General features: G+C 45.4%; 2 protein-coding genes, 1 long non-coding RNA gene and 1 pseudogene across 7 annotated transcripts; 2 read left to right on the top strand and 2 right to left on the bottom strand.

Moving 5' to 3' along the window:
* Window positions 1-210,355: 210,355 nt before the first annotated feature.
* ZDHHC1 (zDHHC palmitoyltransferase 1) lies at window positions 210,356-687,683 on the bottom strand. Of its 5 annotated transcripts, XM_085639634.1 has the most exons (12): window positions 687,298-687,518; window positions 624,555-624,676; window positions 604,010-604,228; window positions 585,146-585,321; window positions 559,264-559,365; window positions 481,227-481,351; window positions 445,961-446,119; window positions 381,686-381,807; window positions 360,322-360,401; window positions 326,981-327,092; window positions 268,945-269,050; window positions 210,356-212,483 (listed from the first exon to the last, which is right to left on the bottom strand). In XM_085639634.1, the coding sequence occupies exons 3-12, from the start codon at window positions 604,226-604,228 to the stop codon at window positions 211,912-211,914; spliced, it is 1,773 nt and encodes a 590-aa protein (XP_085495760.1). In that variant the 5' UTR covers window positions 624,555-624,676; window positions 687,298-687,518; the 3' UTR covers window positions 210,356-211,911. The 5 variants fall into 5 exon arrangements, with proteins under 5 accessions (XP_085495760.1, XP_085495761.1, XP_085495759.1 ...); XM_085639635.1 differs by lacking the exons at window positions 624,555-624,676; window positions 687,298-687,518 and adding an exon at window positions 687,587-687,683; XM_085639633.1 differs by lacking the exon at window positions 624,555-624,676 and having other exon boundaries at window positions 687,298-687,543.
* On the top strand, window positions 448,580-458,154 carry LOC146775762 (uncharacterized). The gene is made up of 3 exons (XR_014972311.1): window positions 448,580-448,879; window positions 450,752-450,806; window positions 457,767-458,154. It is a non-coding gene; the product is annotated as an uncharacterized LOC146775762 (long non-coding RNA).
* On the top strand, window positions 683,264-684,178 carry LOC146775761 (uncharacterized; annotated as a pseudogene).
* A 190,277-nt stretch (window positions 687,684-877,960) lies between the features above and the next one.
* LOC146775759 (SNF-related serine/threonine-protein kinase-like) lies at window positions 877,961-1,130,072 on the bottom strand. Its single transcript, XM_085638992.1, has 6 exons — window positions 1,129,813-1,130,072; window positions 1,051,638-1,052,268; window positions 964,393-964,534; window positions 954,440-954,652; window positions 916,983-917,111; window positions 877,961-883,310 (listed from the first exon to the last, which is right to left on the bottom strand). The coding sequence occupies exons 2-6, from the start codon at window positions 1,052,224-1,052,226 to the stop codon at window positions 882,092-882,094; spliced, it is 2,292 nt and encodes a 763-aa protein (XP_085495118.1). The 5' UTR covers window positions 1,052,227-1,052,268; window positions 1,129,813-1,130,072; the 3' UTR covers window positions 877,961-882,091.
* Between the last annotated feature and the right edge of the window lie 352 nt (window positions 1,130,073-1,130,424).

The raw sequence follows: 1,130,424 nt of genomic DNA, 5'->3' as shown, positions 1-1,130,424 counted from the left end.
ACTGAACTACGTATGCCCAGAGGCCTGTAAATACCATCCACACAGCCACGCTGATCCTCCGTACGACGGCCCAGTACACCCCTCTTACGTAGCGACTGGCTGACGACAAAGCTACACCTCCAAGCTCTAACCCGCTGTCTGCGATGACATGGGTAGCGTCTGCTGTACACAGCACAATGTAATGTTGTAGGGCCCAGAGCCCTCGTGCACACATCAGGACCACACGGACACACGCAGATAGTTGTTGCAACTGGCTACGGGCACATGCGCACGGCCCCTTTATTGGCAGGGTCACATGTACAGTGACGCCTGTGCTGGATGTGTGTGGGGTGTGTGCAAGTCAGCCCTCATGGAGGAGTTGGTGCTGGCAACAAATACAACAGTGGAAACTATGAATACGGAAACAGACAACACCAGCATTACAGGGACAACTGTGGAGCATCATGGAGGTAGCCGGAGCAAGTCCAGAGGTCACACAATGAGCAAACAGAAGTGTCCGTGAGCTGCAGTGCGCTGAGGTTGGGGCACTAGAGCTGAGCGTGCTCATGTGAAGAAAATGTCGAGGATTGTGTCCCTTCTGGACATTCCTGATGTAGCTGCAGTGGGGGGGGGGGGGGGGTGTAATACCTGCATCATCTTCCTCATCGTCGTCTCAGGTCTCCCACACTGCCTGAGGTGACATTGCTGCGTGAGCTCTCCACAGCACATAACCAAAACAGTAATGGACGATGATTCGTTGTGCAATGAGTTAGTGGCACCTGGAGTGCTGAGCTGGGGATCAGGCAGAAGATGGCATCCACGACAGGTGCAAGCAACTCCGTCAGTCTGCCAGTATGACCGTTTCAACACTGGCAGTCCGGGCGGTGGTTGCACGTACCTTCTGCGGTGATGCTACGTCTGGGCCGGTAAGAACTCGATTTGATGTATGAGCCCTGGTGGGCCGCAGTTGAGGCTGGAAGCAGCAGACAGCGCAGGGCCACAGACACATGGCGTTGATGACCCCAAGACCATCGCCTCAGAGGCCATCCAATATCTCAGAAGAAGGGGTCCCAGACCTGACCAGCACAGAGTTCGTGGCCCCGGATGCACAGCGGCTGGCACAGGCACCCTGCCACGGGACGGTGATTTGCGGTGCACTGAGGTAGGGCCACGTGGACTGAGCGGATCCTCATCGATGTCCGAGGTGAATGTGGCAGGGGCTGCCGGGGACAGTGGTGGGGGGCTGCAGGGGACAGTGGAGGGTGTCCTCCAGGGCATGATGCAGAGGGCAGTAGCAGTCACTAAGCAGCAAATGGAGGAGTGGAATGCTGCAGCCGTATTTTCACCACCATTTAGGTATCAGCTACATGACGATGATGACAACCACCAGTCCATAGACTCAGCCGCCACCAAAGCTCAACCAGAGAGTGTCCATGGCTGTCGGGGAACAGATTTAGTGGCACTGGGGCTGGGAGGGGATGCCGTCTGCGATTATGCCAGTACAATGATATGTACTCTGTCATTGCAAAATCAAGACTCAGTCCCAAAGGTGTGACCTACTAAACTGCAGTGTAGGCGGGAGGCAGCGGTCAGCAGTGGCCCATAGTCACATGTCGTTGGCTCGCGATGCACAGAGTTAGTGACATCAGGGCAGTTGTCGGTAGTATTCGATCACCTCCGTAATGATGATCCTATTCCCTCTGGACTGCAACGTGTCATTCTCTTACACCTCTCTTTGCGTGCACTGATATGTACTCTGCCATTTAAAAATCGAAGCTCAGTTCCAATTGTGTGACCTACTCGGACACAGCTTAGGCCGAGGGCAGTAGTCCGCGTGGGCCCACAGAATCTTGCAGCTGTGATGTACTACTAAGACCTGGTGGCACCAGATCGAAGGGAGTATAGTGACATCAAATCAGCCATAATTGATGTTCCCTGCCATAGTGTAATCAACACTCAGTTCCAAACGTGTGACCTACTAGTCCACTGTGTATGCCGGTCCAGTACGTAAACGAGAAAGGAGTACTGCGGGCCTTGCTCGCGGAGGCTGTGATGGTTGTAGCAGGTTGCCAGGGTCACGGGCCTCGGGCTTGGAGCTTGCACCGGCACATGGTGAGCCCTCCTCTACACACACCGGTGTCAGCAGGTGAGCAGCGAGGCCTGGCTGCGCAGGGGCGGGCAAGTCAAGTTCGGGAACCAGCGGCCTGGGGTGCAGCAGGCGCACAGGATCGCAGGCAACACCGCTCACGGCGACGGCCTTATGGCGGGCTGAGGGGCGCCGCTCCGGCAGAAACGTTGGGCATTCCGGAAGAGGACCACGCCCAGAGCTACGTGCTTTTTATTCACACCACTATGCTTGCCTGGTGTACGCCAGGCCAGCCCACTCCGCTAACGCTTACAGGGGGACGTAAGAACCTGCATTTCCGAGATCTTCCCCACTGGCTGGGGTGACATGGTTGCGTCCACTGTCCACTACACTCCATACACCAGCGGTGTATGTCGACATGGTTATGTGTGTTGTTTGCATACTGCAGTCTGGCCATCACATCCACGCCACACTTGCCAATGGGTACCTTCTCATTCTTGGGTCACTTGCCTCCTACGCACATGCCTGGTTCCCACCTCTCCCCACATTCAGCTATTGTGTGACTTAAGTGCCATGGCGTTGATGGCTCATGTACATGGCTGGCCCAGGTTGCCACAGTAATTTGTGCTGTTGTGTCTGGTTGGTGGGCATGTTGTATGTGAGTTTGTAACATGTACATTCCCAGTGGTGTGCGTTGCATGATTGTGGAGTTGAGGTGTGTGTTGTGTTCCATTGGTACTTGCCAACGAGCAGTGCATTTCCTTAGGTGCCATCCTGGTAGCGCAGGTTGGTGATGGACTGTCGGGAGATGTCGGAGTCATGCACACTGCCTGGTCGGTTGTCGTCGACGTTTGTGGAGATTTCCCGGGGGACTGCTATTGCATGCACATTGACGGGATGCGTGTGCTTTCTGTTGTGGTTATTGTGTGCAGTGTTGCCAGGGGCACCAGTAGGACACGTGTGCAGTCAGTTGCACACACAACATGCGGGAAGCCAGCTATGGCGTAGATGCCTTGCATGGTCTCCAGCTGTTCCTGCGCAGTGTGTGGTAAGTATGGGTACTGGGGTGGCAAGCTGATGACGGCATCCAGGACAGGTTTGTGGAACCTTGATAGGGCTCCTCCGACTCTGGCAGTTGTTGGTTGGTAGTTACCAGAGGCCAACATGTGCAGCACGGCCAGCAGCTTTGTCTGAGGTGGGATGTTGGTTGTCCCTTTGTGCCTGTGGTGTGTAATATCATTCTCTGGTGTTGGGTGTGTGAGGTTGGTGCGTTTTAAGGGGTTGCTGTCTTTGCCTGTGCTGGCTCAGTGTTGGTCTGGGGTGAGGGGGCGGTGGTGGTCCGGGGGGGTGGGGTGTAGTCCTGGGGGTGGTGGCGGTGGGTGTTGTGGCCCTCTTGGGTGTCCAGGCCGCATGATCAGTGGCTCCATGGCATCTGTTGGTCTTCAGGTGTGGCTGTGGGCTGGGCTCCCTTTTGTGGTGCAGACTGTGGTCCGACTTTGCACCAGGTCAGAGCAGGTGTTAATTTCCTGCTGCTAACGCGCCATATCGCATGTTCCGTGGACTTTTCGCCTATCTGGCTGGTCGTTGAGAATGTTGCGGTGTGGTGTGGACGCGGCTTTTTGCACGGGAACGCCTACTCTGCATCTCATTAGCGATAGTTGCCGGGGTCATCTGTGGCGATCTTTTTGCGGCTACTATCGCGGGTAAACTGGTGTTATGGGCTGTTGACACCAGCTTGTGAATGAGGTGATAAATTTATAGCAACTTTGGCTGCGATAAAGTGCTGATAACTCGGCGATGACTCCTTGAGAATATGCCCCATAATTTGTAAACCGCCGCGCAACCATATTTTTCTCTGTTGCATATATGTGTCGGTGAGCGGGTGGGGGGCATGTTTTTGTCTTACTACTGAAAGCCGACCTCTGGGTTGTTGGCAACAAAGCTGCCAGTTTTCTCTGTGTTTGGGTGAACAAATAAAATAGAAGCAAGTCTTAAATTAACCCAGCTGGGTGATCTGTCTTTCAATAGCTCTGCAGGCAACAGGGGCATCATGAACCCACCCACTTTAGCAGGTTGAGTGGGGGTGAGTGCCACTGAGCAGTTCTGATTATTATAAAACCTTTAACATTTTTTGTGTACAGCTCCTTTAACTTTGATGGAACAAAAGCACATAAATACCACCGAAGAGGCTAGTATGATGGAGCAGTGGGGCGGGGCAACAAATGAGAGAGAGAGCATAAAAGGAAAGGGGGAGGCTGAGAAAAGGATGGATGGACAGATGGAAAAAGAGAAAAAGAGAGAGTGATGGAGAGAGGGATGAAATGCTGAAGTGAAGAATAGATGGCTTGACGTAAAGAAATAAGGAAGGGGAGCTTCGTGATGAATGGATTGATGGAGGGAAGGAAGAATGAATGAGTAATGTATGAACGAAGAAGGCAACAAAAATGATAGAGAGAAGGAAGGAAAGAAAGATGGAAAACCAGGTAATAAAGAATGAGAGAAGGAAGGAAATGAAAAAAGGACTGAGGAAGAAAGGAAATCAGCTCCACTCTGCCTATTGCTTTAAGATTCAGCCCCCCCCCTCGAAATTATTTCTTAGCCCCCCCCCCCCTCCCCCCCGCCCCGAAATTTGGCCCTAGTTGCGCCTCTGCGCCTCTGGTTATAGCAGACAGACAGGAGTATGAGCAGGAGGGTAAAAGAAAAATCTTCGTTTTCCTTGGAGTATGGTTGGTTCATTTTGAAGTATGAACATTCTGCAAATCTATGGAAATATTAGGTGCACACACTGGTGTGTAAGATCTCGCTCACTTCTGTTCTGAATTCGCCTCTGTGAATTCCGACACAACTTTGCCAACCATGTGGCAAAATAATACGCAAGAAACAGTTTTTCAATCAACCACATCCCTGACTAATTCCAACCAGGAAACTGATAATTGGTGGAGAGACTTCGTGTGCATCATTGCCAGTGACCCACGCACAATTCTGAAAGGCTAGTTTTGTTCGCACTGCTTCAGAACAAGATCCAAAATGTAAAAAAACCAATTTGATCTCCCTGCTTCTAATAAAATGTTTTTTTCATTATTAAGTTGCGAAATTCAGACCAGTATAGCAAATAATGTGCACAGCAACCGTATTGACATGGTGCCAAGTTTAATGATATCCCAGAGTTTCAGATTCAGTTTCCCAAGATGTGAGATGCGTTTATCAGTAACATGAGAAGAACTGACACACTTAACCCAGAAACAGCACGCTGAGAGCTGATGTTTGGCTTGTGCAGTGCTTTTGTGTACATCAGTTCGCACACAAGCATTGATGCACTGTCTAGTGTTCAGCTTTAAGTTTACACACCACGATTCAGGATGTCCTGATGGTATTTATTGAGTCTTGGACAACCGTCAGCTTCCCACTCCTGGCAGCAAAACCCCTCACACAAGCTGCAGCCCATTATAATAGAACATAGACTGCCCAGAACCCAAGGTCAACTTCCTCAATAAGCATATAAAAACAATAAAGAGAAAGGCAAAAGGGCAAGGAAATTAATAAATAAAGAGTAGAATAAATATAGGAAAACGTGTAGACATCATGACACATGGCAAAGAATTAATCACACCCAGGTGCTACAATGGTAACAATTTGAGCACATGCGGGTGAATACCATTCATTCATGACATAATCCGTGCAATGCAATGGTCAAGACCTGAGCCAAGCCTCGCCATGCCCCCCACACCAGCAGGCACACCAGGGACCGCATTACACAATAGGCGCATTGTCATTATTTGCGCCGGGCACACTTCGAAAAAGGTGCGCCTGGCGTAAACAATGAAAATGCACCCTATTACAATAAATGTGCTGCCTCCAGGGCAGCCACAAACTTGTGCTGCCCTGGGGGCAGCGCATTCAGGTGAAAAGAGGTTCGGCAGCTTTACTGCCCCTCCATGTTTTCACAGTGCAGACAGCAACCTGCCTGCAGTTTGAAGGGGTATTAGCGATCCCCTTGCAGGCGGGTGCAGTCTAGACAAGATTCTACATTATAATTTGTAGAGATAACTGCATACAGCAGTGAATACGATCATTCTAGCTGGCCGAGACGGAAGTAGAACCGGTCGAAAGAACATTAAGAACACCATTTCTAGCCGAGCAGCCCTGAAGAAGACGAAGGGTACATTCTCCTTGACGAAACACGTGTTGGCTGTGCAATCTTTTGAATAAATGAACAAGAGAGCGCCAAAGAACTGTGATTGCTTTAAAGAATTTCATGTACTCTGTCTCTTGAATATATGTTTGCACTTGCTGTACTCTTATTGTATGTAGAAATAGGAATAGCGTGTACATAGGCCTGTATATACGGATGATAAAATTCATTTTATCTCTTTCTTTTAAAATGAAAGGTTGTAAAATATCATAAAAGTTTCTTGTACTTAAGCAAGTTAATAGGCCAAGCAATCATACCTAGTAAGTGACTTTCTTATGGTGATAGCACGAGTAATAAAGATTAAAACAGCATGGCAGTTGTGTCTGACTCAAGGTTACACAGAAATGTTTAGGCTTCCTTATGAAATAAGAACCTCTCTGATAAAAACATTGCTCGTATAAAACGTTTTTGAATATCACAGTAAAACTTACATCACAGTAAAACTTAAAGAAGAGGATAAAATGCCTTTTTGATTAGGTAGCTTTCCCATTACTTTGGCAAGTTTTTGAGCCACACACCTCTTTTTGGGAATGCAATGAGTTGATGTAAAATACCTATTCGAAATCTTATAAGGTGGAATCTCTTCTGCACATCACTGCTCTTTTCAAGGTAAGTAGGCAAATCTTGGAATATTAGCCCTCCAGATATCGGGATACTGTTTGTTTTTCTATCTCTTTGCTCTCTCTCCATGAATCATGTTTATTGGTAAAAATCAAGTTTAAGTAGTTGATAGAGGACTGTGCCTTCTTGATGTGTTTATCATCAGTGGAATAATTTCCAGAATTCAATGATCATTTCCAAAACGGGCGTCTTTATTGTGAATTTTCACACATGAAGCAAAGAACAGCTGATACGTGTGGCCCAACGGCCGTGGGCTTTCTCAAGGCTATATAGACATTGAAGACATATGGAACAGTAAATAGTGTAGCACAAAAAAGGGGGGGTTATGGTGATTGAGGGAAAGAAACCAGAGAAAGGGGATAGGTAAAGAAAAAAACATAAATAATCAGTGAAGAAATCATGGAAAGCCAAAGAGGGGGAGAGTAGAAGAGTGGAAAAACACAGAGCAAGAAAAGGCAACAAAAAGGCAAAAGCATGAGAAATATGACAGCACAATATTCATATTTCATAATTCACATTGGCCCTTCAGATCCAGAGGAATGAAAGGTCTAACACGTTATAGTCTCTTTGTTATTATCTCATCATCAATGGCGTACATTTTACAGACAAGTGCATTGCGTACATTGCAGCAAAATAACAGTGGTGCAAAGCATTGAGAAGTGCATAATGACTAATGGGTATTGTGTGCCATAGGAATAAGAAATATTTACTTCAGAGGAGAGAGCAAAGCATTACTGTGTTAAGTGTTTAACGACTGCAGGAGTAACGACCAGAACAAGAAAGAAACAGAAACGAAAGAGCAAACGACTTGATGATCAATATATCGGGCCACATAAACACTACTGCACAGGCAGAGATTCTTAATAGAGGCTTATCATTCTGCCCCACAGCATTTGGGGATCTCACTAAGACGATGATAAACTTGTACAAGTTCACACGGAAATTGAAACTGATGGCATTCTTTCACAACAAACCACCTATTCGGAAAGAAGGAATAGCACTAATTACCATTCCCCTATCAGTCCAGGACCTGGAAAACATACACCTATTAACTACCTTAGCCGAAGACCCAGATAATCAATCAACTTCCCTCACATTGGCACAGGAACTGGGCATTGACACAGCATACTCCATCAAAAGTAACATCAGCCACAAATCCATTTTTTGGCCACAATTGCCTCCGGGCAATATCATAGAGTTATTCTATACAGCAGTCTCCAAAGATCTTACTGCCGAACACCAGAAATATCAAAAAAGAAAACATTACCTTCCAAAGAACGTCCCGAATGACGAACTCAAAGCCCTTAATGAACTAAGGGACCTTCCAGAAGTGGTAATTAAAGAAGCTGACAAGGGGGGCAATGTAGTGCTAATACAGACTGATGACTATATAGCAGAAGCACACAGACAGCTGAGCAACACAACCTGCTATATGGAACTAGCAGCTAATCCTACCACCAGAATACTCCAGGATCTGGAGGGGAAAAAAATCCTGGTACACAAAGAATCTAATAACTCTGGAGGAGCAGAATGAACTACACATAGAACATCCAACTATGCCAACGTTGTATCTCCTGCCAAAAATACATAAATGCAAATCCAGTCCACCGGGAAGACCTAAATTAGGAGAATACAGCGATTTCCAACTATAACCTCTGATGAAAGACCTTCCATCCTACATCCGAGATACAAAAGATATCCTGCACAAATTGAATGATACCCAATGGAACAAAGAGTGCCTGCTTGTTACGATTGATGTAGTAAGCCTGTACACTTCAATCCGTCACAAAGATTGGATGGAAGCAGTACAAAGATCACTAGCTACCAAATCAGTACATTTTCTAGACTCAAACGAGATGATTCTAAAGATGCTACATTTCTGTCTCACAAACAATGTCTTCACCTTCAATTCCAAATACTATTTACAAACACAGGGGAGCGCCATCGAAGCCAAATCTGCTCCACGATATGCCTGTATTCTAATGGGACTTGTGGAAAAATACTGGCTGTGGGACGACAAATTCGCCGAATACACTCCTCATATACTCTACTGGGGGCGCTATATCGACGATATTCTGTGCATCTGGCAGGGCACAGGCACTGTGCTTAAGGAATTTCTACACAACATCAACACTAACAGGTGGAACATTCGAACAACCTGCAATATTTCCCCTAGTCAAATTGACTTTTTGGACATACCATCTATGTGGAGGATAATAAATTACAAACAAAGAATTTTCGTAAACCTACGTCGGTCAATTCAATTCTCCGGGCGGACAGTTGTCACCCTCACAAGACCATTGAAAACATCCCGAAGGGGAATTCCAATGAATGAGGAGGAACTGTAGCAATCTTGAAACCTACAAAGAGTGTTCAAAACAACTCGCAAAGAGATTACTCAATCGAGGCTATCCTAGCAAACTCTTGGAACAAACCTATAAAGACTGTGAAAAACTGTCACAAGATGACCTACTACAAACAAAAAGAACCACTGACATAATTTCGTCAGACATAATATCAACCTACAGTTATTTCGACATAAAAATATCGACAACAATAATATCGACACTATATACTCATTTAAGAAAAAACAAAAATATCGAAATAATATCATAGTTCAAAAACATCAAAAATATCGTGCACATTTTTATCGTTTTCAAAAATATCGCACATTATTTAAAAACATACACAATGTCAAAAATATCGACCACAAAAATATCGACAATGAAAATATCGTTATTTTAAAAGTATTGACTATACAAAACGAGAGAAAACGTTAAAATTAAACTGCATGAATACAAATAAATACATAAACATGTATTACATGTCAAATTAATTTAAACATTTTATTTTCAAAGAATAAAAACATAACTAAAAATTAAAATCTATAATACACTATTAACAACATTTATACATATAAACTTTCATGATATAAAATACATTTCTTTCATTTCAAATATAATATAACATATAAACAAAATGTTTTAAACCTAAAGCCCAAAAAAACAACTAACTCTTAATTAGCGTTTTCCATACAAGGAAAACAAATTCCAAAACAATTTAAAAAATATAAATTAACCAATAGAAACACACAATTTTAAAACCTACCAATGAAATTAAACTAACAATATACTAAACACGACAAACCTAACTCTTATTTCACACCTCAAACAAGGAAAGCTAAAAAAGGAGAAACTCTGCTGGATTTCTACAGAAAAAAGAAGATCAACAAACAAAAACTGCTATAAATCTACTAAAAGTAAGTAAACTAAAATTTCCTAAATAAGACTTAAACTAATGCTCTTTAAACAATAACATACAAACTGAAATAACTAATTTATATCTTTATTCTATTTTATATTTCCACTACAGACAACTCTAAACAAAACAAGCAAATTACAGAGGACACCATAAAAAGATCCAACTAACAAAGTAAGTATTTTCCTAAATTCATTAAATACACCTGTAAAACACCTACCCAAACCCAAAACCCATCCCAAACACCCTGCCCACCCCATATAAAAATGTTGTAAAACAGATAATAACATTAACTTGCATTTCATTTCAGACAAATAAACTACATAAGAAGATTCCACACATAAAGAATCCAAAGCATCATTTTCAACAATATAAAGAAAAACTTTGTAAGTATACTTTAAAAAAATGTATATTTTTAAACATTAACATATATAGCAATATATTTATTATAGATTTTTCAACATCAAAATGACTGTGGCGACATTGCGAAGCAGCTTACCTGGCTGAAGGACGCTCCGCTGCGCACTCTGCATCACCCGGGGGCCCGAGGACGCTGAGATCTTCATCTGGGCCGCCATTGACCGCGCTGGACGCCGCGTAGGGGACTACAGCCCCCAGAGTCCCTAGCGGCATTTCCCGCTTCCGCTTCCCTGCGCGCCCTGAGGCGCTTAAAACTGTCAGGCTCCCTCGGTGGAGCGGGGGACATTGCGAAGCAGCTTACCTAGCTGAAGGACGCTCCGCTGCGCAGTCTGCATCACCCGGGGGCCCGAGGACGCTGAGATCTTCATCTGGGCCGCCATTGACCGCGCTGGACGCCGCGTAGGGGACTACAGCCCCCAGAGTCCCTAGCGGCATTTCCCGCTTCCGCCTCCCTGCGCGCCCTGAGGCGCTTAAAACTGTCAGGCTCCCTCCGCGTCGCGGGACGCGCGCGGGCGGCGCCGGGCTAAGCCCGGGCAAAGGGCGGGCCCTCTGTGGCCCTCAGAGGCCTGAGGAGACTGGACTGGGCCAGGGACGCTGGTGCTGTATATAGGAGTCACACGAAGCAGTGGGGGTGATATTGAGTTAACTGCTAGCCGTAGCCAATGTTTTTAAAAATTGAAATTTATGCGAAATATTAACGGACTGAACGTTATATCAATTCAGTAAGCTTTTGACGGGGGTGTGACGATTTATAATTTACAATATGTCTAGATCTAAACCCTCTATGGGGCCACGTACAATGGATAATTACTTGGTCCAGAAGGTTAGTAAGATTAATTCGGAAAGACGACAGTCGCTGGGGAAAAGTAGTACTCCGCATCTAGAGAGCCCTGTAAGAGGTCTATCAACCCCTAGTACGGAGGGTGCGAACAATCACTCCGACACTAGTATCTCGGGAGTGGTAGAGTCAACAGAGATGGGACACCTCGAGACCGCACAAACTACCCCCAATGAGTTAATAATAGATGACTGTCCTGACACGGTGGAACAATGTTTACCTTCCCCAAAAGTACGGGCAGTTAGAACATGTAGGAAATTTCCGATTAAAAAGAGGACACTGCGTAATGGGCAGAAACCAGCTGTCTCACCAGATAAAGACACGGAAAATATTGTCCTGAGAAAAATTAATAAGGGGGGGACTGAGGATAGTATTGTTACTAACATTGAGGAGATTATTGGTATCAAGATTAGGGACATCATAGACCCACTGGTTTTAAAAATAGAGGAGTTAACAAAAGAAGTTGTCAGATTGGGTGGTTTGCTAAGTAAGGCCTTAGACAAACCAGGAGAGGTGTCTGTTGCTACTACTGTTACAACTGCTGTAACTGACACCACTAACAACCAAGATAAGAGCCAAGCACAGGGAGACCCTGCTAAGAAAGCCACAGGGAATAAAGGGAATGATAGTGCTATCTTGGTAACACCCCAAATGAGCACGCGTTCAATTAGCAATACTCTGCCTGCTATAGATAACATAAATAGGTGGAAGGAAAATAACGTTAAGGGCGCTGTTTCACACATGAAGCAAAGAACAGCTGATACGTGTGGCCCAACGGCCGTGGGCTTTCTCAAGGCTATATAGACATTGAAGACATATGGAACAGTAAATAGTGTAGCACAAAAAAGGGGGGGTTATGGTGATTGAGGGAAAGAAACCAGAGAAAGGGGATAGGTAAAGAAAAAAACATAAATAATCAGTGAAGAAATCATGGAAAGCCAAAGAGGGGGAGAGTAGAAGAGTGGAAAAACACAGAGCAAGAAAAGGCAACAAAAAGGCAAAAGCATGAGAAATATGACAGCACAATATTCATATTTCATAATTCACATTGGCCCTTCAGATCCAGAGGAATGAAAGGTCTAACACGTTATAGTCTCTTTGTTATTATCTCATCATCAATGGCGTACATTTTACAGACAAGTGCATTGCGTACATTGCAGCAAAATAACAGTGGTGCAAAGCATTGAGAAGTGCATAATGACTAATGGGTATTGTGTGCCATAGGAATAAGAAATATTTACTTCAGAGGAGAGAGCAAAGCATTACTGTGTTAAGTGTTTAACGACTGCAGGAGTAACGACCAGAACAAGAAAGAAACAGAAACGAAAGAGCAAACGACTTGATGATCAATATATCGGGCCACATAAACACTACTGCACAGGCAGAGATTCTTAATAGAGGCTTATCATTCTGCCCCACAGCATTTGGGGATCTCACTAAGACGATGATAAACTTGTACAAGTTCACACGGAAATTGAAACTGATGGCATTCTTTCACAACAAACCACCTATTCGGAAAGAAGGAATAGCACTAATTACCATTCCCCTATCAGTCCAGGACCTGGAAAACATACACCTATTAACTACCTTAGCCGAAGACCCAGATAATCAATCAACTTCCCTCACATTGGCACAGGAACTGGGCATTGACACAGCATACTCCATCAAAAGTAACATCAGCCACAAATCCATTTTTTGGCCACAATTGCCTCCGGGCAATATCATAGAGTTATTCTATACAGCAGTCTCCAAAGATCTTACTGCCGAACACCAGAAATATCAAAAAAGAAAACATTACCTTCCAAAGAACGTCCCGAATGACGAACTCAAAGCCCTTAATGAACTAAGGGACCTTCCAGAAGTGGTAATTAAAGAAGCTGACAAGGGGGGCAATGTAGTGCTAATACAGACTGATGACTATATAGCAGAAGCACACAGACAGCTGAGCAACACAACCTGCTATATGGAACTAGCAGCTAATCCTACCACCAGAATACTCCAGGATCTGGAGGGGAAAAAAATCCTGGTACACAAAGAATCTAATAACTCTGGAGGAGCAGAATGAACTACACATAGAACATCCAACTATGCCAACGTTGTATCTCCTGCCAAAAATACATAAATGCAAATCCAGTCCACCGGGAAGACCTAAATTAGGAGAATACAGCGATTTCCAACTATAACCTCTGATGAAAGACCTTCCATCCTACATCCGAGATACAAAAGATATCCTGCACAAATTGAATGATACCCAATGGAACAAAGAGTGCCTGCTTGTTACGATTGATGTAGTAAGCCTGTACACTTCAATCCGTCACAAAGATTGGATGGAAGCAGTACAAAGATCACTAGCTACCAAATCAGTACATTTTCTAGACTCAAACGAGATGATTCTAAAGATGCTACATTTCTGTCTCACAAACAATGTCTTCACCTTCAATTCCAAATACTATTTACAAACACAGGGGAGCGCCATCGAAGCCAAATCTGCTCCACGATATGCCTGTATTCTAATGGGACTTGTGGAAAAATACTGGCTGTGGGACGACAAATTCGCCGAATACACTCCTCATATACTCTACTGGGGGCGCTATATCGACGATATTCTGTGCATCTGGCAGGGCACAGGCACTGTGCTTAAGGAATTTCTACACAACATCAACACTAACAGGTGGAACATTCGAACAACCTGCAATATTTCCCCTAGTCAAATTGACTTTTTGGACATACCATCTATGTGGAGGATAATAAATTACAAACAAAGAATTTTCGTAAACCTACGTCGGTCAATTCAATTCTCCGGGCGGACAGTTGTCACCCTCACAAGACCATTGAAAACATCCCGAAGGGGAATTCCAATGAATGAGGAGGAACTGTAGCAATCTTGAAACCTACAAAGAGTGTTCAAAACAACTCGCAAAGAGATTACTCAATCGAGGCTATCCTAGCAAACTCTTGGAACAAACCTATAAAGACTGTGAAAAACTGTCACAAGATGACCTACTACAAACAAAAAGAACCACTGACATAATTTCGTCAGACATAATATCAACCTACAGTTATTTCGACATAAAAATATCGACAACAATAATATCGACACTATATACTCATTTAAGAAAAAACAAAAATATCGAAATAATATCATAGTTCAAAAACATCAAAAATATCGTGCACATTTTTATCGTTTTCAAAAATATCGCACATTATTTAAAAACATACACAATGTCAAAAATATCGACCACAAAAATATCGACAATGAAAATATCGTTATTTTAAAAGTATTGACTATACAAAACGAGAGAAAACGTTAAAATTAAACTGCATGAATACAAATAAATACATAAACATGTATTACATGTCAAATTAATTTAAACATTTTATTTTCAAAGAATAAAAACATAACTAAAAATTAAAATCTATAATACACTATTAACAACATTTATACATATAAACTTTCATGATATAAAATACATTTCTTTCATTTCAAATATAATATAACATATAAACAAAATGTTTTAAACCTAAAGCCCAAAAAAACAACTAACTCTTAATTAGCGTTTTCCATACAAGGAAAACAAATTCCAAAACAATTTAAAAAATATAAATTAACCAATAGAAACACACAATTTTAAAACCTACCAATGAAATTAAACTAACAATATACTAAACACGACAAACCTAACTCTTATTTCACACCTCAAACAAGGAAAGCTAAAAAAGGAGAAACTCTGCTGGATTTCTACAGAAAAAAGAAGATCAACAAACAAAAACTGCTATAAATCTACTAAAAGTAAGTAAACTAAAATTTCCTAAATAAGACTTAAACTAATGCTCTTTAAACAATAACATACAAACTGAAATAACTAATTTATATCTTTATTCTATTTTATATTTCCACTACAGACAACTCTAAACAAAACAAGCAAATTACAGAGGACACCATAAAAAGATCCAACTAACAAAGTAAGTATTTTCCTAAATTCATTAAATACACCTGTAAAACACCCACCCAAACCCAAAACCCATCCCAAACACCCTGCCCACCCCATATAAAAATGTTGTAAAACAGATAATAACATTAACTTGCATTTCATTTCAGACAAATAAACTACATAAGAAGATTCCACACATAAAGAATCCAAAGCATCATTTTCAACAATATAAAGAAAAACTTTGTAAGTATACTTTAAAAAAATGTATATTTTTAAACATTAACATATATAGCAATATATTTATTATAGATTTTTCAACATCAAAATGACTGTGGCGACATTGCGAAGCAGCTTACCTGGCTGAAGGACGCTCCGCTGCGCACTCTGCATCACCCGGGGGCCCGAGGACGCTGAGATCTTCATCTGGGCCGCCATTGACCGCGCTGGACGCCGCGTAGGGGACTACAGCCCCCAGAGTCCCTAGCGGCATTTCCCGCTTCCGCTTCCCTGCGCGCCCTGAGGCGCTTAAAACTGTCAGGCTCCCTCGGTGGAGCGGGGGACATTGCGAAGCAGCTTACCTAGCTGAAGGACGCTCCGCTGCGCAGTCTGCATCACCCGGGGGCCCGAGGACGCTGAGATCTTCATCTGGGCCGCCATTGACCGCGCTGGACGCCGCGTAGGGGACTACAGCCCCCAGAGTCCCTAGCGGCATTTCCCGCTTCCGCCTCCCTGCGCGCCCTGAGGCGCTTAAAACTGTCAGGCTCCCTCCGCGTCGCGGGACGCGCGCGGGCGGCGCCGGGCTAAGCCCGGGCAAAGGGCGGGCCCTCTGTGGCCCTCAGAGGCCTGAGGAGACTGGACTGGGCCAGGGACGCTGGTGCTGTATATAGGAGTCACACGAAGCAGTGGGGGTGATATTGAGTTAACTGCTAGCCGTAGCCAATGTTTTTAAAAATTGAAATTTATGCGAAATATTAACGGACTGAACGTTATATCAATTCAGTAAGCTTTTGACGGGGGTGTGACGATTTATAATTTACAATATGTCTAGATCTAAACCCTCTATGGGGCCACGTACAATGGATAATTACTTGGTCCAGAAGGTTAGTAAGATTAATTCGGAAAGACGACAGTCGCTGGGGAAAAGTAGTACTCCGCATCTAGAGAGCCCTGTAAGAGGTCTATCAACCCCTAGTACGGAGGGTGCGAACAATCACTCCGACACTAGTATCTCGGGAGTGGTAGAGTCAACAGAGATGGGACACCTCGAGACCGCACAAACTACCCCCAATGAGTTAATAATAGATGACTGTCCTGACACGGTGGAACAATGTTTACCTTCCCCAAAAGTACGGGCAGTTAGAACATGTAGGAAATTTCCGATTAAAAAGAGGACACTGCGTAATGGGCAGAAACCAGCTGTCTCACCAGATAAAGACACGGAAAATATTGTCCTGAGAAAAATTAATAAGGGGGGGACTGAGGATAGTATTGTTACTAACATTGAGGAGATTATTGGTATCAAGATTAGGGACATCATAGACCCACTGGTTTTAAAAATAGAGGAGTTAACAAAAGAAGTTGTCAGATTGGGTGGTTTGCTAAGTAAGGCCTTAGACAAACCAGGAGAGGTGTCTGTTGCTACTACTGTTACAACTGCTGTAACTGACACCACTAACAACCAAGATAAGAGCCAAGCACAGGGAGACCCTGCTAAGAAAGCCACAGGGAATAAAGGGAATGATAGTGCTATCTTGGTAACACCCCAAATGAGCACGCGTTCAATTAGCAATACTCTGCCTGCTATAGATAACATAAATAGGTGGAAGGAAAATAACGTTAAGGGCGCTGTTAATCTCCCACCTGAGTGTGCTCCTTATGTGGTGGTACTTACAAATGTGCCACCGCTAGATAACAGGGGTTTTCAAGAAACCCATGATTCCCTAAAAAACAAATGCCTGTCGTGGCTAAATAGACAATGTCGTTTCCCATTGAATTTTTCTGATAATATTTTGACAACCAGGAGAGCCAACTGGATTGGGAGCGATAGGAAAAGATTAAAGGGGGACTGTGTAATTATTAACTTTAAATATCCACAGCATGTTACTACAGTTCTCCTAAGAGCGGCATCCCTCCCATTCTCAGATGGCAATGTATGTGCCCGAGCACTAGGATACTTTTATAATCACCTTAATGACAATCGGAGGGACAATACTAGAAGTTCTACTTATCCGCTCACTTGCAAACCTTATATTGATATTCCTACACAGAATAGATTTCTTGCACTTAGTACTCTGGACTCTAACGATTGACGCACAAAAGAGACGGGGATATGTACAGGAAGGAAAGAGGGCCCCAATTTGGAGGACTGTAGAGAGGATTGTATATCTGTAATATCTGTAACAACAACCTTGGTCCCTGGATTTGTGTCTAATCAGAATGAGGCTGAGATCACACAAGAGGGTAGTATGAATACAGGTGAACTGGGTCAAACTTATGAGGCTGGCACAACGGAGGGAAACGCCCGAGGTCCCACTAGTGGGATTACCACCAGAACAGGTATATGCTCCAGGTTGGTGTGCTGGAACGTAGCTGGTCTGAAATCTAAAAGCAGAGACCCGGGTTGGAATTCCTTCATTAATAGGTATGATATCCTATGTTTTCAGGAAACCTGGTGCAAAGATAACATTGATTTTGAGGGGTTTGTTTCATATAACCTACCAGCATATGGAGAGGGACCGGGAAGAGCTAAGGGGGGTTTACTCACCCTTGTATCGGTCCTCCGCCAGATGATGGTGATAAAGTATGTGCCGGTAGGTGATCTAATACAAATGATTTGGATCCGAGAAGGCAAAAGCCGTAACATCCTTCTGATCAATTATTATAACAACATTTTTGATAGCACCAGGGGCAGAATCGTAACCGAATTGGGCAATGCTATTGAGAACCTAAGTTTGAATTCCAATGAAGTATTTGATATTATCTGGTGTGGGGATTTCAATGTCTCATTATGTGAATTATTATCCACAAAGGCGTGTGGGGTTACAAATAATGCTGGATGGGAGGTCCCACACTTTGGGCATGATATATATGGGGAAAATCTGAATACATTAATGGGGTGCCATGACCTGGAAATTTTGGATTGTTGCAGGGATACTAATGGTTCACCTATCCCCACATTTAGGAATTGGCATGCCAATTCTGTAATCGATCATGTGTTGGTATCCTCCAGTATTGCCAACTGTTTTGCCCCACTGGAAATGGAGATAATGGGCACCAGTGACCACAATTGTATTATTGTGCCCATGACTTTGTGGGAAGAGAATGATAGAGAGACAGGGACTACGGTTGGAAATATTGAAGCACACCGGGTTAATGGGGTAAGGTTGAGGTGGATAGGTGCAAAAGCATCTGAACTAACTGAATCTATTATTATGAAGAATTTAGCAGACATTGTCTTTATTTTAGAAAATAGATTAGATCATGAGCGGGTCTTATCTAGTTTTAAAGGAATCAACAATGCCATTAATGCTAAGTTCACAAGCGGTAGTAGGGGTAGTAAAAAACCTGGCTTTGTCTGGTTTGACAAAACCTGTTCTACTGCCCTGACCGATCTTAAACAGGCCCTAGCAATAAGACCTAGGGATAAAAAACTAGTAACTACTCTGAGGCTAGAATATAAAAGTGCTATTAAAGCAAGGAAGAAGGTTCTACAGCTCCAGGCATGGGACTCTCTTAACCAGGCGGCAGAACTTTCTAATTCTGTATTATTTTGGGCAACAGTCAACTCCCCCTTCCTTAAGGAGACAAATATGCCTGAGTTAACAGCAAATGTCTCCTGCGAAGGCTGGATTACCCATTTCTCAAGTATTTTCGATTCAGACAAAAACAGTAACGTCGGGTCAGATAGCTGGCCGATTATACCACTCGATATTACTGTGGAAGAAGTGGAAATGGGGATTAGGGCAAGCAAGGGAGGGAAGGCCCAAGGTCCAGATGGGGTCCCTAGTGATGTATATAAGGATGCCCCAGAAGTATGGGGTCCATTGTTGGCTGTTGTTTTTAACGCCGCGGTTTGTACAGACCCTCCGTTAACATGGGAGGAGTCTATAATTGTACCAATATATAAGAAAGGATCCAGGTCAGATGCAAAAAATTACAGACCAGTTTCATTATTGGATGCTTCGGTAAAAGTTATGAGTAGGATTATGCTAGTTAGACTGGAAGAATGGGTAGAACAGGACTGTATTCTGTCAGATAGCCAATATGGTTTTAGGAAAGGTAGGGGTACACTCGATCAATGCATTAATTTAGAATTATTGATCGGGAAATATAGCGAAGCCAAATCTGGCCATATTTATATGTGCTTTGCTGATTTAAGCAGCGCTTTCGACATGGTCGACCACTCTATTTTGTGGTCAACCTTGTTGGAAATAGGGGCGCCAAAGGGCATAATTTATTTTCTTGCCAGGATGTATGAGAGATTAAAAACATGTGTACGTTTTGGTAGGAAGGGCGAATGTACCCGGAACTTTAGCGTTAAACGAGGTATAAGGCAGGGTTGTGTTTTAGCACCGCTTTTATTTATTTTATTTATAAATAACATTGATGCAATTTTAAAAGAAGTACCCGCAGATGCTCCCATGATTAACGGTGTCCCAGTACCGGTGTTATTATACGCCGACGATGCTGTATTGTTGTCAAGAACCCCGATAGGGTTACAACGATTAATGGATAGTTTTGCTTCCTTTATTAATGATAAAAAATTAGTTATCAACAAAAGCAAAACTTATACAATGATCTGTGGCCCAAAGAAATTTAAACACATAGCGAAAGGGTTTTTTATTGACAAGTTAAAAGTACAGCAGGTGGACAAATTCTGTTATTTAGGTATAACTTTCTCTGAAGATAAAAAGTGGACACATGAATTTAATAATATACGCAATAAAATGGCTAGAAATGCACACGGAATTTTTAGATTTGCCCAGAAAATTGGGGATCGTAGGACCAGAGATATGACAAAAATTTATCAGGCTAGATGTGTTTCGATTACATTATATGGGGCAGGAATTTGGGGTTACAGTGGCGTACATGAATTGCAACTGGAACAGAATTCTTTCCTTAAAAAAGTTTTGTGTTTACCCACTTCGGCCTCTAATGCATTATGTCACCAAGAATTAAATGTGAACTATCTATCCGATCTTTTGTCACTTAGACCTCTGATGGTTTGGCGGTCTATTTGGCTGAATGAAGAAAAATCCTTTACTAGGTCTATTATCCAGGATTGTATGCGACTAGATAAAGCTATAGCAATACCCTGGATTAAATACATTATTATGTGTTTTTCGGATATTTTTAACCTGAATATTGTAACTGATCCGAACGCTGTTTTATTGATCCCTAAGATTGAGTTAAAAAGGGTTTTTCTAGCCTTTGTTGAGAGGAAAAGAACAGTTATTGCTGGTACTTTGTCCACTGTTATGTTTTATAACAGATACTTGTCCATGGATGGATTTCCTGTCTATTTAACTCTTGTCACCAGGCCGACACATAAATTTGTGCTGACCAGATTGAGATTTGGAACAGTGCATCATCTGGTGGCACAACCTGTAATGAGGAAATACCCTGTAGGTCCTTGTAGTTGTGACGGGATTTCCAAGCAGAGCACAATGCACTTTATACTATTCTGCAAGCTCTACTCTAACTTTCGTATTATCCTGCTAAAACCCATGTTTGTTAAATATGGTACACGTACGGTTGAGCAAGCTATGAAATTGATTTTTAATTTACAATCTGCTGACATTTGTTTTTATACTGCTACCTTTTTAAACAAATGCATCAATTTGAGGAAAAGCATGTGTTTTTAGATGTAGTTATGTAATTTTAAAGGTGTAAATTATTGTTTTTTAACTAATAATACTGTTTAATGATGTGTGATTATGTCTGCTATAAGTTGTTCATATTTTGTATTTGTGACTGTGATTGTGTATGCTTTTATGGACATTAATTTGTACCGAATAAAGCTGAATTGAATTGAATTGAATTGACTGTGGCGCACAGTTTATAACATCCCAGAAAGGAAAAATGTTATTATGTTACATGGGATATGTCTACACGCAGGAGAAACAAACTGGCCTAAAAGTCAATTGGAAATGTTCTAAATATTGTTCCAATAAACGTTACGGCCATGCTACAACAAGAGAAACCACTGTAATGTACACCAGGGAACATAACCATCCCCCAAAAATTACAGATATTGAAGTTAGAGGTGCACTTGAAAACATCAAAGAGACTAGCACAAGCTCACATAGACCAGCAAGTGCAATTCTAAAAGAACAGCTGCCTCGAATTCCCAAAGAAGCTAAAGGACAAATGCCATCCATAGCTTCATTAAAAAGAACAATAGCGCGTGACGGAGCAGGTAAAGCAAAATTTTGTATTCCTCCTCTATTTTGCATGAAAATACTAATTATATAACCTACTTATATTATAATTTGACTAACGGTTTGCTGTGTTATATTAATCAACTATTTGCACCTTTATTAAACATCAATTACACATGGGACTTATTGCTATTTGCATGGCAGAATAACTCTAATAACTAAATTATGTATGCATATTAATAGTAGTACGTGTGGTAATAGGATATCGCATTATTTATGTTGCTTTTGTGATGTTTGCGTTCCCGTTTTGGACCATAAGGGTGAGTTTTATTGCTTTAAATGTCGCTAAAAGCTAGGAAAATACTAATACATATAGGGATTAGTGCGGGTTTAACATTAGAATCTTCATTTCTATGTATTAATTACTCTTTTGTGCTTGTTTCGCTTAATTGGCATTTGGGCCTACCAAAACATGGCGTCCAAAATGGAGTTCAGAAGTGGCCACCATCTTGTGAGCGCGATGCCTACTGCGCAGACTCGGATGGCTCCGTAGACCTCCAGGCGACCTCAAGGCACAGTGTTCCTGGTCAAGGATAGGAACATGGAGGACTGCCAAACTTCAGTCAGTAAAATCTGGTCTAAATGAACAATTGGGACATACAAGCAAAACTTTTACAATGTTGCATAAGGGCAACATGGACAGAGGAAGTGAACCAGCAAAATCCATGAGAACCTCAAGTAATGTGAAAATCGGACGTTTCAAATTAAACCAATCATCTGCTTTCTTACTCTAAGAATGTTTCATGTTATCCTGAATTTCAATATAAAAAGTGTAGTAGAATAGGGAGGGGCTGGCATTCTGCGGTTTTCGATGACTGCACACCCCTATCAACCCCACAGGCTATGACAGATGCTTGCACGATTTCTGGTCCTTTGGAGATCTTTGGGACTGTAACGTGCTGAGCAAAGAACTTTTGGACTTTGAGCTTTAGCCTGCTTTATTGGGACAATTTAACAGCTAATTTTGGTTATGCAGAGCCAAATGAATTAGGAAAAATCCAGATAGCAAGAATAGGTAAATATAAATGTCACGCGATTTGTGCTGATTGAACAAAATTCTAAACTTTGAATTACCAAAATGCTAAGATTAATTTCATACAATATTTAGATAAACCAATACTTGATTAACAGAAATTACGAGTTTGTGGTTCTTCCATGAAGAGAGTAGAGGATTCTGAGTCTTAAATGTGTTTTAGCTGGTTCTAAATCACCATCAATCAGTCCAACTAATTGGTCCGCCGACCAAGTGGTGGAGTGCCTTGATGTTTAAGGTTAGGATCCTATAGGGGGTGATGCTAATGTATATTCTGTAAAATAACTTTTCTTTCCTATAGGTAATAAGGTACTCCCCCTCATGTCCAGCACGTGATTCATCATCCCTCCTGCGTGCAGACTCGTTGAGTGGAGTTAGTGTGAGTGTTGGTGTTATAGGCCCCACCAATGACTGCGTGTGGGAATGAGCTAGTGTGAAGTCGGGTTTGCGACGCGGGGAAGGATAAGTTGTTGTAAAAATGTTGTCCTCTCTTTTTTTCTCCCCGGTGTGCCGCGCGCTGGATCAGTTTTTCTGGTAGCAGAATGATGGTTGTTATTGGCTAGTTTGGTGATTATTGCTTATTGATTTCTGATTTTTTGGAATATTGATTATTGATTGCGGATGTTTGGATGAGTATTGATTTATGTACTAACATTCTATGTTGAGTCGTGTTGCGTTCTATGTTGTTTTTGAAGACTTCTGGGATGTAGGAAGCCTGTGGCAAGTGAAGTCACATGGCGAATTGTTTGTTGCCCTGTAGGTACACGGGGAAAACGTGTGACGATTGGAGTTGCACGACGCATTGTCTGGGTTCGATTTGGTAACATCGCCGTGTGTTACCGTTAGGGACATTTCTGTGTGAAAGTAGTGTATGGGTAGCGAAGGCCACCTGTGAAATTTTGGTCTTAAGTAACAGGAGTCCACGTGAACTCTGATTACACTTATCACTGGAAAGGTAATAGGTGTTCCCTAAGCTTGATAGAAGGGTAAAGTAGATGCTACTTTATTAACAAATGAAATAATTCTGTAGTAGGGCAGAGGTAAGCGCTGCTCTCGGGAAAGACAGGATTCTGTGTGAATGAACTACATTTTCCGTATGAATGTGTGCAAATGAAATAGCATTCGACTTAATTGTGAAACTCTGGTCTTATTTCTCAGGAGCAGTGCGTCTCCAACAGGTGTCTTATTTCCAGAGAAATGGTTAGTTAATGCTTGCTAGAAGGGTAAGGTAGAAGGAAGTGCTACTTTATCGGCGAATGTAATGATTCCGAAGTAGGGCAGAGGTAAGCGCTGCTCTCGGGAAAGACGGAATTCTTTTGATAAAGGTCAAGACTATTTCTTTTGTTAGTGAAACAGATAATGGTGGCATTTTTATGTAGTTACTAACAGAATTTTAGTAAAAGAGAACGTAAGAAAAGTTTGCCGATAAATTTTGTAAAGGAGGGGTCAGCAGGAGTAGCGAGAAAAGCTGACGTCAGAAAAGGCCGCGCTGGGATTGGCCAGTCAGTAAGAGACGTAGACGCTCCTGATTGGTGCGTTAGCGTGCGCCACGCTAGGAGTGGAGAGTTACAGGGTGACGTAGACGCTCCTGATTGGTGCGTTAGTGTGCGCCGCACTGGGATTGGAGAATTGCAAAAGTGACATAGACGCTCCGGATTGGTGCGTTGGTGTGAGTCGCGCTACGATTGGATAAGACAACAGAATAGTCGTAGGAGAAATCTAGCGATACTAAGAAAAGAAAATAATGTATTACGATCCACCAGAGAAAGAGAAAAAGTCCTGGTCCGGAAAGATCAAGAACTTATTTAAAAAGGACAAACCGATTGTGACTAGAGAGGGACAGTTGCTTCCTCCACCAAAATCACCCGCCTCCTTTATGGTTGCGAAATATGGATATCATACATGTATTTGGTTAGACAATTGGGCAAAGTATACAAAAGATGATGGAGGTTTAGCATTTCCGGAACATGGTTCATTCAATTTAGCGGTATTGAGGAATTTAAGAGAAAGAATGATGAGATTATAACCAAGACATAGACCTACTCAGTTTTAAGCATTGACAGAATGGGAAGATGAGATGTATGACAGAGCGACAGCGGAGTGGCGGAAGGTACAAATACATGTTTGGAAGACCGTGTGGACAGGAGAATCATGATGACAGAATGAGGAGATGGCGAAGTGCAAATATGGCTGATGGAATGTTCCCCATGAGAAGTGCTGAAGAGACTAGTAGTAGAAAATGTACAGAGAAGAGAAATAATACAGGATCAGAAGGTTATAAGTATGGTATGCATGAGTCGGAGGATGATGTTCTTGAGGACATATTTTATAAAAATCCACCCCCGTACCAACCAAATTCCACATTGTTGACACCAAGTTCCCCAGTAAAAGAATCACCACAAAATATAAAGTTTGAGTCAATACCACCTGAGGTAGCAAGAAATAATCCCTTTAGAGAAACATAAAATACACAACGTGATAAAATGATAAATGAAAATTCAGCTGAATTAGCCACAACTACTTTAGAGTTAACTGAAAAGATTAGAGAATTGACTAAAAACATGGAAGCTGTAACTGTTCCTGTAACAATAGGACCCATAATGCCTATTTTTGATAAGCAAAAGGATAGTGAGCATTGTCTGACGATTCCTTAGAACAGTAATAAACAAATTGAAATGGAAAGAAGAGGTTCAAGAGAGAACCCATGGGGACAGATGAACGAAACTTCTGGACTAAGTACTCCTAAAAATTTGACTGTAAATAAGAGTCTAGCGAATAGAGCAATACTGACGACAGAATCAGTACCAAGGTCACCAAAAAGTTTAGAACAAACACAAAATGAAAAAATTCCTGTAGGTTCTACTTCTGATGAATTAAGTGAATGGTTAAGGAGTTTACAGCAAAAAGATGCTGAACCTCGACCTTTAGATGTGTCTAAATTAAAAATAGTTTTAGAAGAATTAATAGTAGGAACTATTCCCACAGAAAAGTTAAAAGCCTATCAGGATGAAGAACTAATGTTTCTATGCAAAAGTATAACATGGAGAGCAAGAAATTTACATGATAGATTGGAAGAAGTAGCAAGTGAAATGGGTATTGACTTTGAAAAAATAAAATCATTACAGAAACCATACAGAGTAGACTTTGCTGCAAAAGACATTGAAAATTTGAATACAGCAGGAACAATAACTCAGATTAAAGATCTAATTGTTCTACTGAGAAAATAGGGCGATGTAGACAAATGGAAAAGTAGGTGGTTTCGAAAACGAGACGATGCCACAGACAAAACGTTTGCAGCTTTCCCTGTAAGAGAAAAAGAAAAGGTGGTAACTGAATGCCCCATGAGGGAGATTCCAGGCGGAGGCTATGTGCATGTCCCCTGGACCAGACAAGACATTTTTTCATTCACCAATGACTTTCCTCGCTTACGCTAGAAGCCAGTTGAGTGGTACAGGCAGGTAGACAGGTTTGTCAAATTATCAAAAGTACTATGGATTGATTTGAACAGTTTATTTGACATAATTGTGCCAGCAGATCTATGGGCAGAATGTAAAGTTACAATAGGTTGGCCTACTCAAGAATACCCTAGAGATCCAAAAACAGGTGCTCCTGATCCAGAAGTAATGAGAAAATATGAACAGGTAGTTACCTTCCTGAAAAATAAAGTGCCTCCTAAAGAAACTGATTGGGTAGAAATTGATAGAACTCATCAAGAAGTTAAAGAATCTGTACATGCCTACTATGAGAGATTATTGTTAGCTTTTAAACAATACAGAGGTGATGAAAATTTGAGTGAAAAGGATTTGAGTCATTTTGTATATTGATTTGTGTATGGGTTGCGTCCTGAAGTAAGCGAAATGATTAAACAGCATACAGTGGATTGGCAAAATAAAAAGATAGATGAAGTACTGAGACATGCAAAATATTTTAGTGATGAGATTGAAGCAAAGAAGCGTAAATTAAAAGAAAAGGCCATGTGGGCTCAAGTAAAAGTGGCAGAGAGACAGGAAGCCCAACTGATTGAACAAGCAAATGGTACGAGCATGAAACAAAAACCCAACATTGGGAAAGGGAAAGGACAGATTAGTATAGAAGAAGCCAAAAAGAAGTAGCCATGTCATAATTGCGGAAGAATAGGGCATTGGTTAACCGAGTGTACATTTTCCCCAAGTGCTAATGGCGATAATGCATCATTGAATCCACAGGTGCAGAATGAGGTGAGTTGTCAACCGCAGCGATAGCAGCAGGTTGTTGCCCAACAGTGTCAGGTGCCAAAACCGCCTTTTCCACAGAGCGTAAATCCTCAGAAATACAGTAATGAGACAGGATTCTACAACGAAGAACAGGTAACTAAGCTGCCGTGCGCCAGTGCTGTTTCGCAGTATTGGCTACAACATGATGAGAGTGAGTCAGAAGAAAGTTATTGACGGTGCCGAGGGGAGGAAGAAGAGTGCGTACTTGGCGCAACTCTAGAAGTAGACCAGACAGGCCCTTTTGTGGATGGAAAGGTAAATGACGAAAACATTACTTTCCTAGTAGATACTGGTGCTACTCGTTCAACTGTTAGGTCAGCTGATGTCAAAAATCTTCCTCTCTCGGATGAAACAATCCAAGTAGTTGGAGTATCCAACAGACAGATAAAAACGTATCTCACTGAACCAGTTAAAGTTAAAATAGGGACCTGTAAATTTGTTAGGGAGAGACTTGCTGTGCAAAATGAACTGCACAATATTCTGTACTCCTGATGGTATAGCTTTTGAGACTCCTGATGAGGATGTACTGTATAAGATGACTATAGCTAATATGGAACCTGAAATCACTGAGGTATTTGCTGTATTTGACTCAGAGGAATTGCCTCAAGAATTGAAGAAAACAGTAAAAACGGAGGTATGGGATTTCACAGGAGAAGATGTGGGATTAATGAAAAATGTAGATCCCGTAAAAATTTCTGTAAAGGAAGGAGTAAGTTACCCAAATATTCCACAGTACAAATTGACACCCGAGATAATTGCAGGAGTTACTCCTATAATAGACAGAATGATTAAACAAGGTATTTTAAGGGAAATAATGAGCAGTCCATGTAATTCACCAATTATGGGTCTGAAAAACGGAACTTTCAGAACAGTGCAAGACCTGAGAAAAATAAATAAAATCGTTATATGATGTTGTCCCATTGTTTTCATGTCCCTTGCTGTTTACTAACACTGTGAATACATGGGAAGAAGTGAGGCAGTTACAGGAAGAAGCAGGAGGTGAGGAAAGGAGACAGTGGGTAAAAGCAGGATGTGCACCACGGGAGACAGATCATGTGTCGGTTTATCGGGATGGAAGACCAGTCATGCCTGATAGCATGGTTTCTACCATGGCACGGATGTATCATGGACAAGCACATGTAGGAAGGGATGCTATGATCAGACTTTTCAAACATACATGGTATAATGCAAAATTCCGACTTGTAACTGAAAGCCTTTGTCAAAGATGCCTTATATGTCAGCAATACAATCCTGGAAGAAAAACAGTGGTAAGTCTGGGAACGAGAAGGAGGGTCTTTCACAAGAATGCAGATTGACTTCATTGAAATGCCCCCCTGCAACAGGTTGAGGTATGGTCTAGTGATAGTTTGTCTGTTCTCTCGATGGGTGAAAGCATACCCAACTAGAAGGAGTGATGGAATTACAGTAGCAAAGCTACTATTGAGAGATTTAATTCCCAGATTTGATTTTCCAGTCACGATCGAGTCAGATAGAGGAAAACATTTCCATAATGAAATCATGAAATTAAATTGTGAAGCATTGAATGTACAACAGAAACTATATTGTGCCTATCGCCCAGAGGCTTCTGGTGTGGTGGAACAAGTAAATGGCACCATTAAAAATAGATTGGGAAAAATGTGTTTAGCCACAGGTTTAAAATGGCCTGATGTCTTGCCTCTGGTACTCATGACTATTAGATCTATTCCGGATAGGAATACTGGCTTGAGTCCTCATGAGATTGCGATGGGGAGAGCAATGAGACATGTTTTCATACCTGTCAACAAGCTATTACCTATATCTGATGACTTGGTGTTGGATTATTGCAAGGGGTTGGCTGATTCCGTTCATTCTGTGTTTCATCAGGTTGGATCGGATGCAACCACTCTTGAAAAGAAGCCAGCTCATGATCTGAGCCCAGGTGACTGGGTGAGAATAAAAGTGCATAGAAGAAGAAATTGTTTGGTCCCAAGGTGGGATAAACCACGTCAGGTGATCCTGACCACGACGACAGCTGTAAAATGTGCAGGAGTGAAGAACTGGATTCATGCTAGTCATACCTTGCGAATTCCAAATCCAGTGGATAACAGAGAAGAAGAATACTTTGAAGAATCGGATACAAGTTCTGAATCAGATACAGAAGAAATAAGAGCAAGACCAACTCCTGAAAGGGGGGAGTCAGAACCAAGTTCAGCTATAGCACCAGAGAATCTACCATTAAGAAGAAAATTGCAAATTTCTGACACCAGCTCAGAATCAGACACTGAACCAGTGAAAGGAGAAGCTAGTCCAGCAATGGCTTTAGATTGGCCTCAGAAAGGGAAATTGTGTATTAGAAGAAATCAAACTGCGTATGATAATTACTTCATAGGTGCAAGTGATTGCCATGATACTTATAGAATCATGGGTGGATGGGGATTTAAAGGAGGAAATGATCCGGTATTTCCTGGATTATATTTTATCTGCGGGAACAAAGCTTATTATCGATTACCCGACCATTGGTATGGCACATGTTATCTAGGCCTGGTTTTCCCAAAGATATTTCATGTGGGAAGAGGAAAAGATGGTGCACACAAGATAGGTAGACAACTAACACGTAGAAGAGGAGAATCTTGGTCAGACATTGTAGGAGACATTTTTGGAGCGTTGATACCAGCAGTTGGAATATCTCTGAATGCACATAAAATTAGAAAATTATCAACAGTAGTGGATCGCTTGTCAACAAGCACTGCTGGAGGATTTTTATTGGTAAATACCGAAATGGTTGCCATGCGAGCTATGGTGATGCAAAATCGACTTGCCCTTGATATCATTTTGGCAAAAGAGGGTGGAGTCTGTGGAATGCTGAAGGTTCAACATTGTTGTACTTATATTCCTGACGAAAGTCAAGATTTAAAGACGTACATAAAGAATATAACTGATTTGCATGAGGAGATTGTTCCACGGAGGTTGAAGGAATTTGAAAAAAGATTGGAAAAAGTTTTCTACTATTAAAGACTTTTTACTAAAAGTAGGTAGTACCTTTATTGGTAAGATTTTATTTCCAGTAACATGTGTGATTATTCTAGTATTAATTCTGAAATTAGGATGTTTCTGTAGCAAAAGAAGAAAAATACGAAATAACATAAAAAGAGAAACTGTAAAGAAAAGAGAGAAAGAAAGAAAAGAAAGAATTTGAAGAGGTAGAATTAGAAGAATGGAAAGAGAATATGTATAAAAAGACAAGAGAAGAAGAGACAGGGGAAACAATCATGTGATCTAACAAAAATGTTAAGAGAACTGAATTCATTTCTATTTACAAACGTTATCAACATTTTAGGGATTTGTGGTGATATTAAAAATCACCAAAGGCGAGATTAATGAAGCAGGTAAAGCAAAATTGTGTATATCTCCTCTATTTTGCATGAAAATACTAATTATATAACCTACTTATATTATAATTTGACTAACGGTTTGCTGTGTTATATTAATCAACTATTTGGACCTTTATTAAATATCAATTACACATGGGACTTATTACTATTTGCATGGCAGAATAACTCTAATAACTGAATTATGTACGCATATTAATAGTAGTACGTGTGGTAATAGGATATCGCATGATTTATGTTGCTTTTGTGATGTTTGCATTCCCGTTTTGGACCGTAAGGGTGAGTTTTATTGCTTTAAATGTCGCTAAAAGCTAGGAAAATACTAATACATAAAGGGATTAGTGAGGGTTTAACATTAGAATCTTCATTCTATGTATTAATTACTCTTTTGTGTTTGTTTCGCTTAAGTTGGCATTTGGGCCTATCAAAACATGGCGTCCAAAATGGAGTTCAGAAGCGGTCACCGTCTCGTGAGCGCGATGCCTACTGCGCAGACTCGGATGGCTCCGTAGACCTCCAGGCGACCTCAAGGCACAGTGTTCCTGGTCAAGGATAGGAACATGGAGGACTGCCAAACTTCAGTCAGTAAAATCTGGTCTAAATGAACAATTGGGACATACCAGCAAAACTTTTACAATGTTGCATAAGGGCAACATGGACAGAGGAAGTGGACCAGCAAAATCCATGAGAACCTCAAGTAATGTGAAAATAGGACGTTTCAAATTTAACCAATCATCTGCTTTCTTACTCTAAGAATGTTTCATGTTATCCCGAATTTCATTATAAAAAGGGTAGTAGAATAGGGAGGGGCTGGCATTCTGCGGTTTTCGATGACTGCACACCCCTATCGACCCCACAGGCTATGACAGATGCTTGCACCATTTCTGATCCTTTGAGAAATCTTTGGGACTGTAACGTGCTGAGCAAAGAACTTTCAGACTTTGAGCTTTGGCCTGCTTTATTGGGACAATTTAACGGCTAAATTCGGTTATGCAGAGCCAAATGAATTAGGAAAAATCCAGATAGCAAGAATAGGTAAATTTAAATGTCATGCGATTTGTGCTGATTGAACAAAATTCTAAACTTTGATTGACCAAAATGCTAATATTAATTGCAAACAATATTTAGATAAACCAATATTTGATTAACAGAAATTACGAGTTTGTGGTTCTTCAATGAAGAGAGTAGAGGATTCTGAGTCTTAAATGTGTTTTAGCTGGTTCTAAATCACCATCAACCAGTCCAACTAATTGGTCCGTCGACCAAGTGGAGGAGTGCCTTGATGTTTAAGGTTAGGATCCTATAGGGGGTGATGCTAATTTATATTCTGTCAAATAACTTTTCTTTCCTATAGGTAATAAAGTACTCCCCCTCATGTCCAGCGCTTGATTCATCATCCCTCCTGCGTGCAGACTCGTTGAGTGGAGTTAGTGTGAGTGTTGGTGTTATGGGCCCCACCAATGACTGCGTGTGTGAATGAGCTAGTGTGAAGTTGGGTCTGCGACGCAGGGAAGGATAAGTTGTTGTAAAAATGTTGTCCTCTCTTTTTTTCTCCCCGGTGTGCCACGCGCTGGATCACGCGCACAAAAAGGGCTACAACAACACCCACACCAACTCCTAAAACTTTTGACGAAGTAATAATTACTCCTGAACAAGCTATTACTTTCAATAAGGAACCATTTATTATCTATGATAATAAATGCAAAGAAAAAAGAATAAGAATGTTTGGTACAGCAATGAATTCAGTAAAACTTCAACAAGCTGAGATATGGATGATGGATGGAACTTTCACAACATGTCCCAAACCATTCTTCCAACTTTATACTATCCATGGCCTACATCAAAATTGTAACATTCCCTTTATTTACACCTTGCTACCTAACAAACACAATGCAACCCATGTAAGAATGCTAAATAAAATAAAACAAGAAACCAATGATTATTTTCCTCAAAAGATAATTATAGATTTTGAGCAATCAATGATCAATGCCATACTAAAAACATACCCCCGTACCTCAATTCAAGGTTGTTATTACCAATTTAATCAATGCCTATGGAGGCACCTACAAAAATCATCACTGATTACACACCACTGATTGCATCATCTTTTGCATACCAGATAAAAAAAGTATCGCATTAGCCTATGTACCAGTAACAGATATTGCTGAACATTACAACATGCTACTAGAAAGCCCTTTTTACCAAAAACATGAGCAACAATTAAGTCCACTATTGGACTACTTTGAAGAAACATGGGTAGGCAGACTTCACATATCAGGCCACTGGAGAAAGCCCAAATTTCAAATTCCCTGGTGGAACGTCTACACTAGCACACTTAACCAACAAGCCAAAACCAATAACGCTGTAGAAGGATGGCATAATGCCTTCCAACAAACCACAGGAAGAGTCAGACCAACACTAGAAAAATTAATAACCTCCTTACAAAAAGAACAAAGCTATCAGGAACTCCGAATGGAGCAATATGTCACTCAACTAAAACCAAAACATCCAAACAGACTAAACAAATGTACCAATACCTAGAACAGCAAGTTAAACTATTCCCTAGTACAAAAAGCCTGGAATACCTAGGAATGATAGCCAAAACTCTACTTTAAAACATCCATACAAATTAAATACAAAATACTTTCCTTTAAAGCATAGCATAAAAAAAGTCTTTATTTCATCACAATTATAATTACTGTGTGTAATATATTTTTAACAATAAATAATAATATATTTACACACATTAATTATATATGTAAGAAAATAAAACACAACTAGAATAAAACGTAACATTATTTCCCTCCCACAATTAAATACATTTAATAATCTTACCGAGTTTGTTGCAGTGGTTCTAAAATCCAACATCTTCTTATATAATCCAATTAAATTTGAAATAAAATATCCATAGAATGTTTCCCCCAAAAAATGCAAAAATTCAACTCTAGGAAAAAATAAATCCTCCATCAACAAAATGACCATCCGGATACCATAAAAAACCCTAAAATGTCTTTAAAATAAGAAACTCTCCAAGAAACCCGGAAAATTATAGAAGTGTTAAAAAAATATTAGTTAGTAAAACTAATAAAGACTTCATTAAAAAAAAAAAAAGACTGCTTCCGGCACCCGCAACTTCTTGTAATTGAAACCTACAAAATAAAAACACATACATTCCCACCCACACAAAATAACACATAAAACACTTAGGGGCCCATTAGCATGGCGGGTGGATCCGCCTGCCAAAACACCCCGCCGGACGGAATTTTACTCCCGCCATATTAGCATTGTGGGGGGTACCGCTGCGGACGGAAAGACCGTCTGCCGCTTTTCCACCGGTAGGCAATCGTCACAATTGCCTACAGGGCGGAAAAGGCCTGCAATATGGTGGCGGATTATGATGTTGGCGGTTTGATGCCTTTCCATGGCGGAGACTCTGCCATGAAAAGACATGTGGGGATCGCTTTGGGGGCCCGTTGTGGGCCCCCCATGGGTGTGGGGGGATGCACTTGGGGGGTACTACATTGGCATGCACAAGGTGGCAGGCACCGCGCGGTGCCTGTCACGTTGTGCATGGCAATGCACAACATGCATTTACTACATTGTAGCACCGCCCGTCACAATGTTGTATATGCGGGATGCGACCGCCACGGTGGCAGTCGCATCCTAATTGGCAGTGCGGGCATTACTACTAACTTTGTAGTTTAAAAAAATAACACATTAAACACTGTGGGGCCCATTAGGATGGTGGTCGGAAAACCACCCCGACCGCCATGGGAGAAGGAAAACAACCGCCCGCCGGCACAAAATCCGTCCACGGTGGTCGGATACGTGGCGGAAAAACACCAACCCGCCGCAAGTATAGCGGAGACACCGCACGGGACATTAGGATATTCCAGAGGGTTCGCTGTTTCCGACCGCCGCGGTCGCACACTGGGATGAATGGGAGAGCCAGCGGAAGAGCTGCAGCACAGCCCACAATAAGGCTCAAAAGTGCACACAGTAAACTAGCCATGCCCGCCAAATACACAAAACACACCCCAATGACACAACCACTTGGCAAATACAAAAATACATTTCCCAGGACAACACACACACCACACCTGACAGCAATAACTCATTTGGACACACCCACATAGCTGAGTATAAAACCAGCCACCTCCCGTACCAAAATCCTTTGCAATACTCCAGGAGAGAAGGGACACACACCTCAGCTTAAAGGAGAGGCAAAGAACACAACATCACTAGCCACACCCCACACAGCACCACTACCACTTCCACATCTGCACCACTAACCCCCTGCACATCACGCACCATACACATCACAACCACGCCCATCACTCACACCCCTGTACCCACAACCACTTTGCACACCACACACCATGGCAACACATAAAATGCCCAAATTCACTGAGAGTGAGTTGACAGTCATGGTAGATGAGATAGTCAGAGTGGAACCACAACTGTTTGGTAGCCTGATCCAACAGGCACCATTAGCCACAAGGACACAAATGTGGGCAAGGATAGTCCAAAGGGTCAATGCAGTAGGGACCACCCCAAGATCCAAAAAGGAGATCATGAAGCGGTGGCATGATCTGAAGAGGGTTATCAAAGAGAGGAGAAGCAAGAACCGTGAGCTGGCTCAGAGGACTGTCAGTGGCCCTCCCATTACACCAAAATCATTCACACCATGGGAGGAGAAGGTGCTTGCCATACTGCATCCAGAGAGTCTCACAGGAGTAGCCAGGGAAGTGGAGGCTGGTAAGTACCAACAAATGACTACCACCACACTGATATGTACTTCCTTGCACAACTACAAAGCTACACCACCTAGGACAAATTCCATCCATCTGTACCACACACTCACAAAAACATGTCTCACAGATCCAACATTCACCCACTCTCATTCACCCCAAACGTAGCTAACAACATTACCATGGGGGCATGTGCAAAGGCAGACAGCACTACAACTCCCACCATTTCCCCTGGCCCTCAACTCAGCAGGATGGAGCCCTCCCCCACCCCACCCAGAAGCAAGCAAGTGTCAGTCATCACATTACCCTCATCAAACTTACAGGTAGGTAGCCACCTTCCCTGGGAGGGTGCCTGGGGGTGGGAGGCCTGTACCACTACTCCCACCATGCCCCCTGTCTCACACCTCAGCAGGATGGAGCACTCCCCCCACCCCACCCAGAAGCAAGTGGCAGCCATCACATTACCCTCATCAAACATACAGGTAGGTACCCATCTTGCCTGGGAGGGTATCTGGGGGTGGGAGGCCTGTACCACTACTCCCACCATGCCCCCTGGCCCACACCTCAGCAGGATGGAGCACTCCCCCACCCAGAAGCAGCTGGAAGCCATTGCAGTACACCAAACAAACTTACAGGTAGGTACCCATCATGCCTGGGAGGGTGTCTGGGGATGGTAGGCATGTACCACTACTCCCACCATGCCCTCTGTCCCACACCTCAGCAGGATGGAGCACTCCCCCACCCAGATGCATTTGGAAGCCATTGCAGTACACCAAACAAACTTACAGGTAGGTAGCCATCTTCATAGTGAGGGTGTCTGGGGTTGGGAGGCCTGTACCACTACTCCCACCATGCCCCCTGCCCACACCTCAGCAGGATGGAGCACTCCCCCCACCCCACCCAGAAGCAAGTGTCAGCCATCACATTATCCTCATCAAACTTACAGGTAGATAGCCTTCTTCCCTGGGAGGGTGTCTGGGGGTGGGAGGCCTGTACCACTACTCCCACCATGCCCCCTGTCCCACACCTCAGCAGGATGGAGCACTCCCCTACCCAGAAGCAGTTGGAAGTCATTGCAGTACACCAAACAAACTTACAGGTAGGTAGCCATCTTCACAGTGAGGGTGTCTGGGTGTGGGAGGCCTGTACCACTACTCCCACCATGCCCCCTGTCCCACACCTCAGCAGGATGTAGCACTCCCCCCACCCATAAGCAGTTGGAAGTCATTGCAGTACACCAAACAAACTTATAGGTAGGTAGACATATTATTCTGTGACTCCACTGAGCAGGATGTAAGCCTCCACCACGCACACACAGATGTGTCACATAACAAAGCCAAATGTGAGCACATTACAGGTAAGTAGCCAGTACGTGCACCCACACATTCATCACAAAAGAAATGGTGCCATATGACAACACCAGCCCTCTCATTGCACAAATATGCACACCTACCCCATTGCCACGCACAGTGTGCACACAGGTAAGCTAAGGAAACTGTCACAGCTACCAAAGTGTGACAGACCAATGCACATGTAGATGAAAGTCTGGGCACAATCATGCACAGCCCCTATTGACATGTGCATTGCCATGGGGCAAGTGCAACAAGGACCATTCGAAAAATACGAAAGCATGTTTGGTGGTACAAATCAAGATATGCACATGACAGGACAAAGGTATGCAGGTGATGACAATGGCCAGTCCATGGCCAGATGTGACGCCTGCCAGGTCAGACAAATCAACAAAGAGTCCTCAATGAAAAACATGCTGTGCCAGTCCCTAGATGGCAACAGGTCCCTGTAATAATGAATGATGCATGTGTTGCATGGTATGCCTTGACACCTCACACCATGGACAAGTGCTGCATGTACCACTGCATGATGTCAGGAAGCACAGTAGTGCACACAGTAAACAATGTGATGATCAGTCAATTGTGCAGTGTACAAAAAGTGAACGACACACAGCTAACAAAAAGCTTACGGGGTGCACAACAATTACCATTTTCCCATCTGATCCACAGGTGACCAAGAACTCACTGCAGAGGACAACACCAGCAACCTGCAGAGCCAGTCTCCCCCCCGGTACATGGACTCTTGGATGTGAACTCCCAGGATTCCCTGGACGATGAGCTTGAAGCCGGCCCATCTGGTATGCCAGGGAGCAACAGGTCCCAGGACCCCATCGTCCCCCCCACCACATCTGCGGCAACAACAACTTCACTGCAGACCCCTGCTGTTACGGACTGTGTGGCCACCACCACCACCAGTGCTGCCTGCAACACCCTTCCCGTCCCAGATGATGACAACCCCACACCACCAACGGAGAAGGGCAGGGAGAGGATGCGGGTGCCCACAGTGGTGAGGCAACAGGTCCGTGGCGTCAGGGCAGGTGGGAGGGGCAGGGTCACCCACAGACACCAGGAGGCTGGGACCCAATCCCTGGAACACATCACCAGAGTCCTTGGCGCATACGAACAGGTCCAGGGACGAACTGGCCGGTCGGACAAACTGTTGCACTAGTTCATCCTGCTGATGAGGTCCATCGACACCCGCATGGGACAAATTGTGGACCTCTTGGGCCAGCAAGTGGCGGTACTGAGGGACAGGACTGCGCCACAACCAACACCTCCACCACCCTCTGGTGGGCCGCAGGATGACAGTTCACCATCCTCCCCTGCGCCCACAGAGAGGGGTGAGTCCTCAGACCCCACTGGCCCTGCAGCAGGGCCCCCCCTGCAAAACAACAAAGGGGCCGTCCTAAGAAGACCCTGGGAGTATCTGGAGGCCAAGCACCTGCCAGACGCCAGCCACGGAGTCAGCCATGATGGCAAGCCTCTTCACCACCTCATTGACTTTTTGGACTATCCTTCCCACACTGCCTTGTGAATGGCATCTGTCTGTTGGACTGGGTCACCACATCAATGTGGTGACTACTCGATTATCTCATTTACCATAACTGTCAACTCACTGCTCCACTACCACCTCAATGGAAATGTACACCCCCTCACATGTCACCATTGCAAATAACATATCCTTACACACATGTTGTCGTGTCTGCTCCGTCTTTATTGCAGGATGTACAGTCTTCAACATGATCACAATGTACTAGGAGTATGGGCTGTATGTAGGCAAGGAGAAGTTGAAGGCACCTAGGTAAACACAACAGAACACCATTCACTGGTCTGGGTGTGGCATCACAACATCAACATCACACAACACCTACCGTCAGGATAACACAACATGCACACGTCACAATGGGCAACAAGTGTCAACATACACGTCCTATAGATGTTCCCAAATGACCTGTCGCAGAAACATTGCCAACCACTGCTGAGTCTACAACTGGCTGCTGTTACAATTCTCACATACCCCTTCACGACAACAGCAATATCAGCAGACAATGGGTATGTTGTATATTGTCACCCACCTTCATGTGAAGTAGCGGGTGATGAGCTGTTCACGCAGGTCAACACCTTCCTCCTCTCCACTGTCCTCATCACTGGACATGGGTTGGTTTGCAGGCTGGGGCCTTGGGGCTTCACCATCATCCAGGAGCAGGGGAATCTCCTTGCGAATGGCTAGGTTGTGGAGCATGCAGCATGTCACTACAATCTGACACACCTTCCCGGGCGAGTATGCCAGTGCACCTCCGGTCTTGTCCAGGCAGCGGAAACGTGACTTGAGCAGACCAAAAGTACGCTCTTCCGCACGACGTGTCCTCCCATGAGCCTCCTTGTAGTGGACTTCAGTGGGGGTCCTGGGATTCCGCAGTGGGCTCAGCAACCAGGTACGGTTGGGATATGCAGAGTCACCTAGGTATGACAAACACAAATATACATTGCAATGTCGCTGAGGCAGAGGGCAGCAGGTCACACACCCAGTACGCCATACGACTAGGCATACTCTCCCACAATCCATGCACGCTCGGAAAGCAGATTAGACATCAGCTGGGGCACAATGCTGTTCCGCAGGATGTAGGAGTCATGGGCCGAGCCTGGGAATTTGGCACACACGTGGGAGATGATCATATCTGCCAGGCACACCACTTGCACATTTATGGAGTGGTAATGTTTGCGATTCCTGTAAATGTGCTCACTTACCTGTGGTGGCACAAGCCCGACATGGGTGCAATCAATGGCACCAACAACATTGGGGATGTGTCCAAGGGGATAGAAGTCTCCCTTCACAGCTGGCAATTCAGCACCCCTGGGGAAATGGATTTATCTGTCCTTGTATATCATCATGGCGGACAGTACATCACGCAGCACCATGCTGAACATCGGTTGTGACATCCCACCAGCGCTGGCCACTGTCTCTTGGAACAAACCAGTGGCAAAAAATGCAGGGCCGCCATCACCTTATGAGTAGGGGTGAAAGCTGTTGGATATGTCCAGCGAGGCTGCAGGTGGGGCTCCAACAGATCACAAAGGGTTTTTAGGGTGGCTCCATCCACATGGCATTTCCGGATGATCGCCACATACTCCATGTCCTCCAGCACCGTCAGGTGATGAATCAGATTTGGCCTCCTAGTTGAGATGAAAGTGGATACATGTCAATGCAATACATCATGAGATGGGCACAGTATCTCACGTTCTGGATGACACAACGACGCCAATGCCTGCCATCAATATTGAGTAAGAGACCAGCTTACATCTAGGGACACCTTCAGCTACACAAAGGGCACACCTGTCAACTTACATAAAACAAGTACATCAAACACCACCTTGGTCAATGTGAATGCACAAAGGGATATGGCCACATTTCACATGGGCACACCTGGGAGTATAGCATCCAGCATATGTGTAACAAATCAACCCCACTGTCTCCTACCTAGCTGCTGTACCTGTCACACCTTCATGCATCATTTCAACCTGGCACACATCCACCACACAATGACCACAGCCGGCGCAGGAATGACGAATGTGTGCATGAGCTGACATGAGAGAACATGCAAAATAGATCTTCATTCATTGAGACGAGCATTGCTGTGATTGTCATTGCACCTCAACACATTGACAAGTGTACACATTGTAGAGTCCAGAACAACACTGTCCTGCCTACAAGACCATCAAATTCATAAGTGACATGTGAGGGAGTACAGGCCAATCTACAAAATCACACACACAAACATGGCATGTGTAGTCACCAGTGGAGTAAATGGAACGTTGGCATTGTGTGCACAATGATGTGCCATTGCCCATGTGAGAACTGTGCACTGTTGATGTTTGCCAGATGGCCATTGCCATTGTATGGCACCCATATCGCGGTAGCTACTGCCTAGCCCCGGCGGTGTGTCACCAGCACCCCCATTCACACAAGTGCGGTAGTGATAGGCATGTAGACATGGTGAAATGCCGGTTGGCATGCTCCGCTGCCTGAATGACGGTGCCTCGTGTCAATGTATGGCACCCATATCGCGGTAGCTACCGCCTGACCCCGGCGGTGTGTCACCAGCACCCCCATTCACACAAGTGCGGTAGTGATAGGCATGGAGACATGGGGAAATGGCGGTTGGCATGCTCCGCCATTCATATCGCGGTAGCTACCGCCTGCCCCTGGCGATGTGTCACCAGCACCCCCATTCACACAAGTGCGGAAGTGATAGGCATGGAGACATGGGGAAATGGCGGGTGGCATGGTCCACCGCCAAAATTGCGGTAGCGCACACCGGGCCCCTGCGATGTGTCACCGCCATGAAGCTTGCCCTAGAGCCAATGGGAACCTTCATAGCGGTGGCATGATGCAATTTTAAAGATCGCGGTAGGCGTGCTCTGCCACCACGGAGGCGGTCATTGGATGCATTTGAAAGATGCACCATCGCAGTAGCGCACACCGGGCACCGGTGGTGTGTCACCACCATGGAGCTTGCCCTAGAACTAATGGGAACCTTGATAGCGGTGGCATGATGCAATTTTGAAAATCACGGTAGGCGTGCTCCGCCACCACGGAGGCGGGCATTGGATGCATTTGAAAGAGGCAGACCTGGACCACCAATTGCTGCAGCTTGGCACCCTTGAAACGACCCCAGGGGGCTATATATGTGTGGAAGTGAGCCTCACATTTCCACTGCTTCCAGAGCCTGATGCCTGGGACCCCTCACCTGCTGCTGCCTCCAGGGACTGCTGCCTGAGACCCTCACCTGCTTCTGCCTGAGACCCCTCACCTGCTGCTGCCTCCAGGGACTGCTGCCTGAGACCCCTCACCTGCTGCTGCCTCCAGGGACTGCTGTCAGAGACCCCTCACCACCCAATTCCGCCGCTGTTGTCTCATGTCCACAGTGATGGCAAGGACAGAGAAGATCCGTGACAGTCCCTTCACGAGCGAGGAGCTGGAGGTCCTGGTGGACGAGGTGCTCACACAGTACCCAAGGCTATATGGAGCCCCAAATGTCGTGGTAAGTCCTCAACAGTGGGGGGGTAGGGCAGGGAAGGCACACATGTAGTTGGACTGATTCAGTATATGCCTGGGAGTGTGGGGTTGTGTCATGCACTGCCTGACCTGCTGTCTTCAGGGGGAATGTGTGTACCCAATGCCACAGGGTTGCCTGCCTGCACATGTATGTATGCGTGACCTGTGTTGTGTTGTCAGCCATACAGTGATGCAGGAGTCAGGACAGTGATTGCTTGGCTGAATGGCTGTTTGTGCCCCTGTAGTCCATCTCATTGTGAGCCCAGCTGGCCAGCACAGTCCCCGCTCACAAAGACAAGGACACATCACTTCACTTACAGAGTATTACATCAGTCTTTTCACATTGCACTCCAGCTATAGGCCATCTCAGCATTGTAGATTGAACACAACCGGCCCTGTGAAGAGGGTTTTTGATTCGTGAGAACATGTCCCTCAATGTGACATCCATGACACAGTCATCTATTCACAGGGCCGGGACATTGAGGGCTGCGCAGTCTTAGACACACTGAGTCTACCCACAAACACAGGTTGACATGTGATGTATGTGTTGCTCAAGCCAACAATGGACTGGAGATGTGGGCAGGTTACATAGTTGTTTCAGTGCTGGCATCTTGCATGTGTGTGAGATGTGCAGGGACTGTGTTCCCCCTCACACCTGCATACTTTTACATCAGCTTTTCCCATGCAGATGTACCATGTGAGATGTAATCTAGTCTCTGATAGACATATCGTTAGATATGTGATGAGTTTGTATCTTGCTGCTATACTGATAGATGTTGGTACATGACACTATGTCACTGATCATTTCCCCCTCTCGTCTCCCATGCCTGCAACTCAAGGTACACCAGCGTAAAGCCGTGTGGAGGGCCATTGCAGCGAAGGTGCGAGCTCTGGAGGTCTCAAACCAACGGCGCACCCACTGCCACAAGAGATGGTACGACATCAGCCGGCTAGCAAAGAACGTGGCGGAGATGACCTTGGGGCTGCTTCCTCGCACTGGGTATTGGGCACGGCGCAGCATGACACCACTAATGGGGCGCATCTTGGTGGTGACACAGCCTGAGCTGGATGCACGTTTGAAGGAGCATCAGCAGCAAGCCAGGGGGTTAGCATTCGGGGAGGGTGACTTTGGCTGGGAGTGGCTGCATGTGTACAGAGCCTGTGCCAGGGCTGGCCTATGTGATGTTGGTAGTGTGATGCAGTGGCATGTAAGTGGCTGCTGGGCTGGGTGCCGGTGTCATGCATTTGCACTACCTGTATTTACAAAGTTGATTTGGATGCTGTGCATTCACATTGCATTCTGAGTTGTGCTCTTCAGGTTTCTTCTGCATTGGGGTAGTCTTGGGAATCCCATGGCAGGGAACAGCAGTGTGCCCGATCTGTTTGTGCCTTCATCAATGCGTCCATTGCATGCACCCAGATTGGGGAGGCCTAGACATCTGACAACAATGTGTACCAGTCATTTGTCCCCAATATACAACATGGTGGGTGGCATGGGCTAATGGACATTGTGGATTGTCATGTAGTAGTCTGGGTCTTTGTTGTCCCCTCCTGTTCCATCCAGATCTGTCATTGGCAACCAGTACCGTGCCCCCATCATGTCCCTCGGTGTGCTCAGAGCTAGTTGTTTGTCTGGTTGAACAGAGCCACAAGCAGGGTGTTGTGCTGTATGGTCGTCACATGACTCACTCATGCCTGAGTTTCCAGTTTCCACACACTGCATGAGTCAATATCGTGAATTGGCACGATGTGATTGCACAGGGTGGTGTGCAACATGTAGATTTGGTCAACTTTTGTCATGCATTGCTTGCATATGTTTGTTCTGTTGCTGCCACTGACCTGACCCTACCTCTCTCTCTCTCTCTCTCTCTCTCTCTCTCATGCAGCATCTCCTGTGGTCACGGAGTGACAGGAGACGGACACCAGTGGGGGTGAAACTAGCACAACAGCTGCCCAGGAGCCCACTGACACAGATGTCACCAGCGCCTCAGAGGGGGACAGGAGTCTGCTGGAGGAGTCCCAGCCTGAGACACAAAGCACCACATCATCCGATGCCAGCGGGGATGCCTCCATGTTGGCGGGCACAGGGAACGGGGACTCTGCATCGTCTTCCACCACACAGCGGCCAGTGCCTACCCTCCCAGCCACTTCCTCTGGTGCTGCCCGTGTCTGCGTCAGTAAGAGGGGAAGAGTGTCCTTGACCCCTGGCACCGCTGCCCCTGTCCCCCCTGCTGCCATCAGTGCTGAGTCTGTGGACCTTTTGTGCCAGCTGTGTGTAGGCCAGACAGCTCTCCTCAATGCCTTCATTGACCACGACAAGAAATTGGCCCAGGTGGTTGCTTTCATGGAGGGTATACATTCAGACGTGGGTGGGCTGCACCGGACAGTCCAGGCTTGGCTATCAACAGTGATGTCTGCCCTGCAACAGGCACATACTCACAGTCCAGCTCCGGTCCCTTTGTCCACCCCCCTGGCAGTAGCCACGTCTGACGATAGTGACCACGGTCCACATACGTCAAAGTCACGATACAGCACACAAAGCACACAGCAGCAGCAACCTAAGCGGTCCTGGCCGCAGACACCATCCCCACAGAAGACCAAAGCCACCCCAGAGCGCAGGGAGAAAAGCCCGTCAGGCGACACCAGTGGACAGAAAGCAAAGTAGCAGACCTCAGGCACACATGCCTCAGTGGCATCCCCCTCCAAGGACTCTCCTGCCCCTAAAGCATAACGCAAAGAGAAGCATACAGTGTCTGTGCCCACTAAGGAGGTGGTGCATGCCACGGGTACACCTAGGAATGGCTCCAAGGCAGAATCACCAACCACCTCGACTCCCATTCCAAGCCCAGTGAAGCAGGGGCCGGAGGGCACTGTAGGGGTAACACCTAGTAAACAGGGGAAGGGGGGGCAGAGGCAAAGCCAGGCAAAGCGTTCCGCTGGGTCCAGCACATCACCAGAGGGGCTGCCAGTGCCTGCAGCAACTGTGCTGGTGAGTGTGTCTGTTGTGCCCACACTACTTCCCATTGATCTACAGTCAGTCAAGACATTTAGAATCCCCAAGTAGTGAAAGGGCACCGCTCTCCACAATCTCCCAGCCACACTGTGTCTCCCGTCTGCATGACTCCACCTCCACGTGCCACTACACCACCTGGTCCAAGCAGCCCTCTGGCTTGCCAAGCCACTGATAAGTCTACCTCAGCTGTTCCGCGGTCAAGAGCCACGATAGTCCCCGAGACACGGCCAGCTCACAGTCCGCCTGACAGCCAAGTCTGAGTGGTAGTCACCCTCACACACCTTACTCTCACACAGGTGGGCCTGTACTGCACATTGTTGCCCCCTGACTGTGTTGCTGACCATGGAAAGGTACAGTCGCACACATTCCCTGTGCAGCTTCTCATGGACATACTCTGCACCCTGAACTGGCCACTGGCCTTGTTGCTCTTTGCTGTGCTCAACTATTCCCTGTGCAGCTTCTCGTGGATATACTCTGCACCCTGAACTGGCCACTGGCCTTGTTGCTCTTTGCTGTGTAAAACTATTCCCTGTGCAGCTTCTCGTGGACATACTCTGCACCCTGAACTGGCCACTGGCCTTGTTGCTCTTTGCTGTGTTCAACTATTCCCTGTGCAGCTTCTCATGGATATACTCTGCACCCTGAACTGGCCACTAGCCTTGTTTCTCTTTGCTGTGTAAAACGATTCTCTGTGCAACTTCTCATGGACATACTCTGCACCCTGAACTGGCCACTGGCCTTGTTGCTCTTTGCTGTGTTCAACTATTCCCTGTGCAGCTTCTTATGGACATACTCTGCACCCTGAACTGGCCACTGGCCTTGTTGCTCTTTGCTGTGTTCAACTATTCCCTGTGCAGCTTCTCATGGACATACTCTGCACCCTGTACTGGCCACTGGCCTTCCTGTTTTGCCCTTGCCTTTGCAGCTTCTCATGGACTCACTCTGCACTTTGTCCTGCCCACTGGCCTTGTTGTTCACTGCTGTGTGCCCCCTGCCTGTGCAGCTTCTTATGGACTCACTCTGCACTTTGTCCTGCCCACTGGCCTTGTCGTTCACTGCTGTGTGCCCCCTGCCTGCGCAGCTTCTCATGGACTCACTCTGCAATTTGTCCTACCCACTGGCCTTGTTGTTCACTGCTGTGTGCCCCCTGCCTGTGCAGCTTCTCATGGACTCACTCTGCACTTTGTCCTGCCCACTGGCCTTGTCATTCACTGCTGTGTGCCCCCTGCCTGTGCAGCTTCTCATGGACATGCTCTGCATCTTGTGCCTTGCTCTTTTCTTCTCATGGTACCTATCTGTGCAATATGTGAATAAAGACAGTTGCTCCTGGTGTCTATTTTGTCAGTGTCCTTACTGAATAACGTTTTTGTTGTTGTGTGTAAATGGTTTACTGTGCCACATGGTCTGTGTGCCACTTCAACATAGTCCATTTTTGGGCTCACTTACTCTCTCTTTTTCCAGGGGTGACAGGGTCTTCAGTTCCACTTGACCCAGATACTTGTGTGGGCAATGGTGTCAATTTACAATGGATAGCAGTAGTCATTTACTTAATTAGTTCATGTAGGCTATATTGTACACATGTCAGGTTGGGGGGCACTGCCAGCACAGAGTGGGTTTCTGCACACAGTATTGCAGGCAGGCTGGCCAGGGTCATCATGTATGTGTGTTCTTCCTTTATGTGTGCCCAGTGGTGTATGTGTGTGGTCATCTTGTGATGGCCTGTTATCCTAGTCCCATGGCTTACTTTCCATTTGTGCTCTTGGATGGCCAGGTAGTGTGCAGTGTGAAGGGGGTGAGTTTGTGGGGAGTGTTGATGTGTACATGCCTCTGCACTGTCAGCTACACACATGTGTCACCCAGGAGTTGTGTGCCTGTTTTTTTGATGGTTCATCCCTGTGGATGTGGTTGTATGCCCATGTGTGAGTTGAATGTTGTGCACTGTGCAGTGTGTTGGTGTGTCCTTGCAGTTCTGTCTGACTCCTACTTGTTGTTTTTGTCACTTGTGAGTATGCAGAGAGTGTTACTGGCAAGTCAGTGTTGTGTTTTGTTGCACATCCATGTGTCTTGTTGTTATTTGTGGAGACTGTGCAGACCTGCTGCTCCACACTGCCATTGTGGTTGTGTTTTCTCATGCATTGCTGTCACATGGTGCTTTATTGCCGCCAGTGTGGCAATTTGTGTTTTTTGTCATGCCATCCCCTATCTGTGCTTCAGCTGCCTACCCATTGTGGGTCTGCACTCCCTCTCTTTATGTATGGTACACTCCTGCAATGTCCCCTACTGACATGCAGTGCACTTCACTTTGGTGTGTCAGCTGTCCCCTTGGTTTATATGTGTGTGTGCCTCCCCATGACTTCATTTGTGACACTGTGATTTGTGGTGCAGTTCTTTGGCCAGGGTCAATGTGTCACTCAGGGCATTTCCCCAATGGGTCATGTGTGATGTTCTGGTGCTGTTTGTCAGTCATGGTTGCTCCTAGGCAGTTCAACTGTGTGTGCTGCCCAGTCCTCTGGTCAAGCTGTTTCCACCTTTGTGCCCCAGACTTGTGCATCTGTTGGGTATTGTGTTGGATGTATGTGTGTTGGCTGTGTTATTGCTTCACTTCCTGGGTGTGCTGTTGTCTTTGTGCTGTGCTGTATGGTGTTGTGTGGGTTGCTGTTCTGTCACTGATGTCTGTGTTTGGCTGGTATGCTTGGTGTGCACACACAGCTTGTTGTGCATGCAGTGATGTGTGTGTATGTTGCCTTGTGATTGCCTGGTGTGCATCTCCTGATGTCCTGCTGTGTTTGCTATGTGATTGTTCTGCCTGTGCATCTGTTTGTTGTGGCTGTGTTGTTCTGTGATGGTGCACTTCTTGAGTGTGTTGTGGTATGTTGTCTGTGCATTGTTCCTGAGTGATGAGGTTGTGCACTCCTGTTGTGTCTGTGCTCCGATTGCCTTTCCCCAGTTTAGCTGCACAGGGCATGTCTGTTGTTGTTGTGGCTCTGTGTGTTTCTGTTGTGTGATGTGTTTGTCTGTTGTATTTGTTTCTACATTTGTGGTGGCATCCCTGTGTGTGTGTGTGTGTGTGTGTGTGATGTTTGTGGCTGACCCCCGGGTGTGTGGTTGTTTGTGTGTGTATTGACTGGCAAGTATTGCCAGCCTTCAGTGTGTTTGGCACTGGTGTTGTGTGCTGCTGGTGTGAGGGGGGTATGTGTGTAGATTCCTACTGGTGTTTGTCAGTCCTGAGGTATGTAGATGGGCCCTGTGTGTAGTGCTGCTGGTGTACTCTTGAGAAGTAGTTGTATGAATGTGTGGCTGTTCACAGTTTGACTTCAGTGCCTTCCTTTAATCCTTGTGCCTATACGTGGTTTGCCTTGCTGTCTCCCTGTGTTGTTGCACTGAGCTGTCTGTGGTTTGAGTTCACTCACTGTGCCAGCCATGTGTGCTTTGATGGTGTGAGGGTGCTGTTCTCTGTTCCTTATGTTGATGTGATGTGCACATGCTTATTGTGTGTCTCCATGGCCTTCCATTTGTTTGCAGCCCACTTTGGTTTCCCTATTTGTTGTGCTCCATTGCTGTTGGCATGTGGGGTGTGTATGTGTGTGTGTGTGTCAGTCTGTGGTATGTATGTGTGACTGTGCAGGCTGTGTGTCAATTTGGATGTTAATTCCTTGTATGTGTTAATTTGTTGCTTGTCCTCATTTTTATTTCCCTGAGTTTGGTGTTGTGGTGGTGTGTGTGTTTCCCTGGCCATGTGCTACTGTGCTGTGTGTTCCTGTGCAGCCACTCATGCAGTGTCTGTCTCCATGATTGTTTGTTGTGTGGTGTAGGGTGTGTATTGACCTGGATTGTTGTTGTGCATGGGGTGCACAGGAGGGGCACATGGCATGTGCCTTCATGCGGTGTGCTAGTGTGTGGTGGGAGGGGGTGTGGCCCTGTGGTCTTTGTGCCCTGCCCATGCCTGGCGCTAGCCCTACCTTCTGCATTGTGCACATGTATTTCCTTGTGTTCGCCACTGCGGTGACGTGACCAGGACATTGCTGCATGGTGGCGGTAACTGTGTGTGCAGGATGCAGAGGGGTGACTTGGTGGCAGGTGGGTGATGTGTGGGTGCCCTTGTGGATGTGTCCCTGTCCCCCTAGGGTGTTTGATGTGGATTTGGACCCTGTGTCTGCACGTGTGTTGTGTTTGTGTTGTTGCGTACCGGCAGTGGCGTCTGCGGCGGTCCATGAGTTCATGGTGATGTAGCAGGTACAGCACCCGAAAGACATGTAGAGATGGGTCCATGGCGGTCGTGACCAGGACTCTGGTTTCGCGCTCCGCTGTCGAGCTTCCGCTGTCCCTGGTTGGGCGGTGTCTCTGCTGCGGTGCATCTGCTGCGGTACGTCTGCTTGTTTGAGTCATCCTAATTTGTGGAGCGGGGCGGATGTCATTCCGCACGGCGGAGAGTCTCCATTGGCTCCCACCGCCGCGGTGGCGGGCGCACTTTGATGGCAGTGCATGTCGCACCGCGGCGGTCAGGAAATGGCCTATGTTTGGCAATACTAATATAGCGGACGTGAGGGCCGCTGCTCGCGGGCGGAAAATAGCTTTTTTCCGCACTGCCAGCACCGCGGTGGTGCCACCGCCCGACATCCTAACGGGCCCCAAATTGTCAAATGTAAAATTACATTTCTAACTTTAAAATTTTTTTTTCTTGATTTTTTTTTTAATTCCCTTCGTTAGACCCTATAAACACAAAATCCCACTTCTCAAAATATATGTAGCAAAAGTTAAATTTGTATAGAAATTTGACTAAAAAAATTTAAAAATATTCAAATATTCTGAACAATATTTTTTAAACACTCCCCACCCTTATCCCCTATAAACTCCTAAAATTCAATTTCTAAATTCAATTTTTAAAATCTGAAACCAAATTTTTAATTTTAAAATCATTAAAATACTTTTCTTTTTTTTTTTAAAACACGCCCCACCATTATCCCCTATAGACCCAACATGCCGCCCCTAAAAATGCAATTCTTAAATGTAATTTCAAAATTAAAGTAACATTTTTTAAATGTTATAAATATTATCAACAATATTTTTAAAACACTACCCACCCTTATCCCCTATAAACCCAACATCCCGCTCCTAAAATTATATTTCAAATTGCTAATTGTTTTGTTCTATATTAAATATAAACATTTTTAAATTTTAAATTATTTTAATAAACATTTTCAAACACAACCCACCCTTATACCCTATTAAAACAACTAAACACTACTAAAATATATTATACATATCATTTCTTAATAACACAAGAAAAAAAAACATGCTTTAACGACATTTTGTCATTCGACATAATGAACTTCAATATTTTTGTACACATTTACAAATCGATATTTTTCACATCGATTTACAAAACATCGAGATTTTTTCCCATTGATATATAAAACTCGATATTTTTTTAAATCGATATATAAAAATCGATATTTAGACTACTTACCAATCGAAAAATGTGTGCCTGTATTATATTTGGGTTTTGCCGCATTATACACAATCCAGTTATAATTAAGGTCATAGACTTTTCCCATCATGTACTCTCCGCAAATAGATACCGTCCAACGACCCCAATAGTGATTTTCCGATGAGAACTGCACTAATGCCCCTCTTTACATTCTTTCCTCTACTCTGTCTTAATCTGGAGCCAGTAACTCTTCTGTTGCTGTATATAGGCATTTTCCGTCGCCTAATATGCATAATTTTTTGGGGAACTTGACCATTTACTATTTATAGTATGAGCGGTCTACAAACATTTTCATCCTACTATTGTTTAAAGATAATTACCAATGTGTATTTTTATTATCCCCCCTAGGACATTCTTTCCTCTAGCTTGTCTCAATCTGGGGCAAGTAACTCTACTGTTGCTGTACACGTAATCTTACGCAATGACTAAGCACATTTTTTGACGCATGACTCCGAATTGATTTATCTGACTGCGGCCCGTCCGGGATTTCACTTTTCCTGGGACCGCAGAGACCGCAACACATGACCGCCACAGTAAGACAGAACTGTCTTTAATGAAATCCGATCTTCCGCTTAAGCGGCAGACGTTGCTTCCCTGCTACCGCAGGAAGAAACATCCACAGGGGTCAACTACTCTTGTGACCTTGCACCTTTCACTCCCGTCTGCGTGTTAATTTCACAACGTTTGACTTATAATAATTTTTAGATCAGGTTCTCAAGCCTGAGCCATTACTCCTTCTGGCGCCTGTTTTCCCTAACGCTTTCATATTTTATTTATTTTATTTATTTGTTCTTTGGTTTGGGTTCTTTTTATCCTGTACAATCGCACTTTTTACATAGCGTCTATTTTCCACATTCATTTTTGTCCCCTATTCGTTTTAAGACATGCCCCACAGTAAAAGAACTAATGCTGCTGTCTGGCTGGATACATAGGGGCCGATTAGGATGGGGGGCGGACTTTCGTCCGCCCACCACCCTAGCAGTGCTGGGACCAGCCGCAAGTGGTGCGACGGTCCCGCACCGGCAATTAGGATGCCACCGCCACCGTGGCGGTGACATCCTCCATTCCCAGCATTGTGGCGGGCGGTGCTGTGAGCACCGCCCACCACAATGCTGGGAATGCACGTTGTGCATTGTCATGCACAAGGTGACAGGCACGGCACGGTGCCTGCCACTTTGTCCATGACAACCCATGTGCACCCCCACCCCTCCAATACCCTGGGGGCCCGCAACAGGCCCCCAACAGCAAAATCCGCCTGGCTTTCCATGGCGGGGTCTCCGCCATGGAAAGCCCTGCACCGCTGCCCATGCTAATATTCATGGCGGTGTCTAGCAGACACCGCCACCATATCCAGCCCCTTTTCCGCCCGGTCGACTGGTCGACCGGCGGAAAACCAGTGGACGGTCTTTCCGTCCGCCGGGGTCCCCCCGCCATACTAATATGGTGGGGGGGAAATGGATGGCGGGCGGAGGGAAATGTCAGGCGGTGGCGATCCGCCCAAAACCGTAATCAGCCCCATACTGTCTCGCATAATGATCATCTGTCTCACATTACTTCACCCTTTATTAGAGTTTCCTTCAGTGAATATTCTTTCCTTCACTTATCTAAACGTACATCAATGTTCAATCGTCAACTTCCCTACCTGTTCCTTACATCGGTCCCACCATGCTTTCTTTTCTAGGGACTGGATTACCAGCAACGACTACTTAGTGAGCTTGATGCCCTCCTTTTATACAACTTTTTCTTACACCTTTTATAATAGTGGCACCTCAATGCTTAACTAACAGAAGTTTTCATTAAACCCAATTCAAGCACACAACAATTTTGACTTTATAGGCTGGTGAAATAGGAAATGCATTTTTCCTACTCGTTTTCTATGTCATATATGATGCCCAGTACAACAATGTAAGACCGAAAGTCTAATAGACTGGCCCCTGCTTCATACATTAAACACTTAATACAGTAATTCTTTGCTCTCTCCTCTGAAGTAAATATTTCTTATTCCTATGACACACAATACCCATTAGTCATTATGCACTTCTTGATGCTTAGCACCAGTTTTATTTTTCCTGCAATGTACGCAATGCACTTGTCTGTAAAATATACGCCATTGATGATGAGATAATAACGAAGAGACTATAACGTGTTAGACCTTTCAGTCCTCTGCATCTGAAAGGGCCAATGTGAATTATGAAATATGAATAATTTGCTGTTATATTTCTCATGCTTTTGCCTTTTTGTTGCCTTTTCTTTTCTTTCTATGTGTTTTTCCACTCTTCTATTCTCCCCCTCTTTGGCTTTCCATGATTTCTTCACTGATTATTCATGATTATTTCTTTATCTTTCCCCTTTCTCTGGTTTCTTTCCCTCAATCACCATAACCCCCCTCCCCTTTTTTTGTGCTACACTATTTACTGTTCCATATGTCTTCAATGTCTATACAGCATTGAGAAAGCCAAGGGCCGTCAGGCTACATGGGCGAAACACGTGTCGGCTGTTCTTTGCTTCATGTGTGAAAATTCACAGTAAACACACCACTTTTGGAAATGATCATTGAATTCTGGAAATTGTTCCACTTATGATAAACACATCAAGAAGGCACAGTCCTCTATCACCTACTTAAACTTGTACTTCGTAATGGCTTCTGGGTGTAGCCATTTATGAGGCACGTGCCGCTATCAACATTGGGCCCTGGCCACTGTAGCACTAAAGCCCAGATCCTACCACCCATCTCATTAACCTGCATTGGTAAAAATCAGTTTGAGCTCCTTTTTACTGTACTGTAAGACACTAATGGGACATTCAATAGAAGCATTTTCATTAATTTCCTCAAGTAGTCTATTAAGATGTGCCAACCATGGTATCTTGCCATAGTGTCAGAGTGCAAGGCAATCATTGATCTAAGGTGTTGTCAAGAGAAGTTATACCCAATTCTCTGTGAGTGATATAGGTTAGTACAGAACGAGGGACTGCCAAGAGCCTGCACAGGAAAGAATTTTCCTGTTTTTGTAAAATCTAATGCCCCATATGTAGCAGTGGGGATGCACTTACTCCTGTACAGCTGCGGCATCTCACAAATTGGTTTATTTCCAATTGTAGCAGCAAATCTAAACACAGTCTCTATTGTCCTTTCAAATTTAAGGTTAGCTATCTCTATATGATGTCCCCAGTGACTAGTGCTTGAAAACAACACACCAAAGTAAGATAAATTATGGACTTCTTCCAGTTTATGGCCCCTCACATAATGAGATTTTTTCTTCGCCTTCCCCCTCCCACACACCATAACAAAGGTTTTTCCCAGATTTAGGGGTCTATTAGGTTGGCGGTCGGAAAATCACCCCGACCGCCATGGTAGCGGGAAAAGACCGCTCGCTAGGACCGCGGCATAACCGCCGGTCACATTAGTATGCTCTGCAGTCAAAATCCGACCGCGACGGTACGATCGCTGCCTTTAACATTGAGGCGGTTGCTGCTGCCAGCAGCACCGCCGGGATGTCAAAAGGAGCATGTTCTGCATATCCCTGCACTGCGTGGCAGGCACTGCACAGTGCCTGCCACCTGGTAAAGGGACGTGGTACCCCCCCAGTGCACCCACACCCCCCCAACACATTGGGGGCCCACAATGGGCCCCCGGAGACATTCTCTGCATGCCTTTCCATGCCGGTTCCACCGCAGCAGAAAGGCTGGATACCGCCGGCATCATAATCATGCCGGCGGAGCCTGGCCCTGCACTGGCCCCATTTTAGCGGTCCAGCTCTGCCCGCCAGGCATGCGTGCGGACTGCTACCGGCGGAAAGGTAGCAGGCGGAATTTCTCACCGCCGCGGTCATTACCACCATGCTAATGTGACCGTCAGTTTTCCGGGTTGCGATCGCGGACGGATGTCCCATCTGCCATCCTAATGGACCCCTTAGTTTTAAATCCTTTTGTTCCATATATGTAACAAAGCTAGTAATCCATAGTTGGAGTCCATTTGTGGTTTGAGATAGCAATACCGCATCATCGGCGTTTAGGAGTACAGGGGTAGGGTGTGAAACTACTCTGCGGGTGTCTGCGGCTATTTCTTGTAGCTTCCTATCAACCCTGTTTATATAGAGTGAGAAGAGAAGGAGGTCTAATACACAGACATGCGTTATACCTCTGGTTTCTTGTTTGACATGCATTGATGCAGAGAACTGCACGCAGCCATTAATCACATGAGCGGGCTGTTTAACTCTTACCCAATCTCCTACCTTGACTTGTGTCTTCGTGCACGCTGTACCAGACAGGCCATACGCCTATGCACTGCATTTCTTGCATCAACCATGCATCCCAATTTATCCACCTCCACCTGCATCTGACCCTTACATTCCTTGTTCAATCTCATTCCTACTATGTTTCTTCTTAATGGGTTAACAAACGAAATACCAGTACTGATATGCAGTGTAATTCTGATTGCCCACAACATGTATTTCATGGCAGATTTCCAATAAGCTATATGTTCCAAAGCTACTGCAGTCTGTTCTTGATTGCATAATTGGCCCTTTCAACCAGACCATTACTCCAAGGATGGTTCAAGGAAGTCTTCACATGGTGGATCTCTGCAGAATTAGGGAAGGTCTGCATCTCAGCAGACACTAATTTGGTACCATTGTCCACTACAATCTCTCCTGATTATCCCTCTCTAGCAAACACTTCCTGCTAAAAACTTTATGGCAGCACATGTACGGATACTTTCTACAAACTTCATCTGATGTCATTTAGTCATTTAGGCCCAGCTTTACAAAGGTTTTGTGTTGGGTTACTTTTTAACACAGACTCAACAGAAAATCATTTTTGGTATTTACAAAGTAACAAAAATGGATATTTGTGTTGCCTTGTAAAAAAAAAAAAGTAACGCAACATAGCTCATGGTGTTACCTTGTGTTACATCAAAAGGCATTCCATGGGTGGCGCATGGGCTTTCCCATGCATCTATACATGGATTTTCACACAATCCCATATATACCAATACTTCTAGACATGCATTTGTGCCAAAATCCTGCTGGCGTAATGAGGAGAAATATCTTAATTTTTCCTCATTATTTCTTCTTTGCAAGTGTGCTGTATTCTGCAGCATATACACAAAGAGGAACTAGCCTCTAATGATAGTGTTTGTGCAGGAAGGTACTCCTTGCAGCACAAAAACTGTCCTGGCCACAACATAGACACCCCTGCACTGTGACACGAGGGTGCCTGCATTGGCGCTAGGCAGTGCAAAGTGCACCAGGAAATGGAGAGAGCACAACTGCAGATATGATGCAGTTCTGCTCTCTCCAGATGGTGCAGTGCAGCAACTTTGCTTGCTGAGTTGCAGTGTGCCACTTGTTAGTAAATGTGGCCCGTAGTCAACAAGCATGAGAATATATTTTTATGTACTATCCGAAACTCCATTTGGGCTGGAAATACCAAGAACCAGCTAGTTCCACAGCAAATCTAGACCCACCACAGGGGTGACTGTGGAAAGCAATTGTGTCATGTCACTCAAAACACACACACAACATTCTCTGACATGATGTTCATCAGAAATCCTCTCTCACCCTCCGTTTCATGGCAAGGATACCAACATGACCCTCAAGAGCAAGATCTAATACCTTAGGCAGCCCAATAGGAACATTTAGAGGTCAACCACATCTCAAATTCCCATCAACAACAGGTAATTCCTCCACAGCAAGTGCAGGCCCCCATTTGGACCCAGTGATTCTCAAGAATTGGCCTGAATTCTGGTTATCACCGGCTGCTTCTGATCCCCTTAAGTCAATACACCACCACATTTTCAACTCACCTAGGACTAAGGAGATACATGCAGCTAAACTTTGGGATATCCTCTGCCACCAATACTTTGACAAAAGAAATGGAGGTGATCGTCGATACCAATCCTGCCCAGTGGGTACTGGAGTTTTCCTGGTCCAAGAGAGATGCAAGGGGTAGTAGACCCCACATAGCTTTTGCCAGCTGGGCATTGACAGATGTGGAGACCCACTATGCACGGACTGAGCTGGAGGCACTGGCCATAAAGTAGGGTTACACCACTTTCACCGTTACTTGTTTGGGTGGAGATTCAAAGTGGTGACAGATCATAGGCCATTAGTGAACTTGTACTTTGAATGTCCCAACACCCTCCACCGATGATAGAAAATTGAAAGTCGAGTATCGCCTGGTTGCTGAAAATCCTGCTGACTTTCTCTCCAGACACCCAACACACGATCCATTAGTAGCAGCACAGCAGTCAGAAGCCACCGAGCAGTACATGCAGCTTGTTACATGGACGGCATGCCTTCGAGCCCTAATCCACCGATACTTCGTCTAAGCGAACAGCCAGGATGTGGGCCTAAGGAGGACTGTCGAAGCCATTAGCCAGAACAAATGGGTGATCTTCCTGGCTAGGCTGGGGAATACTGGCTGCACCAGTATGACCAGAGGCCAAGAGAGTCCATGAAACAACTGTGGCAGGCTAGTTCGGAACTCACTGTGACAAGTGAAGGTCTAGTGTTATCGGAATATAGAAATTCGGTCCAAGGGATATGCAAGATCAAGTAGTGGCCCTGGTGCACCAAGGAGACCAAAGTATGGTGAAAATCAAAGCCCAAATCAGGAAAAAACTCTTGTTCCCAGGGATGGATACTCAAGTGGAAGCACTGATTCTGTAGTGTCAGACCTGCCAATTAAATAGTAAGGCAGAGCAAGCAGCACCTGCTATCCCTGAGCCCCCAGTGCACACCCTTAGACGCCCATGAGTCTGGACTTTGGGAGTTTCCCAGATGGGCAACACGCACTCGTCCTCATGTATGCACACTTGAAATTCCCCATTCTTGAACTCATAAAACCAGGTCTTTTGAGCATGTCAAAGTGAAACTGGAAACAATATATGAGACTTTTGGGCTGTCATTGGAAATCCAGTTGAACAATGGGCCACCCTTTTAGGGACACAAGTTTTAAAGATACCTGGAGATCCTTAATATCCACCACCACCGAATCACCCCCAGGTGGCTGTAATGGTGTGCTACACGCAGCATCTGCGCATATAAAGCGGGACCCTGAATTGACGAGGCATACACATGGTTCACAGGATGGACAGGAAGTCCTGTGCGACCTCCGCCCGTTTATTTAATCTCTCTGGCCACGCCTGGCCAGAGAGTGATACAAAGTGTGCAGATGCTTCCAGGCCATGGGTGCAGTCTTAACGGGAACAACTAGACTGCTACATTCCATCCCAAAACAGTGTTCAACGGGGATGTCAACGATGGGTCAGCATACAAAGTCTGCCAGTTTCTTGTTTGGTCTTGGGTTCGGTCTCAAACTGTACCGGCAGTGTGCCTCTCGCTGACTTCTCATCGGGCTGGCGGCTGGCGGTGCTTCCGTGATATTAGATTGTCCATCATCCGGGGTTGGAGTGACAGTTTTGGGACCCTGGCCTTGAACGCTGTCAGATCGTGGTGACAGACTGCCGCTTGGGAGTTCCTCATCACTTATTGATGCAACGGCTCGGTATTGTCTGGTGGTACTTGTTTAAACCAGGAGATGTTCCGAGTGATGATCTCTCCTCCCTTCTTGGCAGTGAGGGCCGTTCCATTAATGTTCAACACTGTCCACAGTCCAGACTCATACACTGTGCAGAATTTTCCTCCGCCGCGATGGTGGCGCACTAATACAGTGCATCCAGCTGTTATGACTCTCAGCCGTGCTCTTCTCCGACCGCTAGCTTTATTGGTAGTGGTTCTTCGTCGCATTTGTGCATAGACAGGTTTGTATGGCTTGGGAGTCCAGTTCTCAGCCACTGGAATGGTGTCTCGCCGGGGCCCAGCCAGCATGAGAGCCCACGGCGACCGTTGCATGGTGCAATGCGGGGTACTTCGATATTCTCTCAAGAACCGGTGAAGCACCATTTCTGGGTCAGATTGTTCGGCTGCTGATATCTGAAGGATTTTGTTTAGTGTTCGCATAAAACGTTCTGCTTCACCATTGGCTTGAGGCCATTGTGGAGTGATGCGGTGGTGTTTGATTCCTAGTTGCGTTAGTAGTTCTTTGAACTCTCCCCCTTGGAACGATGGCCCGTCGTCGGTTTTCATGACTTGAGGCAGTCCAAACAGAGCGAACGCCTTCTCGAGTACTGGTTGCAGATGGTTGAATGATGTAGACGGTATAACATCTACAATAGGGTACTTCGTGTAACTGTCGACTAGAACCGCGGTGACCCTTCCGTCTGGGAAGCTCCCGGAATCGAGGCTCACCCACGACCACGGATTTAGTGCTGGATCTTCGGTTATCACCGGTGCTGGTGCTTCTGGGTTGCTGGTGAGCTGGCAGCCTCAGCAATTTCTCACAACTGCCTCTACGGCTGCTTCTAGACCAGGGAACCACACCTTTTCTCGCATTCGTGACTTCATTCTCACAGTGCCGTGATGGCCTTTGTGTGCTAGAACAGTCACATGTTCTTTAAGGGCTGCCAGGATGACGATTCGTGACCCACGTAGTACAATGCCACTGTCGGTAGTGCTCAGTTCGTCATGGACCCGCCACATCTTTCCTAGCCAAACTCGGTCCGGTTTGTTCCATCCTGTGATGCCTTGGAGGAAACCTTCCTATGTCCCACTGCGTATAGCTGCTAGTACTTTTTGAAGGACTGCATCATTGTCCGTTTCTGCCTTTATCTCCTCTACGGTAAGAGCTTGTGGACAGGCCCATTGGGACAGCATGCATACATATTCCTCGGTGCGTTGTTCTTGCCTGGAGTTGCCAGGGAGGACATTTAGCTGGTGTCTGGACAGAAAATCAGCAGGATTTTTGGCTTTGGGTCTGTATTCTATTTCCATTTGATAATGCTGTAATTGTATGGCCCACCTTTCGATTCTGGGAGGTGGGTGTGGAGCGGTGCCTCTGAACAGAGGAAGTAGTGGTTGGTGGTCAGTTACAACTTTGAAGGGGTGTTCGCTGATATACAGATGAAAGTGATTACAAGCCCATTTGATGGCTAGCGCTTCTCGCTCAATTTGGGAATAACGAGCCTCGGTTGGTGTGAGCGCTTTGCTTGCAAAAGCGAGGGGAACCCACTTTCCGGGTTCTGTGTCCTGGTCGAGGAGTGCTCATAATCCCACAGGGCTTGCATCTACCACTACTTCTGTTCGCCGGGCAGTGTCGAAATAGGTCATGGTTGTTTTGCTCAACAGGGTCGACTTTACCTTTTAGAATGCTTCTTCTTCCTTGCTTCCCCATTTCCACACGGCTTCCTTTTTGGTGAGAGCTCTTAAATGTTCAGCCACGGTAGCAAGGTTAGGTATGAACCGTCCACAGTATGTGGCCATGCCTAAGAAGCTCCGAACTTCTGACGCCGTGCTGGGTGTTGGTGCTTGTTGGATGGCTTGCGATTTCCTGGGGTCTACTTGCACTCCATCTTGGCTGAATACGTAGCCAAAGAACTCGATGGACTTTTGGAAGAATTGGCATTTTTCCCTGTGTAGGGTCACCCCATGGTCAACCAGGCGTTGAAAAGTGGCCCTGAGACAGCGATGGTGTTCTTCGAGTGTGGCTGAGTGAATGAGTATATCGTCACTGACGTTGAAAACTCCCTGGAGCCCTGACAGCATTTCCCAAACTGCATTTTGGAAAATTTCTGCTGCCGACAATATGCCGAAGTTTAACCTTTTGCAGCGGCGTAGCCCCAGGTGATTTGAGAAAGTCGTAATATATCTGCTTTCCTTCGTCAGCTTCAACTGGTGATATCCTGCGTTGAGATTGAGCTTCGAAAACCATCGGGATCCGTTTAGATCAGCCAGTATATCGTCAACTGTTGGGGTGAGGTGTCGCTCACGTTTTATTGCTTGATTCGGCATGCGCATGTCAATGCAGAGGCGTATTTTCCCATGGCTGCTTCGGTTTCTCCGCAATGACCATGGGCGACACCCACGGCATCGGTCCCGTGACCTTTTCGATCACTCCTTGCTGTTCTAGATTCTGCAGCTCTTGCTCGACGAGTGGCCTAAGATGGAAAGGTATGCGACGGTGTCGTAGGGCGACTGGTTTGACCGCCTTATCAATGTGCAGCTTGACGGGGTTTCTCTTCATACACCCAAGGCCTTTGAAGAGTTGTGGGAACAGCTCAAGTATGTCGTCGGCCTGTAGGGTCTTGACGACGTTGGCGAATGTCACCAGACCTAGGTCTTCTGCTGTGTGGCTGCTTACTAAGATGCCAGCTTCACGGTCTATGACGTGGAACGTCGTGGTGACCTCGTGCATGTCCGATTTGACTTGCACCATCATCTTCCCTTTTAGCGGTAATGGTTTTTGGCTGCCATACGTGAGGATTTTCACACTTGACGGGAACAATACCGGTTTTGGCTTCAGTTGCTTGTAATGCTGACAGCCCATCACGTTTACAGACGCCCCTGTGTCGATTAGAGCCATCACTGGTGATCCTGCAATTTCGATGGCGCATGTCAGTTAGGGTCTTCGTCTTCGTTTCAGATCACTTGCAAATGATATCATGTATGCTTCCGCCTCGTCCTCCGTGGATTAATCTTCTAGGTACTGCCTTCGATTGGCTGACGACTTAGCTGCTGTGGAATTGTCCACTTCATCGAGCGATAATTGTCGCACTGCCTTGGATGGCGGTAGTCTTCCAGGAGCTCCTCTGCTTCGGGCCCCTCCACTGCAGACACTCGCATAATCGTTGGGGATGCCACATTTGGAGCATGTCCGGCCTTGTGCAGGGCATTCCTCAGGTGGGTGTTCTTCATTCCCACAGTAGCCACAGCGTGGCCCGCGCGAGTTTCTGGTCGGCCATCGTCCTCGGGTGCTTCTGGCTGGGGTGCGTATCACATCTGTTCGTTCAGTCTTTACTGTTACTGGCTTTTCTCCTTGTTGGGTAAGCGCAGCATCCATGACTGTGGCTCTAGCATCTGAAAGTTCATGCGACCGAGCTAGGATAAGAATGTCCTCCAGGGTGATTCCTGGTTGTCGCAATATAAGGGTCCAAAGATGTTTGTTGCGGCACCCTTGGATCGCTTGGGCCCTTACCTCCTTATTCTGATCGTCGTCTGTGCAGGTACTGGCCAACTCTCACAAACGAGCGTGGAAGGCGTCCATAGTCTCTCCTTCTCTCTGACGCACCTGATGGAGCTTGAAACGCTCGTAATCTGGGTTAAGTTGTGGGTCAAAATGGGCATTTAATGCCCTGACTACTGCATCATAATCGTTGGGGGCACCGGTGTCCGGGAGATGTGCAAACAGCTTGGATATCTCTTCCCCCCCAAAATGGAGTAGTAGCGACCTTTTTACTGCACCGTCCGTTTCGCGAGTGGCTGTGAAGTAGTTGTTGAGCCTGCCAATCCAGATCGTCCACCTCGGAGACGCTGTTGCAGGATCGATGAGCTAGCTGAACGGGGGCAATGATATGATCTGCGCGTGTTGTGACGCGTGTTGCGCCACCTGCTGTACAGGAGGCGCATTTTGTTGGGCCGCAGGTGCGGCCGCCGCAGCAGTGTTCATTGTGGTACCTTGGCGTAGGCAGCCTAATGACGCTCTCTTCAGAGCCGATGGTGTCCCTCTCCGCTACTAGACGTTGCGCGGCATGCTTGTCAGGCTGCTTGTGGGGTCTTACCCCAGGTGGGCGTGGAAACAATGTCATGGTGATGGGTGGCACCCACAGCAGGCCAGTTCTCTCGTCTCCTCAGAACCAAAGGAGGGAACATGCAGGGTTGCACAGGCAGCAGACAGCAGTTCCTGGGCAGATCACCTTCCAGCACCTCCTAGTATCACAGGCAGCATTAAGCCAGGGAGATTGGGGCATACAGTACTCACTGGGACCAGCAGGTGGCGTGGCTTGACATGACCTCGCATGGTAGAGAGGAGCAGTCAGAGGGCCTGGGTATGACGATGCGCGTGTGCGTGCGATGCAGGCAATGTTGTAGCAGGACAGCCAGAGGGCTTCAGCAAGCCGATGCGCGCGATGTGGGCAGCGTCGCGTCCGTGTTTACACTTGCTCGGTGGAGGCAGCGGGCAAACATACAGATATCCGCCGGGTACCTGGACGGCGATGAGCCAGGGATGACGCGGCTGCCGACGCTCGCCGCTCATGTGCGGCCTCCAGTGCACAGCGGGAATCGGCAGGAGTGCAGCGATCTTCTGTGCGGGGAGCAGGCGCTTGGACATTGGCGCCGGTCAGGAGCATACGGAGGTAGGGAGACAGCATTCGCTGGGCAAAGGAGCCCACCCTTCGTCGCCAATGTAATGGTGTGCTACACGCAGCATCTGCGCATATAAAGCGGGACCCTGAATTGACGAGGCATACACATGGTTCACAGTATGGGCAGGAAGTCCCGTGCGACCTCCTCCCGTTTATTTAAGCTCTCTGGCCACGCCTGGCCAGAGAGTGATACAAAGTGTGCAGATGCTTCCGGGCCATGGGGGCAGTCTTAACGGGAACAACTAGACTGCTACATCGGCCACTGGCAAATGGCAACATAGTGAGGTTCATGCCACCCCTCACTAAAGCCCTGACCAAGCTAAAGATCCAGGGTGGGTGTTTCATGATTTCCAGAGAGCCTACCGAAAGACTCCAGACAGATTAACTCAGTTTACGGCTGCCTCAGTGATCTTTGGAAGGCGTCTGCAAGATGCGTTCCCAGGAGCTCCACAATGGAGTCCCAGAAACACGATGTAACAGCAAGCCACCAACCAAGGACTTGAAATAATAAAAAGGCTACCATCAGTAGTCAAGCACAACACAAGACACTAATGAGAGGGGACACAGCCATCCTTAAAGACAGATATGCAGGGTGGAAAATCTGGACCAATTAGGAGAAAGATCACTGGACAGTACTAAAAGTGAAAGGAACCATGGTCACTGCCAAAAAAGAGACCGAAATAGAATTAGGAATATATCTTGGTTGAAGAAGGTAACTCGGCACCCCAGGTCCGGAGGAGGGTATCCAGAAGTAAGGCTGAACCCAGGGTGAGGGATTATTTTGAGCGGACAGCCCCGATGAACAACACGCGCTGATGTCACACAGGCCCTGCCAGTCCACCGGACGAAGAACCAATTCAGTCTGGTGGCACTGGCTCAGACCACACTGGGCAGGAGCAACCAATGGTGTGAACCAAGGCCACACCCCAGCCCAACAAGGAACTCCGAGACTTTGTCAACAGCGTGACTGACTGCAGACCAGGGGGGAGAGCATCACGAGAGGAAGCAAATACTAGGGTAAAGCCCTGTAGTAGACCCCCGACAGACAGGGCGGCCACACATGATACCAGCAGGCACGGAGAGACAATAAATAACCGGAAGTCCTAGCGCTGGGGGCAGAGTCCAGACAGGGATTCTGATGTTATGTTAAAGGGAATTTATCAAGCGCTCGTTCACCAACGGCTTCTTGGCGCTAAGGGAGACGTGAAACAGCACTAGCGGAAAAGGAGCTAGTTATGGTAAGTCTGAGAGAACAGCCAAGTCTTCAGCTGTTTTCTGAATAGAGCATAAGAGGTGGCTATCCTCAACTCCAGCGGGAGCGCGTTCCAGAACTGAGGCGCTAAGACTCCAAAACGGGAACCTCCGAGTTTCTTACGTTTGAAGGTGGGGATGACTAGAAGATTCAAGTGAGTAGATCGTAGGTTACGAGCGGGGACATAACGTATAATCTTAGATGAGATGAAAGCTGGGCTGTTCTCATAAAGAGATTTAAAAGTTGTGGGCGGCCTTTGATTCTGCATGCGGCAGGCCGCAAAGCGCATCCCAGGCAAGCCCTCTACATGCGTCCCCCACAACTGCCACCCACCAGCGGGGGCCCTTGTGTGCGGTAACCGCTTCCTTCCACCGAAAACAGCACTGCAAGGACTGTGCAGGTTTCGAACAGTCCAATTATGAGTAGGTGCCCCTATGACTGGCTGATCGAGGCCTTGGTCCCATTTGGTGAACCTTTGTTGATGTTTGTATGTGGAAGACGCTGCGTAACTTGTGATACCGAGATTACGTACAGGAGAGAATCACTGAAAGCTGCATCTGATAGGCCTGCCTTATCAGAGTTAATAGAAACTCTAGGCTCTCTTGATTGATTGGATTGTTTTTCCGACTTGTCCAATTAATGCAATATATGCCTTAGAAATGATTAAAATACACTTTCCTTTTGCATATGTAGCTCTTAATGTGAGCCAGTGCTTGCAGGTGGGGCCCACCGGCATTTCGTTTTGGGGACTGGCTCTTTTTTCTCAACAGACTCACCCAGAGCAAGAGAAACATAAGTACAAAATAGGAAATAAAAATAAAGTTAGAAAGGAATAAAGCAGGGATGAAGAACATGCAAGGGTGAGACAAAGAGGCAGGCAGTGCCTGGTGGGGGATCGAGCAGGCAGGAGTTGGAATCATGACCCAGCCTTGGTACAACCCGACCTTCAATAGTGCTGGACACCGGCTTCCGAGCAGACTTGGGCCTGACAACCGAAGAGCTGTGTACATTTGCAGCACGCTTTATTTCTTTATCACTATCACGGTTTTCATTGGCAATCGACAAGATGGGCTCTTTCGTACACTGTTTGGTTTGCCAGTTTTCGTTCGTAGTCTAAAGATGGTGCCAGCACGTGCCTTACTCCGCAGCTGTGGATTTTTCATGACTTGGAATTATGTGAGTCGTGCTAGTAAAACATTTGTGCATTGTATTGCTTAAATAGAAACACTTGTCTGTTGTATTTTTCCACTTTTGGGTCGCTAACCGGCGAACACAGCAGATGGCTTTGTGTTTTTTGCCAGTTCGCGCGGAGCAAGGAACGCAGGGGCTTCTGATCAGGACACGTGTCTTCCTTGTTCAGACCCTTCTCTCAGGCACCTCTGTTTACATGATGCCTCGGCTGCCTTGCCTTCTCAGTCTTTTTTAGGTCTCACTAGCGGCAGCGTTAGCCCTCTTCCACTAATGACTATCACATGTTTCACGTTTGCCATCCTTTGCATAGGCTCCCGTCAAGGCCATTGCATTTTTAGGATACTTGGTAGGTGCTATTTGTGTTCAGTGAGTACCTTGTTAAAGTGCAAATGTAACCTAGCGTTTAGCTTGAAAATGAGACCCAGCTTGTATTTACTTTGCTGGACAAATACATTTAATGGCTGCTTTATGGCTTTACAACTTGCTGTTTATATGCCTAAGCCTATAATAAAATAAAGACACCGTGCTGTTCACTAATTGCACTTGCACCTGTGTTTACTTTACTTTGCTGTCATGTGAACATGCTGGATTTCCAGTTTTCTCTTTGAACACAAAGTATAGATGCGATAACACACATGCATTCTTAAAGTGCAAAAAATACTGGCCCTTTGTCATAAGTATCTACAATGTACCATACTCCTATGTATGACTTCTAGGTTTACCATTTACCTGCTGTACCTTTGTCTCACTTACCATATCATACCTACCGTTCATGTATATCAAACCTAACCTACCATACCTCCCTGTCTACTGTTGCTTGCTGTACCTATGTCTCACTTACCTTATCATACCTGCCAATCATGTATATCAAACCTAACTTGCCATACCTCCCTGTCTACTGTTGCTTGCTGTACCCAAGTCTCACTTACCTTATCATACCTGCCAATCATGTATATCAAACCTAACTTGCCATACCTCCCTGTCTACTGTTGCTTGCTGTACTTAAGTCTCACATATCTTATCATACCTGCCAATCATGTACATCAAACCTAACCTTCCATACCTCCCTGTCTACTGTTACTTGCTGTACCTATGTCTCACTTACCCTACCATACCTACCGATCATGTATATCAAACCTAACCTGCCATACCTCCCTGTCTATTGTTACTTGCTGTACATATGTCCCACATATCTTACTATGCCTGCCGATCATGTATATCAAACCTAACCTGCCATACCTCCCTGTCTACTGTTACTTGCAGTACCTATGTCTCACTTACCTTATCATACCTGCCAATCATGTATATCAAACCTAACCTTCCATACCTCCCTGTCTACTGTTGCTTGCTGTACCTATGTCTCACTTACCTTATCATACCTGCCAATCATGTATATCAAACCTAACTTGCCATACCTCCCTGTCTACTGTTGCTTGCTGTACTTAAGTCTCACATATCTTATCATACCTGCCAATCATGTACATCAAACCTAACCTTCCATACCTCCCTGTCTACTGTTACTTGCTGTACATATGTCCCACATATCTTACCATGCCTACCGATCATGTATATCAAACCTAACCTGCCATACCTCCCTGTCTATTGTTACTTGCTGTACATATGTCCCACATATCTTACTATGCCTGCCGATCATGTATATCAAACCTAACCTGCCATACCTCCCTGTCTACTGTTACTTGCAGTACCTATGTCCCACATATCTTACCATACCTACCAATCATGTATATCAAACCTAACCTGCCATACCTCCCTGTCTATTGTTACTTGCTGTACATATGTCCCACATATCTTACCATGCCTGCCGATCATGTATATCAAACCTAACCTGCCATACCTCCCTGTCTACTGTTACTTGCTGTACCTATGTCTCACTTACCTTATCATACCTACCAATCATGTCTATCAAACCTAACCTACCATACATCCCTGTCTACTGTTACTTGCTGTACCTAAGTCTCACTTACCTTATCATACCTGCCAATCATGTATATCAAACCTAACTTGCCATACCTCCCTGTCTACTGTTGCTTGCTGTACCTAAGTCTCACTTACCTTATCATACCTGCCAATCATGTATATCAAACCTAAATTGCCATACCTCCCTGTCTACTGTTACTTGCTGTACCTATGTCTCACTTACCCTACCATGCCTGCCGATCATGTATATCAAACCTAACCTGCCATACCTCCCTGTCTACTGTTACTTGCAGTACCTATATCCCACATATCTTATCATACCTACCGATCATGTATATCAAACCTAACCTGCCATACCTCCCTGTCTATTGTTACTTGCTGTACATATGTCCCACATATCTTACCATGCCTACCGATCATGTATATCAAACCTAACCTGCCATACCTCTCTGTCTATTGTTACTTGCTGTACATATGTCCCACATATCTTACCATGCCTGCCGATCATGTATATCAAACCTAACCTGCCATACCTCCCTGTCTACTGTTACTTGCAGTACCTATGTCCCACATATCTTACCATACCTACCGATCATGTATATCAAACCTAACCTGCCATACCTCCCTGTCTATTGTTACTTGCTGTACATATGTCCCACATATCTTACCATGCCTACCGATCATGTATATCAAACCTAACCTGCCATACCTCTGTCTATTGTTACTTGCTGTACATATGTCCCACATATCTTACCATGCCTGCCGATCATGTATATCAAACCTAACCTGCCATACCTCCCTGTCTACTGTTACTTGCAGTACCTATGTCCCACATATCTTACCATACCTACCAATCATGTATATCAAACCTAACCTACCATACCTCCTTGTCTACTGTTACTTGCTGTACCTATGTCTCACTTACCTTATCATACCTGCCAATCATGTATATCAAACCTAACCTTCCATACCTCCCTGTCTACTGTTACTTGCTGTACCTAAGTCTCACTTACCTTATCATACCTGCCAATCATGTATATCAAACCTAACTTGCCATACCTCCCTGTCTACTGTTACTTGCTGTACCTATGTCTCACTTACCCTACCATACCTACCAATCATGTATATCAAACCTAACCTACCATACCTCCCTATCTACTGTTACTTGCTGTACCTATGTCTCACTTACCTTATGATACCTACTGATCATGTTTATCAAACCTAACCTGCCATACCTCCCTGTCTATTGTTACTTGCTGTACATATGTCCCACATATCTTACCATGCCTACCGATCATGTATATCAAACCTAACTTGCCATACCTCCATGTCTACTGTTACTTGCTGTACCTATGTCTCACTTACCCTCCCATACCTACCAATCATGTATATCAAACCTAACCTACCATGCCTCCCTATCTACTGTTACTTGCTGTACTTATGTCTCACTTACCTTATCATACCTACCGATCATGTTTATCAAACCTAACCTGCCATACCTTCCTGTCTATTGTTACTTGCTGTACATATGTCCCACATATCTTACCATGCCTACCGATCATGTATATCAAACCTAACCTGCCATACCTCCCTGTCTATTGTTACTTGCTGTACATATGTCCCACATATCTTACCATGTCTGCCGATCATGTATATCAAACCTAACCTGCCATACCTCCCTGTCTACTGTTACTTGCTGTACCTATGTCCCACATATCTTACCATACCTACCAATCATGTATATCAAACCTAACCTACCACACCTCCTTGTCTACTGTTACTTGCTGTACCTATGTCTCACTTACCTTATCATACCTACCAATCATGTATATCAAACCTAACCTGCCATACCTCCCTGTCTATTGTTACTTGCTGTACATATATCCCACATATCTTACCATGCCTGCCGATCATGTATATCAAACCTAACCTGCCATACCTCCCTGTCTACTGTTACTTGTTGTACCTATGTCTCACTTACCTTATCATACCTGCCAATCATGTATATCAAACCTAACCTGCCGTACCTCCCTGTCTACTGTTATTTGCTGTACCTATGTCTCACTTACCTTATCATACCTACCAATCATGTATATCAAACCTAACCTTCCATACCTCCCTGTCTACTGTTACTTGCTGTACCCATGTCCCACATATCTTACCATACATACCAATCATGTATATCAAACCTAACCTACCATACCTCCTTGTCTACTGTTACTTGCTGTACCTATGTCCCACATATCTTACCATACCTACCAATCATGTATATCAAACCTAACCTACCATACCTCCTTGTCTACTGTTACTTGCTGTACCTATGTCCCACATACCTTACCATACCTACCAATCATGTATATCAAACCTAACCTACCACACCTCCTTATCTACTGTTACTTGCTGTACCTATGCCCCACATATCTTACCTTATCTGCCAATCATATATATCATACTTAACCTACTATACCTCGTAGCTACCAGGTACCTACTATATCAAATCTACCTACTATCACTGTCTACCATATCTACCCTATCATATCTACCTCCCATAACTACCAAACCTACTTCCGTACTTAACCTGCTTTAGCTAACCTATCATGCTAACCCTACCTATAATACATTATATAGCATACCTGACCTAACATACTAAACCTACCTACTTACCTACCTCTGATATTTAAATTAGTTTACCTAGCATGTCTACCCCAGCTACTGTTTCCTACTTAAACTACAAAGCCTACTTATCAATTCGTACCTACCACACCTACTCAGCATAGCTGCTTGATGTAAGGCCTGTGCAAAAAATAGGTCGCCAATTATCCCCTCACTGGGAACCAAGCACCCCAGATGTTAAAGAATGGCTTTGAGTCAGTTCTCATAATCTATTGGTTTGTTGTCATCCATGTAAGGATTTTCTTCTACATTCTTGTGTCCTCAAACTCCATACTGTCTCAAAAATATTCTCCACATTCCATAATTAAACAAGCATTGGCATAGCCAATAGGTCTCTGGGACCTTATAAGTGTTTAGCCATGCAACAGTTGATGTTGTTGCACCAAGGATATTGTGCCGCATAACTAAATACTTATAAGACCCTAAAAGCGAGACCTATTGGCTATGCCGCGAAGGCATGGCTAAGGCGGAGTTAGACGCCATCCGTGTTGCTGTGATATAGTAACTGTATCTGTATGCTATCATGCCACAGATTGATTTGTACATAAAGGACGCCAGACTCGTGCGGAGCTTGGACGGGTGAGTATGTTTCCACGTACAGCGTACAACATGTGATTGGCGCACTATATTCCAACTGAGTGCAAATCTTGATTCTGCTGCTGTAAAATGTGCCGGGTTTGTAGAACAAGAGCCCGAAGGACCTGCAGGATTCTGACGGATGGACTACCGAGCTGCCCAGACTGGCGAGCTAAGAGGCCATGCATGAGCATCCATTGCTTGGCCTCCCTGCTGAAGTGCAGAGCGTGTTGTGATGGTGGTTTGGGGGATAGAATGAGAGGCAGATGATGCTCCTGGTTCTGTAATGAATCTGATAACATTTACAGTCACATCCTAAAGGGAAAGGGGGATAAAAAAAGTGCCCTGTTCACGCCAGTGAGTGAAAGACTGGTAGAGCTGGACAAGAGGTAGTCTATCAGATGTCAGGCAGGAGTTAGTCTGACTAGCGGGACTCTAGAGTGATAGTCATAGTTCAGTCAGTTTGGTGAATTCAGATCTAAGTAAGGTCTCTGAAAGGCCTCTGGAGTGAGTTATCTTTCGGACATGTGACTTCAAAAGATGGGTAGCGCAGGTATCACCTTGACCCTTGGTGGAAGGCAGGCTCTCTTAATTTACTTGCTCCAACCAAACTTAGGGCAGTTTCCATGCCATGAGTGATATAGCGCCAGTGCTGAAGTGGGTGGTGGCCTCCTAAAAAACGTTTGGGTACCTGCACTTATTTATATTTTATTATTACGCACTGAGGTCCATGAATTTCATGGGGAATGTGAAAGAGGACGAGGCGAGTGGTCCGGTGGAGTGGGCAGGAGAGGGTCAGGTGGAATGAGCAGGAGAGAGTCAGGTGGAGTGGGCAGGAGAGGGCCAGGTGGAGTGGGCAGGAGAGTGTGAGGTAGAGTGGCCAGGAGAGGGTCAGGTGGAGTGGGCAGGAGAGGGCCAGGTGCGGTTGGCAGGGGAGTGTCAGGTGGAGTGGGCAGCAGGGGGCCAGGTGGAGTGGGCAGGAAAGAGCCAGTTGGTGTGGGCTCTTCCATACTGCCTACACATAGAAGCCACTCACAGTTTCCAGCCACAAGAAATACCCGCTTAAACCGAAGCTTTTTAGGTTAAAAAAAGAGTTACCGTCACGTGACCTACCACTGGACTACAAGATGGTCAAATGAATTCTGTGCTATCTATAGTGAATCACACATCTCTGGAAAGCCGAGTATTACAGCCTCCCTTAAAATGTCCTAGCTAAAATGTGGGCAGGAATCGCAAAATGAACAAGCATTGGCAACACCAATGGACATGACTTTACAATTGGAGGATCGACAAAAGTAACAAAAATGCACGCTCCAGTACAAAACAATTAAAACAAAACGAATGCACTGTTTATACATTGGAGGATGGGATAAAGAGTTAAATGAAGGATGAAAGGGTTTGCTTTTCAGATGTAAAATAAATTCCCTGTGCATTATAAATTAGGCAAAAGACAACTCTCAAATAGCCAACAGAATAAGGGAGTAGATGAAGACGCAACCAAAGAATATAACAGAGAAAATAATATATTTACCATGAACGGCACAAGCACAATTAAAAGTCTTATCTAACAAACATTGGCAAAGTCAACGTTCTTGAGTTTAATACAGGTTTGTAGACGTAATGGCTTTGCCATTGCCTGCTTGATTTGCTAAGCTTTCTCGATCCAAGGTGGCCACGATGGGTAAACGTGTGTGCAAATGCACCGGCAACCATCTTGCACAGGTTTTAGTCAGTCTGACAGAAACCATTCCAAGACGGCCACCCATGTACGTGACCGCATGAATATGCCTTCAGCTAAGGCTAACCTAGGACGGGTTTGTCAAACGATCACAAAATCAATGTACAATAGCAACAGCTTTTTTTCAAATGGTAAATAAAAAAAATAAAGTAAGTACATGAAACTGCCAAAAGGGCACAACTGAACAGACGGGTAGCAGTGAGGAGCTACTGGGCCATTATATATATATATATATATATATATATATATATATATATATATATATATATATATATATATATATATATATATATATATATATATATATATATATAATTATTCAAAATAGAATTTTCAGATTTCCTATGGAAACACGGTCCTAACTATAACTATCTACTGGTAGTGATAGTTAGGACCGTGTTTCCATAGGAAATCTGAAAATTCTATTTTGAATAACTTTGGCGCCGGTTGACAAATCCTCGCGAATTTTACAAAATAGGTGGGGCGCTCCGCTCCTACCCTGAAAGTCTCGGGGTGATTAGTCAAGCGGGGGCCGAGAAAAAAGGGGGGTCCCAAAACGCGTTTTCCCCATGCATTTTTCCATAGGGACCTTTAGTCCAAGGTACAGCCCGAACTGCTGAACAGAATTACTTGAAATTTGGCAGAGAGGTAGTCCTCAGGTCAGGGATGTGCCTTTTGAATATCTGGATTCAATCTGTGTAGTAGTTCCTGAAAAAATTTCAGTTAAAAGTACATATATATCTATAAGGTGACGGTGACGTGCGCGAGCGCAATTCTGATTGGTTGTTAGATGTCAGTAAACATTCTAATCGGTCGAAATCAGGAAGTGTCGGCCGCCATTTTGTCTCTCACAGTCTGAGGCAGTGAAAAACAAAGGTGGAGAACATGAAAAGGGGGCAGGGTGGACAGTTCCTCACCCCCTAGCCTTTGTCAGGGGGTCACTGAAGGACCCCCAAGGGTGAAAAAAACATTTATTTTTTTGAGGAAAAAGCGCGGGGTGCGCGCACGGCACGCACAACGCATCGTGGGTGCTCGGTGCGCGAAGCGCACCGACCGCCCACAGCGCGCGCATGGTGCGCACACAGTGCGCGCACGGTGAAAAACCTGGAAAAAAAAATATTAATAAGTACATAACTTAGCATTTAAAAAACTGTACAAATCCACTTAAAAAACCATAGGTTTCACACACGTTATAGTTAGGAATTAGCATTTAAAAAACCTTGCAAATTCACTTAAAAAACCATAGGTTTCACACATGTTAAAGTTTGCTGGACATTTCCCTTTGTAAAAAACCAATGAAATTCCCCCGTTATAGTTAGTGCAGGCAACTATAACTCACGCGACCGCAATCCTCTGCTGATGACGTCAGATATTACATCACTGATTACATATGTGTCTTTCTGAAAAATAAATATTTGTAATATATGTATAGCTAAAGATTAATGGAAGAAGACATGGGTAAATAGGTGTCTAAATACAGTGATGTAATATCTGACGTCATCAGCAGAGGATTGCGGTCGCGTGAGTTATAGTTGCCTGCACTAACTATAACGGGGGAATTTCATTGGTTTTTTACGAGGGAAATGTCCAGCTAAATATAACATGTGTGAAACCTATGGTTTTTTAAGTGAATATATATATATATATATATATATATATATATATATATATATATATATATATATGGCACAGCGTTGACTCAATTTTACGGCATTCCGGTGCTCTAGGCGGTGCGAAAAGGCGTGGAGACGGCGGAGTCAGCCGTTAAAATATCGAACCAGTTCCTTTGACAGGAAAAATCCACACGCACTCCCTGGTGTGATTATCCATTCGTTTTAATCAATTTCATAACAAGGCATGGCACATCAAGCAGGTTAACCCAACGCGTTTCAGTCTTGTCAAAGGAACTGGTTCGATATAAATATATATATATATACATATATATTACCTACTGGCGGTCGCCAGTAGGTAGTTATAGTTAGGACCACGTTTCCATAGGAAATCCGCAACATTCTATTTTGAATAACTTTGGCGCCGGTCGACGAATCCTCGCGAATTTTTCAAAATAGGTGGGGCGCCACGCTCCGCTCCTACCCTGAAAGTCTCGGGGCGATTCGTCAAGCGGGGGCTGAGATAAAAGGGGGGTCCCAAAACGCGTTTTTCCCATGCATTTTTCCATAGGACCTTTAGACAGGGCTACAGCCCGAACGGCTGAACAGAATTACTAGAAATTTGGCAGAGAGGTAGTCCTCAGGTCAAGGAAGTGCCTTTTGTAGGTTTGGTGTAAATCTGTTCAGTAGATTCTGAGAAAATAGCCTTTAAATCAATATATATATCTGAGCCAGCTTACGGTGCGCTTACGGTACGCTTACCGTACGCGTACGGTGGCGTGCGCGAGCGCGATTCTGATTGGCTCTTAGATCTTAGTAAACATTCGAATCGGCCGAAACCAGGAAGCGGCGGCCGCCATTTTCTCTCTCGCACTGAGAGTGATTTTTAAAGTTTAAAGCCCAAAAACATGTAAAGGGGCTGTTTAGACAGCTCCCACACACATAGGCATGTTGAGGGAGTCCCCAAAGATCCCCCAAGGCCAAAAACGGAATTTTTATTTTTTCGGTAATTTTGCCGATTACGCTTACGGTAAAAAATTATTATTAAAAAAAAAAAATCATCCTCACTCTCTCCACCCCTTGTGCAATTGGTGGCCGAAGGCCACTAATTATGCATGGCTTATCACTAATGAGATAAACTAAAAAAAAATGTAAAAAAATTTTTTAAAAAAATTATCCACACTCTCTCCACCCCGTGTGCAAACGGTGCCCGAAGGGCACCATTTGTGCATGGCTTATAAAATATACGAAAAATTAAAATATTACCTTTCAAAACGAAGTGCATCATATGTCCTCCATGTGCGCACGGTGCGCGAAGTGCATCGTGCGTACATGGCCCATCTAGCGTAACGTGGGCACGCGGCGCCCACCGTGCGTGCATGGCACTAACTGCGTAAAGTGGGCGCGCGGTGCGCGAAGTTAGGAATTAGCATTTAAAAAACCTTGCAAATTCACTGAAAAAACCATAGGTTTCACACATGTTATAGTTAGCGGAAATTTTACTGATAAAAAACCAATGAAATTCCCCCGTTATAGTTACTGCAGGCAACTATAACTCACGCGACCGCAATCTTCTGCTGATGACATATGTGTCTTTATGAAAAAAAAATATTTGTAATATATGTATAGCTAAAAATGTATGGAAGAAGACATGGGCAAATAAGTGTCTAAATACAGTATTAGCATCAGCAGAGGATTGCGGTCGCGTGAGTTATAGTTGGCTGCAGTAACTATAACGGGGGAATTTCATTGGTTTTTTATCAGTAAAATTTCCGCTAACTATAACATGTGTGAAACCTATGGTTTTTTCAGTGAATATATATATATATATATGTATAGACACACACATACATATACATTTAAATATATATACACACACACATAAATATACATGTATAAATATATCTATGTATAGATATAGATACACACACATACACACACAATATATATTAAGGCAGTGGTTGAGTAATGCGTGGGCGATAATGTGATGAGGGAATAGCGTGGGTAGGGAAGCAGGGAGGGATACAGACACTGGAAGCGAGGAAGGAGAAGACGGGGGAAGAGAGCGAAGAAAGTGATGCATTTCCATGGAGTGTTAAAAGGCACTTTTTTTTTAAACAAATGGTCATCAAACATCATGGAAAGACAACTCCTCCAGTCAGAAAGGACACGAAGCAGACATGCTTCATGGGTGAGGTAAACTCAAGAATAGGGATGAAAGCATCGAATCTTGAGCAGGGAATAAGACAGACATGAAAGCCACCCCCATGGATATGACTGTACAAAACATTCTAACGACTCCACACACATGGATATTCAACTACTGAGCATTTTATAGCACTGCGTGCCGTTCAAACATCGCTTCATGGCACTCGTCCATCGTTATCGCTTTGGTACAGGGAAGGAAAACTAAACACAACCTGAACAGAATTCAGAAAACAATTTTGTAAAAAAAAACAAAAACAAAAAAAGCTTGAAGACGTCAGTGTTCTAAAGCAAAACACAGACTATATATTTATAGATGTTCGTGCAAAATATTATATTGCATTGCATTTTTGTACGATCTCTTGTGACCGACACGCAAATCGATAACATTCTTATTTTCATTTCTTAAGTGTGTGTGTGGTGGTTTGTTTTAAAATGAATATTTACTTAGAGAAGACGCGCTGATGTGTAGCCCTGAAATCCTTAATCAGTTCTGTTTTTGAAGACAAAAATAAAGAAAACAAGGATGCGATGTAAAAAATAAATCCTGGTGCGTGCCGTTAGGTTTCCGCTTTGCTTTGTTCGGAATGCCACCGTTTATTATATTGTATTTTCTCTGTGTTGTTCAAACCGCCCTGAGCTTCATGTATTTTCCGTTGATCCCTCGGTTTGTTCCTAATCATACATATTTTGGTGTTTTTATGTTACGCATTAATTAACGCGGTTTACTCTTTTTCCGTTGCATCGTATGACCTGTCTAAACCCGGAAGTGTCCGTGTGTGCCCTCCATCATATCTAGCGACACCTTGTTAAACTGAAATGATAAAAAGATCAGCGGGGCTCACATTGTTTGTTTGCTTTTTAATTCAGATACAGACAGAAATGAAGTCGGACGGCCCTGGTGGCAGTATGGAGTAAACAGAACCCTGAAATTTCACAGTACAATCTCGAGTTTTTGGTAGCCATGTACTGGAAAAATAAACACCCCTAAAGTGAAAAATACTGTAACGTCTGGTGAAGTCATTTCAGCAGGAGTTTGGCGGCCGTGAAAGTAATGGCCCAGAGAAGTCATTTCAGAAGGAGTTTGGTGGCCGTGAAAGTGAAATTAAATGCCCGGAGGAAGAGATAAGAAAGGCAGATGGCAAAGTAATGGCCCGGAGGAAGAGATAAGAAAGGCAGATTGCGGCTGCGCGTGCACGTGAGCGTGCACCCAAGCTTCAGGCCAAGAAAAGCTTGTGGGTAGCACTTTGAAAAGCCCCTTACTAAAAGTCGAGCAAGCAGCGCATGCGCTGCTCTAGGCTCGACCTAAAAAACAACCTTTCATTAAAACCTCTGTTTGTCCCCTCTCCTTTTTTTCTTATCACTCTCAAATGTACCTCTCCTTCCTTTCCATCATCTGCATGCCTCCTCTCTCAGAACAACCTACTCTGACTCATGCACGTTTAGCCTATTCTCTATTTTGTATTTCTGCAAATTTCCTACAACTCATTTACAAAATCACAATCTTTCCTCCTTCTAGTGAAAGTCATACCTATGCAATTTAACAATATCTAATCTTCTTTAACTTTTCGATTAATCCCACAAACATGTGCCTGAGCTCAGCCACCCCCACTAATGTTTGCAACTAACCACCATATATTTAGTTCACCACAAAGAAACTAGAATGACTGTGTGGAATAGTCTGCTTTGAGCGCACAAGACTAATGCGGGAGACCGCTCTGCAACGCACCTCGCACTTTACTGACTGCCCCTGCTTGGGCTACCGGAGAGTACGCTGCACTTTTGCTCGGCCCCTGGAGGTCCCTACTTCAGCACGGAGCCGGTCACATAACGTGAAATGCACGCGGGCGGAGCACGGGTGAAGACCGGGCCAAGACGGGCCCGTCTTAGCCCATAGAGCCTGTCAGAGACTGGGCTGGGCCTCCTCTCTTGGTTAGCGTTCCCGGTATTTTAATTACCGCTAAGAATTAAGTGTTTGACTGCTGTAGACACCATCAAGTTGTGAACTTATCTAACCTGCAAGATCAAGCATGTAAATCTGTATTGTTTTACTAGAGGTCATCTGGGTGACGAAGGTGCCCTTGTGGAAATATAATATCTGTGTGATCCTATTTACCTAAGGATGGGTAAGAGAAAGATCACTGCTAATCATTCACTAAAACTCTTTAGTAAGTCCAAGGGATCTGGTTTGACTTTGCTTGATTATCTTACTAGGGTCGCTGGCGCTATTGAGAAGCAAATATCCACGGTGGAAGAAATACTGAACCTGGACACTATAGGGTCCAAAACCAAATATAAAGGTCGCAGCATGGAAAATAAGGGCATGGGTGCAACCTGCATCTCTGGGACAATCGATGATGGGTTTCCCCAAAATAGATGCATTCAGTTTTTTTCCAATGACATAACAGTTAGTGATTTGGAGTCAGAATCTCTGCCCCCTTCCAAAAGATCACATAACCTTGCAAAAGCTGTAAGCCCCATGACAGGTATAAGCCTAATTCAATCAAACCCTTCAGAATCCAAGGCCCTAAAAAATAGTCAAAAAAACAGCAGGCAAAAAAAGTGAAAGTTCTGTCCCGACCTACTATGGACCATACTCCCTGTCCCAAGAAAAGCTGTCATGTATCCTCTAGTGACATTGAGCACGTAATTATTTTATCATCAGATTTAACAAGTTATGTAAAACAGTCATTTAACACCTTCACAGATAGGTTGAGTAAGATTGAGGCCAGTCTAGAGAAAGTGCTTGTAGACCAGATCACGGGTAAAAAGGAGGGTATTATACATGGCCATGAACCAACACCCATCCCCGCTAAACTCTATAGGACTTGTTCTGATGGCGCAACTTTGAAATCTACGTTAACACTCAGCAATCAGACAAATGGTCAGGGGACTGGGCCTCATTTAAAAACTTTGGTGAGTCTTCGAAGCAACTCACAACCCAGGGGAGAGTCAAGCAGGAAAACGGGGATGGGAGCGAAGAGAACCGGTACGGGAGAGGGACATCCCTTTGATATACCTATTAGAGCCCTCCCTAATGCGCTTTCTTATGTGGAAACCATCACATGCCCATACAATTTGAATTTACCCCCTGCCGCCACACCATATCATGTAATCTTGGCTAATGTTCCACATCTTTGCCCAGGGGAAAATGAAACTTGGTTTTCGTTACGGAATAAGACCATACATTGGTTGGGGAGCAAGACGGGGTTGACTAATGCTATGTTTGAAGAATTCAAGATGGTCAGGAGAATTGGGTGGATTGGAAACAACAGGAAAGTATGTCAGGGAGATTGTGTTGCCCTTATGTTTAGGACCCCAAATTAGTGAGGGAAATTTTCCACAGAGCTGGTAATAAAAACATCTCTCACACTGGTATCAATGTTCTCCCCCTAGGCTTTTTCTATCAGACCGTGTACTGCATGGGCCAAATCGGGTATCGATCCGTTGGGCCGGGTTTCGATCAATCTATCTATAATTTAGAAGTCTCCAATAGATTTGCTCCTCTTCAAACATTGGCCAAGATTGATTGACTGACTAACCAATTAAATCGAAGGGGTTCAATAAGAGGATTAGTTACGCAGATTACCTTAGACTCATGGTCAAACACCCAAGTTAATGCCCCAAATAAAGAAGGGGGGGCATCCAGGACCTAGGGGTAATAAGTACGCCGAGTAGCACACGCACACCAACCAGGAGGAGCATTCATGCTAGCGACATACAGGCAGTACTAGAATCTATATGCATATCTAAATCACCTTCAGGTTTAGCACAATCCAAGGACGATAATCGAGGTGTGCTTTTCTGGAAGATTGCAGGCCTTCAAAACAAATTGAATAATCCAGTTTAGATAGAGTTTATTGGGAAATTTAACATCTTGTGTCTACAAGAAACATGGTAAGTAGGCAAAATCCACATAAACGGCTTTAAGACCTATCGCACTCCAGCAGTCCACTCAGCATACGGGAGAGCCAAAGGTGGAATTTGCATTTATGTTTCCAACTTGATTAGAGCCTCCAAGATTATAATGTTGCAATCTGAAATTTACTATCAAATAATTCTGATTCATTTAGACAGTAACTGCATACTAGCCCTGATACATTTTTACAATAATGCCCTAAAGAGCAACTTCGGGTAATTTTGAAGAAGCTGAACAAAGATTTGGATAAGGTAAAGGAAGATAGTGAGCACGATGTGATTACCCTCTGGGGAGGAGATTTTCACATTGGCCTTTGTCCTCTTGGTGGGGCTGGTAAATGTGGTCAATCATAAGAAAATAATGACTCCCTGTCTCATTTTCTGCACTCTACCTGTGGGGATTTATGAAATGAGATCCTATTTTCACACGACTTAGGGTTCGCTAACTGTCTGTGTACTCCCCAAGTTAATTTTGAGCATACTTTTATTGGCAGAGGCTTAGAATCAACAATAGATTTCATTATTTTTCCAATTCGTTATGCTGCATACATTTTAAATTATAAAATTCATAAAAATGTAATAAGTGACTATCTGCCACTGAGTATTACTTTAACTCTTCCAACTATTTTACCAAGACATCATAGCCGCCAAATAGTGTGGACCCAGAATATATCACTGGGGAAGTTAAACAGGTATATACCTTGCGTTGGTCTAGCTGTGAACCAACAGAGTTAACCAAACAAATTGTGACCAAGTCTTATAGTTTTATTTTAACATGCTTGGAGGAGTCCATTTCCAATGATGGAACACTAGAAGCATATTCCCAAATAACATCAGTAATACAAAATAAACTTAGGGTGGAGGATAAAGGCACACATACTCGTAGTCAGGGTTGGTTTGACACAAACTGTACGAAAGCATATACCAAATTAAAGACGGCTCTTCATAAATCAGTGAGGGACAGTGAGGAAATTCGGGAGCGCAGGAGGGAATATAGCCAAGCACTGAGATTACGAAAAAGGGGTTAAAAGAGAACGCCTAGAACAGCCTTTACGAAGCCTGTTTGAGTAAAGATAGTGCCTCCTTCTGGCGGGCGGTGAATGCCCCGTTCTTTACCACTCCTAATAAACCATCGATAGAGGTTGCAATAGATAAGAAGCAATGGGTCGACTTCTTTTCTAAGGTCTAAAAATTTCCAGTGGATAAAGATGGTGAAAGGATCCCGTGTATCCAGCAGGGAGAACGTCCCCATTAATTTTTTCCTATAGATCTTCAATTCATACTCGAGAGGGTACTGGAGCAATGATTGAAAGTAAGGGTGGAAAGGCCCCGGGCCCAGACGGTGTGCCAATTGATTTGTTTAAATCAAATCTCCCCTTCTGGTCTCCTCTACCAACACAGGTGCTGCAAGCCTGTTGTGCGAAGGGTTTTATTAAGACCTGGTCTGAGTCAATCATTGGACCCATTTTTAAGAAAGGAGATCAGCAAAATCCAGCCAGTTATCACCCAATATCTTTATTAGATTCACTGATTAAGGTAGCAGGGTGCATTGTTTTAAATTGACTTCAAGCATGGGCAGAGGAAACAAATATCTTAACAGATTGATGAAGGGTAAGTATTTCCCTTCTGTTGTGGTCACGGGCCACACAAACACTGCTTTTCTGAGAATAATGAACACAGGTGTGAAACAAGGACCTTGGTTGTGGCACTTTTATTCATTAAGTCATTAGCACAGCAAAAGAAATATATTCATCAATTCATTAGTCAGAAATGTTATTTAAATACTAATTTCAATCAATCAGAAAGAGCAACACAAAATACATATTAATAAACGTGTGAGTGCCTAGAAGGCAAGCTCTAAAATGAGACAGCTAACGATCCAAAAATACAGTTTACAAGTATATTTAAATGCAATGAATTGGGTGAGAATGAGAAACCTAGCATAAGAGAAGAGGCTAAAAAAGGAAAAAAGATATCTAGATTGGGCTCTACCACCTGAGAGTAGGCTGCCTAAGCCCAATGCAGATATACGGCCGGCCGGGAACCCACAGCGTGCAAAGCACTGCAAAAGAGTTCTGGGCACCAACTAGGGTGCAGGCCTTTTATACCTGTTTGAGGCAGAACTACAAAACCACATTTGACGCAGGTTCTTGACCTCACGCCTACAGTTATGTTGCTAAAACTCTGAGAACACATAAGTGGTTTCACAGTGGTTTCACAGTGGGCAGGTGTTTGATCGGATGGTCAGCCATGCTTGACCGCAACTTATAAACAAATAGTATTTTTTATCATACATTTCTCGGAAAATGTATATGAAAGCGGAACTTGAAACAGGTGTTGTCGAGGCAAGGTGCTGTCTTTGGTTACATTTGAGCAAGTGCGGAAAGTTTCATAATATAAAAAAATTAAGCAAACAATACTTGTGTAGTACTGAAGATGTACCAGCTGGTCTCATCTATGTGTGACATAGGCTATTCTTGCAACTGTGGAAAGTTTTCGTGGTTGGCCAAGCTGCCTCGCAGTGTTGGGCACAAGAGAAATTCATATTTGAGATCAGTGGGGCCTAGTAGATTTTATTATTGAGGAGGATAAGAACTGAGGCACTGGCCTTGTGCCTATGTGGATGTGTCAAGAGAGGTGTGAGCTACTATGACACTAGTGATTGTGTAAGATAAAAATGGTCAAGTTAGCACATTTCCAGGTTGTAGCTGGTGGGGCCTATACAGGGACATTCATGCTGCATGGGTCGATATTTATTTATTTATATGGTAAAACGTGACCCTCCATCATTTCCCTCCTCTTGTTCATTTTTTAACACACTTCTTACAGAGTATCTTGGTGATCCTTCTGATAGTGGGAGCATCCAGGGTGTGTCATTACCGTAGCACTTCAATCTGCCCTGTTCTTATTCCCTTAGGTCGAAATATTCTCCATCTGACCTAATAAGTATTTCGGCATATTCTGCACCTGATCTATTAAGCAGACATTCATATCGAACAGCCGCATACACTTCGCTCAGAGTTTTTATTTTCCTGGGGGAAGTGGGGGAGCGATAGGTATGTCATAATGAGCGTCAGGTGCTGCAAGCTCACTCATTTCTAATTGCATCCCATTCCCATCCCCTGGGACACAGTCCATGTCCTCATACTGTGTTGTCTGGTAAATCCCTGTTCTAGCATAGTTCATACCTACTACCTTGGTGCTGAATTTCTCGACACACTTAGATATGACCTGTACACAGCAACACACTATCATTAACACACAATAGATAGGTAAACACATTTTCAGGATAGCAGACAGCCATGAAGGCATCCAGTCAAAGTTAAACCAATTACTAAAGACGTCTGCTACAGCACCTGCCACCTCACGCATCTTCTTTCCCAGATTGTCCAAGTCCTCAATAGCCTTGGAGAGCGTCCCGTTGTCTGCATCATTCGATGGAATGAATGTGCAGAACTTTTTCCTATTTTAGCACAGACTCCACCGTCCATAGCAGTCAGTTGATCTAGAACATAGCGATGTTCCAGAACCATTAGTCTCAATGGGCGTAGTTCCTCATTCATGGCGTTGAACCCGTCTCAGGTGTTGTTGACGTGCCTCATAAGCTTGTAGGGGATCACCTGCAGCCATCGGGCATTAGCTTATGTTTGCCATATTGGCCACAGGCCCCTGAAGAACTCCTGGGCATCATTGAAAAGGCGAAATTCCTGAGGAACTTTGCTAAAGGCGTTGTTTGCAAAATATTGACTGCTCCTTTGGTGGCGGTGGAGCAAGGTGACATCACCTGTCATTGGGTGGGTATGCATGTGGGAAATGTTGGATGCCGGGACAACCAGATGCAATTCGTGCACGGTGACCCAATAGATGTCCATGAGGCTGGAGATGCTGTCCTGGAGGTCCAAATTAAAAATAGTGATGTTGCAATCGGTGTTACTGCCCACAGGTACTGTACCATTGCGTAGGAAGTAAAGGAGAGGAGATATTAGCTTGTACGCTCTTTTCCATTTGCACGTTGAGCCTTTACCAAAGGTATACCTTCTAGTTTCCTGTGCCCAACCCCCCCCACTCTTCCTCAGTATCCCAATTGGTGTTCCCTATCCAATCCGTCTTTATAAAAGGTGCTTCTAAGGAAGCTGCCCTACATGTCAGGTTGTGGGGTCCCCGCCATTCGTTGTTGAAATAAATATGGGCCTGTACAATTAACACAGTCCTGTTCTGACAGGGGCATTGATCATCGTGTGTGCATTTGTCTGTCTAATTATTCATCTAACTCTTCATCGCATATTGCCAGAGATGATGAGTATGTTGAATACCCAAATGCCTTAAAAATATGTTCCCACCGCTGTACTTCCTGGAGCACGTCAAAAACCATTACTCCCCTATGTACTTTCTCCATCTCCCTCTCATACTCTCATTCGTCAGTCACAACCCTGTGTGTTACATGACTATAATCCCATTCGGTGGTGTTTACGAGCAGTGTCAACATTTGCTGACAGGAGCTGAATCTGACCGTGTATACGGTAAAGAAACAGGTGGAGGAGACATTTGGCGGTCGGTGGTGGAATTTCTTGGGGAAAGACCAATTTGTCTGCACCTACAGCATGTGGGATGTGTGCCCACACGTAACAAGACTCCTGTGTGACCTTCTTTCCTACTGCGGTCATGTGTCGGTACCACATGTTATCTAACAAGGCGTTATGGGCCCCATGGAAATGGAAGGCAGTCCTGGGATGCTGGTCGGGGGACTGCAAAAGCGACTCTATGTGTTCTGTGCTGGGCCATTCTGCGTCTGCGGTGGTTGTGGGAGTTGTGGTGGCGGGTGTTGTGTTGGCGGCCTGAGAGAAGGTGGCCTATTGTTGGGTCCAGGGTACCTTCCCATGTAGTATCTGTGCCACCTGGGATGGAAGTTGGGTGTCTGGGATACCTACTAGTGTGTGCGTTGCTGGTGTTCCTGTCAGGGTGTGTTGGACCTAGTGCGTTGTTGTGTGCATCTTGTCGGCTATGGGTGACCGCTGGTACAGGCATTGTTGCTATGTGCATTTTGAGGAAAGTAACCCTTTACCGTGATGAAAAAATCTTACCAATTCAATGTTGCTAGTGCCACTCCAACAATGATACATAATATTAATATAGAACCAATACATATCTTTGCATCGCGGCTGCTGTACTCATGGAGCAGCACGTGAGTGTCATCTTCGTCCTCATCGACAGTGGAAGGGAAGCAGCTGTCCTCATTCAGGGGGACCAAGGGCATGTCATTTTCTTCTTTCAGTCCATTGTCTGGTGCTGCTGAGGTGCAGGGTCGAGTCTGATATCGCGGCGATGGATCCATGCCTTCCTTTCAGCTATCCGAACGGCAGTTGGTGAGGAATCAGTGACCTTGTACAGGCTTTGGGTCCTTCCAGCGTCGGACGTGTTTCTTGACAAAGACCCAGGTGCCAGGACGGATTGGTGGGAGCTCAGGATCGATGGGGCCCTTCTCCTTCCTCTTGGATACCTTGGTAGAAAGGAACTGCGCAGCGCTTGTTAGTGTACTCAAATAATCGTAAAACTCTGCCTTAACAATCTCACAGGATGACTCACTATCTGTTTTGGGCCTGGTGGAAGGGACAGTTACATTTATGGATCGTCCGGGGACAAGCTGATGTGGCGTGAGGTGGTGATCCGAACTTGGGGAATTTCTTAGTGAAAAGAGGGCAATTGGGAGGCAGTAGAGCCATTTTTTACCTATTGTGGAGCTTGTTTTACTTATTTTACTTATGAGCAAGCCGTTGAGGCGTTCACAGATGCCATTGCTTTGTGGGTTGTAAGCAGATGTTAGTTTGTGTCTGATGCCTAGCATTGTTGTCAGGGAGGAAAAGAAAGCGTTTGAAAAATGACTTCCGTTATCGGTGCGGATGGCGTTGGGGACGCCTCATCGGGAAATGACCTCACGGAGTAGGAACGTGGCTGCTGCTTTGGCATCGCAGTGGACACATGGTCCAGCTTCGATCCAGCGTGAGAATGGGCATACTACCACAATGAGATATTGGTAATTTTGGCATCGATCAATCATGTAGACATAGTCGATGTGGAGTTCTTTGAAGGGACCAGAGGGTTTAGGAATGGTGGAGGCGTCTGTTTTGACAGTTGGGTTTGGTGAATACTGTTGGCAGATGAGGCATTTATTAACAAAGAGTTGTATTTATTCGTGGGTATTGGGAATGAACCAGTCCGTTTGTAATGTTGTGGACATGTTATCTCGGGAGACGAGTGTGGGAAGGTGTAGTTGCAGTAAGGCTTGTGGCATGGCAGGCTTTCCTGCTGTACTCCCCTCTTCTTCCATAACTCTTTCTCTTTATGTGGTGCACTTTCTTGTATCTCTCGGAGATGTAGTTGGGCAATGTGATCATATTGTTGCGTGTTGTTGATAGTGTAAGGGGTGTTTGCGTCAGGTATTCCTTCATCCATGTCTGTCTGCTCTGTTGGAGGGACTGTTTGGGCAAGTAAGATAGGGGCGCTCTGAGCGTCTGGTGCAGCTACAGGTGGGAGGCCTCTGGCTGCAGCTTTCGCTGCCCAGTCTGCCAAAGCGTTACCTCCAGAGACAAAATCCTGACCATTAGTATGTGCTGCACATTTGACTACGGCTACCTCGGCTGGCAGTGTGAGGGCATCTATTAGTTCTTCAAATAACTGTTTGTGAACCACAGGTATCCCATCTTATTTAAGAAATCCACTTATTTTCCAGCGCAAGATGCTGGAGTGCGTTGTTGTTGTAATAATGTTGTTGGTCATTGCTGTAAGCGTGTTGTGCTGGCATGTATTGTACGGGGTACTGTGGCTGCACGAACTATACATATTGTACGGCAGGCTGTGTGTTGCCTGTCAGTGCATTCATGGCAGCCTGGGGAAATGCAGCCAACATGACTGTGTCCGGTGTGTCCTTATTCTTATTAAGCTTCTGTTGCACTAACTTTGCAGCTGCATTCTCTATAGCTAGCTGTCTATTCTTTTCCTGTTCTTGCCTCTTTTTGCAGAAATGTATAATGTGATCCTGTATCTCGGGCCATGGTTTTGCTTCCATTGCTACAATTCCATCCAACTTGCCCTGTATGTCAGCAGGCAGTCCTTTCTTAACCATGTGGTAGAAAAGCCTACTATTCCCTCCTGTCGCGTTCCACTTGTCTCCTCACTCCTGATGCCATTTTTCCTTAATCCTTGATAAATTCAATTGGATCCTCACTCGCTTGCATTGTCAGTGACATGAGGGACCCTACATCGGGGACATCTGGAAACTTTATACGTAATTTGGCCCAGACCTGTGTCCTTATTTTGTTAAATGTTTCCCCATCATACTGCGTTTCAGTCATAGTAACTTTGTTAGCACTGACGCTTTTGAATATGTCCTCCGCTTCTTCCCCCATAATGGAGATGAGCAGACTCTTCATATCGCATATCCCTAGGTTGACACCTGCAGTCTTTTTTTCCAGGGCCACTATCCATTTTTCAGCACCCTCCGTGAGGGGTGGCAGAAGCTTTTTGAAGTTCTCTTTGTCCATCTGAGACCATGGGACATACAGGGGCGGGTCAATGGTATTTTTATACAACAGTGGCATCTGGTGTGTTACCCCTGTGGGTCATGTGAGGTAATATTTACGTGCATACTTCTGCCAGACCCATAGGCCTGGACGCATATAGTCATAGTCCCAGTCATCATCCCCTGCACCTTCTAGGATGCGTTCTACTGCTATTGCCATATGCTGGGGTTCGAAAGACCCCTCTCTGGGCCATGGGAGCATCTGTGGTGCATTGGCCTCTGTCTAACCTGCCAAATCGTCCGCGAAAGGATTGACGGCATAGTCGAAGCCTTCCCCTAGTATCACAATTTCATTGGGCGTTAGACTGTTATTTTGGGGGGCACATGGTCTGCTGAGACACATATTGTGACTGTTTCTCGTTCTAGTGGTACGCATAGAGGCAGAGCCGGAAACGTCATACATCATGTCGTTGTCCGGGCGCCCGTGCGACCCTAGCACTCTTAAGGTCTCTACCTCCGTTGGCCTAGTCTTCCTTCGCGCTCCTGTGTCACCTGCACTTTGGTGTTCCTTGCGCAGTGGGCGGGGCGGGTCTGTCATAGTTGTGGCAAGCAGTGGGCCGAATGTGTCTGTCACAGTTGTGGCCTTTTCTGAGGATGGCAGCTGCGTGCGCTTGTCCTGTCGCCGAGGCCTCATACCGATGGGGACGTTCACTATAGTGCAGTCCTCCATTTCCCTCAGTATTCCCAGAAATGTATGTCTAATGTCTGTCGGAGTGGGGTATTTGGTGCTGCCTGGTGAGCCAATTGTCCTAGGCTCATCCTTCTGTAGCTGTTATTGAGCGTGTCGTGCAATTGTTCTATTTTTAATGACGCACGTCGGAGTGCGTTAACTGGATCACGGGGATCGGAGCTGGGTGATGCACTTCTATTGAATACGTCCGCGTTGGGGTCTGCATCTGGAATGCTCTCCAGACTTTTGCTAGCGTGGATGGACGTTCTCCACTTGTCGTAATGGACTTGGTCAAAGGTTGGGGGAAGCGGCTGTTTCCTGTCCCTATACTGCTGTTGGACTGTTGAGAATGTCAACGGTGTGTTGTGGGTGCTTATATTGCTGAATGGCAACCTATCTTGGGACCAGGGTGTTGCCCAGGGAGTTGTGAGACGTCTGTACTAATAAAGGGGTTGGTACAAGTGCGTGAATGGTGGAATGATGTGTGAGAGTCAGTGTCAGAATCTTCAGTGTCTAGTTCGGGTGGTGGTGTAGTCATTGAGGCTGGAGTGAGCTTCAGGGTAAATTGCGCGTCTATCTGTCCTGATATTCCTGGTACTGTGGCGTGTATCGTTGGACCGCTGTTGGCAAAGGATGGTACGGGTGGGGGTGTGTTACATGTAGAAGTATGTAGATGGGAGTCTGGTGGGGGAGGTGAATCATCTGGGAGTTGTTGGGACGCCGGTCGTGCTTTGCTGAGCAGAATGGCGATAGTCTAAAATTTAGTACGCCCCTGCAACTGGTTGGTGGCTGGTACGTGGGCCCATAGCCACAACTAGGTAATGAACCAAATGGTGTTACCATCACCAGCCGTTGGTTGGTTGTTATACTCATCCCTCCCCGCACTGACTATGCTGTATGTTTGTTTGTTTGTGTTTGTCAGTCTTTTTAAAGGTGTGTGTCCTGAGAAGGTGATTTTTTGACCCCTTCTTGCCCTGATGAATTTGCCACAAACTCTATTGGCAATGAAACATGTTGGCCGTCATTGTTAAGGTATGCAACATGCTGTGGTTTTTAACAGAGTGATAGACTCCTAACCAGAATAAAACAATCATTTGTGAGTCTATACACTTTCACTATTTTTATATTTGTCGTTGTCTGCACAATTTATTTGTTTGTTGTGTGTTTCACATTACACTGTCTTGTGTTTTGTGTTTTCCATGGGACACTGCACACCTTTTTCTCGAGAGAGAGAGAGTGACCGATGATGAAATAAACGTGGGCAAGCTGGTGAGAACCAACCAGTAGCTCCTCTGGTGGTGCGCACGTGAGGTACTCTCTCTCTCTCTCTACATATTTTCTCACCTCGTCACCATTTGAGGGTTTCTGTAGAGTGTATCTGTTTGTGGACTGACTACACATTCTCCTTTTCTTACTTTTCTATCTATCTTAATTGTTAAATTTGTAGCATTCTGGATGGGTTGTCTCCAGACTTTATAAACGAGCATTGGAGGTCTGTGATAACGTACACTTCCTCCCACCTAGTCCAGAGTAACAAGAAAGTTCTTTGCTACACTGTGCCAGTACTTTTTTGTTGAAACAGTTGTTGGGATCCAACAGCTGGTAGGTCATTGGTGGTGGGTTGTAAATGTTCATGACTAGTTGGATCTTCGATATCTGATGCTAGTTCTACGTCTGAACCTTTGCCAAGGGCAGGGTACATTCCTCCTATATGATACGCAGGTGGAGGAGCAGTGGGCATCACCGCGTGCATCATTGTAGGATGCTCCTGCGCATTGTCTTTGATAATACGCCAGAGATCTAGGGTAGCCTTCTCCTTCTGTAGCTTGGTGCCGGAGTACTTGGTGTCTAGGAAGGTGTTAGCATGATCTAGTATTACCTTGTCAAAACTACCTTCTGAGGGACATGGGTGACTCATATTTTTAGTGAGTTTGTGAAGCTCTCTACAGTGTTTAAGTATGCGTTGTTCCTGCCCACTGAAGGTTTTCAAGACGTGCTGGAGTGGTGTGGCCATGATGGTGTAGTTTGATGCGTAAACGCAAGATAGGTGCTTTTGATGGAACTAGGGTGTTGCGGTATGAATATACTCTACCTATGCTTTCCTTCCTCAGTGGCTGGTGTTGAGATCTCGTATAAGTTCTTCTCCTACACCTTGAAGGACAAGGAGATATACACCGTCCTGTAATTCGTGCTCCTGTGCAGGAGTGCAACCAGGGAAGAGGAGCTGGCCTCCAAAACAGGCTTCATCAATTTTAGTCTGAAGTAGGTGTCTTGGCCAAGAGCTCGATAGTATGGTAGGGCCTTCCCAGCCTGAGAGCCGTATGATAAAATATATGTGGAAGCCGGCAGTTGTTTTATATACTGTAGAGCTCAATATCCTACTCATGGGGATACTAGTGTGAGAGAGGCAAGGAGTAAGTTTGAGGGAATCGATGTGGGTGCTGCGGGGAGAGGCGCACTCTGTTTATGCTTTCTCAGACTAGTTACTGGGATAGTTGGGATATAGGTCTTTTATAAGTTTGTCTCCTATGGCGTCAAGAACATTAAGGCAAATTATCAGCCTGAAATCCAATTCCTCTGGTCCTCTGTATATTCCCTCAGAGGAGAAATCCGGGAATTCGAGATTGTGGTGGGCAAGGGCAATAATAATCTTACTTTGTAATGGGTTCCGTGGCCACAAAGTGGTCAATGTGGTTGGTAATTCTAAGCCTGGAGATATTAGGCGAATGCGTACGTAAATCCAAATCTGGTGTTTTGTGCACGGAAGTGCCCAATATTCTATTTTCGTATATTGTCTGCATGGGACCTTTGGCCGTGAAGGGCAGGTGGTGCAGAAGTATACCAGGAGGTATTACTTTTTATTGTGCTTTGCTGCGGAAGTATACCAGGAGGTATTACTTTTTATTGTAATAAAAAATGTGTGCCCTAGTCACCCGTTTATGATTCAGAAGCATTTTAGATATATGGGGCCTCCAGAGCATTTTGTCTGAGAGGCGTATGCCGAGGTATTCAAAGTTCCCAACTCTTTCCAGAGGGGTACCATTTAATGTAAAATTATTCCTAAAGGATTTCAGGGGGTTAAAAACCATAAGCTTGGTTTTCGTGGTATTAATAACTAGGCCCGTGCATCACAAAAGGATTGATATCTGAACAACAATTTTTGAAGCCCAACTGGAGTCTTAGACACCAACAGGGTGTCGTCAGCGAATAGGAGCGTTGGCCCTTTGTCACCCACTAAAATAGGCGCATCCACTGGGTCCTCCTGTAGAAACTTCACCACCCCGTTCACATACAAGGAGAACAGGGTGGCAGCCATAACGCAACCCTGGCGCACTCCCTTGTCTACAGAAATCCGCTTTGTTAGCTGACCCTGGGCGCCCCCTCTCACCTGAGCATAATTACCCTCATGAAGACGAATTAAGAATTAGTGGAGGAATGCCCATATAATTTAAAATCCGCCACAAATTAGCCCTCGGTACCAGATCAAAAGCTGTTTTTAAATTGATGAATCCCATATAAAGGCTACCTTTCCCAAATAAAACCACTTTCCAGTATATGAGCATTAGTCTAAAAACCTGATCGATCGTCCCAGTGTTAGCCCTAAACCCCGCCTGGTATTGTGAGAGAATATGTTCATCACCACACCATGATTATATTCTCTGCAGGAGAACCCTACCAAGCACCTTTTGCATTACATCAGTCAAGCTTATGGGCCTATAATTTGAAGGGTCTTCCCCATCACCTTTTTTGTAGATGGGAACTACTTCTGCGCCTTTCCAGGAGTCTGGTACTGGGCATCCTGCAACAATGGCTTGGTTGCCCTAAGATCAAACTCTGTGGGCAGCGCATTGAGTTGGATAGCTAAGCTTGTCCATTTTTTGATGGGCGATAAGTTAAGACGAGGGACCATCCATTTACCATCAACCCTGTCATGCTTCAGCAAATCATCTGAGCTCAGAGGCTCAAAAGTTCAATTTAAGTCGCCGGCAACCATAATACGATTACCTGGCGAACAGCTGGAAATGGCCTGTTCTAAAAGCGTGATGGTAGGTGATTGATTGCCCCCCTTAGTTCCTCTGCTATAGACATTAAACAAATCTAAGATGTCCCCGCCTTTTGGGCCGCTAATAGTCAGTCTCATGATATCATAACTTAAGAAAGGATGCATGAGAACACGACAGCCTAGGGCAATATTTACCCAGACAATCAAACCTCCCGAGGGACGCCCTCTCCCCACAGTAGTAGCTGGAATACAATAACACGCATATCCTATTTTATATAATGGCGCCAGGCTGCAGGTCTCATGAAAGATACATACATCAAATCCCTCAGTAAGTTCATTAAAATGAGGGAGTAAGAGTTTATTTTGTAATCCTGTGACGTTCAACGATATAATCCTTAATTTACTGGACGTGGAAGTCAAAATCGGTATAACATTTATCGATTGGAGCAGGTTCAACTGTGCCTGCGAACTAGACGCTTCAGGACAAGCTCGTGATTTGCCTGGCCCAGTCTCATGTATGCCCTGGTCAGCCTCAGTGTCAGCACTTAAACCCCCATTCCCATCATTATTCAATGCATTATCTTGTGTATCTGGACTTAATAGGGAGTTTTGTGTAATATCTAATGCCTCTAGATTTAATAGGAGGATTTGTGAATTATCCTTAAAGGCCACAACTAGTGGAATTTGGAAACATGTTAAATGAACAGGTGGGCTCTAGTCAGTCTACTGCTTCCAAAGATGTCCCTTGCTCCGGAGTGCCAATCATCCCCCCCCTATTCTGCGAGCGAATGCTCCTAAATTGTATAGATAAAGCAGATGGGGAGCAAGTTCTGATTTCTAAGGCAAGGAGATTTTCCGCCAACTCAATGGAACAAAGTGTAAGTTCTATATAATCATGTGTTTGCATTGGGGATGAGCATCTGCGGGTACGAATGATATCTTCTCGTATCAATAAACGACAACCCCTTGTGTGTCGAATCCAATGTGTCACTTTGTTTGTTAAGGAGTCAGGACTTTCGCGAGCAACATTGGGGTTAAGTTTGTGGACGTTAGTCATGTGGATCATCTGACCTGGTAGATGCAGGGCAGCAGATGAATAACGAGTCTGCTGGTGGAAGTTAACAACAGAATTTCTGCCCAAGGGTTTACCACTAGATGTTACTTGCTCTCGTCGTAATCTAGGCGGAGATATATTAGAGCTTTCTCTCAATGTGATACCCTTTAGGGCAGAATAGCATTTTGGTACAGTGTGATTTCTAATACTATTAGGATTCTGACTTATAGGGACTGAGTTAATAGGAAACGTAGTGTCTGAACTAACGAGTCCGCTAGTTTTAACCCTTTCAGTAGGGGGTATCCTATCCACTGAATCCTTTATTCCCTTAAAATGAACCAGTTTACCTAATTGCTGTGGAGGGGGTGTAACCAGGGGTAGTAGGGTTTTAACCAATTCAGTGAGATCTTCAATCACCTGCCTCATAGTTGTTATTTCCCCCTTAAATGAATTAATGGTCATATAGATATCCTGCAGTTCTACACTACCTTTCACCAGTGGTTATGTTTGTACTGTACTTATTAATTGTTTGTCTATAATTGAGTTTGTATCAGACATAGCTAACACAGTGAACCTGTTTGAACAAGGAACTGTTGGATAGGAAACACATTCTACGGTACTAGTGAAAGAACCTAGGTTTTTTATAGCCTCATCTTGTGGCCCTTTAGTTATAACAGGTGGTGTTATACTGCCTTTGACAGAATCTCCCTTTCTAGAGACCTTCTAAAACATTACGGGGATGGTTACTGGGCAAGGCGTGCTAGTATGTGTAGGGGAGGAATGACCATTACTACACATAAGTAAGGGTTCTGAGGCCAGGATGTCCTCGCACTCAGTGATAAGAGTGTCAATTCTATCAATGACACAGTTTCCAGCTGCGTGCTTCTTGTTTCTCTTAGCCTTTTTTCCCTTGCCTACACCACCATTAATATTACTGCCCGCCTCTATGATCTCCATAGTTTTTCGTTTCCCCATTGTCAACCAAGGAAAATGCAGTCCCCAGACAGTAGCCGGCTACAAGGAGATTGAAGGGTCACCGATGCCCAGCAACGGTGACTAAATAAACACAAGGTCAAGGTATCAAGTTCCTGTGCCAGATGGCCCAACAGAGAATCCATTCAGTTCGCCAGCCCCATATCCAGATGTAATTTTAGCATAGTACCTTATCCAGATGGAGTATGGCCTTGATGGAAACCATCAGTCCAGCTTGATCAAAAGGGGGGTGGCCCTGCCCTGACTCTTCCTGGCAAGGACGGGCAAGGACAGGCCCGAACTTGGCCCGGGCTTCGCCCTCGTGCGCTGCCCGCGCGCTTCCCACGCTGCGGGAGTGCAGCGGCGCTTTTCAGAGGACTATGGGCGCATAAATGACGCTTACTCCTTGCGCCTGAATGAGGGCTGCTGGGAAATGTAGGCGATGGTAGGCAGAGATCGATAGAAGCCGTTCCCCTCACGACGGAAGAATAAACAGCCAAGCCGTTCCCCTCACGGCGGAAGATTAGACTGCCAAGCCGTTCCCCTCACGACGGAAGATTTTACTGCCAAGCCGTTCCCCTCACGGCAAACGAGTGGTTCAACCAAGCGTGTCCCAGGAGGTATTACTTTTTATTGCGCTTTGGTGCGCAAGTTTTTGATGCAATGGGGTAAGCAAATGCCGGAGCTATAATGAGCTTGACCTGCCGTGTGTGAGTGTAGTCAATGCCTAATACTTGGAATATAGTGAGAAGGACAGTACTTGTTATGTGGATGAAGCAAGATGGGTGACCATCTGAAAGGCCCACGACGTTATTGTTAATCAGGTATACCGTGAGTTGAGGTGGTGTATCTTTGTGGGAGTTGTCGGTCATTCCTTTATATTGAGTTGGAGCAAGGGGGTGGGCTTGCAAGGCCAGGCAGGGGCATAGAGTCTTGTGAATACTCGTGCAGAAGTGCCCTTAAGAGGGGTGCCGGGTGGTCTTGAGAATGTGCATGGTATAATGAAAAATAGGAGTCGGAGGCGGAGAGTGTGGGGGAGGCAGGGGCATCGAGATGTGGGAGAGAGGCTGCTTCGGATAGGGCCATAGAATGTGTGGAGTCTAGTGTAGATTCCCGGTCGGTAATAATCACAATCGGGGAGGTGGCGGAATACTCGGAAGGAGCGAAAGTTCAGAGGGAGCGGAGTGGAGGGTGGATATGGTGGAAGAGTTAGATAAGTGGTCAGGCCAAAGCAGGTCAGGACGAGTGGTGTCCGGAGATGGCAAGAGAGATGTATGTGCGTGGGCGGCAAATAAGTCAGTCAAGGATAGCATAGAGAAGCTGACCCGAGTATTGGGGGTGAAGGTGATACCCAGAATTTCCCAAGTGGCAGAGAGGATGTCGCGTTGATGGACTGTAAATTGAATTAGTTCATTAAAAGTAGTGTGATGGACGGCTATAGCAGTGCCGTGCACTAAATGGATATTGAGATTGATGATAAGTGGGGGTTATTGGACATATTGGTCAGAGAGGGCGTGGTGACGGTAGCAAGGAGCGAAGGAGGAATACTACCACCACCCGTTTGGCTACCAGTTGCAAGGCAAATGGGAGACAAAAAAAACCAGCTGTGATAGGGAGCGGTGAAGCAAGAAAAAAGGACGTGGGACAGGAGGCAGGACGAAAAGAGCAGGAGTCAGGGGGCGTTGTGTGAGAGGCCTGCAGCGTACCTGGCGGGACGCAGCTGTTAAGGGGTGGAGAGGTGTAGCACTGCAGCCCAGGCAACCCCTAACTGGCAGCCTTGGCACCGGGCTATTGTGTGTGAAAGTGTCAAGAGCAGCAACAGGTAGATGAACTAACTGGCGTCCATGGCACCCGACTACTGGGCGTGTGAAAGTGTCAAGGAAGCAACAGGAGTAGCAGGGGCTGATTTATGACAAGAGCACCTAGGAACTGTGTTATTATTACTAAAAGACCAACACACAAGCACAAAGCATGAAGCACAATGGCACATGAAAAAGAAAGACAGCAAACGTTAAACAGAACACATTAATGAAAAATAAATAAGGAAACAATAATACTGATGCATAGTGAATAAATATTGTACAGACAGAGACCTAGATATGAATTCTCACTACGAGAAAAAAAAACAGAGATCAGAAAGCAAGAGGGAGAGAGATGTCAGCAGTACCGAGGAGAGAGACCACGAGCAAGAGGGAGAGAGATGTCAGCAGCACCGAGGAGAGAGACCACGAGCAAGAGGGAGAGAGATGTCAGCAGCACCGAGGAGAGAGAGACCACGAGGAGACCACAAGAGAGACCACAGGAGGTGCAGGGCGGAGGTGGGGGTGCGAAGGCGAAGAGCAGACAGTGTATAGAGAAAGGGAGAGAGAAGGCAAGGAAGGGGAGAGCAGTGCAGGATGTAGAAGGGAAGAAGAAAGAAAGAAAGAAAAGAAGGGGTGGGTGAGGGCTGAAATGAGAAGAGAAAGGGAGAAAGTGGTGAACAAAAACAGTGCAGCCGAGCTGAGGGGAAGGCGGGTGAAGGCTGCGAAGTAACCACAAGTGACTTCCCCTTTTTGGTGCAGTGAGCTGAGCAGCCAAAAAGGACTGTCAAGGAAAAACACGATGTTTACACATAAGAAAGAATTTAATAAAGGATAAGAATGTTACACCCAATCCATGCAGAATGAGGTTGTCAAAGGAAGAGATGAAGACAGGAGAGAGGGCCGTGAAGTAATGTGATCCGAAAGGACACAACGGGCAAAGAAGGGATGCACGCATTGAAAAAGGGACCCTAAGTCAGAATCTACAGGCAAGAAGAGAAAACCACACGGTAGATAAAACCTGTGTGAACAGGAAAAGAAACAGAAGGCAGTGAAAAAGCAGTCGGTCAAATGCAAAGTCAATGTAAAAATGAACACAATGAGGACTTGAACGTCGAACCACAATGGAGGACTCTAACCTCGAACCAAAATGGAGGACTCTAACCTCGAACCTGGGTTGAGAGACAAAGCTAAAACAACCTAATACAATCACAAGGAAAATGTAACCACAATACGTATGCAATAACAACCGACACTGTACCCATCCAAATCAACTCGAAAGCCGTGACCACACACAGAGGCATAGAGGGTGCTATTCGTGGCAAGACAGACCGCTACAGGGGATCGAGGAGTCAGACAGAGAGACCCCAAAGCCCCCACCTCACAACAACATACCAGGGACCGACCAGAGTAACTCACGGAAAAAAATGATAAATATCCCTGACTCACCCAGTGGCCGGCAATGGGGAGAGAAGGGGGTCTGTAGGCAGTCCGCCCAGTGTCCCAGGTCCGCCGCAGGTAGGAACAGTCTGCATGATGGATTCATGGTAGCCAGCTGATGACGGGAAAGTATTTCCCTTCTGTTGTGGTCACGGGCCACACAAACACTGCTTATCTGAGAATAATGAACACGGGTGTGAAAAAAGGACCTTGCGTTGAAGTGGCACTTTTATTCATTAAGTCATTAGCACAGCAAAATAAATATATTCATCAATTCATTAGTCAGAAATTATATTCAAATACTAATTTCATTCAATCAGAAATAGCAACACAAAATACATATTAATAAACGTGTGAGTGCCTAGAAGGCAAGCCCTTTAATGAGACAGCTAACCATCCAAAAATACAGTTTAAAAGTATATTTAAATGCAATGAATTGGGTGAGGATGAGAAACCTAGCATAAGAGAAGAGGCTAAAGAAGGAAAAAAGATATCTAGATTGGGCTCTACCACCTGAGAGTAGCTTCCTAAGCCCAATGCAGATATACGGCCGGCCGGGAACCCACAGCGTGCAAAGCACTGCAAAAGAGTCTCGGGCACCAACTAGGGTGCAGGCCTTTTATACCTGTTTGAGGCAGAACTACAAAACCACATTTGACGCAGGTTCTTGACCGCACGCCTACAGTTATGTTGCTAAAACTCTGAGAACACATAAGTGGTTTCACAGTGGTTTCACAGTGGGCAGGTGTTTGATCGGATGGTCAGCCATGCTTGACCGCAACTTATAAACAAATAGTATTTTTTATCATACATTTCTCGGAAAATGTATATGAAAGCGGAACTTGAAACAGGTGTTGTCGAGGCAAGGTGCTGTCTTTGGTTACATTTGAGCAAGTTCGGAAAGTTTCATAATATAAAATAATTAAGCAAACAATACTTGTGTAATACTGAAGATGTACCAGCTGGTCTCATCTATGTGTGACATAGGCTATTCTTGCAACTGTGGAAAGTTTTCGTGGTTGGCCAAGCTGCCTCGCAGTGTTGGGCACAAGAGAAATTCATATTTGAGATCAGTGGGGCCTAGTAGATTTTATTATTGAGGAGGATAAGAACTGAGGCACTGGCCTTGGGCCTATGTGGATGTGTCGAGGGAGGTATGAGCTACTATGGCACTAGTGACTGTGTAAGATAAAAAATGGTCAAGTTAGCACATTTCCAGGTTGTAGCTGGTGGGGCCTATACAGGGACCTTCATGCTGCATGGGTCAATATTTATTTATTTATATGGGAAAACGTGACCCTCCATCACGCCTGGAACAGCCTTTAGGAAGCCTCTTTGAGTAAAGATAGTGCCTCCTTCTGGAGGGCGTTGAATGCCCCATTCTTTACCACTCCTAATAAACCATTGATAGCGGTTGCAATAGATGAGAAGCAATGGGTCGACTTCTTTTCTAAGGTCTATAATTATCAGGTGGATAAAGTTGGGGAAAGGATCATGTGTATCCAACAGGGAAAACGTCCCCATGAATTTCTCCCTATAGATCTTCAATTCACACTTGAGAGGGTCCTGGAGCAATAATTGAAAGTAAGGGTGGAAAGGCCCCGGGCCCAGACGGTGTGCCAATTGATTTGTTTAAATCGAATCTCCCCTTCTGGTCTCCTCTACTAACACAGGTGCTGCAAGCTTGTTGTGTGAAGGGTTTTATTAAGACCTGGTCTGAGTCAATCATTGGACCCATTTTTAAGAAAGGAGATCAGCAAAATCCAGCCAGTTATCACCCAATATCTTTATTAGATTCACTGATGAAGGTAGCAGGGTGCATTGTTTTAAATTGACTTCAAGCATGGGTAGAGGAAACAAATAATTTAACAGATGTGCAATATGGTTTTAGGCAGGGGCTGGGTACTACGGAGCAAGTTCTTAATCTTAGTATTTTAATTGGGAAGTATACCCAGGCCAAAGCAGGGAAATGTAATCTAGCTTTTGTAGATATCACAGCTGCATTTGACTGTAAATTATGGGACATCTAAGTGGAATTGAGGCTGGACCCTCCACTGGCCCAGGTTTTGAGGCAGTTGTACAGCGGGGCGACCGCTAGGGTACGATATGGCACCAAGGGGGAATGCACTGTGTCGTTCAGAGTAAAAAGGGGGGGTAGACAGGGTTGCGTCCTGGTGCCATTCTTGTTCACTCTCTATACAAATGCTGTGGAACAAGTGTTGGTGGAAAAGGCGAAAGACCCACCCTATATCAACAAACGCCCAATAGCCTCCCTTCTCTACGCGGGCGACGCAGTGCTGATGGCCCGCACACAGTTAGGTTTACAACTACCCTCACTACCTACACCACCTTCATGGACAACCTAGGTTTAAAACTGAATGCCAAGAAAACATATGTTATGACTTGTGGGAAAGGGAGACAGAAATGCAGGAGTCTTCCCATAGGGGGCAGCAGAGTAGAATCCACTAAGACGTTTACATATTTAGGCATTTTACTTGACTGCACTGGTTCCTGGCGCCAGGCTGTCAAAAGTAGAAGTCTCCTTTTCATGAAGTGGACAGCGGCAGTGGCTAACTTTGCAAAAAAATTGGGGAGGTCACCAGCGATGCTCCTTAAGATTTATCAGGCTAAATATGTGTCCATTGCTATCTATGGTGCGGGTGTGTGGGGCTTTCAAGACTCGCAACCCATTCAGCTTGTCGAAAATGCTTTTTTAAAGTTTATTTTAGCAGTACCAGGTAGTACTTCTGTGTATAATTGTCACAGCGAGCTGGGCGTCCCTTATATTGTAGACATCATTAAAGCCCAGCCGGTATTATTATGGCACAGGATTTGGACTTCCAATAGTACAGGTCTGAATCAAGACTTAATTAAAGATTCAATGAAGCTGGATCAGGCTACCAAGATCTCATGGCTGGATTATATAAAAAATTTCATGTATGATCTCGGGTATCCTGATTTCTATAATTTCCCTGAATCTATGAACTCTGTCTCCAGGAAGGAGTTTAAAAGAATTTGTATGAGCCACCTGGAGGCAAACAGATTTGCTTTGGAAGTAAACAAACCATCAGTAGTACAGCATCAATTGATTTTAATAACATACGATATTCAGCAGTATTTATTGTGTAACTTAAGTGGATATGACAGATATGTTTTAATTCGATTTAGATTAGGGAATTTTCATTGGTTGATTAGTTACCCTGAAATGAATAACTGGTCTAGAGAGTTAAGTTGCTGTCCATGTGATGTTTTTTCTCCACAATCTACAATACATACGGTCTTGTTTTGTAAATTTTATAAAAATCAGAGAACGAGGTGGATCCTCCCTATCTTAAGGCTAGGTGGATGGAGGCAATATCTACCAGCATTTTTATATTTACAATTTTTAGACAATGATTGTTTTACTGTAGCTATTGCCTGTTTCCTAAAAAAGTATAATAAGGACTAGAAGGTGTACTAGTGTTTAAAGCTTGCAAAATGTAAAGTATAGGGTCACCCCACAATGAGCCTATGTAAATGAGGAGACCACTCGTTGCTGCGGAGGTAACTGGGGTTTATTGGGTAATTACATTCGCTAACGGGAGCGCCGGCTCGAAGCTCCGATCTCGTTGAAATCGGCGCGCTAATGCCGATCCTAAAATGGCCGCTTCCGGAAGTCCGCTGACGTCACACGCAGTGTGCGTCGCAGACTAGACCGCTACACACCACATCTCCCTCCTTTGCAAAACATGAACTACAGTCCCCCCCTTACAATAAGAACAGTCTTACTTGTTGTCCATGCTGAACTCCTCAAACCTCCTAGGTAGCATTACTCTACTCCCACAACGTGTCCTTCTTCCTTCGCCCGTAGTCGGGGTGGTGTCGACCCCCTCAGGGTAGGACATTTCTCTCTCTTCTCTGGGTTCTGTCCCGCTCTGTCCTATCTCCTCCGACATCTCCTGGGTGTCCAGTTCTTGCTCGGAGTTTTCTCCTCTTCCCCTGCTTCTTGTCCCTGCTTGGGATCCGCCTCCTTCTCCTGATCTCCTCCTTGCAGTCCTCACGCCCGGCGTGACTCTGGCATTCTCTGTATCGTTCAGCTCCGTGCTGGATTCCGCTCCTTTGGTCTTGGCACACCTCGCCATGCGATCTTGGGCCCATACCTTCCCGTCACTCAGCAGAGCAGACCTGGAGTATGGCTCTATTACTTGAAACTGAGGTGTGAACTTGCGGTCTCCTTTCTTTCCGGGTGCCAGTAATTTAACTCTCACCCATTCCCCTCTCTCGAGTGCGACCTCCTTGGTGTTATGCCTAGTGTCGTAATAGTCCGTGTACACGGCTTGCGCCCTCTCCAGGTTCCTGCGCACCACTGCTGGAGACCAGTGGCTTTGTACCGTGAGCCTCTTTCAAGCCACGTTGTCCTTAGTGAAAGGCTCTCTCCCTCTCAGTACACGGAACGGACTGTAACCCGTGGAGGCAGGAGTTATCCGGTACGCCCATAACAGCCTCTTCAGCTCCTTTTCCCAGTTTATTCCTTGACTGATCGCTGCTTGTACCGATCCCATAATCACCCTGTTGAATCTTTCAGCGGCTCCATTCCCCGCTGGGTGATAGACCGGCGTGTGTCGGGCCGTGATTCCGTTCCTGTCCATGAATGTTGCCCACTTGGTGGAGGTGAACGGTGGGCCATTGTCACTTAGGATCCCTTTGGGGATGCCTTCCCTAATGAATACATCGGTGAGGAATTCCAGTATAGTGTCCGTCTCTGCATTCTCATCCACGTGGACTTCTGGCCATTTAGAGTAACGGTCGATGACTACGGTAAGGTACTTTTGGACTCCATTTGCGTCCTGTATGGGACCCAGAACATCAATTGAAATTTCTTCCCATGGATTCTCGGGACACTCATACCGCCCCAGGGGTGGACCTAACACTCTCTGTGTCTTATCCGCATTGCTGCATTGTTCGCACGCCCTCACGTGGCGCTCCACTGCGAGGTCCATCCTCGGCCACCAGTAGTCCTCCTTCGCTCTCCCCTTCGTCTTCACTATTCCCAAGTGCCCTTCATGAGCGATGGCCACGATGCGTGGTCTCAGCGTGTTTGGGGGAACTACTTTGCTGCCCCGTAACAGGAAGCACGGATTGTCCCCTACCGACAGTTCCTCTCGGACCTCCAAATAGTGTTTTAGTTCTTCCTCTAGTAATCTCTTGTCCGGCCATCCCTTGGTGACATATGCTTTAACTGCTCTCATTCTTTCATCTTTCTCGTACTCCATTTCCCACTCTTGCCCACTTATGGCTTTCTCGTGGTCGCCGGTAAATGCCACCGCATACTCTTCCCATCCACCTTCTTCCTGGACTTCCGAGACCTCCTTGGACGCGGCTCTGCTTAAGTAGTTGGCTACCCTGTTCTTGTGTCCAGGTAGGTACTCCACGTCGTAGACGTAGTCTAAGAGTCTCAGCGTCATCTTCGCGATTCTCGGTGTAGCATGCTCGTGCCCACTGGACGTGAGGACCCTTACCAGCGGCTTGTGATCCGTGCGCAGCAGGAATCTTCCTCCCCACAGGAATTGCCGGAACCTTTCCATCGCCCACACAACTGCCAGCATCTCTTTTTTGATGACACTGAATTTGCTTTCATTGGGAGCCAACGTGCGGGACGCAAAACGGAACGTGGTGGTCCTTCCTTCCGTGGATCTTTGGGTGAGCACTGCGCCAAGTCCTCGGTCGCTGGCGTCCGTGGTGAGTACCGTAGGCGCTGTCGGGTCAAACCCTTGGATGGGTACCTCCTCACTGATCTCTTTCTTCATCTCTTCAAACTCCCGCTGTTGCTCTTCCCTCCACCGGAACGCCTCTTTGTCCTTTAGGATCGATCTCAGGTGGTGAGTCTTGGAGGCAAAGTGCGGAACGAACTTGCTGTAAAATTCAGCCATGCCCAGGAACGTCCGGACGTCTTGTTTACTTGAAGGTGTAGGTGCGTCTTTGATTGCTGCCACATTGGACGATTTGGGTTTTATGCCCTCGTGGCTGATCTCGTGCCCCAGGTACATGACTTTGTCCATGCCAAACTTGCATTTGTCCCATTGGGCTGTGAGCCCGTTCTGCCTTAACACCGTTAACACTTCTCCCAACTTCCTGTTGTGGTCTGCCATGGAAGTGCCCATCACCAGAATGTCGTCCTGGAAGAATTGTATGCCCTCTTTCTTGTGGAACAGCCTGTACATGAGCTTTTAGAAGACGGCTGCTGCTGAGGCTAGCCCAAACGGCATCCGCAGGAATTTGTAGCACACGAACGGGGTGATGAACGACGTCAGGTGGTTGCATGACTTGTGCAGTGCGATCTGGTGGTAGGCTGACGTCAAGTCTATTGTGGAGAACCACCTTGCCCCTTGGGTCTTGGCCAGCATCTCGTTGATCCTGGGGAGGGGGAACTTATCCACTACGATGTTCTTGTTAAGCTCTCTGAGGTCCACACACAGCCTCGCCTTCCCGTTGGGTTTCCGCGTGACGACTAAGGGGGCCAACCACTCTGCGTTGTCTATTGCTTCTATTATCCCGTTGTCTTCCAGCCTCTGCAGTTCTTCCTGCACGGCTGCCCTGGTCCGGAATGGGATGTTCCGTACTTTATGGGACACAGGTCGGGCCCGTTCCTTAAGGGTTATCTTGTGCGTAAATTTCGCTAGACGACCGATAGAGTCTCTGAAGACTTCCGGGAACTCTTCTTTCCACCGTTGCGCCTCCAGTCCCGGCTCCTCCTCGGTCATGAGCACTTGCGTGAGTCCTCCCGGGTTCAATTTTATCCCCAGCTCGCCCTGGTCCTTCCAGCCCAGTACTGACGGTCCTTTCTCCGCCACGTATAATTTCCCGTCACATTTTCTGCCTTTGAACTTGAAGGTTAGAGGGCAATACCCTACCATGGGTATGGGTTCCCCTGGGAATGTTACGGGGTGGATGTCTGTGGGTCTCAGCCAATACTTCGTCCCTGGTGCGAAATCTTCCTCCCATATCTTCCTTCTGACGATCGTGTAGGGCGATCCCGAGTCCGCGACCATAGTGACTGTCACTCCCCCTATGCTCATGTCACACTTCGGTTTCTTGTCCACCGTACCTTCTATGCCCAGTATCTGATCTTCTATGATCAGGATCTCGTCGTCTTCCTCCTGGTTCACGTCTTCTTCCTCCTTGCCTGTTTCTTGAGCCACGTATTTCACTTGTTGCCTCTGAGATTTCCTTCGGCATACTCTTTCGTAATGTCCCATCAGCCCGCAGTATGTGCACTTGGCCCGGAACGCCGGGCATCCCTTGTCGTGGGCGGCGTGGCCGCCACTGCCGCATCTGTAGCATGCGTTCGTGCTCCCTTGCCTCTGTCCTTGCGATTTCATGATGCGGGCATTGAACTTTCTGTAGTTCCGCGTGCCTTGTTGTCCTGCTGGCGCATTCCCGTCTTTGACTTTCCGATCCTCTATCTTGCACACCGCTTGTTCTGGTAGCCGTTCGAGTTTGGCCGCTTCCGCACACCTTCTGGTCAATTCTGCTTTCTTCACCATGGATACTACGGTCTTCAGAGGTGCGTCGTCGTTTGCCCATAACTTTTCCTGGATGGAGGTATTTACCCTGTGCATGATGATTTGGTCCCTGATCAGTTTCTCCTGTAGGGTCCCAAACTTGCACGTCAGGGCCAGCTTCTGCAGTGCTGCTACGTACTCGTCGACCGTTTCTCCTTTGTTCTGTGCCCTGTGGTAGAAGTTGTACCTGTCGATGGCTGTGCACACGGCCGGGCGGTAATGTGCATCTAGGTCTTCTATCGCGTGTTGGAACACGTTGTCATCTGCCGCCGGCCTAAATTCCTTCACCAGGTCTTCATACACCCTCTGCCCCGCAGGCCCTAGATGATGAAGGAGTATCTTCTTCCTCCTCGAGCTCGTGAACTCCGTCTCGCCCTCTTCCTCTAATTTAGGAAGTACCTTTTCCAGTCCTCCCACGGCATTTCTGGTTCCCCCACTTTGGTTAGGAAAGGCACGGGGTTCGTCAAGGAGAACGTCTGGGAACTCATCTTCCTTCTCACCCGTCGTGACTTTGAATTGGAAGTGTCGGGTGCGCTGGCTCCTCGGGCGCTTCTGCCCCCTAGTTCGCCGTCCTGGCTGGACTCCCCGCTCTCTGCGTGGTCCTCACTATCCCCTTCCAGGTTTCCGGACTGCGCCCCTTCCCTCGGCCACTGGTGGACTCACCGCGCCTTTCTGGGTCTTCTGGGGCTCACTCGCTCCGTCTTTCCGGGCACAGGCTAGGGGCTCAGCACTCTGCCCTGTTCCCCCACCGGATGCACTCCGTCGCTCTGCCACGCTCCCGCTCGTTTTCGCCGTGGTACCAACTCGCTGTACACCGTGGTTACCAACTGGTCTCTGTCCCCCCACGTGGTTCCTGGAAGCAGCGCTGGGCTCTTTCACCTCCTCGTCGCCATTGTAAAGTATAGGGTCACCCCACAATGAGCCTATGTAAATGAGGAGACCACTCATTGCTGTGGAGGTAACTGGGGTTTATTGGGTAATTACATTCGCTAATGGGAGCGACGGCTCGAAGCTCCGATCTCGTTGAAATCGGCGCGCTAATGCCGATCCTAAAATGGCCGCCCCCGGAAGTCCGCTGACGTCACACGCAGTGTGCGTCGCAGACTAGACCGCTACACACTACACAAAAGGTCAGGCTTTTTAACACTCTATGATGGATTTAATTCTGCAAGACACTTGTTTTTAAAATGGTTTACTTTTTTAATCTTACGGCCCTGTCACAATGTTGGCGCTCCCCACTCTGCGAATATATGTAAAGAGGGTGCAAAACCTACTAGGGAGTGGTGGGTCACCCCAAATGACGAAACCAGTCTCCTTCTATTTCAGCCATCGGACAGGAGCGCAGAACCCACGACTTCCTGGGATCACTGCTCTCCCGTTTCGGAGACCTGTCTCTTTAACGAATCTGTCGGACGCAAGGATCCCGCCCCTGAGAATGACGTCATCGGCCCCGATCCAATCACATGGGAAGCAGAAGAACATGGCTAAACCAGGTACAGAGCAGGTTCTCGGGGTGGGTCGGGAGGAGGCCAAAGGAGGACTAGTAGAATTCCTAACACCCATCTCCCCTCTACTGGTTAACCCGCCTCACATGCACTGATCTCTAAACCTCGCACATCTGCACCGGTGATCCTACACTCCCTCCCTGAGCAAGTGAGACATGGGCAAGAGGCCTCACGAGTTGTCCATTTGTTTTTTATCCCTTTTCTTTATTATTTTCTACGGCGGTTGCTGGCATCACCCGAGGAGTCCTGATCTGCGCAAGAAGAAGTAGACGTGGAGCCATCCCGATAGCGGCAACAGGAAAACCCGGATACAGGATGAATTGTAGAATGAACTGTACGCTTACATGTAGATTTATTAACTTCTAAATTGTTTGTCCTTTTATCTGTCTTGTCTGCTTTTGTGATTTTACTTGTATAAAATCAAATAAAGCTTATTCTGTTTCTGATTCTGACTAATGCCAATAACTAACACTGGACTAACCACTAACCTTGGGTTCTGCCGCAGCAGCGTGCTGCCTGGCACAAAGCACTTTGGTGCTTCGTCAGTGGTAGTAAGCGCTATATAAATGCAGTTACAATTACAATGGTACTGCTTGACTCAGGGTAGTGAAGCAGAGCAGTCCAAGGCCTAATCAGGGGAGGTGGAGTGGGCTAGTAATCACCATTCACTGGTACGCAATAATAACACTCACTAAATGATTTTCTACTCTGTGCTTTTTCTTTTGAAAAGGAAAAATACATTTATTACACACACACACAATTTAATACTACACAGTAATTTACAAATATACATAAGGCTGGTGGAAATACCTTTGATAGCACTACATTTGATCCCTAAAGGGTCGTGACCCCAAAAGTCAAAGTTTACTCTTTTCATAACCTATAACACATTGTTATATAGGACAGTGTCACTTCAAATCAAGCAGGCCTTTTAGCACTTCCACAGGATGTACACACCCCAGCCAGGCTGTGGAAATGGGAATTGACAACGGGCCCAAATGCCCCCGTTGTAGCTGATGTAGGGGCATGCTGATAAATAGGGCATGGGAATGCCGGGTAATAAAAAAATACTGGCGTCTGATATTCCCTAGGTTCGATATGGTGACCAGACTCCTGATCGAACGCGACCCCAAATTGTCATTTGTTGGAGTGTTTCCTGGGTGGGACAAGAATTGTTAGCTGGACATAGCAAGCTACTGGAGATCCAGTGAGCCCCCGATTACAAAATGGTTCAAAGGGATGGACTATTGTGCACAGGCAGAAGAGGCATTATACAAGTTCAGAGGCTGCCTCAGGAAATACCATACCATCTGAGACAATGGAAGGTGCAGTTCGATTTCCATGAGCCTCACACTCCCCACTCGGTCTGGTGGGAGGAGTGGCAAGTCACAACACGTTGGCATAAGAAGTTGGAAACAGGACGCACATGGACACACTATGCTATATAGTGGAAGGGGTTGCCGAGGCGAGCCATGGGGCCATGGTTAGGGAGGGGGGTGTAATTGTGGTGTAACATCATGGTCCAGGTTTTATGCTATGTTTCTGTTTCTGAAAGCACAGTAAAAAGTTTTTTTTATTTAAAAAGCAGGCCTATTAGCATTCTCGAGTTTACCACATTTAGGGCCTCATGTAGGTAAATACATTTTACCGGTTCTAAAATACCGAGCCGTACCGAATCGGTAAATTAGAATCGGTAAGTTATATGTAGGTAAAAATTCGGTAACAGTTACCGATTCGGTAACATTCGGTAATCACGAATCGGAATTCACCGAATCGGTAAATACCGAGGTGGTATTTACCGAATCGGAAAATACCGAGGTGGAAGTTACCGAATCGCAAAATACCGAGGTGGTAGTTACCGATTCGGAAAATACCGATTCGGTATGTACGGAGTCGGTAAAGAAAATCACATGTCTCGACGAAACAGCGAATCCAGTGCAACGACAGCCCACCCAACCTGGAACTGCCCACACCCAGGCAGGTGTACTCAATTAGCCGAAGTGGCCACACCCAGGCAGGTGGACATAATTAGCCGACCCTGGAGAGGCTTGGAGTGCAGAGGAGAGGCAGGGAGCAGTTGCATGTGCGAGCGGGGAAACGAACAGCATGTCCAGCCAGAGAACACAGAAAGACGGAGGGGAAAGGAGGAGGAAGCTGAAATTTAGCCCCAAGGAACTCCAGGTGCTGGTGGAGGAGGTCGTGAAGCAGCACCAGAAGCTGTTCGGCAGGCAATCCCTGCAAGTGCCTGAGGTGGAAAAGCGCAACATATGGCTGGCCATCCAGGCGCAGGTCAATGCTGTGGGAGTGACCCACAGGGACATTGAGGTCCTCAAAAAGCGCTGGTATGACCTCCGGATTGTAACCAAGAGGAAGATGGGCGACATCCAGAAGGAGGCCAGCCAGACCGGAGGTGGAACCAACAGGGCACCTGCCCTCACCGAACTGGAGGAGCTGGTGGCGGCCACAATCGAGCAAGAGAGCGTCGTGGGTCTTGGGGACGCCGACAGCTCTGCCAGAGCCGCAACACACCAAGGTAAGACGAAAGCACAGCAATGTATCCCCCCTACCCCATCCCACATCCCCCAAATGTGAAACGAGAATCACACTGCAGTCCACACGTGTCAGTGCAGACAGGCAATGCATTTCGGGAGATGTAGTCAGGGCAACACTAACCATGACGTAAATGTTACAGGGCAACAAGGCATGTCACGCACTCGAGGCACAAGGAGACAGGGGACATGTTGGAATGTGAAATTATTTATTGTGCCGCTTGCAATGCAGCCCTTCGGGGACACTGAGCCAATGTTGTATTTCTGTCCACAGATGTGACATCATGCAGGACAGGGCATGCTGCAGGAGAGACGGCACCACGGCAACATCAAACACCTCCAGCCAGCACAAGTACAGACCGGGGAGCAGGCCCACTGGCAGCCGCACCACCAACACAGCCAGCATCGCCGCACACAGAGCCAGCATCACCTCACCGTGAGCCAGCATCACCACCACCAGAGCCAGCCTCGCCACTCATGTTCGATTCACCGGCCACATCTCCGCTTGCATGCGTGAGACAGAGGAGGCGTCCAGCAGCCAGGCTACGAGCCTTGGACACCTCGTCAGACGACAGCATGGGCCCTGAAGACCGCACCGGGCCCCAGGAAGGGAGCCATGCCACTGTGCCCCACACCTCACAGGCAGCACAGACGGAAACAAGAGGGCGCCGCAGGTCGCGTGTCCAGAGTCCACCAGCACCCACTGACGGCCATGGTGTCTTCTTGGGGCTCGAGGGCCAAATGTTAAAGCAACAGCGCCTGCAATCAAAGGCAGTCATGTCAGTCCAGAGGCACATGCGGGTGATGAAGACAAGCATAGTCAACATGGACACAAACATTGGCGGCATGGCTGCGGGCATTCGGGACATGTCCCAGTCTATCCAGCAGTTGTGCAGCAAATTAGATGCTGACATCGAAGCACGGCGCCGGGAACGCCAGAGAAGGGACACTACCAGCAGGGCACTCAACCGTCTGGCAACTGCCACTTCCCTACTGTGCCGGCGCTCTGTGACGATGCAGGAGGGCCTAACACAGTGCTGCAGCGACCTGTCTCGGGGGATGGTGCAGGTGACAAGTGCACTAGGGGTGCTATTGACGAGTCAGGCGTCGACAACTGCTGCAGGGGATCCTGCGGAGAGCATCGACACCACCAGCAGCATCACACCCCCCGTCCCAGAAACACGCAGGAGCAGCAGGCGGCTTGGGGTTGGCTCTAGTGAGGATGCACAGGCCGTGCAATCCACCACTGCAGCGCGTATGCGCAAACATTGATGTCGCCCTGCCTAGCCACTTCACAATGGGTGACGCAACCCTGGACATACTCCTTGTATAGATGATATATTGCCAGATTGGCCTGATCATGTGTTCATGGCGTGGTGCCACATTAAACTACGTCATGACTGCTCACAACTCGCTGTGTCCCCTTACTTACTCAGAAATAGTTGGATGTGATCTCTGCCCGTCTCTCTCTCCCATCGATTGCAGTTGGCACTCTAGCTGCGTTGCCCTCTGGCTGGCCTGACTCATCCTCGTTGTCCTCAAAATATGTTAGTTCCACATCTGTACCTTTTTTCGTGGCAAGGTTGTGCAGCATTGCACAAGTGGCAATGATCTTGCAGCAGGTGATGGGTTTGTACTGGCGTGCGCCTCCGCTCTTGTGCAGGCAGCGGAACCTGCTCTTCAGTAGTCCAAACGTGCGCTCCACCACATTGCGTGTTGTTTTGTGTGCCACGTTGTATCGTCTCTCACTCTGGGTAGCTGGGTGTAGGTAGGGAGTGAGGATGAATGACCGGCATGCATATGCACTGTCGCCTGGATGGGTGAAAGGGAACCATCAGTAACATGCCTCTATACACTATGTTTGCATGTTTCAAGGGGCGTCACTGTTACTTACCTAGCAGGTATCCCTCTCCGAATTCTCCGGCACTCAGTCGTGTGTAAATCCCACTATTCTGGAAGATGTAAGAGTCGTGGGTGCTCCCAGGAAACTTTGCAACAATATCTGTGATGATGTTCCCTGCATCACAGATCACCTGCACGTTGATGGAGTGGGTGGACTTCCTGTTCCTGTAGATGTGCTCTGTATCTGCTGGTGGACAGATTGGGATGTGTGTACCATCAATACAGCCGAGGACATGGGGGAACTGTGCCATGTGATAAAAGTCAGTTTTTGTTTTCTGCAGTGCAGCCTGTGTGTTCGGGAAGCTTATGTAGTGGTGCATTCTCTGCATCATGGCATCCAGGAACTTCCTGAAGAAACGGGACAGGCAACTTTGGGATACCCCACCCACCGCAGCTATCACCACCTGATAACTGCCGGATGCCAACAGATGTAGGCTGCAGAGCACCTGCACATGTGGGGGTATGGCGTGCGCCCTTCTAACTGGCTGGTCCAGGAGTGGGTGTAGGTCCCTGATTAAGTCCATGATGGTTTCGGGGTGTAGCCTGTACCTCTCATGTATCTCTGCATCAGTCAGCTGGAATAGTGTGATGCGCTGTCTGTAGATTTGTTCCTCCCGTCGCCACACCCTCAGTCCTGCTGCCTGTAGACGTAGGCGCCTTGCAATGACGTACATAGCGGCCATGTTGTCCACGCTGTAGAATTTTGGGTTTGCTTTTATCCATTGTTGATGGTTACCACCTGCTTTTAGTCCGTGTTAATTACCGACTCTTAATTACCGATTTAAATGGATTTCTTAATTACCGACTGCTCCTACATGTCATTTTAAATTTTTACCACTTCATATTTACCACTTCATGTTTACCGATTCGTTAATTCTGTATTCGGTAAGTATGAATCGGTATTTTAGAATTCGGTAACTATGAATCGGTATTTACCGCCTCATATTTACCGAAAAGTGGTTTTTGGACTCCTACATCTCACTTGTCTGTATACCGGTCGGTAACGGCATATTTACCGAAAATCGGCCGTTACCGACCGGTATTTCGCTACCTACATGAGGCCCTTAAAGAGAAAGTACCACATGTTACAATGCATCATTCTATCACTGACTTCAGTAACCATAATCCATCTGCAATCATTATAATCAATAAAAAAGATTGCAACCGTTGATGAAAAAATACTGTCAGTAACACATTTGAACAAAACATTGCAATTTTGTTTTTTTACTTTATTTCTAAATTTTCTCATGGTTAACAATCCAGCATGATTAGACACTACAATTTTGAAATAGCAAATAAAATAGTCAGCAATGCAGTAGCAATATTAAACAATCACAAATATATAATGGAGCACATTCTCAGGGCATGTTACACAACAAAATTTGGAACGCCCTCGCTTAGCATCCCCAGAGCAGATTAGACCCAAATGGCCACCCAGGTTATACCATCTAGGGAGTAAGTGACAAAACGCGGCAACTCGGCAAAGTGGGATGTTATGGACTTACCCCACTCCGGTGGACACTATCCCATCGGGCGGTTGTGAAGCAGATGCAGAGCTAGTCTCCAACAAGTAAGCCTTAAGCGGCTCCCAAATATCTTTCGGACGGGAGGCAAGAGGTTGAGTGCTGGCATATAATTTGCAGTATGTAAGACTATGAAGCCAGTCCCGGACAGTGGGCGATGCTCTGCTACTCCATTTAAGAGCCATCTCCCTCTTAGCAAGCAAAAGGGCAATGGCTGTGAATTTACGGATCTTTTTCGGGAGCCCACCTACGTATCACAGTAAAGCAAGTTCAAGCAAAGGGGTGACTACCAAGTAAATTATTTGTGAAATAGTCTCAAATATGGCTCTCCAGAACACCCCAATCTTAGCACAGTTCCATGTCAGGTGGGCAAAGTCGGCCTGTTGACCACCGCACTTAAGGCAATGGTGAGATCGATTTGAATCAATGACATGTAGCTTGGCAGGGGTCATATATACCCTCCACAAATATTTAAAAAGTATGAGCTTGTGTCTACTATTTAAGGAGACTTCCTTAGTTTGTGCACAACAAAAGGACCAGTGTGAATCCTGAATTGGGTGCCCAAAATCCCGCTCCCATGCCTCCCGAATTTTGATATCCCTACTAGGGATTAGTGTCACACATGCTTTATTTAATCTTGAGATTAAATGTTCTTCCCCCGGGCTTGTGATGAGGAGGGTGAGTTGAGGGAAGGAATCCGGCTCCAGTGGGTCCTCTGCCATTTTGGCACGCGTTGCCCTATGTAATCTAGCAAAGACAAACTGGTCCATGAAAGTGGCCTCGCTAAACCGCCCACCTTCGGTACTGGAAAATACATGTCCCCCCGGGAACAAATCCCCAAACTTAGTCATGGAGTATGCTGCAAGTGTACGCTGTACTATTTTCTCCTCCGTTATAGGAAGCCAAGGGTTATTCGCCAAAGGGATTTCCGATCAATACAAAGCACCTCTCCCCGTCACCCTGGTCAATTTGCGCCAGGCCCAGCTGGTGGTGGAAACTGTGTGAATATCATTGGGATCCCTGGGGAACCCCCTCAGGAACATAGAGCATAATGGCGCCGGAAGCACCAGATCCGCCTCAGGCCTGGAGTAGTGAATACTTTCATCAGGATGATACCAGTAGTGGGCAAAGCTACCCTGAGCAATTACATAGTATACTTGGAAATTGGGGACCCCAAATCCACCCCTCTCATATGGAAAACACAAAGTGTCCCAGCTAACTCTGAGCCGTCTACCCCCAGACCAATCTGATAAGATGAGATCTCAGCATGTGAAAAAAGTGTTGGGGAGGTGGATGGGTATGTTGTAGAACATGTACAGGAATCTCGGAAGCACAGACATCTTTACCAAGGCTACACGGCCCGCCAGGGATAGCGGGAGCTTCAACCAGCGCTCCACCTGATGTTCCAAGTCGTGTACCACCAGGCCATAGTTCAGACAGAGTATTTGCTCAGTGTCTCTGTTTATCTGTACCCCAAAATACCTGACCGACTCCTCGCACCATGCGAGTTGGGATTCACATTCCTGCGTGAGCGGGAAAATCTCAGACTTACCCCAATTTATACCCAGCCCAGAGTATCCGCAAAATCGAACTATCTCTCTGATAAGTGGTTCCAAATTCTCTAGGGGGTGACGGACATATAGAATAATATCATCAGCATACAGGGAGATCAAAAGAGGGCCCGTTTTGAACTGGAGGCTTCTGTGCAGATGCTGTTCCAAAAAATGACAAACCTGCGGGTCCATTGCCAGTATAAAAAGCAGCGAGGAGAGCGGACATCCCTGCCTGGTGCCACGAGAGAGAGTGAACGAGGAGGACAGAGTACCATTCAGACGGAGCCTAATGGTGGGTGCGGTATACAATAATACCGTAAGATCAATAAAACCCTTCGGGATACCAAGCTTCCTCATAACTGCAAGGAAAAAAGGCCACTCCAAGGAGTCGAAGGCCTTTTCAGTGTCCAATAGGACGGCGGCCGCCGGGGACAACAGGGTCGATCCAATAATAGGGCCAGTGGCAATATTATCATCTTGGCTAATATTTTATAATCAAGATTTAAAAGTGATAACGGGCTGTACGAGCCTTTGGAAGAAGAATTGTTACGGCCTCACGTAAAGTGGGGGGGAGCATCCTGTAGTCTAGAGCTTTGTTATAAACTTCCAGTAAATAGAGCGAAGCAAATCCTTAAAGGTTTTCTAAAAAACGCCGGTAAAGCCGTTAGACCATTAATGGCATCAATAGTGCTGCCAATCTCTTCAGCAGAAAAAGGCTCCACAAGGAACTGCTGCATAAATTTCTAGAGCCACACCATTGCAATTTCTGCGAGGTAATTATCACGATCCTCTCCATCCTGTGTTACCCGTTAGGTATAAAAAGCGGCATAGTAAAATAGAAATTCGTCTCGGATCTCGGGGGTGCTGTGCAGGGTGGAGAAGCGAATGCGGTTGATGTATGACCGTCCAACTGGCGGTCTGGTTAGACGCGCTAACGTGTGGCCAGGCCTATCCCCTTCCCCGCAACGCCTAGCAACAGCATACTTGCTTAAAAAACGACTTTCGCGTTCTGCTGCATCTCTAAATTCTGTGAGAAGTGTCAGGCGACGGGCAAGTCGGCCGGGATCGGGACCCAGAACTCGCTCTTTGTCCAACTCATCTCATTGCTTCTCAATGCGCGCGATCGAGCTGAGCAAGTCTTTAAGTATTTTTTCCATGCGGTCCATTCACTTGGTAGATTGAGCTGTCCATCTTCCAAATCCGACACCCTGTCCTCCACTGTATCTAGGCGATTCTCATGTATGTCTAGTTTGGTGCCCAAGCCATCCAGGTGTTTATCAAGAGTGTCGAAGCGGCCCTCCAGGATCTTAAACCATACTCTCCATGCCACTGGAATCAAGCTATCCTGGCTGAAGAGGGGTGAAACCCCGAAACCGGTCCTAGGATGCTTGGTTCCTGTCCAGGGAGGACCTGGTTTGGAAGTTCGGGCTGGAGTGTTCCCATGAGGCACAGGGTCAAGACTGATTTGCATATGGCTGGGTTCAAACTGGAATGGCATGGTGAGCAAAAAAACGATGGATTTAGGCCCAGATCTCTGTACTGGGGTGAATGTATGACATTGTTCTGCATTCTGTCCATCAACTGTTGTTTTTGCATTTGTCACCCCGAGTGGGACGGGTATGCCCAGACGTGGGTCCCGTGCTCTCCATGCCACTGGAATCAAACTATCCTGGCTGAAGAGGGCTGAAACCCCAAAACCGGTCCTAGGGTGTTTGTTTCCGGTCCAGGGAGGACCTGGCTTGGCAGTTCAGGCTGGACTGTTCCCATGAGGCACAGGGTCAAGACTGATTTGCATATAACTGGGTTCAAACTGGAATGGCATGGTGAGCAAAAAAACGATGGATTTAGACCCAGATCTCTGTACTGGGGTGAATGTATGACATTGTTCTGCATTCTGTTCATCAACTGTTGTTTTTGCATTTCTAACAGCAGTGTGTTTGATGCCGCCAGGGCTCCCATTGGAACCAGTGTCCTCCATGCCTCCCTCCGCCACCAGAGTCAACCGATTGCTCAGCAGGTTTCCCAAACGGTAGTGGATGTTGTTTGGGGTCCTTCCGCCCCAATCCATTCCTGCCGGGGGCGCTAGTTGCCAGCTTGGCTCAGGGCATAAACAGTGGTGCAGTAGCAACCGGAGGTAGCAAGTATGGACCCACCACAACTCGAGGACCACACAGGGCCCCGCAGACAGTAAGTCGATGTAGGTGTCGCACTTTAATTCAGGAATGTATATAAAGACTAGGCCATATCCAGCCGGATAGCACTGCGCCTCACCTCAGCCCTCAGGAATTGCCCAACTCCGGCACAGTTTACTAGCCGCCTCATAGACTGACCAGGGCAGAAGCAGGGCGGCAACAGAAGCGGCGCAGTCACCCCCGGGGCACGAAGAAATAAACATGTGTGGCACTCCCTGGCGTCTGGGCGATCTCAGTCCGCCCCCGGGCACCGCGCGGCAAGTCCGGATTCCCCGTGGCCCCCCTGCCCAGCATCATCAGCCGAATGACTGGTCCCCAGGCTCACCCGTGGCCCCTGTCGCCGTTGGGCCTCTGGGGGCTAAAAGGGCTGAGCAATGGCAGAATATGGGGCCTCAGGCCCGAGCATCATTCAAGGGGGGGGGCACGCAAAGAGAACAGGCCTACCTCCAAATCGGCGGCGCCTGCAAGGCGGACTCCGCAACGAATGGCCGCTGGAGCAGAAATCGATATCGGTTGTTACGATCTGTGGTTCTACCAGGTATCAGGGTCATGGGGCATGCTGGGTGGGGGTGCGCCACGTGCATGGGGCCTAGCGCCAGCAGGGCGCAGTAACTCACACAGACACAGGTCATTAGCCGGGCGCGAACTGAACTCGTTCGCCCGCCCCTTTATTTTATACACGCGCTCGCGTCACGAGCGCAATCTACGCATTCCTCATTGCGCTCTAGCCGAAGGCTAGAGCGCTAACTGTAACATCCCTCTCCAAGTTAGTCCTTGACAACAGTCCCAACTTCAATTCGCGGCGCCACTTACTTGACATGAAAAGTCCCGCAATCAGCTGCTGGGCCTGGAGTTTTCTCTTAGCCCATACCTCGCAGTTCCCCGAGGGGTCGGGCGTGGGTCGTTGATGCAGCCTCTTGCCCTGGTCCGCTGTCCGGGCGTTCGGCATTATCTGGACCGGCCCTTGGGTGGTCCGGCGAGACGGGGCTAGGCAAACCCGCTGGAATAACCCCTGTGTCAGGCTCTTCACCCACAACTGTAGCTTCATGGTCGACCGCCGGCCTCCTCACCACTTTGAACCATGAGATGTTCCGGGTGACCAGCTCGCCTCCCCAGCGCTGTCACCATGGTTCCGTGCCGGTCGACTACTCTCCAGTAGCCCTGTTCATACCGAGTCTTGAACTTTCCTCCGGGTCGCCGCTCTCGTAGAACCACCATGTCCCCCACGTGGACCTCCCTGGGCACCGCCCTTTGTGCCTTGCTGACTTTGTCGTTGCGCTCCTGGCGCCTCCGGAACGCACTCTCCGCGTCGAACGGCGGGGCTGTCCAGCCTGGGGCGACTGGTAGCCCGTCTCGGCGAGCCCCTTTGAACATCAGGGTCCAAGGTGCTTGACGAGTGGAGCAGTGGGGGGTGCTGCGGTATTCCCCCAGAAATCGCTGCAGTTCTTGTTCTGGGTCTGACTGTTCCGACACGGCGATGTGCAGTATTTTGTTGATGGTACGCATGAGCCTTTCTACCTCTCCATTGGCCTGCGGCCACTGCGGGGTGATGCGTCGATGGCGTATGCCATGGGACTTTAGGAGCTCTCCGAACTCGTGTCCTTGAAATGGGGGCCCGTTGTCGTTCCGCAGTTCTTCGGGGCACACAAACATCCCGAATACCTTTTCCAGGGCAGGGCCCACGTGCACGAAGGCCGTGGACGGCAACGCCTCCGCTAGTGGGTACTTCGAGTAGCTGTCAATGATCACTAGCGTGACTCGCCCGTCCGGTAGGCTCCCGAAGTCCACACTGATCTTCTCCCACGGTCCTTTCCCATGCTCCTCGGTGATGATGGGAGCCGGCGGTTGGGCTCCGCTGGTCAACTGGCATGACTGGCAGCTGCGAACCGCGTCGTCTACGTAGGTGTCCATGCTCGGGAACCATACTTTCTCCCTCATCCGAGCCTTCATTCTCTCTGTTCCTTGGTGTCCTTTGTGCGCCAGTTGCGTCGCCCGGGTCCTGAGGGCAGCCGGGATGACTATTCTGGATCCTCGGATGACGAGCCCTCCTCTAGTCACGCTTAGCTTGTGACGCACTCTCCACATGTGTTGGAGATCATTGCTCCCTTCATGAGACCATGAGTTCGCTGCCTGGAGAAAATGCTGCCAGGTTCCCCCGAGTATGGTGTCCTTGACCTTGATGAGCACTGGGTCTTGTTCGGCCGCCTCCATGATTTCCTCTAGCGTTAAGGCCCGGGGGCACGCCAGGGCAGCCACCATGTCGAGATGACCTTCAGCATCCTCTTCCCCATCCATCGGTGTCGGTTCGCTGTGGGTCTCGGAGTGTCGGGATAGAAAGTCTGCTGGGTTTTTGGCCCCTGGCCTGTATACCACAGTGAGGTGGTACTGTTGAAGGTTGATGGCCCACCGTTCTATTCGTGGGGGCGGATGTGGTGCCGTCCCTCGGAACAGTGGCACTAGTGGCCCGTCACCACCGTGAATGGGTGTCCACACACGTACAGATGGAAATGACGGCAGCTCCACCGAATGGCTAGGGCTTCGCGCTCGATTTGGGAATAGCGCTTTTCTGTGTCCGTGAGGGACCTGCTGGCGTACGCCAGGGCTGCCCACTGCCCGGGTTCCTGCTCTTGCATTAGGACTGCGCCTAGTCCTACCGGGCTTGCGTCCACTAGGACTTCCGTCTTCTTGCTTGGGTCAAAGTAGACCAGTGTGGTCTGGTCCAAAAGGGCTGTCTTGATTTCCTTGAATGCTGCCTCTTCGGCATCTGTCCATCGCCACAGTACCTCAGTCTTGGTGAGGTGTCTGAGAGGTTCGGCTAGAGTGGCCAAATTCGGGATGAACCGCCCACAGTAAGTGGCCATCCCCAGGAAGCTGCGGACTTCCGCTACTGATACTGGAGCTGCGGCCACTTTGATGGCGTGGGACTTCCGGGGATCCACTTGGATGCCTTCTTTGGTGAAGACGTAGCTGAAGAATTCGATGGTTTGTCGAAACAGTTGGCACTTCTCCTGGTGCAAGGTGACACCGTGTTCTTGCAGCCGTGACAGTGTGGCACGGACATGCCGATAGTGTTCTTCCACCGTCTTGAAGTAGATGAGGATGTCGTCACTCACGTTTGAGACACCAGGTAGTCCGAGCAGGATATCTTTGATGGTATTTTGGAAATTATCTGCTGCCGAGGAGATTCCGAAATTCAGGCGTTTGTATCTCCTCAGTCCTAGGTGCGTGCTGAACGTAGTAATGTATTGGCTTTCCTTTGCCAAGGTGAGCCGGTGGTATCCTGCGTTCAAGTCTAGTTTGGAGAACCACCGAGCTCCGTTTAAATCAGACACAATGTCATCCATAGTCGGTGTGATGTGTCTCTCGCGCTTGATAGCTTTGTTTGGCAACCGCATATCTATGCATAAACGGATTTTCCCCGGTTGGCGGGGCTTTTCTGCGATCACCATGGGTGATACCCACCGCGTGGGTCCGGTCACCTTCTCGATCACTCCTTGCTCTTCCAACCTTTGAAGTTCCTCCTCCACCAGCAGCCGTAGGTGGAATGGTATCCACCTGTGCCCGAGGGCCGTCGGTGCCACCGCAGGGTCGATGTGAAGATGTACCGGTGGCCTCTTGATCTTCCCTAACCCTGAGAAGAGGCCCTTGAAAGTATCCAGCAGGTCTTCGGCTTGCTTGTCCTGGATCTTCCTGAGGAACGCGATCAGCCCGAGGTCCTCGGCTGCATGACCGCTGAGTAGAGTGTCCACCTCCTGGTCAATGACGTGAATGTCAATCACTATTTCTGCGTTTTCTGCACTCACCGCCACCGTCATCTTCCCTTTTAGCGGTAACGGCGTGTCGCTCCCATAGGCGTAGATCTTGGCCTTGGACTGTCGGAGCTCCGGTCTCGGCCTGAGACGGTTGTACTGCTGTACGCCCATTACTGTCACGGACGCACCTGTGTCTATCACCGCGTTGACTTCCGTTCCTGCTATCAGTAGGTCGCATCGAGGCTGCGGTCGCCTGGTACTTTTCAGGGCTTTCGTGAAGGATAAGAAGTACGTTTCTCCGCTATCATCAGACTCGGTGCTCGAGTCCTGGTGGGCCCTGGCTTTCTCATACCTGGGCGGCGGTTGGGATGACAGTGACGTGTGCGAGAGCTGTCTTACCAGCTTTCTCTGCGGCTTCTCCCACTTGCTTCCGCCCTTCTGTGTCTTCCTCCGGCAGACTGACGCGAAGTGATTTTCGATCCCACAGTTTGTGCACACCTTCCCTCTGGCTGGGCATGTTTTGAGCGGGTGATCTTCGTACCCGCAGTACCCACATAGCCGGGTCTGGGCTGGGGGCCGCCGGTCTCGGGGTCTCTGAGGCCTTTCTCGTGTCCGCACCGTATCCGCCTTTTCTGTCTTCACCTCCACTTGTTTTTCTATCCCTTTTACTAGGGCTTGGTCCATTTCCTCTGCCCGTGCCGCCGACAGATCATGCGTCCTGGCTAGGACTAGGATGTCGTTCATCGGGATGTTGGGCCTGCAGAGTATCAGTCCGCGAAGCGTCTTGCTCCGGATCCCAAGTATCAATTGCACCCTAATTTCTTCTTTGGCCCTGTCACCTATGAGGTGCGTGTCCGCGAGGGCTCTTAACCGTGCATGGAAAGCGACCACCGACTCACCTTCGCGCTGTCTCGCTTGGCGGAGTTTGAAGTGCTCATAGTCCGGGTTGACCTGTGGGTCGAAGTGTGCATTTAGAGCTGCCACCGCCGCTGCGTAGTCGTCCGGGTTCCCCGTGTTAGGCAGGTGTTTGAAAAGGAGGTACACTTCTTCCCCCGCGTAGTGGAGCAGGAGGACCTCTTCACTGCCCCGTCCGTCTCCCTCGAACCAATGAAATAGTTCTCCAGTCTGCCCAGCCAGGTTTGCCAGCATGGGGCAGCCATCGTGGGGTCAGCGGCTTCGCTGAATGGGGGCAGGACCCCTGTCGGGGGTGATGGGGTAGCGCTCTGGCTTGGTCCTGTTGCTCCGTGTCGCTCATCGTGGCGCAGGAACCACGTGCCGGGTGCACTAGTGTTGTGACCACTGACCTCCTCAGCAAACTTGTCCACCTTTATTCCGTCGCGCGCCGCGCCGCCTTGCTGGGCGATGCACTCTTCAGGCCTGCAGGCCGTCTGCTGCTCCGTCAGCTGGTGGTGTGGCCTCGTGACCTCCAGGCAGGTCGTGTGCAGGCCTCCGGTAATAGCAGCTGTTCTTCGGGGGAGCTGCTGGGCTGCCTGTAGCCTCGGAGATCAGTGTAGGAAAGGGGGTGGGGTGGGGGCCCACCTTCGTCGCCAGTGTTACGATCTGTGGTTCTACCAGGTATCAGGGTCATGGGGCATGCTGGGTGGGGGCGCGCCACGTGCGTGGGGCCTAGCGCCAGCAGCGCGCAGTAACTCACACAGACACAGGTCATTAGCCGGGCGCGAACTGAACTCGTTTGCTCGCCCCTTTATTTTATACACGCGCTCACGTCCGTCGACGTGAGCGCAATCTACGCATTCCTCATTGCGCTCGAGCCAAAGGCTAGAGTGCTAAATGTAACAGCGGTGATCGGCGCAGCCTAGTCCCCAGCCACGCCCTTCTCCACACCGCAGCTCCGTTCCCGGATCACTTCTGCACTCATTGAGGCAGTTATCAGAGCTCAGACTCCACAATCGGCACAGACGGATGAGGGCGTTCTCCCGCAGACCACCGCATTGTCCCACTCAGATTAAGGCCGGGCGAATTAGGTTAATGGGCGAAGTTTGACAGGATCGCTGGCGGAGCTTCAGCACTGCGCGGCCATCATGGTCGGCAGCCTGGCCACGTGCCAAGCTTTGCAAGTTTGAAGATTTGAATAAAGCATTGTAAAGCAATGTTACAGGTTTCTGTGTATCTTTTTAATCAATATAGGTCACAACACCTGCAGCCACAGAACCAATAAACAGAAATCATTGCTCTTCCTGGCCATAGAGCAAACGTTCCAGCCTCAGGAATGCTTACATCTTAAGCAGAAAGCCAGGTGGGGATCATCATTTCTTACACCCTGTAAATTTAGGGTCAATACGTTTGAAATTTCCTTGGTGGAGTCACTGCACTCCTGCTGCCCCCCTTCACTCTATTGAGAACATTGGCGGTGCCCCTGCCCGCCTGGGTCATTGCATTTAGAGAAAACATTGGGCTTCTTGGGCCCCAGAGGGCATTGTGGGGTGCTCCCTCTAGGGAGCATGAATATTAATTAAATCAGCTCTGGCTGCAGCTCTGCTTTGTTGGATATTGTCCCACATTTTTTGGTTTTTCTCTTTTAGTTTTTGTTGAGGGTGCCAGGTCCCACCCTGGTACCCTGACTTGCTTTTACATTGGGGGCAGCATGGGAAAACCCAACCCTGGCTGCCGGGGATAGCTCTCCTCCCGGCCAGTGTCCATTTCTGCTAACAAAGGAGCTGGCAGATTGCGGGCAGTGTTCGTGGTATGGTGCCCACCCTGCTCCACACAGACTTAAGCATGGGGAGTGGGTGCTAGCCCACTGCTGTTGGGAGACCAGAAATGGGGCCCGGGCCCCTCTTCTCCTTCCTGGGGGAGCACAAAGGTGCTCCCACTCCTCTACTTTTGCCTGGGACCGGTGTAGGGATCCCAGGCCCCTTTCTCCTTTCATCAGGTCTTGCAGTGAGCTCCATGCACTCCGTTTTCTCAGCTGGTGGTCAAAGTTCAATCCTTCTCCCTGCCATACCTCAGGTCTGTTGGACAGTTTTCAACAATCTTGGGCTAATTTTGCTCTTTGTGGAAGGCCTCCTGGCCTCTATAACCAAGCACTGTGCAGGGGAGCTAGTTTCACTGGCTCCCTACCCTAGTCTTTCTACTATTCCTTGTTCTGTGGTGCAACTGCCTCCTTGGCCCAGTTCTTCCCCCAACTGGTCCTTAGGGGGCTGTAATTGATCCAACTTCCCTGGTCCTGGAGAGACCTGCTGGTCCTGGAGTTAACTGTAGGCAGAGTCCTTATTCAATTAGGGCATGAGGGGGCTTTTCCTTTCAGTTGTCCATGGTGTTGCTGCAATCCAAGTCCAGTGTCCAACTCCAACAACAAACACTCTCCCTTGTGCAAGAGTTTTTAAATGGGGGTAGAAAGTCCTAGAAGCCAAGCATGTGTGGCCAATCCTAGGGTGCCACTTCAGCCCTGTTCGAACCCCCCTGTACAGCATGCTAGGACAATTCAAGTTGACGCTGTCAAGAAGTCTCTGTTCACATCTCCTCTGGAGGCTTCAGCTCCTAGCTGACATCTTTGCCATGGACTTTCTCACCAAACCTTCAAAGACGAGGCCCTGCCTGCATTGGATCCAGAGGTCTGGCCTTCCTCCCTGGTTCAGTGGGCCTGGGCTGTCCCAACCCGGATGTATGACATTACCACCCGTAGTTTTGCAACGCACGTCCTTATTTTGCCGTTTTTACCACGCATACCATTTGCATGCTTTTACATTTGCTTACATTATAAATACACTTGCCACGCAAACGACTAGCATGCACACTTTCACCACACATACCATTATTTCTGTTTTTTTGTAATAATACGTTTATTTGTTATTTAAACTTGTAATGTTGATTAGACCTCAAAATTAGAAAAAACACAGTAAATAGAAGTACAAATTATGCTTTCAACGCTGTATTTTACCAGAGTTTAACTCACAGAGTAACACTGCCATCTACTGGACTAAGAAGTTTCAAAACAGCAGAATGGTGACTTACTAATGTAATAATGTTTTTAAAACACTGCATGCATTGTATAAGAATTAGTACACTTCATCTCCATTTTCCCTAAAACTCATGTATCTCATCCTTACAGTTATATTTTCTTATATCAACAATTCAAATACTAATTACATTATTATTCAGGCATTTAAAAATAGCATGTGCTTATTAACAGACCCATTGCCCCTAAACCCTCTACATCCAGAGAGAGAGAGAGAGAATGAGTGAGTGTGTGTGTGTGTATGGCGTAAGCGTGGTATCATGCCTGATGACTGGTGGATTGCAGAGTGGTTGGTAAGTAACGTGGGTGTGGCAAGAGCAGGGGGGACAGTAACAGGTGAAAGAAGGGGAACGTGTTGAGGGGGGAGTAGGAGGAGCACAGGTGGGTAAAGGGGGAGTAGGAGGAGCTGGGGTTGGTAGGGCTAGAGAACAGGTGTAGGAGAGCAAGGGTGAGTGGGGTCCCAGGGGCTAAGAAGGGGCCATAGATGGAGGAGGAGCCTGGGGCAAGTCAGGGATGAGAGCAGAGTGGGGCCAAAAGTGGGCCCTCATGATGTGGTTGTTGTCCAAAGATGGGGTGATTATATAGGATGTGACTTACAGTGGAGATCCCCATTGTTTTACTGCACCCACTACACTCTCTGATTTGGGGGGGCAGTCAAATGTGTGACAGCACTATTAAAATGGGTTTGGGGGTGCATTATAAAGGGTGATGGGGCACAGAATGGCATGGATTCTGGACAATTTTTGGGGGGCTACACATACTTTGTATTGCTCCCCTCCTCCTTTCTGGGTTGCTCCCCAAAAGGATAGGGGCAACAGGTAGGTTAGGGGGCAAGCCACCAACCACAAGGGGGCCCCATACAATCTTACTGCTGGTATTGTATTGAAAGGAACAAGGAGCATGTGGTGGTATTTTTGCAGGCGGGGCTCCCCAAGATTTTACTGCCTCCCCTCCGTGGGGCATGTTATTGTGTCCCTTGCGAAATTTCTATTGAAAGCAGACGATATAGAGATTCCCGCTCTGAATCTGAGAGCACTAAGATTTACAAGATAAAGGGGGGCAGTGGAGCAGAAGAACGAGGCAGGGAAAGGGTACTTGTGGTAATTGGTTGGATGGAACATAGAGAATAATCATGGCATGCGTGTAGGCAGCAGTACATGGATTAGAAGTGTCTGTTGAGAGTTTATTGCGCTGTTCAATATATTTGTTCGGTAAGATCCACAGAGGAAAGGCCAGGCCTTACTGTTAAGTAATAATAATAATAATAGTGGGTGCGCTAAGAGGTGCTGAACAGAACGGCAAGTGCCTGTATACCCGAGCAATGTGCTTCTAACCGGTCACTTGAGACTGAACAGTGACAGAAGCAGCTGGGTTACTGACAGAATGTAAATGGAGGGCACGTAGGAAGGGTGTTTGTGGTCCCTCAATGGATTGAAATGTGGTTGGTGCACTACTAAAGCTGAGTTACCAGGAGGGAGTAATTGAGGGGTAATGAGATGGTGGTATCCAGAGGTCAAAAAAGGTGTCAGATGCACAGAGCTGTTGGCATACTGGTCCCACAGTGTGGGGTGGTCAAAAGTCCCTGCTAAAGATTTCTGTCCAAGCTTGACCAAATGTTGTGCAGCCTGGCTCCCTCTATAACGTTTTCCCCAGTATTTTCCTCTCCTGCAGTTGGCTGGAGCAAGCTTCCCTAAGGTTTTCTTGGCCTCATAACCCCAAAGGAGTGCCCATGCTCCTCCTACCCTCCTCTACCCACCCATGCTCCCCCTACTCCTTCCTCCTCGCTTAACACCTTTTTCCCTTCTTTCACCTGTTATTGAACCCCAGATCTCGCCACACCCATGTTACTTACTAACCACTCTACAATCCACCAGTCTTCAGGCGTGACACTACTCTTGTGCCACACACACACACATATGTTTTACTTACCAATTGGACAGGCAGGCCCATCTTGAAATTACCTCTGCTGCACCACTATCAGTCCCCTGATGCGAACCCAGGATTTGAATGCTGGTTGTCTGGATGGAAGTCAGGAACTTACCCACTGGACCACACTGGTTTCCATGTGAGTAGCCTATCAAATCGTCCCTATCTCATGGTCATCGTTTTATGTGCAATGGAAGCCACAATCACTGATACCACTGCCTGAATGTTGGTTATAGATACTGTGGTAAATAAAATAAATATTACCTGACTGAATTTCGTACGGAGTCTTAAAATAAAGTAAAATAGCTCAAAATAACAAGAGGCAGAATCCGTGGTATAAGAGGTTTTCTAATGGGCTTTATTCCATTCAAAATGGCCGACTCGAGTGGCGGCCTTCAGGTTCCGTCACCACGAGGGTTCAGGAAGTGAAGTACAAAAACTTATTAACAGACATACATTTTTATAATAAGTGCATTACAATGAAACGAATGTAGAAGGCGTAACATTTGATAAGAAAAATGACGTAACAGTGACATAATCGAAACTAGGCGTAATAAGGAATAAAAGAAACATGATTGGTTAGAATTATCAGACATAGGTGGATCTATAAGATAATACTTGGCATAGATGCGCGCGCAGCAGCATGACGTGTAATTGACGTGTAACTAGGGGGTGAAGGGGACTTGACATTTAGCTCTACATGTGGAGACGAGAAGTCTGGGGTCAAGTCATCCTAATCCCAAATCATATCTAACATCCTATGTTTAAAGAACTATGTTATCCACAAGGAAGAGACTCTCGGACAGAATCTATTCTATACTGACTATGTGCGTGTACAAGCGTCTAAGTGTCTATATGAGATGCGAGGGGCAGAAAACTTTCCATAGCAACAGGGCTATGAATCACTTGCATGAAGACAGAGAAGCCTGGCCTTTTGCTTGGTAACTGGAGGAATGTTTACTTAAACTACTAGGCAAGAATGCATCGGCTGAAGAGCAAAATAGATAATTCGAAGGTGAAATACAACTTCTTGGCAGACAGGCGAAAACTAGCCGAGGCAGGCACCGTTAGCTGCACAGGGAGTAGGACAAAGTTCATGGATACAGATGCGAGCTCAAGCTGAAGCTGTCAGAGACAGAGAGCAGGGAAAGGCTTTGAGGACAGAATCGGGCCTACTCGCCTGAACTGTAAAAATGGAGTAACTTGGCCATATAAAGTCGGTGGCCTTTTATACTTAGGAATCGAATATCCAGCCCATTGATGGCGGATCTGACAGAGAACATGTTGACGGTAGACACACATATGTTTGCGTCTTAGAAACTGGAACTGGAGGGAACATACATGTACTTGTAACATGCATATAGAACCGTTGGGGTCCAAGATAGGGGACATAACTGACCAGGAAAATCCACATTTCCACATTCCCTCCTTGTCCCCTTCTTGCCCTTCACGAGACATCAATCTTCATCATTCCATCGATTTGCTCATGGAGCATCATTTCTTCTTCCTTCTTCTTCCGGGATCTTGAGCGAAAACCTTGATGTGGAATACACGATGTGGCACACAGACCACAAATCGCTGGTCCACATTGCAAACATATGCAACAACTGAAAAGCATAAGAAGGCCAATACCTAGGAAGGATAGAACTCTCCATCCCCAGGCTGATATCACACTCCAAAACCACCCGGACCACGTCCAAGTGCCTGGATTCTCGTGTATCTGGCTTACAATCTTATGAAGGCGTGTTATAGCTTTATATACAGATGGCGAATTTTCTGGTATGAAAATGCAGCAGCTGGATCCGATGACCCTGCAAGCTCCGCCCCTATCGGCCAGGATGACGTCAAGGACAAGACGATTCTGGAGAACAACAATTCTCATCACTGATTGTTCCTCTGTCAGATTGCCTAGGGCGGCTATAGTCTCGTTTACTACAGCTTCAAGAGTCTTGGTGAGTCTGCGTATCAGCTTACTATTTGATATTGTACCTATATAGGGAAAGATACCTTTATTGAAATCTACATACTTGTCCCATGCCGTCTCAGTATAATCGACAACTGGGAGATCTCTTCGCTCTCTATTGTGTACTAAATGAACATTTCGATAATAATCAGGAGGAGCTAGGAAAACAGGTGGCAAAAGGAATGCTATGTAACAGGTACCATCCCAATCTAGAGGCAGACGCATATATGCCGTCTGACCACATATAAAGTAAGAATGGCGAGAAGCTCTAAATGAAGATTTGCCTTGATCACTATATTCTACTGTAGTAACGCATTGGCTATGGCCCATATGTATGGAACCAACTTTTCTCACACATAATTCACCCTTTACTGGAAATACTGACATAGTGGGCAGAATTAGTTCAACTTCGGATTTGACATTCAAAATCATAAGATTAGGCGTAAAATTACCTAATTTATACACTTCATTTTCTAAATCAGTTCCTGTTCTACTGGGGTGACCCTCCTTATTAGGGTGACAGACTTTGAATAAAACTAGATTTAGATTTCCCCATATCCAATGTTGTTGATAAACTGCTGTGTCTGGGTCTATGGAATTTAATAAACTAAACCATGCTCCACAGGAGCCATTGCGTGTAAACGGATGTGGAAAGAAAGGCAGAACTCCTTTGTTATTCTGATAGGGAGGGAGTCGGCCACACACCCAACAATTTGTCGCATTACTAGTCTGATGGGAATGATGTAACATACTAATGAATGTGTTATTGCGCAGCGCAAGTCTATAGGACAACTCATGTGGCGGTAGGTCACTAAAAGAATGTTCATCAGTTATATTGAAAACACGTTTAGAAACAGGATGATATATGTGCAAAATCATACTCGTAATAATTACTAAAATACTCAATAAAAACAAAATTAATAATGTCACAATACAGTGGTTACGCAGTAATTTACAATAAGCATGTCGTTTCATTATGATTCTGGACTCTGCATCATTCAGACCTAAGGGATACATGTCGGGACAGATTCAACCGCTTCACCTTGGAGAGGACTTAAACAATCAAATCGTCCGACAGTTTAGATCTGGACCTGAGTTTCTGTTTATAGCACTGAGAGTCATTTTGTTCAACAAAAGGAAGTTTTGAATCAGTCTGTGAGGGAGTGCAGGGCACAGTGTCTATATCTGAAGGTAGTCCATGAAATTTTTTTATATGGGTGGAATGCACCCATCCTTTCCGTCCTTCGATCTTCACAGCTGTTCTGGTCGTCAGCAGGACCTGCTTAGGCAACTTCCACCTAGGATCCAATTGGCTTTTCCTATCAAAATTCCGAACCAGGACAAAGTCCCCGGGGACCACGTCATGGGGTTTCACCTCAGTGTTGTCAGGAAAAGCTGCGACCACCTGTGAACGAGAAGATTGTAGTGCAGACATCAAGGAAGCCAGGTAATCTGTCAGCATATTACAGTCAACATCAGTTATTTTACGGGGTATAGGCGTCCCCCACATATTCGGTGGTCTACCAAAGATCACCTCATACGGGGATAGCCCTGTTCGAGAGTGTGCTACCATTCTCATGTAGAATAGCGCAACTGGTAAGGCTACTATCCAGTCCACACCTTTTTCCTGACATATTTTGGACAATCTGATTTTTAAAAGTTGATTATGTCGTTCCACGAGACCTGCTGCCTCGGGGTGTCGGACACAGTGGAATTTCCACTGATATCCCAACAAAAGTGAGACATGTTTCATTAATTCGGATGAGAAAGGCTGGCCGTTATCTGAATATACAACACGTGGTAAACCGTACCGTGGGAAGAATTCTCGAACTAGCTGCTTGGCAGTAGTCGGGGCAGTGTAATCTGATACGGGATACGCCTCTGTCCAACGGGAGAGAGCGCAGACAACTACGAGGACATATTTGAATCCTCGACAACGTTCCATCTGAATATAATCCATCTGGAGGACTTCAAAAGGATGGTCAGGAGGCTGAAATCCACCCTGCTCTACGGGAACACTCTTTCCTGGATTAAACTGACAACATATCATACAGGTACGAACTTTTTGTTTAGCTGCTGCTCGTAAATGTTTATTGAACCAAATGTGCTGAATGCTGTCTAGCATAGCCTTCTCTCCTAAATGTGCTGGACTGTGAACTGTAGCTATAATGGCTTGAACCATGGAATCAGGGAGAAACCATACAGATTTCTCTTTCGTCATCCATCCTTGATCTGTCTGGATCCCTCCTAGTTCAGTCCACTTCTTTATTTCTTCTGCTGTGGCATGTGTCTGTATGTCAATTACATCAAGTGTGGGATCCTTAATTGTCATACACTGTGTTGGTGTCTGAACTATTGGCTTTGTCATGTCGGATGTGCGATTCTGAGCAGTCTGTTTGGCTGTTCTGTCAGCTAAATCATTGCCTTGAGAAATGATATCAGTAACCTTCGTGTGTGCTTTACATTTCATAATTGATATTGCAGTCGGTAAATGAATCGCGTCTAACAGAGCATGAATGAGGGACCCGTGTTGAATATGTGTTCCATGAGAAGTTAAATAACCCCTCTCCCGCCAAAGCACTCCGAAGTCATGTACGACTCCAAATGCATAACGTGAATCAGTATATATGTTGACTTTCTTGTCCGCGGCTTGAATACAGGCTTGTGTTAGAGCAACAAGTTCTGCTGCTTGGGCTGACAAAGTATCTATACAATTTGTCTCAATAACTTCAGTGTCTGTTGTGACTGCATATGCGGCAACTAAATTTCCTGTACTTGTCCTCATACACGAACCATCTACATATAACGTCAGGTCTGGATCTAGCAATGGAACGTCTGTCAAGTCTTGTCTAGGTTTCGTCTTTATTTCAATGATTTCAACACAATCATGAGCTAGTGGGTCTGTTCCAATTACAGGTAATAGTGTAGCAGGATTCAATGTATTACACCGTCGGATCTCTATGTGTGGTTGAAACAATGTCAGTTCATAACCAGTAAGTCTTGCTATGGTCAAGTGTTGTGTTTGTGTTCGGTTCACAAGAACCTCTACTGCATGTGGTACTTGTACTGTCAATGGGTGTCCTAATACTATGGCATCGCTTTGTCTAATTGCTAAAGCTGTCGCTGCCACTGATTTCAGGCATGCAGGCAAAGCCTGAGCTACGGGATCTAATGTACTGGAAAAATAAGCACATGGCTTGCGTGATCCTGCTTGATCCTGAGTGAGTACTGATAAGGCAGTACCTTCGCGTTCTGTAACAAAGAGTGTAAAATGTTTGCTATAACATGGTGTTGCTAAAACAGGTGCTTGACATAAAGCTTTCTTTAGGCTTTCAAAAGCTTGTGTATGTTCCTGAGTCCAAGGGAGAACAGTCGATGTGGCTGCCTCCTGTGTGGTTAACTGAATGAGTGGTTTTGCTAGAAATGCGTACTGAGGGATCCACTGTCTACAATATGAAGTGAGGCCTATAAAAGCCCGCACCTCCTTTTGTGTCTGGGGTATTGACATGTTAGCAATTAACTGGATGCGATCTGGTGTAAGCTGCCTTCCCTCCTTGGACAGCGAGTGACCAAGATAAATAACTCGCTGAACACAGAATTGCAGCTTAGAAGGGGACACCTTGTGCCCCTTGTCGGCTAGGAAATGTAAAACTGTCAGAGAAGCTTTTTCACATTCTGGCTCGCTTCTCGCGGTGATCAGCAGATCATCGACATATTGAAGCAGTGCTGTATTGACTGGCATGTGGATACTGTCAAGTTCTCGTTTCAGTGCTTGGCTGTAGATGCTGGGGCTTTCTGTAAATCCTTGGGGAGCGCGTGAGAATTTAAAGCTGCGCCCATTTAAACTGAATCCGAACAAGTATTGGCTTTCCGGATCTATTGGGACGCTGAAAAAGGCATTCTTGAGATCAATTACAGTAAAGAATGTTGCTTCGGAATCAATTGCTGTCAATAACGATGATATATCAGGGACCACAGGGAATTGTGGTACAATACACTTGTTTAGTTCACGCAAATCAATAACCAATCGGTACACTGGTGGAGCAGTAGGATCAGTTCGTTTAAGAATCGGAATTATCGGTGAATTACATACATTGGAGTCTGTTTCTACAACTACTCCCTGGGCAATTAGCTCATCAATGATTTTCAGCAAAGCCACTACAGCATCATGCGGTAACTTGTATTGTCGCATTCGTGGTAGTACCACTCCTGCTTTCAGTGTGACTCGATAGGGTGTAATGTTCATGCAGCCAACATCCGTAGGGCCTTGTGCCCATAGATGTACTGGTAAAGTCTGTAGTCGGGGATCCATGTCTCTAGACACATAGTGACCTTTAAAATCACGTAAAAACAACCTTACTCCTTCCGGAGAACAACATATTATGGCTCCTAGTGCTTTCAGAGTTTTAATTCCTAACAGATTTTCTGGGCATGATTTAGTAAGCAATAAATCTGTAGTTCGTGTCAAAGGTCCTATCGTAAGCGGTAGAGGCTTTGATACTTCATTAACAATAGGTTTTCCTGAAAAACCAAGGGAAACATTTCGAGAGCCTGAGAGGGGTGCCCCTGGAACTTCACTACGTTTTATAGTTGTTCGACTTGCCCCTGTATCGAGTAAGAATTTTCTATCTTGACCTAATAATTCACTATGTACATAAGGTCCTTCTTGATCTACAGGAATCTCGATAAGTGGTAAGTCAACTTCCCTCTCTAGGCTGGTTCATGCGTATCGCTGGTATTCAGGGTATTCATACTGTGCAGTCTGATACAGTTGTCGTGTTGCGGTTTGTGTGGCAGTAGCAGGCAACGGTGGTGCAGCTGGCACAAACTGTATGGGTTGCTGTGAGGCTGGCATGGACTGTTGCTGAACTGGCACGGACTGTCCATGCAGCATAGCTCCTTGTTCATTCTGATCTTGTCTAACTAATCGTGGTCTCTCCTTTGTAATGCCTGTAGCTATATTACGTTTCAGGACTGGACAATCGTGTACATGATGGCCCAGTTGTTTACAGTAATTGCAGGTTCCTTTTACAGGAACTGCAGAATCACCAGAATGTGTCACACTCTTTTTGTGACCATCTGCTGGTACTGTCTGAGAAACTAGCATTTTCATTTTTGTATCCTTCATGCGTCTATGCTCGTGTTCTTGTTCATCCCTAATTCTATTGTGATGATACTGTAACATTTGTAGCATTTGCGACGGAGTGTTACTTTGCCAGGTACTCTCGAATTTCAATATTCTATTCTTTACTGGAGGTAATGCATTTTCCACTAATTTTGTCACAAATAAATGTGGATATGAGTCACTACTTGCTTTTATACCACTATTTATACCAAAACATTTTTCAAATCGAGCATAATAATCGCTTGTGTCTTCATCTTGCTTTTGTTTGCAGGCTGTGATTGCACCCCAATCTTCCTTTTTTGTAGTTAATAAACGTGGCAGTACCTGTACTAGTAAACCTGGTAATAGTTTAACTTTATCCCCGAGCCCCGAACCTGCAGTTCGGCCCCTTTCTTCCTCTGCTAATGCTGTCCAGTCTATCTTTTGGTCTCCCACTTCCCACTCTTTTTCTTTCAGTTTTTCATAAATGCCAGCAGGCAAAAGCACCTTTAATATCGTCATAATATCAGGAAAGGTGTACTCTCCCATCAGTAACATGTCTTTAATTTCTCGGTGGAAACCCGCTGGGTCTTTATCATGGCTAGGTACTACTTTCTTCATTTCTAATAATTCCATTTTTGATATGGGTGTGTAAACAAATACACGGTGAAACTCATTGTCTTCGCCTTTTATTGGGTGCACTTCCCGTAAAGGATTTTGTCTATCCATGTAGTACGGTGCTCTTTCTCTGGGGGGCAGGGAGAGAGAATCTGGATTTACAAAAAGGACGTACTGCTTACGTGACACTAATATCTCTTTAATTAGCTTGTTACTAGAACCTCTCCATCTGTACGTAAGTAGTTCCGTTAATATATCAGGTAAAGGACCAGGGTCAGCATGTTGGCTCTTATATAATATGAGGAGTTGCTGAATCATATAGATTCCAGCTAAACGTTGTTCATCTGTACTGAGATTGAGAAACGTGTGTGCTACGGTCTCATCACCATATTTTTCAGGACTAACGATCCAGTGAACGGCTGATCTGGCTAATTCTTGCTCATCCATGGAATCGAGGAGGTGGTAACCCCTTCGTTCTCGTAGTATTTTATCTGCGGCTTGAAACGAATGTTCAGGAGACTTCAGATTTATTACAGGCGTTGGATACGTTCTGCTATTATTTGGACATACAGAATGTATGGGATCAGAAAAACATCTAGTATTTTCACAGGATCTTCCTCTGCCTACATAGGCTATGGTCTCTGACTGTCTTGCAGAGTCCCCTGATTCGGACACTTCATCTTGCTCAAACTCGTCTGTTCCCAATCTTTCTGCATGAATACGTTCTATTTCTTTACGGATTTTTCGGCACATGGCTATTATACAATTTTGCTTATCGTGTCTCCCTTCTGATATATTCTGACTCCATCTTGTAAGAGTAAGCATTACGTTCATGTCTACCCCCGGACGATCTTGATTTCTGATCACACAGTTTATGAGGAAACGTAACAGTTCCCCCTGTATTTCTACTTTCTGGAATTCCATAGCTCTGTTAATACATCCTGGATCTCGTCCTGTTTGAACAAAATGATATATGTTATCCAGATGCGTAGTCATCCCTGGTAACCTTGCTAAATACTCTGCGGCTCGCCTAATACGTAATGATGCCAGGACCATTTCATCCTCTTTACCAACCACCGGGTCATATCTACAATTTACAAGGAGTTCCTTAAGCGCACGTTCACTTACGAACTTAGGTGTACGTGAATGTGCTGACTCTTGAAAGACAAGTTTATTTATTCTAGGTGGTGTAAAAGTACTGCTAGCACCTCCCGTGGCCCCATCTGGGGCGTCGGGTGTGAAAGGGTTCGTTGAACGTGACACAGCAACTATGGGTGTCGATACCCCTGTAGAGTCGACTGCGGAAACAGATGCGGAAACAGATGTGCTTGCCGAAACTTGCGTCGGGACTTGCTGTTGCACGGGGACAGATACCTGATCCTGACGTTGAACCCCTCCGCCAGACGGTCTATGTGGTGTGGCGTTAGCATACTCGGGGGCTGCATCATCTAGATATGAGGAAAGGAAAACGTCTTCTGCGGTTCTGGGACGCCCTTTTGGATGTACCTTAATTGGAAATAATGGGGGTGGCAAGTCTTTTGGTATCTCTGGAGCAGCCTTAGGTAATCCTTCGGCTAGAAGGGGATACATACCATTCATAAGAGCATTACTTTGTCTATTTACTTGTTCTGATTTCACTCGGATACCTTCCTCAATTAATAGATTTTCTTGAACTTTATTTGAACTTTCTTTACTCCTCTCTTCTTGTCTACGTGCTTTTTCTGTTCGTCTATGAGATTCTTTACGCCATAACTCGATAGCGTCTTTCTGTGACTGTCTGACCTTTCTTTTCCATAACTCTTCCTCCACTTTCATGATGCACTCTGCATCCCAGGTTCCCGCTATGGGCCACCTTTGACTTTCCGGTAATCCCTTGGTATAATCTACCCATAGATCAAGAAACAATATGGCATCTATGCCATGTTTATGGTACATGAAATGTCCTGGAGTGTCTCTAGGAGGAATAGGAACTGCTTCTTCAAGCACCCCTTTTCTGGTGGTAATCTGTCTTAACTTCGAGAAGAGCGGCATATTAACAACTGATCTGATACTTACTCTTGAACTTACTTAATACGAGAAACACAATAATGAACAGTGAACAATGAACAGTCATTCATACCACAATATGCAAGACATTTTCTGAATACTTTAAACATTAAACATTAAACATTTAATAATGGTCGACAATGATGACAGTCTGCTTAACTAATCACCACGCTGAATTCTTGACAATAACTGAATACTTCGGAATACTTGATATACTGCTAAACAGTACATATACACTGCTAAACAGTGCAGACCGGATTTGTGTACCCAAACCCGTCTTGACCGGCACAACCTATGTGCACGTCAACATGCCTCCCCGGCGATGGTACTCACCGAGTAGCTCCTTGAAACGGAAGGCCTCAGAGAATGGACAGGACTCGATAACTGCGGACATCGGACCCTCTGGACGTCGGAATTTCGGAAAACCTGGTGGGCCTCTGTATACCTCGGATCTTGCTCTCTCAGCTAGGCTCTGGTCGGGATACTTCGCACTTCTCACCGCCTCGTCTGGGTTGATCGCAGCCTCAGTCGCCCCCGCTTGACCGGAGGGAGCTTACAGGAAATCCTGCTGGTACGCGTTTATGGTCCGTCCAGCTGTGGCAGGAGACCGGGCCTGCAACGCACCGCCGGCGCGTGAGATGAGAAAGTGTCCCTGTTCGGGCGCCATTATGTGGTAAATAAAATAAATATTACCTGACTGAATTTCGTACGGAGTCTTAAAATAAAGTAAAATAGCTCAAAATAACAAGAGGCAGAATCCGTGGTATAAGAGGTTTTCTAATGGGCTTTATTCCATTCAAAATGGCCGACTCGAGTGGCGGCCTTCAGGTTCCGTCACCACGAGGGTTCAGGAAGTGAAGTACAAAAACTTATTAACAGACATACATTTTTATAATAAGTGCATTACAATGAAACGAATGTAGAAGGCGTAACATTTGATAAGAAAAATGACGTAACAGTGACATAATCGAAACTAGGCGTAATAAGGAATAAAAGAAACATGATTGGTTAGAATTATCAGACATAGGTGGATCTATAAGATAATACTTGGCATAGATGCGCGCGCAGCAGCATGACGTGTAATTGACGTGTAACTAGGGGGTGAAGGGGACTTGACATTTAGCTCTACATGTGGAGACGAGAAGTCTGGGGTCAAGTCATCCTAATCCCAAATCATATCTAACATCCTATGTTTAAAGAACTATGTTATCCACAAGGAAGAGACTCTCGGACAGAATCTATTCTATACTGACTATGTGCGTGTACAAGCGTCTAAGTGTCTATATGAGATGCGAGGGGCAGAAAACTTTCCATAGCAACAGGGCTATGAATCACTTGCATGAAGACAGAGAAGCCTGGCCTTTTGCTTGGTAACTGGAGGAATGTTTACTTAAACTACTAGGCAAGAATGCATCGGCTGAAGAGCAAAATAGATAATTCGAAGGTGAAATACAACTTCTTGGCAGACAGGCGAAAACTAGCCGAGGCAGGCACCGTTAGCTGCACAGGGAGTAGGACAAAGTTCATGGATACAGATGCGAGCTCAAGCTGAAGCTGTCAGAGACAGAGAGCAGGGAAAGGCTTTGAGGACAGAATCGGGCCTACTCGCCTGAACTGTAAAAATGGAGTAACTTGGCCATATAAAGTCGGTGGCCTTTTATACTTAGGAATCGAATATCCAGCCCATTGATGGCGGATCTGACAGAGAACATGTTGACGGTAGACACACATATGTTTGCGTCTTAGAAACTGGAACTGGAGGGAACATACATGTACTTGTAACATGCATATAGAACCGTTGGGGTCCAAGATAGGGGACATAACTGACCAGGAAAATCCACATTTCCACAATACTACTGCAACAGTCTACACTACCAAGGAGCTTTAGCACAATGGTATGTCTTGTGCTTCTGGTGGTGCCAGTTTCTCACGACAGAGGTTCCAATGCTATCAAAGTGTCCTATTGTGGTAATTTTTCAAACAGTGTTTTTATTTTCATTTGCTAAGTTTATTTTCACTTGGAAAAACATAGGAGAAAATTGGCCACTCTTTTTGGCATGTGTACCCCAAAATTACAAATCTTTTCCCTCATGACCTTTCATCAACCTCCCTTCTTCCTAAGTAGGTGCAATGGGGACAAAGCCTTCTCTTCCTTTATCAATGTATTCATTCTTAGTCCTTTAAATTCGGTGTATTGTAGAGCACAAATGTGGCCTCGGGGGAAAATTAAGCATAAGAATGCCAGGAAAGTGCTACACTGATAGTAAAATAGGTTGGATAGTGGTGATTTATAATTTTGGTGTTGGCCAATCTCTCAAATCAGAGGTTTGAAGCCTGTGAGATTGGCTAAGAATACAGGTCAAGTATGAGCTCTGGCTAATGAAATGATGGGTAAAGTTTGAGGCAAGTGAAACTCCCTTTATTAGTTGCAAAAAGAAACTAGACAGTTTGTTTTTTCATAAGGCAGAAAAGGGCAGAGTCAGGCCTTTGCTTCAACCGGTCTACATCATGCCTGCTGCAGCAGGTGAAGGGATGGAGCATCAAAGCACAGCCTGGCACTGGGCTGGGCTGGGCTGGGCGTGGCTGGGCTGGACTGGACTAGGTTGGGTTGGGCTGGGCTGGCACTAGAGCTTTAAACATCCCCTTCCTTCCTCTGAAGAACTCCCACGAACCCCCAGGTTCTGAATAAAAGATGACTGCAGGCAATGTGGGACCCTGCTTAGTGAGGAAAACGTCCCCATGTGCAGCCTTCGAGTGGCAAAATACTTAGCTTAAGATATGTAAGATTTAGAATTTGACTGAAGACCATATGTTGGAGGCAATGTCACGTTGCAAGCCAGCGACCGTTTCAGTAGAAAGTAAGCAGGGAGGACATTATTTGCATAGGACAGCCCTTTTCTCAGTTCCATTATTATACTGCAGATGCCGTGTAGCGTCACTAGAGGGCAGCAGGATGAACATAAGAGCACACCAAGGCTTTTCTTCTGCTTGTTGACATACCTATTGTTCATTTCCGTCTTGCAGGGCCTACGGAGTGGAGGATTGTGATGACTCAGTAAATGAGTAATAACGAATGGCTGGCCTGTATTTGTGGTGAAGGGGGAATGTTTTAAAGGTAAACAGCAAGGTGAAAGTGTCAAGGAATATGGGCTTCCTGAGTGATTGAGTGAGTGTGTCACCTGTCTCTTTGAAGGGACAATTGAGAGAAGAACAGCAGCTCCCTAGTCCACAGGTGGGCGAGGAAGCACAGATGAATATTCCCCTCAAATAAAAACACTTACACCACCTCAATGCTGACATGTGCTATATGATGCCTTGCAGGTGTAAGGATTTTCCATGTTTGGTGCATAGATATGCATGGTTAGTGAGGTTTTCCTAGAATGTCAGTAGCACACCCTTTAGGAGTAACCTTAGGCCATAACTGTCTGGCTCTCCCTTAGGGGTATGAGACCAAGAAAACCTTAGGGAAACTTGCTTCAGTCATGTGCAGGATAGGAACATACTGGGGGAAAAGTTACAGAGGGAGCGAGGCTGCACAACATTTGGTCACGGTTGGACAGAAATCTTTAGCAGGGACTTTTGACCACTCCTCACTGTGGGACCAGGATGACCACACCTCTGTGCCTCTGACACCTTTTTCGACCTCTGGATACCACAATCTCATTACCCCTTAATTGCTCACTCCTGATACCCCAGCTTTAGTAGTGCACCAACCATGTTTCAATCCATTGAGTGACCACAAACACCCTTCCTATGGGCCCTCCATTTACATTCTGTCAGTAACCCAGCTGTAGCACAATGGTATGTCTTGTACCTCTGGTGGCACCTGCTTTCACAGGACAAGGGTTCGAATCCTGCCAATGCTGTCAAATTATCCTATTGTGGTAATTTTTCAAACAGTGCTTTTATTTTGATTTGCTAAGTTTTTTTTCACTTGGAAAAACATAGGAGAAAATTGGCCACTCTTTTTGGCACGTGCACCCCAAAATTCCAAAATGTTTCCCTCATGACCTTCCATCAACCTCACTTTTTCTCAAGTAGGTGCAATGGGGAAAAGCCTTATCTTCCTTTATCAATGTATTCATTCTTTGTCCTTTAACCGCAGCGTAAAATCCGCTGCGGTGCGGGCGTTTCCGTCTGCGGGCAGGGCCGTGTCAGCCAACAGACATGCGCAGCACTACGGAGGTAGTGCTCACGACGGCCGTTGGTCGACGAACGCATCAAACGGGTTAAATTAGGTGTGGCAGTGAAACTCCCTTTATTAGGTGTGATAAGAAGCTAGACAGGTTGTTTTCTTCATGATGCAGAAAAGGGCAGAGTCAGGCCTTTGCTTCAGCAGGTCTTCATCATGCCTGCTGCAGCCGGTAAAGGGATGGAGCATCACAGCACAGCTTGGCACTGGGCTGGCACTGGGGCTTTAAACACCCACTTCCTTCCTCTGAAGAATGCCCTAGAACGCCCACAAATGCCCAGGTTCTGTATAAAGGATGACTGCAGGCAATGTTAGACCCTGCTAAATGAGGGTGACGTCCCCATGTGCAGCCTTCGATTTTTTTCTATGTACCCATTTGGCCGTGCAGTTTTGAAGGAGGAACAGCCCCTGGTGGCCCCACCATTGCAGCAGAATGGTCCTGTGTGGTCTAGTTGGTCTACTGGGAGTTGGGTAGTTTGGTAGTAGTGGTAGTGGCCCTTCTCATTGTAACGATAACACTATTTGGGGTGGTGTGGTATTTAGAAGAACAGCATCATGTACACACTTTGATAGGGACTACCCCGGCTCCACCTGAGCATTCGTTTGTTACACTGGCCCCGCATAAAGAGAGACATGGACAGTCTTATGTCGAGAACGCTTTTCTGCAGATGCTGCAGGTACACAGTACTACTATTGTCATGAATTGTTGGGTGTGTGGGTTAATTCCCTCAGTTGTGCACTGGTGTCATTGCCCCTGTCATACTTGGGTAGCTGTGAGGCCTGGTTCCAGTTGCTTTCTATGGTATACATGCACTATCATGCTGACGCTATGAGCAGGGTAAGGTCTGATTATGAAGCAGTATTGGAGTATATAGTGGTACACCAAGGATATACACCTGGGGCAGATGGCAAGGAGGGTACCCTACATTCAGAAGCCTGTACGAACATTTTCGCAGCTAATAAGAATGTCACTTGGTTACAAAATGAAATGCTGGATTTTCAAGGATTTAATGTTACTGAATATTTTAAATGTTTCCAGGAACGAAATATAATTGAAAACAAAGCCATGACCGTCCCTGTGATCAATACAGCAGCTAGTTTCTGTGTTGAAGGTTCAGGAAACATTCCAGTAGGACAGAAATGTATATTTCGTTTGTGGGGAACAGGATTATACCTGGCTTCCCAGGGGATGGTCTGGCCAGTGCTATGTCTCCTTTCTTTTACCCCCCGTTTACATTGCACCATCTAATTATCATAAGGATCAGAAGTTACAGCGTAGGGATCTACATTTGCATCGGGCCAAGAGATTGGTCAATCCAGAAGATATAGATCAAACATATACTTCCTTACAGCAATTTACTGACATAATAAAGGGCATTCTGCTGTTCTGGGGCCCCATGTTCAATAGACGGAATATCTGTCGCCTTGCCAGAGTAGTTGAGGGAGTTAGTAATACTACTGTAGGTATACTGACTAATCTTACAGTCAAGCTTCAGACTACAAGACTCATTGCTCTTCAAAATCGAATGGTTTTAGACGTCATTCTTGCTGATGGGGTGGAGCCTGCTGCGTCATAGGCAGCAGCTGTCGTTTTTACATTCCTGATAACGCCCCTAGTGTATACTCCGCAATACAGAAATTACACAGGCTTGCCTCAGATATCCATCAGGATAATGCTTCATGGTCCCTCACAGGGTGGTTCTGGGGTATGCTGACATCATGGGGTTGGAAGATACTACTTTTCTTAGTAGCTATCGCAGGTGTCCTCTTTACATGTTGCTTATGTATCAATTGCCTTCCAGCCTGTTGCACCTATTGTGTGAGCAAGCCCACCCCTACCCCTAAATTATCAGGACGTGATAATAAGGTCTCTATTATGATGATGCAGGATATCCAGGACATGATGCTCATCGATGAAGGCATTTTCGAATACTAAGTGGATCTTGATACTCATGTGCTGCTTTATTCTCCCCTGTAACTTGTGTGATTATGCATTCTCTTTCTTCCCCCTTAGAAGTGTAAAGACCGTACCGGATAGCCTCAATAAAGCATTTAGCCACCCATGCTAAAAGAAGGGTGTGTTAGTTTTGAAAATCCCATTCCTACTATGTACTCGTTTCACGCTATATTAGGTTAGCAGTGTGTGGCTAAATAGACGCCATTTGTATTCACGTTATGCAACCCATTGCATTATTCCTGTTATGTGCAAGCTTTAGTTAGCGAGTGTGACTCCATTTTGAATTTCGTAATCCCTATTAGGCTGCTTAGGCTGTGCTTGAACTAGGCCTCATTATTTGTATGGTTTGCCTCAGCAGAACACTGTATTTCATTATTATTTTCTACGCTGTTCAAGGCTGCTTCCCGACTTACTAATGAATAGGCCATTCTGCCCTCGCATACCTACCTGAGTGTGTAGTTATGCTCCTGCGGTAACCTTGAGCTGCAGATAGCATTTTTTTTTGTTGAAACATTTTTTATTGTTTTCCAACACAACAATACAACAATCAACTCTCAATCCCCGCCCGTCCAGGAAATACCCCACATGTAACAGCATAAGAGCTGCAGATAGCATGTACCCATCTGGCAGGTGGTAGCCCATGATTCTGTGCCTCCTTTGTTCATGTTCGGCCCAGGCCGGTAACTTTCCACTGTGGGCATGGTTGGCGGCTTCTTGGGAGGAGTGATTATTCACTGCAGACCGTTGCGGGGCCAGTCCCTCTGCAGACATCTTAGAGTGCAGGTCAGATTAGACTCCTCTGCAGAGTATTGCTAATAAAATCTTGTTTGTATTCTCTACTGTCTGACCGACTCTTCATTCTTGGGAAGGCATAGCAGGTGGTTGTAAATAACCCCGGTGGCCCTAAGGGCCACTTCCTTCAGTTGGTGCCCGATCAGGGACCCCGCAAGGTGACCCGACTCACCCTCAATCGGGTTGCAGGGTTGGGGTTGCATCCGATCGGTCGGGCGGATCGGGGTACCCCACATGATCGAGATTGGTTCTCGCAGCTGCCCCGCCCGTCTGATCGGGTGACTCCTAGTCTAGTGGTCACCGGCTCGGGTCCTGAGAAGGTGAAACCTCGGAGTTGACCATTTGGTCCGAAGAGTCGGCAGTGGAGAATAACTTGACTCGACCTGTGTGCACCAGGTGTCAGGCCGAGCACCCGGTAACCACTGACTGCCCCAAATCCCGATAATCATCAGGAAAGACTACGTATCCCATGAGGCACAGCGCGAGGCGCGTTCAACGTGACACGTACGTGGTGCGCATAACCCTTATCTGTGAGCCCAGAAGAACATGCAGACGCTGGTTATTCCCGCTGCTGTGAGCAGTCCTGGCGTTCCACGGACGTTATGACCCGACGGCCAGCTTCTGCAACACCCGTTTCCAGGCAGTGAGTAATTTCCGAGGAGCCGTTCCCAACCCAGAATCAGTGCCTTCCTTGTCCGCTCCTCTGTTGGGGAGACTCCACGTTGGAGTCTCGTGCAGGGGAGCGCTAAAGTTTCCATTGGTGAATAACCCGTTCCTCTGTTGGTGAGAACGCTGCAGCGTCTCGTGCAGAGGAACACCTCGGTTTCCATGCACTAGTCCCCCCGTTCCTCTGTTGGTGAGACAGCTTCCGCGTCTCGTGCAGAGGAACGCTAAAGATTTCCCTAGTTCGCATTGCTGACCAGCCAGCCTCTCCAGCTCCTTCGGCCTTGAAGCAGTGGTCCACTCTTCAGGCTCTAAGCTGATGGAGGGTTCGTTGTGGGATCTTCGCCACACCCGTATGCAGTAAGACTCCCAAACGGGAGACATTAATTCGGAGTATTGTTTATTTCTGCTGTTGTGGTAAGAGGGCAAGACTGGGGCTTTTGGTATATCAGTACTTGTGAAACAAACCCAGCCCCCGCCACTATTCAGTTAACCGGCACCCGTGTTGTGGAAAGACAGTATTTCATACAGAGGTCCAACGATTATCATTTACCTTGAATTACGAAATGTGATGCACCACTGTGGCCAAAACAGTAACACCTACCTTTGTTCATTCTCTTTTCTTTTGCCCAGGAGAGGGACAGTGTGGAGTGGGTAGAAGATCACTGTGTTGCTCTACAATCAGGGTCCCCTATGTTTTCGGGTATGTGAGGATACTCTGGATAGAAAGAACTCGCTTACTCAACTTTGATGGTTCTGGGTTACTTGTGTATGTAATGTGGTATCTCTTCTGGTTGTCTCATAGGCTGAACCAGTGTCACCACCCGTTCTCTCTCTCCTGGCAAGGCAGCCTCGTTCTCTTTTTTTTCAGGTAGGGGGTTGAACCATATAGAGTATCCCTCCGCTAGCTGATGCATGCCCAGGAGACGGTGTTCCACCACCTGTATTGATTGTGTGCTTTCTCTTTGCAGATCTCCTTCCCTGCAGTCCCTACCCTTTCCTTCCCTCGCTTGACCACTTCACTAGTCCGTGTTTTTCTGTAGTCCGGACTTGGGGCAGTCAAGAGGTGGACCCCATTCAGCATCAGCACAGCTCCGAGGAAACCAGGAAAGCGGAACATGACACCAGGTGAGTGATTTAATTCCTTAAAAAATGGCACCATTCTTGAACGGCACGAGCCTACTGGCTGTGTCTTGGTACAGTGTCCGGACTGTCTTGGTACAGTTTTTGGACTGCCTTGCTTGAACAGCACAAGCCAACGGGCTGTGTCTTGGTACGGTCTTCGGGCTGTCTTGGTTTGAACTTGGTGGGTTTGCGGACCCTTTTAAAAAACTGTGTTTGTTAACAGCCTACCAGGCCAACTGGAAATTTGGCCCACTCTTGAAAAGGTCTGGGACTGTTTGCAAACAATCTGCCAGGCCAACTGGAACATTTTCTACGATTAAAAAGGTCTGAGGCTAGAGCCTGTCTTATTGAATTTGGTACAGTCTCTGCACTGTAGGGAGCGGTTTTCGGACCGTTTTGGTTTGGTTCTTGAACAATTTTTTATATACTTATCTTTTCTTTAATTATTATTGTTGGTGTTGTACTTGTCCGTTGGGGACAGCGCATGGGTCTAATATTAAGATGCCTTGACTAAGTAAATTGGGGTGTTTTGGATGTCGGTGTTGTTCTACTGAGGCTCGATTGGAAGAGAGCCAGCCTGCGCCTCCGGAGGGTACCCCAAATTTTGATCTATACGTTAAGCATGGTATTGGCCCTATTACGTTTAGCACATTGTGAAATAAATATACGAGGGACAATGCTGGGTTACCGTGGCCACTTACTGGCTCGTTTGATGAACACAAATTTAATTTCTTGCATGACAAACTGCTCGCCAAAAAAAGCAGGCAGTCGATGTTTGATTCTCTAAGAGTATGGCAGAAGGAAGCAAAGCAACGGCATATGAGAGCAGAGAAAGAGGCCCGGAAGAGACAGACGCAAACTATAACGCAGAAAGCAGTGGCCTATGAAAGGGAAAAGATAGAGAAAGGCATAGAATGCACAGATAGAAAGTTTCAATTGCAGACTGATAAATGTTATGTTACTAGAGAGGAAGGTGATGTTTTTGTTGAAGAACTATTGGATTCTTGCCCTCCTCCACCTTATGCTCCTGAGCGGATATACCCAAAAGTTCCAACAACTCTGTCCCCGACCCTGTTGCATTTCCCTAGCATTTCTGCCTCTAGCCAAACTGCTTCGCCCCCAGCCCCGCCTGCTTCCTCTCTGTTCACACCAGTAACAGGGGCAGGAGCCGTTAGCTCTCCTGTTCTGTCTACTGACTCCGTATCTGCCGCTACATCCCCTTTCATTCCTACTACACTGTCTCCTTTCATGATGATACCGGTCTCCTCATCTGCTCTTTCTCCCTCAAGTATGACACCCCAAGCACTGCAGAATGGCTAGACCCCTGTACATGGGATATATGAAGGGAACTGGGCGGCTGCACAAGACCGCATGGAGAAAGTGTTGGTGTGTTCTGCTGTGAGTGATGAGGAGAAGCAAATGGTGGCGAATCAAGCAGCTCAGTGGGCCCAGAATGCGATCTATAGTGTGGAAGATGTGTGGAGTGTGATGAAAGATTATGAGCCCTTCATACAACAGCATGCTCTTAAGCACATGTCCGCCACGCTAATAGGGCTGTGGGAGCAGTGTTTTCAGGGTGTTGCACCGCAGATCATCTATGACATATGGGACAGGGTATATGCTACAGGTATGGCTCCCAATGAGGTTTTTAACAATGTAACGACATTGGTGGGTTACCAGGGCAGATTGCTCCAAAAGGTTCAGACGATGGTGGCCCAGTGCCCCATGAGGGAGGTCCATCCCATTTACCATCCTGAAATACCAGAAGTGCGCAACTCCACGAATATTGTAATTAGGCCACGAGTCGACGCTCGGTTTCAGGAACAGTGGATCTATACTCCTTGAAAGAGGAGTGAGGTAATATCCTCTAAAGTTCAGTTGCCGGACCCTTGGAAAAACCCGACAGCGTACTACAAAGAGTTGACAGAGGCGGCCACCTCCACAGTGATGACATTAGCTGATATTGAGTTGTTCTTTGGCCTGTTGGTACCAGTGGATATATGGAGGCAAGTGCATACACAGGATCATGTAGTGGAATTGGGAGGTACATGGGATCAGATCAGGGCGTGGGATAAGGAACGCAAGCCTGGCGACAAGCTGAAGGCGGAGTTATTGGCTTTACCGGGTCACATTATCACATATATGCATTCCCTCATCCCACCGAGAAGGGTGGATTGGGACAAGTTGACTGCATGTTGTCAGAAGAAGGACATGAGTGTGTCTGATGTCTTTACTAGGTTTGAAGGGTTATTTCTCGACTTTAGTGGTCAGGACCTGTCGTTGGAAGGTGGTCTCTGGTTGTTTGGTAGCAGGTTCGTTAATAACTTGCTTCCTGAGATTGAGACTAGGTTGCAAGCTTCAGAAAGCACTTGAAGCACCTCTTCCCGGTCGGTAATACTGAGTATGGCACAGTACTAAGAGCATAGAGAGAATGAAGAGAAGGAGAAAGTGGAGAAAAACTCAAAGAGCTGAAAACGAGGGTGTTGATGCAGCATTTTGCGAGAGGGGAAGTAAAAGAGGGAGAGGGTCAGGTTCTGCCCAGTGGCTGCCCCGGTCTAGCAAGGGTGGTACTTAGAGTGCTCCCATTGGGCTCAACCAATGTGCATATTGTAAGCTGGAGGGACATTGGCGGAATGAGTGCCCGGAGTTATTGCAGAAAGGTGAGGCCTCGAGAGGTCTGGGGTTTAGAGGACATGGAAGAGGAGGAGGAGGCCGGGGGGAGATGCGGTCAGAGAAAACATCATCTAATTGGCAGAGCGGGAACAATTTTGACGACCCCTGAGGGAGGCAGTACTATCATGATGACTATGACATGGACGAAGTGACAGGGATGTCTCACAGCTAGGATAGCCAGGGACAGCGCAAGGGACCAGTTCCAGTGCCTGTATATCAGCGCCGACCCTATGTCACGGCGGATTTACAAGGTACGACTGAGAAATTCTTAGTTGATATAGGGGCTATGAATAGCTCGGTTTCCCGTTCACTAGTCACAGGGGCAGCTCTGTCTGGCCAAAACAATGTTTCGGTGGGTTTCTCAGGCGTGCCGGTTGTTAGCCCCATTTCCAAACCTCTTGCATATCGTGTTACAGTTAGGGGTCGGCAAGTGACTTTCGTGATTGAGGCGCACAAACAAAAGTATTCCATTTGTGGATTAAATCCCTGCAGGCAAATGTGCAAACTAAAACATTTCACTACTATATAGAAGATGAAACACCAGATGAATATAGTCCATATGAGGACATTGAAATTCCACTCACTTACAAAGAACACCTCTACTGGTTTAAAGGCTCCCTCCCCCATACAAGAAATAGAGTAAGACTCTGTCCGCTCGGAAGGGATGTATGTCGTTACAACGCACACTTTTACAACGCATGCACTTACAACGCATTTTTTACAACGCAACATCCACTACAACGCATTCCATTACAACGCAGGACACTACAACGCATTTTTAAAAACTACCTTTACAACGCATTCCATTATATCGCATACTACCTTTACAACGCATACCATTACAACGCATAATATTACATTGCATTTAAGGTAAGTATTGGATAGTATAGGGGTAAAAATTACAATTCTTACTCCAGGGGGTGCAACAGTAGGGTAAGTGTTGGATAGTATAGGGGTAAAAATTACTATTCTAACTCCAGGGGGTGCAACAGTAGGGTAAGTGTTGGATAGTATAGGGGTAAAAATTACTATTCTAACTCCAGGGGGTGCAACAGTAGGGCAAGTGTTGGATAGTATAGGGGTAAAAATTACTATTCTAACTCCAGGGGGTGCAACAGTAGGGCAAGTGTTGGATAGTATAGGGGTAAAAATTACTATTCTAACTCCAGGGGGTGCTACAGTAGGGCAAGTGTTGGATAGTATAGGGGTAAAAATTACTATTCTAACTCCAGGGGGTGCAACAGTAGGGCAAGTATTGGATAGTATAGGGGTAAAAATTACTATTCTAACTCCAGGGGGTGCAACAGTAGGGCAAGTGTTGGATAGTATAGGGGTAAAAATTACTATTCTAACTTCAGGGGGTGCAACAGTAGGGCAAGTGTTGGATAGTATAGGGGTAAAAATTACTATTCTAACTCCAGGGGGTGCAACAGTAGGGTAAGTGTTGGATAGTGTAGGGGTTTTAATGTAATAATATGCGTTGTAATGGTATGCGTTGTAAAGGTAGTATGCGATGTAATGGAATGCGTTGTAAAGGTAGTTTTTAAAAATGCGTTGTAGTGTCCTGCGTTGTAATGGAATGCGTTGTAGTGGATGTTGCGTTGTAAAAAATGCGTTGTAAGTGTAGTGCGTTGTAAAAGTTGCGTTGTAAAGGTTGTATACCGCTCGGAAGAGACGGAGCAACATGGCCAGTTTTAGCTGCATACACACCACATCCTGACATTGACAGAATGCCAGAAGGAGACTTACTTGTACAGCATAAATAATTAATAAGGCTTTACAGAAACATGACACAGTTTGTGCTGAGAGCAACCACACTTCAGCCAACAACGGCAACACAACCAGGACCAGTCCAAACGCCTACAAAAAAAATTATACCACAGACACTGCACACAGTGATGGGTAAAATGCCCACAAATGTGAACAAATGCCCTTCTGGATAGCACAAAAAATGACACAGCTGGAGGCGGTGTTTTCACACACTAGTCTTAATGAAAAGCATAGAATACTTAATATTTGCCTGCCAATGGAGACAGCTCCCGCAATAGAGGATTGTACTTCTTGGGGTACAGTTTTCGCTGCAATATATACCAGGACTAATGGTATCCCATCTTTAGCGGTAATACCGGATGTATTAAGATAAATACAGAACAAGTATGGAGCAGAGCCTGCTCTGAACTTAAGTATGAAGTTGTTAAACAACTTTGCCCAGGTATCTGCGATAATATTGGCAAATATTAAAGGGGAAACAACATCAGTGGCGATACGTCAATGCCTGCGAAAGTTCACTCCATTACAACAGGCGACAGAACTCCCTAAAATAATTGAGACTGCTTATGCAGAATTGGGTAGAGACAGTCTGGGAGCTAGACCTGTAAGACTCCAACTTGTGGGGGGTTCAGATAAAGAACAGGCAAAGCAAACACTGGTTTCTTCAAAAAAGAAATGGGGCAATAATAAACAACAGAAGAACAGATCTCATTCCAGGGGAAGGTCTCCTCAGCAGGAGCCTCCAGAAAGGATATATCATCTTAGAAATAGAGATAACATTAAAAAGCCTGACAGGTATCAGGATAATGATACTCATTCCTCTCATTCTTTTCAGGGTTCATCAAAAAACTCAGAGAGGGAAGGACGGTCAGAACAAAGACAACTTACAAGAAGAGCATACAAAGTCCAGAGACAAGCAACGCACTTCAGACTACGCTTCAAAGAAAGAAGAAACCCCAAAGCAAAACCTCAATTTAAAAAGAAGAAGGTAGCAGGTCTCAAAGTTAGACATGCCCAGAATTCTGAGGACTCAGCAATTGAATGGGGAATGGGCTCTGACGATGCTAGCAGCGAGGCAGAGGTAACAATAGCTCACCAGAACCTGATGGAATTTCTGATGACAGCGGAGTTGAGTGAGTATATCATGGTGGAAACACCAGAAACCATAGTGAGTGTCCCACACAAGTTACATGAAATAACACTCCAGATGGAGGGGGACAAGCCCAGACAAGTTAAAGGTCTCTTTTGGGAGAACCTGACTTTTGGCTTCGACATCCTACTAGCAGAAAGGGATTGGCCGTCTACTATTGTTCTGGAACGCCCATACGGAGAAACTGTGATTTTACCAGCTTTTTCCGACCTAGTCCCTACACACCTAAGACATACATATGCACAGGAGTGGGTGGTAGCCCTTGCTCCAGCGTTATACTGCAACCATGTTGGGTGGGATGAGAAGTCTCCCCACCACGTAATTCCAATAAAAACAAATCCAAGTCCACAAAGACATTATCCTATAAAGCAGAAAGCTAAAAAAAAGGTCAGTTAGATCTTAGATCAACTTGAATACCAAGGTGTAATTGAACCATGTACCTCATAGATGAATAGTTAATTATTTACCGACAATTCATATCATCTAGTTTTAGATTATAGACACTTGAACTCATGCACAAAACATTTGCAGTCCAGAATGCACACAGTGCCGCACTAATGAATAACATTGTCAACATTTATATTAACAGTTCATTGTTAAGTATTGGTGGCAATGTGTGTATTTTATTGTGATATTATATATTTATTGTGCCTTTTATGATCAGCATGATCAAAATATAGACTTAACCTCTTCTGTGCCCATGACGAGATAGTCTCGTCATGGAGCACGGTCGTGCTGTGCCCATGACGAGACTATCTCGTCATGAACCCCACCCACTAATGCAACGCCCGGCACAGGAGGGGGAAAGGGCGTGGCACTGAAGGGGTTAACTAAAAAAACATAAAAAAGAATAACATTGTGCAGAAAAAATACAAAACAACACTGGATATCTCAAATGGATTTTTCTGCCAAAACATAGCGCCTGAAAGCAGGTATTTGACAGCCTTCTCAGCTCTCGGGTATCAGCGGCAATTTTGTCGACTCCCCCAGGGGTATAAGAACAGCCAGGGGTTATTCTCGAGAAGGGTAACAGAGTTACTACAGAATTTGGCAGAAGAGGCATTATCTTATGTAGATGATATTTATCTAACAAATGATGCCTTGGATGAACACTTGACCAGGGTGAGGACCATTATTTTGGGTTTCGCCTCGGAGGGCTACAATTTTAACTTTAAAAAATCAAAGATTGCCCACCTATTTCTGGGATATGAGGTTTCAAGTGAAGGCAAGAGCCTGGCAGCCCACTTTTTAGAAAAGTGCGCATTGCTACAACCTCCAAAATCATTAAAAAAGTGACAGTCCATACTGGGATTCCTGAATTTTGGCAGAACATACATTTTGGATTACCCAGAGAGAGTAAAACCTTTTTACAACATCATAAGACCAGACTTTTCAGTCTGGCAATGGACACAAGAACACACAAATATACTACGTTCCCTACAAACTGATATATCATATCATCAAAACACTAACAAACACGCATAAACGTAAGCATCCTGGTGATCCGCGTGGTCGCATGTCAATGAGGGTACACCTACTTAACCTTCAATGAAGGTGAAACAGTACCAATTGCATATAAATCGCATTTGTACACTAACGCTGAAATGCCTTTTGCTCCTACAGAAAAAATTCTGACAGCAGTACAGACTGCTGTGGTGAGAGAAAGAGCACTAGGTCAAGGGAAACAAATAATTGTCATGACCCCGGTACCGCCTTAGAGGCTGCCACAAAAGCAAGTGTCCCAAATGCGAAAGCATTACATCCAAGATGGATACAATGGGCTAATTCTCTCACTGCAACAGATGTAGAATACAGATATGATCCTAGTCTAAAAACACATGCATTCCTATAATACGAACAAGAATATTCTCTACCAAATGGAATAATGCCTCTAGATCGGTATGAATACATTATTTACACCGATGGATCTGCTCAACCGGCCATAGGGAGTAAGCAACAATACAGTGCACCATGCACTATTGTAAAAGGTAGGATGCAGGATGGCAAGTTCCATCCAAGCTGTACAAAAATGCAGTCTTTCGGAGACTGCACGGCTCAGTTGGCAGAATTAAAAGCACTGTTACTGACACTAATAAATACGGATCCCGAATTCCCCACACTAATAGTGTGTAATTCCTATTACTGTGTCCAGTCGTACAAGGAATACATAGGAATTAAACATAGAAAAATATGGAAACAGGTAGCAGAGTTGAAAAACGAATTACCAAGTGCTTATGTGATACACACGCTGAGTCATCAACGTGATGGCGTTCAACTTGAAGGGAATTCATTGGCTGATGAAGCCGCAAAGGAGGCAGTACGCACTGTGTCTGTAGCTGCAATAACCCGTTCAAAAACGAGGGTGGATGGTAGCACAATGGTCGCTGTGATTGCGTCGCGCAATAACAGTAAAGCACTACCTAAAGGTTTTCCACTCAAGTACTCCTACAAGTTAGATGCAAACAACGTTCCATTTGCTCAGATTCCTGGAGTGGGGACAGAGTAATACCAAACATGGATCGCGGGTTTCGGTTTAATATTGGCTGCATACGAGGGTCTGGGTTCTGAGCATGCAGGAGTTATGGCAACAGTTTCTTTACCGAAACAATGCTATTAGTGGCCAGGGTTAAGAAAGCAGACGAAAGAATGTCTTAAAGTGCGATATCGGTCAACAGATAAAAGGGTCCACCCTAGCATGTCCAGCACAGACACCATTATTAATATCAGACAGACCACTTGCGTGCATTTACCTGGACCACTGTGGCCCCTTACAAACTGATGGGGATTACAAGTATATCTTGGCTGCAGTGGATTCCTGTTCAAGATTCTTATGGGTATGGCCACAGCACTCGGATGTTGCTCGAACTGTTATAAAAGATTTGCAAGTCTTCATAGGGACATACGCAGTTGGCACACTACATTCTGACAGCGGTCCTGCGTTCAGCTCTAGGGCGTACAAGGAAGCCATGGGAAGTTTGGGTGTAGCATTGCGGTACTCCTCTCTGTACCATCCCGAGGGAAATTTGGTTGTGGAGTGGAAAAACAGGACTTAAAGCAATCTTTAACAGCTAGGGTATTAGGCTCAGATGGTAGTTGGGTCAATCACCTATATGGGGTCCAGCAGGCCCTTAATAACCAGCTGAGAAGCTTTCTGGGAGGTGAAACTCCACATGAGGTCCTGTTTGGGACAAGAATGTGGGTACCTGATCTCGATTGTGAAGGCACAGTGGCGGATGAAACAGCATTTGACATCAATAAACGTTTGGCTGTTTTACAGGATCTGAATGAATCCAGAGTCTCCTTAAGTAACGTCGTGACAAAGAAAGCCACCACTGAGGAAGTCAAATCAGCCACAGCAAGACCTGCCTGGATCCCTAAAGTTGGGGATCTGGTCAGAAAAAGGATTGTGCACAAGAAAAAATTTGGGCCATCCTATCGAAAGCCTGTACCTGTCCTGGCTGTTGAAGGATCAAGAACTGTACTTCTACCGCCTCTTGCCGGAAAAGAAAAGAGATTTGTCTCAATCGATCTGATCAAACCACATTATGTGGCCGATACTGAATAGTAGGCCTCGTGGGCTCCTGAGTAGCCGACGTCCTCCTCTCGCTACAGTACATGAAGTTCAAACAGAAAGACTCCTAACATTTGAAGAGTCACCTTCACACAACAACGGAATCAACAACAATGCAATGGAACTAGTTCTCCTTGACACAAACTTTCCAAATCAAAACAAAAGACAAATTTCAATTCAAGATGACAAGGATGTCTACGTCAACATGCCTCAACAAGAGCAATCCACAACTTCAACACAACCTGCTGAGCTACCAATGATAGATCAAACAGGATCTGGCTATTTCATAGACTTCGGTACCTTTTCATTGGATCCAAGTGAACTTGAAACAACGCCAGCCCAAATTTCTCACAAACAATGGATCAAAAACCTTTTTAACTATCTTAGAAACACTTATTTTGTAACACCTTGGATAGAACTTTGGGCAATCACCGGTATATTATTTTTTCTTTTTTGGATAGGAAAAGTAATTGTTTTTCACTTACTCATCAATGGAACTTATCTTCAACAGAGCTCTGCACCGTCAAAAGTCTTCAACAGAGCTCTGCACCGTAAAAAGTTAACTTAATTTTAAAACCTCATGTTTCATCTCAAAGTGAACAAAGAGACTTGTCCTTTGTGAACATTTCAGCAGTTCCTATACGGGATGGTATAATATGGGACAAAGTAAATTATGTTAAAAATGTCATTGAATGAAATCATTACCTCCAGTACTTTTAATAATTTATTGTCTGATTTAGAGTATTCTGCCGCATTTTCTAGCACTGAAATGTTAGAAGACACATCAGATTTTTACAAAATGTATTGTTACCAACATTATGGGCATCAATTCTTGCATAAATCTAGCAAACCTAGATATGTTTTCACATACCACCCGTGGGAACATTGCCCCACAACACCAAAAATTAGTTAGAGAACATTTGCACAAAAGTTTTCATATTTTTCAGGGTTTAACATTTCTGACCCGACCTCGTATTATTATAAGATTGCAAGTATATCTGCACAGAAAAAATATGTTAACCAACACCAAACAGATTTCTTTCGCTTCCTTTGTTACCCAGCTGTCTGAACAGTGTTTCGACTTTTGGATGGACGCTATAGATTTAAAATCATTCTGGGGTTCTAGAGACTGGCAAGTCCAGGGAACAGAAGCGCTATTAAGAGTATACCTCATTCCACAGAAGATGATTTTTAGGTCTCGGCTGCGAAGGCTGCGCTTGCGCAGTCTCGCTCCGAGATTTAATGACTTGGAGAAGAGGGGCTTGAACCCGCCCCTCTTCTCCCCTGTTCTCCATTGGCTGGCCTCTTGAATGCTGGCCAGCCATTGGAGAAGAGGTCAGTCATTCCTATTAGGCCCCGTCCTTTTCGGATCGGGGGGCGTGTTTTTTGCGAGAAGTCTCAGGGAGGAGACAACAGCAAAACACGCCCCCGAATCCTAAAAGGACGCTGCCTTTCTCCGAGGCATTTCTGCTCTGCCTCGGAGAAAGGCGGTGGTGTCTTCCGGTGCCCTCGGCTTGTTCGATCTGCTACTTTTATAGATTTCGTTAAAAAAAAAGTGATTTGTTACTATTCGTCCTGCATTCATGCAATAGCAATTTACTTCTCTTCAAACAATTGAGAACGCTTGTTGTAATTTTGCTGCCATTTTCGCTTCCTCCGGATTGGTTACACGCCCCCTCCTGGACCGCTCTGCCCCTCCTCTCAGCCCTCCCCTTCTGCTTGTGTTTGCCTCTCGAGCGCCTCTCTCCCTTTTCGTGATCCCCTCTGACCCTCCCCTATCCTGCTGTACGCCGCCCTTGCTTCTATCGCTCTCCTCTTCACGCTGTTTGCAGCGCCACACTGTCTCCCTTCCATAGGCATTCTCCTTTCCCTTTCTGTCCGCCTGTAACCCTCTCTTTTTCTATCCCCTTGTCACAGCAGCTCCCATCTTCTCACTCGCGCTATTGTATGTCCAAATTTCTAAGGCCCTCTTTTTTCTCTCCTACTTTCTTTCCCATGTTTCACTTTGCTGCCATTTTCGCTTCCTCCGGGTTGGTTACACGCCCCCTCCTGGACCGCTCTGCCCCTCCTCTCAGCCCGCCCCTTCTGCTTGTGTTTGCCTCTCGAGCGCCTCTCTCCCTTTTCGTGATCCCCTCTGACCCTCCCCTATCCTGCTGTACGCCGCCCTTGCTTCCATCGCTCTCCTCTTCACGCTGTTTGCAGCGCCACGCTGTCTCCCTTCCATAGGCATTCTCCTTTCCCTTTCTGTCCGCCTGTAACCCTCTCTTTTTCTATCCCCTTGTCACAGCAGCTCCCATCTTCTCACTCGCGCTATTGTATGTCCTAATTTCTAAGGCCCCCTTTTTTCTCTCCTACTTTATTTCCCATGTTTCACCTTCTATTCCACTCTCCCAGGCCTGTCCTCCTTCGGTCTTATTCTCATTACCCCAACCTCTGCGTAAGTCTCACTTCCCTCCTTTACTTTCGCCCAGAGAGGACTTCTCTCCTTTATATTGCATTTTTACACCACCAAAGTAAGAAGTGAATATAGAACTTCGAAAAACTACTGCTGAGGCTCGTTACACGAGGATGTATTGAGACCAGCCCTGCCCCTTCTGAGTGAGTGTAGATTGGTGTTTGTTGGATTTTCTCTGCGGTTGGGTGTTAGTGAGCAGAGTCTCTGAACTAGTGTGTGATGTATATAGGTTTTAGGTCTAAGGAGTAGCCAGAAAATTAAAATTCTCCTCCACAGCTCTGAGGTCACCAAGCACGTGAGGTTGAACCTCCCTGGAACAGCTCCCCTTTCTCCTCCATCCAAACATCTGTCAGGTTCAGACTGGGACAAAAAATAGGCCAGGGAACCAAAAGAAAAGCCCCCCCCCCCCATTAGGGAACCAAAAGAAAAATGCCCCCCCCCCCATTACCGACCCAGAGAGCTAACAAAAATGGTAATTTCACTGAAATCAACAATAACAAGCATTTACAATGCAACGGTCTCGGCATTGTTAAAGTTACAGCTATTGGCATTGCTCTTGACATTTTTGTTTATGTTTTTGTTTTTGAAACATGTAAAGAAACGGCATTGTTATTTACAATGTCAATAGCTTAATCAGTGTGTGTGTAGGTGGCTCTGTGTGTGGGTGTAAATGCAATAGGTCTCGCATTTGAGAGTGATTAAGCTATTGACATTGTAAATAACAATGCAGTTTCTTTAAATGTTTTAAAAACAAAAACATAAACAAAAATAATGTCATGAGCAATGCCAATAGCTCTAACTTTACCAATGCCGAGACCATTGCATTGTAAATGCTTGTTCTGAATGACACTGCGCAACAGACTTCCTGTCTTGGACTAGCCAAGAATAAGGACATGAATACACCCAAAATTCCAACACCTTTGAACACCAAGGGGAAGTTTACTACAGAAAGAGGGGCTACAATGGATGGCATATTACGAAACAATAGATCGGACCCCAATTGGAAAGGATGGTTGGTTTGGCCCACAGACAAAAACAGATGTCAGGAAAGATTCAGGGGTACAACCAAAGGGTTTAGTATCCATAAGCCAGACCCACGATATGTACAACAAGAACATCCGGGGGTGGTGACATCATATAGTTTTGGGAAGTTATGCCTCGATTGGCCAAAGACCTCAACACTACCCAGGTGAAGCAGCATTTGTCCCTACTCACAGAGAATGTGGACCTACGGGATTTTTTATCAGATCCCAGAAAACCACGTCAGAAGCATTTTTTGTATGCGGTCTGTAATGAAATCTGGAAAATCTCCCAACAGGAAGCAGCATAGAGAATAAGAAAAATAGATAGTTAACCTAGAAAAGGCGTTAGCCGTAGTTGACAATGGCATGACTACATTAACATCCAGGATATATTCTCTGGGCAACACTGTATCATCTGCTATCGATGTAATAGAGCAGGATTTGTCCATATTACAACACGGACAGTCACAGTTATGTTCTATAATTTTGCTAAGCTAGACGTTGCAATCATCGCGTGCCGGTTATGTGCCTTGGCGTTTTATCAACAGTATCTCATTATTTTCTGCAAAAACAACAGATGAAAATGGCACAGAGGGGAGCAAAGTAGACAATGCTGCGTATTGAGAAGCTAGATAGGTTACCCTTTACTGTGGCTAAGTCACCGTCCACAGAATGGTTACTTCCACGGCCATATAACATTACCGGTCGCAACTTTCCAGTTTCAGTATTGCCTAGAACAGCAACAGGCAGGCAGATATGAAAAAATGGGTAAGGAGTTCATCAGGGATTCCTGGGATTTACCATACTGATTTTGATGCAGGAGTGGGGATCTGGAAGTGTTTCTAAGCGGTACTAACTGCTAGAACGCTTTAAGTGGATCTCTCATATGCCAGAACATTATGCTACACGGGGCTTGCAATGGGTCTGTGGCAAACCTGTCCTGTTACTTGGAAGGTACCCCAGCAGCTATGATTAATCCGGTATTCAGGCTTCTCTCGAATGGGAGTTACTTGATGCTGAACGATCAAGGTTGTTGTGAGATGCTTCCGGGCATCACTTATCTAGTTACTGTGAGCTCCAGGGTTACTTGCTGTATGCAAGTATTGTTTCCCCCAACACATACAGTCAGGGAGGTGCCATTATGGCCTTCGCTAAATGTTTCTTTTATACGGTTTGATACTCTGAGCAAATAAAAGCCATGCTTTTAAAACGAACCTTGCCCTTAACCGCCGCCCGGGAGACTTTTGATCTCCAGACTGCAAGGTCCTCGGCAGAGATACAGGCACTTATACGTACTAACTGCCCTTTCAATTTCACAGAAATGGTAAGTCACATCTTTAACATGTCCGAATCAATGGCTATTGTGCACCTATTTAAGACCATAGGTTCAGGGATGTTAAGCACCTTTCGGACGGTCCTCGGAGTTATACCAGACTTTATTCACTCCGTCTTTGTAAGAATTTTTGGAGGGCTTCCGCTGATCCTGTTCTTATTAGCAGGAATCCTGATTGTTACCTTTCTGCTATGCAATGGATGCCCCAGCCACCAAAGAGATAGCAACAGCACTCTTGCAGCGTAAATACCGTGAATGCATGGTACAACATCTGGGCACACCTCACCTAAGGGAACTGAGCACCTCTTGGTTCCTGTCATTTCGACCAGTCTGGATGGACTGTGTCCTACCTTTTCTCTGATGCCTGTTCTGCAGAGAAGAATGCGTATTAGACCTCTGTCTGCCACTCCCATCGGTTGCGCCACCGAACGTTGATGCTTTACTGGACCCGATAACGGACCATGTTCTGCAGTGTCCTCAGCCTTTTCGTATGTTGTTGGCAGCATTCATAGAGCCACCACAGGTACGTTATGCTCCTGTTGGGACGAATACCGGCTCCTCCACCAACACCCAGGCCTCGGATATGGCACAGGCTGCCCCAGCATCTGCTGCAGGCAGTACGGAAGATCATCTGTGCTCAATTGACATTCTTTGCGAGGTGTTACAGGGATCGTCAAGTGCGTACGCGGCAAGCAGCAATGTTGTGTCTACCAGCAAGGACACAAACATTGGGCCCGTCACATGCTGGGAAGATTTGGCCTTTCACTTTTACAAAATTCCAAATTGAAACCTTTTGACCTGCATGGCTTTCAGATGCTTGTAGTTGTTTGGACTATATAAACGGACACTTTAGAGCCAGGGCTTGAGTGATTTTGTTTTTTAAGAAAACTTTTTAAAGGGTTTTTTAGCACTTTTTCAACTTCTCTCACGATATTTTATTATTAGTTGCATATTAACCTCTAGATGCATTGGTAGTACGCTAGAATTTAGTAATGTCGTCCAGTCGGATGATGAGTGGGTGTTATTTTTCATATAGGGACCCCAAATATGTCCAGGTAACATCATACCCCTTCACCTACATTCTCTCCTATAATACATACATAACGGATTTCAGGGACTGACCTTTTGCCTAGTTACAACACTATACACAGTATGTAGGGTTTTGCCCTGAACACTGGTCTCATAAATTATGCATGAGGATTCTTAGTTTCTCAGAATCACAGCAGGACCATCATCTACTGCATATTAACTATGTATAAGGTTAATTCCCGACGTCATCCTAAATCCGACACTGGCACAGCAAGTAAAACCCCCTGGGGATACCTTAGGGTATATAAACATCACATCTTGCTGAGATAGGCAGAGGAGATCACAACTTCCATGCCGACACACTGAAGGGAGACGCTGAGGTTCCTGCATGCAGACACTCCAGCTCGCAGCGGTTTGAACATCCCTTGCGGGGTGTCCAACTCGAGACCAGAACGGAGTCCTGCAGTCTGACATCAGGTAATAGGTTGGCTTTATCCTAGAGGGATTCTTGGCTTTACCCCTACTCACATGCTAAGTACACTTAGGTTCATCTAGTTAGGGCTGCATCGTAGGAGTATGCATTTTACTGTCGTGTATTTTATATACTTACCTGTGGTTATGATTTTAGCAAAATGGTAGAAACCTACCATCTGTTTACTTTTAGTGCTGCTACTTATTTATCTATGCTACTGTCTATTGGTGATTTCAGTACACTTATTTTACACTAGAATAACAACAGTTCAATAAATACTTACTGAAAACATCCCGTTTATTCTATGTATCTCTCTGACAAAAATGTGAGCACGAGTGACTGAGCGAAAAGTGAGTTACTGTTTCCACGGTCCTGAGGGATCAGGGTTGTCATGTTCGATAGTTGCCAAGAACTATTCTCTCCTTGATAAGAGGAGGTGATAGTGGTATAGCGAGCTAGCTGGTACACAGGCCAACATACCCGGTGGGGGTGTCTAGAATCAGTCTGGGCACCAGTCCCGCATTGTCTGTTGTCTAAAATGCGCATATCCTATATAGGTCTTATAGGAACTACTCGACAACCCATATTACTTACCAACCACTCTGCAATCCACCAGTTATCAGGCATGACACAACTCTTACGTCACACACACACATACATTTTACTTACCAATTAGCCAAGCAGACCCATCTTGAACTTACCTCTACTGTGCCACCATCAGTGACCTGATGCCAAACCCGGGATTTGAAGCCTGGTTGTCTGGATGGAATATAGGAACTTACCCACTGGACCACACTGGTTTCCATGTGAGCAGTCTATCAAATCGTCCCTATTTCATGGTCTTCTTTTTCATGTGCAATTAAAGCAACAATCACTGACATCAGTGCATGTATGTTGGTTATAGATACTACTGCAATAGTCTGCACTACCAAGGAGTTCTAACAAAATGGTAAGTCTTGTGCCTCTGGTGTCACCGCCTTTCCCAGGACCAGGGTATGAATCCTGCCAATGTTTTCAAAGTATCATATTGTGCACATTTTTTAAACAGTGCTCTTTTTTTCATTTGCTAAGTTTATTTTCACTTGGAACAACAGAGGAGAAAATTGGCCACACTTTTTGACATATATGTACCCCAAAATCACAAATCTTTTCAATCATGACCCTGCATCAACCTCCATTTTTCTCAAGTAGGTGCAATGGGTACAAAGCCTTAACTTCCTTTATCAATGTAGTCATTCTTCGTCCTCTAAATTTAGTGTATTGTAGAGCACAAATGTGGCCTCAGGGTATACAGTTAAGCATAAGATAGTAAGGAATATGCTACTTACCAGTATGCATCTGTTCTTGGCATGTAGAGCTGCAGATCTACACACTTTTGCATAGATCGCCATCTGGTGTTGGGCCCGGATGTTTGCAGTTTGTTTTTCCTCTTGGAAAGTCTTTGGAAGTCACGAGGTCAGTGACTCCTCCTTTGGATCGTATTGCGCATGGGCTTCGGCTCCATCCTCAGAATGTTTTTCGCCAGCAGGGAAAGATGGAGCGTAGTAATAACAGTGAAGAAACCCATGTGTGTTGTATCTAAATAAGATAGACTGGAACAGATACAGGTAGCCGGGGAGGCGGGTGGGCGTGTGTAGATCTGCAGCTCTACATGCCAAGAACAGATGCATACTGGTAAGTAGCATATTCCGTTCGAGGCATATGAGCTGCAGATTACACACTTTTGCTTAGACTACATAGCAGTTCCCAACCTTAGCGGCGACCACCAGTATCTGTTGCAGTGGTTTGAAATAGTGTTTTTAGTACAGCCTGGCCCACACTAGCTTGTTGCTTGGTTTGCACATCTACACAGTAGTGTTTAGTGAAAGTGTGCGGTGTTGACCATGTAGCTGCTTTGCAGATATCATCTAATGGGATGTTCCCTAGAAAAGCCATAGAAGCCCCTATCTTTCGTGTAGAGTGGACTTTAGGGGGAACAGATAGCGTGCGTTTTGCCTTGTGGTAGCAAATCTGTATGCATTTTACAATCCACCTAGCTATCCCTGATTTTGAGATGGGGTTGCCTTTATGTGGTGGAGAGAAAGAGACAAACAGTTGTTTTGTCTTTCTGAAAGGTTGTGTTCTTTGGATATAGTAAAGTAAGGCCCTTTTAACATCCAGTGTGTGTAGAGTCCTTTCTGCAACAGTTTGAGCTTGCGAGAAAAAAAACGGTAATTCTACCGATTGGTTCAGATGAAAGGGGGAAATGACTTTGGGTAGGAATTTTGGGTTGGTACGGAGAACAACCTTGTTTGGGTGCATTTGGAGAAAAGGTTCTTGTATAGTAAGTGCTTGTATCTCACTGACCCTTCTAAGGGAAGTGATGGCTACAAGGAAAGCTGTTTTCCATGTGAGAAATTGCAGTTCACATTTATGCAAAGGTTCGAAAGGCGGTCCCATTAGCCTTGTGAGAACTATATTTAAGTTCCACACAGGTGAGGGTGGTATTCTGGGGGGAATTATTCGTTTGAGGCCTTCCATGAAGGCTTTAATGGCAGGCACTCTGAAAAGTGATAGGTGCTGTCTGTTTTGTAGGTAAGCGGCAATTGCTGCGAGGTGTAGCCGAATGGATGTATATGCTAGGTTACACCTTTGTAGATGGAGTAAGTAGCATATGATGTGCTGTATAGATACGTCTAGAGGGTTGATTGTGTTGTTATGGCAATAAACAACAAATCTTTTCCATTTTGCAGCGTAGCAGGCTCTGGTAGTAGGGCGTCTAGCTTCTCTGATGACGTTCATACAGTCAGGGGGAAGGTTTAGGTATCCGAATTCTAAGATCTCAGGAGCCAGATCGCAAGGTTGAGCTGAGCTGGGTCCGGGTGTCTGATCTCTCCATGGTTCTGGGTTAGGAGGCATGGTGAGAGGTGTAATTTTTGGTGTGGCACTACCGAGAGTTCCAGCAGCGTGGTGTACCACGGTTGTCTGGCCCATGTTGGAGCTACTAGAATCAGTGTGAGGGAGCGCTGTTGTAGCTTTCGCACCACTAATGGAATTAGTGGGAGAGGTGGAAAGGCGTACGCAAATTTGCCTGACCAGTTCATCCATATCGCATTGCCTTTGGACAATGGGTGTGGGTATCTGGCGGCGAAGCTTGGGCATTTTTTGTTTTCGTGGGTGGCGAACACGTCTATGTGTGGATGCCCCAACATCTGAAAGAACGGGTGAAGAACCTGCGGTTGAAGTTCCCACTCGTGGATCTGCTGCGTCTGTCTGCTGAGCAGATCTGCCATGGTGTTTTGGACTCCTGGGACATGCTGGGCTAAGAGAAAGATTTTGTTTGGAATTGCCCATCTCCATATGCTCTGTGCTAGTTGAGAGAGCTGTGGCGAGTGTGTGCCGCCTTGTTTTTGAATGTAGTACATGGCTGTCATGTTGTCTGTGCGAATAAGGACTGCCTTGCCTAAAATCTGTGTGTGAAAGGATTTTAGGGCTAGAAAGATTGCCAGTAACTCCAGATGGTTGATGTGGAGTAACTTTTGTTGCGGCGTCCATGTGCCATGCACTGTGAGGTGTAGTAGATATGCTCCCCAGCCGGAGAGCAATGTGTCTGTTGTTAGGATTATTTGTGGAACCGGGTCCAGGAACGGTCGACCTCTGGAAAGATTTGTGGTGTTCCACCACTGCAGAGAGCGATGGGTGCGACCGTCTACCAACACCAGATCTGTCAGTTGCCCCTGGGCCTGGTTCCATTGGCGCGCTAAGCACTCTTGGAGTGGACGCATCTGGAGTCTTGCATGAGGTACTATGAAAATGCAAGAGGCCATCATCCCTATCAGTTGCATAAACACTCTTGCTGGGAGAGAGTGTTGAGGCATGAATCTTTGATGCAAAGCCTGAATGCTTGCAATCCTGGCAGGATTGGGGTAGGCTATGGCTTTTGAGGTGTCTATGGTGGCACCGAGGTATTGCTTTGTGTGGGATGGTATTAGCTGGGACTTTTGGTGGTTTACCGTGAAACCTAGCTGGTGAAGTAGTTGGATTGTAGTAGCGGTGTGATGTACACATTGATTGTAGGACGTGGCTTTTATTAGCCAGTCGTCCAAATATGGGAAGACGTGAATGTGCTGTCTTCTGAGGTGTGCCGCCACTACCGCTAGGCACTTGGTGAATACCCTTGGTGCTGTTGTGACCCCGAATGGGAGCACCTTGAACTGGTAGTGTTGCCCGTCCACAACAAATCTAAGGTACTTTCTGTGGGCATGGTGTAACGGAATGTGAAAGTATGTGTCTTTCAAGTCCAGTGTGGTGAGAAAGTCGTTCTGGGAGAGGAGCGGAAGTACCTGCTGAAGTGTTACCATGTGAAAATGGTCCGAATGTATGTATGTGTTTAGAGGTCGGAGATCTAAGATAGGTCGTAGAGTCTCGTCTCTTTTTGGTATCAGGAAATATAGGGAGTAGACTCCTAAATTTTGCTGATTGGCGGGGACTTGTTCTATCGCCTCTTTTTGTAAGAGGGAGATGACCTCCTGTTTTAGTAACGTGGAATGTTCTTGTGACATTGGGCGTTGCCTGGGTGGAATGTTGGGGGGGTAGATGTCAATTCTAGGCAGTACCCTGAATGAATAATTTGGGTCACCCATCTGTCTGATGTGATGAACTCCCAGACGTGAAGGAAATTTTGTAGTCTGTACCCGACCGGAGTGGGATGGTCTGGAGGGAGCAGGGGGAAGTCATTGGGTAGGCGGTGTGGCAGAGCGGGCGGTATTGGTTTTGCCTCCGCCTTTATTGTTATTGCCTCTATAGCCGCCTCTTTGATAACCCCTTGTGAAGGTGGATTGAACAGGGGATTTGTAGGAAGTGGACGCACTATCTGAGGAGTAGCCTCTGCCCGTGCCCCGAAAGGAAGAGCGGCGAAAGGAGCGCCTAGGAGGGTGTGACTGTAGGGCTCCCATAGATTTCGCTGTATCTGTGTCTTTCTTCATCTTCTCAAGGGCCTCATCTACTTTTGGACCGAATAAATGGTTTTGATCAAATGGATGATTTAATATGGAGGCTTGTACCTCAGGTTTAAAGCCTGAAACTCTGAGCCAAGCATGGCGACGGAGGAGGACGCTAGTGTTGATGGCCCTGGAGGCTGTGTCTGCTGCGTCTAAGGCACAGCGTATAGAGGTGTTAGTTATGGTTTTACCCTCTTGAATTAATTCATTGGCCCTATTTCTGTATTTTTCTGGGAGATGGTGCATGATGGTTTCTAATTCATCATAATGCGCTCTGTCGTATCTGGCCAATAGCGCTTGAGTGTTGGCGATACGCCATATATTGGCTGCCTGTGACGCAGTGCGCTTTCCTGACGCGTCCAGTAGCTTTGACTCTTTGTCGGGTGTTGGTGCTTCGCCGGACGCCTGGGAATTTGACCTCTTCCGTACAGTGGATACCACTAGGGAATCCAGTGGCGCTGGCCCTTTGATGTAGGCAGGATCTGTGGGGGCAGCTTTATATTTTTTCTCTATGCGTGGGTTTAGGACCCTAGCCCTGACTGGGTCTTTAAAAACCTCTGGCGCATGTTTTATTACCCCCTTGAGCATAGGTAGTATAGAAGTAGACCTATGTGCGGTATCAAAGGTGTCAAGGAGGAAATCTTCCTCTACCGGGTCAGTGTGTAGCTCTACCCCGTGATAATGTGCCGCCCTCTGAAGTAGGTGGTGAAAACCTAATGAGTCTTCTGGTGGAGATGGCCTGGATGGATAAAGGTCATCTTGTGGGACATCTGGAATGTCTGGATTATTATAATCGTCCCATGGGTCTTGTGATCCTGTAGGGGTGGGGTCTTGTGGCACATCTGCTGGATCTTAGTATGGGTCCCCCTGATCATCATGGTCTGGAGACGGGGTCGGAGAGTGATGAGGCAGGGGTGGAGAAGGCGGAGGGGGCGGAGGTGGAGGAGGTGGAGGAGGTGGGGAAGGCACTCTGAAAGGGGAGGTAGCACAGTCTTTCCTCTTTGGAGGTGGAGGTGGAGCTGGTTTGTCCAAATGTCTCTTTTTAGAAGACAGTGCCAAATGTCCAGTTTTTGGATCCTTGGTAAGTGTCTTTTGCAAAGGATCCGGTGTAAATAGTTCTTGAGACAATGGCTGTTCGGTCGGCGCCGAAGGTTTCGGGGCGATGGCTTTTTAGGCTTGTCTGTGCCGTGCTTTTTTGGAACCTCCGATTTTTTGGTCGGCGCCGAGGCAGGCTTCGGCGCGGGATTGTCGGTGCCGAGGGCCTTATGATGTTTGGTCGGCACCGAGAGGCTGGGTTTCGACACCAAGGGCTTTGGTGCGGAGCTCGGTGTCGAGGTAGAGGCCGATCTCTTCTTCGGTGCCGAAGTGTGTTTATCGGCACCGCTGGCAGACTGGCTCGAGCCCGAGCCGCCGGAAAGCTTATTAGGCTTCTTCACCGGGCCCGAAGGTGGGGTGTTCGAAGCAGTGTCTTTGGTCTTGCCTAGGCCCGGAGGCGAAGGCGTGACCAAAGCCTTTTTGGGTGTCGGCGCGGGTGTGGGAGGGGGTATTTTACTCACGACCCTCTGCGCCGGGGTGATGTCCTCCACATCCGAGTCGTCGGCTTCGGAAGCACTGACGAGGTCCTCTTCGGTGTGCTGCTGTCCCGGAGCTTCGACGTCGTCCCCGAAGATGTCGACTGGAACGGAGGTCGAGGAGTGCGCCATGTTTCGTCTGGCCCTTCGATCTCGAATAGTCTTTTTGGATCTGAAAGACTTGCAGGCGGGACAGTCTCGAGCCTCGCGTTCAGGGGAGAGGCAGAGGTTGCACACCTCATGAAGATCGGTGTGGGGGAATTTGGACCCACATTGAGGGCACTTCTTGAATGGAGTTCTTTCCATCAGCCGGGACCGGAGCTTGGATAGGCCCGAAGGCCGCCATCGACGACTGGAATCGAAGGTGTGTCGAAGAGAAGGTGATTGACGAGATCAGGATCTGAACAATACCGCGAAGAGCGAGGATTCCGCTTCGATCGTCGAACTGGAAATGTTCGGAACCGGAGCGCGAAGTATTACATCCGAGCCCGATGGCGGAAAAAAACAATCTGAGGATGGAGCCGAAGCCCATGCGCAATGCGATCCAAAGGAGGAGTCACCGACCTCGTGACTTCCAAAGACTTTCCAAGAGGAAAAACAAACAGCAAACATCCGGGCCCAACACCAGATGGCGATCTATGCAAAAGTGTGTAATCTGCAGCTCATATGCCTTGAACAATAGGTTTTACTATGAAAGCTGATAGCACTAAGATTTGCTAGATAAAGGGGGGCAGTTGAGCAGACGAAAGAGGCAGGGAAAGGGTACTTGTGGCAATTGGTTGGATGGGTCATAAAGAATAATCATGGCATGCAAATAGACAGTAGTGCATGGATTAGAAGTGTCTGATGAGAGTTTATTGTGCTCTTCAATTTATTTTTCCTCTTTAAATTGGGTATGGTCCACAGAAGTAAGGCCAGGCCTTACTGTTAGGCAGAACATGTATTTATGATTTAAGGAAGTGTAGTCTGGTAGTGCTGAGAGGTGCTGAACAGAACGGTAAGTGACTGTATACTCAAGCAATGTGCTTCTAACCAGTCACTTGAGACAGAACAGGGACAAAAGCAGCTGGGTTACTGACAGAATATAAATGGAGGGCACTTAGGAAGGGTGTTTGTGGTCACTAAATGGATTGAAACGTGGTTGGTGCACTACTAAAGCTGGGATACAAGGAGGGAGTAATTAAGGGGTAATCAGATGGTTGTATCCAGAGGTCACAAAAGGTGTCAGAAGCACAGAGGTGTGGGCATCCTGGTCCCACAGTGAGGGGTGGTCAAAAGTTCCTGCTAAAGATTTCTGTCCAACCGTGACCAAATGTTGTGCAGCTTGGCTCCCTCTGTAATGTTTCCCCCAGTATTTTCCTATCCTGCAGTTGACTGGAGCAAGGTTCCCTAAGGCTTCCTTGGCTTCATACCCCTAAAAGAGTGCCAGACATTTCTGGCCTAAGGATACTCCTAATGGATGTACTACTGACATTCTGGGAAAACCTCACTAAATGTGCATATTTATGCACCAAACAATGCAAATTCTTACACATGCAAAGCATCATATCGCACTTGTCAAATCTGAGGTGGTGTAAGTTTTTTTCTTGGAGGGAAATATTAATCTGTGCTTCCTCTCCCACCTGTGGACTAGGGAGCTGCAGTTCTTCTCTCACATGTCCCCTCAAAGAGACAGGTGACAGACACACTCAATCACTCAGGAAACACGTATTCTTTGACACTTTGCAGTTTACCTTCCAAACATTCCACCTTCGCCACAAATACATGCCAGCCATTCCTCATTACTTATTAACTCATACATAGCAGTCCTAAACTTTGTAGGCCCGGCAAGACAAATATGAACAAAAGGTATGTCAGCAAGCAGAAGAAAAGCCTCAGTGTGTGTTCTTATGTTCATCCAGCTGCCAACTAGTAACGCAACACGGCAACTGCAGCATAATAATGGAACTGAGAAAAGGCCTTTCCTATGCAAATAATGTCCTCCCTGCTTCCTTTCTTCTGAGACGGTCGCCGGCTTGCAACTTGATACCGCCTCCAACATATGGTCTTCAGTCAAATTCAAAAGCAGCCTACATATCTTAAGCTAAGTATTTTGCCACTAGAAGGCTGCACATGGGGACGTCACCCTCATTTAGCAGGGCCCCACATTGCCTGCAGTCATCCTTCATACAGAACCTGTACGTGTATGGCTGTTCTTCAAAGGAAGGAAGTGGGTGTTTAAAACCCCAATGCCAGCCCAGTGCCATGATGTGCTGTGATGCTCAGTCTCTTCACCTGCTGCAGCAGGCATGATGAAGACCTGCTAAAGCAAAGGCCTGAGTTTGCCCTTTTCTGCCTCATCAAGAAAACAACCTGTCTACCTTCTTATTGCACCTAATAAAGGGAGTTCCACTTGCCTCAAACTTTACCCTTCATTTCATTAGCCAGAGCTCATACTTGACCTTTATTTTTAGCCAATCTCCCAGGCACCAAACCCCTGATTTGAGAGATTGGCTAGCACAAAAATGATAAATCACCACCATCCAACCTAATTTACTATAAGTGTAGCACCTTCCTCACATTCTTATGCTTAATTTTACCCCCCAAGGCCACATTTGTGCTCTAAAATACACCAAATTTAAAGGACAAAGAATAAATACATTGATAAAGGAAGATAAGGCTTTGTCCCCATTGCACCTATTTGAGAAAAAGTGAGGTTGATGGAAGGCCATGAGGGAAAAGATTTGTAATTTTGGGGTGCACGTGTCAAAAAGAGTGGCCAATTTTCTCCTCTGTTTTTCCAACTGAAAAAAAACTTAGCAAATCAAAATAAAAGCACTGTTTGAAAAATTACCACACTAGGATAATTTGACAGCATTGGCAGGATTCGAACCTTTGTCCTGTGAAAGCAGGTGCCACCAGAGGTACAAGATATACCATTGTGCTACAGCCCCTTGGTAGTGTAGACTGTTGCAGTAGAATCTATAACCAACATACAGGCAGTGGTATCAGTGATTGTGGCTTCCAATTAAAAGGATGACTATGAGATAGGGACGATTTGATAGGCTACTCACATGGAAACCAGTGTTGTCCAGTGGCTCAGTTGATGACTTCCATTCCGACAACCAGGGTTCAAATCACAGTATGGCATCAGGTGACTGATGGTGGCACAGTAGAGGAATGTTCAAGATGGGCCTGCCTGTCCAATTGATAAGTAAAATGTGTGTGTGGCGTAAGAGTGGTGTCATGCCTGATGACTGGTGGATTGCAGAGTGGTTGGTAAGTAACATCGGTCTGGCGAGAGCTGTGGTGGACAGAAACAGGTGAAAGAAGGGGAACAGGTGTTAAGGGGGGAGTAGGAGGAGCATGGGTGGGTAGAGGGTGAGTAGGAGGATCTTGGGTTGGTAAGGCTAGAGAACAAGTGTAGGAGGAGAGCAAGGGAGGATGGGGTCCCAGGGACTAAGAAGGGGTCATAGATGGAAGAGGATCGCGGGGCAAGCAAGGGATGAGAGCAAAGAGGGGACAAATGTGGGCACTCATGATGTGGTTCTAGTCCAAAGATTGGGTGATTATATAAGATGGGGCCTTTAGTGGGGAACCCCAATTTCTTTTACTGCACCCCTAAACTCTCTGATTTAGGCGTCAGTCAAATGTGTGTGAGCAATATTAAAAGGGGTTTCGGAGTGGATTATAAAGGTTGATGGGACACAAAAGGACATGGATTCTGGGTAATTGTTGGGGGGGCTACACATAGTTTGTATTTCTCCCCTCCTCCTTTATGGGTTGTGCTCCAAAAGGATAGTGGCAACAGGTAGGCTAGGGGGCAAACCACCAACTACGAGGGGGCACCATACAGTCCTACTGTGGGTATTGTATTGAAAGGTACAAGGAGCATGTGGTTGTATTTTTGCAGGCGGGCATCCCCAAGATCGTACTACCTCCCCTTCCCTTACCTCCGTGCGACATGTTAGAGTGACCCTTGGGAAATTTCTACTGACAGCAGATGGTATAGAGATTCCCACTACAAAATCTGAGATCACTAAGATTTGCTAGATAATGGGGGGCAGTGGAGCAGATGAATTATCCAGGGAAAGGGTACCTGTGGAAATTCGTTGGATGGGTCATAGATAATAATCATCGCATGCAAATAGGCAGCAGTGCATGGATTAGAAGTGTCTGTTGAGAGATTATTGCGCTCTTCAATTTATTTGTCCTCCTTACGTTGGGTATGATCCACAGAGGGAAGGCCAGGCCTTACTGTTAACCTCTTCGGTGCCCGTGACGAGCTGGACTCGTCATGGGCCGCGGTGGCGCTGTGCCCATGACGAGTCCAGCTCGTCACAAACCCCGCCCGCTAATGTAACGGCCGGCACAGGGCGGGGAAAGGGGCGGGCACCGAAGGGGTTAAGCAGAACATGTATTTATGATTTAAAGAAGTATAGTCTGGGTGTGCTGAGAGGTGCTGAACAGAACGGTAAGTGCCTGTATATTTGAGCAACATGCTTCTAACTGGTCACTTGAGACTGAACAGTGAGAGAAGCAGCTAGGTTACTGACAGAATGTAAATGGCGGGCACGTAGGAAGGGTGTTTGTGGTCACTCAATGGATTGAAAAGTGGTTGGTGCACTACTAAAGCTGGGGTACCAGGAAGGAGTGATTAAGGAGTAATGAGATGGTGGTATCCAGAGGTCAAAAAAGGTGTCAGAGGGGGCGTGTCCAAGATGGCGCCAGTGCAGTAGCCAAGCCAAGGAGCACTGCCGCACCGAAAAGTAACTTGGTGGTTCCCGGGTAGTGCCTGCCCCAAACTTCCTGCATCGAGAGCTGAATCACCTGGGGCACCCAGAGACTTCTACGACTCCTGCAGAGGCTGTGCTGAGTTTCGGGCGGAGGGCGCATGGCCGGTCGGAGATGCAACAAGATGGCGCCGGCGTGAAAACTCTGGAGCCGCGCAGAACAGGGGAAGCTGACTTGGTGGCAGGTTTCCCACACGGTCTCCACAGAGCACATGTACTGATCGGAACAAGCGGGAAGTGCCCCTCGAAACTGAGCAAGCCCACCACTGGGGCACCAAGGGTCCGCAGACGGTTAAGGACCGGCGGGCGCATAGAAAAAAATGGTGCCTTAGTGCAGGTAGCAGCCCATGCAAGATAGCGGAACAACTTCGGGGAGTCTGCTGGTAGCACAACAGAGCGGGTCCTGCACCTCAACCCCACAACTTGGTGACAGCCTCACACGGCCACAGGAGAGTGCAGAGTCCAGCCGGGGCGGTCTGCACAGCCCCAATACACATCAGCAGCAATAAGTGAGGTGGCGAGGGACAAACGCACAATAATCAAGGGGCTTATACTGACACTGGGGCCACGCCTGGACACCTGAGTACAGAAATTGCTGAGCTTATACAGAGCTGGGGGTCACACCTGGACGCTCGAGTCCCTGAAGATACGGCTGCTTTATCTAGCGCGGGGGGGCCATAGATAGGAGAACTGGTTGCCACCATTGTGAACCCATTAGCAGCCAGAGGGCCCAAGGACAGAGTTACACCCTAAGGAACTGACGCACAGCAGAAGTAAGCAGGTGAGGGGACACAGAGCTGGTCACTGAAGCGGCAGAGCAGAGGACCACCTCACAAGACTAGGTGACCCCACAGGCAGGAAGAGGACACGAGAGGGGTCGCAGAGGACCCAGAAGCCATCGCAGGCGCGTTGCCCAACACCAAATTACCTTTTAGCGTAAACCAAGTTGGGCATTCTAAAAATGCAGGGCCTGCACAGCGAACCCCACGGCGCTACCATGACCACCTTTAGGACCAAAAAAGATGCTGCTAACATTAAAGACCTCCTGGCCAAGGGTGTCACCAAAAGGCAGGGACTGTCTTGACATCCCCGAATAAAGTGGATGCAAGCGCCCCAACGCGACAAGACATGAACAAGGAGACCCCTTTCAAAAGGGGCTTTATGGAAGCACTCTTTGGCACACTGAGGGACGACATAGTGGCCCTCCACACAGAAGTAACTATGGAAATTAAAGATCTGCGCCACGATATGGGGGAATTGGAACAGAGAGTGGACTGAGTGGAACGCGCCGGGGACTATAGAGAAGAAGAAATAGAACAGTGCCGCAGGGAGCTCCTGGAACTTAGGGATTGCAATGCTGACCTTAATTTTCATCTTGAAGACCTGGAAAACAAACCCCGCAGATCAAACATTCGAATCAAGTGAGTGCCATTGCAAGCGGATTCGAGGCATCTGGAGGACTACATGCTGTGCCTCTTCTGTCACATTGTACCGGACTTGGTGGGGAAAGATCTCCTACTGGACCAAACCCATAGGGCAGGACGCCCCTCAGCATCTCTGGGCACCCCATAGGACATCCTCACATGCCGCCACAACTACAAGCACAAGGAAACAATAATGGCCGCGGTGCAGAATCAACACCATGTCTTCTTTGAGGGCATTAAAGTCCGCCTTTATCATGACCTGTCAATCATCACACTCCAGAGACGACTGGCAATGAAGCTGGCGATGGAATTTCTGAGGTACAAAGGAGTGCAGAACAAGTGGGGCCATCCTTTCCTTCTAGTTTTCGTATGGCAGGGCGAGACACGGGTGGCATGCACGCCCCTGGAGGCAGCGGACATCCTGGGCATAGAGCTTGGCAGGGAACCCTCTTCTCAACAGTCAAGCACACAGCTGTCATCTAAAGACTCACGAAGAAGACGACCCTCAAAAAATTGCCCTCAACAGCAAATTAGTAGGCCAACGAAAACTGAAAGTATTAAGGAGTGCTTGGCCCTGCTGCAGCAACTTTCAGAGCAGCACCAATCCCCGGAGCGGGGAACCGACTAATGGCAACTTGAGCAGACTTTGACCTCTGTGGAAGGGGGCGGGTTGGCTCCCCATGGGACATGTATAACCTTTCGCCACCACTGACCGATAGCAGCCAGGGCTACGGACCCCTACTTTTCTCCAATACTGCCGCGGACGACAAACAACATGGACCCTCATTACAGAACTACAAGTTGTGCACCAGTCGGTGCCTTTGTTTTATTCACTGTTTATGTTCTTATGTTTGTTACATGTATTTGTGCTCAATGCTTAACCAGGCCGTCACACTCCATCCACTGGTAGGGGCGGTAAGTGATGATGTCATAGCGGTATCACTTTCCCAGAGGCATGGTGCACATAATTGACCTAAATGTAAGGGGTCTTAACTCACCAGCCAAAAGAATAGCAATCCTTACTCAGCTTAGGGCGGCCCAATGTGATATATGCCTCCTACAAGAGACCCACCTCTTGAAAAAAAAGACTGGAACAGAAAGCGCTCAAGATGGTTTGACCGTCAACTCTGGTCTTCCAGTCAAGGGAAAAAGGCGGGAGTTGCAATCCTGGTGGCACACACTTCCAAGGGAAGGTCACTAGCGTACAATCCAAATTTCCAGGGTGGCTGCTGTCCCCGAGGGTGTCCCTCACTCACCATACATTTACCATAGCTACCATCTATGCACCCAATGAACGACAAGAGCATTTTATTCGCCAGGCACTAGGCGCTGTACTCACTTCCCCGGACTCCAATCTGGTGATAGGGGGTGATTTTAATCTGGTATTGGATGCCTCCCTGGATAGGACTCCCCCACGCCCAGAGCATACAGGGATGTTTACCTCGCAGGGAACAAGCTGGCTCGCGGAGGCTGGGCCAGCCGATGATTGGCGGATACTAAATCCGACCACGCGGTCTTACTCCTTTTTTTTTTAGCTGCTCACCAATCTTATGCTAGAATTGACTACTTTCTGGTCTCTGCTCCACTGCTCCCGAGAGTAACTCAGGCCACCATTGAATTGGCATCCCTGTCTGACCACGGCCCTATCCACCTGGATCTGCACCTCCCGACCATACACTGGAATAAAAAATCATCGCGTCTCAACCCTAAAATGCTATCCTATGACGCAAGGATAAAGGAAGTGGGGAAGACTACAGTAAACTATTTATCCATCAATGACACAACAATCACGGCAATAGCAACGTTATGGGAGGCTCTCAAGGCAGTCGTTAGAGGCACGTACATAACGATTGCAGCCAGACTCAATAAGGAGCGAGCCTTGAAAAGCACTAAACTAGAAGGCAGCAAGAAGGAACTGAAGAAGCTCACCAGCCCATAGATTCACATAAAATTAGGCGACAATTGAATGTAGTGCGGAAACAGCTTAGAGCACTGGACATGGATGTGTTGCATATGCATTACTGTGAACACGACAGAAGTACTACACGAGGGAAACAAGGTGGGGAAGCTGCTGGCGCACAGGTTGCGAACACAGGTACACTCTAGGCGGGTGAAGGGCAATATAGATGGCAACAAACATCACATTGCGAGAAATTAGGACAAAGCGGTGGAGTTTGGCCCTTTTTACGCACAGCTATATAGGGCGGAGGGGACACCCCCAGGCACTTGCATTCCTTACATCACACAGTCCCAAATAACAAAGCTACAGGCCCCCCACGCAGAACTCTTGGAGAAAGACATAACTGAAAGGGAAGTGCTCGATGCGATAGGAAGACTCCAATTAGAATAAGCGCCAGGGCAGGATGGGTTCATAGCAGTCTTTTACCACCAAGATGCTACGCTCTTAACCCCAATCCTTGCTTGGCTGTACAATTTGTTCAGTGGGGAGCTTATGGATTCAATGCGTATGGTGATAATCACTGTGATGCCAAAACCTGGGAAAGACCCCCAACACTGTTTGTCCTACCGTCCCATATCCCTTCTAAATGTGGACGTCCAGATTTTCACAGGGATACTAGTGGGCAGAATGGGTGGACATATGCCGGGGCTGATAGAGCCTGATCAATCTGGCTTCATACCGGGCCGCATGTGTGAGGATAACACCAAACAGATTTTTCACTTTTGGATAAGACACGACGTCCAAAGTACCGACCTTGTTCCTGTCGATAGACACTAAAAAGGCTTTTGACTGCGTCCATTGGCCATTCTTTCACACGGTGCTAGAGACAGTGGGCTTTGGTCCTAGATTCCGGTGGTGGATCGGGGCAGGATATGCAGATCCAAAAGCGCTGGTCAGGGTAAACAATGCACAGTCCCCAACCTTCTCTGTCTCGTGGGGGACCCGCCATGGCTGTCCACTCTCACCGTTAATGTTTGAGCTCTACAGGGAGCCATTGGCAGAGCGCATCCGACACCACCCACAGATAGAGGGAGACTAGATGGGAGGCCAATCCCTTAAAATAGCCCTGTATGCGGATGACGTGCTACTGGCCATCACAAATCCATGTCAATCACTGCCTCCTCTCCTTGAGGAACTTGCAACATCTGGTGAGGCTTCAAATTTTAAAGTGAACACTATCAAGACCCAAGCTCTGAATATCACTATCCCACATGATGAACAACTACATTTGGCATCTGAGTTTCATTTCCAGTGGGCGCAGCGGGGTATCCAATATTTGGGTATTCAAATACTTCCCACCATAGAAATCTCGGTCACATATAGTTACACAGACCTGTTAAAGACAGTGAGATCCCGCATTTAATCATGACATGGTGGTCCCCTTTCCTGGGTGCCCCGCATAGCAGCGGTCAAAATGACTTTGCTGCCAAAAATTCTCTATCTTTTGCAGGTGATGCCACTGGTGCCTCCTGCACCCATTTCCAAGAAGTTACAGGCTGCCCTTGAGACCTTAATATGGGTGGGTAAGCGGGCCCGTATGGCTTAAGAGTGGGCATACATGCCACTGGCCATAGGTGGACTGGGTATACTGAACCTGGCAAAGTATTACCAAGCCGCCCAACTGCGCTATATGGTCGAATGGCAACGCCCAATGACCGAGAAACACTAGTGCTTACTGGATCAAGTGGTGGCAGGAAGCCATATCTGGAAGATCCCATGGCTCCAGCGTAAGCATCGCCTTCCGGGTGTCTATATATCGCCAGTGGTCAGAATCACTATGGGAGTCTGGGACAAGGTGTACTCCTCTCAATAGCGCTCCACACAGATTTCCCCACTTACACCAATCATAGGGAACCCGGATTTTTCACAGGTCACACAAGAGAAAGTCTTCACACACTGGCAGGAGGCCCACTACAAACGGATTGGAGACCTATTTGATGTCCGAGGCCTGTTGGACTTTAAGGTGGTCCAACAAGACTTTGTTCTCCCGGACTCTAAATTTTGATGCTACTTGGCAATCTGACACTGGGTGACTCTTCCCGATATTAGGCTGCACGCCAGTAGACGACTGACACCGTTTGAACCTTGGCTTTTGACCAGAAACGTACGACTCCCGCATTCTATCAGATATATATTCCGTTCTAAATACACAGCACGCCCGTCTGCAGGCCCCAGCCAGGAAGAGGTGGGAGCTGGAGTGCAAGCGCAGTTTTACTGAAAAAGAGTGGTCAGACATCTTGCACCGCGCGCACACTTCCACCACTAGCGCCACTGGCAAAGAAACACTGTTAAAGCTAACGTACTACTGGTACTACACTCCGGCCCACCTGGCTCAATTTCAAAAGGGGAGGGAAGACACACGTTGGAGACATTGCATCCAATCAGGCACACTCACCCACCTGCTGTGGCACTGCTCCAAACTACATAGGTATTGGAAGGAGGTTCTGGCTGATATTGATCTGATGTTTGATACCGAAATACCCGCCTTTCCCAGCTATGTCCTGTTAGGATTACCCTATGTACAAACCTATTCATTACATTCTGACAAGGGTAAGACTATCACTTTAGCACTCTGTGCAGCAAATCAAGTCCTGCTATCAAAATGGGGCACCGATGTCGTCCCAACGCTTATAGATTGGCAACATAAGCTTTGGGACTTTTTGGGGATGGAGAAATTGACAGCAGTCATCAGTCACAAATTACCCAAGTTCGAGAAAAGATGGGGAACATGTATTAAGCACCTCTCAGGAGTGTTCCAGGAACTCACATGCCTGATATATCTGTGTATACTGCAGATTACGCCCCCCACCTCCACAGCAGACCCAGGGGAAAAGAATGACTGATGTTTACTACCACTGTGAGACGAGCACATATTGTTCTTCTTTACTCATTGTTTATCGACAATGTTGATTATGTTTCCCCTATCCCCCTCCCACTTCTCTCTCCCCCTTTCCTCCCTGCTTCTCTGTTACCTCACCAGCAAATAAATGTTGGTGCAGGGTGTTATAAAATTTAAAATCAATAAAAACCTTTACAATCCTACAAAGGATGTCAGAGGCACAGAGGTGTTGGCATACTGGTCCCACAGTTAGGGGTGGTCATAAGTCCCTGCTAAAGATTTCTGTCCAACCGTGACCAAATGTTGTGCAGCTTGGCTTCCCCCAGTAATTTCCTATCCTGCAGATGGCTGGAGCAAGCTTCCCTAAGGTTTTCTTTCTTTTTTTTTTTTTTTAGTCCTCATCACGCAGAGTTTTGAGTAATAGAGTGTTTATAGCAAAAATAACCACTTGAAGAGAGCTTTTCCTGCGGGTCTGTACTTTCCATGGCCCTTCCCCGGCACTAGAACCATTTGTATCCTGCATAGGGGTTTCTTATCAGCCCTCAAGCATCTCTTATGCGGCTTGCCCACTCTTTCAAGAAGTGGAACCTGTGTAACCAGCACCCAAAACTATTACTGCGCTTAATCATTGGACTTCGATGGATCACTGACTTTTTACTATGTGCTCTAGCTCGATCCAATAAGTTTATTCTAAGCACTGAGTTCAGCCAATCTTCTTCAGTAGTGGACAGGGGATTAACCCACTTTATACAAATCTCCCGCCTGGCGGCTAATACCAGCAAAAATAGTAAATTCCTTTATTTTTTAGTAAGACTGGACCTCCCACTATCATCTAACCTTACCCCAAACAATATTAATTGGGCGCTTACCTGTATTTCTTGATGAAAAACCTCAGAAAGAGTCTTACCCACTTTTTTCCAAAATATTTGAAGGTGGGAGCACTGCCAAAACATGTGGAAGACATCAGCTCGTTCTTCTCCGCATTTAGGGCAACTCTTTGCTCTCCCTTTATGCAGTTTCGACAACTTCTTGGGTGTCCAGTATGCTCTATGCAAATCAAATAAGTAGTTCTTTTTGAGAGGAGCAGATTTAATAACATCCCCACATGCAGCCTTGCCATAAAGCTAATACATCCAGCGACGGCAGCGCCTTCCCCCAGGTCTCGTTAGGTAAAGTAAATTCTTCTTGTCCTTCATCGATAAGCACCCAATACCAGTAAGCTACCTCTTTGTTCTCAAATTTCCCTTGGAGCTTTGCCTCTAGCTCTGAGTTTCCCATCCTGTCTTTTCCTAAGGATTTAACCGAACTTATTAATTGGTAATATTTAAATTTAGATAAACCCGCATTGGTTAATGCTACCAATCGGTCCCAGTCAACAATATTGGATCCAGTTAATATTTGTCCCCATTCCACTACTCTGCTTTCTCTCAACGGGACCGGTAGCGAATCCTTTAGACATTCTGGCGTACCCGGGCGAATCCAAGATTGGGGCATGATGACAGTAGTAGGGGCTCTTCCACAAGCGTCTTATCTGTACCCATAATCTAATTACCGCTCCCAAGTCTTTTAATTTGATTTTCTTGAAGAATTTCGTGTGGCCGAACTTGTATAAAAAATGGCCTCCCTCTGGACCTGTCATTGCTTGCATGAAGATTGGGAAAGAGCTGTATTTTTTAAATAATACTCTAATATTTTTAAAGTGAAACGCCCTGTAATATTGAAACAAATCCAGGCTAGCTATTCCTCTGTGTTCCTGCTTCCTTCTTAGCTTCTTCCATGAAATTCTGGCTCCCCTTAAAGCCCAAATAAAGCTGCTGATTTCGCTCTGCATTTTACTAATCCTATCTTTTTTAAACTCTAATGGTATCGAGTTAAACAAGTACGTGAATTTGGGCAAGATCATCATCTTTACCAAGTTAGACCAGCCTAGAAATGATAGAGGAAGACACCTCCATGCATTAGCAGTTTTTTTGACTCTGATTGAATTTTATTAAAATTAATTTGAGCAATCTTCTTAACCTCTCCCACAACTAAAATCCCTAAGTATCTTATTTGATGTTTTACCATGGGGTCTTTGCTTTGTGTATTCCAACACATAATCTCCGCCTTTTGCTGGTTATTTTGATAGCCTGATAGGTTACCAAACTGCTCCAGTGTTTCTGTTATTCCAGGGAGGGAGCCTATCAAATTATTTGTGAATATCATTAAATCATCCGCATAAAGTGCACCTTTTTTTACCCAATTCCTACAACTAAAAGGGAGTATAAGTGGGTTTGATCTTAAAGCACAGGCCAAGGGCTCTATCTAAAGGTTAAACAATATGGGAGACAAAGGGCACCCCTTGTCTGTTACCTCTTTCTATGTATATCTTTTCCGTCAGGGACCCATTAATCAAGACACATGAGGTTGGGGAACTATATATAGGTCTTACTGCTTTTGTGAAGTTGCTACCCAGTTTGTAAGCCTCCTGAGTGTTATGTTCCTATCGAAAGCCTTAGCGGCATCAAAAGTAATAACCAATAGGGGAAGTTTTTCCTCCTCTGCCAGATCTATTGCTCCTATTAATTCATGAGTGAGTTCCTGAATCTGTCTACCTCTTATAAAACCTTTCTGGTCTTCGTGGATTAAATGTCCTGCCCACTTCCCCAGTATCTTTGCTAATAGCTGCGTAAAAATCTTATAGTCGCTATTTAACATAGAAATAGGTCTGTAGGATTCACAGTATTTAGGGTCTTTCCCTGGTTTTAATATAATAATCGAGCTTCACGGCTCGATTTATGCGGCGTTTGTCCTCTTACAAATATATCATTAAACAAGCTAGTGAGTTCAGGCACAAGTTCCTCTTGCAGGACTTCATAGATCTCATTAGGCAAGGCGTTGGGCCCAGCAGCCTTGGCACTTTTTAGACCTTTAATTACCTCTTTAACTGCTAATTCAGTAAATTCTACATTTAGTTCTTCCCTTTGCTCTTCTGACAAAGTTTGCTTAACCCACCGATTAAGATATTCTTGAGTTAGGACCTCGCTATTACTCGTGTCCTCTTTATATAGGTCTGCAAAGAAGTCATGAAAGGCCCTTTTAATTTCTGCCTCTTCTATTAGAAGATGACTTATTCACCCCTTGAATGCTCAGGATTGTATCCCGATTTAGGTCAGTTTTTGTTTTCCAAGCAAAAAGCTTGCCACACTTTAAAATCAATAAAAACCGTTACAATCCTAAAAAGGACGCCAGAGGCACAGAGGTGTTGGCATTCTGGTCCCACAGTTAGGGGTGGTCATAAGTCCCTGCTAAAGATTTCTGTCCAACCGTGACCAAATGTTATGCAGTCTGGCTCCCTCCCTCTGTAATATTTCCCCCAGTAATATCCTATCCTGCAGATTGCTGGAGCAAGCTTCCCTAAGGTTTTCTTGGCCTCATACCGTGCCAGACATATCTGACCTAATGATACTCCTAAAGGGTGCACTACCGACATTCTGGGAAAACCTCGCTAACCAAGCATATTTATGCACCAAACATGGCAAATCCTTACACCTTGTCAGCTTTGAGGCTTTTTATCTGAGGGAAATATTCATCTGTGCTTTCTCTCCCACCTGTGGACTTCGAGAGCTGCTGTTCTTCTCTCACGTCCCTTCAAAGAGACAGGTGACACACTCACTCAATCGCTCAGAAAACACGTATTCTTGGACTTTCACCTTGATGTTTACCATCAAAACATTCCCCCTTCACCACAAATACAGGCCACTCACTTTTCATTATTCATTTACTAAGTCTTTGCAGTCCTCCACTCCGTAGGTCCTGCAAGATGAACATGAACAAGAGGTATGTCAGCAAGCAGAAGAAAAGCCTCTGTGTGCTCTTATTTTCATCCTGCTGCCCTCTAGCAATGCTACACGGCAACTGCAGCATAATAATGGAACTGAGAAAAGGGCTGTCCTATGCAAATAATGTCCTCCCTGCTTACTTTCTTCTGAGACGGTCGACGGATTGCAACGTGATACCGCCTGCAACATATGGTCTTCAGTCAAATTCAAAAGCAGCCTACATATCTTAAGCTCAGTATTTTGCCACTCAAAGGCTGTGCATGGGGATGTCACCTCATTTAGCAGGGTCCCACATTGCCTGAAGTCATCCTTTATACAGAACCTGGGCATTCGTCGGCATTCGAGGACGTTCTCCAAAGGAAGGAAGAGGGTTTTTAAAGCCCCAGCCCAGCCCAGTGGTATGCTGTGATGCTCCATCCCTTCACCTGATGCAGCAGGCATGATGCAGACCTGCTGAAGCAAAGGCCTGACTCTGCCCTTTTCTGCCTCATGAAGAAAACAACATGTCTAGCTTATTTTTGCACCTAATAAAGAGTTTCACTTGCCTCAAACTTTACCCATCACTTCATTAGCAAGAGCTCATACTTGACCTTCATTCTTAGCCAATCTCACAGGCACCAAACTCCTGATTTGAGAGATTGGCTGACACCAAAACAATAAATCACTACCATCCAACCTATTTTACTATTATTGTAGCACTTTCCTTGCATTCTTATGCTTAATTTTACCCCCAAAGGCCACATTTGTGCTCTACATTACACAAAATTTGAAGGACAAAGAAAACATACATTGATAAAGGAAGATAAGGCTTTGTTCCCATTGGACCTACTTGAGAAAAAGGGAGGTTGATGGAAGTTCATGAGGGAAAAGATTTGTAATTTTGTGGTACACGTGCCAAAAAGAGTGGCAAATTTTCTCCTCTGTTTTTCCAAGTGAAAATAAACTTAGCAAATGAAAAAAACACGGTTTGAAAAATTACCGCAATAGGATAGTTTGACAGCATTGGCAAGATTCATACCATTGTCCTGTGAAAGCCAGTGCCACCAGAGGCACACGTTATACCATTGTGCTACAGCTCCTTGGTAGTGTAAATCCTTGCAGAAGTATCTATAACCAACATACAGGCACTGGTATCAGTGATTGTGGCTTCAATTGCACATGAAAAGGATGACCATGAGATAGGGATGATTTGATAGGCTACTCACATGGAAAACAGTGTTGTCCAGTGGGTTAGTTCCTGACTGCTATCCAGACAACTAGGTCTCAAATCCGGGGTTTGGCATCAGGTGACTGATGGTGGTACAGTAAAGGTAAGGTCAAGACGGGCCTGCTTGGCCAATTAGTAAGTAAAACATATGTGTGTGTGGCGTAAGAGTGGTGTCATGCCTGACGACTGGTGGATTGCAGAGTGGTTGGTAAGTAACATAGGTGTGGTGAGAGCTGGGGTGGACAGTAACAGGTGAAAGAAGGGTAACAGATGTTAAGCAAGGAGGGGGGGGAGTAGGAGGAGCATGGGTGGGTAGAGGGTGAGTATGAGGAGCAAGGGTTGGTAGGGATAGAGAACAGGTATAGGAGGAGAGCAAGAGTGGGTGGGGTCCCAGGGGCTAAGAAGGGGTCATAGATGGAGGAGGAACAGGGCAAGTCAGGGATGAGAGCAGAGAAGGGCCAAATGTGGGCACTCATGATGTGGTTCTAGTCCAAAGATGGGGTGATTATATGGGATGGGATTTAAAGTGGGGAATCACAATTTTTTTACTGCACTCCCTACACTCTCTGATTTGGGGGGGCAGTAACATTTGTGGGAGCATTATTAAAAGGGGTTTGGGGGGGGGAGGAGCCTAGCGCGCAACCAAGATGGCCGCGTAGGTGCGAGGCTCCCGAGGACCTCCGCGACCTCCTATGACTATCCTGAACATATCCTGTCCCAGATGAGGGGACTGTGTTGGTGAGCCCGAGCTGAGGTGGCGCCCGTTTTCCGCTTCCAAAACGGACCTCGGACACCGACTTTAGCACCGATTGAGGTTTGCGGCCTTCTCCTAGCCGAACCCCGGATTTGCGTTGTGGGGCGATCCAGTGACGAAGTGAATAACAGCGGCGGATAGGGCTTGGTGGCTCGCGTAACCCACACTTTCACTTTCGCTTTCGCACCCTCCTTGCTGTCTATGCGAGGTTGGGTCGCGGGGCTTTGGGTGTTGGTGTGGCCTCGCTGGGGGACCCTGCCTGCCCGCCGGCTGTGATCCGCCCCGCAGATCTGGGGTGGCACCCCCCCGCAGCCCGTGGACCGGCTTGCCCGCCCTTCACGACGTGGCTGGTGCGATCGGGAGACTGGGACCATGGCCACGAAACAAGATGGCGATCGGGCAAAGGTAAAATCGACCCGGCGTGGCGCAGCCCATCAGTCCAACAGCATGGATCGCTATACCCTCCAGAAGGGATCTCCTGAGGTGCCACGCAGGTCCCCCGAGGGCCCTTCTGATGCCCCCGATCTGCCCACGGATCTGACTCTGCGGGATGTCATGGGCGCCATAGCCGAGATGAAGGCCTCTGTGGGCCAGCGTTTTGACACACTGGCGCAGAAGATCGACTCGGTCCTCGTAGATGTTGGCCTGATAAGGGCCGATCTCTCCAAGACCAAAGACCGAGTCGATTCTTTGGCCCACACCGCATCGGGCCTCACGACAGATGTGGCGGCCCTGCAAACGGAGGTGCGCCGGCTTGCTCGGGCGAGTGCGCTGATGGATCGTCGCCTGGAGGACTCCGAGAGTCGGGCCCGGAGGAACAACATCCGTATCATCGGGGTGCCTGAGGGACGTGAGGAAGTGGCGGCGGACCTTTTCGTGGAAGACCTGATTGTTACCCATCTCCAGCCACGGGGGCTGAGTAAATTCTTTGCTGTGGAGAGGGCCCACAGGGTTCCCGGGGGAAGGCCTAAGGTCGGAGCCGCTCCGAGACCTCTTATCGCCCGGATTTTTAATTTTCGGGACAGAGACGCTATCCTGCAATCCTCCAGATTACAGGGACCAATTAGACTTGACAATATGGACATTAATTTCTATCCTGATTTCACCCCTGCGGTCCAGAAGCAGAGACTGAGCTTCCTTGGTGTCAAGCGCCGTCTTCGGGACCTAAATCTCAAATACGCCATGCTTTTCCCAGCTAAGCTGCGAGTGGAGGTGGAAGGTCGCACACACTTTTTTGATCGTCCCGAAGCGGCCGGGGACTGGCTGGATACTCTGTCCGGAGATCGGGATCGGGGTGGCGGGGGGGAGCGGCTGGGGGAGAGGGCTCGCCGGATCAAGACTGAGGGACTAATATTAGGCCTCGCTCGGGACAAAAATGATGCCACTTTTGACTATACGTCGGATTGCTTAAGTTCCCCTCCTATGGAGGTTGTGTGGGGTCTCTTGGGGGTTCTCCCTCCTCCTCTGGGGGTCTAGTTAGTTTAACTATCTATGGGGCGACAGGCACACTGCACGTTGGGGGGGCTGTCTGGGCTCATGCAGGGGTGCAGGGAGGGGGGAGTTTTGTTGGGGTGGGTGGGCAGGGATGGGGTGTTGTTCGTTATTATCACAAGGCAACCCTTTTTTTGTGTTGGTTCTACTGTGCTCCCGGGGGGACGAATGATGGTTTCCGTGTATGATGGGGGGTAGGGAATTAACGTTGTTGTCTTGGAACGTCAATGGACTGGGGGACAGGATCAAACGAGGTGTGGTCCTACAGTATCTGAAGCGACTCTCGCCTGATGTGGTCTTCCTGCAGGAGACACACCTTATTGGCAATTCCTTCTGCGCCATGAATCGGCGTGGCTACCGCCTCGTGGCCCACTCGGGCTTCACGTCAGGCTCGAGGGGGGTGGGTATCATGGTAAAGAACTCGCTCCCGTTAGAAATTGATGAGGTGCTCCACGATGACAGGGGACGTTACACTGTCTTGGTGGGTAGAATGGAGGGCAAAGTGGTTGTCTTTGTGTCAGTGTACGTCCCACCGGGGTTGCAGTCGACCACCTTTGCAGATCTGGGGCGCCTCCTCCTTGGCCTTCCGGGGGGGCTTCTGGTGGTGGGGGGGGATTTCAACGCGGTGGTTTCTGGGACTGTGGATCGTCACCCCCCTAGGGACCTCCCCCGGGCACAGGCGTGGCTATCCGGCCTCTTGGATACACTGGGATTGGTGGACTGCTGGCGCTTAAAACATCCCACGCAGCTGCAATACACTTTCCACTCGGGGGCCCATGGTAGTCTCTCACGGCTTGATTATGTCCTTGTCCCGGCGGCCCATGTCGGGAGGGTGGGGGAGGTGCGCCATTTGGCACGGGGTATCTCGGACCACTCCCCGCTATTGTTGCATTTTGAGGTCTTTCCGAGGGCTGAGAGCAGGGTGGTCCCAATCAATTCCTGGTACCTGCGCGACCCCACCATTCGCGCTGACTTGATTAAATCCCTCCAGCGCTATTTTGAGGAGAATGTGGGGTCAGTGCCTTCAGCTATCCCCCTGTGGGAGGCCTTCAAATCAGTACTTAGAGGGGAGGCCCTATCCCTTATTTCCCACGCCCGGAGGCGCGAGCGGGAGGAGGTGACCCGGGTGGAGGCTGAAATAGCTGAGCTGGAGGGTAATCTAGAAGATGGGGTGACGGATGCTGCACTACATGTCCTCCAGCTCAAACAGGCGGCTTATAGGGCCCTCGTTACGGAGGCGGCCAGGGGCCTTAGTAGAGAGCAACAGGGGCGACTGTATGATGTGGGTGATAAGGCTGGTAAACTGATAGCGTGGTTGGATAAAAAGGAGAGAGCGAATCGTGTGGTCCCGCTGATTGAGAAAACGAATGGTGTGTGTGTAACTGAGCCAGAAGAAATTGTCTCCTGTTTCGCGGAGTATTTCCGCGAGGTGTATTCCCCGGTCTCTTCTTGCTCGGAAGAGGATTCCCGTGCCCTGCTCAGGGATATCGCGCTGCCTTCCCTGTCCGGGGAGGACAGGGTGTCGCTGGACGCCGCTCCCACCTCCGACGAAATCGCCCTCGCCATACGCTCGGTCGCTTCTGGCAAGGCCATGGGCCCGAACGGTATCCCTATCGAGCTGTATAAGTTGCGACCGGATACATTGGCGCCTCACCTCCGCGCAATGTTCCTCGCGGCCCACTCGCTGGGCTCCCTCCCGCTTGACCAGCGTCTGGCTACAATCGTGGTGATCCACAAGGAGGGGAGACCTCGGGATCGGGTTACTTCTTATCGGCCTATCTCATTACTGAATGCGGAGCCCAAAATTCTCGCTAAGGTACTCGCCAATCGGCTGGTCGGTGTGGTGGGAGATCTGGTTCATCAGGACCAGTCTGGCTTTATTCCCCATCGCAATACAGCCCTTAATCTGCGGCGTTTGCATGGGGTGCTTGCGCGCGTCCCATTTATACGGGAACCGGCCATTTTGGCGTCCTTAGACGCCACCATGGCGTTTGACACGCTTGAGTGGCCATACATCTGGGCGATGCTTGCGAAGTTCGGATTTGGCCCAGGATTCATCAGTTGGGTCAAACTGTTGTATGCGGGCCCATTGGCGCAGGTGGTCGTGAACGGAAGAGTATCGGCCCCGTTTGAGCTGGGCCGGGGCACGCGACAGGGCTGTCCCTTGTCGCCGCTTCTTTTTGCGCTTGCCTTGGAGCCCCTGGCGGAGTGGCTGCGGTGGGAGCCTTCCATCCGTGGTCTCCGTTGGACCCCCGAGTATGAGGACCGCGTATCCCTATACGCTGATGACATCCTTCTGTACCTAGCCTCCCCACGTAAATCACTTATAGTGCTAGTTGATGTTTTACACTCGTTTGGTCGTAACTCCGGTCTCGTCATCAACTGGGCTAAATCGTGTGTGTATGTTCTCTCTGGGGAGGCTCCTATTCTCCCGCGGGGCTGTCCGATCCAGATCGCCCCGCAGGGATTTCGGTACCTGGGTGTCTTCATTACTCTGGACCCGGAGGCCCGGTATGAACGGAATCTGCTTCCCCCCCCTCCAGCGTCTGCGGGTAGATGTCGCACGCTGGCGGCGCCTGCCGCTTTCGCCGCTCGGCCGGGCGACATTGTTCAAGATGATGTCTCTGCCGCGTTTTCTGTACGCTTTGCAGAACACTATGGACTTGGTCCCAGCGCGCTACTTCCGTGAGGTGGAGAGTCTGCAACGCCGCCTGTTCTGGGACGGGAGGCCGCGCATTGCTCTGGCTAAGCTGACGCTCCCATGGTTTGACGGGGGGATTGCCCTCCCGGATATTAAACGGTACTATTGGGCCTCCCAGCTCGTTGTCATTAACCACGGCCTCTACGGGCCCGCCTTAAACCCGGCATTTGAAATGGACAAGATGCTCCTGCCAGGTGGCGACTACAATCGAGCGCTCTACTCTAGCGCGCCCGACGCTCGTCTGACGGGCCCCACGCGTGTTATGGTGCAAGTTTGGCACGCGGCCAATGCAGCTATGGGGTGGAAGGACCGTTTGACCCGGGCATCACCTCTATACGCGTCTGAGCGGTTAGGTTCCCTGTGGACCTCTAAGGGCTTCGAGAAGTGGGACATAATAGGTATCAGTAAAGTGGGGGATCTTTGGACGAGGGGAGGATTTAAAACGTTCGATATGCTGCAGACGGAATTTCAGTTGCAGGGCAGTGAATACTTTCGGTATTTGCAGGTCCGTCATGCGCTGGGCTCCGTCTTCTCGGACGCTGCCTCCATCCCGGAATATTCCCCCCTGGAGGATAGAATGCTGGATGGGCACGTCCCGGACAGCACGATCTCACTTATATACAAAAAGCTCATAAACGACCGCTCGGGCCTGTTGACTGCCCTTCGTGCGGCTTGGGTTGCTGACGGGCTGGAGTTGGACGACGAGGACTGGACCTCTGCGGTGGCCTCCCCGAAGGAGGTGGCCATACCGGCTCGCCTTCGCTTCGTCCAGCTCAAGATACTCCACCGGGTCTACATGACGGGGCCAAAGCTTCTGCGTATGGGCTATGCTGGAGATGGGTTGTGTAAGCGTGGGTGTGGTGCTTTGGGGACCTTTATGCATATTTTGTGGGAGTGCCCGGAGGTAGAGGGGTTCTGGCGTGGTGTACATGAGGTGTTGCGACTGGTTACGCATGTGGCGCTGTTGCCTGAAGCGAGGAGATGCCTGTTGAATGTGTGGGAACCGACTGATTACTCGGCGCCGCAGACGTGGTGGGTGACTCTGGGATATATGATAGCCAAGCGTGATATTGATCAACTGTGGGGATCCCAGAGGCCCCCGACGGTCTCGGCCTGGAAAGAACACATGGACTGGTGCATGTTTCGCGAAAAGGTGGTGTATGTGGCGAGGGGTAAGCCTGGGACATGGGTGAAAGTATGGGGCCCCTGGAACGCCTACCGAGGGGGTATCTGCGCACCACCGCTGCTGCCTGATGCCTCGCCAGCCCCATCCCCTTAGCCGACTCATTCCCCCGCTGCCGGGCATTGGGTTCCCCCAGTCCTCGCTCTGTTCTCTTCCCCCTCCTCACACTTCTGTGTATAGTTGGGATCCCCCCTCTTGGGGAGCACGTGCTGCTATTTTTGATTGTGGGTTGCCTTGTGGGTGTGGTTTTAATTTTTGTTGTTCTTAATTTAAAATGAAACCGCATAATGGGGCCTGGATGATGTGGCTTTTGACATTGTTACCTACTGTGAAATGCTCCTCCTGTAATGCCACGTGTTCCATAAATGTATGTCGTATGTTCCTACCATTGCTAGCGGCCGGCCGGAAGGTTGTGGGCCCATACTTGTATACTTTTAAGACTTGTAATAAACGGTTTCAAAAAAAAAAAAAAAAAAAAAGGGGTTTGGGGATGCATTATAAAGGGGGATGGGGACAGAATGACATGGATTCTGGGTATTTTTGGGAGGCTACAAATAGTTTGTATTGTTCCCCTCCTAAATGGGTTGCACTCCAAAAGGATAGGGGCAACAGGTAGACTAAGGGGCAAACCACCAACCACGAGGGGGACATTATACAATCCTACTGCTGGTATGGTATTGAAAGGTACAATGAGCATCTGGTGGTATTTTTGCAGGCGGGGCTCCCCAAGATTTCACTTCCTCCACTCCCCTCCGTACGACAGGTTATAGTGACCCTTGGGAAATTTCTACTGAAAGCAGACGGTATAGAGATTCCCGCTATGAAATCTGAGAGCACTAACATGTGCTAGATAAAGGGGGACATGGAGCAGATGAATGAGGCAGGGAAAGGTTACCTGTAGTAATTGGTTGGATGGGTCATAGAGAATAAAAATGGCATGCAAATAGGCAGCAGTGCATGGATTAGAAGTGTCTGTTGATTGTTTATTGCGCTCTTCAAATTATTTGTCCTCCTTATGTTGCGTATGATCCACAGAGGGAAGGCCAGGCCTTACTCTTAGGGACAACATGTAATTATGATGTATAGAAGTGTAGTCTGGGTATGCTGAGAGGTGCTAAACAGAACGGTAAGTGCCTGTATACTCGCGCAATGTGCTTCAGACTGAACAGTAATGGAAGCAGCTGGGTTGATAGAATTTAAATGGATGGCACGTAGGAAGGGTGTTTGTGGTCACTCAATGGATTGAAACGTGGTTGGTGTACTACGTAAGCTGGGGTACCAGGAGGGAGTAATTAAGGGGTAATGAGATGGTGGTATCCAGAGGTCAAAGAAGGTGTCAGAGGCGCAGAGGTGTAGGCATCCTGGTCCCACAGTAAGGGGTGGTCTACGTCCCTGCTAGAGATTTCTGTCCAACCGTGACCAAATGTTGGGCAGCCTGGCTCCCTCTGTAACTTTCCCCCCCAATATTTTCCTATCCTGCAGATGACCGGACTAAGCTTCCATAAGGTTTTCTTGGCCTAATTCACATAAAGGAGTGACAGACATTTCGGACTTAAGGATACTCCTAAAGGGTGCGCTACTGACATTCCGGGAAAACCTCACTAACCATGCATATTAATGCACCAAACATGGCAAATCCTTACACCTGCAAAGCATCACATCATACTTGTCAGCTCTGAGGTGCTGTAAGTGTTTTTGTTTGAGGGAAATATTCATCTGTGCTTCCTCTTCCACCTGTATACTAGGGAGCTGCTGTTCTTCTGTCACATGTCCCTTCAAAGAGACAGGTGACACACTCACTCAATCACTCAGGAAACCCGTATTCTTTGACACTTTCACCTTGCTGTTTACCTTCCAAACATTCCCCCTTCACCACAAATACAGGCCAGCCATTTCTCATTGCTCATTTACTCAGTCATCACAGTCCTCCACTCCGTAGGCCCTGCAAGATGAACATGAACAAGAGGTATGTGAACAAGCAGAAGAAAAGCCTCGGTGTGCTCTTATGTTCATCCTGCTGCCCTCCAGGAACACTACACGGCAACTGCAGAATAATAATGGAAATGTGAAAAGGGCTGTCCTATGCAAATAATGTCCTCCCTGCTTACTTTCTTCTGAGATGGTCGCCAGCTTGTAACGTGATACCGCCTCCAACATATGGGCTTCAGGCAAATTGAAAAGCAGCCCACATATCTTAAGCTAAGTATTTTGTCACTCAAAGGCTGCACATGGGGATGCCACTCTCATTTAGCAGGGTCCCACATTGCCTTCAGCCATCCTTTATACAGAACCTTGGCGTTCGAGGGCATTCTTCAAAGGAAGGAAAGGGTGTTTAAAGCCCTAGTGCTAGCCCAGCCCAGCGCCATGCTGTGCTGTGCTGTGATGCTCCATCCCTTCACCTGCTGCAGCAGGCATGATGCAGACCTGCTGAATCAAAGGCCTGACTCTGCCCTTTTCTGCCTCATGACAAAAACAAGCTGCCTAGCTACGTATTCAACCTAATAAAGGGAGTTTCACTTGCCTCAAACTTTACGCATCATTTCATGAGCCAGAGCTCATACTTGACTTTTATTCTTAGCCAATCTCACAGACACCAAACCCCTGATTTGAGAGATTGGCTAACATCAAAATGATAAATAACCACCATCCAACCTATTTTACTATTAGTGTAGCACCTTCCTAGCATTCTTCTGCTTAATTTTACCCACAAGGCCACATTTGTGCTCTACAATTAACCAAATTTAAAGAACAAAGAATGAATACATTGATTAAGGAACATAAGGCTTTGTCCCCATTGCACCTACTTGAGAAAAAATGAGGTTGATGGAAGGTCATGTGGAAAAAGAATAGTAATTTGGGGTACACGTGCCAAAAAGAGTGCCCAATTTTTTCCTCTGTTTTTCCAAGTGGTAATAAACTTAACAAATCAAACTAAAAGCACTGTTTGAAAAATTACCACAATAGGATACTTTGACAGCATTGGTAGTATTCGAACCCTTGTACTGTGAAAGCCGGTGCCAGCAGAGGCACAATACATACCATTGTGCTACAGCTCCTTGTTAGTGTAGGCCATTGCAGTAGTATCAATAACCAACATCCAGGCACTGGTGTCAGTGATTGTGGCTTCCATTGCACATGAAAAGGATGACCATGAGATAGGGATGATTTGATAGTCTACTCATGTGGAAACCAGTATGGTTCAGTGGGACAGTTCTTGACTTCCATCCAGACAACCAAGGTTCAAGCCTGGGTTTTGGCATCAGATGACAGATGGTGATGAAGTAGAGGTAAGTACAGGCCTGTGTTGGAGATGGCCCTTTTTGTGGGGTTATCCCCAAACCTTTTTCTTATTTCTCCTATTATTTCCTGACCTTCTGGGCACGTTATCACTGCTGATCAGTGCTAAAGTGCATATGCTCTCTGGGTGAATTATGTTATGGATTGGTGTTTCCATGATTGGCATATTTGATGTACTTGTCAGTCCCTAGTAAAGTGCACTAAGTGTGCCAGGGCCTGTAAATCAAATGCTACTAGTGGGCCTGCAGCACTGATTGTGCCACCCACATGAGTAGCCCTGAAAAGGTAACTCAGACCTGTCACTGCAGAGTCTGCGCGCAGTTTGTAACTGCCATGTCGACTTGGCAAGTGCACCCACTTGCCAGGCCCTACCCTTCCCTTTGCTTACATGTAAGTCACCCCTAAGGTAGGCCCAAGGTACCCCTTTGGGCAGGGTGAAGTGTATGTGAAAGGTAGGACATGCCCTGATGTGTGTGGCATGTCCTGATAGTGAAATGCTGCCAATTTTGTTTTTCACTCTTGAAAGACTATCTGGCCCATAGGAACGCATGGGAGTTAATTTATAAAGTTTTATAAATATAACTTCCCATTGGGACCAGATAGAAAAAGAAAGTTTAGTATGCCTGAACTCAGAATCCAAAGATGCATCTTTTAGTAAAGGTGATTTTTACATTTTGTGTTTGAAAATACCACTTTTAGTAAGTAGGTATTTTCTTGCTTAGCCTCTGCTAGGATGTGTAGTGGCTGTCTGGCTTTGGAGTGACAGGGGTTTGGGGAGGTGCATTATCTCAGATTGCCACTGGGGGTTGATGTGTGTCCTGCCTTTCCTGAATGAGTCAGGGCTGGGCTGAATAGACCTGGGCTGCATTCAGAGTAGTGGGAGGAGATTTCCCTTGCACCTGAATAGGCCCTGTCTGCCTCTGACAATGCTGTCTCCACCTCCTGCCAGGAAGCTGCACCAGAGAGGACAGAACTGGTTCTGGCTGGGCACAGACACTCTCTGCCTGAAATGACAAAGGATTTTGGGCGATAAAAAGCGGGTCCCAAACCCCTGAACTTTAGGATTCTTTTGGACCAAGAAGACTGCCAAGAAGAAGAGCTGGAGAAGTTCTGAGGAGGAACTACCACTTTGCTGAGTGCTTTGCTTCTTTATGCAATCTCTTTTTGTGAGTTTCTCCAATGGCTTGAGGTAGAGCTTGCCCCCTGTTCAAGAAGTCTCATGAACAGCAAAGACCTCAAGTTCTTCTGCCCTCAGCACTGGGAACTGTGTGTTTTGTGCTGCAACAGAAGGAAAAGCAAGCCAACGCCGTCTACGATGCCGCTGCCAACTTTGTGTCCTGAAGGAACCGCAGAGGGCACAGCTGCAATGCCGCTGCGAGACCTAGGTCTCACCGACGACACCTGCTGATGAGCTGCTACTCGCATCGCGACCTGTGGGCACCGCACTCCACATCGCCTCCCTTCATGCCGCCGCCTTGGTATCCCAGACGGCGCCCTCCACGCTGAAATTTACACCGCTGCTTGCACAGTGGTTTGAGGGCACCGCTCGAAAAGTTACACGACGCACTGCCCTCATCCTGCACTGCAGTCTTGGCCTACTGACGCTGGCGCCATCGACTCCAGTTCATCAGCCGACAACAGCGCTTCAGCATCGACTACACCGCTGCTTGCACTGTAACCTGCCAGCACCGCGACAAGCCCTGTATCACTTTGCACCGTGACCCTGGTCTCACCAACGACACTATCTGATGCTGCCACCAAGCCTCTGCTTACACTGCGACCTGAGGGCACCGCACACTGCACCGCTGCACTTTGCACAGCAGCACGCGATGCCTGCCAATGCCAGCACTCCTGACTTCAACCGCGGGGAGTTCGATCTGCAACGCGTGTGACTTCAAAGGCTCGACCACTCATGCACTGACCTCCGGAACCGACGCCTGTGGATGCCGTGCTTTTGGAAGCTCAATAAGAGATCGCTGACGCCCTGTATTTCTAGAGGGACTGTTTTGCGGCTCTTCTCGACACCATAGCTGGCCTGAGATGCCGCGGTAAACCAGAACTGTTTGGATTTGTTTGTTCACGACGCCGTGAAAGCCCCAGATGGAGCTATCAAGGACCTGTATTGCAAGTTTATTTTGAAACCTGAAGATTTCTAAAGTACTGTATTGTGGATTTTTATCGGTTATGGTCTTGTCTTAAGTAAACCATATGTGTGTGGCGTAAGAGTGGCATCATGCCTGACGGCTGGTGGATTGCAGAGTGGTTGGTAAGTAAAATGGGTGTGGAGAGAGCTGGGGTAGGCAGTAACAGATGAAAGGAGGGGAACAGGTGTTAAGTGAGGAGTAGGGGGATCGTGGGTTGTGGGGAAGTAGAAGGAGCATGGGTTGGTAGGGCTAGAGAACAGGTATAGGAGAAGAGCAAGGGTAGGTGGAGTCCCAGGGGACATAGATGGGAGAGGATCCTGGGTCAATTTACGGATGAGAGCAGAGTGGGGCCAAATGTGGGCACTCATGATGTGGTTTTAGTCCAAAGATTGGGTGATTATATAGGATGGGACTTATAGTGGGGAATCCCATTTTTTTTACTGCACCCCCTACACTCTCTGATATGGGGGGGGCTGTCAAATATGTGGGAGTAGTATTAAAAGGGGTTTGGGGGTGCAGTATAAAGGGTGATGGGGCAAAGAATGACATGGATTCTGGGTAATTTTTGGAGGGGCTAAACATAGTTTGTATTGCTCCCCTCCTCCTTTATGGTTGCGCCCCAAAATGCTAGAAGCAACAGGTAGGCTAGGGGGTGAACCACTATCGATGAGGGGACACCATACAATCTGACTGTGGGTATTGTATTAAAAGGTACAAGGAGCATGTGGTGGTATTTTTGCAGACGGGTCACTTCAAGATGTACCTACCTCCCCTCCATGAGACATGTTATAGTGACCCTTGGGAATTTTCTACTGAAAGCAGACTGTATAGAGATTCCCGCTATGAAGTCTGAGAGCACCAAGATTTGTTAGATAAAGGGGGGCAGTGGAGCAGACTAATCAGGCAGGGAAAGGGTACCTGTGGTAATTGGTTGGATGGGTCATAGAGAATAATCCTGGCATGTAAATAGGCAGCAGTGCATGGATTAGAACTGTGTTTAGAGTTTATTGCGCTTTCAAATTATTTGTCCTCCTTACGTTGGGTATGATCCACAGATGGAAGGCCAGGCCTTACTGTTAGGCAGAACATGTATTTATGATTTAAAGAAGTGTAGTCTGGGTGTGTTGAGAGGTGCTGAACAGAAGAGTAAGTGCCTGCATACTCGAGCAATGTACTTCTAACCAGTCACTTGAGACATAACAGTAACAGAAGCAGCTGGCTTACTGACAGAATATAAATGCTTGGCACGTAGGAAGGGTGTCTGTGGTCAATCAATAGATTGAAACGTGGTTTGTGCTCTACTAAAGCTAGGATACCAGGAGGGAGTAATTAAGGGGTAGTGAGATGGTGGTATCAAGAGGTCAACAAAGGGGTCAGAGGCACAAAGGAATGGGCATCCTGGTCCCACAGTAAGGGGTGGTCAAAAGTCCCTGCTAAAGATTTCTGTCCAACCGTGACCAAATGTTGTGCAGCCGGGCTCCCTCTGTAACTTCTCCCCTATTATTTTTCTATCCTGCAGATGACTGGAGCAAGGTTTTCTAGGCCTCATACCCCCAAAGGAGTGCCTATGCTCCTCTTAATCTCCCTCTACCCACCCATGCTCCTCCTACTCCCCCCTCTTTGCTTAACCTGTTCTCCTTCTTTCACCTGTTATTGTTCACCTCAGCTCTCGCCACACCCTTGTAACTTACCAACCACTCGGCAATCCACCAGTCGTCAGGCATGACATCACTCTTACACCACACACACACACAAATACGTTTTATATACCAATTGGCCAGACAAGCCTATCTTGAACTTACCTGTGCTAAGCCACCATCAGTCACCTGATGCCAAACCCAGGTTGTCTAGAAGGAAGTCAGGCACTTACCCAGTGGACCACACTAGTTTCCATATAGCCTATCAAATCGTCCCTATCCATGTTTATCCTTTTCCTGTGCAATGGAAGTCACAATCACTGACACCAGTGCCTGCATGTTGGTTATAGATACTACTGCAAGTGTCTACACTACCAAGGAGCTATAGCACAATGGTAAGTCTTGTTCCTCTGGTGGCAGAATCCTGCCGATGCTATCAAAGTATCCTCTTGTGGTAATTTTTCAAACGGTGCTTTTATTTTCATTTCCTAACTTTATTTTCACTTGGAAAAACAGAGGAGAAAATTGGCCACTCTTTTTGGCACGTGTACCACAAAATTACAAATCTTTTTCCTCAAGGTCTTCCATCAACCTCCCTTTTTCTCAAGTAGGTGAAATGGGGGCAAAGCCTTATCTTCCTTTATCAATGTATTCATTCTTTGACCTTTAAATTCGGTGTAATGTAGCCTCTGGGGGTAAAATTAAGCATAAGAATGCAAGGAAGGTGCTAAACTGATGGTAAATAGGTTGGATGGTGGTGATTTATCATTTTGGTGTTAGCCAATCTCTCAAATCAGGAGTTTGGTGCCTGTGAGATTGGCTAAGAATAAAGGTCAAGTATGAGTGCTGGCTAATGAAATGATGGGTAAAGTTTGAGGCAAGTGAAACTCCCTTTATTAGGTGCAATAGGAAGCTAGACAGGTTGTTTCCTTCATGAGGCAGAAAAAGGCAGAGTCAGGCCTTTGCGTCAGCAGGTCTGCATCATGCCTGCTAAAGCAGGTGAAAGAATGGAGCATCACAGCACAGCATGGCACTGGGCTGGGCTGGCACTGGGGCTTTAAACACCCCCTTCCTTCCTTTGAGGAACACCCTCAAACACCCACGAACACCAAGGTTCTGTATAAAGGATATATATATTTATACACACAAATAGAAGGGGGACCGCGTGCTAGTGATCGCTGTGATCTAAGGTCCTGGGAAACACCCAAGGGTTTTAAAACTGCCCTCACACACAGAAACCTGTGTCATGCTTCATGACATGTGGAAAAGACCTTAGGTTAGATGAATACTCGTCTGTGACCAATAGGGAATGGAAGAACTTTGACCAACGTAAAAAGGCAATTTAAGGGCCATCACGCTTTTTTCACAGTGGGTGGTTCTCCAGTTTTCAGGCCTGAAAACAGTCTTCCATAAGTTTGTGAAATGATCTAAATAAACTCCACCAACAATTAAGGGTCAACCTCTAATTAAGACGTCTAGACGTGGCAGAGGAAATACGTAGGCATGAGCATACTAATGGCATGAAGTTATACAACATAGTGGCTACAAGCAGTAAACTGGTTTATGAATGAATCGAAGCTACAATCCCCTAGAACTGTAAAGGCATCAATAAACACGTTATGAAAGGCTCTTAAATGTGCACATGGGGTGGTGTTTGACACGGAAGCAAGATGGCCAAATATCACCCTGAACGTTTTCCCAGTTTGCATTCTGGCTATTTCACGAAGTGGCTGAATCTATCTTAAGCCAGTGGTGGCCATGAGAAGTGATGCAGGATTTAATAAGCACTTTCACCCACAACCTGGCTAATATAGCAGACTGAAGAGCAGACTAAATCAAAATGCCTTCCACTCATGCAGGTCTGATTTGTAAACTCTTTGTTATTTCTTTCTGTGAGCTTTTGTAATTTATGACTGGTTATGTTCACAGTAGAGATTACACCATTGTGGTGTAATGTCTGGTAACAATTGTGTTGACAAATATCTAGGGATGTTGTAAAGGGTGATGGCGAAGGGGTGCACAGTTGACCTGTCAAGAATCAGGCGCCGAAACCCTGACTACCCTCCAAGACAGTGGCTCTTAACCATTTTATTTCTGTGGATCCAGACTTAATCATTACTTGAAGTCAGTGACCCCCGCTGAATCATTACTTGAATCTAGGGACCCACCCCTGCTGAGTCATTACTGGAAGACGAGGAACCTGGCCTAACATTTTCAATGACTTAAACTGCAAATACTGCACAAAAAAATACGGAAACAAGCATTCATCAAACAAATACCGAAATTATGAAATATTTTATTTAATTCACAAATAAATAATAAAAAAAAATAATCAAAGTTGTAATGTTAATGGGGAGGTTGGAACCTTTCCTAAATTCAGTTAAGGCCCTCCATCATCCATTCTATATTCTGTCTGAAGCACTTGCACTGCTCGCACAAATCAATCTGTGGATACTAATTTAAGTTTTAGCCTCTAATTTCAAAATAACATTCACAGAAAGTTTGAAAAGGTTAAATTCTACGTTTTGTTTATTTATATACACGTTTTAATCTATTAAGTTTATTTCATTTTCTAAGCAGTCGCAGACCCCCTGTGAAGGCTTCATGGACCCCACATGGGTCCATGGAGTACAGGTTAAGAACTACTGGTCTAGGATCCATGCAGTCAGAACTTTGCAGAAGACTGTGATGGGGGTTCTTGGTGGCTTCCAGGCACAGAGAGGGTGGGGTGCACAGCCGCTATTTTGCTGTGGCAAGGCAGAAGGAGAATCGCTGAAAAGATGCCCCCCCCAAAAAATAGGATGGTACAGTGAAGGATCCCTCAGACAGCTATACGTGTGAATGGTTAAACATGTGCCTCTTCAAATTGTAAAAAGCGTTGACAGAAAATTGTCCTCAGTACAAAACCATCAATTAATAACCAGTAGTTATAACCCGTGGAGTGCCTTTAAGATCACTGTTGATCCCCTTGCTACTATCAAGGTTTATTGTTGTATACATGAGGCCAGAGTCGTATCGTGGGTTAAGATTATTTATTCTTGCATCAGAATGCACCCATGACTGGAGAGGATCTGGCAGCGCTCAGGAGCAAACGGTAAATGACTCAACATTGCTGGAATGGCTTCTGAGGCTCAAATTCCATTCCATAACATGGAATGAGATTGGCATTTAAAACATAACACAACACACTACAATAATGAATGATGAATGTACTACAATGTAATACATAATGAATATACTACAACACCTTCCCCTTCTCCAAAAACTAAAATAAATGCAAAACTCAAAATTACTGTATGAAAGAATGATTAGCAAAGAAATAGATAACTTCTCTTTGTCTAAAATATACAATGCTTATGTGAAAGAATTCAATACCACTTAAAATATTAAATAGTCACTGAATTTGCTTGGTGCATTGCCTTGCCTACTTTAACACTTTCTCTTCACTGGTTCCTCTACCACATCATCCTGTTCCTCTTGTGAAGATGGAAAATTTACAGACTCCTTATTGGATGCACTATTGTTAACATTGTGACAATTAACTTAAGAAGACTGGGTAGATGTTTGCATCACCTCTGAACTCAATGTTGCTTCTATTGACTGCATCCGCAACCAATTAGCCCAGTTGTTTTGAAATACAGACAAGATTTCTTGTTCCGCCATCCATTTCTATCAAGAAGAAATGCACCCTTGTTTACTTTTGTTATTTGAATTGGTGATGAAAATATTGATATACCTCCTTGGATTCTTTATCAAGACCCACTCACCAACATGTAAATCTGTATTCTCAAAATTCTTCCCCATATCAACATAGCGCTTCATTGTATTTTGCTTCTGTAACACACAGGATTTCACTACATTGTCTTTTCCTGCTCCCATTTCTTCACACATGCCCTTACTTTGCAACCAATTTGGAAATAGATTTGAGTGTTCTTTCCTCCCTCTGAGCAGTCGTGGCATGAGGTGTAGTGTTATGACTCTATACTTTTGTTTTCACAAAGTCCTGAACATTACATCCATATGAAAGAGCTGTTTGAATGCCTTCTTTTACCAACCTGTTGGCTCTCTTCACCAATCCATTGGACTAAGGTGAGTAAAGAACCACTTTAAAGTGCTGCACATCATTGCAGTCTAAAAATGTGCACATGCGGTGTGAAACAAAATGAGTGCCATTGTCGATGCCTATAATCTTGTGGGAACCTTCGAACACAGATATGCATTCTAAGCATTTAACAGCCTTTTCTGTGCTAGGAGCATCACAAAAAAAAATCCATTTTGAGTGGTAATCGATGAGTAAAATTAAATACGTATTGTCTCCAGGTAATACCTCTCATGGTCCTGAAAAATCCAATCCAACTTTTTCAGAAAGAACTGTCAGGAAATGGTGCCGAATGAAGCAGAGTCTCAATAGTTTTTCAATGTTTGTCTGAAAGGAGACATTTAACACAACCATCAGTGATAGATTTCCCCTGCTCATCTAAGGAGATCACCAATAATGTTGTTTAAGAAGTTTGAAAGTTTTAGTAATGTCAAGATGCCCCTGATGAGCCACACAAATAATGTCCCTTCTTCAACTTTCAGGGGGAATAAACAACTCATGATGCATAACATTAACAATAGACAATTCAGTGGCTATATGAGCAAAGCTCTTCAGCTCCCCCCCAGAGTTTCTACTTTCCAGCCATTGACTGATTATATGTTGCTTTACTTGGTTGAGATTTTCATCAGCAAAATAAGCATTGTGCCACACATGTCATGTTATTTCTAAAGCACATTCCTCAATAGCATCCACTGCAGCTACCACACATTCAGTGTCATCTAGGTCAGAAAAACTTCATTTCAGTCACTTACGTACCACACAGAACATAACACATACAATCATAAAATAGCACAACATAACTCTTTAGACAAGATAAACCTATGGACATAAAACAATAAGAACTTTAAATACTCATTTGTTGGTCCACATCCATGTCAGCATATATAAAAATAATTTCACTTGAAAAAGACCATGATAATTCTTCATTAAATCACTTTTAAAATAGCAGCATATACAAATTAAGTTCTTCTTATAAATGCTTAAATACATTATTAGCAACATTGCATCCAAGTTGTAACATAGAGGATAACAATACCAAGGAACACATTTTGCGCGCCTAATCCATATTGCCATCAGATATTTAGTCATGCCGAATACCACAATCCAGCTTGAGTCTGTCTGCAGTATTCTAAACGCCTCCTGGTGTTTTCTGGTTCCCAGTTTCCTGCAAAGTGGGGCAATCCATTTGGCTCCAAATTGTTTATAAATGGGATGAAAAAATACAACTTGCTTGAGTAACTCAGGCCCTCCATGGCAGCAGGTACAAGACTCATCAACCATATCCATTTTCTTCGTGCCACTTCCTTCTAAAGGTATTTACAGGTAGGCATCCATGCCTAAATTGAAGGTATAGTTTTCTTGCTAATGGAGGGACAATTTCATCAATGGTATTCTCATACAACGGAGCAGATTTAAAATCAATAAAAGTGGCAGACAATAAGCCTTTGCAGTCTTGAATGTTGTCCACTGCAACACCCCCTCCTGTAAACAGCTTTGATATTGGACTTATGGAGTAAGCCCAAGGACTCTGGAAAGTCCCAATGTCTGTCAAGGCTTAACCGCCGAAAAAGAGTCTGTACAGCGCGGAGCCACAAGATCTTACTTACACATTTCGGAGACATAAGGTTGCGAAGACCCACCATGTAAGATTCTAGGTCTGTTGTAGACCATAGTTGGTGCCAAAACATATGTAGTCTAGACTCAATCTTGTGATTGATTTGTTTCTGCGCCTAGTCTAAGTAAAGGGGGGTCAGTGGGGTACTCATTGGAAGATTTTTTAAGAATCTAAGAAATGTATGTTCCACCACTGACAAACTATTGATTTTTGTACAGCTCCATAGATACAAAAGGGAAGCACCCTGAATTGGTAATGGCACCCTGCCACCTCGAACTTGTGTAACTTTCGATGCTTGGGGAGGATGGGAATGTGGAAATAAGCATCGAGAAGATCGAGGAAAGACAGATAATTTCCCTTTTCCATGAGATGAAGGATTTCTTGTAGAGAGAGCATCCTGGAGGATTGGTTTTTTTGGACTTGTTCAGCAATTGGAGGTCCGTGACCTGCCTCCATTTTCCTGTTTTCTTTTTGATAAGGAAGAAATTGGAATAAAACCCATGATTGCACTGATTGAAGGGTACCTTCTCTATGGCATGTTTGGAAAGGAGGAATTTTATTTCCTTCTTGAGATCTGGTAGATGATGAAGTGGTACCTTCCGAGGTGGGGTAACTGGAGGATGCTGAATGGTCTAGGGTGTGACCATACTGAAAGATATCCAACACCCATTTGTCCGATGAGATGGACTTCCAGTTCTGTAAGGATTTTGAAGAGGTTGGACCGAATTGCTGTGGGACTGCAGTGAAAGGGCCTGGAAAAACTCATTGCCTTCTGTTTGTGTCTTGCGATCTTCTGGCAGATTGCTACCTCTTACGTCCTGTAGGCCAAGAATAGGACTGCCCAATGCTGGACCTGAAAGATTGATTGTACGGTTGGTAAGTGTTCTGTGAATAATGCTGGAATCGCTGTTGGAGTTGCAGACTAAATGTATATTACCCTTGAACTCTGCCTCGAAAGGACTGAAAGCGGCGTTGCTGAAGCGTGACTAGAGATTTAGCTGTGTTCGGTTTTATTGATTGCAGAGCTTCATCTATGTGCTTGCCGAACAAACACTCTCCATCGAATGGCATATCCAACACCTTAGCTTGTACCTCGGGACGAAAGGTGGTCATCTTTAGCCAACCCTGATGTCGCAGCACCACTACCCCTGCCATTTGACAAAAGGCAGTAGATGAAACAGCCATAGCGATCTCTATCAGTTCAGCAGATGCTCTTTCCCCTTCGGACAAAATGTCTTTTGCTTCCTCTCTCTTATCATCCAGAGCATGTTCTAACAAATAGGAAATGTCCGACCACATCTGCTGGTCATACCTTCCCAAGATAGCCATGGCATTAAAAGCTCTAATAGAGGTAGTTGCCAGAGCAGAAAACCTCTTTCCAATGTTATCAAGTCGTTGACTTCCTTATCAGGGGGAGCAGAACACTGGGATGCTGGATTTTTGGCCCTTCTCTGTGCAGCCTGCATAATTACAGAGTCTGGCCTAGGATGGCCAATTAGGCATGTGGGAGAGTTGTCAGGGGCCTTGTATTTTTGATCCAGTTTTGATATAACCATTGGAGTAGAAGCTGGTGTTTTCATCAGTTTAATGCCTTCCTGCAACAAATATTCCACTATGGGAATCGCCCTGATGGAGCGCCCAGAGTCTGGTTTGAAGTGATACATAAAGCATTCAGTCTGTTTAGTTGGCATAGGTAGATCAAAGCGCTTGGACGCATGCTCCAATAGGTCATGAAAGCCACCTATGTCAGCTAGTGGAGAATCTGCAGGAGGTTGGGATAGGAGATGGAGGCATGGTAGACATCCCATTCATCCTGCGTATCCACATTAGTATAGATTTCACCTTCCTCTACCTGTTGTTGATCAACATCCTGCATATCCCCTGTAATAACAATTGGAGGTAAAACTTTCTTGCTGGTCGATTTGGGTGCACTTCGTCCTGCTAGATCAACAGAGTTCTCCTGAGGAGGTGGAGGATGTTGAGGAGCATTTCCATCTGGAAAAGACTGTAATAATCATTGACCATATAGCGCAAGTCCGTCACCAATGAGACAGGAACATTCACAGATGGTTCTCTAAAATGATGAGGTTCTTCTTCTCTGTCATCATAGGGGTAATGCTCCTGAAAGGCTTCTCACTGCTGTGCAGAAGATCTGCAAACAAATATTCCCCTGCTAAGTAAGAGGAAGGGCCATTGTCCTCAATGTCCCCATCATCAGAGTCCTGACATTTGACTTTCAACTGAGAAGGACTATAAGCAGGGCCAAACAAACCCTCATCCTCAGACTCTTGAAGTCCAAAAGACATACTGGAGGTAAAGGAGCAATTTGTTAAGAATCCTGCAACTGTTTGGAATGCAGAAAGCTGATTCTTGCTTCCATCGACGGAACCGTCAGCAGTGCTGTTGGTGGTGGAATCATGGTGAGCGCCATTGAGGGAGCAGTGGTCGCTGGAGAGATCCTCATCGACGGTGAAAGTCTCATCGACGGTAAAAGCGTAGTTGACTTTGAAGGTCTCGTAGACGGTTATGCCATCGTCAAAGTTAACTGCGGCCCGTCTACGCTTTAACTGCAGTTGATGTTGCTGTCACCGAAGAGAAACTTCAACTGGCTTACCAGCGGTGATAGCTCTCGAAGACAAAGCCATCAGCTGTCGAGATGACTGATCCCTCACATGAGTCAAGGAAGCAGAAACCGGTGCTGAAGAAGATTTTGAGGTCATCACCAAAGGTTTTTTGTGGCGTTTTACCTAAAATTTCTCTAGCTCCTGGGACCTCGATCTTTTTCGGACCCCATGATAAGAAGATGAGCTCCCTTCCTTTCTTTTTCTAGATGAAGACTGAAGTCTGAAGCTGTTTTTTTCTTTTGAAGCTAGAGAAGCAGCCTACCTTCTCTGTCCTTGAGGGTTTTGGCCGAAAACGTTTGCCAATATTTGCATTCCCTGGGTTTGTGGTCAGGGTAGAGGCAATGGAGACACTGTTTGTGGGGGTCCTCAGAAAACACTCTACACTTCCCACAGGTCTTACAGGGCCTGAACAACCTTTTTTGTGCTCTGACATGTTGAAGAAATCACAAATTCAAAGTACCATGTCTGTAGCTGGAAGCTGGAGGAAACAAACTGTCACTGAGCAGAGCTCAGAGAGACTCCCTAACACACAACGTGCGGTAAGAAATCTGAAGTGTGGTGACTCTGGAGAGAGGGTTACTCTAAGGTCTCTGCTGTGATTTGCTGGACTTTGGATGTTATAAAAGGAGGTTGAAAGGTTGCTAAATTGGCTTTTCTTTCCTATGGAGGTCTATGGCAATGTAGTCAGTACTGCTATTTCTACTGTTACTGTGGGACTCGCACCATGACGAAGGGGAAGATTCAAGCATATGAATATATAAAGGATACAATATCGGAGCACTTCGCATTATCAATATTGCCCACCAAATCTTGGACAATGGATGACAATCTATAATTATATTAAGTGTACGGAGATCAGCAAACAATCAAATGTCTCCTGTCTTTTTGCATACAATCACAATGGGACTGACCCATTCCGATAAATTAGTTGTGGCAATCACACCTTCCAACTTCAATTTTATCTAGCAGATTTTTAAGATCATGCTTGACAATCAATGGTCCAGGTCCAACTTTGTGAACCACTGGAATAGCATTTTTTTTTTAAGCCTCATAAGAAGCTCAAAGTTTTTGATGGTTCCGATTTTAGGATTAAATACCTCAGGAAATTTGTCGATAGTTTTAACATTTCTGTTAGAACTCAATTCAAGTAAAGCAATGATAGCATCATTTACCATTACTGGTGTGTCAGAGCTTGGGATCAGCATTAGGCCTAGCCTGACCAGATCGTTCCAACCAACAGTATTTTTCCTTTTTTTAAATAAAAAAACTTTCTTTTTAATTTTTTGTAAGAAACAAGTTAACAGCAGATATTGGAGCACAAGGGATGCAGTACATAGTCTACATTTCGGGCAGACACATTAATAGCAGAGCACCAGCCGCAGTCCGTGCAGGTAACAGTGGTGGGGCCGTGTAAGGAGAGATTCCGAGGGACGATGCAGAGGGAAAATGTATTATTTATTTAATTTTCCCTCTGCATCGTCCCTCCGAATCTACCCTCACCCGGCCCCACCGCTGTTACCTGCACGGACCGTGGCTGAGGAGCACGCAATATCCGATTCGCTAATTTCCAATTAGAGTGCATCCATCCCTCACATTCAGACAGCACACAATGCACTAGACCTTCATGCAGTCCCCCCCCGTGTGTGTATCTCCTTGACCCTCATCGTCCACACTGCCGCAGTCCATGGAGGTCATAGTAGACCTGGAGTCTACATATTTTTCCCTTTAATGGGTATGTACATTTTTGTTATAGTTTCCCTCCCTAAGCACATCAAATTCTCCAAGAAGTATCTCAACATATCTGTGTCTAGGCCTCCATATGCCTTGGGATGGACATGTATTGGGCTGAGCATTTTACCTTCAGCCGAAAACAGGTCACATAAAACATATCATGTGATTTTGATGGGAGCCCCAGAGTTTGACATCATATTAAGATCTATGTTACCAATTCTTACTTCACACAGCAAGCCTTTTACCCATTTATATACCTGTGAATCCGTGTCAAGGGTGAGTACTATGATAGATCATGTGCACATTCATTGTCTTGAATTTCAACAGTGCTTTCAGCTACATTACTCTTATTGCTTCTACGGACACTCACAAAATTACCCAATTTATGTAATTTGTTGCAGTGTTTACCTAGTGTTGGGCAAGAAGGATTGTTACTCAAATATGTTGTGGATTCACATTTAAAACACAGTGTAGCAACAAGACTCCTCTTGGAATCCTTTCGTGGACCTATCTCTTACAGACAACGTATTGATCAACTCATTATTTTGCACAGCATTGAGAGACGAAAGGTTATGCTCATTAGCCATACACTTGCTTGATATCATTGAATGCTTTTACCAATATCTACTACTTCACTTAATGTTGGATCCCTACAGCTTAATAAGTGTTCTTGTATCTTTTTAGAGTGACAGCTATGTAAAAATTGGTCTCTGATATATGCTTCCAAGATATTTCAAAATTGCAAGTTGATGCCAAATATCTCAATGCTGAAATATATTCAACTCTTCCTTCCAAATTTTGTTTGCATTTGATTCCAAATTTTGTTTGCATTTGAAAAAATTAAATCGTTCCAGAAGTACACTCGGTTGTTCATTACATTTGTTAGAGTCTGATTACAGATTCTGTGTATTCAATCCAGTTCATAAAGTCACCAGAGGTAGGGTCTACCTCAGGTAGATTGTCAAAGATCTGTTGTCCCTCTGACCCAAATGACTAAACAATAAAGCTGCTTTCCTTTTCGGTTAACATTTTTCCAAGGATGTGTAAGAAAAATAGTTAAAGGTACTAGTTGGTGTGTGTAAGTCATTTCAATAAGTACAGTTTTAAAGTAGCATATAACTCCTAATTCCTGAAAGCAGTTGGTACCTCTTTAATGTTTTAAAGTAGTATAAAATGACATACCATCCAAGTAGTAATGGGTAGTAAATTATCAAGCTGATGTCCTTCTGAGTGTAATCAGACTGAAAATGAGTGTTAACTGAAACAAAATGCTCAGTACTGCACTTTCTTACGAGGTTTGTATAACCTTCAGTGGGAAGTCTTCCCAATACAAGATGTCCGCCACATTTGATACAATGTCGTCACCCCACCACATGATGAATTACATGGATGATCATCTAATGCACCTGAAACAGTGCATGATGACTGAGGGAAGCGGTGCACAGATGGGAGTGTGTTCACTCAGTGTATATTCAACTGACTCAAGCAACCTCCAGATGCGTTGCACCCGCGCAAGCTCCTGCAATCCATGAGGTGTGCAAATAGCGCCGAGACACCAGATCTGTCTAAAAGTGGGATGTGGGTGAAGAAAAGCCAACGGCAAAAACTGAAGCTGAAGAATACGTATCCTTGAAGATAATGACTCTAGAGCTAAGGTTCCCCTTCATGCTAAAATGCCAAGGAACTTGTTGACGGTGGGCTCCTGGAGTACCATATCTTATTTTCATTCTTGTTGCCAATGTCGTGAAGTGATCCAAGCCACCAAATCACTTAAAATGGTAGGTTTAATTGTAAAAGAAGGAACCCACGTCCAGCAGTCAACCTTCAGTGACTTCCAACTGCAATTGACCGTGCACAGGAGTATGCTGGAATCCACAGTGAGCAGAACTGAAACATCAAATACACAGTGAAAGAAAACATGCTTACCAAACGGTAAGTATAAAAAGCAATTACAGAACAATATACAAAAAACGACAATGGGTTAAAGCTGTAATAACTACAATAACTACACTACAGCGTTGGACACAATCAGATCCTGGCTGTGCCTGGAATAATGGGAAACTTGATTTCACCAAGTTTTGAAATGCATCTGTTCCCTGATGCTAAGCAGCGCATTGAAAACAAGAGAGGAAGCTGGAAACGGTGAAAATGATCTTGCAAGACTGTGAACCGCAGGTTGCAATTTTTACCCCCGCCAAGCTGAAAGAGACAGCTGAGGATAAGCACCATTTATTTTAGAATGTTGAGAAGACTTTAATCTTTTTCAATAACAGCACTGATTGAACGGGACATGAATAGAGATCTGGGCCTGCCAAAGGAGCCCACAAGTAAAAGGGGTGAACAAGGAGTGGGCACTGTCAACAGGATACTAAATGTAAGGTTTAGTGTGTGTAATTGTTAGTCTCCTCCTGGTAGAAGGAGATTGGCTATACATAGATACATTTCAGGCCGATGCAGGCACAACCATATAATTCCAGTTCCGCCCCTCTATGCTGGGTACAGATCAGAAACTTTATTATTTCACCATTGCTTTGAAGCTTAGAAATACTTGTTGGACACGCTAACTTGCACTTCAAGTTCCAGTATTAAATCCATATTACACATTTCATAAAGTTAAATCTGCAATCAGTATTCAAGCAGCTAGACCCTGGAACTGGCATTACCCAACTCTTAGAAAATTAGGCAATCAAATGAAATGTATAAAATCTTCAAAAAGTGTCTCTTTTAAATAGCCAGTGCCCTATCTACTCACCCACAACATTGCATGCATTGCTTCTCACAAAACTTAGGTGAATGTGCTCTTTATACGTTAATTTAACATAACCTAAATGGGCCTAGTCTCTGAATAAAACTCTGTGAAATTCTGTTGAATGTCACATTTATGAATTCCACAACTCCAATCCTGCATCTTCCATCCTTTGACAGATGAAAAAATTGAGCACAGTGTTTAATAGGTAACAACAGTTCTTTATAGTGTTAGTAAAGTGAATGGACGCTTCAGAGGTAAATAGAAAATGCATGAGACATAGTGATTTGCCAAACCTGTTGTGCTGATTTACAATTTTGTATTAAGGAAAAGTGATTGTTGTTAGATAAGTCTAAAAAAGAGATTTTTATTTTACAGTGATTACATTCTTGGATGATGAATCAAAGTGGTAATCTGTCAAAGTATGACTAAGAGGTATACAAGTACGTGTGCTCCTACCGAAGGCAATGCTAGTGTTAATGTCAGAGCTGGAATCCAAGCGCAAGGCACAAAAAGAGCATTGTAAAACGCAAGTTGCAAAATACCTGCACAAAGAAGGAGCAACAAGTTGTATTAGAAAAAAAACTTTATTACTGTGGTGGAAAGTAATTGTTTCTTGGAATTTCCAGACATTGCGTAGGTTTTGCCAAATTAATTAACATAGCCATGAACAGCACATACATGTACTTACACGTTGTGATCCTGTTGGCTAAGATTTCCCAAGCACTTGTTGTGTACTGTTCAAGAAGATGATTTGATCTCAGGTCTACGTCTGCCTCTCAGATGTGTGTTTTCTATTTAATCTTCCAGGGGATTTCAAGCGAACACTTTCTGGCTTTCATCATTTTCTGATTTAAATGTTGTAAACCGTGGTCAGTAAGCATATGCAAATTATGGAAAAGTATTTAAAAGCAACCATTAATATATAGCAGAACAGAGCTAAGTATAGCTAGGTAAACTGGTCAATACATGGGTTATGCTCTAGATCATTAAAAGTGAAGAAAGTATTTATAGGGCACCAAACACTTGGGTACCAAGGAGCAGGTAAAGCAGCAAGGACAGGTCGGAAAAAAGAAAGGCATTTAAAACAGTAGGATTTTAGATCTGCTCTTAAATTGCACTGCACACTGATTTTTGCAAGTCTAGGAAGGAGACAGTGCTACCATTTAATCCGAAGAACCTCCTGCTAGTCAGTATTCTGATATTTCAGCACTCCAGATGGACAGTAACATTTCAATTTAGCTTTTCATTGTGCCAAACCATCTAGATATTCAATTTTAAAGATCATGACTAGAGAAAAAAATCTTGACCCTCTCTTTAATTGGGAGCCAATGGGGTCTCATCAGAATTTGGCTAATTTGATCTCGAAGACCTTATCTAGTCACCTGCCAAGCGGAATTCTGAATCTTTTGGAGATAACCCAGGAGTTGTTTTTGGGTTGCCAACAAAAGATAGTACCACAACAGTCTAGGCTTGATCAACTTATGTCCCTGGCTTTAAAAGTCTTGTGACATTACTCAAAATAAATGCCACAAAGGAGTATTAACCTCTTGGTCTTTGACAACTCCGCAGAATAGCCTAATGTAACCCAAAACCTTGAAGAAGATGACCAACAATAACATGGGAGCATTCATATTAATGCAATTTTGTTGAGTCTGCCTTATTACACACTGAGCTGCCTAATTACTTGCTCACTTAATGTGTGGGACAGCAAAGGGTATTTCTCATATCCCAGAATGGTGAGATGCTGCCACAGTTGTGTTTTTTTTTAATTCATAGTAATTTACCTGGAGGAGATCTGCTGTTACATATCTAATGTTCAGACAGAAATTAGAGTGGGCCTCAGTGTTTAAATCTAATACATAAAAAGTGAGGTATTTTTGTAGGTTCCCTTATCCTATCTAGTGGTAAAATATAGAGTCCATATCAACAAGGATAAATGAGTAAGATATTGTGTTTTGCACAAACATAAACATGAAGTAAAACCATGTTGTTTACATGCATATTAGTACATGGAGCAAAAAAAGTTTTGATCCAAACTTCGCCTGTATTACTGAAACACAAATAAAACGATGCTGCCCTGTTTTTGTTGCTTGTCTAGATAACCAAGTTTTCAAATGAGGGAGATGGATCCTAGCTGAGGATAAATCGATCTATTGTGCTTGGTATGACGCGAGCAGCACATATGGTACCCAGGTCGTCTGCTTAGTTTTTACCTCAGTATAAAGTCGTTGTGGAATACGGTGTACCTACAAAAGTAGTTAGCTCTATTCCTTATGCAAGCAGAAAACTAATTTCTAAAACAGAGTTGCTGTATTTCTGTTCTGCCGTAAAAGTTACCATAATGTTGACAGTCATGCCAAATTGCTTGAATCTGAATTAAAAGGTTGCTAGCTGTGCTCTCTACTACCACCACCACCACCAAATAGTGTGTTCGTTTTCACATTCTCATCCCTTTGTCAGACAGATTTAAAAAGTCAAAGACAGTGGCCGTAAACAAAATCCGTAAAAATTTCTAGAGAACCTCCACTGGAAGGGAGAAGATAAAAACATATTTATTAAATGGTAGATATTGGAATGCCAGGCGTATCAACGAATATCAGTCTTCTTCTGCCAACAGTGCACAATCAAATACAATTACAGGACGTTAGTCATTTGGAAGGTGGAAAGACAAGTACCATGTAAAACAAAAATGGAGGAAAGAGGAAAATAGCTATAATAACAGATGCATTATATTTGTGGAATAGAAATTTGGAGGTTAAGATATTTCCCAACTTTTTCTGAATTTACATAGTGTTGGTCAATGACAACATGGTGTTAGTCCGCTTTTTTGGGAACAGCACTCCAATGCTTTGTAAAAATCCTTATAATATTGGCATTGTAAAATGCGATTTTTTTAAATGGAATAACATCCTTATCAAACAAGCTCTAAATATACTACACGATGTAGCTGGAAAATGAAGAATGTGTTACCTGGGCCCCAAAATTATGTACGGGCTAGCTAAGCAGTCAATATCGAAACAAGATTAATTCTACCCAGAACACACCAGTTCAAAGCAGGGCACCTGAATGTGCAAGAAGGCCGGTCTTCAAATTCTGAGAGAAATAAGCCAGAACAGGTAATCTAAATGGGCCAAGCAAAGGCCTTTTCTTGCGCCGTGGGCTGTTCCTGAGTTCAGACAATCAGTGATGTTTTCTCTCAAATCCATTGCGAGGCTGATTATATTTCTTCTTCCAAAGAGAAGGTGATGAACTACAAATTTAGTGAAAAATCAATCTATGCAGCATGTTATAGTTAATTGCTTGAGGACAACAAGCTAGTTTCAATCAATCCTCAACAAGTGTGAAAACAAACTATTGGACAATTTTCAGGATTCTTGGTGGTGGTCCTTGCGCTGGAGTTAAATGACATGTGGTAACAGTGCTTGTGGTAATTGCCCTGCCATTCGGGAGACACCCCTGAAGAGTTCCGTAAAAATACACGTGAGACACTTAAAGAGGAGTGTGTGTCTTGTAAAGCACACCCTCTTCTTACAAATTGTAACCTATGTTGCAGCAAGTCACAGTGTTACGGATGTGAGACACAGTACTGCAAAACATTCAGAAGTTTAGCCCCCAAGCACCTTTAAGGATTTAGATGTTGGCTATGTAGTAGTATCATAAAATAGTTTTGAACGACTAAGTACTTTCCACAGACCATCAATGTTCCTAGTTTTAGTACAAATGTACACCACAAGAAGGCGCAAACCTTGTAAAACTTAACTTCACATCTGCTTCTTCCCTTGCATGACTGAGGCATGTGTTACAGCCTTCAACAGGAACAAAACAGCCTAGTCGTCCTTGAAGAAATCGAAAGGCAACACGTTTCTCAGAGTTCTGCTCATTCTGAAGGTGATATTTTTCTTCCATGACAGTGCTTGCCCTCATAGAGCTTGGCTTAAAGGTTCTAAAAAGAAATGAATTGAAGACGCATTCTTCAATTGCTTTCCATCAGAAGGGAATTCTTTGTCCACGAATGGGTGCTTAGATGTTTTATTTTAATAATAGGCTTACTTTGAGAAGAATGATCTATGCCATTGTGATATGGCTGCCCACATCTGAATATTCACTTCTGACAACGGTGGGTACATGAGGTCCATTATGGCTCGCATGAGGCCATTTCCTTTTGTGATGTTCAGACAGTGCTTCCTTTGGGCTTACTCTTGAGCTGAAATTAGGGTCAAGCAACTGTGCACTCCCTTCACTTACAAAGACTGAGGGCATCTTTGGGGACAGTTCAAACTTTTGTCTCGGGTCCAGGGATCGGAAGAAACTCTTCCTCTTTGAGTATTGCTCTGGAGAATTCCTGGGATGTTCACCTCTGCTTTGCCTTGCAGGAATCATGTTCTTTTGAAAGTTTCCCAAACTGCTCTTAGCGTAATGATGGTTTTTGCGGCTGTAACTGGGCACTTCGGCACTACCAAGACAGGTCTGAGCAACAGGGATCTCATCCATGGATTCAGCAGAGTCAGAGTGATAGTCTGCCGGTGGACCTGCTGCCAGGATGGGATTAAGATTGATTTGTGCCAACAAAGGTAATGATCTTGCAGGAAATGCTGAGATGGGGAGGAGGAGACCCTGAGATGGAGCAGGCAAGCATTCTGCATGGAGAAACACAGATAATAAAGAACAGGTGAGAACATGTTTTTCTTATGTTTCTTCTAGTTGTAAAAGTGTGCAACATGTGATTAAACTTAGGCTACGATAATTTATTTACATAAACTAATATTCCTTATCATGCACAAAATATAAATACTGTTTGAATGTACCACAAAGAATTTTAAAATGATGAACAAGAGGTCTATCGTCTTTAGCTAAAACATTTTTGCTGGTTGTTGTGTGACCAAATGACTAACCGGTAACACCATCTTTTTCTACTGATGCATTATGAAGCACCACCACAGCCACATTAATGAACTGTGCTTAGCTAAGAATGGACAAAAAGACTGATATTAAGTGATTGGTTCAGAGTGGCATCACAGACAACAAAAGTGAAGTACAAGTTGACAATGTGTTCACTCAGAACCCCAAAGTAAGAATCATGAAGTAGTCTCAAAGCACTTAAAGAGAGGCTGCGGAACACAATTGCAGGCTTCGTGAACTCACTACAGTTCATCGGTAAACAGCAGCCAAAAGAACAAATGATTCAACTTCTATGGTAGTTTTTTTGATGTCTCTCCATCTTCCTGCAATCCCGTTGCTTAATTTGCTTAGTTTATTCCACACCTTTTAGACAAATTAAAGCCAGAAACAACAAAAATACAGAGTTTAATATATAAATAATATTCCTATCACTAAAAAATGGGAAGGCAATATGAAATCTATGAGAAGATAAATATCCATTAGTAACAACTTTACCAAAACCTACCGAAAGTAAGTTGTTCTAATGAATCCTCTTTCTCTGTATTAGTGAACCTCTCACAAAATAATTGGGGGAGGGAAGGGTCTGAGTGAAAACACAAGGTAAAAGATCACAGAAGAAAGCTCTGAAGAACAACAAAACCAAAGTACAAATCTTCTTTCAAGTGAGCAACCAAACTCAGGGGGGTAGCTTGAGGGAGTGTTTCGGGTGTCATCCCCCCCCCCCACACTCAATTGACGTCATTTAGGAGGTCGCTGTTGCGACTCCTGGCATGCCCCTTGTGACCCCTGGTATTGCCTTTGCGACCCCTAGTGTCAGCAATGGCAAAATCAGTGCCAGGAACAAAAGCAGCTCGTCCTTATGGACGTTGGTGAGGGCTTCAGTCTCCTTTTTGTTAGTCATTTTTTTAAATTATACTAATAGTGAATAATATTACATTATTTGCTATTAGTTTAATAAAACATGGAGTACAAATAGCTGGAATATGACTTTCCCTAGAAGCTCCCTCCGAGCCTATGGCGAATCAAGATCATGAAAGATTCATATTCAGGCAGGCGAGACAACAGTCAGAAGAGTACTTGGATGTGTTTTATGCGCGCTTAAAAGAGCTAGCCAGCACATGCGGTTTTCACGGCAAGACAGAAGAGATAAGGGGACAGATCATTCAAGGGAGTGCCTCTGCGAAACTGCAAGAAAGGATCCTCGAAGAGTCCGGGAAATTACTACCGGACATCCTCACCCAAGGAATTATCGAGAGAGCAGGCTGCACTTCAAAAACCTGTCAAGACGGAGCCAGTTAACGTCATCACCGCCAGCGCACCGGTGCAGTCAAACAAAGGAAGATATCCGATAACACGGTCATGCAGATACAGTGGGGGACCATCCCATCGCCCCTCGGAGTGCCCGGCAAGGGACAAAAAGTGCTCAGCGTATGGAAACTGAATCACTTCATGAAGGTATGCCGCTCCAGTAAAGGGCACCCTGAAATCCACAGTCAACAATATCCAGGAGGTCCAGGAAATAAGCAATGACATAGATGACGATGAGAGTGAAGAACACACCGTCCACTCAGTCTTCACTATTGGCACAGCGGCCCAACCATCGAGCTAGTTACCCCAATGCCACATAACAGTGGTTGGACACTTCTCCACTGTGGTAGTGGACACGGGGGCTACCATTAATATCATGTCTTCAGAGGCCTACGGAAAGATGAACCGTCCGCCGTCAGTAGCTCCAAGAAAGACCAACGTTTTTACGTATGGAAAGAAACGACCACTAGTCATCAGAGGCCAGTTCAAGACCACAAACGTACATTCAGTTACAACTGTATGTGACGGACGAAGGTCACGGCATGCTATTAGGATGCTGGTCAGCGGATCCCTGGCATAGTTACCTTTGCATTTGGGATACACCAAGAAGAGGTCAGTCACATCCCGAACGTCTCTCCTGAAGTCTTCAATGGCATTGGATCTTTACGAGGGAAGCAGATACACTTGGACATAGACCCGTCTATCCAGCCTGTGGCGCTTCAACATCAACGCATCGCATTTCACCTCAGGCCTCTGGTGGAAAAGGAACGGAACAAACTAGAAGCTGCAGGCATAGAAAAAGTAAAGGGCCCCACTCCCTGGGTATCACCCATTGTTCGTGCAAGAAAGCCGAAACAACCCGGAGAGGTGAGGATTTGAGTGGCTATGCGCCTACCTAATGCTGCCATCAAATGGGAGAAGCATCTCACCCCCACTATTGATGACTTCATTGATGAGCTCAGTGAAGACAGCTGATTCTCAAAGCTTGATCTTTTCTCTGGATACCACCAGCTAGTTCTAAACGGAGAACAAAGGTTCATAACAACCTTCTCCACACATCTCGGTCTGTGACAACACCGGCAGCTGAGCTTTGGGGTATCCAGTGCGGCCGAAGTTTTCCAAGACACCATCCGAGAGCTCCTTGCTGATCTTCCGGGGGTGGTGAGCTTCAGCGACGAAATCTTGATCTTGATCCACGCCAAGTCGATACCAGAACATAATGCCAGACTTCGACTAGTGCTTCAAAGGAGTCAGGACTCAGGACTCACTCCACTGCAACAAATGTGAATTACTGCAGCAGAAGTTGCAATTCTTCGGGTACATATTCTCCTCAGAGGGTGTGGCCCCAGATCCGGAGATGGTGAAAAACATTAAAGATACACCAGCTCCAAACAGTGTGACCGAGATGCGCAGTTTTCTTGGCATGGTCAACTACTGTGGCCGGTTCATAAAAGACCTATCTTTGCTAACGCTACCCCTACGGGAGTTGACCAAAGCTTCAGTTTCATGGTCGTGGGGTCCAGAACACGAAAATGCATTTCAAGCTACCAATGATGCCCTTTCCAGCTTCACAACCCTACGATACTTTGATCCTCAACAGAACACTCTGATTGCAGTGGACGCAGTACCTTGAGGGTTGGGGACTGTCTTGATCTAGCAGCCTGGCGAAGAGGCAGAGTGGGCGCCAGTGACCTTTGCAAGCCAGTCACTGACCAACACTGAGCAGAGGTACTCTTAGATTGAAAAGGAGGCCATGGCCATTCATTGGAGGTGCCGTCACTTCCATCTGTATGTGTATGGAAAGCCATTCCTCATCACAACTGATCACAAGCCTCTAATCCCGCTGTTCATTGGGACTGCGTCAAAACCACCACCCAAGATAGAAAAGTGGATGCTCCAACTGCAGGAGTATGACTGTAAAGTTGAGTATCACCCCGGGGCGAACAAGCCCGCTGACTACCTGTCCTGACATCCTTGGGCAGCCATGCCCAATGAAGAAGAGGATGCGGAGGAGACGGAAGAATATGTGTGGTATGTGGTGGACAGGTTTTGCCCCCTGCCCATGTCAATGGACCTATGCTGAGCCACCTCCCAAGACGAATGTCGGAAAAAAGCTCTAGAGGCTGTGAGGACAAATAAGTGGCACCAGCTGAAAAACCAGTGGACTCTCTTTACCCCGGAGACTTGAAGGGTGTTGGAAAGCCTATACCAAGTACGACAGGAGCTAAGTGCTGATCCTAACGGATGTCTACTGCGTGGCCATCGCCTGATTATCCCCATGTCGTTAGTTGATAGAGCAATACTATTGGCACATGCCAAACATCAGGGGAGTGTGAAAACTAAAGGCCGCCTATGAACCAAGGTGTGGTTCCCCTTGATGGATGAGAAAGTAGAGGACACCGTGCACACCTGATCATGGTGTCAAGCGTCGGGAGAATAAAGCCCTCCAGCATCCATAATAATCGAACCAGGTTCCAAGGGTCCCTGGATATGCGCCAGCATGGATTTTGGGAGCCTCCCAGATGGGAGACACTCTTTAGTGGTCATCGATGACTACTCGAAATATCCAGAAGTTGAGGTCTTATAATCCCTAAGTGCAGCAGAAGTCATTCCGAAGCTAGAAAAGATAATGGCCACCCATGGTCTCATTAAAGAACTAAGGACAGACAATGGCCCTCCCTTTCAAGGGCAGGAGATTGCATCCTACCTCACGTCCATGGGTATCAGCCACCAAAAAATAACCCCCATGTGGCTGCAAGCCCATGGGGAAGCTGAATGCTACATGAGGACATTGAACAAAGTGATCAGAATTGCCTCTGCCAATAGGGAATCTTCTGAACAGTCAATTTACTCCTTTCTAAGGGACTACCGACAAACACCCCACTCAACTGTGTGCTATTCGGGGATCATCACTCCAGTAGCAAATTCAGACTGCCATTAGAGAAGGATGAAAGGAACACAAGTCACGGCTCAGATGGGCCAAGAGGTTACGACATGGAACATCTCAGCGTTCAAAAAATTCCATCCCCGACTCACCACAGCATCTCAGGATTGCCAAGTGAGACTGGACTGTCTCGAGAGAGAACTAAGTAATAACAAGCATTAGTAAATGCATTAGGTTTCGCCTACGGGATTAATAATGAGTTAAGAGATATGGGAGCAGTGTATGAGTGTAGGGAGAACGGTGTGAGTGCTCTCTGTGCAGGGTGAGTGGTGCATGAATGAAGGCAATCAAGGTGTGGGACATTACCTGTTGCAATCAATCAAGCTAGTTCTAAATTGTCCAAACACAATGGTAGATCATAAAAATCAATGTACCTCAGCGGTGGAATGCTTTGACCCCCAGACCAATATGGTGGATATTAACATAGGTTTGCACCACATTTTTACACTCAACTAAATATCCCCTCTCATCTAGAAACCATATAGTTAACTTGCTGATGGATAATGATAGCTTTTGCGTCCAAGGGCAATGGTCAGGATAACACAGACATGCTTCCATAATACAAACAGGGTTTCTGCAAATAAAAACAGAGTGAAATGGAGAGTGCAGGAGTTACAGCCTTTACCTAACAAGTCAGATATAAGCATCAATGTGCTTAAGTAAATAACATTAATTCATGTTATATGAATAACCCCAAAGCCAGTCCTCTTCCATTAATGTTTTCTTTTTGGAATGGTGAGACCCTTTTGAAAAATGTTATAGATACTGTAATATTTTATCAACTTTAAAAAACAGAACGTAAGACGGTTATAGTAGTTAATTGCTGTGCTTCATCTGTACAGGTAACAAGCAGATCGACTATGATGACAGCCAAATTCACTAGTCAAACATGTGTGCTCTAATTGAAAAGCAATATAGAAATCATAATCTTGGGAAATATGAATAAAATGAACAGAAGTTATAGAATCAAAAAGAAATCGGAATTGGTTATGGGGGAGTGGAGAAGGTATGAGATGTCACAGTGAATTGGCTATCGGTGATACAGCTCACCTGGATTCGCATGAAGCCTTTGTGGAAATGATTGGGGAGTGCTCGAGTAATCGTCCCTCAAGAAAGTGGACCGCTAAAGCGCTCGTTATAAAAGATGAGTATAAAAGTGCCCTTAGAGCCGAAAGCCAAATGAATGAGGATAGGAATACGGCTCCCGATTTCCTGACCTCTAGCAAGCCAGTTTACCCGCAGCTCTCTAAGTTGCCAATGAGCTCGCAGCAACAGTGATCGATAAGGAAGATGCTGCAATGCCATGTGTGCGGGCACGCTGCGCTGCATGTGCATCATGATAAGACAAGAGGACGATGAAGGAGGCAGCTACAAGGGAGAAGAATCTAAAAAAAGCGCTGTGTGTGTAAAACCTTAAAAAAAATAGTTCCACAAAAGCGAATGGAAACAGTACTTGGACACCGATAAGAGAAGCAAACGAGGGAAACACAGGAACAACAGGAAACAGTATGCTACAGCCAATAGAAATGGAGATACATTAAGTGGCAAGCACAGGAACTAATGAAAAGCAAGGAAAGCAAGGGGGCGGGTTGTACTCCCCTTTTAAGATTTATATTAAATACAATAGATTTTACAAGCACAGCACAAGCGATGTGCAGGCAAAAACTAAAAAGCAAGCATTTCAGCATACTGTTGGAAGCTATCTGCTTTTAACGTGGGATGAAATCTCATCTTGACGGTAAATGGGCTGAAACAGTTAACAAATTTAGTAGAAGTATCGTAAATGCGTGCAGCCAGGGGAAGTTAACACAAAAAAAAAATACACACAATAGGGAAGGAACACAGTAACTTTGCATTGTGAACCGATAAGAGCACCCTTTTAAGATATATTAAATACAAGAGATTTCACAAGCACAGTGCAAGCGCTGTGCAGCCAAAACCTAAAAATCACACAGGGGCGGCCCTTAGAGTGGGCGAGGCCTCTTGCCGAAAAGTACCAAAGAGGCACTTGTGCCCCAACCCTGCCCCCAAACCCCTTCCTCCAAAAACAAAACAAATCTTTCTAAGTCTGGTGCTGATGTCCTGGGGTGCTTTCACACCTCTTAATTGACATCAGTAGTTCAAAGCCTCAGAAAACGAGCTGGAAATCCACTGTTTACAGTGGTTTCTCAGCTTGTTTTCACTTCAACCGTGTTAGATTTGCTCCTCACCGTGTGATGGAAGCCGATATTGTGTGTGTTACATGGTGGCACCATGTGAGTTGGTAGGTCTGCCACATACATTTACCAACTGCACAGAGCAGCTGGTAAATGTATATGTTAAATGAAACAGAATTGGGGAATATGTGTGATATTACCGAATCGACAAAATTGTTTTCACGCAGTAGTACCCCATTCCATTGCACAGTACTGGGTTGGATTTACAGCACAGCAACAGTTACTTTGCATGCTAATTTATCACGTGTTTTATCCATACCAATACTGTGCAACCCATAATGAAAGCCCATGGTGTTCCAAGCGAGATAAGAGAGACAAGAGAACATATGATGAGCATTCATGTCCTACTGAAGAGCAGGAATTTATTTTTTTCTGAGATCTTCGGCAAGGCTGTTCCAGACTTTAGGGCCAAACAAGGAGGCTTAGTTCAGAGTTTCTGTTTTCCTTACGTTTGGGATAGTCCATAACAGTTAAGATTGAAATTTGTTCCTAATATTTGTTTCTCCTCCTATAAACAGGAGTTTATCATTTAGTAGGTGTGTTGGCCTCAAGGAAGAGCTCTGTAGTTCAAGCATGCAATCTTAAATTGGATTCTGGCATCCAGAGGAAGCCAATGGAAGTTGCTCAAGATGGGAGTGATGCTGTCCAACTTCTTTGCCTCACTTACATTCCGGGAAGCTATGTCCAAGGTGGCTAGGAGAGGAGCTAGTGTAATTTGAGGGCAGACCTGTGAGTAAGGCACTTCCCCATCAAGGGGTGAGCGGATCATTGCCTCCCAAGTGGTTCTGAAATGTTTAGGTGACATGGCTGGTTTCACTTTTGTTACAAGTTGGAGTTGAAATTGGGAGGTTTGGCCAATTACGAGATATCTGCAGACATGGTAATATTCTGATTCAGGTTGAAACTCAAACTCTTTGCTGCAGGGACTAAATATAGGGTAACTCCAAGTCATTTAGGATTGGAAAACAGAAAGTGGGTTTCTGTTGCAGTAACCTTCCAACTTTTTGCCAGATTTCAGTTGCACGTTGACAGAATGTGACCTGGGTCCCTGCCAGTCAGGTTCCCAGTGCCTGTGTTCTTGTCCCTAAACTGTACCATTGCTACCACAAGTGGCACAACTCTGGCCTACCTGTAAGTCCCTTGTAGTGGGTAATTATGGTACCAAAGAGCATGGTAGCCAGAGAAAGGCTTCTGAGGGCTGCAGCATGTATTAAGCAACCCTCAGAGACCTCTCACCACAAACATGCACCACTGCCATTGCACCCTGCGTATTTTGGTGCAGCTAAAAGTGAAGAGTCGATGTGGCGCACACACCTCTGTCTAGCATGCCTACCAGTCAGTGCATGAGGCATAGGTAAATCACCCTTAAGGCAGGGAACACTATAACTCATTTGAGGACCTATTGGCATGAGCATATAGGCCCCTATAATATCAAAGGGCCTGATTACGAGTCTGGTGGTCTTGCGACTGCCAGACTTGCGGTGGCGCAGGAGCGGCGGTCCACCGGTTTGCTGATTCCAACTCTGTAAGTCGTATCCGTGGTGGACTGCCTACTGCGCCAGGGAACGGTTGTTCCCTGGCGCAGACACAGGAGCGCCAGAATGCAATATGCAGAGCGGGGACTGGCGCAGTCCCGCTCAGCATATTTTGAGTTCCTCCTCTGCCAGCCATTTCATGGTGGAGCCCCATCATGAAAAGGCTGGCGGAGCAGCAACAAAGGGGGCCCCCATGTGTCCCTCACTGTGGAGATTCAACCATGGGGGCACACCATGTACCCCCCTGTCTGTATCCCCACAAAGTTCCAACACGGCATGGACGTCCACATCCATGCCGTGTTGGAACTTTTTTGCCATTCCAATTGAGGTGCCTGTTTTCCAGGCACCGCCATGGAAAAGGCTGTTCAACTCATGATACGGTCGGCTGTCCTTGCACGGGATTGGCACAGCGGAGCCGGCGATGCTGCACCAAACTCGTGATCGGGCTTAAAGTCCATTCTTAGATATTATAAGTGCCTTTGCACTGTGACCCCTGTCCCTCCTACTAGCAGGAAGAGCCCTCCTTCCAGTCTTCTCCCCAAATTTGGGCGGGAAGACAGGCGGGAAAAATTAGCAAGCCTGGGAGGTGTGCCCACCTCTGCCAACCTCACTCTTCAGGTGGGGAAGGCAAAGTGAAGCCCACTCCTCAATACCCACCATCTTGCTGATGGAGGGCATCCCCCAATCAGGGTTAGGGAATGTGCCCACTCCCCCACGTGGGGTTAGCACATAAGGTTAGTAGTCCTTTGGCTACTACCTCGAGACCCCTAAAATGCCCCCTAAACACAGTATTTAAGGGGCAGCCCGAACCCAGGACTCTAGATTCCAGCAACCTACGAAGAAGAAGGGTGGAAAAAGTAGCACAGCCGAGGAGACTGAAGAGAAGAACTGACTTGGCCGCAGCCTTACAGACCAGTCTGTAGTTTCCATAGATCCTGTGGCAAAACTCAACTTGTCCTGCAGCCAGCGACCTCCAGAAACTCTGGGAGGACTGACTGCCTTCAACAAAGACCAGATCTCCTGCAAACTGCAGCTCTGTTCAAAAGAAACTCCAAAGACTCTGAGCCTGCTGAGGACGAAGAAACTCGATGCCTGAATCCACCACTGCACCCGTTGCCTACAGCCTGAGTCCTAGTAGCCCACCGGTCCCAGTGAAGTCCCCCAGCGCTCCAGATTCCGAATCCACCGTGGGATGACCCCTCCAGGACACTCTAAAGTCACCTGCATGGAGACCCCCCCACCAACTGCGAGTGGCCCGGTAAGGTGAAACCCAACCTCAAAAGGCATCAATGCATCCGGCCACCCTGTGCCCTGGAGAAGAGGACCTGAGGTGTACCTACATCCCGAGCTATCCAACTTACTTGCCCAGCTGTTGGTTCTTCCCAGAAGACTTCCTGGACCGAGCCTGCAGCCAAAATCCCAAACAGGCAACTTCCATAGGATTACATTGGGCTCCCAACACCTCCTAAGCACTCTGCACCCGGCCACCTCTGGGTCGTGGGTGATGTGGACCTGAGATCCCCTTTGCCCTGACCTTTACCCTAGGAGCTTGGCTCCCAAGACTGAATGGCCTGCCCATGAGCAGCCCCCAAACGAGGTGCCCCCTAACCCCATTTGCTAACATTGGCACCCTGCACTCTGCACCCGGCCGCCCTAGTGGTGGTGGTGGTTCCCCTTAAGTGCCATCCTGAACCTTGGGGAACCTAGGTTCTACCCCCTAAAACTTCAATTCCGAAACCGTTTCACTGACCTGTAACCTAACACTTAGTTTTCCCCATAGTACTCAATGGTGGGTTTTCTCTGAGAATTTTTCTAAAGTGTTGAACTGCCTTGTGCTGCACAAAAAGTAACCTATTGCACAAGGGTTAACCTGCTTACAAATGTCCTGTGTGGTGTATACTGTGTTAGGAGTGTGTAATACAACAACTTGAACAGTAATCTAAAAGTAATCAAAAAGTAACTGCAAGCATTTAACAGTTTACAAATCGTTTTCAGTATTAAAAAAGTAATCTGAATGTTCTTACAAAACCAGTATTTACTGTATTGCTAACAGTAACATTGTATGAAGTATCACTTACCTGCTACTAAGTATGGCATGGTTCTAGAAATAAAATAATATAACAACTTTTTATAAAGTGTGTGACATCATTTCTTGTCTAAGTGTGTAAAACAAATGCTTAACACTACCCTCCCGATAAGCTTGACTGCTCAACCACACTACCACAAAAGAGAGTAAAGTATTATCTACTTTAGCCTCTGCTATACCTCTAAAGATTGAAGGGACTGTGCACACTATACCTTACTTTGGTATAGTATTTGCAGAGCCGGCTTCCTACAGACAGGAAGTCAGCAAGTGGTAGATTAAAGGAGGAGAAATTCACTAAATTGGGGTTATGTTTTAGGGAAAATTCATTCATAGAGTTTTAAGGTCTACTGGGTAAGAGATTCTTAGGTGCCACATGTGTATCTGTGTATGCTTATCCCTTCTGTGTTTACCATCAAACACACAAGCTCCATCGGGCAAAAGTTGGATTCCTGAGGAACGCCACAGCAGAATAGATGGTTCATACGATTTGAATGCTATTTACTTTCACATATTGTGAACTAGGAAATATTTTATGAGTAAATCATAATATATTTGGGAAATTTTGGCCGATAGAATTAGCGATACTGGTCAGTATTTCTTTATATAATGTAGAATAACTCTGCGGACCAGTTGCTGTTCCTTGTCCGCTTCATTTGGTTTTCACATCAGCGCTCGGGTGGGACTTCATCCCCCAGTGCACATTGGAGCCAGCAAGCTTCGCTGGGCATTACTAAACCCGCCAACACCTCCCGCAACAAGGGTAACCAGTTGCTGTCCCTGGCCGCTTCATTTGGTTTTCACATCAGCAGTGGGGTGGGACTTCGTCCCCCAGCGTGCAATGTGGCCAGCAAGCTTCCCTGGACGCTACTTAACCCGCCAACACCTCCTGGCAGCACGGGTAACCACTTGCTGTTCCCTGCCCACTTCAGTTGCTTTTCAAATCGGCGCTGGGGTGGACCTTTATCCCCCAGCGCGCACTGGGTCCAGCAAGCTTCAAGGAATGCTACGTAACTCACCAACACCTTCCGCAGCACGGGACATGCCCGGGCGTGTGCCTGGGCTTAGACCGGGCCAAGATGGGCCCTTCTTCGCCTGGGCCCACTCTCTTTCATCCGAACAGACAATCAGTCGCACCGCGTTAGCTTTTACACTGTATTGTGGACTCTTTCTAAACAAGCATTGGCAATGCCAATCGGTCTCGCTATTGGGATCTTATATGTATTTAGCTATGCAGCACATTAGCGTGGGTGCTGAAACATATACTGTTCTTAAACATGTAGGGAAAGTAAGCACCAAACTGCGTGACACGCCATGCATGGGAACAGATGGTCACACCAGACGTGGGCGGCAGTGCTCAACTGAATGAACCATAAGTATGCCAGTATCCTGACTCACTTCCGCTAATGGTAAATACTGCAGCCAATAGTCAGTGAAAAGGTGACTTCATTCTGCTTGCTCAATGTGCTTCTCTCCTGCTACATGTCACGCATCGCTTCTATGGGCCAGGATACATGCAGAGGAATGAAAATGAATTACATTGCATGAGAATGTCATACATAAAACACACAAATTGTCATGTAAAGTAAGCGGTTTAAACTTGCGAACTTTCAGTGGCTTCCAAAAGGAGCCAGCCACGGGTAACTAATTTTGCATGCATTCTTTACAATCAATTTTAAAATTGCTGTAAGATTTACCGAACGAGACACTAGCATCATGCCACAGCATGTACCTGCAAAGGAGCTTCATTTTATCCCTCGTGTGTGTGTGCTAAGAATCACCAGTTCTAGCCGCACTTGTCTGCAGATGAAGCCTTTCTGAAGCACTATTAGTCAAGTAAAAAATCACACAAGAAACCCCGGCTCACCCTCATGCACAATGTGCTCCTTGGCATATAGCTCCGCATAAGAAGTAGGCTAACTTAAAAACACCTAAGCTAAAAATCTGTGCTTAGCGTTGTGTGCGGCCGACTTGTATTTTGCTGTTTCTGTCATTGCATGCATACATAATACAGCAAGTAACATTACACCTACCACAAGCCAGCACTATTGGCTTGGCCAATGGGTGTTAGTTGCGTAAGATAAATAAGCATTAACTATGGATTCGTTGTATACAATATTGAAAATGCTTCGGTGCTGTAATAATGAGTCTGCAAGAACTATAAGGAGTCTCCAAAGTTACCTCAAAGGCAGGGAAGGGTAGCACTGTGCAGAGTTCATATTTTTTTCCATCCTGCGGGCAGAAATGGAGACCCGTCTCAGTACCTGCTTTTTAGAACTTTTTAGAAGCACCGGCAGGACCCGGCTCACTTAAAGCACTGGATGCAACTGAGTAGTATTGAGGAGGAAGAGTGTGATGGCGAGACATGGAACAAGCATTGGCATAGCCAATAGGTCTCGCTTTTGGGACCTTATAAGTATTTAGTTATGCAGCACAATATCCTTGGTGCACCAACATTAACTGTTGCATTGTTAAACTGTTATAAGGTCCCAAAGGCGAGACCTATTGGCTATGCCAATGCTTGTTTTTTTTACTGTTAAAACGCCGGTGTGCCTATTTTATTACTTGTCACACAAGGTGAGATGCTCTCCCGATCTTGTATAGGATGTCTGAAGTAATCCTGAGGATTATTCGGAGAAAGATCAAACTCCTCCGGGTGTCCCAGAATAGAAAGGTGATATTTGGGGACATCAAGTCGTTCTTTCACACCTCTCCGCTTGCAGGCAGAAGGATATGTCTGCCCTCTGTGCCCTTACAAGAGAGGTTGAGTGCTCAGTGCAAAGGCTGTAGCACATTCAGTCTCACTGCCTTCTGCTCGTAGCAGCAGTTCATCTAGCTAGTATTCAAGCTCCTGGCATGGTCAGGGTGCTGCCACCAGTAAAAGCCCCATTATTGTTCATTACCCTTTTAAAATAAAGACAAGGTTTCGTAGACAATGATGAAGGAATATGGCATTTCTATTATGAGTTCACATGTTTTCCGGTGGTTCTTCGTGACCCACTGCATCTTGCATGCGGCTTCCAGGCCTTTAGGCCTAGAGGTACATGAGCCGGCCAGTAAATTAAGTCTGATTATTTGGATCTGGTGAAACTGACCCTATTTCCACTTGTGCAAATGACTCTGGGGGCGAGACTGATATTCATTGGCTGTGTCTCTGTAAAGAAACGAGTCAGCCACACTTGCCATTCTGAATAGAGAAACTGGCTAAGGATATCCACACCGTTTGGGAATCAATCAAAACTAGAGCGAGTAGAGTTTGATTCAGCCCTGTTTCAACATAGCATATTTAGCCAGTGGATCCAGTCTGGTACCTAGATATGGTCACCCACTGTCTAATTCCTCATCCTAGGGACACATTAATCCTCAATACATTAAAGTCAGAAAATCCACGCCCTATGGTATCAGAAAAAGTAGTATTTACACCATCCGTAGTTTCAAAAATGATGTTTTCTTTTTACTAAATATGATAGCAATCGTAAAATGGCATGGCCTGTACCTGGTCTTCAAGTCAGCGTGAGATGCTACATGTGCTGGGATCCCCAGCCAAAATGTGTCAGAAGCCGCCGGAGCTGGGATTATATTCAACGGGGTCCAATATCCTTTCTGTTTTATGGCCAATGCCAGCTTGACCACATCATTCAAAAAAACTCAAAGGTTTACTCACCACATTTCCAAACGTGGGAATTTCTCTACTATGTAATCCACCCAAGAGCAAGTTCTGCTTTTCTGTGATAGCTTTGTTAAAGGATGCCATGTATGCAGCCATTAATAGATTACAATCCTCCTTGAAACTTGTGTTTGGTGCACACATGTTGACCGGAGTCATGTAAACTAGCTCTCAAGATTCCAATCCTTTTGGCAAGGTTAGTTGTTGACGGGGCTTGAGACATCCATTCTATCCTCAAATAGGCAGGAGATTCTGGAAGCGCCTATGTTGGGACAATTACCACAAACAAAGACGCTATCAGGAGCAAGGTTGAACCAACGTTTTCGTGACTGACCATATATTAACTATGGATAACCATGATTTAGGACAGAATATAAAAAACAGTAACTGAAGAACAGCCTCTCCCATTCTCGTCCAGTGAGATTAGGGGGAGAATTATCTTTTTTCAAAAAGTGAAAGGATATTTTCTCCATTCTATGGGTTTTTTAAATTGATCACGGATACCATGTAGGGTTTTATCTTCCTATTTCTCTGTAGGTTTTATCTCCTGGAACAAATGCCATTCTTGGCTTAGACCCAAATCTAATCATTGCATCAGATGTAAGTCGGGCTGGTTGTAGTGATTGTTGGCAGATTTCCACTGGTTCAACATGGCCACAGGAGGCGTTGGGTTTTGTACCTATAAGGCCTCCACACTCATGTGGGGGCGCGCTTGTGGCAGGGGCCCCGCAATGGGTAACTGCAGTACGGAGGTCTCGCCACCGCATCAGAATACCTACCAAATATTCGAAACCTAGTTATGGTTTAGTATTTCAGACAGTTCCGCCATTACCTCAACAGGCCTTTTTACTCCCCCGGTTTCATGGAGTTAAATTACTTTAGGGGTCTGCTTTCAATGGACGTTTTTATTACCCGATTAAACTCTTCTCACCCTATTTTATTGAGCTGCAGAGAGTGTCCAGAGTTCCTGGCTGCAGCAGAGTAAGTTTTTGTTTCCCTCTTGTTTGGCCCGATGCACAGAGAGGGAGGCTCTTTGTGATAATCACACAGTTCGAGCTCCCAAAGTGTTGTTCCTGGTATTATTAGTTCACCTTCTTCTCCGTCATTCTTTCTTAATTTCCTGTTAAATATTTTGGGATTTCAGAAATGAAGCAGCACTCAGTCACTCTCGTGATCGTAGCTTGGAGGGCTTTGGATCGGCCTAAAGAATCATTTCAATTTTGGACACCGCTGCAGGCCTCATGTCCTCCTGCGTGAGCATGGATGGCTTGGTGTCCCTGGTGAATGACATGCATGTTCTGCTTTCGGTATGAAAAAAACAAAATCACCTTCCATGGTGGCATCAATGCATGTTAGAACCAGGATTGGCAAAGCCAATAGGTCTGGATATACTGTGCCAATGTATGATAACACACTGGTTCGTCAAAAATGCTGTTTTGAAGCATTGCGTGCACAATGTGCTTTATCCTAGTACAGCCTGCCCTACTGGCTTGGCAAATGCTACAAAAAAAAGTCGCAATAAAGGTTTGCATGATTGCATTCCAATGAAAGCACTTTCTTGAAGGTGGGATGATACTACAAAATAGCATGAGGTGAGAGAAATACTCCTCTTGCTGGAGCCAAAGGTCTCTATATGTATATTTTAAAGACTTAGCAACGACACTTCTTGCAGACAGCCGCGCTGTCACGTCAGATATGAAAAGTGGACACTGAAATACAGTGAAAGTGAGATGCCCATTGAGAAGATAAGGCAGAGGGAGTTCTTTACCGACTGTAGAGCACATAAGCAGAAGTGCAGATGATTGGAGGTGATGAATTCCATACCAGAAGCCAAAATGCACAGCCTCACAATATCCTGTATAAAGTTCTTGGCCTAAGCGAGTGAATTAATCTTGCACAGTGCAAGACATGTGTACCAGAAAGTTGGCATGTTAACACGTCTAGCAAAGAGGGAGACCCACAATTGTGCAGGTTTTTTTTTTAGGCAACCAAGGCCATTCTGCACAGGATCCCCACAGGAAGCCACTGCATCTCTTGTAGTCTTGGATGGAGCATCCTTGAAGTAAGCAAGGTTCTCCAGTATTCGTGCTGACTAGGTCTGCAGCTCCTCGACCGCGCGCCTGGAAGCCTGGTGCTACTGCTTCAATATAGCAACGGCGAAGGTCAATGACTGCTCGTCAGAAGCAGCAAGTAAACGTATTTGTCGAAGTCCACCATTTTACGTGTTGACGCTACTGTTTCACTGCTGTTCGTTAATATTCAGCCTCTGGATTTCACAGATCTGTACATTCTTGAGTTATTGATTTGGATATAACCAACCCCCACTACAGCCCCCGCACCTGCCCCAAACCTGCAATTATTACTTCATATTCTTTTAGTTTGCACTTTATCCATGTTTTGTCATCTACCTGGCTGCCTTAATAAGCAGGTCAGGACCTTTGTATCTAAGGTTAATGTGAAAAAGGATTGGTGAACTAAACCTGACCATATCTAGGTAAAAATCACCTAGGGTAGTACTAGTGGCAAAGTGAACACACAATCCAAGCTGGCTTCTAATAAGATAACAAGTCATCACTAGATTCAGACATTGCTTTGGATAGAATCGCAACAACCTTTTAATACACTGTAAGATTCTTTTCAGTCTGAGCATCATAGCTGCTTTTTTCGAAGCCCCCTTAGACCACCTTTAGTGCAGGAGAAGTTGCCTGGGCCTGGCTCGATCCCATTGCAGGCAGTGGGGTACGATGTCTCCATTTGGAGTGACAAGAGCACAGGTTGCAGCTTTTAGATTACTCCAGGATTGTCAGAAATTCCTGCAATGCCAAGGCTAAAACGTACTGCGGGGTCTTCTGGGTGCTTGTTTCATTTTGGCTAAGTACGATGGTTTTTAAGTATTGAAAGAAATACTTAATGGAAAGAGAAAGCATGGCGCCATCTAGTGGCATGGCCATACAAGCGGCCTGTTTAATAATGGTAACGACAGGCTTGCTTGCAAATACGAATCTATAAATGTATCTGGAGGCGAGCAGGGGGTTGAAAGGCATTGGAGCCTTATACATGCTCCCTCTGCCCTCCTTGTGAGGTCCTCCTGGATTCCTCCAAAATAATTTCCCAGACATCTGAAAGGTGATTCATATAAAATTACTCCAGAGCAGAGAAAGCTTCGTCCTCGGTCGAGGAATGGCCATGAAATAACAGTAGCTGCTGCTGAGAAATGACACGATCGATCATTGTGACAACATTGTCAGTCTCGCACCTTGGTGAGTAACCTTTATGGGGCAGGAGGCCTGCCATTGCAAGGCGAGTAGGGGCGTTATTTGGTCCCACGCCGATCTTAGCAGCATGTTATGATGTATTCACTGCAAAGGCTTCGCTGTGTCTGTGATATTTGGTTATGAAAATGCCAGGAGTAGCGAACTGACATGAGACACTTTTTGAAACGCTCATGAGGTTACAGGAAGTGATATCACATGAAGCTTGAACAAGCGCACCCAGTACTAAACATTATTGAAGGCAAAGGAGTTAATTTCATCATTCCATTATAATGTATTGGTATAGATTTAATTTAAAGGGGAGGAAAACAATTTGCTAATAGATGGAATGTTTAGAATGTCCATTGTTTCTCTAAACGTGTGGAGAGAATCTCCCAAAGTGATATTGTTTAAGGGCGTTTCAAGCATTAGTATATACAATTCGGTCCTCTCCTGGAATGCCTCAATACATTAAAGTACAAAGGCTAGACGACATTTCCAGGTGTGGGCAGAGATGGTTTTAAATGTTTGCAGACCTGATGTAATCACATGAACAAGGAAGACAAAAGTAGCGTGTGTCTTCCCGTGGGCTCAAGCTCCCCGTGCGCTGCTGTACGTCAGTCTCGCGCCCAGATTGAAGTGTCACTTTAATCTCGCTAAACGCGGGCTTTGAAGCGGCAAGGGGCGGGGGAGCGCATTCCAGGCAGGGGAGCGGACCCTTTGAAGTAGGTGCACGCGACAGTGGGCTGAAGCGCTTCCCAAAAGTGGATTGCATGGCGGCACGATGCACGTGATTGTGCGCGTTCTTGCCATGCAATCCACTTTTGGGAGCACTTTTGGGGGCCCCTTACTAGAGTCTTGCATAGCGATTGCTACACAATAGCTAGGCGAGACCTAAAAATGAATTTATTAGAACTAGTATTGGTATAAACTTCTTTTTAATGGGCTCAATACATTTTTAGACATGTTACTCTGTGCACTTCCAGAGCACACTAATGTAATTTATACTTTGATTCTTGCTTTTCATTTGCAAAGTTACTCATGACAAAAAAAATTACTAAAACTGAAAACTATGCTTGATTTTTTCCAAAATGAATAACCTGCCACCATCTAAAATAAGCATTGGAAAACCGAATAGGTTTCGCCAATGCAAAATATATTGGCTTTGTCAATGTTTTTTTACATATTGCACAGCAGTTGAGCTTCGGTGCAACATGGCTTAAAGAAAAAAAAAGTGCTACGAAGCAGTCAATGGTATTTGTGGACCAGGTGCAGAAGCAATGGCACAAATCTGTCCGCCAGAATTATAGAAAGAATTTTGCTGTCCACGTTAAGCATCTCCAAGGATCGGTAGGAGCTGAGATTGGATAGGTCACATTCTGGCTTGGGTATGGAAACAATCAGTGCCTCCCGGAGGGACTGGGGGAGACAGTAGGGTTTGAAGATGAGGGACTAGCAGAGTGGCGTATGTTTTATAAAGCTCCTGAGGGAGTCTGTCGGGCGTGCAGTTTTACCCAATGCCAGCGACCGGATGGCCTCACATTTCAAAGGGGGTAGGTAATTGCCGCGTTGAGCTCCAGTGCCAGGTCAGGTGGGACCCAACAGATGAGTGAGTGATCCCCACTGCTGTGTGTATAGAAGCTCATCGAATTGTGTAAAAATTGCATGTGTAAGTCCCTGGCCGGCTGTAGAGGATAGGACATTGTGGGCTGTCTTGATTAATCAACCAGGCCAGCACAGTGCCAAATGTGTTCGCTCCAGAATGAGTCCGGACCGAGTGTGCAGCGTTGTTGAGACAACGCAGGGGCTCCAGTAGGGTCGTGTACTCTCGCCTGGCTAAGCCGGCATCCACCCCCAGCTGAGGAGACAGCTATTGTGTTGAGACAGAGAGGGTCGTTTTCGACCCTCGAAATATCCTAGTCTAACTGCTTCCCCATGCCGGTAACTACACTAATGAAGTGTCCCCTAATGATGACTTTAAACGCATTCCACTCCACTAGGCGGAATGATGCAGTGCCTGCCTTTTATACAAAGTATTCTAAGCAGGAGATATTTAGACTTGTGCAGAGTGCTGCATCCTCTAGCGCTTTAGGCCCGAAACCGCATCGTGTCCAGAACCAATCCGATGAAGAGGAGCTTCTGAGAGGGAATCAGGTGCGACTTCGTCACATTAATGGAGAACCCCAGTGAATGCAGGAGGTCGGCCGTAGTCTGGAGGTGGGAGACGACTGCCTGGGGCGAGCCTGCTTTCAACAGTCAGTCGTTGAGATAGGGGAAGACTGAAACCTGATCTGCGCAAATGAGCTGCGACCATCGCCATCACTTTTGTGAACACCCGAGGGGTGCTGGTAAGGCCAAAGGGGAGCACGGTAAATTGAAAGTGCTAGTGGCCTACTGTGAACCGTAGGTAACGCCGGTGGGCCGGGAGGACAGGGATGTGAAAATAAGCATCCTGTAAGACCAATGCTACAATTCAGTCTTTCGGGTCAAGGACAGACAAGACCTGAGCAAGCGTCACCATCTTGAACTTCTCCTTCCGGAGGAAGCGATTGATGTTCCTGAGGTCCAAGATAGGACGCAGGCCCTTGTCCTGCTTGGGAACCAGAAAGTAGTGGGAGTAACAACCACAACCTACTTCTGGGAAAGGAACGTGCTCGATGGCTCCCTTGGCCAAGAGAGTCGTAACTTCCTGCTGGGGAAGGGTCAGATGATCCTCCGTCATGTGGTGGCATTGTGGTGGCATGGCCGGAGGGGTAGCCTCGAAGAGGAGGGAGTAGCACCTCCGGACTATTTGCAAAACCCACCTATCCGACGTGATGGTACGCCAGTGGGGAGGTGATGGCGAATCCTGCCGCCCACTGGCGTTTGATGGGCCTGAAAGGTCGGACTAGGAGGGTTTGGAGGCTGCTGCAGAGGCTGGGTTGGTGGACTGACCCGCCCGCTGGCTCCCGAAACCACGCCGGTTGTTTCCACGTCCCCGGCCGCGCGAAGGTTGGGTAACTTCCTGTGGCTCTGGGTAGGACGTAGCGGGGCACCCCTTCCGTAGCCACAAAAGAGGCGAAAAGCAGACTGCGCCGGATGGGTGGAGAGGCTCAAGGACTTTGCCCATGAGTCCTTGAAGCACTCTAGGTCGTTGTCGGCAAAAAGACGACAGCCATCAAAGGGCATGTCCATCAAGGTGTTCTGGACATCCCCTGAAAAGCCAATTGACCCCATCCAGGTGTAGCGACGAAGCGCTACCAATGTTGAAATGGTCCTGCCAAGAGAGTCGGCGGTGTCCAGCCCACAAAGTATCGTAAACTTTGCTGCATCTCTCCCAACGTCAACAGCCTGGGAGAGCACTGCCTGGGCCTCCTCCTGAAACTGAGGCAGCACTTGCGCCACCGTATCCCACACTGAGTGTGAATAACGGCCCAAGAGACAAGCGGTGTTTACGGACCGCAGTCCTAAGCTGGCAGAAGAGAAAATGTTCTTGCCAAGGTGGTCCAGCTTCTTGGAGTCCCTTTCCGGTGGAGCGGTAGGGAAGGCGCTCTTGGAGGTAGAAGCTTGAACTACCAAGCTTTCCGGGGTGGGATGTTGGGAGAGGAAAGTGGGGTTGCCCGGTGTAGGGCGGTGGCGTCAGGCAATCATCCTGTCCACGAGAGCACCCGTGTTGGGGCTGGACCACGTGCCCACAAGGACAGCTGCGAGGGCCTCATTAAACGCTAGCAAGGGCACCGAAGAGCTCGCCGCCGGTTGAAGCACCTCTGTCAGTTTAGTCCTGACTGCCACCGTAGGAAGCTGAAGGTTGAGGGCCTCGGCTGCCCTACGCAACACCACTGCATATGACGCTCCCTCCTCCGTAGCCACGGTAGGAGGAGACAACATGCCAAGGTCAGGGGAGGTGTCCAAACCACTGGCATCCCCCGGTTCCTCTCTCCAGTCCTGCTCAGTGTCCAACTGGTCAGTCAAAGGGTCACCTGACCCCTTCCAGTCCTCCTCCTCATCCTCTGGGTGCCATTGTTGTTGAAAAGGGACCCCAGGAGTGAGCAGGGGCATAAAAACCCCACCCGGTGCCGGATCCAGCATCGGACGATGATGGTCCGGCTCCGTGTCCACGTCGGGAAGGAGGCCGGGGTCGACGCCAGCCGGGGAGCCGACCAGCACCAAACGCGGTAGTGGTGCCGAAAGAAGGCCTGGATCCAAGGGGGGCCTGTGGGGCCGGAGCTGCCGGCAGCGAAGACCTATGCCCCCCAACCGAGTCCGCAGGGCCCAAAGACGCCCAAAGATGGCATGCATCAATTGACCTTTCTCCACACCACTTCACAAATCTGGACCATCGACAGGAATAAACAGATTTGGTGGACTGTCTTCTGGCAGATAAAATAACACCCTCCACATCCGGTGGGAGAGATAGAACTCAGGTTGCCCCGTTTAATCTCCAGGCATGAAGGTGTAGGCTCTGGAGGTGGAGGTGTAGAAGCTGCCCCTGCGACTGCTAGAGGAGGTCTGCCCTGAGATGGAGACAGATCAGTGGATGCGATGAGACATAAAGGTCTGGGTACCACACCCTTCTTGGCAAATCCAGGGTGATCAATATGACTTGGGCCCAGTCTTGGCGAACCTTCCTCAGAACCTGAGGAATCAAGGGTATGGGAGGAATCACGTAAAGAAGCTTTGAGCCCCAGTCTAGCTGAAACGCTTCCCCCAATGCTTCCCCCAAAGAATACTGGAGAATGCAAAACGACGGGCAGTACGTGTTCTCGTGAGTGGTAAACAGGTCCAACCGAGGAAACCTTCACATCCTGAAGATATGGTGGACCACCTCCGGATGGAGACGCCACTCGTGATCAGCTGAGTATTGCAGACTGAGACAGACTGTCCACACGCACATTCTGCACCCGGGCCGGAGGATTTGCAATCACGCAAATCTGATGGTCCTGGGCCCAGGACAAGAGTTGCAAACCCTCTCTGCCGAGAAGATACAACCCTATTCCTCCCCGCTAGTTGATGTACCACATCATGGTAGTGTTGTCCATCAGAACCCAAACTGACTGACCGCGAAGGGAGGGAAGAGAGGCCTTGAGAGCCAAATGCATCGCCCGCAATTCCAGAAGATTGATATGAAGCAATCTCTCCTCTGGAGACCAAAGATCCTTGATCTCCAGATCCCTCAGATGAGCTTCCCACCCCAGAGTGGAGGCATCCGTTTTCACTGTGGCCACCGGAGAGGTAGGTTGAAACAGCTTCCCCTGAGACAAGTTGCCTAAAACACCCCACCATAACAGATCCGCCACAGTGTCTCTGTAGATTCTGATCACTTCCCTGAGATCTCCATTGTGCTAAAATCATTGACTGCGAAAGCACCACTGAAGTGCCCTCATGTGCCAGCGTGCAAGGTTGACCAACAGTATGCAGGAATCGAACAGACCGAGCAGGCTTAAGACTTCAGGGCTGGAACTTAAGGCCCCTGCTTGAAACAACGGAATCATAGTCTGAATATCTAGGATCCTCTGAGGAGGCGGCAAGGCACGATTCACAGTAGTGTCCTGTAATAGCTCTATGAATAGGTGGAGCGTGGAGGGCACCAGGTGAGATTTGGGTACATTTATAGAAAGACCCAAGTCGAACAACAGCCGAGCAGTTATCTGCAGATGATGCAGAACCAACTCTGGAGACTTTGCCTTGAGCAGCCAGTCGTCCGGATAGGGGAATACCGGAATCCCCGACCTTCTGAGATGAGCTGCAACCACCGCCATCACCTTTGTGAAGACTCGCGGTGCAGAAGTAATTCCAAACGGAAGGACCGCAATTTGGTAGTGTTGGCATCCCACCGTAAAAAAGGAGATACTTCCGATGCGACCTCAGGGTGGGGATGTGGAAATACGCATCCTGCGAATCGATCAACACCATCCAGTCTTCCAGCTGCAGCGCCAGAAGAACCTGAGCTAGGGTCAACATCTTGAACTTCTCCTGTTTGAGGTAAAAATTCAAGACCTTGAGGTCCAGGATTGGTCTCAACCGCCCGTCCTTTTTGGGGATCAGGAAATTATGGGAGTAACACCCCGGACCCCATTCCTGCTCCGTAACCACCTCTATCGCACCTTTCTGAAGCAAGGCCAGGACCTCTTGCTGACGCAGCAGCAGATGGTCCTGTGAACACCAGCCCTGGCAAGGAAAGTAAGGAGGGGGAAACCTATTTTCTACAAAATTCAAACCCAAAGATCTGATGTAACAGATTTCCAATTTTGTAGAAAATGAGACACCCGACCTCCTACAAGACCAACATGCTCCAAGATGGGGGATGTAGAGCCCTGTGGAACCGGTGTGTGGAACAGGAGAGGACTCCTCCTCTCACTGTTCCGAGCGGTCCCCGCAGCAGGCGGCCTCTTCCCTTCCCTCTGTATGACTTGTACAAGGGGTTCTGCTGCTGTTAATGTTGCTGGCGGCCTCGAAAGGAAGCCTCCTTTCCAAAACCTCCTATAACCATAGCCCCTAGGCTGGGAATGCAGGCCTAAGGATATTGCAATAGCCCTGCTATCCTTGAAGCGTTGCAGAACAGAATCCGCCTTTGTCCCAAAGAGCCTGGATCCATCGAAAGGAAGATCAAGCAGAGTGGCCTGCACATCCGGAGAAAACCCTGAACCTCTCAACCAGCCGTGCCTCCTGGTAGCCACCGCGGAACCCATTACCCTGGGGACTGAGTCCGCCATATCCAGACCCGACTGAATCACTTGATGAGCTGCAGCCTGCATATCAGTCAATACCTCCAGAAAGTACCGTCGTACATCCTCAGGCAGTTTAGGAGCCACCTCTTTGGCGGAGTCCATCAAAGCATGGCTATATCTTCCCAACAAGCATGTGGAGCTTGAACATTTTAAAGCCATGGTTGCCGAGGAAAACACCTTTTTGGCTGACTGCTCCAGCTTTTTAGAGTCCCTATGCCCCGGGGTGGTGGGGAAGGATCCTGCCAACTGTTTGGATGAACAGGACGCTTGAACCACCATGCTCTCCGGTGAAGGGTGGGAGGTCAGAAAATCGGGATCCCCCGGAGCAGGATTATGCGTCTTGCCACCGCCCTTGAAACTGCCAGGTCAGACAATGGCTTCGGCCACACTTCTAGAATCGGCTCCGTTAAAGCTTCATTGAATGGAAGTAAAGGCTCAACCACTGAAGACCGAGTGCAAACCTTCAGTCAGAACATTAGACCTGACCTCAGCTGTGGGCAATTGCAGATCCAAAAGGTCAGCAGCCTTCCTGATGACACTATGATAAGGAGCCACGTCCTGAGAAGGCATTTCCTTTGGGGAAGAATGCTCCCACTCCGGGGAAGTGTCCAAGCCACTGGCCTCCTGAAGACCTTCGAAGTCATCCACAGAGTCCAGGATTTCCCCCTCTTCAGATTATTCATGCTGTCCCTGGTACTTCTCTTCTTTCAGCAGCCTCTGAGGCTCCGACCAAGAGCGCATCTTCCGGATTGGCGTCGGCAGCACCAGGCGCAGTGCCGGTGCCATTGGAGGACCCTCAGTAGTGGTCAGCGGTGCCACTCGAAGCCAGGAAGGCATCAGCCCCTAACCAGACGGCGCTGAAGACTGCGTTATCAGTGTTGAGAATCTGCGGCGGAAGATGGCATGATGGCGTCACTGGCATGAAGAGCACGAATGGTGCCCTGGACATATTGCTGGGGGATGCCCAAATTGTATGCAAGCAGACTCACAGGACCAGCCGGCACACCGGATGGGTTAGCTGCTTTAGCAAAAATGCCAAACATCGCATTAAGAAAATGCGATGGATCTGCACCAGGACAAGGAGGGTAAGTATCTGGAGACGCCTGGTCTGGATCTGACAAACACCAAGAGGCGGGTTGCGGCTGCAGCGCTGGTGACATCGGGGCCGAGGCAGGCGAAGCCGGAGGAGCTGGAGATGACTCACGGGGCGCCGGAGAATGGACCGGAGTCGTCTGCGGAGAAGGAGAGGGCGAAGGGAGATGTTATCTTTACCATGACGCCGCTGTACCGGAGAAGCCGACCTCAAAGACTTTCCTTTCGAAGACCGACGCTGGGACCCATGTCGACGCTTCTTTTTGTGCTTCTTCAACGAACTTGAGGTGTGGGAAGTCATCAACTTCAATCTTTTGCGGCCTCTCTTCTCCTTTCTTGCCCGGGCCATGAATAGCTTCACCTCTCGCTCCTTGACTGCCTTGGGATTCATCTTCCAATGTCGTGATCAGACGACAGTCACCAAAGGCAATCTTCGTGGGGGGTCTGTGATGGACATATGACCCCCCCACACTCCCTGCAAGGCTTGAAGCCTGATTTCTTTTGTGTAGCCATTGCACTGCAACACCACAGATAGAAACTGAAACAAAGTATTATCCTTACAAAATGGAGCGTCCCAGAAAACGGTTACGTGTCGACGGCGTGGAAAAAAGGGAAGTGACGTCAGCACACCGACGAGGTCTTTTTACGGCTCCAGTGAAGTCAATCGGAGTCGCGAGTGGAGCAGTGCTATTGTGACATAGTCTAAGCTCAAACTCCTAAAGAGAGCTCCTTGCAAACGTCCACAAAACACAAAAGGAGTAGCGTTGGCCAGAAAAATCTACAAAGAAGACATCTCAAAAAGGAAAGTAGAAATAAGAGAGAAGGCCTGGGAGGAGCTAAAAGCTGCTAGCGACCAGAAAGATCCCCGAGCCTTCTGGCAGGTAGTAAACTTTCAGACACTTTTAGGTGAGTACTTCTGAAAAATTGAGTGCTTCATTCCAAGTGATTCCTGGGTGATACACTTTTCAAAACTTTTTGGCCCAAAGGCAGACAGACATAATTTTTAGATGCTATACCCATTCGCGATCTAAGCTCTAATTGGGAATTAGGCAGATTTCTTGAGTTCTCTGATGTTACTCTAGCAATTGAAAATTGTCCTTCCTGGGCTGCAGAGACTCAGGGACTATCGGACCTACTGTTTGGGTTTTGGCCAGCTCTGGGAACAGTGGAGCAAACGCTTAATCTGTCCCTTATGGTCAATAATGTCTAACTTTAGTATAGACAGTGTAATAATCTATTTGCTGCATAGGCTCCACACACATACCACAGCTAGACTGTGTTACACTATGAACGGGGATCTCACAGAAGATTTTCCATAAGTAAGAGGGGTTAGGAAGGGCTGAGTCCTGGCCTCATTCCTCTTTTTAATTTACATAAATGCCCTTGGTGACCACCTCGTAAAGCCGGAAAAGATATCCCCAAAATCAATTCATGTTAAATTCCTGTCCTGCTCCGTGCAGATGATGCTGTCCTAATTGTTTAAACAGCAAATGATCTCCAATCTTTGTTAGATGCTTTTAATAATTTTATGGATAATCTAGGACTTAAAACTAAGTCATTCATAATAAAATGTGGCCCAAAAATGTCTAAGACCAGAATCGTTCTGCCCGGTGGAGAAGAAGTGGGAAAACCCTCCCTATTGATACTCATTTTAATTGGAGGGTTTTACTGAATGTCATACGTTTTACAATTTCAAAGGGCAATTGATGCAGGTTTTAAATTTGCAAAAAGGCTGGGATACAAAGCCACAAGTGAGCTGCTATGTATTTTTAAAAGTAAATGTCTATTGGTTGCAACATATGGGCCAGGTATCTGGGGACACAAACTGTGAAGCCCTCCAGACTGTACAGCATAAGTTGATAAAAAGACTTCTTGCTACCCCACTCTCCACTCCAACATCATTTTGCCACAAGGAGGTAGGGCTAGACTCAGTACTGTCCGATTGCATAAATCTGGACAATTGCTTAGAAATCCCTTGGCTCAAATCCGTTAAAAAGGGCTTTGAAAGTCTGGGCACCCCAGCTCTTTATCATAGTCCGGCTCTTATCAAACATCTCCTCAGCACATATACAAAATCTCTTATCAAAGTGCGCAAAAAGCATGGCAGGGCGATAGCCGGGAAGAGGGCAGAGTCAACTTTCGGGCTCCACTATTGAGCCCAGCACTTTATTTACAGTCTATTGTAGATGAAAGACAGAAGATCTTACTTCTAGGGTTTCGACTACAAACCATACACTTTTTGGAAGCCTATCACTTCAAAGGTACTTGGTTTTCATCTTTGCCCGTCTGTCATTGAGAGAACCCAGCTGAACAAAGCACTTTGCACTTTAAATTATGTTACGCATTTTACCTACATTAAAGAAGACAGTTCCTGCGTCCCATACTGCATGCTTTGGATTCTAGATCCCAGATAGCAGGTTTTTCTTACTTGCAGTGCCTGGGAAATAAAACTGTTATTATTGCTGTTTTAAGTTACATCTTAAGTTCCCTGAGACTATGATCTAAATATTGAAACTTTTCGGTATCTTGCTGCTATTGCACTATTTTTATCGGAAGTATTTATGGTGTTTTTTTTTTCCTTACTCCTGACTTTTTAATCATTTGTACTGTGTATTTTATGATATGACTTTTATGGCTTGCTAGAGCCAAATCAAGGATTTTATTGATTGATTGAGTGCACCCGCTGGCCACAGCATTAGAAATAGATGGTGCATGTTAACCTGACTGCTAGAGCTTAAACCCATCTGTGGCTAAGCCCTTTTTGGATTCTAGGGGTACCTCATGTTTAAACCTTAATATTTTTTCCATGCAAACGTTACCCATGCCAAATGTGCATCCTGGCGTGGTGTGACTTGGGTGGATCTCACCGGGTATTCTTACCCAGAAGCCCTTGCAAACCTCAGACTTTGGCCTTTGGCTAAAAACACACATTTTCATCATTTTTATGTGAGGGAAAGTTCGGGAATCTGTGGGGAGACATACATTTCCTACCAACCAGCATTCCTCCACGTCCCCCAATAAAAATGGTATCTCACTTGTGTGGGTGGGCATAGCGCCTGCTACAGGAAAGGGCACAGCATGCAAAATGAACAGATCAAATGTTTCTACTGACAAACAAAAAAGAATTTGAAACTTGGGGAGGTGTGGAAACATTTCTTATCAAACAAATGCTGGTTTGGCAATGGGAGTAGCTGCGGTTTTTGGCCCAGGCTCAGCAGCCACCAAGTGAAACCTATCAAATCCAGACATTTCTGAAAAGAAGACACCTGCAGGGATCCATAAATTTCCTAACACACAGCATTTTCACGTGTCTACCGATAAAAAGTGTACCTCACTTGAAAGGGTGGGCCACTACTCCCAATACAAAAGGCCCCAAAACGCAATGTGGAGATATCGGCATTAGGGATTACTGAGGTAGCTGGTCTCAGGCTTGGGTGCCACAAAGGGAAATCTACCAAACCCAGACATTTCTGAAAACTAGATACCTGAGGGAGCTCAGAGTGGCATGCATTTGCATGGATCCCATGAAGTTTTCTTACCCACGATGCCATGCAAACCTAAAATTTTACCTAAAATAATTAATTTCTGTGGCATAACCTTCGGAATCTACAGGGATCCGAAAAATTCCCACCATCCTGCATCCCCCCACCTGTCCCGATAAAAATGCTAGACCACTTTTATGACTGGGCCTAGTGGCCGCAACAGGAAGGAATCAAACCAGAGACAATGTGAGTCACAGATAGGCCAGGTTAAACTGTGATTTTAGGAAAATTTTACACTTCTACATCAGACATGGGGGTAAACAGTGATTCTATCAACTGAACAACTGATTGCAGGAGCGGTTATACAAATTTTAAACTAATGCCTAAATTAGATGTGCTTTAGTTAGCGTGACGAGGCATTAGCCAACTGGCATTGACATCTATTGATATTTGCGAGAAGAAATGTGACACTTATTTTACGTGAACAAGCTTTTCACATGCATATCTGCTGTGTGCTTTTCCATTTCAGAAAATCAACAAAATAGAAACCTAATCCAGTGCCTCTGTATCACTAAATTGTATTAATCTGTATACCAGTCTTTTTTAACTTTCAAGGTCCTTTGCCAGACCCTTTCCTAGAGATCATTCATTAGTTGAACCGTCCATATTTCTGTATTACATGAACGTAATGCAATTTCCTTTATTTCCTATGCACACCTCATTTGTTAATATGCAGTAGAGTTAGGTCCTTCTAGATCTATATCGTTGAATGCATCATATGCATTAGAATGTTCATTGGCTTAGTAGAGTGATACATTGCTAGTTCAACCTTATTATGTCACACCTCACCACTCAATGTGTGTGGCTTTTCTGTCTAAACACTTATAAAAGATAATGTTTTGGAGAGATGTGCCAGTACCTTCTTGGTTTCCAATTAGAATCAGACTATGTTGGTCCTCTTGCTGAACTATACTTAGTTCTGACTGTTTTCTTTGGAAGGTGATCTCATGTCGATCCTCTCACATTATTTGATTTTGCTTTGCTATTAAAACATTGACTGCTAGTGATTAATCAATTATTGCCTTCCGTAATGATCTTAATTTTGTAAAATCTATACATTTAAAACTGGCACTCTGACTCACGCAAGTTTATTTGATTAGTTAGGACTTCAGTCCGATCAACACTCAAATGGTCTTGATCCTATGTATAGACCCTCTTAAATATTTTATTTAAAGCGTCAACATAGCAAATGATAAACTGAAAGTAGTGGATGACCATATTGTAGAATAATAAACAAAATGGGAAGATCCTGAAAACCAGAACAGAAAGGACAATATTAGCATTGAAAATGTTTCATAAGTGGCTGAAGGCACTAGCTTTGTGGACTAAGTGAAAAACATAGTGCCCATATGCTAGATAAGAAAAATAAAACCGAAGTGATCATGGAGAGTTGGCCTAAGGATTCAAGGAGACAACAACAGACCATGAAACACTGTGGACACATTTGCATTGTACCAAGAAAAAACTAAATTGATCAAAGGAGCACAATGCAAGAGCCTGCATGGACGATCATGGGAGAAAGTTTGTCTTCTACAATACCTGGCCCAATCAACATTGGCAAAGAGAAACCTTTCATGTCTGATAGTGGAGTAATTGGCAAAACATTATCTCTGTTTCTGTAGGATATTTCCATGTGGGATCAATGTTCCAATACATGGTTAAAACCAAAACAAACCTATACTGAGAGAAAACCAATCCTGGAACTTTGAGATTAATGTGACAGATACGCAAGGAACATCCACCACCACCCAAACATTTAGGAACAAGAGAAGAGGAAGATCAAGAAATTGAGGGAAATGCAGATATATAGAATTCCTGAGGGTGGAAATTTTGGAAGGAAGAATGCCATCTACATGCACTGTAGGCTGGGAGCTGCAGCTTACCAAAGCCCAAAATTACATTATAGAGAATATTAAGAGTTTTGGATTTAGTTTATTACAAGAATTTGGAAAGTTATGATTATCAATGTAACTTAACACTTGTTGGAAATATATGGAAAATTGGTGTGTCTCAAAATAAAGACCACAGAGCCCTGAAGAAGTTCAGTTTGTTAGGAGCGTTTGCTGAACCGAGACTGTGTCTTAAATATGAACCTGAAGATAAAGGCTCACCTTTTGATACAAGTTTTGTGTGTACCATACACTTGGGACTCAAGCAGACTTGATGAATGATTTATATATGAGTCGGAATTCGTATTGGGGGATGCAGCCCCAATAATTATGAAAAGTGTTTTTCATGCTATCCTAGGGTAGAATTAAATAACATCTTTATGCCTATCCACCAGAGCCCAGCTGCAGAAACTGTCATCTCTGTAAGAAAACAATTGGATAGTGTGGTCACAGCAGCTGTTTTGTAAAACTCAACTAGGTCAGGGACAAAGTTTGAAAAAGTTAACAGTTATAGGTGCGGTGTCTAAGCTATATAAGGCACTTTTGAACTGGACTTTGCAACCAAATTGGAGTACATGGCGTAATGGGAGGAAATGGTAGAAGAGCAAATCACAGACAAAAAATGGGAAGTCTCTCTGGAAAGACATATTCAAACACAAAAAACATGCCTACTTATGGAATACTCTCAAAAAGTGATAAAGTATTGGTATCTAACAACAGATAAACTTGGTAAAGTCCATAAGGGTGTTTGCAACTGATGTTTTTATTTAACAGTCTTTTTAGGCAATGCAACACCAAGAGGTATTAGTGCGCTTTACATCATTTACATTATAACAGAATAAAATCTTACAGAGTGTCGCATTTAGCAATAAACAGGAGGACCGAAGAGTAATAAACTGACAGAAGGAAAGATTTCGTTTACAGACAAGGATGAAGAGGCCACTAAACTCAGATCCAAGGAGCAAACAACAAAATTATCCATGGTGATGAGGTGAGGGGAACATGTAAGGGAACAAATAAATAGGAGGGAGTAGACTATGGGTAATGAACAAGAGTAAAGTTTACTCCAAGCACAATTAAATAAATGAGTTTTCAGTCTCCTTCTGAAGCACATCAGGTATGGTTAGATTATTAGTTGTATGGGTAAAGAGCTTCCAAATCAGTTTGCTGTTAAGCCTATGAAAGAATGGTTTGGGCTAGTATGTTCCTAATTTAGGCGTTGCATGTAGTAGCAAACCTTTACTTTTCATTCGCTTGCCACAGATATTGCAAAGAAGTTAGGCAGGTACAGTCGTTTTTTTTTCTTCAAATGGACAGCTTTATAGGCTAGGCACCCTATCCAGAATGTGATCCTAGGTTCCAGTGAAAACCAGTGAAGATCCCAAATTACCGGGGAAATAAGGACACATTTTTTGTATTTTTTTATTAATCTTGCAATAGAGCACACAATCGTCTTAAATAGTGGAAGAAAAGAGCATGGAGTTTCATAAAGGATAGCATTTTCACAGTGTAGCCAACAGAAGTTAGAGGGGATGTGGCAACAAGGAAGACCTAATTCACATCTGGTGGAAATGTCCAAGAGTCACAACTTCCAGTAAGTAAGTGTTTGCAACAACTATGGAAATATAGCAGGTTTTCCACATCAAACATGCCAAAAGTAATGTTGCTAGGACTTCAACCAGCCGGCTGTGAATGGTTAAGGAATAATAACTTGTTGCTGATTTTCTAATTACCATTCTCAATGGAGCAGCTTTCATGACACCTGATAAATGACAAAGACAATTGCTTGAAAAATTGGCAACCAGAGCTGGAATGTATGAACAAAGACTGTACAGAGTAAAGGCCTACGTAGGTAAGAACACCACACTCATTTGACTGATCCTAATAAATAGCATTACATGTGGGAAAGATGTACATAATAGATTATTGGAGACTTGAACTGTTAAAACTTGAAATCCTGCTCGTCTGAGACACACAGGGGGCAAGGGAAGATGGCAGGCTGATCCAGTTGCTGAGAGATCCACCTCCACGTTTACTCTCGTGAACACCGTCTGACCGCTGCTGCGCCACCCGGCTCTGGACTAACCCGATTGGGATTGCCAGCAGGATTCAACAGCACCTCCTACACAAAGCCTTTTGGGGCTGCATATTTGGCTGCTTTCCGAATGGGTACGGCGTGGTCTTCCAGCGCTGCACCGAAAAATTAATCTGTCCGTGCTTGGCTTTTCCATTTCCGGTAGCTGGGTCCTGACTTGCGATATCATGGCGCAGCCGAGCTCGAAAATGCTCCGTGGCGGCCAGGGGGCGCTTAATCCAGCCAGGGCTTGCGTGGATGCCAGCCTCACAGATTCAGTCGAAAACTCCTCATAGTCTCCAGTGCATGGTCATGCCTCACTGGTCGGACGCCCGAATCTGAAGTTGTGTGTACAACAACTAGTATACTTTAGGCACACTCGAAGGAGACATCTGCTTCAGGAGAGGAGTCTTTCCTAGTGTACCTGCTAATGGCTGCTGCTCCGAAGGGAGGTGCTGACTCATCTGCGGCAACTCCATCCCTGGAATGCAACATTGTAACGGGATCTGAAAAACTCATACCCTTGCAACAAACTTGCAATCCCCCGCTCCCAGGCACCATGGAACTTTCTGCTCCCTGGAGTCCTTTGAAACAGACGTCCGCAGAAACCTCTGGCATTGCGAGTACTCAGCACGGGGGGGAGTTGCCACTGCAATGGGCGACGCAAAGCTGGGGAATCCGTGCAACTGTCCAATGATACCTGCGTTTGCGCTACCTCAGCAGGGTGTGGGCTCTGATCTCCCAATTCTCTCTTCCGCAACCTCAGACCCAGCTTCTACTCAAATCAGTGGCTTAAGCAGTGACATAGCCGATATTCTGGACAAGAATATGGGTGCAATAGAAGAGGCTACGGTAGCACATCTAGCAAAGCGAGACAGGCAACTGGCTATAAGTAATCAGGGCAACGTTAAGAAACTTAAGCTTCAAAAGACTTGCAATCTAGTAAAGCTACACCCCCACGGATGAGAAATAGTCTGTAAGTAGTGGAACCAAAGATAGCCCACTGCGGGACTGGGTCATGCCAAAAGGGAAGGTAAAAGCCTTAATTTCCTGATTGTCTTCTGTTCATAAGGAGTCCCAATTATTAATAAAGGTGGATAAGTAACTGTCTGCCAAGCCACCTTCCACAGTCTCCTTTAGTTCAGCAAAATTGATATCCCCCCTGAGACTCGTTTCAATTCTACAGACGGCGTCCCCTCTGGTAATCCTCACCAGTTGCCACATCAGATGGTTTTGTAGTGGACGGAGCGTAGGAACCATCCATACTGGCAGTATTACAGTTGTTGCAGGCTCAGCGAGCGGAGGCACAGCAGCACTATATTCAAGTCAGAGCAGACAATGTGACAATTCAGCGGTCCTTGGCTGAGGTTACTAGTAAAGTGACGGCCCTTTTCACAGAAATGGTGGAACTACAGCAGTGTGTTACCAATGTGGAGGAGGTGGGATATGCCACTGTAAAATCTATTGAGAATCATGTTGGTCAATTGGCACTGATCCAGTCCAAAATTGATACTTTGGAGAATCGTCAGATTAGGAACAACCTTTGTATGTTTGGAATACTGGAAGGGAAAGAAGGTGAAGATTCACAGCAATTTATTGTGCAGTTGTTTGGGAAAGCACTCTGTGAAATCCTCTCTTAAGAAAGATAGCAGGAAACAGGCAGGTAAATAGTAGTAAGTTTAATCCATAGAAAAGGATCCCATCCATCCAGAAGCTGGGACAAACGATCTCTGAACCAGTTTACATATGAACATTTCACATAGAGTTCTGTGAGTTCTGTGACATCACAGATGACACAGCTAACACTCTTAACCTATCAACCAATAGAAAACTGAGAGATTAAAAGAGTATGTCATGATCTTGACATACTACACACCTCCCTTCGTTACACAAAATCAAATTACAATTGAAACACTTGACAATGCAAAACATATCCATGCATGCCAAACAACAGGATAAACTTATTAAACATAGTCTGATAAATAAGATGGTTTCTTACAACACCTAGATGAAACACGATTCCTAGCACCTATAGTTGATTTCGGATGTGCATTACCATCACCTTCACTACGACAACATTCCACTCTACCCTTTACTACTACTACTCTGTTTAAATTCCAGATTCTGTGATCCTGAGTTTTAACAGCATTCCCAAATACCTTAATCACCTTCATGGGTTTCATAAACTTGGAAACCGAATTCCCCACCAAACCAGGACGTTTGATCATTATCAAATCACCCACCACAACAGTTTTTTTTTAATCAAAGTAAGACTTCCTTAATTTACCTTTTTCTTCATCACGCCTTTTTACCAACTCATTGTCACACTTTCTTTCTTTACCTTTCCCCAACTCATACCTATTAACCCAAGTAGGTTCTACACTGGTGTTAGGGATTCTTCCTCTAAATAACAGAAAAGGTGTTTTACCGGTGGTGGAATGAGGAGTTAGCCTATACTCTTCAATTTTTTTGATCACCTCATCTCTCCAATTTAAAGACGAAGATTTAGCTAGTGCAATTGTTTCTTTAATCACCCTATTAAATCTCTCCACCATCCCATTTGCCTCTGGATGATAAAGAGAGCATGTTTTATGTGTTATGCCTTTAGATGCCAGAAAACTCTTCATCTCTTCTGAAACTAATTGCACTCCATTGTCTGTCAATATAGATTCAGGTATCCCCTCTTTAGAGAATAAATTCCTCAAACAATTAATAATGTGAGATGAATCAATGGTTGAAAGAAAGAACACCTCAGGCCACCTTGAAAACATATCCATTACCACTAACAAAAAAGTTTGAGACCCACTTGAATGAATTGGACCTAAAATGTCTAAAGCAATGTCCTGCCAAGGATTAGCAGGACGTCTCCTTAAGACCATAGGCTGGACACGTGTGTTTTTGGATTTATCACTTAACGTACATGGAATACAATCACGAATTACACGTTCCACTTCAATGTCCATCCCTGGCCACCAATAAGACATTCTCAGCCGTTCCTTGCATTTTGTAATACCTGCATGAGAGGAGTGCACCAGATCAATGAGTTCCTTCCTGAGACTCACAGGAGGAACTAGTCTTGTGCCCCGAAATAAGAGGTCATTCTCTATCGAAAATTCATTACGCACACCCCAAAACCTTTTTGAGTCAACCGATCCTTGCTTGTTACTGTTCCAACCTTTCTTTACAAGATCAATAATTTCCTTTAACCCGGAATCTAAGGCCATTTCATCACACCACCTCTTCTCACAAATAATCTTTTGCTCAATGGCACATACAAGTTCATCAGAATCCTCACAATCCTCATCTGAGGAAATAGATATGGGAGTGAGCCGTGACAGAACATCCGCCACATTGTTTTCAACTCCTGGTATGTACTTGATTGCAAAATTGTACTCCTGTAACCCTATTATCCATTTGGTAATCCTGCTAGAAATTGAATCCAGACCCTTTTTTGTAAATATCTCCACCAAAGGCTTGTGATCTGTCCTCACCTCAAAATTAACTCCCCAAAGGAACTTTTTCAATTTCTTAATTGCCCAATAAACCGCGAGAGACTCCCGTTCCACCACAGAATATCTAGTTTCAGGATCCTTGAGGCTGCGTGATAAACACATTATTGTCTGCATGCCTTCTACACCTTGCTGTTGTAGAACAGCCCCCAGTCCTTTTTCACTAGCATCAGTAATAAGTATAGGCTTAAACTCAGGATTAAAGCTAGCAAGTGAAGGAGCCGCCTTAAGTTTATCTTTAATATCCTTAAATTCCTGCTCACAACTTTCAGACCAAGTAAAGTCAACACCCTTCTTTAACAGATGTCTCATATTCACTGTACCATTTGCAAAATTCTTCACAAACTTTGCGTAATACTCCACAAGTCCTAAAAACTTCATTAGTTCACTCTTGTTCGACGGCGAACTCATTTCCTGAATTGTATTAATCAATTCAACTTTGGGTTTTACACCATCACAGGTTATATTGTGCCCTAGATAGTCAATCGAGTTCGTTCTGAACTTACACTTTTCAGCTTTGATTGTTAAATTGAAGTCTGAAAGCCTTCCCAAGACCGACCTCAAGCGTACATCATGTTGGCAATTGTCTTGCCCGAAAACCAAGATATCATCTTGATAAACATGCGTACCAGGCAAGCCATGCAAAATCTTTTCCATTACCCTTTGAAAAACTGAAGAGGCCGATACTAGCCCAAAGGGCATACGTTTGAATCTAAACGTACCAAAAGGAGTTATAAAAGAGGTGTAATCCCTACATGACTCCTCCAACTCTATTTGGTGATATGCCGAAGTCAAATCAATTGAACTGAAGACTTTGGCACCACCCAAAAGAGACAACAACTCATTTATATTAGGAAGGGGATACTTATCAATCACCACAGACTTATTTAATTGTCTTAAGTCAATGCAGAGCCTCAGGTCCCCATTGGGCTTGCGAGCTGCCACCACCGGAGCCAACCATTCAGTCCCTTCAACCTCCTCTATAATGCCTCCCTCTTTCAGTTTTACAATTTCCTTCTGCATGTCATCCTTTACCGAAATCGGAACATTTCTTACTTTACAACATACAGGAGTAGCGTCCTTCTTAAGTACAATCTTGTGCTTGTAGCCTTTGAGACATCCTAATTTCTTTTCAAACACCCTAGAATAATCTCTCCTGAGATCCTCCACAAAGTTATCCCCCACTACCTTCTCAATGGAATTAATGTCACTCTTAAATTGGATAGGAGGATCTCCATTGGGGTCAAGAAAGACCCCCAGATCACCTTGGTGAAACCAACTGATGATACTATCACCCTTTTTAGATATATAAACTTTTCCCGAAATTAACCTCCCTTTATATTCAATAAGGCCTATGAAATACCCATGCAACTTGATGGGCTCTCCCCCATAAGCCAATGGTCGAATGTCAGGCTTAAGAAGCTTAACTTTGCCTTTCAACATGTTCATAAAGAATTCACTTGAGACTATGGTGATCTTAGCCCCTGAATCAAATAGAACTCTAGTACTTGCTCCTTCTACCAAAATCTCATCAAATGGCGAGTTTTTCTTCTTTTCACCAGTTACCACCTGTACTACAATTTGACCACACTCATAGTCTTCGGGATCATATTGATTGTAACTGTAATCATGTACCTCTACTTCTTTTACTTTCGGTGTACCCTTACTATTGCACATAGAAGCGAAATGACCTTTCTTTTTGCATTTAGGACATAATAACCCTAAGGCAGGACACTTAGGATAATTAGCCAAATGTCCCACTTTTCCACACCTGAAACACTTGCTATTACTCCATTTCTCCTGCATTTTATTCTTAACAGACATGGATTCCTTTTGTGCCTTATCACTACTTTTATGAGTTACTTTGCTATCTCCTTTCACCTCTTGAACCTTACAGTCATTATTAAAATCCTTCTTTATCACAGCAACACACTTTATAGAGTGTTCAATCCTTTTTGCAACCACGAGAACCTCATCCAAGGTAGGTTCATCGCGTAACCATAACTCTTCTCTAACTTTCTCCATATTACATCCAAACATGAATTGATCACGAATGCGTTCATCGGTTAATCCCTCAAATTTGCATGAAGATGCTAATTTTCTTAAAACAGTAATGTAACTTTCTACTGTTTCTTCCTCAGCCTGCATTCTCTTCGCAAATGTATACCTCTCCAAGATAGTGCTCACCTTCGGTAAATAGTGTTTGTCCAATTTTTTAATACAAATTTCATAATCATTAAGACCATTTGCCTCCTCCTGAGTTAACTCAGGAAGATGGTCAAACACATCTTGCCCCTCAGATCCTAAACAGTGTAGCAAAAGAGCAGATCTTCTCTCAGCGCTTAGTGAAGGACCGCACACCCTAGCATACCTCTCAAATACCACCTTCCACTTTTTCCATTTTATTTGAGGGCTGCCAGGTTCGGACAAAAAGAAAGGGGCAGCGGTAACATTTTGCATTCTCACAGCACTAATGTTTTACCTGAATATAGAGAAAGATAATAAGGTTAAACCTTACAAACAATAAATCATGTTAAATGTCAAAAATAATAAATGCTGTGCGTATCAGCGAGAAGAAGGCAGCTGCACGCAGAATCACAGAAAAGTGATTGAATAATCCAGCAGTTATTAGTACATCAAAAGGAAGGAACAAGTAACTTCATTTTAAATAAAGTATTTCACGCGTTTACAAGTCTCCTAATTTTTCCAGAGAAAACGCCAGCAAAATAAGAACAGCAGAACCTGTAAGCTGAAATCCGTGTATCGGTGTGTGCTTTCCCGTTGCCTAGATACGCAATGCACACGCAAAGCAATGACGACTCGTTTGTTGCGTTGCTTAGGAACCTGACGCTCTATCGCTGAGATGGATATCGAGTCTGGAGCGTGCAGACGTGATGACGACGGTGAAAGCCCCAGGTTCTCGCGAGATGACGGAAGCACAGAACAGATTCCTCGCAATAGGAAGAGTTCCAGCGAGATGACGGAAGCGCCGAACAGATTCCTCGCAATCAGAATAGTTCCAGAGATGACAGAAGCACAGAACAGCTTGCTCGAGATCCAGTTCCTGTGAAGCCACTCTCGGAACACAAACAGGTAAAGTTCCAAAACGTTAAAATTCAAACAAGACGTCGAGTGCAGAGTGTCTCATCCAACGTGTACGTTTAAAAAAAACAAAGTCACAAATCAAGCTAGGCATTTCGTAGAGACAGCTCTAAGAGAGGGTTTTCAAAGCTCCACGGTAAAACGTAGATAACGTTAATTGAAAACACAAAAGATTACCAGAATACAGACGAGCCCGCTCTGCCGACTACGCCAGTGTGAAATCCTCTCTTAAGAAAGATAGCAGGAAACAGGCAGGTAAATAGTAGTAAGTTTAATCCATAGAAAAGGATCCCATCCATCCAGAAGCTGGGACAAACGATCTCTGAACCAGTTTACATATGAACATTTCACATAGAGTTCTGTGAGTTCTGTGACATCACAGATGACACAGCTAACACTCTTAACCTATCAACCAATAGAAAACTGAGAGATTAAAAGAGTATGTCATGATCTTGACATACTACACACTCCCTGATCTTATAGACCGGGGCATGTACTCACAAATTCAGCGGGTGCATCGGTTCCCCATAAATCTGAACAACAATACAGCCACCCCTAATGCCAGGTCAGAGCATCCATGTCCCATTTTAATATATGTTGGCAACTTTCCGCTGAGGAAGGCAATCTCGCTGAATGCTCGTCATTCATCCATTGACTCCATCTATCGCAGTACGCTCAGACTGTGTAAGACTCTGGCAGCTTCGCCAATTAGTTGATCTTCTTAAGGCTGTTGGTGCTCAGGTTTTTTGCAGTACCCAGCCGGGCTCAGTAAGGATGGACGAACATGGCTATGTTTTACAAAACAAGATGCATCGCAGGTTCTTAGTAGCCTGAGGGGGGCAGCATCGTAGATTACGTTTCTGCTTTTCCAATGTTGATACACGTACAATAATTGTGAGCTAGTTCCCCTCAGACCGGGGTTTTGCTCAGTCTGCTTTTTTTGTCTGGGTCGGCAAACTTTCTTTCTATTTTTGGCGGCGTGGCAGGTGGTCATGGGGAAGGAGGCTCTCAGGGCTGTCTTGTCCATCGATAGCTTTGGGATAGGATAGCCATCTGACTTGACTCACATTCAAATATACTGTAGCAAAGAAACCCAACCTGTGTGGTCAACCTGTACAGCACTGTCATTCTATGGACGGTATTTGATGCTTACCCTCTGCAGTAGTTCAGCATGATGGCCAAAAAAAGGGGAAACAAAAAACATGATCTTTCAAGTGAGAAAAAAATGAATGAGGACATAAACAAAAGGGTCCTCTTCAGCTATTGGGATCAGAGGCAGGATCATTGAGGTTTTGTTTTTGTTGTTTTAAAAACGGTATAGAAAACTGAGAGACTAAAATGGATTTTGTGCTTTGACCATAATGTTCAGTAATGACAAAAAAGAATGAAAATGTGGGTGGAAAAGAAATAAGTAAGGACTTTTTAAAAGTCATAGGGCAATCAACAGATGTTTCAAAGAATAATAAACATATGATCAGTGGGGCTGCATTCATGTGTATGTTTAGGAAATTAGAATACTGGCTCCTTTACAACTTAACAAGTCAGGGGAGAATAATATTCCCTTCCCATCATGTTGTTACATTTATGAATGCCCTTGATTTGATCTTTACATTGATATGTACTTTTAACCACAGAACACCTTAAACACAATACATTTTCATAGGTGCATTATAAGAAACTTTGGAAGTGTTCTGTACTCTCGTTTACACGGATACGGTTTGTTCTCTGGGACAAAAAGATACAGACTGGTGCTGCAAGAGATGACAGGTAAGTGAAAAGAAAAGTGATGCTGATGTCTGTGTTTTCAGTTGTACTCTTAACACTCACCATAGCTCATACTAGACAATACTTGCACTAGTGCAAACACAGGTCAAACTTATTTGCAACTTATTGTGTGCTGATGTAATATGGAATGGAACAAACACTATTTAGACTGAGCTGACATGATATTTATGCTATGCTTATGTATAATAGATCAAATACATTTTCACATAGAAGATGCGCCATTCTGCTTCATACCACTGACCCAGACTTCCAGATATACTAATTGGAATTAGAGATTGTCCCCTTTAATAACCATGCTCAGTGCAGCAAGTTGTTTCCATAACACAAGCAAACATTGAAAAGCGGCAATGTAATGAAATATGTGAAAAAGCAACATGCACTTTTGATTGGCCACACAATATCAAACCATTTTTGTCCTGAAGTCTAGAAAGGAACTCGACGGGCAAAACAATATGCAATCCCTCCTAAAAGGATTCAAATTGAAAATTCTCTACCCATGGGATTTGTCAGAGGAGATAACCAACAATAAAACCTTGTCTTATACAGTCATCACCGACACTCCATGTAATAAAATACCTGTATACAGACTTTAGCGCAGGATAATAACAATGCACTCAAAGGCTTAACGGCGTTAGCATGGTTTCGAAATGAGTAATCAAGCCAAATGCCTTTGTAGCAATGTTTCATAATAGAGATGAGCCTTAATCAATGGCTGCTACTATAACCAATTTAAGTATACTGAACTGAACATAACTTTCCCCACACTGCAAAAAGTCTTCAGTCTGCTGACTTGGAAACAAGCACCACATTCCCAAGCCCATGCTGCTGGCCAGTCCACCTCTAAGCATATTCACTGTAATGACAAATCCACACGGAGCATGGGTCTGCCTTTAATATTCACAGAGGCACCTGCAGGGTCTGCATTGATTAATCAGCACTGTATTTTCCTACTGACTCTGCTAATCATGCACCTGTTATCCTATCTCTTTTAGGGAATATAATGGAAAACTCCGACCAGATGTTGGATACACAAATAGGCATGCTGCAATACTTAGTTGACAACAAAAGGAAACAACTGAAACATCAATTATTACTATCAAAAGGAGAAGAAAATGTTGCTGAAAAACATCATATACCTAAAGACACCTCAATAATTGAGGATTTAATTCTACAGAAGAAACAAACGGGTCAGATTACACAATAAGGAAAAAAAAAAATTTGAGAACGAAATTTGTTTTTCCCTTAGAAACTAATTCAAAGAACCAAACAATGACAAAGACCAATATAAGGTCATTCCCTATTATCCAATCTTCAACCAGCGTAAACCTATTGATCCACTTAACATGCATCTTACAAGTAAAGAAGAAACAACAAAAATAGAAACCTCAGATACAGCCCTGCTTGACCCAGTCTCACTAAGAAAGGAAAAGAGAGATAATATCAAGCAGAAAAGGACTAAGCATAGAGGAATAAGATTTTCGAAACGGAAGGCCCAGAAGTTAAAATTTCCGAATCTCTTATCCCTCGAACATAAAACCCCAGAAAAAGAGCAAACTTTAAAATCTTTAACAAATCCACATAATAATGGCCATCGTCACTCAATAACGAAAGCAAGAGAGAATTGTAAAAAACGGAATCCTCTGACTCCAAGCTTTTCCACGGCTGTGAATGACATTGAGCCGCCGGTACTATCTTTTGTACAACCGACTGAGCAGATCTCTGGGGCTACAAGTCTACAGGAACAACAGGTCCAAACATGTTTTTTTTTTTTAGAAATTACCAACTTATTCATCTTGGGTAATGATCCACTAAACCGAGGGACAATAATGAACCTCATTCGCCAGATCCATCCGCTATAGTCATTAACAAGTTCAGAAATAAAACTAGTGGCTTTCCCCATTAAGATAAAAACCACAGTGGCTACTATTGAATTCTGGTCTCCTGTGATACCGGCAATAATTTTAAAAGAAAGTGAGATCCTCCATAAAAATGGATATGACATTGCAGTTGTAAACAACAAAGAAAATCAAATGCAGGAAATATCCAAGGAAAATAACAAAATGAAAATTCATCACTTTGAACGAACATCCAGCAGCATTAAAAATCCTGTCAGCACTCCCAAAAAAAAATATACCCATATATATCGATCAAGAATGGAAAGAAAAAGATCTGGAATAAAAAAGTAGTTAAAAAGGGGATTATACCAAAAGAAAATCACAGGGCCCGGACCTCGGAGATTTTAAACAGCCACAAACAGGGAAGGGAAAACAAACTCCCTTTTTAACAGAAGTTTGAGTATCGCGTCCTGGAATATAGCAGGGAAAAATCCGGAGAAACTTGCACTGATTCTGGAAAACACTCCAGCGATAGTGGCTTTACAAGAAACCTGGATAACAAAAACCGTTGATCAAAATGAGTACTTTGTATACGACATCCCAGCGGAACCTGTTAGCCGGAGTCACGCTAAAGGTGGACTTGCGATCCTTTTACATGAAGATTTCTTTCGGGACCAAGAAGTCATCCCTATGCGTCTCACGAATATATAATGTATTAAGGTCAAGCAAGAACGAACATATGGATACTTCGCATGATCTAATAATTTTTAACGTCTACATCCCTCCAGGCTCCAAAAAGGATGCTCTTATGATTGAAATATTTGAGGAAATAGAAGAGGTGGTGGAAGGAAAAGGATTCCCCTCTGTTTTTCTAACAGGAGATTTTAACGGGAACATTTCTAACGAGCTCTTCGAAAAATGGGAATATGGTGAACAAGAGGAAGCTCAGTCAATCCTAACACCACTATTTCCCTCAGGGATAAAAGCAGATAATCGTGGGAAAATATTACTCTCCTCTCTTCTAGCACTAAATGGAGTTATTCTAAATGGATGTATAGAAGGAGACATACCTGCAGCCTGAACAAGAAAAGGTAACTCCAGTTCATCGATTTTAGATTACATAATTTGCAGCCAAGACCTGTTCGGGAAAGTATCAAAATTGAGCACCAAATTCACACAGGGAAGCGATCATGCAATATTATATCTCATAATAGGGATAATATTGCAACCTATCTCTCCAGGGTTTATCATGCATTTGAATAGTACTGTAGTTGTGGACCAGGTTCAAGGGCGGTTGACATGGAACTCTACAACATTCAATAATTTAAATTATGCAATCGTCACTGCACAAGTACTATAGACCATCTTTTCCCCAGACCCAACAATACATTTCGAATTAGTCCTCAATAAGGTATCCCTGCAGGATACCTTAAAACATCTGAATTCCCAAGCCGGAAATCGTAAAAGAAAGAAACCAGATAAAAGAGTAATAGCACTCAATACACTAATTAGTTTCAATTTCTACATATCTCAGAGACTAGACACCAAGAAGTCAAAAACTTAAAAAATCGCCACCGGAGGGAAAAAGAAAAAAAAAAAAAATCGAAAAGCTCAACAGGATCAAAACTAGGTTGATATTCAGATTGCAGCTACACGAAAAAAAAAATCGAGCATACTGGAGCTTAATTGCAAAGAACAAAGTACAAATAAATCCCTGCAGGCCTCACCAGTTCCCCAACTGAATGGGAAACATATTTACACAACTTATACTAATTAAATTCGAGGCAAGAAAGCTCAAACCAAGCACTAAGCAAATCAGGGGAAAATATTCAAGATAACCTTACTCCAGCAGCTCGGCAAATAGAATATCATACAAAGAATGCAAAATCTTCTGCTGCAATGGGTCCGGATCAGATTCCAATAAAAGTACTTCAAAGCAACCCAGAATAATGGAGTAAGTCTTTAGCACCCCTCTCTTCTCACTGTTACGCCACCTGTGAAATCCCAAAATCATGGAGAGAGAGCATCGTGATCCCAATCTATAAGAAGGGTTCTCGGTTGCTTCCCTGCAATTATCGACAGATCGCCTTGTTGGACGCTTCAGGGAAGATCTTTGCGGCAACCGTCCTGGATCATCTTAAAGACTGGGCTTTCTCAAGCAGAGTGATCCCTATAAATTAAGCTGGGTTTCGACAAAAACATTCCGTAACCGACAACATAGCGGTGTTACAAACAGTAATAAATAAAGATGTTGTGTCAAAATCGCCGGTCGTCTACTCTGTCTTTGTTGATTTTACAACAGCATTCGACAGAGTAGACAGACCTACACTCTGGAAGAAGCTTAGAAAACTGGGAATTCCGAATAATCTTATTTATATAATTACATTATTAGACTCGGAAACATGGTGTCAAGCACAAATAGGGAAAGAGAAGGGGCTCACTCGACCAATAGTTACACTGAACGGTCTTAGGCAAGGTATGCCTTTTAGCCCCCCCTCCTTTTCTCTTTATACCCAAGTGATCTTCTGCATTGTTTTACACAGGTCATTAACTTCCCCCAAAAAATATCATTGTGCAAAATCCACAATATGATGTACGCCGATGATGTGGTTATTTTAGACCTTACCCCATTCGACCTACAAAGGAATTTACAAGTACTTACCAGATACACAGAATAATTTTTTTAGTTCCAAATATAACTAAAACGAAAATAGTTCCGTTCAGAGGAAGAAAACAATACATAAAATTCAATTGAACTTTAGGGGGCAAACCGCTAGAAGTGGTTAAAGAATATACCTATTTAGGGCGACTATTTACACAAACATTACAAATTTCCCCTCATCTGGAACATTTGGGCCATAAAGCAAACTTACATGTCGGGGCTCTCCAACATTTATATTTCTCCTCTGGGCAAAGGTACTTTTTTCCTCTTTTGCAGGTTTTTAGCTCCAAAATTCCATCCATTTTATCATACGATTTGGAATACATTCCAATAAGACAGTGGCAACAAATACAAACTAAAGAAGGGAAAGTACTTCGTAAAATGATTAAAGTCCACCAAGCAGTCCCTGCACAAGCTCTGCGCCTTGAGCTTGTATTTGTATTTGTATTTGTATTTGTATGTCGATTTGTAGAGCGCGATTGCTGCCCGGGGGCGTCCAAGCGCTAAGAAACCAACAGAACAAGAGGAGGTAGCCCGGTGTTATTGGGCAGCAGTGAAGAGGAATGTTTTTAGCTGTTTCCTGAATGAGGTGAGATTGGAATTTTTCCTTAAATGGGGGGGTAGGGTGTTCCATAGCTTGGAAGCGTTGTAGGTGAAAGTCCTACCGCCAGTTCTGGACTTTTTTATTTTGGGAATTGTGGCCGTGAAGGTCTGGTTGGATCGCAAATTCCTAGTGGGGAGGTAGTGTGACACTAGGTTGCGAGTGATGAGAGGACCCGTTTTCCAGAACGCCTGGTGCGCAATCCACAAGGCTTTGAATTGTATTCTTTGGGGAATGGGTAGCCAATGCAGTTTTTTCAGTCCATTTTTGACTGATTGACGTCGAGGGATCTGAAGCAAAGTGCGCGCGGCACAGTTCTGCACCGTCTGTAATCTCCGTATCGTGTACTCAGGGGCGGCGAGGTAGAGGGCGTTGTTATAATCCAGTCGTGACTGGATAAGGCCCTGAATGGCTACTTGTTTTGCCTCCATCGGTAGAAGATGGAGTACCTTCCTTAGCACTCTAAAGCTTTCTTTAGTCAGCTCATATGCCAGAGCTATCACTAACATAATAAGATGGGCTTATAACCTTATACATGCAAGGTACTTTAAGATTTTTATTAAAAATGGAGACTTTTGAAATTGAATCATCGAAGTATACTTTTAATCGAAATTTAATTACAGCTTTTAAATCACCACCGGATGAATGTGTGTTATAATTTGTTCAAATTTTTAAAAACTTTTGTAAAATTGTATTGAAATGATTCTTTTTAAAATGTGTTGTTCTCAGCAGAGAACTAAACCAAATAAACTTGACTTGACTTGAGACAACCAACAATAAAACCATGCCTTATACAGTCATCTGCGACACTCCATGTAATAAAATACCTGTATACCGGCTTTAGCGCAGGATAATAACAATGCACTCAAAAGGCTTACTGACATTAGCATGGTTTCGAAATGCGTAATTAAGCCAAATACCTTTGCAGCAATGTTTCATAACAGAGATGAGCCTTAATCAAAGGCTTGCTACTATAACCAATTTAAGTATACTGAACTGAACATAACTTTCCCCACACTGCAAAAAGTCTTCAGTCTGCTGACTTGGAAACTAGCACCACATTCCCAAGCCCATGCTGCTGGCCAGTCCACCCCTAAGCATATTCACTGTGATGACAAATCCATACAGAGCCTGGGGCTGCCTCTAATATTCAAAGAGGCACCTGCAGGATCTGCATTGATTAATCAGCACTGTATTTCCCTACTAACTGGTAATCATGCTCCGTGTTGCATCTTGCGATTGTAAACATGTACGCTATTTAAATGTATATGAATTTATTTTTTCTCATGCCTAATTCTCACCACTCACAGTCAAATATCTTTGTATGTAATCCTTGTATGTAATCATTCTCCTAAATATGAGCTCAGTGTTTTAACATGTAGCTATGGTAATATGATAAATTCTTCTGGTAGAAATGTGTGTGCTTATTGCCATCGTTGTACATGTACAAAAAGGATTAGTGACAGAATCTTAGTTCATGGATCCCATCAGTTTGGATGCAGCACCTCATTCACACAGCTTAAAACTATAGGATATCCTCATGTTACCGCCAATATTTCTATTAATTGTCCAGGATAAGAATCTATTCATAGGTTCAGAACCCCATCTGCACACACCAATGGGGGGACACAGTAATTTCCTGGGAAGCCACAATATTTATCAGAGAGCAGAGAAGACAACAGGAATATTAGACCAAAGTGTACCATAAGACCTGCAACCGATGCCTACCTTCAGCTAACCTGTCCCACACAGGTTACAAGCATGCACAAGCAGAATTAACTGATGATGACGTGATGCGTTCAAAACAATTAATTGACTTTTGGTAAAAAAAATATATTAAAAATACTAATTACATGAATGACCATTTTGTCAAAATCCAGAAGCCCATGGATGGTTCAAGAGACAATAAATAGATAGATAGCATATGCCTTCCCGATGCCCCATAAAGTGGCAGGTAAATGGCAAAGCGTGTGCCTCACAATCCGGACACAAAAAAGAGCAGGTCACTGAGTCACTGAGAGAAGACTGAGCTCCTTGAGGCCCCAGACAGCAGCTCTGATGCAGCAGATAGTGGCCGAAGCAGAAAGTCATTGTCAGATGCAGCAAAAACACCAGCTGAATCTACTTACCAGATAAATAGAGAATAGTAGGATCGGGCATGGGAAAGGAAACACGAAACAGGGGCATCACATCCCTCATTCTGCCACCTGCATCCTATAGAACGGTACAACAATGTATGCGCCATACTGGGAACCCACAGATGCCTCTAAATCCCTGCAGCCCTTGTAGTGATGGCTGAGACGATGTAGGTAAGTAGTTCAGCGCCATCTGGGCGCTCCTTAATACTCCAGGCCCAGTCTTCCGATGCCCCAGGAATTTCAACCCTTCACCTAGGATAGCTTCTCCAGGCACGAGCATTGGCACCTTGGCAAGAGCTATGGTGCAAAGTAATCACCACACTCCCTTCCCACCTTAATACATAGATAAACAACAATGCAGCCTAAGTGCAACGATAATAAACAATATTAAACTGGTCATAAATCATGAAACAAAAAGAGTTCTAAAAATGAAAAGAATTAACTACAATTCAACATAAAATAGCTACCCCATAGCATTGCTGGTGACTGGCTCAAGTTGGAAATCATTCCTCAGTTGGGTGTCCCTTCTTAAAAAAAACCCTTCAGGGTCACATTCTGGAACCTCCACATTCTCACTCTCAGCTGCTACTGCAACAAGACCATTGCAATAACCATGTTTGGACTCTTCCCACTACCAAGTCTTACTAGTATTTGATTCCAATTGTCCTCTTCCTTCCACTCTAGTACTTTGTTGCATCTGGTCGATTTACTAAAATTCCACACCTTTCTGTCGCTTAATTAAGCATAATTCGAGAAGATGTTTATAATCTGCAAAGGTTTGCTCAACTGGCTGTGCACCTTCTTGGTTTTGGTTGTCATTGTGACACATACCCAATCACCCAACTCAGGAGTTCCTTCCTTGAATCCATGTGTCTGATCATATTTTCCTTGTAGATTTCTTGCCCTTCACTTATGTCCTCCACAACGTGGAAGAAGACCACTGCATACTGATTTCCAGATAACCAGAAATAACTGTCTTCAGTGAAGGGTTTCGTAGCCCTCAAAACTTTAAATGGTCAGTTCCTAGTCACTGTGGAAGTGATTCTGTGTGCGCAAATCAGGTTTCGCAACTTAGTCTCCGAATTTTTAACTACAGATGCTAATTTGAATGTTACCTTTTATTACTGTGTTGAAACGCTATACAGCACCATTCCCAGTAGGCTTCCTCTCATTCCTACTTAGAAAATATTTCACAGCACTGGATGTGAATTGTGGTCCATTATTGCTCAGTAATGTTTTAGGAATTCCTTCTCTGGTGAAAGTCTTCGCTAGCAATGATTTAACTGCCTGTGATTCAATTTTAATTTTAATTTCTACTTCAGGACACTTGGAAAATAGGTCCAAAAGAACATTAACGTTTTAGGATCCCTTTAAGATCTACATTGGCACCTAAGATATCAATAGCTAGACCTTCCCTTGAACCCTTTGGATATTTCATATGACCTAAAAGTGGTATGAACATTACTTGAAATGTGTCGGCACTAGCACACTGTCCACAATTTCTGACAAATGTCTCTACCTCTAGATCATTACTAGGCAACCAATTTGAGGCTTTGTCCCTTTTTTTGACTTTATAATTCCTAGGTGACCCTCATGCATTATGTGCAACGTTTTCTGTCTTAAGGTGAATCAACCTCTCAGCCCTGAGTGGAAAACCCCTATCAGTGGATAATTAATTCGCCTTTGTTAGGCCAACCAATCTTGATATAGTTTTTTTATGTAGCACAAAATTCAATCAGCACATATTCTGTTTCTCAGTCATATCCCCATGTTCTTCACAAACATCATCCACTAAAGCCACATTGTACTCATCACGTTCACAAAGAATTAACTCCTCACTGGGTAGCAGTAATCTACTTAAAACAATCAGCTACTTTGTGATGTATAACTGGGAGATATTAAACATCATAATACAATCCAGCAACCTTAGTAGTATTCTGGCTATTTCGGGTGTTATTTTTAGCTTTTACCGTGCCAAAGGTTTGTCATTGTGTGAAAGGTAATCTTTGAACTTCATATACATCTCCATGGCCCAATCGGAGGCTAAAACCTCCTTCTATCAAAGAATATTTTCTTCCATGGGAGAAAGGGAATCAGAAGCAAACAACAAAACATATTCATGTCCATCTTTAGTGACTTGAGAAAGGATCGCTCCTAACCCCTTCCCGCTTACCTCAATAGTGACCACAAGATGTGTGAAGGATTGAAACTATGCAGAGGATCCGCTTGACAAATATTCTCGATACTCAAATTTTTGCTGCAAGTTATCATTCCAAGCAAACTCTGATCGATGTTTGATTAACTTGAGTATCAAGCCATAGGCTTTGCTGACAAAGTTCTTAACGAAATTTGAAAAAACTCAGATAACTCTAAAATGGAACATACCTCATCCTTGCTAGTAGGTGGTGGTGGAGCAACGCTTATAGAATAAGTAATCTAGTAGGCTTTATGCCTCATTCACTAACTTCATGGCCAAAGATATGTCACCAATTTTACGACAAACCTACAGTTTTTAAATTCTGCAGTCAAACCATTTTCCTCAGTAGCTGCTCATGTTCAAACCAGTTCCTGCCTAGTATTAGGATTCCATCCTGAAACAAAATGATTCTTAAGATGTTTGAATAATTTGTGTATTAAACTTTGGAAAGTAACTGCTGCTGAAGCACGTCCAAATGGCTTCTGAACAAATCTAAAACATTGAGGGGGTAATAAAAGCAGCACAATTCTTGCTTCCAAGATGAAGTGGTACTTGGTGGTAGGACGAAGAGCGATCAAAAGTGCAAAACCATGTCCCATCTTGGGTCTTAGCTAGCAACTCATTGATCTTAGAAAGTGGAAATGTATCCACAAAAATATTCTTGTTTAAATCTCTCAGATCATGGCATACTCCTGTCTGGCTACTTGCCTTGCGTGCCACAACCAAAGGAGCCAACCATTCTGTGCACTCAATAGACTCAATTATCCCATTTCCCACCAATTTGTTAAGTTCCACATTAGCCTTTACTTTGACACTAAACAAGTATATTTCTTCATTTATGACATACAGGTGTATCATCATTTGTCTACACAATCTTGTGAGTAAATCCATTAAGCTCCCCAATTTAGCATGGAAATACTTTTGCATCACCTTACCTATTTCACATCACTTATCATGTATGGATAATACCTGTTCTTCACTGTTTGGATATAAGGTCATTTTCAGTGCTCACTGGTCAATCCACTCAAGGACCGAAGGTCCTTTCTCTGCAAAACACAACTTGCATTTATCCTTCCAATATTAAAACTCAAATATTAAGGTTCTGTACTCAACAAACAAATGTCGCTAGTGAAGCTTTCTGGGTGTAGATCTGTATGAATTAGCTCAATTGACAATACTTTTGTAAATGTATCCATCCAAACCGATTTTAAAACAATAGCAAAATGAAAACCTGAGTCAGCAATGATCTGTATCCCTACACCTTCAATCACAATTTGATAAAGACGCTTGTTCTTAGAGTTGATGTTTAAAATATTATAATGAATGCTGAGCACTCTATCCGTATTGTATTCCTCTTCTTCTGAAGTTTCTGAATCAGATTTGTCAATAATGATTTAAACTGTTTTGTTCTTTTTTCCAGCCCTTTTTTGCAAAATGACCAATTATTCCACAATATGAACATCTGACTTTGCTGACCGGACAGTTAATGATCTTCGATTCCATGCCCTTAGCAATGAAATCCTTTGCTATTTGCTAGCCTGCGATGTTGGGCGTTAGGTGCCCAAGAACCAGCTGAATGAAAGATAACCTCAAGATAAGAAAAAGTGTACGTTATTTCTAAGCAGATTGCACCAACAGAAAGAGTAGAAACCTGGATACGCTAAGGGCCGCACCCCATAATATACGATTTTGAAAAATGTGGCTGAAGATCAAGATCGGACATGAACTAAATAAAAGAGGACACCAACAGACGCAGGGCTTTTGGGGTGTGAGCAATCAGCAATGCATCATCAACATATAGCAAGGTAGAGAGTGAGGCACCATTCACCTTGGCGTCAATCGGGGTAATGATGGTTAGATAAGGGTTTAGCTCATTAATATATAATATAAACAATAGGGGTGCTAACACAGCTTTGCCTCACACCTCAAAAGATTTTGATCTCATTGGAGGCTTTGCCATTAGGCCCAAACCTTATTCTGGCTTTCCTGTTATCATGAAGGAGGCTAGAAAGTGTACAAGTGCTTCATCCACCCCCTTAGAAAGGAGAAGCCACCAAAGCTTCGATCAGTTCACACAATCAAATGCTGAAGTCAAATCCATAAACTCAAGATACAATGGTGTTTGTTTGCCTATTGCGTACTTCCCAATAATTAGATTTAAGTTTAGGCATTGCTCAATTGTACCTAAACTATTTCTAAAATCATACTGACCTGTATGAAGAATTGTGTTTTCTGATGCTCATTCCTTAATCCTATTGTATACAACTCTGCCTAATATTTTGACAGAAGTGTCATTGAGTGAAATCGGCTAATAGAAACTAGGATGGGACCATTGTCTTTTTTGAATATGGGAATGATGGTTGAGGTAGACAAGAGCTCGGTACCAGAATGTGTACGTGATTGTTAAAAACATTAGTCAGTAGCAGAGTCCAGAGTTTGATGTTTCTCTTTATCAGATCTATAGGGACTCCACCCTGCCCTGGTGCCTTCCCACTGACACACTGTTGAATGGAATCAACAACTTCACATCAAGTGACCCAAATGTCCTGATATTGAGAACTCTGGCTCTCATTATGACATCGGTCGGAGCTGGCGGTATCTAACTCCAAATTACGATGAAACCGCACATAGTGTGGTCGGAAACTTCAATGTCTCTATGGGAGCTCGTGCAGCGGGCGGACACCACCCGCAACACAAACTCCCATTGATCATCTCTGCACCTTGTGGGAGGCACACAAAGTGCAGGGATGTTCAGGGGGCACCATAGGCGACCCCCAGGCCCAAATGCGAAGGCCTTGGAGGGAAGGGGTCCCTGCCAGGTGCCCCCAATGTCACTTTCCGACAGCCTTTCCATGTCGGAAAGGCTGACATGGAATGGCTGTCTGAAACCGACATCATAATCCCGATGGTGGAAACACCGTCCTTAAGGGATTATGGTGACTTTCCGACCGAGCCCTTTGAAAAGCGTTGGTCAGTTCCTCCGACTGGTGCCCATCGTAATGCATTGATCGGACCGCAGCAGTAGATACCGGTTGACCGCAACTAACAAGCCGTCGGTTGCATTCCGACCTGCATCATAGTTGGGCCCCCTGTCATTTTAACAGTGTCTACAGTGTCTTGAAAAGAAGAAATCACCATTTACCCACGACCTTTCCTGTAGGTTGGAGTTCTTACTGTGCATGACAATTTCATTTTTTATAAGATCATCATGTAATGTTCCTAATTCACACAAAAAAGGCAATTCTTTTAAAGCAGACACAATCTTCAATGTGCTCAGTAATGCGTTGCTTGCCAATAAAGAAATGTAATCTCTCAAAACATATGCAGACTGTAGGTTGGAAGTAAACGTCCAGATCGTCAAAAGCATTTTAAAAAACATCCGATTCAGCAGGCGTTCTGACTTTTTTCCCATTTGACAGTAAATATGCAATCTATCAGGACCCAAAGTGAAATGCAAAATCTTTTTTTTCTGATGTGTAAAAATTCTTCTGAGGAAGCATCTTCAATTGTAGAGATATAGTTTAAAAAATACTCTTTCAATTCTGCCCATTTCATAAGGGGGTTCACCTGGTAAAGGAAGAAATGGCTGTGGGGTGTTAAAGGTCTGATGTGCTGCACACAAAATCTAATGGTAGTATTTTGCAGTCTGGTATGGAAAACAACGGTAATATGATTTAAAAAAAACAGTCGCCAGCTGTAGTTGCAATCAAACAACTTGAAGGAGACTCTACAACTCCCAGAAGAAATTAAAATAAATACCTAATTATTCTTGAAAAGGAGTTGTCACCTACCTTAATTCTTCAGCGCTTGTTGTATGTAGCAGTCCTATTGTGGTGAACCAACAATTAATGCTTAGAGGATTTTAAAGATTTGGTGGTTTATTTAATGCTACCAGGGTGGTTGCGACATGGGGTCATGTACCATAACTTGTACGTAAGAGTTACAGCTTCTGTAATTGATTACCCATGACCAAAATGGCCACAACATGGGTCACATAGTGTGACCTTTGCATGGAGCTGCTTCTGTGTATTGGTGCATCATACGTGTTTGAAAATGGTGCAGAATGTGCCAGTGCCACCAACATGAATACAATGTTTGGAGGTATGCTTGTACTGTAGCCCTAATGCATGTTCTCAGTCTCTGCGAACACTGAACATGCTCGCCGAAACGCAGCCAGGCTGCGAAGGGCGACCAGAGATAGGATAATCCGCCACTCACAGTACAATCCCCCAGTCCTCAATGGCAACAGGACAGCTCCAGAGATGTGGAGTGTGTCAGCCAAAGAGCTGCAGAGTTGTCAGCACATGCAGGTAGGCCTGCCTCCCACCAAAAGCTAGTGACAATGTAAGGAAGTAGGAACTGATTTATTTGAGCCACAGCTGCGTGCTCCTCACAATTCCCGTGCCAGCTTCCAATGCCTCACAAATTCCAACCCGTTACCTAGGGTTGCCTTCTCTAGTAATGAGCACAGATCATTGGCACCTTGGCACAAGCTAAGGAACAAAGTAATCACTACACCCTCTACCTCAAACACTCATGGATTAAGTAGTATGTGCAGGTGCTGTTGCTGCAAACCCATGTAATACCCCACAGAGTTTCAAAAGAGGAGCACTTACCTGTTGCTGTCCTCTCTACCACCAATGTGTTCTTCTAAGGACCACTGCTGTTACCAGTGCACCACCACCAAGAGTGACCAGTTTATGAACTACTCATCTTTTTAAATGAGTGGCTGCTGAATGGTGTCTGCATGATGCATGAAGTGACGCGAGCCCTCCTTGAGAGAGTGTGCATGCTGGGAGAAAGTAGGGAGCATGTGCAACCTTCAGAGAACATAGTGGATGGGTATGGCTGGCCTCTGGTGACCACAGCATGTGATTGTGATATATGGGAACATGAGGCAGAAACTGTCCATGTGGCAGTAGTACGTTGTTTTGCAATTGCACATGAGTAACTTCTGAAAATACTAGGCTGATATCTGTAGACCATACTCAGGCATTTACTCATCATGGTGGCTGGTATTTGTCATCAAATCATTGAGTTTATTTAACACAATGAAATGACTGCACTTTGGAACAGAATGTGCTTCTTATCAGAACAGTTTATTTAGTTACAGTTAAGATACATATTTGTGCATTTTAAGACAATGGCAAGCTGATGCTCAGAGACAAAATTAATGTTTTCCAATATACATTTAAAGCTGCTATATGGGTGATAATTCAGACAGAGCTCGTTACAATTACTTCAGATGGTACTTCCTTTGAGGAAAGCAAAAAGGTGATGTATGAAATGCTTGAAATATTATCAGCTACTGGTAATTACTTGTGCCGTAATACAGTCCATCATTTTTGTCGACTGTTCCACTCTAGACAGAGACTAGTCATAAGCCAATAAGCCCGGTCTTGTTTCTATAGGATCTTGCCTTAACTAGTCTGGGGTTGCTATTCTTCCCTCTAGGTGGGGACAATGCAAGGCGGTTCTGCCCAGCCTGTTTCTTCGGGGGCAGGACCAAGCCTGTTTCGCATATAGCTAGTTACTGTCTGAGGTGTCATGGTGAACAAAAACACGACGAACTGGACAGTGTCCCGAGTAATTACGAGTAGCTAAAATGAATTCAAGCGCTGCCTCACCACTTTCAAAGTTCACCAGACACTAGCTATGTAGCTGATCTTTCAATATGGTGCTATTTTAATCTGTGATCTACACTTTACCAAAAAAAGAAGTGCAAAGCCACTTTCTTTCCCTGAGCGTCTAATTGTAAATACTAAATACCAATTGTAAATACCAACCAATTGTAAAGTATGAAAATATTCTATATACTATGAGTCTATCATTGCCAAAATGAAATGGTCCCAAACCCTCACTCTGTCCATCCATTCCTGATTTTAGGTAGAGCACACCATGTCCATGATAATTCTCCTCCAATATAAATGTTCTCTTTCAAAGTGAATCATTTCGAGTTAGGTCTAACAAAAGAAACTACGCCAACATCATGATTACACACAAAATATGGAGCATTCTGATGCTGAAAAAAAACTAAGATGATGTTGTTGGCCACTACTTACCAGGAGAGGGTGAGGGGATGATGACCATATTACAATCTTTGGACCGATCGTTGATCACTTCTTCTGGAACCTTAAACACTTTTTTCTTTTTTTTCTTTCTCGTCTTCTGGATGGATACAAAAATACACCAACGTTTGTAAATATCTCTTTGCACATTAACATTGTAACTGACAATTTCTGAGATTTGATATCAGGGAGTTTCTAATCAAGACCATGTTTTGATTTCACCATATTTTTACTTTATATGCACAAAGATCTTGTGGGACACTGTTACAAGAAGGCCTTAAATCAAGTATTTAGACTGGCTTGAGTGAGCTAACGACAAGAAAACGACATTACTTAGAAACTTGTTTCATTTTGATTTTTTAAAAATATTTTATTTGTTTTTATTTTCAAAAAGAAGTACAGTGAAGCAGAAAAACAATACAATAAAATACAAGGTGGGAATTCGCCTAAAATATCACAACCATATATACATATAATAATCAATAAACTATAAACATACATTTAAAGGGGAAAAAAATTATAAGCAAGCATACAAATATCTAAGGGATCACTCAAGAGAATGGAATCAAATCCCCAAATTAACATTACGGCTCTTCCAGCCTGTCCCATATAGACGATACTTTCGCAGGGCTTGAAAACCCCTTACTTTAGCAAGCGCTTTTTCCCTTTCCCCCGTTTCTTTAACAATTAGCCACCATTCCATCTCAGAGGGGGGTTTGGGAAAGATCCACGTCCTCGCAATCGCCAGCCGAGCAGCAACTAACATAATTGTCAATATAGAACTATATCGACCACTGTCTTCCTTATAACCTAACATCTTTTCAGTTGTCGAAAATATAAAGTCGCCCCCAAGTCTAAGTTTAATTGCTGCTGATATCTTGTCCCAAAATAGACTTAATGCGGGACACGTAACAAACATATGGATGATGCCGGCCGCATATAGTCCACATTTGGGACAATTATGGCACGACCCGCCATGAATCCCTTCCGCTCCAGCCCCACCTTGAGACCATCTAACAATCCTCTCCGGGGTGTAGTAAAGTAAACAAAGTGTCCGAAATTGCTGAGGTCGCAAGTTCACTGAGTGTACAGAGCAGGCGATAGTATCAAAAGCAGTCTTTATATTTTCTATAGCAATATTTTCCCCCAAAATCTTGCTCCATCGGGAGACTAGTTTCTCACAACCCTGCTTTAGGCTGGGAGAGAATTAGATATGCCTTACTAATGATAGCCCGCCGGCTCTGGACATACAGACACTCCCACATATCTGTGCCAGTAACACTCCGAACTGCTAAATTTCTGACAAAATAATCCCCGATCTGTATATATTTAAAAAATAACTGTTGAGGAATATCAAACATTAGCTGGAGATTCTATTCTCTCTCTATGTGAATGGTGTGGTTGAGTATCTGCTACAAAAACCTGCTGATGCACCCTCCCTGGCGGGCACTCGGATCCCCACACTGCTCTTTGCAGATGACACCCTCCTCATTGCAAAGACCCCCCAGGGCCTCCAAAAACTTCTTAACCGCTTCCAGGAGTTTTGTTCCCTTAGGGGATAGGTGATCAATGTTGACAAGACCAAATATTTGATCATGAATCCTCCTGGGAAACTGGGGCGCCCCCCGGTCTTGAACTCTGCTCACCTGGAGAGGGTGTCAGAGTTTGACTACCTGGGAATCCGCCTTAGCGACTCTATGAGTTGGACTCCGCACATCCACAAGATGCTCCTTAACCACAAAAGGGTGGGTGGTGTGTTGCTTAGGGAACATCGTTCTTCCACAAAACAATTTATTGCCCCAGTTGTGGAGATTTATAAAGCTAGAGGGGTTAGTGCTGCCTTGTATGGGGCGGAGCTGTGGGGTACAGGCAATCTCGATGTACTTGCAAAATCGGAGAGCAAATTTTTGAAAGATCTGATGGCTCTCCCTTTGAGCACACCCACAGTTCCAGTGTTGCTGGATCTAGGCTGCAGATAAATTGCGGACCAAGCTCGACTTCGTCCCTTGCTCCTGTGGGCCCCGCTTGTGGAGGGTGCCCGAATTAGCCTCCTATGCGGAGGGACTGTCCGAGGTGATGTCAATGGGGGGCTGGCATAGGATTAAATGGTTGAGGGACGTTAAACATCTTTTGGGGGAGCTGGGCTTAGGTGAAGCTTGGGTTAATCGATCTGCCCCTCCTAAAGCCACTTTAAAGAAATTGTATTGGGATTGGGTTTCGTTTAAACTCATTGTCGATCCACGCCTATGTAAGTCAACTGTAGCCTTTTTGAGGATTAAAGACGTGGTAGCTTACGAACCCTATCTCAACATGATTTCCATTCCTTTTGATAGGGCTTTATATTTTAAATTTAGAGTAGGGATTCTACCTGTTGGTGACCTGATATCCCGGTGGAAATTGTCCCCCCAGTCCTCCCCCTTTTGTGCCCTCTGTTCCACGCGGGTCGAGACAGTGGCACATATTCTTTTTGAATGCCCTGACTATTGCTCTCCCAGGAGGCGCTGGCTCACACCACTTTGTAGACAGTTGGGAACTCGCTATCACACTGTGGCCCTACGTATTTTATTGTCCGACACATCCACTTTGGTGGCTTGTGCTGTGTCTAAATTCTTAAAGTGGACCTGGTTGATTCGTGCAAAAAGGCTTTCCGTATCAATTTAATCCTAGTTTTAACTGTATTAATTGTATTTATTAAGTTATTGTTTTTTACCTTCTTTTTCTTCAGGGAATGTGTTTTATTTGTTGTTTTTCTTAACTGTTGAACTGCTTTTAAGATATTTTATGTATCGAAATAAAGCCTATCAATCAATCAATCAATAATTGCCCAAGACAATACACCCCATAGCTAGCCCATTGACGTGCCGTAGCATCCTGAAAAATACCTGGCAACATTGGATTACCCCAAAGGGGAAGTTTACTATGTATAAGAGATAGAGAGACTCTAGTTTTTATGCCCTGCCAAATATATGCACAATCTCTAATGGTCTTGAACCGTACATGTTTAAAATAATTAAGATAATTGATTCGATATAAAAACATACGACTCTCGAACCCAAGAACTAACCAATGCCAGTAATCCGTTTGCTCAGAGTTCAGGAAGCTGCATAAACGGCCAACGAACACAGCCCAAAAATAAAGTTTGAAGTCAGGGAGGTCTAAACCGCCTTGATTATATGGGAGCTTCATTAACCCAATAGCACGCCTTGATTTTTTATAGCCCCAAATGAAGCTACTTAGGACCCCATCTAACTTTCTGAAGAACCAGTTAGGATTTCGTAACGGGATTGACCTAAATAGATACAAGAATTTAGGAAGTATCTTAATTTTGATTACATTGCATCTGCCTAAAATACTTAATGGGAACTTATGCCACTGCTTCAGTTCTTTAGTAACAGTTGCTAATAAAGACTCATAATTTAACAAATGGGTGAGTTCTATCCTAGGAGAAATTCGTACTCCCAGATATGTAGCCGCCGGGCAAGTCCCTTCAACCGGTACTTCCGGCTGAAACTTAAGAAGGGCTTGAGTTTTATTGATGTTTAGCTTATAGCCAGAGAAAAGTCCAAACCTCCTTGCCTCTCTATTAATGCTCTCTATAGCCTCCCTTGGTTCCTCAGAAAAAATAGCAATAAGGTCTGCATATGGCGTGAGTTTCAAGGGGCGCTGACCAATATTCAGCGGACGAATCAAATTATTGACCAGCAGTGCCTGAATAAAGGGTTCTATATAGAGAGCAAAAAGAAGAGGGGAAAGGGGACAGCCCTGTTTTGTGCTGCAACGGATAGAAAAAGGAGTAGTTTGAACATTAGAATATAGTAGTTTGGCCATAGGATTAAAATACATAGCTTCAACCAGCTTCCGAAATCTTTCCTTAACCCCAAATGCAATCAGTGTTGCCCAGAGACCTTCCCAGGCCACCCAGTCAAATGCTTTTTCTGCATCCAATAAGACCATACCCAGGTTAATATTTAACTTCCCAGCAGCATCAAAAGCAGCTATTGCCGTATTGACATGGGCGGTAGTGTCTCTCCCGTGAATAAACCCATGCTGCTGGGGAGAAACCAGGCTGGCTATCATTGGAGCTAACCGGGTGGGCAGTACCTTCGCAAACACCTTGGCATCTGCGTTTATTAAAGAAATTGGACGGTACGATGCCCGTTCCTCTGGAGCTTTATCTTTTTTTTTAAATTATATTGCCCATATTCCACGAACTGGAACCCGCCCAGTAACCCCAATTTAAGAAATTACATCTCGGAGGACCGGAGCCAAGAGGTTTTTACAACACTTATATAACTCAGCCGGGAGGGCATCATCACCCACCGCCTTCCCAGGGGGAAGGCCCCGATCACTTCCATGACTTCTTCCAATGTAATCTCCTGCTCTAATACCAAAGAATCCTCTTCTGTCAACGTCGGCAGATTGCTCTCTTGTACATAGCTCTGCATACCAGTCAAATCTTGTGCTGGGTCTGGGGAGTATAATTGCACGTAAAAAATAGAAAACTGATCGGCAATCTCCTGACTATCCATGAGCTGATGTGCTAAAACTTTCCCTATCCTATCCCCATACTGTTTCATTTGGAATGTATAGATTTTTATTCATGCCAAGAATATGGGGAGGTTATTTAAGGGAAAGAGGAGGAAAGTGAGACAGATTAGTTTACATAGTTGATTAATGACTAGGCATATTAGCTGTGGTCTGTTGTTTGAGTGAGAAAGTGTAGTTTTTACTACAGTCTCGTGTTTGAAGGCATTGTAGCAAGACTAAATCTCGTTAGACACGGTGCCTTCATCAGTTGTCAGATCTCCTCTACCAAGACTTATTCAATACTATTTGGTGCCCAAAACATTTGGGGCAGTAGCAGATAGTAAGTTCCTCTAGGTTTTAGAAAATAGAAAGAATTCAGTGCAGTAATTTGACATACTTGATAAGAGCTGATTTCCAGGAAAGAGATGAGCCAATCCACCGCTCTATCCTGAATTCCTACTTCTCTTGGCCTATCTTTCAAGATGGCATGATCAACGGTGCCAAATGCCGCGCTCAGGTCCAGCAGGAGAATAGCGGCAGAACCTCCATTATCTAGCAGAGCTTTAAGCGCCTCTGTGTCTACCAAAAGTGCTGCTTCTGTGCTATGCTGAGCACGAAAGCCCATCTGAGGTGGGTGGAGAATGTTATTGTCCTATCAAAAATTGGCTAATGACCAGTTGACATGTTTCTCCAGAAGTTTACCTAGGTAAGTAATGATATGGGTCGAAGATTAACAAGTATTCCTGGATCTAAGTGTTTTTTTTTGTAGTAGAGGCCTAATTACTGCGTGCTTCCAGTGCCTTGGAACCTAACCCAGGTCTATTGAGCAATTGAGTAGCTCTATTAGTGAAGGAAGAATGGCATCTATAGCTTTGGATGGGATATATGGAGGTGCAGGGTCGAATGGGGATCCAGATTTGGTTACCCATATCAGATTGAAGATAGTTACTTTGTTGAGTCTCGGGAATTGTGCTAGAGTTTGAGATAAAGCCCCGACATTGATTTACTCCTCTGGAGCTGGTTTGGTATTACCATGAAATTGGCCATAGATATCTGTCACTTTATGTGAAAGAAAGATGCTATTTCATTACATCGTTCTTTTGCGGCTTGTGGAAGAATATTACTTTCATGAGCGGTGGTTAAGGCTTTGACCACTCTAAATAGTTCCTTTGGGGAATTTGAGGCCTGCGTAATTTTCTCCTCATAAAATTTAGTCTGCGCTTTCTTTATTTCGTTACGATAAGACCTGATTAATGCTTTGTATTTTGTTTTGAGGGCCGGCTCCAGTTCCTTTCCACTTACACACATTGTTTTCTCAGTAAAATAAACTGGTCATTGTACCACAGGGCTTTCTTTGTATGTATTTTAGGGTTGGTGCATAGCTGAGAAATGCATGCATCCAGTGACAGAGTATTTCAATTCTCCCATTGCTGCTCCTCTAAGTTGCCTATGAAATTAGGGTTTGTGTCCTTCAGGACTTTTGTCCAGATTCTGGGATCAAGATTTGACCAGCTCCTTGTAGCAGTCTTCTGGGCTCTAACCTTGATCTGCTGGACAGGTTTGGGTAGCCTCAAATGAATAAGGCAATGGTCTGACCAGGCAACAGGGATAACTTTAGATACTGTAACCTGGGGGTCATTGGAGCATATGGGGTCCAATGTGTGCCCTTTCTCATGTGTAGGAGTGAAAACATGTTTAGTTAGTTGTAGTGTCTCAAGGTCGTCCTGCAGCCTTCTGCTGGTGGAGGCGTCATGTGCATCAAAATGAAGGTTGATTTTCCCCAAGATAGTAGTGTGTGTTTTATGTACCGCTAAGCTAGCCAGAGCATCTGGTATAGCCTCCACAAATGTGGAACCTGCGCCCCCCGCCCCCCAAATTTGGAACTTGTGCCCGGTGGTATGTAGATAAGTACACCTAAGAAAGTGCAAGTGGGGGGAAAGCGTGATATGAAACTGAAGACTTTCACACTCTGGAAGAGAGAACAGGGAGGCTATACATCTAAATTAGTCTTTTAACATGATGGCAATTTCACCTTCTATTTTTCCTGTTCGATCTAGTCTGTGTATCTGCAAGCCTAAGGGCAGGGCTAGATGGATATCTGGGCCTGAACTGTCGTTAAGCCATGTTTCCAAAATGAATAGTACATCCAGGGGGTCTTCCTCTAATAAGGTTCTAATATCAATGACATGCCTAGGGATTGAGCGAGCGTTAATCATTACCAGTTTCCACGCAGCTTCTTGGTGCTAATATATGAGTATCCTTGTTTGTTTGCAACTCAAAGCCACACTGACTACAGACTCCTTTAAGATCAAGTGAGTTATTTACACCAAGCAAAGGAGCCCATAGGGGATGTGGCGGATGTGAGAAGTTGGCCTGGTATATGCTGTCCACTGGTTATAGTGGGCACCTTGCACCAGTCCAAACGACCCTTACTGATGATTACGTTAAAGACAACCTTTATTAAAACTATCCTACTGGTAGCTATGGAGAGCAGCCTTCAGGCTAAGTCTCGAAGGAATGTAAAGCAGCTTGGTTTACCAGATTATAACCTCCTGAATGACCAAATGAAAGGAGAACCACACAAGGTATATATAAAATATATGTATTTATTACTAAAAACTATCTACTAATCTCTTTATGAAATTAGAGAACAAGATACACAATATTAAAGCACTAGAACGACAGTAAATCGCACAATACACAGCGGGCTCCAGGGGGAGACAGAGCCATATACTAAGAAAGTGGTATAACAAATACAACTTGACTAGACACAGTGCCTAGAGCACGTAGAATCGCTGGGACCCCAAGAAACCACCCAAGGTGGTGACGCAGGGGACCCACGGAGGACGTGTGCAGCGTGAGAACACAGCCGCGAGCTCCGTACAACTCTATGGGAAAGTCGCGGTTGGAATTTTAAAGTTTAAGGACACTTAGGAGAGGACTTCAAGCAAACCCTTTGGAACATAGAAGGATCTAAGGCCAGCACCCTTGAGAGTACCGAGGTACCCGAGTTACCTATCCCAGGAGAGCCGGGTGCACAGGGGTCAAGTGGTGTCGGAAACGCACGTGGATTTCAATGGCGTGATGCGAAGAAGTGCTGCTGCCGGGAAGATGAGAAGTGTCCAGTGTGATCCAAGCCTGGATCAGAGCTGAGAAGAACATGAAAGCAGAGGGGACAGAGCCTGGGTCACTTCACAGTGACCAGGGGCACGACAGACGAATGCCCACCGATTTCAGGTGTTTCAGGTGAGAAGAGGTGAAGCTTGACTCTGCAGCCACGGGCACCAGGATACGTCGACGATGACCAAAGTCCACAGGCGAGCTGTCCCACGAAGGATGCAGAGTGCTGGGGGGTGGTCAGTATCCGGATTGGAGACCAACAAGCCTTGGCAACTGCAACCCACGCGGATAGAGAAAATATGCTTCAGTGAGGATCAGCAAGGTCCTGGGGAATCCCCAAGCTATGGAGAGTCAGAGCACGTCTGGAGCAACCAGGAAAGCCCACTGAAAGTTAAAGTTACCTTCACAGAGACCCACAGGTTGACGGACCAGGGATCGGGAAGGGACCTCGAGAGGAATCACAAAATACCAGCCCACGGAACACTCGTGGAGTGTAGGCCGGTAATCTTCGGTAGAAACACTGCTCGGGGTCAGGACTACCAGCAGCCCAAATCACAGCATCAGGGGTCGCCAAAAAGCATATGCTACTGCAAATGCACACAGTGCCCAGGGGTTCGGGTTGCACGGTCACCATGAGGGATGTGGATCTCAGAATTGCTGAGAGCACAGATCAACCTCAGAGACCACGGGAACCCACCTCCTGTGTTGCAGAAATCTTTGGAGTCCTTCAGGAGCTGCATAGATGCAAACTGGTCAGATGCGTTTCAGGTGCCTGACTTGCAGGGGAGTAACTCCTTTACTCTAAGGGAGATTCTTCAGTCCTCCAATGTAGTGTTGATAGTCGAAGTTCTTGGTTTCTGTAGCAGAGTTTCGTCCAAAGTCCTGTAGCCAAGGGTCCCTACTTTATACCCAAGGAAGGGGTGGGACAATCTCTGGGGACCCACATATGGGAGGGTCAGGACAGAGGGGTGGCTACACCCATGTCCTTTGTCCAGTTTTGCGCCAGAGCAGGAGCAAATGGCTCCTGCAACTGGTTTGAGCTGGACTATGCACAGGGACACCAAATGTGCCCCCAGTGCAGACATCAAAGCACTCTTGGAGTGCACCCACCCAACCCCAATACACTAAAGCCTGTCTGGGAGGTAGTCACACCTCCCTGTGACAGGAAACCTATTGTCCAGCCTCCCCTGCCGGAGTTTCATACGGCAGCAAGAGGGCAGACTCGTGTCCGTGGCTGGCAGCATCCATCTTGTGATGCCAGGGTCAGGAAAGCTAGTACCGGGTGTACCGGTGTTGTCATATTTCTCCCTCTAGTAGAGTGGAATCATACCGCCCACACCAGTTACTGGTGTGTAGGTATGATTCCAAGGTGTTTGACACCAAACACGGCATGTTTCCATGCAGCCGTTTTAAAGTTAACATTTACCCTGAGGATATAATGCACAAGAGTATATGTTTGGCTGCATGACAAACAACCCCGGAATAGAGGTTCCGAAGGCTGCAGAGGGGCTCTCCTCATGCATGTGCACCCTCTCACATAAAACCTAGCAACCTGCCTTCAGGATTGATAAGGCCTGCCATAGGGGTGACCGATAGGTTTATATGTGCAGTGATATGGTGTAGATATAGTGAACCTATATCTAAGTAAGGGGTGCATGCACCACCTTACACAGGCTGCTGTAGCAGACCTGTTGTGTCATTTTGAATGGTCTCCCAGGGGTGGCATAATACATGCTGCAGCCCATGAGAAGCCTCTGGGTAACCTATGCCCTACCTACACAGTATACCATATATTAGGGACTTATAAGGGTACCCCAGAATCCAATCTGGAGTGTACCTAAAGTACATGAAGAACCAATTTAGGGAGAAAGGAGATAGGCTGGGGTCCTGATTCGCAGGATCCCAGTCAAACTAAATTGAAAACCAGCAAAACACTAGGAAAAAAGTGGGGGTAACCATGCAGTCAGATTCTACCTTTCTACATAACACCCCTCCCCCCCAAACGAAAGGAGATAAGGCTAACCTTGGCCAGTTGAGCCCTTATTGACTAAGTGGCCATATAAGGAAGATCCTGGCCTAGCATGGATGCCCCCTGTCGTATGGTCCACAAAGCAGTCCCTACCCCTAAGGGCATGGGATGGTCTCCAAAAGTTGGGATTTCTACCTGTGGGGTGTTTGGGCAAAGTAAAAAGGCTGGTGGGGTGTCTGAGTAGAGAAGTGAGGCCCTAATAAAGTTGACCTTAGCTTCCTCAGATCACTGGTCACCAAGGAGGCCTTTCTTTCCATGACTGAGTTATATTTGGCCCTAAAGGTCAAACCTCTGGCTGCCTAAAGCTGGGGGTTGGGTCCCTTTGGTTGGAACACTGGCGGGACATAGTAGGGGTGGAACCACCTTACACAGGCTGCTGTAGCAGACCTGTTGTGTCATTTTGAATAGTTTCCCAGGGGTGGCATAATTCATGCTGCAGCCCAAGAGGCCTCTGGGGTACCTATGCCCTAGGTACATAGTATACCCTATACTAGGGACTTATAAGGGTACCCCAGAATCCAATCTGGAGTGTACCTAAAGTACATGAATAACCAATTTAGGGAGAAAGCAGATAGGCGGGGGTCCTGATTAACAGGATCCCAGTCAAACTAAGTCGAAAACCAGCAAAACACCAGGAAAAAAGTGGGGGTAACCATGCAGTCAGATTCCACCTTCCTACAGCGGAGGTCTAATTGCTAATAGCTGATTTATGATGTACTTATACAGACCTGTCCTAGGTGGAGCATGGTTCCTGGCCCCTTGGCCCATTTGGGCGCAGACAAGCTTGCCTTTGGTGAGCCTGCTGCGCGCCAGGCCCGCAGCCGACATTTAAAGAGGAAGTGGAGTTGTCTGCTAGAACGCCAACCTGCACCAGGTTAATTTGGAGATGACCACAACAACAAGAAGTAATTATTCATTCAATACATATTAAAAATGAGTATTACCTGTCGCCCAAGCCATTCATTTCAGGTTTGGGGGCATGAAATAGTCTGAATTGTCACGCTTGTAGGAGTGTGATGGTTAGTAGTTGTGTTGTTACTTTCATTGGCAGCATGGCAGGGGCAATGTGTGGTGCAAGCTGCCCCCTGACGAGAGCCCTGCCACTTCTTTATATAAATTAAGCACTGAGTTCGAACAGATCAGAGAAACTAAACGCAGGATTCACTTCATCAAGATATCAACATAGTAATAAAAGTTATTGCTGTGGATTATCTTTGAGATTTAACTTTCCACAAGAATCAGGGGACTCTTCATTATCACCCACCAATAAATGCACCTGGTAGACTACAAGGCAACCAAGTGAGTGTGTGTGAGGTACTATTCAGCCTTCCCTTAATATGGAACAGAAAACTCATTGCACTCCTCACCTCAAATGCCTTCATTTTTCCACTTGCTTCTCCCTCTCTACCTTATCGTCCCTCCTCCCCACTTTGGCTTTTGACCCACCTCTTCTCGTTCTCTGCTATTCATGCCTTGTATTCTCATGCTTTCCCTTTCTCAATCTGTTCTTATTCCTTCATCCATCTATATCCTTCTCAACCGAATCGGTCTAGTCTATTCCCCTTCTTTCTTTCAGTCCTCTATCCGCCCTTTCATCTGTCTTCTTCTCTTGTTCTCATTCTCACTCTTCTGCTCTTATTCTCTCCATTTCTCCTTTCCCTCAATGCTTTCACACCTCATCTTTGTCTCACTTTTTTTTACTAACTCACATCTCCTTTGTCATCCATCACCTCAGACCTCTCTCCTCTTTTTGGCTCACCTCCTCTCACGCTGGCCTCCTCTGTATGCTGTTCCCTGCTCCCTTCTGAATGCCCCCATTCTTCATTGCTCTCCTCCACTCTCCTCCCTCTCCTCCTTACATATCACTCCCTCTCACTTCAGGTCCAACACTTCGACCTTATTAATCTGTTTCTTTCTTCTCTGTATTACACCTCTCTGCCTGTTCCGTTTGTTTCAAGGAAGGGCAGGTGCAGAATTTTGCTCAATAATCTTGCCCAACTTTATCAATAGCCTTAAATTAATCTATTTCAAGTATTGAGGCTGGACAGTTCCATAGTCTCTGTTATTATTTAAATAAGAACTAGAGAAGCGTTCACTGAAGATGCCAGAACAATTATCTTTATTTGGACCGATCACCAGTGGCAGTCAGTAGGCGCGGGAGGGGAGATTCACACATTCACTCACACCCATGCATTCACTTGGCACACCCATTCGCAGCACGCACTTACAAATACAACTATGTTCATATATTCACTCACATGCATCAAACATTAAGAACAATAAAACCTACTGGGCCACAGGGGTGTTCTCGGGGGCGTGAGGGAAGCCTTGGTGGTTTCTGACAATTGGTACTGCTGCCTCCACTCACTGGTCGACCTTGTTATAGGTCACCCAATGAGAGGAGGAGGCAGTCCCTTACTCATCACAGAGTGGGATGGAGTCAATGAGAGTTGCTGATCCCACCTTACATTGTGAGAAGAGTCACTTTTAAGGCTTAAAACTGAAGAGCGCAGGTCCAAGGCTATCAGTGACGTGCCCCTTCATCATAAGGGGAGGACCCTAAGGCCCTTTGCTGGGCTGAGGAGGTCACAACCACAGGGTTGTGACATCTTCAGCCTAGCAAAGTTCAGCTCAGGCAGCCAGGCACTTGCACATTTAGCACATGTACAGGGCCTAGCCGCTAGACCCCAGCATGAAGAGTGTCTGTCAGGTTTACCTTTGCTCAGACTGACGGACACTCCAAGTTTGGAAAAAGGTCGTGGGGGGCAAAGCCACTCCGCCCTTTGGGACGGGCAGTCCCTGCCTACTACTATTAAAGTCTGCTGCTCCTGCAGAGGGTAGCACGGCTGAGCACTGAAAGAACACTCAGAGCTGGAGGCTGGAAGATCACAGAGAGGTCTGCCTGATAAGCCATGTCAGCCTGTGACTGGTGACACTGGAAACCAGGCACCTTTCTCATTACGGCCAGCTGAACACCACTGGAGCGGCGCTGCATTGACAGATGAGCACAATGCAAACAGGTTACTGCTCAGGTGACCTCACTGAGCAGAGTCACCAAACCAGCCTTAGTTGCTCGCTCAGAGCCTAGCACCCATCTTGTAAACTGTGATTGAGACCTACGCTTCTGCAATGGGAGCTAGTGCATGGGTGCTCAGACAGACAGGATTGGAGCAGCCTGACATGTGAAGGGTCATGGCAAGCACTGAGCAACATGGATAAAAGCAATTCATAAAAGCAATCCCAATAGTATTAGCTAACATCAATCAGCTTATCTGCCGAACTAATCTTCATCCTGGAGGTAATGCAGAGATTTCTCCAAAATGTGTTACACTGACCTCCAATGGGAGGCCCTTGCCGTGGCTTGATGTTGCTTTATTATGGAATTTTCGTTGTTAGGTGCTTGGAGTAATTCACACAAAGCTTTCTCTGTTATTAACAAACAGTAGGCTAACAGAAAGCAAGGCCTACTGGCTTTGGAAAGTCTTGTTCAAACTCTAGTTTTTATTTGGTTAATACGATATAAATAAAAAAAATGCGTTCTTTTCGGTTTTCATTTTCTTTTCTTTTATGACTGTGAATAATGTGTTAAATATTTCCCTGCTCAGTTTGACGTTTTGTCTGGACACATCTGTGTATGAACTTATGATACATTCAACCCTCAGGTCAACCGCACAAACAGCTGAATGATATCCTAGTTTAGCAAGACGCGAAACAGGTTTTCTCTCTGCTGCTTAATCTGAGGATATTTTCATTTATTGATCATCAGAAGATATTCAGATGGTATAGAATAGTAAATGCTCAGGTCATACTTTGAAAAACATTTTAGTTCGATTTAGCAACTGCCGGAATGCTTGCTTCCTTTCGTCTGCAATTTGAGTAGAATGATCCCTACGCGAGGCTAGTGATATAATCTTGATCATTTGGCGTTGCCACGAGAATACGAGAGACCGACGTAAGACCTCCAACTTCTCAGAATTTGCATCCATGCAACCAATATGTCACAGAAAAAGAATCCTGCCTTACAGGAGCTACTCCAGGATCTAAATCAAATATGAGTAAGGGTACCCTTCCCTCAATTCTTCTGTTACCCACAAGGTTTAAAGCTTCAGTCACCTTACTCCAAAATGTATGTAGGTAATTAAAGCTGCCATGCATATGTGAGGAGGACACATGGCTGAAAGCATCTCAGGTATGTTTTATTTTTAAACATACAAATGAAGTGTTGATCTGTTGAAGCTCTGCACCCATGTATAAACAAGCACTGGCAAACCCATTAGGTCTGGTGTTGGACGCCAGCTCTGTGTCAATTATTATAAGTTTTTTCTTAGTTTTTACAAAATTCCATTTGCCAGGCCCGCAAGCTAAACAAACGAAAATCCGTTGCTACAGGCAAAAAAAGGAAGGAAATAAAGAAAGGGAGGTGGGATGGAATACAAGAAGAAAATAATGAAAGAAGGGTATAGAAAGAACTCAGGAAAGAGAAAGATAGACAGCAGGAAAGAGCAAGAAAGAATGAGAACAGGAGCTAGAAGGGGGAAAAAAAGGAAAGAAAAAAGAAAGCAGGGAGCCAAGAAAGAGAAAGAAGGAAAAAAGTAATATGAAAAAGAAAAACAACGAAAGAAGGCAAGAAAGAAAGGAAAGACAGGAAAGAGTAAGAAAGAAAGGAATTAAATAAAGCAAGAAAAGAGAATGAAAAAAGTAAAAGAGTATAACTTAATACAGAACAATTTAAAAATCGACACAATCTAGTATACTGTGAGATAGCAGCAACAAAAGCGAAACAAATTTGAGTACAAGTTACTTAACTTCGGTAACATAATATCTGATACACAGTCTAGGCGCAGATTCCTTAACTTTTGAATTCACCCCAGGTGCCAGTTTGGATCTGGAAATTTTTCAGCGGTACCTCTGTGCACTGGGAGACTGCGTCATACATCTCCGTGATGACGTTGACTCTGGTTAAGACGTCAGTGGGGCCATATAAGCCCCTCCAACAAAAGGGCGTCAGTTTCTTCTATGAAACCTTCCGTGCCAGAACGCAGAGCCACTATAGAAATTGGTTGTGGAAACAGTGTGCCAAAAAGATCAAAAAATCTTTGAAAGATTAATAAAGAATAAACATCAAATGGTATGTTAATACCAGACATGGATTTTCAAGAAAACCCCAAAGAAATCAACGAGAGCAGGGCTACGTGAAACACTGTCCCCTGGTGAATAACCAGCATGCAAGGGAAAAAACCTTACACTATATAGACCGTTCTTCAATGGTAATGAATGGCACGTTAATAGCAAAACAAAACCTATAGAACCAACACCAAGCTGTTTGTTGAATCACACCATTATGTGACACAGTGACAGTGCCGATACAAGGTATGATGATACCAAACAAAGACTTCCAAAGAAAGAACCAAATTAATCAATACTGCTCACTGGTGTTCAATCCAGTGTGAAAGAGAAAACACCCTCACCCTACTGACCGCTTACCATTGGAAATGAATAGTATGGCAACATCTAAACGAAACCTATGCGGCAAGACCAAGTGGTCTATTGAGTCCTAACATTAGTTGAGACAGTGATCACCAGAACATAAAACCAATACTAAAATAGGGCATAGCCCTTACCTCATAGGTCGTTCGCAGAGTGGGGAGGATGGGCAGAACTGTGTCTCTCCCAGATATTACATTAACGAAGGTAAATAACTTGTACATCTGATAGAGACATCTAGTCGCAGATTCCTTAACTTCAGAGTTAAATACCATAGCTAAACCCTCCTGGAGGAGGGTCTGCGAACTAACCCTATGAAAGTTTTAAAGAGAACCAGCTTGTCATAACTAACAACTGACCAAATGCACGTAGGAGTAGCAGAAACAAGAGCTTGGCTCTTGATACAATCCATAATCACTGTCACAGAATATATAAATAATAAACAAACCTACAGACCCGAAAGAATCGGACCTTGAGGAAAAAAAGGGGGGTAAACCCCTAAACAACCATCTGACTGTTATCAGACATTATCCTCTATCCCCAGAAAGAGAACTTGTTGACCAAAGAGGCCATGTGCAAAACAAAAGCCATGCAATCCACAATATTTACGACAATAAAGAACTATCAGAGAAAGAACTGTCCTGATAAAATCCAAAAGTACTCTCAGAACTCATTCCCATTATACCAAGTTTAATGAGCATCAAAAGAAAGATGAACAATAATATCTCCATGGTATAAAGAACTCTGTTTGAACAAAATGACCACGCGGAGATTACATAATGCACTGTAAAGAAGCTAAAATGACACCAAACAGGTTGAATCTCATATAGATATTCATCAATTATGCCAGCTGTATAACTTTATGCCAGTTGTATAAAATTTTGCCACAAAGATGTATATATATGCCACAAAGATGTATACATGGACCATGTGATCAAGGCTGTGTGAATACGGTCGAACCGCGTCATGGACAATGCACAATATAATCTAATGGACTAAAATAACAATAAAAATATTGGCACAAACCTTAAAGGACTCCGTGCCTACTTCGTTTGGGAAGTGTGATAAATGGGAATATGAATATTTCACTAGAGACTCGGAGGGGCCCGACAACTCACGGAATTTCACTGGCGAATATCTACTGCTGGACCGCAAGGATCTACAAAGGTTCCCACTCGCTTGGCCTTCAGTGCCATGGTCCAACAGCCTGAACATGACCTCGAGCCGTGGACGTGCTTGAGGCACAAAGGCAAACGAGAAAAGAGAAGCAACCACGTCTCACATTATAACCACTTTCTGTTCTCATTTTAAAAATCAAAGACCGAATATGTGTAACACATATGCACACAGCCATGTATACTGTGTATACCCAATAGCTAAACGCAAAATCGGTCCAAAAGCGCTTCACAATATCATTGAAAAAGGAATCACACCTATATGTGCAGTACAAAAAATATATCATATAGAAAAATTGAAACATTAAAAAGAAACAACACAAAATGAATCCTTGTCAGTAACAAGCACATACAACCACACTTGGGAAACAAAATTTGATCGGAAGTCCGACAAGGATGAATATATATATATATGTGATCAAGGCCTTCCTGAGGCCAAAACGCGTCATGGCGGTGTGTGGGATTCCTATGGAATAAAGAACATTGTTTGCACAAAAGACTGGGTCCGTTTTCGTCTTTCCGAACAAGTTGGATACTCAAGGCGGAGTTCTTTGGATATATATATATATATATATATATATATATATATATATATATATATATATATATATATATATATATATATATATATATATATATATATATATAAAAATTCTCAAGGACTGTTAAGCACAGAGAGAATTATTTATATACCTCAAGAAGACCGGTAAAATCTAACCTTCAGACAGAAATAACATGCAAAAAACATTGTAGGAGAACAACAAGAAGAGCTTTCTATAAAGCCTAAAAACCTCCTACCATGAAATGCATGACCGAAAACAGCCTTAACTGTTTCAGACACTGCCCATCAGACAGCTTAAGATACAGAGTTCACACTGCCATGTTCCAAAATGGCATTAAGGAATTACTTGTACCCTCCGACAAATGGGCGTGTAAATGTAAAAACACCAAAAAGGGTATCACAAGAGAAAAAGAAGGGCTATTAGCTCACAATATTAGCCCTTAAAAGCGCATATGACAAAATCCAAGAAGGACTAAGCTGTGTAGCAGAGTGATGCCCACACAAGACAGGGTACTCAGAGTAAACTATTTAATAGTAAACAAAAAGACCACACAAGTAGTACACCTTAAAAGCTATGCAATAGCAAATCAATACTCCACGTACAGTAAGACGTATACCCAAAAAAGGGTATGAACTCTTGAGACTAAGCTCCTGCTCAGAGTAAAATAAAAGAACAAACCAGCTACACAGCTGCAAAGACAATCCGGAGATTAAAACAGTAAAATCCTGTGTCAAACACTCTCGCAGTAAGAAAGAAGTAGTGCTTAATACTTCAACACCACAAGTGCAATAACAGAAAAGGCAGAATTTAAATCCTTAAACCTAAAGATTCATGACCGTGGATATATAAAAGATAAGCAAAAGACCTGAGAAGGCCAAACTACAAGTGAACAGCCATGAGGCTTTGTATCACTGAATCTGCATGTCTGTCAAAGAAACAAATAATAATCAAAGGTCGTATCTTTCAAACTCTCCCGAACATTATAAGGAAATTTCGACTCAACCAAGCGTGGCTATGAAGAACAACAGACCGAGTCATAGCTGTGCCAATAGAATCAGTGGTGTCCATTGCCAACTTAATATTAAACGTTGCCATCTCACGGCCATCTTGCGCAAGCTGAAAGAGTTCAGCCCTGACCCCTTCAGGAAGAGACGGAAGCAGATGGGTGACAGAGTCCCATAAAGCATATGAAGCCCTGCCTAAGACACAACCTCGAGGCTGAACAAGCAAAGGCAAAGATATTCCGGCCACACAGATCCAACTTCCACGATTCTCTACCTGGGGGAAGTAAAGGAGAAACATCTGTATTTGGAAAAGTCGTAGCAGCTTGCACGACAAATCCCTTAGCAGTAGGGTGTCGAGAAAGTCTGGAGTAAGCCGATGGCGATAGGAAATGGCACAATCAACAGAGACTCTGATCACTGGCCTCACCCAAGCTCCCAGAAGAATATCATACAGGGTCTCTCCATGTCTCTATAGGGCAATAAGCTTTCAACACCTGTCACACCTTTGTAAAGCAGATCCAACAAGGGATCAGATGAAAAAGTCACCAAAAGAAGCAGCAATTTGAAGACATCTGCAGCTCTCTTTATAACTCCGCAAAAGCTGCACTAGCCTCCGTCGCCATTCGTGGTGGAGAAAGCAGATCAGAACTAGGAGAGGGTTCTAGACTAATGTCATCACCCAGTGCAGCCCAAGAACCTCCCACAAGAGGCTGAACAAGACCAACCAAGCGGTTGACGTCACCAGTGTCACCTAAGCCGCCTTGCAATGCTGGAGAAACAGCAACAGAGCCAGCTTTGTTCCCGGAATGCAAAGGAGAAGACACAGGAACCTCAGTGGCTATTAGTGTCACCTCTGGTGCTAATCGATCTCTGTCGGCATCATATCATCATGCACCATGAACGGCCCCCCGGCATCGGTCAACGCCAGGGCAGCGTCATATCCATCTCCAGTACCACCTCATGCAACATCGCCGGCGTAACAACTGGAAGCCGTACCGGGCTGTGAACCGATGCCATTTGACCCCAGGCATGGAGTAGAGGTCTTCAGCCGGTGCCTAGGGCGAACCCGCAGGTGTCTTTCCAGTCAGAGTACCTCCCACTTCCTTGGCCCCGAAGCTGCTCCAGGGGAGAGGCATGGACCCAAAAAAGGCACGCAGAGCATGATAGTATGCCTGCATATGGATCATAGTTGGCCTGGCTCCGGTAAGGAACCAGCTGCCACCTCATGACGCAGTGAGGCTGAAGGCCGCCGTGACCTCAATCCCTTACAACCAGATTTTTGCAACTTGGGTGAGCGGTGCTCACAGGAACGGCCCCTTGAACTGCCCTGGGCAGGAACCTCAAAGCGTGAAGAACAACGTCGCCTGGACTCCGACCAGGAGAGCCGCCCTGTCAACAGCTTTATCCGCCTTTCCAGCTAGGCCTTAAGCTTCAGCCGTTTACAGGCGTTGCCCTACTCGGACTCGTGATGCTCTCCTAGGCATCATATGCAGAAGGGATGGGGATCCGTAGTCGACATCTGCCGAGCACAGGTCTCGCATGACTTAAAACCAGAAGGCATAGACACACGGTTCCCTGATGCAATAAGGCGTAGAAGTAAGCTAAAATTACAGACGTTCAGAGGAACCACCTCTCCGGATCCGCGTTGCAGCGCGGAAAAGAAGAACACTGACGTCCGTGCGCCGGAGGGGACTTATATGGCTCCACTGACATCATGACGGGAGTCAACATCATTACAGAGCCGTACGGCCCGACCCCCGGCGCGCAGATGTACTGCTGAAAAATGGCTAGATCCAGACTGGCACCTGGGGAGAACTCAAAGGTTTAGGAATCTGAGGCTAGATGTCTCTATCAGATAGTAATCTACAACAGCATTGGCAGGAGATGGACTCTAATAAAGACTGAATGTGCATTAGAAGCGTCCTGCTATCACATCAAGCTCAAACAGAAAAGCCACACTAAAGTAATTATAAAGTAAAAACAAAAATACTGGTGCTGAAGGGGACTAGTTTGTGTGGCTGTGCTCCAGGTGAAAGCAAAATCCAGACACTCAATGTGAAGTTAACTGTTGGATTTATTAGGCTGACCTACTGCCCCATGCCGTATGCTGTAGTGAGCAGAAGCAAAATGTGAATGACAACAACAGACCAATGGATGAAAAGGAGGCTGAAACCCCGTTTATGTAAGTATATTATACATAATTTAGTAAAATCAAAAAGTATTGGCTAGTACCAGACTTAAAAGAATGTCTACCCCAAAGACAGAAGCCATGACTGTCTTCCTTTAAGGGGCTGGGATTAAACTCCCAGGTCTGCGTGGCAGATCCAAGGGAGATTGCCTTGTGAGCTTACAGCTTACTTTGCATTGCTAGAACCTGTGATACTGTGCACTCTAAGTATGACCAAGAACGGATTTGATGCTCGATGGCCATCCAAGCCCGAAGTTGGGCACCTGATTAGTCTGCTCATTACAGCACTACAGGTGTGAAGCCAGTGTATGACTCAGAAAGACATCCCGTGAGCTGGCCAGTCATTGCTGAGAGACCATCTATTCGAATCAGAAGCTTGCATCTGACCCAGTGTGAGGTGCCCAGTGAAGGACACTTTCACTGTTGTGAGATCAAACAACCCGCAAATGGAAGGTCGATTAGTGACCACGCGAAAGAGAACCAGTGTGGTGGACCATTACAACTGTAAGCCCCATTATCCCTGCAGAGGTAAGATCATGAATGGCCCCAAGAATAGTACCCCGTGTAGTGGCCCATCACCCCTGTGAGCTGATCCAAAGCTGTATCTGAGAATCTTCCTTCCAAAACCAACGAACACAAGTTGTACAGAGGTCACCATCTTTGCTGCATGCCTGCAACCATCATTGAGGCCAGCTCTACTCTCTGTCTGCCAACACCCCCTGCAATTGTGACCCTCTGGCACTGGATAAATTAAATTAGGATGAGAGCCAACACTTGCACCGACTAACACTGCATGCTCTCCAGCACTGAAAGACTCTGTGCCACCAAATGCTATTCTCTAACTTCTAGATTATTGAGGAGTCCCAAACATCAACGACACTTTAAACTCCTTGAGAGCTCCAAACGCTTGTAACAGACTACAAACAGAAAAACAAACTCGCAGTGCAATTGGAGAAAGCTAAATGAACATTGGGTTTACTCCTAGCTTATATTTGTTTAATTGTAACCCTGACGTCTCTGTGTATTCCCTCCAGTTAAGAATAGAAGATGGGAAACTGTCTTTACTATGAGAACCAAGAAACCCAATGCCATACAGGTCGTCTTAAAATTGCTGCATATGTGCTTAATATAATAAAAGCATTACATTTTTGTTTTTAAAAGAATAATTATGCTCGGACAATCTATTTTTTGTGAGGAACACTTAGGCTCCTGGAGCCTGATATTCTACTCCCCGCATCACTCTCAAAGATTAAGCCATGGCTTTTTTACCCCGTGCTAATCAAAGCTTAAAGAAGATGGCCTTGGAATTTCAGAGGGTTTGCAGGAGCATCTTGTGTTTGTAGGGTTAGGAAAACCAGCAATACTAGTCGCATGTATGTAAATGCCCATGAGTTGGGCAGACCTAAGAACTTTTCCCACGTGTTGGGCAGATCTGACACTTTTGGATCAGTTAGAGCTAAAAACTGTGATGTTTGTACCTGCACCAGTACTGAACCCAGCACATAAGAATAACCCACAATGTCCTTAGATCTCACAAGACTTGGGTCCTTACTCGGTTTGGCGTATGGGATACTCCAGCAAACCATGGTGGATATCCTATCTACCATATTACAAGTGCTGTAGGCTATAAAGCACTAGTGATACAGCAGACTGGTTATCTGTCACGTTTGTGACGAACTTTCCTATTTATCAAACTCTAAATAAGGCCCTAAGTTCACACTAGAATTTATTGCTGATATCATTTAGGGGCTGAATGAGTTTTAATTTGTGTGTAATCTTCAGCAGGTGATGCTGATTCTTTAGTGAGCAGACTGCCCGTAAGAGGTAATGAAGCTGTTATGTAACTAAACGCAGCAACTGAACCATGTATGACTGTATGACAGATGCTATTATTAGAAGGTTCAGGCTGACCCTTGCATAGCAGTGCAAGAATTTTAAGAATGCACAGAAAATATAAGACAGATGGAGCCAGATGGACTGAGTTGCTGTTATCACTTGTGGGAAGGGCTATACTATATAAAAATGATATACCTATGGCAATTCCTGTACGCACTGCAAAACGTGGCATACAGAGTCCCTACGGCATTCTTTAAAGCAGTACTGGAGACTACCAATGGTAATGCTGAGGGATGGGGGTTCACCAAGAATTGCCCTACCTATCCTAATGAGTGGTCAATATAAAGGAGGGATCAAACTACCCAATTTTAAATTGTTCTCTACTGGGCAGCAGAACTGAAGGTGATAAATAATTGGACCTTCACAGGGCAGCGGGCTCCTGTCTTTTTGGTGGACTGAAGGGCGCTGACTAAGAGAGGGCATCTAAGGGCACTGTACAGTAGAGATGCCGGACTGTCGTATGGTTTCAACTTTTCAGTATAAAATGTTTATTTGTTGGACAACATAAAATTTCGGATTTGTGCCAGACTGGTTCTATCCACCTCCTCAGGATATGTTGGCCTATAGACCAGCTAGCTCACAGTGCCACCATAAGTACCCCTAAAACTAGTAAGGTAGCAAATGGTTTGGGCAATCTCAGAACATGACAACCTTGACCCCTCCCCAGTAATCGTGGTAACATATCTAAAACCCTTTCGCTCTGTCACTTATGTCCTCTCAGGGAGATATACAAAAAATACACATAGGGGCGTTTTCAATATTTACTAAACTATCGTGTTTCTCAAGTTCCCTAACCTAGGTGTCAAGGGTGGGAGTTCTGCCAAGAATTCCCTATTGGATAACCTAACTCCCCATTACCTGAAGGCAAGGTATGTAGGTCCCCGTCTTGGTCATGAGTTGGACATCCCTCCTTGCAGAGGGTGAAACTGGAACCTGGCAAGCTGAAACTTCAACACAGCTGTGATCTTGTAACGATAGCAGAGTGCTTCTCTGATCTGAGTACGGGAGTACATGTGCATTTCTAACAACCATGTTTATACCTCCGTGTCAACGCTCCAGCTGAGCTGACATTGTTTATTGTCTCTTTGTTAGCAAGGTCACCTTTATGGACGAAATAATATAACATTTGCATATTGTGTGTTGGGGCCTTTTACGAAATGTTCAAGGTGTTGTGATAGTATACTTATAAAGTGGTTTTGTAAGCAATGTGGTTTCAGAGTAATTCATTCTGCACTGTCATGTAGGCAAATGCGTGTTAAAATCATTGTGTGAAAGTGAAGGCAACTTAAGAATCATGTACATGTAAAAAAGGCAGGGTTTCTTCCCGGGCCTAACTGAGCACACTGAAACCCACTCCTCGGACACATGCTGGCTAAAGCTATCAAAAAATAAGTAAGGCTATGCAAAATAATGCCACAGCATATATAAAAAGATGCTAAAATCATCCTATTAAAATCATTAAAAAAGGCAATCGTAAAGTTTAAGACCTAAAGCATGCAGAAAGCCATTGTTAAAAATATAAAGGCAAAAATAAAAATACAAAAAATCAAATTTTAAAAGAAAGTTAGGATGTTAAAAACAGGCTGAATTAAAGTTCCCACAAAACTGACTAGCCATTTTTTTGTGTGTTCTGAGAATTAGATGAAACATTTCTGTTCCCAGCCACCACAGATGATGATCCCAAACACACACCTCAAAGCAGGTTTATGAAGCAAATGTGTTCCCATCCATCCTCCACAGCAGCCGCTGAAGGAGTTACCACAGCATGTGAAAAGTACAAAACCAGAGCCAAGATCTAACTCATCAGGAGCAGAAGCATACCAGGAAGGCTCATAGAATACATTCAGAAGCAATAGTATACGCAAAGGACATCGGTACAAATGGACCTTTAAGGGATCCACCAGTACGTTCATGTCCAGAGACAGAACCAATTAGATTCCTAGGCATAAGTCCAAGGCACACTTGAAAGTGCACAGTAGAGTGTGGGATACGGGCTGCACGCAGTGAAGCCACACAGGTTGAAAGGACAGGAACCAATGCTCATTTAGTTCCTGAAGCAAAGGTGTGCCAAAGCCACAAGCCATGCGTTCACGGCACGGCAGCACATGTGGTAGTCCCAGCTCCATTCGATCTCAAAATGGGACATCCATTGCTAAGCAGAAAAATTCAAGTCACAGTTCAGAAATCAGGAACGGGGCCAGCGGAAGACCTCCAAAGACGCTTCCAAGCGCGGAGTGGATGAATACTGGAATGACTCCGAAGACTGTCTGAAAGGTGCTAACCAAGCGGAGCTCAAACTTTTAAAAAAGTGAGCTACCCTGCAGTAACTGACATGTTAAAGATGCAGTGCACCAATTCTCCAAAATGTTGTGGGAAATCAGAGTAATGACTGTATCGCAAAAGAGGACCTTGCAACTTGAAGATCAAACGTCTCCTTTGCAGATGTTAAGGCCACATCGTTTTGAAACTGTAAGGCTTTCAGTCTGCTCAAGGAGTCAAAATGCACGTTCTAAAGTTGTATTGATGGACAAAGCGTTGCCTTCCTAACTGTACAGGCAGGTGGAAATAATACCTGTGCACAACAAGTCACATCCGAAGAAACCGGGACAAGATAGGCTATGCCCGGTCTCATCCCGCAACAACCTTGATTGTTCAACATTATCAAATGATTCTCAGTCGAGAGTAATCTGACAGCCAGATGAATCATGGCTGCTGGGGAACCTTCTATGTAGCAAAAAAAGTTTGCTACAGAAGCATTACAAGCCCTGTGAAGCAAACCCTCCTTGCACACTAAGGAACCACACAAAGCATTCTCACAGCTGGAACCACTGAGAAAGACATCAGTGTCCTTTTTCCTACACTGGTATTTGAAAGGTAATTCCCAATACTCGTGTACATGCCCTTCCCCTAACACTGCATAACTGCATACTTGATGGTGTTCTAAGAAGTATTGGGAATAAAATGCCAAAATTGGCCGGGTAATGAACCTGTGGATCATCCAATCCACAGAGGGTGTTTCCGCAACAGTGAATGGTAGTTTCTCGAAGTTCTCTATGTGTAACATTGTGTATGTTGCATCTTTATGTGCCATGAATATTTGCTGTTTTGTCAATTGGTAAGGTGAAGACAAGCTTGTTGTTTAATATGTAGCCATGGAACGAGACCAGAACAAAGTGTCTGAAGCATTCAACTCAATAGCAGTATGGATCTAAGCTGTGATTACCCATGTTGCAATGCGGACATGTCATGTTGTGTATTGTCTATTGCTGATGACACTATGTTGCCCAGGGAGTACATTCTAGAAGACCGTGTTCTTATCCCGTTGTCAACTACTGCTGGAGCTTTTTCTAAATCAGCCCTGTTGATTTCGTGCAGCTTTTCAGCAGCTTCCTGCTGAGAAACTTTCCATATTTCATTGTATATTGCATACAAGAAGCGCTTTTGATGTGGTTTTCGAGGACCTAACAAGAAGTCCTGTAGTTCCACGTCTTCAGAAAGAAGGGACAAGTGTTGTTTCACCTGTGACAATGTTGGGAAGTTATGCCTTGATTGGCTGAAAACCTCAACACTAAGTTGTCACCACTCCCTGAGTGTTCTGTCTGCACCCAACGCTGATTGTCCCTGCTAATTTTAAAGCTCTCGGTGTCACCCAGAAATCATGCTTGACATCCGGTAGTATCTAACGCCCACACTCACCATCCCTACCATTTGGTGTCTGATGAATTGTACGCGCCATTGCATAGCATGATGTCTAGTGTTTCCTGGTCATATTTTGTAAATTGCTATCAGTTTTCAAAACGTGCAAATGTGGGAATACGTGATGTGTTTAAATCTTTTATCTTAGCTAATCCAAGACATGACGTTTGTTGCACAGTTTTGTTCAGTAAAATAATTTGTTGTGGTTTAAGGCATGCTCTGAACAAAGTTGTTCCCCTGAACCTGCCAATCATTTGTCCTCCAAATTGACTTGACATCAATAGTGTCCCTCCAAAAGCCAAACCCTTGTGAGGACAGATGGGAAAGAAAAGAAACAGAATATATTAGCTTGGTGTTTGTCAGCATATTGTTCTTATCAGGTGATGATGCAAGTTTATAATAAGACACTGGGTCTAATGTATTATAACCTGAAAAATAAGCAAACTTCTGCACAAATGTCTTTTAGCTACCCAGTGGTGGAGTAGGGCTATGTTCCCATTGTGTGTAATTAAAAATAGCAAGTAGAGTACTTGCTTTTTGCAGGAAATGATGACCGTAATGTTGAAAACAGAACATTTCATCATAGTTTGATATACCTTCGTGCAGTTTATCAGAGGAAAAAAAACCAGTGTCCTAGATCTTCTAGCATTTCATGCACTGTATCTACATTCCAATCATCAGATATAGTACTAGGGTTGGCAATGTCATTTAGAGATAGTTTAGAAAAATAAAGAATTTGCAAGGGTTCAGTAGGGCCATACATATCATATGATAGCTTATCTCAAAACATCCCATCAGAAAATGGAACAGCTGAAACATTCACTAGGGAAAGGTCTCTTCATTCTCTGTGTGATGAGTGTGGCTTGAGAACCAAGTTCACCAGTTGTACAGCAGAGCGTTTTGGAAGATATGTGTCATTTAGAATCAAGAAAAACCAGTCCAAATGACCAGGAAAAGTAACGTGATTGTTTTTCCATGGTTACACCTCTGGATTACAAAGTATGTCTTTTTCAGTGAAAGATAGAAAACACGTAGTCTCAGTCTAAATGGTAGAGGTGGTGGTGATGGATCAAATGAGTCCAAAGAGAAGTCATAAAAGTTGAAGAAGTAGCCAGAGGCAGTCCGATCTATTTTTGGAAGCTCTCCAGGTTTCGTAGAACTGGTAAATGACTATGTGTGGTACATTGACGTAAACAACCTTCGCATGAGGATTCCAAATTGAAATCTGTGTTTCTGTACTGATAAACTGTACAGTAGTAGTTGTAGTAATTGGTATAAGAGATATTTCATTGTTGTTTACTGTGAACAGTTGGAGAGGAGTTGCTTCATCTGCAATTAAAGCTTCCATCCAAACTACTTGTATGGTAGTGAGAGGAGGCAGGTTACTACCCTGGAGCCCACATGGACTAAATGTTGAGCACTGGCCACAGTAGGGTTTGGTCATTGGAGACTAATCTCTTGTTCTTGCAACTGGCAAGAGGTGGAAGAAGTACAGTTCTGGTACCTTCAACAGCCAGGGCAGGTACAGGCACTTTGTAGAATGGCCCAAATTCTTTCTTGTGCACAATTTTTTCCCTGACCAGATCCCCAATCTTCGGTATCTATCCAGGCATTGCTGGTACTTCATTCACTTCCCCAGTGTCGGAGCGTTTTACTTCAACGTTGCTTTGTTTGTCCCGGAATCTGTTCAGTTCCTGTAAAAAAGCCAGACGTTTGTTTCGATCAAATGGTGTTTCCGCCACCACTGAACGGAGGCTGTCAAGGTCTGGGACCCACATCTTTACCCCAAACAGGATTTCAAAGGGAGTCCGCCCATCCAGGGATTTTCTAGACAGTTTGTTGAGTACTATTTGGACACCATATAGATGATGGATCCAACTGCGGCCTGAGCTGGAAAAGATTGCTTTAAGTCCAGGTTTTTTTTCTCCATAACCACGTTTCCCTTGTAATGTTACGGGAAGGAGTAACGCAGGGTCACATCCTAGCTTCTCATGGTCTTTTTGTAAGCCCTAGAGCTAAACGCTGGACCCTGGTCGGAATGTAATGAGCAAGTTAAGTATGTCCCGATAAAAACTTTTAGATCCTTTATAACAGTTTGGGCATCAGCAGACTGCTGTGGCCATACCCACCGGAATCAAGAGCAGGAATCCACTGCAACCAGGATATACTTGTAAGCCCCATCTGATGTCAAGGGGCCACAATGCTCCAGATAAACACAAGCCAAAGGCTTGTTAGAAATCAGTATAGGTGTCTGTGGTGGACACGCCACAGTGGAACCCTTCATCTGCTGGGAGAAGTCGACTTGAAGGACAAAGTCATTGGTTTGTTTGTAAAGAGCTGGCCATCAGTAGCGTTTCTGCAATAATGAAATTGTAGCAGCCTCCCTTGCGTGTGTTTATGCAAGACCCTTACCTGCAGATAGTATTAATCCTAACCTGCGGTCTGAATTTGGTATTATTCTATCCGTCACTCCAGGAATATGAGCAAATGGTATGTTCTGTGCATCTAACTTGTGGAAAGCCTTACGGCAGGTGGATGTTGTTGCGTGCAGCGTTGACAGCCACCATGATGTTTTGTCTATCCTAGTACTGAATGTATGATTCCAGCAACTGCAGCAGTTCGCACTGTTGCTTTTGTGGCTTCATCAGTCATGGAATTCCCTGCAACATCGAGGCTAGCACGCTGATGACTCAATATGTGAATTACATGAGTCCGTGGGCAGCAATCTTTCATTTTTGCCACTTGTTCCCAAAGCATTTTGTGCTTAATTGTGCAACCTTTTGAATCTCTGAATCCATTCTGGCTCCAGTAGTGTAGATACTCATTGTAGAACTGGACACAATAATACGAATCACATACTATATATATGTGGGGAATCCGAGATCTGTATTCTCCAGTATTAGCGCCCTAAGTTTTGCCAACTGTGCAGTGCAGTCACCAAGTGACTATGTGTAGGTTTTCTCAGGATGGAATTTTCCATCCTGCATGCGCCGCTTTATGATATAGTACACTGCTGAGTAGTGGTGCTTTGTTCCTATGGTAGGCCGGGCAGAATCATTCGCGTATATGATGTAATCATACTGTTCTAAAGGCATTATTTCATTAGGCAGAGGATATTAGTGTTCATATTGCAGAAAGGCTTGTGTTTGTAGTATAGAGTCAAACTTGTAGTCTACATCCGTTGCGGTGAGTGACTTAGCCCATTGTGTCCAACGTGGATGTAATGCTTTCGAGTTTGGGACACTTGCTCTTGTGACAGCCTCTAGGGTTGGTACCAGGGTCACAACAATAACTTATTTTCATTGAGCCAGTGCTCTTGCTCTCACCACAGCAGTCTTTACCGTTGTCAATATTTTTTCAGTCGGTGCGAAACACATTTCAGCATTCGTGTATAAATGTGATTTACATGCAATTGGAACAGTGCCAGCTTCATTGAATGTAATGTAGGTGTACCCTGTTGCCCCCACAACTATGCCGATTACCAGGTTAAGTGTGTTTACACATGTGTAAGCGTTTTGAAGCTAGCATGTCAGCTTGTACTGAACGTAGTATATTTGTGTGATCAGTGGTCCAGTGTGCACTTGAGAAATCTGGATGGATTAGGTCGTACAATGGTTTAACCAGTTCTGTGTAACCTGGAATGTAAGTTCTGCCAAAATTTAGGAGTCCTACTAAGGACTGTAATCTCTTTCACATAGTTAGAGGTTGTGAAAGTGCAAACTTCTTCAAGAAGTGTGTTGTAAGGCTTTTGCCTTCACTTGACAGCTTGTATCCCAGAAACACGACGTTGAGGTGGGCAAGTTTTGATTTTTTAATGTTACATTTGTAGCCCATGTGGGCAAATCCCAGAATTATGCGATCTACTCAACAAGTGCTCAGAAACCTCATCATCTGTTAGATATATGACATTGACATAGAACAATGCCTGATCAAACTGTTCTAAAAGTTCTGTTACATTGACTGAAAACAGCCCAGGCTTATTCTTATACCCCTATACAGTTGACAGAACTGTTTTTGAAAACATAAAGCCAAAAACGCGGTCAAATACCTGCTTTCAGGTGCTATATTTTGGCCTAGAAATCCATTTGAGATATCTAATGCGGTTTTGTATTTTTTTTTTACACACTTTTTGCTCATTAGTTCATGTGCGCGTTTTATAAGGCAAATGTGCGAGTAGGAGTTTAAATGTATGCAATCTAATACTAGACAATATGAATGGTCTGGTTTCATCACTGGAAACAAGGGATTATTCATTGAAGAGGTGCAGCTTTCTATCACACCCTGGTATTCAAGGTGTTGGAGAATCCTCCTAACTTGTTTTTTAGCGGGGTTCTGTCTTTGAGGTTGTAGGAACGTCCTCAATGGTATTTCATGATGAGGTGAACCATCATCCCACCCCACATGGTTGCAGTATAACACAGTATCTATTCCTAACTACCACTCCTTGGCGTAGGAATGTTTAACCTATTATGGAACAAGGTAAAAAAAAAAATCAGGTAAAATCACTGTTTCCCCGTTTGGGCAATCCATCATGAAATACGGCGGCCAAGCCTTTTTGGCCAGAAGAAAGTTGCAACTGTATGTTAAGTCTTCTCAAAAGAGAACATTAATATTTCTAGGTACGTCCCTCACCAATTGGAGTTGTATTTCGTATAAACGATGTGGGATGCTTACTCTTGTATCTGGTGTTTCCACCTGGACATATTCATTCAGCACTACTCACATAAGACATTCCATCAGGTTCTGCCGAACTATCATGACCTCCACCGTGCTGTCCAGCATGGTCAATGCCTACTCCCCGCTCAGAAGCAATGTCCTCAATATCCACGGCATGCCTGCCCTTAATTCTCGCTACCTTCTTCTTTCTAAATTAAGGCTTGGATGTTTTAGGTTTGTCTTCCTATTTAATGATAGTCAGATGAGCGTTGTGAGTCCTTCTTCTACTACCCAGCCACTTGTCTGACAGCCTCCTGCAGTGATAAATAAAGACTGTGGGCCTAGAAAGGCTGAGTGTCCAAACAAAAATTACTACTCATATTCCAAGAGGATAACAGTGCACATCCAGTGATTTAGAGGTCACCCAACCATCGGAGGAAGGTTGAAGTGTATAGAAACATAAAAGCTGACAGCCTGCAGTTGTCTGAAGGAGGCTTTAGGAAAACCTCTAATGTGCTATTTCAGGCTACTTAAAAGGGACAGACACCCTGAACCACTCTGTTGAGGAAAAGGAAAGAGCTTGAACTCAACAAATGCCAACGAAAATGCCTTCCAGTACTATATAATGTCTGGAATAGATATGCAGTCAAGTAGAGACCACCTACCTGACAGTTCATCCAGAGATAACAATGAATTGCTGCCAACAGCATTCACAGCACACACCTTTTATAGATAACTTTGAATCAAACACACTATGGAATGTCTCAAATGATTATTCAGACAAAGATTGAAGGTACAGACTAATTTGCATGTAGCCAGGTTCTGAGCTGGGATGGTGCAGTGAGCTAAAAAACGGTGATGGATTAAAACCATGATCTCTTGACTTGGTAAGAGTATTCTGCATCATTCAGAAACTCTGTCCATCACCACCCCCTTTTTCCCAAAAAGATTGAAGGCCCTCCACATCATTGCCTGATGCAACTCATGCATAACCATCAGAGGCAAACAATGATAATCAGTAAACAAACCATTTGTAGGGGTACACTGCCCTGCCCACAATTACCCTTGCTAAAGCTATAAACCCCTAAAATGCCACCATTGACGAGCCAGTTCACCACAATTAGTCCTTCAGCAGCAGCTCAGCAGTGAGGAAGAAAAAATCTCATCAAAGAAGGCCCTGTAAGCCTTTATGCCGTAAAGGTCTTGGAATTAGACTGAGAATGTATATGTTTGTACAGACTAGAGTACAGCTATAGTAGTATCCAATATATCATTCAACTAAATGATCAAAGTAAGGGTACAAGGGTCAAGAGTGCAAATAATTCAGCACAATTCAATGTCACAGACAACACAGGAACTGTGAAGAAAGATTAGGTATGGGGAGGAAAAAAAATTAAGTACATAAATAAGGGTCACGGTAGAGTAGACAAGACTGAGGTACTGTAAGTCAGATCTCTGAACCCACAAGCCTAACCTCCAGACCGAGCAGCAAGACTTCATTCTAGTCTTCAGCTTCCACCAGTCACAGCTTTTTGAACCACCTGTTTATCTCTTCACCAACCAATCAGACCATGAGACTAACATCCTCGGAAGAGGAGTGTTTCCAACATTATGAAGCATCTGCAGCCCCATGTGGGCACACCAGCATCGTATTTTAAAACACCCAAAAACGTTTTTCACAAACTGACTACTCCAGGCTTTCCTAACAAATGGCTCCTGAGCTACTGGCAGCTCTACGGCTACTTCTAAGTAGCTCTGCTGAGTGCAGCCCAACCAACTAAATTAGAAGCTTTGGCTTGGTTGAATTAATATATGAATACCAAACTTAAAGATGAAAATGTGTCTATTTTCAGAACTCATAAGCTGACGCTTTGTGAATAATGGCTGAATTTCCAAAATATGTTTAAAGCTGATGTTTCAGTGATAAATGATGAGATGTTGGAGAGACTTATTACTAACATCCTTACCTTTATGCCAGGAGCATTGCAGCTATTGGTATTATGTATTAAGCACAAAGGGCATTCCAGACTGACAAAGCCTTTTTGTGCATTACTACTTGGAACTGTGCCAGATGAACTGAGGTGATCACTGCTAGTAAACTTGCAAATGATGGCCACTAATGTTTTCTTGTCTGTGTGGTCACTATTACAACACTAGTAATATTAGTAGCTCAGGATGGTTTTCATTGATCATAAGTAGCTTTTATTACAGAAAAGGTTGGAGACCTCTGGTCTACACAGTTGGCAGACAAAGCCTGTAGTAGGTCAACCTGGAGAATAAATGTTTCCGAAACAAATTTTAAGAACTCGAGAGAAGCAGAAGGTTTCTATAACACAAACACCTGAGGTATTCTCCTCCAGTTCCAGACATTTAGAAGCAGGTGAAGCAAGGTCATTTGAAGCAGATTCATTCAATGATTTAACAGCCCCCCCTGAAAACATCTTCGCTCAGTAATGAAGACCTATTTGTAGAGATTTCTGTATTCTCAAATAAAATAATGGACTGGTCAGGCCACGCGAGTTGGGACTTTACAAAATGGGATATTTAGAAGGAAGATGGCATAAAGCTGAAGGAAGTGTATTTTGCTCTACGGTCAAACCAGCGCCGTCGAACTCTGTTTATGCCTAGCTGGGCACTGCAGGATCAAAGCTGGTCCAGTCACACAGCTGAAATCAGCAATAGTTCGGGGTATGGTCAGAAAGGAGGGTCAATCACGCAATTTTTCAGTCTATCTTTTGAGTCAGCAATTATATATAATATAGTTACACACTGGGATTCTTTGTCTGCAGTTACATTGTAATACACTCTTTGTTTCCGCCCACTGCAGCATAAAATGGTTGGAAGCGGTGCGATGTCAACCTCGCACGCTGCCGGACCACGCTCCTGTTTGATTGACCCTGTACATTCCTAGGCGATGCAACAAGACAATGGAGTTTTTCTAATTTGGCCCTCATGGGTCTGGTATTTCACAATGCACAATGAACTGCATGCTGCCCTCACAGATTACTTTGACTTAAACAAAGGGTCAGTACCTTCCTAGGCCACTCTCTGTGAGGCCTTTAAAGCGTACATACGGGGAGTAGCAATAGCTAAACAATGCGACATACTGCAGAACATCCGCTGCTCCTTGGAGCATGTGGAGTCTACTGTACGTCACCTGGACACTACCTCCTCAGGGATTTTCGAGGCTGAACTGCTGCTTCAACGAGCAGTGACTATGGTGAAGCTTCAAGAGCTTGCTGACAGCAGAATTTGCTTTCTCTGGAAATTTGCAAGGGCCCGTTGGTACGGTGAGGGAGAATGCCCGGTCCATACATTAGCTCGACTTCTCCGTCCGCAGAGAGGGAGTGAATTTAATTTATTCCAAAGCTTATACTTGAAGACGACAATCGGACCTTTGACAACGGCGTGGTTTCGGTAGAATTGTTGCATTACTACACTCTGCTTGCAACCAGATTGTCTCTTCTTCTGGAAACAATTTCCCCTCCCTAATCGGACTTTGTTCCACATTGGGCCACCTCTATAAACTTGTGTACACTCTTTTCGGTGTAGAACAAGATCTCTCCGGAAACCCCCGTAGCCATGCCCTTTCTTGATGCGGAAAAGACCGTTGACTCTCTCGAAATACACTTTTTTTCACAACACTTTCCAAAAACTTGGTCTCCCGTGCGGAATCACGTCCTTAATACAGCTTCCATATTCTCAGCCTACTGCCCACATTTGCGCTAATGGTTCTCTGACGGCTGCATTTACGCTGGCAAGGCAAACACGGCAAGGATGCCCTCTCCCCTCAATCTTATTCATCATAGCAATGGACCCATTAATTCGCCATTTACAGGAAAAACACATCTGGCGGGGAGGTTACAGTTTGCCACTGGCCCGCTGTTCAGATCACTCCAAGCTTACGATATATTGCTTTTTCTCAGGCACCGGTGGCAAACTTGCCCCCCATTGTAGGAAAATCCAAAGATTTGTTTTTTTCTCAGGACTTCGCATCAACTGGTGCAAATCATTATTATTCACCTTGTCACGTGCTACTCAGCCCTTTCAGTGTGACTTTACTCTACAGTGGAAGGAAGACACAGTTAAATTTCTCGGAATTCATGTTCACCGTGACAAAGAGCAAATCATTTGCCTGGACTACGGCCCAGCCAACAGTAAACTATCATCGCAAGTTGAGCGGTGGATTACATTACAGTTATCAATTGCAGGACATATCGCTATGAATAAAATAGTTGCCCTCCCTAAATGTCTTTATTTGTTTCTTAATATACCTATTCCCCTCACCAACACTTTCTTTGCCCCACTGAGACATCTGCTGCTGGGTCTTGTTTGGGACGGTTATAGACAGCAGGTGAACAGGCGTGAGATGGTTTTTCCGTATGCACGGGCGACTTAGGGAAGCCCCATTCCCAACTGTACTATTTAATAGCACAATGTCATTATGCGTGAAGTGGAGGAAGTGGAGACAAACTCCTTTAGATATTCTAAAATTAGGCAGATTAGTTTACCTAAAACCTGCCAATTGTTGGGTGGTAGGGGCTGCAGACTCTGGTGAGGAGGCACTGATTATTTCTTCAGTTGGGTTGAGGACAACCATATGCAGAAAACCTTTTACCTCTTTGGACCTTTGTAGTGGGTGCTCCTGGATGGAGAAGGCACTGCAGTGAGAAGACATCACTACACACAAACGCTGTGTCTAGAGAACAGTCTGGAAAAAGACATTCGAAAGCTGGTTCAACAGTTGACAACAGTGGATCCACATTCTTTTTGCCATTAGTGTATAAAAGCAGGCCCAGCTGCCCCTCTAAGTGGTTCCAGTTACAAATCCACTACGACCAAAGAATGGACTACGCCACAGAGTACTCAGAGGACTGCTGTTTAACCAGGTCTGGTGCCTGCCCGACTGCCAATTTCCAGAGATGAGGGGGAATCTCCTGGAGCCTAGATCTCTTGCTGGAGCAGCTGTGTACCTGCCGTGAAATGTCTGCTTGCTGAGAGAGGTAAGGAGTATGTCTACCCAGTAGGAGTAGAGACTGTCCATGAAGGAGCGAGGTTCAGCACGTTGCTGATAGCCATGGGAAGCCCAGGAAAAGCAGACATCTGGAGTGTGCTATGAGAGCATCTGGATGTTAGAAGGTCCACCCCACCCCTATCCCAAAGGTGCTGGACGGGAACCGGAACTGGATGACAAAGTGATTGCTGGGTATGGGCTGTGACTGCATGTTGCCCGATTAACCCAAACTGGGCTGTATCTAGTGAATTTTGATCGCCCCGTGTGGTATTGCATTTATGAAATCCAGATTGGCCTGTGCAGACCTGCATCTACCGAATCTTGATTGGCCCATGCGGAACAGCATCTACCGAATCCTGATCAGCCCATGTAGGTCTGAAAATACACAAGTATTGAAGGCCCGGATGGCACTGTTGCAGGCTGCAATTCAAGAGTGCCCCCTTCCCTGAGGGACAGCACTTACCAACAGTCCAGGTGGAACCATACCTTCTCAGGACTTCTGTTCAGGGGACAGCAAAAGAGGAGCTGCACTGGTAGATGAACAAACACGGCCCGGTGTCCAAAACAAAGGTACTCCATAACTGCCCCTGGAGGGACTGGGCATGCCCAAAAGTCCCTGTTGACTTGAAAGTGAGACTGAGAGAACAGTTTCACCAGTTAAAATGTAGGAGATTTGGGAGAGAGTGCACATACATATTGGTGTATTTAAACTGCACCTGTGCCAGGCTCATGCCACTCCTGTTGACCTCTACAGATGCAGAGGGGGGACCCAGAACTGGGGACAAACCCTGGGGAGAGTAAGGGAGCAAGGAAGGTGCAGCAACTTCCAATTAAGCACCAAGAGACACTGATTTGTTCTATTCCTAGTAATGCATAATTCTGAACACGATTTTGTGAATAAAGCACTTTCATTTTTTAAAAGAAAAGTACTGGGGTGAATATTCACTTTATTGGGTCTGTTTAGCTCTGAGCTCCACTACCCGACAATACCTCTGAGAAGCTTGGGACTAGATGGCCTTGCTAATCTGAGGGTCAAGAGTGGAAAGGATTTACACAGCTTTGGTAGAACAGCCACCAGGACCGAGGCTAACCATTTCATCCATCATTGAGGATGGGTGAATGGCCATTTTTAAAGAACCTTCCAGAATGGCGCCGCTCAGGCAATAGCATTGAATGCAGAATGTGCGGCATTCACTCCAAAGCAATGGAACACATAGTTTGTGTTTTCCCCGCTATGCTTATAGACAGACGGTTACTACCGCGTGAAGAATGGATCAGGCTAGGGGTTCGATCGTGCCGCCAGGCTATAATAGCTGCCCTAAACCCAGACAACACCAAGCTGAAAATTGGGCTCACCAAACTTGTCAACAAAGCGTCAAAACTGTTGGGAGACATTAGCGCCGCCAAATCTCCCTTACCCCAGCAGGGCAGCATTCAGTCTGCCGGCTCAACAACAGAGCCCTAGACCACCAATAATAGCCGATCCGACCTTGGCTTCCCAGCTGAACATTATCTGCACAAAATGCATATGAAGGTTTTAAGCAATTTACAAGCTCTGAATTTTTTATTCAGTGGTCTTTTCCTTGAGTGAATCGATTGTTTATTCAGCGGTCTTTTTTATGAATGAATTGAACGTGTTTTTAAAATGTAATGTTTTTTTCCATCAAACAATAAAGTCTTAAATAGTAAAATTTCTTTCACCTCCTTTGAGGCCCAGCTGTCCCTGTGTGCCCCTTGGTGTATAAGGACAATATTAATGAAACAGATCAAATGTGTTAAAAACTTGTCGAGACTCTCCTTGTAAACACAGATTCCTTTTAAGGCTCGATGCAATCGTTCTCAAATGGACATTTCACTGCTCCCAAAACGAGAATGGGTGGTAGTGGTGGGAGGGATGGGGGTTCTAGAGGAAAGCACACGTTCTGCGAACAATACACCATTTTTGTTTGAAGAGGAGCATTCAACGTATTGGCAAAAAGTTAGATTGCGAAATGATGAACTTTATCCATATTAGCAAGAGAATGTTAGTACCTGTAATTATCGATTTGGAGGGGGGGAGCATCCAATATTATAGCTGGCCAATGGGAAATGCAGTGAGTATCATGATTCACAAAAGATGGATGATGGATTATCATTTTTGATGAAGTAAAAAGGTACTGAGTCATGGGATAGATGATCTTTGGTAGTGAATGATTTATAAACAAAATTGAAACATAGCTCTTGATACACTTATAAAAGATACAACATTGAGAGACGATAAATAATTATGCATGATACGAATAAAATCGCCATTTTTAGTGGCAGCAGCAACAAACGCACTGGAGGCTGATCCATCTAGGAAAAGGAAGCAGACATTACTTGAGTCTGGGAAAGTAATAACAAAGAACCTACCTTGATGTATGTGATTATGACTGTTGAGTTCATACCTGCAGAAGAAGGTGGTAGCAGGACTAGGGGAGAGCTACACATTTACTAGTTCGACCCTAAGAATTTAAGGTAATCTCCAACCAAAAGCAATGTTTGTCTCTCTGTTAAAACAGAAATAATAATCTTTGAATTCTGGGAATATATTTAATGGTCATACGACTAGCACAAATTGTTACTCTATCTATGAAGGAATAATCTAGGGTCAATGTACACACAAATTTACTGCTCACAAACCCTGGGATTTGGTAAATTGCAGGGTTTGCAACCTGTAAATGTGGTTTTTTAATGTACTAAACCTATTTAGTGATTCGGTACCAGGTTATCAAATTGCTAAAGGGTTTTAGGAAACCACTCCAAATTGGTATTTGGAAATTGTGTATTTAGGGAGTCCCTTACATATATATCTTCCTCATGGTATGTATTAATGTTTTGCCACCAAAATCCAGTCGCACAACATTAATATGTTACAGACTACTGAAAGGTAGTGGTAATCCAAAAGACAATAAAATGCATATTTTTTAGAAGATTATCTATGGTATTACAGTCGTAGTACTTTAGCTCATACATTTCCATAGGGTTCCATATAAACAGGTGACAAAGATCAAGAATGAGAAATTCCATCCAAAAGGCTAAAAGTTGGTTTAAAAATGTAGACGATTACCCTGAGAAACAATGAAGTAAAGTGCATACTTTAAATAAAAAATGACTATAGTATTGAACTCATAACACTTTAGCTTGCAGAATTCAAAGTTAAAATCAGTTTAAAATAAATAGAAACAATCAATTTGTGATTATAACAATAAGCTCAATCTCTTCCTATAAAGCCAAACTCTATATAAATAATGATTGAGTGCAAAAGCTATATAAGGGCTGGTGTTCATTAAACATATTCGGAGAGCAACTTTATGCTGTCTCACGCCTAGGGCTATGCAAAGCGGCTTCATCAAAGTCCTTCTTGGCATGGTAAGCATTGGGCAAAAAAAATATATATGATATGTTAATGGGACTTGTAGACGCACTGTTACCAAACGGTGTCCTGGCGCTAACCTAAGATAGAACCTAAAAACAGAAATCTTTACCAATAATTTGATCTGCTAAAAAGCCAAGTTTTCAGCTTTCGCCTAAATTCAAGAAGGAAGGTGGCTGATCGGATGGGCAACGGAAGTTTGTTCTAAATGGTGATGGTGCCCAGATAGAAACTTCTGCCATCCCAACTTTTTCTTTTGAATCTCAGTACCCTCAGAGTTTTAGAATTAGAAGATATCTAAATTGCTGGGCTAAATTCTGAGGACCTATATTGTGCAAAGCCTTGTACGCAAACCCCAAAGTTTTGAATTGGATCCTCTCCTTCACTGGCAACCAATGTAGCTGTTTGACTGTGTTCCTAACTGAGACATTTTTTGGGGTACTAGTAAGGACTCTTGCGGCAGTATTCTGCAAAACCTTGAGTTTACTCAGATGTTGGGCCTGCATATTAAGATGTTGGCCGTTACAATAATCTAATCTGGCCAATATGAAAGCTGATATAACCAATATTTGAAGATTTCCTGGAATAAAAGGCAAAATCTTTTAGATTTTTCTTAAAATAAAAAAAGGTGGATGAAGTGAGAGCGTTAATCTGTTTAGCAAAAGAAAGCATATTGTGAACAATAACACCAAGATATTATTGGCCTTTTCAACAGGTTTCGGTAAATCGCCTAAATTGATTAGTCACCACTCAGGGGACCAAAAAGAAGGGTCATTACCAAAAAGAAACCACTTCCGTTTTATTAGAATTACATTTTAAACTATTCTGGGAACTGCTGACACGCCCATTATCTAAGGGTGGGCTGGGTGCTCCGGATTTTGAACCGTATGCGCTAAGTGCCCAAGCACAGTTTCTTCATCTTTGGGCGCATCCCACCCCGTTCCAACCACATGTGGCCATTGGAAGTGATGTGGCTGATCCAACCCCCTTGCATGTGGCTCTTTATCACCCCTATAGGAGGCACGCATACAAAATAAACACAGTAGAAACCCTACGTTGGGCCTCGGAGGGCATGAGGAAGAGGACAGGTGCTCCGCTGCTATAGGCACCCTCCATGCCGCTTGCGTTCCATCCACACTTCCACTTCCTATATTTTAAAGGCGCCATCGCACGTGCTCGTCAAATGGGTATTTCCAGGATGGGTGACCTCTATCGACAAGACACGTTTTTAGACCCACCAACAGGTCTGGATGGCACACAGGTGCAGATCCTTGACTTACTTTTATATTACCAACTTTTTGCCACCTGCTAAACAATGCATCCTACCTTTCAGCCTCCTCCAGCCATCATGAAACCATTGGAACTATTGACCACGCCGACCTCCCGTAAACTAATGACCAGGCTCTATACACTCACGCAAATCCACTACCCCATGGGCTGCCCCAAAGGCCTTAGAACAGTGGAGAAATGATAGATTTACCCACAGACGAACAATGAGCGTTATGTTGCTCGCAATTAAGTTATTTATCCCCCAACTACAAGCGGAGACTTATAAATTTCAAATTTTTGCACCGTTACTACTGCACCCCCTTACAGCTGTACAAGTTGAAACTACGACCCGACTCGCGATGCTGGAAGTGCAAACGCGAAGCAGCCACCTTCCTACACATTGTATGGGATTGCCCAGTTGTATCTAGTTTCTGGGGGGAGGTATATGAGGCCATACGGGCCATCACAGGACTGTCACTGGTATGCTCCCCCATTAGTTGCACTGTTGGGCTATGTGGAGGAGACGTCACCTGAGTCATGCAGACTCACAGCAATACTGCTGTTACTTGCAAAGCGCAGGAGGGCCGTGCACTGGGGAGCCCCTAGACACCCCCTGAGTTCCCGAGTGGATTTGTGACATGGCTTACTGCCAAGAGCAACTGGACGCCTTTTGGGACCTTATGCCAATGGCATCTCGCCCGAGGGATATTTGGGAACCCTTCATGACTTGGCTTAGAGAGAGAGATGTGAACCTCACTGATGATACTGACACACTGTTAGCTGCAGCCCCGGTGGGCAACGACCCAACAGTCACCTTAGCATCTAGTATGCACTGTCCTTCCAGTTAATACAATCACCCCTCATACATAGAGCTATTTGGGGGTAAGCTGCTGCTCCCTCTCTTACTTACTCGCTTGCTCCAGCACCCACCCAGATTTGCCCCGCTTATACATGAAGACCTCAAGCAAAAATGCAAATTAATTTGTTGATTGTTTAATGTATGTGGAGCTGTAGTTAATCCTAAAATATATGCCTTTGTGACACGATCGAATTGAATTACGTATTATTGTAATAACGTACTTGCATGTTACCTATTCTGTGATTATTGTGCATTGCGTACCATTAATCTGCTGTGTTATATATCTGTCTGAATAAAACTCAATAAATAAAATAAAAAAATAAAAATATGTAAACTATTTGAGCTCATCCATAAGCTTACGGCTGACGTGCAATCATTAAACAGCATACTGATAGACGAGGATTGATTCTTGACTGCTACAACAATTTGAGCGTAGTCAGCATAAGATGTTATGGCAAAGCCAAATGATTTTATGATTGAGGCCAGGGCAGCGATGTAAACATTAAAGAGAGTGGGGCCAATAGAAGAGCCCTGAGGCACTCTGCAAGGGAGCTGAAAAGAATTACATTGGAATGAGTCCATCCTCACGAATTGCGATTCATCTTCTAAATAAGATCTTAGCAGGTTAAGTGCTGGACCTTGCACCCCGATCGATCCCTGCTAACCTATCCACCAAAAGAGAGTGGTTCACAGTATCGAAGACAGCCGATAGGTTGAACAAAATGATGGTGGTCCTTCCACCATTATCTAGAACTTCCCTGATTTCCTCTCCTGATTTGATCAGGGCCAACTCCGTACTGTGCCCAGTCCTAAAGCCATGTTGTGTTTCATCTAGGCAGCCATGTAGGTTAATATAATCCATCAGTTGTTTATTCGTGGTCTTCTCTAGGAGTTTAGCAGGAGAAGGTAGACGTGATATAGGCAGATAGTTGTTAACATTTGTAGCATCTAAATTAGTTTTTTTTAGGATGGGACAAATTGATGCCCTTTTCCATCGATTAGGAAACACTCCTGTAAATTACATTAAACACTTTTAACGGGTTGTCTGTTACAATATCTTGGGGCAATTTTACAACCTTCACTGCGCACGGATCAATAGGTGAGCCTCATTTTAAGTTATATTTATATTTTATAGTTAGCTATATTTGTATTTTTGCCCTTCAACTGGATCATAGGCTAATCTCCAAATACGTTCCTGTTTATTACAGCTTAGTTTGCAGTCCTTCAGCCTGGCAGAGTACCAAGGGGCTGAGGGGCGGCTGCGTTTTGAATGAATAGAAATGGAGGGGAGTAATTGTGTACCATTTTTTTCCAACCAAAGGTTGGAAAAACAGGCACTTACATCTGCATCCTCTCCAGTTGGGAGCGTGCTAGGTTCTCTTGAAATGTCAGTTGATTAACTCTTTTCCTGGCTCTCCCAGCTCTGCATCTGGCTATACTGCCGATTTGGGGGTCGGGTTCTAATGGTCCAATATTAAACATAATGGCTGGATGGTCTGACCAAACAAGTGGCAAGGTATCTTTAACTAAGATTAAAGGATTGTTTGAAAAAATCCCATTGAGCATATGTCCCGTCCAATGGATTGGTCCCTTGACCCATTGTGGGAGCCCGAAACTTGATGACCAACAGTGTGCCCAGCCTACAGTTAATATGCAGTGTTCGAGCTTGGCAGGGTACAATTGCGCCCATATAAGATTCAAATGAAGAGACATATTTGTTGGAGAAGAATGCATTCATGATTCTGCCTATTTTGGAACTATAATGATAGGAATTGATCTTAAAATTGCAAAAGGCCTCTTTTATAATAGCCTTGATCATGTTGTCAATGGAGGTGGGGTTGCTCCAACAATTTCCCAAGTCTATGGTGCTAAAGTGCGATTTGATATGTTGGAGCCAAGGAATTGAGCACGCCTTAACCAACCGAATTCATGATTTCAACTAAAGCAGCCCTGTAGTGTGATAACTCAGTAGTGGTCCACAATATAACCCAGAAGAGAAGGGGTTTCAAAATGGCTAGATCACCAACCCTTTTCAGACCTGTATCAAGAAATTGTGGAATCATAGGGGTGATTTGAGGCAAGCTAAACAAAGATCTAACAAAGCTGTTTTCCTTGGAGGTCAACCCAGCGATGTTCCCTACTCCCCAAATTTCGCCCCGTATAAAACTGCAGTTTGTTTCTTTACGCAGTAAACCTCAATGACCGGGGAGACCGATTTGAGGGCAGTGGCTTTATCTCTCTTAGTTATCACACAAGCTCTTTGTAAAAGGGTCAATTCGCTTTTCTGTATAAGTGATCTTGATGTAATAGATCTGTTTATTCTGACACCCAGATAATCAAAATCATCTGCTTATTGCAGAGTCATCAAAAACCTTCCTCTAAATGGTATGTGAGGATTAAACACCATAGACGTGGTTGTTTATAAATTTAATTCCAGACCTCGAAGATCAGAGAAATCAGCAAGATTCTATGTCAGGACCGGAGGCTTCAGATTAGGCTGTAGCTTTCTCCATTTATTGCACTCCAGCAGCCTTTATTGAACCATTATTTATATTGAAAAACTACATTTCCCATGAACACAGGGAAAATGAAACAGGAAAAGTCCAAACAGCAGGAGCCAATCCTGTGCCAGGACGCCTCATATCCTCCCCTGCGGACAATCTATCTTCCTCTTTCTTCGCTGCTCCAGCAGCATTCAGATGAGTGTTTTTGTTTTCCTCTTATTAATTGTTTGATTTACTGGCCTATTCTGTGACTGTATTGCCTACGCGGCATTTCTGAATTGTATTTGTTGCCTGTGGTTACTGCCCGGTTATTGACAGCGTTCCATTACAGGTTCGGTCGCGGGAGCGATTCTCCGCTCCTTCGCAGCCGAACCGTATCACCTCAGGCTCTCGGCGCGGTGCGGCCTCCCACCGCTAGGGGACCGCGCGCCCTTTCGCTTACGCTCCTCAGGGTTTTTTACCCCCTGCGCGGCCGCGAGTCGTCTAGTTCCGCTTTAACAATCACAGCGGTTTAGACAGACTCGCAGCGGGGGGGGGGGGGAGGGGGGGGGAGATTCAGCATAGTGTTTAATGTGTTTGGGCTGAGTGTTTCATTGAGAGCCCCTGCCTGGAGCCTGAACACCCGCGTTGCGGGTAAGATTATTGGTCATTGAAGGGACTGGCCCAGGCAGATTTTGATATTTCCCTCGGTATAAAGAGGGCGGTTTGGGTCCCAGACCTGTAATTTGGTCAGGTGCACGTTAGTGCTTTGCTTTTGTAAGGGTTTTTGGCCCTTTATTGATTCCCTTATCAGGTGTGGACACGGACGCCTTCTCATGCCTCAAAAAAGCATTCCTGGATGCCACGACATCTGTACCCCTTAACAAACCAGAGGAGGGTCTGGCGGAACCCTCTGGTGCTCCTGATGATGGGGCTACACTGGACCCAGATGAGTCCACCCAGACCTCCGATGGGTATGGGGAGTTGGAGCGTCCATGGCGCCCATCCAACCCTGCCCAGTCGACGCCTGCGGACCCGAGTGCTGACATGCTTAATCCTGATGAACTATTACACCCTTGCTCATCTCAGTGGGTTCCAGACCCCAAGGTGGCGGCCTACATGGCGGCCAGACTGCGTAAACCCTTGGACCAAGAGGTACATAGTTGCCTTCGCGCAAAGTGCCCGCGGCCTACCCTAGAGGGTAAGGTTGCAGTTACACCGGAAGTGGACCCTAAGATGTCCACCTTTTTGGCAAAATTAATCCGAGTCCCAAAAAAAGGCATCGATCACTCGTGGAGAGCCTGCCAAGATAAACTCTTGGTCACGGCTGGGCCCTTGACAAAAATTCTAGATATGGCCGAGGACGCCAAGACTTTGGGCACTCTGATCTCTCCAGACACACTCTCTAGTTGGGCACAGACAGCGATCATTTTCTTGGGGAATGCAAAGGTGGCAATTTCAACTGAGCGACGCAGGTCCCTACTCATAAAAATAGACCCCAAGCTAGGGGAGGTGGCTACCTCCGAAGCTGGTCCAATTGCGGAGGGCTATCTCTTTAGGGATCCCTTCATCAAGGAATTGGGTAAATTCGTTAATAGTTTAACTCTTTGGACAAAGCCCAAACGTCGATTAAACGCATTTTTACCCCGCGTGTTTTTGGCGCCACCGGTCATGGCAGGGGATGCTCGGCTGGCCGACCCTTCAACAGAGCCTCCTACAAGCAAGGCGAGTTCCATAGCGGGCAGTATCAGGATCTGGACAAATTCGGGAATTTCTACCCGACCAGGAGTTATCCCCGCTGCAGAGATGGCAGAGGCAGAGGAGATGGCGGATACAACAATCAACGAGGTGAGAGTGCAGGTTTTAGGGGATGTGCAGTTGGGGGGCAGGCTATGGTTTTTTCTTCACAATTGGTCTTTGCTTACCTCTGACGCTTGGGTTTGCAAACCATCAGAGGGTTTCAAATTGAGTACTCAGATCTGCCTATTCAGCCCCTTCGACCCAAGCCCATAGTCTTCACGCTAGCACAGAGAGATCTAATAGACAGGGAGATCTCGGAGCTATTGCGCAAAGGTGCTATTTCTCCCTCCACTCTACACCCCCGGGGTTCCTAAGCAATTTCTTCTTAGTGGAGAAGCAGGACCGAGGCTACCGCCCGGTGATAAATCTCAGAGAGTTCAACGGGTGGCTCATTTACCGCCATTTCAAGATGGAGGGCATCCACCTCCTGAGGGACCTGTTACAGGAAAGGGACTGGATGGTCCGTCTGGACCTCAAGGATGCCTACCTTACGATCCCGATTTTTTCCCCGCACAGACGTTTTCTGCAGTTCCAGTGGGGTTCGCAGATTTTCGAGTTCACTTCCTTTCCGTTCGGTCCGTCCTCCGCTCCGTGGTGCTTCACCAAGGTGATGAGACCTGTGGTGGAGCGTTTCCGATCAGAGGGCATCCGGTTGATTATTTATCTAGACAACATACTCATCATGAGTCAGTGTGCCCGGAGGCTGGTGGCCCACTTACAACAGGCGGTGTCTCTCCTGGAGTCGCTGGGATTTGTAATCAACAAGACCTAGTCAAGCCTTCTCCCTTCCCAGCGGATACAGTTCCTGGGCTTCATGATAGACTCGGTGGCAGCTACCTTATCCCTACCTTCTCGGAAGTTATCCTAGATCAGGCACGAGATGAAGGGTACTCTAGCAAGGCCCACGATTCTGCTACGCCAGGCTGGGGCGCTCGTTGCGGCAAAATTTCTAAAGGCGGAAGATGGTCCTCTTCCGAACAAGCCCTTCATATCAACTGCTTGGAGTTGATGGCAAGATCCAAAGTTGTGTTCTGCTCAAGATGGACAATGTGGCAGCGGTTCGCTACATCAACCATCTCGGGGGGACAAGGTCCAAAGCATTATCCAACCTAGCCCGCGATCTTTGGGAATATTGTCTATCCAACCAGGTATCCCTGTCAGCGGAGCACCTACCGGGTTCGTCCAACCAGGTGGCGGATTGGTGCTCTCGTCACTGGAAAGACTCCAGCCTCTGGCAACTCCATCCCAGTGTTTTCAGGGAAATCCAGACTCGGTGAGGCCCGTTCTCGGTGGACCTATTTGCTTCCCGTCTGGACACCCAACTGGAACGTTATTACAGTTGGCGCCCGGAGGCGTTGCCAGTGGATGCGTTCCTCCAGGATTGGAGCAAGGAACAGGGTTATGCATTTCCCCCCTTTGCAATGATCATGAGGTTATCAACTCAGGTGAGGAGACAGCAGGCGGACCTAGTGGCAGTTACCCCGATAAGGAGGTCGCAAGCCTGATTTGCGGTTCTGATGGAACTTTCCTGGGATTTTCCAATCCCTCTACTCCTCAGTCTCTATCTCCTCAAGGATCCTAAGGGGAATCCTCACCGCCTTCTGACCATGGGCGGTCTGCGCTTGATGGCTTGGCGGGTTACCAGCAACAATGGAAAGTCCAGGGCCTTTCGGAGGACGCTGCCACGTTGCTCGCTAAATCCTGGGCCGAGAGCACCAATAAGAGATACCGATCCGCTTGGTCAAGATGGGGGAGTTAGTGTCTGCGACAACAGGTGGATCCGATGGGGCGGACATTGTCCACGTCCTTAACTTTTTAACCTCACTGGCGAAGGAGGGTTTGGCTTATTGGTCAATTAACACCTTTTGCTCAGCAATCTCGGCGGGCCATGTTCCATTGGATAATCGCCCGAATGGTGAACATCCTTTGGTTTGTGTAAGTTGTTGAGAGGTATCAGGTTGTCAGTGCCTCCGGAACCACGTTACTCTGTATTATGGGATGTGAACGAAGTTCTGAACCTTTTTCGATTCTGGCCATCCAACAAATAATATTTGTCGAGGAAGCAGATGTCAGCTAAAATCGCAATGTTGCTGTGTTTGATTTCATGTCGAAGAGTTTCGGATGTGAGGGCCTTAGATCTCACGGGACGGGTTTTCACTCCAGAGGGAGTTACCTTTCATATTTCTAGACGTACTAAGTGCAACTCACGTTCTGTGTCCTATCCTGCATTTCCTGACATCCCAAAGTTGTGTGTGGTCAGAGCGCTCAAGGCCTACGAGGTGGAAACAATAGACATACGTCCACGGGGCGTTAACCAATTGTTTATTGCTCTTACCAAACCAAACGGGGCGGTTTCGTCCCCTACTATTGCGAGATGGATCCGCTGGGTCATGCAGGAAGCAGGTATAGATGTTTCCCATTTTGGGGCTCACTCAGTAAGGGGTGCAATGGCCTCCAAGGCTTTTTCCATGGGAGCACGGCTTGAGGATATTTTGAATTTGGCAGACTGGTCCTCGGACTCCACCTTCAAAAGATTTTACTTTAAGCCAGCAGTGTCACTGGGGTCTTTGGTGGTGGACAAGCTTTAAACTAGCCTAATCTGAAGCCTCCGGTCCTGACATAGAATGCAAAATTTCCTAGCTAATGTGCAGGAAAGTTTCAATTCTATTAAGGACACGGAAGCGAAGATTAGCCCACCCGGTATTCATTCGAACCCTCCCAGAATTTCTGCGTATGCATGGTGAGTAAAATGTTTGTGGAAAAGTTGTTTCCTACATTTTGTTGATGATGTTGTACCTCATCGCCAGTTCTCAGGTTAATGTTGTGCAAAATGTTTCATGGGGTTTGACTCCCTTTAACCTACCTAATTTTCTGTCACCTTAGGATCGGATACTGGCAAGCAGTAATAATCCGGAGACTGCCTTGATGGGGTCGCAGGAAGAAAGTGAAAGATAGATTGTCCGCAGGGGAGGATATGTGGCGTCCTGGCACAGGATTGGCTACTGCTGTTTGGACTTTTTCTGTTTCATTTTCCCTGTGTTCATGGGAAATGTAGTTTTTCAATATAAATTATGGTTTAATAAAGGCTGCTGGAGTGCAATAAATGGAGAAAGATACAGACTAATCTTCGCCTCAGCGTCCTTAATAGAACTGAAACTTTCCTGCACGTTAGCTAGGAAATTTTGCATTATTGCGCAAGGTCTGCAATCCAGTCGAAGTAAGTGAAAACAAAAGAGCATTGTCGGCGAATAGCAAAGCAGGAACGGGAGTACCACCCAATTTAGGGTAGTCATAAGTAGAGTTACTAAGATCTTCAATTAAATGGTTTATTTAAAGGGAAAACAGGGTATTTATTTAATAATATATATTTTTTAAACACAGTCTATTTTCATTTGAGGAGAACAAGCTATATTAACAAAAAAAGTTTGCCATATTTAGAAGGGATCATAGACACGGTGGTCTGCTGACCCCAGCAGGCCACCATCATTATGATGGCAACGAATCACAGTGGTTTGCAATATGCGACCTACTTCATAAATATGCATGAGGTAGGTCAGATTTCCCCCACTACTATTTGGATTTTTAAGAACCAACCTACTAGTACATAGTTCAGTTTTTTTTAAAACTAGTCACAAAAAAACACATTGCAAATTGTGACCAATACTTTGCAGCTTGTAAATGGAACATATGGCCCCCAGTCCCATCAAGAGTTCACCACTATGAATAAAACTGCTGGACATTCAGCACCTGACTACAAAGAATTATTTAAGCATGTGAACCTATAAAAGATCCAGTACTGCAGAACCAGAATAAAGACCCAATCTGGTTGTCTTATTGTCAAGCATAGTCTGCAGACAGTGCAGTGTTTTCAGCCTACTCTTCAGAGTCAGCACTTTGCTTCTTCAGCTCTTCGTTGTGCCACTGGTTCCAAGCTATACCCAACTGATGAGCCCCAATTAAGGGTGAAATCGGTCTGGGGTTGCTTGTGTTCCGGTTCAGGGAGAACCAGGCCTGGTACTTCAAGCTGGACTGTTCCTTTTGGAGCAGAGTCTATAATGATTTGCATTTGGCTGGGTTCAAACTGAGGTGGCATCATGAGCAAAAGAAATATGGGCTGGAATGCTACCCCAACCGATTGCCAGTGGTTAGACAGATTGCAAGCATTCCTCCCACCACCTTTTGCTTGTTTGACAATTTGGCCCCTACCAGAAACCCAAAGAGTTCTGTGGTACACGGACTCAAAACCGAACTACATAGTGGTAACCTCAATTTTCCTTCTGGTATGTGAGAAATCACGATGCAAGGTGACATCCTGAATGAACAATCTACTTGAGGATAGATTTGTTAGTATGTCTGCTAAGAGGTTATTAGCACTTCAGGCTAGATGTACAAATCTTAGGAATTGTGATTTCTAAAGTATTACTGTTTGGCGACCAGAATTCGGTCCCAAAACAGTATTACATACCATAACGTTTCAGCATTCCTAAACACGCCCCTTCCAAGTGCTGATTTGCAAATGCAATTTGGTAACACGTTACCAAATCGCATTTTGTACATTTGAAATAGCATTTTTGCGTTCACAAACAGCCCGATTTGCACCTGAAAAAATGCTTTGTACATCTAGCCCTAAATCTTTTAGCCTCTCATACTGATGGAGAAGGTGTGATGCTGCTAATAATTAAAGGGTCTAAAGGAGGAATTGGCAATTTCTCTAATAAACATTATGCATAAAAGTATCTTTTGAGGTTCCCTACATACTGAGTAATAACTCAGCAGTTTGATGGAATGTTCTTTGTGAATTGGAATAACAAATGTCGCATATCTGCACATGAATAACATTTCTGGTGGGGGGTGTGGCTTGGACGCCGATGAGGACGGTCGCGTGATCTGAGAGCTCCGCGCCGGCCCTGCTGATTATCCTGCTCGTACACCGGTCGGGATACTGGCGACCCTGGAGAGGGGACCCCCCCTGGTGTTGGGGACCAGCGGTGGTGTAGACAGGTATCCTGCTGCCCATACTGAAGTTGGCGTATGCTGGAGAGGAGGAAGCTGGAGCGACGTATGGGCAAGATGGCGGCCAGCCTCTAGCGTAGCGCCGACGGAGGCGATCAGCGGCGACCACGGCCCTGGTTCGTGTGAAGGAGCTTGGTTTCTGCCCTTGACTGAGCTGAGCCCCTGCACCGGATACTCCGAAAGCGGCCCATCAACGCTTTTTAAAGGTACCTGGTGGTGGCGTGCAGGGCCGTAGCGACGGGGACCCGGAGCCAGCCGTCCCCGGTGCGGATTTGAGTGGGGCAGCTGAACCGGCCGGCGTACTTCACAGCGGGAGCAGCGAGGAACGTATGCGGCTAAGGACTGGGGGCGGATGAGGTACTCTGCACCGGGAGCACTCCTACTCCCGTACTGGTGCTGGATGATTGGCGGCGCCGTGGGAGGATCCCGGTTACGGGCTTGACTGGGGCGACGGCGCCTTGCACTGCGGGCTCTCTCTTTCGGCAAGGGGGCCATCGTTACACTGGATGAGGTGCAGTAGGTGTGCCCCATCACGGATATCGCCTCTGAGGACGGATAACTTCACAGTATTGCTGCACATGTTGACTGTCAAGACTATAATTCTGCACTAGGCTGCTCAGGCTGTGTTGGGGCCTTGTCGAGCGTGGTACTGGTCATGTCGCAGTGGTCGGCTCCATGTCGCTGATGCTGCCACCTGTATATCAGTGAGGTTGTGAAACGGAACGGAATCACTGTGGCGGCGACCTGAAGGATTGCTGTGACATCCCCGTTTGGGGAGGCAGAGCGGGGTCTTCTCTTTGCGTGCCCTGCTGATAGGGCCTGGGGTGTTCCTCCATTGCTGCTCCCACAATAAATCATGCATAAGGATTGCCCTACCCAAGATACAGGCAAAGGGGGGAGATTGAACACTGCTGGTTGGCGGACGGCACAACAGGGACATTTCACAGTATCCTGCCGCGATGGTGCAACTCCAAGGGCCAAACTGTTCGTTGGGTGAGTCGAGCTGGGCGATCTGTTTGTGGCAAGCTGCTTGGTGGATTGTGCCCTATGACTAATGCCTTCATTGTAGTAGTGAACGGAGACACAGCTGTTAAGTTCTAGTCTGGCACTGAGCACAAGTCTACTGTTGTTGTACGTGCCCGCTGCGGGAGTGCGGGGATTGGAAGGGACTGCACGTCACTGGACCCGCGGCCTGATCGTCAGAGGGGACCAGCATTTCTGCATCGTCGGTGGAGTGGACTGGGGGGGCCTAAGGACTTGACGGCTATACTGCCATGGGAAAGCCGCAAGGCAGACAGGGAGGGGCGCACCCGGAGCCGGACGGCAACATGGCGGAGCAGAGAGTGCGGGGGTTAGCTGATTCGCCGCCTGAGGGGATGATGCAGCAACAGGTGGATCAGATTCTCTGAGCGATAACTGACACGAAGGAAGCACTTCAGCAGGACATTGCTCAGGTGTCATTGGGGCTAGGTCTCCTGCGAGCTGACCATGCAAAGCTGGTAGACCGGGTGAAACAAGCGGAAATGACATTGGAGGTCCTGGAGCCGTTGCAGAAAGTACTAGATGTTCAAATGAGTGATGTGCTGCGTAGGGTCCAAGTACTGGAGAAGAGAGCTGAGGATGCCGAAGGACGCAACAGACGGAATAACGTACGAGTGGTGGGTCTGCCGGAGGGGATTGAAGGGGACAGTATGATTGACTACCTGGAAAAATGGTTACGTACCGAGGTGGCCCCGGAAGGTCTGACTCCGTTCTACACTTTGGAGAGCGCACACAGGGTCTCTCCCCGCCCGCTAGCGCCTGGGAGGCCACCCAGGCCGGTGGTGGCCCGATTGCTCCATCATAAAGATAGAGACCTCTTGCTGCACAGGGCACGTATGTCTGGCCCATATAAGGTGGACAATAGCAATGTGACACTATTTCCGGATTACACTCTTGAGGTGCAGCGCCATCGAGCTTCGTTCCTGGCAGTCAAGAAGGCCCTCCGGGAAGAAGGCATCCAATACTCTCTGATGTTCCCGGCAAGGCTACGAATATCGTTGGATGGCAACACAATATTTCATAATGACCCCGACGAAGCATGGAGTTGGCTAGAATCTTACCGGGCGGGAAGGGGTGCGGCAGGACGCACTGGCGGACAGAGGGTGGATTCACATCGACCGCGCCGTGAGCGGCGCTCCAGGAGATGACGCACCGAAGCACAGAGGCCCACCACTACTCAAACGGAGCAGGAGAGACTGGCGGTGCTGCAGGCAGTGACGGAGGTATCTCAGGCGAGCGGCGCGGCGATCCTGAGACTGACAGACTCGGAAAAGGTGGCGGTTGTTTGAGGGGAGACATGGGAGAGCGCTAACTGGGTTGTGGGGTCTGACGGGTTGCTCAAGACACGTAGGTCCTCGCTTGTTTGGGGGGGGTCCTTTCTGGGGGGTGGAGTTTCTTTTATAATGGGGGCTGGCGAAGGGGTGCGATGAAGTAGCGGGCCAGGTCTTCTTGGTGTTGGACCCCCCCCCGCTTGTTTCGCTGTTAGAGCGAATCTCTGGTAGTTACCAAAGGGACTTTTAGTGGACTGTTTGGATGGGTACTAGCTGTTTGGAGCCTGTTCTGGGGAGAGGTTTTGGGGGGGGGTTGAGGGGTTAGTTGGGGGGTTGTTGGGGGAAGTTCGTACTACCAGTGCGCCAATATGGGGATGGCAGTTACGACATGAGAGCAAACTGTATAATGGGGTCCGTACCGGAGCTGAAATGTATAACTTGGAATGTATGGGGGATGCATACGATGGTGAGACGCCACAAGATCCATGCTTACCTGGTACGTAGAGGGGTGCAGATAGCTTTTCTACAGGAAACCCATATAGACAAAGGTGAAAGCCGGGCGTTACAGCTCCGTTGGAGAGGGCAGCTTTTCTGCACAACGTACTCCGCCTATGCCAGGGGAACCCTGATCTGGGTGAGGGCAGGGGTTCCTTTTCAACCGACCTAGCATTTAGTGGACCCAGACGGCAGATGTGTGGCTGTCATGGGTAGACTGGATGGGAGGGATGTGACACTGTGCAGTGTGTATGCCCCTAATGTGGAACAGAAATCCTTTTTCGCTACATTAACAGGGAAACTGGCACCTTTTTCGATAGGATCAGTGTTATTAGGGCGTGATTTTAACTCCGTTTTGGATGCTGAGCTGGACAGGTCCCACCCGCCATTGCCTCAGGCGCCTGCCTACCAGCTTTCGAAAATTAGGAGGGACTGGCAGGTTGAGTGGGGATTAATAGACACATGGCGAGCCCAACATTTAGGAGAGCGTGACTACTTTTTTTTTTTTATTTTTTTTATTTTTGAAAAAACCTTTATTGTTCACAATGTCATCATTCTATAGCGTACATTCACCATCCAAAGTGTCGAGTCAATTAGACAATAGGTATATGCGTCCAGACAGTATGACACAGCCATTCAGCCGGCAACCCGGGGGTCCGGCGGCGCTATACACGTTGGCATTATTACAGTCATTAGGTGTGTATTTTGATTAATCGGCAGGTCTATGTTGTTTTTTTTGGTGTTTTGTTGTGGTGTTCCTTATTCGTAGTGTCAGCAACAAAGATGGCGCTATATACCAGCCCGCACCGCGGCCACCGCGGTCGCCACCCAGGCCCCTATCTAGAGTTGTGCAGGTCATCGCGGTTAACCTCAAGCGGAAAGACCTCTGGTCAGCTCAGCGTTAGCGTCATTCTCGCAATGCGGGCCGGAGCGCGACAACAGTGTTTCGGTATAGCTCACTGAGACATAGAAGCTAACGCTTAAGTCCGGCGGATCCAATCTGCAGATTCGCAATTCGAGTCCATGTTTGGGCTACTCGGCGCGCATCCGACTCCCCAGCGCAACGCCCTTAGAGCCGCTGTTTGTTGGGGTACGTCCAGTATTCAACACAATGTGCCCCTGGCAAGGCCTTTCTGCACGTTCTGGACGTACCCGTCCCTGGTAGGGTAAGTATGTCATCGCTGCTCCGCTGCCAGTGAACAGGGTACGCTAATTAGGGTAGCGTTTCGGGGGCGCCGGACGGCGCATCCATCGTCTGCTATCTGTGATTAGGTAGAAATCCGGTCAGGGAACGTGACCAGTTAACAAACTGTTCCCTACGCATATGCGGCGATAGGGGGAGTAGGGGTTAGGGTCATAAATTCAGGCGGGATCAAGGGGGAGAGGGGGGGGGAGTGGAGATCATCCTGCGTGTTTTAGGAGAGCGTGACTACTCCTATTATTCTCCCCTACATGACTTGTATGTGTGGCTGGACGCAGTGTTTTGCTCTCCGGATGTGCATGCCTTGGTGCGTTGTAGTGAGTATCTGGGGAAGACGATTTCGGACCATAACCCGCTGCTACTGACAGTACGATGGTCCCGTGAGCGGCCTCTTATCCCCACCTGGCCTTGGAGGACCCGGTGTTCCGAGCCGAAATAGGCGAAGGAATAGAGCGTTACTTTCATGAGAATGGGCGGACAGCGTCGACCCTAGGCCTGGAATGGGACACATTTAAAGTAGTGCTACGGGGCTTATGCATCGCTAAAAGTACAGGTATGCGGAAAACGCTAGAGATAGCTTGCCCGGAGACTCCTGAATTGCGAGATGAGGTTTTGGCAGCAAGGGAGGAGGTAGCGGCGCAAGCAGAGCGATTACGCTGCTTTGACCATAAGGAATACTTAGTCCGTGCGCATGCGGAGAGAGATAAGACGGGCTCCCTCCTGGCATGGCTAGCAAATCCGGCTCCATGGGGTACACCTATTTTAGCTTTAACTACCTCGTCAGGGGAGCCGGAGTACACCCAGCGAGGAATTAACGAAATGTTCCTAACATATTATACGGCAGTTTATGAGAGTAAGCTGCAGGGCGCGACTGAGGGGGTGAATGAGTTTTTGGAAGAGGTACGACTGCCACGTCTTGAGAAGGACCAGGGGCAGCTGCTGGGGCAGGAAATCACGGAGGGAGAAATCCGCAGTGCAATAAAGCAAATGGCACGCAAAAAAAAACCAGGGTTAGACGGATTGTCAATTGAATTTTATTCGGCGTACGTGGACGTGTTGACCCCTAAGCTTCGGGCGGTTTATTGCGAAGACAAGGAATTAGGGAGATTGCCGAGCTCTGCCCGGGAGGCTATTATCATTCCGCTGTTAAAGCCGGGGAAAGGCTCGAAGTCACTGTCGGCATATCGCCCCGTTTTCAATGTTGACGACGGACTATAAGATTTTAAGTAGGATCCTGGCGTCCCGGTTACTCCCCCATATGACATACTTGGTTCATGGCGAGGCGGGCTTTATACCAAAGAGAACCACTGCAGCGAACGTGCGGCGACTGTTGCGAATCCTGGGAGAACGTCACATTGAAACACCGGATGCGGCGGTTCTCTCGGTGGATATTGAGAAGGCGTTTGACAGTTTAGAATGGCCGTACTTGTCCCGAGTCCTCCACGCATTTGGTCTCGGGAAATCCTTTGTAGAATGGGCGGAGGTGCTATACAGGTCGGCGACAGCGCGCGTGCGCACAGGTGCGATGATCTCCTCGGTTTGCCCGATTTGGCGGGGCACGCGACAAGGATGTCCGCTCTCCCCATTATTGTTTGCCCTGGCCATTGAGCCTCTGGCATCCCATGCCCGATTGGGGAACTATTATGCAGGTTTGTATTTGCGGGGAGATGTACAATTTATGTCTTTGTACACAGATGATTTATTGATGTTCCTAAGGAACATGACGGCGGACTTAGATGGCACGAGACACTTGCTTCGTGTATTTGGAAGTTATTCAGGATTGAAGGTGAATTGGGCAAAGACTTGCTTATTTCCAGTGGCCCGACTACGAAGGATCCTCCCCAGCTGCTGGGGGTTTGTTGGGAGCCTAGATGTCTACCCAATCTCGGCACCAATATTTATCACGCCCCTGATGATTTATTGGAGGGCAACCTAGGTCGGGCCATACGCGGCCTTAGGAGCAGTATGGCATTCTGGAGTGCACTACCAATATCAGTAGCGGGGCGAGTGGCGCTCCTGAAAATGGTAGCGGTACCACGTTTACTATACTACTTTCGGACTTTGACTATCTGGGTCCCGGGCTCTGTGTTCCGACAGCTCCGTTCCATGACTTGCGGGTTTTTGTGGGGGGCAGGCAGGAGACGAGTAGCAATGGCTACAATGATAAGGCCGAGAGCAGAAGGGGGCATGGCAGTCCCAGATTTTGAGGGGTATTATTTAGCGGCGCAGCTGCAGTGACTCACACAAGCTTTAGCAAGGGAGTTCTGGGGCCCGGATGGACCCGAGGGTCGTTGGGTCCCGCAGTATATCTTATCTTTTATAGTACTACAGCAGAAGATGCGACTTGAGCTGCTCACGACTGAGGAACGGACGATGAGGCTGTGCTGGAACCGGAGTCAGCATAGGGCCGGTTTCGCTCGTCCATATGCCCCGGAGATACCGCTGGGGATGTGTACTGCATTCCCTCATGGAGGGGACTGGACAGCGCTAGCAAACTGGGAGGTCCTTGGGATACAGGTGTTGGGGTATTTATATGAGAATGAGACCTTGTTGTCCTTCCAGGACTTACAGCATAGGTATGACCTTCCACGAGGAGACTACTTGTTGCATTCAGCGCTTACTGCCGCAATCCAACGTTATTGGAGGGAGGGTTTGTCAGAGCCACGAACCTCAATGGCGTGCCAATATGTAGTAATGTTCGCAGGGACATTCAAGGCTATAACGTGTTTATACCGTCGAATGCTAACGGAAAATTTGGAACCATTGCGGAAGCGGATCTTGGCAGGGAAATCCCTGAGAAGACATGGGCTCATTTGGTTAAGAGAGCATGGAAATGTACGAGAAATGCCCGGTTTCAATTGATACAGTTTTATGTTCTGCACAGAGCATATTTAACACCCACGAAGCGTAATCAGTATTTCGAGGCGGCGGCGGCTCAGTGCCCGCGTTGTGCTCTAGAGGGAGCGGACTTCCTGCATATGATGTGGGGATGCACGAAGTTAGGAACCTTTTGGGAGGAGGTGTTGGACATCATGAATACCATTACTGATAGGACGGTAGAATTAGAGCCGGGTACTTGCCTACTCCATTGGTCTCCGCATACTGCCAGAACGAAAGTGACTAGCAAATTCTTAGACTTGGGGCTGGTATTGGCTAAACGGGAGCTTACTATGCATTGGAAGTCGCGCCAGGGTCCTAAGGTGGGGAGATGGCAGGCAGATTTGCTCAAATGGGCGCAGAGTGAGGGCATACTTAGATTGCAACAAGCCTCACGTATGAATAACGACAAAGCGTATGAGACAGCAAGGGCATGGGAGGCCTTGGTGGCAGCACTTCAGACATCGGACACAGATTCGGAGGGGGACTTGCTTGAAGATGGACGGGGAAACCCGGATCACATGATTGCATAGATTGACCAACTTGCTATGGGCTAATTGCGACAGTTATGGTGTATGATATCACAACCTCTAGTACAGTACTGCCCCTGCTAAACAATGTTGTTAAGCTGCTCCGGGAACTCTGTAATTGATTATACTGTATATACTTAAAGGCGCACTGGTGGGAAGGGAGGGTGGGTGAGATTGGAAAGGAACAGCGTGCACTGTAATATGCTGGATAAGCTGCTGTACCATCGAAGCTGTATATGTTGGTTTTATTGGAAATATATAATAAAAATATGTTAAAAAAATAATAATAATAATAACTTTTCTGGTGACTGCAGTTCAAATAGCAGCCATGACTCGTTACAGTGAAGCATTTCCAAGTCTGATCAGTAATATAACCATAGTAACATGATGCTATACATTCAATGTGAGTTATGAAAACAAACCATGAAGATGCCTCTATGCTCACCTGCAGGCTCATCTGCGCTTCTTCCTGCCGGGGGCTGAATGACGAGCTGGGTTCATAGTCGCCTTTCTGTTTATCATCTTTAATGGCTTCATTTCTGAGCGCATTTACCAGGCTGAAATCAAAATGTAATGAAAGCGGTGTTCAGTATTCTTAGAGGCTGCTTCCTTGTGCTTAATAATGATTTGTAGAAGGACATCAAGAACTAGTTGTGGATCTGCGAGACCTCAGTACCCACATTCTCTCTGTAAAACCTCTTAACAGCCTTTTAGTTCTCACTCTCCTGTTCAGAGCCCCGTTGCTTACCAGCTAGTTTCGCATTTTATAAGCTCTCCTGCATAGGTTATCTAAAATATACAGAATACAGTTCACACTATATCATTACTCCTCAGACAAAGAACAACCCTTATACCAACCTTTATAAGTTTATCTTATCAAACCTATCACACCATCCCATCCCATTAATGTTGATCCTCATCCAGAGACAGGCAAGAGTACTGCACGGTGATTGGTGGCAGTCTTCTTAAAGGCATTTGAACTGTCAGGGTCTTTTACCTGGTGGCATAAAATATTAATTGCCTCTGGGAACATTTTCAGGGGTCCCAGAGCAGACAGGGGTAAGTAGTCCCAGAGTGTAACATTGCGGGCCTTTTACCACAGGTGTTATTGAACCCAAAGCTAAGCACTGAGAAAAAGCCTTTAGCACTTCACCCTCAGCGTAGTGAAGGTGAACGGTCCTAAAAGGGAATATGTGGTTTGAAGCTCAGAGGAGCATCCAATCTCAATCAATGAATCAACGTCCAGCCACTACTTTACAGTTCATACACAGCACAATACTAACTTAATAACCAGAGATTAGTACATCACATTCAGGCAATACTTCGATAATTTTGAAAGGCAGGCATGGGACAGGCAATTCAGAGAAAGCTAGCCCTTTAGCCTTCATGGAGAGGTCTCAATGGGTAATGTTTGCGAGGCAGTCGTATGGAACTTTGTTGTTAGCTGAGAGTACTTGGACCCTCAATTGGTGAGTGCCATCTTGGATTTGTTGCCACCACTGCACTGTACCTTTCTCTCTGCTGTTGTTCAAATTGGTAGACCGTGCCTGCAAGTGTTGGGCAGCAAGTTTAGGGCAGTGCTGGTCTAGGTGAGGTGTGTCCTGTACTGAGCGAAGATTGATGTGTCTCTGCACCAGACAAAATCATTTGGGCGTAGTCTGTGACTTGTGTGCTTGGGCATGCATGGTGGTCAGGGAGGTGTAGGCAATGCCAGTATCAAATGGAAAGATGCCGCACCTGGGTCATGTTGGTGCGCCCAAATGGATTTTGCTTCCTAGTATCTTCCTTGGGGACCATCACAAGCCCACTGATCAAAAAAAGCTACAAGTTCGCCCCGGGTTACAGCAGTGAGTACTTGTTCATCTATGTTCCCTCAAACAGGGGAGAATTCTCTCCTCTTTGGTCCAGTACCACTTCCAGTACTCCAGTTCATCAGTGGGGACTAGAGAATGTGGTCATGTTTCTTTAGTGCCTCAATATTTGCATGCACTTGGTCTCTTAAGCGGAAACCCAAGATGGTTGGTTTCTGCCCTGCAGCCTCGTTAAGGGTACTCTGGCTTCAGCAGACATGTGGGGAAACCTACAGCTTGCAGACCTCACCTCTGGCTGAGCAATGCAGGTCCTTCGCTAAGTCACATCCGGCCATTTCAGTCCGCCCAGCGGAATCATTTTTGCAGTCCTCCCTCTTCCAGACAGGGTCTTCATCATGCATTGGAGATGCCCTTGCACAGGACAAAGGAGACTCTCCCAGCAAGCTTGCAGAACTCATCAAGTTTCTCGCACCAAACCTGGTTGGGGGAGTTGGTTGTCAATTCTCCAACCAAGGAGACCCAAAAAAGGCATCAAGAGAGAGGGTGGCGTCACCACTAAACCACCACATAACTTGGTGGAGGTAACAGTTCTGGGAAAGAATGAAGCACAAAGATGGCAGGGGTGTTCCATAAACTCTGCCTCCTAGCCTTCAGTCTAATTCATATCAGAAGGAGCTCACAAGTACTTGAGAGAAGCCATGCCATCCACATCGCTTTCACTGGCTCCCTCCAACCCTCAATCTTAGTTCCAGAACAGCAAATTAAAATGGATTCCTGTGTTGCCACAGGCATATGTAACAAGCACGCTCCATGCACAGCATACTGTATATATATACACACACACACACACACACACAAACAATCCCACATGGGTGGAGTGAAGGATCCGGTTAAAAAGGACTGGCAGACCATTAGAAAGAAATACAGGAGAGACCAACAACCAACTCACCTCTAGAGATAACAGGAAACAAGCATTGCCACAGCCAATAGGTCTCACCTTTGGGACCTTATAAGTATTTAGTTATGCAGCACAATATCCTTATTGCAACAACATTAACTGTTGCATGGCTATAGACTTATAAGGTCCCACGGGTGAGACCGATTGGCTATGCCAATGCTTGTTAAGATGGGCTGCCAAAGACCAACACTTTGGTCTTAGAGCTGCTTGCTCCCATTTTATTGGCCAGGTTGTAGTTGTGATGGCCATTGAGGGCTCTCTGGATGCCTGCTCTGAAATGATCCAGAAGGATGATATCGTCAGCATGTTGTAATATCGTGACCTTGGTGCCTCCAATTTCGGGCGGGATAGGATTCGCAGGTGTCAGTGATGCGCCCATGTCAGCAGTGTACAGATTGAATACTAGGGTCACAAGCACACAGCCTTGCTTAACGCCATTGTCTGTCTGGATTTTCCCTCTGGTCGCTGTTGGTGTTAATTTGACCCAGTTATCTAGTGTAATTAGTTACTCATTCTAAAATAACACTGGTCTCAGACTGTTCACATAGAGGGTCGCGTAAAGGACCTACTATCAAGGTAGGATAGTGAGAAAGATTTTTTTTTTTATTCTCCCACCTTCATTTTCTCTTCTTATTGTATCAAATATATTTATTTCTCTAGTCAAAGTTGTCCTAACAAGAGGTAACCTACTTGGCTTCTTGTGGTTATATAACCTAGTTCATAATGTTTATTTCTGATTTGTAGGTATTGGTAATTTGAAATACTATTCTACAATTAATTTAAAAAATAGAAACTGAAACAAGGATGGTTTGAGTAGAAAAGGTTCATGCACTTAAACGCTCAGCAGGATGGTGAGGAATCAGAGTGAAAGAACACGAGGGAGCTTTCTCTAATCTCAATGATACAAGTTAACACGCAGAGGCTCACTTGATTTATTTAACTATCCTGAACTCTTCTCATAAACTCTGTCTGTCTCTATGTCTGAAATGATCTCTCCTCTGCTCACAACAGCGTTTGATATTAAGCAGCCATTTACTTCTGTGTTTATTCATAGTGCACCAATGGATGTTTGCATGATTTTTTTCATTCGTGTGACACCTCAGGGCTGTTTTAGAAAGACAGATGTTCAAACTACTGAAACACTAACAATTACTTCAAATACATTCACAGACAAAAGTGCAGCTTACGCTTCTGTGTCCAAATACAATACTCAAAATTTAACTCTTTGATGGAAAAAAACTTACGAAAGCAAAGAACAAATGCCCCTTCCTTCAACTGTGTGTGACTGTATTTTAAAATGCGTTGTAATGTATTTTTCTGATTGCTCTCGTTCTTGCTTTAAATTTTATTTGTGCAATTATTTTACCCATAATGTAAGTTCTGAGGAAGTATAGTTACTCCATTGGGAAACTGGTGAGTTTGGTACAAGCTGCACTTCAGTCAGTTTCTTCGCCCATAAGTCAAGGGCCAGTCTCTGGGATCTGCAAATCTGTGTTTCAGGTTTTTACGAGATTTCATTTGTATGTAAATCAAAACTCGCTGATGGGGGTATCACACTTTACAGTTGTAATGTCATTGATATGGGATGGCCACGTTCTCGCGGAATCGATGGCTGCATCCATCCGCCACATTAGATCACAGACACAGGTGAATGGGTGCCAGTTAGAATGTTGTCTTCACACCTTGGCAAATGGCAATGGGTATTTGTTGAAATTTAGTTGACTGTATTTTGGTGCCATTTTCTGTCGATTATGTAGATAACTCTTTACAATGTATTACATATAATGAATGTTAGTAATTAAAGTGAAAAAACCCTTCACCCTGGTTGATTGATTGAAGCAGCAAGTACAATAGAGTCAAACTAGTAAAGGCCCACATAGTGCTCCTTCAGCATCTCTCAGTTTTCGAAGTGGCTTTATTTTACTAGGGTTACATTTATGCATACTACTATTTTAACATCACTTTTGCTCTTTTTGCAGTGTTTGCCTTCTTGGGAACTAAAACCTTGCTGTTCATTGCCCGGTACTTACAAGGTGTTAGGGCTTCTTGCTCATCTGTGGCAGGTAAGTTTCAACACGAACATTGTTTGTAACACTCTTGACAACCTCTTCCAGCTTTGTTCGCCCAGGGCAAGTACAGTGTGCATTAGTGAGGAGAGACGTCTCAATTGGGCCATTTCAGTTCGGAGTAGTTCAGCACTCTTATTTTCTTTGCTGATCACTGTTCACTTAGGCCTGTCCATGTAAATAACAAGCGCGCGCGCCTCGCGCAAGTAGGGGGTGGGATGGGGTGGGGGGAGTGCGGCCGAGAGCAGGCAGTGTTTCCCTTGCAGGAGCGAGCGCAATAATTGCTACGATATGGCGCCGCTCGCTCCTGCAGGGGAATCGCCTAACGTGCATGCGTTGCATTGAAAGGAATGCAACGTGTGCACGATTTAGCCTGCATAGCCGAATCGATTTCAAGAGGTCTCTTTCCTATGCAGCGCATGCGAGACCTAAAAACCTGTCCTTTCACCATACTCTGTTGTTGCTATAACTGTCAGTTCCCTACAACCTGGTGAGCAGATGTCAGACACGCTAGTAGCATACTGTACCACTGGGAACAGTCATCGGCCGCCACAATAAACATATTGACATAAAAAAAGCCTACAGGACTGGCTTGAGGAAGAGGCGCACGCTCCCTAGAGCCATGCTGGGAACCCTTTTTCATCCTTACATCACCTTATGATTGACATTAACGATCACATAATTATGGATACAGCGACATTTTATTCAGACTGTGCTATTTTAGGATTGTAAATTATGGTAAATTGTGGAATTAAACACTAGGCAAAGGGCTATCGTAGGAACAGCCTGAAGAACTCCATCTTCATGTGTTGCCTGAAAGTAACAAGTGAGGAGAGCTTGGAAGATTACTATGATTCTATAAAATGTGTACTTAAATATTGTGAACCCTTCTGCACAAAAAAACTGCAAAATGTATTTTTCTGTGTTTAACTAACTGAGCCTGAGCTAAGGGCATGATTACGATATCAACAGACGGGTTACTCACCATAACAGTGACGGATATTTCGTCTACCAAAATTTAAATCCCATTATATACTATAGGATTTATATTTCGTCGGATTGGAGTTCCGGTACCATTATGACAGAGTAACCTGTCCGCCAGGATCAAAATCAGGCCCCAAGTCTCAGCTTCATCTTGGTCCTCATCACAGCCATGATGTTTGTATTCATTGCTTATTATGACACCACACCTAACCAAAATGTACACGTATGCTCTGTACTGCCATGTTGTTCTCCAAGAACCAGGGAGTAAGCCTTTTACTACTCTTAAGGTTTTCCCTGCTTAGGATACTGTGTACTAATTCATTTTGTGAAATTTCCATTGTATGTGTAAATAGATTTGTACTGCTATCTCCAATGACATTCGGTAAAATAACCATATTAATATTCAGTTAGGGGCTAGTTCTAGAAAGATGACGTATGATTCTGTATTGAGAAGATACTGCTACATTTACAAATCTAAAGAAGTTAATGGTGGATAGAGGGGTCGCACATCAATAACAAGATCAATTATGAATGGGCTTCAAAGTATATAGTGTAATCAAATAACATGAGAAGGTAGAATTGGTGCCACTCAGGGTAAGACACATCCCACTACCTTGGGTGCAGAAAACACAAGTAACAAGGTTACTTGCAAATTAGCTTACAAAAACTAGATATACCCTGGCACTCATAACATTTGAAACTCAATTAGTGACACTGTTAAGTCAGGACTAGAGAGGTGATAAATACTCAATACAGGAAATTTCGTTTCTCAGGACATTCACAAATGCATTTCATTGATTTGACCTGGTTGGTATCAAAGTAACGCAGAAGTGTTACAAAACGTAAAGGGACTGAAACACTTAAATCCAAGTGATACAATCAAAATTAAAGTCACTACAATGATGAAATAGTGATCCAGTCCTTGATGCAGAAAACAAGAAACAGCCAACACGTGTTCCGTCACAACCGTGACTTTTACAAGGCTTAAGATTGAACGTATTTCTAGAAGAAGTTAACAGCTCGCTGGTAGTGATAGTGAGTAGATTTAGGAGTAATTCAGTAGGACTGGGTAGACTTTGAGAATAGTGCTATTAAGACTATGGTAGACTGGTTGCTTGGTAGCAAATTGAACGATTTCAAGGGATTGTACAATTTGATTATGAGGGAGCAGATCCTTAAACATTTCCAAAATCAGTTGTTGCATCAATACCTGGTTGACTCTGATCTGACTTCTCCCCAAGAATTGGGAAAAAAGGCAGATAAGTGGGTCAGAACCATGGCGAACCAGAAAAAAATCTGAACTCTGGTGGTGACCAGAAGAAGCAGGATTCTAAAACTCCAAATAAGGGTGGGGACACGGGTTAACATCAAAAGCCTTCATCAGGGCCCCAGAAACCTACATCTGGGGGAGAGTCACAATCCAACAAAGGAAAACGCAAGAGAAAACCATGGTGTTCATTTTTTAAGGTAAAGACCCATCGGACAAAAGATGCTGATTGTCCAAAAGCCAAGGAAAATCCTCCTACCACCACTGTCCCTAAGGCAACTGCGCCCCCTAGCACTAGTACAGGTGGTGGTACAGGGAACAAGGGATCAGTAGGGTTCACCTTAGCTCTGAGGTAGGTTCTGGCCTAGTCAGGACCCCAGCTCAGGCTGTGCTTGTCTGTGATGGTTGGTTAGATATTGCCACCTTATTTATCAGTCCCAGTAACCTGGGCAAATACAGACAGCAGCCTTTGATTAATAGCAAGGAGGCCATGGCATACAGGGACACAGTTGCAAGTGTCACTACGGTCTTGTGGACCCTGAACAGTTCATACTTGGTGAGATGTACCAAGTGACCAATGCTAACAATGTCAGGACTGATCATTCCTTGGCAGTTGTTAATTTCAGCTGGGGAGAGGTAACTGTCCCAAAGAAAGCTGTGGTTAGCACAGAACTTCCAGTGGAATGCTTGTTGGGCAATAATTTGGAAATTCCAGCCAGGCTGAAGTGGAACTCAGGACTCATGCAGCAATGCTGGGCATCTCTGCAGATGTGTTTGCTGTGCCCAGGTAACAAGCCAAACTGATGTCTACTGAACAGGCCTTGGATCCTGAAAAGATGGACCAGGTGCCTTCCAATAGAAGGGGCAGGAGGGGTAAAGCTGTGTCTCCCCTCCCCTCCCCCCCAGGCTCCGAGAGAGGATCAGTCTCTTGAGGGAGATGACTTCAGTCCCTTTGAAGGAACTGTCTCAGATGAATTGGAACCTGATCAGGTTGAGTTCTTGTGGACAGGGGGCCCTTCCAGGGCAGATCTGAGTCAGGAACAGCAAACATGCCCCTCTCCTGAACCCCTCAGACAGCAAGCTGCTATTGAGGTCAGTGGGTCCCCCAGGATCTATTGGGATGAGGGACTCCTTTACTCAGAGGGTAGAGACCCCAAGCGTGGTGCCACCAGGAGGTTGGTCATACCTCTGAAGTTTAGGGGTTTCCTACTCACCCTGGCACATGACATTCCCTTGGCAGGACACCTAGGCCAAAGTAAGACTTGGGACAGGCTTGTCCCTCACTTTCACAGGCCTCACATGTCAGAGGACACCAAGGAGTTTTGTCGCTCCTGTACCACCTGTCAAGCCAGAGGTAAGTCAGGTGGTACCACAAAGCCCCCCCCCCTAATATCACGAGCTGTGGTGGGGGTTCCCTTTGAGAGAGTTGGGATTTACATAATTGGTCCCATGAACCCTCCACCTGCATCTGGACACAGTTACATTCTAGTGGTGGTGGACCATGCCACTAGGTATCCAGAGGCTATACCCCTTAGAACCACCACAGCTCCTGTGGTGGCCAGGGCCCTCCTGGAAATTTTTCCCAGAGTGGGTTTCCCCAAGGAGGTCTTAACTGACAGAGGTACAAACTTCATGTCTAGTTACATCACTGCAATGTAGAAAGAGTGTGGAGTGAATTACAAATTCACCGCACCCTATCACCCACAATGCAATGGGTAGGTTGAAAGGTTCAACAAAACCCTCAAGGGAATGATCATGGGCCTCCCAGAAAAGCTTAGGCGGAATTGGGCTGTCCTGTTGCCCTTCCTTCTCTTTGCCTACAGAGAGGTCCCACAAAAGGGGGTTGGCTACAACCCTTTTGAACTTTTGTTTGGGCATCCAGTAAGGGGTCCCTTATCTTGGTGAAGGAGGGATGGGAGTTATCTCTCCAGCCACCCAAACAAGATATAGTGGTCTATGTACTTTGTCTCAGCTCCAGGATGGCGGAGTACATGAAGAAGGCCAGCAAAATCCTTAGGCAAGTCAAGAATTGCAAAATGCTTGGCATGGCCAAAAGGCTGTACTGACTGTTTATCAGCCAGGACAGAAAGTATGGGTGTACGAGCCTGTGGCTCCAGCAGCTCTCCAGGAAGAGTGGAGTGGACCCCATACTATCATTGAGAAAAAGGAGAGGTCACCTACTTGGTGGACCTTGGAACTCCCAGGAGCCCGCACATGGTGCTCCATGTAAACAGGCTTAAACCCTATGTGGACAGGTCAGACATGGGCTTGCTCATGGCTACTGATGAGGGCAAGGAGGAAGACAGTGACCCATTGCCTGATCTCCTCTCACAGAACCATGATGATGGCTCAGTAGAAGGTGTAGCCTTGGCAGGCAGCCTCACTGAGCAACAGCAAATTGATTGCAGGAAGATCCTCAATCAATACAGACACATGCTATCTTTGACTCCTAATCAGACCACCTGGTGTACCCATGAAGTGGACACAGGTGAGAGCTTACCTGTTAAAAATAAGATTTACAGGCAGCCTGACCATGTCAGAGATTGCATCAGGACTGAGGTACAAAAGATGCTGGAATTGCGAGTGATTGAACCCTCCGATAGCCCTTGAGCTAGTCCAGTGGTCCTGGTACCCAAACCTCATACCCAAGGTGGTAAAAGAGAAATGAGGTTGTGTGTGGACTACATGGGACTCAGTGCAGTCACTAGGACTGATGCACACCCTATTCCTAGGGCAGATGAACTCATAGACACTTTGGCCTCAGCAAACGTCTTGAGCAAGTTTGACCTCACTGTTGGATATTGGCAAATCACACTAGCTGAGGATGCCAAACCAAAAACAGCATTTTCAACCCCTAGTCGGCATTATCAATTTATTATGATTCCCTTCGGCTTGAAGAATGCACCTGCCACATTCCAAAGTTGGTGAACTAAGTCCTTACAGGCCTGGAAGCCTATGGTGCAGTGTATCCTGATGATATAGCTGTCTTTAGCTCCAACTGGGAGGATCACCTGGTCCACCTGAAGAATGTTTTAGAGGCTCTGCAGAAAGTAGGTCTCACTATCAAGGCCACCAAGTACCAGATAGAGTAGAGTAAGGTTGTATACCTGGGCAACCTTGTAGGTGAAGGCCAGGTTCAACCATTGCAGAGCAAAATCCAGACCATATTGGACTGGGTTGCTCCCACTACCCTGACTCAGGTCAGAGCTTTCTTGGGCCCGACTGGGTACTACAAGAGATTTGTTAAAGGTTATGGGTCAACGGTGACTCCCTTGAATTATCTCACATCAAAGAGAATGCCCAAGAAAGTTCAGTGGACAGTTAGTTGTCAGAAGGCATTTGATGATCTCAAGCAGGCCATGTGCACTGCTCCCATTCTGCAAAGTGCTGACTATTCCAAACAATTAATTATCCAAACAGATTCATCTGAGTTGGGGGTAGGGGCTGTGTTGTCACAACTTAATGCACAGGGTCAGCTTTTATTAGCAGAAGGTTGACCCCCAGAGAGAGATTTTGGTCAGCCATTGAGAGAGAAGCCTTTGCTGTGGTTTTGGCTCTGAAGAAGCTGAGGCCATACTTGTTTGGCACTCACTTCATTGTTCAGACAGACCATAAACCCCTCTTATGGCTAAAACAGATGAAGGGTGACAAACCCAAACTTTTGAGGTGGTCCAATTCCCTACAGGGGATGGACTATACAGTGGAACATAGACCTGGGAGTAACCATGCCAATGCAGATGGACTCTCCAGATATTTCCCACTTAGAAAATAAAAGACTCAACTGGGCAAGGTTAGTCTCATCTCCTTACGTTTGGGGGGTGTAGGAAAGTAGGATCTGCTTCTTATGGTTACCCTCACTCTTTGCTGGATGTTACACTGTTTTGACTAGTCTGACTAGGGATCCTGCTAATCAGGACCCCAGTCTATCTGCTTTCTCCCTAAAATGTAATGACATGTACTAAGGTGCACTCCAGATTGGATACCCGGATACCCTTATAAGTCCCTAGTATATGGTACACATGTACCCAGGGCATAGGTACCCGAGACGCCTTCCATGGGCTGGAGCATGTATTATGCCAGCCATGAGAGGCCATGCAAAATGGAACTACAGGTCTGCCATTGCAGCCTGTGTAAGCTGGTGCTTGCACCACTTACATTAGATATAGGTTCACTATATCTATAGGTCACTACACTTAAAACTTATAAGTGACCCCTATAGCAGGCCTTGACAATCCTGAAGGCAGGGTGCTGGGTTTTACGTGAGAGGGTGCCCCTGCATGAGCGAAGCCCCTGTATAGCCTTCGGAGACCATTCTACCGGGTTGTCTGTGGCACAGTCAGACATATAGGTAGAGGTGCATTATAACCCCGCGGTAAATGCCATCTCAAAAACGACGGGGTCACTGGTCTCTCCGGTACCAGCCTTCTCAACCCGGGCAACACAAAATGGTTGCTGCTGACCAGAGACACATTTCTGCCCTCCTGCTGCTGTGCCAAGCTCGAGCAGGGGAAGGCAGGACAATAGGCGTCCTGTCACAGGGAGGTGTGACCACCTCCTAGACAGGATTTAGTGTATTGGCGCTGGGTAGGTGCACTTCCACATTGCCTGAAAGTCTGCATCTGGAGCACAATTGGTGTCCCTGTGCATAGTCCAGTTCAAACCAGTTCTGGGAGCCGTTGGCTCCTGCTCTGGTGCAAAACTGGACAAAGGACTTCCCCTCTGTCCTGACCCTCCCCTAGGAGGGTCCCCTGAATCTGTCCAACCCTCTCCCGTGGGTACATAAGCGCTTACCTGGCTGTAGGACCTTAGCTTTGACGTGGACAAGATTCTGAACAAGAAACCACTGAACTTCGACCGTCTGGACACTCTGGACTTCGCTACACTTCGACTGGGACCGACTTCTTCTCCCTCTCCGTCCAAAGCATCGTTCCGTGCAGGACCTGTGGGGCATCAAGGACATCCGAAGAATCTCACTTTGGGTGAAGGAGTCACTCCCTTGCATCCGCAGGCACCGTAACGCAACTGACTGGTCTGCTGATCCTGAGCCTCTGCGGACTCCGAAGGCTCCAGGAACACAGGTGGTGGGTTCCGACTTTCCTTGAGGTCGACCTGCCCTCTCACCAAGTTTGAGGCCAGTATCCCTCGTAGGGACCGCATAACCCGAACCCCTGTGCACCGCGTAGTACTTTTGCAAGTGCATATGCTTGTTGGTGATTCCCGAGCTTGTGCATTGGACTGCGTGTAGTCCTGACCCTCAGCAGTATTTCCACCAAAGAACTCCGGCCTCCTCACACCGAGTGCTCCATGTGCTGTTATTTTGTGATCTTGCTTGAGGTCCCTTGCGACTTCTGGTCATTCGGCCTGGGGTTCCTCCTGAGAGTCATCTTTAATTCTCTTGGGCTTCCCTGGTTGCTCCAGACGTGCCCTGACTACCCATTGCTTGGTGAGTCCCCTGGACTTTGCTGGTGCACACCACAACCTACTTGACCTTCATGCGTTGGTTGCTGTTGCCAAGGCTTGTTGGTGCTCCAGCCGGACACCGACCCCTCTGCACTCGACATCCTTCGTGGGACAGCTCGCGTCCGGCTCCTGGTCGTCCTCGATGTCTCCTGGCCCTTGTGGCTGCAGAGTCAAGTATCCCCTCTGCGCACCAGAAGCACCCAGTATTGGTGGGCATTTGTCTACTGAGCCCCTGGTCACCCTGAAGTGACCTAGACTCTGTCCTTTCTGCTTTCAGGATCCTTTCATCACGAATCTCCCCTTGGATTCCAACGGACACTTTCTTCCTTTCCGGCAGCAGCTCTTCTTTGAATTTCTCCACTGAAAACGCCAGCGGGTTCCGACACCACTTCAGACCTATGCACTCAGCTCCCCTGGGATAGGTAACTCGGGTACACCAGTATCCAGGGTTTCCTCGAAGTCCACCGAGAAGGGTCCTTAAACTTTAAAATTGTAACCGCAACTTCCCCATTGAACTGTACGTATCCCGCGTCGTGTTAGCACACTGCAACCATCCTCCGTGGGGTCCCTGTTTACTCACCTTGGGTGGTTCCTTGGGGTGCCAGCGACTATACACATTCTAGACACTGTCTCGACTCAAGTCGTGGTTCTTATACCACTATTTTAGTATATGGTTTGGTCTCCCCCTGGAGCCCACTGTGTATTGTGCTACTTACAACTATTTATTTGCCAAAGTATTGTGTGCTTTGTGTTGCATCCTCGTCTAGAGATACATATTTTTATAACTATTGTGTGGTTCTCCTTTCATTTGATTAATACTAAAGGTGATATTCTGGTAAAACAAGCTACTTTACATTCCTTCAAGATTAATCCTTTAGGCTGCTCTACACAGCTACCACTAGGATAGCTTTCTAAAGGTTATCTTTGACGTCATACATCACAAGGGTCATTTGGACTGGAGCATGGTGCCCACTTTAATTAGTGGACAGCATATACCAGGCCAACGTCACACACACTGAATATACACTTTACAACTAAAATGCACTATTATTCATGTACTAATTAAGCGCCCTCTTCTTTTAATTAGGAGTTGAAAATTCTTACGACCATTATTTTTAAAATATGGTTAACTGTTGCGTTTTCCTGCAATTGACTTTTTAGTGAGTATCCGATTTTTAGATACGACTGTGGGTCTGGGACGCCTCCTACAATCAGCGAGAAAAATGGCCTGTCATTAATTAATTCTTTAACTAGATAAATGGATATTTTAAGACACTTGATTTTTGTAATTGATGTTTTAGCTAGTATTAGTTTTATAATAATAATAATAAACTTCTTTATTCGGTTTTTACAGATTGTAAAACCATAAAAGGTACATTTCACACAAAAAATACAAATATGCAGTAAAAATGATAATCATGGGAAATAGTTACACAAATCCAAAGTCAGGTGTTTTACAGAAAACAATTCTTATGATTTCGGTAACATTTTGTCTTACAGATTTTTCCTGTGTTTTACAATACATTTTAAAAAATTGAGAACACAATAACAGACCAGTTCAGATTCTAGCAGTTGGAGACGTAACATGGCTGGACGACATTGTCTAAATCCCCACTGCTTTAATAAAGGAAGTAGCCAAACCCTCCTGTGTGGGTGATGGAATTTACAGAACAATATTGTGTGTAAATTCGACTGTATTGATTTTTCATCACAGGGACAAGTAGAGAGAATTAAATCCCACTTTTTTCTGTCAGGGAATGCTACTAATCTGTGAAAAAGATCTAGTCTGAATCTTGTTAATAGCATTCTGTCATAGGTACTAATCTGTAATGTAAGGTAGGGCTGGATTAAGAATGTCAGCTGGATCATATTGGCATGGAGAACCGAGGGTTTTGACCACTCAGATGCCAGCCTTAGTGATTCTAAATGTGTCAGGGCCAGTTGTTTCAATGATCGTTTTGATACCTCGATAACGTTGTTGGGTTCGAGATAATATTTCTCCAATCCAAGATCTTTCAAGAAATTTCTAATGTATCGAAGCCATTTAATTTTTAATGATTGGTCAAGGATCATTGAATCTGCAACAACTTCCTGAGTTATGCTATTTTTTTCAGAGGTCCATATGCGCCGCCAAAGCAATAATGGTTGGATCTTTAATAGGTCCTCTAAATAAGGGATTCCGAGTTCTAGATGAGAGGCGTAGATCGAGGTGCTACGTGATGTTGCTAGCAGGAAACTAAAAAAGGTGTTTTCGACCACCTGTAGAGCGCTAACATCTACATGTCCCCAGAGTCCCGCCCCATATAGTGCAATGGCCTGGCATTTGGCTATATATATTCTTAGTAGTTCCACTGGGGGCCTTTTCCCCAATCTCTGAGAAAAACTCATCAAGGAAATTATTGCTCTTTTGAGAAGATGACATCTGGCCTCTACTGCTGGTCTCCAATTAAGTTTTTCATCAATCATGATGCCCAGGTAGGAGTATTGAGTGGTTAGCTCCAATTTTTGGTCATTAAGGTAAATGTTCTTTAGACGTTTTTTTCCGCTACCTGCTACCATAACAAACGTTTTTTTTACATTTACTTGTAGATCCAGCCCACCCATAAAATTGACATATCTGTTCAGGGAATTTTGCAGTTCTCGTGGTGTACGTGCCAAAATGACAGCATCGTCTGCGTAGAGCAGGGCGGGAATCAGGCGTTGTTTTACTCGTGGTAGGTCCTGCGCCCCCCTCAACATCGCCTCCTCTAATCCATTTGTGTATAGAGAGAAGAGGAAGGGAGCCAGGACACATCCCTGCCTGACTCCACGCTCTACTGCAAAAGGTGCTGTCAGCTCCCCTCTTGTGCCAAAGCGAACCCTTGCTGTTGCATTTGAGTACAGTTCTCTTAAAAGGTCTAGAATGGGGGAATCCACTCCCATGTGGGCCAAAATCGTCCAAAGTTTTGCGTGGGAGACACAGTCAAACGCAGCGGACAAGTCCACATAAACCATGTAGACTGTGTCATTCTTTGCTTGAAGATATTTGGCCACTATCATGCTAAGATTAAGAGCCTGCTCCACGGTTCCAAAGCCCTCCCGAAAACCGAATTGAAGATCTGAGACAATGTCTTTCTCTTCAGCCCAGTTCTGGAGTCGCTCAAGCACGACTCTGCCAACAACCTTTCCCAAGGAGTCTAATAGGGAGATCGGGCGGTAACATTTCACATCTTGACGGTCTCCCTTTTTAAAGATAGGGACCATAATCGATTTCGTCCAAGATTTTAACAGGCCCAGCTTCACTGATGCAGTGCATACTCTCGTAAGGATGGGGGACCAGAGATCTAAATTCAATTTAAAAAGATCCACTGGAACCCCATCTGGACCTGGGGCTTTCCCACTTTTACTCGCTACCAAGGCCTTTATAACTTCGGAAATATCGATGTACAGGGAGATTGGGTATACAACTGTAGGAAGTAACAATTGTGCCCCTGTCGATGTAGCTGTATTATTAAAAATATTGGAGAAATGAGACACCCAGATATCTTCCTCAATTGTGACTTCTATCTTTGGGCCGTCTTTATCTTGTAGATAAGGAGTTTTAACAGTTCTCCAGAAGGCAGCGCTATTATTAGAAACGGCGCTAGAATGTAAATCATTCCAAAGTTTCTCTTTTAAGTCTTTGGTTCTTTGCTTACGAGCCCGTCGATATTGATGTCTCAAGAATTGGATCTGAACCTGATCTCTATCGGCTTTGTTTAACGCCTCCTTTAATTTAGTTAGGGCCATAGTACAGCTGTGATTAAACCATCCTTTAGTAGTTGGATTTGAATTGTGTAAAGTTACTGTAAGAAGTTCCTTAATTTTCTCTAAAATATGTGCAAAATTATTTAGGACTTCTACATCTGTTACTCCTAAATCCAAACACTTGATTATATTTTCATATGCCTCGTTGACCAACTTGCTTGTAAATTCTTCCGGATCCACTTTTCCCCATTTTAATGTATAACCATTTTGCCTTCCCATCTCAAGATTATTTTGTGCGAGGGTCTTCGCTATAACAGCGGTTGAAGATTGACAATCGGTTACATGACATTCCATCCTAAGGGCAGAATGATCACTTAAATCGTTTGTCAAAACCTCAAACAGCCTGACTCGGGGCAACAATCCTGTTGATACGAGGATATAATCTACTGTGGTTTTATGGCCCCGACCCACGTATGTTGGTTGCAGGGAATTTGTACCTGGACTTGATTCATTGATGATTACAAGTTCCAGGTCTGTCAAAACATTATTCATTGCGTTTCCCCCCCTGCTATGAAAAAAATGCATCAGGGGAATATCATTTTCGTCCACAATCCCGCAACGATTTTTCCCTACGTGTGGGCATGGGTGTAGATTCAGGTCTCCTCCCCAAAGAAGATGTGCTGCCCCTTTTCCCATCCTTAATTTGTGGGTTATCCTTTCTTTGATGTTAGTTAGAACAGACAGAAATTTGTCCTCTTCCAAGTTGTTGTAAAAATTAAGCAATAGGATCGTCTCTTTGTTATTTTTCACGAGGGAGAGTAACTGAAAGTTTGGTTCATACACAACTACAGAGACTTTCAGAAAGTTAACTGTGTTTGCTATGTATGTGATCAAACCTCCCTTAGGTCTACCTACATTAGTACTCTGAGCGGGAGTGAAAAATGTTTTATAACACTGAAGATGGAGTTCGGTCATAGACCATGTCTCCTGGAGACATATGATTTTCCCCGACTCCAGGAAAGTAACGGCCGTCCCATCGTTAATCTTGGAGCGGAGGCCCGCTACATTCCAAAAGAGGATGGGTAAATACTGCAATTCTATATTGTCCGGGGCTTTATTTATTATATAGGTCATTTTTTCTTTAGGTTCTAGGTAACATGTCTTGGGGTTTGTAATTTCCGAGTTGGTCACAAGCTCAGTTGTTGGACAGATTGTTTTTTCCTTGGACTTTAGTTTACATGTTGTTGTTTCTGACATGTCTAGTAGTCAATCAACTGATTCAAGAACGCTATACCTATTTGTCATCGGAATACTAGACCAAAAATCACTTTGGGGTGGCTCTCTGTATACCATTCGAGAACCCCAATCCTCCCGCCCTCCTCTCCAGTGTTGTGGTCCCGATGCATGCCAAGGGCCATCGTGGTCATAGTGGCGGGAACCCGCTACTTGCCAACGATTAGGTTGTTTCCCCTGAGGTAGAACTATTGCTTCCCAGGGGCGAACGGCATGATTTGGGATCCCTTTAACAAGACCAGAAGGATAGAAAAAGGAGAGTCTCCTAGTTCCTATTTCCTCATTTACATTCGAGAACTCCCAGGAGCAGATATAGTTTACCACTCTTGGGTCCTCAAATGTGATCAAAATGCAATCTCCTGGTATAGTTTTTCTACTGTTTCCCACCCATGGGGTCCTGCGTACCATCAGAATCCTACAAGTCCAATTTACTGGTACAGGACGATTAGTATTAAGCCAGTATTGGACTTTATTTTTTAATGACCACGTAGGTTCTGTATTTGGGTTATCTATTTCAGGGACGCCTGTCATTACAACCACGAAAGGAGTTGCTTCTGGGGGCAAATCCACAGCCAATCTAGGTTCAGGAGGCTTCCTTACGTCGCCACTGTTACTATCGGGCACCATGATTTTTTTGGGGGCTTTATTTGTCGGCGTTATTTTTTTGTTAGGCATAAGTTTTTTTGAGGCCAGGGTTATCGGAGCTGATGTTTTTTCTTTCGGGGTGTTATTCTGGGGCGGAGTTGTCACGAGGTTTAGGGTGGATTCCACTACCCTGTTGCCATTTCGCACTTTAGAAGGAGGTAATTTTGGTGTTACTTTTACTGATACATTTTCTAAAACTTTATGTTGTCTGTTTGCTGGCTTTTGAGGGGGCAACTTAGTTCTTTCCTTGCTACAATCCCCTGGGCCTTGCTTAAGTTTTATATCATCTATCAGGTTCACTAGCTGTTGCTCTATCCGCATTAGTCTTGATTCAAGTGGAGCAAGGGAAGATTTTAGGAGGGCCGTGAGATTGTTAATCAATTGTGAATTGTCAATCTCATTTCTTGTTTTACTGTGAGGTGAGTGCATAGGAATTTCTTCGCTTGTTAATTCTAAAGTGTCTTGCGTAGACTGATTTATCGCTATTAGATCAGATGGATGTTCTGCATTGTGAGGTTCTATCTCTATCTCTTCCCCGCTACACTGATCAACAATTTGGCGAAGACTAGAGTTTTTAGAGGTATTTTTTCGTTTCCTTATGGCACCCTCTCTCCTTCCTCTTGATTGTCTCACTTCTTCCGGTGTTAATTGAGGAATCATGTCTGGTGTCCTCTCTAAATCTAAACTTGTCTGGAACTCAGATAGTTGGGAGGCCGACACATCAACATTGTTTGTCAGGCTACGCCTACCCTCACAAGGTGGCCTGCACCCATCTGTACTAAGAGTTTCCGGGCTTTTTGCATTCCTTAGGTTTCCAATGGATGATCTTTTGGCCAAAGCTAAATCCAGAGAGACCCTATCTTCTATTAGGCTGATACTCTGGTCAATGAATGTATTTGCCTTGGCTATGAAGTCGTCCATATTAGTTTTATAGATGTCATTGCGGGTCTAGGGTGTTTTTTTACGTTCTGTGAGAAATATGAATTAATTTTTTAACAAGACAAATTTTTATGTATGTGATTTAAGAATGTGGAGTGGAATTGTATTGGTTTTAAGAACAAATGTCCGAATAAACGTGCTATTTATTCTGCATTTCAAGGTTTTGTTTCTTTTTCATACAATTGTTTTTTTGTTTACACAATTTAGTGTAAACAAAGCAATAGCTAATAAAAACTGATACCCTTCTAAACAACAGTAAGATATGCTCCATTGGTTCAGGGTGAGGTGCATGAGAACACAAGCATTGGCAAAACGAAGTCTGGGCTCTAAAAGGGAAAGCTATTGACTTTGGCTATGCATTTGTCATTGGGATTCGGATGAAAAAGCATGCCTCTTGACATGTGGATTCGTGGCTTCCATTTTTGGAATGGTGTTACAGTGGATGCACTTATGTGCATCGTAACACGGGCACCGTAATGGAAGGTAAAAATAGGATAGGAGTGCGCCCCAGTGCATAAAAAGCAAGCAAGCAGCTTCGTAGCAGATTTTCAGCTGCAGATCCCTCGTAATGTAAATAATGAATCTTAAAATTGAAAGTGAGATTGGGAGAGGCAAGATGGCGGCTGTGCTGTCGACCGACTGAGCTGACTCAGTGCTCTCCTGACCAACGCTCCTCGCTCTATGTGTTTTGTTTGAAGCAGCGTAATAGCAGAAGGGAAAGAATCATTATACCTTCTGGCATGATCTGGCGTTTATGGTTGTGGCGTCTCGGGTTCCCAACACCTCTTCGTTGGATTTCTGCCAGCCCGCTCCTTAGCGCTGCAGCGGATACGACTTGGCGTTCCCCGACGGCTCTGATGGCTCCGATGGCGCCTAAAAACACTGGGAAAGGACTAAAGAACCGAAGTGTTCTGCCGGGTGCGGGAAGTCTGGGGAAAGCAGATCCAGATAATGAGGCAGACCGATCAGTTACAGGGATACCAGCCGGCGGACCGGGAATGGGATGAACAACAACAGATCGGGCTGGAGGCAGGAGCACCTCTGCTCGTGCTCGACACACAGTCTCCTCAATATTTAAAGCACATAGTCAGGAGAGCAAAACTACTAAAGAGTCATTCTCTGGGGAGAAACTCCCAGCAAAACAACTGACGCCGCTTACTTTACCGGCAGAGACATTGGAGGAAACGCTGATTCAAGGTACTTCGGTTCTTGATGGGCCTGAGCTTAATACTGCAATTGTAAATAGCTATGAGGGGGCTGTAAGGAAGGAGGGAATGCCCGTGAAATCTGATTCTATTAGTTTTAAAGTGAATCATGATGATCGCGTTGCGAATAACGAGTCAGGTATTGCTGGGACTGAAAAAGAAATACAGGAGCAGTTCCCTATGGGTAACGTAGTCCTCCCAAGTGGTGATCAGGGGAATGCGCTAAATGGACTAAACCCAGAATAAATAGCAACAAAGCCTCCCCCTAAGTCCCAAGCTGAAGATGGCGAAGAAGTCTGTGCTATAGGCTCTGTGAAGGTGGGGGACTCAGGGGACACATTCTATTCTATGTCTGACCCATCCATCTCCTCAGGGGACGAAAGTAGTGGGAGAGATTACATGGAGGAGGAGAGTGATGCAAGCAGCACTCACTTGGATGAGAAGGAGCTGGAGGAGGATTCTCGCCATGTTTCTGCAACTGTACGGAAAAGAGAACAGGATGTTCTGAATTTGGATAAAGCTTCCGATATAGCCGGCTCTATGATCTGGGATTATTCCTTTTCTTCTCAATTGGGCGGGAATGACCGAAGCAAAGGAATGGCAGATACGGGAGGCTTAGGTTCAGAGCAACCCAGTTCCAGCGTAATAACCCTCTCCACTATCTACCAGAGCATTCTTGCGCATAGGGAGGAGACTCACACAGAAAGTTCATGCACCCAAGGTGCATACCGGAAACTTCAAAACTCAATTCGCAGAGTCGCCAAGACCTGCTCGGACTTTGCTGCTAGGATTGGTGAGGCTAAAACTCGAATTTCTTTTTTGGAAGATGAATTGACAACACAAAAGGCTATCACTCATTCTTTAGAAACTCAGAAAGCGGATACAATTTGGAAACTGACTGATCTGGAAAACCGATTAAGGAGAAACAACCTCTGGGTACTGGGTATTCCAGAAGGCAAAGAAGGAACGGACATTCGTCAATGTGCTGTTGATCTCTTCACTGAGGCATTCCCTGAACTGAAGCAGTGGGACTGGAAAATCGAGATTCAAAGAGCTCACCGGTGCCCTTTAAACAATACAAAAACACTGGTCTAATTGATGGAAAGCCTTGTGCTATCCTTATTTGTCTTAATAATTTTTTGGCTAGAGAGGCGCTGTACGATCTAGCACGACCAGACAGGAAAAGGGTAGGGAAAGGATGTGATTTTTTTGTGAGACCTGACTACTGCCCAGCAACAGTTGAGAAAAGATGGCAGCTTCGCCAATTAATCCCACGATTCCAAGAAAAAGGGGTTCAGGTGTTTCTCCTGAACCCTGCTAAGCTAAAAGTAGTGGTTAAGGGGGAGGCAAAATGTTTTCTATTTGAAGTTGTAGCTAAGGAATTTTTACATACATTGTAGGGTATATAAGAGGCCTATACTATATTGCTGATTTACTGAAATCTATATTTATTTTGGCCTAAGATCATACTGGTCAATGAAAATGTATTTTTCTTTTTTTCACATCCTACTTATTGTAATGAAGAGGATTCTTTCTTACATCTACTAGTGGTAAGGGGGCGAGAAGTAAGGAGAGAGGGGGTGGAGAAAGCCAGCCTTCCATCACAGAGGACTGACCGTCCTTGCGTCTCATGAGATGGGAGGAAGGGAGGGGTCTGGCTGGGGGGGGAGGGGAGATAGACCGGGGGTCAGGTATGGGGGGGGTGGGAGGGTGGTAAGGCATGGGTGCTTTGTTTTATTCTTTTTCTTTTTTTACGGTGTTATATTGCTGCTATTTGGAAATGTAAAATGTGCTCTTTTTTTTGCATTCAATAATCTCAGACACAGTGCAAAGGATGTTTTGGCCTTTATAAATTATAAGGATGATGGGTAACTTACGGAATTGTTCTTTCAATATATGCGGTCTTAACGACAGGAAAAAGCGGGGCATATTAGCAAAACAGATTCGGTATATGCGGATTGATTTGCTATGTATTCAGGAGACCCACATACCGTGGGGCAAACGAGGGTGGCTGAGGGATCTTGGAATGGAAGTGCTGGTATGTACCCAGCAGGGGACTGTAATCAGGGGGGTGGCCATTCTAGCTCGACAAGGGGTGGGCCTATCTAAACTAATTAAATCAGACAATCTGGGTCGGTGGGCCATTGCTGCGTTTACTGTAGAAAATACCCATATGACAATCTGCTCAATTTTTTAAAACTTCTTAAGTGTTGAACATTCTTTATGGCCGCATCCCTTAATTTGCTGTGGTGACTTTAATATTAATTTAGACAGTAAGTTTAACATATATGATACTCTTCCATACCAAGGTAGAAAAGTTAGTGTTTAAAGCACTTCAAGGAATTATGAAAGAGGTTGGTCTATTAGATTGCTGGCATAAACTTAGATCATCTGATCCTGGGTTCACGTACTACTCAACTCCCCACAATAAACTAGTCCGGCTAGATTATTTTTTCTTACCTAAACAGCTGGCTGAGATAAGCCAGATTGAGATTTTTCCAAGAACCATATCTGATCACAATCGTTTAACGATTGAAATTCCTATAAGTGGTATGCTAAGAACTCAACGACCTTGGACCTTTGAAAGGAAACTTTTACTCGATGCAGCATACTGTGCTCATATGGTTAAATGGACGGAGGAAATTTTTTTTATCACTCACAATACAGCCTCAGTAGGAATTGTATGGGACGCTTTCAAAGCAGCTGTTCATGGGGAAACTCTGAGTTTTTCAATAACTCGCCAAAAAACTTTACTGAAGGAAATTAAGAGTCTGGTAGAACAACTAAAGATAGCAGAGTACAAATTAATGAGCAGAATTCAGAAGGGCTTAAGCACAGAGGAATGTCACCAGTATATTGCCATTATAAAATCTAAAATACACTCTCATTTTGGTATGGAGGTGGCAACTAAATATAAACAGCAAAGGACTGAGTCATATGAGTTGGGAGAAAATACTGGGAGGGTCCTAGCTAACCGACTACATCAACATGAGATAGCAAATCGTATCTGTAAAATTGAAGACCACACAGGACAGATTCAAGATTCCCCGGTAGGAATTCTTAATGTTTTTCAGGAGTTTTATAGTCAACTATACACTGAGGGACCCGATATGACAGAGATGGATCTCCAGGATGGCTTTTTTAATGGCATCGAAACATTGAAAGTCACTCAGGAACAGAATAAGAAACTTGAAGTTCATTTTACGGGGGAAGAAATTGAACTGGCAATAACATCTTTAGCCAAGGGGAAAGCTACTGGTTCAGACGGTATCCCTCTGGAGTTTTATAAAACATTTTGGCACGTCCTTAAACAAAATTTGATACTTTTATTTGAACAGGCACGGGAAAATAACCTCATCCCGGATTCCTGGCGCAAGACAACAATCATCGTCTTTAGGAAAAAAAACAAGCCAGAACTTAATCCAGCCTCCTACAGGCCTATCACTTTGATTAATTGTGACAGCAAAATCTATTCAAAGCTTTTAGCAGTAAGACTGGGAAATGTTATCACCCCTCTTGTATCGCTACGCCAACATGGGTTTATCCCAGGAAGGGACACGGCGGACCATGTCTGCCGGGTAATTGCCCTTCTGGATTGTGCACAGGACACGGGATCACCTCTGGGAGTTCTCCTCTTGGACGTCGAGAAAGCGTTCGACAGGATCTCCTGGCGGTTCCTGTGGTCTGTCCTATGCTGGAAGGGGCTAGGTAGGGGTTTTGTGCAAGCAAAAAAGGCACTGTACTTTCTTCCAGAGGCGGTAATTCGGATTGCAGGGCAGGAATCTAAGCCACTTATTATTAGCAGAGGTACAAGGAAGGGGTGTCCCTGTTCACCCCTGCTGTTTGCCCTTTACATAGATCAGTTTTGAGAAGATTGGAGAGATGCACCCATATAAAAGCGGTTAGGATAGGGGAGACTGAATATAGAGCACTGGCATACGCAGACGACATTGCGATCCTTACGAGCGATGTTGTCTCCGCATTTCCAGTGGTGAAAGATCTAGCAACCGAGTTTGGCGTATTGTCAGGATATAGGCTAAATGTGGATAAGACTCAAATCATTAGTTCAGGTATAATATGTTCCCTGGATTTTCCAGTTGTCTCAACAGCCATTTACTTGGGTATCACAATTACAGCCATGGTTGATAGAATACCCGAGTTAAAAATTAGCCCAATAATCGAAAGCACTAATAAGAAATTAGAGAGACTGGACCATCTACATCTATCCCTCTATGGGAGAAGTAATGTTATCAAGATGTCAGTCTTACCTAAAGTCATATCTTTTTAGGACTATTCCTCTTGAATTTTCCTCTTCTTGGTTTATAAAGTTAGAAAGAGTTTGCTCTAGGTTTTTATGGGGTTATCGCCGGGCTAGAAGAGCGGCTAAATGGATGATGCTTCCAAGACAACGGGGGGCTTGGCTATTCCCAACTTTCTGTTGTATTACTGGGCTGCTATTTTTCAACATATGGGCGGGCTTTTAGTTGGAACTAAGGCTATCTTGCCTATAGAGAATAGCCCGTCCATATATGAGTTTGGGTTGGGGAACCAAGCGAATGGATGTTTAGTATCGATCCTTTAGCATAGTTACTATAAAAAGACTAGATTCAAAATTGTGAAAACAGCTTATAAGGTCTGGAAACAGATTCGGAAGAAATTTAAGATTTCTAATTTAAATGCATATACTCCATTTATAGCTACAGAGGTACTCCCATGAATATTTCGGGAATGAGTCACCTTCGAATGGGCCAATAAAGGCATTTTATTACTGGGGGACCTACATAACGATGGGCAATTGATAACATTTGAAAAATTGCAGGAAAAATTTGACCTTTCCAGGGGTGATTTTTTAAAAATTTTTACAGATAAGGAGCTTCCTGGGGAAAAATAGGCGCAAAATGGTATTAAACTTTGGGAAGATAACCTTGGTTGAAGCTCTGCAAAATAATTTTAAGCTAGGAAAGATATATCATATACTGCTTGACTCCTTCCCCGATTACCTGAATGTACAATCAGACAAGTGGGCAAGTACGTTTGGGGAGAGAGTTATAGATATGGAGGATTCCCTTATGTTAGCTAATCAGGTCATGATTAATGGGAGTCTTAAGAGCCAACATTTTATGTCAATCTTTGACCTGTACTATACCCCTGCAAAGATTGCTGAATGAAAGGGGCTGAGAGGAGGGAAATGCAACAGATGTGATCTCCAGGCAGCGGACACTATTCACATGTTCTATTCTTGCCCAAAATTAGCCACTTTTATACATGATATAGAAACATTTCTAAATTCGAAAATTATAGATATCAATTTCTGCTACACCGACTCTTCTAATCTTGGGAGTAGGGAACAACACTGAAGTAGATAGTAGGACAAAGTTCGAGACAGGTTTTGTTTTTATAGCTACGGCAATTAACCGTCTGTGTATCACATCCCAATGGATCAGCCCTAACCCCCCAACTTTTTTTAACTGGTGTGCAAAATTATTGCTATATATAATATTGAGCCATCAATATATAAATTGAGAGGACGAAGGAAGAAAGCGATGGGACAGCGAATATGGGCCCCTATTGTGGACCTAGTTGGTTAAGGCACCGAGAGAGTGATATAGATACCCCTTTATAGCATTTACTTTTGGGTAATCATTTGAATATAATGGAAAGTTATGCAATAAGACAATAATGTGTTAAATGTCTGTGACACGTATATAGAGATATATAGGTCTGACAGCCCTGACTATTTAGGTAAACGGTATAATTATTGATTGCTATATTATATGTCTTATTGTTCCTCTTTATTTTTAATATCTCTGTTTAGGACTGTTAATACTTCAAGTCTTTGATGATTCAGCAGCAATTTTGATTTATGTTTACAATGGTAAATGGTATGTTAAAAAACAAAGATAAAATTAATAAAAATATATATTTTTTTTAAATGAAAGTGGGATCGGGAGCTGATGGGGAGTGGGATGAGTAGCATCTAGGAGCTGGGGAGGGAAGTAAAAATAGAGTCAAGGAGGAAGGAAGCAAATTGGGGAGAGCATAAGGAAAGACATGCACTTCCATGGAATGCAGAATGGTAAAGAAAACAAGCACTGGTAAAGCCTGTAGGTCTACTTTTTAACTTATCTATGCAGACTTGCACATAATGGCATCAGTGGAGAAGAGGGCAATTCTCTTGTAGTGCTGAAAGGTGAAAGTTATGAACAAAACGCATTATGTTTTGTGTGAGGCAATCTTCAGTGCAATATACATGAAAATGAGAAACGACACATACATTCAGTAAGAAGGCTGAGCAACTAGTATTCAGGTAAAACAATAAAGGGTCCAACAGCCCTGACAAATTCCCAGGTGAATGCGTGACTAGATACTCCAGGTTTTTTCTTTGGATTCTGGGACTTGTAGTTCAGGTTTAAAAATAGAATACACATTACTACAAGCCCCAAAATTAAAAGATAAAAATGAACTGGAGCAACTCATCATACTGGACCTGCGAAACTTGACACCAATGGTCCAAGTAGACGTAGAAAGCAAAACCAGGCACTACTCCACGGAGCGGGCAATTATAATGAATTGGGTTTCTCTCTCTCTAGAGAAGCCGGGAAGGGAGACTGAAAATTAAGTGTTTTCCACTCCCTAGAGCTCTTGAGGCATTTGCAATGTTAACAATAAGGAAGCCTTTCTCACATACCTTGTATAACTCTCCTGACCCACAGCATGTACCAGCAGCAGCAGAGTGAGACTGCAGCTCCCTTAGTAACAGTGTCAGTAACTGGGAGATTGTTAAATGAGATTATGCTGAGTCGGTGCCTGACGTTAACCTCCTTTCCCCTACCTTGCGAGCATCTCACAGGCCCGCCGGCTGTTCCTTCTTTCCTCTCAATTATGGAGATCTTTTTGTGGTGTTAGAATGTCTGGCTGCAGTTTAATCATATCATAGGTTTGTACATACTTATGATGGCATTGGTCATTAACATGCTCAGCTCTTGCTTATCTTGTACCACATTCTGTTCATAACTGGTTATACAGTGTACATCTTATCTTTATTGCATATTACTAACCATACCTGCCTAATCCTGCAATGCATAATCCTTACAGTCATAAAGTCTCTTTAATGGTTGTCATAAATCACTGTTTTCAACTGCTGTGACAGCTAAACTTCTGTGGAATACTTGAAACAGCGGGTCGCGGCATTAAGGCTTCCCTTACTACTGAATGTCTGGCATTCGTGGCTCCGTGGCCATGCCTGGACTGCAAGTGCTGTGTCTGCCCAGCGCTGATAATTTCTTACCCCTTTGTTTGCCCTTTCAGGTCCCTGCCATGTGGCAGCCCAAGGACCTTGTTCGGGCAACTGTCTCAAGTGGCCCTGCCGTGAGGCATCTCAAGGACCTTGTTCGGGCAAATTGTCTTTTTTACGCCCTTGTGTGAAGATATTTATTATTAAACCTTGTGAATCCCTGCCAGGCTGGATGTGGTTTACAAACCTCTGACAGTCAACCCCTCCTCCTGCTCCCTGGACAAACTGCTTGTCCCAGGTGCCTTTTGGTCATGCTTGTGGCCATGCCCCTCTCACCTGATTGGGCCCCTTAAGCCCAAACTTGTTTTGGTCACTTGCTGACCCTTTGCTTTGGCACGCTCTCTTGTCCTGCTGCTGCCGTGCCCTATGTTTGCTGCCCACAAGGGGGGATGGGACTACTGCTTACCCTTAGCAAGCACTGGCAAAGCCAGCAGGTTTCATCTACGTGAGATCTATTGGCTTTGTTAAAAAAATGTTATTACATGTTGCTCAGCAGAACAAGCTGTTGTGCAACATTTCTTAAAGTAAAAAAACAAAAAGTACTAAGACATGGCCATGATTTACCGTTAGAGCATTTTTTTTAAATCACTTTACGCCATGTTTTACACCAGCTCGTGCTGCTGTGCAATACATACAAAAAAAAAAAAAACACCGACAAAGATATTAGCTCTTGGATAGGCGAAACCTATTGGCTTTGCAAATGTTATGTTATTTGCATTTGTAAAGCGCGCAATTACCCTGGGGTGTCCTGGCGCTAAGTACTGGTTACCAGGGAAATTGAATGTATGCTACTGAGTGAAGAGTCATGTCTTCAAGACCTTCCGAAAGGAGAGGAGATCCGGGGCATTCCTAAGATGAAAAGGAAGCTCATTCCAGGCTCTAGAGAGGAAATTAAACTCCTACCTCCCCAGTTGACTTTTTTAAAAGTAGGGGCTTGCACTTGTTTGGCACCAGTAGACCGTAGCATTCTACAAGGGACATACCATTGGAATTTGCACTCAAGGAAATCCGGACCAGTCCCATTGATGGCCTTGAAAACGGTACATAAGGCCTTGAAACAAGTTCTTTGTTTTACAGATAGCCAGTGTAATTGTTTAAGCTCTTCTTTCACGGAAACAAATTTCGGTGTTCCAGACAGCAATCTGACTGCTGCGTATGGATTAGTTGAAGCCTATTTGTATGTTGTTTTTGGATATTAAGATATAGGCCGTTACAGTAATCCAAACGCGACATTATAAGGGCTGTCACCACTGTCTTGAGATTGCTCTCAGACAAAAAAAATCTTAATTTTTCTTATGATTCTAAGAACCATAGAGCAGCCTGAAATCACCATGCTTACTTGATCACCCATGGTAAGTTAATCCACCAATACCCCAAGCTTTTGGCTTTCCTTGTGGGTATGGGGCAAGAACCAAGGTCCTTCGGCCACCACTCCGGTGTCCACACCTGAGGATTGTTCCCGAACTTTATGACCTCGGTCTTGCTGGAGTTAAGTTTTAAACAATTATCAGACATCCAGCCAGTGATTGCGCTCATACAGTCATGGAAACGTTCCCCTGTTTCCTTTTCAACTCCCTTAGTCAACGACAACACTATTTGCGTGTCGTCGGCGTAGGAGGTGATCTGGAAACTAAAGGACCTGATAACTCTTGCCAGTGGTGCAACGTATATATTAAAAAGCGTTGAGTGATGTGCCCTCTGGCACCCCACAGGGGAGTGAAAAGGGTTTGGATGTGTTACCATCCAAATCCACGGTTTGTGACCTGTCAGATAGGAAGGACTGTAGGAGTTTCCATGCTGAACCTTCAACACCGATCTCAGACAACCGGTCCCTCAATAATTTATGATGGACCGTGTCAAAGGCCGCAGACAGGTCCAGTAGAATCAATACAGCATTGCCTCCCCTGTCTACGGCCTCTCTAACTTCCTCTGTGAATTTCAACAGAGCCGGTTCAGTGCTACGGTATGCTCTGTACCCATATTGTGATGGGTCCAGGGAGTTATAGAGATGAAGAAATGCACTGAGTTGGATGTTCATTGCCTTTTCCAGGATTTTGGCAGGGAAGGGGAGCCGTGAGATCGGCCTGTAGTTGCTGGGATCTTTAGGGTCCAGAGTCTGCTCTTCAACAATGGAAGAACAGAAGCTTTCTTCCAGATTATGGGAAATATGCCAGATGCAAAAACGGCATTCAGCATGGGGGTCAGTGCCATTCCAAACACTTCTGGAAGTTGTTTAATAACCCGGACAGGGCAAGGATCATTAGGGGCTCCTGATCGGATCGAGTTCAGGACCTTAATCGTCTCGGATACCTCCAGGGTTAAGAATTGGTCAAATATCCGTGGAGAGCCACGACTGTTCAGCCCATTCATATTGGACCTCGTCTGTGCCATTTTCTTAGCTTTGGTAAAAGAAGAGAAAATGATTTCAACTTTATGGTTGAAGAAATCAGCAATTTTGTTGCAGAATTCTGGGTTGCCATGGCTTTTAGGAGCATTCAGGGTAGACAGTTTTTTGATAGTTTTGAAATGTGAGGTCATTACTCTACCAGTCAAGAGTTTATCTTTGCATTTGGGAAATTGCAGTTCAGTTTGTCCCATTCTAACATCAGGACAGAAATTCGCAGAATGTACAGCATTGATGAGCTACTCCTACACGGGCCTGGGACTGTTGAGAACTCTGCTGAAAAAGGCAGGACCTTTGTTTGATCTCTCTTCTTCACGTGCATTCTGGTGTTCTGGAGTCTAGTTTCTGAAATCTGCAATGTTTTGGGCATGGTTTTATGCTTGGATCCCCCAAGTCTCTCTCAGATCAACGCACAGGGAAAGGTATGAGGCAAAAGGGAGGAGCAAACACACAAAAACCATAAGGGCATAGACAGTGGGCAAGCACGAGTTCACTTCCTGGGACTTTAAAGATCGAAAGCACTAGTTTGGAGGAGGCGCGTGTTTCCCATCAGCATGGAACAAGTGGTGTGGGGTGAGGGTGCAGGTTGCCTTCTGGAACAGGCAGGGGCTGGATTTCAGAATCAGCGCAGTCAAACATCTGTCAGAAGGGCAAGTTGAGAGCAGATTCACTGAGCTGCAGCCAAGAGTCCACCCCACTATTGCTCGAGGTGTGTTTCCCATTGAATTATTGTATTGAAGAAAACGTGCTCCTCGAGACGTTTACACAATGAGGTCTGGAGGGAAGGGGCGGGGCACGACAACCCTGTGAGCAGAGCCAAGTTCAACTGTTTCAAAAGCAACGATCAGCCTTTTAACTCCTAATGACTGCCCTCCGCGTACAAGGCTGCCAGAAGATTCAATTACATTAAGGATGCAGTGCTACACTGGTGGATTTACTGCAACATACTAATGTATTCTGGGAGCTGTAGTACTGGCTGATCAAGCTTGATGCCATTCAACTGACAACGGGAAACAAGGCTATGTACAATTAAAAACAAAAGCTCGGGACCGGAGCACTCCATCTTTCATCACATTGAGTCACCTGAAAACCGTATCCACGTGTGACCTCAGGCGGCAAGTCGCAAAGGTTTGAAGTGCCACACTTGTGTCATTAGTGCAGCACACTGATGCATTCTAGGAGTTGTGGTCTTGGTGGATCGAGCTTGCTACAATTTAACCACCATCAGTAAACAAGTATACGTAAAATTAAAAACAAAAGCCCATGACTAGAACACTGTATGGTGAGGAACAGACTGTTTAAATGTTCAAAAATAGCACAGAACAAATATATGTGGGAGTAAAAGCAGACCTGGAAAATAACAGGTTTCTAAACTTTAAGAGCGGATACTGTGTTTATATATGCATGTTCTAGCAATGGATTGCTTCAATCCCTCACTCTGATTTAAGGGAAGTTAGAATTCACGTGAAGTCCTTGAAAGTTAAAAAATTAAAAACATTAGAACCATATACAATCGTGATTTTGCGTTCCTTGCCAAATGGTAACACCAAATCTCCAAAATAGAATTGCAGACAAATCTTAAGGAAAGCTCTTCAGACCCACACCCTATTGTATTTGACTGTGAAAATCAGAAGTACACTGGATGCAAAGCTACCAAATAACTTCAGCACTATATGGTGTAAAAAAAAAAAAAAAAAAAAGCAAAGCGTTTGAAAGCACAATGGAGTACCCCTTGGATTTTATGCAGTTACTCAGAATACTCAGAAAAATGAATTATGGCACCCACTCGTTATACGACTTGAAAACATATAGCAAGATCCCTCTATAAGGTTTATTCCTGCAAACAGCAGTAGCAGCCTTCGCCTGTAATTTTAAGTGCTGGAAGTCAGCATGAGGTTAGAGATAGACACCTGCCCCAGCAGGCATACACCTCTGGCCTCTGCATGATGTGCTTAAAGTGCCCTCCATTCAGACAGCTGAAGAAAGCAAGACTAGGAGGGAGAGGATGTGGCGTTATGGCCAGAGCTGCTTTGGTCCTGGGGAGCCAGGTTTTTAGTCTCTGTGCCAGCTTGCCATCCTGTGATTCTGGGCAAATCACTTAATCTCCCTGTGCCTACAGAAAAAAATAATGTGTTGCCAATAGGCAGTGGAAAGTCTGAGCACCTGCTCTGTGTGGAGTGCAGGGATGAAATTAAAACAATTGTAAAAAGTATTCAAAAAGAAGAGCTGCACAAATAACATGCAGTCGACAAACACTTGAGCACAAGTTAAAAAGTAGTGCCAGAAAAGGAGGAGGAAAAGTTCAACAAAAGGAGTACTTGGTCCAAGCTCCACAAACAAAGAGAAAGGTGAACACAACAGGAAGTAGCATGCTGCAACCAACAGAAAACAAAGAAAACAGAGTGGCAAGCATACAAACAAATGGAAAGTAAGGGTAGGCTGTAAGCCCTTTTTAAGAATCTTTTTTCCCCTAATACAAAAGGCTTCACAAGCTCAGCGGCAGTGCTGTGCAGGCGAAACCTAAAAATGATTTTGTCAACATTCACAAAGGGGGAGGGGTCCATTGGGGATCCCTTCCTGTTTGCAAATTGGGTGACCTCTATATTTGTGTAGATAGTATAATATTATTGCTTTGCGACCAGATTTCGGTCGCTAAACATTGTTAAATCTCATCCGCATGCGTTTTTGGAAAGGACACCCTAAACACTTTCAAATAATGATTCGGTATATAGTTGCAAACCCACATTGTGATTCATTCACAAGTTTATAATAAGCCACCATGGCATGTAATGGAAGAAACCAAAGAAATCAAATGGGGTGAAACTTTTACCACCGGTATCTACGGAAGGGAAATAGGAGTCATTACTTTACCCAACTGCAGAAAATTGATTTCATAGCAGGAACTGCGAGGTGCTAAGTATAACTCCAGTGGACATCATTCTTTTGAACTAAACCATTGTCAAGAAAGACAAAGTTCATTCTTCACCAATCTACACATGTAAAATATTATATGCCACCCTTGATTACGAGTTCTTATTCATGTTCATAATTCGATTCATTTAGACCTTCCAATGTTTTCGATCAAGATTTCAGACTAACTCAAAAGCTAAGTTGCTGCTATTTTAGATATACAGATACGAGTCAGAGATACAACATATTCCCTAATTACCACACTCTCATCAGACCTCTTTATGAAGAATGTTTACCCCATAAGTAAAGCTCACGCAAAAGACATAGATGTGTTTCCCCTGTCCCCAAATTGGTGGCAGCCTTACTTCCTTTCTTTTGTTGGTTCCATGGTGTTTCTTTGTCTGTTCGAGTTGATAAAAAATACAGACAAATATTGTAATTGCGACAACTGAAGGTTGGAAAACAGAATGGACACGGCCATAACCCTGAAAGTAACACTACTGTCTTTGGAATAGAGCCAATTGGGGAAAGTAAACAAAATCTGGTAAACTTATTTCATTCTGTTTTTGTTGAGAAATATTAGTGATGTTTTCAATCCAAAACCACAACCTATAGCATTGTTGATGACACGTGGCCTCCCAAAGCTAAGCAACGTTTTGCATGGAACGCCAATGGGCAATGGCTGCTCACAACGTCATCTCAATATTAAACACTCAGCCAAAGCAGCAGACAATCAAAACTGAGGTAAAGCACAGTTAAATAGAAAAGTGAGAGTCTTCAGAGAGGGCAAACATGGAGTATCCACAAGGGTTCACTGTACTCACTCTCTTCTCAAGGAAACTGATGAGTTCTTGACTCGTATGTCCTGGTTCGAGTACATCAGGCTTCCAGCATAACTTGCATTCTGAAATGTGCAAGAAAAATGGTTTAACTAAACTCTCCAAATATGTTATTTCCATTGCGTTGACTGTTGGCCTTTGAAGTGCGAATCTCAGATGCTACAGCCTCGCTGAGCTACAGGAAAACTCAATGTGCAACATTACATTTACCACCAGCGTTTGGCCAATTCGAAAAGTCAGTGATATGAAACACTACATAGAAAGATAAAAAAAACAAAGAAAAAAAAGAATGAACAATGTCAGGTTACCGAAGCAAGAGCCTCCATGTCATATTAAGATTGCATAGTAGGTGGATTTAAAATGACTTCTGAAGGGACACTTCTTCTCTGCCCATTAGGCAACTTTGATTGTAACTGGAATTTGTCATGTTTAGGCATAAAAAAAATAATAAAACAAATTGAAAACAAGTTCATATCAAGTGAGGGTGCAGCATATTTAGAAATGCTTAACGAAAAGTGCTCTCACAGGCTCGCTTCTCCTTCTATAGCCCTACGTTATAAAAGGATATCCCCAACAGAGGCACTGCTCCTGGAGCTGGCAATAATGGGCATCTGTCTAAATGTCTTACTGCTCCTGGAGCTGGCAATAATGGGCATCTGTCTAAATGTCTTACTGCTCCTGGAGCTGGCAATAATGGGCATCTGTCTAAATGTCTTACTGCTCCTGGAGCTGGCAATAATGGGCATCTGTCTAAATGTCTTACTGCTCCTGGAGCTGGCAGTAATGGGCATCTGTCTAAATGTCTTACTGCTCCTGGAGCTGGCAATAATGGGCATCTGTCTAAATGTCTTACTGCTCCTGGAGCTGGCAATAATGGGCATCTGTCTAAATGTCTTACTGCTCCTGGAGCTGGCAGTAATGGGCATCTGTCTAAATGTCTTACTGCTCCTGGAGCTGGCAGTAATGGGCATCTGTCTAAATGTCTTACTGCTCCTGGAGCTGGCAATAATGGGCATCTGTCTAAATGTCTTACTGCTCCAGGAGCTGGCAATAAGGGGCATCTGTCTAAATGTCTTACTGCTCCAGGAGCTGGCAATAAGGGGCATCTGTCTAAATGTCTTACTGCTCCTGGAGCTGGCAATAATGGGCATCTGTCTAAATGTCTTAGACACCATTAAGAAATGAACAGCAACAATCTATTACTTATGCTTTGTAGAGGGCATGAAGGGCCCTATTCAAGAGTTTTGTCGTGGCTTGCAAAATATGTCAGATGTTAAAATTAGCCGTTCATGAAATGCTAGAAATGTTGGATGAATCCTCTGGGGTATGCTTGACAATACTGGCATATGGGAAGAGAAAACCTGAGAAAAACTGATGAATTTGGAGAGAATATTCTGAAAAAGCGAAGCCTGAAAACACGTTCGTACAAGGCACTGCAGGAATACGGTTTAAGATTAGAATTAAAATCTCCCTGAACGTGGTTTCAGGTAAACAGAATTATCTAAAGCAGCCGGCTGCCTTGTGTGAAATCAAGGATTGCATTTCAACGCTTGAGGTCAGATGGCTAGATGTGTTCTATATAACAGAGTTTGGATCCAGTAAATCTAGATGCTACTGCACCCTGGAGACAGTTGTTGGCAATTCCTTATACAATAGCAAACAATATATTTTAGGCTTCATTAACCAGGGGCGGCTCCTCAATTTGAGCGGAGTAGCATCGCCCCACAAGCCCCAGGGCTGAAAAATAAAATAGTAATAAAGTTTATTCATTACCATTTTATTTTTCAGCAACCCATCCCGAACCAAAAGTCAGGACAGGACTGGGCCAGTGCTGCACAGTGGCAGCAGCAGGGAGCTGTGTGCTTTAAAATGTGCATGTCTCTTTGGCTGGCCCTCTTGGGACGGCCAGCCATGCATGCATTTTAAACTTCTCTAACCTAACTGTCTTAGACAGTTGGGTTAAAGAAGGCGCAGGCCTCCAATGTTCTTGCGAGCACGAAGTGAGGCCGATCCCTCCAATCTTGGCACTTCTCTCATGCTGTGAGAGCAGCGCCAGGATTGGGCAGTGCAGTTTCCAGGTTCCGGAGCTTTGTGAAGACACAAGGAGGAGGAGGATGTCGGGCTGCAAGCCAGGAAGGTAAGACTATTTTATTTTTTATTTGTGCCCCTGCCTCACCACCCTCGGTACATGCCAGCTGCCACTGTCATGAACATTCCCTGTCCTAGCCCCAATCTTGTAAGGCTGAACCCATTCCACATGAATGGAGACTCCTCCATTTTCCCGGGGGAGCATTTGGTAGCTGTAGTGTTGCACCAGTGTTCCTCTCTGACTGAAGCAGTGGATTACTTTACTTCTGTTGGACCCATAATGGGATTAAAGTTTAAATGTAAGCAAGGGCAAAACTGCTGCCCATCATGAGCATTAATGCCACATCCCATTCCTAGTTCCAGTCAGAACTCTGTAGAGTTTCTGGAATATTTTCACAGTAAAGGTGCTGTCATCAATGTTACATCACAGAAGCCATAGGGCTTTTAAAAAATCCAATCACACAAAGAACAAGTGTAGCAAAAAAGCCTCACTAATTCAGCAGCAGAGTAGCAAGGGTGCAGTATGCGCCCAGTGGTGTATTTTGGAATACACGTTCGCAAATAAATCAAAGCATGTTGTGATAGCGCAATGTCATTTACAGACAGCTCATTTCCAATTGAAATGCCCATTGAATTTGCACAGACATACAGTTTTACTGACACAACTATGTAGCAAAGAAATTGTAATGTGTATAAAACAGGTTTGAGCATATATTTATAATTTGTACATCTCCAAGTAAAGTGTCTTGAGTCGTTTTGATCCTATTAATTACAAATGTGCCTCATTTGTGCTTTTCTTGCTGCTAATATTTTATTATGTGTACAGTTCATTTACAGGTATTTACATTTTGTTTTGTGTTAGAAAAGAAAATACATCCAACTGCCTTTCCTTTCACAATCCCTGAATCCCAGCAAGATTGTTACATAGTTCACCTTACAAGTCTTCTAATGTTATAGTCACAGAAAGAATAGTAAAAACCAATCTCCCCTTTAAAAGGCCAAACAGCACTTTGTTAAAAGACATAGCCTGACATTGACCCCTGTCTTTGCACGCAAGGAAAACGTGACCAGATAAAAACTAAATCTAAAGGCATCTTTATTCTCATTCACTTTCTGAACTCCAGCATGGTTACTTCAGAGTAGCTGCAGCACGCCTGCACTCCTATTCTCAGAGCCTTTGTAACATTGTGAAGATAAGTCTGTCTTCACAGACAGGCAATGCTCTGGTCCCAACTCCTTGTCTGAAACAAAACTGATGTAAATGTAAATCCAGTACTTGTATAGCGCACAAATCACCCCCAAAGGGGTATCTCGGCGCTGGGGGCCGTTGGGAAGATTAAGCAAGCTATTGCCCAGAGTCATATGGTGCTGGGCAGACACCTGCCGCCAGAGCCAGGGATCGAACCATGGACCCCAGCGTCCAGCGTCAGTCGCCCTGGCCGCGGCACCACACCTCTATCCCAAGCACAACCACAGGAGGCGGGTCTCCCAAAATCGTGATCAATCATGTGAGCCGTACCAGTCGTGACATGCTGTTTGGACTCATTTGGCTCCTGCGGTGTTTGGGGATAGAGCTAAACAGGCTGAAACCGTTTGGCTGAAAGAAGTATCGGCGAGACCTAGAAACATAGCAAAGCACTGTGGAACTGGTGTGCAGAGCCTCAAAATGAGGTGAAACATGTTGGGGCGCGCTGAGGTGAGAAGTAGGTGGGCACTTCAGTATAAACATAAGATGAGTTCTGGCGCACTCCAGTTGGCAAACACACTATAAAGACAATGGAATAATATATGAAATGTGGTTTTCCTACATGTTCACTGTTTTTGAGGTACATGAGTCCGAATTTAGAACTTACATTGAGGTGGGTTCATGACAAAAAAACGTGTTCTGATTACAAAAAAGTAAAGCAAATAGATTGGCAATTTTCAGAAAGTGTTTTTGTAAACTGTTGATCATTTGAGTGAAGAAGAGGAGCGTTGTGACTTTTTCCTCCCGCTGACTCCTCTGATGAAGATGGGAGTCGTTTAATAAGAAGCAGATCTAAGCAGCCATTGCCTTCTGTTGATACCACTTTTATGACCGCATCTGATGTCTTCTTGCTAGAAGAACAGCCTGTGGCAAAAGCCTTGGCAATGGAGAAGGCCAAACACCTCCATCACCACAGTGCAGATCAGACTGCAGATTCTTATTCTGCCCCCTATTCAAAGAGGCGAGGCAAAAACTTTTAGCACCACTTTGAAGGGAAATCCGCCCCTGTACATATAGTAATGGTTCCAGAGACCAGCAGGAGGAATGAGACTGGCGACTTAATGTTCCCTCAGTGTGACAGACCTTCAGGACCTGCTCTCCTCTCCATGACAAAATAAAATCATCACCTGCATGAATGGTGTAACCTGGATCATGGTATGCTTTTACTGTTCATGTATAAAGATGTATTCTCACGAAGAACCTGAGAAGGTTCTCGCACTTCCTGTACAAAAAGACTATGCTTGCCACATTCACTGCACGCATCTTTAATTAATCTAGCAGAGTTTACCCCAGTTAAACAAGAGGATAAACTTGTAGAGAGAACATTGAAAAGGGCACACAATGAAAACTATTGCATACAAGCTTGTACACATGAGGTTTTAACAGCACAGTCTTTGGTCGAAGGTTTAGAATCACTGGCAGAGCAAAGCAGGGAGACAGCTTTCATCGGTTAGTGCAAATGGAACAAAAAACACATTTCTTTCCAGATATAGATTGTAGTGGAAACAAAGCTTCAGCAGTTGCTTCGGCACCATCAATTCTGGCAAAAAGTCATATGACAATGAAAGATCTTTAGCTGAAACAGTAGAATCAGCACTATCAAACATCCTGTTTACTAAACACAAGCTGTTTGGTGAAAGACTAGATCATATGGCCACCAAAGCTTTCAAAAGATAGAAAACATGCTGTCTTATAAAGAAAACGCTACTTCAGCCTCTTCATGTCATGGGGCCGGGACACAGGCTACAAGCTGAGCCAGGGGGACAAAGGTGGACCAACTTCCAACGTAAGACAGTAAATAAGAAGGGATCTTCTGGTCAGAAATTCGCAAATCAGAGCAAGCAATAGCTTTCCCGACTACTGAAATTTTGGGAGGATACAGAGCCAGTTTTGAGGCATATCAAAGGCTTTCTTTCAGCATGGGAGGCAGATGTCTTGGATCAATAGAATTTGTAAATTATTTGAGAATGTTATATTACAGGCTGTCTCTATACATCTAGATTTAAAATGAATTCCAACACCGGTTACCAGAAACAAGACCAAGTCTCAAGCACTGAAGGAACCTATCTCCGCATTATTAAAAAAATGGCTATCATCCTTGTTCCCAAAGAGCAAAAAAGAAGAGGATTTTTGTTCCATTCAATTCCTGTTTAAAAAATAATCGACAGGATGGTTTTGCCCTCTTTGGGATCTAAAGTGTGTCAACAAAAGTGTGAGAACACCCTTCATTGTCTTCCAAAAACAATTCCTTTAGTTCAACCCAGAGAGTTTTTGTTCACTCTCAATTTCAGCAGTGATCCATGTACCTTGACAGGAACCACCTTCAAAGGTTTTACCTGGTGGTGACTGACAGAAAAAAGGACATCAAACCATCCACTCTAAATAGGGGGGATGGTGTAATGCACTTCCTGCAATGTTCCTCGTCAACTGAGCCAACAGAGTCTCCATCTACGGAAAACTGATCATCCTCCCATCCCTCAAAAGGGCAGGCAGACTGCCAGTTTGGTGGACAGAGAACTCTGTTGACCAAACTCTAAATCACACCATTAGTGTTCTTTGGGGCACGGTTTCAAAGATACTACTGTAGATCTCCTTCGAGATTAGAGAATTCAGAAGACCAGAGAACATCTATTAAATTTAATCAGAAAAGAGAACCCAACTGTAAGAACCTGGTGTCGACCCCTGGGGGACATGACAGCAGTGCTGTCAACTATTTGTTTGTAAAGATTCGATTGTGGGTGAACAATGAGGCTTGATCAAAGGCCTGGAATCCAAACTCTCAGGATTTCAAGAGCGCAATTCCTTGGTTAAAGGACTTCAGGAATGAATTGACTTTTCATGTTTCTCAAATGATTAACAACGTATGCCGGTGGGCTAGGCTAGAGAGCAATTCAGGAGGAAAAGAAGAGGCAAGGTCTTTGGTCAGAACAAAAGAAGAGACACTCGTAATAAGAACAGACAGACAAATTGACAAAAAGTACATCAAAAGGCAGGATAAGACTCCTTATCTAATGTTGGCAAATATCTAATGTTGGCAAATATAGCAGTCTCAAATTTCTCACTATGTAGCTAAATCTCTTTTGTCTCTATTAGTCATTCGTACAGTGAAAATAAAACTGAAAGCAGACAGATTGCCAGGGAGAAGGCTTCAAAGGGGCGGCGGTGTATGGGGAGACACCCCCAATAATATCTTAGTTGATCTTGGCCTGATAATGTCAGCCGGAGTGGCTGTTTGCAGCAATAGTGGCATCAACGTCACTGTTGCTGTAGACTGGGTGGAGGTGGGCAGCCTGCATTTTAACAGGAAGAGTCAAACCAGAACCAAGCTCAAGGGTTAGGGTTGAGTCTAAAAGCCTGTGCACAAGCTGAGACTTGAAAAAAATCATTGTGTAAATCATGCAACATCATGCAAAAACACGATAAAGTCACTTTCAAATAGGTCTTTAACATGTGGATGCGTTTCACCTTAGTACCTAAGATTACATTACTGTGTTGAGATACATTTGTGAAAGTTTTAGCTTTGAAACCAACTTAAATATTCATACATCCCCACGCCAACAATGCCACTAGTGAAATCAAACGCGATTCAACTGCGTATCTCATGTTTCCTAGAATCTTATCGTAGATGGAGCAACACTGTTAAATCAAAGCGGTTTTTGCATAGCATACGTCCTGAATTCAGAAAAAGAAGTCTGGGTAAAATTAAATATTTGCCTATAATCGGACAGTTGGTTCAAGCAGGAAAGTTGGTTTTGATCCCAGATTTTTTGCTTTCACACTGCAATTCAGCTACATCAAAGGTCACTACATTGATGTTAATTCTTGGAGCATGAGGATGGAATGCGGGACCAGGCAGGCATCAAATGAAAGCTCAGCTCATTTTAGGGTGGAGAGTCCAAGAGACCTCGAGATGAGCCAAAGCCAGGCATCTGGCTAGGGATTTCAGAAGTTCCCACACCTGTAAGACTAAGCATTGGGTTGCACAGTTATTTACAAAGATGTGTGTGATGAACAGGCAGGGTTGATAGGACCCCTGCCCATCGCTCACTCCGCACTGTGCTGGCTTTAGGCGATGCGACTGGTACTATTGCACCGGGCACCAAGGTTAAGGGGCCGCCCACTGCATGACAGACTGAACGGCCGTCAGAGCAGCATGCAGAGATCTTTGTGTGCGCTACATTTTTCAGGGAATAATTACAGTAGCATGATAACTGGTGCTTAATACATTTGAGGGAAAGATCTGTCATGTGTCTAATCAGTTTTGACTCCTGATACAGTAGTATAGAGGGTTAATAATGTTCCTGCTGCAAAGCAAAACATGTGACATGCAGGTGACATATTACTAATTTATGTTGATAGCTCAGTGATTTATTGCTTTTGTCACAGAGATCCTTATGTTACTGGGTGTTCAAAAGTAACAATCTTTTAAAGATGGCACACTGAGCTAAGAACTGGCATCACATTACTGCATGCAAATTGAAAGGCATTGGTTTAGAATCTCATTGTTTTTCCCTCAATCTTTCTTATTCTAAGGTTGCTTAGTAGGGTCCCTCCAGGCAGCCATACCATTTTATTAGTAGGACATCTCAATCATTCTGTTATGTTTTTGAAGTAGATTTACTAACACTTTGTACCTGGTTTGTATTACAAAAGTGATGAAAACCTACAGTAAAGTGTTGCTTGGGCACTTACTTTCTAGTAGAAATCCTGAACTGTGTTGTACAGTAGCCCTAAAGTAACACAACGTAGCAATATGTGCTACTGTGCATCAAGGAGGCAAACCATGGACGTTCCCATGTATTCATCCATGGATTTTTAGCCTAATCCTAAATTTTATGTCCTTAAGGTAGGCGTAAGGTTGAAATATTTTTTATTTTTCTAAACCTTTTGAACTTTGCCTGTGTGCTGTACCATGAAGCGACCATACAGAGTGGTAAAGTGTGATTTTGTACTGGAAGGATACTCTTCTATTATAAAATCTAAGCTTGACAAGACACACATACCAATGCACTATTGTGCAAGAGTGTGTGCATTGGCACAATGCAGTACTACAGGGGAGAACAACTGTGCTATATCTTAGTAGATCTGGTGCTGTAGTGCTCTCTCCTATTCATCTAACGCAGCACCTGCAACTAAGGTTACTGCACATCGTAAAAACTTAGTTAATCTGCTCCTTTGTTTCTCCAGACCAAGAACTCTTAGCATATAGCTAGTACCAGTATGGATGACATGCGACTCCTATACCTAGAAGTCCTCATTAGTCTAAGTAACATTTCCTATATATTGATATACACACGTGTATGACTCATTGTTTCTGTAAAATATGTTATGATGTAAAGCCCTCTACATTTGGAAGACTTGCTCTATAAAATAAATACAAATGAGAAAGGGGTGAAGGAGAGATGGACAGCAGTAGTGAGGGAATCTGTTAAGGAGAAGGACACAGGGGAGGGGCTACAAAGATTGTTGCACCAGCCACCACCAATGCTAAAGCCGGTCTGGACTCCACAGCAGCAGGCCACCGGCAGGCCATTAAGTGGGTCGGGTCCTGCCAGGTCTCAGATGCGGCAATAATTATAAACTTTTAAATGAGTCCCTAACGGGTCCTAATTTTAGGTCCCTTACAGGCAAAAACAGTGCTTGAGTTCTCTGCATCAACTGTAGACAGTCTTGAAGTAATCTATAACAGCAATGCTTTTCCCTGTTTGTGTTACATTTTAAGTTCATCTTGCGTTTCCTAAGAGTATTTGTTTTTTTCCACAATTGGTGTGTCTGTAGTATTTTCTAGCAACTTTGGTCTCTTATGTGAACCGAGTGGCATCTAGGTGTCTATGGATTCCATTTGTGGGTGAGTGTTCATGATGGGACACAAGTGAGAACTCTGGAGAGGAGTCTGAATGGAGTGTGAATTTCTCACAGTACCTATCAGTGTGTCATAAAGCTATTCAGACTTCATGCGCATGCAATCCTTGGTCTCTCTGCTGAGCGTACTTAGCATAAGCAAAGTTAGTGAAGGGGGTATACAGCAGTCTATTGAACTACTACATCATCACTTTGAATGGCATCAAAGGCACGTAACTATGAAAGATAGTTCAAGCATTAGCATATACTTGAAGCCGAGCAATGGACACTTGTACACCCCACTAGAACAAAACAAAGTGCCATGTCCTTCAGCACACAAATTTACGCACATAATCTTCATATTTTTGGATTTATAATACCATTTCAATACTTCTTATTGAAAAAGGTAGAAACAATGAGATCTCACTGGCTCACTGCTGTGTAGCTCCCCTCCGTGGACAACGGTTTAATGGTCCAGGTAGTTTCAACTGTCTTTTATTGGTTCTTATAGTTTTAAGTGGAATATATGTCATTGCACACTGCTAGGTATTCTATAGCATTGTCTGCTATTTTGTAGCTTTCACATAGCCTGCTGTCCCAGATTGTTCTCTTTTCTCAAGCCTAGTCAGCTGCTGGGCGTGGGCTACTAAAAGGCTAGCTCTCGCAGCCCATCCTAAGCTTGTCTACTGATGTTAGGTATGGGCTTACGCTAGCCTGCTCTCCTGGCCCTCGCTATCCACATTGCTCTATGGAAAACTGGAATAGAGAAGACAACATATTCCAGGCTGTCCAACAGAGCTCTTATACTAGCTGGTCTTCCATTGCCAAATAATGGAAAACTAAAGTGTCTAACTCTGTCCATTAGCATTGTGTCCTGTAGACAACCCTGTGTATTCTTTTTAGTTGGGTACATCTTGTTTCTAGTTAGGAAATCTCAGACTCACACACTCCCCTAACATTCTTGACTAAGTTATGCCCCTGCAGATTGACCAGGTATCTTACTGATCTTCACCTACTCACTCTACGCATGAAATGTGAGGTGCAAATAACTAATCATTATATGAATCAAGAAAATCCTTAGACTAATTTTTATTCCAGATTTTAAATGATGGGTTCTTTCAGGGCTAGGCACCCTTCCTCACCTTGGAGTCAAGGTCTTCTGTAGGCTATTTTCAAATCGCTGTGATCTGGAAGCTACTATTACAGATCGAACGAGAAAAAAATCATAGTAATAATGATTCTACCAACATGGTCCGGCTCTACTTGGTTTCCTCTAATTTATCAGATGATGGCTTGTCATAAAAGACGTTTCTGACGCATCCATCTCTGTTAAGAGATCCTTAAGTATCACAGCATGCTCTAGCTGGCCTCAGATTGTCAGCCTAGAGATTGAAAGGTTGGAATTGCAAAAAGGTGTGATTCTAAGAGTTAACTAGCGCCTTTCAGGGGTCAGAAAGGGCGTCTACACTAAAATATTACTCACGGCACAGGGCATCTTTTTGAGTGGTGTGTTCTTAAGAATACTGATCCTCTTTTTTGGGACAGCATGAACACGACAAGAAGATTTAATCTGGGTCTTTCAACGTCTACTCTCCAAATTCAATGGGATTCCATCAGGGTTCAGAGCAAACAATGGGGGAAGAGTGAATGAATGAGAGTTTGTTTTACAATGAACTTTTCCATTTCCTGACCTTGTACAAGTGCAGTACTACAGAGCAGGGATTTGTTATTGGTGTTGGAGACACTGCAAAATAGTCATTTCTGAACCACTGCAGTCAATGTCACTTAGATTTCGAACTAAGGTTTTCTTTTTTTTGATGATTACAACAGCCACATGAAATGAGGAGCTGGGTTCCCTTTCCTGTAGATCTGCTTGCATCAGAATTTTCCCTGACAAATTGATTTTGAGGTTAGGTCCAGCTTTTGTTCCTAAGGTGGTATTTTACTTTTCAATTAGAGTTGGTGCTATCTGAATTTCATGCTGATCCTGCTTCTCTGGACTAGATTATCTGCATTTGTTTGCAGTATTGATGCATTTGGAAACAGTAAAATTATTTTTGAAAAGTGAATAAACTTTTAGTACATTTTGTCCCGCAAAGGAATGTTGTAAACCCACTACCCCTACTTACAGTTGTTGGGTAAGGTCTTTTATTTCTTGGGTTTAAAAAATCCAAAATATCCACTTGTGGAATGTCAGTCTTTTGGGCAGAGGTTTAGAGATCATCTTTGAAAGAGATCTGGAGGGTGGCTACCCTTTATTTTCATAAAGCATTATCGGGTACAAGTAGATGACTGTGACAATGCTGACTTTGTCATCTAAAGGTCTTTCTACTGTGATGTAATATGCATTAAGGGCCTTATTACGACTATGGCAGTCCTGGGACTGCCATACTCGCGGTGGCGGTCTGATCTGCGTATTATGATGATGGAGGTGGGATCGTCACAAGCCCGCCGCCTCCGCCGGGATCCAGGATCCCGCTGCAGCGGTGGTCTGTAAAGGGGCAGAATATGCTAATGGTGCTGATGCCGGCACCGCTAAGCATATTACAACCTGCATTTCCACCGCCAATTTCATGACGGGACCCAGCCAGGAAAAGGGTGGCGGAAATGCAGGTAAGAGGGCCCTAACTGGACCTTCGGGCGACTCTGGCCATTGACGTGCATGCGGTGGATCACATGTAGTGCTCCCTTACAAATGCACCTTCACGCATGCACTGTGTGGCATGCACGACATGGAGCATGCCACACCGTCCACGTATGTGCTGCAGGCTCTCTCACAGTAGTAGTAGGCTGTTTAGGCTCTCCTATGAGCCGTGACACCGCTGCAGCACTACCCGGCCGACCTGGATTTAACTAATAATGAGGCAGGCGGGTTCACCATGGGCTTGGCGGTCTTCTTGGGACCGCCGCGGTGGTGGTCCCAGAGAAAGACCACCAAACTCGTAAGAAGGCCCTAAGTGTCCTTAATAAATATTTTCCAGTTTTTCCTTCAAATATTGGCCTGGATCCTGGTTTAGTTATAATATGAAAATTAGGTCGGCCAGGGTAAGGAGTTTTAGCTGGGATTTCTATACAGTGCTATGCCTGGAACAAGGAATAGGACGGTGAGGTAATGACTGTGAAGTACATATACAGAACCATTGCAAAGCGGTATTCAGTCGCAAACTGAATAACGTTTGCAAAATAATGAAAATGAAATGTATGAAGCCCATTTGCAGCCCTAAATATAGCGTTACGAATGGTTACCAATTTGGTAATTTACTGTCTCCAAATACCAAATCAAAAATAAGAAGTCGATATTTGCGATTCGCTATCCATATGTTCATCACAGTCGCAAATATCCACAAAACAGCAAATAGCACATGCAATTCACTACCACCTCTACCCAGGTGGTATCATGGGCAAACTATAGAAAGAGCCCCAGAATGCATCTGAATCTTCCAAAATGGCTGTTCTGTATGTCAGGGCACAGATAATCAGGATTTTGGCTGGTTTGCAGAGAAGGCGGAGAAGACAGGAGAGGATCTTCAGACTGAGGGTCACATTTTTTTCAACAAACAGTGGAAGAGAGATATAACCCAAGTAGAGGCTAAATAGTGCAGTAATCCTATATCTAATTGTTAAATAAAAGCCTCAGCTTAAGCGACATACCTTATGTAGCCATCCCCACCCACATGCAGGTGTTATGCAGTTTGCATCCATTAGCGTATTGCAGCTATTAAGGTGGGATTGCAGCAGCTGGTGGTGTCTCACAGAGTTCACTGTCACAATTTGTTTATGCATTCCTCGATTCTTTCTTAATCCAAATCAATACTTACGTATATTGCTTTAGAAATGAAGAATTGCATACAACTAAGCTCCAATTTTACCAGATAACCAACTTTCCCTACGTCATTGGATGTGTAAATGGTACTCATGAGCAGTGGCCTACCATATCGGCTGAGAGGCCATGCCCCCCACCTTTTTCCAGGCAAGAAGAGTGTCTATCAGGCTGAACAAAGGTCAGCCTGACAGACACCCTTCTTCTTTAGGTCAAGCAGGCAGGAGCCAGACATGCACTAAATGTGTAGGCTCCTGGCTGCCTGAGATGAACTTTACCAGGCTGAGGATTTCACAGCCCTGTGGGCAAGACCTCCTCAGCCTGGCAAAAGTGCCTTGAGGCCCTGCTCCTCTTGATGAGGGATAGCACCTCCGATTTCCTCTGACCTGGGAGCTTCAATTTTAAGCCCTTAACTGCTGAGTGTCAATCAGTGACATCTCGTCACAGAGTGGGGTGGGGTCAGCAGTCTCACTGACCCAATGCCACTCTGTGATGAGTTTCAGACTACTCCCTTCCCTCAGGGAAGGCAGTAGTCCCAACCCTCCTGGTACCTTCGAGGCTTTGCTATAGGAGAGCTGCAGTTAAGGTAAGTTTTATGTGTTTTTTTTATGTTTGGTGCGAGCGTGTATGTATGTATATGTATTTGTTAGTGAGTCGGTGCATGTGTGAATGCATGGTTGTGAGCAAGCATGTTTGTGTGCCTGGGTGGCCCCACTCCTAGGTAAAATATTCCCACCCTCCGCCATTGAGTATCTATTCCGCAACAGGAAAAACACTCATTCAATTAATATACAAGTGGGATATGATGCAAAACATGATGACAAACATAGTAGCGTGTTTCCCTGGGAGCACCCGTGATTCATTCACATTACGACACAATGGCCTTCATGCAAGGCTACAAAGTGGAGAGTTTAATGATGCATACAACTATGATGTGGAAAAATATACATTACTATTTCAGGTGATAGTGCATATGCCATACACCCATGGATAATGACTCCATATATAAATCCATCCACAAGCAGTGAGCGTCTATACAATGTGGCTCATACGAAACCAGAGTGGGACAGAGCTCACATTTGGAATACTAACAAGCATTTGCAATGCAATTGGTCTCGCATTAGTTAAAGTTAGAGATATTGGGGTTGCAAATATCAATGTTTCTTTGTTATATTTTTAACTAGAATATATTCCAGCAGGAACATAAGCAATAAAAGAAAATCCAAGAAGTAAGGAAGGGGTGCAGTACCACAGGGTCTTGTTTTCTTATAGCTTATTAGACAGCAGTTTCTGGGTATGAAAACGTACAGGCTTTCTGTAAATATAGGGCATGCACTTAAGGCGGTAAGTTTTGTTTGTACCGTCAGCTCGGGCCCTGGCTAGGATCTCTTTACACAACCTAGGTATGTTAAAATTTTGGAACTCGTGGAACTCAGGAGTCATGCCGACAAGCGGATGCGCCTGGGATCTGGTTGTAGAATTTGCCGTTGGTTCACTGTCAGAAGATTAGAAAGAACTGCAAGCAGAATGTTTCGATCCAGGGATAGGAGTAATACTCTGTACCAGTGTTGACGTGGCCAGGCTGGAGCAATGCGAATCAGTTTGCAGGGCTTCACCTTCCTGAGGACTCTTGGGATGAGAGGAACTGGAGGAAAAGCGTAGGCAAAAGATTCCGGGCCATGCAATTGAAAAGGCACTCTCCCATGACCCTGTTTGGGGAGCTGCAAACAGATAGATCCATGTATGGTCTGCCCCAGCAGAGAAGGATTTTGTCTAGGGTCTAGTGGTGCAGTTCCCACTTGTGGCATGATGTGAGCCTGCTGTGTGTGTCCGCTATAGTATTTTGTTTTCCTAGAACATGCACCGCTCGGAGGCAGATTTTGTGCGTTGTAGCGCATCCCATATCTTCTGCGCAGGTGAGATCTTGTGCTGCCCTGCTTGTTGATGTAGTGCATCGTCGTCATGTTGTCTGTATGGACTAGCACTGTTGAATGTTGTATTCTTGGAAGAAAAGCCTGCAGGGCCAGAAGTACTGCCTTCAATTCCATTAAATGTATGTGGAATTGACTTTGAGATTGGTGCCACCTGCCACTTACTTCGAGATCCTGGAGGTAAGCTCCCCGTCCTTCCAGGGACGCATCTGCAGTAATTACTAAAGGGGATGTTATCTGTTGGAGGGATCGCCTGATTTACAGATGCTTTTTGCCTGTCCACCACTTCAAGGCATTTAGAATGCATGGAGTATCTTTGATGATGTCGAAGGTGCCGGCAGACTACATCCACTGCTTGTCCAGTTCCTCTTGAAGGGGTCGCATTTTGAGGCAACAGAATGGGATGAGCGGTATGCATGATGAAGACATCATCCTCAAGAGTGACTTGCAAAGTCAGACAGAAAGAGACTTTTTTCTTTGGATGGAACTTGTTAGCATGACAAGTCGTCATTCATCTGTGGGATACGCTTTTGAGCATATAGTGTCTAACTTGGCTCCTAGAAAGACAATTGTTTGTGATCCGTCTTATTTGGATTTCTGTAGGTTGAGAGTAAGACCTAGTCATCGGAAGAGAGATGTGCAGGCATTCGTGGACGCTAGCGCTGCTGCCTTGGAAGATGCCTTGATCAGCCAGTCGTCCATATATGAAAAGACTTGATGTTGGCGTTGTCTGAGAAATGCTGTGACCACTGGAAGGCACCTTGTAAAAACTCCTGGGTGCAGACTTGAGAACAAAAGAGAGTACCCTGAACTGGTTGTGGCATCCGGCAAGCATAAACCTTAAATAATTCCTGTGCTTTGGGTGAATAGCTATGTGGAAATAGGTGTTTTAGAGATCTAAGGTGGTCATTAAGTCACATTGGTTCAGGAGCTTTAGAACCTCCTGCAATGTGACCATCCAAAACAATTGCTTTTTCAAGTACATGTTGAGGATTCCGAGGTCTAAAACTTCTTTCTGATTAAGAAAAAACGGAAGTAGAAACCTTTGCCCCTTTGGGAGACAGGGACCTTTTCGATTGCTCCTTTGCGAAACATGACTTTGACCTCTTGCTTTAGTGCCCTGAGATGCCTCTGGAGGGAGGTTTGGGGTGGGGTTGTAGGTGGTTTTTGAATAGAGTGTGTCCAAATTGTACCAGGCGTAGAACCTACCGTCTGTGGTAATGGTTTGCCATTAGTGGAAGTAGCTGGAAATGTTGCCTCCAAGGCAGAAGGTAGAAGGGGGAGAATGAGGAGTTGGTGCCGGAGCCTGCAAAATATCATTGGTGATGGATGGTATCCTTGCCAGCACATGACGTTTCTCCCCTTTTTGATCTGACATTAGATTATTGTGGCAGTTGTCTTTGCTGAAAGTGAGGATGGTAAGACTGCATTTGAGGAAGAGGAAGGGCAACTTTACTGTTGAGACCCGCCCCCCTCTATAGAAAGGTTGTCCTCTTTCTCGAGATCTGCGAAAAGGAGTTTTCTGGAATTGCAATGTCCCCAAAGACTTGGCAGTATCAGTGTCCACCTTGATGGTTTTGAGGGCCTCATCTACGTGATTTGCAAAGAGGGATTCTCCTTCATAAGGTAGGTCCAAGATCTTATTTTGAACTTTTTTTTTTTTTACCGACTGCATGTTATGGAGTGGATGCAACCCCAGAGAAGGAAGGAAAGGGAAAAGTAGTACAAGGAGGCGGGGGTAGCACAGTTGGGACAGGGCACAATGGCGAGAGAAAGTAACATGGAGCACAGGGTGGGGAAGAAGAAACACACACACAGGAGATAGAGAAAGAAAACAGTGTGGAGTGCGGGCTAGGAGAGAAGCCCACAGAGAGCAAAATGGGAAAGGAAGAGAAGCACACAAGAGAGACAACTGGAAAACACATGCACTCGAGGAGTTCTTACACCTAAAGAAATGCAAGAGAGCACCACAAGGTGGGTGAAGAGAAAAGCACAAGGATGAGAAAGCAACAAGGATTGGGGGGAAACACAAGGTAGAGCTGGAGGAAGCTGGAAACACATGCACTCTAGTGGAGTGCTTAAGAAAGAAGAACAAGCATGTGCAATGCAATCGGTCTCGCCTTTGGGACCTTATATGCATTCAGCTATGCAGCACATTAGCCTGGGTGCTGAAACATCTACTGTTACTTTAACATGGAGGGAAAGTGAGCACCAAACTACGTGACACGCCGGGTATGGGATCACATGGAGAGAAATATTGCCTTTCAGCAGGAAATGATATAGTCCAAAGCTTTGTTTTTAATATAAAATCAGGCTCTTCGGTGGTCATATCACTGAAAATACTAGTTTTGAAAAAAATATTATTGTCTACGGGAGCTTGTGAAAGACAATTTCTATGGACTGGAATCTAGAGAATGCTAAAGTGATTATGGTATTTTACTGACCTCTACTGGTCGTGTTCTATCAAGACAGTTAAATAGAGGCAGTTGAATAAGCAGAAAGCAATTCTGGTATTTTACTGACCTCTACTGGTTGTTTTCTATCAAGAAAAAAAGTCCATAAGAGGAAGCAGACAAGTCCTAAGGCTGATCTCCAGAGCCCACAAAGTACATACACATATAAATATATACTAAAGTATATACAAGTGGTCTCGAATTCTTGACCTAAAAAAGCAGTTCCCTAAAAGGGAGCCGTGGAAGGAACCACGTAAAAAGACTTTACTCTAGGGGAGGAACAGACACAAGATGAACAAGACAAGATATCAAATAAGAAGGCGGCAAATGAGAGTGACAATATTATCAACCAATGGACGGGCTTTAAGCCCACTGTATGATCTGGTAAGCTGACAACCACAGGTGCTGGAGTAGCGGTCCAGGAGAATGGGGGGTGCCGATAACCATGCTGGAGTTCAGAAGGCGAATGAGCGATAAATATGCCTTTAAATGTAGTTTTTGTCACATTTGCTGTTCTTCAAAAACAGAGGTTACATGTCATGCTATGTCTTCTAACAAACTGCTGCTTATTCTTTTAGCATTGAGATGGTGCTTACTTTCTATGACTGGAAAGTAAGAAGATTTTGTAAAGTGAACAATGTGACAATCTTGCTGGGTACAGGGAACGTGAAAGGAAAAGGCTGTAAGGTGTTAGCTAACACAAATTTAAATACCTGTAAATGAAGTATACACATATCAGAATATATCAGTAGTTAGGAAAGTACAAATGAAGCACGTGTTTTACAATTCTGAAGTGCAATGGAAATGAATTTAATAGGATCAAAAATCAAGACATTTTACTTGTGCAATTGATATATTTTCGCTGAAACAATATCCACAACATTATAGTTTGTGCGCTGTATCATTTTATCAGTTAAAATTTAGTGGCCATTTCAATGGAAAGTGTGCTGCCTGTAAATGACAGTGTGCTACCAAACCATGCTCTAGTAATATATTTGCAACAGAGGGCTTCAAAATGCACCACCAGGTAGATACATTCCAGACCCTTACCACTCTCCTTCTAAACAGATGTGCTAAACTTGTTTTTTGTGCGAGGCTTAGATTTTTTTCACAGTTCCCATGACTGATGGCAGCACCACCACTCTGAATTGTTCCAGCACCACTACCGACAATAGATATTTTCCAACCTGACAGCTTGCGCTGTATGGTGTGCTCGTCCTAAAATGTTTGGCTGGTTAAAACCAAGGTTAAACTGAAAAATAGAATTAGAGAAGTTATATTTTTGTTAAAGAGGCAGTGATCCATTAAAAATGGAAATATGGCAAGCTGCACCTATGCAGTTAACTGATACACAGATTACCATGACTTTCCATATCATTAATATCCTGATCACTCCCTCGTTTTGGTAGGCGAGTATGCTAAAGCAGTTTCAAAGATGCTGTGGTTATCTTCAAATTAAAAAAGAAAAGCTTGCAGTTTCAGAACTTATAGTTTCATAGTGCGGTGTAGCTGTGAATATCAGCTTGCAAGCTGTACTTAATTCATGATCTGACAAGGGGGTGTAAACAAGCATTGGAAAAATGCATTCGTTTTCGCCTATGTGATTAATAAGCTGTTTTCTGTTGTAATTTGTAGCTTGCTGAGTAGTTGTACAATGTAAGTTACAGAAAGTCTGTTGAAGTGTTATGACTTGTTTATATACAAAACGGTAATATATTGTTTGTTACTAGTGGTATAGTGCGGGTAAGTATTAGAAAAAGTTTGAAAATGAAATGAAAGAAGGAAATAATAGAATTGATGTAATAGAAATATTATGAGTTTAGAGGAGTTCTGACAAAGTTTGGGCCCAGTACCACTGCGCCTGCTGCACCATTCAAGTTATGCCCTTAGTGCCCGCAAAATAACTGCATTTGTGACTGCCTGTTTAGTAGTAAAATATAGCAATATATGGTGTTTAGATGAGTTATGACAACTTTTGGCCTCGGTGCCACTGAACCTGCTGCACCATTCAAATCATGACCCTTGGGCCTGTAAGATAACTGCACTTTTGACTACCTGTTTAGTTGCAAATATAGCAATAATCTGTGTTTAGAGGGGTGGCTGGAGCTTTTGGTCCCGGCAGCAGGTGCAGTGGGGCTGGGACCAAAAGCTCCAGCCACCCCTCTAAACACCGATTATTGCCATATTTTGCAACTAAACAGGTAATCAAAAGTGTATTGAAATAATGATCCTAGTGCTTGCTAGATAACTGCACCTGTGAATGCCTGTTTAATTGTAAAATATAGCAATAACCAGTGTTTAGAGAAGTTCTGATAACTTTTGGGTCCGGTGCCACTGTATCTGCTACACTACTCAAATAGTTTCCCTGTTACCTGCAAGATAACTGCATTTGTGACTGCCTGTTTAGTAGTAAAATATAGCAATATTTGGGGTTTAGTGGAGTTATAACCCCTTTTGGCCCTGGTGCCACTGCACCTGCTGCACCATTTAAATCAAGCCTCTTTCAACTGCAAGGTAACTGCAATTGTGACTGCCTGTATGGTAGTAAAATATAGCAGTATTAGGTATTTAGAGGAGTTCCGACAACTTTTTGACCCCAGTGCCACTGCACCTGCAGCACCATTTAAACCACCCCACCCCTTTCAGCTGCAAGGTTACTGTGATTATGATTGCCTGTGTAGTAGTAAAATATAGCAATATTAGATGTTTCAAGGAAGTCATGACAAATTTTGGACCCGGTGCCACTGCATCTGTACACAATTCAAATCATGAACATGTTGTGTGCAAGGTATCTGCACTTGTGACTGCCTGTTTAGTAGTAAAGTTTTGCAATAATCTGGGTTTAGTAAGGTCCCTAGAGCTTTTGCTCCGGTGCCACTGCACCTGTTGTACCATTCAAATCAAGTTCCTTTTAACTGCAAGGTAACTGCCGGTTTAGTAGCTAAATATAGCAATATTATGTGTTTAGAGAAATTCTGACAACTTTCGGGCTTGGTGCTACTACACCTGCTGCACCATTCAAATCATGAGCCTGTTGTCTGCAAGGTAACTGCACTTGTGGCTGCCTGTTTTGTAGTAAAATATAGCATAGCGCTTGTATATTAACTTTATTTCTAACGTGCAATGTTTATTACAACATTTAGAATTTGATCATAATGACCAAATAGATTAAGTTGAAAAAGATCAATCCCTTAATGCCTACAAAGTGGAAAGAAAGGTACTGAGGCACGAATAGGAAATGTCACAAACGTTCTAAGGCTAATGCACCTGCTTAACACTACGAAGTAATAAAGATAAAGCCTTCCAGCATACTGTTAGACGGTGTTTGCCTTTTCTGTGGGAAGAGATTTTTTCTTGACAGTGAATGGGGCTTAAACAGTGTGAGAAGCTTTAGTAGAAGTCTCGGTAATGCTGCAGCCAGAAGAAGTTAACAAAAAAAAGTTCCACACAAAAGCGAATGAACACAGTAATTCGGCTTTATGAAATGATAAGAGCCCCCTTTTAAGATATATTAAATACAAGAGTTTTCACAAGCACAGTGCAAGTGATGTGCAGGCGAAACCTAAAACCCATGCAACTGAGCTACATCCCTTTTGGAAGGTACCATCTCAGTCCGCTTTCAGGACTGGCCCTGAAAGATCTTGCCACCCACCCCCAATTTGTGTGGCAACGGTCATATTCAAGATTTAATTGTTAATTCTCACAAAGTTCAATACCCTATAAAAATCATTTACTTTATCATAAGGACCACGATTCACGAACCTGAATATTAATGATAATAATAATAATAATAATAATAATACAATAATAATAGTAGTAATGCTACTACTACTAATACAAACTAGAATGATAATAAATAATTAAACTTTGCTTTAAATGGGCATTCGTCAACAATGTGTGCAGCATTACATCCAAACAAGGCATTGGGCGGTACAGAATAAGGAGGCCCCACGGGGCGCCTGTGCCATACCTGGAAAGGCACAATCCTCGGAGGGGTGGAGTCAACAGCTTCTGGGGCCTTCTCACCAGCTTTCGATTCCTGGCGATGACCTTGCCGCATTATGTATTCATAGGTGCTGAGTCTGTTCCATTCTGAAAGGCAAGGGAAGAAGGGACAATCGTATTTACAAATTCCTGTACTCATCCCATTATCAGAATCATGTAAAAAGCGCAGAGATACCATAAAGTGTTTTATGTAACAGAGAGAGAGAGAGACATGGAACACAGTAACAAACATTTGCTCTAATACTTTCTTGCACTGTCGGAGAAATGGACAATTTAAATGCTTTAAATACAGCTCCTGTGAGCAAATGCAGTATTAAAATATGTTACCAAAACTATAAATGATGTGTAAAGCATCATTAACAGAACTGTATTAAGTTCTGAAGGGCATATCTCCAGAAGTACATATATACGTTTAGGACAGCGCAATGCAAGTAACCACAATGGTGCCTCATTTAGAGAGGAGGCATAAGAATTATTGCAAGAGGTTGAACGAAAGGCACACGGGCGATAAGAAATCGGACAGTGCCTTTGAGGATTAAAAAATTGAGCGTGCTCCTGGTTCTAACAGGATTTCTATTCAGATCTTAAAATCCACTCCCAAGTGGTAGGCAAGTTTTCTGTCACAGACCTTTAATACTCTCACCAATACCCCATGCTTGAATTTGCCTTCGCTCTTCTCAAAGGTGTTGATGGTAGCCACAACATTACCTACCTACACAAAGCAATGGGGAAGCCATACTGTCTGGCTTGTTCTATGTTTGTGTGTTCTACTCCATTATATTGTATTGCAGCATGTCTATGGCGCTTTCCTACCTCTTGTCCGGCCAACCGTGTTTTAAGGACCAGGAAGAAGAGTCATTTCAACTTTGAAAATGGATGGATAAGAGAAGGGTGTCGCGTGTATTGTTCAGAAAGTGTGATCCAGACCTGATGCAGTGGCATGTGAATCTGTCTTAAGTATATGGTGGAAAGTGAAAGAAGTTTGACGTGTGCAAGAAGCAAATGTATACTGGTCAGGGTTGCGGCCTAAAGGAGTCTTCGATCCCACTTTTGAGAAATACCAGACTTTATTGAGCTTCTGAATTCTCAATAGATGTTAATGGTTCTTATTTTCTATGGAAGTGTATCCTTCAACTTGCTTATTTGTACTGAGAACCACCTACCTACTATGTAAATTTTCGTGAATTGGAAAACGTATCAGGAGTGAAGTCAGATTTCAGCAGGTGTTTTTCCTTTGGTTCTACAATCCCAGTCTATATTAAATGAAACTTGGTCACATCCAATGAATGCACAGGTATCGAAAGGATATTCCTCTTATCACCAGTAAAAAATGTAGTGCTCAGACAGGGGGCAATATGATGGTCCAGTCTGATTAGATGTAATATTTGTCTCTATTCCAAGTTCTGGATTCTTTGAAGCTTGGTAATTCGTTCATGCTTAGTGATTCAAATGTTGTGGTCACACAACCTAAATGGGGTTTCACTAAGGCCTACAAGAGAGTCCCGGGTACAGAAAAATACGCAATAGAATTCTCATTGTGTAGAAGGAGCCCCTCTTCACTTTGCTGCCTACGGATCGGCAAGAGAGGTTGGAGTCCACAGCCATTCTGAGGTATTTCACTTAATTCAGAGCAGCTGATGGCTGTCCCATATCCGGGAGGAAGAGGGTCTAGGGTTGAGATATTGTCAGCATCCATAAGAATGTAGTTCTTATATTAGGTGCGGAGTTTGAGGGATTCTATAGCATTCGTTGTTTCATGGCCAACAGATATTCACTTAGTCTGGAAAATCTAAAATTTGATGGCGGTTTCAGTTTTAAAATGATCTGAATGTTAATATATCTGAGAGCAAGACAGACTAAATGTATTTGCAAGGTCGAGAAGAAGGGCAAGGAAATGTTCAAAAGTACAGGGGCGATTGCGGAACTTTGCAGGACACCTACAGGACCTGTGTACTAACGGAATTGGATGGAGGTAGTGAGATGATTTGTGGATGGACTACCTTTACGGAAATATTTTATTTAGTACCGGACTGCACCTTGTATCCCAAAGTCGTATAGTTTTTGGTTTAGAGCGTGATGGTCAACCATCAGAAGTGCTTATAACAGGTCGAGCAGCATTAGAACAGCAACCTCGATTAGTGTCAACAATGTTCTTCAGGTCGTTCCAGAAGGAAATTCGTGCTGATTCAGTATTTCCTCTAGGTCTGAATCTTTTCTGACCATAGGCCAGTGGCCTGTGTTCTTCTAAAGATTGAAATGTAAGAGAAAGCTCTAAAGATTGATAAGTAAGAGAAAGCTGCATTTCAATGAGTTTATCAGTCCTGGTAGAGTCTGCATTTCTTTAGCATTGGCATAATGTCGGATTTTTTGTACTTTTGTTATTAGTGAATTTAGTGAGCTCTCAATGAGGGTTGGGTATTGGAAAATCAGGTACTGCACCATATGGGCGACAGAGACAAGGCAGAACTCATGCAGTTAAAGGACTTCTTCAGGCCTCCAGGAAGCAGCTTGTGGCGAGCAAGGGCCAGTGAAGAAACTGCAGGTACAAGGAGGAAAGACAGAGAAAATGTACCAGGCCATCTTTGGGTTACATAAGTCTACATTCGCCAGAAGGAGGAAGCTGGCTAGGAGATACTCAAAATGGCAGCAAAGGTACAGGGAAGAGAGATAGAAAGGCAGGATGCTCCTGCTGAGCCGTGAATGTGCTGGCTGACTGTATGAGACAATGGCGTCACTACGGGGGTGCGGGGGATGCGGACCGCACCGGGTGACACCATCACATGGGGTGACACCAAAATGAAAAATAATGGGACCCCCGCCCGCGAATGACCCTTACACGCACCCCCTGACTCCCCCATGCAGCGGACCCCTCATACGCACGCACCCCCATCAATCCCCCCCAGAGATATAAACTGCCCAGCACCCTCGCACATGGCCCCCGGCCGTCGTCTGCTGCTCGTCTCAGCCATGTTTACTTTCGTCATCAGAGCCGCGTCCTCCCCTCACATTTGTGGCCGGGAGGCTGCCGCGCACACCTGTTGGCAGGGGCCGCAGGGCGGCGGGCAGAGTGCTTCTCCCAGCCGGCACAGGCCCACTTCCCTTCAAGCCGGGACATCATCCTTCCTGCCTGCCTGCCTTCCTCGCCCCTCCTCCCCGTGACCTGGACAGGAAAACTCCAGGCTCTGGGCTTAGCAACCAGACAGCAGGCCGCAGAGGGGAATGGACAACACCACCCTCCTGAACGGGGCTACACGCACCCCTAGAACGACGGTGGCCACCTCTGAGGGTGAACTGGTACCCGGAGAACATAATGTCCATCATGTAGGGTGGGTAGGTAAACTGATACGTGGCTGGGACGCAGGGTGATAACACATTAGAGCAGGCTGGCAGTGCTGTAGGAAGGTGCCATTGTGAGAGAAGAGTTTGCGGTGTTTGGGTGAGTGCAGTAGGGGCTGCTGGTCCACAGTTACAAGAATGACGTGCCCTGGGGTGTTGTGTGCCTAGAAGGCAGTATAAGCCATCGGGAGTTGTGCAATACATAAGCAGAAATGTTAGTCAACAGCGCTGGGCAGGTAGTGGCAGGTCAATTCAAAGTAGTTAAAGTATGGCATTATTACACGGCTGTGCAGTACGGAGAGTGCAGGTTACTAACAGTACAAGTGTAGTGTTTGCTGGAGGGTGTACAGTGGCGTCACTAGGGGGGGGTGCGGCCCGGCGGGTGCGGACCGCACGGTTGACACCACGAGTTACCGCACTGGGTGACATCAACCCTAGTGACGCCACTGGTATGAGAGAGGGCTCCATGAAGGAATACATCCCTGCTGTGCCAGGGACGTAAAAAAGAGGCGACAGTGGGGAAAGAAGAGGAGGGGCACACGGGCAAAAGGGAAGGTCTGATGGGGACCCAAAACTGCCAGTGGGTGGCCTAGCATGCAGATGCCTTTGTTGCTTCCAAGTGGACAGCCTGGCCTGGTGAGTGGCATGACACCAAGATAACCTGACTGAAAAGCAGCACATTGACGCAAGTTAGCACCATGAGGATTGCAGAGACGCCACAGAGGTGAGAGGATGGCACTCAATGAGAGCCAGAAAGAGGAAGATTGCGGGTGAGTGACACCACACAGCTGGTCCCACAAAGTGAAGAAAGTGACACAACAAGCTACATGAATCAACATTCCTGCCTTGTCCACCATTCCATGGTCCATTAACCATTTCACTTCTGCGTACCCTGCCTGAATCATTATTAGAACCCGGGGACCTACTGTGACCATTATTGGAATCTGAGGTACCACCGAGTCACTTCAACCAGGGGACCCCAGCCTTAGCAATGATTTTAACCACAGAACAAAATTAAGAAACTAGCATTCAAGAAACAAACACAAAAAAATAAGAAATATTTTACTTAATTCACAAATAAATATAAACACATCTAAATGTTAATTTTAATAGGAAGCAATGGAGCTTTTCTGAATTCAATTGAAGCCACTAATTGACCATACTATATTCTGTTTGATACACAGGCACTACTAACTTTTAACCACCAATTTCAAATTCCTTCATATTTACAGAACGTTTTAAATTTTTCAACTGTACATTTTGCTTTTTAATTTATATACACTTTATTAATCTATGAATACTATTTATTTTTCTAAGCAGTCACGGATCCCCTGAATAGGATTTATGGACCCCCCAAACCGTTGCCACATTCCATTATAGGAGTGAAGGGGTAGCTGAAGATGCCGAGTCCCTTAGGGGTGTGGTATTCCAGATGACTATGCAGACTAACAGTAGGCTATATGCTACAGGGAAGGTGCTGGTTAGCAGTGGCACACGAGGGACTCCTTGAATGGGTGAACAGCAGTGAAAACAGCAGAGAAACAAGGTGTATGCATAAGGTGATGAAGAAGTGGCGTCTTCTAGAGAGAGCTTGACACCTGAACCCCCTGCCTGAATAACAGACTATGCAGTAAGAATGACAAATTCATTTGGAGATGGCAAGGTCAGAAGGAGTGACATACCAACAAAAATAACAAAGGACAATGCACCGGGACTTTTACGAACACCTTTTTCCCCCAACTGGATTCAGGCAAGGATGACAACAGGTGCGGGAGTCAAATATTAAGAAGAAAAGAAAAGACGACTGTAGGGAAGTGCCCCTTTTCGACACTGCCACCCCCACTTGTGCTGATGTTTTTCAACTGATTCACACTGGGTCCCTGCTAACCAGGCCCCAGTGCTAGTGCTCTTTCCATAAAACAAACTGCATGTTTAACTGTTAACCAACTGGCAAGGACTTTAGCACTCCTGTAAGTCCCTAGTAAATTGTACCTAGGGCATGGGTACTAAAGACTAAGGGCTGCCGCATGTATAAACCACCCTGAGGGACCCAAGGCCATGTAGACTGCCATCACAGGCTACGTGAAATGGTGCACACCATTATAAAACACAACATAGCACACACCCTGTTTGCCATGCCCACAGACACTGCATGCAATATATGTAAGCCACCTCTACAGCAGGCCTTAGAGGCCTGAGGCAGGGTGCATTATATTACATATGAGGACATCTCTGCATGAGCAGATATGACACTGTGGTGTCTAGTTCAATTACCAGATATTACAAGTGATCAGGGTAGCCATCTAAAAGATATGTACTGGGGGACTGGTCACCATAAGTTCCCCACCTACTTGATGGCTTTGCCGAAACAAATGGTGTTTGGTATCAAACACCATGTCTTAATAAATCTGTACTGTTGTAATTTAAAAATGTATTATGACGTGCCCAGAAGACACTTTAGGGGTACCCCCTGAAAAACCTGCCAGTATATAGTGTGTTGGCTGCCTGGTATCATTCAGCCTGCCACCACAGACAAGTTTCTGACCCTCTGCTGGTGCGAGCTACGCTCTCACCCGAGTCAGAAACAATGCCTGCTCCGGAGGAAGGTGTTTACACCTCCTCCAGGAGGATGGCTTGTGTTTTAGCACATCAAGGCCAGAAGCTTCAAAGCCTCTGCCGCCTTTGATATGTGACCCCGGCTTCTCCCCAGCCCTGGGAATGCCAACCCCTGAGGCCCATTTGGCACCAGGACAGGTTGGAAAATTAGCGAGTCGGAAGGCATATTCACTTTCAAGCTAGTCTTACCCCCAAGGTTGGCTACCTGACGTTAACAACGAAGGAAGGGTTTCACCTTCTTATTTTTGATGAAACTAGGAACCCTGGGTCAGGTTTATGTCCACTCCTCTAGGGAAGTGGTCATATAGGGGGTGCAGTCACCCCCGGACAAAGTAGCCCATTGGCTACTACCATACACTCCTCTTAACACCCCTTAATTCAGTATTTAGGAGTCCCTCTGACACCAGGAACTCAGATTCGTCTACTGGGAAAAGAATGACAAAAAAAGAGACGAAAATGCTAGAACTGTGGAACAGCTCTGGAATTGGCACCAAACCCTACCTGCCGCTGCCCCGACAATTGCAAAGACCCGACTCGTCTAGCAGCTGTGCCTCCTCCCAACCAGTCAGTATCTCCTTGAAGTGGAGGAGCCACTTCCCTGCAGTCTGCAGGCACTGTCCGCATCTGCCCAGTACATTGTTCTGCTGACCACTGGGTCCACTGAGGAAGCAGCACCCAAGCAAAAGGAATTTATGGCTCCCAGAGGTCAGCCCGGTCTCCCCAGCGAGTTTCAAACTGCTAGATACTCCAGGAATCCTCCCGCACCAATACCCTGGGTACCAGAGCCCTTGCAGGACCAAAGGCTGGTGATTGTCCAGTCCGGACACCAACCCTGCCAAGACTGACCGACCGATGAAGGACGTCAGCATCTTGCAGGCAAGCACAGAGTGTGGCCCTGCTGTCCTGTTTTCCCCCCCATCACCAGGTCAACCCCAAGAAGTGAGAGCCTTAAACCGCAAGCGACCCACTGGACAGAACACTGCTGCATCCACAGCCAGAATATGAGCCAACTGATGGTACGCCTTTGCTCCAGAGACCCTCAAGAGCCGATTCCCCCTTTGGATTCTGTCAGACCTGTCCCCAAGTCCCCACTTGCAGCCTTTTTCTTGTTACAGGTTTTTCCATTGACTTTACTGTGTAGTGCTCGAGGCTACCAACGTGACCAGCATATCTGCACCTGGACACACTAGGGCAGGTAAAACCAAACTGCTGGTGGTTCTACGCACCTTGGCCCCTAAGCACCTTAAGTCCAAGAGATCAACCCGAACAACCGTTTGCTAGTATACCTATGCAGTGTATGTTTCTCCCATAGTGTAACATCACCACGTTTGAGGCTCATGCCTCAAATGACAACTTTTAGTATTCTACTTTTTTCTGTAAAAATAATAACTCCAAAAGTACTTAAATGATTCCGATGATCTAGGTATCTAAATCAGTATAAATATCCAAGTTATTTTTCTAAATTGGTCCTGAATTTCTTCTCAAGTGCGTCTCATTTATTGACTGTATGTACAACAAATGCTCAACACTCCCCTCTGATAAGCCTAAAGCAGCTCGACCACACTACCACAAATAGAGAACTTAGAGATTGTTAAAGCCTCTGCTTAACAATAAGGGTCATTTAGACATTCTGCACAACGTACCTCATTTTGGTACACAATATAGAAAGCCAGCTTCCTACACTGGTGGTTCAGCAGTGGAATACAAGACTTTGCATTTGCTGGTACCACTCTGTCAATAGGTGATACCACGACGGAATCCACAATTGACATTAGTCAAAAAGATTTTTTCAAATATTTAAATTTTTTCAAAATTTTCTAATCTGCACTGCTAGGGCCTTCTGTCAAGTCCCCCAGTCCACTGTATTAGAAACTTAGAAAGTATACTAGATAGTTAGGTCTTAAAAAGTATTTTTGAATTTTTGTTGACTTTCTTTAAAAGGTACCAAAAGCACTAAAAATGTCCCGCACAGAGGAGATAGTCCAGGTACTCAACCTGACCACTTATATGAGTCTTGGGAGTCGATTACAATGTTGTTCGGAAAGGTTCTGAAACCAATTCCGAAAGCTTTCCGAACAATCTATTCCGATTTTCGGAAAGCGTTCGGACTTTTTGAGTCGGTTCTGAATGGCATTCGGAGGAACAGAGTCGTTCGGAGCAGCCTCGTACAGCTCAACGGTCTGCGTTTCCAACCAAGCGATGAAGATGTCAGATTCTGACACCCTTTCCGAATCTGTTGTTCCGACAGGAATGGGCTGTCGGAATCTGACTTTGGGGCCCATTGAAGCCCCCCATCATTTGGAGCCTTCCGAATGGGCCCCTTGGGGGACCAAAGGGACCCCTCTGTGCAACCATGCACAATGTGGCAGGCAACCCCACAGGGTGCACGATTTCCCCGGCCACCCCTTTCTTCAATGGGAGCCTGTATATTCGACCAGAACACAGGCTCCCATTGAAGTCAATGGAAGTCTGACCGAACCGTATTTAGAACAATTGTAATCGGGTGCTCGGACTCCCTGAATCTGATTCAGTCAGAAACCATTCCAAGACCGATTCGGTCGGAATGTTTTCCGGTCGACATCGTAATCGGTCCCTTAGTATGAAGCAGTTAAGGAATCTCTGTACAGCCAGTAAAATCAGGAGCTCCCTGCCGATTTTGATGTAACCAGCTCTACAGAAGATACTGACGCCTTAGAGGAGTTGGTCAATGATCATGACAAAGGGGACAGCAGTCCAGAAGACTGTCCCCTTAAACTTACTAAAGAAGGAGATGAGGTACCCCCTCACAAATACCCAAGAAACTTACCTAGTGTGTCTGTCCCTACTGGCGGTAGGTCAGGCTACTCAGGACAAGAAGAGCTAGATGAAGAAGACCTAGTCCTTGATAGACTAGCCAGAAGAGTAGCCCTTGAGGCAAAACTCCTGGCCATAAAGTGAGAAAGGGCTGAAATGGGTCTCCCACCCATAAGTGGTGGCTACAACAAAATAAATGGGAAAAGAAAGGCACGTTTGATCCCAAAATGCCCAAAGGGATTGTCCCCAGATATGTCAAAAGTGATGACATTACCAAATGGTTTACAGACTTTGAGAAAGCCTGTAAAATTCGAAGGTTACACTAGAAGTACTGGGGCTCTCTACCCTGAGAGTTGTTCTCAGGAAAGTGCAGATATAGACTCCTGACAATGGATGAGGAAGATGCCGAGTCCTATGACCTCTTGAAGGATAACCGGTAAGAGGGATTTCGACTCACCACTGAGGAGTACAGGATTAAATTCAGGGAGATTCACAAAAAGCTTGAATCAGTCAAGGGTAGATTTTGTTGACTTCTCAGTCAAAACATTAGGAGGCTGATTAAAAGGCAGTAAGGTGCAAGGCTTTGAAGGGCTTTAGAATGTGTTAATGAAAGAGCATCTCTTAAGTAATTGTACATCAGAAAAACTGCATTAGTACCTAGTGGATCTAGGGTTGGTCTCTCCCAAAGAGCTGGGGAAGAAGGCTGACCATTAGGTCAAAACAAGAGTGTCCAGAAAAGCCCAAGGAGGGGTGACCAATAGAGAGGGATTACTGCTCCCCCCAAGGGAAAGTTGTGGGACACAAAGGGGAAAAACCCAAAGAGTCTTTGAAAGACCCCCAAAAACCTGTTCAGTAGGGCGGGTCCAGAGACATTTCCCAATCAAAGGGTGGGTATCCGAGTAAGAACTAGGATCCAAAAAATGCTTGGTACCCTCTCTGCAAGATGAATGGTCACAGAACTGGGGATTATTCCTGCCCCAAAAAGGTTTCCACCAGTGCAGCACCTTCAGAGGTGGGAAGTCTCCACATGGGATCCTTGGTGTGCCCTGACCAGATCAGAGAACACTCTGAAGCTACTTTTGTCTCAGAGGAAGGGGTGGATGTAGCTACCTTGGCTCTCTAGCCCAGTAACTTAGGAAAAATACAGACAAAAGACACCTATCAATGAGGTTGAAGTAGAAGCACTGAGGGATACAGGTGCAAGTGTTACCATGGTGACCAAAAAACTGGTATCCTCAGAACAAAACTTAACTGAAAAAACATATCTAGTTATCAATGCGGATACCATTGTCAAGGTTCATCCCATGGCTATGGTGACCTTAGAATGGGGAGACGTTACTGGCCAAAAGAAGGTGGTTGTGTTCTCTGCAATTCCATTAGAGTGTCTACTGGGGAATTATCTGGAGACCTCAGCATGGGCTGAGGTAGAGCTAAGATCCCATACAGCGATGCAGTGAATAACTGAATGGGTATGTTGCAAAAGAGGAATTAGAGCCTGGAATAACCGCCCAATGCTACAAGAGAAAAGGCAAGAAGTCTGGGAAACCAACTTCTACTGAGACAAAAGCTCAGGCCTACTCTCCTCTGGGAGAGCTTGGGCCTTAAACAGCAGGGCTCCTGGGCCCAGGGGAACCCTCTAGGGAAGATCTTTGCCAGGGACAGAGAACATGTCCCACTCTTGAGAGCCTGAGACAACAAGCTGATGTCCAGGAAAAGGGATACGTCAGTGGCTCACACAGAACCTATAGGGAGGAGGGACTCCTGTATACTGAGGCCAGAGGCCCCAAACCTGGTGTCACTAGGAGAGTGGTAGTGCCTCAGTAGTATAGAGAGTTCTTACTCTCGTTAGCACATGGTATCCCCCTAGCTGAACATCTTGGCCAAGACTTGGAGTAGGTTAGTCACCCACTTCTACTGGACAGGTATGTCGCAGAAAATAAAAGAGCTTTGCAACTCCTGTGTTACCTGTCAAGCAAGTGGCAAGATAGGTAGCAAGCCTCCTTAATTCCTCTGAGTGGTTGGGGTACCCTTTGAGAGGGTAGGGATTGACATTGTTGGCTCCCTTGACCCCCAAGCAGCATCAGGAAACAGATTTATACTGGTGTTAGTAGAAGCCACCTGGTATCCTGAAGCAATTCCACTTGGGACTGTCACGGCTCCTGTCGTTGTCAATATTGAGCTTCTGAATTCTCAATAGATGTTAATGGTTCTTATTTTCTATGGAAGTGTATCCTTCAACTTGCTTATTTGTACTGAGAACCACCTACCTACTATGTAAATTTTCGTGAATTGGAAAACGTATCAGGAGTGAAGTCAGATTTCAGCAGGTGTTTTTCCTTTGGTTCTACAATCCCAGTCTATATTAAATGAAACATGGTCACATCCAATGAATGCACAGGTATCGAAAGGATATTCCTCTTATCACCAGTAAAAAATGTAGTGCTCAGACAGGGGGCAATATGATGGTCCAGTCTGATTAGATGTAATATTTGTCTCTATTCCAAGTTCCGGATTCTTTGAAGCTTGGTAATTCGTTCATGCTTAGTGATTCAAATGTTGTGGTCACACAACCTAAATGGGGTTTCACTAAGGCCTACAAGAGAGTCCCGGGTACAGAAAAATACGCAATAGAATTCTCATTGTGTAGAAGGAGCCCCTCTTCACTTTGCTGCCTACGGATCGGCAAGAGAGGTTGGAGTCCACAGCCATTCTGAGGTATTTCACTTAATTCAGAGCAGCTGATGGCTGTCCCATATCCGGGAGGAAGAGGGTCTAGGGTTGAGATATTGTCAGCATCCATAAGAAAGTAGTTCTTATATTAGGTGCGGAGTTTGAGGGATTCTATAGCATTCGTTGTTTCATGGCCAACAGATATTCACTTAGTCTGGAAAATCTAAAATTTGATGGCGGTTTCAGTTTTAAAATGATCTGAATGTTAACATATCTGAGAGCAAGACAGACTAAATGTATTTGCAAGGTCGAGAAGAAGGGCAAGGAAATGTTCAAAAGTACAGGGGCGATTGCGGAACTTTGCAGGACACCTACAGGACCTGTGTACTAACGGAATTGGATGGAGGTAGTGAGATGATTTGTGGATGGACTACCTTTACGGAAATATTTTATTTAGTACCGGACTGCACCTTGTATCCCAAAGTCGTATAGTTTTTGGTTTAGAGCGTGATGGTCAACCATCAGAAGTGCTTATAACAGGTCGAGCAGCATTAGAACAGCAACCTCGATTAGTGTCAACAATGTTCTTCAGGTCGTTCCAGAAGGAAATTCGTGCTGATTCAGTATTTCCTCTAGGTCTGAATCTTTTCTGACCATAGGCCAGTGGCCTGTGTTCTTCTAAAGATTGAAATGTAAGAGAAAGCTCTAAAGATTGAGAAGTAAGAGAAAGCTGCATTTCAATGAGTTTATCAGTCCTGGTAGAGTCTGCATTTCTTTAGCATTGGCATAATGTCGGATTTTTTGTACTTTTGTTATTAGTGAATTTAGTGAGCTCCCAATGAGGGTTGGGTATTGGAAAATCAGGTACTGCACCATATGGGCGACAGAGACAAGGCAGAACTCATGCAGTTAAAGGACTTCTTCAGGCCTCCAGGAAGCAGCTTGTGGCGAGCAAGGGCCAGTGAAGAAACTGCAGGTACAAGGAGGAAAGACAGAGAAAATGTACCAGGCCATCTTTGGGTTACATAAGTCTACATTCGCCAGAAGGAGGAAGCTGGCTAGGAGATACTCAAAATGGCAGCAAAGGTACAGGGAAGAGAGATAGAAAGGCAGGATGCTCCTGCTGAGCCGTGAATGTGCTGGCTGACTGTATGAGACAATGGCGTCACTACGGGGGTGCGGGGGATGCGGACCGCACCGGGTGACACCATCACATGGGGTGACACCAAAATGAAAAATAATGGGACCCCCGCCCGCGAATGACCCTTACACGCACCCCCTGACTCCCCCATGCAGCGGACCCCTCATACGCACGCACCCCCATCAATCCCCCCCAGAGATATAAACTGCCCAGCACCCTCGCACATGGCCCCCGGCCGTCGTCTGCTGCTCGTCTCAGCCATGTTTACTTTCGTCATCAGAGCCGCGTCCTCCCCTCACATTTGTGGCCGGGAGGCTGCCGCGCACACCTGTTGGCAGGGGCCGCAGGGCGGCGGGCAGAGTGCTTCTCCCAGCCGGCACAGGCCCACTTCCCTTCAAGCCGGGACATCATCCTTCCTGCCTGCCTGCCTTCCTCGCCCCTCCTCCCCGTGACCTGGACAGGAAAACTCCAGGCTCTGGGCTTAGCAACCAGACAGCAGGCCGCAGAGGGGAATGGACAACACCACCCTCCTGAACGGGGCTACACGCACCCCTAGAACGACGGTGGCCACCTCTGAGGGTGAACTGGTACCCGGAGAACATAATGTCCATCATGTAGGGTGGGTAGGTAAACTAATACGTGGCTGGGACGCAGGGTGATAACACATTAGAGCAGGCTGGCAGTGCTGTAGGAAGGTGCCATTGTGAGAGAAGAGTTTGCGGTGTTTGGGTGAGTGCAGTAGGGGCTGCTGGTCCACAGTTACAAGAATGACGTGCCCTGGGGTGTTGTGTGCCTAGAAGGCAGTATAAGCCATCGGGAGTTGTGCAATACATAAGCAGAAATGTTAGTCAACAGCGCTGGGCAGGTAGTGGCAGGTCAATTCAAAGTAGTTAAAGTATGGCATTATTACACGGCTGTGCAGTACGGAGAGTGCAGGTTACTAACAGTACAAGTGTAGTGTTTGCTGGAGGGTGTACAGTGGCGTCACTAGGGGGGGGTGCGGCCCGGCGGGTGCGGACCGCACGGTTGACACCACGAGTTACCGCACTGGGTGACATCAACCCTAGTGACGCCGCTGGTATGAGAGAGGGCTCCATGAAGGAATACATCCCTGCTGTGCCAGGGACTCCATATCACCCACAAATAAATGGTCTGGTTGAGAGATTCAACACGACCATGAAAGGCATGATCATTGGACTCCCTGAAAAGCTCGGAAGGCGATGGGAGAGGTGCTACGGAAAGGAGTGGGCTTTAGTCCATTTGACCTTCCGTTTGGCCAACCCGTGAGTGGTCCACTAAGTCTAGTAAGGGAAGGCTGGGTGAAGCCTCTCAAAGAACCCAAACTGGACATAGTAGACTATGTGCTTGGCCTTCATTCCAAAATGGCTGAGTAAATGGAGAAAGCCAATAAAAATGTTGAGGCAAGCCAAGAGCTCCAGACACTGCACTGGTGGAGTTCCAACCAGGACAGAAGGTATGGGTTTTGGAGCCCGTGGCACCTAGGGTCCTCCAAGACAAATGGAGTGGTCCCTACACTATCCTAGAAAGAAAAGGGGAGTTCACCTACTTGGTGGCCCTTGCCACTTACGTGAGCCCTCACAGGGTCTCCATGTGAACCGCCTTAAACCCTTTCATGACAGGGCTAATGTGGCCATGCTCATGGTCACTAATGAGGATCAGGAAGAAGAGAGTGAACCTCTCTCTGATCTTCTCTGCCACAACCCTAAAGATGAGTCTGTTGAGGGAGCTGGCTTATCAGACACCCTCACTGCCCAACTGCAAACATACTCCAGGTAAGTACTAATGCAGTATGCTGAGCTCTTTCCTTTGACCCCATGTCAGGCAACCTGGTGTACACATGATGTGCAAACTGGGGACAACCAACCTGTCAAAAATAGAACGAACGCTCAGACTGACCAAGATTAAGAAAGCATCAGAGCTGAAGTCAGCAAGATGCTGGAACTAGGGGTGATTGAGCCCTCTGAGTCTCCCTGGGCCAGCCTAGTCATCTTGGTACCCAAACCACATTCCAAGGGAGGCAAACCAGAGCTGAGGTTTTGTGTAGGCTACAAATGATGGTTAGGGGCAGTAAAGTTTCTGAGTAATTTTGATTTGACATCGGGGTACTGGCAGATTGGGATGACCCCAGGAGCAAAAGAGAAGTCAGCATTCTTATCCTCAGATGGGCATTACCAGTTTACTGTGATGCCCTTTGACTTAAAGAATGTCCCCGCCACCTTCCTAAGGCTGGCGAACAAAGCTCTGGCAGGACAGGAGTCTTTTAGAGCAGCATATCTTGATATTACAGTCTATAGCTCCACTGTTAGGCTCATCTGATCCACCTTGGAAAGGTCCTGAAGGCCCTGCAACATGCAGGACTCACTATCATGGCAAGCAAATGGCAGATAGGGCAGGGCTAAGTTGTATACTTGGGTCACCTTGTAGGTGGAGGCCAGGTTCAACCTTTACAGCCTCTAGAGCCAGACTATTTTGGACTTGGCAGCTCCAAGAAACCCAGACTTAAGTCAGGGCATTCCTTGGCTTGACTGGGTATTGCAGGAGGACTGTGAAGGGATATGGTACTATTGTGGCACACCTCGCAGAACTGACCTCCAAGAAACAACCCAAGAAAGTAAACTGGACAGTGAGCTGTCAAAAAGACTTTTAAGACTGTGAAGGAAGCAATGTGTGTGGCACCCTTTCTAAAATCTACAGATTATACAACACACTACATCGTGCAAACAGATGCCTCTGAGCATGGGATTGAGGGCAGTTCTATTCCAGACCAACGATGATGGTCAGGACCAGCCTGTTGCTTTTATTAGCAGGAAGTTGCTCCCCAGGGAACATCATTGGAGTGCCATTGAGAGAGAAGCCTTTGCTGTTGTTTGGTCACTGAAGAAACTGAGACCCTACCTGTTTGGGACTCCTTGTTCAAACTTACCACAGGTCTCACAGATGGCTAACGCAAATGAAGAGGAAAATACAAAACTGTTAAAGTGGCCCATCTCCCTAAAGGGTACAAACTTTACAATTGAATACAGACCTGGGACTGACCATGCCAATGCAGATGGCCTTTCCAAGCTCTTCCAGTTAGACTATGAAGACTCTCTTAGTGAGGGTTAGTCTCATTCTCCTTTGCTGTGGTTGGCGGGGGATGGGGGAGGAGGAACTGTTGTTTAGGAAAGTGCCCCTTTTAGACATGGTCACCCCCACTTTTTGCCACTGGTGCGGATGTTTTTCCACTGATGTGCACTGGGTCCCTGATAACTAGGCCCCAGTGCCAGTGCTCTTTCCCTAAAACAAACTACATGTTTAATTGTTAACCAATTGGCAAGGCCTTTTAGCACCCCTGTAAGTCCCTAATAAATAGTACCATGGGTACTTAGAGCATGGGTACTAAAGACGGTCCCTAAGGACTGCAGCATGTATTATGACACCCTAAGGGACCCACACCCATAGTCATGCAGACTGCAAATGCACGCTGCGTGAAAAGGTGTGAACCATTGTGAAAACACGGCATGGCAGACACCCTGTGTGCCACGCCCACAGACACTGCATGAAATATTTGTAAGTCACCCCTACAGCAGGCCTTAGAGTCCTTAGGCAGGGTGCATTATATTACGTGTGAGGATATAGCTGCATGATGAGATACGTCCCTGTGATGTCTAGTTCAATTACTGGATATTACAAGTGACCAAGGAAGCCATCTTAAGGATACGTACTGTGCAGTGGTCATCACAAGTTCCCCACCTACATGATGGTTTTACTGAAACCAATGGTGTAGGTATCCAACACCTTGTCTTAATAAATCTGTGCTGTGGCCAGTATTAGATGTATTATGACATGCACCCAGAGGACACCCTGGAGGTGCCCCCCTGAAAAATCTTTCAGTATATAGTGTGTTGGCTGACTAGTATCGTCCAGCCTGCCATGACAGACAATCTTCTGACCCCCTGCAGGTAACAGTACCCGTGCTCTCTGAGGTCAGAAACAATGCCTGCATCCCAGCAGGATGGCTAGTGTTTTAGCATATCAGGGTCTAAGGCTTTAAAGCCTCTGCTGCCTTTGATATGCAACTCTGGCTTCCCCCTAGACCTGGGAATGCCAACCCCTGCCCTGAGGCCCATTTAGCACGAGGATAGGTTGGCAAATTAGCTATTCAGAAGGTGTGTACACTCTAAGGCTAGTCACACCCCTAAGGTGGTCTATCTAAAGTGAGCAATGAAGGACGGGTTTCACCATCTTATTTTTGGTGAAACTAGGAACCCTGGGTCAGGTTTATGCCCACTCCTAGAAGGAAGTGGTCACATATGGCTTTAGTTAACCTAGGGGTAAGTAGCCCATTGGCTACTACCTTACACTCGCCTATTTGCCCCTAAATTCAGTATTTAGGGGTCCCTCTGACACCGGGAACTCAGATTTGTCTACTGGGAACACACGAAGGAGAAAGAAGCGTTATAAATGCTAGAACTGTGGATCAGCTCTGGAACTGGCACCAAACCCTGCCTCCGTGCTCCTGTCCCAACAATTGCAAGAACCCGACTCATCCAGCAGCTGTGCCTCCTCCCAAAGCCTTGGAGGGCTGCCAGCACTTCATCAACCAGTCAGCATCTCCCTTAAAGTGGAGGAGCCACTTCCCTGCAGTCTTCAGGCGCCGGTAGCATCTGCCTGGTACACCGTTCTGCTGACCACTGGGTCCACAGAGGAAGCAGCGTGCCAGGAGAAGGGCTCTGTGGCTCTCAGAGGTCAGCCCCCATCTCCCCAGGGTGTTTCGAGCCGCTAGACCCTCTTGGAGGTCCCCACCCCCAATACAATGAGTACTGGAGCACTTGCAGCAGCCAAGGCTTGGTAAGTGTCTGGTTCGGACACTGACCCTGCCATGACCGACCTACCGGCGAGGGACATCAGCATCGTCGAGGCTAGCACCAGGAATGGCCCTACTGTCCTGTTTGTCCCCATCGCCAGGTCGTCCCCAAGAAGTGAGAGCCTCTAACGCAAGTGACCCACCAGGCGAAACACCTCTGCACCCGAGTCAACCGACGGAGCCCATATGCACTGCAGAAGAACCGCAGTAAGAAAGTTCATAGAGACATAGACAGCATGGAAAGAACGTTACTCTTGAAGAAGAAAAATTCTTAAATGACCCTAAAAAGAGCTATTGGTGGGTATATCTAGACTCAGTGTGTTTGATAAAACACAGATCAGCAGGGAATACCATGGAGCAATACCTCTGTGCCATATAGAGTTTTATCCGAACCAAACCTGCTCTAAAACACACAGAGTGGTCCATCACCCATGGGAAGCATAAGGAAAATGCTACAAAAAAAAAAAAGAGTCGAAGATAACATAATATCCGCCAAAATGTCAAACATAAGCCCCTACAGTGGACGATAGTCCACCAAGCCACCAGACCTGACAATAGCAACTAGTGGCATAGAACCAGTGAAAACGCTCAGAGTTGTACTAGAGACAATACAAATACTGTTAGGATATCTCCAAAATATACACTGACATAGGAGAAACAAATACCGACCTATGTATTGACAGAAGAAAACTAGAACACATAGATACAAGAGAAAGCCCAAAAATCAGCCAGACAATAAGGACATAACAGTATGGAACCATAGTGGTAATCATACCACGTAGGAAGGCAACGACCAACAAAAACATCAGTATAATGCAAATGGCCTGAGACACCATTATCAAGCAATAGAGTTTAAGTTGAATAAGATATAAAGTATGAAAAAGAAATGTGATTGATTAGTGGAAACCAAGGTGAGTGCGTGGTCTGACATATCAATAGAGACCCATCTACAGAATGTCTATAAAAAATATCCCATACTGAAACCGGGGAAAATTACAATATTCCATATTAAAAGAATCTGACCGATCTATAAAAGAAACATCAATATGTATATGTCATTCAGGGAGCAAACTTCTCAAAGTGGGAACCTAACTACAAATGACGGGAGCTAAGTAATTGAGGAAGAAAGTTGTCCCTTAGAGTAATGATCCTGTAAGAAAAGAATAAAGGACATCCACAAAAAGAAGAAGCTACGAGGAAAACTCCTAGTCCCCTCAAGGGCCACGCATATGAATACCTTCAGAGAGAAGAAAAGGTACATCATTAGAGGGAATGACTTTCAGATTTGAGGAAACTCTTAAGCTACAACACAAAGCGTTATAACAATCCCAAGAGTCAAGAATTTTAAGTACCCTTCAAAATAGAAAGAATTGAATCATTGGAGAGACATGTTTCCCGGAGACCTATAACAGCATGAGATAGTCTAAGGAAAATAAATAATCATGTTCAAGGGACATGTACAAACCAACCACGTCTACACAAAGGGGTGGAATACTCAAGTAACAGCAATGGCTATAAGACAGACCTGAACAGCAAAACACAGTGTGCGAAGGCTGAAAAGATGATAAGAATGTGGTAGCAATGTACCAAGTCTAGCAAAAGTATAAACGACACTTCACCATATTAATCAAGCCCAAAAAGAGGAGTATTTTAAATAAAACACCCTCACCAAAGATAATCATATATACTGAGACTCCCATGGAGGTACAAATATCAAAAGTACCTAACAAGGGGTACCAAACTTCACAAATGTATGATAACGTATGTCACAGAAAGAAGCCACCATCAAGGGTGCTGCACTGCATTCCCAAATGAGGGCAAATAGTGCACAAGCTGAGGAATCCCAGCTCAGCACATAGAAATACAGAAATGCTCACATAGCAAACACAAAATACTCCACATAGAGTATGGAACGCACCATGAAGGTATCAACTCTTGAGCTCATCTGCAGAGTAAAGCAAACTGCAAGACCTGGATATCAGGTATCAACCAGACACAAAAATAAACCGCTAAAAACTGTCATTGACAGAGCGGAAGGAGAAAGTCACGACTTCCGCACCAAACAGCAAATAGTAAACAAGAAAAAGGCACTATCGTGGAATGCACTTTTAAAGAATACAACTTCACTGATAAGTCGTCTTCAGAATAAAATGCACCACTATAATCGTAACGGACCAAAAGTAAGGGTCAGGAAAAAAAAATGTGTAAAGAACCACCAGGCTAGCTAACAACCGCAAACCCCTGCAGGAAGCTGACAGACCACACTGGTTGTGACTAGATGAAGACATATTGCAACTCAGTCATGCACAAACATGTCTTTCCACACAAGAAGAAAGAAAGAATTCAACCAGGACCTTCAAAGACATGCCTGGCCAGCCCTGAATGGCCTTAAGGACGATTCAGCATGTACACCAAATAAATGTACACCATCAAATGGCATATAGTTCAGGCTATTCTGTACAGGCACTGAGAACTCAGACTGACACAACCATGCATGTCTGTGCAGTGCAACTGACTGAGCTGTAGCTCTTCCCACGGAATCGGTGGTGTCCATACCACATTTAATGGTGAATTTTGCCACTTCTCGGCTTCTGGCACCAACTGCAGCAGTCCACGTTTGGCTTCCTCTAGAAGAGAAGGCAGCAAACTCGCCACTGAGTCCCATAATGCATGGGAAAACCTGCCGAGAACACATGTAGGATTCAAAGACCATAATGCTGCACTAACGGAAAAGATATTTCTCCCACAACTTTCCAACTATCTAGACTCCACTTTTGGTGGAACTAGAGGGAGGACATTTGGGTTTGCAGAGGCGGTGGCTGCTTGCACAACCGGACCTTTTGTGGAGGGATGTTTTAAGAGGCAAGCAGGATACCCAGAGGAGGGCCAATGTCTATGGGATACTGCCATGTCTACCGGCATTCCTGTAACCTGCCTTGCCCAATCAGATATTCATTTAAGGGAGTAAAGGCTCCACTCCTGTCTCCCCCTTGTGAAGGACATTCACTAAAGGGTCTGTGGCTAGTTCCATCAAGGAAAGCTGCCAACCCAAGACTACAGCAGCTCTCTAACGCTTTGGCATAAGAGGAACTCACCTCTGTAGCCATACCAGGTGGAGAAAGCAAATCCGAAACTGGACAAGATGGGACTCCACTCACCTCACTCAGTTCTGTCAACCAATTACCTTCCACAGGAGGCAGGACAGTATTGTCCACAGGAATGTGCTTGCTTACATCCTCCTCTTCACCCTCAAGACTACCTATCCCAGTAGGAAGGACGGTGGTAGGCTCTCTAGCGAAAAGTAGAGAGGTGCCTGAACAAGGCAACTCTACAGGTTGCGCATCAGGCGCCAGCCAGCGCCGTTGTAGTGCTGTGTCGACGTTGGCAATAGTAAAGGCTCGGCGTCAACTGGCGCCACCGACGCCATTGGTTGACTGCACCTCGGTGCCGAAGGTAGTAGCCTCGAAGGGCTGTGCACCGGCATTGTTACAGATCCAAAGATGGATTCAGATGGCCTAACTGATCCGGAGGGCGAACCCGCCGGCCCCGATTAAGTTAAGGCACCCTCCACCTCCTTGGGACTAAAGAGTGCACCAAAGGGAGGCTTAGGGCCAAAGACTATATGCAGGGAACCATAATATTCCCACATTTGAGCCACAGTCACCCCAGCTCCTGGAAATAGAGGGAGGCGCGAGGTAGACTCATGTAAAGACTTCACAACTGGAGATTGGGAGGCGGCGTCAGACGCCCAACTTTCACGTCAGTTTTTGTTTCTGCTTCAAGGACCCTATGGACGTCGACGGTGGAGAACACTCACAGGAATGCCTCCTCGAACGATATCAGGACTTCGAGGGAGACCAACGACTATGCAGGCCCTCCACTTGCCCTACGGCCAAGATTTTGAAACGACACTTCCTCAACGCCTTTGGCCAAAGACGACTACAGGAAACACACTCCTCTGAGTCGTGATGTTCTCCAAGGCAGCACATACAGATGGTGTGAGGATATGTGCTGACATTTGTTTGCCACAAGATCCACAGGATTTAAACCCCTAAGACATTGTAAGAAAAAGCACACTGTTCCCTCGACAAACCGTTGAGATGGGTTGAAAACAGCTCCCTAACCACTCCGGATCTGCACTGCAAGCATGAAAAAGAAGGAACTGACACCAGTGCATCGGCAAGGGAGTTATATGGACGCTGTCTATTTCACATTGTGAGAGGACGTTAATACGGAGTCGTTCAATGCCTTTTTTAGGTGTTCTGTGTACAAATTTCTGGTTCCGGTCTTGCGTCTGGGGGAGGATTCTAAAGTAAACAATTTGCGGCTAGATATCTCTTGCTGATATTATTTCCTACCCTGACAGCTTGATACCCCTAATACGATTGACATTTGTTATGTGGGCATACTACTCCAGGGGAGAAACAAAGGATTGGCTTACGTACTCATTGCTTTCACAAGCTTGTTAACTTATAGTCTTAGTAGTATCACTATGTTACAGTGTACACAGCATTTACTATAATAATTCAGTGTGTATCAGCTTTCCTTGCTGCAACGTGAAGCACTAAAATAAAATTTGTTCCTATATTGATCATTATGCTATTCCCAAATGTTGCTTATCTATGCCTAATTTCAGCCTTGATAAAGCCCTGGGCTTACAGCCAGCACAGGTTGAAACACGTTTTGGCTGACCTACTTCAAAAGTTACAAGTTGCATAACTGCATCACTATTTTTGGAGTATTGTGCTTTGCTCTTAGGAAATCTATAATGCTGTAATTTTGTGAATATCATTGACAAAATGTGGTGTTTTTGAATACGCGATGTTGGCCTGGATCATGGATGAACAAATATCATGTATACAGTGCACTGGTCGATTAAATCAGTTTCTTTCTATGTGCTGGCCAGAGTCACATAACACCTAGAACTGTATTTGTTGATGCTACGTAGCGTTGACTGTGGGCTCGGAAACAGTAAGAGTAAAATGTGTTTGCTGTGAAGTACACTTATTTAAGCATAAACACAAAAGGTTCAGCACTATACACTATCGTATAACAACAACAACAATCGCTTGATAACAGAACATGTGATACAAAGTGTAAAGATTTTCTTCTTTATTGCTTTTGGATGGAGATTCCTTGTATTTCACATTTCATGTTCACATGGCTATGGCTATGTGAACATGAAATGTGAAATACAAGGAATCTCCATCCAAAAGCAATAAAGAAGAAAATCTTTACACTTCGTGTCACATATTCTGTTATCAAGCGATTGTTGTTGTTGTTATACCATAGTGTATAGTGCTGAACCTTTTGTGTTTAAGTGTGCTGATGTAGGATTTGATCCTGCATTGTTGAAAGTAAAGAGGGGAGTACTCTCTGGTTTCGTGCACTATCCTTCACTAATTACGGTAACCACTGATATTTGTTGGGTGCGGATCTAATCAGCCTCTACCCTCACGTTTAGGCTTACACTTATTTAAGCATTTCAAAATCTTATTTTGGGAGAGGGCACACTAGTTGGGCACAGTGGGAATGGTGGTGCTCGTGGTTGCTGTGGTGCGGTATTGGGTTAGTAACCTACTGGGTCTTCAGGCGGCATAAGAATTAATGAGCCAAAGGACCAAATCACAGAAAGTGCCACAGCATTATAAAGGGTGTCTGTGCCCACCTACTACATCTCTGGGGCACTGTGGTATTATTGAAGGGCCCCTAAATGCCTATAGTGTGCACCAACAAGATAACAATAGGGCATTCCCTCATTGGCAAGATGGTGTGATCCTGTGCAAATGGGAGAACAATTTGTGTTCGCAACTGCACTGTATTACGGATGAGGGCAGTAACGCATTGCACTCCGATACACGGAGATACCATGTCCCTCTTCAAACAAAGGCAGGACAACCTTCAGTCAAAGGAGTAGCTATGGATTCTAATGCTGCCCTGCCTTTTACTAATGTCTTTCACTAATGCACTCTCCCTCGGCAGAGGTGCAAACTCTTAGACTGCATAATAGTGGAATCAGGTGCTCTGCCCCAGTCGGCAATGGACACATCTACTTAAGGGTGCATTGTGGCACAACCAGGCACAGGGACCCCAATACGGAATATGTGTACTGGTGTTTATATGGGAGGATAATGATGCATGTCTTAATGAAGACTGAAGATTGGCAAGATAGATTTTCAGCCTTTTATGTCTAAAAGAGGACTCCATGTCAACAAGGGCCCAATGCTTCAATCGTGAGCGCTTCTGCAACAATCATCGTTTACAGATGTGTCCGTTCAATTGGATCAGTTCAAGTGAACCAGGAAAACAACTCCCAAAATTCAATGTGGTGTTAAATGAAACCCAGGGCAGGAGCATGGTGACACAGAATCAGCTTAATTCCAGGGTAAATTGAAAGTGCCGCTGTGCATGCTGGTGGATTGCCAATAAGGAGGGGCGAATGTTGCATAAAGTGGATTTGCATGACTCAAGTTTGCTTTTCTTTTTGTTGTTGTAATACTTTATTCGACATTTAAAAGAATATCATAAAAGTTCTATACAGCATTTTTTTTTTTTAAAACAAATTAAAAAAAGACATACTACAACAAACGGTTTCTATCCATTTGTGATTAAAAAAGGATAAAAAAATGATAAAACTGCATATATATACACGTATCATGATCAGACATCCCCTATAATTAGTAATGTGAACAATAAATGGGGTAGCCAATCAGGAATGGGGGTGATTTACTTGTGGATGTTGCGCCTTAATTAGCCTACGTCTTAACCTCCAAGCCCAGCCCAGGTATTTGGCAGTCCCACAAGTTACACTTGGAACAGATGTATCGAAGGTCAGAATGCGCAGTGCCTCCCTGGCAGACCTTATACCCAAATTTTTACAAGCAGGTTTTAGCCACCTTAATCTGGGTTGCCTGTAGGCCTGGCAGGCAAACATGAAGTGGCCAATAGTCTCTGTGGGCAAGGCACAACCTGGGCAGCCCTTTAGGGACGTGGTTGCCTTACTCCAACTGGTTTGGAAATCATGGAGTGGAAGTGTGCCATATCGCAATTTAAGATATAATGATCTGTCTTCAGGCAGTTCAATAAGGTCCAGAAAAGGCTCCAAACTAGGAGCCGGTTTCGTATCCAGGAAATTGACACTGAGCACACCCTCCTGTTTTCTTACGGTTTCAACCGTGACCCAATCCCAATAGATTTTTTTTATCATTTGTTTAGAGGGAGGGGCCTGGCTCTCCCAGGATTCAACCAAGCCAATTTCCTGTAGTTGTTTTTTCAAGTTTCTCACCCAAGGGATCTTATGATCAGCTCCCAGGTTTAATAACTCATCCAGGGCGGAAGCATAATGGTGAAGATCAGGGGATCTTCTAATCCTAGCCCAGTATAGTATAGGGCGCAACCTGGCCACATTGCTGATGTTTTGTCTGCCAAGGTCACTACGGAGTGGGACTAGCGGGGTAGACAGGGGAAGCGAGACTAAGTCTCTGAAAAACTTGTTCTCAGATTTAAGTAGCTCTGTCAGATTTTCAAATCCCCACAGTTCCGCCCCGTAGAGGGCTGCTGACAATGCCTTCCCCTCGTAAACCTTAACGGCCGCCGCTATTGGCCTGCTGAATGAGAGCTTCTGATGTTTCAGTATTGCCCCTGCAGTTCTTTTATGGGCAAGGAGCATTTTTGAAAGGTGGGGAGCCCATTTGAGCTTGTTGTTAATCCGAACTCCGAGGTAATCAAAAGTGTCCACTAACTCAAGTGTGGTGCCATCAAGTTTGATGTTATTCTTGAAGTTTTTTGAGGGAGATAGTGCCATCAGCTTGGTTTTTGGTGTTTATTCTAAGCCCCCTGGTATCACAAAACTGGGAGAAACGGGACAGCAGTGTTTGTAGGCCCATAGGGCAAAGAGCAGGGTAGATATTTTTTCCCCGCACAGGGTTGGGGCGTCGACCCTGTCACCTCGCAAATAGTCTGCCACACCATTTATATAGAGAGAGAACAGGGTCGGGGCCATAACACAGCCCTGGCGTACTCCTATCTCGACAGAAATCCTCTCTGTAAGATGTCCCTGATGTCCCCACCTGATTTTAGCAAAATTGCCTACATGAAGGCGTTTAAGTAGGTCCAGGGTTAGGGGAGGGATACCTAAGTCATGCAATACCTGCCACAGCTGTGATCGTGGCACCAGGTCAAAGGCTGTTTTTAAGTCGATAAATGCCAAATAGAGGCTGCCTTTTTCGATGACCACAGATTTCCAGTAAATAATACAGAATCTAAAGACCTGGTCAATAGTACCTACTCCCTCCCTAAACCCTGCTTGCAGATGGCTCAGGATACCCTCCTCATCTATCCAAGCCTTAACTCTAGTTAGGAGGACTCTGCCAACCACTTTTTGGATAACATCGATTAAACTAATCGGTCTGTAGTTGGCAGGGTCCCCTCTGTCCCCTTTCTTGTAGATGGCCACCACCTCCGCCCCCTTCCAGGAGTCCGGAATTGGACAGCCTAAGGCTAGATGTTTTAAGATCCGAAGGATAAATTCTGCCCAAAGATCTTTTTCGTGGAGCAATAAGTCGCCAGGGAGACCATCAGGGCACGCTGCTTTCCCCGGGGCAATCATATTTATTGCGGACCGGACCTCATTTAGACCAAAATCGGCCTCCAACTCCAAAAGTTCTGAGTACTCCGGTACCGACAGCTGCTCCTCGTTGCCCACTCTTTCCCTAGATGAATAGAGGTTTGAAAAGTGAGAATGCCATTGGGAGCCTGTGATATGGTTCAGAATTGGGTCAGCCTCGCCCCTGGTGTTAACATTTATAAGGTTCCAGAAAAGGGTCGAATCTTTTAGCAGGACTGCGGCCTTTAAGTCCTGCCAGTGGGACTCGTCCCACAATCGCTTTGCCCTCCTTATGGTTGCATAATACATTTTCCGGGCCTTAATAATGGTTGGCTGGTCCTTGGATTTGATAGCTCGGGATAGGGTCTTTCTCATAACCATACAATCTTGTGAGAACCAGGGGTTTCCTGTTTTTAAGGGATGCCGTTTATGGTCACCCTTTACCTGTGTCTCAAAGAAATTCCCGATCCTTGTTACCGTCCCTTGGTAAATTTCTAAAAAAACATTGGGGGGAGGATATTCGGAGGACAGCCCGTTGGTGTATTCATAGATGCAATACCATCCTCGACTAAGCTTCTGATCTTACATAGGTCCATCTCTCGCTTTGCCACCCTGGGCCATTTAAGGCGCCTGTTGCAGTTTGAGGGGGCAACGTCTCTTGCCCCAGGCCTTTGTTCAGTTTGTGGCTCAATGGAAGTTGTGACAGAACCCCGCCTAAATTGCATAAACAGGGGATTATGGTCACTTTCAGGCCTGTCAACCACTACCATGTCCATTAGGTCCGGCCAAAGCTCTGTGCTCAACAAAATTTAATCAATACGTGAGGGAACACCAGTTCTCGTGAATGTAGGAGCACCCAAGCCATCTGAATGGGTTCGTTCATTTGTGGCCCTCAAGTTGAACTCCAGGGCGAGAGCATTGATTTGTACTGCTCTCTTGGACCATTTCTTTAATGGAGGAAGCGTTAATTGGGGTATACCCTGTTTAGAGTCAATTTCACCAAGGCCCAGGATGTCATCGCCGCTCAGGGGCTCAAAAGTACAGTTTAGGTCCCCCGCGACTATGACACCCGCCTTGGGGGAGATTGCAGAGAGTACAGATTCAATAACTGAGACAGTCGTGCTTGTTTGTCCACCAGGGGTGCCCCTGGCATAGATGTTAAATATTTCTAGGGGGGGTTGATGGGTTAACCCCTTAATAGAAATATGCAGGAGGTCATAAGATGAGGTTGGGTGCCACTTGGCTGTCCAGTTCAATCTAATATTGACCCAAATTAGAAGACCCCCAGAGGGTCGACCTCGTTTAGACCTGACAGCTGGGACTAAAAAGGTGATATACCCAGATCTATGCAGGGGAACCAAACTCCAAGTTTCCTGGAGGAGGATAACATCGAATTTGTCAATAAAATCACTCCAGACAGGATCTGTGAGGTTCCTCCTTAACCCTGCAATGTTCCAGGATAATAACTTAATAACACCCAGGGGAGATGGAAGCAGGGGGATCCCTAGGTCTACCAGCGTGCTAACTTGACAGCCCTCATCTATTACCGGCCTATCAGCTACTTCACCCAAGTCATTTGTGAGCGGGTAAAGAGCTGGGATGGTATTGGAGGATGGGCCCACTACAAAATCGAAGGTGAGTGAATGTGGGGGAGAACCTGTGTTTGCTTTGTGTAGTCAATCAACTTGTCTTAAGCCAGAGTCCTCTCTCTCCCTCAAATGGTTCCAAACAGGTGACTTGCGGATCTGGATTGAAGAGTAAGCAGGTGGTGAAGTCCTAAACTCAAGCAAAAGTAGATTTGCAGCTATATCAAGGTCCCTGAAGACAATCTCTATACAATCAGTGTCGGTATCCACCCGTGAAAGCCTCCTTACCCTTATAATGTCCTCTCTGATGACAGATCTGCATCCTCTTACATGTCTTAGCCAGTGTATAACTTTATTTTGTAAGGATTCACTGTTTTCAAGAGCATAACGTGATGACAATTTTGGAGCATGGGTCATGAAAACAGGAAAGCTATTATACACAGAATGAGGGGTAGGCAAATGGGCTGGGAAGTAAGGTATAGGGTTGTTACTGGTAGATGGTAAAGAATTGGCGGTGCATCTAGGGGAAGAGATTACAGTGGGTGCGCTTGATGATTCAAAGCGTCTCCGCATGTCAGGATATGACTTGACATGATTATTTGATCTAATAGTATTCCCCTTGTTGTGAACACCCATGTTTGCAGTACCAGCATTAGTTGTTAAAGGAATTGGTTTTGGAAGACTAGTTTCCTTCATGGAGAGAACTGCCCCGATAGGGGGTGGGAGAGCGGGGGAGGTTTTTGCTTTTATGAGTGAAGCTTGCTGTTTCTTGGATAGGAAAAACCAGAAGTTGACCAATCCACTTCCTCACCAGACCGAAACATGCAAGCCAAATGGGGGAGTGTGTTAATTTGAGCATGGGTTTCTAAACCAGCTTGCGTTTCTAAGTAGAAAAAATTATGTCCATGCTTTAAGCAGGGGAGAGTTAACAAAACGCATGTATGTCTCTTACACTGCAGCATCCAACACACTGCAATGCGCTGCATCCCATAACAAGATAACCGCACCTGGGTGGCCATCACACAGGACATGGAAACAATTCCTACATTGGGTCAAAACAAAAACATCCTTCCAAACATACACTCTACATGGTGTAGGATGATACTCATGTATTCAAGCGCTTCAGTGCCCCACATAGGGGTTGTAAGCACTATATAAATAGCACAAAACCATACTTATGAAAGGCGGGCCATTTTGCCTTACAAATAGGGAAAGCTCGAAATAGTCAAGCTACCTAACATTAGCCCAGAAAGTCCCTCAAACGAACCACACTAAATGTACTGAAAATCTTGTCAGTGGAAAAGGGGACACTTACATGGAATTGAAAAAGATAAAGAGGCCGTGATTCTACCCATGGTCTAGAGGTTGGGCTGTACAAGGGTTCTTACGTTCATTCTTTCCAGTGTATGCCCCCTGCTCCACAGGTGTAACGAGGGCCTTTGTTATTGCCCTTGTGTAACACCTCACGCTCTCTGGGCAAGTCAACATAACCATTCATTAATTAGGAGCGGCTGGAAAAGAGTCATGTGTGCTTGAAATGCGAATGTGTCTGACTCCTCCCAGCCCTACCAGTATCTTACGGGCAATGACCAGCTGGCATCTAAACAAGTTACTTGCTCCTAGCTCAGTTTTGAACGAGCAAACACAGCAGTGAATTTTCTATGTTTACATATCCAACATATAAAGTGGGCACTTTTTCACTCATCAGTACTGATACAACTGCGTGTAACCTGTCTGTGATTCACCAATATCAGATAATCAATTATATACTTCCTGTGGAGCTTTGTCGATGCTGGCAGGGTATGTCAGTGGGTTAAGTCATCTGCTGCAGAGAAATTGCTGTAAAATACTAATCTCAAGATCACAAATGTATTTCTTGGAATGACTGGCTTAGATTTTTCTTATTTATGAGATTGATAAAGTATGTACCATAATACTCAACTGACAGAAGCAGCACCCACTACATTAAGTGCAACTGAGGTTCAGGCCTGTCGCATTTAGTGCAACGGATGAGATGTGTTATCAGGGGAGTGGAAATTTGCAATAATTATCCTTCACATAAATGTGTGAAATTGCATGACAATTTGACATTACTGTTCAAGAGGAAATGTGAAATGTACACGTACACCTCACCTCAAAAATGCCTCTACTCGAGAAGAAAACGCCTCCTGGTGAGACAGATTCTGCGCAAACAAATCTCCTGCAGGTATCTTGAAAACAATTTTTCTTCAAGCCGCATGATTACATAGAAAAAGTCACAAAATACTGCGCAATGAAAAATCTAAAGAAATTTCACAATTTGTATTTAATGTAAAAAATTCTAAAATTGCTGAATCTCAGCAGATTTTTTAAAGTTTGCCCAGGTCTACTTCTTATGTCCTTTTTTATACTACACATGCTGATTTTGAATATCCTTGAGCGTGGCTTACTTATGGTTAGCAAAACAGTCTAGAAACATAGAGCATCTCTTGCAAGTTGCAGACTTAACACATGATCTGCCATCCAACTTTCTGGGGAAAATCAGTGTCCTTAATTTAAAGAATATTAGTGGAGGTTATTGGATGGCCCAAAAGGGCATTACTACGGCACCAAGAGCTAGATAAAGAACCATATGCCATTAACTTAGTCAGATGAGGGGTGACATGCATCAAGGCTTCCTGTTTCCGGCATAGCCATGAGCGAGAAGTCTTAGATTGAACCACTGAGGTGGCCTCTGCGACCCCTGGCGTTGCTTTAGCAACTTCTAAAGAGAAGATTCAAGGAAAAGCAAAACTTTATCCTTTAAAAAAAAAAGAAAAAAAAGCTAAAGGCTGGGCTCACCAGAGATCAGAAACAGTTGCAGTTTGAAGCTGTTACACTGTACCTTGGCAGTGCTTAATCGGAGCCAGTGGTTGCCGGTGCTCGGCACCGGCACTCGATGCTCAACACAGGCACTAATGACAGTCCACCGCATGGTGGCGCGGTCTGTCTAATTTTGAGATGAGAACTACAGTGTTTACTATTCAACATGCATTACAAATGAATAATACCTGCCACCCCCGGCATTATTAAAGATTTAGGTGGCCTGAAATAGATTGAATTATCACACTTGTAGAAGTGCCAATGTTAGTAGTTGTGTTGGTAATGCCACTGGCAGCAATTCTTTTAATTAACAGGAATTCTCTAAGGGAAAACACCATCTTTAAAATGGGAGTCAGACTGTGCTGGCCTACTCTTTAGTTTAAATGCTTAAATCCAAATTAATTAATTGTAGTCATTCACAGGTCCACCCTAGGAACCACAAATTAACTCAGAAGCTATTGGAGTTAAACGCCACTTTAACAGACTGGAGTTGTGGAAGAGGCCGGGCCATAGGCCTCCTTCAGTGGTTAATTTGATCTACTAGATGCCTGTGGACCTCATCAACACTTCTTTTTGGACACCCGGACTCTTATTCCCTGCCTTTGCCAAGGCCTTTGAAATATTTGTAGATGCTTTCAGATGCTGCATTTACACAGTGGCCCATGGGCGACCATGACGACATCACGTTATCTGAAAGTGAACCTTGAGAAGGGCTAAAGACTTCTTGTTTGCTCACCCTCAGTCACTACTCGACTTCCTGGCAGTCTTACTTTGGTCTGCTCAAAGGAGTCTTGAGCCAGAGCTTTGAAGTACCAGGCTGCAGCCTCCCATTACTGCCCGATAAGTTATTTTCAATATGCTACTGTTCTCCTGGGATGTTCAACAGAACTTGGTAATAGAGGCGAAGGATGCAGAGTGGGTCTCTGTGCTGAAAGTCTGCTAGTGAGGCCTCCTCCACGGTGGATAAGTAGACGACTAATCAGGATTGGAATGCATCATCCCTAGTGATCTACTGGAGGTTGGTCCTATCACTGTTGGGACCAGTATGCAGGATATACCTCTGTGGACACTACTTGAGGTCTTGTCATAGTGTTGGGTTGAGGTGAGCTCCGCCTTACAGACCTTCTTACTGAAAATGCCCAAAACATCATGATATACTTTTAGAATATTGACCCTTATCCTCTGCAGCACTCTGAAGAATCCCGTTGAGCAGCATACCAGTGGCCATATTACGTACATTACCCATAGGGCAGAATAAGTGTGCGCATCTATGTATTGCTCTCCCAGAGCACTGTAGCATTACAGAAGGGGCCACAGATGTTTGTGCAGTCCATTCTGTAATTCAGATAGCGCAGGATCTGCAGGATGGAACCATGCAGAGGAGGGTAACCCTTTGCCTCTGTGCCAGAACTGTATTATTGTCGTGGGTGCAGAGGCAAAGAGGAAGTCAAAGAGGTGACAAAGAGTCAGTGCAATCCTTGATGGCAGCCCTCTGGAAGACAGAAAAGGGGGGTCTCTTAGACCCCCCTCAGACAACACCCTGTATCCGAGTGCAGTCGCTTTCTGTACACATCTATCAAATTGGTCTCTATATCCTCTTTGGAGTGCACTTCTATCACTAATGCGCCAACCTCAGGGCAGTGCGAGTTCACATCTGCCCTGGGTGCAGTGCATTATTTGTAAGAAGCATACTGCCCAACGCACCAATCCGAGAATGTGCTAACGTGCAAACAGGGACGTGAGCTCTATTTGTAATATGGCCCCTGGATGTCATTTCTCTAGTAGAACGTCAGATATGAATAACAATGGTCACATTAAAACTACAAAAAAACCCACTGCTTCAATGACGTTGAAGATGAGAGATTCTACATGATCTGTTTAGGTAACCATGATCAATGGGTCTGTCTCGCAGCACGCCTTTCTCATGTTCAAGCTGTACCATCTATGTACCACCCTTGGTTTGTGATTTCTTCTTTGTCAATATCTTCACCACTTCCGGGTGTGTTTTATACATTAAACACATCCACCAAAGCTAGGATACCAAGGGACCTTGCAGGGAAGGCTTCAGGACTTGCAGAGCAGCACAGTACCTTTTTTTTTATTTTTTACAGACTCATGCGATCTTGGTCTTCCTACAGCATCAAGCTTGTGCTTCTCCCAACAAACGAGACCAAGACTTTACGTAACTCATAGACTGACCACAAAGAAAAAAATTCCAAACTCTGCTCTCTTTAGTAGTCCGTGCCATTCCGAGCGCTAGATAATCTGAATGCTACTTCAGTCGAAGTTTTACCGCTGGAGGAGACTGTAGCAGGGTGCAGAACTGGCTTTCGCGGTATTCCATTCTTCTCAAATCTACCTAGTCACTTCTGAGCATCGATCTGCGAAGTCAGGTACACCCAAGCTATGGGAGTGCCTGACCTATTCACTACTAGAGCAAAGGGATCTTTGAGTTCCTCCTGGAGCCCCTGGTAAAAGGCCACAGCAGCAACCTCACCAGCCAAGGTAGCTTCGGACATCAGCTGCTAAAAGTGACTGATGTATTGCATCAAATCATCACTTTCAGTTTCAACGCTAGAAGCCACAAATGGGCCTTGTGCGTGGTATGTCGCATTCTAAAAACAGCACAAAATTGAGTCACGAAGGTACCAAAATTATTTTAACAATGATGATGGTTCAAAAAAACGAGGTAGCCCAATATATGGCATCCTTTGTTCTATAGAGCAGTAAAAAGGACACCTTAGATGTGTCTGCTACCAATTACTGGGAATGTCACATGTAACATAATTGACAACTTCCCAAAAGGTTTTCACTGCGAAGACTCCTGAAAATCTTCAGGGTGCTAAGGTCCGGTGAATCAAAGTAGCCCATCGCCTTTGGGTCTACTTTCAGAGGCTGCCGCAACCATAACCCCCAGACGTTCCCATGATCACTATCCCTTCATCATTGCTACAGAGGACCTTCCCCGAGCTGCACTGGGACAAATGCTAATATTGTGTAAGAGACAAGCCCCGGCTGACGGGGAGTTTCAAAATCACCTGGAGCCCCACTATTCAACAGCGCAGCGGTTTGCGCTGTATTTGCAGTATTTGGGGTTCATCATGCCCACTCCACAGTAAATGTTCGAACAAGCAGCTGGGGCACCCGATGCAAACCCTGCATCTACTGTCTACCGCTTTTGGCGATCTGAAGAGTGCGAGTCCAAGGAGCAAAGAGTTGGGGGAAGGTCATGTCTCAAACATGATCCTAAATCAGTGGTTAATTTGTAAAAAAACGTAAGTGCCGGGGCACTCGTCAGGAGACAGCTTGCACAATCCTCCCTTCTCCTTTTAACCCCGCCTAATACAGAATCAACTACTAACCATGAAACCCTGTAAGCTGGGAAGAGGATGATGTGGCGTAATGGCCAGAGCTGTCGATTTCGGAGCTGGGGACCCATGTTCGAGTCTCGGATTGCTCAACATACTGTGACTATGGGCAAATCACTTAATCTTCCCTTCATACCAAAATGAGTGTGTCCTTAACTGGTGCTATAGGCGCTGGTGTTAATGAGTAAGTGCCAGCGCTGAGCACCAGAAAACACTGGCGCAAATTAAGCACTCTCATAAATCCTTGTAGTACAGAGTAGAAATTCAGGAAGAAAGGGAGAAAAAGTACAGAAAAAGAGGAAGATCCTAAAAGGACTCGAGGAACTGAGAAGGGGAAAAAAACAAAAAAAAAGCAGGACAACGAGCCAAATGAAGGACGACCTGGAGTGGCAGAGGAAAGCTCAGCAAAGCAGTCTGATCCTTGCAGCACCTTGTACTAAACTAAGAAGTGAAAATACACGGCTTCCCAAATGAAAAGTTCTACACGATTCACAATTCATTTGTCCCTGCCCAGATGTCTTTTCCTATTCCACCATTCCAGTACCACCACGCAGGATTTTGCTGACTGTCACAGTAAGTAAAGCAGTCTTTTTCATTAATTCGCTAAAGTAGCTTGCCACTTGATGGTCTGCCCAACTCATAGCAGCCTATTCCTTAGACACTGTAACTTTTACATGTTGCTACTTTTTGTGATAAGTTAATTACTGTAGGATATCGATGTGTAAGATTTCAGATTTCCAGTTTTTCTATTTTATATGCTTTTCATAAACATGTTTCACATTCGTTGTAAAAAGTGATACGTTGTTTGGGTATTTGGGTTTAAGCTATATTACAACCACAAAAACGTAACTGACATCTCAATTTAATGAGAAACTTTGTTCGGCTTAAAACTAAACCATCAAAGCACATCATGAAAATATAAGCAGTTAAAAAGTTTCCATGAAGTAATCACAGTCAAACAAACTGTCATCAACAGGATAAAGTGCACACATGCATACAATTTTAAAGATACATAGTACAATTAATTAATACCCGTTTAAAAATAGTTTTTAGAGAGAGGATGGTCGGACACTAAATCTCCTCTATTTGATTATTATGTACCTGTGTTTTACTGAGAGGCAAAAAATCTATAGATAGTGACACACAGCTCACCAGTTTGCAACAACTGCAAATATTCCATGGCCTCTTCACATTTCCTTATATTTAGATACCTTAATAAAGATTTTTAACGTCCGTGTTCTTTAGTCTTTATATTTTATATTTTTATCACAAAAGATCATCACATGTATGTGATATTGATGGGCGATTGCATCTCATGGACACAGTATCAGATATTTGTCAGCATATACATTGGAGGGGTAGGACACCAGAAAATGAGCCAAGCCAAAATCCTTATAAATAAAATTTTGGATGGTGTGTCCTCTTCAGCAAGTATGGCTCAATGCTCAGGGTTGTCGATAATGGAAGGTATGAAGCCACCATCCTCTTCCTCAGTTCACCGTTTTATATCACAGCTACTATGGAACCTAGTAGTTAGTTTTTCACCGCTAATCTCACAGATTGAGCAATGCCAGACGGGTTTTCAAACAATTCAGATCTTTTATGGCACACAAATCATTTGTAATATAGGACAGCCATTTCATTTTATTCGCTTCTGCAAGATTCATAGAGTCCGAGATGACGGTTTGTGTTAGCGCTGCTTCTGGCCTAGACCAGCATCAAAGCCACATCTTAACAGGTGCTAACCTTATGGTATCTCCCACACAGCATAGTCCCAATTCCTCATGCACTATCGTAGAAGGAACACTGCGCGGGAGTGATAATAGTGTACGCAGGAATTTGTTTTCACTAATTTGGAGCTGAGAGTAATCAGTCTATCCCTACACCTCTACACCATAGGTGACTATCGGTACAGGTCTGGCTTTATAAATAGTAGTGACAGTATCAAAGGGCATAGAGCCTAGGCTCGCAGAGAATTTAAATAAAGAAGCTATAGCTTGTTCATATTAGGTAGTTCTCACCATTCTCAAGTGTTTCCGCATGCTTGAACTATCAAATGGGACCCCTAAATAGGTAAAAGTAGATACACATTTGAGGGCCACACCATAGATATGAAACTGATTTATCCTAATCCAAGGGTGGCCGCAAATCATGGCAACGGATTTGGTTTTATTTGTGGAGATGCCTAAATCGGACATAAAAGCTACAAAGGTGTCTAAAAGGCTGAAGAACCCTTCCTGTTCTTGCCATAAGCACGCAGTCAACTGTGTACATAAGAACAGGTGACTGTGGAGACCCCAACCTAGGAGGATCAGCTGCTGCATCCATCAGGCCACCATCTAAATCATTAATACAAACACAAAAAAAGGAAGGGGGCCAGCACACATCACTGTCTGACCCACTTCCTATTTTCTGCATAAGGGGTACACTCTCCATTTGGTCCATACCTGATGCTACCTTCTACATCGGCATGCCGCTGGGAAAGGAAGTTAATAATTTTAGGATGTTCCATAGCTTCCGGCTAGAGACATTGTCAAAGACTGCGCTTAGGTCCGTAAGTGCCAAGAACAAGCAACCCTCTTGGATAGCCGTGTATTTGCTAATAATTAAATGCAGATTTAGGCACTGTACAACAGTACCTAATCCACTTCTAAATCCATATGGTGCAGTTGTTAAAATGTGCTTCTCATTTGCCCATGTTTCAAGGTAAGGAAGTAAAAAAGGAAAATCTTTATTGTATGATTACCTAAAATCATCTACAAAAGGCAATGTGAATTGTGACATAAACACAGGTATCACATGCAAAGCTAGGTGATTGAGACCTATGCAAAAATCATTCCAGTAATCTTGATAAGATTATATTAAAACCTCAATTTTTTTTCCATTTTCTGTTAATATATGGCCCATACAATGCTGGCAACCTATATGTGTATGACGTAAAACATAGATTATGAATAAAAAATCAACTATAAAGAAATATAAAAAGGCACAACATTTGAAGCCCAAACGAGGTTAACTGCATTAAGAAATGCTAGGGCCCAGTGTTATGGAAGCAACAAATAACACAAAGGGTTGTTTTGAGTGGCCGAGCATAATGAGGCATCACTCGGAATGCCAAAAACCACGGAGTGCTTGGGCATGCAATTTTGGGCCAAGAACAGGCATGCGTAAGATTATAGCGTGCATGGGCGTGCATCAGTAAATTGCAGTGGATTAATCCAGGATTACATTGTGGTCCTTAATGTTTTGCATCATAGGCAATCGTACATGTGGCTTTAGGGTGCGCATGCATGCACTAACAAAAAAATCGAGTAATCCTGGAGCATCCAAGTGCCGTAAAATGTGGAATGTGTGCATGCGACCCTATGCTGCCGCGATCCTAGGATGCCGGATTAGTGCAAAAAGGCATGAATTGCAAGTCAAAACGCTGGGCTCCTCCCAGAACAATTTTGATAAGGTTTTGAATCCTAAGGTACAGGAAAAGTGCATAAATATGTGTGGCGCCTATTTGTGCAGAAGACCCCACCAAGGGATTGTGCCAGAGGTAAATGAGGCACTGAATGTAGAATCAGACCCACGCACAGGTTTTAAGGTGATCCAGCAAACTTCTACCCAGCACCTTAGCTGCGGAGTCAATTAAAGATATTGGCCGATAGCATTGAGGATCACTCCTATCCCCCTTTTTAAAAATTGGTACAATGATTACCCTAGACCAGGAGGTGGGGAACCGACACAGACTGCACTCCAAAGCACATTCACCAGTGTTGGGTACCATATTGCTGGATTGTCTTTGAAGAGGTCAATTGAGACTCCATCCGATCCCAGTGCTTTGTTACTGGGGCATCTTTTCAAGCAGAAATGATTTCTCCAAGGGAGACTGTCAATTCTCCCTCGACCTCTGGGTTTGGCACTTCCTTTATAGCATTATATTCAGCGTATTCCTGCTCATTAGTGTCATACAGTTTTGTAAAATGCTCGACCCTCAGGTGCTCATGGATGGTCATATCTATACTAGTAGTGGAACTGTTTGAAAAGAAAGGGGCATTAACTACCTTCCAAAATTTACAACGCATTGTTCGATGCACAGGCAGCTGCCAGCTGCTCCCAGGCCTCCCTTCTCACCTCTTCCTTCCTAAGTTAGACGGCTTCCTTATAAATCTTCCCACACCTCCTAGGGTCCCAATAGAAATGAGGAAAACTATTAAGGGCTTGTTTAGGAGAACTAAGTGCCTGGGTGCATGACTTATCAAACCATTTATTTTCTTGGAACCTGATGATGGTTAGATGATGATAACTGCACAGAAACCCTTTAACAGACTTCATCAAAAGCCCCCAGTACCACACTCAGTTTCGGTTCAACGCTAAGACATTGCTAAACATGGTCCCTCTTGTTCTCCAAAAGTAGGGCTAGAAAGTCCTGAGGATCGATATTTCTCCACTTGTGAAATACCCCTGTTTCTTGTATACTCAATCCGGGAGGTCATCTTATTGTTAGACACCAAAGGAAGCCCTAGGGCAAGACCTAACAGAAGAGGGTTATGATCACTCAGATGACCCTCTGAGATCTGGAACTCACACACCTTCCCAGCCCAAGCTTTGGGTAGTGCAATAAATCAATCAGAGATCCCTTTCCTCTACCTGTGAATGCTACCAGATTCAGAGTCTCCCAGGCAGATAGGTCATTACTTACTATAAGGTCATGGGTCTTTATGACCCTCTTCACAATATCACTACACAAATTGTGGTTTAAGTGTGAGAAGTTACCAGAGTCAGGATCCACTGCTCCACTGACTCAATCATCAGCACTAAGACATAACTTTAAATTAAAATACCCTCCCCATATTATTGCATAGTCCACATTTATATCTATTAAGATCGCGCCTAAAACAGAGGCATGAGAACCGATAATTTGTGTAATACTATTAACAAAATTGTCATGATCAAAATTTATGAGTAGCACTAGTTGTTCACCAATCAGAGGCAGGTAGATTATTTGAAAGAAAGGGGAGTCCAGGGAAGTCTTTGTTATCTTAGCTGCCAGTGTGACACTTATGAGAGTTAAAAGGCCTCTACTACGATGACCAGACGATGAAACGGTTGCAGATGAGAACACTGAAAATAAACCATTTATATATACAGCAGACAGCAACCAGGTTTCCTACGGACAAAAAATCAGCTGCTTAGAAATTACCGACGCCCAATTGCTATCATTCAATGTACTGTTGAGTCCCGCAAAGTTCCAGTAAATTAGAGATATATTGCATGCTAGGAAGTCCATTCCTATTAAATCGCGAGAGGCCTGGCCTTGCACTGGAAGTTGGGTAAAGTTATCAGGCACATTATAACTCGCAACTGTGGAGAAAACAGGGGCATTGTCAGCTGATGAGACTGTTGGTGGGTCAGTAAGAGTTCACTGGCTAACAGTATCTATAACCTGTCTTCTATCATCACGCCATATACGCTGAAGGGTATGTCTCTGCATCTCGTTACTTGAACTAGGACAAAGGGTATGGGTCTCACAGTTAGTGATGATTGGTGTGTCTTTAATGCTCACATTTTCCATAGGGGGACCACTAATGGCTATGGCAGCAAACCTATCCAGTCAATCGACTTCTTCAAGAGCAGCAAAGCGATTTTGGGTGGGTACAGTGAAGATGCTATTATTTTGGGAGTTCTAAACTGAATGAGTGACAGGGTCATTGCACCTTGGTTTATAAAAATAGCTGAGAGGGACTGGATAAATCTTTTGAGGGAGCCCCTGCAGACCACCAAGTTTAAGCAAAATAAACCCCACCAATTTTGGGTCACGGAAGTTGATTATGACACAGTCACCTCTTTCCATCTTAGGGTTTTTGCCCACCCAATATACTCTTCGAACGCTGATGATTTGGCTTATTAATGTGTTTTCTCTAATACATCTAAGTGTGGAGCTGAACCAATAAATCACCTTATTTTTTAATTGGATGGTCATTTCAATTTCAGCTGGGCACAGAGGAGGTACTTAATTCAAAACTACAACAAATGGAGTGCACTCCGGTGGAAGCTGCGAGGTATGAAGTTCACCACTTCCGCCCATGTCAGCTGGAGCAGTATGAACAATAGATGGCCAGGAAGGATTAACACTACAATGTTGAGAAAGACCCTCAGCTGAAATTTGTGGTGGAGCATCTGCAGCAGTGGTATTAACCTGATTGGGGTCTCCATCATCATTTGTGACCCCCTTGGTGGTTGAATTAAAAACAGCAGTCTCTGAAAGGCAAGGTTGAGATACCATCTAAACTGGCGGGGAAAACGGCTTGTATTGTGTCTGCACCATCAGGTCTTTCATCAGAGATTTAGCAATACTCTGCAATGCCGCTACCATCGGGGCCAACAATTTTGCAAATGCACTTTATATATGGCCAAATTACCCCCCCCCCCCCCCGCCCCCCCCCCCCAGTTGTGGAGCATGTTTCCATCACCCCTGCCCCAGCGTACTCATGAATTCGCCCTTTGTCAACAAAAGATCCACCCCTGCACCCAGATTGCTTGGTCTCGGAGTGCGTATTCCTATTGGGCTTGGGCACCCTTGCAGTGTGAGTTACCCTTCTTCCTTTTGTTTGACGAGGACGCTGTATTGTCAGCAGCAACGGAGGCAGTATTAGATGTGCTTTCCCCGTTGCGAGGCTACTGTTCCAACAGCATAGGTGCAATGTCAAATTCCCTCGAGTGCACACAACAATTTGATGGGATAGATTAAATCATCGCAGGTAAACCACTTACACTGGCAACTGTCCCCTTGTTAGCTCCAATTATCTTTTCTGTGCCTGTAGTTGGCTGGGTAACAGTATGCTCATTCATTGCTAACAGTCTCAATGTGCTTCTAGTGGCCCCCAACCTCTCCTCCACCAAGTTAATCTCGGAACTGATAACAGACATGGTTGTGGTCAGGTAATTGAGGATTGAGCCAGACCCCCCCCCCCCCCGCTTAACAATACCACTCGCTGAGAAGTCACTGGCCTTTTGCTTATCCATGTCACTTCTATGTGACTGACAGCTGATTAGATGATGGAGGTTTAGGGCCAAGAGGGGTGGCCCAGGCCAGCCTCTTCGAGACTCTGATGGGCGGAGATGGGTTCGCCCGCGGTACGGGCTTTGCCCGGGCGCACCCATGTGCTGCAGAGTAGGAGGCAGCGCTTCATGCCCAGTGACAGCACTTCCCATTCAACGCAGCTGGAGCAGTGAACAGGACAATGGGACAGTGAGTCCCAGCAGGGTCAGTGCAGGAACTTGGCCCCAAAACTGTAGAGTGTACCGCGCTGCGGAGTATGAGGCAGCTTATTTGTTATCTACAGTTCAACCAAACTTTGGCAGCTAATAATTTACGCAGCCCAAGCAACTGTAGACAGTGTGGTTTATCGTGTTGCAACGGTGTGGTCTATGGTTTGGTCACCATCAAAGGCCATTATCAGGTTTACTCCAGTGTCCACTAATGTTGGTATTGCTGTTCTGAGGTTTAAAAGCTAATTACTCTTCATCATGTATTGCTTCTTTCATTCTACCTAGTTCTGCAGGTGGAAGGTTACTTTCGATTCCAGTATTCAACTCAAAAAGACTGTCTTTGATTTAAGAGCTGTAGGCAATTTTGCAGAGTTTGATGACTAACGCTAACCTAAGTTCTTTAAAAAGATTCCAGGATATAGGGATGTATTAATGGCATGTGTCAGCTTTATTAGATTCTTCATGGGCACAGGTGTGAATTGTGTGGGTTTTGCAGGATTTTAAGGATATCTATTACTGCAGTTTCATATAGCACAAACTTGGCCAAAAGACATTAACATGCTCTACAAAGTCAAATTAAAGAATACGGGATGCAATCAGCAAAGAGCACAGAACAAGTTACATTAAGTTACATACTGAAGACCGTAACGAAGGACTCTGCAAACTGCACTTTATTCAGAGCCCCTGCCCTGCTTTGGACGCACCCTGCACTTTGTGGCCGGTCCCTGGAGGGACGTTAAATCAACGGCGGCGGTCCCGCTTCGCGGGAGACCGTAACGAAGGACTGCACACTGCACTTTATTCAGAGCCCCTGCCCTGCTTTTGACGCACCCTGCACTTTGTGGCCGGTCCCTGGAAGGACGTTAAATCAACGGCAGCGGTCCCGCTTCGCGGGAGACCGTAACGAAGGACTCTGCACACTGCACTTTATTCAGAGCCCCTGCCCTGCTTTGGACGCACCCTGCACTTTGTGGCCGGTCGCTGGAGGGACGTTAAATCAATGGCGGCGGTCCCGCTTCGCGGGAGACCGTAACGAAGGACTCTGCAGACTACACTTTATTCAGAGCCCCTGCCCTGCTTTGGACGCATCCTGCACTTTGTGGCCGGTCCCTGGAGGGACGTTAAATCAACGGCAGCGGTCCCGCTTCGCGGGACGCGCGCGGGCGTGCCCGGGCGAAGACCGGGCCAAGACGGGCCCGTCTTAGCCCGAAGTAGACTGGACTGGGCCACGGCATTTGAGTTTTAAAGGTACTGCGGTTGGGGGACATAGCTGTCATAGGCTATTGACTTTGAGATCCATAATTCCCACGACCTGTATGTAATAGGGCTATAGTTGTTTCTAGTATTTACGGAAGTAGTCCTACACTAATTAGGCCAAATTGTGTAAAAAATGGGCAAACGAAAGGCACTAACTGCTACTCATAATAACAACAAGCAGCCTAACACGGAAACGCGCTCACGTCAATCATTACTTACTTATTTAACGGGGGCGGTGGGAGTCATTGAGCAGCAGATCCTTTCTGTAGAGGAGTCGCTGAGCTCGGTTAATTCAGAGCCTGGAGCAAATATGGTAGCTGATAACACCTCACAGGGGTGCCCCGATTTACCAACTGAAAGTTCTCAACCATACAGTAATGGGTGTAGTGTGGATTTATCGGGACACATAACTGGAAGCGTCCATGATCAGGAATGCCAACCACCCCCTAAGCGAGCAAGAAATCCCGTTACCCTTCCCAAAACAACAGGGAACTTAGGCTCATCACCGGCAATACCCCTACTGAAAACACGTAAAAAGGCTTCCAATAAGGGTTTATCGCAAGTGTTACAGAAACCAGAGGATAGGGGAAAATTTATAGGTACCCCTAACACCCGTATTGAAAAGGAGGTGACTAAGATAAATGGCAAATTGGACTCCCTGGATACCTATATTAGAGCAACACTAGATAATTTATCAGGTAGAATTGGGAAGCTGGAAGACGCAGTACTTAACAGTTTATGCAAAATACAGCAACCTACCCAGGAATCATCAGATGTGCACAAATGTAACAAAGTACCATGTGATAACAGCGAGAGATGTCAAACTACCGATCTTGTACCCACCCTTAATAATGAACAGAGCAGAGCATTACAACGCAGACCCGAGAAAATCCCCACCCCTAACCAAGAGGCTTATTCCAACATTCCCTCTCTAGCCCCGCATTTACCCATAAAACCTCCAGGACCTAATCTCAATATCATCAGTACCGGGCATGGTAATGAAGGTGATTGGCATTATAATAATCCGGATTTACCGACCGCAGCCACCCCCTATGTAGTCGTGTTAACTAACGTTCCGAGTTTACAGAAGGGGAGCATGGAATCATGGGAGACTCTAAGAAATAGATCACTACATTGGCTAGGTTCTAGGATAGGACTTACAGAGAGGCTGTATGATGAATTTAAGATGGCTAGAAGGGTACTGTGGGTTGGCAAAGGCCGGAAGATCATGAGCGGGGACTGTGTGATACTGACATTCAAATATCCACAACTAGTTCGTGAAATACTGAATATAGCTGAGTCTCATACAATCACTACCCAGGGCATTAATTTAGTACCACTAGGTTTTTTCTACCACTCAGACAGTAACAATAAATTTACTTACTCCAGGGAAGCACCTATCTCGGGTCCTGTGAGTCAGTTCAATGTCCCTGTTTATAATCGGTTTGAAACATTCTCCAACCTTGATTCAGTTGATTGACAACAAATGGGGGAATTGTGCTGTATAGTTACACCAAACACTACGGATCGGGAGCCCAGTACGGGACATCCTGATTTGCCATCTATCAATATATTAGTTGCTCTGCCCGCCCTTAATGAAATGGAAAGTACTGGGCCAGAGTGTGACACGGTGGGTACTAGTACGTTGGTGGGAATTTCCCCTCCAACACAAAATACCTGCTATATTCAACCTTATGCTGAAAATGCTGGGATAAATGAAACTGGAAAAGACCTAGAGGATAAGTGTCAAATACTGTTCTGGAACATCGCAGGGTTAAAATCCAAGGAATTTAATACCCTGTGGATCGAGTTTATTAACAACTTTAACATCGTTAATGTACAAGAAACCTGGGCGAAAGACCCACTACATTTTAGCGGCTATAAAACATTTCATACCCCAGCCATTGCAACAACATCCGGCAGAGCTAAGGGGGGGCTGTGCACATATGTCTCAAATTACCTCATTGTAGGAAAAATCGAATTTATAGCCACTGAACCTCACAATCACATAGTGATCTTTCACGTAGATAGAACTCTCTGCTTAGCAGTATTTAACTTTTATAACAATCTGACACCCGCTTTAATTAAAGATACACTGAGATCACTGAATTGTTCTCTACACACTTTAATTACCCGCCTAAAGAAGGTTTTTGTGATCTGGGGTGGGGACTTTAATTCCCCCGTCTGTAAGCATATTGGTGAAGATGTCTGTGGTCTAACGTATGGAAATGGGGAAAGTTTTGACCATTTTCCGCACACACTATATGGGGATTCTCTGAATGATTTAATGTTTACTTTTGACCTAGGGTTTGATAATAGTTTATGCTCTCCCATGGTTTCCTTTACCCCTACTTTTAACGCTCACGGTTCAATATCCACCATAGATTTTATTTTGTCCTCATGCAGATACTCTTCCTGTATTAACAATTTCATGACACATGAGATAGCCCTAAGTGACCATTTCCCCCTAAGCGTGGATGTGACTATGCTCAAACAGAGCACAAATGCCAGAATAACAGCCATCGATAAGGTCAATAATATCGTTGGGATTAGGCAAAACGGCTTTGCACTAAAATGGGCTACTGTAGATACCAATGAACTTATATTAAAAATTGCTCTTAATTGTAAAAGCATGCTTTTGTCATGTCTGGATGAAAATACACCCGGCAAAGAGATTAGGGAAAACTTTTTGGCTATCTCAAATTACATAAAGAAGTCACTCTTTGTCGAAAACACTAGGAGACCTACAAGTAATCAAGGTTGGTTTAATGCCGAATGCACAAAGGCATATACCAATCTTAAAAACTGTATACACGCCTCAGTTAAAAATATTGAACACATCAGAGAGGCAAGACGAAATTATAAAACTGTACTTAAAGACAGTAAGTCTACTTTAAAAGAAAATACATGGCGGGCTTTACGCAATGCTGCAGATAGCCGTGATTCTTCTGCCTTTTGGAAAGCGGTGAACGCCCCTTTTTTAGCGAGCAAGGAATGGCAGATATGGAGATTGCCATCTCAGAACCTGAATGGGTAAAACATTACTCAAACCTATATAAAAATCCAATTTCAGAGGCCCAAGACTGCGCATTAAATACAGTAGGTAAAGTACAAGATCTTAGAATGAACTTTACACTGAACGAGATCACTGCAGCAATCAACTCTAGCCCTGGTGGTAAGGCCCCAGGACCAGATGGTATTCCTGTGGACCTTTTTAAATCAAATGTAGCATTATGGGGTCCGCTTTTAACCCAGGTCTCTAATGCATGCAATAAAAGCGGCTTCTTACCAACATGGTACGAATCTACGATCGTACCAAATTTTAAAAAGGGAGACAGGACAAATGCGACTTGTTATCGCCCGATTTCGTTGTTGGACTCTACAGCCAAGATCATCGGACGGGTTCTATTGGATAGACTGCAGACCTGGGCTGACGAACAAGACATCATCAGCGACTTACAATATGGGTTCCGTAAGGGTTTGGGCACAGTAGAACAGGGCTTAAATCTGCATATTTTAATGGACAAGTATACCAGGGCAAAAAAGGGCAGACTTTTTATGACTTTTGTGGATTTAACGGCAGCCTTCGACTGCGTTATTCATGACAAGTTGTGGTTGATTTTAGAAGGCCTAGGTGTAGACTTACTAATAATCACATTTTTAAGGGAGCTTTATTCTGGAGCAAGAGCTAAGGTGAGATATGGGAGAGGTGGAGAATGCACAAGTCACTTTGGAATTGGGAGAGGTGTGCGGCAAGGCTGTGTCCTTGCCCCATTTCTCTTCACACTGTATATAAATGACTTAGAATCTCTTTTAATCAAAGAGTGCAGGGACCTACCTAAGGCGGACAAGCGATACATCCCTGCACTCCTGTATGCAGATGATGCAGTTTTTATGGCCCGTACACCTCTTGGACTTCAAAGGGTCGTTAACTCATTTACCAGTTTTATGTCCAACCTGGGACTTTCAATAAACTGTTCTAAAACGTATACAATGAATTGTGGGGCAGGGACAAACAAGAGGGTTAAAACCCTATATATTAATGGTAGGCCAATAGAGCGGACTAAAACATTTTCATATTTAGGGATTTTATTCGACAGGACAGGGACCTGGATAGAGGCGGTTAAAACCAGGCGCCTGTTGTTTGCTAGGGCATTAATGGCCCTATCAAACTTCAGCCGCAAATTAGGAAAGCGCCCACCGGTTGAACTTCTACATATTTACAAGGCCAAATGTGTGTCTATTGCTACCTATGGAGCTGGCGTATGGGGTTACAAAGACTTAAAGGTTCTGCAGACCGCGGAAAACATGTTTCTCAAGTTTCTCCTGGCACTGCCCCAAAGTAGCTCAAACTATATATGCCACATGGAACTGGGTATTCCACACTTAGAAGACATTATTAAGACTCAACCTGTCCTCCTTTGGCACAGAATTTGGTTGTCAGACGGAACTGGTTTTAATCGCTATATACTGATAGACGCTCTGAAGTCTGATGGTGTCAAACTTATTAGGCGGTTGGAGTACATGAAAAGGTTCCTCACAAACATAGGCCATTTAGAATACTACACAAACCCCTCTTTGATGCGTAGTATATCCAGGAAAGATCTCAAGGCTTGTTGCATGGGCTTTCTGGGCGAAATTAGAGCAGTTACTGAGATGAGAAGACCCATGGTCCAAGCCCATTACTTAACCTTGCTGACTCCTTCTACTCAGTTATATTTATCCCTAATAGATCAAGACTTTGACCGTCTTTTGCTGACTCGTTTCAGACTGAATATCTTATTTAGATCCCTAAGCTTTCCAGTGATGAATGATTGGTCTAGAGACTTGTGTAAGTGTCCCTGCGATGATGTCTCACTACAATCCACCAACCATATTATGTTTTTCTGTAAATATTATGATGTATTAAGAAAGAGATGGATTGTACCAGTTTTAAAGAGCTTTGGTTTGAAACGCTGCCGACCAGCTTTTTTTGCATTGCAATTTTTAGAAAATGAATTTGTTATCGCATCTGTCACTGTATTTCTTAAAAATGTTTTTAGATGTCGGAAATCCATGATAATGTGACATGCAAATATGTATTGTGCTGTTCAGGAATTTACTGTTTTAAATTTGTTACTGTGCTTTGATGGTTATTGTACATTATAACCAAATAAAGACTACTAATAATAAGTTACATACTGATAAAAAATTAGTGGCCTAGAAATAAACATGAGTACAAGGAAGAGAACTTGGAGCGTATAAAAAACATGGATAAGGATAGAGTCTAGGTGGGTGAGTTAAGGGGAAACAGATGTCAACCAAAGGATGCTAGAGAAGAGAAGGAGTTATTGTGGATAAAAAAGGAACTCAAAGAGGAACTATACAGTCAGGATATCTTGCATGCATTGGAAGCAGCCTTTTGAAGAAAAGCGGTTGCAGCTCTTTCTTTCAGATGTCTATCGAGAGAGTGGTGCAAAGGATAGGAGAGAGAAACGTTCTACATATTGTTCACGGCAAAAAGGCCTGTGCCATTGTATGCTCCTTCTTGAAGGGTGGGGGCTAGGAGAAGAGTTCTGGACCTACGAAGCAATCTGCGCCCACATGATACATTTTGTTTAAGGGAAGAGTTCAATATGATATTAGACCAGAAAATACTTTATCCAATTAAAATAAGCCTAAAAGTAGATAAATAAATCAGTACACTCCACATAGTACATTAACTAAACAAAACATGTTAAAAAAACAATTCATTAAAATATTTACCAGGAATTAAACACCAAACTAATGAAAACAAGTGCGAGTCATAATGTTCTTGAAAATACATACCCCTCAAAGTAATCCTCAATTTAACCGATGAATGTATATAATTCAAAAGGTCCAGCAGACGGAGACAGAGGGATACTTTTGAAAATACAACAATGCGGACTTGCATAGTCTGCTCTTAGATGCAAACAATATGGGTTTCATAAACATTCTCCTAGGCACACAATAACATTTACAGAAAACATAAAATGTAACAGCAGATTGGAAAGAGTCAAGACCACAAGAGCAATGTGGCGACATAGCTTTGCTAGACACCATTTCAGGATACACAACTTAGAGATGTACAGAAGTTAATCTAAAGCACATAATACAGTATCCATGCTGCGAACTGGTCACTCAAGTTAGATAAGGTTCCATCACTGTGGTTGTCGAAACAGAGAGATAAGATATTACTGTAACTTTAGGTAGCTCAACACGATCTCTGTTACTTAAACGCGTATTTAAAAAACTAGTTTTCCCCAAGGCCTTGTATGACTTAATAATATTTTTCAGATTTATCATGCTAATTAGGAAGGCCCAATCTTAAAATCTACATTTTGATATAAATAAGCCATGGAATTGTGTCAGATTCATCTAATGTCAGGACTTCCCTAATTATCAGCCTGTTAAAGCTAGTTTCCTCCTGGGACCATAATGAAATCCAGAGTTCAGCTTAATACCATCTGAAACATAGTCAAAGCCCAGTTGTCTGTGACAGATGAAAGTAGAGGTGCTGGTGGGGGCTACTTATATTCTCCTCAAGCACACATGCTCAGTGTTTTGGATACCAATTTGCTCACTGCAACCCCATCCATAAGCGAGCCCCACTGACAAGGAATATCATTGAGAGACGATATGTAGGACCTTGTGCGTAATGCAGACTGTATTCCATATGAAGCCACTGAAGTGGTAATGTAGGAGAAATATGGTCACATTTTGAAAAGATGCTGCATGTAGGAGTGCTTTATGATGTGCAAGATCAGGCAGACAGGTCAGAAGAGTTCCCAAAGAGGATCCATGAGACATGAAGCGATAACTGGGTTTTTAGATCCTGTTCAGAATAACCTGGTGGCTCCCGCAAACAGGTTTCAGTTGAAAGCATACAATTTAACCATCATATTGATTTGAGTTTGTAGAGCGTGAGTCTTTTGATGAGGAGGATTTCTCGACATTTAAAGTGGTCTGTAACAGTAGGTTTGAAATTCAGCACAAAAAGGAGTCACGCCAAGATTTTTCTGGTAGACTCAAGTGAGCAGAAGAGATTAGAAGAAATTCAGTTTTCAAGGGAATGAGTTTCAGGAGGTACGGAGTCTTTCAAAGTTGCACTTTTTGAGATTCTTTGACAGAATTCAAACCACTTCAGGAGAGGAAATCTTGGGATGAACTATAATCAGTGTACTGATGATGCACAATCCTAAAACGTTTGAGTAGGACACCAATGGGGATCTATATGGAGGTTGAAAAGTGTAAGAGCCAGTATCGACTTTTGTGGGACCCCCTGCATCACAGTGACAAAGCTAGTGAAAGAATTATCAATTTAGATGGATGAGATTGGTTGATTAATTAAGACTGGAACAATTTGAGGACAATGTCTTCAATGCTCAAACATTCTTTTAGCACCTAGATGAGTAGGGAGTGATTTCACAGTGGTGAATGTTGCTGAAAGATCAAAGCCAATAGACAGGAGCTGGCAATGTCAAGAATTCAGAGTGCAATATCTGCTACCTGATGCTGTGCTGCTCCTGCACTGCATAATGTGTGAACTCTAGAGTGAAACACAAACAGCTTGTCATCTGCAAAATGTTACGTTCGGTAGCGGTGTAACTCTCAAGAACCTTTGACAGAAACGGCAGCCCTGAGACAGGGTGAAAGTTGTTGAGCTACCTGGTGACTGCTCTCAGATAATGCAGCAGTCAACGTGAATTCAAGGGTAGGCCTCCAGAAATATTTATTCTGATTTTGGCATAACAGTATCTTGCATTGTCAACTAGTGAAAGTGATGAGATTTTTGGGTTGGTCAATATTTAGGCATTGGACAACCCTGCTGTGGTTTCATATAGTGTGATTGCTTGGATTGAGGTTTCTTTAATGCGTTTACAATAGTAACGTTTTTTAACACTTTTTGGAGCCTCTGGAATGGGCTAGGCATTCTAGTTTATCCGCTGGACCTTTAGTTTGTCCAATCAGAACCCCAGCACATGAACCTTCAAAGCATGGCTAGCAATTTAATTTGCACATTCCTCTCTGCTGTCGCTAAGGGAAACAACCTTTACTGGACATCGTTTACAATGCATGCGTTTACAGCGCAAGTCGTTACAACAACTTGCGATAGGAGGCGGAAGGTGTTGGATTTCCAATCCAGCACCTACCCTACTGTTGCACACACTGGAGTTGGAATAATAAATTATACTATTCCAAACTACAGCGCACCCCCACTGCAAGTCGTTGCAACGACTTGCGTTGTAATGCCATGCGATGTAACAACGCATCATTTTAACGACTTGCGTTGTAAATGCATGTGTTGTAAAGAGTGCTATTCATCGCTAACATCTAGTTTAATGGGGTAATCACTTTCAAGGTGAACTGTAAGACCCCAATTAAATCCTGACTGTGTTCCTCTACATTTTGGAGGGGACTTCCACAAGGATGGCATGCATCCAGGGAGTTCTTTGTGGTTACATTTTCAAGCATTCAGAAAGTACTATATACTGTATATGGAAGAGAATCAAGCATGTGTTTGCATACAGCCACAGAGTTCTTTTGAGCGCAGTCTCTAATGACTACGTTGAGAAGACGAGGCTAAGCAAGGATTTAGCAAGGCCAACCAAGGGTGCAGAGATGAAAAAACAAGTATTCAGGCTGAAGAGTTGCTCCTGGGTTAGTTTGTCATTTTAAAAATCTAATGATAGGTTAAAGCTGCTTGGAGGAAGGATATCTCCAGCAATTGTTTCTAGATTTATTTGGTTTCAGCTTGAAGTCTCTCACACACCAGGTCATGGTTTATTACCCTCGTCACAAAAATTGCTACTGTCCAAGATACCTAATTCATAGACATTTTTAAACCGGAGTGGTGAATGGTCAGTGATATACAATTTATCAAATGTGAACTGATTATTCACACATCAGTGGTCAACGCCCCTTCTGCTTTCCCTTAAGACTTTGCCCTATCTGGGTAGTGAGGATTGTGAGCTAGGCATATTTCTGGTATTGTTGGAAGCTGAATACTATGTTGTGGGTTTAAGCAGAAATACTTCAGGGACACATGCAGGTTTGCATGTTCTCTAATTTGGGCCTTGCCACCTAATGAATTATTTTCAGAACCACGTAAGTGCTATCAGTAGACTCCAGGAGTCCTGAGTGAAGTTCATCCAAACTTGAAGCAGGCCCTCCTGCCTACAGAAGAGAGGCTGTTTTGACTGCTAACGGGTCTAAATTAGAGCCACTTACCAATCGGTGACCAAATAGAAGCCAGGCACCTGGAACCAAAACTCATTGTCTTGTGCTTTAAGGGAACCTCACATAGCAAGCCAAACATGTATCGGTACTAGGGAATCTGAAGCTAACACTGGTGCAGGTGCCGGGGGGTTATGCAAGAGGGCAAGGCAGTTATGCAGCCTGTTGAATAGCAACATTCTGCATTGAAACTCTGATCCTGCTCATTCAGAGAAGCTACAGAATGTTTTACTGTTTACAATGTTCTGAGATCCTCAATGACACCAGAGACACTTTAAACACATTATAAGAATCCATGGAAGATTAATTGGGAAATCTGACTTTAATGCTCCTTCATGGGGATCATTTCAGGGTGTTCACCCCATAGGTTATCCCTGTACAAAATGCTGCTACATCATGAAAACGGCATGTACTGAATAACTTATACAAGTCATATTAAGTAAAAACAAAAAAGGTTTAAAAAAATAAATAAAAGAGTAGGTACTCTGAAAATGCCAAAACATTATTTAAGATTTGACCTGGCTATGCTTTTGTATACTATCAGGTCTGGCAAGTCTCTTGTTATGCATACATTATTCAGATTTAAGGTATGCGTCTTAAAAGCAGACTAGTTTGTAAACTTGTAGGAATTTGTTTTACTCTATAACAGTTGTAAAATGATTTTGCAGACTGCCAAGAAAACGGGCTAAGACTAGCATGTGTGTCTAATACAAAAAGAGTGCAACAACATCCTTCTCATGAAGACAATATTGTATCCAAGAATCTCTCACAATAGTAGATTGAGACTTCTTCATAATCTAACAATAATGGAGCCCTTCAACCACCCTCTTAGTCTAGTGCTTTCCAAACTATGTGCTAGGTTTTGGTGGGTTGTTACAGTCTAAGAAAAAAATGAAGTTGCCTTTAAATTATGCATGTATCTTGTCACATTTGCAGTGCTTAAAAGACAGAGGTCAAATGTCAGACTATGTCGTCCGACCAATTGCTGCTTATGTTTTTTAGCATGGGGATTGAGTTTACAAACTCCTGATACTTTGCAATCAGAGGAAGAAAAGGAAAGTGAATTGTGTGATAATTATGCTGAGGCACAAAGAGTGTGAAAAGAAAGGCTGTAGGATATATATTTTTGTTACATACAACAAAATGTAAATACCTGTAAATTAACTGTAGACATTCAGCAGTTAGGAAAAGAAAACTATAAGCACTTCTTTGCAATTCTGAAGTGTGCTGGAACCAAAGATATTAGTCAAAACAAGTCAAGACACTTATTTGTTGATGCACAAATGATAAATATTCACTGAAACAAGAATTGTGTGCAGTATAGTTTTATCAGTTAAACTGTATGTCTTTGCAAATCTAGTGGCCGTTTCAATGGCTCGTGTGCTGTCTGCAAACAGCAGTGCGCTCCCACACGATGCTTTAGTTACATTTTACAAATCTCCCACCTCATGTCCCTTAAAGCTAGGGGGCCGCGAAGGTTTGTTGTTCTAACAATTGGACCATAGTTCTAAAAGGTTTGGGAGGATCTAACCTCGAAGTCTAGTGCTTGGTTAATGTAAGATACTTGTTATTTTGTGTGGGATGGAGGCATGTGGAGTTTGCAAAACTCATTTTGAAATGACACTTGGTACTGCTGAAGCTGTTTGTTGAACCTATTTCTCCACCTGAATAGTAGTTTCAGGGTGAATTGGACTAGGTAACGGATCCAAGAAGGTAAACATTCGTTGGAAAGCTTGGCTCTCATTACTGGAAGCGGCTGCAATCTGGAGCATTTCTATTGTGAAGCAAAATATTCACCCTTATCAACCAGGACCCAAGCTGAAGGCCCTTGCATCAGCAGAGGGTTTAGTTAAACCCTTCTGGTCTAGCTTCTCTGTTTAAAAACACCTCCTATCTTACTTATCTAGCAGCAGCAGTTGCACTTGTCTTGTAAGGCAGATAGACATTGAAGTGTGCTGTATTCTAGGGTCACATAGCACATACTAACATCGAAGAGGCATTCAAACACTTTGCAGATCAGAGCACTCAAATCTACTACAAGGAGTCCAAGGTTAGTGTGTAGGGCCACTTTTAAGTCTTGCAGTTAGTCATATATTATGTAACATTATTGAAGCTGGCATACCCTTGCTCACTTTGCCACTGAATTCAAGCTAGGCTGGCTAATGACGGCTGATTAGCCAGAAACCGGTCCCAGGATGCTTGTTTCCGGTCCAGGGAAGACATGGCTTGGCAGTTCGGGCTGGACTGTTCCCATGAGGCACAGGGTCAGACTGATTTGCATATGGCCATGTCTGAACTGGGGTGGCAGAGTGAGCTAAAGAATGATGATGGATCAAACTCAGATCAGTTGAGTGGGGGTGAGTGCTTGCAATGTTCAACACTCCGTCCATCATCCCCTTTGGTTTTGCTACCGATTAGTTGCATGCAGGTTTCTAGTGTAGAGGAAAGCTAGCTGTTCATTGTTGATATTGATGAAGATTCTTTTGTTATGCATCAATTTACATTCAAATTGAGTCTCTGTAATCAAAGGGAATGAGGGTATACAGTACAGAATGCTTATTATTCTATTAAATAGGGAGTGCAACCAATAGGTTGGAAAGCTGAGCAGACCTTCCTGACAAAGACCTTTGGCGAAATCCTCTCTTATCAGATATAAGGATAGGTCAAGCTCTGTAAGGTGCCCTAGTATGAAACATATTTATGGTACAGGTGATAATGTAGGAATCATGAAAAGCAAAAAAAATTCTTCATAAATAGTGGTGGGTGGCGACGGACCCTTGATCTCGCTGTGGCATCTTCGCCTGGAGGCACTTTCGGACTTGCAGTTCGGTGGGGAGCTCAGTACGGTAACAACTGATTATTTTGAACCCAATTGGTAGACCATGGCGCACAGGGGAGTAGAGTGGGATGCTCTGAAGACAGTGGCACCGGGGAGTGCCTGTCTCACATTAGTGGCACTAGACACCGCCTGGAGGTGCAGCTACTCGAGGAGGCGAGGCAACTGGCGACCCTCTAGTGAGACGCCCCTATTTTAGGGAACTGACGGGAGTCACTACTGGTGGCCGAGAGAGCTGTGGAGGAGACCTGGGATAGATTAGCTCATCTAGTTTGGCAAGACTATCGTCAGCTACTACATCGGCAGGGTGACAAATCGGGGTGCCTTTTGCCATGGTTGCTAAAAAGGGAACGCCCACACCCTGCAATTCGTTCCCTAAAACACCCAGATGGCACTGTTGCGGTGTCACAGGCTGCAGGCAATCTTCTTTTACCAGATCATCCTCTAATGGTTTATGGTGTGTCCGGAGTTAGCCGATTGGCGAAGACCAGCAGATTCTTGGATGATCTGCCGCTCCACCTACTTATGTAGGAGCAGCCCAAGGGCTTGGAGAGGGAACTACTAGTAGAGGAGTTGAGGGAGGCAGTCCTGGACATGGCACGTTGCAAAGCACTGGGCCCAGACAGGATACCGGTGGGATACTACCAAGCATATTCAGAGCTACTCGTTCCCCGATTGCTGGAGAAACTTCGGGAGGGGCGTGGTTGTGAAATGCGACCGCGCACCATGCGTGAAGCCCAGATAATTATGCTTCTCAAGCCGGGTAAGGATCTTGCAAACCCTGGTTCTTATAGACACCTGTCTATGTTAGGGGTGGATGCCAAAATACTCGCAACAGACTTTGCTACTAGACTGCAGGTGTGGTTACCCACTTAATCCATACTGATCAGTGCGGTTTTGTGCCGGGGAGGGGGGACTCAGATGAACTTACAGTGGTTGTCCCATGTGTTACATTCGGGTGTTGACAGGGAGCCAGAGGCAGCGCTGATCGCCTTAGACATCGAAAAGGCATTTGATATCCTTGATTGGGAATATTTCTGGGAGTTTCTACAGAGAATGGGACTGGGACTGGTCTTTCTGTCCTGGGTGAACCTACTCTATACTGACCTGGTTGCACATGTCCATACAGGGAGTGTGGTGTTGGAGTGCTTTCCTATCAGACGGGGTACGCCGCTCTTTTTTCCTTTGGGCATGGAGTCACTGGTGATTCACCTTCGCTGTGACATGGTCGAATGGTGTATTGAGGTGGGGGGTGTTACCCATGTCATCTCGTTTATGCAGACAACGCACTAGTGCCTTGAGCAGTTGGTTGAGGTGCTGCTGCAGACAATGCCTGAATTTGAAGTAGTGTCTGGCCTTAGGATTCACCAGCAAAAAACAGTGCTTTTCCCCGTAGCCGCACTGGCGAGGGTGCAACCAGCCAAGCTCCCGGTAACTGGGCTTCAACTGGAGAGGGACCACTTCTGGTATCTGGGAATCCAGATAGCAAATAGCTCAGAGGCTCGCTATTGTCTTAACATGAGTTGAGTCCCCAAGGGCCTGGAGGACTCAGTTGGTTTTTTGGGTTCGCCTTCCTCGGTCGGTAATGGGTAGACTCTGGCTAAGCAAGATGGTGCTCTTGCCCCGCTGTCCATAAGCTCTCCTGTTTGCCATGTACAAAGTTCCACAATCCACCTTCACTAAACTAGTCTCCTGATGTCCCTTTTGTGGGCAGTTAAACGTAGCAGGGTTAAATTGGATATTCTCAATCTAGACACTCATCTGGGGAGTCTGTGGCTACCTGACTTACGACTGCACTACTTTGCAGGCCTTTTGAAATATGCTGCACAGTGATGTTTTGATGGCCAGAATACAGAGAAGAACCTACTGGGTGCATGGGGGACAGAGGTAAATCTACCACAATGCCTCATGATGGGGGCGGGTGTACCAGATGACCAACCCTTTATTGTTCAACAGGTGGCAGTGGGCTGGGAACATATGGTGACGCAGGTGTTGCATCAGTCAGGCCCCCTATGCTAGGCTTTTCGCCCTCCGTTGGTTGAAACCCATTTGGACTATCCAGTTTGTAATGGATCTGTCACAGTGGTTTGCAGGTGGCTGCAATACCGCTAGTGATCTCAACCTTAATGCCATTTTTCTCACTAAGGCTGAGACTCAGGATATGTTTAGCCTTCACCAAGGCCAGTTCCTACAATATGCCAAGGTGTCTCGTACTATTTGTGAGATTTGGATAGACTTCCTCTTGGAGCCTGCTGAGTCCTAGTCGTTACAGGTTATATTGGACCAAGGGTTTACTGCGTGTGCCAAGCCTATGTGACCCCACAGTGTTTGCATAGGATCAACAGAGCTCGTTCAGATGTTTACCCTATGTGTAGGTTTTCTCAGGCGTCCTTTCTCCATATGCATGGAACGGAGGTAAATTGCAAGGATTGGGAGGTCCTGGGGGCCCTACGGGGGGTCACACAGGTGCAAGTTGAGGTCTCCATCGATCATGGCCTATCACAGCCCGCTTGGAGTGTTTCCGAACCCTAAGCGTGGGACCCAGATGAACTAGTGGTTCACGCTTTTGGGACCTGGCTAGGCTAGGCGTCGGATGGCCATCCAATGAATGCAGACCACTCATTAATAGGGTCAAACTGACAACCAACCGGAACTCACAAGGGAGTAAAGGTGAATCTGCAAGCTGGCAGGAAGCAGCCAGTGCACAAATTAAAAGCCTCTTTGTGAGCAGGAGGTACAAAGCCAAGAAATTCACCAGCAGGCCTGCCGAGACCGGCGCTTCAGACCCCTATCACCAGACTGTAACTGCGGCTCCGTGGCCTCCTACCCAGCCAGGCCAAAACACTTATATCTCAGCCTGGCTACAATCACCGGGAAGCACTTACATGGCACAGTCACAAGTGAGTCCAGCACACCTATGCTCATCCTGGCTGCATTGACTCGGGAAGCACATCTATCATGAGATCTGTTATGTTTACTTGTGAAACTTCTGTCGCACACTGCACCTGGAACTCACCTGAGGGATGGAGGGAGCTTTGTTTAACTAACATGAGGTAAAAACCAACTGGTAGTGGAGCTGAATTCTTTGTGTGCCCAGGGAGTTTTGAAGCAATAATACAAATGCCAAGATAACTCTGACGAATGATGGAGTGTTGGGGCAAGATCAGGTTTTGTTGAGTGACAGTCTTCACAAAAGAACATGAACCACGCATATTCGCAAAACTCTATTTTATGAGGATTAACTGTGAGTTACTGCTTTTTACTAAGTTTGTGCCCTCCCATTTCTGGTGCTTTAAAGCAGTTTTAACATTTTCTTTCAGTTTATTGTAGTTCAAATGGGTGTAATCTCTGATATTTATATGTTTCCTTCGTCGTCATTGCTTGAGTTTGCTCCCGAGAATGTGTCACTCATTGTCATTGAATGTCACTCATATTTACAGTGAAATTATGAAAATGTCACACAAACAATCTGAAACCTTAGCAGCTATGAGAGGGTATGCTAGATAGTTTGTCGGAGATCGCTCTGCTGGCCCCCTCGCAGTCTCCCTGAAGCTGGAGTTGGAGACGTCTCCTGTGGAGGGTGTGCACGCTTTTTTGGAGGCTGGACGTGACTGAGCCCTCGCAGCTGTGTGTCTCAGGGTGGTTGTAGCCATTTTCCCTTCCCTCCCCTCCTTGCCACGCCTGCTCCCTCTGTTCCCTATGGCCCATTGTGTATTTCACATGTATATCTCTCCGCCCTCCTTTATCAAGGGTTACGGGCAGGGCACGAGTCGGGGGTACACGCAGGTACACGGCGTCCACCCACAGTTTTCACAGGGTGGACGCCGTCCCCCCTGCCAAGAAGTTAGAACCCACATAAATATGTTGAACTGGTCCTGGTAAGTGTAAGACACCGAGACACTTTCAACAGTGCCTGCACGTTGTCTGCTTTCCTTTCTCAGCAGCAACGTGCAGAAAGCGAGGGATCCTTTTTTTAGGTGTCGCCTAGCGACACAGCGCATGCGCTGCTCGCCTTGGCGAGATCTATTGTTGTGGGGTTTTCGTCCGAAGGCGGACAGCCGATGTGCACGCTTACGGCGTGTCTTCGAAGGGGGACAGCCGATGTGCACGCTCACGGCGTGTCTTTCCTGGCAATCTCAGCTTGCGCCCGGACAGCAGATGTGCACGCTCACGGCCTCACATCACGTGATCACACGATCCTTGCGAGCGCAGCAATACATCTCACGCGCGGCTCCAAACAAGAGAATAATAATTGGGGCCTCAGATCCTCGGTGGGCCGATGCCTCGGCTTGTTAAAGCGCCTCACCACAGGGACCAGGCACAGTGCGTGCGCTGAACTCGCCAAGGTTGACAAACAAGCCGCATCCGCCAGCACCTGACCTTGCAGCGGCGTTTCCACACCGTGCATGCTCAGCAGAGGCGGGATTTAAGAATGAAAGCAGCATAGGCGTGCTGTTCGGCTGCTTTCTATGCTACCTGTCCCAATCAATGTATGTACTTGGCCGCTGTCGGCATGTACTTGTTACTATAGCAACCACGCTTTGTGATTATTTAAAGATAAATTGTGTCCGTGGTGGCGCAAGACTTTATTAAACTAATCTGCTCCCCGTGGATTGGTTGAATGGTGCCTTGTCCGGGAACATCTTACTGCTTGCTTTTAATTGGCTGTTTGGATACTTTACTGTGGTTGGAGACTGGCTGAGGGAAAGTTTGCAAGTTATTTATTGGCTGCTCTGCTATATCACTAGTAAATGTACGTCTTTCGGCAGTGGGCGGGGCTGTGTTGATCCTGCTCAATCACCCGGCCTGTGCACTAGAAGACCCCGATCTTCTTCGATCCGAGGCCACATCACGGGCGGTGAGTTTACAGGCTTTGCTGTGACCCTCTGCACCTACCGCTGCAGGACGGAGCTACCCCTCAGTATTCACCAAAAGCTTGGGGTCAAAACACCTTCCGAAATAGTCTTTGCACAACCGTTGCTTGTGGGGATCCTGTAAACAGCCCGTTGCAAATGTACACGAGGGGGCATGCTCAACATATTTTGGGAGAATTACTGATTTCATAATTAGTGTGTTCTTAATGGATTCGCCCACCCTCATATCCGTCCTGGAGAAAGTAACATCAATCCTCATTTAAATTTTTTTTTTAATTTAAAAATATGGAGATAGTTTTGCCCCTGCGATTTTAGTGTTCTATCGCATTTATTTGGAATACCAGTGCTGGAAGTAATTTAAGTTATGCACGAGGGGTGGCATTTTAGCTGACAGGTAGCAGGCTCTGGGATTCTTAGGTAGGCCGTGCATTGTGATGAAGTTCCTTAGTTGCAGTGAACTGTACACCTTCACAGATCTCTTGATTCCCTTGTGGCTGCTTCTCATGCACTCACTGCCTCTCCTGCCATGGCAGATATTACTTACCTTGCGTCCTTTCTGCAGAGGAGGTTCTCCTGCTAGGGAACAGGGTGCGAGGTCACGGCGCCAGGCTGATCTACAGCATGGCCAATGCACAGATCAAAATGCTCCCACACAGGTGTGCACAGTCTGGGAAACGTTTCTCGCAGCTGCAGTGGATTACCCTCCCGTGCTGCGTTCATCATTATCCATGCAGCGGGGATCATTGTTGTGGGGTTTTCGTCCGAAGGGGGACAGCCGATGTGCACGCTTACGGTCTTGAGTCTTCTTAAAAAAAAAACCACATGATCCTGTGTATTTCTAATACAGTAAAATCCCATATGCATTCAGATATGGTATGCCTGGGGTGGGCTGGGCGTAATGGAACATGAGGCTCATTTGAAGGCAGTATGGCCTCTCACATCCCGTTTGGTACAGTCTGGTCCCACAGTGCCCTCCCATTTTTGAGACTATGCAGCAGTTTTAAGATCTTCTTAGTGTTTCTCGTTTCTCAAATGGGTGTAATTTCTAATATTTATAGGTTTCCCTCGTCTTCATTGCTTGATTATGCTTGCGAGAAAGTGTCACTCATAGTTGTTAAATGTCACTCATATTTACATTGAAATTATGAAAATGTCACACATAGCAATCTGAAACCTTGGCAGCTATGGTTGACGGCTGCAAGCAGCACAGGAACCAAAACAGAGGCAACACTTGCTCTACAGAGCAGTATTGAGCATCGCTTCGAAAGTACATGAGCTCTACTCCATGGTACTGTTTTAATTAACTTCATTAAAAATTATATATATATGTATATGTATATATACACATATAATAGCCAGCAGCATACCCAGGGTGCCACGAGGCCTGGAGCAGACAAGGATAATGTGCCCTCCTAAGTCTTTGGTGCAAATTAACGCAAGCAGCACAGGAACCAAAACAGAGGCAACACTTGCTCTACAGAGCAGTATTGAGCATCGCTTCGAAAGTACATGAGCTCTACTCCATGGTACTGTTTTAATTAACTTCATTAAAAATTATATATATATGTATATGTATATATACACATATATATATATATATATATATATATCGCATCTAAGGCCGGTACTCAGAATTTTCCTTAAATAAACATAATTGAGAAGGTTTTCCCAGTTTTAGGACATACTGTGACATTACTTTTCCCCAGTTACCACTGAGAAGCCCATGCAGCCATCAAACACACCCTGGGTCAACTATTCCTGCCCCCAGACTGCACCAAGCAGAACCACTCCTAGGCATGCCACTAAAACTAGATCCTTAGCATTTCCTTAATGTGCAGAAGCCCCTTTACTGCCCTGCCTCTTCCGAAACATCAAACCATAAGCACCCACAGCAGTAGAGCTTAAACTTCGCTCAAACGACCAATGTCACCCAGAGTGGCTACAATGTGCTCAAAGGGACCCCAGAATCAAGGGACCTCTTGATCCAACATGGCGCTGAATGCACAGACACATGCTCCCAGTGACTGGAGCTCATCAGTGCTAAACAGGGTCATCTCTGGCTCAGACCCTGCTGCACCCAAAGCCCTCACACCCACAAAGCAGTAATATAGGCTGATATGAATGAACTAAAGGGGTGAATGCTGCAGTACCAAAGTTTACGGACAGTTGGGATCAGTCCAAACAGTAATCTTCTAGGCAAAAGACACAAGGAGAACATCTTCACTCGCCCCCTCCCCAATGCCTTCCTCCATCCCCCCGACTTCCTTGTTACCGCCCCCATTTCTTCACTGGAGGAACAGATCGTTCCAGAGCACAAGGGCATAGTAGTAGGCCAAAATATATTGCAAGTACAAATTCATACTGCCGGATGGTAGGGGGGTGTAGTGGGGTAGCAAGGAGGAACGATAAAGGGGTTTACATTAGTTTAGATCCTCTAGCCGGAAATAACTTCAGTGCAGGCACGAGGAACAAATGCATAGGAGGTGATGTATTATTAGTACAGTGATTGTTAATAGGCAATCCTAGCCTGGAATAACAGATCGCAATGCAAGGTTCTGATACTGCTGTGCCTGCTGAGAAGTGCAAGATTCCTAGATCGTGCACTATGGCGGCTCAGCTTAGACGTCAGCGACAGAAATGGGAATTACTACCACGTAATATGTCAACTGTGCACCTGTACAGTACGAATTCAGTATAAGACCAATCAAAGAGGAGGGTCTAAATTGGGGGCTCACTTTGTGCTATTTAAACATCTGGGGGAATGTTAAAGGATGGTTTCTGTCCGATTAACGCCAGGAGTCCATGGTCTCAGACAACGCATGGAAATCCCACTTCATCCAGTCAAATAAGGAAATGATGAAGAGTTCTATAAACGATTCCCAAAGCCTTTCGCTGTATGCAGGTCTGTCAGAGGCAGAAGTCATGTTTCTTGAGCTGGGACAATAACACCCCCACAGTCATACAATGAGACTTCCAACATCTCTGAAAATCTTGAACTGTCTTGGATAGAATAAACAAACACAAAGAAGTCACCATAGTTCAAGGAAAAGGGACAGGGTGTCAGTAAACGAACATCAATAAAAGATACCCTTTTCACTCAAACATACATTTTTACTTTTTACAGACCGCTAGAAATGAAACCCTACTGTTGGTCAAAGGCCCCTAACATGGAAAGCCTCTGGGATTTAAATGAACAATTTATCACAATAATCCTGTAAAAGAGACAAACATTGACTATAAAATAGAAAAAATGTAAAAAGTTCTAAATCACTCAAAGCTTTGAAAAAAACACCGACTACAATAAAACACTTGTATACATGAATATGTATATATTTGTGAATCTTTCTATATTATATCACGATTAAAAATAGGTAGAAAAACTGTTTAAGTAGTACACACAATTGAATTTGATGCACAAATCAAATATTATAAAGTGCTTGTGCAGATTTGAATTTTGTATACAAATTGAATATTTACATCCACCTACTACATGAAATATCCTACCATACACATAATGGTTAAAAAAGTATCAGATATTCACAATCAAACATTAAAACAATTATTTAAAAAGAATAAAATTGTCTACTTAAAACTATTGATTTGAGCCATATATGCCCAAACCTATTTCTGTTGCATCAACAGAAATATAAGATTGGGAATAGATAGCTCAAATCAATAGTTTTAAGTTTACAACTTTTTTCTTCTTTAAAGAATTGTTTTAATATTTGATTGTGAATTTCTGATTTGTTTCCATCATTATGTGTATGGTAGGATATTTCATGTATTAGGTGAATGTAAATATTCAATTTTTATACAAACTTCAAATTTGCACAAGAACTTTATAGTATTTGATTTTTGCATTGAATACAATTGTGTGTACCACTTAAACAGTTTTTCTACCTATTTTTAATCGTGATATAAAATAGAAGGATTCATGAATATATACATATTCATGTATACAAGTGTTTAATTGTAGTCAATGGTTTAAATAGTTTTTCAAGGCTTTGAGTGATTTAGAACTTTAAAATGTTCTTTCTATTTTATAGTCAATGCTTGTTTCTTTTACAAGGTTATTGTGATAATGTGTTCATTTAAATCCCTGATGCTTTCCATTTTAGGGGCCTTTGACCAACAGTAGGGTTTCATTTCTAGCGGTCTGCAAAAAGTAAAATTTAATATTTGAGGTGAAAAGGGTATCTTTTATTGTTGTTCGTCGAATAGAATCAACAACATGAAACTTGTCCTAACAATTCAGAAGTTATCAGTGGCGACCTGGTCTTCGTTTTACTGGAAACTAGATATTAATTTCATCACCACCTCAGAAATGCAGGGTGCAAAAGGCAGTAAAAAGTACACGAAAATTCATCCTTCAATGAAACCGAGTTGAAGAATGTAATACAGGCTCTTCGGGGCATATAGCATGTCCCCCATGGTGCAGGAGTCCCCAGTTCCTTCAGTGGGCTTAATATTTGGCACAAGGCCAATGAATATCTGAGACACAGGAGACTCAAGTGTACCTCTTTTTCTGCATGGGGGTCCGCATTATTTTGAGTAAAGTTGCACTACTATGCACGCAACACTTTTGTGTGAAGTGGGGGGCAAAAGCGCTTATTGTTTATTTAAATTGCCAAGATGATTCTGAACATTTTATGGCGTAAGGATTCCCAACCACATTGGCACCTGAAAACATCGCAAATAAGAAAACATAATATCCAGCAGCGGATACTGGTCGAGTGGACGTTTGGTTGCTGTTGAATCCTCCATCCTTCTTTGACATAAAAGACTTCCTATGCATCTTGCAACAAACACTAAATGTAATTAAGAGAACTATTATAAGAGGTGACTTCAACAGAACAAATGGCAGCCAAGCAGCAAACCGTGGGGGGTTGGAAGGAGCATGCAGGAGGACAGGCTGGTTGGTTGCGAGAACACTGGATGGATGGTGATACATACTTAGATAGATGTGGAAGCAGAAAAGATGTCCTAAAAGAAGGACTACGAGGAACCCCAGAAGGACAACCAGTGCAGCGAGGACCAAGATTGAAGACGCTCGTGTCTCGACGGGGGCTGCAGGCAGAAACACAAACCAGACATCTGTACTGTTCTTTAAAACTGAAAAACAAACACAACAAGGGTGTGAAAATACAGAAAAAGAGCCATCGTGAAATGAAAATATTACACAGCACAATGACCACAACTGTGAGACGAGAACAAAAAGAGGCTTGCAAAATGGTAATGAACACGTTCAAAAAACAGACCAGTGAATGAAAACCAGTATTAATGAGTATGTTCATGGTCTGTGGTTCACTGCTTGCTATGTTCGGGACATATTCACATCACAGGCTTCTTATCCGTGGCTGGTAGTCAACAGTTTGAAGGTCTGTGAGTGACTGGGCATGAAGTGTGCACAATGGTGCATTCAGGTTTTGTGTAGGAGCTGCACAAACTACGCGCACTATTGCAACGTCTGCCCCTGTTGGGGGCTGCAGAGTCGAACTGAGTGGAGTGACCTGTAGGCAGCGCGTGACGGATGCATAACGGTAACATGGATGGATGCACAATGGGATTTTGACAGTGTGATGGGCTGGACACCAATGTGCATGGTACTCTAGAAAGGCATTTACAGATTGTATGTGCAATGCAGCATCGTGGTATCTGTGGTCTACAGCTCAGAGGCACTGCATGGATGCATACAGTGGCCGCACAGCTGCACATTCTGGGTGAATGTGTGAGGGTGCACAGCTATGTGGGGCGCTCCACAATGGCATCTTCAGAAAGAATGAGTATACAGTGCTGCCGAACGATACACAGTGGGACGTCGGGACGTGTGTGTGGGAGGCACAATGGTCATTCACGCTGTGCTGTGTGTGTGGGGCTGTACCATGACAATACTGTGAGGTGCTGCACCACAACAGGTATGGCTGGCTGCACAATGGCATCATCAGGGCTCCGTTTGGTGTGCAGCTTCAGGGCACCCGGTGAAGAACCCAACAAAAAACTGAAGCATTGATCGAGCTCAACGGAGGGGCACACAAAACAACCCCCAAGATGCACCGAGCCGCACGGGGGCTGACAAAGAATTTACTTCTTAGTGTGTTGGCTTTAAACCTTTTTATTGGTTACAACTCGCACATGCTTTGTATACAACTGTTGGCTAGTCATCTCATCCAGAAGAGTCTTCGAAAAGCTCAAAGACATGAAATAGATGTTGGCAGTCGAAAGTGATCACCACAATCAACCTTCAAAGAACTTAAAGCCCAACAGCCTCTTGCATTTTGTCTTCTGATTCAAAGTGAAAATGACAAATCAATCAATCAATCAATCAATCAGGGGTTTCTAAAACGTACTACTCACCTGTAAGGGTCTCACGGCGCTAGGCCCTCTTTTGTACCCAGCTAATCTCAGAACTGTAGGTGTGGGGCCTTGCATGCATTCGGAGCAGAAACCCAGTTGTAAGCCAGTGTTAAATGAAAAGAATTTTCAACCATGGACTTTAAGGGGATGAGAGAATATTCCCCGAATGGTTTCCATAAAGTTGCCCGATGACCATATTTCTGGCATTAAATTAGCTCTCGATATCTGCTTCGGTGCCTACTGCCAGGGTTACAAAATCTCAGTCTGGGCACTTGGAGGAATCCGCTACTGGAGTATTGCATCGTTTCTGAATCGTAATCACACTTCATTCATCAGCATCTGTACTATCTTCATCCTGCCCTCAGGATAGGTCCAGCAGGACCAGGAACACTTACAACATTCATTGCAATCAAACCAAGCGTTCAGACAAAAGGCAAGGAAAGCACACAAGCAAGAACTGCACCTGGAAGGAGTGCTGCTATTTTGAAAACATTCACCTTCAACTCCTCTCCGAATTATTATTTGAAGCTCTCAAAAAGTAGATGTGTTCAATGTAGGGGAAGTAGGACATGTTTGCAATCTACGATAATGATTCCGATGATGGAGAAGGAAAAACGGACTTGTACTCAGAGTTCTACATCACTGATGCATCATGTTTGGATTATTCTGAGCAGTCAGGTTATAACACCGCACTCAGCACAGTAAAAAACACATTGATGTAAAGCAACACATCGGACAAGATGCATGCAAGCCCATCTACCTCATGCGGGGTCTAAATCCAGCCAATGAGGTGGTGTGCACTGCACTCCGTTCCTGACAGAGGGCATCGCACTTCAGACTTTCGATAGTACACGTGCAATGGAATCTTAAAAATAGGAGTCTTAAGGATCAAGGAATGTGAATCTATGAAAATACAAACAATGTAGAACTGTAGTTGCAGGTAAGCAACTTTCATCCCCATTCGGCCGAGAACTCGAGGTGGGAGGCTGTAACATCCGAGGCCCGGAGCAGAGGTGACTGGTGCTCGCGCTGAGGGAGAGACTCTGCGGCTGGCCGAGGCCCCGGCAGGGGGCACTAGAGAGGTCAGCATTCTAGTGTCGCCTAGGCACCCCACACCCCTCGCCCCCTTCAGGGGCAGGGGCAGGGACCCTGGGTGGAGTCCCCCCAGCCTGGTTGCGGCGTGCGAGGGGCTTCACTTCCTGGGCGCCAGGACTTGAGGAGGGTATATATCCCTCCCCCACCATTTTGGCGCCCTCTTTTGCACGCCTGACACGCCGTTTATTGGCATGTATGTTATGTTGGAGGGGTGGGAAAGGATGCCAATGATGATACTATGCAGGAGGAGATCGTAGCTCACATTGCGTCCGCTAGCGGCAAGGCCTGATGTGCAGAGAGGAGCAGCCTGGAGTCCCCTGGGGGCAGGGGTGAGATCCTAAGCATGGACCGCGACCGTGATGGGATCCCTCCCTCTTATGAGAGATTGAAAGCGCCGAGGTCTGGAGATTGCGGGAGATTGAGGTGAGCGGGAGCATAGAGGAGGCACCGGGCGGTTGATTCCTTCCCTTTCCCCCTCTCCTTGGGACGATGGCGGGAACTGGGAAGCAGCAACCCATCGGCGGCCTGGGAGTGAGGATGGCCTGACTGGTGGTGGAGGGCAGGAAGCAAGGCCAGCCATTATACAAGAAATATCAGAGCCCTAATACCTGAAAGGGAGGGTTGGGCATCGGCCCCGGAGGAGCATTGTAACCCCTATTCTCACGAGAGACCGGGGGGAGGTGGAGGGGTACTCAAGACTGTACCCAGTGGCCCTGGAGACTTCCATGATAGGCAATATTGTGAATCTGAGCCTGAGTCCACATTAATGAGGAAGCTCTGAATGAGGCGGTGAGCCGGGATCACTGGCGATTGCGAAGTGCCTGTAGGGGTGGACAGAAGCTGTGGAGGTCCCGGGGGATATACCAGGAGAGAGGCATTAGCAGGGAAGGAATGCTACAACGATGCTGAGAACACTTTAAAGGGGGACATTGTAGCCTACCCGGAGGCACCAAAGCAGGCTAACCTCAGTAGCAGAGGCCCAGGATGCAACAGATAAGAGGGGGGTCACAAGAGGGAGGCCTCTGGGACCACAGAGGAGCAGGGTGAAGACCAGATGCGAGGAGTGTACCGAGCTGTGCCCAATGCCTGACCCTAAGATGGCCGCCTCTGGGGACATCAGACACACATTTTGTAATAATGGCCACCATGAGTGGGCCCCTTTCCAAAGCCCTCCTTCTCCCCTTGTTGGGGAGGGATACAGCATGTATGCCCTGGAGTTTCAGAGACCCCTCTGAGAGAGTCCACAGCGACAAGGGAGTCTCACACAGCGGAGGCCTGGGTTTTTATCCCATGACCGCTGGGAGCACAGCACCGTTCACCAATGGAACTTTTGGACTATGTTCCCCCCCCAGGCGGAGACTATAACCTTTCTGTATGTACTGCGGTGCCCGAGCAACCTTTAGCCGATGACCGGTGGAGCAGTCCCACGCAGCTATAGAGGAGTTTGGCTCTGGTTCACACCTGAGCCGTCAGCCAGCCGGAGGTCAGACACTGTTTTTCCTTGTCTCCCTGTTGTGCCTGCCACACCCACCCCCTCCTCTTCCCTCCATAATTCTCAGTCTACCTCCCCTATTCCTCCCCTCTCTCCCCTTGCCTATTTTTTTCCCCTCATGTTTATGCTATGCTTTTGTACTCATGTAATTCCTGTAACTACGTTCCAGTAACTGATGTACCTTTGTAACCATGTTCTGAAACAATGCTTCTTCCTCATGTAAAGCGCTCTGATACCACCGGGTCTCGCCAGCATTATATAAAACTCAATAAATAAATAAATTATTCTCCAGAGCTGGATCTTTCATGGATTCAAATGTTTGAATTAGACATTATATGAGTAAACCTCAGTAGGGATGAGAAAAGGCGAACCTTAGTGAAATGGATGTTGACGGGCTGCTCTGCTCAGCGCAGAATCTTTCTTTGCGTTTACACTCAAGCAGTAGTGCATCAAAAATGTCATGTCTTTTCTGCAGAAGATCTTTTGTGCATTTACATTTTGCGCACATTAACAATATGCAGAATGTAATTTTCACATTCGAGTTCACATGTAGATACTGATGTAGTACGGATGCTTTTAAAGCGATTTTTCTATGTTGTGTAGAAGTGCATTTTCCTGGCCATTGCTACCCAGGCCTCAATTTGTCAGACTATAAGAGGCTAGGGCGGATGTATAAACGAGGAGGATTGGTTTGTTTATCAATGGTGTCTTATTTCAATCTTGGCAACCAGAAAATAAATAATGTGGCTATTGCTTCTCAAGGAGTAGATGATGGTTAATATTCTTGTTATTCGTGTTTATAGGTTGTCTGTGAGTGCTGCGGAACTCTGGAATCTTGGAGAAAGAAAACAACTTTAAGTATGTGTACGGGGTGAGGATAATAATGTGTCACCATATCCTATTGTGCTCAAGACGGGGAAAAGAATGTGAAAAGAGGAAAATAAAAATAAAAGGATGGATGGATAACCTCTTCATCTCCTCCCAATAGCTATACTGTCCCTATCAGATTCAGTGGGTTAGCCTTGAAATTCTCCACGAGGGAGTGGGGGGAGGTATATGGGACCAATGGCTCCATTATCTTCCTTGTGCTGTAGTAAACACAGCATATTCCAGGCCAATTACCTGGGAGTGGCTTCATGCTATCCACTTTAATTATTTCTGTGACACCCACGGACTTCTGGAATTTGTAATGTAAAGCAAAATGTCATACATGAGGTAGATATTGTGAAAACCTGAAAACCAAATGTTAGACCTGGCATCTTTTGGCGCGTGTTTCTCCTGTCTTTTTGCTTTCTGACCTCCCGGTTTTGAGACTGTTTTTGCTAGTTTAGTGTCTTTGCACACTTTCTCCCTGCTGTTCAGGGTTAAAGTGCAAGGGCTTCAATTGTAAATTGGATTATGGATTGGTGTTTCCATGATTGGCATATTTGATGTACTGGTAAGTCTCTAGTAAAGTGCACTGAGAGTAACAGGGCCTGTAAATCAAATGCTGATAGGGCTGAATGTATGACATTGTTCTGCATTCTGTCCATCAATTGTTCTTTTTGCATTTGTCACCCCAACTGGGATGGTATGCCCAGACGTGGGTCCCGTGCTCTCCATGCCACTGGAGTCAAGCTATCCTGGCTTATGAGGGGTCAAACCCCGAAACCAGTCCTAGGATGCTTGTTTCCAGTCCAGGGAGGACTTGGCCTGGCAGTTCGGGCTGGACTGTTCCCAGGAGGCACAGGGTCGAGACCGATTTGCATATGGCTGGGGTCAACCTGGAATGGCAGGGTGAGCAAAAAAAACGATGGATTTAGGCACAGATCTCTGTACTGGGGTGAATGTATGACATTGTTCTGCATTTTGTCCATCAATTTTTCTTTTTACATTTGTCACCCCAGTAGGACTGGTATGCCCAGATGTCGGTCCCGTGCTCGGTCCCGTGCTCTCCATGCCAGTGGAGTCAAGCTATCCTGGCTGATGAGGGGTGAAACCCCCGAAACCGGTCCTAGGATGCTTGTTTCCAGTCCATCAAATACCAAAAATGTGCCAATGCTGCACTTTTCTTAGAACATGGCCTTTCACTACGTGTATTGACTCAAACAATATCACTGGTGACTACTTTTTCGGTCAGATTTAATCAAAGCGTTTTACTCGAATTACATTAAATTTTTCTTTACAACAAATATTCCACAGCCCTAAAAACACATCTCATAGTGATGTTCATATTATCTTTTGAACATATATTTTCTTTTTGTACATTTGAGATACCTCCTAACGTATTAGATCAATATTGACATACACATCACTAGCTACCTATTCACTCATACCCATTCACACCGATTCATATCAATTTGACACATTAAAACAAACCAACTGATATTACATACATAAACAAAAAAAGGACCATCAGTATAAACAGTATTGGTGATTTTCGGAACTTTGAACTCTGTTTTAAAGTTTTAACTGATAGATTGGCCTCGCAATATAAGGTCTACGCGTTTCAGATCCCTTTTCTTGCTGGGATCCTTGTCAGGACCAGTATTCCCTGAAAGAGACAAACAAAACTTTGTTTACCCAATGACCTACCTAGACTTGCCTCAACACTCTGTCAGTGTTTTCATCGCTTACCTGCAGCTTAATGCAGTCAAAAAACTCCAAGAGTGTTAAATGTCCAACCTCTACCTAAAAGCATACAATTAAGAACCGGTTTTATTTACACTCCAGTTGTATATAAAGCTATTAGTTGCTATTATCAACCTATTTGGTCACAATGTGAGTCAGAAAGTCTTACTTGAGGTGTCGGCTGGTGGACAAGACACGAGTCGTTCGTGGCGCGAAACAATCTGTCAAGTGAATGAGTGTTCAAATTAGCGTGGTTGTATTGGACAATGCGCGTTTAAAATGGTAATAATTACTGTAAGATACCTTTTAATGGATCTTGGTCCGTGGACCGGGGTGGCTCCGGTGTTGCCAATTAAACGTTCCTCGTATATCTGTAAAACGAAGGAAACACAAGAGGGGAATTCTAAGGTGCCGAGAGGCGAGGGCGCGCGCACAGGGCGCTCTGCAGCAGGACGCACCGGGGTGACCAGTGCATGCATTATTCGGGAGCAAAGTCCATGTAGCTGCATCCAGGCGTAGCTACTGGGAAGCAGCATTTGCCGTTATTTACATATGTTCACTTTATTGCTAAGTGCGCGTTGTTGTCCCTGGGCGCCTGCATGGTTTTCCTGCTGTCATTGCTTCTCTAGTCCCCCGGTACACAGCACGACCCTCTGTAGTGGGAACATGTCGCTAAAGTCAGACACCTTCTGAGTGTGCTTCGGTTCAGTGGCCCTTGGGCGCTTACCAATTCCCTTCTGGTTTCCACAAATAGGAACTGAAGGAATCCGCCACTGAGCTCCTATTTGGAGGCCACGAGACCACGGCTAGCGCCGCCACCTCCCTCATGACCTTCCTGGCGCTTCATTCGGAGGTTCTACACAAAGTTTGCAAGGAACTGCAGATCAAGGTATGCAGGAACATTTTGTGTTACGAGGCTACCTCAAAATATTGTGTTTGTTCACTCTTATGGTGCGGGTGGGGTAGGGGCACACATTTATGCCTCACTGCAGTCGGTGTTAAGCACACTTTTACAGAAACCGTACAGAATAATGCATCGGCGCCTGCGAAATAAATATGTCTCAAGCAGACCCTTACTAGCTTTGTATATCATAGGCCTTGTTTACGCCAAGCCACCCCTCGCAGCACGTATAGCCTGTTTGACGGGCCGACATAGTCACCCCTCGCTGTTTTTTCGCAGGATTTACTGTGCAGTGGCGGCCAGGAGAGCAGACCCCTCCCATTGGAGGCCCTGGAGCAACTCAAGTACACGGGCTGCGTCATCAAGGAAACCCTGCGGCTCAGACCCCCTGTCCCAGGGCGTTCAGGGTGGCCCGCAAGACGTTCGAGCTGAATGTAAGTTGCGTTTTTCCATATTTGCACTCGCTGTCATGGCAGGCTCCTAGCAGGGGTGTTCAAAAGCAATAGTGCATCCCCAGCACAGAATAAACGCGTTTTAGTACAAGCACGTGAATGGGCGTCTTTGTAGCAGCTGCAAGGTTCTTTTTAGTACTTGCCTTCCAATTGTATGTGTGTAAGGTTAACCCAGCACGTGGGATGAGTCACAAAGCCTCCACACGTGCGCATCAGCGTGCGCCGTCCAAAACATGCACAATGGCCCGTGCACTTCCAATTCTTGGGGCTTATGCACAAGCCCCTTCTGCCGCCGGTACGTCACTGTTTCCCACTTTAAAAGTGACGCGCAAGGGGCTTGTAAATAATCCCACCTGTATTTTAAAAATACAAGCTGTCGTGGACACTCTTAAAAATGCCTGCAGGGGCATGCTACACTTTCTGTAGCACCCACCTTGAGAATACCGCTTAAGGCGCAGTGCTGCATGCCATGACTTTCTTTTACCAACCCGAAGTCTGCTGGGAATTGTAGTCCTGGTTCACTTCAGTCGATGTAGTCTAATGTACACACCTGAACATAATGATTTGGAAAGGAGCCCCAGGACTGGTATCACATATGAAAAAAAAAAGCTAATGCCAATAGAAATGACAATGCCATTTATTTAGGGATACAAAAATAATAAAAAAATAATGAGCAATACCAATAGCTCTACCTATAATATTGCCGAGACCTTGTTTGTTTATGTATGTAATATCAGTTAGTTTGTTTTAATGTGTCAAATTGATATGAATCGGTGTGAATGGGTATGAGTGAATAGGTAGCTAGTGATGTGTATGTCAATATTGATCTAATACGTTAGGAGGTATCTCAAATGTACAAAAAGAAAATATATGTTCAAAAGATAATATGAACATCACTATGAGATGTGTTTTTAGGGCTGTGGAATATTTGTTGTAAGGAAAAATTAAATGTAATTCGAGTAAAACGCTTTGATTAAATCTGATCGAAAAAGTAGTCACCAGTGATATTGTTTGAGTCAATACACGTAGTGAAAGGCCATGTTCTAAGAAAAGTGCAGCATTGGCACATTTTTGGTATTTGATGTTACTAGGCTAGGCCTTGCTGCCATTAAGCCAAGACCCGAGATTGTTTTTTCCTGTTTCCAGTCCAGGCAGGGCCTGGCATTTTCGGGTTCGACTGTTCCCATGAGGCACAGGGTCGAGACTGATTTGCATATGGCTGGGTTCAAACTGGAATGGCACGGTGAGCAAAAAAAACGATGGATTGAGGCCCAGATCTCTGTACTGGGGTGACTGTATGACATTGTTTTGCATTCTGTCCATCAATTGTTATTTTTGCTAGTGGACCTGCAGCACTGATTGTGCCACCCACACGAGCAGCCTTTCAAAGGGTTCTCAGACCTGCCATTGCAGTGTCTGTGCTCAGTTTTTACTGCCATGTCGACTTGACAAGTGCACCCACTTGCCAAGCCCTAACCTTCTCTTTTATTACATGTGAGTCACCCCTAAGGTAGGCCAAAGGTACCCCTAAGGGCAGGGTGCAGTGTTTGTGACAGGTAGGACATGTCCTGAGGTGTGTGGCATGTCCTGATAGTAAACTACAGTGTAATTAGTTTTTCACTGTTGAAAGGCTATTTGTCCCATAGGATAGAATGGAGAATATTTGGTAACATTTTACGAGTATATCTTCCCATTGGGACAAGATAGAGAAATGGAATGAACTCAGGATGTAGAATGCATCTTTTAATGAAGATGATTTTTATGTTCTGTGTTTGAAAATACCACTTTTAGAAAATATAGGTATATTCTTTCTTAGCCATCCTGTGTGCCTTTGCTGGGTTGTTGATTGACTTTCTGGCTTTGGAGTGACACGGGCTGGGGATGTGCATTCGCTTCAGACAGCCACGGGGTGGGGGGGGGGTCAAGGTTTGTACTGCCTTTCCTGGATGAGTCAGGGCTGGGCTGAATAGACCTGGGCTACATTTAGAGTAGTGGGAGGAGATTTCCTTGCAATTGAACGGGCCTGGTCTGCCTTGGACAATGCTGTCTCCACCTCCTGCCAAGAATCTGGGCCAGAAAGGACAAACTGGTTTGGACTGAGCACAGACACTCTCTGCTCAAGAGAACAAAGAGAAATTGAGTATAAATATTGGGGCCAGACCCCAGAACTTTAGAAATCGCTTGGTTCAAGTAACCCAACAAGAAGAAGAGCTGGAAGAACTGCCAGGAGGAGTACTGCCCCTTTGTTGTGTTGTTGCTTTGCGGGTTGGCCTGCAGTTGCTGCTTCTGCCTTGGGCAGTAAAAGGACTGGACTTTCTTCACTTGCTGATGAGTATCCCCAAGGGCTTGAAATAGAGCTTGCCTTCACTTACTTTTGAGTACCGCCTCTGGAATCGTGGGTTTCAGTTGCCACAGAGAAGGAAAGCAGCCGACACCGTCACCTACACCGCTGCGGGTTCCGTGTCTTGAAGGCACCGTAGAGGGCACCGCCGCACTTTGCACCACAACCCTGGTCTCACAGAGTATGACGACTGCTGGCGCCACAGACGATGTCGCTGCCCGCTGACCTTGACACCTGAAAACGCACCTTGGTTTGGGGGCACCGCTTACAAGTCACATGACGCACCACACCGTCCAACACCGCAGTCTGGGCCTATTGATGCCAGCTACCAACAACCGGCACTGTCGTTTGCACCGTGATCGGTCAGCACCACCACGAGCAACGCCTCACTCCACGCCACAGCTCTGGTCTCACTGACGCCGCTGGATGACTGTCACAGAGTCACTGCCTGCACCGCAACTTGAGGGCACCACACCTACACTTCACATCGCAACCGCGACACTTGCAACAACTGGCCCGCACCTTTGTGGTCGGCCGGAACAAAAGGCACTATTTACGAGGCTGCTGACACTAAAGCCAGTCCACATTGAAACGGTCAGCCGCAACTGCTGAATTCTGTTGTTTTCAGCACTGCGGTAGCCCCAGACTGAGCTTTATGAAATGCATTTTAAAGTATTCTTGCAACGTGAATATTTTTTAATTACTGTATGTTGGTCTTCTATCTTTTTGGTCTTGTTTGCACAGATAAATATTGGGTATGTTTCTAAAACTGGTGTGGTGTCCTTTTGTTGCGTTCTCACTGTATTACTGTTAGTTATGTGCAAATGCTTCACACACTGCCTCTGAGATAAGCCCGACTGCTCGTGCCAAGCTACAAAGAGGGTAAGCAGGGGTTATTTCACTAATGTATCCCCCTTATCCTGACCAGAAGGAATGGTCCCTATTTAGACAAAGGAGCAAACCATTGCCAACTAGAGACCCCCATTTCTAACACCAAAACTCCTAAAAACAGTGCAACCCCCTCCCACCCTTTACCCAACAACAATACCTGACTCTGGTGCCCCTGGGAGTCACCCGCTACGCCGCATCTCTCCTGAGTTGCGGCAGCTCTCCAGCGTCCTCCGGGTCAGACCACCAGTCCTAACACCAGGTCTTGAAACTCTCCTTTTCTTCCTCGTATTCCAGGGTGGGTCGGCTGCCGCTTCTCTGTCCGGTGCCTTCCCCATGAGGACAGTATCCTACCACCACATCCTGCTCTGCCGATCCCTTCCTTTGCTCCAACACGTCCGGGCTAGAACTTCACACCAAATGGTCCGGTCTACTCTCTCTGCCTTTGGTCTTCTCATCAGTCCTGCTAGATCTCCCTCGCAGGTCTGAAGTCTCCTTTTTGTCCCGCAAGTTTCTTTGTGTTTGGTCCCTCCGAGCTGTTAGGCCACCTTTCTGTTTAAAGAAACTTTATTGTCCTCAGTGATGCTGATTTCAATGTTTTAACTCTGTCCTTCTTCTTTTGGCAGGGTTCCAGACATCGATGGGGCTCACAGCAAGGTTGGCGTGGCAGACTGCATCTAAGGGGCGGGTCAAAGAGGTCTGATTTCTCACACAGGCCTATTATTCAACATGGAAGTCACCCTTGTGCTCCCCCTGCACATCTAACTGTTTATTTCGGCAGAACATGTTCATGTAGAATCATGGCAATTTATTTACACTGTCATTGTTCATGCTGTTTTCCATGAACTTTCCCCGCTTCAGTCACAAACCGTAACTACATTTCAAGGTTCTTCCATTAGATCACTTTAGTTTATTAATTCATATCAAGCTACTGCTGTTCATGTATCTAGTTTTTGCCACCATCTCCAGATGCAACCAGGACAGAGTAGGTAGAATAATTATTCATGTAATGGGACAATGATTAGATGTTAAGGCAATATGACGCTTTTTTTTCCTCCTAACATTTTTATTGGCATTTACAAAAAATGTAAGAAAGCAGATACATTGTCAACAGTGTACATGTCATATGTCAAAATTATACCTAAACAGAAATTAATAAAAATGTATCCTGCATATGTGGCATACATTCGTACGGTTGTAAGCTTCTATTATGGTATATAACCAATATCTGATGTCTGCAGCATAGTCCAAAAAGAATTTGTGTCATTGCAATGTTACATTGTATCCTCATGAAGAATGTTGTTTTTAGAATAATCAACCCAGTTTGGAAAGGGGTAGTGGAAAATGCCGCCTGTTTAATATCAAACTAAAATTACAAACTTGTGCAGGGTTGGACAACTCCCCCTACCCAAATTATGGTCTGGGAGGGTTTGTAAGTAGGAGACCCGGGGGGGTAGCCAGTAACTCCTCATTTAGTCCAAAAGCCGAACCTCACGTTCTCACAGTAAGAGAGTGGACAAGGGTAAGGCATGGTGCACATAAACAATAAGGAAAAAGTGCCTTTAATTTCCACATCGCTCCTGTGTTTGGGGCATCTAATGTTTTTTTCTCCCCCATACCCTGAGGCCCCAACAGAGGAAAATGTATACACCAGGGGTATACACTGGTGTGGGCCTATTTCCATCATGGCTCTCTTCTACACTACTGTGTGTTTGAGTCGGGAATTCCCATGTGTTCAAAACCGCTTTCCAATGCTCTGCTATGGGGCAACGTCGCAATCTTTTCAAATCCTCCCAACAGGACTCTGCCCACTGCCCCAGCCCAGTAAGTCACATCCCGTTTCCATGTCCCTTTCACCGGTCCACCCACAGATTTCCAGGTCATAGCAATCCGTCTTTTTGCAAGGGCCAGGCCTATAAATTTATTCCCACTTTCCTTTTGGGAGGCTTGGGGAAAAGTCCCAATAAGCATGTTTCAACTGTCGGATTAATGGAGCACCCAACTGATGTTTGCAACAGTGTCATCACCTCATCCCAGAAAGGGCGAAGCACGTCACAAGCCCAGGTTATATGTATAAAGTCCGCGTCATTGTGGTTACACCTTGGGCACCTGCGAGCCTCACCTTCATAAGCGATATGGAGTCTAGGGAGGGGGGGGGGGGGGTCATATAGGTCATGTGAATGAAGTTGAATTGTATATACGTCAATCTCGTGTTTCGCTACACTTTCTTAGGAGATGCAATGATTTTGTCCCATTCTAGGTTGGTGAAGTCTCGGTCCAAGATCATCTCCCATCGTCTTTGCAGTGTTAATAATGGCGTAAAGGAGATTTCAAGTAGTGAAGCATAAAGCCATTTCACCTGGTGTCTAGCAGCACCTAGCATAAGTAAGGCATGCAGTACTACATGTGTCTCAGGTTCTTCCCGGCTTCTACCCCACAGTGCATTAAATGTACAGACCAACGCCTCATAACTTGTCCAGGGGGGGGGGAGATCATGTCCTTAACCAGGTCTTCAAACGGGGTTAAGGTTTCCTCCTGGTAGCAGTCCCCAACCGTCTCCAGTCCTGCCTCCGTCCACGTTTTTAATTGTTCAACTGTAAATATGGACCGTGGCTTGCCATGAGGTGCTCCAACAAGGGGCAGTGCCGTTGTGTACCTTGGGGTCACCCTGGTTTTGATTGTACAACGTTTACAACACTGGAGAGCCGTTATTTGTAGCACTGACCGGTAGGGGGCTACCATTGTTGAATCAAGAAAATGAGGAGGGGTTCTAGGCTCCAACATGTACGTCCCTTGGTATTTATCCTTTCCAACTACTGAGCTAGCCACTGCATATTTGAGATCAGGCAGTAGAATTGAAAGATCGGTACCCCAGGCCTCCCTCCACCATGGGGCGCTGTAGCGTTACCAAAGAGTCAATCCACCGACCATCTCCCCATATAAGGTCCCGCAACAGGGAGTCTAACAGTCTGAACCATTCCGGTGACACTAACAGCGGGAGATTGATAAAACAGTACAACAAGCGCTGTAGCATAACCATCTTGGCCAGCGAGACTCGGGCCATAACCGGTATCAGCAAAGAGGACCAAAAAGGAACATTGGACCAAAGGGTTCTATCCAGGTTACCTTCTCTTAAATCATCCAGAGAGTGGAAGATCTGGATACCCAGGTATTTAAAGGTGGAGGGTGCCCAGTTATTGTCTGTGGGTAAGTCATGGGGTCGGGGGCAAGACTACAGCCACAGGGAAGAAGTCGTTTTTTTTTTTTGTTAACCCCTAAATCTGACAGGTGCTCAGATCATCTTAGGTAGTCTAGCGCGGTGTCAGATCCCACCATGATGTCTTCCAGAGATATCAAAAGGTCGACCGCATATAGGGAGATAATATGGTCAAGGCTGTCTATCATCAGACCCATCCCCTCACCTCCCTGTCGGTACATGGCTGCCAAGGGTTCAATCGCCAGAGCGAATAAAAGTGGTAACAGAGGGCAACCCTGTCGAGTGCCGCGGGAAATCATGTATTGTGTGGATACTGTAGGAAGGTGGAATCTGACTGCATGGTTGCCCCCACTTTTTTCCTGGTGTTTGAATGGTTTTTGACTAGTCTGGCTGGGATCCTGCTATCCAGGATCCCAGCCTATCTGATTACCCCCTTAAACGACTTGGTGTGCATATTAGATGCACTAGTGATTGGATACTGTGGTACCTTATGAGCCCCTAGTATATGGTACCTTAGGTACCTAGGGCATAGGCACTTCACAGGCCTACCAGGGGCTGAAGCATGTATTATGCCACCCCTGGGAAGCAGACTCAATCTGACACCACAGGCCTGCTACTGCAGCCTGTGTGAGGTAGTGTTAGCACTCCTCACTGAGGTATAGGTTTCTATATCTCACCATACACACACATATAAACCTATCAGCCACCCCTATGGCAGGCCCTATCAATCCTGAGGGCAGGGTGCTTGGTTTACAATGTGAGGGGGTGCCTCTGCATGAGCAGGGCCCCTCTACAGCTGGCAGAGTCTATTCTCTATGGCTGTTTGTGGATGCGGTTAAACCATATACTCTTAAGTGCATTAAAATGCTAACTTTGGAATGACTGCATCAAAACATGTCGTATATGGTGTCAAACAACTTGGAATCATACCCCCACATCAGTCCATAATGTGGGAGCATGATCCCACCCTTCTAGAGGGGACGACATGTAAAACGACAGAAATCTGAAAGAGCCCTGGCATCACAAAATAGATGCCACCAGCACAGACACTGGGCTGCCCTCCTGCTGCTGACTGAAACTCGCAGTGGAGGAAGCCCAACAAAAGGCATGCTGTCACAGGGAGGTGTCACTACCTTCCAGACAGAATTTAGTGTATTGGAGCTGGGTGGGTGCACTTCTAGAGTGCTTTGAAGTCCTACACTGGGGGAGTAGTAGGCTCCTCTGTGCATATGCCAGCTCAAACCGGTTCAGGGGCTACCTGTCCCTGCTCTGGCGCGAAACTGGTCAAAGGGTAGTGGGTGTAACCACCCCCTACCCTCACCCTCCGAGAGGAGTGGTCATAGAGCTAGTCCCTCCCCTATCTTCAGTATAAAATGGCAAAGTTTGCCATTGCAAAACAGATAACCCTGGACGACGCTCTACAAAGAAGAATCCTGGCCCTTCGACGTTCCACCACCTTTGGAAGACAGAAGAATCTCCCTTGGAGTCAAGGAGTGACTCCCCTGCTTGGCAGGCACCAAAAACCTTATAGGTCACAAACTTTCCCGCTCCCGCCGGAGTTCAAAGTCCCTGCAGCCCCGGAAGTGGATTTCCTGACTTCTCGACGGCCATTGTGAGTCCCCAGCAGGGCTGAGGCGAGTGGACCCCACGAGTGACGAGGAACAGCAATACCCGGGTACCGTGCACTATTGTCGAGTGCAACCCCTTCACGACGTTTTACGAACTTGTGCATTGGACCATTTGTGGCCCAAGCCTCCAGCAGGTTTTGCAGCGAAAATCAGAGGCCTACCCCGTCCCGAGTGACCGTGGGCTCCTGTGAAGCATTTCCTCACGAGGCGTCTTCGCGATCCCTTGCCCGTCGGCTTGTGGGTCCCCCGAAGACTTTCTTATCGACTAAAAGGGCTCCCCTGGTTGCTCCAGGCCTGCCCTCACTCACCCTCGCTGGGTGAGTCCCTCAGACCTTGCTGGTCTGCAACGCTGACCTTCTTCGATTTCCACGAGACTTGCCGTTGCCAAGGCTTGTTGGCTTCAATCCGGTTGCCGACACCGCAGTCAGCTGCAGACGTCGTGGGACACTCCGAATCCAGCTGCTGGTCATCGTCGATCTCTCCTGGACCTCGTGAGCGAAGAGTCAAAACACCATCGATGACCTGAAATCACCCGACATCTGTGGTCATCCATCTTCCTGGCCACCGGTCACTGGCAAGTGACTTTGAACACTGTCCCTTCAATTTTCAGGTCATCTGTATCTCGAATCCACCCTTGGATTCCACCGGACACTTCTTCAGTCGACGCAAGCAGCAAGTCTTCTTTGGTCTCCATAGAAAACAGCGACGCGACCCGACACCAAAAAACACCTATGCACTCGGCTTCCCTGGGTGAGGTAACTCGTGCACTCCGGTGCCTTAGTGTGTGTTGGCCCTCGAATTACTTACCTTGTAAGTGGCTTGCTTGTAGACTTCCTCAAAGTACCATAAAACTTTAAAAATCAAACCGCAACTTGCTCCATTATAATCAATAGGGAACCCGCGGCTGTGTTCACACACTGCATGCGTCTCCCGTGGGTCTGTTACTTACCTGATTTCACCGCAGCAGTGAAGCCCCAGCGATTCTACAGGCCCTAGGCCTTGTCATTTTGCAAGTCGACTTTCTTGACCCATTTTTTTAGTATATGGTCTGGTACGCCCCTAGGGCCCCAGCCATATTTGTGCTTAACTTATTGTGAAACGTTGATATTTGAATGTGTTCCTGGCTTCTAATCTCAAAGAGATTAGTAGAGTGTGTCTAGAAATAAATACATATATATTTGATATATATACCTGTGTGGTGTCCTTTCATTTGGTAATTCAAGAGATTATAAGGTAAAACAAGCTGCTTTACATTCCTCTGAGACTTAGCCTGAAGGCTGCTCTCCACAGCTACCACTAGGATAGCTTTCTTTAAAAGGTTGTCTTAAACCTATCTACCATAAGAGTCGATTTGGACTGGTGCAAGGTGGCCACTATAACTAGTGACCAGCATATGCCAGGCCAACTTCTCACAGATACCCTCTAGCCCGTCCTGACCCATGCCGTGTGACCTTCATATAGCAACTTCACCCATTTCACCCAACCATCTCTAAAACCCATTCTTATCATGGTCTCAAATAAATAATCCAAGCATAGAGTGTTGAAAGCTTTTTCCAGGTCGATCGACAGGAGGGCAGCCACTGGTAGAGTGATATAACACAGAATACAGTCTTCGTAGATTAAAGGATGTATTTCAAGACGGGATAAACCCATTCTGGTGAGTATGTATTAGGTAGGGCATATAGGGAAGCATGCATAGTGCCAAGAGCTTGCAAAGTATTTTAAAATCCATGTTGAGCATATAAAGCGGTCTATAGTCCACTACCTGGGCTCCTGAAACCGTTGTTTAAGGAAGTGGGAACACAAGCGCATCACGTGTGGATTCAGGAAGCCGTCCAATTTTCAGGGATTCTGCATAGAGAGTCACTAATCGGGGTGCTAGTCTGGAGGGAAATGCCGAATAGCATTCTGCCGGGAGACCATCTGGTCCCGGCATTTTACCTGTTGCCATGCTAGTGATGGCCTCTCGTACTTCCTATTATGTCATTGGTCCTCCAAGTGTCTCCTGGGCCTGCCCGTGTCACACCAAGAGTGGAAGTGGAACTCAGAATTCACAAAGTTCCTCCTGTGAAATGGGGGAGGGGGCACAGTGTATAAATTTGCACAGTATACTTGGAAAAAGGCGTTAATTGCTTCTGGTTTATAGATGGGCTCTCCAGTGTCTGACCGGATACGAGTAATCGGGCGATCATCTGGTCTCTGGCCTAATCAGCCATGCCAGTATACAGCCAGGCCTACCTTCCTCGTCCTGTACCTTAGTAAGGTAGTTTTTATAGTCATGACATCTCAACCGTTCTAGTGTCTCATTATAGAGTGTCTGTGTTTCACGCAAGTGTGCTAGCGCAGGGTCTATTGATCCCTGATCATTGTCCACCATATGTAATTTGTCTTCCAAGCTTGTTAGTTCCTTACAGAGTTCCCTCTGCACTCCTACTGATTGTCGCAAGCAGTGTCCCCTTACCACTACCTTAAATGCTTCCTATTCCACCAACCCTGTAGATGCTGTTTGTGTGTTGCTAAGAAAGTAAGTGTCAATGGAGGAGCCCAGCGTCTCCCTAAAGCAGGCATCCTCCAACACCAGGGAATTGAACCACCACAAAGGAATCGGGGGCACCTCCCCAGTGGTTGGTGGGACATTAATAGTGAGCTATGGTCTGAAATTGTACATCACATATATTAAGTACGCGTAACTGGGCCATTAATATTGGGGGGGCACAAGAAGGCATCTATTCTAGTGTGCAAGTGGTGTATAGGTGAATAAAAGGAATAATCCCATCCCTCTATATGTTGGATCCTCCAAGCGTCTTCCAAACCCCAATGTGTTGTCCAGCCTCGAAACCCAGTGGCCGTACAATGGGCTTGGGTCCCAGGCAGTGGGGGATGAAAGTGGTCCAGGGGCATATCTGCTACACAGTTGAAGTCCCCTCTAAGTAACATGTTCTCTGTTGGCAGACCTGCCATATGAGCTGAGAAATCATGAAGAAACTGCAACTGGTCTTGATTTGGGGCATATAAACTACCAATTGTAATATCCCGACCGTACAGCCTCCAAGATATCAGTACATATCTACCTTCTTTATCTATTAATGTGTGTGTAGGTTCAAAGGGGACTCCGGCCCATATCCAATGCACCTCAGGCGTATGCTGAGAAAGAGGTCTCAAAGATCTGGCCCCTCTGTCATCTACGCAGTTTCTCCACCTCTCCTCGTAGGAGATGGGTTTCTTTTAGCAGGGTCACCTGACTCTTCTGCATCATAAATACTTATGCACGTTGTGTTGTTTGATCGCAAACCCCGTCCCCCTTATATTCAGGAATGTCAAGGCTTTGTGTGTGGGTGCCATGCGCAAGCAAACATCTCTCCCCCCTGCTCCCAAATGAATGATCCATGTCCACCCCTGCAAATGAAACAACGCAAACTGTAAAAGAAAAAGAAACACAATCAACTCCCCCATCCCAGAGCAGTCTAGTAACAGCCAGCCGCCCAAACTGTAGACAAACAAACAATCTCATTGGAGGACCCTGGTTAAACAAGAGTCCTTCTAGGAGGGAAGGCCAAGCTCTATCGGAACAGTCCCCCGTTCAGACAGCACCGACCCGGGTTTCAGTAAGGCCCAGACAGACCACATACAACACCACACCTAGTGGCGTAGTTCGCCTCCGGGGATGAGCAGACATCTCCCGTGGACTTAATATTCATCAAATGATATCATCTGTAGTCCCTGGAGTAACAATCATCCTTAAGGGCTGCAGCTCTTTCCTTCTCAGTCTGAGATGGGCATGGCTTTTTCGGTGTGCCCTGTTTGAACTTCTTCCTGGAACGTTTCCGGAGTCCTGAGGCTAAAAGCGCCAGAGCAGGACCTATCTTCGGGGATAGTCCTCCAGATTTATATGCCTCAAACCATTCCCATGCTAGTTTGGGATCGTCACAGAAGTGGGTTTTCCCCTCAAACACTATGCGAAGTCAAGCAGGGAACATTAAGGAGTATTGCAACCCTTCTTCCCGCAGGGCCTTCTTCACTTCAAAAAAGAAAGCTCAACTCTGTTGTACTTCGTGTGTACAGTCTGGGAATAGCGAGACCTTACTGTTGTATACTATGAATGGACCATCGGACCTAGCTTTTTGTAGCAAAACATCCCTGTCCCTGTAGTGCAGGAGCTTAGCCATGATCGGGCGTGGAGGCCACCCTGGCGCCGGAGGGCTGGCTGGAACACGGTAAAGGTATCGAACGCCCATAGGCCTTCCGGTGAGACCACCGTCCTGAGCCAGGATACCAGGAATGCAATCATATCTTTCCCCTCAACTCCTTCAGGAAGACCCACCACTCTGATGTTATTCCTTCGGTTACGCCCTTCCGCGTCTTCGGTCCGATGTTCCAGCGTGTGGACCCTGTTAGTGAGCTCCGCATATTGAAGCAACAGAGTTTTCTGTTAAGGGCAAAGGCCAGTGATCGAGGATTCTGCCACCTTCACTCGCTCTGCTAGCTTATGATGTTTGGCCAGAATGGGCCCTAATCCAACAGACACAGTGCTAATGTCTTGGTGTAAAGTTGCTTTAGTGTCGGCGATAGCTCTCCAAATTTTTGTCAATTGTTGTTGTACTGGGTCTATCTGTGCTGCGACTCCGGCCCTCTCTTGTTTTTGTCCCGGGGGGTAGTCTTCCTGATCTGGAGGTACTCCGGTCGATTTTATTCTGGTCTTACCCATCTTCGCCTGCTAAGGGGGTGGTCTAATAACTGGCAATTCTAAGCGTGTCCTCTACCCCCACTCTCTCAAACAGTGTTACCTCTGGGGAGGATCCCCTAGCTCAGGGACCAGCAAACTTCACCTAGGTGGGACCTCTAGTGGCCAGGCTCCCACTGTGCCAGGCAGTGGGCATTCGCTAAAATGCACCTCCAAAACAATAAAGAACCAACACTATCCTTCCTCTGCCACTTGTGTTTACACAGACCAAACCAATACAGGCCGTATCTCGTGTGTCCTTCAGCAGATTCTGTCAGGGCCCGCCGCCCAGCACTGGACCCAGGGCAGGTTTTTGAATCTGTGTGGGGGGGAGGGGCTTGGGGAGGGAGAGCACAGCAGGGGACGGGACAGGTTCGACCGGTTAGGCCCTGCGTTGGTCACCGGGCCTTGAACTAGGCCCCGAGTGTCTGCTGCATCGCGGATTTACCCTACCCCACCTCTCAGACCGCAACGGGTCTCTGCTCCTCACCTGTTCAAACGTTGCTGCACAAACCTTCTTCCCAGCGAGGACGTGCCCGCAGTCTCGGGTCCCACAGAACTACTAGCGAAAATGCAGCGGCCATCTGAGTGTTCTGGTCACCGTCAGGACTTCGACCACAGGAACACCATCTCTGTCCCAGGGCAGCCAACCGTGACCAGCGCTGTAGCTATCACCTGGCTAGGCACCTAGCCCCGTGCATCTGGCTCGTCGAGGGATCACATCTTCCCGCTGTCTAGGCAAAGACAAAGCCCGGCTCCTCATCAGGATAGGCACCGTCCCTCAGTCATTTCCGCCAGTAAGAGTGGATCAACCCCTCTAATCGCGAGCCTCACAGGGCCCTCTGGACCCCCGGTCTCAGTTCACTGCCATTCCCACTGCCGTCAGGGCAGCCAACTGCAGCCGGCAAAACAGGCAACGCTAACAGCTTCCAATGTCCGCCCAATGGTGTGTCTCACATATTGTCAAGACAGTTCAGACTTTGCAGGATGATCTCCCCTCGACACCGGGAAGCACAACACACTCCCTAAATTTCCTCTCACAGCTGGCGTCAAGCCTGGCTGATGTTAGAAATTGCTGTATTAAAGTCGGGTTGGTGCGGAGCAACTAGCTCACACGTCCACAATCGTTGGCAATATGACGCTTACCACAATGATTCTGCATTTTTGGTAATTTCATATGCAAATATAATGTATTCGAAGTCTTGATTTTGGGGGTGAGTAAGAAGACTCTTAGACGCTGCAAGGGATGCTGTCCGTTTCTCATTTGATTTTGCAGCCCACTTGGCACGTGAAATATTTTTGATTGTGCACTTCTCTGTAATGCCATATATGCTCAGAGCCTTAATGGCATTAACTTTGCATCACATTTTCTGTGACTTTTTGTTATAAATACTTAAAACTATTCTGCTGATCTAGAACTCAGTTGTTGAGTAGGCCTTTTACTTAAGTGACAGTTTTCTGATGGTTTGTATGTGCTTGAAGGCGCCTTACCTTGGGGACAGATTGCCTCATGAAATTGAGGTTTAACATGGCCTCTCATTCACTGAATTGCGATGTTCAGCGGAGATACATTTTGAGGGGTCAAAATTGCGGGGTTCCTCATGCCCACAAATGTCTGTTACGTAGCAAATGATGGTTGCAAATGAGGAGCACCGCCTTTCTGTGTTAGAAGATTTCTCTTTCCGTAGTTTAATGGATTTTCCGGTGTGGATTCTACTGGTGGATTTTGCCGGGATCCTGACCTGCAGTGCTTCTCCTGACCAAATTGGATAGAAAGCATGAATGAGGCAGAATGAGTCTCGAGTTTGAGAGTGTTCTAATGTGTTATTAAAGTGCAGAGTCTTGTGCTGAGTGAAGGATTACTATGCTGATAATGTGGCCTTTTGGTTATGCAATGCTGATTTTGGGTTTGACTGGTCATCACTGTGTATTTAATGGTTTTTTTTGTAATTTGCATCAAAGACGTTTTGAGTTTTATTATTGTTTGGTTATCGGATTTTTCAAAATCCAAGATGTCAAGATATTGTTGTTGAGCTTGTCTGCATAAAGTTAGTGTACATACACACTGATAGGGGTTTATCTAAATAATCGGTTTACCTTTGTAGGAGTTTCCGTTGGATTTTGGACACTGGACAATTTCCAAATCGGTTACAAGATAGACTGGACTTACATAATGCCAGATTAAGTGATCCCACTAATCAACTTGCATTAACGTTGGCTTCTCATCAACTTCATCTACTTAAATGCCCCACTTTTCTTCCAGCAGATCAAAGACCAATAGAGGTGGCAAATGGTCAGAGTTTATTGTCTCTAGGGGAGAATCTTTCTTCTATTGATGTTAGTGGTAGCCATGTTTGTGGAGCTGCCGCTAGCGCTCCAGGAGCACAGTCTCAGAGCCCTGACCGCCAATGTATTTTCGACTCCAATATTGCACCGTATCTTCGATTGCACTCAACATTTAAATCGTAATACTTATAACCCTATGTTCAACCTCTTCATGAGTAGAGCTTCATGGATTGTGCCCTCACAGAAAATATTTGAAGGGGACTGTGTAGGTATTCATTCCAGCAAGCCCAATTTTGTCTGACCGTCCTTACCACCAAGTCTGAGCCAGAAGCCAAAAGCAGTGTGTTTAGGTTTTGCCTTTAGGCTTTTTTACAGGTCACTGTCTTCCCAGCTAACACTTTGTCCAGTTAGTACCCTCTATGATTCTCAATCAGTGACCTGCAACCGAGTGCCCCTTTTTAATAGGTCTTAATGTGTGCAAAGCCCCTCTAAAGAAGACTGACAACGCATACTATGGCAAACCAATCTTAAATCGTGTAAATTCCCAGGGTACTGTTGCACTACTGTCTAGTCAATTCTCTATGAATTATAATTTAATATCCTTATCATTAGCTGGAACATAGCTGGCTTGACGTTAAAAAATACCAACAAAGAATCGCTTCCATCCATCAGCGCATGTGATATAGTGGAGACTTGGTCTGTTACTGATATTTTTAGTAATGGTTATACTTGTTTTTTGTACTTGCTATCAAGGGTTACTTTGGCAGGTCTTTCAGAAGAGCTTCATGGTATGGTTTAAGTTAGCACTTGAGTATTAGCAATAGTCCTGTTAACAATAAGGGGATACAGGTTGACTGCTGAAAGGAGTTTACATGCGTTTTTGTTACCTTTTATAATACTGAGTTTACCCACGCCAATGTCAAGAATTTTCATGACTTATTCGCCTTCGTAGAGAATATACTTATTTATCCCATATTTTCTTCTAGGGCTTCCAAATGGATAATTTGTGGAGACTTCAATGCTCAGCTGGCTCAAAATGTCAATACAGTGCACTACCTGCCGACAATACAACTTACTAAGGCAGTTTGTTCTCGTCATAACAATAGAGGAGATGAACTTTGTAGATACATTCGGACTTTGACGTGGTCAATATCCACGAAAGGCACGACCCCCACAATGCTTTCATTTCTAACTTCTTTGGTGGAGATGTGTGACTGTTATTGATTACGTCTTTTTTTCTAGATGCCTTTTGTGTCAACTGGAATCTTTTACTACTTTAAGTCTGAATTATGGCGACCACAATCCTCTTGACAATGGTCTAGTTGTCTGCTTTAGCAATAAGTCTAGTCCGCTTAAAGCATTTACTTGTTTATGCCGTACATAAGACAAACTGCGTACTGTTTGGAAAATGAAGAACCCAGATGCCTTTTCAGAGTGTTTGGTTATGTTCAATCTTAGTTTTTTTGTTTTTTTAAAACTTTTTTTATTGATTTTCACAAGATCATTACACTGCATTAGTACTCCATTGTTACAACTCTTACATACCATCACAGTTATAACATTCAGCATACAAAGAGTTCCCTCAACTCCCCCTCCACCCACAAAAGCCGCCCATCTTCTCCAGTATATATGTCTCTGATATGTTGAGTTATCAATAACAGATGCGATTAGTACAAGTATTAGGCCCTGTGTCAGCGTTTTGTACAGTAACTAGTCTCCTTCCCAGGCTATTCTGATGGTTAGTCCAATTACGTTCCCCCACTTCCGCACCACCACATCTCACGGAAAGTCACGGTCCCTGTACTCTCTGCTTTTCGAAATCCACAGTTGCGTTATCTATATCTCGCAGTTCAGTTACCATTAATGCCCATGAAGCCAAATCATCCTCCAGTCGTTTCTCTCTCCACACAAACTTCATCCCGACCTCTTCCACAGCTGCCCATCCAGGCATATCGCGGAGCCAGTTAGCATAACTGGGAGTCGTGCACCCAACCAAATGCTGGTGCTATGCCATTTTGCCAATAGCAAACCTAGTATTAGGAATTTATGACTATGTTTCTCTTTTGCAGGTTCCAGGATTAGCCCAAACACCACCCCACGTGGGGCAAGCGGCACTTCCCTACCTATAGCCCTATTTAGGTTATCCAGTACTTCTCTCCAGTAGGGCAATATCACAGAGCACTGCCACTCTACATGCATAAAATCTGTAACAGTGGCACCACATCTAGCACAGTGGGCCGACCGAGTGATATACAGGTGTTGTGTAGTCTTGGGTGAGAGTAAGGTCTGGTGTGTGCAGTTGCATTGCATTCATTTAAAACGTGCATTAGAGCTCATAGTGCGCAATACCATGTGGACTTTGACATTCCTGGGTTGATAGGGTCAGGCCCTGTGCTTCTTCCCATTTCCCATGTGCTTTAGTCTGTATTTTGGCAACTCTTCCCATAGGGCATGGTATAAGTGTGAGATCAATTTCGAGGCACCTGAGAGCTTCAGTAGGGCTGTCAGTATTTAGGAGTGTACTGGTTCCACACTAAATCATAGCCATATCTCTTGCACTGTTGCAGATACCTTAGCGTATTGCAAATACCGCCCCACACCCAATGCAAAAGATTCTAGCGCATCCTCGTGAATCAGAAATTGACAGCCCAAGTACAGATCTTCCAGGAGCCACAGCCTTTGTCCTTCCACTTCTGCACAGACATCACTACTGCTATTCGTACAAAAGGTTTCAGTACCCACAGTGGCATATTACACGCGTATGGGGCGCGACCTCGCACTTTCAAGACCACTCTCTCCCATACCGGACACATCTGGTGTATCTAAAAGGGCGACTCTGCTGGCACCAAGTGCCACTCATAAGCAGTTTTGAAAATGTTAGTCTTCCATTGGAGCCTTTCGAGAGATTTTTCTTCCAATTGTCTCCTGCGTCTAGCCAATGGACTGCACGTTGCAGATGAGCTGCAAGATAATACAGTTCCATACTAGGGAGTTCAATCCCTCCCCGCTCCCAAGTCTGTTTGAGCATGCGCAACCCAATACTTTTTATTTTATTGGCCCACAACAAGTCAGTATTTAGACCATCTAGCTTGGTAAAAGTTTTCCGCAGTATCTAGTACAGTGTTCCCTGCAGGGTGTATAGACATCTGGGGAGAATCACCATGCTCTGCCCATTAGTAATAAAGGGAGGTTCCCTCCAGAAAAGAGTCAATGTCTTCTGTCCCTTCACCACTCTGCCCCTATTGAGGTTAAGGACTTTTTGTTTAGTGTAAGCAATTTTGACTCCCAAATATCATATACCCTCCATTCTCATGCTACGGAGCCCCTTAGGCAATAGACCCGCCAGGGAACCTCTCAGGGAGTTGAGATTTGTGAACATTCACAAAGAGACCTGACATCTCTCCAAATGCCCACAATACATGCATCAGTACAGGAACCAATTCCTCTGGGATGCACAAGTAAACCAGGGAGTTGTCAGCATAATGTGGTCTTTCCCACCAGGATCCCCAAGGGCCTCAGATCACGACACAGTCGCATTGCAATCGGCTCCATGGCCCAGGCGAACAGTAAGGGTCATAGGGGACAGCCGTGTCGGGTGCCTTGATACAGCTAGAACCGCCCGGACACCACATTGCCCGTTTGCACCCTGGTACCCAGGTCACTGTATAACAGGTTCACCCATGCTATATAACAGGGGCCAAGTCCCACTTTCTCCATCACGTGCCAGGGGCATCTCCAAATGACGGAATCCAGCACCTGTTCGATATCTAGGAATGCCAGTGCGTAGGGGCCCTTCCTTAGATGTGGTGCATGAAAGTCGTGGCAAGCCTACAGAAGTTATACATGGTCCCTCTCTGCAGGCTAAAGCTGCACTTATACGGGGGTATCGGGAATGGCATTTGTGAGAGCAGTTGCGCCGCCAGTATGGCACTTAATATTTTAATATCCACGTTCAGATGCGAGTGAAGTGCAGTTGATAGGACTCCACCTCCTCAGGATCCTTACCAGACTTCAGAACCATAACTATAAAGGCCTCTTGCATAGTTTCAGGTAATCACCCTCTCTGTAATGTTTTTTGAAAGACCTCTAGCATTTTCTCTGCAACCACGTCTGCATATTTGAGGTAAAATTCAATGGGAAGGCCATCGCGTCCCGGTGTTTTGGCTGTGATTAGTCAATTCTGTGCCACCAATAGTTCCTCTTTTGTAATGGGATCATCCGCAGCGGTTATATCCTCAATCTCCACTCTCGGGAGATCTTTTACAACAAGAAAGTTAGTTCCTCGATCTCCCTTACCTGCATATGTCTGGCAGAGATGAGCTCCGCATTATATCGATCAATGTAAATGGCATCTTGAACAAACTAAAAAATGGTGGATTGATCAGATGGTTGGCGGCATTCTCACCTCAAATTGGGTTTCTGCAGGAAACTCATCTCAAAACTGATCAGCCTAATTTTTTTTATCCCCAAAGCTCTCTCTAAGGCCTGTTTTGCTTCAGCTCAGGCAGCAATAAGGGGGGGGGGGGTCGCTATTTATTTCGGACGAGGGATAAACTGGGACATCACTCAAATTCAAAAAGATCCATATGGCAGATGGATTTGGATAGCTAAACAGTTTACCTATTACTTTACTCAATTTAAGTCCGCTTCACGGATCGATTTCTTTCTGGTGTCACGCTCTTTGAGCTGCTTGAATACTGAGATTTTGGCCAATTCTTTCTCAGACCATTCTCTAGTAAAATTTGAAATAAATATAGTCCTGGGGAGCAGAGAAAAATCCAGGTGGCAAATGGATAGACTTCTCTTAACCAATCAACAGTGGATAATAAGTATGCGATAATGGATCAGGGAGTTTTTTAAGATCAATAGGGGCACCGCAAGGCTTTTCTCAGTTTGGGGGGCTTTTAAAGCTTCAGTGCGAGGACAAATGATTGCTTTTATGGCGGGACAAGCCAGAGAGTGTAAAACTCGATTTAAAGAACTTCAGAAAGCCGTTGATGTGGCCTTGGTAAAAAAGAGAGCTTCCCCAGGGGGGAGACATCGTGCTGAAGAGGAACTAACCAAAGCCAAACAGGAATTGAGGGAGTTTTTTATTAAGGAAGAAATAAGCAGCTCAAGAGCATACCAGCAGAAAGTTTATGAAGAAAGCCAAATGGTAGGAAAATTATTGGCATGGTCAACTAGAGTCAAGCAAGAAGCGGCGGTAATTGATGAAGTGGCAATACCGGGGACGCAGATAATAGTTTTCGAAAAAGATAGTATTTCTAACATTTTTGTTGATCACTATAAGGATCTCTATTCAACTGATTATCAAGTATCTAAACAAGCTATCCAGGGCTACTTTAATGATTTACTTCTCCCTCAGCTTTCTACAGGACAGAAAGAGGCTCTATTGGCCATTATCTCTGCAGAAGAAATCTCCAGCGCTTTGGCCTCAATGCCTGGAGATAAGGCCTGTGGAAATGACGGTCTTCCGATTGAATTTTATAAGGCTTTCTCGGAAGAGCTATTGCCATTCTTGCTCGAGCTATTCAATCAGGTTAAAGCGGGAGGTGACGTCCCAGCGGCCTTTAAAGAATCTTCGATAGTTCCTTTCGTTAAGAAAGGCAAAAGTCCTAAGGAGGTCGGCTCTTATAGGCCAATTAGCCTCCTGAATGTAGACTATAAACTACTGATGAAAATATGGGCCAATTGATTTACCTCAGTGGCACAATATGCAATACATATAGATCAATCTGGCTTCATCCCAGGCCGGCCAATGTCGTCAAACACTGGTTACTTAATTCAAGCAATTGATTATTTTAATATCCACCAAACTTCTGCAATAATAATGATGGTCATGCCGAGAAGTAATTCGACCTTGTGAATTGGGGTGCGTTATTCTATGGCCTCGAAAGGTTTGGGTTTCCGGCACAAATAATTACTATGCTCCAGAATATATATCAAGGAGCTCAGGCTCAGATCAGGATAAATTCAAAATCAGCAGGGATAATAGATATTAGACGCGGGACCCAGCAGGGCTGCCCCTTGTCGCTAGTTTTATTTACCTTCTTCATAGAACCTCTGGCGTAAGGATTCGAGATAATACAGACATAAAAACACCAATAGAGGGGATGTCGAAAATAAAATTATTTGCAGACTATGTTATACTTTATCTTAAACCGGAAAAACTAAATATGGATAGGATTTTAAGGGAGTTTGCGGCGATTGGAGGATATAAAATGAATCATAAAAAAACTGAAGTATTGGCGCTTAATGCCTGCTGTAATTTTATCCCAGACAATTTAAAACAACAACCATATTCTCCTGGGCCGATTCGCTATATGGGAATTTATGTCTCAAACCAATATGCGGATTTATTTAGGTTAAACTATGAAGCAACACTGAGTAAAATTAAAGATCTATTGGGAAAGTGGATACTTCTCCCCCTTACTCTGATAGGGTGTGTTGCTTTAATAAAGATGTCAGTACTACCCTTATTAATTTTCTTTTTTCAAATATCCCAATCAAAATCAATGCAGTTTTTTTTTTAGAGAACTGGAAATATTATTTTGTCAGTTCATTTGGAACAAAAAAGCGTCAAGGTTAAAACTATCAATCCTTCAACTTGACATTAGCTTGGGTTGGGCTGGCTCTCCCCCATATTCGTACCCATTATGAAGCAGCGTACATGGATATAGTAGTGCGGCTGCTTGACAATTGGGGATCATTGGATAGCTTTTTTCTCAGTAAGATGGTCCATGAAGCCGGAATTTAGCTTCCGGTCTTCTTAAAAACATCACAACTTCCTAAAACAAGTACGATACAAGACGCTTCAAGCATTCTCTAATAGACTTCAGAAATGTTATTCTCAAAAGGCCCAGTCTTCGGGATTTGGATATCGGAGCTTAACAGAGGCCAGAGGTTTGGGCCTTTACATCTGTAATAGTCATGTTAAACTTTGGGAATCAAAAGGTTTTAAAGAGTTAAGCCACTTTATAATAGGAGGTAGATGTATTAACTGGGAGGAGGTTCAGGTTAGATGCGGTATGCAGAGCAGGTTGCTCTTTTATTAGCTTCCTCCAGGTTAGATTACTGATAAATAAATATATACCCCTAGGAAATATAGGTTCCCCCTCGGTCCTTGCTGCTGTGTTCAGCACTAAACTGCGAGGTATAGGGAATTGGTACTGAGTTTTTTTTAAATCAAGGGGATCCCCTTGTCATTACCAATTTTCTGGAAAAACTAAAACCCGAATTGTCTTGCAGTTTTTCAGTTAGAGAGTGGCAAAGTAAGGCATTGAGAGCAGCAAACTTCAAAAGAATGGCGTTTTTGACCCGATGGACGGCTTATTATACCCCATACGCTTTGCATAAAATTTATCCAGAGGTTGAAAATAAGTGTTTTCGCTGCCAGCAGGTTGGGGAGGGCGGCTGGTTACATGTATAAAGCGCGAACTCGAGCGCTTTACGAGAGCACCAATTACATTACATACATGTTTTGTTTTTTCAATTAACCATGGGCCCATTACATGAGAGAGCCTGTTGATGCTTGCCACCCCATCCTAGCTGCTTGCTGCTCCCCCACTTCCATCTCTCACGATATATTTCACTGTGTGGTCTTGGGAATATATTCATATTTCCTTGGGATTTCTTAACAGCAGCTGTGAATAAGTTCCTGCTTTCCGCTTTCTCACTCTTGCCAGTCGCAACAGCAATGTTATAGAGCATGAACTTGAGCACTTTACAAGAGCACCAATTACAAAAGTATGGTCGTTTACAGTTACCAACATGGCTGACAAAGTAGAAGCCAAAGGAGAAGCTGCAAGGTCTGCCTGGCCAATGCTGTGTAGCCCCCCCAGGGTCTTTGTTCGTAGTCCAATTATCGTTAGATCACTGGTGAACAGTATAGTTAGAAAGGTAAGAAAGAAATAGGAGGACTAGAAGTGTATGCATATTGTGTTGCACTCTGCTTAAGAAAGTGTTTAGGAGATATTCATTCCTTGAGCTTCTGTGCGATACTTCAGATTATTTGGAGGCAGTCACAGTGCTGATAGCATAGTTATGGTTCGCATCAATCGTGACTTTAGGTGGTTAAACCTGTGTGGTTCCCATCAGAGGAAGGGCAAAACTTTCAGCTTTTTTTCATGCCTGACTATGCTTCCCTGCCAACACTCGCGACCTGTCTGAGTATGGTTTCATTACCTGCCCCTGACTTTTCAGTGCCTCATAACCCAGCCACGTTCCAAGATAACTTTGACCACACATGATTTTATGATGCCACTTTTTCAACCTACATCTGTGCACCTTTGTTTTAATTTATAATTTACCCATTTCTGATGCTCTGCAGCTGTGACAGATTAACCACTGCACAGCTTTGCTGAACTCATATTGTAAACTGTCTAGCCCTGCATAATACATGCCTACTGTTCCCCAATTACCTCTTTCTACTTCTGCAGCTAGAAATTAGGTAATTGTGCCTCCGGGGTGTTTTTCGCATAATTATGGATTTGCCGCCTTTTCCCCATAATCCATCATCGAACGCATAATCTGCAGATTTTTACAGAAAAAGGCACTTGCTTCTAGCGCAAAGGGTTCAAACATTACTAAAAACGCAGTGACGCATATTGCCCTGCAGTAAAAGGCTCTTTGCAAAGGTTGACTGGTCACCTTTCTTTTGTTTATTTCAATATTTGGGTATTAAACTGGAACTAAATGAGGTGCAATTTATGCCCAGACAGTGTTAACAAGTTTACAAAAGAATCAAGTAATACTATCAGAAAACATGCAGCATTCCGCTGCATAATTTGCCTTTTATTGATGCCTAATTTAGTCAACCGTGCCACATAATTATGCCCTCCCTTGTCACATAATTCCAGTGGCCCTGCATCCCATGAATTTTTTTTTTTAACATGCTCGGGGTGAAGTTTTCTCTTGACTCCGTTCACTGATGGGCAATTTGATATATTTAAAAACCATGTTGTTAGTTGGCTGCATCGCGCCTTTAGACAGCTCTCTACAGCTTCACTGCAGGATCGTATATTCAAAAGTCTGAAGATCGGAAGAAGACAATGTTTTCTTAGTGTCAGCATTTTTGCGGATACATGTGACGTGGCCTAATGTTTCTGGTGCTGTCCTACATAGTTTGCAAAGCTGGTCAGAGTCACTGCTTAATCTCCTTTACCAATAGGACTTCACAGGATATCCCAGCCTAGTTAATTGCCTTTTTATGTTGAGCTTACAGCGCGCATGCGCAGTCTGCAAGACCTGATGTAATAACGGTAGGTGAGTGTAATCTGGCCTGCTGCATACAGTTGGTTTAATCATGCATCGCTCTTCTTTGCTGGCTCCTCATTGGTGGGTGCTCCCGGTACCTCACTTCCGTTTTTCCTTCAGGAGCACAGGCCAACCACAGTTTCATTATGCTGTGGGTATGTATATGTTCCTTAGGGGACTACTTCTTTTATTTTCTGCTCGTTCTTTAATGCAGGCATTGGGCATTTCTTCCTAACCAGCATCATTCTTTTGTACACATGGGAGAACGGACGCAAAGACTTGTACCATGTTCCCGAGTCCCAAAGTCAGCCCTGTAAATTACACAACGCCCTCTCAGGTCGCTTACTTGCAAACACGCTCATAAATAATCATCGTTTTTCATTGTGATTCCTTTACAATTCACATTGTTTATTTAATTGCATTGATTCCAAATTTTCACGCTATTGTTTATTTCATTTTATTAGTTCTGATCGACTGTTCTAGGTTAACACAAAGAGAGCCGACACCGAGACTCAAAGCGGGGTTTTTTTCTAAGCAAACATAAATGCACCGTGGTCTGCTCTGATTAACTGACTCTGTCAGAACCTTCTGCCTTTTCAATGCCATGGACCTGTGACTACCTTCTTTAAGGCCCTACCAGCCTTTCAAATTGAAGCCTCTGCCCCAAGCTTGACAGTCTTTCTGAGGAAATGGCCTGGCATGACTGACTAGATCACAGCCCTGTCTGCCTTTATGAGGTGCCAGCCTGCTGCATAATCGTCTTTTCCCAATCAGCAGATGGCGTACTGCTGAAAGGTCTTGGATGTGTGGCAAATATTTATTTGAATAATCACAAAAGCTAATTAACATTCCTTATAACTTCTGGTGAAAGGGAAAGTTTGTTTGCAGGAGCCAAGCAACCATCATATTAAGAAAAATGGCTGCACGCTCAGTTTTTGCCAAAGCCTTTTCAGGAATTGCCTATCCAGCCTCGCAGCTCATCGTGAGCTGCTGCAGACAACTGGTCAGAGCCCTAGTTTGGCTGGCTCACCTCCTGGAATGGAAACTGAAGCCCAGCGGACACATGCCATGGATAGCTTGCATTCAGTCCCAATGTTTTAGCATACTGCAGCACTGCTCACATTTGGGCTAGGAGGGGTGGGCCTACCAAGGGAAGCCAAAAATACAAGTCCAGTAATGCAGCGTGGTTTAGTTACAGCCACACTCAGTAAACCTCACAGATCACACTTACTGAATGCAAAATGCAGTTTGAAATGAGCAAATATTTTCAGAACTGTGGTGCTTAGGCAAATGAAGCTGATCTAAAATGCTTCCTTTGATGAATGTATAGGGCACATGTTACTATTAAATTATGCCCATTTACATTAGTATAAAATACCTGTGGTGCATGTTGGGTTGTAACACCTCTCCAATACCCGCTTTAGTTGGCTTATCTTTTTTGCAGTGATATTAAAACACAAAGCAGGGGAAAGGGTGCAGATTTTTTTTAATGATAATAAACTCTGGAAAGTGCAAATAGCAGGGAAGGGTTTTCATTCTTTGTTCAGGGATTCCGTGCGTGTGTAACTTAACTGGTACTCATGTAAAGCCTCAAATACCTTTGGAGTGAAAAAACAGATCACCAACCTCCATTCGCTTTCAATGGTTGTGAGGAAAACTGTTAAATGACCTCGAGATAAAACAGCACATTCAGTTTACCAATAAACCAGCATTAACGAAGAAACAGGGAAATAATTCTAGGCTGCAGCCTCCTAAAAAACCGCTTTCATGCGCTTGTTAACTTTTCGTTGAGGTTTCAGTTTCAATGTACAGTGGTGTAATGCAATATATGCCTCTTCCTCCACCTCACTGAATGTGAAGAGCCCTGTTCAGTCTCCCATATCTCACCGATATTAGTTGTGCCTTTCCGACATTTTTTAAGGGAAGCAACGTATTTCAATATTGTGAATGTGTGCACAATGAAAGGCCACCTTACTTTAGAATTGCTTCATCATTTTCACATTTTCATTAACACAATCCACAGAAATACACTCCACACTATACCACATAATTTCAATCAGCATAATTGCACTAAACTGCAGACACTTCCACACTACACAATTCTACTCCACACATTTCCATTCCAGACCACATAATTCAACAAACCACATAATTCAACACATTTACACAACATACCTTATATATCCACACTGCATAATTCCATATCATGCCACAAAATTCATCAGCATACCACATAATGAAACTACACTACATACCACTCCACAACACAAAATACCATTCCACCTAATTACACTCCATAACACACAATACCACTCCACATAATTCCAGTACACTCAATACCATATAATTACTATCCACATAATCCCACTACACAAATCCAATCCACACCACACAATTCCACAACTAACAATTACAATCAAACCCACATATTTCTACTCCACACCACAGACATCCACTGCACTGCAAACCAAAACAAATGAGTAAAAGACATTATCTATTACAACGCCAATAACTAACTTTCTCAAATTCGACACCTATTGCATCGTAAATGCTTGTTTGGTTTTGTGACGGTAGTTGTTTTAAATACATCCCCGGCCAGTTTGGGGGCTCATGTTATAGAGATTTCCAAACAGAGTACGTACGACCAATCCTGTGAGTCCCCATTGTTGTTGTGAAGTAGATGCAAGGTGATTGATTTCACACGCTTTGCCTTGGGAAAGGCTATAAGCAGATAATGTTCACGCATGACCTCATGACCAATTTTTATTTGCAATACCCCCAATTAGATTTATGTATGGAATTTATGTTCAACGTCACATGTTTAAGGGAATTGTGTATTTTTTTTTCATTGAGGGATTTCGCACACCCTTAGATGGTTTACAAAAACACAAATAAATGGATCAATGTCAGCGATTCCATCAGTAGCAGATTGAAGGACTCTAAGAAACACACATCACATATCGCGGTGAGACAACCCTACCTTGAAAGCTCTCGTCAGTGCGCAGCATGGAGGGGTTGAGGTAGTATTGGATGAAAACATACGAAGCAACGATGGCAACCAGCAGCGAGCTGATGGCAGCAGAGATTATACTGTTCAGAAAAAACCTGGCAAGAGACAGAAAGAGGGGAGGTTCAGGTTAGCACTATATGAAAAGAGCGAGATGATTCTGTATGGCTGCATACAAAGGAAACTGCTGGTGAGACAAACAAATTAAACAGGTTATTCTTCAAAACTACACAAATCCTGGCTCTGCTTGCGCAGTAAGGGATGTAAGTATGTTCTTTCTCCTCCGTATTCCTCAATGCACAACGCTTCCGAATAGGAGCAGAATGTGCAGTGCTTAATTTGCAAAAAAACATAACTGCAGGGGCGCTGGTCAGGAGGCCACTGCAGCCTGCACCACCCATTGCCCCTCACAGGCTCCCTGTAAAAATATTCAAGGTGCTATGACTAGCACATAAAGCACTACACAACTGCGCCCTAAAACTTTAAGATCTAAATTTCAGTGGTACATACCTAGATCCCTCCTTTGCTCAACAGTAAGCAAGACTTGTAGTTCTCAGATTAGCACTGGCTAGATGGGGTGGTAGATCCCCCTCTTATGCTACAGCCAAACTCAAGAACTCATTGCCCCTTTATAGCTAATTGATTAAGGATCACAAGTTATTTAGGAGAAGCCTAAAAACCTGGCTTTTTACTCTCTAGAACCCGTCTAAATTGTAGTCAGGATTCTCGGTCTCCTCCTCTAATCTGTTTTTCAGGCTGATGGTATCAAAAGTGTGTTTTAAAGTAAATTTTCATTTCATTGCAAAACTATTACAGAAAATGACTCAAAGTGATGTCATAGATCTGGTACCTTGGAATAGAGAATGCAGAAAGCCTTCTTGTAGCTATGACACCCTTTGTGTACAGCACCCGATCTAGGAATGCCTAATTACAATACAGTTGTATTTATTCTGTCATTAAAAAAGGGGATGCTTACTTTCTGTTTTCCTCAACAGCTTGGTAGGCAAAAATACCTACTGCTCATTTTTCTGGAACGCTAGACCCAGTTACTGCTACATTGCCTGGAAGTATGAAAACCATAGTGTTGACAGCCATTGCTCATAGTGAATCAATTGTTGTGGGTCACACTTTAATAGTGTTAGTGCCTCACTCAGTGGTGACAATTTTAACTTGAACAAGAACCCAGCATCTGACAAACCATATATTGACAAAATATGAGCAATCGGCATTGGCAGCTCAAAACATATCAGTCAAAATATGTGAAATACTGAATCCAGCTACTTTTTAACCATTGGCAAGAGAGGAAGGTGATGACAAGATGAATGATGTTGATCATGATTGCACTGATGCAACAGAGTTATGATGCACCAGGCCTAGACCTGGGGCCCCATTATACAAAGGGTGCACTTTCCCCGTTTGTGCCCGGTGCAGTTTAAAACAGGTGCACCAGGCACAATCAGGGAAACTGCGCCCTATCACATGGGTGCGCTGCCCCAAGGGCAGCCGCGAACTCGCGCTGCTCCTAGGGCAGCGCATTCTTGTGAAAAACAGAGTTTCTGCTTTGAAGCCATTCCGTGTTCTCACAGTGCAGGCGCCAATCCGCCTGCAATTTGAAGGACGATTAGAGATCCCCTTGCAGGCGGGTGCAGTCTGTGACTGCACCCGCCTGCAAGGGGATGTCTGGGGTGTCCATGGGACCCCCTTTCCTCCCTCCAGAGGGCTGCCATCAGAGGGCGCACCAACAGTGCGCCACCTTTTAGATGGCACACTGTCAGTGCGCCTCCTGAGAGCTTATTTGCCCCTGCTTCCTGTCTGCAATACAGCGCAGAGGCAAAGGGATTCTCTCATTTGCATGGGGCACGCCCCCATGCAAATGAGGGAACTCCCCATGAAGATAGCGCTAGCGCTTTATGTGTGTCCGTGCTATCGATATTACAGAAGGGACGGCACAAGCATCTGTGGCCCCTTCTGTAATACCTAAGTGCCCCGGGGGCGCGCAAAGCAGGGTGCAAACACAAGTTGCACCTTCGGGGCACTTATGTAATACGGCCCCTAATGTTCAAGATGAACCACTAGATTTGGCTGGCTTGGATTTATTTGTGGTTTCTTCATGTTTGTGAGCCATCCAATGAATTTAATAGCAACATATGAAATTTGCACATTGACATGCATTATGGAGGAATCATACTTGTGCAATGTAACTTTGGCACAAGTGACTGGATTGATTGCCATCACCAGAACTTGCTGAATAGCCAATACAATGAGTGTTATAATTTACACTGATAGTCATCATTGTATTGGAGTGGTGCGTGATTCTGGAGAGTTGTGGTCACAGCGAGGTTTAATGACTTCTGCTGTGGCACCAATTTCAAATGTACTATGCATTTTCTTTTTAAAACACATTTTATTTAGCTTCCTATAAGATTACAATAGACAATAAATATTGCAACACCACACAATGTGGTAAACATAGAACAACAAGGTGTAATGCTTAATGCATAATCCCCAAAACTGATAGCCATCAACAGAGGATGTAGCCTTACAGCTAGAGCAGTCGACCTCGAAGGTGGGAAACCGGATTTGCGTCTCGGCAACGACACTCAACATCCTGAGATTCTGGGCAAATCACTTAATCTCCCCATGCCTAACAAAAATGAATGTGTCCTTTTGTAACAAAACTGGTGCTCTTGTAAAGCGCTCTGATACCCGATGTCTCGGGTCTAGTTTGTGCTATATAAAACTAAAAAAAAAAAAAACACCCAACTAGCAAACTTCATAGACGCCAACAACATCCTGGACATCCCCCAATATGGATTCCGCAGCAACCACAGCACCGAGACCACTCTACTCACTGCCACCGACGGCGTCCACTCCCTCCTAGACCAAGGTGAAACGGTAGTCCTCATCCTCCCGGACCTCTTGGCTGCCTTCGACACCGTCTCCCACCGCACCCTAGCCACTAGACTCCACATTGCCGGCATCCACTGCAAGTCCCTCGACTAGATTTGCTCATTCCTCATCGGCAGAACTCAACAAGTCCGATTCCCGCCCTACATCTCAGAACCAACAGAGACCAATTGTGGAGTACACCAAGGGCTCCTCCCTCAGCCCCACCCTCTTCAACATCTACATGGCCCTCTCTCGCAACTATCGTCAGGAACCACGTGCTCAACATAGTCTCTCACACCAACAAACACAATATCACCAAACACTTCCAAAGAAGAATAACCTTTAAACTCCTCACACACGCATACACGGCCTTTCACAACACCGGACTAACATACCTGAACAATCGCCTCTCCTTCCATGCACCCCAAAGACACCGCCGATAAGCCGACCTCTCTCTGGCCAATGTTCCACACATCTACAAGACCCCTTGACGAAAATCCTTCTCCTACCTCGCAGCCAAAGCCTGGAACTACCTCCCCTTCACCTCTGACAAATTCCCACACTGCCCCAGTTCAGGAAGGATCTCAAGACCTGACTCTTTGGATGATCCCAGTACTCGATGGACCCCCCCCCGTAGTACCTTGAGACTCTCGTGGGTGAGTAGTTGCGCTTTACCAACACTGATTGATTGATTGCTCAAAGATCCCCTGTATGGAGAAGGTGTAAAGTGCCAAAGTAATGCCAGAGGCTGCGTCAGTGGTTCGAGTCAACATAAGTTGAATTACTTTATCCAGGCTGGATTTACAAGCCGTGGGCTGTGCAATGGAGATTCTCCCCCGATAGTCAGCCCATTGCTGCCAGATTGTAATGTATGTTTGGGGGCATCCCTGAGCTTCGTACACTGGCTTTTCTCTGTCTAGGCCCTGGTTCCATTCTGCAATCGGGGGGTGCAGAATCCTTCCAGTGGCAAGCTATACCCCTTTTAGCTACTGTAAGGCTAAACCACATGAAGCTGGACATGGAGCGATCATCCTCAAAATCCGCTGATATGTTGAGAAGGGTCAGGCTAGGATCTCACGGAATGGGATGCCCAAACACACGACACAAACGGTTCAGAATTTGACTCCAGTATGATTGTATTACCACACATTCCCATACTATGTGCAGAAAGGTACCTTCAGACTCCACAGAGCAAAGACAAGAGGGGGCGGCAACCATTACCTAGAGTTTGAACGTGTGAAATACGTGCAGTGGAGGTATTTCTGCCCTATGAGTCGCAGTTGGGACCCAATGGATGAGCATCTCCGGGATGCACAAACCTCTGCCCAGTATTCATCCACCAAGGCCCTGATGTCCCGCTCCCAGGCTGTATGCAGTGTAGCAAATGAATCAGGCATGTGGTGAATTAGGGACCTGAGTGATTTTATGTGTGTCCAATTGCCCTAGAAATAGTTTGGTTTTGAGGGGGTTACAGTCAGGGTGGGCCCGGGAGCATCCACTTCTACGACACAAAAGCAGGGTGGACCTGGGTATCGTACAACCATTCATTGATGATTATTAGGTGGGAAGCATGCTAATAGGACTCATTGTTGGCCATGGTGATCCCCAATCATACGTGGATTTGAAGCATTTAGTGAGGGCTATGCCGGGGGTGACATCATTCTATAGAAAACTTCGTAACATGGACTGTATCATCCAGAAAAAGGTGTGCAGTAGTAGGAATGGGTGGTTTTGGAAGTGATAAAGGAACCGGGGAGGGAAACCATCTTTAATATAGCTGAGAGGCCCATGAGGGGCAAAGGAAGGACCAACCAGGTTTTGATGTCCGTCGCCAGTGCCCCTAGAAGCGAACATATATTATTTATCTCCCATGCTTGGGAAGGGTCAGGGGTGACAAACTCCCAAATATTAGAAGCTATGAGTGGTTATCTGGAAGCCGAAGGTCTATCCCAAGTCCTGAGGGGGGGATGGGGGAACCAGGAAGATGGATTCAGAGAATCTGTAGCACATGGGGGCCAGTGGCCTCCGGCTGAGTCAAGAAAATCAAGGTGTCATCACTGTAGAGTGCGACCCTATCCACAGGACCACACTCCCACCCCCGGGCCTGTGCATCTACACGAAGCTACTAGGCCAGGGTTCTATGGCGAGCGCCAAAAAAAAGCAGCAGGGACAATGGACACACCTGACACATGCTCCATCCAATGGGAAAGGGCCTTTTCCACAAATATTAGTTTGATCCTTATTTCAGAAATATTTCACAGGATTTATGTCCCAGGTGCAAAGTATGTAAACAAAACAATGTGGGAAGGAAATCTTCCAAACAATGAGCCATGTACGAAAGACACCAAGTCTGATTCAGAAGAGTATAGGCTGTTTTTGTAGAAATGCCACCATTTAATGGCCTGAAATAGATTCTAGTGATTGTCTGTTTTCTCAGTGAACTAAGGCATACAAAGAGGTGTGATGCACAGAGGAAATTGATTCATAAGTCTGGAATGCCAACTTCGATTGAGACAGGTAACAGAACACATTTTAAGAATGATATTACTAAGATTGTGTGTGTGCATTGACCAGACGTTTAATTGTAGTTATCATTCCGAAGCGCTGGGCTTGGTTGAAAGGTATAATGGTGTTTTGGAAGGCAGGCTGGCGAAAGTGTGTTGTTCCACTTCTTTGAAATGGGCAGATGCTTGAGCTACTAATCATAAGATGTTGGTGCAGGGTAACTTAAAAATGAAGAAAAAGATAGACTCCTCTTGGCAATGTAACAACAGCTATTTACAGCCAGTCCCAATTTGCTGCTTCACTTGCAGCTATTTTTACACACAGTTAAACAATGCTAGTTGCAAAAGTTCAAACAATGAACTACTAGGCAGTTACACATTGGTACACATTAGTTATTGAAAAACATCAGATCACCTGTAATCCTAGACTTTAAATTAATTCTCTACACATCCTTTATTGCAGTTCTAACAATGTTTAAAAAACCTAGTACTCTTCTACTTTTGAATGCATGTTTATTTGTGTGTGTGCACTATCATTGTGCTCCTAAGACCTCTTATCAGAATCTGTGTGTTGTTGGATAATTCAATCTCCTGCTCCTATTGTCTAATCATGTATCAATCTATTGAAAACGCAGAATACGTGTCAGTGTACCTGTGTGCTAAGGCCATGAATTCCTTCAAGGCTGTCAAACACAGGTTTTCCTTTAGCTATGACTTTACAGGTCATGTACTCTGTTCTCAAGTCAACATTTCACCTCTTTTTCATCAACACAAGTTTTTGGCCTGCACGGCTCTTTCACCACGTATCTGTGTGGCGCTCTCTACTGTCGTCTGCTGTTGCCCCATGTTTTCATATTTCATTCCTACCATAACATTCCCCACTCTAGTTGACATTTCAACTACTGGATCTAAATATTGATCTACACTTGGCACTAGTTGATATATGTTGCCCTGAGCTTCTACTACTTGAGTTGGTGTCCTTCTTGGAAACATCCCTCCCGCTTTGGGACCAATCCTTCTATTACAAGCTAAGACTAATTGGATGTAATCAAACAACAGGAGATACCCAGTAAACCCAGTTGAGACCTGGGTAAGTAATGTATGTAACATACAACAATGTCTCAACAGGTAATGTTAAAAGGACAGTTATTAATGACAAGCACAAGAGTTGCAAAGGAAGTAGACAGGGAGACATTAATAGTTATGGCAGTAAATACAAAGAGTGGTCCGTATTTGTACACAAACAGGAAAAGATGAAGTCTATTACATTGAATGCACATGTAACCTGTATATACTTGTGCACATTTGTGCTCATGAAAAACAAGGTGAACCGCACAAGTGATAACATTTACAAAAACAGCAGGAAAAACAGCGCAAGAGAAAAACAAAGTTCAACAATATATACAATGGACTCAATGGTGGTTCTGAAACGTTTTTTAATACAAAGCTTAAACAACAAAAGCAATTACAAGGAACCACCAAGGTTCCGCCAACAGTTGTGCTAAGGGTTGGGGGGGGGGGCTTTAAGGGGGGGGGGGAGAAAATTCCGCGAGCTGGTTCCGGTGTGGGGTCGCAGTGTGCGTGAGTAATTTGGAGCGCCGAGGGTGTAGAGGTACAAGCGCAAGAGGTCTACCAAAGAATTGTCCTGATCCACCACTGGAGACGGCAATGCAGGCGTCAGTCAGGCATGCCTTGCAATTGCTTCTTTACATTAAACTGTGTAAAAAAACTTTTCAGAACCACCATTGAGTCCATTGCATACATTGTTAAACTTTGTCTTTCTCCTGCACCGTTGTTTTGCTGTTTTTGTATATTTCTTCATTTGTCACTTGCGCCGTTCACCTTGTTTTGCATGAGCACAAATGTGGTCTGTACAGGTTACATGTCCATTCAATGCAACAGACTGCATCTTTTCCTTTTTTATCACTGTTTGTGTAAAAACACAGACCACTCTGCATTTATTGCTATAACCATTAATATCTCCCTATCTCCTTCCTTTGCAACTCTTTTGCTTGTCAAAGCAAATTGGATAGCACAATACACAACTAGTAGGACCACAACAGCTGGCAATAAGGCTCCCAACAGTCCAGACATCCAGAATGGCAGAAGAGAAAACCATCTGGTAAACCAGTTATCTGGTGCTCTGTCTTCATCTACCATTTTCTTCTGTAGATTGTACAAAGTTTGTATAGCCTCTGACATACTCCATTTATTTGCATTGTTTGCTTTTATAGAAGTACAGCAAGCAGTTCCTATCTTGGCACATACCCCTTCTTGCATGGCCATCATAAGGTCAAGTACATTACGATGCTGCATTATTATCATTCTCATAGCACGCAGCTCTTCCTTTATGGCATTATATCCATCTTTTGTAGTGTTGATGCACTTGAGGAGCTCCCATCGAGTTATCTGCAACCTTCGAGCTGTTGCCTTAGCCTGAATAAACTGCAGAATGCTCCCAAACAACAGCTATGCATCATTAAACCATCAATACTCTTGAGGAATATCGTTCCACATTATGGTGCTATAAAACTCTGCAGTTCTCTTCCTTCGATGATGCAATAAAGTTGTGGGAGAGCTCAAGGGGTGTTTTGTAAAGTCAATATGTTAATTCAAGGATTTACAATGACAGGGGTGTGCAATGTGAACAATGTGCAGAGGCCAACCGACTTCAGTGGTAACTGGGCGTGCAGTAGTTCTCCACACTGCCAATAGTAGTCTTTGAGGCTGAGGTGCCCCCCTGCATGTTGGCTATTGTGGTACTACAGTGGACATTGTGTCCTACATTAACGGTGCTATCTCCTCTGAAACGTAAAGAAACCAATGTTAGTCTCATGACTGTCTGAGAACTTACTGCACTATCTATCCAAGTGTAATATGCAGCATTGCGATTCCGTATGCACACACACTTGTTTACTGCATCCTGACCAACATCACTACCATTCCATAAAGACATGACCCTACAGGAAAATTTGATATTAGAATGCCAATGGCAAAAACTGATCCAGTGACTCTAAATCCTGGCCTACAAACACAATCTGGGAGTAAAGTATTCACTAAATAGCTATTACACTCAGTGGGCAAGCGTGTTACTTCTAAAAACTCTAAATCTAAAATCATCTGTACCCATTCTACAGTAGTAGGACAACCTGTTTTCTTCATGCGTAACATCTCATACTTAATGTCCTGTCTATCTCTGAGGATATATAAAACTTCTACTGAAGATTGATATTTTGTGGAACTGACTAGAAAATGCAGTACTTTAACATGTTAATTGCATTTGGGCTTTAATCCTACACAAGTAGAGATGCAACAGACATAGAATTGTGCTTGGGGGTATTTCTTTAGTTGAACGTAGCCTATCTGATCCTGTAGCATGAGGAATTAGTGAGCAGATGAAACAGGATTCATTAGTTCTTTCTGAACCTATGTCTGACATGCGCTGATACCACTTATTATCTGATAATCTGGTATGACCGTTATTGTGGGACACATTAGCATGGATAGAAAGTTCTCTTTGTAGGTTTGGGAAGTTATAGCTGGAAGATATGTTGCTACAAAGCAGCAACAATAGAAAAGATAGTATTAAGAGACAAACAAACAAAAAAGAAAACAAAAAACATAACTTCCATGCCGTTAATCGAAAAAATTGTCCAAAGGTGAGGTGGAGGGGTTATTTTTATGATGACAATCTTCTTTCCCCTCTTGTTCTATTTACATTGTCTATAATGCTTGGTGTGATGCTGGATTCAGAACAATATCAGTGAGATGAATCCAGGGTTTTCTGCTAACTACCTTGAGGGCAGTGGTGAGTCACCATGGTCACTATGAATGGTCTGTCGAATCTGAGCTCTCCGTATTTACGGACAAAATAACTTACAAAAACAGCGTCACCTATGTGACCAAGGCAGTGGCGTGCCACTCCTTTACTTTGGTTACCTGCTTAGATATGAACTTTGCAACCTTGATTAATTCATAAAGGTGAACTTGCATTTCATCATTTAGGATTTCCGCTGAACCTTCTCACTGTACATTACTTCTAGTGGCAGGTACTTGCACATTCATGGGTCTCCCTGTCACTATCCGATGGGGTGTCAGGTGATGGACAGAACCATGCATGTTACTAAGTAAAAAGAGTGCCACTATTAGGCAATACAGCCACTTCTTATGTAACAAGGCACATCGCTTACTGACCTTATTCTTTAGCAGGCCATTCAGGCGCTCAACAATGCCATTGCCTTGGGGATGGTAAACAGAGGATAGTTGGCTGGCTGAAGAGGGGTGAAACCCCGAAACCGGTCCTAGGATGCTTGTTTCCAGTCCAGGGAGAACCTGGCTTGGCAGTTCGGGCTGGACTGTTCCCATGAGGCAAAGGGTCAAGGCTGATTTGCATATGGCTGGGTTCAAACTGGAACGGCATGGTGAGCAAAAAAACAATGGATTTAGGCCCAGATCTCTGTACTGGGGTGAATGTACGACATTGTTCTGCATTCTGTCCATCAACTGTTGTTTTTGCATTCGTCTCCCATCTGAACCACAATGTGCAAAGCTTTGTGTTCATCATGTGAGCTTTCCCTACCGCTCCACTATTAACCACAACTATCCTGATGAATGGCCATGTTTGTTAGTGCATCACTGGGACAATAGCAGTAGACTGGGTGGGCAAGCCAAGTAAGGCTCGGGCCTCGCTGGTACGGGCTGGACAACTGGCGAGCCAAACCCGAGTCTAGGCTACCATCCCACGCATTTCATTCATCCCTCCCTAAGGCAGTTTAAAAAGGCAGAAACCATGACGCGCATGACTTCGGAGTGCATGAAATATAAAAAGATGGGTTTTTTCTGCTGTGTCTATGGGCAAACGGAGCAGCAATCGGCATGGGTCTCATTAAATACCCATTAGCTATACACACCGCCACATGATAGACTGATGCCACTTGGTTCTTTCATGGCGGTGTAGCCAGGGAGTCGGAGATGGGAAATAGTCTGTGTATAAAAACTTTTTAGCAGATGTCAACGTAATGATCCAATCTAAGGTACTAAAGTGAAACATAGGAGTTCAAGGCAGAAGTCGTCTTTAAACATGAAGGATTATCAGTGGGGGCTGGCCCTTATGGGCGTCGAGGTTCAGTTGACCTTGTTTCAGCATTTTTTTTATTATACCAGTTGTGAATAATAACCTATTATTTAAAAAAAGGCCGACCCATGCAGTCAGAGGCAGTCTGCCTGGTGGCTAGTGCAGGCGCATCAGGCAGACTGTCGAAGGCTGGCAAGGTCTCAGGGACTTGCCATGCCTCATGGCCGCTCCATTAGTAACGTGCAGCAGCATCACAGGGACCAGTAGCCATATGTGCTTTAGCCCTGAGCCCTGCTCTGCTCAGGGCCACTTGTCACCTCCTCCTCTCCCATGTCATTACAGGGGCTGCGATCAGCAGGAGCCTCACTGAACACACACCAACCTGTGGTGACATGGGAGAGGGTGAGAGGAAACTAATAGCTGGGGCCTAGGCATTATTGCCTGGACTCCAGCTTTCCACTTCCTGCTTCAGTGCTCAATGGCCAAGGAACTGGTTCCAGCCCAGACTGTCTACCTAGCACAGGCAACTGAAGTGGCCGTGCGCAGACAGTTAAAGACAAGAGAAAAAAAATCTGAAATGCTGCATGCATGCGTGCATGGCTGTTTGGGTGCACAGAAGTAATGGTAAACACAACACAGCACAGCAGCACCAAAACATGCAAAAAAAACACACCGCCCACCACCAATCTTGTTAGATTAGGCCTGTGGATGCTCACGTAATGCCGTGTTTTAGTTAGCATTCGCTGCACCATTTTCTTCGTAGACTCCATTTTGTATGCTGATCGAAACTAATCTTTCTTAGTTCTGAGAAATGCCCTTCGCTAAGTTTTGTTTCTGCAATAAAGACAGTTAGTACCAGAGCATAGCTTTCCCACTCAATAAAGGTCCTCTCCCACCTGTCTGATGGTTTGATCGCAGCCCAGAGTGAAACGGCCTTGGACTGTGCTGGGTTGTGCAAGATACGAGACAGAAAACTTTTTTTGTCCGGTTACATCTGCCGTGAAAATTCCACTGTGGGCATGTTCTTCTCCAACCATGAAATGTACATAATGTATCTCTATGCTTGCTGGTCTTTAGTTCCCTGTATAGCACTCTCTCGAGACTGTGCAGACAGGGCCACGCTCTGAGGGTATTTGAATAAACCGTTACTCGTATATATTCTCCACTGTATTTTTGACTCTTCATTTGGAACGGAAGGCTGAAAGTTGGTCAGTTGTGACCCAGGTGGCCCTAGGCAGGTCACTTCCTTTAATCTGTACGCGACCAAAAGATGCGTGGGGAACTCCAAGCGGGGGCCTGCTAATACCTACTGTAGAAGCACCCCACAAACTCACTCAAGAAGCAGCCACCCCACACGTAGAGAAACCCCGAATGGAGCCAGGCACATACACACCTATGGACTCAAAAGCTGCAACAACAGCCCACAACAACCACCAACTGAGAGTAGACACAGACCCTTTCCAGCCAAACCAAAAGGAACACCAAGTGAACCCACAGCACAAAAGGATGAGCAGGAGACACTCAACGGCCCGGCTCACATCCAAACTGTGCATAAGAACCACATCCTCAGGAGGAGGGCCAGAACAAAAACAAGCAAAACAAACTCCACCGAGCAAAGAAAGTGGAATGCACTTAAGGAAACGTAGGAACCGGCCCCAGAACCAGCCTATCCAGATAGGGAGACAACAAAGGTTCCCTACACAGCAAGGAGGCCAACACGTATATGGTGTGTTAAAGAGCACGTTCACCTAGAAGGGCATTCTGGTGCAGAATAACAGATGGGAATTGAGATCCAACTCAATGGTACCCATTCCATCAACCCACCCAAAAAATCATCATGAGGGGGAGAAACGGAAGAAAAACCGCCACCAAAGAATCAAAGGTGCCAATTGCAAGGCCAGCAACCCCAATAGCACATCCCAACAAGAGACTGTGACCTCACCACTGGGTTCCAGGAAAACAACCCTCCACCCGAAAGACCAGCCACCAATGGCATCATGCCACACACTTCGGCTCTCTGAAAGCCCAGGAGCAACACACTGAGCATACAACAGGGAAACAGCCAAGCCCCAACAAAACAGTCTAGAAGAAAGTCCAAGAAATCAATCCTGTACACAGGAAAAGCAAACTGACGTTTCTCAGAACACCATCCCCGAAAAGAAACTCAACCCCCGGCAGAAGAATACTGCTAAGCCGGTGACCAGGTATCCAAAATAAATGAGCAACCTCAAGAGAACAAACGAGAAACACAACGCCCACCACCCAACAGCCAGCCCACCAAGTGTAATCAGGCTAGACCTCCCCAAAACAGACAGGGAAACAACAGCGGACATGGACACAGAGGAAACCTCCAACATGGCAACACTGCCAACTGCCACAACTGAGGGAACCAAGGCCACCCGCCACATCCTGGAACCACCAGAACCACAGAAGCTTCATCCCAAATCAAAACCCACAAAGTAATACAATTGGAGGAAAGGCATACATCAAGCTTCCACCCCCCAGAGAAAGGACAGCGCAGCTACCACCCAAACCCTGCACGTCAGACCCAATGCAAAATTGGGTCCACAACGTGGCCCCCGAGCCACAAACAGATCCACTTGGGGAACCCCAAACAATTGCACCAGGACCCCAAACACTTCTGATCCCAAAGCCAACCAAGGCGGGAAGGAAATATCCAGCTCAAGCATCGGCGGACAGCGTAACAGGAAAAAGAACCGCACTCAGATACAGACACTGTGCAGTCCACTGGCAAAACGGTCATGTGAACATTCAAGGAAGCCACTCAGGCACTGCCTTGAAAGATACAAAGCATCTCACCATAGGGATGTCCAACCTCAACTGAACTTTCTGTAGCACCACCACCAAAAGAAATTGAACCACCACCAACAGTACAACCCAAATGCCACCAACTGGAAGACCACCGAACCACATGGATAGACCAGAGACCCGGAACACAGCAGAGAGCAATAACAGCTCCCCCCTCCCCCCCAAAAAAAAAACTGTGTGCTGGTATCCAGCGTCCAGCCCACACACTGCAGGTGCACAAACGGAGAACACTTCTCCAGATTTTCCACATCCAACCACCAAGCCAATGCTTGCAAGCTTACCTGTTCCCCCGGATTAACGTGCGTAATTGGCACCCAAAGCAGAAGGATGCAACACAACAAGGAAAACAAAGGCAACCAGACCCAAGGAACAAAACAGAAAGTAGCGAACATCAATCCATGAATTCAGCGGCCAAGACAGCCTTTCGGATGGACACAAGAGACATCCCCCAAGTCTAGAAAGAAACCCTTTACATTCCATCGTGGGGAAGACCCCATCAAGAAACAGTAGTTCCTGCAAGGTAATCGAAGAGACACCATCAGGCTCATCAACTAACCGAACCAAGGAAGAAGACAGCAGACCACCAGAAACCAGGCCCGTGCAGTAGAAACAGAAGAGGAACATAACAGCCAGTCAACTAAGAAAGGGAACACCAAGTTCCCCGGAGCATGTAACAAGAGTACTAAAAGCGCCAACACCTGTGCAAACACAGAGGGATAAACAGAAGACCAAAGGGCAACATTCAAAATGGACAATGACCCCCCACCCACACAGAACCTCCTAAATATTAGCGAAGCAGGGATGTGGAATTCTTATAGCCCGACGCCCAGGACATATTGTTTGGGGTCAAGGACAACAAGTTTTAATGTGTATTTTGTCCTTGGGACAAGTAGGCCCAACCCCCTGCAGCACAAACCAGTTGGCTGTCAGTTTGCAGCTCCAAATTATGGATCAGGGAAGGGCACTGTCTGCAATTAAGGTCATATTTGTGTCCATATGTTAGTGCTGTTCAAACTTGTATTTATAGTTCATTCATTGAAAGCCATTATTGTTGTTAGGGTGAGCGCTCTAAGTAAATGTTGTAAGCTCTGACTGCACTACTGACAATGGTTCCAGTATAAAAATGGATACAGACGTATTTGCAGAAGCTTGAAAGCAAGATTGATGATTCTTTGCTTTCAAAACAAAATATTCATAAAAAATGGAAGTAGGGAAAAAAAGCATTTTGCTAAACTACTTTAACATTTCAGGTACCTTTTCTTTGCAGCATCATTTAGTAAAATGTGTTGATGCATGCTAGTATTTCCCAAAAATATTCATAATGGAAAATCAGTGTAAACAGTTTCAATAAGATGATGGGAAATATAAAAATAAACAAGCATTGGCAAAGTCAGTGGGTCTGAAATTGGTGGTCAGCGTTTTAGTTATGCCAATGTGTGACTTGTTTTGGCTCCGTTTTTGTAAAACATTATCGTGTCGGAGCTGCCGGACCCTCACCATTATAACAAACATTGACAAAAGCAAAAACAATTGGGGTCTCAAAAAGCACACACTGCCACAGTTGTTACTGGCACTGAACAAAACTACTTTGTGTGCCGATATGCTCCTTGTGAAAGCGCAGAATGCTGTCACAGTGAACCCCGCCGATACAGAGAGAGACAGAATTTTAATAAACACAAAAGGTCATGGTTAACGCCAGACAAAATTAGGGGCCCAATTATTAAAGAAAAACACCTGAGCCCCAACAATCTACCTTGACACTTGGGGCTGAAGGCACTGCATCCCAGACACTAACATACTCTGAGAGGTCAATCCAGCCATTAGTGTATTTACTTTGACCACTGCAGGCAAAACCCCCACAAAACCCTGAAGAGGGTATCACCAAGCCAGGTATCTCAGGAAGGCATGTCTGGCCACATCCTTCCACTCACCCCCTCAAAACCAACCGGACAGATTAATATAAAGGAAGAAACCCACTAAGAAACTGTAAAGCTCAGAGCCCTGAATAACCGTCCCATGACCTCCTCTTCAGAATCCCTGCCATAATCTAGAGGCCCAGGGGAAAACAACAAAAGAGTACAAAGAACCACAGAACCAAGGAAAGAAACGCTGTGGAAAGGCAGCTCCAACAAGATTATGCACATCTACAAAACAAGAGGCAGCCAGGGAAACAGTAACTGCCCCTCAACAACATTGTCATTACTCCTCAACTGTTGCTAGAGTATCAAAGAAATTCAAGCAACTGACACTCCAACGGAGGCTCACGCTGCCCAATCACTGCATGAGACACTCGGCATAAATAACACCACAAAGGAGACTCGTGCCATTGAAATATTGCCATGCGTGAGCCCCGACCAGAATCAAGCCCCCCGGAGACCTTGTGCTGAATTTTAAAAGGACGACCTTACAACACCTTGCCTCCACTGGTGGTACTCGAAGCCTTGGGAGGTCTGCTATTCCAAACAGCCATGGCATTGCCTCGAAAGTATTGCTCCTGGCTTCCAGTGCGAGGCTCCAACAAAGACCAAGGAGAGGCTTGCTCTGTCCCAGTGAATGCCAGTGCAGCCTTTCTACCCTGCCCCTATCAGAAAGCGCCGGCAGCCACAGCCAAATACAGGACGCTCGTAGCACCGAGGAATGCGGACCCCGTTAAAAGGAGCTCTAACACAAGGAAAACAGGCAGAGAACTGGACCCTCTAAAGCAGGGACTCCAACACCCTGCAAATTCCAGTATCACAACTAGCCACTAAGGCAGACCAGTACATACTTAGCTGCATATCCCACAGACCTGCAAAACCAAGAACCTGCCTGACAACGTACTGCAGAAAAAAATGTCAGGGTTTCAGGAGAGAGACTTGTCTTCGTCTGTAAGATGCCTTCTGACAGTGATGAGTTTTTGGATACTGAGGCAGTAGCCTCATTACTCCACATTCATTTTGAGTTTTTTAGTTGCTGTTTCGGTTTTCTTATTGATGTGTGACACTTTGTCAGTGTTGAAGTAGGATCACAAGGTCAGCGCTGTGATGGGCTCAGGGTTTCCGGTTGTGTGGTCAGAGGTTTTATATCCCACAGGAGGTGGGTGTGGCCTAGAAGGGGATGGGTGCGGTGCGTGATTTTTGGTTTTGCTTGATTAAGGCTGCAGGGAGGAGCTGACTCTCATATACGCAAGGACTGTGACGGAGAGGTCGGACGAGGCGGTAATAAAAATGTGAATGGGACAATGAGGGAGTAAGTGTGAGTGAGCGACAGAGGAAGGAAAATTAGTTTGAGGCAGTGTAAAAAACAGAGTTTTAGGAGTGAGAACGAATGTGATTAGCATAAGTAAGTGAATGTGCATGAGTGAGCTTGCATGAGGGTGGTGTGTGTAATTGAGAGAGAAACTTTGCTGCTGGCCCTGGTAATGGAATTACAATTTTGATACGTTGTCAATTAAAAAAAAAACATACAATAAATGTAATAAAAGTATTGAAATTGATTAGGAATAAAATTAGCTACTGCATCCTGTTAAAAAAGTGCCAACACTTTTCCAGGTTTAACTCAAATGGTCCCATGAGTGCCAAGTATTTTAGAATAAGCTTTCAGTTTTTTGTGTTTTTTTTTTACTCTCCTCTTCATCAGCCGATTACGGGTGAGAGACGATTACGTAAATCTAACTAAATTAGCGGTCATTTATAAATCTTGAGCCCTCAGAGCAAATCTCACTGGGATTAAGGCCCTCAGCTATTGTTCCAATCATTTACTTCGTTCAGAAATAAGCAAAAGACAAACTGATGTGCATTAGGCTTTCAAGTTTGTATCTATAGAGGAGGGAGCTTTTAGGGCAGTTCTTAAAAGCCACTAAATAAAGTCTGAAGTCCATTTAAGGGATGCACAGAAAGGGAAAACGAATAAAACAGTATCTAATAGATTTAGCTAAAGGGTCCGAGAGGCAGTTAGACGGTTTATTTTCATTAAAACTCTCCACAATATAATCGGAGTGCTTTCTGGAATGATGATCCTCGGAGTCTCCTATAAAAAGATATGGCTTGCAGCCAGCACTTTAAAATGCCGCCAAGAGACTGGAGATTACCATGGTGCTTCCCACTGTGAAGTGCGCAGCGCAAAGCTCCAAACATTGCCCGCGGAGTTTAAGAGTGTTGAAGAGAAACCTTGCAAGATGATGGCCCAGAGAGTTTTCCCTAGGGCACCCCATAACATGACAAGTTAGCAAAAAAATGGAATATAACTTGTATTGATGGACGTTGTAGAATTCCAGCTTAATGTGCGATTGATAGGTTGAGCTGCGCAGCCACAAGATTGACCTCAGCAGGTTACACTGTGCTCGGTCGAGCAAGGAGCCCAGACCCTAGTCAATATACATGTAAAGGGCTGCTTTAATCAATAACGGCAGAGGTTTTATCGAAGGGCTTTCAAAGTTCTTATACCCTTGCCCTTATACTGGAGGTAATTAATGGCTTAAAGAGGCACCTACCTCACAACGCACTGCACCAGAGAAAGCAACCAACATACAATAAAGAAATACCAGGCCTCAACCCAAAGATCGAGGTCAGCCAGGCAGTAAGAGACAGACCAGGCTCCAAACACACAGAAGTTACACAGATTGCACACATGCAAGCAGACAGGATCTCAGTAGCCAAAGAGTGGTCTGGGAGGGGTGAGAAAACCCCAGAGCAAATTTCATCCTTAGGGGAACACAGGGCTAGCCAGCCAACCAGGGGAGAGAGGAGAACTGGCAACAGAACAAAAACATCTCACTCACCACCCTGGATAAGAGGAACACCACAAGAATCCCCACCTCAATGCGAAAACAACACAAAACCCCAGTAAAGGGGAGGAAATGGCAACAAGACCAGCTAACTGGTCATTACAAGCCTCAATTCCACGAGGGGCACATCAACAAAATAATAAGGAGGCACAAGTATTCAAACAAAAGGAGGCAGAGGTGTCAGCCATTAACACCAAGCATTTGCAATGCAATCGGTCTCGCCTTTGGGACCTTATATGTATTTAGCTATGCAGCGCATTAGCCTGGGGGGCTAAAACATCTACTGTTCTTTAACATGCATCTCCAATCACCTCCTGCTTTTAACGGCCATTCTTCCAAGTAGGGTTGAACAGTCTGCTTTATTAATGCATACAGTCCTTCTGGAAGAAATGCTCTGTTTCTAACAACAACAAAAAACACCCAAAGAATAATTATAGGACTATTGTGTGTTATGGTGTAGCAGAGGATCACTGCATCAAGGTCACGTAAACAGTAAGATTTACAAAAAGTGCCTCTTTGCAAGCTCTGCATTTTTGATATCGTTTTGACCAGTGTTCCAGGATGCAGGCGGCCTTTTTATGCAATGCAGTTTCAAATCATCTGGGAAGAAGAAGGAGTGAGTGCTATAAAAGCAGAAGAACATGTGCTTTGTTTCCCCTGTGATCATCTTGTGCATTGCTGGCTCTGCAATGAAGATACAAGCAGCTGCTGGTGAGAGCAGAGGTCTGCAGCCCGCCCTTTCCGAAAGAACTTGTTGTTTCCTTGCATCCACAGTCTTTACTTATGCGTGCGAATAAAATGCAGCCTGAGACGGCCTCCAGCAAGGAGGGCTAATGTGTGTGCTCTAAAATCAGCAAGAAAGGGCGAGAATTGGGAATTGAACAATAAATGAAACAGGGACAATTAATTAAAAAGAAAATAACAGAAACAGTCGGGGAATCGAACCCTGCGCCGATTGGTTGTACGCCCAGATAACCAACCGTGTGAGCCGCCCTAAACTTAGGAATAAAGCAGTCCCACTTGCCAGAAGTAAGGTTATAAGGGGCTGCAAAGTACAACCATGCATTAACAGTAGTAAACTGAGCAGTCCTTACGTATGCGTGGATAGAAGGCGGAGGCTCCTGATGTGAGCAGGCTGGTGTTGATCGGAGAATCGCTTCAAGGATAGTGCCACTCATAAACGTGTGGTAAGATAGGGATGAGGTGTACAGGCAGAGCTGGGCACGCGAGAAGGATGTGAGCTGGTGGGGATGGTAGTGGAAGGAAGCATACGGCTGTCTACAGCGAGTGACCCGGATGGCCTCCAGCAGAGGGCTAAACTGTGTGCGCCCCTAAAACCGTCACAAAAGGGTGAGAATTTTTTTTGATAACAAATGTTATTGATTTTCAAAGAAAGCATACAACACAAACGAAGTACACACAGTCGATTCAATAAACGGTGCACCTGAGAACATAGTACTCCACAACACGGCACATCAATATCTGGTGATTGAAGGGGTTGAGCCTGGAAAAGGGTGAGAATGTAACAATGAATGATAAATGAAACAGGGAATATTAAAAAGAAAATAACTGGAACTGTTGGGATCAAACCCGGCACCTGTTGATTGTATGCCCAGATAACCAACCGTGTGAGCCATCCTAGGCTTACAGATGAAGAAGGAGGGCACAGCGCATGCGTTTAATAGGGGGAAGGTGGTGCGGCGCGAGGCCTGTGCGGCAAGCAAGTGGGATCCGAGAGAGCCTCCCAGCAGAAAGAAGGTTGCAACCGCCGTGCTCAAGGGGCAGAGATGAAACAAGCATTGGAAAGGTCAGTAAGTAAAGCGGGCGCCTGCTGAAATATTAAGCTTGGCGCCCGTATTGTCGCTAAAGCTGAACGTTTTGCACGCGCCCCAGGGCGGGACGGCAACGAGGAGCAAGCTGCAACACTGACTAATGAAACAAAAGGAAGTAGTACCTAAATGAATAGATAACAGCCCCGCAGCAGAACTAAACTGTAGTTGGTCAGTGCTGCTTCCTGCAAAACTTGAAGCAAAACAGAAGTGAAGTATCGGATCGCAAGCTAACGATAAGCCAGCTAACAACAGCAATGCTACAGTTAACCAATGGCAAGTGGCAGGAGAAATTACCCTCGATATTGTGTTTACTATAGGTCTTGCGAAAGCGCATGTGCTGTCTAGGCTCAACCTAAACATGCATTCCCCTTCACAGGAGGCGCAAAGTGAGTGCAGGTCAGCTGCCAGACCACTCCAAAACCCAAGCACAAACCAGCTTTGGCACAGCCACCTGTGGGACCTACCAGGCGCGCAACACCCATTGGACTCACAGGGCCCCCCCCCCCCGTCATGTGTGGCAGCCCGGGATGAGACAGCTTCCCGGCGCACACACAGACGCACCCGAGCACTTCACAGGTCTTTAAAAGACCATTTGCATGTTAATGAGGCCTCGCTGTTGTTTCACCCCTTCTAAGAGCCCCTGCAGCTCCACTCTGCCTATGGCTTAAAAGATTCAGCCCCCCCCCGAAATTTTTTCTTAGCCCCCCCCGAAATTTGGCTCTAGTTGCGCCTCTGGGACCTACTGGCTTCGCCAATGCGTTTTGGTAATGATGTGCAGCATCGGCAAGATGCTGTGCAGCATGCCTGAGACAGGTTTAATTTTTTTTTAATTTGATATTGTGTCATATTGTAGGCACACGCAGGAGTCATTATGAAAAATTAGCGTAAAGGGATTTTTTTTTTACTGTGGGGGACTAAAGCAATAGATGCCTGGTCCCCTCCCTTTCCCCCAAAAAATACAAAAATAAAAATACGGTGGAGAGCAACTGAGGAGCAGGTGGGCGTGAACAGAGGAGTAGCTGGGTAAGCAAAGGAAAGCGGTGGGAGGAAGGAACGAGTTGTGGCGTGGTGGAAGGGGGAAAAGCAGCACATGTGAAAGCTACCAGTGGGAGAAGTGCACAAGTGAACAAGCATTGGTAAATGCATTGGGTTTTGCCTGTGGGATTAATAATAAGTTAAGAGGAGTGGGAGCAGTGTCTGGGTGAAGGGAGAATGGTGTGAGTGTTCTCAATGCATGGTGATTGGGTTGTGTTCAGTGCAGAATTAGAACTCTGCAAGTGTACAGGGTGAGAGATGTTACCCTGTACAAGGTAAGAGGTGTGCGAGTAGTGGGTGAGCGGTATGTTAATTGCAGGAAGAGCGGTTTGAGTTCAGTGTGAGAGGTGTGGGTAGAGTGTGAGGAATGTGAAGGATGAGAGCTATGTCAATGGTGTATGAGTGCAGGCTCAGCACTGTGCGAATGGTGGATGAACAGTATCTGACTGACAGCACAATGTCAGGGTGACTGTGCAGAGTAAATGGAGGGTGGGTGTGCATGGTGAGCGGTGTCTGAGAGTAGGTGAAAGCTATGTAAGTGTTGGGAAAAGTTACCAAATGAGGAAAAGCTGTGCTGTGTCCTAATATGCCGGAGACAGCTTTCTGGGCACCTCTCATCTCACCCGGCGCCTGGCTAGGCACGGCTTGGCTGTTTAACCACATGTGGCATCTGAGCAGCGCAAGCAATCTGCAGTCAAAAACTAAAAACGTTTTTATATGGTTGTGATTTGGGGTTGGCGAGGATGTGTGCAATGGTAGTTTAGCAGAAGAAAACAGCAACCTGCAGAAGGGAAGACATCCAACATACAGTAAATGTGTGTAGCCGTGATGAGATTAGGTGAAGTGCAGAGGACAGGTATTTTGTTAAATGCAGAGCCATAATTAACAAGCAACAGAGAGAGGGTGCGAGAAGTAATGGGCACAATAGCAAACTGTAGGAAGGGGGACTCACGGTGACAAGTCAGTCAGTCATATACTTTTATTCGATAAATTAATATCACAAAAAGACACAATTACAGTAAATAACATAAATAAACAATTAAAGGGTAAAAACAGATAAAGCACCATAAATTATATTACTTATCATTATATAAGGCATAAAAACAGGGACCTATGACACACTCCCCTCATATTCATACTAGGGTATACAATAAAAATTCCATACAGTTAATAATCAATAATAAATATTATACTTAAAATTAGTTAAAAGGTCATAACCATATAATACAATCAGAATAAAAACCACAGCATCGTACCAGGTCAAAGTACAGCATACCCTGAACCTACTTTTTTCTTCATATTGTTGATTCGAGCAGCTGCCACTAATAAATTAGCCATAAACACTATTGGAGGTAGGCTGAGAGCAGTTAAGCTGAGCCTGTAATATATTAAACAATTAGAGTGCTAATACTGCCCTAGAATTAAAGATTCCATATTATTCTGGAAAACACATTTCGAAAAAATGAAACAAAATGTGTCACAAAAAATGAATTTATTATTTTGTTTGATTTAATCAATATTTTAGTAATCTAATTTATAGATTTTTAGAACCTTCCTGTTGCCGGAGCGGCTGAATTTAGAAAAAGTGATTAATACAATATTTACATTACAACAATTATACATTCACTACTGTCATATCACAAACAAGTCTCATGCATTCAAATCCATTCATACAATCACACAGGCTTGATCATTGGCACACAAAAAGAAGAAGAAAAAGCGGTTTTTACAATCATAGGACCACAGAGTAAATTGTTAAAGCAACAAGCTTAGCTATAAACAATTCTTAATTTTCAGTGTTTTAACTTCTTGTGGTCGCAATATAAGGTCTATGCGTTTCGAGACCCTTAGATCATTGGGTCTCTCGTCAGGACCTGTAAAGTAATAAGAAACCTGTATAAGTTTATGTGCTGCCCCTATACCTCTCCCTGAAGGCTTTTTAAGGAACTCAGTGATTTTACCTTGTATCAGATGGAGACGGACGAAATTAATCTAATAAGAGAAAAGTATAACAAAAAAGTGTGTAAGGACATCCATACCATTCCAAATACATTTGAAATGTTCCTAATTTGGGCAATTACTTACTGTAGTGTGGAGTGTGAATCACTCAACCGAAAGAGATTGCTTTATGCTTAGGAAAAACAGGACGGGAGCGTGTTGAGCTAATCCTCGTTGGAAAACTGGGGAGAAAACAGGCATGTGTTGAATCGGATGATGCCTTGTATTTTCATAAGAAAAACGTGAGTCCACAGAGTTTGAAAACGAAGGTTTACCTTTAATAGAAGCCTCATCGAAGTTATTTTGGGTCTGTACGTTCGGTGTATGGACGCTGCTTTTCGTCAGGAAAGTTTTTAGCCGACTCTGTGAGGAATCGACACAGGAGTTAAAAAAAAGGGGGGGGGTTTTGGTAGAAATAGTACCGATCATGTCAGAGTCTAAGTCAGCCGGCGCTGCATACCTGTATGAGTCAGAGGATTTATCCGAGCGAAGTATCCGTTTGTGTCCGTGCTGGTTAGCCGATTTCTTCCGCGATAGTGTCCCGGTGTCGATGACGTTTTATGCGTCTCGTTGCCGATTGGTTAAAGGATTAAGCATAGAAAGAGGACTGGTTGAAGCAGCTCATATGTCATTGTATGAGGTTTGCTATACGTGTCTGTGCACTTAGATTCAATTAAAACAACAAAGGAGGACTAAAAAGAGGGGGATGGAGGCCGGTGAATCTGTTTCAGTAGCCACGTGAATTTAGATTACATTGAGGTGCTGATGTCACTAGCGTACTAAATTCATTCTAAAATCAAACATAATATCGAGTTGATATCTCGGTACATGATTATCGATATTCCCATTCAGTTATATTAGATGTAGTCCTCATTTGGAATGATTTATTAAAGTGCTGTGATTAAAAACAACGTCAGTGTCTTTTCAGAAGGCTTTATCTACCTCGTTGTGTGATTTGGTTTGAGGGTGAACGACCCGACAGAGCTGGAATGTGGCGCAGATGAGCCAATTTAAGTTACCGCGTATATTGTAGTTCCAAAGAGACGTGGTGAATCACTGATGTCCTTTACGAGCTAAGTTCAAATAGGAATCTAACATAGTATCATATTTCAGCACGTAGTTAGCAGTTGTCCTATTGCATGTTATTAAATGCAAGATGATTGTCCTCGTTTGACTTGATTTATTAAGGAAGTGGGTTTGAAGTGATGAGACGTTGTTTGAAAGTAATTAAGTCATAGTGGGAATCAGGTTTGTGCAGTCTCCAAGTGATGTCTCGTAGGGCTCAATCATTTTACTAAGTTAAGTTATACAGTTCAGAAAGTTCGTTCAGACCTTTGGTGGCAGAGTTGAATTTGAGAATTAACATGGCTTCTGTTCTTGAAAGTTTCTGTTCGAGATCGCCACCTCTTGTATCTCTACTTACTTTGGCAATCACTGTCCATTTTAGGTCTTTGATTTGGTGGTTGTTGATTCGCCAATGATTAACCAAAGGGGCTGTTATAACATTGTTGTTGATCCTAGACTTATGCTGTGACATTCAAACATAATCCCGAACCGTCGGTGGTTTATTTTGTGGCATTGCTGCTCAAAAAGAAAGAGAGTCATCCACTGGAAAGGATTGTCTGTGTCTCGACATTTTGTCCTAACTCAAATCTAATGAAAAAATGTATCGTACAGAATTGGCATCTAATAAAAAATCTTGATGCATCACTCAAACAAAATCCTTTATTCGCATTCAAAAAGGATCGCAATATTGCTAACCAAATCATTCGAGCCACAAAATAAACCACCGACGGTTCGGGATTATGTAGGACTACAACCAATCCAAGGCCATCATAAATGTGGCTCATGCGCCTGTTGTGATTCGATTATAGAAGGCGATCTTTTTGAATATAATCGGATTTATTGGAAACACGAATCCTTTACCAACTGTCGAAGTAAATCAGTGGTCTATGCCATAAGATGTCCGTGTGATCTGGTCTACATAGGCAAGACTAGCCAAGAAATTCGAATTCGAATGTCACAGCATAAGTCTAGGATCAACAACAATGTTATAACAGCCCCTTTGGTTAATCATTGGCGAATCAACAACCACCAAATCAAAGACCTAAAATGGACAGTGATTGCCAAAGTAAGTAGAGATACAAGAGGTGGCGATCTCGAACAGAAACTTTCAAGAACAGAAGCCATGTTAATTCTCAAATTCAACTCTGCCACCAAAGGTCTGAACGAACTTTCTGAACTGTATAACTTAACTTAGTAAAATGATTGAGCCCTACGAGACATCACTTGGAGACTGCACAAACCTGATTCCCACTATGACTTAATTACTTTCAAACAACGTCTCATCACTTCAAACCCACTTCCTTAATAAATCAAGTCAAACGAGGACAATCATCTTGCATTTAATAACATGCAATAGGACAACTGCTAACTACGTGCTGAAATACGATACTATGTTAGATTCCTATTTGAACTTAGCTCGTAAAGGACATCAGTGATTCACCACGTCTCTTTGGAACTAAAATATACGCGGTTACTTAAATTGGCTCATCTGCGCCACATTCCAGCTCTGTCGGGTCGTTCACCCTCAAACCAAATCACACAACGAGGTAGATAAAGCCTTCTGAAAAGACACTGACGTTGTTTTTAATCACAGCACTTTAATAAATCATTCCAAATGAGGACTACATCTAATATAACTGAATGGGAATATCGATAATCATGTACCGAGATATCAACTCGATATTATGTTTGATTTTAGAATGAATTTAGTACGCTAGTGACATCAGCACCTCAATGTAATCTAAATTCACGTGGCTACTGAAACAGATTCACCGGCCTCCATCCCCCTCTTTTTAGTCCTCCTTTGTTGTTTTAATTGAATCTAAGTGCACAGACACGTATAGCAAACCTCATACAATGACATATGAGCCGCTTCAACCAGTCCTCTTTCTATGCTTAATCCTTTAACCAATCGGCAACGAGACGCATAAAACGTCATCGACACCGGGACACTATCGCGGAAGAAATCGGCTAACCAGCACGGACACGAACGGATACTTCGCTCGGATAAATCCTCTGACTCATACAGGTATGCAGCGCCGGCTGACTTAGACTCCGACATGATCGGTACTATTTCTACCAAAACCCCCCCCCTTTTTTTAACTCCTGTGTCGATTCCTCACAGAGTCGGCTAAAAACTTTCCTGACGAAAAGCAGCGTCCATACACCGAACGTACAGACCCAAAATAACTTCAAGAGGCTTCTATTAAAGGTAAACCTTCGTTTTCACACTCTGTGGACTCACGTTTTTCTTATGAAAATACAAGGCATCATCCGATTCAACACATGCCTGTTTTCTCCCCAGTTTTCCAACGAGGATTAGCTCAACACGCTCCCTTCCTGTTTTTCCTAAGCATAAAGCAATCTCTTTCGGTTGAGTGATTCACACTCCACACTACAGTAAGTAATTGCCCAAATTAGGAACATTTCAAATGTATTTGGAATGGTATGGATGTCCTTACACACTTTTTTGTTATACTTTTCTCTTTTTAGATTAATTTCGTCCGTCTCCATCTGATACAAGGTAAAATCACTGAGTTCCTTAAAAAGCCTTCAGGGAGAGGTATAGGGGCAGCACATAAACTTATACAGGTTTCTTATTACTTTACAGGTCCTGACGAGAGACCCAATGATCTAAGGGTCTCGAAACGCGTAGACCTTATATTGCGACCACAAGAAGTTAAAACACTGAATATTAAGAATTGTTTATAGCTAAGCTTGTTGCTTTAACAATTTACTCTGTGGTCCTATGATTGTAAAAACCGCTTTTTCTTCTTCTTTTTGTGTGCCAATGATCAAGCCTGTGTGATTGTATGAATGGATTTGAATGCATGAGACTTGTTTGTGATATGACAGTAGTGAATGTATAATTGTTGTAATGTAAATATTGTATTAATCACTTTTTCTAAATTCAGCCGCTCCGGCAACAGGAAGGTTCTAAAAATCTATAAATTAGATTACTAAAATATTGATTAAATCAAACAAAATAATAAATTCATTTTTTGTGACACATTTTGTTTCATTTTTTCGAAATGTGTTTTCCAGAATAATATGGAATCTTTAATTCTAGGGCAGTATTAGCACTCTAATTGTTTAATATATAAACTAATAAATTAGCGACATGGAAAATAGTCCGGACACTGCTCAATAATTGTAAATGTATAAGTGCCGGTCTAACCTGAGCAAACCCTATTTCATTTAGCACCGGTAATAGATACCTTTTCCTAATGACTGAGTAATGCTTGCAGAGCATGACAAAGTATCTTGTGGTGACAAATTGTCACACTTGCAAGGCTCAGCATTATCCGGTACACCCCATTTGGGGAAATCTCCCAGAGAAAAATGAATTAAATTAAATCGAAATCTAATTAACAGAAAACGATGGAAGGGGCGTGTTACTAGCTTCAGGTAGAGTCAAGTGGCCACAACTGATGCAGGATTGCAACTAAACACCTGTTAACTAACTGAAAGGGAGCGCAAAACGTCAAAATACCATTCTGCAGTGGGAGCCAAAAGTCCTGGTGCTGGAGCCAGTGCCTGAACTAGGAGTGGAACTGAGAAAGTGACAGGCAACGAGAGGGAGAATATACGAGAACCGAACAGAGAGGAGGAACCAATAAACTTATAAGAGAAACAAACTGAGAGCAGCTGCACGCCTACAAGTGCTAGCATGCATGCAGCGTGTGCCTGTGGCGCAGTCACAAGTACGGTATTCTGCTCCCAAACATCCAATGCCAACATACATTTGTGGCATGATACCATTCCTCAGCAAAGAACCAACGGCGCTAAGCAAGGGCCATGGGTGATACATGGCAGTAAATGACAACCAGAATCATTCTCTTGTCTGCTTGCACCGTGCACCGAGACATTGACCGACAGCTAGATGTGAGCAAACCGTTACAATTTGCAAGCGTGGGCAAGTGTTTTTTCTTATATCCCGGGTCTGTTTCTCTTCCCATTTGGACCCTGTGTGTTCATCCTTAAGGCGCTTGCTCAATAAAAAAATGTTTGAAGAGCGCACAATCTATTACCTCAGAACATTGTAAACAGTTTTGGTTAAAACATTGCATGACTGGACAGAGGTCGGATACTGAATCAATTCATCTATGGATTAAGGAAACTGGAGAGGGCAGGAGGAAAGAGATATGTGCTACAGAAGGTGGCCAGAGGGGTAAGAAGGGGAAGGTTTACAAGACCCTTGCAGAATCTCTCTTAAGGGAAAAGTCCAAGCAGTTCAGCACTTTGAATAATGAATTTGCCGCAGTTGCAGTGCGTACAGGGCTCCAGATTCTCAGACAGTGATGGGAGGGCTCGTTCTTGACAGATAAGTGTTTGCAAGCGACGATATGAGAAGAGCACCGGGGAGGAGAGAAAACCGCAGCAGATGCACTCATGTGTGGTGCTAGATAAAAACATTTTTTTTTTTTAATCACTTGATCCCTGATGCTTGTAAAATAAATGTGTCTTTGTGTAATGTAACTTACATTCATGTAAAATGCTCCAAGTCCTTCCCGCTATATAAAACAAACTATGATGGAGGCAGGAAGGAGGCACCAAGTGAGAGCGGACATGTAGAAGTGACTGCATTTAAAATGCATTGTGGGATTAAGCAAATTTACATTTCCTTTAAATTCAGTTCATTTTGCTGGTTTCTATTTTAGAAAGTTTAAAGTGCAGGTTTCTCCAACTGCGATCCTCAAACCACTAGAAATCAAATTAATAATGGAACCAGGGCACAAGTCGAGGGTACACGCAGGTACAAGGCGAACACCCACTCTTTTCACAGGATGGACGCGTCCCCCTTGCCAAGAAGTTGGGTCCCTCAGAAAGATGCTGAACTTGTCCCGGTGTAAGACACTGGGACACGTTCAGCAGCGCCTGATGTTGTCTGCTTTCGATTCCCAGCAGCAACGTACAGGCAGTGAGGTCTCGCTGAGTCAGTGCGCATGCGCTGCTCGGAGAGACATTTTGTAGATGAGTTTTCAAAGTGCTGCTAGCTGGCCTAGCGCTTGCGTTCACGCGAGCGTGCACGCGCGCAACCGGCCGCCAGCAGTCTTTCACGGGTCATTAGAACCGTGATGACTTTCACAAAAGTAAAGAAATAGAAAAAAACATCTATTTCTTTACTTTTGCTATAATCGCAGCACCCGCGCTTTACTTGTAATGTTCAAAGTAAAGCGCCGGTGCCGCGATGCTTGTTTCCACTTTTATGTTATTTCCCTTTCTAGCTCAGCACCAACACAATGCCATTGAGTGTGAAGGTGAGAAGCAAAGAGCAATAAAACAATTCAGTGGAAGGGTCGCCCGGCATATAAAACCCAGCTGCCTACTTATCTCACCCCCTCTCCCCCAGTAGCATTACTTAGTACTTTTACCACATAATTAATAGTCCAACAGGAGCAGTGCAAATCTTCTTCAAATAGCAAGTTGGCAACTTGTCTGTATTGATGAGTTTACTTTGGACACTTTGTCTAACAGCTATTAAACACAAACATGGGCGTGTCTGATTGAAATTTTCCGAAGTCGCATATTCTGATTGTGCGAGAGTAAGCGTTGAAATTATTTTTTTTAAAAAGCTTTGCAGGGAGGTAGAGGGGGTTGACGTGTAGCTGATCGCAGGACCTTTTCTTTCATATTTTTAGTGCATATCATGGTTAGTGTGTTTTTGCACCGGTTGTGTGATCTTGCGTTGTTTTTGCAGTTTCAACATATGATGTAAACAGTGATGTCCTGGTTGGCATGTTTCAGTGCGCCTTCTCCTTCCACAGTTAAATCCGATTGTTTACATTTCTTTTATGGGGTTTTTTCTCCCCTAGGAATGGGAGATCACACACGTCACACACCCCATGGGCTGATGACACTAGGCTTGCCCAAGGGAGGTGCCAGTAGCTCTCGCATCCCTGTGCTTTCTCTCTACATCCTGGTACTTGTAGTGCTGGACTTGTCTTGGGAAATGAAACTACGAGGACCAGAATGCAATCCAAGCACGTGACATGGGCCACCTCAAGTTCTCTGCACACTTGTCATGATTCCTTACTCGCATTTTAGGACGGTTCTGCACAGTGGACGTTGTCTCCAGAGGCTCCTGCGGCGTGTTTGCTGTCTCACACTTCAATGTAGCAAACCCTTTGGGGCAGCAGGGCCATTTATATAAATTTAAACTTTGGCATTATTGATTATTGAAGGGCGTTTGTGCAGCGCCTCCTGTCTCTGTTAACATGCCTCAGTGAGCTTCAAGTGACGGGGGAAGTAGGATGGCGTGGGATAGGGGTGGGCCAGTAGGACTGGCTTTGTTAAATGTAGGTGATGGTGAACCGTGTTAATTGGAGAGGGGTCTAGTGATCGCTAACCAACCTGTGTTGAGAACAGTTTTACAGGTATGACCAGCAGGATGGGGAGCGGAGAGGGCTCTAGTGATCGCTAACCAGCCTGTATAGAGAAGAGTCTCACGGTATGATCAGCAGTCTTGGAGAGGGCTCTAGGGATCGCTAACCAGGGTGTATCAAGCTTGAGACGTGCCTGAAATGCATTCTTGAGCGGGTACCTGGCCACACATGGACCTTCCAACGAGCCTTGTGCACCTTGCCGTGCACGTAGCTGGGTGGTGGGGCTGGAACCGCTTGGAAGGAACCAGAAGTGCGCCCATAGAATGTCTTGTTAATACGCACCGCGTCTTTACTTGTCTTCTCGCTTTTTAACTTGAAGCTGTAATGGAACCTACAGGGCAGGTATTTATTTATTTATTCATTCATTCATTTAGAAAAGGTTTTATTTATATACTTTTAAGCAGCAGTAATATTTGAGCAGAAATGTTTTACACAGCAACAGTGCACTACGAAGATCACAAGAGTGGTGCATTAACCATAGGTGAATAAACAGCTACATTTGCACACATTGTGCCATTGTATGCATATGATTAGTGGAGACAAACTCATAACTACAAGCTATGTGACAGGCTGATGTAAACACACGTCTACAAGCTATGTGACAGGCTGATGTAAACATGTCTGCAAGCAACATGTTAGGCAGACACAAACTCACGTCTACAAGCTACATGTTAGGCAGACGCAAACTCACATCTACAAGCTATGTGATAGGCAGACGCAAACACATGTTTACAAGCTTTATGATAGGCAGACGCAAACACGTGTCTACAAGCTATGTGATATTCTGATGTAAACACACGTCTACAAGCTATGTGACAGGCTGATGTAAACACGTCTGCAAGCTACATGCTAGGTAGACGCAAACTCACGTCTACAAGCTTTATGATAGGCAGACGCAAACACACGTCTACAAGCTATGTGATAGGCAGACGCAAACACGTTTACAAGCTTTATGATAGGCAGACGCAAACACATGTCCACAAGCTGTGTGATAGGCAGACGCAAACACACGTCTACAAGCTTTATGATAGGCAGACGCAAACACGCATCCACGTGATTTTACTTTCTGCGTGTTTATTGTTGTGGCCACACCGCTACTTCATGTTATGCCCCATTTGGCGTGCCCGGTCGCCCCTCTCTTGCTCTACCACAAGCTATCCCACTCTTTCTTCTGCTTCTACGAACTTCTCTCGTGCTAGGCTGCCCCCTAACATCCCTATGCTTCTCTGCTCTCCCGCCTCCACCAGGTCATGCCCTTTGCCCCCTCCAGGCTCCACTTTTCCGCTACCGTTATTGCCCTGAAGTCCTCCTTACCCTTCTTTCCCCACGCTATTCCCCTTCTGCGCCTTTCATCTCCCCCCATGCCTCCTACTGTATTCTAAGATCTCATTTCCTTCTTTCTTCCCTGTCTCCCTCCTGCCACGTCTTTCTTCCCCCACTCCTATTCCCTCAACCTCATGTATTTCACCTGTGAACGTTCTCCCCTCATGCTGTGCTCCCTCTCTCTCTTTCACTGCCCCCTCCCCTCTCTGCTAGTCTCATAGTAACTTCCTCATTACTTTCTTCTCTCTTCACCATCTTTTCTCTTCACTCATGCTGTCCCCTTCTACCCCCCCAGTTCTGCTGCAGTCTTCCCAGTCTCCCCCCTCCTTGAGAGGTGAGATCAGCCTCTATTGCCCCCCCCCCCACCCCCCCAGGCCCGCACAGGGGATTGTGCAATGTGCACTTCTGGATTCGGTGAGTGGAATATTTTGCTTTTTTTTTTACTGTAGTTGAGAGATAATTTTTGCACCTTATTCTGTTTGTCATATAGAAGATGTACTTTAAGGTCACAGCGGAGTGGGTTAAGGTCGTTTTTTAAGTAACTGCTCTGTGAGATCCCCGGTAAAGCCCTGTGCACTGTGGAGTTTGAGGCACAATGTTGGACAGTGACATCACAAAGTATTGTGTATTTGTTAGTTTGACGTCACATTAATGTTGGCATATTAATATACAGGTTTGCCTTTGGCATTATGGTGGATGTGTGCGATCAGCACGTTTTGTGAGGGGGCTGTTAGTGCAGGAAACTGTCAGGGTTCCGTGCAGTATGATGTCACAGGCTTTGTGTAGAGATGTGCCTTGCACAAGCGTCCCAGGTGCAGTATGATGTTACAGGCTTTGTGTAGTGATGTGCCTTGCACAAGTGTTACAGGTTCAGTATGATGTCACAGGCTTTGTGTAGCGATGTGCCTTGCACAAGCGTCCCAGGTGCAGTATGATGTTACAGGCTTTGTGTAGTGATGTGCCTTGCACAAGTGTCACAGGTACAGTATGATGTTACTGGCTTTTTGTAGTGATGTGCCTTGCATCAGTGTCCCAGGTTTAATTTTCTGATGTTACAATAACGTTTAGATACATTTTATTTATTTATAAGTTTTAAAAAGCTCTGTTTGTTGTCTTTCATAACTCTACAACATAGCTTAAACCCATTGGCAAAGTCAATAGCTCTCGCAAAACACTTATAAGTTCCCAAAGGCGAGACCTATTGGCTATGCCAATGCTTGTTTCACCTCCAGCTGGGCCGAAGTTACGGTCCATCAGGCCTCCTTTTGTTTGAATATCCTGACTGGAGGCGGCCTGGAACCTCACACTTAAATGTAAATTCCATGGAGGGGAAACAAAGGCACACAGCTTGTTATCTCTTCACAGGTACTTAAGAGAGGCATGCTTTTGCCCTTGCTCAGTCCCTGTATAGAGATGCAAGCACTGTTATGTCAGACGTGTTGGTTTGTCCCAGCATTTACACAAATATCAATTTCAGGAGCACCATTTTATTTATTTTACAGCGCTACGCAACCCAATGCAGGGTGTCAGTGCTCTTTACGTTAACATACACATTATACATTGACAATAAATCATGTACATTTGTAAATCAATGTACAAGATGAGTTACATGGGACAGGGTTACGAGGTGTAGGGGTCACATGTCCTTCACAGCTCACTAGATCACAATGTATGAACTACAGGAAACAAAAGGATCTCTGTGTTAAAAGCGGTAAACCTCTTTACTATCTACATAAAATAAAAATCTGTCATCTGCATGTTGCGTGATGTGCTTTGCAGGAGACACATTAACCTTATACTACTTTGATTCAAATCTGGGACTTCACAAAACACAGATCTCACCAAGAAATGCGTTAAACTCCAGAGTTATCTCACCAATATTATTATTCCCCGAGATTTACTGGCCACCTTTACAGCAGATGCCTTAACCCAATCAAATATTTTAAAATGTAGACTCTGCAACCAATTAGGCATAACAGATCTACTGCCATGCTTCTCCTTGTTGCCAATTTCTTAGTGGCAGGGCTTAAAAAAAGAAATGTATTGGTTGAGGCCAGGTTTTGCGTCAGGATTGCGCCACTTTTTGGGGCCCAACCCCAACGCCAAATCTCATTTGTTAAATCTCATAATGCGCTTAAATTTACTCATGATATACCTGATAATCACGTGTGTGAGGTCTTAATATCTGATGTCACTTCTTGTGATGATACTTCCAGTGATGTCACTTCCAGTGAGGTCACATGAAATGTTACGCATCGTGACAGCATGCGATGTGATAACACGCGTCATGATTTCACTTGCATACTGCCTAACCTGGTTAGTCCCCCCACTTCTTTTTTTAGGACTTGTGCCCCGAATGGAACCATGCCTCGCATCCAACATATCACCAGCCCCAAGACCTACTTATTTCTGGTCCTTCAAGGCTGTTTCTTGCATTTACCTGAGCGCAACCCTGCAGGTCTCTGAGGCCAAACCACTGCAGACAAAACACTCGATGGCGAGAGAAAAAGTACTGTAGCCAGCTGGAAAAACAAGCACAATGCAATATGATTTTTTTGTTCATGCCTAGGCGAAACCTATTGGCTTTGTCACTGGAAAAACAAAAGTACTAAACAACTAAACTTTGTTTCGGTCTGTTTCAGTTTACTAAATAGCTTAAGTGAGCACGAATGGGAATAATAACTCATGAACTGCAGTTTCACTGTGTAAAACAAATTGGAAGTTACAGTGGAAAAGCAGCAGTATGTAGGATACAAAAACAGTGACAACAAGCATTGGTAATTCATCGGTTTCGCCTATGTAATGAATAAAGAGCTGTTTTCATCAGTCATCATCAGGGAGAAGGAAAGAGCTCCCTGAAAGATAACACAAGAGTGAAGGGGATTTGGGGCAGCGGCCAGAGCTGCTGACTCGAGAGCTGGGTATCTCGGTTTGAGTCTTGGCGGCGCTGAGCAACATCTTGTGATTCTATGCAAATCACTTAATCTCTCTGGGTGATAAATTGTTATATAATACAATTGTTATATGCTACAAGAGTAAAAGGCAAAACTTTATGAAAATATAGTTCCACCAAAGGGGATGTTAATAGTATTTCGGTGGCATCAAACTGATAAGAGAAGCAGACAAATGAACAAGCATTAGTAAATGCAGTAAAATATGCTGAAGCCGTTAGAAAGAGGAGAGGTAAGTGGCATGCACAGGAACCAATGAGAAGCCTGGGAAGAGAGGAGGCGGGATGCAAGTCCCTTTTAGGTTAATATTAAAAACAATAGATTTCTCAAGTAAAGCGCAAGTGATGTGCAGGTGGAACCTAAAAATGGAGAGCAGATGCCTAAATTCACTCGAAAGGATAAAGTATTCAAGGCGGGAGAAGAGGAGCGCGAAAAAGGAAGGTGGACTCTAGCTGGCTTGTTTGCCTTGGCATTTTGACTGTAGAAATATACAAGGCCTGCTGTGACTGTGAGTTTGTCAACGTTGAACTACCAGGCATGTGAGCAGTTGTAAACAAGTCTCATGTTGGCCCACAGAATCTGTATGAATCTTGAGTTGACCTGGTGCACATCAATCAAAAGTCACAAAATATATAAATACAGTATCCTTAAATTTCCAAAAAAATGATTTAGTTCTCATCAATAATTAAACAAATGTCCAAAATTAAGGTAAAGGTTGACCAATAACACATCAAGCAATGTCTTTAGCTCAAGAACGCCTCCATTAGTAGGACAGACTATCTTTCTGTCCGGACAGACTATCTTTCTTTCCAAGAAGGCACTTCTATCCAATACGGTCACTGTTGTGCTGCTGACTTGGAGATACAGTTTTTAGTAAGTAATTTTATGTTGCTTTACTCCGGTGGTCTGCGCAATGCGAAACCAAAAACGCAAACATGATTGGTGCCCATAATTGGAAGTTCTAAAACTTATGTTCAGCAAATATTTCATTGATTTCAAATAGTATTTGATGGGAGGCAACCTTGCATGGACAAAAAAGATCAGGAAATTTAAAATGTTTCTACCATGTAAGATAGTAAAAAAGTACGAAAATATACACATTTGTCAAAAAGATGTGTATCTTTTATTCTGCACAATGCCCCAATAGTTGAGAAAAAATCCACCAATCACTCCCCACGTTTCGCAAAGGTCTAGGTTTAGACAAAAGATGAAACCATGGCCAAGGTTTAGACAGTGAGGAAGAACCTTAGAGTATCTGTATGCATGTGGGACCCTCACAAAAAGGCCAAACAATGCAGAAGAGTACAAAAACTGACATGTCATCTTATGAAGTAAAGCAAGGTGGTACTGAAGCTGGTCTTTTCTCATAGGATTCTCGCAGCACTCTTGGCTGTCTGAGACAGTCATCCCCCAGCAGTATGAGACTGTTTTTTTTAACTTATTTGTGTCAAAGCCCATTATGTAATGGATAGGTGGTTGCCTGCAGTGCTCAGATGGTAGGAACATCAGTACAAATGCCGCAATTTTGCCATAAGCTCCTAAGTAGAACAGTGAGCTCTGGGGCAGAGCCACAAATATTTGTACATGTTTTATATTTTCACAAAATACGAGCATGCTGTAGGGTTCTGACACCGGAAAGACCCCATAACATTGGCTAAGAAGGTGCTGTCTTTCCTCTGTCTGAGAGAAAACATGTCTGTAAAACTCCTACTGGGATTTTATCCACTTGCTCGGGGAGGCGCGCTACTTAATTTGAGCCAGTCGGTTCCGGTGCTGGCACTGACATATAATTGCCAACACCGGCACTTATGACAGTCTGCCACATGGTGGTGCTGTTTGTCTCATTCAGAGATTAGCACAACAACAGTTGTTTATTAAGTCAATAGGCATTAAATATGCCAAGTACCTGCTGCCCAAGGCATTCTTATAGCTTTGGCGGCTTGACACAGTCCCAGTTGTCACAATTGTATGTGATTGATGACAGTAGTTGAGTTAGTACTGTCATTGTCAGGCTGGCACGCTGCAGTGACCTTTTGACGAGGGCCACGGCACCCGTGTTTTTTTTTTACAGATTAAGTACTGGGGAGGCATCATCTTAAAATGGAGAGTATATATGTTAGCCCAAGCCGAGTTTACCTTTAGCTGTCTGCACACATCAATCAAACGGAAACAGGACGCTGCACATACGAATCACTGACAGACAGCCGTCAACCAACCAGACTCCTGTAATTGTTTCAAGGAATAGAAAAGATGCTAGCTATAGCATGGGCAAAGTGGGCAAGTACACATTCTAGATCTCAAATTCTCTCCTTTCCTCCGTTTACCTTAACCTTTGACTCTTTTTGCTTAGTGTCATCGTAAGGATTTTTGGGGGCACTGGGGAAAACAGTTTAACCAGTGGCAGCTCACTGCTTAAGAAAGTGGGGAGGGTAACTCCAGAGCTCTTAATTGTGGTCCGTTATATTATAATAAACCGTATTTATAACGGACCACGATGAATAGCTCTGGAGTGGAGGCTGAAAGCACTGCACGTTTCTCACACTGTGCAGTGCGTACAAATAAATAAAACAGTGCACAAAATCATAATTAAAAAAAACGTACCTACTCCTCTCCGATCTCGGCCACAGTCCATCGCAAAAAGGCAGCAAGGGGTCTCTGAGCCAACTCCCCTCACAAATCCAGACCCTGCTCTCAGAGAAGCACCAGGATTGGTTGGAGCGGGCTAGCTCAGCGCTCTTACAGGCACTAGAGCCCTGTGCCTGCTCTCCACCCAGCAGTATATAAGACAGTATTTTTCTTCTCCCCCACCCACTCACCTCAAAATAAGGTTCTGCTTTGGGACTTACAAGAAACTTCTACACTTTTCTTTAAAAAAGTGACAAAGTCCTTTCTGAAGTGAATGAATGAATACAATTTTTGGTCATTTAATTAAAACTTTTACAATTAAAATCAGATGCACCAACCCAATCAGCAAAAAACACATAAAAATTCATCAATCCTTAAAAGACTGTTACAACAATCTCATTGTCCAAATCCACAGTAGTCCTCGTAGGCGATTATAGTACTGTTACTACCTCAAGTGTTAGCAAGTACCCCCAAAATCTTAATTTAGAATTGAAAAAAGCAAAAGAACCATAATTTGCTGCATGAAGTGTGCCTTGAACCAGCTTGACCCATAAGCAGTTCAGCACAATAAAGTGCAATTGCGTCAGGTTATAAACATGATATGTGCAAATGGTCCATTGATCATTATTTGATGACTTTAGAAACTTGTTCTGGGTATTTCCTAATTACCTGAAATTACTGAAAGGTTCACAGATTTAAAGTGCTTGGTAGGTGAACAAAGTGCTAGATTGTAAACTGTAAAGGATTACAGTGTTAAAGAGCTTAATAGGCACCTTTCTGAAGTGGGACTTTAATTCTTTTTTTTTTAAAGCTTTCAGACTTCAAGCAGGACTAATCCACTTGGTGTATCCAATTCGGTCTCCATGGCAGACGGTCTCAAATCACACCCAGTTCCCGGTCTATCGATTCCACAGACCATTGTTGGTGCTTAGTCCTTTTTGGGTCTAAATCTACATAAAACGTTAGACATTCTTATCTCTAGTTCATCTTTTTCCCTTTTTGATTTCTGTCATTTTGGTGTATTTTTGTTTATTACATTTTATGCTATTTTTCTAATCCAGTTTGGGATTTTTATTGCTTGGTATTTTGACTTCATTACCGTTTTGGAGCCCTAAGTTAAGTCCCTCTGCTCTGTGCCATATCTACCAGGGGATTGAACTCATGTTAATTTAGCGACTTTGAGGGTTCATGCTAATAAGTTTCGTTCCCCCTGACGTGGGCAGTTGCTCATCCCAAACAATAATCCACTTTATTACGCCAGATATATACAGAAGCAAGCTTAGTAACTTTATTTACTTTGTATGTCTTGTTAGATGGAATGAAGAGTACACCTCCCTTCAGCTTAGTAAGTCTGGCTGGCTTTCTGATTCAGGGAGGGCACCTGGCCACATACGATGACTTTGCAGCTTGATCAATATTATGAGGATAGGCTTATCAATACAGCTCCTACCATCACCATCACTCCACTGAAACAGTTGCATGGTTTTCAGTACTGGTACATTTGTGTTTTTTAAAGATGTTCAATACGTGCTGCAGTCTAATGTTATGTGTTTCTATGTGCATATAAAAAGCAAACTGTACAGGGATGTCTTGTCAATGTGTCAATTCTGCAGGGAGCACAATGTACTAATATAACATGATATACAAGGAAACACAGGGATGGATGCAAAGGGAAATGAATTTCATTGCCAGTTAGAACGTTGTTGATCATCCCTGTCTGAAGCCCGAAACTTGACAAAACTTGAGCTGATCATGGCCGGTTTATTTTTAGCGGTCATCACACTGTGCACTTTTTGTACTTTATGTACCCAACTGAGACCGAGCTCTTCTAAACAACCATTACTGTTGGATAATTTACTAATGGTCAAGCAATAACGGATCAGAATGTGCAGTTGCTCCTATTTATGTTTGTGGACGATGTTACAATATATCCTAGAAGAACCGGCTAGAACCTAAAACGCAATTAACAGACTCTCAAATCTGAAGTTTCCGTAATAAAAGATTGTAAGTGGTGCTAACATCCCTTATCTAGATAAGGAATAATCAGTAGAGGAGAGGTAATGTCATATTCCTCGTTCTGCTCACTTTAGCTCCAAACATTGGGGACTCGGTGAGGGAGGATGAGGGATTGAGAATATGGTCACTTGTACTGGAAGCTTCAATCAACTAAAACAAGCATTTGAAATGCAATAGGTCTTGCATTATATTTTAAGCTATTGGCAAATGATAATTATTATTATTTAAAAAATATACCAGAAGGAGCATAGAATTAAAATAAAATGCACGAAGCAAGAAAAGGGTGCAATACCACAGACTGTTACTAGGTGTCCCTGTGGACTTGTAAAGGGACCTCTATTAGCCACATAAGGTACTGCGCCTATAGTTTTTGTAAGTAATAAGAAATAACTGCCGAACTTGGAGAGTGCTTATAAATAGTTTAAACTCCGGTTTAAAAATATGACTGGAGAACTCCCTTACCCCCCACTACAACACGCATGATGGCAAGATCTTTTTTTTTTTTTTTAAACAGTAAATATGCTGGGCTACTGGGCTATAGTTTCACTTTCCATTTGTGTTGCCTTCTGACATTACAGAGCGGACTGAGAGTAAATGCCTTGACACAACAGGACCAGCTAACAACTGTGCACCAATCAATACTTGCACACGTCTGTTAAAATTTCGGTTTGGCTCTCTTTGGGTTTCGTTCTTGTATGGTTCATATGAGTAAATTGGGTAAGCTGTTATTGATAACCGTTCCAAGGCACCGAGTTGGTTAGTTCACAGCCCTGAATACGAATGTATTGCACACATTTTATATCATATGGAGCACAAAAAAATGAATGTACAGCTTTTTCATAAGGAGCCCAGATTGACGAACATTACAAAACGATTAGCACATAGCACGTCCCCCCACTTATTTTACCGGGTGGACGCCGTCCCCCCTGCCGGTCTCGTTAAGAAGTGCAGCCTTGTGAGCAGGTTGGAGTAATCAAGACGAGGTTAATGTTAAAGGTCACGCGGCTGTAGTTATAAGGTTTACATAGCCTCTTTCATGCGACTTCCATTCCGAGAGTCAGCAGTTTCATGTGGAGGAATCTAGAATGCCGTTGAAAAGAAAATTCTCCTAAATGCATTGCAGTGGAAGCCGTCCATAGGAGATGAAATGAGGAACGAAACAGGCAATAAATAACACGTGACGAGAGAGGTATGCTCCTCAGAGCGGAGCCAAAGCCAACTCTGTGTAAATTGTAATGAAATTGATAAAAACAGGGTTGCCTTGCCTTGCCCCCCCCCCCGCCCCCCCAAAAAAACACCCCACAGGATATTCAAATCCTGTAACGGATCCCAAAGTGCCCAGCAGTGAAAGCCCTTAGTGACCACACCGTCATCCGCTCCACTCAACACTCAAGCACAGACGTCACCCAAAGATTACACCGACACTTTATTATGGGTGAAGAACTGCTGCAGGTTTATTTCATACAACATAAGTATGACGATAAGTGGGTTGTCTTACGGGCGATCCAGGGCAAGCAGCCCCTAGCTGCTCCGCCCGCCTGGCGAGCCGGCACGCACGGTGGGTCGATGCCCGGCAGTGCGGCACATTTTTTTTCCAGATCCCCCCAAAAAAAACACCCCACAGGATATTCAAATCCTGTAATGGATCCCAAAGTGCCCGGCAGTGAAAGCCCTGACTTTCGGTGCCGTACAGACAGTAACCATGCTGCTTAACGAGCGTGGAGGACAAAAATACAATATGGGTAGGTACACATGGACTCAATTCTCGTATCTTTCAACGTTTTAACAGCTTGAAGACTCGACAAGGAACGCCTATCAGCACATAGTTCAACCCCTCTGTAAATTGCAAAATTCTGATAGAATGATGCATGCTGCTCTTGTGTGTGTGTTGCCTGTATTGCAGTGCCCCCCCCCCAAGTGAAGCGGGTCTCCCTGTAATAAGAGGGGACTACCTTTTGTGATGTCACTTCCTGTCGTGACGTCACTTCCTGTGACACCACCTAACTTGGAGTGTCACCCCACTTCTTTTTTTTAGGACTTGTGCCCTGCGTGAGAGTTGGGCCTGCTTTTCATCCCTCCCCGCAGCGCCTTGCTGTAAAAAAAACAAAACAAAAAAAAGTCTGTTCTCGCCTTTGCTCATCAGTTGGGTTTATTGTCTCTTGGCAGAGTAGCTCTATGTTTTTAATTGATGGTAGATTTTGACGGAGGAGCCCTGGCTCTCAAACAGAGGCCAGGGAGGAGGAGTTGATGTTAGAGGTGGGTTTGCTGATGGAGCACAGATGGATGGGGGCAGGCAGGCAAACAACTGATAAGCTGTGGGGCTTTATTTTTGTGTTTAAAAATGTATAACATTGTATTGTATTGTAATTGCATTTATATAGCGCTTACTACCCCTGGCGAGGCGGCGAAGTGCTTTTTGCGGCGAGTAGCATGCTACTCTGGAACCCATAAAGGTTTAGTGGTGAATTAGTATAGTGAAAATATGAAAGAAATTTGAGTTGTGGACATGTTAGTCAGTTATTTGGATTGAGAAGGACAGTGGAGGGATAGAAGAGGGAAAACGGTTTGCATTTATATAGCGCTTGCTACCCTTGATGGGGTGTTGAATCGCTTTTTCGGCGAGTGGCAAGCTAATTCGGAACCCAGAAAGGATTAGTGGTGAATTATAGTGAAAATATGAAAGTAATTTGAATGGTGGATATGTTACTCAGTTATTTAGATTGAGAAGGATATGTGACAAGGTAAATGCATAATTTAAAGGATATTTATTTATTGTTTGGACTATTGTGACCCACTAAAAACTAGCTTGCAATATTACACATTTACCCGCCACAAGCATCTTTTAAATAAATAAAGTGAGTAATGATTGTTGTTTTGCTTTCAAATTAAAATTGTTAGTAAAACACATGCAAAGTTGACTGGAAACGAAGGAAAACAAACAGAATCAGGTCACTTTAAGTACCCCGCACAAAGTATGCCCGGGCGGAAACAAAGAAAACACTGAACTTTAACCCACGCATTCCCTAAAACATTGGAGAATGGGAAAAGTTTGCGTGCGCAAGGGGAGCGAAGGGAAGACATGAAGAGCTGCCGCCACAAAACCGTCTCACCCTCTAAGTCCACACAGTCTAGCAGCCTCCAGTCCCCCGTATCCATGTCTGAGCAGGGCAGTGATGCTGGGGAACGACGTTGGGTAAACTAGCTCGGGGGTCCCCAAATGATAGTGGTGAGTTCCCCGACACTCCTGGTACCAGCATGAGCAATAGAGTCCAGCAACTGGGGAACTTAGGTGGTGTGGACAAGAAGAGGTAGCACCGCGAGGAGGTGAATCTAAAATGGTGGTTGTGGATCGGTGAGAGATCAGAGGGCCGCGGATAGCAGCAACTGGTCTGCAGTAGTAACTCAGATCACCAGTGCAACAAAGAGCAGACCGCCATTGTTACAGTAAAGACGGGCACCAGCCGAGGAGAGGGGACACTGATTGAGTCGGCTGCTGTCGCAAGGACAAAACCCCGCGCTGAGCCTGGAACGATGTGTGGTTGAAAGAGTGGCCATCGGACGAGGGCTGCCTAAGTGAGACCAGTAGGAAGCAGCACGAGGCAGCAGAGTTCAAGGCTGCAATCCCCCCCTACCAGCGACCCATCTGAGAAGCCAGATCGTGCATTGAGCGCCACAAAAAGTGAGTGAGGCCCAGTTCCACCCCCACTGAAGCTAAGCAATACCTCGGGAGGGCATCAGGCTGCAATCGGGAATGGGGGGGGGGGAACCACCCTTCCTGTTTCTGTGCTGGAGGCGCTGTAGGAGGCATGCTCGGGGCGGCCTGTTGCTAGAGGGGAGGGGAGCAGTGGCCTCCCGGCATCAGCCATGAACCCAGACAACAATAAGCCCCACACGTGAAATGGAGTAGAGCAACTGACATGGGGTAGCTACAGGGCCTGAGAAGGTGGCCAGTGGAGAGTGCTTGCGGAAGACTGATTTGGGCATGGGCCCCCCCTCACAAGAGCCTAGTGGCGGGGTACTGGAGCTGCAAACCCACACAAGTGATTCCAGCTGAAGCAGCGCACATCTTGCCTACAGTAAGAGAAACTCAATAAAGAAAATAGTGCTTATAGACTAATTAAGACGTACCATGTAACAACTGAAGTAAAAGGGCCAGTTGCCATGGAAGGATACAAATGAAGACAAGGCGGTACTAAGGAGGGACTAACAAGTCAATTAGTGAATCAGAAGCCTGCATTTACGAAGGACAAAGACAGAAGCCAATAACAAATATGGGCAGAGAGTGGGCGGGGCTTCTATTTCATACTCCAGTAGGGGCTTCCATTCCATACTCCAGTACTGCGAGTCTCACAGAGCAGCGCTTGTGCGCTGACTCTAGGCTCGACCTAAAAAGAAAGTAATGGTAGGAATGCAAAATGGCTTCTGTGTCAGCCCCAAGGCCCGTTTGCCTACATCAAGGAGGTCAGTGCACCCTACACCAACATGGCCAGCTACAGTGGGTGAGTCGTGTGATGCGTGTCTAGTGAGATTCTACCCGCCGGATACACCAAAGCATGGGAGAGGCACTGCTGGAAAGAGTAGAATCTCCCCTTTCGAGCAGTGCCTTTCCCAAATGGATTAATGCGAGGGGATCGGAGCCACATTACAATCCCCAGGATTTCCCACCAGGCACAATGGATCGTTTTCTTTAGTTGAGGTGACCCCCCTGCCCCCTTCACAGGGACCAGTCTCCAAGGGAACATAATTAGTAGCACTCTCCCTTCTCTGGGGGTGGAGGGAGGTGGCCATCAAACCCCCTAGTTCCCATTGCCCGCTCCCCCCCCACTCCAAACCCAGGGAGGGGAATATGGTTGTGGACATTAGTCACAACCTTTTGATTTTACTATAATTATATTTATAATGTACATAATTATAGGGACTTTCAACCATCCCACGCCAGCCAATGGTTTGTTGGGTCATTCACATATTTGTTCTACCCATTACAGCATAGAGCGATTTGTTGGACAATTAGTAGGAATGGGAAATCTGCAAAAACATCCAGCACAAAATTGATTACTTTGAGGTAGCATAATTAGAGAACATTTGGTAAGATTTTCATTGCAATTTGGTCTGGCCTACTTTAACGTGCAAAACCCTCCGGTGTCTAATGAATGGAGGGTGCTCTATAACAGCGTAGCCCGATTTGTGAAGAAAACTGTGAAAGTAATGGATTGATTAATGTGATATCACAATACCAATGTAGGTTCAAAAAAATCCTACTCTGACTGTGTTCTGAAGTGGTGGGGATAGGGGGAAAGCATTACACGAGAGATGCTGCAATAAAGCTTTGTGGATGGGTTCCAAGAAGGGACCCATTATAATAGAAAGTGCTTCATTAAGATAGCAAAGCGGTGAAGGGTCTTTTATTGGGAAAGCAACCTTTAAACACTCAAGAAAGTCCATAATCACTGGGACCTTGAGGATGGTGGGTCTTTTCCAAATGGGGTAATAGCTGCAATGTGGACTATAATCACAGAGGAGTGCCACCTTAGCTTTAGCCAGATGCAGTATGTTTGGTGGAATCACTTTCTCTTGGCAGGAGATGCAGCTATAACCCTGCTACTGGCACTATGAACAAAATTCCACCTAAAAGCATAAGTGGCCCTAGGAGAAGGTCTCTTACTTCCTCCACAATGTCAATATATGACTACAGCAAAATAAAATATTCACGTTGTCGGATTTCAGGAACAATGCTGTCCAACAAAATGATATCCAGTTTGGATGGAATAGTTGGCCCCGTTATATGGACAACAGGTTCAATTTGCCTAGCAGTCCCGTGCGGTTTTATCAACATCTGTAGTATGCTTGGGAACCACCAGTGTCTGATCCTTGAACAGGTAATTCAAGAGGATCTGCTTAGGGAGCCTGGTTACATCCTCCTGGAAGTAAAACTTCAGCATTTAGCGTTTGGTTCAGTTGCAAATTAGTTTACTAATGGGAACACAATCTACAACAATTCAAGGAAAATGGTCAACAATCCATGTCTGTTTTTTCTCTAAGAACCTGGGGAGTAGATCTGCTTATTGAATATTTCCTCTGGGTAGATGGGTCACTATTATTGGCAGGGTCTGGGCTAAGAGTTAAAAACTGATTTTGTATACCTTCAGAGACAATCATCTTGTTCTGGTGCTTTCCTGTTTAAGTAGGGCACGATGGTAGAATGTCTTGTCTACACTAGAACATGATCCGTTATCAGAGATGGGAGGAAGGCCTTCAGAGGCAGGTAAATTACTTTGTGTTCCAGGAAGCTGATATCACCAGAAGTTCATTGGGTGCCTATAGGCTTTGCACTGATAAATTTCCTAAGTGAGAACTCCAACCAAACAGAGGCATTCATCATAATGATTTAGGAACTCTATAGTAATGGCAACCTCTGAGAAGGTTATTTTTAAGGATGCAAGTGGGATGTCACTACTACCAAATGCTCACCCCATCAAGAGTAGCAAGTGCTATATAAATGCAAACCTTTTTCGCTATTCTATCCCTTCACTATCCTTCTCAATCCATATAAGTGACTAACATATCCACCACTCAAATTACTTTCATATTTTCAATATACTAATTCACCACTAATCCTTTAAGGGTTCCGGAGTAGTGTGTAATTGCCGAAAAAGCGCTTCAACGCCTCGTCAGAGGTAGTAAGCGCTACATAAATACAATTACAATGCAATATATTTGGAAAAAGTGTACAGTGGAGGCTTCTGCCAGAAGAGGAGAAAAAACAACACAGGGCCTTGGCTCTAATCAGTAAGGCTGAGCCCATATACAGCAGACCAAACAACAATGCCAATACTATTAATACTTCAGGAATTATTTCACAGGTCATAGAAATAAATCTATGATACCATACACACACACTTTAATAACTTTGTACACCACAATCAGCCCATTCAGACTCATTTATAACCCATACTATACTCCCAACATACACACGAAGCCCCAGCTGATGAAACCACCTCACTTTGCTCTTGTATGGCAAACCAGGAGTGGAGCCACACAGCCAAACAAAAAGAGAATTCAACCAAAGTCTTTTTTAGTGCACAATCAAACAAATTCAATCATGAAATTACACAGTGGAAAAAAATATATTACAGTGCACAAAAGCCAGACGCGTTTCGAACCCAATCAATACAAGGGTTCTCTTCAGGACCAAAGTATCTGGAGTGTATGTTGGAAGTATAGTATGGGTTATAAATGAGTCTGAATTGGCTGATTGTGGTGTACAAAGTTATTGAAGTGTGTGTATGGTGTCATGTTAGTCGTGTTTGAATGTATATTTTTGTCAACTGTTTCCTGAAATAGAAAAATTGTTCCATTATTTTAAAGAAAATCGAAAAAGATTTTTTCAAAATAAAATTGAGAATTAAAATATGTTTGTCGGGTATCATAGATTTATTTCTATGACCTGTGAAATAATTCCTGAAGTATTTATCAGTATTGGCATTGTTGTTTGGTCTGCCAGAAGAGGGGAACAGCATATTGGAAGGGCATGTATCATACTATAAAACGGAGAACATTTCTGGTTCTTCCAGTTACTAGAATGAAAATGTAAGCATCTCAAAGGTCTATGGCACTCATCTGGTCCCCTTTTCTGAGATAAAAAAAAACAATTGATGAAGATCTAGCAAACATTCTCTTCTGAGCCATTTTTTTTATTATATGCAGGTCTGGGATAAGTCAGAAGTCCTTCTTAGGACCCTCTTCTCCAGATAAGGTGAGATTCTGAGTAGACACGTTTTTCCTTGGGGGTGGTTCGAGGGTCTGAGGAGGCGGTGAGGTTGCAAACAGGTTCTATTACTCTTTTCCTCAGTAAAGGCGGCTGAGACTGGCGTCGTTGAGTAGCTCAACAGGATGTTATTTCAGTGTCAAAGTCTGTTGAACAGTGTGAGGAACGTTTAAACAAAAACAACATCCATCTTGAAAAATAGCCAGTACTCGCCTGATGCCTGTAACATTTGGTCACTCTTTTACATGCTGAAAGTTACAACCACCATGGGATTGGTGTATCGAGTGAGTGGGGCTAGAAGTAATGGTCTGTGATTAGGCAGTGGTAGTCCAGATGAGCTGGTAGACAGTGACTGGCAGCTGGATTTAGATATAGAGCCTAGTCTTGGTTGATAGGTGTACCTCTGTTGCTGCTGCTGCTCTTGCTGGTGAGACAATTATGATCATCAAGGGGGACTGAACCCTTTGCCGTTGGAAGTTTCAATGGTGTTTATGGCAGTACTGCAATTAGAAAAACGTTTTGCACTTCTTGAATCCCACAGCTTTCAGCATCTCTGCTTCATTTTCATGTGGATCGCTTCCTTTTCTATATATTGATCTAACAAGGAAGAGCCTGAGAATTGTAGGGCAAAAATCTTTAGCTAACCATCTGGTTTCAGAGTTGTATGGCACAGCCTCTAGGAACACCTCAACAATGATGCCATAGCAATAACGTGGCACGCCGGAGACAACAGCTGCACTTGCAACTAAATTGGTTATCAGGAGCCCCTCTACACCACCTTGCTGAAATCTTATTTTTCGTTGCTCAAAAAGGTCTGAAAATTCTGTATGGTTTCCTGTAGGGATAGGTCACAGCTCCATAATAGGACATTCACACTGACAGATCTGAAGGCTTTGGCACTTATCCTGCATACCTCCTTCCATGCAACAGCCACTCATGCTTCCCTCTATGGGGGAGCAGCGGTCTCCAGAACTGATGTATGTCATTTTCCACCAGCCAATACTATAATCGAAATGGACTTCTAGTTGAAAAAAGAACATAAGTATTGTTCCAAATTACTCTGTTACTTCAAAAGTCAAGGAGTTGTGACCTTGGAGTTAGCAGATGAGATGTTGCTCACTCCTGCAATGACTAACTGCCCTGAAACTAGATGAAGCAGAGGTCTAGGTGCTGTTCTTAGACGGAAAGCCACCATAATTTCCAAAACAGCAATATGGAGAGCCTCCAATGGAATGTTAACTTTGGATACACCTCTCACTAATGCATTCTTGAATGTGGATATGTCGTCCATCAGCAGGCCTCCTGAAGGCGAACCAATGAGGAAGTCTGTGTATAGAAGTAGGATGTGTCTGAATCTTAATCAGAAGGCCTAAGTGGAGACCGTATCTAAGGTATTTTACATTTCTACTACTGTGGTGTTGATAATCATCCAAATTCCATCAAGAGTGTGTAAGTTGCAAAGAAGGTGACTGAAGTGTCTCCGGTGAAAAAGCCTAGATCTCTGAAGAGAGGGAGGCCTCTTTTTGAAAGGTGATATTTAAGCATGCCTAGAGGCCATAACTGCCTTTGGGACTAGAGGTAGTTTATGTTGCAGACATCTCAATGGGGATTGTAGCAGGTCATTGGCTAAACTTCTGAAAATACAGACGGCCAAGAGTTGGAGTATTAGTAGATATTGGCTGCAAGTCTCAGCTTTTTCCCTAGGAGACAGTTTTTCCTACTAAAAAATGTGTTAATGCTGAAAGTTTGGGAATCAACCTGTGCATTGTCAAATGATGTTCCAAAAAGGTGACTGAAGGAATGCTTGAATTAATCTCAGCCACTGGAAATTGCTCACTGCACATTCCAGTCTATCGTTTTTAAACTCCTATGCAACTATAGACAAAGCTGTGCCATATGCAAATCAATCTTGGTCCTGGTGCAAAATTAACAGTTCAGATATAACTGCCATGCCCTGCCCCGTCAGACAGTGGCACAAGCAAATGCATAAAAGTTTTGTCCCACTTAGAGCATATTAATGAGCTATAGCTTGAGCTCCGTACATTTGCGGAGCTTATATTTGAACCTCAGATAAAATCTCTGTCTAGGTCCTGCTTCCTGACTCAGATCTCTGAGACGTATGATGCATTTCATTCCCGTGGATCAGCAGAAAGGAAGTTACTTACCTTCAGTAAAGCTTTTTCTGGTGGATACAGGATCTAGCTGTGGATTCCTCACCTTTTGAATTTTCCGCTGTGCCAGCATTTCACAGAAACTTTTTTGTTAGCTCTCCACGTCGACAAGGACATCACAATTGCACAGCTCCACTCACGTCTCCGTATGCCGTCACTGAAGCCATAAGAAGACCTTGTTGGTGTGCTTTCGTCAGTTCCACCCATTTTGTCCGTGCCTTTGAGGCGATCAGGTGAACCGACAACATACACAGTATACAATATATACACAAATATACACAGTATGTGAATGAAAGAAAAAAAGAAAATAGGAAAAGCCAAAGCCAAGTCATTTCCGAGCAACAAGCATCATAACAATGCAAATGACAATGAAATACTCTAAGGTCATGCCCAAAAATCTTTTCAGTATACGTAGGTAGACAACAGGGAGGGTGGGGTCAGTGAGGAATTCACAGACATATACTGTATCCACCAGAGAAAGCGTTACCGAAGGTAAGTAACTTGCTCTTCTGATGGATACATCTGCCTGTGGATTCCTCACCTTTTGAATTGAATCCCCAAGCTGTCCCTCTCCCGGAGGAGGGTGTCCACCACCCTACACCAAAAAATCCAGCAGCACAGAACGTGCAAAATGGCCGTCACTCCTCACCTCTGAATCCAAGCAACAATGCTTCGTGAAAGTGTGGAGGGAGGCCCAAGTTGCAGCCTTACAGATGTCAACGAACACCTATAGCCAAAGCTGAAGGAGAAGACTTAGCTCTGATGGAATGAGCTCGAATACCTTCAGGAGGCTCCTTCTTGGCAAGGGCGTAGCAGATCTTGATACACAAGATGATCCACCTGGAAACATTCACTTGTGGACAGCTTTGCCCTTCATTCTTCCCACGTAACCAACAAAGAGCTGATCATCCAGCCTCAAGTCCTTGGTTCTGTCCAAGTAAAAAGGGCCAAGCAGTGAAGTCTCTCCTCGTGCTTGGAAGGATGAGGAGGAAGATAGAAGGTGGGTAATGTGATAAGACTGCCCTAGATGAAAAGGTGGGCAAGAAAGCAGCTCTGGTCCTAAGAACCACCTTGCCTGCATAGATGGTGGTAAAAGGAGGCTTAGAACTAAGAGCCTGAAGCTCACTTACCCTCCTGGCAAAGGTAATAGCAATTAGAAAAACATTCTTGAATGTAAGAAGCCTCAACGGACCACTATGAAGAGGCTCGAAAGGAGAACCCATCAGGAAAGTAAGAACCATATTCAAGTCCCACTGAGGCATAACGAAGGGAGTGGGAGGAAATTAATCAGTGAGGCCCTTAATGAGCCTCATAACTAAGGGAGACTTGAGCAACAAAGGCTGATCTAGCAAACAAAAGGAAGGCAGATAAAGCCAACAAGTAACCCTTAACAGTAGCCACAGCAAAAGCTTGCTGGACCAAGGAAAGTGAAAAGCTAAGCACATCAGATAAATGGGCCTTCAAGGGACCAATCGACCTTTCTCCACACCACTTCACAAATCTGGCCCATCTACAGGAATAAACAGATTTGGTGGAGTGCTTTCTGGCCGATAAAATAACATCCACCACATCCGGTGGGAGAGAGAAAAAACTCAGGATGTCCTGTTCAATCTCCAGGCATGAAGGTGAAGGCTCTGGCTGTGGGGGTGTAGAAGCTGCCCCTGCGACTGGGGGTCTGCCCTGAGAGGGAGATGGAGCGGAGGGTGCGATGAGAGGTGAAGAAGGTCAGAGTACCACACCCTTCTTGGCCAATCCAGGGTGATCAATATGACTTGGGCCTTGGCAAACCTTCCTCCGAACCAGAGGCATCAAGAGTATGGGAGGAAACACGTAGAGAAGCTGAAAGCTCTAATTTAGTTGAAACGCGTCCCCCAACGCTCCCCGCATTGGATACTGGAGACTGCAGAACGACGGCCAGAGCGTGTTCTCATGAGCGGCAAACAGATCCACCTGAGGAAACCCCCACATCCTGAAAATGCGGTGAACTACCTCCGGGTGAGGCCGCCACTCATGATCGGCTGAGTGCTGCCGACTGAGACAGTCTGCATGCACATTCGAAACTCCGGCCAGATGATTTATAATCACACATCTGGTGGTCCTGGGTCAAGGACTACAGCCGCAGAGCCTCTCTGCAGAGACGATACAACCCTACCCCTGCCCGCTTGTTGATGAACCACATCGAAGGAGTGTCCGTCAGGACCTGAAATGACAGATCGCGAAGGGAGGGAAGAAAGGCCTTGAGAGCCAAACGTATCGCCCGCAATTCTAGAAGATTGATATGAAGTAATCTTTCCTCTGGAGACCATAGACCCTTGACCTCGAAATCCCCCAGATGAGCACCCCACTCTAGAGTGGAGGCATCAGTTATCACTGTGGCCATCGGAGAAGGAGGGTGAAACTGCTTACTTTGAGACAGGTTGTCCAAAACACTCCACCATAACAGCTAAGCTGCAGTGTCTCTTGAGATTCTGATCACCTCCCTGAGATGTCCATTGTGTTGAAACCACTCCCTGCTGAGTCATCACTGGAGAGCCCTCATATGCCAGAGTGCACGGTTGACCAACAGTATGCAGGACGCGAACAAACCGAGCAGGCTCAAGACCTTTAGGATTTAGGAACAGCCACTTTCTCTTGAAACAATGAAATCATAGCCTGGATTTCCCGCATCCTCTGAGTAGGTGGAAAGGCACGATTCACAGTAGTGTCCAATACTGCCCCAATAAACAGATTGCACTGAGGAGGCACCAGGTGAGATTTGGGTACATTTTATCGAAAAACCCAAGTTGAACAGCCGAGCCGTTATTTGCAGATGATGCAGCACCAACTCTGGTGACTTCGCTTTGAGCAGCCAGTCACCCAGATAGGGGAATACTGGAATCCCGACCTTCTGAGATGAGCCGCAACCACCGCCATCATCTTTTTGAAGACCCGAGGCACGGAAGTAAGGCCAAAAGGAAAAAACACAACCTGGTAGTGTTGAGATCCCTACATATAACGGAGATACTTCCGATGCAACTTCAGGACGGGAATATGGAAATACGCATCCTGCAAAATCAATCAACACCATCCAGTCTTCCTGCTGCAGCACCAGAAGACCCTGAACAAGAGTGAGCATCTTGAACTTCTCCTGCTTGAGGTAAAAATTCAAGACCCTGAGGTCCAGGATCGGTCTCAACCGCCCGTCCTTTTTGGGATCAGGAAATATCGTGAGTAACACCCCTGACCCCTTTCCTGCTCTGGAACCACCTCTATCGCACCTTTCTGTAACAAGGACAGGACCTCCTGCTGCAGAAAAAAAAGATGGTACTACGAACACCAGCCCCGAGGAGGAGGGTAAGGAGGGGGAAACTACTGGAAAGGAAGGGCGTACTCATTTTCTACAAGATTTAAAACCCAAAGATCTGATGTAACAGATTTCCAATTTTGTAGAAAATGGGACACCCGGCCTCCTACAGGGCCAACATGCTCCAAGAGGAGGGATATAGAGCTGCTTCCCTGCGGATCCAGTAGCGGGGACAGGAGAGGAGGAGGAGGACTGCTGCCGGGAGGCCCTCCGCAGACAGCCTTGTCCCTTCACTCTATACGACTTGTAGAGGGGGTTTCTGCTGCTGCTGACAGCCTTGAAAAGAAGCAGTTTTCCTGAATCCTCAAAATCTTCTGTAACCCTTACCCCTAAGCTAGGACTGAAGGCCTAAGGATCTCACAGTAGCCTGCTATCCTTGAAACGTTGCATAGCAGAATCCGCCTTTGTCCTGAAGGGAGATCAAGCAGAGTGGCTTGCACATCTGGAGAAACCCAGAGCTTCTTAACCAGGTGCGCCTCCTGGTAGCCACCGAAGAGCCCATCACCCTGGCGAAAGTAGCCAGACCCGACTGGATCACCCGACGGGCTGCAGCCTGTGTATCAGACAAAACCACCAGAAAGTGACCTTTAACATCCTCAAGCAGTTTAGGAGCCACATCTTTGGCTGTGTCCATCAAAGCGTGGATATATCGTCCCAACAAGCATGTGGCTTTGTAGATTTTAAGGCCCTGCTTGCCGAGGAGAACACTTTTGTTGCTGACTGCTCCAGCTTTTTGGAATCCATTCCCCGGGGTGGAAGGGAAGGATCCTGCTGCCTGTTCGGACGAACATGAAGCCTGAACCGCCAAACTTTCCGGTGAAGGGTGAGATGATAAAAAGGCCGGATCACCAGAAGCAGCATTATAGCATCTTGCCACAGTCCTGGATACTGCCGGAGCCGACATAGGCTTTTGCCACACTTCCAAAATCGGCTCGGTCAGAGCCTCATTGAATGGGAGCAAAGGTTCCACTACTGAAGGAGGAGAGTGCAAAACTTCAGTCAAAATGTTGGAGCGGACCTCTGCCGTGGGTAAATGCAGATCTAAAAGGTCAGCCGCCTTCCTTATAACCGCGTGAGAAGGAGCCACATCCTAAGAAGGCAGTGTCTTAGGGGAAGAAGGTTCCCACTCTGGGGAAGTGTCCAAACAACTTGCCTCCTGCAAAACCTCGAAGTCATCCACGGAGTCAAGAATTCCCCCCCCCCCCCCCCCTCAGCCTGCGCCTGCTGTCCCTGGAACTCATCTTCTTCCAACAGCCTCTGAGCCTCACCTGGTGCACATTTTCGTGATCGGCGTCGGCAGCCTGATGTGCAGCGGCGGCAACATTGGAGCTGGTACCGAAGGATGTCCCGCATTAACAGTCATCGAAGCCGCACGAAGCTGGTAAGGCGCCGGAGATACTTACAGGATCGGCGTTGAAAATCTCTGCGTTGGGATATGCCATGATGGAGTCATCGGCATGAAGGGCACGAAAGGTGCCTGGGCATAGTGCTGGGGAATGCTGAAAATATAAGAGAGCGGACACCAAGGGCCAGCCGGCACGCAGGATAAGTTACCGCGTAGGCAAACATCGCATTTGAAAAATGCAACGGATGCACAACTGGACCCGGAAAGGGTGGGTATGGATCTGGAGCTGCCTGATCTGAATCCGACTGAGGCCGTGAGGCAGGTTATGGCAGCAACGCCGGGGACACCGGAGGTGCTGGAGAAGCCTGCCTGGGCAGCGGCGAATCTCTTGGCGCCGGAGAGTGGGCCAGAGTTGCTTGCGAAGAAGGAGAGGGAGAAGGCGAGATTACATCTTTACCATGACGCCGCTGGACCGGAGAAGCCGACCTCGAAGACTTGCCTTTCGAAGAATGACACCGGGACCCCTAACAACGCTTCTTTTTGTGCTTATTAGACAACATCGAGGTGTGCGGGTTCGTCAACTCCGACTTGGATCTCTTGCGGCCTCTCTTCTTTCTCGCCCGGGCCATGAGCAACTTCGCCTCCCTCTCCTTAAGAGCATCCAGATTCATCCTTCAACAAGATTAACATCCCTCGACATCGTGAGCCAACGACAGGCACCAAAGGCAATCTTTGTGGGGGTTTGTGATGGACATATGACCCCCGCCATCACACTGCTACACTACAGCTACTGAAACAATGTAAATCTACAGAAATTGAGAGTCCTAGAAAAAATGTTACGCGTTGATGGCACGGAAAAAAGGGAACGGACGTCAGCAGGCTGACAAGGTCTTCTTATGGCTCAGTTGAGGTTATACGGAGTCACGAGCGGAGACGTGCAATTGTGATGTCTTCGTTGACTTGGGAGAGCTACGAAAAAAGTTTATGTGGAATGCTGGTGCAGGGCAAAATTCAAAAGGTGAGGAATCCACAGGTAGATGTGTCCATCAGAACCATTGTGCATACCTTGATCACTTATAAACAGGACTATTCTAATAGTCTATATTTTGACTCCCTTCCTTTCTTATACATCGACTTCAGATTATTCAAAATGCTGCTGCCTGTCTGATCGTGAAACTTCCCCCTGGTGTTCTATCCCTACTCACTTGTGTCAGCTTCACTGGCTGTCGATTAGCTAAAGGATTCAGTTTAAGGCCCTCACTTCTGCTTTTCAAGATTTTTACCTCCAGAGGCCGTTCATACCTTAGGCGCTGGTTCAAACTTTCATCCCAGGTGCGATCCCTTGGCTCTAACAATCTTAAGCTTTTTCAAACCCCTCGTATTGTCAAATCCAGAAGGGGTGATCGTTCATTTTACCATCTGACAGCCAGACTGTGGAATGCCCTACCTGTGGCCTTGAGAAGTTAACGGTCTTCAGGAAAAGAATCAAAAACGCTTCTCTTCGACTCTGCCATAAACTTCCCCTAAGCTGATTGTTGCCCTTAATTCAGTGGATACTCTTACCGTTAGCACTGGGACATCTTTTTAGGTAGCTGTGCGCCCTCTAAAATCTATTGTATTGTATTGTCACAGTGAGAACAGAATGCACATCTGGCAAAAACCTCCATTTGGCAGTACTGAAAACATGTCTGGCACTCACCAATAGCCATTAGCTAGGAGTTTCAAGTGAAACACGACATTGAACAGGTTGGAGACAGGGGCGGCTCCTCCGTTATGGTGGAGGAGTGACACCCCACTGCTGAAAGGCAGCACATTAAAAATGTATTATAACACTATTTTATTACCATTTTATTTTTCACATACTCGTCACATGCCAAGTCTAGGGAGGAGCGAACCATGCTCTGCGTCAGCAGCAGCCAGGGAGTGGGAGTGGGAATCGCACTAGCATTTCTCCATCCCAGCTGTCTTGCACAGCGGGGTGGGAGAAAAGGCACAGGCTCCCTTGTCCCTACCTGAGCAGCACTTCAGCCCGATCAGACCAATCCTGGCACTTCTCTCATGCATAAGAACAGCATCTGGATTGGGTGGGGGAGGGGAGCAGAGGAGCACCGAGGTGGTTGAAGCATAGAAGCATCGAGGAGGTGTCCGGGAGCAGACGGTAAGTTCTTTTTATTTTTTATCATTATTATCCCCCCCCCTGGCTGCCGCACCAAGGTTTAGAGGCAGCAGCTGACACTGGTTGGAGATACAGGGTGTTAAGATAGAGTGCCTCAATGCCAATGATTTCCCAGATGTTGAGCAATGGTGATGCTTTGACCGCAAGAGGAATCCTGCTCATGATGAAAACTGTGTTGAAAACTTTGAAATACGTAGAATGGAAAAGGTGAAATCTAAGGTGACAAAAAAATTGTGTTTCTTTCTCGCTTACCTCCTGGATTTCCTCTCCATGGGCCTTTTTTCGATTTAAGGGCTGAGTCACAGTGTAAATGCATCCTTCCCTACAAACCATTTATTTTATTTTTTTATAAATGCTCTGAGGGCTTCAAGCTTTCCAATAAGCATAATGCCTTCCCTGCCATACAGGCTCCTTCTGGACATTTTAAAGCAGATTTCACACTCTATAGGGCAAGTAGGGTGTCACACCACAAACTAGATGGAGGTTCAATCAAATGGCTTACCTACCACATGGGGGCTACTTCACAAAAGCGGACAGACAGACAGACACACACACACAAACACACACAATAGCTCTCTTTTTAAAAATGAAAAAGAACCGACTTAGAGCTGCCAGTAAAAGACATCATGGGATAGGAAGCCTCTAGACAAGACGCTTTACATCCTTCCAAATGTTATGCCTGTCAGGCTGAGTTTTTCTTAATTTGTAGACATTAGGTGGCAGTTTTCACTTTTAGGGTGTGGCAATAAAGTTTGGGACAGGACTGTTTTTAGAATGCATAAAAATCAGACAACATTGTATTTGTAGATTTTGTATATATATATATATATATATATTTGAATTTACAGGTTTCAGGGGTCCATGCTGACAGCAAGAAAGCATTCTAACGTGTAGGACCATAAACAAAGTTCCTAGAACATAGAACCCCTATACTTAGGGTTGTTAGGGGCAGATCCCTCCATCTCAGTGCACATTTTCTACCAGCAGAGTGCAGCTTGGGACTTCATGGAGCTTCAATAGGTCAAGTGGCTAAGTCCAAATGACGTTTACCCACCATGAGAATATGGAACTTGACTAGTTTGAATCTGGAACTTGATTAGTTCCATGAGTAATGCAATGGTTTGCTAAATGCCTTTGACGAGTCAATGAAGGACATGGTGTAAATGGTAACACGTAGTGAGTCTTATTTCATGGTGTTGCATCACTGAGAGAAATTGTTGATGTGACTCCTCCCTTCCTGTCTCCTCTCCCCTTTTTTTCTGAGCTAGTCGTTGTTAGCCCTATGTCCCTGCACAGATGTGCTGCATACAAGAATTACAACATTTTGCTATCGAGAATAGGAAACATTGCATTTAGACGTGAGAGGACAATCCAGAGATGTGTTCATTTCTTGAAGTCTGTTGTCGTTTCAATAATATGTTATGCAGAAATGGTTTGCTAAAACAGGGGCAGACTCTAAGCAGACCAAAATATATCTGGATATAACGCGTTGCCACCAACATGAGCTAGAAGACTGTAAAGCTCAACTTGAATTTTGCCACAATGATAAAGGAGGCTTTGATGAAGACTGAAGAAAGGTTTGATCATTGTTTGAGAATGACTGCTCTAAAGATTAGGAACTCTGGGTGATCATTAGCAAACTGTTTGAGCACTACAGTCATGAAACTAAAGCAATGACTTGTGATTTTGCCAGTATGTCCCCAGATGAGGGGATTAAGGACATTACACGGGCACATAGCTTTTTTAAGGATTTTTAATTCACAAATAATTTGATCTCAGTTTAAAGTGCTGATAAACATCAGGAGAATTTCGGATTCACCAGAAAATCCTCATTTAACCTTCTTAATAAAAGAAGGTGTGCTCTATCCAACTACACAGACTAGCCTTCCCGAAGGCCTTATTGGGTTGCTTTGTGTCAGAAAATGGGGTTCTGTTGCAGTACCCATGCCCCCTACACACTTTTTGCCTGGCTTTTGATGCAACTTTGACTGTAGAGTACTGGGTCCCTTTGTCCAGGTACCCAGTACCAGTGTTCTTTCCCTAAAAACATGTACAAAATTGGTACTTCTGCCTCCCTGTAAGTCCCTAGCAAGTGGTACACTGGGAACCTAGGGCCTGGAGGCTGACAAGGGTCCCATAGGACCCCCTCACTAGGACCATGCCACTGCCCCTGCACCTGGCTTGTCCATATGGAGTGAAATATTGACCACGTCGACATGGCACACTGCCTGTGTGCCATGCCAACTAGCACTGCCTAATATATAGCTAAGTCACCCCTCTAGTAGGCATTACCAGGCCAAAGGCAGGGTGCACTATATCCCAGGTGTGGGCAGATCTGCATGAGCAGATATGCCCCTACAGTATTAGGGTCTATTCCTTAATACTGTAAGTGCCAGGGAAGCTATAGAGAGTACATGGGTTGGGAACTTGAAATCTCGAGTTTCACAACACCAGGATGGCTCCACTTAACCCAGGAGTGTTTGGTACCAACCAGCTCCTTGTAATAAATCCACACTGATGCCAGTGTGAGATTTATCAAAACATGTACTCAGAGGGCACCTTAGAGGTGCCCCCTGAAAGACTACCAGCCCTGGTGTGGTCTCTGACCGGTTGAATACAGCCAGCCATCACCAGACATGTTTCTGGACCCATGGGTAGAGAGCCCCTAAGCTCTGAGACCCCAAAAAATGCACATCCTGGGCAGACGTGTCAAAGCTCCTCCCACAGGATGGACCAGTGCTCGAAGAGGGAAATTTCAAAGGCCTACTGTCTTTGTAATAAGACCCCCAGCCTCTGTTGCCAGCAGCAGATGGCAGCCTCTGGTTTACACTCCCACTATGAGTGGGACAACCGACGGGAAAATTCAAAGGTTAGGAGGTGTGCCCACCTCTGCCAACCCTACCCCTAAGGTGGGGGAGCGAGGTGAAGCACAACTTCTCAAAGAAGGGTGGCATAATAGAGAGTGTAGTCACCCCAGGTGAAGTACCCATTGGCCCTACCTGCTACTCTCCCAAAACACCTCCTAAATTCAGTATTTAGGTGGCTCCCCCAGACCTGGCCCTCAGATTCAACAGAACAAAGAACATGGAAGACGACTGCTGCCGGACCAGGAACCAAACCGCTGCAGACAAACCCCAGCAAGAACCCTGCCACCTGCAACTAGTCAGACCACTTGACCAGCTCTTCTTCCAGAAACTCTGCAAGGCCTCCAAGAAACCCCAGAGACCTTTTCAGCCTTCACCAAAGTGCAAAAAACTCCCTTCGGACTAGAGGCTCTAGTCCCCGGTGCCTGCCGGTATAAGATCCACAGTGGTGAGGACTGACCCTTGTGTCGACGCGACTCAATGCTACCAAAGAACTCCACGACCGCAGTGGTAGAGGACTGGCACATATGCCGATGCGACTCTACCCGGTCAGAAGAACATCTCGCAACAGGACGGCCTCCACGACTTCGAGGGATCCTCTCGGCCCCATGATCTGAGCTGTGCCTGAGAGCCCACACCCTGCTGCAAGTGGCCCTGTCAGTCTCCTTCTGCCTCTCTTGTCCTGCCCGCCCGACCACGACCTCTTCATGATGGTCCAACGACGGCAGAGCTTCACCATCCGACTGACAGCAACCAGCCGCCGGTGACCGCGATGGCGAGTGAATTGGCGTCCTGCTGAAAACTGACCCGCTTCATTGCTCTCCGCAGACCACAAGGGTAAATCTCATTGCCGGTATCGACCACCTCCAGGCAGATACTGAATCCCACACCTCTTGGTTGCCCCAGGACCGACAGTGTCCTCAGTGTTGGCCTGAGACCGCCGAACACAGGACTGGAACTGTAAGTGGTATATGTACCTATTACACAGCACAATTGTTTACCTCCACAGGATAATATTGACTGCTCTGAAATTTGCACTGTCAAACTTCTGAAACCTGAAAAGTGTTTTTAATTAACAATGTACTTCACTTATTACGAACACCTGGGTCTTAAAATAAAGTACAACCAAAGTATAATTTTCTAAAATTAGTCTGGATCTCCTGCTTGAGTTGTGTGGCCATTATTGATCATGTGTGTTCAATAAATGTCTTGCACTGCTCTGTGTTAGGCCAAGACTGCTCACCCACACCACCACAAATGGAGCACTTTAGGTTTTTACATTGAGCCCTGTACACCTGCGGGAACCGCTGGACTCTTTTAAAAAAAAAAAAAAAAAACTTTTTACAGAGTTTTATATAGCGCGAACTTGACCCGGTATTGGGTATCAGAGAGCGTTACATAGAACCAGATGCATTAAATGAGGACACATTCATTTTTGTTAGGCACAGGAAGATTAAGTGATTTGCCCAGAATCACAGGCTGTTCAGCTTCATTGCCAAGACTCGAACCCGGTCCCCCAGATTCGAGGTCGACCACCCTAGCCGTTAGGCCAACTCCTCTCCCCAACACGGCATTATCACCTAGTGAGATCATCTACAGAGCCAGCTTCCTACAGTAAGGTCCTTGTGTCAGTGAATAAGGGAGCAAGTACACCTGTGTTAAAGAAGAAGCTGATCTTGCAAACTAGCTCTAATTTAATGTATATGGCAAAACTGTTAGAGCCAGCTGACTTTCAACTATTTTAAGTATTAATAGTAGACAACTACTGTACACCTTGAAGGGTGGCTTTTGCCTGCCCCACTGCACTAAAGCTATCATCTCAATCCTCAATAGCTTAGGGCTCATGGCCTATGGCAGCATTCATACACTGCTACAGCATAATCCACTGAACAGGCTATAGACATTAGTCATAAAGGATTTAGGGCCATAAGTACATAGATATTTTTTCAGGACACAAACGCACCGTTTTGCCGAATAGGGCTGTCTGCCATCAGAAAAATGACTTTTTCTATGTACCAACCCTATTTTGCGAATCAGTAACCTAATTACGGAATCGCTAAATGGTTTCGCGATTCAGTATTAGGAAGGGGTGTGTTGGGTGTGTTAAAAGCATCCTTTCCTAATAGCCGCTCACAGTGGTATGTGTGAATGTTTTGCAACCGAAATGCGGTAGCAAAACATTCGCATTTTACTACCTACTTCAAATAGGTGGCAATCCATTCGCAAACAGGAAGAGGTACCCTGGGCACCCCTTTACCTTTGTGAATGTATGAGAAAACATTTTTCAAGAGCAGGCAGTAGTCCCACTTTCCTTTAAGAAAAACGGGCTGAATTAAGAAAAAAAAAGTTGCTTTGTTTAAAAGCGAGCACAGACATGGTGACCAGGCTAAATGGTAGTGCTATAAATGTTAACATACTCACTCCCACATGAAGCAACTGTGGGGTCCAAAGATCAGCACCATAAAGTAAGCATCCTTGAGGTCTAAGTGGGACTATCTAGTGACCCTGAAGAAGTGGCTTCCTGGTGCGGTATATCTCTTCTATTTTGAAGTGTCAATACACCAGCATACACTGATACACCAGCATACCTACATTGCTGAGCTCCCTTAAAGCCTTCTGCTAGACTCATCAGTCCCCTATTGTCTCTTGCAATATGTGGACAAACCAAACAAATCTGCTGGACACTCTTGGTTCAGTAAAAGGGTAATAGGTACATGAAAACCTATGTGCATTTATTGCATCCCACAATCCTCACCTCTGCCATTTCGGTTATGTCCTCTTGCTAGGAAGCACCCTCCAAGTTTATTCTGGTCCTAGCAGTGGTTGCCTCTTCCCTGCCTTTGCCCATTCTGTGAAGTTAAAGCAGTAGGTCAAGCAACTCAGGTAAAAATAACTTGTCTAAAAATGCTCTTGACTGACATTTGAGCCTTATCTATCAAGGAGAAGATAGTGACAAACGTCCGAAACTCTATCATGCAAGTTTCACCGAAAAGCCACATTCCGCTATGGGACACATGTCATTAGATTCCCTAGCTTGTGGTTGACTTTAACATGGAGGCAACATATTCACTTGGTGGACAGGTCCCAGTCTGTATTCTCCAAGAAACATGGCCCACCCTCACAAAATGCCTGAGAAAATACGTCTAGACCCCTTTGGCTTCCTTGGGTAAAAGGAGAATCTTCTTGAGCTTGCAAGAAACATCGCAAAATTTTAGTCTTGTCATGCCTGCCATGAATGATTCCGTTCGTGGGATCTTTTAAGTATTCAGATAGCCACTTCTCTATCTTGCCATCTCTCTTTGGTATATGGCACACCGTAAAGTCTACGGATGGTCATGAACATTCTGTCTTAGGCAATCCCTAACCTATCACTGATATACTGTGCCACTGTCTCTACTGGGATTCACTCCGCGACATCGGTGATAAATGTGTTTGGGGTCCAACCCATTAGAACCTCCCCACTGACACCCAGGCCACCAGAGCCCTGGTCTTCAAATCTAGGTCTTTCCACCTCCCTGCATGCCTATGATCAGAGTAGGCTGCTCACTAAAGTAATCATCATGGTCCCCATTGGGCCTGGGTCCAGGACTGGGAAAGGTCCATGCCTGCTTTCAAGTCCAGCATCATTGTCCTCCCCACCAGTCCAGAGGCCACGCTCTGCGAATCCTTACTATGCTTACTATAAGACTGCCTTCCTGAGTCTTTCAAAAGCATGCACTAGGACAGGAGTTTAATGATTTCTCTCTCTCTCTTACATGCATGGGGTTTAGCAGTACCAGTGGTGCTCTGCAGACAGTACCAGTGGTGCTCTGCAGACTTGGAACACCAAGTGTCTTCCCTCACAGGGAGAGATATATTACAAACAGCTGCCAAAAGCATGAGTTGTCTTCGGAGGAACTCCAAGGCAATACTTGCAGCTCACTGTATGTAGGATTTCATGGCCTCTGACAGGCCCGGCCGGACCCACAGTGGTGAATAAACCTTGATCCTCAAAGACTTCTTCCTTAAGGTACTGATGCCAGGCCCCTGCCATATAGTTTAGGGTAAAGCGAGTAAGTGAACAGCACCTGCAATCTTAGGAGGACCTAAACAGCAGCGCTGCTCTGTTTCTAATGAGCAATCACCCACGTCAAGCAGACCTATCTAGGTGACACAGTGGATGAATGTGGAGTGCGAGCAGTGCAGTCTCTGAACTCAAAATCAATTAATTACTTAATTAACCCTAAAATCTAAGTGCCTGGTGCTCAGAGACCCTAGAACAACAGAAGCATCCTGTAAGCTGCAATACCCACTTCTGTTCCACATCTCAGTCAGCATATTTCTGGCCCAGGAGACAGGACATTATGCCATCTGCATTGACACCTAGTAGTGACTGTGCACCACCATGAGCTCAGTGACTCGAGCCTGCTCTTCCATCAAAGCGTCTTACCCTGAGTGCTCAGCCAGAATTAGGTCTCCGCGACCACACTTTTACCGGAGGGCACTGACCTCAGCTGTATCCATCGGGAGACACACTCTCGTCTTGAGCTTCCCAGATGACCCTCCCCCTGCGCACTAAGGTAAGGCCGCACAGCCTGCAACAGAGGGGCAGGGATGGGAGGAGTGGGGGAGGGGAGGGCAAAAGAGGACAGGGCAGTTGTCAGGATTCTGGGGGTCGGTAACACACTGACGCCCCAGAAAGCGCAAAGACACCAGAAGAACCGCGCAGAACTACATGTCCCGGCGTTCTTCGCAGGAGCACGTAACACGTGACGAGACTCACGGCAGATCCCGGATATAGGGACGTCCGACGCCGCGACCGCTGCCGATGTTTCTGGAACTTTCAGCGGCTATGGCGGGGTTGCTAGTTGGAAAGAACCGGTCGGTAAGGGTGCTGTCAGCACCGCATTCTACTTCCGTGGGTGATCCTGTTTTGAATACTGTGCCCGATAAGTACGCCCTCTCAGGCGTTCCTGGCCCGTGCTTCCCCGTTGGCTGTAACCGCTACTTCCGCGGTTTACGTGCGGAGGAGCATAGTGGGCACTGCTCTACTTCTGGGGGTATTACTGTTGTGATTATCGTGCAAGATAACGTGCCTTCTCAGGCGCTCCTGGCCAGGGCTTCTCCGTTGGCTGTAACCGCTATTTCTGCGGGTTACGTGCGGAGGAGCATTGCGGGCACCACCAAGCGTTTGTGTCCTAGGGAAAAGGCTGGTGACACAGCGGAACTTTGTTGGCTTGTTTCCACTGGGGGAGAGAGTGTAAGCGCGCTCCACTATATACCTTGACTTACAGGAGGCGGGAGAGAATCTATCTTCGCCTCGCTCTCTACTGTTCTGTTTACTCCTGTTGGCGAGACCCGGCACTCCGGGGTGCTCATGCAGGGGGTAATCTATTCCATTGTTGTCCACAGAACAAGGAATGGTGGCTGGAAAACACCAAGTCCTATCCACAGGGTGCATTGAAAACATTATTGCTGTCTGCATGAAAGACACCCCATGCCCCGTTTTTGTTTTGATCTCTTTTCGTTTTGTTCTTCTCCACCGTTTTCCTAGGAGAGAGAGAGAGAATATCTAGAATGTTGTGCATTCTCTAGATTGTGAATTGACCTCACTTTTGCATAACAGGGTATGTGAACCGCAGAGCGATGCCGCAATATTAGGGTGGAGGGCAAAGGGGGAATGTTGTTTTAGTAACAGCTGTTTTTTCTTTAGCTCAGGTGGCCTGTGCAGAGAACCGCTATCACCCTCTCCTCTCTTCTGGTGGACATCTCCTGTGTTTCCTTTACAGGTAGGGTGCTCTAGCGCAATCCTCCCAGGAATGACTGTTGTAGTTGTTATCCTGAGGGTTCCCTATTGTTCACTTACCTTGTTTTTATGTGTCTTCCGTAGGTCTCCCTCCCCGCTGTTCCTTCCCTTTCCTTCCCTCGCTTAACTAGCTCACTAGTCCGCGTGTATATCACATTCCGGACTTGGGTCAGTTGAGAGGTGGACCCATTTGAGCATCAGCACCATCCCGGGGACTCAGAACGGGGGAACCTGACAGAAACATCGGCCCACGAAATACGTGTCCTCTTGATCGTGCTGGTGGCATATATGGCCACATTAGAAGATGTCATGGCCGCATTGGCGGTAGAACAAGCGGAGCTTACGGCTTCACGACGTGAAACCGCTGTCCTTCAAGCTAAGGTAGAAGCCATGCAAAGAAACCCCTTTAATGTAGGGGGGGGGTCGCTTCATCCCGCTCCTCCCTCGGTAGTAGTGGAAATGCCTACGCAAATCCCATTGGCCCCTCCAGAAAGGTTTTATGGGGACATCAAGAAAGTGCAGGTGTTCATTACCCACTCTCTTCTTCACTTTACCTGTAAACCCAAGCTCTTTGCAACCAATCAGGCCAGGGTGGCGTTTGTTATCTCATACCTGGCGGGGGAAGCAGCACAATGGGCAGTTCCCATAGTAAGGCGGGACAACCCGTTGCTTTACGACTGGGAGGCCTTCCGGGAGGCCTTCGAGAAGACGTGCCGAAACGTTTTCAGCTGATAAAGACTTGTTAGAACTCCGACAAGGTAAAGCCGACCTGATTAGCTATTTGAACAACTTCCGCAGACTCGTGGCAGAAACGGATTGGCCCGAGTCTAAACAAGCAGCTATCTACTATCAGGGGCTCAAAGACGAGTTGAAGGATGTCATTGCCCAAATCGACCCCCAACCACAGACGTGTGCTGCCCTCATAGAATTAACCTTGCGATTGGATCACAGGCTAAAAGAACGGAGAGGCGACCTCAAACAGAGAGACTCGCCGCAGGGAGACCGTGCTCATCCTTTAAGCAATGGAAACTTCAAACCAGAACCCATGGACATCGGGGCTGTTAGAGCGTCCTTAACCCTTAGCGAGAGAGACCATCGCCGTAAGCAGGGCCTGTGCCTCTACTGCGGGAAGAAAGGTCATTATCTCCGGGAATGCCCCGTGAAACCCAAATACGGACGGCCTAGATCTGGGCAAGTGGCCACTGTAGGAGCCGGAATGGAAGCGGAAAACTCCAGAGCTTGACGGTAGAAGGAGGGGAACCATCAAGCGGACATCGGGTCCCTTCAGTCAACCACTACGTCCCCACTGATCCTGTGCATTTCTTTATACCTTTCACCCTTGAAGTCAACGGGAAGAAAAGACCCATACAGGCGATGGTGGATTCCGGGGCAACCAGATGTTTTATGGACAAGGAAGAAGCGCTTCGGTTGGGTGTCCACCTCATTCCCAAAGACACCCCGGAAAGGGTCTATGCCGTAGATGGAAAGGAGTTGGAGTCCGGCCCCATCCGTTACGCCACGCCCGAATACATTCTGACGTACGACGAAACACACCAGGGAAAGATAGCGTTTCACATAATCCAAGCACCCATGTACGGAATCATCCTGGGCCTCCCGTGGTTAAAGAAGCACGAACCCACCATAGAATGGACCAAGGGACTCATGCACATGCAATCTACGTTTTGTCAAGGCCAATGTCTCCGGTCGCCCGTGAGCCCTTCCCAGGTCTTGTCCCTTCGGCAACATATAGCCACCACTGCCGAAAAAGACGTGGTTTTACCACAGTGCTACGCGGAATATGCAGAAGTCTTTAGCAACACCAAAGCAGAAGTGCTCCCCCCACATTGCATATACGATTGCAGGATCGATTTGGTACCGGCAGCAGCCGTCCCGTGCAGCAGGATTTACGCCCTTACCGCACCTGAAACCATGTATCTTAGACAATACCTGGATAAGTATCTCTCTTTGGGGTTCATTCATCCTTCACGCTCTCCGGCCGCGTCACCGCTTTTTTTTATACCGAAAGCCAACGGCGACTTGAGGTGCTGTATAGACTACAGATCATTGAACCTCATTACGGTCAAAAACAGGTACCCTTTACCCCTTATACCAGTGCTACTGGAACAAGGCACGTCAGCCTCCATTTACACCAAGTTGGATATGAGGGGAGCGTACCATTTAGTTCGGATGAGGGAAGGCGACGAATGGAAAACGGCCTTCAAGACTCGTTTTTGGTTATTCGAATATCTTGTGATGCCGTTCGGGCTATGTAATGCCCCAGCAGCCTTCCAGTTTTTCCTCAACGAGGTGTTAAGTGACTTCCTGGACTGTTTCTTCGTGGTCTACATCGACGATATCCTGATTTTCTCTGCTAATAAGCAAGAACACATCCTCCACGTACGACAAGTGCTGAAGGCCTTGCAAAGACATCAGTTGTTTTGCAAAGTGAGCAAATGCGACTTCCACGTTTCCTCTGTTGAATTTTTGGGGGTCATGCTCACACCCACAGGTCAAGTCATGGCGGAGAGAAAGGTCAAGGCCATTACCGAGTGGCCTCGCCCTCAGAACGTGAACGACATTTAAAGGTTCCTAGGGTTTGCCAACTTCTACCGGTGGTTTATTCAACAGTTTTCCGACATGGTATCCCCTCTGTCCAGGTTGACAAGGAAGAAGAACCCTTTTATCTGGACGGAAAAAACACACAAGGCCTTTGACCGCCTTAAAAGAGCCTTTACCACAGCCCCGGTTCTTATCCACGCTCAAGCCAACCTCCCCTTTCTCGTGGAAGCCGACGCCTCAGATATAGCAGTAGGTGCCGTGCTCTCCCAAATACACGAAACTACGGGACATCTACACCCCATAGCGTACATGTCTAGGAAGCTCAATCCCGCGGAGCAGAACTACACCATAGCCGAGAAGGAGCTGCTTGCCATACGTGATGCCTTCCTGGAATGGAGGCATTGGCTGTCATGAGTGGCTCACCAAGTAACGGTGTTCTCGGACCATCGCAACTTACAGTTTATGCGAGCAGCAAGGCATCTCACTCCTAGACAGCTCTGCTGGATGCAGTTTTTTGCAGAATACCATTTTGTGGTCACCTACCGACCCGGGAAAGACAACAAGAAAGCCGACGCCTTGACCCGACCAGAACATCAGAAGGAACAGTTAAGGGAGACGAAAAGAGCGTTCCTGAAGGACAGTCAGGTACTTTGTGTCACCCAGACGGACGACTTCCTACACAGAGTAAGGCGAGGCATGCTATCCGCTGACTGGCAGAGATGGATGAAGCATCACCCCGAGTGGCGGTGGCGTCAGGGCCTCCCGATGAAGAACCAACAGGTTTTAGTGCCTACCAAGGATCTAAGGAGAACTGTTTTTCGATGGTGTCATGACCTCCCCTGTGCAGGGCATGGAGGAGGAAGGAAAACCTTGGAGAAAGTGCTATGCCAGTTTTGGTGGCCCGCTGTTCGTCCCGACGTGTTATCGTGGGTTCACGAGTGCTCCACGTGCACTCAGATGAAGGCCAGCCACAGCAAACCTCAGTGCCTTCTCCAGCCTATGCCCACTCCGGGAGTTCCGTGGGAAAGGTTCTCGGTGGACTTTGTGATGGGTCTACCCAAGGATCAGGGGTGTACGGCGATCATAGTAGTGATCGACTACCTCACAAAGATGGGCCATTTCATCGCTTGCAAACAGGTCCCTTCTGCGAGTCTCCTGCTCAACTGTTACTAAAAAACGTCGTCCAGTTACATGGACTCCCCAAGGTCATCGTCTCAGACAGAGGCGCTCAATTCACTGCCCAATTTTGGAGAACTTGGTGCTCCAAACTGAAAATCTCGTCCTCTCTGTCCACAAGTTTCCACCCCCAAACCGACGGCCAAACAGAACGGTTGAACCAAACCCTGAAACAGTTCCTTCGGTGCTATGTCAACGGCCAAACCGAGGCCTGGGTGGACTGGTTGTGGGTGGCGGAAATCGCACACAACAGCTCAGCACATGCATCAACACAACACTCTCCTTTCTTCAGTACATATGGGTTTCATCCCCGTTTCACTCCATTCATTCTCCCAAAACAGACCACCAGGGTTCCTGAAGTATGTCAAAGGTTGAGGCAACTCCGCTCCACATTACTCAAGACACGGTGCAATTTGCTCCGTGCTAAGGAAAGGTATAAATCCCAGGCAGACAAACACCGAAGGCCAGGTCCCACGTACACCAAGGGGGAGCGGGTGTGGTTGTCCACCAAAAACCTCAGGTTCAGGAGACGCAGCGTCTTTGGTCCTAAGTTCATAGGCCCGTATAAAGTGGTTAAGCATATCAATCCAGTAGCTGTAAAGCTGCAATTCCCGGCTAATCTTCGGATTCATCCTGTTTTCCATGTGTCCTTGTTGAAACCCTCTCAGTGCCCCGTAAAGAAACAACCCAGTCCTATCTGGATCCACCAGGATCCCAAATATGAGGTTAAGGGTATCTTGGATTCCAAGGTAGTTCGTCGCAAGCTCTGGTATCTAGTCTCGTGGAAGGGGCATGGCCCGGAAGAGGACTCGTGGGAACCAGCGAGGGCGGTCAATGCTGCACGCCTGGTTGCCGCATTCCATCGGAAACATCCTGCCAAGCCTCATGTCCGTCAGTGTGGGTCTTGAGGGGGGGTGTACTGTCAGGATTCTGGGGGCCGGTAATACACTGACGCCCCAGAAAGCGCAAACACACCAGAAGAACCGCGCGGAACTACATGTCCCGGCGTTCTTCGCAGGAGCACGTAACACGTGACGAGACTCACGGCGGATCCCGGATATAGGGACGTCCGACGCCGCGACCGCTGCCGATGTTTCTTGAACTTTCAGCGGCTGTGGCGGAGTTGCTGGTTGGAGAGACCTGGGCGGTAAGGGTGCTGTCAGCACCGCATTCTACTTCCGTGGGTGATCCTGTTTTGAATTCTGTGCCCGATAAATACGCCCTCTCAGGCGTTCCTGGCCCGTGCTTCCCAATTGGCTGTAACCGCTACTTCCGCGGTTTACGTGCGGAGGAGCATAGCGGGCACTGCTCTACTTCTGGGGGTATTACTGTTGTGATTATCGTGCAAGATAACGCGCCTTTTCAGGCGCTCCTGGCCCGTGCTTCTCCGTTGGCTGTAACCGCTATTTCTGTGGGTTACGTGCGGAGGAGCATTGCGGGCACCGCCAAGCGTTTGTGTCCTAGGGAAAAGGCTGGTGACACAGCGGAACTTTGTTGGCTTGTTTCCACTGGGGGAGAGAGTGTAAGCGCGCTCCACTATATACCTTGACTTGCAGGAGGCGGGAGAGAATCTATCTTCGCCTCGCTCTCTACTGTTCTGTTTACTCCTGTTGGCGAGACCCGGCGCTCCGGGGTGCTCATGCAGGGGGTAATCTATTCCATTGTTGTCCACAGAGCAATGAATTGTGGCTGGAAAACACCAAGTCCTATCCACGGGGTGCATTGAAAACATTATTGCTGTCTGCATGAAAGACAACCCATGCCCCGTTTTTGTTTTGATCTCTTTTCGTTTTGTTCTTCTCCACCGTTTGTGAGAGAGAGAGAGAGAGAGAGAGAGAGAGAGAGAGAGAGAGAGAGAGAGAGAGAGAGAGAGAGAGAGAATATATCTAGAACGTTGTGCATTCTCTAGATTGTGAATTGACCTCACTTTTGCATAACAGGGTATGTGAACCGCAGAGCGATGCCGTAATATTAGGGTGGAGAGCAAAGGGGGAATGTTGTTTTAGTAACAGCTGTTCTTTCTTTAGCTCAAGTAGCCTGTGCAGAGAACCGCTATCGCCCTCTCCTCTCTTCTGATGTACATCTCCTTTGTTTCCTTTACAGGTAGGGTGCTCTAGCGCAATCCTCCCAGGAATCACTGTTGTAGTTGTTATCCTGAGGGTTCCCTATTGTTCACTTACCTTGTTTTTATGTGTCTTCCGTAGGTCTCCCTTCCCGCTGTTCCTTCCCTTTCCTTCCCTCGCTTAACTAGATCACTAGTCCGCGTGTATATCACATTCCGGACGTGGGTCAGTTGAGAGGTGGACCCATTTGAGCATCAGCACCATCCCGAGGACTCAGAACGGGGGAACCTGACAGCAGTATAGCTCTCCTAGCGAAGAGCATGAAATTAAAGTGAGAAGACAAGTGAGGAACTATAGCAAAGTATACAAAAACAGGACTACAAAAACATATAGACCAACGGCAAAGGTAAATTATAACAGCTGGCTTCCCCCAAACTCATAAGCCCTAGAAGAAACGCACTAGGGCGATGAAAAAAGGAAGTGCAGTTTCTCCTGAAGGCATATGTCTTAGGACTGCAGATCTCTAAATGACTGGTATTGAGACTTTTCTTCTGTGTGGCTCATGGGCCATGTCATCCAGAAATGTTATGTGGTTCTGTTGGCTGCAGAAAATAAAAATGTTACGCAGAATCCTCACCTCCGGTCCTGACAGAGAACTGGGTGGAATATTTTCTTGAAAACTGAAAATGTAGGGGGCGTGACCAGGATGCTGAGGATACATGGCTGCCCGACATGTGAGCCCCGAAAGTGATGATTCACTGGTGCATCCATCCATCGTCCCCGGGGGCCTCCCAGCACTCAATGGTAGCGAACGCTGAGGAGAGGCGACTGGTGGGATCGATGAAACAGGCTATGGTCAAAATATGCTGAGGAAAGCAGGTTCTACTAGCGGGCCGTGGGCCAAAGATGGCAGCCAGACCGCTTGAAAGACAACACTGGCAGCTGCTATGCTAGTTCCCCACATACAGGGCTTTGGGTGGGCAGGGTACTCCTGCTACCCCCCCTTCAAGAATGAAGCACATCTGTCGCACTCTTAACTTATGCTGAAAAGACCCGCGTCTGCTCAGCATGTCACCAGACCAGGGCTGTTGGTTGAATGCCCGGAGGAGGGAGGGGGCAGGGTACATCCTTCCATTTCCAAGAACCCCTCCTCCACGCCACAAAGACACACAGCTGGGAGGAGCCTAGAGAAGAGCTGCTTCACAGTGCCCACGGTGGCCCACCAAACAAGGCAGAACACCCTTGCGATCTAGGCCCGGGCTCTGAGGCATAGTGAGGGTTGGACATCAAGCGGTCCCACACCAACCGCCTGAATAAACACACTTTCAGGAGTGCTGATGGGGTCTACGGAGGAGACAATTAGATGGAAACCAAGCGTGCAGCCATAGAGGACCAGGGCCCCAGCCATTCAGGTTGGCCCTCAAGACTAAAGATCGACATGGTGGCGGTGGATGTCACTCTAATTCGGGTCGACATGGAGTAGATAGCAGACAGAGTGACTACTGTGGAGTCACCAACTCAAAGAGAACACACAACAGCTACATGCCAGGGCAGATTCCTGACACAACAATGTCTTTGTGGAGATACAGAAAAAAGCGGAAGGAACAGACATGTGAAAAGTCAAAGACTTCAGAACTACCAGGGTGAATACCAGCAACTTCTCCCCACAGTGCCTAGTGGAGGGTACTCAAAGAGCCCAGAGCCCATTCGAGGCTGATAATTACTTCAGTTCTCAATTTCAAGGACTAAGATGCTGTACTCCATGCAGCTCAACGACAGTGCCTGTTCCTTTTCGGAAACCATATGCTCATGGTATCCCCTGATTTCACACATGGGTTACCCGCAAAGTGGTGGCGATTCAACAAGGTCAAGCCAAAACTAAGGAAGCACAACCTACAGTACTCAGTTGAATCACCGGTGAAACTCCTCATCATGAAAGGGTGGGTGGGGGGGGGGGGGGGGGGGGGGGGGAGGTGAGTTGGCCCGGTTTTACTCCTCACCCGACGATGCCTGGGACTGCTGACCATAGGCTTGGTGTGCGGCAGATAGCTGCCATTGGGGAGCCTGCAATGCCCCTCAGGCCCTGGCAGCACAAGCTGCAACACCTCTAAGAGACATTGGTGGACCCAGAGTTGATAATGAGACAGGCGGAGACTGACATGCCAGCCAGCGATGATCAATGATGAAGTGCATGTTGAAACTAGTGGTGATATTGGGACTAAAGGAACCACAACACAACCTCGGTGGAGGGGATCAAGATTGAAGGACACTAAGATTTAAGAAGGTTTAATATTGGGTACAGGCGGGCGACAGACACCATAGGCATTGGGGAGATGGGCAATTCTGCGCTTGCAGCCTGGAGTTGTAGGGTGGGGAAACTTTCTTTAGGGGAGGGGGCTGACACTATTAGTGATGCACATATGGAGGGGCTGGCAAAGAACATCTGGGGACTGTTTTCTGCCTCCTGATATTGGTCACAAAATCGCCCGCTGGTGGACACTAAGTCATGGATTGATCCAGGGCAATGCTATGGAGCGATCCTAGGGGAAAGGAACAGGAAATGGTTGGCGATTGCTTCCTGGTGCTTCCCACCTGGTCTTCTGCTAGACATGCTTCAGAAGCCGGGGGACTGGCTAATACAGACTTCACAGGCAACCATGATCATTGATAAGGGGGGGGAGTGGGGGGGGGAATTTAAATTTTACCCCGAACAGGAAATTAGATAGGCTTTTACTGGGCCAGCGGCACTTGGGAAAGGACACATGTCTACAGGCATTCACCAAGGCTATGGGACTGTTGGATTTCTGGTGAGAATCCTCCCCCATCCCCCCACAAAATAGTATTCTTACCCAGCGGGGGCAGCTGGCTCCTTGTCTAGAATAAACTATATACTGGTTGTCTGGATGCAGGTATTGAGGGGACGGGGTGAGGCAGTGCCATGGCGCCTGCTATCAGCTGAGGGGCGCTTCAGATCACTCTCTAATATACACTTGACTGGGACGGGGGTCTGAAGGGGGAAGGGAATCATGGAGACTGGACTCATGGGAGCTTGGGGAATGGAACACTAAGCAACTCTTGGCCTTCTCTACTGGGTCATACTTTAAGGAAAATGTGGGGTTGGTGTTGTCGGAGGCCGCGACGTGGGAGGCCTACAAGGCTGTGCTCAGGGGGTGTCCGATATCCCACATAACGGGGAAAAGAAGAGTGAAGCAAAGGGAGGTAATCGATATAAAATCAAGGCTGTTGGAATGGGAGGGGGAGTAGGCCATCCCCTACCCTCCAGCGTCGCAACACCCATACCAGGGAAGAGTATCGATGCCATGGGGAGGATGATGTAAGGGCCCAGGACCAGACCAAACAACACATGCTATATGAAGTAGTTAACAAACCTGAGAAACTAAGCTTGAGTGGCGTGACAGGAGGAAGGAAGCCTCTGGCTACACCAAGTAACAGACAGGGAAAGGGTGCTGGTATGTTAACCACAGAGGAAATCACGAACTTGTTCGTAGCACATCTTGCGAAGCTCTATATCACTGGGGCAGACCAGACCTCCAAAGGTTTGTGAGATGGCTCCACCCCAACACTAGATCGAGACAACTTGATAGCCTTGGACAGGGAGAGCAGTGTCGAGGAGATCAGAGACACCATTCATCAAACCCGTAGAGGGAGGACCTCAGGGCCAAATTGCTTCCACCCTCCATGGCTAAAGTTCTGTTTAATTGGCTAACACAGGTGATCGACAAACTGTGTTTTATGTTCATGTGCTCCACTCGTCATATTTGGCAGCAGCTCTTTGGGGGCCTGGCGAAAGCAGGCAGGCTCTGGGGGAACCGGCTGTACTGTTGGCCCTGGAAGCCGAAAAGGCCTTTGTTTCGGTTGAGTGGGATTTACTGTAGGCAGTTCTGGGCAGGATAGGGTTTGGGAAAGAGTTTGTTTTCTGGGTGTGTTTTGCTATATACCGAGCCAGTGGCCAGAGTTTGGGTTAATGGGTCACTCTCGGAGCAGTTTGCCCTCAGACGAAGGACAAGGTAGAGATGGCTGCTGCCCCACCCCGACACCTCTCTCCTGTGGTTAGTCATGGTCCTGGAGCCACTGGTTTGCTGGGTGAGTGCTGATGCTCAAATTGAGGGACTGCAGTGGGCGCTAGATTGAGAGGATGTCATTTCCCTCTACCTGGATGGCATGTTGATGTGTCTAGCTAACCCACTGCATTCCTTTCCCAAAGCTCACACAATTCTGTACATGTATGGTAGATACTGGGGGGAGTACACAACAATTGGCAAAAGCCAGTGGCATTTTCCACAGACTTGACCACTGCCCCTGATGATGGGTCATGCTCCCTGCAGTGGGTCACAGAGGATTTTCTGAAGAATAACCAGGGTTGAGTCCCAGGGATGCTGGGCACTGGAGGGCACTCCCATTATCTCTGTTGGGCAGGACCACCCAGTACAAAATGAGTGCCCTCCCAAAGTTAGTCTACCTGCTCTAGAATATGCTTTTTGGAAGTCACAGTTGACTGGTCACAGACGACTTCTTCAAGGTTGTGGACGTGGTGGCCCGATCTGTTGTCAGACGGGCAGTACACCTCGCATTGCACTACAAACAATGACTCAGGACCTATATGAAGATGGAATCGGCCCCCCTAACCTGTGTTTGTACTTCTGGGCAGCGCAACATTTGTTTGCCAACGACTGGGCATTCGCCTATTAGCATGAATCTTCTCTGAATGGAGACTGGTAGCTGATGGACCACCATAAATACCTAGGAGGATTAACCCAGTCAACCCCCTTCCCCCATGGATCTGGTGGGAACATTTTGGGAAAAAAGCCACCGGGAAAAAGAGCTAGCAGGGGCGACTGACACTAGAGGCCCCTCTATGGGACATACGTCTCTTTGGAGGACCTCTAGGGGCTGGACCTTTAGGACATAGTGGGACATGATTCGGATATCGGAACGGTATCTGGGGGTCGCAGGGTTTACTCTCCTTTACACATTTACAGAACCAATATGATCTCGCAAACACACAACACTTCTGCTATATGCAGAGTCACCACACCCTCTGGGGATACTGGGACCTGTTGAATGAGGTGGAAGAGTTCGGACTCCTCTCAGCTTCTCTGCGAAAACATATATTTACTCAACTTAGCGGGCAATGGTGGTAGTAAGAAGTTGATGGGAAGTAGATATGGGTGTCCTGACTGACGAGAACTGGTGGGTGGGGAAAATGGCGGAGGCATACAGCCACCCATTCAAGGTCACCATTAAATCAGGACACCAATTAGTTAAGTTAAAAAATCTTACAACACAATTACCACACCAGAACTAGATTATTCCTAATGGGAAGAGGTGAGAAGTGTTTACAGGGATGTGGCCAGAGTGGGACACCGGTACATACCCTTTGGGACTATCTAGTCTGTAGTTTTAGTCACAGTTAAGAAGGTGCCTGTCAGCAGTCATGGAGAAACCATTGACCTTTAGCTGGACAGCTGTGTACTCTGGGGATATTGCGCCGAGGGGGGAGCAAACCCTGCCGAAATACACACTGCTGCAGGAGGGACATAGACAGGAAGTGGGGGAAGTGCTCACAATATTCCAGTAGCGGACAGGTGTGGATTGGTGCATGTAGGCTGAGCGCACAATATACAAGAGCAAGGGCTGCCCAAGGAAATTTGACAAGGTTTGAGGCACATGGAGGGATTATAGGGACTTTAATTGACTCTAAAGATTGTCAAGCGGTCTGCTCAAATCGATCATGTATAAGGCCCAGACCGACAAAGTGTGCATCATATCAGTGTCAAAGAGTTTTGCTGTGTTTCTCTGGTCAAAGTACAAAGCATAACAAGCATTGGCATAGCCAATAGGTGTCGCTTTTGGGACCTTATAAGTGTTTAGCCATGCAACAGTTGATGTTGTTGCACCAAGGATATTGTGCTGCATAACTAAATACTTATAAGGTCCCAAAAGGCGAGACCTATTGGCTATGCCAATGCTTGTTCTTCTCAGCTCTAAAGTTTTGACCATACAGTGATACAATTTAATTATCAAAAATGTGTATGCAATCCTCCCAACTGATTGGAGGTGCGCCCTGATCTGATAAAAACGGAAGAGGTAATAAAACAGAGTTAAAGGCCATTGCTGAAAACAGGAGGGAAACTCCTTTACTAAAGGGAAAACATTAACCAATGAGGGCTAGAGTGAGGCTGAGACAAGCCCCCTTCCTTTAAGCAAAGTGAAAGAGTAGCCAATGAGAGCAAGACTGAGGCTGAGACAAGCCCCCTTCCTTTAATCAGAAATGTATGGGAAATCACAGCAGAGCTAGTAGCTTCTTGAATAAGCTCCTCCCCTACAAGTTCACAGGGGTACAGCAGGAGTAACACTGCCGGGAGCGCTGGTAAGTCCCTCAAATTATATTGCATACAATAAACAGTTGACGACTGCTAGTTACTTTTTGGACCAAACGACTCCATGCATGATCGACTCATTGAATTGTTTGACAGACAGCGGAACACGCACACAGCTATTTTTCTCATTGTATGCCGCTTGACAGGGAGCGTGAGGCCACACACACGTATGGTTATCTTGTGCTGACTGAGAAACGGAGAGCGCGTGCACTGAGGATTATGGTGACTCCCTCTCACTGGCTGTAATGGCAGAGACATGGTACTTGACGCCTGCCTCGCTTGCGGCAGCGGGTTGGCACTCACAATGCCTTTCTTACAGTTTTTAAGAAGGGCAAGCACGCCATTGTTAAAAGTAATGTCTCTACAAGTCAAAGCAGACCGAGGAGGAGGGATGAGGAAATCCCGTGAAAGACAGCGGCACGCAGACTGGAGGATGGAGTTAAAAAATCTTCAACTGTGTTCTAAGACCCAGACGAGGAGGAGAGCAGACTATATTTAGACGACCGGAGCTGCAAACGGTCCGCAGCCCCGGCCCAGCCCGTCCAGCCTGCATGCGCGGAAGGAGCCAGCTTTGGGGTCTTCGGCGGAGCCACTGCAGGTACGGGAGACGGGATGGGGAACCAGGGCGAGGGTGGGCTCTGGGATGGAACAAACCAGCGCGCGTCGTATGCTCGCGCAAACGAGACAGAGGCAGACGCACATAAAGGGATTGCGCTTTAAGGGTGCCTGCTCATTAAATTGCCAAAAGTGAAAGTGATCGCGATAGCGCTTTAAGGAAGAGATAGGAAAGCCAGATGGTGGCTGTGCGCGTGCACGTGCGCGTAACCGCAAGCTTTAGGCCATAAGCAAAAGCTTGTGGTCGGATTTCTAGAGCCCCACTCACTAAATGTCTCGCCAGACCAGCGCTTGCGCTGGCTCAGGCGAAACCTGAAAAAAAGATTTATTGCCATTACTAAAGGGTTACAAAAGTTCAGTTAAAAAGCTGTACATCCATAACATCAGCACTTTGTGGTACAGAGGGCACATTGACAGCCAAAAGAAGTAGCTTGAGGTAAATTAAATAACCTTACCAGTAATTTCGGCCTCCCACACAATTGTTTAGCCATTTGCAGTGGTGATCAAAATTGGAGACACATTTATTACAAGAACTGCAGTGCTTGGACTTCGGACTCCTATGAAAAGAACATATTATACGCTAAATAATACGGTCATGAAAATTAACATTAAAAGAACAATGACAGCTAAAGTAGCATTTTTTCAGTGTAGTCACGTGTCTGGGTGAAAAGACTATACATTTGTGCATACTTCAGGAAAGGGTGAAGCGTGTTAAAATGAATTTTCACCGGAACAGATTTTTGAATGCGAACTGACAGAAGGGACATCAGCCTCACCATCAGGATCTCAATAATGCTCTCAGAAGGCAAGTGCACTTTTCTGATGCGACGTCTTTGCTGACCCCAGCTAGAGGTGAAACAAGGAGTACTACAGAGGCAGACTTTTTGCAGATTGAGGAACTATTAAAATAATGGCGCAAAATGATGTGAATAGCAATAGAGAAGTTCAACTCATATTTTTATTATAAATGTAAAAATAAAAATAAATACAACATAGCCCACAGGCCCAGTGACCTGCTAGCTCAGTTATGTACATCTTGAACCTAGAAGCATAAGGATTGTTTTCAGTTATGGTGACATTAGCCAACAGAACCAGTGTCAAGGGACGGTCAGGCTGAATAAAATAAATACATATAAAAAATAAGCAACAACTACAGATGGAACAGTGATGTTTTCTGGTTGGCATGGGAATGCCCCTAGCATGATGTACAGTTGAATCCCTATTTTGCGTGCCCAACTAAGATCCTCTGTTCTGGATTTACATTAGCCAACAGAACCAGTGGCAAGGGACGGTCAGGCTGAATAAAATAAATACATATAAAAAATAAGCAACAACTACAGATGGAACAGTGATGTTTTCTGGTTGGCATGGGAATGCCCCTAGCATGATGTACAGTTGAATCCCTATTTTGCGTGCCCAACTAAGATCCTCTGTTCTGGATTTACATTAGCCAACAGAACCAGTGGCAAGGGACGGTCAGGCTGAATAAAATAAATACATATAAAAAATAAGCAACAACTACAGATGGAACAGTGATGTTTTCTGGTTGGCATGGGAATGCCCCTAGCATGATGTACAGTTGAATCCCTATTTTGCGTGCCCAACTAAGATCCTCTGTTCTGGCTTTACATTAGCCAACAGAACCAGTGGCAAGGGACGGTCAGGCTGAATAAAATAAATACATATAAAAAATAAGCAACAACTACAGATGGAACAGTGATGTTTTCTGGTTGGCATGGGAATGCCCCTAGCATGATGTACAGTTGAATCCCTATTTTGCGTGCCCAACTAAGATCCTCTGTTCTGGATTTTATGGTGGGTGAGTGAAATATATATCTATACATACCTTGGCTTAGCCTTGACCTACTTCAGGGGTCTCCAACCTTTTCTGCAACAAAAGCTACTTATGTTCAATTAAAATTATCCACAGCTACTGATATTATTAGTAGTGTAATAGTGACCACATCAGAGGCCACCCAATGCAGATTTCGTTTTTTTTAAAAAAGCCTTTGTCCATTTAGAATACTTTACCATAGGCAATTCATAACAGTCATAGCTGCAGTGCTCTTGGCACCTAGGTAATAATAATAGTAATAAGTCTCTAACACCCCATGATTAATTACTCAAATATCAGCTTTAACAATATTTTTGAAATTCAAACAATTTAAAAAGAAAAAATCCCCAAACCATTTTCAGTTTAGAAAATACAAATATTTTCGTCTCAAATACACACTTTGCAATTTTGAAATAAATATATTAACTCTTTGGAGAAGTCTCTCTCTCTCTCTCTCTCTCTCTCTCTCTCTCTCTCGTTCACATGTGTAGCGTGTCTGTGGCAGCATACTTTGTTTAGCAGGGATTCTAGTGTGGCCAAGCTTTTCTTACCTGTGTCACATGAGTGAGAGTCAAACCACTCACTTGTTGAAATTTCCACTGCTACAGGCAGCCCTGAAATTTCAGCACAGAGTTTGAGTGCCTTGGATGAATGACTGTATGAGAAGCCTTTTAAACACTGCAAAGAGTGGCTTACTGAACCAGAGTGAAACAGGCCTTAAGGTTCTATTTAGGAAGTCTCTGGCCTATTCATGTGCACAAGATGGAGGTCAAGTTGCTTTCCCAGTCAGTGGAAGTGTACTTTTGACATTCCCCTGACTGAAGGGAGGGAATCCGCACACTGAAGGGGGCAGAGGGGAGACAGGCTTTCCCCCTACAAATGTGATTAGGTAATTTCTGATAGAGTCCTCAGAAACTTTCATTTGGTGGATAGAAGGGGGTGAAGAGTGGGACCGCAGTTCCTGTTGTTGGAGTGTGAAGGATCTTTCTGAGCGGGAGCAGCCCTTTTGTCTTCTCCTCCTCCGCCTCCTCACTATCACGTGTGGCTGTTGATAGTAAGATGCAGACTGCTCACACCTTTGTCTCTGTTGTGGGTGCTCCAGCCTGGAGACAACCCTGGTTTGAGGAGCACCATTCATGACAAAGTGAGTCTGTAAAACAGCCTGAGAAGGACACATGAAAATAAAACTGACCCAAACTGGTTTTAAAAGGGCAGAGTGAGAATACAAATCCCCCTTATGCCATCCCTGTATAAGGGTAGGAGCTGTTGATCCACTTTCAGTTTCAAGTTCTCTCTGACGAAGGAGTTAGTGTTCCAAAGAGTTCCCCCAGGACTGCTGCACAACCAGAGCTAGTATCTTCCAGACAGCTTGCTTCCTTCATGTGAGGAGACATCACCTGGAGTCTGATCTGGATGAAAATTGCCTGTCTTGTCCTGAAAGCCTAAGGAGTCTTGCGAGAGCAAGAGGGAAGAAGCAAGGCATCCTTGCAGGAGGCTTTGACTGTTGGTGTTGACAGAATAGGTTGACCCTAGTACTGTGGTCCACCCACCAGAGATTCACAAACCAGGTGACTAGTCTGCTCTAATCTGGAAGCCAATACCTGAACCCCTTGGAAGAACCACAGCATTTCCAAAACATCCGGAGTGCTATTGAATGTCTCCCTAGTCATTGCAGCGATGGTACATGCCAAGTTACTTACCTTCTGTAATGCTTTTTTCTGGTGGCTACATTATCTACCTGTTGATTACTCAATGCACCAGCATTCCACGGAAACTTATCTTTACAGCTCTCCCACGTCAACGAGGAAGTCATAATGCCATGGCTCCGCATGCAACTCCACGGGACGTCATCGGAGCCATAAGACACCCTTGTTGGTGTGCTGACCTCAGTTTCCACCCTTTTTTTGTGCCTTCAAGGTGAAACCAACAGTACCCATGTGAAAGTACATGGTAGGTCTCAAACAAAACACAAATACGTTCAGAACTCCGGTCAAGTGATTTGCCATGACGAATATTTGACGGTCCAGAGCCCAGGACCAGAGTTGCACAGCTTCATGGCAGAGAGGATATGATCCTACTCACATTGCTTTTGTATTGTCTGCTAAGAATTGAATTGACTGACCATGAAGAAAAGGGAGGAAGGCTTTGAGAGCCAGATGCATTGCCCACAATTCCAACAAATTGATATGCAACAATCCTTCTGGAGACTAAAGACCCTTGACTTCCAGATCCCCCAGATGAGCTCCCCACCCTAGATTGGAGGCATCAGTGAATACTGTGGCCCAGGGAAGTGTAGGGTGGTATGGCTTCCCTTGAGACAGATTGCCGGGCACACCACACCAGTGAAGATCCATGTCAGTGTCCCTGGAGATCTTATCCAACTCCTTGACATCTCTTTTGAGCTTAAACCAGCCTGCAAAGGCAACACTGGAGGGCCCTCATATACCAGCGGGAAAATGTGATTAACAGAATGCAGGAAGCCCTCAATCCTAACAGGCGCAAGACCTTCAGGACTGGAACCATAGCTTTATTGTGAAACATCGGAATCATAGCCTGAATGTCCAGAACCCTCTGAGGAGAGGGCAGGCTCGATTCACCTTAGTGTCCAGTACTGCCCTTATGAACAGGGTTAGCCGAGAAGGCTCTACGCGAGATATGGGCACGTTCATGGTAAAGGCCAAGCTGAACAACAACTGCGTTGTCAACTGCAAGTGATGCAACACCAGCTCTGGCGTCTTGGCCTTGATCAGCCAATCGTCCAGGTAAGGGAGTTTTGGTATTCCCCACCTACCGAGATGCGCTGCAACCACTGCCATCTCCTTTGTAAAGAATCGAGGCTCAGAAGTGAGACCAAATGGTAATACCGCAAACTGATAATGTTGAGTACCCACCGTGAAACAGACACTTGTTGTGCAACTGCAGAATAGGGATGTGAAAATACTCATCCTACAAATCAGTCGAGACCATCCAGTCTTCCTTAACCAGCACAAGAAGCACCTGTGCAAGGGTCAGCATCTTAAACTTTTCCTTCTTGAGGAATCTGTTCAAAACCCTGAGATCGAGGACCGGCAGCAAACAACCATCCTTTTTGGGAATCAGGAATTACCAGGAATAGCATTCCTGACCTCATTCCTTCTCTGGAACCAACTCTACTGTGCAGTTCTGAAGTAGGAATTGAAACTCCTGCTGGAGGAGCAGAAGATGTTCTTCTGAACAAAAGCTGTGTTGGAGAGAAAAGTAAGGGGTAAACTCTTGGAAGGGTCAGGCGTACCCATTTCCCACAAAATCCAAAACCCAAAGATCCGTTGTTACAGATCTCCATTGAGGTGCAAAGTAGGCCAAATGTCTTCCCACTGGACAAACGTGCTCCAAGATGGTGAAACTAGGGCTGCTTTCCTGTGACACTGGCTGGAGAAGAGGAGGACAATGGCTGATGGGCAGCCTCATGCTGTCAGCCTCTGGTCCGTTTCTATAACTCCTGTGTAGGGGATTGGAGGCCTGCTGCTGGTACTGGCCTCTGCCTCAAAAGGAAAAGTTCTGGCCTAACTCCCGGAACCTTCGATACTGCCTGTAATCCTTAGGCTGCGACTGAAGGTCCAAAAAAATTGCCGCTGCTTTACTCTCCTTGAATCTTTCCAAGGCCAAATCAGCCTTGGCACCAAATAGCCTTGAACCATCAAATGGTAAATCCATTATGGTAGCTTGGACACCTGGTGAGAAACCAGACCCCCCCCCCTCCTTGACTAAGCATGAATCCTTGTGGCAACTGAAGACCCAATTGCTCTTGCAACCGGATCAGCTGTATCTAAATTGGACTGAATTACTTGGCATGCATTTGCCTGACTAGCGTTCAGTAATTCTGAAAAATTTCCCTGAACTTCGTCAGGTAATTTTGGGACCACTGCCTCGGTTGATTCCATTAACGCATGGATGTATCGTCCTAACAAACATGTTCCATTGGTTGACTTCACAGACATGCTACTACAAGAAAACACCTTCTTTGCAGACTGTTCCATTCTCTTGGATTCCCTATCCGCAGGAGTCGTTGGAAAGGAACCTGGAGTCAACTTCTAGGAACAGAACGCTTGTACCACCAAACCTTTAGGTGTAGGATGTGTGGACAAGAATAAACGGTCCCTTGGAGCAGGTTTATACCTGCTTGCAATGGAACTAGACACTGATGCCGTTGACACAGGCTTCTGCCAGATGTAAAGAATAGGCTCAATGAGAGATTTATTGAAAGGCAGCAAATGATGAAGTTGAAGAATGTAATAAGCTGTTAACAAATTACTTTTGAGAACAGTAGATGACAGGGGTAACTCCAGCATCTCAGCTGCCCTCCTTATCACAGCATAATATGATGTAACTTCAGGTGGGGGAATGCCTTTTGGGGACAACAATTCCCATTCCGGAGAGGTATCCAGACCACTTGCTAACCCCATGCCTTCAAACTCTGGGTCCCCCCCCAAAAAATGTAACCTTCTTCCATGTCTGATTTTCTCCATAACAATACAATCCCTCCTCAAGAAGCCTTTGTGCTTATATCTGAGAACTATGTTTAAGCACCGGCGTCAATGACGGCAAAACCGGTGCAATAGGCAACGACGTGGGGGACCTCAGCACCTGTTCAGAAGATGTCAGAGGCACTGGAGTGCAGAGGTGGGATGCCAGTACGAATTTAGCGGCGCCGGAGACTCTTGCCGAACCTCTTCCCTCGGCAATAAGGTCACCCTTCTCAGCGTTGGAGGGGGCTAGTTAACTTGCGCCATCAGCATAAATGGCAAGAGTGGAGCTTGCTGGTTTCTGCACCGGAAAACTCAATGATTAGGAGAGTGGACGGATGAGGTCCGCAGGCGCACTGGATGGAATCACAGCTCCACTGAAAATGCTGTACATAGCATTCAGAAAACTTGACCGGTCAGAACCTGGAGTCGGGAATACCGGATACTCCTGCTCCTGTCTAGGAGGCAAAGGCTGTGGCGATATCAGCAAAAGAACTGGATGCGGTACTGGCTCAGGGAGTCCAGATAGAGTCAAGACCCTTGGACTCATGGGTGACGGCGGAGCGACCACAGGTGATTTAATCAGACACTTCAATCCGGGTCTTCACGAGACTTCGTACCGGGGGACACGGATCTCAGGAGTCATCTCTAGAAGACCAACGTCGGGAACCATGATGTGGCTTCTTCTTCTGCTTCAATGACTTTGAAGAATGGGGACACAGCGACTCTGACCGTGGACAAGACCTCCAACGTCCTCTTTCCGCGCCTCGGCCATAAACAGATTCACCTCACTCTCCTTCAACACCATAGTATTAATTTTCTGGCATGAAGACATCTGACCCTCACATTCCCTGCAAGGCTTAAATCCAGACTTACTCAGAGAAGACATTCTTCCCTGCAACAACATTGCGATTTCCTAGAAAAAAAATTGAAATACTCCTAACAGAGAGCCTAAGAAAAAAAAGGTTACACTTTGAAGGGGCTGGAAAAAAGGAACCGACATCAGAACGCCGACGAGAACTTCTTATGGCTCCAATGACGTCACGCAGAGTTGCGTGTCGAGCCATGGCATTACGATGTCTGCGTTGACGTGGTAGAGCTGTTGTAAAGAAAGGTTTCTGTGGAATGGTGGCGTATTAAAAAGGTGAGGTATACACAGGTAGAGTATCCATCAGAAATGCTCATCCAGGATGCCCGACTGAAGTTGGGAATCAACATTACCCTGTGTCACCTATTGTGTGCCAGAGATTGAGGTTAAGTTTAGGTAAATTAAATACTTGTAAATCGCGAACAGCTACCCACACAGGGTCTGCTGGGGCTTTTAGCAAAAGAGGAGTATCTCCCAGCTCAGATGGATTCAGAATAGCCAAGTTTTTAGTTGTCTGCAGAAGGACGTGCAGAATCACAGATGTTCCTGCAGAGTCTTCCAGAGCTGAGGGCCCAGGAAGGTGAGGAAGCGACCTCTGTCTGATCTCAATGCACAGAGAGAGATTGCTAAAGTGTAAATATTGAGTAGGCTGATACGATTTTATCAAGCCACTGATGCGGTGAGCAGCGGTCCCACGCCTGGTTTGAAAGACTTAGCACAAGGCCTTAATTTGGACATGTTTTCCACCATCTGGCCAATGAGGTTTGCGACGCAGAAAGTGGCCAAGGTAGATTTTGGAAGTCTGTAAATAGGCCTATCGGCTGCATTTTGCACCACCTGCAGGCATCTCATGGATGCTTTATCAACCCCCAGGTAAAGGATGTTACCATAATCCAGGCGGGATAAAATAAGATCCTGGATGGTTTTTTGGGCAGGTACGGGAAGATTCCAAACAGATTTCCGTAAACACCTCAAGGTTGTGAAACAAGCCCCAGAAACTTTTGCCACCTGCAGCTTCATGGAGAGCCTAGAGTCTACCAAGAAGCCAGAGTTCTTAACTTTAAGACCAGGAATAGGAGTATCCCCCAGAGCAGACGGCCTGAGCGGATGATAAAGAGAAGATGATTGGACTATCATCTGCATAAGAGAATAGAGTAAGACCACAGAATTCCATCACATCGGCCAGAGGGTGCACATAGATATTGAAAAGTGCCGGACTCAAGGCCGATCCCTGAGGAACCCCAGAAGTTAAAGCATGACCCATTGATGAGAAACTGACTGAATAAACCTGAAAGGTGCAGCCCTGTAGAAAAGAAGAAAACCAAGTTAGTGCCATTTCCTGGATCACTTGATGAGCCAATCTCTCTGTGAGCATGTCATGGGACACAGTATCATAGGCAGCGCTGAGATCAGTAAAATCAGCACTTTTGTCTCTCCCTCATCTATGAGCCGTCCAAGATGTTTTATAACCTCCAGGAGGGCAGATTCGTTACTGTGTCCCATTCTAAACCCTATTTGTGAGTCATGTAGAAAATTCTGAGATTCTAACAAAGCAGAAAGTTGGGTACAGACATGCTTTTCAAGAATTTGTCAAGATGAGAAGAGAAATAGGTCTGTAATTAGGTCAATTGGTGGGATCCAGGTTGAGTTTCTTCAAGAGAGGAAGGACGGTCGCAGGTTAGTGTGACTGCAGCACCATCTGCCCTGTTGCAGCACCGCCTTTGCCACTGCAGAAGAAGCCTACAATCTGTGATACCCACTCTTCGGTAACCCGCCAACCAACCCAAGTGGCTAGCCTGGCACCATGCCAAAGTGTGCTGAATGGATTACGCAGCTCCAACGTAACAAGCTGTTGCCTCAAGGCACTGCCTGGCTGCCATGATACCAGATATCTTGCGCTTGATCGAACTTGACCGCCTTACCCCCAAAGTGCCTCGAAGCTGTTAACTTAAGTATACTAAAAAGCGATGGACTTAAATTGAATTAATCTCAGCCACTGGTAATCGCTAGGGTCCACATTCTAGTTTATCATTATTTTGCACACCATGACACCTCAGTTTGGACCCAGCTATATGAAAATCAGTCTTACCCTGCTAAACAATCTGTCCAGATCCAACGGCCAGACCAAGATCTCCGTGAACCAGGAGAAGAACAACCTAGGACAAGTTTTGCCAAGTTAGAGCTCACGAGCCAGGAAGACCAGCCTAGAAGACGCCCACCAGAAGAAGCCAGGCGCCCCTGCCACAGTCTTCAGGATCTTGCAGGCCAGCCTGTGCTCGCCCAGCTGAGCAGCTCTGCCGTGTGACCTGACGGCAGCCCAGTACAACTCAAGTCAGACTTTAAGCAGAAGGCCTATCATGGCCTGAACTGCCCAGAGGAGGTAGCAGGAGACTATTTGGCTGAGCAAAGTCAAGAGAAGGGGAGGAGAGTAGCGTGGATGTGGAGAGCCACCTCTAATAATAATGGACTGACAACTGTATTTTGAGTATCTGAGACTTTTTTTTTACGATGGGTACTATTGTGCCTAGCTGTAGAGTATGAAAAATGTTCCTTACCCTTTAAGCATCCATTCATAGCATGTACTGTTGTAGGTTCACAAGCTCTGCATACTCCTGCCAACTAGTGTTGGGCTCAGACTTTGCACATTTTTTGTGTTAGAAGAAGTCGTTAGCGTCATGGGATGTCCTGTGACTCCTCCCTTAGTCGGTTATATGCATGGACAACAACTTTATTGTTGGAGTGTTCTTCACACAGCAGGTGAGATCAAGTAAGGAGTGGTGAGTGTCACCAGTATGGTGGCCATGTGTATAATGTGTATAAGGAGTAAATATTAAGGAATAAAGGACATCCGCAGCTAACACTAGTTCCTGGGTGAGCGTATGTGAATCAACAGCACTACATGCTACAAAAAGAAGTTACGGGGCAAGTAATATTTTCAAGTCAAGTCAAAAAAGGTCTTTATTCGATTGTCATCATAAAAGACATACTATACATATTAAAAATACATATAAAATACAATGTAACAAAACAAGAATAAAATGTAAAACCAAATAAAAATGATTTAATGTTCATATTATTAAAACATGAAGGCTATACATAGTAGGAAGTACAAAAACACGCAGTAACCCACCCTATGGCCATAATGGTAACAATGAATAAAATCAACAAAATCACATGTGGGACGCAAATTAGGATTTAAGCTTCCGAGTCCTGAGGATCCAAGCCCAGCTGATGAATTTGGCAACACCTATAACAACAAGTTTGGATGTATCGGATTTCAAAATTCTACTGGCAACCTGTGCAAAATGGGTACTCATCAATCGTCAAACAGGACGGAGCCACACCCGTCGTGGGGAAAGATATGCTGGACAACAAAAAAGAAAGTGATCCGTAGATTCTATCTTGTCCACACAAAAGGGGCACTTGTCACTACCAAGAGGGCTCCAGCTTTTTGTTAGCCCTCGCAGTGGTAGGGAGCCCACTCTAAACTGGTGGTACAGTTTACGGTCAAAATGTTTCATAATAGTGCCCCAATATCCTTCATAAGCGGACTCGTCCTGAAGAGCAATAAACATAGCTGTCATGGAGCTACCCGAAAGGGAGGCAAATCTCCTAGCCATAATCCTACACCAATAGGCGTCCCCGAGTACAGTTTTCGTCGGGAAAACAGCTGTGTCTGGGTTGGCCCAAAGGTCACCCATCCCAAGATCAATCAACAGGGATTTAACACCAGACAACCAGGATATCCTATGAGAACCCTCGAGCCCTTTAACTTCCAGAAGAGCTTTAGCATAGATAGACAGTTCAGGTGTGGTCCACAGACGACGCCAAAACGCCAGAGGTCTGAACCTTGCCATGTCCTCTAAGGGCTCGAAGCCCAAATCATATAATAGTGGACTACACGGTGTTGATTGGGGAAGCCCTATTGCTGACCTAAGGAATTTATTCTGGGCAGTCGTTAGTTTGGACAGATTACTAAAACCCCACAATTCGGCACCATATAAAATAGCAGGGAGAATCTTAGAGCCATAAATCTTCATCAGGGGAGCTATTGGTTTAGTTAGAGAAAGGCTATGCTCTTTCAACAGAGCTCCACCTAATTGGGCGTGTTTAAGAACAAGGAGGTCCAACTGATTTGACCAGCTACAATTTTCGCTGAAGGTAACCCCCAAGTAGGTAAACACAGCCATTTGGTCCAAACTAACACCACCCATACAAACCCGCGCACCAACACGCCTAGGGCCACGAAAAACCATAAACGTTGTCTTTCCTACATTTATTTCCAACTCATGTTCGCGACAAAATAACTCAAAACGAGACAGGGCTAACTGCAAGCCCTGTCTCGTCTTGGAAATCAGGAGGGTATCATCTGCGAACATGAGTAGGGGAATCTTCATACCAGCCAGGGAGGGAGCATCAGTCGGGTGGTTAAAATGATAACTTATGACCCTGTTAATAAATAATGAAAACAGGGTAGGGGCGAGCACACACCCTTGACGAACACCTTTTGATACCTTGAATCTTTCAGTCACCTCCCCTGGTTTACCCCATCGAACACGGGCATACGTATTGTCATGAATGTTTACCAAAAATGACACCAACTCTTTGGGCATACCCATCTCCAAAAGGGCTTCCCATAACTTGGCTCTCTGCACAAGGTCAAATGCGGACCGTAGGTCCACAAGGGCCGCAAAGAGCATAATATTTTCTGTTTGTAGCATGTGTGGCAATAGATACACTGCTCTGCATAGACTTTAAAGTAGTACTCCCTTAAAGCAGGTCAGTCAGTGGGGAAAGCAGGTGTTTGAAATGTTTTCAAAATTGTTTGGCCAACTCTTGCCTGCTGGGGTGCTAGAATAGCTACCCAATAATGATTTGGGAAAGTATGTGGAGTTGACCATGTAGCTGCCTTACAAATATCAGCTATTGGAAGGTTTCCCAGAGAAATCCTTGATTGTAACCATGTTATGAGTAGAATGTGCCTTAGGCAGGGTAGGCAGAATTCTTTTGGCTTTGTAGTAGCAAGTTTGGATGCATTTAACAAGCCACCTGGCTATGCCGGCTTTAGATATGGTTTACCTTTATTCGGTTTAGCAAAACAAAAAGTTTTGAGTTTTAGGAAAAGGTTTAATTCTGTCAATGTAGGCGTGGGGGGCTGATGGATTGGAGCTGGATGACGAGGACTGGGTGTCTGCGGTGGCCTCCCCGAAAGAGGTGGCCATACCGGCTCGCCTTCGCTTCGTCCAGCTCAAGATACTCCATAGGGTCTATGTTACGGGGCCGGGTCTGATGCGTATGGGCTATGCCGTGGACGGGTTGTGTAAGCGTGGGTGTGGTTCTCCGGGGACCTTCCTCCATATTTTGTGGGAATGCCCGGAGGTGGCGCGATTCTGGCGTGGTGTGCATGCGGTGTTGCAGGCGGTCACGCATGCGACGCTGCTTCCCGAGGCGAGGAGATGTCTGCTAAATGTGTGGGAGCCGACCGACTACTCAGTGCCGCAGACGTGGTGGGTGACTCTGGGATATATGGTGGCCAAGCGTGATATTGCGCAATTGTGGGGTTCACAGAGGTTGCCAACGGTCTCGGCGTGGAAGGACAACATGGATTGGTGTATGTTTCGGGAAAAGGTAGTGTATGTTGCGAGAGGTAAGCCTGGGAAATGGGTGAAAGTGTGGGGCCCCTGGAACACCTACCGTGGCGGAATTTGTACCCCGCCGCTGACGCCTGATCTGTCACTGGCCCCGTCTCCTTAGTCTGCTTGTCTCCCTGGTTCTGGGCATTGAGTTCACTTTGTCTCCGTCCCGACCTATCCCCCCCCCCGCTATTCCTGTGGATCGGTAGGGTCCTTCCCAGGGGAGCTCATGCTGCTGCTTTGACTATTGGTTGCCTTGTGGATTTGTTTCTCGTTTCTTATATAAAAATGAAACCGTCATGTGGGGTCCGGACGGTGTGGCTGCCGACGCTTCTTTCAACTCCTGTGACCTCTCTTCCGCCGCATCGTGTGTTTACTGATTGTATTATATGCTCGTACAGTTTGCTAGCGGCCGGCCTGAAGGTTGTAGGCCCATCTTTGTACATCTTTTGGATTCTGTAATAAACGGTTTAAAAAAATAAATAAATAAATAAATAAATTCTGTCAATGTATTACATTAGAGTTCATTTAACATCTAATGTATGAAGGGCCCCTTCCAGTATTAAGTTGTTGAAGGAAGAAAACCCAAAGCTCAATTGTTAAGTTAATGTGAAAAGGGCATAGAATCTTGGGGCAGAATTTATGGTTAGCTCCAAGAACAACTATCCTTGTGGACTTGCAATTCAGATGCACTTTAATGAATTAATTGCTGCAAAAACATGTTCCACTTTCAAAGAGAAATTGCAAGGGGCAAAACTGTAATGGTTCAAAAGGATGCGCCATTAGCCTAGTGAGCACCACATTAAGCAGAGAAGAAGGTGGAATGCAGGGCAGAATAATTATTTGAAAGGCCCTTCGTAAAAACGTTATCGACATGAATGCTGATCAATGAAGTATGCTTTGTATTTTGCATGTACAAAGCAATAGCAGTCATGTGAAGGCATGTAAATTTGCGAACTAACCCTGACTTTTAAAAGGAGGAGCAGGTAGCAGACAGTGATCTTGACAGACTGTTTCAGGGCATCCAGGTGTTTTGTACTGCAGTAGTAGACAAACCTTTTCCACTTCATGATGTAGCAAGCACACATGGTAGATCTACGGGCTTCCCCGGGAATATCCATACGTTTCTGTGGTAACTAGAGACAACTGAACTCTAAAACCTCTGGAGCAAAAATCACTAGAGAGCTGCTTGGGGTACTGGTGGGAAGATCTGGAATGTTGTAGTGCTTCTCGTGGGAAGTGGCAGACCTCTCAAGGAGTGCTGAGAACCATGGTTGTCTGGCCTAAGTGGGAGCTACTAGAATGAAAGATATTTGCTACATATAGAAGGAGAGGGAAAGAATACACAAGTATCACTGACCACTTAATCCATGGAGCACTGGCCATGGACTGTGGGTGTCGCAAACTAGATTTAAAGCCTTGGCGTTTTGAAGAGTGGTGAGCAGTTATATCTATGGAAAACACCAGCGACGTACAGGAGTAAGACTTGTAGGTAGAGTTCCCACTTGTGTACTTGTTGATTCATCGTGCAGAACAGGACTGCCAAGTTGTTGTCCACCCATGGAAGGTACTCGTGTAGAAATTGTATTTGATGGTTTAGTATTGTGCCAAATTCGCCACACTATTGTTGAGAGTTGTGAAGAAAGCATGCTGCCCTGTTTCTGTACATAGGGCATGGTGGTCACGTTGTCAGTCTTTTAAAGGACTATTTTGCATTGGATGTTCTGATAGAAAGCTTTGAGACCAAGATGAACGGCTAAAAGCTTGAGAAAAACTGATGTGGAGACCTTGTTGCTGAAGTGACCACACACTCTGAACTGTCATGCTGTGGAGGTGCACCCCTAGCCAGACAGGTATTTGTCTGTGGTAATAGTTATTTGAGGAATGGGGTCCGTGAAGTGTCTGCCTTGCAACAGTTTGTTGCTATTCCACTACTGCAGAGAGTGGTGGGTACTGGCACTTACAAAACACTAGTTCTTCCCTGTGACCCTCTGCCTGTGGCCACTGTGTCACAAAGCACTCCTGTAACAAGCGAATGTTGATTCTGTCATGGAGGTTTATGGCTATACAGGAGGCCATAATCCCTAGAAAACCTTTACAATGCCAAGTTGACAGTTTGACTGAAAAAGGGACAGTAACTCCAGGAATGCAGATAACCTTTGATTTAGTTACTCTATTCTATTGATGGCATTCATAATAGACCCTCGGAGGGGCTGAAGATGGGCCTTGGTAGCATTCATTGTAAATCCCCATCTGTGAAGCAGGGAAATAGCAGGCACTGCTGTCAGCTGATGCCAGACGTTTTCTGAAGACCCTTGGAGGGCTGTGGTAATCCCGAATGCAACACCTTGAACTGGTAGTTCTGGCCACTTATCACAAATCAGAGATAGCAGGGTGGATGGGTATGCGTAAGTAGGTATATTTGGGGTCTAGTGCAGTCATGAAATTGCCTTGCTGCAGAAAAGGGATAACATCTTACAGAGTTGTCATGCAGAAATGTTTTGAGAGGATGTATTTGTTGAGGGATCTGAGATCCAAGATTGGTCTGAGGAGCCATGTTTGTTTGGGATGAAGACCCACGTAATATATAATTTCAAACTGTCAACGCCTTTTTTACATCACTGATGGAAACCCTGCCTAATGCACCGACTAGATCCCTGCTGACCATCTTGGATGGGGTGGTCACTATTAAATAACTTATAGTAGCTCAGGAGGATTTTCATTGAATGTAAGTAGCTCTAATTACAGAAAAGGTTGGAGACCCCTGCTTTACATCCTCTTCCTCCGTGGTATTTCAGTGTGTTAGTTCCATCACCTTCCACACCTCGACATTCTCCAAAGTCAGAACAAAGAGTTCTGGGCTATTAAAGGACATGGGCACCGCGATATTTGGGGGCCTAGTGTTGCCCGGTGGTATCTGAAGTGCATCGGCGTGGAAAAAAAGAAGACAGCAAGTGTTGAAAAAGGCTCTTGAAGGTGGGAGTGGAAGGTTGAACTGCGAAGGGCCTAAGTAAGAACATAGAACACATCGAGTCCAGGAGCACCATCAGTGCACATCAGAACTCGAAGGTGGAGAAAAATAATCTAACAATGGAGTCTGTTTCCATGTGCATTACCAACTAAGGGAGGAGTCACAAGACATTCCATGACTGAAATGTCTTCTTTCAAAACACAAACTTTAGCCATAAGGAACAAACAGTACTTTTTTCCTAAAATAAAATCACTAGGCTTGAAATTCATGTTATTCGCTGTTGAGTGCATTTTTCTATTCTGAGCCGGTCGTACCCCCACACATTAACCACCCTAAGAAGAGTGTGCCTGATCGCCATCGCTATCACTATCACTGAGAGCCAAATGCTGAAAGGGGTGTACTTGGCCCAGTTTTGTAGAGTCATAGTGTGAAGGCCCCAGTAGAGGCAATTGACCACAGTCACAGCAAGCCCAGTTACCATCCCCTACCACCCTTTCCCATTCCCCATCAGGGTCTTTTACAATGCATGTCTACACCTTTTCTCTAGAAGCGGCTTCATTCAGCCTCTATCCATCGGACTTCAAGTTTCATGATGGATGGTTCTTGACAGCGAGAGTGAGCAAAAGAGAGAGCAAGAGAGTTAAAACCGTATGTCTCCTTGGCTGGAATAGAAGTGTTTTTAGCCCTCACCAGTAAATGAAAGGATTATGACAGAAGGAGAAGAAGGGTATTACAATCAGTGCACCTGCCCACTGGCTTTTCTTTTGGGTAGGTCCTCTATATGTGAGACTGTGCAGATCTGTATGTACCTGGGAAAACAGCCATAGTTATATCATGAAGACACTCATGGTTATATCAAAGGTAGAATGGTATAACTGAGGCCAGATTAGATATTCCCCAGGACGAACCCCTTTGTTAAAAAAAAAAAAAAAAAAAAAGCTATCAGTCTTACCTTTTAAATGCAAGTACTGAACTACTGACATTACATTTCTGTTCTGTTCTAGTTTATGGCCTACATAATTTCAAGATGGCTGCATCTGCATAAGCACGCGTGCAAACTGGAAGTAAGGCGCCCAAGGCGCCCATCTTCGAGATGTACAAGTTACTTACCTTCGGTATTGATGTATCTGATAAAGACGATTCTTGCTGCATATTCCTTAACGTAGAAATAGCCCCAGGCGTGAGACTGGATCCGGAAAATCTTTTGCCACAGCATCTCTGCGCGCCGGGGGCGGTACCATGTGACCCCGCCCTGACGTCGTCCGCGGACCTGATGTCAGCGAGTTCACATAAGTCCCACCCCAGCGTGCTGACGTCAGTTTTCTTCGGATAACTTTTCCGCCACGAACAAAACTGTGAGAGTATGGGAACAGTATGCGAAAAAATCAGTGAAACAAAAAGGGAATAGGCAAATGGTGAGGAACAGCACCATTAGGGACAGTGCCAAGCACAGCGTTACTGAAAGTCATGGAAAGGAAAGAGCAGAGCACCGCTCTGAGAAGCAACCCTGCAAAGCGACGGCGAAATCCTCCTTGGAGGCAGAAAAAATTTGTGAAAAATATCGTGGCAGACGACAGAAAGTCTGCAACCACAATCTAGAACAGTGAAGGGCAACAAGTCCGGAACAGACGAGGAACGACAAAGCACCCCAAGACAACACCATCAAGGAGTGTCGTATCCCCTGTAAAAAGCTAACGGCTGAGGCACAGCCAAGAGACCCCAACCCAGAGGAGTGCAGAGGAGTCAGAAACCCCAAGCAACGAAAAAAGGGAGAAGATTAGGAGTAGGCCCCACACTGGAAGCACCAGGGTGCAGGGATGCAAAAGTACATATGAACCTACGACCAATTACCAGAAAAGAAGGAGTGGTACAAATAAACAGAACGAAGCATCCCGCCAGGGAGGAAGAGAAAGAGAGCACCCGCAGAAGACAAATGCCACCCGGAGGGAGGCGAGTGCAGAAGATCAAGCTGAAGGGTCCTCGCAGAACGGGGAGGAAGGGCGGGCCGTGAAGGAATCTGCGGATAGAATCGTCTCTACCAGATACATTGTTACCGAAGGTAAGTAACTTGTACATCTGATAGAGACTACTAGCAGCAGATTCCTTAACGTAGAATAGATACCCTAGCCATACCTAGAGGGGAGGAGGGGTGCGAGAGAACCTCACCAGCTTGGAAGAACACAGGGCCCCAACAGGGGATGTGTCATGGGGACAGGAAGGACGGCCCAGCCCCCTCCAAGCAGAAGTAAGCAAGAACAAGGAGAAGGGAAAGCCAGGATTCCACAAGCTACCCGAGGAGCAAAGAGCATCCGCCAGAAAACCCGGAGGGACAGACAGCACCCAGCGAGTACCAAAGAAAAAAAGAACCACCCACAAATCCAAGGAGAAGAGGAGGAACGGAGGCAGAGCCCGCCCCAGGAGAACACACACAGCGAAGGGACAGCTGAAGGGGTGTCCGTCCCGAGGCAGGGAACAAGGCAGGAATGGCTCCACAGCCAATAAGCACAGACGTGAGAAGGAAGACACAGACCCACAAGGCTCCAGCAAAGCAAGGGACAGGAGCACACGGTTACACGCCGAGACCCTCGGAGGTGGACCAGAACTACCAGGCTTGCGCAGCAGACAGCTGGCAAAGACTGTGGAGTACCGTGCCCAGAACAAGCCGAGCGCAAGACGAAGACAGAGGCAAGGGAACCCCAGAACAAGCCCTAGAGAAGGACCGTCCCAGTAGCACCACCCGGCCCACGAAGCGAAGTGGGACCGGCCAGAAGATAAAGAGACATATGTAGTACAGACTGAAAGCCGGCAACCAGAACGCAGGGGAGCACCAGGAATATCCTAGCACCCTGGAACACAAGGCAGAGGCCCAGGCCGAAAAGGCGGATAACAAGGTGGAAACACCAAGACACGGCGCAGTAAACGGCATGACAAAAGTCGGTCTGGCGATCCAGAGGCTGAAGAGGGAAGGCAAAACGCACAGAAGCAGATATCCCGCAGGAACAAAGGGCAAAATGGACGACAGGCAAACCCTGTAGAAGGATAGAAACACCATCGGATACTGAGCGGGACAGAACCTGGAGCCGCGCAAGCTGCGCTAAGGCAGAAGAAAAAGAGAGCCCGCACCAAGCGGTATACAGTGACGCCAGGAAAACGCGAGGAACCCGAGAAGGTATCCACACCCGCTCAGCTTAAGACAGAGCTATACAATAGCCAACAAGTACCCCACCTAGGGTATGACTTGTGCCAAAACAAAACAGGTAAACACCTCTTAGGGAAACCCGCAGCAGAGGTCAAGAACAGAAAAGATCGGTGGAAAACACCACAGGCAGCTTACCAATCAGCCAAAAAATACACAGAGGGTCCAACCTGAGGACCTATACAGCTTCACTAACAGCCAAAAATAATTTCCCACAAAGCTGAAGAGCTGAACCAGCAGCCAAAAGAACAGAGGGGCCAACTTAAGGACCCTGAAGGCATTCCAGGCCACAAACAGCACACAGACGGGCCAACCGAAATACAAGGCCCCAAAGAGAAAGGTGGGATAAACGCCTCCCATAAGACACCTGAGGACCAGCAAGCCGAAGCTTATGGAGGGGGAGGGGGACGGAGCCCCGCAAGGAGTCATTTTATAGCGGAGTCCGCGTGGGTGTGAAATAACAGAATCCCATCAAAAGGCAGGTCAACAAAACGCTCCCGAACATTCTCCGGAAAGACGCTATCCCGCAACCAAGCACGGCGGCGGAGGGCCACAGAACTCGCCATAGCGTGGGCAAGAGAATCAGAGACATCCAATGCCGAACGGAGAATAAATGCAGCTAACTCCCGACCATCCCGCACATGGTGCCGCAGATCAGCGCGAGCACCCTCGTGGGAGGTGCGAGACAGAAGGGACTCCGTGGAATCCCACAGGTCAGATGTAGCCCTGGCCAACACACAAAGTGTGTTGAGCACGCGCAGAGCAGCACTAGTGGAGGCGAAAATGTTACGCCCCCCAGGAGTCCAGCCAACGGGCCTCCCGTGACGGAGGGAGCAGCACCGAAGGCAAGGAAGGAAAAGCAGCCTGTAGGACAGGACCCTGAGCAGATTGGTGGGAAAAAAGGCAGACTGGATCGTGCGGGGCAGGACGTGGCAGTGAAGGAGCGGCTGAGGCACCAGATCCCCATGGGAGGACGCTCCCAGAAGAGAGTTGTGTAGCGAAGCTTCAAACGGGAGAAGCGGCTCCCCTCCACCAGAGCCCTGGTGGAGAACCTCCAACAAGTGGTCTGTTGGGAGTGGAGCGACCGGGTTGCCCAATTGCAAAATGCCGGTGGCCGTAGAGATGGCCCGGACAAAGGCGATACTTGCCTCCGTAGGGCGTCCTGGGGGCAAAGCAACTCTTCCGTAGGCGAAGGCTGCAAACTAAGCCGCCCGTCCCCGTGCCCTGCTGGAGGAAGTAAAGGCCAGCCCTTGTAGGATGGAAGACCCATGGACAAGTGAGGGGCCTGAGGGGTCTCCGGAGAAGGTGGAGAAGCCTGCGGGGCAGTCAACTGCAGGGAGCGGAATAGCATGTCCGAGGGCTGTGGACGCGGAGACGGCGTAGAATCCGCCCTGGAAGTCGCCGGGGAAAAAGCAACGATGCGGCATCCAGTCTCCCGTGAAGAGGAGACAAGGAGACGACAATCCTCCGGAGAGGAAGGGACATCCAGAGAAGAGTTGACGATCGGACTTCGGGATGGCGCCGGGAAGTCCACCACAGGCACCGGTGTGTCCTCGATCGGCGCCGAAGTGTCCACCAGGGGTGCAGAGTCGACCTCCACCACCACGTGCCTCATCGGAGAAGGGGGCGGGGTCGGAGCCGAAGCAGCCAATGAACGGCCCCAAAAAGGCACCGGCTCGACCTCCGACGAGGCAGCCGCCTGCGCAGAAGACCGAGAGGGGCTCGGGGAGGCGCCCCGGGTCCCGGCATCCACCTGCGGCACTGCCAGGGCCGGGGAGGAAAGCCGTCGACGCCAGCTCGACCTCCGGTAAGACAGCCACCTGCCCAGACGACCGAGGGGGACTCGGGGACGAGCTGTGAGTCCCGGCGACCTCCTGAGACACAGCAGGGAAATTGAGTACTCTATGAACAAATATTCAGAGTTCATAAATCTGTGTATTGACCAACTCTATGACACGCTGTTCGTGGATTCTGTGACGATACACTACTCCCAGTGGCCAAGGTTACCGAACCTGCATTCATCTGGTTTTAGACAACATAAATATAGTTGTCGATCGCCATAAATACACAGATTTATGAACTCTGAATATTTGTTCATAGAGTACTCAATTTCACGTTGACTTGTGTATGCACTACTTTTGAGCCTTGAAGAAGTCCCGTTGGGACGAAACGTGCCGCGTCGGCTATGAACTCTATGCTGTGCTCTTAAAATCAGAAACTTTTGAACAAAAGAATAAAGAAAATTTCATCATTAAGAAATTAAAGCTCATTGTGAATCTTTTGGGAGACACTGTGTTTTTGCTTGTCTTTAGATATTGACATATACTATTGTCTGCAACATATGATTTTAGCTGCGTGCTGAGCCATTTCTGTCTTTTGCATTTTTGGATGTACCAAATAATAGGGACGCAAGAAGGTCACGTCCCTGGCTCTTTGCACCGCACCTTCATATACTTATAATAGAATACCAGCTTGACTGGTGCAGGTTTCTAGTGCCCTGACCTTTTGTTCTTTTTGTATTGCCCAATTATAACATTATTTTCACCTTTGTTCTGTTCAATGAATCTGTTTTGTTTCTCATATTTAAACTTGAGCATACGTCCAACCCCCTTGTGCAACCTATGGCCCAATGGCCACGGTGTGAACTGCCTTTGGTCATGCACAGCGGTGAGGTTGGCAGCAGAGCTTGGCTCCAACCAGGCCCTGCACCCCATCATTTGGGCAACCCAAACATCTGGTGCACAACCAGGCGGTTGGCCACAGGGTCTAACCGGTTACGCACAGCCTTTTGTCATGCACAGCAGGGGGGGGGGGGGTAAGATGGTATTCCCTCTGGCCAAGGTCGGTGCCCAACCTCCCACAGGCACCAAACCGCCCCACTGCACACAGCGTGAGAAGTGGGCCCCCGTGGGTTTGACCTGTGTTCAACCCACTGCAGGCGGCCAATCCCCACAGCGCACGGTCTGGGCCTGCACAATGGTGGTTGGACACAGGATCTGGTCTATGACCAAATCCTTGATTTTGTTTAAATTTTATGCATAACTTTTATTGTTTTTGTTTCTGGGGTTCCACATTACCAAGTCTACTATGATACAGACGGCTGCAATGCCCCCTATTTTTTTGTGTGTGTCTTAAACAGTGTTCTTTTGGGACCAACACCCATCCCCAACATGGCCTGCAAACGTAAGGAATTGGAGAAGAAAAAATCCAGAACTATTGGACAGAGTCCAGAAGTCTTGTAAAGGTAGATGCAACATTATATTCAGAGTTGTAGCCAGCAAATCAGGTTTCTTAGTAATGTAAATGGTAATGTAGTACAGAAACGGCTGATGAGAGAAAAGGCTGCCTCAGTCAATCACAAAGCCCTATTTTTTTGGTAGCACTAGACTCCCATTGGACAAACAACGAGTTATATCTAACTTTAGCTAACCCCTCCATGCCCAACTCAAGCCCATCTTAAAATGTGATTTCTCAAAAATGTCTGAAAGGATTTATACCAACTCACAAAAAGCACACTTTCAGAGTAAAGTTCTAACTTTTCCCCAAATTTGGTGTAATTCCATTCAGCTGCTTTGTTCTTTATCGGACAAAGACTTTTGAACCCCACGCACACACAATAGAAACAGACCTAACAATCCAGACACATTGGTGACCGCTACTGTATTAGAAATGTATGTGTGTGTATGTATGTATATACATACATACACACACGTATGTTCAGAGCAAAGAAACAAATGGTTTTAAGTAACCTTCTAGTTAGGAGTTTAATGCAGATTGAAGTAAAGATTTAGTTGCTCGAGACAAAATAATCAGCCAGGAATCTTCAGCTATCATGCCTAACCCAGTTTCCCATATGTCTAAGTAAGCTAGTTTGGGGGACTGGCGTTTGTGGTGCAACACTCCTTCAGGAAGGAGCTTCACTGGCTGCCCATGCGCCAAGTTTAAGCTCCTGTGCTACGCACATAGAGCCTTACACAAACTTGGTCCCAGTATCCTGCATGACAAAGTCGAATTTTATGTTCCCACACAAAAATGGAGGTCTTGCTATCACACTCTTGCTAAAACCAAATGTATAAAGAAAGTCAGAGCGGGTGTGGGGGGTCATGCCTTCTCTTATCTGGCGTCTGCTCATCGGAGTGAACTTCCTTTAGACCTTCACCTCACTGACTATATGATATTTAGTAATGAAGCTGAAAACATAACTAATTCCTAGGATGCAATTCTGACGCCTCGCAGTCTATCGCTCAGGTCCCACCTGCTGAGGTCTCTGGCATCTAATCATCTTCATTACAGGTTCTTAGCCCTCCTAGCGCCGTGATATCCCTTGGGATGAGTATTGCGCTCTATAAATATATAAATATATATATATACACACACACACACACACACACACACACACACACACACACACATACATATATATATATATATATTTTTTTTTTAAATGACGAGAGCATCCATTGACCACCCATCAGGGAAAATTGCTTACTTATAAGCTTCTGGCAGCTCGCCACACTATCATCCAATCATGGAAAACAACCCAACTTCCCAAATGAACATGTAGCAGTCTAAACTATGGACAATATATGCAATGAAGAAAATGATGGACAACCATTGTGAAAGATTAAGGGGCAGATGTACGACCGTTGTTTGAGGTCGCAAACGGGAATTCGACCCGTTTGCGACTGCACAATTGGTCAGCCCCATGTACAAACCATTTTTTGCGAGTCGCTAACCTATTAGCGACTGACAAAATATAGTTTGTGACTCGCTATTAGGAAGGGGCGTGCCAAGGGCGTCCCTTCCAAATAGCGAGTCAGACTGCAATGTACTATTGTTTTGCAACCACATTTGCGGTCGTAAAACACTTGCAGTTTCCCACCTACTTCAAGTTGGTGGTAAATCATTTGCAAACGTAAGGGGTCCCCACTGGACCCCTTCTCCTTTGAGAATGGGTGCACACATCTTTTTTAAGAATAGACCACTGCCTGCCCTTAAAAAAATTAAACTGAAATGTTTCATTTTTCTTTTTTAAACTGCATCCCGTTTTCCTTTAAGGAAAACCGGCTGCATTTAAAAAAAAGATATTATATTGAAAAAGCAGTCACAGACATGATGGTCTGCTGACCCCAGCAGGCGACCATCGCTGTGAGTGCTAGCCATTACCAATGGGGATGCAAACTGCGCTGGCCTCATGAATATTGATGAGGCATGCAATTTGCGACCCATTGGGAATCTCAAACAGTGCATGAGACACTGCTGTACATTCAGTTTAGCGAGTCGCAAATTGCGAGTCGCAATTCTGTGCAATTTACCACTCGCTAAACTGAAAGGTTGAACATCTGGCCCTAAATGAGGAAATTTGAAAAGACATGGACTCAGTCTGTACCTACCTCAAAAGCAGAGACTGAAAAAGAGGAGGGACAAGGCACATGTCAATGGTACTCCACAGATTAGGTCTGTGTTGCCACTTTCTTCATCCACATAAAAGGGTGCAGATAATGTAATTTAATACTGAAATCAATGCTAATGTTTTATTTTGCAATAAGACGTAGATTATAATCTCACGGATAAAAGGCAACCTTACTACTCGACTGCTGTAGCCCTTATGTAAAGCCATAACTTTTGCATGTAAAAACAATATTTGGTTTCTTGGCGTTTACCTAAATACACCTCAAAGTGCTATTACTTTTTGCTTTGTCTTGCCTACTCACAAACGGACAAAGTATTGAAGAAATTAAGTGCTGAAGTTAAGTGTCTGCTACAGAATGGATTAAAAGAAACATTTCTACACCCTACTCCAAAAAAGCTCCTCCTTACATTTAACACATTTTCAAAAAAATGTTTTTGTACCACTCAATTGAATTCATCCTTGTGTTTTCTTTCCTCTCAGGGGGAGGGAGAGAGGGTCTATAATAGGCTGAGGATGTAAAGGGGGAAGGTGAAGTTATGGCAAGGAAGAGTCAGTGCTGCTCATCTGCTAAGGCGGAGGAGTGTCGCCCCACTGCTTCAGCTGCAAGCTGAATAAAAAACAAAATGATAATAATGTTCGTTATTTGTCATTTTGTTTTTTGTATTCAGCTTGCAGCTGAAGTCAGGCGGCTGGGGCTGGGCTCCCAGAGTCACAGGGGGAGGAGTGGTGGCAGCACCTCAAGTGTGCATGATGCTTTGGCCGACTGTCCCAGGCCAAACCAAAGCATCATGCCCACTCTGCATGTTCTCCACTCAGGTTGTATTATAGCCTGAGTGGAGAACATGCACAGACTGCCAGCGCCTGTCTGGGTGCCGAACCACGGTGCTTAGACCAATCACAACGCTGCTAAGCCAGCATTGTGACTGGTCTGGGGATTCTCCAAATGTGTCTCCTTCCTGTCAGAAGGACTGAGAAGAAGAGGTGGCAGCCGGCGGTAAAGAGGGAAGTGATTTAGATTTTTTAAAATATTCCCCCCCTTCCTCGTCCCCCCACCGCCCCATTACCTCTGGTCGGTAGCAGTTGAAGAGGATAAACTAGAGTTACATTTGCTTCAACACCAAGGGCCACATGTAAGTAGCTCGCATTTTGCTATTGCCTAATTGCGAATCACAAGGATTCGCATTTAAGAAATAGCAAAATGCAATGTATGAAGGTGTATAGTACACCTTTTGCGATTCCTAAGGGGTCGCAAATGACCTACCTCATGAATATTAATGAGGTAGGTCGCAATTTGTGACCCCCTAGGAATCTCAAAAATCACGGGGATGGTGGCCTGCTGAGATCAGCAGACCACCAAGTCCGCGATTGCTTTTCAATAAAGCAATCTTTTTTTTTCTTGTAAAGCAGCCCGTTTTCCTTAAAGGGAAACGAGATGCTTTACAAAACGAAAAATGAAAAGATTTCTTTTCATTTTTTAAGAGAAGGCAGGGGTCCGTGGGACCACTGCCTGCTCTTAAAAGTAGTTTTACAAACATTCAAAAAGGGGAAGGGGTCCCTTGGGCACCCCTTCCCATTTGCAAATGGGTTACTACCTACGTGAAGTAGGGGGTAAAATGCGAATGTTTTGCGATCGCAATTGCGGTCATAAAACATTCATACATACTGATGCAATTCGGTATTAGGAAAGGACGCCTTAAACACGCCCCTTCCTAATACAGAATCGCAAACCTATTTTGCGATTCGGTAACAGGTCACCAAATCGCGAAATTGGGTTTTCTGCATCGGAAAAGCAATTTTTGCGTTTGCAAAGGGGCAGATTCTACGAATCTGCCGTTTTGCCAACTCAAAAATGCTTGCTACATCTGCCCCCCAAAAAACCACCAAGCAACAAAACTTAAGAGATAGGATTCTCATACTTACACATCTACTTCGCACAAAAAGCAGTGGAAATTTTCGATAACATGAGCGTGTTTGCTACGATCAAACACAGGCATACGGTGGGGTCGGTTCTTGCCACGGACATTGTCGTCTGCAGGGTCAACAGAAATTGCAGCAAGATGGACTATTAAATGAACTAAAAACATCACCCCGGTACACTGAAAGTGTCAAGTTAAGGAGTATAATTTTTAAAACCTTACCGAAGAAGGGAAAGCAGATGTTTAGGCTTATCAATTTAACAATAAAATAAAAAAAATAAAAAAAATCAGTCAGCCAAACATAGTGACAACCTGTGCAAAGCACACCAGTGGTCTATAATGTACCACTTTCCATTCATGATGTACACCTCGTGTTCTGTAAAATAAAAATCAGACTGCATTGTCATGACATTTACACCAATTAATTTCGCTGCATTTATGTACCACTTATTAATATGCTTAAGAGACTAATTGAAGAGTTGGGTCAGCATGTGCCATGCACAAGTACAGTGGTATCGCAGTGACATGTATTTGCGCAATTACCAATGAGTGGTCTCTGTTGATGGACAAAAGCAATTCAAAGTGGTCTTTTATTTAATTTTTTTATTTATGATTTTAAGAAAACAAGCATAAATATCACCTTACACTTCTCAGTCACAGCAGGGGTAAAAGTTAAGACACATCTTATATCAGACTTTCTGCAACATGAATCTTTGTGTACCGTTGGTTGCTGTAAAGGCAGGTGGCGAGTGGCAACATCCGGGAATGTACGCATACAGACAATGGGTAACAGGGTATCAGTAGATGGACACATTGCTCCCCCCGCTTGGTGTTTAGTGTCAATCTGGGTCACAACAATGGTTGGAGGTAACGTGTAGGGTAGGGGATAATGTGGTCTAACATGCATTGTGAGGCGCGCAGGCCTATCAGGTTGGATCCTGAGATGGTGTCTGAAATCACTAGGTATGGAAGCCGTTGCCTCTTTACGTGTATTGGCCCATGTAACAAATGGTGCCCATATATCTCTAGGCCTAGATGCAGTCGGAATCAAGTCCCAATATGCAACATATAGCGTTTGGCTAGAAGGAGCATCATAGCTGAAAAACGGCCAGCGCCTGGTGGAGATGCGGCAACATTACCCAGTAGGGCCGTCAAGGGGGAGCACTCGAGTCGGAAACCGGTCACTTCTTGAATATCATCAAACACCCTGTCCCAAAATTGCAAGACAGGGCGGCATAGCCATGCCATGTGCAAAAAGGGCACCAGAGTGTCTGTGCAGCGCCAGAACCGTGCATCAGCCCATAGCTCCGGGGACCTCGGCGCGACAATCGGTGAAGTGCGTTGTGTAGTGTTGTAGATGTGTGTGATCGGTTTCTGGGGTGATGGATTTGCTAGCATGCCCTCCAATGCCTCGAGTGATGGGGGAGCGGAGGGGAAAGAGGCGTGTACTTGCCTACAGTTGGCCCAGAGTTGATGGTATAGGAAGAGTTCCAGGACAGGAGTACGTGCGCCGTCTGGGTTCTGCGGTGTTGCTAGAAACTCATTGTTTGGGTAAAGATTGCCAAAAGAAGTCAGTCCCATCTGCACGTTGGATGGCACCAGTGTCGTGTAGTGAAGGAGAGTTAGGGTGATATGCCAGTGGCATTAATGGAGCGTATAGTAAGTGGGCTTTCACGCGCCGTCTAAGACCCTCCCAGGCCCATCTCAGCATCATCACTGTGTTTTATCTCAGTGTTGGATCTTTTGTAAGGATAATATACGGCGGCCGGCAAGGGGGCAGAGAAAGCAACATCCTTCTCCACCGTGACGTGGGGTTGGAATGGAGTAGTGTGTGTCCAGTAATGGAGATATTGAGCCTGTGCGCACAGAATTCAGAGTGGTCTTTAGTCACCACGACAACTAAGCCTTAATTGGCTTTGGAATGTAGGTGGCCATTTTCAAAAGATTATGATTTCAGAACTTTTTATTGAAAGTTTACACAAACTAAGAATCATCAAAAAAAGGAAAGACAAAAACAGCAAAACAAAAACAATGACAATGACAATAGTGCTGTTAAGGTCTTCTGAAAGTTTGGCAACATGCATGGTTGCATGTGGATAACAAAGAAGAGGGAATTAGTTCACAGATGTATTCTTCATATCAAAACATGTTTACAGAGGAAAACTGAAAGAGAAAGCAGAAAAATAAGAGACATCACTTTACCAATTAAAGTAATGACCTCTCCAGCTAGCCACTTTATTAACGTAAAGAGTGTGTGGTGATACTGTAATTTCAGTGCCTTATATTAATGTAATGTATTTTGTAATGTCAGTGGCCTATATTTGTGGCAATGGAAGGTGTGGAATGTGAGAGGACAATATGTAGGCTATATGAATAACGTTGTGGTGGTTTTATTCTTTCAAGATATTTATCTAACTTGTTCCATAAAGGGCAGCTCGGTGAAATCCAGTGGTGTAGTTGGGCTAAAATTAGTTCTGCGCCTCTAATATATCGAACATATTCCCACCATGTATGACTAGAGACATTTTTCAGACCTTTCCAGTGGTTTAGAATCATTTTGTGTGCCAACGTAAACATCAAGTCCATTAAAAGTGAGTCCATTTTGTCCAACTCTGACATCTCATATCCAATGGAGAGACCTCGAACGGTGTGGGAGAGGCTCTTCGGAGGTGAAAAATGTTATATGTTTATGAATACATCTTGTCCCAAAACAAATGCCATAAGGGGTAAAGTACATATGCTTAAGTATGCAAACATTTGATTTGCAACTCTAACAGATATTAGTTGGTTATAGACCCAACTTATATAGCCTCTCTCAAGTCAAGTTAAATCACTTTATTTCGCAAATGTGAACCAAAAAAGGGCACATAATAAAAAAAAACAGGCCAATCAGATTGCAATAAAAAAAAAAGTTAAAACACAATTTTGGTAAAAACCAGTCACATGCAATCTAACAAAATGTTATAAATTGACTTACATTGCAAAGAGAATAAAATACACACTTACATAGCAGGCCGATACATATAAAGTGCAAAGAATATTGCCACAGTCACTGGATTTGTAGAATTGCTTTTTCTGGGTCAGTGGTCACCACAGCCAGGTCGTCAGCAAAAGCCATTATCTTTGAATCATAGACATTATAACAGACTGGTGTAATCTTCTGGTCTTGAAGAATTTGTTCAATAAAAATATCAACATATAGGGCAAATATTATGGGTGAACAAGGGCAGCCCTGTCTTGTCCCCCTTGCAACTTCGATACTGCTTGATTCTTGACCCATTATATGTAGTTTTGCATACGGTCTGTGGTACATTGCCTGTATAGCTCTTATAAAACCTGGCCCAAACCCTCTTTGTGCCATAATAGCCCATAGATATTGCCATGAGACTCTATCGAATGCCTTCTCTGCATCTAGGAGGATCATAGCCATCTTCTCTCCTGTTACCTCGGTTATATCAAACAGGGCTATAGCACGCCTGATGTGATCTGTTGTGCCTCTTCCTGGTATAAAACCGTGCTGCCATGGTGAGACTAGATGAGCTATGATCCCCCCTAATCGAGTCGCAAAATTCTTGGAATACAGTTTGTATCCACATTCATGAGGGATATGGGTATATAAGATGCTGGATTATCAGGGGGCTTCCCCTTTTTTTTTTAAACCGCAATGTCTGCTCCTTGCCAGGATTCCGGTCGACCCCCCCTTATTTGTATACCAAGGAATAAATCTAAAAGTAGCTGAGCTATTTCCTCCTGGATTGCTCTATAAAATTCCTAAGGAATTTTAATCGGGACTGGACGCTTTTCCTGGGGCCATAGACTGTAGGGCTAATACTACCTCTTCCTATTGTAATCTCTTTTTCCATTTCCTGCTCAATTTCTTCGCTAACCCTACGTTGATTTTCCAAAATTATTTTGTTTTCATTGTGTAAAAGAGGATCAAGATTATCTTGTCGATCTAGATCTATATAAAGCTTCTCGAAGACCTTGATGATATCCTTTATATCTGTGAGGGGTGCACCATCATGTCCTTTGACTTCGGTTATGTTATTCCTCGCAACTCTCTGTTTAGTCCGTAGAGCCAACATCTTGCCCACGGATTCCCCATATTCATAACTCTTGTTTTTGTATGCCTGAAAAGCTGCCGCCCCTTTCTTGCTGTAGTAACTATTAATTTCAGCTTTTGCTACCGCTATTTCCTGCCGCAATGATATCTCCATAGCCTCCTGTTTTTGCCCAATAGCACGGGTGTGTTGTTTTTCTAATTCTCCCAGGCTTTTGATCAAAGCGTTAATCTCTTCTTTCTCTTGTTTTCTGGTCTTACCAACAAAACTAATTGTATCCCCCGAAGGCCCTCCTTAAAGCTATCCCAAACTATACATCACGATGAGCTATACTGATTCATCTCGTAATATTCTGTCGCCCACTGTCTAATATATTTCAGGTATCGCTCATTAGTTAATAATGTTCTGTGAAATGTCCATTTGCTTTGTAGATGGTCTCTGGTTTGAAATACAGGTTCCAGAATTAATGGATTAGGATCAAACAACAATCTAGGCATTTTCTTTATCACTGCGGCCGCAAGCTGACTTATTTCTTATGGGGGGTTGAAAAGTAAGTAAATCCTGGGTTGGTAGGATGTTTTGCTGCCCACACATCCAACAAAAGCAATTATACAAATTCAGAAACAGGCCAGCAATTACGGCCGGAAATCTGGCTATTTACTGAATACAGGGAAAACGCAGATCATATGCAATTCTAAAACTCCCTGCAGTGATCCCCAAAGGCAGGATGATGTAATCTATCTTGGGATAAAAATAAGTATATGGACTCTATCTGCAAAATAAATATGTTGCCCAAGCTAAATAGGATCAGCACGGATTTACGATTACTAGATAGACTCCATCTTACACTTATAGGAAGATGTAATATACTTAAAATGGTCATGCTCCGTAAGATTTTATATATGTTTAGATCCATCCCGCTAGAAATTGAGGATCTGTTCCTAAAGAAATTGGACTGTATCTTTAGTAATTTCATTTGGAAATACACGAAAATTCAACGATCTCTCAAATTTTTAATATTACCACAAGATCGAGGTGAATGTTCAGCCCCTAATCTTAGATTCTATTATTTTGCAACTTTCTTGCAAAAGATGACCTTTGTGATCTCATCAGGGAATGGTTATATGCCAGACAAGCACCAAGAGGCAAATACGGGCATCCCATCTATATATTAACTGGCCATAGGTAAAATAGCGCAGGGAATACTTCTCCGACAAGTGGAGGACAGATATTACGAGAAGACCAGGTTTCAGGTGGTAATAGCAATTTGGAAAGTCTGGAGTAAAATAGTTGGACTTATGCAAATTCAGAAGTATAACAGATATACACCTTTGTGGCGATCACCCCTATTTCCCTTATCGATGTATGTGAATTTGGGTATGCAATGGGAAGAAAAGGGGATCTCTAAAATGGGGGATTTATTCTCAAATAATCAGAGGCTCTCATTCATTGAATTGCAACAAAGGTATGGTTTAGCGGCTGGGGCGTATTTTAAATATCGGCAGATTACCAGCTTTCTAAATAAAATAAATAGGCAAAAGATCTCCACAAATAGGATTCCCTTAATGGAGGCTATGTCTCACCCCCAGACAAAAATTAAATAGATATATAAAATATTAATTGACACACTTCCTGATGATCTGGAAATAGTAGAAACTAGATGGGCTACTAAATTAGGAGACCCTGATGTAGACCTTTGCCAATCATTGGCGCTAGGGAAGGGGACATTCTCTCAGCTAACCTGAAAGCCCAACATTATTATACCATTTATGATCTTTATTTTACTCCTGCAAAGCTCTGCCGCTGGGGGAAAAGAGGATGACAAATGTCCTCGATGTGATCAAGGGCCAGTTCATATGTTCTACGGCTGCGAGAAATTAGGACCTCTCATAATGGGAATGGGAATGGAGGAATGGGAATGGAGGAATTTCTATCAGCAGCACTAGGGAGCATAATCGGCATAACCCCTACATTAATCCTGTTCGGATATGATGTAAAAGCACAATATGATTCAAGGAGGAATACATTTGTTTTTGTTCCAGTAGCTGTGGCCCGGCTACTAGTCGCTACACAATAGAAGGATGCTGACCCACCTACATATTATGCTTGGCTGGGCCGTCTGCTGGCAATATATAATCTTGAAAGGTCACTGTACAACTGCAAAAGCCGGCGTGCTAGCAAGAGAGGTAAAAAAATCTGGGGTCCAATGAATAAATGGTTCACAAGGCAAAACGCAGGGAGGGATTGGTTGGCTTAAGGGGGCAGAATTTACGGGTTCGGGTAGCATTATTTTGTTTTCTCCCAGTCTCTTATATTTTCTATTTTCTTTTTTTTCCCCCATAACCGTTTCATTGTGTATGTATTGAGTGGCCGTAGATTCTTTACGCATTATAAATATATGAAATGTTGAAAAATATGAATCTCTGTAAACTTGTATTAGATAAAACTATATTTTACTTATGAACTTTTTTTTGTACTCTTTATAATCTCACCAAATAACATTAAAAAAAAAATGAATATTGCCACAGTCACAAAGCTGTTTCAACAGGATGAGGGTTTGTTTCACCATAAAATAAGACCTTCCATTTAGAACAACAGTAATTTCCTTCTTCTAATTGCACATTTTAGGAAAGAACAAATGTTAACACAATGGATGTGAAATCAAGTTGTAGCAGATACACCATGGCTAGTCTCGAGGTTTTAATCCCCTCTTTCTTATAATCGACATTAGCAACTTTTTTGTAAGATCATCATAAAATTTGCAATAGAAAGTAAAATGCAACAGACGTGTGGAGGATTCATCACAGGGCTTTGAAGGCTCGAACTGGCCAAAGGAAAACGGAGGTGCCACATCACAAATCCTAGCCTAACCCTAGTGAGCAGTTGGCTATTCCAGGAGCCATCAATCCATCCTAAATATGGCTCCAGAGATAGAGAGGTATAAATCTCCACATACTCTTTGATAGGCCATTTGTTGAATTTGTGGTCCTCCATCTGGGCTCTCAGCCTTTCCTTGAATGTGGATTTAACCCAAGCCATATCCATTTTTGTTACAGTGGAAGGGTTGGTAAAAAGGTTCAGCCTACCCAGCTTTGACAATTTAGATTTTATTTAGTCGAACAAAGGAATTAAAATACCTGCCTTACACGCGAGGCAATCATTAGTAATCCTTATTCAATGACGCATGTGAATTTTCTCACATAGAACACCACAAAAGCAGAGGAGTCAGCTTAAAGGTGTCTTCAGCATACTCCAGCCCAAGCTCCTGGTGTATGATATAGGTAGAGCATGCAGGTGGAACACCCAAAAATTACCTTGGCACCCTATTTTGCTCCACTTGGAGGGGGCTTGTGTTTGAGTATCCCCAGATTCCTGAGCCATACGTAAAGACCAGAAAACACTCCTGTAGTATCCTAATCATCCTATCTACTTGTAACCATCTACAATAAAGACTTCTTGAATTACATCCTTACTGCGTGGACCTTCAGCACTACATCTCCCTCTTGTAAACCTCCAGGAGAGGGGCTACAGGTCTATTTCCCCCAATATGTTTAGCCAGATTCAAAATGCAGCCCCCAGAGCTTAAGAATGTCTGCCTCACCTTGGCAATGGATGGTCTCCAATTACTCCTAGCATCGATAACAACTCCCAAATCTGAGAAAACGTGGGTCTGGGCAGCTCGATGACCTTGTAAAAATATACCCCACACCTAGTAGTGTGTAGGCTTACAAACCATAATAAAAGTCTTCGTCTAATTTGTGACCAGGCCCAGTGATGCCATAAAAGACACACATTCTAGGAGTTCTAGGTAATAAAACCGCATCATCTGCGTATTCATTAAAACTGGGACCACTTTCCTGCCAACTGAGGGGGCGTCCGATACTGCATTTGAGAGGGCTATGCCAAGACCACTGATATAGATGTGGAACAATACTGGAGCCAGAATGCAGCAGTCTCGCACTACTCTCCCTAGCTTGAAGCTATCTACCCGTTAGCCTGACGGGCCAAACATTACAGTTACTGACAGCCTATCTAGAGTAAAGAATTCACTATGAAGGAGGAGAATTTTTGTCTAAGCTAGGTTAGGGTAATTATTTATTTATTTTTTAAATAGCTAGCATTTGACCATGTCTTAGTCCATATTTTTTCTGGAAGGCTAGTGGTATCTTTTCATCATTCATTTTTCCATTTTGTTTGCTGAGATTTTGGTAAATTTGAGGATGAAGGTCCTAACAGCTTGTAGATTTTAGAAACCCCATGTCCACTCTTCTTGACTTTATCCAAGATATGATTGAAAGATCCTGCTAAGGAAAATTACGTTGCTTGGATAATGGCTCTTTCAATTTTAAGAAATTGTAGAATTTAGCACTCTCCAGACCAAAGATGCTTTGCAGCCTGGCAAAAGACAGAGTGTTCTATATGCATCTGAAATCTGTGATAACCAGGATGCTTTTTGCGCTCCACGTCCCAACAAAGGACGGAATCTCTCCCAAGTTAATATTGGGGTTATACAATAAAGACGCTATATTAGATTTTGAAATGTTGGCTTCTTTGGCATTGATCTTTAGTGCAGTTATTTGTTGTGTTACAGATAACCAGATTTGGGAGAATTTCATTGTTCCCATCAATGGTAAGGATGGATAGTAGAGAGGATTTCCACCAATAATTTCTCTACCACCATTTTGTTTTCATAAACAACGGTCTTGAAGGGAGAATTATTAGAGTACCAGTGATCCTTGGATTAGGATTGATGGTTACTAGTACAAATTTAACATTTAGTAGAACCAGGACTGCAGAGAGTGGGCACCCTTGCCTTGCTCCCAGTTTTAAATTAAAAAAAAGAATTCTGAAAGAATGTTTCCGACCTTAATTCCAGCTCCCGGGAAATGGTATAGTCCCATAGCAGTTTTAATTACTGCGTTACCTAATTTAAATATTTTATACACATTTACCAGGAAAGCCAAGAAACCTTGTGAAAGGCCTTTTCCGCATAGTGTTATTGCTACCACTGGGGATGTGTAATGTATGGCTATCTCAATGAAGTCACAGAGTAGGCTTATAGGATCACCCGCTAGACTACCTTTCATAAAGTCTGACTAGTACGAGCCGATCAGGATTGTTCTAATCTCTTTGCCAGTACCATTTCATAAACATTGCAATAAAGATTAATCAATGCTATCGGTCTATAGTTTTGAGGTAGATTTAGGTCTATGCTATCTTCTCGAATAAGAGTTATCACCTCAGCTGTTCCTGAGATTTCTCCAGAGGACTCATGTTGTTTGAAAAGGTCCATTAGAGAATTTCTAAGATCATTTAAGTAGGATTTATATAATTGAGCTATAAGACCATCTGGGCCCGGAGGTTTCCCTATTTTAAGCTCTTTGATAACAGAGCGCACACTTCTGGGGTGATTTCTTTATTTAAAAGGCATGATTGTTCACTAGTATATTTGGGGAGGTTTGGGTTATTTAGATAGGTGTGTCCTTCTTCATAGTTATCTTTGAAATCATTATAGGTCTTTATAGAATTCTGAGAAAATTGTCTGACTTTTGGAGAGTCCGAATGTATCTTCCCTTTTTTCATCTTTGATTATGAGGCCCGGATTTCTATTATTTTTATATTTTAAATATTGCACGAACATTCTCCCAGCCTTATTACTGTCACAAAGTTTAATCGAATTTTGTTTGCAACCCATAAACTGGTTGAGATTATAATTTTATTGTACTCTTTTTTTTTTTTAATTAGTCAGTCTGTCTAAATGGATTTGGCCTTCCTTTGATCTATACTGTAGTTCAAGTTTTATAATCTAAGTTTCTGAAGGATCACATAGTTGTTAATTTGAACCAATATCTGCATCATTGCCTTATAGGCATCCCATCGTAACTGCGGATTCAAGACATCTTTGGAGTTTTCTTTGAAGTAATCTTTTCTCTCCAGCTAAATCAATTTGCATTGTGCCGGGTCTTGCAGAATTTCAGGGTTTAAACACCAGTTTTGATCTTTTTTAGCAGGTGTATTCCAAGCAACTGATAAGATAATAGCTGAATGATCAGAAATCACCCTCGGTTCAATCGAGGAATTGATTATGATTCTAACCATGTTATCCGAGATTAACACTTTATCTATTCTATAGTGTGTTTAGTGAAGATGGTGAAAAATGGGGTAGCCTTTTTCATCCAAATGCTGTGATCTCCAAGCGTCCCTCAAGAAGTGTTTCACACAGATTTCCTTAACATCTTCTTTGATGGAGAGGAACAAGCTTTTGAAGTAGAAAGTCTGTCCAGAGTTATATCGCTTATGAGGCTCAAACTCCCCACAAATATCTTAATAGCGTCTTCAGGCCTTTTATTCAAATGTCAAAAAGTATGTCCCATTTGGGTCACTGATATTTGGAGACTAGTCGTTAAGTGTATAAAATTCTAGTCACTCTTTAGCCAATTTATTAGAAATCTATCTCCCCTCCTTGGCCGTTTCAGACTCTAAGACTTAGATGTTACAATGTTTTGCTAGAACTGCGAGTACATCGTTCTTTTTTATTAATAGCGGAATAGCAAATTATATCCCTTGCCAAAAGACCAAAGGTGGATACTTCTTTATCTATAATTTTAGTTTCTCATAGAAACACAATGCACCCCTTAGTTTCATATAGATAATCAGCAGTTTTCCTCCTTTTTACAGGATGATTAATACCTTCGACATTTAATGATATCTTAAAACAATCACTTTTGTGCTTGACCATAAGGGTATGGAACAAAGGGTATTGACTTAGGTGAAGAATGTTAGGACAAAGCCTCTCGGGATAAGTTTAAAACAGACTTAGACCATTCAGGTTCCTGTGGAGTGTGCATATGTGGGTTGTTCTTAAAAAATGATTTCCACGTTGCATCAGTCTTTGTTAACTTTGTTACTTCTGTTAGATAGTCTAGGGTCAGGGAAAGTCAAGATATATTGATTCACACCTACCGGCACCATAACAGGCATATGTGGTGCTGGTACCACTACGCTTTTTCAGAGTTGTGCCTCCCTGTTGTGCTACATAGAAGGTTGCTGGTAGGCTGATGTGTGATCTCATAAGCCTGGCGAGCTGGGTCTTTCCTCAGGCCGTACAACATGGACTTTTTAGCGCAAATCCTCATCCCTTGGTCACCTTAACATCCTGCTTCAGATTCCGGTCGTGAGCATGACGATACTCTGACCGTCGCAGTGAATAGTAACAATGAAGTAGAGCAGATTGCTGCGCTCCCGCCACAAGTGTTAATCTTCCTTTTCACTTCACCAAGACTCCTGTCTAAAGATTATGGAGTGACTGTGGAATGCAGTTTGTTGCCCATCACTTGATCCCTGCATCTTACTCTACTAAACCAAATTGATGATGGTCTTCTGAAACAATAGTTTAAGGATTTCCGTTGCATGTGCCTGGTTTTATTCTTCCTAACTAAATACATCTGTACAAGACAAAAACCACTAGATTGGCTCCGCACCACAATTTGTCAACACTAGAGTCCGTAAAAGAATGCGTGCATAATTATTGAAGAAATCTGATTTGATACAAAAAATCAAGTTGCTGTAAGTTCCTAATTGAACTTACTGGCTTTACAATACTCTATTGTTATGGTTATCATGCCACGTGCCTTTGGATACCTCGTTAAGTACATATTTGGATATTGGACATCTGTATAGTTTTATATCGCCTTCATTTGGATTACCTGTGTAATACTGTGAACAGAAACCACATGGTTGTAATAGTTTTCCGCTTGAGTCAGTATCAGTTGCAATTGGTCAACAACAGATTTGATTGTTCTGTGGCTGTACTCTTACTTCGCCCTGAAGACGTCCTATGTCAAGAGGACGAAACACGTTGGCTGATGACTTTTGTTTAAATGAAATAAAAAAGAAGAACAAGACTAGACGACTTTGCATTGGCAACGATTTTTTGTATCAAATCAGATTTTTTCAATAATTATGCACACATTCTTTTACGGACTCTAGTGTTGACAAATTGTGGTGTGGAGCCAATCTAGTGGTTTTGTCTTGTGTCCCCTTCAGAGGGTAGGTGCTCCTGGACAGGGGGCACATTTGGCTTTTGGCACACAAAACTGTCTATTGTTTATATTGTATGGAGATTGACGGCACGGGTGCTACATTTCGCGTATGGTCCACTGTCCATTTCCAGTAGGTTGAAATACGTCTGTACACTTCAACTGCTTCAAAACAAATGTATCAGTTCTTGGCAGAGTACATCCTGCACCTACTTCTTTATTAATACTAATTGACTTATCAAACTTGAAAATTCAACTTATGCTCCGACGTATACAACCGTTATAATCAATATTAATTCAAAAAAATATTTTTCCACAGAATAGCAGAAGCGTCCTGACCGATGGAAACCTTTTTCGTATGGATACTTACTTCTAACTGCAGATTTCACAACTTTTGAAAATTCACATGCATCAGATTGGATACAGAGAATTGTGCCACATGTTAGTACCTTGTGAGTGCAGCAGTCACATCACTTCAAAAGTGATGGAGTGGAGCAGCAAATAGATGCCACACTTATGCAGACGTGTGTTCCTTCCTTTCAAGCTCATAGACACAGATCACAGCTCCACTGTCAATTTGTTGTCCTCCGAAGTTTTTCAAAATTCATAGACAGTGTGCTAGGGAAGTATAAATGCCCCCCCCCCCGCCCCCAAATAACAAGATTCAAGCTGTGCCATGACTGCAGGAGCAGATATCAGTCTCGGACTCACATGTAGAGTGTCTCTAGTGTCTGGGCTCAGGTCACAAATAAGTTGTGTTATAAGTGAGCCCTGATGCACCCAAAGGTGTACAGAGAACAGGGAACACAGTTATACCTCGCAACATAAGGTGGCCGCATGTTAAGTAACGATCCTGCTCCAAGTCACAGGCTGTTCCAGTGCCAGAACGTAGTCCCACTCAAGTCTTCAGGTAAATAAAATCTAAGGTGAATCACCAGCAAATGGCTAAATGGGAGTAGTCTCCTTCTTGGCACTCAAAAGTCAGACAAGAAGCTGTGCAGTGGGCACTCGAAGAGTCATTCCTCTTCAGTATACATTGACACCAAATTTCTCAGGCTGTCGTTGAGCCCACTGCAGGCTGACGTCCTCAGAGTTTATAAAATGCTACCAGTCCTCCTCTGGTGTACCTTTGGGCCCTCTGTGTCCTCGTGGCTTCCAGCCACACTTCTGCCAGCAGGCCCTCAAGGAGTTGACTGATCCCGGGGTACATGCTCTCAACCCACGAAGACACAAGTCCAAATTTCCACTCTGGTTCCATGGTAGTGCAGCAGTCTACTTTGCCAGCGTCTGTGCCAGCTCTGGTTCCGATGCCGGTCTCCAACCTAGAGCCAGGCCTGTGTCGGACTACGAAATCAAAAGTGCAGCTAACCTTAATTGAACCGGACTTCCAACTTATTCCACAACACCATTATTTACAGCGGTTGGAGGTCTTGTTCTGCTCCAAGAACTTACACCCCCTTCATTATAAAGAGGCAGGGTTTTATATGTACCTTCAGAAAGAAAGTGGGTTGGACACCTCTCCTGAAACGGAGATGAAATCACCAGCTCGACCACCAACAGAAGAAACTGCTTTATTTACAACTGTGGTGTGCAGGGCAGCTCTCTGGTGGCCTGGGCACTTTATCCTTAGTTTAGTCTGTGGTATAAAGTACCACTTTCATCACTTGACGCTCAAGGTATTGAGGCAAAGTAAGTTGAGGCCACTCAGGGAGGTGACGAGAGATAGGAACTCAACAAAACACTAAATCAAACTCAATAAATCAAACTATGCCTATGCCACTGTCTAGCTTGAGATACCAGAAAGTGATAATGCCACAACATTATCTACTGTGCTATATGGGCCTGAATCTAATTTGAGAAAAGAAGATACTAATTATATTCTATTGCCCAGTCTTCTAACTTGTCCAACACAGACTTTGACCTTAATGCCTAAAAGACAATTAGCTGACAGTTCGCATAATCAGCCCACTCACCCATTTTTATAGAGAGGATGCAATATTGAGCCTCCCAGGAAGCCGAGACCTGTGAACACTGGAGCGATGCCCTAAATGATTAAATAAATGAAGTTGCCAAGGAGTCTAAATATGATTTTAACAGAAAACTTGGCAGTCTATTAGGACATGGCTCGCCACAGAAATTGCATTTTTTCAATACTTTTTTCATAGCTTTTGGGATTATTACTACATCTTTCAAACTCTGCTTTTTGTCTCTGGTTCTTATTTTGGATTAAAGCTGAAAAAGAACCATTTCCAGGATCAGTACCATGATTTTGTCAGAAGTTTAATTATTTTGGCCTCATACTCTAGAACATCCATGATATTCTCCCCAAAGGAGTCATGCATATCATCTAGAGTATTAATTCAGTGCCAAAATTTAAACTGATCCTGAAGTCACTAGAGCTTATAAACAAGCTACCGTTGAGCCCTGTAATAATTTTTCTCTTCCCAGACTATTTCATTATAGCATTTTCTAAGATTAACAATTTAAATTTAACCCCTAAATCAATGTTTTTATGTTTTCTCTTCAGGGCTCTATGGTCCAGCTTTTTGTATAAAAATGAATTTGGTCTTCTATTTTAGTTTTTGTGTTAGTACCATCACCGTGCACCAACTATTAATTTATCAAAGGACTGGTCTTGGAACAGTGAGCTGTAAGAAGAATTCAGTTACTGACGAACATTTCCCTAAAATCTTTTGCACTTGCTAATAACTGCTATTCTTTAAGTTGGAGCCAAATTCCCATTTAACCTTTTTAATTATTTCGAGTCCTCCATTTTCCTGCAGAGCTTAAATTTATCAGCAACTCGGGCAGTACAACTGAAGAAGTTAACTTTTTGGAAATGGTAATTTTCTACTCCGTGTAATACTTAAAAGTCCAAAACACAATTTGAACAAAGAAAAGGAAACCAGGGTATAGTCCACTACAACCCAACTTCTATGGGAATGGTCATTATATCCAGAAGGAGGTCAGATTTCAAAAGACATTCAATGATCTAAGGTGATACGCAAAAACAAAATTTCAACAATTGACTCGCCCTCAATGTCACACCTCTATTCTATGGCATATCTACTGTCTATACCAATCAAAGACTCCAGCATACTCATAAGTTCAGCATCACTACCACAACCCATCACTTTTAAGATAAAGTCACCTCTTATAATTAAGTCAGTGGCAGAGTATATGAAGTTCAACTTCCAAGTAAAACACATCTATAATGTTCGATCGGTGTATGATTGTTCAAATAAACATTAAAACAGTAAGATGGTTTTTTACCACAAAGGCAATCATTGAGCAATTACAGCTTGCATAAATGGACTAATTTGCGTTGAGAGATGTTGATATACATTTGGACAGTCTTATGGATTGTCTTCCTTAGTAACAACACTTTTTAGCTGGAATAAAAAAAATTGGTATCAACTCAGCAGTAAAGGAAATAAGCTCCAAGTTTCTTGCAATAACACAATATTAGATTCTTCAAGGAATTACACAGACCCTCTATTCTATGGTAGTTTAACAAGACCTGCAACATTCTAGGACATTAATGTGCAAGTAGACTTTGATGGACGTAAGATCACCAATTGATCGTTAGGACATTTGTTACATATGCTGTTTTGGTGCACCCACAAGAGCATATGCTAGTCTGCTCCAATCCTCTAGCTCGAATTTGATTGAGGGGCAGAGTCTGCATCACCTGGTCATGCTCAACAGTAAGGATACACGTAGAGAACTTCAAAAACAAGGGCGGAAATCCAAGCCACCAATTGCTCCTTTTAGTACCATCACTTTACCCAGGGGAAGGAGCCATAAACTCATAATCATGGGACTAAAGGTTTGCTCACAGCTGGGTATTTTTCAACCTCTTATTTTTAATTGTTATTCTCCATTGGGTGAAAAATCCTTTTATTATTATAGACAAGTTCAACTACTTCTCTGTATTGGCCTTGTTACTTGAGTGGGTTCTTTATTAATACAGAGTCAATAGGGGATAGAATCAATTCACAATTTTAGTCTGATTTAAAGCCAGATAAACAAGGTACACAAGAAATTAATTCTAAAATACGACCTCTATTTAGTAGAACTTCTTTGCCTCCAATCTAAAGATCAGTGTAGTTTCTTCTCTCTGCTAGGTATCAGTGGCTTTATGCAGAAGAGAAGTGTAGTTAGAATTCTTGGTTGCTATTCCGCCTTGCTTCTTAGTATCCCATATCTGGATACATTCAGGTTGAGTTGGATTTGCTCCATTAGATTAAGGGGCTACTGCACTTATACACTTAGCTTAATTTTGCAGGTACTAGTGGCATTTTGTTTATCTCGGCTTAGTGCATTTTGTAATGGAGCTAGCCCCTTCTGTTTATGAATTTGATTATTAGTGCAGTCTATTTTATTATCAGATTGCCAGTCACATGTTGAGGGGAACTCATCTAGTTTAGCTGTGGAGTGAGACCAAGTAGATATCTGTCTTGGAAAGTACCCAGTCTTTAGCTTTTGATTAGCTGCCATTTTACCAGAAAAAAAACAAAAAACTCAACTCTTGCATTCATATCAGGGTTGTGATTCGTTTTTTGCTGATTAGTTTTTGATTGATTTATATATTATTTCCAAATTTACAACTTTTTCTTCTCCTTCCTGCAAAGAGGCTCTCGTCGTTCTTTTGTTTTTTTATAGAATGAAAATGGTATCACTCATGTTTTTAACCGTAGTATCACCAACTAATGTTTCTAACCCAATAGTGTTTGCCTCTTTCTTGACTTTTCTTTTAAGGATCGGAATGTTGCTTTACTAGACACTCATCTATTTGTTGTTAGAAATCACTTCATGCTGGGGATTTACCTTCTAAATTTTATCAACTAATGATTGCTACAATAATGATAAAGTGCAAAGTTAATCGAGAATTTTTGGGCAAGCATAACTCCGAGAAGATAAATGGATGCAAAGGAAATAGCATTTGCCTGTAAAGTAGCTAGTTCACATCTAGGCCGGCAACATAATTTACATGAGACCGCAGCAAGTCTACTTTGTCTGATTGCCAGTTAAGAACTTAAGTCGCTGCATGCTAATGTTGAATCTTTAGATCACAGGGCAGTGTCATTCATAGTAATTAATGTCTGTCTCTTACTGCAGAGTGAGGAGGTACTGGAAGCTGAAGTAACACTTCTGAGTGATTACCCTACAACTCGAAACTGTAAACCCAGATCATCTACAGTAAGGCTCCCTATACTGTCACCCTAATACCCTTCATCACCTAAAGATGAATGATTCATGTGTGCAAAAGTCTCCAAAGTAGAACATTTCAGGAATTAAGGTCTTTTAACTGCTAACTTGGGAAGAGAAATATCTTATCAAATACCTTCCAATATTGACATCTAAGTACATGCAGATTGGCTTGTCCCTTGCCTTCAGGCCCAAGGAAGTGCTATGCGCACAGCCGTTGTACAGCACCGAAAGCTATTTTGTTTTTCAACATTCTCAACCCAATCAGAAGCCTTTGAGCATTATTTTGACGCCCTCCTTTTAACTGAAACGCTTCACTGTTTTGCAGAAGCTGCAGAGAGACAGAGGCCTTTCTGGTGGGGACGGAGAATGGGACGTGCTTGTATCAAGATCAAAGGCAAACTGGAAAGTGCAATTAGTTTGAACAGGTCAATCTATACCCATCATAAGCACTTACGCAATGTTTTGGCTTCTCCACCTATCCTCTCACTATCTTCACACATTACACAAGCTGAGAAGCAATATCAGACTTCCTGATGAGGACTGCATAAAAAACAGGCAGGTAATAACTTGAAAGGCTTGGCGCCCAGACCCATTTCTCATTGGAAGATACTTAACAGAGGACAGAACCGAAAGGAGACAGGGAATTACAGTAGTGCCAGATACAGACTACTCAATTAAAAGATTATGCTGAGCTAAATTACTCATTGGGTGATTAAACGCATCAGCCTAAATCAAGATCCTAGGTACAATACATGGGGTAGGAGTTGAAGGGGGGGGGGGGGGGGGAATACTTGTTAGTCACACTTATTGTGGTGCGTCCCATGGATAGAGATGTTCTGAAATGGACTGAGAAGCAAGCTTATATACTTACTAGGGATTAAACTCGTCATGGACATTTTAGTTATACTGATGATTCATGAAAATGGAGCGAATTCTGTGCAAACCAGATGTGTGAGAACAGTGTGCTTGAACATAGGTACAATGAGATGACAGTATTTTTTCAATCCATTGAATGCATTACAATTAATGATTTCCACTGACAGTATTTCAAGAGACACTTCCTTAGAAACCTTTGTAATAAGAAACCAAGTTGCAAAATGAGGGCACTGGCAAAAGAAACTCTGTTAAAATCAAAACTCATGCATATTGAAAGTGCTGATCAAATTGTGGGCCTGAAAATAACCTGCAAACGAACAGAAGCTCTCGGTAGACCTGACACATATTGCTATAACACGAAAGACCGTGTAATCAGATTCTACAATTCCATCATGCTTAAATATGATTCTGTAGGACACCAAATGGAACTAGTGGATTGTTTTACATGACAAGTCGATTGCTTTAACACCTCATTACATGGACAAGCTTTTTGTAATGTACACAATCCTGTAAATAAAGTAATAATGTTAAAAATAAGTCCACATTCCTGTAAATAAAGTATTAATGTTAACATTTCATACACTGGGAAAGTTGTGAGTCTTATAAGTGGGAGTATTAGTAAAGGTGACTATATAGAGTATGTGAGAAACCACATCTCTTTCCATTACAAAAGGATACAATGTAGCCAGCAGGCACCCAGTGATGAGGCAGGAGTGGTATAAGAATGCCGAAGTAGACCACCGAGAAGAAGAAGTAGGTGAGCCAGGCGAGTATCTGTAAAGGGTGTGGAGGCCAGCTCCACCCATTTGTTCTGCTGGTCTGTGGGGGTTCCTCAGACTGTGTTCGTACGCCCTGCTCTGGTGCTGTCTTATTATGGTGTTTAGTGCAGATGTTCATCTAAAAAACAAAGTGAAAGTGAAACTATGCCACTGCTTATCACACAGAAATCATCATAATGATGATGCTCTTCAGAATGAGTGCTTATTGAGACTTCACAGAAGATACTGTCATCATTGCATTGCAGCCCATTTGTTTTTATTACTCACTGTTCTACATTCAAAAACATAGATATTAAGGATATATTAAAATTTCTGCAACAGTGACTCACAGTTTTGTTTTCCTCATAACTTATAGAAAGTTCAACGAATCTGCTCATAACTTCCCAAATAAAGTTAACTTAGCTGGTTCCAGCATGCCATGCTTAATGTACATCTCCCCAGGCGTTGTGGAAAAAAGGGTGGGTGTGGGGGGTTACATTTACCTTCCTAACTCCCTTAGGAATCTTTGTTTTCCTCTGAAAAAAAACAGTTACAGAATGAAAAATGTTCTCGCTATCGTAACAGAAAGTTTCAATTCTATTAAGGACTCGGAAGCGAGGATTATGCTTTATAATCTTTACTTCGCTTGTTATAAATTTGAACATCAGCCATTTTAACATAAGCTTCACTATACAAAACAAACATTCCCAAACGCTCTTGGGATAGCACAACATTAACAACCAATCTGGTCAAGGCAGTCCAAATTTGGTTCATTGTTAGTGTCCTTGCTGCCTCTTTTCATCCCACGAATCATGCTAACATCCGTTGCTCATAAATCCTCTTTGGAACCATCATTCCCAATGGAAGCAAAGAAACCAGGAAAGTAATTGAAACCGTGTTTCCAAAGAGAAACAATCCACCTCATATCAAACACAATGATTATGAGCAAGAAACAATAGTCAATTAGTACAGGCATTTCAGAATAACCAGCTACTTACTAATAACAGGAAGAGAATAAATCGGGAACTTCTCGCTGGGTGGGATATGCCTCACCTCCGGGTCCTTAATGGAATTAAAACGTTCTTGTATGATAGCTAGGACATTTTTCGTTCTATGTCAGGGCCAGAGGCAAGGATTATGCTTGTTCAATGCTGGCTTACCACCAAGTGTGCTACCTCCACCACCAGCTTGAAGTAGAACCTCTTAAAAATAGAGTCCAAGGACCAGTCTACTGCATTCATGAGGTCCTCCAAAAGAGCACCAAGCTGAAAAGCTTTTGAGGCCATCGCCCCCTCACTGAATGTGCCCTGAACACTCCCATATTTATACCTGCCTCCTGCATGACCCAACAGACTCAACGGGCGACCATGGGTTAAGTCACCACTTTATGTGGCTTCCACAGGGCACTCAGGAGTTGCCGCTTGCATGGCAGGAGAAGCTCCTACATCATCTCCTAATATGCTTTCAAGCACTGCACTCAGTTTGGGAGAATCAGCGAGTGCCAGATATGAGATGATTCTAGTGTTAGACTTAGTTCACCTGCTGACTGTAAAGGAAAACCCCATGAGGGGAAAATACTCTACTTGTAACATCCACGGCTCATACTGTCTGAGGCCATTCTACATGACACTAGGCATCGCAACATTTGGCTAAAAGTGTTTACCTCGCCAGGAATCTATTTAGTTGCCATGAGAGAAACAGATTGAGGACTTGATGAACATCCCAGAGAGAGGAGAACTGAGGCTCCAGTGGTAAAGGGAGGCGGATGCACCCCAACAATCTCCACATGAAAAGATGCTCTCCCACTGGAAATCCATCAACCGGAACATGGTCCATCGGTATGGAGAGTGAAAAGCATTGATTGGCCGATAGGTCAGACCCTCTGCGGACAAGTCCGACACGAAGTTCAGTATCTGGACTACATCTGCAGTCAAGGGATCCAAGTTCGGTCGTAAACACCAACCTATCCACCTCATCCAAGCCAAGCTATACTGTTTAACCGTGCTGTCTGCCCAGGCCTTGACCAAGAAAATCTCAGCCTGTCTTCAAAGTACCAGGATTTTCCACCTTTGCCTGCAATCCTTCACAACATCAGGAGTAGGGAGCCCTTCATCACCAATTGGTGAGGCACTTGCTTTGGATCAGGAGAAGAGTCTGAAGGAGGGAGAGGGATTGGGGAAGAAAGTCCCATTTGAACTGGGAACCAAACTTGAGACCTCCAAAAGGTGTCACCAGGACCACTGCCGCCCGTTACCCCCACACCTAGGCCGAAACCCTTGCGATCACTGAGAATGGTGGGAATGCATAGCCCCTCTCCTGAGCCCAATCCTGAACGAATGAGTCTGTCACCATCGCCATGGGATTCGGTCTCCGGCTGAAGAACAGGGCAACTGATGATATAGGCGTGAAGCAAACAGGTCTATTGTGAAGGGGCCCCACTTGTCTGACAATGTTGAATCGTGGAGATGGCAGGAGTGCCAGTCTGCCACCTGACTTGCTTGACCGGGAGATACTCAGCTGTGACTGATACATGATGGGCAAGGCAGTGCTGCAAGAAGTCTTTTGCCAGGTCCGACAGGGCTTTCAACCCAGTCCCCCCCCCCCCGTCCCCCCCAAGGTGCTTGATATAATGTACTGCGGATACTAGGTCCATCTTGAGGAGGACGCAAGACTGAATTCTTTCCTTGATTCAGCACTGAACCACGAAGGAACCTGCGAGGAGTTCCATGCAGTTGATGCGCAACCTTTGTTCTTCGTGTGACCAGATCCCCACTGTGGGGAGTTCTGCACTGTGCGTGCCCCAGTGTGAGCTGCTGACATTGGACTCGATGACCAGGTCTGGATTGGAACTAAAGATCGCTCTCCTACTGCAGGCCTGTAGGTGGGAGAGCCACCAATGAATCTCCTCTCTTGCCTCCTCTGAAGGACACCAACTGTGAGTACGTGATTACCTTCGGCAGATGATGGGCCTTGAAACGTTGCAACGCACAATAATGTAGTGGCCCTGGAAAGAAAATACCCTGAATGAACGACAAAAGTAGTCCCACCAGTCTTGCTAGCTGTGGGAGGGAAGTTTACTGTCTGGAGAGGGCTTGCCGCAACTCATGCTGAATCTTTGCCACCTTCTGGGATGAAAGACTCAAGCTGGCTATCAAGGGGTCTATCACAAAACCCAGGAACGCAGCTGTCTGAGAGAAGGTCAGGAGGGACTTGTTCATCACAAATTCCAGAACCTCCAAGAGGTCCACAGTCATCTGCAGCTGCACAGAAAACTTCTCAGAATGTTCTTAAAGAGAAAGGACCATAGAAGTGGATATTTTCTGAAGAGAATAAATCTTCCCATAAAATAAAGGCCATGGGGGTAAAAACAAACCCCTGAGGGGTAAAATATCCTAAATAACTTTGCAAGCAGTGTTCACGGAACAACCATGAAGAACATAAGTAGGCAACAATACAACCCCCAAACAAGCATTGGCATAGGCAATAGGTCTCGCCTTTGGGACCTTATAAGTGTTTAGCCATGCAACACTTGATGTTGTTACACCAAGGATTTTGTGCTGGATAACTAAACACTAATAGGGTCCCTAAGGCGAGACCTATTGGCTATGCCAATGCTTGTTAGTTTTCCTTGTAGATTCATGAAACAGAACAGCCACACAGACTGTACAGGAAGGTTTAAGGTAGCATCTCACAGTGAGGACTGTTGTTTATTCTGGTAAATACCAGTGTGATGTGCTAGCTGATTGACAATAATTGAACTGGTTTATATTATATGCTGCTAATGCCATGCAATAGTTGCAGGTGAGCGGCTCTAACCAGGGTCGGACTTGGACAGAAAATCGGCCCAGGCACCAACATTTAAATGGCCCCTTAGTGAATTAGAAAGCTGAAAAAGAGGCCCATGTGTGCAAATTGGAGCCATTTTGAACTTGTAAGGGCACGCTGCATAAGTGTTTTGCAAGCAGTGAAAAACTGCATGGATTTTATCTTGCTGAAGGCAATATTTGATTTAATAGAGAAATCAACAGTACAAATCGGCCGATAAAACCGGCCCACAAACTGACCTACAGAACCAACCCTTAGGGCACCTCCGAATTGCCCTGCAAGCCAGTCAGTTACTTGCAAACCCTTTCTGTAACACAGTCTCCATGTTTTCGTGAGTCTCTATTTTTTAGTATTTTATATTGTTTGTTGCATTTTAAAAATAAAAATCAAGTAACGATCAATAACAAATGTCTGCACAAAAACAAAAGGTGTCAAATATACTATATGAAAGTGCACTTTTTGAAGGGCTGTTTCTCTGGTGAGAAAGTTGCGAGCAACATAGTGTCTTTTTCATCTTTGCAGAGGGAGACAAGGTATCGAAGAAAACAAACATTTAAAACACTTTCGTATCTTTGTGAGTTCATCGGGGCTTTACAGATACAGGATGTGGTGGTGACCTCTGTGCTGCACAGGTGGGGCGGGTAGTGGCCACGAGAGGTGTAGGAAAGGGCACACGGCTTACGTACGTAGACAGACTGTTACATTCTTGTTTACGTTTTGTACTTTCACGTATGTATATCACTTACTCCATCGGTGTATCGTATTCATACTGTAATAAATGCATACTGCATGAATACAGATATGTATGTATGTGGATATACGCATTCTAAGGCTTGTAATTTTTCCATTTCTGTATCAGGTTTTCTGTGTTCTCCATTTTCTCGTTAGGAGCAGATGAAAAAGAACACATTTTTGCAGATTCAAAACTGTGCACTGCTTTGCATTTACACCAAGAAACAGAGTGTGAGCCAGCATCGCAAATTAGGCTTTGTGGCTTAGTTGATAAAAGCGCCTGTCTAGTAAACAGGAGATCATGAGTTTGAATTTCAGCAGTGCCTTTCACTTTTGACTCTTATTCATAACAGACTAAAGAAAAACGGTTTTAAAAAATAGAAAAATACATTATTTCTTGTCTACGATGTTGCTGCTGCAATCATCCACGTGCACACACAATGTTCCAAGCTAAACAAGCGTGCGCACCTCGCGCTGAAAGGAGGCAGCAGGGGGAGGGGACAGAGGAGGGGGCCTGCGCCTGTTTCCCTTGCGGGAGCAAGCAGGAACCATATGTTTGTAATTAACACATGGTTTGAAAGGTCGCTCCCGCAAGGGAATCGCCAGATGTGCATGCGTTGCCATTGGAAGCAATGCAACGCGTGCAAGTTTTTGCTCGCAAAGCTGTTCCGATGGCTAAAGGTCTCTTTTCCTATGCAGCGCATGCGTGCTGCGTAGGCGAGACCTAAAAATGGAGGTAACCATTGGCAATATAAGTATTTGGAAGAATACAAAATAAAGACGTTGACCCGATCATATGTAAAGGATCCAAAAAAGAGGTGTACATATCAAGGAAACGCTAGCCAATGCACAGGCAAGGAACACACAGCACGGCAGAGCTGGTTTAACAACCATCAAGAAAAGTAGGAGAACTTATAAGAAAGCCAGCCTGTGCACCACAGGTATTCAATGAAAACTGCACCATGCTAAAAAGAAATGGTAATAAAAGCACCGCACACAACTGACGGATAGATAAAAAAACAAGGTCCTTTTGGAAACCTCGGACAGGTCAGAAACAGACTGCCGAGAAGAGAACAAACCACCAAAATGGAAACTCAGAATAGCCGAAAAGTACCAGCATATTCTCGGAATAGAAGCTCCCACCAAGGAAACAATATGTCTTTATAAAAGATACTAAAAGTCAAAAGTAATTATTACCAGCATACCGAAATGCTTCTAAAGGAGCAGGTGACATAGGTAAGCTTCCTAACCGAAAGAAAACACCACAAGCAAACAAACTCTTGAGCACAAAGCCAATCATGAGAGGTAACAAGCATTTGCAATGCAATAGGTCTCGCATTTACGTGAGTTTAAGCTATTGGCATTGTAAATGACAATGCTTTTTATTTATGTTTTAAAAACAAAAAACTAAATAAAAGGCATTGTTATTTGCAATGTTAATAGTTTAAACTCTCGTAAATGCAAGACCTATTGCATTGCAAATGCTTATTTTCAATGTAATCAAATGAGTACTGGTCACCACGTATCACAGGAAGTTAGAAACATTGTCCGGTGAGGTAAACGCTCAGTGCTGACATTTGCAGAGAGCTGCATGTCATTAGTTCGAATCCTAGCTACGTCCGCCCATCCCTTCCTCCCAAAAAAGTAGTGTAAATTATGTACGGGTAAATATGGTCAACTACACCTATTATTTACAGAGCTAAGAAACAGCCGAAGTGGTATATGGCGTGCTATAAAAGCGCAAGCTATTGTTATTTCTATATCGAGCGCTAAGGAGGAGTTTAAATATCAATTACAAACATAGTAATAATTTATGTGGAACTACATTCATACTACATTTACTTCAGAAATCCATGCGTCTGCTATTCCTGGCATGGCCCTCGATGCCAGTTGTGCCATCCATCGCACCTTCCATAAAACCATATTTATTCCCTAGTAGTTTGGTTTTATCACAAGAGACTTTACAGTGGCATTATTTGTCTAAATGCATAAGGCATTTCACTTCTCCCGGGTCATGGGTCGTGTGAATGTAGCGGACGACCTAGTAAATAACTACGAAACACTCCCACGCGAAAATAGTCTACGAAGTCATCCGAAAAACTGAAAACAAAGGAAAAAAGGGAGTGTCAGTCAGTCAAGAAAAACTTTAATTGGTTATCACAACCATAAAGCATAGTACTAAAATGATTAAAAGTCAGTTACAAAGATTTAAAACAGAATTTCATATGGAAATCATTAAAAAAAAAAAAAACTGTTGGGAGTGGGAAGGGTGAGAGGTTACGAAAAAGAGGAAGAAGGAAAAGGAGAGGAGGGTAGAGGCTGGTGGGAAATTAATTAGAGAGAAAAATGGAAGGGCGGCATGGACAGAAGCAGGTGATGAGCGCGGCAAGAGGGAACAGAAAACATGGAGTAAAGAAACCTGAGAGAGAAATGGCCGGTGATGAAATGAAAGATAGCAATGAAACAACCTACATTCAATGCCACTTGTCTTTTCTTTCCCTTACTGCCCCATCCCCTACGGTATTGTTCTGTCGGTCTCTCCTGGACGCTTCCTGCGACTCACTCTCACTCAGTGTCTTTCTGTGTTACCTTGTCAATCACTCTCTCAGTCTTCTTCACTCTCTCCATATGTATCTCTACCTCTGTCATCTCTCCCGCACTCTGTCAGTCTCTCCTCTCTCGGTCTCTGCCAGCCACCTCTCCTCTCTCGGTCTCTGCCAGCCACCCCTACTCTCTCTCTCTCCTCCCTGCTGCCTCTCCTGCTCTTTTTTGGTAAAATGCGATATGAAATGTTGGGTGGGACTTCGGCGCTCCAGCTCTGGGACCAGAGAGTATCTGAATTAGACGAGGGGGGGTTGTTCGTCTGAGTGGGGCGAGGAGGGCGAAGCATGCGACAAATTAATTAGCGGTCTTTACCAACGGCCATGTCGTTAACCTCGTGCCCTGTGATCATTACCCCCTTCCCCTCCGCACTTTATTTGCACTCTCTGAACTTCAAAGGGACATGCAGGAGGGACTTTAGGGACGCTGCCTGCGGCAGATGCACAGAATTTGCAGTCTTTAAAAAAGGCGGTAATTTGAACAAAAGTTTTGAGTCTTGTGAAATGCACAGAAGGGGTCCTATACGAAGAAATCCCAGGACCTAAAAAAACGTTAATGTCGCACGAGGCCTGGTCTGGAGCTTTGGGGACGTGGGAACATTAGGATGGAGGGGCCAAGGCGGTGGGGGTCTGGCAGCGCACTTGGTGATTTATAGGGGCCCATCTGCAGGACAGCTGTCTGGCGCATGCAGCCACCATGCTGCAAAAAGCCACCAGGGGAAAAATTGCAGAGAATGGGTGTTACAGATGGAAGTGGGGGAAGGGCACGGGCCCGTATTCGGTTCTCAGCAGCTGACACAGCTCGACCTAGCCAAGGTCACAGGAGGTGTGCAACCACCCGTGGTCTGGTACGGAATCACTTCTCTCCCAAGGCGGCGTCTATAGACGCTCTTCGCACCGCAGCTTAGAGAAAGGGCAGATGAGCCCCACCCCTCTTCAATTCAAACTCAAAACAAGCATTACACGGACGGATGTGAAAAAACACATGGCCCCTGCGCGCGAAGACTGGTACGCACAACGAAAACTACACAAGTAAGCTGAGACTGGTAATTATAACCAGATGGCCCCCTTAAAGATAAGGAATTGCTTCACGACAGCCGTGAAGCAGGCAACCCAGTCCGATCGCAAGCCAAAGGGCGGCAACCAAAAACCCTCATTTCCAATGGCAGGCCACCGTTTAGCATAAACGCTGACGCCGGACAATGAAAATGAGGGGCGGGGCTTAAAGCCCTTTTCTCAAAGTCCTCTCCTACAAATTCTCTCGCGGAGGCGGAGCAACGCTTTGCGCTGCAATGCACGCGAGACCTAAAAAGGGAAAGAAAACCTATTCAATGGATATCCTCGTAACACACGATAAGGGGATGTAACCTGTCACAGACTGTATTGAAAAGAGAATATCTGCTAACCGCAGGAACACTACATCGGGTGTCACCAACAGGCAAAATCTAGACAACTATAGAACTCCTATAACATAGTCAGTCATGTAAGAAATAAAAGATACCAAACAAGTCTAGATAAGGTAAAAACCTAAAGAGGCAGATAATTAAAAAGCGTGAAATTAGGACTTTCACCTCAACTGTCGGTGAAAAGCCGCAAAGATGAGTTGGCCTGGGAACCAAACAGATGGGTGCCATCAAATGGCAAATTAACCAGAGCAGCTTGAACAACCTCTGAAAAGCCTCAGCAACGCAACCAGGCACGACAACGAAGTGCCAAAGAGGATGCCATTGCCAGACCCACTGATTCAGTAGTATCCATGCCACATCTCATGATAAGTTTAGCTGCCTGTTTGCCATCCAAAATCAACTGATCATGATTGGATCAGAGGCCATTGATGACAACATAGATTGTAATGAATCCCACAATGCGTGAGAAAAATGCCCAAGAACACAAGACGTGTTAATGGACTTTAAAGCAGAACTAGTAAATGAGAAAATGTGCTTGCCACAAAGTATCTTGTCTTCTAGAATCTCTGCCCGTGGGATACTAGGGAGAGGATCCATATTCTGTGAGGCTGAAGCAGCCTGTACCACCCAGGAGACAAGCCAGATCTCCAGGAGCCGGCTGGTGCCTGAAAGATATAGAACGATAGACTGAGCCCCCCATATCAGGTTTATCCCAAGTACCCAACAAAGTTTCGTACAGGGCCTCACTATGTGGGAGATGAGGCTCCACCCCTGTCCGACCTTGACAGACCACATCAATCAGGGAATCAGTAGACCTTTCCACTGAAGGAAGAGTTAACTCAAAAAAAACAGCCACTGCTCCTTAACATGTTCGCAAAGGTTTGTGTAGCATGTGTTCCACCACTGACACAGTCTTATGAGTTTAGTAGTTCACCTGCCACTTCCCATGTCAACCATTTACCATATTCTCTCTCTCTCCACTACAATGGACAAGTAGGAGCTTGCTGGGTGTCCACGGAGGTCCGCTGGGATGTGCAACCTACCAATTATCTAGTGGTGAAGTCTGCTCTTCCAATAAAATTTGCCTCCTCTCGACAAGGGAAGCCAGTTTCTCAAGATCAGAGGCTTGTTGAGGGGGGAAGCAATCTCCTATTGTGGCAGTGGTACTGGCGTGGGAGTGAAAAGAATTGCATGAGGTCAACCAGAACCTGCCGGTGAGGTGTGTGAGGCATGAGAAGGGCTGCACTGGTTGCCACATGTCTTATCAGAAAACAGCAATATTTAAGAGCTACAAGAATGAACAGCAAAATGTTCTTAAATGTGCCCCCCTCCAGAGCAAGGGGCAGTTATCTAGCTCCAAGAGTCAAATAGAAAAATGTAGTATGCACGGAACCATGGCGAGCAGAATACAAATGCAACATAAAAAAAGATCTTCATGTTCATGAAAGGCAGTCAGAGCTTTTTTATACAACGCACATTTGCCTAAGATAACACAAGTTGGTCAAGCACGAACCTAGGATTGATCTGCAATGTTTTAGTTTCAAGCTGTGCACTTCAATGACTAGATGGGAATTCAGTGCTGTAAATGGGCAGGTATTGCCTGCTACTGCTTTGTCCTTGAGTCTTGAAGGATTAAATTAGATCATGGAAGACAGACAGAATGCTGTTGTGATGCCACTGGAGGGAAAACGACCTTAACAAAGCAGTCAAAACACCGCAATACATTTACATCACTGCTTTTACAACGCAAGTCGTTAAAACGACTTGCGCTGGATGGCGCTAAAGACTAAGGAATCGTGTGATTTACTATTCTAACACCTTCCCTACTGTACGTAGGCTGGATTTGGAATAGTAAGTCATACTATTCCTAAGTCCAGCGCAAGTCGTTGTAACGACTTGCATTGTAAAAACAGTGATGTAATGTTCCGCGATCTAAATGATCGCGTTGTAACATCATACATCCCCACTGGATGCTAGCCTGGCTAGCCTGGCTGAGGAGGGGTGATGCCCCAAAACCGGTCTCAGGATAGTTGTTTACAGTCCAGGGAGGGCCTAGCCTGGAAATTCGGGCTGGACTGTTCCCACTGGGAACAGGGTCAGGACAGATTTGCATATGGCTGGGTCTGAACTGGAATGGCATGGGGAGCAAAAAGCAAAGGATTTAGGCCCAGATCTCTGTACTGGGGTGAATGTTTGACATTGTGCAGCATTCTGTCCATCAAATGTTCTTTTTGCATTTGTCACCCTGAGTGGTACGGGTATGCCCAGACGTGGGTCGGGTGCTCTCCAGGCCACTGGAGTCAAGCTAGCCAGGCTGATATGGGGTGATGCCCCAAATCCGGTCCCAATGCTTGTTTCCAGTCAAGGGAGGACCTGGCCTGGCAGTTCAGGCTGGACTGTTCTCATTGAGACGAGGGTCAAGACTGATTTGCATATGGCTGTGTCTGTACAGGAATGGTACGGAGAGCAAAAAAACGAAGGATTTAGACCCAGATCTCTGTACTGGGGTGAATGTTTGACATTGTGCAGCATTCTGTCCATCAATTGTTCTTTTTGCAGTTGTGATTAGGAGAGCATACACCATTTGTATTTCCTGCAGAATCCCTTTTATTTTATGGGATATAGTGATTAAATGTCACAAAATTAAGTTGCAGCAAAAATAGCGGCTAAAACTCAATAATGTGCAGCAAAAATTCCATCTTTGTGCCGCACAATTTCCTAATCCATGCTGCAATATTCTGGGGGGTTTGACAATCTGCCTGTAGGGGCGTCGTTCAAGGGGGGAGGGGGGGTGGGGGGGTAAGGCCTCAGAAACCACCCTGTATATAGACGCACCGACGGCCTCATAAAAATCATTACTCCAAGGGAGGAAGGATTGGGCCTCCTCTACAAACTTGCTCTCAGACGTATGCAAAAGAAACAATTGATGAACGGAATGCTGGACAATGCAAACATTCACCCCCAGTCACAAGGATCTGGGTTAAATCCATCATTATTTTGCTCACCACACCACCCCAGTTTGGACCCAGACATATGCAAATCAGTCTTGACCCAGTTCCTTGTGGGAACAGTCCAGCCCGAACTGCCAAGCCAGGTCTTCCCTGGACCGGAAACAAGCATCCTGGGACCGGTTTCCGGGCATCACCCTTCATCAGCCAGTCTAGCTTGAATCCAGTGGTGTAGTGAGCACGAGACCCACATCTGGGCATACCCTTCCCACTTAGGGCGACATATGCAAAAGAAACAATTGATGGACGGAATGCTGGAAAATGCAAACATTCACCCCCAGTCACAAGGTTCTGGGTTAAATCCATCATTCTTTTGCTCACCACACCACCCCAGTTTGGACCCAGCCATATGCAAATCAGTCTTGACCCTGTTCCTTGTGGGAACAGTCCAGCCCGAACTGCCAAGCCAGGTCCTCCCTGGACCGGAAACAAGCATCCTTGGACCGGTTTCAGGGCATCACTCTTCATCAGCCAGGCTAGCTTGAATCCAGTGGTGTTCATGGCATCCAGAGGAAGAGCTATTAGTGGTGACAGGCAGAACTGTCAATGCGGTACTGTGGTGTCCATTGAGTTTGTGGGAGACAAGAGGCCTCAAATACATGGGGGGGGGGAATTACCCACATTTTCCAGTGGGAAATCTGGGACTCTGTCCCCTATGAGACCTGCGCAGCCAGTATGAAATTACTTACAAGCCCGGAGGGCGTTTCAATGCAGAAAACATAGAAGGGACCCTTCAGGGCATCAATATCTTTCTAACTGCAGCAATTACAGACTCCAAACACTGGGGCGTCAGTCTCCAGACTGACAAAGGTTCCACGCGACTCTTGCAGTGCATGCCTCCCAATCCCTGAGGGAAACGAACAGATGTGCATCGCGGAGCCCAGGAGGGCAGCTCTAGACAAGCGCCGCAGTACCACCTCCCAGTCAGAGGCTCGCACCCACCGAGTCGTAGCAAGCACCGCACACAGCAATACAACCAAACTAATACACTTTGTGAGCACATCAAAACTAGTATAAAACAAATATATGGGAGTAACACTGTCACGGGTTTCACCAGGGAGGAACTACCCAGGAGAGGACACTCAAAGGAGACTCTATAATCTGTATTTTCTTTTCTCCACTTTTATTTGTGGTATACAGAATTGGTAACACTTCTGTTATTGGAGGTGGAGTCCTGGTTCAGGAGGTATTCCTTTCTTCACCGAGGATTCTGATATGCGCACATGGGACCACAGATCTACGTCATTTTCCCGGAAATTAAAGATCAAAACAAAAATTCGGGTCAATATGGGGGACCGAGAAATCCTTAGAATTGGGTAGGGGTTGTGAGGGAGTACCACCAATTGCCACCACCTTGTGCAGCCCAGCTTGGGTTTTAGGTACAGAGACGGTGTCCTCCCTTTACTAAGTTCCCTTCTCCTTCCAGTGCCCGGAAAATCCCTGTAGCCGGAACCGTACCTCGTCCAGCCACACTCCTCCTGGAGAGCGGTGGGGCAATGAGTTGTCTCGTTGGCCTCTTGGCGTCTCCTTGTCCTCGGGGACTTTGGTTTGGGCTTCCTCTTCCACAGAGGTCTGGGGCATCATCCACAGGATCTGCTTGTGCTCCGTTTCATCGCGTCCTCCGTGTTCGCGTTCACTTCCGCTCTCTGAAGCGCGTTCTCCTCCCCCTTGCTTACGCTGCCTTCTTTTGATAGGGCTGCCGCGGGAAGACGTCATCTGCTACGTCATACGGGGCTCCTCCCCGAAGACGCTCAGCGAGGAATTAAAGGGACATGCCGAAGCCTGTATATGGTGTAACAGTATTTCAGTTTCATCGCTTATCGGGGAGGAGGGTATCATCTCTCCCAGTACATCCTCAGCCCCGCGACAAACACTTATCTGTGGCTACTGAGTAGCGAAGAAAGGGGCAGCTTTGCCACTAACAACGGACTACATTTGGACTGCCTTTACCTGATTGATCATTAATGTTGTGCTATCCCAAAGACTTCTGGGAATGTTAGTTTTTTTTTTATAGTGAACCGGATATTCAAATGGCTGCTTATCAAATTTATAACAAGCGAATTCAAGATTATAAAGCATAATCCTTGCTTCAGGTCCTGACATAGATTTACACCTAAGTTGGCCTGAAAGTAGAACTTTACTCAAGGAAAGTCATTAGATGTAAATCTGTTTTGTACATTGGGAAACTGTTACAAAAATGTACCTGGGATGCTTGAAAGGGTTAAAAAACATTGAAATTTCTGGACAGCTCAAAAGATGTGTTTTTATATTTGCCTATGACTTTAGCAATGTTTGACAGACTTACCAGACATTGTTCAGGCTGGACTGTTCCCAAAAATCATTAAAATGTCACCAGAGGGGGAGGAGCCAAGATGGCGACCGGAGCAGACGCTTGAGCGCCCGGCTCCGCCGGCCCTTGGCCTCGGACTATCATCCTGATTCCTATCCTCGCCGATTTTCGAGGTGCAACGTGCGCGACGACGCGCTGACCGCGCCGCCGCTTTCCCGGAGTCTGAGCCCGCCCGGATGCCGGAGCTCTTGGTGCCTTTGTTCTCCGCGCTGGACCCCTGCTCCAATGTGGCCTTGGCCGGCCCCCTGGAAGCTCCGCAGTCACTGGACCCCCGGCGCAAATCTGAGCCCCGCGGCCCCGATCCCGCCTCACACCACGGACTGTCGCCAGACGAGCCGGGGGAGAGACGCCCGGACACCTCCTTCACCTTTCACCTGACGGGCTGGAGCTATAGGGTAAGCCCCGGTGTGGCGGGTCTCCTGCCCCGCTCTGTGGCCCGCGCTGTGGAGGGCTGCAGACCCCCTTCTTCTATTGCCTAGTCGGCTGCAAAGAGAGTCCGAGGGAGGGGAAGCGACTGTTGGCTTTCACCTGTTGCGGCGCAGACCTGCGGGGAATTGCCTCCTTGTTACGATCCCCCCCCCTGGCCACTGTACCGTTCAGCGGTAAAACATGGCGTTGATTGCCTGCTCGCTGCTGGGGGGTGATGCTCCGGTCTCGCCCGCTGCCCGCTTCGCCCTCCCTCTACCAGACTCCAGCTCCACAGTGCCGTCCCGGATTGCTGCCGATGTGGGGGCGCAGCTTCCGCTGACATGCGGCTCCGTTCTGGCTGCCCTGCGGGACTTTCGTCTGCAATTGTGTGATGGCTTGCAAATGCTGAGTGAGCGGTTCGACTCCATACTGTCGGCTGCGGGTCGTGAGCGCCCCGTTTGTTCTCAGCAAGACGTGGGTCTGCCAGTGCTTCTGTCCTCTTGCGGGGACGCAACGACTGGGTATAACCGTGCTACACTGGTGTCTGCATCTGGCTTTCCCGGCACCCAGGATCAATCGATCTCCTGCTCAATTGTGGACACTTTGTTTCCCCGTTCATTGCTGCCTGCTTTGTTGTTGCCTGCCTCACCGCGCCCGCAAGAGTATCCAGCTGAGCGACACCTGACGTCCTCGAGGAACCGTTCACGGTGGCCTACGGCTTCTTTTATGTGGAACTCCTGTACTTTACAGGCCAGGTCTGGATTTTATATGGTGCACAAGGGGACCTCAATAGATGATCGGCGGCCATTTTGTGACTCTACTTCTCCATCTTCTCCCCAGCGGCCATATTGTCTTTGTCTGCACGGGCTGCGGGGCCTTCATGTGGGGGCTAGTCTAATCTTACGCCCGCGATCGGGCCAGGGCTAGATTGATTTCTATCACCATGGTTTCACGGATGGGCTGGACTGGGACTGGAACTGTCTGCATATGTTGTGCGCACTCGTCGCGAATTGTCTGCCTTCATTATATTGTTGTGACACGTTATCTTCACACGACCGCCTTTGTGTGTAGTGGGTTCTCAGTGTGTGGAGACGTAGTTGGCCGGTGGCTTCGGGCGCTCCGAGGTTACGTGGGCTCCTCCCCGCTTTCTTCTTTGTTTTCTTATTTTCTTTCCTTTATTCCTACTTTCTCTCTTGTCTATATTTCGGGTTCATTGGGCGACAGGCACTATGCTGGGGGGGGGGCAGGCCGTAGCCTCCGCATTGGTGTAGGGTGGGGGGGTAATTTACTGTTTCTTTTTAGTTCTATGGGCCTTTTTCTTCTATGTCTCTGCGCTCTCCTTGTTTCCGATTCGGGGTCCGGGTGTGGGGTGGATTGAGTGGGGGCGGCTTTGGAGGGGTGCGTATTTACTCATGTGACTATCCTGTTATATAACTGCATCGCCTCACTGTCTGAGATTTTCTATGGCCGTTTTTAATGATGCTGCTGCTCTCCCGTGTGATGAAGCCATCTTGCGGACTCGAATCTCCTTGGTTCTATCCTCTACTGACTTTTTCCTCGATAAAATTATTTTGAAAACCTTAAAATTAACCTTCACTTCTCCTTCCCCTGGTGTCAAGGATCTCTCCAGTGTATAACTCCTGAATCGTTGCTAATCTTGACCATTGATGCACAGGGGATGTAATGTTTGTCTCAGTGCTTAACCGTTTTGTGGCCGGCCTGATGGTTGTAGGCCCGTATTTGTTCTTTTAATATGCACAAATAAAGGTTTTTAAAAAAAAAAAAAAAAAAAAAAAAAATACATGTCACCAGACCTGCAGGTCTAGTGACCGGATTAATCTGTTCAAGCTAATATAAATGCGCTTTATCTACAAACAGGTCTCAAATTCTGTGATCCTAGGCAAATATTTTATTTTACTGAGTCGCCTTTTTCTCAATTATCACATATAAAAGAGCAATTTCAAATATGCAAGTTCAGGAAGTCTGCTGTACAAATACCTTTTTTGTTTGATGTAATAACTTAAACGTTTACTCAATGCATACTAAGAATCTAGCTCACATATAGAGTAAAAGTGACCCAGACTTCACTCTTAGTTCACTAATAGCATTGTCATCAGGGTATGGGCAAGAATGTTTCTCAGTTCATGTTTAAAACTCTTGCTTTTAATAGATATATTATTGAAACATGATGTGGTAGCACAATGTATTTTACAGGCCAGATATTTTCCATTGAAATGGCTACAAACCTTTGCACCGACACGCAGTTTTACTGATACATCTATATAGCGTACAAACGAGGTGTGGAAACCGGGTTTCAGCAAATATTTATCATTTGCACATCACAAGTAAAATACAGTGATTTGTTTTGAAGCTATCAAATTCTTGGTTTCCACCACACTTCGGGGAAAAAAATGTGCAATTCACTTACAAAATCCTTTATCTGCAGTCAGAGGAAGAAAAGTGAACACCAGTCTCCAAAATAAATTAAGTAGTACTAGAAGATATAAGCAGACATTTCACCTTTGTCCTTTAAGGCACAGCAAACATGGCAAGATAGAAAACACAATTTAAATGCATCTTGATTGCTCATTCATTTTCTGAATGAACACAACACCTGTCTTTGGTAGTTCAAGTTTTTCGCAGTATGCTCAAAAAGTGCTCTCCCTTATAAAACCTGACTCGCGTAGTGATTGGCAGAGTAGATGGTCGGCTAGTGCAGGTACTTCACATTTCAATAAGAACCAATAAATAAGGGCAGGGCTTTAAGAGGGCCGGGTCTCACCGGTGCTGAGCACCGGCAGGTTTTTAAAGGGTGCCTCAAAACGGGTCTCTTTCGGGCGGTTTTGTGTCCTGGCACAGGCGGTCCGTTTTTTTCCGGACTGCAGTGACAGCAGGCACATCGATGTGCGCGTGCTCACACTGCTCACTTCTCACTAGTGGAGAAGTTACGGCATGATGTCATGCCAGGTGAGCATTGTAGAGGAAGGGAAATACTTTAAAGAGAGTCATTTTCTCTCTGGTTTTCCCTTCTTGAAACTCAGGAGCAGCAACATTGTCGTGGTGTCACCAGGGCTTTAAGTGGAAGCGTTTTCAATATTATATACGAGCCATAGTTGCTGCTTATTTATCTTATGCAACTAACAACCAGCGACAAAGCCAATAGTCGTGACTTGGTGTAGGTATGATGTTACTTGCTGTATTATATATATGGATGCAATGATAGAAACAGCAAAATACCTGTTGGGTGGCACACAAAGCTAAGCACAGATTTTTAGCTTCCATGTTTTAAACCTCGCCCTTAAATGCATTGGCTACGCCCCTTTGAGAGACCCAGCAGTTTTTTCAACCCACTTGAAACCCTGACTAAGGGTAAGGATGGTGGGCGTGAGATCTGCTATCTGCAGGAGGCAGGTTTCAACAAGTGCAGGAGTGGGGAAAGGAAGGAGGGGCGGGCAGGGGCTGCTCACAGCGACAGCGCTGCGGTTTGTTCCTCTTGTGCTCACCTCCGTACTGTTTGGCCAGCATCATTTCCCGAGTAGCAGCCGGTGTGTATCCTTATAAGGCCAAGAGCGTGGACTGCTTGCTTGCACGAGCGTTTATTTATTAATTGTGCATTCTTTTCTTTTGTACTTGTACTGGCATTAAAATGTTCTACATTCCTAACTTGAGGTGGCTGAGTCAACAAAATAACAGGGAGAGAGCTGAGCCAAGAGTCTTACTTGGCTCCATGAGCCTGTGCACGAGCCGAGCCTTGGAAATGTTCAGAATGTAAATCATGCAGCAAACAATATGCAAAAATATGATGAAGTCCCTTGGAAATTAAAATAGGCGAGTTTAACGCGAGAAAACGTTTCACCTTAGTCACTGCAGTGAGAGGTAGTTACTGAAAGTTGTAGTTTTTAAAAATGAACTGTTCCTGCCTCCCGGCCTGGTCCCAACCCTGATGGCGAAGTCATTTGTGAAAAAGCAAATCAGTTGCCACGTATGACCGAATCGTGGCCTAGATTCTGATTATATATGGTACAAAGTTATAGTCTAGCAAATCACACACAAGAGCTTGAATCAAGTCCTAAGGAGTGAAGTTTACCACAGAGGGCTCCATCACGAGGTACCAGAAGTGTTAGTCACTAGAGGAAACTGTTCCAGGCAACTTTAGGTGTCCCATATGTCCAGACTTGGAATTACTAGGTGCACATGGGGTGGAGCAGAAGAAGATTTCTCCAGCTGAACTAAAAGGAGACCTGCCCATCCAAACCCTCACAAGCACAGGAAATAGCCCACAAACCATTTACCACTTGCTCGTGAACTTGTAATGGAGGGCCTCGTGTACATACTTCATGTTTGGGATAGAAAACCAAAACTGGTATATTTGATTCATGACGATTAAATAATAATCCACATTTGTAAAGCGCGAACAATCACCCGTAAGGATCTCTAGGCGCTGGGGGCCGTCCGGAAGATTAAGCAAGCTATTACCCAGAGTCACATGGTGCTGGGCTAATCTGCCGCCGTCGCCGGGGATCGAACCGTGATCCCCAGATTCCGGAGTCAGTCGCCCTGGCCGCAGCGCCACACCTCTCATGATTAAAGTGTGCAACTGAGATCAAAACACATGTGCTATACACCAACATTTCCCATACAAGGTTTTCATTTCACAATTCAACGCACTCTGGCTCTTGTTTGCTTCGTTTGACCCAATTCAACTAAAACAGTTCATAAAAGTGATTATGATAGGAAAGCTCACTGCTAGGTAGTGCTGCTAGTTGCCCATTGAGCATTCTGGTAGCCCCGACGGTGGCATACTCTAGTTGCAAAGACAAGCATGTGCCGAATTCAAATAGACATGTAAAGTGCACTATATTCAAAGAAGCCAAGGATGAAATTGGCTTTCGAAGTGCACCTCTTCGTTAACCATAGGAAAATATGAATTGGTGATCAAAGCCTTCCACCAACCAGTGTAACCGTTTTCTCCAAGGAGTTGCCAAGGTCTGAATGGGCATTGCTACTCCCCTACTTTCTCCACTTTGAACGTGATCCCCTCCACAGACGGGTTAGATATTGAGTGGACACGAAGCCTGAATCCCACCAGAACTAGTTAAGTGTACCCGCTTCTGTCCAAAGTCCAGCTATCTGTACTGCCAAGTCAAATATGTATTTCTTGAAGATTAAATGACAACTATGCCAAGGGCTTGCAGTATGGAATGACACAATAGGCAAACCTTGCTAGCGCCATCATTTACTGCCTGCTCTTGAGTCATTGGCTAAACCTTGCTAGCTCCATCATTTACTGCCTGCTCTTGAGTCATTGGCTAAAGCTTGCTAGCTCCATCATTTACTGCCTGCTCTTGAGTCATTGGCTAAACCTTGCTAGCTCCATCATTTACTGCCTGCTCTTGAGTCATTGGCTAAACCTTGCTAGCTCCATCATTTACTGCCTGCTCTTGAGTCATTGGCTAAAGCTTGCTAGCTCCATCATTTACTGCCTGCTCTTGAGTCATTGGCTAAACCTTGCTAGCTCCATCATTTACTGCCTGCTCTTGAGTCATTGGCTAAACCTTGCTAGCTCCATCATTTACTGCCTGCTCTTGAGTCATTGGCTAAACCTTGCTAGCTCCATCATTTACTGCCTGCTCTTGAGTCATTGGCTAAAGCTTGCTAGCTCCATCATTTACTGCCTGCTCTTGAGTCATTGGCTAAACCTTGCTAGCTCCATCATTTACTGCCTGCTCTTGAGTCATTGGCTTTACACGGTCTTCAGATTTGCCTTTGTTGTCTCACTCCTATTTTCCCCACATACGTTTATACAGGCACTTAAAAAAGTGTTTTTTTCTTCTACTTCTACCACTTCCGTCTCTTGAAAGCAACACCTATTCCCTTTCCATTCAGAGCAAGCAAGTTTCACAGTAAGACCTGAGGCTTCTGTTCCCATTGTGTTTTCTGGTTCTAGTGCACCACAAGTAAATATACAGCATACATAATATTACTTAAATGCAAAGCAAACCTTCATCCTAAAAGGTACCTTGGCGCCGAAATAGCAATGTTTGTTGTTACCCAACTCACTATTGTGCCTGTCACTCAGTGATCATGATCAGTACATGCTCACTTGTTCAGTGACTTTCTCAGGTCTGCCACTCACCTCTTAGGATTCCTCATGGCTTGGCAAGATTTGCCTCAATCTCTTAGTCCGCCGGGCGTGCTTGGACTTTCCACCCATCTCTTGGGAGCCCTACAGATGCGAAGGTGTCTAGAGAGTAAGAACTGATAAGTAAAATGTTAACTAGGAGTAGGGCCAATGGAATTATGCAATTTTGCAGCAGCAGCGTTTTCTGCACAATTATGGATGCTGCAGCCGCATAATCTCGCAGCACAATTTGCAGATTTTAACAAAAATTTTATTTAAACTCAAACGGATCAAAAATTACTAATATAAATCGCAGCGACACGCGTTACCGCCCAGTGGAAGGCTCTTGGCAACCATTAATCGGTCCCCTTTCTGTCGCTTATTGCTGTATTTAGGGGTTATATTGGCACAAATGACGTGAAAGCTTGGCCAGAAAATGTACACCTGTGTAGAAATTACAAAACAAGGAAGTAATAGTATTCCAAATGTGCCGCATTCTGCAGCAAACTTTGTCTTAACTTGATACATAATTAAAAGTCAACCCTGCTGCATAATCTGCCCCTTCCCTGCCACATAACTCCAGTGGCCCTGGCTATGAGGTAGTGCTGCCTCTTCTAAATCACCCAAGGCTCGTTTTGTTGACGTCACCTGCTTTTCTTGTTACACTTCGATCTCTGAATGGGTTTCCAATCCTTAGTATTCTATCACTCAAGAAGAGGCCAGGGATAGAATGGGAGTTGACACTGTACGTTGCTTAACCTTAAAATACTGTATTCTCTGCAGAAGGTGAATTAGGTGGACATGAAAATTGTATCCATCTGTCCGTCCATCCCTTTGTTCTGTGCGGTTTGACTGCATGGGTGCCTTATGTGCATTCTGTGCATGGGTACAGCATGTCTGTTCGCCGATGGATTGGATTTTTAAATTCTGTAGTTCGGGGCGCAAATTAGGGGTGGCATATAAAACTGTCTGGGAGGTATTGTTGGGGCTACGTGATGGGTGATTGTTTCTGGAATACACCTTTTAAAGCCATTGAGCTCCAGCAAGTGTATTATAGGTCCCGGATATCAAGCTTTAAGTCAAATACCAGGCAGTTGTGTCAATTACTCCCACTGAACGTCCAGTCATGGCAGTGTTTTAATTGGGCAAGAATTCTAAACTTTTTAAGTAAAAGGGGAAAGCACCAGCACTTCTCAGCATAAGTGCAATTCTACTAATGGGAGAGAACCAGCACTTCTCAGCATAAGTGCAATTCTACTAATGGGAGAGAACCAGCACTTCTCAGCATAAGTGCAATTCTACTAATGGGAGAGAACCAGCACTTCTCAGCACAAGTGCAATTCTACTACGGGAGAGAACAAGCACTTCTCGGCATAAGTGCAATTCTACTAACGGGAAAGAACCAGCACTTCTCAGCATAAGTGCAATTCTACTAATGGGAGAGAACCAGCACTACTCAGCATAAGTGCAATTCTACTAATGGGAGAGAACCAGCACTTCTCAGCATAAGTGCAATTCTACTAATGGGAGAGAACCAGCACTTCTCAGCATAAGTGCAATTCTACTAATGGGAGAGAACCAGCACTACTCAGCATAAGTGCAATTCTACTAATGGGAGAGAACCAGCACTTCTCAGCATAAGTGCAATTCTACTAATGGGAGAGAACCAGCACTTCTCAGCATAAGTGCAATTCTACTAATGGGAGAGAACCAGCACTTCTATGTAGCACCACAGGTATTACAATATTGTAATTTTTCGATTTAAAGAGCCATCACCAGTAAGGTTACTTACTGGATGACTTCACATCGTCCGGGCTGTATATTCAAGCTCAGGGGTTTCCTTTCACTATGGACTGTTTTCAGGGGCGTTAGTCCAGTTGTTTGAGTTGCAATGAGCCAGTGCTACAATGCTTGAGGCTAATAAAAGAAAGACGGGGAGAGAAATACTGCCCCTGGTAACAAGGAGTCATCTCGCACCACTCACTTATCGATCCGATTCTGTTAACCACAGGCACCGGGGTCATGTTGATAGTGTGGGCAGCAAAGCTGACCGCATGCGCTGTTCCTTTAAACAGGAATGTAAAGCTTAGGTAATATATGGGGGCAGCTTCAGGGCAGTGCGACTGGTGCCACCGTGCCGGGCGCGGACCTCTGGGGGCGCTGAATTTCCAAATGTATTTTGGATGTAAAAGCACCTGCTGCAGAGTTCCTTGCCTTCAGCAGTGTTGAGGCAACACAAACATGGCAAGATAACTCTGGTGGATAATGGGCCTGCTGTAGAGAAATGGAATCTTCTCTGGTGGGTTTTGGCTTATCATAAAGTAGTGCAGAGGGCTAATATACCTGCTGCAGGCACCTTTACCATGCAGATCACTACAGTGCATTTATTGTATCAGTTGATCGGGTTACTGGTTTTGTCAGAGAGATGGTTTTGTTACTTGCAGTTTATAAGTTTCAATCCTAGAATATTAAAGTTAGCTATTAAATGCCATCAAAGAACTGCATGCAAACTGCAGGGCCACAGGAATTATACGGCAGAGGAGGGCTGAGCAAATCATGTGGCATAATACAGCACATATTGTGATAGTTTTCATTATTCTGTCATTTGTATACTTGTAAACACTGTCTGGGCATTGTTTGCAGCTAAAGACTACTGGCATAATGCCCAAATATAGCAATAAGCAACAAAAAGTAGACCACTCTACGTTTGCAAAGGGCATCCACTAAATGGCAACATGTGTTGCCGCGGTTTTAGTAACGTTTGAACTGTTCGAGTTAGCAGATAATGCATTAGATAAGTAGCTATGTGGCAAGTACCGCAAATCTATAAGATTGTAATAAATGCTGCAAAACCATATAACTCCAGCGGCCCTGGGTGCAGATTAGAGCGTTCTGATTTTTTTCACTATCCTAATGTTGCTAAAAGTGGCTCATTTGGGTAGAAATCGATTCTTATTAGTAAAATCAACTCCTAACTACGATGTTAGGTTTCAAATCGTGTCTTTGTGCTTCTCCAGACCAAGCGCTCTTAAAACATACGGTCTACCAGTATGGGTGACATGTGATGCCTGCACCTTGTAGTCCTCTTTGTCTTATGTAACCTTTCCTAGAGAGTTATTTACACACATTTGATTCATTGTCTCTGTACAATGTGTGTGTGATGTAAAGGTCTCGGACACCCTACTCTGGTTAAGTAGAGCTATAAAACAAAATAAATGCATATGAGCGAGTGGTTGTGGAGACTTGAGAGGCACTGTTGGAGGATAGGAGTGAGGGAATTTATGGAGAATGAGGTCATTGGAGAGCACCAACAAGCATTGTCGAACTGGGCGTCAACAGCGCTAAAGCCGGCCCTGGTAATAAGTAACCAACCTATACTAGCAATCCATAGATGACTTCTTTTTTTTGTTGTGGCATGCACTCTGAGAGAATACATATTAAAGCAACCTCTTTTGCAGGGCGACACGGTGGCACCATTATCACCGGGGCACCTCTTTTCCGTTTCTGGGCTTTGCTTTCATCCATCATTGTTATCAGATGCATTGGTCCAATTAGAATAATTTAAAAAAGAACCAAGACTACAAATCTCAGAAAGCAGTAATGTGTAAAAGCAACGTATGAGAAAAAAACAGTGATTTCCCAGTGACATCACACTATCTTCTCATCGGTGTACCCAGCTGTATTTTGCTGCCTTTTGGCAAGGTTCACACTATAGAAATACCATGTACATACATACATAACGTACACAGTCTGCAACCAACATGATGTAAAACGATTTCTTTGGTGACGCTGAACTATTGTGACAAAGAACATTCTAAACTTTTAATCCACTGAATATGTTATTCAACAGAATGCGATTTTGTGTCCCTGAATTTAGAAATAACAATCACAGTGTAAATGTATAGCTGTGAGTTAAAGCACCTCAGCTGCATTTTTTCAGAGTAGAGATTGGACATCTAACATCTCCAGACTCTCAGCTGGTTCACTTCCTGTACTTAAGAGTTTATGTAAATTGCAAATAAACTGACACTGAAAAGATTAACTAGCATTATATTTGACCTATAATAATGCCACAAAGCCTCCAACATGACTCGGGGAGTTAAACACTCACTGCTGAGCAAAGCAGGGGTCTGTAATTCTCAAGTTTGATTCCGGGCTAGGCCCAGTCTGTCTTCCATCCTTTCGAAGCCATTCATATAGTTGCTTGCCCTCCCCTTAATCTCACCGTGCCTCCCCTCACTCCACCCACAACACTGCTCGCAAGCCCCCACCATCCCTCCGAGGCCACTGCTCGTTTTGCTAATCTATTATTCCCGGCCGTTTGATTAATTTTTGCATGATTTGTAGTGCAATGCCCTCATTTAAATCTCCTTACCCTACCCCCTCACACAACACTGCTTACCCGCCCCCACCTCCGAGACCGTTGCATTAATTTCTTATCCTTATTTTAAATTAGTAGCTTTCATTTAAGTGGAGCAGACACCAGACTCGAACATGGATCCCAGGCTCCACCTTCTACAGCTCTCACCGCTGCACCATAGCCTTTTCCTATCCATGTTGCAGGGTGCAGTACCTTATGTGGCCCCAAGGGACACCTAGTGACATCCTTTGGCACTGCACCCTTTCACTGCGTGCACAGTACAACAGTAAATCTTGCTGTACCTGCAGTAATGTCCTGCATTGCTAAATACTTATAAGGTCCCAAAGGCAAGACTGATAGCCTTGCAAATGCTTGTTCTATTTTCAGCTAGGTCTGCAGAGAAAAAGCTTCCCCAGCAGCCTGAGGCCATGTTTGTTCCTGAATGACGATCAATGCATGCACACAGTGCACAGACATCAGACTTCAAAGTGAAAGCTTAGGAGCCACTGTGCTCTTTTTACTCTCGATGCGATTGGTGCTCAGTTGGCATATCTCCCCCACATGAGCACCGAAAACCATCAAAAGGTCCCTTTCCCTACACTAGAAGCAGAAACTTTCAGTGCAGTTGGGGGTTGGGATATGATCTCATACCAGGTCAAGCCATCCCAATCCCATTTATTTTTTAACATATTCTTGGGTACGTCCTCCATGAGGGCGGAAAGACTTTATAAGGCTATTTTTTTTTTTTAAGTGTAACACTACTCCATGTTTGTGGTGCCTGTCTACCACGAACCAGAAATGGCCATCCAAGGTGTATAGTGAGTGGGTCCAAGCTTAGTGATCGCTCTGCAGCGGTGATCATCAAGCGGGGGCTGGTGGGGGGGGGGGGGGGGGCATTGTCACAAATATAGAAAAAGAAGGATTTAGGGATATGTGGGGCATGACTTCAGCCCCTGCCCAGGAGTTGAGGGGGGTTGAATAGGGATGGGAGGGGGAGTTACCCTAATCTGCCCTCCAGAGATAGGAGGGACTTGGATAATAAAGCTCCCTAAACATTAGGGATTTTCAATTTTGTAAAAAAGATATAAGGTGGTAACCAGAGCATTCAGGCACCAGGCCATCTGCCACCCCTAAAGACACTAGCAGTCTTTCGGACCCCTGGCAAACAGATTAGATAATTTACTCCCAATCTGCCCTGCACAGGATGCAACTGGATGTTTTTTTTAACCCCTTTGCGACTAAGCCCTTTCCTCCCTGTACTAAGCTTTTTTTTTGGCTAGTTGGGGTAGTGCATGCTTAAGCCATCATAACTTTTTGTCACATTAGGTATCCATACCATATTTGTGTCCTTCTCTTCCAACATCCTGGGGATTCTTAAGATACCCAGGGTTTCTGGATTCTACAGGAAGGGACCAAAAAATTAACAAAAATACAGCTAATATGTTGTTTTTGGGGGGAAAACAGGAAAAAAGTGCAGCACAAAAAAGTGTGTTTTTTTTTTTAACCTGTGAATAGTATCAAAAATGGGTTTGCAGTGCTAAAAGCACCATCTTACCAGCTGTCAGGAACAGGCAAACTTTTGTAAGAAAACCAAATTTGTCAACATAGTTTTAGCATTTTACTGGGTCGCAGCCCATTCATCCTATTTTTTGTGCTTTCAAAATCCTTCCAGGTTAGTGGTAGAAATAGATGTGAAACCAATAGCGTATTCCGGAAAGCTATACATTTCTGAAAAGTAGACAAAATTCTGAATTCAGCAGGGATCATTTGTGTAGATCCTTCAAGGTTTTCCTATAGAGAGTAATAGTTGAAATAAAAAAATATATTGAAATAGAGTTGAAAAAAGCCCCACAATAAAACAAAAACAGCTGTTTGTACCTATGTTTTCATTTGTAACTTCTTCTAACTATGGAAGATTTTCTAAAGCAATACACTGTTCTGTCCGCTGGACCCGTCTGGTTGCTGGTATATATAGCGCCTGCAGGTTGACCAAGAAGCTGAGGTACCAAGAGCCAATAACTGACCTGCACCTTGCAATGGTGTTTCATTGTGTACTGGGTATAGAGCAGTTCATTTGGTAAAATATAAAGAGTGAAAAATAGGTATCAAAGAAACCTATGTATTTCCAAAATCGGAACATGATATTGAGTTTAGACGCTGTGATTATTTGCACATCTGTAAATTTGTGGGCACACATACCAGCGTGTGACTTACAGGGCATTTTTCAAAAATACTTAAAAAAAATAATAATAATTTTAAGTCTCGCTGAGTCAGCGCGCATGCACTGCTCGGAGAGACTTTAGTAAGGGCTTTAAAAAAATGCTACTGCCGGCTACAGCTTGCAGTGCATGTGCGCGGGCGCACGCTTCAGCAGAGGCGCCATATGGCGTGATTACTGCTGCGCGCGCACATGCACTGCAAGCTGCGGCCGGCGGTAGCATTTTTAGCTTGCTAATCGTGGCACCGGTGCTTTACTTTTAACATTAAAAGTAAAGCGCCGGTGCCGCGATTATAGCAAAAGTAAAGAAATAGAAACAAACATCTATTTATTTACTTTTGCTATAATCGCGGCACCCGCGCTTTACTTTTAATGTTAAAAGTAAAGCACCAGTGCCGCGATTAGAAAGAAAACAAGCATTGGCATAGCCAATAGGTCTTGCCTTTGGGACCTTATAAGTGTTTAGCCATGCAACAGTTGCATAACTAAATACTTATAAGGTCCCAAAAGCGAGACCTATTGGCTATGCCGATGCTTGTTACACATGGTCTTACATGGAAGGCACAAATCTAGAGAAAGACATTTGGTAATAAAACTTGTTCTACTACTCTGCGTTACCCCAAGTCTCCCGATAAAAATGGTACCTCACTTGTGTGGTTAGGCCTAGTGCCCGAGACAGGAAACGGCCCAAAGCACAACATGGACACATCACATGTTTCACTCTAAACAGACCTTTTTTTGCAATGTGTCTAGCTGTGGATTTTGGGCCCTAGCTCAGCCAGGAACTAGGGAAACCTAGCAAACCTGTATATTTTTGAAAACTAGACACCCAGGAGAATCCAGGTTGGGGTGACTGTGTGGCTCTCACCAGGTTCTGTTACCCAGAATCCCCTGCAAATCTCTAAATTTGTCTTAACATATATATACATATTTTTTCCTTCGCATTTTGTGATGGGACGTTCTAGATTAGAATCTGTAGGGAGCCACAAACTTCCATCCACCCTACATTCTCCCAAGTCTCCTGATAAAAATGGTATCTCACCTGTGTGGGTAGGCCTAGTCCCTGCGACAGGAAACAGCTCAAAACATATTGCGGAGACATTCAAATTAGCCATCACAAAACAACCTGGTTTTACAAGGGGGTAATCTGCGTAGTTTGGGCCTGGGCTCGGTGGCCATCAAGGAAAACCTACCAAACCCAGCCATTTCTGAAAATGTGACACTCAGGGGAGTCCAGGGAGGTGTGGCTTGCATGGATCCCGTAACATTTTCTTACCCAGAATCCCCTGGGGTACAGTGCACTTCCAGAATGCACAAACCCCAACAGCCCTTTCAGTTTCTCACATATCTCACAGATGGGCGAGTGGGCTTTCCTAACCATCCTCTCTCCAGGACAGGCAGTGTTGAGACAGATAAGTCCCATGCATGGTGCACAGTTGTGAAGCCTGCCCTGCGGGGCTGACTGCCAGTATCTAGTGTTCTGGTTTTCATCCCAAGCCTCATGCTAATCTAATGTATGTGGCTTACAAATAGTCCTAGACTTGTGTTGAACTTAGAAAGACACACCAAGCAGACCCTCTATAGTGACTGGAGGACTTCTTTTCCTGTGAGTGGTTCATGCGTGTAGCGTTGTGGTGGCATCAAACAGTTTTTCAGAATGATTTTAGTATGACAAGGTCTTTTTAACTGCGTCAAGAGAATAGGAGATTATTTCCCTGGCCACATAAAATGTCACTGCTAGTAGTGAGCATAGGTTTCTAACTCAAAGATCCTTCGTGCCTTAATGCGTGCTTTATAAAATTGGTATGCACTGCATGAATGAGCCACAGATAAACATGGCAATGTGGGTTCTATTTTGGAAGTCCCTGGCATGTTTAAGTGCACAAGATGGAGGGAAGGTTGCATTTCCAGACAGTCAAAATCTATTGCTAACATTCTTTAGAATGGTAGGGTGGAAATCCAGGCACTGGAATGGGGAAGACAGGTTTTCCCTTAGAAGTACGATTAGGTCTTTTCTGAACCACAGGGTTGCTGATTAGTCTTCAAATCTGCCATTTGGTGAATGACGAGATTGCAGTTCCTGTTCAACACATGAACAGTCCTCTAAAAATGGAAGCAGCCCTTTGTATCTTGCCCTGATCATGGGTAGGTGTGACTGGAGATGGTCCTGTATAGACCACTCACATCTTTGAGGATGCTTCAGCCTGGAGAGTACCCTTCTGATAAAAGCATCACTCAAGACAAAAACAGCAGCTGAACATAAGAAAAGGGAAACAATTCAAACAGGTTCAGAAAGGACAGACAGATGACAGGGGCTGTGGATTATAACTCTGAATAAAAGTTGGAAGTGTTGACCCACTCACTGTTCCAGTTCCACATTCCATCTGACCAAGGAGAGAGTGGTCCACAGTGTATCTAGATTGAACTGCAACACTTCCACAGCATGCCCAAGAGGTCTCCCATGTCATCCTAGTCGTCCTCATCAACCATCTGAAGCTGAAAACTGAGAATTGCCCCATGGCAAACGCTACATGCCTGCGACTCTTAAATGCAGGACAGAAGCACTACCAACTGTGCTGTGCAGTTCTTAGTCACCCCATAAGTGAGGACTGTAAACCTGTGGTGCCCATACAGGGAAACCCCCGATGAGTGTCTAACCCGGCACTAACCCCCTTCACACCCCCGAGTGGACTACGCTTGCAACAACGAGGCGGTCACCTCAATGCACCATCAGCTGACTTAGTGCTGAAGATAACAAGCATCTGATTGGATTGCTGCTGTTATGCCCTTAAAAGAGACTAGAAGTTAGGCCATTATTGGCAACTGGCCCTGAAATCTGCCCTCTCTCAAGAAAGATGATCGGAGCGACTAGGGGTTTAGACCCAAACCTTAAGGATCTGAGGATCATCTCCTGGAATATTGCAGGGCTTGCAGGCAAGATTCTAAACACTGAATGGTTAGTTTTTATTAAAAAAATTCCAAGTTATTTGCTTACAGGAAACATGGGAAACCAATAAAACTGTCCCATTCCTGGAAGGATACAAAATGTTTTTCGTGCCGGCCCGGAAATCTTGTATGGGCCGTGCCAAGGGTGGATTAATACTGTATGCAGCACTGACGCTGCAAGGGAAGTGGCAAGATCTGGGGTGGGATTCATGCTGCCTACAGGGCGTAAAATACTCACTGACGGGCTTAAAGCTTATTTTTATAAATTTTTATAATGCGGGACAATCCTTGACAAATTTGGCGGAGCTAGAGGAGAGACTGGCCAGCCTACAGGATACAGGGGATGCAGGATCCCAGTTAATCCTTATGGGTGACTTTAATTGCCACCAGTGCCCATATTTGAAATGGGAAGGTGGCATCTGGGATGATTGTCCCTCCACCAAGGGATGGCATCCGGAGCATTCCAGAGAGGGTTTGGCACTGAGCACAATCTTGAGTAAGTTTGCCTTAATTCAGACAATGGATATGATTGATTGTGGGAATTCTAACAATATTGCCCCCTCCTTTAAGGGAAGGGGATGTAATTCAATAATTGACTACATTTTCATTTCCACCGTTTTAACAAGTAGGGTAGGCCACTTTAGGATAGTGCCCAGTGTGTTTAGTGACCATAACCCCCTGGTAATGTCATTGGAGGACATTAATCCCTGCACTAAAATGGATAGAAGGACCACTACGGGTGAATTTAAGGCAAGGGACCAGGGAAGAAGAATTAGATGGGGCAACATTGATGGGGAAGAACTCCATAGAGCACTCCTTGCCAATGCCGAGAATCACATGTGGAGGTGTTTAGATCTTACTGTTGAGGGGACGGACCTGATTGCAGCGTTTGTGGGTACTGCCCAGCACATAGATACCCTCTTAAGGAGCAAACCAAAGTCCCAGGCAGATCTCTGCCCTAGATGGTTCGACAAGAACTGTTCTAGATCCCACAGGGACCTGAAGACGGCACTAATAACAGTTCCAAGGGACAAAGGAAAGATCGCTGCCTGTAGGGCCCGGTATAAAAAGGCCACTAAGTCGCGAAAAACTTCCCTACAAATAGAGGCCTGGGAATCTTTGAGAGAGGCCGCGGAGCTTCACGATATGACTAGTTTTTGGAGGATCATAAATGCCCCGTGCTTCCAACCCCCAAATAAGCCGCAGGTGGCATCTCATATCTTGCCAGACGAATGGGCGGCGCACTTCAGAGGACTATATAATCGCGGCGAGCCTGTGGAGCAGCCAATTCCAGTCGCAGGATTTCCCAGCGGTGACTGGACACCCATTACGGTTTCCGAGGTCAAACTGGGGATAGAGGGCTTGGTATTGAGGAAGGCACCGGGGCCGGATGGGATACCCCCGGATCTTTTTAAAAGTCAGGTAGACCTCTGGGCTCCGATACTGGTGTTTAATACAGCCATCGAAGCAGGCATGCCCAGATCCTGGTCCACGGCCATCATTGTGCCAATATTTAAAAAGGGTAATAGAAGCGACCCACAGTGTTACCGCCCAATTTCCCTTATAGACGTTACGGCGAAAATTCTGGGGGGAGTCGTTTTAAACCGTCTAATGGTTTGGGCCGATGAGAAGAACATCATCACGGACGTGCAGTACGGGTTCCGAAATGGGCGTTCCACAACTGATCAATGCCTCAACCTTTATCATCTGGTAGCAAAGTATACTGTGGCCAGGGAAGGCACAGTTTACTTGGCATTTATGGATCTCTCAGCAGCATTCGACTGTGTAAACAGAAGAAAGCTGTGGGAGATCCTGGATGCTTTGGGCGTTGATCCAGGTTTGATCTATATTCTACGAACACTCCATGTAAACACCACGGCACGGGTCAGATTTACTGAGAAGGGGGATGTCACAGAGGACTTTCGGTGTCGTGGAGGGGTGAGACAAGGATGCATTCTTGCTCCTTTTTTGTTCACGCTCTATATCAACGGGCTCGACAAGGCGCTTGGAGACCTGGAGGCCGATTGTCCCTGCATTGGGAGGAGAAGTATACCGGTCCTCCTTTACGCAGAGGACGCGGTACTCCTGGCGCGCACAGGAAGGAGCTTGCAGACCCTTATAAGTGGTTTTGTACGCTTTATGGCAGACTTAGACTTAGTTCCCAACCTCTCAAAGTCTTATGTTATGGAAGTGGGTAAAACGCCTCTAAAGAACTGTACTTTCTCCATAGGTACTCACAAACTGGAGAAGGTAAAAAATTTTAATTATTTGGGGATCACGTTTGATAAGGACCTCAGCTTCAAATCCCTTGCAAGGCACAAATGCAGCCAATACCCTAGTGCTGTAGGGTCAATTATGAATTATGCGAGCAGACTTGGCCGCTGGTCGCCCAATGAAATAGCAAATTTATATAGGTCGGTCTGTTGTGCTAAGACACTGTATGGGAGTGAGGTGTGGGGGTTTATAGACGGGCAAAAAATCCAAACGGAAGAAAATAAGTTCTTAAGGAGACTCCTGCAAGTGCCTCAATGTATCCCCTCCTACATTGTTCATGAGGAACTGGGTATCCCCCACCTCAGTGATAGGGCACAGCTCAACCCGATAATTTGTTGGGTCAAAATTTGGACAAATCCTGAGGCATTGCTAAGTAGACAAATCCTGGAGGATTGCATGAGGGGGGAAAAGGGGTTTCAAATACCTTGGCTCAAATACGTAAGGGACGTACTAAATAGATTGGGCCATGTAAATTTTTTCAATAATCCATCTATACTAGTTAATAGGGACAAGGGTCTCATAAAGGCAGATTTCCTGCGATACACAGTCAGGGCCAGAGAGGACAGAGAAGGGCGGAAAAGCAGTGTAAGTCAATATCAGCTTACAAAAACCTCTTTGGGGATGGAATTCTACCTGTCTAATATACATAATAGACAGGATAGATTCCTGATGACCAGATTTAGGTTAAACCTCTTGCACCACATCCTGTCAGTCCCAGCTGGATTTGTAATCGATGTTAGGACAAAAGGGTGTTGCGGCTGCGATCTAAGATCTCCGCAAGATACCCTTCATTTCGTCCTACTCTGTCCCTTTTATGCACTCCCAAGATCCCGGTTCTTAAAAACTGTACTAAGACGATCTAAAATCAGACAGGCCAAAGTGGCCCTTCTATTTCTTAAACAGTCCACCGACCCTTTTGTATTATTTAGCACTGTGCACTTTCTGCGACTGGCAGTCAAACTAAGAATCACTAGAGGAGAGGTCCCATGAAGTAGGTAGTAGATAATTGTGTAGGACCTATCGGCCGCTCGCAGATCCACTCTGTACTATCCAATGTATGAAAGTCGCACACAAAGGTTTACAGTATTTGATTGTCCCGTTTTTATCCTATTAACCTGTATGTATAACGGGGTTTTTATTATCATTTATTTTATATGTAATGTGTATAATTGATTCAAATTTTTTAACGGTTGTATGATTGTTTTATGATGTGCATCTTTTATGGATATTTTTATATCCGAATAAAGATTATTGATTATGATTATGAGACTAGAAGTACTCAGTCAATACTGGAGCCTGACATTTAGTAAAGTGGACTGTGGCTCCACTCAAATAGACCCACTGCGACTTACAGTCGATAGCGTACTCAGAAAATTTGGGCCCACCTGTGCTTAAAGACTGCCGGAGCTCGGAAGAGGGTTGCCGCTCTTGTGCTGACCTCTGAAGAACAGTAGCTATCTCACCAGATCGGGATCACAACATGTGCCCTGCTAGTCATAAGACCCATAGCAGCTCCATGCCAACACAAGAGAAAAGCATGAGAGTCTATACGGACTACTTTGCCCCAAGAAGTGACTGTGTGTGTGGGGGGGGGGGGCAGGGTAAAGTACCAGATCTGGAGTATATTGTACCAATATCTCAAGTTCTTAGAGTTGACAAAGAAAGGGGGCAACACCTAGCAGGGAGGACCCCACCTTGAATCACATGGTACTTACACCCAGGCATTGGGTATCCAACCCATTGTTGTAGTATTATTGTGCCATTGGTAAAATAAAGTACAGGTCTTTTTAGAAGAGAAGCACGGGGCTGATTAATGGTATAACGGGGTTGATGGGTGTGGTGCTGACCTCCCTGAGCAGCTGCTGACTCCATTACGACTGCAAAGTCAAGTGCTAAAAGGATTGCACTCCGACCAGACTTCAGAGCTGTAGTACGAAGGATCCTGAGACAGTGCAGGCAAATAACCCCAGCCCCCACAGCTATGGCCCAGTATCCTAGCCCGTCTCTCTGTAGTCCCCCAATGGGGATCAGAGAGGTAGATAGATGGAAAACAACCCAATCTACCCACCCAGGGAGGCTGAAAACCCACCAGACTTAATAGGGGACAAAAGTAAGGGAAAAAGTGAGAATAAAGTGCTGACTTATATCATCATCATCAGTCAGGCAGAATGGGGAGGTTACCCACTCTCTGGCAGCCACCACAGAAGGTGGGGCACAGAGCCTGGCCTCTGGCTGGGTCCCATTCTATACCCTCCATGGGAGAGGAATCCCCACTGCAGTGGCGGCTGGCAGGGAACAAGGGGAGCTGGGGTGACGAAGAGACAAAAAAAAAAAAATTAAAATTTTGCCGGCCGCAGTCTCTCCCCTTTGGTCCCTTCACACACCACCTTCCTCTGCTTCAGTAGCGGAAGGAAGCAGACAGGATCCCTCCACTAAGCCAATCACAGTGCTGCAAAGCAGCGTTGTGATTGGTCTGAGCACAGTGGTTCAGCACTCAGACGGGGAATGGGAGGCTGGGCATGTTCCTCACAAGGCTGTGCACTACAGCCTGGTGGGGAACATACAATGTGCGCATAACTGTTTGTCCGGCCCAAGAGGGCCAGCCAAGCAGTCATGTGCACTTGGAGGGTGCAAACCACCCTTCCCTCTGTAACCATAGCCCTGCCCTAACCCAGCCCGTAGTGAAAAATGAAATGATAATAACAAGGTTATTCTCATTTTATTTTTCTGCTGCACTGCTCTTAAAGCAGAGGGGCAACGCTCCTCCTACTTAGCGGAGGAGCCGCCACTGCCCCACTGCCCCACTGCTCATGGCAGTCATGCTGTACCTAGGGTCAGCCGTATGGTATTGATGTAGAGCAAGTCCTGCGCCCACGTCTTACTCTATGAGATTAAGGACACTTTTTTGATGATTTCAGATTCACAGATCCCATGTTAAACTGTCAAAAGTGCAATGAGAAACTCATACAGAAAATTGAATTTAGCTTTGGAACCAAAGATCTGGGGATTAAAAAATCTGCACAAACAATGAGTTAATAAAATAAAATGCTTGTATAAAGGAAAAAGGGCTTCCAAAAGGGTATATGTGTTAATTATGTGAAGACTGGGAAGAAAGGGATGCTCCTTCAGCCAATCCATGCTGTGTATGGTTTTGTGGTGTGAGCAAATGGTGTTAACCACCTGTGGAGAGTCAACTGCTGCAGCAGCACACCCTTGTGGCACAGGGCCTGCGGCTGTGCAGAGCAGGGTTTATACACCCACGGGGGTGGGGTGCAGAACCTGTCCACTATTTTTGCATTCCACTGAGGAGTCAGTACCCTGGCCTGGCACCTATTCTTGTAGCACATCAAGGACTGGAAGCTCTTACCAGTTGGATGCAGGGTTTGCATAGGGTCCAGGCCCTGCAGGCACGCCCCAGAGTACAATCCCTCTCACTCACTTAGCGTCATGCAATCTGTCACAGACTTTCAAACATATAATTTCACCCATCTTTCTCATGTCCCTGATGCTGCACAGACTGTCATACAGACTCCCTGGAAACTAAAAAAATAAATAAAATAGAACTTGAACTGTGGAAAAGGAACATCAAAGAACCAAAAGAAAAGATCTGCAAGTCAAATGGTGTAGAATGACTTGTTTTTTGTGCTGCACACCCTGTTCTCCCATGGAAATGACTGTGCTGCAAACCAAGCAGTGTAAGCCAATTGTGGTGAAGCATGCAGCACTCATGCTGCTCCCGTTGAATGACATCTGGTGGCAATCTGTCGCCAGGAGAAATGGCTTGCTTCAATGCAGCTTCAGATGTAGACAGCACCTCTTCACAGTCCCTCTTCCTTTTGACTACATTAAATTGTCAGATGCCAAGCATGAAGTTGCTTGTACGTAGAAGATGTACAAAAGATGTTTGCCTGAGTTTTTTTGTCTCATAATGTGTATGTGATATTTTGCAGACAGCTTTTTTTTTCCAGGAATGATTGCGAAAAACTGCCACACTATAGGTTCTGTTGGAGACCTACAATCTTCAGCTTGCACATCTCCCAGCATGTTGATCTTGAATGCTCTCCCGAGCAGCTTCTCTGGAGTTCCCCATGCATCGAAAACTTCAACAAGTGGATCACCAACTGCGCTGACACTCTGGCTCACAAGAAAAGAAGCTACAGAGCAAAACCAAGCCAGCTGGTACACAGAAGAGTAAGACCTCAGAATAATTAATCAGCACTGCAAACAACTGGAATAGAAACGGCAACCAGCAAAGAGGAAGTGGAAAAAGACGCAGTCAATGCCGTCCAGAAATGGTACCACCAGCTAATCCGAGAAACCGAGAGGAAGGCCCTAGTCGAATGAATAAACGCCAGCTCCCACAGCAGAAAATAAATCGTTGCTATCATAATCTTCATAAACATTTTCCATCCTTCCTAACCTCCTTACTTGATTTTGCTTTCCCCACCTCCCCAGACTCCTTCCCAACGTCTTCTCCTAGCCTCCACCGTACTGCCTCTCATATACATTTCAATTCCAATAAGAAGAACCCCTTACCTTTACGTTTTCTTATTCCATACACCTTCCTCTGCTTTCTTCCTCAATCTATCCTTGCTTACTTGTCCCTCTATAGACACTTTTAACTTACTTACAAAAACTTCATTTTTAGGTCTGGCTTGACTGAGCAGCCACCGAAAAACCTTATGTGATCAACAAAAAAAGAGCTTTGAGATGGCGTACTAAGGCACTGTTTGGGTTTCACTACACCACTTGGTGTGGAGTCCTGGAGTGGATGCTTGTGTTAGGTGCAGTCCCTGCAAGAAACAAATGTTGACACTATACCTTATGGAGGTATGCCTGGACCAGGTGAGCTTTACAGTGGTCATTAAGCCTGCGAATGTTCCATGTGAGGCACGCAGTGGAGGTCATGACACGTGGGAGTAAAAAAGCAAGAGCAGAGCAAAGGCACACAGTGCGGGAGAGACTGTGCACATGGATGGGTACAAGATGACATACCGTGTCAAGAACGAGGCAGAGAGGAAAGAACTTCAGCAACCAGCAAACTAGAAAAACAACCCAAGTCCCCCCCCACCCACCCACTCCAACGTCCAAATAAGGTTGAGAAAAGCAAACCCTCTCCCCACCCTGAACCCACCATGAAAAAGAAGGTCAATACGAACTAATCCCTGAAGGCGAAGGAGAGCCAAACATACAACCCTGCCCAGATGTGGCCAGGGTAGTCGATCAGGGGAAACCTCAAATGGAACAGCACAACAGACATATCATAACTGTTCCAACACTTGGTGGTCACTGCGGCTCCAGCAGGAGATTAGTATACAGTATGCCCAGTCCAAGAAAAGTGCAGCCACAACACTGTACCACAGGTGCCTGCGAAGAAAGCCCCCGGACCCACAGGAGTCATAGAGGCCATGGGCGGCTCGTCATGATCGTGGAGGGGGTTCACAACCGAGATGCGAGGCGAGTCTCTGGGCGTGCACCCCTTTTTGGAAATACAAGTGGCGAACTTGAGCCGACTTGGCATCTGTGGAGAAATGCAGTTTACGAAGTTTGGCCGAGTATAGGTGCGCATACGGGATTTCAGCTTTTGGCAGTATTCTCTTGGTGGGTAGGAAGTCTCACCGGGCGGCATGGACCAACAGGGGTGAAATCCGGGTAAAAGGAGAGATCACTATCCTGGAACTGAATGGACCGACGCTGGTGCGCAAGCCACAATATCACATCCCAATCTCCGTAGTTAAGTAGTCTAGCGATAATGGGGTGAGCGGGTGCGCACCGGGGCGGCCTCGGTCACAACGAACAATGAGCCAATTGCACAATTAAGACTGCGCACAAAGCCTCTCTCAACAGGTCATGGAGCATGGACTCAAGTCCTCCATTTTGGTGATCGCAGTGGACTCTTGGGATCCCAGCGATCCTGAGGCTGTTGCGCCTGGACCTCGCTTCAAAGTCTTCATTTTTGGCTTTTAGGAGGTCTAGAATTTTTCCATTCATCAGAGATACTCTTTGGAGTTCACCTGAGCATCATCATCTACATCAGAGAGAAGTCTTTTGTCATGCTTGTCCATGTGTTGTTTAACTTGGTCTAGGCGGCTGGTGAGTATGTCGAACTGCGTGTCAGTGCTTTTCAAGCTGGCTTCCACACCCACCAAGAGTTCCTTGAGGTCGATCTCATGTTTCTCAACCTCCCCGGGGTGATCCAGGAGGGTCCCTGGTCATGGCTTCGGCTCTGCCAAGTGGGTGAGGCGCCTACCCACAAAGTTAAGCTTGGACTGTCGAGCCTTGTGCTTGCCCATATTCATTGTGTGTGATAGCAGGCCCAGGAAGTGGTGGCGCCTCTCAGATGGCCGACTGTCCAACAATAACCTACAACATTACGGAGGATCAAGGGCATCAATCCGAGAGTGCCAAGAGGTTGGGGTAAGGTCGAACAGGTACTGGTAAAATAGTGCTGATCTATGTGAGCCCTGCCTCACAGGGAAATAGCAGGCGGCCAAGTCGGTGACAGATCAGTGTGCGCCAGTGGCCTGCGCACACAAGGCATGTTTGTCAATTGAAAGGAAGGGAAGATGAGCGATATGAGCAGCTGTGAGAGCGCGGTCGGCCAACAGACAGTTATCTCCACACACCCGCGTGGTACCATGCCACATCTAATCAGCGGGGGGTGCACACACTGAATTTCATGTGGTTGGGCCAGGCGATCGTTACTTGGAGCAGTGAATACAGCTGATGCATGTCTTGGCGCCCGCGGAACGTGGGCCTGGGTCGAGCAGTCTTTCTGGACCCAAGGAAGCTGTTGTCGTTTCCCCCTCCATCCCCACCTCCAGGTCACCAGCCCCTACGCAGCCGACCAGCCAGGCAGGAGCCACTTTCCCCAGGAATGCAGCAATCACATGGGAGGTTCGGGTGGTGGCTATGGGCCTCACCAGCAGCAGAGCCGGAAACGTTGCTGGCCTATCAGAGTGGGAGCCCAGGCCCCCATGTCCTCGTCCGATGAGGAGTGAGCTCCAGGGGACCAACAGGAGCTCTGGAGAGACCGGCTACAGCAGTCACCTCTATGGAGGCACTCTACGTGGGGGTGAGCAGACCCGCGTCCCGGGCCGCTTAAGCCACCGCTACTTGATCGCGCTGCTCGTCGCCATTAATCTCTCTGCGTCTCTGGCCCCCAACATGGGCCAGTCGCCACCAAATAACCCCAGGGCATGCAGTGTGGGCTTTAGATGACAACACCGGTAAGAAGTTGCATGTTTTCCCCCTGTGTGACAGATGCCTGCAGGATTGTGAGATCTAATTTAAATCTGTTTAACACACTAGACAACTGTACTAGAGAGGGCCGTTCACGCACCCCAACCCACCCTCAGACAAGAGGTTCACAGCCATTTGTGGGTGGAGTAATGTTTATTTTGTATATTTATTGCTCCAAGGGCTATTCAGTATTCATAGCACACTTTCAGGGTGTAGAGACAGTTCCTACTTGGGTCCAAATATCAACGTTTCGGATCTCTTGCTCCTTTTTGGCCCTTTGTCCACGTCGGGGTTGTGGTCCTCAGGAGGGATGCAGAAACCCAAAAGACAAAACAAAAGAAAGGATTCAGGCTATTGTTTCCCTGACTCACGCGGGTTTGGGGCAATATGCTACTCCACCAGTGCCCTATCCATGAAGTGCCTAGGTGCAGGGAGTAATTGTGCTCAAGGGTTCGAGGTCCTCAACCCGGCCCACCAACCCTTTAAAGAAAAATGTGTAGTCGGCACTTGTCTGAGTTAACGACCCTCCTGGGCTGTGGTGATGGGAGATCCAGCCTCCTTGTCCCTCCTGGGAACACTGCCTCTAAAGCGGTGCTCTGTGAGCGAGTTTCGAGGCTGGGGTCCTCTCCATCCTCTCGCAGGACGTCCATGTCCTCTGGGGTCTCTTCTCCAGCTTTCACAGTGGTTCCAGTTTTCCCATTCTCCTCTGCTCCGGTGTTGGACACGCTCCTCTTCTCCTTCGGCTGCTGTTGGCAAAAAGTCCCAGCTCGTCAGTCTTCCTCCTTCTTGTCCCGCATCGCTCCTGAGATTTATTTGGATGTCTAGAGTGCGTCCCTCACTTCCTGGTTGAACCAACACTGCCACCATGTTGGATTCCTCACATAACTCGTGGGAGCCCTGGCTGGGCTCCTCACAACGACATTAGTATGAGGAATGCGGACTTGATTGCACCTCTTCAGAACCTGCATTCAATGCTCTCCCTCTCCATCCATGAACATAATACCCTAAAATTGCAGAATACTCAGCTCTTAGCACAGGGGCTTAAGGTCATTAGAAGATGTTTGGATAGAAGAACTATTAAAACAATATGTATATAGCGCCAATACTACAACAAGCACATCACCATCCACGCACACGGGGGAGGGTTAGTAAAAAGCACCGGTACCGCTTTTGTTACTGGAGCCGATATTGAAGCACTGCTGCAAAAACCGGCCACCAGTGACAAAACCAGCCCGATGGCTAGAAAAACGGCCCCACCCCTCCAGGTTAAACCTGGTGCCCGCTACTGCCAGTCCGGCCCTGCAGCCAAGCACCATCCATGCACACTGTCAGCCAAGCACCAGTCCATGTACACCTCCAGCCAAGCACCAGTCCATGTACAGCTTCAGCCAAGCACCACTCCACGCATACCACCAGGCAAGCGCTCATCTAAACACACAGTCATCAAGCGCAAGTCCACACACACCAAAAGCAAAATGTCAGCCAAAAGGTCAGTACATACAGACCATCAGCCAAACTCCAGTTCACACACACACACAAACTCTCCCTGGTTTCTAGCGGTTTTCTGCCTCTGCTTGGGGCATATGAGACTAAAAATATCACTGAAACAGCCAAAATGTGTGCTTAATAAAACGGGAGCGATTCTTGTCTATGGGGCTTCTCCCTCACATGCCCATAAACATATCCCTGGTGCCTACTGGGCTTGCTGCCTCCCCGAGGGGCAGATCAGGGACTATTGTCCCCCATCTGCCTCCCATGGGGGGGACAAAAAGACAGTTCAAATACATATTGTAGACTTTCCTGGTGTCTTTCTTTTGTTTATTATGTACATGCACGAGTGAGAATTCGAAAGGTGGCAATTTGTTTCCATGGTTCCCCTGGGGACTAGAGAGTTGTGTTCTGGGTTGCCAATTCACCTGTTACTCTGGGAAGGTTAGGAGGGCAGGTAAGGCACTATGAGCTAGTCTGATTTGGACCCATAGGTACTGATGTATGGGGACTTGGTCCCTACATTCTGACATCCTGTGATCCCAGGCATAGTTCTGTTTTCAAACAGAATCCCTGCAACAGATCAAGAACTGTGCAGACTCCTTCGCCCCATCAAACCCAACAAAAGCATAACCGATCATACAAGCAGGCCAGCAGGTACACAGAAGACCTCTAAGAAAACCAAATACTGTAAACAGCTAGAAGGGAAATGGAAAGTCAGATACAACATCACCGACAGAACTACCTACAAGGCTGCACTCAGATTTCATCACCAACAAATAATAGCCACCAAGAAAAAAATCACTAGTGGACTACATCGAAGGAAGCTCCAACAGCTGCAAGGAGATCTTCTTGATTGTTAAGGATTACACCTCGCCCTCAGCCACTGTCACCAATATCACTGCCTCACAAAAACTCAGCAACCACCCATCAAACTTCTTCCGCATCAAAATTGCAAATATCTACAGCAACTTGGCACACCAACCCAATCCCAGAGAACTAGTTGCTAACCTACCCTCCACCAACGATGACAGCCACCTAACCGAATGGATACCCCTCACCAGAAACGACACAGTGGCAATCATGCAGACCATCCACTCAGGGACCCCAACGGACCCATGTCCTCACCACATCTACAAACGGGAAACATCACTAATCAGCACCACATCATCAACATCTCCATCACGTCCGCCACTTCCCCAGATAAACAGAAACCTGCAGAAATCAACCCTCTCTTCAAGAAGCCCAAAGTTGACCTGAATCAACTCGGCAACTTCTGAGCCATCTCCCTGCTTCCCTATCTAGCCAAAGTGATGAGAAGGCCATCAACAAGCAACTCACAACCCACCTCAAACTCCAACATCTTCTAGACAACACTCAATCAGGATTCAGAAAGAACAACAGTACTGAAACAGCACTCACCACGGCCACCTAGGACATTCGAGACCAAGAAATTAGTATGCAGAGTCCCACAGGGATTGTCCCTTAGCTCCACCCTTTTCAAATGACAATGCTCACCATCATTGTCAGATCAAGACATCAATGTCATCTTCTATGCCGATGACACCCAACTCATCCTCTCCCTGACGGACAAAACAACCACCGCCAGATCCAACTTCATCAACTGCATGACAATGGTAGAAGACTGTATGTGAACCAACTGCCTGTAGCTTGACTTAGACAAGACAGAAGTACTAGTCTTCAGCAACAAGACATCCCAATGGGGCTCGACATGGTGGCATTCAGGGTTAGGACGAACACACACACCCACAGACCACTGAAGAATTCTACAAATCATCCTATTCAACAAGCTCAACATAAAGGCACAAGTCAAAACAGTGTACACCTCCTGCTTCCACATCCTACACATGCTGCAAAAAATCTTCAGATGGTTGCCTCATAACACCAGCCAGACCGTCACGCAAGCACTAACCAGCAGGCTGGATTACGGCAACACTCTCTACACTCTCTATGCAGGAATCTCCAAACAACTCATAAATTTGATTCAAGTACAGCAACACTTGAAAGTCTGAGTTTATGCAATGCAACTTTGATTCTCAATATAGTCTCATCTTTATACATGTATACCCTTTCTATGCATCTATATATTTATACCTTTACTCCTACTGTAGAGGGGGAAACTGACTCTCCAATGCACCACTCTGTCTCACACTATACCACTCTCAATATATCTACTACCTCCACTCTGACTCATCCCAAACCTTATTCTACTACTATGATACCCCATATAACCCTTCCTAGACTCTTGCTTCCTCTATTCCTCCTTGGCTCACCCCAAACCTCATTTTACTATGATCTCCCAAACACCACTTTCTAAATTCTTCTCTCACTTACCCCTCCTTTGACTCATCCCAAACCTCATTTTACTACTATGATCTTCCAAATATCACTTTGTCTCTTCCCTCTTCTATTCCTATATTATCCTATTTAATGCAACTAACAGACTTGCATGTCTACCGCTCAAATTAACTCATATTTCCCTATACCAATCCTTTTTGGATTCCGGAGTAGCGTACTAGTTGCCGAAAAGTGCTCCAACGCCTCATCAGGGATAGTAAGCAATATATAAATACAATTAAACAGACTCCAGACCATCCAGAACACTGAAAGACTCATACTCGACCTCCCATACCACACCCAAATCACACTGCACCGCAGGAAGCTTCACTGGCTCCCCATTCACAAGGGCAGCCAATTCAAACTTCTTAAGCACACATACAAGGCCCTACACTACACAGGATAGATTACCTGAACAGCTGCATACACTGTCACCAACACACCAGACACCTACACTCTGTCTCACTCTCACACACTGCCCGCATCTGCAAAAGCAAAACTGGAGGTCGCTCATTCTCCCACATCCCACTCAAGGCATGGAACTACCTCCCTCAACACACAAGAGCCTCCTCCTTACTTCTTGAGTTCCTCAAGAAGTGAAAGACCAGGCTCTTCGTATGGGCACCTTGGGGACCATAAACCTACACACAGCACCTGGATACCCTCTCAGTGATTAATTCACTATACAAATCAATATAACATAAAAACTTTGACTTAAGGTTCATCTGCAATCTTATTTAAGATTTGAGGGAATTGCAAATCCCCCAATTACTGGTAAAGAGACTAAATGCAGAGTATAATCTACCCACTGAAATGTTTTTATAATCATTTCTCTAGAGTTGAGGCAATAAACCAGTGGAATGTACTTCATATTTAGAGCTTCAACAAGAATTTAGAGAATTTTCAGTTCCATTTAAACTCTAATTGAGGCGATGTGTGTTAATAAAATCAACACACCTTGAGATAAGCTTCCCTAATAACTTGACAGAATCGTCAGCATACAGGAAGGTCTCCTGGCTACTTTGGGAGCATTCAAGGCCATGCGAGTAAGCATCTTTCCCAGTCAGGTAACATATATTTACACTGCCCATGCTGTGGTGCTCTGGTGGAGTGTGATGCCCATGTCCTGTTTGCCTGCCCTGCCTACAATAAAGCTAGGAGTAAATGGTTAAAACCAATATGTAGTGGCATGGGCACGCGCGATCACCGGTCTGCTATGCGTATTTTAAAATCTGATTCCAGTGTCCTATTTTCCTGTGGAGTGGCCAAATCTTTAGCCCAAGCTTGGCAAATTAGGATTAGAGCCCAACGAGGTGTGACCTTACTATAGATTTTATGTCCCATTATTTGGGATTAAAATCTTTTACTATTTTGGAACGTTTTACAATCTTTGAACATTCTTAATCACATAGATAGCACTTGCACTTTATACATTGTTAACTGCGAGGGATTATGCCACTTTATGTATATAGTGTCTAAGATTTAAGCTTAAGCCTTTTATGAAATTGGTTTTATGTTTTGTTTTTTTTTCTTTCTTTTTTAATCTCATATGCTGTTTTTAACTTTATGTCAAGATTCTTTCTGCACCCATTTGTACTGTATTGCAAGATTTTATCAAACATTGTTTTATTGTAAATATGTTACTTGAAGCTTTTATGATACATGCTGTCGAATAAAGCTATTTGATGATGATATTTACACTGCTTATCTAAGGGATAATATTTTCATCTGTCATAAATGACTGTGGCAGATGTACAAATTGTATGCCGGGTCTGGTTGCTTAGTGGACTAATGCATCCACTGCAGGGACCTGTGTTCGACCTCATGGTCACAGGTTCAAATACCAGAGGGTCCACCCAGCCTTTCATCTATCTGAGGTCGATAAAATGAGTACCATTGAGTTAGGTAACAATAAACATCTGTTATTCAGCGCCTTGAGACCCATGGGTGATAAGTGCGCTTGACATGTTATGTTTTTATGTTATGTGTAAGACATAGAGCCAGGTTTAAAAAATAAAATCCAATTAAGAGGTTAATAAATCATAAAGCAGCTTCCTTTTTAGTAAACACAAAGGCATTAGGCTGGTGCTATTCATAGAAATGATCACCATTTCTTTACAAGTTGCAGATTTCTATCGATATCTAAAGACAACAAGCAATGGCAAAGATAATAGATCACAACTGATACCAAGGTGCAGACCCATTAGCTTCCACAATGCTTGCTTATTTGCGCCATCATTTATGTCAAAAACCATTAAAACATCATAATTAATTCGTACACATATTCAGCAGCAATCTTCCAATGTTATCTGTTAGACTTGATCATAAAAACGACGGCAAGATGGTTACCGTGCATGCGTACATCCATCCTATTATGTTATAATTTAATATGCTTCTAAGGGGTTTCTATTCTAAGGGGGCCAAAAGGAAGATTAACAACAAAGTATGAGCTGCCTGTCAAGCAAGCAGCTAGATTGACTTGTGCAATGGTGAGCCCTCACTAATAAGCCTGTGTCAGTGCTTATTTTGTTTCTGAATGGTTTTGTACGAAGGCACACAATGTAAAAACATGCAGTGATTAAATTATATTGTTTTACATATCGGAGCACCTATTGAATCCATACTCCCTGGTACTAGAGGGGACTGCTTATTGTGCAGAGTTGCACATTGTGGGGGCAGAACACCATCTCTCAAAGCCAGGTAAGCTAAAAGATCAAATGGGCCGACCCTGTGTCCTATGTCGTATCCCGAGGAAGGCAGACGCACAGTGTCAATGGCACTACTGCAGGCAAATAGAAAGATGTTGGTTGCCATTTCTCTTAAAAAAAAAATGAAAAAAACATTAAAACAAGCAACCAGTGGCAAAGCCAATAAATCTCGCCTGTGGGACCTATTGCCTTTGCCAATGCCATTTAGCAATGCTGCGCAGCATGGACGATATCAAAATGATTTATTTTTTTCAGTACAATGAGGTGGCCAACTACGTCATTTCACAGCTGTGTGAATGGTGAGCACTCATATGCATATAAGAAATGATGCAGGTGCAGTTTTTTTCTTTTCTTTTCCGAGATTGATCACTAAATAACAAAGATAGGGAATTGAAGTAGCGTGAAAGTGCTTTTTCAGGGAGAGGGGCTGGAAGCAAGACTCCCCCCAAAGTGGTGCCCTTTACACAGCAGCTACTCTCGAGTCCAATCTCTCCTTTGGATGAGAACTTTCTGCTTCAAAAAGACTTCCACCCTGAAACAGTCATACTCTGGAAACTGACCAGGAATTTTTTTTATTCCCAAAATCTGTTTATTGCATATCCAATAAACAGTACATACATAGCACATTGCCAACTGTAGTGTAGACAAGCATTGGTCAGTACTGACCGGATTTCAGAAGAACATAAGTGTCTGCACTAGCATTTGCCTTGGAAAAATGCTCATTCAGACATGCATGAAACATAGCAAGCTACACTGAGATAGCATCTGAGAAATGTATTATCATTTGTGGGCAGCATGGCAGAGCTGTGCATACAAATATTGAAAGAGAAAGACAAAATTAAGCATTCTCTTGTAACTGTGAATAAACCATAGCAAACACTAAAGGAACAGGTCGAGGTTCTCAGCGAGGGGGGCAAGGGACGGGGCGATGGTACTCGTGCGAAGCATGGGATAGGGCTCCCCCATCTACCTGGTCACAGCTTAGCAGCGAAGTGAAGTGAAGTATGAGTGGTAGTCCTAGTCAAAAAGCTGGAGCATTCGGAGTTTCACGGGGCTAAAGCAGGTTAATTCTAAGCGCATATGGTATTGAATTAAGGCCCTTCAGAGGTATTGAAACTTTTTTGCCAAGTTGTGCGATAGCCGTTCCATGGCTAAAATATGCCAATCGCAGGTGAACCATGCGCTAGGGAGGGGGACTGTGTTTCCACACGAGTGCTATAGGCTGCGCGCCGCTAGAAGGTAGCTCATAAACTTCCAGGCTGCATTGAGTCATAGCCTGCAGCTCTGGAGGCCTACTGCCAAAAATAACCGTGGGGTATGAGAGCGGGGCAGGTAACCTATTACCACCTTAATGTGGCCCAAGATCTCTTTCCAATATGTCGTTACGACTTTGCATGACCACCAGATATGTTGGAAGCATCCTTCTCCTTCCCCACAGCGTCAGGAAACAAAGGATGTTCCTGTACAGAGAGCTAGGTCGGTGCGTGGTACCATTGGAACATCAATTTATAAGCGGTTTCCGTGAGAGACAGACTGCAGTATGTTTTAGGTATATATCTTGCCACAGGGTCTCCCAATGCTTGGGTGATATATCTACCTGAGCGGTGGCCTGCCATGTTGACTGGTAGGTATTGGTGCATATTGGTGTAGAGTGTTGGAGAACCTGGTAGGTGTTGGATATTAGGCCCTTCAAGCCAGTATAATTGCGGACGTGTTTTTCGAAGAGGGTGTAGGGCCGAATTCCGCTGGGTATACTGATGTATGTAAGGCCCAGTGCCGCAGTTGGCAATACTGCAGATGTGTGGCGGTCGTGAGCTGATAGTCCACTTTACACTGATCAAAGGACTTAATGTCATCCCCAGTTAATAAGTCTCAAAGTGTCCGACATTCCCCATCACTCCACTGACGGAATGAAAGAAGTGAAAACGCGTGGGGGAGGGCGGGCTGGGGGAGTCAGACCCTTTTTAAGAGACACTTTGTCCAAGATGTCGAGTACCGACCGGGTCGGGATGGAGATAGATGCACTACGTGGGCAGGTGTGGTTGGGCAGCCATGCCAGGTCTCACAATGGTCGTCACGCTACCTCTCAGTCCATGATTGATTGATGTGGAACTTGTATAGCGCATCTATCGCCCTACGGGCATCTTGGCGCTTTTGACTAAGAACTACATCGAAAGGTGACAGAAGGAGGTCAAGAGGAAGACCTATCTTGATTAGACTTTAGGATATAGCCAGGTCTTAAGTCCCTTACGAAATTCAAGTAGGGAGGTACACTGTCGCAGGTTCGCAGGGAGCTTGTTCCACAGGCCAGATGCTACTGTGCTAAAGGATCTTCCGCCTACCCTAGTGCGCTTGAATCTCGGAATTACCAAAAGATCGGCTGTAGAAGAGCGAAGATGCCTGCTTGGTAAGTAGCGGGCAAACTTATCCTGTAGAGGGGCTGGGCCCAGTCCATGTATTGCTCTAAAGGTAAGGCATAAGGACTTAAAAACGATCCTTTCCCCCACGGGAAGCCAATGTAGGTCCCTTAATGCTCTGGCCGACGAGGAACAGCGTCGCCTGCCTAACACTAGCTTGGCAGCAGCTGACTGAATCCTCAACAATCCTTGGAGGATATACTGTGGAGCTCCCAGAAAAAGGGAGTTACAGTAATCAAGTCTGCTTAATACCGTGCTGCGCACCACTGTAGCTCGCGAATCCCTAGGGAGCAGGGGGAGTATGCTCCGAAGTAGCCGCAGCAGGGCAAAGCAGACGTTGGCAGTTTTACTTGCCTGAGACACCATTTGGAGGTCGTCATCAATGATCACCCCAAGGTTACGAACCTTCTTAACAGGTGTAAGGGGACCTTCCTCCGGTGTAAGGCGAAAATCGGGAGGGAGGTATTTAGGGATCCTGAAAGGCGAACAGAAGACCACCTCAGTTTTGCCGCTATTAAACTGAAGAGAATTCCTTCTGAGCCAGTTCGTGGTCTGATTCATGCACTGATGGAAGCGGTCCATGGAAAGCGCGTCATCCCCCTCTAGAGAGAAGGCCAGTTGCGTGTCGTCGGCGTAATTCACCAAGCTAACTCCGAAAGATTTAATCAGCGGGAACAGGGGCCGCAGGTAGATGTTAAAAAGGATGGGACTGATAGCGGACCCCTGCGGCACCCCGTACGCAACTGGCGCTCTGCCAGAGGAGAACGGTGACATGGTGACGACCTGCTGTCTGTCTTCTAGGTAAGAACAGAACCATTGCAGCGCTCTGCCCTTCACGCCTAACTGCCTCAGCCTCTCTAACAGTATTGGGTGGCTCACCGTGTCGAATGCTGCCGACATATCAAGAAGCACCAGAATCATTGCATTTCTGTTGTCGGCACGCATTCGAAGGTGGTCCAGCATGGTGGTTAACGCTGTTTCGGTACCGTGACCAGGACGGAAACCGAACTTGTCCCTGTCGAGCAGAGAGTTCTCCTCCAGAAACTGAGACAGAGTCTTACTTACAGACTTTTCCAGTATCTTTACTGGAAAGGGCAACAAATACTTCTCACTCTGGAACACCTACTCGGAGATGCACCACAAGTTGGCAGCCCAGTAATTCTCAAGAAGATTAGGGCACGCAAGACCTCCCCTATACTGTGGAAGCATCAATGGTGCGTTTTCTATTCGGGGGCACTTTCCGTTCCAGATAAAGGTTCGGATGTCACATTGGAGGCGCTGGATGGTATCCTATGGAATCAGTGTTGGCAGAGTCTGAAAGAGATAGAGAACCAGCGGCAATACATTCATTTTAACTACATTCACACGCCCCAACCTGGAGATTTGTAAGGGTTTCTATCTCTGAAAATCTGCCAAGATGGAGCAGGGTAGGTGAGGCCAGATAGCTTGAGACTAGGTGAAGAGTGTAGGGGTGATATTGAGATCCAAGTATTTAATGGCCGCCTAGGCAATGCAGGACCGGGAGTTCCTGAGCGGGAATGTTAAAGTTGAGCACTGAGGACTTGGTCATATCAATTCGAAAGCCTGATACTATCTCATAGGTCTTTAGGCAATTCAGTACACCTGGGAGAGAGATTTCAGGCTGAGAGAGGGTAAGAAGTATCGTCCGCAAAGAGGCCAATTTAGTGTGGTTGATCACCAAAGGAGATACCCTTCACCGCATCCATGTTGCGTATCGTAATAGCGAGAGGTTCCACTGCCAGGGCAAACAACAAGGGTGATAGCGGGCACCCCCATCGCATGCCACGCAGGATAGTAACAAGTTTGTGTGACCCATCCATTAACCCGCACTTTGAACACCAACGCCACATACAAGGCCATTATCTTGAAGAGCAAGCACGGTCTCAGCCCAATCTCCACCAGCACGGTGAAGAGGAAGGACGAGTTGACCCTGTTAAAGGCCTTCTCTGCGTCCAGTGAAAGAAGGCATGTGGTTATGTGATGGCATTGCGCCTTTTCCACCAGGTGGGCTATGGGGCGAATGCTTTCTGCACCCTGCCTATGGCTGATAAAGCCAACTTGATCAGGGGGGCATGAGGCCCGGAGGGTAGGGTTCCAGCCGCTGGGGAGTAATTTTAATGAAATGTTTTGTGTCCGTGTTGAGCAGGGCAATAGGACAGTAAGAGGAGCATAAGGCCAGGTCTTTCCCTGCCTTGTGAATGAGAGATATTTGGGCCAAAGCCATCGTGGACGTGATTCTGGTCTCGTAGGAGTTTAATTGCCGCACTAAGTGGTCCTGCAGCTCAGGGAGAAAGAGACTATAGAAAGATGCTGGGAGGCTGACAGGCCTGGGAGTTTTTCCCCGGGGTAGGGCCCTGACTTACGCCAGGAGTTCGTCAGGTGTAATGGCTCATCAAGGAGTTCTGCTTGATGTGGGTGCAGAGGCTCCCAGTCACAGGCGTCCAGGTAGGATTTGATCATTCCCGGGGGCAGCTCTTCCTAAGAGTATAACATTTGACAATTGTCATGGAAAATCTGGAGTTTCTTGTTCGGATGTCACCCCCTTCCCCCCCATTATCGAACCCCAGTTTGGCAATATAGGTTTTGGCCCGTAGGCTCCACCAAGCCCGAGCTAAGAGACAGCCCAACTGGTCACGCCCCCCGTAATAGCGTTGTTTTAACACCAGGAGAACTCTTTCAGCCCTTACCGTCCGATGCGTGTGAAGCTGGCCCCAATGCACTGCGACCTGTCTTTTCATACGTAGTGAGGGTTTAGCTTTGTCCAGTTGCTCCAATTCCTTGATTTCAGTCGTGAGACTGGATTCCCATCCTCAAGCTAATGTGATAGATGAAATCGTGCCCCTGATGGTGGCTTTAAAACCATCTCAAAGAATATGCAGTGGGGTTTCCGAGAGAGCATTAAGGGAGAAGTATTCAGTGATGCTTTCCCAGATGTCAGACACATCAACTTGGTCTGGTAGGAAGTATGGGGGCAATCGCCAGAACTTTGAGGGATGGCAACTACTCTCCCCTATCAGCTCTAAGTGTGCATGTCGGAGATAGAGATATCCAACAGTGCTATGGTGTCTAGGTGGCAAAGGAGAGGGTGGGTAATAAGGGAATAGCCGATGCGGGAGTAGGAGGTGTGTACGTTTGAGTAGAAGGAGCAGTCCTGCAAGTCTGAGTGTTTGTAGCACCATGCCTCAACTTGGCCCAAGTTTTCAATATCACGCTTAAGATGAGATGACATGGACCCCATGTGCTGGAATGTGGCTCTAGTACGGTAAAGGATGGGGTCCCATACCAGATTAAAATCCCCACATACTAAAATGTCATCTTCCACCCCCTCTAGTTGTTATTACAAAATCCGACTGAGATACATGTCCTGTGAGGTGTTGGGTGCATAAATATTAAGCAATGTAAAGCTTCCGCAGACCCCTAAGGAGCTGAAGTGTGAGGTAGCATCCCTCCCCACCTCGGACCTCCCTAGTGACTGAAGTGTAAAAGCCTTACCCGAGTGTCTTCATATTAGTGCACGCCCAATGGAGCGTAGGGTATCTTAGGTGAGCCATGCAGTGGCAGTCAGTCCTCATCAGGTGGGTCTCCATTAGAAGGATGACATCATGGTCATGTTGCAATAGGTATAGCCAGATTTGCTTGCGCTTGTTTGGAGAGTTTAAGTCCCGCAGATTCAGATGTATCAATTTAACGCCTTCCGCCATCGACATGAGGTCCAATAATGTGTGCAGGGCGCAATACAGCAGGAAGGGAAGTAGCTCTAAGGAGCGCGTTGCATCTTTGAGTGAGGGGAAGATGGTGCCATCCATCTCGCCCCTAGAGGAGAGCGAACCAGAAAAAGCCCATGTTAAGCCCCCAGTGTTGGGAACCCATTGTGAATGGCGGTGTAAGGGGGAAGCAATATCACATGTGCCTGCGTCACCCGCCTCTCTTGATATTGGGTAAGACCTTGGCAGACCTCGTCGGTAGCATAAGTTGACCTGGAAAGAAAAACTAATTGCAACTAATAACAACAACGGACCAACAGGCTGGGAGCCGATGGAGTAGGGAGCTTAAGTCTGTGCTCCTGCCGGCGATCCCCATCCGTTGCCATCCCGATGAAAATAAGGGGTACTGAAGCTGACAAAGTGAACCCCTAACTACAGCAGAGCAGCGGAAACGCAGAACCAGAGTCTCGGAGCTCATAAGGCACAAGGAAGGGCCAAAAACAAACTATACACGGGCCGCTAGGAATGACAAAATGGCAGCTGCAGCTCGGCAGTAAATCGGTTGCGGAGATCCCAGGGCGCCAGGACATGGAGGACAAAGGAAAAAAGCCTTACCGGTGAGGAGCACTGAGCGATTGGGACTGCGGCAGCCAGAGTGCCAAAAAAGCACTGGGAGCCTGCAGAGCAGAGGGAAGAGAACTCGCGTAGAAAAACCATGAGGAGCGGCAAGATGTCGTCGGCGGCAGAGAGGTGAGTCCGGAGCGCAACCATGAGGCCCCTGGGCAGAGACCAGGTGAGATCCTTTGGCCAGGGACGCTGGGAGACCCAAAACCTCGGGGAAACAAAGCGTGGGTAGAGCGGAGAAATCTCCCAAGTAGAGAGCAGGCAGCGAGGCGGAAACTGGGCTGAGGACCGATCAGCGGAACCTCCTCAGGAATCAGCGCACAGGCACGAGGCTGGCAGCTAAGAGAGAAGATGCCTACAGAGTATCGTGCAGAGGTTCCCCTCCTAAAAGAGGAGATAACAGAGCTGGTCCCTATTTAACGGAGCGGGGGGAGTAGCGGGCGAAACCATTGGGCCAGAAGAGAGTGCGAAGAGACACTGGCCCACCCGCAGGACACTAAGGTTAGGGAGAACCTGGGGTGCGAGCAAGACCCAGAAACAGGAGCAGAGGGCCTGGTCACTGGCGAGGCTGCTAAGCAGGCAAATTCCGTACCCAATAATAAATAGCGACATGACTTAAGGAGTAGGCAACCAGTGGGAGCAACAGAGGCGGGCCACGGTACTGGAACCAAATGGTGGAGGGTGCAAAACAGGGAATGGAGCAGCAGGTAAAAGAGCACGATGAGCCCCTGAACCCTGCACCGAAACTTTACCCAGTGCAATCGGAGCAACGTGGGGGATGCTGAGGACAAAGAGCAGGGAAGAGAAGTCGGGGTAGCCCATGCACCTACTGGGTGAATAGGAGTCCTTGCAGCCGTAGGGACTGCTTGGGGGATCTCTCTGGGACAGCGACAATCAAGATACCAAGGACACAGGCAACACCAAAGTTCGGGCTTCTAAATGAAAGAAGCAGGCCCCGAAGAGACAGGAAGCCCAGCCGGACTAGCCAGACCACAAAGCAGTTATTTCCATGGGGAAGGTATCTAAGAGATGGGATCCAGAGCAGCAGAAACAGGCAGGGGACCTTTCCCTATACGATATACTCCAGGCTATCGAGACCTCAAGAACGGTGGTGGAAACAAAAATTGACACCCTCAGAGAGGACCTCCGCCTGCTGAGAGTAGATCACAGGAAGCTAGAGGACTGAGTCACAGCAACCAAGGGAGAAGTCTGGGACATGAAACCCCAGGTGTTCACAACCACTCATAGACTCACTGGCATAGAGAACCGAGTACATGCGCTGGAACTCGGGTCTGAAGACGCAGAAAACAGAGCACGGTGCAACAACCGGCACATAGTGGGCCTGCCGGAGAAAATTGAGGGAGACAACATGGTAGCCTACTTAGAAAACTGGAGCCGCACCAATGTAGAGGAGGAAGGATTGTACCCATACTTTGCTCTGGAACGAGTACACTGAGTCCCTGCAAGAGCACACCCCGCCTGGACGACCATCGAGACCAGTGGTGGCACGCCAGCTATTTTATAAAGACAGAGATCATGTGCTGGGGCAGGCCCGACAGAAAGGACAACTTAAAGTGGACAATAGCACTGTTAGAATATTCCCAGACTTCTCCTGGGAGGTTCAAAAACAGAGAGCATCATATATCACCGTCAAAAGGAAACCGCAACAGTTGAACATATAATACTCCATGGTGTTCCCTGCCAAATTGAGAATGATATCTCCTGGCGGGACAAAGTTCTTCAATACGCCACAAGAAGTGAGGGACTGGATCGACCAGCATGCTCCACAGGAACGGGGCAACACAAGGCAAGGAAAGGGCGCCGCCCGTCATAGAGGGAGAGGAGGAAAACCTACAAGCCTACCCACAGCAGCGGAGACACAACTTGAAAGAGACAGATCAGTGGCGGCGATAGCATCCCTCAGTGCACATGGCAGACAAGACACCACATCACTGTCCGGGGACGACCCAAGAGACTCTGATTCGGAACACAACTCTAGCACAGTGGGAGAGGCCAGCCAAGAACTCCCAGCGGTGACTCCCAGATCGGCAGATGAAATTAGATAAACACAGCGGGTCACGCAAGTATAGCAGGGGAAATAAAACATGGGGTGGGGCACGGAGGGCTACACATATGCTAAAAGGGGGCTGAGAGGACCCGGGACCAAGACCTGATACTTGAATGATACATGCACCGGGTGGAAAGGAACTGAGAGGGGGGGTGGGGGAGAGGACATTGCTCTTCTCCAAACTGAGCGTCTAACCCGTCACCACCCGATCTTTGGACAATATCTATAGACTCAAGTGAGTACACAGTTTGGATGGAGGAGAGATTATCACTTATCCTGGGAGGGGGAGTTGGGGCGTTCATAAAGTTTTAAGTTGGGGAAACTGCAGGAAGACAAAGATGGAATTGATGATAGTAAGCGGTAGTCACACCTGTCTAGTTTAATTTTCGAGAACCCCGGTAATGAGACAAGTAGGGGGAGGGGGAAATAAGCAACAAAGAATAAAAGAACGACATACAACTTATTATCCTGGAATGTCTGGGGCATGCACAAGCGACATCAAATCTTTTCACACCCGAGTAGACACGGAGTTCACATTGACATGTTACAGGAGACTCAAACCCTGGCCTCAGAGGACATTGCACTACATAGGAAATAGAGAGGCCAAGCATACTACACCTCATTCTTAACATTCGCGAGGGGGGTGCTGATCTGGATACGGGTGGGGGTACCTTTCCAGCACATGGGACACAAGGTTGACCCGGAGGGCCGATACTGGATTGTCACGGGAAGGCTGGATCGTCAGGATTTGACACTAAACAATATATATGGGCAGGACACTGACCTGGAGAGGATGTCCGGTATCCTGGCACGCTACATGACTGGCTCTGTCGTCATGGGGGGGGGGGGGGGGGGAGACTTTAATTGCGTAGCGGACCCAGAGTTGGACGGATCCCATCCACAACTTTGGAATTCTCCGGTGGATAGAACAGCTAAGGCCTTTAGGGAGTGGCAGACCCGCTGGGGTTTGGTGGATACTTGGAGGTGCACACATCCACTAGATACACCTCTCACATGCCCATGAACTGCACGTATGGTTAGACACCCTCCTATGCTCACCTGAAATGCACGCCTTAATGCAGGGAGAGGAGTACCTGCCATGTACAATATCGGACCATAACCCAATCCTGACGAGACTACAGTGGGGAAGGCAGCATCAACCCATCCCTACTTGGCACCTCAAACCGGAAACAATGGAGGACCAGGTGTTCCTCCAGGAGAGACATCACATCCTACGATACTGACAACGCCCACTTCACCAATTCTAGGCTGACGGAATGGGAAGCCGTTAAGGCTGTAATCAGGGGGAGGTGCATGGCAACATCTATTGGGGTACGGCGGACTCTACTTACGGACGTGGAAAGGGCGGACCGAGCTCTGATAGAGATACTATGCCCTGAACACCGGACATCCGACAGGAACTCCTGGATGCGAAAGAGGAAGCGGCAGCTCAGGAAGAACATTTGAGGTGTTTCTACTATAAAACATATATGGACGGGACCCACGCGTAAAGAGATAAGGCAGGCAGGTTATTGTCATGGCTGGCCAACCCGGCCAGTAGAGGGGAACAATATATTAGAGATAGCTGGCCAAGCAGGACACTCCCTGTATAGACAGGCTGAAATAAACAATAGATTCCTTGAATATTAGAAACATCTGTGTACTGTATAGACAGGCTGAAATAAACAATAGATTCCTTGAATATTAGAAACATCTGTGTAAGAGCTTGAGGTCCCAAGGGGAAGAGGGGACACAGGAGTATCTGGCTGAGCTTCCCCTCCATACACTGTCAGAGGAAGACCAACTGGGAGCTGAGATCTAAGAACACAAGATTAGAGTAGCTATCAAAGAATTAGCTAGAGGCAAGACCCCGGGAAAGGATGTACTTCCTATGGAGTTCGACGCTACCCAAGTTGAGAAGCTGGCTCCCAAGCTGGTACAGGTATATGGAGGGGCCGGGGAGGAGGGAATCCTACCAAAAACTACTCGAGAAGCAGTGGTGATCCCACTGCTTAAACCTGATAAATCCCCTCTTGAATGTATGGCCTACTGACCTCTGTCGAAGCTTAATCTCGACTTTAAAATATTAAGCAAATTGTTGGCGATGAGACTCCTCCCACATATGACCTCCCTGGTCCATCCGGGTAGAACACCAAGTGCCAAGACACCCCAGGGTATTAGCGAGCTCAATAAATCTCACTAACATTAACATCACTAACATTAACACAACTCTGAATATAAGATGGGCTCCTCTCCATCTTGAAGTTGGGCAAAAGCGAGGAACAGGAAGGAGCGATCTTCACAATAGATATTGAGAAGGCTTTTGACAGTCTGGAGTGGGATTTTCTTAGCAAAAATGGGAGTAGGCCAGGGATTTATACGCTGAGTGAAACTGCTGTACTCTAGCCCGTTGGCCAGAGTGCGCACGGGCCACACAACCTCAGAATAGGATCAGGTGGAGAGGGGCCTGTGTCTGGGGTGCCCCTCTTTCCCTCGTTATGTGCCTTGGCTGTGGAGCCATTGGCCTGCGTGGCACGGACTGGCGACAGATACAGGGGCTTATGGCTGAGAGGGAAAGTACACCACACAGCGTTGTACGCCAATGACCTCCTGTTACTCCTGAAGAACCCTGGGGAGGAACTGCGAGGGGCTTGAGGTATGATGGAGGAGTTTGGGTCCCTCTCAGGGCTAGGAGTTGATTGGCAGAAGTCTTGACTCTTTCCGAAAGTTGCAAACCTGCAGACGCCAGAGGGATTAGAAGATTTGCAGTGGGAGCCTGTTATGGCAGGCCTTAGACATACTTTACAGGCTGCCTCTGTGGGTGGCACAACCAGTGCTGCAAGCCCACCCTCAGCATTAGATTTACAAGCTCTGGGCACACTCAGTGCACTGTACTAGTGTCCGACAGGTAAACCAAACCAGCCAATCATGGAGTCGCTAATCCATACATCAATTTACCATAGGGATCACTTGCACTGTGGCACTGAATAGCAGTGGCACAGTGCCCAAAGCACCAGCAAAAAATTGAAGGGAGACCCACGCCAATGGTGCCAGGTCTAACACGTGTCCCCTCCAGCTGAAATGTGGGGAGAACTACCCTACCTTCTGGAAGTTCTCATCACTAAGACGGAAAAATCTGGACAGACCATCAGCATTGGCGTGTTCTGTACCAGGGCGGTGTTGCACCGTGAAATCCATCACCTGTAGGAAAATGGACCACCTCAACAGCTTTGGATTCTCACCCCTCATCTGCATCAACCATCTGAGGGGCCTGTGGTCTGTCTGAACCCGGAAGTGAGTCCTAAACAGGTATGGTCTCAACTTCTTCAGTGCCCAGCCCATAGCAAATGCCTCACGCTCAATCGCACTCCACCTCTGTTCCCATGGAAGTAACCTCCTACTGATGAAGGCTACGGGTAGATCTAGGCCCTCCTCATTTATCTGTGACAAAACCATGCTCTGAAGCGTCTGTTTGAACGATAAACTGTTTTGAGAAGTTGGGTGCCAGGAGCACGGGTGCCGTGCACATGGCAGTTTTCAGGGTCTCAAAAGCTTTCTGACAGGTGTCAGTCCTAATTACTCTCATGGGCTGCTTCCTGGAAGTCAGCTCTGTCAAGTGGGCAACGATGCTGCCATACCCCTTGACAAACCTCCTGTAATATACAGTGAGTCCTAAAAAGGCTCTCACCTCTTTCTGGGTCTTGAGCGGTTCCCAAGCTAGGATGGTCTCAATCTTGGGCTGTAAGGGCGCCACCTGGCCGCACCCAACCTGGTGTGCCAAGTACACCACAGAACCCTGCCCGATCTGGCACTTACTTGCCTTGATCGTGAGGCCTGCTCTCCGCAGCGCCATCAACACTTCACAGAGGTGGCACAGATGTTCTTCCCAACTGGCGCTGAACACTGCAATGTCATCCAGGTAGGCGGCACTGAACTCTTCCAGTCCAGCCAACACCTGGTTGGCCAACCTCTGAAAGGTGGCAGGGGCATTCTTCATCCCAAAGGGCCTAACCCGAAACTGGTAGTGCCCATCTGGTGTGGAGAATGCGGACCTCTCTCTTGCCCCATCAGTCAAGGCTATCTGCCAGTACCCAGATGTTAAGTCAAACGTGCTGAGGTACCGGGCAGCCCCTAACCGATCGATGAGCTCATCAGCTCTGTGGATGGGGTGCGCGTCAGTCCTTGTGACTGAATTGAACCCACGGTAGTCCACACAGAACCGGAGTTCTGGCGTGGCACTCGGTGCGGCAGCCTTTGGGACCAAGACCACTGGGCTGGACCAAGGACTGTTAGAGGACTCAATCACCCCTAACGTAAGCATCTTGGAGACCTCCTCCTTGATGTAAGCTCTCACCCTGTCAGTCACCCTGTAAGTTTTGTGCTTAACAGGAGGACTGTCTCCAGTGTCCACATCATGGACGCACCAATCAGTGACACTGGGAATCAGGGGAAACAGATCAGAAAACTGTCCCAGCAACTGGTGACAGTCATTCTGTTGCTCAGGGGTCAGGGTGGAAGAGAGGTTTACACCATCCACTGACCCATCTTGCTCTGTCGCCGACAGGAGGTCAGGAAGAGGTTCAGTATCCTCCTCCATTCCAGCATCTGTCGCTAAGAGCATGCCCACTTCAGACCTCTCTAAGAGGGGCTTCAGGCGGTTGACATGCAGGACCCGCAAGCGGTTCCTGGGAGACCACAAGTCCACCAAGTAGGTAAAAGGACTTTTGCGCTCCACCTCCTCAAATGGTCCAGTCCACTTATCCTGGAGCGCACAGGGCTCTACTGAGGCCATGACCCACACTTTCTGACCAGGCTGAAGCTCACCCAGAGTGGCATTCTGGTCGTACCACCGCTTCATCTCCTCCTGGCTGGCTTCCAGATTCGCCTCAGCGAGTTGCCTGAAACACCTAGTCTGGTTCCTGAAGGCCAGCATGTAGCTATATACATCCTGGGGAGGTTTCCTGGGAGATTGCTCCCAGCCTTCCTTGACCAGACTCAGAGGTGCTCTCACTGGGTGACCATAGAGAAGCTCAAAGGTGCTGAACCCTAGAGATTTCTGTGGCACCTCACGGTATGCAAAGAGCAGGCACGGTAAAAGGATGTCCCACTTACGCCTCATAGGTTCCTCAAGACCCATAATCATGCCTTTTAGGGTCCGGTTGAATCTCTCAACCAACCCGTTTCTTTGGGGGTAGTAAGGAGTGGTGAACTTGTACGTTACACCGCACTCCTGCCGCAGGAACTTTATATTCTTGGAAATGAAGTTTGTACCTCGGTCAGACACCACCTCTCAAGGGAACCCCACACGGGAGAAAATTCCCATCAGTTCCCGTCCCACCACAGGGGCCGTCACTATCCTGAGAGGGATGGCTTCTGGGTACCGGGTGGCATGGTCCACCAAGACAAGGATGAACCTGTTGCCCATGGCTGTCTTGGGATCCAGTGGCCCCACAATGTCAATACCCACCCGTTCAAAGGGGGTGCTGACCACAGGGAGTGGCTGGAGAGGAGCCTTTTGCTTCGTCTCACTCTTTCCACTTGCCTGGCAAGTCTGACAGGTCCTGCAATGAGTGTCTGAACTCTAGCGCATTTGGGGCCAATAAAAGTAGGTGACCAGCCTCTCAAAAGGTCTTGTCCTGCCCCAAATGTCCTGCTATAGGCATATCATGAGCCAGCCCCAGTAGGAAGGCTCTGAAGCGCTGGGGTACCACCAGCACACGGGCTGACCCAGGCTCAGCAACTGTAAAAAGGGGGACCTGACCAAGGGCAGGGCAGACATACCTAAAGACTGGGGAAAGGTGACCAATTCCGTCTCCCCCCTTTTTTCCCGGCAGCAAGAGGAGTGGACCAACCCGGAGGCGCAATGCCCTGTCACTGTTGGAGAAAGAGACCACTGTTTCTTTAACTGGGAAGGTTTGTCCCAGAACCACGCCCCCAGCGATGACGAGGAGGAGGCCTGGCTTTCTAAACCTGGAAGAACGCGGATGCCGGTGTGCGCGTACACCGGAGGAGTGGAGAAAGTAGGAGGATCGGAGAGCGGAAGGAAGGAGATGGCATCCGGAGGAGAAGCAGATGAGGAGCGGCCACAAGACCAGCAGGAGCCAGGAGGCCAACGACTCCGTGTGTCGCCCAGCCACGTTCCAGGAGGAGCGTGGCTCTCGCAGGTATGTGAGCGTTTCACAAGCTGGGTGGGTAAAAGGGGAAGATCGCATACTTAAACCCAAAGGTCCTCATTTTCCCAGGTGTCCCCGCCCTGAGCACCGACCTCACCTTTCTAGAAGTGCTGTGCACCGTGTGTTTCCTCACTTCTCCTTCCCTCATTAACTCAGCGTGAAGACCTAAACACTTATAACTGGTTCCTTTGTTTTTCTTTACCCCGCTGCACCAAAACGCCTCCCACTGACCGGACGATCTCGAGCTGGATCGGGTACGGAGAGGACGGATCTCGCCGAGGGACCGAGGTTCTCCAGAGAAGACCAAAGAATCGCCCTTACCGTACTATAGACCGGTCCCACACCGCAAACGTGTACTCAGACCATTAAAAATGTCTTTAACCCCATCCTGCCTCCCAGTGGTTTCTCCTACCCCGCAACAGCAACCTTAGGCTCACTATACAGGAGACCATTCTCCCAGTAGATCCAATGTGATCCAGACTGATCACCTGCTGCCTGGTTTTCAGCCTGCTGCCGCAAACCCACAAGAGAAGGGCACTTCTTCTGCTCCTCGCAGAACTCTTCCCTGGAGGGTCCTTCTTCCTGCTGCCAATGGGTCAGCTCAGGTAGGTCTACCAGTTCAGCTACCTGTTCCCCTGTAGGCTCCAGGGTATCCCCCTCAAGGTCTGCCTCCTCCTGGACCATGGGAGCTTCGGGGGCAGGTTTCCCGAGTCCGCTGCCTCTTCTCTTTAAGGCAGGCGCCTGGGCCCCCCTCTCAGGCTCCAGGTCCTCTTGAACACCCTTACTGGCTGCCATGGACCGGGTGGTCACACACACCAAGTCAGGCTGACCCAACATCTCCAAGTGAGCTCTTCGCTCCACCTTAGCCCAAGGGGAGCTCTCCAAATCGTTCCCTAACAAACAGTCAACAGGCATGGCTGGCCTCACAGCTACTTGAAGAGTACCAGAGGACCCCCCCCCCCCCCCCCCCCACTGAAAGTGAACCTGAGCCACCTCGCAGTGGCTCTCTGGGTTGTCAAGGGCAACAACTGGGTAATATGCATTGGGGACCACCTGCTCTTTAGACACCAGGTGACACTTGACAGCTGTCACACTGGCTCCTGTGTCTCTAAGAGCCTCCACTCTACAGCCATTGATGGTCACCTACTGCCTGCACTGCGGACCATCTCACAGTTTGCTAAAGAGACAAGGGACATCTCTGTGGGGACCCCACCCACCTTGGGCACCCATCTCCTCTCCCAGGGCTACACTCGCCATCTGCCAGGGTGGGGCACCAGTGGGTGTTGTCCTTCCATACTGTGGGCACCGGGGATCAACAGACTTATGGCCCACTTCACCACACTTGAAGCACCTCAGGGGTCCCCTTGAAACAGGTTTACCTGTCGGGGCCCCGGACTTCTTCTCTGGGTGAGGCTGGGAACCTTTCCCTTGGTTCACTTGGGGATTACTTTGGGACCCTTTCTGGAGCTCCCTCTGTTTACCCTTGTCCCCCCCCACTTCTACTGGGGACCCTGCCGACTCTTGGTGGAGTCTCCCACGTGACACTTGTGGACCCGGGTGTTCACCAAGCGGTCCGCCTCCTCAGCAAACTTTCTAGGGTTAGTCAGCCTGCTCACAATTAGGTGCTGGCATAGCTCTGGAAAACAATTACTTGACAAGTGTTCCCATGCAATTACATCAAAGAGCGCCTCAAAATCATTCACTTTGCTACCCTTCACCCAACCATCCAATGCTCTGCAAAAGAAAGTTACATACTCTACCCATGTGCTTGACTCCATCTTTTTGCAATTCCTAAATCTCTGTCTACACAGTTCAGGAGTCAACCCATACCTGGACATCAATGCTTCTTTCATGTGGCTATAAGAATTATGGACTTCAGAGGGTAAGTCTAATAAGGTATCCCACCTCTCAATAAGGAACCGCCCCCACAACCCCGCTCCCCAATCCTTCTCAGGGACCCGATGGGAGGACATATCTACATCATAGGCCTTGAACCACTGTCCAATATCATCATTCTTATAAAATTCTTTAACCACATCCTTAGGTATATACACTCAACAGGCATGGACGGTATGCTGCCACCAGAAGGAGTAATCTCTAAGCTCCTAGCTTTTAACTCCAACTCCCTCAAACTTCTCTCATGCGCCAATTGCATCCTCTTTTCCTCTAGGGACAATTTCCTACTCTCCAACTCCGACTGCCCACCCATCTTGAGCTTGGCCACCTCCATTTCGTGCATCCTACTTTTCTCCCTGTCCTCCAACTCTTCTGGGGACAGGCCCTTGGCAGAAACACTGCTACCTGCTGGGGAAATTGCTCTCCTTCCACCTCGACCTAATGGCCCTTCCAGCTGCCCATCTGCATCTCCAGCCCCCTTCACATTCTCAGGGGTGTTCCTTGCTTCCACCCAGGCCCTCATCGCCTTCTGGAACTCATCCTTCTTGGTGAGACCGGTCATAGCAACTTTAAATCTCCTGCAGAAGTGCTTTTGCTGTATCACATTGTAGCTTCCTAGTTTCTCCTCTTCCCAATCAAAATCAACGGATGCGATGGACGCTGTTTCACTCATGGTGACTAAACTTGGCAGTTCTTGGCAAAAATAGAAAATCTCAGGAAAAACAATCTACCAATAGTATGTGGTCGCCTTTTGGTCTGCATTCACTAGTAGTGTTCACCAATCACTGTATATGAGTCACAAATGCAAGTCCAGAATCCCACTGCTGCCACCAATGTTAGAACTGGGGGTCTCTAGTTGGCAATGGTTTGCACCTTTGACCAAATAGGGACCCTTGCTTCTAGTCAGGGTAAGGGGGTACACTCCTAAAATAACCCCTGCTCACCCCCTTGGTAGCTTGGCACGAGCAGACAGGCTTATCTCAGAGGCAGTGTGTAAAACATTTGTGAACACATACAGTAATCCAGTGACAACACTACAGATGGACACCACACAGGTTTTATATATAGACTTATCACAAGAGCACAAACGACAAAAATCCACAATACTGTACTTTAAAAATGGTAAAAATAGCTTAGTTCTCTTAAGATAGTAAATGCGACACTTTAAGTTCAATGTACCTTTGGATGCGTAACGCTATACAACGAAAGTGTTGCAGGGAAGGTGATACGTCGGTTCCTTACACGTAAGCACGGTGATGCGTTGGTTCCCTACTGCTGCGTAGGGGACGGTGATGCGTCAGATCATCTCTGCATGGGGAGGTGATGCATCGGTTTCTTACTGTGCTTCCGTGGCGGTGCGACCCGCAACTCCGTGATGCGATGAAGATCCGGTGCAATGAAACAAAATGGCGTCTTCTTCTTCATGCAACAACGTTGCGTGCTCGCCTGACAGCCGTGCAGAGACTCAACGAATCGTCTGAGCCGCGACAGGCCCTGCGACGCGCTTCTCTGGTGATGCAACAGCGTCTCTCTTCTCCAGGGATACGGGGCGCCTCGGTGATGTGATGCAACATTGGCACCAGCGCATTGCTTTCCCAGCGATGCGACAGCGGCTGCAGCAGCGACACGCTTCTTCGTCTTGAGTCGCGCTTCCAGCTCCCAGCGACACGCAGTCTCTCAGAAGGCCCAGCTCAACAGCAAACACTTCAATTCCCAGCAAGGGAAGGCAGGGGAGCTGGTTGGTGAAGTCTGTTGTCCCTGAGACTTCAGCAGGAGGCAAGCTCTATCGCAAGCCCTTCGAGATCCTTTACAAGTTGATTTGAAAAGCACAAAGTTCCTTTCTCCTTTCTTTGGCAGTCAGTCAACCAATGCAGGCCAATCCCCCAAACAGCACTCCGCTTAGGGATAGTCTCTTCCTCAGTTTCTCTGGTTCCTTTCCTCAGCAAAGGTTCTTCTTGTTTCCCAAAGTGATCTAAAGTTCTGGGGTCTGGGTCCCCCCCTTGTATACTCATTTTCTCTTTGTTCTCTGAAGGCAGACAGTCCTTTGCCTAGTTCAAACCAGTTCCGGTCAGTCCTGGAGCACTCTGTTTACATGACTCCTTTCCCTTCACAGTGTAGGCCAGGGACATCAGACGCACCACAGGAGGTGGAGCCAGCATTGTGGAGGGAAGGCACAGCCCTATTCAGGTCCCAGGTGCAACTCCTCCCACCCATCTACATGCAGATCTTTCTATTCAGCCCTTTGCTGACTCAGTCTGTCTCCTGGAATCCCCCAGCCCCTGTCACTCAAACTCTAGACAAGGAATACACAACCTAGCAGAGGCAGGCTCGGATGGTTAAGCAAGAAAATACCTACTTTCTAAAAGTGGTATTTTTAAAAACACAGAATGTTAAAACCAACTTCACTAAAAGATGTATTTTATCATTCTGAGTTCAGGCATACTAAACCCGAATGTCTACCATGTTCCCTGGGTCAGTTAGGATTATAAGATGTTATAATCAAACTGCCCATTCTGGCCTATGGGGAACAGGTAGCCTTGCAATAGTGAAAAACGAAAATGGCTGTAATTCACCATTAGGACATGCCACACACACCAGGGCATGTTCTACCTTATACTTACAGTACACCCTGCCCTTGGGGCTACCATGGGGTGTCTGATATGAATAAAAGGGAAGGTTTAAAAAATGGCAAGTGGGTGCACTTGGCCAGTCAACATGGCAGTACCAGACTGCGCACAGGCTCTACAATGGCAGGCCTTAGACATACTTTATAGGCTGCCTCTGTGGGTGGCACAACCAGTGCTGCAAGCCCACCAGCAGCATTTGATTTACAAGCCCTGGGCACACTCAGTGCACTGTACTAGGGTCCGACAGGTAAACCAAACCAGCCAATTATGGAGTCGCTAATCCATACATCAATTTACCATTGGGAGCACTTGCACTGTGGCACTGAATAGCAGAGGCACAGTGCCCAAAGCACCAGCAAAAACACATGAGGCAACAGCAAAAAATGGAAGGGAGAACCACGCCAATGGTGCCAGGTCTAACAGAGCCCCGATGTTTTAGATATTTGAAGATGAAGATCTTCCGCTCGCCCCTGGATATACAGGAAGGAAATATAGGAGGGGCATTGAGGGCATTAAAGGACAACATGGTCTTCTGGGGAAAACTCCCTGTATCTGTAGCAAGAAGGATCTCCTTACTAACAATCATTTGCAATACAATAGGTCTCGCAATGACATTGTTTTAAGCTATTGGCATTGAAAATGTTATTGTTTTTTCCCTTCGTGAGGCATTACTCATGTAATGGCGTTATAAATGACAATGTATTTTACCCCCTGTTGACCCCCGCATACAGACATACATAGAAACCGCACTACAAACTGGCACACATGCATCCACACGCTGAGAAACACACGCACCCCGTGAGACAGACACACTAATACAAAGAGGCCCACTAGTGCACTGAAGCACCTGATCACACACGCAGGCACACTGAGTCACAGGCACACTTAAACTTTGGGTCTGGTAGACTAGCTGACACACTACACACTGTTACACTGAGCAGGGGCGCACATATGCCGAGAGGGAAGTTTCAATTATCAAGCTCAAGGTGCTCACTGTAAAAGTCAAGAGGAATGAAAGACTGACGTGACATTATAAAGTAGAAACTGAGGAGTTACACATGTCTGCAACACATGCTCAGCCTCCTGAGCTAATTTTGTGTCAAGAACAAATATACCGGAGACCTTGACCCGATGCACTTCCATTGCGAGCCTGGGGATGCCGATGGTAAGTGCTGCACTTGCCAACACCATCATCAGGCCCGGGGTGGGTGTTGGTAATGATGATATATAGACTCACCATTTGGAAGAAGCTGTAAGTGCCCGTGGGAGGTCGTGTAAATCCCAGTGGCTATTGTTACGCCATTGGTACTACACCGGCCACAAACATGTATCACATACACTTAGATGTTGATACTAAGTACCTTTTGTTTGTACAGTTCCTACGCTGTGCCAAAGTAACAACCTAGAATGGGTAAGGCAACAAAACAAGGTATACATTTGAATGTGGATAGCTGAAATGCTCTCAGCAAGTGCCAAATAAATCATTTTAGTGAACGAGAAATACCCTCTACTACAGACTAGTGAGGGAAGATCATTAATGAAACTTTCCTTTTTCTGCACCACTTTGGCTTGTGCTGCATACAGACCCTGTACCAAGGTTGGGATACACCAGTCTGTGCTGCAAAGGGCTTCCATAGACTTGGCATGCAGTAGGCTGGGGCTTTTAATGTTTACATGCTCTGTACACGTGGACGCTAAAATTTAAGCTGTCAGCCCTGCTGCACTTTTTAAGCACTGGCGCTTTAATTGTGTGGCGTCGCACCATCATTGGACAATCACTGTGACGGGGCAACGGTGGCCACTGCCCACTGCCTGAACAAACAACCAGCTGGCACAGTAGTTATCATCAACTGACCCTTCGGTACTTTCAAGGCCAGTACTCTCAATCATTTAGCACAGTTAGTAGAGACTTGACCAAAAAGGTTTTCAAAAGGTCCCCTTAGACTATGTACATGGTTTTTGTCTACTCATGTTACCGTTTTGTTTAACCTATTGCATTTTCAATGCTTGTCTGTCTTTGCCGGATTCCTTCCTTAACTCCTGCTTCTTGTCTTTCCCTTCATTTCTTCCTTCATTTCGGTCTTGTTTCTTGCATGCCTTTCATCTCTCTTCCTATCTGCCTTCACCCCTGCCTTTCTTTCTGCAGATCTTCATTTCTGGCTTTCTCCCTACATCTTTATTTCTGTTGTTATTTGTTTATAACCCTCTTCCTTCCTGACACCTTCCTGCTTCTCTAGTTTTTTTTTCCTTCCGGATTCCCTTTTTTGCTATTGTACTTCATTCTACCCATCTGTTGTCTTTCTTGCCTCCCCAAAGGTCTTCTTTCCTTGCCTTCCATTTTTTTTCCGCCCTGCCTTACTTTCATCTTGCTTAGTTTATCAGTCTGCCTTCCCCCGTCCATTCTTTCCAGATTGATTTGCTAGAAGTGTTCTCACCAGCTTTCCCTACTTCCTTTCTGTCTTTCCTTTCTTCAAGCCCTCCAGTCTGACTTGTTAATCATCTGTCGTTCCCTCCTCCCTTACTGCTGCCTGTCTGTCGCTGTCGGCTCTACTGCCTGGCAGTCTTACGCCCTGTGGGGTTGCTTGAGAACTGCCTTCGTTATAATCTGACCTGGGTACAGATGAGCAATGCCTCCCTGGCTTGGCATGATCATGCGACTTTCTGCAACCAATCCTGGCACAGAAACCAAACCTCGTGTGATGGCTATCGGCTCCCCAGCATATTGAGGGCTACACCTGCTTTGCTAGTCCAGCAATAAGGAGGGGCAGATTTGGCCACTGCTCTGGCGGGCTGGCAACCTATGTCTCTACAACAAGCATACCTTCATCAACTCTTATGGATTCAACGTCAAACGCAATAATAGCAGTCACAATTTCAATCCTCATCGAGGACGAAAAAATGGAGGTGTGCCTGATTAATTCGTAAGTCCACCCTAAACGTAAAACGAAAGACTCCACAGCACTTGCAAATCAAACAGCAAAGTATGCTACAGTGATGAAAAACCCAATCTTCATTTTGACAGGGGACCTAAACCAGTATCTTATAGGTTACTCACAATGAGTGGAAGTAGCTATACAAAAGGGAATTCACAATATCGCTATACAAAGTCATCCACCGTACAGAAAGAATAAGCACTGCAACAGTCGCCTACTTGCAGATCTAGGACATCTAAATCTTCGAGCCTTAAATGGAAGATTTTCGGACGATACTCCACCAGTTGACACTTACTATTCCCCTACAACAAGCTCCATACTGGACTACACTTTTGCAAGTCTTGCACTCTTCCCATATATAAACTTGGGTATAGAATGAGGGACAAGGGCGATAGTGACCATCGCCCCCAAGAATTCCAAATAACAGCAACTGTAGCAAGACCAATCAGCAGGGACACAACTCTGGGGTGTATCTCTATGTCCAACCTAAGAAGGATAAAATGTACAACAAACAATACAAACAATAAGGCTGAAGCAGCAATTCAACTCTTCAACTCGTCAGCACTCAGCCCAGAAGATAAAATAGATCACTGGGAACAGTTCACAGCCAAGCTACTAGATCGTCATGCAGAAACTTTGGTCACAAAAAATAACTTCCAGAAAGCATGGGAGAAAAACAAAATTTCGAAGGACCAAAGACAACAGTTGAAACATTCCAAAAAAATCAATAAATAAGTACGAGTCTCCTTGAATGAGCAAAGGGCAAAACTAAAAAAGTCTGAAATGGAACATCAACAGTGAGCGTGAGAATGTGTATTGGGCAAAACTTCTACACGATACAAACAGCAACAATAGTATTCGCTTCTGGAAGACGGTGAACGGGATTATTCACCCACACCATAAGGGCATTGGGTCACATATTTCGAAAGAAAACTGGGTAAATTTCCTTACCATCCACTTCAACAACCAAACAGACAGTACTGGAACCCAATTGGCCAATAGTGGGATATCTGGAGAACAAGCTGGAGCAAGCAAAACGGAGATGAGGGATCAGGAGCAGCCACACAAAGAAAACAGAGCACTAAGCACAGATAATCGCTCTTTGCCCCTCTCAATCAAAAAGCAGATAGTCAAAGGGAAGAAGAAAGGGGTTCCGGGTCTGAACGGAATTCCACCTGCCCTGTTTAAAGCAAAGAGTGAAGACTGGGCTGACATCCTGCAATTTCTATTTCTGGAAGTTCGGCGGCTTAACAGAGTGCCGGACTCATGGAAGGGCTCAACAATAGTGCCAATCCATAAAAAAGGTGACGAAGCGGAGCCCAACAATTATCGCTTAGTAGCTCTAATAGACAACGAAGCAAAATACTTCTCGGGCACAATACTAGAGGAGCTGACAAACTGGGCGGAGGTGAATTCGATAATACCGCTGAATTAGACCGGCTTCCGCAAAACGGCCAGCACATCCACTAACATCCTTACAATCTCACTATTAATCGATGCAGTCAAAGCATCAAAACTACCTTTACATTTATGCTACATCGACTTCAGCGCTGCCTTCGATAACGTAGAGAGGAGCAGACTGTGGGGGAAATTGGCACAATGGGGCATACCACAGCATATTTTAAACATGTTGAAACTTCTTCATACAGATACATGGGTGCAGGTGAAACTAGGTGGCGGTACCCACATCTCCTCGAAAGTGCCCACAGCAAAGGGACTGAAACAGTGTTGTGTGCTTGCACCGACCCGGTTTAATCTGTACATGGCGGACCTCCCAAGGGCAGAATCTTGCTAAGGAATGCAAGACGGGGCCTTGGTAAAATTGAGAGAACTAGGGCGTGAGAGACCCTGGTGGAAGAGATGAGAGGTAGGGATCAGGGATCTGGATCCACCACCCCAACATTGCCCTCACGACAGGAGAGCCCCATTAGACATGACGAAGAAGGAGCATTAGAACAAGAACCCAGGGAAGAAAATCCTTAGGATACCAGGAAACTTAGGTTGGTACTAGACCAGGGAGTGACCCCTGAAGGACGCATAACTACGCATTAAACAACGGGGGATGTGACAGCTTAACTAAACTAGACAGCTAGATGACCTGCAGTGAGGGAGAGGGAGGGGGAGTTGGGAAAAGTTGGAGAGGGGAATTAAGATTGAGTATGTGAACCATCTGTAAGGGATCAGAATTAAACGGGTAATCAGATTTATGTGCATGTAAGAAATACCCGAAGAATCTTGAATTAATGTAATGAGGAAGAGATGTTACTGACATAGCTGATGCAAACCACAGGAAATAAAATATGTTTTAAAAAAACAACGGCCCATCAGCGAGTTCCACACATTGTAGAGGCCGGCACCAAGTGCTCTGGACCCTCCTGGGGGAAGAATCATCGGGGGAAAGACATCGGGGAAGGGGGTGGGAGCAGAGACCTTCGTGACGCGTGGATTGAGAGTCTCTCCTAAGCCCGCGCCGCCAGCAGTATGCCAGTGAGTTCACGGGAGAGCGTCAATGTAAGCATGACGGCCTGTGCCCCTGGAGTAAGGTGTTCGTGTTCAAAGGGAGCCTGCAGTAGAGCATGTGGGAAATGGCCCTCTTGCCCCCCCCACCTCGAGGCTACGGAGGTGATGCATGTTGTCCCGTTTGGTTCCCTGCATGGACACCTCTGTTTGCCGTTTGTCAGGGCGTTGCGGTTTAACCATGGTCCAAACCAGTCAGAGATCTCTTTCGGGTGGGTCTCGAGCTGGGGGGGATCAGTACCGTTATCAGCGTCATCAGGAAGTCCCACTAGGTGCTTCGCCTCTGTGAGTGATCTCAGTGAGGAGAGTCGGCCCACCCATGTGAACAAGAGGGCGAAGGGGTGGCCCCACTGGTAACAGATTACCAGGTTGCGGAGCTGGTCAGTAACCAGTTTGAATTCTCGTCACTTCTGCAACATAATTGGGGACAAATCTTGGTACAGCTGAACGGTATGGCCCGGAACACCAGTTCAGGTTTGCCTCTGGCGGCTTGTAGTATCACTTTCTCTGTAAAGAACTGTACACTGGTCAGGATATCCGGTGTCGCGTCTTTGCGCCCAGAAGCTGTGGCCAAGCGATGCGCCCTGTCAAGAGTTGGCGGACAGGCGTCGTCATCTCACCGGATATCCTGGAGGAGGTCTGCTCCACGTTAGTGGAATCGGATGCATTTAAGGTGGTTGCCCGGGGAGAGTGTTTGAAGCAAATAACTGGCGTTAAGCGCGTACTAGAACAGGCCCTCACCAAGGCGGAGCAGCGCTTGGCTGGTCTCACTAAACGGGATTCCACATCCGAGGGGGAGACGCGGCGTATAGCAGAAGCAAAAATGGTCTATCAAGCTGCCTCCATGGATTTACGAAGGTACAACTTCAGATCATACGCTACACGGATGCATAAAGAGAGGGACAAAACTGGCACTCCCCTGGCGTGGTTAGCCAGACAGGACACGGATTTCAAGCCCATCACCGAGATATTAGACCCCAGGGGGGTGCTGGTACGTTCCCAGGCTGGGATTCTTGGGGCTTTTCGCGACTACTACGCGGAGATATATAGCGACCCTGCCTCTACCCCACAAGCTGTAGTGGATCGATTTCTCGATCCCCTGCCTATCCCAAAAATTACGAGGACAGAAAGGGAGGCCCTTGACGCAGTAATAACCGCGGCAGACGTGACACGGGCCCTACATGCCCTAGCACGTAATAAAGCTCCGGGATTAGATGGGTTCCCATTAGAATACTACTCGACATTCTCGGTGCACCTAGTCCCTCAATTGGTAACGATGTTCGCGGCGGCGCTAAAGAAGGGTGAGCTACCGAAATCCATGCGAGAATCCGTAATCGTGACTTTCTTGAAACCACACCGGGACCCACAGCAAATGGCCTCCTATCGCCCCATTTCGTTGCTGTCCGCCAATTGCAAACTCCTCGGGAAGATACTTGCGGATAGGTACCTACAAATCATACGTTCCTTGGTCCACCCGGATCAGTGTGGCTTTATACCCGGCAGACGCACGTCGCAGAACATACGCCGGGTTTTCCACATCCAGGACCAGGTGAAGGGGATATACCCCCGGGCGGCCTGTCTCATCCTGGATCTTGAGAAGGCCTTTGATTCCCTTACATGGCAGTTCCTGTTTGCGGTTCTGCAGCGTGCGGACATTGGACCCACCCTCCTAGTCTATACGCACCTACTGTATTCCGGACTGACCTCGCGGGTACGCCTGGGCCGATACATCTCGGAGTTTGCGGTTCAGAGGGGCACGCGACAGGGCTGTCCATTGTCCCCATTACTTTTTGCCCTAGCAGTTGAGCCTCTAGCCATACGACTTCGGCGGGAGGGGGAGCGATGGGGCATCCCTGTAGCAGGCACAGTACACAGTGTGTCCTTATATGCTGATGACCTGCTGATATATGTGCGGGACATCACAGACGACTTGACTCCCCTCTGGGAGACGCTGACGGAATTTACGGCGGCCTCTGGCCTACGGGTGAATTGGGATAAGTCCACGATATACCCGCTGTATCCGGATCTACCCCCACAGGAGGTTAGGCTGGGTGCTCAACGTGTGCCCTGGAGTGCGGAGGCCCCTCGATACCTCGGGATCCGTCTCTATCACTCTTCCACAGATATGTTCGAGGGTAACCATAACAGGGGATTGGCAAGCATTAGGGCTACGATCGGATTTTGGAAGAGCCTTCCGCTAGCTCCAATTGGGCGAGTGGCATTGGCCAAAATGATAATGGTCCCAAGATTGTTGTACGTCTTTACCAATCTGCCAGTAATTCCACCCCATAGCCTTTTTTCGGGACCTGGACTCCCTTCTCAGCGCACTGATTTGGGGATCTGGCACATTATAGCCCTGAAGAAATTGCAGTTGCCCACCACGCAGGGTGGCTTGGGAGCCCCCTCGTTCGATGCCTACTTCTTAGCGGCACAGTTGGAGTGGCTGTCACACTGGACGGCAGACAGGTATACTGTGGAAACTCACACCATCGCAGGACGGATATCGGTCCCGGAGATCCGTCGCCTGCTTCTTCCAGGCACTAAACCAGAACGCACATACCCTCTACAGGTGTCGGTGGCCCATAAGTGCATGCTGCGAATTCACCGCATGTCCCCGGGGACTCCATTGTACTCCCCCCCCCCCCTGCTCACCTTGGTGGGATGGCCCAAACAGGAACGCTATTACACACACAGCGCGCTCCGCACGTGGACCTCTTGTGGCATTACAGAGGTGGAGTCCCTCTTCGAGGACGGTCAACTAGGACCGTTCCACAGTCTTGTGGAGGAGTTCGATCTTCCTCCGGGGCAGTTCCTGCTCCACCGCCAACTCCTAGATAGCTACCGCCCGTATCAGGACCTAACCAAGGGGGAACCACACTCGCATCCAGTTCTCCACACGGTTCTACACATGGGAACAAGGTGCCATCTAACTACATGGCTTTATAAAGCCATACGGCAACTGACCAACAAACCACTAGAGACCCTGCGGGCCACTTGGGAGGCGGAAATAGGGCGCGTGCGTCACGAGACGGAGAGGGAGAGGGCGTTGAAGTACCCCAAGAAGGTATCCAGAAACGCACGCTTTAAAAACATTCAATATTACATCCTGCACAGGGCCTATCTGACACCAGCCCGCCTCCAACGATTCTACCCCGACACACAGTTCCTCTGCCCCAGATGCCAGGAGCGGAATGCGGATTTCCAACATATGTTCTGGAATTGCTCCATCATCAAAATTTTCTGGCAACACATTCACACTGCTCTGGGTACCCTCACAGGGCTAGCCTACATGAACACATGGGAGGCCAGTGCCATAGGCATCTTTCGCGCAAGTAAACAACACAGGGTGCAGACTCGGTTCCTCTCCCTTGCGGTACTCTTAGCCAAACACAGCATCGCCATGCACTGGCGTTCCCCCACGGGCCCACCATTGACGGCATGGGTGGGAGCTACACATAAATGGGCGGCAGCGGAGGAGGAGACATTGCGGGAGGAGGAAGTGAGAGGGGTCCGCAAGAACCCTATATCTATGGAATGGGCCATGCTACTATATCAGTTCAGGCAGTTAACCCCGGGCGCCAATCCATCAGACGACCCACCCACATTGTCAGCCCTGCAAATGCAGCCACAGACCCCACCCGACCAATCTCCCGATCTTCCGACCACGTGATCTCATAACAGGCCCCAACATCGGGTAGGCTATTGTAGTTACGGGTCGAACCTAACAGGATAGGCATCATGAATCACAGAGGGGCCATACCCGTACGACGTTTAATGCACCCGTTAGCGTAAACTGGATGTGATCTTCCATGCCCATCCCCTAGTTTATACCTGTGTTACACCCCAGTTCAAGTGCCATATCAGGTAGCAGAGACGATAGGGTGCACACATCACGCTATACCTGTATGTTGTTTTTACGCTCCCCGCTGACGTAGCACCAGTATATACAGATGGTATGTAACACCATTGGCGGTAAGATCTGACGCAACTATTGGAAAGATTTGTATGAGGTACAGTGTCTGAAATATGAAAATGGCAATATAACAAATGTTAAAAAAAAAAAATCCTGGAGGAGGTCTGCCGTGAATGACATGGTGTTATTGCCCTCCGCACCCCTAGGCATCCCCCCAGCCCCCCCCCCCACCACCAGGGAGCAGTTGTTACGGCGGCTTCTGTTTTTCTAATACACCTGCTTGGATTGCATCTCAATGTTTTGCTCTTCCAAAGACGTTACCCACCGCCATAGCTTCTTCTGGTCTTTTGACTGCACGTCCACAGTACTTTCAAGATCATCCACTCGCTCACCTATGTCGGAGACGTCTTTTCACAGATCCCGGAGGCATGATTTAAACTCTTCCTTAAGAGAGCTAATGTCCGGGTGAATCTCTTGCAGGAAGCGATTCATGTAACCTTGCATGACCGGGGACGAGGATGAGGGTCCTGTGGCGCTTTCGATTCAGCAGGCGCAGCCTTGGCCCAGAGCGACATGACCAGGTTGTCTTTTGCAGCTTTGGAGCGTGGCATAACAGCATGTGCTTTGCCAGTCCCAGACCAAGAGAGCGGAATTGTCAGACGCCTGTCAACAGATGAGATGTAGTGGGACCGGTAGATTGTGATTGAGGCAGGTGAGTTACTACCGTTGTGAGAGAGCTGTATCAGGCTGCGGTTGCGGAGACTTGGTTACCAGTTCCTAGGAAAGGTGTAGGACACTCCCCCTAGCCCCCTGAGTGCCGGGGGATTGCCACCTCGCTTTTCCCACCTTCCACCAGGCAGAGCAGTGGTCTCAGTTGTATGGTGCAGTCTAGCCCACAGCGATCGAGAGGGCAGTCCTGAGTGGAGCAGGGGAATTGCACATGGGGGATAGAACCAGAAACAACACAAGGGGCTTTCAGGTAAAGAGTCAGGGAGGCCCTCAGGAGTCCAGGCCACTACAGTGTGGAGGAGCGCCCCTGTGTTATCCACGCCGTCCCTGCCCAGGACACATTCAGGAGACTTGTGCCCACTCTTCTCAGTGGTGCTGGTGTGATTTCAGTTGTGAGGCCTCTGACTCCACACCTCAGCCAACCACAGGCAACGTGACCAGGGCACAATCCAGGCTCACCCACAGTGAGAGCGGCCGGTAAACCCAGCCCCCACCCACACGACAGGGCTTCTGCCCACCGAAGACAGATGCAATTGGCCATCCCTAGCAGTCGCCAGGAAGAGAGCCAAGCGCCTGGGCCCCCCACTGCGCAGGTAATTTTGGAGCTTCCCTGGGGGCCCCAGAAAAGACGTACCGCAAACGCCCATAGCACCGCCGCCCAGCTCACGGTTCTAGGCCCCAGTTCTGCTCCTCAGCTTCACTTCTTGTACTCTTCAGTGGCATCACACGGGCTCAGCTCTGTCAGTTGGCAGGAAAGAGGCATCCTCCCATCAATGCACCACTCGGGGCAGGCCACTGGTGCAGCCGTCAGCAACCACCGCTCACTAGATTTCTAGTGGAAATCCTGGCAAGATGGCAACGCAGTGCAACTGACAGACGTGCGAGCCTCGGGAGGACAGCAACCCTCAATGCGTGCCCCACTCCTTCTTGGTAAGGCCGGGGGCATATACACAGTCTCACCGCTTTCCCATGCACTTTAGGTTCCCCTATGCTGTACATGACAATTGATGGGCCCCGGGGATACGGAGAGAAGGAGAGACATGTCCTACTCCATACCCCCTAAGCCAGGATTTTTAATGCTATACTGACATATACCCTGCAGGCCACATCAATCAAAAGTAAGACTGAACACACCTTGAAGGTGTATTTCCTATACTATCAAAAGGGCTGCCTAAATGCAATAGCCATGTTGTGTCACGCAAAGTGGTGGCTATCAAGAAAGCGTCTATACTAACATTTCTATATTTTCCAAGATGCCGGTTTGTCAAAAAAAGTTTGCCAACACTGCACAATTTAAAAAAACCCAATGGTGACAGAGGAGGGAGCAAAAGAGTCCGAGCAACAGACTGAGAAGGGGCAAAAAGTATCAGCAATAGAGAGAGGGACAGCCCTCTCATAATTCTACATCAGAAATTAAAATTTAAATATAAAATTTAAATAGTTCCATGATATCAGCAGTAGAAGATTACAACTCATCAAATCAAAAGTGCCAGCTAAACAAGAAACACGCATGCACTGCCATTTGAAGGAAGTTTTTAATGCAGTTTTATCTGCAGTTCACACACAACATTGGTACTGTCTGCGTGGATTGTTGGTGCATTTGAAGCCTTTTCTTCAGAAAAGAATAGCACAATATCACATAGACCCATGAAAATGTAAGACATGCTACCAGAACAAGATTAACAAATAAATGCATAAAACTACCAATAGCATTGATAGGAATCATACAAAGATCATGGTAAAACCATATTAAAACTAGGAAAAAGTTTCAAGCAGTTTGCAAACATAAAAGTAACTATATTTAACGCTAGACTTTAACAGCAATAACAGGACAAATGTACATTTCACATGTGATAAGGCTCCCACTAGCCTTATGTACTCAAGTTATTACAAGCCAGGTAGGACTTCTGTGACTTATTAAGGCCGTGAAAATCTCATGTAAATTGTCATTTGCGAGTAGAGATTAGGTGTTTTAAATAGCGTCTGCTATAATAAGCAATGTTCTGTCTGCCTCGAAATATAAAAAATAAGGTTTGGCCATCATCCCTGTGGGTGCAGGGAACACCTAATTCTTACACCTCAATAGCACCCCCATGGGTGGGTCGATCGGGGGTGATGTTAAACCTCTATTTCATGAGGTATTGTGTCCCAGGATAAGATGCAACACAGCATATCAAAAATGCAGTCAATTATGCAAAGACAGGTTCCATAAGTGAGTTCTAGGGCAGAATTAGAGATTTCGAATGATTACAAATCTTTTAAAGGGTACAATACAGAAACTATAAGTGCAGAGACATAAAGTCATTGCCATTTAGGTTCACCATAATAGGGCGGTACAGGATAACAGGCAAACTCAAAAATTAGTCTAAGTTCCAAATGACCTGCAAATCAATTTTAAAACTAAATATCGGACTACATCCCTAGTAGCATCGAAAAGGTCTCTGCCTCACCCACAAATATCATATTTGGGGGGGGGGGGGGGGGGGGGGAGGAGCATGAGACCTTTTCTTTTCTAGCGGAAAATCTTTTCTTTTATAACGGAAATTGTAGGGTCTTGTGCGTTGGAGATTACGGGAATCAATTGGTACCTGACTCATTACGTAGAACAGTGACGTAAGTGCGTGGGGGCAGGTGATAGAATTCATGAAGTAGAATGTTCAGTTAACGGTTACACGCTGAAGAATAAAGACATGTAATACCAAGCTACGTGTTTGGCGTGATCATTTGCATGTACCCGGGTGGGGATAGGACACTACAGAAATTTTCACTTAGAAAATACTGACAACTGCAGATTCATTATCATGGTGTGAGCACATGAAATTTCAGAAAATCATAACACAGAACTAATAAGCATCACACCGCCTTACCACCTAAGCATTATCCCACTACATGAATGCTCATTCAGCCCCCTATATGTTAATGACATCCAGAGCCGGCAGAACAAACTAGTTACAAATCAACAGTGAACTATTGCGAATGAATGCAATACACCAAGCAGGCAGAATAATCCTTGAAGGTTGAAACATTACTGAGCCACAATGTCATTTGGAAATAAACAACTTTGCTTGGCTGAATGCAGAAGAAATATTAAAACAGTGAATGTGCAGCGTGAGACATCCATTTTGAACAAGATGGCACGGAGGCCTACTTAACATAAGCCAAGAGAAGGTACTTCAGCAGGTCATATCAAAATTCTATTACAGGACCAGAGACTCCTTGGCAATGCTAATTACGCCATATCCACAAAACAGCGCAAATCCTTGCTCATGTGCATGGATTCCAACCTCACTGACCTTGCTTCTGCAGAACCGGACCCCTAGATGACGGCAAGCTCTTTGCGACCGCTTTGTCAAAGACTTCTCGAAGTATGTGGGGACATTCACATCCCTGGACAAGGCGCAATCTGGCATTAAACGCGTCTTCCAGCAAGGCCTTATTAACAGGGCCGGACGAGGCAGGGGACACTCGTTAGGCCGTTTCTATAATCAAGGTCCCTCCAGAGGCGACTATGGGGGCGGCAGGGAAGATTGGGATTCAACTAGAGGAGGTACTTTCTATCCCACACACCGACGCTTCAACAAATGCCGTTTCCACTGGGGTGAAAACAGAGCAGGATTCCAGGCACAAAATTCTGCAGGTAAGAGTAACAGACATTTCTCCGTTACCATTGGGGGGGGGGGTCAGACACAATTCTTTGTTCACAATTGAAGAAGATTAACACAGGATGCCTGGGTATTACAGACTGTTCAGGGGTTCCATCTGGAATTCTATCGTACACCAATTCAGGACGCACTCCCCAGGTCTCTCAGTTTTTCCCAACAAGAATGTATTTTTATAGACACCGAAATCGGCGAATTGCTGAAAAACATGCAATCGCTCACTGCGACTCCATGCCTCATGGTTTTTCCAGCAATGTCTTTTTGGTTCAAAAGAAAGGTGGCAGTCACAGACTAGTTCTGAATCTGAGGGATTTCAATCAATAACAGATTTACAAACATTTCAAGATGGAGGGAATCCATCTTTTGGCGGACTTACTGAAAACAGGGGATTGGATGGTCAGGCTAGATCTCAAAGATGCTTACCTCTCCATTCCAATCTATCCTCCCCATCGCCGTTTCCTACAATTCCAATGGAGGGATCGATGGTTCGAGTATTTGGCCCATCCTTTCGGGCGTTCCTCGGCTCCTTGGTGCTTCACCAAGATAATGAAGCCGGTGGTGGCACACCTACGAGAACAAGGTGTTCGCATGATCATTTACTTGGACGACATCTTAATCATGGCTCAGAGTCCAGAGTTGTCCAAACAACATCTTCAGATGACAATGTCTCTCTTGCAGAGTTTGGGGTTTATGATCAACGAACCCAAGTCATCTCTTTGTCCGTCTCATACAATAGATTTTCTGGGTTTTGTGATAGATTCTAGGGCTGCTCAACTAAGACAAAGCTGAAAGCTCTCAAGAAAGAGATATTGGCAATTCTCAACAAGCAGATGGTCTCTCTCAGGACAATTACCAGAGTAGTTGGACTACTGACCTCCTCCATCCAGGCAATTTTCCCGGGCCCTCTACATTGCAGGGCCCTTCAAAGGTTGAAGATTCAACCTCGCCAAAAAGGTTTGTCCTACACGGACCAAGTTCCGTTGTCGCAGGAAGTACGGGAGGAGATGCAGTGGTGGCTGGGCCACGTGGAAGCGTGGAACGGCAGAGCAATTTTCGGCTCTCAACCAGAGGTTACAATAGAATCCGACGCCAGACGTTGGGGCTGGGGAGAGCATTGCGGAGACATCTCCACTGGAGAAGGTGGTCTCCCCAAGAATTAGCCTTACAAATCAATTGCCTGGAACTTCTAGCGGGTTCCTTCGCAATACGGACCTGATCTCCCAAGCAGACCTCATGTTGTATCCTTCTTAGGATGGAAAACATATCGGCAGTGAGGTATATCAACAAGTTGGGAGGCACAAGGTCGACTCTACTAGTAGAGATCGCCAAAGACTTTTGGCATTATTGCCTGAGTCGACAGATCACGGTAATAGCGGAGTACATTCCGGGCCAGTCCAACTTGGTAACGGACTGGAATTCCAGACACCTCAAAGATTACAGCGATTGGCAACTTCAACCAATCTTATTCCAATGGTTACAAGAGATCTGGGGTCCTTGTCAAATAGACCTGTTTGCGTCCAGACTGAATCGACAGGTTCCGGTCTTTTTCAGCTGGAGACCAGATCCACTGGCAATGGCAACGGGTGCCTTCCCTCAGGATTGGTCAGGGGGCTGAATTACGCGTTTCCCCCCTTTCTTTTGATTCCCAGAGTGACGTCTCATATTGTCAAGCAGCAAGTGGAAGTGATTCTGGTGACTCCCCTGTGAAGAGCACAGTCCTGGTTCCCAATATTATTGGAGATGAGCTGCGATCTTCCCAGGATGCTTCCTTGGTCACAGTCGCTGCTCCTGGGCCCACTCAAGGAACAGCACCAGATGGTCATATCGAGGCGACTGTCTCTGATGGCATGGAGGCTTTCCGGCAACAGTGGGAAATGCCAGGTTTTTCGGACAGAGTTTCAGCTTTCATCAAATAAGCCTGGGCACCTTCCACAAGAAAACAATACTCTTCAGCCTGGAAAGGCTGGATGGGTTGGTGCCTGGAACGACACGTGGATCCCGTGGGGGCAGGACTATCCCACGGCCTGAATTTTCTCTCGGACAAGGCCACTGAAGGTTTAGCTTACTGCTCTGTAAATAACTATAGATCTGCCATTTCTGTAGGACATTCTCAAGTTGATGGTAGACCTGTTGGCATGCATCCGGTGATATGCAAACTTCTTAAGGGCATACGGGCGGCGAACCCTCCTAAACCTAGATATTTCGGTTTATGGGACGTTTCTTTGGTCACATCTCTTTTTAATAGATAGCCTGTGAATAATCTTTTACCCAGAAAACATTTATCTGCCAAATTCGCTATGCTTTTATGTCTATCTGCTTGTAGGCGCACATATGATGTACGGGCCTTGGATATTTCAGGTAGAGTATTTACTCCGGAGGGAGTTTCCTTTACTATTACAGGGCGTACAAAGACTTTGTCAAGATGTATTGAATATAATGCTTTTCCAGACAATGACAAACTATGTGTTGTACAGTGCTTAAAAGCTTATGAAGATTGCACCCGTTCACTGAGACCAGATGGTTGTACAAAATTATTAATTGCTTTGCAAAAACCTTTTAAGCCAGTGTCTGCTGCCACTATAGCCAGATGGTTACGTTTTGTTATGCAAGAAGCTGGTATTGATATTCAAATGTTTGGAGCACATTCTGTACGAGGTGCCATGGCATCAAAATCTTATATGTTGGGTTCTAGTATCCAGGACATTATGCGATGTGCCGACTGGTCATCTGAATCAACTTTTAAACAATTTTATTATAAACCGGTGGGTGATATACCCACAGTTGTGTTTACTAAGTATTAAACTAGCATAATACGAAGTCTCCGGTCCTGTAATAGAATAAAAAATTTGCTAGCATTCGCGCCAAGAATTTTCAATTCTATTAGGGGCACGGAGACGAGGATTATCCCACCCGGTTATATTGCAATGTTATTGTAATAATTACCCGCGCGTATAAGATGTATTGTGATTTTCTGTTATACAGAAGTTACGGGTTGTTCTTTTTCTTTTTTCTTTCAGGGTTGGATAAGAAATCAGAGTAGGAGATTTTTCGAGTTGAAGACTTTAGAGAAAGTCATGGTTTCCGGTTAATCTTTCACGCTGGAGGACATTGTTCCTTAATCCGTTATAGATTCATCCTTGTATTGCCAGTTCGAGCAAAGAAAGAGGATCATGGGACTGTGTTGGTGGCTCTTATTGGGGCTGATGGGACGTGATTGGTGCAAGAGCACCATGTGAAATGTAATTTTTGTTATTGAATGAATGTTTTTCATTGGCTGCCGTGTTTTCAGTAAAAGAAAGAGTAAGCATAATCCTCGCCTCCGTGTCCTTAATAAAAATTAAAAATTCTTGGCGCGAATGCAAGCAAATGTTTTATTGTATAATAGGCAGTAATATCAGATCAGCGTACACATGCAAATTGGAGCGCAGATCCATATTCTGCACATTGTTATTAATATGCAATTGTATTAATGTACAAAAACAAATCTACACCCACATCCCCTTCACGCCCAGCCACCATCAGTGCCTCCTATTCTCATTTAAAATGCCACACCAGTTTATCAAATTAACGTTAAAAAAAAACTATTCGTAGTATCAACGTACAGGTGATAAAACAATCTTAATACTAGCACAAACAGTAGCTGACCATAAAAGCAATTAACACATAAGTAACATCAACAAATTAAACAAAACAGTAGTTACTCTTCAATTTATGAACACTCCCACAAACCAAACGTACTTGCCACCAAATTGGTGAAAAAGAAACATACTGAAGACCCGAGGAAAAGCTTCTTCCAAGCACATATTTTACATCACTGGTGTGCTAAGACGTAAGCACCAAGCCTGCAATGCTCTCACAATTGCCAATATAATTTGGTACTCACCGAGGGGTAGATAGCCTTATTAGGCCTTATGGTGGAACAAGCAGAACAAAATAAGACAGCTCTACTCCATCAGTAAGAAAAGGAGCGTAAACCGGGGATAGGAACTGAGTAAGATGACCATCTTTCAGCTCCTTCCAGTGACCATTAATAGATTCAGACTGAAGTCCGTTGCTCATAATTTAAAGGATAGCATTTGATCGTGATTTTAGTACTTCCGGGTCGCATAGTAACCAATCCCAAGACTGAACATATTCTAAGAGTGGAAGATGATGCTAATATGCGGAGTTACCTAGGATTGGAGCACCTGAGAAAAATCAACCAATCCAAGTGAGCCGCACAGGATTTCTAAGTGGTGATTGGCTGCAGAATTTGCACTTGTATAAATCCGAGCCGTCCAACGACAGTAGGTAAGTGCTGTCTCTGCCTCTAGCCCACTCTGGCATTTTAAAGGCTAGGAGTTGACCGTAATTTTAGCACTTCCGGGTAGCATAATAACCAATCCCACGACTGAACATATTCTGAAAGGTGGAAGGCGCTTCTAATATGTAAGGTTACCTCGGTTTCGAGCTTCTGAGAAAACTCAACCAATCCTAGTGAGCCGCACAGGATTTCGAAGTGGTGATTGGCTGCGGAATTTGGTCTTGTATAAATCGGTAGGTGCTGTCTCTGCCTCCAGTCCAGCTGAGTTTAGCTGGAAGTTTAGCCGAGATTAGTTGAGGAAGTCGGTGATAGCCTGTCTTGTTCTGGGTTGGGCACTCCTGCATACATGCCAACATTTCAGAGGAGCAAAGTGGGAGATTTTTTAGAAAAAATCGGGAGAAAGGGGCCTTGAATTGGGATACTGTCATGTATGGGCTTCGGAAGTGTACTGCTGCAGGACTGGACATATGAAACGCAAATGCCCGTATTTTTCTTACCTTTCAGAAGCATGGAGCGCAATGGCAGGCAGAGAGAGGGTGGTGCACAGGGCTCGAGTCGGGGTACCACGCGGGTGGACGGCGTCCCCCCACTTATTTTACTGGGTTGTTACCGGGTGGACGCCGTCCCCCCTGCCCAAAAGATGTAGCCGGTATCCGAGTCTGCACCTACGTGCGAATGAATGCCTTTCAAATGCACCCGAGGCTCAGAATAATCTCCCCTTCCACCTCGCGCCCTCCCCTTGCCAGCCTTTCTCAGAGCCAAGCCGAGGCGCCAAGGCTTCAAGGAGCTGCGCTATCAACACGCCGAGCATGTCACTTCTAGGGACCCCGACAGATGCCCGTACTGCCTACGGCCCGAGTCTGTAATAACCGTGTAATCCGAGGAATGGGTCCTGTGTATAGTGTGTTCTTGTGTTTTGAGTGACTGCCACTTATTGAAGTATTATACTTCTACTTGTATCTTGTATGTATTCACGCAATTCAGATATAGACCAGCAAATTTCGTGACAATTCCTGTTGTGACGTCACTTCCGTTGACACAACCCAGCTCGAGCGTCCCCCCACTTCTTTTTTAGGACTTGTGCCCTGGTGGTGCAAGTGTTATGCACTGGCCTGGCAGGTTGCGGGCAGTGCATACACTCCCCCCCCCCCCCCCCCCCCTCCCCCGTGTGGCAGCCCGGGCTGAAACAGCTTCCCGGGCACCCACACAGCTGCCCCTGAGTATTTCACAGGTCTTTTAAGGACCATTCTCTTGTTAATGAGGCTTTGTTGGTTTGTCACACCTTCTAGAGCCCCTGCATCCCCACTCTGACTGTTGCTGGAAGAATTAGCACGTTACACAATACCAAGCCCTGTCAGATGAAACCACGAGGAATCGGGTTTCGAGATGCTTGAATCGGGAGGCGGGAGACTAGCCTTGAAATCGGTAGTCTCCTGGCGGAATCGGGAGGGTTTGCATGTCTGCTCCTGGCTGCTGTCGCTTGTGGTTCTGTATCCTGATTATGGGGAGTAGGGAGGCAGGCATTGACAAGTGGACTCGATCGGGGACTCGCTCTTACTGATACGGATAGAGCCTTAGAACCAGAACTTCTGACCTTAGAATCTGGGGAGCCAGGTTTGGGTCTCCGCGTTGGCTCGGAATCCTATGATTATGAATTAATCACTTAATCTCGTGGTTTAAAAAAAAGAGAATCAGACCTCGTGTAAAATAATTTGGTGCTTAGTTAAATTTCTCTAATGTCCTTGTGCCAAGTTTGCTCTATATATATAATTCTATTGATGGCTAACTGCCAGCCAAATCTTTTTGACTACTGGCCGTGTCATGGGTATAGCATCCTACCCAGCTCAGAGAGCATGCAAAGGAATATGCCTCACACGGATCTCTGAATTCTATGGGCCATATGTATCATTCCAAATTGCAACCGCCGAATTTCGCAGTGGTATGTATGAAAGAAAAACTGCCTTTGCAAAATAAGGAATCGCACAATTTGCGATTTCCTATTTTGCGATTGCATTTAAGGCATCGCAAATTGCGATTCCTTAAATGCAATGTAAGAAGCACAGAAAAAGTGCAATTTGGCCGTAAGGAATTGCAAATTACCACCAACTTCAAGTTGGTGGAAATTACGATTTCTCTGAAAAATGCACGTTTTGGCATTTTTCAAAGTGCCATGTGGCGCACATACATGCCCTTAGGCCATGTATGTGTGCCACATGTGCACACATGCACAATTCAGGGGTGCAACAGGGTGTCCTTTTGACACCCTGGCACCCTTGAAATTGCATTCTTAATTTGCGATTCTCTAATTGAGAATCGCAAATTGAGAATGTCTTCCCATTCATTCCTATAGGCCTCTAGGCCCATAGGAATGAATGGGGAGGTATTCCTTAATTGCAAATCGCAATTTGCAATTCGCAATTAAGGAATATGTAGGATTCGCAAAATTATTTGCAAATCCTACATACATAGCGTTTTGCGATTCCTAAATAGCGATTCGCAAAAAATAGCAATTTGAGAATCGCAAAATCAGAGTTTGATACATATGGCCCTATGTCTTTATTTCCTAGCATACAATTGCACACTGAATTACGTCTTAACCGTTAATAACCACACCTTAACACCTCCCAGCAAGTTATGTAATTCCTTGTTGAGGTCTCCCAGAACCGCAGGGGTCCTAGCGCACATAGTCTAATGCAGGGCACAAGCGGGAACACATGCAGGTACACCGCGTCCAGCGACTATTTTCACTGGGAGGACGTCGTCCGTCCTGCCAAGAACTTGGGCCCCACAGAAACATGCTGAACTTGTCCCTTTGTAATTTTCAGACTCCTGGACACGTTCTGCAGCACCTGTAGGTTTCCTGCTTTCCCTTCCCAGTAGCAACGTTCAGGCAGTGAGGGAGTTTTTTTTCACCTCCCGCTGGGCCGAAGTTACGGTCCATCAGGCCTCTTTTTGTTTGAATATCCTGACTGGAGGCGGCCTGGAACCTCACACTTAAATGTAAATGCAACGGAGGGGAAACAAAGGCACACAGCTTATTATCTCTTCACAGGTACTTAAGAGAGGCATGGTTTTGCCTTTGCTCAGTCCCTGTATATAGGACATACATGCCCTGTAAGAATGTCAGGTGTGTTGATCTGTCCCAGTATTTACACAAATAAATTCAATAGCACTGGTTTATTTCTTTATATGCAGGATATCAAAGCTCTTTACGTAACATACACATTGACAATAAATCATGTAAATGTGTAAATCAATTTTCAAGATGAGTTACATGAGATAGGGTTACAAGATGTAGGAGTCATAACCTTCATAGTTCACTTTGCTATATTACAAGGATTACAATTTATGAACTACAGGTAACAAAAGGATCTCTGTTTTAAAAGCAGTAACCTACTTTACTATCTAAGTAAAATACAAATCTGTCATCTGCATGTTACCTGATGTGCTTTGCAGGAGACACAGTAACCCGCTATACTACTTTGATTCAAATCTGGGACTTCACAAAACACAGATCTCTCCTGCATGTGCATTAACTACCAGAGTTATCTCACCATTATTACTATTCCCTGAGATTTATTGGGCACCTTTACAGCAGATGCCTTAACCCCAAAAATATTTTAAAATGCAGATGCTGTAACCAATTAAGCAGAACAGATCTACTGCCATGCTTCTCCTTGTTGCCAATTCTTTTTGTGATAGGGTTTAAAAAAGATATATATATATATAAGTTGAAGCCCAGACTTTGCGTTGGGCTGTGCCACTTTTTTAGTAAAACTCCAAAGCCAAATTGCATTTTTTAAATCTCATAATGTGCTGAAATGTACTAATTATATACCTGATAAACATGTATGAGGTCTCAATATCGAATGTCACTTCTTGTGGTCACATCCAGTGAGGTCACTTCCTGTTATGTCACATGCAATGTCACACGTCATGACATCATGCGCTGTGATGGCCCGCGTCATGATTTCACTTGCTTCCTGCCTAACCTAGTTAGTCCCCCCACTTCTTTTTTTAGGACTTGATCCCTGGTCTAATGACACTACATCTCCTCTCTTGTTAAATTAAAAGTACAAACAATTGTCACATCATATCTCTTCAATGAGGCGTCAAGGCGCTCGTACTAGCCGGCCAGACCGAGTGGTATGAGGTGAATGAGATGCACTCTGGTTGTGCACCGATGGCACAGGTTGTGATGCTTGATCTGGACTGTCAAACGCGTTGCCTCATTTGTGATTACAGGAGCTGACGAACTTCAAGGTACAGGCTTAAAGTGCGGCGAGTTGTGTGTGATGGACTTTCCCTGGTCTGCGCCGTCACCATATGTCTTGTGCACGTCACAACCCTCAAAGGATTGATATAAAAGCGGGTGTCTGTTTTTCGCTTTAGTTTCTGCTTGACCAGGACCCAGTCACCTTTGTCGAAGGCTGTTTCCGGAGCTCGCTGACGACGATCATCATATTTTTTCATTTGGCACTTCCGAGAAGTGTCCATGACCCGAACCATATCCACATTTAAAGCTCGGTCTACTGTCCACTGGGGCAGTGTAGTTCGTGGCTCTCCCAAATAACAAGGTGGCAGGACTCTTGCCAGTTGTGTATTGAGGAGTTGAACAATTGGCACAGAGGGCTTGACACCGGGCCCGGTTTAATTGTCATCTCTCCATCAGTGCTCATTGAATTACCTGTTTGAGAGAACCCATAAATTGTTCCACAGCACCATTATCTTGGGGCCACACAGGTGTGCTCTTTTGATGCTTGACATTTAATATGACCAGAAATTCCTTGAATTCTTTGCTATTGAATGGCAGACCCTTGTCAGATTTGAGAATGGTGGGGATACCCCTTGCTGCAAAGATGTCATCCAGCTGCTTGATGACCTTGTCCTGGGTAGTTGACACTAACTCCTCTACCATAGGAAAACATGAATACTCATCGATGAACACCTTGAAATGATGTCCATTTTTTAAAGGTCCGAGGAAATCTACTGCAATTTTTTCAACACATGTGCAGGAAGGTCAGACATTGTCAAAGTGTTTGGAAAACAGACAGTTGCAAAGATGACACTCTTTTAGTCCTCTCTCCAGACGCAGGAACCACACTTGGTATCTTAGGGCTCTTTTGATGGCTACAAAGCATTGATGTCCTTCATGGGCTAGTTGAAGGACTTACTCTCTTAAGTTATCAGGTATGATGATTCGTTATCCTTTCAATACAACACCTTCCTTGTTAATGGACAGTTTATCCCGTACATGTTTGAATTTTTGGAATTCAATGTAGTCATCAAAAGGTCGAGCGTGCGTCTTCCACAGTTGAGTTGAAATTATGTCCTTGAAGATAAGCATGTCAATATGAGCATTAGTAGCAGCAATGATCTGTTCTATGAATAGGGCTGCAGGTGTGCTCAGCCCCACAGTGAAGTTAATGTACTCCTCAGCCATTTGGGATGTCGAACTGTGCCATTGCAATGGTACTCGTGAAAAGTAATCAGCAGGGTCCTGATCTTTACCCGGCTTGTGAACAATTGCATAGTCATACTCCTGCAATCACAATCCCCACTTCTCAATGCAAGGGTAGCATCTTGGCTTTCGGGTTTCCAAATAAAGTGAGCAGCGCTTAGTGATTGGTAATGATAGTGAAACACTTTCTGTGTAGAAATACATGAAAATGTTCGCAGGCCACTGTCGCGGTGGACCCTGGGTTTTCTCCTCGGGATGATGCTGATGCTATAGAGGGGTCCCCCTCCCATCCGTCCCCTGCCCGGATTCGTATAAAGACCCTTGGGCTCAGGAGACAGGTGGGTGAGGGAAGAAAGGAAGGAGTCAGCCGGGAGAGATACCTGAAACGAGACAAGGAGAGGTTTTTAGAAGCGATTATTTCCCTCCCCGTGGACAGAGCTCTCTCCGCAGTGTTCCCCGCTATACCTGTCTCTCTTTCTTCCCTTGATGGGTTGATCCAAGGTCGGTTTTCTCGCCGTGGTCCCGGCCCAGTTAACTGCACTGGTGCGAAGATTCAAGGCTCTGAGCAAGGTTAGCCCGATGTTCTTGAGCTTCGCCGAAGCCGCCTGTGGCGCTACTTCCAGCCCAGGTATCCGTGGGGCCGAGGAGCGCCGTGAAAGCGGGTTCCGTGAGGAAGGGAAGGGTATCTTGAGCTTCCCAGAAACCGCTCGCGGCGCTACCACTCTAAGCCCAGGTATCCGTGGGGCCGAGAAGCGCCGTGACAGCGGGTTCCGTGGAGGTGAGAAGGGGAACACACAAGGAAAAACTAAATATTGGGAGGAACTAGGGTACCTTCCCGCGGAGCCTCGAAATGTTTGAGGACTAGGGGGTTTCTCGGCACCCAAGTACGGAGGGGTCTTAGCCCGGTGTTCACGCTACGACTCTACGCTCAAGGAGGAGGAGCGGAGGAGCGTTCGGTCAGACGCAGGTGGCGGCGCTGCTACTCCTTGCTCGCCGTGGAGGAGGAGCGCGCACCCAGAAGGCGTTGGCCCGGACAATCCGTGGGCGCTTCGGGATGTTTGCAGACGGGGTCACTCACCTCTCTCTGTAGTCCGTCGGGATAGAGGAGAGAACGTTTCGGACTGGGGGGAGTTTCTGGGTGGAAACTCGGGCCGGTGGAGTTCTTGTAGCTCGGCTGGAGCGGACGATGCAGGGTAACGGGCCGTTGACAGGAAACAGGTCAATCTTGAATCATTGGCACCGCCCCTTGCGTCGAGTCGTCTTTTATGTGCGGCCGCGCACATGGTCACCGGAAGAGCGTGGACGCTGCGCCTCTTGTGAGATGTAGTTCAGGCGCGTTGTCCACCTTAGGAGGTTGCTCGGATCCGCTCTCGCCGTCCTGCGTGATCATGACAGCCACACTACAGCCAGATTCTCCTCTGGCTGAGAATAGGCTAGTTTTGTGACAGACAGGCTCCGACTGGCATAGACTACAATGTGTCTCTGAGCATTTGGTTGACCATAATGTTGAGCAAGGATTTCCCACAGCCTTACCAGTCTCGCATTGACTGTGATCTCAAAGTGTAACTTTGGGTCAAAATAGGCCATCTTGGTTGCATTTTCTACCATTTTTCTTATTCTTTTGAAGCTTTGATCACATTCAGCTGACCATTGGAAAGGGGCATCTCGTTTTGTTAAGTCTCTCGATGGAGCACTCACAGTAGCAAAGTCACAATTGTACCTTGAGTAATAACTGGACATGCCTAAGAAGGATTGCAGCATGATGACATCTTGTGGGGGGCAGGTAGCTGATGCTTTATTTGGATCAGGAGTCATTCCCCCATCAGAGAATATATGCCCAAAAAATTTGAGTTTGGTATTGTGAAACTCACACTTTGCTGTATTTAGAGTGAGACCTGCATCAGCAAGAAACTGGCACACTTGTGTAAGAACCTCGCCATGCTCCTTTTTCATTGCCCAAATAGCAGTATGTCATCACAGTACTTAAAAGCATGCGTGCCAGGTTGAATTATTCCTGAAATATTTCTACAGCTTATGACTCTCCAAATCTCAACCTTTTGTATCCAAACAAACCAACATGAGTCGAAAAAGAAGTCATGTACCTGCAGTTCTCTTCCAACTCGGGTTGATGGTATCCCATGTTCAGTTCAAGACAGGAGGAGACTTTGGCACTGTTTAGTTGCATGTAATCATGTCTGCTATGTGTGAACCAGGATGTCTTCACCTCTCAATTGCTCTGTTGGCCTGACGCATATCAACACAGATACGCGCAGCACCTCCACTGTCCTTTTTTGGCACCATCACTATGGGCTAAACACAGTGCGTGGGACCGGTGGAGGGCTCATTGATTACATGCTTCAACAGCATTTCTAGTTCTTTCTCAACAACTTCTTGCAAGTGGAAAGCGACTCTGCGGTGCTGTTGGCAACAGGGCGAATGCCCTAATTTATTATTTATTTTTATTTATATAATGCTTGGAAAACAATACAATTACCCCTTCTCCACTGATTCCCCTTCTACAAATCAAAAAAGAGAAAATTCATTCATTGCACTTAACCAATACGACATCTAAACACATTCAGTATTATCACATGTGATTTCCAACAGTGGATAAAGTGATAGTGCCAACACAATACAGTACAGTGATATGTCCAGCATGAAATAAAATAACATTATAATGCAGAGCTTAATTCCTACCCTTTTTAAACATTCAAAATCACAAACGGATCCAGGGGTGGACAGCATAATAAAATGACACTGCAAGTACCGCATGTTTAGCTATATAACAAAGATAGGCCTTTAGGGCAGAAAAGGCCTACATTTAAAAATAATTTATAGTATTGAGTGCCAGTGCAAGAGGTAGACTGAAGAGCTCGATTCCTTCCATCCAGAACCCACCCAGAAATAGAAAACATGATTAAAGTGACAATGTAAATTTTATACTAAATACCTTTGACTTCCTAAATTGACAACTAAGGTGCTATAGAGAAATCTATATCAAATTCTGGTCAACAAAAAAAGCATCCGTATCTTTTTATGGCGTTGTCTATTATTCATGCAAGCATGATATCAATATTCCCTAATGTAAGTTCTCCTTATCTTATTTAACCATTTCTCAATTGTGGACTCTATCTCTGTCCGTTCCCTCCATTTTGTCCTGATATTGGTGGTAACGATAGAGCTGTCTGGCCAAAGTTGATTGTACCAGAAACTCAAAGGATCATTCACCTTTTACGGCCAAAACAGTTTCTCAACAAGCCCGTCAGAACAATAAACTTCAGGTAGAGATAAACTATTAAGGATCGAGACCATTTGTCTATAAGAAAACAGCAAAGACACCTCGTAAGTAGTGTCATGGGAACATATGTCAGCCACTGATTTTACTCTGTTCTGATCTAAAAAGTCTCCGATCTTAAACAGACTGATCTTTTCCCAATTCCTAATAGCCATGGGCAAAAGGGAGGGCAAGAGAGATAAATCAAACATAGAGGAATATTGTTGTCTTGTCATAAAGTTATAAATCATGCCATGAATCATTTTAAGGTTATTGCTATCAAAATGAGTCTTTGAGCTGGAGTTTTACCATCTGTGTGTGTGTGTGTGTGGGGTAATCCCACAATCTCTTTTAAGCCCAACTCGCTACCTTTGCCTACTCGGTGTGGTCTGCCGACCAGCGGGTCTGGCCTGCAAGAATCAGGTTCTGTGCCACCCCATTTCTGACCAACTTACCCTGCCACGAGATATCCCAAGGTAAGTACATGGTCTGCCACCCAGCTGCAGTCGGATTTGGCCTTTCAAACTCAAACTTCCTTAAGCTCCTTTTATTTAACTCCTTCAGCACTGGCCCTTGTTGCTGCAACTGTCCTGTTGTTGAGTGTGGGTGGGTGGATCTTCGTGTCATTGCACAGCACCCGTTCCAAAGTGACGAGCAGGCATGGGCACATCGCAAATGTTTTAAAGGGCTCAGCTGCCCCAGGGTGAATTTTGAATCATGGCCAGTGGAATTCCTGTCTTTGGTGCCTGCATTGGGCCGTTTATTACCTTGCCTCCTCTTTCCTTGCTGAGAGGGGGGGGGGGGCATTTACTGGCCATTGTCTGTCCCTCTGGGACTCTAATTATCGGACAATGGTGCCGTTTAAGATTCCGGCCCCTTTCAGTCCCATGTCAGCAGCGGTATGCCCGCACTGAATGAGGCTCCATGAAGACATCAATTGGAGCTTGCACTGATACTGTTTTGTATGTTATTGTCACTATGAGTGATCCTTGACTCTGCAATGGTTTAGAAGCAGCTCACATGTATACGTTTGTGTTTGACAGGTTGAAATGTGGGACAGGAACTAGGCTGTTGAACTTTTCAACCGGCATTATGTTAATCGACGCACCACTGTCTATGGCAGGGGTACTCATAGTACGTCCTGCGTGCCGCCAGCGGCCCTGCAAGCCTTCCTTGGCGGCCCTACGGACCATGCAGACATCAAACCTGTTTTTTTTTTTTATTGTGTCAGCAAACACCGCCGGACTCCGAGAGAGACTGCTCTATGGGGGCCGGGAGATTCCAGGATAGAGTGGAGATGCAGGGGCGCTAAGAAGAGGTGAAATACAACAAAGCCTCATTAGCATGTAACTGGTCTTTTAAAGACCTGTGAAGTACTCCGTGAGGCTGTGAGTCAGCCGGGAAGCTGTCTCAGCCGGGAAGCTGTCTCGGCCCGGGCTGCCACACATGCGGGGTGAGGCGACAGAGGACAGCAGGGTGTGAGAGCCCAGTGAGGTGAGGGAGGGCAGCAGGCAGTGAGAGCCAGCAGGGAGGAAGAGCCCGGTGAAGTGGCAGAGGGTGACAGGGGTGCAGCAGGTAGTGAGAGCCAGGTGTGGTGACAGAGGGCAGCAGGGACTGAGAGCTGTCTTTTCCATTACACAGGGAGAGGGTGGGGGGGGGGGGTCTGTTTATGGGCTGGTGTCGGGGACGTGTAGACACAGTAGTGTGCACTGCCTGAGGCACAGAAACAGAGCGAGATAGACAGGCAGGCAGAGGCAGGTAGAGGCAGAGACAGGCACGAAGAGAGACAAATGGAGAGAGAGGGAGTGGGAGGGAGGGAGACGGAGAGGGAGGGAGAGAGACGGTGAGGGAGAGAGGGAGAGGGAGACGTTGGGAGGGAGGTAGACAGAGGGAGGGAGAGGGAGACAGTGGGAGGGAGAGGGAGACAGAGGGAGGGAGAAGGAGATGGAGGAAGGGAGAGGGAGACGGAGGGAGGGAGAGGGAGGGAGAGAGGGAGGGAGAGAGGGAGGGAGGGAGAGAGGGAGACGGAGGGAGGGAGAGGGAGGGAGAGGGAGGGAGGGAGGGAGAGGGAGGGAGACGGAAGCAGAGAGGGAGACAGGCAGGGAGAGGGAGAGAGAGACAGAGGGAGAGGGAGACGTTGAGGGAGACGTTGGGAGGGAGGTAGACGGAGGGAGGGGGAGGGAGACAGAGGGAGGGAGAGGGAGACAGAGGGAGGGAGAAGGAGATGGAGGAAGGGAGAGGGAGACGGAGACGGAGGGAGGGAGGGAGAGAGGGAGGGAGAGAGGGAGATGGAGGGAGAGGGAGGGAGGGAGAGAGGGAGATGGAGGGAGAGGGAGGGAGAGGGAGGGAGAGAGGGAGACGGAGGCAGAGAGGGAGACAGGCAGGGAGAGGGAGAGGGAGAGGGAGAGAGAGACAGAGAGGGAGGGAGAGAGGGAGAGGGATAGGGAGACGTTGAGGGAGACGTTGGGAGGGAGGTAGACTGAGGGAGGGGGAGGGAGGGAGAGGGATGGAGAAGGAGACGGAGGAAGGGAGAGGGAGACGGAGGGAGGGAGGGAGAGAGGGAGGGAGGGAGAGAGGGAGACAGAGGGAGAGGGAGGGAGAGGGAGGGAGAGGGAGAGGGAAACGGAGGGAGAGGGAGGGAGACGGAGGCAGGGAGGGAGAGGGAGAGAGAGACAGAGAGGGATGTGTGTATGCCGGATCTGGTGGCTCAGTGGACGAAGGTGTCCACTGCAGGGGCCTGTGTTCAACCTCATGGACACAGTTTTTTTTTGCTCTAGCCCCGCCCCCCTCCCCCACTGACCCCGCCCCCACCGGTGCGGCCCTCGGCCACAAACTACACTGAGAGAAAGTTTGTGAGTACCCATGGTCTATGGTAAAGGTTAATGGGCACTCTTTGACCTTAATTGTAATCTTAGGTCAATGTTCAAATGAATTCTGTTATTTCGTGTGGTGGTTCGCCTTTATCTTTCTTTCTTCTTTGCAAGCAGCCAAACCTTCATGGGCCTGTCATTCCTTGGTCGACAACATTATTGCACCTCCATCTTCTTCACTGGCGCCCGATAATGACGTTGACTAGCCCTTGTAAGATGAACTTGACGACGATCAACTTTGTCTTGATTCTACTTGTCGTTACTGATGTTGCTATTTAGCTTTGTGGGCATGGTGAGAATGCTTCTGGAACCTTCTGACGTCCATTTTCTCTTCTCGATATGACTTAGTTAGTTTCTCTTTGCAAACTGTTATGAAGTGATTTTCTGTACCACAAGCTCTGCATGTTTGTCCTGTTGCTGGACTTTTGTCTTCATGGGGAAATGGAAACCCATTTCGGAAACACAGCATTTTCTTCTTTGGAGGCGTCGACTTTTCATGACCAACGCTGATTGATTTTTAACTATTTCAGCTTCCATTTCAGTGGCTCGTCGATCTGCTCTATCTCTGGCTCTTGCAGCTATTAGTACTTTCTCTAAGCTGTGCGTCTTTCTCAATTTGCACCTTCCTAAGTAGTCGGAAAGACAATCATCAATGACTCAAAGATGCATGGCTTTATCATTATATTCACTAAACTTGCAGTGTTTGATGAGCAAATCAAGTCTTTCAGCAAACTCATCCATCGTTTCACCAGCTTGTTGTCTCGCTTGATAGAAAATGTACCTTTCATAGTTGACATTCGACATTAGATTGAACTTGGCTCCCAATGCTGCTTTGATCTGATGGTACGATATTGCATTTGGTCTGCAAGACTTTCTTCAGCACTTCTTCCACTCCATCACAGACAAGGTTCTTTAAATATTTAATGATTTTCATATCATCTGCTTCTCCTAGGGCATCTATAAAGGCATCAAACTTTTCGATCCGTTCAGTCCACCTGGTGCCAATATTCTGCTTCTTAGCAGTGTGGAATGGTGGTTTCTGAAACACAGCTGCATTGTACTTTGCGCTCTTTTCTACTGCCATTGAGAGCATGTGCTATTCACCTGGCAGCAGCATTTCTTCTGGGTCAGTACCTTCTGCAAACACTGCCCTTGTGCTTGTACTTAGGTCGTCACGCCTGATCGAAGGTCTTAAGCCTCCATCTTCTTTTTTAGCCGGTAAGTGACGGCTTAGTCTCTTGTGTTTGTTTGTTCGTGTCTTTAGGTTTCTGCATTGCATTTGGTTGTGGCTGCCTTTGACGTTTTGCTTTGTATTGATGATGGCTCTGTGTTATGATGTGGCACTATATCTCTTCTTTTGGCCTTACGAGGGTTTTCTGGCAGGCTTTTCGAATGTGCTCCTCCGCAGGGTTTTCAATGTAGTTAAGGGCCATATGTGGGCTGGAGCGGGGCTTCAACTCCATACACACCAAAGTCAAACTGCTTTGCTTCGACTTGGGCACATTTGGCACTCACAAGCAGTTTGCTGTAACATTGAAAACTCTCAGGGAGGGCAGTCTAATTTATTCGGGGTACATATTCCATCCTCGTTGCAAGTTGAAGCCTCCTCCCTGGTCCCAGGAGTATGCAACACAAGCAGGTTGGGATTGTACGTCTTTATTCCTCAGCATACAATTTCACACTGCACTCTCATTACATCATAACAGTTAATAACCACACCTTAACATCTACCATCAAGTTACATAATTCCTTTTTGAGTCTGCCCAGACCCTCAAAGGTCCTAGCGCACATAGTCTCACAACACTACATCAGGGGTTGAGGCCGGTCTTAGACTGCCACACCAAGTGGCAGTTCTTAAAGGTGCTATGGAATTTTTTGTGTTTGCTGAAAGACCGTTTGTTATGTGACAGTGGTTCAGTTTACACTCTGCGGACATGCTCACTAACCCTTGGCATGCAAGACAGCATGGCAAATGTTTGTATCATGACTGACAGAGAAAGTTGTATTCTGCAGGGCACTCATATTCATGAGAGTTTTTCAAAATCGCGGACGTTCAAGAGCAAGGCTGCATTCTGCTTTTGTAACCAAAGCATATTATTAATTCCATTTGCTATTGCAGTTTCTCACAGCTGCTTGAGCTGGACTCAGCATTTACGGGTGGGACTCATCAACAGTGATTGCTGCAGATATGAGAGCATCATTGCTGTCAGTGGTAAGAGTAATGTTTTCTCCATATGCTAAACAAGAACAACTGCACCAGGAACCCTTCTGGAAATGGAAGGCTGTTAATACCCTGACTCATATATTTGTCAAGCCGCCTATCAAAGAGTCTGCTACTATACCCCTCTCCTGCCCACTGATATCACCATAAAAGATGCTGTACTGTAAAGGAAATCACTGTTTAAATAGTCCTGGTTGCTAGCTAATTTGGACCTCTTATACAAGGACATGATTACACTCTAACACAGTATTCCCAAATCTATGAGTCATTGCCCCTAGAACTAAAGTATAATGTTCTAAAAGATGATCTGGTAGCCTAATGAAAAAACCTATGTCAATCTTCAAGAAACCCACCCACCTAATAAGAATACATGATAACATCCCTTTTTTGCATCTGCACAAGACAGGCCTTTATAAAGATCATATACTGAACACGGATGTATGTATAAACTTGGAAATAAACTACAGGCATTTAGGAAATTAAAGAAAGGGAATTAGAATAAAGTAAAAATAGAACATAAGCCCAAGGCGTAAGTGAAATTAGCACAACATAATTTCACTCAGAACATTCTTTTCTTCCTTCATCCATCACTGTTACTCACCTGTGCCTTACCCTCACTTTTCTCACCATGCCCAGCATCACAGGTTATTTTTGATGCTTTATACATTAGTAATATGCTCCATATTCCTGTTGTCCATTTTCATCACATTCTCCGTCACTTCTACAGTGTTCCTTTGGCTTAAGAATTGCAATTTTCCTTTCCTACCCAACCAAGGTTTCCTTACGCCACAACTAATCTCCATAATGACAACTAACTTTCCATACTTTTCATCATCATACCTATTTTTAAATTTTTGCTGGTACCTCACAATCTTCACGCTAAACTCATGATCTGCTTTAGAGCCACCCTCCTCGCCTTTAAACCATAGAGCAGAACATTTTGATCTTGGCATCCTGTAACAGCTTTTGAAGTAGCGTGTTGAGGCCAGTGCTCTTCTTGTTGAGTAGGCTTTGGTATACTTTTTTCCACTAACATTTGGATACAAGCCTTGACCATTCAATTCATTCTCTCTGCTTATCTATTGTCTTGGGGAAAATACAATGCTGTTCTAAGATAAATACCTCCAAATGCCTATCATGATCCCTTTTGTAAAGCACCATCCATATTGCCTAAGTGAAGACCTATAAAGTTAATTTCATCCCTCATTTCAAAACGACTTTATATTTTAAATCTTAACCACTCCTTTTTCTGAAAGGTCAGACCCAGTCCCTCTTCCTGAAATCTAAATCCACCTTCACTGTTAGAAAAGTGCATCTAGTCCCAGTTAGACATTTCACCCAGCTCCGAATGTTTGATAGCATGTACCCCTCTTAAAAATTCCCATCCAGTCTTGAGATTACATTATTATGCGCTAAGCCCCTGTTCAACCCCCTCCATAAAAGCTACAGGCAGTTCCTAGGGTTATCGCAAACCACTACATTACCAGTATTTTCAAGTTGTGGCTTGTAAAAAAAGATATAATGAAATTCAACAAAAGTTTGTATTTTTTACTCTTTGAAATATGAACTTTCAACAGCTAATAAAATAAGAAATCACTTTAGGCTATTTCTAGTGATCTTGACAATATCCATAAATTGATAATAAAACATACCAAGGAAGAAAAGTAGTGAAAAAAATATAGCAGATGATTTTACCCACACTCTTATCGCTATCCACTCTTATCCAGATTCCGCTTTTTATGAATCCCAAAACCTGTAAATTGGCTGGTAATTTTCTCTGCAAAAGGTGGCAATCCTATAAGCACACCCCTTCACTCAAAAGCCTATACGCTGCACTTTAAAGACCCATCTTTCTATAAACTCCATCCTAAGGTGAGTGTCTGTCCATTATTCACACATACTATAGGTGATTTCGGACGAATGTCTTTTGTATAAATCGTCGTTACTTAGTGTCCATAATTTTAAAGCTATTGGACTGAACAGAGAGCGGTCCACTGACAGCCAATCCATGCAAGAAATTATCAGGATCCAACTAGCTCCAGTAAAATATGCTGATTACATTAGGCTGCACCCACAGGTTGTCTGCTTTCCTTTAGAAGCAGGAGCCTCCATGAGGTGAGAGGGTTTCTTATTTTCACCTCCAGCTAGGCCCAACACACCAGCTTTATTCAAAAGGCCATCACTCTTTTGTTTAAATCACATCTTTGCTGGGATCTGTCTGAAGTTTAGCACCTAGATGCAAGTGCCATGGAGAGAAATAAAGGCACTCCGCTTGTTGTCAACTTTACAAATGCTTAAGAGACATTATGAATTAGAGGCGGTTTTTTTGACTGTGGGTTACCTCCTTCATGTTAGTGTTATGCATGCACTGGAAGAATGTCAGACACAGCCGGCTGTTTGAGTATTTACTCTAATAATAATTTAATAGCTCGAATTAACTTTAAAAAAAAATTCTTTTATAGGTGTACTCATTCCAGTGTAGGGTGTCAGAATGCTTCACATCACACATGTAAACATTATACAGAGGCAATAAATTATATGTGTAAACCAATGTACAGGAAATGTTATATAAGACAAATAGGCATACAAGGTGTAGGAATCATATATCACCCATAATGGTTGGCATTATATTTTATAATTGCTTGGTATGGAGAAACAGTCAGGATTTAAAAACATAACACAGTAGTTGGAGTTGTCTGTACTAATATGACTTTATTAATACCCTAAAGAGTACTTTTTAGCAACCTTAAAGTAACAAAAGATTGAGTGAAAAACAATAAGGTTCTAAATGTATGCCTTTCAGTTTGCATGATGCTCTTGCTGTCGATTCAGAGCTTGCTGTGTTATTTTAGAAGGATTGTAACTTATGAACTGCATTCAACAAAACAATCTCTGACAAAAGCAGTAACTTACTGAGTTAGCCGCATAAAATACAAATCATTGATCTGCATATTACACGTTGCTTTGCAGCAAGGCACATTGACCCAATATAATTTACCACCAGAGTTATCTTACTGTTATTATTATACCCTGAAAATTGCTGGGCATACAAAGATAGCTGCAGCAGGTGTCTTAACTCCAAATAATATTTTAAAAAATCAGCCAGTTTGTGATCGATTTAGTAAGCCATAACATATTTACTGTCACATATGTCTGTGTTTTCAATTTAATTACAGCAGAGTTTTAAATAAATATACCCTATTCCTGACTTTGCTCCTTGGAATTCCATCCCATTCTGCTGCCCCACCCTGATTCCCTATTTATGAGAATCTGAAGTACATTTTCTTTCTTTTTCCAGCACTGCTACCAATCATGTATAAACCATCCAATCACCACCTTGCACTTGAGCCACCCTGTTTAAGCTGGCCTGTGATTTGCTAATAAGTTGCACAGCCAATCTTAGCACTCTTCATACACCTTGACCTGTACCGATCTGATGGCATGCTTTGGCTAGGGGTTACCTTGAGGCATGAGAGACCCATTTTAGCTCCTTTCTTTTTCACCCAATGGACTAATGAACACTGCACTTGGACCTGTGCATGACCAGACACGTGGAACTGCCAGCCTCTGCCCACTTTACACAAAGACCCCAAGCACTGCATTGACACTTCACCGCAAGCGCAAACAATGGTGCTTCCAGGGGACCCGTAGCATGCATTGCCAGCACTGGACCTTTATGTGCAGTGCCAGCATAACCCATAACCAGGTGTGCCTGCAGTTGGCCCTCAGCACAGAGGCTTAGGACAGAGCCATTACTCTGCACTGTGAGGCCCAGGGCCCACAACATACATTGCTAGAACTGTACCCTTATCCTGCAGTGCCTGTTCTAGTCAATCACCTGGGTGTGCCAGCACTGCCCCTCCTGCATGGAGGGTTAGAACAGTGCATTTATCATGCAGTGCCACCCCAGCACTGGACCTTCACTGTTCAGTACCAGCTGGGGCCCTCACATAGCACTGGTTCAGCTCAGCCATACCATACTAGGTCTTTAGTTATCTACATTGTGTTCAGAAAGGAGCCCCTCCCCTTACAGTTTCCACGCCCTGCAGTTTCAGCCCCTGGCCCCCCCAACATGCTGTGGGAGCATTGGACCCTTGTGTTGTAGTGCCTTTTGTAGGCCTCGTTCTCCAGTATTAACCCTTTTGTAGGCCTCGTTCTCCAGCACTAACCGAGACACTGGTTTATGCATTTCTTTTCAAACTAGTCAAGGCCCCTAGGGATCTACATTTGATTTAGGCTAGGGCTTCCAATGACACACATATCTTTCCAGTACCCTTAAGGTTGCAACACCATCCTTATTTTCCTCTAGCCTCTCGATCTCACCAATGTTGTTTTCATTGGAGAATGCCACCTGTATTTGTCTTGTAAAAGATACTAATAAATAATCCACCAACTTACTTCTCGAGGTGTTCATGTTCCATATGGAATACTAAGGTGAACCAATATGTCTTTTCATACGGTCTTGCATTTGGAAATTCTACTTTTTTTCTAAAATTTCCCTTTGATTACGCTAAATTGCACCCCTGTCTTCCTCCTAACAATTCGCTCTCAGGATCTTTTATTTACCTACTAAAAGTGGTGGAGGGGAAAAAACACTTCATAACAGGATGGCAATATCATACCTGAACGTACACAGACTCCGACTTTAGGTTTGTCAATTTATTATAAGGCCAAGAATAATAAGATGTAGACACATCGTAAGATTAACATATATAGATATAGAAAAATGAATACAGAGCCGATTCTACGAATATAAGTAATTCGGCACAACAAGAGTACAATGGTGAATTCAAGGATCAGGATACAACTCAGAATAGAAGCAGAGTTCAAATCTTTTTTAATTCGCAATAAAACAAATCTGTCCCTACACTATACTAATAGGAGATGCTATCTAATACCCTTCCATCTATTCCCAAAGGTGTCAGCACGTGTTGACTTCCTGAGAAGTACTCACGTCAAATGGGTTAAGGTGCTTAAGGCTAGGAGCGAGTTCTAAGATGCTCCTTTCTCTCTGAAAGCTAGCAGAAGTCTGGGGTCTCTGTCCCTGCACATCACACAATATAGAATTTGATTCTTTGCTTCATCCTGGTAAAACTTTCCATTGCAACTTTTTCTATGTGGGGAGGTTCACGCTCTTTTAATTAGTATTCCTTTGTTCAGCACGATGGCCTTGGTTCCCAGACCAGCCAGACATGAAAGACATCCTCCCTTCTCGCTTCCAACTGTCTTCAAAGCATTCCTTGTATCTTCTCCATTCTGAAAATAACGAGTTGGCATTCCGATACCTGCAGTAGGATGAGAACACTGCTCTTTCTTGAAAACAACATGCATTTCATTATTTATTTCATGAGAAGCCAAGGAGGTGCAAAAACAAGTACAGTCTTGGGCCTAGCAAGTCGGCAACTTCAACTAATAGATACGGTTACGTTATATGGTTATAAACTGTCCTGCTCTCTGCATATGCAGGCATGACAGTACATACATGATCATATTATAACATTAAACTACAATGAATGTTTAAATGTTTCTACTGGATACATGTGCATGATCATAGAACACTGCAAACGATATAACTGTATATAGGTGCACCCTTACAAAATAGAGTGCTGAAAGCGCTCTATCAACTTCTCCTGTATCTCTCTCACTGGAATGGTGGTAAAGCCTGATATCTGGGAAAATGGGTACAATAGCTGTTGTGCCGAGGATGTAACCAATAGGATCAATAGATGAACATATGAAAATACTGATTTAGTATGGTTCAGTGAATTGTACCGTCTCACTGCATTCCTGGATCTGTGGTTGGAAAGGGTGGCTAAAAAAGCAAGTTCTTAGCTTTTGCCTGAGGATTAGGTTAATGGCTTTGGTGAGGGGTTGTGATCATTGTTGCAAGGTGGTCATCTTTGCTGCATGCTGTGTAGTACGTAATTGTTGCAAGATGGACAGGCTTCAGAAAGTGGCTGGCCTTGTTGAATAGTGGTCAAATTTAGTTGTGAGGTTTTCAGCATTGTAGTGAGGGTATGTAATTGTTTGGCTGCAAGGTGGTTGGCTTGATTGTGTGATGATCGACTTTGCTGCAAAGTAGATGACTTTATTGCGGAGAGGGCAGGTTTGCAGCAAGATTATTGGTGGTGTTATATATGTTAATTTAGATTGTATTCCTCAATAAAGCCTCTTGACCTACAAAGTACCAGCCTCCTGCTGTGGATTCATGTGACATGGAGAAGGCTTTTCTCAGAGGAGTGTATGGCATATCCAAGCTTGTGTCAATGTAATTTCTTGTTGGGGTATTTTTGTGGTGGCTTAGGAGTTAACTGGGAGCTAGACCAGATGTTAGTGTGGGTGAGCTGGCGTCCTTGTTCTGCTTCCCTACTAACAGTCCTGTTGCTGCGTTCTGGATCACTTTGAGGTGGGAGGTTGCCTGCCTGGACAATCCTAGGTAGAATGAGTTAACTTACTCTGGGGTTGAAAATGGACTGCTTCTCCGAGGAGGCTTTGGGTGGGAAGGTGTCCAGGAAAGCAGAAGTATTGGTGAACCACTGAAGACATCTGGGTGTCAATGATTATCTGGAGGTAGGAATGACTTTTAATTATTTTACCTGGTGCAGTGCGGGTGATTGACTGACCAAGGTTAAGCACAGGAGCTTTAGTTGGTTGGTGTGCTTGATGTCAAGCAGCAGAAGTTCTACTTTGTTTCCAATTACTTTGAGCAAACTCCTTGCCAAGCAGGGGCCAGTTAGGCAGGTTTCGTAGGCATGTCATTGGTTTTGCTTGCTCGTGATCTCTAGAATTGGAGTAGGTGAGGGAATCAGTAAGTAAATGAGAGGGACACGTTCCAGTGAGCTCCACTGCGAGGTATACATCTAGAGACAGCAACCTTGGCCTTAACCCTCCACCCTCTCAACGGAAATAAGGATTTAGGCAGAGAAATTTAGAGGGCACCCTTAATTGAATGAGACGATCAGCCAAACAGAGGTGACTTCTCCAGATGTCTGTTCTGCACCTCCCTCTCCATGGGAAACGAGCCATGGAGCTCTGATCCTAAACAGCACGATGATAAAATACTTGTTCATTTGTGTGAGCTTTACAATGATTAGCTCTACTAGTCATGTTTACACATTGGTGGGTTTGCAGACCAGGGGGTCACATTTGTGTGAGACCTGGAGCACTTTTTCTTGTTTTGGAGTTTACCTGGCGCATGTTTCCCTGTTGCTTAACTTTTGTTCGGTTACCTTGCTTACACATCAATACTGACGGAGACTGGGAACTCCCATCCACATTGGTTATTATGTAGCATATGTGTCCCAGGTGACGGGCATCCTGCCACGTATTTCCTTCTTGATTACCTTGAGTATTGGGTCCCTGGAATGTGTTCCCCTTTCAGTAGGATACCTGGTTAAAGTTTTGCAAGTGGTCGTGTGGGAGGTGGGTTCTGATAAACAAGCGAGGAGGCTGAATGTATTTTCCAAAGACACGTGGTTTATTATCAGGATGTGGCTTATCAGCGTGTACAGCGTGTGTCTCCTCCTGTTCTTCTCCCGATGTACTAAGGGTTGAGCTGGACGGGGAATCTGAAGTAGATGTTCCCGGCTCCTCCTCGATCTTGATGGTGTCTCCCCGTAGGCTCATAGAAGAGGAGAGAAAGGGAACCGTTAGTTGCCCTGTTTTAAATGACTCTTACGGGTGTTTTTCAGTCACCACACCGGGGAGTGAAAGAGTAAGAGAGGGTTTTATTGCTAAGAGAGATATATATATTTCAAGGGAGTGTTCCACACCTAGGAGTGATAGACATCAAGGGAGTGCTTCAGGGACAAACCGCAAAAGACACGAGTGGGTTCGGTGGCAAAACAACGTGTTCTAATAGCCAAAGGTGAATACAGGGTGCAAAGAGAGCAAGAGAACCGCAAAATAACCTCTGGTGCCGATAGACAAAAAAAAACCTATTGTGCCTCGTCTATTGGTTCTTCTTTACCCGTGTCCTCCCTTAGTGTCGCCTCCCTCCTCCCGCTCACCCTCCCCTTTCTCCCCTGAAACGTGGTCACTCACCGGCTCCGCCGCAACTCTCCTGAGTTGCGGCCGCTCTTCTGCCTCCTCCGGCGGGGACCACCACTCCTCGCTCCATCGGTCTTCAGTGTCCTCGTCTCCTTCCTGGTCGTACTCGGTCTCCGCTTCTTCCTGGGTCTCAGCGCCGTCCTCACTGGGTTCTTCGCAACCTCCGTCCTCCTTCTTTACTCGCGTATCTACTTCACAGCCATTGGTTCGCGCGCCCTCCTTCCTGTTGGACTCTCCTTTCATTGGGGCGCCAACATTACTTCCGGGTTCGCTTCCGCCCACTTCCGGTTTCCTCCCGTAGTTCCTCTGTGGAGAAACAGCATACGGGTGTGTTGGTGGTTGGCGATTTAGCCCGTCCTTCAAGTCCCACGATGCATTTGGCTCCCTCAAGATGCTGGGCTGACTCTCCCACGGCGACCTGAAGGTAAGCTCCGTATCCTCCTTTACACATCTCATATCCCTACATTGAACTAAAAACCTTGAGCTCTAAGCCTTCACCACAAGAGTGTAGTATAGTGTTATTGTGTTATGTTTTTGTTAAGAGACGAGAGAGGAAAGAAAGCTAAAGGATATGTGCATCGGTTTCTTTTTTTTAATCTTTTAATTAAACCTGCTTGAATTTGAATGGTTGCTCAATATTGCTATATGTTACACAAACCAAAGAACATAAACCTATTTTGACTTTTACCCTTGTCAGTCTATATATACTTTTTCCGTGAATTTAGACCCTTTGTCCTGACTTTTTACAATCCCTGCTCAGAATTTACCTACAGACCTGGTTGTCATTCTGCCCCATCTAGAACTTCAACTCTGTGTACTTCAATATAGTGGCATAATCCTACAAATTGAATGGGTTCTACTGTTAATCAGAATACCGCGTATACAGACAGCGAAAAAATAACTGTAAAATGCTTTCTTGAGAGACAACTCAGCCTTCCTGCCGCCTTGCTTCCATCTGGAGTTTTTAATGGTGTTCCTGCAATTCTATGTCATGATCGGAGGTGAGGATTATGCATTTCTTTCTTCACTCTTTATTGTACAGCAAGTTTAAAGTTGAGTAAAAAAAAAAACACATATAACACTACACTTCCCATGAACCCCAGGGAAAGTGTCCATAGCAACTATTAAACAATAGTAACACAGTCCGGATGTCCATATATATCTATTTGCCATGAAGTCCTTCCTCTTTCTTCACTGCTACATCAGTTAAGTCCCTTGATTCCTTAACTGCTCTTGGGGGTAGTGAGAGGGATTCACTGATATCGGTCAGATTTATTTTTCTTTTGGGTTCACGTTGCTGCCAATTATTACTCTGTTGCTGCCATGCTAGGTCAATGGTTTGTTTCTGCCACACGGTGGCTTCGGCTCGAGCGGGCTTCACCATGCGGCCCCCCTATGTGGCGCTTTTTTGTGTGACGACGGGTCCTGTCAAACACGCCTCAGGGCAGCTTAGTCCTGTGCTCCTAGCTTGTCACGCTTGGGGGATAGAGTGACGGCTGTCCCACAATAAATGGGGTTTTGTCTCTCACTCGGTGCCCTCCCCCAACTTTCGCATGACACTGCAATTGCGGTAAGACTCTTGGACGGCTCGTCCTGACACCACCTGGTGGCTTTTTTGTGTATAATAACTTTTAAAGCACCTGCGAGGGGGCTGCCCAGCTTAAGTAAAGGGCGGATTTTGGGGGGATTTGGTGCTCTCACCCTCATTATGCAATCCCATAGGGACCATGATTATTCCCCTGACTTCACCTCTGTGGCGGAATGTCTCCCTAGCAACTCATTCCACCAGAGGTCGATAGGCTCCTCTCTCAGGCTATTGCCATGGCTTTTGCACCCATGCAGGGCAGCGTAGCTAGGCTTACGTCCCAAGTAACCAAGGGCACTGGGATTCTCTGGGACATGGGGCCGGGCCTTTTAGGGATTACCATATCTTCAGTCCAGAAGGCCCATAAACATGACGCGAGGCACTTGGAAGGTTTCAATCACCTTAGACAGACCTTCTATAAGAGGGCGTGCACGTTGAAACTAGCACCCTACCGAGAGAAAGACTTACCCGGGGATATTTGCGACGAGGTCTCACCAGATCTTGATGGCGAGGAGGGATTACCCAAACAAGGGGAGGGTGACAAGGATGAAAATGGGTCCTCTGACGAGGGTCAGGACTCGGGAGGTATTCTCACCCCAATTCAGCCGCCTCGGGTTCCCTTGAAGGGGACTCCACTCCCAGCGACATGTTCAAACCCGACAGCATCTACCCTCCCATATCCTCTGAATGGCTACCAGACAGAGAGGTGGCACTATATGTAGCCAGCAAGATCCGCCAACCTCTCAATAAAGAGGTGCGAGCCCGTATGCAGGCGGAGTGCCCTAGACCTACTCTGGCAGACAAGGTGAAGGCTACCCCAGACATTGACCCTAAGCTCTGCACTTTTTTCTCGAAATGTATGAAGTATCCCAAGATGGGGATTCACCGCTCCTGGAGGGCGTGTCAAGACAAGCTATTAGACGTGTTAGGGCCCCTAATCAAGATCCTCAAACTGACTGAAGATGCCAAACAGACTGGGGACCATCTCTCCCACCAGACATTGTGGCGGGTTGGGCCCAGTGGGCAATATGCCTTTTTGACAACGTCAACTGCACCCTCTCCGCCAAACGGCGACACTCCTTACTTATAAAGATAGATCCCCTATTATGGGAGCTGTCGTTGTCAGATGCAGGGGTGGTGGCACATGGCAATCTGTTCGGCAAACTCTTTCTCAAGGAGCTTGGAAAGTTTGTTGCTACCTTCTCGACATTAGACTTAGCTCAATCGTCTATAGAAAAGATCTTCCCTGGGAAGGTTTTCGGCGAGGCCAGAAGAGGCAGGGGTTGCTCCTTCAGCAATTCCCTCCACCAAGGCCCCAACAAAGCACCAGCCCGCTGGATAAATGGCAGGAACAACGGCTTCCAGAGAACCTTCTATCTCACTCAGAGAGGTGGCAAAGACTAGGCCAACCACACTTCAGGAGGTTACAATGGTAAGCACTGTCCTTTTCCTCTCTCACAGGTTAGGGGGTCGGCTGGGGCTGTTCGCACACAAGTGGGCAGAAATCACTATGGATCCTTTGATCCTGGAAGCGTCACGTGGGTCCCACATAGAGTTCTGCAGAACTCCAGTCCAGGAGTCAAGGCCACTACCTTTGATTTTTGTGAAACAGGATTTGGAACGGATAGACCTGACAAGCAGGAGCTGCTCACCAAGGCTGCCATCAAAAGATCAGTACTACATCCCAGAAGATTTCTCAGCAACTTCTTCTTGGTGGAGAAGAAGGACAAGGGGTTCCGGCTAGTGATCAATCTCAGAAACTTCAACAAGTGGCTGGTTTATTGCCACTTCAAGATGGAGGGTGTCTACCTCCTGAGGGATCTGTTGCTACAAGATGACTGGTTAGCATGCCTAGACCTTAACCCCTTCCCTGCTCATGACGGAACCGTTCCGTCATGAGCCACGGTTGTCGTGTGCTCATGACGGAACGGTTCCGTCATGACAATCCTGCCGGCGGCCGCTCCGCCTGCGCGGCGCTGTTTCCCCGCCTGTGCGGGGCGACAACGCAAATGGGCGGAGTCATGACGGAACCGTTCCGTCATGAGCACAGCTCAACTGTGGCTCATGACGGAGCGGCTCCGTCATGAGCACAGGCCCGCCGCGCTGCCCCCCTGCCCCCCCCAGCGCTGCAGCGGAATGTCCGCAGCAGCGAAGGGGTTAAGGACACCTACCTTACCGTCCTGATCTTTCCTTCACACTGTTGTTTCCTCCAGTTCAAGTGGAGGACTCTGATTGTTCGAGTTTCAGACACTTACGTTCGGCCTGTGTTTAGCACCATGAAATAATCCTCCTTTCCCTTATCCTTTTCTCCCTCTCTTCTGTAAACTGTTACTATAAATGTCTCATTACCAATTCTTTCTCCCCCCTTCTCCCTCCCTTTTATATCCCCCCTTAGCTCTTCCCTCCCTCTAAATTCCTAAAATATATTCACAGGTGATGTTTGTTTTACATTTACTTTGGTGTATTCATGTAAATACGCTCATTTACGTTTGAGATTTTTTGACTTGGTTTATTGTATTGTATGTTACTTTCTTGTGATTGTACAGCCCTGAGGAAGCCCCATGGCCAGATGGACGATTTAGGGGGCGAAACACGTGTTGACCGTTTTATTTGAATATCCCTTGTCTTATGGATCTGTGATCCATTGCTGCAGTACAAGACTCTGAATTCTAATAAGAGTCAAGTACCACATAGATCTTCACATGGAGCAATAAATTCGTATTTTTCCAGGAATAAGAGTAACTATTCTTACTTGTTCTAGCACACCGTCAAGCAGGAGCCTATCTATACCTTAATAGTTTGCCTCCTGTCCTTGCAGTGCTCTCGAAGCAAACATGATAACTACTTCACCTTTCTTGTCAGGCTGTGATAAAAACACTCCTAATCTTTTCAAACTTGTTTCAGTTGATAGTACAGTCTTCATCACATCAAACTGACTCACAATTGTAGCACTTTCAATCTAATTCTTAATAACATCAACGGCTTCCAGATATTCCTTCATCCACTTTAACCCAACCACTTTCTTCATCAGTCTTCACAGAAGACTGACAGTAATGGCAAAATCCCAGATATACCAGGAGTAACAATCCGCAAGGCCCAGACATTATTGTGTCTATATGACATATTCATCATGCTAAATATACTTTCCTTGCACGTCATAGTAAAGCAAATAGCTCTGAAAGATTCAGAACAGGAGACCAATCACGGCAAATATTATTATTGATAGCACACATGTCTACACGTGCAGATACCTTGCCCAGCCACTTTGGCATCAGTATTATTGCTGCCAACTGCTCTGATGCCTCCGTCTCCTCAATCACTCCTGCATTTAGTAACTTTTCCAGTTCCTGCCTCAACTGATCTTTCATAAGATGCAATACGTAAACGTTTCACATGGTGTTTGCAGGTTTTAATCTGAGAAGCATAGTCTAACTTATTGATTATGAGTGTCGCACCTTGGGGTGCCAGCGTCACTCGTTTGAGAGTCTTTATTGTGCAATACAATATCACTGCACGTACACGAACATGGAAAAGTGACTTTAAACAGTTCTTTGTTTTTTATAAAATTATGCACAGCAGTAACAGTGCCATATATATAATTCAAACCTACACCCCTATGTAGTCTAGATGACACCTATTGGTGTCATTCCCTGCCAATTTAGGGCAAACAAGGCAAATACAAGGAAATGATGGACGGATTGCTGAAACTTTTCAGACACTCAACCCCAGATGTGGGTCCCTTGCTTACTTTGCCCTGGATTAAAGCTAGCCCGGATGATGAGGAGTGAAACCCCAAAACTGGTCCCAGGATGCTTGTTTCAGGTCCAGGGAAGTCCTGGTCTGGCAGTTCGATCTGGACTGTTCCCAAGAGGAACAGAGTCAAGACTGATTTGCTGGGTCCAGACTGGGCAGAACGATTATGGATTAAACCCAGATCTGTGACTGGGGGTGAGTGTCTGAAAAGTTCCAGCACTCCGTCCATCATCTAATAGTGTTTGCTATGTTCGCCCTAAGTGGCCAGGGTATGCCCCGATGTGGGTCCCTTGCTCACTTTGGCACTGGATTCAAGCTAGCGTGGCAAAACCAGTCCTAGGATGCATGTTTCTGGTCCAGGGAAGACCTGGCTTGGCAGTTCTGGCTGGACTGTTCCCATGACGAACAGGGTCATGACTGTTTTGCATATGGCTGGGTCTGAACTGGGCTGGCGATGTGAGCTAAAGAATGAAGTTGGATTCAACCCAGATCTAATAGTGACTGGGAGTGAGTGTCTGAAAAGTTTCACCACTCCGTCCATCATCTCCTTGTGTTTGCTTTGTTGTCTTGTACATGACATGTCGGGTGCGGCCTTGAGTATTGTTCCTGTCTGGCAGTGACTGAGCAGAAATACAAGCCGAGTGTGGATACCTATGTTCCAACGTAAGTGGCTGGGTGATTGTGTAATAAGTGCGTAACCACTCACATAGTCATTCCTTCCCCTGAGAATAGAGGGACCTGAATGCCAGCACTGCTGTGGGAATATGCACTGGTTTAAGCCTCAGTACTGTTAATAGTTTCCTGTCCTGGGATGTTCTGATGGCCTTAGCCCCCCGTCAGACCCTCCCTGCCATGGGAATAAACAAGGGCTCTTGGCCAGCACCACAGTCCTTCTTGAATGTATAGGCGTGTGTTTGAGTCGAGAGTGCTGGTGTCCAGTTTGTAATGTAGACAGTTAAGCACCCTGCAAAGGTATTTACAATTTAAGTTGAACCTCTCTATGAAAAAATCATAAACGTGAAATTTAAGTGTGCATATTCATTAAGCATAGGCAATGTGACTTGTAAAACCTGTGCAGTTTTGTCACATGGGAGGAAGCTGTCTACTGTTAAACATAGCCATGCCGCATCATCTGTGCTACCTTTGCTCATTTGTTTATACCTTTTTTATACGGTTTTGGTGATCACCACAAATCTCATGCTTTGGTCCCACGTTTGGTTAGTGTTTATCTTTTCCATGAAGCAGAATGAAGTGTGAAAGATAGCGTGCCTTGCCATTTGTTTTTAAAAAGTTTGTTTTATTTATTTACTTTTTTTGCCTTATATTTTGGTATGTCAATTTTGTTAGTCATAGAATTCCCCTTGTGTAGCAGGCTCCCTTAAAACAGGAGAGGTAGCAAAAAGATATTATTATTATTATTATTATTTAAGTACTTATAAAGCGCAAACTGTCACCATTGCAGGCATCCTGGCGCTGACAGGGACAGAGGAACATTACATATAGTAATAAAGATTTTTTTTGTTTTGTTTTAAGAGCACCCTGACACTAGAGTACATTCATTTCCTCATCACAAACTAATGCTCAGCCCTACCTGATAGTGTTGACACCCCATGTACAACTTCAGCAGTGCCTCCATTAAGCACAGCATAGGGTAGATGAAGGTGGACAGTTTCATTAAACTGATGTACAGGATGAATGACCACAATGCTTGCCTGACAGGCCACAGCACCACATCTGAATTGCTGTAGAGCACAACTCAATGTCATCTTAAGGTAAGTGTCACTATGGCTAGCAGTCGTCTGCCTGTAGTTGTTCATTTAAGTATGCGGCTGCCTATAGGACTCAGGACTCCTGTAGAAACCTTACAGTGATGACTAAAGTAGCTTGTTAGACCCTCTGAATAGCCATTTAGCGCACTCTAGCCTTTGCTGTCTAGTATGCTATGCCTTGCTGTGGAAACTTCGGGGTAACAACTGAATCCGCTAGGTAGACCTGCTGGTAACCCATTGTACACATTTGTGCCCTTCCCCCTCACTGCCACTTGACTTTGGAGGTGGATTAGCGGGCTGGAGGCAAGATTTGCCCCATAGTCCAAGTACCTTCATGTAAACATGGCCGTTGTGCATGGCTTTACAGCTTAATATGCTAACAATACCCTGCATGTTCAGTGTGTTTGGTGTTGCTAGAAAATATAAGTCTTATATTCATTACCAGCAATAGTAGAAAGCATGATTATATTTGATAATAGTATATATATGTTTTAAAAGGAAAGGTACATGCATTCTATTACTAATAGCAAATATACTCTTAGCTGCACAATTCTCTAGGTTGCAAACCAAGAAGGTTATTTATTTTTACTGTTGGTTACTGTAGTGGGTGAACACTTGGCTTGCACTTTCCGTAGAAATGAGGGAAACTAACAGTGATTTTACCGCGTGAATCTAACGTTTGCAGCTTTTTGTACGTACCAGTTGAGTAAAATACTGAACTAAATCACACATTGGTGTTGTGTATTTTACAGGATGCCTATAAAACACACAGGAGATTCTGCATGAGGAAAAGGTTTTTTAATGTTGATATACTGCAGCAGTTGCATCTTGTTTACTCTCATCAGTATACTCTCATTGTGCATTGGTGGTACTCCATTTTCAGCCCTTTTCATTGACTGCACACTGCAAGTCATATCAGTCACTAGGGCAGTAAATAGCATCCTCTTCCAGCCTTACTTTTCCCCGGACGTCTATTATTAACTAATCATGCGGGGGACGCGCTCTCTTGTTGCTGTTGCGATACCGGGCTGCCGTGGGGGTTGCAGCCCCCAGAAGTCACTTTCGAGCCCAGGAGGAGGGGCTCCAGTACTACTGACTTACTCTTAAGCGCAGTGCGTCCCGCGTGGACGTGCTCTCGTTGCTGCTGTGTAGCTGAGCTTGGTGGGAACTGAATCCCCTAGAAGTCACTTTCGAGCCCAGGAGGAGGGGCTCCAGTACTACTGACATACTCTTAAGCGCTGTGCGTCCCGCGTGGACGTGCTCTCGTTGCTGCTGTGTAGCTGAGCTTTGTGGGAACTGAAACCCCTAGAAGTCACTTTCGAGCGGGATGTGCTCTTGTTGCTGCCGTGTAGCTGAGCTTGGTGGGAACTGAAACCCCTAGAAGTCACTTTCGAGCCCAGGAGGAGGGGCTCCAGTACTACTGACATACTCTTAAGCGCAGTGCGTCCCGCGTGGACGTGCTCTCGTTGCTGCTGTGTAGCTGAGCTTTGTGGGAACTGAAACCCCTAGAAGTCACTTTCGAGCGGGATGTGCTCTTGTTGCTGCCGTGTAGCTGAGCTTGGTGGGAACTGAATCCCCTAGAAGTCACTTTCGAGCCCAGGAGGAGGGGCTCCAGTACTACTGACATACTCTTAAGCGCTGTGCGTCCCGCGTGGACGTGCTCTCGTTGCTGCTGTGTAGCTGAGCTTTGTGGGAACTGAAACCCCTAGAAGTCACTTTCGAGCGGGATGTGCTCTTGTTGCTGCCGTGTAGCTGAGCTTGGTGGGAACTGAAACCCCTAGAAGTCACTTTCGAGCCCAGGAGGAGGGGCTCCAGTACTACTGACATACTCTTAAGCGCAGTGCGTCCCGCGTGGACGTGCTCTCGTTGCTGCTGTGTAGCTGAGCTTTGTGGGAACTGAAACCCCTAGAAGTCACTTTCGAGCGGGATGTGCTCTTGTTGCTGCCGTGTAGCTGAGCTTGGTGGGAACTGAAACCCCTAGAAGTCACTTTCGAGCCCAGGAGGAGGGGCTCCAGTACTACTGACATACTCTTAAGCGCAGTGCGTCCCGCGTGGACGTGCTCTCGTTGCTGCTGTGTAGCTGAGCTTTGTGGGAACTGAAACCCCTAGAAGTCACTTTCGAGCGGGATGTGCTCTTGTTGCTGCCGTGTAGCTGAGCTTGGTGGGAACTGAAACCCCTAGAAGTCACTTTCGAGCCCAGGAGGAGGGGCTCCAGTACTACTGACATACTCTTAAGCGCAGTGCGTCCCGCGTGGACGTGCTCTCGTTGCTGCTGTGTAGCTGAGCTTGGTGGGAACTGAAACCCCTAGAAGTCACTTTCGAGCCCAGGAGGAGGGGCTCCAGTACTACTGACATACTCTTAAGCGCAGTGCGTCCCGCGTGGACGTGCTCTCGTTGCTGCTGTGTAGCTGAGCTTGGTGGGAACTGAATCCCCTAGAAGTCACTTTCGAGCCCAGGAGGAGGGGCTCCAGTACTACTGACATACTCTTAAGCGCTGTGCGTCCCGCGTGGACGTGCTCTCGTTGCTGCTGTGTAGCTGAGCTTGGTGGGAACTGAAACCCCTAGAAGTCACTTTCGAGCCCAGGAGGAGGGGCTCCAGTACTACTGACTTACTCTTAAGCGCAGTGCGTCCCGCGTGGATGTGCTCTCGTTGCTGCAGTGTAACTGAGCTTGGTGGGAACTGAATCCCCTAGAAGTCACTTTTGAGCCCAGGAGGAGGGGCTCCAGTACTACTGACATACTCTTAAGCGCTGTGCGTCCCGCGTGGACGTGCTCTCGTTGCTGCTGTGTAGCTGAGCTTTGTGGGAACTGAAACCCCTAGAAGTCACTTTCGAGCGGGATGTGCTCTTGTTGCTGCCGTGTAGCTGAGCTTGGTGGGAACTGAAACCCCTAGAAGTCACTTTCGAGCCCAGGAGGAGGGGCTCCAGTACTACTGACTTACTCTTAAGCGCAGTGCGTCCCGCGTGGATGTGCTCTCGTTGCTGCAGTGTAACTGAGCTTGGTGGGAACTGAAACCCCTAGAAGTCACTTTCGAGCCCAGGAGGAGGGGCTCCAGTACTACTGACTTACTCTTAAGCGCTGTGCGTTCCGCGTGGACGTGCTCTCGTTGCTGCCGTGTAGCTGAGCTTGGTGGGAACTGAAACCCCTAGAAGTCACTTTCGAGCCCAGGAGGAGGGGCTCCAGTACTACTGACTTACTCTTAAGCACTGTGCGTGCCGCACAGACGTGCTCTCGTTGCTGCCATGTAGCTGAGCGTGGTGGGAACTGAAACCCCTAGAAGTCACTTTCGAGCCCAGGAGGAGGGGCTCCAATACTACTGACTTACTCTTAAGCGCTGTGCGTCCTGCGCGGACGTGCTCTCGTTGCTGCCATGTAGCTGAGCTTGGTGAGAACTGAAAGCCTAGAAGTCACTTTCGAGCCCAGGAGGAGGGGCTACGATACTACTGACTTACTCTTAAGCGCTGTGCGTCCCGCATGGGCGTGCTCTCGTGTAAGGGCTGCCAGAAGTTCCGCAGGAGCGTCAGGAACCTGAAGAGAATACCTCAGCCTTCCCCAGCGGTCTTCCGACTCTATCAGACTCTAGAGATTCGGAAGACTCGCCAGGGGAAAACAGGGAAACAAAACAAGGGAAGGCGGGTTCGCACTTCAATGGCGTAACTGGCGTCTGGTTCTGCAGGTAAGGAGATCTACACCTGGCATACACCCTGTAAAACAAAGACTGTGTAAACACTGCCACATAAGAACAACCCTCTTGTAAAACTCAACCCTTGATCTCACCTACCCCTGTGTCATGACTTCTAATCTTGTAGTGAGAAGGCGTCAAGGGTTCACTGTAAGGTCCTACGTAAAGGAGAGCACAAAGTTAGAAGGGAGTAAGAATCAACCCTAGAGTCTACTCTATACCTGCTGTCTGCTTACCCCCTGTAATGTTGCTGAGGAACTACCAACTCCCTGGATTCTACTTTGCCTGGTGACCACTGTGGAAGGTAGTTGTTCTACTGAAACGGATGACACAACCTGTCAAAAACAACCAAAATACCCACTGAGTTCTCCTTCTTAGGCATAGCATACATTTATTTGAGGAAGAATGTAGCGCAGTGCGCTGTTACCGTGATTCTGTCGTGAAGATAGTCAGCACAGTGATCCACGCAATAACCCCAGGGAGCGACAGGATACTACGATAGGAGGAGAGGAACTGGAAACACCCCACTAGAGTGGGCACTCGAAGGAACACTATCAGGGTGCTATTATCCTGAACCACGCCTGGCCGGTAGAAAGAGCAGTGTCAGCCAATGGAGTGCATGTCATAAGAAGGGAATAACGAGGGAAAAATAAGAAGGGGAAGAACTAGTGCAATAGATGCCGGTATATGCGGAGCAAGACACTCCCCAGAAAACGTGGAATGCACTAGGAACCGCCCGGCTGGAAGGGACAGCAAGCGCTTGTATTTTCAGCACAACTATGGTGCCAGGAAATATCGAAGAGGACAACAATCCTTTAAACGCTTTGACAAGACAGGATTACCGGAGTACCTCTCTCTTGTGTTCGAAGGGAAGAGGGGCAAAGTCCGCCCAGCTAGCGGTGGTGAGGAAGCGGGCAGGAACGAAACGCCACGAAGGTTGGAGAAAGCGGCGACATACAGCAAGCCGGCTTCGTTCACTAGAGCGAAGCCGGAAACAGGAAATGCTTTGACGGAAGTCAGGCAGCTGAGCGTTGGGACGGAAGTGAATCTCGAGGCAAGAATGCTAAGCGCGTTTACTTGCCTCGGGATTCCTTAAATACTGAAGCGTCGGGGATCGCGGACCGCGGGGCATGACATCTCGTTGCTGCTGTGTAGCTGAGCTTGGTGAGAGCTGCAACTCCCAGAAATTACTTTCATGCCCAGGAGCAGGGGCTACAGCACTATTGAAGTGTACTTAAGAGCTGTGAGTCCTACGGGTGTGGGGGACGTGCTCTTGTTGCTGCTCCGTATCTGGGCTGCGGTGGGGACTGCAACCTCCCTGAAGTCACTTTCGAGCCCAGAGCAGGGGCTCCAGCACTACTGAAGTACTCTTAAGCACTGTCAGTCTTGCAGGCTATGCCCTCTTGTTGCTAAGCTGCGGTGGGTACTGCAACACCCAGAAGTCACTTTCAAGCCCAGAAGGAGGTGCACCAGCAGTACTGATTTGATCTTAAGTGCTGTGAGTACCGCGGTCGAAGAGCGAGTCCGTCTTCACCCGTCATCGGCCAGAAGAGACTCGGCTGGGCCACATCTCTTGACCCGAGGTCATGAGATTTACCTGGATGAGTGGCATTTCTTTTTGATTTTTTCTTTGCCTAAAACTGGCCCTAACTGGACGACAGCTGTGAGAGCAATAGTTTTTCAACAGACTGTTAGCCTGGTGGGTTCTTATATAGCAATCTCTGGAGGCAATGGATCCTATTTCTGAACTAAGATGGAAAAAAGGAAGACACCGGGGGACAAGGACCATATTAGTTCTAATCGGGAGTCCTACAGTACCACCCTGGACTCTTTTTTTGGCCAGAGTGTAATGGGTGGTCACTAGGAAGACAGACATCACGGGACAGCATCTATCCCTTGATCTCTGTGAATGTCAGGCCGCCCCTGCTTTACTCCCCAAGCCAGCCAGTCACCTGGTGAACCTCTGGTTTCTGGAGCTGGCCCTGGGATTGATTCAGATGGCCTGGAATATTTTTCAATGAGGGTAGGTTTACATGGTTCATTTACCTCACCAACGAGTGATGGAAGACCACTAAATAAGATGAAACAACAGTCCAAAGAGGCCTGCATTATGAACAAGAAAGTTGAAAAGTGCCCTGACCGCCCAGCCCAAATGTACCATGAGGCTTTTGGGATGACCTCCAATGACAGTATTAAATCTATTTCTGTCCATCTTTTAGAGCAATTTAAAGCGATTATTGATACCAGTATGTCTCCTCTGATTGAACAGCTGAGATTTCTGGAGTCAACTGTTTTAGATTTTTTCAGACTGCATAAAGTAGAGGCTAAGCCATCAAATACTGTGTTGACCACACCGGTTAATGATACATTCAATGATGCAGATACCCAGACAAGGATGAGGCAGATTTTGCCACCAGGTTCTATCTTCTGTATCTTTAGAGGGTGTGGCCAATGATACATTGATTCCGTTCCGGCTTTAAAACGGATTGGTGATCTGGTAGTTTGGAGGCCTTTGCTATTTTGAGTTAGGATTTGGTCTGCTCCTGAATTAGAATCTTACAGGCAAGGTCTAGAGGGAAGGAGGGTGGACTCACACTGCCTCACATCTCAGCACTCAGTTTGCCCCGATGCATCATAGTAAATGCAGTGCATGATAACACTTAATTCGGTGGCAGGCTTTACTTTTTCACCCTTGTTGATGCAGCCAGTGCTGTGTACCTCTAGACACGTGTTTCAGGATAGTTGTCCTTCTTCAGTAGAGCAACACATTTTTTTGGGGGTGCTGGAAATGCTGCCCAAAGTCTACTCAGGTCTCTGTACCACTCGCTGGTCGCAGATGCATCAACCAGAGCTTGTCAGCTCATTAGCTCAAGGAAGACTTTACAAACAGAAGGAGGGTGGGCACACACTGCCTCACATCCCAGCACTCAGTTTCCTCTGATGCATCATAGTAAATGCAGTGCATGATAACACTTAATTCGGTGTCAGGCTTTTGTTTTTCACCCTTGTTGGTGCAGCCAGTGCTGTGTATCTCTAGACACGTTAAGAAATAGCTTTATGCCCTGGAATTGGAGCTATGTGGACTTAACCGCTCTCAATCAGTTCCTCATTCAAAGTTTAATGAAGAAAGCTTTCTGGGAGTATATAAAAGTAGAGTAGGTGTCATGGTTGTCCATCATAGGTTGAGTCCTGGGTTGGGAGGGACGCGCACACACAGGCACCACCTAGGCTCATCCCGCTTATATACCATTGTGTGACTGGGTTGCAAGGGTTGAATGAGGACTTGTCAATAAACAGCCATAATATGTACTACAAGACCCAGAAGACATCAGGCAAGGTATCCCTTATCAACCCATCACGTAAGGATATAGTGGTATTTACACCACTCCCATAAGGTGGGCTGGTGCTTGTCAATCCATTTCTGAGCTCCTTGTGTTTTGGAACACTCTCTGTGACTCTTCAGCTCGTTCATTTCCGAACACTTTCTCCCCTGATTGCGATCTCATCCCAAGGATGGGCATTGCACCTCTCTGGAAGGGATGGGGGGCATTTCCCCTGGAATGTGAAGATGGCAGGCCCACTCTCAACCGCCGTCACCTTTCACTGCATACACAGAAGGATCGAATCTGTGTGGAGCATTATTTTTTATCAAGCATTGGGGCGTGAGGTATTACATTTTTTTACCAGTGTTCATAAGGAGCGTAACTCCCTTTCTTTTCTTGCTTCTGTGACATCAACAGCATAAGAGGTTTTGAATCCGTTCATGGGTATATAAGTAACCTACTGTGCACATTCTTTGCACCTATGTTTTCCTTCATTTATTTTTGCTTATAGACTGTTTTGTGCGCCTGAACTTGATGTTTGCAGTACAGGACTGTTTGCCTGCCACATTACAGATTACAAATGAACAATCCGCTTGGTGTAGTTATATTCTACAAATTGCTGCTGTTTTGAGTGCATGTGAGTAGATGTGTTTTGATGATGAAAGCCTTAAATTCATATAGTGTTACAGCAAACAAATGATGGACGGAATGCTGACAATGCAAACATTCTCCCCCAGTCAAAAGATCTGGGTTAAATTCATCGTTCTTTTGCCCACTACTCCACCCCAGTTTGGACCCAGCCATATGCAAATCAGTCTTGACCCTGTGCCCCATGGGAACAGTCCAGACTGAACTGCCAGGCCAGGTCCTCCCTGGACCAGAAACAAGCATCCTGGGACCGGTTTCAGGGTATGTCACCCTTCTTCAGCCAGGCTAGCTTGAATCCAGTGGCACAGTGAGCAAGGGACCCACGTCTGGGCATACCCATCCCACTTAGGGCAAAAAGTGTTACAGCAAACAAATGATGGACGGATTGCTAACAATGCAAACATTCTCCCCCAGTCAAAAGATCTGGGTTAAATCCATCGATCTTTTGCCCACTACACCACCCAAGTTTGGACCCAGCCATATGCAAAGCAGTCTTGACCCTGTGCCCCATGGGAACAGTCCAGACCAAACTGCCAGGCCAGGTCCTCCCTGGACCGGATACAAGCATTTTGGGACCGGTTTCAGGGTATGTCACCTTTCTTCAACCAGGCTAGCTTGAATCCAGTGGCACAGTGAGCAAGGGACCCACGTCTGGGCATGCCCATCCCACTTAGGGCAAAAAGTGTTACAGCAAACAAATGATGGACGTGATGCTGACAATGCAAACATTCTCCCCCAGTCAAAAGATATGGGTTAAATCCATCGTTCTTTTGCCCACTACGTCACCTCAGTTTGGACCCAGCCATATGCAAATCAGTCTTGACCCTGTGCCCCATGGGAACAGTCCAGACCGAACCCACAGGTCTACGGACCAGGTATCGCGAAGGGACCTCGAGCTGAATCACAAAATACCAGCCCTCGGAACACTCGTGGAGTGTAGGCTAGAAATCTTCAGCAGCATTACTGCTCGGGGTCAGGACTACAAGAAGCCCAAATCACAGCCTCAGGGATCGCCAAAAAGCATATGCTGCTGCAAACGTACGCAGTGCACAGGGGTTTGGGTTGCACGGTCCCCAGGAGGGATACGGGCCTCAGAATTGCTGAGAGCACAGATCAACCTCAGAGACCTCGGGAACCCACCTCCTGTGTTGCAGAAATCTTCGGAGTCCTCAGGAGCTCAGGAGATCCAACCCGGTCAGATGCGTTTTAGGTGCCTGCCTTGCAGGGGAGTAACTCCTTTACTCCAAGGGAGATTCTTCAGTCATCCAGCGTCGTGCATATCGTCGAAGTACTTGGTTTCTGTAGCAGAGATTAGTCCCGGTAAAATCTAAAGTTCTGTAGTCAGGGGTTCCTACTTTATACCCATGGAAGGGGTGGGACAAACTCTGGGGACCCACCTATGGGAGGGTCAGGACAGAGGGGTGGCTACACACATGTCCTTTGTCCAGTTTCACGCCAGAGCAGGAGCAAATGGCTCCTGCAACCAGTTTGAGCTGGACTATGCACAGGGACACAAAATGTGCCCCCAGTGCAGACATCAAAAGCACTCTCAGAGTGCACCCACCCAGCCCCAATACACTAAAGCCTGTCTGGGAGGTGGTCACACCTCCCTGTGACAGGAAACCTACTGTCAAGTCTTCCCCTGCTCGAGCTTGGCTCAGCAGCAGGAGGGCAGACTTGTGTCTGTGACTGGCAGCATCCATTTTGTGATGCCCAGGTCGAGAAAGCTGGTACCGGGTAGCCCGTGTGTCATATTTCTCCCTCTAGGAGGGTGGGATCAACTGGCGGGGAGGTACGATTCCAAGGTCTTTGACACCAAACACGACATGTTTCTATGCAGCCGTTTTAAAGTTAGCATTTACCGCGAGGTTATAATGCACTTAAATATATATGGTTGGCTGCATCACAAACAACCCCGGAAAATAGGTTCCGAAGGCTGCAGAGGGGCACTGCTCATGCAGGTGCACCCTCTCACATAAAACCCAGCACCCTGCCTTCAGGATTGATAAGGCCTGCCATAGGGGTGACTGATAGGTTTATATGTGCAGTGATTTAGGATAGATATAGTGAACCTATATCTAAGTAAGGGGTGCAATGACCACCTTACACAGGCTGCTGTAGCAGACTGTGGTGTCATTTTGAATGGTTTCTCAGGGGTTGGCATAATACATGCTGCAGCCCCTGGGAGGCCTCTGGGGTACCTATGCCCTGGGTACATAGTATACCATATACTAGGGACTGATAAGGGTACCCCAGAATCCAATCTGGAGTGTACCTAAAGTACATACAATCAAATTAGGGAGAAATCAGATAAACTGGGGTCCTGATTAGCAGGATCTCAGTCAAACTAGTCAAAAACCAGCAAAACACCAGGAAAAAAATGGGGGTAACCATGCCGTCAGATTCCATCTTCCTACTCTTTTTTTGGTTTCATTAGAATAGGATCTTCCGAAAATGAAAGCTAAGTAGGTGCTGGCTTTACTTTATGCTGATAATGCAGTTTTGCTTTTATGAACACCAAATGGTTTTGGTGGTCTTTTTGACACCTTTGTCAAATATATGGATTATCTAGCTCTAGAAGTTAAAATATCTGAAACACAATATATGGTGTGTTCTAAGGCCCAATGCCAAACTGGGCCCATGGTGATAAAGGGGCAAATTATGAGGTGGGTTAATGAATTCTCCTACCTGAGAGTAGCTTTTTATTCTAGGGGAAGATGGGGGCCATGTTTAGCAAAGTGTTGTTCATGCTTTAATACCTCAGTGGGAGCTGTTTTTGAGTTAGCATCTAGAGTCGGGGAAAACAATTATCCTGCCCTTACTGTAGGTGTATAAACTTAAGTGCTTATTGATTATAACCTTTGGGGCATCTATATGGGGGTACCGGGACTGCCCTGGTTTACAACAGTAAATAAATCACTTTTGTAGGCGATTGCTTTGGGTAGGAATTGGTAGTCCCCCTTTTTTACACGAAGAATTGGACCTGCGTTTTGTTGAAGATCATATTAAGCTTGCCCTACTTCTCCTCTGGATTGCGGTTTGGAGGAATACACACACTGAATTTAACATGGAGATCATTTCTGTTTGACATGTGATCTGGGGCACAAACTCCCATGGCTAAGCTATATTACACAGCTGAACATTTGGAAGGCCAGAACTGTTTTTACCCCTACATCCGTTGAATAAAAGAGGGGTTTGTTTGGATAGGAAGGAGTATTCAAATTTGCATCTGCTGCTAGAGAGGTGAAGGGACTTGGGAAACCCTCTTTGAGAGTTTATATTATGTTTAAAACATGTCATTGTACTGGACCTTCTCTCTCACAGGTCAACCGTGTTTGGGAAAGAATACTTTTGACCAGGTTCTGACTGGGCTCCATCAGATGCAATCTTTGTTTCCCTTTGGGACATTATGACACAAAATCTATTCCTGTGTACCATTGTGATGGCATCTCCCTTCAGACACTGATGCACTTTATCCTTTTTTTGTAAGTATATTGAACCTTTTAGATGCAGATATTTGTTACCTATTTTTAAAAACATGAGCTTTCTGCAATGTTTGCCAGTAGTTCATTACCTTTGTATGGTATCTGATTCTGTTGTGTGTTTTCCTGTAGGGGCTTGCTTAGAAAATGCTATACTGCGGTGTAACTGTGTGAAATTTTAATATTAATATGTGTAACATTTAATAACCTATCTGAGGTTTTATTGTGTATTTTAATAGGTAATTGTACTTTTATGATTATTTTCTGTGTTTCGTTGACCTCACTAGTGTCTTTGATCTAGTAAATCATGATAAACTATGGCAAACGCTGCAAGGGATGGGTACACCACATGAAATCATAATCTATCTATCACAAATATATTCCTTTTCAACTTCAAGAGTTTGCTTTGGCCCAAAAGGTGAATGTACTTCTGATTTCAGAGTTGCCCGTGGGGTACAGCAAGATTGTGTACTTGCGCCCCTTTTATTTTCCCTCTATATTACCAATGTCGACCTATCCCTGCAGAGTTTAAGTGCTGATTCCCCTAGAGTTGATACACGTGTAACCCCAGTGCTCTTATATGCAGACGATGCAGTCCTTTAATCGAATACTGCACACGGGCTCCAGTGCTTAATAGAAAATTTCACACTATTCATGACTACAAAAGACTTAAAACTGAATCTTAAAAAAACTTTTGTCATGACCTGTGGGAAAAGCAGATTAAAGAGTGGGCAACATCACGTGGAAGGTATCCGCATTGAAAAAATAACATCTTTCTCTTATTTAGGTATCCTTTTTAATTGAAACAGTACTTGGGGAGCACATATTGATTTATGCAAGCTAAAGTTCTTACGAGCAAACAAGGGTATTTTTAGCTTTTGCTACAAAAATAGGCAATAAGCCTGTGAGGGAAATCCTTACACTATATAGGAGTAAGTGTATAACAGGCTCGTGTTATGGAGCAGCACTCTGGGGGAGAGCAAATACCACTCTGCTGCAAATCCAGGAACATAAATTTCTAAAAAGGGTCTTAGATATTCCTGATTCAACTGCCACATACATGGTCCACAAGGAGCTAGGTGTACCTTATATTAGCGATTTTATTAGCACGGCAGCCCTCACGCTCTGGCATGGGATTTGGACCAAAGATGAGACTAAGTTTACTAAGGAAAGAATTGTGGATAGCATAGCCCTTGACTACAACAAAAAAATCCCCTGATTACAGTATATTTTTAACCTTTTAAAAGAATGTAAGGTGGACACCGATTCCAATGATCATGAGTCCATCCAGAATTACAGTAAAAGGGATTTAAAGAAGAGGCTAGTTAACTCAAGGGATCTGGTAAGAGACGCAGGAATAGGCTTAAGGCCGCGTGTTAGATCATATTGCGAAGGCCCTCTCTGGATGGGTATCTAACCGTATCTTATCTCGGTAAGAAATTTGCAACACATATTTTATCTAACTAGGCTGAGGTTGGGCACCCTACACGACCAGATCGCATACCCTAGAATGTGTAGGTGGAGCCATAACCTCCCAAATTGTCCTTGTGATGGAAAGGCCTCATAGATTACACAGCATTTTATACTTTTTGTAATTTTTATCGGGATATTAGGAAATCCGTCTTAAGACCTTTATTCTTAGCTAACAGATTGTATTTTTATAAACTTGCTTTTAATTATATTTGTAGACTAGAAAATGATAAAATCTGCAATGCAGATTTATACAAATGTCAATCAGGAGAAGAAAGGATAATTGCCATCTGGAAGCCTTAACATATGTAAGCATGTAGGTTTACTACTACTTGTTTAGGCTCCAAACATTCTGTTAAAAAACTTGTTATTGCACTGTATACATGCCCTTTACCCCCTTCAGAAATCTGTCTACATAATTATTGTGACTATCAACTTAGATGAAGTATCGCATTTTGTATGGTGACTGCGAGTTTAAGTCAAAAAACTTGTTATTGCACAGTATATATGCACTTTACCCCATCTAGAGATCGATTTACATATTTGTTGTGACTTTTAATTGAGATAAAGTATTATTGCAATTTGTATTGAGACTACTAGTTTAAGTTTACATAATCATTGCCTTTGTAAGGTAGAGATGTTTTTTATACTATTTTAGTTGGAGTATTAGTTGGTATTGAATTGTCTTTTAACAAGTGTATTTTATTATGTTATTTTTTTATTTTACTGTGATTAATAATGGCGTGGTCACGAGTATAGATAATAAAAGAAGGATCGTTAACATGTACCGCTGTTTTTATGATTAGAATGCTTTTATGGTTGTATATTATATACTGAATAAAGCTTTAAAATGAAATGATTATTTTTAATAATAGAATAAAGATAATACTGAAAACTAGTCACTAAGGGAATTTGCACCTTTTAATCCAGGTAAGCTAACTATATTTGACTATCTTGCTTTCTGATAGACCTTGTTTACTGCATTTTACGAACCTAAAGGTTCTATTTGGCAGTTTGTCTTCTTTCCTAATCCACCCACGCCCCAGGTTGGCACTTGCCATAATAGGAATATGGTGGCTGGCTTCTTTGACTGTTCTTATCCGCTGCTTACTTTGTTGCCCTATTTAAATCGTACAACTCTGTTTACTTTGGCAGAATTCTCTTGACTTGCCTCTTTTCTCCTGTTCACATCAGATCTAAAGTCTGATTACTGTTAGGTAGGTCGCCTGTGCTAATTATTTTTGTCTGAACTGCTGGATCTGGGCAAGTAATAACCTATTGGCATTTGCTTTTGCAGTTCTGTTGAGTTAATTATTTACTCAGTAGTTGGAACCCTCCAGTGCTTAATATTTTAACAATTATGTTTTTGTTAAGTGTAGGTCACACCATCAAAGGCAAAATGCTGTTCAACATCATGTCTCCTTCTGTGCTGTGGGCTACAGCCAAACTCAAGAATTGTTGCTCTTGGGGTGGAGGGGGTAGGGTTGTTGAGGATGTTAGAAGCATGGGTGGGCCATGAAAATGAATGGGAAGTGGCCCAAAAACAACAAAGGGGTTCGGGAGATGTGGATGGAACAGGTAAGTTGCACCTAGAATGCGGTAAGCGCTCAGCCATGTGCAGCAGCAGATATGTTCCAGCTGCTGGCCAGGGCTCCTTTGTTCGTTGTGAAATTTAAAAAAATGTGAAGCACTACGCTCTGCAGCCAACTCACACAAGTCAACCCTCTGTTAAACTATAAGACATTGTTGTCGGTTGCTTATCCTCTGTCTCTATATACACATGCATGATAAAACTACACTTTCCACGAGGGAATTCAAGATCCTCTTTGGGTTAAACTTTTGAAATCTTTGAATAAAGTTGACCAAATTTCATATAGCCTTCTGGGATGCACATGTGACAATGCACAAGGTGCAGGTGATAATTGTTATTGCTGTGGGAAAGTACTTTTAATACTTTTGCAGTATTGGCAGTATTGAGTTCGAAAGAAGTCTGCAAAGCGCTCAACATTGATGTAATGTGTCTGGATCTTCCTATCTGGATTCCGGGGCGGGGAGAACTATATCCTGCCAGAAGCAATCTAAGAAGCGGTGCAGGGATCATTCACGATTAACGAGTCATGATGAGCGCCCTAAAAATACAGGGGGGCAATTTCCTTTTACTCATGGAGACCGGGGGGGGGGGGGGGGGGGGGGATTTTATTGACATCCATGACTGTAAATCAGTTGAAGGGTCTACTTGAGTCTGTAGACCTGAAGAGGTTGTGGGCAAGTCTGTAAGAAAAGAAACAAAGTCTTGGCAGAGGTGGACATGGCACATATCAAGAAATGCCTATACCTTCATTTTCTGCTGCCACCACGCTACACCGTTGATGGACGATGCATTCAGAAGATGCCAGCCAGTATCTCAGCCTGAACTTCCATTATTGCTTGGTATTTGGACCTTAATTTTGCAGGTCGGTCGGAACCGGATAAGTTTTCAGTGCCCAGGTACTGGAAGATATTATGCCCTTTATTCAGGTTCTCTGAAGGTTTCCTATAAAAGCATCAGATTGAATGTCTTCTCCCCGAGCATTAACTTTGCCTCTGAAGATGCAGTCCTTTTCGATGTTGTGGATAAAAAAGTCGAAACATACCTAAAGGGTCAATTCAAGTAGAGACTTATGCAGCTTAAACTTCTCACTATTTGCTATGTGATTTTTAGGCTTTTATGGTGAGGGAGGGGAGAAAGCTGTGCATCAATACCGGAATTAATAATAAAACAGCTCCAGTTGGCTTTGGAATTGCTTCAGGTGCGTTTTCTTTGTACTATTAGCATTGTTGGCCAGACTGCAGTGCTGGATGAGAATCTGTAAAGGGGAGCCGTCACAGACTTCTCTTTTAAAGTAAACCTATTTTGGCCAGAAGGTATGTGGTCAAAAACTGTGAGAATTGAGCACGCAGGCAGCGAAGGATGCAACATAGGTCTCTTGCTTCTTATCTAAGACCCCTACTGCTCTGTGGAGATCTTTTCAGTGTGGGACGCAGTCACCTCATGCGCTCCAAAGGGGAGACATTGTTTACAATGCACACGTTACAACATGTGCCATTACAACGCAATTTTAACAACACAAAATCCATTACAACAAATGTCATTACAACGCAAGCCATTACAAAGCATTCCCCAAAGTAATGCCCCAGCTGAGTTAGAATAGTAATTTGCGTTGTAATGGATTTTGCGTTGTAATGACATTCGTTGTAATGGATTTTGCGATGTAAAAAATGCATTGTAATGGCATGTGTTGTAACATGTCCTATTCGCTCCAAAGGTCGTTTCTTCTCCAATACTTAAGCCTGTGGCAGGAGTTTTTGTCATTCGCTTAGTTAACAACTGTGTTATACTCCAAGAATATGGTCATGACCAATTGTCTCCATTCATCCCTCTTCTATCTCTTCTACTGCAAGGTATTTTTTCTACCTTCAGTGCATCAGGATGCTGCTGTCTCAGATGCTTGTGTGTTAATACTGGTCCAAAAAGGATATACTATCAAAATCCTCCTGAGTCAGTATTGCCAATTACAGCCTGCCAAATGACCCCCTGAAGAAAAAACCTTTATGTAAAGGGATGGGGGTTTCCTTCTGAAAAGAGCCATTTTCTCAGTACCTAGAGAGGATTTAGGGAAGAGAATATTTTTGAAAATACCCATCGCATGATCTTTCAGCTCGACATCCTGCGGATGGTGACCCAGGAGAGTATTTGACGTCCATATACCTGTTTTACAAGCGTGGCACATTCCCGTGATTCTTGATCATATAAACTTCCTATAATTTGCCCTGGACCGATCTGTTCACTTCTCACAATAATACTCTTGGAGCATCGGGGATAGAAGCAGTGTCATTTCATCAGCATGTTGTTTACTTTCCCTCCTTTTACCCTAATTCTGCAGATCCTTCAGAAAATACACTTGGGGGAAAAGCATTGGTAGGTTTGATTGCGTAGTGTCGGCCATGCAAGAGTGTGAATCTCTCTGTGCTACATGTATTAGAAAAGAGCAGCATCAGTGGTGTGATGCTCACCTTCTATCTCCACTGCTCTAAGACCTCTTTTTCATCCTAGATTTTTTTAGGAATGGCATTGATTCAGGTTTGGCTGCCTCTTTGCTAGGTCAGCTTGCAGCTGTTGGCAAATTTCACAAACCTCAGGGAGGCTCCTCCTCAATCCATGGTTCTTCAAGTCATTTGTCTAGTGGTTATAACTCAGCAAGGCAACTTGAAGATCTAATTGCACTTTTGTGCAGAGAACTGTGTCTCCGTTTTGTACCTGAAGGATTATTTTTACATCTATCTTCTTTTTTCAAACGAAAAGTTCTTTCCCTGTTTCCTATGGATGAGGATATGATCCTTCTAACCCTTCTTCTGAGCAGAAAATATAGACCTACTCCCCTTTTTTTAAAATGTGTATGGTGCATCTTGCGTCTCTCAAGAATGCAGATGACTGGCAGTTCTGAATTAAAGGTGCCTTAGGTAACAAAAAATGTACATGGAACCAGGTTCCTGCTGTGTTTTTTCAGTGACTATAAAATAAATAAGTGTAGTATGCTAGGAGGAGTATTCTTATGTTATGGCACCCCTTATTCTCTGCAGATTCCCTTCCCCTTTCTTCCCTGTGATGGCATATGCAGGCCTTCTCCACACGTGTTGTCATTAGAATGGTGTTAGGTGAGAATTCTATTACCATTTACGAGTCAGTTAATCTCCTTTCCTGTGAACCTTGTTAAAGTTAATATGCTCTGTCTTGTCGGCTAGTGATTTCTACACATGCTGCTTTTGGTGATGAGTTCAAGACTGGCGTCTCCATTTTGTCACCGGCATCTATATGAGGAACTAAAGGTTATAGCAATGTTTGAACCAACCTCGCACTTCAACGACCATATCCCATCAACAATCACAAAGGAGCAAAGCCATCTTTTCTCCCCCTCTGGACGAAGATTAAAAACTCATCACTGACCCAAGGCACAATCCCAGACTACTTGAAGATTGGACAAGTGACATCTATACAGGAAACAAAAACAACATGTGCGGACCCAACAGATTTCAATCATTTTCGTCCATTGGGCACATATTCCCTCCCTCACCAAACTATTGAAAAAATGTGTGCACAACCAACTCTTTAAGCACATTAGAGATTTTCTCAACTTGCTCAAAAAGTTCCAATCTGGCTTTAGACCAGGGCACAGCAGGGAGACTGCCATCTTATAGATTGATGATGCACCCACAATTCTGCACTAAAACAACTCATGATTATACATCATTGCCGATCTTTTCTCGACATTGAACAATGTCAACCATAACAGTTTTCTAGTTGTGCCTGTATGCAGAATGGGGCTGTTGGGAAACTTACTAAACCATGGTTCACCTCCTATCTACAAAATCACTCACAACAAATCAAATTTGGTAGCTCAATTTCTAACTCATCCAAGGTTAGATCTGGAATCCCTTAAGGATCCACAGTCTTCATCATGCTCTTTGACTTATATATGGAATTGCTGATGGAGGTCCTAAAATAACTTATCCTTACCTTCAACATATATGCAAATGGCACTACACTATATTTAAATGTATCTTCCCAGGAGGATATTATCTGGTTCAACAATATTGTCAGGATTCCTGCTACAGCTCACCTCTTGATTATCACAATATACCAGCATGACTCATATCATTCCTCCCAACATTTATAAATGAACAAACGTCTTGTTCCCTGAATTGTAACCATATTACATGCTGTTGGTAATAGCTAGCTCCAGCTGATGTTCCCCAGCTTGTTTGAAAAGGCTTAATAGCTTTTACAAATGTTTTACCATGCATATGCAAGGTCAGGTTTCAGGCACCACAGAAACATCCAGAAAATCCACCAAAATAAGCATCAAGCAACCAGCATGGATGACCTCAACTTGAATCTTCGGGAAGACAGGCCTCATCAAATGAATCCCCTGCACCTGTTCCTTGCTATAAGCAATTCAAATGTGACCTTTGTGAACATCCCAAAACACCTTCCAGAAGGCAACCTCATCAAGTTAATGATCTGCCCCTGTTTCTTCTTACAAACAATTTGAATTTGACCTTTATGAACGTTCTAAAGCAGTCTTATTTAAAGACCGTCTGCACTCCCCCTTCACTTTGTCTTGACAGCTTCCTTGTTCCTTCCACTCTATCCTCACTGCAAAGGACATCCCGCATCAGTCTCGCAGCTGGATGGAAAAACAAGAAGAAAAGGAGAAATGCATTAACAGATTTGATTTCGCTACGCACTGAGCTCAGCCGCAACATCGTGCTTGCAGACAAGGTAACCAGTGTTTTTCAACTTGCACTCTCTGTTGGTGGGGCTCTGCCAGAAAGGACTTGGGTGAAGCTAACCCCATCCAAATTAGCTTGTGGGTTTGATGCTGGAATCATACTCACTACAGTTTTGAAACTTTGAGGAAGGAACCTCTATGGACTATCTAAAAACAACTGACAACATAACTAAAGGTTGGTTGAGATATAAAAAGCTTTCATGAGGGGATACCTTAAAAAATAAAGCCAATACTAGACTAAAGTCTTATTTTTTGTTTGTTTATAGATAACATATCTGCCCGTACCATTCATCAGACTGTTGTGAAGACCTGTTGCATAGTTGCAGTTGAGTAGACAAGCCACAACATCTTTTGACTCCACACGCTCTCTCTATCCCAACCCCCCCCCCCCCCTAGGATTTGCCACCGGAGCAGTGTCTGCTTCAGTACACCTAGGGCAAGTCTCGGGAACTAGCGTCGCCGCGCCATTAAAATCACTTAGGATCCAGGTAGGTGACTTTTGACAGAAGGCTATGCCACACACCTAACATTCCTTTTGGGCGGCGCGTTGACCAATGAAGACCAAATATTCACGGACAATCAAGTACGTGCCTTTCTTATCAGGGGACCTTAATGACACTAACAATCTGTCTGAGTTAATGCAGGAGTTGCAACTAGATCTGAATAGGTTAAAAGCAGAAAATGTAACACTTAAGGGTTGCAACGAGAGAAGACACATTTCATACAATGGAGGGATACTAAACCCAAGGATAGTCACCCAGTTTTGACCCAGCCTGTGTTTGCAGAGCCATTTCAGAGAGGGGTGTTTACAAGTACTGACCTGAAACTGCATGCATCTGTCTCTACACCCAATCCTGTGCCATTAGCAGCTCCAGAACACTTTCATGGTGACAGTACTAAATGTGCAGCCTTTATGAGTCAATGGCAATTACATTTCGTATGCATTCCCCAATGACACTGCTAAAGTAGCGTTTGTAATCTCTTATTTGGGAGGTGTATCCGCTAACTGGGCAATTCCTTTAATAGAAACAGATGAACCCTTTTTGCACAACTATTCTGCTTTTAAGTCTGCAATGACTGAGTTATTTGAAAAACATGTTTTTATCCTACCAAGTGACAATGAGTTATTAAACCTATGACATGTTTCTAAGGATCTGCTGACTTATATTATGACTTTCAATCGACTGGTGGCGGAAAAGCGCTGGCCGGAAGAGAAAAAAACATCCTTATTCTATCAAGGGTTAAGAGATGACCTTAAAGATTCCCTCTTAAACATCGTTGATCTGTCCGACGATTAGGCAGAATTTATTGATTTTGTGGTTAAGCTAGATCACCGATGGGGCGAACGAAAGGGTGACCAATCCCGCAGTGACACCGGAGTAATTGTTCTCAAAACAGAGAAGAAGGAGTCAGACAGTAAGACTCTTGATACTGAACCTACGTAGAAAGGAGGTATAAGGGGTCCATTATCTAATGTGGAAACGGTAAGTCGCCGCAAATTAAGCCTATGTCTTTATTGTGGTAAAGCTGATAATTTCTCTAGGGAATGTTCTGAAAAACCAAAAAAGACTAAGTCTGTGGCTAGTGTAGAGGTCAATCAAGAACAGGGAAAACTAAGGCTCTCAACCAGAAGGGAGATCATCTCATCGAGAGAAGCCGTACAGATCTCACAATATCTGACCAATGAAGGAACTTGAATTCCCTAGCATCTGACAATCTGAGTCACAGTAATTGTATCCCTACAGCGGAGGCACATAATATCCAAGCTTATTGACTCAGGAGCTAGAGGAAATTTCCTTGGTCTGACCCTAGCTGCCAAGCTCGGGCTCACATAAGTTCGCAAAGAAAAACCTGAGCCTGTGTGAGCAGTAGATGGTTCAAAGTTGTCTTTTGTACTAATTAATTTTTAAACAGAGGCTCTAACCTTAGTGTGCGATAGTGGGCATAATGAACGACTTGTCTTTGATCTAATAGACACTTCCATCTTTGGTGTAATTTTAGGAGCACCTTGACTAGAACACCATAATCCAAAAATTGATTGGGTACATCGCACCGTAACCCTGGACTCACCATTCTGCACTACTACCTGCTATCAAGAGGCTCCAGAGGTGGGAATGTCTCTGCATTGCGCATTGGTCCAAGGAACAGAAAACCTTAAACTACCCAAAGAATACAAGGACTTTCAAGATGCATTTGACCCTGTGAAAGCCACCAAACTGCCCCCACACAGAGCCCTTGATTGCTGCATAAATCTTCTCCTGGGAGTACGCTGCTCTGCAGTAGAGTTTACACGTTGACAGAACCTGAAATGCAATATCTAATCAAATATCTGGATGAACTACTAGAGATAGGTATTATACACCACTCCATGTCACTTGTGTCTTCCCCACTTTTCTTTGTACCCAAGAAGAATGGGAAGTTGAGAGTATATGTGGATTATAGGGCGGTCAATAAGGTGATTATTAAGAACGAAAATCCTCTCCTGTTAATTCCGGTACTACTTGATCATGTCAGAAATTCCACCATTTACATGAAATTAGATTTACGGGGAGCTTACCACTTAATACATGTATGAGAATGCAATGAATGGAAAACCGCATTTAGGACTAAGTTCAGACTGTTTGAGTATTTTGTTCTGCCCTTTGGGCTATGTAATGCAGCATTTCAATATTTCATTAACGAGGTCTTAAGGGAGTTGTTGGATGTTTGTGCGACCGTCTACATTGACGACATTCTGATTTACTCAAACCCAGAACAAGAACATGTACAGCATGTATGCACCATCTTGCAGCGCCTTAAGGAAAAAGCTCTCTTGGCTGAATTAGACAAATGTTCCCTCCATGTACAGTCAGTAGAGTTTATGGAGTATCACTTATCTCCGACAGTCATCACTATGGACCTCAAAAAGGTAGAAGCCATTACCAATTAGCCAACTCCAACAAATGTCAAGGAAATTCAACAGATACTTGTCTTTGCCAATTTTTTTTTTTTGATAACCAATTTAATTGATTTTAGTGAAAAAGCGAACACAAAGAAAACAAAAACAGAAACGGAAGCCCAGCAGCAAATAGAAGCAGCAGTGCATATCAGACATAACAACATTATGACAGCAAGTACGTCCTGGTTATTCATAAGCATAAACAGGAACAGGGTAACGCCCACCGTGGCCCAGACTGCCCCGGGAAACATCAATCCTCTATCACCCCCACCCATTTGCCCCACATTTTACGGTATTTCTTTGGGCATCCCCAGGCTTTGTACAAGGGTTTTTCCTGCGCAGCACACTAGTCCACCCCCCTGCGCCATCGTGCCATGGGGGGCTCTGTCGGGCTCAGCCAGCTCCCCGCAATGCCTCTCTTGGACCACCATCATGGCTGTGTTTAGAATGAGTTTGTCAGTCTTCGCCAATTTTTATCATCGTTTCATCATGCAGTTTTCAGAGATAGTGGCGCCCATAACACAGCTGCTAAAAAAGGGGCAATCATTTGCGGGGTCTCCAGAAATCCATCAGGCAGTGCAACTGTTAAAAACTAAATTCACCACTGCACCCATTCTTCAGCATTCCAATCCAGACCAGCCCTATTACCCCAAAGCTTCGCAGGTAGACGTAGGAGGAATTTTATCTAAAAAAAAAAAAGCCCAAGAACTGGCCACATGCATCGCATAGCCTTTATTCCAAAAATCTTCTACCAGTGGAGCAAAACTTTATGGTGGCTGAAAAAGAACCTCTGGCCATCAAACTGGTGTCCACTGAATGGAGGCATTACCTACAGGGGGCTAAACATACAGTCACAGTATTCTCAGATCATAAATATTTACAATTATTTACCCCTGATAGGGCTCTCACCCCCGTCGAGTTGGTTGGCTGCATTTCTTTAGTGGGTTCGATTTTATCATCACCTATCGTCCAGGAAGCAATCAGTTACACGCTGATGTTCTTTCTAGACTGGGGTATGCTCACTCTTCCCATTCCACATCAGATCCCTACTATCATTCCAACCGAAAAATGGTCTGAGTCAGCAAAGGTGGCACCTTTATGGCAGCCTTACATGAAGAATATAAAAATGAAAGGCCAAAAAAATGGATCAAAACACCTAACCATACTATCACAGACAAGCTGTTCCTTCATGCTCAGAAACTGTACATCCTTACTATAGAAATAGACGTCAGATAGTTCAATGAAATCACGACATTAGCAGGGAACCCAGGTACAACGAAAACCCTAATGAATTGTCAAAAAACCTTCTGGTGGAACAACATTCAGGAGGATATACAAGAATAGGTATCTGGTTGCCTAACTTGTGCACATGACAAGAACACTCACACTGCGCCTGTTATTACTGCCTCTGCCTATACCCCCATTTAATTGTCACACCATTAGTCTGGATTTTATTACTAAACTTCCAGTAAGCGAATCCTTCACTACCATTTTAGTAGTTGTTGAAATGTTATAAAAAATGGCACATTACGCTAAACCTGAAACGCCAAGAAGATGGCCGCTTGCTAAAGTGGCTCTGTAAAACACCGCACTATTCCTCCTCTATCCTTCCACTAATCCAAGAGCCATCGACTCTACCACAGGACCGAGGCTGTGCGGTGGTGCCGGCTCGGACCCCCGGTGTCTGGATCGCCTCTCTGCCACCCAGAAAGAACAGTGCAGGGGGAGGCTGGGCGCCCGGTCGGGATCCGTGGCCTTGGCTACCGCCTCAGATCCCGAAGCCTGTGAATATGTGGGCTCATTAAAATAAAGGCTGCCTAGCGGATTCCTGACCAGGGGAGGTGTGCTGCAGACTAGACTTGACCTCCTGGATGTTGCAGCCCCCCTCGGGACCCGAGCCCTTTGCCGCTTGAGCAAGAACATGCGAGCCACGGCACAGAACAGGCCGGCTGCAAGGACCGCGACCAGGACTATACATAGACAGTATCCAGCCTCCAAGAAAGGCTGAGAAGCGCGGGCAGGGCGCCTGCGGCGGCGAGAGGCCTGGGAGTCTGCCCTCTGTCTTGCCTCTCCTTTGGACATCTTGAGTAGCGGGCAGCTGTCCACAGTAGAGGCTCTAGCTGAACCCCGGCCTGCAACACAACAGCGCCTGACAGGCGATCCAGGTGAGTTTAAAAGGCCCCTAAGGTCCGGCTAAGGGGCCTGCCTCACTTCATGAGGTGCCACAGTAGGGTTCTATAGACTAACAGTGAAACGATAGCCTAAACAACGACCTGCACCTTATGGCACCCATTTCGCTCTCCTGACCTACATGACCACACATGGTCACCTGCTGTAGCAAGCACTCAGAGAAGGCGTGAGGAACCCTATTTGCCAAGTTGTGCGGCAAGAGACAACAGGGTGTGAACTGCATCCTGGTGAGTCGTGAGCTACTACTCCCATCCCCACCACATGGAGGTGGGGCCCCCAAACGGAGTGATTACCAACCAAATGTATTGGTGTGCACCATGGGATATAGGCTCAGCCAATATAAGACCACAACTGTCAGCCTGGTGACACCGGTGAGGAATTACACAGGAGGAAACCCGAGAGGCAGTGTTGAACTTGAAGGTCTCCAACGGACTGGCGGCAGCAAATACACCCATCCACCCCAACACCTTTGCTAGTTACTGAGTTTCTCTAGAGTGGTCGCCAAGTTGACAACAGGAAAAACGCAAAAGGGGCCCCACCAAACAAAAATTGACAAGTATGCTCTGACCAGGGGACCAGAGACTACGGAGTGATCCCAGGACCAATCCTCCTCAGAAACACTGCAAACCTCGGAAAAAACTCTTTTGTCCCCCTGAGACATTATGGCCGCTATACAGGGAGTACGCACTGCATTAGAATCCTGTACAAGAGTCAAGGAGGTGGAGGATTCAATGACGCATCTGCTACAAGACACTAAATGCCTTAAGGCACAAATGGGGGAACTAGATGCATCAAATAAACACCTAGGAGATCGGCTGGAAGATTTCGAAGGAAGATCCCGTTGGAACAGTCATCAGACTGGTGTGAATGCCTGCTGCAGTGTTGCATTTGAGTGGATGAGCCACAGCATCTTTTGACTCCACACGCTCTCTCCATCCCAACCCACTCCCCCTGGGATTTGCCACCGGAGCAGTGTCTCCTTCTATACACTGAGGGTAAGTCTTGAGGGGATTCGGGAACCAGCGTTGCCGCCCCATTTGAATCACCTTTGATCCAAGCAGAATGCATATGACAGATATGCTGCTGAACACTCAAACATGGCTGTCCTGAATCAAAAAAATCCCTGGCAATAATACTTGACAAAAAACTCAACATGTAAGCCCACTTCTTTTTATCCACAAACAGTGCTGTTCCCCAACTCAGCCCGTTAAAAAAGGTGAACCCATTCATCCCGACTTAGGGGCTGATTCCAATGTTGTTCAAAAGGCCTCTGAACCGGATTCGGGTTTGCCGAATCCGAGTCGGAACCCTTGTTGCCAACCGTATCGTACACACTTCTCAACAACCGATTACGATGTCTGGAAACCAGTAGGGCTGTCAGAATCAGTTCCGAAAGGCATTCAGACAGGTTGCGTCTTTCTGAGCCGAATCGTACAGCTCTATGGACTCAGTTTCAGAACAAGCAAGTACGATGACCAATTCGGACAGCCGTTCCTATTCGGTTTCACCAGAACAAATCGGCTGCCAGAATCTGTCTTTGGGGGCCCATAGCCGGCCCCACTTCACTCGGGGCCCTCTGAATCGGGCCCGTGGGGGTAACCAAGGGACGGCCCTTTCCAAGCATGCACAGTGTGGCAGGTACCAAAGGATGCCCGTAACTGGGTGCAAGCTTTTCCGGAGCCACCCCTTTCTTCAATGAGAGCCTGTGTTCTCGTTTGGAACACAAGCTCCCATTGAAGTCAATGGGAGTCCGGCCGAATCGTATCTGGAAGCATCCGGATACATCCAAATCGCTCGCCTGATCCGAGTTGTCTGGGAAGCATTCCAGAACTGATTCGGTATGAATGCTTTCCAAACGACATCGTAATAGACCCCTTAGTAGTGCAATCCTTAGTCATATCCAAACGAGAATATGGAAATGCGACCTTAACAGGATAATGACTGGTGCTCTTGAAGGCCACTGTCAATGTCACAACAAGACTGATATAAGAACAAGATGTTTCAACCACATCCCACCCTCCGTCAAGTCTGTCCAGTTTCTCCCTTTTGAAGCAAAGATTTTTCTTAAGATAGCGTACCTGATTCACAAAGCTCTACACTATGACACAAATGTGAACCTCAACTTCCTCGGGAAATAGTAAATAACCATCAACTGATTGGTCCTACTGAAAAAGACACAGTTTTATTCGATTGTTCAACATTAAAATCACAAAAAGAAAAAATCATTAGGCTTTTTTGTTTAAGGCATTTGAGGATGAAATGGTGCTCCCAGCAATGCATCGGCCCAGTTAAAGTGAGGTAGGTGGTTATAAAGTGCACACACAGAGTGAAAAGCTCCAAATCACATACAAACAATACACTATTATTGTGTCCGCATTTTGACCCTATCAAATTATTTATGGAGGATCATCAGGGCGAAGTATTATAGATGGGAAGCATCCAATGGAAGATACTCATGAAGTGAATGTCAGTTAGTACAGTTCAGAAAGGATCCACCCCCTCGGTCGGATGCAAGTCAGTGAAGTGATGTCCAAGTGTAATATGTATGGCACTCATCAACTATACATGAATTTAACAGGGGTTTTTATGTGTGGGGTTCACAATTCCAGAAGCAGTTAACGATCAGGGTACATGTCTTCTTGGTAGTACATGAAATTTGCGGGACCGTTGTGCTACAAGCCCAGGCAAAAAATCCCCGATCCAGCACAAATGGGTTAAGTTACCAAGAGGGATATAGTCATTCAAAACGGCATGCCCAGGTCATCAAACCCAGACTAAACCTAAGCACTCACCATCAGGGATTGGTGCACATGTGTCCACCAAGCAGAAATGCACCTGAGTATCTAGTCCACAAACTTGCTATCTTAGATGCCATAGTTCCCTAAAATCAAAAATTACTATGATCTCCAAGGAAACATATGGAAATCCCAAGTAGAAAGAGCCTTTAAAATGCATTTGCGTTATTCTGGGGCTTATGAAGGACATAAAAACAAACTGGATGGAGTATTTCAGGCTAGACTATCCTTCATTGGTAGAGAAAATGACGCTAAGGGGCATTTGGAAACACTCACCTGACGCCGCGGACATCTCCAGACATCTCCTGCTACATCCTTCCTGGGGCGGTTACGCTGTTGGTCTCACCCGCTGCCACCACTACCGCTGGCCGCTGTGGGGGGAGACTACAGCTCCCAGAGTTCCCGGTGCCACTTCCTGGTTCCACTGAGCAGCGCGCCCGGAGGCGCTTAAATTGCAGAGGCTCCCTTGGTGGAGCGGGGACATTTGGAAAAACTCACCTGACGCCGCGGACATCTCCAGACATCTCCTGCTACATCCTTCCTGGGGCGGTTACGCTGTTGGTCTCCCCCGCCGCCACCACTACCGCTGGCCGCTGTGGGGGGAGACTACAGCTCCCAGAGTTCCCGGTGCCACTTCCTGGTTCCACTGAGCAGAACGCCCGGAGGCGCTTAAATTGCAGAGGCTCCCTCCGCGTCGCGGGACGCGCGCGGGCGGCGCCGGGCTAAGCCCGGGCAAAAGGCGGGCCGTCAGTGGACGACAGGGGACGGGCCGGGCTCACCCCCTGAGCACAGGATAATATCATGGGTAAGCGAAAATTACAACCATCAACTTCTGGGGGGGCGGGGAAAGCTAAAGTTCCCCGTATATCTGTAACATCTAATAACATCATGTCCTACCTTACCTCTGTCATGGGGAAACTAAACCAAGAGATTGCAGAGAAAGAATTGGAACTTGGGTTAGAAAAATCTTGTTTGGAATCCCCTGTGTCCCCATTGGTCAGCAGACAAGTTATTCCTTTGGAACCTGTGATTCAGATTGTGTCTGCTAAGGAGGTGCTATCTCAGGCTCAGTGTACTTTAACAACCCATGGGGAGTCCAGCCCTTTGGGTACAGACATTGTTTCAAAGCCTACACGAGAGACTGTTGGTACAGCTACCAAGCGCGCGAAAAGGCTCATAAAGAAACCACTAAAGAAGATCACGGATCATTCCCCTAAATCGCGTCCAGCCACAAGTAACTCTGAAACTCGCATGAGAGAGATGGTGGAAAAAGTACTTACGGACAAGATTGAAACTATTCTTGTTCAGATTGCTAACAATATTATTGAGACTCTGAAAGAATGTGTGTCAGAAATACTAGGGAAATGTGATCAGATAAATAAGTTGGTAACATTAATAACGCCGGATTGCTCGCAACCCAAAAAATCTGGGATTGCCACTGATTATGACCCATCTATGGAAGTAATAGGGATGACACGTCTTTAGGCCCAAAGCGGCCTTTATTCCCACACAACCAACCATGCCCAATATCATCTAAAGCAGTTACTGTATTACCTAAGACTAATGATAATTTCGAACTGGGTCATGATGCGGGTAACTCCAATGCCTTATCGGCAAAATTTATCACCAATACAGATGGAGCCCCACAGGGGAAAACAAGGCTGCGTATGAAGCCCCGTGTAAATTTACCACCTGAGGCAACTCCTTTTGTCGCTGTCCTAGTAAATATACCACCTTTAAGCCCAGAGGAGGAAGAGCCACAGGGTTCTCTACTAGAAAGTGTAAAGTTATGGTGTGATGAAAATTGCACAGGCCCTAAAAATATATCTACTCATATCATGACGGTGAGACGAGTCAACTGGGTGGGGTACACGGCAAAAAAGCTACCGGGAGACTGTATCATTGTAAATTTTAATAGACCCCATGAGGTTGCTCGTTTGTTTTGGGATGCATCAGACATTAAGACAGGTGAGGTTCGGGTGGTACCTCTAGGTTATTTTTACCCCCACCCAAATCCCCCACAATTATCATTTTCGGGTGAGGTGGGTCAACTTGATGCTCCGAGACGTCCTGCTGGTTTGTCAACTTGGGCCCTTCAGACACCATGCTTTACCTCAAAATTTACTGATATTAGTAAACCTATTAATAGGTCCACTGTGGCTTTAACAAATAGATATACAGTTTTATCTCATCTGGATGAAAATGACTGACTGTCCTGCTACGCACCCCATAAGTTTCATACACATCATACACATGGTACTCCAATCACAGTTAGGGGTGGTGGGAAATCAGTTAAATTTATTAGCTGGAATATTGCAGGGCTTCGTTCTAAGAGGGCTGACAACATTTGGCTGGAACAAATTAAGGAGTATGATGTATTGGCACTCCAGGAAACCTGGGATAGGGAATGTAATTTCTGGATAGATGGATACTCATCGTATTTTGAAGCTGCCCAAGCTTCAAGCTCAGGGAGAGACAGAGGGGGGCTTATGTTCCTAATTTCTGTGAATCATATGGGAACTGCGAAAATCTTAAGACCCACATCCCCTAACTTCTTAGCATTGGAATTTACTTTACCTAATAAGCACAAAATGTTGTATGTTAATTTTTATAATGCCCCATATGGTACGCACTGTAATGAAAACATTAATGAATTAGCAAAGTTTTTAATGAATTATAAGCAAAGTCAAACCACTTTTGTTCATTTTATTCTCTTTGGGGATTTTAATATACACTTGTGTCAGTTAAACTGCCAGTATAGGGATAAAACAGATGTAGATTGCTTGCCCTACTCACATTTTGAACACTCATCAAAGGGGGCTTCCCTAGAAGAACTATTGTCCGATGTTGATCTAGCTGAGCCGGAATTTTCTGATATTAATGACCGGGTAGCAACATATAGTGCTAGGGACAGTAATACAATTATAGATTTTATATTTGTCTCGCCAGGTCTGTTGCGAAATGTCATTTTTTATAATGCAATACAAGCTACATTTAGCGACCATAATCCAGTGTTACTGGAATTAAGTAATAACAACCCATATCTACTTATTGAAAATATAAATACAGTGCCCCCCCGGGAGTTAATTGTTCAGGACCAGGGAAGACGTCTAAAATGGAGTAAGATAATCCCAGAGGTGTTTTATTCCACATTAAGCGAGAAGATGGGCAAGGAAATTAATACTTGTTTAGACCCGCTAAGGCAGGGAGGGGATATTATCTCCTCATTTGATTCTATTTGTAAACAAGTGGCCCTGGATCTGACATGCAAGATATCACATAAGGAGCAAAAACCACATGGATGGTTTGACACAAAATGCTCCAAAGCCCATAGTAATTTACAGGTGGAACTAAAAAAGTCCCCCAGAGATAGCAAGGAAGTGGCCAGGCTAAGAAAATTCTACAAAATGACTGTTGAGGCACGGAAGAGTGATATAAAAAAAATGCTTGGGACTCATTGTATGACAAGGCTAGCTTGAGGGACAGTTCCAAATTCTGGGAAATTGTTAACTCTCCACTTTTTAATGATAAGGATAATACCCCGCTTGAACTAAACATACCGGAACGAGAATGGCTTGAGCATTTTGGGAAAATTTATGGTAGTGACCTCCCAGTAGACGTTTTTGTTTCTACAGTAAGCGAGGAATCGGAGCCTCCATTGAGATTTACGATCAAAGAAACACAAAAGGCTATAGAGCAGACGGTTAGTCATAAGGCCCCTGGCCCAGATGGGGTACCTGCTGATATGTTTAAAGCACATCCTGAAATATGGTCAATAGTCCTTACTAATGTTTTTAATGTGGTTTCTATTGACAATAGCAGATTCCCTACATCCTGGTCACGGGCTATTATTGTCCCGATCTTTAAGAAGGGCCAGGGGGGGGGAACCTTGATGTTATCGGCCCATATCATTATTGGACTCCTCCTTTAAAATACTGGGGAAGGTTATTCTGTCTAAAATTTCCGCATGGGCATCTAATAACGACATCCTGTGTAATGCACAGTATGGCTTTAGAAGTGGTCGAGGCACCGAAGACCAGTGCCTAAATTTACATCTAATAGTCAGTAAATATACTGTTGCGACAAAAGGGGCAATCTACCTGGCCTTCATGGACTTGGCCACGGCTTTCGATCTAGTTAACAGATCGAAACTGTGGACAATGCTCCTGGAGCTGGGTTTAGATCGGGCCTTGGTGAATTTCTTGGCAGAGCTCCATAGAGATCTGACTGCGGTTATTCGTATATCACAAGACGGGAAGTGTACTGCTGGTCTCAAGTCCGGCAGGGGAGTCCGCCAGGGGTGTATCCTGGCCCCAATGTTATTTTCTTTATACATAAACTCACTGGGTTCTACCTTGGCGGCAGCATCTGTTGATGTCCCGCGCATGGGGGGAGTCCCAGTGCCTGTTTTATTGTATGCTGACGACACGGTGCTGCTGTCAAGGACCCCTGTGGGTCTACAACATCTGTTAAATTCTTTTGGGGACTTTATGGAAAATCTGGACCTTGTGATAAATGTAGAGAAATCGCATGTCAATGCTATAGGGAAAGGCAGGAACAACATGAAAACTCTCACTTGTAATGGCCAAGTAATATCGAGTGTGAAAGTTTTCACCTATCTTGGCGTAGTGTTTGATGACATTGGGTCGTGGGTACTCCAAGTTGCTAATAAAGTAGTAGCCGTGAAAAGATCTGCGGCAGCTATATTAGGCTTTGCGAAAAGACTAGGGGGCAAACCAGCTGAGGCCATACTAAAGATCTACAGATCAAAAACTCTAGCCATAGCAAGGCATGGGGCAGCAATTTGGGGCTATAAAGATCTAGCCCCCTTACAAAGAGAAGAAAACAAATTCTTGCGATCTGTCTTGGGGCTCCCTCAATCTACATCTTCCTTTGCAGTGCATTTGGAAATAGGGATAGGGTATATTACAGATATGTTAAATATGGCACCGCTTTTATTATGGATTAGAATTTGGTTGAACCCCAACCTTACATTAAACCATAAGATTATTAAGGATTGTATGGGGCGCGACAAAGTGGCAGATATTTTGTGGTTGACATTTATCAAAAAATCTGCCGCACTTTTGGGTCGCCCTGAACTATACCTGCATCCGGAAAATCTGACCAAGGAAGATATTACTTGGGTAAAAACTCATTTTATGAAAACACGAGAATTAGATCGAGAAGCAAAGGAAATTATTAAGCCAACAGTTAGGTCACACTACTTGTTGATCTCGACACTGTCAATCCAATCTTATTTGACCATTGTTACTAGACCTTACCATCGGTGGCTTCTAACAAAATTCAGATTTAACCAGGCACATTTCCTGTTGGGTATTTACGATAAATGGTGTAATCCAAGGGAGAATGTGCCTTGTGAATGTGACAATTTCTCCGATCAAGATCAGACACATTTTGTGTTTTTCTGTTCTTTTTATGAGGAAAGTAGGAAAAAGTTCATCAAACCACTGTTAAGGGAAAAGGGGTTTGTAAAGTATAAACCTGCATTGTATTATCTTCAGTTATTGGAGACCCCTTTAGTGATGTTTGGAGTAGCTGATTTTCTGATTGCTTCAATCCGTGTTAGAGGAAAGAGACTCCGGATGAATGTAGGCGTTGGTACAGTAAATACTTCTTTAAATTCTAATTCTATAATATAAATTAATTTTCCTGTATTATATGAAATACCAGGGTTATGAATTATGAATTATCTGTTAATATAAAACCTCAGTGTATTCTTGAACTGATCTTTATGTATATGTTACTGGCTTTTATGTATTTATTATATGCTCTGGATTTTTTAAAAATTATGTATTTGTACAGTATACTTTTATGATTTTTAATAATCGAATAAAGTGTTTTTGACTTGACTTGTTCATTATGGTGTCAACATCGTGAGACAGGTTGTGCAGCAGAAATTAAAAATCACATGTACACCTTGCAAGCCTTCATATGTATTCAGCATGCAAGAAGTGGGCATCTCAGTGAACACTGGAGGAATATAAAGATGTATTCTGCCACAGTTTGTGTTACTTAAAAGAGTTCAGGTATCAAATCATCTTGTAGAGTGATGTATAAAGTATTTGTGATGATTTGCCTGATGGGAGGTTCCCCACCCCCTCCTTTCTCTACTGAGGTGAAGCAGTGACACTGGGCTTATTACAAGGGATTCTTTTATTCGTAGAATTCAGAATCTCCTGATATCGCAAGAAAGTAAGTCAAAAACCATAAGAAAGAAAACAAAGGTCCTCCTCTTCTTTAAGCCAATCCCTTCTGGGTTTTACGGGGGTTCTTATTTCCTACGCCGTAGTCCCGGGCTGTCTTGTCTGGTCCGTAGGTCTCCGGGCGAAAGGACAGGGTAAAGGAAAACAAAAGAAATAAAGAGCTTTTAGACAGCTGTCCTCTTACACACGAGGATGGGGGAAATAAGGCCTTGTGCACCACCACCGGTGTCCCTAAGGTGCAGTGCCTAAGTGTGGGTGACTCAACTTGCTGAGCTTGGTGTGGCCCTTAGACCAGCCCACCAGCCCCTTAAAGAAAATGGGCGCGCGGCTGTCACTTGCCTGAAGCCATGACCCTCCAGGACTGTGGTACAGGGAGAATTTGCCTCCGTGTCCCTTCTTGGAGAGCCGGTCTTGCTCGCTTTACTCGTGGGGGCATCTCCTGCAGATCGGTCCATCTGGAAGTTGTCTTCCGTGGTGTCCCTCGTGGTTTCCTCGGTTCTGGAAGCCACGTCGGTCTCTTCCTCGCCTCCTTCCGTCCGTTTGGTCCGCGCCAGGTCGTGCTCCTCTCTTCCCTCAGTCCTCGCGTTTTGTCTATCATCCGGGTTTCTGGTTCCGGCGCTCTGGGGCAAAACTTCTAGACCGTCACCACTACTTCCTGTTAGTAGTATTTCGGCAGCCATATTGGAGTTTTTGGATCTTCCGATCAGTGGCGAGAACTCGGTGTCTTCATCACACTGCCTTCCCCCCAGGGCGTATGGGCCATTCGGCCATGGGGCACCTCGAGAGGAAGTCTACATTTCCCTGCAGTTTTCCTGGGACATGGAGGGTGTCGAACAAGAAGGGCTGTAGGGTAAAAAACCACTGAAGAACCTTAGGGTTAGTATCCTTATGAAGGGACAACCAGGTAAGGGGAGCATGGTCATAGAGTAATATGAAGTGGTGGCCTAAAAGGTAATACTGAAGGGCCTCTACCACCCATTTTATGGCCAGGCATTCTTTTTCGATGGTAGCATAGCCTAACTCCCGGGGAAACAGTTTAAGACTAAGAAATAAGATGGGGTGGAGGTCACCTAGGGCGTCGGGCTGGGACAAGAGGGCCCCCAGACCCCTACCAGATGCATCAGTCTGTAAGACAAAAGTGGAGTTAAAGTTCGGGCAGGCAAGCACAGGATTGGGACAAAGGGAGTCTTTGAGTAAGCGGAAGCTCTGTTTGTGTGCCTCGGTCCACTGAAATATGCATTTGGATTGTGCCTTAGTGAGGAGGTCTGTGAGGGGACTGGCTAATTCTGATAAACACCGGATGAATCGTCTGTAGTACCCAACTAGGCCAAGAAAGGACCGTATCTCCTTCCGAGAAGTAGGTCGGGGTACTTGGGTGATGGCTTCCATCTTGCTCACTTGGGGTCTTATCTGTCCAGCCCTGATGTCATACCCGAGGTACTCAATATGATCCGCCCCAAGGATTGCCTTTTTGGGATTGATTGTGAGGTCTGCGTTTTGCAATGTTTTTCGGATACTCTCCAGATGATTTAGATGGGTATCCCAATCTGGACTGTGAACCACAATGTCATTTAGATATGCCATGGCGTAAGTTTGGTGTGAAGAGAGTAACGTGCCCATGAGCCTCTCAAAAGTGGCCGGGCCCCATGGAGACCAAAGGGAAGGACTTTAAACTGAAACAAGCCGAAGGGTGTGGAAAAGGCGGTCTTGTCTCTGATGTTAGGCTTCAGTGATATTTGCCAATATCCCTTTGTGAGGTCTATGGTGGACATTATCTTGGCGTCTCCGAGTTTCTCGCTAAGCTCGGCCACCCGGGGCATTGGATATGCATCGAACTTTGACACTGCATTGAGTTTGCGGAGGTCGATGCAGAAACGTATGCTTCCACCAGGTTTAGGAACTAAAACAATCGGAGAGGACCAGGCGCTATGGGAGGGCTCAACTATGTCAGCTTCTAGCATTGCTTTTATCTCCCGTTCTACAGCCCCTCTTTGGGCCACGGGGATACGATAAGGCAGTTGTTTGATTGGTTGTTAGGTGGTGGTGACAATGTCATGCTCGACCAGGGAAGTTCTTCCAGGTATACCGGACAGGACGGATGGGAAAGACGCACACAGGGTCTTCAATTGGTTTTTCTGTTCCTTTGTGGTTTGGGACCCCCAGTTGGGCTGAGGCTGGTCTGTTTTCTGGGGCATCAGGGATACCTCCAGGGGTTCATTCAGGGTAACATGGCATACACAGGTACTTGTACATGGAGACACTGGGACCGGTCCCTCCCAAACCTTCAACAGATTGACATGGTATATTTGGCTTGTTTTATTTCGATGTGGGACGGCTACCCGGTAGGTAACTGGGGTAACCTTACTTCGAATAGGAAAGGGGCCCTGCCAGGTGGCTAACAGCTTCTTTTCAGTGGTGGGTAGTAAGACCAGAACCTGGTCTCCTACTGCGAATTCCCTCAACTTGGCGTTTCTGTCATAGTATTGTTTCTGTTGGTTTGGGGATTTCTCCATATTCGTGTGTACTTCGTCCCATAATGACGACAAAGTGTCCCTAAGAGATGCACTATATTGAAGTAGAGGCTTCGCCTCATCCTCCTCTTCAGTCCATCGCTCCACGGCCATGTCCAGGACTGTACGGGGCCTCCGTCCAAACAATAACTCAAAGGGTGAGAACCCCGTAGACTTCTGTTCATGTGTCCTGATAGCAAAAAGGACTAGGGGTAATTGTCGGTGCCAATCCCTCCCGGCTCGATCGATGCTTTTCCTCAGCATTGTTTTGATGGTTTGGTTCTATCTCTCCACCACGCTGTCCGTTTGGGGATGGTATACTGCTGTCCTTATTTGTGTGATCCCTAACAATTCACACACCTGTTTCATTAATTGGGACATGACGGGAGTTCCCTGATCTGTTAGTAGTTCATGTGGGAACCCGACACGTGAAAACAAGGTAATCATGGCTTGGGCCACTGCCTTTGTGGTGGTGGTAATTAGGGGGAGCGCTTCCGGATACCGGGTGGCGGCGTCCACAAAGACAAGTATGAACCGGTGGCCCCTGGCAGAAGGAACCAAGGGTCCTACCAAGTCCATCCCTACCCTCCTGAAGTGGGCATCAATGATCGGAAGGGGTTGGAGTGGAGCTCGGGGTAGTACGGGGGCGTTAACTAGTTGGCATCTCACACATGAGGCACAGAACCTAGCCACTTCCTGATATACACCAGTTCAGTAGAATTTCCCCAGTGAATATTTAAGGGTGTTCTCCTTTCCATAATGGCCTCCCATGGTTTAGCTGTGGGCTAGGGATAGTACTTGTTCACGAAATGCTTTGGGGACCAACAATTGTTATTTCCCATGGATATTCACATACGTACTCCTATAGAGAAGGCCCTTTTTGACAAAAAAATAGGGACCTACCTTTCCTGGTTGTTCATCTTGGACTTGTCCCCAGGCATGCTGCAAGGTAGAATCGTCCCTCTGGGCCTGATGAAAGTTTTGAGGAGGATCTTGGGGTGTCTCTGAGGAAGTAAGGATAGGCACAGGTAGGATACTTTTAGACAGACTGTATAACGCTCTCTCCTTTCTTTTTTCACTACGTGTTAATGACCTTTTTGTAGCAGTAGGAGCCCCTATGTCACTGTTAGAAAAGGGTGCGCTTTCTAACCACTCCACTGATGGGGCAGAGGGACTCAGTGAATGTAAATACTCATGGAATCTGGGTAAGTCAGTTCCTAAGAGAGCTAACTCGGGCAATGCAGGTACGACCCCTACCTTCCTCAGTTGGGGTTCCCCATTAATCTCCAACACCACTTCGGCCAATGGATACAACTTTTCCTCCCCATGAACAAATGTAACCTGAGCAAATTCCCTCCCCTGTCAATATCTGTGACTCGGGGACAAGCTCCTGGGATACAACTGTGTAATGGCAGCCAGTGTCAAGGAAGGCTATTACAGCCTTCACGTATATGTGTATTTTCATCCTATAATGGATGGGGTTACTTCCTGTGACCAATACTCGCCCGCGAGTATATCCTACCTCCATGGGGTCTGGGGCGGGTGTGCGTGTAGGACAGTGTTGGGCTATATGCCCCCACTCTGCACAGTGGAAGCATTGTGGCCCCTGTGCCGTTGTTGTGACGGGAGAAGATTTTAGGGGAACTTTCAGGAAAGCCTTGGGTTCTATCTGATGTGTGGGGATTCTATTCAGGGGTTTCGGGGAAGAAACAGAGGGTCGATGGGTTGGATTATTTAAATCGGGTGAGTGATGGTATGCACAGGCTAGGTCTACTGCCAAAGTGACAGAAAGGTTGAGGTGCTGCTTGATCCATGCTCGGGTGTTGTAAGGGAGAGCATCAAGATATTGCTCCAGGTATATTTTCTCCGTTATCTCATCTGGGGTTGCTACTGTGGGTTGCAGCCAGCGGTTCCCCAGATCCCGGAAATGGAAGTACAACGCTCGAGGGATGTCTCCCACAGTCTACTTCTCTTTCCTGAATCGGCTACGATAATATTCTTGATCGCAACCGAGCTGTTCCAGTATGGCCTTTTTTTAAAAATCTATTTTTATTGATTTTACGCAACCATCAACTTAGGCAACATAACGTGGTACAATATCCTAGTTGCACATGGCATAATGACATTCAGTCGCAAACAGTATAGAAGAATACATAGTGACAGTGCCGAAGCATTATGTGAATCCTCGCTAGACATTGTTTAATAATCTAACATCTGTAATGGAATCTCCGATTGCAAACCAGTGCGGATGATTTCCAGCTTTTGTTCCCTCATCCAGAGTCTAATAACAACATACCATGAGTAATCAAATCTATCAGTGCTCAATACATTGCCAACAACCCAACTAAAAACAAAAAGAAAAAACTTTACCCACCCTTCCCTCCCCTCCCCGCATGTCCGGCAATAAGTGTATATAGTAGCATTTACACATGTCCACAGTTGGACTTGTGTGCATTCCGGTCCCACAATCTGACTTAGGTACATTGCGCCGTCTTGTGAATCATACAGTGTGACTACCCATGGATAATGTAAGGAGCCCCTGCGTCACATAATAGTGGTCCAGCCCCTCAAACTACAACAACGGTGCACCCTAGTAGGATAATATATCTATCGTAGCATATTCCTCCATCATTGCATTACAGCTCAGCGAGATAGGTGTTTTCCTCAGCCCCCTATACTCCTCTCTGTGTAGTTCAGCCCCCTCAGCCCTTCCCCACTTCACCACTTCTGCATGCCAGTCCTGTATGGACGGAGCTCTAGCAGCTTTCCATCGTGTGGTTATGGCTCTTTTAGCCAGCAGTAGCGCAAGGTTAGCAAATCGGGAGGAGGGGTTACCCTTCTTTCCCCGAGGCCCTAATCCCAGTATGCAATATTCCAAGGTGACTGTATGGCACACCGGGGTTACACCAGCTAGTAGTTTGCATACTGTCGCCCAGTAGTAATTTAGTCGGGGGCAATCCCACACCATGTGTATCAATCCCGCATTGGGTGCATGACAGCGAGGGCAGGTATCACTCGCTCGATACATAGTGTGCAATCTGCGCGGTGTTAAATAAGCTCTGTGTAACAACATCAATTGGATACATTTAAACCTAGGATTGCAAGACACTTTCCCGGGGTATCCCACTATGGTATCCCATTCCTTAACTGTAAACTCCCGGCCTACATCTTCTTCCCACTTGTCGCGTACTAGTCGCAAGGAGATCGCCGTCTCAGTGCGACTACCATGGGTGAGCCATTTGGTTAGGCGTGCTCCATGTCCCATTAGGTATTGCATGGTAAGTAGGGCACTCGTGGTTTGTTCAGTATCACCCTGCGGCCATGTGATGCGTATATATCTGGATATGGGGGCATGTAATAGGAACATTGTATTGGAGACACCGTGTAGGCGCACAAATGTTTCATGCGGTATTAGGACACCTTCTGAGTAAAACTCTCCGATCGTAGTGACTCCTGCATCCGCCCACACCTGCAGAGCACGGCTAGTAGTCAATCTCGATCTTGTAGGAATACCCAGCAACGGGATAGTGGGGGCATATGGTACCGCCCGTCCAGTGTATCTCACCGCACTCCTCCAATAAGTAATAGCTAATTTCAATAATTGGGGCGTCGATGCCGGCAGGGGGGCCTGCGGTAATAAGAGCCTGTGAATAATCCCCTTGTCCCTGTCTCGCGGTGTCATGTCCAATTCATTCAAATTACGTCCTGAAAGCCAATAAGCTAGCCACTGCAACTGGCTAGCATAACAATAAGCACGATAAACTGGTACTCCCATCCCTCCCTGTTTCGTCGTTAATTGCAATTTTGCTAGGCTAATACACCTTCGCCCATTGACCCACACCAGATCTATCACCAGGGAGTTCAGCACTTTAAAGATCCTCGTAGGGACAAGGATAGGTAGATTTGTGAAATAATAAAGGAGCCGCGGCAGCAGCACCATTTTTGTGATGGCCACTCTGCCCACTACCGAAAGGGGCAGTGAGACCCAGAATTGGATTTGAGACTTGAGCGCAGCAATCACGCGCATTAAATTGCCATCTAAGAGGTCCGTGGTATCTAGATAAATCTGTATTCCGAGGTACTTAAAAGTATCAGGTGCTATTTGAAATATACAGAGGCCGAATTGAAAGGGACCATACCGCGCCGATGCATCAAAAAAATACGCATACGACTTATCTGCCTTAATAGCCAGCTCAGAAAGGTCTTGAAACGACTTAAATATGGAAGGCATTGGGTGCGGGTCAACCTCCATATCTTTGATATAAAGAATAAGATCATCTGCGTATGCTGAGACCGTGTGGGATGTGAGACCTCGCATTATTCCCTTATAGGCTGAAAAATCACGGATTCTGTGCAAAAGCGGTTCAAGAGCCAGAATAAACAACAACGGCGACAAGGGACAACCCTGTCTGGTTCCCCGGGCCACCGCATATTGTCGTGAGATGTGCTGACCTGTACGCGCCCGTGGGGTGGGTTTTGTGTATAATAGGCGTACCCATGCTATATATTCATCTGGTATACCAAACCGTGCAAGGGCATAGAACATATAGTCCCAGCGCAAAGTATCGAACGCTTGTCTCCATTCAAGTGATATGCATCCCTCTTTTGTACCTGTGCCAAGTGTGCCCAACATGGCCCGATGGAGTCGTCTGATATTAAGTGCCGTATTTCTACCTGGTACAAACCCACATTGATCATTGTGTATCAATGTAGGAATATACTGACCGAGACGGGTGGCCAATAATTTGCTCAGAATCTTATAGTCCGGATTCAGAAGCGATAGAGGTCTGTAGTTTAAGAGATGTAAACTGTCTCTCCCCGGCTTTAATAAGGAGACCACTAACGCCTGCAGGGCTGAAGCAGGGAGCCCACCCGTTCCCAACGACTCTTGATATATACATTGCAAGTGGGGTATCAGCAGGTCAGCATACACCGCATAAAATCCGCCCCTCCGCCTCCGCTCCAGTATGGTCACTCGATGGGCCACTAGGGCGCTATACCCCACAGCACGGCTCCAACAAACAAGTTCCGGTCTTCATTGCCCAACAGGACTGCTGCAGCTACAAGTCCCACACCTTTGATGAGCTGCTGTGTAGTTCCACCTTGTCTCCGCCTGACCCCCGTACCACTCCACATTCAGGGTTAACAGCAGTGGTAGGACATCACCAGGTTTTATAGTTGTGGACACTATGCATGGGGGCAAGGGCACAAGTAGGCATAGGGGGGGCCCAGCAATAGCGCTCTATCCTGTGCAGTGAAGGTCAGTAGTCACCACAGACGGAGGCAGCACCGTAGCATGGCCTAATGTATGTCTCAGTTACCCGTATGCAGCGGGGTGCCGCGATGTCCGACGCTTCACCAGGGGCAGCTCCGCCTCTCAGCCACGATTCACCGCAAACCAATACATGCCCTCAGCAGGGGGGAGGAGGGGTAATGCCACCGCCGGCTCCACACTACGCAGTGCCAGTTCTCCCCGCACTCGCTCCTGCGCGGATAAGGGCGCATTTGTGCCGGCTCAGATCCGTCCGCCCATGGCCGCCATGTTTGCCGCCGCCGTCTCCGCTCCTACGTCGTGGGCCAAATGAGCGGACACTCACCGCAGGCAATCACCGCTCCACCCCCGATCGAGCCCGATGTCCTCAATCTTCCTGCCAGCGCCACCCACGGCTTTCATATGTGTCGCAGCAATTGCGGAAGACCAGCGGGAAGGTCTCTCTAGGGACGTGGCTCCTCCCCTCCTTGCTCCACGACTCCGATGCCGTTCAGGATCGACGTACTTCTTTGCCAGGATTCCGCTGCCGTATGGCGGTCAGAAACACAGCCACCGGGTCCAGGAGTGTTCCGCCACTACAGGATGGGCGACCCAGCCGTGCAGGTCCAGTATATGCCAGGATAATTTGCTTTTTGTCAGGGTAATGGACGGAGCTCTTTCAGCTCACGTCCTCCATGCTCGGCAATTGGCCACGCCCCCTTTCAGTATGGCCTTTTTGACGTCGGGGTAGCTGGTTGTTCCTGCCGGGTTGGAGGCCTGATAGGCTGCTTGCAACTCTCCGTAAAGTAGGGGCACTATATACTGACCCCATCTCTCCTGGGGCCAGGAGGCTGTTGTCGCAACACGTTCAAAATTAACAAAAAAATAATCGGGATCGTCCTTGGAATTTTTGTAGGACTGACACAGGCACGTTGGGATGTATCCTAGCACTAGATATAGCGTCCGTGAGTCTCAGGATAGCAGTGTCTTGTACCTGCTGGTTATTGATCAAGAGGGTAGCTTGGTCTTTGAGAGTCGCGTGGAAGTCCTCCCGGTCCTTTTTTGACTTTTTGGTCTGTTGCTCCATGACCAGTTGTAGATGGCGTTGTCCCTCTGCTAACTGAGTGATGCTTCAGTGAGGGTCACCCAGGATGGGAAATGCACTAAGCACTTTAGGTCAGAGAGAGGGGTGAGGCAGGGGTGTATCCTTGCCCCACTCCTCTTTACTATCTATATCAATGGCCTGGAAAGGTCTCTGGGGACCCCGAGGGCGGATGCGCTGCGTGTAGGGGATCTAGTTATACCAGTTCTCCTATACACTGATGATGCGGTCTTACTGGCCCGCACTGGGGTGGGGCTTCAGAGACTGCTGGATTCCTTTGGCGCCTTTATGGCTGCTTTAGACCTCAAGGTGAATATTAAGAAATCTCATTTCATGGTGGTGGGGAAACAGGGCAGAAAACCTAAATCTCGATACTTTTTTTGTAATGGGGAGGAGATTACGAGAGTTAAGGTTTTCTGCTATTTGGGGGTCCTTTTTGATGAGAGTGGTACCTGGGGCCCGCAAATAAAGCTCAAATGCAACTCCGTAGCCAGATCTACATCTGCGCTTTTGAGCTTTGCTAAAAGATTGGGGGCAAGACCAATGAAGGCCCTACTAAAAGTCTATACTGCAAAATGTTTAGCTATCGCCACCTATGGCGCGGCACTGTGGGGCTATGTTTCGCAGGACACGATCCAAGTGGTCGAAAATAGATTCTTGAGACACTTGCTCTCAGTCCCGCAATCGACCCCTGTCTTTTCCATTCATGCGGAGGTGGGCCTGGGCTACGTTTCGGATAAGCTGAAGATGGCCCCACTGTTGTGCTGGGTGAAAACCTGGCTAAATCAGGAAATCACTCTCAATCATTTGATTCTTAATGACATTTTAGCTTTGGACCATGCTAAAAGAATACCATGGCTGGAGTACGTCAGAGCGGCGTTCTCCCGTCTGGGGCGTCCAGAGCTCTTTTCATCCCCATCACATATTGTTAAGGCTGATTTAGCTTGGATTAAGCAGTCCTTTATAGATAGGGTCAAACTGGATCGCGAAGAGAGGGAACTTTTAAAACCATGTGTTAGAATGCATTTTATGCTTCTCTTATCTCCTTCGCTGGAACCTTATCTAAGTATTGTATCTAATCCACATCATAGATTTCTTTTGCTGAGATTTTGTTTTAATTTGATTCAGCACTCACTTGGTTTTTATCCATCCTGGGGCAAAACTGAATGTAGTAGGCCATGCCATTGTGATAATTTTTCTATTCAAGACACATTGCACTTTATTATGTTTTGCGACCTCTATTCTGCTAGCCGGAAAAAATATCTGCTGCCAATTCTGAAGGAAGCTGGTTTTGTACAAGTTAGACCTGCCCTATTATTTCTACAGCAGTTGAGCAGTACTCGCATTATATTTAGTGTGGCAAATTTTCTGGCAGCAGTGGTGCGTTGTAAATCAAAATTCTCCTCAAATTTGTGCAATTCTTGAGCGATTTTTGACTGAAGGTTTTTAGGCACGGTATTTTTAATTCTGCGGATATGTTTTTAATATTGCTGGTTTATTTTATGTCTTTGACTGTTTTTACTGATTGTATGAAATCTGTACTTTTAGGATTTTAATTAATCGAATAAAGTGTTTTCTGACTGACTGAGTGATGCTGGCCTTCATAGTTACGGGTTGGGTCACTATTTCAGGACCGCAATCCCACTTCTGACACCACTGTGATGGTTTGCCCCAATGGGAGGTTCCCCCCCTCCTTTCTCTACTGAGGTGAAGCAGTGACACTGGGCTTATTACAAGGGATTCTTTTATTCATAGTATTCAGAATCTCCTGATATCGTAAGAAAGTAAGTCAAAAACCATAAGAAAGAAAACAAAGGTCCTCCTCTTCTTTAAGCCAGTCACTTCTGGGTTTTACGGGGGTTCTTCTTTCCTACGCCGTAGTCCCGGGCTGTCTTGTCTGGGCCGTAGGTCTCCAGGCAAAAGAACAGAGTAAAGGAAAACAAAAGAAATAAAGAGCTTTTAGACAGCTGTCCTCTTATACACGAGGATGGGGGAAATAAGGGCTTGTGCACCACCACCGGTGTCCCTAAGGTGCAGTGCCTAAGTGAGGGGGACTCAACGTGCTGAGCTTGGTGTGGCCCTTAGACCCGCCCACCAGCCCCTTAATGAAAATGGGTGCGTTGCTGTCACTTGCCTGAAGCCACGACCCTCCAGGGCCATGGTACAGGTAGAACCCGCCTCCGTGTCCCTTCGAGAGAGCCGATCCTGCTCGCTTTACTCGTGGGGGCGTCTCCTGCTCCCGCAGATCGGTCCGTCTGGAAGTCATCTTCCTTGGCATCCCTCGTGGTTTCCTCGGTTCTGGAAGCCACGTCAGTCTCTTCCTCACCTCCTTCCGTCCGTTTGGTCCGCGTCAGGTCGAGCTCCTCTCTTCCCTCAGTCCCCAAGTTTTGTCCATCATCCGGGTTTCTGGTTCCGGCGCTCTGGTGCAAAACGTCTAGACCGTCACCACTACTTCCTGTTAGTGGTATTTCAGCGGCCATATTGGAGTTCTCGGATCTTCCGATCAGTGGCGAGAACTCGGTGTCTTCATCACAGTATTAAACTGAAAATAAGAAATATTCCAGTTTCAGCACGCTCTGAAGTCACAAAAACATTAGAAGAATGGTACAAAACTGGTGTTATATAATTGTTAAATACATCACAATGGTTCTTCCCAGTTGTGATAGTCAAAAAGAAGAATGGAAAAATCAGACTTTACATCAAGCTGCATCAATTCAACCAGCATGTAGTGATAGACTGTTAACTGCTACCATTGATCAAATGAAAACTTTGGGACAAGCAACATTTTTACTACATTAGATTTCAGTTCTGCTTATCACCAGGTTGTCTTGCACGAGGATTCTAGGAGGTACATTGCTTTTATTACTCCTGAAGGGGTGTACTAATTTTGCAAAATGTCCTTTGGCTTGAGTACTGCTTCTGCAGTATTCCAAAGGATAAAGGACTTATCAAAGGCATGGATGGTGTCTAAGCCTTTCAGGACAATGTACTGATGCAAAGCAAAACACATGAAAATCACAATCTTAAGAAAGGTATTGCAAAGCAACTATGTGAATGGATAACCTTACAGAAGTTAAAAAATACATTTTTGAGATTGAATGTTGAGTATTTAGGTCATGTTATTAGGGAGAGTGGTGGCCCTCCAAAACCATCTTTTGTGTCAGCTATAGCCAATTCACCTGCTCCCATGAACAAGGAGGAATTATTTTCATAAATATGTGATTTTCATTCCAAACTTATAAATAATTGTGCTGAAAAAGGTAATTTAATGGGAAGGATGGTGACTAAAGGTGTTGACTATGCATGGGATGCTGCTTGTAAGAGTAATATGAGAGAACTAAAGAAGGAGCTACTCATTTGACACTGCCTGAATGTCCATGGAAAAAAGTAGGTATTGTTTTCCTTAGGCCACTGAAAACTACTAATTGATTTAGAACAATTAAGTGAATGGTGTCCCAGCCCAATATGAAAGAGGTAATTGAGTTTCTTACACTCCTCACAAAAAGGTTTATCTGGTGAACTATTCAGACATAATGGGGTATAGTTCTTATCCCACAACCTGGTGAAGTTTCTAAGAATGTATTGAGCAGTTTAGGTCGTCCCTATATATCAGTATATCAGTTGAAAGATGCTCATCCCTGGAGTAATGGGCATGTTGAGAGGGCTCATCATTTAGTAAAAGAGACCATCTAATTGGCCCAGAAAAGTCATGCACATATTCAAGATGCATTGAGAACCAGATTATGGTCATACCAGATGATTCTGCATACTACCATAGCTAAAACTCTTTTAGAATTTCCGAGGGGGAGTTTGGCCGTAACCAAAATTCACCCATGTCTTATTGGTCTTCAGGTTGAAAAAATGTCCAGGAAAGAGATCAGCTCATGCTACACAGAACTGTGTGGGAAACAGTTAATTAAAAAAACTAGGGGCACTGTAAAAAAACAACTGTCTGTGCATAAAGGCAATTGCGCCCGAATCATGCGTACTTAAAAAAAAAAAAAAACTAGTGGTGAGGAATTCAGTGATTCTTTCCAGGTGGTTAAGGTAAAAGGCACATCTATTTTATTAGATAATGACCAATGGTGGAATGGTTTGAGTGCAGTTGTGTTAAACCCAACATGCCTCCTCATGTTAAAGTCGAATTCATCCATACATGATGAATCCGTAAATGCTTGTGATCACACCATGTACAATCCAGGCTCTGATATGTCCAAGGTTGCCATCTGTGAGGATCATACTGGGATTAATGAGATGCATTAAGGTGTAGATGCAGCCAGATGTAATGTTCACCCGAGTAGAAATGGGAGTTCCATACCCTGTACAAAGATTATTAATGGATTTTTTTTCTTTTCGATAAGAGAGAAAAGATGTAGAATGCTGTGATGATTATTCATGCTCTTGTATTCCTTATTCTTTAACCCTTCTCTTTTTTCCCCAGTGGTGGCAAGTGTATTGTTCCCCTCACACACTGTCATTAGATCATTGTTATGGGAGAATTCTATTACAGTTTTGCAAGTCAGTTAATCCTCGGCATGGCTTAAGTGCAGTATTCAAAGTATTGGGGAATAGGAGGGACAGCACAGACCACAAACACCAAGATTGTGTGAAAAAGGCTGCTTTATTGAAACAGGTGCATATCACATATAGCATACCCTGGCATTTTTGCCTTCCAAAACTAAACCTCACTATACAAATGAGTTACCTCGAGCAAACTACCTCCCCCATCCCTAAAATGCCCCCTCCCCCTCAAACCTCAACCTGCAAGGTTCTACTTCCTCCTGGGCTATACTTCCCCACTTGAGGCCTTCAACCTGCAATACAGTTTTAATGCAACTATTAACCTCTAACTGAGTTACCTAGTTAATGAACCTCAAACCCCTGCCTCGTCCAAGCGTGAACTTGCCTACCCTTTCCCTTTCAACCTGGATTGCCACTGTCAACAAAAATAAACTTGGCTAACCCATGTCAACTTCTCAGCCAACTGCCCATGCACCTGCTTCAAGCGGCAACATACATATTCCATAACACCCTTGCACACCTGTTCCACCAAAGCTGATCCAAATAAGCCAAAACAAATTGACCAAACCCTAAAATCCGGAGCTTAGGAATGGGAGGGTGGAGAAAACCTTCTCCGTCTAAATGCCAGCCACCATGTTACCACTTATAAAATGGTGGCTGGCAATCAAAAATGGCGGTATATATATCCTAACAGCCCATCATAGTCCAACATACTCGTGCTGGTTTGGAGGCCCCACACCGAACTCTACTTGATATAAACTCCGTCCGCATAATGTGGCAACCTGACGACTACTTTTGTATTTCCGACAAATCATATTTCATCGCTCACAAGAGAGTTATCCCCTTTTGTAACACCCGGTCATTTCCACCTAAATATATCAACAATATGTCCAGGCACTTCCCTCCATCTTCAACCTATTCAAGCAAGATAACAGACCCCTCCATCTCCTCCCCCCTTTGCCATGACATCGCACATTCAGGGCATAATTTATGAGGTTTTGGCGCAGGGTAGCGCCGCAAGGAATCTTGCTGCATTGCCCTGCGTCAAAAGAATAGTGCAGGAAGGCACCATATCTTAAAGATACGATGCATTCCTGCCCTTCTCCCCTGCGCTGGAGCACAATGGGCTGCCATGCGCCCATGCAGGCACCCTTGCACCATGGTGCAAAGATGCCTGCGTTGCGGGGCTGATTGGTTTTGTGCAGGTAGGGACAAAATCAATCCATTCAGGCAATTTCCTCTTTCTATGTGTGTTGCAAAATGCAGCACACATAGAAAAAGGAAAAAACTAAGAGAAATTAAAACATTCCTCATCGTTGCGCCTCCCTAACGCCACCCCTGGGGTGGCATTAGAGTCTTATGCTTTCCCAGGTTTACGATTTCTCGTAAATCTGGGAATGCTTCAGATTTCATGGGTGTTGCATGCAAACTCCCATTTCACGCAGTGTTCTGGATGAAAAAGGCACATATTTACAAGGTCATGAAAAGCCACGTAAAGTAAATTGTAAATATGCTGTGGCAACTGAACGTCAAAAAAGTGACTTTTTGTCAGCGCAAACGTACCAAATGGGGCTTCATAATTTAAGCCCTTAGTATGGAGGGAGCAAAACCCAAGTTGGTGCCATGGCTGCTTTGGTTCACCTGCCTTTCCACCAGCTTTACAAAGGAATATCCTACTATCCACAATGACAAGCCAGGTACCTCTGGACCTGGAACCAAACCTGGAAAAATAACAAAAAACAATTGAAACAGTATGCGTGGCCAGACAAACTTCATCCCCTCCCTGCACATATCACTGGTAGCAGTTAGAAGTCCATCTGCCCACAGCCATGATGTTCTGTTCACTCCAACCTTGTCTATCCACCTCCGCAAAATGAATGGATTCCGTGCCCCTTCTCATTCAATCCTACGAGTCAGCGCTCTGAGTAACACAACCAGTAGCTGAAAAGCGGTCACTGTCAAGAATCCGTCCCAGGTCCAATACTCCTCAGGATTCGGGCGACGCTATATGGGGTCCACCTCTCGACGTCACCAACTTCCTGCACTAAAGGCACGGAAGACTGGAGCAGTCAAGCGAGGGAAGGGAAGGATGGGAACAGCGGGGATTAGAACCTGTAAAGTAAGGTTAATATACAAACAATAAAATACAATAGGCACGCCAAATTCTACTCTCAGTAATTCTCGCTACTTGGCACAGAGAAGATAATGAACTTCCTATTTCCTCATAACACTCATATCACCACTCCGTGACGTAAACATACACAACTAGCACCCTGGTAACCAAACCAATGAGACCCGAAAGATCTGGGTTATAACATTGAACCACTGAAATGGTGGATAACTAAAGAGGATTGGCGGTCTCCTTCTATGCTTTAGATAAATGGAAAAACTATTAGGAAAGTAACATGTGGCGTCTATCCTGACACCTGGTCGGTGCTCCACTTCTGTAAGCAGAACCGCCTAGATAGGGGACTCCTCCCCGTCTGTATTTTCTTTGGAATATGATTTAGTTATTCTTGGAAAGTTATACTAATACAGCTGAAACAAGTACTCTTGAGCTCTGACACCGAAATGATGTACTCTTGACCCCCACCTGCCTCGGTACAGATTACTTCTCTGTGCTAAGACCCGGATGTGTTAAATATTACAACCAAAATTATCCATAGGTCTTACTTCAGACCTTGCTAGTGTCTTTTTTGTTTCACAAAAGTGTTTGCCTCTGACCATCCGGCCAGAGAACCTGTCCTTGATACGAAAGCTCTTCCTTCTTAGGAATTTGATACACCCTTCTGATACTTGCAGTTTGTCGGGGTAGACCGGGACTCCGCCGGGGATATCCCTTGGTAGCGAGTTCTCCGCTCTCTCATGGGATCAGTCCGGAAGCCGTCTCGGACACTGGTGCTTGCCTCTCCAAACCGATGAAAACCGCAGGGCAAAAACCGGGACTCAGGAAACAGATCTTTACCCCCGTGGTCTCCAATCCTTGAGACTCAGATGCCGAAACTGCTCGGCCGAAATGTGCAGCTCTCTCCTCGCATCTCTCTCACGCCGCGGGAAAGAAGATTACGGGACTCCGCCCGTCAAGTCCGGAAATACAATCAATTACGCACAAATGGTGCGTGCGTTCCGAGCGTTTTATGCCCGTGGCTCCTCCCCTTCAGGCACGTGGGATTCTGGGAACCGTAGTCTGGGCAGGCACTCCGTGCACAGATCCTGACAGTCACAGCTTGCTGTCCATATGCCTGTAAACTTTACCTACCCTGGCTGGAGAACTCAGCCGCAGTGAGGCAGCCCATTATACCGGACAAAAAAATGCTTGTAAAGTACTTGTTCAGTAGAATAGATCTACCCTGCATCCTCTGATCTGTCTTCAACCTGTATAGTCATACCTGCAGACCCGCCTCACACTGTCGCACTTCCTCCCATAGCACTCCTTAAATCCCTATACCCACCAAAAGCTCAGAAACTCTAAATGCCCCCAAAACAACCAAGTCAGTAGTGTAGAAAACAAAAACTCTTGGTTTTCACTTGTACATACCACATGTAAAGTCTGACGCATCTCTCAAGGTATTCCCCAAGTCAGCGGTCTTCTCTTCGGCCCAGACCGACCAGCCTCTCTAGCCCACCCTTCCAGTATCCATTTCCCCCACTCCTCCTCCATTTGGGTATAACGCCAGAGGAGCTTAACCATGGAAGCAATGCCTGCTAGTTTACCTGCAATGGTAACCGTGGACTGTCTTTTTTCAATCAATGACAGCTGAAACTGAACCACATATTATCTCTGATCCCAGACATCTCTCCTCCATGGGCCCCACTATTCATAAATTCAACCCAATCCTTGATATAAGCCTGTCTAGTCGGCACGGCCAGTGATTCTACCACCAGCGTCAGCATCCTCTGTTGCCTACTGTTCACAACTCCTGCGGCATCCTGCTCCTGACTATGTCTGCCTCCGTGGCCAGCCCATGGAATCACTCTCACTGTGAAATGAGACAAAGCATCTGCAGTGTCATTGTCCACTCCTGGTACATGTTGCGCTCTAAACAAAATGTCAAATTTAAAACACAAAACACAAAACAAATGTAGCAATTCCAAAACTTGTGCATCACTTGCTGACTTCCTGTTCACCCCCTGTACTACTGCCATCTTGTTGATACTAAAAAGAACCTTCTTATGTGCCAATTGCTCTCCTCATATGGACATGGCCACAACTAGTGGAAACATTTCAAGGAAGGCTATACACCTTCCCCCATTATTCCCTCCTGTTGACCACTCCTCTTCACACTGCTGTCTCTGTCAGTACAGGCCGAAACCTATCCCTTCCTCCACACAGGAAAAGGCTGCACATCCAACTCATGTTCAGTCATGTCCACTATCGGCACTCCCTTTAAGGAGTCCACAAATAAGAGTTACATCCTCAAATCCTCTTTCATGCCTGCTGACAACCCAATATGTTGGTGCAGTAATGGTAAACCTTAGAGTGACAACCCCAGTCTCCTACAAAATGACCTGCCTGCCCTCACCACTCTGCATGCAAAATTCAAGAGGCCTAACAGCACTTGAACCTCCTTAACTGTAACTTTGTCTTTGGTCAACATTGCATCTCACAGCAGCTGCATTGGTTTTTTCTTTCCTTGTGGTAGATGGGCTTCCATTGCCCCAAATCAATTTCAGTGCCTAGAAAGGACAGCACTTTGCTAGATCCAACTGTCCTCTATGGCGCCAATAGTACTCCCAGGTCCCCCATGGTTTCTGGAAAACAAAGTACCCTCCTCTGGCAATCCATTGGGCCAGGTTTACTTACCAAGCAATATTGTTGCATTTTTTAAAATTTATTTTCCTCTGGTAGACGGGCTTTAATTGCCCCGAATAAATGTCTATGTCTAGGAAGGACAGCACTGTGTTGGGTCAGACTGTCTTCCCTGGCACCAACGGGACTCTGAGGTCCCCCATGATTTCCTGAAAACCAAAAAGCATCCTCTGGCAATCCATTGCCCCAGGATTAACCACAAAGAAAAAGTCATTGCATTGTTATTTTCCTTTCCTCTGGTATATGGGCTTTCATTGCCCTGAATCCATTTCAGTGCCTAGGAAGGAGAGCACTGTGCTGGGTCTGACTGCCTTCTCTGGCCTTCCCAGGTTCCCCATGATTTCCTGAAAACCAAGTAGCATCCTCTGGCAATACATTGCCCCAAGTGTTTCTCTTTCAACAATTTCTCCTTTCCACGTGTTCGAGGGGCCAGACTGATTTGAGATTATTTGCCTACCTGCGCACCTTTGGTCCCTGGTACCCCAAGTGAAACCCTCAAGTGAACCCTTCCTTCAACAACTTAGCCTCGTCTCGCCGGTCATATTGCACTAACCAAAACTTGAGCCGCTCCAGTTTACTGGGAGTACGAGCTCTTGACCCCAAGTCCTTGTGCCCTACGTCCACCCCTGAATCTGCAGGACTGGCCTTGCTGTTGATTGCTAGGCTGCCCCTGTCCCAAATAAGTACTGGATTATCGTCCTGCCACGTAGCAATTAACATGGGGATTCCCGACTGCACATCTGGAGCATTCATGCCAAAATTGTCAGTACTCCTTGATGCATATATCATTACTAAAAATCCCAGCACTCTCCCAACTATCCGGTTTGTCCTCTGCCCCTTGACCCCACATCTCCCCGGGAGGGGTGCTCTTAAAAAGGGCGGTACACAATAGGGAGCCCGCTGGCCATGAAGATTGTTTTGCCAAACTTGGAAGGCCCCTTGTATGGTGCCAGAGTTCAGAGTTCACTTCCCCCCATTGTATTTCGGAATCCAACGACATTCTCTCTCGAAACTCGTCATCAAATAGGTCCCATGCAAAGCTACACAGTTACAACAGTTCTATGCATTCTCCGTTCCATACTTTTCCTTGGTTGCCACCATGAGGTGTGCTCCTAACAGCTTCGAAACCCCCATTTACGGGAGCTTCTTAATTTTAATTCCTTACTCTCTGGACCCTTGGCCATGTACCCTGTCTGTTCTCCTTCAGTGACCCTGTCCCCAGTCATCCCTGCCTCCTTGTACTGTTCCTTATTCGTCCCTCCATCCGCAGCCTTCACACCCTCAAGTGGCCACATGATCCCCAGCTTTTTGTCCCCTTGCCACAACCCTGTTTCCGTTACATTCCTGTCGTCCATGCTTACCCCTGTGTCAGCTACATAGAATTCTTTTCGCAAGCGGACCATGCCCCCTTCCTGCGACTCCATCACATACACACCAACTGAAACCATTGCAGCCACCATATGCTTGCCAGCATGAACCTTACCTGGTGCCAGGGTCGGAGCCCGTTCTGGAGCCAGCTGCCTTGGCATTGGAACTCTCCTTTCTGGCACTGCCCGAATGGCAGGCTGCTGCTGTCTCATGTTTCAACTCTGTAAGACACTGCCGACACTTTAAAGAGTATCCCTATCACACCCTGTTGCTGCACTCTCCTTTCCTCCTCTTGATGTATCACCTCATCCACCAACTCATTCCATCATAGTCTAATACCTTATCCTTCAGCACCTTTCCACTCGCATCACCTGTGGCAGTGTTTGCCACCTGTCACCTGGCATTTCCAATGTTTCATCCCCTATCTGTGGGTCTCTTTTGTGGTGAGGGGCCGTACTATGCCCTTCCACCCACTCTTCCAATACAGTATGTCGTGACATATGTCAGTCTCCAGGGTAATCCTGTACCCTCCAGCTGGGTGCACTGCCAAAACCGTTCTGGGCCTTCTTGTGTAAGTGATCTTGGTGTCTCCCATCCCCATCCAGCTGGCCGTACAGGGCCAAACCTTCTCTTCATCTTGGGGCATATGTTGGTCGCCAGGGGCAGTCCTGTACCCTCCAGTCGATTGCACTACCGAAACTGTTCTGGGCCTTCTTGTGGCAGTGATCTTGGAGTCCCCCATCCTCATCCAGCTGGCCGTACAGGGCCAAACCTTCTCTTCATCTCGGGCATTGGAGCCGTACAGAGCTCCTCTGAGTCTACCATGCTGCTGTCTCGAACTCCCTGCAAAACAGAAGATGGAGCCCGGTGTGCTGGCAACTAACACACGCCAACCCGGGCTTTCCCCTGCATCCGACAACTACTAACTACGCACATGTTTGCGCTCAGCAGCGCCTTAGACCGTGTTCCCTGCGCTCCTAATACTCCATGTTGCTGCTCTGTCCTAGAGGTGCTGACTGCTTGTTGTTCCACCCTAGTATAGACTCTCTCTCACCACCTCTTCCTCCTCCCCGTTGCTCCACTCAAAGCTTACTGCCACCATAGCTGCAGCCTAAGGCTCTCTCCCACACCACCTACTCCAACTATGCCCTTGCCCATACAGGTGTTCGCTCTAACAAGCCCTCCTTGTCTAGAGTGCCTAGGGCCCAGGCGGCCGCATCCTTCTAATGTCTGTGTGCACCCTCTATGCCCTGTCCGCCACCAGAGACCAATGTCTCCTCCCTGGTTTTCCCCTCCGGGCTTGTGCCTGCTGCTGCCAGCTGCACTCCCCCATCAAATCCAGGCTTGCTGTTCTCTCGTGGCCTTTATTAACACTGCCTGATAATGCCCCCATCCTCCTCCCTTTTTTAGGTCTCGCCTAGCTATTGCGTTTACACAATCGCTATGCGAGACTCTAGTAAGAGAGGCATATCAAAGTGCTCCCAAAAGTGGATTGCATGGCGAGCACGCGCACAATCACGTGCATCGTGCCGCCATGCAATCTGTTTGGGGAAGCACTTCAGCCCACTGGTGCGTGCACGTGTCACAGCCTCGGCATCATACTTCAAAGGGTCCGCTCCCCCGCCTGGAATGCGCTCCCCCGCCCCCGCCAAGCGTGCCAAATTTGCTTTCACTTTCGCGCGGCGGGCGCTCGCGTCCGGACCACTTTAGAAGCCGGGCTTGTCTTGTTTCAAGTATGATGAGAGTGCAAGTTTCCAAGCAGCGGTAGCCCGCCAAAGTATCATTTATCAAAGGTTAAAGTAACGCAAATTGTTAACTTTTACCGCCCTCCTGCACTTGCATTCTTTGTTGCACTTGTCTTGGTCACCCTAATGATGCCTACTATTGGTAAAACACCAGCCGTCGCCTTAGAGCTCCGCCAACCCTTCAATGAACAGGGCACCAGCACTGTCTCCCTTACCTTCGTCTCATCGCGGCCATCCGTGTTCTCCCGACCCCACGTACAAAGCGGCAACTGAAGCAGTTTCTTTTTATGCTACAAATGACTCCAAACGACTCCAAACCAGATAGCAGTCATCCGCATTTAGATACGCGATGCCCCACGACTACGATGGTTTCGCTGCACAAGTGCACAGCTAGAATTTTTCAAATTGAACGGCAACTAAAGCAGGTACACCAATGGACGAACGGCTTGACATCATACGTTTCATGCGTACACACAACACGCCCAAACTTCAGCGCACCACGCCTGCGTAGTGTAGTGGCTGTTTCCCCAATTCAAGAAGACAAGTGGCCATTTTAAGGTCAGGCAACTAACGTTTCGGCAGATAGTATTGTGTTCTTCGGTTTTGACTCGCTCTTATAGTTTTTTACCAGTTGCGTTGCAGAGGACGCATTCATTTTCAGGCACGAAGAGATGAAATGATTTGTCCAGAATAACAGGATGTACCTGAGGTTGGTACCCCGTTCCCCAGCTTCAAATTTGGTGGCTCTAGCCGTATAATGCGGAACATTTTTGGTTCGTTTAGCTTTACAGTATGGCAACTCCCTTGAGGTTTTGCTGCTTGTGTAAGAGTGGCGGATGCGCCAAATGTTTACTCATTGTTTCAAATAATACACTGAAGAGTCTTTGATTGAAAGTCTTACGTCCAATCGAGTGTCTGCGCTCCGCATATTTAGGTTGATGTTAAGATATTTATTTATTTATTTAATGCTTTTTTTATATAGCGCGGACTTTACCCGAAGGTGTCAGAGCACTTCACAATAGGAACAGTACTGATACATGAGGAGAAAATTACAAGTGAGCATGTTACAAAAGCAAACGTTACGTTACATAAGGCAATAGTGACAATTGTGCAAGTATCAAGAGCAAACAAAATACAAGAGCTAGCAAACGATACGTTACAAAAGGAACAAGCATTGGCATAGCCAATAGGTCTTGCTTTTGGGATCTTATAAAGTGTTTAGCCATGCAACAGTTGCATAACCAAATACTTATAAGCTCCCAAAAGCGAGACCTATTGGCTATGCCAATGCTTGTTCTCTGAGGCACGCTCGTGGGAAAAGTCCCGCCCAGCGTCTCAACCTCATACTAGTCGCCCATGCCTCAAGTCAATCGCCTCCTGCAGTAGACAAGCCCAAACCAATACACCTAACTACCTGACAGGGAAAAACTGGAAAGCTTCTCTGCCTGGCTGTCAGCCATTGTGTTACCACTTATAAACTTATATACTTGGGAGAGGATGTGGTCTGATGGCTAGACTGCCCACTTTGCTGCTGGAAACGAAGGTTTGAGCCTCGTGGGTCGCATCCACATCCTGTGATTGTGGGCTAATCATTTAATCTCCCCGTGCCTACCAAAAAAAAAAAAAAAAGTATGTATCCTTGTGTAACGTAATCGGTGCTCATGTAAAGCGATCCAATACGTTCGGGTCAAGTTCGTGCTATATAAATCTGCAAAAAATAAATAAAAAATAAATAAATAAATAAAATGGTGTCTGGCAATCTAAAACTGCTTTATATATATCCTAACAGCCCAACGTAGCCCAAAACTTGCTGTAGTGGTGACATACTGGGAAGAAGTATTAGAGCTGCTTAGAAACGTCACGGAGAGACAAATTGACCTGACACCGGGCCCTTGCTTGCTTCATTGGTTCCTTCACACATCCAAAACTAAGATCACCAGTAAGTTCCTAGATCTGGGGCTGGTATTCGCTAAAAGGGAGAACACTGCACATTGGAAAGAAAAACGAGGTCTGAGTTTCCAAAGGTGGAAGTCCTTTTTCATTAGATGGGCAGAATGTGAAGGTACTGCGAGGCTACAAGCGGGAAGTCGCTCACATAGCGATAAATCACTAGAGGCAGCAAGGGCTTGGGAAGTACTCGCACTACAGTTGAGAACGTCAGACATTGACTCTGACGGGGACTCCATGACGAATGGGCAGACTGTCTCTAACTGAAGCATATTTGAGTGTGCTACACAGGACGAAGCCGAGACACTACCTGTGACCATTATAGGATTTAACATAGACCTTACCGCCGCCCATGGACACTGGTTAAATGTACTGAAGTTGATCGATTTGAAGTACCTAGATACTACAACTATTGGATTAGCATGACATTGATGCCACGTCTGGAGGCAGGGGGAGGGGGGTAGTGGGGGGAGTTGTCTGGGTGGGGGGAGGGTGGGCGTGAGATGTTATAGTATGTATGTTCCTGTTCTTCTGCTGAGCTGATCATTATCACATTTAAGCGGATATAACTGTCCCGATCTAAGATTAGAGCTGCGATGGGATATCCTGGACTATTAATTTGCAAAGATTTATGCTACAACAGCTTGACAGTACATACCATATTGATGATGTGAATCTATATGACAGTTGCATTAATGATTGAGGAACCTGATCTCCTGTATGTATTGGATGTTTCACTTGTTAAAACGAATAAACATATGTTTAAAAAAAACAAAAAAACTTGCTGTAGTGACGGGGCTGCACCATTCCCCAAATGTATCCAGGGGCAGACCTTCCCATAGTCGGCTACCCCCACCCCCTCCCCACAACCCATTCTATTCAACCTCGTAGTCATGTGATTACTACAAAGACAACATGGAAACAAAGGTAGGACTGCATCATGCAGTGAGAACCATATAAATTGCAATGGACTGGCATGGAACCAATCTTAAAACAGATGCAGTGTTGTTCACCTTTGTACATTTGCACATTATCGAGTAATAGGCGGCCAGCCATGTACTTTGAATAGGAGGTATGTCCCCTGCTTATTTGAACTAAGAAGAGGGGAACCCAGAGTGCACCTTGCTGGATGGATTTCACCTGGCTTTTGACTCTAGTCTAGACCATGCTCTGACTCCCTCTGGCACGGCAGGTTTGTGCTTTAAGTACACATCTAAGGTTTTCTGCCACAGGAAGAGCAAACCAGCCTGTCCTGATAGGGTGGGGTGATATTTTTTTCATTCCACAGTATAGGATGCGATATATTGCATTGACATTTCTCCAATTCTATCCGGCATACCACGGGAACGAATAAGGTAAACAGCTGGGTATCCTACTAGGAACTGTGAACGATGTGGTTTTGTGGTTTGTTTATAAAATGATTGCGCCCATCCCCTGTTTTCATTTCCATCAACCCTTCCCTTAACTATCACATTAGGCTATGTGATTCATTTTTACCCTGAGTTATATTTTTTGTGAAGTACTGAGAGAGCTGAAAATAATTTTTCTGAAAAAAAATCAAGTAAAACGTCTTTTATCTGCACTTTATAAATGTATATACTGCCCCTTGTGCATTCTAAGCGGCTTGTGAACCTATAACCCTAAATATGGCCTGTGGTCGTGGTCCTAGGCAGTCCAAGCATCAGAACTCTCAAGTTTCCCAGATCCGTGCCTGAGGCAGTCTCTTTTTACTTTGCATTCTGGGGCCTGTAGTCTTGATTTTATAATGGGGTAAACAAGATGACAGGTCCCAGAATGGACCGACCTGCGTAGGTGTGGACATGGGAAACAGGAAAGGTCTTATTGAGGTCAGTCGTACGGTCCCAGGCGTAGTCAACATTAATCACCTGAGGCTCCAAGCTCTCTCGAGCATTCCTCACGCAAAGCTTCAAGCCTCCTGGTGCCTCCTCGCTGCCTCTCCCAGTAGAGCAGCTCCTCATCTCACCGTTGTCCTGCCGTAAGAAGTGCAGTATGGTTTGCGGAGGGTCTCTGCTGTCCTCGTGCGGAACCCCAAATGTTTAATGTTCCTCAAAATTCAGTTAGTTTCCTGCGCATTGCAGCATCGCAATACTACAAAGTTATTTTTTTGTAATGCTTATAAGGCCAGGGACTTGAATTTAGGGCCCCATGTGCGACCGCTTCATTTTTCGAGCTCCTAATTGCAACTCTTTGCAGACACATTTAACGATTCCTAATGGGGTCGCACTTGACCTGCCTCATCAATATTCATGAGGTAGGGTGCACATTGCGACCCATTGGGAGTTGCTAAAAACATAGGGATGGTCGCCTGCTGGGGACAACAAACCACCATGTCTGTGCTTGCTTTTAAATAAAGCAACTTTTTTTTTCAAACGCATTCTGGTTGAAAAACATTCATACAACCCCCTGCGACTCGTTAACAGGAAGGCACTCCCATCGCACGCCCCTTCCTCATACTGACTCGCAAACCCCATTTTGCGAGTCGATAACAGGATACCAACTCGCAGAATAGGATAAGCGCGTATCAAAAGGCAATTTAGCAGTCGAAAAAGGCCTGATTCTCTGTTTGGGACCACTAAAACCTTTTGTACATGTGGCCCTAAGTTCCTAGGTCTAAGGCCGGGTGACTTACCCACAGGGATGAGGAGGAGGAAGGATCTCCACTAGGCTTTCTACCCATTGACCTGGAATATTATTCGCCACACTGTACAACAAAGGAGAGGGGCCACTGGCCCAGTGTCAATGGAACAGTACGGGCCAATCAGGGCAAAGAGAGCCTGGCCTGCAGAACTGTAGTTGCTAGAAGGACCTCACAAGACGGTTTTTTGCAAGCAAAGAAGCTGATGCACATGCTCAGGTTTGCTTTGTCTTAGGTGCTGCCTTCAGGTGCATAGACAAATGCCAGACATTTGTGTGATAATCTCCAGTCCTTGAGGGGATGCGGGGACTTTAAGGTCTTTATTAAAATATGCATTAGTGAAAGTTTTGTAACTGATAGAGTAATCGGGGCAAGGTCACCATTTAAACATCGCTGAGTAGCTCAGAAGGGACAAGGAAAGCACCAACCAGAACTTAACCTCTGCAGAGATGCTTTCAAGCTGGGGCTAAATGCTCCTTGCCTAGGCCCTTTGGGGGTCTTGGATCACATGTAGACCTAGGTATTGGAATCCTTCAACATTGTCTTGGATGTTCCATACCCAAATCTTTTTTAAAGGCAGATTTCTTATGAAGAACAAGAAGATTTGGTATTTTTAATACACAGTCCTTAAAAACTGATGAAGATGCAGAGGATATGCAAATGAGGGCCAGAACACTGCAAATCACTCAAGAACCTCCGGGTATCATCAGCATATAACGAGATCCTGTCCTAAATGCCAGGTGTGCAAACAGGGGCATCAACCCGCATCCACTACACCAAACGCTCTATGACTATAAAGGACAAGAATCATTTTTAAAGTAAATAGTGTAAAACATCACAGCCTAGGCTATGGGGACGCTATCATTTGTCGGAGTCCTAAATCTGGTCATGAATGTGACACACTTACACACCATGACTACAACCTGATACCTCCACTGTGCTACATGAGGCCAATTGCCCTCGCACAAAGTAGTCGTATAGGTATTACACTGACCCCATTGCATAGGTTGACTCTTGCATCATAGACGGACGCACATAGAATGTCATTGGTAGACATAAGATAATTGGCACACATAGCACCCATGGTAGAGCACTTCAATATGCTACCATTGTGTTTGTACTTTATTCATATTTAGAACTATGAGACGTATGATACCACACATGTGTAGACTTATTTACACACATAAGACACATGAGCTGATAGTGGCAACATACCAACAATACACATCATACAGAAAACATAGTTCACTATAATTTGGATCATGAAATGCACATCAATAGAGAAAAAAACCAGGAAAAAGCACTCTGTCGCAGATGCGCGATATCTACAGTGTTTACCATTGGAAGACCCCTCTAGTAAAAAAGAGGCAATGTGCGCTAGCGTAAAAAAAAAACCACGAATAGGCTCAAAACATCCCGCATCCGCCCTTGAAATGAAGTAATTGAGTAAGGGAAGTGAGTTAATGGATCTTGCATGCTGGAAACCCATTAACTGTAAAATTACTTTCACTTTCACAATCACTCACAGTTTATTTGTCTGTCCTTGGGAGTGGTGGTGTGTTTGGAGCTGGAGAGGGATTTTTGGAGTTTGTGGAGTTTGTGCATTGTGTCTGCTGTTCCTGTTGTGTGCCTTTTGTCCACTTGTTTGTATATATTGTGTAATTTGTTGTCAACTGTACTGCTAAGTGTTGGGTGTTTGACGTAGTTTTATATTTGGGGTATTAGGGTGTTTTTTGGGGTTTAATTAGGGCTAGAATCATAGTAAGTGGGTGGGATAATGCAGGGACCAATACGTTGTAAGGTGAATAATTCCCAAGACCTGGGTACTTTTCTGTGGCTGGTGTGTTACTACCTGCCAAATATGCTGCAACGTGGGGGACATGTTATACAGGGGTAACCTTTGAAGGCCCAAAAGCTGAGGTGGGAAAACATCAGGCAGCAGATGCTGAGTAAGTCCGTTTTTTATATAGCGCAGCTACTCACCCTTATGGGTCTCAAGGCGCTGGGGGCCGTAGTGGAAATTAAGTGAGCTATTGCCCAGAGTCACATGGTGCTGAGCTGAGCTGCCGCCAGAGCCGGGGATCGAACAGTGAACCCTGTGCTCCGAAGTCAGCTGCCCTGGCCGCTGCACCACACCTCTCCACTATATACATGGTGTTGATTGTGAGACCCCACAACTGAAGCATTGCTGGGTAGGTGTTGTGGGCAGGGAGGCCGACCATCTGCATTACGTGGGGATTACAGTTGGTGGACTAACATGTAAGTACATATATATCAATCAATCAATCGATCTTTATTGTTGTAAGTTAATAAAACCATCAGAATAACCTTACATATGGTAATTTCATAAACCATAGAGACAATGAGTAAAATTTACATTATGTATCCTGTTTAAAATTCATTCTAAAATGCTAAGCATTCTAAAATCACTTGTAGTTAGAGTGAATATGGTGCCTTTGTGGATATTATTTATTTGTTGCATTGTTTAACCTAGTGGGCAAAATGGATTCGCCGCTGTCACTTGGAATGGTCGTTGGACTTGTGTTTATAATAGTATTATTGTTCCCATTATTATTGAACCTTCCACTGTCAAGAAAGTGATAACTGGCATACATGATTGTAAGTGAACACATTGTCCCCGGTGAGTTGTTTAAAATTATTGCTTCATTTCAAATGGTAATCCTTTAGCTGAAATAACCTGGTCATGCCGCTGTTGGTATTTTATTTCAGAAAATGCTGTTTCTCTGATGGAATAGCCTAGGAGGCTCAGAGGTTGTGTTCTGGAAATCTGAGAGTTATTTTGTTTCTAATGCAGTGTCGGAAATGTCAGCAATTTTTTTAAGTTCAAAAGGTAACTTTATTGGTAAAAAATAAAGGTGTCGATACATAATTAACAATGTTAAGGTTGAATCAGTACAATGTAATATATTACAATAGAGAAGAACAAATGCATTGGATTGGTAATTACAAGCATGGAAAACAAAACAAAATAAATGGAGCATCATAAAAAACAACAAAAAAAATATGTAATATCAAATGAGTTAGGAACGTATAAGGGAATCAAGGGGGTTTAAGAACTTCTTGCTGAGATGGTTTCAGATGGGAATGACGTCTGGCACACACATATAAGTACAATGTAACAGGAGACCACAATTCCAGACGTTTCGGTGCCAAATGTAAAGGATAAACAAAAGAGGTGTCTAATCTGTGATTATGGCAAACAGCGTACCACCATGCTTTGTAGGAAATTTTTGTGAAATCTTTCCAGTTAACCGTAATTTGCTGAAAAGCAACCGCAAGCAATAAATCAATAATTTTGACATTAAGTGTAACTTTCTCCCAGCAAAATGAAAGACTACCTAAGAAAACATGGGTAATGGAAAAAGAAATGTCAGTTCCAAAAATTAAGTTAACTTGGGACCATACCCGTTTCCAAAAATTGTATACAATTGGGCATAAGAATAACATATGTAATAAATCTGCATTTGGAGAAGAACATGTCCAACAAGTATCTGGTACATTCGTAAATCTTTTGCTTAGGACATTCGGTGTGAATAAAAGTCTATTATAAACAAAGAATAACATTTGTACTACGTTGGCTGCTCTAGAGGATTTACGTATCTTAACCCATATACTGTTCCATAAAGATAGTGGCCAAGGTAATACTAAATCCCTTTCCCATGCCTCCTCTATTTTGGATTTCTGTCTAGGGTTACCTGTATTCTGTAAATAACTGTAAATAGTGGAGGCTTTAGGGAGGGTTTTCAGCAAAATGTGAAGATGTGAGGAGGGTCCGGAAGTAATGGAAGCAGTAGGAGTGGCAGATATCTGGGTATAATTATCCATCACTACTTTCTTAAGTAAATTATATTTATGAATAAATGTGGGCGGTAAACTAAATGATTGACTGAGTGAAGAAAAGGGCAAGAAATCTGAGTTAGAGAATAACTGATGAATCCATATTAAACCTTTTTGTCGCCAAGTTTTCCAATAGAATGGTTTACTATGGATAGTCAGGGTTGTGTTATGCCAAATTGTTGAATTGAGAAAGGAATGGACGGTAAGAGGTGTGGAAGAAAGTGTAGTTTCCAAGAGTTTAGAGGTCAGCTTAATTATGGGAGTGGATACAATCTGTGGTTTGCGTGAGAAAGAAAGGTATTCAGAAAAAGAGAAGGGGGATAAGAAAAGACGCTCAATTGTAGTCCATAGAGGACAATCATCTGTGGGACTAAGTAACCAAAGTGAAGCTTGACGTAAAAGAAATGCTTTGTGATATGCCTGGAAGTCAGGAAAGTTGACCCCTCCTTCTGTTTTAGGTCGTGTCAGTTTAAGTAGTGACATTCGGGAATTCTTTTTATTCCATAAGAAGGAAGAGAGGGTTGAATTAATTTTCTTAAAGAATTTAATGGGGATAGACACCGGGATATTAGAGATGGTATATAATATTATAGGCGACAGCATCATTTTTACAGTGCCTAGGCGACCCCACCAGGATAAGTAAAGAGGGTGCCATTTAGTAGTTAGATCCGAAATCTTTTGTATGCATTTATTCATACATAAAGCTAAAGTATCAGAAATTGAGAAAGTCACATGTAGACCTAATTATTTAATGTGATTAGGAAAGTTGGAAGCACTAAAATCCGATTTAAACGTGAACTTATTTAAGGGTAAGATTTCACACTTATCTTCGTTCAATTTGTATCCAGAAAAAAGAGAGTAAGCTTGTACCTCCGCCAAAAAGGCAGGAATCGAGTCATTTGGTTTTGATATAAAAAGCAAACTGTCATCGGCAAAAGGCGCAAGTTTAATATGGGAATTGGGAGTTTGAAAGCCATGTAAATTTGGGTTCTGGCGTAATTTAGAAAGAAAAGGTTCCAATGCCAGGTTAAAAAGGAAAGGGGAAAGAGGGCAACCTTGACGTACTCCTCTCTGTAAATCAAAAAATGTGGAGACCAACCCATTGGCGCAAACCGCCACCCGAGGGTTAGAATAGAGAAGAGAAATCAGAGATATAAATTTAGGGCCGAAGCCAAACCAATTAAGGGGATGGAACAAATAAGTCCACTCAACTCTATCAAATGCCTTTTCGGCATCTAATGCTATCGCAGCTACGGAATAGTTTAGACGAGAGGACTTAGATAAAACATTAAAAAGGAGCCTTGTATTATCGGTAACGAATCTACCTTTGACGAATCCAGATTGCTCTTTTCCTAACAGATCAGGTAAGTAGGAGTCTAATCGAATGGCCAGCGCTTTAGCAAAAATGTTATAGTCGATATTGACCAAGGATATAGGCTTATAGTTCTTACAATGTTTAGAATCTCTGCCAGGCTTAGGGATGAGACAGGTGTGTGCTTCTGAGAAGGAGCCTGAGGAACTACCCAGCGTGTTGAAAGAAATAAGTAGGGAGTGTAACATAGGCAATAGAAGTTTAGAGAAATGTTGGTAAAATTCTACAGTGAAACCATCCGGTCCCGGGGCTTTGTCTATTTTAAGATGTTGCAGAGCTGTTAATAATTCTTGACAGGTTAAATCAAGCTCTAAGGAGGAAAAATCTGGTATACTATGTGTAGATTTCTGGATGGTGGAAAAAAAATGAGAAAGAGAAGTATTAGAGGGTTGTGTTTCAGAAGTGTATAATGATTTGTAAAAAAGGGAAAACTCATTCAAAATCTCAGCATCCATAAATTTTAAAACTGATTGAGCATCATAAATAGATTCAATGTTTAACTTTTAAATAGTTGGCCAGTATTTTCCCAGCTTTATTCTTACCCCCATAAAATTTTGCACTGGATTTTAACAAATATAATGAGGCATCTTCCGTTGACTTTTTATTGAATTGTAATTTGGCATTTATGAGGGCTGTGAGACAATCTTTCGAAGTTGAAGGGTAATAAGTATGTTCCAAACGCTTAATGTCCTGAATGAGATCTTTAGTAAGCTTACGGGAAGTCTTCCATTTCGAGGCAACAAAGCCTGTTATGAAATCCCTTGCCGAGGCCTTGAATGCATCCCATACCATGACATGTGGCATAGAAGGGGTTTGATTTAATTCAAAGAATTCATTAGAAAATGTAATAAAGGAAGCAGTAAATTACGGATCTAAGAGGAGGGCATTATTAAAACGCCACCTTCTAGGACCAGTGACCGGAGGAAGGATGTTGAGGCCAATTGAAACTGGGGCGTGGTCTGACAATAAAATAGGGCCGATCTCAGCACTTGTAAGAGTTTGCGAGATATTGTGTGAGACAAATATATAATCAATTCTTGACTGAGTGTGGTAGGAAGGGGAATAAAGAGTATACTCTCTGGTAGTCGGATTGCAAAGACGCCAGGCATCTAGAAGTTTATGTTGAGAGATAACCTGCACAAAGGACTAGTGTGGTTTGTTAGGAACAAAGGAGATTTTGGAGTTTCTGTCAAGAAACGGATAAAAAATGTGGTTACAGTTGCCAGCTAAAATAAAATTATCTTGTATACATTGAGTAATTTGTTTAGCCAACGCGGGCCAAAAAGAGGGTACACCACCTGTAGGGGCATAAACACTTAAAAGAGAGACAGGAACCCCCTTCAAGAATCGTTTGACGTTCACCCATCTGCCATCCGTATCTGACTCTTGAGATATAAGTGAAAACGAAAGGGACTTATGACATAGTATCATTACTCCATTACGTCTCCCATCCCCTGGAGAAAAGAAAATCTCCCCTACCCATCCTTTTTTTACTTTATTGACTCTGGGGCCGAAAGATGAGTTTCTTGTAAAAAAACAATATCAGCATCCAATTTAGCTAAATGAGTCAAAACTCTCTGCCTCTTGATGGGAGAGTGTAAACCCTTAACGTTCCATGTAATCAACTTTAATAACATAAGTGATGATAAAGAAAATGAACCAAAATTGTCAAATGTAAATCCAATTCATTAAGATGACTATAAAAAGTGCGAAAGAAGGAGAAGAAGTTGAAAAGAATAGATGCAATATTAGAGTAAGGTGAGGTAAAGATATCAAGAAACCTGAAAAAAGAACAAGAGAAGAAGATATGAAGGAAGAAAGGAAGAGACCAAGTAGATAAGCAATAAGAGCATAAAAAGATAAGGAAAATAACAATTGTAATGACCGTAATATAAACAAGAGTGAAAAGATAGAAAGGGATGAACAAACAAAAGACACCATCAGAAGAAAAAATACGAATCAATATAGCAAAACAAAAAAGACAACAACCAACAAATCAAAAAGAGGGGGGATGAAACCACTTGGAGAGGGCCACAAATCCGGGGGCAGCCAAACGGAGGATCAAGGAGACACCACGATAAGGGATTATAAAATCTGTGAAGGCGACAAGTAAAAAAATAAAGTTAAAGAAGAAAAGAGGAGATTTGAACAAACAATGAATCAAATATTTAACAAAAACAGCATCAATGAAGATAAACAAATTTAGGCGGGAAACAAAACTCTATAGAAACAACAAGTATGACAAAAAATCTATCTAGAATCCAGTCTCAAAGAGCAGGATACCATGAGAGAATCAACAGAAACTGAGGAACCTGTGAAAGGAAGATTGTTATCATGTGATAGAAGAGGTCGAGGGTCCAGAAAAATCCATGGCATTCGTTTTGCAAGAATTAATGAAGCTTTGTAGACGTGCCCGATCTTCGTATGTTGTAGTTCTGTTATTGTACGTAACCTTAAAAAGACAAGGATGAAAAAGGCCATAGCGAGCTCCCATGGAACGCAAATCAGCACTCATGCCAAGGAAAGCCTTGCGTCTGCTTGCAGTAGCTTTAGCATAGTCCTGCGCGAAGAATAAAGATGAACCTGACCATGTGAGTCTTGGGGAAGTTTTAACCGCAGAAAGAACCTTCAGCAAATCAGTGTACCCCAAGTGTACCCCAAGAAATATAAAATGACTCCTCTTGGTCTTTGTGGAGAAGAAACATGAGATGGAAGACGTCCCAGCCTATGAGCTCTTTGGATGTTGAGTAAAGTTCCATCAGGCATATGAAGAAGCTTAGGAAGAAAAGATTTGAAAAAGGTGATTGGGTCAGATCCTTCAAGACCTTCTCCCAGGCCATAAATGCGTAGGTTGTTTAGTCTATTACGATTTTCAAGATCCTCAACCTGTTTCTGAAGTGTGCATACCTGGGAATTAAGTTGAGAGACTGTGATGCAAGATTCTTTTAAGGAAGCAACAGTGTTCTCAACCGCAGAGAACCTCATATCCATTTGCGACCAATTACCTTTGAGAGTTTGCAACTTAGTGTTAGTTTCTTCCATAAAAGGTCGGAGGGCGCTTATCTCTTCAAGTAGAAGCTCCATAGAGACAGGTGATGCTGACTTTGGCGGTGAGGGAGGGTCTTTTTTAAGGCGTTTACAGATCGATTTCCCAGGGGCGCCAGAGGGAGGATCCATATTTGTCTCAAGGCACTGAAATGTAGATGGTAGAGAGTCTTCAAACTTGGAGAATTCGGTAAAAATGTTAGAATTTTTATGAAGATGTGCTTTTTGGAAGAGGGAGGGCGAGTCACTCTTATTCTGCCCATTAAACGTTAATCGAGGAAGAAAGAAAATAACAAATAAAAAAATTCCTCCATAGAACTTCCAAGAGATGTAGTAGGGTACTTCCTGAGGGGAGGTGTTGAATTTCGCAAAATGGCCGCTCAAATACAAGGATCACAAGATCCTCACCAGAAGTATCATCGGCATTAAGTTATCCTGAAGTGCTCAAAATGCCAAACGATGCCACAGTCCTGTAGAACAATCAGTGCAAGGAGCCATTGACATAAGAAGCCAATTCTCAGTCAGCTATATGAAGAGTAGGGCGATGTAATTACTGATAGATCTGACTAAACACCTCAAAATGGCTGCCAAACCTCAGCACCTCAGAACATGCAAAAAATATATAGGAGCGTTGTGCAGCAGCAAACTCAGTTCCATAAAGAGAAAATGAGCATAGGACAAGGGTGAAAAAGTCCTGGGAGCATCAGGAGACATTTGCTGAAAGGTATAGGTGCAATTTGAAATAAAACACGATCGTGGCAAATTTTCAAAATGGCGGCAGCGGGAGAACGCGACCGATGTGAGACAAACTTATTCAAAATAAAGATACTTGCTGGGAATTTTGAAGTGCGCCAGAGATAACATCTTTATCCGCCAATCTTCATGAGCGCAGGTCCGTCTTCATATTGCCGCGAAACGGGTCAGAAGCGTGACAGCTCCGGAATCCACCGGAGAGCTTCACCCACGGACCGCCGACTCCATTGGGCGTCAAGCCACGCCCCCGGAATGTCAGCAATTTACAGTTAATCTTGGGCTCCGTGGGAGCTAGGCTTTAAATTATTGACATTCCGCATGTTAGAATCCCCATTCATTAAATGAATGTTTCAGTAATAGAGTTCGGGGTTGCAGTACATATATAGCTTCTGCTATGTAATGTGTCTCATGTTACCATTGTTACTTTTAGGGATCATTAAGTATGGTTCACTATGAACTTGCACGCATGTAAAATGGACATATCACATGCCTAAAGTGCAGGAACAATATGTGTACCAGTGGCTACCTTGATACAGTGTGGCCCATACTATTGTCACTATTACCGTAAGTGAGAAAAATGCATCCCAGGAAAGCATGGAATTGATATGCATATAGGAATCTGGGTACATTTGACAACTCACAAGTGTCTCTGGATCATCCACTATGGGTTCAGAACTTGGTGGTGGACCTACAGGTTCACTTTAGATCTATTGTAAAAGAAGTGCTCACTTCCCTAGTTACACAAGTAGATAAACTGGCAGAACCACTTGAATCCCTGGTGGGACGATCAGTTTCAACTACAGCGAAAGGAACAGATGTTAGCTGCCAGGTTGATGGTGATGCCCAAATTTCCACCCTAGCACCTGGAACCAGGCTAGAACCCCCACAGGCCCTAAATCTAATTCCCACCTCTGACCCCAATAGCGATATACGTGAGTCCCCGAGCAGAGATAGGGTACACCCTGACTCGGCAACCAATCATAAATATGCAAACCAGCCCGGGTCCAGGCACAGAGGGGAGCGGGACGATGCAGAGCCCAGAAATGGGGCTAGGGAAAAAGAGTAGTGGCTTGCCTTCCATCAACCTTCCCCCGCCTCATCCCTGTACGTCATCATTTTAGTAGGTATACCTGAGCTTAAACAAGGGAGTGGGAAACGCATTCTGAATTGAAGAATAAAAGTATGTTTTGGTTGGCAAGGCAGAGGCAACTCTCTTATGAGAACGCTGGAGAGATTCTTATGACACACAGGGTCAGGTTGGTGGGAAATAGACCAAAAGATGTGCAAGGGGACTACATAGTGATTAATCCAATAATTGTCCAAAGCCTTTCATGTTCTAATTATTACAAGCAAGATGAGGGAATTAGGTCTCTGCCGCTAGCTTCTATCTCCCACACCAAGCACCCACAACAAGTGTGCACACGTGTCACGGTCACGGGTTTGTGGAAGCAGAGCCATCAGCATTCAAGACAGTGGCACCAACTCCCCAGACCCCTATTATATAATATACCCACACAAAACAGATTTGGGGTCCTAGAAGAGGTTGACTGACTCACAATAATCCAGTGCCCTGAATAGGCAACTAATTCCCAGAAGGAAAATAAGGAGATGGCCAGTGTTAACAGGGTATCACACCATCCAAGCATCAAGCCTGGGTTGGAGGTAGGTGGCTTGAAGGAGTCCCCTGTTATAACCCTTCCAGGCAGGGAAAGGCAGGCAAATTGTGCAGGCCCAACTGAGGTGGATCAGTCGCCCAATTTTTTTTTTTACGCCTAACTCCAAGTTTGTCACAAACCGTGACAAGGGCCACAGCCCCCGCACCCTCTCTAGCCCCCACCCCTCCAGTACTCGTAGCTGATAGCATCGAGGTCCCCATTAGAACCATGGCGATTAGACTAAGTGACCAACCAAATGAAACCAGGCCATTCAATGTTAATCCTAAATTACCCATGTCTGCTAAATACATAGTCCGAACTAAGGTAAGGGTTTCATCCTGGAACGTTGCGGGCCTTAGAAATAAATTGGATAACCCTGACTGGGGGGGGTCTTTGTGGACCAACCTAACATTTGTATGTTCCAGGAAACCTGGGATAGGGAGGAGGCACAGCGGGTGGGCTTTACATTTTTTAGTATAGCCGTAACCACCAGGGGTAAGGGCAGGCACTCGTGGAGGTCTTTGTATATGGGTCGGGACCCATTTAGTCTGTTTAGTTAAACAGCTGGAGTTTTTTTATAATGACGTCCAGTGCATTCTCCTAACCTTAACAGGTCAGAATTGCTCTGGTTAGTGGCTTCTCCAGGCCTGTTAGTAACAGCCTTGAATCTCAGACCATCGACCATCTAGCCGCTTCTATATCTACTTTCCCCAATAACCATTGGACCGTTATCGGTGGAGATTTTAATTGTCAGTTTGATCCCCTGAATGATCTTAATGGAGGAACTCCCAGTGAAGAAGATCTACACTGGGCTGCTCCAGAGGTAAACATCCCACTAACTAGGGCCTGGGCTCCAGATCAAATCCCTCACCCTGAATCATTCTTTAAGGGCCTGTAATGGCTGAACAAAATCGAACACGCCAGGGAAACATACTTTTAATCGTCCAGGTCACTCCTCCATCTTAGACTACATCCTCATTGACATCAGGATGTGGCAGCGGGTGGTGGACTTGCTGTTTCCACCCGACATGATAGTGATCATAATGCTCTGATTATGGAGGTAGAATTACCAATGAGTGAAGAAAAGTTTCAGGTTTAAACGCACCGCCAGATGATAGGTTAGTTCTGACAAATGACTGAAGAAAGGTCCAGTGGTCAGCCTTTCAGCAATCATGTGCCAAGATGGCTTCCCTGTATGATTCAGTTATCCCATGTTTGTTGGCAGCAAAACAGTCCATTTCTAGTGATAGTTCTATTGTTTCCCTCACCCAAGTTGCAAAGACTTACGAGATAATGACATCTGATGGAGCAGGGGAAATACAAAAAATTTTCGTACCCCTTCGAAGTTAATGACCTCATAACCTTAAAAATACTACCTGTTTGAATGCATGAATTAATCAATAAATGCACCTTTAACTAGACAATTCACGCAGGAAACTAACAGGCATTTGCAAAAATCTAATTTATTTACAAATGTGAAATTAAATTAACATAGGTTTGAGATTCGTATAGAAAGTAAAAGTAAATTGCATGTATTTCGTTTGTAGTAAAATTTATTGTGGCAAAGAATGCAGATGGTAAGTAAAATGGCTTTAAATATCGTTTATGCTATGTAACATCTAACACGGGTCATTAGAATGGTGGGTGGTAAACAGAAGGGATTATTTTCTATGTCTAATTTCTGTTATGTTGTTTTCATATTAGTTCTGTTAGGGCCTGCTAGGCCTCGCTGTGAAAATGGCCGCAGCCGAGAGACGTCATTGCGTGCGCAGACTAAAGAAGGCCCCCGCGCATGAGCAGAGTGGAAGTTCCAGTCACGAGTCAGAGATATCAAAGCCAGTCTGACCTAAGACAAGAGTTGTGCCAAACTTTCTATGTGAATGCCTGGGAATGGATGGGAGACTCGAACTCCAGAAGATGAACAAATTCATGAGTAATGGATAATGTCGCAAATATATTAACAAAGTAAAAAGAACTTTTGGACTTCATGAATCACGAGAGTCTTATATGAATGGATTATTTGCAGAACCGGTTCAAGCAAGGAGGACAATGAGGTGACCATCACCACCACCCAATGGACCAATCAGAATGAATGTAGCCCCTAAAAAGGTTTCAATTTGGGTATAGCAAGTTAGTGAAAGGGTATAAAAGAGGTGTGCTTACAATGACGTGGTCGCACTCACTTATTCTACATCGATCTATTCAGCACGAAACTCTGTCTGTTGAGTCGATTTTCTTCCTGATGCTGAAAAGACTTTGACAATTTTGGACTTCGAACGTTGATGGTGAAAAGGAATGAGACCGTCGCGGGATTCTATCCTGGGAGGGAATACGTCCGAGGACGTTAGAGGGACAATCAGTCAGCTTGGGAACCTATCCTGTAATCTTAAATTCATGTTCTGGTGAATCATTCTCGTCATCGCCCTAAGGCAAAGGGTAATGAGTATTTTCAGTTTTTCTTATTTCAAATATTACTTAAAGTACTTATGAAAATAATGACTAGAATATTTGTCTAATAAAACCTTACTTATTAAATGTATTCAATTAATCTAGATAAAATTTCATGTTAACTCAAAATTGAGTCTGTGGTTATTAGTATTAAGTTATGATCAATAATTGTTTAAAGGTTTTAAATTGTGATTGGTTTTTTTTTTTTTTTTTTTTTTTTTTTCATTTTTACAGTGGTGGAAAAAAAAGGGATTGGCGATTTATACTTCATAGAAACAAATGCAAAAAAATATATACAATAAATTAAGATAAACAACAGCAACAGAAAAGGAAATACATGACAGTTGATAATAGAAAACAGCTTATTAATTTGCTAACCAATCCTGAAATGGGGCCCAGTTTTTAGCAGCAATTGAACGTCTTCTACTTCCCTGAAACTTACGTACTGCGGTTTCTAGTTTAAACCAAGCCAACATCCTGGCCTGCCAATGAAAGAAAGTAGGAGGTTGAGGGTTTATCCAAATGGAAGTAATACAGAGTCTAAACATTGCCATTGCAATGAACAAAAAGGAATGAAGATATCTTGATCTGGTAGTATCCATTGCATATTGATAGCCTGTAATCACCATTTCAGCAGAGATTTTAATTGGAGATTGAGTTACCTGTGTGAGAAAGATTTCAATTTGATTAATGAAGAGTGATAATTCAGGGCAGTCAAAAAACATGTGAAGAGAATCCGCAGATGGAAATTTACATCTTGCACACGACAAACTTATGGCTCCGGGGGTATTCCCCCATCTGGCTAATTTGGCTGGGGTATAATAAAGATTAAACATAGCCATATAGCTTTGGGTACGAAGAGTACCAGAGACAAAAACCGTCTTGGCTAGCATAAGTGGTACCTTTAAATCTATAGTGGGTACCCCAAATTTAACCGCCCATTTATTATTAAAATCCGAAAGATCATCTGGTAATCGAGACAACAGAGTTTGATACAGTATACCAATTTTAGCTTTTTTTTTAACCGATTCAAATATCAAAATCTTTTCAAACAATGCTGGATTTTCTAAGAGTTTTTTTTCAAGAAAACTTCTGATTTGAAGATATTTAAAAAAGTGGTTAGATTGCAAATTAAATTTGTGTTGTAAAGAAGAGAAAGATGCTAACATGCCAGAGTCAGCCAAGTCACCTATATGAGTAAGGCCTTGCAAGGCCCAAATAACAGTTATTGGATCTTGAAATATCACTGGAGGAAGCCCAGACGCGTTCAATGGAGTATAAAAATTAATTTTAAACTTAGAGAATAGACGACGAATTTTTTGCCAGATCATAAACAAGGCCCATGCTACCTTAAACCTCGTTTTTTTAAAGTAACTTGGTTCTAAGATACGAGTTAATATCCCTTGTGTAGCATTGCCTAATGAAATTGAATAAATTGAAGGAGCCAGAAATGGCGGTAGTACCACCTTCTTACCAAATAATGGAAAAGCAAAATGTTGAATCATTGCAGCCCAATAATAGTAAGTAAGATTTGGAACCGACCAGCCCCCACGTTCTTGCGAAAGATAAGTCCATTTAGCAGCTCGTCGTGGCTTACGGTATGACCATAAAAACCTCAGGCAAATTCTTTGTGCTTTTGTTAGAGTAAGATTAGGAACTAATAGCGGGATAGACCTAAATAGATATAAAAATTTTGGAAGTACCAACATTTTAAGAACATTGCAGCGTCCGAATAAGGAAAGATGGAGATGGTTCAGCCGTTCTAGTTTATTATGAAGCTGATCGATAATAGGAAGATAGTTTAAATCTGAGATTTGGTCAACATCCGCCGAAATCTGAATACCTAAATATATCGCTTGTGAAGAAATGGGAGCGGTTGTTATTGGCATAGCCGACGATTGCAAAATTTGAGTTTTTGTAATATTTAATTTATAGCCAGAGATTGAGCCAAATTGAACTGCCAAGATCTCCAATGCAGGGAAAGAAACAGTAATATTATTTGTTAACACTACTATATCGTCCGCATATGCCAATGTTTTATACTCAATTCCATGAACAATAATTGGAGAGATGTTTTGTGCTCGTTCTATCAGGGATAAAAAAGGATCTATATACAAAGCGAAGAGGAGAGGAGAACAAGGGCACCCTTGTCTAGTGCCACGAGTGATAGGAAAATAGCTTGATTCCTCTCCTGAAATACGGATTTTAGCGATTGGGGAAATATATAATGTTTGCAAAGCTAAAATAAATTCAGGCGGTATTCCTTTCCAATGAAGAACAGCCCAAAGATAACCCCAGGAGACCCTGTCGAACGCCTTCTCGGCGTCCAACAGGATCAGACCCAGGGGAGATTTTGTAGTCTGAGCCCAATCTAGAAGTGCAATAACATGCTTGATATGATCAGTAGTATCTCTACCCTGAATAAAACCATGCTGACGAATAGAAACTAACGGAGAAATAATTTGAACAAGACGACATGCTAAAACCCTGGAATAAATTTTACTGTCGGTGTTAATCAATGCTATAGGCCGGTATGATGCTGGATTTAGTTCATCTTTTCCTTTCTTTTTGAATAGTACAATGGTCGATTGCCGCCAAGTCTCAGGAATGACCCCCCTCTGAGCAAGCTGAAAAACTTCAAGCATCTGTTGTTTAAGTAAATGCGAAAAAGTTTTATAAAATTCAAGATGTATGAGATCAGGTCCTGCCGCCTTGCCAGAAGACAGAGATTTTATAGCAGCTTCAATTTCTTCCCAACTTATAGGTTCGGCCAAGGTTAAATTCTGATCAGCAGAGGTCGTCTGAGTTTCGAGGGATTTTAAAAAATGATCCATTTGGCTTTGTTGCTGCTGAAATATGTTTGGCTCCTCAGTATATAAGGCTGAATAGAAATCCACAAAGGTGTTTAACACACCATTAGGTGAATCTTGTAGAATACCAGATCGATCTTTAACCTTTGTTATATGGCTGGCTATTGCCCTTTGTTGTACTCTTTTTGCCAGGACCTTGCCTGACGCTTCACCAAACTCATACATTGATGTACGAAATTGAAAGTACTTAGTAGCTATATCAGCATATAGAGGATCAAGGAGATTAACCTTGGCAAGAGCAACCGGTTTCTGACAGGTGGTTAGATCTCCACCGATGCGAATACTGGTGCTTAAGTCTAGCTCGGCTTGTTGAAGTGCTAGAACTCTATTTTTAAAATTTTGCTGTTCTGTTTGCCATCGATAGGAAGCAATTCTCTTAGTTTCCCCGCGCAGGGCAGCTTTAAAGGTGTCCCAGACTAGGCCTACAGATGCTGAATAGCTATTGATTGAAAAGAAGTCTGGAATCCAAACTGACATCCGTTCCTGATATAGTTTATCCAAGAGTAGCTTCCTGTCAAAAGTCCAGGGTCTAATATGATGCGGAGGTCGATTCCAAGGAAAGCTAAAGATTATGGGATTATGATCGGATATAGTCCGTGGATCAAGCCATACCTTAATAGATTTCAAAACTTCGACAGAGGCAAAGACATAATCTATACGAACCAGTTTTTGATGGGGTATTGAATAAAAAGTGAACCCGTTAAGAGCTGGATTACTAGCATACCATATATCTACTAAACCATGTTCAAGTATTAATATACGAAGTGCTTTGTAAACCTGGGGTTTCCTACCAATATAGTTGGTTGATTTAGTGATGTCTAGCCCGCTAGGAATATTAATATTAAAATCGCCACAAAAGATTAACGGGTGCGACCAATTAGCTAATTCTACGTTCAAATCCATCAAAATCTGTGGATCATCCAAATTAGAGGCATATATTGAACAGATCGAAAGTACAGAATTATTAATGAGCAATTCAGCGATTAACCATCTACCTGTATTGTCATGAGTGTGTGGCCTATGCCCGGAGTGCGAGATGTCAAGGCCAGTCTGACCTAAGACCAGAGTTGTGGCAAACATTCTGTGTGAATGCCTGGGAACAGATGGGAGACTCGAACTCCAGAAGATGAACCAATTCATGAGTATCGGATAATGTTGCAAATATATTAACAAAGTAAAAAGAACTTTTGGACTTCATGAATCACGAGTGTCTTGTATGGATGGATTATTTGCAGAACCGGTTCAAGCAAGGAGGACAATGAGGTGACCATCACCCCCCCCCCCCCCCCCCCAATGGACCAATCAGAATGAATGTAGCACCTAAAAAGGTTTCAATTTGGGTATAGCAAGTTAGTGAAAGGGTATAAAAGAAGTGTGCTTACAATGACCTGGTCGCACCCACTTATTCTACATCGATCTATTCAGCACGACACTGTCTGTTGAGTCGATTTTCTTCCTGATGCTGAAAAGACTTTGACAATTTTGGACTTCGAACGTTGATGGGGAAAAGGAACGAGACCGTCGTGGGATTCTATCCTGGGAGGGAATACGTCCGAGGAGGTTAGAGGGACAGTCAGTCAGCTTGGGAACCTATCCTGTGATCTTCAATTCATGTTCTGGTGAATCATTCTCGTCATCGCCCTAAGGCCAAGGGTAATGAGTATTTTTCTGTTTTTCTTATTTGAAATATTACTTAAAGTACTTATGAAAATAATGTCTAGAATATTTGTCTAATAAAACTTTACTTATTCAATGAATCTAGATAAAATTTCATGTTAACTCAAAATTGAGTCTGTGGTTATTAGAATTAAAGTTATGATCAATAATTATTTAAAGGTTTTAAATTGTGATTGAGCTGGACTTAATCGCCATCAACTGATTCCTACTAGTTGGTCCATCGACCCAAATAGCAGAGTACCTTGATGTTTAGAACCGAAAATTCCAAAATCAAATGTATATAATGTATGTAGTTATTATTTAGGTAAAGAAAATATTAACAAGGTACCCCGTATGTTTTGCAGCTTGTCTACTTATCACTGATCCAGAAAACTGAGTGAATGCATGTTTTCGCTGTCATGGGCCCCACCGATGAGCAAATGGTGTAAGGGTTTTCTGGGTTAGTGTCATAAGGAAAGGATTTGGGTTTATAATAGCCACGCTGCATCAGTTTTCTTGGTAGCAGAATTATGGTTTCTATAGGTCAGTTAAGGGGATAATGGATTATTGATTATTAATCTCTATGTTTAACACTCCATGTTGAGTTGTGTCACGTTATATGTAGTCGGAAGTTTGAAGCTTCCGGGAAGTAGGAAGTGGATCTGTGTGACAAGAGAAGTAACATGGAATTGTGCATTGTCTGATTTCAATTTGGTGATGACACAGGACTGTGTTATGTTAGGGAAATTCAGGTGTGAATTGCATTGAGTGGAATAGCAACAGGTTTTCTTGTGAAACTCTGACATTAATTCTCAGGAGCAGTATAGTCTCCACATGTGTTTTATCCCCATAGAAACGGTTTTACCTCTTGCTTGAGAGAAGGGTAAGGTAGAGGGAAGTGCTACACTTATCGAATGAAACAGTATTCTTGAATGTTTGAATAAACTATCTCTTTGTTTAGAGAAACGGACAATGAAAATGTGTTTTATGTTGTAATTAACCGAATTTGTCAAATCAAACAAGTTATAAAACAGTGCCGATAATTTTGCAAAGGAGGGGTCAGCAGAAGCAGGAGTAGGGCTGACGTCAACAAGAACCGTGCTGGGATTAGTCAGTTGCGAAAGTATGAGGAGCTTTCTGATTGGTGTGTTAGCGTGATTCGCGCTGGGATAGGACAGAATAGTCAAGCAGATTAAAGAAGAGCTGCGTGAATTTGCTTCGGCAAATAATTGTGAAATATGGCTTATTATGATGGGCGAGAGATAGAGAAATCTTCATGGTTTACGAAATTCAAGAACCTTTTTAAGAAAGAGACAGAAAGAAGTGCTTCCTCCACCGAAAACAACAGCATCTTACATGATGACGAAAAATGTTTATCACACTTGTATTTGGTTGGAAAATTGGGCAAAATATACTAAAAATGATGGAGTATTGGCATTTCCAGAAACTGGTTCGTTTAGTACAGCTATCCTACGAAATTTGAGAAACAAAATGATGAAACTTGATCCGAGACCTAGACCGACACAGTTTGAAGCCCTAGGTGAATGGGAAGATGAGATGTATGAAAAAGAGAGACACAGAGGTACAAGGGATGATAGTTTTGTTCATGGAAGAGTATGGTGTTGGAGTCATGAAGACCGGTTGAGACGATGGCGGTATGCTTATATGACAGATGGTATGTTTCCTGCTAGAACAGTTGAAGAGGGAACAGGGAAAAAGTGTACAGAGAAAAAGAAGCATACAGTATCAGCAAGGTGTGGATATGGAGTCAGTGATACAGATGATGAGTTGCTGGAAGACATTTTAAATAAAAGACCCCCTCCATATCAACAGGCTTCTGCGGTGGTGACACCAAATGCACTGCCAATGGAAACTGTGATGAATCAAAACCCAGAACGATGGGGGAGGAGCCAAGATGGCGACCGGAGCAGACGCTTGAGCGCCCGGCTCCGTCGGCCCTTGGCCCCGGACTATCATCCTGATTCCTATCCTTGCCGATTCTCGAGGTGAAACGTGTGCGACGGCGCGCTGTCCACGCCGCCGCTTCCCCGAAGTCTCGGCCCGCCCGGATGCCGGAGTTCTCGGTGCTTTTGTTCTCCGCCCTGGACCCCTGCTCCATTGAGGCCTTTGCCGGCCCCCCGGAAGCTCCGCAGTCACCGGACCCGCTAGCGCAAACCCGAGCCCCGCGGTCCCGACCTCACCTAACACCACGGACTGTCGCCAGATGAGCCTGGGGAGGGACGGCCAGACACCTCCTGCACCCTGCGCCTGAAGGGCTGGGGCTGTAAGGTAAGCCCTGGTGCGGCGGGTCTCCTGCCCCGATCTGTGGACCGCGCTGTGGGAGGCTGCCGACCCCCTTCTTATATTGCCTAGTCGGCTGCAAAGAGAACCCGAGGGAAGGGAGGCGACTGTTGGCTTTTCCAGTTGCGGCGCAGACCTGAGGGTAACTGACTCCTTGCTACGACCCCCCCCCTGGCCATTGTACCGTCCGGCGGTAAAACATGGCGTTGTTTGCCTGCTCGCGGCTGGGGGGTGATACTCCGGTCTTGCCCGCTGCCCGCTTCGCCCTCCCTTCACCAGACACCAGCTCCACAGTGCCGTCCCGGATTGCTGCCGATGTGGGGGTGCAGCCTCCGCTGACATGCGGCTCAGTTCTGGCCGTCCTGCGGGACTTTCGTCTACAAATGTGTGCTCGCCTTCAGGCGCTGAGTGAGCAGTTTGACTCCATGCTGTCGGCTGCGGGCCGTGAGCGTTCCGTTTGTCATCAACACGGCGTGGGTCTGCCAGTGCTTTTGTCCTCTTGCGGGGACGCAACGGCTGTGTGTGATCGTGCTACACTGGTGCCTGCATCTGGCTTTCCCGGCACCCAGGATCAATTGCTCTCCAGCTCAACAGCGGATACTTTGTTTCCCAGTTCATTGCTGCCTGCTTCATTGTTGCCTGCCTCACCGCGTTTGCAAGAGTATCCAGCTGAGCAACACCTAACATCCTCGAGGAATTGTTCACGGTGGCCTACTGCTTCTCTTCTGTGGAACTCCTGTACTCTACATGCCATGTCTGGACTTTATGTGGTGCACAAAGGGACCTCTACAGATGGTCGGCGGCCATTTTGTGATTCTACTTCACCATCTTCTCCCAAGCGGCCATATTGTCTTTGTCTGCACGGGATGCGGGGCCTTCATGTAGGGGCTGGCTTAATCTCAAGCCCGCGATCGGGCCAGGGCTAGACTGATTTATATCGCCATGGTTTCACGGATGGGCTGGACTGGGACTGGAACTGTATGTATACTTTGTGCGCACTCGTCGCGATCTGTCTTCCTTCATTTAAATTGTTGTGACAATTCATCTTCACACGACCGCTTTTGGTGTAGTGGGTTCTCAGTGTGTGGAAGCCATAGATGGCCGATGGTTAAGGGCGCTCTGATGATACGTAGGCTCCTCCCCAATTTCTTCTTTTTGGGAGTTTAGATTAGAATAGTCCTATTCTTTTCTCACCCCCTTTATCATAGGTGTACTGTTTTCTTATCTTTCTTTACTCTATTCTTACTCTCTTTCTTGTCTATATTTCGGGTTTATTGGGCGACAGGCACTATGCTGGGGGGGGGGGCAGGCCGTAGCCTCCGCATTGGTGTAGGGTGGGGGGGTAATTTACTGTTTCTAATTAGTTCTATGGGCCTTTTTTTTTTTTTTCTTTTTATGTTTCTGCGCTATACTTGTTTCGATTCTGGGTCCGGGTGTGGGGTTGACCGAGTGGGGGCGGCACTGGAGGGGTGCGTAATTGCTCATGTGACTATCCTGTTATATAACTGCATTTCCTCACTGCCTGAGATTTTACTTCCATTGCTGTTTTAATGATGCTGCTGCTCTCCCGTGTGGTGAAGATATCGTGCGGACTCGAATCTCCTTGGTTCTTATTCTTCAAGGACTTTTTCCCTGATAAAACTATTTCGAAAACCTTAAAATTAACCTTCACTTCTCCTTTCCCTGGGGTCAAGGATCGCTCCAGTGTATAATTCATATATCGTCGCTAATCTTGACCTTTGAAGCACAGGGGCCGTAATGTTTGTATCAGTGCTTAACCGTATCGTGGCCGGCCTGAAGGTTGTAGGCCCGTATTTGTTCTTTCAATATGCACGAATAAAGGTTTTTAAAAAAAAAAAAAAAACCCAGAACGATTTTCTGAAATAAATAGTCCATTTACTAGACAGAAAATACCACAAACTGTAGAACCTGATAATTATTATGCATCTGAATTAGCAAGAACAAGAAAATAATTGTCTGAAAAGATAAAAGAATTGACAAAGAATGTAGAAGCTGTAACTGTGCCAGTAACTATAGGTCCAGTGATACCCGTATTTGAAAATTAAAAGATAGATGAACATTCCTTAATGATTCTCGTAAATTCCAGTATGCAAAAAGTACGAGAAAAGATGTATCCTGAAGTTAGGGAAACAAAAGATTAGGTCAGATTAACTCCACCTATGAATTTGACAACGAATCAGAGTCCAATAAATAAAATTCCTATGGGAACTGAATCAGCAACTGAAACACCAGAGAAAAGTTTGAATAGAGTAGATTTAAATACGACCCCTCTGGGTCCAACGGCAGAAGAATTAAGTGATTGGGTCAGGAATTTGCAGAGGAAAGATACAGAACCACAACCTTTGGATGTAGTTAGATTAAAAATAGACATGGAAGAACTGATTCTAGGGACTATTGGTACAGATCTGTTAAAAACATATCAAGATGATGAATTAATGAGTATGTGTAAAAGTATTACATGGAGAGCTAAGAATTTGCATGAAAAATTGGAAGAAACGACAAATGAATTGGGAGTAGATTTTGCAAAAGTTAGAGGATTACAGAAACCTTACAGAGTAGATTTTAGTGAGAAAGATATAGAGAATTTGAACACTTCAGGACGGTTAACACAGATAAAAGAACTAATTGTGTTACTGAGAAAATGGGCAGATGTAGACAGATGGAGAAGTAGATGGATAAGGAGAAAAGAAGATATGACTGATAAAGCAAATTTTTGCTTTCCCAGTAAAATAAAAAGAACCAATAGTAGTAGAATGTCCGATGAGACATTCCTGGAAGTGGTTATGTACATGTCTCATGGTCCAGACAGGATATATTGTCATTCACCAATGATTTTCCAAGATTGAGAGAAAAGCCTGTAGGATGGTATAGATAAGTGGAAAGGTTTGTAAAGGTTTCAAAGGTATTATGGGAAGATTTGGATGGATTGTTTGAAATTGTTGTGCCTGCTGATTTATGGACAGAATGTAAAATCACAATTAATTGGCCAAAAGAAGAATATCCTAGAGACGCAAATACAGGGGCTCCAGGTCCAGAAGTAATGAGAAAATATGAGCAGGTAATTACATTTCTGAAAAATAAGATTCCTCCAAGAAAGACAGATTGGGTAAAGATCGATAGAACAACTCAGGAATCTAAGGAGTCTGTGCACGCTTATTATGAAAGGTTGCTTCTAGTTTTTAAACAGTACAGTGGATATGAGAGTTTGAGTGAGAAAGACATGAGCCACTTTGTATTTCGATTTGTGTATGGTTTGAGACCTGAGATAAGTGACATGATTAAGCAGCACATGTTGTGTTGGCAGTCTAGTACAGTGGATGAGGTACTAAGGTATGCAAAATATTGTAGTGATGACATTGAGGCCAGACAGCATAAGCTCAAAGAAAAGGCATTGTGGGCACAGGTGAAGGTTGCAGAACAGCAGGAAGCCTAGATAATTAACCAGATTAATGAAGCAGGGCAAACCAAAATGAAACCAAACATTGGTAAAGGAAAAGGTCAGATAAATATAGAAGAAGCCCAAAAAAAATGGCCATGTCATAATTGCAGAAAATTAGGGCATTGGAAAAACGAGTGTAAATTACCTCCAAAAGTTAATACCGAGAATAAATCATTAAATCCACAGGTGCAGAATGAGGTGGGGTATCAACATCCGCCATAGCAACAGCTAGTTACTCAACAGAGTCAGGTGCCGCAGCCACCTCTCCCAAAGAGTGTAAATCTTCAAAGATACAGTGCAGAGACAGGATTCTACGGTGGAGAGCAGGTAACAAAATTGCCGCGCGCAGCTGCTGCTTCACAGTATTGGCTACGACCGGATGGAAATGAATCGGATGAAAGCTTATGACGGTGCCTAGGAGAGGAAGAGGAGTGCGTGCTTGGCGCAACTCTAGAGGTAGATCAGTCAGGTCCATTTGTGGATGGAAAGGTTAATGGTGTAAATGTTACTTTCCTTGTGGACACTGGTGCTACCCTTTCTACTGTAAGATCAGTTGAAATTCCAAACCTTCCTCTCTCGGGAGAATTCATCCAAGTCGTAGGTGTTTCCAACAGACAAATTAAAACCCCTCTTACAGAACCAGTAGAGGTGGAAATTGGTCCCTTTAAAGAGATGCACCGTTTTTTAGTGTGCGATTGCAGTCCCGTAAATCTACTTGGATGTGATATCCTTTGTAAAACGAACTGCACCATTTACTGTACCCTAGATGGTATTGCTTTCCAGACATCAGATGATGATGTTCTGTATAAAGTGACTATGACAGCACTTGAACCAGAAAATTGTGATACCTTTCCTGTGTTTGATGCAGAGAAAATTCCTACTGAATTGAAAGGAACAGTGAAGACGGATGTATGGGATTTTACGGGTGAAGATATAGGTCTAATGAAAGGAACTGATCCTGTAAAAATTACTGTAAAAGAAGAAGCAACTTACCCGCATACTCCACAGTACAAATTAACGCCAGAAATTATTGAAGGAATAACACCAGTGATTGATAAGATGATTGAACTAGGGATTCTGAGAGAAATAATGAGTAGCCCATGTAATTCACCTATAATGGGATTGAAAAAGCCTAATGGAACATATAGGATAGTACAGGATCTGAGAAAGGTGAATAAAATTGTTGTTCCCTGTTGTCCAATTGTACCAAACCCTGCTGTAATATTGTGTCAAATTCCACATAATGCAGAATGGTACACAGTTATTGATTTGTGCCATGCATTCTTTTCCATTTCATTACACCCTGACAGCCTGCCATTATTTACCTTCCAGTTTGACGAGCGCATTTTGGCTTGGTGCCGAATTCCTCAAGGGTATATTGAAAGTCCTTCCATTTTTTATCAGATTCTGAAGAAATCTCTAGAAAGTTTGAAAATGCCTGAGAAATCGGTTATGGTCCAGTATATTGATTACCTATTGGTGGCATCAAGGACCACAGAGGCATGTATTACTGACACAATTGCATTATTGAATAATTTAGCAGAAGGAGGACATGATGTGTCCCAATCTAAACTGCAGTTCTGTCAACAAGAAGTACAATATTTAGGTCTTAAGATTGAAAAAGGGATGAGAAAAGTAACAACAGAAAGAATCAGGTTTATCAAAGGAATGAGAGCCCCAATGACACAGAAAGAGGTGAGAATGTTTCTCAGAATGGTTGGTTACTGCCGACAGTGGATAAATGGATTTTCATTGATTGCAAAACCTTTACAGCGATTACCAAAAAGTGATATAAAAGATCCAATTGTGTTGAATGAGAATGAAATGGAAGCTTTTGAGCAACTAAGAAACAGGTTGTGTGAAGCCCCAGCATCGGGAATTCCAGATTATGAAAAAGAATTTGAGTTGTACTGTAGTGAAACCAATAAGAGCATCCAGGGTGACTGCGCCGTGATCAATTTTAGGGACCCTGCCACTGTGAAATACATCTGCAGTTGGCCAAGAAACACGCATGGGACATCTATCCACACATTGCCCCTGTCCTTTTTCTATCCTGTTCCAAGACATGAATTGGATGGAGAGGGATGGAAACTGGTACCCAGAAGAGATTACAGGCGGAGACCTAATGTAAATTTAGAACACCTCACCACCAGAACCACTGCTGATAATTATTTTCCCCTACAAAATAGCTATAGTTGTTTGGACATGCTGGACTGACTGAGTAATAAAGGGACGGGTGTTGTGCCGGAAATAAAAAGGTCTCTATTAATAGACCCACACTCAGATACTCACATAAAGAGCGATGGTCTAAAGCAGTCACAAACTGATGAGGAACCTAGCATGTTGGTCACCATTACACCCACAATCGAACCTCCAGCACAAGAGGTAGTGTCAACTGACCCAAAAGCCTTCATTACGGACTTCCTCCCCCCACCTCCTAAGCTTTCTGAACACCACACTTCCCTTTTAAATATCCTTTCTTGGAATATAGCGGGCCTGCCCAACAAATTAAACTGTCATGCTTGGAATGGCTTTATAGTAAACTGGGATATATGTTTATTTCAAGAAACGTGGATGCGGGAGGACACCGCCCGCACTGGCTTTGCTGCCTTTTCCAAAAATGCAAAGTGGAGTGGCAAAGGTCGCCCTTCTGGTGGGCTCACAACCTGGATAGCCTCTCATCTTGGCTGCAGGGCATCCCCTGTGAAAGTAAACTCAGAGGATATTTTGGCAGTTTTATTGGAGTGGCCAGGTCTGTCCAGTCTCCTGGTAATTAATGTTTACTCAAGGCCAGTTAGTAATTCGCAAGAATCTACTACCATTGCTGAGCTCGATTCTGCCCTATCTTCAATTCCTGTGGGCACCCCTTATATAGTAGGAGGAGATCTGAATTGCCATTTTGAACCTCTTTTGGGCCTAACGGATGGCCTGTCCCAGGAGGAAGACCACAGCTGGTCCATACCACCGTCCCACCTTCCAGCACCAAAAGCGTGGTCCCCCCTGGCGGTACAAATCACTTCTCTTACTCTCAAGCATGGGTTGAGGGCCTGCAATGGAAGGCTACCATCAGACATTCCCTCAAACTGCACTTACCATAGAGAGGGTAAAACATCGAGACTGGACTACATTCTGGTCCCATTAGCCCTTTGGTCGCAAATAAGTGACTTTCGGGTACTCCAAAGAGCTGATAGTGATCATAATGCTTTGCAGCTCGAGTTACATCATTCTGGCCTAGAACCAAGGGAGAATAATTGGGATTCATCCGACCCGGGATTACTCCTTTCTACTAACAGACGTAGAATAAAATGGGAGAATCTAGTAGCTAAAGAAGGGATGATACCAAACTTATACGCCCTACTCGTTCCGTTCCTGGAGAAGGTTCAAACTCTGTTTCTGCATTCAAGTACTCCGGGATTATTCAATAACTTCTGGCAGTTACATGCAGATCTTACTATTTCTACATCAGAAATTCTTACTGGCAAACCCAAAAGGGCCCTTCTTACTTCAGTTCCCTCCTGGTATAACTCAGCCTGCAGGAAGGCTAAGAGTGACCTTCTGTTCGCACTTAAGACAGGCCAGGACCGGACAGGAATCAGGGAGAAAAGAGCAGCCTATAAATCACTAATTAAGAATGCAAAACTGGAATGGGAACAAGATAAATGGGAGAAATTATCGAAATTTCTGGCAGTAGGTGATTCCAGGAATTTTTGGCGTTGTGTAAACACTGGCACAGAAGAATTGGTCTCTGCGATTGAACCGAACATTTCTGCTGAGACAGGGGCCGACACCGTCTCCACGGAAGTCACCACTACTTCGGGCTTTTACTTTTCCCTAAAAGAAGTTAGAGTAGCTATTATGGCCCTTGCTACAGGAAAGGCGCCAGGTTTGGATGGATTGCCAGGCGACCTTTTCAAGCAAGAACCTGAAGTTTGGGCACCTTACTTCATGTTTTTATTTAATTCCATTCTGAAGGGTATGGAACTGCCAGATACTTGGCTGGGCGCAGAGATTGTCCCAATTTTTAAAAAGGGCTCTCCTCTGCTCCCAGCCAACTATAGACCGATTAGTCTCATTGATGTTTCCCAGAAACTTTTCGGCAGACTCATCCTTAACCATTTGCAGGACTGGATTGAGGACTCCAACATCATGAGCACATACCAGGCTGGTTTCAGAAAGAAAGTTTCGACCATTGACCAGATTTTTCGTTTAAATCTTATCCACTGGAAGACCGTATTATTAGAGGGCGGCACCCTATATACGGTCTTTGTCGATTTACGCGCCGCATTCGACTTAGTGCCTAGGGAAAAATTGTGGACTGTTCTTGATGATCTGGGCATTCCAACTGACATCCTAGTCATCCTGAGAAGACTACACCGGGGAAACTATGCAAGGGTGAGGTGTGGGAGAGGGGGCGCCCTAACGGCCCGCTTCCCCGTTGACAGGGGGGTTAGACAGGGTTGTGTGCTCGCACCGACTCTTTTCTGCCTCTTTGTCAACGGGGTGATTAGCCATTTGAATGCGTTGAAAGACACTGACGCTCCGAGGCTTGGAGGCACGAGGGTACCCGCTATTCTCTTTGCGGATGATACCCTATTGCTCTCCAAGTCTCCCATGGGCATTCAGCGGATTCTTGATGGGTTTGTACTCTTTTGTGCATCTCGGGGGTTGGAGATCAATGCGGCAAAAACTAAGTACATGATCTTCAACCCCCCATCAACCACTCGCCCCAATCCCACGCTCGGGCCCTCCAGGCTAGAGAGGGTCTGCACATTCGAGTACCTGGGGATAACATTAAATCAATCTTTGTCCTGGGACACCCATCGCACTAGGGCGAACCTGAAATTATCTCAAATGATAGGAGGACTGGCAAGGATGTCCCGAGGTTTGACTTACCAACCATTTTCCCCTCGCCTACAAATATACAAATCACAGGCAAAAGGGGCAGTGACCTATGGGGCTGAAATATGGGGACACACTGTCACTCAGACCATCCAGGTAACTGAGAATAACTTCCTTAGACAGCTAACAGCTCTCCCCCTCAGCACCCCCCTCCTACCTTTGAGACTTGATCTAGGCCTCAGACCAATTTCAGAAGAACTATGCCTCAAACCCCTATTGTATTGGCGAAGGCTATGGTCTACACCGGAATTAACCGACTATAGATCTGAACTTCAGGAAATCCTCAAGCTCTGTAACCCTGCACGACTTCCCTGGCTCAGGCATATTAAACAAACCTGTGAGGCACTAGGAAGGCAGAACTTATGGTCTCACCCGGAAATCACATGTCCCAGAGTCTCAAGGAAATCTTTAGCCAAAGTTTATTATGAACACCGTTTATGTCTTCAATTTAAAAATATACAGGAGTGTTCCCTCACAGGCAAATTCTTGGAGTCCAAAGTCCTATATTGCCAAGAGCTGGTGTATGATAATATAGGCCCCCCGCTTACCAGGAAGCTCTTCATGCAATGGAGGTACAGCACCCTTCCTCTTAAAGCGCACACCGCTTGCTGGTCAAATTCTGAGAACTCATCACAATGCCCAGCTTGTGCGCATCCGAGGGAGTGTGACTTGCATATAATATTTTTCTGCCCGGCATATAGAAGAGCAAGACAGTACTGTCTGGTCCCACTCCTTAAAAACCTGGGCTTCAGGACTTACCTTCCGGCATACAGGATTTTAAAAAGTGACCTCTCTGCTCCAACTGTGTTTGCAGTCTCAAAATTTTTAACGGCAATGTAGCACAGTCGTACTAAATGTATTAAGTTTTTACTAACCAAATGACTGTTTTATACTCTGGTCAACCACCTGGAAACTATTACTGTATCCTTCGTTCTTTTTTAAAAATGTTGTATAATGTATTCTTTTATGGTCAAGTCGACCGAAATAAAGATTAAATGATGATGACTGTAGTGAAAGAGACGGATGTGCACTTTCGGTACTGGTACAAAGGCATGGAAGAATGAGACAGCCAATAGCATATTTTTCAGCTGTTTTGGACCCAGTAGCAAAAGCATTGCCTGGATGTCTAAAAGCAGTAGCAGCCACTTGTGTGAGTCTGGAACAGAGTGAAGGCATTGTGATGGGATATCCTTTAAAGGTATATGTCTCACATTCGGTTGAGATCCTTCTGACCAGAACCAAGACCCAATTCATGACACATAGTCGAATAACCAGATATGAGAAGGTGATTCTGGGTGCAGATAATGTTACGATTGTGAGATGCATATGAGTGAATCCTTCCACAAGAGTGAATCCTTCCACTTTATTGCCTGATGCAGTAAATGCAGAGGTCAAAGATGACGTTGACCACAATTGCTTGGATGCACTTGAATTTTGCACAAAACCCCGCCTTGACATAAGAGATGAACCTCTAGAAGAATCAGATTATGTGATGTTTGTGGTTGGATCGTGCATGAGAACGAAAGAAGGAATTTTAAGTGCTGCTTATGCTGTATGCACGGTGGCAGACATGATGGAAGCATCTTGTTTGAGAGGAATATGTTCAGCCCAAGTTGCTGTGCTGATTTCTCTGATTCGAGCTTGTAAACTGGTAAGAAATTTCCGAGTCACTGTGATCACGGATAGCCAGTATGGCTTTGGAGTGGTACATGATTTCGGACAGATCTGGTCCCAGAGGGGATTCATGACTTCTTCTGGATCTCCAATTGGGAATGGTGAGTTTGTGAAAATGTTGCTTGAGGCGATACAGCTGCTTAAACAGATTGCAGTAGTAAAGTGTGGTGCACACAAGAATGGAGATGACTACATTACAGAGGGCAATACATTTGCAGACGGAATAGCTCAATATTGTGCCAGACATAAGACCTCAATGAATCGGAGGAGGGAAAAAGGACATGTTTCATGTCCTTTGATGTTTACTAACACAGTTAAAACGTGGGAAGAAGTGAGACAATTGCAGGAAGAAGCAAGTGATGAGGAAAAAGATTTATGGATAAAATCAGGCTGTAGGGGAGAGCGCTAGATGGCGCTAACCAAGATGGCCGCACCGATGTGAGGCTCCTGATGCTTAACCCCTCGCATCCGACCTAAATCCGTGTACCGCCGTCCTAGAAGCGATCCAGAGGTCGCCATCTGTGGAGGAGCTGCTGCACCACACTCGGTGCTGTTTCCAGGTGATTTCCTGCAACCAGGGCCGAGATCTGAGGCCCATTCGTCACGCCGGCGTGAGGAACGCATCCGGCTGGTTCCGAGGCAGGCACTGTGAGCTACGTGAGTCCCGCGGCGCCCTGGGAGTAGAGAAGGCCGTGTAGCCGGCGGCGGCCTGCGCCCATCGCGGGAGCCCGAGGGGGTGAACCCCTGCCCTCTGCGGACCACAAGTGAGCTGGAGGGGGTGACGATTGGTGGGGCGCCCCCGGAGCTGGCACGGGGCGGAGGCCCAGGATCTGCTGTAGCCCTGCAACGCGGGCGGACCGGTCCGAGTGGCGCAGGCCTGTGAGGGTGGTCGGATCTGGCCTTGCTGGGACTGGCGCCCATTCTTCATCTGCACCGCCGGCTGGGAGCTCACGCCGGCGAGGGAAGACAACTCCCCCTGGTCTCCCCCACCCTGTCTTGTGTGTGGGGCGGGGGAGCCTCTGTCCGGGCGATCGGCCGGGCGGCGACATCCTGCCAGGCCCCGAGAGTAGACGCAACACGAAAGGTGAAGGTGCTTCGTGGGCACAAGCAGCGGCGGCCGGCATGGGAGGTCGAGTCTGGCCTTGCTGACGGTGGAGCCCACCCTCATCCTGTACCACCGGCTGGGAGTTGCTGCCTGCGAGAGGGGGGCGCCCCTCCCCCCCCGGACTTCACCCATCCTGACCAGACGGGGGGCCTCCGTCCCTGCTGCCGACCGGGCGGAGGCGTCCCGGCCCTGCCCCTGAGGAGGTCCTGCTGTCGGTCCGGGACCGGGGGCGAGTGCGGGGTGGTCCCACTGAACGTGACGAGCCTGCAGGCCCAGCGCGGGCGACAGTGGTGCGGCAGACCTGGGGCTGCGCCTCAACTGGCGACGACTGCGAGTGTGGGCCGCGGCGAGGCGGCCGCTGCGAGGTGAGAGAGGCCCGGCCCGGATCATAGCGGGGAAGTGGCGTACCCGATGGACTCCTGGCCTCCCCCCACTGGGGGAAAGACGTGTCTCTATCCTCCCTCTCTCCCCAACCCTTCGGTCCTTGGCCCTGCACCGGAAGGCTAATTGACTGGCGGGCGTGGGCCGGCAGGCGGTCCGCCGTGCCAAGCCTAGCGACCGGCATATCCACCCCGGACGCCACCATGGGCAAGGACAGGGGCCCCAAGCCGGCGACAACGTCCCACCAAACAAAAATCGACCAATTTGCGAGCCCGGACCCACCGGGTGCAGGCGGAGAGGCGGCGCCGGCTCCAAACAAAGACCTAGCCGTCATCCTGCAGGCCATCAGCGCCTCCCGCACGTCCTTGGAGGGGATGGTCGGGGAGGTGAAGATGGACGTTACACTCCTGCGGCAGGACCTCCGCAACGCCACGGCCCGCATCACGGAGACGGAATCACGGATCTCGACGGCGGAGGATGACATCCGCCAGCTACAGGACCAATTCCGGGAGCTTGCGACCCACTCCAGAGAGCTGCATCGGCGGGCAGAGGATGCCGAAAACCGAGCCCGCCGCAACAACCTTCGCCTGGTGTGCTTTCCGGAGGGGGTCGAGTCTGGCCGAACCGATGACTTCCTAGACGCTTGGTTCACATCTTGGATGCCGGCGGCCAGCTTGTCAACCTGGTTCGTGGTGGAGAGAGCGCACCGGTCATTGGCAGCCAAACCTCCGGTGGGGGCCCCCCGGCGCCCCTTCCTTCTGAGGATTCTCAACTTCAGAGACAGAGACGCTATTCTGCGGGAGGCGCGGGTGAAAGGCCCCTTGTCCTTTAACAATCACACCATCATGATCTTCCCGGATTACACCCGGGAGGTCCAAGAACAACACCGATCCTACACGGAGGTGAAGCAAAAGATGCGCTCCATGGGCCTCCACTACCAACTTCAGTTCCCAGCCCGCCTCCGCGTTGTTTTCCACGGCAAGACTCTATTTTTTTACACTCCCAGGGCAGCATGGACCTGGCTCACCGAAGAAAGACCTTTGCGCCAGCCCGGGCGGGTGTCGCCCGTTAATATGCTTCAGGACCAAGATGCATCCAGGCTTCCGCGACCACAACGCAGGAGGCGCACGCAATCCCGGCGAAGCCGAGGCGCGGCGGCAGCTGGGACACGATCCGCGAGCGTGTCGGGGAGGGGAACGAGAGACTCCTCTGCCTCGTCCGGGACATCCTCTCATGCAGCTGGGGGATCTCAGCGCCGCCCATCGCCCCTGCCGGATAAGTCTCCGACCCCCCTCAACACGCATATAGACCTTTCCGACCTCTCCCGCAGCCCTGCCATGTGACTTTTCTTCACGTTCTGCATTGACAGGGGGGGCGGCGACCTGGTCCCGCTGCGGGGGCAACGAACTCTGCGGTCTCCCGCTCTTACGTAGCAACCTAGGACAGGACACTTAAATCCGTACTTCAGGAGGGGTCCACCACGCTCTTTACACCTGAGCGCTCATGCTTGGGGCCTTGTAGTTGTCAGTTAAAGTTAGGGCGACAGATGCTTCCTTTCTCTAAGTGTGGGGTGGGGGGTCGGGGTGGGTGTTAGTTGGTTGTTCCTCCTTGGGAGGGTGTTTTTTTTAGTTTGGGTTTGCTTCTCACTGGGCCTATCACACAGCAGCACACTGCGAGTGCCACCACGTGGTTCCATACAGACAATGACACGCGCTCCGCTGTCGCTCGTTCTCCGCCATCATTCATTGGCTTCCCCCAGCACGGGATTCGTCATCCCTCTGGGGATCACATGCTCCCCGTCCCCTCCCTGCGTGCCCACGCCATTCGGTATCTTCCCGGCGCTCCTCCTGGTCGTTCCGCCCCCAGCGCGACTCGCTCCCACCAATTCCATGGATGACCTAGCCCCCAAGGCCCAGCTGCGCATCCTGTCCTGGAACGTGAATGGCCTGTTGGATAGGCTTAAGCGCACCGCAGTCCTTAAATAGGCCCAGTGCGCAGGGGTAGACGTGCTCATGCTTCAAGAAACCCACCTCCTCGGTGAGAGATGTCCCTTTCTAGCACGCTATGGGTATGATCGGGTGTGGCACTCCGGGTTCTCACGCGGCTCCCGAGGGGTCGCCATCCTGCTGCGCCGCTCCCTCCCCTTCGTCCTTACACAGGCAACCCATGACCCTCACGGAATGGGGATTGCCGTCTGCGGCACACTCGAGGGTAGGCCGATCAGCTTCCTGTCGCTCAATGCGCCACCCTCCGGGCTGTCGCAGGCTTTATCTTACGCTGCGTCTCTGCTGGCAACCTTCCTGCTGGGTACTGCTGTTCTTGGAGGAGATTTCAATGCCGTCTCGGCCCCTCAGCTGGACTCGTCAGGACCGATTTCAGACTCCCGCGCCGCGCGAGCAAGGCAGCTGGCGGGTTGGGCAGAGGCTCAGGGCTTATGCGACGCATGGAGGACTTGGCATCCACACACACGTCAATACACCCACACCTCGGCCGCCCATCACTCCCATGCACGTATTGACACGATCTTCGTCCCCCCCGCCGATTGCGTGGGCATCCAAGATGTCTGTATCCTCCCCAGAGGGATCTCAGATCACTCTCCGGTCCTCCTGAGTCTGGGCCCTCCACCCCGTACGGCCCGTCAGATGTGGCGCTTTAATGCTTGGTTCCTCCAGGATAAGACACTTCGTAAGGCGGTGGGAACCGAGCTGACCCAGTACTACTGTAACAACGAGGGTTCGGTCTCCTCGGCGGGCACCCTTTGGGAGGCCTGCAAGGCAACCATTAGAGGCGCTGCCAAGGCGCACGTGGTACGGCAACGCCGGATGCAGCTGCAGCAGCTCACGGCCTGTGAGGCCACGGGCGCTGCGACTGGAGCAATCTCTCTCTGAGCTCGGGGATCCAGCCGGGACTCGGCAGCTGCGGCTCCTTCGCGATGAGATTCGTCAACGGTCACTTGACGCGGCCAAGCTTCTCTGGCAGTCTTCGCTAGCGAGAGTGTACGGATGGGGCGATAAGAATGGCGCATTGCTACATCGTCTGGCCACCTATCCCAGGACATCGCGCATCATTCCGGCGATTGCCGGCTCCGACGGCGTGCTCCAGTCCTCTTCCGTGGCGATAGCGGAAGCATTCGCCCAGTTTTACTCTCAGCTTTACCGGACCCGAGCACCGGACCTTTCCCTGGCCACTCTGCTCGCGACTAGTAACGTACGACTCAACCGGCTTAGGCCGGGAGACTGGGAGAGCATGGAGGCACCCATTTCCCTTGAAGAAATTGGGGAAGCGATAGGGCGTACGTCCGCTGGGAAGACCCCGGGACCAGACGGCTTCCCTCAGGAATTCTATGCCACCTATAAAGATAGCCTGGTCCCGAGGTTGCGAGATCTCTTTGTAGAGGCGATTAAGAATGGCTCATTCCCCCCGGAAGCCGACATTGCCACGATTGTGGTTCTGCCCAAGTCTACGCCGCCACCCACTGACAGAGCAGCTTACCGGCCGATCTCTCTTATTAACACCGACATCAAGCTCTACGCGGCTGTCCTGACCCAACGGCTCCGGCCCTTTTTATCGAGCCTGGTGCACCCGTACCAATGTGGTTTTATGCCCGATCGGGGCACTCGCCACTGCCTACGCCGCCTCCACGTGGCCCTGGCTCACCGCCACTGTTTAACCCCATATCTCGCTCTGCTGCTCGCCGATTTCGAAAAAGCTTTCGACTCGGTTGGGTGGGCCTACTTGTTTGACGTCCTGACCCACATGAGTTTCGGCCCTAAGTTCTTGGGAATGGTACGGGTCCTCTACGCACGTCCTCGCGCCAGGGTATTGGTCAACGGGGCGCTGTCGGGGCCATTTCGGATCGGCCGGGGGACACGGCAGGGATGCCCGCTGTCGCCCCTTCTCTTCGCGCTCGCGATGGAACCCCTTGCTGCCCTGATCAGAGCTGACCCTTTCCTTCAGGGCTGGGAGTGGCCGGGCCGGGAGGCTGACAAAATCGCCCTCTACGCGGACGACGTCCTGCTGTACCTTGGAAATCCGGTGCGCTCCGGACCTCGCGCAATGTACATCTTGGGCCGCTTTGGCCGAGCATCTGGCCTGTATTTAAACTCGCGGAAATCGGTCCTGGTGCCTTTGCACCCCTCCCGGGAATGTTTCGAATGGCAGGATACTATTCCCCTCCGCTGGTTGTCCTTAAAATATCTGGGCATCTGGGTCTCCCCTTCTCCCGGAACTGAGCTGGGCGCTTAACGTGACCCCCCTGGTTAAGAAGGCCAAGGCGGACCTGGCGAGATGGCAATCGCTCCCCCTCAATCCGTTGGGGAGGGTGGCCCTCTACAAAATGATGATTCTTCCCCGGTTCCTGTATGTGCTGCAAAACACTCCCCTATCCTTTCCAAGACCTTGGTTTCGTGAGCTTGACGGGATGGTGACAAGATTTCTTTGGGGTGGTGGGAGGCCGCGGCTGGCTCTATCGTTATGCCGCCTGCCCACCTTTGATGGGGGTTTGGGCATGTCCAATCTCTACCTCTACTACCTGGCCACCCGCCTCCTGGTCATCCACGACTGGTTTGGGGGGGGATGGTCCGACCCGGCCTACAGGGTGGAATTAGGGGACCTAGGTTTCTCCTGTATTCAAGACCGCCTGTACGACGCCCCCATCCCCGCCTCCTGCCCGGACATTACTAAAGCAATATTCCTGGCCTGGTGAGCGGCGCTCCGCCACACCCGATGGACTGGGAAGCTGACCCGCGCCACCCCCCTATGGCATGGGACATGGTTGCGGGAGGTTACGGAACTAGAGGGCTTTAAACCGTGGGATCTACTCGGCATTTCCCAGCTGGGAGATGTCTGGTGGGGGGGACGTATGTGCTCATATCCAGAGCTGCAGGCGCGCTTCTCCCCCCACTCATCCCAATTTTATAAATACCTTCAAGTACGCCATGCCATACGCACTTACACCCCACTGGACGTTAGGCTGCCGGATCACAGCCCCCTGGAGGCTCACGTCATGATGGGTAACCTGGGGAGGGGAGGCATTTCCAGGATCTACCGTTCCCTCATTAACAGCACCCCCACATCCCTGGAGGGCCTTAAGGAACGATGGGAGGGGTGGGTGGGTCCCCTGGATGAGGCCGATTGGCGGGATGCCCTTATGGCCCCCAGACTGGTGATGGCTTCCGCCAAACTGCGGCTTATCCAAATTTACTACCTGCACAACGCTTATCTCACACCGGCTCGACTACACCGTGCGGGCCTCTCCGCTGACGCAGCTTGTCCCCGTTGTGGCTCTGAGCCGGCCGACTTCATTCACATGGTGTGGTCTTGCCTGGAACTGGGGGGGTACTGGAGGGGCATAGAAACCGAACTCACGGAGGTCCTAGGGTGGGAGGTGCCACATGACCCTAGACACACCCTACTAGGCATCACTGACGGCCTGGATGGCACACGCCCAGAGAAGTTATTCCTCATGACGGCCTTAATGGTAGCGAAGCGTGACATTGCAGCGGCATGGAAGCAGCCGCAGCCGCCTAGCTTGGCCAAGTGGAGCACCGGGGTGGACTGGTGTGCGACACAGGAACGAACTCTTTATCAGGCAAGGGGTTGCCCCAAGAAATACCGAAGGGTCTGGGGGAAATGGCTGGGCAACATACCATAAAAGTGCTGTTTAGAAGAAGGGGAGGGAAGGGGGGGGGTTTCGGGGGGAGGGCGGGACCATGATGCGTTTTCGTGCTGTGTTGCTGTGTGGTGGTGGTTCGAAGGGCCCAAAAGTTTTTTCATGTTGTACAAACCAAAAGCAATAAAAACTTGTTTATCAAAAAAAAAATCAGGCTGTAGACGAAGAGAGAAAGATGGAGTTTGGGTTTACAGGGATGAAAGACCAGTTATGCCTGATAGCATGATCTCTAACATGGCACGGATGTACCATGGACAGGCACACATAGGTAGAGATGCAATGATCAGACTTTTTAAACAGACTTGGTACACCCGAAAGTTAGGGCTATAGCTGAAAGCCTTTGTCAAAGATGTCTTATATGTCAACAGTTGAATCCAGGAAGGAAAACAGTAGTGAGTTTGGGAACAATAGGACGAGAAGGAGGTTCTTTTACCAGAATGCAACTAGATTTCATTGAAATGCCCCGAGTAACAGATTGAGGTATGTCTTGGTGGTTGTCTGTTTGTTTTCTCGTTGGGTGGACGCATATCCAACAAGAAGGAACGATGGAGTTACTGTAGCAAAACTCCTGCTGAGAGAATTCATTCCTAGATATGGTTTTCCAGTAACGATAGAAACAGATAGAGGAAGTCCTTTCTAAAATGAAATTATCCAGCTGATATGTGAAGCATTAGACATTCAACAAAAGCTGCATTGTGCCTACAGACCAGAGGCTTCTGGGGTGGTTGAGCAAGTAAATGGCACAATCAAGAATAGGCTAGGGAAAATGTGTCTAGCCACAGGACTCAAATGGCCATAAGCCCTACCTCTTGTGCTCATGAGCATGAGGAGTGTACCAGACAGAAAAACAGTTTTGAGTTCTCATGAGATAATTATGGGACGAGTAATGAGACAAGCATTCGTACCTGTCAACAAACTGCTGACTATAACTGATGATCTTATTCTGGACTATTGCAAAGGATTGGCTGATGTAGTGGATTCTGTGTTTCATCAGGTTGGACTGGATGCGATCACTCTTGAAAGAAACCCAGCTCATGATCTGAGTCCGGGAGACTGGGTTCGCATAAAAGTCCACCTAAGAAAAAATTGCCTGGTTCCTCGCTGGGATAAACCACGTCAGGTGATCTTGGTAACTACCACAGCAGTAAAGTGTGCAGGTGTGAAAAATTGGATTCATGCCAGTCATACAATCAAAGTTCCAGATCCTGAAGATCGACCTGTAAGTCGACATCTGGAAATATCAGACACCAGTTCGTTACCTGAAACAGAAACGGAAGCAGTCAGAGTTCCAGATCCTGAAGATCGACCTGCAAGTCGACGTCTGGAAATATCAGACACCAGTTCGACATCTGAAGAAGAACAATCTGAATTTGGTGACAACCAAACTGAGGACGATGAAAAGCAAACAGAGGAGTTTGAAAGACAGACAATTGATATTGAAACAGGAGAGACAGAATTAATTCATAGTGATGTCGAACAGCCAAGTACAAGTTTTGAGGAAATCCCTTCAGAAGTAATTGAAACAACATAAGAAAATCTAAAATCAGATGGCAAATCAGAGATCATAAAGTTCAAAGTTAAAGAAGATGAAGTGAGATCTGAAACAGAATCAGAAGAAAGTGAAGAAGAAATAAGACAAAGGAGAGAACCAAGAAAGAGAGCTCGGAAAGTGGAACGAGAAGAAACAGAGACCGAACTAAAAAGGCCAAGAAAAGGAGACAATTGGCCCAACTAATGTAAAAGACTGAGATATAAAATAATACATTTTAACAAAGACAAGGAAGAACAGTTGAATGAAATAACGAGTCAAAGAAATCAAATGAATTTGAATAAAGGACAATTGCAGAGACCGAAAAGAGTAAAAAGACCCAATTTGAAATACAAATCACCTGAATGGACTTACATAGCACTGCCTGACATCGAAGAGGTGGATAGCAGTCAAGAGAACTCAAACGAAAATTGTAAGCAGGAGGGTGAAAGTGAACTGTGCCCAACCTGAAGAGACTGAAGAAACCAGATTAAAGACAAACTGATGAAATCAAAGAAAATTTGAAGGACCAAACAGTGCGCTAAGGGCAGTTGGTTCGAAGGCGATATATTTTTGAGTGTGGAAAGATACATTTTTCTGTACATATCTTAGATTATAGTTCGCCATGGCAGAGAATGAAAATAGAAGATCTAGGTGTAGTTTTCTACACAAATGGTGTAGAATGCGTTTTTATTCTATAGGTTTACTGATGCTTATTTGGTTCGTTTTAGCAATAATGATTCCACTTAGATTAACTGCAGAGAATACGTCTGGGATGAACAATAAAACAAATATTGATAAGGCACATAACACAAAGGATACTGCAACACTGATAGATAATACTAAGTTTCATAGAGATAGGTCAATAAATGATTTTTCTAAGAATGTTTTTACAAAGCTTTTATATGAATATGTAGAGACAATGGATGTTAGGGATTGTTATGTCTGCATGCAGTTACCTGCGTCTGTGACAGAGGGTGTAACATATCACCTTCCCTTGACGTATGGAATAACTTGCAGTGTGTTGGCTAGTTTATTCTATAAGACAGGCAAATTAGAATATTATTATACTGATATGGATGCTGTTTTTGCTAAAGTTTCTGTAGTTTCTGAACTAAACAAGGTGATCCTGGTAACGTTTTTGGAGAATTTTTCTTAGAAACAAAAGAATTAACATTAGAATACGCATTTAGACACAACCTTACTTGTAGATTAAGGAACTAAGAAAAAGTATTTTTAGACACGGTAGAGGATAGAAGAGTTAAGTTTCAAAGAAAAGTAACAGGAGAAAAGAGGAAAACACCACCTTGGGGTTTTGAGGAAGGAAGTTATGATAAGAGTGAAACTAATGTAGCAATAGGGTTAGATTTGCCTCAACAAGAGAAATTGTGTATTCGTAGAGATAACACTATGTATAACAACTATTTTGTGGGTGCTAGTGAATGCAGAGATACATACAGAATTATAGGGGGATGGGGATTCAAAGGAGGAAAAGATCCAGTATTCCCAGGGATCTATTTTATTTGTGGAAACACAGCTTATTATAGGTTGCCGGATCATTGGTACGGAACATGTTATCTAGGCCTGGTCTTTCCAAAGATATTTCATGTAGATAGGGGAACTAAAGGAACTCACGAGATAGGTAAACCACCAACACGTAGAAGAAGGGAAAGTTTCTCTGAGATAATAGGTGACATTTTTGGAGCATTGATACCAGCAGTGGGTATATCTTTTAATGCATATAAGATTCGGAAATTGTCAAAAATAGTAGATCGTTTATCAACCAATACTGCCGGAGGGTTCTTGATGGTAAATACCAAGATGGTTGCCATGAGAGCTATGGTGATGGAAAATCGACTTGCCCTTGATATTCTTTTGGCAAAAGAGGGAGGAGTCTGTGGAATGCTGAAGGTACAACATTGTTGCACTTACATTCCAGATAAAAGTCAGAATATACAAAGGTATATAAAGAATATTACTAAATTGTATGAAGAAGTTACCCCACTGGAGGTTGATGGTGCTTGGGAGAAGCTTGGTAAGAGTTTTTCCTCAGTAAATGTTACGAGTCGTGCTCGAGCGCGCTCGCCAACTCAAAACTACATTACCCAAACGCCCCGGGCGCCATCACGCAAGCCGAGGGATTGTCATTACGCACACTGCATCAGCTACAAAGACGCCGTCGCAGCAACCTCGCGCATCGGAAATTCCTTCCTGCCGCTGTATTCGGGAGTTGCGGTTGCTGAGGAGCCAGTGCAGCCCCGGTACAGAAGTTCTTTGGTCGTGGTAACAGAGCCGAGCGGAGAGAACCCTTGTGCCGATACGCCCCTCGTCTGGTCGAAGGTCCGGTAAGGGTGCAGTGCACCGAGCCCTACGTAGACCCTCTGTTCCCTCCAGCCCCTCCTCCTTTGGAGAGCCTAGTTACGGCTCATGCGGAGAAAGGGGAAGTGGTTCTTTCATAGTGTCCCACGATGTCAGTGGTGACGTAGACACTGACTCCTTGAATATTGAGTGAGAAATAAATCCGGAGGCTTCCGGCGCTTCTCCGTTTTACTGAACTATTCCAGAGGCTAACTCCTTGCGTTTGACATTTGCATTTAAGGCAGCCTCCTCTTGGGCATCATAGCTCGACCCAGTATTATTTCTTGAACCATACGTCATAACTTATTGAAAGGTATAATGTTGGGATTCTGACCTCTAGCGGAGGCTAAGAACCCCCATGGCAAGATACTATATGTGGCTCCTCTTTCATGTTCATTGTTGTGTTGTGTGTGTGTGCTCTTGACTCCATCTTTAACAGGGAGTCTATCTATGATAGCGGACAACGCGCTCTCCCTGTGAAGCAAGGTGGAGCATTGCTTGGGGTAGGTGCGGGGAAAACCTCTGGACTGTGGTGGGACATGTATTGGGGAGAACCTGTGCCCAATGGTGAAGCTGTGTTATTGTCCTATGATTTCCTTGTTGCTGTGTATCCTCTAATGTAGCCAACCACAGAGAACATTGGGTATGATCTCCCTTCGAAGAGTCACGCCATAAAGCTGCATGTTCTTTTATTTTACAGGTACACAGATATTGTGGTATGGTTATGAAGCATATATCTAGGGAAGGTATTGCCAAGAAGTTAGGGAAGTTAGGTAGGGTATTAATTGTGTTCTTTGTGTTTTGCAGATCACCCTCCCTGCTGTCCCCTTCTTTTCCTTCCCTCACTTGATCCTCCTAATGACCTATGCCATAATGGCTATCTAGGCTTGGGTAGATCAAGAGGTGGACCATAATTAGCAACAATCCGATTCCGAGGGCTGAACCAACGTGACAGTAAATAAATGGTTTGCAGAAATAGGTAGTTCATTAGTTGGGAAAATATTAATACCAGTGACAATAGTAATATTAATGACTTTAATGTTGAGATTAGCATGTGTATGTATTAGAAAAAGAAAAAGAGAAAATAAGGTAAAAAGATAAAACGAGAAAAATAAACATAGAGAACGAGAAATGGGAGAAATTGAATTAGAAGAATTTAAAGAGAAAATGTACAACACGTCTAAGAGACAGAATGTGAAGAATACAATTGTTTGAACTAACAAATGAAAAAGGACAAGAAACATGATTTCTGCTAAATTGGTAGAGATTGTTTTGTGGCAATATTAAATCACCAAATTGGGGAATTGATGGAGCAGGGGAAATACAAAAAAATGTTGTACCCCCTTCGAAGTTAATGACCTCATAACCTTAAAAATACTAACTGTTTGAATGCATGAATTAATCAATAAATGCACCTTTAATTAGACACTACAGGCGGGAAACTAACTTGCATTTGCAAAAATCTAACTTATTTACAAATGTGAAATTAAATTAACATAGGCTTGTGATTCGTATAGAAAGTAGAAGTAAATTGCATATATTTTGTTTGTAGTAAAATATATTGTGGCAAAGAATGCAGATGTTAAGTAAAATGGCTTTAAATGTTGTTTATGCTAAGTAACACCTAACACGGGTCATTAGAATGGTGGGTGGTAAACAGAAGGGCTTATTTTCTATGTCTAATTTCTGTTATGTTGTTTTCATATTAGTTCCGTTCGGGCCTGCTAGGCCTCGCTGTGAAAATGGCCGCTGTCGAGAGACGTGATTGCGTGCGCAGCTTAAAGATGGCCCCCGCGTATGAGCAGAGTGGAAGTTCCAAGTCATGAGTGTGTGGCCTATGCCCGGAGTGCGAGATGTCAAGGCCAGTCTGACCTAAGACCAGAGTTGTGGCAAACATTCTGTGTGAATGCCTGGGAACAGATGGGAGACTCGAACTCCAGAAGATGAACCAATTCATGAGTATCGGATAATGTTGCAAATATATTAACAAAGTAAAAAGAACTTTTGGACTTCATGAATCACGAGTGTCTTGTATGGATGGATTATTTGCAGAACCGGTTCAAGCAAGGAGGACAATGAGGTGACCATCACCCCCCCCCCCCCCCCCCAATGGACCAATCAGATTGAATGTAGCACCTAAAAAGGTTTCAATTTGGGTATAGCAAGTTAGTGAAAGGGTATAAAAGAAGTGTGCTTACAATGACCTGGTCGCACCCACTTATTCTACATCGATCTATTCAGCACGACACTGTCTGTTGAGTCGATTTTCTTCCTGATGCTGAAAAGACTTTGACAATTTTGGACTTCGAACGTTGATGGGGAAAAGGAACGAGACCGTCGTGGGATTCTATCCTGGGAGGGAATACGTCCGAGGAGGTTAGAGGGACAGTCAGTCAGCTTGGGAACCTATCCTGTGATCTTCAATTCATGTTCTGGTGAATCATTCTCGTCATCGCCCTAAGGCCAAGGGTAATGAGTATTTTTCTGTTTTTCTTATTTGAAATATTACTTAAAGTACTTATGAAAATAATGTCTAGAATATTTGTCTAATAAAACTTTACTTATTCAATGAATCTAGATAAAATTTCATGTTAACTCAAAATTGAGTCTGTGGTTATTAGAATTAAAGTTATGATCAATAATTATTTAAAGGTTTTAAATTGTGATTGAGCTGGACTTAATCGCCATCAACTGATTCCTACTAGTTGGTCCATCGACACAAATAGCGGAGTACCTTGATGTTTAGAACCAAAAATTCCAAAATCAAATGTATATTGTGTATATAGTTAATATTTAGGTAAAGAAAATATTAACAAGGTACCCCGTATGTTTTGCACGTCGTCTACTTATTACTGATCCTGAAAACTGAGTGAATGCATGTTTTCGGTGTCAAGGGCCCCACCGATGAGCAAATGGTGTAAGGGTTTTTTGGGTTATGTCATAAGGAAAGGATTTTGGTTTATAATAGCCGCGCTGCATCACATCTACTTTAGGTGGTATATTTTTCCTCTGTCACATCCTAGTGGCTCCAAAAAGTCCAAACATCCGTGGTTTAAGGATAGTTGTAGGAGGGCTAAGTTAGAATTGATTGAGGCAAGTAAATCCAAAGATAGATCCCTAATCAGAGAAAAAAGGGGGCTCTATAAACCTAGTATCACCGAAACCAAAAAAGCATGTGAGCCGGACAAATGGGAGTCCCTGAAGCAGGCCCTATCCGCCTTGATATGAAGGCCTTTTGGCATACAGTTAACACAGACAGTATGGAAGGGAAGCAGGCAATTGAGCCAAACATTGCAGCAGATAAATGGAAAGAACACTCCGAGGACCTGTACCGAAGGCTTGAGGTAGAGGGTAGCCACACAGCGAAGGATATAGCTCCACTGCAGAATACCTGTTTTGAGGCCCCGGAGATAACTCTTACAGAGATAAACAGTGCCATAAGCAAAATTGCCCCTTCCAAAGTACCAGACCTTGACAGGATCCCTGGGGACCTCTTTTACACCGAGCCAACCATTTGGGCCCCATATCTGTGGATCCTGTTTAATGCCATACTACAGGGAATGGTTATTCCAGCAACTTGGGCTGGAGCGGAAATTTTGCCAGTCCATAAAAAGGGTTCACAGCTTCTCCCCTCTAACTATAGGCCCATAAACCCAATCGATGCTAGTCAGAAAATCTTTGCCAGGGTATTGCTGATCCGTCTTCAAATTTGGATGGATGAATTTAAAATATTGAGCCCGCTTCAAGCTGGCTTTAGAGAAAACATGTCCAGCATTGACCAAATATTTAGGCTCCAACTCTTGTACTGGAAAACTACCGTTCCAGCGGCAGACTCTATTTGATCTTTGTTGATTTAAGATCTGCATTTGATCTAGTACCTAGAGACAAACTGTGGACTGTCCTTAGTGAGCTGGGGATATCATTTTATCTTTGTCACATGCGCAGGCGCTTCCATGAAGGCAATTATGCCCAAATCAGGCTTGGAAAATGTGGTGAACTCACCTCACCTATAGCTATTGGCATAGGGGTAAGACAGGGTTGTGTGCTTGAGCCCACCCTTTTTTGCCTCTTTATAAATGCTCTTGTAGACCCATTGAATGCAGGGAAGGATAAGGATGCACCCAAGCTAGCCCGTAGGAAAATACCAGCAATGATGTTTGCCGACAACACACTGTTGCTCTCAAAGTCACCGAAGGGCATACAGAGGATCCTTGACAACTTCAAGGCCTTCTGTGACAGTAGAGAACTCCAGATTAACTGTTTAAAGACCAAGTATATGGTCTTTAATCCAACTAGCTCTACTCGCCCCAATCCCAGCCTACATGGCATACCACAGGAGAGGGTATCTGTTTTTGAATATCTCTGGGTCACCTTAACTGAAAAAATTGACTGGGGGCCCCAAATTAATAAAACCAGTCTGAAGCTAGCACAGAACTCAGGAGGATTGATCAATCTATTTAGGAACTTTTCTTTTAAAGTTATTGGGCCTATAGTGGATATCTACAAACTGCAAACAAGGGGGACTGCTATGTATGGGTCTGAACTTTGGGGGTTTAGCTCTCTGAAACATATCATCAGGACTGAGAATTCTTTTGTTAGGTAGCTCTTTGGTCTTCCCCTCAGTTCTCCCCTTACACTGCTTCATTTAGATCTGGGGGGGAAGGCCAATTGCAGATGAAATTGGGGTAACCCTGTAACTGGCCGTGTATAGGGGCGAGCTAAAGGAGGTCTTGGGCTTGTATGGCACCGGTAAACTACCCTGGTTAGCCTATATTAGAGACACATTTTTGAACATGGGCAGAGCAAATCTATGGCATCATCCTGAGGTATTGACACAAAAGGTAGTCAGAAGGTGCACAGCTGCAGGGTTCAAGTTTTCAAAACAAAGTTCAATTGTTCGGGTGCTCCCTCAGGAGGCGTGTCCGTCCAAACACGTCATCAAATCATGAATTGGTTGTGCATACATAAAGTATGAATGCATCCCTGCATGGGGCACACCATTGGTTCATCCAACAAAAGAAGACTCCTTATAAGTGTTCTTTGAATGTTACTTAGGTTTATTTTTAACAGTCTCTTGATATTATTATCATATCTGAGTAAAGCTTCAATTGCGATTAGCCGTATTCATCATCATATATGTATATACAATCTCCTTACTGCTCTGATGCATTTCGGGCTTGCTAGCCCTTTCTCTAGGAGCTCTAAAAAAAACAAAAGGATATAGCTATAAACATTGCTATATTGTACTGAACATGTCATCAAATACACAGGTTTCATGGCATAGTGAGCCGTGATGGTGTTAAACTGCATGCAAAACGGATCGGAACCGGTGTGTGAGTGGTGGTTAAAGTGCTCAGTGTAAACGAAACGGTCGATAAACAAACAGAACAGACTACTTACAGGTCAGTGTAACTGATCTGATCAAGTTTCCATTGCTGTAAGCGAAAATCAAAGTATCGTTTATGTCTAGGGATCACAAGCGTGGAATCACCTTACAAAATATCGAGGCGGTGGTATACCGACTTACTGCAAATCAGGAGTGAAGGCTTAAAGAAAATGCCGGGTGTCTGCAAACACTGGTATCTGCGTTTTGATGGCCGCGGTGCGGGGTCAGGTGACGTGTGGGGTTAAATAAGAATCATGACTGGTTAAGACGATCAGGTGGGCTAAATAAACATAGATGACAGACTAAAACGACGGCCATATTAAGGTGGAAAAAAGTAAGGTTAATGGTATTGTGTATAACGTACTACCGATGATAAGTAACATATTCGTTTGCATAGGCCACATGTAAAAGAGGGTACAGCATCAGTAAGCCACTAGAAACGTGATTGGAATAGATTATAAAAAGCAGCTAAATTCAATTCTATCATTCAGCCCAAAGGGCTTCATTGACTGTAGTCAATAAATCCATGACATTTCTCGCTGCAGTAATTGCTTGTTATTGTCTCTTCCCTCTCGTTTTTGGATAATTTCAAGTACCATGTATTTTAATTGCGCAATAGTATGTTTTTGTTCGATAAAATGCACAGCAATGTTGGACTTCTCGTTTCTGGTTCTTATGTTGGACTTGTGTTCATTTATCCGCACTTTTCTTTTCCTTTCAGTCTTTCCCTATGTAGATTTTTCCACATGGGCATTTTAATAAATATACAGAACGAGATGTCAACGTGCACTCAGTATAACGTTCATGCGGATTGTGCGTTTTAGAGAAGTGCTTCCAGCGCTAAGGCGACTGTCCAAAGGCGCCTCGTGTTAAGCATCCAGTCTATATTGCAAACAGGAAGGGATTCCTTTTGCTAGCGCGAGCACGATTTAAAAGGGCTGATGAAGCCTCTAGTGATTTAAGCCAATTGAAGAAATGTGAAACAGTAGTTATGACGTTCTCAAAACAATTGATTTATTCTCAATATGAATTGATTCTGATATAATTTTTGTGAATGTTGATTGAATTCTTTGCGGTGTTATAAAACATTGTCCGCCTTACGAAGATATCAACAATAAACCCAATGCATTTTGGGTTCAAAACGAACCCTTCGTCAGGGGTAATTCTTGAAGCTGTAAATAACAAAAGGCAAATCAAACTAGCGTCCTCATTTAACAAACTGAAGATTCTATAGAAAGTCATGCTGAAATATGCAATATCGAGGTCGCAGAGTGAGCACTCCACTCTCTCCATTAGTAATGAGTGAATGTAGCATTTGAAGGTACGTGACAAAGTTGAGAAACACGATCGGAGTGGTCTTAATTGAAAGTGCATGCCTTAGTAAAAGGAAAAAATCAGAAGTACCCTTATATAAATAATGAGTTCTCGAGAGTCGGTGAAAAAGATAAACGTGAAGATAACTTGGAAACTTAAGTGATTGGAATAGAGTGAGTGGAATACGTTGAAGTGACCCGTTATAAACGTGAGTATAACAGAAAACAAATACGGTGAAAAATACGTCTGAAGATTGGCGTGTCTTCAGCGGGTTGAAGAATGGCTAAAGTGCGGGGAGATAGTGGCAGTTAGTACGTAGAGAGAAGTTACAAAGATACGTGAGACAGGGTAGAGCAGAGCGATAATGCGAGAAGTCCATACACATAGTTTTTACGAGCTTACCCGGGAAATGCGTGTGTGTCCACATCCGGCGAAAACACGTCCGGCGGGGAGGCTGGCGTGTATTCGTCGGAACGGGAGGAGTTTAAATAAGAAAGAGAGGACGGGTAATATGCTAGAGGAATGGAAATAGAAAGAGTGCACAACGGGGTTGACACCGGATACAATGTGCAAAGCATAACGATGTTTACAGAAAGCAATTTAGAGAAAAAACAGGTATTGCGCTTAAGAAATGGAAGTCGAAAGGGTACATTAACAAGATTAACACAGGATACATTGTACAAGACATAACGATGTTTACAAAAAGCAATTAAATTCTATACGATCATTTAAACCCAGAGGCTGCAGGGATTGCAGTTTTTTGGTCCAATAAAATTCTGCCCTCGCAAGGGTTTTTTGTGGGTCAGCATCATTGCGAGATTTTTGTGACTCCAGAACAGTGAAACGTAACTGGGAAATGTTGTGTTTAGCTTCTATCCAGTGGACTGCGACTGTGGACTTCTCATTTTTGGTGCGAATGTTGATTTTATGCTCTCCAATGCGGATCTTTATTTTACGTTCTGTTCTCCCGACGTAAATTTTACCACAAGGGCATTTGAGGGCATAGATTACATTGGATGTGTCGCAGGTGCTGGAATGTTGTAGTTTTATTTTATGACCTTTGGTTGGATGAATGAAAAAATCACCGGGTATTACATTATTGCAATGCACACAGTTTAGACACCTCTGCATGCCTTTGAAAGTCATGTTAGATGTGGTAGATGGTGGATTTAGCAACTCTTTCAGGTTCTTTGATCTTTGCATGGCGAAAATGGGTTTTCGTGGAAACAAGGTTGATAGATCTGGTTCTGTCTGGATGATATTTCAATGTTTCATGATGATGGATTTGATGGTGGTGGCTTGTGTAGAATGTTTTAGAACACAAACCAAAGGATTGGCCTGTTTTTTGTTAGTGCGTTGTAGCAAACTGTTACGCTCGGTCATAGCGAGTCTATGTTTTGCCTCATTCAACAGCTGTAGTGGGTATCCTCTTTTCAAAAATTGATCTGTAGATTTGTTAGTGATTGAGATCATCTCATCAGGATCCGAAGTGATTCTTTTAAGTCTGATAAATTGCGAGTACGGTAGATGTTTCTTCAAGGTAGATTGGTGGAAGCTGTCAAAATGGAGAGAATTATTCCTGTCTGTGGGCTTACAAAAATTATATCAGAATCAATTCATATTGAGAATAAATCAATTGTTTTGAGAACGTCATAACTACTGTTTCAGATTTCTTCAATTGGCTTAAATCACTAGAGGCTTCATCAGCCCTTTTAAATCGTGCTTGCGCTAGCAAAAGTGATCCCTTCCTGTTTGCAATATAGACTGGACATTTTAATAAATATATCAGATTTGTCGAATCACAAGTTGCGTTAACCCTTAGTTTAATGTCATTCCCTTTCATAGGGTGGGTGATGGTGTTGCCTTTGATGACGCTATTACAATTGTTGCAGTTCATACAGGGGCGTGTGCCTCTCGCATCACCTATTTCAAAGGCTTCGATTAGTAGAGAAGAAGCACTTAAGAAAATTACCAAACCAAAAGACACCAGGATGGTACTAGTATCTAAATTCTCCACCCTCAGTACTACATACAAGAAAATTATACTGAAACATTGGCCGATCCTAAAACTGGAGCCTGATTTCAATGAAATGTTCAAAGATCCTCCTATTTTCGCATATACCCGAAATAGCAATATCAAGGAGATACTAGCAAAAGGTGCTGTATATGTCAGCAGACCCGGAGCGGAGGAGGAGGACGAAGCTCCACAAGATTGGAGAGAAGAATGGTGGTCACCCCGTGAGATGTGAAGACGCCGCCGCAACTCTGGAGAGTTGCAGCTTCTGCGGTACGTGACCTGGGGGAGAGGAGGCTTTAGAACAAATAAAGAGGGAAGTCTCTGCTCTGGTTATTGTGACCCCGTGGCCCTTTTGGTTTTTATTTTCTCTTTTGTTTTCTTTTTTTTTTATTGGTGTAAACTTGTTATAGTCGGCTCAAGGAGGAGGCCAAACAATTTATGTTCAAGGCAAGACGCCTTAAAATTCCAATGAGATATTTGTCTTTTGGGAACAGGGGTCTCTTGGTTCAGCTAATTCAAATAAAAGGGCAGAGTTACCAATAAGCAAAGCGGGGGGAACTACCCCTGCATGACCACACATGTTTTATTATCTTTGGCACGATCCCCAACCATGACCTCATGTCTCAAAAGACGATCCTACGGCTCTACTCAGAGCGAAAGAGAGAGGGAGAAAGAAAAAGAAAGAAGGGGAGCACTTAATCTTCTTGTCAGTTCACTTAATCTCTGGCTGGCACTCCTAAGTGTGGTACTGGTCTCTATCCTACATCCAGAAAACCAGTATGGTTACACTTACCACCATCTCCCTGTCTTCTTTCCCGAGATCCCGGGGCACGTCACTGAAGAAGGCCGACTTAAGAAGAAAAAAAAGAGAAGGAGTGGAATTAGCGATAGATGAACTGAATGTATTTTAACAACCGGCATCGCCCAAAAGAGTTTTGTTTGTTGTTAAACGCATTTACCCAATAAAACGCCAAGATAGAGAGACACATCAAGCCTCCTAGATTTGTTTTCTGCCCAGCCCTTCCACAGTCTCATAGGGACAGTTCACTGAATAACAACCCCAAAGAATGTTTAAAGCCAGTGGATGTCCAGACTGAGTCCTTGTGGGGAACATGTCATGGGACATGTTGAGGATTAGGACTGCATCAGTCAGGAGGATGACCGCAGTGTCATTAGGGAGGATAGGCCACATTGTCAGTCAACAAATGTACAAGGTGAACAGGGCAAAGTCAATACGAGGACAGTGACAGCAGACGGTCCCTGGCATGTTGTTCAGCACAGGGCTCAGAAGAAACTGGACAAATGACACAGAAGAATGATACCGTAGACTTTTTCTTTGGGAAGATGTACCGTCCACATCTGCCTCCTCTTATGTGTTTTGTGTCTCCTGTGAGGGAGGTATGGTAGATGTGGCAGGCGAGGGAGGCGCCAACACACACATCAGGGGCAGAAGATGTGGATCCCGTGCCAAAACATGAGGCATAACTGCAGCGAGGAGGATCTGCTGGTTTCGCAAAACAGCAGCAACGTTGCGGTGGTAGACAGCCATGTGGGAGTCCTGCTTTTGCTCCATGGTCTCCAAGATGGTTCGTATAGCCTCTAGCTCTTTGGCCGCATCGCTGGTGTCACTTTGGCAGGGCAGTTGTGGTTGCCTTTGCCTCATGCCACCAGCTATATTTGCCAGGGTCTGCTGGATGCCATGGAGCGGTGAGTGGGTGTCTCGGATGGCAGCAGAGTTGTCACTATTGGGACTGAGGCACCCACGGACCTCCTCTAGGGTGGCAGTCAGGGGCCCGATCCCGGCTGGACTTCTGCTGCAAAACATTGGAAGGTGATCTGTGGGTCCTCGGAATCCAGGGGCGTGGGTGTGGTGAGAGGTAGTGTCTGTTGGTTGTTAGGCAGCGTTGTGGAGACGCCACGATGCTGCTGAATCTCACTGGGTCCAGAGATGGTGTCCCAGTGGTGCTGGCCAGGAAGTAAGGGTTTATCCTCTGTGAAGTAAAGGGGAAATGCTATTGTTGCTGTCTGCTACATGTTGACATGGTTTTAAGCAGTTGACAAACAAAGTGCATGACATCAAACTTTCTATTTTCCATTGATACATAGTACAGCTGTTACACTAGGCTGTGGATGGCAGATAACACTGTATACTACTTTTACATGTCAGGGCCTCCGCATTATGATCAGTGCCACTGTGTGCCAAGTCTGAGTGGATGGGGCCTATCCTAATAGTCAAAATGGAATCACTGACATTCAAGCTCTTTCATCATCTGCTGAGTTGGTCATCTGCAGGGTGTCATACATCTCTTTGATTTGTAACACACACGTGTACGTATCCATTTACCCCTCTGGCTGCTTCAAAGAATGTCCTGGCAGCAGGCTTACTGCCACACACTAATGGGAGCCTGATCATATGTAGATTCTCCAGTACTTACACCACCTACATCATGTGTGGCTACCTACAACAAACTCACGTCACATGCTGTTACAGGGTGCAGTGTCAGGCAGCACCTCAGATGGTAGTGTTTTTGGAAATGGTGAAATTTACATACCAAGGGGCATTTTCACAATATTTTGACACGACATAGCACAGGAGGCATTTTGGCTATGCAACCAAGTATCATTGCACATTCACAGGACAGCACCATACTCACGTGGATTGTGTGCACCCTTTGTGTATTCCCCTTAGCTGGTAATGATGTTGACAGGCAAGCACCAACACAGACAACCTTGAGCCATGGTGCAAGTGTGCCTGCGTTGGTGCACATCTGTACTTTTTGCTGCAGCACCAAGGTGTTCACAGTGGTGGAACATACTCCAGTGTATATGACCCTCCCAGGTATTTGTGAAAGAATGCATGTTGGCATAGCCAAGATGCATGCATTTACACCCTGCGCCTTCCCACTTTACCTATGGCACATGTTCCACTGGGGTAAGTAGTTGGCATTCATCCCACACCCAGTCATTTTTGTGTTGAGGGAAGGTGTCCAGACGGACCCTGCCATGGGAGCTGACCCATGTGTAGTCTGAGCATGCATGGCATGACAGCTGTGTGCCATCTAGTCTGCTCTAGGTGAGTTTGGAAGTGACAATGCCCATATACCCATGTGTAGGTAATAGCCATGGCCCACAGGGCTCCCAACCCTCAGGAGTGCAGTTGATCATGTGAGATACCGGTTGTATACTGTGTATCACCAGCCTTGCTTGATGTGCATTGGCCCAGGTGTGATGGAGGTCCATCATTCATAGACGTGTTGCAGCACAGAAAAGCATTTTGCTGCCCCAAACTTTGTCAATAGGGAAGTGCAGGGTTGTGCTGTGTTAGACAGTACAATGCATCCCTGTGCTTTCCTTTCTGCTGGTGCACCATCAGCTGTGTAGGACTTACGCAAGTGCCTGTTGACCTATGGTGTAGGGATTACTGGATTAGTGTACGCCTGCCATATGTGCCCCAGCGCATGCAGTTGCTAAAGGAATGCGCCATATCATGTGGACACAGCACATTGCTGCTCTTACAATGTGTGTTAGGATCGCCCAGCTGTGATACATGCAACCCTGCCCTATGCAAACATTTTATCAAAACACATATGAGACTTCAATTAATGTCATATCTAAGTCTAGAGTAGCCAGGTGACTAACGTTTGACCTGAAGAGAGTGCAGCAGAACACTAAGACATATGTGCCTGAACTGCACAACATTACGTTATTTCCCCCCATTGTTCCATGTTGGTACTTACCCTGTTGCTGATGTAGTTGATCATAGTCAGCACTGTCCTGTCCCACCACTCCAACCACTGACTCCTCACAGATAACTGCGGACACTTGCTCCTCCAAGGAATCGAGCTCCTCTTGGGGCGCTGGACTCCTATCTCCAGTCTGCAATACTGCCTGTCGTTTGGTTGCCTATTTCTGCTTAGTTTTGCACTTGGCATCATGCCAGCACTTTTTGAAGTCTGTCACTGTCCTCTTGACTTCAGCAATGCAGTTCACCTTGTCCACTATGGACTGCCATATGGCCTATTTGGTCCCCAATGACACTTTGGAGCTGACAAAGAGCTGGTGTTGATGCTTTGTCGCCTATGCAATCAGGATCTCATTCTCCTCCTGACTGAACCTGCATTTCCTCTTCCACTTGGATTCTGATGGGTCATTCTGGCTGTTAGTGGGGTTGACGGGGGTTGTTGTCCTGTGCTGTGATGGTACCTGGCTGCTCAATTCTGCATTCAGGTTTTTTTTTTTTTTCTCTTAGCTGCGTTTTTTAAATAGTTTTTTTCACGCTAGGCACAGATGTGGGACACTGACAGCTAGTGTGATTTTTCTTGCCGCTTATTGCCGAAATGTCACTTTTTTCACTGTAGCGTGCATTCTTTTAGCAACTTGACACTTGCGTTAGCGTAATTTCATTCACCCACTAGCTTTTCAGTTTCAGTTCAGTTTATCAGTCTTTATTTCGATTTGTTTCCAATCATTAAAGACACATACAACAATATACACACTAAACATTAGAATCCATTAAAACATAGTATATTACAAATTTGAGTTTACCCATTTGTAAAATATTAAAAAATTAAATTATTTGCAAAATATAAATATTGCACGTATTATCCCTAATACAGATTTTACATCATTAAATATACAATTTTCATAATCATAGATACTAGCAGGCACCACATAATGTACAAGTAAAGTGCAGATTTGATACAGATCCAGGGCTGCCACAGTTAAAATATATATGGACACATAATAGTTATTACAAGACAGGGCTGACATTTGTGGTGCTTAATTTCTTCATGTTGTTCCTACGAATGTCCCACATCCAACTCAAAAATGTTGCCAGTGCTATTACGATATATTCCTGTAGATTTGTTTTCAGAATACGAAATGCAGTTTTGCTCGATCTTGTGCCAAATTGAGCACAAATCGGCTTTATCCATTTATCTCTGGGGCACTTATAAGCTGGGCAAACAAATAATATGTGCATTATAGATTCATCCATCAATGGACAAACGGAACATTTAGAGTCATTTACGTTTTGCCATGTTGACGTAAACGTTTTTATGGGAAGTGAGCCTACTCTAAACTGGTGATACAGTTTCCTATCACTTGGTTTAGAAATAAAATCCCAATAAGCTTCAAACCTAGTTTCAAGCTTGTGCTCCAAAAAGATACCAGTAAGAGAAGTATTTTGGGTAAGTGAGATGGACTTGGAAAAAACCATGTTCCAATATGCTTCCTTATAATCTTTTTTTGATGGAAACGAGCTATCTGCTGGGTCCTCCCACAGATGTCTTAGCCCCATATCAACCAACGTGCCCCTGATCTTTTGATCACCATTTAATTTTGCTTGATAGGTTGTATTCTTTTACATATTTTATTGCATTGGCATAGGTTATCAACTCCGGCGTAGTCCAGAGCCTTCTTCAGCAGGCTATGGGCTTAAAACGTGCTATCTCCTCAAATGCAGTGCAGCCCAAATCTAAAAAGAGGGGTTTGAGAGGGGTAGATTGAGGAAGGCCTGTTAAGGATCTCATAAACTTATTCTGGGCTGTGGCAAAGGGTGTTACATTTTCAAAGCCCCAGAGCTCGACACCATACAATATTGAGGCGCTAATCTTAGCATTATAAATCGTTAGTGCAGGTCCAACCAGCGTAGTTTTTCCTAATGCCATGGCGCTAGCATGGTGTTAGGAATTGGCGTACACCGGCGGTAAAAAATGTGACACTCCACTGTGTGAAAACAGCAGAGCGCCATTTCTAGTACATATACCCCTTTCTTTGGGATAACAGGAGCACAGATAAATCACTGAAATTCGAGATACAGAAGGGATCGCCCATTTTGTTAAAGAGAGGAACAAGAGGATTTGTCATTTCTATTAGCATCTTTAAGTACAGGAAACTACAGGTTGCCATAACAAGCGAAATATCTATACATGGTGAAGCTTCCTAAGCTGTAAGAGACGGACAAAGACAAGTTGGAGGAGCCAATCTCAAAAGAAGAGATTATTTGGGGTATAAACAATCTCAAACTATCCAAAGCACCAGGACCAGATGACTTTACGGCAGTCTTTTACTAATTGTTTGGGGTATAACTATTACAGATGCTTTCACAATCTTTCAGAGGATTGTCTAGGATGGAATAGTCAGTCCGCAATGTCGGAAACTATGATCGCCCTCAAACTCAAGCCAATAAACTAACTACAAAGTTTGCCTATTATAGGCCAATCTTTCTACTCAATGTGGATGACATTATACTAAAAAACTCCTCATATCCTGACATTGATAAACCTTGACCATGCAGGTTTTATGTTGGGCTGCCTTAGCTGAACAGCACTTGCAACACGTTGCATCTGTCCGAGGTAGGCTGGTTCAAACTGTATCTCTGTAACAAATAAACCTTCTTTAGGGTTACTAAACTATGGAACAATGTTTTTATTTCATTGTACAATGGGTAACACGTACAGTCACCTACAACCAGTGGCTGAGGTGAAGTTAAACTGCATTAGACAAAACACCACTCTAAATTCCCTCCCCTGCCATTCCTCTATTTATTATTTTATTTTGTCAATTTGTAGGGCGCGACAGCTACCCAAGAAGGGTTTCCCGGCGCCTAGACACAGCTAGAAAAGAAAAGGCAAAAGACGGAGGGGGGATTTTGAGTGGTTACTGTTCATATAGCCAGGTCTTTACAAGCTTTCTGAAGCTAAGGTGGTTATCTTCCTTCCGAATGTTTGGAGGAAGAGAGTTCCATAGGGTCGGTCCAAGATAGGCAAAGGATCTGCCCCCTGATCTTGCACGTTTGAACCTAGGTATACAGAACCGTGCTGCTGTCTGGTACCGGAGGTTTCTCTTTGGTGTGTAGAGGCAGGCAAGGGATTGGAGGTATTTTGGGGCTCCACCAGTTTTTATTTTGAACATATAGTTCAAAGCCTTGAAACGAACTCTGTTCTCAATCCTGAGCCAATGGAGGTCCCGGCGGTGGTTCGAGACTCCAGCGTTCCTGGAAATCTTGCATAGGAGTCTGACTGCGGCATTTTGTGCCACTTGCAGGCGTCCAATGACTGATTTATTTGCGCCTAAGTAAAGGATGTTGCCGTAGTCAAGCCTGGATGTGATAAGGGCATTGACTACGGTCTTCTGTGTTGACGAAGGCAACATCCACAGGATTTTCCTCAGCCATCTGATTATGGTGAGGCACAATCCGGTAACTTTGCTGGCCTGCTTATCCATGGATAAGGCGTTGTCTAGTAGAAAGCCCAGATTACGAGCATGGGGCACCGGGGTAGGAAGGGTGCCCATCTGTTCTGGCCAATGCGCGGGGTTCCAGAGTTCGTTGTCTTTTCCCAAAATCAGAATTTCCGTCTTGTCCCCGTTCAGTTTTAACTGGTTTGCTGTCATCCAGTTCAGTATTTTTAGTAGTCCTTCCTTGAGTAGCGACGGGGAGTGGGGACAAGAGTTAGACAGGGAAAAAATGATTTGGGTGTCATCGGCGTAGTTCATGAGCGTTAGCCCTAGCTTCTCAACAAGTTCTACTAATGGTTTTAGATAAATATTAAAAAACAGAGGGCTCAGGATGGACCCCTGTGGCACTCCATGAGCTGCAGGTAGAGAGTCTGACTCGGCCTGTGCTGATGCGATCTGAAAGGTTCTGTTAGCCAGAAAGGATTTAATCCATTCCAGAGCCTTTCCTCTTATGCCATTTGTGTGTAGTTCTCTAAGGAGCGTTTCGTGGGAGATGGTATCGAACGCCGCACTTAGATCCAATAGCACAAGTGCTACCGTTTGGCCTTGGTCAAGGAGTTGTCGGATATTTTCGGTGACACCTAACAGGGCGGTCTCCGTCGAGAAACCAGCCCTGAAACCAGATTGCGAAGGGTGGAGTAAACAGTTTTCTTCTGCAAAAGTGGCTAGCGTGGAATGTACGTGTCTCTCGAGGCACTTAGAGAAAGCAGGGAGCAGAGATATAGGCCTATAATTGGCCAGTATTTCTGAGTTTGCATTAGGCTTTTTCAAGAGGGGTGTCACCATAGCGTGCTTCCATAAGGCCGGGACAGTGGCGAGGTCGAAGGACAGATTTAAAATGTTGGCAATGATATTCAGGGACTGGTCATCCAATTGTTTTATAATTTTAATAGGGATGGGGTCCCTAGGGGAGCCAGACTTGACAGATTTAAGGATTCCTTTGAGATTCTCCAGTGAGAGATTCGGCCAGGATTCCAGCAGGTTTTTGTCAGCAGCAGTGGGTTGAGGTAGGCAGGGGTTAGATGGAAGGGGTGGGTCAGCGTTAGATATTTTGGTGTTGATGTCTGAGATAATTTTGTCAATTTTCTCAGTAAAAAAGCAAGCTAATGCCTGACATTGTTGAGTGCTTAAAGGGGGTGCAGCGGCTGCAGTATTTGCGCCTGCCAATTCCTTAACTGTAGAGAAGAGGGTTTTGGGCATATTAGTTGCTTCGATGATTGTTTTTGAGACGAAGGCAGCTCTTGCCTTTGTGCACGCCGTATGATATTTGTTTCTGGCTTCATGGTAGCATTTTTTTGCATAAGGGTCGTACTTTTTACGCCATTTTCTTTCTAATACTTTGCATCTTGACTTTTCAGTTTTGAGGCTGTCGTTAAACCATGGAGCCGGGGGACGATGCCTACTCCTTTTGGTGTGAATAGAAGGCAGACAGCTGTTGGCAGCATTTGTAAGCCAATTTTGCGTCTCAATTGCTGCGTGGTCCATGTTGGGGTTTAAGCTAGGAGGGTTTTGTTTGAGTGCCGCATTTAAGGCACCTATGTCGACTGACTTCCAGTTCCTTCTATTAGTAACAATAGTATTTTGTTTTACTCTAGGGGGGGGTGGAAAAGAGATGCTAAAGTTGATGAGGTGATGGTCGGACCATCCAGAAGGGACGGTGGCAATGTACGTGAGTTCACTGACGTTCGTTATTATGGGGTCCAACAGGTGGCCAGCAATATGGGTAGGGCCGGAGTTGATAATAGATAAGTTCATTACAGCTAGATCTTCCAGAAAATTATAGCATGATGGGATGGTGGGATCTTCCAGGTGTAGGTTAAGATCACCTAGCAGAGAGAAATTGCTAGATGACATATAATAGGGGGTAATATGATTAGCGAAGTTTGATACCCATTGAGAGGGGTTACCTGGTGGACGATAGATTAGAAGGCCTGACATAGTGAAATTGGGGTTTAAGGTTATTTTAAAAAGACCCGCTTCACAATCTGGAATTAGAACGGATTCCAGGGTGCATTTGTATTCTCTGTTGAAAATGATGGCAATCCCACCCCCAACCTGTTTTTCCCTATCGAGTCTGACAATGGCGTAATTGTCAGGGAGGGCAATAGCAACATCTGGGCCAGCGCTGTCATGTAGCCAGGTCTCGGTTAGGAAGATAGCACTGGGGCTTTCTTCAGTGAGGAGATTAAAAATTTCATGCTTGCACTACTTTGCTAAATTGTATAATCTTGAACAAGCAGTTGCTACTTAATAACCTGTGGCTCATTTTCAAGCACTCTATCTATCCCCTATTAGACTATGATATTCGTAATACTCTCAGATATTTTGGAAATGTGTGTTCATTGAACTTGGTAGCCAGAAATGACAGACAGGGTTTCTATAGTATTTCAAATTCTACCTCTTTGCTCCGGTGTCAAGGAGATTTTTTCTAGTCCTCTCAATTCACAGATTTGATGAAGTGAGGATGTATGATCTGAGACCCTGTTTGTTCCCCATTGAGGTAGGATCGCTTGTTTGTGGTTTGTTTAGCAGTTTTATCATCCTTCCCTTTGAAGATTTTATTGAATGGGAGGTTTTATCAAGTCCACACAGTATAATATTTGGTGGGAGACTGATAGATCCTGCCACTTCGCTGGTCGGATCATAAGGCCATCTTCTTTTAAGACACGGCCCAGTGCAATAGAGCTGAATTAAGCAGCGCAATTAGAACTATTAAATACAGGCCTTGGAAGAATACCAAGGTGGAACTACAGGAAGCGCTGTCCAAATCAGTTCAAGCTCCCATCAATGATATAGACTGTGCAGCAATCAGGTACACACCCTGGCTGGATGCGGCATGCATCAAAGTGGTGTCTGAAAAAACACTGAAGAGCCACATGAAAAATCCATCAGCCCCATGGTTCTCACCGGTACTGAAAGCAGTGCAGCTTAAATGCCGATATCAGGAGCGTAGCTGGAAGAAAGACTACTCTCCTGGGAAAAAAAATCAAAGACAAAATATTTTTCTTGGAATATAAAGAGCTAATTAAAGCTGAGAAGACGAAGTTTTTCTCAGAAAAAATCAGACTAGCCGCAAACTCCACTAGGGAACTTTTTCAAACTATCAAAAATGTGTCTAAATGGAACAACAGTAACACTTTCATACCAGATAAATCCTTCTGCAATAAGTGAGAGGATTTCTTTCAATTCAAGGTCAACTCTGTTTTTCAAGTATTTTCTCTGAATACACTTGGAATGGATCTTTCCTTGCATCAGGATGAGACTATGAATGTCAGTGTATCCACAGGGTCATGTATCCCTCCCATTTTTGAGAAGTTCTCTCCTCTCTCATGGGATAAAACAATCAGTCTCATGAGCTCTATCAAATCAGGAGCCCCCTCGGACCCATGCGACTCACTGATTATCAATAATGTGGCCAACCAGGTTGCTGGGTCACTCAAAGACTTACTAAACAACATACTCATCTCCGGGCACCACCCAAATATCAGGAAAAAAGTTTCTATTCTTCCCCTGATGAAGAAACCCTCCTTGGACCCTAAGCTGGTGAAAAGCTCTAGACCAATTTCCCGGCTTCCGTTCCCTGCCAAGCTGCTAGAGAAGGCTATGAATCAGGAAATCCTTACTTTCCTGGACACTCATCAGTTGCTTGACTCTGCTCAATTCGGTTTCAGAGCAAACCACTGTACGGAGTCAGCACTGGTGGCCGCAGCAGGGAAAATAAGAGTCAGGGTGGACAAAGGCGGCAGAGCGGCATTAATCTTATTGGATCTCTCCGCCACCTTTGATACTGTCCACCATGCACTACTTATCAAACGGCTACACTCCTTAGGTTTTAGGAGCATTGCACTAACTCTGTTGAGCTCATTTCTGGAAGACAGAAAACAGTGGGTAGAGTTGGAAGATGCAAAGTCCAGCCCTTTCTCCCTCCCCTGCGGGATGCCGCAGGGCTCTGCGCTCAGCCCCACCCTTTTCAACGTGTATGTCACCCCTCTGACAAAGCTCATCTATAGTTTTGGACTGACTATATTGTCCTACGTGGATGATACACAGCTAGTGGTATCCATATCATCACAGGTAGAGAAAGATGCAAACATTTCTGCAGATGTATGGCGGCAGTCGCGAGTTGGATGCAGAGTAATTGTCTTATGCCGAACTTGGACAAAATGGAGGTGTTGCTCTTTGGGAAAGAGACCTCCTTTGGGAATGCATCCTGGTGGCCTTCGGCGCTGGGTAATTTTCCAAAGCCAGTGCAGAAGGCAAGAAATTTGGGAGTCATCTTCGACACCAAACTGTGTTTCTCGGCTCAAATTTAACGCAGTGACCTTGACTTACAGAAGACGGTAATGTTGGCCCTCATCGCTTCCGAGATGGACTACTGCAATGCCCTATACCAAGGCACCTCCAAATACCTGATAAAAAAGTTGCAGTCCTTACAGAATGCTGTAGCTAGAACGCTCCAGAAGATTCCCAAGTTTAAATCAGTCTCACACTTATTGCACAGCCTTCACTGGTTGCCGGTAGAGAAGAGGATCTCCTTTAATGCGCTATGCCTAATACATAAGGCTCTTCACAGGACCTGCCCGTCTCACTTCCAAGAAATGTTCACTTGATAGACGCCTAGCAGAAACCTTAGATCCAGCTCTGGTCACTTAGTCAGGGTCCCAGGAATTAAAAGAGGAAATTCGGGCGGTAGAACACTTGCTTACCTATGCCATAAGCTATGGAATGCCCTTCCTTTTGCACTCCATTCACAACTGCCCTTGCAGCTCTTCAGAAAGCAGCTAAAGACTGGAAGACTCCTCTAGGTTTCCCCTCAGCTTGTTGCACCTCGTTCGGTTCTTGATCTGTTCAGTGCTAAGACACCCACGGGTAATGGGCGCTCTATAAGGAAAATGCTACTTACCAGTATGCATCTGTTCTTGGCATGTAGAGCTGCAGATCCGTACACTGTGCATTAGATCGCCATCTGGTGTTGGGCTCAGATGCTTGCACCTTGTTTTCGTCTTGGAAGAAGTCTTTTGTAGTCACGATATAGGTGACTCCTCCCTTGGACGATAGTGTGCATGGGCATTGAATCCATCCTCAGATTGTTTTTCGCCATGATGGGAAATGATGGAGTCAGTAAGAAAAAGAAAAGATGTTCATGTGATTGTATCTAATTAAGATAATACTGGAACGGATATAGGTCCAGAGGAGGCGGGTGGGCGTGTACGGATCTGCAGCTCTACATGCCAAGAACAGATGCATACTGGTAAGTAGCATTTTCTGTTCGAGGCATATGAGCTACAGATCGTACACTGTGCACAGACTTTACAGCAGTGTCTCCCCTAGCGGTGGTCACCTGTATTCGTTGCAGTGGTTAGAAAAAGTGTTTTAAGAACAGCTTGGCCCACAGAAGCTTGTTGTTTAGCCTGCACGTCAACGCAGTAGTGTTTGGTGAAGGTGTGTGGTGTACACCATGTTTCTGCCTTACATATGTCATCTAAGGGGATGTTCCCTAAGAATGCCATGGAAGCCCCTAGTTTGCATGTTGAATGCACTGTAGGGGGAATTGTTAATGTGCGTTTAGCCTTTAGGTAGCATATTTGAATACATTTTACTATCCACCTGGCGATCCCAGCTTTGGAGATGGGGTTACCTTTATGAGGTGGAGAGAAGGCTACAAACAGTTGTTTTGTTTTTCGAAAGGGCTTAGTCCTGTCAATGTAATATAGTAGTGCTCTTCTAACGTCTAGCGTGTGAAGGGCTCTCTCTGCTACTGAGTCTGGGTTTTGGAAAAACATCGGTAACTCAACTGATTGGTTTAAATGAAAAGCAGAGATGACTTTGGGAAGGAGTTTTGATTTTGTTTTGAGAACCACCTTGTTACAATGTATTTGTAAGAATGGTTCTTGTATGGTTAGAGCCTGGATCTCACTCTTCTGAGAGATGTAATTGCGACAAGGAAAGCGACTTTCCATGTGAGGAATTGAAGTTCACATTTATGTAGAGGTTCAAATGGGGGACCCATGAGCCTGGTGAGAACAATGTTTAAATTCCACACCAGAGAGGGTGGTAATCTGGGAGGAATTATTATTTTAAGGCCCTCCATAAATGCTTTAATTGCAGGCACTCGAAATAGTGACAAGTGTTGTCTATTTTGTAAGTAAGCCGCAAGTGTAACCTTATGGATGAATATGCCATATTACATCTTTGCAAGTGTAACAAGTAGCTAATGATGTCCTGGATGGAAGCATCCAGCGGATAAATATGATTGTTGTTGCAGTAGATGACAAATCTTTTCCATTTTGCTGCATAGCAAGCTCTAGTAGTTGGACGTCTGGCTTGTTTAATAATATCCATACAGTCCGGCGGAAGGTAAAGATAACCGAACTCTATGACTTCAGGAGCCAGATTGCTAGATTCAGCTGACCTGGGACGGGGTGTCTTATCTCTCCATTAGCAATGTTGGGGAGAGGCGTAGTTTTTGGTGTGGAACTACTGAGAGTTCCAACAGGGTCGTGAACCAAGGTCGACGTGCCAATGTGGGAGCCACCAGGATCATTTTAAGAGACTGTTGTTTGAACTTGCGTACTACTAGGGGAATCAGCGGGAGTGGCTGAAAAGCGTACGCAAATCTGCTTGACCAATTCATCCATACCGCATTGCCTTTGGATAACGGGTGTGGAAACCTGGCGGCGAAGGTTGGGCATTTTACGTCTGCGTGTGTGGCGAACAGATCTATTTCTGGCTGACCCCACATCTGAAAAATGGTTGAAGAACTTTGGGATGAATTTCCCATTCGTGTATTTGCTGTATCTGTCGACTGAGCAGATCCGCAATCTGATTATGAACTCCTGGAAGGTGTTCTGCAAGCAGGTATATGTTTTGTGGAATGGCCCATCTCCAAATGCTTTGTGCGAGCTGGGACAGCTGCAAAGAATGTGTGCCCCCCTGTTTTTGTATGTAATACATGGCTGTCATGTTGTCCGTCCGGACTAGGACAGTCCTGTGTTGTAGATGTAGTTGGAATGATTTGAGTGCTAGGAATATTGCTAGTAATTCCAGGTGATTGATATGGAGCACTTTTTGTTGAGTGGTCCATTTGCCTTGAATTGTATGTTTTAGGAGATGGGCTCCCCAACTGATGAGTGATGTGTTTGCTGTTAGCACTATCTGTGGAACTGGCTCGAGGAGCGGCCGCCCTTTGGACAGGTTTTGTATGTTCCACCACTGCAGAGAGTGATGTGTGTGGCCGTCCACCAACACCAGATCTGTTAGTTGTCCTTGGGCCTGGTTCCACTGACGTGCTAGGCATTCCTGTAAGGAGCGCATTCACATTTGAAGTCTTGCATGAGGTACAATAAAGATGCAAGAGGGCATCATTCCTATGAGTTGCATGAATACCCTTGCTGGGAGGGAGTGTTGTTGTTGGAATTTGGCAACTAGGGCTTGCATACTGGCTATCCTGGCTGGAGTGGGATATGCCAGAGCTCTGGAGGTGTCTATTGTGGCCCTTAAATACTGATGTATGTGGGAGGGCTGGAGATGTGACTTGGTGTAGTTTATTGTGAATCTCAAGTTGTGTAGCAGGTGGATGGTTTGATAAGTGTGATGAATACACTGTTTTTGTGACTTGGCTTTTATCAGCCAGTCGTCGAGGTATGGAAAGACATGGATTTGTTGTCTTCTGAGGTGTGCTGCTACTACCGCCAGACATTTTGTGAACACTCTGGGCGCGGTGGTAACCCCAAATGGAAGTACTGTGAATTGGTAATGTTGTCCGTCCACCATGAATCTTAGGTATTTCCTGTGAGCGGGGTGAATGGGAATATGAAAGTAGGCCTCCTTGAGATCTAGTGTGGCAAGGAAGTTGCCTTGTTGAAGTAGTGGAAGAACCTGTTGAAGAGTGATCATGTGGAAATGATCTGAGTGTATGTAAAGATTGAGCGGTCTGAGGTTGAGTATTGGTCTGAGGGTGCCATCCTTTTTGGGGATTAGGAAATACAGCAAGTAAACTCCTGTTCCTTGATGCTGTAAGGGAACTGGTTCTCTCGCTTGCTTTTGAAGCAGTGAGAGAACTTCCTGCTTTAAGAGCGTGAGATGTTCTGTGGACATTGCACGCTGTTTGAGTGGTATGTTGGGTGGGGTTACTGTAAGTTCCAGGTAGTAACCATACTGGATAATTTGTCTTACCCACTTGTCTGTTGTAATGGAGTTCCAGACAGGCAGGAACTGTGAAAGTCTTCGCCCGACCGGAGTGGAATGGTCTGGGGGGAGAGGAGGGAAGTCACTGTTTATTAGCGGGGGAGGTCCGGGTGTTATTGTTACCTCGGCCTCTTCCTTTGTTGTTATTTCCCCTGTATCCTCCTCTAAAATATCCTATATTGGGGGATGTTTGTGTTGTATTTTTGTAAGAAGTGGAGGTAGCGTCTGTTTCCATGTTTTTGGATCCTCCTCTATAAAAGGAGCAACGAAAGGAACCACGTGTGGATGGAGACCATAACGCTCCCATGGACTTAGAAGTCTCCATGTCCTTTTTAATTTTTTCTAGGGTGGTGTCTACAGCTGGTCCAAAAAGTTGTTCTTGATTGAACAGCGGGTTGAGGATGGTGGTTTGTACCTCTTGTTTAAAGCCAGAAATACGTAGCCAGGCATGTCGTCTGAGCAGCACACTTAGAGGCTGAGTCGGCTGCATCAAGGGCACACTTGATTGAGGCATTGGTTATTAATTTGCCTTCCTGAATCAAGTCATTTGCCTGAGTCTTGTACTAATCAGGCAAGTGTTGTAATAGGGTTTCTAGTCTGTCATAGTGAGCCCTATCATACCTCGCAAATAATGCTTGGGTATTAGCTATGCACCAGTGATTGACTGCTTGGGTGGCAACTCTTTTGCCAGAGGCGTCTAGCAGCTTAGATTCCTTGTCCAGAAGTGGTGCGTCACCGGAGGTTTGTGAGTTGGCGCCTTTTCTAGCGTTAGACACTACTAGTGAGTCTAGGGGTAGCTGCCCTCTGATGTAGGCGGGATCATCGGGGGCAGGTTTGTATTTTGTATCAATCCTGGGATTGAGAATTCTTTTTCTCACTGGGTCCTTGAATATGTCTGGGGCATGTTTAATGACCCCTTTGAGCATCTGCAGTATTTGTACAGATTTTTGCGACTGTTCAAAAGTGTCTAGGAGGAAATCCTCCTCTGCAGGGTCTGAATACATGTGAACGCCATGGTAAATAGCAGTTTTGTTAAGAAGCTGTCCAAATCCAATATTGTCATCTGTGGGAGATGGTTTTGTTGGATATGGCTGGGGGTCTGGGAGGTCTGGGGGATCAATTGGGTCGTCATAATCGTCCCAGTCATCCTGTGGCGTGTCCTTATCATTGTCAGGGTCATTGTTGCCTCCCCCTCCCCCTAAGTCATCATCATCCTGTGGTGGTGGTGTATTTGGAAGTGTTGTAGGTTGTGGAGGTGAGAGAGGTATAGGAGGAAGAACAGGAGTAGGAATCACAGGAGAAGAGGGTCTTATAGGTGAAGTGGCACAGTCTTTTTTTCTTCAGAGGCACTGCAGGAGTGTCTGTTGTGTCCAGCTTCCTCTTCTTTTGTGGCACAGCAGCCACATGTCCTGTTTTGGGGTCGATATGCAATTTTTTCTGTTTTGGATCGACGGGATCTGGACGAAAAAGTTCTTCCTCCTCAACAACCGCTTTAGGCGCCAACCATTTCGGGTCCGAGCGGGGTTGAGTTTTGTGCTCCAGGCCTTAGGAGGTGTTTTAGAGTCCTTTGGCTTGGCTATGGAGACTAAAATCTTTTTCGGTTCCGAAGCCTTTGGTTTTGGATCCAAAGGTTTTTCTTTCGGCGTCGAGGTGGTCGGAGCCGATTTCCTTTTGGGAGTATGGTGATTTTTTAAATTTTTTTCGTTAGTTGATTTTGTGTGATCAAGGATAATCTTTAATGATTATATGCGTGCTACAGTTAATTAAACTTATATAACAAAATCTATTAACAAACATAAATAACATTGTAATTAGTTAGGGGAGAGGCTCTTTAAATGTGTGGCTTTGATTTCCCATTTCAAGATGAAGTGGATTTTGCTATAATACCGGATAGTCCTTTTTTTGTGTTTTCATGATGTTATTTGAAGGAAGAACCAGGAAGTTATAGTGGCAGCCTGTATTCGGGAGGTGCTTACAGAATTGAAGGTACATATTACGAATGCTGTTTTTCAAACATGAATGGAATGTATCGTAGTGTGGCGTGTATACTTAGAATATTTTTTGACACTTTAGGTGCGGAACCTCGTGAACCTTATCGGGTCACTTGGATACACGACGGTAATGGATGCCGTGATTTGTTAAGAGTGGGAGACTACTGAAGGTACGATATTTGGGTATCTTTTGTGAATTGTGGACTAATGTTGTGTAAAAGGATTACTTAGCTTTATCTCCATGTTTGCTAGTCGTCACAAATTTAGTGCTGGTTACTGAATGTTATAGTGATATGAAGTGGCCGTTTTGCCGTTTCGTCATTATAAGTAACGTAGCATAAGCAATTTTGTGTAAAAGGATTACTTAGCTTTATCTTCATGTTTGTTAGGTAGCATAAGCAATAGCTACCTCACAAGGTGTAGGGTTAGGATATGGTACTGTCGAGTTGCGTATTCCTTGCTGTTTGGCGAATTTTTGACTCTATACCTCTGATATGCGATAACTGTGGAATACTCGCTAATACGTGTCAATAAAATATTTATAAATGGAATTTTTGACGGTGGCTACCACAAATCTGTGTGTCTTCATGTTCTTACAGATTTGACTGAACGCTATTGGGTCTGCTCTAATATAACTACTCATACTTTGGGATACTAAATTTGTTATCCTGTGGAGTACCAATATGAATTTCAATTACCTTTACTAAGGTAAGATTTAATTTGATAACGTGTTTTTTCTGATCAAAATAGATACCATGTTAAGACCATTGCCTTATCTTAAGTAATTTCCTCCTTTGATATTTACAGATTCAGTTACACATAGGAATGAATCAGGTACCTTATATCTCGGATAATGAGTTGTATTGACACAATGGGTTTTATACTCATAATACCCATTGTTGGACTCTTGGGATTACATTTGGATTGTCACGCTTTCACTAGATTAAACAAGACTATATATAAAAAGGGTTGTGACGTGATGGATTGCATTGAAATTATGATGATAATTTGTTTATGATGCTACCTTGCTGATTCATTAATAATATGCCTTTACCGTAGTTTTGTATACCTTGCATTGTCACCAATGAATTTTCTTGAATAGCCCCTTGCACTGGGTGTAAGTGTTTCGGGTTTTCTCGATTTGTATGTCTAATGTACTTTAATTTAAAACATAATTTTCATGTTATTTCTAGCCTTGAAAAAGTCGTAGGCTTAATGCCTTTAACGACGAAACGCGTTGGCTCAGGCATGGCTCAGGCATAAGGAATGAGAAGACCTATGAATATTAAAGGAAGAAGAATAAGAAATTAATTCTCTTCATTTGTACTATTTTGTAACAATTGTTTTGATAAATTTACGTGTGCTCCAAAAAAACTGTGAATGTTATATCAATCTTATGATTGAACTTGGGAAGTTAGGGTGTTTCCTCTCCTTTTTGGATGCACCGTACTAGTATGTTTCTTGTTTCACTTTAGTGTGAATACTTTATGTGCGCTTCTAGAAACCCTTTACACCCCAATTTCTTTTTGACTTCAATTAGGGTAAGCAGCACTATAGGCACTAAATAGTTATATTAATCAGGATGAGTGATAATCTGGATAGAGGTAGGCTCGCAGCAGAGCTCTTTGATAACCTTTGCAAAGGGAGTACAATCACGGAAGCAGTAAAAGGTAGCAACCAACAGAAAAATGAAGGACTACGTGATAAATTTATCAGGTTAGAAAGATTAAAACGTTCTGAGATGTCCAAATGGTGGGACGGAGCAACTTTGAAGCAGTATGTTAAATTAAATAGAATTCCTAGGGGTCTCCGCTCACAGATAAGACCCACATATGATGATCTGGACGAGGATCTATTGGAGATCTGGGAAAAGGAATTAACATCAAGCTCAATGAAATTGGTGGAGATCTTGATAGAGAATGCGGAGCGTAAAGTTAAGAAGTTACAAATGGAGATTGCGCAGTTAAAGACTGAGATTTCAGGTCTTAACCTACCAGAACCAACTCTTAAAAATTATGAAATCCTGAAGGGTGTTTTATCAAACCATCAAAATGACATTAGGCAGAGAAAAGCCCAAAAACTAAAACGTGACGAGGTTGACTACAATAGCGGGAGAGTATTTACTTTTGCTAAAAAATACAATTATCTTATGCAAGCGGATAAGAATAAGTCATCAGTGGAGCCTGCATCTACTAGCTCTAGCAATGCATCTTTGAGTTCAGTTTTGACTAGCGGTAGTGATACAGAAAATGCATCTGGTTCGCTTGTTAGACAACTACAGCCATTGGGAAACTCTTCTTTTTTACAAGAAGTGAACCGTATAAAGAGGGGGAACAGAGAACTAGCAACAAGAACAGGCACCGGAAATACACGAGAAGGGGAAAGAAAGGAGGCAATAGGAGGAGACAGAGCGGGCATGAAAACGCGATCATGGAACAAGAAATGACTAATGTAATTGATTCAGAAGAGTTGGAGGTAGTAAACCTATCTGATATTGTACTGTCTAGAAATATGATCTCTTTACTTAAAAAGGGCTTGGGGTTCTGTCCCGCTTACAAAGGGGACGTATGTGAAACTAAGATTGATCTTTTTAGGTTCATTAGACGCCTTAAATTGAAAAAGTAATTTGCATCCAATCCTAAACCTAATAAAGAGATAGCATCTGAAAAACCAAGTCCAGTGTCTAATTTAACAATCGAGGATATCCAAGATACTGTTACATTATTATCAATAACAGAGTTAGAAGAAGATCCTGTGACTATTTCTAAGGTTTTGAGAGATTTAGATATCAGAACAGATTTGACTATATCTAGTGGACTTAAGAGTAAATCTAAGTGGTCCCCCAATTTAGTCAGTGGGAACAATATAGAAATTTTTCATAATCTGGTCATTAGAGACATTGACCTAAGTATGAAGAAAATGCCAGCTATGAATTTTATCAAAGATAATTTGACTACTCAAGAAAGACAGGCATTGAATTCACTTCTGACAAATACCGAATTGATTATTCGCAAAGCAGATAAAGGTGGAAACATAGTGCTAATGAATAGAGTTGACTATGAACAAGAGATACATTCTCAATTGAACAACAAACTCTGTTATGAAAGAGTTCCTTAAAATCCTATGTTTGCACTTATAAATACTATCAATGCTTGTTTGCAGACATGGTCTGACAATGGCTTATTAGACGAGGATGAGTTCCTATATCTAAAGGTAAATCGTCCTCGATATCCCTGTCTATATACGCTGCCGAAAATTCATAAAGATCTTCCATTTCCACCGAGAAGACCAATAGTATCAGGAATAGGGGGACCAACTGAACGCCTATCACAATTTGTGGACATATTTTTACAACCTATAGTTGTTAATCTACCATCATATATTAAAGATACACAACATATTCTGAATATATTGAGTGATTTTACATGGGAACCAGGGATGATATTAGTGACTCTAGATGTGGTTTCACTTTATACCAGCATTAAAAATGAATTGGGTATGAAGGCACTGTATCATTTCCTATCAAAGAGACCTGCTACTCAGTGGGAACATACGCAAATGTTACTGGCCATGACAGAACTAATACTTACTAATAATTACTTTTTATTTAAAGAGGAGTGGTTTAAGCAAACTCAAGGTGTAGCTATGGGCTCTAGATTTTCACCAGCCTACGCCAATCTGTTTATGGGCTGGTTGGAGGAGGTGATCATCTGGGGCCCAACAGGAAGTCGCTGGAATGGACATATTCTTTATTGGGGAAGGTTCATTGACGACTGCCTCATGATATGGAATGGAACCGAATTGTTACTACAAGAGTTTTTTGATTACCTGAACTGTAATGAGATGAATATTAGGTTTACTACTCACTTTAGTACCACCAGTGTAATATTTCTAGATGTGAAATTATACATTAGCAATAATTGTATTCAGAGTGACCTATATCGGAAACATACCTCCTATAATGCCATCTTACACGCTAAAAGTGCTCATCCCCGACATCAATTAAAAGCAATTCCCTTTGGAGAAATGGTAAGAGCTAGACGGAATTGCAGTGATGAATCACACTTTAGATCATGTATATGTGATATGGAGAAAAGATTCCTCCAGAGGGGCTATAATCAATATGATATAAATATGGCCAAAAAAAGGGTTTTAAATATTAAACGTATGTCTACGCTGAAATCTGTGAAGGATATCACACCAAAAGCACAACCTATTAGACTAATAACTGACTTCACCCCTATCAGTGCTTCACTTAGGAAAAGTATGTGCAAACAATGGCACATTCTGAAATTGGATAAAACTTTAGCAGATTGTTTAAGTGAACAACCACAAATTACTTATCGAAGAGGTAAAAGTCTTGGTTCCTTAATAAGCCCTAGTTATCCTATGTATAAACAATCAGAGTCCTGGCTGACACAACATTCTAAGGGCTTTTACAAGTGCGGACATTGCGGAATGTGCAGATGTGCTAAGGACAAGACGCGTGATTTTCAGGCTAATGACAGTAGAACATTTGTTATAACAACAAATATTACTTGTAGCACCAAGTATGTGGTATATATCATTGAGTGTAAATGTACCAAGATATATGTGGGAAGTACCATTAGAGCTTTGAAAGAACGTGTTGCTGAACATTTACGGGCCATTAAAAATAATGATCTTCGGTATCCCATTGCTGAACATGTGCACAATTGCAACGCACAGGGTTCAAACAAAACTTTTGTATTTTTTGGTATTGAACATGTAAAACTGGATCCACGGGGTAGTAACAGGGAATTGAAATTACGTAGGACAGAGGCAAAATGGATCATGCGTCTGAGGGACGTAGAGGACGGTCTCAATTTTGATCAGGAACTACAATATTTCTTGGGGGATTAAGAGTTGGATTATTGATTTATAGTATTTCTGGTTGCCTTTGAACTATATACTGGATTATCGGTCTCTTGCTGTAACTCTCAATTTACAGAATGGTGTTGGTATAATAATATTGGTAGGCGGGGCCTTATTTTGGTGTCTTTCATATTCTTATTCACTCTATCATTTATATGCTGATAGACTTCTCGTTTTTTCGAAAAGTGGCCTTGTGAGATAATAGGATAAACTAACCTTTACTGATTGTAAGTATGATTTAAATATAAGATTCAAGTAATAGACTTTATTAATAATTTTAACGGTAATGTTGGTAAGACATGGAGAAATATTCGTAATGCGTGTTTTTGATTTCCCACTTCAAGATGGAGCGGTTTTTACTAGTAATTACTAACTACATGTCGATAAAATATCTTTACTTAATTTTTTTTCGTTAGTTGATTTTGTGTGATCAAGGATAATCTTTAATGATTATATGCGTACTACAGTTAATTAAACTTATATAACAAAATCTATTAACAAACATAAATAACATTGTAATTAGTTAGGGGAGAGGCTCCTTAAATGTGTGGCTTTGATTTCCCATTTCAAGATGGAGCGGATTTTGCTATAATACCGGATAGTCCTTTTTTTGTGTTTTCATGATGTTATTTGAAGGAAGAACCAGGAAGTTATAGTGGCAGCCTGTATTCGGGAGGTGCTTACAGAATTACGAATGCTGTTTTTCAAACATGAATGGAATGTATCGTAGTGTGGCGTGTATACTAGAATATTTTTTGACACTTTAGGTGCGGAACCTCGTGAACCTTATCGGGTCACTTGGATACACGACGGTAATGGACGCCGTGATTTGTTAAGAGTGGGAGACTACTGAAGGTACGATATTTGAGTATCTTTTGTGAATTGTGGACTAATTTTGTGTAAAAGGATTACTTAGCTTTAACTCCATGTTTGCTAGTCGTCACAAATTTAGTGCTGGTTACTGAATGTTATAGTGATATGAAGTGGCCGTTTTGCCGTTTCGTCATTATAAGTAACGTAGCATAAGCAATTTTGTGTAAAAGGATTACTTAGCTTTATCTTCATGTTTGTTAGGTAGCATAAGCAATAGCTACCTCACAAGGTGTAGGGTTAGGATAGGGTACTGTTGAGTTGCATATTCCTTGCTGTTTGGCGAATTTTTGACTTTATACCTCTGATATGCGATAACTGTGGAATACTCGCTAATACGTGTCAATAAAATATTTGTAAATGGAATTTTTGACGGTGGCTACCACAAATCTGTGTGTCTTCATGTTCTTACAGATTTGACTGAATGCTATTGGGTCTGCTCTAATATAACTACTCCTACTTTGGGATACTAAATTTGTTATCCTGCGGAGTACCAATATGAATTTCAATTACCTTTACTAAGGTAAGATTTAATTTGATAACATGTGTTTTTTCTGATCAAAATAGACACCATGTTAAGACCATTGCCTTATCTTAAGTAATTTCCTCCTTTGATATTTACAGATTCAGTTACACATAGGAATTAATCAGGTACCTTATATCTCGGATAATGAGTTGTATTGACACAATGGGTTTTATACTCATAATACTCACTGTTGGACTCTTGGGATTACATTTGGATTGTCACGCTTTCACTAGATTAAACAAGACTATATATAAAAAGGGTTGTGACGTGATGAATTGAATTGAAATTATGATGATAATTTGTTTATGATGCTACCTTGCTGATTCATTAATAATATGCCTTTACCTTAGCTTTGTATACCTTGCATTGTCACCAATGAATTTTCTTGAATAGCCCCTTGCACTGGGTGTAAGTGTTTCGGGTTTTCTCGATTTGTATGTCTAATGTACTTTAATTTAAAACATAATTTTCATGTTATTTCTAGCCTTGAAAAAGTCGTAGGCTTAATGCCTTTAACGACGAAACGCGTTGGCTCAGGCATGGCTCAGGCATAAGGAATGAGAAGACCTATGAATATTAAAGGAAGAAGAATAAGAAATTAATTCTCTTCATTTGTACTATTTTGTAACAATTGTTTTGATAAATTTACATGTGCTCCGAAAAAATTGTGAATGTCACAAAAATTAGGCCCAAGTCTCAGAGCCTGCAATCCACCAGGGTGGTTGAGGAAATTAGATCCACCATCCTGAAGAAATACTGCCCTTTAAAATTTAGAGATCACTGCTTGCCCAACAGTGATCTTTGTTTTGGGTTCTCCAATGTCTGTCCTAGATAATTGTAGTTATCTTGAAAATCTGGCATGGATCCGGCCCTCCAGGACCAACACTACAAAAACATTGAGTTTATTTCTGAGAAACAAAAACTAATGACTCGCACACTCTGGGTGGTCACTCCTAGGGTGTGGGGTCATTATTTATTTTCTGTCTGTAACAACCAGTTTTGCCTTAAAGACTTCAGACTGTCTGCTTTAAATAGGGGAGGCAGTCTGATGTCCTTACTAGTCAGAGTAGATTTTCCGACAGTGGAGCCAGTGGCATTCTGGGCTTTAGGCTGAGCGCACACGGTTGCGAGTTTTCTCCAGATAATCTGCCCTTCAGTTCTTTTATGTACTTCCTCTAGTTCTTTCAGCTGCTTTTTTTGTTCTGGAATTTTGTATTCCTTTCTTTATTGGCCGTAGCAGCTAGTGATAACACTGTTCCTCTAATTGATGCTTTCAGTGAATCCCAGAGTGCTTAATCTGACCACCTCCTTGTCATTTTCCTGGAGGTAAAGAGTGAGTGCGTCCAGTACTGATGTCTAATTACTTTCACTATACAAGAGGCTATCCCTCAGTCCCCAGCCCTCTACGGATTTTTGATGCCTATGTTTTTGCTTGGCTGCGAATGATACGAGATCGAAAGCACCCCGAACTCTAATTCACTTATTTTAACATTCCATGGTACCCAGCCTGGCATGTGTTTTAGGTGTCTCTAAATGTAAGGTTTCTGCTCCCTGGATGAGTGTTTTGCCAAATATTCATCAAACCAAGGTCTCTTAGCAAGGACTCGCCTTTCAAGAAATGGTCCTCGGTTTGACCCGATTTGTGAGATGATCTATCAGTTGCATTGTCTATGACAATCATGAGGTCTTGACCGTTAAGATGTCTTTTGGGATTGTCAATCTTAGTTATATTTCTTAATCTTCATTAGGGGCATACACTTTGGTCACTCTGGAATAATCTTCCAGTGGTAGAGTGAGTTCTAAGGCTCTCCTATGCACCAAGCCTTAGACAGGTATCTCCGTAGATGTAAACCACCTTCCCATGCTAATTTGACTTGGAATAGGTGGCCCCTTTGATACTTGATCCCTTTTTCAGAAAGGAAGTTGGTCACAGGTCTGAATTCTTAGCATTTCTGCAGAGTTATAAGTGATATGTCTTGAAAGAGATATAGGGGCCATATGTACGATCATTGTTAGTGGTAGACATAGAGGTCTGCTGTCCCCAGCAGGCCACCATCCCTGTGATTGCAGCCATTCCCAATGGGTTGAAAATTGCGACTTGCCTCATGAATATTGATGAGGCAGGTCATTTGTGACCTCATTGGGAATCACTAAATGTGTCAGAGACATATTATTACATTCCATTTTGCAAGTCGCAAACAATCGCAATTTGCGACCCGCAAAATGGAATGGTCGTACATCTGGCCCACAGTTTATTGTCTTCAAATAAGATTGGATCCAAGACTGATTGCTGCCATGATGCACTCTTTCTGCTGTAATGTGCAGATGTCAAAATGTCTGTAGGAGTATTTCCTTTTTTAACTCTTCGGCCTACTCATTGTATTTGGACAGCACTATATCGAGGTTGGCGTTATGTGGGCAAAGAGCCTCTGAACATATGCCTCTATATTCTCTCCTTCAGCATCCCTTGGCACACTCCACCCCTGAATCTGATGTTTTGCCTCCTCGCGACAAGGCCCTCCAGGTGTGCTAGTAAGCCAGGTTTTGGTCTTTTACGGCTTTCATTTTTTGATACATCGCTTCAATCTCTTCCTCTATTACTTCTCATGTGTCTCCCAACGCCACCACTCTGTGACCTACTGCTGTCACAGCACGCTTGATTTCTTGAAGATTCATCAATACTTCATCTCTCAGTCTTGTTATATCATCCCCGATGCCTCAGAACAGTTCCTCCATGAATGAGCATGTAACTGGAGCCTTGGTGTCCTTTGCAGTTTTTTGGTGCATGGTCTTTAGAGGGGGATAGTTGCCTTGATTTGGTGGTGAAATCTGTTGAGTTGCCGTAATTAACAATTCCTTCAGAGTTGCTTTTTTGTTCTTGTTTGAGGCTATGTCTGCTTCTTGAGTACGATTAGCTCACAAGAGGTATGTAACCCGAAGTTGTTCTTTCTGTTTACTGGGTGGGTACTAGTCCTGTTAATTTACTGGCAGGGGGAGTCTTTGCTGGTCCATATGTCACAAGAATCCGGTGGTGTGACTGGCTGAACGTCAGTATCACACAAAAAGCCTCCTGGTAATACACTCAAGTCTCTTTACTGGCTGTTTGCCACCTGCAGGTGGTTCTGTAGGCCTGAATGCCTCCATGGGTCCTGAGCTACTAGACAGTGCACTGTATCCTAAGATCTCCCAGAAGTTGTTTTTGCTGTGTTCCTCACCACGTCTTGATCTAAAAGATGGCCACATTTCTCACCCTTCTCTCTCACTGCTTCGCTCTGCAGCTTCACTGGTCCCAGGGGCATGGGAAATTGGGGTTCAGGGCTGGTCTCTACCTCCTACTCAGGATTACCAAATTCATACAAATCTCTAATTTTGTATTGGCTTAAAAGAGAGGGCTTTGCTTTGGATGAATTGGTACAAGATAATGGGGACTAAAAGAAACCAATTGTTTATTATTCCTCTGCTCTCAATGCTGCTGCTGTAAGGCTGCATCTGTGCCTACACGCTGCCCATGTGGTTGAAGTGTCTAAAAACATTGCATGTGTCACCAATCACTGTTGCGGAATTACTTTTTAAAAAATTAAATCTTTTTCTTAATTTCAAAGCCAACAAATAAACACTAAACACAAGACTGCAGTCTCCATTGAAGCCCCGCCCATTGTTAAAACAGGTTCAAATTTCAATTAAACGTATTGCCACACATGACAATTACTTCTGTCCCCTCCTGCACAACCTGAGCTACCTTTCAACCCATCCCCTCCATTTGGCTGGAGTCCAGGCATTCAATCCAACAATCCCTCCACCCAGCTTCAACCCTGGACCCAGCCAACCCAGTGTCAACCCTGGACCCAGCCATCTGACTCCTATTGCACTACTTGATCCATGGGGTCCTCCACAAGCCCCACTCCGTCTTGTGTTTCTGGAGGGGATGTCTCATGACCGATAGACCAGTTTCTCTTGTTGCATATACCATTCTAAATTCAATCTCCAAGCCTCGACCATTGGAGTCGCCACTGTTCCCCAATTGCAGATTATGTCCCGCTTAGCAACTGCCAGTGAGTGCCACATTACAAAAGAGCTGCGCATATTGGTCTAGCGATTGCGCGCCCCATATACCTGACATTACCAAGGCTGTAATGAGGTTCAGGCTGAAGCCCAGCCCTATCGATAATGTTTTGCTGATTGTGTCCCAGTACCTATGTAATCAGAAGCATTCCCATAGAGTATTCAGTAAATTGTCTGCAAACTTTGAGACATCTATCACTGTCTAGCTTTCCCATCACCAACAGCCATGTTGTATTAAATTATGCCCTGTGGAAAATCTTCAAATGTACCAACCTAAAGCCTGTCCAGATTGCCACTTCCGTAGGGTAGTCACATGATTCTGCCCAGGTGTCACCCTCAAATCTCCCCAGGTCCCGCTCCCAACTTACTCTAAGCGCCGTAACAGGGGGTAGACTATTGTTTGGTTGCGTGGCATATATCTGTATCACCGTGTGTTTGTACAGGGAGGCTCCCAGCACATTCATTTCTAATGGCTGCTGGTATTGGCCCTCAATATATGCCTCATCTGTAGGTAATGGAAGATCTGGCTGCCTGCCAAATCATATTGCATCTGGAGGTACCGGATTGGTATCACTTCTCCATCCTTCCAGACATCCCCTATTTTGGAGGTGCCCAGGTGGTCCCATTTCAAGTACTCCGCTATGTGTCGAATGTTTTTCAATACATCAGTTCCCTAAAGTGGTGTCTCCGGTGTCAACTTTCCTCCCCACCCCATGGCCAATAATGCCTTTTTCCATAGTCACACTACTGTCACCCTAAAGTAGGGCAGCAAATCCACCAGATCACCACCACACAGGCATCGTGGATATCCCTTCAGGTCCATTGCCTTCCTGTCTGCCATCAGAGATGTGACCCATTGGTTTGCATACACCCAGTCATTAGCCACCAATAGCTGAGACGCCCAGGAGTATAATTTTAGATTTGGGAGAGTGAATACACTGTTGTGTGATTTCCTGGTCAGGGTCGCAAGTGCTATCCTGGGGGCTCCCCTGTCCCACAAAAGTTCCTTCGTCACCACATCCACTTCCCCGAAGAATCGATTAGAGATCTCAAATGGAGTGTTCTGCAAGACGTACAAGAATTTGGGGAGCTGGATCATCTTGTATAGAACTGCTCTGCCCAACATTGTTAGGGTGGGCAGTCACCAGTGCTTGACATCATTTTTATAGTTTTTCAGGACCTCCCTAGATTGTTGGTGTAGAACATATCACAATCCGTTGTCACATAGATTCACAGATACCCAACACCCTTGAGTTGCCATTGCAGAGGAGAGTCCCACTCACCTCCTGGTTCCCACAGTGTCCGGGGGGTAAATCGCTGATTTAGCCCAGTTTATATGGATTACTGCATGGGTCCCAAACACTTCCATGATCTGCAGGACCCATCGTATCGAGCTTTCAGGGTCTTCCTGGTAGAGGAGCACGTTGTCTGCATAGTGCGAGATCACATACTCCCAGTCCGGGTCCCATTTCAGCCCCGGTAGTAAGGTATCTGTTCGGATCAATCGAGCCAGTGGCTCAACTACCACCACAAACAGCAAGGGAGACAGCAGACAGCCCTGCTGGGTGCCCCTGGTTAGGTGAAATTCAGGCGGTCGCACCATTGACCCGTGGCAACGGCTCCCTATACAGTAGCCTTATCCACACCATGAAAGATGAGCTGAAGCCCATTTTGAGCAGAACCTCCCAGTGGTATGGCTATTCCATGGATTCAAAGGCCTTTGTGACACTCAGAGTTAATAGCATAGCCTGCTCTCTCACAAAGTTTAGGTGCACCAAGCATCCGAAAAGTCTTTTCAAGGTGTGCCAACTCGATCTGAACATCATGAAACCAGATGAGTCGTTCGCAATTAGCGCCTCCATCACCTCTATCAGCCGGTTAGCCAATATTTTGGCCAAGATCTTGGTTTTGACATTCAGCAGGGAGATTGCCCAATAAGAGGCACAGTACTCCCTTTGTTTCCCTTACATAGGAATGAGCACTATTGTGGCTTGCCTTCAATCTTTGGGCAGAATTCCTTTTTCTGTGGCCAGCTCCAATACAGCCTTGAGTGCTCCCAAGGTTTTGGATTTCACACATTTATAGTATACGGCCGCAAACCCACTGGGTCCCAGCGCCCACTGGCTCTTTGGTTATGGCCTCAGAGATCGATGATCTCCGTTTTCAATGTAAACCTTGTCTTGTCTCTCAGTTGGGGTACTGGTAATTCACATAAAAACTCAGCCAGGGAGTTACCATCCTGCCTCACCTGAAATTGATGAAGACTATTCAGGTGGACGGCTAATGCCTGGGCTACGTCCTACACTGTAGACACCAGAGTCCCACCCGACCCATGCACCCTGGGAATCCACCTTTGCTCTTCTTCCCTTCTAGCTAGCCAGGTTTATTATTTTATTTATTTATTTATTTGAGCTTATAACGCGCAACAGCTACCAACAGTGGGTTTCCCGGCGCAAAGGGATAGACTCAAGAAGAAAATCGGACCACTACAAAAGCAACATCAGAAGACAACTAGGGCAGCTGGGAAATTATTTAAAAAGCAGAGTTTTCAGCTTTTTCCTGAAAATGAAAAAGTTATTTTCTGATTTCAAGGAAACGGGTAAGGCATTCCAAGATTTAGGGGCAAGATGGGAAAAAGCTCGTCCTCCCATTTTTACAAGCTTGAAACGGGGAATGACGAAATCGCAGTTAGCAGGTTAAGAGTTTTGCGGTGTTATTTCCCACTTCATATTAGGTGAGCCTGCCAGATTTGAAACCTGCATGGGCCAGTACTTGGTACTTCCATCCCATCTCCCTAGGAACTTACAGTTATTCCCAGCCAAGTGGGTCTCCTGAAGCAATATAATGTCAGGGTCGATTCTATTCAGATATTTAAACACCAGTCCTCTTTTGAGTGTGCTGCCTATGCCAATCATGTTCCAGGTTAACAGCCTGAGGGTCAATATGTCTGCGGAGTGACGATTCCCAGACAGTCTTATGTGATCTGTCCCCATATCAGTGGAAGTTTCCGAGCTCTGCTATCATGCCTGTTTGTAAAATCCTGCAGACTCCCCCCCCTCTTCTCAACCTTGTGCTGCAGGCTCTGAACTACCTGCCATCCCAATGACCGAGGTGTCTGTCACCCTCTTACATCAAATCTATGTAATGTGAGCAAAATGTACATTGCTAACTAGAGCTGGGGCAGGACCTGGCACAGTCCATTCAGCCTGGTCTCTGGTGGAGGCTGTCTAGAGTCTACACTGCTCATGTCGACGTCTCCGTTGATTTCCCAGAGACCAGGTTTGTTCATGATCACCCGATCTCGAGTGACCTCAGGCTTCTAACCAGTCCTTGGGCCCTTGATCCGGTGCTTTGCCGGGAACAACAGACCGTAGCGGAGGTTTAAAGTTCGTAGGTGTTTTTTCACCCCATGTACTGACTTGTGTTGGTACTGCACCATGGCTATATAATCTGGATAGATGTTCAATATTCCCCCCTCAATGTTCCACGGACCTCACATCCTAGCTTCAGGCAGGTTGGCATCCCAATGGCAGAAGCTGAGCAACCAGGCCACCACCACCCTTTGGGGGCTCCCAATCCGGCAGCCTCTCAGGAACTCTGTGAGCACGTTCAACAGTGAACCATTTGAAGGTGTTACCTTTTAGTACGGTGACTGACAGCCATTCCACCAAAAACAGTTCTATGCTGGGGCCCTTTGCTTTTTCTGGCAGACCGATCAGTCGGATATTATTCAGTTGAGACCGACCTTCTGCGTCATTGAGCTTCTCTTCCAGAGCAGCCACTGTTCTTTCCAGAGTCTGCACCTTGTTTCTGTGGTGAGTGGTTTCATGATCCTGTCGGATGAGGATGGATTCTGCTTCTGTCACCCTGTCCCTCAGTTTTCCATGGTCAACCACAGGAGTGGACACCCTGGGCCACTGTATCTATTTTCAACTCCAGGGCGATTTTGGTGTCTGATGGCTGCCAATTTCGTCAAGTGTGGGTTGCCACGCCACCAGCCACTGCCTCTGGCACAAGTTCCCCCTCCATGGCCCCCTCCGAGCCCATGGTTCCAAAGGGGGTTCTTGGCGGGCTGCGGTCACACCATTGTGTCTGCACTGCTACTCTAGTTGGTCACACACAGGAAATTGTTGACAACAGATGGGGTAGCGAAAGAAAACCTGGCCCTAGGGACAGTGACCCCAATTGCGTGTTGCCACGGAGAGAGGCCATTTCCAGTCAGCGTTGTAGCGCTCCTGTGGTGGTCCAGCGCTCTCCAGTGTATCCCGCCAGCCCAAGAGTGGAAATCCCCTTCCCCCCCATTAAGGCCAGAGCTGTTACAAACACCTAGAGCAGGGTCACCTCTCTGCGGGGATTTCTCAGCGGAGCTCTGCGGGTGGAGGCCGCCACAGCTGTGCACTGTTTTAGGAGGTCAATGCCGTCACTGGTAAACCGGGGATGTGTAGTCAGGGATCCCAGGGGAAGTAGGATAACTGTGGCCACGGACCTAAGACACCAGAGCTCTGGCTTCAGGAAGCCATCTCCATGCGTTCTTGGCCACACTCTCCTCGGTTGCTGCATTACTGTTGAGCACAAAAATGTAGCATATTTCCATGTCCAGGCCCAGATATAAAATATTGTTATTGTATGCTTCTCACTGGTACAATGTCCTGTGTTTAATCCAGCTTCATTGTTTCCCAGTGCTCTCCATGGAGCGACACAACTGCTTGTTTACTACTGCCCACCTAACCAAACTTTGCATTTATTTCACCGATGCACCCATGCCGCATAGTGATTTTATATATTATATTAATAGTTCCTGCTTCACAAACAATAAATGAGCCATGGTTGCTGGTTATACTCGACGTTGCTTGTTCCCTAGCTGCACAGAAAGCTGTAACTATTTTCAGTGATTCAAAGTATACGTTCAAAAATTGCTCATAATTGCGGGCTTCTCTGGATGTAGCGAAAGTTCCTCAACTCTGCGGGAGCTCTAATCAAAGTAAATATATTGCTTGATACTCTACAGCTACCTTCTAAAGTTGCCATAGTTAAATGTGTTACATCAAACAGGGGCAACCCTATTACCCAAACCTGGGGCCGATAAATATTATCACAGCTACAATGGGTCAAGAAAAGTTTCCAAAAAACTGAGTGATCCATTTGTACGTTGTGCAACGGCCTCGTTTCTCTGATCTTCCCTTAATAATAGGAGAGCAAATATAGAATGGGAAACCTGAGAATAATAGTAGTGTATTTATGAACTCATCTTTATGGCACAATACACAAAAATATGATGGTGTCTTTTCTTATGGTTTTTATTGTTTATAACCCAGGATTTACAATATGGATTATCGTTTTTATTAAGTATTTTATATCATATGTATAATTTTAATGTTGTTTATATCTTGTGTACTTTATTTGTTTGAAAACATTGTGAAATAAAGAATCTTGAAAACCCTTTCTTTGTGCTAGATATGTGCCCACTGCCCCGACCCCAAAGGTGGAGGGCCAATGGTCCCATTCCCGTTTGATGAAGAACACTACAATGAGGGGCATGCACATTGGCACTTCATTTCTCAATGTGACAATCTGTTAGAAGAAGCACCTAACTCGACTGCTGTGGTCTTAGCTTTGATCTCTAACCAGCCAGAGGCCCAAAGGCCTGACATTTTGCAGAATGGGCAGGCTCTTGGTTTTGCTCTACTTGACAAAGGTGGACCTTGTGCAATTATAAGTGCAGCATTGCTGCACTTTTATCCCAAGCATTTGTCTAGGCATACCTGAACAGATTGAATAAATACTTGAAAGTGTGAAGGGATCGCACACCACTGATAGCGTAAAAGCCTTTGGTCTTGTTTGAAGAGCAGTTCTAGAGGTTGGGAAAGGAAGATTCCTGAGTATGTGTTAGTCATTTTCACCATCCTTTCGCTGAATTTTATCACTGTATGAGTCGGCATTGACTCCATCCCAAGTCTTATTTTAGGCCAGGGTACATCCCATCTGACCCTTCAAGACCCGGGATGATAATGACAATGGTGACTGGATGTGTGATTACGGTTTGTTAGAAGGGTAAGAAAATAATATGAACAGAAGATAAAACACTTGATGAATAGTGAAATGTCTTAAGGCTGCACAAATAACAGTGGAGGAAGGAAGGAAGGATTGTGTAGTATGTAAAACTGCATTCGTTTGACCATACCTCACTTTAGCAATGTCTTCATGCCCACAGGAAATGCCTATCTCTGATATTGAGTTGTTCCCACCTCTTGGACCCTGTGGTGCAAGAAAGGAAAACTTGTTTGCTAAGCTGAAATGGTTTCCTATTATGTTTACTGTTGGAAGGTCATTTCACTTGTTCTCTTGAGATCTGTCTAGACACTTGCTTGTACTTTTTAAAGAGTTAGCGACACAATCCAGTTCAAAACCTTTAGGCATGAGTGTATACATTTGTGATTTGCATCGTATGGGTAGCTTGCGCCATTCGCCTGTACTAGCATCAATTCTGGCCGGTTTACTCTGTGATTCACAGACTTATGTTTTACTTCGGCAATAATCCCTGTCAGACGTTGATCGGCGTAGGAAGTTTTTCTGTAACTGGGAATTAAATTTTCAAGTTAAACCGCACATCAGTAAAACAGGAGAGAAAAACTAGACAGCGTCATTCTGCCACAAGGAGCTCTTTTATTCAAACTTATAGTTTTCTCCAGGCAAGCCTATTCTCCCTACTAGTGAAAAGAACCACCTAGTAAAGACATTGTGTATTTACTGTTCATTTCTTGCCCGCAAGAAAACACATGGATACAGCAATAAATAGGATTGCAATTGGTTACAAAAATTCAGTACAGAGAATGCGTCTCTCTCTCTCAACATACACACATATATATATATAATATATTTGCAAACTATACATTTTTGTTAAGACTTCAGTTTCAAACGGACTATACACTACACATGCTTTTTTGGAAGAACAAAACACAGGATTAAAATATGTACGTCTCCACACAGGAATGCCATATTTACTTTCCAATGCTGAGTCTTTAGCTTATGGTTCACTGTACAAAGCTGGATATATTCAGGTAAATCTGAGTTTGAGACAATTCAGAAGCGAGAAAAGCGATAATTTCCTACTGGATGTTAGGAAATCGGTGTTGGCTTAAAAAGGTTTTGCTGTAGGGACAAATAGCATCTGGTGAACATTTAAGTGCACATGGTGGTTACACTGCAGTGGATGTCCTAGATAAACACAAACAAACAGGTATTTTCTATGTAATTTGCAATTAGATGCTTCTAAATATTGACTAGTACGCAAACTGCCCTGCTTGGTCATCAGCCACCCCCCAGTAGCTTTCTGTCATTCAGCCCTAAGAAATGCAGCAAGTGCATGATTTGAGCCAAGGACCTTAATAGTCTCCTCCCTCCGCCTGTAATGCTGAATACGTGCTTTTTTCATTTCCTGTCCATGTACACAGATGCTGGCTTCAGTCTGCACTGGAACAGTTTTGGTGACAGGGCATGGAATCCACCATGCCAAAAGATTTTTAGTTCAAGAGCATCAGTAAAAAAGTTTTGAAATGGTACAACAACATAATAAAAATTAAGATTATTTTCAACAGTCCGGTCGAAACCTGTGATAAATGAGCCACTAAATCCCCATGGCCTCCAGGACTCCACATTGGTCCCTTTAAGAGCATCCTACATCCCAAAGCATGTCTTATCCAGGCCCTGAAGACACAGTCCCACACTGATAGAACCCCACTGGCTACCGTTCCAATCCCAACCAATCTTCAATATCTGGATCGTCATTTACAAAGCTATCACAAGCACCACCACTGCATGTCTGTCTGATAAGCTCAGTATCTCCAGTGGCTCCTGGCACACTTCACTCAGAATAACATCAGATTTGAGACAACAAAACAAGACAACAGTCCTTCTTCATCCATCCACCCTGTATCCATCAGGACCACCCCAACAATGCTCAAATTTAGGAAAGAGCTGAAGCCACGCCCCTTTAAAGAACGCTACATCATAATATAGTAACAGTTCACTTTTATTCCTAGAATGCAGCTATCCTTCAGTCACTTTTTAGCTATGCTCTGCTGCCTTTTGGCTAGGTTTGCACTATACCAACACCACATCCATGCATGCATACATACTTACTGGACTTTTCAGGGACATATGATCCTGTTCCCACTCCTCAATTCTGAAATACTTCAAGGACAGCTCTTTATAAATGGAGTGGGTTAATTGATACCTGGATAACAGGCCGGTAAATACAAATAGAACAATTACTAGCAAACACTGCCCTACTTCCATCCTTTCATCTACTATGAAACGTCTGGCCTCCCTTCCAAATAACTCAAAAATGTCATACTTCTTCTATGATGATGATAGTCCGCTTTACATACAAGTATTTTCTCCAGAGACATTTTACTCACTGGCCATAGACATACAGTCATGGATGATGCATCACCATCTCAAAATGCACAGCATTACCTAAGTGCCCATACTAACTGCCTAAGGCCTGTGCAATACTGGCCCCAAAACTTATCAGTGATATACTACAAGTCCGAAATTGATGCCTTCACAAAATGACTTGGCTTCATCAATCACAAGAACTTGATTCTAAAAGAACACATTACTGTACTAGCTAAAGGGGCTCGATTCCAGTTGGAATAATAAAATAACTAACACCTCTTATTGCTGAAGATTTAAAACTTAGAATTCAACCATTGATTATGTCAATACTAGACTCTGACATGTCACTGTGTCAATACTAGACTCTGACATGTCACTGCGTCAATACTAGACTCTGACATGTCTCTGCTCAACGGAATGCCTAAGCTCCACCTAGCTCTCTTGAAGGCTGTTCTCTCAGCTGATGCGAGGCTGGCCACTGGTGCAAGGAAATACAATCACCTTCAAATGTCTCCCTAAAGAAGCAAGAAGCTTTATTCAAAATAGACTGCATAGGCTGCTTCATGATGGAATCCCCAACTACCGTGCAATCAAATTCAGCATTTCCAGCACTGGGCACTCTTTGCAGTACTCAGACACATGTCTGTAAACCCCTTTTAAAAAGAAAAAAAACTAAAACAGTTATTCTCAGATTGTGTACCTAAAGCCTGGAATACCAAAGAAAGAGCCAGTCTCCTTCCCACAGTCCAACCAGAGGTTACTATTGGGGACTATCCATAAGATGAATTCCTGCCCGCAAAAGATGCAAAATGTTACATTTTGGTTCGCTAAACAATTTCCCTGGGGTGGGGGAAGAAAACGGCAGAATCTTTAATTTCACTGGGCTCTTGATTTCAAACATGTATACAATATCTGTTTAATAGTTTCAGCCTAGCTTATGCAACAATTTATCTTTTTGTCCTCAAACAACTTCTCTGAGTAGGAAGAGGTGGTATAGAGAAACATAATTATCTCCACTGTGAAAATCTATTTATTTAAGCATTGACTCAATAGCAGAACAGGCTCTGCCAAGAATACATGTAAACATATATTGGAAGCCAGGTGCAGAACTGTTGCCAAAGAGGAAGTCACTCCAGGATTATTTACTGTAAAAGGAAAAGTATTGCTGTGCTTGGCCATAATGCTCTTGCAGGACATACACCAAGGATACATTGATGTATTATGATTCATGAATGTTGGCAAAGGCACTCTGAGAAACTGTAAATAATGTTGCAATCAATCAATCCCATACTAATGGACCATGAGTAGCCCACATTTAAATATTTGCATGACAGATTGTGACGACTCACATCACTGACTAGCCTACCCTGCTGTGACATGCAGGCAGACTACTCTTATTAAAAACAATATTTGTGCAACTCTCATAACCACGGGTTTTGGAATATCAATATTTCCAAATTAATGCTGAGCGACTCAGTTTACAACCATGAATGGGCAAATCTTTATGGTCAATATGTGCTGCACACAACTCACTGCCGCACGGATCTTCTCTCCCTGTCACTAGTAAGAGGGTCTTAATTACAAACCAGTATTGCGTAATACTCACTGATGCATGAATCCCAATCTTCAATCATTGCTGAATGGATCTCAACTCGGAATCGTTGATCCATGGATTTCACTTATCAGCCATTGCTGCATGAATGTCCGTTGGACAGCCAATGGTCACCAGACAGTTTTGAATGGTTTTAACTATTTTATGCTCGGTTTTCAACTTAAAGTGAATCAACAAAAGTCTTTTATTATGTCATGTGGCCCTAGACATATAACATCGAAAAGGTTTTATAGGGGGTAGGCCCATTGAAAAAGTGTTTACTTTTAATTTTTGGGTATTTTATTGGATACCAATGGACGTAGGCTAATGACCAAAGAGCACAGAAAATGGAAGTGGCTGGTGATGCAATATTCAGATTCGCCAAAAAGCAGGGTCAAAAACCAATGCAGGAGATTCTTCAGTTATACAAGAGTAAATGTTTAACTGTAGGCACCTATGGGGCCGGCGTCTGGGGTTACGCTTTTCCAGGGAAACTCCATGTTGCTGAAAACAGGTTTTTTGTTGTTGTGCAGATTACTAGTCGTCCCTAAATCTACTGTGAGCTTGTTCACACATACAGAATTGGGCTTAGGTTTAATTGCAGATCAAGTCAGTGTGGCACCACTTCTATTATGGTTAAAAATATGGAATATTCCTAAGGCCCAATTATTGCAATCCGTGATAGTGGATTGTCTAAATTTAGAGAACATGAATGCTATCCCATGGTTGGTTTACGTTAAAAACACCTTTTTCAGTGGATCTTGGTCATTTCTTTGACAACTCTGGAAACATTGGCTGTACAGCAAAAGAGATAGTAAAAGGGAAATATAGGTTCTAGAGAAGAAACAAGACTTAAGAATTCACTGGATTTTCCATCTGTTGCCAGATATATGGAGAGCTCGGTATGTATAGGCTTGGAGCCTTATTTAAGTTGGATAACAAATCCTGAGTACAGAGTCTTCCTTACCAGGTAAGATTAAATCCAATCCATTCTCTTATGGCCTTTCCTGTAGGTTGTACTTAGCATGCCTCTCTTCCTTGTTGTCCACGTGATGCAGTTACTGCTCAAAGTACTATGCACTTTATGCTTTTTTGCACATTGTATGATTCCCTCAGACTTTGATTTGTCGCAGAATTCTTTTTTTTTTTTTAAAAGCACTTTCTATCCCAAAAAGAAGGGCTAATTTATCTACAAAATGTATCTTCTGTTGAAACTAGTACAGATGTCCTCAATTATAATATTACCGCTATTAAACTAAGTAAAAACTATGCATTTAAACAGCAGGCCAGATTTTAACTGTTCAATAAAGTACTGTTTTAGTTTGTCTCAGTAAGGATTTTATATATCTTATTATCTATTTTTGTTTCATTGCTTTTAAAAACTTAAATGTTTCTTTGTGTGCTTTTATGGCCATATTTATTGACCGAATAAAGATACTTTGGGGAAGATTTGCAAACATTTTGCGCTGGGTTAGCACCACAAAAGTGAAACTAACCAACGCAATTTTTTTTTGCTATTTACTTGTGCGCTGGAGAGCACCCTCAAAGTAGCGGACACCAGCGAGAAGCACTGCTTTGCGTTACTTTGCGTTGAGGGGGCGTTACATTGGCGTTTCCATGCAACCACCCATGCCTTTTGACACGAAGCCATATTTACCAAGATTTGTAGACATGGTTTTGTGCCAAAAGTTAATTTCCCTTCAAAGGAGGTGCTAATGCGATAAATGCTTTCATTTCTCCATTCTTTTTCGTCTTTGCATGCGTACTGCATTGTGCAACACGCATACAAAGTGGTAAAAGCTTTGCACCGTATCTAGGCATTGTATTATGTACAGGAAGTGCATCCTTCCTGTACAAAACCTACGCTAGACTCAAGCACACACCTGAGCGCTATGGCGCTAAGGTATGTGCCTGGCGCACAGCAGCTCAAATCATCGCCGGCGCAAGGGAAAGGGGAGGAGAGAGCCCTATCTCTGAAGATATGGTGCTCTCCTGCTTCCTCCCTGTCACGCAATGCAGCACAGCCTCGCAGGGGACTGCGTTGCGCAGATTTAAAAAAAAATCTCCCCTTTTGACTTGACAGGTGTCAGTCAGTCACTATTTTGTGAATAACAACTTTCATTATATGCCTCATGGATCCCAACACTATGTCAATACACTAGCCATTGTCTATTAAAATATTTTAATGCTCCTCCCACAGGAGCACAGTTTTTGAATATTACTTTAAATGGAACTTTAAATTATCACACGAAAGACCTTAACATGAAGGAGGTATCCTTTTTCATTGCTGCTCTCATACAGGTAATGTGTTTTTTTTCTTTCTCAGTTATTTGAAGTATTGCTTTTGTTAGTTGAAACCAGAATACCCATCGTCATTTTTTTCAATGTATTTATAGTAACTGTGTGCCGTTGTCCTTTTAAGTGAATGTACTCTTTTAAACAGGCACATTAGCCAGTTTTGATTTTTATTGTTGTTTTAAAATTAAATGTATGCATCTGCTTCAATGAGAGTTTGTGTGCGCTGTGATACTGCTTTTTAAAATTATATTTGTCCTTTATTCTTGCTCTTCATTTGGAAGACTTGCAGGCAGGCAAGCTAATTCATGTGCCTGTGTGCACACACTCCCATTTGTGTGAGTCCTGAGGTCTTAGCAATTTGTATGCTGCTAACATCACTTCTCATTAATTTTTTTTTAGCTTTCTCTGGTTTTAACCTTCTATATTAAGTGTAGGATCCATGGATAACCTGTTGTACTTACAGCCTTACAAGAAGTTATGAGAGTTTGTTATTTTACTTTGGAAATGGCAGTTCTGTTTCTAATGTTGACTGTTTGTTCTCCATGACACCAGCCATTTCAGGTGGCAGTTCACAGCGCAGGCTGCTCAGTACTGCAAGGCCATTTGGCAGTTCTAGAGAACTCTGGGAAATAAAATGGTGTAGGAGTTTGAGAACATTCTGGGGGTGCAAAAGTTTTAAGACTAGATTCTTCAGAGGATGCTGCTCAACCACATGTATTGGCTGAAAAGGCTATGAGCAAATGAATCCCGTCAGAAAGGCATTCCTCTAGTTAAAAGACAATTAAAACCACTATTCAAAAACAAAGTTAATAAACACACTTTCTACTGAAGACAGAAACTAGAAATGAGAATGACTGAACATATGTGCCAAAAATCTCTGCCCGAGTGGGAGGGGCTGTAAGGTTTTTACTATCGGCAAATTGTATGATACATTATAAGACCTTCTTTCCACTGTATTATGTGCCAGCAAGGTTATGCAAGTGGGATGTGGTGCAGCAATTCCTAATTTTTTAGATGAAGGTCATTTCAGATTTCTGGAGTGGCCTTGAGGTGTTTTAAGGAAGAGTCAATAGAGGCTGGCTGAGGGACATCAAAGGCCTGCTGGGAAAGTCTGAAACCAGCCTGAGGGTTTCTGATGGACATATGGTGGGATCTGACAACCAGCTTGGGATGTCTGAAGATGGATCATGGACTGACTGAGGTAGTGAACGACCAAAGGTCTCATTGATGAAGCCCCTTGCAGCACCAGAATGTCACTTTTTTGACTTTCCGGTGTCGCAATGTGCCCCTGCATATTCACAAGGCCAGTTAAGCCACTTAACGTCGCTTTTTATGGCCTTGTAAATATGTGCCCCTTTCACACAGAACACTGCATTAAAGGGGCGTTCCATAGGGGTTGCTGAGGGTTTTCCCATGTAACACTCATGGAATCTGAAGCATTCCCAGATTTACGAGAAACCGTAAACCTGGTAATGCGTCATGAGCTAATGCCACTCCAGGGGGGCTATACGAGGAGATGTTTTCATTTCTCCTAGTTTTTTCCTTATTCTCTATGTGCTGCATTCTGAAAGAGGAAATCAATCATTTCATGCTGTTTTGTGCCTGAATTGGTGTCCCTGCTGCCCAAAATCAATCAGCCCCGCAACACAGGCACCCTTGCGCGTTGGCGCATGGCAGCCCATTGTGCCGCTGGCGCTGAGGAAAAGGACACAAATGCACCATATCATTTAGATACGGCGTATTCCTTCCCTTTTGTTTTGACGTAGGGCAGAGCAGCAAGATTCCTTGCCACACTGCCCTGCGCCAAAACCTCATAAATGAGCCCCCAAGTAAGGATGCATGAAGTTGGCTGAGCCTTAAGGTATCTGAGAGTCTGTCGAGGATCACTGATCACTGGTTTGGAAAGTTTGGGGGTGGACCAGAGGAGAAAGCTGGGGTGTCTTTAGGCAAAACAAAGAAATCATCATAAGTAAACTTTCGGCTTTGAGTCCATTCTTCCAAGGCCTTTACTTTAATAGCCTCTCAATTAATAACCTGGCCCCAAACTTAGAAATGATCTTTGATATGAGGCCTAGATTCAGCTTCTGGCCAAGTTGGGAATCAACCATTATTGTTATTTCACGATACATAATCCCGAAACAGCTAGAGCAATACAAGAAAAAGACGAGTTTTGTAGGAGTCAAATCCAGGCAACTTTCGTCAGAGTGCGTGCTTGTTCGTAGAAGTCTTTGCGTCATATATCTGAAATTACTTGCAGGATACTCACTGAGCTTGAAGCTCTGATAGAAGATATTTAACACTATAGCCTAGATCAAAACTTTGTATTCAGAGTCAAATATTATTGGATTTATTTAATCTAGAATTCTTACATTTCTGTGTGACTACAGCGACTCGGAGCTGGATCCTTAGGTGTTTCAAGTGCTTCAGCAGACTTATAAAGCCTTTTTAGATGAGATCTTTCTGCCTCTAATCATCCAAGATGTCAGCTTCTGTGGTCTTAGCTGGAGGCCAGACCTAGGTGCTCTAGCAGCGGATGCATTCAATCAGGCTTGGAGGAGCTGGAGGGTTTAAGCTTTCCTGCCGCTTGTGAGGATTCTTTGAGTAAACCTACAAAGGGTGTCTTCACTGAGGCATAGTCCTGACCCAGCCTTCTGAGGCATGGGTCTTTGCTTCTTTACTATCTCAATCTATGACACTAATTCTCTAGGGACTCAGCAAGCTGGTATTTAGGAGGGATATCTTCTTTGTTATTGCAAAGTATTTTGTGATCACTGAAAATGAGGGCCTTTTGGAGGAAGTTTTGAGTCTGCTCAGAGCCTTCTGGATTCCAGGTGTAAGGAACAGATATGCCTCAGCCTAGAAAGTAAGGGTTGGTTGGTGCCTAGTCCGATTTGGCACAGAAGCCAGTTCTGTGCACAGTGCAGCCTTTCAAAGTCATTTTATTTTGAAAGGGTGAGCCTACAGAACAATCCGAACAGGTTCTGGTTCCACTGGTCAAGTCTACTTGATCACTCAAAAGCAACTGTTTAAATATTTTATGATACTTTTTACTCATAGCTGAACAAGTATAATGCTAGCCAAGGTCTACATGATCTGATTTGGTTTATAATTCCATTCTGTAAGAGTTTTTTCTTTATTTTAAATTTATATTATATATCCTTCCCAGTTTACCAGTGAAGCATGGGTCGGCCTATCTTAAAGTAGTACATTTTCCATTTTTCCTTTCAAGGTCCGTTGTGTAAAATAAAAGAAATTTATTAGCAGTCTTCGCAGCAGAAGAGCACAGTTCTGGAAAGAGTGGTGTCCAATGGGATAGGTCAAAGCACCACTTAAAGTAAAACTGTAAAACAGTTGTTCTCCTGGAATGGCAGTAGTGACAGTTACAGAGAATATAATCCTGTGTATCTAATAGAATCTAGGGTATTCTTTCCTAATTGTAGAATTTCAGTTCGAAATTATTGGACTGTAGATATTAGTGCTCAGAAGGGCGAACAAAGGATGTAATCCATGTGATATGAATAATGATATTTTACAAGGAGGGAGGATAGAAATGGTGTTTATAGTTTCGGAAAGTAGATTGATTTTCAGATCCTTTGAGAAATATCATCTATAGCTATCTCTCGGTCAGGCAGGGTCAGTTTACGAGCCCCGTCACACATCACCGGACGCCCTGCATGGTTCGAATCTCCACAGAGAGCATGGGAAAGGCAGCCAAAGGGTTAAATCTGTCACCACGCCCTCTCCCATGCAGAATGACGGAGAGCCCGCCCTCTGGGGGAACCTATCAGAAGATACCGGGACCTGGAAAAGGAGAGGCTCGCGAGAGGAGGAACAATCACATTTGGGTTTTTTTGGTTCGGCGATGACGATGATCGGACGTGTCGGGAGACGATGACCGGACGTTCGTGGGCGGACATTTTGCTCCAGTGCCAGCGCCGAGACGGATCGGACCTTCCTGCATCGGCAGTGACTCCGGTGGTGATCCTTGGATCAGCGACGCTCGTGGTTTCTTCCCAGCACCAGAGAAGGCCTGAGGACTGACCCCCATGATGCCTGCCAAGCAGCCAACCAGCAAGTCGACCTGGTAAGCGCCATTTTCTATCCTTTGTGATAGATGGGCCCTGCTTTCTTGCTTTACTTATCTTGTATGCCGATTTTTCCTTGATTGCTTGCTTAATTTGCTCTGCTTGATTTTATAGTCTGATTATAATGTATTATTGATGCACTCTGCTTGATTGATTTTTATTCAGATTGCAAGTTATCATTTATGCGCTCTGCTTGATTGATTTTTCTTATTCAGATTGCAATTTATCATCTATGTGCTCTGCTTGATTGATTTTTATTCAGGTTGTATTTTATCATTTATGCGCTCTGCTGGATTAATTTTGCACTGCAATTCATCATTTATGCGCTCTGCTTGATTGATTTTGTACTGAGATTCATCATTTATGCGCCCTGCTTTATTGCTTGAATCTTTTTGCGCTCCGATATTCGGCGGGAGACTCGCAGTCCGACCCGCTCCGCCCTCTCTCCCACTCCTCTAAGGTGCTGGGCCTGCGCCTCCCTGGCTTGACCGGGGCCAGGCTGCGCACCGCAGTGGAGAGGGACTGAGAGTCCATACCCTGTGCGGCTGAACCCCAAAGCTCGGCCTTCGCCCTCTGGCTCTACCCAAGGCGCTCCACTGCACCCCCACCAAGCAGCACCAACCATGGAGTCAGACGTCGCAGTCCAATCCGGCAACACCGAAGACGACATGGAATGGAACACAAAGGCAATAAGAGGACGTGACTCGTGCCCGAGCTCACCAGAAAAAGCAGCAAAGCTTGCCCGCGCACCCCTCACAAACAACACGATTCCAACCTCAAACCGCTACCTGGTTCTCCAAAGTACCCAGGACAATGACGCCCACCCTCAGGACCACACGGCATCTGAACCCAGGACCTCTTCAGGTCCCACCAAGCGACTATGGATCCCTCCCATCATCCTGAAGAACTTAGCCACCCACAAGATCCTCGTGGAGCTACTGGAGGAACACTGCACCTCCACCTTCACCTTCACAATCAAGCCCCGGCAGGACCACGCCAAGATCATGCTCACCACACCGGAGGACTACAGGAGCGTGACCTGCCCCGTCACACATCACCGGACGCCCTGCATGGTTCGAATCTCCACAGAGAGCATGGGAAAGGCAGCCAAAGGGTTAAATCTGTCACCACGCCCTCTCCCATGCAGAATGACGGAGAGCCCACCCTCTGGGGGAACCTAACAGAAGATACCAGGACCTGGAAAAGGAGAGGCTCGCGAGAGGAGGAACAATCACATTTCTTTTTTTTTGGTTCGGCGATGACGATGATCGGACATGTAGGGAGACGATGACCGGACGTTCATGGGCGGACATTTTGCTCCAGTGCCGAGACGGTTCGGACCTTCCTGCATCGGCGGTGACTCCGGTGGTGATCCTTGGTTCAGAGACGCTCGTGGTTTCTTCCCAGCACCAGAGAAGGCCTAAGGCCTGAGGACTGACCCCCATGATCCCTGCCAAGCAGCCAACCAGCAAGTCGACCTGGTAAGCGCCATTTTCTATCCTTTGTGATAGATGGGCCCTGCTTTCTTGCTTTACTTATCTTGTATGCCGATTTTTCCTTGATTGCTTGCTTAATTTGCTCTGTTTGATTGTATAGTCTGATTATAATGTATTATTGATGCACTTGATTGATTTTTATTCAGATTGCAAGTTATCATTTATGCGCTCTGCTTGATTGATTTTTCTTATTCAGATTGCAATTTATCATTTATGCGCTCTGCTTGATTGATTTTACATTCAGATTGCAATTTATCATCTATGTGCTCTGCTTGATTGTTTTTTATTCAGATTGCATTTCATCATTTATGCGCTCTGCTTGATTAATGAATTTTGCACTGCAATTCATCATTTATGCGCTCTGCTTGATTGATTTTGTACTGAGATTCATCATTTATGCGCCCTGCTTGATTGCTTGAATCTTTTTGCGCTCCTATTTTTGGCGGGAGACTCGCGGTCCGACCCGCTCCGCCCTCTCTCCCACTCCTCTAAGGTGCTGGGCCTGCGCCTCCCTGGCTTGACCAGGGGCCAGGCTGCGCACCGCAGTGGAGAGGGACTGAGAGTCCATACCCTGTGCGGCTGAACCCCAAAGCTCGGCCTTCGCCCTCTGGCTCGCCCGGCTACCCAAGGTGCTCCACTGCACCCCCACCAAGCAGCACCAACCATGGAGTCAGACGTCACGGTCCAATCCGGCAACACCGAAGACGACATGGAATGGAACACAAAGGCAAAGAGAGGACGTGACTCGTGCCCGAGCTCACCACAAAAAGCAGCAAAGCTTGCCCGCGCACCCCCCCACAAACACAGTTCCAACCTCAAACCGCTACCTGGTTCTCCAAAGTACCCAGGACAATGACGCCCACCCTCAGGACCACACGGCATCTGAACCCGGGACCTCTTCAGGTCCCACAAAGCGACTACGGATCCCTCCCATCATCCTGAAGAACTTAGCCACCCACAAGATCCTTGTGGAGCTACTGGAGGAACACTGCACCTCCACCTTCACAATCAAGCCCCCCCGGTAGGACCACGCCAAGATCATGCTCACCACACCGGAGGATTACAGGAGTGTGACCAGCCCGTCACACATCACCGGACGCCCTGCATGGTTCGAATCTCCACAGAGAGCATGGGAAAGGCAGCCAAAGGGTTAAATCTGTCACCACTCCCTCTCCCATGTAGAATGACGGAGAGCCCGCCCTCTGGGGGAACCTATCAGAAGATACCGGGACCTGGAAAAGGAGAGGCTCGCGAGAGGAGGAAAAATCACATTTGGTTTTTTTTGGGTCGGCGATGACTATGATCGGACGTGTCGGGAGACGATGACCGGACGTTCGTGGGCGGATATTTTCATCCAGTGCCAGCGCCGAGACGGATCGGACCTTCCTGCATCGGCGGTGATTCCGGTGGTGATCCTTGGATCAGCGACGCTCGTGGTTTCTTCCCAGCACCAGAGAAGGTCTGAGGACTGACCCCCATGATCCCTGCCAAGCAGCCAACCAGCAAGTCAACCTGGTAAGCGCCATTTTCTATCCTTTGTGATAGATGGGCCCTGCTTTCTTGCTTTACTTATCTTGTATGCCGATTTTTCCTTGATTGCTTGCTTAATTTGCTCTGCTTGATTTTATAGTCTGATTACAATGTATTATTGATGCACTCTGCTTGATTGATTTTTATTCAGATTGCAAGTTATCATTTATGCGCTCTGCTTGATTGATTTTTCTTATTCAGATTGCAATTTATCATTTATGTGCTCTGCTTGATTAATTAATTTTGCACTGCAATTCATCATTTATGCGCTTTGCTTGATTGATTTTGTACTGAGATTCATCATTTATGCGCCCTGCTTGATTGCTTGAATCTTTTTGCTCTCCGATTTTCGGCGGGAGGCTCGCGGTCCGACCCGCTCCGCCCTCTCTCCCACTCCTCTAAGGTGCTGGGCCTGCGCCTCCCTGGCTTGACCGGGGCCAGGCTGCGCACCGCAGTGGAGAGGGACTGAGAGTCCATACCCTGTGCGGCTGAACCCCAAAGCTCGGCCTTCGCCCTCTGGCTCTACCCAAGGCGCTCCACTGCACCCCCACCAAGCAACACCAACCATGGAGTCAGACGTCACAGTCCAATCCGGCAACACCGAAGACGACATGGAATGGAACACAAAGGCAAAGAGAGGACGTGACTCGTGCCCGAGCTCACCAGGAAAAGCAGCAAAGCTTGCCCGCGCACCCCTCACAAACAACGCGATTCCAACCTCAAACCGCTACCTGGTTCTCCAAAGTACCCAGGACAATGACGCCCACCCTCAGGACCACACGGCATCTGAACCCAGGACCTCTTCAGGTCCCACAAAGCGACTACGGATCCCTCCCATCATCCTGAAGAACTTAACCACCCACAAGATCCTCATGGAGCTACTGGAGGAACACTGCACCTCCACCTTCACAATCAAGCCCCGGCAGGACCACGCCAAGATCATGCTCACCACACCGGAGGACAACAGGAGCGTGACCAGCATGCTTACAGAACAGAAAATGGAGTACCACACCTTTTCACTGACCACTGCAAAAGCCCAGCGCTTTGTAATACGGGGGCTCCCAGCAAGCGCATCCCTTGGGTACATCACTCAGGACTTATCGGAACTTGGACTTCCAGTCAAAAATATAACGCAGATCGCCTCTCAAGCGGACAAGAAGTTTACCCTCTTTGTAGTAACCCTGTCGGCAAGCAAGGATGGGAAGCCAGCAGACCTCTCAGCAGTCACACGGCTCTGCAGTTGCACCGTCACCACAGAAGCACCTAGAGGGAAACGAGGACCGGTCATGTGCTGCAACTGCCAGCGCTTGGGGCACACCTCTGCTTTCTGCCACCAGAAGCCAAAGTGCGTATGCTGTGGAGGCGAGCACACCTCTAACCAATGCACTAGGAACCGAGAAACCGAACCAGCAATATGTGCTAAATGCACAGGACCCCACCCAGCAAGCTATCGCGGCTGTCCTTACCTGCAGAAGGCAAAGAAGGATGGACCACGCAAACCACCCCAACCACAAAAGACTTCCCCCACATTCAACTGCAACAGACTAGGGACAAAGGAAGACTTACAACCCCGCATTGGCACACAGGATCTCAACTGGCAATCCAACCTACAGCCATAGCGACGCGCGTGTGAATGGAAGAACATACGCAGAAGTAACAGGACCCAAACAGGACAGCCCACCACCAACACCACCACCAACTGTCCCAGCACCATCCTGTGAAATGGACTCAGCCATCAACTGGCAGGAACTCATCATGAAGATTGCGAAAACAGTCGCAGTCATGAACATCCACCCTTTGGTGACAATGGTGGCGAATCTCATCGCCGGACTTTTCCACGGTGAAGAAAACACCTGCAATGGCAGCAAAATCTAAAGGAAACTCCCTCTTCTTGATGTGGAATGCTAACAGCATTGAGAAGAAAACTGCAGAACTCCTGCACCTGATGGAAACCATGGATGTGAGTATACCGCTTATCTCCGAAACCCATCTCCAAGGAAGCCAGAAGCTCAACTTAGCAAACTACAGGGTGTACCCCACAGATCGCACCACCGGAGCCAAGGGCGGAGGAACAGCGGTGATTGTCAGCACAAAAGTGAAGCACCACGAGATCTCACTACCACCAGTGGGGAGCATTGAAGCAACTGGCATACAGATCCAGACATCTGCAGGACCGCTACGGCTGATTGCCGCCTACTCACCCCTAGGCAAGCTAAACCCGAAGGACTTGGATGCTTTATTGGACCCCCGCATTCCAACATTAATTGGTGGAGACCTAAATGCCAAGCACCAGTGCTGGAACTCTCGCGCGGCAAACAGCAAAGGACACGCTCTACTTGCCCACTCAAAGAAGAAGGACTTTGTAGTGGCTGGCCCAACTCAACCAACACACTATCCAGGCACTGCACTGCATAAACCGGACGTTCTGGACGTCGTTGTCATGAAGAATTTCTCCCAGTCTATGGAGCTGGAAACCTTAACTGCACTGACGTCCGACCACAACCCAGTGTTGATCACAGTTGGTGACGTGCTTGAAGACCAGCAACAGGGCACCAGACAACTACAAGAAGGCAGACTGGAGCCTATACAAGAGAAGCCTGGAGGAGACACTAGTCCTGGCCCCCTACGCTGCATTGAAGACATTGACCAGGCGGCTCAGCACTTCACAGCTGCAGTCCACACTGCCATCGAACGCAGCGTTCCCAAGCAGAAACTCCAATGCTGCTCTATCTACGACCTCCCGAAGGGCATCAAGCAGTCGATTGCTGACAAGAACAGAGCCCGTAGAGAGTGGCAAAGGAATCGCACCCCGACCTGCTGAAGAAGTACAATGAGCTGACAAGACAGCTGAAGATGCAAATAAGCCAGCACAGAGGTGAAAAGTGGGAAGCAGCTACGGCTAACTTAAAGGACGCGGACAACTCTCTCTGGAGAATGACCCGACGCTTGACTGGGAAGGAGGAACCAAACCCACCGATACAAGGGAAGACTCACTTGGCATGCAGCAACAGGGACAAGGCTGAGTTCTTCGCTGACACGTTGGAGGCATCCTTCAGGCCTAACCAGGCAAGCAAACTGGCAGCAGAAGTCGAGCAAGAGGTTGCTAAGCACCACCGGGAGAACCCACCAGAAACGGAAGCTGCAAACATTGAGGAATGCTCCACAGGCGAGTTACTGGCCCTGGTAAAGACACTAAAAAATGGCAAGGAACCAGTAAAGGACAGAATAGCCAACCAAGCCATCAAGATGCTCCCAGATGCCGCAGTGGATCCCCTTGCTGAGATATTCAACGCGTGTATGCAGGACCATTATTTCCCTGATGCCTAGAAAGAAGCAAGAGTCATCGTATTCCCCAAGGCTGGGAAACCACTACGAGATCCTGCAAATTACCGCCCTATAAGACTGCTATCTGGCCTATCAAAGCTCTTCGAAAAAGTTATCCTTGTCTTGTGGACTTTGCGACAAACGAAAACCTCCTCGCCAAAGAACAGTTTGGGTTCCGGAAAGACCACTCAACCAATCACCAACTCCTCAGAGTTGTGGACATCATCAGCCATGGATTCAACATCAACAAGTCTACTGGAGTAGTCTTTCTGGATGTAGCCAAAGCATTCGACCGAGTATGGCATGAGGGACTGCTTTACAAACTTATCAAGCTCAAGTTTCCAAGCTACCTGATTAAACTGCTGTCTAGCTACTTGTCAAAACGGACCTTTCACGTGGCGGTACGAAACGAATGCTCAACGTCACGCCCAATCCTTGCTTGAGTGCCTCAGGGATCAATCCTAGGACCATTCCTCTTTAACATATTCACAAACGACATCCCCACGGACCTAAAGAAGACTGATCTGGCTCTTTACGCCGATGATGCAGCAGTCATCTCCCAATCCTTCAGCGAAAAGGAAGTGGCTAAGAACCTTGAGGCATCACTCAGCAGACTCTCCGAATGGTACAGCGACTGGCAGATCACCCTGAACACAAGCAAAACCACAGCAACATTATTCACCGGGAAGCTGAACAGAAAACACCCAGCGATCCTCCTCAATGGGGATGAGATCAAATGGGAAAACAGCAGCTCCTACCTGGGGGTGACTCCGGACTCTAAACTCACATGGAGAAACCACATAGAGAGGACCTGCCAGAAAGCAGCAACAAAACTGTCTGCATTATACCCACTCCTGAAGACCAAGTCGATGCCCTTGCAGAGCAAGGTGCGAGTAATCACCGCTAGAATTCGACCAACCATGATGTACGCTTCACCAGTTTGGAGCGGCTGCCGCCCGCAGCATCGGAAGGACCTGCAGACACTACAGAGCAGGGCCTTACGGATTGCAGCAGGTGCTCCAATCTTCACAGAGACCTAGGCGTTGAGATGTTGGACGACCATCTCCGCAAACTCAACAGGACATTCTACAAAGGACTGGATCAAAAAGATAACCCACTGATCAGGAAACTTGCAGACATTTCTACAAACCCATTTGACCGCTACCCGAGGCCCACCAAAGCGCTAACCTTGTGAAACTGAAACAGCAACACAGCATCCAAAAACTCATCACTGCCTGAGGGCAAATCGCCCCGGCAGGTACCCAAAACTCATCACTGTCAGAAGGCAAACGCCGCGGCAGCCATCAAAAGCTCATCACCGCCAGAAGACATTTGGCAGATGAATACAAGACTCTGCGATAAAACTTGCTGACACTCCCGCAAACCAAATTGACCGCAACCCGCGGCCTATCACAGCGCTGACCTTGTGCTCCATCCTCAACTGTGACAAGGCGTCACACATCAATAAGACAACCTAAACAGCGACTAACAACTCAAAATGAATGTGGAGTAATGAGGCTATCGCCTCGGTATCCAAAAACTCACCACTGTCAGATGGAATCTGACAGGCGAAAACAAGACACACGGAGGAGGAACAAGGAAGAAAGGGGAGGTAGCCGAGAACCCAAGAACACAGAGAAGGAGAATCAGGAGAGTAGCCGGTGGCCGAAAAGAAGAAAGCGTGCAGCCAGAAAGCAAAGTGGGGAAAGAGACTGCCGTGGACGACGGACCGGAGGTCTGGTGTGAGGATTGGTGGACGGCCCCAGGAGATGCCTGTTTGCCGCCGCAACTCAGGAGAGTTGCGGCTTCTGCAGGAAGTGGACCAAACGGGGTCGGGGAGGACACTGGGAATACCACAGCGTGGAGGGAGGGGATTGAAACCTAAGCTATGGATAGTGCTCTGAAGAGGGAAAAGAGAGAAACGGGCGGGTTAAGTCTAAATCAGGGAGATCCAAGAGAAGTAGGATTGGCTTTGATAGAATTGGTGTGGTCGTTTTTTTGTTTTGTTTGGTTGTTGTTTTGTTGTGCATGGGGTTCGCAAGAGGGACAGATACCTATGACATACATGCCAACATTTCAGAAGAGCAAAGTGGGAGATTTTTTTTTTAAATCGGGAGAATGGGGCCTTGAATCGGGTTACTGTCATGTATGGGCTTTGGAAGTGTGCTGCTGCAGGATCGGACATTTGAAATGCAAATGCACATTTTTTTTCTTGCCTTTCAGAAGCATGGAGCGCAATGGCAGGCAGAGAGAGGGCGATGCAAGTGTTCTGCACTCGCCTGGCAGGTTGGTGGCAGTGCATATACCAACACCCCCCCCCCCGTGTGGCAGCCCAGGCACACACACACACAGCCGCCCGAGTACTTCACAGGTCTTTAAAAGACCATTTGCTTGTTAATGAGGCATTGTTGGTTTGTCACACCTTCTAGTGCCCCTGCATCGCCACTCTGACTATTGCTGGAAGAATTAGCAAGCCCTGTCAGCTGAAATCCCAGAGGAATCGGGTTTTAGCTTGCAGGTATCGGGAGGCGGGAGTCTAGCCTTGAAATCTGTAGTCTCCTGCCTGAATCGGGAGGGTTGGCATGTCTGCCTATGATATAAATTCCTGAGATGGCTGGGAAACACCTCAAAGGATGAACGGCAATAAACAGCCTATGCTTAGGTCTGAATAACCGGCCTTTAAAGGAAGGGCCCATTTTGACCGCTTTTGTTACCCTTTTTCCCTCAGTAGCTACTGGTTACTGTTAATGAGAGGGAGGCACCCTTGCATTTATGTTCATTTAGACTTTCTGTTCCTTCACTCCCGCCCTCACTGAAAGAACAAAAGGAGTCCTATGTACATTTCCCACCGGGTGTGGTGACGGTTATTACAAACAGAAGAGAACGTAGGTCCATACAGCTTACTGCCACTCTTTCTCTTTCTTGGGTATCCTGGGGAGCCATCCAATGGTTGATGACTATCCCAAGAAAAGAAAGCAGAGAACAATCCATCTCAAAAACCCGGATGATTTCATGCATACTGCACCTTAACTTGTTATGACTTACAAGCACCTAATTAAAAGCCACAATTGAGAACCGTATATGGCCTTCTAGCTTCTGTTTCCGTCTTCCCTCCGACAATCGCATTCACTTGGCGACACATCTCTTACTCTCATTCTTTCAAGAGTTCCTGTAAAAAGCGGTTTCTACCAAGCTCCTCCTGCAAACGCCTCTCTCCAGCTATCCTGCAGAGTGCTTTTCTTCCCGAGGCTTGCATGCGGTGAATTCTATTACTCAAGTTCTTCTGCAGCTAAATCTACCCTTATGCTCTTCTTCAGCTATTCCTTTATTCTGAGATCTCTGGCACAACCCCATTTCTCTTAAGCTAGCTCCTCCTGCACACAGCACTTTCTTCAGGCACTGATGGAGTTTGCACAGAAATAGACGTGGCATTCTCATCCTGGAGAGCCATTCCCAACTGGGACAGCTAATCCCATAATGGAGAGCTATTTCCATTGTGTACAGCTGTTTCCATCTCGGAGCTATGTGTTCATCTCAGCAGACGCTTATTACTTTGGAGTGCTTCCTATCTTCGATAGTCATTTCCAACTTAAAGCACTGGTCCAATATTGGGTATCTTCTTACTATACTGAAGAGCGCAGTGAAAATATTTCGACCAGGTCCGTTTCCAAGCTGTCTCAGGAAAACAGATTAGCTGCCCAGGAAAATTACAATGGGACGTTGCGTCACTCATTTGGGTGTGAGTGGTGTAACTCCCTGTGCATCTTAGAACAATCTTGCTCTTGACAGGTCTCAATTGCCAATTTCACTTTAATATAATCTAGCAGTGGGACATTTTGTATTAGGAGACCATGACTGTTATCATATTGTCTCATAAAGCATCAAGGACAGGAATAGGGAACTAAGCGTTGCATTCTGCAGAGAGAGATTTAAACAAATAAAAGCATCTCTAGCTCCTTCCAGTGTGTCTGCCACAGATATTTGAGGAAAGGGTTTCATAATCCACTGCCAACAACTACGGGCCACTCAACCCCGGTATTTTTCTCAATACTCCAAGGTGGAACCAACAGACGTTTCTCAGGTGACTTCAGTGTTCTCGCAAGACAATAAAGTGAAGAGCATTGCTTCAAATACTCCGCACTGTGCCAATTAGGGATGTGTGAGTTAGTAGAAGAGTTTTAAATTGGATTAGTGCAGCTACCAGTAGCCAGTGCATAAAGATGCAGCGAGATATGGGACTTCTTAGGCCTATTAAGAAAACATCTTGCTTCAGAACTCTGTAGTTCTTGCAATTGGTTTAGGTTTGATTTCGAGGATAAAGCAAATAATCCTAGTCCATCTTTGCTCTAATCAAAGCCCTAGCTATATTCGCTCTACTTCACTGAGAAAGTAAATGAGGGGATTGTTTTGAATCACGATGTGATGATTGCAGGATTGGATAACCTGATTTACCTCGCCTTCTATGGTTAGCCTTTTATCAAAGATAACTCCTCAGGTCTCAACTTTGTCTTTGACTTGAATTTCAATCCTATTAACTCGAAGAGAATGATGTCAAGAGCTCTTGTGGGCCAGCCAGAGCGGGTTTAGCCTGCGTTTATGTATAACGTGAGAGGGGACAAACAGGAACTCCGCAGTGGCCCACATTGAGTCGAGATGCTCTTGGCTGTGACATGTTCTACCTGTCAAAAGTTACTTTATCCAACTTAATGAAGTCAAACTAGTCTCCTCAATAACTTGGAGTACTCAAGACAGTGACTGTACTTTTAGAAGTGCTCCCTTTGACGTGGTAGGAATCCAGATTGTTCGCCTCTGAAGACGTAGTCTGACTCAAACAGCCGCGGCGGGATGTTAGCTTCTCTTCCCAAGACCTTCGGCAGCCAACAAATGTTATAAATTGAAATGTAGTTTTTCTGGCTTCAGTACATCGACAGTAGACTTTTGCATTAAAGGTGAAACCCATGATTCAATCTTTGGTCACAATCTCTTAAATCTCACTCCTTTAAACTCGTGTGCCGTGAGTTCTCCTTGTGTGGAGGAGAGCTTTGTTATCCATTATATTCGTTAACAAAAACGATTGCTCAACAATACATCTTGCTAACCAAATGCCCTCTGGGCGAGGCTATTTTAAGCTTCTTCCCCTTCTGTCAGAGGTTAATCGAGTGCTTCACATGACAGATATTGTTGCTAGTTTTTAAGATTTATCACGGTCCTATGAAGAGTCCACTGTAACAGATTCGGAAGGGAAACACACAACTTATTAAATAAGTTACAGAAACATGAGTTGTAAAAGCACTGACTTTAGCAAATTTAAGACATGAGCAAAGGAAAGTTTAGCAGAACACTCCATCAGCAACAAAATATACATGCCCACAATACTGTGGGAATTATGCCTTTCAGGCCTGTTGCTTTAGCCCGATACATTACTTTTACAGTGCTGTTAGTCCCTCGTGGCACCAGAGACAATCTAGTAGACAGAGATCTGCCCTTTCCCCCATAAATGTAAATATTTCCTAAAAAGGCCTTGCAAAATGGGCAGCACAAGAACATTATTGCATGTGGTTTCAAAGTCAGGGTTCTGCACAAATAGTTCTATATTTCAAATAAAACAATTATCTAATGCTAAAGACAGGCCATGTTCCTCACACCCTAAGATTGGTTTGAAACCATCATGTCAGTTTTAGTGATGAAACACCCATAGCAATTAATAACCACTACAATGATGTCCATTTCTCTAACCTAGAGCAGTGCTGAGGTAATTAAACTGTAAAACACAAGGTGGTTAAATTGACTGAACTGCTACTAGTTTCTGGAAGGTGAAATTCGAACTTACAACTGGTGGGTTACTGAAATATATGTCCTGCTCAGACGTACATAGCATGTGTTCTGCTGTGTTAACCAACCCTTTAGCTGCTAACCGTTTTGCACTCATACCCTGTTTCCCTTGCGAAAGGCTTCACAACTTCATCATTTTTAAACCTTTGGTTCCTACATTTACATTCACCGTGTGGGACACAGTTTGTAGTCAGGCTGGCTCTACATAATCCCACATGAATTACACAAAAGCTTGGTGAGCAGGAGCAGGCGTGGCAAATGGGTGTTTGGAGTGCCTTAGTTTGTGCAGTAAGATTATTGTTGTTGAAGGGACATGCAACAAAACGTGGTCATATGACATGGCAGCAGTTGAACTGACCCAGTGAGAGAAGGCTCTCTTTGGAGCTTGGCTTAATACGGAAGGCAAGAGCCTTCTCGCACAGAGGGAACTGCAGGATCCTGTCCTTCAGTTTGGAGCTCTTATTTTTGGCCGGATCCAGCTTAATGACCGGGTCTGCTGTGCTTTCAATCCCCAGAGTGGCATTGTCAAAGCTCTCGGAGATCTTGTCAGCAGAGTACTTGGGCTGGCTGTAACTCCCTCTCTCTGAAGCTCCTTTGGCCAACCTTGAGTTTTCCTCCAGCACTGAGGAGACCCCAGTGGCATTTGGCTTAATGTTTTCTGCACCCTGGGTGGGAGGGCAGTCATTGGTGTCAATAACTAGTGGATCAGTGCTGAGATGGTGGAGGAGGTGCAGGTTATTTGGATGCTGCCCAATAATGGCCCCTTCGAACTTGGTGGTATTGTTATTGTTTTCTGCTTCTAAAATGTCCTTTTTGTCTACGTTGTTCCATGGCCGTTGATCATTCTCAGTCCGAGCACCGCAGTGTTTTTCCTTCATACAGCAAAGCTCCTTTTGGCCAATGAGTTCCACATTCACCCCTATTGAAAGGTCCTTTGATATGTGGGTGGCGACCGTGCTCTTTTTTGTAATGTTCTGTTTTTCCTCTTTAGAAGCATCACAGTCATGCTCTTGACTAGCCAAGTCTCCACTCTTCAGAGTGATGCTCGTTTCCTTAGGACGGTCAAGCAGTCCTTGTTCCTCATTGGTGTGTGAAGAACTCTGCCACGCCTGACCTTGAGGGTCATGCTGATGGAGGCTGGCCGCAAGCAGTAAAGATCTTTGACAGCTTAAATGTGGCTCCTCCCTTGGGAGAAGTCCCTTTTCATCCAAGTCATTTGCACATTCGTCTTCTTCATCCTCCTCTTCTTCATATATCTGCTGTAATGCTGGGAGGCTTCTAGCAAGGGGTGCATCCAACAGGGAGGGCTGTAGAAGCATCCTAACTGTTTGTTTACGGTCCATAATATAGGGCGAGACTTCCTCTTCCCCTACGAGGGGCAGTGAGATGAACTTCCTTCTGCATGATGCATTCCCACAAGGATCCTCTGCAAAAGTTTCAGATGAGCTGCGGTGGGTGGAAAAAGCAGAAAATCCGTCGGCCATGTCTGCAAAAGCTGGGTGAATTTCACTGTTGCACACTGAGCCAATAGGTTGTGACAGTGGCCGTCTGAAAAACAGTGGAACAGAAAGTATTTGTTAGCATTCAAAGGAAAATAGCTGCAATAGTGTAATTTATGATCTTTATACACAATGTTTATTTGTGAACACAAATATGTTCTACTCCTTTCAATGGTTTTAAATAATGGGCCCTATTTTAGTCCTAACTAATTTGGTATGTCTCTTTTTTGTCCCTTGGGGTGGTGTCGCAACAACTTTGTGAAGATTTGTCAAATGGCACCCAAGTTATTAGCACAACAAAAATATCGATTTTCAATGGTAACTAGATCCGGCCTGGAACTACACAATGGCGAATGGCAGAAATTAACACACATATACTGGGGCCTTTTTAAACTTTCATCAGTGTTTTCCAGAGACACAGTGGCACTCTCGGGGACTTAGAGTGCAATCACAACTGCTGTGAGGATCTAGAGACTGAAGTCCTTCAAATACATGATTTATTCCATGTCACAGAGAAACTAGTTTAACAATGGGTGGCCGACCTGTTTCGGCACAATGCCTTCCACTAGACAAACACTGTGTACATGCATTTTCTATAGACCTCTTTAGGCAGTGCTACCACAAAAACTGCTGAACAGAACTACACCAAATTTAGCAGGAAGCTAAATCTTGGTTCACAGATTCTGCTTTTGTGATTTAGTATAAATCAGTTCTGTAGTGTTTGAAAAATGAAGGTTTAAAAATATTTGTATATCTGGACGCTTGGGCCCGTGAAAGTCTAGTGAGAGCACCAATTTAAAAATAGAGTGTTCTGATTTGCTCAGGGAGCTTTGTTTACCCATGGACCATCTTGCTCTTCTGGGAGTCTGATTCTAGCGGAGTAATAGCTCAGATTGGCTGACAGCAACATGAGAAAAATGTTGCCCCAGCCATTATATGACTCGGGACTTAGCTCCCTGTCTTGAAGTTTGAAAAGGGACCAACCCCTGGGGCCAAAATCAAAAAAGAAAAATTAACCGGCATATTTTGCTGCAATCCTGTGGGGTTGCATCAATAAATAAATTAATAAAAAAATATAAATATATTCCAAAAGAAAACATAAGCCATCAAAGCAACACCATGAAGCAAGCCCACCATCAGATCCTCATTTCAGCATGTGTTTATTCATAGCAAAGATTCCATCATTATGATGCATTTTGACCTCTGCAGGTCTTAATCATATGCCAAATACCGGGTAGCAAGTTACTCTGCTTTTAAGATGTAAATTACATCAACAGTAAAGAAAGACTTTGAATCAGTTAACATTAGCTAATTTAATAATTACACTTTGTACAACGTGCTTTAGACTGTGTTCTACATATACTAGTAATGTTACTTTCACATTTTGTTCAAAATGTTAATAGTCACACAAAAATATGGGCTTTCACAGCAAATCTTTGACATGTTTTTCAACCCTGGACTACAATGTCCATCCTGCACTGCCAAAGTGTTATTTATCCTATTGTACTGTTCCAAAATCTTTACAGCCTTATTTATTATCACAACGAAGAGGCCCCCCTGGACAGTATTTATTTCACAATGCATGAAAGCGGCTAGGGTTTGCAATGTGGTATTTCACCCTATACATACCGATTAGTAATAGTGTGAAATCATGGCAAACCTTTTCCCGGTAATACTGTCAAATACAGATTGACATGTGAATCGCCTGGAACATTACTCGCAAGATACTTAAATCCTTTGCCTTACATGAAATTGCCTTCTCTGAGGCAACCTTAGGGTTTTATTTGTCGTGATAATTGGAAAGGATGTAAAGATTGAGGTGAAAAGATTAAATCACTTTTGAAAGGAATTTTGGGTTGGTTCTAAGGACAATCTGGTAGTGGGAAGAAAGGCTCTTCCAAGGTTAATGCCTGGAGCTCACCGACACGCCTACGTGAGATGAAAAAAGCAACCTTCCAAGATAGGAATTGGAGAGGACAGTTATGCAAGGGTTCAAAAGGTGGATCCATACGTCTGGTAAGTACAATATGGAGATTCCATGAGGGTGCAGTTGGAACTCTAGGTGGAATTACTCTTTTAAGGTCTTCCATAAAAGTCTTAATAACTGGCACCTTGAACAAATATAAGTCTTGCCTGTTTTGTAGATAGGCAGCAACTGCAGCTAAATGTAGACATAATGAAGTGTAAGTCAGGCAAGAGGTATCCAAATGAAGAAGGCAGCAAACAGTTTTTTGCACAGTTGCATCAAATGGATTAATTTATTTACTGCAACAGTAGAAGACAAATCTTTTCCACTTTGCTGCATAGCATGCTTTAGTTGTAGGTCTGCGATCTTCTTTAAGAATGGCCATACATTCAGGTGGGACATTAAAGTAACCAAATTATATCACCTAAAGAGCCACATTGCAAGGTTGAGTTCCTTTGGAGTTGGGTGCATGATTTCTCAAAGGTTCTGAGTGAGAATGTCCGTATAGAGGGGAAGCTTCTCGTGGGGAACTACTGAGAGTTTGAGTAGTGTACTGAACCATGGCTGGTGAACCCAAGTAGGAGCTAATAGAAAGAGGGCATCTGCCTGAGTTTCCGAACCACAAACGGAAGAAGAGGGAGAGGTGGAAAAGCATAAGCAAATATACTTGACAAGTCCATCCATAGAGCATTGTCTTTGGATAGTGGGTGTGGGAACCTGGAGGCGAAGATTTGGCATTTTGAGTTGCCTGCAGTTGTGAACAGATCTATGTGTGGAAACCACCACTTGTGAAAGTATGGAAGGAGGACTTTGGGTGGAGTTCCCACTTGTGGACTTGGTGCCGCATCCTGCTGGGGAGGTCGGCAAAATCGTTGTCCATCTCTAGTAGGTGTTCCGCTAGCAAGTGGATGTTGTGACATATTGCCCAACACCACATCATCTGAGATAGGCATGATAACTGTAGAGAGTGGCCGCCCGCCTGTTTTTGTAAATAGTAAATGGTTGTCATACTGTCTGTCCGGACCAAGACAACCTTACCTGTTAGGTGAATTAGAAATGCTTTCAATGCTAGGTGAACAGCTTGAAGCATGAGGTAGTTGATGTGGAGCCCCTGGTGTATGGTATCTCAGAGACACTGAAATGTGAGATCCTGTAGGTGAGCACCCATCCTATAAGGGATGCACCTGCTGTGAGAATGATCTGGGGTACAGGTTTGAGAAATGGCCACCTCTTTGATAGGTTTTGTGAGTTCCACCACTGCAGAGAGTGGGAAGTGCAGCTGCCTACCAACACTGGATCTTGTAGCTGACCCTGTAATTGAAACCATTGGAGCACCATACATTTTTTGCAGCTGCTGCATATGCAGTCGACCATGTGTTACTATTGCAATACAAGATACCATCATGCCGTAAGAGTTGGATAAATGTCTTGACTGTTGTGTTGATTGGGGTGAAACTCTTGTAGCAGTGTTTGAATATTTTGAATCTTCACTACATTTGGGTTTGTAAAACCCATCTTGGTAGTGAGCATAGCCCCTAAATACGGTTGAATCTGTAAAGGTTGAAGGTATGATTTCTGTATGTTGACAGTAAACCCCAGTTGATGGAGAAAATGGAGAGTAGTCTGAATGTTTTGTTGACACACGAGGAGTGTACTGGCTTTGAAGAGCCAGTCACCCAGATATGGGAAGACATGGATGTTCTGCCTCCAATAGGTGTTGAATGGTCGGGAGGAATGAGTAGAGAGTCACTGTTTTGATGTGGAGAGTGCAGATGAGTGTTGAGGCACCCCTACCGTGACCCTTGGAATTGTTCCTCTATATGTGCCTCTGTAGTACTCCCTTGAGTGTTTGGTTTGTTGCTGCCTATACGAGAAGGTAGAAGGATCGAGTGGTGTAGTTTTAATCACCCAGTTTGTATGAGGGATGCCAAAAGGAGCCACGCGAAGCAGGGGTTTGGAACGCCTCCATTGATTTAGCTCTTTATCAGATGGCACATATAATTGTGTTTGTTGCACCTTTGGCTTGAAGCCAGATATATGCATAGCCAAGCATGCCTATGCAACAACACACTTGTATTGATGCCCCTGGCTGCTGTGTCCACTGAATCTAGAGAACACCGGATTTAAATGTTGGAATTAATTTGCCCTTATTTGCAATATCATGTCCCCCTTTTTTATACTACTCAGGGAGGTATTGCAGGAGCTTCTCCATCTCATCCCAACAGGCCCTTTCGTATAGAGATGGAAAGACCTACCAGAGAGGTGCCACCCCGCATAGCTGAATACTAACTGTGACCTGCAGTAGGGGAACGGGGGGGGGGGGGGGGGGGAGGTAGAGAGTTATTGTGGGGAATGTTCATGGAAGAGATAAACAGTACACTGATGGTATAAATATTAATGGATGCAAAAATGTGAAACCAATATGATACAGAACAAGAGAAATGTTATTCATGAAAATGAATGTATATACTGAAAAGTTAAAAAAAAAAAGGCTGTTTAAAAAACAAATGGATGGAAAAGGCCTCTTCCTCCACAGCAGAGGCCTCATGAAGATCTTCCTGTTCCTGCTCTACATCTTGTTTTCCCAATATGTCAGGTGTGTCTTCAATATCTCTACGCTGCATCTCTCCATGTTCGTTCCATTGGCAGCACATTCTCGGTCGAAGTCGGTGATATAAAGAGTAGGCCCAAACAGGAGAGTCCCTAAGGCCGTGATTGAAGCACGCCGAATCGACAGGCAAAGGTTTTCTGGTTTTCAGTACACAACAATGGAAAATGTGACTGAAACCATACCAATGAGGGTCAAAACAAACAGCGAACCGAAGTGAGCCTGAGACGGTCTCGAACCAAAGCGCTATACAACATGTCTGAATCTAAATGCAGAAAGAAAACAATCTAACAATGGAGTTGACACCCATTTAAATTAAAGTCCCAACAAACTATATATGGAGCAAGCCAAGAAGGTAGTTTATTCGCTAAAAAATAAAGCAGGCCAGAGTCATCAACGACTGGGGCATAAATTGAGCATAGGGTAAAGGAGCAGGTACCAGCTTTACACTCCATTATTACCCATCTGCCAAACTTGTCTGTTGCCTTTTGCCCAGGTAAGACTACCTAATATGGCACCCCCTTAGACCTGATATCCTGAGTTGTTTGGCAAGCTACCTACCACCCTAAATAGTTCAAACTAGCACTATCGCGCTGGGCAATATAGGTCTCCTGCAGGCAGTAAACATCTGCTCTTAAAAATGTAAGATCTTCTTGGACCCGCCTTCTTTTGAAATGTATAGTTCAGCCAGCAGATATTGATAGTCTCAATACAGAGCTAAGCCATCCCCACAGAGCTTGCCCAAACCAACAGCTTTGCCAACCAAGGAATAACGGGTCCCGGGCAAGGGCCCCACACCTTAAGGCTTAATTTCGAATAATCTTGCCCTTCACAGGCTGAAGAAACATTCCTCCGGCCACGTTTATGTTCACGCTGCCACTTTTCCTTTTGTAAAACAAAATAAACAATCAAACTAAGATAACCTTGCTGCAGTGTACATACCAACTCAACCAGAACCTTTTCCCCCACCCAGCCAACCAGTCCCCACAGAAACCCCTCCCCCATCATGAAACCACCCCTACCCCCACCACTGAAAGCATCCAGACCACGCGGGTCTCTGTGAGAGAAGGTAGAGAGAAAACAAGACTAGAAGCCCTTCTGCCATCCATCCGTCACTTCGAAGAGCCCACCTCCTTCTGTACAGGCTCATCCGTACGCCCTCCACACCATAAGAAAGAGTTACCCCCCTGTACTAAACGATTTCATAGGGTTACCCCGAATTAAGCTACACATTGTTTCTATCTGCCAGTGCTTGACAAAGATAGTCTCTAGCTTGTATTTTAGAGGTGAAAAATGTTATAGTCCCTCTGACAATTGTTTTCAATCTGGCAGGTGCTGGCAAAAAGGCTTGAAAGCCAGCATCTTACGTCTAGCCTCGGAGTGGGCTTTCTCAAAAATGGCTTGGCGGAGCAGGAAATTACCAACAATACTAAAATAGCCCTAGGTTGCCTTTGATCTCTACTGGCTTGAGTAGGCTTGGTCGGGCTAACGGAAACCGGTGGACCCTTTGGATTTCTGTCTCCCAGTTCCATCCTGAAAGTTCAGGGAAGGCATTCCTGAGAAGATCAGCGCAAAAGATCAAATGTCGTCCCCTTCCAAGCATTCCTCAATCCTATGAAATTGGAGATTATTCCTTCTCTGCCGATTCTCCAAGTCCTCTAGCTTCCACAGGACATCTGTCAATTGGGCATCAAGTGACTTAACCTGCTCTTTCACGGTTACCAAATCGGTCTCCACAGCAGTAGTCCTTTCTTCTATCCAGCTTTTTTATGGCCTGCCTAGCCTTTTTGCCATCCGCCTGGGTCTCCGCATGGTGCTCCTTAATTGACTCCAAAATTAAGCCAAGATCGGGTTTTAGGGCAGCTATCCCCACAGACTGTGATGCAGACAGAGCCGTCTCGCCCGGAGCTGGAGCTACATCTGGGATCCCTAGTATTTTTGTATGAAAATAGTCCAATTTCAGCCCGCCACCGACGGTATGTTTCTCTCTGCTCTTTCGGGAGTCTGTGTTGCTCCTGGAGCTCTTCTGATGCTTTCAGCATTTAAGGGCTGTCTCAGGTGCTTCTAGTGTGCTAAAACTAGATGGTGAAGAGCTGCACCCATCCTCAGTGAGGCAAGAATTGGAGTCTTCTGAGCCATCTTGGAGCAGAAAAACATTGTCAGCCCCATCTGAGGTAAGTTCTGCAGCCACCAACCAAGTATGCCCTATGTTGTGGTCAGAGTTGCCCAAAGCTCCTTCGGGGTAGCAGAACTCGGGGCATACATAGCACTGCACTCCTTGTCCGGGGTCTCCTGAGTGGACTCTGTGAGGTTACCAACCTCACTCTGTTCGCATATCACCCTTTTTGGGGGCCGCCCTGATGACCTTGAGGAGGAAGTCCCATTATCTACCACATCAAGCCCCCCTGTCCGGCAGGCCTTCGGAGATAGGCCTGCCGGACAGATCATCACCTTCCCGTACGGCACCTAGGCCTGTCTTATCAATTTCCAGCTTCTTAGCGATCTCCTGGCGGGCAAGGCATCCCCTGTGTCCTTGGTTGTGAAAACGTCAGTGATTGCTGGCTGAGGTTGAATTTCTTTACTGGAGCCAGAAATCCCTTCCACAGGAGCCAGGAGTCCCCCAGGTTTTTTAGCCAAAGCCTGAAACTGATCTGGCATAGTCATCCTTTCAACCTGCCCCAAAACTCCCTGGCCGATTTTTTACTGAATGATAGTCAACCAGCTTACCTGCACTCCCCCGGCATGATCTAAGGGAGACTCCTGTCTTGAACCCGGCACAGCAGCCCGAGCAGAAGAGGGCCACACATCTCCCTTCTCTTTGAGAAGCTTGGAAGCCTTGGGGCCATGATGCGCAGCACAAGCAGCCAGGCAGGGTCTGATCTGGAGAAAGAGGCTGTCCTGTAGACTCCACTAGCGGGCCAGCCCACCTAATCCAAGCGCCGCACAACAACCAGGTAAGACGGGTCAGAAGTATCGCCAGCGCGCCCACAGACTCCCTTGAGGCATCAGCAGAGCAGGAAGCAGCCGTTTTGTCCACCATACTGCACCGGTTGTCACCACAGACGCCAGGCCGATCAGGGCTGAAACAAAACGCCGCGCAATGCCTCCAATGCAGTAAGCGGGGAGAGGGAGCAAGTAGCGGGAGCTCGACCGTGGGGACACTATGCAGTTGCCATCTTGCTTTCCTATCGACTGGGGATGTAGTATCCTTTTAAAGCATGAGGAGTCTGTGGAACGATAGACTGAATATTTTAATGAAGCACTTAGACACTTTAGTTCCGACTGTTTGACAATTTTTTGCACATATTCCTGCTGGTAAAATGTATTTTATATTCTAACTTTAACTATGGTTTGTATGCATTTATGGTTACTGTAAACGAAATAAGCTTTTACAGACAGACCGGTATCACTCATGACATGGTCAGTGACATCACTGATGACATCATCCAGTGAGTGTGTAAGTGTTTCTGAGAGTTGAAGATATCTACTAAGATATAAACTAAGCTACTGAATAAGTTAAATTACTACTCTTTTGGTACTAATGAGTGATACGGTTTCTAATATATGTCATCTGGGTGGCACTGTGACTGTATCAATGTGGAAGTGGGTGCCTGAGTGGCTGTGTAGTGGAGGAAGTGGGTGTGCGAGTAGCTGAATGGGTAAGTGGGTGGCTGTGAATGGCTGTATGGGCGGTGTTGGGTGAGTGTGAGTGAGTGGCTGTATCGGGGACTGTGGTGGCTGTGTGAGATGCTCTATGGGTGTATTTGTGTGTTTGTGAGTGGTTGTCTGGGTGACTGAGTGGCTGTGTGAATGGCTCTATGGGTGAGTGACGATGTGTAAGAGAATGTATGCGTAATCGAGTGGATGTTTGACTGAGTGTATGGGTAAGTTAGTGGGTGTGTTATTGGCTGTTTTGCACAGTAGGCATTTGTGTGAGTGGCTGTATAGATGAGTGAGTGAGCGCATGAGTGATTGTATTGATGTGTAAATGGGTATGTAAGTGGTTGTGCGGATGAGTGAATGGATGTGTGAATGGATGTGTGAATGGATGTGTGAGCAGCTGTGTGAGTGAGAAGCTCTGTTAGTAGCTGTATGGGGGAGTGAGTGATTGTGTGAGTGACTGTATAAATAAAATTCCTAATACCGAATCTCAGTAGTATGTGGGAATGTTTTGCAACCGAAATGCAGGAACAAAACATTTGCATTTTACCGCCTACTGAATGCTTGTAAAACAATTTTAAAGAGCAGACTGTGGCTCCACAGTAAGTAAAATTAGGGTGCTCGGGAGAGTGCTTGTGAGTAGATAAAGAAGAGTAAAGGGTTTGAGTCCCAATATACATATTATTTACAAACAATTAGGTAGATCCCTGGCTGTGATTGATTTGCATCTTTTTGTTTCACAATGATGAAAAAAAGATACAAATGGATCACAACAAGCGGGTGTAATATGTGAGATTACTGCAAGAGTTTGATTTGGATGGTTATGCCTTTTGCCCTTGACATTTGAATTTTGAAACATCGTTTTATCATCTATGTGTGTATTTGTGTGCGATATGCCAAGATATTTTTATGTGATGTGTGGTATTTGATATATTGTACTAAGTATATATGCTCTGTCAGACTCTTCCTTTGGATTTGTTTTTTGCAGGTTTATATAGCACAAACTCAACACAAAATCATTTGAGCAGTTGACATGTTAGACTAGAAATATTCTTGCTTACGCATTATCCTATGTAAGTTAGCATTCGTGGCACCATTTTCTTTTCAGGCGCCATTTTGAATCATGATCGAAACTAATCCTTTGCTATTTCTGAGAAAAGGCTTCTGCTAGGTTTCATTTCCTCAAGGTTGGGTTTTGCTTCACTAATGAATAGACTGTTCTTATTAGCGCATACCTTTCTCACTAGCTAGAGGCCTTCTCCCACTTGTCTGGTGGCGGGCCCGACTGGAGCAATCTTGGACTTTGCTATTTTGCATGAGATATGAGCCCTGAGATTGTTTTTCTCTCTTTTCCATTGCCTTGCAGCACCTGCCTGGAAAATTCCGTTATGGGTCTGTTCTAGCCCAGTTACGAAATGTACTAAATGTATCTTTATGCTTGCTGATTTCAGTCCCCCTGCAGCATCCTAGAGACTGGGCAGACTGGGCTCCGCTCTGAGTGTATTGTGAATGAATATGCTACTTACCAGTATGCATCTGTTCTTGGCATGTAGGGCTGCTGACATTCATATCTGTGCATAGATCGCCGCCTAGTGTTGGGTCCGGATGTTTGCACGTTGTTGTCCTGGAAGAGTCTTCGAAGTATCCTTGGATAGGTGACTCCTCCCCTGGACTACAGTGCGCATGGGCATCCTCTCCATCCTCAGATTGTTTTTCGCCATTGTGGCAGTGATGGAGTAGATACAGAAAGTGATGACCATGCTTGCAGTAATTCTGAGAGCTGCAGCTGCGACAGGCGCCGGGGAGGAGGGAGGGCGATATGAATGTCAGCAGCCCTACATGCCAAGAACAGATGCATACTGGTAAGTAGCATATTCAGTTCGAGGCATGTGGGCTGCTGAATTCATATCTGTGCATAGAATACATAGCAGTGCCCTCTATTGGCGGCGGCTACCCGTGCCAGCTGCAGCGGTCTGAAAAAGTGTTTTGAGAACAGCCTGTCCTACAGCTGCCTGCTGTTTTGATTGCACATCTACGCAATAGTGTTTTGTAAATGTGTGTGTAGTGGACCATGTGGCTGCTCTGCATATATCATGCAGGGGAATATTTCCTAGGAAGGCCATGGAAGCCCCCAACTTACGTGTTGAGTGGGCTCGTGGTGGAATAGTTAATGTGCGTTTTGCTTTTTGATAACAGATTTGAATACACTTAACTATCCATCTGGCTATCCCTGCTTTGGAGATGGCGTTACCTTTGTGGTGTGGGGCAAAGGCAACGAACAGTTGTTTTGTCTTCCTGAAGGGTTTAGTCCTATCGATGTAGTACATGAGGGCCCTCCGTACATCTAGTGTATGTAGTGCCCTTTCTGCAACAGTTTGTGGGTTTTGGAAGAAAACTGGCAGTTCAATAGTTTGATTCATGTGGAACTGCGATATTACTTTGGGCATGAATTTGGGGTTGGTACGTAGTACGACCCTGTTGGTGTGAACCTGTATAAATGGCTCTTGAACGGTTAGTGCCTGGAGTTCACTAACTCTTCTTAGGGAAGTGATCGCTACAAGGAAGGCCACTTTCCAGGTAAGGAATTGAATCTCGCATGAGTGTAGAGGTTCAAAGGGTGGACCCATCAGGCGTGTGAGGACCAAGTTGAGGTTCCACATTGGAGCCGGTGGGTGGCTTGGTGGAATGACTCGTTTGAGTCCTTCCAAGAATGCTTTGATGGCAGGCACTCTGAATAGAGAGAGGTGCTGCCTGGTTTGCAGATAGGCTGAGATTGCGGTCAAATGGACACGTATAGAGGTGTACGCCAGATTGCATTGATATAGGTGTAAGAGATAACAGATGATGTTTTGGATGGATGCGTCCAGCGGGTTGATGTCATTATTACCGCAATAAATGACGAACCTTTTCCATTTGGCTGCATAGCAAGCTCTGGTAGTGGGTCTCCTGGCCTCCTTGATGATGTCCATACAGTCAGGTGGCAGGTTGAGATAGCCAAACTCTAGGACTTCAGGAGCCAGATCGCCAGATTCAGCTGTTGCGGATCTGGGTGCTGAACCTCTCCATGGTTCTGCGTCAAATGCGCGGGTTTGAGCCGCAGCCTTTGATGCGGCACCACGGAAAGTTCGAGGAAGGTGGTGTACCACGGCTGGCGTGCCCACGTGGGAGCAACTAGGACGAGTGTCAGGGAGTGTTGTCGGAGTTTGCGGGCCACTAGCGGTATCAATGGCGCTGGGGGAAAAGCGTACGCAAATCTGCCGGACCAGTTCATCCATATCGCATTGCCCTGCGACTGCGGATGTGGGAATCTGGCGGCGAAGCTTTGGCATTTTGCGTTTTCGCTTGTCGCGAATAGGTCTATCTCCGGATGACCCCACTGCTGGAAGTACGGTTGGAGTACTGATGGGTGTAACTCCCACTCGTGCATCTGGTGGCTGTGTCTGCTGAGCAGATCCGCCATCTGGTTGTCCTTGCCAGGGAGGTGTTCCGCCATGAGGAACATGTTCCTTTGAATGGCCCACTTCCACATGCTCTGAGCCAGATGAGACAACTGTGGAGAGTGTGTTCCTCCCTGTTTCTGTATGTAGTACATTGCGGTCATGTTGTCCGTCCGGATCAACACGACCTTGTTGCATAGATGTACTTTGAATGCCTTCATGGCTAGGAAGATTGCCATCAGTTCCAGAAGGTTGATGTGCAACTTCTTTTGTTGTGTTGTCCATAGTCCCTGCACTGTGTAGTGGAGTACATGAGCTCCCCATCCCTGGAGAGACGCGTCCGCTGTCAGTACTATCTGTGGGACAGGCTCTTGGAATGGTCGGCCCTTGCAAAGGTTTTGTGGATTCCACCAATGCAGAGAGTTGTATGCCCGACCGCTCACCAACACTAGGTCCTTTAACTGTCCTTGAGCCTGATTCCACTGACGTGCTAGGCACTCCTGAAGTGGGCGCATATGTAATCTCGCGTGCGGGACTATGAAGATGCAGGAGGCCATCATGCCTATCAACTGCATAAACACTCGCGCTGGAAGTGAGTGATTGGGTTTGAACTTGGAGATCAGCAGTTGTATGCTGTTGATCCTCACTAAGTTTGGCTGAGCTGTGGCCGCCAGAGTGTCTATAGTCGCACCTAGGTACTGTTGTACGTGTGCGGGCTGGAGATGGGACTTTGGATAATTTAGTGAGAATCCCAAACTGTGAAGAAGGTGAATGGTGCGGGACATGTGGCTTGCACATTGCTGGGCTGACTTCGCTTGAACGAGCCAGTCGTCTAGGTAGGGGTAGACGTGTATATGCTGCCTCCGTAGATGTGCTGCCACCGTAGCTAGGCACTTCGTGAAAACCCTGGGCGCTGTTGTCACGCCGAAGGGAAGGACTTTGAACTGATAGTGCTGCCCCTGAACAGTGAACCTGAGGTATTTTTTGTGTGAGGGGTGGATGGGTATGTGAAAGTACGCATCTTTGAGGTCCAGTGTGGCTAGGAAGTCTCCCTGCTTGAGAAGCGGAAGGACTTGCTGTAGAGTGAGCATGTGAAAGTGCTCTGAAAGAATGTATTGGTTTAGGGGTCTCAGGTCTAATATAGGTCTGAGCGACCCGTCCTTTTTTGGAATTAAGAAGTAGAGGGAGTACACTCCCGCACCCTGCTCGTGGATGGGTACGACCTCTATAGCGCCTTTTAGAAGCATACTTTGCACTTCTTGCTGTAAGAGCGTTAAGTGCTCTGAGGACATAGGACGGCTTCTTGGTGGTATTGTGGGTGGAGTGGAGGTTAACTCCAGACAGTAACCGTATTTTATAATATCTTTGACCCACCTGTCCGTGGTGATGGAATTCCACGTGGACAGGAACCTTTGTAGCCTTCCCCCGACAGGTGTTATGTGGTCGGGAGGAAGGGAGAGGGCGTCACTGCTTGTTCTTGGGGGAGGACCTGGTGTTGCCGTAGCCGCGTCCTCTGCCCTTTGTGCTGGATCACGATATCCACCTCGGGTGTTTTTATCATAGGTGGTCTGTGTATTGCCTTTGTTATATGTTTGTTGTGACCCCTGTCCTCTACCTGCTCCCTTGTTTCCGGGGCGACGAAAGGAGCCGCTCCGAAAGGACTGAGTTTGTAGGGCGCCCATGGACTTCGCAGTGTCCGTGTCCTTTTTTATCTTTTCGAGGGTGGTGTCAACCTCTGGCCCGAATAAGTAGTCGGGGTTGACGGGCTGGTTCAGTATATTGTTTTGTACCTCAGGCTTGAATCCTGAGATCCGTAGCCAGGCATGTCGTCGCAGCATGACGCTTGTGTTTATGGCTCTTGCAGCCGTGTCTGCAGCATCTAGTGCGCATTTGATGGAAGCGTTCGTTAGTAGCTGTCCTTCCCTGATGAGCATTTCTGCGCCTTCCTTGAACTGGTCAGGGAGATGTTGGAATATTTGCTCCAGTGTATCGTAGTGCGCTCTATCATAGCGAGCAAGGAGCGCTTGAGTGTTGGCTATGCGCCATATGTTGGCAGCTTGGGCGGCAACTCGCTTGCCAGAGGTCTCTAACACCTTGGACTCTTTGTCCGGGGGAGGAGCGTCACCTGTCGTTTGCGAGTGTGCCCTCTTGCGTGCATTCGCTACGACGATGGAGTCTAGTGGTAATTGTCCTCTGATGTAAGTAGGATCCCCAGGTGCTGATCTGTATTTTTTATCAATCCTGGGGTTTATCACTCGTGCCCTGGTGGGTTCCTTGAAAATGTCCTTGGCTGGTTTGAGGACCCCCTTCAACATTGGCAGAGTCTTTACATGTCTTTCTGAGGATGCAAAGGTGTCCATTAGAAAGTCATCTTCGATGGTATCAGAGTGAAGCTGTACCCCATGGTTATTTGCAGCACGTTCGATAAGAGCGTTGAACGCCGCAGTGTCCTCCGTAGGAGATGTTTTCGCCCCATAGAGTTGTTGGTCCTGTGCATCGAGAGGTGCATTGGGGTCTGCAGGGTCACCCCAAGTTTGATCAGGGTCCTGCTGGTCATCAGGGTCCGTGTCTACATGGTAGGGGACTTGGTCACCCATGTAGTCCTCTAATGCATCCGTATCGGAGCGTGTGGGGGAGAACCGGTGTAGATCCTGGTAGGATGAATGGAAGGGTTCATAAAGGAGTGGTTCCGATTCAGCAGGCAACTTCCTTTTTAGTGGGATCCTGAAAGGGTCCAATGGCGGCTCCGAAGTTATCCTTCGGTGGTGGAGAATCATCCTGCCAGTGTCGGCGTCGATGATACGTGCCGAAGACGTCTCAGCAGGTGTGACCGTAGATTGGGTGACCTGTGTCCTGAGTTGGAACATTTTTGGGATTGTCGACGGAGGCAAGCCGAAGGTAATATTGGCCGGCACCGAAGAGGCTGCTGGAGCTCCGATCGAACCGGAACCCGACGTGTCCTGGAGGACAGCTGTGGTTTTGCTGCCTTGCGTCGCACCAGGTCGTACTTGGGGCGCCTTCGAGGCTTTGGCACCGGCTAGGCTTGTAGAGGCGGCCGTGGCTTTTTTCGGCGCCGGCGGTTCATCGAGTCGAGGTGCAGAGATCACCGTCGAAGTCTTCGATACCTGAGGCTTAGGTGTCATCGAGGGAGTGATGCGAGACACAGCAGGCGGTACGGCCCTTGGTGTCGTCGGTGCCGGTGGCCGAGCAGGTTTGTCGGTGCCGATGGCTTTTTTCCGTTTGTCGACTCCAACGTCGCCCGCTTCAAGTTCGGCACCGAAGTCCCTCTTGGTACGGCTGGTGCCGACGCGGTGCGCTGGCGTCGAAGGCCTCGATCCGACTAGCGCCACTTTCAGTTTCGGTTTCGGTGGAACCGTAGTAGCTTTCGGTTTCGGTTTTGTGGTAGGGAAACCAGCCTGTTTATGTAGTAATGGCTGCCGCTGAACGTCCGAGGCCGGGCCCGAGGGCGGAGCCGAAGGACTGCGGGATGGGTCTCGGGTAAGGCCCGAAGGCGATCCCTCGACCGGAGCCATAGGCTGTGGCACTGGTGTTTCAACGGTTTGAACAGGTAGGCCTTGTTCATCATTGGAGCTACTCTCTTCGGCCCCTAAGGCCTCCTCGTCGTCTCCTACCTCTGTGTCATCTTCACCTCTGTGGAAGAGTGACTCGTCTACCTCGTCCGATCCGGGTTCGTGTTCGGAAACGGGACTGGAGGGCAAGACTTCTAATTACTCGACGTCTTCGGCCTCGTCGAAGATGTCTGTTGGGGCCGGTGCCGCGTGCTGCGCCTCGAGTCTCGCCGCTCGTCGATTCCGCAAAGTCTTCTTGGAACGGAACCGGGCACAGGCCATGCATGTCGATTCGTCGTGGTCCGGCGAAAGGCATTTGTTGCACACCGGGTGGACGTCGATGTGTGGGTACTTCGCATTGCATACCGGACACCTTTTGAATGGCGTCCTCGATTCCATCGTCGAAGTAGTCGATGGACAGGTAAATGCGAAAAAAGTCGGTGCTGAAAGTCAGTAAACTAACAGGATTGGATCGAAACCCGATCGATAAACAGTACCGACGCAAACTAAAGGCCTTTTGGCCTCGAAAAAATATTTTCCTAACTTGAGCTAAGATAGCACATCCGAACCCAATGGCGGAAAAAAACAATCTGAGGATGGAGAGGATGCCCATGCGCACTGTAGTCCAGGGGAGGAGTCACCTATCCAAGGATACTTCGAAGACTCTTCCAGGACAACAACGTGCAAACATCCGGACCCAACACTAGGCGGCGATCTATGCACAGATATGAATTCAGCAGCCCACATGCCTCGAACTAAACAATTATTTGTTTGTATTCACTACCGTCTGACCGCTCTTCATTTGGTATGGAAGGCTGAGAGGTGGTCATTAGTGACCCGAATCAGCCACTTCCTTCAGACACAAGCACCTGATGTACCTTCAGTGGCAAAATGAAATGTACAGAAAGGATGGGGAGCCTTAGTGATGGTTACAGGTGCTATACAATTATGAATAACCCAAGGAAAACCATTTAGAAAAACGAGACTTCTTTTTAAGTTACATTAAATCATGACTAAATATATAGAGGAGGTGGGTTAGTACAACAACGCAGTGTTAACCTATTGTGGAAGGTGAGGAAATGCTGATTTTGTAATAAACCTATTGTTTAAGTGCAGTAATACTGATATGAAAGAATCTAAATTAATTTTCTGTGGTCATGCTTCCTCAGTCATTAATGAAGCAAACTTAATGTTTGTGATGTGAGTTGATGTTCATGCTGTGACAAAGCCTACATGTGTTTTTATAAGTTGTGGCAATGTGGTATCCTTTAAAAATATCAAAAGAGTTTTATGAGTTCAGACAGCTTTGGCATCACACTGAAGCATATTACATTTGTTTGTATGTTTGCAGCATTTATAGGACTTGACATCATATAAAAAACATGCGACGTGTGGTTAGAGGGTTTACTATTTGAATAAATGTTGTCAAACTTATTTTTTCTGAGAGTAGAAACCTTGACATGACATCATAATTTAAAGGTAGTCTTTTGGGTAATGTTGACATCATGCCAAAGCGCGAAATAATTTTTGTCGATGTAATGTTGATGTGGCAATGTGTAGTTTGAAGGTATTCATGAAATGCACATTTACATCCAGGCAACAGGGGGCCCATGCGGCACAGGGGCTTTGGGGGTGGGTTGCACAAGTCTGTGCAACTGTCCAGGCAACATGGGGCGCATGGGGTGGAACGAGTTTCAATCAACCAGCTCAGTGGCTTCGGCCGGAACCTGTCTAAAGGGGAGAGGAGGAAAAAAAGTTAAAAATGTGTACCTACATTGAAGGAGCATGCAGCAGAAAGATACTGCCCACTGGAAGCAGTACTGTTTCCAAGCTCAACAGCAGGATAAACCTTGATGCGAAGCCCAGGAAGAAGACAGAGGCGAGGAAGAGGTGCTGGCCATAAGTATGCAAAGAAACGAGAGGAGAGTGACGTGGGAGCCAGCCAATGGTAAGTAAAGTGACATGGGGGCCACGTGGGAGACAGCCAATGGTAAGTAAAATAAGTAGCGGACAGGCTCTAAGCCCCTTTTAGGATTTATTGTATTTTTAAATACAAGAGATTTTACAATCAGATGAAACCTAAAAAAAATGATCTGACCTTGTGTAATGTAACAGGCGCTCAAGTAAAGCCTTCAGTACCTTCGAGTTGAGTTTGTGCTATAAAAATAAAACACTAAACACCCATGCTATGCAAGTCCCATCTCAGCTTGGCTACTGACATATGATGTCACTAGGAGTACATATGTATGGTGTGTGCAAGGTTGCATTGTGTTTTTTGCAACTGTTGTGAAGGTCTGTTAAAAAAACTCGCAAAACTCTGAGTGTGCAGACTTTTATGATTTGTCATATCTCAGTGAAACTCATAACGTGCAACAACTATGCAGCTATGCAGTGAATATTGGAAAACATGCAGAGGTCGAACGACGGGATCTTAACAAAACTTTGCTCGTGAAAGTCAAGTTTTGCACTCCCCTACAAACATCTTGAGAATGCTGTCCTTGACAAGTGCTACATACTATGGTGGGCTTTCATTATTTGGTTTACTCGAATGCACGTGTATTTTAGATTAAGTTATTTAGTCGGTATAACTTGGGTGATGTGTGTGTGCTTTTGGGATCTGTGTAGTTTCCTCAACAGTCATGAAATATAGGCCATGCAAGAAGAAATGATAGTAACATAGAAAGCCACTGTTGCCCTATTATATCATGTTTATTGTGTTTGCCCATTTTGTATAGGGCCTACTCATTGTAGCAGTAATGTCATTATTTCAAGTTACACTTACGTCATCATCTCATGCAGTGCTTACGATTCCTATGAGCAAATAATGTGAGAGCATAGTATTAATGAAAAAAACATCACCTCCCCATGATACTGAATTTGTCTTACTATCCTGCACAGAATCGACAAAACGCATTTTGTTTTTACTGCTGCTGTACAGCATTGTCAAAAACCATTAGCATACCCATTAGGTTACAAAGGCGAGACTTGTTAGCTTTGCCAGTGTTTGTTTGTTCTGGACTGCTCTATTTCATGGTTCAGTAACCCCAGCCCTCAGAAATGCATGCGCGCAGGAACGAATTCCAGCAACGTGTTTTTCATGGACTTAAGGGATTAGGATGTTGGAGTAGCAAGGCAGTCACTCTGCATAGTTAGAAAATATATTTGATATCTTCAACAATCATTGGTAAAGCCACCTACTAGTTTTCCTATTGCTTTTTTAGGTCTCGCCTGGCGTAGGCTGCGCAGACCTGCGCAGTCTCACTGGCGAGATTTAATGATTTAGGGTAGCTTTTACTAGCGGGGTTTAAGCCCTGCCCCTCTTTTCCATTGGCTGGCGTCACCGTTTATGGTAAACGGTGGCCAGCCATTGGAAAAGAGCTTCCAGTGATGTACACTTTTCTCTTTTAGAGCCGTCCCAGTTGGACTGGCTGCCCCAACTTACTGCTGGCGTAAAAGGTTTGCTATCTGTATGGGGCCAGGCCCCATAAAGATAAGAAACCTTTTAGCAAAAAAGGAAGTCAGGCGAGCCAGTCGAACTAGGATGGCTCTAAAAGAGAAAAGTGTCTCTGGCTTCTCTGGTGACTTGAACAACCGTGGGCGCTATACCCCGACATTGTCACGTGAGAGCTTGTGTCTCACTCTTCGCCAACCAGCAGGAAGTGCGTGAATCTTCTGGGAGCGAGGAGCACTTATGGAGGGGAGAGAGTGTATCCCCCACGAGCACGAGAGTACCCCTGAGGCACGTGACAGTGAGTGCACGTGTGAGATCCGCAGAGCCATGTTTTTTGTCTTGCAATTTTATATAGCTCGAACTCACCCCGGAGGTATCATGGCGCTATACACGACCACCAACTGTTGCAGACGGGCATATCCATGTTTTGTTAGGTGTGGGGAGATGAAGTGATTTGCCCAGAATCACAAGAGGTTGAGCCGCAGAGACTCGAACCTGGTAACCCAGCTTTGAGGTCATTTGCTCTAACCGTTAGGCCACATCTTAATGAGTCCAGCCTGCAGGGACAGGGGCCCATGTACTTTCACTCCAGAGTGTGTCACTCTTAAGTTTGTCCTGTGTGTCTCTCCTGAGGTTATCACTCATGGATGTATCACTACCAGGTGTGTCATTACTGGGTGTGTCATTACTGAGGGTGTCACTCATGAGTGTGCCACTGGGTCGTGGGGTAGAGCAAACAACCCCGTACTGATCACCGTGTTCTATTTGTATGATGATGCTTGTTTAAACCCGAGAAGCGCTTGGTGGGCGCTATACCCCGACTTTGTCACGTGAGAGCTTGTGTCTCACTGTTCGCCAACCAGCAGGAAGTGCATGAATCTTCTGGGAGCGAGGGGCACTTATGGAGGGGGGAGAGTGCATCCCCCACGAGCACGAGAGCATCTCTGAGGCCCGTGACAGTGAGTGCACGTGTGAGGGCGTGTGAGATCCGCAGAGCCGTGTTTTTTGTCTTGTAGGTTTATATAGCTCGAACTCAACCCGGAGGTATCAGGGCGCTTTACACGAGCACCAGCTGTTCCAGACGGGCACATCCATGTTTTGTTAGGCGTGGGGAGATTAAGTGATTTGCCCAGAATCACAAGAGGTTGAGCCGCAGAGACTCGAACCTGGTTACCAAGCTTCGAGGTCGTACGCTCTAGCAGTTAGGCCACATCTTATTGATGCGGCCGCGAGACTCGATGTGTGGTGGGGGAGGGGGAGAAGCAGGAGTTGTGTGCGCGCGCAACCAATGCTTGCTACACAATACCATTAGCAAAGCAAATGGCTTTAACTTAATCAAAGGCGAGACTTATTGCATTTTCAATGCTTGTTTCTGATATTGTTCAGCATCAGCAGAAAAAAGCAATAGTGCAATGATGTGCATGCATGCGTGCGTGCACATGTAGAAGGTGAGGTCATCAGAGGCAAATAAAACAATTTGCGCGACCAGGCTTAGAAGCTGACATCTGTGACGTTGGATCAGGACATATTTGGATTAATGACACAATCGAAAACTAAAAGAGCCGAAACCACATGGGGAAATTGACCTCGGTGATGTACATAACGACTGACAGCGTAATGTCACGTGCGGCAACATGCAGTGACAAAATCGACCAATAAAGAAAGAATTCCATGAGAACAATAACAGTTGCGAAACTAGTGGAGTTTTCTACATTGATGTCACACACTAAAACCGATAGTAATGTAACACATGTAAAGGAGCATGAAAATGTGGACAAGGAAACTGAGTTAACAGCCAGCAGTGCTGTCACTCTGGAGAACTGTAAGTGCGAACTAAAGTCACACAATGAAAGTGACAGCACTGCTATCGTTCTAGAGACAGCACTGCGTGACGTCATGAACAACAAGCATTGGAAATGCAATAGGTCTCACATTTGCTCGAGTTAAAGCTATTAACGTTGTAAATGACAATGTATTTTACCCATGTGTCATGGAGTGTATGCATGTGGTGCGTAGTGGAATTATGTGGATTGGATTGAAACTGTTAGTTGTGGAAGTGTATGAAGTGGAATTTAGTGGTGTGGAGTGGATTTGTGTTGTGGAATTATGTGGTATGGTGTGCAGTTGAATTATATAGATAGTAATTATGTGGTATTGAATGTACTGTAATTATGTGGACCAGGATTTATATGGTATGCTGTTGCATTCTGTTTCATGATATGGAATGGGGTGTGGATTGGACGTATGTGGTGTGGTGTAATTGTGTTGTTGAGTTAAATTATGTGGTTTGATGTCATATTATGTGGTGTGGATTGGAAATGTGTGGAGTTGAATTGTGTGGCGTGTAACTGTCTGGATAACTTTGCCTTTTTGGTGCTAAAAAAACCAAATAGGAACTAAGATCCAAATCTGTGTCCTTGAGATTCGATCAAAAAGTATGTGGGTAATTAAGACACTTGCTTGGCCGCAAGGCCCTAAATCTACATCATCTTTTAGTCTTGGACATGGCCCTAGCATATAAATTTGCAATCATATCTAGGAACTCAATAAATAACCATGTAGGAGGCCAAATCAGCGGCACACATTTATGAACTTGGTACAGAGGCTGGACAGGATAACCAGCCTTGCCATCTTGATCACACCTCCAATAAAGATTGCCTATTTGTGCACTGAACGCAAGCAGTGGCTCTGGATGCTTTAAACATCATTCCATTTGGACTAGTCCGATTACCCAAACCAAAAAATCCAATTACTATAGGTTTTATTCTGATGCACATCTAACACCTGAGTTTGAGTTTTTGCTTTTTATTTGAATAGTTTTAAGCCATACTGAATTACATAAACGTAAGCCGTTTTCGCTCCCACCTTAGAACATTTCTACAAGCAGGACTTCTTGTTGACATTACAAATGCATTCCCGGAGTCATCAGCATTCATGCCCTTTAGATAGGCTAGCATGAATAGCACCAACGTTGTGCCTTTACAAGTGCCACAGTGGGAAGAACCCAATATAACTGGCTGCATTCTGTAAATGAAGATATGCAAGTATGCCAATCCACCTACCAAACATGGCATAGAAAGCACCTGAAAGTCTGGAAGCCGCGTCAACATTGCAGTGTTCTAGAGGAAGATAGGAATATTAAAGTAACTGTGGCTGAGTGCTAATCCAAAATAACGTGCTTTGCTGGGTGTAATGCATTGAGTTATGTGGCTCACACATCAGTTTCCATCCGATAACTTCAGCAAACATTACCATGGTAAGCAGATTTGCTGTAAAGTTATTACTGTACATTCCGAGCTCGCAGAGATATATGGGTTTTAGAAGTTACGATTAACATTGGCACAAACATCAGGCTGCTCTTGGCAAGGTCTCTAGTGGTAAGCGTACCTTTCTAGAGTAATAGAAACTGGTGTGGTAATGTGCAGCAGACATGCCAACTGCCACTTGACTATCTTCCCATTAGAATGAAAGCATAATTAAAAGGTCGTTTAACTTGATAGGACTGGAAAAACATCAACTACAGGCTATGGAGTAGTGGGAAACACTGCAGACTTAGCATTATATCCGCACTGGCACTGTGGACAATCGATTAATAGCTAAGGCCACTGAAATTCTATAATACCGGGAGAAACAAATTATGCTGCAGGGTTAAATAGATTTTATGGCAAGTAAGAGCAAAATATACGACTTACATAACCTTGGCATATTCACACATTAACATTGTCTGGGCAAAGGTTTAACCTCATTCGCACCATTTTAACATCCCAATACACTAGTAAGCAACTTAACAGGTGGCCAGTCAACCTGTGCATAAGGTGTTGCGCAGCAACAAGTGTAGCTGCAATTTTAGTACCTTTTGAGCTAGACACTTTTTGGTTAAAATCTAAAATATGCAGCGGATAATTATGCAGCAAATCCGTAATTCTGCAGCTCTGTTAATAGCAAAGGCAATAGATGTGAAAGAGGCAATTAAAGTGCAGTTTAGGTCATCCATTTTCGACAGTCTAAAATAAATTTAACAGAGATGAACGCATTTCTGCATAATTGGGCTGCAACCGGTTAAATTAAGAGGGCAGTGCAGGTTTTATTCATTCAACTCGTTTTGGGAGTTCCACCCGAAGCCTCTTTCCAGTATATCTTATTTAAGATGCATGTAAATGTAGTCTCTGAAGGGCGTGCTTGGCTCACGATTTGCTTTTTGACTAACTGCTAATCCCTAAAAAATTTGGAAACTCACAGAAGCTTCCTGTGAAGTATTGCATGACTGGTCAAAGGCAATAACTTCCTTTTACCTGTCTCGGTACATTTAATCATGGAAGAGGTCTCCAACAGCACTCAACAACTTTAACTAAATTATTCAACGCGATTATCAGAGTGTTTAGTTAACAATGACTGCACTTCAGTACGCCGACTCATGGTGGATGTGCTTTGATACACTCCAACTAATTAAACCAAGAAAGGCAAAAAGGTTGCGGTTAACAAACACATGGGGTGCAACATACAAAGCTGTGGACTTTAGAACTGGGGAACGCGGTTGTAGTCTCGGCATAAGCTCTCTGTGCCTTCCAAAAATAAAATGCAGACACATGTTGAGTATTAAAAATACAGCAAAGCAAATGAGAAAACGTGCTATTTATTGTTGCATGTTTAAAATTTCAAAGGGGAGGCAGGCAGGCAGATACAGTGTGGTGTGAGAATACTTGTGACAACTAAAAAAAAACGCAAAGTCTGTTAGGAAGCGGCCACCATTACTGAAGCTGGCATTCCGTGAGTGCTGTGTACTTAATTAAGTAAATATTTCTCGGAACTGCTAATGAAAGATCCCGAGTAAGGACACATGTGAGAGGGCCAGTCCTCATGGGAGGTAACAACAGAGTAAAGGGAGGTACTAAACAGGGACTAATAAGCCTATTGACAAATCAGAAGCCAACATTTACAAAGGGCAATGACACAAGCCAATGAAAAATATGGGCAGAGAGTGGGTGGAGCTTTAAGTCCATACCTGAATATAGCATGTCTCTAAGAGACAGCGCAAGCGACACCTAGGCGAGACCTAAAATCTGAGAGAAGGGAGGTCACGGCTGTGATATCGCATGACCAGACTTGGACACTTGTGAATGGAGAAGTTCGAAAGTAACTCCTTTCACGCCAGCCAAGATATCTGCATAAGCTAGACAGGAGGAGGTAGGAACAGACCAACCTTTGGCTCCTTACAAGTCCAGTACATTGCTGTCCCACATGCACATACAGAGAATTCAACAGGCCCTTGTCTGTACAGCACAGCTGCCGTCAGCAAACAATAAACAATAGACAGCAGCATCAGGGAACTTCAGCACCCCGTCTCGTGCCAGTCACACTGTCTCTGCTGTTTAGACCTCTGCTTCTTAACTGTATTTATCTACCCCAAGCACACTGTGGTTAGTTGCCGAACTGTCATTTTAAGAAGTGTGTGCTGCCTAAGCGTAGCATGTCTGATATCTTAGTAAAAAAGCACTGGCAAATCCAATAGGTAGCTTTTGTAAGCAACTAGCTTTGGCAATTCTGTGGTGGTGGCTGAAAGGGGAGTGAGGCGATAAGGGGTGGCGGCTAGCGGGGAAGATGGGGGATGATTTAATAAAGCGCTATAAAGTGTCCAAGCCTGGCTGTTGAATAACGCTTTTTAGGTGGAAGAGCTAATGTAACTTGTGTTCATGTAAAGCTGTCCAATGCCTTTGTATTGAATTGGACATATATAGAGCTTAAAAAAAAAAAAGCATTGACAAAGCCAATAGGTTTCGCCTATGTGAGATCAATTGTCTTTGGCTATGTGAATGTTTTTTGGACAAGCTGTACAGGCTGCTGTGCAACATGGCTTGAAGTAAAGAAAATAAAGAAAGGTGACGCAGCCAGCGCTGGCCGCCTCATAGCGTTCTAATTTTCTTTACTTTCAGACATGCGTCTTTTTCTTTTCTGCTAATCTTTAGCTAGTTGAGAAATATGAAAATAATATACGCCTGTGTTTTTAAAAAATGAGGAATTTTATGTTCACAGGGACTAGGAAGATTATGATTGTTCTCGGATTCATTGGTCCAAGAAATAAAAGAAAAATGCTACAAAACCTCTGATTTTCGGTAAAGGCCATGAACCTAGTTTCTAACATTCAAAATCCAATTGTCCGTCTCCCCAATTCAATAAAACGCAGAACAAAGACACATTTTCGTCTGTTTTTCAGTACAGAAATGAATGGAACCTGTAGTACTAACAGTTCTCAACAGCATGATTTTTGTTTAACAGCATTGAAATTACAGAATATTCTAGAACCGACTGCTAGTTATTTTATCAGCCTCTGAGGGATGAAAGGCAGAATCAAGCACTAGATTTAGAACCTGTGAACTGTAAGATACAAATAGGTGTCAGCAGCAGGTGCCTAACTGACAAGAGTTATGGTGCCTGCACGGCAACAGTGCACAAACTAAGCAAATTTACATGAAGAGGTCCCATCTGATTCATAATCAAAGAATTTCCTTACAGGTGTCATTTAAGAAAAAAAACTCATTAATGCAGGTATAGTCATACTTCTGAACCCAAAGCAGTCTAGCAAGAGAACTGAGTTTTCAGAACTGGCTCTTTCATAAAAATCTGACAATTTCTCCACACTGATTGCCCTGTTGGATTTCAAAATCGATTCAACATGCCCTTTAAACCTAAAGAGGAAGTAGTATCCCCAGGCCCTTTGGCACATGCGGCACCTTACGTTTCTGGAGTGTTATATACGAGTAACAGCCTTGTGAAGAACTTCAAAGCTAACCAGTGAGTTTTCTGCGTTTCTTTGATGGTCTGGCATGATTATTTAATTTTGACGTATAGTACATTTATTTACTAAGCTTTCGTAATTGCGCCCGCTGCCTGAACACTTTATACCATTTTACAGATGGCGGCAGTAGTGCAGCAGGTGCAGTTGCACTTGGGCCCCGGGGTTCTAAAGTCCCCTGCACCCCTGTTATGGCTGAATAGAATACCCATACAAACACTAGGGGCCCATTTTACAAGCTTACATCAGGAAGCATTTTAATAGGATATGTATGGAAAGAGCCCTACAAATTAAAGAATGAAAGATATCCAGGGGTTTAAGATACCTACTCGCAGCTCACGAAAGGAAACTATCCACAGATAAATGCATTAGCAAGAAAAATGCGTCAGGTGAAAGCAAGTCGACTAACAGCTGGACCAGATAGGAGCGCAATGGGAAAAGCAACTCAGTGGGGAGTGGGCAAGCAGCGATGGGAGGGACGGGGGTTGAGCAACAAAGGAATGTCTCTTGCGGTATGTCAACAAGTATCTAGGGAGTTAGCGCTAAGAACGTTCATCACGTTAGGTTTTTAAATAATTCATGGTGCTGCTTTTGTAATGGGTGTTAAATATGCTTTTAAGATACGTCATGTCCTCTGAACTAGCCTGCAGCATAGATCATGCTATGGGGAAAAGGAGGCGGCACAGACCATTGACACCAGGACTGTGTGAAAAAGGCCGCTTTATTGAAACAGGTGCACATCACAACATAACCATGGCCTTTCGTCTAACAAAACTATAACCTCACTATACAATTTTAATCACCTATGATGAACTACACCCCACCTCTAAATTAACCCTCCCCCATAACAACTTCAAACCTCAATAACATACTTGCATCAGAGCTGATCAACTAAGTGCGGCCTCTAAAATCCCTTCCCTTTTCCTACCTCAACTAACCTTTGGGCCTCATTCAACTTCCTACCTAACCTTGAACTTGCTATGTTATCCAGGCGTGAACTTCCTACCCGTTCCCTTTCAGCCTGAACTGCAGCTGACAAACAAACTTATGTAAATCATGGCACCATCTGAGCCCACCGCAAGTGTACATGAATCAAGCGACAACCTGAACACATAGCTTCCCCTGTGCACCTGGCCCAAAAAAAGAACCAAGACCCAAATTAAATTGCCAATATTGTGGGAACCCCCCCCCAAGCCTTTATTTAGGGATGGAAGGGCGGGGACAAAAAAGCTACTGCCAATGCACCAGCAACTGTGCATATCACGCCAAAATGGTGGCTGGCACCTAAAATGGCAGGGCTGTATATATTTTGGGCTACAAGAGCCCAAAAATAGCTTAAACCACTTCCCCAAAAACCCAGGGGGGCTTGCTTTCAAACAAAGGTTTACTTTAAGTAAGTTTGAGCAGGCCGTGCAATTTTGACTCACTGTGATTTTTTTACCTTAACAACGAGAGTACCTTGGCTTCTCTTGCCATGTCTTGTTTATCACCCCATCCCCTACCAGAAAGAAATCACCAGAGCAGCTCACCCCTGGCGGCTAAGAAGCTCCTCTGATGTTGACGGATGTGTGAAGATGGTTTATTTTGTGTTTTTCCTCGATCAAAGTAGTTAGTCCATTGTTGGAAGCACTGGTTGCACCAAGTACAGAGTGATCTCTCCCGCCTAAGTGCAGCATGCCAGTTTAGCATACAGAGCAGAGCTACAGCCAGCTATTTGTATGTTCTCTGACATTTCTTAATGGTGGTGGCTGTCAGACCACCTGGGCAGAGGTAGCACACACAGCCCCCATGGTTTACATGCACCTGTTACCTCAGCAGAGAGAGTGTATTGCAGGGGGTGGGCCCCACACAGAGATGGGAGCTGCAGCATCTCTCAGCCTTTATCTTCACTTCCTGGGTTGTGTTTGATAAGTTTCCTTTCTTTCCCCCGAGACGAGGGAGGGAGCAAGCAATCAAACATGGGGAAACCAGCAACGAGCACAGTGAACAGGGCAAGAAAAAGGGGGTGCGTGGGGGTTGGAGAGTGGATCACTGGACCATGGAGTGGACGGCAGAAGGAGGGAGGGGCAATTAACAGCAACGAAAGCATGAGGAGAGTGTGAGGGGATGAGGTCTAGCACCAACTGAGGGCGTGAGAGAGCAAACCACAGTATGGACAGTGGGAGGAGCAAAACATATCCACTCTTCTGGAGTGCAGCTAAGAAACTAGAAGGCAAAAGTACCTCCAAAAGCAAGCGGCCAATGGAAGGACACAGGCTGTAGACAGGATACTGTATTTCGTCCAAGCTCCATGGAATGAACAGCCCAATCAGAAGAGAAAGTGAAACCAGGAGGCCTGACCAGTAAGAAGCAATGAAATGAGAGTGCTATGGAAGCCAACCAATGGTAAGTAATGGGTAAGCTTTAGCCCTTTTTAGTTTTTTTTATTTGCAAGAGATTTTGCAAGAACAGCGCTAGCGATTAGCAGGCAAAACCCCAAAATAAATAACTGCAAAAAGAACAATTGATGGACGTAATGCTGAACAATGTCAAACACTCATTCCCAGTCAGAGATCTGGGCCTAAATCCACTATGGTTTTTTTACACACTACGCCATTCCAGTTTGGACCCACTCCTATCCAATTCAGTCCTGACCCTGTTCTCCATGGGAACATTCCAACCCGAACTGCCAGGCCCTCCCCAGACTGGAAACAAGCATCCTAAGACCGGTTTCGGGGTATCACCCACTCATCAGCCAGGATAGCCTGAATCCAGTGGTGTGGCAAAACCTTGGCAGTTCGGGCTGGGCTGTTTCTACTGGAGCAGGATCGAGACTGAATTCCATATAGCTGGGTCCAAACTGAGGAGGCATGGTGTGCAAAGTAACAATGGATTGAGATGCAGCCCCGAGTGACTACCAGTGGTTGAGATTAATTCAAGCATTCCTTCCATCCCTATTTTGTATACCTACTGTGCTGCCTCAAGTGGGACGGGTATGCCCAGAAGTGGGTCCTGTGCACACTGAGTCACTGGAACCAAGCGGTATCTGGCTGATGACCCCATAACTAAGGTGAAACCGGTTGTGGGCTGCTTGTGTTCCAGTTCCAGGAGGACCTGGCTTGGCAGTTCAAACTGGACTGTTCGGATTGGAGCAGGGTAAAGACTGATTTGCATATAGCTGGTGATTGATTACCATTGGCTGAGATTAATTCTAGCAGTCCTTCAATCCTTGTTTTATATATCAAAATAAAAATAAATAACCGCACTGACAAAAGTTTGCCAAGGTTAGTTTCTGGGGAGGTGGGAGGTCTGAAAGCAACAGGAGGGTTTTGGGGAATTAAAAGCAATGACAGAAGAGTGGGGGGGGGGGGGGGGGGGGTGAATTGAAAGCAACAATGGGAGTGTGGGGGAGAATTTAAAGTAGCAACCGGAGGGTGTGGGGTTGAAAAGAAATGTCGGAAGCAGGGGTTAAAAACATTGATGGAAGACTGAGGGTAGCAAACAACAAAGGGATGAGATGGGATTGAAAACAATGAAGGGGAGGGTGGGAAGGTTTGAAAGCAACCATACTAAAAGGAAACTTGAGTCTGCCATAAACGCGCCACAAGCGGCAGGTGAGATGGACCCTGTGCAATGTAACAGGTGCTCAAGTAAAGGGGTCCAAAACCTTAATCCGAATTAGGACAATATAAAGCTGTAAAAAAAGAAAATAAATAAAAGTATTGCCAATGCTTTTTTTTTCTGGCGAGGTGGGAGGGCTGTTAGAAACAATGGGTAGGTTTAAGGAATTAAAAGCAAAGATGGGAGGTTGTGGGGAGAATTGAAAGCAATGACGGGAGGATGAGGGGATTTGATAGCTGCCACGTGATAGTGGGAGGTTAATGAAAACAATGACGGGAGAGTGGGAAGGTTTGAAAGCAACCACACCAAAATAAAACTTGAGTCTGCCATAAACTAGTCACAAGCAAAAGGTTAGATGGACCCTGTGCAATTCAACTGGTGCTCATGTAAAGCGGCCCATTGCCTTCAGACCGAATTGGGACAATATAAAGCTGTACAAAATAAAAAAAATAAAAGCACTGCCAATGCTTTTTTTGGCGAGGTGGAAGGGCTGTAAGAAACAATGGATGGGTTTTTGGGAAAAAAAGCAAAGACGGGAGGGTGTGGGGTGAACTGAAATCAACAATAGAAGGATGAGGGGATTTGACGGCTGCGTCATGATGGTGGGAGGTTATTGAAAACAATGATGAGAGGATGGGAAGGTTTGAAAGAAACAAAAGCTACTGTAGCCGGTGATTGGCTGGGAGGTATCCAATCAGGTAGCTGGAGGTGGAGTCTGTTAGAGCTCCTCTTCTTCATAATGCCACTCACACCGCGGATGCACTGGTAACTGTCACGCCGCTCGCTTGCATTCTAATCTGTTTGAATCTAGTTTTACTCTGCACAATTGATAGGCCTGCACCATTGTAGTTATATTTAAATCATTGTAACTTTGAGAAATATGCTGTTTTCTGGCTTGATTTTGCCCCAGGAGGATGCACTGCTCTCGCTAATGATTGGCTGGGGGTAGCCAATCAGGTGGCTGGAGGTGGAGCCTGTTTAGAGCTCCAATGCTGCTTAATGCCACTCACAACACGGCCATGCCAAAGGCAAGCCTGTCTACAACGTTCATGGTCGGCCGGGACTAGACGCCAGCTATGTTGTCCAACATCTTGCCTATATCTTATCAGATGGCTATACTCCATAGCTTACCAGGTGGATCCCTGCCACCACCCAACTTCCTTTTGACCTAGGGCTACTAATTCATTTAGCATAGTTAGCCCAAGGGAGAACTCAACTACACCCCCCCTTTCACTGATTTTACAGGGCATTCGCCTCCTAATCAGCTCTTAATCTGCTATTTGAATACAAGGCCCATGGTTAAACATCAACTTGACATTTTTCAGCTATTGGACTCGGAGAATACAGATATTATTTTTAACTGAGACCTGGCTAACAGCTGAATTATCCCAGACATCTACACAGCTCTCCCTGAAAGCTGCTATATCCTTTTCACTAATTGTCCCGCCGACAAAACTGGAGTTGGCGTAGCAGTTATCATAAAGAAGCACCTAAAGTTCTCCAGTCTTACATCTCTTGATATTCCAAGGAGTGAGAACATCGCAATCAAAATTGATTCCCCCACCTCCCCTTTGATCTGCATCCTAGTTTACAGGCCCCCCGGGTCACATGCCTCACTTTCTTCAGGCCTTTCCAGAATAGATTTCTTTACTTGTAATTGAGTTTGCAAAGATTTTAATCTTTGGCGATTTTAATTTTTGGGCAAACGAGAGACAGGAGATAAATTATCCCTTGACTTCTCCTACTTGCTCAGCAGCCTTAATCTTATCCAACATGTACCCTCATCCTCCCACTGTAAAGGCCACATTTTGCATCAAGTTTGGATTACCAACATCCCAATTTCCCCTATTGGGGTTATGTCATGCATATGGTCAGACCATTTTCTAATTAAATTCTTACTCACAGGTGTGATCCCATCTAAGCCTCAACCTAGCACTGCCAAACTTTCCAGAAATTGAGCCCTTGTTAACATTGACTCCTTTTGTAGTTCTTTAGCTAACTCCCTGCCTGACACTAAGGTCAGTTTCCATAGACTGGAGGAGGGTATTCAGAACTGGTTGACCAATGCCAGTGACTCCTATGCTCCCCTCCGAAGAACTAGACCTCCAAGGCCTCATGATGCCACAAAATGTTTTTCAGAGGATTTTGTCAGCTAAATTGGAATTACGCCATGCAGAACGCAAGTGGTAGAAAAATTATTCCACTGATAAAAAAGCAGTCTGTCACGTATCAAACAATACCAGAAGTTTATCACACAAGTTCAATCTTTCTACTTTTCAGACAGAATTATCAATTCAACTAGAAAGTCAAAGGAAAAATTCTAAATTGTAGACCAACTGTCCAATCATGACACAATTACTCTAACAATCAATCCCCACACAGGACTGATGTGAGGCCCAGAATTCCTTTTTCATTAATAAGATCGCTAACATTAAAGCCAGAATCCCTCCCAGTCTTTCTGCTATGACCACTTATACTTCAGATTGCAACGTGGCCACAATGTTTGTCCTGCCTGCTATCAGCAAAGAACGTCTTACAGTCCTCTTGAGTAAAGTAAAATCAGGCTCTCCAAACTACCCCTAACAACACATACACAAGGTCCTAAAAAACGTTTTTTCTCGCTTTCCTGGCCCAGCCCTAGCCTTTCTTAACTTGGAGCCATGGCTTGGTTCCCGCCTCCTTTAAGGAGGCGACTGTGATCCCTTTATTAAAGAAAGCTGGTGATGATCTCTCTATTTTGAAAAATCTACCGCCCGATATCCTTACTTCCCTAATTAGCTAAGGTACTTGAGGTCCAAGTAGCCAACTGTATCTGCTCTTTTGTGGAGGGAACTAACTTTTCTTGACCTCATCAAGCAGACTGTCCTGCTCATTCCACAGAGACAGATATTCTCCCTGTGGTGGATGAACTTCGTGAAGCAGCTGATAAGGATAAGGATATTACCCAGGTGCGAATGCTTCTTGATCTTTCAGCATCTTCTAACACATTTGACCATGAAACTGTTGCCGATCGAGCAAAGGCCACAGGCTTTTGGGGTACTGCACGAGACTGGGTCAAATCCTTTCTGACGGACTGCTAGCAGGCGCTCAGGCTCCACCTTTTACTCTTTTAAGGTCAATCTATCTTGCGGTGTTTCTCAAGGTTCCTCTTTGTCCCGTCTCCTCTTTAACTTATACATTGATCCACTGGTGCACTCTCTGAATCAAAGGATGGTATGACTTACAATTGGTCTTTACCATAGACAGTTCCCTGGAATGTGCAACTTCTTTCTAAAACACCATGTTATTTAGTCGGGAACGGAGGAATGACAATCAATTCAAACTTAATTCCAACAAGACGGGGATTGTTATCATTAAAAATAAGTTAAACTTATGGAGGGCCTCATTCTGGCCAGTAACCATGAGCTCCCCCCCCAATTGCCCAATACATTCAGATAGGAGCCTAGGAGTCCTGATCAATGCTAACTTGACCTTAAAACCTCAACTTGGGGTTGTGATTTCTTCATGATTTTTTCAACTTTCGGAAAATCAGAAAGATCAGTAAACTTCTTTCCTCTGAGGCTCTTACACAGTTTATCATTGCACTGGTACTTTCTAGCCTGAATTATACCAATTCCCTATATTTGGGCCTCCCCAAGTGTTTAAATCGCAGACTTCAAATGGTAAAAAATCAAGCAACAACCTTGTAACTGCTATATTACCCTCTTACTGAGGAATTTGCACTGGCTGCCCTAGAACAGCGCTCCATCTTCCAGGCAGGGTGCCTTATTTTTAAATCACTTCAAACGGGCAGTCCCGTTTTTGTTTCTGCCCGAATATAAATTCACACTCCTAGGCGTAATCTAAGGTCTCCACCTGCCGATCTTCTTACCATCCCTTTCTTTAAATGAAAGACCATTAGTGGGGTCCAGGTTTGCGGTACTGGCTCCCCGCATTTGGAATGCTCTTCCTTCAGAAACCAGGTTTACGTCCTGCTACATTGCTTTTAGGACGCTTTTAAAGATGTGTCTTTTTAGGCTGGCATATGAGTAATAACCTGTCGTACACTTTGTCTCAGTTACCTTAGCGCCATGAAACTGACAGGTGTACATGTTCCCTAGAAATTCTTTTAACATAACATAACGTAAAGTGCTCCAATGCTCTTGGGCAGATATTGCGCAATATAAAAAGAAATAGTACCTGGATCACAGTGCGCGCAGAGGATGGGCAGCGGAACAACATTAATGAAACAAAATCAATTAGTACTTGGTCCATGCACCGGAGTAATAAAAGGAACTGACCTGAGGAATATGGTGCACAAATAGGAGGCAGCTAAAAAGATTGGCAACTAAGCCAGCAAATGGTAAGTAATGGGCGGGGATCCAAGCCCGTTACTGTATACAATACCCCTCGAAGCAACAGCACATGCAAACCGTTAGGCGAGACCTAAAAATGAACACTATGGGTCTGGAAGTGAAGATTGAAATATTGTGGGAGCAGAGAATAATGCAATTATTAAGGGAAAAGGATATATTTATTAAATTAGAGACACTGGAATTCAAACAAAGATTCCAATTTTTGATTGAAACACACTATAATTTTATATGGTCGTCAACTCATTATGTTCACATTGCGCTTATGTTTCGGATCTCCTAATGTACCTGTTTTGGTCAGGGGTGGTCCAGCTATACATCATGTTCAGAGGCGAGTTCTGCTTCTCCCGCAAGATACGTTCTGCCAGAAGGAAGTACGTTGCAGTGATGTGATTGTATAAGTTATATTCCAAAGCTCTGGAAAAAAGAATGGGTAATGTTTATTTGCTATCAGCAAGTGAATGGTTACAGAATGCAGGTGTTTGCCGCTAACAAAGGAAGCCTGCCCAGCAGAAACAGAACTATCATGTTCAACTTGCAAGACTCAATATATAATATGATCCGATGATAATAGGTGTTTGACTTCTGCCAAACTATTCAGGCACACACCAATGGAATATCACACAACGTTATTATTGTCACCCCTAAATTTTAGTTGTTTTGAACCTTGGTTTCTCATGGTGCTGCGCTGTGGCTAGACCTGGACTCAACATAAAATAAAGTACAATCCCAATCAAACTACGGCTCTGGGATTCCTTACAGAGCTAGACGGGTTGAGTTATCGTCAGTCATCCAACCCTAAAAAAGTGGCACACATTTTTCTTTTATTAAACACAGGATTTGCTGTGACACAGAAGAAAATGTGCCTGTAACAATTAGGTTGCAGTTTGAAGTTTTGTAGAGTCACTTAGTGTTCAATCTTAAGGCAGTCTATTGTTCAGTTCAGAATAATTATTTTTTGTCAATGTCTTTGTTACTATGTCTGGTGACTTGTGATCATGCTCCCCCAAAGAAAACGATGCTTTGAGACAGACTCTACCTTAAACTCTTTGTTTTCCCACATCTAAAACAGGTGTATGTGTACCTGAGCATTCATGTTGTTTCGTCATTTTCCAGTCAGAGGAGAAAAGGGAGGGCTACATGTGAATCTATAATGGCACAAGCTGTAAGACATTTATTACAGGTAAGTAACTTTTTCTGTTTGCATCAAGTGTTGTAGAACACATACTGTGCACAGACTAAAACAGTACTCTTAATACCTAAGGCTCCACATTATGGAAAGCAGTAACAGTTAAACGTGAATGAAGGCCCTCATTTAGACTTGGCTGGCCGCTAGCCACCCATCATGTTTAGAGCTTTCTCTAGCGGAGAGAAACAAGTTACTTACCTTCGGTAACGCCATATGTGGCTACAGATTCCTTACCTTAGAATTATCCCGAGGTGGCATACTGGATCCAGCAACGTTTTGTGAGCAGTACCCCTGCGTGCCGATAGGTGTTGTCATTTGGATGCATATGCCATTGTTGGCGTCGTATATGTCAGAAGGGACGTTCGCAGTGCCTATATAGGTGCCACCTAGGCGCACTGACGTCAGTTACTTTTGGCAACTTTCCACACCAGAAGCGCGGAGCCACGAAGTACACTGACCACTGATGTGGAAAACTAGGACCCTGAAAGGGGAAAGCCCTGTTTCTAGAAATCAGTTTGCAGAGCAGAGAGGATCGGTGGGTCAGTAAGGGATCTGCAGCTGGATAGAGTCACTACCAGATAAGGGGTTAGGGAAGGTGAGTTACTTGTTCATCTGATAGAGAGACTTCTAGCCGCAGATTCTTTACCTTAGAATAGATACTCAAGCAATACCTCCCGGGGGTGAGTCTGCGGATCAATTTCACACAAAGAAGTCCAGCAGGACCAAAAGGGGAAAATGGACCTGACTGTCCAGACAGTAGTGTTTAGTAAATGTGTGCAGGATAGCCCACATTGCAGCCTGGCAGATGTCCACGATCGGAACTCCACGAGATAACGCAGTTGTTGCAGTTATAACACTGGTGGAATAAGCACGCAAACCGTTAGGGGGTTTCTTCTAAGCCAATGTGTAGCAGATTTTCAGGGTACGATTCATAGTGAGATGGTCCTTTTCTGTACAGCTCATCGCATGTTCGCCCCGACATACCCCACGAATTGTTGGGTCATCCAACCGGAATTCTCGTGTGCGCTCAAGGTAGAACAACAACACTGTAAATGGGTCCACACTGTGAAGTTGCTCCTCTTCTTAGGAGAGATGAGGCGAAGTGTAAAAGGTAGGCAGTGATGGATTGGCTTACGTGAAATAGAGTGACCAGTTTTGGAAGAAAGAAAGCTCTTGTACAAAGCACCAGATTGTCTGGGTAGATGTTAAGATAAAGAGGGTTGGGTGACCAGGCCTGAAGCTCCCTGACCCTCTGGGCAGATGTTATGGCCACTAGAAAGGCCATCTTGATGGTAAGGAGCCGGAGTCAATAATTGTGCAGAGGCTCAAAGGGAGGACACATAAGGAAAGTGGAGATGATTAAGGTCCCACTGAGGCATAATAAAGGGAGAAGGTGGAAACACATGCTGTAAACCTTTCAGAAACTTATTTGCAATATGGATTTAAAGAGAGATGGCTGACCAGACAACTGCAGAACAGCTGAAATGGCAGAGAGAGAGCTCTTCAGAGTGCCCAGAGCAGAGCCCTATTGAGCAAGGGAAATTATGAACAGGAGAACCTGAGAAAGGGGGGTAGAAAGGGTGTAGGAGAGTAGGATCTGCACTTATGTTGCCTCCACTTTTTTTCTGATGTTAACACTGGTTTCTGGCTATAGTCTGGCTGGGTCCCTGCTAATCAGGGCCCCAGTCTCTCTGTTCTCTCTAAACAACTTGGAGTGCATACTAAATGCCCTAGTGATTGGATACTGTGGTACCTTATGAGCCCCTAGTATATGGTACCCTAGGTACCAAGGGCATAGGTACTTCACAGGCCAACCAGGGGCTGAAGCATGTATTATGATCCCACCTTTCTAGAGGAGACGACATGTACCCACTGTGGTAACACGGTAGAAATCTGAAAGAGCCCTGGCATCACAAAACGGATGCCACCAGCACAGACACTGAGCTGTCCTCCTGCTGCTGACAAACTTGCAGTGGAGGAGGCCCAACAATAGGCATCCTGTCACAGGGAGGTGTCACCACCTTCCAGACAGGATTTAGTGTATAGGGGCTGGGTGGGTGCATTTCTAGAGTGCTTTGAAGTCCTGCACTGGGGGAGCAGTAGGCTCCTCTGTGCATATGCCAGCTCAAACCGGTTCAGGGGCTACCTGTCCCTGCTCTGGCGCGAAACTGGACAAAGGGAAGTGGGTGTAACCACCCCCTACCCTGACCCTCCCAGAGGAGTGGTCATAGAGCTAGACCCTCCCCTATCTTCAGTATAAGATAGCAAACCTTGCCATTGCAAAGCAGATAACCCTGGACGACGCTCTACAAAGAAGAATCCTGGCCCTTCGACGTTCCAGTACCTTTGGAAGACAGAAGAATCTCCCTTGGAGTCAAGGAGTGACTCCCCTGCTTGGCAGGCACCAAAAACTCTAATCAACGGTCGCAAACTTTCCCGCTCCCGCCGGAGTCTGAAGTCCCTGCAGCCCTGGAAGTGGTTTTCCTGACTTCGACGGCCATTGTGAGTCCCCAGCAGAGCTGAGGCGAGTGGACCCCACGAGTGACGAGAAACCGCAATACCTGGGTACCGTGCACTATTGTCGAGTGCAACCCCTTCACGACGTTCTACGAACTTGTGCTTTGGACCATTTGTGGCCCAAGCCTCCACCAGGTTGTGCATCAAAAATCAGAGGCCTACCCCATCCCGAGTGAGCGTGGGCTCCTGTAAATCATTTCCTCACGAGGTGTCTTCGCGATCCCTTGCCCGTTGGCTTGTGAGTCCCCTGAAGACTTTCTGATCGAACCAAAGGGCTCTCCTGGTTGCTCCAGGCCTGCCCTCACTTACCCTCGCTGGGTGAGTCCCTCAGACCTTGCTGGTCTGCACCATTGACTATATTCCCTTTCCACGAGACTTGCTGTTGCCAAGGCTTGTTGGCTCCAATCCGGTTGCCGACACCTCCAAAAGCTACAGAAGTCGTGGGACACTCCGAATCCAGCTGCTGGTCATCATCGATGCCTCCTGGTCCTCATGAGCGAAGAGTCAAAACACCCTTGATCACCTGAAATCACCCGACTTCTGTGGGCATCCATCTTCCTGGCCCCGGGTCGCTGGCAAGTGACTGTCAACACTGTCCCTTATGCTTTCAGGTCATCTTCATCTTGAATCCAGCCTTGGATTCCACCGGACACTTCTTCAGTCTTCGCAAGCAGCAAATCTTCTTTGGCTTCCATAGAAAACAGCGACGTGATCCGACACCAAAAGAAACCCATGCACACGGCTTCCCTGGGTGAGGTAACTCGTGCACGCCGGTGCCCTAGTGTGTGTTGGCCCTCGAATTACTTACCTTGTAAGTGGCTTGCTTGTAGACTTCCTCGAAGTACCCTAAAACTTTAAAAATCCAACCGCGACTTGCTCCATTAAAATCAATAGGGAACCCGCGGCTGTGTTCTCACACTGCACGCGTCTCCCGTGGGTCTTTTACTTACCTGCCTTGGGTGGATTAGTGAAGCCCCAGCGATTCTACAGGCCCTAGGCCTTGTCCCTCTGCAAGTCGACTTTCCTAAACCTCTTTTTTAGTATATTGTCTGGTACGCCCCTAGGGCCCCAGCCATATTTGTGCTTAACTTATTGTGAAACGTTGATATTTGAATGTGTTCCTGACTTCTAATCTCATAAAGAGATTAGTAGAGTGTGTCTAGAAATAAATACATATATATTTGATATATATACCTTTGTGGTGTCCTTTCATTTGGTAATTCAAGAGATTATAAGGTAAAACAAGCTGCTTTACATTCCTCAGAGACTTAGCCTGAAGGCTGCTCTCCACAGCTACCACTAGGATAGCTTTCTTTAAAAGGTTGTCTTAAACATATCTACCATAAGAGTAAAATTGGACTGGTGCAAGGTGGCCACAATAACTAGTGACCAGCATATGCCAGGCAACTTCTCACATTTGCGGGCAGCGTGTGGGATTCCAGCTTGCCATTGTTTTACCAGAAAATCTCTATTTGAATTACTAACTGAAAACCACTAAAGATACTCAAGGTACATATAAAAGTCAAGCTTAGTATCAATAAGTTCTACTGAACTTAGAGCGGTTTGTGAAGGGATAGCACACCCTTGCCACAGCTCAAGCTAGGATCAGTAGGCCACAAACTAGTGCAGGTAGTACAACACTGCACAACACTAGAATGTCCTCAAAGGGTGGAGCCAGTGGGTCCACTCAGCCTCAGTATAAGGAAATGACCTTATTTGACCTGAAGGTCATGTGTGTTGCAAGACACCTGAAGCTAGGACAGAGTCCCTCCACGCTAGGCCTGATAGATCTGCTAACAAGAGATGATCTGAGGTTGGCTCTAGGAGCTAACAGATCTGAATCAGGGAGTGGGTCAATTACAGTATCTGGGCCAGATGATGAAAATCATGATGACCAGGACTCTGTGATTGAAGGGCCAGATCCAGAAGGATCTGAACAGAACAGAGGAATTCTCCCTAAGAGAACTGACAGAGTAGAAGAGAGGCTAAGGTCCCCTTCAAGAGAATCGGACCACTCATATCACTCTGGAAGAGAATCTGTTCATCAGAGGAGCTCATACTTTAATAGAAGAGAGACCTCCACTGAAAGAATGTACAAACTGCTACAGTATGAGGAAGCAAGATTTGCCCTTAAGGCCAACAGTTGGCATTAGATAAAGAAGCCTTTGAGCTCCAGAGAGCTTCTAGTAAAGAGGGGTTAGAACCCCCTGTTGGCAGCAACAGTGTCCCTAGAATCAGAGATTATATCCCAGACCATAGGAACCTGTCCAAGGTTGTTCCTCCCTACCAGAGTGGGGATGATATCCACAAGTGGATAACTGCTATGGAGAGGGCCTGTGAAGTTCAACAGGTCCCCCAGAAACCGTGGGCAGCAATCTTGTGGCTCTCCTTTTCAGATAAAGGTAGAGACAAGCTCCTCACTGTTAGAGAAGAGGATGCTGATGATTATGAGGTCTTGAAAAGTGCATTAATAGATGGGTTTGGCTTAACCACTGAACAGTACAGGTTGATGTTCAGAGACACCCAAAAAGCACAGAATCAGGACTGGATAGACTTTGTGGATTGTGCAACAAAGGCTCTGGAGGGTTGGCTGGTTGGTAGTAGAGTTACTGATTTTAAGGGATTGTATAATCTTATGATGAGAGAACAGATCCTTAATAATTGCCAAAACCAGTTGTTGCATCAGTACCTGGTGGACTCTGATCTGACCTCTCCCCAAGAATTGGGAAAGAAGGCAGACAAATGGGTCAGAACCAGGGTGAGGCAGAAAACCCAGAACCAAGGGGGTGACACTAAGAAGCAGGATCCTAAAGGCTCAGAGAAAGGTGGGGATAAGTCAAAAGACCAGAAGTCTTCACAAGGGCCCCAAAAATCTGCATCTGGTGGGGATTCACAGTCTACAAAGGGAAAAGGCCAAAAGAAGCCCTGGTGCAAATTCTGTAAACAGAAAGGGCACTGGACTTCTGATTGTACCAAGTCCAAAGACCAATCCACCACCACTCCTGCCCCTAAGGCAACTGTTCCCCCTAGTGCAGCTACTGGTGGAGGTGGTAATCAGAATAAGGGTGTAGTAGGGTTGACCCTAGGTTCCGGTGTGGACTCTGGCCTAGTCAGAGTGCCCACTCAGGCCTTGCTGGTTTGTGAGGGAGACCTTGATATGTCCTTCCTAGTGAGCCCCAGTAATCTGGGCAAATACAAACAGCAGCCTATAATAAATGGCAAACAGGCTTTGGCATTCAGGGACACAGGTTCTAGTGTCACCATGGTGGCAGATGATCTAGTGGACCCTGCACAGATCATCCTGGGTGAAATGTACCAGGTTACCAATGCAAGCAATGTCAGGACCAACCATAGTCTGGCAGTTGTGAATTTCTCCTGGGGAGGGGTAACTGGCCTCAAGAAAGTAGTAGTCAGTACAGACCTCCCTGTCGAATGTCTATTGGGCAATGATCTAGAGACTTCAGCCTGGTCTGAAGTGGAGTTATGGACTCATGCGGAGATGTTGGGCATACCTGCAGAGGTATTTGCTGTGACCAGGTCACAGGCCAAAATGCATAAAGCTGAACCAGCTCTGGATCCTGAAACTATGGACCAGATACTACCCAAGAGGATGAGCAGTAGGGTTAAGGCAGTGCCTTCCCCTCTGTCTCAGATTCCCCTCCTGAGGGAGGAGAAGCAGATCCTGAAGAAGGAACTGCCCCAGAGAAACTTGAGCCTGGTCAGGTTGAGTTCTTGGGGGCAAGAGGACCTTCTAGGGAAGATCTGAGTAAGGAGCAACAGTGCTGCCCCTCTCTTGAACCCCTCAGACAGCAGGCTGCTGCTGAGGCTGCTGAGAGTGCTAGTGGGTCCCATAAAGTTTATTGGGATGAGGGACTTCTATATTCTGAGGCTAGAGATCCTACCCCTGGAGCCACCAGGAGGTTGGTAATACCTCAGAAGTTTAGGGGGTTCCTCTTGACCCTAGCACATGATATCCCATTGGCAGGACACTTGGGCCAAAACAAGACCTGGGATAGGCTTGTTCCACATTTCCATTGGCCACACATGTCAGAGGACACAAAGGAGTTTTGTTGCTCCTGTGTCACTTGCCAAGCCAGTGGCAAGTCAGGTGGCACAACAAAGGCCCCCCTGATACCACTACCTGTGGTGGGGGTTCCCTTTGAAAGGGTAGGGATTGACATTGTTGGTCCCCTTGACCCTCCAACAGCATCTGGGCACAGGTTTATCCTGGTGGTAGTGGATCATGCCACCAGGTACCCAGAAGCAATTCCCCTCAGGACCACCACAGCCCCTGTGGTGGCAAGAGCCCTCATTGGAGTTTTCTCCAGAGTGGGTTTCCCTAAGGAGGTTATATCTGACAGAGGTACCAACCTCATGTCAGGGTATCTAACTGCAATGTGGAAGGAGTGTGGTGTAAACTACAAGTTCACTACTCCCTATCACCCACAATGCAATGGGTCAGTTGAAAGGTTCAACAAAACCCTAAAGGGAATGATTAAAAGCCTCCCTGAAAAGCTTAGGCGCAAATGGGACCTTTTACTTCCCTGCCTTCTGTTTGCATACAGGGAGGTCCCACAGGCTACAGCCCCTTTGAACTTCTGTTTGGGCACCCTGTAAGAGGTCCATTATGTTTGGTGAAGGAGGGCTGGGAGTTACCTCTCAAACCTCCCAAACAGGATGTGATGGACTACATACTTGGTCTCCGCTCCCGGATGGCTGAATACATGAAGAAGGCAACCAAAAACCTGGAGGCTAGCCAAGAACTATAAAAAGCTTGGTATGACCAAAAGGCTGTACTGACTGTCTATCAGCCAGGACAGAAAGTGTGGGTGTTGAAGCCTGTGGCCCCAGCAGCTCTCCAAGACAAGTGGAGTGGCCCCCATTCAATTGTTGAGAAAAAGGGAGAAGTCACCTACTTGGTGGATCTTGGAACTCCCAGGAACCCCCTTAGGGTGCTCCATGTCTACAGATTAAAGCCATATGTGGAGAGGGCTGACATGGGCTTGCTCATGGCAACTGATGAGGAGGAGGAGAGTGACCCTCTCCCTGACCTGCTCTCACAGAACCCTGATGATGGGTCAGTAGATGGTGTTGCTTTGGCAGGCAGCCTCACTGACCATCAGCAAACTGAGTGCAGACAAGTTCTGCAGCAGCTCACACATATGTTTAGCCTGACCCCTAGTCAGACTTCCTGGTGCACCCATGAGGTGGACACTGGAGACAGTCTGCCTGTCAAGAGTAAAATCTACAGGCAACCTGACCATAACTATAACTAGTGACTATAACTAGCGACCTGCATATGCCAGGCCAACTTCTCACAAAGGGGATCAATTTGTCTTACTGAACACCATGCCCCAAATTTTGTCCTACGGCAGGCACAAATTGTCTTGTTCGGCCTCCGGTAAGAATGATTTGGACGCATGACAATAGCACCTGTGCAAATAACAGTGAAACAAAATGTTTCTCTCCCACGAATGCCACAGTACACAATATCACCAGAAGGAGAAAAGGGAATGGAAATGGTGATACAGGACTTACTTAAGAACAGAGTGATAAAAGAGATACAGGGTTCCTGATGCAATAACCCGATCCTCCCTATATTAAAAAACAGTGATACCCCCACTAGGGAAGATGTACGGAGGTTTGTGGTTTTTATTTACATGCACTAAAAGCACAACTAGACACCTTTCAGTTGACACCTACCAATCTCATAAAATACATAGATGAAATATTATTGGCCAGCGGAACATACCATGCTTCTGACACCATTGCCCTATCAAATTTCCTTGGTACACATGGCCACAAGGTATCTCCCACTAAACTGCAATTTGTTCAACAAGAGGTTTGTGCTTTTGTCACCGGAGTCTGCAGGGCAAGGGACCCAGTTACCTGCATGATCTTCTGACCCCCCTACAACCCAACACGTCCTCTTAGATCAACAGGAGCTCACCTGCTCAAAGTCCCCAAAATCCAAAGAGCGAGAATGAGTGCGCGCTCATTCGGCTACCTGGCAGCCAAAAACTGGAGCACATTACTTACTTCTCGTCGCGCTGAACCATCAGAAAACGCTTTCCAGTAAGGATTAAAAACCTAGATTTTCCAGACCTGAGTTCTGTATGCCTGTATCGGCCACTGCTGCACGGCTTATACCCTTTCTTAGCCTCTTATGTAGCTGCTTCTAGAGCGAGGGCACACCAGTTGGTGTAACCAAGCGCTTTACAAATAATTTTATTATTTTTTGTTGAAGGGGGAAAGGAGACTTGATCCTCAAAGAGCCAACGCTATATTGGACATTCAACCCCCTATAACACAACAAGCACAAGCCTTCCTGCGTATGGCAGGCTATTGCAGACAATGGATACCTAACTTTTCACTTCTTTCCAAGCCCTTGCTAGACCTCACGACTAAAGAGATTTAAGGATACAAAGTGCCTCTCTATTTACCTCACTCTGTAGATATACTGTTAAACAAAATGCAAACTCTACATTTGACAAATGCCAGACTAACATTATGAGTTATGTTTGTTCAATTCTCATGTTAGTATACATCAATGTCACGCACTTAATCCAGCAACGCTCTTGCCCCTTCCCCAGAAAGGTACCGACACACCCCATAATTGTGTACTGATCACAGAAGAACAGACCAAAGTGAAAATAGATTTACAGGATACACCAAAGGAAGAAAGAGATGGTAACTTGTGGGTTGATGGCTCTTAAGCTCAAGGATGGGACAACTACTGCAGCCTATGCTGTTACAACCTTAAACAATGTAATTGAAACTTGTAGTGTAGACTATTAAAATTATCGAAACCAGCAGCAAATTAATAGCATTAATAAAAGCCTGTGAGCGAGCGCTGGATTAAGTGTGAACATATATACAGATACTGTGAAAAATAAGGGGGAGACGGAGGGAAAGAAAGACCCATCCTCTTACTAATAAGTATCAAAAATAAAAAGGAGCCAATCAGTTTTCTATGAACTAACCCTTCACAAGGTGAAGAAAACACACTTATTTCTTATATAACCCTCACCCACCAGGATTGCGCCTTGTTGGCATGCTTCATCATCAGGTCCATGCCGTTCTGCTGCGGAACGGGGCAGCCTACAACCTACAAATTACGCTGGAGCAATTAGAGTTGTAGTTATATGGTGTAGAATGATGACAAAATAGGAGTAGGGGTGTACTTTTATGTGGAAAGGAAACCTTAAAAATGCTTGCCTAGTAGGTAAATTATTATTTATTTTGGCATCTTATCGGTATGATTAAAAATGTGGAAAGAAAAGAGTGGATAACTATGTATCTACCTTCCTAAGTATCAACATGTTTCAAGCCATCACCATGATTTTTCATCAGGACCAAGGATCCAGAAAACTGATCGGCTCATTTTGTCTTTGATACCTATTAGTTGGAGGATGAATCTATCTGCCCCTCTGTCTCCCCATTAGTTTTGATAGTAACACAGGCAGCATGCAGCTGCGGGAGAAACCCACACAAATAACTGCAATTAGCATTTCTTAAAACCTTGCTGTTTGACACTAAACATAGACCATCATACCCAGGGAAAAGGCTGAAATCAAAGGTCTACCTTTCTCGGCTGAGGAAATAACAAGCATTTAATCTACAATCTCACCTTTCGAAGGCACTAACAACCCAGGCTTGGGCATAGACAACAAAGATTGGAACAAACTCACCGCTCTTAAAAGAACCTAGATCAAAACCATAATTCATGGTATAATGTTAACTGAATATTTGAGAGCAAATGCAGCCCTTCAGGGCCTCATTGTGAGGAAAAAACCTTTTATATTCCAACAAGACAAAACCTTTAAAAAAGATTAGTCCTTGATTTCACGGCATTGTACAAGAGACTGGCTGATCCTAATCATTAAGACAGCAGCCCTTATATTACAAGAACTGAAAACAGAAATACATACCATTGAAGTCAGACTAAAATCGTATCAATCCACAGCTTGTCTAAAAAAAGAAACTTGAAGAACTTAACAAGACAATTAATGAATTCGAGGCCACTCTCAAACAAACAAAATTACAGAAAATTACAAAGACACCAGCAAGTTTACACATGAATGGGTATACCTGTATTTTAGGGGTGACTACATCATCTCAGGGACAGTGATTCGATAGATACCAAGATCCAATAATTTAGATTCTAGTTCAACTGCCAAAAGTAACTACAGTGGAATGATAAGTAATAGGAGGGGCACTGGATCGGGACATGGGCAGGGGAGGGTATGGGGCCAATACAATGGTCCACCAATGTACCCTATGTCCTACTATTATGGTCCACCACCACCCCATCAGATGCACCCAACTCATTGTGACCATTGGGAACCGCCGAATGGCCCTTTCCCAATCTCTTCTATAAACAACGCAGGCTTTTTTGGGGGGCAGAACAGGGACGCCCGAGAGGCGGAGTGAAGAGGAGAAACCAAGTACAGCGGGCCCCTCACCTTTTGGGGGGGGGGGGTTCCAAAAACATTGCTAACAATATAAATAGCTGATACACTGCTCCGAGAGTATTGTGTTGAAATGACAAAACATGTTTCTGACATTAAGCTGCCTTGACATTACCTTTGCAGGTACCCAGACACAATCAACCTGGCAAATGGGTAATGGTTAAGAACTTTCAGAGAGCTTACTGTCTACAACCAGGCTGGAAGGGCCCCGTACAAGTTAAGCTGGCAACACAAACAGGCGTAAAGTGTACAGGATATAAAAATTGGATTCATGCCCCAAATGTGAAAAGAGCTCTCTTGCCTCAGACCTCCCTACCGGCTGTAGCACACAGGGCTGCCAGATCGACTGTTACACCTCAGCCCATCAAGGACGCTGGCCCTTGACACAACCTATGGCTGCGCCCTGCAGTAAGTCCATTTTTTGACCCAACTAACGATAGTATACAATCGGGTCCAAAGCTGCGAAGTACTAGCTACCTCTTAGGGCTGACTGATGGTGAGGAATAAGGAACAAAGGGCCCCAACTGCTCATGATGAACAATTCAGATGAAAAGGAACACTGCTGACAAAGATATTGTGCATACCATTTGCCCTGATCATCATTACTACTCTAATAGCCATTGTCATCTACTTGTATGAACTATACTTCCCACAATTACTGGGTTCAAACAATACCACACTTACTGAAGATTCAGCACGACCATCAGTGGCGGCTGGTGACATTTGAAAGTGGTGAGGTGTAAAACAATAGCCATACTGCGGGCCAGTATGTCCAAGTATGAGCTCTGTTTACTGCAGCTTGCTGCTGCGCATGGGGATAGTTCAGGGTGAGCACTACAGTGAGTGACATCAGGATAGTTAGAGCCCCGGAATGGGTAGAGCACGTCCCTGATCCTGGGACGCTAACAGCCCGCCTACCAACGACACTCGGAATGGGATGTAGTAGCCCGTCACTTACCAGAGTGCTGTGACACTGCAGCCTTTGTTAGGTGTTACAAAAGCAAAGCCTCGTCTCCCGAGCTGCTTCCTCACCGCCTGCAGCAGTGCCCCTCCCGCTGTCTCAGCTCCATGGACTCCATCGCGGGTAACTCTCCTGCAGCCGGTCCCGCCAGCATGGTCCTCTACTGAGTCCTGTCCTGGTCAGAATCCCACTCTTCTCTTGAGCTCTCCGGGCCCGGCTCGAGATCCGCCTCTCTCTCTCCCCCAGCCTCGGCCTCCAGTGTATGCATGCCTGATCTACACAGGGCAGGGGGTACCCAGCCTGAAGCACACCACCGCCAGAGGGCACACTAATGCATCAACGGACTCGATATCTTCAATACCCAGGCCCTAGCACTCTAAGGCTTCAGTTCCAGTCCGAGGGCAAACTCTTGTGCAAATCACGGTTCTAGCACTCAGCCTATCAGTATACCAAAGGACGAGCACTCTATCCTTACACATCAGAAAGCTAGCACCCTTTTCACTAATTCACACCAAGTTCTAACAGCCTGCCCCTTGGTGTGTCCTGGGCTTGTACCCCCATCCTGGGTGTGCATCTCTAGAGCATTCCGCCTCAGGCACACCTTTGGTCCTCGCACTGCTGCTACTCCCCAAGGGTACACTGTGTCCTAAAACACTTCTCCAAGAGTACCACAGGCTCTCGTACCTTAGCCCTCTCTGTATCCATCGATCCACCACCTGCCCCTTAGTGCACCGGTGCCTATCACTCTGAGCCGCTCACTGTACGCTCGGATCTAGCACCATGTCTCTAGGCGCCCCCAAATCTGTAACACCCATCTTGACCCCAAAAGGTAGCACATTAGTCTTTAGTGTGCCGCAGCCTTCTTCTCGTACGTTGATGAACCGCAAGGTCTTGAAACCTACTTCTAGGCACCCTGCTCCACAGCGCGGAGCCCACAACAGTAGGGGGTTATTCTAGCCTGATCTGAGTACACACGTATCTCCCGCCCAGAGCACTGCATGCTACTGCCCCAGCCCCACAGTGCACAATGAACTCTATGCACTCTATGCCCCTGAAATCTGCCCTTTCTGGCTAACTTAGGCTTGGCCCCCCTGCCTTCTTTACCGACCCTACACCCCGACATCGCGACACACGTGTGCACCACCTTTACCTACCCACACCAGCTGTTCCGCCTCTGCACATAAACTTTCCCCAGACTCCGCGCGCCCCCCTGCATGTCCCTATCCCCAGAGGTGCTCCAGTGCAGCCTCATCTGCTGAAACTGCCTCAGCCCTGTGACGGCTCCGGAGCCCGGGAGAAGCGGAGCATCGTACGCACACCAGCAGCAGCACAGCCCGCGCGCCGCTCCTTTCTTCACTGCGCTGAGCTCAATCAGTGCCAGCCGAGCCAGGCCTCTTCTCCCAGTCACCAGCTTCCCTTAGCCAATGGCAGCCCAGTGCCCAATCCCTCAATGGCGGACTGCAAGAGGCCACTGGCGTGAGTGTGGCAACCCCTCTCAGCCAATACAGACGCTGCTCCAGCAGCGCCAGGATTGGCTTAGCAGGGCTACTCGCCGCCCATTAGGAGACCGAGGGCTACGGCATTGATCAACCCTCGCTCTCCTAATGCGCAGCCTTCAGCCACAGCAAACACTAGTGCGCATGATTGAGCTGGTCGAAAAAATTCTCCGGCCCAAACCCAACATGCGCACTGCTGCTGCTGTGCTCTCCGCGCCACCCCCTGGCCTGCTGAGTCTAACAATGACATGTCAGTCAGCGTGACGCCGGGAGTCAACCTGCTGGCTGCCCCGCCCACCTTCTTCAGGCAGAGCCGCTGAGGGAGCTGAGCCTGTCTGCTAAATGACTGCCTCGGGAGTCGGCGGGCACGGCTTGTGGATCAACGCCCCAACGGACGCACCGCCACTGACGACCATCATTCTACAGAGTACCATGAAAACGTTGCCATACAAATGATAACGCCTAATAACTAGGAATTAAATGTCTCCAATTGTTTCATTTGACTTCATTCTGTAACACAACACGGGATGCCTTTGAGTTTGACGCTTATTGATTCTTGTTATTTCTATTCAAAGCAGTGATCGCCTAGTTTTCTGGCCCAAAGGGTGCTAATGTCTGATTCAAATACAGAGATGAAATGGTGATACCATTGGGCTCTTCTGTCAGAGGAGAAGGTTCACCCTATAGAGATAGTTTCAATGATAGTGTTATGAGTAAAAGATATACATAATTCATCCTAGGGATGAATAATTCAAGTCCCAACACCTGCCCCTTATTTAACAATCCCCCAGCTTTACAGGTAACAAGAGTAGACACAAGTAGAATGCCTTGCATCAAATGTATCGCGAGAGATGAGACAGAGTAACTGCACCCAAGTATTCAGTCTGGCCAATGCCTCTTGACCCTCATTATCAGTAGCAACAGGCAAGGGCAATAATTTTGTCTGTGGACAAAAAGCATACCCTTGGCTATCCAAGGGTTGGGGAGGGTCTTGTTATTTGGGCCTAGTGCTTCCCCGTATTAGACAACATTTTAAGCAACACGTCAGCTTATTTCTCCTAACAAAACATGGAGCTAGAGGGAGATGGAAAATTGATCAGATGGATACCTCTACCCAGGAGTTTGGTGAATTGGTGCTTCGAATACTACCTATGCTAGGAGTAGCAATACATGCTAGAAGAATAAGGGTTTTAGGCTGTTTGTTGGAAGCAACAATAAACGAAACAACAGGCACCCTAGGTAATATAACTGGAGAAATGGTAGCCATAAGGCATGTAATTCTCCAAAATCGCATGGTACTCAATTTGCTCCTCAATGAGAAAAGGGGTGTAAAATGATACATACTGATTGATGCACATTTATCCTCGATAATGCTTGAATGTTTAAAAGTGTTACAGCAAACAAATGATGGACGGAATGCTGACAATGCCAACATTCTCCCCCAGTCAAGAGATCTGGGTTAAATCCATCGTTCTTTTGCCCACTACGCCACCCCAGTTTGGACCCAGCCATAAGCAAATCAGTCTTGACCCTGTGCCCCATGGGAACAGTCCAGACCGAACTGCCAGGCCAGGTCCTCCCTGGACCGGAAACAAGCATCCTGGGACAGGTTTCAGGGCATGTCACCCTTCTTCAGCTAGGCTAGCTTGAATACAGTGGCACAGTGAGCAAGGGGCACAGGGTCAAGACTGATTTGCATATGTCTGGGTCCAAACTGGAATAGCATGGTGAGCAAAAAAACTGTGGATTTAGGCCCAGATCTCTGTACTGGGGTGAATGTATGACATTGTTCTGCATTCTGTCCATCAACTGTTGTCTTTGCATTTGTCACCCCGAGTGGGACGGGTATGCTCAGACGCGAGTCCCGTGCTCTCCATGCCACTGGAATCAAGCTATCCTGGCTGAAGAGGGGTGAAACCCGAAACCGGTCCTAGGATGCTTGTTTCCAGTCCAGGGAGGACCGGACCTGGCCGGCAGTTCGGGCTGGACTGTTCCCATTGGGCACAGGGTCAAGACTGATTTGCATATGGCTGGGTCCAAACTGGAATGGCATGGTGAGCAAACAAACTATGGATTTAGGCCCAGATCTCTGTACTGGGGTGAATGTAGGACATTGTTCTGCATTCTGTCCATCAATTGTTCTTTTTGCATTTGTCACCCCGAGTGGGACGGGTATGCTCAGACGTGAGTCCCGTGCTCTCCATGCCACTGGAATCAAGCTATCCTGGCTGAAGAGGGGTGAAACCCGAAACCAGTCCTAGGATGCTTGTTTCCAGTCCAGGGAGGACCTGGCCTGGCAGTTCGGGCTGGACTGTTCTCATCTGGCACAGGGTCAAGACTGATTTGCATTTGGCTGGGTCCAAACTGGAATGGCAGGGTGAGCAAAAAAACTATGGATTTAGGCCCAGATCTCTGTACTGGGGTGAATGTATGACATTGATCTGCATTCTGTCCATCAATTGTTCTTTTTGCATTTGTCACCCCAAGTGGGACGGGTATGCTCAGACGCGAGTCCCGTGCTCTCCATGCCACTGGAATCAAGCTACCCTGGCCGAAGAGGGGCGAAACCCCGAAACCGGTCCTAGGATGCTTGTTTCCAGTCCAGGGAGGACCTGGCCTGGCAGTTCGGGCTGGACTGTTCCCATTGGGCACAGGGTCAAGGCTGATTTGCATATGGCTGGGTCCAAACTGGAATGGCATGGTGAGCAAAAAAAAACGATGGATTTAGGCCCAGATCTCTGTGCTGGGGTGAATGTATGACATTGTTCTGCATTCTGTCCATCAATTGTTCTTTTTGCATTTGTCACCCCGAGTGGGACGGGTATGCTCAGACGTGAGTCCCGTGCTCTCCATGCCACTGGAATCAAGCTATCCTGGCAGAAGAGGGGTGAAACCCCGAAACCGGTCCTAGGATGCTTGTTCCCAGTCCAGGGAGGACCTGGCCTGGCAGTTCGGGCTGGACTGTTGCCATTGGACACAGTGTCAAGACTGATTTGCATATGGCTGGGTCCAAACTGGAATGGCATGGTGAGCGAAAAAACGATGGATGTAGGCCCAGATCTCTGTACTGGGGTGAATGTATGACATTGTTCTGCATTCTGTGCATCAATTGTTCTTTTTAAATGTTTAAAAGGCCATAGAGAATTTACACGACATAGGGATACAAGTCCAAAGTTTTGCTACACGAACGTTGTGGGATATTTCTTCAATACTTGGAGCTTGGGGTTGAACTATATTAAAGGTTTTAATAATTATAGTTATTGCAATATTCACTGTTTATTTATGTGTAAACATGCTTTCTGTTTGCTGTCAGGCATGTACCATATTGTGCATTCCCCCACCAAGTAATGTTAATTTTTCAAACATTATGATACAGCGGGAAGAAGTGCCTGTACCAATGCAAATAAATATTGAATAGCAAAATTATAACAGCATGTTGAACAAATGCTCAAAGGGTGGTCTGTAGGAGCAAAAATGAAATATAGAACAACTGTCCTTCATGTTGTTGTGTTTATCGTGATTTGATGAACCCTGCGGCTTAATGGATACTGGCATTTGCAGTTAGGCCAAGGAGGGTAAAAGTCCATGAAAAGTCCAAAGCCTCTCCTTGTGTTTCAGAATTGAAGGATTGGGTGGTTAAGAGGGAGATGAGAAAGGGTGACAAACAGCAGAAGTCGAAACCCACACCTGTCCTAAGCATTGTAAGACTGTAGTCATGCGTCGATAAGATTTCTGTCAATAATTTATGTCAGCTTAACTTGCACAGCCCATTATGTGCATACAGGCCTGACTCAGTTATTTCAATATATGTCAATGATGTTCAAATGGTATATGTAGATTGCACCAACTGCGTCTGATAGTGTGTACTTGGAAGCAGAAATGAATGGTCTCCCAGGCTTAAGCTTAAATAAATATATTTCCAAGACTATGTTTGATTGCGGTCTCTCATTACAGACAAGTGTACCAAATTTGTGCATTCACACTGGTAGACCGAATTCTGATGCTCAAAAGTTGCACTTGAGCCTGCTGGACCAGGAAAAGCCATAAGAGTGCAGCTTGGATGCCCAAGACTGACACTAGTTAAAGAGAACCGCTGGTTTTATTGTAACCAGAGACCCGTCGACTAGTGACAACTGGTTTTTGTCTTGACTTTACCCGGCTTTTGAGGGACATCGACCCGTATGGCCAAAGTCACCCCACCTTTTTTGTGGACTGAGGGGTAGCCCCTGGAATACCCCCACCGACCGGATCAGCATCCAAAGCATCCTTCAGCATCCTGTATCTCTTTTATCATGAGCACTCCATTGATGTCTAAGGCGGTTCAACCATAGAGCCTCGAACTGGAGTGGAGACTGCTTTGACTGTAAAGTCCTGCTGAGCCTTTTTGGCCCCTAAGACTTGCTCTCTGCTGGGGTTGGTCATGCAAAGTGGGCCAGAGTCACTGAACACAACTTTAGAAAAGTTTTCAAAATAACCGCTAACTGTGGTAGCTGCCAATGCTTGTTTGTGACTGGATTGAAAAGCTGTGATTTACAATTTGCTTAATAATTTAGATCTCCAGAACACTCCAGTTGATTTTGTCCATTTTGGGGTCTAAAAATTCATTAAAATTATGTTATAAATTTGATAAATTGGTGTTGGAGTTCTTTTGTGCCATGATTACTTCTTATTTAATTGTTTTGATACTTTTAAATGCCGTGCACTTGTTCATTTGTTAAAGCCTGACTGTTCAAAGCCATAGCTGCCAGGGTTTGTACCAAAATTTAACAAACAAGCCTCACTGGACCCAAGACGGATTAATGAGTTTTATAACACAATGAGTCTACAGAACTACACCATATATATTAAACCGCTTTCCTCCCACTGGTGGAAGTGGTGGGATCTAGAACCTTTGTCTAGCAGTACCATACAATTAATAAGTCTGAAACCGGCAAAAATCTGCCACATCGATGCTTTGAAGGAAGTTCTTGTGATTTCCAACCAAGATACAAAGTTCTGAAGTCTCCTAAGTACTGTTTCTTCACGGTCTGTGTTAACGGTCTTAAATCTAGAATTGTCCTGAATGACCCATCCTTCTTTGTAATCATGAAGTATATTCAATAGACTCTTAGTCCCTTTTCCACTGCAACAAATGCACTTCTTTTATCGAACCCCGGCTATTAAGGATATGGTTTCTTCCAAATGTATAGCAAGTGGCCTTCACTGGTCTAGTGTTTACACAGCTGGTGATTTTGTGGAAAATGCTTGTCTTCTGTACAATATCGCTTTTGGATTGCCGCATGTACCAATTTGCATGAGGTGATTTTCTTCCACATCAGTAGGAAATCCCTTAGTCCCCCCCAAGCATATATGATGATCTGTGTATGTGATCGGAATCAATGCTTGGAGGCCGAGAAATCTATTTCTCGCGGTCCCATCACTCCTGATCTGGTACTGTCCTGATAAGCGTCCCACTGATTCAGCAGGCTCTGTGAAAACTGCTCCTATTGTGCTTATATATTTTTGTTGAAATCCTTAATGTGGCTGTCTAGTACCCGAGGCTAGACATCTGGCTTGTTGACAATTGTAATTTGGTCTGTGTTGCTGCAGAGCCCCCATGAACTTTGTCATCTCTGTATATTTCTAGATATTCTGCAGTGGACTGCATATTGAGTAAATGCTGTTGTACCTCAGATCCAAACACAGACACTCAGAAACATGCATTACTTCTTAGTAGAACACTTCTGCTTGTTTGTCTGCAGGCAGTATCAGCCACATCCAAAGCATATTGAACATCAAACAAAATAAAGCTTTCAAACTGACAATATACTAACTCGTAGCAGCTGCCATAGCTACTCTCTTGTCCTCTGTCTTTAACAGGTGGAGGGTCATCCCCTCTCTGTTCCCTGCATATATGCCAGCATTCTGGCTCTATATACCACCACAGAATCCAGAAGCACATATCCTTAGATATGAATAGAATCATGTGGGCATGCCTGATATTTGCACTCCACCCTCTGCATGATGGCTCTGGTCTTCACTGGTGTTTTTGAATTACCTCTTGAATTTAAAATGTTTTTTGACATTTGTAGACACTGATTCATTTTTTGCACCCTTTACTATGTGTCTATAGGGAAATAGTCCACTTCTTCCTCAACTCGCATTGTTACCACAAAAACACAAAGCTACCCTTTGAGTAACGGAGTGGCATGTATGCTTAGGTCTCTTTTAAGAGGTGAAGTTTTTTAGGATTTAACTGGTCCTCATCACTGAAATCCATAATGGAGATGTTCCATACATCGTTCATCTCTTATCCCCATGAAATTATTCTTGCTGTCTATCAATATCATCTTCAGAATCTGTTAAATGCTGTACTGATGGTGTCTATGGTATATCAGTAGGTAATGGAAGAGTAGAACAAGTTACTGACGCTTTATCTGGTAGAGACTCTATCTAGCCGCAGATTCCTAACCTAAGAACTTTCCCAGGTGTCGGACTGGATCAGAAATTTCAGAGCAGTACCCCTGCACACAGGTAGATGGCATTGTTGGGTGCTGCATCGTCATCTATGCCGGAAGTGACATGTGCTGGGTGCCTACATAGGCACCACCCTAGCGGGCTGACGTCAGTTTATTTTCGTGACTTTTCACATCAGAAACACGGCACCATGAGGAACACTGATAAATTATGTGAATTTCTAAGGGCTTTATAAGGGGAGCCCTCACACTATAATTCTCAGAGCAGGGAGCATGGGAGGGTCGTTAAGGAATCTGCAACTAGATAGAGTCTCTACAAGATATGGCGCTACCGAAGGTAAGTAACTTGTTAATCTGACAGAGACTTCTAGCCACAGATTCCTTACCTTAGAATAGATACCCCTGGAATACCTCTCCAGTGGTGGGCCTGTAAACAGATTAGTTCAAGAAGTCCTTCAGGACCGAATGGGCAGAAATGTCCATCATGACAGACCTGACTGTCCTGTCAGAAGTGCTGGTGAATGTGTTGGCGAACGTATGTAGTGACATCCACACTGCTGCCTGGCAGATACCCAGGATTAAAACCCAGCAAGCCAATGCAGTGATCGCAGCTTTAGCTCTGGTGGAGTGAGCACGCAAATCCTCAGTAGGTTGCTTTTTGGCTAATGCATAGCAGATCTTTATACAGAGCACTAACCATCCCAAGATGGTCCGTTTCTGCACTACCTTCCCTTTCTTAGCTCTAGCATAACCTATTAGGAGTTGATTGACTACCCAGAACTCTTTAGTTCAATTAATGTAGAACAGCAATGCTATTTTTGGATCCAGACAGTGGGGTATCTCCCCTTCCTCAAAAGAATGAGGTGGAGGAAAGAAGATTAGCAAGTGATGGTCTGGCCTACATGAAAAGGTGTTACAACCTTCGCCAGAAAGGAGGCAAAAGCCCTTAGAACCAGCTTGTCTGGTTAAAAGAAGGTATAAGGAGCATGCACAGAGAGCACCTGCATTAAACGAACCCTCATGGCCAATGTGATGGCCACTAAGAAAGCTGTTTTGAAGGGTAACAAACATAGTGGTCAGTTGTACAACAACGCAAAAGGTGCGCACATGAGGAAAGTGAGGACAAGATTTAAGTCCCCTGGGCCATTAGTGATAGTGGGGTAACCCAGAGTTCCTCAGAACATGGGTATTAATAATGTAGTCTACAGTAAGTTCTTCCGGGTAAACCAATCGCTTAGTATTCAATAATTAATATTATGTAAAGGAAGTAATTTGTAAGAATTAAGTCTATTAAATCACTTTTTAGATTACCAACAAAACACACCAAAGATACCTATTCATTTGTTCAGATGCAATATTTACTCTTTTAGTATATGGCTGTCACATTTACAATTTCAATAACAGGTAATATACATAGAGTGACTTGTTTGAGCCAAGTGAAATAGTGTGACAAGGTGGTATTGTGAATGAGATATACAAATAACATAGATATGTACATCATATGAATAACTACGGATTTGTCCTTTCACAGTTTATATCACATGTTTTCAAGGCACCCCTGAGAAATTCTTCTTTCTGGTCTTGAGGTGAGGAAACAGATGGGCATGAGCTAAATAAAAAGCGTTAACGTTTTGACCCAGAGGTATGCGCAATTCAACAAGCGTCACAGCGGGTAACCCTCAGATCTGAAAACAGAGATGTGGATAGCCAAATGGTAAGGATTCCCACAAAGCAAGTGTTGTTTGGGTAAAAATGGACAGCGACAAATAGCTACAATGACATGGATCAATTGTACAGCATGGAAGCCTTCTGATGGTCAACACAAACAGTGTACAAATCCAATTTTTCATGTATTATCACAATTATATTTGATTTTTGAGTAGTTCTTAAATAGAATCCACCACCCGGTTGGAATCTTCACTCTGGTATGGCAGTGAATGCAATCTTGTGACCGCGAGACAGGTGCAAGATCTGCCGAAGGCAGAGGATTCGCAGGATCGGGAGGAGAACCCTCCCCTGTTGCTGCAACAGAAGATCCTCCTGAAAAAACAGCCTGATCGGAGTACTGATACTCATGCTCATTAGCTCGAGTTACCAGACACCCCATGGCCAATGCGAAGTAACAAGAATGACTTGAGCCTGGTCGTTCCTGATCTTCTTGAGAACTCTGGGCATGAGTAGTATTGGTGGAAAGGTATACAGGAGGCCAAAGCTCCACTCGAGATAAAAAGCTTCTCCTAACAAAAGCTGTCTTGGAAACGACCAGCACGCAAAACTGCCGACATTGCGTTTTCTCAGCTGTAGTGAATAGATCTAACCAAGGTTCTCTTCACTCTAGAAAGAGACCGTGTGCCACCTCTGGATGGAGATGCTATTTACGATCTCCGAGGCACTGAGAGGCATAATTCGTCCACCCTGGTATTCAGAGATCCCACCAGGGGTTGAACTATCAGGGATATGCCCTGAAGTTCCAGCCATTCCAATATATGCAGGGCCTCCTGACAAAGGTTCCATGACCCCACCCAGACCTGTTTGTTGCAGTACCACATGATGATGGTGTTGTCTGTGAACACCTGAACCAGCTTTCCCTTGATGAAAGGAAGAAAGGCTGTTAATGCCGACAGGTTCACCCAGAGCTCCAACAGGCAGATTTGAAGCCCAGAATCTGCCGGAAACCAGAGTCCTCTAATCTCCACCTCTCTCAGATAGCCTCACAGCCTAGGAGTGACACATCTGTCTCTACAATCAGCTCTAACTGGGGAAGGGAGAGAGGTCTACCACTGACCTAACTGTGGCTCGTAAGCCACCACTGCAGGTCTTTTACAGTTCCCTCTGAGATCTGAACCATGTCAGAGAGAATCCCCTGATGCTGTGCCCACTGGAACTTCAGGTCCCACTGCAAAGCCCTCATATGCTAACGGACATGTGTCGCAATAAGGATGCAGGAGGCCATAGTGCCCAACAGCCACAGATTCAGTCTCTCCGAAGTCCAGGATAGAGGCAGAAACATCGATATCCCGAAAATCCTAGACTCGCCACTTGGGAGTATAGGACTGATACTACACCATGTTCAGAACAGGTGTGACTTCGGTACGTTTATCATGAACCCCAGCGAATGCAGGAGGTCCACCGTAGTCCGGAGTTGTGAGACGACTACCTGAGGCGAGCTAGCCTGCAATAGCCATTTGTTGAGGTAGGTAACAACTAATCCATGAGCTCCGCAGATGTGCTGCAACCACCGCCATCCCCTTGGTGAACACCTGAGGGGTGCTGGTAAGGCCATAAGGAAGCATAGCAAACTGAAAGTGCTCTTGTCCCACCATAAACCGCAGGTAATGTCTCTGGGCAGGCACGACAAGGATGTGGAAGTATGCATTCTGCAAGTCCAAAGCTACCATCCAGTCTCCATGACAGACAGGACTTGAGCTAGTGTGAGCATTTTAAACTTTTTCTTTTTCAGAAAGTAGTTGAGAAGGAGAAGATCTAGGATAGGACAAAGGCCTCCGCCCTTCTTGGGCACCATAAAGTACCGGGAATAGTTACTATGACCTGCTGCTGATGCCAGCAGCCTCTCGGTGGCTCCCTTGGCCAAGAGAGCCAACACTTACTGATGAAGTAAGGAGAGATGGTCCTCCCTCAGTCTGTCGTAAGCGGGAGGCATGGGTCGAGCAGCATCCAGAAAGGGATGAAATATCTGGACTATCTGTAAAACCTATGTGTTGTAGGTGATCGTCGACCAGTGGTGCAGGTAATGGCGTATCTTGCCCCACACTGGATGCCTGAGGTGGCATGAGGGCAAACTAAATGGTTTGGAGGCTGTGACTGCGGTGGGAGTTCTGGACTGATCCGTCCTCTGGCTATTTGTCCCATGAGGTCAGTGGGAACCTCATCCTGAGCCACGAAAAGGTTGCAAAGCCTGTTGGCCTTGGTGGCATGGAGGGAATGAAGCAGTTAGAATCCCTCTCCGCATGCCATCAAAGTTGCTAAAGGCAGACTGGGGTTGGCGAGGGGCCATGGAGAGGCACAAAGACCTGTAACAATAACGAAAACCTCTCCCTAATCATTAATTATACATAGGTAATACATCCTAAATAAGAGACAGCAACATTGTCCCACAAAACTACTATCTATAAAAAATTTATTGTATCAAAAAGTCTCATTTTTTAAAATGTATATGTAAATTCATTTATATAAAAAACTTTACTGTACAGAATTCAAATAGAGCAACCCCAAAACAAAGCAATACAAAAAATATACAACAACATTATGACACCACAAACCACACGGACATCAATCATACCATATATAACCCAAATGAGAAAAACAGATTGTACACAACACAATGTATTACAAAAAACAGTTACAATACACAAAATATAAGAATGATTTCAAAACTAAGAACAGCGCCGCCGTGCGTTTCGGAGTGGAACCTTTGTCAACAGTTTCGTCAGGGCACAGCAGATACAATTCACTTTGTGGTCAGATTTCATCTGTAGATCATGAACAATTTATATAGCGTGGTGAGAAGGGCTCTGTATCACATTACATTCATGCTGAACCGCCTATGGGGTCAAAGTGTCGAACTAGCATCAGTCAAAGAGTGAAATCTGTCGCTATGGACATAGCGGTCCCAGGGTTTTAACGCTAAATGATAGCGAGGAAGCAACCGAAGAGATGGCTTCTGGATAAAATATGGGTAGTTCTTAATATTCCACAGACGTGATTACTGGTGGATCTAAAAACATAGGGATGTGCAGGGAATGATGTGGAATATAAGCACAGAAAACATTGGCTACCAATACTAAGGAAGCCCTGAACAAATCATGGCCAGAACTTATAGAACTTTCTGGGCCGCAGAATAGGGGCGTCTCTGCCTCCGTCGGGGTCAGCGCACAAAGACCTGACCATAGCTCTGCTATCCCTGAAGCGCTCCAGCACCAGCCTGCCTTCTCATCAAAATGGTGAAAGCAATCAAATGGCGTGTCCATGAGCGAGTCCTGGACATCCCTTTAAAAGCAAGTGATTCTCAGCTAGATGTGGTGCCACAGGGCCACTGACGATGACATCGATCCTGTCCAGCCCACGTCGGTCATGTCACCTCTACATCGAATGGTGAACTTTACTGCATCTCTTCCATTAGCAATAGGTTGGGAGAGTATCGCCCAAGACTCCTCCAAGACCATTGGCAGCACTTGTGCAACCGAATCCCACACTGTGCTGATGTTCACTGACCACAGTGCTAGGATGGAGGATTAGAAATACTCTTACTAAAGGTATTCAGCCTCTTGGACTCCCTATCCAGTATAGGGGTCGGAAACGCACCAGGGCTGGTCCTGGAAGTGGAGGGTTGGTCCTAGAAGTGGCGGGTTGGTCTACCAAGCTCTCCTTGGCTTGGTGTTGGGTGAGGAAACTGGACTCCCAGGGGTGGGGCGATAAATGGTGGGTGATTGTCCTGTGCAGCGCTCGGACCATGCCCAAAGTAGGACATCCGTGAGGGCTTCATTAAATGAGAGTAGGGCTTCAGAGAAGGCAACTTCCGGCTGCAGGACGTCTGTCAAGACATTAATCTCGACTGCCACGGAGGGTAGCTAAAGTTCCAGGACCTCCGCCACCCTCTATACCTCCATTGCGGAAGAGGCACCTTCGTCTGTAACCACGGTAGGGGGAAGAGACCAGGACAGTGCCTGGTGAGGTGTCCAAACCACTGGCATCCGCCAGACCCTTGTACCAGTTGTCCCCTCTGTCATCTAGGGGATGCAGGTAACCATAAGGATCCTCTGACCCCTCTCAATCATCACCCTCTCCAGGTCTGTTAAACATAAAAGGCACTGGTTCCGACTGGGGAAGCCTGCACACTGCTGGAGCCAGAATCGGCATCAGGCGACGTCGATCCAGCTCCGTGTCGGCGTTGGGTATAACGATGGGGCAAGAGCTGCCATGGCAGAGAGTCGGGAGCAAGTCTCCGGTGCAATGCTGCTCTGGAATCAGCAATGGATTTGGGGGGCACCGACTGGCGCCGAGGACGAGCCTGCTGGTGGAGAACAAGTGGGAATCCCTGCCGTGCCCATGGGGCACAAAGGCGCTCCAGGGTCATCAGGCCACCCAAATATGAAGTCATAGCTTCATAAAACTCCTTGAGTTGGACGGGGGTTGCTCTGGCTCTGGGAAAATGGCAGGCTAAGACCCAATCAATCGTGGCAAGGCCTCGAGTGCCAACACTCCAGCGTCACATCTGAGGATTTGGACCAACACAGAGAAATCAAAGATCTCTTCAACTTCTTAGACTTCTTCCTCTTGGACGCACCCTAGATCGAGATGATGACCTTCTGGAGCCGAACCGTGAGCAACCCGGTACCTTCTCCATGACAGATCTATAATGTTGCTGGGCTGACTGATGTCGGATGACAAGGACTTTTGGATTCATGGTGTGGCAATCCTTGCATGTCTTGGAGCCGTGGCCACACTCTAGAGTCCAAAGGCAAACCAATTTAGGGCTGTCACAGACATCTGCCTGTGACCACATGGTTTGACCCCGGTGGGCTTCTTGGGAAACTTTCTTAGCACACCAGGAAATGGAAATCTCCAAAACAGGCCTCGACAAAAGTCATATAAAAAGTCAGTTAAAAAAGACTGGGTATAGCTCTCTCCGGATCTGCGCTGATGGCCATGGAAAGAAAAGAATGGACGTCATCCTGCTTAGGTGTAACATGTATAGGCACAGCATATGTCACTTCCGGTGCGGATGACACAGAGTCGTACGGCGCCAGGTGCGCAGAAGTACTGCTCAAAATTTTCAGATCCAGTCTGATGCCTGGGAAAAAATATAAGGACTAGAAGTCTCTATCAGATTCCTGTATTTAGAACCGTGATATCTTGGGGACTTTGTATAATCAAAAGTCTTGTGACATGGTAAATTCACAGGTAATTGTCTTTTTCAGTAGTCAGTGAGATTTAGGGTGGTGACTCTCAAATTTCACAACTAAAAAAAGAAGTGGGCAACAGCATGAACAGGTAAGTTAACCAAGGTATAGGATGTACTGTTCCCATGAGGAGCAGTGTGACTACTGATTTGCATTAGATGGTCCTCTGGGGCTGATTTAGAGTTTGGCTGGCAGGTACTCCATTGCAACTGTGGGGGAGTACCCTGTCTTGCATACTCGAGGTCTTCCTGCCCAATTTTGAGTCAGGTGGACTGGACTGCAAGCTTTATGCCGAGGAATTCTAATTTACTCTGCAAGTGTAAAACTTAAGTTAATGGCCTGACTGAGTAGGCGTGGTTGAACGTCAAACGTAAACTATATGATTATCTGCCCTAATCAAGTCAATAAAATGTATTTGGCTCAAAAGGCCATAAAAGTAAATAAAGATTTAAACAATACATATTAAAACAATGAGCCAATCAAAACATGTATAAATTCTCACCAGGCACCCAGGGGCACAAGGGAAATTTCCCTCTAAAAGCAGATACAACCAGGGCTAAAAAAGGTTCAACATGCCATCTAAGGTGTTGAGGAGCTAACAGAGGGTAATTAAAAGCCCTAAAATATAAAAACAGATACAAATTCAGTATAGTATTATATAGTCAGTGGGCTTAGCATATAATCATCACAACAACCAGGCAGCCTCTTCCTGATCCTGAGAGCCCCTATCAGGAAACCAGCTACATTAAAGCAAATGAGAGGGCTTGTCAACAATTGTAAATAGACCAGGGCTGGTCTCACTTGCTCAAAAGGTTGATCCTTAAATAAAGGCAGTATATAGCGAGACCACAAGTACCTGTAGTAATCACAAAAAAATATAAAATACAGTGCATCTTGAGGGGAGAAATCATTGCACGAACAGGGCCCTCTATCTTCCACATTATGTCTACCTAATGGGACCACCAGAGACCAATGCAGAAGATTAAATCTTAATCTGGACAGTAGGAATCGATGATGAAAAGTGTGACTATGGTCAGATAAGGCTCCATCAAGGGGCAGGTTTTTAACATAATGCAGGACCAAACTGAAGGTTTGGAGAGTTCCTGCACCTCCCTTTCCAAGTCCAACATGCGGATAACGTGTTTCTTCACCTAAGGCAAATCCCTTTTTATAATACCATACGGACGTTCAAATAAGTCAGGGCGGCCCGATTGAAGAGTGACACCATTGATGCATTTAATCCATTAGAAGTAAAGTGTCCTGTCTGAGGTCAGACAGTCTTCTATGATTGCACAATTAAGATCAAACACAGGATTACTCAATACCCTGATCCATCAATGCAGGGGCGCAAGTGCTTGTTGGTCACATATATACCCTAGCCCCAACTCTTCATATATAATATATGTGGGGACTAACTGAGGGATTGGCAACATATTTCTTAAGAATTTATTTTTCACAGCCTGAAGGACCCTCACATCCTGAGAACCCCAGATATCGCTATCATACCAGGCAAAATGAAGTGCATTTACCCTGATATATATTTTAATGAATGCTGGCATAGGTTTGGGCCCCAATCACTTAGCAAAATCAAGGATCACAACTACAGCTCTTGAAAATGCATTTCTTTTATCTTCTTTTGTGGCACCCAAGAGCCTGTTTCATCAAAGAGGACCCCAAGTATAAGAAGGGAGGGAACCTGACCAACTCTACACCCAGTCCGATGCATTTTTCCGGGGCTTCATAACTCCCACAACCATGGTATGTGATTTGGAGTAGTTAGTACTCAGATCTAATGCGGTCAAAAGGGTCACAAAGGACTGAACCAACTGTTGCAGACCTAACGCTGTCCAAGCAATTAGAACAGCGTTGTACGTGTAAAGGAGAGCAGGCACTAGCAATGAGCCAGCCCTCGGATTATCTTTACAAGCTGCACATAAATTAAAACCCAAACTATTAATATATGGAATAAATAAAAATGAGGCCAAAATGCAGCCATGTCTCACCCCCTATGACGATTCACAAACTCTGACAAATTCCCAGACTGATCATACCTTATTGAGGCAGCAAGATCCAAATGTAAATTCACACAATCGAACGCGAAGGTAAGGTCCATAAATGCCATATGCAATGAACCCTTCTTTGCCACCGTGTAGTTTCCGATAACCAATTTTAGATTTACCTGGCCTGAACCCATATTGAAGACCGGAAATCCCTTTCTTCTCCTCACACCACTCCATTAGCCTGGCTAGAATAACTTCCGCTACAACCTTCACAGTTGTATCTATAAGGGAAATCAGTCAATAGCATTTTAGCTTTGATCTTAACCTATTGGTAGCCATCTTAGCATCGGGCATTAAGATGGCATCAAATATCTCCTCCTCAATTAAGCCCAAATTGTAATCCCCACTCCATACACCCTGTTCCACAGGCTGTATCGTATCCCTAGTGGTTTCATAGATTCCTTGAAAGTGCGAGACCCAGATATCCGGAGCCATGGTACAATCCATTGCATCATTTCTAAATTCATTAAAAAAGGGCCTAATGACCACCTTCCAATAATTTGCATTATTATTCATTACGCTAACCTGCAGGAGTTCATCCCAAGCTCTCATTTTGATATCTGTTTTCCTAGTAAGCAGGGCTTGTTTATAAGCTTTCCTCCTCTTTGGTATCACATTTCTGTCCCTAGGGGTCTGCCTCAGGGCCCTCATCAGGTCCTGGTGAGCTCTTAGGTAGGTTTGGTCGAACCATCTCGCCCCCTCTCGGGCCCTCTTCCCCACAGGCTTTCTAAGATCTTTGGCTACCTGCCCACAAATCCAATGAAAGGCAGTCAAAACCTCCTCATCATATTCATCCGTACCTAAACAAATATTAAAGTCAGATTCACAAACACTATGGAGATTGCTAACAAGTGTCTGGTATAATTTTGTCCCATTTTAAGCATTGGTCCTGATCTTTGGACTACCTCCTCCCCCACACATAACCCCTCAGATGCCTCTATATCCCAATCAAAATCGAACACAATGGGATTGTGACCGCTAAACTGGCTCCTCTTAATCTCAAAATGGTTAGCCCTATGAATCTCAGTAGCAGAAATTAAAATTTTATCAATTGTAAATTACAACCCCACTGAATAAAGGAAAGGATGGGGAACACCTGCTGCTCATTTATAAGGCACTACAGAATACAATCCTCCAGGATAGTCAATAATAACTCACCTTGTGGCGTATGTTCAGAGTAAGTGGTCACTAAGTCCTCTGCATAGGAGTTCTCATTAATTACCCACCCCAGCGGGCACTTATGCACGTTAAATTTGCCAAGGATGAGCACCGAGTATAGGGAGTGACGCCCTTCTGCAAACGAATGTAGGACATTTTTGAGGCTAAGCAAATTCTCAATAGAGTGAGCCTGCACAAAAGAATTATAAAAAATGATAACAACTAAACTTTGAACTCTCCTAAAGTCTAGCTTGGCAACTAACAAGATGTCAGAGCCAGAATCTATTAAACCTGAGGAGCAAGGGATATCTAATGAGAGAAGGGTAATTAAACTCCCCAGCTCTTCTGTGGTTCGACGGTATAGCTGCTGTAAAAAACAATGATTAGCCCCCCATAAAAACAAATTGCCCGCATCCCAGGTTTCCTGCAGGGCTATGATCTGGTGGCCTCCTACAAAATGTAGCCATCTCTCATCGTCTTTTTTATTGTTAAGGCCAGCTTATATTCCAACCGGCTACTTTGCCCAAAGCACCTACATAACTCACACTTTTAATCACAGCTGCCCGGCTTGCCTCTACCTGCCTCAATCCCATACAGCTGGAGTTTAGTCAATCAATACAGTCCATGCTGCACAAAGGTTGAAACCTATTAATGGAGCACATCGACCTAAGCAGGTCCCTATGCTCCCCAACCACCCCACAATTTACACTGGGTCTCCTCTTAATAGGGGGGGGGGGGGGGGGGACTGCTGGGGGGTAAAAGAAATCCAAGGGGAGAACTTTACTACATTACCAATGCTAAAGTACACTTCTCACAAGCCCTTGATGCCTAATGTTTAAAACAAAACAGTCCCCTCTAGGTCTTTTCCCCTTACCCACACCCACCCCACTCATCTAGCCATTATTAAATGCGAGGATACTTGCTGCCACTGCCCCAAGTGGTTATTGTACCAATGCCTCGCCTTGCGCATTAGCGCAGGAATGGATTCACCCTCCCATCTTTTAATGGTTTCCCCCTCAGAATAACAATCTAAATTTGTTGACTCAGGGGGAAGCTACAGCTTGATCAAGTTAACCACTGGATCTTTCTTCTGAGTGGGAAATAGGCTTCCAGGTTGCTGTTGGACCCTGTGGCCCAGGGCGGACTCCTCTACTTTGAGTAGTAAAATCATGTGGCCCATGATCGCCAGCCTCTTTGTCACTTTGAGATGGTAAATTACGCTGGACTATGTGCGCTATTTCCTGAACCCAATCAACACTTCTCACCCTTACAGAGCAAGTTTCAGCAGAGTCCAAGCTTGGCTGGGCGGGCTGTATTGAAGAACTACTAGGAGCATTACTAACCCCCAGCACATTCTGCTCACTAGAGGTCAAGGGGGCACCCCAATCTCTGTTACCAGAGATTTCAGATTCAGCACAGATTATGCAATTATTCCCAACTTTGTATCTAGGTCCTCTTTGAAGCCAGAAAAGATTTTAAAAATCACATTAACGAAAACTGTAAGTGCAGACTCCAGAAAAGATTTTAGCTGTTGTTTAAGGGCATTTCAATCCCCAAAAGAGGCAATAGAGGTAGCAAACGCTACACCAATAGCTGAGCCAGTGACCATTTGAGATGCCAAGGAAGTAGGTGCCGATACACCATTTGATTTAAAAACTTTCCTTCTTTTCTTTTGACCCCACAGTAATCTGACCGCCCTAATTGATTCTACCATGCAAACGGACCTCTGCTGTGGTGTGTGCAAGTGACTGTCTTTTCCCTTCGGTTTCCGACGTTTCTGGGAGATGAAGCCTCCAATAAGGTGGCAAAATGATTAGAACAAATAGGGCTTTTGCCACATGCTTCTATGCTTGGAATTGTTGATAAAGCCGAGGAAGCATGAGGGGAAAATAGGATCAGGACGATTTGGACAGAGGTGGAGAGATCCTTACCCTGCTTTCTAAGTTTTACAAACATCCCAGGTATTTTCCGCTCATTCTCAGATTTGTGATGAATAGAAACACTGGGTACTTGTAGTGCTAGAGGCACTCTTATGGTTTGACACCACGTGATGACCTTGGACTACCATCATTTTAATTGACTTCTGGTGTTTTACTTTACACTAGCCTGAATGTACGTCCTGCATGTGCCTTTTTTGCCTTGAAGATTTAATCTTGCAGTCTTAAAGTGGGAGCTGTCACAAAGTAGAACAGCTTGCCAAGAACAGAACGTGTGGGATGTGCATTTGAAAGCATGAGAGAGAGAGAGATGTGGAATGTACTTTTTGATCTCCAAGTGCAGTGTATGAGCAGTGGTGCTCAAATGTGCATTGTGTTGTACATTGGGAAGTCTTATGAAGTTCTTACTATTGGCTTTGACATGGCCTCATGTCATCCTGAATTTTAACTCGGTCTTTCTTCAGCTTTTTGCGCGCACAGACAGGCCTCCAGTGTGCTCAAGGTGTTTGGGTTAATCACATTCAAGGTTGTTTTGTTTTTGGAGAAGAGATTGTTGAATGTACCCTCAAAGGCGTAAGCTTCATTAAGATAAAGGCTGGAACATGTGAGAATGCAGAGAGAAGGTGGGAACTCCTTACGCCTTTGGGATGCTTGCATTGAAGGTGGCCAATTCCAGGAAGTTTCAATGGCGCAGAGGGAAAGACTCTCAAACATTCTAGTGTGTTTTGAGACTATAGGGTTGTTGACTTAGAAACCGGGATTGTTTGAGCCTCAACAATGGACGCATCTTCAGTGCAGGCATCTGGTTGCTGAGTCTCCAGGCTTCGCTGTAAGTCCCCCAGTCTGGAATGGGTCAGGATAAAGATTGCACCAGGCAAAGTGTTCGATTTTTGATTAGTGCCATTGTGATGTGTGGCCAGTGGCTATAACCATTTGAGGTGTTTTCTTTGTGATGTGTGAGTGAGTCAAAGTGCACATCCAAAGTAATCATTTGATGTATTTAGTGTATATATACCTTTCTGATTTCTTGTAGGGCGTCTAATATTATTTGCTGCTTGTTTATTATTATTATCCATGCATTTAAGAGTTGCATTTGCTAAGTGTGCTATTATTGTTTACATATAAATATGTATTTCTATATACATTTGAATGTTTATTAGACATCTGGGAAAGCCTTTATGATAGAGAGCATCGCATAAATTAAACCCCAAGCCTTATTATGAAAAGAGAGTCTTTGATGTGTTTCATTTTGTAAAGTGAACCCCTTTCTAGGTGTTATTGTGTTATATGTCTCCTGCTTCGTTGTGTTTGGGCCATCGTGTGGGAGTGGTATTTTGGGAGGGCGAAGCAAGACAGAACTCTAGGAGGGGGTCAATCGGGTCAGGCACCAACATTTTCTCACCCTCTATTAATGGATTGTCAGTCCCATCAAGGACACAATTGTTCCCAGCAGAGTTATAGGTGTTCTTGGATTTCTTAGTTTGAGCTGCTCCCTGCCCTGCCTCTGTAGCCTTTCTCTTAGCCATCGTTTACAACCCAGAAAATGGAAAACAACCATAATTTGCACTCAGAAAAGTCACAAAATGTAATAACAGAAATGGGCAGGTTAAACCCAGAATCTGACAGACAATATCAATGAAACGCACGGGCAAGGTGGAAGGAATTGTAGGACATATGGTCTCCAGCAGGTGCGTCCCCGGCGTGTTTCCCCGTCTGTTAGCAGTGTCCCTGAAGGTAGATGGCAGTTTCCTCACGTTAGAGGTGGCAAAACAGCAGTACTTTCCCCGCAGCAGATACAGATGTAGCAGGCACTTTTTGTAGTGTTGGTCCCGTGACAGGTGGCAGTAGTTGCACGGGCCTCCTGCTCAAGCCCTCGGAGGCCTGAGACTTGTATTCCGAATCAAGGTTGCTGGCGCTGTCAATCTGACATATTATGAGTACAATCCGATTGCTACTTTTTTACCCTATCTCTGCCAGGTAAATCCAGGTGGTGAAGGACAGTAAAAAAAAAAAAAAAAATGGGCCCTACAGCTTGGCAAACATTCCCAATATGTGTGGGGGGGGGGGTCATTGTTTTTTCCCATTTTTAAAAAACAAAATACGACTTTGGGAGATTATTTGTTTTAAATAAAAAATCTTTGGAAAAAATTGATGGCCAGCCATCATGTTTGATGGAGCCACCACATCAAATATTCCTGCATTGATAGGATCTGCCATGACACCGGTTCCTGGCAATGTATAGAGATGTCCTCACAGTCAGAAGATATTTCTAAATTTGATGGGCGAAATAAAGGCAATGCAGAAGCAGGGTGGTGGACATAAAGTCTTCCACCATTCTGCCTGCCTTTAAGCTGTTGTCAAACCATAAGTCAGGTCCTCTGTCTTCAGTGCAACAGTGGGTGAAAAACAATGGTTTGGAATGCTAATCCAAGTGATAGCCAGTGTTTAGACTATTTTCAAGCATTCAGGTGTCTTATTGGCAGTCGTATGCCTGAATACCTGAGATTGGTACAGGTTTCCAAGCCTCCTACTGCCAGTGTTAGCGAGTTCTAAAAGTAATACATTTGCATCCGGACTATGAGAACAAGCATCTGCAATGCAACAGGTCTCGCATTGACGCAAGTTTGAGCTATTGGCATTGTAAATGACAATGCCTTTTATTTATGTTTTGGTTTTTAAAACATAAATAAAAAGCATTGTCAGTTACAATGCCAATATGCTTCATCTCTCTCTGCTTAAAGGCATCGCTGAGTTGCACCGTTCTGTCTCCCATGGCCCCGGAAGAGCTCCCTGTTTACTAAGAGTTGAATACGAGAGACTCTCCTGCAGTAAGAGAAACTCATTAAAGAAAATAACCTTACATACTAAAGAAGACATACTATGTAACAACCGAAGTAAAAGGGTCAGTCCTCGTGGCAGGTTATAAATGAAGACAAGGCAGTACTAAGGAGGGACTAACAAGCCTAATAACAAATCAGAAGCCAGTATTTACAAACGACAATGACATAAGCAAATGACAAATATGGGCGAGACTTCAAGTACGTACTCCCATACAGCATGGCTCGCAGAGCAGAGCATGCGCTGCCCAGGCTCGACCTAAAAATGGCATGACGAGGGCCAATGTAAGCTATTATTGCCCTCTGCCGCAATATTCTCTTGGAATACCCAACATTTCAATGTTCTAATTAAGTTTTCTTGAGCAGAGCATTACCAGCAGTTAATGTTCTCTGCAAAGTGCATTAACACTAAACACTGCCCGACTCAACATTTATAGTATTTCCCAACAGTATGTGACCAGTAAGGCTATTAGCACGCAACCCCGTGCTCTCACACAAGATGGGCAAGCTGGTGAACGGTCCCTTTCTGTTCCCTATCCATCCTTCACACTCTCATTGACCTTAGAATGTGAGCAATCAAGAAAAGTTAATAGCATACTTCGGATTGGCTGACCCAGTCTCTAAATTCTAGCACACCTGCGTGTTAAAGTTTGACGCTGGTTCCTGCGACTGCGCAGTACCGGACTAAGCTTTTAAATGATTTCTCAGTTTCATGCTTGGCTGCTCAGTCTCTGCAAAAGCTCTTGCTCCAGGAGCGAGTAGGTTATTTGATTTCCAGATTTCTCCAGCATAAATTAAACAATTCACGTTTCCTCTAAAACTGTGCTACCCGTTATTCCAATTATGATCACAATCTATTGTACATTTCAATTGCGGGTCCATTTGTAAGTCAAATTGATGTGCGATCGATAAAGATGACGGATTCACGAGTAGCCTTTCACTTCTTAAATTGGATTTCCCTCTGCATATTATATCCTGCCCAACCCTACTTGCCTTCAGGAAACTGGTAAAAACATGGCTTTTTAATCAATAGTCAACCCACCTCTGGCTCGATCTTCCACACAGTCCGCAGCGCCGAGACACCCAAGGGTATTTGTGAGCTCTACAAATTGCTTAAATAAATAAATACATTTGAAAAATGCTTAGCTTGCCTTCATACCGATGTTAGTTCATTCGATTTTACCTTGTAAATTTAAGTCGGTTTGAAATAGAATGACATCTTACTATGCACCACAGCTTGGGAGATGGCTCTGGGTTTTTTGTATAACCAACATACTATTTATATCTGCAACTGAAAGCGTCTCATAGACGTATGTGTATATTATTATTTTAGATCGACCTCCAGTGCAAGAAAATTTGCAGATAATAACATTGCCATATACGTTTGTCCTGCTTACCTTGAATATTTTTTTAATGTTAACAATTAGTGTTTTTGGGAAAACAATGAGCGAGCTAGGAATGGATGGGAGGAATTATAGAGAGTGTACGAGGCCTTGTTGAACATGTCAAACATTTGTGCTGTGAAAGGGCTTAAAGATCTAAAAAAAAGTACTCCATCTTAATCATGGGGTCACCCAGAACATTTAACCTACTGCCTCTCTTGTTTACCTGTTAAATGTCATGGAAATATTGGTTCCCCTGTCTTTTGATAACACTCCTGCTGCACAGGCACATTCTGCTCATTTTCCCCAATGCTGCTAACCCACCCTCCAAGTGAGACATTGAATGGATGCTTAATACTCACTCCTGGATAGCTGCGCGGTCAGCGATATTCCCACAAATCATGGCCTGGATGATGACTTCGTGCTCCTCCTCCGAGACACTCTTGTAAGATGTGAGGGGGAGTGGCAAGCGGCTGGCTGGTGATGGATCCACGCCCTGCAGCCATGGGTGCGCCTCAATCTCTTCCAAGGAAGCCCGCTCTTGGGGGGCACGCTGCAACATCCGCGAGATCAAACTGCAAAGTAGAAAGAGAAAGAAACAGCACACAGTTCATAGCATATTCAGAAAACAGCAACTGGCTACCTCAACTCATAAGTGCATGTCACATTCTTAACTATGTTTATTGAAGAGGCTCCTAGTCCAAGACCACAGGAACGCAACTCAATCTAAATTTGAGACTGACAAAATGTCCTCATATCTGGATTTTTCATCATCATATGAATGTTCTCAGTATGAACCTCTTCACCCCAACTAAAACAAATGGATCCCTTGGACAGCAAGAAAGAAGTGGAAGCAGTACTGCTAATGGGGGCTTGACCTCTTAACAGGGTTCTTCGTTATTCAGAGTTCATATTTCCAATAAAGAAGGTGTAACCCTTCCTCCTAAGTGTCTAAACATGGAGTTCTTTGCTTCATCAAATCCGGACATTAGAAATAAACCTTACATTATGCATATGCCATGTAAACTGTTCTTTAGCTTTTGACAATGTCAATTAGAATCAAGTGTGGGACAAATCATCGAAATGGGGCATCTACTATAAGCTACTTTATTTCTTTATATTGCTGCACAAAGAAATGTTTTAAAGCATGAGTGCCTTCTGGTCTGGTGCCCCTGTGTGTTTAACTCATACATCTTGGATTCAACAGCGCATCTTGAACACCACCACAAGTTTCCCCCAAACCTAGGTAACAAACACATTACTTACTTAGAGTATGCGGACAATAATATTATATTCTCATTAACACCATCAGGGGCCGTTTTACAGAGAGTGCCCCGGGGGAGGGGGGGGGGGGGGGGGGTGTGCAACGGGCATGTGTGCCCACTTTGTACACCCCCTGGGCACTTCGCTATTACGGAAGGGGCTGCAGATGCTTGTGTGGCCTCTTCTGTAATACAGATAGCACTGGCGCCAGCATTAGAGGGCGGTCCCTCATTTGCATAGGGGCGTGGACCCACTGAAATGAGGAAATCACTTTGCCTCTCTGCCATATTATGGACTCGGGGGCACTGATAAACATGCCTTTAGGAGGTGCACTGAAATTGCGCCCCAAAAAGGTGATGCACTCTCAGTGCGCCTCCTAAAGGAAGCCCTCTGGTGGCGAGAAAGGGAGTTCCATGGACCCTCCAGACATCCCCTTGCAGGGAGGTGCAGTCACTCGCTGCACCCACCTGAAAGGGGATCGCTCGCCTCTCTTTAAAGTGCAGGCATGTTGCCACCTGCACAGTGAAACACAGAGCTTTGAAGCAGACGCTCCGCATTTCACTTGAAAGCACTGACCCCAGGGCAGTATGGCTGCCCTAAGGGCAGCGCATTCACTGTAATATGGCTCACTTTCCCTGTTTGCGCATACCGCACCTATTTAAAAGGTGCGTTGTGGCAAAAACAGAGAAAGTGGCCTGCATATGTAATAAGGCCCCAGGTCTGTAAACCCAGTTATTTAATGTACAGGATTTAAAAAGAAAAAAAATAGATTTTATTCCTCAAATTACACATATAGAGCTGAGGTCTGTACTCCAGAGACTTCCGCAGCATCAATAAGCACCATTTTGAGTTTGACTTTTTTTTTCTTGTATGTGAAATCAGAAAAAACGAAAAGCAATACAAAGGAAATATAACAACCTAACTATAACCCCCCCCTAACCCCCCATCTTCACTCCAGAACTACCAAGCGAGCATAGGCCTTAATTAAACATGTATAATGTGACATCATCCAGGAATCAGCTTACCTGCCGCACACGCATGAAAGAACACAAAGGGAACGGAGGGAAAATTAAACCAGGTCGAGGTGACGGGCCGGTGGGGTAGGCTCTAGCTCCAGGCCACGGTAGTCTGCCCAGCGCTTCCAAATTTTCAAATGTTGTCGTGGGCACCCCCTTGCCACAAAGATAGGAGGCTCCAAGCCCATACAAAAGTCCAGGCCGTTGTTCCATGCAGAGACTAAGGGCGCCATCGTCGCCTTCCAGGTCCTGACAATATCTCTCTTAGCTAGAGTAAATCCCAAAAGCATAAGATGACATTTGTAAATATTGCCCCCAATTCCATCCCTTACATGTAGGAGCACCAACTTCAGGGAGCAGGGGAGCTCCCAACCCAAAACTTCGGAAAGGCAGGCCATTACGCCCCCTCATCCAGAATCGCACAAATGCAGAACAATGCCATACAGTATGTAGCAAGGTACCCTCCTCATGCTCACGTCGAAGGCACACCGGGGAAGCCACCAGACCCGCCCGCCACAGCCTAGGCTCATCGCAATAGCTGCCCCACGTAGGGAGGCCAGGGCCTCCGTCCAGTCTTCCTCCTCCAACGGGCCCACATCTCCCTCCCATGTCTCCCTAAGATGCTGCAACGAAGGGGAGGTATGCGTGACTAGGGACTGATAGATTTTGGAGATCTTGTGATCCTGGAGATCCCCCATAAACACCTTTGCCTCCACCGGACTAAACTCTGGCAGCGTCTCCAACCCCTCCAAGCTAGGGGAAATGGCATGTTGGAACTGTAAATATTTAAAAAACTGGGTTTTCGGCATTAGGAAATCTTTTTGTAAATCTTGGAAGGATTTCAAAACTGGCCCCCGCATAACATCTCCCAATGTAGATATCCCGATAGTGTCCCAATCACGAAATCCAGGCAGGGCCGCCAGCTGTGGCAGGCGCCCATTATGCCACAAAGTGGTCTCCAGAGTCAGCCTATTCCACCAACCCATCTTCTGTAGCGCATGCCTCCAGATCTGGAAGACAATCTTTGTGGCAGACGGCAGAGCGTGTCTCAACTGTGCCGAGTAGAGGATCGTGTGTAAGGTGTGGTCACCCATACACCTCCGTTCGACCAGTCCTATCCCCATATCACCATTCGTTAAGGACTAGGAGATGCAAGGCCAAGTAGTACGACAGAATATCAGAGGTTGCCAACCCCCCACAGTACGTGGACTGAATGCAGGTCCGTAGGGCCACCCTAGCCACCCCAGAGAAACTGACCCAGGGCCGCATTAACCTGACAGAACCATCTAGGAGAAATTGATTTTGCAACTGGTACAACAAGCATGGGAGTGAAACCATCTTTAAAATGGCCGACCGACCATAGATAGATGGGGGCATGTGGGACCAGGTCCTAAAATCCTCTCGTACACAGTCCCACACTGGCGCCAAGTTTCTATCCCAGGATGTGGTAGACGAATCTGACAGGAACACACCCAGATATTTCATCCCCCCATGATCCACTTGCACCGCAGACGCCCAAGATCCCCCTTACCACCCAGGACCCAGAGGGTAGACTTCCGTGGGTTCATGTACAGGCCAGAGGTCTCCCCAAAGACCTGCATGATGCACAACAGCCACGGGCCCGTCCTATCCAGATCAGTAAAGAAGAACAGCACATCGTCGGCATAAAGGGCAATGCGATCCGACAATCTGTGCGCCATTCAAGACCGGTCACTTGGGCGTCAATCCGCACCCAGGCAGCCAGGGGTTCTATCACTAACGCGAACAGATAAAGAGAGAGTGGACATCCATGTCTGGTGTCCCGCCTAATGGAAAACGTAGATGAAACAGAGCTTGCTACGCGCACAGACGCAGTTAGATCTGTATACAGTAGGGTTAGATAGGACAAGAAACGAGGTCCTATATTCAGCCTGCAGAGGAGTGCAAACAAGTACACCCAGCTCAGAGAACTAAATGCCCTATTCATATCTGCCAGCAAAAGTGCCGCCCGCTCCACCAGTCCCGGCGGTCGCAACGGCAACGTGCCCCCGGCGAATATTGTGACGGGTCGCCCGTTGAGGCATGAACCCGGCCTGATCGGGATGAACCAAGGAGGTAATATGTGGCCGGAGGTGGTTGGCCAACGCCTTTGCCAAAACCCTGGCCTCAATGTTTAAGAGGGAGATAGGGCGGTAGGACGCATGGTGGTCGGGAGGCCTACTGGGCTTACGGAATACCACCACTTCTGCGTGTCTCTAGTCACTAGGCAAGCAACCCCGTTCCCTAGCCTCTTCCACCACCTTGCGGTAGTGGGGACCCAGCTGTGAGAAGAACCGTTTAAAAAATTTGTTCGGAAAATCGTTCGGTCCCGGGGCCTTCCCGGGGAGCAGGTCCCCCAGGGCAGCTCTCAATTCGTCCTCTGTGAGTGGCCGATCTAACTCCACACTTGCGTCGTCTGAAAGGGCTTTGGGCGGAAGGTCATCCAAAAAGCGGCCGATCACCTCCGCCGATAGGCATTCCTTGGGGACGTAGAGATCCACGTAATACGTGGCAAAGCTCTTGGCAATGGCCGAGGAGTCTGATATGGGCAACCCGTCCAATCCCACAATGCCCTGGAGAACTTGGGGGCAGAGCGACCCCTGACACAGTCTGTGCAGCAGCTTGCTAGATTTATCCCCCCATTGGTAGCTCCTGCTCCGGGTCACCAACCATGCCTGGCGGGCCTCGTCTAGTAGAAGTTGCGAGTAACCCTGTTGCGCAAGCAGCAATTGGCGGCGGACCTGCCGCCCCCCTCCTCCCTGCTGCGCGCCTCTAACCCAAGAATCTCAGCTTCCGCTCATATGAGGGAGTCTCTGCGCTTTTTACGGGCTGCCACAAAAAAAGCATTGCCCACCCCAGGAATTGTGGGCTTCATTGCCTCCCAAAGAGATTCAGCCAACTTCACCGAACCAACATTAGACGACAAGTGTTGATCAATGGCCTCCTCCATATGTTCCCTGTATTCCTCCTGCTGGAGGTTCCAGGCCGAGAGACGCCACCTAAAAGGCCCACGCGCCATCCCCGCACGTATAGTGAGGGCCATTGGCGAATGGTCTGAGAGCCCACCACCCTGCTCTCAACCACCCAGGGGAACATAGAGATAGTCGATGTGGGAATATGAGTTGTGTACTTCCGAGAGGTAGGTGTATTCCCGAGTTGTGCCATACAACTTACGCCAAGGGTCCACCCAATCAAGGCCCATCACAAGGGAATGCAGTTTGGTAGGGTGTCGGGCCTCCGGTGGACCCCCGGGCCTCCATCGATCCCTGGTCGCATCCATCACATCATTCCAGTCCCCACCCACAACTGCCAAGCCGTCTGGCAGATCCGCCCACAGGGTCACAAGCCTCTCCACCAACCCCCAGGACAGCGGCAGGGGGGGCGTATGCACTCCCCAGTACCACAGTTTCGTCTCCCACTGTACCCTGCAAGAACAGATACCTGCTCTGGGTATCCCCCCATGTCTTAACATCAGTGTAAGAAACCCGCCAATGAATCAGAACTGCAACCACCACCCCCCCCCCCCGAGACCCCCTAACAAACCCAGAGTGGAAAACATGTATATAGCCAAAGCGCTGAAAACACAGCGTCTTTGTCCCCATGAGGTGGGTCTCCTGTAGCATTAGTACATCTGCGTGGGTGTGCTTTGCCCCGTGCTTAATCTTGTCAAGCGCCCCTCTGACATTCCAGCTGATTACCCTAAGGGACCCGGGACCCTGGGGGATCTTGTGAATTACCTATCAGATCCTCCATTGGAGGGCGCAACAGAGGCTGAAGACCTAGACGACACCACACAAAAGTGGGAGCTGATTCGGAAGTAACTATCGATGAATGAAACTCCCCAGAACATCTCAACAAGTCCCCCCCACCCTATAGCTAAATAACAGTGAAGTACCCGTTGCGGAAGAAGGTCCCACCCCTCACCCGCCAAGGGATCCCCAACTTACAACCCATTGTCTGCTGGCCCTCTCTCTGTCCGTTAAGGTCCCACAGAGATACCGGCCTTCTTCAGTTCTTCTCCGGTCGAAGCAGCATAACCGAGACCACGAGATCACAGTCCCATCTATCGGCTAGTCCGCTGACGTATGCTGTCATGTGGCTGACCCAACTCGAGAGGAGGCACCGCAGGATCGGGACCGCCGTCTGGATTTGGAGCGCCTGGTGCCTCTCCCCTTCACCCCGGGCTGATTCCGGGCCGTCCCGCTCGAGGAAGAATCAGATTCCCTCCTGGGCGGCATGTGTGGACGCAGCCACACCGTCTCATCGGTCCACTGGAACACCTCCTCCGGGGAGTCAAAAAAGTGAGTACGGGATCTATATACTACCCGCAACCTGGCAGGGAAAAGCAAAGCGTAAGGGAGTTTGAGCTCTCGGAGACGGGCCTTAGCCGTCAGGAAGGACTGCCTCCGCTGCTGAACCAGTTGTGTGTAATCAGGAAAAATCAGAATGTGGGCATTGTCAAATAATAGCGGTTCCTTGGCCCTAGCCTACTTCAGGATAGCGTCCAGATCATGATAATTGAGTAGCTTTGCAATAATGGGCCTCGGGTGTGCTCCTGGCAGAGGCTTCTGCATTAAGGCCCTGTGAGCGCGCTCCACAACAAAACATTTGGACAAGGACTCTGGGGGAAGCCAGCTCTCCAACCACTGAGCAAGGAACCGCTCCATGTCTCCATTCTCGCATCCCTTCGGAAACCCAACGAACCGTAGATTATTGCGCCGTGCCCTCCCCTCGGCGTCTCCCGCTCTCGATACTAGGCCATGTTGGGTTGCCTCCAAAGAAGTCACCTGCTGCTGTAGGGTGGCAACTACATCTTTCACACCTGAGATTCTAGTTTCAGTCTCAGTGATGCGTGCCACTGCATTCCGTAAGTCCTGCCGCAACAGCATGACGTCAGAACCAACTGCCCTAATCTTGGCATCGAGAATGTCCCTGGACTGAGTGATAGCTGCCATAAGAGTGGCATTGTCGGGCATCTCACTATGTGTCCCCCCTGATGCCGCCGCAGAGGCCCCCGGGCCCGTGAACTTGTCGATCATGCTCTGCTTGGCCGAGCCTCCCCCAGCTTATCTCTCGTCATGATGGGCAGCGCGCCACCTCCCGCCTTGATGTTCGTTGTTGGCGCTGTGCCGTCAGGGAAAAGGAGTCCGCCCAGGCAGATCAGTGGCTGCAAAAGTGTAGGAGCACGGCTCGGGCGGCCCGACCTGACCACCGATCTCGACACTGTTGACGTGGAACACGGCAGAAGGTCAAGGAATCCAGAGCCACCATAAGCGCCCCCACGGAGCGTGACAATACAGGCCTTCCACCAGAAGTCCTAAGAGACGCCCACGCAGCCCGACCAACCGCCGATGCAAGCGCTCCTCGCGGCAGGAGGTAGGGAACACAGTGCCAGTCACTCACCGGGCAACAGGATATGTGAGTGGGCCCGCCCGTTCCTTTGCACAGCCTTCGGGGCACTCGTCTACACCCCACAGCACCTCCAGGCAGCACACCCCTGCGGCCCGAAAAGACCGCCGATCCCCCCCGAAGCGGTCCGTGTATGGGAGAAAAGGAGAGACAGTGGCGCCCGAAGGGCAGGAGGGGCGCCAGTAAAGGAAAGGCCCCTGTCCCCGAGGGCCCCAGAGGTTGCTTGCGCGGCTCGACCAGCTGCCGACGCGAGGATGGTGTTGGGCGGGAGGGGAGGCACAATGGAGACTCACAGGCAGATGCGCGGCTTCAATGTCCGCCGATGTGGGCACCCCACTCAGGACGAGGGAGGAAACCCGATGCCGGCCGCACGCCGAGCGGCAGGATATGGAGGTGGGTGCGCCTTTCGCCCTGCCTCAACCTCAGGCCGCGCACCACAGGACCTCCAGGCAACTCCCTTGCGGCCCGACAAAGCCACCGAACCTCCCGGTTCATTCTGTGCAGGGGCGCCCAAAAAGCAGGAGGGGTGCCCAAAAAGCAGGAGGAGCGCCGGCCCGTGGATGGCCCCGATCTCGCCACACCGCCAAAGAGGGGGATGCCGCTAGATGGAGGGAGCAGGCAGGCACAAGCTGTAGTCGAGGGGGAGCGGCTGACCCTAGCACAGTCCGAGACTCAGCCAAGGACCGGCAGCTCGCAGGTCCCGCCGTGCACACCACCAGCGCCTCTCCCTCACGGTCCGACACAACCGCCGACCAAGGGGGCATGCCTCGTACACACCAGCAGGGCAGGGGGGGCGGCCTACCCCCAGCAGGAGACACCTGGCCCTCCAAGAAACCACCAGCACGCCCACTCAATGCAGTGGACCAGCGGCCGTGACCGGGGGACCCAGTCAACGCCCTACCAGAGATCCCGGCTTTCACAGTGCCTGCAGGCCCTGCCCCTGGCCAAAGCCGCAACGCCTCTCCAAGCCACGTCAAGGGTCAGGGCTCATCTGAAATGTGCAGCAACAGTTCCTCGTAGTCCCGGGGCAGCCTTGGAATGCTGTAGCGGACCGGAGAAGCAGGATAAATGTAGGATTAAAGTCTAGGCGGGACGGAGCTCACTCAGCACACGTCCGCCATGATGGCTCGCCAAGCCACGCCCCTCTAATCTACAGGATTTTAATCAAAGGGCAACCTAAGAATCAACCTTCGGCAAGACTCAGAACGTTCTAAGGTGGAAACTTGATGATAACTCCATAGAACAAGTCATCACTTATGACAATCAAGGGTTAGCAGTTGAGAATAAAGTTTCCTGTTTAGATCATACAACAAGTAAAAAGATGAACGCCTAGATCATCACAAAATCAATAAAGAGAATTTCTGAGATAGTCTGTCCCTTTAAGTAATCACCTCAAATATGACACCAATCCAACTATATGCCTCTATCATCTATCAGACAAAACAATTAACGAGGCCAATAAAATATACATAATAAGATCTCGATTGAGCCTACGCTGCTTGACCCCAAGTACGGCTTGAGGTATGTCTACCATCATAATTTGCAGTACATGATAGAGGAAAAATAAATTATGTGTGCGACTGTATCTCAGCCAAAGAGAATAACTTAAAGTACTTAATTTGTGAAGAAATAAGAGGAATTGAAAATTTTAAATCAGCTTTGAGCCTTTCATCTATAAATAAGCTGATTACAGCTAATAATTTCCCCCCTCTAGCCACTCTTGCAAGGATTCCTCGCTCAGAATGCAAGGCCTGAATACTAAAGCTGTAGAACAGCAATAGCAAGCTAACTGATTTGACTATCTTATGGCCTACACATATGCGGCCTACACAATCAACACATAACAAAAATACTACTCAAGAATAATTAATTTATCTACTGGAACCTGTCTGCAAAAACAAGTGTTTAGGATTTCAGCTATTGTGCATCCCAACAGCCCAATTTGAAGGATCATGGAATGGACAGTGTTTACCATCAAAGGCTTCCAGACTTTGTGACTAAAAGGTAAAGCCTATTAAACATATCATATGCCTCTGTTCGGTATCACTTGATTTAAGGAAAAATGCTTGAAGGCAGGCTTTACAGCAGTTCACAGTCAGACCATTAGGGACATAATAAAATACTGCTTCACTTCCCAGGACTGCCAATTCATTGGTAGATTGACAAACATTTTAGATCTAGCGTACTGTAACCAATGGACTGGTCAACTATAAATGCATAGATGACGCCCTTCAAGTTTTTATCATAATGATGATTTATACGTTTGTACTGGAATTGTTTTATTGTAATTGATATTTTTCTAATTCTATATAATAAATGATTACTGACCAATAGAAGGAGATTGAAAACATATTTTATGGTATTAAGTTATTTTTAAGGTCTATTTAAATGTTTGAATTGCCTAAAAAGGTGTAATATCAACTTAATACATATAACTTGAAAGTTAAAATTACACTTAGGGAGCCAAAATGTTTTGTGAACCCGTCCAAAATTACTAGATACATTGTTTATTGTGAAAGGAAAAGAAAGGGCTGGAAAGAATCCTGTCTTGATGAGCAGAGTTAATCCCAGCCAATATATAGGTTTGAAAGAAAAAGCATTATACTTACTCAGCGCACTGCTGGGACATGTGGTGGGGTACAGTGTAACGGCAGTCCATGATCATTGTGAGGGTCTCACTGTCGTTCACCTCCTGGAAGGGTGGGTGTCCACAGACCAGCATATATAGAATAACTCCCAGGCTCCAGATATCTGATGAGAGGGAATGAGAAAAAGCGTTAAAAGGTTTCAGCAAAACATTACTATGCAATATAGCAATACAAAAACTAGCAAAAACGGTAGCTCAAAATGAATGTCACCTAGTGAATTAAGTCAAGTAGCCACAGAAAGTAAGCAGCCCTTCAAACTCAAGCGCTACATCGCCAAGCAATGATTTTGCTTGTCACAATTATAATGTAAAATTAATGAAGATGCCAATACTATGAGATGATCTTCACCGGTTACAAGGTTTTAATTGGAAACTGTCCTTTTAAATGGGCCAAAAGCAGCAAACCCTCTCCCACTCATAGATCAAGTCAATGGAAAAAACCACATTTTTGTTGCAAACTAATGTTATTATATGTAAGTGGATGTGTGCAGCTTTAGGTGGATCATGTAGAGGCCACTAAAGAAAATCAGTTGTACATTTCAACAGTAAAATACTGCAAAAGATTATATTTGATGATTTTAATGTTCAAAGTTTGCCAACTACAGGCCGATCACCCCAATACCATTCCCAGCCAAGGTCTCAGAAAAAATCCTCAAGACGCCTCACCAAATACCTCAAAGACCATCAACTCCTCAACACCACTCAATCTGGTTTCAAACCCAACAACAACATGGGAACTGCCCTCATCGCCGCCACGGATGACATCCGCATCATTCCTGATGGAGAAGACATGACGGCCCTCATCCTCTTGGACCTCTCCGTACCATTTGATATGGGGTCCCCCCCATCCTCATTTAAAGCTTACACAACATCGGAATCCAAGGACAAACAATCTGATGAATCTGCTCCTTCTGGTCTGGAAAGAACCAGAAAATTAGCCTGCACCGTACACTTCTGACACCCACGACCTAATCTGCGTAGTTCCGAAGGATCCTCCCTAAGCCTGACCCTCTTCAATGTATACATGATCGCTTTAGCCAACACCATCCGCTCTTACACCATCAAAATCTTCTCCTATGCAGACGACACACAGCTCATTCTCTCCCTCACGGACAAGACCCCAAGTACTCAGATCAAGTTCAATGCCTGCATGGCTAGAATCACTGACTGGATGAAGACGAACTGTCTGAAGCTGAACACTGACAAAACTGAAATTATGATCTTCAGGAAGAGCACTTCACTGTGGGACTCTACCTAGTGGCCAACAGAGCTAGGACCAATAACACCAAGAACCTCAGGATCAACAGCAAATGTAACATGAGTGCCGAAGACAATGCTGTCACCACCTCATGCTTCCATAGCCTGAAAATGCAGTGGAAGATTTTCCAATGGCTCCCCATCAGCATCCGGAAAACCATCACGTACGCCCTAGTCACTAGCAAGCTGGCCTACGGGAACACCCTCTATGCTGCAATAAAAAAAATATTTCACATGACGGCTACAGACCATTCGGAACTTGGTGGCCAGAATCACTCTCATGCCCCACGCAGCACTCGCATCACACCACACCTGAAAGAGCTCCGCTGGCTCCCCATACACAAATGGGCACAATTCAAACTCTTCACCCACACTTTCAAAGCACTATATATTAGCATCTGCTTTCACAAACCTTCCAGACACCTCCTCACCTCCAGACTCATACTCACACACATCCCACATGCACGGAAAACCAGATCCGGCGGACCTGCCTCTACACACAAGAGCTTCCTCCTCACTTCTTAGGTTCCATAGGTTTGGTTGGACTCAAACCTTCTCTGTGCCAGGATACCCTCCCGGGTGATAGTGTGAATATGCCTGACAAAACAGTTTAGCAAAGAAGCAAATATGTCACCAAGCTGCCCTCTGGGTTCCGTAACCTCCAATTCATGACTGACAAACAGGAGCAGCAAACAGCTAGAGTTGATGGTACAGATCCATGTTTTTGCATCGACTTAAAATCTTAGATGGCAGTCATTGAGGCAAATCTGTACACGCAAGGAGATGACAGGGAACCGAAAGCAGGCTGGAGCTGCCAGAAACAAGGGCATGTGCAGGGTTTTCTTTGATTTTAATCGCAGCAGAAAGACAGACATCAATATGCAAAAAAAGAAAAAAGAGGTACTTACCTGAACTATCAGTTTAAAATCAGCCGTGTTGTAGTTTCACAAGTTATGCACTCTACTGCTATTGGGTTACATTACAACTAGTTTTTCTTTATGTCTTATGTTTGGGCATGCTTACATGACTTGAGACCACATTAACAGCAAGCCGCAATGCAGAAGCACAGACTATTTCAAATTACTGCATTTTTCCACCTAACTAAATCAATATCAATGTGTAGGTTCTTTACTGTCTTTTTACAATGTTAAAAATAATGGGCAAGAAATATCAAAAGGATAGTCACAAAAAGTGGTCACTAACTGCACACTGACTTTTTGCGACTAGTCTATGCAACCTATGTAGTAATCACAAAATGTTCACTTGCAGGGGTCCCAGAACAACTGCCTACTTAAGGCCGGTAGCTATCTGTGACCCCCTGTGATTGGCTACAAACATACAGGGATTATGGCTTGCAAGGAACAGATCATGATCCCTATATTTGTATTCCCAAACTGGATTTTTTTTTTAAAGCAGTCTAATTCCACTTCCTACACCCAAGGCTGCTGAGATGATTCACCAAGTGGATACTTTCCCCATTCCGAATCATTCTGAATCAGTCTCCAACTCCTTAGATGTTTTGGAAGCTGATCAATGGTTTGTGACCGCAATTTGGGGCACGGTCCATTAATACATACAATACAGAATCGCAATTAAGGAATACGTGCCCATTCACACCTGTCCAAATGTGGTTTCTGGTATAGGTCGGTAAACCCATTTTGCGAGTCAGACATGCTTTTCCCACTCACAAAACAGGTTTCAACCGTACAACAAAGCCATTTTGTGGTCGTAAACCTTCAGATTTTGCACATCGCAGAGTTTAAGATTGCAAATGACTTCGTACGTCTGACCGCAAGTTCCGAAGCTCATTGTTGCTGTGTAATTGGGAAAGTCAAATATGGGTCTACAACTTCACAAGCTTGTAACTGATTTCTGTCAGGTAGTAGTTTTTCCAAATCCACTATGTGTTTTGTAGATCAAATGCTTTCCACTCACTGGACAGCAGCTTCCTCACCATCTAAAGAGGTAGCTGAAAAAGAGTTGCAGAAGATGAAGCCAATAAAGTTTTTATAGCACTATCAGATGCTTTTGTCACTATTTCCTTGTGTGTATATCCCCACAATGTTTTTTAAATGTGCGGGCATTCATCTACCGTGCTGATCTACAAATATTTCATAAAGGAGTATTTCCCAAGAAGGGCACTAAAGCTCCTTTTTCACATACTAGTAAAGCTGAATATGGTTGTCTTGCATAGCAAATTACAATGCATTTGACAAGCCACTAGCGATGTCTGCTTTATAAATGGTTTTGTTTTCAAGAGGCTGAGCAAAAGCAACCCCGATTTTTGTGTCTTCCTAATAATAAATGTTATGCATGAGTATTCTTTGAGATCATTGGTGGGTGTACTGATTGCTCTTCCAAATTCTGGGGATTTCCAGAGAATGTAGGCAGCTCAACTGTATGACTGATATGAAAAGGAGAAAGCACCTTAGGTAGGAAGCTTGGAAAGATTTTAGAAGACGAAGAAATACAATATATAATACTTCATAAGCCTTACCTCAACCCATCCCATTTTAAATCGTATGTTTCCAACCTCACCTGGTCTACATGCTTTGCTCACTTGGCTGACTTACAGCATATGCTTTCGTCATGTCCAGAAATAACTGAATTTTGGCATTCTATACATACTGCATTAGCTGCCGTCACGAAGCTCACAACTCTTAACTCATGGGATGCTAGAGCATTGGGCATACTTCCTAGGAGAAAAAGCCATGAGGTGAGGGTGTGTTTCGCGAATCTGGCACTATTTCTGGGAACACATCTACTGACCATGCATTGGCAGACGCAGCGGTCCCCTACTTTTACCCAGTAGAGCAGGGCTCTGCACTGCTGGGGTGATGCAGAGAGTTCTGCACTACACTGAGAGGAAGTCCGTAGAATCAGGAGGGAACCCATTGCAGCAGGCTGGGACACCATGCTGTTAAAGCTTAAAGAACTCATAGCTGAGGGTTTCCCCTGCACATAATGCATCAGAGAAGTACTCTTTCCAGTGGGTGATTAAAAACACAGAATATCCGGAGGCTTTCCCTGCACAGGATATCCTCCCCATATATTGCTCTTCCTAGTGGGTGACTGGATATTTAAAGCACCAAGGCTCTACTTGCCCAGGACAGGCCTCCCGTCCATTCAACCACCTATCGATGTTAATACTTGTGCATTCCCCTCCATCCAAGTTGAAACTTACAAAACTTATTTGAGATAACTGATGTAATGAGAACCCAGCTCAGCAAAATAAATGAGACTAAAAGCTTTAAGATAATAGATGCTTATTTTAAACTCTGTTGCTAATGTTGTTTACTCACATCACATTGCATTTTATATGTCTGGATATGTTATAGTTTTCTCTTAATATATGCAGCAGAATGATGCTTATGTAATTGTATAACTTTACTAGATAACATTTGTTAGAAATGGGGGTCTCTAGTTGGCAGAGGTAGGTACCTTTGACCAAGTAGGGGCCCTTGCTTCTAGTCAGGGTAAGGGGGGTACACTGCTAAAATAACCCATGCTCACCCCCTTGTTAGCTTGGCACGAGCAGACAGGCTTATCTCAGAGGCAGTGTGTAAAGCATTTGTGAGCACATACAGTAAAACAGTGACAACACTACAAATGGACACCACACCAGTTTAGAAAAATAAGTAATCTTTATCCAAACAAGACCAAACGACAAAATTCCACAATACAGTATCAAAAGTAAGACTTTCAAATGGTAGAAATAGTTTAGTTCAAGCAAGTTGTAAATGCGACACTTTTCCAACAAAGTACCTTAGATGCGTCATGCAAAACAAACAAAAGGGTCGCAGGGAAGGTGGTGCGTCGGTTCCTTGCTCCGGGGAGGTGATGGGTCGGTTCCTTACTGCAGCGCAGGGGAGGTGATGCGTCAGTTCCTTACCGGAGAGGAGGGGATGCGTCGGTTTCATACTGCGTTCCGGTGCGACAAGATGGTGCCTCGATGTGATGCGACGATCCGGTGCGATGCCACAAAATGGCAGATCGATGCGATGCGACGGTTTGGTACGATGCGTGCACATTTGCAGCCGCACGGCAGGTGCTGCAACGGTCTTCTCTGCGATGCGTCGGGACCTGGTGTGGATGCGGCGCACTTCTTCCTGGTTGCTCGGCGAGGCATTGGAACCAAGTGCAGATGCGGCACGCTTCTTCCCCATGACTTGGTGATGCGCCGGGAATCGGTGCGAATGCGACACGCTTCTTCTCGTTGCATCGATCTTCCAGCTCTCAGCGACAAACCGTCTCTAGAGGTCCTAAACAGCAGCAGGTACCTCTTTGCAGGATAGAATTCCCAGCAAGGAAATTCAGGGGAGCTGGTGGCGAAGTCTTTGTGTCCCTGAGACTGCAGAATAGGAGGCAAGGTCAGTTTCAAGCCCTTGGAGATCTTTTCTTCAAGCAGGTGACAAAGCAAACAGCAAAGTCCTTCTCCTTTCCTTGGCAGCAAGCAGTCACTGCAGGACAACCCCAGACAGCAAGCAGCACAGGGGCAGTATTACTCCTCAGCTTCTCCGGCTCTTCTCCTTGGCAAAGGTTCCGCTTGATTTCCAGAAGTGATCTAAAAGTCTGGGCTCTGGGTCCCCCTTTTTATACACACAAATTCTTTGTTCTCTTAAGGCAGAGAGTGTCTGTACCCAGCCAAAACCTGTTCTGTCCTCACTGGTGCAGCTTCCTTGCAGGAGGTGGAGACATCATTGTTGAAGGCAGACCAGGTCCATTCAGGTGAAAGGAAATCTCCTCTCCCTACTCTAAATTCAACACAGGTCCCATTCAGCCCAGCCCTGACTCACCAGGCTTCTGGAGCCACAGCCCTCTCCCAGCTCCTGTCACTCACAAGCCAGACATGCAATACAAAAACCTAGCAGAGGCATACTGGATGGTTAGGCAAGAAAATACCCACTTTCTAAAAGTGGTATTTTCAAACACAGAATGTAAAAATCACCCTCACTAAAAGATGCACTTTAACATTCTGAGTTCAGGCATACTAAACTTTATTTTCCTATCTTGTTCCTAGGGCCAGTTATGTCTATAAGATGTTATAAACTAACTTCCCATTCTGGCCTATGGGAACAGATAGCCTTGCAATAGTGAAAAACAAAATGAGCAGTATTTCACTATCAGGAGATGCCACACACATCAAGGCATGTTCTACCTTTCATATACAATGTACCCTGCCCACAGGGGTACCTTGAGCCTACCTTAGGGGTGACTAACATGTAGAAAAGAGAAGGTTTAGGGACTGGCAAGTGTGTGCACTTGCAAAGTCGACATGGCAGTCCCAGACTGCACACAGGCTCTGCAATGGCAGGCCTGATTCACATTTTACAGGTTGCTTCTGTGGGTGGCACAATCAGTGCTGCAAGCCCACTAGCAGCATTTGATTTACAGGCCCTGGGCACACATGGTGCACTGTACTAGGGTCTGACAAGTAAATCAAATAACCAATCACGGAGTCACTCATCCATAACAACAATTTACACAAGGAAGCACTTGCACTTTGGTACCGAACAGCAGTGGCAAAGTGCCCAAAGCATCTAGACCAGCAAAAACAGATGAGGCAACAGCAAAACATGGAAGGGAGACCCACGCCAATGGTGCCAAGTCTAACAACATTGTTTTTGTTGTTTAATTTTCTTTCAAAATACCAATAAAAAGATTTTAAATATATTAAGTGTTTTTGGACTTGCACATACAGTTGTTCCACAGAAAAAGCTTGAAATTCACTTTAACTGTTATTACAATACTACTTTTCAGTGTGCAGATTCCACAGTGAGGCCTCCATACAAGCGTTTACAATTGGTATCCCAAAAACATGGAAGCATGTTCCCTGTTTTGACAGAAGACCGCAGTAATAGCTAGTTGAACCAGTACTGAAGTGTAGGCCAATCCTGACTTTAGTGAAGTTTACAGATATTCAATTGACATCCTGTACCAATACCAGCAGAAGTTCAGCATGTGTAGAAATACAAGTAGTTTGTAAAATGCTTCTGTTTAGCCACATAACTTGCTCAACTTCTGTCTTGCCTTTTTAAGCTTGCATGCCCTATTGCTAGTTTGAGTATTTGCAGATGTGAATGTAGTAGGTTCCATTCCATTGACTTAATCAGTCAGCTTGGATGGATAGCTTTTAGAATATATACAACATTTAGAGTTGAACTGAGTACCATGGGTGACGAGCTCAAGTTGGGGAAATGCGAATCATGACCACATGTGCCTGATCCATCTTGCCTGTGACATATAGCAGAAGAGGAAAAGAGTAAGCAAATATCACTTACCAATTGTCCTGTAACTACGGGTCTGGTTGAATGGACACAGATCCATTCCATTTTGAGTTCTTCTTTGTTGCCAAACTAACAAATGTGGGATTCAATACATTTGAAATAATTTCTGAAAAACCTCACTAGAGCTGCAATCAATCAATCAATCAATCAATCACTGCATTTGTAAAGCGCGCTACATACCAGAGAGGGTCTCAAGGCGCTGGGGAGGGGGGGGTGCTACTGGTCGAAGAGCAATGTATGTGTTTCCTTGTCATTTCTGCTTAATAAATAAGTGAAATAATTTTCTGACCCTAGCAGATATTCCACCAATAGGTGGATGTGATGTTTGTTTTTCCAACGGCAATTTATTTATGCTTTTTTCGGACATTGAAACAAAGTGTGCTTCTCCCTGCTTTGGTATGGAGGGCAGTGTTATGTTGTCTAAGCGTACTGCCTCCACTTTGTTGTTGAATACATTTGAAAAGCTTTGAGCACGAAAACGACTGCCAAACTGATACGCTACCATTCCAAAGTCACAGTCCGCTTTCCCTGAACAGTCATCCATGACATGTGTCCCCCGCTTACCCTGACATGGATGCAGCTATAGTAATGATCATTTGCAGGTGTTAATCCCTAAACCATCTATTCACAAATAGGTTGTGAGACCTGCCACTGAATTCTGTGCCTTACGTTGAGCGACAAGAAACCTAGATCCTCCCATTACCCACGTGTTTCATACCACTGACAACCAAACACTTTTGAAGTGGCCCAAATTCTGGTTCTCTTTTTAACTCTCGTATAAGTTCTTCTTGCATTTAGCTGTGCCTGACAAAACTGATGTGTCTGCTCTTGTTGCGTACAACTCAGAGGTGACTGATGTGGCTGTGGACACCTCTCTGTTTTCTGAAAGGCAACTTTTTCAAGTACCGGAGATCTTGCTACAAAGCCTGCAATCCGCTGTGCCACAGGCTATCTTGAGCTTTTCCGAAAGGTTATCAAGCTTCGGTTTAAAAAGATATTCTCCATCGAATGGAATACTAAGCAGATGTAATATTAATACTAAAAATACTAATAATAAAAACTATTGTTATTATTAGAAGTAAAGCTTTGTTGACTTGCATACAGATGATATCAGCACTACAGCAAGGCAATTGGGAGCTCTAGACTATGAAGATTACTACATATCGGCCCAACTCAAGTGGGTGGTTAAGTGGATCACCAGCCCTACTATATGCATCGGCCCCCTCCGCATTGTCTCTCTGGCCACAATGACACTGGACACATGCAGCACTTCGCAAACACGCTGCTAGATGTAGCCAAACAATGCTGGGCGCGATGCCTTGCGCAAACCAAAACCACTGCGCCTAGTCGCCAGAGGTCCCTTTGTGGATGCATCACAAGTTCAGAGAGTTATTGAAAGCCACCAACACTGAAGAATAGCTTAGGGCGGATATTCTGAAGCTCATGTGTTTTTTACTGGACGTAACGCTACAAACATCAGACGGATTGAGTGAGACCCATCCAATATCAGCTAGCGTGTTCTTGAGCTATAACCCCCTTGCCAATTAACTAGGTAGGGTGGGGGAAATGCAAACACTGAACTCCTAATGCATGTAACACTCCACACAATCCTTATTCATTGAAATGCATAAAAGGAGCTAACCACGCTGTACCCCAGCTGACGTGCAATGTCAAGCAACAACCTGGAGGCACTCACACAGGTGGGATACAAACCTGGGCAGAAAGCTAACAGACATACCTGATGTGGCAGCGATTACACTAAATTAACAATGAGATGGCCACCAAGTGCCACAAATGCGAGAGGGAGATACAGATGTCATACATATGCTCTCGACTTGCCCGGAGCTATCTGAATTCTGGAGGTCTGCCATCGATCTGGTCAACCTGCACAACTAAGACACTGTAGTATTTATAATTATTACCTTACTCACATGTACCTTTAAGTATTAGAATGTTAGAGTTAGTGATTCTAGAGTTTAGAATGAAAGTTTTGTAAGTAGGCATTCTGACCTATAACTTGTGTATGGATAGTCGTGGGTTTATTTACCTCTGAATAAAACCTCATGTTTTGACCATACGAAGTCTTTTGGATTACATCTACATCTAAGATACTTGGATGACAATAATTCCATGTCTACTCATTCTTTTCGTTCGAGTAACAGAGTTGTTCCAGAGAGTCGTGGAGGATCAGGTGACAACAAGAGTGTTAGGCATAGTTCTAGGATTAGAGCTCCACCAATTCGAAATGAAGACTTTGTTTACTATTAAATGTATAGTCATGTTTGCTTATGTGTAACTTGGTTTGTTTTATTATGTGGGAAAGGGGGATGTGTTATATGTAGTATTTATAATTGTTACCTTACTCACAAGTACCTTTAAGTATTAGAATGTTATAGAGTTAGTGATTCTAGAGTTTAGAATGAAAGTTTTGTAAGTAGGCATTCTGACCTGTAACTTGTGTATGGATAGTCGTGGGTTTATTTACCTCTGAATAAAACCTCCTGTTTTGACCATACGAAGTCTTTTGGATTACATCTACTTCTAAGATACTTGGAATACGCATACTACAGACACCTTCCTATTGGGTCTAAGCGTCAGGCCGAAAGAGGGGAAACTAGAGAGCATATATATATCCTTGGTGATGCTCCTTTCAACTATCAAATGCGGAGCATAAGAGGGAAATACAACCAGGACACCTCCACTCAAAGTTTAAAAAACAAAGGCCTGGTTATAAGCAAACACATCTATTTCAATAAAATCGATTTAATTTTTGGGGGAAGGTGCATCACATCGTACTGTTTCAGCAAGGCAACGCTGGCTATCTAGTCATGCCCACCCATATGTGTTATTCAGATTAATGAAATGATTAATAAAACAAATCATCAACCACTCATGTCAAGTCTGGAGCCCACCAGCCTATTGTATCAGGGCAGGCTAACAAGATAGGACTTTTTTTTTTATAACAATTGATGTTTATAAAAAATGTGAGGTGGGTCAGAAAGTGCCTCACGTAAGCAACATCCATGGAGCTACTAGTTGGTACTCACCAGTTGTCTCACTCTGTCATCATAGGCACTTTCCTGACAGAAAAGAATGTGACCTAACTCTAATTAATATGTAAAAATAAAAGAGTGAGGTGTAACAATGAAAGCAATATCTATCTGCCACGTACCGTAAAGGAGGTAAACTAAACTCCCATTGAGTTAAAATTGAGTTGCGGACACCTATCACACATATTCTTTAATTGTTAAATGGTATTCGCACTCAGTTATAAAATAATGGCATTAGAACATTTTAACCTTAACAGCCGACATGTTTCATTGTCCGAAAATTTTGTGGCAATTTCATCATGGCACGGGGACTCAACTCTGGCTCGAGAGTGCAAGGGACCAGGTGGACTCCTACCAGCAACTCACCGGAAGTGGACCTGGAGGGTGGCAGCCCCCCAGTTATCAACGCAGCCAAAAATGCACACCACTGAGCCGGGTGCTCGAGATTAGGATGCAGTCAAACATGTTGCTTACGTGAGGCACTTTCTGACCCACCTCACATTTTTTATGAATATCACTTGTTGGAAAACAAATTTATATCTTGTTAGCCCGTCCTAAGACTATAGGCTGGTGGGCTAACTGACTTGACATGGGTGGTTGATAATTATTTTATTAATCTGAATAACACATACGGGTGGGCATGACTTGCTAACCCGCGTTAACTTGCCGAAACAGTACGATGTGATGCGCATTAAAAAAAAACCTTACATTGAATATATATGTGTAGGCTTACAACCAGGCCTTTGTTTTTTTAGATGCTCCTTTCAAAACATCACACACCCAAGTTCTGGAAATCGACAACAGTGCCACGGACAAAATACATGGGTGAAGTAACTGCGAGAGGGTGGAAGGAAGCACAGAATAAGACCATCTCCGCGCAACAAAAACTGAGAGGACACGGAAGAAAAAAGACTTGGGACAACTTAGTTACTGACCGCACTTGCCTGAAGAATGATGCCAGGCAGGCCTGCCACTGTGTCTCCTAACAGCTGACCGCGACATACACTGCACACATCGCCCCTCCTTCAGAGATGCACACCACACGAAGCAAAGGTAGACACAGCCGCGACGACCTGCCGCCCCACAGCAAATGCCTCAGACTGGAACCACAGCAGTAGAACCAGCCGACGACGAATGTGAACAAACAGTTCAGCCCCTCCCCTGGATTATGACGAATGGAGCGTGTAAATCACCGAACCATGCGTGCCCTACGTCGATAGCATGTGTGACGTATGCTGGCTGCTACGTTATGCTGTGCAACCAAAATCTCAAAACCTTGCATTGACTATGTATGCACTTTTGTTTGTTGTTAAAAATATAATAAACACATTTCAAAACTATATTCATCCGAACTATTCAAACCTAATTCTATTCTAACGCTATTCTAATCGAATACCTGCATTTAAAATCGTTTTTATTAATTGTATTATTTCTTGTGCTCTTTCTCTGTGGCTCTGGAAAGTGGTCGAGCATTTGTTCCATTTCTTCCCACGGATATCTGTTCTAGACACCTAGCAGAGCTGTAGAATTAGCATTGCATCCGTTTATTGTGCTCCTAGAACTAAGACGTTTTGGCGAAGGCAGCGCTTTACATGCAATACATGGAGTGGAACTGAATGCTTGGTTCCTTTGGAGCGGGCCCTGGCCGGACTCCTTAGGCAATGGGCTTTTTAGCCATATGTTCTACCATGCAATCTTTCAGGAGATACCCCTTAATATGGCCAGGATGCTGAAAGGCAGCTTTCAATGGTTTCTCTATTTTGGGAGAAATCACCTTTGCCATTCTGACTGGTTGACTTAACACTGGCAGGTACCGAATGTCTTTCGCTACGTGTGACAAAGTCTCAGTGAGGACATATTCTGCTTCTTCCTTGCACTGCAGAACCACACCACGTTGGAATTCTTCCCTCTGAATGACTGCACAGTATGACGAGGCTTCATCCAATGGGGAGGCTGGGAGGAGGGGCAGAACCCTGATATTGGGGGCATAACCCTGATATTGGGGGCATAACCCTGATATTGGGGGACATAACCCTGATATTGGGGGCTAGCTCAGATACGTGTCTGATGAGTCTTCAGCACATTCCACCTAGTCTGCATTTCAGGTGCCTTCCTGTGTCTTCCCACCAGACCGTTCATCGCGGTCCTCTTCCCCCCTCTACTACTTCTTCAGACCATGTATTCAGAGTTTGAGAAGGTGGAGTTGAGGCAGCAGGTTTCCTTTCAGGTACCTGCAATGTCATAATGTTTAAGAAACTGACACTTCAAATGTCAACACCATCTCCCTTTGAGGCGGATACTAAAAAACAGGCGCTTGAGATTTTGAAGGCGGGGAAGTGCCAGTTTTTTGGGTGAATTGTCCTTTGATTAATATCCAGTATTGTAGAAACCTCCGACGTACCCTAGTTTTGATTGCCTGAAAGGTTTTCTTTTTAGAGTAAGAATTCTTTGTGTGGAGGCCCTACAGAGTCACCTATCAATCTTATCCCCTTCCGAGGTCTCAACTGATGTTTGCGTTGAACAACTATTGGTCCCTGACACTTGAGTAGAAGTTGATCGTCTTCTCAGGTCGATTTATGTTTCAGGATTGATTCTCATTTCAAAGTCTAGCTTCACAAAATCTATCTTCTTTTCAATGTTGATCTGGTTTTAATTTCGGAAATAGGTTTCTGAACCAGTTGTGAAAATGTAGTCGAGTGAAAGTGGTGTTTGCTTCAGTCCGTTACTTATTTCTGGGGTCTGTCCTGCTCACTTATAAGGTGCTTTTGGAATTTCATCTCTGAAAGCAGAACTCTCGGTGTGCAATGGTGATGGATTCAAAACCTCCTTGGCCACGTCCATTAGTTTGGCCTGTTTTCCTTCTTCCCATATACCCGGTATGTTGGTGCTTTCATCGTAGTCTTCTTTCTTGTGTCCCCTTGGGGAGGAAGGTGGGCTCAGAAAAGCCTTGATGCTTCATTTGAGCAAAAAATGCACAGCGACATCTGTTCTTTGTTAACCATTTCTTGCATCCAAACACTCTGCACTGCAAGCATTGAGATGAACTTGTTAAAGACCAAGTAGAGACTCAGGGAATGTCAGTCCGAGGTAAAAGGAAGTGACAAACGGGAAGAACGAAAAGGCCTGATTTCCATAATCTGCCCCTACAAGTTATCTTGATACCACATATGATCTGGCTGGTAATGGAAGTTACGCTTTGGTCTCAGCCTCAGTCGTGGACGCAAGTCATATTACGCATACCTGAGAGCGAACGCGACTGCAAAGACAAACAAGATGCTCAAGAAGGAGACATACTGCAAGCCTTTGTGGCACCTGATCTTGGGTCTCATGCCTATGTGCAGCCAGAGGAGGCTCCTTGGAGGGATGTGGTCTCCCATGTTAACTCCAAGGAGAAGATCTGCGCATGGTTCTTAACCTGTGGTCAAGTGACCGCTGTGGGGCCACGACGCTTACTCAGGGCCCCGGGGCTCTTTGAAAAATAAATAATATGAAACAGATTCATAAAATATGGATAATAAAGAAGTAAAATTGAAAAATGTAAAACGGTCCGTAAATGCGACTAATCAGATTAATTAGAGGGGGCATTGCAAGTGCATCAAACTGAATATCAGACGGACAAGGGGAGGCCTCAATTACATTTAGAAAACCTCCAACCTTCCCATTAAAATCACAATTTTGATTTTGTTATATATTTTTTTATTAAATACAATGTTTCATCATTTGTTTGATGAATATTTGTGCTTTTGCCATTCAAATCATCGAAATTGCTTGGGTTGGGTTCTCCAGCATCCAGTAATGATTCAGTGGGGGTCCCTGTATTCCAATAATGATAAACTGGGGATCCACAGAAGTCATAAGGATAAAGAAACACTGTTCTAGACCAATTTGAGACACTTGCTCCTTAGGTCCAAAAAAAGAATATGTTGGCATTACTGCATACATAGCTGCAACCCTATGGTGGAAGGAATTAAAGACATCTTTCAACAATATTCAGACAAAGAATTGAGTGCAGATCTCCAATCCATACAGGACAGAGAGCAAATGCATTGCAGCAGTATTGCAACCTGCACCTTTTCTTCCCCCATAAGTCTAAGCCCGATCTGTAGTCAGAGCCCGGAGCAGTAAATTGCCTTGTTGGGAAGCGGTGTGCCCAGTGTCTGCAAGATCCTGTCAGCTTCCGATTAACTGATTTTTAGAGGAAATGCTGGTACACCTTAAAAAATGCTCAGAGGACTTTCAGTCTCAAAATCCATCTGGGATCCAGCAGGGGCTTGAGTCACAGAGCTGCAGGAGCGCTTAAAGGCAGCACTTGAGAGCGTGGCACGGGTCGCGCACTCAGAGGACTTTCAGTCCCAGAATCCATCTGGGATCCAACAGAGGTGCGGGCCCTCATCACAGCTCCACAGGAGCTCTTAAAGGCAGCATTTGACCCCACAGCAAGAGACACTCACTCGGAGGACTACCAGTCCCAGAATCCATCTGGGATCCAGCAGAGGCGTGGGCTCTCGGCACAGCTCCACGGTAGCCTTTAAAAGCAGCACTTGATCCCACAGCAAGAGACAGTCACTCAGAAGTCTTTCAGTCCAAAGATCCATCTGGGATCCAGCAGAGGCGTGGGCTCTCATCACAGCGCTGCAGGAGCCTTAAAGGCAGCACTTGACCCCACAGCAAGAGACACTCACTCAGAGGACTTTCAGTCCAAGAATCCATCAGGGATCCAGCATAAGTGGGGGCTCTTGTCAGAGCTCTGCGGGAGAGCTTAAAAGCAGCACTTGACCCTGTAGCAACGATTGGGCCTGTCTGTGCCTGCTCAAGGAGAGGCTGGTCCTCCGAACCCCCCACCAGCTTCCCCTTTGAGCTTAAGTTGCACAATATCCTGGTAACCTTCTGGAGTACCAGGCTGAAATGGGTAAGCAGTTCATGGACGCCCCTTAAGAACAATGCTAGCTCCATTGAACCGTTTATAGCGTGAGCAGTGGGGGTGTTAAGCAAAGAGATCAAATTCACTGAGAGGAGACTTTCTACTGGGAGAGCTATCTGGGGGAGGCTGCAGAGTTATCTAGTTGCACAAATGTGGTGACATCATGCAATAACACAAGTACTATCCTTCCTACTAGTTCTTCTTGTACTTTAAGTAATCACAGTCAGCAAATTGCAAAGCCAGTGGAAAGAGAAGGGGGTAACACTTGACTGCTAACTGTGATAAGGACACAATTATGGAATATGTGGGCTCTAGGTTTGCTTTTATAGAGTCAATGGAAGATTGCTTTTGTAACATAATTGGTACTCTATTAAGAGCGCTCCTTAAGCCAGTAACAGAAAGGCTGGACCCCGGAGACATCCCTTAATAGGGCAGTTGCTTCCAGAGAACCAATTGTGTTCGGTCCTATATTGGCAGCTCCCTGGAGGTCAGCGGTAATGAAGGAGGGGTTACCAGCAGAAGCAAGATTCCAGACGCGGTCTAGCCAGAATCGTCAGCACCTTCCGGGTTTGCAACTTACCCCACTCGTTCACAATTGACCCTGGAAGTTAGTAAAAGCAACCATCCATTGGACAGAAGGCCGACATCATACCAATTACCCACAATAAATCTTCCATAGGAGGCATGCCCTTATATGCTTACTTTAGCCAATGTCCCACCTGTAAAAGTGGGGGCAATTGAAACCCACATTAAACATAAGAACAAGGTTTACACTGGCTTAGTAAACATTTGAAATATAGCCTCTAACTTGCAAATAAAATTATTTTTCTGCATATAGTTTCGTGCATTGGATCTGCCCTAGATATCTGTCGAAAGAGATACCATTGTTGTAAGGCACATCAAATGACGTTTAGGTGCGGTCTCTGGGCTATGGTAAACCCATATTTTTTCAACCCAAAGTGGCGTCGAACTCCAGATGTAATAATCATCCAATGTCAGATTATGCCATTCCATTACATAATCGTTTTTCCTCTTCACAAGATGCTATAGACATTGAGAGTCTTATTAGGAACCTACACCCATTCAAAGCAAAGAAGTTTCTGGTCGTAAGAGGAGTTCAAAATGCTCAGGCTCAACTTTTAATAACCCTGGAACAGTTAAGATCTTAAGTTGTAATATCACTAGCTATGCATCCAGGGCGAAGTGTAGAATGGGGACTTGGGGGCAGCTGACCACAGGGAGGTCTGCCCCGAGGTTTTTGGGGTAAGTGGTGCAGTCTAAAGAATGCACGTGTACTTTGGGCTGCATTTGTAGCCTGCTATAGGGAGCCATTTTAAGTTACATGCCACCATTTTGTCTCAGTGACACGGTAGCTGGTGCCTACACAGGAAAATCTTTTGTCAGGAAATTTTGTGTCCCCATCGGTTTTGATGTAGCGTAGACGGAATTCGAATAAGTACCCCTACCAGATGGTGTTGGCAGGAGATGACAGAGTGGCTCAGGCCATGCAGCTGTTAGCAGAGGCTGGAATTGTTGCGAGACGGGACCCAGCACAACAAGGGGCGGCCCTCCTGTAAGGTCGCTAGTGGAGTTATGGCCGCTGTGATGGCCTGCACTTCTCAGCACTGGCATCAGCCTCGGGGGAGTCTGCAGGTAAGCCGGAGGGGCTGCTCTCATACTCGGAGAGTGGCCCCGGTCAGAGGGTGGGCACGGATGACCCCAGCTTGGTGCTGCATCAGGCAGCCGGCTTGGCCACGCCCGAGTGTAGGGGCCACACGGTCCTTTGAAGGCAAGCCCACAACACAAGGACTTCTCAAGAGGGAAGGGGTGCTCGCAGGGCCAAAATTCAAGAAGGCGGCACAAGGCCTCCCTGATGCAGAAGGGGGGCGGGGGGTGCCACGGATGCGCAAGCGGCCTTGCACAGAGGGAGTGGGAAAGCAGGGGCCTTGAGTGGGAACAATGGCTGGGTCTGCCGGTCTACCCCCACAATGGGGAGAGAGGTTCGAAGGAATGATCAAGGAGTTGGGCAGAGGCATGGAATTGGACCCTCCATTGCGCTCAGTGGACTTTAGAGAGATATTTCAACATTGAGTGTGAGGAGACCGGGCTAGAGGAGTGAGGGGCAGCAGGTGGAGCTAGAAACCTCCCTAGATGGAGTCCTGAATAGGGTCGCAGGAGAAGTGACACATGGCTGGCTAGGTCCCCTGTGAGAGCCAGGGCCATCTTAAGTAGGGAAGGTAAGGAGGTGGCAGCTGGAGCCCCTTGGGGAGTCTACAGAAACATCCCTGGGGCCAGCCCCGCCCTTTAGTTCCATGGGTAGCCTGGAGTGGGGCGAGGGGGAGGGCTGGACTGTGGGAAGGTGGACAGGAGACCTAGTATGGGGAGCGCAACTAGCTCCTGGATTTTGAAGCCACCGGCCAAGGTGTATGGAAGAATAGACCAGGTGGGGGGTGGAGCAGGGATAAGCGGAGGGTGGTTTGGCGGCAGGTGAGGCCAGGTTGGTAGAGTTGAGCCGTCATCTGGGCATTGGAACCCACAAGCAACCCCAGATTAAATTAGTTTTGATCCCTACGGATGACGGCTGATATCCAGAAACACGTGTCTAGAGATTTACAGCACTAATCTACACCAACTTTGGTGGAATACTCCAGTAAATATTCAAGTAAGTATGTACCATGAACTACATTTACCATAATGCTAAGTTGCGAACTGTGCTGTGAGGTGAAGCAGTGTGCTCCCACCCCTTTCTGTCCCACAAGGTGGTGGGTAGAGTATGGGGTCGAGTCAGATGACGGGTGGAGGGGCCTTTTTTTCCCCAGCACACTGGACCCAGTTTCTGTTGTTCGGGTAGGTGCGAGGGCTGAGGTGCCCGACTCAGGAGAGCAATGTGCGGCTCAAAGGTCCAAGGTGTAGAGACAGTGCGGCCCATGGTGGCCAGCTGGAATTAGGCAGGAGATGGTAAGATCATGGCCACAAGAGGGTCCAGTACGACCTCAGCATTGCAACGGGCAGAAGGATTTGGAGCATACTCCACCAGGCCGAACTACAGGACTATGCATCCTGCATCGCTAGAACGGTGGGGAGGGCAAGGTACGGCCCCCCTGGGAAAGGTGGACAGGTGAACATGATTTGCATGCAAATGACTCTTTCCAGGAGAAGTTTGACAATGATACACACAGAAAGCTATGGGGGCAGTTTGAGCGATTAATGCTGAATTATGAAGGCGAGAGTTTGGAAGAAGGGGAATCGAGAGATAATAACGAGGAGTAAGCATACGTCTTAACCTGGTGGCAGGAAGAGTCAGAGGTGGGTCTGCTAACCCGTCGGCGCCTTGTGTGTTTCAGGATCAAAGGGCCCAGTAGCATTCAGGAGGTCGGGATAGGACCTGGCGGCAGCAGATGTTGGCGAAGCGGCGGTCCCCCGTGCGTATACCGACCTTGGTGCTAGGTAAGATGCTGAGATACAGGTTGCACATAACTAGCGTAGGGTCCAAAGGAGTCAAAGATAATGAGCTCCAAAAAAAAATAGGGAAGGTCCGCTCAAAGATGGTGTCCATTGGGGTTGAGGCCATGGAGCCTCAAGAAAGCGGGAAGTCCCGCTTAAAGATGGTGTACGTGGGGGTCAAGGTCTTGGAGCCTCAAGACAGTGGGGAGGCCCAATTAAAGATGGTGTTGATTAGGGTTGAAGTCAAAGAACAAAATATAGCTGGGAGGCCCGCCTAAAGATGGTGGCAAATGGGGTTTATTTATAAGATTTTATATAGCGCAAACGTGAACAACGAGGGTATCAGAGCGCTATACAGTACAAAACATAAAAAGATGAGGTAGTATACAAGCATTTGGTATTCGTCATTACGTACAAAAGAGGTATGTAGTATATGGATAACATAGGTGACCCGTAGCCAACAGAACATTGCACTATAGACAGTTATTGAGCATTAGGTGGTTGTGATAATAAACATACTTGTATATTCTCCTACAATCTACCATAGGTATGAGGTATATGGATAAGATAGGAGACCCATGGCCCACAGAGCATTACACTATATACAGTTAATGAGCATTACGAGGTTGTGATAATAAACATACATATAATATTCTCCTTCAATCTACCAGGGGTAGACAGTGATATGAAGAACGTATAGGTGACTCGGTATCAGCATAGAATTAAGCCTTAGGACATGAATTTGTTCGTTAGTAGTATTTTTACTTCTTTTCTGAATGCGGTAAAGGAAGAGATTCCACGTACCCCTGGAAGTAAGGAGTTCCAAATCTTTGGTGCAATCCCTGAGAAAGCTCTGCAACCAGTTCTCTTTTTACGGAAGGATTGTGGTTTCATAAGTAACGTACTCGCACTTCGTAGTTGTCTGCATCCTCCTGACCTTTCAAGCTTTAGAGCTAAGTAACTGGGTGTATTGTTATGTAGGTCTTTATGGGCAACCTTTAGGTGTATTCTTGCCTCGTTAGGCAGCCAATTCAGTGCTTTCAGGGTCGGGGAGATGTGGCTATTTCTTTTCGTTCCTGATACCAGTCTTGCCGCAGCATTAAGTGATACCCTCAGCGGTCAATGATGAGGGGCGCACAGTCAAAGGAGGTTAGGTGTTTCAATCATAGGTCTATCTTAGGTGTGTGATTCGGTGGAGAGATGAAAATGAATTCCTTTTTTTTGGTATTCAGCATGAGGTGGTTGTTAGTGAGCCAGCTTTGCGTGTTCTGTAGAATAGGGTTGAGGGAAATGAAGTCTTCTGGAGTGGAGATTTTCAAATACAGTTGGGTGTCGTCCGCATACAGGTGATTTGCTGAATATTCGCTGATTTCAATGCGTTCGCCAGGGGTTCCATTAATAGGTTGAAAAGAATAGGTGATAGGGCTGATCCCTGTGGAACGTCCAGGGTGACCACGGAGGGTTGAGAGAGTGAATTCTTTATCTTGATTCTTTGTGTTCTGTTATTTAGGAAGGAGGAGAACCATTGTAACACTGTGCCTGAGAGGCCCATCCTTCATTCCAATAGGGAAAATAGGTTGTCATGCTTGACCGTATCGAAGGCGGAGGATAAGTCAAGAAGTATCATTAGGCATGATTTGGTGCGGTCAAGCATTTTTAGCATGTCATCCCATTATGTTTGGGAGTGCAGATTCTGTGCTGTGACCTTGACAGAAGCGAGATTAGTGACGGTCTAAGAGGTTGTAATTCTCAATATGGTTGTATAATTGAATTTGTACAGATTTTCCAGCAGTTTCGCCAAAGTGGGGATGTTGGATATTGGGCGTAGTTGTTGAGATCAGATGGGGTGGCGTCGGATTTCTTTAGTATAGATGTGACCTGCCCTATGTTAAGACAGTCCGGTATGAAGCCTTGCCTCAGAGAGGCGTTTACAATTATTGCCCATAGTGGTAGGATAGTTGTTTTTATCAGTTTGAATAGAGCAGGAGGAAGGGGGTCAGTGAAGTGATTGGAGGGGCTGATTGCTTGAAGAGTTTTATAGATTTTTTTGTTGAGAGATTGGCGAGAAGGTGTGCCATGAAGCACTGTTTTTTGTGACTTCCCCTGGAGTATTAAAATGGACCTTACGTTGTGCGCAACATTCAGTATCCTGGACCAAAGGTTGTGGGAGAGCCATCTTAAATTGGATGTTGAGCTCGATGGCCTTAGTCTTTTCATGGAAGAAATTGACAAGCTCCTCGCAGGTAGGTGTAGCCAGGACGTTTAGTTCCATAGAGTTAGTGGCGTTGCATGCTTGTTGCTTGACGATTTCAAAAGGTTTTTGGGGATGGTTGATTGCTTGGTTCAGCTGGGTTTTGAAAAAGTCAGCCTTTGCCTTTAGAATCTTCCTGTTGCATGAGTTCCTTAACCTTCTAAGGTGATTTAGGTGATCAGTGGTGGGTGCTGATTTCCATAGTCGCTCAGCAGCTCTTAGCTTGCGTCGCTCCGAGTTCAGGGTATCACTGAACCAAGGTTTGGAAATTTTGGAGGAGACTTTTTTTCTTGGAGGGGCTCTGTAGAGTCCAGGATTTCAAGCATAGTGGAATTGTAGAAGGCTGTGCGGTGATGTACATCAGTTATGTCCGTCGTGGGGGCCAGGGCGGAGTTGTATCGGTTTACCAAGGTGATGGGATTGATATTTTGTAAGTTCCTTTTCCATTGCTTTGTTTTTGAGGGTTGGCCCCTTTTTGGAATTACCTCAATATTGATGGAGAAGAGGATGCAGTGATGGTCAGTCCAGTCACATGGGGTGATGGATTCTAATGAGACGGTGTTCGTTTTTGCTATGATGAGGTCTAGTATCTCTCCCTTGTTGTGAGTTGGACTGTCGCAGAATTAAGATAGTTCCTGGTCTGCAAAAACGCTTTAAGACAGACTACACCATGATCGTTTGCGTTGTTCCAGTGGGGATTAAAGTAACCCAAGAAAATTTGAGGTACTTGTGAATTGACATTTATGAAATGACCTCCATTAGCTCGTCGATGAAAGTTAAGTTATCACCCGGGGGTGGTATAATATGTGAAGCTTGCTGGAGATGCGCTTATCAGAGATATTAATACAGAGATAATCACAGGAGGATAGAGCGATGGAGTCAGCTTGTTTGACTGAGATTGAGTTACGATAAATGCAGGCTACCCCTCCACCAGGTTTCACATTTCTGTCGAGGCGGATTAGGACATGACTAGGAGGAACCAGTAGGTCAAGGATGGGAGAGGAGGAACTATTTAGCCATGTTTCGGTGAGGACAATAATGTCTAAATCATTCTCTAGGATGAGGGTAAAAATGTCAGGAGCATGTTTGCTAGCGGATCTGCAATTAATGAGTGCACACTTCATCTGGTTAATAGGGTGGGTTAGGGTAGTCTGCTCTATGTTAATATTTGTGAGGTTTTCTCTATTTATAGATCTGTTGTTGTGAGTCGGTTCTCTGAAGGAGTTGGTTACAATGGATTGGATAGTGTCACATTGCGACTTGCCGTTATCTCTTGCCCAGGCACAAGATATGAGGAGGTCGTCAAGGTCTCTATCTGATAGATCAACATTTGCCCTCCTAGGACAAGATGGGGAAGGTAACCTGATTAGTGTTTTCGGGATGTAAGAACTTGGGTATGTATCTACTAGGTTGGAAACTGGTTTGGTTACTCTGCCTAGTGTTCTCGGGTTGTGAGTTCTTGGGGATGTAATTTCTCGTTGAGACTGATTTGGTTCACGGTGGCATTGGTGGCTCTGTGTATGTTTAGAAGTTCTTTAGTGATGGTTGATAGATTATGCATCTCGGCCTTCAGATGGGATAGGCCAGTGTCTAACTCATTGAGTTGTGCGATCCAAACGGAGTTGTGAAAGTTGGTAGTATGTGTGGTTGTATTAACAATTAAGGAGGGCGATCCACAGGTAGGGTTTGTTTGTATGATCACGTTCTCCAATTGCTTGGGGATATCTTCATTAGGGGTCGATGTGACAAGCTGAACCGGGAGGTTTGTTGTGGGGTCCAAGTCAGTGGTGTTGAGGCAAGATTGGAGAATGGTCTTTGTGCGCTGTGTTTGGATGGGTGGGATGAGTATAGAGGGTGTTAGGGTCCTCTCAGATATCGTGGTAGTCAGTAGGTTAGGGGGATCTTTGCAATCTTCTTTGGATGAAAGGGGGGAGAGGAGGGTGGAGTGAGAGGAATCTCATTTGATGACTTCACTCACGGACGTCAGGGATAACGGTGGTGAGTCTGCAATTAAGTGATCAGTAGCTAAGACTAACCCTGTCCCTTCTGGGCTGGGGGATCCAGGTGTGGTAGCGACCAATAGGACTGGGGGGTAGGGATCACTGGGGGTGTCTGCACTGATGAGATCATTGGCTAAGTGCAACCATGTCTCTCCTAGGCCAGGGGACCCATGTGCGGTTGAGTCTGATGTGTCTGGGCGATAGGGCTCGATGGCGGTGTCGGCAGTTGTCGGTTCGGAAGAGTTCGTTATGGGATTTTGTAGTGGAGTTACGATGGCATCTAGATACTGAGGATGAGAGGTTGCGTTGAGTGTGCTAATCTTACTGTTTACTGCTTTCTTGAGAGTAGGGAAGATCCTATCTATGGTATCGAGATTCGCGTTGGAGGCTTGAATAAGGATATTACCATTGTTGTAGATAGTGATGGTGGCATTCGCAGGGCATAGGTCTGAGGCTGTTACCGACAATTTGAGGGCATGTGGTTTTTTTCCGCATTGGAGATGCGGAGCAATGAGTAAAAGATATTTCTCCATTGGGCACGTTTTTTTGTGTGGAAGATAAGGGCGTTGGGTTGAGGCCAAGGAGCCTCAAGACAGCAAGGCTGCCCGCTTAAGGGATGCCTTTATGTGCCGGACACCAGCATAGGCACAGAGGACCATACGGTGTGCATGGGCAAGGCCATACTCAAGCAAAAGGGCAATGTACAAGACGCCAAGGAGGTCGGAAAGGGGGACATTGCACTTGCAAGTACAGCAAATAAGGTTACTGATGTTGGAATGGGTACAGAGAATAAGGGGGTTCAGACGGTCGAGGCTAAGACAGACACAGATGACAAGCTGGAGAGCGGAGTGGTGAAATTAAAAAAGCTACCTTACATGGGGACATCCAAACCATTGGGGCCCATCTCATGCAGTCCACTAAAGAGAGGATTTGGAAAGGGGAGTACATTGAAATACTGAAACGCCTATATTAGGGAATCAAGGTCCAAAGAGGATTCTAAAGAAGAAGTGTTCGAACAGTCAAAACGGGCAAGAATGTCGGTGACAGCAGAGAACTTGACAGCAGCATTCCTCAGTTATGCGAGTGTCTACTGTGAGAAGTACACGGAGAGATCGGTAGCACTTTTTAAGTATACTGATGTTATTACAAAAGGACAGTTGTACTACGGTAGCAATGCTTTGGTCCAACATGAAGAAGAATTATGGACGTGTATGGCAGTAGATCCAGATGCTCAGTGGAGGGAACTGGACACAGACTTATGACAACACACCATGGGCTCGGTAAAATTCGGCAAAACTATTTTTATGGCTAGCTGATTGCTGATAGCTTCTAAGCCCTTTCAGGGGTGCCCCACTCAGGGATGGGTGGGGGGTGCAAACAAAGGCCAGAGCGGCCGAAGTAGGGGCTTTGGGGCTACAATAAAGGTCTGTGTACAATGGAGCTTTGTACATTCTGCCATGAGTGCTTAAAGTGCTCAGGCAGACATCAATTGGCCGCCTGCTTTGGAACAGGTGGTGCCGGTCATGCCATCGGCTATGGACAGAAACAAGGGGTACTGGGTGGACAGGAAGGCGTACAAGGGCAGCAGTATGGTCAGATCACGGCCTTCCTGTCAGGGAAGGGCAGACAGGGATCTGGAGGGAAGGGCACACATGCCCATTAGCTTGGACAGACGTGTTTTGGCTCTCATGGTATGACAGGACTGAGTATGCTAGGTTACTGCCAGGAGGCTTTACAGGCGGTTTTCAAATTGGCTACAACAGCCCGAGGGTGCGCCGGTGGGCATCTAATTTGAAGAGTGAACATGCCCACAGGGTGCGGGAGAAATTACACAAGGAGATCCAAGAGGGTAGGATGGCGGAGCTCCTTTGAGGATTGGCCTATGGGGCACCCCATGGTGTCACACAGTGGAGTTGTCTAAGAAGAAACCAGGGCAGTTTAGACTGATACAGCACCTCTCCAGGCCCAAAGGCCATTCCGTGATCTATTTCATTCCATCTGAATGGGTTTCAGTGACATGTTCATCTGTAGATGTGGCCTTAGCATTAGTGGAGGACGTTAGACAGGGTCACTGATGGCTAAGAGTGACATTAAGTCTGCGGTCCGTTTCTTGCCAGTAAACCCTGCTGACCTTCAACTGCTGGGCATCCAATTTGAAGGACAATAATACATTTACCTCACCATCATTTCAAGGGGTCGGCAGGGGTTAAGGAGGGTCTGAGAATGTGGATGGCCTTCTTACATTCCCTCAATGGGATTCGACTGGCAGCCGAGATGGAAATGGAGTGGGATGCCCAAATCTTCTCAGATGCAGCATGCGGTTGGATTTAAGCTTGCATTGGCAGGGTCAGTGGTGCGCAGAGGGGTGGCCTGAGAACTGGAAAAAGGGTAGCAAAGTATTGCCTAGAATTCTTTCCTCTGGTGGTAGCGGTGGTGCTATGAGGGAAATGGCAGGGTCACAGGAGAGTTCTTTTCATGTCGACAATATGTCGGTCATGCTGGAAGTTGACAGACAGTCCAGGGGGCCACGGTTGTGGCAGCTGCTGAAGGTTCTTTGTACTGCACTGCTTGAAACTGGCCATCACTTTTAGAGCCTGACACATTACCGGTGTGGACAATGACATTACTGATGCCTTGTCTTGTTCACGGGGGGGGGGCTACTTGGAGGTCACAGGAATGGGAGAAGGTGGAGAACATTGTAGCACCAGGGCGGTAAGCCTGTGACTTCTTTCCAATTGCGGTCTGTTTTGGGCAAGACGCTGAGGTCGACTGGCTTGGATCTGAGTGGGTTTAGGACTCACTCATTTATGACAGGGGCAGCGACAAAGGCGGGTCGACAGGGTTAGGGTCAGGGCAGCATCATGGAACTGGGTATATGGTCGTCAAATTGCTTTCATAGATGTGTCTGGGGCAGATAGGGGGAAGTAAGTGTTCTGGTTTCAACTTTGTTTCTATTTCAGGTTCTGTTCCCAGACCCCAGGCAGCAGGGATAAACATCTGGATTCTATGTCAGGACCGGAGGCGAGGATTATGTTATTCTTTCTTCACTTTACTGAATAGCAGCCATTTGTAGTCAAGTAAAACAAACTATTATTCCCATGAACCATAAGGAATAAACAAGCAAAACAATAGTGTCCATAGCTAGAGTGTCCCATCTTCTGCACCAATCACAGATCCCCAGGGTGCAGATAGTCCTCTGTCCCTGTCTACAACTCCTCTTTCTTCGCTGCTTGCAGCCAAGATAAGTCATACTTTGTTGTTCTCTCTATTTGCGATTAATTGCTTTGTTATTTGGTTGTGCTTAACAGCGGTTCCGCTGGTGTTTAATTGGCTTTGTCTCACGTAGCGCGCTGCGCTGTGAGCTTGCTAGTGAATTTTTATAATGATGGCTTTTCCTTTGCAAATACTGCGAACTACAACATTTAATACATGGTAGGAGATTCTATAAATGAGCGCTTGAGTGGGGAAAATTGTTTTTGTTAACGTTATCTTATGTGGGGACTTCAATGCAATACTGAATGTTTGTACTTACTCCCAGGAGGCCACAGCCAACAATGTTTCATACAACATACATCCGTATTCAAGGAAGTCGATTGTGGGTGTTCTTCCAATATAGCTTATATGTTTATTATTAGATCATTACTAACGTTGGTAACACATTGAAAAATGCTAAGTCCGAGTATTGGTGATCATAACTCTTATTTTGTGCTTGGATCTCCCTATTGCCCACCATGCATCCACTCCTGTCCTCATCATAAGTCTGCTTCCCAAAGATAACAACTTACATCTTGTATGGAAATTACCAAATCCCACACTCCTTTTAGAAAGGCTAATTAAGAATAATTTTCAGGCCTGTCTTATCTGTCTCACTTGTGAAGGAGATAGAGGTAGTATAATAGAGTCTGTTACTGAGATCTGTAGGCAGATGAGAAAGATGCTTTTGAAACCAACCATTAGATCCGCCCCCTCAGAATCCTTAATGTTTTGACTGAGCTTTCTCCTTGGACAACCTTAAATTGAGGCAGGACTTGGGCATTGAACCGAGGAACACCAAGCTTATAAAGGGTTGCAGGGCACATTACAAGCATAGTATAGTGAAGAGAAAGTAGGAAGTAAGGAAAGGGGATCTTGAAAGATTTATGGAAGCTAACAGAAGGAATGGTTGTAAATCATTCTAGTTAACAGTTACTTGCTTTAAGAATGGGAACAGAAATATGGCACCCCTCAGTACTCATTTACATCTAATGAATGGCTTAAACATTTTTCTGGCTTGAGCAGGAGAGACAATATTTTGGAATCCCAGGAGGCTAATGGAGGTGCTGTGCCAGTTTACAGTTTGGTTACGATGAAGTGGTTACTGTCCTTACGAAATGTCCCCAAAATAAAGCCCAAGGCCCAGACGGGGTTCCAAATGACCTATTAAAGTGCAATCTGGATGCCATTATCAACCAATAATTATTATCGCCTGAGTAGCGGCCAATTACCAAAAGCATGGTCCTCCTCTGAAATTGTTCCCATTTTTAAGAAGGGAGACGATCAGACCCGAGATGTTATCGACCAATCTCTTTTATGGCATCCACTGCTAAAATTCTGGCGAGAGTGGTCTTTAATAGCATCAGCGACTGGGCTGACATTACAGGTGTATTAAGTTTGTCAATCCAGGTTCAGGGAGCACCTTGGTACAGGGGAGCAGTATCTGAACCTTGAATTGATTATTGGTAAATACTTTGTGGCTAAGGACTGCCCACAGTACATGGCCTTCATGGATCTGTCCTGTGGTTTTTAAAGAGTAAAATCGGTCCAAGTTGTGGTCAATACTTACGGTAAAAGGCTTGGACCTAACCCTGGTTAATTTTCTGGCTACTTTTCATCAAAACGTAAATGCAAGGGTCAAATTTGAACTAAATGGGGAATGCAGAGAACCATTCAAGCTAAAGAGAGGAGTCCGCCAAGGGTGTATGTTAGCCCCAATTTTATTTGTTCTTTATATTAACGATTTGGGCCAATTTTTAACTTCTTGTGAACAAAATGTTCAATCTCCAGGTGCCTGCTGATTATGTGGTAATGGTGGTGCGCATACCAAATAGCCTATCACATGAGGAACCTTGAGATGGGCATAAATTAATCCAAATCTCATGTCATGGTCTGTGATCCAAAGAAGTTTGGATCGAATTCTATGCATGCTGGCTGTAATATCCACCGCTGGAAGATTTCCTTATTTGGGAATCGGATTTGAGTCATTCGGACTCTGGCATTGTAACATTTCTGTCAGGCAGATGAAGTTTATTGAATCAATTGATGCGCTTTTTAACTTGATCCTCTTGATAGGTGGTAAACCAGAGGCTGCTTTTTTAGATATTTATAAAATGCAATGTGCTTCAATGGCCATGTACGGGTCAGGTGCCTGGAGTTATTATGCCAATGTTAATAGTATCCAGATCGAAGAGAATCGATTATGCGGAAGGCTTTTATCTCAACCCAATAGTTTTTTCCCTTTTGTTTGTCAAAAAGAATGGGGCTTCATTATATTGAAAACCTCATTAAGCTTGCACCATTATCGCTCTGGTTATCAATATGGAGTAATCCTCGTGCCTTGTTGAACGAACAAGCGATAAAAGATTATCTTAGATGTAAGAAGGGGCCGAATATACCATGGATAATATACGTTAATAATTATTTTTGTCAATTTGGCAGACCTGATCTTTTTGCAAACCCCGACTGTATAACAAAGCTGGGTAAATCCTGGCTTACCCACTTATTTCTGAATGACGGGTATCGACAAAGATATCAGGGGAACTGCTAAAGAAACTAATCGACAGCACCTACTATAGAAACCTGTTTATCGCAAGTCAGTGGGAGAGATCCCTACTGTTGATATGCATAACAGGCTTTAATTTCCCTTTGCTATGCTTCCCTCTAGGCTGTTATGGGAGTGACAGTCGCCCACCCTGCCCTTGTGATCAAGTATCAGAGCAGACTTTATTGCATTTTACTTACTTTTGTAAATGTTATGGAAAATATACCGGGTCGTTGTTATTACCAACCTTAAAACTGCACAAATTTAAGTTATGTAGACCAACTCTTGTCTTTTTACAGACTCTTAAAGAACAAAAAAATTTTCCAGCTTTTTAAAAGTGCTGTACGTTGTTGTATTTCTATGGACGTTCAACTAACAATTTTATTCTTAATGTTTTACTTGCTTGCTGTGGTAATGAACTTGGTGTTTTTAGGAAAAAAAAGCTTTTTAATGGAACAATGTTTACTGATGGATTGTGAGCTTTGTGGGCAAAATGCTCATTTGTCACGTCATCTGGCTGGCAGGCTGCGCGGCAGAAGCAGGGAATGCTGCCAGTTGGGAGATAACTTTCTGGGTAGGATGTGGGAAGTAGGATCAAGACATGAGGCTCAGGCTTCTGGCATATGGTAGATCTTGGCCTTAGTGTTAAAGCTTATGGACCCGAGAATTATGGGCCGTATTACATAAGGAGCCCCAGAGGCGCAAAGGGCATTTGCGCCGGCTTTGTGCGCCCCTGGGGTGCTTTGCTATTATAGAAGGGGGAGCAGATGCTTGTGCGTCTCCTTCTATAATACCGATAGCGCTGGTGCACTTAAAGCACCAGCGCTACCTTCAGAGGGTGTTTCCTCATTTGTATAGGGGCATGCCCTATGCTAATGAGGGGATTCCTTTGACTCTGCGCCCGCGCCATATTACGGATGCAAGTGCAGAGTCAAAGAAGCCCTCAGGAGGCACACTGACAGTGCGCCATTTTAAAGGTGGCGCACTGTCCGTGTGACCCCTGAAAATAGCCCTCTGCAGGGGGCAAGACATCCCCTTGCAGGCGGGTGCAGTCACTGACTGCACTCACCTGCAAGAGGATCTCTAATCCCCTTTGAAAGTGCAGGCGGGTGCCGCCTGCACTGTGAAAACACGGAGGAGCTGCTCCGTGTTTTCACATGCATGCGCTGCCATCAGGGTAGGGCGAGTTTGTGGTTGCCCCTAGGGCAGTGCATTCACCATAATGGAGCGTATTGTCATTGTTTGCATCCGGTACACCTTTTCAAAGATGCGCTGTGCGCAAACAATGCCTATACGTAATACAGGAAACAGCCATTACATTGCATGCGTTACAACGCATGCAATTACAACGCGGTTGTTACAACGACTGCGTTGTTACATCGCAGTGCATTACAATGCAAGTCATTACATCGACTTGCTGTAGGGGCGCGCTAAAGTAAGGAATAGTATAATTTACTACTCCCAACACCTTCCCTACTGTTGCGCACGCTGGAGTTGGAATAGTAAATTATACTATCCCTAAATCCAGCGCACCCCCTACAGCAAGTCGATGTAACACTTGCATAGTAATGTAATGCGATGTAACAACGTAGTCGTTGTAGCGACCGCATTGTAATCGCATGTGTTGTAAACGCATGCGATGTAAAGTGACCTATTCCGTAATATGGCCACACATTGCTAAAAATATAACATCACAATCTTATTTGAAGAAGTAACTCAGGTGGCAGTTCAAAACCTGGCTTGCAGGAAGGCAGTAAAAAAGGGGGTCTATAACATCCTGGCAAAGTGCTGAACTCTCCTCCCTCCCCTTCAATTTCTTTGCGTCACAAGAGTTTGTCTCCAGAATATTGGGTATTCGTAGGAATTCGATGCTATAGAGTCTTTTCTAGAAAGTGTCAGTTCCTAATATCTCTGTCACTCTTCCTAAATCCAGCACTGATTCGGTTATAAGACTCAGAGGAGGAAGCACTGGAAGATGTCTATATCAAATTTTGGGGACCCTGTGTCCAAGCTCTTAACAGAAAATACGATATAGATGCAATTGTTTCAAAGGGTTTTCACAGGATTTATTAATAAATCTGAGACACCACAGTTGAGACCAACATGGTCTCTTACGGAATTCATGCGTGGATTCTTCATGTGATGGAATTACCAACAAGACCTTCAAATTAATATTTTACAAGAAACTGCCTCACACACAGCAACAACTGATAGAAACCGTAAAAGAGAACATGGCTAATCAATGCATATTACTTTGAACTGAACACCCCTCTCAACACTCAGTGTCAGTGTTAATTCAAATATCCTCAATTAATTTTGGAATTTTTATCTCCTGTTTTATCCGGATTATGCTTCCAAAAGCTGTTCACGTGTGCAAAGGTGTGGCGTCCCGACAGTGTAATGCTTTATTCCTGTTGTACAAATAACCATTCACTTGCTATAACTCCAATAGCTCCATACAAGCACTCATTATTGACAGGCCTTGCAATGACAGGATAATATGTAGTATCCTATTTGCATAATTTCTCTTTAAGAACAGAATCCTTTAAATCATTCACATAACTGTTATGCTTCTTAAGTAATTGCTTCAAAATTAATACAAGGCAATAAAACACAAATATTTATTCCTCATGAGTGTTACCAAAACGTAGCTTTTTTTTATTACAACTCACTCCATAGAACGCTAGCACTGTTCAGTAGTGTCAGACTCCCTAATCTGACAATGTCATTTGTTTGAAACCCGTTGTTAGTGATCATTTGGAAATACCATAAGATAAGCATGTACACCTAAAGCCTTCCATCAACGATATCTAATCTCTAAAAAAAAAAAAAAAAAATCTTTCCTTACAATTCAGTCATATGTTGATACGTACGTATTACTCCCCTACGTTAATACACAATGTGACCGCAAAATAATATAGGTTTATACATATACAGAGCTGTATATATTGTTTTTCATATATAATTTTATTATTTCCGGGGTCCCCGCACATGGGCGGGAATTTTCAGTGCTTATGACTATTGATGAGGGTCCCCTGGAAGAGAACCAAGCAATTCATCATATGGTTATCAGTTTAAGATCATTCTGCTATCTTAACCTACTTCTCAATTGGAACCCTTGTTTTCAGAAATTATTAACTTGTGTTTGCTTCATAAGTACAGATTCTAAAAGTACCACCCAATTGTAAATTCTCCTCATGCATTGGTCAGATGATGCCCTTCTTAATAAGCAAAATGGTACCATTTTACTGGCCTCAGTCCTCCTGATAGCTTAGCACTCTAACTGTAGTGTCCAATCTATGTCTGTAAACAAGTCCTTGGTGTCAAACTGATAAAAACATGTTGTCTGTACTGATAGGTTTCCCATGCTATCAGTCAAATCTATCCATCTCTTTCGTCAGTGTCCTCATTTGTCAACAAGAGCAGGGCCTGTCTTTACTTCGTATACTGCCCATATTATGCAAATGTGCAATGATGTGCCACATGCCCATACGTGCGGATCCTTGTGCACCAAAATGTGTTTTTTGGTTTCCACTGTAGTCTTGGGTCTTTAAAAACATTCTATGGAACTGTGTCAATATTTGAAAGTTAGACCATCGATATTCTATATTGCCATAGCTATAGATTACAATAAAAGTTAATTTGTCAGCAACAGTATGGTCTATCTTTACTTTCTATGCTGCCTGTGTACACAGTGACATCCCATATAATTATGACTTTATTATAATATGTTCATCCTTATACATCAGAAAGTGTTTTCCTAGTTTCTACTGTATTCTCCAGTCTTTAAAAACGTCTTTCTATGGAAGTCGATTTGGTAAAATTTAGACCATCGATACTCTAAATTGCTATTACATGAATAGACGTCCGTAAAGGTGCAGCTGGAATAAATCATGCCTGGACGTAAGATTTAAAATGGTATCAATCAAAACATTTTCTTGTGACCACAATTTTGTCCTTAATACTATCATGTAGTCTCCACTTAAAGTCCTTCCTAGCTGCACTATTTCTCACAGGAGACAATGGCACCTTAGAGCTCCTATGATGTCGGCAGGATCACAGTCATTCTTTCATCTCAGGAATGATAAGTCAGTCATTCTGGTTTTACTATCTTGTACATTAAACGCACTACATCAAAGGTTTACTATCTAGTTGGAAACTCGACCTTAAAAGTGTTACCATCATGGGGGCATGGCTAACCAAGATGGCTGGCTAGACGTGCCCTTAGTTAGCTTTTGAACAGTAGTATTAATCTTGCACAATCCTGTGCCACAAACCCTTTACAGAAAGTAATTAAAAGATGTAATATGACTTCACTTTGGCCCACTGCTAAAAACTGACATGCAACTTCCCCGGAGAAACGAGCTGTGTAACACTGCAGCAACAGTGACCGCAAGGGAGCTGGGTGTGGATGAGAAAGCTGGGCGCTTGAGAAGTGACTTAAGGCTAGGTCGCGGGGGATGTGGAGGTGGGAGGATAGGATTGGGAAGGTTACTCGTGTAACACTGGGGCCCAGAACCAGACCAGGGGACTGCTGCAACTGTGGTCTCCTCATTCCTCCCCCTGGGCAAACAGGCAAAGTGGAGATGGGTGCCATTTTACAGCGCTGTGACTGGCGCTGATACAATGTGAGGAGTGTGGGGGCCTGGCACTCAGCTGTGCTTACCCTAGAAACATTGGCGAGCGGCCACTGGTTTGGTGCGCAGAGAGGGCGTGACACGCTGTGATTGGGGCTAGAGAAGTCTCTGCGAGAGGAGTGCTGAGACCTATTGCAATGATGCCTGTGGGGCTCCTGAGATTTCAAAGGGCCTAAAAAAACCTGAATACCATTGAAAAGCTGAACCTGCACATGAACAGGTTCAGAGCCACCTTGCCTTGCGGTCATAGAAGGTGAGAGCAGAGAACAATAAATAAGAATTGCTAGTAAATTCCTATAAGAATAAAAGACTCTTAACAAAACCTCCTGCACCTGCTTTCGAGCATTAACATGCATACATATTGGAAAACTGAGCTGGCGGACCTGTGGCTGTGACCTGCGGCTAAGGAAACACTATAGGCAAAGGCAAATCCGCTTAACCCACGCAAAGCAATGAAATAGAATATTGCTCTATGACCAAGGGGCCTGATGAACAATCATAGACACATGGAGAGCGAGATCATAGGGCCCCCAGAAAGAACCTTCCTCATGGACACTATGGTAGTAATCCAAAAATTAAGGACAGCGTTGGAAGGGAAATTAGACGTGGTGACTATAGAAGTCAATCTCCTTCACATGGATCTGCGCAAGGTGGTTGATAGGGTAAAGGAGACGGAGGAACGAGTCGGTACAGTGCAATGTGCGGTCACCAGACCAAAGACCACAATGGAGACATTAACCAAGCAAGTGTAGTTACTGGAGCAGGGACTTCAGAATGCACAAAGGCAGTCTACAAATAACAATCTTCGATTTGTGGGATTTTCCGAAAAGGCAAATGGACTATCGGTTGAGCACACACTCAAGCCTGGGAGATTATCTACATTTTTGCACAACTGAACTGGCTCACAGGACGCTGGGACCACCCTGCTTCCGGATGCAACTTCCCGGGCGATAAATGCCAGACTTTACAACTGTCATGACCACAATATGATTCTTCAACATGTCCGCAGAAAAGGGCCCTCACAATTCGAAAACAGGCCCATACATGTTTTCCCCGACTTCACCCAAAAAATGCAAGAACTTTGCAGAAACTTTCAGTTGGTAGAAAGGAAAATAAGAGACATGAATTTGAAATACAGCCTTATGTGCCCAGTGAAACTGAGGGCCGGATGGAAAAATGTTTCTTCCCGTCACTGGATGAGGCATGGGTTTGGAATAAACCAACAGATGGAATGAGCTCCAGTGACAAAAAGTGGACAAAACATTGCTAGAACTCGAAAAAAATGGAGAGCAATTATGTGCCACGACCTATTCCAATTTAGCCAGATGGGCGCTCATATGAATAGCCCCAGGAATCCCACTCAAAGCCAAAAGTGTTGTAATAGATCTGGGGACAGATACTTTTTGTCGCGGAGCATGCTGGAATCACCAGAAATGTGCTGTGTTAATATATATGCCCCTAACATTGATGATGGTGAAATCTTCAGAGATGTACTGCAGATCACGGCCCCGTACATTCATTCTGAAATTATATGGGGAGGATATCTGAACTGTAACCTTGATGGGCTACTAGACAGATGTCCATCCAGGGAAGGTACAAAACCACTAATGATTAGATGCCTTAAGGAGGTGAAAGGGGGACTTCAACTGGGCATATTGGAGAGGAACCAATGGGGGAGCCAGGGTGCTAAAGAAAAATAAAGGAACAGGAGTGTAAATTCATCAGTTTGAAATGTTGAAGGTTGATTGATATGCAACAATGATTGTAACAAATAATGCTTAAAAAACAAACCAATTCAACTGCATGGATTTTTTGGGTGGGTTTATTTTTGGGTTTTTCAAAAGGTGTATGAAAGAGATTCCAACACATTTCCATGTTTGACAAATCTTACATTCAATAGACAGACCGTCACCCTCCCACATACCATCCGAATCTTACATTTCTCAGTGGCAAGTAAAAAGTCAAACTCAGTCTGCAGCTGCAATCGTCAGTAGATATGTTGTGAAGGAGCCCCATATGTCTTTGGGCACATGGGCCCGCGGGAGTTTCTCTGCATAGCTAGATAGTTGGTCTTTACAAAAGGCCATATCTTTTCTCCACATTTCAAACTTAGGGTGCGGTTTCCCTCCCCAGGAAATAGACACTCTCCTTTTTGCAATCACTAGCGCCAGTGCCACAAGCCTTCGATTTGCTCGTCTGAGAGACTTAACAAGGCCCAAGAGGCACATCTCGGGGGTGCGGTCCATCTGTTCCATAACCATATCAGAGAGGGCCTGTGTCACTTGCGCCCAGTAGCCATTAATGGGCCTGCAATTCCAGGCTAGTGGAGAAAGTCCACCACAGGGTCGTAGCAGTGGGGGCAATTCTCATCTGCTCGCAACTCAAATTTGTTTTAAGTGAAGGGGAGAATAGTACATCTCTTTGAAGTATTTTAGGTGAATAATCCTCAAATTACAATTTAAGGTAAGCCTACCCATCAAGGGACATCAGAATTCCCATTCAGCTAGGGTTAAAGGGTTTTCTAAGAGAGCATTCCATCTATCTAGAGAAGTTTTCCTGGTCTAGGACTTCTCATGCTGGAAAGCACTGTATAGTTTGGTAACGAGTTTCCTGGGATCTGTGCTAGTAAGGAGAAGCAGCAATGGCCCTAGTGTCGATGGTTCTTGTGGAAAGGAGAAATTCAAAGCTTTCATAGCTACCCACAGCCAGCTATATATAAACATCAGGAGTGGGGTATGCCTCTGGGTGCCCAAGAAGTCTTCAAATGTAACGAAGGTCCCCCCGGGGTATGCGACTCATCGTTTTCAGTCCTGCCTCACTCAATATAGAGAGCGCTCTAAGTTCTTGAGTGACCGATAATGCTGGATGATGTAGAAAAGGCAGTGCTGGGACGTAGAATGGGGTCTTACCCACACGTGTATTAAGTGCCTGCCATCCTTTGGTAGTGCTACGGACAGAATTTATTTCTGCAACTGTGACATCTGTACACGCATGTGGCAGTATAGCCCGAAGGCGGGTAGGGAAAGTGTAATTGCCTTCAATCGCTATGTGTTGAATATATCTTTGAAGTTGATACGAGTACTGCACGTAGCCAGTTTGCGTGCACAGATAATATAGGTAAAGGGCTGCGGCTCCGAACCCCCCTTGTGTATATGGGTGTGTAGGCGTGTGCCAGCCAATTTTAGGTTGCCATCCGGCCCACGCATGGGTTGTAATACAAGACTTGAGAGTTCTAAAGAAGGTTTGAGTCAGAGGGATGAAAATATTTATAAACAAGTAGCGGAATTTTGGAAATATTACCATTTCCATAATTGAAAATCTGTCAGCTAATCATAAGGGAAGGTGTGTCCATTGGGTCACCTGCTCCTCCAATTCTGAAATGGTGGTGCCGTAGTTGCGCTGGATAACTACTTCTGGATCCCTATGCACCCACACTCCCAAATATTTCACTGGATCCACACACCAATCCAGTGGGTACTCCAGGGCATGGAGGTTCGAGCCTGGGGTCTGTGGGAAAAAAGCTGATTTGGACTAGTTTATACTTAGACACGAGTACCATTCGTATTTTATGTATTCTTGGACAACTGGCGCCAAATGAATAGCAGGGTCATAGACGTACATTACCATAGCGTTTGCATAGACCGATATGACTAAATGGAGTTGGCAAAAGCACAGGGCAGCAGTAGAATGCCAGTGTCTAATTATGAATACCAGAGGTTCAAGTGTCAGGGCAAATAAGATCGGTGACGGCAGGCAACCCTCTTGCATCCCCCTGTAAATATTCAATGTCTCCGATGTAATACCATTAAAACGAACCCGTGCTACCGGGTTCGTGTATAGTAAGCAAATCCAACACAAGAATGCTAGTGGCATTCCCATGTGGGACAGAACCGTGAACATATAGGGCCATTGTATAAGGTTGAATGCCTTGGCGGCAGCAAGAAGTACCACCGCCGCCTGGAGTGAAGGGTCTAGTTGGTGGAGCACTGCAAAAATTGTGCATAGATTATGGATGGTGGACTGGGAAGGGACAAAACCTGACCGTACTAACGAGGGTAACAGTGGCTCAAGTCGAGCTGCTAAAATCTTTGCCAGAATTTTGACGTCCGTGTTAATTAGGGATAACGGACGATAAGAGTCACATCTCTCTAGTGCCTCATCTGGTTTTAAAAGCGTTATTATTAAAACTTCCCTTAATGTTGTCAGTAGGGAATGTTGATCATAAGCCTCTTGATACATATCTCTGAGGTGAAGTACAATTAGGTCTATATGTATTCTATAGAAGTCGCTAGGGAGCCCATCACTCCCAGAGGCCTTTTCATTAGGGACTGTACGAATTTAATATCTTATCTCATCTTCATAGATAGGCTGAAAAAGAAATTCCCTTTGCCTGGGTGAGAGCCAGGCAAGTGCCCCAACATCCAGATATGATGCGATCTCCTCCTCTGTGGTAGACGTGCGGGCCCCATACAGCCCGGTTCAGAACTCCATGAACTTGACTACAATAGATGGGAGTATCATACTGTGTATTGCTATCTTGGGACACTATGCTCACCACATGTCTATGTTCCCGGGGCTCTCAGATTTAGGCAGTTAAGCTACTTCCTGGGGTGGCCACCCTCCCCATAGGCTATTGCCACCCAGCAACTGGACATGCTGTATCACCCAATTCGCCATATCATTATATTCTGTAATTTGTATTCGAATAGCTGTTAATGTTGCAGGGTCAGGTCGCGCCTAATAGGTTCTCTCTAGGTCCAGTAAGGTGGCTTCTAATGAATGAAGTCGAGAGCAGATGGACCTCAGTACTCCTGGCTCGAGACCAATACAGGCTCCTCTGATGGTAGTCTTTAATGCCTCTATTGTAATTGTCTAGATGTGTTGATTGGAAGAACGACTGACAGCAGTACCGGGGAATGATCTGAGAGTGTTTGACAGGTAGCGTACATCCAACGACCCACGTGCTCACCTCCCACGTCACCAACCAGTAATCCAGCTGAGGCCACATATTGTTTACTGACAATCTAAAGTTGCCCTCTCATTCCCCAGGGATATGTGCCTCTCCATATATCTATTAGTGATCAGTAAAACTTATAGATCCATCTTTCGGCTACCCAATTATGTATCTCCTGCCCAAATCCGTTTGGAGTTCGGGGTTCAAAAACAGACAGTGGAAAGAAGGGGCAGCTTCATAAAATGCTGGCATAAGATTAGAAATGCAGAGCAAGGCACCTTAAATGCGCACCTTTGGATTGAGCTGCAACGACGAGAACGATCACACGCAAGGAAGTATTTGATGGAATCATTAGAAGTACTCGAACTGTCTGACCTCTGGAACTCCCCAGTAGAACACAAAAGTTTAAAAAAACTAGTAACAGAAGTTACAAAAATAACATCATTATTAGAGGATAAAGAAACCCTAGGAAAAAGGGCACACGGATGGACAGTCCTAAACGACTATAAAACATTAAAGACCCAAGCCTATATGGACCATGGATTCAAACAGAAGACTAAAGAGAAATTTTTAAAACTGCGACTCGGTATACTACCAATTCTCCCTCACCTGGCCCCATGGAAAAGGAATCAGGAAGATAAAACTTGCCGTCTCTGCAGTGCAGGACCTGAAGACCTAATCCACATAATATATCTGCCCAATCTTAATGGACAAAAGGAGATCCGTATTACGCGCAATATGGAACCTGAAGGGCATTAGAACCTGTAGACATGCAGTCAAATTATGTTTTAAGCCGCAGGAGACCCAATTAAACTGCAGACTTACAAAATACTTTGACGCAGTGGCGGAGAGAATTAAGGAGACACAAAATGTGGAAACTGAGTAACAGACTGACATTGCCTTGAGCGTAATTTATGGGCCACAGCTCTAAAGAACAATAACAAAAATATAAACTATTAACACGGACTCCATAATTTTAACTCCTGATAATTATTTTTTATCTTTGACATGTATCTCTTTTAAAGCGGTGTATCTTAAATTGTAAGTCTTAATTAACTGTGCAATAAAATTATCTTATCTTATCTTCTCCATATATCTATTAGGCCATATTCTTCTATTTAAGGTCCCCTCCATAGAGAACGAGAAGAGGGTTGCAAGTCATGTAAGCAGCCCCCTATTCTAACAAAGAAGTCAGGGTCATCTATGTTGGGTCCGTATAAATTGATAATGATGACAATCGTGTCGCCAAGATTTCCTTGTACAAAAGCTTACAATCCTTGGTCATCTACTTCAAAGTGCATAATAGTGAATGGTGTACCCTTCTTGATCAGGATAATAACTCCACCTGGAATAAGAGGAGTAGGAGGAGGCTATCCAGACACCCAGCCACCTAGATCCCAAAGTTGCGCTGCTCGTGACATGAGGTGCATTTCTTGGAGGAGTGCTACGTACACATGGTAGCAGTCCAGATAGGCAAACACCTGTCTAACCTTTTTCGGATAATTCAGGCCATGCACATTCCAAGTGAGTAATGTAATTTGTTATACTTTGTTGGCCATTTATTTCTGGACTAACCATGGGCTAATGTGTATGCAATTGCAGGCACGCAGGGGATCCATCACCATTGTGGTTATACGGACTATGGCATATGGAAGTAATCTAAAACATTAAACAAAATACTCCCCCACCCCCCACCGACTTAAGCACTGGAACTATTCCAGGGCCATCCAAATTCAAGAAAAAGAATACCAACATGCAGTCGAGCCAACAAATAGTACAATCAAATATCAACGTTTTGTATGATCATTGGGGAGCACCCTCATGGGGAAGCTAGAGGCCAAATTACCCTTCAATTGGACAGAGGTGGGCCGGAATCCGACTGGGAACAGTCTAGTGTATCAGGGACTATCTGAGGACTACCACCTGGTAGTGCTGGACCTGCGTAAGTATCTTTCATAAGGTAGTTTTGTCTGTGTCAACCCTAGTGCATTCCATTAAGTCTAAGCATCTGCACGGTACCAAAGGAAGTCAGTTGTGACATACAAAGGAGCAATGAGTCAGTAAAAGCACAAAGTCTTGTGAAGGTGGTGGGGACAGATTCCTAGGCTTTATGTTAACTGTCACTATCAGATATCCTCAGTATCTGGTTCTGCTCTCCGCGAGCTGCGTCTCGAGCGAGTGAGGGATTTAACAAAGTCCAGGGCGGCCTTCAGTGTAGTGAATATTTTCTGCATTTCATCATGTTCCACACGGAGACGGGCGGGTTAGAGCATGGCGTATGGTATTCCTGCTGCTTGTAGCTTCTTTTTGACCTGAAAGTATTTGTGTTGAGCAGACTGTACCACCATGGTGAAGTCGGAGTAGAAGGCAACATCGCTGCCCTGGTATTGTATTGTTCCTTTTTCCCTAGATAGGCATAACACTGTATCACAATCACAATAGTTTAAGAGTCTGGCGAAGATCGGCCCAGAAAGTACCCATGAGGGGTGTGCACCTGCAGTGATCTGTGCGCTCTCTCCACAATTAACAAGGAAGATAGTTGCTGAGTTCCAAAGATCTCCCGCAACATAGTTTCTACGTAGTTTTCCAGTCAGCCTTTGTTGGTTGATTCCGGGACACCCGCGATGATGAGATTACTGTGGTCCGATCTGGCTTCAAGGTCTTCATTGTTTGCTTTGATTACTGCCAACACTTTGTCCATATTTAGTTGTTTCTTGGTGAGAGCCTGTATGTCATCCTACGCAGTGAAATGCATTGCTCCGCCGTAGCTAATCGTCTTCCATGCTTGTCAAGTTGGGTCGCCATATTGTCTATTCTAATGTGTAAAATGCCTACCTTCCCATCAATCGATTGCGAGTGAGGGAGCGACTGGCGGTGGTGGGTCTTGCGCAGAGTAGGAATGTGCATGCTGCTGTGGCCAGGTCGCCTGCTTTGATTCAAACGTGAGTCAGGCCTGCTGTTTGTCTGCTTTCCCCATTTTGGTAAAAAATGCAAGTTGTGTGCTGGAGAGTGGGGTGAGACCATACAATCTTGTCACTGGCAATCTAATGGCTTCTAACAGGTTTGAACAATGTAGCTACACCTGTATCGACAATATGGTACTGTGCCCCGGAAGTATGTATTCGTGTATACGCAATGTGTGCTCTGTACCAGGGCCTATAGTGGGCAGTAGTAGGGTCTGTGGCGAGGTCCATCGCTATGGGCAGGCAAGCAAATGGGCCCGTACCATTGTACTCGCCAATGCCATGTTAGGGGTGCTGGGTATACCGCAGGGTGTTTAGGGCCTAACTATGTGGCGATACCGCAAAGACCCCCTACATCTAGGGGGGCCAGTTCCGTGCAGGCACCACACTAGGCGGGGCACACCCAGAACACAAATCCTGGGCCCTTGCTTGGCACAAGGACGCCTTATCTCAACTGGCACAGCGATCAGATCGCCGCCATTTTCTCACCGCAGAAGCGCTCGGGCCCATAACAAGACTTAAGGGGTGCAGAGAAGCAGGCAGAGAGGTGAGCATTAACTATGCAAATGGTGGAGACCAAGAACGGGTATCTTGTTCTAGGGAATTTAGAGGGCTGTTTTAAGCTCATCAAGGAATTAGGAGACAGCCAACAAAAGCAGGGTATTATCAATCCCTTAACCAGTGCAATATCCTGTTACTCTTAAAAGAGTTTCCAAACTAAAGCCATCCACCCTCCAAGGATACGGACTCTGGAATTCTTGGACAATATTAGTGAATGGCCGAATGAACTCAAGAATGTAAGCTGGACCACAGGTGCAATACAAGGCTAAATGTATCATACAGATACACTTTTGGCATCAGGGATTAAAATAGTAGACGCTTTGATCACACTATCCAATCGTATCAGGTTTATGCCCACTGAACCCACATGTTGATTTTACAGGTTTGCATTTACAAATCTTATGAGCCTGGTAAATGAGCTCTCTAGTGAAGTGGTCAATGTGCAAGTTCAATGAAACATCAACCTTGGTGACAGCTTCCCTACAAATAAATACTGAATAAACTATGCACCGTCTTCCCCCATGTTAAAGTTTAAGGAATAACTTTTTAATTGGGCACTTACCACATTCTTTGCAATATTCAAATGCAAAGACAAATGGTAAAACAAACTTCTGGGTGGGGTAAATATATATGAAGGAAACCACACTGCTTCAATAGAGCCCCTTCACCTTGAGCTCGGAGATTTGAACAGCTAAAGTGGAATGCAATTGTTGAGAAGGAGCATTTACATCCTCCCCACCGCACTTGCTAACGTCTGGGAGAGCCTATGCGGGAGCCCTGGAGGAAGAACAGTACTGCAAGGACCACAACCTCTTAGTAACGTGAGAGTGGATTGTGGTCATAATCTCCTATCGAAGTGAGTTTAGTGGTCTCGGTCCCCTCGTGGTAGATGTTAATATGCACCCACCTCAAAGCCAATACAAACTGAGCATGCTCACAACTGGCTTAGGCCCGGGCCTGGGCCTCTCGATGTGTGCATGCTCCGATGTGGATGCTGGCCTCCTATTAAGGGGTACTGCCTTAAATGCAGTACTAGAAATGAAGTAATGATGGCGTTATTTACAGCGCGAAGAAATGGCACGGGCTCACTATTTAGTACTATATAAAAGACAAGTCAATATTATTATTACCACGTCATTTCGGTGGCATGGCAAGTGATATAGACAAGACACTTGCCCAACTCTTTCAGACTAAGTCATGGCTCATTCATAATGCAATATTCCAATAAACAGGATAAATAAGCAGTAACATTTGAGTTATTCAGAAACATTTGTAATGGTTCATGGGTAAGCCTAACAAGTCCAGTGAAAAGGGAGGTGCAGGATGTCAAGCCTAGCCAAAGAAACTTACAGCACTTTGAAGGGTCATGTTGACCAACACAGGTAGGTAACTTCTAGGATGAGTTAATGTCCCACCAGTTTTAGACGCCCTTACAACCAGCCCTTGTGACCACTATCTCAGTCTTTAGATAGCAGGTGAAAGTGGGCGATATATATATATAACAGGATCTTTTGCCTACATTTTTGTCCCTCTCTATTCACTATCTACGAGTTATATGAGGTCTTTTTAATATGCAAATCAACGTTGCAGCATCTCTGCTGTCTCTGTGTCTAATCATGTGAAGCACACTTGCCAATCCTACCAATTAAGGCGGTAGGCTACCACCTTTTTTGACGGCTTCACTGGCCTATGGAATTATTCCAGTTCATTTAGGAGGCCAAAACAGTTCTTATCATGTTCTGCAGTGAAAAGAAATAGCAAGCATTGGCAAAGCCAATACGTCCAGCCTATGCAACAGCTATTGCCTTTGCCAATGTGTTTTAGGAGTGTTGTACGCCAGCTTGGCTGCTGTCAGCTTGGCTAAAAGTTAGTGGCATGGAGTAGAGTGGTGTGAAGTGGAGAGGCATGGCTTAGAGTGGGACATAGTAGACTAGAGTACAATGGCGTAGAGTGTAGCAGAATGTTGTGGAGTTGTGTAGAGTGAAGTGGCATATTGTGGAGTGGCGTGTGTGTCGTGGAGTGCCATGAGGTAGAGTGGAGAGTCGTGGAGTAGAGTGAAGTGGTGCAGAGTGGAGCGATGTATAGTCGAGCAATGTCGAGTGGCGTAGAGTAGAGTGGTATAGAGTGGAATAGAATTATTATTATTATTAGTTAATATTTCTTAAGCGCATAGCTACCCTAAGGCATCCCAGCGCTAGCAGCTGAGCGAGAAGAGCAGAGAGCTTACAGGTTGATGTTCTGGAATAGCCAGGTTTTCATGCTTTCGAACGGCAAGATGATGGGTCTCTGAGCATAGCTGCAGGGGAAGGGTATTCCAGAGCCTGGCTATGCAATACGAAAAAGAGCTGCCCCCACTTCGTATCTTATGGATTTTGGGGATTACCGCCAGGCTCATGTTCACAGAGCGAAGAAGTTTCCTAAGTTGACACAAGGTGAAGAGGGACTTATAAATATGAGGACTTTTGCCCATTAAAGTTTTGAGGGCTATGCAAAGGGATTTGTATTTGATCCCCTCCAGAATAGGTAGCCAGTGTAGAGTCTTCAGACATGGCTTCGCCGATTGAGTTCTGGGAGTCCCAAGCAGCAGCCTAGCAGCACAATTCTGGGCCACTTGGAGTTTCCTTATAGTAGATTTAGGTGCACCCAGATACAAGGAGTTACCATAATCCAAGCGCGAGAGGACTAGAGCCTGGACCATAGTTCTCCTGCCCCCCCAAGGGAATAGAGGAAGAATTTTCTCAGCATTCTAAGGATGCCGTGACAAATACCTGCCACTTCCACCACTTGGTGATTAAATGTTGCAGAGTGGACTAGAATTGCATAGAATGGAGTAGAGTAGTGTAGTAGAGTGGAGTGGAACAGAGTGGAATAGACAGCAGTGGCACAGAGGGGAGTAGAGTGCTGCAGAGTGTTGTAAAGTTGAGCAAAGTGTCAGAGAGTGAAGTGGCGTACCATAGAATGGAGTAAAGTTGTGTGGAGTGGTCTACAGGGGAGTGGTGTGGAGTGGGACAGAGTGGAGTGGTGTAGGGTGGGATAGAGTGGAGGGGCATAGAGTAGAGTGGAGGGGCCAAAGGGTGGATTAGAAAGAAGTAGAATGTTTAGAGTTAAGTGTTGAAGAGTGAAGTAGCATAGTGTGTCGCAGACTAGTGTGGCTTAAAGTGGCGTAGTGTGGAGTGTTAGAGTAGAGTGGAGTGTCATACAGTGGAGGCTCATAGAGTGGAGTGTCAAAAAGTCAAGGGTCGTAGAGTGTCATGGAGTAGTCGTAGAAAGACTTGTCATAGAGCAGAGTGGCATAGAGTGGAGGAGACTGGGGAGAGTGGAGTGTCATAGTGGAGTGGAGTGTCACTGAGTGGAGTACTATGACATAAAGTGGAGGAGCATAGAGTGGCAGGGAAGAGGGGAGTAAAGTGTCGCAGAGTGGAGTAAAGTGGCATAGCGTGGAGTGGCACAGAGTGAAGTGGTGTAGAGTGTTGTAGAAAGGATTGGCGCAGAGTGTCGTGGAGTGGCTAGTGGAGTGTTGTGAAGTAGAATGGAATGTTGTGGAATGATGTGGCGTAGTGTCAGAGTAGAGTGGCATAGAGTGCTGCAGTGTGGAGTGGGCTGGAGTAGCGTGGAGTGGCAGAGTGGAAAGGCACAGAGTAGTGTGAAGTGGAGTAGAATATCGTAGAGTGGAGTACACTGTGGTAGATTGGAGTAGAATGTTGTAGAGTGGAGTGTCACAGAGTGAAGTGTAATTGAGTGGCGTAGAGTACAGCAGTTTTGAGTGGAGTGGCGCAGCATAGATGGGAGTAGAGTAGAGTGGAATTGCATAGAGTGGAGTATGCCTGGTGTGGTAGCGCACTGCCATTACGGACAACACCTTTCTTTTTGCACCATAGCTTATTGGCATTTTCATCACATACAAAATCAGTAATAAATCAGTAAATAAGACATTACAGTCTCCTAAATGAGGCCAGTCCTCATACCCAGCGTATCAGTGCCAAAACAAACTCACAGCAGAACAACCGGTCAATATACTGACAACACATTTTAAATTGAAATCGCCATTACATTGGCACGGATATACAGTTTTACTGATAAAACTTTACAACTCACAAACAATGTGTGGAAACAGCATCAACTAGTGTATCAATTTGTTGTGATCGTATTAAAATATTTGTTTCCACTGCATTTCAAAATTACAAAGAAAGTGGCTTGTTTTGTGCTTTCCTATTCTCCTACATTCTGAAATGTTTGCACAGTTCATTTACTGGCTTTTAAATGTTGTTATGTGCTAGAACAGAATAACATCCTCTAGCCCTCCCCCGTAACCAGCAACATTGTCACATAAATCCTCTCACTTTCAAATCACAGAAAGAAAAGTCCCACACCAAGCTCCCTCAGAGGACAAAGCCTGACATTTGACCGCTGTCTTTGAATGCACAGCAAATCTGACAAGATATAAATACAATTTAAAGGCCTGTTTACAGGAAGCGAACACTTGTGGAAGAATACAAGGAGCAGTCAGAGAGGTGGTAAACAGGCTATGATCCACAGGAGGGACAAAGACCTGCTGGACAGTCTAAAACAGATAAAGCCAGCAAACGGAAAGCAAGCAAATGAGAGCTACAAACCACTAAGCCAATGGTAAGCAATGGTGGAATGCATTCCCAGGGAAGCTTTCAGAATGTCCCCAAGAAGTCTTTGTACTGCACCGGTAGGCGTCTACCCAAAAGATAACTAGAGGTTAATTTCAGACGGGTCTGATGCGGTTCAGAAAGTGTCTAAGAAGTCCGCTTTCCAACTTGGGAAGCCTGACTTTATTTGTCTCCTCCTTTAGGTAAGGCTTCCTGCGCTTGAGGTGTCTCACCACACCCAATTACAAAAATAACCTTATCCTACCAACGCAAGTGTGCCAATCTCAATCTGGGCAGCAGAAGTCACAGACCTGTGCTGAGAACGTTCCAAAGTAAACAAGGGCCTGAGGCATGGGCTCAGCATTTCCAGAGGTGACTGGACCACTGGATCCTGGTGAGAGGAGGGGGAGACTCGAGGAAAGGCTAGGGTCAAGGTGGAGAGGTGCGTTGAGGGCCTTTGGCAGCACTATGGACACTAAGCCTGACCGCCAGCTACCCTCAAAATATCCATGGAGGGGAAGGGGGTGTCATGCACCTTACCTTCGCTCTCCCTGCATAATGAATAGTCTTTCTTTATGCAATCAGCAGGAGTACATTAAAACTACGCAGGCAATAAAGAGCTATGCTTTTTCACAGCTCGTGAATCAGTAAACAATGAAGGGTTCAAGTTGGCAAACAAATCTAAAAACGCTGACGGGCCCGGCTCAGGTTTCAACAGGAGCACGTGGCCCATGACACTGTCTGATGCCTATGAATTGTCACTGGGGACCAGAAAGCTACAGAACCGTCGTAAAAATTAGTAATGATTTGACAAACCGCTGAAGGCAATGCCCCAATTAAAAATAACTGTGAATTGCCTGCTTCAATCCTAGCAGAAGGACAACCGCGCCTTTCATCCTTCTGAAGTCCATGAATTACTTATTGTTGAGTTTAGTAGCACTTATTATGTAAGGGCCATAAGACAAATCGGTTTCTATACTCCTCTGCATTGAATGATAAGTTTTAAAAAAATATAAACCATGGCGCAGATTGAAAGGCCACACCGCAGCTCCCAATACTGAGAGAAGAAAATTGCGTCACTATTAAAAAAAACACCTTTACCCAAGAACACACAACTTAGTAAACGTGGTTAAGCCGGGATTCAACCCGAAATTTGCTAGTTCTAAAGTATAAAACCTTGTAACTAGATCATGTGTGAACCACTAATCTTTTCATGTTGAAGACCCGGCAACCAACAAATCTAGAAGATGCAGAATGAATGAATGAATGAATGAATGAATGGCGAATGACTTGTAAAGCCTACTCGGTGACGGAGAAGCAGCGCAGGGTTTGTATTTTTTTTTTAATGTATGTGCAGAACACACTGCAAACCGAGGCATCGTTAAGATGCTTGGTAACATGACTGGTACATTTGGCTTTCTGAAAGGTGGTGTGTTTGTGTGGCGGCCATTAGCAAGTGGCTTGTCCATGCCAGGGGCTTTAATGCACGTAGCCTGCTAGATACACCGTGAGAGGGGGCTTCTCGTTTCATCGGCCTGGCCTGATTGAGTAAAGAAGGCCTTTAGCAGGGTAGGGGCTTATTTCAAGCTTGGCAGACTATATGCCACCATGTCCAGAGACCTCTGCCTTCAGAGGGGCCACTGGCGCGGCGGCTGCTCTAGAGGCCATGAAGTGTTTGTTGCTAAGCAAGTACCATCTTCAGCAGGCCTGCACCTAAAGATTTTTGTTTCACAAACACAAACTCCCAAGCATGAGTTTGTTTTTGCGTGCTAAAAAAAGAAGGTCCCTGACAAGCTGGGAGCTTTTTCACAGCAGGTCGGGATCATTTCTGAGTTTTACCTTTTGAGGACGCCAGGCTCTCCCTGAACAGGATAAAAGTAAGTCAGAGCATCCGCCTAATGAGCCCAGGGCGTACGTTATGAGGTACTGAGACGGATGACTGGGTGTTAGGGAGGCCTGAAGCTTCCACTGGCCTGCAGAAACATGGTGGCTCACCAGACTCGGACCAAACACATTTGGCAGGTGGGCAATGAGACATCTGCACAAATGGATGGCGTTTACCCCACACAGTGTAGCATCACAGGCCCTTAAAATGTGGGAAAGGAGGAATCAAGGAGCCTCGGGCAATTTGCAGGAGTTCACGAAGCACCCAACAAGTGACAAAGTACCCACCTCAGACAAAAACAAGCATTAACAAAGCCAATAGGTCTCGTCTATGCAACAGCTATTGGCTTCGCCAATTATTTTTGCCATAATGTATAACAGTGTGGCTGAAGGTCGGCATGACTAAAAGTTAGTGGGATGCAGTGGAGTAGAGTGGAGTGTTATGAAGTGGTGGGAAGTGGCGTAGAGCAGATTTGAGTGGCGTATAATAAATTGGAGTGCCATGGAGTGGCGTGGTGGAAGTAGAGTGTTGTAGAGTGGAGTTGAGTGGCATGGAGTAGAGTGTCATAATGGATTGGCCTAGACTGGAGTGGTGCAGAATAGAGAGGTGTAGAGTGCAGTGGTGTAGAGTGCAGTGGTATAGAGTGCAGTGGCATAGAGTGCAGTAGAGTGGCAGAGAGTAGAGTCGTACAGAGTAGAGTGGCAGAGAGTGCAATGTTGCACAGTAGAGTGTTTAGAGTGCAGTGGTGTAGAGTGGCGTTGAGTGCATTGGTGTAAAGTGTAGTGGCATAGAGTGGTGCAAAGTAAAGTGACGCACAGTGAAACGGTGAAGAGTGGAGCAGAGTGCAGTGGCAGAGTAGAGTGTTGTAGAGTAGATTGTTGTGGCATACAGAGCAGTAGTGCGGATAGATTGTCACAGAGTGGAGTGGCGTAGAATGTATTGGTATTTAGTAAAGTAGAACAGAGTGCATTGGCATAGAATAGAGTGGAGTGCCGCAGGGTACATTGCAGTGGCATAGACTGGAGTGGCATAGAGTAGAATGGCACAGAGTGGATTAGAGTGGCCTAGAGTGCAGTGGCGTAGCATTGATTGTTGCAGAGTAAAGTACAGTGGCATAGAGTGCAGTGGCGCAAAGTAGATTAGTGTTGCTTAGACGGTTAGCTTAGAGTACATTGGCGTAGAGTGGAGCGATGTAGAGAGGTGTAGAGTGTAGTGGTGCACAGAATATTGGCGTAGAGTCCAGTAGAGCAGAGTGATGCAGAGTAGATAGAGGCCAGTGTTGTAGAATGCAGGGGTGCAAAGTAGATTAGAGTGGCTTAGACGGGATTAGCGTAGAGTACAGTGGTGTAGAGTGTAGTGGCATACAGTGTATTGGATTACAGGGCAGTAGAGTGGGGTAGAGCAGATAGAGTGCAATGGCATAAAGTAAAGTGGTGCAGAGAATACTGGCGTGGAGTTCAGTGGAAGAGAGTGCAGTGCTGCAGAGTAGAGTGGCATAAAGCGAAATGGTGCAAAGTGGAGTGCTGCAGAGTAGAGTGGAGTAGGCTTCGACCTAAAAACAGATGTGTTATGGAGGCTAATATGTCATTTCTCATGGTATTATCTGTATCAGAATCCCTGACCTGGGTCGCATGTCGTGATTCAATTTCCTGCTATGGCAAGCTTGGGCAAGTGGTCCTGTCATATATTTTGCAGTAATGTCATCATAATGTTAATTAGTCGTCGCTCTTTTTTGTCACAGAATGTTGGCAAAGTCTGGCCTCCAAAGAGCCTTGTGCATGATCCACAAATACAACACAGCTAATGCTCTTAAAATGAACCAGGATAAGACCAAGGTCTTGATTTTCGGCCATTGCCAGAAAAAAAAGTTTCATGTGCAACATTGGGCCCGCAAAGATTAAAACATCAAAATACAACTACCTGGGGGTCTGGTTTAGCGAGCCTTCCAGACCATCAGTCCACTTGGCCGCCTTGAAAAAGAGAGCTGGGGCAACAACATACAGCCTGACTCGACTCAACCAGTCCCTGAGTAGTCCTTCTGCCGAACCCATTCTGAAGGTGATTAAAGCTACCTTTCTTCCTGCCTTAAGTTACGGGCTCCAGGCCTTTCCTGGCGCATGCTCGGCCAGTCTCGACCTCGCCCAGGTTACCATTTATAAAACAATCTTTTCCCGAACTACATCCACAGGGCAAGACTACGACTGGAGCTGGGCCTTCAAAGGCAATCGATTTTCTGTGAGGCTAACACCCTGAAGTCCTACAAAAGGGCACTAAAAGCCACAGACAACACGCTTAAAGCCCGGTTAAAAAAAACACTTGCCAGCTCCGGGAATCCATGGAACCGTCAAATTGTAAAAGCAATAAGAACGCTACATATTGATGAAACATTACTAACTGCAGACTCCATTCCATACACAGTCTACCAGATGGACATTAGGGTCCTAAAAACATCAATATCCTGCTCCCCTTGAACCCCTCATACCTCCCTGGGGTACCTCAACCTTACCTTCTGGATAGTCTGAACGCAGTGGCCTGCAAAAATATAATGTTCATGCGTCTCCTAGGTTTGCGCTCCACTGCCTTCAACCGATGGGCTCCAACTAGTGAGGAGGGGGCCTGCAGACTGTGCAACTACAGGTCTGAATCATGGTTGCCTCTCCTGTGCTGTTGTCCTGCCCTTGACGCTCCCAGAAGACTTCTTTTAAAACCCGTATATCTAAAAAGGGGCATCAGTACATGTTTGGAAGCATCTGCTCTCTGCTTTACTTCCCCAGATATTCAAGTGCTTGCAAGGTCCAGAAAATATGCGAGACTCTTGGACAATCTGCTTCCTCCCTCTCCTGCACCCGCCCTACCAGCTTCTCCCTCCCAAAAACTCATCACAGACTATTTTTGCACTTTGCCCTAGTGTCTCTGTACCAAATCACTTTACCTTTGGTTTATTAAGCCTGTTATGTGATTACAACAGTACCTACAAGCCTGCCTCGTCAGTAATATGTGTATGAATTGAAATTTGATGGTTTGCTTCGTTTTGCTTTTAACGTGTATGATGACATTTTATTGCAATGGTTTTAATTAACTGTGCTAAGTTAATAAACTGAAAACAATTAGAATTTAAGAAGGGCACTCCCTACTTTGAATTAAACTGAAAGGTGGGAGATGTTGCAAAACAAAGAAGATTTCAAAGATCTCTTTAAAGAGAAACCTTTATTTGCCTATAAAAGGTCAAGTAATTTGAAAGAGATGCTCATCTCCACACCGATGACAAACATCACAGAATTTAAAGGCACTCAATGTTGCCACAATTGTGTGCACTGCAACAACGTAATAAGTGGAAATGAAGTTCATCACCCATCAACTGGTGAAACGATCAAATTGAGACACAATGCAAACTGCAATTCCATGAACCTGATTTATGCAATAAAGTGTCCTTGCGGACTCCTTTATATAGGCAAGACCAAGAGGAAAATTAAAACTCGCATCTCGGAACACAAAAGTACTATTCGTAACGCCAATACAAAAAGTAGCTTGGCAGTTCATTGGATCAAATTTAAACATTCCATATCACAACTTAAATTTCAAGTTATAGAGCAAGTGGTCCCAGCCCCTGGTAGAAATCTAACCAAAACGCTCTGACAGAGGGAAATCTTTTGGATAAGGAGACTAAATACCCAAGATCCCAAGGGGATCAATGATAAAGTTGAGTTAGGATGTTACTTGTAACCCGATACACTCTACTATGTTTGAGGACATGCAGACGCAGGTACATTTAGTGTATTAGTGATTCCATGGCACATGTTGTACTTGAATTTTGGAGTATGCCAAATGTATCAAAAAAGTTTTTTTTGAAGTGAATGCTTTTCTGCTCTTCATTTTCAATTTTCACGTTCACATTCTTTTCACTATTATTTTCTTCTTCGCAGAGTTTTTTTTTTTTGAGTGCTTCTTTGGATCAGTATCGGTTCTTCACTCTAACGCGCATAAGTAATTGGGACCCTTGCGCTAGTATGCGTATTTGAATTCCTTTGTGGTTCTTGAATGTTTCCCCATTCCAAGATGGCGTGATTAGTTTTAACGAGTAGTGAGGTGTAGTCCGTTTTCAATTACTTCGCCCGCATAGTCTTATATGGTAGACGCTGAAGACACGCGGATAAACTTGCAGCGAGCGAATGATTCGAATTGATTTTGTAGTTGAGATTATATGGACACCCGTGGGTTCCGCTAAAGGTGAGCATATTATTAGATACTCGGCATTGATTTAGGCTTTATTTTCTCAAATTGGGATTACATTCCGTCTTTCCTATCTTTGTAGCTACACCGTTCAACGTCTTGCCAACACCAAGCTGGTATTCTCACGAGTTTACCGATCGGAAATTTAAGGTCAGCTTCATTAGAGCGTTCAGTCGTGTATAGAGGGTACCGATGGTGGCACTCTGTGTTTAGTAATTTCAGTTGTTGTTATTGTTGTGTTTCAGGAAGTTTGTGAGAACATAACATTCAGGTATTTTTGATACCAACTACGTTATTTTTACACTTATGTTTACTTTTATGCACTAGCACACAGGGTGAATGGGTTTCTCTTTGGTATCTTGGCGTATATCTTTCAGTGCAATATTTTGGCATAATTTCATTTTGATATCAAAGTAATTATGAGATTTAGGTGCCTGTTTTTTCATTATACTTTAGTTTTTGATAACAGTACTTCCCTGCACACGCAAAATGTAATGTTCATATTATTTACATTGATTGCAGATTTTTTCCCCTGAAGAAGGGCCACAAAGGGCCCGAAATGCATTGGGCAGGCATGAATATGAAAATCATGGATTGATATGTTATTATACTTCTGACTACAATCAAGACATATTTTGTGACTTCAACAAAAATAAATGTCGATTTGTATGGAGTAATTTTGACAAATTGTTCTGGTTGTTTTTATTCACAAATATTTGTATATTGTGTATAATCAAAAAATATTTTTTCCAATATAGCAGCATTAGCTATTAGTGCTCAGAGGGCAAGTCTTGACAAAACTTGCATAATGTCAATATAAGTTAATAAACTGAACCAAACTATGCCATGTTGGCGAGTATTATGGTCAAGCCTATGTATGACAGATCCACAGTGTCAAATGTGTGCACGAAGGGTGGGGCAGTATGGCCAGTTTAGTCTTTCTCCCTTTCTCATCATAAATGGATTAGCGTGTGTTTTAGTGGATACAGTAATGCGTTCTAGGATGGGACACTCACATACCCCTCTTCCCACTTTTGGTGATCTCTCCATGCCATGGTCCCAGTATCACAGAAAACAAGGGAAACAAAGGAAAGAGACTTGCTTTTGCAACCAAGAATGCTGTAGATGAGCAAGCTGACATCATGATGACCAATGGGTCCCAGTCTCCAAGGAGGACAACAACTTGACTTCCTAGTGTCCAGTACACTACTGCAATGCTAGCGGGGGATTTATTCCCAAGTCAGTCAAAAATACAGAACTAAAAAGAAAACCTGAAATGTCTGAAGCTGAAACTTAGATGGATGCATAGGAAGTAGATACTACAGGAAGAAATGTGGCGTTTCCTGTTATTACACAAAGGCTTGTGAATTCAGTGTTTGAAAAGGAAGTCGAGGAAAGGAATATCACAATGCTACACAAATCAATGTTGCTGTTTTCGCTCATCGACAGACACAGGATTCTGTGCCTTAACTAATTTTCTCCTACTTTTAAATAAGCACAGTTTAAGGGGTACATGTCGTACGGTTTTTGTAGGTCTCCTTCTATAGGAGGATTTGAGAACCTTTTGGGACCTGGCCCGAAGCTGGGAGGTCCTAATGGGCTCTTCTTGATTTATGGATCGATTGTACCATCCCTGAAACGAATATGGCAAGCGAGAGACCGCAAGCCCTGGTCACATGCTGTCCTCCGAGCACTCTGCTTGCTGAGAAGAGATGGGAAGGCATTGACTTTGCTATCTCAAGCTCTCCATTACAAAGATATGTAGATATGCATGCCTCAACCTGGTACATATACGAAAGATGTACACAGAACTTACCTGAGCCTGGAACCCTAAGTAATATGTGGACGGCTGGAATCACTGAGCCCAAGTGGTCCTGCTCTGTGCTCTTGGACTAGTGGGGAACTCTAACGCTGCCGCTGGCTACATCCACAGATTGAACTAACGTGAGCAAAACAGAAGTCTGCCTGTGGGGCTGTGGCCTCACTTCCACAATGAGAGGCGAGCAACAGGATGAAGGATCTAACTTTTATAAACGCAAAGCGATTGATAGCAATGTTGTAGAAGGCCATAGTAGAGCCCGCTATGGATAAATAGAGGGCCAACAAGCAAAAGAGGGCTAAACTTGAGAGTACTATTGCAGGCATAGCCGCTAAGGAATAAGTAAACTGGAACAGCGCTGGAACGAGTTATTGAATTCAATGGCCAGTGCAAAGGGAGACGGACATTGGTTGACACCAGGAGCGCCCATGTGATAGACAAGCTGGGCCACCAACCCATGCTGAGCTGATAGCAGTGACCTACAAGCAGATGGCCGATATAGGACTGCAAACGCCGTGGACAATAGGACATAGTATAGTGCACGTCTTTTGCCACTCCCAACCAGGGGTTTCACTCTCACTGACAAAATAAGATACGCATATGAAAGTATATTTACATTTTGCCCGACTAATTTCCCGAAAATATGCCCATGAGAACCGTAAGTAACTCAGTTAGTTGTTTTGGTGAATGAGTTATGCATAAGATGTAATAACGTGATTGGTCGACGACATCCCTGTGATATGCCAATTGTGTTTTATTGATAACTAATCGCAGTAAGTTTTTAAAGGATGGTTGCATCGTGGAGTGAATCTTGTATTGTCTGTGTGGTATATTGCTAAATCAATAAATTATGTTTTTAAAAAACAGATGAGGATGCAAGAGTGCATCGAAGGAGCTGTGTGACTGCAGCAGTTGCCGAGCACATGGACAGCCACATTCCCAGAGGTCTTGTAGGAAGCGGCTCCTGTACTTCCTGGAAGGGAGGATGATGCAAGTGGTGGTAGAACTGACTCAGAATGATTGATGGAGACTGCTGTAGTCTCATTGGCTGCCATCGTGTGTGCCAGAGAGTACACTGTGAGCGGGGCCTCCCCCAAAAAATCAGGTACGACCCATGTGGTCGGCACAATAAATGATATTACCGTAAACTGCACGTGCTCTCCCTCTCTCTCACTCCTTTTCTAGTAAAACAAGCATTTGCAATGCAATAGGTCTCGCATTTCCGAGAGTTTGAGCTATTAGCTTTTTATTTATGTGTTTTGAAAACCTGCAGTCGGTGCGTAAACACACAATTTTACTGCCAGACTTGCTTCTGAGAAGCAAGGACTAGAAGTACTAAGAGGCGCAGTTACTTCCAGCTTTGCTTCTCATAAGCAAAGCCTATAAGTACAAAGTGTGTGTTTACACAGCGCTTGTATGTTTTTAAAACATATAAGCCAAAAAAGGGGCCTAATATGGTAATAAATACATGCGTATCGCGTAAGCATGTGTCTGACATACACGGGTGCCATGTTTACCTATTGCTGTTCCACAACATTAGTGAGACGGCCAAGAAATCATAATTCACAGCGACGAGGCCGTGCCCTTTGATACATCTCAGTTCGTCATCTGAACTGCGTCATTGACGTTTCCAGCCAATAGGAAGACGGGCATTGCATTTTTCATTTCATATAAATATTGCAAAACTATTGGCCTCTAATTTATAGTCCAAATTTCAATCTTTGTGTTCTGTTGACGTCTTCTTTTGATTTTCCTACGTGCCACAGGAACCCATCGTTTGCATTAATGGACCAGAAAAAAGAACAGTGACATGTTTGTCCCAGAAACTTATATATTTGCGTGCTCGTCAATGGCTCTGTAAATATGTGCAGTGCGTATGTTGTGTTGCGCTGCACGTTGCACACTTTGCTGTGCAATGCTGAATCTTTGAAGTGCGGAGATATCAGCACGTGTAAAACTTGTTCGGGCAGAACCAGGGCACAGCACGCACACTGTGTTGGGCACACTACGTTTCCTCACTCTTTCGTTTTGCCCAAGAATAAAAGCTCATAATATTGGTGTTCTGTCATGGTCTATTTTCCCTGCCTGTGCTGTGAGCGTCTGCGTTTTTTTTTCACTGATGGTCCACAAAACACAGAGAGCTGTGCCCCTCCACCCATGGGGTCCCTTCAGCGCCCCGTCCGCTCTCACCTGCGCAGGGATGCGCCTGCGACCCTCAGTCAGCAGCTCTGGGGAAGGGCTCGTGGCTCCCTGACGAGTGAGGGCGGCGTGAATCCAAGTGGAAACCCTGATACTCACCGAATTAACGCAGGATAATATGAGGAGATTGTGTGTGTGTGTGTGTGTGTGTGTGTGTGTGTGTGGGGGGTAGGCCTATCCCGCAAAACAACACAATCAAACATTTTCCCATGCTTGCCCCTAGTGCAGCCGTCAGTTCTGGAGTAGTAATGCCCAGCGAGATGTGCTCTATTTTAAACTCCTCAGCGCAGCTTGGACCCTGACATTAGCACGCGGTGCACCAGCAGGGGATGGATTTTCACGCTTCACTTCTCGCAGAGTTTTAAGAACCACCCCAGAAGCGCTTTTAAGAAATTGCACACCAAGTAATCCAACATATTAAAAAATATATTTATTGATTGCAGACACTGGCGGAAAGGTGTCTGCACTCACTGAAGTGAACGCCGGGGTAGGAAGTGAAATAACCCGTGTCAGCAGACACTGAAATAACAAGCTGTCGCCGACGGGTGACCGAAAGTGAAAGCATGCGATGCGCTTGTGAGCGCGCGGTGGGAGCCAGAGACGAGACGTCATGCGGGCGCGCCGGTGGGAGCGTGTGAAGCAGAGGAGACACCATGCGCGTGCACATCGGATGTCCGTGCGGTCACATGGTTTGTCTCCCTTCGCTAGGAAAAGCCACAACAATAGAGTCTCGCGAAGCAGCTGTGCTGCGTTCGCTAGGCGAGACCTAAAAACAGGCCCCTCCACTGTCTGACATACTACTCCAGTCTAGGACACTTTATTTAAGTGCATGGTACACTGCTCTAATCCATTCCATGGCACTGTAGTGTATGACACGCTACTCCACTCTGATACTTTACTCCACTCTATGCTATGTCACTCCACTAGACTCCACTGTTTGACATTTTACCCCACTCTACGCCACTGTACGACACTCGAACTGTACATCGCTCCATTCTTCAACACTCTACTCTATAAAAGTTCACTGTACAACACTGTGTTACACAGTATGCCACTGTATGACACTGCACTCCACTCTATGCCCGTACAAGACAGTACTACAAACTTAACCACACTGTGGGCAAGTGTTGGACTTTGGAGGGAATATATATCTTTACATCGAATGCGCTACAATGTGGTTGTTACAATGACCGCGTTGTTCCAACATGAACCATTACATCGCAAGTCGTTACAATGACTTGCTGTAGGGGGTGCGCTGGACTTAGTAATAGTATAATTTACTATTCCTACTCCAGTTTGAGCAACAGCAGGAAAGGTATTGGATTGTAAATCCAACACCTTCTGGCCCCTACAGCAAGTCGTTGTAATGACTTGCAATGTAATGGTTCGCTTTGTAACAGCGGGGTCATTGTAACGACCGCGTTGTAATGCAATGTGTTGTAGCGCATTCGATGTAAGCGATGTCCCCCGACTTGCGGGGGTTCAAAGGTTGGGTTAAGATTTACTATTCCCACTCCACCCTTACCTACACTAGAGAAAGTGTTGGACTTTGGAGGGGTTCAGATTTACTATTTCCACTCCAAAAATAACCACACTGGGGAAAGTGTTGGACCTTGAGGGGTTCAGATGTACTATTCCCACTGCAAACTTAACCATATTGTGGAAAGTGCTGGACTTTCAGGGGCTTGTGGAGAAGAGGTGGGGTGGTCGGTTTCTGGTCCAAATCCAAACTTAAAGACATTAGGGAAAATGCTGTTCTTTCAGAATTCAAAATTAATTACTACTGCAATTTATAATAGATATTAAATAAAGGTACGTTTTAAGAGTAAACCAAAAATTGGAAAAGATAATAAATATTTACTTTAACTTTCAAATTAATAGCCATAGTTCATTTTTTTTTTTTTAAACGTAAAAAATGTTTAGTAGTATAAAAAATATTTTTGTATTTTAAAGTTAAATAACAAATGTAAATCTTTTTTATTTTAAAAAATAATCACTAAACAATACATCAAAATTATATACAAGCTAAACCGATTAGCAACTCAAGACAAATAAAACCAAAGTTGCATCGTTTTGCAAACAACTCTCTTTCGAATACTCGGAATGGCGAGTTATCTTCATGTAGATGACCAAAAAAATTACATGTGTACATAAAGAATAAGAACAATAGAAGATAGGTAGCTCTGCCTAGGCTATGATATTACAACTATTGTGAATATTCAAGCCGATAACCCCTAATCGAAAGCATGTTACAAACGGCTATAACAAGACAAGCATTGGCATAGCCAATAGGTCTCGCTTTTGGGACCTTATAAGTGTTTAGCCATGCAACAGTTGCATAACTAAATACTTATAAGGTCCCAAAAGCGAGACCTATTGGCTATGAGCGGGAGAAGGGTTACTGTTTCATCTACATGTAACTGTATAAGGAGATCTGAACTGCTTAACAGGACACTGAGAGCAGGCAAACAGACCGTGCAGCTACAAGCACTGTCCGTGTATTTATCTCCCGTCTTCTGATAGCGGGTTTTAATGCTTTAGCATCATTAACAAATTATGCGTGCTGTGGTAAGGATGGCCACCTCGAATAAACAAGAAACAGAAGTGTTACTTTGTTGAATTGACAGCATGTCTGATTTATGCGGTTTTACCGCCATGAAATACAGTGGACAGGAAGCGGAAATAATACCATCGTTTTATAGAAGCCTTGCATCGTGGCAGCACTGTAGTCAATGTTTATTTGAGGTGCAACTATTTGTCAATGAAACTTGATGCCGTGATGCTGCTGTTATGTTTTGTTGTAAACGGAGATTGCTAATCTGTCAGGACTAGATATTATCGACACTGGGAAGATGAAATGCCAAGACGTCCGCCAGCATTTGAACTTTTGTCCTGCAGATTGCACACAAAAGCCTGAAATAGAGACAGTAGGCAATGTATGTACATTACCAGCTATATTGCGGAGTGCAGAGGCTGGGGATGGGGTACAGGGTGCAGAGGTAAGAAAGTAACAATAGTGTGAGGTGCCGGGAGAGGGAAAGGAACCGGACGGATGAGTGAGAGATGGGAACTGTTTGGAGATGTGAGAGAAATAAAGAGCAGTGGGCTAGGAGTGCAGATTGGGACAGTGCGGAGGTAGAGGTGGATGGGGTGAGAAAGAAACAAGCAGGTGGAGAAGAGATGGTTGGGGTAGTAATAGGCACTGTAAGGGTAGATGGGTGAGGGATTGGTGGATCAGTGAGGGATTGACGGATAGACCGACGAGAGTCCCGGTCGGGGGGGGACTGACGGCTAGAATGGAGAGAGAGGAGGCGAGCGGATTGGGAGAAGCAGGTAAGAATAGTGAGAGAGGCGGGTGCAGGTGAGAGCGATAGGTGGATGGGGGACCGCGGGAGGGAGCGGAGGGCCGATGGGTGAGTACACAAACTGAGGGATGAAATGCGGACGAGTGACTACTTGGGGTGGAATGAGCGGTTGGAAAGTGTTAAGGGGTGGGGGAAGGAGTGGAACGGGTCAATGGTCGAAGGATGTGTGGGTGAGTAGACGGAGCCAGGGTGGAGCGGTAGGGCATGGCTGACAGTGGTGAAAGGGGCAGACGTGCAAGTATGTTGTGATGGGTGGAGGGGGAGTCAGGGTAAAAATGTGAGCGGCTTAGGCAGAACGCAGGGCTGAAGTGTATGGGAAGGAGTTAAGAGAGACTAGTAAGGGCTATAAACCTCCGATGTTTGCCATTCTGTAGCCCCAGGGACAGAAATACGCAGGGAAGGACACTCTTGTGAAAGAACACGCTGACCAGTTAGAACAAGACTGAGGTGCAAAAGTGAAAGCAGGCTGGCTGGCGAGTGGTGTGTGCGCACCATGACAAGAGAGGAAAGCCATATGGCGCCTCTGCTCGTCATTGTGCGCGTAACCGCACGCCCGTCGCCAGTGCACGCGCCAGTGGGCTGAAGCGCTTCCCCAAAAGTGGATTGCATGGCGGCACGATGCACGTGATTGTGCGCGTGCTCGCCATGCAATCCGCTTTTGGGAGCACTTTTGGGAGCCCCTTACTATAGTCTCGCGTAGCGATTGCTACGCAATAGCTAGGCGAGACCTAAAAACACATGCAGTTGCAGAGACCTGAAACAGGAGCAGCACCAGGGTTACAAATCCCATCCCACACGTCGGCGATCCAACAATCTTTCAACAAGCACGCCCCCTGGTGGTGCAGTATGTTATCAGTTCGCCAAAGCAATGCTGCTGCTCGCCAGGGGCGTGTGCACTACACAAATGCTATTACATTACAAGCTGCACATTTCCCTCTTTAAAAATGTTCATAGCCTTTATACGTCAACAGGAATATACATCCTGGTATTTTTTAATTCAATTGTGCATAACTGGTACGGGCATTAAGCTCGGTCCTTTCGAGCAGCGTTTATCGTCTGTAGTCCTTATGGCTAACCGAGAAAGCAGAGACTGGGTGGACGCAGTCGGCATGTGCATGACCCTCGTGAGATGGAAATTGTCAGGAACCTCAATTTACTGAAATCAGAAAGAGGCTTGAGGAAAGTCACATCCGCTATGTGAAGCTGGAACAAGTCGAAAAAGACTTTTTTGATGACAAGCACATCCTGACCTGAAGGATATCCGGAAGGGTGGAGTGCAAAATAACTGTACACGCTGGTGGTTTCTGAAGCCAAATATCCTGTTTGCTCAGTTAGACACCAGAAAGGCTGTGCACGCCCATGCAAAGTTTAAATGTGCAAACCCTCCTGCGATTGGAACACAGTAGGTGGATGGCAGGGTCGGATTGGGATCACAATTTGGCCCGGGCACTGATGAAAAAAGTGGCCCACATTCGTGGGGGGTGGCCCACATTCGCAGGGCGTGGCCCACATTCGCGGGGCGTGGCCCACATTCGAGGGCCATGGCCCTCATTCGCGGGGCAGAGTTACAAAATGACTTAAGTGTCAGAGCGCAGCTTCCACAACATAAGAAAACCAGACAGTGAGGCACTAAGGGGAATTAAAATTAAAATTTTGCATCAGAAAAGCGGTGTTAAAAAATACGGACATATTCTTATAAAGTGTCCTCTTTAATTATCATGTTCCCTTTGCAAAATCATAAAGCGTGAACAAATGGTTATTTTTTATAGTTGTTTTTCCTTTTGACAGTTTTATATAGTGTGAATTCAGCCCAAGACAAAGGCTATTTGAGTTCTATTCATGAGCACCAATTACAGTACACAAGATCCAATTTTTTTATTTAAGGTCCTGGGCGATGAAGTGATCTGCTCAGAATCACAGGGTGTTGAGCAGACGCTGGGACTCAAACCTGATTCACCATCTCTGCAACTCTGGCGTCAGGCCACATATGCCTATGCACACACAAGGAATGAAAGTGGGAGGATACTGTTCTTGCAAAGAACACAGGGCCAAGGTGACAATGGCCAACAAGAGGAGCAACTAAAAAAACAGCAAGGCCCCTTTCCGTTACAAAATTATTCGAGCACAGGAGCACCTGAAAAGTAGCGAGGCCCCTGCTATTACTAACCTACTCAGCCCTCCCCAGCCCTCCACGGCCTCAGGGCAATGTCCTGGCAGGGGCACACAAAACACAGCTGCTGGGTCATCCATGGTAGTCAGGGGGAGGCGGAGGTGAAGATGGGGAGTTCCCAACACCACCTGGCCCCACAGCGAGACCCATTCTTCCTCGTCCACAATGCCCTGAATGTGAAGGGCTGTGGGCGAGGTGTTAAGACCAACACTGTTTCTGGGCTGCATGGGCCCCAGGGGGGCCCGGGTGAAAATGGGTCAAAGGCCTAAGCAACACCAGGCCCCCAGGGAGGCCGATTCTAGCACACAATCACCCCTCCCCAGCCCACCCTCAGCGTGATTGCTTTGCAGGGCAGGGGGTGAAGGAGCGGCCACAGCTGATAATCGCTGTACGGCTGCCCAGCGAAGCTGCTTTCCTTTCTAAGTCTTCTGTCTCAGTGCACTCTGTGGGCAGATTTTTTTTCTCCCCTTTCCCAGTCCACAGAGAGCACTGGGAAAGGGGAAGAAAAAAAACGACCCACAGAGGGCACTGAGACACCGGCCCTTCGGCCAATGCCAGAGTGCCCGCAGTGCCAATCCGCCCCTGGTGGATGGTCGTGGTGGTGTTGACATTCAAGTGCTATGGATTTAACAGAACTAGTTATTGCAGAGCAGCATTTTTAAGTCGAACCTGGGCAGCGCATGCACTGCTCTGCAAGGCATGCTGTATTCAGGCATGGACTTGAATCTCCGCCCACTCCCCGCCTATATTTTTAATTAGCTTGTGTCATTGTTCTTTGTAAATGCTGGCTTCTGATTTGTTAATAAGCTTTTTAGTCCCTCCTTAGTGCCTCCCTGTCTCTTGTTGTTACCGCCCATGAGGACTGGCCCTCTCACATGTGTCCTTACTCTGGATCTTTCATTAGCAGTTCCGGGAACTATTTACTTAATTAACATACAGGGGACACCAGCTTCAGTAAGGCTTCTGCTTTCTAACAGACTTTGCATTTTTTGGGGGGTTGTCACAAGTATTCTCGTGCCACTATAGTTGTATTAAACGTGTAATACTCGACATGTCTGCATTTTATTTTTGGAAGGCACAGAGCGCTTACACCGAGACTTGAACCGTGTTCCCCAGTCCCCAGCTCTGCATGTTATGCCACATCGTCTCTCCGAATGCATCAGCTTTTTAGGTCTCGCCTGAGCCAGCGCATGCGCTGCTCTGGCGAGACATTTAGTGAGTGGGCTTTAAAAAGCCGACCACAGCTTTTTGTGTGGCATAGAGCGTGCGGTTACGCGCAGTTACGAGCAGAGGCACCATCTGGCTTTCCTCTCGCTCGCCCAAGCGCGCGCGCCTCGCTCCGCCTCTCTGTTTTGCTTGCGCTTGGCGTGCTTTTTTAAAATTTCCTTTTTGCGCACGCACACAACTCCCGGGCTTGTCTTCTGCTTCCCTTCCTTACACTACAAGCGCAGCGCCTGACTTTGGTGCCCCTACTCTAGCTATCTATCTAGTCCCCCCACTGCACCACTCTTGGGACGTGCGGTAGCTTTGCCCCGCCACCACCTCCCACGGCCTGCCACTCTTAGCCCATGCGGTGCTCTACCCCTGCTACCACCTCCCAGGGGATGTCACCCTTAGCCCGTGCTGTACCATTCCGCCGCTAACACCTCCCGAGGCACGCCACTCTTGGCTCCTCCCATAACAAGGGAGCAACAGAGACAAACTACACACTTAAGTGCTGCCATACTGACCTTCCTCCACTACCACCTCCCAGGGCACGCCACTCCTGGCCCATGCTCTTGTTGCCTCCCTTGATTACACAGCATTTAAACTTAAAAGCTGGCATACTGACCAGCTTGTTTTTTTGTTTATTAGGTCACCACGGAGCTTCAAAGTGAGCGCTCTCACCTTCCAGATTGGTGTTGAGCCCTCCCCCACCCTCCGAGCACGAATGCAACTTTTCCCTTAACCCTCCCTTTCCCCGTGCATAGAGTGAACAACCATCCATGTCCTTATCTGGAAGAGGGGGAACATTTAGGCCCTTTTCTATGGCATTACTGACCGGCTTGCAACAGGCACTCATTAAGCTGGACAGGACGCTTTGCAATCAAACTTTTTTAGATTAATATTTCTTTTATTGCTAAAGTACCCTGAGCAAAGTTTTGTTTGCTATCTAGCACTCGATATTAGTGCATTTGCAGGCTGTTGTCTCTCCTCCTCTGCAATCTTTCCAGTTGTTCCTGGCCCCTCCCTATCCCCTCCACCCATTTCATTTTTTCCTGTTTCTTCATTGCTTGCCCGTCCCCCTTCCCCCATTGCCTTAGTGCCTTGCTACGGTTTTCAGACTGCCGATTCTGCTGTGAAACCACTCTGTTTTGCCCTGACTGTGTTGATGCTGCATGAGTTGTTTCTAACCCTGAATCAACATTAAATGCTGGGGTTATATGCAAGGGTATGGTCGGTGCTTTGGGGCTAAATGTGTCTGCGGGCCGGCTCACCGGGATTAAAAAAAAATATTCTTTAAAAGGGAAATCATGCTGACTTATTTAAGCATTGGTACAAAAAGGTGCTTATTGCTTATATTAAAAACATCTCGAACTGGTTCCTTCAGTAATTTCCTGAAGAAGCTCAATCACACAGTTTTTTAACATACCATTCACGCAACACGAGCAGCACAGGGCACTTCCCTCAGAACTCCTCTTTATGCAAATAATAAAGTTCAATATGAGCTTTGCACTTAGTAAGGCTATTGTTGAAGACATGGAGCTTACACACAGTGCTTGGAATGATACTCCACGTAGAGGCACATCTCATAATCCTCTGCACATATATCTAGACTATCATTCATTTTCTTGGGCTGTAGGGAGATTCAGAGTAGGCACAACTTCTCTAGGCCATCTGTCTGTACGCTGCCTCATATTACGCAAGCAGGAACATGATTTAGGAAATGTTTTTATTGAAAGCACTGGCAAAGCAGTAGGTTTCGTCAATGCAAAATCTATTAGCTTGTCAAATTTTTTTAAAAAGGCATTTGCAAATCAATAGGTCTTGCATTACTGAAAGTTTGAGCTATTGGCGTAGCAAATAATAATGCTAGGCCAACAGCTCAAACTTTCAGTAATGCGAGACCTATTGCATTGCAAATGCTTGTTTTTAAAGGGGGTTTATCTCCATTTCCCTCAGTCACCTCTCCCCCCCCACATGCACCCACCCTTAACCTCTTCGTGTCTTGTTTCCCTGAACACCGCCCCAGCACAGGACAAGGGGGACTTGGGGGGGGGGGCAGGCGACCGTAGGGAGTCCCCACCCCCGGGCAGTTTGGGAGGGGGCGTGGGAGGGGGCGTGTGGGGGGGGTGTGTGGGGGTGGGGGTGTGGGGGGGGGTGTGGGGGGGGGGTGTGTGGGGGGGGGGGGTGTGTGGGGGTGTGTGGGGGGGGGGGTGTGGGGGGGGGGGGGTGTGAGGGGGGGGGGTGTGTGGGGGGGGTGGTGTGTGGGGGGGGGGGGGGGGGTGGGGGGGGGGTGTGTGTGGGGGGGGGGGGTGTGTGTGGGGGGGGGGGTGTGTGTGTGTGGGGGGGGGGGGGTGTGTGTGGGGGGGGGGCGTGGCTGGCCTCGCGCGGCCATTTTCAAATTTGGGCTCCTTTTTGTAGCCCAAATGTAACCCAAGTATAAATACTTTGGGCGCCTGCTCCCGGCCACCATTTTAGGTTTGGTGACCTGGTGGCTGGGAGCTAGGCTGGTGGCGTGTTTTTTGTCCGTAATTCTAGAGGTGAATTGTCTGGTTAGCGATGGCGTCCCACGACTACCGAGTTCTTGAGGCCCTCCGGCGGGCCGGATGGACCTGGTTGTGGAGGAGGTTGAGGGGCCGTCGCGCTCTACGCGGCAGGCCTCAGCTGGAGTAGCGGCTGCAGTGGCCGCTTGCACATCGCCTAAGCGCTCGAAGCAAATGTCGGTGAGTGAGCGGGGCCGCTCGCGTTTGAAAAAGGCGGCCCCCGCTCGTTATGGCCAACCGTGTAGGTCGGGTGTGTCAGAGGAGGCGGGTTTAGCTTTGACAGCAGCGCGTTCCCTTTCATCCCCCGCGGTGGGTGTTAAGCGCGGGGGCGGGGGCGGCACGAAGAGACGCTCGTCGTCTGTGCCGGAGACTCAGTTATGTAGCGCGAGGGAGGGGGGACGCGTTCTGAGTGTTGCCGGGTCGGCAGGCTTGGGGCAGGAATCGTGTCAGGAGCGTGGGGAGGTTATTTCTGTCAGGCCAGCAGGGAGTGAGGTGGGAGACAGTCGTTTTTTCGCTAGGAGTTCTGGTGGGCATGAGGCAGGGGCGGGGTCTTCAAGGGTGCAGGTGTAAGGTAATATGGGTTTAGGGAGGTCCTATGAGGCGCGCATTGTGGATGAAAGGCACCGGATTCGAAGAGAGGCAGAGCCTGGTAGCCCTTTGTTGTTTTCTACTGGTTCTTCCGTGGGGGGCGCGGTTTTCTCTGTGGGGGCGAGCTCCTTGGGAGAGGGGGAATGGGCGCAAGTGGAAGGGTGGTGTCCGTCGCAGGATTTGAGGTTACATGGGGAGCAGGGGGTCTTAGAGAAGTCACTGTCTTCAGGTGGGGTGGGTTGGCATTCACCGAGCGAGGATGTTCAGGGGAGGGCTGGGGAAGGGGGGGGGGCAGAGGGGAGGGTTGGTTTTTAGGTGAAGGGGATTCAGCTGGGGGGTGCCTTGAGGGAGAGGGTCTGGACATATTTCCTTCCTGGGCAGAAGGTGTTCGGGGACTTGGTGGGGAGGGTGCATCGGGGTGGTCAGGCGTTCGGGGGCAGGATAAGGTGGTGGGAGGTACAGAGAGGGTAGTTTATGGGGCGCGTGGTCGCGAGCGTATGAGGTCGGGCAGTTCGCTGGTTCATGGTGAGGAGTATGGTGAGGTTTCTGCGTCCGCTTTGGGTCACGCAATGTTGGAGTGGAGTGGGGATGAGGAAGGGATGGTTTCGCCGAATCCAGTGGGGACGGGTCAAGTGGTTTTTTCTAGAGGTGGTCTCCGGCCGCGGGTGTCAGGTAGTTTTCAAGGTCCCAGCACACCAGTCCAAACTTTTTCTTTACAGGGTAGGAAGTGTAGCAGAGCAGCAGACTCGGTAGGGCGAGGTGCGGCCCATTATCGCCGAGAAGAAGGGAGGATGAGGCCTTGCGCGGCACATTCCGTACCGGCGGGGGATCCTGTCGCGGCCAGCTCACGAAGGTCCGGCGCGACCTCGCTGGCCCCAACGTCACGACGGTCAAGGTGGACGGAATTTTCAAATAAGATGGATTGTTATGTAAATCAACAAAGAGGGGAGGACCGGCGAGTACAGTCGGCTCCCCCGCAAGGTGGTTCTAAGGCCGTGGAGGCCGGTGGTGGTAATGCAGGGTCTGGTAAGGCCCGAGTGGTGGAATTTGCTGAGGAGAATTTGCAGGTGGAAGAGCCAATCCTGCTCGATTATGAGGAGGACAGCCCCAAAGAAGGGGAAATACGGGGTTATGAGGTGGGGGGACACTCATGTTTCTCGTAGTTTTTTGCAGGTTTCAGGTGTGGCACCCATTAAACAGTCTGTGATGGTGAAATACATGGGAGAGCACGGCCCGTCGGTGAGGGCTCATCCTCCAAGGGATTCTTCTGAGAGGTCGGCGAGGCGGTCGGAGTCGGTCCGCACACCCTCTTTAGAGCCAGGTGAGAGCGCTAAAACACAGGCCAGACCTATTATGGTGTCTGTGGGGTCTGGAGAGGACGGGGGAGGGGGGGTGTCGGAGGGGAGATTGTATAAAGGGAAGTATGTGAAAGATACAGGGGTTGGCACGGGAACAGAAGGAGCGTTTCCAGGGGCCAAGGTGGAGAGTAGGACCAATACAGAGGCGGGGGATATTAAGGAAAAACCACAGAGTAAAGCTTCCTTATATGGGGGTGACTAAGCCTTTAGGTGCCCACTTAATGTTGGCAACAAAGGAGCGTATATGGAAGGGCGAATATGTGGAGATTTTGAAGCTCTTACACAGGGAGGTGAGGTCTAAGGAGGGCTCTAAGGAGGAGGAGTACGAATTGGCTAAGCGCCCTAAGGTGCCGCTGACAATTGAAAATTGGACGGCGGCATTTTTTATTTATGCCAGTGTGTACTGTGAGAAGTTTCCCGAGCGCTGCGTGGCCATATTCAAGTATATGGATGTAATACGGAAGGCCCAGATTACAGGTAGTGGTTACGCCTGGGCACAGTATGACGAAGAGTTTAGGGCGCGTATGGCTTGGGATTCAGAGGCAAAATGGGGTGAGCTAGATAATGATTTGTGGCAACATACCATGGGGGCCGCGCCAGGGGGTAAGACTATTTTTACGGCTAGTGGTCTGCCTCTAGTTTACCGGCCCTTTCAGGGCAAGCCCACCCGGGGTGGGGTGGGAGGCTCAGCCGCATCACAAACTGGAGTTGGGGTATGTTGGGATTTCAACAAGGGCTTATGTACACGGGAATTTTGCAAATACCGACATGAGTGTTCCAAGTGCGGTAAGCGGCACCCTCTCGTCAACTGCTGGGGAGTTAGACCATCAGGCGGACAGCAAGGGCAGCAGGCAGGTGCAGGGATGTCTGGCAATACGCAGCAGTCGCAGGGTGGACGGGGGGGCAGGGGCGCACAGGGTTCTGGGCCAAAGGGCTCCTACGCCAATTAAATTGGCTCAGCTTGAGGAAGCATTGAAGGGCTACGGGGACTTGGTGGCAAAACAGACACTTTTGGATGGTTTTAAGTGGGGTTTTCATTTGGGGTACCACGGGCCCCAGCTGAGAAGGTGGCCGGATAATTTGAAATCTGCATCAGAGCACAAATTGGTGGTGCGTGAGAAATTGAGTAAAGGAGTGCATGAGGGGAGGATGGCAGGCCCTTTTGGAGAGGGGCCAGTTCATAATTTGATCATTTCCCCTATTGGTGTGGTGCCCAAAAAAAGAGGAGGGGCAGTTTCGGCTCATTCAACATTTGTCATGGCCAGAAGGGTCGTCAGTCAATGATTTTATCGATGAAGACGCTGCTTCGGTGTCATACTCCTCAGTTGACGTCGCCATGTCACTTGTGGTGACCGCGGGCGCAGCTGCAGGCATGGCAAAGTGTGATATCAAGTCGGCTTTTAGGCTGCTCCCGGTTCACCCGGACGATTGGCCTTTGCTGGGTATACAATTTGAGGGTAAATGGTATGTGGACAAGGCGCTACCAATGGGCTACTCGGTGTCATGTGCTCTGTTTGAACTGTTCAGCACTTTTTTACAGTGGTTTTTCACGAATCGCACTGGTCACAGCTTGGTCACACATTATTTGGATGATTTCTTTTTTGTGGGTTCCCCGGGCTCTTCGGAGTGCCAGCATGCTCTGGACTCTTTTCATGAGCTTATGGAAGAGCTCGGGGTGCCGTTAGCACCGGAAAAGACAATGGGGCCTAAAACTGTCATCTCCTTTCTGGGTATTGAGCCTGACTCAGTTGCAATGCAGGCTCGTTTGCCTGAGGACAAGAAATGCAAAATGTTGGCTTTGCTGGACACGATGTTGGCTAGGCGGAAAGTGACAGTGAAGGACATCCAGGTGTTGTTAGGCCATTTGAATTTTGCTTGCAGAGTTGTAAGGGCGGGACGGACTTTCTGCAGGCGCCTGGGCCGGGCTTTGGCGGGTCAGCATTTACCTCACCATCATGTGCGTTTGTCGGCAGGTGTAAAAGAGGACCTGCGTATGTGGTCCTTTTTCTTGCACTCCTTTAACGGAGTACCACTGGCCAGGGACGAGGATGTGCAGTGGGATGTGCAAATGTTTTCGGATGCAGCAGGCAGTGATGGTTTTGGCATTTACTGGCAAGGACGATGGTGTGCAGGGAAATGACCGCAGGCTTGGAGGAATGGAGGGCGGAGCATTACCTTTTTGGAGTTTTTTCCACTCCTGGTCGCTTAGACCATTTGGGGCAAGGAGCTGGAACATAAGAGGGTCCTGTTCCGTGTGGACAACATGGCAGTGGTGCAAATAGTCAACAGGCAGTCAGCCAGGGATGAGCAGATTTTGAAATTGATGAGGGTGTTTGTGCTGGGCTGTTTGCGCTACGATATTTCATTCAGGGCTTTGCACGTGCCAGGTGTGGACAATGACATTGCGGATGCTTTGTCTCGTTCGCAGTGGGGGAAGATTCCATGGGCTGGCCAAGGAGGCGGACAGGACACCGACCCCGATGCCGGAGCACCTCTGGTCTGTCGGCAACGTAGGGTATTTCAACTGGTAGTAGGTTCTTTGTCTGCTTCCACTCGTGCAGCGTATGCTTTGGCGTGGAAAGAATTTTTGTTCTCAGGAGCTTGTAGGAAGGAGGAGTCGTGGCGCAGTTCGGAAGATGTAGTTCAATTTATCCTGGACCTCATTGAGAAAGGTTTGTCTAGAGTCACTATTGCTGGGAAGCTGGCGGGGATTTCCTTTATGGGTAAGCTCTATTGGGGTTATTCCCCGTCTGCTGGGGAAATAGGACGCAGGATGCTTGAGGGCTGGGCTAGGGAGCGGGGTGGAACCGTCATGTCCCGTTTGCCTATTTCCTGGCAGACGTTAGCACGTTTGTTGACAGTTTTGCCTGCAGTTTGCAGGGACGATTTTGAGGCTTCATTGTTTGCTACCCTTATGGTGTTCATGTTTTTTGGGGCGTTTCGGGTTTCTGAGCTCCTCGGGACCAAGGTAAAGCAGGGCATTTGTTGGCAGGACATGTGTAAACAGGTGTAAACATTTGGCTGTCCAGTTCAAAAACGGATCAGAGGGGTGTTGGGAAGGGGGTGTGGTTAGAAGCAGGAACCCCCAGTTGTACTTGTCCGCTGCGTTTGGCGAAGCAATGGAAGATACTATCAGGAGGAGATGGGGGTGACTTGGTTTTTAAACATATGAATGGGTCTCGCGTCACTGACCATCAGCTGCGTATGGTTTTGCGCAAGGGGTTACAGCGGATTGGTTTGGAAGGGGCCCAGTTTGGGACTCACTCTTTTAGGATTGGGGCAGCGACTGAAGCGCATAACCGGGGTTGGTCTCAGGGTGACATCATGCGCTTAGGGCGTTGGTCATCAGACTGTTTTCACAAATATGTAAGAGCGAATGCAGCAGAGGCGCATGCGTCAACTTCTTTGGTACGAGTCTCATTCTTGTTTTTCTTTTCAGGTACGGTAGCTGGGCCCCACGCAAAGGAATTGACGGTGTGGATTGTGGGGCATTTCTTCGTCAAGTGGGCACATGTACAAGCGTACAAAAGTTATTTTGGGGGAAGTTTGGGGTTCAATGACAGCCTTTTTCGGATGATCTGGAAAGGGAAAGGGGGTATGCTTTGGAGGGAGCTTATTCCATGTTTAAATAAAGCCATGGTGAGGGGGCAATGCCCGGATATTCTTTTGATACATTTGGGGGAGAACGATCTTTGCAGTGTGAAAGGGGTGGTCTTGTTGCGTGCCATGAAAAGGGATTTGGCTTTGTTGAAGGAGCGCTGGTCGGGTTGCCATGTGCTCTGGATGGAATTGGTCCCGCGGAGGGTGTGGAGAGGGGCTTTGAATCCCAGAGCTATTGACAGGGCTCGGAAGAAGATGAATGCGGAGATTTCCAGGTTTTGCCGCGATTTGGGTTTCGGGAGAGTGACACATAAGGATATTCGTTTTGAGACGGTAGAGTTTTTTCGTGGTGACGGGGTGCATTTGTCAAGGTTGGGCATGGACCTTTATTTGTTGGAAATTAGGGAGGTTTTGTCTCGGTGTTTGAACGTGCAGAATCATGCTCGTGGAGTTTAAAGCTCTCTGTTGTTGGGGGGCAGAAAGAGGGGTGGGTGGTGGTTACACCACCTCTCTCTTTCTGGGTGGCGGGGGTTATGGTGAATTTTGCACAGTTTTACCGGAGGTTGGTGGAGTTATGTTGTTGAGTTGGGTTATCGACAGGGAAAGGATAGGTTAGTAAGTTTAGTTCGGTTCCACAGTTTGGGGGCCGATAGCTGTAAAGGGGCAGTCAGGGGAGTTTGGTTAACGGAAGGTTTGTATTTAGAGATTGTTGGGGGGGGTCATACAGGAATGTAATGTTTTGATATTGTTGTAATGTTGTAATGTACGGGCGGGGGCGGGCTCGAAGGAATTTAGGGGAGGGGGCGGGGTGCGGGGTTAGGTATGTTATATTTAGTGAGGTCTAGTTTTGGAAGGCGTTCGGCCAAGGTTTTTAAAATTGTAATGTGCACCTGTTTCCAATAAAGCGGCCTTTTACACACAATTCTTGGTCAGTGGCCTGCTTCCCCCCCACCCCTCCCTCCCAAGGGCATGCAATTAAAACTCGCAGAGCCTCGCATCTTGAGTCTCTCTTCTGGGGCACCTCCCTGCCAGGCCTCAATATCCTCCCGCCGCGCATAGCTGATCTCCCTCCCTCATCGGGCCGTAAATCTTCTCAGACTGCTCGTTTGCTTCGCTCTCACGTCCTCTCTCCCGTTGTCCATGTCTTACAAATGCTTGTTTATTTTTGTTTCCCGGTTATGCATAAGTTACAGCCTCTCTTTAATGAACAAGTACTCTCTTTAGCTGTCTGAAGAGGTCAACTTAAACTGTGCAAGTCACGGCACCACAGCTATGGGGTAACTAGTCATGTTTCCCCTCGAAGCCTTTCCTCATACCATGGGGCGGTCTTCGAGAAGAGATGTGTCAGTGGGGGCAGCCCTGTGCCGGAAGAGTAGACTGCGAACAGCACTATTTGGATGGATTGTGAGCTAAAGGAATCGAGATGTTCAGCAGTTTTCCTTCAATGACCATTGTGAAGACACGATGTTGCTGTAATAAATACGTTTGCATTATCAAGATTGCTGTCGTACTCTTTAGACAGCTGTGATATTGAAAGCAATCTTGGCATTACTGCAAACTGTTGTCATTAGTAACCTAGAGTACTGGCAGATGCCAAACAAGTGTATTCCACCATGCTGTGAGAGGATATTACAATGGGGGGGGGGGGGGTAGGGTGGAAGGGGAAAATTCCGACCATTATGTTTTGACCTGACTTTGGACCTTGCGCCTACTCACGTTAATGAGATGTGAGTGTCAAATTATCAGGATACGTTCTATTATATTATTTATCTGTTTTGAAAAACAACACGTAAATAAAAGGCATTGTCATTTACAATGCCAATACCTCAAAGTCTTGCAAATGCGAGATCTATTGCATTGCAAATGCTTGTTCCTGTATGTTTGCAGTCTGTTCCAAAAGCATGGTCTAAGAATGAATACAAAATAGATCTGAATGACAGACAGTTAATGAGTTATGTGGGCATGGTTTCAGGACATACGGATAAGGTGTCCCACCTCGGAAATAAATGCATTCTTCGATTGGTAGTGGAGTCTGCTTAGGTCTCCTGTTTTTAGAACTCGGCTCTAGATGGCGTGCATGCACGGTTTCAAACTAAGACATGCTGTATCTACTGTTATGGGCCTCAGCCCGCTCATAGGCTTCGCACTGGCTGACACCATCGTCTCTCCATTTGTCATTCTCCCCATTTGTTAAGGTCATACATCGGTCATGCCTTTTTCGGCGTTTAGCCCTCCCCGAGCGCACCCCACAACTTCTTTTTAACAATATGCATGACCATTTTAGTGCATTGTTTCTGCACTTCTTTTTTCTTTGAGATCGCTTTTCACGAGTGCCGGTTACATTGCGCTTTTTCCCTATGTCCTTCACGTCACCTTGCCTTATTTCAAGTCTTTACCCGTTTCCACTACCGTGGCTCATGTTCTCCTCGAGCCACACACTGTGGGACACCAGCTTGTAACATGTTTGTTACACATGCAGGATCTTTTAAAACGAGACCACCGTCTCAGCTCTCCCTGGTAATAATTTAAACTGGTCTACCTCTACTCCGAACCGTCCATCTTCACTAATCTCCTTCAGGTTCGTACAGGCATCCTATCACAAAAACCCAATTGTCCCTACAAAACACGGGAAGCGCCAAGCTACGGAGCACCAGTCATCCTATCTGTCATAACACTAAATGCTCACTCTTTCTTTCTTTGTTCCCCCAAATGTGACTACTCCAACTGGGCTGGGACTTGTTTAGGTGACTATTTTATTTCTTTGTTTCCTACTGGTCCTGTCCCTCATCCCTCCCACCACATGATTTGTTTATGTTAGCATTGCCTCAGACCTTGTCACGTGTTAGTTCCATAAAGGCTTCAAGTAAACAGTACTTTAAAAGACAGCTCCTTTCTCTGTGCTAATTAATATAATTTAACTACAATCCTGGGACCACATTAAGCGAAGAGGTGATTTACAACTTTCTTTGAATGACTTCAGCAATCTTCTGTAAAACAGATACACATTTCTGTGATTTAAATTGTTACAAGCATTTAATCAAATAATTTAATCAATATTCTGAACTTACATTTGTAAGTTTCATATTCCAAACTGTGCTTCAAAAAGCGAGCAAAGTTACTCATTAATGGTTCCTCCATTCCATTTTGTAGCTATAGCTTCGCTGTAGCGGGCACTGTTGTCTGTCTTCGTGCGTTCACCTTCAGCAACATTTAATTCATTTTAAAGAATAAAAGCATTGGTATCTGGGACTTCACGGTGCTGCAGAGGCAGCATCAGTATGTTTTCATATCTGTTTTTATGCACTGAAGTGTGCTTTCTTTCTTAGAGGTACAGTTGGTGGTTATAAATATTTCAGGACGCAACTTTTAACTTAATGGAATTATAATGTTCGCTATGCTTTTAAGATTCCTTCTAAATATGTTTTTAATCATCATGTGCCAAGAAGCTGCATTCGCAGAAGAGCGGGTCTAATTTACTCCTCTCAAAAGCTTTTAAAGTTATGAGTGTTTCCATTTTGCATCATTCACCAGATATTTTGCAAGCCCTAGCTTGTCTGAGACTAAGATAGCTTTAACTTGTGAAAAGCGTGCTGCGTTTTTTGGAAGCAATCGAGTGGTGACTAACAGGCAAAGCCCGAAGGATGCCATTGCGAGGCCAAATCCTTTTCAAGGTGTCCCATAAAGAACGGGTTGGATTGGCCTACTGTCCTTTCGGTGGAATCTTGGATAGAAACACGGATTCCCATAATAGGAAGTTGAATTATTGTGGAACTGTGGATTTAAGAGATCTTTGAACAAGGTTGGAGGTGAGAACCGGACAAAGTGGACATAAGAGTGCTCTAGTTTCTGAGTCCCCAGGAGAACTCTAAAAATAAAGCGAAGAATCGCGTCAACTGTTTTCCTCTACCAAACAAGTGCTTTTCAAACTAGGCACTACTGGAGCTCAGAACCAACAAAATCCTCAATTGTACTGGATTTTTTCCCCTGAGCTCAGTATGGACACTGTTTGGCTTTGGCCCATGTAATTAGAGACTATAAACAGACAGAGAACAATGGAAGCTCCTGGGGCAGTGTACAAATCAGAATTTGGGCTGGAGAAATATTTGTATAGAATTTTGCTATGATTTTTTGTATGTTTATTTGTACATATTTCACAGTGGTGTTATATTAATTCACACCACCCTCCAAAGAAACAGTTTTTTATGTTTGCTGTTTAAGTTTGCTCGGTGTAATGAAAAATATTAAACGGTCTGTATTTTTCTAAATAGGAGAATGTAATACCAAAAAAGGTTTTTTGATTAGAGTGAGTAATTAAACCAGACAGCGGGACTCCACGTCCTGGATGCCTTTCTTCTGCCTGCACCAGAGGGGGAGGAGCGCTGATAGCAGGGCGCTACAAAGTGCTGCTCTCTCTCCGTAACACGGGAACCAGACAGCGGGACTCCAGGTCCCAGAAGCCTTTCTACTGACTGCACCAAAGGGTGCTGACAGCAGGGCACTACAAAGCGCAGCGCTCTCTCCAGTAAAGCCGGGAAGCGCCCGGGCCAAGGGCGGGCCAGTCATTGCCCGTCACTGAGCAAAAGAGGACGGGCTGATCCACCCACACGGATTTTTCAGCTGGGGACACATTGACGCAACATTGGAGGTCATCTGTACCTATTCCACCTCAACGGCGAGTACAGATAATCCGCTTTGGTTATGGGGAAACAGAAATTTAATATGGCAGAGGAGGTCACAATGGGCCCGCTTGAGAAATTCTTGAAAGGTGCTTTGGGGATACTGAACAAAGAGATAAAAGACACCGAGGCTAAACTTGAGGCAACTCTTAAAGCTACCTTAAAAATGGCCCCTATATCAGCTGAGTCACCTGCTTCCAAGGCCTTAACTGTAATTGAAGGAGACCCTCAAGCAAAAGTCCCTGCCCTAATTCTACCACAAGGGGAAGCTTTGCACCCTACGCTCACAAAAATTCAATCCCCAGAGTCAAATAAGACATCACCACCAAAGAAGAACCTGAACATAAGGGCGCATGAGCGGGCCACTCAAAACTCCCCTTTCCCGCTTACGGACATTAAGGTAGGAAAGAGGCAGGCTGGTACAGCAGACAGAAAGTTTAATCCCAGGGAGCAGTTGCAAAGGGGACATGAGCCCGTGACAACGACCCTCAAAGACATTAAAGACCTGTTGGTTGCTATGGCACAGAGAATGACTATCATGATTTTATCACTGACCAGCCGACTGACTGCGGTCGAGACCTTAGTTCAGCACCATATTGTGGCGGATCAGTCTAATAAGAACCTTGCTTGCAACAGGTTGGAGTTAAATCAAACAGCATGTTATGTTATGTTATAGGCATTTCAAAAGCGCGAACGGTTACCCAAGGGTATCCTGGCGCTAACTGCTTTCCTCTGGACGTTGAGGTGGAGGCACAATTAAAGGTTAAAGATCCAGGTTTTAAGTTGTTTCCTAAATGTTAGGAGATTGGTGGAGTTTCTTAAGTGGAAGGGGAGATCATTCCAGGCCCTTGCGGCACCAGCAATGAAGCTTCTCCCACCCCATGATACTCTTTTTATGGGCGGTACTGATACCAGCTCAGCCCCCAAGGAGCGAAGTGTTCTTTTTGGCTCGTACCACTGCAGCTGCTGCTTGAGGTAGTCTGGGCCAATGCCCTGCAGTGCCTTGTACACAGGGCACAGAGCTTTAAAACGTACCCTTTTCCTCACAGGCAGCCAGTGGAGTTTTTTGATTTCCTTAGCAATCAGCTTAAATTTTGGTGTGTCGGTGAGCAATCTAGCTGCTACATTTTGCAACAGTTGAAGCTTGTTCATAAAGCGTTCTTGAATGTTTAGAGACCATTACAGTAATCTAACCTGGACATAATAAGTGCCGTGACAACTGTCCGCCTACTGTCTACCGGCAGGAAGTGTAGTATTTTCTTAATCATTTTGAGTGTATAGAAGGGGATTGACGCTACAGCATTTATCTGGTCACCAAAGTTGAGCTTATCGTCAACTATCACTCCTAGGTTCTTTACCTTCCTGGTAGGTATGGAAAGAGTGCCCAATGTATCTGACCACCAATTTGGGGCCCAGAAATTGGGGTAATTTCCGAATAGAATGACCTCAGTCTTGCTTGAGTTGAGTTTTAGGCAATTCTGAGACATCCACCTCCCAACTGCCTCCATACAGTCGTGGAACCGAATGTCAATTCCTGCTCCCTGTCCAGGACGCAGAGCCACCACAATTTGTGTATTGTCTGCGTAGGAGGTAAGGTTGAAACCAAAGGAGCCAATTAGGGACGCTAAGGGAGAGACATATATGTTAAAAAGTGTTGGACTGAGGAGGACCCCTATGGTACTGGAGAATGGTTTGGAACAGAATTCGTCCAACGCCAAAATTTGAGATCTGTCTGTTAGGAAGGACTTCAGCAACTTCAATACCTTATCCTGGACCCCACATGTTGACAAACGGTCCATCAATAAGTCAAGATGGACCGTGTCGAAGGCCGCTGACAGATCTAGCATAATAAAAGCGGCCTTGCCTCCCCTATCCAAAACTTCTCTAATCTCTTCGGTGGATTTATTGAGGGCGGACTCTGTGCTATGTCCCTCTCTGAACCCATAATGAGTTGGATCCAGACATTTAGTTTCGCCTAAGAAAGCAGTAAGTTGAATATTCATTGATTTTTCGACCAGTTTAGCTGGTAGCGGAAGGTGAGAGATTGGACGAAAGTTATTGGGATCTTTAGGATCCAGGTTGGGCTTTTTTAGTAGAGGGAGTATTGAGGCAACCTTCCACCATTTTGGGAATTCCCCTACTTCAAACATTGTGTTAAAAAGGGAGTTGAGTGAGAGGGCCACGGGTCCCAGAACATGTTTAATTACCAGACCGGGATCGTAGGGGGAGCCTGACCTTGCTGTCACCAAGAGCTTCTCTGTGTCAGCAATGGATAGTGGCTCAAACTTGTCAATGACAGCATGGGGAATCATGGTAGTGCTTCTCTCCTCTGATTGAGCTCCCATTCTGATCACGCTTGGGTGGTGAAAAGCCGAAAAAATAACATCCACCTTATTTAGAAAGAACCTGGCAATATCCTCACATAGTTCCTGGGTTGATTCAATTTTTGCTGGACGAGGAGAGGCCAGACTTGACACTATTTTAAAATGTTCCTTGGCCGAATTTCCTGCAAGACTGATACGGTTTGAGAAGAAATCTTTTTTTGCATTAAAGATAATTTGCTTATAACTAGCAAGACTTTGTTTGTAGCGTTTTTTCTCAGCTTCCTTGTAGTCTCTCCTCCAAATCCGTTCAAGAGATTTGCAGATAAGTTTTTGTTCCCTTAGATCCTCCGTATACCAAGGGGCAGTAGGTTGAGATCTTTTGGGGACAGCACTTTTTCCGGGGCTAATTCATCACAAGCTGTTTCGATCTAGTTGGTGTAGTATGTAGTGGCCTCCTCTAATCCTGTGGGTAGCTTACCCGCACTCGATGAAAGTGCATCTATTAGAGCAGAGCCCTCAATTTTACTCCAAGCCCTACTTTTAATTTGACTCTTCGGCCCCTCCCTATCCAGACAGCGCACTGGGAGGACCAACTCAAATTGCACTGCAGAGTGGTCAGTCCAGGTGAGGGGCAGCAGACCTGAAGAATGGAGTTGTGGATGGTTTGAGAAAATTCCATCTATGGTGTGCCCTTCCACACGTGTAGGGCCTATCACATGTTGACTGAGATCTGCGCTTTTCATTAAGTCTATAAGGGCCGCCGTATCTGGTTCAGCGAGAGCTTCTAGATGGTAGTTGAAGTCTCCCATAATAGTAAATGAGCCAGAGCAGAGCCCCTCTTCCAGAAAATTACCAATTGATGTTAGGAAGGTGCTCATGGAGCCAGGGGGTCTATATAATAGAATACCCTTAAAAGTGTAGTGATTAGTAAGGCTAAAGCTGAAAGATAGTGCCTCGCAATCTGGGCTTGAGGCTCTATGAAAACCAACCTTAAAATAGTCATGATAGATAATAGCTAAACCACCTCCTCTCCTAATTGGCCTGTTTAGGGTGTAACAGAGAAATCCGGGAGGTGTAGCTTTCACTATGTCTGGGCCTGAGGCTTCATCTGTCCATGCTTCTGATATAAAAGCTAATTTGATATTTTCTTCCTCTACAAAAGTTGCACATTCTAAACTATGTTTCACCAGCGATCGGGCGTTGAGCAAGGTACATTTTATCACCGTTTCCTCTGGTTCTACCCTTTTGAAGTTTTTGTTATTGGTGGACTTAACAGTCTGGTATCCTAGTCTAGGTAGGGAACAGTTACAATTGGGGCCGGTGATTAGGGAGGGGGTCTCATATACAGTGTGAGGCACACACAGCCGATGGTCTTATCAACCGGCCTCATATCAAGCATGAAAAACGAAAAGACTAAATGAACTTGAGAAGAGTCCGGAGAGCAACGGCGTCTGTACTGTTAATGGCCTGGGGCATTGCAAGACGATTAGCCATACAAACAAACTGGAAAGCTTCACACTTGCCCCGATACCACATCAAGATCAGGGAACTAGCTATTCTCCCCCAAGGGCTACAGACCTCCCACCTGATTGTGCACCATACATGGTGGCCCTTATAGACGTCCCCTCAATGCCAGAGGACAAGGTGGAAACCTGTCACAACTGTATTTGCCTAGCTTGAATGTATTTTTTGATTAAATAAATAATCTAAAAGTTAGATTTTGTAGTGCTGTACCTGCTTAATAACCTTTTATTTTTGTTTCACTTACTGTAAGTTTTTGTTAACTTTGATAATGTTACTACCTGTGATGTCACAAGTCAGAGGTCATGTGAAATCGCTTAAAGTAGTAAGGGGGTCGCAGAAAATTGCAGTGGTGTAAAGGGATTAGAGGTCTTGTGTTTTCATTTTGTGTGAGGTCTTGGGTTAAAAGGGATCAAGATGTCACTTCTTGTACCCGTAGCATTTCAGAACCATTCCCTGGTTTGGAGTTGAAGCTACTTTCAAAGCCAGTCAATAGGGTGGTTTGGCTTCACCATGCATGTTAACAGTGTCATTTCGAGGCCAGGGTGTTGAAACTGGTCCTTGGTGTTCACTGAAATCTGAGATGTAGTCTTAGTCCTGGGTGCAGGCTTTGCTGTGGGTGCTGGAGAACCTTTGCTTCTGAGTCAGCACCTGATGGAGAAAGCGATATTTGGTTATGCGACTCCTGGGCCTCCGGGTTACCAGATGGTCCCTCTAAAATTGTCATCACACTTGAATTCTTTGACATCTTTTGCAACTGTTCCTATAGGGGACTTTAAAGATTGAGTCTATGCTTTGACTGATAGCAAAGTGCACTCACTGTCTATGCCTTTCATTCTGAATGATCTTTTTGCAGCAAAAGGTGTTGGCCCTTTAACCAGCGCTTTCGTCATGGTCCCTTGGTAGAAAGAAGCTGCAAAGTCTGTGGTCGTCCAACCACAGGAATTGGCTATTGCAAGAGAGGGAACATTTAATATTTTTTTTTTTTAAAAGAGTGTTTTCCATAAAACACCCTCAAACGATTTATTCTTATAAGATGTGGCCCCAGGTTTTTCCGTGTAGTTCATCCTCAGTCACTGCTGGTTTGTGCAGTGGATGCCGCAGAATCGGTCTTCGGCTCTCTAGAGTCAACAATGCTCTTAGGAAAAAAGTTTAAAAGGGCACTTGAAGCACATACATACCCAATGGTGGCAAAAAACTAAGGTGACATCTGTTTCCTGCTGCATTGCCAGTGTCACAGAAGGAGTCCTGAGTCACCTTGAAACTGTGAAATGGCACAGTGCTCCCTCCTGATATTTTTGCAATGCAAGGTGTTGCATGCTGAACAGGTGCTATTGTCAGGATCCCTCAGTAGACAGAGGATACAGATACTGTGTTAGTAGCAAGAGGGGCAAACTTTAAAAGTGTATTCTATAATCTCTGAAATGAGTCACTGTCAAATGACCTGACCCCAGGCTATTCAGTCAAGTTCGACCTCGGTAACTGTTGGTTGTTGTAGTCGATGGCTTAACATTCGTCTTTGGCTCTGCCGCCCTCCAGTGTGTCAAAAATTCTCTCAAGTCCCAGCTTTGACACAGCACTTGAAACAAACTTAAACCCAATGGTGGCATAAAAACTATCAGAGTAGGAGTCTGTGTTTTGCTGTGTTGTGACAGGAGATATCCTGAGTCACAAAACCGAAAGGACCTCTTCAAAGAGAGAAGCAACTTGCAATATTCCGAACCTAACACTATATACAAAGGATCTGCTCAGCATGTGATCTACAACAGCACATGCTGCAAACACCAAACACAGTGGTGAGACAATGAGAAAAATCATCATCTGTTTCCTCTTTTATACTCTGCTCAATAGTCCATATGCATTCTCCTTTCCCCCTGGCAATTGTCTTTAATCTGAGTATAAAGAGGCTAGAATCAATGTAGATAATTATGTCTGAGATTCTATAATCTATGGGAGTATACAAAATAGAGAGCTCATAATGTATACACCTACTGGAGTATAATGAGTCCATCAACCATGGGACTATGGTAATATAGGACCATGGACCATGCTCCTTCTGAGCTACAGAAATATAAAGAGCTCTTAGTTTATAGTAATACATTGGCACACAGAATCTATAGTCTAAGGAGATAGAAAATCCTAAAATGTCTATGGTTCACAGGAGCATTTGCTGTATATGGAACCTACAGTTGACAGGGCTTTATAAATTGGTGGAGTCCATGGAGCCAACGAAATACAGTAGGTCTATAGCTACTAGAACTACAGTTTGCCATACTTGTTTATCGAACAAAGTAAGGAATAGGTATCAAAAGCTATTTAGAGATAACGTCATACAATATAGTGTAAAGTATAATCAAACAGGTAAAATCTCATTAATGATCTATCTGTGAAGTTCGTAATGGAATAATTTCTGGAAGTAATCTGGAAATTACACACAATATTCCACAACGCAAAGTAATATAGCTTTGGAAAGAGATGCACGTTCCACTGTAAAACATATGGAACTATACGATGTGGACAGTGTGTCAACTTCGAGTTCCTAAATCAGAACATCCCCAAATCAGGCAAGATAGATCAACACGTATATAGACAAGAAGAGAGGTTCCCGGAAAATACATTTCCCTAAATTGTTACAGGTTGGCAGGTTGGGATATACTTTGACTTGAAATTTTGTGCCATTTACTTTACGTTCATCATGTTGCCCTGACTAATTGTCCCTAATAACATACATAATCTGAATTATGCCTAACACCTTTATGTTGTTTAATTGTATGAGCTTTTAGAGTTATTAGTTAAAACAAAAGACTTGTGTAAAAAAACAAAAAATATCAAATTAAGTAAAATTATGAAAGTATGATCCCATATTTTAATACTGTTTAACTGCTTTATTATTAGTAGAATTATAAACATTTAATACAAACCTAATAATACTTAAATGTCAAACTTTCCCTTTGTGTTTAGTAAAGTGATCCAGAGGTGTGAAACCACAAGAGCCTAGCAAGTCATAATACGTTTACGCATACTTCAGATGGGAGTAATGAATCTTAACATTAAATCAAGTTGTTTTAGCATCTCCCTTTGCAGTTCTTGAGTAATGATGCACCAGAATAAAGTGCTAAAGCATTTACGAATGGGCTTCTTAGCATTGATATGTTCCCTAGATTAGAATAGAATACTGATATGATATACAATACTGAGGAAACAGGTCTTCAAGGAAGTCTCCTCATGTCAAATGGCAGCTCATTCCACTACTTTTAAGCCAAAGCGTACAGCTCAGATTACCTTTAGAATAGTCAGATAGGGTTGGCTGATCATAAGGACCTCCGAGGATGGTAGTGGACCACTGAAACTCTCAGCAAAGGCCAAGTAACTTCTGAAATGGCTCTATAAGACTTTGAAGACCACCCACCCCAACACCAAAAGCAGTCAATGCAACAAGCACAGATCAAATTTCCTGAATTGCAATGTGAGATGTGTACTTCCTGAAGCTGTTTCAATATTCATATAGATCTACACTTACAGGAACTGTTCCAATTCCTGTTTGGCCTCTGATCTTTGCTGCCGACTTCACACACGGTACAAACACCTGGAGAAGCTTTGAAAAGGCCCAGTTGCTGAAATGGGAGACAGTAAGACTTTGGGGGCTAAAAACAAGTCTTGTCAGCTCACAAGGTCATCAACTATTTGGCGAATTAAATGTTCCCTCCTTGTCCATTCCTTTGCCCACTGGGCACTTGAGGCCTGCACAGAGTGCCAGCAAACCATAAACACATGATGCGCTTTAAGCCAACAAGACGACATACGAGGTCGGGGAATTTGGTTCATATTTGCTCTGTAATATAAGCTGTATGGGGACTTTTATAGCAAAAAATTAAGATATTGTATCCACATATAACGCAGATACAAATATATTTGCAGGAAAGGCTATCCTCTTTATTGGTTAACACAAAAATTCAACATAATGTTTCTCTAATTTTTCACTAATTTAAAAAAAGGGTCAGTTAATTCATGCAAACTATACAGTAAGGCTTTTCTTTTAAAGTCAGATAGGATAGAAGTGTCATAAATACTGCTAAGACAATAGGTCTGGTGTTGGCTGCTAGCCTACTGGCTTTGCCCAAAAATATTTACATTATTTACATATGTTCATTTATTTTGTTTACTACAAAACATTTTATAAAATGTCTACCTGTGTGTACATACATGAACAGGTGGAAGTCTTTGAATGTGTTTGTGATAAGGTTTACAGGAATATTCAAAGACTGCCACCCATGCGTGTGCATGGACAGGCGGCCAATCTTTGAATGAGTTTTGGATGGATTATAAACATTGTACAATGTGAGCAGTGCCCGGATGGGAGGTTCCATATTGACAGTGGATGCAAAGGACCAGTAGAAGAGTCAGGAGAGCTGCTGGGTCCCCAAAGAATAATAAAAACATTATTATTTTTTTTTAATCTGGGCATCTCAGCCACTCAAGTGGACTATGTTTTTTGTGGAACGCCATTACTCACAGTAAAGATAAATAATGGCTACAGTGGGCTGACCCATTGCCGCGTACTGTGGTGGAGGGAAGCAAAACAGGATCAACATAACAGACCAGTAGATGGAGGGGGCTGACTGAATTAACCTGTAAGATACAGATATATACAATGAGTCAGTCTTGGCTAACGCCAGACCAGAAAAGGATTCACTTTGTATCATCAGTTACTATTAAAATATCAAACACTTTCCCTTTTGAGTCCATGCCAGTTAAAATGTGATAGTGTTCCCCAGCCCTATATCTGAGCCACCCATATTAGCTATGGTGCTGCATAGCCATAATATCTTGACTTCCATGGCGAAGATTCTGGCTCAACAGCATAATATGCACGCCACTGCCTCAAATATAGGAACTGCCACATCACACGATCTAACCAGGGTACCTCCTACTGACATAAAAATCACACACCAGCAGAAGGGCAAAAATAGAAAAGGTGGTCTTGATAACTAGGAGGCAGCTAATATAATTGGCACAACTAATGTCAATATATGCATTGCCAATAACAAAGCAGATGTTATAAATGATCGGTCTCAGAACCTAGGGAGACAAGTGTTAGCTGTAAAGCAAACACGTTTTCAGACTGCACCCCCAAATTACCTACCTATAATAGTTGGTACTACTTCTGAAGATGTGGAACACAATCTGGTACTTATTGTGGAGAAGTGTGGCTCAATGATTAGAGCGGCAGACCCTGATGCAGAGGTCTAGCCCGGGACCAGGGTTCAATTTCCCGCCTCGGCGGGTCTTGGGCTCAAAAATTCCACGGACCTGATAATTCTCGCCTCGGTGCCTATTCCAATCATGGAGTCCCACTCTGCAACTCTGGGCAATAGCTTGCTTAATCTCCACAACGGCCCCCACAACGCTAAGGATGCCTGGCCTCCACCTTGGGGGTGCCCAGGAGTGGACGCCTCACAGGGAAAGCCAGGATGGGTTCCACAGCGGTATTCGTACAAGCGCCTTGAGACCCTTGTGGGTGAGTAGTGCGCTATACAAGTATCAATTTACATTACATTACCGAGTCTAGCCCTCTCTTTCACATAAATCAAAACACAGAATAATATGGTTAAGTAAAATGTAGAATCAATGCTGATAGTTGCAACACCCGCTGGGGCTGGGGCTACTGGTATTGTTCAACCTAGCAAGACTAAACCTAAAATACATAAAATAGGACACATTATGAAAAGAGCTACATGCAATTTAAGAAGTAATTTTAAAGAGAGACAAAATGCTATTTGATGATGAGTTTTATACACTTACTCAATCCATAAGTGGGTGAATATGACCCTCTTGAAAAGGGTTCTGTTGTCTGGTATGTGATTTGAGGGGCATGTCCATTGAAGTTGAATTAATCTTTAATAATATTCTACCTGTGAGGTCTAATGCTCGCCCAGTGGTTTTAAAGGATCTGATAACAATTTGATAGATTTCTTACATACACCGGGAACTTTCCACTTAAGTGAGCTCCATTACTACACATCAAACATTCAGTGCCATCATTTAGACTGTTGCAAACAGAAGATATAAGACGAGTTTCCATCATGAAGTCATCAATGGTACTAAAATAGGTTCGCGTATTTGGCAAGCAATGCATATGTATTGACCAAAGCCATAAGAAACAACGTTGTGGTATGTTACTGGCATGTGATCTAAGATTCTCTAATGAATTAATATATAAGAATTTTGGGTCTGTATTGCTCGCTTAATAAAGAAGGAAATCACTAAGAACTTTATGCGTAGTTTAGGTTTGACTTGTTCAAGGGTAAGAAGTAGGTTTAGGTTAAAGTTTAGTTTAGTGGTTAGGTTTAAAGTCAAGACTATAGTTTGGGTTAGCTTAAGGTAAGGTTAAAGATCGGGTTAGAGTTAGGGAGAAAGGAAGGCTTAGTGTTAGGTTTAATATAAATGTAAAGTCAATGTAGTGTGGTTGATATAGAGATTGTTTACATTATGTACTTATGTTGTCAATGTGCTGGTAGGCTCATGTACATACTGTGATGTAGTGGTAAGGTGAGGTAGACAACCTCATGTAGTAGAATACAACTTTGTAACATTTGGCAACTCTTGAGTAGGGGCATGCCTGATTAGTACTCTTACAACTCCTGAGTTGGTGAGGACTAGGACAGTACTCTTATAAATTCTGGGCTACAGTGTACTAGGATAATGCTGTATCAGTTCACACTAGCTTAGCATTCGAACATCTCCAGAGTCAGGGTGGAGAAGCATACTATCTCAGATTCAGGGCGCATTATGATAACAATCTGCAGATCAAGCTGAAAGGCATGCTAGAACAGCACTCTGTGACAGCGGAGAAATTCATCACAGTAGGTAATCACAAAAACTCAGCACACATATCAGATATCTAACCATAAACATAAGGGATCAGTATGCGCTCTGCAGGCAACTGGAATCATTTACACATGCTCGGCGCAAAGGACAGCCATCTTACCTACAGCAGGGGCATCATACTCATCCCCTAGCAGAATCTCCGGCGCGGAATAGGCAAGAGAGCCACAGCTAGTGGTCAGCATGGTCCCAGGCTGGAAGCGATTGCTGAAGCCAAAGTCAGTCAGTTTGACAACGCCCTGCTCCTTAAAGAAGACCACGTTCTCAGGCTTGAGGTCACGATGCACCACGTGCAGCTTGTGGCAATAGGAGATTGCGTGGACAATCTGAGCAAAGTAGCGCTTGGCCTGTGGCTCAGAGAGGCCGCCGTCATACTTCATGATGTGGTCAAACATATCACCACCATCACCCAGCTCCAGGATGAGGTAGAGCTTGGTCTGTGTATCAATCACCTCATACAGCCTCACTACATTGGGGTGCTGCACCAGTTTCATGCAGAGGACCTCCTGCAGGAGATGCCCTGCCGCCGCCTGGTCCAGCTTGGACTTGTCAATCACCTTCACTGCCACCTTCTCGCCGGTAAAGACATGTCGAGCCAGCTTGACCACAGCAAAGTGGCCCTTCCCCAGAGTACCTTCCAGGTCATAGAGGCCAGCAATCTTTCCTTGGTAGCAGCACTTGGTCCCCGCCATGGTGTGCCTGGGACGGTCATAGGAGTCAGCTCATGTGGAGGACTGAAAGGAGGAAAAAGAAATATGATGAGTATGGCACCCCAAGACATTCAGCAACAGCAGTACTGCTCACTTCTTGCCTCTAGACAGTAGATCTATAGTAGAAGTTTACAGTAATTCGTAAAATTCTGTGATTACAATTAACATTTACCACACTTTGACGACACTTGAGATGCCTCGGAAGTGGAGTTTAGAGAGGCTATTGTGCTGTGGAGCCAAGGCAGGGACGACACCAGCACACTAAAGAGGCCTTCAGCCCAAGGTGTTTTTTGGTGTGAAAGAAATGTAAAATGTGCGCGTTTGGTAATTTGCAAATGTAAAGGCTGCTTGGAAGCCGGTACAGGCTTCAATTGATGGAGTCACTTTAAGAGCATTCTTTTTGAGAGGTATTGTAAGGTGACCTGATGAGCTGTAGAGTGCGTACCTTTAACTGACAGTTATAAAAAAATACTTACTCCAAGTACAGTCTGTGTATTACTCAGACCTATATTTTGTCAAGCACTTTTTTTTTACCTTAAACCTAAATCTGTTTGTGCACTTTGTGGCAGCCTATCTTATACTGTGTGCAATTCAAGTTTAAAATAATGAGCTATATATTCAAGGTACTTTCTGTCACGGGATGGGACCTCGTAACACTAAACACACACTATTCCTCACTGTACCAAGCAGAATCCAATTTCTGACTCTCTGGTTACAAACACAGATATCAGCAGAGATTGCCTTAATCAACAGAGGTTTCACAACATAAATCAGTGCATCTCTCACTCATCAACTTACTTGCAATTATTTTTTCATTTCAGGTGTGTCATTTACATGCAGTTACTTGAAGGGGAATGAGTAACATAATAGTTACAGACTATTTTGTTTTTTTGTCTCGCCTTTGATCCGCCCACTCACGCTCACTGACCCTGTCCCCATTGGATTCAGGATCACACTTCCAGTACGTTTTTAATGCACTTTGAACACTGATAACCATCCGTCTCTCATAAGGGTAAATGTTTTGAGTGAGTATTCACACAGACGTGCACACTCCTTATCTAACTCAAACACTCGGATCCCAACCAGTTTAGTACAAGGTCTTAAAGCGTGTAATAACACTGATCTAAGGACGGTGAATAAATAATTTGGGTATTTTCAGATGTAATGAAATGATTATATGGTATGTTGTCATATCCCTGGACAAGAATAAAAGAAACTAAAACATCCAGGTCAGTAAATCCATTAATAAGCAACAAACAATTGTGGCACAGAAGCAAACAAACATCCCTAAGGGATGTACACAGTAATAAGAAGTCCCTTGCAAAAGACCAGGCGTTTTGGGTGGATACGTTCTTTTGAGGTAAAACAATCATTAAAACCGGATTCAAATATGAAGTTAAACCAAGATATCTGAATCAGATTAGTGTTTTATAATTTGCATATAATAATAATTTTACTCAATTTAGTGTAACCCCTATGCACACTAAAGGCTCCACTCTCGTACTCTAAACAACCAAAGGGAGGCTGACAACCGAAAAGCTCATTTCAGCAGACTGGTCTGATCACATTCCCAATCCTTTTTCCCTCCACTCCTCCAAAGCTTCTAAAACGTGCCAGCCTAAGAAACCAAAGCAATGGGTAAGAGAGATGTAAAAAAACACGGATATCCCATGCTAGCTCCAAACGTAGGGCTCGCATTACAAACTGTCTCCTTAGAACCAGAGTTCGACAGACTAACATTCCAACACAACAAAACCACAAAAAGATTAGTGGATATGACTGCTTCAAATACATTTAAATGATAAAAACATGATGATTAGAACATTTGTTACCTAAGAGCTGGACATGATAGGAAAACACTCAGAGCATCTGAACAAATGTGGTGTCAGTATCCATCCGTGGAAAACCTGGTGCAACTCAGCAGTGAGAGAGACATATATAAAACTTTGAAGCTAAATCTAGCCATATAAAAATTAGATGAGTTATCTCCAATGAGTGGATCACGAGCGACCAGTAGCTCACAGACACCTTCAGAGTAGCTCACAGCCCTGAGTTCATTTTTCACTCAGCACAGGGTCACAATTTCTTTTCAAAGTTTAGGGTAGTCTGAGTTTATTTCACATTATTATCTTCGGGCTGCAGATAGCAGGGCCTGATAATGAGCAGTCCTGGAGTCAGATTTATGACCCAGGGACCAGAGGTGAAGAACTGAAGCACTGAGGATTTTAAATCATAAATAAAGGTCCTTCTCAACTCAATAGTGGAGCACAAGCAAACAATTATGTTTCTGAATGCTTTTAAATGGGAGAAAATACAAATGAAGAGTTAACTTAATGACTAAGTTAACTCTTCATCTTTATGCTATCCTATTTCAAAGTGTTGATTTTACAAACAGCAGGCCCGTTGCTCCCAATGGCCATTAGACACCCCATATTTATAACCGAAAAAAACCTGTCATTTTTTTCTAATGGGAGAGATTCTAAGTAGCTAAAAATATTTCTATGAAACAAGGAGTCAATGTTTTTTTCCACTTTCAATTAAACCAATTACATCCTAATAGTTTATGAAGCATGCTTCTTCACTTTAAATTTCTCCTATTCAAACAAATTGCTGTATTTATGGCACCATGTCTGAAGGACAATTACACACAGCAGGCATCTTGCTCTGAGTGGCTGGTAGACAAAGTGTTGTATTTATAACTGAAAAATGCAGTCATTTAGTCAAGTGAGAAAGATTTAAAGTGTAGAAAAACGTTCCATATTATGAACATTTTTCAGCACTTTAAATTTCTCCGATATGAAAAATGGCTGTATGTTTGTGTTATACATGTAACAGTGTCACATATGGTGAAAGGTATGTCCTGTGCCACAAGTACATATGGCAGACTCTTATTCTCCTATACACATCATACGCACACGTTCATACATCCCCAAAGACCACACTCTCACTGACACACATGGCAGCCCTGTCAGAGTGCACTTAGGCAAAGTATTTTGTTCAAACCATAGTCTTTGGCTCTATGGCCATTAGGCTTAATTAAATTAACTGGGCTTGGGCGTGTCTGGTAACATTGCACGAGTGGCTTGGCTATCGGTACCTCACAATGATTTCCACAGATCATAAGTAGCCCTCACTATAAAAAAGGTTGGGCACCTCTTATAGACCAAGAAAGAATTGCCTTAAAATACTATTTGAAAATGGGAGAAAATCAGGTATTGTGTCCATCATCTCTTTCTCTGTTGAGGAAAAAACAGAACTCTCCTTATTTCGCTCCTCAATTCCTTGATTATACAGGATAGAAAGCCACCTCACGAAAATCCATGGTCACTCACCCTCCCTCAAAGTAGTCAACCCAACTTAATTGCGCAAATCAATCACCACATCTGTACCTTCATCATTTTTCACTGTACCAATTTCCGCAACGCTTATGGAAGGTAACTATTTGTCACTTCTTATTGAAGCAACCTTATCAATACCTCCATAACGCAAAGAACAGACGCAGATTGATTGAAAATTGGGCACGTCTCATCTTTACAGAAAAAAACTTAGTTTACTATTGTGGCAAAAGTATCAAAGATCTGTGTTGAGAACCAGCTTAAACATTTCATTGTACAAGAATGTGATAAGCTCCAGTCAGGCTTCAGGTCTTCCTGCAGCACTGAGATTGCAATTTTCAAAAAGTAGATCATTTTATTTGCATCCTAGGTAAGGGTTGCTCCAGCCTTCCCATCCTTCATCACCTATTGGCGATCTTTTACAAGATGCATCGTACAAATTTAAATGATCTTAAAGGCTGTGCTTTTATATTTATTTATAAACATCCTATTGTTGCTAATTCTTAAAACTCTGCACTCCTCGCTTCTCAGGTTGCTATGGGCCAATGAGGAAGCTACACTCAGAGGGCACACTGATCACTGATGTTACCATACAAGAAAAGAGGGCTGATAGACCCAGATCCTGAGATATATCTGGCGGTGCAGGCACATTTTGAGGGTATATCCTATAGGCCTCAATTGATAGCCGAAAGTCAGTTACAAAAATCTAGGACATTACAAACAATAGTAAGGCAGAGACCTAGGACAACTAAAACCTAGAATAAGCCAGTACTATCAACAGCTGAATCATGGCATGAGATGGTGGCCAATGCCGGCCAGTCGCAACTCTATTCTCCAGGTAGCCGTTTGTTAGACAAACCTAAAGTGCAGAGGACAAAGGAAACATCAGTGAAAAATGTACTGCAGGGGTTAGTATATATCAGGGTAGGAGTTTCATTTTGCTTGAACAATTGAAGGAAAGGGGCTGCACTTAGACACATTCACATACTATTGACTGATATATGCAGGTGCAGCATACCCCAAGGAACCGGACAAATCCATTACACTATGCAGATTTTCCAGATATCAGAAAATAGCTAAAGGGTTTCTCGAGTATACATATTAATGGCGAATAGAAGGCTAGGAAACAGCAACACTGCTACAAGAAGATGGTTATATAGGGCAAGCAAATTAAGATATTAGAAGCAATGTTCTAAACAAAACAAGTTTAGCAAAATACCACAAAAGGCTCGTCCTTTCTCAATTCTTACATTAGTATTATTATTATTACACCCTTCTCTTTGATGCAAATTAGAGCCAACAAAAAACCTGCGATGCAAGCGATGCCGAATCACAAAAGCAGATTTTTATCACTAAGCCTGGGAATGCCCAAATAATAAAATGTATTGGAATCAAGTGTTCTGCATACTGTGGGTCAATTCTTCCTTATTACTATTATTAGTAATATTATTATCGTACACATACAGCCGCCTGGGTGGCAGTGAACAATTATATTTTCAACAAAATAAAACCAGAACAGCAATTTAGGATACCACCCCCATTCCCTCCTGGAGGACTTATCCACCATACTCACTATTCAGCCTTGTGAACTCTCAGTGCGGAGAGGGGTACAGCGAAGAGGGGTAGCCGTCTCTACTAGGCTTGACATCGGACCTACAATCCTCTTCTGGATGCACTGCCAAGCAACCTCCATAGTCATTCCTCAACCTCTGACACTGAAGAACGATTGGAAAAACTCTTACGCTGCCATGTGTTTTCTGCATGGCCCACTGTAGTTTTTCCTATGTTAGCCTAACTGTGCATGCTGTAGGCCTAACTTTCCTTTGCACACGTAATTATATAAACACGCTTGCTTTTGTGCCACATTGTACATGCACACGGAACCTGCATATGTTTTCGCGTTTTGTTCTTTTCCTGGGATTTAGTCTGAGCACCACCGACAAGGTCCAACAACAAAGTCCCTTGTTATTCTTTCTGGCCAGGCCCTGGCGCCTAGACATAACACAAGAATGCAGCTGCTGTTTATGTGAACAAATGTCCTGGCATATAGATGAGTCCATGAGACACAAACACACACACGGAATGAGAGTTCTGCAACAAGAGCACTGCGTCTGCTGAGATGTAGAGCGTTCATCTGTGAATGGTACAGGGTCTGCCGCAAATCCCAGTGATCTTTTACATAAACATTTAGCTTTATTCGAAGGGGAGGGAGATTCAGTTACACTGTCTTATAAAATTACAGTCCTTTTCATGGAATATGGATCATTGACCATGCTAACAGTATTTTTATTATGCATTTATTTTCGAATTGTGACACTTATACTGCATTTCAGAACACAGTAGTTTGAATCAATGCTTAGTTTGAGCCTGTGGTTTCAGATGCTTGGCACAAGCACTTAATTGTCAACCCTAGGGCATGTAACAGTCTGCCACAAGGTGGCGCTGTCTGGTTAATTTAGAGATGACCACAACAACAGGTATTTATTCATTCAATATACATTAAAAAAGAGTACTAACTGCCGCCTAAGTAATTCTTCTAGCTTTGAAGGCCTGAAATAGTAAGAACTGTCACACCTGTAGGAGTGTGATTGTCAGTAGTTTGATTCTTACTCTCATTGGCAGAATGGCAGGGGCAATGTGTGATGCAAGCTGCAGTGGCCTCCTGACGAGAGCCCTGGCAATTATCTTTTTGCAAACTAAGCACTGGTTTGAATAAATATTCTAAACTTCTTTCATGTCTCTTTGATATTTTATTGTGGATAAGTAAGAATGAGAGAGTGAAAGGGTGTGTTCCGTTACTGCGATCCCTAAGAGGGTCGAGAGTGTTGTGTTCTGGGGGACCAATTCACTTGTTTCTCTGATATGGTTAGGAGGGCAAGTGAGGCACTATAGCTAGTCAGACTTGGACTCATGGATAATGAGGCAGTATGACGACTCAGTCCCTACATACTGATGTTCCATGGCCCCAAGCACAGTTCTGTTCCAAAGCAGAATCCCTGCAACAAGGTATTTATGTCAGGAAAGCTCCCTGAAATCTTTAGAGAGGAAGCTAATGAATGCCCCCCAACACCTTTTCAAAGATATCACTTTTTTAGGTCTCGCCTGAGCCAGCGCATGCGCTACCCTGAGAGACATTTAGTAAGTGGGGTTTTGAAAGTCCTACCACACGCTTTTGCTGGCCTAGCGCTTGCGGTTACGCACGCCGCCGCCATCTGGCTTTCCGCCATGCCTCATTAAGCGCATCGCTTGGGGCACCCTTACAGCGCGACAGCGATTACTTTCACTTTTGCCGCGGCTGCGCGCTCACGCACAGCACTCGCGTGCTTTCAATTTTAGCGCGCTCACTTTTGCTGCCGCCGCCGCCGGGCACGCGTGTTTTTTTTTGCGCACGCGCACACACAACTCCCACTATTTACTGCTGCTGATGGATGCCCGCTGCAGCATAGTCAGCAGTGGGTTCCTAGCTTCCTGTTACATTAATTACACGAATACGGGTGTATTAGAGTGATGGATAACCTGACAATTGCCCCACACAGGGACCAGGCTTACGTCTACCCGACAACACAGGCTTTTTATCAGATCAGACGCCGGGATCTGCATGGGTGGAAGCCGAGACTTGAATTTCGGTGCAAACGGGCTCGACAAAACCCAAGTGCAACCAGATTCACTTGCATGAATTACTGTGCAGATAAAAACGTGTTTTGTGTAGTTTCCAATTTCTGCTTGGCCTAGTTGGTACTGCCTGTGTTTGAACAAAGTGTTCCATCTTAATTTCTTCTTTATATTTGTGTGCAGCTTGGGCTCTGCCTGTTCTGAATCTTTATGTACCAAGGGCCGGCCTGGTCTGTTCTCAAGTTGAGTTCCCAAAACAAATGAAGGGACGGTGCTTATGAGCAAAAGATACCGAGCTGGCGCCAGGCTGCTACCAGAAAACATGCTGCGAGGTTGAGCAGCAGAGTGTTATAAATAGACACCCGGCCTTGAAGCAGAGCCTGGCAACAGGAACCGCTTGATTCAGCGCCGTACATGTCCTGTGGGTTAGCAGCCGCTATGCCTCGCCGGTACAGAAGCCTATGGACTGGTTGCGAACAATTGCAAATTGAGTTAATTATAAGGTTGATTCTCGTGATCTTAGTCTGACCCCCTTGGTGCACTTTCCTTCTGTAAACACAAAGCACCCCGGAGCCAGAACTCAGACTTTTTGTTGACAACGAATGTTAAATGGCTTTGCTCTTGGTAACCTCGCAGCCTTTCAGCTCTTGTTTATTTATGCGTGTATAAAACACGTCTCTTATGCGCCAGGGAGAATCGCTGACCTTCGTAGCAGTGCCTCAAAGGAAATATATATATATATATACACACTCAGGGCTTTAAGTGGGCCGGGCCCTGCCAGTGCTCAGCACCGGCAGTTCTGAACAGCAGGTGCCGAGACGGGTCCCTATCGGGCTCTCCATTCGTGCCCTCATCCTCATCGTACATAAAAAAATATCTTAACTCTGCATCAGTACCACCCTTCGCTGCCTGTGATGTAACTTGTTATAATTCCTTCACAGTCTCATAATTTCATAACGGAAGCATTTTCAGTATTCTACATAACGAAGTCATTGCAGTTGCTTATTTAGCTTATGCAACTAACAACCATTGACAAAGCCAATAGTCCTGGTTTATATATGGTAGGTGTAATGTTTCTGGTTGTATTATATATGTGGGTGCACTGACAATCAACAAAATACCAGTCGGGCGGCACACTATGCACAGAATTTTAGCTAGTGTGATTTTAAGCCACGCCCCTTAGAGACACACCCCCCCGGTTTTTTCATCCCACATAAAGCCTTGTATATAGTGCATCACACAGAGCTCCAAGTTTCTGAGGTGCATGCGTGAATAGCTTATCAAGCCTTGTGGCTTCCTTTGCATTCTGGTACTAATAAGCCTGCTTTTGTCATGAGATAAACAGGACTACAAGTTCCAGAGTGTAAAGACAGAACCTGGGCTGGCTGAGCTACTAACGCGGAGAACTTGGAAACTGGAGGAGTGGTAGACCTTGGCGGTCATACAGGACTTTTTTACTAGCGACAAACAGCAGAGGAAATCCATTTGTTCAACATTTGCTGCTTGTTTAGAAATAGATTGGAGCAGACTATTTGCACGATGGAAAACATGAAAAATGCGAGTTCACAATATTTTCCTGTGTTTTTGTCGTGATAAATGGGGAAAATGTATTTTCTTCTCTTTTCTGATTCGAAAGACCGGGCTGTCTTGAGGGGAAATCATTATCTCTGTATTTATATACCCAAGTGGCGAAAATAATGACAAATCAGTTTGTTTTTTTCAGTTTGTTCGTGACTAGCATCTTATTCGCTGTTATGGCATGGGCCTTAGTCTGGCGAGGTGCGCACCATTCCCCCTGCCTATATATGGAATAAATTGTGGGGTTGCGCATCCAGCAGTCATGCCTTCGTACAACCTCGAAGCCTGACAGCATAACTACTGGTAAGTGATCGTTGGGACGGATCAGTGAACAGTTTGTAACCTTGTCTCGGTTCGTCTATACTCCCCTTTGGTAAGTGTTTCTACTTCTCACCATGTAACATTACCTAGTGTTTATGGCTTTTTTCTGTAAATTTACAGAATTAATGATGGTGGTTCTTGTGAAAAAGGAATCTGTATACTTTTACCGTACTGCCCGGGACTAGGGTTTTGTGTTTTGGTTGCACAAAAGTGGATGCAAACTGCAACATTTTAAGTTGTCGTATTTGGTAATCGTCTCTGCGTGCCTTTTGAAACCTTTGCAGGTGTCTGTTTCGTCATTAAATGAAAATATGTTGCTGCGCAGTTGAAAGTTTTGGGGCGCCATTTGGCAGGATTTGGGTGGTGCACTTTTGGGGAGGGCGCATGTGATTCACTGTGGCCTGAATGCTAACTGCACCGCCGCCCCTTCCACTGACTGTGAAGCGTTCTTTTTTTAGCCTAGGTTGCCATAAGTTTCAAAGGTATACTTTTATACCGCCCACCTGCGAAAAAACAACTTTGTAAACAACTTTCAGTCACTATTTGAGTATAGCCTCCAGTGCAACAAGTTTTCTGTTTTAGGTGATTTCAATTTTCATCTGGAAGCTAAAGAGGATAAAGACACTGAAGCCCTCCTGGAAATTTCAATGTCTTTAGGACCTAATCAACTCATTAAGGAAGCTACACACACAGCTGGACATACCCTGGACGGCCTCTTCACCAGTAACCCCCACATCACAGTTAACAAGCATTGGCGTAGCCAATTGGTCTCGCCTTTGGGACCTTAGAAGTGTTTAGCCATGCAACAGTTGATGTTGTTGCACCAAGGATATTGTGCTGCATAACTAAATACTTATAAGGTCCCAAAAGTGAGACCTATTTGCTATGCCAATGCTTGTTATTCAATGGTCATTGAAATCTTTTCTAATGCTAGAAAGTCCCACAAACAATAAATCCAGGATCTGTGCTAGGGAGACATAGCTGTGTCCAGAGGGTGGTGATTGTTTGCTTTGCAGCATTCAGAGCCAAAGACTTCACTCTTCCTTTCAGTGACTGTAGGCGATACGTTTGCTTGCTGGGTGGGTCCAAGATAATATATGCTGGAAGTCTGGGGATTAGCATCTAGAAAACTGTATTGAAGTCACTTAGGACTCTTCTATGAAACAAGGCAGTTGGATCAATGCCATAGAAGATGCAACAATGTGCCCATACTGCTGTGCCTTTGTGAGGTTTCCTCCAGAGTCCCATCTCGGTTTTCTCACCAGGGTTCAATATATCATTCATTCATTCATAAACTTTATTTCGGCCACGAAGGCCATAAAAGCAACAATACATTACAACAATACCATGTCAAAGAGCAGAACACGTTTTGAACACCAAGATAAAATAGAATAATCAAAGTGGAATATTCAAGTAATTAACAATTGGTGGAAAATTTCCTACGCTGCAACCATGCAGCATTTAAAAAACGTGAAACTGAAAAGACAATTGGGGGGTGGGTGTCATATTTTAAAACTCGCAGGGCATTAACACAGTCTCTAAAGCCAAGATTTCTACAAATAGGCTTTGCCCAGCGTTTCCTATGGGTGAGGTACGTTGGGCAAAAAAAGAACACATGGTTTTCATCCTCCAATTTGTAACCACATGCTGAACATGAAATGGTTTTGTTAGTATCCCATCTGGAAGTAAAAGACCTAATTGGTAGGGTGCCCATTCTAAATTGTACATATAACTTCCTAGCAGCAGGAGGGAAGATCAAATCCAGAAATAGCTCCCTCCCATAGTTCGGTTTAATCTGAAGGAACTGGGCAGTCAACCTACCTACATTTGGGTTCATGTGCAAGCGTGATAAATGAAAGTGTCTAAACTGATCGGCCAAATTAGTTTGATACAACTAGACAAGAGCTTTCTGGAGTGTCCCAGAGTTCCCGAAAGCCAATCTTGGCACAGGTATCCCTCACATAAATTAACCAGGGGATATTCATGTATTTGATTGTGGGCCAGAGCCCCAAAAATTAATCTCTGTAGGTTTCCAGATCCGGGTTGGACCAAAGTCTCTTCCAATAGTGGAGGGGCCGCGCTGCCACCACCTCTACAATGGGGAGCAGGCCCAAATCGAGCCTAATAGGGACCAACGGGGAACTAGAGGGTAAACTTAACAGATTCCTTATGAAGGAGTTTCGACCCTTGATAGACTGTCGATTTTGGAGTGACCCCATAGTTCCGCTCCATAGATTGAAGCAGCTCTGGCCTGGGTTTTGAAAATTTCTACCACTGGTGCAGCTGGTTTAGAAGCCAAACCTTTGGACAATCTAGCCATACCTCCTGTGATTTGAGTCAGCTTGAGGGTGGAATTGACAACCTGACCTCCCCATCCCAGATCTTCTTGTAGTGTGATCCCCAAGTAACCAAAAGTTTTCACCCGTTCGAGGGGGATACCATTCAGTACTGGGTTGGGGCGAGTATGTTTAGGAGGGTTAAGAATCATAAATTTCGTTTTGGCTAATTTGATCTCAAGGCCCCTATCGCTACAGAAGTCTACAAAGCCATCTAGGATACGCTGAATACCCATAGGAGTGCGTGACAACAACAAGGTGTCGTCAGCAAACATTAGGGCTGGTACCTTGCCCGAGGCAAGCCTAGGGACATCAGTATCTTTTATGGCTAAAAGATGTTTTATGAGCTCATTGATGTATAGGCAAAACAACGTGGGCGCTAGCACACATCCATGTCGAACTCCTCGATTGACAGGGAAGCATTCAGAAAGTTCGCCATGCTTTCCACATCTGACCTGAGCAAAATTGCCCTTGTGAAGGCTCTTCAAGACATCTAAGAGATAGGTGGGAACATTGAGCATCTGCAGGACTGCCCAGAGCTTTTCTCTCGGGACCAGATCAAATGCTGATCTTAAATCAACAAAGATGAGGTAGAGGCTGCCACCCTCCACACTCACTGACTTCCAGTATATAAGCTGGAGACGAAAGATCTGGTCAAGAGTTGAAATGCCCTTCCTGAAGCCAGTCTGTAGAGTGCTTAAAACATTATTTTCTTCTTCCCAGGCCTGTAGTCTATTCAAGATTATACGCCCGAATAGCTTTTGGGTTGTATCAATTAAGCTTATCGGGCGATAATTCGAAGGCTGTAGAGGACAGCCTTTTTTGTGGATTGGCACTATCTCAGCACCTCGCCAGGTTACTGGTGGTTCTGCGCCGAGTAGGATGGAATTAAACAGGACACAAAGATATGGTACCCATATCATGGGTTCAGACCTAAAAAGGTCACCTCGGATTTTGTCCAAACCCGGCGCTTTGTTGGGTATAAGCATGGAGATGGCATTTTCAACCTCTTTGATCTTAATAGATGGAATGAACTCAGCACGACAAGGTGTGTTGGGGGGAGAATCAGTCAATGAGGGTAAATTACAATTCGTTGTGGAATATAAACCCCCAAAGTGCCCTTCCCATACTGCAGGTGCTATATTGGAGCCAGTGATGGTATTAGGATCCTTCTTGCCATTGCTAACAATGGCCCAAAAGGTCCTAAAATCCTCGTTCTGCAATGCTACTCTTAGCTCCTCCCACATATCATCTTCCCAAGACTTCCTTGCCCTATAAATCAATTGTTTGTACTGGACTCTAAGAAGTTTGGTCCTGGATTTGTCCTTGGCTTTGATTGCCAAGATCAGTTCAGCTTTTAGTTTCCTACACTCGGGGGTATACCAAGATTGTTTATTGGGCATATGGACCTTAAAGGTCTCTGACCGAGAGAAAACGTCTAAGAGTTGCGTGGATAGCTGAGTATGAATATTAACAGGACTAGATAGGCTCTCAATGGAAGAGGAATTTAATACAACTTGTAGGACTTGGCCCTTTTTCCCTCATTTGTTTTCGTTTTTAGTGTTGATGCAGATTCAGGGAGCCATTTTATCTACCCCTGAAACTTCTGTCTGAGGGCCTGGAGCACAAAATGGTGGCCACCTGTGACATCACCAGCATCCACTGGAACCTACTAGCACCTTCCAGAACATTCCAGAACTCTGTGACAGTTGGAGGCGGTTTAGAATGTTGGGAGGTTAAGACAGAGTGTTGGCAGTTGGAGCTGGCAGTTGGCACCTGACTGGTGAAAACAGAAAGCAGCAAGATCCTGACCTGGAAACTGGTTTCCCTGGAGTCCGGCGTCGAGTAGCCTGAGACCTGGAGCCCGAGGTGGAGAAGCGGCGCTGACTGAAGAAGCAGACGTCGTACCCGGAGCCGCCTGAGGTCGTGAGAGGGCGCCGACGGAGGTCGTGAGGAATACCAAAGGTCGAGGAGGAAGTTAACCGAGGTCGAGTGAGCGGCGTCATCGGAGGAGTGAAGTCCGCCCTCCGGAGTCGTCGGAGACCGAGGTGAAGTGTACCGGAGGTCGGGAGTGAGGATCGCACTCCGGAGTCGCCCGGAACCTGAGAGGAGGAGCAACGGAGGTCGGGGGTGAGGATCGCACCCCGGAGTCGCCGGAAGTCGACATCGAGGCCAGGCCGGCCGACGTCATCGAAGCCGAGAGCGCCATCGGACCGGAGCCGCCCGAAGTCGACATCGAGTAGAGACTGCCCGACGCCGTCGAATCGGAGGTCGAGATCGAACCGAGGCCGCCGACATCGGACCGGAACCGCCTACCGGCATCGTCAAGAACTGACATTGTGCCGAGGCCGCTGAGATCGAACCGGAACCGCCTCACGGCATCGACACGACTCCAGCGGCGTCGGAACATCAGAAAAAGGGCAGTAAGTGGAGTAGAGGGCGCCTAAGGCCCTGTGGAGACCTGAGAGACTGCTCTAAGGGGCTAGGGAGGTGCTGGAACCAACCTGACTGTGCCAGGGGTGAATTGGGACTAACCTAGAGAGGTTGTGTGGAGAGAGAAAGCCAGGGCACTGGTATTCCCCCCTTGATCTACCTCAGTTTAGGCCTCAGCCTTGTCCAAGCCAGGGAGTAGAACCCCTCAAGCCTTCCACAACCCTACAAGCTGTGCCTGGGCCAAATCAGCCCTTAGGAATTGAAAAGTGATCTGATTACATGAGTGTTGCTGTATACTTTTAATTATTTATTGGGGGCACTGTATTTATTGTGTTTAACCTATTTATTGCTTCACTATATTTATTGGTCCACAGGACTTGTTGGTGCACAATATTTATTGGTACAGTATTTATTGCCTCAGAATATTTAATTGCCTGTATTACCTGCACTTATATTTATGTCCTTTATATTTATGATCACCCCTATTTATTGAATCTTCAGACAGTATTTATTTGACCTGCACTATTTAAAATTTGTATATTGTGATTGACTTATTTATTTTTCCAATCAGCAACTAAGAGAAAAAGATAAAGAAAGATATTTTCATAATTTTTACGGTGTAGAGTCGTTTTTGGAACGGATGCACGCATGGTTATTGTATGGGTATATTGTATGCTTAGCACGGTGCCTGTTTCCTGACCACTCGAGCCAAGCTACCACAGTGTGTTCGGGAAGTCCACCACCACCCTGCGGAGTGGGAGTGGGCATTTCCAACATAACTCCAGCCATTTCATTGACAGGGCAGTGCCCATCGGTCTATTTCTGCCAGTTTCTCAGGGCACACAAGGATGCTTGGCCATCTAACTCTACGTCTGTTATTGTGCAGAATTAGGGGTTGAAGAGATGGAAGCACCGCAGTGCCATTAGTTATAAAACCCCAACTGGCTGATTTTAATTTCATGGTGAGAGCGTTATGGTCGCTATCATCGCGGGCAACCACCCTGAAATCTAGCACCTTGTCCCAGGATTTTGTATCGATCAGGATATAATCCAAAATCGACAATTGCCCAGTTCTATTAAAGGTGGTTTGTCCGGGCTGATCAGATTTAAATCTGCCATTACAAGCCCTCAGGGATAGGGAAAGGGTAAGAGAAAAAATTTGTAACACTAGTGGGGTCCAGGCTTTGACCATAGGAATCATAGGCTCAGGGATGTTCGAATGTGTATCTTCCGCCACAGGGTCATTTTGAGCTGACAAACTGAGTGGCTCATATTGACAGTTAAAATCGCCACCTACTATGACAGAATATTCGGAATCTAAGGTCAGAATGAAATCATTCAAAGCTGTAAAGACCTTAGATTCTCTTCCGCCTGGGGAGGGTCTTGAGTAGACATTCAAAAGAGCTAGGTGTTTGTTCCCAGGCAGGTCTAGTAGAACACATAAGATATCATCACAGCCCGTTTGGTGTTGCCTGGCTGTAGCACCCAGGTGAATTGCAACCCAGGTGCTAAGACCTCCAGAAGGTCTCTCCCTACCACTAGATAAAGCAAGGATGTCAAAAGATGCAAACCCCTCCCGTTGATAATTTTCCGTAGCCCAGGTCTCTTGTAATAGACAGATATCGAAAGTGTCCATAAAGTTGCCCCACTCTTCGCAGATCTGTTTGTTCTTTAGACCCGCTATGTTCCAAGAAATAAAGTTGACATCAATCTTGGGCTCTCGTTTGGTAGAAAGGTCACTAAGAAGGGTATTTCCCTGGTCCAGATTTGCCCGGCCTTGTTCATGTACCAACCCCCCCGGTAGTGACAGTATGGGAAGATCTACCAAAGGTGTAATGGAACATTCCGTAGAACTAACTACCTTAGGGTTGGATGTAAGCACGGGAGGAAAAGACTCAGGCCAGAGATGATTAACCCTCCTAGCTACCTTGATGTTGTTTGACCCTTTCTGGACCCCAGTCAAGATGGTAAAAACACCGGGGTCCAGACGTCAGTCCACCAGATCTAGAACACTATAGTTGTTGAAGTGGTGAAAGGTTTCAAGAGCAGGTGGACAAAATTGAGTGTCAGCTTGGGTTTCATTGCAACGATGGGAAGAGAAACCCATCTGGTCCCCACCTGTACCAGCCGCCCAGCCCCTCCCTGGAGCTTCACAGCCTAATAGAGGTGGATCCGGGTAGAAATAGGTGAGTGGAAGGGCTTTAATGGATGTTTCAGAGCAGCCGGAAAAGCGTGACTGCGTATTGCAAATATAACTAACTGTTCTAGGGTTTCTAAAGTTAATTACAACGCAGTCTCCCTGCACATCTTTAATTCTGTGACCCACCCAGTCTAGCCGTCTTGCAAAAAGAATTTCGCTCCTACACCTATTGGGAAGGGGTTTATGGCGATTCAGCCAATGGATGCACTTATTTTTAAGCTTACTAAAATCCTCCTTTATACCCTTATCTAGAGTAGGAACCCCCGAGAGTACCACCACATAAGGAACTGATTCAGGGGGGAGGTCCAAACAAGTTAGCTTATGTGTCACTTGAGTGACAGTGTTTGGACAACTAAGAGTGTTTTGTGGAGCATTGTTAATGCTTAAATCAGCAGGTGAATTTGTGGTGGCAAAATTGCCCCTACTCGGAGCATTCTCAGTTACAGTTAGTAAGGCTGGGCCATCAGATGCTATTTGGGCAGTAGTTCCTGGCCTATCACACTTCAGGGTAGAATGAGCTACAGCTTCTAGCCTCGGGTTAGGTGGTTTGAGTGCAGAGGCGATTAGTCCAGCAGGGTTTTTAGCAGAAAGAAAAGAGTTGGTGTTAATACCCTCACGCATATTGGACTCAATAACCCCCAAGGCATCAGCAAACCGATGTTCAAAAGCGGATAATTTTTTTTCAATTAAATCAAGTCTATTACACATTGGTAGGCATGTTGCAGTAAGTAGCTGCTCCAGCTTAGTCCAAAATTCTCCTCCGAGTCCCGTACCCAGATCACACTCAGTACTTTGTGTCACCAGATTGACGGATTTGGTGTTGACTGCGCAATCTAGAACTCCAGATTTAGGCCGCTTGGAATATTTAGAACTTTTGTTAGCCAGAACTGTGCCACTCCGCTTTCGTCTAGCAGTCTGCTTTGTCAAAGTGGCATTAGTTGCTTCCGAACGGATCGGTAGGCCAGATCTCGTTATCCCCACGGAGGTTACAGGGAGGGTAAGAACTTGGTCAGTGGTCTCTTCACATTCGACAGAGCTATTGATATTGTGAATCAAGGCTGAAGATGTAAATAGGCTGTCATGGGGATTTACAGTTTGCGCTTGACTGACAGTGCAATGGTTAGTTGGTGACTGCACTGTGGCAATATTCCCCAATAAGGACCGTTTGGTAAACACTTGGTCCAAAGAGAGCCTTTTTTCAGTTAACTCGATTTCCCTCTGCAAAACAGAGGCGGCCCTGATGATGAAGTTGTCCAATGTACCAACCACTCCTGACCCAGTAAGGGACATCCTCCCCTTCCCCGCACCTCCAGTTGCCATGGCCAAGACCCCAGCGATGATGCCAAACAAAATAAGCAGTATATCTAGGGGCCCGACAGACCAATGTTTCGTATAACAATGCAAGCAACCAATGACAGCAGGTAACAAATGTGTGTCCACGTACCCCTAGGGCCAAGAAATGAGCCCCGTCCCGTCCTCTACCGTGCTCGGACGAGCTCAGACGAGCCCGCCCTTTGCCCGGGCTTCGCCCCGGGCTGCTCCCCGCACGCGTACCGCTAGCGCGACTGAAGGCCTAGATTCATATAGTGGGATTAGGAGGGGCCAGGAAGAGTGACCAGGTGCGCTGGGCTGATTTCGTGGCTATGCACCCTGGTCCTCGCAGTCCCAGCAGATAAAACAGGCTCCGAGTGGAATAGCGCCACAGAAAGTCTCCCCGTAGCTTCTTATTGCAGAATAAGTGAAGCGAATTAAAAGAACACCAAAGTCCGCGCCTGCGAGCGGCACCCGCGAAGCGGGGGCCGCAAGGCGTTTTGTAGCAAGGCAGTGGGAGGAGGGGCCGGGAAGAGTGACCAGGTGCGCTGGGCTGATTTCGTGGCTACGCACCCTGGTCCTCGCAGTCCCAGCAGATAAAACAGGCTCCGAGTGGAATGGCGCTACAGAAAGTCTCCCCGTAGCTTCTTATTGCAGAATAAGTGAAGTGAATTAAAAGAACACCAAAGTCCGCACCTGCGAGCGGCACCCCCAATATATCAATTGGTAGCTATTTTCACTAGTGATGTTTCGCTTGCTGTGCTTCTGAAGGGCGATTGGTCCAGTGATAAATATCGCCCCATTCTTTGCTAATGAGAGTTTTGCCCATCTCATAATGCAGCCTTTCTGTTTCAGCCAGGCAATAATCGTTTTCCATTGGTTAAAACTATTGTATCACTGTTCAGTAAAATCTGCCTATTTATTTGACCCCTGCTTGCTCTATCTAGCAGGCTCATCTCCTCTAACAGCTGGGGAGAAGTCTTGCTTACCCTGTATATGAGTGAGTGGCAAGGGAAAGGATGTTAGCTCACTCCCTACTGTCACTCTAGCTCACACTGCCAGTGTTACTCTTGTTACTGGGGAAGAGTACAGGCTGAGCCCTGTGCACTTGGTGCAGCCAGGACAACCTCAAAATGTGCGTGCCTGCAAATAGTTGGCGAGATAAAGCACCAACATTTTTCCGACTCAGTTGTTCTCCATCCAACCATAGATCTTGGTTGCACTGCTAGCAACTAGATGGCAGCATCTGAGATCCCCACCCCCTTCATCTGTTTGGCACTCTGATAAGCGTCTGGTTTCTTTCTGGCCCATATGAACCAATCTATGAGGTATTTTACTTTTCCTCCGGATTAAAAGGAGGGTCTGGAGAAGGAGATTGGAAAACAAACATTATTTTAGGTAATAGTCATCTTTATAACCACAATATGTTCAGGGAAGAAAGGCCATTACTGTGCCAAGTCTGGGAATCTTGTGCAGTAACTTTGAGTAAGTTATGCGTGCTATAGTGTTTGCTTAGGATGTAATGTCAGGCAATAAGCAGTAATGGAGTTAGCAGGCTACACCCTGGGAAACTGCCTTTGTGTTTGGTCCTTCTGATCTAGAGTCGTGGAGATATTCTGTATCTGGGATTTTTACCAGTTTTAGCTGAAATCTGACACCTCCCCAAAGTATCTCACTCCCCCCTAGCAAGGCTGAGACGAAGTGGGCTGGGTCTGACACCCAGACGCGTACGTCATCAGTGTACATGCTCAGTATGCGACTGCCATTTCTGATTTTTACCCCAATGATGTCTTTCTTCCTTTCCACCCACCCTCTCTGCCACCGACTATGTGGCAAAAAGCAGAGGGAAAGGGAACAACACTGCCTTGTGCTGTGCTGCATAGATGTCGACTATGAGGACTCACCATTGACTTTTGCAGTTGGCTAGCTGTAGCCACTAAACATCCAGATAAAGAACTTTACGATGATCTTCTTGTGAAGGCCAATGCACCCTCTCAAATGCGTTCTTGGCATCTATTGTCAGGAGCAGGGCATTTCCCTTGGCTATTTTGATGCAACTGACAAAATGGAGGATTTTTTGGCGTGATAACTAAAGCCACTACTTGGAATGAGCCCTTACTGATCTGGGGCAGTCAGCTCTGATACATATGGTTTTCATCTGTGGACTACGATTTCTGTGAATATGAGTCTATGTTTAGGAGGGGGGAAGTTCCTTGTATGAGTAGCATGCAGAGTGGTTCACCTTAACAGATGAGTTTACCATGGACTCCGACCATGCTCCCAGACTTTGCAAAATAATTATACATGTGTGGTAAAATTGGAGCTCATGCGGGACAGAGTCTTTTGCAGAAGCCAGGCATAAACCCATCCAGTACTGAAGCCTTATTGACTTGAATTTTCCATTTCCAAAATTACCTCTTCGAATTTAATGGGTGGTTCCTGGCTTCTGCTTGTGTCTGCATTAGGTTAGGGATTATAGACTTTGCAAGAAAGTCATATAATCTTTCTAGATTCTTGCATTATATGTTGTAGGGTAGTCTAGAGAGGTGTACAGATTGGCATAGAGAGACATAGAATTGAGTGTTACAAAGTAAAGTGCATTGGTGTAAAGTGCATTGGTGTAGAGTGCATTGGCGAAGAGTGCAGCAGAGTACAGTGGCGAAGAGTACATGGGCATGACGTAGAGTAGTACAGGGTAGAGAGGCGTGGAGTGGTGTAAAGCGGAGTGGTGCAGAGTACAGTGCAGTGGTATGAAGTGGTATAGAGTACAGTGGAGTGGCGTAGAGGGGAGTATTCATGGTGTGGTAGCACACTGCAATTACAGACAACACATTTCCAATTGAAATGACCATTGCATTTGCACCGACAGAGTTTCATTAATAAAACTATACAATGCACAGACGAAAATGTGTGGTAATAGCATCACCCAGTCTAATGATTTGTTTTGATCATTTTAAAGTATTTGTTTTCAACACACTCCAGAAATAACAACAAAGTTGCTTAATTTGTGTTCCTAATTCTGATATGTAGGAAGCAGACTCTTTATGTGATATATCAAAATGAGATATATTGTTTAAAAAGACCAGGAGTTCCCTTATGAGTGGACAGGGGGTTTGCTATGGCAAACCCAAAGGGGCGTGGTTGAGCAGCCGTAGGCTTATAACAGAGGAGTGCAAGACATCTGCACATACTCACTAAAGTCAACAAATGAGACACGAATTCACGCCAATTTATAAAAATTGGAAGTATCTTTATATAGTTTTAGGCATCAGAAGAAAATCGTTTAGGTTAGCACGTTTTTAATAGGAATATTTTAAAGATCAAAAAGTTGACACAATGTAATTTCTGGATGCTATGCTATGGGAAGAAAAGAGGCTGCAGGCGTAGTTGAAGGGTCCACAAGGGGTGAAACCACAATGGACTAAGGCTCTGGAGGGCTGGAGGACCTCGATGGCACAGTTTGCCCACTTCAACTCGGGCCTAGAACGACCGGTGCAGTGGTGGCTTCTGGTTTACAGTCCCAGAGTCTTCAAAATGCTTTCTTTGGAGTTTCTGCAAGGTGGTACAAGCCTGTGGGCGGCACACCTACCTGACTAGCCAATTTTGCCGCCTGTCCAGGTGCCAAAGGGGCTCTGGAGAAGGGGGTCAGCTTCCTCTCCAGTGAGCGGAAGCCAGATTCGCATTTCAAAGGCGGCAGCTCTTTGAGGCTTGCCAGCCTAGGAAGGCTAATCAGCAGGTCATCCTGTGGGAGGGAGTGTGACACCCTCTTTCAGGACATGCTTTTGATATGGATCTCCGGAGAGCACAAGGACCTCACCCTGGGAGGTCAGAACAGTGTCTCAGGTGGCAGGCTAGTAGAGACCAGTCAGCCACCCCACCCGAGGCTGGTAGGTTTTCAGGAGGCATCTCTAAGGTGCCCTCTGGGTGCATGTATTGATAAATCCAACACAGGAGTCGGTGTGAGTTTATCACTACGAGATGGTTGATACCAAACATCCCTGTCTTCAGTGAAGCCATCATGTAGCGGGGGAACTTGTTTCACCAGTGTCCAACACATGTTCTAAAATGGCTTCCCTGTTCCCTGTCACTGACAGTAATGTAACTGTTCCGCACAGGGGCATACCTTCTCAGGCAGGTATGCCCTCACATGTAGTTCTGAGCACCCTGCATTAGGGTTGTCAGGCCTGCTATAGGGATGACTTACACGTATTACATGCAGTGGTAGTAATGATGGCACACAGGGATGGGTGTCATGCCATGTTCTCACTTTTGACTGCACTAAAACACGCAGCCTGCAGTGTCTTGCATGTGTTTGGTCAGGGGTCCCTTAGGGTGGCACAATTCATGCTACAGCCCTTGGGGGACCCTCTTTAGTACCCCAGGCCCTACATACCAGGGTACGATTTACTAGGGACTTATACTGGTTGCTAAAGGTATTGCCAATTGGGGACACAATTGTGCAGTTTTGGGGGAAAAGATCTGGACCTGGCGACGTGGTCAGCAGGAAACAGGTTCACTTCCAGTCAAAATCACATCATGTACCAGGCAAAAAGTGTGTGTGACCGTGTCAAAAAGGGGCACTTTCCAACATGATAAATTCTGAAATACTTACATAGTACATTTTAATGTTGTTGTGTGCTACAAAAACACTCTTTCCTACCCCCAGTATCAGTCTTTGAACGCACAGCAAATGTGATGAGATAAGAACAAGATTTACAGGACTGTTTATAGAAAGGGAGCACTCGGAGGGATACTGTAAATAAGATTTGGGCAAGGGAAGGTACGCACTCAAGCTGGACAGCCTAAAACAAATAAAGCAATGGAAAGTTAGAAAAAAATGCAAGTTAAAAACCACAAAGCCAATGGCAAGTAGCGGTCAGAATGCATTCCTAGGTAACCTTTCTAAATGCTGTGCTGTCTGGTATACACTGCAACCTAAAAATAGGTGGAACTCAAACTAAGAGAGAGGTGTATAACCAACCTTTCTAAACATCAAGCTTTGTTGTCCCGTCCACCCTCCACTTTCCCCCTGCCCTAATGACCCCCAATGTTTTTTCTCCCCTTCCAGACCTAACGTTTTGCAAACTGTACCCCTAAACAAGCGGTCATCTTACTGTTCATGCGGGCAAATGAACATTTTAAAACAAATATTAGAAAAAAAAAGCCCGCTCACTCCCACTAAAGCTTTACTTAAGTTGCGTAGTACACATAGACAAATAAGTCAGAAAACCAGCAGCATTGGTACTGCTTGTGAAGATTATCTGGAAGAAAAGGCCGACACAAAAGACACAATCAGATATTTAACAGTGTGTAAGAACGCAGCAACATACTTCACAATACTGCCAGTAATAAACTGCCCCAGGGACACTTGGAGCCCACTTGGCCAATTCCCAGCTAGTCATAAAGAGAGAGAGTGGCCCTGGGGACCAATGGTGGCTGCTCCCGCGAATCGGTGGCGGGGAGCAGTGAGGGATTAGGGGGAAGCGAGGGGGTATAAAAAAATAAGATTACTTACCTGCTGGTCGACCACCTCTGTTCTTTTCCTGGTTTCTCTGCTAACAGGAAGCATAAAGCACCCAGGCTCCCTAAGCCAATCACAACGCTGCAATGTGATTGGTCTAAGTGCCATGGCTTGGCGCGCAGACAGAGAATGAGAGCCTGGGCATTTTCTCCACCCAGGCTGTAATATAGCCTGGGTGGAGAATATGCAAAGTGCGCATGGCTGTTTGGCTGGCCCAAGACAGCTGACCGAACAGCCATGGGCACCTAGAGAGTACCACCACTCCTCCCCCTGTGCTGCCCAGCCTAGGCCCGCCCTGCAATACTGCTTCAGCATGGAAAAATAAAATGATAATAACCTATCGTCATCATTTTATGTTTCCTTTTTTGCAGTGCTGAAAGGCAGTGAGGCGCCGCTCCTCGGCCTTAGTGGAGGAGCCGCCCCTGCTCGGGACAATGCATGTAGGAAATACGACGAAAACAACAAAGTGTGAGAAAAAGCGAGGTCCAAGACTCATGCACGAGGACTGAAGGACACATCCAAAACAGAACCCAGATGGAGCGAAGCCAAAAATACACATTTCGTGCTATTAGGCAAACAAAATGATGGCAAACTGCAAAATGTACTTTTGGAAATGGCTGCGCTAATTAGATACATAAGTGTGCTGTTCTGCGCGGTACGAGAATGTAATGACTTGCATTGATTTACTTCAGATGCAATGCAACGCTACGGATCTTGTTGCAAAATCAATTAAATAAAAAAAAAAATTGAGAATTAGTCTGCTTATTTCAGGCTCTGGATAGTGGAAAGCAAACCCTAAAGTAGTTAAATTTAAATGCCACCACTCTTTGCGATGCCATTTGGTAGCAATTGGAAAGGACTTTACATTTCCCACAAAGCCCATTATGCACTTAATAACATTCCAACGCCAATAAGACCATTTTCGGACCTCGGGTGTACATAAAAATAGCAATAGCACAAAAGATTATGTTCTGCCATTCAGGATTCAAGAATGAGATGAAGGAAGCTGAAGAATAGCCCAGTGGTCAGCTAAAAACAAATAAAGAAAGCAAGGGGACAAGCAACCTCCTTGTCAGCGCCCATAGGGTGAACATAATCCTTCCCAAGGGGAGCGATGAATTTTGTATCCGTGCCCTGTGCTTTTATGCAGTTCAACAAGGAGAAAATCTGGAATCGAAGCGTAGCCTACCCATTGGAAATAGTGTCAAACCTCTCAAAATGCCAGCATAAACGAACATGAAGGTTACATACAGCTAAGGCAACATGGTACATGTTCCAGGACCTTAGGCAGCGGGCATGCCCTCCCTGCCAACAGAGACCCCTGCATAAAGTCTACAAGGCAGCTGGGGGTCGATCCATGGCAAAACCTTCAACTGCATTGTCCACCAGAGAAGATGCAAGTTCATATTTGCAAAATATCAGCTTCTTGTCCTGGGGAGCATGACACTTTCCAAAGAACTGTTATCCAGGCCATTACCCAAATTTCAAAAGGGTTTCTATCCCCACTTCCAGCGATCTTACACTGCGCTGCCGGCCTGGCAGATGGAGTATGCCTGTTTGACTGTCACTTTGCACCTTCCATTTTCTCCCTTTGAGGCTGCGGTGTTTTTAAGATTGACTCCGTTATCTGGCCTCCAATCTGAAGATCCTTTTCCAGACAGCCAGCCCAATTTTTTTTACAGAGTTTTATATAGCGCAAACTTGACCTGAAGGTATTGGTTGCAGAGCGAGTTACACAAGCACCAGTTGCGTTACATGAGGACACATTATTATTTTTTTGTTAGGCACGGGGAGAGTAAGTGATTTGCCCAGAATCACAGGCTTTTGCGTGTGTGTCCTCGCCAAGACTCGAACCCGGTTCCCCAGATTTGAGGTTGGCCACCCTAGCCGCTAAGCCAACTCAGAAGACCTAATAAAGTTCAAAGTGACTCCACCGTCGAGAACATAATTTAATAACACTGGCGCCTCAAGCAGTGATCGGAGAAAATGTTGGTGATCGAAGACCTCCTTAGCCGCACGAAGGCCGACAAGCTCTCCCGTTCCAAAGGAGGGACTTCAAGGAACATTTACAGTCTCTTGGCAATGAAAATAAAAAAAATAGCACTCTCCCTTAGTGGCCTCAAGCCAATAGGGAAGATGAATGCTTCACACATACTTTATTACAAGAGATCACGCATCAGTTCGGATCAGCAGCTTAGAGAAGGCCATTCACAAGTTCCTCTAAATTTAAACTGAAAACAACACTTCTGACAGGACCACCAGGGGCATGAGGGCACATGATCCCAAATCTGTCTCTGATGTGTCAACAGGAAATCAAAAGCTCAATGAAGGCAAATACATTGATTAAGAAAACAAAGAGGGCTCGCAAATCCTACACTTTTCACAGTTCCTAAACTTCAGTGGTAAAGACAGAGGAAGTGTACCTCGGCTGTAGACAGACTTTGACGCACACCATCTTCCTCTGATTCCCTCAGATCTCTCAGAGGTGTAGACATACTACCACGCTGTATACATCAAGTTGTACCCGCCCTGACCGGCCCATTGCCATTCTGCACAGGACAACTGACCAGACGGAGTGTGTTTATTCACACCTTTCAAAAGCTGCACAAGTCGTTGGCTGTATGATACGCCTGCTCCCTGCCAGCAATTATAGCAAACACAATAAGATGATGGATGGAGTGCTGAAACTTTTCAACCACTCACCCCAGTCACAGATCTGGGTTTAATCCTTTGTTCACTATGCCACAACAGTTTGGACCCAGCCATAAGTAAATCAGTCTTGACCCTGTGCCTCATGGGAACAGTCCAGCCCTAACTGCCAAGCCAGGTCCTCCCTGGACAGGAAACAAATATCCCGGGACCGGTTTCTGGGTATAACCCCTCATCAGCCAGGACACAGACACAGACACAGAGTTTAAAAATAGATTTTACAGACTTGGTTGTAGGATAACTAATTTAATAAGCCAACACTTTGGCCTCTAACACAGTTCTTAATAGTAACATGTTTTTAGTAGCCACAAAAATAGAGATACCTATATTATTGCATCATTTTGTGACTACTTTTATGTAGTACTTCTTACTAATGTTGAGGCACAGAAGTTCTTTGTGGAGTGTGTTAGATTTCCTACATCAGTAGTGTAGGTGTTATGTGAGAGGACTAGCGCTGTGCTCTAATCTTGTTTTACTGTGCATATGAATAAAAAACGGAGCATTATGATGCTTAAACAGAGAAGAAGCAGAACCAACTGCACCAATTGCATGACCATGGTAGCAGACTGGATGCTAACCAACTGCCTGCAGCTCAACTCCGGGAAGCCAAAAGTACTGGTCTTCGTCAATATGACCTCCCCATGAGACTTCACCTGGTGGCCATCGAAGTTAGCACCAAAACCCATAGACCATAAAAGAAATCTAGGGATAATCCTAGATGACAAGCTCAACATGACGGCTCAAGTCAGTGCGGTGTGAACCTCCTGCTACCACATCCTACGCATGCTACGAAAGATCTTCAAATGATTGCCTCAGAACAACAGATGCACCATCACGCAAGCACTCATCACTAGCAGGCTCCACTATAGCAACACACCAGAAATTCCAAACAACTACTACACACACTCCAGATAAACCAGAAATCGATTGCAAGACCTAAACTCGACCTCCCATATGCCGCACCCACCGCACCTCAAGAAGTTTCACTGGCTCCCCATTCACAAGCATAGCTATTTCAAACTTTCCACGCACACATACAAAGCCCTACACAACACAGGGTTAGAATACCTGAACAGTAGCATTACACTTTCACCAACCTATCAGATAACCTACGATCTGCCCCACTCGCGCGCAATCCCCACATCCGCGAAAGCAAAACTGGAGGTTGCTCATTCTCCTACATTGCAACCAACACATGAAAGAAACTCCCTCAAAACATCAGAGCCTCCTCCTCATGTCTTGAGTTTCACAAGAAGCTGAAGTTATGGCTCTTCGTATAAGCACCTTGGGGACCACACACATTACACACTTGCCCAAGCGCCTCTATACCCTCATTGGTGATTCGTGCGCTATGCAGATCAATATAACTTAGCCTAACACATGCAAGCACATACCTACCTTGAGAAAGCAATTAAGATTGTTTTCAAAGTAAGATGAGCATAGATGTGATTATATTTGATGTCGCTGGCTCTGTACAATAGAAAACACAATCCCATCATACAGAAATGGAAACTTTACTTACATATCAATTTTGATGGGCTTTAGCAGACTAGACATTGTAACAAGTTGTACAGTAAATTACATCTTTTTGCAGTGGCCCTGTTCATCCAAATACAGACAGATATCTTTCAATGAGAATGGCTAGTGTACGCCAAAGCACATTTTTGAAGGGAATCACACAGAGGCTGTACAATCAGCAGAAAGGTTCAGTGTCTAGCAGACAATCGGTTGACAGTCGGATCCCTTAATGGGGGACTGGGTCACCAGCTCTCAGATACTGGGGACTGCATAATTATACAGAAGCAGTAGCAGATGGCAGCAGAGCCAACCAGTGCAGCATTGTTTAACTTCCTCGTAATGGGGGCTGGCTAGCTCTAGTCCTTGTGGTGGCATCTTGAGTATAACTTTCTCTTTACATTCCTCTGGAATGCTGGGTGTTATTGGCTCTCATCCTTCCTAAAAGCCAGTTTCAAGATTTAGCCACTTTTACGCAGGACAATGAACCCCCCCCTCATGTGCCCTTTTTATAAACAAGGCTGATCAGTTGAGGTGCCAGCCTGGATCAGTCTCCTCTTCTATGAATATCTACTGAAGTTTACATGCAGGAAAGCTGTGCCTTTGACAATGACTGCCCTTTATTTATTGTAAACAATACTACAAGTTAACCATCTTGCAATGGGAAGCCAAGTGAAATGTTTCTATTGCGGGTAACATATGGTCATGTAGAGGTACATGTAGCAGGTGTCTCAGCACTTCGTCCATCATATTGTTGTGTTTGCTAGTTTCCCCTACGTGACCAAGGGTAGGCCCAGACTTGGGTCCCTTGATTGCTGTGCCACTGGATTCGAGAAAAACTGGCTAATGAAGGGTGATATCCCGAAACCAGTCCCAGGATGCTTGTTTCTGGGACAGGGAGGACCTGGCCTGGCAGTTCGGGCTGGACTGTTCCCATAAAGAGCAGGGTCAAGACTGATTTACATATGGCTGGGTCCAAACTGGTGTGGCATAGTGAGCAAAAGAACGATGAATGCTACCCAGATCTCTTGACTGGGGGTGAGTGGTTAAAAAGTTTCAGCACTCCATAACATCTTGTTGTGTTTGCTATGATCGCCCTAAGTGGCCATGGGTATGCTTAGACGTGGGTCCCTGCCCACTGTGCCACTGGATTCAAGCTAACCTAGCTGATTAGGGGTAAAACCCCGAAACTGGCCCCAGGATGTTTGTTTCCGGTCTAGGGAGGACCTGGCCTGGTAGTTCGGGTTAGACTGTTCCCATGACGAGCGGGGTCAAGACTGATCTGCATATGGCTGGGTCCAAACTGGGGTGGCATTGTGATCAAAAGAACGATGGCTTAAACCCAGATCTGTGACTGGGGGTGAGTGGTTGAAAAGTTTCAGCCCTCCAACCATCATCTTGTTGTGTTTGCTATGATCGCCCTAAGTGGCCAAGGCTATGCCCAGACGTGGGTCTCTTGCTCACTTTGGCACTGGATTCAAGCTAGCCTGGCTGATGAGCAGTGATATCCTGAAGCCGGTCCCAGGATGTTTGTTTCTGGTTCTGGGAGAACCTGGCCTGGCAGTTCCGGCTATACTGTTCCCATGAGAACCAGGGTCAAGACTGATTTGCATATGGCTGGGTCGAAAGTGGGGCGGCATAGTGAGCAAAAGAATGATGGATTCAACCCAGATACCTTGATGGCAGTCAGTTTTTGCAAGGTTTCAGCACTCCGTCCATCATCTAGTTGTGTTTGCAGTAGTCTTGCATGGCATTGTTAATTCTTTGTAAACAGTGCAGAGACCTCCCATTGCAAAGTCTGTTTACATGGCCACGACAAGATAGAATGAGGGAAGTGGGTGCCTGGAGATTCTACATTAATCCTAGACAAGGGGAAAGTCTTCTTAAGGCACAGATGGTGCAGTAAGCAGTTCTTGTTTGCTTGCATAGCCAGGGAGAGACTGGAACCCATGACGACTCTCACATTTCTTGCTTATTGTGATGTCGTTGGTGGTACTCCAGGTTCCTGAGGCCAAACTGTCAAAGATTAGTAGCCTTTCAATCTCCACATGCGGGAATCTAGGTTTTGGATGAGCTCAGTTTTAGGTGAGTAGTTAGGATCCATTAATCAACAGCTTGGAGACAGTGGTATAGTTTTGAACTGTCAAGAGTATTCGTTTTTTCCAGTTTTAGAATGATCCCAGTGTCTCCCACGTGGTTGTAGCAAGTTAGGTTGAACGATTTTATGATATCTGTTAGTATGCTACGGTCGACAATGAGAAGTGAAGATATATTTTTTTATAAAGAATTTTCTCTGTATTTTAAACCAAATTGACCAGTTTATTTTCAAAATGTATACACGGTAATTGTATATGCTTACATAACCACACCTAAAAGCTTGCATAAACTGTAATCAGACCCGCTAACCGCCGACCCACAAGAACCAGACGAATCCTAGCAAAACAATCTAACAACTTCCAAAGCCCCCTCCACCCCAGACCAAGGGCCTCGCTGTGCTGTAACCACATAGACCAAATTCTCTGGTACTCTGTTGGACAACATCTGTCCTTACAGGACTTCTTTCTCTGCCAGTGCACATATGTTTGTGTGGCTTTTTCACTCATCAACAGTCGGAGGAGTAGCATTCCACTCATTCTTCGCTTTGTCCTGTTTTGCAATAAAAAATACAAGTTCAACCAGTAAGCATGCACTCTGGCTACCCTCCCATCCATTCATGATTCCCAGCCATACCAGCCTAGCATCTAGGGTAAAGTTGCATCCCAGGACTCTCTCCAAATGCGTATGTATCCTGCACCGATGTGAGGCAATTACAGTACATTCCCATATAAAGTAGGAAAGTGCCCTCTGTGTAATTACAGCGCCAAAATGTAGCCAAAGGAGCTCTGCCCATGAGTCACAGCCTAGCAGGGTCTAAATATATACGGTGAAGATACTTGAATTGCAAGTGGTGGAGTCTAGCCAATGTTGCCAGTAGCCTGGGGGCTATTTTGGCTTCAGTCCAGTCATCATCATTCAAAACACCAAGGTCTTTTCCCCCATTTGTCTCAGAGATGCTGGAAATAATATCGGGAGTTGACTACCATTGACCTATAAATTTGTGATATCCCTTTCTGTCCGAGATGTGCCATGGTGACCCAATCCTCCAAGGAATGGAGCTCTGGCACTGCCAGCAATTCATCAGTATCAGTGTCAAGCGCATTTCGTAACTGTAAAGACCTGAAAAATTGGCGCGTATGAAGAGCAAAGTCGGCAGTCATTTGTTGAAAGGATTTTATGAGGCCGATGGCTGATATGTCACCACTTGTGGAGATGCCAATGAGGTCCCACGCCTGGATTTTCTTCAGGTTGTGAACATGCCTAAGATGCGTGTTGTGTCTAAGTGGGTTTTCTGCAGTCAATCTGCCCTGTCATCTGATATGTTCGACTGCTGCTTTCCAGCACTCTAATGGAGTTCTAGTGATCAAAGGCAGTGCCTGTGGAATTTGGGCACCATATAACATAGAATATAAGTTATAGGGTTGCAGTATGAGTAGTTTATGAGAAACTGCCATGTCCCCTCTATGACAGAAAAGCCAATTTTTCAATAGAATAAATCAGGATGCCCTATAGTAAAATTGTAGCTTGGGGATCGCAAAATAGCCATCATATGTGGCATGTGCACACTTGGCAAATGAGACCCATGGTGTCCCCCGATCCATAAGAAACGTATGAGAGAGTGATACAAGAGTTGAAAGAAAGTCTGAGGTAGCAGGCACATGGGACTCTCAACTGTGTATAGGATTCACACGAGGGCCACCATTTAAAAAAAAGGCCACCACAACAGGACAGTGAGTTGGAGTTTGGACAAACTGCCAAGGTCCCTCTGGATCCCATCTTGTAACGAGCTGATGTTTTAGCTCATCTGGAGCGCTCCAAATACACACATCACACAAGAAATCACAAAACGTATTACAACATTTATTACACTGTATTCATTATTGATTATATACACAAAACTCAGTTTAAAATATAGAGATCAATGATGATATTACAAGTATGGTACAAAGAGAAGGCATTAGACCATAGTGCCGATCCGAAATATACAACCCAATGTAGCAGCACTGTACCCAGCTTATACAATTTAGTGAGGTGTAAATAGTTCAGACAGATACTGGAAGACAAATAGAAATTAAATAGGTCTTTTCCTATGTAGTGTCAGATCAGTGTGCATAGCCAACACGTGTTTCGTCTACTGGACTTCCTCAGGGCTGTAGAAACACAAGGGATATAAGCCGACATGTAATCATCCATAAGACAAATTCCAAATTTGTTAAAAACAAGGAGGGGGGGGGGGAAACAAAAAAAAGGAAGGAGAAGAGTAAATGGGTAGCGCACCACGATCACCGATGTCACCCTAGTACTGTAAGAGCAAAAGAAAGGAGCCTGTGCACAGTTTTTAGCAATCAAGACCAAAAGACATCCAAAAAAGACTAATCATCAGACGGATGCACCCAAAAGGAACCATATATTGTGACAGCAAAATAGCAAAAATGCTTTAAACAGCTTTCCAAAACAGCTAATCACAAGTCACCTTATTATGGTACATAAAATGGAAACCATCCAAACGCTGGCAGAGAAGCAACCAAGGAGCAATGTATGCACAGATCTTATGTTTATGATTAAGGAAAAGGATAATCTTGCATATCTCCCCAACAACATTAAAAAAATAGTTATCAGCAATTGCGCGACTTACAAATTCTGTATAGATGACAGTCCCTTATTTCCTTTAATGGTATCAAAAATGTAACTGCTTTAAATTTGAATTTCTGCACGACCAGCCACAGGTGCTATTCACAGGTGTGCTCAAAATGGAGAGGATGTGGACTAACCACTTGAGCGGTCAACCTCGAAGCTAGGGAACCGGGTTCGAGACTCGGCAGACACGCTCAATAGCCTGTGATTCTGGGCAAATCACTTAATCTCCCCGTGCCTAAAAGAAAATGTATGTGTCCATCTGTAACGCACGTGGTGCTCATATAAAGTGCTCGGATACCTTCGGGTCGAGTGTGAGCTATATAAAACTACAACAACAACAAACAGCCTACACAACAGTATATTTAAAAAAGTTAAATAGTTTAATATAACGAGGAGCATAAATAACTTTCTCCGAGTAGCAGCATGAATCCCCATTAATATTTGTAAATTGCTGCGCATCTTTAATGATATTATCTAGAGTGAGTGAACGAGGGAAAACAGTACAGAATTCCTAATGTAGCAAATGTATGAGGAATCACATGGTTAAGAAGCCCTTATCAGTACCACTCGCGTTCAAAAACGGAAAGACCATATGTAACACAATATACATCACCAACTCTTGTTTGTACAGGGTAAAACCACTGGGAACAGTACTATATGTGATATGTCAAGTGTCTCCTGAAGATAGTCCCAGTGAGAAGGTAAAAACCTATAAAAAGAGGAAAAACCTTCCATTGCAATTTTTTAGCTTTTGTTTGAAGAAAATGATTAAAACGGAGGAAAATCAGCAAGGCACCAAACTTCTTCTTCTATCAGGAAGGAGAAGAGCCACACAAGAAATCCAGGTGAAGAAATTTAGACAATGAAATTTCAAAATCATAGCAAGCCAGGGCAAAAAACATGACAAATATAAGAGAATAAACGTGCTGAGAAGCATCTTCTACTTGTGACTGTTTCTCTTATACAGAATTTACAAAAGCAACTGACATCATACGAAAATACTCAACTCCATCTTACGCTGGGAATCTTGAATCATGTTCTACGGTCAATCCACCATCTTGTGGAGGGCTAATTTGAAGGCTTGGCCATGTACTTTTTCACAAAGTCAAGGCATTTGTTTGTGAGTGAAGGTGCCCAAGTACAACATCCTGCATTCCGTGCTGGATTCTAGGATCCTGCAACTGCATTTCATGGCTGGCGCTCCAGGCGTCTCAAAGGACACCCCTCTAGGTGAGCAGTCTGAGCGGCATGGGTGCTCAGCGAACATTAAGCACGATGTTACAAGAACATGAGAGCCTCCAGCTCCTTTGTTTCCTAAACATCTTTGGTAAGATCTTGACATGACTCTGGCACCGATTTAACAGACATAGCAGCCTGAACTGGGAAAAGAAATAGTGTACCTTACAACAAGTATATGAGATTAATACATTTGTTTGTATGGAAAGTGCAGCTGAAAATGTGGATTGAGGGGTCCAGTATTAGCCAGGCGCATTGTACTGTGAAGGCCTTAGCTCAAGACTGCTTTGGGCCAAATTACTTTTTCTTACCGTGTAGGGCGCTGTAAGCGGGGAGGATTGTCCTGAATGGCTAGGGAAATCATGCATACTCTGCCCTTCCATCCTGTTTCGTATGTCTAAATTCTTGCATGTAAGCCAGTTTTCTATTTTTAGAGTTTGTCAATAAAGATGCAGATTATATTTCTGAATTGGAAAGTCAGTGTTGACACTCATACAAACTGGCGGCCATATTGGAACAGAAGTCCCACTGCTGTAGTAGACAGCAGGACTGACCAAGAGTTTACCTTACTTCATACTTGTCATGGTGGAGGAGAGGGCCTTAAGGATGTCTAGGGAGGGTACATATGCGGGTTGTTGAACAAGTAAACTGCAAGACTGTCACTGTGGTTGTGAGACTCTGCCGGGTGGCTGTATTAGGTAATACTAAAAAGCAACTTACCGTAAATAGCCCACATTTTGGATATGGTCCCAGGAGAGAATATGTGACAACATAAATATATACATCCGGAGGAGTAAAGCTCGCACCATGTTATGTACCACCATACGGTCAAAGAATAGTGGAAATATAGACTGGTCACTTGGTGTAAAGTCTATTCAAGAGGCTGGTTATGAAATGCTTGAAGGCATATGTATTTTATAATAGAGGTCCAATCAAAATTGTAAGCGAAGACATTAACTGGACACAAGGTAGTGAATTTTTAACAAAGGGTAAAACAGGCAAATGCATACAATCCAGACGAAGGCAAGCCTCATTCTCGTTACAAATTCTATATCCCATGGTACCTGCAGTTAACAAGGATGTTACATTAATAGCCTGTATCACCAAGATCTCAGAGCTTTTAATGCTAGTTCTACATCAACATTACAGAAGGGGCATAAATAGTGCACATTGCCTCCTTATTCAGACCATGCTTGACCCTGTCAAAGTCCAGATCTGCCTGATTATAGGTTTTCTGTTCTCTCCCAGTCTCAACTTGATCAACTGCAGCAAAAATAGTAAAGTCTTTACGGTGTTCATGATTTGTCCAAAAATGTTCAGATACCAGAAAAATCCAGTCAGTCTTAAGGATGTTACGAAAGTATTATTGAATTCATGTCTCCAAAAGCCGTATAGAGCCATTTGTGTGTGTTAGTTGGCGAAGCAAACTATAATGTATGCCATCTATGTAGTGCTGAATTTGAGCTGTCGGTTGCTGGTAGGGATGCACCAGCACATATTTTTTGGGTGTGGGTACTTATTTCCCCCACATCAGATATACAGAGAGAGGGACAAACACACAAATAGGAAAGAAAGAGGGCAACCCCACCATAAAAGGAGAAAAATTGAACCTTCAAAAACGAGAAAAAGGTGCAGGAACAGTCTGGTAGTGGATTAAAGACTAACAGCGTTGGTATTCGCCACGCGGACCTTTAATTGCACAGGCCGCCGGCTTCTGATTAGTGCTACCAGCAATCTTTCTTTCACAAATTAAGCACTGCGTATTTGAGCTATTAAAAGTGAGCCAATTATTTATTCTGGGGCTCTTTACACCTCTGCATAAGAATTCAGTTTTTTATGTTGCGTAAGTTTGCATATAGAGCTGAATTGGCATTTATAGAACCCTAGTGGTCTGAGGAATTGAAGGTTGGGCTTTTTGCTTTTATCATGAAATCCAAAGTACATACATGAGTCCTAAAGTTGGTTCCCCTCAGGAATGACATGTATGGTATGGTCGCTATGGTGTTGGTTAACACCAAGTTGTTAGCTATGAGATGAGAATGTTTTCTCAAAATATTCCATATTAAATAGTGTCCCTCATAGAAGACTGTGGTGAGACTTCCTTTTGTTATCTTTCATGCTTTCTCTTTTATATTAATGAGTTTGAAACCCCTTTCTAAAGAGTTCCACTGCTTTCACAGTTTGGGCTTCAACTACTTCTTCTTCACTATAGTTCCCTCTGGTAACATAGTATTTCTCCTTTATGTATATTCTTGCTTACATGTCTCAAGGTGGCTACCTTGATCAAGTAGTGTGGTTTTAACCAAGTTACCTTTGCTGTGTAGCTGGGTATGAAGTTTGATATCTTTAATGCAAATTATCAAATCCAGGTATTCCACTTGGTTCTCTGAGATAGGATACGCAAGTCTGATTTTAAAGTTGTTGATGCTCATTTTGCTGATCTATTCCTTGAGTGTATCCATTTGTACCTCATCCATGAGTAAAAGGCCATCAGTGTACCTTCCTCATCTATCATATACTATGTACCCAAAAATATCTTAACTCCAAAGCTAGTGTCTCTCTGACCTGCTTCAAGATGAGGCAGGGCGTGCTGGAGCATATCTGACTCCCATGAAATCTCATGGAAGTACAGAAAGTTATCTTCATTAAGGATAAAAAAAGTGGTTGTGTAGCATTAGGTCTAGCATCTCTGGGATCACTGTGTTGCTTTTGGTATAGAGGCACTTCTTGTTGGTAAGTCTGTTTGATGGCCCTGATCCAGCTTGGTTTCTATTGGAGGTATAAAGACGAGCTACATCTATTGTGACAAGAATGGAGTTTGATCGCCATTCAATGTTCTGAATTTTGAAGTCTTTGGTATTTTTGTTATAAGATGGCAAATCCTTCATGAATGGTTGGAGTTTAGGGTCTACATATTCTCCTAGCCTTCAACAGACTGAAGTGATGCCTGATATAGTTAGGCAGCCTAAAGGTGGGAAGCCACCCTTGTGGATTTTAAAGTGCAAGTAGAAAGTCAACATCCCTGGGTGGTCCACAAATTGGTAGTTCTTCTTCCAGTGATCAGTAATCCGTTTGAATACCATTTATCTCATTTTTTTGCCTCTTGTATGGCGAGATCAGGGTTCTTTTTCAGTTCTGGATAGCCACCTCTTCCTGAGCAGTAACATTTTTGGGGCAATATTTGTATTCATCATATTTTGAAAAGACTCCCTCTAGATCTTCTAACACTACTACTTCAAAAAAGATCCATGGCATTTCCTCTGGACAGGACCAGGGTGAAAAGTGTATTTAGGTTTGAAATGGGTTTCCTTAGCATAGTGGATGCCTAGGTCCACCATTTTTAGTTAGGCTGCCTTGTTAAATTCAGATACATTCATTAGAATACATACAGCCTCTATATCTTGATTGGTCAGGTTGGTCATTGTGAGTGACCGCAGGGTCGGAAGGGGCCTAGTTTTGAATTTGAAGAAGGCATGGAGTTATAATTTGCAAACACATTTAAATAAATTGATCATGGTTTAGACTGTTTCACAACTCGTATTGGGGCATAATAAAAGGTCTTTATGTAGTATTCCTGTTTCCTTGCTGTTGAGTGGTGTGTTGGATAACTTGTCTGTTAATGATTACTTTTGTTTCCACATTCTAGTTCGGTCTTTCTCTGGCCTGTGGCCCTCATGTTTCTGCTTTAACATCCTTCTCGTAGTATTTAAATTGTCTCTGCATTGACTCATGGTTTGAGTATTGCCCTTGTGATAACTTTTGACTTCTACTTGACGACTTTGATTTTGGCTGCTAATGCTTCCTCAACTTTGCTCCCTGGTGGTTCATTATCTGTCAAAGGTAGTACATTGGAGTTTGTAAAATCTATAGATGCCCCGTCTGATCCAGCATACTTTTTTGAAAAGGTATAAGCTAATCCTAAATGATGATGCAAATGATCATGCCTCAATTTTTAATGTTCAATTTGGATGAGGGTGTCCTAAAATTTTCATCACGCTAATGAGTATGTCAACTTTTTTCCACATGCTATTCCCCAGTTGCTTTCATTTAATTTTTGGTGATATTGTCCACGTCTTGTTTGGATTTTGAATATTCACTTTCAGCAATATCTACTGCATGAATATTATTGTTTGATGCTTTTCTGAGGTTTTCTCCAAATTTTACATGTTTGTCAGGGTCTGTGGATTCTAATGGTCAGATGATCAGGATGCTTAAACCTCTTGAGATTCTGCCCACCTCCAGATAATACTTAAAGGTTGTGGCTTTTCAACACTTCAACGTTTCTTTCCTTGCCGCTTTATCTGGTCTTTCAACTAAAAGTAATTTTAGGTGAAGAAAGATTGGAATTATTAGTTCTAGCAGAGATAGTATTATAACACTGTTACTCACAAAAAGTGATGGGATGCTACTATACACAAGAGGGAAAGAAGGTGTGTGTGAACAGGGAATCTTTTCTATTAAAGACGAGAACCCACACTCACACTGCAACCGCAAGGTATACAGTGTGGGCTACAACTCTCAAAAAAATAAGAGGAGCCTGAGGTGTTTTATGAGGATGCCAACTTAGGCAGGGGGAGTAAGGGGCAGAGTGTAGATCAGAAAAAAATGTGTATATGTAAAACTAGCTACTGGGTGACAAAATTCAATTTACTGTTGGTCCCCCATCAGCTAGGATTAAAACGAGGTGATATAGGATTGAAATAATATCCTAATTGTTAGTGGTCGACATGTTTCTGCCAGGTGACTACTAGTTTGCGGCATTCATCAGGACCTCTCAATATGATCACTGCTTCAAGAACAATAAATCAATGAAGTAAAAACCATACTCAATGATACTCAATGATATGGTGGTTGTGACAACAGAACCAGCTGCAGTCCGGTCCAGTGTCTCTGAAGAATAAAGATAAAGATAAACACCACACATGTGATTTGAGTTGGTGTGTGTTGGGAGTCTATGATGTTTTGGAAATGATAATGAATTTGTTGATTATCTTTATTCTTCAGAGACACTGGACCGGACTGGGTGAGTGAGGGTTCTCGTCTTTAAAAGAAAAGGATTCCCTGTTCACACACACCTTCTTTCCCTCTTGTGTATAGTAGCATCCCATCACTTTTTGTGAGTAACATTCGTTAGGAGTTAGTGATGCTTGGTGCTTTGATTCACTCCAACCGTTAGAACCCTTTAGTGTGATATATAAGTATTAAAACACTGGCATAATGTTTTTAAGATACTTCATAGGCACCTGCGAACATATTAATTTGGGGTATTGACTATTTTAGTTGATGGAATTTCATATGAAAATTATACATTTTGGGAGTACTACGGTACTTTTATACAATAAATTTCAACTGTGATCTGACATTAATGGCCACTGCTGTTCCCAATATATATACACTTTTCAAATTTTCTTTGCCAAAAAATGAAATACCTTCTTGATGGAGCTATATGACAGGGAGTTGCCAGCACAACAGGTGTGTTGCTTCAAACACTGCAGGATGCTTTCACACATTAGGGTAATGTTCAGGTATTCCAGGGTGCTGCAATTATTATGTTGTGAGATGTGTTAGCCCAACAGGGCTGCTGCCAAATATTCCAGAGCTCTTCTCAATGTGCCAGATTGTCAGTGAAGATCCTTAGAGCTTCTGTTTTACACCCTAGGGGAAATTAATGTGGCAGGGGACTGCTCAGGTTGGCACATCTGCAGTTCACAGCGCCAAGATACATTCAGGCTATTTAAGAATATTCAGGTAACTAGTCCTATAAGCACAGTTCCCAGATAAGAAAAACACCCAATACAGTTTCCATAATGACCACCTATGTAAAGCATGCACTAACATGACAGTTTTCACAATGCCTTGTGTGTAAATCATGCAGTTCTGGGCTTGTTTCTGCTACCCCAACACGCTCCTTCTCTCTTCCTACTCTCCAACTTGACAAAGCACAGATTACGGTAAATCAGTTTGGCAAATCTGCCTAATTCCAATGGTTGGGGACACTACCTCTGTTGTTCATTTACTCCCTTAGAATTAGGGTGGACAGTGATAAAGCAGTGCCATATTACTGTGATTGTGAAGACATGTGCAGGTAAAGAAGTTCCACCATTTTAAACAACCAGTTTCTTCAAATAACAAGTGACTGCATGAGCCATGGGTCTGTGCAGGTCAAAGCCCTACACCCGCTCCCTGCAGCTCCTCTCCCACTTTACATGCAGCTTGCTTTCTGCACATCTTAGGAGTGCAAGAGCCTTTTGATAGTCCCAAATGGATGAGAGGAGGAGTTAGCAGGGTCATTGTGGATCTGATAGAAACCAGACTCCATACATCCATCCAGCCACACAGCTTTTGCCTCCCTGGCTTGCCAGATATGCCCTGCATTTATCGTTAACAAAAAAGACAGAAAGGTCCACATGCTGTCTTTTAAGGCTTTGGAGAGAGAAAGTATGAGGGTGAAAGGAAACACACTCACTCTGCTACCCTGGTCTGAACACTGAAGCACTGGCTCGTTTCTCAAAGATCACCCTTTGATTTCCACCTAAATCAGTGCATCCATGGGTTATCTGGTAAGCTGTGGCTGGAGTCAATTCCAGTTGTATTTTCCAGACCTAGAAGAGTAAAGCAAGATGGTGCAGGGAAATGAATATGCTACTTACCAGTATGCATCTGTTCTTGGCATGTAGGGCTGCTGACATTCATATCTGTGCATAGATCGCCGCCTAGTGTTGGGTCCGGATGTTTGCACGTTGTTGTCCTGGAAGAGTCTTCGAAGTATCCTGGGATAGGTGACTCCTCCCCTGGACCACAGTGCGCATGGGCATCCTCTCCATCCTCAGATTGTTTTTCGCCATTGTGGCAGTGATGGAGTAGATACAGAAAGTGATGACCATGCTATACAGTAATTCTGAGAGCTGCAGCTGCTACAGGCGCCGGGGAGGAGGGTGGGCAATATATGAATGTCAGCAGCCCTACATGCCAAGAACAGATGCATACTGGTAAGTAGCATATTCAGTTCGAGGCATGTGGGCTGCTGAATTCATATCTGTGCATAGAATACATAGCAGTACCTCCTATTAGCGGCGGCCACCAGTGCCAGCTGCAGCGGTCTGAAAAAGAGTTTTGAGAACAGCCTGTCCTACAGCTGCCTGCTGTTTTGAGTGTACATCTACACAATAGTGTTTGGTAAATGTATGTATAGTGGACCATGTGGCTGCTCTACATATATCCTGTAAAGGAATGTTTCCCAGGAAAGCCATGGACGCCCCTAACTTACGTGTTGAGTGGGCTCGAGGGGGAATCGTTAATGTGCGTTTAGCCTTTTGATAGCAAATTTGAATACATTTAACGATCCATCTGGCTATACCTGCTTTGGAGATGGCGTTGCCTTTGTGTTGTGGAGAAAAGGCAACGAAAAGTTGTTTTGTCTTCCTAAAGTCTTTAGTTCTGTCTATATAGTACATGACAGCATTCAGGACAGCAGTGTTTCGCAGCTTGCACGCATGCAATCTCTGCTATCGATTGGTCGTGTCTGGCAGCTGAGGTCCAGGAGCGGGGAGGAAGCAGAGCAGAGCGGCAGCCGAGGCAACGGCAGGAGCAAGCGGTTTTCACCGAGTATTTCATCCCGCGGTGCCTCGGAAACTACCTCAGAACCTGCCTTGGAACCGCCGCAGGCTGCAGACCTCCTCCTAGTAAACCTCGATCGGACCGGCATGTTAACAGCGGAGGCGGGAGAAGGCCGAATCGGACTGACGGTGAGCACGAGGCACTGGCATTGGCAGTGACTTGGAGCCTAGGAGCTCGGAGCACTTTGGTGCCCTTGGGTGTTCCCCGAGCCCTGAGCATCCAAGGTTAGCGTGGCCACTGGAGCGTCTGGTGAGAGAGTCCCCCCAGTCAGGCGAGGGGGAGGTCTGAGAAGTTCCGGCAAAGTGGAGAGCCGCGCTTCGACAATTCGATCATTCTGTGCCCGGCTTGTCCTTCATCTATCGGCCTACCTTTCCATTACTACTTGCTGTGCTGGAGTTTGATCCTGACGCTGGAGGATTGAGGAAGCGTCTTGAGGCTCACAGTTAGCGCTTTGTAAGGCGCTACCTTCCGCCGGACCCGCTTCTCGGGTCCCGCTTCATGGTGCTGTGGTCTGCTGAAGCCTGAACACATCGCACTGAGGGCTTTCGGCAGACAGGGCTGCGAGCGAGAAAACCGCAGGACTCCAAGTTCCAAGAGTCCCTGCTGCTTCCTTCACCCAATACGCCTGGTGACGCTCTCCCTGTAGGCCACGCCCCCTTGCAATTAGTGAAAAGATTCTGGACTTTGAACCTCGGCGGCTACCTTTCCATTGCTACTTGCTGTGCTGGCCAGAGTACCCCCACCTTTTGATAGTTTCTCATTGTTTGTTTGTGATGTTGATAAAGAAATTAAGATCTGGGAGAATACTGGTAGGAAGATCAGGCTCAAAAACCAGATCGAATCCCCTCCGAAATAAGCTCAGCCAAGCCACTAATTTGAAAAGCACTTGCCAGCTTTTTAATCTTTGGGAAAGGGGTAAGAATAAAGCTATAGTGGCGGACAATATGTCGGAGGATATTAAGGATTCTGGAGCTATCCATTCAGACATATCACCCAATACTTTGAGAGATGCCTGAAAATAAAAAGGTAATTGTGGATAATAGTTCAGTAGTAACAAAAGTAGCACCTTTGTCCTCTGAGTGTGGTTTTTCTTCTCCCCTATTCTCTACAATGAAAAATATTATTGAACTGGTACCAGAAGTAGTTATAAAAACAAAGAAAAACATAGAACAAGATAACTTGCATATAGAGAAACCTTCATACGAAGAGGCCCATCATACAGTAAATAGATCGCCATCAAAAGATTCTTTCAACAATGGTCTGTCTCCAATGGTACTTGACAAAGACCTATGTCAAAGGTACATAGAGACTGACCTGGTCAAAGCCGAGATGGACTTAAAAACTCCGGTAACATCGACTCATGCTGGCTTGCATCTTTACAGTAGTACCCCTTCTAAGTCCTCACACTTAAATTTCTCCATAAGCCCCAATTTAAATTTGATTGGGATAAATGCACTACAATATCAGGGGACAGACAAACCCATTTCCGATTCTCTCCATATATTAGAACACTTATTGTCGTCCATTTTACAATTATTGGAAAAATTTGTGGGGGGATCCGACTGTGTACTTGATACAGTGACCCAAATTTTGAAAGTTTTACTGGGCACTCAAAAAGAGAAGGATGCAGTCCAAAAGAAGCAGTCCTCCTCCTCTGTAGTATCAGATGAGGTAGGAATAAAAGATCAATTATCTGTAGTTAATAATGTCCCAAATAAAGTATATGAGGATGTAAAAACAAGTGCTACACAGCCATCCCCCACCCTAAATCGTTCTTTAGTTAATGATTCAGAAATTAAATTTTGTGGGGAACTCCCTCCAAAAACTGGGAATGACCTTTTCCCTATTTTTAAGAAGCAACAGGGAGAAGGAGATAGAGAGGTAGATGTCACTCCGGTAGGGAATGGTAATAAAGGGAAGTCAGTGATAATAAAAAAGAACGGAAATAATAAAAGGAAACTATTGAGACGGATAGAAAAAAATAGGCGGAGGAAAATCCTCTTTAGAAAACATCTTAATTCCCCCTTACACAATGAGGCATATCAAACTCAGGTGGTAGTTGAAAAGGATAATAACCCTGAAAATAAGATCATTAAAGAAAATATTGTGCCTCCGCCCTTGGCTACTCCAGCATTATTATCTTCTTCCCCCCCCCCCCTTCATCAACAATTGACACAAATATCCTCTCCCAACAAGTCACCATCAATAGGGATATAATTGGGACAAAAAATCCAACATTTTCAGGACAGGAGCAAAACCCATCCGGCCAAGCAGCTCCAATACTCAACCCCCTAGCAACACCTTTTTTGGGAGTAGTTGCAAGAGGCGTCCCGTTAATAGAGTCTAAGGAGAAAAGCATAGATACCGTATGGGTAGAATTTTCTCCCCTTTTTGATGCGGAATGTATTCTGAACAGATCCCTCTTGCTTAAATATTTTCAAGAATCTGCTAACTTGAAATTAATACAATCAGCCGATCTAGATAGGGTACAATTATTAAAATCAGAAGTGGGGATGATAACTAGGGTGAAGTTTCACTCCAAGTTAGTAGCCAATCTAATTCTGCAACGCTCAGAAGATCTGCAGAGCAGAGGAATAGATGTAATCCCGGTATTGGGGCACACTAGACAAAACAATATCCTTAAATCCCAAACTCGCCAGAAACCCCCCTTTTCCCTGTTGCAAGCAGCAACAGGTAGTATAAATAAGGTGGGTGAACATACAGAGTTAAAAATATGCAAGTCTAAGGATTCTCGTTTAGTATCCTATGCTAACCCTACTTTGCCACCTTATCAATCTGATATCGGAGAGGAAAATGTTCAATGGAATTGGCTCCCCAGAGTTCTTGCTGAAAGATCCCTAAATAAACAACTATCCACTTCGCATCTTTAGCAAAGAATTATTTATAATATCCTGGAATGCAGCCGGTTTAAAAAACAGACCGGAGAAAATGGCATTCCTTTTGTCCCTGGAGGCAAATATAATATGCCTCCAGGAGACATGGTGTACCGATAAAATCCAAATAGGGAAAGATTATTATGTATTGGAAGGTAGCGCCACCCCGAATAAAAAAGGACATGCCAGTGGGGGGATAGCCTGCCTCTTATCGAACCGAATAAATTGGAACTATGTGCACTATATGGATTCGAGTAAACTCTTCCAAGTAGTAACCTTATTTGAGTCTGGCAATCCAAAAACTGGCAATCGTCTGGTTCTGATAAATGTTTATATACCACCGGAAGCTGGTTTTAATGCAATCTTAAAAAGGGTTTTCTTGTATAGCCAGAGTATCAGGGAGAAAGATCCAACGGCGGCTATAATTTTAGTCGGGGACCTGAATTGCAAGGTCTCCAACTCAAGCATAAACCTATTCTGTGATAAACTTAGAGAAGAAACTCTCCATATTCCCCAGGCAGTGTTTCCTGAAAATATAAAAACAAATAAACGTGGCAAACTTTTACTAAATGAGTTGGCAGAAATGGATGGGATTATTGCAAATGGGAGACTCCCCTCGGATTCCCCGGCTAAGTTCACGCACAAATCCTACCAAGGGGAATCGATTCTTGATTATGTAATAATGGGGCCCCAATCATTCGAGTTATTGAAGGATCTCGATATTATTGATACACCGTTAAGTGATCACAGAATCCTCTCCATCTCGATGAATATAAAGCCATCCAAATGTGACCAGTGGTCTCTGAATAGTGATCAAATAAATTTCGGTTCCAAATCCGGAAGGTGTTACTGGAACGCAAGGGCGTGTCGAAACTTGGAAGAAATGCTCGATGTAGCAATATCTGAGCTTCCTTCCTGGTATGGTTCTGAAATTGAAAATTTCTCCCTGTTCTTGAAGTCAGTGATAACAGGGGCAAAAAAGCTCAATAGGAAAAAGTCCTCTGGAATATTTACTAGCCCTCTGAGACTGCTTAACATAGAAATTAATAAATTAGTAAGGTCCCAATATTTAAATAGATCTGTTGTTATAGCACAAAAAATAACAATGTTAAAAAGGAAACGGAGAAGGCTATCAACCACATTACGCAAAGAAAAAGAGGATGCTATCTGGGTAAAAATAAGAGAAGCTGCTATTAACGGGGAAATTAGGCAATTTTGGTCCCTTATAGGTGAGGGGTGTGGAATGAGAACAAGCCCTTTACCCATCCCTATTGAGGAACAAATATGGAGGGACTTCGTCTCTAATCTTTATGCAAGCAATAATACGGTGACCTTGCAAGTACGGCCAAACGAAATGAGCATGTCCTTAGAGCCACTTACAGAAAAGGACATAGACTTAGCTATTGGAGAAATGAGGCACTCCGGGGCTATGGGCCCGGATGAATTGCCCATTAATGTACTAAAACAGAACAGGGCTAAATGGAGTATGCTACTCTGTCCAATTTTCAATATTTGTTTATCTAGAGGTAAGGTTTTACCCTCTTGGAAGGGAAGTATCTTGGTACCATTGTTCAAAAAGGGAGATCGTTTATCCCCTCAGAATTACCGCCAGATTGCACTGTTGGATGCAATCGGCAAAGTTTTTACAAGATGTCTGCTCAAACGAATAAATGATTGGGTGGAGCATTTAAATATTCTTCCTCTCGAGCAGACAGGTTTCAGGAAAAACCATAGTACCATGGACAACTTAACAGCCCTCCAGGTAATAACCGATAAATATATTGGAGCCAGAAAGGGGAGAGTCTATGCGGCATTCATAGATTTCTCCACGGCCTTTGATAAGGTCGACCGACAAGTACTGTGGAGAAAGCTACATGCCCTGGGAATGCCTCATAGACTCTTATGCTTGGTACAAGATTTGCATGATAACACGTGGTGCAGAGTACTATTGGGGGGTGAAAGGGGCTTATCCCAGCTTATTCCATCGGCAAATGGCCTTAAACAGGGCTGTCTTTTAGCTCCTCTTTTATTTTCCCTTTATGTTAGTGATCTCCCCCTTATCATATCAGCATGCGAAGGAATTGCCCCACGTCTGGGAGACAGATATATTTCTTGTTTAATGTATGCGGACGATATACTAATCCTAGACCTTACTCCAAAAGGCCTTAACAACCGTCTGCATTCATTATACGCATTCTCCGAAAACCATTTCCTGAAAATAAACATTTCTAAAAGCAAGGTAATGTGCATGGAGGGGCGAAAAAAATCGAAGTTGGAACAAATCAGCTGGGAGCTGGGAGGCCAAAAACTAGAAAGAGTAAAATCATACGTATTTTTGGGTAAGGTTGTAAATAGCAACTTGAGCAACAAATCCCATATAGAAAATAGTTCCCGCAAGGCTAAGTCGCAGGGAAATGGGTTAAGAGCATTATACAAATCAACCGGTAAAAGACACTTTGGTTATTTGCTGGAGGCTTTCCGGGCAAAAGTCCCCCCAACTTTGCTTTACGGCATAGAACTCATCGACTTAGTCGAATGGGGTTTTTTGGACATTATCGAGGGCTCCCTCTTGAGAAGCTTAACTTCAGTTAATAATAGTTGCAGTGCAGCAGTCCTTCGTCTAGAATTTGGTTTAAGAAGTAGCTGGGCACAGGGTCTGGCAGGAGTCATTCGCTGGGTTATCTGTTTGGTCAAAGGAAAGCCAGCCACACTAAGATCCCTAATCACAAAAGAGTTGATGGGCCCACTAAAAGAGCATTCGATTCTTATAAAGAATTATAGGAAGGCCATTACACTCTTGGACTTAGAGGAAGCCATTCTTTTAGACCTTTCTATGCAACAATTAAAATTTACATTGAAACAAGCCACATGGAAGCTAAGCTACGAAAGGGATCGTAACTTGATTGTACAAAAGAATGGGGCCACTCAAGCTGTTGATTCCTATTTGTTCAAGCAAATACAACCTTACGCCTCCTGGAATATACCCCACGGTTTGCGCCGTTTCTGGCTACTTCTTAGGCAGGATCTCCTTCCACTGAATAAGCTGTTGGCCAAATGGCATGGTATATCTAATATATGTAACTTTTGCAAAAATTCAGTTCAAGACTCTATACATGTCCTGCTAGTCTGTCCAGCATTAATGGCCCACCGTCGTCTGTGGGTAAAGCCTGTATGTATTCAGTTTGGTATTTTATCCGCAAGATCTCTGATAGATGCTATCTTTTGTCCCCCAAATGAAATCTTCTGTAATAGAATTTTTAACTTTTTTAAATGTTTTTTAGAATTGTATTAGATGAACGGTATGATAATCTGTACATTTTTTGCTAGAAAAAGTTGATTGTATGTGGACTCATTTTATTATATTTTGGTTGTTATTTTGTAATATGTGGATCTCCACGGAGTTCCAAAATCATATTTAAATTAATTAATTAATTAATAGTACATGAGGGCTCTTTTGACATCTAGTGTATGGAGTATTCTTTCAGCGACATTTTGTGGATTCTGAAAGAAAACAGGCAGTTCAATAGTTTGATTCATGTGGAACTGCGATATTACTTTAGGCATGAATTTGTGGTTGGTACGTAGTACGACCCTGTTTGCGTGAACCTGTATGAATGGCTCTTGAATGGTTAGTGCCTGGAGTTCACTAACTCTTCTTAACAAAGTGATTGCCACTAGGAAAGCTACTTTCCAGGTGAGGAATTGAATCTCACATGAGTGGAGAGGTTCGAAGGGTGGACCCATCAGTCGGGTGAGGACCAAGTTGAGGTTCCACACCGGTGCTGGTGGGTGTCTTGGGGGAATTACTCGTTTAAGTCCCTCCAAGAAAGCTTTGATGGCAGGCACTCTGAATAAAGAGAGGTGCTGCCTGTTCTGGAGATAGGCTGCTATTGCGGTCAAATAGATACGTATTGAGGTGTATGCCAGATTGCATCGGTATAGGTGTAAGAGTTAACAGATTATGTTTTGAATGGATGCGTCTAGCGGGTTAATGTCATTGTTGTTGCAATAAATGACAAACCTCTTCCATTTAGCTGCATAGCAAGCTCTGGTAGTGGGTCTCCTGGCCTCCTTAATGATCTCCATACAGTCAGGTGGCAGGTTTAGGTAGCCAAACTCTAAGACTTCAGGAGCCAGATTGCCAGGTTCAGCTGTTGCGGATCTGGGTGCTGAATTTTGCCATGGTTCTGCGTTAAGAGTGCAGGTTTGATCCGCAGCCTTTGATGCGGCACCACGGAAAGTTCTAGAAAGGTGGTGTACCATGGCTGGCGCGCCCATGTGGGAGCAACTAGGATGAGTGTCAGTGAGTGCTGTCGCAGTTTGCGTGCCACCAGCGGTATTAATGGCGCTGGGTGAAAAGCGTACGCAAATCTGCCGTACCAGTTCATCCATATCGCATTGCCCTGCGACTGTGGATGTGGGAACCTGGCGGCAAAGCTTTGGCATTTTGCGTTTTCGTTTGTGGCGAATAGGTCTATCTCTGGATGACCCCACTGTTGGAAGTACGGTTGGAGTACTGACGGGTGTAGCTCCCACTCGTGCATCTGGTGGCTGTGTCTGCTGAGCAGATCCGCCATCTGGTTGTCCTTGCCGGGGAGGTGTTCCGCCATGAGGAATATGTTCCTCTGAATGGCCCACTTCCACATGCTCTGAGCCAGATGAGACAACTGTGGAGAGTGTGTTCCTCCCTGCTTCTGTATGTAGTACATGGCAGTCATGTTGTCCGTCCGGATCAACACGACTTTGTTGCACAAGTGTACTTTGAATGCCTTCATTGCCAGGAAGATTGCCATCAGTTCCAGAAGGTTGATGTGCATCTTCTTTTGTTGTATTGTCCATAGTCCCTGCACTGTGTAATTGAGTACATGAGCTCCCCATCCCTGGAGAGACGCGTCCGCCGTCAGTATTATTTGTGGAACAGGCTCTTGGAACGGTCGGCCCTTGCAAAGGTTTTGTGGATTCCACCAATGCAGAGAGTTGTATGCCCGACCGCTCACCAACACTAGGTCTTTTAATTGCCCGTGAGCCTGATTCCATTGACGTGCCAAGCACTCCTGAAGCGGGCGCATATGTAGTCTCGCGTGTGGGACTATGAAAATGCAGGTGGCCATCATGCCTATCAACTGCATGAACACTCGCGCAGGAAGGGAGTGTTGAGGTTTGAACTTTGAGATCAGCATTTGCATGCTGTTGATCCTCACTAAATTTGGCTGAGCTGTGGCTGCCAGAGTGTCTATGGTCGCACCCAGGTACTGTTGTACGTGTGCGGGTTGGAGATGTGATTTTGGGTAATTTAGTGAGAATCCCAGACTGTGAAGGAGGTGAATGGTGAGGGACATGTAGCTGGCACATTGCTGGGCTGACTTTGCCTGAACAAGCCAGTCGTCCAGGTAAGGGTAGACGTGAATGTGTTGTCTCCGTAGATGTGCAGCCACTGTAGCTAGGCACTTGGTGAAAACTCTGGGTGCTGTTGTCACACCGAAGGGGAGGACTTTGAATTGGTAGTGCTGCCCCTGAATAGTGAACCTGAGATATTTCCTGTGTGACGGGTGTATGGGTATGTGGAAGTACGCATCTTTGAGGTCTAGTGTGGCTAGGAAGTCTCCCTGGCTGAGCAGCGGGAGAACCTGTTGTAGGGTGAGCATATGGAAATGCTCTGAGAGAATGTAGTGGTTGAGGGGTCTCAGGTCTAGTATAGGTCTGAGCGACCCGTCCTTTTTTGGGATTAGGAAGTACAGAGAGTACACCCCTGTCCCCTGCTGGTTGAAGGGCACGACCTCTATTGCACCTTTTTGCAGCATACTTTGCACTTCCTGCTGCAATAATGCTAAGTGCTCTGCGGACATAGGACGGTGCTTTGGCGGTATTGTGGGTGGAGTGGAGGTTAATTCGAGACAGTAACCGTGCTGGATAATATCCCTGACCCACCTGTCCGTGGTGATGGTATTCCACGTGGACAGGAACCGCTGGAGTCTCCCCCCGACAGGTGTTATGTGGTCGGGGGGAAGGGAGAGAGCGTCACTGTTTGTTCTTGGGTGAGGACCTGGTGTTGCCGTAACCGCGTCCTCTGCCCTTGGTGCTGGAGCCACGATATCCACCTCTGTTGTTTTTATCGTAGGTACTCTGTGTGCCCCCTTTATTGTATGTCTGCTGTGACCCCTGTCCTCTAGCTGCTCCCGTATTCCCGGGGCGACGAAAGGAGCCACTACGAAATGTCTGCATTTGCAGAGCCCCCATTGACTTCGCAGTGTCAGTGTCCTTTTTTATCTTTTCTAAGGTGGTGTCAACTTCTGGTCCGAATAAGTAGTCGGGGTTGACAGGCTGATTTAGGATGTTGTTTTGAATCTCAGGTTTGAATCCGGAGATTCTTAACCAAGCGTGTCGGCGTAACATGACGCTGGTGTTTATCGCCCTCGCAGCTGTGTCGGCAGCATCTAGTGCGCACTAAATGGATGCGTTTGTAAGAAGTTGTCCCTCTCTGATGAGGAGCTCCGCTGCCTCTTTGTACTCGTCTGGCAGATGTTGGAGTAGTGACTCTAGCGTGTCATAGTGTGAACGATCGTAGCGAGCCAGGAGGGCCTGTGTATTGGCAATGCCCCAGATGTTTGCTGCTTGAGCTGCAATCCTCTTGCCTGAGGCCTCCAGCACCTTGGACTCTTTGTCTGGGGGAGGAGCATCACCAGTTGTTTGCGAGTGCGCTCGTCTGCGAGCGTTAGCAACCACCATGGAGTCCAGAGGTAACTGACCTCTAATGTACATAGGGTCCCCGGGCGCAGGTTTGTATTTTTTTTCAATCCTGGGGTTCAGCACCCGTGCCCTGGTTGTTTCTTTGAAAATCTCCTTTGCTGGCTTGAGAACACCTTTCAACATGGGCAGAGTCTTGACAGTCCTCTCAGAGGAGGCGAAAGTGTCCACCAAGAAGTCGTCCTCAACTGTGTCAGAGTGGAGTTGCACTCCATGATTGGCTGCAGCACGTTCTATGAGGGCATTGAAGGCAGCAGTGTCCTCTGTGGGAGATGTTTTTGCACCGTAAAGCTGCGTGTCCTGGGTATCTGTTGTGGCACCCGGGTCTGCAGGGTCATCCCAAGCTTGATCTGGGTCCTGCTGCTCCTCAGGATCTATATCCCTAGGGTAGGTGGTATCATCACCCATGAAATCCTCCATTGCGTCCGTGTCGGAGGGCGTCGGAGAAAAAGACTGGGGATCCAGATAGGAGGTATGCAGGCGTTCGTATAGAACCGGTTCCGATTCTGCTGGCAGTTTCTGCTTTAGAGGGATTCTGTAAGAGTCCAAGGCCTGCTCTGGTGTGACCTTCCGTTTTCGGAGCATGAGTCTGCCGGTGTCGGCGTCGATGAATTGGGACGGTGAAGGCTCAGTAGGAGGGTGTCCAGTAGATGGGGACCTTGTCTGGCGGACACGTGTTCGGATCTCGAACATCTTCGGCGCCGTGGACGGCGGCAAACCAAAAGTGATGTTGGTTGGTGCCGAAGGTGCCTTTGGAGCCTTTTTCGGGTCGGGGCCCGACGTGGACTGGAGGGCTGCCTGTTCTCTGATGCGTTGCAATGAGGTCGCAACTTGTCGCACCGAGAACGGCGAAGGTTCTTTGGTGCCGAGTGGTTCTGCAGAGGTAGGCGTGGACTGCCTCGGAGCCACAGGGTAATCGATTCGAGGAGAGGTAGTAGCGGTCAACGGAGTCGATGACTTGACCCTAGTCGCTGCCTTCGAAGTGGACTCCGATGGAGCGGCCATTTTAACTTTGGTGGTCGTGGCCGATTGCTTCGGTGCCGGGGGCCGAGGCGCTTTTGAGGTACCGATGGCCTTCTTTTTCGGGTCGGTATCGACATCCGCTGCAGCGAGTTCGGCGCCGAAATCCCTTTTAGTGCGTTCGGAGCCGATGGTCTGGGCTGGCGTCGAAGGAGTGGAGGTCTTCGAGGGCTTTGAGCCGACCACTGCTAGTTTCACTTTCGGTTTCTGTGGAACCGGTGAGACGATTGGTTTCGGTTTCGTTGAAGGGAAACCAGTCTTTTTCGGTAATAATGGCTCTTGCTGGATGTTCGAGGCCGGGCCCGAAGGCGGGGCCGAAGAACTGCGGGATTGAGCTCGGGTAAGGCCCGGAGGCGATCCCTCGACCGGAGCCGTAGAATGACGCACTTTGATAGCCTCCGTTTCGACGGGTAGGCCCTGCTCTTCACCAGAGCTATCTTCTTCGGCCCCAAAGGCCTCATCGTAGTCTCCTACCTCATCGTCGGCTTCTTCCCTGTGAAAAAGCGCTTCATCGGCGTCTTCCGATCGGGAATCGTGTTCGGAAGCGGGGCTGTAGTTCATGTCTTCGACGCTTTCAACATCCTCGTCCTCGGTGCTGAAGATGTTGGCCGGGGCCGGTGCCGATTGCTGCGCTTCTAATCTCGCTGCCCGTCGATTCCGGAGAGTCTTCTTGGATCGGAATCGGGCACAGGCCATACATTTCGATTCGTCGTGATCCGGCGAGAGGCATTTGTTGCACACCGGGCGGATGTCGATATGTGGATATTTGGCGTGGCAAACAGGACACCGTTTGAATGGGGTCCTCGATTCCATCGTCGATGTAAGGTCGATGGTCGGATTAAACGGATCCGAAAAACTTGAAGAAGTTTGCTAAACTAAGCAAGAAAGCTGTCGATACCGAGCGGGAACAGTACCGACGAAAACTAAAGGCCTTTTGGCCTTAAATCAAATTTTCCTAACTTGAGCTAAGATAAGCACATCCGAACCCAATGGCGGAAAAAAACAATCTGAGGATGGAGAGGATGCCCATGCGCACTGTGGTCCAGGGGAGGAGTCACCTATCTCAGGATACTTCGAAGACTCTTCCAGGACAACAACGTGCAAACATCCGGACCCAACACTAGGCGGCGATCTATGCACAGATATGAATTCAGCAGCCCACATGCCTCGAACACAGGTCTCTCACACCTTCAAATACAGCACAATTGATATCTTCTGCTTAGGAAGGGAGCTTAGCATTGTAAAATCCATACTTTATTACCCACCTAAGAGGCCCCCTTGATTCCATAACGCCGTTATTTGGGGAATGTTTAGTAGGTCACAGATTTAGAACACATGGGGCTACATGTATGATAAAAGCATTTTGCGATTACCAAATAGCGATGTTTACCGAATCGCAATTTAGTAATGGCAAAATGCTATGTATGTAAGGAATCTCCAAAGAATTAGCAATTCCTTAATATTAGTAAATTACTAAAGGCCCATAAGTGCGAATGGTTTTGCATTAGCTAATTGCGATTACCTAATTGGTAATAGCAAATTAGGCAATGCAAAGCCAAGAGTGCCGGAGGGCCTAAAGCACCATGAAGCTCCCCAAAAAGAAATGTGCACATCTAAAGCGCACACATGCCCTAGGGGCATGTGTGTGCTACGTGGCACATTGCATATGGTTACCATCGACTTGAAGTCGATGGTCATAGCTTTTTCCTAAATGCATAGTTTGCATTTAGAAAATACTTAGTGCATGTGCTAAGAGAATCGCAAATTGTGCTTCCCTATTTATAGTCACAATTTTAGGTAATCGCTATTTTTGCTGTTACTTAAAATTGTGACTATAAAGCCTTTCATACATCTTGAAAGGCTATTTTGCATTGGCAAATGTCCGAAATTACTGACTCGCACCGTTTGCGAATGCAAAATTGTTTGATTCATGTGGCCCAAGGAGTTAGCTTAAAGCTATCTGTTTAATAAATAATGCTGGAACTTGAACATAAAGCTGACGAATTTTGTAATTGCTTATGGGTGAAATATTTCATTACTTCAGACAATTTAATCTATGACAAATGGTACTTCCTAAAGATCTTTTTGGTTTAGAGTTGGCTTCTGTGACTAACCCAAACCATTTTCCAAACTGGTAGTGCAGGTGTCCAGTCTCCCAAAGTATCCCTTCTGGGTTGGCGCACAAGTGCCTTCTTTCCAAGAGCCTGCCCTATTGACTCCATTGCAGTACTAGGACATAGCACTACAGCTACCATCTGCTGGGAGTCATCAGTCAATAAGATAACCCCAGGTTGTCCAAGCACAAGGAGGCAGGGCCATCAATAGAGTTCCAATGGTGCAAAGAGCGAAATGAAGGAAACACCAATTGAGAAGATCCACTATGGGATAGATTGGAAAGCTGCTGTGTGGGTAAACTATGTGCCCAGCATATTCTGTACTCTCAAATCACTCAAACAGGTACACGAGTGTCAACCGTATCACATGCTGCATGCTCTATCGTTAAACCATCAAGAGGGTTATGGGCTGGCATTACAGAAATGCTGAAAAGTGTTCATTCGGTCATCAATTATACACTCTGCATTGATTGAGCTCTTCAGAGCGATATTCTTTTAATTTCCAAATTTCCAATACGGATCACTTTGCAATTGTACATCATGCTTTCGTACAAGATGTGAGGTGAACTACAATGCCTAATAAACTGGTGATCAAGATAATACGGTCTGCAAAACAGAAAACGAACTGAGTGTTTGGGTATTTCAGGAGATCTCTACATTCACGTTCACTGTTACCAGGGGAACAAAGGGCAGCAGATCCAGAAGTTGTCAGTACCAAATGTTACAACATGAAAACTTGATTTAGGTGCTTGAGGATACAGTGGATCCAATAAAATATCTTAGAAGGGCTCTAACTGTATTTTGATTTTGTATGGCGGGCACTGATAAATGTGAGCTTTGGACAAATGAAGTAGGCACCTGACACAAGAGCGGCTTTGTTTACATACTTGTTTATATACTCCATCCGCACACATTACAAATTTAAGTGACGGGGCTGCTGATGTCTAGCACCTGGGAATACTAATCACATCAAGCCCTAGACTGAAAATCTGATAATGAAGATCCCGCAATGCATGTCAGATGTATACTAGTATTCTTAGACGTAACTCATCAACAGCCTCCCGGGCGGAGAAGTAAGCACATACACAAGTGACAAGATACTCCAGCTAAGCCTGCAGAAACAAGATTGTCATTCAGCTTAAAATGAACTACCAACACCCTTAAAATGAACTACCAACACCAGGCATGGCCACAAGAAGTGATCCCATCATTATGCAACGATCATGCACAATAAAAGGGTATTTCATCTTGAAAAAAAAACTTGCCATATTCAGCCGCAGGAATATAGTCCACAAACAGTAAATTGTGTCTTTCGGTGCCCACCCATTGCAACTTTAGGAGAAGTACAACTGCCCCATTTATGCTTCTTTTTTGCCTTTTTTCATGAGAACTCAAGCAAACAATAAATCAAAGGGTGGACAAGGAGCGGATTAGACAGGCCCAGCACCCAGGCTCCTAACTGGCCAATCTAGTACAAAGTAGGGTGCAGTTCCCAGGGGAAGGGAGAGGAAGGGAGAAGGCGGTCAGGGAGATCTAGCAAGTCCACCAGAAGGACCCGGGGAGGGATGGGGGGGGGGTCAGATCTGAATGCACTCTCACACACAAAAGGGAGTTATGCTTCATCATTGGGCTTCTCCTCGTCAGGCCGGCACTGCAGTGCCCAATGGGCCCCTCAATAGGGGCTCTTTTGCAGAGATCTTTTGATCTTAGCCATTTGATGAGTGCGGATGAGGAGGAGTACAAGTGTAGGGTGGTGCACAGGTGATTGAAATAGCCTAAAGGGTACCAGGGAGAGCATTATTCATGAGTTTGTCCCCTTGACAAGATAAAAACAAGTGAGATCTCTTTGGTAGTAATGTACCAAGATAACTTCTATTCCCTCATGATGAAGCTAACATGTTTCATGCCTCAATGCCTGAGGGTAAGTGGCATTTCTTCACGACCAGGTACGTATACCTACCCTACAACGGAATGGAATCCAGGGTAGTGGAGTGAAAGTATCCAATCAAAAACAGTTCTTCTGCACCTTCAGCGGTAGGCCACTTTTTCCCCAAGCCAGGCGCGGTCCTCTGACCCAGTTAAGGGGCATCATTATCTCACTTATACGGTCAGATCTCGTACTTCCTTCCCTGCAGAAGGTGCAGTGGAACTGTTTTTGATTGGATACTCTCACTCCACTATCTTGTGTTCGAATCTGTTGAAGGGTAGGTATACTTTCCTGGTCCAGAAGAGATGCCACTGACCCTCCAGGCATGAAACATGTTGATCTCTATTCACTCTTGTTGAAGATATCTTGGTACATTACTACCAAAGATAGTATGGAGTCCCTATAAATGACTCACTCCACGCATAGAAAGATATCCTAAGGTAGGTTTGGTATAGTCATCTATAGGACCTCCATACTGGCAACGAGTGGAACCTGGTTTAAGGAAAGCCTGGAGCACAGCCCCTTTTTACACAGACCATTATGTATAGGGGTATCCAGATTTCAGTGAGCACTTTATACTCGGACACGTTTTGTCCAGTCGGGGTGGGCACGCCACTCTGTCATTCTCTGCTAGACCCGGGGCACCACCAGGACTCACTCGCCCCATTAGTCGCACAAGCGCAGTCCACCTCTTAGAAGGGCACCAAGGTTAACTCAGAACGCATGCGCACACCGTCTTATGTTTCGTCTGAGCATGCGCGCTTATCGGGACACATTCACCCACGCATGCGCCAGAACCAACGCGCGCAGCTTCCCGGCTCGCTCCTCCAGACCAGGAAGTGGTCCACGCCTTTTTGCTCCGCTTTAATTGGAACCCTGAATGCAACCGGTATTATCTACAGGCAGCCGCTGGCAGAGGGTAGGTGCTGAATGAGCCGGCCCCCGACGCAACCGTAAGTACTCAATTACGCAGGTTCCGCATGGGAGACGCTCCACGATCCTAATGCGCAGCTCACCCTTACGTAGGGACCCCAGTTTCAATCTACCTATGCTTTGTCTTTGTAGCAAATAGGGCGCAGGCAGCCACGGCAACACCTAGGAAGCCATAGCTTACACATACGAGGGTAAGGATCTTGGTATGCATGTGTGTCAATCCCGTATGAATTTTTGAACGCTAACTTTATACTCACTACTTTGAGACGGACAGGGTCTCCACGTATGCTCTGAGCCATCTGTTTTATCACTGCTCGTCACCCACGAGCATAGTGGGACCTTATCCCTGTTTGGGAGACTACATATGCTGGTTGACCTCTGTGTTATTATTAATATCATTACTTTTAATAATGTCATTATCTGTGTTCACAAACTGTCCCCTTACAATGTCTTTCTTTGTTTGGCATTGATGTTACCCCTTCACAACGTTTTTCTTTGATTGGCATTGATGTTGATCTACTTTAACATGCCTTGTTACTCTCTCACACCGCCCCCCAACCAATGGGCGTTTCTTTACCCTCCGGTTAGAAGTGTGTATCTGACACCGATGTTGTACGGCTGACAAGGCATCTGTGTATGTTTCTTTGCATACTACTTCTGGTGTGACTGCACTATTACAACGTGGATGGCAATCGGGGGCACGGACAGTCCTTTGCTGTGTTCGCTCGATAAACTGTTGTTGATATTTGTACCAGCTCTATCTAAACCATCCATGTGTGTCTGTTACCCCCCCCCCCTCCCCCTCTTTCCCCCCCATCCCCGTTTATTTCCCCTTCTAGGTTACACTAGCTCGGTACGCATTCTCTGTTCCTGCTGATTAGGTCACTGTACCCCGCAGCCCCGTACCTCTCTTTACCTTTCACAGACGCAGGTTACCCTTCCAACCACTGGAACCCCCGTCTTCACCGTGCACATCCTCTCACTAAGTTTGGTCCTGAAGAAACGCCACTGACCCTCCTGGGCATACTAGGCGTGAAACATGTCGACCTTTTTATTAGTCACAGTAGCACCTTGCGCTTATTAGTGACCCCGTGACCTATCGGTAATTTTTATTTTTGCCAGGGGCCCAACAACATTAAAATAGAATTTTTTGGACACCCCTAGACATTTTTATTCACATACTCTGCACGCACGCAATCACTTACCTCTCGGATCCACCACTACCTTTTAAGCCCACACACCCGCACTCACCTAACGGCTTTTCTCTTTAAAAGACCTCCGATAAAGAGACCCTTCGGGGGACCGTCGGGCATTGCAGCGCCGGCCCGACGAGGAGCAACAACAAGCCCAATGATGAAGCAAGACATCCTTCGGGGTGTGTGAGGGCAAACAAGAGGCTACATAGAGTCCTCCCCTTCGGGATTGGATCCTTGAGACTGGGGAAATTTCTCTCTGCCTCTTTTCACCTCCCCTCTACCTCCCTTCCCCCTCTACACTCTCTTTTCTTTTCTTTCTTTTGTTGAGCAGGTGATCGCTATTTTTGTTTCACCGCCAACATGACACCAGTTAGCGTCCCTGAAGGCTTACCAATATTGCATTTTAGGTGATTCGCACACCACATTGGTCAAATATCCTGCCAGGGGTACCAGTATATGGACTCTTTCAATTTCATTTGAACTATGTGGGAGTGAGTATCACGACGCAAGCTCAGGTCAGCAGGTTTCAGTATATTCAAGCACGAACTGTGGATGAGATGTGGCTGTCATCATCACGCACATCTCCAACATCAGGATAAACTGGTACTCTAACTGAATTACAATCCCTGCACTCACTCCGGTCATGGTGATTTGCACACCTGTTTATTGGTGAACACCGGCAGTGTGGAGGCAGCAGCGGCCACATTAAGACTTCGGCTGGTTCTTAAGGGAAAACAAGGTTTGAAACCACGGAGATTCGCACACCCCATTGACAGTAAACATTGTGTGGAATTATTGCTGATTAACCTGGTGATTCACTCAGCTATTGTGAACTCTGTGATGTGTATTTAAATGTTTTTTTTTACTCTACCATAGTTAGTGCTAATTTATACACATTATTAGAGCATTAACAATAGGGTATTGTCTAAACCACACCATGGATGGTATTGCTACACCCATGTCTTTCCTGCCCAGTCCTAGTGATCCTGTTTTGGAGTGGAAGCAATGGAAAGATGGTTTTGAAACTTATTTAGAAGCCATAGGAGGCAATGTGCATACAGATAAACATCAACTAGCCATTTTGAGACACTGTTTAGGTGGGAGGGGAGACAAATTATAAGTCATTTGCCACCTATTGTTGTGAATGAAGAGGATGAAGAAGAGGTTAAGGTTGACGTATACGAAATAGCTACATCACAACTGGATATCCTCTAAATCCAGTAAGTTAATGAGGTGGTTGCTAGACATACATTTCTAAGTAGAGGACAATTGTGTAATGAATCCATTGATTCTTTTGCTAATGATCTAATAATTTGGGCAGCCAAATGTAATTATGATAACTTTCATGATCAGATGATACTTGATCAATTGATTGGTGATGCAAAATTACAAGAGAAATTATTAGCTGCAGAAGATCTTATGTTGAAAAAAGCTATAGATATCGGTCATATATTTGAGGAAATGAAGTTAGGTATGTAGGAGTTAGCTGCAAAACTGACCACTGAAGTTCAGGTAGTAAAGAAGGCTGTGGGAGATGATAAATCATCCAGAGAAAAAGGCAAATTTAAAACGAAAAATATCTTTGCTTTAAATGTGGTCTATCAGGACTATTAACGAACTACAAGACATGTCCAGCTGGAAGCGCAAGGGACATTGTGACGGAATGTGTAGGAGTAGAAATAAGTACATGGACAAGATCCAACTAGATCATGTAAAAGAAATCAACCAGGAATACGTTGACATGTGAAAGGAATTTATCCTTCCTATTTATGAAGTCAATGCATCAAGTAATGATTCTCCATTTTGTGTCATTAACATCAATGGTAAAGATATTAATATTATAGCTGATTCAGGCGCTCAGCACAAGTTAATAGGATATCAATGGTTGAAGGAATATCCAGGATATAACACATAGCTCCCCTGTTTTTTATCTGGTCAAGGAGACCACCGCATTAACAAATCTCTCCTTGGTACCCCTTAGGCTATTTTAATCACCTGTGACCACTCTACACTTATACTCCCCCTCACTCAAACTGCTAAGATCATCAGATCTCTGCAAAAGAGCCCCCACTGAGGGGCCCACCAGGCATTGCAGCGCTGGCCCGACAAGGAGCAGACCAATGATGAAGCATGACATCCTTTTGGGTGTGTGAGGGGATTCAGATCTTATCACTTGGATCCGCCGGATCCTTCTGGTCAGCTTGCCAGATATCCCGGACAGCCTTCTCCCTTCCCCATGGGAACTGTAACTTTCTTTGTGCTAACTCATGCAAACAGAGTAACCATGATTCACTCTTCTTATAGACCCATTCCCACACAAGAAACATGAGACAACAAATTTGGGGCTATATTTTGCAAAGTGTCCTCGGGGCGCAATAGGCATGTGTGCCCACTTTTTGTGCCTCTGGGGCACTTTGATATTGCAGAAGGGGCCGCAGACGCCCCTTCCCCAATACCGATAGTATTAGCAGATATGCAGCGCCAGCGCTATCCTGAAGAAACGTTCCTTCATTTGCATGGGGGTGTGGCCTCAAACAAATGAAGGGAACACTTAGGACCGGATTACGATCTTGGTGGATCGGATACTCCATTACAAACGTGACAGATATTCCGTCCGCCGTGTTACGTAGGATATAATGGAATTGTAATTTGGCGGACGGGATATCCGTCATGTTTGTGCGGACTAACCCTTCCACCATTATCATAATCAGGCCCTTAGTCTCTGCAACAAACTATGGATGCGGGCGCAGAGGCAAAGAGGCCGCTAGGAGGCGCACTGACTGTCCACCACACAATGGAGGCGCCCATGTGCAGGGGCAAGGGGGCCCCTATGGATACCCCAGGCATCCTCCTGCATGTAGATGCAGTCACTCACTGCTTCCGCCCGCAGGGTGGTCTCTGCCCTACTTGAAAGTGCAAGTCGCATGCGACCAGCTGCTTAAATAAGCAGTCTAGCTCTCACTAATGCACTTTTCCAGGGACGTTGCACGATTGCTGCTGCCCTGAGGGCAGTACATTATCAATAAGAGGCTGACGCACTGTCTGCTCTCCTGTACAAAGAGAGTCAGTGCGCCCTTACTGTAATATGGCCCTTGGTAGACCACCATGCACATCTACTCGTTGGGTCATTTTTTTTTTAATAACAGGCCAAGTGAAATTAATTGCACTAAACTGCAGTGCTGAAGGTGACCTCCTTGAAATGTCACTTCAACAGAGTCGAAAATTGTCAACCTCAGGGAATGACAGAAAAAAAACACTATCAGCTAAGTTAATAAGTATAGCTTAAATGGTTTAATACATACAAACAGTATTATTACATGCATCTATTTACATCTTTTTGTATATTTAAGACAGGCTGTCAGGAACGGGAAATCAATTTGGGAGGAGGTACTCCTACCAACTCAATAAATTTACTCTAGCTACGTCAAAACACAGTTCTGGAAGAATTTCCACTCAACCCCTTGTGGCTATGGAAGAAGCAACAGGCAATCTGCAGAGAGGGAAAACAACCTTTACAACTTCAGTCATTACAATGCACTACCTTTACAACACAGTCATTACAACGCAACATCCTTTACATCACATGTCACTACAACGCATGCCATTACAACGCAGTAAGTAATGGGGAATAATAATTTTTACCCCTACACTATCCAACACTTACCCTACTGTTGCACCTACTGGAGTGGGAATAGTAATTTTTACCCCTACACGATCCAACACTTACCCTACTGTTGTACTCAGTGGAATTGGAATAGTAATTTTTACCCCTACACTATCCAACACTTACCCTACTGTTGCCCTAAAAGTAATATGGGTTGTAATGGTATGAGTTGTAAATGCAGTTTATAAAAATGTGTTGTGAAGACATGCGATGTAAAATCGTGCGTTTGAATGGATGTTGTGATGTAAAAACTGCGTTGTAAAGGTATGCTTTGTAAATGTTTGCGTTGTAACGTTATACATTCGCAGAGAGGGGCATGTTAAGTTCAAGCAGCACCAACAATTATAATGTATACAACAATAAGATTCCTCAACCAATTTAAAGAAATAGATAAAAAACTAATGCGCAGAATGTCCCCAAGATCTTCAAATTAGATTAGGGGGTATCCAGAGATATGCATTTTTTAAGTTCTAAAGCTAAAAACACCAAGAAAAGTAAAGAGTCAATCAGAATTCACTGTTTGCAGTAGATTGGAACTGAGCGCCGCAATTTCAGGCCAAGATAGGATAAACTAAATGGGTTTACCCAGTCAAAATACTTACTTTTGGACTTCGGGCCTTATTTAGAGTTAAGAGGACAGGCTACACTGTCACAAACGTAGTAGACGTCCCTTTCACTATATTACACGTGTACTATACCTTATGGCACTTGTAATACAGAAGATGGGCTATCCGTCTCATTTTGGCAGGGTATCCCATCCAGCAAACTCTCTGTAAGCTCTTTTGTCACTGAAATGGACGCCAAACTCTTCCAGTGGTGAAAGTTTCGAGGCTGCTCTCCAGGGAGGTTCCATCAAAGTCGGAAACGTCATCATCGAGCTTCCGGTGAAACAGGACAAAACTGGATGCTGTGCCTATGAGGTTGCCTAACAGGTCAGAATCATTTCCCATTGTGTTCCTGTTCAAGGTTTTCAATCAGATTTAGTATCTTTTTTAGAAGCCAACATTTTCCGGGAGTGCAAGGCCAGAAGGCATAGCCAAACAAGGTTCTATGCAAATTCCTGCTAAAAATGTTTAGCATGTTAAAAAGCTTTAAGTGGGAAGAACCTTGTTTATTGCCCACCTTGAGTGCAACCTCCCTGGGAAAACCTCAGAATCCTATCCTGGTCCTCCAAAAGGTGGAATAATAAAGCCACAGCTTTTACAAATTTCCGGAAAAGTTTCTCCTGGTGAGTCCTGCCACCCCTAGCTCCTCAGGGCTGTCTTCGAGGCACCAGGTCTCTTTCTCCAGCAAGGTCTCCGGAAGGGTCCACTCCTCTGTGGTTAACTGGACTTTCCTTGAGTAAGTAGTAATTCTGCTTTAAGTGTCCTTGAAGCAAGCATAAGCCAACCACTTGACCACTGGAGAGCAATTCCAGTCCCTGGGTGCTAGCAGGATTTGGGATACCAGAGTCCATAAGTGAGTCCTCTTCTTCCAGCAGGAGTCAGGAATCTTCTTTTAGTATGCCCTTCTTCATGTGCTGTCTTCCCACATTCAGGATTGTTCTGAGGAGTTGGTGGTTGAAGTGCCAGATTTATCCTGCACATTAGCCAGTGACTGCAGAATGTTTGCCTCCTAATCCTAACTATTTTCTTGCACACACACCGCCTCCTCATGAAGCACTTCCTTTTTGCCTCACCGTAAAATTACCCGAGAGACCCATTTTCAAGATGACAGAACCCAGATGCCACCAGGCAGGCCTGTCTTCAGCTCTTTAGGCACTCCTATATTTTTATTAGATCTCCCACCACCGGGAAGGTTGTAAACTGGATCGCTCTTATATTGCGACAGGAACCTCCCTGTCTGGGATGGTTTTTGGAATGAATAGGTGAAGCTCTGCCTGGCATCTCCGCGTCAAAAAAAGTAGTCTTCAGGCTGCCCTTAGTTTTGCCAACTGTTCCTGTCCACTCCCAGATAGTGATCTCTGGCCAGCAGTTAACACCCATCCGTGTTGTGACGAGTTAATGTAAGTTTGCTTACATGTTAGGTTTGAAAAACTGCTGCTTAAGATATTGGCAATAAAGACAAATATGATAGTAATTCTGATCTAGCCTAATCAAATGGTAATGTATTTGCTGCAGAGATCTTTGTGTATCCAGCCGGTTACAGGATTCAACAGTAGTGATCTTACTTTGGTTGCTAATGAATTTGCTAAAGCGGTCTATGTGCAATCTGATCACAGATTTGACTCGTCATTAAAAAGCACAGTGAGTTTGCTGCATGGAGCAATATGTAAATGCTGGAAAGTGCACATTGTTCAATGTCAAAGTAAAATAGGAACTACACACAGAAGGATAATGTGCAACACTGACCATGATGTTTATGTCTTAGTGTGCCATTGTGAACAATATTATGTTGGCAGTACTGTTTCGATTGACGATGGGTGCCATAAAAAGCAGAACTCTACCTATCCGGTTGCCTACCACTTCAGGGAATGTCAAAGTAAAACAGAACTATTGGAATTGATTAGATCTCAAGAGATTGGAGAGGACTGAACCATATTTTCGCATTATGACAAAAAGAATCAAGAAATATTGTCTCCAAAAGATTTGAATATGGAGTAGAAAATATGGGTCCACCATTGAACGGGATTGTGTGGATATTACCAGCATAAGGACTAGAATGAGATTGTAACTATTTAGGCCAGCTGACCGCCTTCATCGAAGAGAACTCCATCCGAGACGTTTCCCAGTCTGGATTCCGCAGCAACCACAGCACCGAGACTGCCCTCCTCGCCGCCACTGAAGACATCTGCATGCTACTCGACCAGGGACACACCGCAGCCCTCATCCTTCTAGACCTCTCCGCAGCCTTCGACACCATCTCACATCGCACACTCGCAGCCAGACTTCACGACGCGGGATACAAGGAACCGCCCTCAACTGGATCCAATCCTTCCGCTCCGGCAGAACCCAGAGGATCAGACTCCCTCTCTTCCTCTCCGAACCCACCGACATCAACTGCGGAGTACCCCAAGGATCATCGCTCAGCCCCATGCTTTTCAACATCTACATGCCCCCCCCCCCCTCGCTGCCATCATCAGATAGCATGGGCTCAGCATTATATCCTACACCGATGACACCCAGCTCATCCTCTCACTCACGAAGAATCCCGAAGACACCAGACTCTGCTTCCAGGAAGGAATGAAGAACGTTGCAACCTGGATGAAAGACAGATGTTTGAAGCTCAACTCAGAGAAGACAGAGGTCCTCATCCTCGGACCCTGCACCCCTGCCTGGGAAAACACCTGGTGGCCCCCCGATTGACCACGCACGAAATGTCGGCATCATCCTGGACTCCTCCCTCTCCATGAACCGCCAGATCAACGCCGTTGCCTCCACTAGCTTCAACTGCCTGCGCATCCTCCATAAGACCTTCAAATGGATCCCCCCACCCCCGACTGCAGAAGGACCGTCACCCACGTGCTCATAACCAGCAGACTGGACTACAGCAACGCCCACTACGCCAGAATCTACCGAGCTCTTCTACACAAACTCCAAACCATCCAGAACGCCGCAGCCAGACTCATCATTGGAACACCGCGTCACAAACACATGACCCAACACCTTCGAGGACTCCACTGGCTCCCCGTCGAGAAGAGGGTCACCTTCAAACTCCTCACCCACGGCTACAAATCCCTCAACAACATCGGACCCAAATACCTCAACGAGAGAGTATCTTTCCACGTACCCAAGAGGAACCTCCGATCAGTGAGTGCTGGGTGTGCGCATTCCAAGCAAGCCTCTTATGTCTGTTTTGTTCCATGTATGAATCTAGGCGACATACAGGGTGCACACGACAACTGACTTGCCTTTCAATTCACAAACAGGATTGCTGTCATGGCGGGATGGGGGTCCTGAATACGTTTTAAAACTGCCAATTTTGTCTCTACGCAGTTATATAATTTGATGTCATAGGTGGAAACGCATCTGCCTCTCAAAGAAAGACACTTTTTTAGAATGTTCTTTATAATATTTCATGTGGTGTTTGAGGCAGAGTTTACATTCCAAGAGTTTTCAGGGCTCGCCTCGTGCATCGGCTCTGAGAGCCGGCCACGCCCGTGGCTCGGCTCTTCCTATTATTTCCGGGGCTCGCCGCCTCAAGCCACACATAGCACACCGAAGCCTGCGTTTTGATCACGGCGAATCAGAATAAGGCAATTGTAAACTTTCTGCAAACCTGTCCGGGTCACGAAGGAACGGGATTCACTCTGCCAGAGAACGATTTATGCAAGGGCAAAACAACCTCGTGGGGTCATAGGGTCGGGTTTCTAATGGCCAGGCCTGAGGAGGGCAGTGAAGGGGCGTGGCTCAACCCGGAACAAGCGGCCGCGCTGAACGCACTTCCCAAGGCTACAGGGTATGTATGCAGCCACAGCCGAACAGGAGCCGTGCTCCTCTGGAACCATGGACCGGGCTGAGGCTGCAAATCCCGTTTAGATGCATTCGGCGCACCCTATGGCGCACAGGAGGCGCGCTGCACTTATCAATGGTCTGTCGAAAGGTAACGGTTGTTGCTACTCTACTGACAGGGAGCTACAACGATTTGATCTCTTTGCGACTGCCACTGTTTTGCGGTCACATTGGCCTGGACACAACAGGAGCTACTAATTAATCAAGATCACAGGTGTTATCTACTAAGAGCACGTGCCTTCGTCACGGCGGTGCCAGCCTCTAGGATTTAAACTCATGAACTGCAGATTGCACAAAGACTAGAGCGGCAGGCACATTAACCCACTGAACTGTACTAGTGTCTTTAACGCTGCAACAAAAATACGCGCAGTTCGAATGTCTGCTCCAGTGTTTCTATTTTTTTCTGTGTTTTAGCTAGGCAGGAACAGAATGGTCTGTTCATTTATTTCCTTCTAGAGCACAAAAGCACATAATGCTACTAATTTTGCTCAGTGTGTCGAGGAGGCGGCTCATCTTTCAAGAACCAACATGCACAATGCATGCAGGATTCACCAAAGTATCCTGTCAACCAACACCAACAATACGCGGGCAGTCATTCAATCAGAGACAACTGTTCTCTACAAAGGTCCTTCTCATGGTACGATGGGGCATTAGAATAAATACAGGCACTGGAAAGATACCACACTTCATTTATGAGCTGACTGGCACACCTTAATTAGGCAGGTATGGTATATAATCAGCTACTTTAGAGTTTTTTTCTTTTTAATAACACATTTTTATTTGTCAAACAACCAGTATATTGCAGAGCACTGTAACCCAGCAACTCATGCATACAGAATGGACAGTGAATTGACTTCGACAATTTCAACTGAAGTAGAGGGCAAGTGAAGAGCAATAGTTGAAATTTTAAGCAAACAAAAAAATAAAAGAAACAAGCCTCTAAAACAACCCCCGTCGCACTCACGTCTACCCCAAAACAGCACCATATATGAATAATCTCATTCATCCAGACACACTGTATCTGTAACTAAAAAGCGATGTTGCATGTCAATTACGGGAGGAGGGTCACCAAGTCTGCGGGCCCGGGCACTGAAACCGGTTCCAACTCCAGGCCGTGATATTTTGCCCATCACCTCCATATCTTATAATGTTTAAGCGGGCATCCCCTGGCCGCAAAGATGGGGATTTCCAGCCGGATGCAGAAATCCATGCTATTTTTCCACACAGACACTGAGGACGCTCTCGGAGCCTTCCAAGCTTTAGCAATATCTCTCTTAGCCAAGGTGAACCCTAATAATATCAAATGGCGTTTGTATATGTTACCCCCTACATCCTCCATAACATGCAGCAGGACCAACTTTTGGGAACTATGGAGGTCCCAGCCGAGTACTTCGGATAGGCACGACAAGACTCCTCGCCAAAATCGTGCTAAGGCGGTACATTGCCAGATTGTGTGGAGCAAGGTACCCTCCTCATGTTGGCATTGAAGACACACCAGGGAGGCCACCAATCCCGCCCTCCAGAGCCAGACCCTGGTGAAATAGACCCGTTGGAGATAATTAAACTGAATGAGACAAAGACTTACGGCAATAGATGACCCTCGCAGGGAGGCCAGGGCCTCCACCCAGTCCTCCTCCTCCAGTGGGCCTATGTCTCCCTCCCAAGCCTCCTGAAGTCGCTGTAGTGTGGAACTATGGATAACCAGGGACTGATAGATCTTAGAAATCTTGTGGTCGTGGAGATCTCCCATAAATACCTTTGCCTCTATGGGACTAAACTCAGCCAGGGACCCCAACCCCTCGCTGTAAGGAGTTATGGAATGCCGGAGCTGTAAATATCGGAAAAATTGGGTTTTAGGCATGTGGAAGTCCTTCTGTAGCTCCTGAAAGGACTTAAGGACTGGTCCTTGCATGACGTCTCAGAGTAGAGATGCCAATCCGGTCCCAGCTCCGAAAACCGGACAACATCGTCAGTTGCGGTAGACGCCCATCCGACCAAAGGGGAGTCTCCCGGGCAACCTATTCAACCACCCTGTCCTTCGCAACGCCTGTCGCCATATTTGAAATATCAGTTTCGTAGCCGGTGGTAGTGAGTTGCGCAGCGGCGCCGAGTACAATATAGTGTGTAGAGTGTTATCCCCCATACAACGCCTCTCGACCGCATAGGCTGGGTCGGCCCTATCGCCATACCACCACTCATTGAGGACCAGAAGATGGGAGGCCAGATAATAAGATAGGATATCAGAGGTTGCCAATCCCCCGCACGACGTGGACTGGAAGCAAGTCCGCAGAGCTACTCTCGCCATTCCGCCAGCCCATAGAAACTGACCCAAGGCTGTATTGACACGTCTGAACCAGCCGGGGGAAATCAGATAGGGATCGTTTTGTAGTTGATACAGGGGGCGGGGTAGGGACACCATTTTAAAAATGGCTATCGGCCGTATATTTGTTTTTGATTGAACTATGTCGAGACAATAGGTATAAGTAAAGCATAATAATGCAAAGAAGGCCAGGAAGCATATCTACGCAGACTAGAAATATATGTGTTTTATATGGTTTGAAGTAAGAGAGTACCAGCTAGGCCCCTCGGAGCCTCTCCCATACCAGTAACCCACAGGTACCCTTTTCACTTATATCATTAAACCATTATTTAGGCACAGTTCATGTTTTGTTTTACAATGTCATTGTAGGAGGATCAGGTGAAAAAGAGTTGAAAATGACAAGTATACTATATAAATGATTGCAATAATACTAAGACAGAAATGAGACCTACTTCATTCAATGTTCATATAACTTTCAGAAATGTATTTATTACAATAATGACAATTTGAGATCAATTTGTATGTACTCGGTCCCTGTTTCTCCCATGATCGCCTGGGGGTGTTCGGTTTTGGCTGTAGTCAGTCATTGCTATACTGTAGCCCTTCTATTACTCCAAGAGGTAAGTCTCCAGGGGCTGCCTCTGACCAGTGCCGCCATGGGCTGCCCTCAGGTGGTCCTGGCTGGATTCCTTAGAGACGAGCTCTATAAGGCACACTCACTTTTTATCTTGCACTTAACTATTTTAACTCTGTAGCTTCCATGGTCCAAATTAGCCCATTCTAGAAACTGTCAGCAAAGGAATAGGATTACTCTTCCTACCATACAATGTAAGCACTTTGGTTACGGGAAGTTCCTCTTCTGGATCCATAACTGGGTTTCTGGAATTCTTATGTGGCTGATTCCACCTGGCAACTCTGACCATAACTCCTGGTTTACCATAAAATAACACGAATGGTCACAAGGTCTCTTTCCAAGTATTTTCGAAGGCTGTTTCCAGATGCTGTCTCTGAAATTCCCAATCACCGCATTAATGCTAAATCTGTCCCCACAACCCCTCCCCAAGTGAGGAATATTTAACCCTCTCCGGGATCCCCTTTATCTTGGAAACTCAATACCACTAATTCCCCATACATTTGCTTGGCTGCGGTCAGGCAACAGTAATGTTATCAATTGCGTTCTGCACTACACTTATTTGGCTGTCGGTGAAAGAGAATTGGGGCTCCTATCTTGACTGTTAGCTTTTTGAAGAGGAATCCTTTTGCTAAGCTTCTCTTGAAAAAGTTTGTGACATTTTCTGTGGGTATCTGTGAACCCGATCCAAATATTGTGAACCTAGTGATTGAAAGTAGGTTGCAATCTAGTGTGATATTTTCTTGTTTTAGGCATGGACGCCAATTTACCAAAATGCCAAACGTAGCGGAAGTGACATCGCACGCCATTTGACCTTTACTTTGCCTTACACTCACATGCTTACACATACCGACACATTCACACACTTGCGCACATACACACTCACCCGCAAGCATACATACAATATACATTAAGCAGCATTTTTTTATAAGCCTTAGCTCCAAGATAGGGGTCATATTCCAGCTAAACTATTCTATTTTTTATTATACTAATAGTGAATAATATTATTCACTATTTGTATAATAAACAAGCATTTGCAATGCAAACATCTACTGTTCTTTAACATGGAGGGAAAGTAAGCACCAAACTGTGTGATATGCCAGGTATGGGAACACATGGAGAGAAATATTGCCTTTCAGCGGGAAATGGTATAGTCCAGCAAAATTGACTGTCTAGAGGTGCTCCTGGAAGACCATTTTTATGGACAGGAAGCTAGAGAATGCTAAAGTGAATCTGGTATTTTGCTGACCTCTGCTGGTCGTTTTCTATCAAGAAAGTTAAATAGAGGCAGTTGCCAGAAAAATAATTTTAAAAAAGTGCCTCAGCAGAAAGCAATTCTAGTATTTTACTGGCCTCTGCTGGTCGTTTTTTTTCAAGACAGTTAAATAGAGGCAGTTGAACAGAAAAAAGAAGTCCCTATGCGGAAGCAGACAAGTCCTAGGGCTGATCTCCAGAGCCCACAGGGTACATATACATATAAGTATATAATAATAAGTATATACTAAAGTATATACAAGCGGTCTCAAATGCGCCATCTAAAAAACAATGGACAGAAACCAGGAGCTCCAACCAGCATCCATTAGGAAGAGCTGCCCCTGTGTTGCAGGCACTGATTTTACCAGCTCTGAGACCAGGGATCGCAAAAGCAGTGCCAGGGATAGCAAGGGGTCACAGCTGCGACCCCTGGCGACCACTAAATGACGTCCATGGATTTATGGCTTGATTACTTTGATGCGGTAGTGTTCTATTGTGGCCATTGATTCCATCTCTGATGCCATTTTTGGATTTGATGGTCCTTTAAGTGAGCAGGTATTTTTGGCCAACTGGGAGAACATTAGGGGGCATATTTACAAGAACGTGTGATAACTACCGTAAGAGTAGCGCAACGCAACTTTCAGCATCGCAGCACATCGCGGGAAAATAACCCAGTGACAACGTGGAATTCACATCAATGTGGTAGCAAGCGATAGTCTCCCGAAACCGCGGACAATGTCTGCGATACAACCACAACGACGGCGATAAAACCACAAAACCAAAAAACACGCAATAGGCCAAAGCGCGATGAGGAAATCAGCGATAAGCAGCGCCAGGCCTGCAACACACACCTGGCAGGCTGAAAAAAATCACCATAAAAGCAGGAAAAACACCCACACACAAACCGACTTACACCCAAGCACCATGGAGGGAGCCGGAGCAGGCGCAGAGGACGAGCGCAACCCCACAAGCACCCCGGACGACCAGCCTGGGACCTTGGGGACAGGGAAGGGCAAGGACAAGAAGACGAGGAATACGAAGTTCAGTCTACACGCAAACAGGATCACAGTCACGGAGGTGATGGAACACCATCAACAACGGTTTGTCACCTCCAACGTGTCATTGGGCACCAAAACTGGAATATGGCGGGACATCGTTGACAAGGTGAATGCCGTCGGAGAGCACAAGCGGCCAATGGACAAGGTCAAGAGGCGATGGAATGACATCAAGCGGAAGACCAAGGAGAAACTCTCTGCCAACCAGAAGGCAGCAACGCAGACCGGAGGTGGGGGCCCAGCGCCACAGCTGGAGCTGGATGACATGGAGGAGCTGGTGTCGACAGTCATCAGTGTGGATACTGTGGCCGGAGTCGGGGGACCGGACCCTGCTTGACAGGACACAACACAACCGCAACAGGGTGAGTTACCACTAGGTACTGGGGGGACGGGTAGAGATGTCCATGATGGCACACATGCACAATCAAGCAGGGCACAGTACACACCCAAAATGACCCTGGCTCCTCGCCCAGACCTACAGACTGACACAATGTACAATGCCATGCTGTCTGAATGTCAACCTGTACCATGCGGCTACATACATGTGGACACATTGTAATTCACTATCTCCCCTTCACATCGCAGGGGCATCGTCAACATCTCCTGCAGAGCAGTCCCAGCTTCTCTTCACGGATGACAAGGAGGACAACACCAGCACCGACACACAAACCATCAAATACATCATTGACCTCATCCGCCAATCACCTCCAGGATCAGGGCAACCAAGCTACATCGATGAGACCCCACCCTCCACCCAAACCACCCAGCAGGAGGCACCCACCCTCTCCCAAGACCCCCAGGAACAACACATGGCCTTCTAACGCCATGTGCTGGAGGGCCAGAGGCAGACGGCTGAGCAGGTGCAGGTGGGGGTTTGACCTCATGGCTACCAAACTGGACGCCATTCTTGGGTGTCTACGTCCACCCCATGGTCTCCAACGAGCCCTGACTGACATCGCTGGAGCCATGAGGCGGAGAGAACACCCGTCCGCTCAGAGTGGCTCCAGCGATGCCAGCCGTGAGCTGGCACACATTTGAAAGCTCATAGAGGACATGGTGCGGATGGAGGCGGAAAGGATGGCAGCCACCACTGCACATCATCGAAATGTAGCTGGGATCTACCAGGCCCTGCAGACCTCCATCATGGCATTGCCGCCACAAGGCGTGGCGCTGATGAATGCTGCTGCCCCACCATCCACATCCCCGCCCCCTGGTGTGTCAGTGCCTCCTAGTGCGGCAAGCGTATCCACTCAGGCCCCTGATGTGTCAGGGGCACACAGTGCCGCAGCCGGTACTGCAACACCCACAGGTGGGGCAGGGCACACATCCGGGGACGAGGACATGGACATGGATGGGACTGTGGTCAGAAGGACCAGGAACTAGCATTCATTTCCGCCAACTGGCCTGTTTCTGCTTGGTCGCGCACATGGCCTCATGACCTTCCACTGACCCCCGATACACTCCGATGCCCTCACCTTGGACAGCGCCAGGGACTCCCACATCCCGTTCGACGACCAATGACACGGTGGACAGACTGGGGACTTTACCCTTCCTCTTCCGCAGCACATGTCATCCCCGGCTGGACTCTGGCTGGCCCTCCACGGGCCCATATTGTGTAGTATGTTCAGCATTGCCCTGTACTGCTCCAGCTGCATAACTGCACTGGATGTGCAAATAAACATCCAGTGACGCACAGCTGTGCCATGTCTTACATCATTTAGGTATGGATGTGTGGATGAATGTGGGGACAGTGCCTTCCCTTGCGTCAATGATGTTCATCCTGTGGGATGTGAGTCAGAGAGTGCTACATTTCATATTGTGTACCAGGTCCCATGAACACTACAACAGGGACACACGCATCAGTCACTTCCTTGCCCGGACATGGACTGGACCACGCCCAGAGCCCACAAGTCATTTCGGCAAGCCCTGCGTATGGCAAGCCAGACCACTCTGATGACGCTCCGAGGGGGGGGGGGGCCCTCATTGCTACCCGTCGCAGGCGTACTCGCTGGTGGTGTGCAGGTCACTGGTCCAGTTGTCAGCATGTCACAGCCACTCCCTGAGGGCAGGTTTAAACCCACACACCACACCCATCCGGCACATGTGTCACTGGCCATGTGACTACGTCAACATAAGGGGCCGACGACCCTCTTCCGGTGGTGACTGGATGACGGCCGCTCCACACTTCTCATTCATTACGTGACCATGAGTTGTTGCGCACAGGGTTGGTGGCATCCGAGGCCTTGCGTACGGCAAGGGCCTACCACCACGTGGCGCTGACTGGGGTTGAATAGGGTTAGTGGCACCCGAGGCCTTGCGTATGGCAAGGGCCTACAACCACATGGCGTTGACTGGGGTTGCACAGGGTTAGTCGTACCCGGAGCATTGCGGCCGGCAGAGGCGCCACGGGACGGTGACTTTGGGTGTACTGAGTCTGTGGCACCTTAAGCTGCTGAGCGGGTGGGCAGCCGGCGATGATGCCCCGTCCCGGCAGTCCAGACAACTCACGTTTCGTGTGCCCTGCTGGACCGCAGTGTAGGCCACGTGCACTGGTATGTCCTATGCAATGGAGTAATCAAGACCCAGCACCAGACGTGAGACCTGGTGGCCTGCAGAGCGTGGCTGCATGTTGTGGAGGGTGCCATGTCCGCCTGCCCCGGACTTGTGGCCTGCAGCGGCACGTGGTGAGACATCCTGTCTACACGCCGGTGGCGGAAGGTGAGCAGTGAGGCCTGGGTGTGCATGGGTGGGCATGCTCCGATGGGCGGCGGTAGGGGTTGGGGTGCCTCTGCCTGGGTGTGCAGGCAGGCACTGTTGTCTTGTGCAAGTGTGTGTACTGTGCCAGTCATGTATCTGGACTCTGTTTCAGATGACGGTTCTGACTCAGATGTGTGACCTGGTGTAATGCTATACATACTGGCAAGTGGTTGGAGACACACCGGTGGCAGCAGGTGAGCAGTGTGGCCTGGGTGCGCAGGGGTGGCACTCTCCCTCTCTCGCACCCTCTCTCTCGCCCTCTCTCTCGCCTTCGCTCTCTCTCAGTCCTTTGATGTGCGCAGGACACACCTTCCCATCATGTTTTTTGTCTTGCAGGCTGTGACCTACGGAGTGTCCCGATGGTATCCGCCATGTGTCTTCATTTCATTTCAGTGTTCATTTAAATAAAGTTTCATTTGTTGCTTCAAAAGTGAATGTGTGATGCTCATTTCTGTGACGACACATGCATGTCACCAGTTGTGATTGTGCGACATCAAGCAGATTATTTTGTACATGTTTAGGTGTAGCTGATGTGGCATGTCATTGTTCGGGGGGTGCCAGGAAGGGGTGGTCCGGGGTGGCGGTGGGTGTTGTGGCCCTCTTGGGTGTACAGGCCGCAGGATGAGTGGCTCCATGGCATCTGTTGCCCTTCCGTTGTGGCCCTGGGCTGTGTTTCCTTTTGTGGTGCTGGTTGCCGTCCGACTTTACACCAGGTCAGAGCAGGTGTAGATTTCCTGGTGTCAACGCGCCTTATTGCCTTTTTTGTGTTCTTATCGCCGATCTGGCTGTTCGTTGAGAATGTTGAGGTGTGATGTTGTCACGGCTTTTGGCACGGGAACGCCCACTCTGCATCTCATTAGCGATAGTTGCGGGGGTCCTCTGTGGCGATGTTTTTTGCGGCTGCTATCGTGGGTAAACTGGTGCTGTGGGCTGTTAACACCGGCTTGTGAATGGGGGGGTACATTTATCACGACTTTGGCTGCGATAATGTGCCGTTAATTCGGCGATGGCTCCTTGTGAATATGCCCCTAGGAGTTGGAAAAATAGCTCCCCAATGAGGAAAATACAGCTCAGGGCTCCTATGGTGTAACAGCAAACTCAAAGCCCCACAGCACACCAAGACACAAGATTCCTCTGTGCTTGAGGCTTAAGAAACCTCACATAAGTAGCATACCTTGCCATATAACCCTACAAATGTAGTTGACCTGTTTTCCATTTATAGTTAAGTCCACCAACATTCTGAGCCTCTGCATACAATGGTTAAATACATTTTCGCTTTTCAAAGAGTTTCCTTACATAAGCAAGTTAAAATTAAATACTTCGAATAAAGTCTGCTGGTGTCAAATGTGTGATTGAATGGTCTTAGAAGATGACTTCTCATTTTGATCTTGTATGAATGCAATACTCGAAATCAAACAATCATTTGAATTTGCTGGTACTCTTTTTGCTGATTCGTGTCTCGTCAGGAGACTTTTTGCTTGTTTCCACGACACACAAGCCAGGTTATGCTCAAATTCACTGCCTTGTGCGGTTTGTTATGATTTTGCTATTTTCTCACTAGTCTAGTTCAACAGGCACGTGTACCTGGCATCTGTCCCATGAGAAACACTTTTGCACTCCCCGCGATACAGAAATTAACAGAAACAAATGATCATTTTCAATATCTTGTAGTAAGGAACTGACCATAAATACTCTCCCTAGTTCTCCCTGACCATGGGTTCAGGAAGGCTTAAAAAGAATGTATAGTTCACTCGAATGCAACAATAGAATACTATTGCTGAGCAAGCCTGCTTACTGGTCTGAATTCCAACAGCCTGTCCTACATCAAGTCAAATGGCACTGTCCAAGCAGCAACGGGATGAGTCTTCCTAAGAATGAAATCCTAATGTGAATATTGAGAGAGCTGAATGGGTCAGTTGTAGAGAAAGGTCTACTTTCCCTTGCTTGCGCACCCCTCCCTCTTATATCTCAGTTGAACCCTCCACATGGCGTGTCAGCGCACTGAGTTTGTAAATATTTATCCATGCATGTACATATGGAACTTTATCCAGTACAATATTATATCTCCTGATTTTTTTTCATATATGCATCATGTTAAAATCTCTATATATGTATACATCTTATGTGTGGCCATTTATATTTCTCACCCACTGCACAGGAAAAAATTTTTTTACAAATCTCCCCAAATCGCCACTCTGAGACATCCTAGTCCTCTTCCAAAATATCCCCTACCGCCGCTTTCTGACTTGCCCAAACCTCTTTACTGCTATGAACTACCATTCTCTCCAGACTCTTCCCTCCTCTATCCATCCAGCTAACAGGCTCTCTGACTCATCCCAAGCCTCTTTACTGCTATGAACTACCATTCTCCCCAGACTCTTCCCTCCTCTATCCATGCAGCTAACAGGCTCTCTGACTCATCCCAAGCCTCTTTACTGCTATGAACTACCATTCTCCCCAGACTCTTCCCTCCTCTATCCATCCAGCTAACAGGCTCTCTGACTCATCCCAAGCCTCTTTACTGCTATGAACTACCATTCTCCCCAGACTCTTCCCTCCTCTATCCATCCAGCTAACAGGCTCTCTGACTCATCCCAAGCCTCTTTACTGCTATGAACTACCATTCTCCCCAGACTCTTCCCTCCGCTATCCATCCTTTATCCTATCCATCCAGCTAACAGGCTCTCTGACTCATCCCAAACCTCTTTACTGCTATGAACTACCATTCTCCCCAGACTCTTCCCTCCTCTATCCATCCTTTATCCTATCCATCCAGCTACCAGGCTCTCTGACTCATCCCAAGCCTCTTTACTGCTATGAACTACCATTCTCACCAGACTCTTCCCTCCTCTATCCATCCAGCTAACAGGCTCTCTGACTCATCCCAAGCCTCTTTACTGCTATGAATTACCATTCTCTCCAGACTCTTCCCTCCTCTATCCATCCAGCTAACAGGCTCTCTGACTCATCCCAAGCCTCTTTACTGCTATGAATTACCATTCTCTCCAGACTCTTCCCTCCTCTATCCATCCAGCTAACAGGCTCTCTGACTCATCCCAAGCCTCTTTACTGCTATGAATTACCATTCTCTCCAGACTCTTCCCTCCTCTATCCATCCAGCTAACAGGCTCTCTGACTCATCCCAAGCCTCTTTACTGCTATGAATTACCATTCTCTCCAGACTCTTCCCTCCTCTATCCATCCAGCTAACAGGCTCTCTGACTCATCCCAAGCCTCTTTAACTATAATGAACTCCCAAATAATCCTTTCTAATCCCTTTCATCCTCTGTCCTCTTCATCCAACTAACAGGCTCACATGACTACCACTTCCACCGCTCCCAAGAACAATTTATATTTCCCCTACTAATCCACTACTAATCTACCTTTGCGTTCCCGAGTGGCGCGCTACTCGCCGAAAGCGCTTCAGAGCCTCGCCGGGGGTAGGAAGCGCTATATAAATGCAATTACAAATGGCTAACATCTCCCTGGGTATCAGGCACCCTCACTTCTTCTACATCTGTACATCACTGATACTATGCCATGTATGTGACTGAACATTGCCTGGCCCACAAGGCACCTGGTGCCCTGTCAAGGGAGGCGAGCGCTCCACGCCAACCCTTTTAAAGTGTTAAGTGGAAAGAGGAGTGGGGTTTAAAGACTTGCGCGTGCGTTAATGATGACCTAACAGTCCCACATCGAAACGAGATGGGTAAAAGGTCAGTGCTTGGTCAATATGCTGAAATTGACACGTGATCACTTGGCAACAGAGCACCACTGCAGAACAAGAGGAGTTGTGCTCTGCACTGGTGGGCACTCACTGCCGTGCACTGCATATCTGCCTGCCCTGGCCCAGTCTTGTCAATGTTGCACCTGAGCGCCTATAGACGCCACATTACATGTAGGCGCTGACTAGGCAGATGATGACGCTTGGAAACTTACCCATGCACTGAAGGGATGCTGTCAAACTTACACCCAGTACTGTTGCACGGGAGGGACTTGTCCTGTCAGAAAAAGAGCACGGCAGGGCTACAGAGCATCTATCCGGGGGAAGGGGGGCGTCTCCCGTCCTGACTGGTACCGTTTCCTGCTTCAGCGCGCAAGGGCGACTTCCATTACGTGCACAGATCTAAAGGGATGCTCAGAAACTTACCCCAGCGCTGCAGCAGGGGTTCAGCTCCGTCCTCAGGCGCCGAGACAGCCCCGAAGGCCCGGCGCTTGTATTCGTAAAGGCCCCGGGCGCCTGCAGAGCGTCGGCGGCCCGGGGTCCAGAGAGGCCTGCGGGCTTCAGAGGATGCAGAGCTGACGCATATCCTTCGCAGGAAGGATGCAGGCGACGGCTGCGGCTCCTGATGCTGCTCGCTGCCTCTGCAGAGAGCGCCCCCCGCCCAGTCCTCACGGCTCATTGACGTCAGAGGGGCTGGGCCGCCTCTACTCCTCCCTATCCTGCTATGGTTCTTAAAGGGCCCTCTGGCATTGGCACTTGCCCGGAATGGTAGGAGGCGCTTATGAAAAGAATACATGCGTTATTGTTGTTCTTGTTATGCTTTTTTATTTCGCTCTTTTTCTCTTTCTTGCTTTGCACTTTCTTTTTTCCAGATAGGGCTATCTTTCTTTCTTTCTCCTTTTTCTAATTTTATCCTACTTCCCCTCTGACTCATCTGCTTATTAATTTTACAATGCAAACGTTTCTTTGTATGTCGTTTGCAGATTGCTTGTATTCGTTGTATTCCCATTGCTATAAAACATGAAGTATTCAAGCCCC

Source organism: Triturus cristatus, chromosome 12 (genome assembly GCF_964204655.1).
Source record: "Triturus cristatus chromosome 12, aTriCri1.1, whole genome shotgun sequence".
Classification (NCBI taxonomy): domain Eukaryota; kingdom Metazoa; phylum Chordata; class Amphibia; order Caudata; family Salamandridae; genus Triturus; species Triturus cristatus.
This window is presented reverse-complemented; position numbering and strand designations above follow the sequence as displayed.

What these genes read in the sequence shown, in the direction of transcription:
- ZDHHC1 (XM_085639635.1), bottom strand. Translation starts at nt 604,228, where the DNA reads ATGAACATCTGCACTAAACACCATAATAAGACAGCACCAGAGCAGGGC. An exon ending in TCAGTTTCCTTGAGAAGAGA is followed by an intron (nt 327,093 to 360,321) that starts GTGAGTACAGTG and finishes TTTTGATTTCAG; the next exon opens with CCTGGTAAATGCGCTCAGAA. An exon ending in AAGCGCAGATGAGCCTGCAG is followed by an intron (nt 269,051 to 326,980) that starts GTGAGCATAGAG and finishes GTATCCATCCAG; the next exon opens with AAGACGAGAAAGAAAAAAAA.
- LOC146775759 (XM_085638992.1), bottom strand. Translation starts at nt 1,052,226, where the DNA reads ATGGCGGGGACCAAGTGCTGCTACCAAGGAAAGATTGCTGGCCTCTAT. An exon ending in GTATGATGCCCCTGCTGTAG is followed by an intron (nt 964,535 to 1,051,637) that starts GTAAGATGGCTG and finishes CCCTCTCATCAG; the next exon opens with ATATCTGGAGCCTGGGAGTT. An exon ending in GACCGCGCAGCTATCCAGGA is followed by an intron (nt 917,112 to 954,439) that starts GTGAGTATTAAG and finishes TCTTTTTTCCAG; the next exon opens with AGCTTTGGAATATAACTTAT.